The 1,032,081-nt window shown below is 44.2% G+C and overlaps 7 protein-coding genes, 2 long non-coding RNA genes and 4 pseudogenes across 20 annotated transcripts; 1 reads left to right on the top strand and 12 right to left on the bottom strand.

Moving 5' to 3' along the window:
- Positions 1-221,260: 221,260 nt before the first annotated feature.
- ALX4 (ALX homeobox 4) lies at positions 221,261-270,867 on the top strand. The gene is made up of 4 exons (XM_032166197.2): positions 221,261-221,797; positions 255,661-255,971; positions 263,677-263,805; positions 266,131-270,867. Exons 1-4 carry the CDS (start codon positions 221,338-221,340, stop codon positions 266,458-266,460), a joined length of 1,230 nt encoding a protein of 409 aa, XP_032022088.1. The 5' UTR covers positions 221,261-221,337; the 3' UTR covers positions 266,461-270,867.
- A 15,731-nt stretch (positions 270,868-286,598) lies between these two features.
- On the bottom strand, positions 286,599-452,998 carry EXT2 (exostosin glycosyltransferase 2). 5 transcript variants are annotated; one of them, XM_032166217.2, is made up of 15 exons: positions 440,893-441,072; positions 433,069-433,107; positions 428,568-429,133; positions 427,541-427,630; positions 422,547-422,663; positions 412,085-412,280; positions 410,110-410,249; positions 406,950-407,043; positions 362,771-362,902; positions 333,089-333,278; positions 324,205-324,371; positions 299,321-299,464; positions 297,559-297,687; positions 295,401-295,483; positions 286,599-287,381 (listed from the first exon to the last, which is right to left on the bottom strand). In XM_032166217.2, exons 2-15 carry the CDS (start codon positions 433,075-433,077, stop codon positions 287,243-287,245), a joined length of 2,196 nt encoding a protein of 731 aa, XP_032022108.1. In that variant the 5' UTR covers positions 433,078-433,107; positions 440,893-441,072; the 3' UTR covers positions 286,599-287,242. The 5 variants fall into 5 exon arrangements, with proteins under 5 accessions (XP_032022108.1, XP_032022107.1, XP_032022110.1 ...); XM_032166216.2 differs by lacking the exons at positions 433,069-433,107; positions 440,893-441,072 and adding an exon at positions 452,912-452,998; XM_032166219.2 differs by lacking the exons at positions 433,069-433,107; positions 440,893-441,072 and adding an exon at positions 452,457-452,543.
- A 15-nt stretch (positions 452,999-453,013) lies between these two features.
- On the bottom strand, positions 453,014-471,128 carry ACCS (1-aminocyclopropane-1-carboxylate synthase homolog (inactive)). 3 transcript variants are annotated; one of them, XM_058446860.1, is made up of 15 exons: positions 471,052-471,128; positions 469,213-469,500; positions 465,819-465,878; positions 463,631-463,701; positions 462,401-462,470; positions 461,350-461,416; positions 459,592-459,689; positions 459,047-459,124; positions 458,186-458,286; positions 457,453-457,542; positions 455,749-455,794; positions 455,494-455,635; positions 453,495-453,637; positions 453,229-453,382; positions 453,014-453,111 (listed from the first exon to the last, which is right to left on the bottom strand). In XM_058446860.1, the coding sequence occupies exons 2-15, from the start codon at positions 469,498-469,500 to the stop codon at positions 453,014-453,016; spliced, it is 1,506 nt and encodes a 501-aa protein (XP_058302843.1). In that variant the 5' UTR covers positions 471,052-471,128. The 3 variants fall into 3 exon arrangements, with proteins under 3 accessions (XP_058302843.1, XP_058302845.1, XP_058302844.1); XM_058446862.1 differs by lacking the exon at positions 471,052-471,128 and adding an exon at positions 470,418-470,789; XM_058446861.1 differs by lacking the exon at positions 471,052-471,128 and adding an exon at positions 469,827-469,901.
- Positions 471,129-477,068: 5,940 nt separating this feature from the next.
- On the bottom strand, positions 477,069-620,998 carry ACCSL (1-aminocyclopropane-1-carboxylate synthase homolog (inactive) like). Of its 4 annotated transcripts, XM_032167992.2 has the most exons (16): positions 510,821-510,922; positions 509,957-510,106; positions 488,825-489,369; positions 487,240-487,299; positions 486,739-486,809; positions 485,955-486,024; positions 485,640-485,706; positions 484,608-484,705; positions 484,299-484,376; positions 483,861-483,961; positions 482,083-482,172; positions 481,289-481,334; positions 481,048-481,189; positions 478,568-478,710; positions 478,328-478,481; positions 477,069-477,203 (listed from the first exon to the last, which is right to left on the bottom strand). In XM_032167992.2, exons 3-16 carry the CDS (start codon positions 489,326-489,328, stop codon positions 477,121-477,123), a joined length of 1,707 nt encoding a protein of 568 aa, XP_032023883.1. In that variant the 5' UTR covers positions 489,329-489,369; positions 509,957-510,106; positions 510,821-510,922; the 3' UTR covers positions 477,069-477,120. The 4 variants fall into 4 exon arrangements, with proteins under 4 accessions (XP_032023883.1, XP_058302840.1, XP_058302842.1 ...); XM_058446857.1 differs by lacking the exons at positions 509,957-510,106; positions 510,821-510,922 and adding an exon at positions 620,918-620,998; XM_058446859.1 differs by lacking the exons at positions 509,957-510,106; positions 510,821-510,922 and adding an exon at positions 567,281-567,306.
- CUNH11orf96 (chromosome unknown C11orf96 homolog) lies at positions 596,324-598,011 on the bottom strand (the record flags this gene model as incomplete). The annotated part of the gene is made up of 1 exon (XM_032167957.2): positions 596,324-598,011. A coding segment is annotated over one exon (1,080 nt), but the record flags the coding sequence as incomplete, so codon positions are not given.
- On the bottom strand, positions 619,795-658,907 carry ALKBH3 (alkB homolog 3, alpha-ketoglutarate dependent dioxygenase). Of its 2 annotated transcripts, XM_032166220.2 has the most exons (10): positions 658,559-658,907; positions 657,005-657,153; positions 656,548-656,651; positions 655,714-655,748; positions 654,116-654,163; positions 650,939-651,042; positions 648,624-648,712; positions 638,318-638,527; positions 620,918-621,016; positions 619,795-620,143 (listed from the first exon to the last, which is right to left on the bottom strand). In XM_032166220.2, exons 2-10 carry the CDS (start codon positions 657,129-657,131, stop codon positions 620,051-620,053), a joined length of 909 nt encoding a protein of 302 aa, XP_032022111.1. In that variant the 5' UTR covers positions 657,132-657,153; positions 658,559-658,907; the 3' UTR covers positions 619,795-620,050. The 2 variants fall into 2 exon arrangements, with proteins under 2 accessions (XP_032022111.1, XP_058302846.1); XM_058446863.1 differs by lacking the exon at positions 619,795-620,143 and having other exon boundaries at positions 621,009-621,076; positions 658,559-658,884.
- Positions 640,313-642,614, bottom strand: LOC116476329 (SEC14-like protein 1; annotated as a pseudogene).
- Positions 658,908-682,816: 23,909 nt separating the features above from the next.
- On the bottom strand, positions 682,817-851,639 carry HSD17B12 (hydroxysteroid 17-beta dehydrogenase 12). 2 transcript variants are annotated; one of them, XM_032166223.2, is made up of 11 exons: positions 851,358-851,639; positions 784,652-784,698; positions 781,491-781,566; positions 740,847-740,954; positions 723,864-723,928; positions 722,974-723,018; positions 708,703-708,737; positions 701,343-701,424; positions 699,676-699,741; positions 684,573-684,722; positions 682,817-684,293 (listed from the first exon to the last, which is right to left on the bottom strand). In XM_032166223.2, the coding sequence occupies exons 1-11, from the start codon at positions 851,515-851,517 to the stop codon at positions 684,189-684,191; spliced, it is 939 nt and encodes a 312-aa protein (XP_032022114.1). In that variant the 5' UTR covers positions 851,518-851,639; the 3' UTR covers positions 682,817-684,188. The 2 variants fall into 2 exon arrangements, with proteins under 2 accessions (XP_032022114.1, XP_058302249.1); XM_058446266.1 differs by lacking the exon at positions 851,358-851,639 and adding an exon at positions 850,987-851,305.
- Positions 801,704-802,821, bottom strand: LOC116476333 (prohibitin 1-like; annotated as a pseudogene).
- LOC116476334 (large ribosomal subunit protein uL23-like) lies at positions 817,327-817,962 on the bottom strand (annotated as a pseudogene).
- Positions 851,640-962,275: 110,636 nt separating the features above from the next.
- LOC116476336 (uncharacterized) lies at positions 962,276-963,365 on the bottom strand. Its single transcript, XR_004250193.1, has 2 exons — positions 963,098-963,365; positions 962,276-962,904 (listed from the first exon to the last, which is right to left on the bottom strand). It is a non-coding gene; the product is annotated as an uncharacterized LOC116476336 (long non-coding RNA).
- Positions 963,366-979,101: 15,736 nt separating this feature from the next.
- LOC131384596 (uncharacterized) lies at positions 979,102-984,470 on the bottom strand. The gene is made up of 4 exons (XR_009215601.1): positions 984,234-984,470; positions 980,354-980,524; positions 979,846-979,949; positions 979,102-979,715 (listed from the first exon to the last, which is right to left on the bottom strand). It is a non-coding gene; the product is annotated as an uncharacterized LOC131384596 (long non-coding RNA).
- A 24,331-nt stretch (positions 984,471-1,008,801) lies between these two features.
- Positions 1,008,802-1,010,037, bottom strand: LOC116477223 (C-terminal-binding protein 2-like; annotated as a pseudogene).
- Positions 1,010,038-1,032,081: the final 22,044 nt, after the last annotated feature.

Below are 1,032,081 nucleotides of genomic sequence, written 5' to 3' on the forward strand. Positions count from 1 at the left end.
ATTTTGAGATGAAGTCTCACTCTGTCGCCCAGGCTGGAGTGCAGTGGCATGATCTTGGTCTCCCGGGTTCAAGCAATTCTCCTGCCTTAGCCTCCCAAGCAGCTGGGACTACAGGCCTGTGCCACCACATCTGGCTAATTGTTGTATTTTTAGTAGAGATGGGGTTTCATTATGTTGGTCAGGCTGGTCCCCAACGCCTGACCTCAAGTGATCCACCCGCCTCAGCCTCCTGAAGTGCTGGGATTACAGGCATGAGCCACCGCTCATGAGCCAGTCTTAGTCAGATTTTTGAAAGTCATTGCTTCCTTGTCTTCAAACTTCCAGTGTCGCTGTTGAGCAGCTTGACGCCATCACTCCAGAGGCTTCCTGTGAAGGGCTGGGACTAGGACGAAGTGAGTGAAGCACCCATCTGAGATGCAAACATGCAAGGGAGTGCCAAAAAATTCACCCATTGAAATGCCAGTTTCAAATAAAGATGAGATCCAAACCTACGCTTATTCAGCTTGACCTCACTCACCTCGCCCGCCCAAATCCCAGTCCTGTCAGACCATGTCTTTACTTAAAATTTTGCTGTTTGTTTATCGTGGGTTGCTTTCTTTTTCTTTTCTTTTCATTTTTTTTTTTTTTTTTTGAGATAGAGTCTTGCTCTGTCACCCAGGCTGGAATGCAGTGGTGCGATCTTGGCTCACTGCAACCTCCAACTCCCAGGTTCAAGCGATTCTCCTGCCTCAGCTTCCTAAGTAGCTGGGATTACAGGTGTGCACCACCATGCCCAGCTAATTTTTTGTATTTTTAGTAGAGATGGGGTTTCTCCATGTTGGCTGGGTTGGTCTTGAACTCCTGACCTCAAGTGATCTGCCTGTCTCAGCCTCCCAAAGTGCTGGGATTACAGGCATGAGCCACTGCGCCCGGCCTCTTTTTTAAATAGTGCATTAATTTTTTTATCTTGATCACTGAGTTTTTTGGTGCCCCCTTAAATTCCACCCACAAGGCAAGTGCCTCACTTGTCTCATCAAAGTCCCAGCCAGCTGTCTCCAGAAACCTCACAGAGCTACCTTGATCTCTGCCTCTGAAAGGTTGTAATGATGAGCCTGGATGTGGATATTTTTTTCACTGACTGAGTTGGATACTCAGTGGATCTTACCATCTGGGACACATGTCCTTTAATTCTGGGAAATTTTCTTGTATTATTTCCTTGACAATTTCATTCCTTCCTCTCTCCATTTCTGGGACCCCTATTAGCTGAATGTTGGAGCTCCTAGATTGATTCATTAATTATATATAAATTTTTTCAGAGACAGGTCTTGCTCTGTCGCCCAGACCGGAGTACAGTGGTATGATCAGGGCTCAACAGCAGTCTCAAACTCCTGGGCTCGGCCGGGCATGGTGGCTCACACCTGTAATCCCAGCACTTTGGGAGGCCGAGGCATGCGGTTCATGAGTTCAGGAGTTTGAGACCAGCCTGACCAACATGGTGAAACCCCATTTCTATTAAAAGTACAAAAATCAAAAATTAGCCGGGCATGGTGACGTGCACCTGTAGTCCCAAGTATTAACTTATATGATCACAAGGTCTCACAATAGGCTGTCTGCAGCTAAGGAGTAAGGAGAGGCAGTCCAAGTCCCAAAACTGAAGAACCATCAAGCACGGGAGAAAGACATAAGCTGGGAGGCTAGGCCTGTATCATCGCTTCACATTTTTCTGCCTGCTTTATATTTACTGGCGGCTGATTAGATGGTGCCCACCTGATCACCATAGCAACCACCACCTCCATCGTCATCAACCATCTCCGTCATCACCACCATAGCAACCACCATTACCATCCTCATCACCATAGCAACCACATAATTCTCATCAGATACCATCATCAGCATTGTTATCATTGCCATCAATGTTATCACCACCTCTCCCACCATGAGGGTCACTAGTAACACCACCATTTTCATTCTCATAACAACTCTAACAACCATCTATCACCATTTCCTCCATCACCAACTCCATCACCATCGGAAACAGCACATCTCTATCTCCATTACAGCTACCATTGCATTACCATTTCTATTACCATCCTCCTCCTCATTCATTATCTGTTATTAAATGTTATTATTCTTGTAAAGCTGAAAGCTCTTGACCTGTGAACACTCATCTGCACTTTTCTTCACTGTTGCTATCAATGTCATGTATGCACTGATTTCCACACTGGGGTCAGCAGCTTTTGATGGTTCCTTAGGAATCCAGAGGAAGTGGGGGATGGGCAGAGCGAGTGTGGTTCCTAACTTCACATCCCCCCAACCCCTACTGCCAGAGAAGCCTCACTTGTACCAGGTGTACAGAGAGGCAGTATAACCTTGAGATGAAGGTCAAGGCTTCAAAGCCAGGTGGCCTGCATTCAAAACCTGACTCTGCATCTTTCAAGCTGCATGACTCTGGCCAGGTTACTCTCATTCTCTGATCATTACTCTCCTTATCTGTAAAGTGAAGCTAATGTTGTACCTGCCTCCTAAGGGTTGTTGGGAGGAATAAATGAGTTCATTCGGATAAGGCACTCAGGACCACGCCTAGCACATGGTAAGTGCTCACAAAGTATTGGCTATTATTGTCAATTACCTTTTTTGATTTTGATTTTGGTTTTCTTGGTGACAGGGTCTCACTCTGTCACCCAGGCTGGAGTGCAGTGGCGCAATCTCAGCTCACTGCAGCTTTGACTTCCAAGGCTCAAGCAATCCTCCCACCTCAGCCTCTGGAGTAGCTGGGACTATAAGCGCATGCCACCACGCCCTGCTAATTTTTGTATTTTTGGTTGAGACGCAGTTTCGCTATGTTGCCCGGGCTGGTCTTGAACTCCTGAGCTCCGGCAATCCTTCTGCCTCGGCCTCCCAAAGTGTTGGGATTACAGGTGTGAGTCACTGCACCTGGACTGTTAACTACATTTTCACGCAGGAATTTATTTCCACTGATTAAAAGGGGGAAAAAAGTGAAAACCATTGGTTTTCATACTTTACATAGCAATTATTGCTATGCACCTTATTTATTTGGCTGGAAATCTCTTGTGGGGTAAAGACCAGGTTTCATTCAGTGTCTCTGACACCTCGGAGACGCTGCATCTAGCAGGCCTTCAATAAACACGCATCAAGGGAGGAAGGAAGCCAGGCAGTGAAAGTGCCCCTGGCCTTAGCATGTCGTGCCCATGTATCTCCAGCAGGTGTCGCTCTTGTCTCTGAAACAGCTGTCTGGGCCCTGCTCACTGCTGTCCAGGCCCACTGAGGGTCCGATGAGACCTGTGGATGCCCTGGGCCCAGCAGATCCGAGTTGTTCTGCGTCGGGGAGGGAGGCCCTGGGAGAGGTGGAGAATCCTCACCAGAGCAGGCCACAGGCTGCTTGGAGCCTCCAGGCTTGAGTTCTACTCCCAGCGGGGGACACCAGGAGCGCCCATTTCCTCTCTGAGCCTTGGTTTCCTCCCCTCCACAGCGGGGGCAATCCTGCTACGACGGGACATCGGGATGTTGTCAGGCCACACCGGACAGTGGATAGGCGTTGGATTTGCGGTTTTGCTTCTTTGTTTTTAAGTTGCACCTCCCAGGGAAGTCAGGGGCATCTCCGGACTTCCCCAGCACACGGACTCTGCCTCTCTGAGGGACGGCGAAATGAAAAACTCAGCAGCCTGGAATTCTGAGGAGGGAGAAACCAGGAGTGAAGAACACACGGAGCTGCGTAGGTTCTTACGGAAGATGCCAGGGGAGCCCGTGGTCCAGGTGGACCACGCCTTGGACACGCTCTCCTGCGCTGGCGTGAGCACATCAGGATAGGCCGCGGGTCTCTTCTCCTCAGAGGCAGGCGCTGGAGTTACATGGAGAGGCAGGTGGAGGTGGCGCTCCTCTGTGACCGCGGTCCCCTCAGCCTCCTTGGCTGTGGCTCAAGCAAGTCCCTCCCCCTCTCTGGGCCTTTCTCTCTGTGAAATGGGGCTGGCCTGAGTCGGGCATTTTCAGGCTTAGCAGTAGAGGGCTGACTCTGCCACACCCAGTGTGGAAGACAGACACGGAGGCAGACAAAGAAAGCTGTTGGAGCCTAGGATGACGGGACAAGGACCCCTCTCCCCTGGCCACCCCTCCACTGCCGTGATCCTAAGTGGCTCACACCGTGGGCTAGCTCTCCAAGGCTCTTTCTTTTTTTTCTTTTTTTTTTTTTTGAGAGGGAGTCTCACTCGGTCGCCCGGGCTGGAGTGCAGTAGCGCGATCTCGGCTTACTGCAACCTCCGCCTCCTGGGTTCAAGCGATTCTCCTGCCTCAGCCTCCTGGGTAGCTGGGACGACAGGGATGCGCCACCACACCCGGCTAATTTTTGTGTTTTTAGTAGAGATGGGGGTTTCTCCATGTTGGTCAGGCTGGTCTCGAACTCCTGACCTGGTGATCCACCCACCTTGGCCTCCCAAAGTGCTGGGATTATAGGCGTGAGCCACTGCACCCAGACCTACAAGGCTCTTTCGAAGCACAAGTCTTCATGACACTGCAGTCTTCTTCCCGGCTCACCTCAGCTGTCCTCCCACAGGCCTCCCCCCACATCCCCAGGCCTCCAGGGATGTCCTATCTCCCTGACCTCTCCCCACACTCGCAGGCCCAGGGAATGTGAGGTTTGGAAGGGGGCCCATAGAGGGGGCTGCCAGCTTCATCTATCACCGGGATGGATGGGGAAACTGGTCCAAGGTCCCATAACTCCCAGGGCAGAGCTAGGTCCTCCCTGACAATCTGCACCCCACCTCTGACCCTCAGACAGAGCCTCTCTCCAGGCCTGCATGAGAGCGGGCCAGATGTTCGTGGGTGCTGGGCCTGGTGTCAGGGTGCTGGCCCGCCCCCACAAGGTCGCCGCCCTTGCACTTCCCCTCCCAGCAGCTAATTAGCTCCAGGCCAGGTCCCCCAGAGCTCCCAGGATGCTCCTGAGCTGGGACCTCACCCAGCCTGCTGAGGTCACGGCCCCTCCTGCCCACACTTGCTTCTCCTCCAGACTCATCTCTCGCCCCTCAGACACCCTCCTCCTTAGCTCCCCTTTCATTCCACAGAAGAGGGGCAAGAAGCTCCGAGTCGAGATCACACAGCAACACAGAGGCAGAGCCGGGAGGAGATCTGCCCCAGTTCTCAGCCCAGCGCCCACCCTTCCCACCCGCGGAGGGCAACCCGGAGGGTGGGTGATTGTTCTACTCCTGTCCCCACCACCTCCCAGCTGCGTGACCTTGAGAAAATTACTTCCCCTTTGTGACCCTCAGTCTCTTCATCCCTAACAGGGATAATAACAGTTGTTGATGATAGGAATATAATCATCAACAATATTAAATGTCCTCAACATGTGAATGTTAAATGAGATAAAATGCATAAGCACCCAGCACCTTATGTATTGCTAGATCCTTTCTTTTCTCTCTCTCTCTCTCTTTTTTTTTTTTTTTGAGATGGAGTCTTGCTCTTGTTGCCCAGGCTGGAGTGCAGTGGCATGACCTTGGCTCACTGCAACTTCTGCCTCCCAGGCTCAAGCAATTCTCCTGCCTCAGCCTCCCAAGTAGCTGGGACTACAGGCATGCACCACCGTGCCTGGCTAATTTTGTGCATTTTTAGGAGACGGGGTTTCACCATGTTGGCCAGGCTGGTTTTGAACTCCTGACCTCAAGTGATCTACCCACTTTAGTCTCCCAAAGTGCTGGGATTACAGGTCATCCCGGAGCCTTCCTGAATCCCCGTGGGCTGCCCCTCTTCCCTCTGCTGTGTCATAACATTCTCTGGCTGAGCTTTTCCTGAAGGCCTCATCGCTTGCTGCCTGTGTCCAGCTCACAGCCAGGCACAGGTGGTATCCATCTCCCACTCCCATCTCTGCCTGTCCTCACTACGTCATCCTTCCTGAACCAAACTCCTTCTCCAACTCACTGGCCAAGGAAAATAATAATAATGACCACAACGGCATTTATTATGAAAGCTAACATGTATTGAGGACTGACAATCCAGGCCCTATTCTAAACACTTTTTTGTATTAGCTCATTTAATCTGTCCCCATTTTACAGATGGGGAAACCAAGGCACAGAGAGATTTAAGCACTTGGCCCAAGGTCATACAGCCAGCCTTCAGCCCCAGCCCACGCCAGTTCCAGCGCCTGGCCTTTTAGGAAGCCCTTTTTGCTATGTCCATGTTAGACATAGCTTAGCTCCCCCTTCCTGGCCAGCACCACAAGGCAACCCAAAACTCAGGACCCCAGGCAAGGCTGAGCATTGCACAACCCCAGCAGGTACCATTTCATAGAAGGCAACACAAGAAGCGCCCCCAGGAGTTGTACCACCCATTGGCCTAGCCCGGGGTGAGCGCTGAGGGTCCTCCTGCCCTGCCCAGACTTCTGCCGGCTTCTCCTGTCCTCACTGGAATTCTGCCATCTCGCAGCCGCCTTGGGAATTAGCTGTGCCCAATCAGCTTGCAGGCTATTTAGTTACCTTCTTACGTACCCACCAGGCCTGGCCTCTGAACGGGACAACAAGGTTTCAGTGTGACTAAAACCCAGCCCCGCCCTTGAGGCGCCCAGACTCTACAGTCATCCATCCACAGGAGCAGAGGCAGGTCCATTCCAAACGTCTATCAACCCTCCCTCCAACTGGATGCCTGATCAGACCCTTCCTCTGTCCCATCTGCACTGCCTCCAGCCCCAGGGACCATCTCACCTGGCTGGGGCAGGAAGCAAGGCAAGACAAAGTGCAGATGTATGCAATGAAGAGGAGGAGGTAAGGGAAAGGGATCCCTCTGGGGTACTTACAGACCACTTAGATCACGTCTTGAGCTGCTTTAGATGCCTCTGTGTTCAGCTTGGAAACAGAGCAGGAAAGAAACCTAGAGAGCCCCAAAGCATGCTCCAGGGAAGGTCAATATTCACATCCCAGAGTTCGGCAGGCTGACTTCAGAGAGCTATAAAGACCCGGCACTACTTAGCATAGAGTCACCAAACCAGAGAGTTGTTGATAGTTGTCGCTTTATTCTTTTCCTTTCTTCTGATTAAACCAATGAGGAAGTTTCTATTTGCTGCGCCTCTGACCTGAACCTTTCTCAAGGCTCTAAAGCTTCCCTGCTAACAGCAGACTCCCTGGCAATGGGTGGCACCAGACAGCTAAAGTTTTCTTTCAAATAGAAACAAAGCAGAGGGGTGGTCATTTTAATGAACAGCTACTATGCATCAGGCACACAGCAACCTTATTCTACAGGCTCAGAGAGGTTAAGTTACTTGCCCAAGGTCACATGGCTAACGAAAGAGGTCCAGGTTCCTACCCGGGCTTATCAGACTCCCAGTTCATCTTTATCTTGTTTCTCTTCCTCCCTCACCTCAGCTCCTGTTAGCTCTTTGATCTCAGCTCCTGTTCATTCCTCAGATCTGCTGGCAGTCCTGCCTCAGGGCCTTTGCACTTGCTGTTTTTTCCACCTGGGATGCTGTTTTCAAGTGCCCACACATCTCACTCCCTTGCATCCTTCCTTGATTTACTCAAACTCACATCCAGACCATCCCTGACCACCCTGGGCAAGGTAGTGACCCCTCCCCTGCTCGCTTTTCTTGGTCAGTGCCTCTACTACGTGTTATTTTACTTATTTTCTCTCTGCCTCCACTAGTGTGTGAGCTCCACAAAAGCAGTGACTTTGTCTGTTTCTTGTTAACTGCTTTATCTCCGGCACCAGCACAGCACCTGGCTCATGGGAGGAGCTCAGTGAAGGTTTGTTAGATGAATGAACTGAACTGGAAGAGAGAGCAGGGCATGGGATCCTGGGCTCTGGCACAATGCAGTTTCCAGTAAAGCCAATAACACTGTTTTGTTTTCATCATACTTCTTTTCTGGTTACCTTTTATTTCTTTTTTATTTTTATTTTTGAGATGGAGTCTCATTCTGTTGCCCAGGCTGGAGTGCAGTGGCGCGATCTCGGCTCACTGCAAGCTCCGCCTCCCGAGTTCACGCCATTCTCCTGCCTCAGCCTCCCGCGTAGCTGGGACTACAGGCGCCCGCCACCACGCCCGGCTAATTTTTTTGTATTTTTAGTAGAGACGGGGTTTCACTGTGTTAGCCAGGATGGTCTTGATCTCCTGACCTCGTGATCCACCCACCTCGGCCTCCCAAAGTGCTGGGATTACAGGCGTGAGCCACCATGCCTGGCCCCTTTTATTTCTTATGGCAAATGATACTGATTATTTTTTTCGTTCGTGGGAGTGATATAATTTTTTTTTTGAAATAGGGTCTCACTTTGTCCCCCAGGCTGGAGTGCAGGGGTGCGATCACTACTCACTACAGCCTCAATCTTCCTGGGATCAGGTAATCCTCCCAGCTCAGCCTCCAAAGTAGCTGGGACTACAGGTGAGCACCACCATGCCCAGCTAATTTTTTTTTTTTTTTTTTTTTTTAGAGGCAGGATCTCACCATGTTGCCCAGGCTGGTCTTGAACTCCTGGGCTCAAGCAATCTGCCCACCTCAGCCTCTCAAGGTGCTGGGATTACAGGCATCGGCCACAGTGCTCAGCAATATAAATTTACCTTTTAAAATAAATGTATTTAATTGGAAAAGGTACATTTATTTAAAGAATAAGATTTAATAAAGAGAGTTACAGGTGGGCATGGCAACAATCGGGAAGGTGGGACAGGAATAACCATGGCTGCATGATTGCTGGAGCCAAGGCCTTCTGTTTGTTAGATGGGGAAGCTGAGGCCAGAGGGCACATGATTTGTTCAAGGTCACACAGCACACTAATGACAAGTGAGCATTTGCATGCTGGTCTTGTGGTTCGAGATGTAGCTTTTCTATTTTCCTTCTCAATTCTCTGTTCCATCCATCCGTGGACACTTAGGGGAGGAGACTGCCTAGGGGCCAGCCTGTGCTGAAGACAGTAGGACTGAGGATATAGTCTTTTTTCTTTTGAATGGCTTTGTCTCCATCACCAGAGCAATGCCTGGCACGAGATAGGAGATCCACAAACCCTCATTAGGTGCAGGAATAGAAGAGAGAATAGAAGACTTGGAACCCCAAATCCCACCCTGAGGAACCCCCAGTGAGCTGAGGAGTCAAGACCAGGCCTGTGGCAACAAAGTCAGGCTATGGAGGTCACATCTTCAATCTCCCTCTCACATCCAATCCAGGGAGTGGGTGCCCCTGTGCAGAGGAGCAGGGGGTGTGGTGCGTGCTGGAAATGGGGAGGTGCCCATGCCTTTTAGGACCTGGGGAGAGGCATGGGCCTCATGGGGCTGACTGGGTTACAGAAAACAGCCAAGATGGTGGAGGGTTCCTTCTTCCTGGGGACTCCCATGCTTTGGGTGGCACAGAGCAGTAGTGAAGGCTCAGGCCTCCGAATCTGACAGCTCTGACTTTGAGCCCAGCCTCTGCCACTCACCAACATCATCTTCTTTATCTTCCTCATCATCTTCCTCTGTCTCCGAAGGGCTGATGTCAGGACTAAATACTTACTGCACCATCTGGTTGGAAGACAGAGCTAGGAAAATGCTAATGGCTGGTATTTTAAGGTAGGGGTCAGGTTCAAGGATGGGTTAAGGGCACCGGGATGTCTGCTCTGCACATTTCTTGACAACAGCTCTCTAAGGGTGTCCATTTCCATTTTCAAGAAGAGTCAGTGACATTCAAAAGCCCTATATACGCCTTTGGAGTTGGGGCTGGGGAGGTGGGAGGCTGGGAGGCTGAATTGGGGTCTGGAGAGAGCCCAGGAGTAAAGGGGTGATGGAAACAGAGGCTCCAAGGGGTCAACCCTGTAGCCATGACTACACAACTGATTGGGGGCAGAGCTGGGACTGGAGGCCAAGCATGTGGGTCCCCTGCCCCACGCTCTGTCCATAGCTCCTAGATGCTTCTAGACTCGAGAATTAGAAATTCACTTGAATTGGTCGGGCCTTTGAGACATGACAGCTCTTCCTGGCATTGTGGCTGAGTCGGCCCTGAATGACTCTGAACTTGAACCTGAGCCTGGTATGCCCTTCTGCAGAATGGGGAGAATGGTACTGCGCAGCTCGTCTCACTCAGTGTCCTGAAAGTCAAATAATGAAATCATTCTTATTTCCTTTTTCTTCTTCTTCGAATTATCCTGACTATTCTGATTGTTTAGCTGCCTGGTTCAGCCTCTGAAGGTCCAGGGGACACCTGAAGACACAGCTGACGTCCTGCCCACCTGGAGACTTGGAAAATGGGGTCTTAGACACCAGGCCTTGGGGCTCTGCAGAAGCATGAGTAGCGCTTTCCCAGGGCCCCCGCCTGAGAAGGATTTATGGTTTGGCTTGCAATGTGGTGAACTGCTAAATATGCAGATTATGGGTACAAATCCGAGGGTGGCAGGAAAGGCAGCCAGGCAGGGTGGGGGGCGTGCTGGAGGTCTGGCTGCTCGACCATGTGTGTGGGTGGGGCCCGCTGTTCCAGATAGAGTTGCAGATGTGCCTGCTGCGAGGTTCGGGTGGGGCTGTAGCATGTGGCCTTTCCTCCACCTCCTCAGCCTCCTCCAGGCCTCCAGGCCAGGCTGGCTCTCCTCATCAGGGGGCAGCCACTGAAACCCACAATTCTGGTTCCTTTCAGTGTCTGTAGAGGCGGGTGGTGGAGATGAGGGACACCATCATTGTTCAGATGGGGAAATTGAGACACAAAGACACGGAGTTATGTATCCCTGGCCAATGGCAACTTAGAGGGCAGGCTTGAAACCAAAGGCTGATCTCTTGACCCTCTGCACTGGGCATGGCTGGGCAGGAGGTGGCTCAGGTTCTATTCCAAACAGCCCAGGGAACAAGGAGCGGCCATTGTCCTCAGAGACGCTAAGACGCCCCTGCCCCAGGTTGCTGGCTCCAATGTGGTGGGGTTGTCAGAGACGTTTGAACCAGAGCTACTCCATCTTGAATAGGGGCTGGGTGAAATGAGGCCAAGACCTGCTGGGCTGCATTCCTAGGAGGCTGGGCATTCTAAGTCACAGGATGAGACAGGAGGTCAGCACAAGATACAGGTCACAAAGACCCTGCTATTACAACAGGATGCAGTAAAGAAGCCGGCCAAAATCCACCAAAACCAAGATGGTAATGAAAGTGACCTCTGGGCATCCTCACTGCTCATTATACGCTCATTATAATACATTAGCATGCTAAAAGTCACTCCCCCAGCACCATGACAGTTTACAGACGCCACGGCAATGTCAGGAAGTTACCCTATATAGTCTAAAAAGGGCAAGAGTCCTCAGTTCCTGGAAATCTCTGCCCTTTTCCTAGAAAACTCGTGAGTAATCCACCCCTTGTTTGGCATATAGTCAAGAACTATAAGTATACTCATTCGAGTAGCCCACACTGCTGCTCTGCCTTTGGAGGAGCCATTCTTTCATTCCTCTACTTTATTAATAAACTGGCTTTCACTTTACCCTATGGACTCACCCCAAATTTTTCTTGTGAGAGATCCAAGAACCCTCTCTTGGGGTCTGGATTGAGACCCCTTTCTGGTAACAGACTTGTGACTTGACTTCACTTCTGAGCTTCACCACGCGAACCCTGTTACCTTTCAACAGCCCTGGGAAGGGACACCTCAGGGAGGACGAGACCTCCGCAGTGAACACACGAACACGTGGGTGGGGGGCATTTCTTAGATCAGCTGGAAGTTTTATAGAAAACAAAGCCCGATTGCCTGAGAGGAGAGGAATCAGGATGTTGGCATATTTTAGAGGAAGGATGAGGATGACGGAGCAAGAGGGGAGGCTGAGCTTCCAAAGGGGCCTAAAGAGACTGAGCCTTCCTCTTTTTCAGGTAGGAGAAACAGGGCACAGAGAGGGGTAGCAATTCATAGAGGGAGCACAGCAGTCGAGAGCAAACAAACTCAGTATCTCGGGTTCCTTCCTAGACTGCCTGGGGTGAAGGAAGGGGTGCTGAGCACTGAGACCTGAAGCCATCTTATTCTTTTGTTTTGTTTTGTTTTTGAGATGGAGTCTCACTCTGTCACCCAGGCTGGAGTGCAGTGGTGCGATCTCGCCTCACTGCGACCTCCACCTCCCAGGTTCAGTTATTCTCTTGCCTCAGCCTCCCGAGTAGCTGGCCACCATGCTCAGCTAATTTTTTTGTATTTTTAATAGAGATGGTGTTTCACCATGTTGGCCAGCCTGGTCTCAAACTCCTGACCTCAAGTGATCCGCCCACCTTGGCCTCCCAAAGTGCTGGGATTACAGGCATGAGCCCCCGCGCCTGGCCTGAAGTCATCTTATCCTTAGCTAAAGTGCAGCTTTGGGTACGGCGTCTCCTTCCTGCCCCAGCCCAGGGCTTCTTCACCTAACCCCTCAACTGGTCCTGAGAATTAAGCAAATCGACAGTCACCCGGGCTCTTAGAGGGCCCACCCTTTCTCCCGATCCTGCCAGTTCTCATGCCCCCACCTACAATACAGAGAAAAATCCACCAGTGAACGCAGCTCTCCCCAGCTTCCTGTTTCTGGGTCCTGGACCCCCCATGCTGTTGGCCTAAAGGGGACCAAGATGGCCTCTGAGAAGCGGGACTATTGAGGCTCAAAGTGGCACACGGTCAAGGTGTAAGGACAAATCCACCAAAAGAAACTAAAAAATAGAACCAGAAACACTGGGCCCTGGGAAAAGAATCCCACTCAGGCATCTGTGTGTGAAAAAAATGTTTTCTTCTTAGAGGAAACTGGCCCTTCCCAGAGCATGACTGCTCCAGGTGAAGGCAGAGTCCCCCACTGCATTCAGCCAAGGTCACCAGAAGGAGGGCAAGAGTGGTGGGGCCTCAGCCCTGACCCTTCCCTCCTTCACAGCAGGGCCGGCTTATGGATTTCAGTAGCAGGGGCTTCCCGTGCCCACCCACCCATGGGGACCCACATTCCACCCTTTGAGATTCATTCCTTTGCCAAGGGTGAAGAAAACTAAGCATGAACTGGGAGTCTGATAAGCCCAGATAGGAACCTGGACCTCTTTCATTAGCTGTGTGACCTTGGGCAAGTAACTTAACCTCTCTGAGTCTGTAGAATAGGGTTGCTGTGTGTCTGATGCATAGTAGGTGTTCATTAAAATGACCATCCCTGTCCTTTGTTTCTACTTGAAAAGAAGTTTTTGCTGCCTGGTGCCATCCATTGCCAAAATCCATGGGCTCCTTCTTTCCCCAGCAATAACAGACTTTAGGAAAGTGAACAAGTATCATCAGTAGCCACCAGGCACCGTGCTGGGTGTTTCCATCACTGCAGAGGAAGCCTGAGGCACAGAGAGAGATGAAGTCACTTGCTCAACATCACACAGCAACTAAGAGACCAAGGAGACTCAAGTCTAGATCTGTGCAATTCCAAGACCTTGGTCTCTGCAGTCCACCGTGCCATCTGCCTCTTCTTATGATTCACAGACTTCAGACTCAAAAGATCAGAGGCATTTTGACAGGACAGTAAGAAAGTGGCAGTGGCGGGGAAGGGGCTTTGGGGCCTCAGGAATGAGGGCTCAGGCTGGTGAGGCTTGGTGGAGCCGAGGAGGGGAGCTCACGGTGGAGGGAGCACCAAGGTCAAAGTATGTCTCCTCATAGCTTTGCAGAGGGAGGTCCCGCACCGTGCTCCCGGGTGACTCACACGAAGGGGGTTATCGGCGGAGGATCAGGCTGGGGCTGGTAGGGAGCTGAGCTATCCAGGAGGAGCCAGGAATGGACCCACAGCTCAGACATTCACCTGCCAGGCCCTTTGCTCCCTGGAGGGCAAGGATTTCTCCTTTGCCTTCGGGGGAAAATGGGCACCAACTGTCAAGCTCCAGAGTTAGAGGAGTCTTCTCTGAGCCTCAGAAATCTTGGTCCCCCACCGCCTCCAGGCTGGCCACAGGAGGAGGGCTTCCAGCCTGGGAAAGGACCCCTTCCCCCATGCCACTTGATTGAATTCAGCAGAGCCTTTTATTTCTAATCCAGGAAGTGTCCTGACAATAAAGACATCATCGATATATTAACTCACCTCTTCAAAATTTCAAGAACATTCTGGGGAGAGATTTTCCAAATGGAAAACAAAACTGCAATAAAGTGAACAATGTGGTCCCAGCTGTCATTGCTTTTATGGCCGGGCTTTGAGCGGAGGGCACCAGGGGAGATGAGAAAAAAACTCGGAAAACAACCCGGAAGGGTGAACTCCCACTGTCAAGACATTCATTCCAAAATCGGCCTCCACGCCTGGGCATTGCTTCATTTCCATCTGCCTTTGCAAAGAAATTGCCAAGAAGCAATGGCTATTTGCTATTTGTTCACAGTGGCCATGCTTTTAACCCTATTGGCAACCTCGTGGAAAGGCATTCCAGTGCATTCTGGTATCTGTGAGGTTGCTGGTAACTGTGAGGCCTTTTTTGTTGCACGCAGGGGCTGTACTAGGATTTATTTGTGGGACCTGGTTCAATTCAGGGCTCACGGTACACTGTGGAGGAGACAGGTCTCTCCCCATGACAGAGGTGAGGAAAGCTAAGGTTTGAAGAGGGACTGGCTTGTCCAATGTCACACAGCTAGAAGGCAGCAGAGTCAGGACGGGGTCCCAAGGGCTCTGACCCGAACGCCCTTGCTGAGAGGAAGCCAGAGGGAGGCGATGACAGAGGAGTGAGGGCCCTGGGGCTCTGGTTTTGGTGGAACTATCAGGGCCCCTCCAGCCCCACACCTTCTTTCACCTTCTGAGTCAAAGTGGAACCAATTTATCCTTAGTGGGAATTCACGAATTCACACATTCACTCAACAGAGATTTACAGAGAATCTTCTAGAAGCCAAGGCTTGTGCTAGTGCAGGGATGGCATCATAAATAAAACAGCAAGTGTGGAAAGGTAGCAGGCAGGCCCCCTGCCTCACTGAATTTCAGGGGTCAGGCCCCTCCCACCTGTCGCCCCCAGGGCCCTTCTTGAGGATCTGCCTCAGGTTCTTCTCCACGCAGGAGGAGCAGCCCCCAGACAGGGGTGAGCCGAGGCTGCTGGGGGAGCCTTTGCTGGCTCCCCTTATTGCTCCCCACACCCCACCCGACCTCTGCCCCAGATCCTTATGGTTTCAGCTCTGTCTGGGATAGGCCTGGGGCAAGGGAGCCCCCAGAGAGCCTGGGTCAGCTCGGATGAGGGGGCGGGGAGGAAAGCGGGGCGAGCAGAGGTGTGTTTTGAAATCTGCTTCCTTTTGGCCACGCTTGAACTTCCAAGCGGCAGGGTTTGACTGACAGGCCGGGAGAGGGAGAGCCTGCTCCCCACGGAGCCGGGGGCAGAGATGGAGGGGGCTCTGCAGGGGCTCAGGCCCCGGGGGCTGCATCCTCTGCCCTTCCTCCCCCGACTCTCAGCAGGGCCTGGAGAAGGGGGTGGGTCTGGGCTCCCTGAGCCCAAAAAGGCCAGGGTTGGGGTGAGGATCTTGGGGTCAGAGACAGAAAAATCTCAGAATCACAGCAGGTCTGAGCCTCTTGGAACGCGTCTGACCACAAAAACAAAAGCACCATCAACAAGGATGGGTATCATTTACTGAACTCCCGCTGCTCATTCGTCAAAAGCTCAGAACATTGCCCTGTGTGCCTCGTAAATGCTGTACGCGTTTGTGAACCAGTAAATAGGGGAGCCCTGGGGCTGCCATTTGTCCTTCCCTCTCAGACAGCGAACGGATGGATTTCCCTGGCCCTCCCCTGTGTCTCGGGGCTGACTCCTGCCAACTATTGATGTATCTCCCAGGCTCCTTTGCCCGCCGGCTTCCTGTTAGTTTTGGCCAATGGGACGAACTGGATGGAGATCAGTGGGCGGGGTGGAAGGGAGGAGCCAGGGTCTTCCTCCTCATCTGCTTTAGTGGCAACTTGGGAAGTGGTGGGTCACCGCCAGGGTTCCAGCTCCCATGGGCAACCCCCTGCCAGACTGTGGTTCCGGCGTCCCACACCTAGTCCAGTTCCCAGGCTTTGGGTATCGACACTTCCTCCCCCATCTCTGGAGTCCCAGGTTGTCACAGCTGCCTGCTGCTGCTTGTCTGTGGGTGGCTCACCATCCCGTTCAGGCCTTTCAGCTCCTCCAACACCTTCCGAACTAGCTCCCTATATCACATGCCCTCTGTTGAAATACCTGACTTGAGTTCTGGTTTCCTGGCTGGCTCTTGACTAAGAGAACTCCTACTATGTGCCAGGCTGGGATCCCTGCCTTCAAGGAGCTTACAATCTAGTGGGGACAGGGACATTTGTCAAATCATCCCATGAATACGCATAAAAGTTCAGACAGCACTCAGTGCCACTGTTGGTGAGGGAAGACCCTAGAGAGGAGGCTTGATCTCACTTGGGGCCTGGCAGGTGCCTCGAGGAAGGGATGTATCTAAGAGGTAGTGTGTATGATGCTCTGTGTACACCATTTCTAAACCTTGGGGCAATCCTGCAAGGTCAGGGGCACTGTCCCCGTTTTGTAGATGAGGACATGGAGGCCTAGCGTGGAGCACCCTCTGTTGCAGCCTCATGACCCCGGGGAGACTGGCTGTGACTGGGACCTGGGTCTACCCACTCTTTGCTGCCTACTGTCTGGAACTGACATTTTGCAGAAGAGGGAATCAGCCTAGAGAAGCACAGTGACTCCTCCAGGGCCACCAAACCAGGGGAAACCAGGTCACCTTGTCCTGGTGTAGATCCTGAAGGCTGCCTCTGCGCTGTGAAATTTCCCATGTCACTGCTCATTTGCACACTCAGCGCTTCCTCCTCCTCCTCCTCCCAAGCTTCCCTCCAGTTGGCAGCTGAGGCAGCATCAGAAACCACAGTGCTGGGCCCACTGCCAGAGCCTCCCCCTCAGTGACCCCCTTCCCACGTCCTGAGTTTCTGACACTAGCTCTGTCCAGGGGGAAGCTTTTCCAGCCCTCCCGAGCCCACGTGCACTCGAGAGTATGTGTGAAAACGTGCACTTACCTGGAGCATGTCTTCCCTGTGGTGTGCAGCGAGGGGCAAATAGGGCCCTCTCTAAGATTAGCCCCCAACCCGCCCCCGCCCCCCACACACTAATTTCCACAAGTATGGGCAGGACTTTCTGCTGAAGTCATCACAGATGGGTGGAGTTCGGGGGTGCTTGGTATCCTGGGGGTTTTCAGGGCAGCATAGCCCCTGCACCAGGTGCTGTGTGCCTGGGGAGAGGCCAACAGCTTGCTGGCTAGGTGGTGGCCAGGCAGGGACAGAGAGCAGGCCCAGAGGGAGCCAGGGAGGCAAGACTCCAGGACATCTGGGCTGGGGGAAGGTGGAAAGTGCAAAATATCTGTGCAGGAGGTGAAGGCCTGGATGTGCAAGGTCCTGAGGTCTCTGACAGGAAGTGAAAGCCTCAGGGAACAGGAAGCTTGGCTGGGAACAGGCTGTGAGAGGGAACCTCAGCCACATGGAGAAGCCAGCTGAGGCCTCCTTGAGCAGACGGGGACACTGAGGCTGAGAGGCAACTGCTTTGCTCAAGGGACTGGGAGTCTTTTTTATTTTCCACCCCACCATTCCTAGATTGAAGCCAGCTGAGAATATTGCTTCTGTGACAGCCTGATTACCTTGGCCTAAATTTTTCAGCGGTTGAGGGGAGACAGCACTATGCTAACATAGCCAGCTTTTTAATTTTTTTTTAACTTTTTAAGTGACAGGGTCTTACTCTATCGCCCAGGCTGGAGTGCAGTGGCACAATCAATGACTCACTGCAGCCTTGAACTCCTGGTTTCAAGCAAATCTCCTATTTCGGCCTCCCGAGTAGGTGGGACCACAGACATATGCCACCACACGTGGCTACTTTTCAAATTTTTTGTTCAGAGAGGATCTCATGTTATTTAGGCTTGTCTGGGACTCCTGGCCTCAAGCAATCCTCCCGCCTCGGCCTTCCAAAGTGCTGGGATTACAGGCATGAGCCACTGCACCCAGCCACCAGCATTTGTTAAAGTCTCACCACAGATCAGGCTCTCATCTAAAAAACTTGTAGCTGTCATTCTCTGCATCCTTACAGTCACCCCTCAAGGTAGGTGTCACTCTCATCTCCATTTTACAAATGAGAAAAGAGGCTGAGGGAAGTTAAAGAGCTTGCCCAAGATCACATAGCCAGCATTTTAATCCAAGGATCTGGAGCCTCTTTTGCAGTGCCATCAAAGGCTTGCTGGCTCCCCGTGGTGTGCCCTCGAGGCAGCTGCCTGTGACTGTCCTGGAGGAGAAGCTTTGCAGATAGGGGACCTTTGCAGATCGTGGATATCCTGGGCTCTGCCGGTACTGTGGTTCCTCTGCCTTTTTTTTTTTTTTTTTTTTTTTTTTTCCTTTTCTTTTTCCTTTTCTTTTTTCCTTCTTTTTTTTTTTCTTTTCTTTCTCTTCTCCTTTCTTCTTCTTCTTCTTTTTTTTTTTTTTTGATACGGAGTCTTCCTCTATTGCCCCGGCTGGAGTGCAGTGGCTCAATCTCGGCTCACTGCAACCTCTGCCTCCTGGGTTCAAGCAATTCTCCTGCCTCAGCCTCCCGAGTAGCTAGTACTACAGGCGTGCCACCACATCCGGCTAGTTTTTTTGCATTTTTAGTAGAGACGGGGTTTCACCATATTGGCCAGGCTGGTCTCGAACTCCTGACCTCGTGATCCGCCTACCTTGGACTCCCAAAGTGCTGGGATTACTGACGTCAGCCACCGCGCCCAGACTTCCTGCCTCTTTTCTAGTGTCCTGGCCTGCTTTGGAGCTCAGTATGAAGTTAGCTCCTGCTTTGGGGGTTACCTCCCCTGAACTCCAGGCTAGGCTGGGTTTCCCCGTTTTTCCTCCTAGAGTATCTGTATATCTTCTTTGCGGCATTCATTCATTCATTCATGTTTCATTCAATAAGTATCTACTCAGAGCACATGGTAGGTCAGGTGCTGGAGACAGAGCACAAAGGGGTCACAACTCCCACCCTCGTGGTGTGCACTGTCTAGTGGGGAAGACAGGAAAACAAAGAAATGCACAACCTTGTACCAAATACTCATACTCCTACTTTTTGAAAAATCAGGAAAGGGGATGGAGATTGACAGGTGGTATTTTAGACATGGGGGTCCAGAAAGGTCACTCAGAAGAGGTGACATTTGAGCAGAGATGTGAGCAAAGTGATTTGTCACAGCATGCCTTAATTATTCTCTGAACTTCTGTCTCATGCCTGTCTTTTCTACTGGGCTATAGCTGAAGACAAAATATTTGCCAGTCTTGTTCATGAAGGTATTCCAATGCCTAGAACATTGCTTTTGCACATAGTAGGTGCTCAACAAACAGGGCCTTGCACACAGTAGGTGAGTGAGTAAATGAGTGAGTGAATGAATGAATGATGGAGGCAGAAAAATCTTTGCAGGCTCAAGTGCTAACTCTAGTCCTGTGCCCCACGACAATTGCAGACACGTCAATCTCCTCCTCAAAGCCTCCCTTTCCTCCTAAATAGGGAATTAATGGGGAGCTTGACTGATCCTTTGGGACAGGTGTTAAGAATCTCAACTGGTTAAAACACCTGGACCCAAAATAGATGATTAAGAGACCCAGAAGGCAGTGGGGCTGTGAGGACGTGGAAGGCAAAAAGGCACCCAGTTTGCATTGCTCCAATTCCTCCCCAGAAAGCCTCCATGGACTGTCTGTAGTCCACACTTTTTTTTTTTTTGAGACTGAGTCTCGCTCTGTCACCCAGGCTGGAGTGCAGTGGTGCAATCTCGGCTCGCTGCAACCTCCGCCTCCCGGGTTCAAGTGATTCTTCTGCCTCAGCCTCCCGAGTAGCTGGGACTATAGGTGCACGCCACCACATCCGGCTAATTTTTGTATTTTTAATAGAGGCGGGGTTTCACCATATTGGCCAGGCTGGTCTCAAACTCCTGACCTCATGATCCACCCACCTCGGCCTCCCAAAGTGCTGGAATTACAGGCGTGAGCCACCATGCCCATCTGTTGTCCACACTCTTATTTGAGGCAGAGTGCCTGTCAGGGAGGCTGAGGTGGTGGGAGAAGGCTGCTTCCTGACTAACAGCTGTGCCAACTCCAGAGCTGCAGGTCCAGGCAGGCAGACACCTCAACCCCAGCACAGAAGGATGTAGAGGGGTAGGAGGCCAGGGTGACCTGGCAGCCAGGGGCTTTATCCTACCAAAGGGAAGGATCTCTCCTGGAGCGAGGTCAGAGGAGTGGGTGTTAGCGAGGGCCTGGGCTTTAGGGAGGCTCATGGATGACCCAAGAGTTTCATGCCTGAAGGCCCCTGTGCTCCCCGAGTGAGAAGGATCAAAAGTCCACCTGCAGGGTCTCAGCATTCCCCAGGTCCACCCTCCAGAGCTGAGACCTAGCTGAGAGAGAGGAGGTGTGAGAAGAGCAGAGGGGCCTTGGAAAGAGCGTGGGACATCCTGGAACCCTGGCTCAGCCACCTGCTGGCTGTGACCCTGGCGGGGCATGTCCCTTCTTTGGATCTCAGTTTTTCCACTCTGTAAAATGGGTTGATCATCACAAGGCTGACCTCGCCAAATTGCTATAAGGATCAAATCGGAGGACATATGTGAAGTCCCATTACTGTGCATATGTGAAGTCATATCACTGAATCTATTGGGTGCCAGACTCAGAAAAACAGTAGCAAGGGAAAAAGAGAAAACTGGTTCCATGTTTGCTGATTTTCCCCAAGGCTGGTGCTTCATGGACTTGTCAAGCACTTTTGTGTTTTGGAATCAGACAGACCTTGGTTTGAATCCTACCAAGTGATTCTCCAAGTCTCAGTTTTCCTGTCTATGAAATAAATGGATGAACACAGTCAGTAATAAAATACTGAAATGCTGAGCACAGCCCCTGGCTCATAGTAAGAGCTCAATAAATGGTTTAGTTAATATCACAGGTTAAAGACAAAGAATAAGGGGATCCCTGCCTTGATGGACAAGGAGAAAAGCAGGGCCCTGATGCGGGAGCCCCGCACTGCCAGGATGGAGCAGGAGTGTCAAATGAAGCCTTCCAACAGCGGTGGCACAGGCGCCAAGGCAAGAAAGGGTGGGAGCCCTGCAAGGCACCGGGCACTCCAGGCAGAAGGACCTGTGTGGGCAAAAGCAAGGCAGCTGGAAAAAGCAAGCGGAGCTGCGAAGGCGCCAAGGTATAAACACAGACCAAGAGCCAAGGGTGGGGCCGGTACAGGGGGTCACTGGGAGATGCCAGCACCCTCCACCCAGACGTCCTCCGGGGCCAGCTGACCTAAGGAAGGAGGCCAGGCCTCACGCCCCTCTGTGCCTGACCCCTAGCCACACTGCCCCCTGGGGCCCGGCCTGGTTTCCCCTCCACTGCTCAGGGCGGAAATCCAGCAGGGGCAGCCAGGCCGACATCCAACCCTCCCACTGCAGGCCTGGCCTCAGCCCCTCTCCGGGCCTTTAACGAAGCCATAAATCCCCCTCGGGGCCGTGGGAGGGGCGGCGGCCCTGCACATGTCCCGGCGGCCGGACAGAGGCCGGCATCTCTGGCTGGCGGTGACGGAGCGCCCCGACACCCCATCACTCATCCCCCGCGCCCAGCTGCCCCCGCCTCGGCAGCAGCCCATCCATCTCTGCCGGCAGCTTTCAAGTCCGGCCCCAGGCCCCTCTGCTTAGTGTTAAGATGAGCCCGGCTCACGCGGACTGTTCTTATTTATCTGGAAGTTCGTCCCACTGCGGCCATCACTCTGCGGGGCGGCCCCAGTTCCCGGGACAGGCCCGCAGAATGCGATCCTCCTCCGTTTCCTTTCCCGCCCCCGCCTGGCAACGCACAGAGAAGGTCTGCAGCCCGAGGGCGGATTTGTTTCAGCCGCAGGTCGCTGGGCGTTTTGACCTCTGCTGTTTCTTGAAAGGCTTTCAGCAGCCCTTCGAGGCATCAGCGTCTGTGCCCTGTAGCGGTGGAAACCGAGGCACAGAGAGGGAAGCTCAGAGTTCTCCCGGCTGTCTGGCTCTGATGCAGGACCAGTGGCCAATCTTTGGCCAAATCCTGCGAGGCCTCCTGGGGCCTTTGCATGGCTGCCTTGCGAGTTCGGTCGCATCGATCTTCGTCCAGCATTCTCTGCTACACTGCAAAGTCCTCCAGGGCAAGGATCCACTCAGGGAGGCCTTGCTGGACTCAGTCATGGGAAGGGGGAGATCAGTGTTGGGATTTGGGGTATGTTATGCACTGAATGTTTGTGTTCACAGATTTACATGTTGAAGCCCTAACCTCCAATGTGAAGGTTTTAGAGGTGGGGCGTTTGAGAGGTAATTAGGTTGAGATATGGTCGTGAGGGTGGAACCCCCATGTTGGGATTCACATCCTTATAATGAAAGGAAGAAACACCAGAGCTACACCTCTCTGTCTCTCTCCCTGCCACTTGAGAACACAGGGAGAAGGTAGCCGTAGCCGTCTGCAAGCCAGGAAGAGAGCCCTCACCAGGAACAGAATCTGCCGGCACCTTGATCTTGGACTTCTAGCTTCCAGAACTAGGAGCAATAAATGTCTGTTGTTTAAGCCACCCACCCTGTGGTGTCTTGTTAAGACAGGCCAAGCTGACTACAACAGAAGGGTCGTTCTGGAATCAGATAGAACTCAAGCCCTGACTCTGCCACCTCCCAGCTTGGGGGGAATCGTTGACGTCTTAGTCTCAGTTCCTCTTCTGCAAAATGAGCACAAGCGCCAGAGCCCTCCAGGTCACACATGCAAACTTCTGGGAGCCATGTGGGTCTGTCAGGGAGCTCCATGAAGGCCCACAGCTTCATTTAGGATCACCATCACCCTCTCAGGGGTGCTTGGCCTGGGGTCCTCAGAGGGCAGATGGCCTTCTGGGTTTAATCCTTTCATCTCAACAGTTCAGGGGCCCTCACAGATCAGACATATTTTGCCTGTGGTCAAGGAATCCAGGCTGGGCAGAGTCTTCCATCTTGGAGGCAACTGGAATTCTGACAGCCAAGCATGGAAGCCACAGTCATCTCTCAGAGGATGACCACCTGCGTCTTTGAGGAATGAGAAGGGGGAAATAAATTAATTGTTACTTTAAAACAAAATTTGTTCAAGAGATAGAAATCTTTCAAAACACAGGATAATAAAAGCCACCTCCCTTGGGGTAAAAGTATGGGAAGCTATACCTTGGTCCCGCCCCAAGCCCCACACCCCCACCGAGAGCCCTCTGAGGGGTGGTCTCCATTCTACAGGGGAAGATATTGAGTGTCAGAGTGCTGACCTGACTTGCCCCAGGTCACAGCTTTAGAGGCCAGGCCAGGCCTCCGCTCTGCAGAGGCAGGGCCCTTGGGCAGGAAGAACTGGCCTGGCACAGGCTTCAGGTAGACCTGCATCCCAGCCTGGCTTTGCCACCTGCTGCTGAGAGATTTTGAGCAAATCACATCTCCTTATCAACCAAGATGGTATGAAACCACTTGAGTGAGTTAAAGCACTCTTCTCTAGGTGACAAGGCTCTAGTGCACATTTTCAGAGATGGGGTCTTGTTCCTCCTGACCCGCCAGGTTCTGGTGTCCATGGTCCCCAGTTCCCACAGCCTCCTTCTGCAGCCCCTGATGCCTGTTCTAGGGGCCGAGGGCTAGAGGTCTGGCTGCCAGGGTGAGGTGGTGCGTCCCAGAATAGGGTCCCTTGTCTTCTGCTGCTTTCCAGACATGGAGATCTCTTCGATCATGGAAGATGGGCTAAAGATGCTTGTGTCTTTGAATTTTTGGTTATAGTCCTTTTGGACCTTGGGTCATGGAAGACAGAAGAAGAACTGGCTTATTCATGGGGAGGCAGCACAGACATCCAGGCTGCTATTTTTACACTTGGAAAATGGATGAGAGGGAGGTTGGTTAAATGATCTGTTAGGAACCTCCTGGCTGAGGGTTGGCTGCAGACCTCCCTGGTGCATCTTCTGCAGGAGGCAGGCTTCTCTGGGTCCCTCTCCACCCAGAGGATTGCAGACCCCACAAAGCCCAAGCCCAGAAAGATTCGAGTGACCAGCCCCTTAGAAAAATCAGAATCAGAGAAGGAAAGTGGTTTACCCAAGACCACACAGGGTATGAATGGAGAAGCCCAGGGAACAACTCAGGTGTCCCGACCCCAGCCCAGGGCTCATCCGCTGCACCATGCCATGTGCGTTAAACAACCTGATTGTTGAATGAATGAACAAATGAAAGTTCATTTAGAAGCTCTAATCACCTCCCTCTCTCCTTTCCCTTAGTCCTTCCCTTCTTTTTTCTTTATTCTTTCTTTTCTCCTTCCTCCTCTCCCTCCTCCATTCTCTTTACACATACACACACACACACACACACACACACACACACACACCCCGAATGTCTGCTCTGGGCCAGGTCTTGTCCTGGCTGCTGGAACACTAACTAGCTGACCACATGCCTGTCCTCTGGTGACTCTCAGAGAAGTGGGCAAGATCCTCTTGGAAGCCCCCAGACCTCGCCGGGTTCCTGGGAGTCCCTGATCTCCCTGGAGCCCAGCCTTGGCTGCCTTCTCTCTCTTCTGCAGATCACGCCCAGGATGTGAAGGGGTTAAAAAGCACAGGGCAGGGCAGGCCCACACTCACTCGTTTGGCCCAGCCAGCTATCCAGGCCACTTCTGGGGGCTTGCAGTGTTTCTTTTTCTCTTCCTCCTCTCCTTTTTTTTCTAAAGAAACATATGTCACTCGCCATAACTCATGTGCTTATTATAATTATGACCATATGCTTAATGGGATGTAATAAAACCACTGCTAACCTGGCCCCTGCTCACAAATCTCCTCCCATCACTCCCACTCCGCTGGCCGATCTGCCGGCCCCTGGGCTACTTCAAAATGTTTTCATGGCAAGACTGACCTGAGGAAAGGGGAGAAAAAAGGGGAAGTGAGCTCAGTCATTCATTCTTTTGTTCATGTGTTCATTCATTCATCCATTTGCTATTTATTGAATACCTACTATGTGCCAAGTTCTGAGAGGGCACCAGTGAATGGTACAGACAAAGCTGAGGGGAAGGGTAGATGCCTTATAAACAGGTAATTGAACACTTATTTAATTACAGCTAGCCACAGAGGAGACTGCATTACAGGAAGGCCCACCAAGACTGAATTGTTGCCTTCCAGAGCAGAACCACATCTGATGCATTAATATACACAGTCCCTAGTAGGGCTTTTATAAATATTTGTTCAATGAATAAATGAATGACTGAATGAGTGAGTTGTAGGTCAGAAAATGCTTTGCTGAAGAACAGAGATTGAGTTTTAAAATAATGCCTCCTAAGAGGAGTGCATAAGAGAATCCATGGGGTACATGAAGAAAATAATAAAACTTTCATTTATTATTATTTGTCAATCTTAAAAACAAGATACCAAAATTTTCTCTGATGCTTTATGTACAGATTGATGGCAAAGTATGTGGTATATGTACGTAAAATTTATAAATAGTTATGCATACAGTTGGCAGAGGGTGTGCTCAATGTTTTTTGTTTTGTTTTGAGACGGAGTCTCATCCTGTTGCCCAGGCTGGAGTGCAGTGGTGCAATCATAGCTCACTGCAGACTAGGCCTCCTAGGTTTAAGTGATCCTCCTACCTGAGCTTCTGAAGTAGCTGGGACCACAGGCACACACTATCACACCTGGCTAATTTTCTATTTTTTTTTAGATAAAGGTTCTCCCTATGTTGCCCAGGTTGGTCTCAAACTCCTAGGCTCAAGCAATCCTCATGCCTTGGTCTCCCAAAATGTTGGGATTACAGGTATGAACTACCATGCCCATCAATGTTTTTACTGTTGGAGAGGGATACATGATCAAAAGAGTTGGGAAACCTTTTGTTTTTGCCTGCGTGGGCTGTCATACAAAGTATCTTAAGCAATACCTTAAACAACAGACATTTATTTCTCATGTCTGGAGTTCTGGAGGCTGGGAAGTTCAAGATCAAAGTGGTGGCTGATTTGGTTCCTGGTGAGGGCTCTCTTCCTGGCTTGCAGGCAGCCACCTTCTCACTCTGTCCTCACATGACCTTTCCAGAGAGAAAGAGAGAGAGCTCTTCCTCTTCTTATACCATCACCCATCCCATTGGATTAGGAATTCACCCTTATGACCTCATTTAACCTTAATTCCTTCCTAAAAGCCCTGTCTCCAGTGCATTCCCACTGGGGGTTAGGGCTTCAACATGCAAAGTTTGGGGCAACACATCTCTAAAGGATGGAATAGTGAGGCTCTGGGTGAAGGTGGTGGGGGAAAGGAGATTCCACATTCTCGAAGCAGTAGCTGCATCAGAGGCCCGATATGGGAATAAGTTTGGGGTTAGAAAGAACGAAATTCTTTCATTTGCATTCTCTATTCTTGGAAAAGTATTACATCAAGTCGGACTTCATGCTGGTGTGAACCTAATACCCTTTCAGATGTCCAAAACAGTGTAGGAAGTAGAGACAGAGTAGGATATGTGCTTCCTGGACAGAGGGACAGCTGGAGGGAGGTAATGATAATATAAGAATGTAGCATAGATGGAATGTTACTGTGTGTGCCTCAGGCAAGCACCCAAGGCATAAAGCTCAGTTCTCCATTCTCCAGATGCCAAGAATCCCCACGCACTCCTCCCTCTCCAGTCTCTCCTTGCCCCAGCTGGGGACATTTCCTGAATTGTTCCCAGCAGCCACTCAGGCTCTCCCATGGTCTAAACCCTCAGAGCTTCCTGCCACACTCAGAATACATGCAGAGCCCTTCCCGTGGCCCACAGGCCTAGCGTGAGTCGGCTTCTGGCCTCCTCTTCCATCTTCATTCCTACTCCACCCTTGGCTTACCACATGGGTCTCCTTGCACGTGCTTGAACACATCCTGCTCACTCCCACTCCAGGGCCTCCGCACTCACTGTTATCTCTCCCTGGAGCATTCATGCCCCTCCACCTTTTATCCTCACAGCTCATTCCCTCACTTCACTCTGGTCTCTGGCTAAATGATACCTTCTAAGAGAGGCCTCCTTCATCTACCCCATCTGAATTTTTTTTTTTTTTTTTTTTTTTAGAGAAAGGTTCTCACTCTGTTGCCCAGGCTAAAATGCAGTGCCATGATCTCTGCTCACTGCAGCCTCCACCTCCCCAGCTCAAGCGATCTTCCCATCTCAGCCTCCTGAGTAGCTGGGACTACAGGTGTGTGCTACCACACCCCGCTAATTTTTGTATTTTTTTGTAGAGATGGGGTTTCTCCATGTTGCCCAGGCTGGTCTTGAACTCCTAGGCTCAAGTTCTCTGCCTACCTCGGTCTCCCAAAGTGCTGGGATTACAGATGTGAGACACTGTGCCTGGCCTGTAAAATTTTTTTCAGAGACGGGGGCTCACCATGTCATCCAGGCTGGCCTCAAACTCCTGGGCTCCAGCAATCCTCCTGCCTCAGCCTCCTGGGTACCTGGTATTACAGGTATGCCACACTGGGCCTGGCCTCTGGTTTCTTCTTTAATAGCACTTGTCACATGTGACATATTATACGTGTGTTTGTTCATTTAGGATATTGTCTCACTTTCACCAAAATGTAAGCTTCATAAGGCAGGAATGTACGTCTGTTTGTTCCCTACTAACTTTATATATACTGTCCCTAGGAGGCCTCTTGTGAATATTTGCTCAGTGAATAAATGAATGAATGAATGAGTGAGTTGTAGATCAGAAAAGGCTTTCCTGAAGAACAGAGATGTGCTTCTGCTCTGGAAGGCAACGATTCAGTCTTGGTGGGCTTTCCTATAATGCAGTCTCCTCTGTGGCTAGCTGTAATTAATGAAGTGTTCAATTACCTGTTTATAAGACATCTACCTTTCCCACCAGCTCTGTCTGTACCATTCACTGGTGTCCCCTCGGAGCTTTTATAGACCCTACCTGAGGGCCTATAAAAGTACCTGGCACCTAGTAGGTGCTCATTAAACTTGCATTGAATGAATGAAAAACGTTTTTGCGACTTATTGAGCAAAGGGAGAGAGTTGTGCAAGATGAAATGAGAGAGGAAGGCACGGGCCAGGCCCCCGGTAGGGAGTTTGGATTTTGTTCCCATTGTGATGGAGAGCTATTGAAGAGTTTAACATGATTGGGTTTATTTTTTTATTTTATTTTACTATTACTATCTTTTGAGATGGAGTCTTGCTCTGTCACCCAGGCTGGAGTGCAGTGGCGTGATCTCGGCTCACTGCAAACTCTGCCTCCTGGGTTCACGCCATTCTCCTGCCTCAGCCTCCCAAGTAGCTGGGACTACAGGCACCCGCCACAACACCTGGCTAATTTTTTTTATTTTTAGTAGAGATGGGGTTTCACCATGTTGGCCAGGATGGTCTCTTTATCTCCTGACCTCGTGATCTGCCCACCTCGGCCTCCCAAAGTGCTGGGATTACAGGTGTGAGCCACCATGCCTGGTTGATTGGGTTTATTTTTTTAAAAATAACTACCCCTTAGGTGTGCCAGGGAAGAATAATAGGATTTTAAAAACTATGGAATTGAGGAAAATTAGAGACAATCTCATAGGATTATGGGAAAACCAATAACTTCAACTTCAGTTTCCCCATCCATCCTCCCTCCTCACTCTCCCCCAATGCCTGGGATCTCTCTCAGATCACTTTTTGGTTAAAAAAATAATGAATAAATATGGGATGGGGGGGTGGTGATAAAACATGGTCTTCTGTGTTTAGCCCTCTGTGAATTTTAGATCTGTTCCCTGCGTGTCTTTTCTGTTCCCGAGTGTGCAAGAAGAAAGTCCGGTCCTGATTTATGCTGCTGACAGAACATCTAATGAATTGAAGACATAAAAGCATAACAAGGTTCCCCCCGGGATAAATCCATTCTGGATTCGGGCTTTTGTGAGGGGCACATGGCGGTGCTGACGGCCCAGTGTCCGTGATGGATGTGGCCCTGGACGCTGAGCTAGGGGGCATCGGAGGAGCTCGTTGGGGGTGGTAACGGGAGGAGTTTATGTAGACTTAGGAGGCTCTAAATATCCCCAACCTTGTAGCAAAAGGAGCTTAAGGCAAATCCAAAATGGAGATTCCAGCACGTGTGGGGCCTGCAGGGCTGCTTCCATCGCATGGAGAGCGATGCATGGGGATGGCGTGACAGTTGGTGGACCAGAGTGAGGACTTGGGGACCTCAGTCCCAGCCCCAGCTTTCCCCCAAATGCAAACTTGGACAAGCACCTAGCGGGCATCTATGTCCACTTGCAAAATAAGGTTTCAAACAGTTCAGAGACTGAAAATTTTAGTGCTTATAAGAGCCCAAGACAGATTTTGCCAAAAAGAGAAAGGTGAGCTGGGTAGGAGCTGCAGAAAAATGGAGAATCCTTCTCCTATTTATAAGAAACATCCACCACTCTGCTCCCACCAATGCGATTATTGTCAGAGCAGAATGTGGGCTGGGAAGGAAAGCAGGAGCAGCTCTTCTGCTTACAGAAGAGAAGTCAGAAAGTTGAATCCATTCCTATGTGGAATCTTTCCTTTAGAAAAAGCTGACTGCTAGTTAAAATAAAATCTTTAAATGATGCTGGCTGAATTCAGCCTTTGGGAAACCCATTTGAGACCTCTGAATTAGGTGACCACTCAGAGTCCCATTTCATTTTAATTCAGTTAATTCAACAACTTAACTGAACTTAATTCAGTTAAGTTCTTCTTATTGAGAACTCAATATGTGCCGGGTACTGGGGATGAAGATGGGACAAGCACAGGGCTCAACATTCAACAACTATTTGCTGGATAGAACCATGTGAATCAAGGCTCAGAGGACTTAGTGTCAATGGCACATTTAGAGAACCGTCCAGAGGCAGCCAGTAGAGGACGTGATTGGAGGTAGGTAGACAGTGGCAGATCTGAAGGGCCAGAAAGGCATAGTGAAGGATGGAGCCCTTGACCTCCTGGTCACTGGGACCTTGCAGACACTTAGAAGCTGGGGGTGACAGGCCAGATTTCTGTTAGAGACGGTCCCCTCACAGCTGTGTGAACAATGGTTAAAGGAGCAACGGTGGACATAGGGAGGGCCATGTAGTGGCCATTTTAATAATCCAGGGAGAGTTGGTGTGCCCTTGAACTCAGGCAGAGACAGAGGGGGAAGGAAAAGATGGCATCTTTGAGGCACTGGTGGATTCCCTTCACCTTTTGCTGGGATATTTTCCTGCTGGTTAACATCAACTACACAGAGCTCCTTGTAGCGGGCGACAGAAACCACTGTGGCTAATTTAAGGAGACAGGGGCTGGAGAAGCAGGCTTGGAGGCTATGCAGTGAGGAAGGATGCCTTTAATCCCTGGACAGAATGGATCCACTGGAGACGCTACCACCATTGCTGAACAAACCTCGAAGGTGCACAGCCAGCTGTGCTGTACCTGGACACGTAGGCTGGCTTTGGATGTCGAATTATCAAGAAAACGGGGAAAATGGGGATAATAACTCTGACTTCACTGGGCTTGTTTTGAAGATCAATGGCAATCATATTTGTAAGACATTAAACACAGTACCCAGTGCCTGGCACATAATAACCACTCAGGAAACAGCAGCTATCACCATTGTCTTCGGCATCTTCATTATCATTACGATTACCTGCTTATTTTTAGTTTTAGCAAAAGCCAGTTAGACTTGCCCTAAGGGCCATACCCTTATACCATTCTCCTTGTGCACCCAACAAAACTTTGTACATTCTAGGGCTCTACACCCCAAAGTCTCATCCAATGTCTGTCATAAAATGCCTGTTGAATAACAGAATGGGTGGGTGGAGGGCAGTGTGGTACGAGAATGACAGACTTAGCAAGTCCAAGGTTTCAATGTTTTCTCTTTGGTTGAAAGGCCAATCCCCTTTTCCATTTGCCATGACCATATTCAAGACAAAGGGGGAACATATGTCTCCTTAGTTGTACCAAGGATGCCCCACAGTTGACGAGACAACTTCTGTGGCTAGTTCCATGTCTCCCACTAGGAAGGAGGGATTCCAGATGTCTTTGAAGTGCTGGATGTTCCGCTGAGGAGTGGTGGGTGTGCAGGAGAGATTGGGGTCTCTGCATGTCAGCTGGAATGTGAGTGTGAGCAAAGGAGAGTGTCCAGGGTGTGGCCCTATTTTGGGGTACACACATAGAAGGTGCTCGATGCTGGTGAGTTACACCCATGAGTGTAGAGGTTTTTCCAACCCAACATCATATCACGGAGGGTGAAAGAGACAGTCGGAACTCACCACATATCCCAAGGGCTTCTTCCACCTCCCAGACTCCCTTGCAGCTGGGTGGAGCCACGTGACTCTTTGACAAGCAGAACGTGAATGGAAACTGTGCTTCCAGGCAGAGGCGGTCAGAGCCAAAGTGCCTTCTTCGTCGTTCTCTCTCCTGCCTCAGGACCTGGAGGACGCATGTTCCAGATGATGCAGCTGATTTTATGTGAGGGAGAAATATGTCATTATTGTGCTAAGCCACCGAGATGTCAGGGTTCGTCAGTTATACACTGCACAGCCTAGCCCAGACTGACTAATAGTAACATTCACATCTAAATAGGTCTCCTACATTTTCCAGAGAGCATTTCATCAGTGTGAGAGCTAATTGCAAGGACTCTCAAGATCTGCTAGTTCAACCACCCCTTTTTTACAGAGAGGGAAACTGAGGCAGGCCAAGATAGTGGAAGCAACATGTTCAGTGTCACTCAGTGCAATAAGGACCCGGGTGAGCCCACAGCTATGGTCCCCTGATCATGCCCACACTGATCAAATATAAGTTCCAATGAAAAATATCCTAGGCCAGGCATGGTGGCTCACACTTATAATCCCAGCACTTTGGGAGGCCAAGGCAGGTGGATCATTTGAGGTCAGGAGTTCGAGACCAGCCTGATCACCATGTTGAAACCCCATCTCTGCTAAAAACACACAAAAAATTAGCCGGGCTTGGTGGTGCATGCCTGTAATCTCAGCTACTCGGGAGGCTGAGGCAGGAGAATTGCTCGAACCTGGGAGGTGGAGGTTGCAGTGAGCCGAGATCGTGCCACTGCACTCCAGCCTGGATGACACAGCTGTCTCAAAAAAAAAAAGAGTGTGTGTGTGTGTATATATATATATATATAAAATATATATAACATAATATGTATATTATGTATATGTATATTATATATGTAACAGATATATAATATGTATATTATATATATATAATGTAACATATATATATATATATAGTAAAAGTTTGAGATTTCCTCCACAAAATAGGCCTAAAAAGACATTTTGTTTGTGGGTTGGGCTCCTGGGCTCCTGATACCGCCTGCCTCTGTGCAGCTCTCTGTAACCACCCTGGCTTCCTTTAAATCCTGCTGAAAGCTTTCCTTCCTCCCCTCCCCACCAGCCCCTGATCACCCCTCTCTCTCTTGCCTTCTGGAATTCCGCCTGCTGGAGGTCTCAAGTGAGATTTAATCCTGTTACTAAAACCCAGAGATGCACTCTGCCACATGTAGCTGAGAACCCAGCACTTCATGAAACTATAAGTCCTCTTTCAGAAGCATAAGGCTTATCTTGCCATAAGTAGCCCACATAGATGCAGCCCCACCATTCACATTAAGTTTCTCACCTCCCAGATGTTCAAAAGTCTCATTCTTCAGGATCAAGAGGCATCGGCTGGTGTAGGGCTGGGTGTGCAGCAATGCACAGAGAAGTGAAATGTATTCATTGAACCAACAAAGATTGGACACCACCTTGTGCAAGGGACCAGGACCCATTCCTGAACACAATACATTCCCTACCCCAGGGAGTTATGTTCTGACAGGAGAAGCCATTAAACAATTAGTTAATTGCAGTAGTGACAAATGCTGTATGTGAGATGTACAGGGTGGCGTGGGAGCAAATGGCTGAGTCTAGGGTGGACGTGGTAGGTCAGGGGAGGCTCTCTGAAATAGGACTTACTGCGGAGAAAGGAGGCAGGCAGAGCATTCCTGGCAGAGAGAAGTGCATGTGCAAAGGCCCTGTGATAGGAGGGACCATGGAGTGTTTGATGACTTGAAAGAAGGCTAGCATGGCCGGGCGCGGTGGCTCACGCTTGTAAACCCAGCACTTTGGGAGGCTGAGGCGGGTGGATCACTTGAGGTCAGGAGTTCAAGACCAGCCTGGCCAACATGGCAAAACTGTCTCTATTAAAAATACAAAAATTAGCCAGGCCTGGTGGCGCATATCTGTAATCCCAGCTACTTGGGAGGCTGAGGCACAAGAATCGCTTGAACCCAGGAGGCGGAGTTTGCAGTGAGCCAAGATCGTGCCATTGCACTTCAGCCTGGGCGACAGAGGGAGACTCTGTCTCAAAAAAAAAAAAAAAAAAAAAAAGAAAGAAAGAAAGAGAGGAAGAGGGCCAATGTGGCAGAAGGGAGAGGAGAGACAAAAAGCAGGGGATGGAGAACTGGAGACAGTGCACCAGAGACAAAGCAGGGCCTGGTCATTGCAGGACCACATCATGGATTTAGGACTTTATTATTGTTATTCTGGAAGGCACTGAACAACTTCTGATGGAGCCAGTGGCCTTCAGACTGGTGGCTGTTCTGTGCAGAGTTGATGTGAGGAAGCAGGAAGACCAATTTGTAGGCTATGGCAGAGGACCGGGGAACAGATGGGCTTTCCATGAGGGTGGTGGCAGGAGAGACAAAGAGAATAGACTCGGGATATATTTGGGGGGTTGAATGGGCAGGCCTTGGTAATATATTGGATGTGGTTCTTGTGGGGAATGTAGGGAGTCATCAAAATCCTCTCTTGGGCAACTGACCAGACAGTGTCACCAATTCCTGAGATAGGGAAGATTTGGTGTTGGGGGGTAAATGATGAGTCTATTGTTGGATGTGGGTGTGAGTGGTGGATGAGGCAGGGGAGGCTCTGCATGAGAACTCTCTGCCTTGTAGGGAGCTGACAGACTTGCCAGTTGTCTACCCCATACCTATTCTCCTTTTCCTCCTGAGTAATATAACCCTTGATTCTTTGCTGGGCATGTAACCAACTGGAATAAAGAATATGCTTTCCAGCATTCCTGGTAACATGATGTAAGCAGAAATGGTGTGTTCAAATACTGGGCAGTGCCCTTAAAGGGAGAAAATCTGGCTTCCTTTTCTCCTTCCTCCTTCTGGATAATTGGAAAGTGGACTTGATGTCTGGAACTCAAGCAGCCATTTTGGGCCATGAGGAATGAACCTCATGCTGTGGCTGTGGAATAGCAACATGGAAGGAGCTGGGGATGTGATGGTCAGGAATGTCATACCAGCCCCAAACTACATACCTCTGTACTTTTTGGACATGCACCTGACCTGGTCCTAATTAATTCAAAGAAATCTGACCCCACCTATCAGACAGCCCTCCCCTCCCGCTCCTCTCTCTCTCTCTCTCACTCACTCCGTGCAGGCTACAGGGGCTTTTCTTTCTCCAAATCTCCAAACTTATTCCCACTGGGGATTTTGCACTCACTGTTCCTTCTGCCAGGAATGCTCTTCCTCTACATCAAACCATTTGTTTCAGCTCCAAGATTCCCTTCAGAGAAGGTGCCCCGACCACCTTCCTAAGAGGAGGAAGGTTCCTCCTCTAAGGGTCCCTCCATCATGTCATCCTCTTTCCTTTGTTGCACAGCATTGCTCACAGTCTGTAGTTATTTTGCCATTTTCTGTGTTTCACTGGGATTTGTCTGCCTCTCCCTGCTGGAATAAATGCTTTACAAGAGCCTGCTCTTCACCCCCCCTACTTCTCCCAGGACCACAGCAGAAACCAGCATGTACTACTGGTTTTCTAGATAATCATTGACTAATGAACAAAAGAACGTAGAGAAAGTTACTTGTTTTGCCAAGACTATTGAGGCTAGAAAAACAAACTGACTTTTCCAGGATTATTATTTGAGTTAAGAACAGTGCTGGGGTGAAGCTCCAGGTGTCCCAGCATTAGCCCAGGGTGTGGCCCCCTCCCTGTCTTTCAGCCAGACCTTTGGCAGAGCCACCAGCAGCTCCTCCTCTCTCTCTGCCTCATAGGGCAGAAATCTCTGCATCCATGACCTTCCTCTAAACTGGCTGGGCTTGCCTGGCTCCTGTCATCCAGGACCCAGCCCTGAAAGGCTGATTTAGGCTACTCGGATGTCCCACTCCTTCAGCTGGCCCAGCATTGCCTTGAGTGGCCCATATAGAAAGAAGGCAGGGAGAAAGGAGGCCCTGCTGGGGACTGGCTGGGGCCACATCTGGAATTAAGAGCCGAAACTGCAGCTTGGTGCTGATAAGGCTTTATTGAAAGGACACGAAAGTCCCGATGGCAGTAACTCTCCACGCTCCAGTTCACGCTGCTTTACGAGGTGTGACTCACTCTGGTACCTTCGAGACGACCTCTCCTCCATTCCATCCACCCCTCCTCTTCCTCGCTTTCCTGCTCCCAGCCCACCTTGGGCCTGAACACCCACCCTTGGCTTGGTGGGGTGGGGTGGAAGCAACTGCCCCCGCCCCAGAAAAGATGAAGGAGGCCTGGGGGTCCAGGACCCTGTCCCAGGCTGCTTGCTCCCACTTTGCCCCATGGAAATTGAAACTTGGGAGCTGCCTGGCCCAAAACTGGTAAAAAAAAAAAAAAAAGATTCAGAGTGTCCCCTGCTCTGGGCTAGAGTTAGAAGTCCAAGGAAGAGAAAATGATTGGGGAGTGTATTAGTCAATCATCACACTGCTTTAAAAAAATAACTGAAACTGGGTCATTTATAAAGAAAAGAGGTTTAGTTGGCTCATGGTTCAGCAGGCTATACAGAAAGCATGATGGTGGTATCTGCTCGGCTTCTGAGGAGGTCTTAGGACACTTACAATTATGGCTGAAGGCAAAGGGAGGGCGAGCACTTCACAAGGCTGAAGCAGGAGGAAGTGTGAGAGGAGGTGCTACACACTTTCAAACAACCACATCTCACTATCTCAACGACAGCAGCAAGGAAGGGTGGTGTTAAACCATGAGAAACCACTCTTGTGATCCAATCACCTCCCACCACGCCACACCTTCAGCATTGGGGATTACATTTCAACATGAGATTTGGGTGGGGACACAGATCCAAACCACAGTAGGGGACCAGGAGAGCAAGCGCAATGCGATGAAATGGGTGGGGTGGGAGACAGCAGGAGAGAGGCCAGGAGGCAAAGGGAAAGTGCTGTGCTGAGGAAACAGACAGCATTAGACTCGTTGCTGCTGTAACAGACTTAGTCACCAAAAACAATACAAATGTATCATCTTATGGTTTTGGAGGGCAGAGGTCCAAAATGGGTCTGGCTGGGCTAAAATCAAAGTGTCTGCAGGGCTACATTCCTCCTGAAGGCTCCGGGGGAGAACCTGCTCCTTTGTCTTTTGCAGCTTCTAGAAGACACCCACGTTCTGTGGCTCCTGGTTCCTTCCTCCATCTCCAAATGTGGCGTGGCATCTTCAAGTCTCTCTCCAGCTCTGACACTGACTCTGCTGCCTTCTTTCACTTATAAGGACCACCCAGATAATCCAGGATAATCTCCCCAACTCAAGGTCAGCTGATTAACAACCCCAGTTCCTTCTATAATCTCACTATGGATTGAATGTTTGTGTCCCTCCAAATTCATGGGTTGGAGCCCAAAGCGCCAATGCAATGGTATTAGGAACTGGGGCCTTCGGTCATGAGGGTGGGGCCCCCATGATGGGATTAGTGTCATTATAAGAGGAAAAGGGCTAAGTAAGCCCTCTCTCTGGCCTCAGCCATGTGAGGACTTGGTGAAGACGCCTGTCTACAAGCCAGGAAGCAAGCCCTAACCAGACCCCTACCCTCCTGGCCCCTTGACCGTGGACTTCCCAGCCTCCAGAACCTTGAGAAATAAATGCTTGTTGTTTAAGCCACCCAGTCTAGGGCATTTTGTTACAGAAGCTGAAGCGGACCAGGACAAACCTTAATTCCCCCTTGTCATGGAACACAGCATATCACAGATTCTGGGGACTAGGGCTTGGGGATATATGGAGGGGGTGTTATTCTGCCTTTCACACAGGGTCACAGAGAGATCCTCTTGGGCCTCAGAGTCTCCATGTGGAGGGTGTGTGTGCTGTATGTGAAGGGTGTGTGTATGGGGGGTGTGTGTGTTTGTGTGTAGAATGTGCGTGTGAAGAGTGTATGGAGGGTGTGTGTGTGTGTAGTGTATGGTGTGTGTAGGGGAGTGTGTACGGAGGGTTTGTGTGTGTAGAATGTGTGTGTGAAGAGTGTATAGAGGGTGTGTGTGGTGTATGTGTAGCGTGTGTGTACAGAGGGTGTGTGTGTGTATGTGTGTGGAGGGTGTGGAGTGTGTGTGTATGTAGAATGTGTGTGTGCATGGAAAGTGTGTGTGGTGTGTCTGTGGAGAATGTGTGTGTGTGAAGAGTGTATGGAGGGTGTGTGTGTGTATAGTGTATGGAGGGTGTGTGGTGTGTCTGTGGAGACAGTATGTGTGTGTGGAGAGTGTATGGAGAGTGTGTAGTGTGTGTGTGTAGAGTGTATGGAGAGTTTGGTTTGGCGTGTGTGTGGTGTGTGTGTAGTGTATGCAGGGTGTGTGTATGAAGGGTGTGTGTTTGTGTGTGTGTAGAATTTATGGAGGGTGTGTGGTGTGCATGGAGGTTGTGTGTCTGTGTGTGAAAGGGGTGTGTGTGTGGAAAGTGTATGGAGGGTGTGCGGTGAGCATGTGGAGACAGGGTGTGTGTATGGAGAGCATATGAAGAGTGTGGGGTGGTGTGTGTGTCGGGGGTGGAGAGTGTATGGAGGGTATGTGTGTGTGTGTGTGGTGTGTGTGTAGGGAAGAAAGGTAGGGGTGCACAGAACTGCACATCCTAGCAGGAAGCACTAGTGTGAGGCAGAATCCTAAGGCGGGCAACCCTTTGCAGGTGATAAACTCAGATGTGTAAATCAATGTGACCTCTTTCCTTTCTCGGGATGAGCTGATTTCTCCCTGGACCCTCCCTGTGCTGATGCTGTATTGCGCGGCCACACCCACTGCCATGAGTTTCTCAGGATTTTACTGGGCCCGAGTGGGAGGCAGGGCTTCCTCGGATCTGGGCAGCTGCCATCCTTTCATCCTCCAATGATGGTGATGATGGTGATGGCTGTTCTCAGCCGCCAGACCCTCAGGTTGGGACCGTGGGAGCAGCTAGGCCTCCTCTGGGCTCCTCACAGCTTGGGATTCTCCTCACCTCCTGGCCAGGTCCTGCTTTGGGCCACCATCTTCCTGTCCTTAGCGGTGGTGTGGTTTCCGTGAGCTGCAGGGGTTCTCCCGCCACACCCTGGGGAGACTGTGGGGACCCCACCCTCTACACCTTTGCTCCAGGCTCTGTGAGTTTGAGGATGTGAGCACAGCCCAATCCCACCCGCCACTCCGCCACCCCCCCATGCAGCCAGTGTGCACAAACACACGCAGGCTTGCTGGGCTTTCCCTGGGAAGGCACAGAAAGGTCCCTCTGCTCACCCACCTCCTAGTGTAAAGGGCTATGATTCCCATCTTCTGCCTCCAGATTCGGCCCGGGTGCCAGGCAGAGTCCCTATTCTGAGGCAGTCTCCTGCTACGCCTTCCAGCTTTGCCTTTCCAAGCTCATTGAAGAAATCCTCTTCCCAAATCGTTCAGCTTTTCCCCTAAGTGGAAGAGAATTAGAGTTGGATTGTGGACTCTGTTCTTTCTCAGTTGCTTGTGATATACATTGACCCTGGGAACAATGGTGAAAGGCTCCTTGAAGTTAAAGACGCATTATTTGCAGGTGAGAGGTGGGGAGTGCCAAAGGCTTAAGAAGTTGTAGAAAAACATGTTAATAAAGAGGTCACATTTTGGCCTGTCACGCTCCCAGTGTGGCTGATGGCATGGGCTGTGCGATCCATAGATCTGGCTGAAATCTCCAGCTCGGTCACTGATTGGCCAAGGACTCCCTATCACCAAAGCTCAGTTTCTCTTCCTGAAAAATGGGTAAGGGAACCCCTCCCCATATGAACCCTCAGAGGGTTGTTTCAGCATTAAATGAGAGTAGATGGATAAAAATCTTAGCCCTGAGCCTGGCCCCCTAAAGAGGCTGGACATTGGTCAGCAGTTGTTGTTTGGAGGTGACTGTATTTGGGGACTTCCCATTAATAATATGCAACCTACACTAGGACTGTTTCAAAGCAATTTTTTGCTCCAATCATATTGATCTTATGATTTTGTTTATTAACCTCCTTTTTTTTTTTTTAAACCTCAGAGCCGGTATAAAGTTGAAAAAACTTTGGAATGTATGCTCCATAGGATCATTATCATGCTGGCAAGATTCCAGAGGCTACCCCAGCTGTTTCTCCCTCTCCCCAAGAGGAGCGGCCACTGCCTTTGGGGAAAGCCTGGAGAGTTCTCTTGAGTGGCTTTGGAATTTCTGTCCTGTTGAAACCAAAGAACAGAGGACACATAGTGTGTTCAATGTACACGTTATCTACATGCGTGTGCGGGTGGGGTGCTTTCCACCTCAGTGTATGTAGATGCACTTTGTCTTTTGGATCATCTCCGTGGAATTACATTGTACAGATGCACCCAAAGTCTCATAATCTGCCCATTTTACAGTTGTGGACAGTCAGCGCCCCAGCTTCTCAGAACCATCGTAGTAGCACAGTGACCACAGGTGTGAATTCTGGAGTCACAGAGATTCAGTTTCAAATCCCAGTTCTGCCATTTCTCATACTGGATAATCTTGGGCAAGTTGCTTCATCTACCCCAGCCTCAGTTTTCCCTCTAACAAATGAAAACACTAACAGCATCTATTGAGACATCACCTACCTCACACTGATGTTGAGAGAATTAAATGAGGTCATATGTTGATCCATTTTACAGATGGGCAAGCCAAGGCCTACATTACCATACCAGAGACTTATCTGAGGTTACACAAGTCCCTAGAGAAGAACTGGGGTGCCAGTCTGGTTCTGCACTTTAAAACTTCAAATCTCTGGTGAGCAGCAATCTCCCCTCAGAGGCTGTGAGCTGGGCACAGGCTGGACAGCCTCCATCAGGGTCCTTTCCTGCCCTCCCTTCTCTATCCTCTTCCTCCTCATCAGTGTTTCCCTGGCTTTTTTTTTTTTTTTTTTTTTTACGGAGTGTCTCACTCTGTTGCTCAGGCTGGAGTGCAGTGGCACCGTATTGGCTCATTGCAACCTTCATCTCCTGGGTTCAAGCAATTCTCCTGCCTCAGCCTCCCAAGTAGTCGGGATTACAGGTGGCCACCACCACGCCCAGCTAATTTTTAAAATATTTTTAGTAGAAACAGGGTTTCACCATGTTGACCAAGCTAGTCTTGAACTCCCGACCTCAGGTGATCCACCCTTCTCGGCCTCCCAAAGTGCTGGGATTACAGGCGTGAGTCACAGCGCCCGGCCCCTTCCTTGGCTCTTTAGACAAGGTGATTGTGCAAAGACTTGGAAGAGAGTGAGGACACAGTATTTGCAAAGTCCCTTAGAAGGGTGGGGCATGCTCAAGATGGACATGAAGCCTGGGGTAGGCAGAGGGCAGAGGGCTAGGGGGAAAGAGGAAGAAAGGAAGGAGTGAGATCTCCCAGGGCCTGGCTTACCTCCCAAGGCCATGGTAAGCTTGCACACAATTCCAGGCAGGGGAATGACATGGTCCAAGTTGGAATTGTTAAAGTATCGGTCTTCTGTGGAGTGCCATGTGAGTGGGGGTGAATGGGGAGGGAGGCAAGAGGAGGTGGAGAATCCAGTTCGGTGGTGCTGCACCTGCCTAGGGTTCCTGTGACAAAGCATCTCCAACTGGGAGGCTTAAACAATAGAAATTTATCATCCCACAGTTAAAAAATCTGACATCAAGGTGTCAGCAGGGGTGGTTCCTTCTGAGAGCTGGGGGAGGGGGGGGAAGTTCATTTCCTATCTCTTACCTAGCTTCTGGTATTTTGTTGACAATCTTTGGCATCACCATAATCTCCACCTTCATCTTTACAAGGCATTCGCCCATGTCCATGTCTGTGTCTAAATTTCCCCTTTAAATAGGAACATTAGGGGCCCATACTACTCCAATATGACCTCACGTTAAGTAATCACACCAGCAGTGACCCTATTTCCAAATAAGATCACATTCTGAGGTGCTGGGGGGGTGCCTGGATTTGAACATATACATTTAATTGGTGGGCACAATTTGACCCATAGCCTGAGGCTTCTGCCCTTAACCAGGCCAGACTGAATGTGCCTTAGGTGCTATCAATGGAGTTGAGAAGGCTGGTTAGACTGAAGATTATTTTGAAAACAGAGCCGATAGGATTTGCTGATGGATTGAATGTGGGGAAGTAGTGATGATGGGGAGGGAAGACCTGTTCAGACTTCAGATTCTGGCCTGAAGAACCAGGGAGATGTTGGGTGGGGGGCTCGGAAGAGGATTTGGGGGCAAGAAGTCAAGAGCAGGGTTTTGCAGCCAGATGGGGTGACACATATGGTGTTTGCCCCCGCTTACCTCGTGGGCCCACCTTGTCCTGGGCTGGAGGAAGCAGACCCTAATGAGAGGCAGCTGTGGCCAGGCGGCCGACTCACATTTGCTCTGCTTTGAGCATCAAAGGCCCGCGAAGTGGTTGTCCAGCCCTGAAGGCCATGGCCATCCATCTTGGAGGCTGCACTGCCAAGAAACCAGGTTCCAGTGGCCAGTGCCTGTTCACTCCGTGAGGAGCAACCCCCGCCACCCCGCCTACTTCCCAGCACAATTTCCCCCCTGCAGCGTTGGAAGCTGCCCCTCCACCCAAAGCCCTCCCCCCACCCCATGCCTGGTTTAATCTCCCCCGAGGAGATCAGACACCTGAGAGAAGCAGATGAAAGCAGAAAGGGAGAGGTTCGTGGGGGCATGGCTGATCACCCCCAAAGTGACCCCAAACATGTCAAATTCTATTTCGTAACACAAACGGGGAGCCATTTAGTAAGACAGTTCGAAGCCTAAGCTTGGTCATTATCCTACCTGGGTTAGAACTCATACCTGCCTCTTACAAACTCATCTGTAAAATAGAGGGGAAAATGATACCTGGCTTATAAGGTGATTGAGAGACCTAAATAAGATGGGACATGTGTAAAAATTTTAGCACAGTACTTGTCATATGGTAAGTTCTTGATAAGTTATTATTATTACTGTTGTTATTTTGGAGTAATCATCTTATATTAAAATTGTATATTTAAAATGTTTACACTAACAAACCCACAAAGGCCCAAAGCTTCTATATAGATCTTCTGCCTAATTTAGAAATGTAAGTAGTTGGCCGGGCGCGGTGGCTCACGCCTGTAATCCCAGCACTTTGGGAGGCCGAGGCGGGGGGATCACGAGATCAGGAGATCAAGACCATCCTGGCTAACACAGTGAAACCCCGTCTCTACTAAAAAAATACAAAAAAAATTAGCTGGGCGTGATGGTGGGCGCCCGTAGTCCCAGCTACTCCAGAGGCTGAGGCGGGAGAATGGCGTGAACTCGGGAGGCGGAGCTTGCAGTGAGCCGAGATTATGCCTCTGGACGACAGAGCGAGACTCTGTCTCAAAAAAAAAAAAAAAAAAAAAAAATGTAAGCAGTTATGGTATGGATGCAGCCTCAAAATTAGTCATAAAAATATTAATAACCAAGCCACATGCTAGTATAGAAAAATCACCTACGGGATCAACAAGCATGTAATTCTAATCTCAGCTCTGCTGTTTACTAGCTGTGTGACCTTTGTAAAGTTACTTTACCTCTTTGAGGCTCTGAATCTGGCTCTGAAGGGCCAGATCCTTTACATACATCATCTTCAATACTCATGGGTATCACCCTGTCTCTGGCTCTCAGTAAATACACAGCAAATGGTAGGTATTGTGGCAGATCAACGGTGTCAATGTCCCCCTCCTTGTTCACTACTCCTCTTTGTATTCTTGCCATCTGTTATGTAACTTTTTAGTGTCTTTCCTCTGCAACTCAGACATGTGGCCTGCTTTGACCAGTGGGATGTTAGCAGATGTGATACAAGCACGTGCTTTAAAAAGCTTCTGTACGTTTCCCGCTTCTCTCTGGAGCCTTTGTACCTGCCATGGGAATATGCCCGGGCTATCCTGTTGGAGGATGAGACTTGTGCAGCAAAGTTGAGTCAGCCAGTCATCTCAGACGAGGGCATCCTAGATCAGCCAAGAGCTGGCCAACTCCAGACATGGGCATAAGCCCAGCCAAGATCAGCAGAACTTCCCAGACCACCCACAGCTGACAGCAGATGCATGAGCCAGTCCAGCCAAGGTCAGTTGAGCCCAGCCCACACCAATGAAACTCCACAGACTCTTGAGCCAAATCTACTTTTATTGTTGTGTGCCTCTGAGTCTTTGTGGTTGTTACTCAGCATTATTGTGGCAAGACATAATGGAGGCAGATTCATATGCAACCTTCTGGGTGCTTGCTTAAGAAACACAGACTCTTCCAGATGGGTCCTAGGGGATCTGGGACCCAAAGACATTGACAGTTATAGTGAGGGTTCACCCTTGTCTTAATAGCTATAAGATTATTAAACTGTGAACCCATAAATGTCAAAATCTAGAATGTAATAACTAAACTTTGTTGTTTTGTTTCATTGGAGGTAAACAGCCAAGAATAAAAATGCCAGAAACATTAGTGATGTTGGCCAGATGAAGGAATTGGTAAGGGAAAGGCAGGCAGATCACGTCTCTTTATATGTCTTCAAACTCAAAGCTTGCAGACTTCTTGGCCCCAGAATTATAAATTAGGCCCTTCTCCTGAGGACTTCCTCTGCTTATTACGCAAATCTGATTCTAGAGCCTCTGAATATGATGGTTTTGGCCAAATCCTGGGTAATTTGTCATTGCTGAAAATTAAATTTGCCTATGAGCCTGCAATCCTCGTAGCTCCCAGCAGCCTACAATGGAGGGAATCTGTGCAAAGATTGAGAGCGCAGCTTGGCATCAGGCACCCTGGACTTGAATCTCAGCTCCCTTGCTCTGCAGCTGTGCAACCTTAACCAAACTTGGAATCTCTCTGGGAGGTTTTTACAGTAGCTCCTCCTTGGTAAATAGAATAAACTTGGTACCTGTTTCTTAAGGTTCAGTGAGGTAAAGCAAAGAAGGCATCAGCACACAGGAAGTGCTTAATGATTTGTAGGTGTTATTAATGGTCCTTTGATCCCAGTTGCAACATTTAGCCTGTATACCTCACACTGTCCCAACAAGGGTCAGCCTTGAGACCTCAGGGTTATAATCGATGCAATGCCCCATTCTTCCATTTTCATATTTCCCAACCCTCTTCTCTGAGACTCAAGCCAATTTTATTTCTTGGGCCGGACTCTCAAATTATCAGATAGCTAAGAATTATTGACAATCCTATCAGTTAAGGTAAAGTTAGTTGATGTTATGGATAGAGGAAATCCCAAGATCTTAGTGGCTGAACACAATAGAAATTTATTTCTCATTCACATGAAGTCTGAACGGCAGTGGAATACCAGGGAGATGTACTCAGGTCCTAGGCTGACAGAGGCTCTGCCGTCTTTACCCTCTAGCTTCAACAGTCCCCCTGGCCATCAGCATTCAGCTGGCAGCTAGGAGAAGAGAGAGGATGTGGAGGACCACAGCAGGTATTGAACGGGCCCAGCCTGTAAGTGGCTTATTACTCTGCTCACATTCTACTGGACGCAGAACAAGTCACATGACCACACACAGAGGCAAGGGGGCCAGGAAATATAGTCCCTGGCTGGGCTGCTGTTTTCCAGCAATGACTCGGCTGGGGAACATACACCTTTGGTGCACAGATGGCCACCTCTGCCTCAATGGCCAGCGCTCCCTGAGCACCTACCATATGCCTGGCACCATGTGATGCCCTTTTCACCCATCATTCATGGATGCTCACTGTAACTCTATGAGGGAGACATCCTTCTTATCACCTGCATTTTCCAGCTGAGGAGTGAGGCCCTGAGAGATGACCTCTAGCTGCAGGGCTGGCTCTCAGAAGCAGTGGTTTCCTCTGTGCTCTGCTAAGTGTTCTGGCAAGGTGGGTGGGGTCCATTTCTGAACTTGTCCTGGAAGGCTACCTGTTGGTGCTGTCTGACCAACACCACCACTGTCTGGCCAGCCTCTGTATTGACCATTCTCCATCACCCCCTGTGCAGAGACCCTGGGCTGGTCTCCCTGCCCAGCATCACGATCGTCACCACCCCTCAGCTCTTGCCAAGCCATTAGCCCTTCTACAGCTCTATATCAGGCATGCCTTTGCTCCGCCTTCTGTCATAGCCAAGATCAGGCTGACCAGCTCACTAGATTTCCAATGTTAATGTGTGAAAGAGCCACAGGGAGGGCTTTGTGCTCAGCTGCCATGATGGCTGTGGCTGTGGGGGATTACCACCTGTGGCAGACAGAAAAGTGCCCCCTCCCCCAGAGATGGTCACATCTTAATCCCCTGGAACCTGGGAATATGTTGCCTTACATGGCAAAAGGAAATGTGAAGATGTGATTAAGTTAAGGATTTTGAGATAGGAGATTATCTGGGATTATCTGGATAGGCCCAGTGTAATCACAAGGATCCTTATAAGAGAAGCCAGGAAGGTCCAACTCAGAGAGGAAACGTGACAATGGAAGAAATGGTTGGAGTGATGCACTTTGTGGTTTTGTTTTTTATTTTTGTCAACAAATATTTATTGTGTGTCTGAGCAGAGTGCTGAATTCAGTACCGTTGATGGCAGGGAATGAATACAAAGTTAAGAAAAGCAATAATAAAAATTATAAAATTAATGATACAATTTAGGTTTTCTTTTTTTTTTTTTTTTTTTTTTTTCCGAGACGGAGTCTCACTCTGTCACCCAGGCTGGAGTGCAGTGGCACGATCTCGGCCCACTGCAACCTCCGCCTCCGGGGTTCAAGTGATTCTCCTGCCTCAGCTTCCCCAGTAGCTGGGACTACAGGTGAACACCACCACACCTGGCTAATTTTTATACTTTTAGTAGAGACAGAGTTTCGCCATGTTGGCCACACTGGTCTCAAACTCCTGACCTCAAGTGATCTGCCCGCCTCAGCCTCCCAAAGTGCTGGTATTAGAGGCATGAGCCACCACGCCCAGCCCAATTTAATTTTTCTAACAAGCCTTTCCTCTGGGCATTATAATCCCCATTTTATAAATGTGCAGAATGAGACAAAGAAAAGTTAAATTACCTGCTTAACATCATATAACTACATGAGTGTTCATGATTTGAACTCAGGTTTATTTGCAAGAAAACTATTCTGCATTTATGTCAAATTTGAGAATAACTGGCCCTGCTGTCAAAAGACTCATTATCTAGTGATAGATACCAAAAAGTACATGATTAGCAAGAGGACTAGGCAGATTTTGGTGAATACATATGGGTTTAAACAAAATGGTAGCCAAAACACAAAATACATAGAGAATAACAGAAGAGGAGAGGACAGTAGCTGGAGATGAGATTTTATGAAGTTATATGAAGAAATCTTATGAAGTTCCTGACTTGCCATGCCAAGGTATTTTATTTTGTGTGTTTTCTTCAAAATGTTTTATGTGTGATTATTTTCTTTTTGAGTTGGAGTGATCCGCTTTGAAGATGAAGGAAGGGAGTTGCACCTCCTTTCTCTAAAGTGAGTCCCTTGGTCCTATGCAATATTATGCAGGCTCCTATGTGGATGGATGAACACACTGTAGACCTTGGGTGATGGTATTGGCTGAAGCCCTGGGGGCAGAAAGGGTAAACTCATACCTCGAATATGTGTCAATTCCAGTGGAGATAAAAGTCTGCTCATTCCGGGGTGGAAGGAAGCCAATGTCATCACTTGCCACTGAGTGGCTATTTGGTCTCCTTGAGGGAAGAGGCCGTATCAAGGGCTTAGCATGGGTCACACTGCTGGCAAGTTGGATATTTAGCAATAGCTAGATCAGTCTTGATGATGGGATCGCTCCTGTGTAAGGCCTCCATCTCTAGCCACTTCATTCAGATGCTAATTATTCAGGCCCTCGGGTGACTGATAATGGGTTGGCTGACATCATCTGCCCGAGTTATTCTCTCTGCATCGTTGTTTAGTGCCTCTTCTGAGGGAGATGCTCTCTGATGGTCACTGGGTCAACAGGAAGATTTTCAGGCTTTATGCCCATTCTTTTAAATCCACCCACCTGTTTCCTCCACAAGAACTTCTTGCTCCTAATCTTCCAAATGTTCTCCTTCCAGGCTCCTAGACAACCAGTCAAGCCACTTGCCACTGCCCATGAGTCCATATACATTCTAACTTTGGGCCACTTCTCTTTCTGCACTAGATGGATGACCAAGTCAGTGCTCACAGCTCTGCCCCTGGGAGAATCTCCCTCACCACTGTTTTTTCAGTACTAGCCCTGAGTGGGGTCATATTCAGTAATGGGCCATTTGTAGCTTGCACTCACAAGTCAAGCTAACCCACAGGCGAATTTTTTTGCTCCTCTGCCAGTTGGGCACAATGGACCCTCCATATAGACATAGATGAGAGCCAAGGGAAGATGCCAGTGAAACAGTGGCCAATGATGTAGGGAGCTGTGTGATTTGCTTATGCAGTTTATTTGTGCTTTCTGGCCATACTGGGCCCACCCAATCTGAAGGCTCTGCAATAGTGACTGATCTCAGTTAATACTGAGCAGTTCTGGCTGCATGATGTCCCATAGTCAAGTACCCCATCTCTATCAGGGCACAGTACCATTCCAGGAATTATTTTTGAAATATGTATAATTTTCCACTGCAGATGGTATGAGCTTGCTCCAGAACTTCAGAGGTCTACATTGAGATTCTCCTTTTGAAGTTTACCATAACATCTACACAGCATTTTTTCCCACCATGGAGAGCTCCAATACCATAAGGTCTATTGGGTTGTATGGCCCAAGCAGCAGGGCTTCTTGCATTATGGCCTGGATCTGCTGTACCCTGCTTTCCTGCTGGTTCCCACTCAAAGCTGGCAGCTTTTCATTTCACCTGACATATAAATTGGAATGTACATGAAATAGTCTGCCTCTAGCACCTGAAGAGGCCTACTAGTCATCGTACTTCAGTCTTAGTGGTGAGAAGTTGAGAGGCAATAATCTGTCTTTTACATTAGAAGAAATATCCTGGAATGCCCTAAACCAGGACCAGACTAGACCCTAAAACATCACGAATGTGGCACCTGAATTTCCTAGGATTACCTTCCACCCTCTGGAGCATACATTGATCCTAGGCTTCTGATGTATTTGCTACTTCTTGCTCCTCTGGCCTGATTAACATGATGTCACCAACACAGTAGATGGATCCAGTGTTCTACAGGATGTCCAGATGGCCCACTGTCTTCAGACTATATTATGACAGAAGGTGGAAGAATTAACATAGATATGGAGGCAAGACAGTAAAGGTATACTGTTGCTCCTTCCAAGTAAATGTAAACTGTTCCTGACAGTTACACATTCACCAGGGCTAGGGAAATTCTTATCATGTACACCTGCCATAGTGTTGCAGGTGCCTTGCTCATGGAGTCCCAGCCTCTTCTTTAGCCAGTAGGTTATAGGCCTGAAAAACTGGCTCAGGGTCAGAAATTGGTCAAGAAAACATGACTTTTTATTGGGATGGCTGCTCTCAGACTCCTAATCATACATTCTTAATTTCCGTTAATTTTACTCTAATAAATACTTTGTTGGTTGCTCATCTGTCTGGCTTCTAGGGCCACCATTTCCTCTTAACCAATTCTGGTTGGCTATATACTCTTTCAGAGTGTAGTCTCTTTCCTCCCTTAGCAAGCCCATCATATCCTTGCCTGAGTTATGCTGTGAATTCACCGCAGACATTAGCCTGATGGCCAGGAGGAGAAATAGGGGCTCATCCTAAGGAAGGCATATATTGCCTTGTACAGCAGAAGTCTGTGCACTGCCTCCAAGCAATGGCTACTTCTTCAGGCCAGAAACATCAAGGTAATCTGGGAACTGAAGATTTTCAAATGTATCAATCCAGAGATCCCCATCTCATATCTCAGGGTCCTACCACTATGTAATCAAAGGTCTGACCTTTCACAGAAAACTCCTTTTCTGGAACTCTCTACTCTTAAGAGCTCTTCAACTTTTCTACTCTGTAAACATCATGGAGTTGAGCCTCAGCTTTTTATGTCTCCTGACCTCAGGAGATTAGAGTCTCTTTATGAGCTGCGAGAACAGGCCCTCTGGCTTTTACAATTAGTCTTTCCTTGTCTGTGTCCAAAGCATCTATTACCCCTAGCAACAGTCATTCAATTCCATTGCCATTAGAATGACTACTGCCCCATACTGCTAAAGCCCCGATACATTGTCCTAGCCATCCTTTTCCTTCTACTCAAAAGCCATTTTAGTTTACCACTAACCAAAGATTAATAACATTATTGCTATAGTACCCAGCACTGACCAGTGTTCCACATACCAACAATAATGGGACCTTTGTTGCCAGTCAAGTAGAGGCTAATCCAGCTCCAAAGCCCCACTATAAAGTCTTCTTCTTGGGTCACTTGTGGCACTAAGTGTCATCTATCAGGTTTTCTGGGAATCAGACTCTGAGATAGAGATTGGCTTGCAGGAGGTTTATTGGAGGGGGCTGTCAACATCAGCATGAGCGTCTTTGATGGGGTGGAGGAAGCATGCTGGGAGAAGCTGGGCTGCAATGCAGACTTGACAAAAGCCTCAGCCCAGCCCACAGGGAGCCCTGGAGTTGGAATAGCCCTACAGCATTACCCCAGATTGGGGCAAGGCAGTTGGGTCTTTATACCCCTGCATCAACCAGTCATTGGATGGGGCCTATCCTAGGAAGTAGGCATGACCTTGGGCAACATGTTTTTTTCAGCCAAGGGCAATTTCTGGGGTGGTTGAGGCGGGGGTGGTACCAGCTGTGAGCTCTCAGCTATCAACTCTCTTCTCAGCTGAAGGAGATCTGGGTGACACACCACAGCATCCACTACATCACACTTATGTAAGAGTCCAAAGAGAACAGAAATGTATTCTACACATCTTGCACCTTTAAAATGTTGATTGATATTGCCAAACTCTATCCAAAAAGCTTGAACCAATTTATACCTCTGCCAGAAATGTTCGAAAATGCCTACTTCCCATCCTCTTAGCCAACTTCAAGTATTCAATCTTTCAAAACTGTCAATGAGATCAGGGAGAAATACATTTTATTGTTCTAATTCTCATTTCCTTTATTATTAGAGAGGTTGATAATCTTTTCAAACATTATTCAGTTTCTTTGGTCTTTTTTTTCTCATTGATGTATAAGAACTCTTTCTATCTTATGGATAGTAAACTTATCCCTGTTATTTTATTTATTTATTTATTTTTACAATTGAAGCATGTCTTTCAACCTTATTTGCAATGTATTTTGCCATAAAATCCATAAAACCTCAAACTGCCTATCATTTCCATTATGGTTTCTGGGTTTCATTTGCCACTTTTAAAGGCTTTATCCTTATAAATTATTCTTTCATAGTTTTTTCTAATATTTTTATGGTCTAGTTTTTACATTTACATTTTATTCCATCTGAAATTTCTTTTGGCGGGAGAAGTATGAATCCATCTTTTTTTTTTTCCAAATGGCCAGCCAGTTGCCCCACACCATTTATTAAACAATATATTTCTCCTCTCTGATGAGAAGTTTCTCTTCTAGTGTACTAACTAAATTCTTGTATTAATGTGGACTTTCTACTGTATTCTATTGACCTATCTATTTTTGATCCCATATTAAGTGATCTATATTATTCTATCTTTAAAATATGTTTCAATATCTGCTAGTACAACTTCTTCTTTTGTTATTTTTCCCAGATATTATTCTCTCCTATTTATTATTCCAGATAAAATTTACAACTGCACTGTCAAGTTCCAAAAATAACTACATTGGAATTTTGATTGGAATTGGGTTAAATTTTTCAATACATTTTAGAAAAATTGACATTTGTATAATTTTGAGTCATCAAGATATATCTCTATCTGCTCAAGTTCTCCTCTCTGTACTTCCTGGGAATAATATAATTTTTTAGCTTTTTGAGACAGGGTCTTGCTCTGTTGCCCAGGCTGGAGTTCAGTGGCTTGGTCTCAGCTCACTGCAACCTCCACCTCCCGGGCTCAAGGAATCCTTCCATCTCAGCTGCCCAAATAGCTGGGACTACAAGCATGCACCACCACGCCCAGGGAATTTTTTTGTATTTTTTTGTGGACATGGATTTCACCATGTTGCCCAAGCTGACCTTCAACTCCTGAGCTCAAGCATTCTTCCCGCTTCAGCCTCCCAAAGTGCTGGGATTACAGGTGTAAACCACCGTGCTCAGCCTAATGTTTTATATGATCCTGCACATTTCTTATCAAACTTATTCCAAGATATTTTATTTTGCTGTTGTTTTTGCTGCCTTTGTGAACAGACTCTTTATTTTCATCATAGTACTTCTTGTTGCACCTTAAGAATGCTACCAATTTTCGTATATTTATTTTGTAACTAGAACTATACCAAACAGTCCTATTGTTTACAATAGTTTTTAATTATCTTAGTGTTTCTAGCCTTCAAGATCCATGTTTCAGAAAGATCATTCTCCAGGAAAGACTGGAATGGGAGAGGTTGAAGGCCCAGAGCGAGGCCTGAGCTCTGGCTGGCCTGTCCTGCCAAATATGTTTTCTTTCTTGTAATCTATGTTAGAACTCAAAACTTTCAGCTTAATCCGCAAGAATCTAGGAGCATTGCCTTTTCAATTGGCAATGGGGTAAAATAAATCTTCAGTTCCTCGAGATGTAATATTATCATGATTTACTCTCTGATGCAGTATTACGGGAAATCAATCAGTGTGGATGAAGGATAGTAATAAAGGCAAACACTGAATCAGCACTAGCTGTGTGCTGGGCACTGTCCTAACTACTTCACAGACATTGTCTCGCTCAGTACTCAAGACAGTTTTCAAGGTAGGTACCACTATTATCCCCATTTTACAGGTATAGAAACTAAGGCACAGAACAGTAGAGCGGCTTGCCCAAAGTCACGTTGCTTTTAGTTGGTAGAAACAAGATTTGAACCCAATGGCTTCAGAGTCCATTGCTCAGAACCACTATAATAAAATGGGCTAACTCAGTAGAAACCTGCTCTTTATTCAAAGCTCCAGAATAGCTTCCGAATCCCAAGCCCAGATTAAATGCAGGATTTCTCTCCTCTTTCTTCATCTCCTTTGATTCGGCCACCCCTGGAGGCCAGGGACTCCCAGCTTTCCACGCAGCCGAAGAATATTGAACCCACAGGGCACAGCTCCAAGTACAGAGTGAGGAGATGAGTTACAGGGCAGTGAGCACATGCTGGATTGGTATGCTCAGGCCTTGGAGGACCTCTGGTTTTAAAATGCAACTTTTTACTGGGTGGCTCTCTCATTTTATTGCATTGTGGTCAATGGTTGAATTTTCTCCCTCTTTTGAAAATGGTTTTTAGTTTTTGGCCCTGACCTCTTGCTCCCTGGCCTGTCAGCCACATGGTAGGGGGTAGAGGCTCCTCTCCTGTGCCAGACTGTTCCTGAGCAGGGTTTCCAGGCCACTAAGGCAACAGGGCCCAACCATTCTCTCAGAAAAACCCTATAGCTCCCCTCAGAGGCCCTGGACACACTGGCCGGAAATCCGTTTAACTGGCCAGTAGACCTAGGCATGAAATGCTCTGGGAAATCAAACATGGCTGCACAGGTAACATTTGGGGCATTTCCAAATAAATTTTGTATTAACAGTAATCATATTCATTCATTCATGTAACAAAACTTTATCTGGTCCTTATTATATGCTGGAAATACAATGATAAATAAGACAGGTTCTTGCCTTCCTGGAATTTACATGCTAGGCAACTAACAAACAAACAGATAAATAGATAAGAATTTCAAATTGTTAGAAATGTTATCAATAAAGATAAAATAAAATAAAGGGATAGAAAGTAGGGGATAAAGAGTTGTGACTTAAGACAAGCGGTCAGGGGAATCTTCCCTAATGAGTGGAAATTAGAGTTATACCCAGATGTTAGGAAGGAGTCATGCTGGGAAGAGCTGAGGGCTGGGTGTTCTGGACAAAGGGTGTTCACTTTTGCTCACCACGGTACCCCAGGTCTTAGCTCAGAGCTGGCACTGAGTAGGAACTTAGTAATTGACAAGTGAATGAATCATGGCTCCTGGCAACTTTGAGTGGCTTTGCCTCTTGTCTGTGAGCTCTCAGGGGGCGATGCCTGGCTGAGAGCCCCTCTGCCTAGTTCCACCTGGCCCTCCTCTCTGGGAGAGCTCTGCTGGCCTCATCCTCCCAGATCCTTCCTCCCAGGTCCTCTGCTTTCCAGGCCCAAGGGCTGCAACCAGGGCCAAGATGGCTGCCAGAGCCAGGAGGGAGGGAGGACCTGGGTCGGCAGAAGGGAGTCGGAGGCCCTCCTGTGTGGTGCCACTGGGGCTGGTGCTAGGTCGCAGTGTGGCTGGCAGTCAGTGGGCCGCAGCCAGCTTAGCCCTCCCATCCAGAAACACCACCCACCTCCAGGATCCAGACCCCTCTCCACCCTGCTGGGCTGGGGGTGCAGACTCCATCAGGGAAAACGCTGAATTAGACAGAGGCTTCCCCTTTGCCCGGCCTCCAGCCTTGTCTCTGGGTCCCTTGCAGAAACACTTCATTTTCAGGCACAAGCTGAGGCCGAGTGGGGGAAAGAAGCTCCACAGGCCAACTATTTGTAAGCAGAGCTGTTTTCCCAAGCAAAGCAGAACCAGATGCCACTGCCCTCCAGTGGAGGCCGGGACCTGGCACTGGGAGGCCAGTCTGGGGGTGGTCAGGGGGAGGCTGGCCAGGGATTGCCATGTGGGGTCCCGCAGAGCCAGCTGCTTCTTAAGATGTTCTTGCGCAGTGGTGATCGGAATGTCACAGCATCCAGTGGGCCGCTTTTCCAGGCAGTTAGCACCTGCCAAAACCCTGAGGCTCAAGGTTTTACCTGGTAGGAAAAACCGACCTAAGGCCTAGGCCCCAAAGGATTCTATATTTATTGATAATGGAAAGTGTGCCCAGCACCAACCACTTCATCAAGGATGAAAAATGGAGAAGCAGGAGTCCTCAGGAGGGTATGTTTTTGAGCTTGAACTAGAAGTCTATCCTCAGGAAGCAGATCTTTAGGGCCCTAGACCCTGGGGAAGCCCCGAGTGTGGATGGAGATGGGGACTGGCCTCAGATCTGAATCTGCTTACTCTGTGAAACCACAGTAGATCCAGCAGAAGGCAGGAAGTTTCCTTTATTTATTTATTTATTTATTTATTTATTTATGAGACAGCGTCTTGCTTTGTCACCCAGTGATACAATCACAGTTCACTGCAGCCTCAATCTCCTGGGTTCAAACGATCTTCCCACCTCAGCCTCCTGAGCAGCTGGGGCTACAGGCATGAGCCACCACACCTGGCTAACTTTAAAAAATTTTTTATTGTAGAGACGGGGGTCTCCCTATGTTGCCCAGACTGGTCTCGAACCCCTGAGCTCAAGGGATCCTCTTGTCTCGGCCTCTCAAAGTGCTGGGATTATAGGCGAGAGCGTCCGCACCTGGCCCAAAAACTCCTTAGTGAAGATTTGGAGGGATGGGATCTCTCTCCAGGAAATCTCCAGAGGAATATTCTTCTATGTTACATACATATTGTGTAATAAAGGATCTGCCTGCCCTTTGCCTCCAGCTCCTTGGAGGTGACTTCTAAACCCTTGGAATTTCCCAAGTGATAGGAGGGTCTTTGTTATTCATGGTGGGCCCCTCAGACCACATCTGATAGTTTATGCTAACAAGTGACTCACGGGGGTCCCCTGCAGGGTTTATGGTAAAAGGATAGTTCAGGACAGGGGCTGGCCATGCTGGAAAGACCAACCACGTAACGAGAGGGTTGGGGGGCTTTGACCCACGTGATATCAGCCCCAGCCTCTGGGGCGTAAGGTTCTTGTACCAGTTCGAGCCCCGAGAGCGCGCCAACAGACAACACGAGGTAGCGTGGAGCAACATGCTGTTTTAATGAGCGCCTAAAATGGCGTCAGCCCCAAGTGAGGCCGGGGCAAAGGTTTTATAGTTCTTGTAACAGGAAGTGTCCTAGTCTGACGTAACTGCTACGTAGTACCCGGATGGCCTCTTTCTAGATCTTCAGGGGTACGTGTCTTCTGGCCAGGGTAGGTGTCTTCCCGCAGGCTCTCTTCCTGCTTCTGCTGTTTTGCTGGTGCACGCTGCTGGGGCAAGAAGCCTTGCGCCTTGGGAGTGGGCCTGAGAAGGGAGGAGTTATTCATCTCCTTAAGCTTTCAGGCCCCCCATGGGGAAGGGAGAGGGACTGGGGATTGAGTTCAAGTGCACCTCCAGTGATTCAACCCAGCATGTCTCTGGGATGAAGCTTCAATAAAAACTCTGGACACTGAACTCTGCTGAGGTCCCCTGGTTGGCAATACTCTTTGAATATTGCCATGCATGTGTGCCAGGAAGGCGACGTGTCCCTGAGAACAATGGAAGCTTCTACTTGAAATCTTCCCAGACTTCATCATCAGTATCTCTTCCCATCTGTATCCTTTTGCTATAATAAAACTATCATTGTAATGATAGCACTTTACTGAGTTCTGTGAGTCTTTCTAGTAAATTGTCAAACCTGGGGAGCCCATGGAAATCTCTTGAGGGTGTAGCTAATTGGTCTGAGCAAAGGCAGCCCTAGGGAACCCCAAACTTGTCTGACGTGAGGACAGTTTTGTGGCAGACTGTGCCCTTAACTTGCAGTGTTTAGCCCAACTGGGTCCATATAGATATAGATGTAGATCCACACACACATACTCGTTGACATACACACATTTGCAAAGATTGGATTTCACTATAAATCCTGCTTTCTAAGATGCTCTTTTCACTTGACTCTTGTTGCTGGTGTCTTGCCAAGGATCTGGCCTATTTCCAGGTGACTCAAGTAACCTAGCCAGTGTTCTAGGATTTGGCTTGCTTTCCCATATTTGGGACAGGTGGGCAAGCCCACCCTTAGCTTCTCACCATTACCTGGTTCCCAGTCCCATAGCTGGCCCTTGTCTCTGCTGGTCACTTTGAAGCGCCTCTGAAGAAAGACCTGGTTGGTTTAGGAAGGCCAGGGATAGGAGGGAGACTTGGGCCTATGGCAAGCCCTTTGGAGTCCAAAGTGTGGCCCAGGGCAGGGATCTGGTAACAGACCAGGACACCAATATGAACCAAACCATTGGCCCTACCCAGGCTCCAGCCTACATGGATTACTGGATTTGGGACCAGGCCCAACCAGCCCTAGAACCAAAGATCCAGCCTGAGGTCTCAATGGAGTTCAGCCGGCTGAGGCCCCAGCCCTTCACTAGCTGATGGTCTACTGCAGCTGCTGGGGCAGCCCTAGCTTCCTGTATACCAGGCCCTCCTTCATGGCTTCTCTTTGGCCTTGGGAGCTTGAGTGGAGGGACGGGAAGAGAGACAGGCAATGCCCACCAACCTTACTATCATATGCAAAGCCTGAAACTGACCTCAGACATCTCTACGCCAGTGATTCCCCAACTCTAGTGCCTGTCAGAATCACCTGGGGAATCTATTCATAAAGCAGATTTCCAGGCACCAACCTCCAGAAAGTTTCAGCCGTTAGGGCTGGAGTGGGGCCCAGGAACCTGCAATGATGACATGCACTTGCAGGTGTATCTGATACAGTTGGGCCCAAGTCACTTTCTAGTCTACCTCCTTTGATTCTTGAGGCTCAGAGTGGGTAGGTGACTTTCCAATGTCACAGAGCTAATGGACATCAGAATTCAAGTGAAAACCTAACCCAAGGTAGGCTGGCGATGTTAGGGCTGGCAAGATGCAGGGCAGAGGACAATTTGAAGAGCCCCAAGAAGAACCTCACAGAGAAAGATGCCACCATGTTTGAAATTCCATTAGATGCACACTCCTCTGGGCTTTGAAGACTTTTGATTTCCCAGAGTCCCCTCTTAATATGTTAATTTTCCCGGGGTGGAAGCTTCCTATGTTATTACAATGGGCGCATGACAACAAATGGCTTCATGTGCCTTCCTGCAGGGATGGGGCTCGGTTCACATGCCAGGCATTAGGGACTCTGGATGGGGCCAGACTCTCTGGAAAGGGCTGCAGGTGCACCCTCGAAGCAGTCCTTACCTGCTTAACCATCTTAGAAGAAAACGTCTTGGCAGAGAGAGTGTGGTGTTTTAGAGTCAGCCTAGCCCGGGTTTGAGTCCAGGATCTGCCACTCCCAGTCCTGTGGCCTTCAGCGATCTAGTCACTCCATTGCTCTGTGTCCTCACTTATATCCTGGCAAAATAGATATAACACTAACACCTGTCTCATTGGGCTGGTTCAAAACTCTAGAACAAGATAAATCCTCAGATCTGGGCCTTGACCGCCATGATCTGCCTGAACTTGGGGAGGCAATGAAGAGACCCACAGTTAAATAAAGTCACCCTGCCCTCCCTCTTGGGGCTGTAATGAGTGGCGGCTCTGAGCAGCCAGCTTTGTCTGCCAAGGTCCCCTGGCCCCCACGCGTCTGTCAGGCTTGGGTACCAGAAGACACCGAGACCTTGTCATCCAGCAGGGGGTGCACATTCTTCCCCATGGTTGGCATCTGGAAACTCATCCCTGCTCTTTCTTCTCCTCAGGAAACAACGACAAAGCCAGACTCCCCTCCTGGGGGACAGTGCTGCCTCCTCCCCACAGAAATGGCAGTGGGGAGAATTTTTCCCTCCCCTCCCCACATACTAACCACAACTGGGCTGCTCCTCCATTCCCTCCCTCTTCCTCAGGCTGGCGGAGCCTGGCAGGGTGGAGGTCCCTGGGAAAACTCCCCAGACTGAGCTGAAAAGCCGGCAGACATTGCCCTGGGGCCTTGGCAGGGGGCTGGGCTCAGGACACCTCCTCCTGGGCTCAGACTCTGGTTAGGATGTGCTGACGTGATGTCTGGTGGTTTGACGCTGGCTTGGTGGGGGTGCACTTTGCAGGTGACATACCACTTTGTGGCCCTGGGTTTCCAGAGGCGAGGCCTGCTCCACCAAGGGAAGGATGGCCAGAGAGTTCAGCACCCAAGGATGAGGATGAAGTGGTGGGGATGGCAGGGATGGGGCTGAGGGATGGTGCTCCAGACGTCGAGGAGCACCAAAGCCTCTAGGCCTGCCTCTGCCTGCAGAAAGCCACTGATGGATGTCTAGTCCTACAAGGGTCTCATCTGGGAATTGGAAGGCACCTTGGCCACCGGCTTCTGGCTTTTCACCCTCAACAGAACATCCCGTAGAACCTCAAATAAATGCTCATCAACCGCACCTCGGACATCTGCAGCTCTCTTTTACCCAAGGGAGGGTACTCTTACTCACATTTCTTACTTTAAAAAAACGTGTCTCCAAATGGTTACTAGGGGCTGGGAAGGGTAGTGAGGTCGTAGCAGGAGGTGGGGGTGGTTAATAGGTTAAAAAATAGTTAGAAAGAATGAATAAGACCTAGTATTTGATAGCACAACAGGGTAACTATAGATAATAATAATTTAATTGTACATCTAAAGTAACTAAAAATGCCGGACACAGTGGCTCATGCCTGTAATCCCAGCACTTTGGGAGGCCAAGGCAGGCGGATCACTTGAGGTCAGTTCAAGACCAGCTTAGCCAACATGGTGAAACCCTGTCTTTACTAAAAATACAGAAAAAAAATAAATTGGCCATGCATGGTGGTGTGTGTCTGTAATCCCAGCTACTCGGGAGGCTGAGGCAGGAGAATGGCTTGAACCTGGGAGGTGGAGGTTGCAGTGAGCCGAGATCATGCCACTGCACTCCAACCTGGGTGACAGAGCAGGACTCCATCTCAAAAAAAAAAAAAAAAAGGAAGAAAAAAGAAAAAGTAACTCTTATGAAAGAGTATAAATGGATTGTTTGTAACACAAAGGATAAGTGCTTGAGGGGATGGATACCCCATTCTCCATGATGTACTTATTTCACATTGCATCCCTGTATCAAAACATTTCATGTATCCCATAAATATATACACCTACTATGTACCCACAAAAATAATTAAAAATTAAAAAGATATGTGTCTTCACTGTACAAAAGTTGAAATACAGATAAGAAAAAATAAAAAGAATTATCCCTAACTTATCATTTAGAGAAAATCACTCTTGACATTGTATTGCATCTTCTCTCAAACTTTTATATGACATAAAACAGGGCAATTCAAACTGTGGTCTGCAAACTGTACCAAACTATCAACTTGCAATAGATTGAAGGTTATAAAGTCATCCCTCAGCCTCACTAGTTTGGGAAGCACTAATATAGATATTATTTTAATAAAAATAGAATAGTACTCCACTCACAAAACCCTATGTCCTGTTTCGGGACTGCTTCCCGCTCCATCTGCGTGGTGGACCTCTCTTGCTATGACACGTTGTGTTTATTTTATTATTTTATTTTATTTTATTTTATTTATTTTATTTTATTTTTAAGACAGAGTCCTGCTCTGTCATCCCGGCAGGAATGCAGTGGCACAATCTCGGCTCACTGCAACCTCTGCCTCCTGGGTTTAAGGGATTCTCCTGCCTGAGCCTCCTGAGTAGCTGGGACTACAGGCATGTGACACCACATCCTGGAATTGACAGAACTTCACCTGGCTAATTTTTGTATGTTTAGTAGAGATGGGGTTTCACTGTGTTGGCCAGGCTGGTCTCAAACTCCTGACCTCAAGTGATCTGCCCGCCTCAGCCTCCTAAAGTGGTCGGATTACAGGCGTGAGCCACTGTAGCCAGGCTGACACATTGTGTTTAATGGCCACTCACTTCCATGGCATGGATGTTCCACAGTTTTGGTTTCCAGTCCTTAAGGTTGGAATGAACATGGTTTTCAACTTGCAGGATAATATACCTGATGAACATCCTTGTTCATTCTTTCTGTGCACTGGTGTCATTAATTCCTTCAGATAAAGTTTTAGAAATGGAATTGCTGGGGCAAAGGATGCATACCATTTTATTTTACTTTATTATTATTTTAAATAGTGACAGGGCCTCATAGTGTTTCCCAGGGTGATCTTGAACTCTTGGCCTCAAGTGAGGCTCCTGTCTTGACCTCCCAAACTGCTGGGATTACAGGTGTGAGCCTGTAATCATGCCTGGCCACACATCTTAAGATTTTAGACACCTGCTGTCAAAATGGTGTAAAGAAAAGTGGACTCAGTTCATACCTTCACCAGTAAGTTATGAGAGCTCAGGTGTTTGAGGCGGGCTTCATTTAAAGGTCCATTGTATAAAACAGCCACCTCTTCCAATGAGAGACTTTCAGAGATTTGGAGACCATGATCATGGGTACCCTTTACCAAGATCCTCACTCCCAGGTTCTTCAGCCACCCCTCAACAACAGCAGGTCCAGAAGGGGCTTAGAGGTTCCCTTATCCAAGAGTTCCAATGTGGGCTCCATAAAATGCTGTTCTGCAGGACGTTAATTGGTACTTACTAGACAAAAGAATTTATGATGAAATAATCTTGGGGATCAGTGACTTAAACAAATCCAAGATGTTCTCGGCTACAGGGCTTCTCAGAGCATTTATATGCTAAGGATCCTTACTTATTTCCAAGAAGTGGCTGGAGTGAGCAAAGTTTCCCAAACACATCCGAGCATGGAATCTTTCACTGAAGTGCAGCTCAAAGAACCAACGGTCTGTGAAACGCCCTTCCCTAGCAGAGTGGTTTTTAAACTTTTAAAAAGCCATAGAACTCGTTCTTCAGATTATTTTCCTCAAGAAATCTCAATTTCTGTGAAGCGGACACAAAACAGGGATGAAACAGACCAAAGCACGGATGGGACCACATAGATAATGACAGTGATAATTTGCTGTCCTTCCCAGTGTGCCCCTAAGATGGTATCTCGGAACTCCTAGGGGCCTCTGTGGCACCATTGGAAGAACACAGTTTCCTCTGCTCTCTCTTTTTCCCCCCTGCAAGAACAGGATGCAGATGAGTCCCAGGCACTCCCAGGATTTCCTGGAGCCTCACAGCTGGAAGGGGCCTCTCTCCTGTTGCAAAGTTTGCTGTTGTACAATAAACAAGGGGTGAGGAAGTCTTTCCCAGAGTTCTATGGGTAAAAAGTCTTAACTTGGGCAGCCACCTATAGCCCATGATCACCAACAAAAAGGGCGTGGTCATCATCGTGAGCATGTGGGGTTTGAAATGGAGTGAAGTCCAAGCTCTACCACCAACACACTGAGCAAATCTGGGAAAGTGCTTAGGCAGACCGAGCCTCAGTTTCCCTATTGTAAAGTGGGTGTGGAGCAGAGAATGTGGCCCACTTAGGAGTACATGCATATTATGGAGTCAGTCACCATAGATTTGTGTCCCAGCTCGGACACTTACTAGCTGGGTACTCTCAGCCAAGTCACTTAGCCTCTCTGAATCTCACTTTCTCTTTCTATCAATGAGAGGATGGGCTCTTTAGGATATTTCTCAGACTGGATTCTACCACTTCAGAGCACTAGCTTATAGTTGGAGTCAGAAGGCACAAAGTTTCTAACAGCAGACAATCTTGAAAAACATGAGGCAATTACAGAACCTTGGGAGGCACCCCCCAGAGTTAGAGGATGGGAGAAGAAGAGTGATGGAGACAAAAGAATGGTCATGGAAGTAGGAAGCAGACCTAGCTGTAGCTTACAGTCATGTTCCAGAAGTGCATGGGTAGCAGGTTTAGTCTAACATGTGGGCTGCCATCTTTGTTCTGTGAAGAGAAGACTGACTGGACATGAGCTTCCTTAGAAAAGGGACTTTGTCTATTTTGTTTACTGCTGTGTCCCCCCATTCCTCAAGCAATGCCTTGCAGTAACTTTATGAAGTCCCCACTTGCTGCTTTTTCATAGAAGGGACTCAGGATCAGCCAACACTTCTTGTGCTGACACCTGTAACCTGGAACTTGAAGCCCATTATTCCAGGAAGCAATGTTATCAATGATTGTTAATGGCCCAGGTTACTCCACACACTTTACCCATCCCATAAATGAACTCTGGCATTATTGGTACAGTTCTTAAGTCCAAGGAACTTGTAAGGCTGGAAAAAAGAAGAAAAAGAGGTAAGAGAATGCCTCGAGGATTAGGGTTTCAGGACCATCTCAAGATCAATAGTGAGGGACTACAGTATCTGACTTGGCCCGGAGGCTCATGTCTTCTTTTCCCTTGTTTCCATGTATACAGCTGGGCTTCAAGTGGTTTGTAACTTGTTCCCCTAGGAGCACTCTGAGACCCGAATTCTTCTCCTGGAAGCCAGTCCCTATGACAGGTCCCCACTACATGCTGCCAGGCTCCTTGGCATCATAGCCACAGTTCTTTATCCTGCTTTCAGATCCCTTCCTGATCTGGTCTATCTTATAATTGTCCCAGCTCAGGTGATGAGCCCATTACCACGAACTCCTAATCCTCAATACCCTGAACTCTAATGCTATCTTTGGGTTTTCTTCCTTGTGGCACTCCACAGAGGACTGCCAGCTTGCCAAAGGCCCTCCCTCCATATGAACTGATTTCAGTTAGGTAGCTAGGAAGACAGGGAGAGCATGTGACTAATTCACACTAAAGTGTGAATGGCTGCTAGCATAATAACATCCCAAGAAGTATTTGCTTTTTGTAAAAGGGGACTTATTCACCCAAATGGGTGTCTGGCAGAATATCTGGGAATATAACAATGAAGTAATAAATTCCAGATTCCTCTTCCCTAAATGAGGCTGGTTTTCTTCTTCTCTTACTCCATTTCTTTGCTTTAAAAAGTCTAACATGATGTGACAAAATAGGAAGTTCTCAGCACCATCAATATGCTTTTCTTGCAAATGATGTTGACTCTGAATCTAATCAAGTATTTAGAGTTAGCTTCTATTAACAGTTCACAGGAAATACAGGGATAGAGGAAAAATTTAAAGGACACCATGAGAAAGCAAATAGGCAACTACGTAATGTAGGCCCTTCTATAGGGTAATTGCCATGGTTTCATCCACAAGTCAATTTGATTAGTTCACTCAGGCTGCTATAACAAGAAGGCCATAAATTGGGTGGCTTAGAAACAACTGAAATTTATTTCTCACCGTTCTGGAGGCTGGGAAGTCCAAGATCAAGGCCCTCACAGATTTGGTGTCTGGTGAGGGCCTGCTTCCTGGTTTGTAAACAGCGGTCTTTTTACTATGTCCTCGCATGGTGGAAGAGGCAAGGGAGTTCTTTCAGGCCTTTTTTAGGAGGGCACTGATTTTATAAGGGCACTAATCTCATTCACGTGGGCTCTGCCCTCGTGGCACAATCACCTCCTAAAAGGCCCCACCTCCTAATACCATCACATTGAAGGCTGGGATTTCAACACATGAATTTGGAGGAGGACCACAAACATTTAGAGAAAAAATGGATAGAGGACAGTTTAAGATGAAAAGATTTAAATAGACACAACAACCAACTGTAGTATGTTGACCTTGTTAGACTCAACAAACCAACTGTAAAAGGACATTTTTGAGGCAACTAGGAAAATTTTACTATGAACTGAGTTTTTAATAATACTAAAAAGTTATTGCTAATTTTGTAAGATGCAATAATAGTATTATGTTTATTTTAAACTATATATTTTAGAGATATATAGGAAAGTGTGTAGAAGTGAAATGACATAGAAATGCCCAGAATTTATTTTAGAATGGTTGGCAGTAGGAGGGAGAGAAGGAAAAAGAAAAAGAAAAAGGACAGATGAGGCCAGAGTAGCAAAAGGTTGACGAATGTTGAATCTGAGTGATGGGTCCATGGGGTTCCATGATATTATTCATTCTACTTTGGTGTCTGTATTAGTCCGTTTTCACACTGCTGATAAAGACATACCCGAGACTGGTAAGAAAAAGAGGTTTAATTGGATTTATAGTCCCACATAGCTGGGGAGGCCTCAGAATAATGGTGGGAGGTGAAAGGCACTTCTTACATGGTGGTGGCAAGAGAAAAATGAGGAAGATGTAAAAGTGGAAACCCCTGATAAAACCATCAGGTCTCATAAGACTTATTCACTACCATGAGAACAGTATGGAAGAAACTGCCCCCATGATTCAAATTATCTCTTACTGGGTCCCTCCCACAACACTTGGGAATTCTGGGAGTACAATTCAAGATGAGATTTGGGTGGGGATGCAGAGTCAAACCCTATCATTCTACCTCAGCCCCTCCAAATCTCATGTCCTCACATTTCAAAACTAATCACACCTTCCCAACAGTCCCCCAAAGTCTTAACTCATTTCAGCATTAACCCAAAAGTCCACAGTCCAAAGTCTTATCTAAGACAAGGCAAGTCCCTTCCACCTATGAGCCTGTAAAATCAAAAGCAAGCTAGTCACTTCCTAGATACAGTGGGGGTACAGGCATTGGGTAAATATAGTCATTCCAAATGGGAGGAATTGGCCAAAACCAAGGGGTTACACGCCCCATGCAAGTCCGAAATCCAGTGGGGCAGTCAAATCTGAAAGCTCTAAAATGATCTCCTTTGAATCCATGTCTCACATCCAGGTCACGCTGAAGCAAGAGGTGGGTTCTCATGGTCTTGGACAGCTCCACCCCTGTGGCTTTGCAGGGTACAGCCTCCCTCCCAGCTGCTTTCACGGGCTGGCATTGAGTGTCTGTGGTTTTTCCAGGTACACGGTGCAAGCTGTCGGTGGATATACCATTCTGGGGTCTGGAAGATGGTGGCCCTCTTCTCACAGCTCCACTAGATGGTGCCCCAGCAAGGACTCTGTGTGGGGGCTCCGACTCCACATTTCCCTTCCACATTGCTCTAGCAGAGGTTCTGCACTAGAGCCCTGCCCTTGCAGCAAACTTCTGCCTGGACATCCAGGTATTTCCATACATCCTCTGAAATCTACGTGGAGGTTCCCAAACCTCAATTCTTGACTTCTGTGTACTTGCAGGCTCAACACCACGTGGAAGCTGCCAAGGCTTGGGGCTTACACCCTCTGGATTGGATTATTTGGGGGCCTTTGAATTCCTCATATATTCTGGATATTAGTCCCTGGTCTGATGAGTTTGCAAATACTTTCTCCCATTCTACAGGTTGTCTCTGCACAAGTTGAATTTGGTACAACACCTTGTTGCTCAGCTTCCCAATGAATGTGGTGCTAGCTTGATCCCCACCTCCACCCCACAAATCTGCTCTTCCCCACAGCAGCAAATGCACATCATCGCCCATCCAGTTGCTCAAACCCCAATTCTGAATCCCTCTCTTCCATTGGTGCCATCAGCAGCTCCCATCAGCATACCTCCTAGAGTACACCCTGACTGTCCTGCTCTCCCTCCCTAGCCAGAGTCATCATCCTCCCTGGCTGGAACTGAGTAGACTTACGGGGTCTCCCTGCTTCCTCCCACTGTCTCCTGCACCCCACTGTCCTCCCACTGCCAACAGGCTTTTGAAAACAAGAGCAGATCATGCCATGTCTCTGTTTACAACTCTTTAGTGGCTTCTGACATCACTTAGAATCAAGTCCAGAATTCCCCTCTGGCTTCCAAGGCTCCATGTCTACAGAACCCAGCCACTGGATCCACCCTACCTTCATCTGGTGCTGCCCTCCCTGCCCACACTCCACTCTGGCCACTCTGCCCTTCCTCACTTGCTCCTCCCTTGGGGCCTTTGCCATTGGATGTTTTCTGGGCTCCCAATACCCTTTGTCCAGGTCTTCGCATGGCTGGCTGCTCCTCAGCTCCAGGGAATTCATTCAGATGCCACCTCCTCCCAGAGGACTCCCTGACACCTGATGGAAGCAGCTACCATCCCATAACCCTGCTCATTTCCCTTGTGTTACTGATTGCCATCTGAAAGTATCTGCCGTCTTTCTTAGTTTCCTTGTTCCTTGTCTCTTTTCTCCCTTCTAGATGTAAACTAGGACAACTGAATAACATGCAAGAGTCAGGGCCTCATTCTGTTTGCCATCCCAGCCCTATTCCTAGAATGAGACCTTACACAAAGACACTCAATTGATGTCTGATAAGCAATCAACTGAATGCATGAAGTTGTGTGACCAGGGGTGAGTCTGAGGTCTCCATGTGTTTTCTGTGACTCACAGTGGGATCTGGGTTCTGTCAACACTTTCTTGTGGCCTAGGGTCTCACACAAACAATAAAAGCATGGACCATCTTCTGACAGGTGAGTCACACGAACGGCACTTCCTTGCCACCACCCACAGGTGGGAGAGTGTCTTTAACATAAAATGAACAAGCACAGCGTGTCACCCCCTTCGTGAGGGTGCCCACTCTGGGTACAGGGCTTTGAGACTCCACAGGGGAAATCAGTCTACCTGGAAAAGTGCCTCCGTTCCCAGCAGTTCCAGGAAACCCCAGGGCCTCCCAACATGTGGTCTTTTCTGCTCCAGGGAGAGCAATGTTTCAGAGACCGCCTTCCTGTCTTGTGGTCGGGTTATTCTTGTGCCTTGGAATGCCTTTCTGCTCAGTGCTGACAGCCGCCACTTCTCTCAGTGGTGCCAGGCCTCCAGAGCCCCACTTGGTGGGTGGTGAGGGCTCCTGCAGCCTCCACGCCCACCTGGGCTCTGGTAGGCGTGCTGGGGAATGCGGAGCATGTGGTGCTGGGGGGCTCCTCTCTGGCATTGCCCAGCTCCTCTTTCTCCTGCCAAACAAAAGCGTTCTGCTTGGGCGGGGACAAGAGCCTACTTCTAACTGTGGAACAAACAACAGACCAAGCCCTTTCTATCCTGGGAGAAGCAGGGCTGCCCAGGACCTTGCCTCATTTGCTGATTTTTCCAAAGTTTGGAGCAGTACAGGAGGTGGTGGAAACTTGTGCTTTCTCTGAGTCCGAAGAGTCTGCCTCGGACCTGGGGGCAGGGCCGTTTTCTCATCACCACTTTCCACTGGCCATGTTGGCATGCCGGTGGGCTCCTCCCTCTCTTCTCTCTGGCCTCCTCCAGACATGGTCTTCTACCTGCTGCTGCCCTCTGCCCAGTTTATCATGCCCGGACTTCTCCAGAAACTGCTAACAGCTCCTTTTTCTCCTGCACTGCTCACTCACTCAGCAAGCATTACATCATCATCATCACCATCATCGTCATCATCATCATACTTGCATGTCATCTTCATGGCCACCGTTGACCATCTTCTCATGGTTAGGACGTGTCACACTCTGTGTTAAGCAGGTTACATGTTGCATCTCATCCACTCCATGTGCAGTAGTTACTGTTCTCTCCATTTCACAGATGAAGGAACTGAGCTCACAGCGGCTGAGGCTGGTGAGGGGCAGAGCTTGGATGCTAACCCCATGCCAAGTCTGCTCAGCCCCCAGCTGTATGGCTTGCCCTGGCGGAGGGTTTAGGACATGCAGCCAGACTGCTGAGCCCGTCCTCCTGGTCCTAATCCTGTCACTTGCCCGCTTTGTGACCTCTCTTAGCCTCGGTTTGCTCTTCGGTGACATGGACACAGCAACAGCAACTTCTTCCCAGGGGTGCTGTGAGGATGAAAGGAGTGTTAAGTGTTTAGAAGGGTGACTGGTAAATGCTGTGTAACACTTGCAGCGAATATGACCAGACACAGCCCCTGCCCTCAGGAACTTCTGGTCTAGTGGGAAAGATCATCACAGCTTGGGATGGTCTAAAACACAGCAAGGAAAAGAACAGGTGCCACCAGTGTGAGTGGCAGGGACAGCTACCCCAGCCTGCTGTGGTGGCTTCCACTTGAGTGATGCCTAAGCTAGGGTAGTTCTTATTTTTTTCTTTAAATTAGCTTTTTATTTGGAATAAATTTAGATTTATAGAAAAGTTGCAAAGATAATACAGAGTTCGCACATACTGCACCCAGCCTTCCTAAAGAACACACCACTTCCCCAGAAATAAGACAAAGGCAATGGGATGGGGGGAGATGTATATCATATTAGCTGTTCTCAGGCAACCTCCCTCTAGGCACGTCCCACAGAAAGGCAAACATTGTAAAATCTGGGCCGAACACAATGGCTCAAGCCTGTAATCCCAGCACTTTGGGAGGCCAAGGCGGGTGGATCACCTGAGGTCAAGAGTTTGAGACCAGCCTGGCCAACATGGTGAAACCCAGTCTCTACTAAAAATACAAAAATTACCTGGGCATGGTGGTGGGTGCCTGTAATCCCAGCCACTCGGGAGGCTGAGGCAGGAGAATCACTTGAACCCAGGAGGTGGAGGTTGCAGTGAGCAAAGATTGTGCCATTGCACTCCAGCCTGGGCGACAAGAGCGAAACTCTGTCTCAAAAAAAACAAAAAAAATCATCGTGAAATCAAGGCCACCTCCGGAGGGCCTAGCCTCCTACCTGGGGGGCTTGAGTGAGGGATTAGTCCGCAAGCAAACTCAAGCAGGAAACACAACACGTCCATCTAGGCTGGGGCTGAGCCCTGGCCCTCCAACCTCTGTGCCGTTGGAATGAGGAGAACTGGGCCTGACCACTCAATGGAAGCTCCGGGGGTCGATGTCTTGGTCTTGGGAGGTGTTTGCCACATTCAGGAGGTGGCTGGCCACTGGGTTGGCAGTGGCAGGATCTGCAGAGGGTCAGCAGCCAAGCAGAGCTCCCAGCTCAAAGGAGCCCTCTGGTCAGGAACAAACTCCAGCTCTGGATCTCTCTCTTTGGCTCACTGATTCTGTCTTGGGCTTTCCTCACCATGGCAGTTGTAAGCGACAGAGGCCATGGGTCTGGAGGGGAAGGGTAATGGGGGTGACAAGGTCAGCTTTGGGCTTAGGTCTGCCCAAACCTCTATGTGGATGACTCACTTGGGATTCCTGGATCTTCTCTTGGGCTTGGGGCCAAAGCCATGGGTATGACTGCATTGCTGGCCTCATCTTCCCTGGCTGGCTAACCAGGGCAGGGGATCAGGGATCCTGTGCTCATTCATCCTTTCATTCAATACAGATACAGAGAACAGCAGCCCTGAGGCCGGCACTGTGTCAGGCCCTAGGGGTACTGCACTGGGCTCCTCCCAAGGTTCCCTTCTCTAGATAGCCTACCTTCAACAAGATTGCAAAAGGTGGGAAGTTTTTTCTGGCCCTGTATAGTTTCCTATTACTGATGTAGTGGCTTAAAACAACAAAAATGTCTTCTCTGGCAGTTCTAGAGGTCAGTTGTCCAAAATCAGTCTCATGGACTGAAGTCAAGGTGTTAGTGGGGCTGGTTCCTTCTGGATGCTCATTTCCTTGCTTCTGCCAGCTTCTGAGGCCACCTGCATTCCTTAGCTGGGGGTCTCCTTCTTTTACCCTCGAAACAGCAGTGTAGCATCTCCTCTCCTCTCTGACTTCTGCTTCTGTCCTTACATCTTCCTTCTCTTTTATAAGGACCCTTGTGATTACAATGGATCCACCCAGATAATCCAGGATAATCCCCCTATCATAACATTCTTAACTTAATCACATCTGCAAATTCCCCTTTGCCATACAAGGTAACATATTCACAGGTTCTGGGAATTAGAACATAAGCATCTTTGGAGGGCCATTATCCAGTCTACTGTAAGCTTTTTTTTTTTTTTTTTGAGACAGGGTCTTGCTCTTTCCCTCAGGCTGGAGTGCAGTGGCTACATCACGGCTCACTGCAGCCTGGAACTTCTGGGCTCAAGCGATCCTCCCGCCCCAAACTTCTGAGTAGCTGGGATTATAGGCATGAGCCACCACATCCGGCCAGAGCTCTTTCTTGAAGTGGTTAAGAGCCCAGGCTCTGAGGTCCACAGACTTGGGTTTGAATCCATGTCCCTGCCATTTTTTACTGTGTGACCTCCTAATACTTAATCCCTCTATGCTTCAGTTTGCTCGTCTGTAAGACGAGGCTAATAGCTACCTGAAGGATTGATATGAGGTAATAAAACAAGTGATCACAGGGGTTCTAGCCAGAGTTCCTAGTTATTAACAACAAAAGGGGCCTTTGGCTGCTTTAAGCAGAAAGGTAACAGCTCACTGTCTCCAGGAAGGCTGGAAATCTAGGGTCAGACAAAGCCAGAACAAGTGAGAAGCTGGTGTCCAGAACCACAATCCAAGCCATGCTATGGAACCCACGGCTGAGGCTTCCTGTTTACCACCTGCAGCCCAAGGCACCCCATCCTGTTGCTACCATTTGTGGCCCGGCCACTCTGGGACACTTGGAGCTGTGGAGCGAAACTCTCCACAGCTCCTGGCCTGATGCCAGTTCTGGACAGGAGCATCAGATTGGCTGGCTCTGGTCACGTGTCCACTTCCTGGTTGCAAGGACCCCAGGAGAGCAAGGATCTGGCTTTCTCCGCTTCTTGGTGGAAAGCTGGCTCTTCTCTCCCTACTCTCATCATGGGATGGAGAATCCCCCAAACATAAAAAGGGGTTCAGCCCTCAAATCAAGCATTCACTCTATGCCAGCAGTGATTATTATTAATCCAGGCTCTCCGTTGAGAGTTGTGGTAAAATTGAAGTCACTCCCTGGAATTGGAGAGGGAGGCAGAGTACGAGTTCTTGTCCAACCTTGCTAGGATGTGGCCCTGTGCCACAGGAGCGGTCACCCAGATGCCAGCCAAATGTAGAGAAGGTCAGTAGTTCCTGGATACCTGTCCGGTTGGTGAGACCCTGCTTGGACCAGAGAGCCTACAGAGCTGACTACTTCATCAGCTTTTGTTGGATGAAGGACAAAAATCAAAACAAAACAGAGAGTGAGAATAAGCGCGCAACAAGAAAAGGCATCTGAAAGATGTTTTTAATGTGCATCAGATTATGCAGCCAAGCCAGGGGCCTCTGCCCAGCTTCCCAGCACGTTCCTGCCTGAAGACAACTTGATGATTTGAAGGGAGCCGCGGTCAGATTGTATACCTGTCAACTGCCTCTCCACGCTCACTGGGGCACGGGGCTGTAATGAGGCCTGACACCTCAGGAATCTGGCAGGATGCAAAACAGCCACAGAGGGCAGTGGGGAGGCAGGTGGGGCTTGCTCCAGCCACTTGGGCCTGCCTGGAATGTTCCAGAAGAGTACCGGAGGGAACCCAGGGGGCCCAGCTCCAGGTTCTGCCTTGGCCACTTGCTGGTAGGACAATGAGAAAAATCACATCAGCTCTCTGAACCTCAGTTTCCTCATCTATAAAATGGGTTTTACTCTCCCCTTCAAGGTTTGTTGGGAGGATCCAAGACAGTGGTGGCAACACAATAAATGATCATGATAAATATTATCATCATTGTCAACCTCCTCATCAACCTGAATGTGACTAGGATGAGCTGTGAAAGTGTCAGTTTTTTCTACCAGGGCACCAGGACTCAGGGCGCCTTGACTTTGCCTAATCAGTGACCTCCTGGGACTGAGATGACACTCAACCTGTGTTTTCCAGAATGATGGTTGACGCTTTGACTGTGTCTCTTCTCTGAATTTATCTAACATGCCTGGGATTAGAGTCATGGAAGTAGTTCCAGGAATACAATCAAGCCCAGGGCTCCTTGTACCCCTCTGCCACAGGTACCAGGGACTTCCATGTCCTCTCCAGCACCGTTGCTGTTAAACTCCTCTGCCACCAAGCAGTTCGACCTTGGGTAAATAACCTCTCCTGTCTGAGCCTTAATTTCCTCCATAATAAGATGGATAAGTTGGCCAAAATCATCTCTAAAATCTCTCTTAGCCTAAAAATCCTCCCAGCAGGTTCTCACAAAAGCAAACCAATGAATAATGGTGAACAAATTCTCGAATAGTGGAAGCCAAAGCACCAAAACCGGCAATTAACGCAGAAAGGTTTGCAACTTTGCCTGACATATTCTAGGTACTTTGCAAATACTCTTCTTTCCCCTCTTCATTGGCTGTGTCTGAAACAAAGTCGTTGAGTGACAAGAATGACTTCAGGTGTGGCTAAGGCAAGACACCAAACTAGACAAAACCACCAACATTTACATCACTTCTAGGCACCCAGCTCGAGCTGGCTGTGCAAGGGCTTCCCTGCCCTTTCCCAGCCAGTATTGCAGGCAGAAAACATCTCGGAAAGCCAGGTGTATCAAAAGGACACGAGATTTGGACCTGGAATAAAATAAAATAGGCCACTGAGTTTTGGGCTACTAAATATCAATTACTAGTGGCATCACCAGGCTGTTCACTGACACTTCCCCTCCAGTGGCTCTTGGTGACAGTGGAGCCCACCCTCCAGGCCCATTTTGCCCTGCTTCTCCTGCTCCAGTTCCTCTCCTGTGCCTCATCCCCAAGTGTGTCCTCTAGATTGAGTATTGCCTGGAACCCCGCCTTCCCTCAGATGGCCTTTCCCCCTGCATGTGCGTCTCTCCCCTGGACAAGCATTCCTTCAATGGCTGCAGCTGGAACTAAATGCTGTCCATTTGCTTCTGTCTTGGGGTTTTACTGTTTAATTCTTTTGTGCGTATTTATTCCTTGGCAAATTTCTACCATGCCAGACTGCCACTTGCCAAGCCCCACCCAGCCAGGAGAGGATCATGATCTTCTCTGGCACTGGTCCTACCTCAGTCCTGCCAACTTACCCATCAACACGTCCCAGGACACCCAAGCTCCAGCTCTGTGACAGCTGCATTCATTAGGTCTCTTGATTGCAAGTGATGGAAACCCAGCTGAATGCATTGAGAATAGAATAGAACAGAACAGAATAGAATGGAATGGAATGGAATGGAATGGAATGGAATGGAATGGAATAGAATAGAATAGAATAGAATAGAATAGAATAGAATAGAATAGAAAATAGAATAGAATAGAATAGAATAGAATAGAATAGAATAGAATAGAAGATAATGGAATAAAATAGAAATTAGCTAATACAACTGGGAGGTATGGGGATGAAGACAGGACTAAATCCAGAGTTCAAAAATGCTAACAATCAATCATTTCTTCATGCCCCGCTCCCACTTCTAACTCTCTGTGTGCCTCACTCTTACCTCCTGCAGGTAGGCTACTTTACAGGATAAAGAAAAGCCTGGATTTCCAAACCTCCAGCTTCCCAGTCTATCAGCTGCAGAGGGACTGAAGCCAGCTTCCTGCTCCCAGTGTCCTTCTCAGGGAAGAATTCTGATTGGCCCTGTGGAGTCACACATCCTTCCCTGACTCAATTTCTGGGGCCAGGAGGACGTTGGGATAATTATCCAGCCTGGGCCTGCCTGTACCTCCTCTGAGGCTTGGGGGCAGGGCAGCTTGTTACCAGAAGCATGGAGGTGGGGAGCAAACTTAGTGCCCAATGGGAAGAATTGTTTCCATAGACCAGGAGAGGGCCAAGGAGTAGGAGGGAAGGAGTGCCCATCCTGCGGGGAGCAGAGGGCATCAGGGTGCCCTTGAGTTGGCCCAGGAGGGTTTAAACAAGAGGGGCAGCTCCAGGCTCTGGGCTATCCCAGGAGCTGAAAGCAGAGGCGAGGGAAGGGGCCCAGTGGGAAAAAAACAGAGCAAAGGAGGAGCTGCAGGTTCCTCTGCTGAGAGGAGTCCCAGTTGCCCCAGCAGAGAGGGGCCATGGGGCAGGAGCCCTGGTGGGAGGATGAAAGCCAGGAATTTAAGGAATGCCAAGGCGACCAGTGGGCAGAGCTACCCCAAAGGCTGGTACCAGATGCTGGCTGGGAGGCAGGGGCATCCTGCTGCTCACCAGGTCTGCCCCTTATTTGCCCCTCCCACCCTGCCCCTCGGGGGTTCTGGCAAGAGCCCCTGCTGGTCAGAAGGTGGAGGATCTTATCCTGCCTGCACTGTTAACTCACTGTGTGCCCCTTGGCCATCTGCAGCCTCAGTTTCCCCACCAGTAAAGTGAAGAGAATAGAATAGAAGTGGCCTCAGCTCTGCTTGTCTTCCCCAGCTCCTCCTCCTCATCACCCCCAGGAATGAGGGCGCCCCAGAAGGCCCTCGGAACCCAGGAATGTGCCCCAGGCCTCAGCCTTCCCTCAGCTCCTCCCCAAGGAAGTTGGGGAGCCGTTGGCAGGGGTGGTTCCAGGTCCCCTCCTTATCCCTCCCCTCCCCGCCCCATTCCTGCTTCCCCTCTCTTTCCTCTTCTGGCTGCAAAGCACATACAGATGTGGGGCTGTCGGCCACAATCAGGACGTTCAGGTGAGGAATGGGGCCTGGCAGCCCTTGGCTTGTACTCGTTTGCCTGAGCGCAATTTCCCCATAATTACACTTCCTAACTTTTCAGCATCTGTGAAAGATCATCTTCTGACACAGCAGAGTCAGGCTCGCGCCGGCCAGGAAGCACGGCCCTTCGCTCGGAATCATTTTCAACAGGCAGAGAAAACACATTTGTTCTTTCTTTCTGGTATGAAGGACGTCCCCAGGAGGCAAGCCCAGAGGTGTTTTGGCGCCTGCCACAGGCATCCTCTCGCGCACTCTGCCCCCTCCGCCCCGCCCCATCGCAGTGTCGCTGAGATAGTCACCTAGTGGAATTACCAGCCACCTACTCAGTCAGTCACTCATGGTGACATTTATGAGGACACCCACACAATTGCTCCCGCCATACACACACAACTGCTCCAGTCCCACCTCCTCACACCTTCACCAGCCACATTTCCTGTAGTCACCTGTCTATAGCCCACACCCACACCATCACCCTCGGGGGCATGCACTGCTTTCTTCCTGTCACCCTGAGTGGTGCTGATGTCATCCTCCCACACTTGCCCCATGCCACACCCAACCCCACTGCCCTGCAGCCAGCAAACCCATCTCCCCTGTCCACTCCAATGACCTGGGGTCAGCAGAAGTTTTGTTCAGGGCAAGAGCAAGCAGAGCGCCCATGCCACCTCTCCCAGGATCTTGCATAAAGACCTGCTTTAACAAGATGTGGGGGGGCCAGGAGGAAAAGCCAGGGAAACTACAGGCCTCAGAAACCCTGTGGAAGCAGGAGCCAGTAGGCACCTTGTAAATACATTCCAAATGTGGCCAGGGCCAGGCTCATGCCTGTAATCCTAGCATTTTGGGAGGCCGAGGCGGGCAGATTGCTTGAGGCCAGGAGTTCAGGACCAGTATGGGCAACACAGCAAAATCCCATCTCTACAAAAAAATACAAAAAATTAGCCAGGCATGGTGACACACACCTGCGTTCCCAGCTACTTGGGAGGCTGAGGCAGGAGGATCAACTAAGCCTGAGAAGTCAAGGGTGCAGTGAACCGTGATCGTGCCATGGCACCCCAGCTTGGACAGCAGAGTGAGACTCTTGTAAGAAAGAGAGAGAGAGAAAGAAAGAAGAAAAAAAAGGAAGGAAGGAAGAAAGAAAAGAGAGAGAAAGAAAGAAAGAAAAAGAAAGAAAGAAAGAAAAGAAAGAGAAAGAAAAAAAGAAAATGTGGCCAGGTTCTGGACAATAAACAACAGCTCAAGGGACAGGAAGACACAGGGTGTGGGAGAACAGTGGGGGAAAGAGGCCTCATATACTCTAATCTCCACCTGGGGCCTGACGGCCAACAGGGCAGGGGACCCAAACCTACTGCCTCCTGGAAAACAGACTATGAGCCAGGGAAGGCTCTTCCACTCTTATGAAAACCAAATCCCCCCAGGGCAAGTCATGCCACAAACCCAATCTTCAGACGTGGCCTCTCTGCTCTTGCAGTTCTGTAGGAAACATTGCTACTTCCAAGACCAAGAATCTGGAAGGAGCCTGAGTGTGGGGCAGGGTTTCAAGTGAGCTTTGCATTTTGTCCAGAGAGGCAGACAGGAGGCATATGTACCCTAGCCTGAGCCCATAGCAGACATGACTAATTCATCATGGCAAATGTCACACAGCTGATAAACTCAAGGAGCCAACTTTGAACCTGGGCAGTCTGGATTCAGAGTCTTTGATCCTTAGCCACTATGCTGTATGATCCTATGCAAGTTCTGGTTCCTAGCCTCCGAAGGGGCACATGTACCCGGTACAGCTCCCAGCAGAATAAGAGATAAAAACAAACACCCTCAGGGAAGGAGGAAGTAGAAAGCAGGGGCTAAATGTGGAGTTTGGTGCAGATATAAATTCAAAGCCAGGCCCTGACACCTTACTGGCTGTGGGATCTGGGGCAGGGACACAAACTTTTGGAGCCCTCTCTCTTCCATTGTACAATGGAGACCATAATGCTCTTAGAAAAGTATGTAGATCACCTGGTTCTAAATGAATAGCAGTCTTGATACTCTAAGAAGCCAAATTCTAACAGCATTATTCACAATAGCCAGCAGGTGGAAGCAACCCAAGTGTCCATTGACAGGTGAGTGGATAAGCAAAATGTGGTCTATCCGTACAATAGAATATTATTCAGCCTTGAAAAGAAAAGAAATTCTGATACATGTTGTGATATGGATGAATGAACCTTAAGGACATTATGCTAAATGAAATAAGCCAGTCACCAAAAAAGACAATCACTATATGATTCCACTTAAAGCGAGGCACCTAGAGCAGTAAATTCCTGGAGATGGAAAGTAGAACGGGGGTTGCCAGGGGCTGGGGGGAGAGGGAAATTAGTTGTTTAGTGGGCACAGAGTTTCAGATTTGCAAGATGAAAAAATTCTGGAGATGTGATTCACAACAATGTGAGTATACTTAACCTACTGAACAGTACAATTAAAATGGTATAAAATGGTAAATGTTATGTATATTTTACCACAATTAAAAAACAAAACTAACTAGCAAAAAACAATGGCTCAATAGAATGAGTTAGGTGATGTGGGTGTGGAAGAGAGGAGGGACCTGCAGCTCCTCCTTTGCTCTGTTTTTTTCCCACCAAGCCCCTTCCCTCACCTCTCCTTCCAGCTCCTGGATGACCAGGGTAGGGCTGGAGAAGCCATCCGAAAGCTGGCACCTGAGATGAGGTTTTGAAGAGGACACATGAGACAAGAAAGGCTCAGAGGCAGGAATGTGCCCATTACCGAGAAATCCAGCCAATTATCTCAGGTGGATTCTCAGTCCCACCTCACATGCCCCCACCCCGACTTGGCCTGGAAGAGAGAATGCATTGTTGGGACATCTTGGTGGAGGAATGGAGGGTCCAGGCTGGAAGGGGCAGTGGGTGGCAAGCAGGGGTCCTGTCAGTCTGATTAAATGTCACGTTTCCCTCAAGGGCAGGGACGAAGCTCATTTCTTCCATTCACTTAGCAAAATTCCCCCAGGGCCTCTCTGTACCCCACCACAGGGAGGGGTGCCCTGGCCTTGCCTCTCCTGCTTCTCTTGAGCGCAAATCCTGGCTCTGCCACCTACTAGCTCCATGGCCCCCTTGTGCCTCAGCTTCCTTATCTGTAAAATGGGAATATTAATATTACCTGATTCATGGGATTGAAAAGCAACTACAACCTTTGTACATAGCATTCCATAAATATGAGCTGATTTCATTTTTCTCACCGTTTCATCCTCTTCTGCACCATTTCCCTCTTCTTGTCCATTCTGTTCATCTGACTTTGAGTATAAATATGTTATGTACTTTTTTAACGCATAAATAATGGCCATTCAGTGCAGAGGGCTAACTTGAATGCTGTCTCTTCACATGCAAGTTAGGGGTCATTGCTGGAGGAGTGGTCTTGGTGGAGGAATGGAAAGTCCAGGCTGGAAGGGGCAGTGGGTGGCAAGCAGGCCAGCAGGGGGCCAAGGCACAGGGCAGGGAGGACAGTCTTCCTTGTTCTTTAACACACTCCCTTCTGCCACCTTGTGATGAAGGTGCCTGCTTCCCCTTCACCTTCCGCCATGACTGTAAGTTTCCTGAGGCCTCCTAGCCATGCTTCCTATTAAGCCTGTGGAACTGAGTCAATTGAACCTTTTTCCTTTATAGTTACCCAGTCTCAGGTTGTATTCTTTATAGCAGTGTGAGAACAGACTAACAGACATTCTCATGGACTACTACCCATCCCTTGCCAAGGAGACAGAGGGACCCTAATTCAGAAACAGGTGTGCAACCCAAGGCCTCCGCTCCTGCTGAGGGTGTATTTCTACTGGGGGAAGGAAGGGCAGGAAAAAAGAAAAGGAGTAACACTTTTCAGAGTGAAAATCACTAGGAAGAAATAAAACAGGGTGATGTGATAGAAAGCCAGGAACCCTCCTGGTGTATGTGGGGCCCATCAAAGGCCCATGAAAGTCTCTGGCCATTCTTTTTTCTCTCCACCCCGTGGCTCCATCCCACATTCTAAGGGGCTGCCCATGAACATGCACAGCCACATAAAAGCTCAGTCTATCTCCCCGACCTCACCATATGCCAAACAGCACCCTTGGAGCACCCTTGGGCCTAGGGGTGCTCACACAAGCAGCATGGCTGGTCCTTAGAGAACAGGCCAAGGGAAGAGGTCCCCAGTCCTAGAAGTAGGCTCAGAATGTTTGGACAGGGAATTCCAGAGTCCTCAGGACCCCGAGTGTGGTCTAGAAGAAGGGTGTGTTCTTCAGGTGGGCACAGCACCTAAGCCCATGGGCTTCTCATTACATGAGTTGGGTGCAGCCGGAGGTGGGGCAGAGCAGGGCCCTCTGAGTCAGGTTCTAGAAGTGTCCCATTCTAAGGGTGGTCCTAGAGGAAGCTACAGCAGCAGTGGTGCTGACTCTGTACAGATAATGAGCGAAGGCCCCCAAGGGGAGGGACCTGTGTGCAGAGATCTGGTCCGAAAGCAGGCAGCCTCAGAAGCTCTGGGGAAAGGCTTTCGGGGCCAGGAGAGTAGCTGCCCCAGCTTTCCAGGCCCACTGACCAATCACCAGTCCCATGCGCTGCCCAGCCAAGCTGGGAGGGGCCCCAGGAGAGGCCACCTGGAAGCAATCTTTCCCAGCGAGCTCCCTGAAAGTGAAAGCCATTCTCTTTGATAGTCTCCAAATTGCTTTTCTTTCTCCCTTCCTTCCAAGGAGGGAGTGTGCAGGAGTCTGGAAGGCAAATGTGAAAGAAAATTAGCTGAATGTTCTCAGTTCTCCAGCATTGGGTGAGCAGCTCTGGAGGCTTATTTGTCAGGACTGTCCCCTCATTCCCCTCCTTATTGACTGCCAAGCACAGAATCTCTCAAGACAGCGTTCTGCTCTTCTAGGCTAAGATATAGCTGTGTGACCCTAGAACCATTACTTTCTCTCTCCAATCCTCTGTCCTTCAGCTCCTGAAAAGGAGACGTGCAAAAGATCCAACTTCCTACAATGTTGGAAACTTCCATTCTGTCCCTGTGTCCTCCCAAGCACCATTTTGGACTTCTTTGGCTGACACCCAAATAATGTTCAGTTATAGTTCATCCTGCAGGCTTTTAAAAACGTGTCTTCAAATTCTTTGGCATTCCTTTCATCAAGAGGTGGGATCCCCCACCTCTTGAGTCTGGGCCAGCCTTAGTGACTGGTTAACCACTAGACTATGGCAGAATGACATACCTGACTTCTAAGGGTAGATCAGAAAAGGTGAGGCTGCTGCTTCTGGGTTCACTGAATATCCATGCTAGAGCCCTGAGCCTCCTGTAAGATGTTCTACTACAATGAGGCCACCATGCAGTAAGGAAATACAATGTGGCTCACATGGAGAGACCATGTAGGATGCCTAGCAGTTTCTAGAAGACATAGAGAAACTTAACTAGCTCTCAGCCAGCCCTTCAGCCCCTCACCACTCCAGCTTCAGCCTCCATCTGTCTGGAACAGCATGAGAGGCCACAAGCCAGAACCACCCTGCAGAGCCCTTCCTGGGTTCCTGACTCACAGAAACTGTAAATGATGCTAAAATGACTACAGTTATTTTTAGCCCACAGTTTTGTGTTTGTAATGAGAAACTATGGGAGCACAGAATGGCGCCCTCCTTTGCCTATGCTGGACTTTTTCTGTTTGCTCTTCTGGGTCCCCCTCCACCCTTCTCCACATCGCTCTGCAGCCCCCAAGACTGACTCCCCCAGCCACCCATCTCCCGTGTAGACTCCATCATCAGTCTTCCCTGCCCTCTGGCTTCTGGCTGGGTTCTGCCATTGGGGGCACTGTGAAGAGAGTGGGAGGGAAAAGGAGAAGAAGGTCAGGGCATTTATTCCAGCACCCTCCCTGCCAGATCACCGTGGCCCAGCCATGCCCCTCTACCAAAGGCCTCAGCTCCTACCAGGCTACCTTTGCCATGTAGCTTGCTTTCAGGGTTCCAGTAACTGCCTCCTCCCTGCCCCTTCAGGCCTAGGTGGTCATCATCCTCTTCCTCCCCAGCCTCTGTGCTTCTTTGTCCCTTTTCCATTTCCCTGGAAACCAACTATGCCTTTTCAAACAGCCCAGGACCAAGCTTTTATGTAGCTACGCATGTGCATGGACAGCCCCTCATGATGTAGGATGGAGCCATGGGGTGGAGAGAAGAGGGCATGGGCCAGAGACTTTCATTTGACTTTATTTAACTCTCTTCAATTCACCTGCCTGAATATGTCCTCTGTTTCCTTCAGGGCCCTGACTGAGGGCTGATGCCAGCCCAAATCACCTGATTGCATTCTACACCCCACTGTTCAACATTGTCCCATTCCCAAGCAGCACATCCATATCTGCATATTTGACACACATTTACTCACCACCTGTTGAGTGTCTGGCCTTATTCTAGGGTCATGGATAGAGCAGTAACCAGTAGAGACACAGTCCCTGCTCCTCGTGGAGCTACATGCTAGCATTTATGTGAGGGGTGGGGGCATAGGGTAAACAAGTACAGCATAGGAAATCATTTCGGATAGTGATGAGCCAATGAAGAAGATAAAGCAGGGTGATGGGATAGAGGAAGACACACTGCCCCAGACATTTCTCTGAAGGCTGCCTGAGATAAAGTCCATATGGAATATTTTCCAGTGTTGGAAAAGCTGCCCTCGCACACCATATGCACATTTTTAGCACACAACAGCACAACAGCCTTCCACAGCCACTTCCTAATTGTTCAGTTGGAAGAGCAAAGCAAGAAATGAAGCTCACAGTTGTTTCTGTTGGTGAACCTCCTGAAAGGTTCTCAGGTTGATCCAAGCTGGGGTAACAAGGGCTGTAGCTGGACTGAGCTCCAATACGGATGAAACCAAAGTGGCATAACTCGTCTTTAGCACTTCTCTAGAATCCACAGCTCATTCCTCCCCCATATTCACTGCACAGTCAGCTCTGACCTGAGGTTCTGCTTGTCTTGGGAAGATGATAGATAAGGCCAGAGAGGGCTCTGGGGAAATGGTCCAAAGTCTGTTAGCAAAGAACACCGGCACCAGGCAAGGCCTCTGAGGTCAGATCTCCCTTCTCTCCTCAAAAGCAGAGAGCCAGTCCCCATGACACCCGCCCTGGCCTGCGCCTCAGCTGTGTGCATACAACACAGCCACTTGTTTGAGACCCCAGTGAGGCCATGGGCCTTTTTTGCCCTGGGATGGACTGCAACGAGCAAAAGAGCTAGGTCACTTTCTCTGCCTTTGGGGAGCCATTCCCAACAAGTTTGGCTATGAGTCCCTCACTTTCCAGGAGCTTTCTCAGTTTTATCAGCTCTCCAACACTTCTACCACCGGGATTCCCATCTGCTCCTCTTTGATGCTTCAAAGTCTAGAACATTATGGTCAGTAAAAATGTCAACCCAGTCACCACCCTCATTTTACAGATGAGGAAGATGAGGCCCAAGGATGGGGTTGAGTTGCCCAAGCTCACATAGTGGATGCAAGAACTCCGAGTAGAATCCAGGCCTGGCTTCCTACCCATTGTAAGCCTATTCCCATTAGCCTTGCTCTCATTTCATGAGGCTAGCTCAAGCACACCCTCTCCAAAATGTCTGCCCTGACACCCGAAGCTCATGTGCTCTTCCCCATTCTCATCTCTGAGAGCGCTGGCTGTGCCCTGCTCAGTTGGCAATTGAGTATGTCCACCCTATTCTCTGGTTGTTCTTGTGCACAAATTGGGCTTCTCCAAAGAGAGTATGACCTCCTGGAGGGCAGGGCCCCTTTTTTCTTCTCTTGTCTCCATCAAAATTCCTAGCAGAGGGCCAGTTTTACACCAACTCTTTGGTAAATGCTTCTGGCCTAATAACTAATTAACTGGCAGCATCTTCCCCACTGGACTACCTCCCTCCACCTGAGAGGAAGCAGAGAATTTTAAACTAAGGAGCTGAAGCAAACAGAAAAACTTGAACATTCCAGCTCATCAAGATTATCTCTGAATTCCCAGCACTTTGGATGAGTGAGTTGGTAGGTGGGTGTCACAGTGTCCTCTGTGATCAAAGGGGCTGCTTCAGGAGTTCTACCTCTTGAAGAGTGTATTTCTGGGGAGGCTTTGGAATTTGGCTCCAGGGATGAATTTGGGTAGATTCCAAGGCCCTGGAAAAACTCAGTGTCCATGGTTACAGGATAACGGTCTACCATATTGAGTCCTCCTCTGTTTCTCTGGAGAAGCGGCTGTAACCCTGGCCTCTCTCTCCAGATGATGCCACTGGCATGAAGAGAAAGGAGAAGGGACAGCAGACCAGGATTCTAGCCTGTAATTAGCCCTCTGAGCCACTCAGTTTTTCACAGGGTGTTTCTCTTGTGATTTTCAGTGTATTTTCTTCTTTTTAGTCTCTTCCCTCGGCTTCTTTGCGGCGGTGTTTGCAAATGGTCAGCGCATTGATATAAGCCCAGCTTGTCCAAGAAAAGCCCTTCCTTGGTCTTGGCTCCTCTGCCCACTCCCCTGGGTGACCCGTTGCCCAGCTGGCCCCTGCCTGGGGCTGGGGAGACAAAGACCCCCTCTTCGGATCAGGACATGACCTGTGCTCACTGGAGCTTTTACGCATCTCTGCAATTCCTGCCTTTATCAGATTAGCTTTAATTAGACAAATGAAAATCACATGCAGCATAGAGGGGAGGAAACCCTGGGCTTTCAGGGGTGCCTTTCCACAGAAGGATGGGGGCAGGGTGGCCATTAGGAAAGGAGAGGGACAGTGGGTGGAGATCCCCATGCACAGACGTGGGTGCATGCAAGTGCCTTCAATGAAGAAATGTCTGGGCATCTACCCAGAAAGGCAAAGGTGCCATCATCAACTTGGAAGGGACCTTGGGACCACCTATCAAGAAGGGCCTTTTGAGGGTCACAGACCAGACCCCTTTGGGACTCTGCTGAATACAGTAAGCCATAGATGTAATTTTTTAATTTTTTATGTAGTCACATTAACAATTTTTAAAGAAACTAATTTATTTTAATAATAATAAATTCTAATAATAAACTTTAACATATTTTATTTAACCTAATATATCCAAAATATTATCATTGCAACATATAACCAATATGAAAATAATTCATGAGATAGCTTACATTCTTTTTTCCACACTAAGTTTTCAACATCTGCTATGTATTTTACTTCTACAGCCCATCTCAATTTGGACTAGCCACATTTCAAGTGCTCTATAGCCTCCGGCTGCCACACTTTGGGTAAATAGCTGTTCTGGTTTGTCCAGGACTGTCTTGGTTTTAGCACGGACAGTCCCATGTCCCAGGAAACCCCTCAGTCCCAGGTAAACTGAGATGGTTGGCTGCTCTGAATTGGATAGCACAGCCATAGACCTTCTCCCCAGAAAAATGCACAGACATTTGACCTACAATTTCCGGTGGTTTAGTGCTCTTTCTTGATTCTTCTTTGGGGAATGTGAGATCCAATGTTACAGGCTCCCATTCTACAGATAGAGAAGGCATAACCCACAATGGGCTTGCATAGGGCCACATGGTGACTTTGCAATTAGAACTGTGACCAGACCTGGGCATCCTGATTTCACGATGTTCAGTGCCAGCCACCAGGGGTCAACCACAATGGCTGTCCATGGCTCCAGAGTGTGAGCAGTGTTGAATAGAGTGGGGCTGATGCCCTGCGGCTCTGTGGTTCCTAGGATAAGTAGGTGCCCTCTCTGCCACACAACAGGGCTGTAAGCTGTCTGTCCCAGACAGGCAGCAGAGGCGACACCAGGGACAGTGTTAGCCAAAGTGGGCACACACCACTCCTGGCATGTGAGATGGTTTCGTGTTTCACGACTTTGACTCCCAGAGTGACAAAGCTGCATTCTTTTCAGAATTCTCTTTCTATCCTTCTGATTTGTCAAAGAGAAAGTCTTGGTGTGGGGTTAGGATGTCTGACATCAATACTTGCCAGTCCCTCTTTTTAACAGACAGAGACCCAGCCTTAGGCTAGGAGAAGGCATCCATGTGTTCTTAGGATTTTCTCTTTTACTTTTTATTTTGAAATAATTATAGATTCACAAGAAGTTGCCTTGTGTATATATTCTTCACCCAATTTCCCCCAGTTTTGAAAGAACTATAGTGTAACATTAAAACCACAAAACTGACATTAGTACAATGTGTGTGTATAGTTTTATGCCTATTTATTTATTTATTGAGACAGGGTCTTGCTCTGTTGCTTGGGCTGGAGTGCAATGGCATGATCCTAGCTCACTACAGCCTCGACCTTCTAGGCTCAGGTGATCCTCCTGCCTCAGCCTCTTGAGTAGCTGAGACTACAGGCATGAGCTACCACACTCAGCCACTTTATGCCATTTTATTAGGTGTAGATTCTTGGACCACCACCACCATCTGCCTGCCTTTGAATAACATTATTTTGTTTCCCTTCTGTTAATTTTTTCTTCTTTATTCTCTTCATGCAATTGAAACTGTTTTTTCATTTATAGTAATGATATAACATTTCCCTTTAAATAAATTTCCTGAAGTAGAAAGAAACAACATAAGCAGAGTTGAGGAGCTTTATTAAATATTAGTGATATAGGGATATAGATAGAGCAACTTTATTAAATATTAGTGATACAGATGATATAGATTAGTGATATAGATGGTATAGATGATACCCAGGTATGACAAAGTTTGTGAAAATGTCATGTAAGGGCCGGGCGTGGTGGTTCACGCCTGTAATCCCAGCACTTTGGGAGGCTGAGGCAGGAGGATCGCCTGAGGTCAGGAGTTCGAGACCAGCCTGGCCAACATGGAGAAACCCTGTCTCTAGTGGCAATACAAAATTTGCCAGGTGTGGTGGTGCATGCCTGTAATCCCAGCTACTAGAGAGGCTGAGGCAGGAGAATCGCTTGAACCTGGGAGGCGGAGGTTGCAGTGAGCCAAGATCACACCATTGCACTCCAGCCTGGGCAACAAGAGCAAAACTCCATCAAAAAAAGAAAGAAAAGAAAGAAAGGAAAGAAAGAAAATGTCATGTAAATAACAACTATATGGAATAATTAGGATGTTCCAGGCACTGTTTAAGTGCTTTGTGCTTCATATATACTATTTCAGTTAATCCTCTCAACAACCTTTGGGTTAAGTCTTATTACATTACCTCCACTTTACAATGAGGAAAGCCAGACTTTTTTTTTGAGACAGAGTCTTGCTCTGTTGCCCAGGTTGGAGTACAGTGGCACAATCTTGGCTTACTACAATCTCTGCCTCCTGGACTCAAGAAATTCTTGTGCCTCAGCCTCCTGAGTAGCTGGAGCTACAGGTGTGGGCCACCACGCTTAGCTACTTTTTTTCTGTATTTTTAGTAGAGATGGGTTTTTGCCATGTTGGCCAGGCTGGTCTTGAACTCCTGACCTCAGGTGATCTGCCCACCTCAACCTTCCAAAGTGTTGGGATTACAGGCGTCAGCCACTGTGCCCAGCCAAGTAAGACATTTTTAAAGTCTAGAAGCATCAACCTAGATTTTTTTTTCTACACACACCACACATACACACACACACACACACACACACACAGAGAATCCTCTGTAGTTCACAAACATGTGGGCATATCGTACATATCATTTAGCAACCTCTTACCCAGATCTGACTGAAAATCCTAAACCAGGATTCCACGGTCTGTGTTGTCATTTAGGGGGCCACAAGATTATGGTAAAGCAAGGGTGTCCAGACCCCCAAGGCTTGTCCTCTCAAACTCTGCTCAGACAGGGAGGTGCTGCTGAGCTCCGTCCATCCTGGCGTGGAGCCACAGCAGGCGCCCTCAGTGAGGGTGGGCAGGCAGAAATGCCTGGCAAAGGCCCTTGGTCTGGAGCCCAGGGCCCAGCGTCTCCCCAGGATCTACTCTCTGTCTTTTGATAGTCTGGATGCTAATGGATAACAAGGTCATCCTGCATCATTCTCGAAACCCCGATAGCATCAAAAAGTGCTAGAGCTGGAAAGGACCACAGACACTCTGCATTTGACAGAGGAGGACACCATGGCAGAGAGGGGAGGGGCAGGGTCCAAGGCCACCCCACAGGTGAGGGCGGGGGCAGACCCCACCCACCCGTGGCAAAGGGCAGCCCGGCCTAACATCCAGGCCTGATTTCTGCAAATGTTTGTTGAGAGGGTAAATGCATAATCTACCATCCTGACTGTCCTGTCACTTCCCTGCCATTATTCTCTGCTTCTCCCTGGAGTGGATGTAAAATATTGGCCTCAAAGGCTCTGAATCAACGCACATCCCTCAAGACACCTTCAGAGATTCTGAATCAGGAAGTTTTTGGAGAGGAGTCAGGAGTTTGAATTGTAAACAATGCTTCCCCTCTTCCCCACCCTACTGGAGCTCCTGGGTGCAAAGTGATGCCAGTATAGATGCCCAGGGTGGGTGATTTGACCACTGTTTCCCTCTGTAGCTTCCTCCTCTACCAGGCTGCAGAATGCTCCCAGCTGACAGTCCTGGCATTGTTCAGAAAACTGTGGGCCCTGCCCCTCCCTTTGGACCATTTACCCAGAGCAGAGAGCGGTGGGGTGGGCTAACAGGAGGCCTGGCTCCCCTCCGACACTCACCTTCAACACCCACCAGGCTTAGCCTGGGAGAGCCGATGAGTGTCCATTACCATAGCAGGCCCCATAAAAAGGATTATAGGCTGTTGCTGAGTTTACAAGCCTGTTCTCGTAAAGCTGCCAGACTTGGGGTGGCCACAGCCCCTCTGGAGGAGGATGAAAAGGAATGTTCCCTCTGCCGGATGCACACACCCATTGCTTTCATGGGAACCATAGTGGCCTGGTTGAAAGAGCACTGGACCGTGAATCAGAAGACCTGGATCAAATGGAGAGACAGCAGCTCACAGCTGAGCTGCCATCAGCTGGACCCTAGCCCTCTCCAAACCACTACTTTCCCATCTGTGAAGTGGGTGCTGCCCTCACCTCTCAAAAGTGGTCATACACAGGACTCCAGCTAAACCTTCGATGTTGTGAAACTGCCACAGGGCCCGCATCAGAGAATATGACTTTGAGTAGTGAGGGAGTCTCTCTGCTCATGGGGAAATAGGACTCTCTTCAGCAAAGTTGGAAAAGAGACGTAAGCTCATGGTCCCTTTTTCCATCACCAGTCCGGAGCCTGGGGCTAAAGATGTGGCCTCACAGACAGAGGGCAGCAGGGGAGGACAGATACCTGGGCCAGCCCCAAGAGACCCCCAGGCCTCTCTGGCATCTGGCCAGGCTGGCTTCCTAGCAGCCCTCACCATGTTCAGGCCTGGTTTCTGTCTGGCAAGAAGCCCCAGGCTAAGCCAGTCTGTGCCCGCTTGACACTTGATCTCAGGGGTCTTTCCCCTGTCAGCCTCCAAACCTGGATTGTCTGTGTCAGGCCCTTCTGAATTGATCAAACCCAGAGCCCCGGAGCCTGTGGACCGTCTGTCAAATGTGAGGCGCGACTCAGTGTTTCTCAAGAGCACTTCCTCCATCAGTAGACCAGGCAGCCCCAGAGGCGGGGAAGGGACAGCCGCTGCTCCCCATAGAGTTTCAGCAACATTTCCAGTGAATGTGTCTGGACGGGGGTTTTGAATCTTGTTGGCAAAAGACCAGAGAAGCAGTCTGCTGGGTGTGCCCACAAGTGAGTGGCCATAGGGACCAGGGTGTAGGTAGGGCCATGGTTCTGTGGCCCAGGTCATGCTGTTGTCATTTAAAGCTAATGATAATGATAAATAGCAACAAACAGGCGCAGGGCTCACACTGTGCTGAGCACTCTGCTCTCATTCTCGTCCCCACCCATTATGGCTATTATTGCTCTGCCCTCTTTACAGAGGAGGAAACTGAAGCTCAGACAGGCCCGCTGACCTGCCCAAGGGTATACTGTTGGGAAGTGGGAGAGCCAGAACTCAAACCTAGCACCGGGACTCTTAAGAAAATGCTCCCTCTTCCCCAGTGGGGAAGCATGTCCCCAGTGGGAGGCAGGGGAGGGAGAAAGATTGAAATCCCTTTCTTGTTTTTTCACTCACATGGCAACTTCTGTTTCTAGCATGTGTGCCGCCCATCTGCCTTCCCCCGAAGCTTCTCCCTACCCTTTGACCCCCACTCAGGACTTCTATGGGCACAACCTGGGCAAAATCAATTATTTGCAAACTTAAAAAAGTCATAGGGACTACCTAACTGTTTTTAGGAAACATAAATGAAAATAATCGCTTTCACGAACATGTTGCTTTGCGTGCTCTTGGGCAAATGACTTCACCGCTGAGACTGTCAGGTTGTCTCTCTGCAAAATGAGGATAATAATGTCTCCTATCTCACAGGGTCACACTGTGGCAGCCCAGTGGCTGACACTTAGTAAATGCTCAATAATAGTGAGTTCTTGCTGTTTGTAGTAAAAGTGTAGAGAAGGTGAGTAGATGGAGGTACCAGAAGCACCTAGGGGAAACACAGGGCATTTCCATGGTGATAACGTTATGGAATCTTGCTTCTGTGAGAACTACCCAAAGTCTGGTGACGCAGGTAGTGGGGGCTGGGGTTCAGTACCCCTCTATGGGAGGCGGGCTTGCAGGAGGAGCCAGGCCCCATAAAGGAGGCTGGGGTCAGGCAGGGCCCCATATCAGAGGGAACCAAGGGGAGGAGCAGGTGTGCAGGCAGAGGGGGTATCACAACCAGAGCCCAAGTTGTAACAACTGGGGCGTCTTCCGTCTTTCTCCACCCCATACCGATGTCCAGACCCTACTCAGAGGCAGCTCAGGGACAGTCCTGCTTGTCTTCAGGGGCCACAGGCTGATGGGGCTGAAGCTCCCAGAAGGCCATGTAGCTATCCAGGGTTAGCCAGAAGCTGCAGAGGCTGCAAGATGAAGGGAAGCTGGGATGGGGACTCAGGGAGGCCAGAGCCTGCTCCTGGTGGAGGGGTTCAAGGTTGTGCTTTCCCATACTTCAAACTTCCACTACTATTGCCTTCTTCCAGGGTTGGTCAGAGGCTGTGCCTGGGATGGGCCTAGCCCAGGTGCCCCGTACTTCATGTTGTGCTGAAGTGACTCATGAAACCTGATTGTTATATTTTCAGGAATTTCATGAGCCAGTTGTTAAATGCAGCCATTATTAAAAATCAAATTATATAAACTTGCAAGTAAATAAATCGTATTAAAAAGCAAAGGTAACCATCAAAACTTATCATTTCCTAAATATTGTAGTCCATTTTTACTGTTCTCTCTGCTCATGAAGCTATTTCCATCTATGGTATCTGTACAGAAGCACTGTACAATCGTGTACCCTGCACACCTCTTCTCAACTCTGAAGTCAGTCACATCTTTTTTTTTTTTTTTTTTTTTTGAGACAGAGTCTTGCTCTGTCACCCAGGCTGGAGTGCAATGGCGTGATCTCGGCTCACTGCATCCTCCACCTCCTGGGTTCAAGTGATTCTCCTGCCTCAGCCTCCCAAGTAGCTGGGATTACAGGCACCTGCCACCATGCTCAGCTAATTTTTGTATTTTTAGTAGAGACAGGGTTTCACTATGTTGGCCAGGCTGCATCATCTTTTAAAGAAATTTTTTTGTTGGTGATATCATCTTGGTAGCTTGAAATTTGGTCAGAGGGCAGTATTTACACCACGGAAATCAGCAAACGCTGCAAATCAGGCCCACCCCCTTTCTGGAGCTGATCGTTAAACACTTAGGAGCACACCACTGCCACACAGAAGCCAGGATGCAGGAGCCAGAATGAAGGGGAGCTGGGATGGGGACTTACGGAGGCCAGAGTCCACCCCCAATGGAAGGGTTCAAGGCCATGCTTCCCTGGTAGGATTTACTTCGACCCCAGGACGCTAGGGTTTATTTTAGAACATTAGAAGAGTCTCCTAAATTGATCACGACCCATTGTTTCCCCAGCAGCCGGAAGGCTCCACCCCCCATTGTCCACTACCCATCCCAGCTCCTCAGAGGCTCCTGCAAGACGGGAGTGGGAGGAACCTTGAGGTCAGAGCCTTGGACGGCTGCCTTGTGTGCTGGTGGCTTCTATTGTGAGCACCCGAGGATCTTGGGGCTTCCACATGCCTGGGCCTCAGAACCCACTGGGGACCAGCCTGTTTATGGTAAATGATGCCTGTTCACTTTGATTCCTGTTTCAGACCTCGGGGCCACAACTGTGTCTCCACAAATTAAAGGCTGCTTGTGTTTGGGGGATTAAGCAATCCTGTGGAGCCCTGGGAACATCTTAGCCTTCCATGAGGGTAATCAACTGGGCCTCCCAGATGCAGCCGTGGGGCACGCCCATGTCCACACCAAGGCCAAACCCCTGGCTGGTGTCACAGGACTCCGGGGACCAGATGACACCACGTCTGCTCTACAAGCACACATGTTTTAGAAAGAAAAAAAAAAAAAACCACAAACTTCCAACACTGTTGCCTTTTTTTTTTTTTTTTGAGACGGAGTCTCACTCTGTCGCCCAGGCTAGAGTGGTGGCACCATCTCGGCTCACTGCAACCTCCGCTCCCGGGTTCACGCGATTCTCCTGCCTCAGCCTCCCAAGTAGCTGGGACTACAGGCGCCTGCCACCACGCCCGGCGAATTTTTTGTATTTTTAGTAGAGATGGGATTTCACCGTGTTAGCCAGGATAGTCTCCATCTCCTGATCTCGTGATCTGCCCGCCTCAGCCTCCCACAGTGCTGGGATTACAGGCGTGAGCCACCGTGCCTGGCCCTGCCTTTTTCCTTCTCCACTTCTGGGTCTTTGAGATGCTATTCCTCCTGCCTGGGAGGTGCCCCGCACCCCCACACCACCAATTACATACATCCCATACTGAGATGCGTATAATCTTCAGTTTTAAAGGCCCAACTCAAATTCCATGAGCCCGGGAGTAAGAATAATGACATTCAATATGTGCCTTATCTCAGGTTTACAAAGTGCTTTCTTCCCCTGCTTTATTTTCTTGCACGTGTCCATTCAACACATCCACAGTGGCTGGGTGCAGTGGTTCATGCCTGTAATCCCAGCACTTTGGAAGGCCAAGGTGGGCGGATCACCTGAGGTCAAGAGTTTGAGACCAGCCTGGCCAATGTGGCAAAACTCCATCTCTACTAAAAATACAAAAATTAGCCAGGCATGGTGGTGCACGCCTGTAATCCCAGCTACTTGGGAGACTGAGGCAGAAGAACTGCTTGAACCTGGGAGGTGGAGGTTGCAGTGAGCCAAGATTGCACCATTGCACTCCACCCTGGGTGATAAGAGCAAAACTCCATCTCAAAAAACAAACAAACAAAAAAACGAAATCTATAGCAAGTCCCCAGTCTTCACTGTGTTCTAGGCCCTGGTGTGGTGGAACTCATCCCCTGGGGAGATGTTCAAGACCCACAGGGCCCAAAGCAGCAGCATTTCCATTTCACAAATCAACAAACGGAGGCTCAGAGAAGTAAAATAACTTGCTGCCAAGTGGCTCAGCTGGAGTAGGGGGAGTCAGAAAAATTTCTGTCTTCCTGACTCCGTCCCTGATCCCAGCTAATTTATCTAGTCCTTTATCCTGTGACAATAAGAAAGATTGAACTGGGAAGAAAAAGAGAACTGGTGCAGAGGTGCCAAGCTCTATGGGACTTTGAGGGTGCCAGATGAGTGTCTAGAAAGGGTCTTTGGGTAGCTTGTTGTGGAAGTGTGATCAAAGTCTCTCCACTAGCTCAAGAGCTCTTCAGCAGAGACCAACATCACTGCTTAAGATTTGGTGGCATCAGCTCAGAGTTTCTTTGCCAGTTTCATTCTGGATACATCCCAGCCCTCCCTCCTAGCCTCTGTCACTCTCTTGTGTTACAGAGATTCATGGGAAGGACTTGACATCCTGGTTGCTCCGTGGAGACGGCAGCCCTGACCTATCATTGCAGCCTGTGGAAGCCCAGCCTGAGCTCAGCACATTTAGGAACTCTAAAACATGAATGTAAAAAATAAGTGAGAAGGGAGGCAGCATCAAGGAGTCCTCCTTAGTTTCAAATCAATGTCCAGATCCTTATGACCACTGAGTGCTTTGCTTTTCCAAAGTTTGAGTGAGATGTAACATACACAAAGTCTACAAGTCTTAAGTATGCAGTGCAATGAATTTTCATGTATGAATACCTTGCTATATGTACTCTTTAGATTAAGAAATAGAACATTTTCTGTACCCCAGAAGGTTCTCTTCTGCTTCTTCCAATCAATCCTCTCCCAAAAGTAACCGAGAAACTTTTGAAATATATATAATTATATATATTCATTCCCATTTTTCAGCTTAAAAACCTGAGGTTCTCTGGAACTGAGGACTATGAAGGTACCAGTTGCTGCTGTAACAGGAGGTCCCTGGGACTTGTTGCTAGTAGGTGGGGGTTGCACAGCGAGCCACCCAGACTCTTCTGCCTGGGTGAACATGCTCCAGACACCTCCTTTGGGTCAGGGCAGTGACCAGTGTGGACGGAACCCAACCCTTGGCCCACAGAGGGTATCCTCTGAGCTCCCTCCTGAGGCCACAGTCCCCGGCAGTGGTTTGAGGCAGGGCTACTCTGCCCAGACAACCTTAGCCACATGCAGGTCCCCACTCCCTGGCTCTGAAGGGTCTCACCTTCTCTGTTTCCCATCAGCCCTTCAGCATCCATGAAATATAGGGAAAATGGGCTGAGTATTAGGTAATGACTGTCCAATTTATTCTGACAGCAAGAACCAGAGGGAGGAAATTGACATTGGTGATTTTACTTAGGACCTGACAACTTTAATTAATCTTTACTCCTTTTCCAGGGAGCAGGAGGCTTCTGACAGCTGTGCAGAGCTCAGACGGAGGCCTCGTGTGTGCTGACCGCTCCTCAGCTGTGTGGACGAGGCAGGCAATGTGGGGAGCCCTGCAGAGCCCAGCATGGAGCCCATTCAAGCTGCAAGCTCGTCCGAGTTTCTCTAGCCATCCAGCTAAGGCCAGCTCGCACGTCCTCCTTTGCTTCCCCAAGAGGGAAATGCTGAGGCTTAAAGAGGCGCCTCCTTTCCACACAGGCCCACTGTGAATCAGTCCCACGGTCATCTAGCAACCCAGGGGGCACCACAGCTCAGCAGCAAAGATGGCCACAACCTCTGAGCAGCCCTTGAAACCCAACCCGAAACCCCACCCCAGGGCTGCTGCTGAGAGGGCACCAGGTGTTCCAGAATCTGCCAGGCTGACAGAAAAAAGAGGCCCAGACCCAGAAAGCAAGGGGGTCTCGCTGGCCTGCACTGCCACCCCAGCTGCACCCAGTGGAAGTCCTCACCCCATCAATCAGCCCCTCTTCGCAGGCACAGACATCTCCAGCGGGGGACTCTCCGAATGCCAAAAATCCTTCAAGGCTCCAGATAAGGACTGGTGCTGGTGAAAATAGACCATCAGGGATCCCCCCATGTGCAGTCACATGCCTCAATGACTTAGCAAACCAGCTCTGGCACTACCTCTAGTGTGTGGCTTTGAGCTGGTAGAAGGTTCTGGTAATGGGCCAGGGATGACAACAATAACATCCACATTACCATAACAACCAACACTGAGTGTTCGCAACGTGTTGAGCCCATTACCTAGCATACAAGCGTGATCACATTCGGGGTCCTCTGGCACCTCTCTGGAGGGGGCACCATCATTTCCCCTGTTCTCGGGAGAAGCAGTCGAGGTTCCGTGAAGGTAAGTGAGTTTGCCAAGGTCACTGCTAAATGGCAGAACTGGAATTCAAGGCCAGTTCTATCTGTGTCCTCAGCTGACCATTCCACCACGTGGCCCCAGGGAAGTGCCCTGGCGTGCTCCGACAGTCTCACTAGATACAATCTAGTGTCACGCCTTGGTTCGTTCATCCCTGCTCTGACAAATAGAATCCTGGGGATCCCAGGGCAGGTGACACAAAGTCAGCCACACTCTCAAGCACCCTGCTGCCTGGACAAGCAGGTAGCCCCTTCTCTAACTCCAGGAGGCTGGCCAGAAGCCGCTGCATACCTGTATAATTAGGAAAGTCTTCCAGGGTGTGTGCCTCATCCTCCAGCTATGTGGGGTGCACACGGGGAGGTTGAGGGGCAGAACCCTCCTGCCAGGTCCACGCTAATTTCAGGTGCTCTCCAAAGCCTCTTACGGTTCCCAGGCTTGGGACAGGTCCAAGGGAAGACAAACTAATTGGATGCATGCTGCACATATCCACTCCCTGTTGGGCCCCTTCACTGGTCTTATGAGCCTCAGTGTTCCCCGAGTGAAATGTGGACATTTGCATCCACCACATAAGGATGTCTTATGGTTCTAATGACAAGGAGGATGCTTCGTCCTGTGCACTCCATATATGCATGATCAGCTCTACTAACAAAACGCAAACTTCCTTCCTTCTTTCCTCCCTCCCTCCCTCTCCTGCCTGCCTGCCTTCCTCCCTCCCTCCCTCCCTTTCTCTCTCTTTCTCCCTTTCTTTCCTTCCTTCTTCTTTCTTTCTTTCTTCTTTCTTTCTTTCTTTTTCTTTCTTTCTTTCTCTCTCTCTCTCTTTCTCTCTCTCTCTTTTTCTCTTTCTTTCTTTCTGTCCTTTCTTTCTTGAGACAGGCTATTACTGTGTCACCCAGGCTGCAGTGCAGTGGTGCAATCACAGCTCACTGAAGCCTTGACCTCCTGGCCTCAAGCGATCCTCCCACGTCAGCGTCTTGAGTAGCTGGGACTACAGGTGCACTCCACCATGCCCGGCTAATTTTTTTTTTTGCTTTTTGTAGAGACGGGGTCCCACTATGTTGCCCAGGCTGGTCTCAAACTCTTGGGCTCAGGTGATCCTGCCGCCTCAGCCTCTCAAGCACTGGGATTACAGGCATGAGCCACCATGCCTGTAATAAACAATATTTCTATTAATAACATTAAATGGAGAGGTTTCTCCATGGAAGGAAAATAACACAGGCTTTGGAGGCCGGCAACACTGTTTTGCATTCGAACCATGCCCCTCACTGTCTGGGAGTTTCTCAGGCTCTAGCCTCAGTTTCCTCATCTGTAAAATGGGCTTAATAATCTCCCCTTTGCAGGCTTGTTCTGATTCAATGAATTAATAAAATATATGTAACATATATGTAAAAATACATATAAAATATGTGTATAAAAACACATAAAATATATGTAATATTTTTCAACAGAATAATATATTCTAATGCAATAGCATCTGTAAGGTGCCTCGGAATATTGCCTTGGTTAGTAACTAACACTACCTTTTCTCACCTAGTGCTTTATCTTTGACCATTTGTTTCAAAGATGAAGAGATGGAAGTTCAGAAGGTTCAATGGTTTGTCACAGGTCACACAGCTGGTGAATGGCAGAGCCAGGATTGGAACCCAGGGCTCGGGCTTCCCTGCCTCAGGTGAGGAAGATGCTAGAGGACTAGAGGCACCTAGCTGGAGTCCTTCCTCCATGGAAGTAGAAAGAAGCTGAGGCCGTCACTTTTTCCTTAGGGCTTGGGCCTGCAGCCTCCTGGCTGCAACCCCGGGGCCTCTTCCCATTCCACCTCCGCCTCTCCACCTAGGCAGGGCCCCAGCATCCTGTGAAGGGGTCCAGCGTCAGCCCAGGTGCCGCATGAAAGGTCCCACACTACTCTGGGAAACGGCTTCACACTCAGAGACACCCTTCCCACAGAAATGTGTCAGAAAGTCAGTTTAATCCTGTCTGCTCTGCATTTCCACAACTGGTGCCTACCTGCCACCTCGTGGGCTGCAGTCTGCGGCCTCCCAGTGGCTCGGGAGGCAGAGTGCCATTCCAGGATTTTCCATGGGTTCATTTCTGGCAAACAGAGGCCTCACCTCCCCACCTCCCCGCCTCCCATGGCTGCCTCTGAGGCACCCGTGGCACAGGGGAAGTGACAGGGAGCCTCCACTGTCCTCACCTTTCACATGGGCCTACGGGGAGCAGCCAGTCAGAATCCAGGATTGGGAACAGTGACCGTGCCTCGTTCCTGAGTCCCATGCCATCCACACCATCGTCTCCTTCAACTGCAGCTGCTCCCTAATGGAATCCTGCTGCTTAAGACGCCCTCTACAGCTAACATCGCCAGGTGTTAAGGACTACCAGCACACAACAGAGACTTTCTTCCCAATACAATCGGAAGAATTGACAGAGCAAAGCTGCAGAGAGAGTCAGCCACCACCCTAGGTATGCTGTACCGGGAAGATACACGGGAAGTTTTTTCATTCATGAAGACCTCAAGAGCAATGCTCCAAAGTTAAATTGTACTGGACAGACACAAGTGAGATCTCAGGGCTTTTACACAAGGTAAGTGTCCCAGGGATACCCAGAGAGGGAAAGAAGCAGAAATAACAGCAACAGTTGCCATTTATTGGGCACTTACTCTGCTCAGCTCTTGATAATTCATCACCTTGTTTAATTAGCTCCACAACAATTTGACAGATGAGGAAACTCAAGTTTGGCTCCTTAAGCCCAGGGGTTATTACTCCCATAACACACCCTACTTCTGGGGTTCCTTTTACAAGGAATTCAATATGGCTGGAGACCCCTGCAGTTGTATAATTGAATGGTAGTGTTAGGATTTATTTATTTATTATTTATGTATTTATTTTTTTATATATTTTTAAATTATACTTTAAATTCTGGGATACATGTGCAGAACGTGCAGATTCGTTACATAAGTATACATGTGCCATGGTGGCTTGCTGCGCCCATCAATCTGTAATCTACATTAGGTATTTCTCCTTATGCTATCCCTCCCCCAGCCCTCCACTCACCAACAGGCCCTGGTGTGTGATGTTCCCCTCCCTGTGTCCATGTGTTCTCATTGCTCAACTGCCACTTATGAGTGAGAATATGCTGTGTTTGGTTTTCTGTTCTTGTGTTAGTTTGCTGAGAATGATGGTTTCCAGCTTCATCCATGTCCCTGCAAAGGGCATGAACTCATCCTTTTTTATGGCTGCATAGTATTCCATAGTGCATATGTGCCACATTTTCTTTATCCAGCCTATTATTGATGGGCATTTGTGTTGGTTCCAAGTCTTTGCTATTGTGAACAGTGCTGCAATAAACATACGTGTGCATGTGTCTTTATAGTAGAATGATTTATAATCCTTTGGGTATATACCCATTAATGGGATTGCTGGGTCAAATAGTATTTCTGGTTCTAGATCCTTGAGGAATTGCCACACTCTCTTCCACAATGGTTGAACTAATTTACACTCCCACCAACGATGTAAAAGCATTCCTATTTCTCCACATCCTCTCCAGCATCTGCTGTTTCTTGACTTTTTAATGATTACTATTCTGATTGGCATGAGGTGGTATCTCATTGTGGTTTTGATCTGCATTTCTCTAATGACCAGTGATGATGAGCTTTTCTTCCTATGTTTCTTAGCTGCATAAATGTCATCTTTTAAGAAGTGTCTGTTCATATCCTTTGCCCACTTTTCGATGGGGTTGTTTGCTTTTTTCTTGTAAATTTGTTTAAGTTCTTTGTAGATTCTGGATATTAGCCCTTTGTCAGATGGATAGATTGCAAAAATTTTCTCCCATTCTGTAGGTTGCCTGTTCACCCTGATGATAGTTTCTTTTGCTGTGCAGAAACGCTTTAGTTTAATTAGATCCCATTTATCAATTTTGGCTTTTGTTGCCATTGCTTTCAGTGTTTTATCATGAAGTCTTTGCCCATGCCTGTGTTCTGAAGGATATTGCCTCGGTTTTCTTCTAGGGTTTTTATGGTTTTAGGTCTTCCATTTAAGTCTTTAATGCATTTCAAGTTAATTTTTGTATAGAGTGTAAGGAAGGGGCCCAGTTTCAGTTTTCTGCATGTGGCTACCCAGTTTTCCCAACACCATTTATTAAATAGGGAACAATTTCCCCATTGCTTGTTTTTGTCAGGTTTGTCAAAGATCAGTTGGTTGTAGATATGTGGTATTATTTCTGAGGCCTCTATTCTGTCCCATTGGTCTATGTATCTGTTTTGGTACCAGTACTATGCTGGTTTGGTTACTATAGCTTTGTAGCATAGTTTGAAGTCAGGTAGCATGATGCCTCCAGCTTTGTTCTTTTTCTTTAGGAATGACTTGGCTATACGAGCTCTTTTTTGGTTCCACATGAAATTTAAAGTAGTTTTTTCTAATTCTGTGAAGAAAGTCAGTGGTAGCTTGATGGGGATAGCATTGAATCTATAAATTACTTTAGGCAGTATGGCCATTTTCACAATATTGATTCTTCCTATCCATGAGCATGGAATGTTTTTCCATTTGTTTGTGTCCTCTCTTATTTTGTTGAGCAGTGGTTTGTAGTTCTCCTTGAAGAGGTCCTTCACATCCCTTGTAAGTTATATTCCTAGGTATTTTATTCTCTTTGTAGCAATTGTGAATGGGAGTTGACTCATGATTTGGCTCTCTCTTTGTCTATTATTGGTGGATAGGAATGATTGTGATTTTTGCACACTGATTTTGTATCCTGACACTTTGCTGAAGCTGCTTATCAGCTTAAGGGGATTTTGGGCTGAGACAATGGGGTTTTCTAAATATACAGTCATGTCATCTGCAAACACAGACAATTTGACTTCCTCTCTTCCTATTTGAATACCCTTTATTTCTTTCTCTTGCCTGATTGCCAGAACTTCCAATACTATGTTGAATAGGAGTGGTGAGAAAGGGCATCCTTGTCTTGTGCTGGTCTTCAGAGGGAATGCTTCCAGCTTTTGCCCATTCAGTATGATATTGGCTGTGGGTTTGTCATAAATAGCTCTTATTATTTTGAGATATGTTCCACCAATACCTAGTTTATTGAGAGTTTTTAGCATGAAGTGGTGTTGAATTTTATTGAAGGCCTTTTCTGCATCTATTGAGATAATCATGTGGTTTTTGTCATTGGTTCTGTTTGGATTATGTTTATTGATTTGCATATGTTGAACCAGCCTTGCATCTGAGGGATGAAGCTGACTTGATCGTGGTGGATAAGCTTTTTGATGTGCTGCTGGATTCAGTTTACCAGTATTTTAGTGAGGATTTTTGCACTGATGTTCATCAGGGATATTGGCTGAAATATTCTTTTTTTGTTATGCCTCTGCCAGGTTTTGATATCAGGATGATGCTGGCCTCATAAAATGAGTTAGGGAGGAGTCCCTCATTTTCTATTGTTTGGAATAATTTCAGAAGGAATGGTACCAGCTCCTCTTTGTACCTCTGGTAGAATTCGGCTGTGAATCCGTCTGGTTATGGGCTTTTTTTAGTTGCTAGGCTATTAATCACTGCCTCCATTTCAGTACTTGTTATTGGTCTATTCAAGGATTCTACTTCTTTATGGTTTAGTCTTGGGAGGGTGTATGTGTTCGGGAATTTATCCATTCTTCTAAATTTTCTAGTTTATTTGCATAGAGGTGTTTATAGTATTCTCTGATGGTAGATTGTATTTCTGTGGGATCAGTGGTGATATTCCCTTTATAATTTTTTATTGTATCTATTTGATTCTTCTCTCTTTTCTTCTTTATTAGTCTGGCTAGTGGTCTATCTATTTTGTTGATCTTTTCCAAAAAACAGCTCCTGGATTCGTTGAATTTTGAAGGGTTTTTTGTGTCTCTATCTCCCTCTGTTCTGCTCTGATCTGAGTTATTTCTAGTCTTCTGCTAGATTTTGAATTTGTTTGCTCTTGCTTCTGTATTTCTTTTAATTGTGATGTTAGGGTATCAATTTTAGATCTTTCCTGCTTTCTTCTGTGGTCATTTAGTGCTATAAATTTCCCTCTAAACACTGCTTTAGCTGTGTCCCAGGGATTCTGGTATGTAGTGCCTTTGTTCTCACTGGATTCAAAGAACATCTTTATTTCTGCCTTAATTTCATTATGTACCCAGTAGTCATTCAGAAGCAGGTTGTTCAGTTTCCATGTAGTTGTGTGGTTTTGAGTGAGTTTCTTAATCCTGAGTTCTAATTTGATTGCACTGGGTCTGATAGACTATTATTTCCATTCTTTTGCATTTGCTGAGGAGTGTTTTGCTTCCAATTATGTGGTCAATTTTGGAATAAGTGTGGTGTGATGCTGAGAAGAACGTATATTCTGTTGATTTGGGGTGGAGAGTTCTGTAGATGTCCAATAGGTCCACTTGATCCAGAGCTGAGTTCACATCCTGAATATCCTTGTTAATTTTCTGTCTCATTGATCTGTCTAATATTGACAGTGGGGTGTTAAAGTCTCTCACTGTTATTGTGTGGGGGTTTAATTCTCTTTGTAGGTCTCTAAGAACTTGCTTTATGAATCTGGATGCTCCTGTATTGGGTGCATATATATTTAGGATAGTTAGCTCTTCTTGTTGCATTGATCCCTTTACCATTATGTAATGCCCATTTTTGTCTTTTTTGATCTTTGTTGGTTTAAAGTCTGTTTTATGAGAGACTAGGATTGCACCCCCTGCTTTTTTTCTTTCCATTTGCTTGGTAAATATTCCTCCATCCTTTTATTTTGAGCCTATGTGTGTCTTTGCACATAAGATGGGTCTCCTGAATACAGCACATTGATGGGTCTTGTCTCTTTATCCAATTTGCCAGTCTGTCTTTTAATTGGGGGCATTTAGCCTCTTTACATTTAAGGTTAATATTGTTATGTGTGAATTTGATCCTGTCATTATGGTTATTTTGCTAGTTAGTTGATGCAGTTTCTTCATAGTGTGAACGGTCTTTACAATTTGGTATGTTTTTGCAGTGGCTGGTACCAGTTGTTCCTTTCCATGTATAGTGCTTCCTTCAGGAGCTGTAGTAAGGCAGGCCTGGTGGTGACAAAATTTCTCAGTGTTTGCTTGTCTGTAAACGATTTTATTTCTTCTTCACTTATGAAGCTTAGTTTGGCTGGATATGAAATTCTGGGTTGAAAATTCTTTAAGAATATTGAATATTGACCCCCACTCTCCTCTGGCTTGTAGGGTTTCTGCAGAGAGATCCACTGTTAGTCTGATGGGCTTCCCTTTGTGGGTAACCCGACCTTTCTCTCTGGCTGCCCTTAACATTTTTTCCTTCATTTCAACCTTGGTGAATCTGACTATTATGTGTCTTGGGGTTGCTCTTCTCAAAGAGTATCTTTGTGGCATCCTCTGTATTTCCTGAATTTGAATATTGACCTATCTTGCTAGGAGAGGAAGTTCTCCTGGATAATATCCTGAAGAGTGTTTTCCAACTTGGTTCCATTCTCCTCGTCACTTTCAGGTACACCAGTCGAACATAGGTTTGGTCTTTTCACATAGTCCCATATTTCTTGGAGGCTTTGCTTATTCCTTTTCATTCTTTTTTCTCTAATCTTGTCTGCATGCTTATTTCATTAAGTTGATCTTCAATCTTTGATATCCTTTCTTCCACTTGATCGAATTCAGCTATTGATACTTGTGTATGCTTCACGCAGTTCTTGTGCTGTGTTTTTCAGCTCCATCGCATCATTTATGTTATTCTCTAAACTGGTTATTCTAGTTAGCAATTCCTCTAACCTTTTTTCAAGGTTCTTAGCTTCCTTGCTTTGGGTTAGAACATGCTCCTTTAGCTCCGATTAGTTTGTTATTACCATCTTCTGTCAATTTGTCAAACTCATTCTCTGTCCAGTTTTGTTCCCTTGCTGGCGAGGAGTTGTGATCCTTTGGAGAAGAGGCATTCCGGTTTTTGGAGTTTTCAGCCATTTTGTGCTGTTTTTTCCTCATCTTCATGGATTTATCTACCTTTGGTCTTTGATGCTGGTGACCTTTGGATGGGGTTTCTGAGTGGATGTCCTTTTTGTTAATATTGATGCTATTCCTTTCTGTTTGTTAGTTTTCCTTCTAACGGTCAGGCCCCTCTGCTGCAGGTCTGCTGGAGTTTGCTGGAGGTCCACTCCAGACCCTGTTTGCCTGGTTATCACCAGCGGAGGCTGCAGAACAGCAAAGATTGCTGCCTGTTCCTTCCTCTGGGAGCTTCATCCCAGAGGGGCATCCACCAGATGCCAGCTGGAGCTGTCCTGTATGAGGTGCCTGTTGACTTCTGCTGGGAGGTGTCTCCCAGTCAGGAGGCATGGGGGTCAGGGACCCACTTGGGAGGCAGTCTGTCCCTTAGCAGAGCTTGAGCACTGTGCTAGGAGATCTGCTGCTCTCTTCAGAGCCAGCAGGCAGGAACGTTTAAGTCTGCTGAATCTCTAGTTTATTTTATTTTATTTTATTTTTGAGACAGAGTCTCACTCTGTCACCCAGGCTGGAGTGCAGTGTTGCAATCTCAGCTTACTGCAGCCTCTGCTGCCCAGATTCAAGTGATTCTCATGCCTCAGCCTCCCAAGTAGCTGGGATTACAGGTGCACACCACCATGCCCAGCCAATTTTTGTATTTTTAGTAGAGATGGGGTTTCACCACATTCGTCAGGCTAGTCTTGAACTCCTGGCCTCAAGTGATCCGCCTGCCTTGGCCTCCCAAAGTGTTGGGATTACAGGCGTGAGCCACTGCACCAGGCCATAGTGTTAGGATTTCAACCCAGATGCCCAGCTCAGACTCAGAAGCTACCAACTACCCTTCCCTGCTATCAGGCAATTGGTCCACTGTGAAGTGGAAACCACTTCTTGCTGCGGGCTAGTAGATATTTTCAAGTCCTTATTATGTGGTTCCCACTTCTCCTACCCACACCCAGAGCAGGGAACATTAGCAGTGGCAGGAAGGAAACCATCTCCATTCAGGAGGTGGGGGGACCCTGCCAGATTCTGATGGCTGCTGGACATCAGCAACCTGGCCACAGTCACTTTTCCTGAAATGTTCGATTGTTTTCAGAAATGGCAAAGTCTTGGCAGCTGAGCACACAGAGGAGGTGGGGCCAGGTGTCTTGCAATTCCAGGGCCAGAATCCCCTCCCAGACTCCTTCTCCAGTAGGGGCAGAGGTGGACTGTCTGGGGATAAGCCCTTAGCTAAGGAGCTGCAGTGCGTCATGAAACCTTCTAGCAATGAGGAGTGATTAGCATCTTCCTTTTGAAGGGACCAGTGCTCAGAGAGGTCTTATTTGTTGCTTACAAATCACAGTAATTAAATGGGAGAGTTGGGACTTGTACTGGACTACATTTGACTAAATCTGATGGTCTTTCCAAGTATGCACAGGACCTTCCAAGGGGCAGGGGATGAAACTGGGGCCTCCTGCTACCATGGCAGTTCTGAAGGTCATCCCTTGTACAGGAAAACACCCCTGGATAATGCAGCACCCCATGAGATGGGAAATCTTCCGAGAGAGAGTTAGTACATCTATAACACTATTTGTAATAATATTAAAATAACAGTATTTGTACCCATCATTTATTGAGTGCTTACCATGTACTAGACACTATTCTAAGCACTTTACACTTATGAACTAACGTACTCCTCAAACAGCCTTATGAGCAAGGTGCTATTATTATCCCCATGTTAGAGATGAAGCAATGGAGGTTTGGAGAGTTTAAGCAACTTGCCCAAGGTCACACAAGTGGAATTTAAGGAAGAATTAGGCGATTTGTGTATTTATTTTCTCAATCACTTTGATGAGGGCTTTCTCTGGACTCTATTCCCTCAGCCATTTATTCACTCATGCATTCATTTCCCCAACATTCATAGGAGGCTACTATATGCCATGCCCTGTATGTAACACCAGGATTCAACAGGGGACCAAGAGGTAACCCAGCCCTTGAGGGCAGTTCTGGTGCTGGTGGCAGACCGTGAGTTGTCCTCTCTTCTCCAGTCCTCCCTTTTCCTGTAAAGATATAGTTGTAACCAGACACATGACTACATTGTTCCCAGCCTCCTTCCAACTAAACCTGATCACATGACAAAGTTCTGGCCAACAGGACACAAGCAAAGGTGAAAAGTTCCCTTCTGAGTCTCCCCTTTCAAAGGGCTAGGCCTGTGTGTCCCCACTCTCTGCCCTCCTTCCACCACTGTGTCTGGGAGGTGGCTAGAATCAGAACAGCCACCATGGGGCCACTACTGGGAGTCACGTGTTGAGGATGGCAAAGCTGTCTCACCAGCCCTGGACTGTTAACATGAGAGAGTAATGAAGTTCCAGGTTGTTTAAGCCACTGTATCTAGGGTTCTCTTTGTTAAAGCAACTAGACTGTACTCTCAGTATGCCACCACTGAGAGGGGCCAACAAGAACCCTGGCTCACAAAATATGTAAGAAAGAAGAGGCCATGTGCAGTGGTTCACACCTGTAATCCCAGCACTTTCAGAGGCTGAGGCAGGTGGATCGCTTGAGGTCAGGAGTTTGAGACCAGCCTGGCCAATGTGGTAAAACCCCATCTCTACCAAAAAAATACAAAAATTAGCCAGGCATGGTGGTGCACACTTGTAGTCCCAGCTACTGGAGAGGCTGAAGCTGGAGAATTGGTTAAACCCGGGAGGAGGAGGTTGCAGTGAGCCGAGATCATGCCACTGCACTCCAGCCTGGGTAACAGAGTGAGACCATCTCAAAATAAAAAAGAAGACAGGTGTATACAAATTCAGGTTTACAGTCTTGACCTCCAGATTTCCCCAGCAGAAGTGGGAAGGGGAGTACACTGGCAGTCAACACAAAGAAGAAGATACTGGCTGGGTGCGGTGGCTCACACCTGTAATCCCAGCACTTTGGGAGGCTGAGGCGGGTGGATCACGAGGTCAGGAGATCAAGGGCATCCTGGCCAACATGGTGACACCCTGTCTCTACTAAAAATACAAAAAATTAGCCGGGCATGGTGGTGCACGCCTGTAGTTCCAGCTACTCGGGAGGCTGAGGCAGGGGAATCACTTGAACCCAGGAGGTGGAGATTGCAGTGAGCTGAGATCGCGCCACTGCACTCCAGCCTGGAGACAGAGCAAGACTCCGTCTCAAAAAAATAAAAATAAAAAAAAGAAGGCCCTGAAAGAACAGATATACATACACATTGAGCACTTGTTCTGTGCTGGGCACTGCACAAAACATCGTATGCATCGCTTCCCATTTAATCTCAGCAGCCCCATGAATGGGCACCATGATTATCCCACCTGACAGATGACCTCAACTTGGCTTCACCCCTTATCCCCAGGAGATGTCGTGGATCTGGCTGCTGGCCAGCAGTACAAATAGCCACCTGCCTTTGGAACACCTGGTTACTCAGGCAGGATCCATCTGCTCTTTCCTAAAGAACTCTGTAGGGTCATTCACAACCAATGACTTGAACAAGAGAAACCAACCTCCGTGCTTATTGACTCATTCATTCATTCACCAATTATTCCTAAGTGCATACTCTATTTCCGCTACTGTATTAGGCATTGAGAATTTAACGGTGACAGCAAACAGATGTGGTCCTTGCCTTCTGAAACTCACAGTCTAATGGAAGAGACAGAAGTTAATGAAGTAATCACACATGCAAATGTAGAATGACTCTTGTGATAACTGCTTCAAAAAAACAGAAATTTAATGTCAGGGGAGAATAAAGAAAACATTTGGCTTAGTCCCAGAAGTCTTTCCTGGGGAAGCAAAGACGTAGCTGAGAACTGAAGAAAGGATGGGTGTCAATTAGTCTCTAAAAAGAAGGAGTGATGGAGCGCAACAGCTTAGCATATGCACAAGCAGTGAGACTGGGTTGGGGAATAGTGGAAGGTATGCCAGAATGGAGAGACCTGGATGGGTAGAGGGAGGTGAGTTTGTTCAGGAAGCAGCTGGAGAGCTGGGAGAGGCCAGGCCACGCAGGGATTCCCAAGCCATACAATGATTGCAGGTCTTATCATTAGGGCAACAAGGAGTCTCTGAGGGGTTTAAACACAGTGGGTGGTATGATCCAATTTGTGTTTCCAGAATAACCTTCTGGCATCCAGGCAGTGAATGAATCTAGGATACAAGACTACATAAAGGGAGGCCCTTGGAGAAAGGGAATTGTCAGTAGTGCTGCCTTCCTGAGCAAACCCATCCATAGGGCTTCAGACATTATTTGGAACTCAAGAACATCTGAGAAGTCAGAGAAAGTAGACAGTGGGGAGCAAGATTAGAACCTAGGTCTCCTGTATCCAGTCCAGGGCTTTCTCCACTCTTCTGGGTGAATAAAGATCCATACAAAATGACCCTCGCAACAGAAAAGAATTTTGTCACCATCCCCACTTTACCTGTGGCTAATCCCCACACTCTGTGGCCAAGGAGGTACTCAAGTAGGAGATGGAGAAAATGCAAAGAGGTGACAGGATTTGGTAGAATGCTATGATCCCTTTGCTGGGTTGAAACCAAGTTGAATTTTTCCCCTTGTTTTCCAAATTAATTCAACATTCCAAATAAATCCGGGGAGATTTAATTGAGGGCCCTTTCGTGTGGATTAAAACTCATAAACTGCAATTTGCTGAGTTGCAGGAAGGCAGAGAATTGCATCCCATCTCCTCCCACTTGGCACCACCCTGAAGGGTCTGGAAGGAGAGAAAACTCTTGGGACTGCCCCCAAGTGAGTTTTGGGCTTCATGTATCAACTCAGTAAAGACTAGAGGGAGGATCAACAGAATTTGAAAGTGGGGAAAATGGCCAGAGGTAGCCACGGCTGATGTCATGGGGGAGAAAGCAAAACCCCAAGATGACAGAATTGAGGTGCAAAGGAGTCTTCAGGCTCAAGGAGCTAAGAATAGAGGGAGGACCACCCCCAATATGCTTCATTGATGAGCTCTCTGAGAATGGAGCTTGGAAAAGAGGAATATTCTTGGAAAACATAGAAAAAAAGACTTCGTATATGGATCTGAGGAGTTTTTCTCTGTGGAGGTGGACCCATTGTTGCCAAGAAGGTGTGAACAGAGTGTTCAAATAACCATTTGAAGATATTGATCCCTATAGCTTCAGTACTGCTATAGTTATAAGTTGCCTTTACTAGACACATCTGTGCAAGTTGGCTTGGGGGTGATATATGGCATAGATCCCACATTAATGCATCACTTCTTCAGGAGACACTTCGGGAATAACCGAGAGTTTCATTGTTCTATTTCTGAATCTAGAATAATATGGAAGAATCTTCATTAGGAGACAGGAAGTGTTTGTACAACTTTGGGGTTGCTAGTGGGCTGAACACACCATTTGGAGAATGGATGAGAAAGTTCTCCCTGGTGTGATGGGTATAAACATTCCCACTGAGTGCATGGGGCAGAAGGATGCTAGACAAGAACTTACACACCTCTAAGTCACTCCTTAGTTCTCCTGATTTCTTCCCATACCCAGGTGTTGTGGACTGAATTATGTTCTCCCAAAATTCTTATGTTGAAACCTTCATCTCCAATGTGACTGCATTTGGAAATAGGGTCTTTAGAGAGGTCATTAGGATTAAATGAGGCCATAAGGGTGAATTTCTACTACAATAGAACGAGTGGCTTTACAAGAGAAGGATGGGTGCATACGTGCAGAGAAAAAGCCATGTGAGGACACAGAGAGAACGTAGCCATCTGCAAGCTTGGGAGAAAGGTCTCCAAGGAAACCAGCCCTGCTGATACCTTGATCTTGGACTGCCAGCCTCCAGAAGTGTGGGAAAATAAATGCCTTGTAGTTTAAGCCACCCAGTCTACAGTGTTTTGTTATGACAGCTCAAACAGACTAATATACAGAAGGTGGCTCTTCAAGTATGAACCTCTCTGTCCTATTCCTAAAGAGAGTAACAGCCTTTGCTCATCCTCAAATACTTAGAATGACTTCAGGCTTTCCACAGTATTTCTCTCTCCACTCTTGGGTCAAGCAACTGTCAAGGAAGATCAAAATCCCTAAGTCAGTCCAGTGAATTGAAAATGGTGTTTCCAAACAGAGGTAATATCCCAGATGTTCATAATGAGTCTGTATGAGAAATTGTCTTGGGGAGATTTTTTTTGTGGCTTTAAACAAATCATTGTTTAAAATTTTGCAGTAAGTATCGATAGATGTTTAAACTATTAAATGAAAGTTTGAGGATTAATAGGATATTTCCATAGTCTCAAAGTATCTCCCCATAATTACTCACCAATTACAAAAGGAATAACAGTAACTTTACATTGGAGAAACCTGGCAGACATCCCCCTACTCAAGAGAATAAAATTAACATCCTCAATGATGGGATACACAAGCATTGGGTGCCTCCTGATATGGTGTATTGAGAATACCACAGCAGTTTGCTGATACTACTGTCAAATATAAATAACCCAAAACAGTGCAAGAAGAAACATCAGGCAAACCTAAATTGAGGGACATTCTACAAATAAGTGGTCAACTCCAGAAAAAAAGCAAAGGCTAAGAAACTGTTCCAGATTAGAAGAAGCCAAAGAGATGTTACAACTAAATGTAATGAGTGAGTCTTGACAGGGAATGATGTCTGCAACTTACTCTTGAACGGTTTGGAAAAGTAATAACCATACATGTATAGAGAGACCGAGAGAGCGAATCAGCAAATGTCAACAAGGCATGAATCTGTGTGGAGGGCTGATGGGAGTTCTTTGCTCTATTCTTACAACTATTCTATAACTTTGAAATTGTTTCAAAATGAAAAGTTTTAGAAAAGCCCTGCCCTCCACAGTATTCCTTACACAATGTTCCATGAACAACTTGAATTTTCTTGAGAAGTACTCAATGTCAACATGCTTCCTTTCAACAGATAATGACAAATGTGTAGCTCTTTGCTTTCCAATTTTGCTTTGACTTTTAGGAAGCCATTCTATGATACAAAGATGTATCCTCAACCTGGACAAGTCACTTCACCACTCTAAATATTAGTTTTCATCATTTGGTAGGGGGGTAAAATAAAGGTCCCTCCTGCTGAAAGTGGTTATAAAATATAAAGTGCTCAGCACAGTAGATGATGTATAGTAAGAGCCCCATTTTATTTTTTATTTTTCTTTCTTTCTGGGACAGGGTCTCACTCTCATTGCCCAGGCTGGAGTTCAGTGGCATGATCTTGCCTCACTGCAACCTCGGCCTCCTGGGCTCAAGTGATCCTCCCACCTTAGCCTTCCTAGTAGCTGGGACTACAGGCACGTGCCACTGTGCCCCACTAATTTTTTTGTATTTTTAGTAGAGATGAGGTTCTGCCATGTTGCCCAGCTGGCCTCCAACTCTTGAGCTCAAGCAATCCATCTGCCTCAGCCTCCCAAAGTGCTGGGATTACAGGTGTGAGCCACCGTGCCTGCCAGCACCCTGTTTTAGTTGTCTTCTTTTCTTCTTGTTGTTATTATTGCTGTTGTTATTCTATTATCTATTACTCATTCAACCCTCTTCACTAAAATGACCTTGGGAAGACTCACCTGAAATCAGGAAAACTTAGAAACGTGCAGGGGAGGAGCTTTTTTTCATATGTAAATTATCAACACATCAAACATTCTGAATTTTCCCCATAGCACATTCCAAGTGCCTTCAAAACACAGTCCTAGGTACTATGCGAATAGTAGGAACGGTAAAGTCTTTAGAGCCAGAAAGAGGTTCAAATCCCAGCCCTGCCAACTCACTCACTTTGTAGCCATTTAATTCAGGAAGGTCTGGGTTATGTCACAATAACAAACCTCCCCAAGACTCAGGGGCTGAAAAAGCGTCCAACTCCTGCTTACGCTACATGTTCATTGCAAGCTGGTTGGGAAGGCTCTGCTCCAGGATGCCCTCCTTCCAGAATCAAGGCTGATGGAGTCTCCACCATCAGAAATGCCTGGGCAGTAGAAGGGAATGAGGTGTTCACATGTTACTGACCAAAGCAGTACCTGGTCATAGTGCATCCCGGAGGAAGTACAATCACACCCTGTGCTACGAAGTTAAAACAAAAATATTTGGTGAACTGCACTAATGACTAACACAATCCCCTTGCACAAGTCTTTATCCCCTCTGAGAATCAGTTTCCTCTCTGTAGAAGGAGGAAGAATAATACTTTATATTTCAACACAGCTGTAAGGATTTAATGAGATAAACTGGAAGAAGCACCAAGTAATCTGGCTCAGAAACGTAATAACTACTCACTATAGTAAATTACACTCTTTGTCCTCAACCTTTGAGTATCTCAAAGAAGCAACACCGGCCTCCTAGTGGAAATAGACAGATAGACAGTTACGTAGAAGACTTATCCATCACAGATAGCCAGTAATTACTTTTTAGGAGAAGTCAAAAAGACTATGAAAAGAAACAGAGATAATTTGTCTGACGGATAGGGAGTAAAGACTCTTCAAGTTTTTGGGGGTTTTTTTGTTTGTTTGTTTTTGTTTTTCTCTAGGTCCCATTGGGTTTCTGGACATATCTGGTATATCATGGTCTTCAGACAGGGTTGCAGTGCTGCAAAATGTTCACTTATTCAGTACCTAATGTGTGCCAAGCTCTATGCAAAGCACTGCATGGATCAGACCCCCTGAGAGATATGGGGTTTTGGGAAAGGAAGTTAGACATTTACATAAACTCCAGCAAAACAGCTGACCAAGCAATGGCGGCTGCTGCACTAAGTGGGAGCTGAAGTAGGAAGCTTGCACTAGTCTCTGGGGTAGGCCTTGAACACCTGGTTGGGAGGTGGGGATAACAGGATTATGAACCCATTGCCTGCAGTGCCGCATCTGGCATCCCCTCGCCACTGGCCAGGTATCATAGAGCCAAAGGTCTCAGCGTCAGCTGCAATGGCTTTGATCTTCAGCTGAAGCCAGCCCGAGGCCAGGTTCTAGGTGTGCCTGCAAGGACACCGGGGAAGTGCCATCTTGGGGTCCACACCCCGCCAAGCTAACATCGCCAGCTGTACACAGCACATCCCTGTAGGGTGGAGGACGACTTTAATTTTTCTCAGTTTTCTCAATTGTCCAATTTTACTCCAGTTAATATGGCATGACTATTAATAACGTTTCGAAATTTTTTTAAAACACCTCTGTTATGTCATGGATTCTTTTATATCAGTGTTTCACAAACTTCCAGCATCTGTATACCACATTTGGAACTTCTATTGAGAATTATTATTTAATTAGTATTTGCTTTAAGATTTCATTCCCTGCGAACTCTCTGATTTTTTAAAAACTCAAATACCTCTTTAGTTTCATGTTATGCAGTAAGATCTATAAAAGACAGGTTCACTGTGCTCATTACATTTTTTATACTACACATTAAAGCAAGTATATAACGATTAAAATTTTAAAAATCAAGCCCCCCAACGATATGAATACCAAGCCACTGTTGTGGCCATGTATGAGAAACAGGCTGCTCTGGGAGAAACGAGCAGCTAGAGCTCTATAAAAATCAGTTTTGCGGGCCGGGCGCGGTGGCTCACGCCTGTAATCCCAGCACTTTGGGAGGTCTAGGCGGGCGGATCACCTGAGGTCAGGAGTTCGAGAACAGTCTGACCAACATGGAGAAACCCCATCTCTACTAAAAATACAAAATTAGCTGGGCGTGGTGGCACATGCCTGTAATCCCAGTACTTGGGAGGCTGAGGCAGGAGAATTGCTTGAACTTGGGAGGCAGAGGTTGCGGTGAGCTGAGATCATGCCATCGCACTCCAGCCTGGGCAACAAGAGCAAAATTCCGTCTCAAAAAAAAAAAAAAAAAAAAGATCTAAAAAAAAAAAAAAAAAAAAAGACATCAGTTTGCAACCTTGGGAAGATTGTAAGATTGTAGAATCTCTCTGGGATTTGGCGTCCTCATCCACAAAGTGGTTAAACAGAGTCCACACGTTTTAAGGTTGTGTGACAATACACACAAAGTATCTGTCACACAGCCTGGTTCTCGTTGTATGTCTCTCGCTTATTCATTCCATAAACAGCAGTTGAGCCACGTGCTCATTGCTATGGAGGATTTACAAATGAATAAGACATAATCAACACCATCCCAGTAGTTTGCAACCCAGTGTTTCTGTACAAACCTACTGAAACACAGGGCAGTAAGGTTTTACATGTCTCATGAGCAGTCCAGGCAAAATGCAATGAGAGTTTGAAGGAGGGAAAAGCAACTCCCAGCTGGGAGATCAGGGGAGGCTTCCTGGAGGAGGCACCATTTCAGCTGAACAGTGAAAGACAGGCAGGGTCTGAATATGCAGAGCTGCGGCGAGGCAGGGCATTCCAGGAAGAAAAAAAAAGCTTGAGCCAACGCACAGAGGTAGGGAAAGGCAGAGCACCCTCGTCCTCTGGACCTCCCTCCCAACTGGAAACAGAAGTCTTTCTTCTCTGCCATCGCCATACTGAGGAAGGGCTTCCACTAGGTTTCCCAGTCTGTGCCATCGACATTCTTGTTGATCTGTAAACTACCAGTGGGTCCATTCCTGCTTCCCATCGTCACTCTATGCCCATTGACCTGTCATTTTTCTATCCAGGGGGTAGACCTCCTGGGGATCTTGAGTGCTGCAATCAGACTTGGGAGGTGACAGGGAAATTTAGGCTGGAAAAAAGGAGGGTTGAAGGAAACGTGGTTCCCGTATTTCCAAACCTGTCTCGGGGAGCAGAGATTAGACTCTTGTGTGAGGCCGTTGGAGGGCAGAAGGAGGAAGAGTGAGGTGGGATTAGGGAGAGGCAGAGCTGCCTCACGGTGCTCTATGCTGCCCCCTAGGGAAGGGTCCTCTCCAGGGCAAGGTGAGGAGAGCATTTGGGCTCCACGTTTTTGAAGAACTTCGCGCACTGGAAAGGCACTGGAACAGCTGAATACTGGGAGTCTTTTTACCTCAAAGATTCTATTTGGTATGAAGAAAAAAAAAGTCACTAAAAAAGCAACAGAAAATCTACCGCTGCTACCTGGTTTCCCATTAGTCCTTGGCTAAATTAGCTCGGATGTCTTTTCTTGAAACTTCCTTGGCTGCTTTTAGCAAATCAAGGCCAGAAAGCCCTCCAAGACCGCTTTCTCCAAGCTCCTGAAGGTCCAGGGCACAGTTTTGTTATTTCTGTCCACAGGCCCCAGCGTGGAGTCAGACACCTGGTGGACACTAAATCCACATCCAAAAGCCAAACCGTAGTCTACGGGCAAGCAGGACCCAGCCAGAGGCAGTGACCTGCCACCCTCAAACAGACAGAGGGCTCAGCCCGAGGACGGAGCCCAGGCTCCAGCCCCCGACCACTGCCCTGTCCCCAGCCTTGTGTTCTGCTGTCTTCCAGGCAACAACCCATCCGCAGATTTCACATGTGTGAAACCTGCAAAGAATAAATGTGAAGCTCAGAAAGGGAACAAGGCCTTATTGGAGACAGACTCTCTTTCTAGGTTCAAGCGAAAGCTGCCCAAAGCCAGGCTGGACAGACAGAGGGGGCAGTCATCGTGTCTCCAGTAGGAAACTTATACGGGTCCCGAGCATCAGATGGGAGGCAGAAGAAAGAAGCCTCAAACAAAGAACACATATCCGATGCCACACACACGTGTTCTGAGGAGACGAAATTCTTGGTATTTCATTAGACAGGCTGGGAGCCGAGAAGGGAACATTCAGTCACTGCATCTTCTGGGGGTCACAATGTCTTTCTTTTCTTTTTTGATCTGAAAAAGAAAAAAAAAGTAAGCAAGGAAAAAAGGAGGGGAGAGGAGAAGGGGAGGAAAAGAAGAGTAAGCCCCCTCACCATAATTGAATTACTGAGCTGCCCTCTGGGGCTGAGTCTGGAATCCAAGAGGCCTTTGTGTAATAGTGAGAGAAACTGGGACAGAGGCAGGGATTTCAAAAGGGAAGAGGAAGAGCCAGGGCAGTCAGGAAGTGAATAGGGATGGAATGGGATGAGGAAGGGAAGGGGGAGCTGCAGAGATTGAAAGCTGGAGACCCGTCTTGCTCCAGGCCCTGCCCTGACCGAGGGTGGCTGCCCTCTCCCTAGAGCCCCAGGTGGACAGGGGTGCGAGGCAGGCTGCACAAACAGAAAGGTCTCAGCAGGGGCGAAGCGGGCAAGGATGGAAGAAATTCACATGGCTCCCCAGCACCTACCGTGTTCCAGGCTCCGAGCTGGGATCTAGGATCATAACGGAGGGATCATTTACCCATGGGGTGTTGGTGGTGACAAACAGCATCTGCTGAGTGCTCGCTGGCACTGGCTGGGCTCTTTCAGATGCATCGTCTCAGTGGATCCTCAAAACAACACACTGAGACAGGTACCACGATATCACCCACTTTACAAATGAGGACATCCAGGATGTTAGGTGATTTGTCTAAAGTCACAGTGAGTGGCAAAGCCGGGACTCACATGCAGATCATACCATCATGGCCAGGATCTTCACCACCATTTTCACTCTCTGCCTTTTTTAAAGACAGTATTCCTGTGTTGCCCAGGCTGGAGTGCAGTGGAGCGATCATAGCTCACTGCGCCTCAAACTCCTGGGCTGTAGGCATCCTCCTGCCCCAACCTCCTAAAGTGCTGGGATTACAGGCGTGAGCCACCATCCCAGGCCTTAACCACCACTCTCTTCGTCAACTTATTTCACTTTTATAACAGTCTTGCCAAGTAGGGATGATTCCCAGGTGGGGAAATTGAGGCAAAGACAGATTCAATAATTTGCCAATGTTCTTACAGAGTGTAACGAGCTGAGCTGGGATTTGAACCTGTGTGTCTGGCTCTAGAGCCCAAGAACCCTCCATCTCATCTGCTGGGGTAGGGTAGAGTATATGCCCCACAGCCCATGTCCTGACCACATGAGTGTCCCCATCTAGCTCCTGCTCAGCCAGACAGCAAGCAGTTCAAAGAAAGTGGGCCAAAGCCACCTGTTGGCAGGAGAAGAAGGGGTTAAATGGGGCCCTGGGGTGCACCCTAGGGTGTCATTGCTGACTTGAATGCCCTTAAATTCTCACTCACCCACCAAGCCCCACCCACCAAGCCAGCACCTTGGTGCCCAGGTGGGGTTGAGGTCTGTATTTTTCTTTAACTTTTTAATATAATTTACCATTTTTATCATGTTTAGTGTATGGTTCAATGGTAATAAATACATTTTTATATTTTTCCCTTCATGTCCTCTACCCCCAAGGCCTGTATTGTTGGAACAAAAAGGTAGAAATGTATCTTATAAAGAAGAACTCTTGTCACTATTATGTTGAAAATAACAACTTTTAAGCTTTCTTATATCACGTTAACAGAACTGGATGGCCTGGGGCAGGGTTTCTCAACCTCCACTCTACTGACATTTTGGGCTGGATGTTGCTTTGTTGTGTGCGCCTTCTTGTGCATTCCAGGATGTTTAGTTGCCTCTCTTGCCCTCTACCTACTAGATGCCAGTAGTACCATTCTCTTCTCTTCCATACCAGGTATGAAAATCAAAAATGTCTCCAGCCATGGCCAAGTGTGCCCAGGACAGGTAAGGAAAGGGCAGATTGTCCTGGCTTGAGAATCACTGGCCTGGAGGATGAAACCCAAATTCTGGCTACTGCTCACTCTCCTGCCTCCTCTCCTGGCAACCCACTCGACATGCCCTAAGTACCGACCAAACCAAATGCTTTCTATGCCCAAACACACCTTGCTCCGGGGTGCCTTGGGGCCTTTGCCCATGCTGTACACATGTCGGGAATGCCCTTTCCACTCCTATGCATCTGTAAAGACCCAACTCTGATTTGTCTGCCCCTGTGAAGCCCTCCCAGCCTTCGCTTTATCCGCACTCCAAACCCCATACTGGGTTGTGATCCCTTCCATTATCATCCTATAACGCCTAGAACATTCCCCCAGTGCAGCACTTTTCCAACTTTTCTCTCCGTGTCAGTCTTGATCCCTGGGCTCCAGCCACCCGAGGGCAGGGAGCAAGAATTCCACATACCTGATATGTAGTAGGTGCCCAACAAATGTTTGTTGAATGAATACATGTATTATGCTCCTTTCAAACAACCTTACCTAGTAACAAAAGCAGACACCTACCTGGCGAACAAGACAGACTCTACCCTTAACATTATAGAGTTCAGAGTCTAGTGCAGGCAGACATTATACAATTGATGAACTGACTGATTAACTCACAACACAGTCGATGAACTGACTGATTGCAGGTATTTCTGATGAAGGCTATGACAATATCTTAGAAGACATGGTGGCTGTGTCTAACAGAGAGGCCCTAAAGTACTTGAGGGTGGTTAGAGATACCCTCCCCAAGAAAGTTACATTTAAGAAGAAGACTAAAAGGTGAGTAGATATTGACCAGATGGAGAGAAGGAAGAGTGTCCCAGACAGATGGAACTGAACACGCAAAGGCCATGAGGTAAGACTTAGCAAGACCAAGTGATGAACCGGAAGTCTGGTGTGGCAGAAGCATGGTGAGTGGGGTGGGGGGAGGGGGTGAGCTTGCTAGTAAGGCATTTGGACATGATTCTAGTGCAGACGGCAGAGCCACGAAGGGTTGCTGCACATTCTGTTTCTGTTTCCCCTGCTGATGGATGTGCTGCTGTTGGGTTCTCCCAGCAGCCCTATCCCCATTTCCCCAGGCAGCGACTCCCCTGAACCTTCCCCACTCCACTCCCACACACAGAGCTGATCCTCTAAGATTTGGCCTGCTTTGGGAAAAGGGAGGATTTGTAAAGGCACGAGGACACTGAGCAGGTGAGAAAGCAGGGATGGGTGTTCAGTCGGTACAGGGCTTGCTTCTTGCTTAAACTTTGCCTGAAGTGACCATGATGGCGCTCGTCACTCAGGGTCTAGAAGGTGAACAGAGGATGCCATGCCTGTGGGGAGCAGGGGGATTGAGAGCCCAGTGGCCCAAGCAGATAGGAGCGGAAGGACGGGCCTGAGAGACAGGTCGGGCTACCGCCTTCACTCAGAGACAGGGAAACAATCGATACGACCAGCATGGACCTGACATCCACGTCAGGTGCTGAGACCTTCCCTGTGTTGCGTCATGAATGACAAGATTTATAGTCCCCATTGTGTGGATGAGGAAACAGAGATCGGAGAAGGTCAGTGTTTTGCCCAAGGTCACACAGTTGAAAGTGACAGGCATGGGAAATGAACTCGGGCTAGTGAGAGTTCACAGCCTGCCTGTGCCTCCTGGGGTGAAACTGAGGCTCAGAGAAGGAGAGGGACACACCCAAGGTTCCAAGGACATGCCCAGCCAAAAATTGCAGTGGTTGACGTCTACTGAGTATCCACTACGTATTCACAACACCTCAGTGAAATACACATCCTACCGACGTGCCCCTTTTTCAGATGAGAAAACTGAGATTAGAAAGCTAGGAAGCAGAGCCTAGCACAATGGTTCACACCCGTAATCCCAACACTTTAGGAAGCTAAGGCAGGAAGATCACTTGAGCCCAGGAATTCAAGACCAGCCTGGGCAACATAGCAAGACCCAGTCTCTACAAACAAAAAACTAAAAATTAGCCAGGTGTGGTGGTGTGTGCCTATAGCCCCAGCTACTTAGGAGACTGAGGCGGGGGGATCCCTTGAGTCCAGGACGTCAAGGCTACAGTGAGCCTCAATCACACTACCGCACTCCAGCCTGGGCAACAGAGCAACACCTTGTCTCACAAAAGAAACAAAAAGAAAAAAGAAAGAGAAAGCTAGGGACCAGGCACGGTGGCTCACACATGTAATCCTAGCACTTTGGGAGGCCAAGGTGGGTGAATCGCTTGAGCCCAGGAGTTTGAGACCAGCCTGGGCAACATGGTGAAACCCTGTCTCTACAAAAAGGACAAAAAAATTAGCTGGGTGTGGTGACACACACCTGTGGTCCCGTATACTCAGGAGGCTGAGGCAGGAGGATCACCTGACTCCGAAGAGGCCAAGGCTGCAATAAGCCAAGATCGTGCTACCACACTCCAGCATGGGCAGGTGTCTCAAGAAAGAAAAGAAGGAGGGGAGAGAGAAAGCTAGGAAACAGCAGAGCCAGGATTTGAAACCGGACTGCCTGACTCCAAACCTGTGATCTTCACCAGTACATACTAAACCTGCCTCAAGGAGAGCTGGGACTAAACCCTCATCCTCCCTTTTTGACATCTAAGATCAATTCACAAAGACAGCAAAGCCTGTCCTCCCATGATGAGAGTGGAGACTTAGAGACAACCTAGAGAGGCAAGACACTTCCTGAAATTCATACTACAGCGTCAGTGACTGCTCTGGGATCCTTTTCTCAGAGGATGTTTCTCAGGGTGTTATGGGCAGGGGGAGGAGGGAAGCATGGCTGTGCCTGCAGAGGAATTTGTGGAACAAACAAAACTAAGTTGGTTGGAAGCACGTCTCGGCCATCTTGGAAGGAAGGTCCACGGCGTGGCAGCAATACAGGTGCCCTCCTGAGAATCCCAGTGGCACTTTTGCGAGATGGTGTCCCATCTCATCCATCCTTCCATTCAGCTCCTACTGCATCTGGGCACTGGGAATACAGCAGTGAGCAGAACACTAATATTCTAGTGGGAAAAACAGATTAAAAGTAAACACTTGGGGAAGAAGTTCTACAGAACGCAATAAACCAGGGACTGGGTAGGAGCTGACAGGTCCCCTCAGCCAGTGAGTGGCAGTCCATTTAGGCTTGTGGTGCCTCTCTGATGTCTCAGGCTCTCTGTCAATCATGAGGACACACAGACAAGCTCTACTTGTCCCTGCCTTCACGGAGCTCCCAGTTGCTCATGGTCCAGCGAGGGACAAATGTGTGTCTATTACAAGCCCAGCTCAGCTCCCTGTAGAAACAAACAAAATGGCCTCAGATGTGTCATTAAAGCTCCCTGCCGGTGGCTATTTTAAGTCCCCGTAATCACTCGAAGTGACTAACACTAATTAAAGTTTTATGAGAAATGAGAAAATTCCTCTGCAGCCCCTCCACAGTGACTCCAAACCACCTCAGAGTCACTTTATTAGCTCCCCCAGTCTGGAAGCAAGCATGTCTGGCATGATGGGGATTTATTTTTCCATTGGGTTGCAGCCCCATGCTGGCCGCTCTCTAACAGCCAGGCTGCTGGCTTTGCTGTCACAGATGAGCCCCTCCCTGGGAGCCAGCTGCTGAGGCCATTCCCCAAGCTGGAAGGGCTGTGGCCTTCTCAGCTCTGAGGGATGAGGGCCACCTGGCTCTCTAGGTAGGCGCACCTCGCCAGATGTGCCTTGTCATGTACACACACTGGATCATCCAAGTGATGCCACTAGCTCCCCTCTGCACACCCATCCATATCTCTGCCTCCTTTCCTTCCCCAGTCCCACACACATTGTGTCTCACGCACAAGCTCACTGAGCTCCCCTAAAGATGGCTTTGAGCACCCACTGTGTTCTTTACAAAACGCTGTGGATACAGCAGAATCAGGCCCAGGCAAGCCTTGGGTCTTTAGACCCAATCATCATGTTACAAGGTAAAACAACTTCAGTGGTAAAAAATGCATGAGCAATGCATGCATTTAGTTGACACCCGGCGTGGGTAGTTTGTAAAGTACTTTCACTTCTCATCTCCTACTTCATCACCAGAAAAGCTCTCTAAGAGAGAGGAGGGAGTAATTTAGTTCAATGAAGAAATCACGGAAGGCTCTGGGGAGGAGGTGATTTGAGCTGAGGATACAAGACGTGGAAGTGTTTCACTGGCAGATGGTGATGGTTGACATTTATTAAGCACTTATCGTGAGCCAGGCATAGTGCTAAGCACTGTAATGCATCCTCTCATTTCCTTCTTATAATGATCCTAGGAAAAACATGAGATCGCTTTCCCCGTTTTAGAGAAGGGAAAACTGAGGCAGGGAGAGTTTAAGTAGCTTGCCTGAAGTCACATCGCTGAAAGCAGGGAACGGGGAGTGCAGCACTCTTAACTTAGACACGGTACTGCCTCCGCTGGAGTAAGGGGAAGGGCTCACAAGGACAAATCCTTTGAGTTTCTTCCCACCCAGCTTTGTGTTCAATGATGTCATGTCAGTAGATTGAAATTGGCCCACACCACAGAAATTGACGTATGCTACAACTCAGGGATTCTTTCGTCTTTATTTTTTCTGGATTGCCAGTTTACCAGCACACAACTTAGAGAGGAAACAGAGTTGAGAGAAGGCCTGGGGGCCTGAGAACCCATGGTTATAAACTGGAACCCTGAGTTCTGGGAAGAATGCAGTTGAAGACGAAACTGAAAAGACACCATGGGACAAGGCAAAGAAGCTTGGGCTTTTTCCCAAAGGCACTGGAGGGCCATAGACAGTTTTTGAGCAGGGGAGGGATATGATCAGATTTGTGCTTCACAAGGGCCACTCTGAGGATGGATAGAGGTGGAGAGCTGTTGAGAGAAAAGTCTGGATAGAAGGCATATCTAAAGATCAGCTTCTACCTTTGGTAAGGCATTGGGGCTTCTATAAGCAGTCCAACTCCTCTCCCTGAGAGAAAAGGTTGTCAACTCATGAGAAAAGCCCATGGCATCACATCAAATCCAGAAGGTTTTTAGGCATCTATCTCCCCATGGCCATTGGAAGCAGGTTCCTGCCTTTCCAATTCTAGTTGTTCCTGGAAAGACTGAGTCTCAGGTGGAGCATCCCAAGCCCCTCCTCACAGCATCACCATCACAATGGCTGCCAGCCCTTTCTTCATGCTTTCCCCTCTATCCATGCAGCCTGAGAGATCACAGAAACCAGGGTCTGGCAGGGTAGAGCCCACCCCTCATCCATCCTCATAACCCCTAGCACATAGTAATAACTGTTAAGGATGGACGGATGGATGGATGGATGGATGGATGGATGGATGGATGGACAGACAAATGGATGGATGGATGCAAGAAGGAAGAAAGAAATGAGCAAGAGGATTGGCTTCCTGTCCCTGTGAAGCCCCTAGGAAGGGCAGGAGAGAGGATAAGGAAGGGCAAGTGGTCATGCAGGAGGCTGAGACGCTTGGCAGAGCCAAGATGATTGATGTCCAGGGGACTAGTGGAGAAAAACATTAGAGAAGAGAGACTCTGATGAATGCAGCCTTCCAGGGGACCACAAGGAGCAGGTTTATAAGCCTGTGTCTCATTGTGTCAGCTCATAATCCCACTTGGTTTCTTCTCTGTCTTGAGGTTGGCATAACCCGTGGAGAGGAATGTCATTGTAATACTGTGGGGACATGTGGCCTCCTTTTCTGGCAGGCAAGTGGGTTGGCCCCAGGATGTGCTTGGCATGGCCTGGTTAACCACTGGGTTGACCTTTCCGGTGTCCCCCTGTCAGAGCCGTCTACCCTCACTCGTGCGCTCCTCCCTCAATGCACACAGAGCAAAAAGATTAGGTCTTCCTGGGATCTTCAACTAGGACAGTAAACCCTCCTGACATCCCAGAACTTCGTAAATTCCTTAACAACTTCTCTGGGACTCAGCTTCTCAGCTGTGAAATTGACAGGATGATAGATTCCCCCTCCTCTCCCTTAGAGAGCTGTTCTGATGATGAAGTAGATGAAACGTGAAAGCACTCTACAAACTACCCACGGCTGGTGTCAATATAATCGCTGTGAGTTCATCTCCTCCTGGCCTCTGAGGTCTTTTGCTGGGTGAAGAAAAGGACTGAGAGGGAAGGAGGGAGACATAAAGGCGATCGGGGAACATCCAACCACCAGCCACAGAAATCACCACCCTCTTCCCCCGCGGAGCCCAGCGTATAAACATTCTAGCCCTCTCCACATAGCAACAAGGGCAATGAGTCAATAACAGAAATTAACACAAGCTTGCCCTGCTCTCAGGCTCAGGCAGTTTCCCTAAACCACTTGGTAACAGCTGTGGTGATCAGCAGCCTTTGACCTTGATGCTTCCTTGTTCGCCACCTCCCGGATCGGGAATCCAATAGAAGTCACAGTCCCCACTGATGGAGCACTTTCTATGTGCCAGGCACCATGCTTTACAAATCTATCTCATATAAACGCTCCTTCTTTCCTTGACTTTGAAGACTTGACTTTTTTTCTTGCTGAGTCTTGGCTTAAATGGCTACTTCTCAGAGATGCCCTGGCTACTCTCTTTCCAGCCACAGTGTCTCTTGCTTTTCTTCAAATGCACCAAGCACACTTCTGCCTTGGGGTTTCTCACCCCGGAATGCTTGCCTGCCCCAGAGACCCATAGGGCTGTAATCAGCTGCTGTTTTACCAAAGGCCTCCCCAAGCCACCTGTATAATGCAGCAGCCTTGTTCTTGAAACCCTTATCTTGTGTTATTTTCTTCACTGCACTTCTCACTACCTGACATTTTTTATAGATTTATTTGTTCATATTAGTTTATATGTCTCTTGCTCCAAGTTCCAAGGATGCATGGACTTTGTCCCCTTTTTCATTTTGTTCACAGTATTTGTATGCCTGTACTTAGCCTGTGCCTGGCTCATCCCAAGCTTAGTAAATATGCACTGAACAAATCAATGAATGAATGAGCACACTCAGGAACAAGCAACCAGACAAGACCAGGCTGGTGGATGATGCGGGAAAATACTAAGAGTAGGGGCTGTGCCACTCTGCAGAGCCAGAGGGCAGGGCTACTCTGGGACCCAGAGAAAGAGCATGCTGCAGAATTGCAGCCTGTAAGTCAGAATCTGCCTGATCCTTCTAGGCCTTCCTCCTCCCGTGCTTGGCAGTTGCCTGATGATATGGTTTGGATCTGTGTCCCCGCCCAAATCTCATGTCAAATTGTTATCCCCAGTGTTGGAGATGGGGCCTGGTGGGAGCTGACTGGATCAGGGGTGGTGTCTCATGAATAGTTTTGCACCATCCTCTCTTGGTACTGTCCTTGTGATAGTGAGTTTTCATGAGATCTCGTTGTTTAAAAGATCTCTGTCAGTACTGGTCCTACCATGTAAGACACCTGCTTCCACTTGGCCTCCCGCTATGAGTAAAAGCTCCTTGAGTCCTCTCCAGAAGCAAATGCTGCCATGCTTCCTGCACAGCCTGCAGAACGATGAGCCAATGAAACCTCTTTCCTTATAAATTACCCAGTCTCAGGTATTTCTTATATATTTCTATATATATATACGCAAGAAGAGACTAATACACCTGATGAGCAGCTCCTTGTTGAGGAAGTTTAGGGGGAACTTAAAAAGCCAGAGATGCAGGAAAACGACTGGGACATGCAGTTATGAGGAATGTCCAGGATTCAGGGCTCTCCACCCAGGCCTAGACATTTGTCATCATTCTCTTAGACCCAGTCAATCTCTAGAACTACAAGAGAAAGTCTCCCAGCAGGAGAAGGAAATGCCAGCCAGTCAGGGGTTTGCAAACCAGGCTCAGTATCAAGCAACTCAACCAGAGAGCTGTAGTTCCTTATTCACATGGTTATGATCAAACCAGAGCACCAAAATGCTGAATGGCATGCCAGCTGGACTATTGACATGCATGAGTGCTGTCTTAGTCAGCACTCTTCAGCTCTTCAAAGATGCAGGTGCTGCCCTCACAAATCTGTTTCGCAAGGCATTGGTCAAGACTATATCTTCTGGACCTTCCTAGCTGGGATGAGTAGGTCTAAAGTGACTAATCCACTCCACCATCCCCATCTCCCCAAGCCTTTGGATCCCCTCCTCTATATTAAGCCAAGGGAGATCAGGCATTTCCAGCTCACTCACAGTGGCCATCTTTTAATGCATAGTTCAGCTAATCAAGCAAATAGACAATTAGAACCTTTTTGAGCTTCCCAAGCTGCAACATTAAATGCAGAGTCCCTACCTAGTGGGCCCGAATCAATAAGTTCAGCCTGATCCAACTCTATGTTCCTTCCACCATTATCCTATACCCTTAATATCCACTCCCATACCTGTTCTCCAGATTGCTGTTTATATAAATTAGAGAACTCAGACAGTTCTTTTTGAGTGTAGTGCACCTCCTCATGGGTCACATTCTCAACCTCAACTCTAGGGGCCCACCAGGACTTTAGTCTAGTTACAGGTCTAGAAGCAAACAGGTGTTGGGGGTGGCTTCTGAGGGGAATCAACATTATCTTGCCTGGCAACTGCCTCAGGGGAGGCCATCACTGTTGCCTCAGGCAGTGCAGGGTTTATCTCCTCAGACAAAAGTAAAAAGGCTGATGGCAGCATGGGTCGGGCAGGGGATGTTGCCACTACTGGGGATGGGGAAGCTGTTCCTTCTGGCGAAAAATATTCATCAGCGTTTACAAACTCAGTGTCCCCAGCTTCATCAGGTTCCTCCCACATGTCCCCATTCCAAGTTGCAGGGCCCCATTCTTTTCCAATCAATGCCCTCACTTTAACGGTAGACACCTGGTGAGGCTGTGCATGCATCTTCCCTTGCAGCTCAGCCACTTGCATGATAAGAGCTTGTGTCTGTTTTTCTTTTCTTTTCTTTTTTTTTTTTTACAATTTCAGCTCTTTCTCTACAGGAGAAAAGAGTCTCACTCAGAGCAGTCTTAGCAGATTTGAGGCTCAGTGTCTGCTTCTGAAGCCGGGAGACAGAATCCCTGGGCTCATCATTTTCTTTCATCCCTTTGTCCACTGCACCTAGGAGCAACCAACCAGCTTCATTATGTTCCTTGGTTCTCCACATATGGTCAAAGGTATTATGTATAGAGTCACTAAACTCCTTGCCTCTCATGAGCGGTGAATCAGGAGTGTCAAATGCATTTATTTTGCATAACTCTCTAAACAGTTCACTCCAAGGACAAGCAGTGTTCTCCATAGTGTTAGAGTCCTTAGCATTTTTGGGTCTGGTCATATTAAGCAGCTAATTCCAGAAACCCCAAAACCAATGAAAGAACTCCATCCTTAATATTCTGTTCCTCTAGAACCACTCCTGGTACCAAAATATGTATTTGTCAGGGTTCTCTTAGAGGGACAGAACTAACAGGACATACACACACACACACACACACACACACACACATATATATACTTAATAAACTCCCATAGGTATATACACATAAAATGCTTAATATTAACTTACATTATAGGGAGTTTATTAAGTATTTACTTAGACTATACGTATATATGTGTGTGTGTGTGTGTATATATACGTATATACATATAAAGGAGAGTTTATTAAGTATTATTAAGTATTAACTTACATGATCTTAAGGTCCCACAATAGGCTGTCTGCAAGCTGAGGAGCAAGGAGAGCAAATTTGAGTCCCCAAACTGAAGAACTTGGAGTCTGATGTTCAAGGACAGGAAGCATCCAGCATGGCAGAAAGATGTAGGCTGGGATGCTAGGCCATCTCTCCTTTTCATGTTTTTCTGCCTGCTTTATATTTGCTGGAAACTGATTAGATTGTGCCCATCAGATTAAGGGTGAGTCTGCCTTCCCCAGCCCACTGACTCAAATGTTAATCTCTTTTGACAACACCCACACAGACACACCCAGGATTAATACTATGTATCCTTCAATCCAATCAAATTGACCCTCAGTATTAAGCATCACAAATGCCTTGAGGTTCGTCAAAGCCACCCTTTTACCCTTAGCCAAAACTCCACCAAGAAGCATCTGAGGAATGATCCTGTAGCACACATACCCAAGGTGACCCCTGCCCACCACCCATGAGCCATGCCCTTTTAGAATTCCTTCCCCTCGAGTGAGGGACACACCTGTGACGTGACTTTCTTCCAACCAATAGGATGTTGCAAAGGAAAGGCAATGTCACATCGATGATTATGTTTCATTATAAAAGACTCCGTCATAGCAGATTAGAGAAGGAGACTCCCTTGCAGGCTTTGAAGAAATAAAGTGCCATGTTGTTGTGGTGGGGATGCCTATGGCAAAGAACTGGGGTGGCCTCTAGAAGCTGACAGCAGCTAACTGCTGACAGCCAGCAAGAAAATGGAGACATCAGTCCTACAGCCACAGAAGATAAATTCTGCTGATTACCTCAGTGACTTTGGAATGGGCCTTTCCTCAACCAAGCTTCTGATGAGACTACAGCTCCAGCAAATTCTGGATTGAAGCCCAAGCAGAGGATTTAGCTAGACTGTGCCCAGACTACTGAGCCACAGAAACTGGGAGATAGTTGTGTGTGTGTGTGTGTGTTGGTTTGAGCCGCTACGTTTGTGGTAACTTGTTCTGCAGCAATAGAAACCCAATGCCATCCTACTTTAAAAGATCTCTAAGAAAGGTAACCCCACCCAATATCTTTTCATCCCCATACCTTCATAATATTCCACTCTGTACACAATTCTGCCAGTATTCATTTCTACCATGAAGCAAGATACCACTGGATTTTTACCTATAACTATCTGTGAAAATAAAAAATGCAGGTTTTACATTGAAGCAACTTTAAGAAAATAGGTATTGATTGAGGTTACCCAAGTACAAAGCCTAAAAAGTATACATATGCAGTCATTCTGGATCTGTAGGGGATTGGTTCTAGATCCCTGCAGATACCAAAATCCAGAGATGTTCATGCCGTTTATATAAAGTGGCATAGTATTTGTATCTACCTTAGGCACATCCTCCTGTATATTTTAAATCAACTCTAGATTACTTTTAATACCTAATACAATGTAAATGATATGTTAATAGTTGTGACACTGTATTTTTTTATTGGTATTATTTTTATTGTATTTTTCTTGCCTTTTTTCCCAAATATTTTCCATCCACTGTTAGTTGAATCTGCAGATGCAGAACCTGTGGATACAGAGGGCCAACCGTATGCATGTACCCCTATGTATAACTTATATGTACACACACAATTCACATAAGCATTTTAAGTGTTGGGGAAAAAAAGACAGTTCTTGAAATAATGAAGACTTGAAAAAAGGTTTCTACATGACTGTTGCATATACATTTCTCTTAAACCTCTCTGCGCCTTACTTTATTCATTGCTAAAATGGCATCTTTCATTGCTAAAGTGGTCTGGGAGGGCTATTGTAAGAATTAAATAAGACAATAAATGTAAACTGGCCCTTAGTGACATTCTTTAAGTGTTGGCTTTATTATAATCTTTTGTAACATGGACTGGGTTGGACTCTGAAACTGTCCCGGTCACCGAGATTGAGGTAACTGATATCCCGTTCTGTCCTAAGAAGACAGACACTGGGGCCTTCATCTAGCCTATGGCAATCAGTCTGTGGTTCCTAGGCTTGGATTTGGTTGACTGTAGATTCAAGCCTCAGGCCAAGTCCCTTTTCGAGGCATCAGAAGTGCTGGGAAGTGTTGAAGATGCCCATTTCTGTCCCATGACCCACAGGGAGCAAGAAGACACCTGTCCTTAGAATGCCGAAAGCTATCAATGAGCCCGGAAACAATCAGAAAACTTTGATTGTAAATAATTAAAATCCAGTTTGAATTCATTTAAACGAAATTCAGGAAGTCCAAAGCAGTTCTTGGTAATGAGGAATCAGGAATTCAAATATGTTCATTCTCCCTCTGCCCCGCCTCACTCTCTTCATCCTTTGGTCTGCTCTACTTTGCATTGGCCTCCTTTTCTCCTGCTGAAGACCAGCTCCCTCCACTCAGCAGGAGAAAGGAAAGGGCCACAGCCACAGAGAATCCCAAGCTTATACTAGCTCAGCCCTTTGACTTGAGAAGACCTAGAGCATCTCTTTTGAGCATCCCCGTGTAAAATCCCAGCGAGAACTCTGATAGGTCCTACTTCCACCATATGATTACTCTTTGGACCAACACTTGTAGACATGATTGGCTGTGTCTTTATGAGGCAAACACCCTTTGTTATCTACCAAGTATCCATTTCTGCTCTTCTTTACCCATCTCCTATTTTGAAGGCTGAAAAAGTCAGAAACTCAACTTTCCCAGCTTTGCTTATAGTTGAGGGTAGCCAGATGGCTCCATTCTGGCCAGTGAGTTGTAAGGGGAAGCATTCTGGTACACTCTGGGAAAGTCTCTCTCTGGTAAGAGCCAGGTTAGCAAGAAAAAAAGATGCTTCCATCCCTGCTTTTGAACATATTCATGATGCAAAAGCCACTGCAGCCCTCTTGCCACCATAAGCCAACAAACCTAAAGACGAAAATCCAACACAGTAATACCAGTAGAATAATAAAAATCTGAGTCTTTGATGATATTATTCAGCTGTTTCACCAAATTTCAGAGATTGCTGCTTCCAGATTTTGTTCTTATGGGAGACAATTACATGTCTTTATTGTTTAAGTTAGCTGTGCCTTCCGTTACTTGGAAGTGAAAGCATTCTAACAGAGACACAACATCATATGTGAGCCATGGTACAAGGACAGGGGAAGGCTCTGGTATGGATATCTCTGCCAGAATCACATGGAATAAAGAGGGTGATGTCCTTCAGGGGAAAAGGAAAGCATGTCACCAGTGAAAGGGAAAATAAAGAGATTATAGGCCAACAAATCAATAGTTGTCCTACTCCTGAAACCAGTTCTCAACCTCCAAGGCAACACCTGCCTATTTCACCTTCCCTTTCCCAAAGAAGCTTCTTGGAGTACAGGTGACCTACAGTAGAAGAAAGTACCTGGAAAGAAGGGCACAGCTGCATTCTCAGAATACAGTATAGAAAGAAGACAGCGTCCCTCCAGAAGACCCCTTGTCCCTTACCTCCAACACATAGGGACCACTGTGACCACAGCTGGGGCCTTCCCTGTTGGAAGCACCTGCAGTATCCACCATGATCATCTGAACAACAATGACTGGAAAAGTGGGTGGCCTGGGATTCAAGTCTTTGCTGTTTCCTACCTGTGATCCTGGGCAAGTCAGGAGGGCTCAATTTTTCCATCTACAAAATGGGGCTACCCCCATTAAGTGACAGGTTAAGTAGTAGTAAATAAATAGGTTAAATAATAGGACCTACCTCATAGGGTCATTTTGAGGACTAAATCAAATATTTATAAAGCACTAGATAGGGCTGGCCACTAATCAATGCTCCATAAAGGACAGCTGCTGTTATTACTCATTTCCAAAAGTTTGTCTGGTTCTGACCATCAATGATCTTGAGATTTTAAGTGGAGACCTGAGTGAGCTCCATGGCCATCTTGGGGCTCCCCTTTATAAAGGAGCAGAAGGGCTCTCTCTACCATCTTGAACTGGGGGCCCAACTTATGCGGTTGGGTGATGCTTTGGTCCATGGTGTATTTTTCCAGCTGTGAGAGCCACTCTGTTTAATAGCTCCCATCCAGCCATCCAGCCTTCCTCTATGATTGAACTTGAAAGAGTGTCTGTTTGCTTAACACCCACAATGTTCCAGCTCCCATAAAACACAGAAAGAGCATGATGACTTCCCTGGGAGATCTTGCTCATTCCTGAAACTGAGCTGGACAATCATAATTTTGGTTTTACCAAAAGAACTACAGGTTTCTCTCTCTCTATCCAACCAACACCATCGGAGGCCTCACATTTATGGATGGACTTCCAGGCCCCGCTCCAGGGCAGCTGGGCTTAGCTTCTCGGCTACTCTCTTTGGGCAGTCAGAGCTGCAGTTACAGAAGAACACAGCCCAATCCCAGAGAGAGGCTCCCTGGGCAGCCTCCACTCCCTTCCTCTTTGTTTCCATCCCACTGGCTCTTCCTCTCCTTTCCTCTCTTATTCTGCCTCTGCCTGTCCCTCATCTCTCTCTCTCCTTTTCTCTAAGTTGATTGATCACTGTCTCTCAGTGTCTCAGTGTCTCTTTGCTTGCCTTTCTCTGGCTACTTTTGTCTCTTGGCCTGATTTTCTGTTGTTTCATTTCTCTTTCTCTCTCTTTCTGGCTCTGTTTACCTTTCTCCCTCCTTGCCTACCTCACTACCTCTCTGTATGGCTACCTATATCCATCCTTCTCTTTCTGTCTCTCCAGTGCTCTCTCATTTGTCTCTGTCTCCCTCCTTTGCTCTCTCGCAAGCCTGGGTCCACAGCATCTGGCTTGCACATGAGCTCCGTCTTCCTTTGGGAGGCTGCACTCCACTGCCTTTGCAGGCACACTCTTCCCCAATAGCCACATTCAACTGATGATGAGTAAGGACTATAACTCACCCTCAAGCCACTGCGCTATCATCCTCTGTTCTCACCTGCAGTGGAGAGGCACCTCCTGAAGAACTCCCTTCCATGTATTTTCCTTGAAGCCCAAGGGCTGTGCTGCCAGACAATGATGCTGAATCCATCTACCAGGTCCTCCCTGTCATAATCAGAGAACACCTACATCAAGGCTCATGTGCCTCGCACCAAAAACTAGATGCAGTGAGTTCAACCTTTCCATTTGACAGATGAGGAAACAGAATTCAGGGAGGTGGCCCATCATGACCCAGGTCACACAGCGGAGTGGTGTCAGCCGTGTGACTTGGAGAAGTGACGGTGTAGTAGAATCTCTATTTCCTCATCTGTAAAAAGGGAATCGCTATTGGGCGGATGAAGTGAAACATGCCCTTGCCCAGCACAGACCGTGGTGCAGAGAAAGCACTTGGTAAGTATGAGCTATCATTATCATTGTGATTATGATTTTACATATGTTAGGGACAGTGGAGCAAAAAAGATTCTGGTCCTTTCCAAGGCAGGCTTTTTGCAGACCAGAGCCCCCTTCTTCACCTGACCTAGCAGAAAACTTTCCAGTGAGTCATCACCACCCTCTGCCTTCAACTCACACCCCCAGACACCTCAGATCTCCCCCACCCTGCCCTCCTGTGTCTGTCGCCTCTCACGGACCAAAGGCCAGTTCAAAGGGTTTCCCCATCCTTCCCACCGTGGACACAATAGTCCATTCCCCCTGGACCCTGAGCCAACAGAAGGAAGCACAGGCAGGAGATCAAACATGGGTTGAATGGAAGACAGAGGAGACAGAGAATGGGGGGCGAGATGGGGCAGCAAAAATAATGACTTCCATCCAAGGCTCTTCCCAAAAACCCACAGCTCTTTGAAGCCGGCTTTCCTTTTATACAATGCACTGTTATTAATGACCCAAGTGGAAGCTTTCTGGGCAGGACAATACCCAACTCCCTGGTGGCCTCTGTGGGACCTTGTACATGGGAAAGCATCCAGTGGCCAGCGGATGTCTCCAACACGCCAAGTGCCTATGGGTGCCATAAAGGGCTTTGGGAGTGGGGTCATGTCCACATGAAGACCCATGGGTACCCCGAGTATTTGGGGCTGCTACTGTCCTCTCAGGCCAAAGCTGGGGCCAGTAAGGTCTGTGCTGCTGCAGTCCAGCCAATTCATTTATTCAACAAATATTTCTTGAGCACCTACTATGTGCTGGGCCGTGCATGGGTCTAAGGGGCAAATCAGGCACAATTTCTGCCCTTGTGAAGCTTGCAGTCAGAACAGAAAAGATCCTTTATCAGAGGGCAAGAGTGAAGGCTTTGAGAGGTATGGAGTCCCAAGTTCTAGACATTTATCTTACACTTAGCAGTCCCCCAGGAAGCTCCACAACTTTTCCCGGCCACCTCACTGTGACTGCACTCTTCTTCACTTACTTCCTTTGAGCTGCAGTTCAAAATCAAGGTCACCAGGTTACTTGTGACTAAGACAGACCTTTGACCACATTCCCTCTGCCCACTCCTTCCCACCCCCAACTAAAGAAGTGTTCAGATCACTGCCTCTCTGCCATCTCTTCAGCCAGCTGATCTGGAGAAATGACTCCTCCACATGGTCACAGAATGTCATTTTGGAAAAGAAATAACTTCATGAGTGCTAAACCCAGAAGGGAGTTTTGAACTAGCACTCATTCAACGTAACAAATCAGAAGATAGAAGTCCAAAATTACACTGAGCCCAACTGGGGAAACTTTTCTGGTGTCATGGAGGTGCTCAGCACCAAGGGCACAGATACAGTGTCATGTGGAATGCATGCCTCCCTCCAGCGTCCACCTATGCTGTGGGGAAGGGATAGGTGTGCGGAAGTGGCAGGTGCCATCAGGTGGGGGACTCGACAGTCACACTTGCTCAGTACGAAAGAAGACCCAGGGCATGAGGATTGTTTATGCTCATTTATAGATGAGAATATGGGAGTTCAGACAGCTCAGATATCTTGACAAGATCTCACAGCTGGTGAATGGCAGACCTGGGATACAGCTGTGCAGGGCCCGGAGCTCTGGAGGGAGGAGGATGAGAAGGGCCTGGATACATCTTCCTGGAATGTGGGCAGGTCCCTGGACCTCTCTCGGTGTCCATTTCTTCATCTATAAAATAAGAGCATTAAACAATCAGGGGTCTGTGGAAAGACTCTACAGGTTTGAGATCGCTCCAAATCACAGCAAAAGCTTTGAGTGTGTGTTGGTAAGAGTGAGTTTCTGGAGAAAATGACAAACCCTTTATCAGATTCTCCTAAAAGTGCCTGCCCAAGAGAGGTTAAGAACATCGAACTGATCGTCTCCACATGCCCCTCCCACTCTGCTGTTCCGTGATCCTGAGCCCAGGGGTCTTTTCATTCATTCATTCATTCACTCAAACATTTATCAACCCGCTACTTTGTATCAGGCCCATAGGGGCCCTTCTAGTTCCCAAATTCCCAGGATGGACCTAGGAATAGAAAGAGAACGGGAAGGTGAGGCCCTGTAGGCTTCTTCTGGTGAGGAACTTCCCCATCATGAGGCCCACACCAAGTCCCATGTCAATCACTTCTTCCAGGGCCTTCCCCTAAAGGTCTGTATCTGTAGGGAAACCCTCTCATCAGCCCCCTGCTCTGCTCCCTCATTCCTACTTCTGCAATGTGCTTTCTGCAGGAGAGCCACAGGGCAGAGAGAAAGGAGCTGGTGTCTCTCCCTGACCTGCCTGGTCACAAGCTGTCTTTGGAAATAATTAGTAACAGGCCAGAGACCCCTGTTCCCATGAGGAACCCATCCCGGGGGGGCTAGGACTGGGAGATGGGGGAAGTGCACTGTGGAGACGAAACAAAGAGATGAAATAAGAAGGCAGAGGATGGAGCAATGAGGCCCCAGAAGGCCCTGACCAAGCCCTTGATGTCCTAGAGGAGGGTTGAGGCTACAAGCTGTGGTTAAGGGACAGATGCCAGCCTGGTTCCGCCAGCTTCGGTGAGAGCCAGCAGCAGCCAGCTAACTTTCCATGACATCAGAGCTCAGCCTGGGCCAAGTCTGCAGGACAGGGAGATAGCTTGGCACCCCCACCTTCCCCAGTAGAGTGGGGACCCCTGTGCTATGGTGGGATGGTCCAGGGATCCTGTCCTCATGAAAAGCTGTCAGGAGCAAAAAGAGCAGCCACTGGCTGCCCCCTAAATGGGGCAAACAAGCCAAACCTCCAGCAAAGGAGGGAGGGCGGGGTAAAGGATGCTACATTCATCCATCCAATGGAGCACTGTGAGGTGAGGCCATTTACAGTGATGTCTACAAGGCTTTTTCAGAGAAGCTATGTTCCAATGCTAAGTGAAAGAAGAGCAGAGCCCAGGGGATGGACATGTGTGATCGCATCTGAGACACATTTGCCCATAATAAATATTCAGTTTGCGTGTGAATTGTATTTTTAAAAATCCTCAAGGAAACTGACAATGCCCTGCATTCGCTGCTGGATCAGCCCTCCAGCCCCAACTCGCACTGCTGCTCTCCTTACTCAGCTCCATCCAGCCCTGAAAGCCAGCTGTCAGCACCTTGCACATACCCAAACCTCATCCTCGCCCAGCCGTCCATCTTCTGTGCTGAACTGAAGCTTTCTCAGAGTGCCCTGTTCTTTTTGTTCATAACAAAACACAGCTCATGATTATAAATTCATTAGCATAGTATTTGTATAGTGTTTGTCTCACCCCTACCCTCACCCCAAAAGGCTGTAAGCTCCCCAGGGGAGGTAACATGCTTGTTTTGTTCACCTTTACATACCCAGCTCCATAAGTGTTTGTTGAGTGATTTAATGAATTGGCCATTGCAGTAGCTGACATTTATTCAGTGCTGAATGCTTTAGGTGCATAAATTCATGACATTCTCAAGACCATTCTAAGAGGCGGGCACTACTTATGGGCTAATGCCCCATTTTGCAGATTGGAAAACAGAGGACTTAAACTCACATTAGGTCAGGCAGCCAGCAAGAGGCAGACTCAGGATTTGAACTCACAGTTGTCAGGCTATAAAGCCCATATTCTTAACTTCTGTATTCTCCAGCCTCTCCCAAATGAACAATCGAGGAGGAAAAATCAGAAGGAAATACTGTGGCATGGAAGCAGAAGAATCTGGGTGACGGGAGGAGGCTTACTGATTTTGTCGCTTTCTTTAGCTTTTCCAGTTTTTCTACATTGCACGTATAGAAAATTAACAATCAGAGAAAACAGTACAATAGTAAGTATTTTTTTTTTTTGTAAAAGGTCAGCAAACAGCCCTGATGGAGCCCCGCAAATTCTCCCAGAAACCCCTCCAGTCCCCCAGTCATGAGAAGCCAGTGGCCAAACTCACCCCATCATCACGGCTGCCCAAGAGACAACCCATCATCAGCAACATTCTCACTGGAAAGGAGGGATCCCTGGACCACCTGCAGGGCATACATGCTACACCCTGATTATCCTACTCCCCATGTTTCTCAAATGGAGAGACAGGAGGCAGGCAAGGAGATAACTGCTCTTCCTGCTCACCTCCTGTCTCTCACCAGCTCCTCCTCCAGCCTTGTCTCATGCCTTTGTGGCCTCCCAGACTTGGGACAAACAGCGCAGCCCACCCCCAAAGATCTTGCACATGATTCCATTTTGCTTTATGCATCCCAAATGGTGTGCATTTCGCTGCCTGGGTTTGCAGCGAATTATTGCTGGTGAAAACAGGAGGCTGGGGTTTTGGAAACCAGATGAAGCTTTTACTTTTACTGGCTGTAGGGCCAGGGTGATTCCCAATAAGAAGCATCCTGTACGGACAAGCCCTAACAACTCATTCATTCATTTAACACACATGTGTTGAACATCTAATGGGTCCCAAGAATCGTGCCCAGCTTGGGAATGGGGATGGGCAAGAGTGACATGGTCACAGCCCTCACGGAGCTGACAATGTGGCCAGAGAGAAAAGACAAAGCACTAGGCAGAACATGGGGAGAGGGTGGTGGAGGAAGGCTTCCCTGGGATCCGAGAGCAGAAGGAGATGGCCGAGTGGGGAGCCGCAGGAGAGCAGCATCCCCTCTGGGAGACAGCTTTGCCCAAGGTCCTGAGGGAGAAAAGACACCGGTGTACTCAAAGAACTGGGAGAAACGAAGCCCACTTAGACCTTTCCATTGGCAAGCATCCAGAAGTCTAACCATACCAAATAGGGGAGAGGACATAGACTCTCTCATACTGCCAGTAGACTTGTAAATTGGTAGAACTGCTCTAAAAGAGGTTGGCATTATCTCCTAAAGTTGAATATTTAAACCTATGACCTAGAATATTCGAATACTGGATATATCCCTAAGATAAGCTCTTGAAACTGTAGGACAGGGCCCATGGATGAGCGGTTTTATAGCAGCACTGGCCATGAGAGTAGAAACCCACAAACAACTGAAATACTCATCAATGGATGAATCAACGTGGTAAATTAAGAGTGGGATATTACACAGTGGTCAAACTAAGCGAACCACGGCAACACGCAGCAATGTGGATGATCTTAACAACAGTGGATCTTAACAAGAGTAAGTGGAAAACAAGTCCCCAAAGATTGCACTGGAGTATTCTAATCATGTTTTATAAAGATTAAAACTATATAGGGCTAATTCTGTGATCACCAAACTGTGTGAACAGGGGCATGGCCCTCAGTTTCTCAGCTGGGAAATGGAGATAATTGTTCCAGCACTGCCTTGCTACGAAGTAACCAACACATTAGATTCTCCTTAAAAGAGCTCCATTCACCCAGTCCATGGGAAGAGCCAGGGTTCTCTCTGCTCCTGCAAAACATCAAGTGACATAGGTGGCATGCTGGAGGTGAACAGCTGTGACTAACTCGCCTGTGAACTTCTGCCCCATCGTTGAGTTACAGCCTTACCAGGAGGCACTGGGGTGGTTACCACACCTGTTTATATCCATTATACTTGGTAATTGTGAACTTGAACTCGGTATTAAGAAAATCGGAAATGCAAGGATGAAATGAAAGAAAGTTAATGTTTCCATAAATGCTCAATTGAATATTTTGGAAAGACTTTAAAAAAAGGATGGGGGTAGGGTTGGTAAAAACCCAGAATTCTGCCCTCAGATTCCTTTTAAGTGTCTGTAAATTCTCCTTGCACTTTAAAGAAATGGAAACACTGCACCATGGGAATGCTTTATGCAAGAAAGATGAAGAGGACGCCAATAAACAAGCCTAAATGCCAAGAAAAGCTCTTGCCCCACATCCACGTGGGCACCCCTTTATGTTTTTAGTTAAGATAAAATGTGTATGCTTTTAGGATTCCCCCCTTTGACCAGCTGCTTCGGTTTCCTAAGAGATTCTAGACAGATGGTATTGGGTGAGGCTTCTTTCTAGAAAGACTCCTAAATACTAAGCCCCTTCTGTGTGTCAGACAATAGCTCTTTTATATGCGGTGTTTACAATTCTTCCACTTAGTTACTATTCATCCCATTTTATAGATGAAGGAATAGAGGCTTAGCATTTATGGTGAAAGTCCTGATGTGGATGACTGTGGTGGTGACGTGTTGCCTCTATATCCCCAAGTGTAATGGACAGAGCTCAGCACTAGGGAACAAGACACCTGTATTATAGTTCCTGCTGTGCTCCTCAATTGCTGTGTGACCTTAGGCAGCTTACTTACCCTCTCTGGCCTTGGTTGTTCTCTGTGAAAATGGAGGATTTGTACTTGTATCTATCTACTGCTCTGTAACAAGTTACCCCAGAACATAGCGGCTTGAGACAGCCACACTTATCTCACATATTCTGTGAATCAGGAATCTGGTCATGGCTTAGATGGGTTTTCACAGGCTGTAGTCAAGGTGCCATCTAAGGCTGCAGCCATCTCAGGGCTTGACTGGGGAGAGCACTACGTCCCAGGTGGCTATACACAGGATTCGGTTTCCTCCCTGGCTGGTCTGTTGGGAATACCACACCCTTGGTCTGGCTGGTCTATTGGCCAGAGACCACACTATAGACATGGACTTCTCCACTGGGCAGTTTCCAATATGACAGCTGGCTTCCTTGCCGTGAGCAGAGGAGAGAGAGCAAGAGAGTGCCTGAAAGACAGAAGTCCCGGTCTTTGGTAACCTCATCTTGGAAGTGACATCCCATCACTTGTGTGTATTCTATTCATTAGAAGTTAAGTCACTAGGCCAAATTCATACTCAAGGAGAGAGATTTACACGCGGGTGTGAATATCAGGAGTGGGGATGGCTGGGAGCCATTGTAGGCGCTGCCGACCACAGTACTAGATCTCTAAGGTGCCTCCCAAAATCTTGGATTCTTTGAAAGTCCCCAAAAGATCTGGGTAGACTGACTTAGGGTCCATGGAGAGATCTGGAAGGAAATGAGGGGAGATGTGCATCCCAGGAATGCCTCTTCCCTGACTCTGTCATCTTCTGGGAGCGCCTTGCCTCACCCCAGCCCCCACCATCGTTCCTGTCTCTCTGCGCTGGAGGAGACCATAGTAGATGGGGTTGGGGAGGCGGCTGCTGCTGTCCTGTAAGTGTCAGAAAATAGAAAGTCTCTTTAGGGAATTATTTTGCAGGAGGAAAGAAAAAAAACACAAGACAGTTCATTCAAAGGTCAAAAACGAGAAAGCGAAAAAAGAAGAAAGAAGCCACCTAAAAACTTGGCGGCAAAGATGGCTCAGTCAAGACACTGCAGGGGGCCGGGCACCGTGGCTCACATCTGTAATCACAGCATTTTGGGAGGCTGAGGCAGGCAGATCACCTGAAGTCAGTCAGGAGTTGCAGACCAGCCTGGCCAACATGGCGAAACCCTGTCTCTACTAAAAATACAGAATTTAGCCGGGCATGGTGGCACGTGCCTGTAATCCCAGCTACTCAGGAGGCTGAGGCAGGAGAATCGCTTGAACCCGGGAGGCAGAGGTTGCAGTGAGCCAAGATCGCGCCATTACACTCCAGCCTGGGCAACACAGTAAGACTCTGCCAAAAAAAAAAAAAAAAAAAAGGACACTGCAGAGAAAGGCAGGCCCCCAAAAGCCAATCCCTTAGTGGCTCAGTCACCCATCACCTGTGGCCCCTTCCTTCTAGCCCCGTGCAGTGCACACCCACTACAACCTGCGAAGAGATGGCTAATGTATGGGGGACAGATGGGGCCTCAGGGACTGGCTGGCTGCTATTTTCTCTGAGTGACTCTCAGCTCTTCCAGGAGCCATGTCGATATGCCCATTTAAAGGAAAGAGCAAGTTGAGGTCTGACACTTTTAAGGTAAACTTGCAGATAGTCACTGGCCTGGACCAGTGAAAATGTTCTGCAGCGACCAAGGATGCATATGTGTTTCAATGTCTTCTTGTATGGGAGAAAATGAGTCAAAGTCCATTGACAGTTAATATTTCTATTAATTTATATGCCCTGCAATTCACCAAAAGTTTTAAGGTGACTGTTTTCTGGGAAGTCCTTGGTTCAGGTAAGGCTGAGTAGTGAGGACTAGAACTTGAATCTTGTAAGCACTAAGCGACACCCACCCAATCCTACCTACACCCCCCATCCCACCACTACTTCTGGTGCTACTGTGTCACTAGCACATTTCAGAGCTACTCAGCTGGCCTGGGCCAATCACAGCACTCCCGGCACAAGTCCAGACTGGCAGAAGTAACCCGTGCAGGGCAGTTCTGGGCCCTTTTTGGCTTTATGGCTTGCTCAAGTGGGATAAGCAATGTTCCTGGGAAATCCCACACTGCACCAAGAAGGCACACGCAACATAATGAAGGCGTGAAGAAGGCTTGGCTATGTGCATCCTTAGGGGCCAGGTTCAGGTTCAGCCCTTTAAACTTGGCCTAAAACAGTTTCCCCATCTATCCACTAATGTAAGGGTGTTCATAAGAGTGACGGGAGCATGTCAGCTCCTGAGGGCCAGAACTTTGCCTATCTTCTTCACCTTTGTATCCTGGCACATAGTAGGCTCTAATAAATATTTGTTGAATGACTGAAATACGGGTTTCATTGTCCAAAAAGTTTAGGAAATGTGATAAAGCAAGATGAACAGGTTTCTTGGCCAGGCACAGTGGCTCACGCCTGTAATCCCAGCACTTTGGGAGGCCGAGGCAGGCGGATCACTTGAGGTCAGGAGTTTGAGACTAGCCCGACCAACATGGAGAAACCTAGTCTCTACTAAAAATAAAAAATAAAAAAATTAGCCGGGTGTGGTGGCACATGCCTGTAATCCCAGCTACTCGGGAGGCTGAGGCAGGAGAATCGCTTGAATCCGGGAGGCAGAGGTTGCGGTGAGCCGAGATCACACCATTGCACTCCAGCCTGAGCAACAAGAGCGAAACTCCGTCTCAAAAAAAAAAAAAAAATACACATTTCAGGCCTTCCGAGAACCTTCAATGTGCCAATGTGTACTCTGACACTCCAAGAGGAGAGTAGGGCATTCGGGGTTTTCAGGATTCATTGGGCTATGGACTCCTTTCTATAGAGAATCTTGTAGAATGTGGGTCTAGAGTCATGATTGTCAAACCTATCCATGTTTCCCTTTTTATCTTCATCTGAGTCCCTCTTGAGAGAAAGAAGCAAGCCACATGGGTCGGTTGCTTCAGTTTCTCCCCAAGTGATCCCCACGATTTTGGCCTTTCTCTTCGGGCTTACATTCTACCAAGTCGGCAATCTCAGAGGAAAGAAGACTGGATCAATCCTGCAGAAGTCCCAGCCAAGGCTCTCATTGGCCCAGCCTGAATCACATGACCATTCCTGAGCCAGTCACCTGACTACAGACTGTCATGTTCTGATTGGGCAAGCCTGATCACATGCCCTGTCTTGAAACCGAGACAAAGCCTGGTCCATCTGAACTTCAAGGGCCAATGGTGCCCTAAAGAAAAATCTCAATTCTGTTACCGGAAGGAAAGCAGAGCACAGAAATCATGCAGGGGACAGAAGTCATGCATGACAGTGAACAAGGAAGATATCTAAACTTCTATATGGGGTGCTGGCTATACAACATATGGTTCAGTTGGCCTGGGTTAAAGTTCTGGGGTGACAGCTAAAGTCTCCCAGCCCTGATCCTCCCTCCTCCCCGAAAGGAGGACTATGTATAGAGAATGAGGATGACAGTTAGGCTTGATCTGGAGCAAAGATGAAGGAAGAATGAAAGTGACACATCATCTCATTTAACCCTCATGTCAGCCCTGAGAATTGAGTACTGCTATTCCCATTTTACAGATGAGGAAGCTGAGGTTAAGAAAGATGAAGTCACTTGCTCAAGATGACAGAACTAGCAAGGAGCATAAAAGGATGGGCAGGGCGTGTGTTTTGCAGCAAAGAAAAACTTTTCTTTTAGAGGCTGTACCTTGGGATCTGCAGCTTCTGAAACCCAAAGCCCTTACTGAACTGTCCCAAGAGCTACGCCAGGCAGAAGAGAGGCAGGTTTAAGAGAGGCGGGACCCGAGCCAAAGGACTGCCCTGGATTTCGAGAGACCCCAATTTACTCCACAGTGTTACTGCAATGATTTGTAACTCAATCAGCCACCAACAGAACAAGGAAGTGGGACTTCTGCCTCTTTCCCACCAAGAAATCCTTCCTCTACACTGCATGGGGTGAAGTGCAACAGAGACAAGAAGGACCTGGGACTCTTCAGGGCACATGACCAAGGATAAGCAGGACAGGGGAGATGAGTGCTGACCATGCAGACGGCCGTGGGTTCGAGTCCCAACTCTGCACTTACAATGTGGCCTTGAGAATCTTCCTCAGCATCTCCATGCCTCAGTTTCCTCATTTCTAAAATGAAAAGAATAATAGCACGTATTTCATAGAGTCCTTGAAGGATTAAATATAATGCTGAAAGTAATGTGCTTCATACATTAAAAAAAAACTTTTTTTCTTTGGAGAGATGGTGTCTCATTCTGTCGCCCAGGCTGGAGTACAGTGGCACAATCCTAGCTCACAAGTGCCTCAAATTCCTGGGCCCAAAAGATCCAACTACAGACACGTGCCACCACACCCGGCTAATTTTTAATTTAATTTAACTTAATTTTTTTTAAAGAGAGAGACAGAGTCTCGCTCTGTTGCCCAGACTGGTCTCGAAGTCCTGGGCTCAAGCCACCCTCCTGCCTCAGCCTCTCAAAGCTCTGGGATTACAGGCATGACCCAGCACACCTGGTTCATATTTTCATTTTCCCCCGAAACACCTGAAAATAAATGGAGACTCTTTCAGAAAATCTATAACCTTCCATGGTCCTCTGCCAGGAAAACTACTTTGGGACAGCTTCCTTAGTGGGTCTCATGACCCAAAAGCCTCCTGCCCTATGGGCCAGGTGGGCAGAAAGGATGGACCCCCCCCCCCCCTTCTGTGGCTTCACATATGAGTTCCCAGAGGTTTGCAATCAGGCCCTCGTCATGGGCCATGCCTCAGTGTCCTGCTAGTCAATACTGGCCAAGAAGGTAAGGAGGGAAGGAGTCAGCAGGGATGCCGAGCCCCACAAGGGCTCTCCCCACACTGTTTGCTTTCTGCCCCGTCCTGCTCCAGTTCCCACAGGCAGTGAGAGGGCAGCTAGCCTGGAAAGCTGAGTCAGGGCACGCCCTGTTTCAGTGGCTGGCTCTGCAGAGATGCTCTGGGGAGACACCCTCTGTTACTCTTTAGCAGCTCAGAGCACAGCCTTCCTGCAGGGCTCTGCTTTCCTGCCACTCAACCTAACACCCAGGAAGCTTCCGGCAAGGCTGGGTGGGTGGATGCAGGAAAGGGTCCCTGAGGTATCACCTCGGCCCCCCACCAGGGCCGGGCACCACAGAAAGACAGCAGCTCCTCCTTCTGCTCCTTCTGCAGAGAAGGGAGCCCAGTTCCCCTCTGCTGCTCCCGGCCAGCTTGCCTGCGTGTGGTAAACGCTTGAGCAACTTGGCAAGGCGGCCCCAGCCAGTGAGGTTCCCATGGTGGGACAGATGAACCCCCGCCAAGAAGTGAGTTTCGCAGCAACAAGCCCAAGAGCAGGAGATCAGTTGGGGAGGGGCCGGTCCAATCCAGGGAGCGCTTCCACTCTGGGTTGTGAGCCCCCTGCACAGAGGGGAGAGGGCTTCCAGCCAGTCAAGGCCCAGTGGTCCTGCTGCTGGATGGGATTTCAAAGCAGAGACGCAGGAGGGGCATGTGAGGGTAGGGACCATGCCTTCCACCAGGATTGCCTCATTAGTGGTTTTGCATTGTTGGAAGTCTCTTCATTGGAGGCCAGGATTGCAGCAAAATGGGGCTTTAATCCAGGGCGGGTACGGGGACTTGCTGCCAGGAGCCCCAGAAGGAGAACAATCAATATCGCCAGAGGTCACTGTCCTTTCAGGCTTTGGTTTCCCCTCGCACACCCCGAAGAATGTCTCCTGTGTCCCTGTCATGTTCTGAGAGGCTCGCTGCCTGTCTCTCTCTGCTATCTAAGCCCTCCAGTCTGTGGCATTTTGTTATGGCAGCCTGTGCAAACTCAGATATCTGCCAAAAGAGGTTCAGTGGCACTGGCTAATTCACCCCCAACTCTCTGCCTCACATTCTTGGTCCCAGCTTTGCTAGATGTTAATATATATACTTTAGTCAAACACAGCAGTGCCACAGCCCAGGTGTGGTGGATGCTTCTAAAATGGCTCTCTGCCAGGGGCTGTGGCTCACACCTGTAATCCCAGCACTTTGGGAGACCTAGGCCAGCAGATTGCCTGAGCTCAGGAGTTCAAGACTAGCCTGGGCAACATGACAAAACCCCATCTCTACCAAAAACAACAAAATTAGCCAGGCATGATGGTGTGTGCCTGTAGTCCCAGCTACTAGGGAGCCTGAGATACGAGAATCCCTTGAATTCAGGAGGCGGAGGCTGCAGTGAGCTGAGATCACACCACTGCACTCCAACTTGGGTGACAGAGCAAGACCCTGTCTCCACAAAATAATAGAATAGAAAAATAATAAAATAAATAAAATGAAAGAGGTCTCTGCCAGAGCCATGGCTCACAACTGTAATCCCAACACTTTGGGAGGTCAAGGTGGGAGGATCGCTTGAGGCCAGGAGTTGGAGACAAGCCCGAGCAACATAGCAAGACCTCCATCTCTACAAAAAAAATTTGAAAATTTGTGTCCAAGATGGCCGAATAGGAACAGCTCCAGTCTATAGCTCCCAGTGTGAGTGATGCAGAAGATGGGTGATTTCTGCATTTCCAACTAAGGTACGGGGTTCATCTCAATGGGGTTTGTCGGACAGTGGGTGCAGCCCATGGAGTGTGAGCTGAAGCAGGGTGGGGCACCACCTCACCCCAGAGGCACAAGGGGTCAGGGAATTCCCTTTCCTAGCCAAGGGAAGCTGTGACAGACGGTACCTGGAAAATCGGGACACTCCTACCCTAATACTGCCTTTAGGTCCCATGCCCACGGAGCCTCACTCACTGCTAGCACAGCAGTCTGAGATCGAACTGCAAGGTGGCAGCGAGGCTGGGCGGGGGTGGCGTCCACCATTGCTGAGGCTTGAATAGGTAAACAAAGCAGCCAGGAAGCTCGAACTGGGTGTAGCCTGCCACAGCTCAAGGAGGCCTGCCTGCCTCTGTAGACTCCATATCTGGGGGCAGGGCATAGCTGAACAAAAGGCAGCAGAAACTTCTGCAGGCTTAAAAGTCCCTGTCTGACAGCTTTGAAGAGAGTAGTGGTTCTCCCAGCACGGAGTTTGAGATCTGAGAACGGACAGACTGCCTCCTCAAGTGGGTACCTGACCCCCAAGTAGCCTAACTGGGAGACACCTCCCAGTAGGGGCTGACTGACACCTCATACAGCTGGGTGCCCCTCTGAGATGAAGCTTCCAGAGGAACGATCAAGCAGCAACATTTGCCATTCTGCAATATTTGCTGTTCTGAAGCCTCTGCTGGTGATACCCAGGCAAACAGGGTCTGGAGTGGACCTCCAGCAAACTCCAACAGACCTGCAGCTGAGGGTCCTGTTAGAAGGAAAACTAACAAACAGAAAGGAGGACATCCACACCAAAACCCCATCTGTACGTCACCATCATCAAAGACCAAATGTAGATAAAACCACGAAGATGGGGAGAAACCAGAGCAGAAAGCTGAAAATTCTAAAAATCAGAGTGCCTCTTCTCCTCCAAAGGAATGCAGCTCCTCGCCAGCAACGGAACAAAGCTGGATGGAGAATGACTTTGACGAGTTGAGAGAAGAAGGCTTCAGATGATCGGTGATAACAAACTTCTCCAAGCTAAAGGAGGATGTTCGAAACCATCGCAAAGAAGCTAAAAACCTTGAGAAAAGATTAGACAAATGGCTAACTAGAATAAACAGCACAGAGAAGACCTTAAATGACCTGATGGAGCTGAAAACCACAGCACGAGAACTACACAACACGCACAAGCTTCAGTAGCTGATTCGATCAAGTGGAAGAAAGAGTATCAGTGACTGAAGATCAAATGAATGAAATGAAGTGACAAGAGAAGTTTAGAGAAAAAAGAGTAAAAAGAAATGAATAAAGCCTCCAAGAAATATGGGACTATGTGAAAAAAACAAGTCTATGTCTGATTGGTGTACCTGAAAGTGACAGGGAGAATGGAACCAAGTTGGAAAACACTCTTCAGGATATTATCCGGGAGAATTTCCCCAACCTAGCAAGGCAGGCCAACATTCAAATTCAGGAAATACAGAGAACGCCACAAAGATACTCCTCGAGAACAGCAACTCCAAGACACATAATTGTCAGATTGACCAAAGTCGAAATGAAGGAAAAAATGTTAAGGGCAGCCAGAGAGAAAGGTCGGGTTACCCACAAAGGGAAGCCCATCAGACTAACAGTGGATCTCTCAGCAGAAACTCTACACAATATTCAACATTCTTAAAGAAAAGAATTTTCTTTTTCTTTGTTGACGGAGTCTTGCTCTGTCGCCCAGGCTGGAGTGCAGTGGTGCAATCTCGGTGCACTGCAAGCTCCACCTCCTGGGTTCACGCCACTGTCCTGCCTCAGCCTCCTGAGTAGCTGGAACTACATGTGCCCACCGCCACGCCCGGCTAATTTTTTGTATTTTTAGTAGAGATGGGGTTTCACTGTGTTAGCCAGGATGGTCTCCATCTCCTGACCTCGTGATCCACCCACCTCGGCCTCCCAAAGTGCTGGGATTACAGGCATGAGCCACCGCACCCAGCAGAATTTTCTTTTTTTTTTTCAGCAATATAATTTTATTTGCATTCACTCTATCCTTTTTGATATTATGGTCACATATTTATATTTTATTAACTTCATACCAAATATCATAGTTTTCTTAAAATTTTATTATTATTATACTTTAAGTTTTAGGGTACATGGGCACAATGTGCAGGTTTGTTACATATGCATACATGTGCCACGCTTGTGTGCTGCACCCATCAACTCGTTATTTAGCATTAGGTATATCTCCCAATGCTGTCTCTCCCCCGACCCCCTTACCCCACAACAGGCCCCGGTGTGTGATATTCCCCTTCCTGTGTCCATGTGTTCTCATTGTTCAGTTCCCACCTATGAGTGAGAACATGCGATGTTTGGTTTTTTGTCCTTGCAATAGTTTGCTGAGAATGATGGTTTCCAGTTTCACCCATGTCCCTACAAAGGACATGAACTCATCATTTTTTATGGCTCCATAGTATTCCATGGTGTATATGTGCCACATTTTCTTAATCCAGTCTATCATTGCTGGACATTTGGGTTGGTTCCAAGTCCTTGCTATTGTGAATAGTGCCACAATAAACATACGTGTGCATGTGTCTTTATAGCAGCATGATTTATAATCCTTTGGGTATACGCCCAATGATGGGATGGCTGGGTCAAATGGTATTTCTAGTTCTAGATCCCTGAGGAATCACCACACTGACTTCCACAATGGTTGAACTAGTTTACAGTCCCACCAACAGTGTAAAAGTGTTCCTATTTCTCCACATCCTCTCCAGCACCGGTTGTTTCCTGACTTTTTAATGATCACCATTCTAACTGGTGTGAGATGGTATCTCATTGTGGTTTTGATTTGCATTTCTCTGATGGCCAGTGATGATGAGCATTTTTTCATGTGTTTGTTGGCTGCATAAATGTCTTCTTTTGAGAAGTGTCTGTTCATATCCTTTGCCCACTTTTTGATGGGGTTGTTTTTTTTCTTGTAAATTTGTTTGAGTTCATTGTAGATTCTGGATATTAGCCCTTTGTCAGATGAGTAGGTTGCAAAAATTTTCTCCCATTCTGTAGGTTGCCTGTTTACTCTGATGGTAGTTTCTTTTGCTGTGCAGAAGCTCTTTAGTTTAATTAGATCCCATTTGTCAATTTTGGCTTTTGTTGCCATTGCTTTTGGTGTTTTAGACATGAAGTCCTTGCCCATGCCTATGTCCTGAATGGTATTGCCTAGGCTTTCTTCTAGAGTTTTTATGGTTTTAGGCCTAACATGTAAGTCTTTAATCCATCTTGAATTAATTTTTGTATAAGGTGTAAGGAATAGATCCAGTTTCAGCTTTCTACATATGGCTAGCCAGTTTTCCCAGCACCATTTATTAAATAGGGAATCCATTCCCCATTGCTTGTTTTTGTCAGGTTTGTCAAAGATCAGATGGCTGTAGATATGCAGCATTATTTCTGAGGGCTCTGTTCTGTTCCATTGATCTATATCTCTGTTTTGGTACCAGTACCATGCTGTTTTGGTACCAGTACCATGCTGTTTTGGTTACTGTAGCCTTGTAGTATAGTTTGAAGTCAGGTAGCATGATGCCTCCGGCTTTGTTCTTTTGGCTTAGGATTGTCTTGGCAATGTGGGCTCTTTTTTGGTTCCATATGAACTTTAAGGTAGTTTTTTTCCAATTCTGTGAAGAAAGTCATTGGTAGCTTGATGGGGATGGCATTGGATCTATAAATTACCTTGGGCACTATGGCCATTTTCATGATATTGATTCTTCCTACCCATGAGCATGGAATGTTCTTCCATTTGTTTGTATCCTCTTTTATTTCACTGAGCAGTGGTTTGTAGTTCTCCTTGAAGAGGTCCTTCACATCCTTTGTAAGTTGGATTCCTAGGTATTTTATTCTCTTCGAAGTGATTGTGAATAGGAGTTCACTCATGATTTGGCTCTCTGTTTGTCTGTCATTGGTGTATAAGAATGCTTGTGATTTTTGTACATTGATTTTGTATCCTGAGACTTTGCTGAAGTTGCTTATCAGCTTAAGGAGATTTTGGGCTGAGACAATGGGGTTTTCTAGATATACAATCACGTCATCTGCAAACAGGGACAACTTGACTTCCTCTTTTCCATTGCTTTGAATTTCCTCCTGTAGCTCAGAGTAGTTTGATCATCTGAAGCCTTCTTCTCTCAACTCATCAAAGTCATTCTCCATCCAGCTTTGTTCCGTTGCTGGTGAGGAGCTGCATTCCTTTGGAGGAGGAGAAGAGGCGCTCTGCTTTTTAGAGTTTCCAGTTTTTCTGCTCTGTTTTTTCCCCATCTTTGTGGTTTTATCTACTTTTGGTCTTTGATGATGGTGACGTACAGAAGGGTTTTTTGTGTGGATGTCCTTTCTGTTAGTTTTCCTTCTAACAGACAGGACCCTCAGCTGCAGGTCTGTTGGAGTTTGCTAGAGGTCCACTCCAGACCCTGTTTGCCTGGGTGTCAGCAGCGGTGGCTGCAGAACAGCAGTGGCTGTAGAACAGCGGAACTTGGTGAACCACAAATGCTGCTGCCTGATCGTTCCTCTGTAAGTTTTGTCTCAGAGGAGTACCCGGTCGTGTGAGGTGTCAGTCTGCCCCTACTGGGGGGTGCCTCCCAGTTAGGCTGCTTGGGGGTTAGGGACCCACTTGAGGAGGCAGTCTGCCTGTTCTCAGATCTCCAGCTGCGTGCTGGGAGAACCACTACTCTCTTCAAAGCTGTCAGACAGGGACATTTAAGTCTGCAGAGGTTACTGCTGTCTTTTTGTTTGTCTGTGCCCTGCCCCCAGAGGTGGAGCCTACAGAGGCAGGCAGGCCTCCTTGAGCTGTGGTGGGCTCCACCCAATTCGAGCTTCCTGGCTGCTTTGTTTACTTAAGCAAGCCCAGGCAATGGCAGGCGCCCCTCCCCCAGCCTCGCTGCCTCCTTGCAGTTTGATCTCAGACTGCTGTGCTAGCAATCAGCAAGACTCCGCGGGCATAGGACCCTCTGAGCCAGGCGCAGGATATAATCTCCTGGTGTGCCGTTTTTTAAGCCCATTGGAAAAGCACAGTATTAGTGTGGGAGTGACCCGATTTTCCAGGTGCCTTCTGTCACCCCTTTCTTTTACTAGGAAAGGGAACTCCCTGACCCCTTGCGCTTCCTGAGTGAGGCAATGCCTCTCCCTGCTTCGGCTTGCACACAGTGCCCTGCACCCACTGTCCTGCACCTACTGTTTGGCACTCCCTAGTGAGATGAACCCGGTACCTCAGATGGAAATGCAGAAATCACCCGTCTTCTGCATCACTCATGCTGGGAGCTGTAGACCGGAGCTGTTCCTATTCGGCCATCTTGGCTCCAGAATTTTCAACCCAGAATTTCATATCCAGCCAAACTAAAGTTCACAAGTGGAGGAGAAATAAAATCCTTTACAGACAAGCAAATGCTGAGATATTTGTCACCACCAGGCCTGCCTTACAAGAGTTCCTGAAGGAAGCCCTAAACGTGGAAAGGAACAACAAGTACCAGCCACTGCAAAAACATGCGAAATTGTAAAGACCATCAATACTAGGAAGAAACGGCATCAACTAATGAGCCAACGGGTAGAAGGAACAAAGGAAGGAAAGGAAGAAGGGAGAGAGAAAGAGAAGCTGAGGTTTCTTCAGTCTGGTTCAAAACTCATTCCAATCCAGTCTTTGGAACACTTGGCATTAACTCCTTCACTTCATTTGCCCTTCCGTTCCCCAGCATTCCCTACTCCTCTTAAGGAGGAGAGGCTTATGCAACCTCATAGCACAAAGGGTGTAGGCAGTGGCCTAGAGCCAGGCCCTTTGCAGGTGGGCTTCCTGGCACCCACTGAGTTCCTGGAGTCCTCCTGATGGCCATTGTTGACCTTTACAGCCAATGACCTTGTGGTCAGGGCATCATTTAACATTCTCCTTAAATCAACCCACAGTTTATTACCATATTTATGTTTCTTTATCTCTTTGGACTTTGCCCTAAGCAATAATATCTACAAAATTGCAGGTTTGGTGAATGAGTTATTTTCTCCCAAGACCCATTTAAATAGAGGCATCACAATTTTCCTACGTTCACCTGTGTGCCCCCCAAAATCACCTACCAAATCGCTGGTGATTCATCCCTAACACCCCCATCAGCACTGGTCTGGACCAGTCCCAGCATTCTGGAGACACCAGTCAAATCGAAGTGGACCTTCCAGTTCTTTCCACCAGGCCTGCTTCTACATGGGCGCTCACACCAAATAACTATTCATCTGACTCCAGAACTCTGGGGTGGCCAGTCAACCTTAACTGAAGCTTCCTCCAGGGGACTTGGTGGAGGGGGATAACACTGCACAACACACAGCCAAGAGTATTTAAAATCCTTCTCCACCTCTCTCTCCCCCTAGTCCGACATCCTAGCAGGTGTCAAATCTCTTCCCCAAGTTCGCTCCCACGCCACCCTCAAATAGGCCTTAGCTTTTAAAATTAGAGTTTCTGAAATCTCAACCACACAGCTGCCCCAGAAAGCTCCACAGCTTCCCTGGGCAGCACATTTCTACCCGGTTATCCATTCGCGCACCTCTGTCAGCCCCTCACATGCCGGGAGCCCACAGAGAGGGTGCCCTGCTTGGAGGGTAAGAGAGGAAGGAAAGACATCAAAACTCTTCTTTTTAATTTTCAAATCCTTGTCATGCAGGAGACGGAGGCCCAGAGGCGGTCCAGGGGCGGCCCCCAGGTCACCTGCGAATTGATGGTACAACTGGGACTGGAGCTCTGGTGGCCAGACTCCAAGTCCAGGGCCCTTTCCTGCCCCCTCCGTTTTCCCCGGTGGGGACAGTGAGCCCCGTCCCAGGCGTCACAGTGGAGGAGAGCCTGGCTTTCCTCTCCAGGAAATGAAATGACCTCCTTTCTTTCCCCCACCCTAGTCTCTTCCTGAGCCCTGCTCTAAGCCCCGCACCGTAAGAAACAGGATTTACAAGCCAGCTGCTGTAATCCCTTTAAAATGAGGTTTGGGAACTATAGGGACTCGCTGGGCGTTTCATTTTTTCAAAACAATATTCTTGGCTCAAAAGCTAAGATTTCACCATTCTCAGGGGAAGTCAAGACAAAGGCTGGTCAAGGCGGCCCAGGGGCCCAGGGTCTCCCTTGGGGGTAGAAGACATCCCTGAGTGTCCCGCAGAGCTCCCGGGTCCGTCTTTGCAGGAATAGGTGTTACTGCTCAGCATCGCTCCAGACATCTCTTTCCTGAGCCTGCGACCTCATTGCATAAATATCACCCCCACTAAAATAAGTTATTTCTTCCACTCTCAAGGAGGAAGTTTCAAATACAAAGACCCCCAGGAAAAGCAACACACTTGCTGAAATTAATTCTAAGGTGTTAATAACTGGTAAGTCATCCTTTCCTGCGAGCCAGGCTTGATGGGGGCGAGGGAAGCATGAGACCCAAAAAAGATGGAAGTCTGCATAACTGAGATGGGGAGACCTGCTGGGGTGGGAGTACATCGGAGGAGAGAGGGTCAGGACCTCCCAGGCAAATACTGTGTAGTGCTCCCTCTCCAGAGTAGGGAGGGCCTGGAGCGATGCTTCAACTGAGCAGAGCTCTGGCCAAGCCATCCCACTGGACAGTTATCTGAAGGAACTACATCAGGGTGACCAACTCATCCCAGTTTGACCAGGACTTTTCCCTTAGTCCCAAGCAAACAGGAATGGGTGTTCACCCTGAGCCACATCCATCTCCACGCTGGCCTTACCCTCCTGTCCCCGATGGCCTGATGAGGTCTCCTGGCTCACCCACATGCACTGCAAAGCTGATTCAGCAGGTTTGGGGTGAGCCTCAGGGGTCTGTGTTTCTATCAAACACTCCCTCCCTCCACGCCCCTTCCATCACAAATGGACACGTAGGGATTCTTATAACCAGGCACCTGCAGAATCACTGATCTAGGCTGGGCGCAGTGGCTCATGCATGTAATCCCAGCACTTTGGGAGGCTGAGGCAGGAGGATCACCTGAGCCCAGGAGTTTGAGACTAGCCTGGGCAATATGGCAAGACCCTGTCTCAAAAAAAAAAAAAAATCAATTTAAGGGATCCTCAAGGAAAATATTGAATAAACCCTGCCGTTTACTGATCACATGCTGGGCGCTGGGCTGGGTTTTATAAGTCTCTGTGCAACCCTGTGAGGCAGGTGCAGTTATCTCTATTTTATAGATGGGAAAACCGAGGCTCAAAGAGGTTAAGTGACCTGCCCAAGGTCACACAGCTAGGAAGCAGTGTTCGATCCCAGGTCTTTCTCATTCTGGAGCCCATGTTCTCAACTTTCAGAATATAAAGGAAAGCAGGAATCAGCAAACATTTTCTGTAAAAGGCCAGAGCGTAAAGAGATTCAGCTTTGCGATTCCTCGGGTCTCTGTGGCAATTACTCCACTCTGCAGCAGGAAAGCAGCCATAGGCAATATATAATCGAGTGGGCCTGGATGTGTTCCAATAAAGCTTTATTTACAGGAATGGGCAGTGGGTGGGAGCTGCTGGTCCCTGGAGTAAAGCACACTCACTTGCTTGTTCACACGCTATCATCTCCGCCTATACCACCACCAAGACCAAGATCAAGGACACAGATAACGCTAGGTTTTCTGGCAGACCTGCCCAATGTGCCCACAGCTGCTGGCTCCCACCCCTCACCCTCTCTAGCCCCTGTCCCATGGCAGAAGATTCCCCTCTCCCTTTACCTTGCATAGGTATGTGGGTATGTGGGTCTCTAAAGTGCTCAGACCCAGCCCCTGGGGCAGACCACAGATCTGCCTGTCTTTCTGCTGGGGCCCCTTCACCAGAAAAGCCAGGCTGTCCTCAGGCCACAGATAGGTCTCTCAGCCTCCTGGGAGTACCCCACGCTCTGTCCCTAGCACATGCCAAACCCAGAGGGCCCAAATTCTGGGACAAGTCAACCCAAGGAGGCAGAAACCCAAGAAAACAGTAAACCCCTCCAAAGCCACAGTCACTGCCTGCAGGAGAGTCTGTGGCAGCTCACTGGGCCATCACCATCTCAGAGGTAGAAGGCTGAGCTGCAGAACCTGGCTGCCTCCCTGATCTGTGCCCTGGATGGCACCTGCTGGGGGCTGATGGCCAAGAAGCTGCAGCATAGCCCGTGTGCTTTGGGAAGCCTGGGGCTTTTCATCATCACGGTCACTTGAAACCAAGCGCCAAGTAGGGGATGGCTGGGTCTGGGAAGCACCAATGAGCCTGCTTTGTTTAGGGCTTGGGCCTCCTTCCCAGAAGGCAGAGCAGGCATGGGAGCTGGCAGCTGGGGCATTCGGCCTTCAGGTGCTGAACCTCAAGCTGGGGAGGACCACAGCTCCTCCTATTTTGCATCAACAGAGCATCCCGTGACCTGCCCATTGGCACTAATGCCACCCCAGTTCTGCTGTTTCCCAGACCCCGTCAGCACAGGTGCCAGACAGAAACACCTGTCCTACCTGCCAGCCTCCCTCCCCCACTCCTCTCCTCACCCCTTTGAAGAGCCCTTGCCAAAAGGGCACAGAGCAGACACGGTGTGGGTAGAGGTTGGGAGTTGAAGTGGCCAGGACTGCTAGGCCCCAGCCGGCGGACTCCAACCTAAGTCTGTGTGGGAGTGAAGAGTGTGTTTCCTGCCCATCTGTGTATACAGGTATGTGTGAGCACGTGTGCCTGTGCGTGGGGTGTATACATTGTGTGTGGACATCAGCTGGGCGTGTCAACTGCCCTATGTCTGTGTGAGGACATACGTCACATATAAGGTAGATGGAGGGTGATGCCCGGGATCTGTGTGTTGTGGCCTGCATATGAGGAAAGGTGCCCAGCATCTGTGTGTTGTGAGGTACACATGGGAGGGGCGCATGGCGCAGTGTGCACATGTCTTTATGTGTGTCTGGATACACAGGGACACCTGGCTGTGCTTGTGTGTGTCTGAGTATGCAGGGACACCTCACTGCCTGTGTGTGTCTGGGTATTCAGGGACACCTCTCTGTGCCTGTGTGTGTCTGGGTACACAGGGACATCTCACCGCCTGTGTGTGTCTGGGTATGAGGAATACCCACCTGTGCCTGTGTGTGTCTGTGTGATGTGCACCCCTGTGTTCGCCCTGTCAAGGGAAACTTTGAGCAAGCACAAGCTATGGCTTTAAAATGATTGGATTCTGACTCATGATCCATGAGTCCATCATAGCCTGAGGACTCCCTGACTCATTTGTAAAGGCCACAGGGGATACCCTTTCAACCACTGGGAGAAGAGGGACAGCAGGATCCCACCAGCCTGCTGGGAGGAAAAGGAGCCCACCTTAGCGAGTATTCACTCCATGTCAGGCACAGTGACGAATAAGCAGCACACAAATTCACAGGTTGTCCCAGCACTTGAGGACCTCATTTCATCCACCAAATGCCCTGTGAGGAGAGTGATGGCATCAGGGCCTCAATCCATGGCCTCTCTGAAGCTACTTCCTTTGCAATATGACTTTGCAGCAACTCCCACGCAGAGGTGGCATCTCTTTCACCTCCCCTTGAATCTGGGCTGGGCTGTGACCCTAGATTTGGCCAACAGAATGTAGCAGAAGTGATGTAGTGTCCATTTGAAGCCTAGATCTCCAGTGGCCTTGTAGCTCCCACTTGCTGCCTTGAGCCTCAGCTGCCCATGAAGGAGCCCAGACCAGCCTGCTGGAGAAAGAGTGCCCTTACTCTGCATGTATCGTGTGCCTGGGGGAATGAACAGCACCTCGTATGTCTGTGCCTGCAGCCCCAGCTGAGGCCCAGCAGACCAGCTCATTGTCAGCTGACCACCAAATTTGTGAGAGATCCCCACCCAGATCAGCTGAGCTCCTCCCCAGCCCACAGCTGACTACAGATACACACAGCTGGGACAGAACCACAGGCTGAAGTGCTTATCTTTCTCAGCCGCTGAGTTGTTACATCAGCGATAGCTTACTGTTAAGAGGCCAGTGTCATTATTCTCCCCATTTTACAGATGAGGAAATAGAGAATAAGTAAAAACTTCTCAAAGATCCATGGCTTATGTACAAACAGAAGTAGGATTCAAATTCACAATAGTCTGGTTCCAGGGTTCAGGAGTATCTTCGTCAGTTTGTGCTGCCAGAATAAAATACCATAGACTTGGTGACTTAAAGAACAGGCATTTATTCTCACAGTTCTGGAGGCCAGAAGTCCAAGATTGTGGTCCCATCAGGGTTGATTCCCATTGAGGCCTCTCTTCCTGGCTTGTGGACAGTTGCCTTCTTGCTGTGCCCTCATATGACCTTTCCTTGGTGCATGCAAGAAGAGGGAAGTGAGAGCTCACTGGTGTCTCTTCTTCTTATAAGGACACCAATCTTGTTGGATTAGGGCCCCATCCACAAAACTTTATTTAACCTGAAGGCCTCATCTCCAAATATTGGAGGCTAAGACTTCAATATATGAATTGGGGAGATAGAGCAAAATTTAGTCTGTAAAAATGAGTTAACCTCTATGGCAAGCCACCTTTATAGCCACAGCAGGGGTTTCAAGTAGCAATGACTGTCTCCATTTGAGTCTCGGGCTTGGAAAATTGATCTCTGGGCCCATGTGGCTACAAGGAAGGAGCACAGCGAGGTTGGCCCCCCTGCCCTGTGCACTCCCAGTGGCCATGCCGGCCTCCTGTGCAGAACTTCCCTTCCCCTTTCTTATCAGCTCTCTCTCAGCTTCTATTTCTCCATGTGCAGGAAAGTTCTTGAGGACTAGGACTGCAACCTCTCCATCTTTGTAGTCTCTGTGCTTGACAGGCCTGGCCCAGAGTAGAGGAGGGGGGATGGAGGGAGGGTAAGCTTTGACCCCAGAGCCTCGGCTCTTCCCTAGGGTTTGTTCTACACTGTCTCCCAGAGTTTCCCAGAAGAGTTAGGCCCCAGTTGCCCATGACGGTAACCTACTCAATAATTTACCCATCCCTGTCTCATTTCCCCTACTCCCATGCTACGTTTCCCGAGATCAACTCCCAGATAAACGACTGGCACTAGACTCCTCCTCTCTGGATCTGATCCTGGGGAAACCTACACTGCAATGGAACCCCTCCAACCTCTCTGGAAATAACACCTTTTCTCTCCTGATGGCCTGGCAGGAGCTGGTCCAGAGCCTGATCTCCAGGCTGATTCAGCAGAACCCCAGGGAAGGGGGCCACAGGCACAGCATCTGGAAGGCTCCAGAGAAATTTACTTCTGCTCATCCACTTGGCCAAGGCTGTAGACCTACAGGCTGAGGACGGCTTCATCTTGAGCCTGGGTTGTTCCTGAGGTTGGGCCATCCCCCGAGTGGTCACGCTGGTGGTCAGAACATGGCCAGGAACAAGCAGGACCCAGCTGATGGGGCCAGAGGTCTCGCTTCCTAAGATTTTGCTTTGCATGTCGAGCCACGCCTTCAGAGGATCATAAACAAGACCACATCCGGGGGAGCACCTCTCTTGACTCGCTGGGTTCCGCTAGACTACAGAGCTCACAGTTTCTCTCCCTTGAGGGCGAAAGGAGAGTCCCGAGGCTCACTTGCTCTTCTCTCCCCTTGGGCTCCCCCAGGGCCTCTCCGACCATCACCCAACAAACAAGGACCTTCTTACCCCCAGGAAAACCCTCCAGGTCAGCAAACTGCTCAAATGTGCTGACCCCAGGCCCACCAAGTCTGCGGCTGGGGACATCTCCTCCTTAAGGTGGCTGATTTCCCAGCCCTGCTAGGGACAACTCTTCGGTTTCTCGTAACTCAATTTCTCAACCCATGTCCCTTTTTAACATCATAAATTTTAAAATGTTCTTTTATTACAAAGAGTGGGGGAGGAGAGGAATAAGAGGAGGAAATAAAACGAGTAACTATAAACAAAACATAAAAGATGTTTAATGGACAGCATAATGAGGCTGCGAGGAAACAGCCTGGCATTGATTTTCCCTGACATTTCACCTATTAAATTATGAGCTTCGTAAGGAAGAGTTGGATTTTTTTCTTCTTCTTCTTCAGTCAATTAAGATCCTTTAATAAAGAACAAAGCAGCTATTGTCTGGGCACCACATGGGCCCAAGTTCTTTGACAGCCAAATAGTGGTGCTTGATCCTGGAGGTACAAGATACCTGACGGTGAGATCCAGGCCAAGACCTAACCCCATAAGTCCCTCCTTAGGGGTCTGATGGGCTGCCTGGCTCTGTCTCTAAAGTCAGGGCTGTGGCCCAGGAATGATGGGGGAATCCCTGGGATGGGGCTGCCATGAAAACAGAAAGATCTAGAGCAACTTAACTGTTTTGGGGGAAATTTCGGCTGGTCAGCCAAACTGTGGGGTCTTAAAATATAATCCATAAGTTCTGGTACTGACCCCATCAGGTAGGCAGGAAGATCTCCATTTAACAGATGAGGGCATTGAGTTGCTGAGAGGTGAAGTCACATGCTTGGAGCCACTCACTGTGTTTAAGTAGCAAAGTCAAGATTCTCGCCAGGTTCTGGTTTCCAAATGCTGACTTCTTCCATCACACTCGCTGCCTCTATCGTCAGGGTCCCAGGCAACAGGGAGCCTGGCAGTGTGAGTGGCTCTCTGGGGGCAGAGCTAGGATGGAGGAGGCAGCCACGTCCTCCCTGTCCCAACAACTGTCCCTACTGGTAGGGCCTGAACCCACCCCTTTCCATACCCAAGGCCCCCTTCTCTCCCTCTCTCATTTCCCTTATAAATCTTGTTTTAGCTCCTTCACTCCCAGAGAGGTGTTAACAGTTATTAACCACTTAAAGTCGAACCCATTCTAGAGGTATTTATATCTTGAAAAGGATGAAACCCTAAAACTGAGAGCATAGAGCCATCATAAGGCATTTCCAGTATATTGGTAAAGTTGAAAAAAGAAAACCACCACCACAGATCTCCTACATAGGTCAGCCCAGGAGCCGTGAGCCAAGGAGGGTTGAAGATCCCAAAGAGAGCAGCCTAAATTACATCTCCTGAACCGTTCTGGTCCATGAACCTCTTGGCATGATTTAGACACATGACTGAGCGTCGGGACAGGGCAGTGCCACCCGGGCTCAAGACCTCTGAGAGATCTGCTTACCCTGTCCCTAATAAATCACCTCAATGGCGGGTATCTTGTACCTCCAGGCTCCCCCACCCTTCAAGCACCACTATTTGCCTGTCAAGGAACTTGGGCCTATACAGAGCCCAGACAATAGCAGTTTTGTTCTTCATTAAAGAATCTTAATTGTCTAAAGAATTGTCCGGTGGGCCAGGACTGTTCAAAAGTTTTACCCACCCAAAGATGGTGCCCTCCTACATATAATCCAAGAACCAAAGTTTTGCCACTTCTCCATTACAAGGACCTCACTTGGAATAACGGCATCCGAAAAGATAAGAGCTGCTAGGCATTTGGTGCCTGCCACATGTCAGCCTCAGAGCCAGGCATTCCACTATGCTGTTGCTGTTTATTCTCAACGTACACATGAAGAAACTGAGTCACGAAGAGGTAGAAGAACTGGCCCAAAGTCACAGGGGCAGAGCTAGGATTCATTCTAGTCCTGTATGGTTCCAGAGCCCACACTGTTACCCCCAGAACATATGACCTCATCTCCCCAAGGGCAGTGAGAGCTCAGATGTTCACTTCTTCGGATGCCATGGGGGCTTAATAGACTCTGCCCCTTTCCACAAGGGACCGGCTGGGACGATGTGAATCCCCATTGTGGGCACCTGCTATTTCAACAGCCCCCTTTCTTTTCCCCTTGTGGTGACAGCACTCCAATTTTCCTTTGGGAAGCTCCCCAGCTTTCAGTCCAGGTGAAGTAAGCAGAACAGATATCACTCTTCAGCACCGGTGGTGTGGGCACGTGACCCAGGCCTGGCCAATCAGGAGACTTCACCTTCTGGGACACAATGATTGGTTCAGGAAAGGGCACATGACCCAATTTGGGCCAGTGAAAGTCTGGCCTGAAACTTTGGCGGGACTGCCTGAGAAAAACGCCCGCTCTTCCCGCTGGATTTGCTAATCTGATAGGAAGGAGACCCTTGTGCTGCTGGTGGCCACTGTTGTACTATTTGGGAAGGAAGCAGAGCAGAAAAATGCAGAACCAAGAGACAGAGAGAGAAATTCCTTGTGGTATAATTAGAGCCTCTGGATCCAACATGCCTGAAGTGAGTTTACTGCCTTTTGCTACATAAACTCCTAAACTATAAATTCCTTTACTTTCTTCCTTTATTTTGTCCTTCTCTGATTTTGGTGAAGTTTATGTCACTTGCAGCTGAAGAGTCCTGAGTAATACACGCATTCAGTGGGTCACTCAGGTTGCCCATCTTGTCTGTGGTGGGTCAGGCTATGAAGCGCTCCGGGGTTATCTCCCTCCCCACGACCCTTTTACTCCCTTCCAAACAAGCTCGCCGGACATGGCCCAGCCCGCAGCTTCCCATCCAGGAAGCAGTGATTTAGGACACAGGCAGCTACTCAGAGACCACAGAACAAGGTACTAAGTATTTCCGGATCTCAGCCCTCAAGAGACTGACTGCCAGCTCTCAGCTCCCAATCTACCCTTTCCATTACACCAGGTTGGATGAAGGACTGTTTTCTCTTTGCCTCCCTCCGCAGATTCCTGCAAAAGGTTTGGCATTTAATCCATGCTCAGTAAACATCAATTCAGCAAACCAAAGTGCCGAGTGAGAAAACTGCTGACATCTGTGGCAGGGACTGCCAGAGTCTCTTAAAATCCGTTCTCTCTTTCTTCTATAATATTAGAACTCCTGATTTTTAGCTAAGTAGCCACCCAAAAAGAAAGACTACATTTCCCAGCCTCCTTTGCAGCTGGCTTTGGCTATGTGACTATCACGTGGCCAATAGAAGGCAAGTAGAGGTGATTTAGGTACATCACTCAGGCCACCCCCTCCACTTCCCTCTAGCTGGAATGTGGACATGGTGGTGAGCCCCTCTAAACCCCGTGAGTGAGGCCAGTTCCCAAGCAGATGGAGCAACAAGATGGAAGGGGACTGGTGCCCCACAGATCTCCCATTGCAGTCCTGGTTTCTTACATCATAACTCTTCTGCTGGAGTTACTAGTGACAAAATCTACACCATCACTAATATATCCCACAAGTGTGTATTCCTGGGGGAAAAAAGGGAGAGGGTGTTCTGGGAGGGAACAGGGTGCACTCCTCCAAGGAGCATCTTAACTCCTCTCATTGTTTGGTTCTTATCATGGGTAAGGCAATTTCATCTACCATGTCTCCCTATGAGGTGGGAAGGTCAAGTTGGATTAGCCCCATTTTTCCAGATGGGAAACTGAGGCTCAGAGAGGTGGAGCTGCGGCTAGGAAGGGGCAGAGCTGGGGCTCTCATTTCAGGCCTGTGTTCTCACCACAACCTAAGCTGAGCTGGGCTGGAAGGAAGCACTGATCTGAGCTGAGGGAGTCTACTGGCCTGCCTTCTGCACATCCGTCAAAGCTTCAGGTCTACAGAGAGAAGAGCTTTGGGCTAGCCAGGGCCCATCCCAGGAGGCAGGGCCTGTGGTTCAGACAGCTAGATCATCTTTCTTCTAAGCACCAAAGCCCCGTAACTCTGGGGACCCTCTTCCTGTTCATCTCTGCAGGAATGAAAGAGATGAGTGCATCCCAGAGGTGAGGGAGGCTGAGGCCTGGGCACAGGACCGGAGTTGATTTTAGGAGTCAGGGGCTCAGTAAAGATGGAGATTAATCTTTGAGCTATCATCTCATCTTCCCCAAGACCTTTCCTCTCCAACACAACTATAATTCCTGTTCTGGTCACCTGGCCTATCCCAAGCCTACTAGGTCCAGGAAGTGCAGGGACACCAAACCCTATGGTCTACAGGGCCCTAGGGTGCTGAGGCCATGGCTCTTCTCCCCTTTGGTGCCCACTCACCTTTCTTCTCGAGGTCTCCTGCTGTTGCACATCCACAAAGAAACCTCTGACCAAAGAAACAAGTTTCCAGTATGTCCTTTGGCCTGTAACAGCCCTGAAAAACTCTCCTGGAACACCAGGGTGGGGCTAGTCCCAAAAATATTTCTAGAAGAGCAAGCTAACCTCTGAGGAGCTGGGGAGGCGTGGAGGGGGCCAGGAGACTGGTAGCACCTTTGGGATCAGGGTCATCAGCCTGAATCAGTTGGACCCCCACATGCTCCTTCCCCTTACCTGGTGTTGCCAGATAAAGTGCAAGAAGTTTGAATTACAGCTGAATAACAAGTAAGTTTTTACTGTAAGCGTGTCCCACATATTGTGTGAGACATAGTTATCCAGTACCGAAAAATTATTGATTATCTGAAATTCAAATTTAATTGGGCATCCTGTATTTTCATTTGCTAAATCTCACAACTTTACCCTGACCCCCATAGGTAACAGTGAAGTCTGAGAGGCCCCACACAGACCACCTCCTGCCAGGGAACATCTCTGCCCTCCGTCCCTGGGGCAACCCACCATGAGCAAAGCTCCTGGAGCTCATCTCCCTTCCCCCTTTGTCTCTCCATGCAAGGATTATCAATAATTCACTCAGTCCCAGGACGTGGGCATTTATCATCCCCCTTGTATTTGTCTGTTTTCATGCTGCTATTAGAAATACCCAAGACTGGGTAATTTATAAAGTAAAGAGGTTTAATTGACTCACATTTCCACATGGCTGGGGAGGCCTCAGGAAACTTACAGCCATGGCAGAAGGCACCTCTTCACAGGGAAGCAGGAGAAAGAATGAGTGCTGAGCGAAGGGGGAAGTCCCTTACAAAACCATCAGATCTTGGAAGAACTCACTCAGTATTATGAGAACAGCCTGGGGAGACCGCCCCTATGATGTAATCACCTCCCACCAGGTCCCTCCCCCAACATGTGGGAATTACAATTCAGATTACAATTCAAGATGAGATTTGAGTGGGGACACAGAGCCGGGCCATGTCACCCCTTTTACAGATGAGAAAACTGAGGGTCTACAAAGTTAACTAAGTTGCCCCAATTACAAAGTAAAAGGCAGAGTCAGAATCCTCTCAGGGACGCTGAGCCCAGACCTGCCCATTCCATCAGGGATGCCTGAGATCATGGCTAAGACCTTGGCCACACCCACCCTAACCCCATCATAATCATCAGAGACACTTCAGCCCCAACAAGAGGCTCCCAGTGTCCTCTGCAGGCCTGTGGCATGATGGGAAGCACATTGGACCATGGGTAAGGACACTGGGCTGAATCAGACTTTGCCTCTTAGCACTAGGTTGATACTGAACCAGTCACTTCCTCAGGTGGCCAGCAGTGGTTCATTCTGCAGGATCCATGTCTATTAGGGCATCCACCACTCCATCCCACAACTCCTAGGGAACAATCTCAGTGCCCTGCTTGTCCCCTGATGACAGAGGTAGGCACACAATCCATGTCTACAAATTGTGGAACCCCACCCCACCCCACCCCCATCCATAGTAAACGGACTACGAATTGGAGATGCAGCCAGGCAGGGAAAGTCAGTGTGCTTTCACGCCTTTGCTACACGGATGCTGGAAGAGATAGAGTGTCTCCTCCTTAGGATCCCAAGATGGCAGCACCACGTATGTCTTAGGCTTCCAGTGGGTGTCTTTCCCACTGTGGAGAAAGAAAGACTGCCTGAAAGAAAGCCACAGAGAAAAGCAGAGTCAGAGGTGGAGAGAGAAAAAGACACAGAAGCCCTGGATCTAACCATGCCTGAAGCCATTGACCCTTGGAATTCTCAATTACAGGAGCCAATATATTTTCGTTTTTGCTTAAGCCAGTTTTCATTAGGTTTCTGCCACTTGCAACCAAGAGGGAATACCTCCCCGCTCTTAGCCAAACAAGGGGTCTGGACTCCGGTATGGCCCAAGTTCTCTCCTTCCTAGCAGCTGCCACCTCCCCATCCCCTGCAGAAGAATCTCCAACGATTGACAGTCTACTGCCTCCAGTCCTTCAGGCTCCCTTCCAGCTCAGCCCTCAGACCGCAGAGCTCTTGTACAGAGTCCCAGCCTCCCAGGTTTCTAGACTCCTTCCCACGCAGCTCCTGGCCATGGCAATGATGGGGCAAGGTAAGCAGGGCAGTGGCTGTGTGGGTTTCTATCAAGCCCAGGCCTTAGAAAATCTAAACCAGGGGCAAGATGTTCCTCCAACTGCTTTAAGGGACATTTTCTTTTAAATAGACTTGTGAAACCTTCGTTTTCAAAATACCAGCATGTCATTTAATTTTTTACTTCTCCAAATGTGAATGTTGTCAAAAGATGGGCTTTTTAGTTATTGTTTTAGTTCAGCTGCTTCTTTTCCCCAGCACGGAGTTATTCTGAAAGCCAAGTATTGAGGTAGATTGGGGGATGAAGGCAAAGAAGAGAGGTGCTCCAGGAAGAAAAGGGGAGCAGGCCCACAGGCCCACTTGATACAGTAATCAGGGGCCTAGCCACATGGAAACGCTTTCATCAGCCAGAACTCAGCTCCTGCCATGGCAGACACAGTGGTTGCCTGCCTGGCAGCCTTTTCCCCTCCTCCTTCCTGGCAGAGCCCCATTTTTTTTGCGGGGAATATTTACCTCCTCTCCCCTACCAGTCAAAGGATGGTCCCATTGCCAGCTCCAAGGGTGTCTCCCTTACTAAGCCAACCACTGTAGGTCCCATTCCCGTCTGGGACTGGTTTAAACATGGGTCTGTGATATAATTCTGTCCAAGGAGATTAAGGAGAAACCTGCTGGGGCTCTCAGGAAGAGTTTCTTCATTGATTTACAAAAGGCATGATATACAGGGAAGAGACCCCCCTCTTATTCACTGGCCAGGGTCATGTCTGCCTATGGTGCCTGGAACTGCTATGGTCACTTGGCCACCATGAGGGGGACTCAACTGCAGGAGAACCTGACCCTCAGAGCATGCACAACTCACACATTGCTTTGCAAGCACCACCCTACCCCAGGGCCTTTGCACCTGCAATTCCCTCTGCCAAGAACACTTTCCCTCAGCTCTCACCTGGCTCGCCCCTTCACTTCATTAAGGTCTCTGCTCAAATATCAGCTCCTCAGATAGACTTCTCTGACTTCTCTCCCCTCTGCCATTCTATTCTCTTGCTTTGTTATTCATAGCTTTTAATTGACATTATGTTATATATTTAAATTATATACACATGCATTGTGTATAATATACAGATACACTGTGCCTATATAATATATAATAAGCACTTATATATGAGTACATATTAAACAGGCTGAGTATCCCCTATCTGAAATAGTTGAGACCAGAGGTGTTTCAGATTTCAGGGGTTTTTTTCAGATTTTGGAATATTCACATTACATAATGAGATATCTGAAGGATGGAACCCAAGTCTAAAGACAAAATTTATGTATGATTTATGTGTGCCTCATGTACACAGCCTGAATGTAATTTCATTTTTGCTTTGAGGACCCAGAATAAACTGTGTTCTGCACCTGCGTTTTCACTGCGATCCATCAGGTGAGACTGTGTGTAAAATTTACCATTTGTGGCATCATGTTGGTGCTCAAAAAGTTTCAGAATTTGAAGCATTTTGGATTTTCATATTAGGCATTCTTACCCTATATATCATGTATATATGCCATACATATAATATACATGATATATATACAGTGTATGTGTATGCGTCTGTTTAATCATCTTTCACACAATAACGTAAGGGCCACCAGGGCAAGGACTTGTTTTTTTTCCCCACTGTAACCCCAGGGCCTAAGAGCATGCTTGGTACAGAGAAAGGTGCCCGGCAATATCTGATGTAAAGGAGGCAGAAAGGCAGGAGGCCTGCGTACTTGAGGACACCATGGAACCTCTAAATCAGGCAGTCCTCAGGACTTCTTGTTTCTGGCAATAATACATATTCCTTATTAAATAAGTTTAAGCAGGTCAGTGTGGGGTTTTGGTCTCTGGCCACTGAAAGCTCCCTATTTTGTATATCTGTGCCATTCCCTGTACCTTGGATGCCCTTCCCTGACAAGTCTCCCTGCTGTTCCCCTCCCCATCCAAGCTTGGCTGCAATTCCGCTCCCTCTCCAGGGTGCTTGAGAACCAAGGTTTTGCATCAGCAAAATCAGAGTCAAATCCCAGTTCTGCCACTCGCCAGGTGACAGGGACCTTTGGCAAGTTCCTTAGTTCCTCTGAGCTTTAGTCCCCTAGACTGTAAGATGGGAATTGCAGTGAAAGTGCCCACCTTGTGATATGCATTCAGCAAGATAATAGAAGCATTTCACAGTCAGGAGGATTTGGGTAACAGGCCTGGCTTTGTCACTTTCAGACAATCTGTCTGCATCCAAGCTCCTCTGTCATATGGAGACAACAATTGGTGCTGACTTAAATGGATTAATGAGATGACAGGTATGAATTGCTTAGTACAGTGCTGAGTAAGATATTAGGCGTGTGGGCCTGATGCAGTGGCTCATGCCTGTAATCCCAACACTCTGGGAGGCTGAAGCAGGCAGATCATTTGAGCCCAGGAGTTTGGGACCAGCCTGGGCAACATAGGATAACCCCCATCTCTACAAAAAAAATTTTAAAAATTAGCCAGGCATGGTGGCATGTGCCTCTCGTCCCAGCTACCAGAGAGCTGAGGTGGGAGGATTACCTGAGCCTGGGAATTTGAGGCTACAGTGACCGTGATCACGCCACTGCACTCCAGCCTAGGCAACAGAGAAACTCTGTCTCAAAAAAAAAAAAAAAAAAGATATTAGGTGTGTGTAGGTATACCCATAAACATTCCCGTTCAAGGATGCAGGGGCCTCAGGACCCAGCCTCTGTACTCAAGAGGCCACAGGGGATGGGGCTAAAGAGACAGGAAGGACCCAGTTTCTGTGGGGCAGGCAAAGGTGTTTGGGTGTGCTTGAACAGGTTGACTTCTGACTCTCCCCAGGCAGGGCCAGCCTCTTCCATCCCTGGAAGCAGTTTGCACTGGGCCAGCATCTTACCTAGGTGGGAGGCCCACAAGCCCCCGTGGCACTGACCTTGTGAATTTCAGTCCCACGTTAGTCCCCTCCACAGCTCACCAAAAGCAGCAGAGGCCACTCGCTCATCTCTCCGCTAGGCTGGTTTTAAACTGAAGCCATTAGGCTCGCTAATCGCCTGTAATCACCTTGTTTGAATTAGCATGGCAAGTGCTTCCGACTAAACGGTCTGTTATTCCAAATAACCCTCATTGGTTTTAATTATGTGCCCTGGAATGCGTGGCCTCCCAGCCCTCTGCTTTATTAGGGAGGGGTCCTGTAAACCACAGGATGGGGCGTGATTCCTGACCTCCTCTCTATAGACCCCATAATAAGGAGAAGCAGGAGAAGGTCTTTTGCCCGTCCAGACCCTCCCTTAGGTCTATTTTTAAACCCAACACAGGATGGAAGAGATGACCCCAGTGCCCCTCCGCTGCCCCCATTCTTGGGTTCCATCTGCTTCCAGCAACCAACAGAGCTGCGGCCCAGGGAACGGCAGAAAGCCCCAAGTCCCTTTCTGTTTGGCTTTGGAATATGCCATCCCATTCTTTTGATCCAGACTGGATTTCCTCATTCTGTTTGGCTTATCTGGTTATTATTTTTAACATCACCCCAATTTACAGTTGAAGAAACAGACGTAGAGAAGTGGTGGCTAGCTCCAGGGCATGTCAGAGAATAGAGCTTCTCGAACTCAATGTGCACACCAAGCCTGGGGATCTTGGCAAAATGCAGATTTAGATTCGCTGGGGCTGGGGTGGAGCCTGGGAGTCCTCGTTTCTAACCAGCTCCTAGGTCTGAGGACTGACCACGCTTTGAGTAACAGGTTGCTATGGCACTGGCTGCAGGGAAGGAGGCTGATGTGATCACCTCCTCCTCTGGCCAGGCGCCATGCTAGGCTCTTTACAATTCTTATTCCCGTTTCATACCTGGCTAACACCACACACCATCCCGGAAGGAGGAATATTTATCCTCACTCCCTTACCTGAGAGGTGCACGGGGAGGTTTTCAGACTCAGCCAGTGACAGGGGAAGTTCGGGAGCTCATGGCTCACCCAGCAGCCCCTGAGGTTGGGAGTGTGGGCATGGATGGGGTAGGGGACAAGGAAGAAAGAACTAATCCCCATTTCCTAAGAGACGCAGGCTGCTGAGGACCGACCTGAACCCAGAATCCAGAGCTTTCCTGGCCTTCTGACCCTATGTCCTGTGCCCCATCCACACTGTCTGAATTCTTGGCCGAGGTCCCTGTTTTACCCAGGGCTCAGCCCTGAAGAAGTAGGTACGGGAAGAAGAAAGCATTTAGTTATTTAGTTATTTCTTAAACAGATATGTCTTGAGCCCAGGACCTGGCACATAGGAGGCCTTCAGCAAATGCTTGTTGATGAAAGAAAGGAGTAGGGAAGCTCCTCCTATGTCCAGGATCCATGGAAGATGCTGGAAATGCAATGGTGAGCGGAGCAGACGTTGTGCCTACCCCCGTGGAGTCTGTAGTCTGGGGAGAGTTGAGCAGAGTACAGGGCCTTGAACTGAGGACAGACTCTGCCCAGGCTCTGGGCCCTGCCTTACAGGCCTTATGCCATTAAATCCTCACAACCACCAAGTGCAGTGCATGTTGGTCCTTATCATGAAAAATACTGAGAGTCAGAGACGGTGAGTCACTTGTCAAGATCACACAGGTGCTGGTTAAATGACAGAGCCAGAGTTTGCAGCTGGGCTCTGAATCCACAGCCTACCCCTCAATGCAGCCATCAGAACCAGGCTGGGGATGGGGGAAAGGATTCCAAAGCCTTCCAGGTGGAGCCGCCACAAAGGAATGGTTTTATTTAATGGCATGGGAGTGGGAAGGAGGGGGCGTTTTCCCTGTCCCCACCCTGACACCGTGGTGAACCTTGAACTGTTAAATTGAATGAGATGGAGCAGGGCAAAAGGTGAAGGGAGCCTGCTTGCAGCCCACGGGGCTGGGGAAATGAGCTAATTAGGACCTTTCAGCGGTGCCGGCCCACAGCTGGGCAGTCCAGCTGGTTCTGGGTGGACAGAGTCCTCCCTGGCCCTGAGTTCAGAGGGTCAGCCCTGCCTTAGAAGCAGGATGGAATGCTTATCTGCTCCCGTGAGCCCTCAGGTGCCACAGCCAGGAAAAGGAGCCAGACCCATACACCCCTGTGGAGAGACACCTCATTGTTACCCCTTTCTTAACAGATGAGTGGTTACCTTGGGGATGGTGGCTTCCAGGCAGTATCTGGCAGGGAGGCTTATGCCTTCCAACTTCCTGGTTTTATTTTGGCCTTGGCCTTGTGGTGTCCATGAATTCACTGGCCTGGACTGTGAGTGCCAGGACTCAGGAATGAGTCTGCCCAATTCACCACTGACTCCCCAGTACTCAGCACCCAGCACCCAGCATGGGGCCTGGTACCACACTGGTGCTCCATAAATATTTTTGAATGAATTAAGAAAGATCAGCTGTATAAATTACAAAGGTGCATACTGGCCTTTTCTGGCCAGTGTGGGAGTGATTTGGGCTTGATTTTATTTTGCTTTGACAGGATTCATTCAAGTCACACTTGCTGATCACCAACTCTGTACTGGGCACTGGGAATTCGGAGCGTCAGTGAGCTGCCAGGGAGCTGAGTCCTATGACCAAGATTCATAATTATTTCTAGATATCTAAGTCTATGATACAGCCTGTGCTCACAATTATTTTTAGATATCTAAGCCTGTAATAGTAAAAAAAAAATGTTTCTCAGAGGAGGTGGCATTGGAGTACATCCTGAAAGGAGGAGTGAGGGTAATTGGGTGGGGAAGAGGGGTTGGCCACCAAATGTCAAGTCATCTGCAGGAGTGGGAACACAGGATTCTGTACATTGCAGTCATGAGAAGCCATCCCTGCATGGCTCAAACATTCATAAGTTGAGCATAAAATCCCTGCCCCATGGCCTCTGTTGCTAGTCCTAGATACAGGGCTCTCAGGGAGGCAAGGAGAGCTCTAATTTAATTCAGAAGAGGGACCCAGGGGAAATGGAAGCTAAAGTTTATTGAGTACCTAGGTAGGCCCTGGATAAGTAGTGGGAGTGAAAACAGACAATGCCTTGGCCCTCTGGGAGTTTCTAATGGGGAAGAGTGATGTCAACCACTCACACAAGACACAATAGACACAAACAGGGTGGGAGCTGTGAGGACAAGACACAAACTCTGTCACAGTGGAGCTCACTCAATCGGCAAAGTGGGTGTAAAGAGCAGGAAAGATTTGTAGAATAGCTGATGTCTGAGCTTTTCACATTTCCTTCCTTGCCAAGCACTCAGCATAGTGCCTAGCCTAATAAAGCTCAACGAATGGTAGCAAATACAATGTTACTATGAATTCACTTCATCTAAACCATCAATCTGCAAGGAAGGTACCGGGATGATCCCCATTTTACAGATGAGGAAACTAAAGACCAGAGGTGCGAAGTCACTTGCCCCGGGTTCCGTTGTGGCTGTGGGAAGAAGCTGGGATTTGAACCCAGGCAGGTCTGGCCAGCTCTTCACGACCCACACTGCCTCCTGTTTCCCCAAACCTGATTTGGGAAGATGGGGGTGGGAGTCTTCAGTCTCCCTTATGGAAAACTGAATCAATTTATCAACAAATCCCTCAATTCTTTAAACAAAGTAATGCATGAGAAAACATCCGGCACAGGCCAAGCTCATGGTGCCCAACAAATTCCACTGTCAAAACTCTCAGGACCAGAGCAGCCTTAAAGAGAAAGTGACTCAATAAAGATTAATCTGGTCATCTCTTGAAACACTTTTTATTTTTCTAAGGGAGTTTCTACTAAAGAGACGGATAGGAACACAGGTTAAAGTCAAAAAATGTGTTCATATTTGTTTTAATCATTACTGATATTGTTTGCAAACTCATGTAAGTCTCTGTGTGATAAAGACCTGGGGACACAGACATGGAGAAGAGTCAGGTTCTCAAGGAAGTCACACCCTCAGCTAAGGAGACAAAACAGACACGTCTGGATGGCTGGAAAGTTAAGTAATAATATCAAGCAAGAAGGGACAATTTGATCAAAAGACATCACTCCCTTAATTGTAAAGGGACTGGTTCAGGCTGCTGAATTTAAGGCTGTAGCCATCATGGCGGGGCAGAGGGTACAGAAAGGTTTCCCATGGAAGGAGGGACATTGCTAGTGTTGAAACGTGGGGAAAATCTGATTAGACAGGGATGGGGGCTGGGTTGGAGCAACCATCCTGTTGGTTTCTGTCGTTCTTGAAATAAATATCTTTGGCATGTAGGGCAGCCAGCATCGGCTCTCTGAAGAAAAGACAGTGTTTTATTAAGGAAAAAAAATCCAATTTGGGGTCAGTGGACAGAAGAGAAGAGAAGGGCAGGAAGAGAACACACTCTGCCATCCCTAGTGAAGGCTGAAACTGCTTGCCCACGCAGAAAATGGCATGTCTGGACACTGGAGAAAGTGGCCCAACAGCAGGAAGCATGAGTGGCCCCTTGCCTGGCCATGGGAAGATTTTTCAGTTTTCCTAATGTTCTCCAGGAGGCCTGGTCTTACAGGAGAAGAAATACCAAAACCGGCCAAGAAAATAGAAAGTAGGAGTTTTCTGCTTAGAACAGCTCGAAAAACCTAGAAGTGGAGGAGTGCTGCGGCTCCTCGTGGGTAGTGTTGATCACGCTCTGTCTTGTAGGAACGGCTCAGAGTGTGGCTGTGATCATGGCTGGAGCCCCTGCCCTCTGTGGCCCACCCCATCCCCCAACCCCCAGGTCCAGGTCGCCAAGTCCCCCACTTCAAGGTCATTAGCTCAAGCTCTTGTTTCAACCTCCCCCATCAGGTGAGAAGCTAGCCAGGTTGAAAGAGCCCTGCCTGGCAGGCTCCCCTGCCACTCCGAGACCCACCGCGGACGTGGGACAGGGAGCTGAGAGCTGGCCGTGTGCCCTGCCTGTCCCATCTCTGTAGCAATCAGCCCCAACAAGGCAGCGAGCCGGCCGACAGGGCGGCATTTAAGTCAAACTCTCGCATATCAGTTTTGATTTCAACTGGAATCGCCTCCCTCGGCTGGATTTCAAAAGACAGCGTTACTAATGAGAAACACACAAGTTCTTGAAATGAAGTTAACGTCTTTTAAAAAAGAAGGGGGGGGGTTGCTTTTCTTTGCTTTGGCTCTGTTGATATATATTAGAACCACATTGTCCAAGGGCAAAAAAAAAAAAAAAAAAAACAGACGTTCTGCTTCTGAACAGAAGTACTATGGGGAATCCTTGTACTCTGGAAGATGCAGAGAGGCTGGTGTCCTGGCCTGTCATATCTCTCGACTTGGAGAGACTTTTTGTTTGTGTTTTTGTTTTTTTAGGGTGCTGGGAATTTGCAACTTCAATTTAAAACAGGAAAAAGGAGAGGAGGATATAGAGTATCTAAAGTGGGCAAAAATGAATGCCAATGAAAGGTTAGGATTTTTTTTTAAGAGCTTGTTTGTTTTGGAGAGAAGTGGGACATAGAGACTCAAGGACAGGCTTAGGTTTATAGTCTGCTCCATCCCCTTCCACTTCCCAGCTCTGTGTGCCTGAGCAAGTGGCTTCACCCTACGTGACTCTGTCGCCTGTTTTTCTGTGGAGAAAACAATGAAACACCTCCCCACTACGGGGCCGCTGGGAGGACTGGAGGTTCCCATGAAGATGTGCCCGGTGTGCGTGACACTCAGTCCCTGCTCAGAAAATGGCACTTGGATTGGGGCATCCTTGCCATATGGGAGCCGTTAGATCCAGAGAGCTCTGCAGGGCCTGGTTCTTTCAGGACACTTCTGTCTGGTGTTCCCTGAAGCCCGCTAGAGGTGTTCACTCCTATGAGAATGTTCTCATTTCAGAGCTGACAGGAGGAAGGAAGAGGGGCGCTTCATGCTCTGCTCCATCATAACCAGAGCTGGACAAGATTTGAGAGGGAGAGGGAGCTCTTGCCTCTTGAGAAGCCTGAAGCAGGGAGGCTATCCCTGAATATTCCAGAGGTGGTTCCTCCCAGGGCCTCTGTGTGTGGCCCCCCCACCCCATCCATCCACTAACTGCCTTATCCTCAGGTTTCCTCCAGAAAGGACCATGGACCACCGGAACGCTCTCCAGGTCTTGCTTGGGCAGTGCCTTTCCTCTCCAGGCTTTGGTTTACCCATCTGTGCCAAAAGGCGGTTGGATAAGGTCACTCTGGAAGCTCCCTTTCAGAGCTGACGGTTCACCAGTCTGTGAAGGGCTGAGACTCCCTCTGGCCCAGGAAAGACTTTCAAATGCCCAAGATGGGGATTTTCCGAGGCTGGGCATCCCCATTCAAGGCCCTGCAGCCTTTAGCATCTTCAACAACTTTCCAAACCCCTAGAAGCACTGATGTAGGCAGGAGATGGGTGACTTGGCCCCCATCCTGGTGGGGATGAAAGATGCATTTGCCTGCATAGCCAACCATCGCTTCACTCCTGAGGAAAACTAAGCTTCCTGAGGGATGATGTATGTTCCATGTATCCCAAAACACACGGCAGGGGCCCCGTTCACCTTTGGAGGGATGAAAGTCAATCATGATGGAATCCGGCTTGGAAGAGGAAACAGGGGTCCCAGCATGATCAGGGCCTGTTCTTGGATCCACATGGCTTTGATCTATTCCCTTAGCTTCCCTGCAGCCTTCGTTCTAAGAAATAAGACCTTTGCCTTTTGCAAAAGCATCCTGAGGACAAATCACCATTGTGCTTCATCCCTGTCCTCTGCCTCTCCATGCTCCAGGCTAGGGCTCTCTCCAGAGGTATCTGGGCCTTTTGGGGTTTCCTGGCATCTAGAAGGAAGTACTGAAGGACATCAAAAATTACATAGGATGTCTTCCCCTAGGAGCAAAAATCTGGTTTTAACCCTGATTCTTTCTCAGCCAAGTAGCTTCAGGCCTTAACCTTTCTGAGCCTCAGTTTCCCCAGCTGTGATGTGGGGTTGCCTACCAGACAGGGCTGTGGTGGGGACAGGCTCTGTGCTTGGCTTTCTCTGATTGGAAGGGGCCCTTATTCCGACGCCTGTCAGATATTGTGCACTCTTTGCAAGTCTAGAAATTGTCTAGTGGCAAAGTCAGGAGGGGAGTGAGGAGTTGCCCCAGAAACCCATCCGAGCCTTCTCACCTCGGCAGTTCCTCCATTTCAGAGGCTGGGTGCATCATGTGCCATCTCTGAGTCAAGCTGGAATCCTGTGCCCAAATGCAGCCTGGAGGAAGCGGGAGGGAGGGGGCGAGATCTCTGCAAAGCACGGACAGGGCAGCCCAGCCCGTCAGGAATTTCTGGCGCCAGGACCTCACAGTTGCCCCATCCCAGGTGTCTCTTCAGAGTTGGGGGGTTTCTGGGGTTCAGCAGCCCCAAAGAGAGTGAAGTCAGCTGGGGCCGCACAAAGTGCCTTCTCAGCAGGCCTGGCCCCTCTGCATCTGGGGGACTTGTTTTCAGCCAAAGCCAGACCCTGACCCAACAAGCCCCAAACCCTTTCAGTCACCTTGAACGAGGAATGTTTTTTTCATTAACATCCTACCCCTCTGCTCCCCTTCTCCGCCCCCCAAAGAGGCCCCCAAGCTTGAGCTTCCTCTCCCTGTCTCTGCAACCTCGTAATATCCCCAGGCAGCTGGAAGGCGAAGGCAGTGATCTCAGCCGACAGCCATGTGCGCAGCCCCCACCGCCCACCCCGACCCCTCAGCTAGCTGTTTCCCTTCCCTTTGCTCACGGTGGAGAGAGCTCCGCGCCCGGGACTTCTCCCTTGTGAGGTCTCCGGGAGCTTCCACCCCAGAGACAAGCCCCGACCCAAATAAGGTAACCACTCTTTTATTCACCGGATGTGCTCCAGGACACTCTCCTTTAATCATCCTTGTCCCTATTTGACAGATGAGAAAACTGAGGCGTCTTGTTCGGACTCTTCTCCCTGAATGCAGCCCTTTCCCAGTGGAGGCGGGGCCGGCAGTGGGCTCTCTGAGCATGCCCTTGGCTACTCCTCCGGGGTCCAGGTGCCTTCGCTGCACTACACGCAGGCCCCCGTCCGCAGCTCTTCCGAGGCTGTGCTGATCCAGCACTTCACCCGCCTCCGCTCACCACCTCTGCCTTCCCCATTCTTTCCTTTAAAAACGCTGACTGTAGTTGACAAGAGAAACTTTACTCTGGAGGAAACTGACAGGCCTGTGGCCTAAGGAGTCATAAGAGGAGCACATTTTACATTAAAAAGTAAAAAGAAAGCTGGAGATACTTTGGCTTTAGAGTCATTTACACCTTGGTTCAAATTCCAGCTCTACCACTCACCGGCTGTGCAACCTTCAATGTCACTCCTCTGAATGCTGATTTCCTCTCCTGTGAAGCAGGAATATTAGAAACAGTATCTACATACTGTTTCTAACAGTATCTACATACTGTTTCTAACAGTATCTACATACTGTTACTCTATCTACATAGAGTTTGGGGGAGAGTTAATGGAGAATCGTTAAGTGCTCAGGAATTGTCAGCTATGATGATGAAGGAGAAGGAAAAGGATGGAGATGAAGAGGAGGAAGTTTTTAAGGCTCTTGATACTTGTTGCAATGTGCAATCAACTACACTAAGTTGCTCCAAATTGCCTTCCCACCAATAGGAATGAGAGAAGTAGCAAGGCATGGTGGCTACAGTAGCCCCTAGACACACAGCTATTTACATTACAATTAAATAAAACTGTAAATTCAGTTTCTCAGTTGCACTAGCCACATCTCAAGTGCTCACCAGCCACGTGCAGCTGGTGGCTTCACTATTGGACAGCACAGCTAAGTCCTAAAGCTCCGGACGAGAGCCTGGGCTCCGGAGACAGGCTGCCTACATTCAGATCTTGCTTTGCCACTTTCTAGCTGTGTGACTCTGGGCAAGTTAGTTTCCATCTGCCCCAGTTTCTCCATCTGCAAAATGGGGATAATAGTATTAATACATACCTCCTAAAGTCGTTATAAAGATTAAATGAACTAATATTTGTAAAGCACTCAGACAGCACTTGGCATATCATAAGAACTATTAAATAAATGAAAACAGCTCATAAATTATGGAAGTTGGCATTCCGTGTCCCTGTGTATAAATGTCAGGAAAGGTCACCCCTCCCCACCACACACACCTCAGTACCTATCATATTCCAGATTCCATACCAAGTGAGTCACCGTGTGCAATAGCTTCTTTAATTTTAATGCTTGTACATCATTTAAATGAAAAATTGACTCAAGGAAAAGAACAGAGAAATGTATCAGAAGCCAGAGACCTGAAAAATACAGCAACTGAACATTAGATCTTACCCAGAGCTTCCTAGTGGCTAAGGTAAAAAAAGGAAAACATGGCAGATGGTTTTATTCTTGTCTGATGATCAAATGAGCTCTTGTGCTTTCTGTTACCCACAATCTGATCAAAAAAGGAAATCTTGAGATATAGGTACATTGATGTAGATTTTTTTAGTCTATGATTAGCCCTCTATTCAGGCAAATTCCTAAGTTTCTAAACTCCTAAACACTTGTTGCAAATTGCAATCAACTACACGAAGTTGCCCCAAATGGCCTTCCCGCTATTAGGAATGGAGAGAAAAGTAACAGAACATGGTGATTAGAGCTACACCACCCAGGACAGTAGCTAGACCTGGGCCCAGCCACTCCCTGCAGGTCTCTTTAACTGAAAGATGCAAATCTAACTGGCATGAGGTTCTGTGTCCCCATATCCTCTACCCTAAAGAGTATTGGTCTGTTCTAATGCCTCAAAGTGTCCCAGTAACTTCTGAAGTATTTCCACCTGACCCTGACCCTAATCTCCCAAGCAACTCCCCACCCTTTATTTTTTTTAAGACAGAGTCTTGCTCTGTCGCTCAGGCTGGAGTGCATTGGTGTGATCTCCACTCACTGCAACCTCTGCCTCCCAAGTTCTAGCAATTCTTTTGCCTCAGCCTCCTGAGTAGCTGGGACTACAGGCACATGCCAGCATGCCTGGCTAATTTTTTTTTTTTTTTTTAAGTAGAGACAGGAGTTTCACCACATTGGCCAGCCTAGTTTTGAACTCCTGACCTCAGGTGATCCGCCCAACTTGCCCTCCCAAAGTGCTAGGATTACAAGAATGAGCCACCACACCCGGCCCCAACCAAGCCTCTCTTTGATGAAGTAAGTGCTGTGTACCTCAGCCGTATCATAACCAGGCACACATCTGTTCCTAGCACAAAAATCACCATAGAGGCTCATAGAATTTCTTTGTCATAGGATCCCGCAGTATGGCCCACTTTGTAGCCAGAAAAAAAAGGGTGGCCAATGCTCAAGTGTCTTACCTCAGCACAGAGCAAGTCAGTTGCTGGGCCAGTGGGAGAAGGCAGGGATGCCCAGGGCAGCGTCTCTGAGGTCCAGACATAGGAGCCAACCCTGGGCCTTGCTCGTGCTTAATCTGCCTTCTGCCTGGGAATGGGCATCAGGCTGAGGACAAGGCGGGGGAACAGAGCCTTGGTAGACACAGGATGTGGCTGCTAATGAGATTAGCCTCCAGCTAATGCCATCCCACCCGGCTCCACGGGGACGTCTGCCAGTCTGCCCGTCTCACCAAAACAGCGTCTTCTCCCCGATGGTCCACACTCCCCAGGCTGGCAGCCTTAATGTGCTGGGAACAGGAATGGCATCTGGGTGCATGTGACATGGCAAAGTCAGGGTTGAAGAGACCCTGAGGGAGGGGTTGGGCACAGGAGCAGCCAAGGTGCCATGATAACACAGGAGGTGTGCAGAGCACTCTGCCCTGGCCGGACATCCACGCTGGTCAGTGAGCTTCCCTCCTGGCCCCAGCTTTCCTCCCTGGGGCCCATCCCAATCGCTACAGCTGATCTCTGCTGTTACTTAAAGCCAGCAGGAGGAGGCACTATTCTAGAGACAGGCCCATTTGAAAAGAGAACTCTCCCTTCAAGGTCCAAAGCAAGGAAATAATAATGATGGCCAAGGGAGTTGATTTGGCTCAATGCCCCTATTATAGGCTGAATCATATCTCCCCTAGTCCCACTCCCACAGCTCACATGTTGAAGTCCTGATATCCAGTTCACAGAATGTGACTGTATTTGGCGATAGGTCTTTAAAGAGGTAGTTAAGGGAACATGAGGTTATATAGGTGGGACCTAAACCAATGCGACCGGTGTCCTTCCAAGTACAGATTGGGAGCCAGACGCACACAGAGAAGGCCACACGAGGACACAGTGAGAAGGTGGCATCTACAAGGGGAGAGGTCTCAGAGAAAACCAACCCTGCTGACACCCTGATCTCAGATGTCCAGGCTCCAGAAATGTGAGAAGATAAATCTGTGTTGTTTCAGCCCTTAGTCTGTGGGACTTTGCTATGGTAGCCCAATTAGTAATCTAGGCCCTGATTAGTCTCCCAAGAAATTGAACAACACACCCCAAACAAGGCTACCAAGTAAATCTCACCACTCAAGTAGACGAGAAAGAGAATGAGTGAGTGCCGAAGGCCTACTATGTGCCAGGCACATACACGTTACTTTGCTGGCCGGGCGCGGTGGTTCATGCCTGTAATCCAAGCACTTTGGGAGGCCGAGGCAGGCGGATGGCTTGAGCCCAGGAGTTTGAGACCAGCCTAGACAATGTAGGGAGACCTCATCTCTACAAAAAAAAAAAAAAAAATTAGTTGGGAATGGTGGTACATGCCTGTAGTCCCAGCTGCCCAGGAAGCTGAGGTGGGAGGATCACCTGAACCCAAGGAGGCTGAAGCTGCAGTGAGCCAAGATCATGCCACCGCACTCCAGCCTGAGTGACAGAGTGAGACCCTGTCTTTAAAATAAATAAATAAATAACCTCACTGAATCCTCCCAGCCCCGCCAGGAACAGCATGGGTCACACTGTGCAACTGAGCTAGCCGAGAACCTCTCAGGAGACGAGCTCCTCCAAGCTGTGTTTGAACTCAGGTGTCAGATTTTAAAGCCTGGGCCCATTTCACCAGTTACACAGGTTCAAGGCTTGCTTAGCCAGAAGATCACAAATAGAAACTGGGTGGCCATCAAGCCACAGGGTGGCAGAGGGGATTCCTGGGCATCTATCCACAGGCATCCGTGAGCTCTAAGCACCATGCCTGGGGCAGCCACCTGCAGTCTCCCAGAAAACAGCCCAGAGTGTCCCATTTCTTGCAAAGGAGAGAAAGAAAAAAAGGAGAGGATGTCATACAAAAGGGATTAAAGATGAGGATACGGGGGTGGCTCCAAGAACTAGAAGAATGCTCTGTCCACAGTGGAGAATGTTCCCTAAAACCTCCTGCACTCCCAAAGCCTGACAGTCCCCCCGCCCTGCAGTGCAGACCCACACAAAGTTCTTACTGCATGGCAGGCGCCCTGCTCAATGCCTAGCAGGCCCTGGCTCATTGAACTCTCTCTTCTCCCGAACATAGAGGAGAAAGTGAGGCACTGAGAGGTAAAAATGTGCCCAGGGACTCACGGTTGGTCAACAGAGAGGCAGGACTTCAGTCTGAGGTCTGAAGCTGGAGCCCCACTCTCAACCATTCCCCTGCACTTAGAGAGAGACCATTTTAGAAGTTTCCTTGTTTTTGCTATCAAGAAAACATAAATGTGTGTCCCACCGCAGGAGAAGAAATACTGCAGGCTCCTAGTCATTAACGACCTAGCATGAATAAGAATATATTTTGTTCTGTAGGGCGTATTTTGACAGGGGCAGAGTAGGAGAGAGCTGAAAGCCTAATTGAGGAGGTGAGGGTTCCCAGAGAAGAGAAACGGGCCCAGAGCTCCGAGACTGAGCCAGTTTGCACAACAAGGTCTGAGGTCCTCAGCCACACAAACGTCAATCGTCTGCAGGCAACTGGTCACTCAAGGGAGCTGGGCCCCAGCATGCTTCTGGAGTGCCCCTTCCTGCAGGGAGCACTGAGGAGACACAGTTCGTTTGCCTGATTAAAGCATGCTTCCAAAATTAATCTATGCCATAAAGCCATGGATATCATGAACAAATGCCCAGGATTTATGAAGCAAAACAGTATTACATAAGAGGGTGCATTGTAATGCCCACAACATGTTAAAACTGTATCTGTATGATACATGTATGCATATATGGCTATACTATAATGAACATTCATTTACCCTTTTCTTAGTCACAGTATCTTAATTTTTCTCTGGAAATACTTCTTCCCCACTGTGGCCGGGTGATTTTATTATTTATTATTACTGTTGTTTTGAGTCAGAATCTTACTCTATGGCCTAGGCTGGAGTGCAGTGATGGGATCATTGCTCACAGCAACCTTGAACTCCTGGGCTCAAGCAATCCTCCCAGCTTAGCCTCCCAAGTAGCTGGGACTACAAGAACAGGCTGCCATACCCAGCTAAGCTTTTCTGTTTGGTTTTTGTGTAGGGACAGGGTCTCACTATGTTGCCCAGGTTGGTCTCCAAGTTCTGGGCTCAAGCAATCCTCCTGCCTCAGCCTCCCAAAGTGCTGGGATTACAGGTGTTAGTCACGGCTCCTGGCCTAAATCGTGGTTTCTATTGCACACAGCAAAGTCGCTACATTGGTACATACACATCTGCCTGCATAGCCAGCCCCAGATCACAATATGAAATGTTTCCAATCCTCCCAAACCCCCAGGTTCCCTCCTAGTTAATTCTGCCCCCACTCTCATAACAGAGTTGACCACTATTCTGACTTTTACCAGTTAGATTTACTTTTTATCAGGCCACGTGCTTCCAGTCCACTGGAGTTAACTTCATGCCTCATTCCCGAGCATGTGACTTGCTCCTGGCCAATCAGAGCACCACATCCCCCTAACCTCAGTGCTGGGTTCAAGGGGTGACATGTGGCTGAATTGGGCTGAAATTGGCCTGCCGGCAGTGACAGGCACTCTTCTCCACTGCGATGGGGGTAGAAAGATGAGGTGGTGTCTTTACCCCTGGAGCTGTAGGAGGCTCCACGTGGAGCCAGGAAATAGAGTCAGCAGACCCGATGCCCAGGCTGAGAGATGGAGAGAAACCGAGTCCTGGGGACAGAGTTGGAGCCCTTTGATCAAGCTGCAGCCACATGAGCCAATAAAAATCTCTTTTGCTTAGGCCATTCTGCTAAAGAATGAATTTATATATATATATATGCAGCAAAAAAAAAAAACAAAACAGAAAGAATAGATATCAAGTAAACATTTTAATCATAATCCACCCCCTTATTTACAACAACTTATGGTTTCCTTAGATTTTTAACCTCAATCTTGCCGTGGTCTTCGCAGCCCTACCCCAGCTGCCTCCTGCAGCCTCACTGGGAACCAGCTCCTCCTGTCACACCCGTCTGCTCCCTTCTGCCACAGGACCATTACATATGCTGTCTCGTCTTTCCTGAACACTCTTCCCTCCATTTTCACATACTTAACAGATCCCAACTCCAGCTTCACTCCCTCCACTAAGCTCTCCCAGCCCTCCCTGTCAAGGCCTTTTTCTCTAGTTTTATGTCTTTCTATCTCTCCTTTTTCGCGATTTTATATCTCTTCCCTTTTCAACTATGCACTCCGTGAAGGCACACACAACATCTGTGTTTGCTCACTATTGCCTCCGAGTGTCTAGAACAGGACCTGGCACTCACTCGGTAGGTTTGGAAAAAAAAAAGGACTATTAACCGTGGTTGTGGGGTGTGGGGGAACAATATGGAAACACTTTCACTTTCTAAGTCATGGATATTTCTGTAATGTTCTACTTTTTTTGGAAGTACCTGTTTCTTTTGTAATCAGAAAACAAATTAAAGATTTATTTTTAAAACAATGAAAAACAATGTTTTTTCTTCCCCCATGGAGATCCCTTTGGCCAGAGGTATTTGTTCCGCCATCAAAATATAAGAGAAATGGTCTCATTTAAGTTTTGCTCCCACAGATTTTCCTAAAACCTTTGGTGCTTTTTACCGTGTCTCTTCTAAGGAGCACCTCCAGACAATTGTATAAATGAACAAGTAGCCAAAGAATACGAACAGAAAGACTCAGAAGAGAGCTAGTCTTCCGTATTGGGATTCCCCCCCTTCAGTGCAATACTCAGCGTTGTGCTTTTTACTGTATGCATCCAGGAAGTCATGTCTTCTGCTAGGAAAATGATTCCTGATTCACATGATGGGATTAAAGTGCCAGTGATCCCTGGAGCTTCTCCGTAAGCTCCAGGACATCCAGGTGCTCAGCCACCTGGTCACAGCTGAGAATAATGGTGCTCTGCCAAAGCCAGGCAGAGGGGGCTGGAAGTCCCCTGTGTCCCAGTGTGCACGTCCCAGCCCTGTGGCTCACTCCTTCTGCGATCTTAGGCAGGTACCTCTGCTCTCCTGGCCTCAGTTTCCCCATCCATAAAACAGGGAGGAGGGATTTGGTCAGTTTCCAAGTTTCATTTAGGCTGGAAATCGTATATCTCTTCAAACAAAATCGGAAGCAGACGTTCGACATAGAAACAGATAAAGCAGAACTGCTTTGTGTTTGAAGGGGAAATGGGGAACTGAGATGTTTTCATTTGCCACCTCTTCTGCCTGCCTGACGGCCCCACCCCCCGAAACACTTGTATGCGTGTGCACACATGTATACACACACACGTGCACACGCACATACACATATGCACACGTGCAGCAGCAGATTTGGGGACACTTCTACAGAGGCACGAGGGAGCAGAGCGCATTCTGCAAGTTGCAGACTAGACCATCTCTAGACCTTCTCCCAACTCTGACATGCCATGGATTCTGTGATTTTGTTTATTTGGATAATATTTGTGCCTGATTCCCATCTTGCTTCGAGTGTGTTTTATTTCACTCATTTCCTCAGCGGATATTTACTGGTCAATGAAAAGGCCTAAGTGCCGGGGATTATGCTGGGGTTACCACAGCACCCCAGCTGAGCACAGCCTACCCTCACGGAGCTTTTACGGTCCTTAGGAGGAAACGAATTACCAAACCACCAATGGCAGAGACTGTGCATGACTGTGAGAGCAAGCACTGTAAAGAGAGAGAGACTCCAAGGTCCTGGACAGCACATAACCCCAGGACTGGACGGAGCCTGCCAGGCAAGCAGGTGACATTCCAGTAGAGATCTAAGGAATGAGGAGGGGAAGGGGAAAGGAAGAACATCCAGAGAAAAGAAACAGCACGTTCCAAGGGCCTGAGTCCGCAGCTTAGCACATCTGGGAGCAGAAAGAGGGCAGGGTGGCTGCATCCCAGTGTACGAGACAACAGGGAAGCTGAAGGATGGGGGCGTTGAGGAGGCTGAAAAGGAAACCCTTGAAAGAAGTGTGAGCCTGGGAATGACATACGTTCAGCAGCATTTATTGAGCTCCTACCGTGTACAGTCACTGTTCTGGACCCTGGGGATAAAACAGTTAAAAAAAAAAAAAAAAGGCTGGGTATGGTGGCTCATACCTATAATCCCAGCACTTTGGGAGGCCAAGGTGGATGCATCACCTGTGGTCAGGAGTTCGAGACCAGCCTGGCCAACATGGTGAAACCCCGTCTCTACTAAAAATACAAAAATTAGCCTGGTGTGGTGGCACGCTTCTGTAGTTCCAGCTACTTGGGAGGCTGAGGCAGGAGGATCTTGAACCTGGAAGGTGGAGGCTGCGGTGAGCCAAGATTGTGCCACTGCACTCCAGCCTGGGCGACAGAGCGAGACTCCATCTCAAAAAAAAAAGACAAAAACTTCTGCCCTCGTGGAGTTTACATTTTAATGGTAGAGGGAAAGACACAATAAACAAAATAAAAACAGATGAGTTGTCAGAGGCAGAGGCAGGCAAATCCAGGCTTTCCCAGAGCCTGAAGCGATCTCATATAATGGCAGGGTAACAAACTCTCTAAGATTAAAAAAGAATAAAAAATTGTAAATATCAGTTTAGGTACAAAGCCTTGGAAGCTACCAGTGAGGGGTCCTGAAACTTAGAAATTATTAGCTTGCTGGAGACTCCACCTCTGGTCAGAAGGTGATCAATGAGATGAAGAAAAATCAAGCACTGGGGGCAGCCGGGCTTGGGAGAATTGGGGGAGGGGCAGCACTTGAAATGGGGTAGACAGACAAGGCTTCTTCATTGAGAAGGTGACCTCGGGGAAACCTAGAGGAGGTAAGGGAGCCACATGGATATTTGAGAGAAAAGCATTCCAGGCAGAGGTGTTGAGCTGGAAGCCTGCCTGGAGGAGGCCAGAATGGTGAGGGAGAGAGGGGAGGAGACAGTCCAAGACATGGCCTGGGCCCGTGGGATCAGACTAGCATGCTTGCTTGCAAGGTCGTCCTGACCACTGTAAGGATCCCAGGGCAGCAGAAGTAGAGACCAGGTACCAGCCAGGCTCATTTCAGGGAGGGATGCTGAGCCTGAAACCCTGCACAGGCCACAGAAACGGAGCGATAAGGCAGCTTTCCAGAGCTACTAGAGGGTGCATTCAGGGGGACTTCTCAGCACAGCTAAGGGGTGGCTGGCAGAAAATAGGAAAGAGGGAAATGGGAGAAAAAAATCTCAGTGCATGCAAATCTCCTGCATCATTTTATTCTCACCCAAAGGAAAACAAATTGCCAAAGGAAATAAAAATGCTTTTGGACAAGTTAAGTGGTGGTCTTCTGTGTGCAAACGTGACTCTCTCCTCAAAGGCTGTTTGTCATCCTCAAAGATGGCAGGGCCTTGGGGGAACAGCCACAAAGAGGCCATCTGTGCTCCCAGCCCAGTGAACCCGCAAGCCTGTAAAGCCTCCATGGGGATGGCAGAGGGGAGGGAAGGCAGATCCTTTTTGAAGACAGCAAAGTAACCCCGAGGCTGGTGATGCCAGGAACACTGGGGCATTGACCGACTCGGGGCCTGGATTTCTCCCTTGCCGGAGAAGGAGGAAAGCGAGGGATGGATGGGAGAGGGCCTGTGGCTGTCATCCCGAGGCTTGTGGTTTGGGTGGCAGAACAGACCTAGGGATTGAGCGGGGCCATGGCAAGTGAAGCAGCAGAGTTTTAGGCAGGCGCCTCTGACACAGCCCCAGGCAGTTCTGCTCCCAACAGTTCACCTTTCATGGCCAGTTGCACCTTCTGAACAGTTCGTGACAGCCAGCCTGGTGAAGCAGCCAGCCATTGGTGTCTTCCAAGGCTGGGACGGGTTTCTGGCTGGGAAGTTCTTCACCCTCCCCATTGCAGATGCGGAACAGCTTCCAAGAGATTCAGTGTCACTGAGCACGTTAGAGGCTGAGGGGTCTTGGGGACACCAGTTGCCCTTATTTTCAATCAGTGCACCATATTTGGAAGCAGAACAAATGGTGTACCATGGGCCAGAGACCTGGCTTTGTGTTTCAGCTCTGCCACTCCATGCTCTGTGAACATGGGCACGTTACTTAACCTTCTGAGCCTCAGCTTCCTCATCTGTAAAGTGGACAGCTCCCAGGGCAGCTGTGAGGATTAAGGAAGTGCCTAGAAAAGACAAGTCCTCAGTTTATGGTCAAACAAAATAACAGTATTATTTGCAGACTAAAATTCAAGAATCCTAGGCTGACACTCAACAGGGACAATGGCACTGAGGATTTGAAACCATAGCTGGAAATCCGAGACATATGGGCAGTCCAAAGGGCCTCGAGCTCCAACACACTGATCCAAAAATTGAAAACCCAAAGATTGTGGGAATTCTCTGTGGCTAGAGAAGTCAGGCTCCTCCAGTCCTGGGAAGATGGAAATGAATCCAGTCAGTTCAGAGGCAGAAGGCAACCAGCCTTGGCAGGCCCAGGAACAACCCTGGGAGGTGACCAAAGGCTGGTGATCATTGCAGGAAAACTGCTGTGTCCAGAGAAAAGAGCTTCTTCCAGAGCAAGGTACGGCAGTTCAGGAGTCCGACTTAGACCTCCCATGGGGCAAAAGAGACTGGACACTGAAACCGACATGAATAACCAGGGGGCCAATCCCACGTGGCATTCGAGAAGATTTCCTTGAATGGGAACTGGGGCCAAGCATTGTGCGAACTTGGGAAGAATAGGATTAATGAGGCATAGACCTGTCTTTGTAGAGCTCAGGAAAACGAATATGTTCTGACCTCCTCTGTGAGTTTCCACAAATGCTCTCCCCTCTAATCCTCAGAACTGCCTTAGGAAGAGGCAAGAGGAAGCCGGAGCTCAGAGAAGTTAAGGGGCTGCTCAAATCACCCAGCAGGTGCGAGGTTGGTGCAGGTCCCCAAGCAGAGACCTGGCTGCTCACTCCACCCAGTGTCTGGAGCCATCGATCTTCCAGCCCTGGCTCTCTCACCCTGCTCTCCCCACCATTGCCTCCCTGGCTGTCCATGAAAACTTCATCCAGGCATGCTCTGCGATAAGCAGTTTGAGAGCAGAGCAAATTCCTCATCTTTACATCCCCAAACCAGCCTCGTGCCCCTGCCTTGGACGTTTGCCCAAGGGCTTGGCCCAGGACCAGCCCCACCCAGAGGTGCACACCCGGGTACCTCTCACTCAGACCCCCCAGGGCTGAGCAGAGGCCTAGCTCAGAGCCACCCTGCCGCCACTGCCATCAAGCACACAAATCAAACCCAGCCATGACCCCAAACCACAATGATTTTCTGAACCTTGAAATGAACACAAACCTTCCCGATTTACAGAACCTCAAACCCAGTCAGAGGCTCACACCTCCCGAAGGCAAAGCCAGCCAACAAACAAAAACAGCCAGATGGATCCAAGCATTGCTCCCAGAACAGCGTCAGGCCAAACCCAACACCCCCAAACTTCTGGTCATGGTTTCGAGCCTTTGAATATGAAAAGGAGAGCAAGCCCTGAGGAGTCTGACCGAATGGGGACAGGGGACAAGGGCAGAGGGAGGGAGGCACTGATATGTAAGAGTACCAGGTACTTGCAGCTACGAGGACAGCTCCAGGAATCCTGTGACAAAAATCCCCCAGATGGAAACAGGTAAGGTTGGTTTCTCCCCCAAGGAGGCTGCCAGTTACCACTGGATCCCCTGGGAGGGGAGAGAGACAGCAGATGAGGGGGCTGTGACTGAGGATCTTCCTGGCCAGGCATGGAGTCACCTTCCCCAGAAGCTCAGTGTGCAGGGCAGGGTGGGGCAGCAAGGGACGGGGTCTGGGCCACCATCTGGCAACCCCTGTTGTGCTGTCCCCTGGGAGTGGAGGTAGAGGTGCAGGGGCTGGGAGCTTGATCCCAGGTAGCATGGAGGCCCCCGCCTCAAGGACTCCTGACATGTTTGGTCTAACTTTGACAACAGGTGAAATAGACATCTGAGAACCAGAAGAAATTATGGACTCAGGAAATGGGGAGGATGGCCAGTTGGTACTACCAGCGCCCCCACCGTCTTGTGATGGTGAATTTAAAGCAAGACCACTCAGCTTGGGGTGGTGTGTGTTTTCCAGCCATGTTCAGCCATGCAGAGGCAGGTGCAGAGAATGGACAAGAGACCAGAGCAGGGAGACCAGCAATTGAAGTCAAGTGGAGATTGGCCCTTGCATCTCAAAGGCCAGGAGGTGGGGAGATGAGGCCTGGGGCACACATAAGTTGCCAGGTGCATTAGACACCAAGCCTTTCCCAAAAAGGAGGTGCCTGCCTGATTCAGCCAGCACTCTGGGTTCATAGCTAAAAGCTGTGTGCACCTCCGCCCTGGGCAGAGTGCCTTCCCAGGGCTGGCCTCTCCTACAGGGGACCAGGCAGCTTCCCTGCTGGGACCTGGTGGGAGGCTGGAGCTGGGTGAGAGGAACAGACACTGAGGCTCATTGGGCCATGGAGTGGGAGTAGGGGGCAAAACCCACTTTACAGGCTCCCTTGGTGGCAAGAGGGTAAAGTGTGGGAGGTGGAGAGGTGATTAAATCCACAAGGTTTCCAGAAATGGATAGAGCTGGCAGTCTCTGCAACCAAGTACTATGCCAACGACGGTTACTTCAGTCCAGGATCAGCCCTCTCTCTGGAACAATGAGACATTCTCTTGCTGAGAAAACCTTCCAGAAAGTTCCTGACATGAAGTAGGTGGTGTGCGGCAAGCCATGGAGCTCCAGAAAGGGCTAAGTTTAAGTCCTTGCTTTTCTCCTGGGTGGCTTTGGCATGTCATTGAAACCCTCAGTTCCTCAGTGTCCCAGTCTGTGAAGTGGGAATAGTCACACGATACTCTCTAGCTCTGGTGCAAGGACTACGTGAGATAGTGCGGATAAGGTGCCAGGCATGTAGCAGGCACTCTAAGTAGTTCAGGTCATGCTGGACACTTGGTTGCCCCCACATTGCCCAGAGGGGCTCGCCATCCTGAAATGCTCAACCCCTCCCCCCACCACCAAAGAGCACAGTCGGCCTCCGCTGGTGCGGTCTCCAAGCCCTGAAGCCCTCAGCCTTTTCCAGTGCCCACGTTGGCAGTAAGAGGACATTCACCCAGTCACCAGCTTATGCCTGCTGAGCTCCTCCATGGAAAAACTTGGATGGGCTGGAAAATCCCAACTACAGTTACATTTTCAAACCTTCTCGCAATCCAAATGTCAACACCAATCGAAACAATATGTTTATTTTCAGACCTCCTGCCAGACTGGGTTAATTTCTACAGGCTCAAAGCCCATTTTGGAACTGTAATGTCTCAATTTTTTTTTTTTTTTTTTTTTGAGACGGAGTCTCGCTCTTTCCCCCAGGCTGGAGTGCAGTGGCGCGATCTCGGCTCACTGCAAGCTCTGCCTCCCAGGTTCACGCCATTCTCCTGCCTCAGCCTCCCGAGTAGCTGGGACTGCAGGCGCCTGCCGCCGCGCCCGGCTAATTTTTTTTGTATTTTTAGTAGAGACGGGGTTTCACCGTGTTAGCCAGGATGGTCTCGATCTCCTGACCTCGTGATCCGCCCGTCTCGGCCTCCCAAAGTGCTGGGATTACAGGCGTGAGCCACAGCGCCCGGCCTATGTCTCAATTTTACAGATGAGAGGAGGGAGAGGGAAATAAAAATGCCACACTCTTCTTTGCCTTCTTGATTTGGGAAGTTGAAGGAGAAGGATAGCACCAGAGCAGGTTTTGTGGCTGGCCTTGTTACCCAGGAGGCCCCATCACCCAGAAATAGCATCTGGGGTCCCCATCTCTCCTGCAACCCTCCTCTGCAAACATAGCTCTTCTCCTCCCTTCACCTCACAGCCTCCTTCTCCTTAGCTCTTACAGGTCACCAATTTCTCTGCCTGATGGGGGTCTGCAGGGGCAGCAGGTGGGGAGGTAGGCATTCAGCCAGGGTTGGGAAGATGAAAGCCAAGTAAAGGGATGAAATTCCTCTGCAGCCCCAGGGTTCACGTGGGACCCAGATGGGCTAGGACCTAGCTGTGTGGCTTATAATAAGGAGTACGATGTCTTGAGTCCAGACACTGGGCCCTGCTGGCAGAGGACCCAGCTCTGCCTCAGACATCCTGGCATATGCTAGGCATTAAGTGGGTGCTTTGCACCATCTGCAATCCTCACAGCAGCTTGGCAAGGTGGGCATTGCCACAATACCCCTTTTCCTGATGAGGAAACTGAGGCTTGCCCAAGATCACCAGCATGCGTGCGGCAGAGTCCAAGTTGGAAGCTGGTTCGCCCAAAGATCTTGTCCTTTCCAGCCCTGGGCACCCCAGCAGTAGAAAAGTGGAAAGGGAGGTATCTCTAGGGAAACTTTCCTTGAGTTGAACTTCAAGACCTACCTACTCAAAGCTGAAGGGACAGCTACTTACCCCTAGATGAGAGCAGAAGGAGCAGGTCAGGCAGGGCTCTGAGGATTGTCGAGGACTGCCTGGCATATTTTCCTCTACTTACAATCCAACCCAATCTGGCTAAAAAACAAACTCAACCTAACCTCCCCTCAGCAAAAATCAAATTACACAACTATTGTGAGAAACATGTGAAGTTATATATGTGGAAGGGCTGTGAAAACTCCTAAGCTCCTTCCCAATTGCAAGCCCCAAGGTACCAGAGCTCCTATCCGTACTTCAAGGTGCAACTATAATGCCACCTCCTCTGAGAAGCCTTCCCTGCTTTCCATGTGTTTTCACCACTGGAGAACACTTCCTTTTCTCTACCTGGTGTCCTACAAGAGGTTTATATGTCAGGAGGTCCAGTAAAGAGCTTCGCACATAGGAGATGCCCAGATAAATCCGTATCGAAGGAATGAGATGAGAATGAAGATAACATTAGCACCTCCTGGTTGCCCCATTTTAGAAATGAAAAAACTGAAGCTTAGAAAGATGAATTGGCCTGCCCCAGTCCCATAGTAGAACCTGCTTCACAGCCCAGGTCTATTTGACTTCAGATCATCATTAGGAATCAGAAGCAGTCAGCTGTGCCCACTCGGGACCCTCACCCAGGACCCCTGCTGCCCTGGCTGCTGCAGGAATCAGACAGAGCTTCAAGAAAAGCAGGCCAGGAAGCTGGAGAGCCAGGGCTGGCCTGCCACCTCTCATCTCTAAGCACACCCAGAGGGGACTGCCTGATACCTCCAAAGGACCCAGGCCATGGAACGTGGGGGTCTCAGGACAGACACATAAGTGGATTTATTCAAACAGGTCTCACTCTTATCCCCTGATGGGGAGATCAGGCCCAGCCAGGCAGGCCCTCCAGGTCTGGGCAGGTAGAGGAAGTGGGGGTCTCCTTCCCACTACAGCCTCAATAAACAACAGCAAAAGTCATGTCCTGGCTGGATGTGGTGGCTCATGCCTGTAACCCCAGCACTTTGGGAGGCTGAGGCAGGTGAATCACTTGAGGTCAGGAGTTCAAAACCAGCCTGGCCAGCAGGGTGAAACCCCGTCTCTACTAAAAATACAAAAATTAGCCTGGCGTGGTGGCACACACCTGTAGTCCCAGGTACTCAGGAGGTTGAGGCACAAGAACTGCTTGAACCTAGGAGGCGGAGGTTGCAGTGAGCCAAGATCGTGCCACTGCACTCCAGCCTGGGTGACAGAGTGAGACTCTATTACACACACACACACACACACACACACACACACACACACCCCCAAAAAAAAAAGCTTAAAAAAACTTGTGTCCTGAGCAAAGCGTGTAAGACAGTCCTGGGGAATGTATCCTAGTGTTGGTCATCAGTCCTTGGGCCCAAGGGGAGTCCTGGAGCCACTGGGGAAAGTCCGATTCAGACCAGCATTTGGTGCCACAGCAGAGTGGCAGGTCCCAGGGAGCTCACAGGAGGTGGTCCAGGCACACCCCACAAGGCGAGCCCTGGGCCTCCAGCTGGGATGTCAGCCCTCTTAGAACATATTCATCTGAGAAGACCTGGGTCCATGTATTCCCCCATTCATTCATTTGTGTATACTCACTTCTCCTTCATTAGCTTTAGAATTACAAAAAGAATGAGCAAAAGGAGACAAGAAGAAAAAAAAAATCCACCCCAGATCCCACTTTTTAGAGATAATCCCTGTTACTACTTAGATACACATGATTCTGGATTATCTTCTATGAGTGTTTTTTGTTTGTTTTAAAAGTGGAATCAAGACCAGGCATGATGGCTCATGCCTATAATCCCAGCACTTTGGGAGGCCAAGGCAGGTGGATCACTTGAGCCCAGGAGTTCGAGACCAGCATGGGCAACATAAGGAGATCCCATCTCTGAAAAAGTTAACAGAGTTAGCCAGGCATGATGACATGCACCTTTGGTCCCAGCTACTTAGGAGGCTGAGGTGGGAGGATCACTTGAGCCCAGGAGATCAAAGCTGCAGTGAGCCATGATCACGCCACTACACTCCAGCCTGGGCAACAGGGCAAGACGCAGACTCAAAATAAATAAACAAATAAGCAAACAAACAGAAATGGGATCATACTCTTTGAAACTGTCTTGTAACCTACTCTTTTCACTTTACAATGTGAAATGATTGCGTGCGCACACACACTTATATAAGCTCACAAAATTGCTGGAAGAATTTGCAAGAAATTATTCATGCGGTTGCTCTTGAAAGGAAGACTGCAAGTCTCATGTGGAAGAAAAATGTACTTCTAATTTCATATATTTTTATTTAAAAAACACTTCTAGAGAGCCAGGCCCTATTCTTCTAAGCATTGTACAAATGTTAACTCATTTCATTTACTTTAAAAGTACTTCTGTAGAGTTTTACTTTCTTACCAGGTGTATGTATTGCTTTTATAATTAAAAATGAGTTTAAATTCACACATGGAGGAGCCAGGCGCGGTGGCTCATGCCTGTAATCCCAGCACTTTGGCAGGTTGAGGCGGGCGGACCACTTAAGGTCAGGAGCTCGAGACCAGCCTGGCTGACATGGCAAAACCCCTTCTGTACTAAAAACACAAAAATTAGCCAAACGTGGTGGCGCATGTTTGTAATCTCAGCTACTCGGGAGGCTAAGGCAGGAGCATTGCTTGAACCCGGGAGGTGGAGGTTGCAGTGAGCCGAGATTGCACCACTGCACTCCAGCCTAGGTGACAGAGTGAGACTCCAGCTCAAATAAATAAATAAATAAATTCACACACGGAGGGAAAGTCTCTCCATGTCAAATAACATCCACTTACATGTCGCTGTTACTAGCCGCCTGGAGTTTTCCATGGCTCAGCATCCCGACCTAGGCCTATTTAAAGGACTGGTCCAGGGTGTATAAGGGCAGACTCTTCTGCTCCCTTGAAAAGGGGCAGAAGCAGAGAGAGATGACACCTCCGCATGCCGGCAGCCATGTCTGTGCCTGTTTTACAGGCGGAAACTCTTCTCTGTCCTTGAACCAAACCAGGTCACAGACAAAAAGCCAGACAAGCCACGTCAACTTGTTAAACCTCATACCAAAATGACCCAAATCCTAATTTAAAAAACCGAAAATGTCAGTGGAACCAGAGCTATTTCCCTAAAACCCCTAGTGAGCCTGCTCAAAGCAGGACTGCTCCTCTGTATTTTTGTAAGCAGTTCAATTAGACCACCCCTCAAATTTTTGTCTGAGACAACCTATTCCAGTATCTCGAGGCCCTGCATTTTATTCAGTGCAAGGGCTTTCTGGGGCATCATTCACAGAGGTGGGGTTCAAGTTCCAGAATCCAAAAAGCTTGGGTTCTTAGTGACCTTGAACAGAGTATAAACTGTTCTGAGTCCCAGAGTCCCACTTCCCAGGGCTACTGCGGGATTAAACAGCCCTAAGAAGCAGGTTCAGAAAGCTGTGGCCACGGAGTGGACTCCAATGCTTTGGTGAAGTCCCAGGTCGTTTGGAGGGTAAGCCACAGACCCTCTAAAGTAGCTGAAGGCCTCAGACAAGAGCATTCCCAGAGCCTTGTCTCCCAGGCCTCTTCCAAGCCATTGAGAAGCCTGGGCTCAGAGCCTGGATGTTACTGCCTTGTTCCGGGCCCTGAAGGTCATGGGGGTGGTGGGGGGGGGGACAGTAGCGATACCCCAGCTGCTCACCCCTCTGAGGCCACACCTGCCTCAAGATGCCCATTCCAGATTCCAGGCTCAGCCTAGCTGGCAGCAGTACCAGGGTCACTGCCCCACTGGGAAAGAGGACCCAAGGGAACAAAAACAGAGCCTGAACCTTGGCCTAGGGAGTATTGACGACAGCCCCCCACTCCCATCGCACACCCGCACACTCCCCCATCAACGTGCAGAGGGCCGCCTCTTGCCACTGAATTTAACTGCTGGCTGCTGCCTCCAGACTCAGCGCTTTGGCCACCTGCAGATAGCTGCTTCCGAGCCAATGGTGGCACCATCACTCTTCTCCAACCAGGAGAAGGTCAGGAAGAGGTTCTGAGGCCGGGTGCGGTGGCTCATGCCTGTAATCCCAGCACTTTGAGAGGCCAAGGCAGAAGAATTACTTGAGCTCAGGAGTTTGAGACCAGCCTGGGCAACATGGCAAAACCTCGTCTCTACAAAAAAAAAAAAAAAAAAAAAAATACAAAAACTAGCCTGGCATGGTGGTGTGCGCCTATGATTGCAGCTACTCCGGAGGCTGAGACGGGAGGATCACTTGAGCCCAGGAGGTCAAGTCTGCAGTGAGCTGTGATTGTGCCACTGCACTCCAGCCTGGGCAACAGAACGAGACCCTGTCTCAAAAAAAGGGGGGATGAGGGCTGAAAATCTGTGCTCTTGTGCCCCCAAACCCCTCCAAGGGAAAGCAGCCCAGAACTTCCAAGAAGGAACAGAGGCTCCAAGGGAGAAGAGTTCCCAAAATGTGCCCAGGAGCTCACACAGGTGGCCCCAGCACCCCAGCACCAAGCTCACAGAGCAGCCCAGGACTCTCAATCTCTCCTGGAGCCTCCCAAACCACAGGCTAAGGCAGGCTGTGAGTAGCATCTTCTAAAAAGGTGTTTATTTTTAGCAGGCTTCAGCCACATCATAATCCAGGCCCAGCTATCTGCTTGCTGGGAACAAAATAGTGCCACGAAATAAACCAGCACCAAAGCCTCTCCTCACTCCTCGGGACCAACCTCTTCTGGCGTTGCTGACAATTAGACATCAAAATATGAGCTGACCCCGAGTCACATCTGTCTCTCCAGCCTAACTGTGAGAGAGGAGTCCGGCCCAGGGCCCTCCTGTCTCAGGCACCAGGCCCCGTCTCCTGGAACTGTTGTGATAGCTCAGCAAAGGGTTTTTACCTGAAACACGGTCCCATCCTCAGGAAAGACTTTGATCACTGGCAACGCCCAATGAAAACCCTCTTTATACACCCAGGAGACCTCATGTCCCCATCAGCTGATGGAGACAGGCCCTCCAAGGAAGGTTCCGGAACTCAGATGCTCCCACAGAGCACCAATTGGCAAATGAGCTCACAGTTCCAAAGCAAAGCGTCCTGCAGTAACACCGTCACGGCCCCCACCCCCTCCCATCCGAGCTCAGCCTGCAAATACTTCACATTCTTCCAAATTAGAACGGCCAGTCCCTATTTCACCCAAAATGCAACTTAAGACTAAAATCCCCCCAGTCAAAAGAAGGCACCCACCCCCACCCCGGCCTCTGGGAAGCCGGGGCCGAGCTCTCCACTAGCTTTGTTTGGCCTCTCTCGCACCAGCTTCAGTTAGCTGGGGGTGCTTGTGTTGGCACGTAAGTGCTCATGATAATTATCCGGAAAAACGAACGCTACCTGAACATTGCTTACCAACCTGTCATTTAGAGCTGTTGATTTCTGGGCTAGGCAAACACAGGGAATGCCACTTTGGCCTTGCCATTCATCTTCACAGCAGACGTGAATTTTGTTGCTGAACATGAACGCAAAAAAGTACTTTTCCCTTGAGCCGGGGCTCAGGTCTACTCTAAACTGCATACACAATTCCTAATGATGCATTTGATTAATGGTGAGTGAGCATGGAATTCTTAGAGCCAACCCATGTGACGGCCACATTAGCACCAGATGAAACTGTCATGTGGGGTGATACGACAAAAAAACCAAGAGCAAGTGACTGTATTTGTGGAACCCTGGCCACATGCGAGACGAAAACCAACTTTTCTGTAATTTCTTTTTTTTTTCCTTGTAAGGGAGGAAGGCAGAAGAATAATCCACAAATGAAGATAAAGGGGGAAAAATGAGTCCAATTTTGCCTTTCAAAACAGAAATATGAGATTCCACTGTAAAAGATCGATTTCTTTTTCTCTCCTATTCACGGCTCAACTTGCATATCCAAAGCCATCGTACTGGGAAAATGGTCCCTTGTGGCTCTCTGATAAGCTCAGCTGTTACTGATGGTCAGGAAAATCATTTGAAAAAGGACAGAGTTCTTCAAACCAGTTGGGCAATTCAAATAGTGCTGGAAGTGGAGGCACGGTGGCCACGGAGCGACGGGCAGCTGCCTGGCCTGTGGCTGTCAGGCCCAGCGCTGGCAGCACCACAGCCGGAGAGTTGGTGTCTGTTTTAAACGCCTGCACTTTGCTGGGTGTGGAATGTCTCGAACCTCAGCCCCTGCAAGTCTTATTGAAAACATTATCTTTTCCATCAATAATACCTCAAAGTTCTTTATTAGCAAACTCCCTGGCAAAAGCTGACATATTTACAGCACGCAGTAAACTTTACGTATCTGCAACAATATTAAAGGAGAGCAGCAGAAAGCCCTCACTCAGTGACCACAACAAATCATTCCATCTTAAAATGATCAAGTAGGGGGCTAATTGTCCTGAAGAGAGGGGCTCCTGACAACTCCCATCCCATCCACCAGCCAGAAGGAGCATTAACAAAGATGAGAAAAGTATGTTTCAGGATTGGAAACATAAGAAAACATATTTAAAAAAAAAAAAAGAAAAAGAAAAGAAAATCCAACTGATATCACCGTAGGCCGAAGGAGAAACCTGATCTTGAGAGGGAATGGTTAACATTTGGGGTTGTTTGGAGAGAATTGCTCCAAGCTGTTTTTGTTCAAAACGTATAGATTTAAGGTAAGAAGCACTGTGTAGACTGTACAGGTCACAACCACTTTGGAAGCAAGTTCCCCATTACTTTTCAACCGACTAAGGTAGGGATGAATTTTGTTTTCTCTTTCTCTAACTGGGTAGTAGTTTCGTGGATTTTCACTTGGAAGCGCACTACAAAAATGTTTACTTGTCTTGTTCTTTTTATCACTCTGCCAGCGTTTTCTCCTTTCAGATTATATCTTTCTGGAAGCTCTTTTCCCCCACTTCCCTCTTGCCTTCAGGCCAATAAAGTGTTGACCCAAAGCCCCAAGTCTCTCCTAGCCCACTGCTCTCCTAAAGAAAGAACTCGGGGTTTGTGGGAATTCCCCTGTTTTCCTCTTCATGGAAAGGACAATTTTATACACATATATTATATACCTATTGAAATCTGAAGGTTCCCCATGGCGAGCACTTAGGATGTGAGGGACCTCAGTCTCCAAAACTTCTAGCCACAGACAAAATTGTTTGTTTGGATAAAAGTGGAAATAGATGCCTATTTATCTGGGAGGAATTGCATCCATCGTCTTATGGGAAGTATTTGATTTTTAGTAAGTATTTGGCAAATCCGAAGAGGGAATTGGGTATCCATTTGAAACTTCTGTTTTCTATCCATTTTGTTGAGTGAGTTTCTCTTCCCCTTAAACTCCACATTAAACTGTTTCCCTCAAGGGAAAAAAAAAAAAGAAGAAAAAAACCAGTATTTTCAACTCTAAAAAGCATAAATACTTCTTTAGAAGAAAATATCAAAGGTATCTTAGGGAGGAAATGAAAATAAATGTGTTATAGGAGGACAGTTTTAAAAAGGTTTTGGGGCTCTGCATTTGAACCGAAAGACTTGGGAAACTCGTACTAATAACCAGCTTCCCTGGGGCTGTTCATCTGCAGGGATTGGCTCCTCCAGTCAGCATTTTTAAACCCTTCTTCAAAATATCTGTATTTGTTTCCAACTTCACAAATGGATTGTCACGTGCCTTCACCATTTACCAAAAATAAAAAAGGAAGAAAAATTAAAAAGGAGAATGGGGTGTATTTAAACCAGAAAATTTATCTTCAGGTGAAAACTTTGAGGAAAGGAATCTATCTTAGGAGTTCTGTTTTTAAAGGCAGTGGTCCGGGCAAATTAAAACAGGAATTGGTGACAATAAAATGTCATCAGATTCTTATACTTTTGCTGTACAGAACATCATCAAAGTCGCCCCATATGTTAACATGCTTTTATATATCTTTTGTATGCGGCATCAATTTAATTTTTATCAACAATGACAGTCCCAATCTCCAAATATTTGTGTCAGGGGCAGGAAAGGGATACACACCCCAAAAATACCCTCATGATTATATACTGATGTCAACACCACTCTTTAGAGCTGTTATGTTTTTGTGGTTTTTCTTTTGTAAAAACATCTTTTCCACAGGCTTTTTGTCCATACCGTATCTGTGTGATTTTTTTTTCTCGCAGTAATGGGGACCACAGCTTTTGGCTACGCCATCAGCAATATCGTTTAATTTATTCTTTCAACCTCAGTGAAGCCATGCTCTTTCTTTTTTGGTTGATCTGTGCTGGAAATGAATTCCACAATTCGCAGTCCCAGGCATCCCTTACCCCATAACAATACAAGATGTGGAAAATGTGCTTAAGATTGAAAATCACATTTTGGAAATCCAAGTGTTTCTCTTTCCAGACTTTTGCTAAGCCGCTTATTGTACAAATCCAGGTATTACTTAACTATCTCTGGGGGTAAAAAATAATAATAATAATAATGATGATGATGATAAAATAAAATAAAGCACGATGTACTATTTATTGTATTTCATTACATAAACCTCAAAAAAGTGAACGTTTTCTCCCCGCGATTCACCCACTGCCTGTTTCGGATTTTAATGCAATGGTATGTTTTTTCAGGATCTTGAATATTTATATTTCAAAACTTAAATATCTTTATTTAAACCATACAGCCTCAATCTCCAAAACCCCGGATTTTTAATATTTTGGCAATTGAAATCTGGCATGTTTGAAGGTTTGTCTCTCTGCAGAAGTCTCTTGTTATCCAAAGCAGAAAAAACAAACTAGGGACGGATTACGAACTGCCCAACGCTGGCTGCCAGCACAGCGAAAACACTGCCTCCGACTCCCTCAACGCCCTGCCCTGGGGATAACTACTTTCTTAATAATAAATAGGGAAAATGTAAAATGTTTTCTTTAAATTAAAAATCGAAACGAATTGTTTTAATGAATATCTCTGGTTATGAGGGGAAAGCCTGCCTTCGTGTGTACACTTTCTGAAGAAAAATTTCCTGTGTGGTTTTTCCTGTGAGATCAAAAGGAACTAATTAACTTTTCTATAAGGTAAACAAAACTTTAACTTGAAATATCCCCATGAAGTATGTGGGAAGTGAGCTTTTGTGTGAGTGAAAGCAGGAGGGAGAGAGAGAGAGGGAGGAAGGCAGAAAAGGGAGGAGAGAGTTGGGTTTAATTTTATATTCAAAATCGTCTCATGCTCAGAAGGTATTGGAAATTCCTTACCAAGAGTCAGCCTTCTTTATCCTTCCCCATTACCAAAATGATATTTAAATTAAAGGCTGAAATGTGGCCAAGTTCAAATCCCTCGTAAGATTAATAGGGCATTGTTCTGTTCATAGAAAATGCGTTCTTCTTAGAGCCCCTTTAAGAAGAACGGGGTGTGTGAAGGACCACTCGGGAAAGAGTGTGGGAAAGGGAAAGGGAAAAGTCTGGAAAAGCGGCCCTGGATGGGGGGTGGAAGGAAGAGAGAATCTTCAAGAGGACGGACAACCACTGCCCCACCCCCAGCCAGAAGTAATTGGGGTCAGGGGACCAGGCCTCCAGCTGGAGCCCCATTTCCCCAGGACCTGGCTCATTTACAGAGGAATGAGGAACAGGAGGAGCAGCTCTGAGGGGTCCCTGAAGGTCTTTGGGGTCATGCCCCTCTGGGTGCTGACCCCAAGCTGTGTTGAGAGACTGTGGGGAACTCCTGCCTGCCCCTCCCAGGAGGAGCAGCTGCAGCAGAGGGCTGGTCCCTCTCCCAGGACAGCGAGTCCTTGGCCTGTTTTGGGTGAGCTGCGTGGGACCAGGGGGCCCCTGGCTGGGCCTCTTTGCCCTTGCCAGGGTACAGACAGGCAGTCAGCCCAAAGGACAGAGACTGGAGGAAGCAGAGTGTGTGTGCGTGAGAAGAAGTCTCCGCTGCAGGGCCCAACAAGGCAGACACTGGGCCGATACCTCCCCTGGGCCGGGTATTTCCAGAGCAGAGGCATAGGTGGCACACACCACTCAGACACACTGCTCCCCGCACCTCCGTCACCCCGGAAAGGCTGCCCTGTTAAAGATGGCAATTGTTGCTGTACCAGCTGACATTTATTTCATGCTTTCCAAGCCGGGCTCTGCACACAGTGCTTCACAGGCTTTGTCTAGAGCGTTACAGCAACTATATTAGGGACTGCTACTACCAGCAGAAGAGGAAACTGAGGCAAGATGGCCAACGTACCTTGCCCAAGGATACCCAGCTATTTACAAGGTCGCTAAGCTACTAAGAAGCAGGCTAGCTGCATAGAGCCCCAGTCACTAAGCTAGGATGGGGGGACTGGGGAGACACATCATTGGGAACTCCCTTGGGGGAGCCCTGCCCCGCCCCAGGGGCACAGGCTCAGTCCATTTATATGTCCTGTCTGGGTCTGTTCTGAGTTGTGTGTCAATTATGTTAGTAGTGATGAGGGACCCACCTTAAGCTTGTTAATTCATGTATCTGGCACCTAAGTTTGCAAATAATTTGCTTTCATGCCAACTGAAGTCACCCCTACAAACCATTCCTCTCACTCACAACAGCATCCAGGGAGCTCTCTTTGAGAGGACAAGGAATAGTGGGTCAGGGGGCGCACATCGCCTGAAGCCCATGTTGTCTCTGATGTGGCCCTTAGAAGCATCCAGAACACATGTCATCCTTCCTAGATGGTGTGCCCACAGTAGGGGGACAGGGGATACATTTTTGAATGCCCCCAACTTATCCTTTTTGCTTGAAGAAGAACTAAATTCTTAGAGGAAAAAAAAAAAGGAGCAGGGAGACAATAACTATTACACCAGTTTCAGTAGCAAGACCAGCAGCAATTTTCCCGAAGGTCACCAATAAGAGCTGAGTCACACCAGCGTTGCCTCATCCTGGCTGTGTAACCTTGAGCAGATTGCTTTACCACCGTGAACTTCGGTTTCCTCATCTGTTAAGTAGAGATAATTCTAGCTGTCTAAAATGGGATCAAGTGTGTCCAGGACCTAGTGATCAGTCTTCACAGAGGCTTAAAGAAAAATTGTTCCAGTGAGAGCTCATGGACACAGGGAGGGGAACAACACATACTGGGGCCTGTTGGGGGAGAGTTGGAGTGAAGAGCATTAGGAAAAACAGCTAGTGCATGCAGGGCTTAATACCTAGGTGATGGGTTGATAGGTGCAGCAAACCACCATGGCACATGTTTACCTGTGTAACAAACCTGCATATCCTACACAAGGACCCTGAAACTTAAAAAATAAGATAAAATAAAAAAAGAAAAATTGTTCCCTTTCCTTTTCATCCCCAACTCTTAGCAGCCCTTCCATATGTAAAATCAATTGCTGTGTTTAGGCTTTCATCCTTTTTAAAATGTGTGGTTATTATCAGGGGTGTCTTTCTTTGTCATAGCCAAATCCCATTCATTTTTAGTTTACCAACCACAGCTGACTCTTGCTGATTTCAGACCTTCCTTCTCCCTGGAGACCCCTCTTTTGTTCCGGTGCCTTAGTGTGAGGATTCTCCATTTCCCAGGGCAAAAATCCTGTTGCTCTGAGCCCCTGCAGTCCCAACGCCCAGAGCTCTGTACTCAGGCCCCTAAGTCGTTAGCATCAAACACTGGCTGACTTAGCAACAACTTAGCAGCAAACGCTGGCTGAGTGCCTACTGTGTGCGGTTACTGCACTGATTGTTGGGAATCCAGGTGTGGAACTGGAGAGACAGGGGCGGGCTCTGGAGCCCATGTTCTGGTGGGCACATGGGATGTAAGGCGACAGGAGCTGCTTTATTTCTTCAATAGCGAGTCTGCTCTGAATAGGGGGTGTGTGCACACAAACCCCACTCCACCGCCTGGCTAACCTTGACAAGTCCTTTCACCTGTCTAAGCCTCTGTATTCCAATAGTCTATTAAGAGCATCCTATGGGGCAGGCTCTGTGCTGGGTTCCGGGGTTAGAATGGCCAACAAGACCCATCAGCTCCCCTTTGGAGTCTAGTGTTAAAGTCAGGGGATGTATACATTACTTTAGTTGTGAGGGAAAGAATGAAGTCCAGCCCCTCCCACCCTCCAGGGTGCCCTGACTGCCTTAGCTAGCCCGGTCTGGCCCCATCCTGAACAGAAGAGCCATGAAGGAGGAGGTGGGAGCAGAAGGAATAGTGGGAAGCCTCAAGGCATTCGGTCTACCTGTCCAGGAGGTGCTTCTGAGTGTGGGAGGCAGAGACAGGTGGCAGAGGAGCCCAGATGCTACTCTTCCTGAAAGCCATTTCATTTGATATCCCCATAAAGACGGAGACAGTGACAGTCTGGGTACAACTGACCTGAAGAGATGGTAGTCCCAAGCCTGACCCCATTCCCATGGTACAGGCCCAAGGCCAGCCAGGCATGGTGGCTCATGCCTGTAATCCCAGCACTTTGGGAGGGCGAGGCAGGTGGATCGATTGAGCTCATGAGTTCAAGACCAGCCTGGACAACATAACAAAACCTCAAATCTACAAAACATACAAAAATAGTAGCCGAGTGTGTTGGTGCGTGCCTGGAGTCCCAGCTGCTCGGGAGGCTGAGGTGAGAGGATGGCTTGAACCTGGGAGGCCGAGGTTGCAGTGAGCACTCTAGCCTGGGTGACAGAGCAAGAGCTTGTCTCAAAAAAGAAAAAAGAAAAGAAAGTCCCAAGGCCTTCCTGCTGTGCCCCCAAATCTGTCCCATGCTGCCTCATCTCTCATTTGGGAGCTGTGTTAACTTCCAGGCCTTGGCCGATTTCCCAACCAGGTCATGTGGAGTATACTGTTTTCCAACAGCAATGCTCACATCCCTGCCTCTAGACTTTGGTTGGCTTCTGGTGTAATCAGCTATGTGCATATATTATTTATGGACAAACTCATAATCCTCTGTATCTGTACACACACGTGTACACACACATGCCCCAGACAGGGTGAACGCTGAATAAATATTTTCTGTATGGAACTGCTGAAGAGATATATATGTATGCATCTGCTGTGAATATATCAGGATCCAATGTGCACAGAGAGACACATATGGTTTTATATACAAGGTTAGAGATCAGTTTATATGAGTGTATACACATATATAACTTTATTTCCAGTTGGCATCAGGCAGTCAGCTGGCATCTGGTATAAACTAACTGTTCATTCAGTTGGTACAAGCATGTAATCTCTGTGTGCACAGAGTGAAATATATGACTGGTATTTTTTTCCTTTTCATGAAAGTGCTGAATACAAAACTGGTGATACTTTTAATAAAGTATCACATAGATTACATAATTGTGATCAACTTTTAACCAAACCACAAACTTAGAATTTCCAAAATCAACCATAAAAAAATAGTAGGGGAGCTGTCAGTCTCTCCATAAGCAACGGCGAGCCCATCTCTGAAGAATGACTACAGTTAAACAGTGGAGTCAAATTCCACTTCTATTTACTGAACCGCTTCATGTTTGTATACATTGATCGTTTCATTTAATCTTCACAATACCCTGTGAACCAGGTTTTATCATCCTCACTGTAAGACAGCAAACTGAGGCTTGGAGAAGCTAGCGACCTACCCAAGGTAAACCAGCACGTAGGGAAGGGAGCCTGTTTACTCATTGCCCAGGTCTGCCATAACAACGCACTCAACTGGGTGGCTTGAAACAACAGAACTTGTTCTCCCACAGTTCTGGAGGCCGGGAGTCCAGATCAAGGGGTCGATGTTCTCTCCCCAAAGACTCGAAGGGAAGAATCCTTTTCTGCTCCTTCTAGCTCCTGCCTTTGCCAGCAGTCCTTAATGTGCCTCGGCTTGTTGATCTACCACCCCAGGCTCTCATCTCCCCCGCACGTCTGTGTCCACGTTCTCCCCTTCTTATAAGGAGGCCAGTCACTGGATTACAGCCCACTCTAATCCAGCAGGACCTCGTCTTAATGAGTTACATCTGCAGCAAAGACTGTATTTCCAAATAAGGCCACCTTTGAAAGTTCCAGGTAGACATGAGTTTGGGGGAACACTATTCAACCCCGTACAGCTGGGAGCTGAACTCACACAATAATATAATGTAATCCCACACTCCTGTGCTTCCCAGTGGGTCCTGGGCGCAAGTCCTCCGTTTCAAGGTCAGGGGCAGCCGCGGTGCCCTCTACCTGTCCCTCCCTCTAGGTCAGGGTTATGCACAGTCAAGAGGAGCACAAGCCACAGGCTACCCTTCCTTGGAGCTGTGTCCCCGCTGCACAGGGGGATACTTACACACACCAAAGCTCTGGCAGCGGGGCAGAGAGGAGGCATAGGACCCTTGGTGGTAGCTGACCTGGAGGCATCCTCTGAGACTTCTGCCCCTGCACCAGCCTCAGCCTGTGATCCCTGTAGGTCCCCTGAAGCCAGCTCCCTCTACACACACACCTGCTCCCCTCTCCCTAGGGCCACACCCAGGAAGGTGCCGGGAAGACCTCACAGATCTAGGAGGTGGAGTCACAGCTGGGGCTTGGCCTGACGCCCCAAGAGGGCTTGGGCTCACCTAGGGAAAGCTTACAGCTCTGGCCACTGCCGCTCCCTAGGAAAAGTCGAGGAGGGAAAGCCAGGCGGGCTTCATCCCCTGGGCAGCCCGCAAAGGACTTTCCTGGGGGTCCCCCACAGGTGCCACACAGCTCTTGGCCCCTGGAGGTGACTGTTCCACTCCTGTTGCTCTAATTACCCATGGTCTGGTCGAATTTGTTATCAGTGTCACTACCCCAGCAATGAAGGGTGGGCGTCCGGAGCTGACTGCTAGCGCCTGCTTCCTGAGCCTGGCACTTACTAGCTTGCGTGACTTTGACTTCTCTTAGCCTCAGTTGCCTCTTTTGTTAAATGGGCACAGCAACAGCACCGGCCTCACACGGTGGTAAGAATTTGGCAAGTTTCTGCACGTATAATGCCTGGCACCTAACGGGTACGTGGTAACATCCCTCATGTGTGAGCCTTCATCATCATCACCATCACTATCTTACAACAGTTATTACGGTGAACTGACTTGCAACCTGCCTGGGGAATGAGACACATGTTCTGGTTCACAGAGTTACCGTGGTTGCCGTATGTGGAATTGTTTTTGCAGAATTCGATTTTTTAAGTTAGGATACAATTAAGCCACTAACTCTCCACACCAGAGGTTCCCAGCTCTGGCCCTTAGGAGCTGTGTGACTTGGGCTTCCGTTTTCTCATCTATGTAGTGGTCCCTCCCTTTCTTCCCACATTGTGGCCAGGAAGAAAGGAGAAGGTAGTTATTATCATCATCTGCCCAGGAGCCTTAGCCATGTCTGATCACTCACCTGGGCCTCCATTTCCGCGTCTGTGAGATGGATGATGACTCCTATCCAGAGCTTTTGGAATAATTCGAGGCAGTGAACATCTGTGTGCCTGGCACAATAAATGGTGTCGGATATTACTGGGTTTTTAAATGATTTATTTAACTTTTATTTTCAGTTCAGGGGTACATGTGCAGGTTTGTTATACAGGTAAACTTGTGTCATGGGGGTTTGTTGTACAGATTATGTGGCCACCCAGGTATTAAGCCTAGTGCCCATTAGTTATTTTGAAATTACTTTTCAGGATCAGTTTACCTGTGGAGGTAAATGCACAGAAGCTCCAGGTAATGGCCTCTGGAGAGGGGAATATTGGCTAGCTGAGTTAAGAGGTGACTTAACTCTGACCCTGCCCCTCCCCTAAAGCCCCTCTGCCTTCTAGTTAGTGTCTATAACAGGGGGTCCCACACAGAGTGCCAAATGGGGAGTCTCTGGCTGGAACCAGGCACTGCCAAGAGCACAGGCTTGATCTGTGCAAGCCCAGAAGGAGAGTGAGAGGAGGATGCAAAAGCACGCCCCTGAGGAGTAAGTGCTCATAAATTCATTGGCGAGTAATTTATGGCAGCCAAGTATAACACCTAATGCCTGCCAGTGTGAGAGGTTAATAGGGAAGGTTAAGGAGCACCGGCCGGCTGATTTATGGGCCTGTCCAGCGGCTTTCATCCTGGCCGAGGCTCTGGCTCTGGGCCTGGGGGAGAGGAGGGGAAGGGGCCAGGCCAGGGTGAAGGGGCAGGGAGGGAAAGTGGGGGAGAGGGAGGGTCCAGAGCAGAAGTGCAGTAAGAGAGCGGGGAGGGAACGGTGTAGGAAAAAAGACAGGAGGGAGCAAGGCAGGCAATAGCAGTAACATCCTCCACACCGCTGCAAGGAGGCGGTGATGGGAATCATCCACTCGGAGGCCCAGGGGCTTGTCTTGTCTGTGACCCTCATAGGGTCAAAAGGGTTTGCATCCATCAGCGTCACCAGAAAAACAAAACGGAACAAGTACATTCAGTGATGTGAACTGGGGCACGACTTATGCTTGCAAAGAATGAGACAAGTGACCAATAATTTCCTCATCAACATAGAATTATTATCTGGGGCCGGGACCGTATGGGAGACAGAAGGCATTGAGTCCAGCCTCCTGGCGGCACCATTACTGCTCAGTGCCCTCATCTGTAGGTGGCGATGGATGCCTGCCTTCAGGAGTGGTTTTGTGCATTCAGTGAGATTCCACGGGTGAGGACACTGGCCATGGTGTCTGGCCTGAAGAGGACGAGATGCAAGAGAGCTGGGTCTGACGTTACTGCTACTGCCTTCCTTGCTCCTTCCTATCTCTTTTTTTCTATGCCGTTCTCTCCCGACTCTGTTATCGCACTTCCCTGGACACCAAGGCCAGGCTTTTAAAGTTGACATCAAAAAGAGCAACTAGAAGCCGGCATAGCCTTCAGTCACTCCGGGGCTCTGGAGGAGCCGTCACAGTGTGTCTGGACACACATCCAGGCTGGACGTTTGGGCTGGCACCCAGACTGGCCTCCTAAAAGAGTTAAGCTGACTTTGTCAAAATCAGAAAGCTTAAATACAAGGAATGTCGCGAGGAGTTTTTAGATGATCTTACAGGTATGTATTCACACATATATTCACACATAACCGGCCACCCCATTGTCCTGAATGCCAGACCCAGAATTCCCTGAGACCCCAGGGCAGCATCATAGGGATGATGGTTACAGCAAGAAACCCAGGCCCCCACACACTCAGCACTTTCCCACCCACCAGCCCTCCCTGTCCTCCTGGCTTCCCGAAGGGCAGTGTCACCATGAGGAACCTAGGCTCAGAGGGGCCGAGCAACTTGCCCAAGGTTGCACAGCCAGTGAGTGTGTGCAGAGCCAGGAGGCGGCGCCCGTTTCTCAGCCCCAGGCTCAGGGCCTTCCCCATGTGCATTGCTGTATTTTCCCAGAGGTCCTCCAGGGAGTTGGGGAGGGGCAGGGACAGCCCCACTGGGCACACTTCCAGGGTGCTCCCGCCCTCACCCCAAGAACTAGCCAAGAACTAGCACCCCCTGGCCTGGCTCCTTCCTGCTCTGTTCTCTGTGTCTCTCCCTCACCCCTTTGCGTTTTCTGCCCCTGGGAGTGTCGCCCCACATCCTGTTTTGCCCATACAAACACCCATTCCCCAAAAGTGGAGGCTGGGGAAGCTTTTCCTGATTCACAGCTTCTGGTGCCCCTGAGACCATCCCCCTCACCTCCTGAGGGAGGAGCCATGCTCACAGTCTTGGGCTGGGCTGTGAGTATTCACACACACACACACACACACACACACACACGCCTTCATGAACACAACCTCCCAGGTGCACATGAACACACACATGCAGACATGTGCACACAGGTAGAGAACACACATGCACACAAGTTAATCCTTGAAAGTCAAGCCAGTGCATAGCCCCTCCAGACATGAGCCACAAACCAAAAAACAACATCCAGAAGTCTCTTGAAATTTCATTCAAATGTTCACTGCAGATTCACAAGAAAAGGACTATTATATTCATCTATTCGTTATATATTATAGTTTATATATTCACAAATAACATGGAGAAACACCTTAGAGACTCTCCTCCCTCCCCCCAGGCACCGAGGATGGCAGGTGCCCTCCCAAGTCTCCTCTTCACTCCCCCAACCCCAGCCTGCACCTTCCCCTTGCTGTACTTTTTCCTGCTTCCCATGAGCTCTGCAGCCTTTCCCATGTTAAATGAGGCAGTTTTTCCAGCTTCTCTGCCCCTCGCCCTCCCTTCGCAATTACTCTGATCCACAGCAGGGTGGGGTGGAGGTGGAGAGAGAGGACATCAATGCTCAGGCCTTAGTATTTTACACACACACACACACACACACACACACACACACACACACACACAGTCTTAGAGGATCCCTCCCAGCTTGCCAATCCCTGGCTCTCAAGGCAATCACACCCTGTGTTCAGTCCGAGCCCTCATCCCTTCCTTCTGCCCACCAGGCTTCCAGGCTGCCATGCTGCATTGCAGGGAGGAAAATGGGATGTGGCATCCTAAGTCCTGGCCCAGTTTCTGCTTTACCACTTCCTAGCCATGTGAGTCCAGAGCGGTCCCACAGACACCCTGGAAAGCCACGTGTCTGCAAGGCCAGATCCAGGACTGAATGCCAGCTCTGCTGTGTTTTTGCTGTGTGTCTTTAGGCAAGTGCTCAACCTCTCTGAACTTTCATTTCTTCATTATAAAATGGTACATAATGACAATGACCTGACTGGTTGCTGTAAAAAGTACAGAAAATAAGATATTGTAGGATCATGAATACAAATATTCGGGAGACGTTTCTTCAAACACAAGAATGGCAGCAAGTTTTCACTGTTGAAGAGGCCTCTGTTTCCAACAGGATATTCAGCACAAGGGAAGTCAGATGAGTGAGACGAGGTGGTTGTGGAGCAGAAGAACATCACAGATTTCACTCAAACGTTCAGGGTTAGAGTCCCAGCTCTGCTCTTCCTGTGTGCCTTTCGTCAAGGCTCCTGGCCTCTTCTCAGCCTTAGCTGCCTTTTCTGCAAGACGGCGATGATCGTAGTACCCTCCTATAAGACAGCTCTGAAGATTTCCATTCATTCAGGCAAAAAAGTTCATATTCACTGAACACTTGTTCTGTGCTAAGCTCTTCTTCAGGCCCTGGAGACAGAGCAGAGCAAACACATGATTCCTCACATTACAAGAACAGATGAGTAAACAAATATATAAACCAGGTAACTGCAGCTGGTGCCTAGTGCGCTGAAGAATTAAAGCAGGTGGGGAGGCAGCTAACTTGGATTGGGTGGCCCAGAAGAGGGAATCTACGGAACAAGCCCAGAATTGGGTCTGGCTCCTAATGGGTATTAAGTAAATACTACTGACTGTTGATTATGACTAATGGTCAGATATGCAGCTTGATCTGCAAGGGCTGCCTTCTGGGAGTAAGCAGGAGTTTGCCCGACGGCCACAGGTCTTGCTGCCCTCAGTTTGAGAAGGGAGAGGTGTCTGAGGGATGGCGCCGCCAGGGTAAAGGCCTGGCTTGCTTCAGCTGCCATGCTGTTTCTGGACGTTCCCGCGCCTCCTCCTCCTCCAGCCTCCATCGGGCTTTCACTTCCTCAGGCGGAGGCTGAGCGCCAGCCCCTGCTGCCAGCCTGGACTGAACATCAGAGACCAGAACCCTTTGCCGCGGGTTTCACGGGGTGTAAAGTGCTCAGCACCCATTAAAGCTAGAGGGGCAGCAGGGTGGGGGCTGAAATCCTGCCTAAAAGGCTCAGAAACGCTTCTTTAGAAAGAGCCAAGATCGGCCCTGATCCCTGGCTTTGCCCTGGAACTGTTTATCTCAGCTTTAAAATGCCATGGGCCAGGCTGAGAGCTTGTAAAAAGGGAAAATGCAGATCGTCCTCACGGAGGAGGAGTGAGGTGGTCTCCCTGAGAGCTCCCCAGTACAGGCAATGCAGCTTTCTGCCAGTCCATCCATCTAGAGCAGCTATCAGGCACCATCTGTGTGTAGACCCTAAGAGGCACTGCAGCATCGGATACAGTATCTGCTTGTTGGATACCCGGGGAAAGAAGGATAAGGAAAAACATTTAGACGTGCCTACTGTGTGCCAGGCTTTCTCATCATCTCCTTCCGTCGTCACAATAATGCGTCAAGACAGCCATTATCATCCTCATTTATCAAATAAAACAGAAGCCCACAGAGTTTAAGTAACTCACCTGAGGTTGCACAGCTAATAAGTGGCAGAAGTGGCAGAGGGAGAATTCAAACCCTTGATGGAGGAACACTTTTCCTCCACAGAGAAAGTGAAGGAAGGGCAAGGGGTGGAGGTAAGTGGAGGAAGGACACCCCTGCCCAGCCAGCTGACTATGTCCAGGGATCAAAGAGTGGCAGGTGTACAGCCAGGTACCCTCCTATCCTGGAATATGACAGTGGAGCGCTAACCTGAGCCAAGCATTTCCCATGACCTTTCTCAAATAACCCCACCCCCGACCCAATTACTAAAGTCCCCAGAGTACCGATGAGAACACTGAGGCCCTGTGCCAATAAGCGGCAGAGCCCAAATCATTCTGATTCCAGTGTCTGACCCGCTCACTACCCATGTGACTCACAACCATTGTGTTAAATATCACCCTCCACGTCTGAGGCACTTTGCGGTTTACAAGCTAATAATGTTTTTTCCATTCATTATCTCCACTTATGATTTGAGCAAGCCTTGGGCAAAGAAGAGGGCATCACCCAGAGCTCAGGCTGTCATCAGTGGCCACATAGAAAGGCAAGCAGGAAGGGCTGGGAGTTGGTAAGAAGGAAGGGTTGATGGCGGGAGGACACTGGGGAGGCTCCACAGCCAAGGGACAGGAAGCTTGGCCGTAAGCAGCCATGAGGCTTTGAGACCCTTAGTCTCAACCTTCCAGGAAGCAGCCCTTACACCTTTGGCAGCCCTCACCTTTCCTTTTGACCTGGTGCCAAAGGAACGGACTACATGACCTAAACAACCTCTCCTCTGGCCTGTGTCCTTGGTATAGGAAATCTGGAATATGGAACCTGTGAACGAGATGGGGCTTGTGAACTGATTTCCATCTGATTTTAAACCATTCAGATCCTGTTTTAAAGGGGAAAATAATGAACCATTCCCATAATAGCTGCCTTCATGGCAGTAACTCAGATATAACAAAAGGGAATTCTCCTACCAGTTCTACTTAATTCATTTGTTCCTTCCTTCCTTCCATCATTCATTCAACATTCCTTGCTCTGAGTCTGTTCTAGCCAACATCTACGTTACAGGTGATGGGTGGAAAGAATGAACACTGTTCAGGGGAGGGGTACATCACTCCAGTAGAGAAGATTAAGAGGAAACTTCCAGAAGATGATGCTTGAGCTATGCCTCCAAAGCTGCTGGGGAGAAGGGAGAAGGGCATTTTAGGCAGAACATTCCAGAAACCCTCTGGGGATCCATCTTGGCAGGACCCAGCTGGGGCCTAACCCCAGCTACTTCCTAGAGCTGAGGCCACTAGCCCTTCCTGATAAGGTGTCATGATTTCCTTCCTTCCTTTCCAAGTGTTGGCTCCCCAGTTTGTAGGGACTTTATTAAAAACACACAGTTAATGGTTAGGAAAGAGGAGGCATTTTTGCTTCTCTCTCCCCACCCCTCCCCATCCTGAGCCCCCACTCTGGCTGGAATGTAGCCATCAAAATAAACATTAAATGCAAAATGCCAGAGCTGAGTTATTACTTGTGAGGGTGCTGGGAGAAAAATTTATAGCAACATTACAGTGTTTTGTTAAAAATCTCTTAATGCACCAAAATGGGAAGGTGTGTGTGTTTTTTATTAAAATGTTACACTCTATAAATCCGATCTGCAGGAAGGACACAGGTGGCGACCCAGGGACTCAGCTGAGGAAGCTGTCACTTCTATCTTTGGAGCCGTCCTCATCCTTGGCTCTGGAAGTAGCCTCTCCGCAGCCTCTCCTCCTCCATACCATCTCCCCTTCTTTGAGAAAAAGCTTACTCCTCCCTTACCACCAAGAGAGGAGAAGCCACGAAAGGGTGTGACGATCTTTGTGCAACTTCCCAATACCCTCGGGGTCTGGCGAAAAGTTGCAATTTTCTTAAAAAGCCTCTCTGAGCAACGGAGTCCCCCACAGCGCCCTTATGAAGTTTGTCTGACGTGGGGTGAAATTTCCTGTTGGTCCATTTTCACAAATTTAGATTCTGGCTGATGCTGCATTTTCCAAGGGCTTCTTTATAAAAAGGCAACCACTGTCTGTCCCTAGCCTTCTGCTCTGGAATGTCCTTCCTCAAAATGGTAGATGATACCACTGGGGCCGAATGGCGGTTTTCTTTTCTCCTTTTAACCGTATGTAGGTGTGCCCTCCCTTAAAAGAAGAGAACTATAGGAATTTGGATTTACAGAACAAGTTTGGTTGTTTTTCTCGCCATCTTTCAAATAGTGATATCAAAGGATTCCTTAGTGGCATTAAAACAGTGACTCCTAGATTGGACAGGGGCTTGAAGACCCCCTAAATTGTATGTGAAATTGGGAGTATGCAACTGTAATGGGTTGAATGGTAACCCCCAAAAGATATGTCCAAGTCCTAACCCCCACTACTTTAGAATGTGATGTGACCTTATTTGGAAAAAGGGTATTTGCATCTTAATTAAATTAAGGCTGTCAAAATCAGATCATTCCAGATTATCCGGGTGGGCCCTACATCCAATGACAGGTATCCTTATCAGAGACTGAAGAGAAGGAGACCCAGAGAAGAAGGCCTTGGGAAGACAGAGGCAAGGATTGGAGTAATGAAGGCACAAGGAAAGCCTGGGGACCCAGAAGCCGGGAAAAGGAAAGGAAGATTCTTTCTTACAGCCTTTGAAGGAACACGACCCTGCGGGAACTTTGATCTTCCACTTCCCACTTCCAGACCTGGGAGGGAAGAAATTTTGGTCCACCACGTTTGCCTCAATTTGTTAAGGAAGCTCTCAGAAACTAATACAGCATCTATCTGCATCTTTCCAGAAAGAGGGTCCTCAACTTTCATCAGATCATCAAAGAAACGTCTCCCCTAGAAAGCTGAAGAGGCACGGATGTAAAATATTTGCGTGAATTGCATGTATTTCTAGAGTCACTGCTCCTGCAAGATGGAAACTGTACCTATAATTTGGAAGGCGAGATCAGCAAACACCCTCAACCTGGGCCTGGAGATGGAGGTCTCTGTCCCATAGTCCTTCTCACTCCCTTCCCTACTCTCTCCCACACTGATTCTGTAGGTTCTGGGTAAGCACCCGACTCCACTTCCTCAGCTCCCAAGTCTTTTGAGATCAACTTTGCAATCATCTGGGAAGCAGCTCTTTCTAAAAGCATTGAAAAGTCCTGGTGTCTACCTTGTCTACCTGCATAGCATCTCAGCTCCAAGGGCAAGCCATCCTTAAAAAAGGAAAATAGGCCCTTTGGTGATGATGCAAATGTTTTGGAACCTCTCTAGACCGATGGTTGTTGCACCACACTAAGAATATGCTAAACGCCACAGAATTGTTCACTTTAAAAGGTTAATTTTATGTTATGTGAATTTCACCTTTAAAAAATGAGGAGTGGAGGGGGAGGGAAATCAGCCTCAATTGCTTCCCTAGGTGCAATAATTAGCAAAGCTCATTTTGCACCCCGCTCCTCGTCTCTAAGAAATTGAAACAGTGCTAGTTAACTCGGCAAGAGAAAGGGCAAGACCAGTGATTTATTTTAGAGGCAAATCCTGAAAGGACTGGATTGGCCACACTTGGGAGCTGAGGGACCATCAAAGGGCAGGTCATGTGGCCCCAGGCCCCCATTGGAAGAGGATCTGGGGAAATCTAGCCGCTACTTAATTTGAATTCGACTGAACAGCAGGTCAGGGTGGCTTCTAGAATTGCATCTTCCTCCAAGCTCTGCAAAACCTGCAACCATCCCAAGTGGGAATAAGAACTGAAGTTAAGGGAGCACCTACCCACGCGATCTCTGATCCTCACAACTTTCCTAGGAGATAGAAATAATCACGTCCATTTCACAGGTGAAGAAACGGAGGCACAGAGAGAAGTGACTTGCCCAAGATGGCACAACCACAGACGACGGATCAGCAACCAGCTCTGCCTGGCTTTACTAGAGCTCGCGCGCGCGTTCTCCACCACCCTTTGAAAAACTCGACCGGGAATTGTAAACGAATTCGAGGAGTTTCCGCGCTCCTCAGCATGGCAGAGCACCTGAGGGAAACAGTTTGAGAGAGAGGAAGCTTGGTGTCCAGGCCCTGAAGCACGTCACTGCGCAGACACAGCCAGGACACGGGACCAGGCTCTCCAGCCAAAGCTCTTTCCACAGCCAACCCCTGAGGACGAGTGTTTTCCTGGGTGTTTCTGGCGGGCGGCTCCTCCTCGGGGCGCGGCCCAGCCTCCTTCAGGCCCCAAGACCTTGAGTGAGGACCGAGAGAGAGCGCATTGCGCGGATCGGCTGAGATGCGCGGGGCTGGGGGCGGTTGGGGGGGAGCAGTGGCGCTCGAGAAGTTCAACGAAGAAGCCACCTCCCAGCGACCTCCGGAGCCTGCTTCCTCCGGGCCTCGCCTCTTTGCCCCGGGAGTGGCCCGAGCGGCACACGAGGCTATGGCTTTGGGTGTTTCTTTTTATCGCATCAGTTGCCCTTGTGGTTTTGCAAGTCGGTTCGCTCCGGTCTTAGTCGACCTGGGAGCGCGCGCCGCCCTAAGTTTCCCCAAGGACCGGGGATGGAGAAACAAAGCCGCTGAGCTGCGCTTCCGCCCATAGGTCGGCAATCAAGGCCCTTGGACTCAGCTCTGGACCGAGGGGTCGACGCCAGGAGAGGTGTCAGTTCGCCCGCAGTTGCGCGCTCTGGGCCTGCTCTGGGCGTGTGGGGAGAGTATGGAGAGGCCAGCTGTGCGCCCACAGGTCCTGGGGAAGGAAGGACCTCAGGCGGGGTGGGAGAGAGGGTCGAGGTCTGGCCACTGGAGTCCTCAGATACTACCGGCCGGATCGGGGGAGTTGCACAGGCTGGACCGCAGCTAATAAGTAGCAGGAGGCAATCGAAATATAATCACCACCACCACTTACTAAGCACCTACTGTGTGCCGCGCACTGTGCCAAGCAGCCCCATGTTTGTCCCCCTCCTTCTGTCTCTTTTTGTGGCCAAGGTTACCCTAGTGCTTCCCCTGTGCATTCCCCTCGGCTCTGCCCTCCCCGATGTCCGCCTCGCTCCTCTCAGCCCCCCTCCCTGCCAGTCACAAGCCTCGGGATTATGCGATCAGAATGTGCGCTCCGGCTGTCTCCTAGGACAGGTGCTAGGGCAGGGACCCCTCCCTCTGGAGGCAGGCCGCAGGAGGGCAGGGTGGGGGAGGTTGCAGACAGAGGGTGCTAAGGCCACATGCCCGCCCCCATCTGTGAGGCCCCGGCGCGCTGTGGCTGCCGGGATAAAGACAGCAGGCCTGGGAGCCAGGAGCCCTGGGCTGGAGGGTCAACCTGACCTCTTACTGGCCCGGTGACTTCGGGAAAAGGGCAATGACTGTCTGGGCTCCCCTTTCCCTAACAGTAAAACAGGGACATAGACCCTACTCCACAAGGCAGTAGTAAGCTCACGAAGCGAATCAAGGAAGGTGAAGAAGGTGCTGCTTAAAGTGCCAGGTGGGTCAGAGCCGGGAGATGGAGAGCAGCAGAGACCCTACCCCTAAGACCTTCTCCCACTCAACACGCGCCCTCCACCTCCCTGCGGGGCCCTCCACAGGAAGGGCCAGACCGTGAGAGTTATTAATTCCTTTGGCTTTTTCACTCCTGGTGCTTTGAAAGGCCCCTGACCCAGGGCGAGCTGTGGGTAGAAGAGGTGGGTAAATATAACCCATTTTCCCAGCTGTTGAAGGTCAGGAACCCCAAATGATCACTTCAGGGGCTTTTCAGCCTGGGCTAGGGTGTCTAAAACAGCAGTGTCCAATATGGAAAGGGTGGGAAAATCTGAAGTCAGCATGATCTCATTTAATCCAAGCAGCCATCCTATGAAGTAGGTACTGTGCTATTATTATCCCCATTTCACAGAAGAAGAAACTGAGTTCCGTGAAGGCAGTCACTTACAGGCATTACACAGCCAGTAAGCAGCACAGCTGGGATTCAAAGCCAGGCTCCTCACCACTAATGCAGCCGCTGTCCTAGCATTTTGCTGCCTCTTTCCTTCCCACTTTTACCACCCCACAGGCCTCCCCACTGTCACAGAGGCCTCACTCCAGCTCTGTCCTGGAGAGAATCCAGAAGCCCCTTCCCAATCCAGAGACCATACTGACGGCGGAGGGAGGGTTGGAATTGGAGTCAACACAGCTGCCACTGACTGCCCACCAACTCTTGGGGTTGGGGGATGGGGCAGGTGGACAGACAAATGCAACCTTAGAGAAGAAGGACGCTTGGAGGCCCAGGGCCATAGTTGTGGGGAGGAGACAAGGGAATTGTCTCCCCATTGGCCATGCTCCCTCCTGTGAGTGAAGCCATGGCACAAGGTTGAACAATGGGCTCTGGGGAATGGAGGAGAGTAGGAGTGGGGAAAGGAGGGAAGGAGGTGTGGACGCAGAGCCAAGCTCTGCTGGCACTCTGGCTGGCAGAGTGTCAGCCAGAGAGAATCAGGAAGCCAGCCCTCTCCCGTCCCCATGGAAGCCTGCCCCTTTGACTCTCTCCAGCTTCAGCTCGGTTTTCTGAATGGTGGGATGGAAGGACCATCCCTTCCTTACCAGACAGAGGTGCTGCCCACCCCAGAAGAGCCCTCTTCCCCAAACCCACAGGCTGTCAGTTGGGCAGTGGCAGGCTGGGCATGTAGACCTTTGCATTGCAGAATGAAAGGCGGGAGGGGGAAGGGAGTGAGGTCCAGGTCTCAGGGAACAGAGAGAACTCTGGGGAGAGGGATGCTTTGTCCCAAGGGCCAGCTCTGCCCAGGACAGTGGAGCTTAACCTTCTGGGGGCCAGGAACTCCTTGGAGATTCCACTGAAAGCATTGAGCCCTCCCCCACTCTCCACAGCCAGGCACAAGCAGACACAGTTTGAAGGGTCTTCAGATCCCCCTGGCCATCACACTCCTTTGCCGCCACCTCCCCAGCTGAGAAATGGGTAGAACATTCCTACTGGCTTCCCTGGAACTAGGGCTGAATAAAGGCAGATCCACTCCTCCTGCCAAGCACCTCAAGAAACAGGCCTCGCGTCTGCCCAGGAGGTGGCTGAGGACCCTGGATAGGACGCTGGATGTGCGCTGCGTTTGGCCTACCTCTTCCACCACCAATCTTTTGCAGCCACATTTTGAAACCTTAAAGGACCAGCTTCCAGGAGAGAAGGGACGGGGAGAAGACAAGTAGGCACACGGAGCTTCTCTCCAAACACCTGGACTGGGGTTTGGCTAATGACGTGGGAATTATGTGTGGACTTAAAATATCTGTGCTTTCCTCGGCTGTAACCGATCTGCAAAGGGTGGACGGGCTCAGATCCCAGAGGCCGACTTCCGGTTCCAACAACTTCCTCTCGGTTCAAGGAGAATTAAGGTGGCCACCGAGTAGGGAGGAGAGCTCGCCTCCAGGGCTTTCGAGCCAGGTTTCCCGCGGGTCCCCGGAGCTCCTCTCCCCGCCCTGCGCTCTTGGCCTTGCCCTATGCCAGAGAGGGCGGGGCACCAGGCTCCATCGCGCACCTGGACTTCGCCTTCAGGCGGGAACCCCAGCCCCCGCGCGGAAAAGCGGGTGGCCGGCTCCGCCAGAGCAGGGATGCAGAGCCTGGAAGCGAATATGGAGGGCAAAGGTGTGGGTCTCCCTCCAGCGGGCCCCGGCGGCGGGGTTGGTCAGTTTGTAAAAACTCCAATCCGCTCCTGCTTTGCGCTTCGTAGGCGCGGGGTACCAAACAGCGTGCGAGCGGCTGGAACGCCTCGTTTATCCCGCACCTCTGGGATCCGCGCTGTTCCCAGGTAAATGAAGGTGCGCCCCTGAATGCGGGCTTCCTTTACGACCCCCTCACTCCCCTGCCTCATTCAACACAATATGCTGGGCAGGAGAGACGCGGCTGCGAAGGCCTCTCCCAGCGTCTGATTCCCCAGCGTCCGCTAGCCCGAGTTCCGGAAATGGCTAAGCCCCTAAACTCGGGGTGCAAGTCCCAGCGTGAGGTGGGCGAGGAGGAAGGGCGGGGGACGCTGGGGCGCTGCTGGGGCCCTGCTGAGCCGGCACACATCGGGTCCCACGCCTGCTCCCCCGAGGTCCGCCCGCGGTCTCAAAGCCCCTAAGCGACCCCTGCTCTTTGGAGCGCCTGGAGAGCACTCGTCGTGGGTAGTGCCTCCCTCCCTGCCTCTGTCCGACTGGAGGCTCGGGTTGGCGCGGCGGCGTCCGCATTCCGGGGAGTTTGGGGCAGGGGCTGCGGCGGCTGGGGGCCGGTGCCCAGGGCCGATGCTGACCTCCTCCCGGCGGAGGACGTGGAGAGCGCGCCGAGGACCCGCGAGGACTCGCTGCTGTCGCGCCCGCCCCGGCGGCTCTGGAGAAGTAGCAGCTTTTCTGCGAGCCCTGGAGGTCCAAAGGGGTTAGGAACCTTTCGGTCCGCCGGTCCCCGTGGTGTTTGGCTCCAAGGATTTCTGATAACGCGCGCAGTGGTTAAGACCGTAGGTTCTGACGTTGGATCGCCTGAGTTCGAATCCCAAGTCCTCTGCTTTGCTGTGTGGCCCCGAGCTATTACTTCACTTGTCTATGTTTCGATTTCGTAACCATTATAGAGTGAGAATAATAGTTCCACCATAAGGCTATTGTTGGGATTGCAAAGATCTCAGTGTGCAAGGGCTGACTTGTAATGTAACAGTTGCCGATAGGCTGTGGCTATTACGTTGTTATTTCTAGAGTGTGAGGTGTGTGCGCAGGGTTCCCTAGGACAGGAGGGTTCCCATGCGAGACTTAGAAGCTTCTGGGCTTCATATCTTGACTCTTCCCCTCTTTTCTGCCAGTGTCCAAAACGTCCTTTCAGCCACCACACGCTTCAGAGCAGTTATTGTAGCCTTCTGCCACTTGCAGAGCTGGCAACCTCCAGCCAAGTGCTGCACAGGACTCGCTGATGTGGGCGTAGTCCCCATTTGACTCACATGGAAGTCAAGGCTTGGGTCAGTCAGGCAAGGTTACATAGAAGGTAGGTGCCAGGCTATGGAGCGGGGGTGCCCCTCCTCACAGGTCCACGGTGCTCAGCCAGGGGAGTAGAGGGCAGCTCAGACTGAAGGTGGTGGCTCTGCCGGGTGCAGTGACTCACACCTGTAATCCCAGCACTTTGAGAGGCCAAGGTGGGCAGATCACGAGGTCAGGAGATTGAGACCATCCTGGCTAACATGGTGAAACCCCATCTCTAGAAAAATACAAAAAAATTAGCCGGGCGTGGTGGCACACACCTGTAGTTCTAGCTACTCGAGAGTCTGAGGCAGGAGAATCACTTGAACCTGGGAGGCGGAGGTGGCAGTGAGCCCAGATAGTGCCACTGCACTCCAACCTGGGCGACAGAGTGAGACTCCGTCTCAAGAGAAAGAAGGAAAGAAAGAAAAGAAAGGAAGAAAGAAAGAGAGAGAGGAAGGAAGGAAGGAAGGAAGGCAGGCAGAGAAAGAAAGAAAGAAAGAAAGAAAGAAAGAAAGAAAGAAAGAAAGAAGAAAGAAAGAAAGAAAGAAAGAAAGAAAGAAAGAAAGAAAGAAAGAAAGAGAGGAAGGAAGGAAGGGAAAAAAGGAGGGAGGGAAGGAAGGAAGGAAAGGAAGGAAGGAAGAGAGAGAAGGAAGGAAAAAAAGGAGGGAGGGAGGGAAGGAAGGAAAGAAGGAAGGAAGGAAAGGAAGGAAGGAAGAGAGAGAGAAGGAAGGAAGGAAGGGAAAAAAAGGATGGAGGGAGGGAAGGAAAGAAGGAAGGAAGGAAGGAAAAGAGAGAGAGAAGGAAGGAAGGAAAAGAGAGAGAGAAGGACGGAAGGAAGGTGAGAGAGAAGGAAGGAAGGTGGGAGAGGGAAGGAAGGAAGGAAAAAGGAAGAAAGAAAGAAAGAAGAAAGAAAGAAAGAAAGAAAGAAAGAAAGAAAGAAAGAAAGAAAGAAAGAAAGAAAGAAAGAAAGAAAGAAAGAAAGAAAGAAAGAAAAAGAAATTCTGCTGTGTTCTCTCCCCACTGGGCACCCTCTAACCAACTCAATCCCCCAACCTTGGGCTCTACCGGAGCCACCAGGACTGGGCAGCTACCCCCCCACAGCCAGGGGCAGTCCTCTGGGCTATTAATTCAATCATTCATTCAACATATTTTCTGAGCAGCACTATGTGCCAAGTACTGCACTCAGCACTAGGGAGACAGTGGCCAGGGACTTACATTCTAGGAAGAACACAGACAATAAACTAAGTACATTAACAAATGTAGGAGATAATGTCAGATCGCGGTAGATGCTGTGGAGGAAAAGGAAGATGTGACGGGGTAGCTAGGGTGGTGAAGGAAGGCCTCAGTGAGGAGGTGGTACCCAGCACTAGGGTCCAGGAAGAAAGGCTTTTCTTCACCATGTCCCCACACCCTTCCCAAGTGCGGAGCCTGGAGCCTGAGGCCACAGAATGTGGAAGCTGCTTCCTGGAGGGATGACTGGGAGAAGCCAAAGGGAGGGAGAAAGGGGCAGCCAGCGGTGCATTTGCCAGGGGTGGGAGTGCAGGACTTGAAGCAGTTATCGTAGCCTTCCACCATTTGCAGAGCTGGCAACTTCCAGCGAGTTGTGCACATGACTCACTGAGGTGGGTGTAGTCCCCTGGGTCTCCCAGTACACAGTGAGGTAACCGGGCATGCAGAAACTGCCTGGCGTGTGAAGGAACCTGACGGGAATCAGGCAGCAAGCCAGGGAGAGCCTCAGCTGCGGGAGAAAGAACGCACCTGGAGAGCAGCATTCAGGCCCAGACTCAGGCTCCAGCACTCTCCCTGTGGCCAGAAAGCTGGAAGGATGCCCTACATCCTTGCCCAAGAACCAGAGCAGAGTGGTTCCACTTTCAACTACGGAAGGACCAATAGAGGAACAAACGATTGAACACAAACAGAAATAACCAGCTCCTCTTATTAGCACGGTCCCTGGAACGTTTTGGAAGGGACCTAGGAGAGGGAGTCGGTGGAGGTTTGCATGAGGGCTTCAGGTCACACACTCAAACGACTTGCCCAGAACGTTGTCCCCAAGGTACTTTCTCACTCGTTGGCACGCTCTCATTCTTCCTGGATCCATCTATACGATAAAATGCAGAGGACTAAAGGCGCTCGTTCCAAGGACACGGGGTCTCAGGCGAGACAGGAAAGATTCTGGCTTAGGGCATGAAATCCTTGGGTTTGAATATCCAGGTGGTCAGGGAAAGGTTGAATAGCGAGGCAGTAATTAAACAGGTAATACAAGCTCAGAGTGTTTAGGTGGTAAGAGGCGAGGTGATGCTCAAAAAATGCTGCATGAAACACAGCAATTTTTTGCATTGGGTGCGCCTGGTTCAGAGGTTCTAGGAAGAGTGTACAATTGCAATTGTTCCTGTCTTGGGGTTGTCATCCCCACCCCAACCTTCTCCACCACAATTTGCCTCTCATAGTCCTTCCCTCATTTTTTAGGCAGGAATGGGGGTGGAGAAAGAAGTGGGGGTATTGCCACCACCTTCTGGGTGCCCGCAGGCAGCTGCTGGGCACAGGAGACTGGAGTAGCCTGCTGGCTTGGAACTCCTAGATAAAAAAAAAAATGCATCTCTAAGCCCCTGGGAACCACAGGACACTTTCATTCATTCACTCAACAAGCATTTTATGAGTGCCAAGCCCTACGGTGAACAAGACAGACCTGGCCTCTGCTGTGAGAAAACTCATCGCTCTCAAGGCACAGGCGCAGGAAGGGCCAGCACGCTGTTAATTCTGCTACTTGATTCTTGAAGAGGGGGTGGGTGGGTGACCAGCTCTCCTTCACTAAGGGAAACCAAAGAAAGAGTCTCAGAACTCTCTGCACTGAGCAGTTGGAATAAACTGAGGTGATAGAGTCCTACAGCCCCAGGTTTAATCTTTATTTTATTTTATTTTTATTTATTTTTATTTTTTTTTTGAGACGGAGTCTTGCCCTGTCACCCTGTCGCCCATGCTGGAGTGCAGTGGCACAAACTCGGCTCACTGCAAGCTCCACCTCCCTGGTTCACACCATTCTCCTGCCTCAGCCTCCCGAGTAGCTGGGACTACATGAGCCTGCCACCACGTCTGGCTAATTTTTGTATTTTTAGTAGATACGGGGTTTCACCGTGTTAGCCAGGATGGTCTCTATCTCCTGACCTCGTGATCCATCCTCCTTGGCCTCCCAAAGTGCTGGGATTACAGGTGTGAGCCACCGCTGTAATCTGGTCCAGGTTTAATCTTTTATTCCACAAATATTTGTGGGGTGCCAGGCACGTAGGAGGCTGCCCTGGGGCAACTAGTGGGGTTGAGATACACACATAGCCAGGCAGCCAGACAACCATGAGATCTGGGACGGAGATGAGGCAAACGGAAGCGTCAACTTAAACTAGGAGAGATGGGAAGTCTTCCTAGAGGAAGATGCTCTAGGCTGAACTCTGAATCATTAGCCAGACAAAAGTGCAGGAATGAGGTTAGGGAATTCCAGGTAGGGGAAACCATCTATGCTACAGTGCACAGGCTAGAGACTTTGGCAGGTTCTAGGAACTTGAAGAAACTGCTGGACAGGATCATTTAGGATGATGGCAGGAGCACTCCGCTTTTTGCTATCTAACTTTGGAAAATTACTTTGGTTGAGTCTCAGTCTACCCATATGCAAAATGGGTGTGATAAGCCTTGTATTGCCAGATTGTTGGCACAACAGGAGCTCAATAAATAAAGGACTTTCAAGTGGCTTAGGTCTGCCGGCCAGTGAGGCGCGGTTCCCATTGGGCACGGAGTGGGGGGCGGCTGGAGCCTGCGCGCTCCTGGCTTGGTTTGCGGAATGTCTTTATTAACGAGCACTTCAAGGTAAGCTGGCGATGGAAACCAGATGTGGGATCGCGCGGTCGGCGGCGGAGCAAGGACCAGAGATACTAAAGTGGTAGGGTGGGGGTAAGAATTAGCCCAGATGAGGTTGGGAGCAGAAGCGCGACCCCCCAGATATTTTTTTTTTCTTTGGGAGACCTTAGATGCAGAAAGTTGACATCTGACCCACAGTCCTGGGTTCACGGTGCTCAGGCCCTCTTTAATTTTACCTTGCACTTTTACCTCTCACCCTACTCCCAGACTCCCTCGAGGTACGTTCTCGCTTAATGATTTGCTCAGCGGTTTAAGGAGGGCTGCTCTCGCTGGTCTCCTTCAACTTGAACCATTCCACGGCCGGGGGCCAGTTTCCCCTCTGCGCCCTCGCTGTCCGCACGGCCTTCCAGGTCTGTGGAGGGACTAGCCTGAGCAGAGGGCTATTTCCCAGCTGTGTGACCTGGACCAGGTGGCCGCCCCTCTCTGAGCCTCCGTTAGCTCATCAGAAAATTGGGGGCCCCAATCTCTAGCACGGTTGTCATGAAGCGAAATCGAGGGGCTGCACGCGCAAAGTTTTTTTCCCTTGCTGTGGCGGTGCCAGGGGCCTTGAGGCTTGCATTGGTGGTGAAACCACAACCTATCAAAACCAAGCAGTTCCTTTTACAGGTGGGGGCAGTGAAGCCAGAAAGAGAAGAGACGGTCTCACCCCTTTCCCCAACCCCTGACCCCAAGGAGTGAACAGGTGACAGCGCGACTATCGGGCAAGGTCAGGGGGTCTCCAGACTCCGCTTCTGTACTTCGCCTGGCAGGAAATCCCCTCGCCTGGGCGCAGACGTGGGGCGTGCGCGGTGCGGCCTCTGGAAGAGAGCACAGAGGGCAGCGCTCTAAAGCTTCTGAAGCCGGGCCCAGCCCAGGGCTTCCCCAGGACTTGAGGGGAGCACAGATTCCGCTACATCCCAGCCAGCGCCCTTACAGCAGAGGGAAATAGTTAACAAGACGTGCAAGCGGACCATGCACTGGACGACGAAGGCTTGTGTGTGTGTTAATCTCCCGTAGGAATGGGAATGGGGAGGAAGGTTGGAAACCTAGGAAAAGGTGCCAGCGGGAAGGCCCGCAACGGCGCCCGCGAGCTCGCGCGCAGGAGGCCGAAGGACTCGCTTGCAACCGCAGGCCCGTGGTCTCCCTGGCTTCGAATGTCAAAACCTGTTAGGTTTATTTTGGGGGGCTTTTTTTTAACCTGTCATTAAAATTTGCATTTCCCTTTGCCCTAGGCCAAAGCTCCGACACCCCGCCAATTCGCAGCCTAGCCTCGGGAGCCCTGGGGATCCTGGCACCTCCCCAGCCCCGCCTAGAATCGGAAAAGCCCTCGGGCGCCTCCGGGTTGAATCCCCGCTAGCGAGTTAGTAGCATCTCCTTAAGAGTGGAGAGGAGGGGAAAGGGGCCAGTGGAAGGAGAGAGGAGGAGGGGACAAGACAGGGGGAAAGGAAGAAGCAAGGCGGGGGAAAAATTTACTTATTTTTTTTTTTCCGCTGCAAAACCTTAAGAGGGTTTGGGAGATCTGGTCAACTTTCCGAAACATCTGAATCTTTTTACTGCCCTCCGTTCTTTCCCTCGGCTAGCTGTGGGGAGGGAGGAAAGAGAGAGAGGGAGAGAGAGAGAGGAAGGGGGGAGGGAGGGGAAGAGAGAGAGAGGAGGGAGAGAGGAGAGAGAGAGAGAAAGAAGAGGGGGAGAGAGAGAGGCAGGCGTGGAGGGGAGGAGGGAGAGCGAGCAGGCCGGGCACTGAGTGCACAGCCACAGCCTCCTCGCCTACCCAAACTCCCAGCCAAGGCGCGCGGTGGCGTCCTCGCGCCCTCGCTCGCGCCCCCGCCCGCCGCCCGCGCAAGCCAGGCATGAATGCTGAGACTTGCGTCTCTTACTGCGAGTCGCCGGCCGCTGCCATGGACGCCTACTACAGCCCAGTGTCGCAGAGTCGGGAGGGCTCGTCGCCTTTTAGGGCATTTCCCGGAGGCGACAAGTTCGGCACAACTTTCCTGTCGGCCACCGCCAAAGCACAGGGATTCGGGGACGCCAAGAGCCGGGCCCGTTACGGCTCTGGGCAGCAGGACCTGGCGACACCCCTGGAGAGTGGAGCCGGGGCGCGGGGCTCCTTTAACAAGTTCCAGCCCCAGCCGTCGACCCCGCAGCCCCAGCCGCCGCCGCAGCCCCAGCAGCAGCAGCCGCAGCCCCAGCCGCCCGCGCAACCGCATCTTTACTTGCAGCGAGGCGCCTGCAAGACGCCCCCGGACGGCAGCCTCAAACTCCAGGAAGGCAGCAGCGGCCACAACGCGGCCTTGCAGGTTCCCTGCTACGGTGAGTGCACGTGCGGGTCACCTGGGGCTGGGGACCACGGGGTGTTTGGCTTCCGCATCCCTTGAAACTAGTGGCTTGCGGGAGGTATGAGTTGGCGGGCTGGGGGCGGGGTGGGGGCAGTGGTTGGTGAGTCTGGTTGGTAAACGGGATCGATCGCTGCGAGGGAGCCAAGGGATCTGTTTTGTCTCCTTCATGTCCGCCGGCGTAGGCACGGAGCGTTTCGGCTGTTAAACTCGACTTGGAGTTTGTTTTTCCCGGTCCCTTCGGCATTTCCCCAAACCGCTCGCTTTGCGCTGCCCGCTGGGCGGGATTTGAAGCGGATGCTTCTTACCGGCCCTGTGCGTGCGGCCGCAAGGAGTCTCCGGGCAGCGCTCTGGCGCTGGGCTGCGGGGCTGCGGCACTGCGGGACTGCGGGGCTGCGGGGCTGAGGGACTGCAGAGGCCTCGCTCCTCGCCGGCTGGGAGGCTCCTGGGGAGGCACCGCCGCAGGTGAGAGAGCCGCAGGTGCGGGGCCAGGCTGGAAGCCCGGAGCGTGGTTGGCCAAAAGCTCACGGGAAATCCAGGCGCACTGGCGCGACACAGTGCGGAGCCACAGACCCTGGGGTCTGGCAAGACCCGAGTCCTGGGACCCTGAGCGCTACTGGCAGTGGGGATGCGGGCAGGCCAGTTCCCCGGGAGCTTCTCCCTCGGCGATTCTTGGAGGCGGCAGGCCTCTGTACAATGGTTTAGGACGGAGTAGGAGGGGAGACAGGAAGTCCCGAGTCCCAGGTGGCCCAGGGCTGTGGCAAGAGAGAAGAGTCTGGGTCCTGATTTGAGCCCACGGGGAACCCGAGGGAGCTGGCCTAAATGACCTCCAAGCCGCCTTGAACGCAGCCACAGGAGGCAGGCCTGGGCCCCCCAGAGCAGAGCCACCATTGCCTGGGAGAGAGAGACACTCAAGGACGTCTCTAGCCAGAGCAGCTCGGTAGCCTAGGCCTTCTCTTCTTCCAGAGAATCGGGGTTCCTGAACCCCAAAGCGGAAGGGGGAGCAGAGACGCAGAAAGGGAAAAACCTTCTCTGGGCCAGGAGCCCTGAGCACATACTCTCCCGGAGGGCTTGGCCTTCAGGCTCGGCCGTAGTGAGAAGAGTTGGGGGCAGGGGATTTGCCCTGATCCAGGCTGATGGAGCGGCACTAGGCCTGGGGACAGAGGCTGGGACACGGCGGAGGCCTTGGTGGCTAGAATAACCCTGGGAAAACAGCCGATGGCAGATGTTTTCTCGTATTCAGGTTCCTTCTTTCACAGACGCAGAACTAGTTCATAGATGGCTGCTGACAAACATTCACAGTCATAGGCTTGTCTACAATTGCACTCTACACACACACGCAGAGAGCATCTTCTTTAGGAGCCGATGTGGTCCTACCCCAAGAACACATGCCCATGTGGCCTTGAATGAGCCACATACTCCCAAACCCATAGGACAGAACTGAGAGAAGATTTAGAAAGATTCAGTGGCCCTTCCCCACTTCCTCCACCTTCCTCTTCACCTCCAGTTGGAATGAGATCAGGCATTCAGATCACAGACCCCCATAGCTCCACACACAGACACCCACAGCTCCACACGCAGACACACACAGTTCCACACGCAGACACACACAGTTCCATACACAGACACCCACAGCTACACACAGAGACACCCACAGCTCCACACACGGACACCCACACATGGACACACACAGCTCCACACACGGACACACACAGCTCCACACGTGGACACACACAGCTCCACACACGGACACACACAGCTCCACACACGGACACCCACACATGGACACACACAGCTCCACACACGGACACGCACAGCTCCACACGTGGACACACACAGCTCCACACACGGACACACACAACTCCAAACACAGACACACACAGCTCCACACACGGACACACACAGCTCCAAACACAGACACACACAGCTCCACACACGGACACACACGGCTCTCATACAGGCGCTCCTTCCGTGCTAGGCCAGCAGAGACTCTCAGCCCTGTCCATACCGGCTGTCCTTCCCAGCCCAGGGACGCAGGCCGCAGCTCGTCCCTGTCATTCAGGACTATTAGGTGAGGGCAGGTCGCAGACTAGGGGACCCATGGAGGTTCATGCTGCATAGCCAGCAGGCTCGTGCTCTCTCTCCACTGCATTGGATTTTCATATTTTAACGAAAATTACCAGTGAGACCTCTGAAGAGGCTGATACATTAGGCAAGAAGAGAGCCTAAGGAACTCCCCACTTCTTGGTTAAATGCTTTCAGGTCTGGAGGGAAGGCGGAGAGGGCCGGCCTCCCCTGAGCCCTCTCTCTGTGCCCTGCTGGGCCCCCACAGCCAGCCTGGCCCTTCCTCTACTTGCAGTAGCCTTTGGAGCCGAGGGAAAGGGCCAACCACTTGACCCGCTACTGCCCCTAACCCGTGGCAGTGTGACCTGACAGCAAACACCTTCCCAAACCCCGGTCTCCTCATCTGCATCCTGGGGTGATAACAGAAAGGCCTTACTGGGTCATAAATGTGCCTCTGCAGAGACAGCAAGAGGCAAGAGCAGGAGGCCCCGCTACCCCTGCCCCTCCCAACCCCCGCCCACATTTCCATCCCTGTCTGTCTCCGTGCCGCCGGGAACTCAAGAGCACCCAATTCTGAGGACAGGGCAAGCCCCTGCCACTGCTGTGGGCCATAAACTGCAGGCTGGGACCAAAGGCAGCCTGTAACTACCGGCAGGCCCCCACTCCATGCTACCTAAGATGGAGGCACTGCTCGGGGCAAAGCTACAAACAATAAACAGCGAGTCACTGTTTGTTCTTTCCCTCTCTCAGCAGCTGAGTCTCCCCAGCCAGGAGATGTCTGGTCCTTCTAGGAAAGGGATTAGGCGCTTTAGGTCTAAGATGGAGAAACTGAGGATACAAAAGTTGAGGCTCTGCCCTTTACAGAGGTAGCCAGTAGGAGTGCGATCCCTCCTCTGCCAGCAAGCGGGAAAACTGAGGCATGCATTGACAACAATTCCTTCCCAAAGTTGTGAGAGTGTATACACTCAAAAGGGGAGAAATGGAGTTCAAGGAAAAATCCTTAGACGCTCCCAGGAGCATGGGGAAAGTCGGAGGCAGGGGCAGCCTTGGTGCCAGTACTGGCGCTGGCTGATCTCCCTCTTCAGGCGGGCAGCTGAGACCCGGCAACCATTCCCAGCCCTGGAGGTCGGGGCGAAAGCTGTTCTTTCACGTGTGTAACTCCACCTAACAAAAGGGGGAAGCTCGGAGGCCTCTTCCTGGGCCTCAACTTCTGGGCCCATTCCCGGCAGAGTCCAATCGCCTCTCGGCAAGGAAGGTGCCCCGGGCAGCTGCGCCAGGGCCAAGCCGAGGGAGTGCGGGGCGGGGAAGCCGCCTCCAGTCTCTGCTGGCCGGGTCTGGACTGGGTTGCAGAAAGAGTTGGTGAGAGAAACCCTCCCGGGCTGCAAGCGTCCCTACCCCAACTTGGGCCTTCCTTTCCCCAAATGTGCTAAAAGAACGATGATTAAGGCGGCTCCGCAGTGTCCTTTGGGTGCGGAGACCGCGTTTTTACGAAAGAGCCCCCACCGAGCCCTCTTCTGTTGCAACCCAAGACTTCACCATTCTCCCCTCCAGACTCTGGGTCCGCTCTTTGGCCGCCTGAATTCCTTGCCTGAGCCCTGAGCCTGGGCCCCAGGAGACAAGTCAGGTTGGAGACCCGACGTTTCTCAGCGACGCAAAGAGCCTCCCTGTACTCGGGGCAGGGACTCCGGCGCCTCGCCCCCAAACTCCGGATCCGACCCCGGGAGTCGCAGCCGCCGCTTGCTGGTCCTAGTCTACCAGTCCCGAGACGCGGGGCCGCTGCGGGAAGCTGCCCCTCTTCCCCCTTCCCTTTCTCTTTCGATTCAGTGGCGACAGGTTTTTGTTGAAAGCAGATTGCTACCTCTCCATCCACCCACCCCCAAAAGCAGCGCTCTCAGCGCCAAGGTCTGGGGAGGCACGGGCCAGGCTGGAGCCCCTGGGGTGCCGCCTAGGGGTCCGGTCCCGATTTTTCGAATTAGACGCAGTGGTTAAATACCAGAGGGTATTTATTTCCCCTGCACCGACACAATCCATGCACCACGAAATGTGTAAATTCTGCCGGGGTCGTATTTGAATTTAGTTAGAGAACTGGGGTGTGTTTTGTATACAAGAGACGACCCAAAGAAGGCAGAAACGAAAACCCGACAGAAGCAGCAACAGCCAGTGGGTGACTGTGGGGTGATCGCAGGAAAACTCGAGCCTGGGACTGAAGCCTACTCGGGAAGGGGCGACTGTTTAATTTTGGAGGGAGGGATGGCGAAGGAAGATGCTTTTAATTTTCTACTTTGTTAATTTCTATAGCCTGCTTCACCAGTCTGGTCCAAACACATACGTTGTTAAATAGAAAAACAGAGGGCCTGGATTAAAACTCAATATTTTAAGTCAATCGACTTGCACGATCTTGCACAATCTTTTCTTTATTATAATTTACACATAGTGAAGTGCATAGCTCTGAGGAGGAAAGTTGGAAGAATTGTTATGTTTGTGTACACTGTTAGTTAGGACGACCATCTGGATAAAGAAACAGGCCATTTACATGTTTCCTTAAACGTTGTAAAACGTTAAAGCAAAAACATTTTTTGTAAGTTGTTTTAAGAAAATTTCAGAAGATACTTCGGAGCACCGGGGACCCCATTTTGTTCCTGACAGCAGTGTTTCTTGAGTAGGGTGACACTTTAGCCAGGGCATTTGCGCGGTCCCGATTCTAATGCAAAGTTCCAAGCGGCTGTGCCAGGAACCTCGCCGCGACTGCCCGGCTAAGCCGGAGTCACCAAGCCCCGAGCCGCACGCGCTGCGATGCCGGCCCGCAGTAGGAAAACAGATTAAAACGCCCTACAGAAAATCTCGGCGAAGTCCCGGAGGACTCTGGTTTCTAAGATCAGCTGGGCGCACTTTCTCCGGGACGTCCCTTCTTCTCGGTCTCAGCGCCTTCCTGCCCGCAGCCGCGCGCAGCTCTGTTCTGGTGGCAAACTGAAATAAGAAATGGAAATATATTGGCCTTTGCTGCTGCCAGGGATGAGAGGTGGTTGACGTCCGGCGTGTTTGTCCGGGCTTCGGGCTTCTCTGCAGACCCCTGGAATGGGTGCCTGAGGCCAGGAGAGGAGGGGGATAGTTGCCCGGAGCCCCCGCGGCTCCCAGGCCTTGGGATGACTCATGGGGGGTGCGCTGCCTTGGTGAGCCTCTCTCCCCGAGGGTAGGCGAGGTGGGTGGGTAGGGGAGTGTATGCCGGAGAGAAGAGAGAACGCTTGACCAGAGAGAACTTCCTGCCCCCGGAGCCTCAGCGTCCTTAGCCCCCCAAACCCCTGTTCAGGAAGCCGAAGGACCTAGGCCCAGGCAACGGTTTGGGGTGGGGTGGGGTGGTAAGAGCGCCGTCCTGCACCCGGACGTCGCCTGCCGGGCACCACCTGGCCATGTGCGCCCGCAGCGCAGGGTTCTCCAGCCATCCGCACAGGTCCTCACCGAGGTGACAGTCATCGGATTGGGAAACCAACACTGCGAGTACCCGGCTATGTGATGATACCGTCCGGGGGAATTCGAGTGGAAGCCGACCGTCCTGCGTGCCTCTAGACAAGTGAGAGGCAGCCCTTCCAAACGGGGCCCTTTGCTGGAAGGAGGAGGCACCTCTTTCCAGCCAGTGAGCCCTCCCAACTGCAACCGGGGTCTTCTCTAATATCAGTTACCCGCGGCCTCCAGGGACCCTGCCTCCAGAGGTGCAGCCTGGCACACCTCTCCCCTGCAGATGTATAAACCGGCGACACCCCCATCTCTATTCAAGATGCTCCTTCCTCACCCAGTAGAAGGGTGCGGAGTAAACCCGGGACAACAACTTGCGTGCTGCCTGGAAGCAGGTCCCTCAGAAAGGATGACAAAAATTTGGTGATGCGGCAGAAGCTTCCACTGTGTCCAGGAAAGGGCAGCGGCCCCCTAGTTGCACAGGCCCCGGCCCCGGCCCCCACCCCCAGCACATTCCGTCACTTTAACAAAGACCGGCTTCTCCACCTGACCCCAACCCGCACCAGCCAGCGCCGAGGAAAGGGAGGAATGGAAGGGAGTTGTGGCTCAGGGGCGAGGAAGAGCCGCGCAGAGGCAAGGTTCTGAGGAGCCAAGGCTGGGTGTGTAGGGTGGTGCGCAGGGCTGCGGGCCGGTTCGGATTTGGACTCCAGAGGCAGCTGGAAGGGTCACCGTGGGGCTCCGCGGCTCCCAGGTGCCCTTTTGGTGAGGAGGGGGTCACTGGGAGATACGGGCGGGGTAAGAGGCGCCACTAGCTGCCAAGTACCTGACTTTCCCTGTGGAGGCGCCGCTTGTACTCGGGACCGCTTGGTCAAGGCTGCTGGGCACTGGCGCCGCTGCACTTGGGGGCAGAGAGGGAGCCAGTGCTTGCTTCATCGGATTCTTAAAGCAGATTCTTTAAGAGTGGATTTTCATTCTGAACTGGAGGCCCAGCATGGATGTTGGCCCCACGCACCTCGTAGAGGGACAGGACCTGGTGACCCAGGTCAGGGCAGAACAACTGGCTCTCCAGGGCTCTGAAGGCCACAACCAAGAAGGCAGGGAAGCTGTGGGAGGTTTGGACCACGACACTGATGTCCAGCGTGTCACACGTGGGCACTGGGGCCCACAGTCGGGGTGTAGATCACCCCAGCCTCCACCTTTGCATTCTCTACTCCTGCATGGCCTTGGAGAAGTCCGTTCTGCTCCGGGGTCTGAATTTTAGCTGTATGAAATGCAGGAGTGTTGGAAATTTCCAAAGACCCTTTTGGAGTTTCTGTGCTGGTAGCAGTCTGGGCCCACCTTCACCCCCTTTGTCTTCCTTCCTCACCCCCACACGCATTTTTGTCCAGGAGAAATTGGGGTAAGGTGAGTGGAAGAGGCTTCCCTGGAGGCTAACACAGGTCCTGAGTGGGGAGCCATCCCAGGACACAAAGCCGGCTGGAGCTCCTGCAGGGCCGTGGTGGAACGCAGGTTCTGGGCTCAGGACTGGAATGCAAATAGGGAGGGGGTAAGCGAGTGTCTCTGTGACCAGGCTCAAGCTGAGGCCCCGGGCTCATGGCCCCTGTGTCCATTCATCTTCCCTATCCCAGTACTTATGGAGCATCTTCCCTGAGCGGACCTTCTCCTAGGAGATAGAACATGCCAAGACCCTGCCTCCTGTGTTACAGCTTATGTCCTTCCAAGTGTTTTGTACAGTTGGGCTTAACAAATGTTGGCTGGCTGGAAGAATGAATGAAGAACTGGTGTCTCCTGCAGTGTTGCCCCCGCATGGTTAAGTGCCCCCAGGAGCTGGCTTAGGTGTTTGTGTGAACAGGTGCACAGCATGAATGTGAGCAGTGTGTGCCTTGCCCATTCTCTCTGGGTCCGCATCCTGCTGTCTGAGTGTTTCAGGGTGAGGCTGAAGATTTGCGTGTAGTCTGGTGAAAGGCATGTCTGTCCTCTGGCACTTGTGTCTGTGTCCCCCAGTGTGCAAGCCTCAGGTGTGCAAGGGTGACTACCCATGTGCACGGCTCTGGAGCTTCTCTGCGTCTGTGGGTGGCAAAGCCTCTGCCTCCAGAGGTGCCCCCAGGGAGAGTGACTAAGCGCCCTTGCATCGTAGCCTGTGGCCTTCCTGCCCCTGGTCGTGGCTCCCAGGAGCAGCTGACTCACCAAGTGGCAGGCAGAATCTCCCTGTGACAAGTCTCCGGTGGGGCCCAACCACCCCCAGCGTCATGCTGGGGCCCTCGAACATGGCCCATCCAGCCCACCCACACTGCGGCGAGGCCTTCCGACAAGCCACCAGCTCTGGAATGTACCCTCTGTCCCTGTTCCATGTGGCTCACTGCGAAAGAGACGTGTCCTTGGCACTGTCTATGCCCACTGCTGACCCCATTTAGCACATGAGCAAACTGAGGCCCAAGGGGAAATGGACCCCCACAGCCAGGTTAGTGGGAGGGCAGGAACCCACCGAGTTCTCCTCCTTCCGCTACGATGGGTGGAAAGGCAGAAAGTGTTGGGGAATCCAATTCACTCACCTGCTCTCCTGTTGGATGCGACTCCTGCAGTAAGTCCAGTAAGTTGCGCTCTCTCTGTGCATCAAATAGGGCAGATGCTCACAGTTCTGCCTCAGTCTCCTTAGAAGTAAAGCAGACCCCGCCATGAGCCCTGGGCATTAGAGGACAGCAGGACAGCACCCGTGGAATCCCTGGTGGGACTGCAGGGACCTGAGTCTAATGCAGCCCCACCAGGCTGGGACTCCTGCTCTCTGCCCAGCTCCCCAAGCTGGGTTTTCTTTTCCTAAATTCTTGAAAACCACAAGCCAGGGTCAGCTGAGGCCAGATGACCAACTCCTCCCACTGTGTAGGACCATCCACCAGGCCCTGAGAGCCTTCCGTTACATCAAGGAACCTGGTAGCTCCCCTGACCCTGCAGCACACACACAACGGGTCATGGTGACATGGTGGGGGTCTCACTCAAGGTTGAAAGAGATGGCAGTCATCTCCTGGCCCACATGTCTTATTTCACAGACAAGGGGACTGAGAGGCTTGATTCCATTTACGCAAGGCTCACCAAACTTTGCCTGTCACTATGCCAAGCCTTGTGGGGGATTCTGGGAAGCTCTGGATGCAGCCCCTGCCTTCAGGTTCAGAGGCAGAGACAGATGAGTGACCTTGAAATTCCAGTTCAGTGGGATGGGCCCTGAGATGGGGAAAGCCCTGACTCAGGCTCTGAGGAGAAGGTCAGGCTGGCTTGCCCTGGAGTGTGCAGGCGCCACCAGGGTTTGGTAGCTTACAGGAAGCCACTTAAGGGGAGGGTTCAGGAAAGTTGGGGGAAGTTGGGATTTGTCCAGGCCAATGAGTTTTCTCTAGTGGCTGGAAATCCTGAGGCTTCTTCTCTCTTGACTTTCTCCTTTTCTCCCTCCATGCTTTCTCTGTAAATCAATAGGTCTTGGTTTTTCTATGGAAATAGTCATGTATAACAGCCCCCTTACTTCTCTAGTGCCACTCCATTTCTCCCTGTGTTGAATGGCACTTTGTCCCTGTCCTACCTGGGAAGGGAGTGTGAGGAGGATGTGATCATGGAGAGAGGTAGTGTGTCTGCCCCGTACATCCTGCACCACCAGGTTCTCTGCTCCACCCCTCACACTATACCCTTTGAGGGTGCTAGGATATTGCAAATGATAATGGTGGGGTTCTGATCAGGTTTCAGAGTAGGTATGTAGAGTTTGGGGTCCTCCTGGATATATGAGCCTCCCCGATGTCTCTACATGGCTACAAGGATTCATTCACACCTGGTTCACATCCCAGTATGGAGCCGGGACAACTCCAGCTCCATGGCCTCTGACTTCAAGGAGGGAGCTCACTTTCAAATGGGGGAGTCTATCCAGAAAAAAGCTAAACTTCTAGCCTCCCCATCTCTGAACCTTCTTCATGGGACTCAGTGGTTTCAGAGGCCTTCGGATTCTGTGATATTCACCAAGAGAGGTAGATGGGCCCTCCAGAATCCTCGAGATGCCTGGGGACCCCACACTCTTCCCCATTCATTGTACCAGGAAAGGGGGAAGGCTGGTCCAGTCTGCCAAAGGTTAAGAGTCTGGGATGCCAGGCCTGGCTCCTGGCCTGAGTTTTCCCATCTGCAGGACAGAGACAATAATGGGTTTTGAGGCAAAGAAGGCTTAGAGTTGGCTGCTGCTGCAGAACCATGTGACAGCCCAGAACGACTGAGCGTCCCTGCCTGTGTGCCAGGCAGTACACCAGAGCTGCTTATGCATTATTTCACTTAATCACCGTCACAATCCTATGAGATAGGTACTATTATCATCCCCATTTCATGGATGAAAACTGAGGTTCATGGAAGATAAGTAACTCCTCCACAGTGAGACAGCCAGGAAGGAAGAGTCGAGCCTTGCTGGCCGAGGGCTCCAAGAAACCTAAAAGGCATTCTGTTCTAGAATGATCCTGATTAGACTCGAGATAACCCTAATTCCGTCCCAGATGATGTGGAGATGAAAGACAGGGTCTCACAAACATGGCCCCCAGGGCAGGGCGCGGTGGCTCACGCCTGTAATCCCAGTACTTTGGGAGGCCTAGGCGGGCGGATCACGAGGTCAGGAGATCGAGACCATCCTGGCTAACACGGTGAAACCCCGTCTCTACTAAAAATACAGAAAATTAGCTGGGCGTGGTGGGGGGCGCCTGTAGTCCCAGCTACTTGGGAGACTGAGGCAGGAGAATGGTGTGAACCCCGGAGGCAGAGCTTGCAGTGAGCCGAGATTGCGCCACTGCACTCCAGCCTGGGCAGCAGAGCAAGACTCCGTCTCAAAAAAAAAAAAAAAAAAAAAACCACGGCCCCCAAAGCTTTCTTCTCAGCTTCACATCCGGGGCTGCAGAAGACAAGTAGTGTCAAGAGTAAGTTTCGGCACCTGCCAGGTTGAAGTTGTATACCTGACTCTGTGACCTTGGGCACAGCTTCCTCACCTGTGCCAGGTGAAAACAGGGTCCAGGCATGGCGTAGGGCCTCATAGCTGGTATGAGGAATGACTGCATGAGTTTCCAGAGGTTTCAGGAACATGAGAGAACCTCTGATCAAGGTAGGGTGGAGCTGAGGACCATCTGTGGGAACAGTGGGGAAATAACACCTGCCCTCTAGGAAACATGAGAGACCGCAGGAGGCTTTGTCTGTTTTGTTTCAAACTTTCCCCAGAGCCTGGAGCTAGTCTATATAGTAGATGCTCAATAAATGTCTGTTGCTGAGTGAATGAATGAAAGGATCTTATGGGAGGGGAACATGCTAGGAACTCTGTATGTCTTTCCACTCTCTCTTCGTTCATCCTTCCTTTGAATTGAGGCCTGGGGTGAGAGCCTGCTTTGTCGTTCTCTTGCATTCTGGTAGAAAATGATTGATTTTTTTTTTTTTTTTTTGCAGGGTTTCCTGTGGGGTGTAGGAGCAGGGAGGCTCTGGGTAGCTCTATTTAGCACAAGCCTTGGTCTTCTCTGACTCCAGCAGTCGGAGGAGTACCCCTTTTCCTCATTGCTCCTCTTTCGGGTCTCACCCCACAGGCCACAGGCCTGCCATCTGACTGCCACACCCCCCGGGGTCAGCTCTAGTCAAATGGTTTTCTCCCTTCGTCCCCAACTCTCCTCCTCAGGTCTCCCCCATTCCCTACAGTGAGTTCCATGTCCTTCCCGCTGGCACCCCCATTCCTGCCATCAGCCCAGGGGGCTGCCTGAGAGCTGCTGAGGTTCCTCCCTTAGTCCCCATTCACTCATCCTCCACCCTGGGATTCTGAGACTCACCTGCAAGGGATGCAGCCCTCTGTTCTGGCCAGGATGCCATCTGACCTCACCCGGGTTCCCAGCGGGGCATCCGGCTCCAAGGCCTGGGCTGTTCCCAGCACACCCATGATTCCTTCCACCCGCCCCACCCCGGCATATGCAATCTGAGGGCACTTGAACATCCACGATCCCCTGAGTCTCACCAGAGGCCTAGGTGGAGGAATTGAATCTCATTTTACAGACGGAAGCCAAAGCTCAAAGAGGGGGAACAGCTCAGAAGGAACGCACGGAGGAGTGTGCGCCTGGCAAAATCTCCTCCTCACATCCAACAGATCCTTCAGCCTGGCACTTCTGTGTCAGGCAGGGACCAGAGTGTTTGGCAGTGAACGAACTGGCTCCTGCCCTCAGAGAACCCATAGCCTGGTTAGAATGTGCTACATGCCATGGGAATCCCCGGGGAAGGTGAATGGCCTGGGGCTTCCTGAGCATGGACATTTGAAGTGGACCTTGAAAGTTGGACAGGAGCTCACCAGCTGAAGGAGCTGAAAGAGGCCCTCTAGACTCAGGAAACAGCATGAACTAAGTCTTTGGGTAAGGGAAGAACATGAAGCAAGTGTGTGGAGTGCAGGGGCATGATGGATGCCGGTGAGGTGGGCTGAGGAATGGCAGGGGCACAGCCAAAGAGAGCTTTTTATTTTATTTTATTTTATCTTATTTTATTTTATTTTATTTTTTTTTTTTGAGACAGGGTCTCACTCAGTCACCCAGGCTGGAGTGCAGTGGCGCAATCTCGGCTCACTGCAACCTCTGCCTCCCAGGCTTAAGTGATCCTCCCACCTCAGCCTCCCAAGTAGCTGGGACTACAGGCTCATCACCACGCCCAGTTAACTTTTGTATTTTTAGTAGGGACAGGGTTTCTCCATGTTGCCCAGGCTGGTCTTGAACTCCTAGACTCAAGTGATCCTCCCGCCTCAGCCTCCCAAATTGCTGGGATTACAAGCATGAGCCACCATGCCTGGCCCCTGGGCCATTTATTTTCTACCAAGGGGTTCAGACTTTGGGAAAGCCACTGGAGGACTCTGAGCAAAGCAGTGAGACGCCAGGCTGAGTGTTCTTTGCGTGGTTCAGTATGGCCTTTGCTTTTTGCATTAAAATCTTAAGCATGAACTTTTTATTTTGGTAAAATATACATAGCATAAAATGTTACCATTTTAACATCTGTAAGTGAACCTTTCAGTGGCATTAAGTACACTTGCAATATTGTGTAACCATCACCACTGTTTCTAGAACTTTTTCATCATCCCAAACAGAAACTCCATACCCATTAAACGGGAACCGCCATCACACCCCTGACCCCCCACCCAAGTGACCTCTATTCTACTCTCTCTTTATGGATTTTCCTACTGTAGGTACGTTTTTTTTTTTTTTTTTTGAGACAGAATTTCACTCTTGTTGTCCAGGCTGGAATGTAATGGCACAATGTCAGCTCACTGCAATCTCCACCTCCCAGGTTCAAGCCATTCTCCTGCCTCAGCCTCCCGAGTAGCTGAGATTACAGGCACCCACCACCACACCTGGCTAATTTTTGTGTGTTTAGTAGAGACGGGGTTTCGCCATGTTGGCCAGACTGGTCTTGAACTCCTGACCTCAGGTGATCCACCTGCCTCAGCCTCTCAAAGTGCTGGGATTACAGGCGTGAGCCACCGCGCCTGGCCCTAGGTACTTCTTATAGGTGGAATCATACAGTATTTCTCCTTTGGCGTCTGGCCATTTGTGTATCTTCTTTGGAGAAGTGTATTCGAGTACTTCACCCATTTTTGAATGGGGTTGTTTCCTTGTTCTTGAGTCATAGGAATTGTGGATATTAATTCCTTTTCAGATACATGACTTGTGAATATTTCTTCCCATTCTATGGGTTGTCCTTTCACTCCCTGGAGTGATGCACAAAAGTTTTACATTTTGATGAGGAAGTACAATTTTTCAATTTCTTCTTTTGTTCTCTGTGCTTTTGGTGTCATATTCAAGAAATCATCAATAACTCCAGGGTCAGGAGGATTTTCCCCTATGTCTTTTAAGAGCTTTATAGTTTAGCTCTTAGGTTTAGGTCTTTGATGCACTTTAATTTTGAATATGACATAACATAAGGCTCCAACTTCATTCTTCCTCATGGGGAGATCCACTTTTCCCAGCACCATTTGTAGAAAAGATGGCCCTTTTCTCATTGACTGGTCTTGGGACCTTTGCTGAAAATCAATTGTGCATGTATTTGAGAGTTTACATCTGGTCTCTATTCTGTTACATTTGTCTATCTGGCCCCTGAATGATCTTCTGATGTGAAGTCCAGGATCACAGAATGTACAAGGACCCTTGTAGGCCATCCATTCATCTCCTTGCCTGCAGGCCAGTGACCAACAGGTCACAGAACTTCAGCTCAAGGACACATTTGTTTTCCAGGACCTGGAGCTGGTGAGAAGGAGTGGAGGGCAGAGCCAAAGGCGAGGACTCTAGAGCCACAGTCTTGGCCCTGGCTGGGCCCCTGGCTATTTTGGGGCCCCTCTGCCCCTTCAGTTGACCATCCCATGAGGACGTGGCCTTTGGGGAAATTCTCATGTGCTCTGAGGGTCTATACACCTATCTCCTGAGATGCTCAAATCTGGGACCACTTCCTTTATTAAGATGATTCCAGAATCCTTCCAGTGGAGCTCGGAGGAGCTCCAAGAGGGAAGCATCCAGTGACGCCATGCTGTTGGCCCCATGCATATTTTGAAGATTTTCTGTTGGATTCCCAAAAGAGGCACTTGCAACTCCCTGTCCCCTACCCTGGGCCATCCAGTGAGCAGCACAACCAGGGTCTGGGGCTCCAGGGACTAGACAGCAGGGTCAAAGGGAGCACAGCTGCAGAGAAGCAGCTGTCCCCGGCTCCCCCTCCTAGGAACTTCCCCAGCCTAGGTGACTAAACAGAGGCCTGCTTGAGCCTGGTCTTCCAGCCATGTGCCCTAAGGCATAATTTCTAGAGTTCTTGGAAAATCATAGAAACTATGTTCATTCCACAATTGGGCTACACAGGCTGCCTGATGCTTCAGATGCCTTTGGTTTGGAGAAGCCCGTGGATCTCAGGACCTGGAAACAGATTTCGGCCCACATAGCTGAGTGACCTTGGGCAAATTAGTTGACCTCTTTGCCTTAGTTTCTTTACCTGTAAAGTGGGGATAAGAATCATGTCTACCCGCTAGTGATAGGGTGAGGCTTAAATAAGGTAAAATAAGTAAGGATCGAGCCGGGTGTGGTTGCTCACGTCTGTAATCCCAGCACTTTGGCAGGCTGAGGCAGGTGGATTGCCTGAAGTCAGGAGTTTGAGACCAGCCTAGCCAACATAGTGAAACCCTGTCTCTACTAAAAATACAAAAAATTAACTGGGTGTAGTGGTGGGCGCCTGTAACCCCAGCTACTAGGGAGGCTAAGGCAGGAGAATTACTTGAACCTAGGAGGCGGAAGTTGCAGTGAGCCGAGATCATGCCATTGCACTCCAGCCTGGGCAAGAAGAGCGAAACTCTGTATCTAAATACATACATACATACATACATACATACATACATACATACATACATAGGTAAGGATCTTAGAACAGTTCCTGGAGCATAGTAAGCGCTCAATCAATGTTAGCTGTTACGACTGATAAGATTTTGCTGGAACCTTGACTCTATCAGACTGGCCAGAAACCTTGACAGGCAGTTAAAGTTGACCGGGATGCATAGAGTTGGAAAATGAACAAATTATTACTGAATCTACGATTACTCTGTGGTTGACATTGTATTTTAAAATGTGGATGAGTGATGGGAAGGGTGGGGGCTGCCATCTCTACCTAACACAGTGGGGGCAGGCTTCAAGGAGGGATGAAGGCCACCCAGGCCCCTCAGGCCCCTGCTCCCCATAGGCTGCTGCACCTCGTACCCATGTGTCCTGAGCTGGGGAATAACTCTCTCCCTGCTGAATGTGTTTTCTGTGTTTATTTGACCCAGAACCTTAGCCTGTCCCCAGGGCAGGGGTTCTGTTGTGTTCCTCTCTGATCGGCACAGGGCTGAGCACAGAGAATCGGGAATGTCAGGCAGTCTCTGCACCCTCCCTGGGCCCCAGCTTGCCCATCTGCAATTAAGAAAGCACCCGATGGCCGTTGCCCTGGGCCACACCTGGACTGAGACTTTTCATGGAAACCCATTGGGAGATATTAGTATCCTCAATTTGAAGACGAGGAAGGTGAGGCTGTCCCGCTGTGAATTGAACCCAGATCTCCTGGAGCCAAAGAACCTTTTTCCTCTTCGCTCCCCTGCCCAGGGGGCTCATGCCCACTGCCTGGACGCCCTCAGGCCTATGTGCCCATCAGACTCAACAGCATGTGAGAGCTCTGTAGATGGTGGAGGGGGCGCACTGGGAGGGGTTTTCAGCACACCGCATGCTGTACGTGGGCTACACCGTCTTCGCTCATCTACTGAAATGATGACCACGTCCCCTGACCGCCCAGACCCCACTCCCTCCTCCCTCCAGAGCCATCCTGAGAACCAGGCCAGCCCAGCCCAGGACCCCTATGTGATGTGTGGCAGCAGCTCCTGTGGGTGAAGAAGAAGGATACAAACCCTTCTAAACCGAATGAGTAATAGCCTCCTCGCTTGCCCAGTATTGGCGAAGCCAGGGACAAGAGGCCAGTTTGGAAACATTACTTGTACCATGTGGCTGGTGAACAGTGAAGGCCAGACGTCCTCAGGGAATGTGTGTGCCCAACCCCTGCTGTATTAACGCATCCCCCAGGATTTAGCCCCATGAGAGAAGATTCCACAGAGCCCAGTTTTGTGCTACACAAAGTATCTTCTCAGGAGATCCATCCTGTTGCAGGGGATCCACCCTCCCAAGAAGTAGTAACAGGTGGAAAAGAGATGTATTTGTCTCGCCTTCGCTGTGGATTAAGGTTTTCTTGGTGAAAGGGACACACCATGCATTATATATATATTTTTTTCTTTTTTTAAGATGGGGTTTTGCCATTTTGGCCAGGCTGGTCTCGAACTCCTGACCTCAGGTGATCTGCCTACCTCAGCCTCCCAAAGTGCTGGGATTACAAGTGTGAGCCACTGTGCCCGGCCACACCATGCATTTTAAAGAAGGGCCTTATTTGAATTTTTTATTTTGTTCAGATGAGCAGAAGTCAATGAAAAAACCATTTTCTTCCTTCCTTCTTTCCCTCCCTCCCTCCTTCCTTCCTTCCTTCCTTCCTTCCCTCCCTCAGACAGGGTCTCGCTATCACCCAGGCTGGAATGCAATGGCTAAATCATGGCCCACTGCAGCCACAACCTCCTGGGCTCAAGCAATTCTCCTGCCTCAGCCTCCTGAGTAGCTGGGACTACAGGCTTGTGTCACCACGCCCAGCTAATTAAAAAAAAATTTTTATAGAGATGGGGGTCTTACTGTGTTGCCCAGGCTGGTCTCAAACTCCTGAGCTCAAGCAGTCTGCCCACCTTGGCTTCCCAAAGTGCTGGGATTACAGGCATGAGCTACCACGCAGGGCCAAAAGAACCATTTTTAACTAACATGTTAATTGTGAATGCTGAAACATTGATTATTTATATTTTATCCTTACTATATGTGATAGGCAAAATCCTTGGAACCCAACTACTCCAAATCCCAGCCATGTATACAAAAACACCAACCAAAACTTAGAAATAATTATCCTTTAGATATTTTGAATTGTTAACTATTTTATAGTTGTAAATGTGGATTTTTAAAAAAGCAAATGTTGAAAAATCTTTTCCATTCTTATCAACTTTAAGGAAGTTGATGACTTTCTTCAAATACAAACTAGGACTGGGCATGGTGGCTCATGCCTGTATTCCAGCACTTTGGGAGGCTGAGGTGGGAGAATTGCTTGAATCCAGGAGTCTGAGACCAGCCTGGGCAACATAGTGACACCTCGTCCCTACAAAAAAAAAAAAAATTTTAATTAGCCAGGTGTGATGTTGTGTGCCCATAGTGCCAGCTACTCAGGAGGCTGAGGAGGGAGGATTGCTTGAGGCCAGGAGGTTGAGGCTGCAGTAAGCTGGGATTGTACCACTGTGCTCCAGCCTAGACAAGAGAAAAAAAAAAAGCAATCTTATAATTAATTGAGCCATTACTTTCCCTTTCTCATCCAAGGGGAGAAAAGCCTTGTTGCTTTTTCAGTTTGTAAGTGATTCTCTAGATTAGAATGAGTCCATTTGGGCAGGGTGAGGTGGCTCACACCTGTAATCCCAGCACTTTGGGAGGCCGAGGAGGGTGGATCTCGAGGTCAGGAGTTCAAGACCAGCCTGGCCAAGATGGTGAAACCCTGTCTCTACTAAAAGTACAAAAATTAGCCAGGTGCAGTGACCGGTGCCAGTAATCCCAGCTACTCGGGAGGCTGAGGCAGAAGAATGGCTTGAGCCCGGGGGACAGAGGTTGCAGTTAGCTGAGATGGCATCAATGCACTCCAGCCTGGGTGACAGAGCGAGACTCCGTCTCTGTAAATAAATACATAAATAAAAATAAAAGAAGGAGCACTTTTGAGAAAGAAAAGATTTGATGCTGGTGAAAGCAGCACATTCTTTCTGGGATCACGTGCTGCTTCTTCAGGCTAAGAAATTCAATTGTTTGGCCGGGCGCAATGGCTCATGCCTGTAATCCTAGCACTTTGGGAGGCCGAGGCGGGTGGATTGCTTGAGCTCAGGAGTTCGAGACCAGCCTGGACAAAAACAGAGAAATCCTGTCTCTACTAAAATACAAAAAATTAGCCGGGCATGGCGGCAGGTGCCTGTAGCCTCAGCTACTCGGGAGGCTGAGGCAGAAGAATCGCTTGAACCCAGAAGGCGGAGGTTGCAGTGAGCCGAGATCGCACCACTGCACTTCAGCCTGGGCAGCAGACCAAGACCCCGTCTCCAAAAAACAAAAAAAAGAAAGAAAGAAAGAAAGAAATTGAATTGTTTAAGATTAGTTCGATTCAGTACGTGCGTGTTGGGTGCCAGACACTGACAACAGGCAGGGCGAGGGATAACGCGGCCTCGTCACACCCCTCCCCTGCCCTTGGCGAGGGCACAGTCTAAAGGCAGAGGCTGCCACGAATCCACTCTTTAAAAGTTTTTTAAGTCTGTATAACCAAATAAATTTAACATTTGATTTTTACAGCAGTTGCCAATGTTTCACCCCGTTTATAGTCTTTGTTATATGTATGTGAAACGGGCCCTTCATTGAAAGGGACCCTGGGAGCTACTTTTGACAGAGGTTTATGGTTCATAAATGTCATTCTGGGAGCTGCCGCTTGGGAAACCTGAACTGGAGGGGATGCACCTGGGGAAGGAAGCGGGTGGGGATGACACAGTTGCAGGCTGAGTGACGTTGCCCTGGCTGTCAGCTGCCACGGCCAAATTCATCCCCAGATCATAACTCTACTAATATATCATGGCGACGTCCCATTGATAGAGTGGGTGCCGTGTGTGGGTCAGGGGGTGTGCCGTCTTGCACTCTACTTCAGTCAGACCTCACAGCCATTCTGGGATGTCGATGTTCTCAGCCTCATCTTACAGATGAGGAAACTGAGGCACACAAAGGTCAAGTCACTTTTCCAAGGATACCCTTCTGTGGCAGAACCACGGAGTGGCTTGGGAGCCTCCTTAATAATCTCCTTTAGTCAGCTCCCGTTTCTTTCATGGGGAAAACTGGCATTCCCTAGTCTTATGTGAAGCGTTAGCTAAACACAGCTTCAGCAGACCTCTCCAACCACAACGCTGCCTCAAAACACCTCCTCTACAGAGATCTGGAGTCGCCCCAAGGCTGGGCTAGGTGCCCCTGCCCTGGTCACCATCCTGCACTGTAACCACGGCCCCTGTCACTGAGGTGAGCCATTTCAAGGGAGGGACTGTGTTTTACTGGGCTTTATGTTTTCACCACCTGGAACTTTGCCCAGCGCATAGCTGGTGCTCCAGGAATGCTGTTGAATAAATCAATGTAGCAAATAAGTGGCAGAACCAGGGGCCAAGCCCAGGCCTGTCCTACCCCAAAGACTTCTCATTCATTTCATTTCGCCTCGTGCAGGATCTAAGCCTCTCCGTCTCGCCTGCCTCCAGATGAAAGTGATATTACAGTGTCTTGGTGAAGGTGGTGGAGCTGCAGGGTTCTTTCTGCTGCAGAAGGGAAACAGAGGCTCGGGGGAATTAAGTGAGAGATGCCTCGGGACACGCCCAGGGCCACATGGTTTAGGGGAGTTGAGAGGGACAATGGGCAGACAGACCACAGGGCTGGATGCAGGAGGTGCAGGGTTCGAGTCCTGGCCTTTCCATTATCAGGCAGTATGACCTCGCTCTGGGCCTCTGCATCTTGGCTGTGAAGGGAGGGTCTGGTCCAATGGGGTCTCTGAACCCTGGGGATGTATTGCTGGGATAGGGGAGAGCATGGGGGACTCTGCTTCTCTGGCAGTGGGTCCTGCTGGGGACAGGGTCTCATCCAACCACCCAGGCCATGAGATGGAGCTTGGGGATGAGATGAGGAGCTGGGAAACTTCTAGCCTCCTTGAGGAGAGAAGCTGACAGGGGCACTTAGAGCCCAGACTGAAGCCAGAACACCCGTCCCACCCCAGGAGGCATCAGGAAGTGATCTCCAAGTGTTAGATCATATGTGGGCTTCTCATGGAGACCCTGAAGCTTGGTTTACCCCAGTCCTTTGAGATAGAAATGACCCCAGTGGCTCAGCAATGCCCCCTTACGACAAGATGAAGCCTGCCTGACCCCTCCAGGAGTCCTCCACGTTAGAAAGATGACTCATCACCACCTTGAGAGGCAGTGGACTTGGCATGGGACCATCCAGTCTGCCCCTCCTAGCTATGTGATCTTGAGCAAGTTATTCATCTTCACTGGACCTCAGTTTCCTCATCTGTGAAACAGAGATACCAACACTGACCTCATGGGATCTGGGGAGGGTCAGAGGAAATAGTGGGTGGGTCAGGGCAACACGAATACGAGGCATTACATTATTGCTGTCATGGTTGTAATCAGCCCCGGTTGGAGGGCTCCTGTCTAAGGGTTCCCTCTTGGTAATTTGGGATTTGCCCTATTTGGGGTGGGGGGATGGTATCTTGGTATCTTGTTTTACCATAAAATGCAACATGCCTTGCCGAGCCCTCTTTGGCTGGCAATACCCAATTCAAGAGCCACTCCAATGCGGAAGCCTTCCCCGACCTCAACGGAAACTGACCGCTCCTTTCTGTGGGCCCTGCCGTGTCTGGGAAACAAGACTCTTGCCCTAGGGACCCTGGAACACTTGACCGTGCTTGTCCCTCATCCATCTCTTCCATTAGGCCATGATTCCTAAGGGAAGCTCTGATGAGGCGCCCAGTGAATGAATCAGTGAGGCAAGACACGGGGTGGGGGAGAGAACGGGAAAGACAAATTCCAGACACAAGCTGGGGGGTGGAGGGGACCCTGGCCTTGGCAGAGGAGCCATGGGGGCTGAGGGCTGGACAAAGGCCCTAAGGATGGTTCTTTCTTTCCACCATTTTTTTTTATACAAGGAAACTTTACTCATTTGGACTACCTGTAGGACAGTTGAAATTACAGCAGACTCAAAAATTAAAGTATTTTTTAAACTTCTAAGTTTCAACAGTAGCTTGACCTTGGCCTCCTACAGCTCTCAGAAGAGCTGCTTAAAGGAGCCTCACGTTCTAATTGGGTCACAATGGCTTCCATGGGAATGAGGGCTTCCCGAGGGCTGGGGAGCAAGGTGTGCTCCCAGAGTTGGCATTTGTCTTGTGAGTTTTATTGCAACATACAAGGCCCCTTGTAGAATTATGAATGGTGGTGGTGATGAGGGGAAGGTGGGGAGGTTGCCAGGTAAACTCGTCCAGGTCCTGTTCAAATGATTACATATGCCAGCTTCACAAGAGGGGTTCCTAAGGAAGGTGCCTTCTTGCCATTAGTCCACATACCTTTTCTTTTAAAAAACTTCTTATTTTGATATAATATTACATTTAAAGTTACAAGTGGACTACAAAGAATTCCCAGATGCCTTTTATGCTGACTCCCCAAATGGTGATGTTTTGCCATATTTGCATTATTTTCAATCTCTCTGGGTCTCTCTCTGTGTCTCTCTCTGTGTATATGCTCTGTTTATGTATGTATTGATATATATGCATACTATATACAGCTGTATCATTTAACAGTAAGTTGCAGGCTGGGTGCAGTGGCTTATGCCTATAATCCCAGCACTTTGGGAGGCCGAGGCAGGTGGATCACCTGAGGTCAGGAGTTCGAGACCAGCCTGGCCAACATAGTGAATCACTTGAACCCGGGAGGTGGAGGCTGCAGTTAGCCAAGATTGTGCCAGTGCACTCCAGCCTGGGCAACAGAGCAAGACTTTGTCTAAAAAAATAAAAAAATTTTAAAAAAGAGTAAGTTGCAGACATATCTCATATGCCTCTTTGCCTCTAAGTACTTCAGTGTGTGTAGGCCCTGAAGCAAGGCACTGGTCCACATCTGAGGTCCCAGATGGTCAATGAAGTCGATCTTCACCCGAGCAGTTTGATCAGGGGCAGCCTTGAAGGCGGTTGCAAGGGGCCAATCTCAAGAGGCAGCTGAAAGCAGCCATTCTCCTGTGACTTCCTCCCTTCCTCCTTGACCCTGTCTCCTGTCTGCCTGTCCCAGTCCCACCCACAGCATCCACCCCAGGAGGGCCCAGCGGGCATGCTCCATGCCTGGGGTTCAAATCTCAGCTCTGCATCTTACCAATTTTTTGTTTTCTTTTCTTTTTTGAGACAGGTCTCCCCCTCTGTCACCCAGGATAGATGGAACTCTGGGGTCAAGTGACCCTCCCACCTTGGCCTCCCAAAATGTTGGGATTACAGGCATGAACCACCACCCCTGGACCTTCTTAACAGTTATTGATTCTTAGCAAGGCATTTACCCCTCTGGCCTCAGTTTCTGGGGCTATAAAATGGAAACCTGGCGGTTGTAAAGAGGCTAGAACTCTCCTGGTGGCATAATAGATGCCCTAGTACTTTGTAAAGTAGAAAGCCCAGTTCCTGGTTTGGTTTTTTGTTTGTTTGTTTGGTTTGGTTTGGTTTGGTTTTTTGTTTTTTCGAGAGCCCAGCATTTATCCCTTTTCCATCCTGGACTCCGGGAAGCCCACTCCATCTCTAGACTAAGAGAAAGGCAGTCCTCCCCACCCACCCCTGCCATCGCGGGAAGAACTGAGAGAGCTTCTGTGTGAGGGCGGAGCGGTGGAGGAGGGGGTGGCAGACCCTGCCTCGGCAGATGCTCGCCTCGGGAAGAACCCACAGGGAAGCTGGTAACAAATCTGCCAGCCACATGGAAAGCCACTGGGCCAAACGACAGGGGTGTCCTGGGGAGCTTTTGCAAGGCAAAGGCTTCTGCAAGTTAGTCAGTTTCCTGAGCACCCACTGTGCGCCATCCTCTCTGGAGGGCCAAGGAATCCCCATGGGTCTCCAAAGGGAGGCCACTTAAAGAATGAAAAAGAGCCCAGGTCTCAGCCTGTCACTCAGTCGCTAGTGACACTGGTGGGTCCCTTCTCTCGGCGCTTCACTTTGCCCATCTGTCCAATGAGGATGCTGGGGCCACCGTGTGGGAATTCTGAGGGAACTGGAATGAGGCAGGAATGTGAAAATACTCAGTAGGGGAGGAAAGACCCCTGCAAGGAAGGCCAGCCACCTACCCCATCCATCTCTTTGTCCCTTGTAGTGCTGGAATGGTGGCAGACGCATGGTAGGGCTGAATTACTGCTTGAGTGGCAAATCCTCCCAGCTAGGACCTGGGTCTTCAAACACACGTCTAGAAACCTCGTTAGGCACTGGGGCCCCAGGATCATCACCTTCCATCCAGTGACTATTGGAACTGCAGTGCCTCCTGGTGGCCAGCTTGCGCAACTGCAGACTTGATCTTGGCCTGCTGGGAGTTAGGCCCTGGAACCTGAATGCTTAGCCTTCTGGGTAAGCAGCCAGGGCCGGGGACTCCTCTTCAGTCTTGGCTTCCCACAGGGCTGTGCCCCTCCATCTCCTCATACCCCTCCCTGGCAGGAATTCATGCAATGTTGTTGAGCTGAGCAAACAGAAGGCAAGAGGTTTGTCCAGGGCCAGGGAGCTGCCAGGGTCACCTTTGGTCCTTCCTGCCCTGCGTTGTGGCTGGTTTCCTCAACCCCCCCTCGTCCTGCAAGGTCCCTTCTTCCAACTCCATGCAGCAGCCTCCCGACACAAGCAGTGTGTGCAGGGGACCAAGGACCTCCTGCGTCTGGAGCCCAGCTCCAGGGCCTGGGGCCCTTTACTGCAGACACACTGGCCACCCTCAGCTGTGCCTGCAGAGCTGCCCCAGCCATACTAGAGGCAGAAGGAGCCCAGAGGAGTCTCCCCCAACCCAGGCACCCACAGGCATTTGCATTAATTCCAGGGCTATGTCCTGGGCCCTTACACAGGGCCCAGGCCCCTGCAGTACATCTGGGAGGCCCACTCTGACCAGCTCGCAGTCTAGGGAGGGAGCAGGCCCATGAGCCGGGGCTGTAAAGCAGGGGATTCGGTGTTTAAGAGGCAAGGGAGGTCAGGGAGGAAGAAGGGTGACCCTTGGCTGAGCGTCGAAAGCCCAGGAGAGGGAATTCACAGCAGAAGAAATAAAAAAAAAAAAAAGTTCCATAGTTAAAAAAAAAAAAAAAAAGGAAAGATAAGATCTCACTTTCATCCATCATGCTGGCAAAGATTTTAAAAACACTATAATGACCATTATTGGCTCTGAAGTGGGAGGGGACCCCGTGGTAGCTGAGGACATTACATGTTTCTGGAAGACAGCTTGGCCGTGTTTCTCAGATATGTGGATAATTGAACTTCGTATTTCTAGTTCTTGGAGCTTCTCCTAAGGGGCTCGCCATGCATGTATTGAGAGATTTAAATCACAGACCTGCTATGGTTTCAAACAAGTAGAAACCTGTGAGCCCAACAGAAAAGGATGGATTAAATAAGATAGCGATTGTTCTCGCTACGTAGCCATTAAGAATGGTGTGGTAGAAGAATATAGAACAGCATGGAAAGAGGTATGGAATATGGTTAGATTTTACTAAAACGTTTACAGGCTGGGCACGGTGGCTCACACTTGTAATCCCAGCATTTAGGAGGCCCAGGAAGGCAGATCACCTGAGGTCAGGAGTTCGAGACCAGCCTGGCCAACATGGCAAAACCCCATCTCTACTAAGAGTACAAAAATTAGCCGGGCATGGTGGCGGGTGCCTGTAATCCCAGCTACTCAGGAGGCTGAGGCAGGAGAATAGCTTGAACCGGGGAGGCGGAGGTTGCACTGAGCCGAGGTTGCACCACTGCACTCCAGCCTGGGCGACAAGAGCGAGACTCCATCTCAAAAAAAAAACACAGGCCAGGCGTGGTGGCTTACGCTTGTAATCCCAGCACTTTGGGAGGCCGAGGCAGGCGGATCACAAGGTCAGGAGATCGAGACCACGGTGAAACCCTGTCTCTACTAAAAACACAAAAAATTAGCCGGGCGTGGTGGCAGGCGCCTGTAGTCCCAGCTACTCGGAGAGGCTGAGGCAGGAGAATGGCGTGAACCCGGGAGGCAGAGCTTGCAGTGAGCCGAGATCGTGCCACTGCACTCCAGCCTGGGTGACAGAGTGAAACTCTGTCTCAAAAACAAACAAAAAAAAACCACAAAAGTTTACAAAGTAATGTCTTCTCTCTGTCTCTGTATGTGTGTGTGTGTGTGTGTGTGTGTGTGTGTGTGTGTGTGTGTGTGTTGTGTGTGTGTGTGTGTGTGTGTGTGTGTGTGTGTGTGTGTGTGTGTATGTGTGTGTGTGAGTGATTTTCTTTTGGTCTGTCTTGATTTTTTTTTAATCTTCCATATAGAACATAGGTTACTATTTGTAATGGGAAAGAAAAGTCACAAAAGTTAGAGAGAAAGCTATCCGGGTGAAAGTAGTAGTTAGCCACAGACAGGAGAGGCAGAGAGACGTGCTAGGTCGAAGGAAGGGTGCCCGCAGGAGTGCAGAAGCCTGAAGTTACTCGTGCAGTGCGCTGCGGAGCGGAAGCAGGTCTATGAACCTCAAGCTAGATGGAAGGCTGGGGTATAAGTCCGTGAGTCTGGTGGGGACCAGTCCTGCCTTCGGGACCCTGAATGCCACATAAGCCTGATGTACAGGGTTGGCAGATTTAGCAAGAAGCAAGCAAGCAAACAACAAAACCAGGTTACTCAGTCAAATCTGCATTTGAAATAATGAATAATTGGTAGGATAAGTATTTCTTGTGCCATATTTGGGATATACTTATGTTGTTTAAAGTATTAACTGTTTATCTAAAATTCCAGTTTAACTGAGTCCCCTGTATTTTTTCTGGCCATTCTAAGGAGGGATCTGGGAGCCAGTGAAAGGCTACAGAGAGAGCCCTGACGTGACCAGCTGTGTATGTTTTAGACACTCCCTCTGGTTGTATTTGAGGGTCATGAGCCTGAAGGTGGAGAAACCCCTCAGGAGGTCGGGACTGAGCGTCACCTTGAGAGATCCTAGAGGTCTGAGTTGCGGGGGCCCAGTTTGTGAGGACAGTGGCCAATCCCCACGGCATGAAACGGGCCTTTCTCGGAAGCTTCCCTAACCTTCCTCCAGCCCATTCCAAGTGGTGCTTTTCTCTTGCTTCCCACAATCCCACAGCACAGAGCCCAGCCTGCTCTCAGAGCATGCGCCATCCAGGATTCTCATCACTGTTTTCAGATAATGTTTCAACCTGTTCCTGGGAGAACAAATAGAAAATTAATTCAGACCAGCCCCCACCCCCCCAACAAAAACAGAAAAGAAACAAAATTAACCCATAGACCCATATTGCCACTTCTGGAAACTTGTAGTGATTTCTGAGGACAAATGCTCCACTCCCTTCCTCTTTTTGGTCAAAATGAGATTTATCTGATAGAAATTGAACATCTTTGCATGTGTTAAAACCCTATCCTTTCTCAGCATCATTTCATTCATTTGTTCATCAAATGTTTACTGAGCATCTACTGCATGCCAGCTATGATATTAGGTGTTACACAGCGGGGTAAACAAAGCACACATGTTCAGATATATTCCCTGCTCCATGGGAGGGAGAAAGAGAGACAATAAACAAAGGGAAAACAGAAGAACAAATAAATACCTAATATTGGTGCGGTGGTCCATGCCTGTAATCCCAGCACTTTGGGAGGCCTAGATGGGTGGATCATTTGAGGCCAGGAGTTCAAGACCAGCCTGGGCAACATGAGGAAATCACGTCTCTACTAAAAATACAAAAATTAGCGGGGTGTGGTGGCCCATGCCTGTAGTCCCGGCTACTCAGGAGGCTGAGGCCCGAGAATCGTTTGAATCTAGGAGGTGAGGTTGCAGTGAGCCGAGATCGAACCACTGCACTCCAGCCTGGGTGGCAAAGCAAGACTCTGTCTCAAAAAAAGAAACAGTGTGCAGAAAAAAGACTATCAGGAAGGATGTTCCATTTATGGAAATATCATCCTTTATTTAACCAGTCCCCATTGTTGAATATTTTGATTACTGTCGGTTTTCCTACATATTAAACTATGACATGATGAACTTTCTCTCTAGTGAATTCTTACCGTTATTTATTTAGAGTAAATTCCTAGAAGTGAGATTTCTGGGTGAAGGCATATAAACTTTTAATTTAGTTTTTGTTTTATATATTTGAACACAATTTTGTATTTTCTTTTTAGTCACATTTTTTAAAATTTGAAAACAACATGCTGTAAATTTTTTTTTTTTTTTTTTTTTTGAGATGGAGTTTCGCTCTTGTTGCCCAGGCTAAAGTGCAATGGCATGATCCCAGTTCAGTGCAATCTGCACCTCCCGTTTTCAAGCGATTCTCCTGCCTCACCCTCCCAAGTAGCTGGGATTATAGGTGGCCGCCACCAAGCCCGACGAATTTTTGTATTTTTAGTAGAGACGGGGTTTCACCGTGTTGGCCAGGCTGGTCTCAAACTCCCGACCTCGGGTGATCCACCACCTGCCTCTGCCTCTCAAAGTGCTAGGATTATAGGCGCAAACCACCGCGCCCAGCTGTAAAAAGCTTTTTGGTATATACTTTTACGAGTTTTAACACACTCATGTATAGATTCATGTATTCACTGCCACAGTCAGGATACAGAATAGTTCCATCACACCAGTGCAAGCCCTTTGTAGACAAACCTTCCCCCTCCTGCTACACCTGGCAACCAGTGATCTGTTGCCTAGAGTCCCCGTAGTTTTGCCTTTCCCAGAATTCATGTGCTAGCTGAGTGAAGTTGCACTTCATGTAAATTTGAGACTGGCTTCGTTCACAGACCCTAAGGCCACCTTTGAGATTCATCCATGTCATTGTTCGTCAACAGTTCTTTCTTTTCATTGAGGAGTTGATCCGTGGCCTGGATGGACCACAGCTTGCGTCTCCATTCCTCTGTCAAAGGACACTTGGGGGTGTTTCCGTTTCGGGGTTATTCTGAATAGAGCTGCTGCAGACATTTGCCTATGGGTTTGGGTTCCTCTCCTCTTAAAATAAGTCATTATTTCTGTAGGGTAAATACCTAGGAGTGGGATTGCTGGGTCATGAGGTCAGTGTTAGTTTAACTAGATAAGACACCGCCCAAGTGTTTGCACCGTGATGGATGGGAGTTCCGGGTGCTCCATACATCGCCGTAACTTGGCATCATCAGGTCTTCTTATTCCCACTGTGATAGGCACATAGTGGTATCTCATTGTGCTTTTAATTTGCATTTCCATAGTGGGTAATGAGGTTGAGTATCTTTCATGCTTACTTGCTCCCTGTATATCTTCTTGGGTGAAGTGTCTGCTAGAATATTTTGGCCACTTTTTGTTAAATATTACTATTAACTACACTCCACACTTTATTCAAATTTCACTGGCTTCCCTCAATGTCCTTTTACTGTTCCAGCATGCCCCTCAGAACACATTGATTACACTTAGTCCTCATGCCTCCTTGGCCTCCTCCAGTCTGGGGCAGTTTCTCAGACTTTCCTTATTTTGAGAGCATTTCAGGGCTTGGGTTGGTGGCTGTGGGCGAGCAGGATGGCCTGTGCCACTGGCTAGCCTGAGGACTGCCATTTCCACCCCACCGTCTGCTGAAGATTGGCAGCCCCTTGAGGGCTGGGACACTGTTTGTCTCTGCAAACAGCTGTGCCCCGTGCATGTGTGCTGAAGTCTAAGCCCAGTCACTACTACCCCTTTGGCATTATTTATTGGGACTGGAGCTAAATTAGGGACATTCAAGTTGAGCTCTGGACAGACCCCAGTGGCAGATGAGGTGGGGTGGGGACGTGATCAATGGCTACCTTTAACCTCCGCCCTCACCCCCAAGGACTGTTTGGACAGCAGTGGGTTTAGTCAGTGCCCTTTCAATAGCATGAAAGGGCCTCACGCTGGCCTGTTTTTTTTTTTTAAAGAGATTACATTGGTGTGTGCACTCCGCCACAGGGTGTGTGGGGCCAGCTCACCCGAGAACAGAGTGAGCGGCATGTCCCCCACAAAGCAGATGTTTGGAGGACAAATAGATGTAATCAAAACCATGGAGGATAAAATGACTGAGACCCCTAGCGCCATATGCATGGACCGGTGCACAGCTCCACGACAGGCCCACACCACCCATGTCCCCACACCCACCCACGCGGATCTGCACCCACACACAACCGCCCACATGCCCACGGGCACACACATCCCACTTGTGTGCCTGCACTTGACCACACAAGCAAGCACACTCCACAAACCTATCCACAAGCAACTACACATATGTTCCCCACACCCACTCACAACGGCAGACTTGTGCCACATGCCCTTGGGTGTACATCTGTGCACACAGATGCTGCCAGCACCCTCTCCCTAAAATGCCTCTAGAAGGTCATTCTTTAAGTCTCGGCCAAAAAAAGAAAGAAAGAAAGAAAAAAGAAAAATCAGTCACCTTTGGAAATCTGTCAAGGGTTTTCCTGTTTTAAAAAGGTGAAACTAGATTAGAGTGATGCCATTGGGTTGAACCGAGACAGATGGGTAGAGGTTAAGGGAATGAAGCAAGGCTTTCCACTCCATGCATTTCTCCAGCTGAAATCCAACAGCCAGGGGTTCCCAGCACTAGAATAGGCAGCTCCCAGTGGTACGGGGGTCCTCCCAGGGGGAGTTCCAGCAGAGGTTGAAGGGCTCAGTGGCTTCCCATTGAGAATCTAACCTTGAGCTGCATGCTTCCCACTTCATCAAAAGCAGTCTATGCCAATAATGCTGACCTACGATTGTTTGAAGAACACCTGATCTATCCTGTGCTGAGCCTCAGGCTGAGAAGGGACAAATGGCATGAGGTCCCAGCCCTTGGGGAACTGACATTCTATAGGAGGAGCTGGACATTCAGGGCTTGAGGAGATATGAGATATGAGTCAGTAAACATAGGCAGTCAGTGGAGAGGGTGAGCAGAGGACAGAAAACAGTCACAATCTGGGAGGGCTTCCTGGAGGAGCACTGGATCTTGGAGGTCAGCTGGAAGGAGGCAGGGGCCCGAGATGGGGACTTGGGGGACCAAGGTGAGTGGTTTCCTTTGGTCAGGAGCAATCAGCCTGAGCCGTGGGACTTCTGTTTTCAGCGGCCGTCTTGTTGAGGAGGGCACCTCGCGGGGAGCCAGATCTGACCAGCACCCAGGCCTTCAGCCACCACGCTGACTCTCCAGCCAGCCCGGGGTCATCTCCCTGGAGAGCAATCTGGGGGCTTTGCCCAGGGCCCAGCCCCACTCCTCATCTCATCCCTGCCACCCTCTGTCTCACACAGGCCAGAGAAACTCAGGGCCACCGAGGAACAGCAGTGGGAACTGCAGAAGTAAGGGAGACTCAGAGGGGTGGCAGTAGCCTCTCAATGCCCGCAGGGACAGGGCTGTCATGGGGAAGGGTGCTGGGGGTTTAGAACTGGAACCAGTGAACCAGACCTACAGGAGACAGACATGGGCTGGGTCTAAGGACAAATAGTCCCGCTGTCCTGGGGGCAGTGAGCTCCCTGCTACCCTAGACTGGAACCAGCGCCAGGTGATGCTGCAGGGTGGGGGGAGGTGGACAAAGACAGCCTGAGCTTGGGGTCTTAGGGCTCAGACTCTGAGAGGGCCATGCTTGTCATTCTGACCGGTTGAGTGGAGCTGCAGAACTTCGGGAATTTTTCTTTGTTGTCTAAATGAGGAACCCAGCCTCAGAATTTACAGCAAGCTGACTCAAGACAGGTTAGAAGGCTTGCTTCCTTCTTCCTTGAGGAGTCAGGAGCAGCGCTCTCCTGAATTCCTTCCATCTCTGACACAGGCACGCCCTCCCCCTCTCCTCCCCTCCCCAGGTCCTCAGGGACAGTCCCGGCTGCTGGTGAGCAAGGGAGGAGGGACCCTCAACTACCCCGCTGTCCCTATTTGTAGGTGAGACTCCAGAGATGAAATGGGTCATCTGAAGTCCTGGGCAAAGCGGGGGCCTCGGCCAGGGCTCCCAACTCTTGGGCTGGTGGTCCTTGCACACCCTGTGCCACCTCTATCTCTGCCTGCTCACTTGGTCTCAGTGGGCAGCTGGAGGTGGACAAAACTCTACCCTTACTTGTCACCATGAAGACAGGACCTTCTGCCACTTCCGCTGAGAGGCCAAGAGCTGGCTCAGTGCTGAGAGGCTGCCCCCAGGCCGCGTCCTCAATCCCTCATCTTCAGGGGCTGGTCCTGCTCCCCACAAGATGGACAGAGCAGGACGCCTTGATCATGTGAGGCCCCTGGGTTTCTTCTGCCCCTACCTCTCTCCCTGGGAATAAGGCCTAAGACCCCAGGGGAGGGAGTAGAGGGCAGGCCAGGAGCTGAGAGGCTGTGCTCTGTCCGGAATTGGGGCATGTTCCCTTCTCTCTCTCTGGCCTCAGTTTCCCCCCAGTTAAAACTACGAGTTCAGGCTGGTCCATACCAACTCTCAGTTCCTGTAACATGGAGCTCCCATCGCTGTGCAGGGTGGTCCCGATCCCCAGCAAGGGTCTATGGGGCTGTGAGATGGGGCCTGGGGACCAGGGCTCAGGGCTCAGGGCTCACCTCCCTCAGCCCCTCATCTGGCTTCCAGGAAGTTGCAAAACAGGGATGGTTATTTTTGGTGAGGCTGGGTGGGGTTTCTAAAAAAAAAAAAAAAAAAAAAACCTAAAACATAAAATAGTATTTTTCTGCCAGGAAGATAAATATCTTTGCTGAAAGCTCTTGGCCCAGCTGCCAGCTGCAGTTTGCAGAATGCTGTCACTGAAGCTGTGGCTGTCTGCATGTGCCTGGGCTCACACAGGTGTCATGCGTGATGCCGCTGGGCTGGTCGTGCACCCCCATGGCGTCTGCACTGCCAGCGGCCCTCAGGAGCAGCCTCCTGAAGCTGCTTCCAGGTCTACTCTGGGCACTCACCTCTATGCTCTTTTCTTGATGTGTTGGAGAGGGAGGTGAGAATGCCACAGGCCAAATGTCCCTCTCAGCTTCCCCAGTGTGCACAGAAAGCCAGGGATGAGGCGAGTCTGAAGCTTCAACCCTCAGGATCTGGAGGGAGTCAGAAGACCTGGACTAGAGGCATCATTCTGACACTTAATGCCCATTGCTTGGACCTATTTCCAGAAGAAGAAACCAGGGGTCAGAGTGGTTGATGCTCACACTTACTACACATGCTTGTTGTGATGATCAAAGCTCCCGCACGTGATAGGTCGTGTCAAATGCTCCCCACACGTCTTATTTATTGTGTTTGTTCTTCCACTCGACAAGTTCCTTTTCCCCAAGTTACAGACAAGGAATGTGGTTCTCGAGGAGCTCACAGCCACATCTGCAGACACCCAGTTGGCTGCCCTTCCCTAGGCATCTGTGCACGCCCTGCACACGCTCCCGTGCCCAAGGGCCTGCATGCTTGGAGGACTTCTCCAGGGTCGGAGTCCTCTAATGGTCACAGGGTCTGTGGCTTTGCAAGTCCGGACTAGAAATGTGAATATCAATAATGGCAAAACTACATAGCCAGCACACTAGCCTCTTTATTTCCCACAGCTACCCTATGAGGAAGATCCTTTAAGTACCTTCATCCCCATTTTATAGAGGGGGAAACTGAGGCACATAGAGGGTAGGTAAGCTCTCCTGAGCACGCAGCTGGGGAGTCACGGCCATAGGATTCATAGCGGGGCTAAAGAGTCCATGACCTAAACCAGGGGTCCTTAGCCCCCAGGCTGTGGACCAGTACCGGTCCATAGCCTGTTAGTAACTGGGCCGCACACAGGAGGTGAGTGGCAGGTGAGCGAGCGTTACCACAAGTTCTGGCTCCTGTCAGATCAGCGGTGCCGTTAGATTCTCACAGGAGTGTGAATCCTACTGTGAACCATGCATGTGAGGGATCTAGGTTGCGTGCTCCTTACGAGGATCTGATGTCTGATGATTTGTGGTGAAACAGTTTCATCCCCAAACCATTCCCCACCACCACCTGCTCCACCCATGGAAAAAATTATCTTCCACAAAACCAGTCCCTGGTGCCAAAAAGGTAGGGACTGCTGTCCCAAACCCTCTGCCAGGAGGTGAGTGTGTCTGCCTAGGAAGCTCACCAGGCTGTGTGGTGGTAAAGTGGCTTCTCGCCACACTCTCCCACCCCAGCCTCCACCTCTTCTTCCTTGACCTGTATGAGTTGACTTGTCCTTGCAGTCCTGAGCTCCTAGGAATGTGCCAGGCAGGTTCCATCTGTCAGACGTAGTGGCTGGGAGCTGTGCTCCCGTACACCCACCCAGGCCCGGGGTCAGTGTGCTGGGGATGAAGGTGCCTGGGCAGCCTCAGTAAACAGTCAGCAGGAGCTGCTTGTAACAGGAAATGTGGCCCATGCCTCAATCCCATGCACCCCCAAGGAAGAAAGACCCTTCTCTTGAACAATAGGTGAGACCAGTGTGCAGGGTTGGGGGGCAGGGAAGGAGGTGTTGACTCCTCAGCACTGGACTCTTGGGGCAGAGTCTCCACAGCTCCTGCTGAACTCCTGGTGGGACTAGGCCAGGAAAGGAGGGGCACTCCTGTCTGCCTCAATGCTGGGTCCTCCTCACCCCAAGCCCCACTGGGCCAGACATGGCTGCTGAATGAGTTTCCCTTCCACCCAGGGAGGCCATGGCACTGGGGTCAGAATTCTCAGGGCCCAGAAAAGTCCTGATGAAGGGAATCCTTCTAGAGAGAGGAGCTCAGGATCAGTGAGGTGGGGATTAAAGGTCACAGAGGTCAGATTGGCTGACTTAGGTTCACAGAGCATTGTTGCTGGAAGGGACCTAGTCTAAGATGATGGCAAAGAGGCTCAGAGAGGGGAAGAGATTTGCCCAAGGTCACACAGCATGTTAATGGCAAGCCAGAATTAGAAGCCAAGTCTCCTGACCTTGCATCCAATGAGCTCTAAGAGGAAAAAGGCAGGGGGTGGCTACCCGAGTGCCCCACTGTCCCCCTGACATCCCCCTTCTCTTGCTTGGTTCAACTATTGGTTTCTGACTTTGTTTCCTCCTCCCTCAGCTAAAGAGAGCTCACTGGGTGAGCCAGAGTTACCCCCTGACTCTGACACTGTGGGGATGGACAGCAGCTACCTGAGTGTCAAGGAGGCTGGGGTGAAGGGGCCCCAGGACCGGGCGAGCTCAGACCTCCCCAGCCCGTTGGAGAAGGCCGACTCGGAGAGCAACAAGGGCAAGAAGCGGCGGAACCGGACCACCTTCACCAGCTACCAGCTGGAGGAGCTGGAGAAGGTCTTCCAGAAGACCCACTACCCAGACGTGTATGCACGGGAACAGCTGGCCATGAGGACAGACCTCACCGAGGCCCGCGTGCAGGTCAGTGAGGGCCACCTGGGAGTGAGGCTGGGAAAGCAGAGCCTGTCCCTGGGCTCTTGGCTGCAGCTGGGGTCTCCTGACTGCCCGCCAACCACACCATGGCTTTTCTTTCCTCAGTTCATTGAGAACCTGAAAGTGGGGGCTCCTAGCCTGCCCCTCATGCCCCTGTCCCAACTAGAGCAACTCTGCTTTTATCCTCTTTAATATTGGGCTTCTGCGCTGTGGCAGGGGGGTGCAAAGGAAGGAGGGCCCCCAGCAGAGGGGCAGGAAGGCTGCTGCTGGCTGTTTCTGGGCTTTACATAGTGTGAGAGTCCTGGCTGTTTCACACACAGAAGGGTTACTGGTCCCTGCTCTAGAAGGCCTATCTCTTAGACAGGAAACAGGACAAACATGAAAACAACGTCTACAGCATCCCAATGGGCAGAAACAGAGAACAGTTTAGCTCTTCCTTCTGCCTAGATGGCTGCATCCCACTCCATTTTTCAAGTCCCAACTCATACCTCCTCTGAGAAGTCTTCCTGACCACTGTGGCCAAAGCAGTAGCCCCCCTATTATCAGCCAACAACCAAAACACCCAACCCAGTACAATACAGTGGAACCCAACTCATTGCAACCCAATAGAACTCAACTCAACACAACACAACACAATAGAACTCAACACACTCAACCCAACTCAGTGCAACCCAACACAACACAACCTGATAGAACTCAACTCAACCCAGCACAACAGAATGGAACTCAACACACTCAACCCAACTCAACCCATTCCAACACAACACAACCCAATATAACACATTCCAATGGAACTCAACCTAACACAGCACAACACAGTGGAACCTGACACACTCAATTCAACTCAGTGCAACCGAATAGAACTCAACCCAACCCAACGCAACACAACCCAATAGAACTCAACTCAACCCAACACAACACAATGGAACTCAATGTACTAAGCCTAACACAACCCCTTCCAACACAACACAACCCAATATAACACATTCCAACAGAACTCAACCTAACACAACACAACACAATGGAACCTGACACACTCAACCCACTCAACACAACCCAATAGAACTCAACCCAACCCAATACAACAGAACCAAACCAGCTCACCTTTTGCTACACTGTCCTATTTTATCTTCTTAACAATTTTTTAAATTTTTTTTTGTTTTCTCTTTAGAGACAGGGTCTCATTCTGTCACCCAAGCTGGAGTGCAATAAGACGATTACAGCTCACTGCAGCCTCAAACTCCTAGGCTAAAGTAATCCTCCCACCTCGACCTCCCAAAGTGCTAGAATTATAGGCATGAGCCACCATGCCTGGGCCCATTTTATCTTTTGGGTATTTTTGTTTATTTTTTTAAAGAGACTGGGTCTCTCTCTGTCACCCAGCGTGGAGTACAGTGGTGTGATCATGGCTCACTGTAGCCTTAACTTCGTGGGCTCAATGGATCCTCCCGCCTCAGTTTCCTGAGTAGCTGGGACCACAGGCATACACCACCATGCCTGGGATAAGTTTTTTCATTTTTTGTAGAGATGGGGTCTTGCTTTGTTGCCCATGTGTCTCAAACTCCTGGCCTCAAGCAATCTCTCACCTCAGCCTCCCATAGTGCTGGGATTGTAGGCATGAGACACTGTGCCCAACTCCTATTTTTTCTTCTTTACAGGATTGTTGACTGGCTTATTTTACTTGTTTGTCCCCTCCCACTAAACTGTGATTTCCTTGAGATCAAGCACTGATTGTTCATCACTGTATTCCCACCACTTAGAGAAAGCCAAACGCAGAGCATCAAGGCTAAAAAATAAGTATCCATGGATCAATCAGCCCTTGTCCAGAGAGCTGTGTCTGCCCCGAACAGCATGAATTCACAGCAAAGAAAGGATCAGAAAGAAAGAAAAGACCCATGAGTAGCCAAAACACAGGTGACAAAATTCACACACTCAAGTTTAAGTTTCAATTTAACACAAAATAAATGTCATAATCAGTCTGCTTTTCCAAACCAAAGCATGTTGGAAATAGCAAATAAAGTGTTGCCATATAGCAGTTTTTCCCTCTCCAGTGGGCCAGAAAAATCAATAGCTTTAGAACAAAGAGAAATCTTCTTCTTCTTTTTTTTTTAATCAGCAAAGTGCCATGCAGCTCAGTGGACTGGGCCCTTCAGTGTTAGGACAGAGATGCCCCAACCCTGCAATCCTCAGCAGGCCCCAGGGACTCTTGCATTAATTCACGAAAGCATCTTCAGCAGCACTGTTCTAAGGCATCAGTAAAAGGTTCATCAGTTACAACCATGTTCTGTTTAAGAAGGCAGAGGCATCTCTAATAGAGTCTACAAACTTTTTTTCCAAAATGGCTAATGTGGAAAAGGACTAGTGGTTATCAGTAACTATGTAGCTGTTCAGAAACTGCAGCTACCAGAAGTGATGCTGAAGAGCTGCATGGCTGAGTTGCTGTAAGTTCCCTGAGGGCAGCCTGCCATTTATTTTTTAGTTTTTATTTTTTGAGACAGGATATCACTGTGTCACCCAAGTTGGAGTGCGGTGGTGTGATCTTGGCTCACTGCGGCCTCCACCTCCTGGGTTCAACTGATTCTCATGCCTCAGCCTCCCAAGTAGCTGTGACTACAGGCATGCATCACTACACGCAGCTAATTTTTTGTATTTTTTGGTAGAGATGGAGGTTTCACCATGTTGGCCAGGCTGGTCTTGAACTCATGACCTCAAGTGATGCACCTGCTTTGGTCTCCCAAAGTGCTGGGATTACAGGCGTGAGCCACCATGCCCAGCCCAGGCTGCCTTTTTTTTTTTTTTTCAGACAGAGTCTTGTTCTGTCGCCCAGGCTGGAGTGCAGTGGTGCAATCTTGGCTCACTGCAACCTCTGCCTCCCGGGTTCAAGCGATTCTCCTGCCTCAGCTTCCCAAGTAGCTGGGATTACAGGTGTGCACCACCACAGCTGGCTAATTTTTGTATATTTAGTAGAGATGGGGTTTCACCATGTTGGTTGGCTGGTCTTGAACTCCTGACCTCAGGTGATCCACCCACCTCAGCCTCCCAAAGTGCTGGGATTACAGGCATGAGCCAATGCACCTGGCAAGACTGCCATTTTATTCCCCTCCAGTGCCTAATGAATGTTTGAGGAAGGACGACAGGGCAGCTGGGTCTTCCCTGTGAATCCAGAAGCCCTCACACACCCAGATCTCATTTGAATTTGGACAACCAGCCACTCACATGACCTTACATGCCTGAGTTTGGACAGGAATCCTAGCATCTACCCTGATCTCCAGCAAATGGATTGGGGAGGACCCACAGGCGCAGGTAGAGAAAGGGGCATGGCTGGTTATGGGACAGCCCTGTAGGTGCTGTGTTGGTGTGGGATAAACCTGTTCATTTTCTGTGCAGTATGTGTGTACATTTGTGTTTGCATATGTGGATTGCATGCACGCTTCCTAACAAACATATGGCAGTGCCCGGGAGTAGAATTCACTAAGTACTGAAAGAAGAATGACGCTTTGAGTACAAAACATGAAAACAAAGGCACACAGAGCATTTTTCAGTCACCAGCATACAACTAAAACAGAGTGTCCTCTGCACACACACATGCGTGCACACACACACACACACACACACTCTTATACCTACTTCCAGAATGGAGTTGAGGTAGCTTACAATTAAAGATTTATTTGTCCAATCTAAAAACAAGAACAATGGCATGAAATGCAGAGGTAATGTGGTAAAAAAAATTTAGGCTAAGGTTCATGGTTGCCACTGAGCACAAACTTCAACTTGGAGCTTCCTGGCAGCCAAGGCAGAAAGGGAAACTCTGACGTGCTGCATATCTTATCACCTAGTGGGAGGACCACAGAATTATAGAACGGTAGTGCTGGAAATGATCACCCCATCTTCCCATTTGATAGACGAGGAAGAAGAGGCCCATAGGTGGGAAGTCATAACCTGAAGTTAACAGCAGCCACTCAGTAGCGGCACTGCGACTGGAATCCGGGACTCCTGAGTTGCAGCCTAGTGCTTCTTTGACTTTAGTTTGCTGTACAAGGACACACGCCAGATTGTTCAGAGGCTTTTCTTTGTATAAAGGCAGCAGAGTGGGTGGGATCTTCATGTGCGTCAGACCTCTGGGTTGAGCCCTAAGCCTGGCAGTGCCCTGGGGGGGTGAGGGGGTGGCGATGGAACCCCCTGCTTGCCTCTGCTGTGTTTGTTCAGGGCCCATACTCAGCTGGTGGCAAGCCAGGTGCCCGGCGTAGAGTGGTGGTGGGGACAGGGACGGGGCAATGGGGGCCCCAAGATGGACTTTTCCTGGGAAGAAGCCTGGGGTTTGGCCCTGCTCCAGGGTGCTGCAGGGGCCTCTCTCTGCTGTCTGGGATTCCAATCTCCGCAGCTGGTGTCTGAAGACAATAAGACAGAGGCCTCCCCGCCCTGGGCCACCCCACCCTGGCCCCAGATGGGCTGCGGTTAGCGAGGCCTCCGCCAAGACAGTTGGTTCCTTGCACAGCCCGGTCCTCGGGAGAGGCCTGTGCTGAGTGGGCCCAGGCTGGGGTGGTCCTGAGGTGTGACATTCAGCCTGGGAGGACAGTGGGGACCTTGTGGTTGGCTGTCCTCCTAGGGCTGCACAGTGGAGACAGGCCTGCGGTGCAGAGCTTGGAGGCACAGGAGCGGGCCTGGGGGTTGGTGTGGCATCTGGAAGGGAGTCTCGGAGTCCCTGGGGCGCCAGGGGTCAGAAATAGAAGGACACTCCAAGCCTCAGGACCTGCAGATGTGAGCATAGAAGGGGTCCTGGGGATACCCTTGCTGCCTCCAATTTACTGGGGAGGATATTGAGGACCAGCCAGGCTCACCTAGCTCATGTCTGGATCTGGGCAGAAAAGCCAGAACTGGGTGCACAGGGTAAGGCCCCAGGACAAAGGAACAGGAGAAGAAGGAGGGAGGAGGTGGGCTGCCCTGCTCCTGCCGGCCGCTCACTCGCCTCTCACCATTTCCATCTTCAGCTCTCAAATAAATCCCTCAGCCTGACCTTCTTCCACTCCTGTTCCAAAGACGGTGCTAGCTCTGCTGGCCTCTCCCCCGCCTGGTCATCTGTCTTCCCCAGATAACCCACATCTCCTCCCTCACACTCAGCTCCAGCGAGCCCGCGCCCCACATTCCACTCCCCTACACGGCTCCTCCCTCCACTCTAGACCCCTTTGCCAGGCGCTGGCCACCTCCTTCCCTCTTCGGGGTCCCTCCCTGCCCATCCCTGGATCCTCTGTTCCAGAGCCTGCAGGCACATCCTCCACTTCCACCGTCCCACCAGGGGGACCTGGAACCCACAGAGACACAAGGGGAACCCCAACAGTCACAGTGACAAAAAGAAAAAGAGAAGCCATCTCTCTCCATGCCCCCAGTGGCTTCTCCCCTCCCCCCAGCTTCCCCCACAGAAAACCCTGGGAGGCTGAGGAAGGAGCGGAAAGACGGAGCTAAGCCTGCAGGAAATTAAACATGAAATGAAAACAAGCTCCTCTGATTCATTCTCTCATCCTGGCCCCAGTCTCCCATCCCAGGCCACTGATAAAGAGGGATCCCATTTCAGCAGCACAGGGAGGAGACCCCATCTGTCCTTGGCTCCAGGGCCTGGACCCTAGGAATCCCTGGAGGAAAAGGGGCCCTGGGAGGCCAGGGCAGGGGCTGAGACCCCAAACTGGGGAGAGGGTCCGTTTTTAGGGAAGAGGCTTCTCCTCCCCCAGTCAATGTGTGTGCACACATGCACGTGCATGCAGCCACACTAGTGGGTACACTCGTGCACACACACACATGCTTAGGATTAGGAAGGGGAAAGCGAGTTGGTACAGGAGTGGAGAAACATACTAATGTGCACCCCTGCACCCCTGCTCACCCCCACCCTCCTCACAGTAACATGAGATACAGCCCCATCTTCCTTGACCTCTTTCCTCTAGCAAAAGACAGTGAGAAAGGTCAAGAACTGTAAAGAAACAAATGGGAAGTACTCTAAACGTTCTTGGACTGCATTTCTCGTCTAGCTCCCCTGCTGCAACTATGAGGCACCGTTCGCCATGCAGAAACTGAGGCCCTTGGCAATGCCAGTGCTTCTGTGAGCCTGTCCGTTGGCCGCTGCACTGGATGCCCAAAGAGGCCAGGCAGCGTCTGTGAGGAAGCACGTCCACACCTCCTTCTCCCCTCCTCACAGTGGTTCCTAGGAAGCTCAAAGGCTCTGAGGCAGAGGAATTTTGAGAGCTGACTCCTGTATTTAGCTCAGCAGCCACCTTGGCCGTGATGGATGGAGAAATGTTTCCACCTGGAGGGCAGGGACTGGACCTCAGGAAAGCTGACTTTCTCGATGCCCGGGCCTGGGAGGGCCTGGCACGGCTCCTTATGGCTCTGCAGCTGAGGCTGTTGTCACGGCTCTGTTCTGCCGGTCTGCAGCGTGCTGTCTGAGATGTGCCCACTGGCATCTGAGTCTGCAAAGCCAGCAGACAGGTGCACATCAAGCTGGCAGAGGCCTCCCTCTGAAGAGCACCACGGTCCATCTCTGAATCAGCCTAAGGCCATTCCTGGCCTGGAAGCTGATCCCTCCTCACTCTCCCTCTCTCACCCACCCCGTCCCCATCACCCCTTCTCCAGATCCTAAGTCATGGGCCAGGGGTAGGGCAGCTCTTGCTCTTGAACCTTGGGAAAGTTCCCCGCCTTCCAGAAATGCTCGTGCAAAGGAAAATGACCCAACACTCCCCATCACCAAAAACCCCAGTGCCCACAGCTGACTCAGAGACCTCCCCTCCCCCGTTGGGCTCCCAATCAGGCCAACATCCCATCCACTTGTGTTCAGTGACAGGTGGGCCTCCACTTCCTCTCACCATCAGGCCCCTCTTCTACACGAGATTTTGTAGTGACTGCCTCTACGGACAGCACCAAGGGAAAAACCCTTCACTTGGCATTCAAGGCCCCCTGCGATCTGACTCTGTTTCTTTCTCTCCCACCACTTCCTTCAAATTGACCTCTTTAGGTTTTTGGAGCATGCCTTGCTGTTTCTAAACCCAGGCATTGGCTTTCCTCCTTTCAGCCAACCATTCAAGGCCCAGCTCCTGTCCCTCCTCCAGGAAGTCTTCCCTGACTGCCTCTGTTGCCCAGCAGAGCCCCTGCTCTCCCACAGGGTCTCATTCCCTTTAACACAGGGGAGTTCTGAGCTGGGAGACTGTCTCCAACAAGAAGGCTGCAGACAGGATGCAGGGAGGAAGGCATTCTGAATCTGGACCAATAAGCCTTAGAGAGCCATGAACCTTTGAGAAAACTGGCAAAACTGTGTGTGATTGTCTAGGAGAACACATCTGGAGGAGCATTTGTAGCTTTTATCAGCTTCTCCACAGGAGTCTGGTTAGATGACTGCTAAGATGACCAGTGACTTGTTTCATAGGTGGTGACACTTGGCTGCTCTAGATTCTGAAGCTTAGAAAAATAAAGTTCTGGCTCAGGATCACGCCCATGGCTAGTGGGGGTAAGATACCTTCCCAGCTCAGAGTGGATGATTCTAGATTGTCAGCTCTTGAGGACAAAGACCAAGGTTGATATTTATGTGTGGCCGCACCGCTTCCCAAACGCACTGCAACTGATGGGGGGCTCAAGGGAACAGTTTGCACTGCCTGAAAGTGAGGCCTCCAGGCGGGCGTCTCACACTGGTGACAATGGCTTTCTTGTCTTGTAGGTCTGGTTCCAGAACCGAAGGGCCAAGTGGAGGAAGCGGGAACGTTTTGGGCAGATGCAGCAGGTTCGAACCCACTTCTCCACTGCGTATGAGCTGCCCCTCCTCACCCGAGCTGAGAACTACGCCCAGGTAAGTCCCGCCCTGAGCTGCCGCCACCGATCCCCAGCCCCTGGTGCTCTGAGAAAGAGCCCCTTGGAGGAGGGCCCAGGTACCCCGAGATAACTTATGGCTCCAGGCTGCCCTTCCGTCTCATTCCAGGGGTGTGCCTGTTTATACCAGAATGTGGGAGGTCCAGGGTTATTCTATCCAGCTAATCATTGAACCAGGCTTGGCTGAACTTTAGGGAAGGGAAGGTTGGGGCAGTGAGAACGGCTCTTTCCTCCACTAGCCTTGGCCACTTTTGCTGTGGGCATCGGAACCAAGGCAGGCAGAAGGCCACCAGGCCCTCAGATGCCGCTCGGAGGGTCTCTTCAGAAAGCGAGCTCTGAAATCTCCAGGACTCGTGGCCAAGTTGGAATGAGCTTGGGATTCCGAGTCCGGGGACTTAGGTTATCTTTCCAGCTCCACGTCTTTCTCACTTCAGGCAAGTCTCAAGTCTCTGAGCCTCAGTTTCTTCACCTGTACCCTGGACGTGGTAAAAGCATCTGCTCAGCTCTGTTGTCAGGCAGTTGTAAGGTCTAAATTCAATCGTGCAAAAGTATTTGGTGAATTGTACAGTTTCAAAAAGCTTGTGTGCCTGCGCTCAGCCTCTGGGGCCGTGTCCTCCCCTCCCCCCAGAGCATTTTCCCTGAGTGTCTGTCAGCCAGTCCCCTGTTCTAGTGTGAGATGCAAGGGACGAGAAGTACTGAGTCACATCAGGCACCCGGGATGCTTGCAGAGATGTGTTTTTGGCCAAGTCCAAGTCCACTCCTGACCCCCCTCAGCCTGCCCAGCAGAAGTGGCTGCTCCCTCCCTGCTCAGGCCTCATTCTGGCATGGCCTCTGCCTCCGCTCCCAGCCCGGCCCTGCCCAGCAGCCAGCCAGTAGCACGGGCACCCCCGTCTCCTTTCCTTCTCCCTGTCCTGGTTCTGTGCGAGCAAATGGTCTCTGGGCTCTCCACCCAGACCAGCCCTCCGTTCCCTCTCCCCCAGCCCGGGATTCATGGGGCAGGAGGGCAGGAGGGCAGGGCACAGGCCTGGAGGTGAGGCTGAAGAATATGGGATGTCTCACACAGGCACCATCGGCATCAGCTGGCACTATGTTCTTCCATTCTCTTTCTCCCCTCTCCCTCCCTAAACTCAGCCTCCCTCTGTCCTCCCAGGATGGAACTCTAGCTCCCTCCTTGGCTTTGAGCGCTGCTGCCTGAGCGCACAGCTGGAGGGAGAAACCAACACAGGGCCCTGTTCACCCCTCCTACCCCCACCTCACCTACAGCACCACATAGTGTGCGCTCAGACCTCTTCTGAGAGGGGGTGATGGAGGCCAACCCGTCCCCCTTCCCCTGCACTGCGGAGAGAAATGCGGTTCCCTCCGGGATTGGGACTGAGCTCCTTCTCCCTGCTTTAAAATGCCTCCCTTGAGTGTGCTCCAGACACATGCAGGAGGGGCAGGCCAGCAGAAGCCTACATGAGGTTACCAGGAATCCCGTGTGCATAAGCTGAGAGTTTCCCGGGTCTCCCCACACCCTAATTCTACCTGCTTATACGTGCCTCGAGGGCAGAGGAAGATGGGAGCCCCAGGTGAATGTTGGGGAGGGAAGGGAAACCCAGTGGCACCGATGGAAGACAAGATGGCCAGCTGATGCCTGTGCATGCCCTCGCCCCCTTGGCATGAGGAGGTCCGGTCTCGGCTCTGGCTGTCCACCCTTGAGGCAGCTCCTTCCATCCTGAGTTAGTTCTGAAGCCTCCTAGTTCAGGCCCTGGAACCTCAGCCACTGACCTTTGGTTTCTGAGAGGTTTAGGCCCCTGCTGCCCACCTCACCCAACCCCTCCATCTTCCCGGCTACTGGTGGGGGCCCAAGGGAACCTGCAGGGCCAAAGCTGTCCGAGTTGGGGTCCGCTCACCCTGCTCAGGTGCCTATGGATGTGAGGGGCCTGGGGAGGAGCTGGAGGTGAATGAGACACAGCTGCCATCCGCAGATGGAAGCCAAGTCTACAGTTGAGTCTAAAAATAGGAAGCCAGCTGGGGGGTGCTGGGGTGTCACCCTTCCACTGGCCACTGGGCCCTTAATGAAGCCTGAGGTCACTCCTTAGAACTGAATTTCCCTCTGCTGCTAGCCTGGCCCTGGGAACAGAGATGCCAAGGTGTAAAAGCCACCCCCACAGGGGGATCTGGACGTCCATCAAGGCTAAACACTCAAGAGGGGCTTCATGGGAAGGATGGACAGTGACGGGACAGGTGCTCTGGGGGAAGGGGTGAGCCCCTGCCACACCGTGCCTGCCCGCCAGCCCGTGACATCTCTCCCTTCCTCTCCCAGATTCAGAACCCGTCCTGGCTCGGCAACAACGGGGCTGCCTCACCAGTGCCGGCCTGCGTGGTCCCCTGCGACCCGGTGCCTGCCTGCATGTCCCCTCATGCCCACCCCCCTGGCTCTGGGGCCAGCAGCGTCACCGACTTCCTGAGTGTGTCTGGGGCTGGCAGTCACGTGGGCCAGACGCACATGGGCAGCCTGTTTGGAGCAGCCAGCCTCAGCCCAGGCCTCAACGGCTACGAGCTCAACGGCGAGCCGGACCGCAAGACCTCGAGCATCGCGGCCCTCCGCATGAAGGCCAAAGAGCACAGTGCGGCCATCTCCTGGGCCACATGACAGGGCACCCCCGCCCCGTCCCCACCTCGGGACACCGTGGGCCATGCCCATGTTTTCCAGGCCCCCAGCCTCCCACTCGACTTTCCTCTTAGGAACCTGGCCTGGGCCAGGGGCCTGACCCTCAGCACTTTCAGCCACCCCAAGTCTGAGGCCCCGTGGACTGCTGGGAGGGAGGGGGCAGCAGGCCCCTGGCCCCTCCCTGGCACTGAGGCCCTGACCCCTGCTCCCGGCCACAGGCAGTGGAGAAAGCCAGGTGGCCACGTTTTTCAGCTTTGCATCCATGATAAGCTGAAAGCGCTTTCTCTCTCCCGCCGGCTCCTCTGGCCTGCCTAGTTGACCATGAGTCAAAGCTAGATTTCCATGCAGACCCAGCAGCCTCACCAGCCCAGCCTTGTCCATCCTTCCCGCTCCTAGTGGGGTCCCCTGGTCACCAGGCCGGTGGCTGTGTGTCTGAAGCACAGGCTGCCCTGCAGAGCCAGCCTCCTGCCCTCCCATCTTTCTCTCCCTGAAAGCACATGGAATCCGACCTGCTGGGGCCGAGGCACCGGCCTCCACCTCCCTCCAAACAGCGACGAGTCTGACAGAGCCTGGCTGACTGCATCCTGGCTGTCCCCTGGGCTGGATACACCTGGAGAGAGTGGGCAGAGGATGACAGGAGCTGGAGCCAAGGACCCCTGCTGCCATCTAGCAATGCCAGTCCCCAGGGGAGACATGGGCCAGCCCCTCACTGGACAGTATACGGCAGGAGCCAGACCTGAGGGAGGCTGAGAACACGGATGCCGCAAGGGCTCCCACGGTGCTAGAAGAAGGAAAGGTCCTGGGAGAGGGGGAGGCTCCGGGTGCGGCAGGGGCCCCCGCAGTCCTCCTGCTCTCCCGCCTGCCTGGCATCCGGTACAGTGGGGAGGTCTGGGCAGCTTTGTTCTCCATCCAGAGCCCAGGAGGGTCCCTCCAGGAGGATTCGGAGGGGCTTGTCCCTTCCCTGCCCTACCCTGGCCCCCCCGGGGCTGCTCAGCAGTGTCCCAGCATGGAAGGACTCACAACTCGGAACACATAAGCTAGGGCTTGGGGGCCGGGCGGCAGAGGGTCAAGAGCTGTGCGCAGGCTTTGCTAGAGGACGTGTGGCCATGCTCGGCCTCCAGGCCCTGCCATGGCCTCAAACTGACTGTCCTCCCTGCCGTATCTGTCACAGTGTCATCGCTGCCCAGAGCCTTCCACGGCAGATGGGGGCTCTGTGTCCCTCCAGGCACTAGGAGGGTGTTGCTCTTCTCCACACAGCTTTCCACACTCCGTCCTTACACTTCTTCCATGGGGACCAGGACTCTCTGCCCTTTCTCCAGCCTGCGGAAGGGCTCCTGGCCTGGGCTCCTCGGCGTGGCTTTGCTATTGCAAAGGGGGTGTCAGGATGCCCTCCTGAAACCAGGCTTCCTGCCTCCAGGAAGTGGGGCTCCGTGCCTGCCTGCCTGACCCCTGCAGCTTGGGTCTGGCCCTGAGCCCCAGCCCTCACCTCAGCTGGGAGTACACAGTAACCGTCCAGAGGCAGGCCTGTCAGACCCCGGGGGGGTCCCTCCGGCAGGCAGCGCTCCGCATTGAGGGGCTCGCCTTTTCTACCTTCTCCCTTGATGCCTGTCATGGAGTAGGGCCAGGCCCACTAGGCTCAGGGTAGCGGACACAGAAAGGCCTCCTGGGTTGGGCTGAGGGTAAACTTGGTGTTGTTGAATGAGGGTCTCTGGGGTCGGGGTTGACAGTCTCCCGTCTGCCTGGTGCTCTCATCCACTCTAGAAACCAGGCTGGGGAAGGGTCTGGCTGTGGCCTGCCTTAATAAGAGTCAGACCTCTTTGTGAACCGTAGCTCTAAAATTGATCTTGCAGAGGTGAAAGGGTCTTGGACATTGAATTAAATGTTCTTGGAGGCTTGGCTTTAAGTGTTTCAAATATTTGAGGATTTGGAGTGACTTTGGGGAAGTTTTTTCTAGTTCTAAGGTTCGCTGAAATGACCTAGACTCCCCCAAAATTTAGCCAGGGAAAGGAAGAACTTAAGGCTGGGAACAGTTTCCCCATTTCTCCCCCATTTCCTTCTGAAATGCTCATGGTTGAGGAAGGATGGGGGAGGAAGGAACTTGCACCTTGGGTCTTTCTCACCCATGAGAGAATCAGGACAAAGAGGAGGAGAGCCAGGTAGCTCCAGAGTGGGCCAGGAGGGAGGGCGAGGGAATCAGGACAAAGAGGAGGACAGACAGGTAGCTCCAGAGCAGGCAGGGAGGGAGAGTGAGAGCTTTAAGGGGGCTCTTCCGCAGGGGCCCCCGGCACTCAGTTCCTCCATGCGTCTGCTCTCTGGCTGGGCTAGACCCAAGTTAGGCAAATTTCAACCCAAAAGCTTGAGAAGAAAAGGCGTCTATTAGAAGGCTCTGTGGCTATGGCTGCCTGTCCCAACACACCCAGAAAGTGTCTAGGATTCAACATGCCAAATGTGAAACATTCCTGTTCATCTCGTCAAAGGCAGCCACGTGCCCCAGGCCTGTCCTCCGTGGCTTGGCCCAGCCCTTGGGGGCCACCTAACCACATTAAGTATGATAGGACCACCGAGTTGGGAGGAGGCTTAGAAACCCTCTAGTTAGTCCAGTCACTTTACAACAGAGAAGACCCTGGCCCAGAGTGGAGACGTGACTGCCCTGACTTGTATTTGCCCTGAGACTAAGCTGAGAGAGGAGCCTGGGACGTGCCACCCAGGGTGTGAGGGCCCGGGCCTCGGTGGCACCAGGGGTGGCCGGTGCTGCATGCAGCTCCCCTCTCCAATGCCTCATGGGCATTCACTCAGCAGCTCAGTTCTCCAGAAGAGAACCTTGGCGCCCAGTCCCTTCCCAGACAGGTGGCTAGGACCAGCCTTCTGCACTGCAGAGCAGGGGCCCACTGCCCTGTCAGCTCCTAGGATGACTGGGCAAGTCAGGGCAGCTGCCCAAGGCCATCCGGAGCTAAAGCTCATGAAGGCAGGTGGAGAGAAGCATCTACCTGCCACGTGGTTCATTGCTATGCAAATAAGCTGAGAGGTGGATTTCCTTTGGATATCTGCCTAAGATCTCAACAGAGATGGCAACTTAAAAATGAAGTCATGGGTAGCCGGCAGATGGACGGGCAGCCTCCCCACACTGACAGCCTCCAGTCCCTGCTGGGCACAGGTCTCAGCATGGCAAGGCTTGACACTAAGGTGCTGCTACTGCCCTCCAGATGCCAGCACTACTCCTGGGGCATGGGAGCGAGGGCTCTGGGGGGCACACAGAGAGGCTTGTCTCCAAGGCTGAAATAGCACTTGGAGGACATGGGCTTTTAGAACTTTCCTTGAATTCTTTTAACTATACTTGATTCTCAGCGCTCACTACCGTGCCTCCAGCTTCGGGAAGCACGGTGGCCAGGTTAGCTCAAAGACACCGCGATGGGGTGGGTGCAGCAAGTGTGGGGTGGGTCCCCAGCACACACAGCTGAGATCACACTGGACCCAGCTCCGTGCCCCATCTGTCATTTCGGCTGGGCAGACAAGAGGGACGCTTCCATGAAAACTATGTACCCTGCTTATGTAGTCATTCCCTCCCTGGGCTAGACAGTGGGGGGGCCATCTTCGAGAACCTGAAAGACACGCGGGGGTTCCTGGTCTGTTTCATGGTCCTGACTGTCCGGTGCAAAGGCAAATAGGCCTAGATGGGGGAGGACGGTTGGTAAACTGGCCCCCAGGATAATACCCTGTGACTATCCAGTTAAAAAATAAGAAGGTGACAAAGACCCATCAACCCCACTTCACTTCTTTCAGGATGCTGTAGGGAGGAAAGGTGCTTCCATGACCTAACCTCGGCCTCTCCTTTCTTCCCTCTTCACTCACACACATAGAGCTAGGCCTTTATACTACTGATTTTGAAGGACAGTTTTCAATGTCTAATCATCTGTTTGGGTGTGCAGTGGTTGAAAAAAGAGAGCTGAGTGCTAGAAGGAACATGAACCTCAACCGATACTTATTGTTCTCATTGTAAGATATTTTAACCCTGTATAAATGCAACTGTTCCTTTAGCTTAATGGCCTGGGGTGGAATATTAAAAATATATATTAAAAATACAGTAAAAATCCAGAAAAATGTAAAAAAAAAAATGAGGTCGGTTCCATAAAGTTTTACTGCCTATACCACCATGTAACTACATTATAGCAAAATATTAAAAGAAACGTTCTTGCCTTTTAAAGTAAGTTATTGCACTTACATCTTTTTTGGGAGAGGAGGAACACGGATGGGAAGGAGACGTAGGGGCCCAGGCATGGGGCAAAATGGAGTGCAGAGGCAGCCGGGCACTCCCAGAACACCCTTTGCTGGCCCAGCCCAAACTGTTTGGTTGTTGTTATTTGCAATAAACTCCTTCTCCTTCCTCCTCTCAACTGGAATCTGTCTGTTTTGTTCCTGACTTGTGACAGATGAAATGTGATCAGAGGGGCCTCTGAAATCTCACGTTAATTGAAGTCGGCAAAAAATACTAACAGTGCCCTTTTGAACTGCTGACACAGTACAGAAGGGATTACCAGGGCTAGATGAACAACAGGTGGCCGGCTGATGCTCCTGCACAAAGAAGGGGTGCGTGGCCTGCGAAGGGTCTGGGACATACCCAGCCCCCTTGTCCCAGAGGACCTGTCTGCACTGCAGGGAAGCTAGAAGGGGGCAGGGGATACCAGAGCCCACTTCTCAGGCAGCCCAAAGGGTCGCAGCAGCAACTCTTTGCCTCCCCGGCATCTGGGGTGTGCTTGGCACAGACTGTGCCGTGAGGTCTTCACAACCAGCACTGCCAGCCCCTCGGTGCCACTGAGTACCGTTCTGTTCCCAGGGGCTGTTCTGAAAGCAGGAGAGCCAGAGCGCCGAGGTCCAGGCTGCTTGGCGCCAGGAGCACGGGGCGGACCTCCAGGAGAGGCGGGTCCCAGTTCTGGCTCTGCTACTGAGTGGCCAGGGGAACTGTCCTTCCGGGACGTATGGCCAGACAACTTTTAAAGCAAACCTCTGAAGACAAATCACGAAGCAGAAGGAACCCAGGTTCTACTGTGGTATAGGTGTTTCCTTGCTTTCCAGCATGAAGGTGACTCAGGAAGAGGCAGTCAGCCTCCAAGGGACCACTGTGTGGACAGGGAGTCATTTTTGTTGACCAAACCAGCTGACTCTAAGTTCTCACATCTGAAGGATAGAAATAAGCCCTGTCCCTGCTTAGCTTACCGATGGAGGATGAAATGGACAATGTCCACGCATGGGCTTTGTAAGCCAATGTGGCATAGTGACATAAGGGACAATGATTACTCCCAGAGAATGACATCTCCCTCCAGCTCCCAGCTGTGAGTCTGATAAAACAACAACAACAACAACAAGCTCCTTTTCATCCTGTCTTTCCAACTATTTGAACATTGTTCTCTTGGAAGCACATCTCAGATTTGATACCTGTGCCAGTGCATTCACATTCAGTATAGACTCAACTGGGTTTTAGGTTGACCTGGGCTGGGAACTTGTTTTTTTTTTAAAAATGACACCTGTCCTATATTAGGGCTCAGGGTCATGGTAGCACTTGGACGCTCCACACCAAATCACTGCCAAGTCACAGGGCAGGAATTGAAGCAGAGAGGGAGAAAAGCCATGTGCAAACCACATGCGAAACCACGGGGTGTTGTCTCTACCTCACGCCCCTGCTTCTTCCTGTGGGAGCTGAGCACCCCCCAAATCCCTCAGAGTCCAGATGAGCGCCACTGCTGAAGAGGAAGACGGGCCTGATGGGCGACTCGGGCATCACGGGGGATGCAGGTAGCCCACCCCTGGGACCTGTGCCTCTGAGTGGTCTCTGGGGAGAACGACAAGGCCAGGGCCAGCAGGGCCTCCTCTGACTGTGGACTATGGCTCAGCCCATCACTGTCTGACCACCCAGCACCGCTCATTGTTCCCCAAAGCCATCTAGGCCTTTTCACCTGGCCACACCACTGGACTTGTTATCTCTTCTTAGAATGCCTCTATCTCCTCCCTAGATCCCCTCCAATGCACCCAGCCACTCTGCAGTGTATCCTCCAAATGATAGCACCCTCTGTGAAGCTCTTTCTTAAGCCCATGCCCTCACCTCAACTTCCACCCCTAGGTCAAAGGCTGCCCCTCTGTGCCTCCACAAAACTGTTTGTGTCATCATACTATGATGGCACATAATACCGTATAAGTTATCTATTTATCCGTCTGACTTCCTCACATCCCTAAAAGGCTCTTCAAAGAGGAGACAGGCTGTGTTCACATCCGAATGCCTGAGAGAATAAGAATGTCAGGTAATGTGTGAATGAGTGAATGAAGGGGAAGGTGAGAATAATGAGATGCTCTGTTTTGGTTAAGGGTGGGAGGAGGGAGGTCAGAGGACACTCAGGGATTCATTTTACAGACAGCTGGAAGCTGACCCAGCCCACTAGAGATCTTCCTGGAGTGTCAGAGCCTCTGCTTGACAATGAACCTCATCCACCCCATTCCTCCAGGGTTCACATGCATTCATGATGAGCTGTGGCCACGGCAGTAAACCTGACCTCTTTATTTAGTGTTGCCGGGGTTGGGCCAGCACCAGTCAGCACCAGGCCAGCTCCCCAAGATGGCGCAAGAGGTCCTGTGTCCAAGAGTGTGCATCTGGAAGCTTCTACACTTGTCCTTGGGCTCAAAGCCCGCTTTCTCCAGCATCCCTGGATAATCCTCATGCCCTTAAGCCCTCCACTCTCAACTCCAGCTTCAGCGACCGGCTGAAGACAGCTCCTTTCCTGCCTTGGTGCCAACCCCAGAAGAAACCACTCTTGCCTTCAGCTCATCACCAATCCCATTGTCCCAGGTCTTGCTACAGGCAACACAGCCAACCCCAGGGCTCCACAAGCTGGCTGGACCATGTGACAGCAGAATCTTCAATCTGGCGAGCAGGGCGTGGAATGGTGGTGGTACCTCTCCTTCCATAGGTCTAGACTTGCATGCTCAGCAGCTAAGGAATAATAGGCTCTCCACAAATAGCCAGTTCCCCAAAATAGGGCTGATGGCAAACTGTGTATGTGCACAAGTGAGAAGATGGAAGTTAGCACCAGAAGACAATAGGGTGTGAGAGTTGAAATTTTCCCAGGAATTCTGTGTGATTCCAAACAGATTTTTTTTTTAAGCTCAACACAGACCAACAGGCTTGAGGAAGGGCAAACCTCCACAGGGAGCTTCAATTTATGAGCATGTGTACACCATGTGTTAAGGTGTTGCCTTAACTAGTTGGGAGAAAACCCACTGCAGTGCCTGCATGAGATCTGCCTGGAACCCCAGTCAGGATGTGGTTCTTAGATGTGCAGAGGACACAGTGTTCTTGCCCTGCCTCCTGGGATTTCTCCTTTGCTTGCATCACAAGCCCCCTCTCCATCCCTTCTCTGTCCTCTACCCACAGTGTACCTCTGTAATTTCCAGGCTCTTCTGGAAAGGAAGGGGCTCCCTGTAGCTATGATAGTAGGGCCAAGCTACACCATGGGAAAGAATGAAAATAAATGAGAGTCTGTGTGTGTGTGTGTGTGTGTGTGTGTGTGTGTGTGTGTGTGTGTGTTGAGAGGACAGGGGAAGGGGATAAAAGCCTAAGGAAGGATGAAACACAAGGCCAACCATAGCGCTACTCCAAGATAGGTATGGACAGAAAGCACTGTCCAGATGAAAGCATGGGAGAGCACTGGCCAGGAACCTATGTTCCTGGAGACATGAGTTTAAGAACTGACTTTGAAACTTACCTCTGTTACCTTCGGCAAGCCACAAAAATGCTTTCATTTTCAATTTTTTCTTCTGTAAAATGGGGATAACCAACTGTTTCCTGCTTATCTCATCAGGTGGTTACAAAGTCCAAAAGTTAAAATATTTGAAAATAGTGAAGAGTTGTACAGTGGGGGAATCGTGCACACTGGAGGCTGGGAAGGCCAAAGGGTTGACTTCCATCCAAGTGGCTAAGGGCAGGGTGCCAAACATTGGATAACTGCTTCACAAGAGTGACACCATACTATGGAGCACTGGGAACGTCCGATATTATGTTTATCAGATTGGCGGGGGTGGGGAGGCAGTGAGGGACCTGGGGGAGAGTAGTGTATTAATCTGCTTGGGCTGCCATAACAAAATACCACACAGTGGGTGACTAACAGACATTTATTTTCTCCTAGTTCTGGAGGCCAGAAGTCCATGATCAAGGTGCTGGCAAATGTGGTTTCTGGCCTCTTTCTGGCTTATGTTCATAGAAGACTGCCTTCTCTCTGTGTCCTCACATAGCCCTTCCTCTGTGCACACATGTAGACAGGTCTGGTGCCCCTTCCTCTTTGAAGGACACCAGTCTTATTGGAGTAGGGTTCCACACATGTGACCTCACTTAACCTTTATTACCTCTTTAAAGGCGCTATCTGCAAATGCAGTTACATTGGGGGTTAGGGCTTCAGTATACGAAGGGAGGGCACACAACAAGCAGTGTGGCTGGTATGTGTTATAGGGGTGAGAGGAAGGCACAGAAATGGACAGGGGGCTGCTTTTCCCATCCCCATGTCCAAAAGGGTCTCAGCATTCCCAGCAGCCATTCTGGTTCAGTGCCCTTTCACTTTCTACCCAGTCTACTGCTAAGTGGTTACATCTAATTCCTAGTCTCTCCCTGGTCCACTCCATCAACAATAGGGATGCCAAAACCCGCCAAAACCCAGCTCTGATCCATCCTTTACCAGCGCATTAACCTGCACACCTTCACACAGCCTACAGACTGGAGTTCCGGCTCTTTCATATAGCCCCCAACTCCTGTTCAGCCTTGTTGTTTCTAATTCCCCAGTCTGGGCTCTGTGCTCCTGAAAATCTAGGACATCCTTTATATTTTCCCATCTTCTTGTTTCCTTTCACTCCCCTCAGGTCGAATGCCTGCCCCAACGTGCATCTCTATTTGTTAAGGATTTTGCAATTATGTTCAGGAGGGTTATTGGTCAACACACCGCTGTCCACCTAATGCCCATCTTCATGCATTAACTCTTCACAGCCCCTTCAAATGCTACCTCTTTGACCAAGTCAGAAATAATCCTACTCTCCTTCTACAGTGGGGAATGTGTGCAATTTGCCCTTTGTCATGCACTGTCTTATACAGCAGATAGGACTATAATTGATTAATCTCCTGTGTTTATCAATTCAACGATGAGTTCCTCGAAGGCGGAAAAGATGTCTCCTTTGCCTGTTTATCTGAAGCATCTGGCACGGCATCCCTCACATGGCCAGCATTTAATAAATATCAGCCGCCTAGCTGGCAAGTCTGCATTCCATACCAAGAACGCACCAGACTGAGGCAATGGGACTGAAGGCATCCTAGATCTTGAGGCCCTAAGCAAATACCCAGGTTAAGGAAGGAAAGATATACCAGTCCAGGATGAAACCAAAGAACTGAGAAAGATGCTTTTTAACCATCGGCTTTTTTTTTTTTTTTTAAATCAATACTTCATATATATAGTATGTAGTCTTTTGTGTCTGGCATTTTTTTTTGCTCACTTGTTTTGGAAACTCATCCATGTTGTTACTCAGTAGTTCAGTAATTGTATTGCTGAGTTGTATTTCATTGTATGGATATACCAGAATTTGTCTCTCCATTCATCTGCTCTTGAACATTTGACTTATTTCCAGCTTTTGGCTATTCTGAATAAAGCTGGCTATGAACATTTGTGTGCAAGTTTTTGTGTGGATATGTTTTCTATGTTTTTTTTTTTTTAAAATCCCGGTATGGAATTTTGTCAAATGCTTTTTCTATATCTAGTGAGACAATCACACAAATATTCTCTTTTACTCTATTGTGAATTACATTGATTTTCCAACATTCAGCCAACTTTGTATTCTTTAGTCTTGCTGTATCAATCTGCCAATATTTTGTTTAAGGATTTTGCATTTATGTTCAGGAAGGCTACTGGTCTGCAGTTTTCTTCTTGTAAGGTTTTTATCTGGCTTTGGTATCAGGGTAATAATGGCCACTTAAAATTAATTGAAACATACTTCCTCCCTTTCTATTTTCTGAAAAGGGTTTGAATAAGATTGGTATTATTTCTTCCTTGTTTGATAGAATTAGCCAGTAAAACTATATGGACATAGGTATCTCTTTGCAAAACATTTTAAATTACAGGTTTCTTTAACAGATACAAGGGTATTCAGATTTTCCATTTCTTCTTTGGGTAGTTTTGCCAATTTGTGTCTTTCATGGATTGTGCTCATTTCATGTAAGTTACAGAAATTATTGTTATAAAGTTCATATTTCTTCGTCTGTTTGGGCTGCTATAGCAAAATATCTTAGACTGGTAATTTATAAACATCAGAAATTTATTGCTCACAGTTCTGGAGGCTGGAAAATCCAAGATCTAGGTTTTGGCAGATTTAGTGTCTGGGTAGGGCCCATTCCTTATAGATGGCACCTTCCAAGTGTCCTCACATGGTAGAAGGCACAAACGAGCTCTCTCTCAGGTCTCTTTTATAATGACACTAATCACATTCATGAGAGCTCTGCTCATGAGCTAATTACCTGCCAGATGCCCCACCTGCCAACACCAGTGCACTGGGGATTAAGTTTCAACACATAAACTTGGAGTGGAGAGGGGTTGTGTGTGGGGAGGCTCACAAAAATTCAGATCATAGCAATGTATTATCCTTTCAATATGTTTAGAATCTGTTCCAATGTTCCCCTCTGATTCTTGATACTAGTAATTTGTATCTTAGTTCTTTTTTTTTTCCTTTAGTGGTCTTGAGCAGTTATTAATCTTTTACAAAGAACCAGTTCTTGATTTTTTCCATTGTTTTCCATTTTCTACTCCATTGATTTCTGTTCTTATCTTTATTCTTTCTACTTATTTTGGGTTTATTTTGCTCCTTTTCCTAGTTTCTTAATGTAGACTTCTTTTTCTAATTTAAACTCTTCAAGCTATAAATCTCTAAGTACCCTACAAATTTAATACACTGTTTTCATTTTTGCTCAAAATATTTTCTAATTTCCTTTGTGTCTTTATTAATCATGCATTATTTAGAAATGTTATTTAATTCCTATTTGGGATATTCTCAGATAGCTGTTATTGATTTCTAATTTAACTTCACTGTGGTCAGATAACTTTTTAATGTTTTCAATTCCTCTAAAATTACTGAGACTTATTTTTGTGTAACACATTTGAGATAAATGCTGCATGTGCACTTAAGAAGAATGTGTATTCAGCTACAGCAGATGAAGCGTTCTATAACTGTCAATTAAGCCAAGGTTGTTGACAGTGTTATTCAGGTCATCTACATTTTTCTATCAACTTATTATATCAGTTAGTGAGAGAGGAGCATTGAAACATCTATATATAATTGTGGGTTTTCTATTTCTCTTTCAGTGTTAATTTTTGATTTATATATTTTGAGGCATTGTTATTTAATGCACACACATTTTAGGATTATCTTGTTCTGTCTTCTTGATGAATGGGCCTCTTTATCATTATGAAATGTTCCTCTTGCTCCCTGATGATATAATCACTCTCACTTTCTCATGACTAATATTTGTATAGTACATCTTTTCTACCCTTTTACTTTTTAAACTTAACTTTTATAGGGGTTTTCCTTGTAGACAGCATGTAATTGCTCTTGCTGCTTAATTCAGCCTGATAATCTCTGCCCTTTAATTACAGTGTTTAGATCATTTACATTTAATGTAATTGGTGACATGTTTGGGTTTAACCCTATCTTGCTCTTTGTTTCCATTTGTTCCTTTTGTCCTTTGTTTGCTCTTCTTTTCCTGCTTTTGATTGGGTGTATTTTTGATATTCCATCTCCAGTGTTGCCTTATTAGCCTTGCCTCTTTTAAAAGTGATTTTTAGTGGTTGCTCTAGAGTTTACAGCATGCACTTTTAATTTATCACAGGTATCCTATAGACACCTTCCTGGTTTTCTTCCTAATTCTTTGGCAACTACTTCGTCTCCTTTGCTGGTTCTTCTTTTTATTCTCTACCTGTAAATGTTAGAGTGGGCCTAGTACTTGGGCCCCTATCCTTGTCGCCTTTCTAACTACACTAATTCTCTGGGTAATCTTATTGAGTCCTAGGGTTTTAAATCCTATCTTTATTTTCAGTCATAACTTTTCCTCTGAGCTCTAGATAACCAACCGTTTAAATGACACTATACCTTAGATGTCCAATAGACATCTTAAACTTAACATGTTCAAAGTAGAGCTCTTGATTATTCTCTCTCAACATTTCCTTGCCCTCACCCTGTTCAGTCTGACATATTTCAGCTCATGGTATCATGCAGTTACTAAGGACAAAAACCTTGGAGTTACCTGTGAATCCTCTTTTGTTTTCATCTCTTACATTTAATTCATCAGTACATCCAATAAACTCTACTTCCAATATAACTTCTCACCACCTCTGCTGCTACCATCCTAGTTTAGGTCACCATTTCTTATTTGGGGTCCCTAAAATAGTGTCCTAGCTGAATTCCTTTCTTCTACTCTTGCTCCTTACAGCCTATTGTCCACTCAGTAGCAGGGATAACCTTTTGAAAAATGCCATTCAGATATGTCACTCTCTTGCTTAAAACTATCCAGTGTCTTCCCATCACACTCATAGTAAGACTCTAGAATCCTTTTGGCCCGTAAGATCCTAACACAATTTGGCACCAGCCTACCTTTCTGGCATCATCATCTACCATGCTCTCCATACTCAATATGCTTCAGACATTATTCTTACAGTTCTTAAAATAAGCTGAGCTTGTTCCTGCCTGAGGGTCTTTATACCAGCTCTTCCCTCTGCCTGGTGTGCTCATGGTTCACTTCTCAACATTTACATTTGTGCTTAAATAACACCTCTGATCAACCTACCTAAAATATCTCCAAGTCATTATCCACATGTAATACTCTGCTTTATTTTCTTCACAGCATTTATTGACATTTGAAATTATATTCAGTTACTTGTTTTGGTTATCTTCCTCATTAGAATGTAAGCTTGACGAAAGTAGGTACATTGTTTTGTTCAGTGCCACATCCTCACACCAAGAACAGTATCTGGCACACAATAACTGCTCAATAAGTATTTGTTGACTGAAGGAACCCATCACATCAGGTTTTTTATTTTTTAAGGGAAAAGAATCTTTTTAAGACAATAGACTTAAAAACATAAATGAAAATTTACTTTCTCCTGGTCCTTTCTCTGGAAGTAAATTAAATTTTGTTGTCAGATGCAATTCTCTTCAGTAATAGCCTTCAGGTTCAGATTGTGAGCATGAAAAGATTTCTTTACTGAGTGATTTAACCAGAGTAATCTGTACCGAGAAGTAAATAGTCACAGCCCAAGGTGAGAAACAATGTTGTGTCCTGCTCATAATGGTCTCATGGGATACTTCTGGTGTGCTGTTAAGGCCTAAAAGAACCAAAAATCATTCCTTGGGAAGTTCTCCCTCCAAGTAACCCCCAGACTTCCACACAGCATATAATACACTGCAGTGGACTTCCAAATGTTTCCTTTCTATTCCAACCTCATCCAAAGTCATCCTCTCCATTGAGATGGTATAGATGACATGAGAGTTCAAAGAGCATCAATCTCTTTTTAATGGATATTCATCATTATGACTTCCAAAGAAGGGCCAGGGTACAACTGGCAACTGGAAGGTGCTATGAGAAGGGGAAAAAAAAATCTTTGAATTCTCCATGCACTAGACAAGATGGAGTTATTGGGACCCTCATTTGGCCAAGTTGTAAGATATCAAACCAACTGGTGACAAAAAAGCTGTTAGGAAAAAAACTATTGGAACTATATCCAGAAAACAGGACAAGGTATCTTGGTGCAGGGTAGACAGAAGAGAGGAGATCAAGGTGAGCCCCCAAGGATCTACTAGAGAAAGACTATTGGAAATCCTATAGAAGCTGCTGCCACCAATGTACAATTTTCGTTAATTACCTCAATCGTGGCTGTTATCCCCTTAATGAGAAACATAGCTTTACTTCTAAGCAGGCAGTGGTGCTGGGAGAAAGTTGAAACCTGAAAATCAGCAGATACAGGGTTGCATACAGCCGTTTCTATTGAAATTAAGCCACATAGAAAACACAGGGAGAGGACTCCAAATAGCTTCAGACAGCAGCCAGCCATGCAGGGCCCTCACCAGGCACCGGATGGACGCTCTCTGGACTCCTCAAAAGAGGCCCAAATCACAAGTGCTCATTTCAATAACGTAAGAAAATAAACATGGGGCTTATTTATAGCACAGGAAAGGGACTGGGGCAAGAGAACTGCTCATTTGGTAATCCACCCTGACGGGGCCAGATAGGATCCAGACCCCCAGGCTCTCTGGTAACAGGGTAAGCAGAAATAGGGGCCGGAAGAGGGCTGGCTGCCAGCATCACCAGGTACAATCTGGTAAACGATCTGGTTAATAAAAGGGGAAGAGATCTGATACATCATTCCATCTCACCAACCCAGGCATAAGTGCTCTTGCTGTCTCCAATTTCTGGCTGAGGAAACTAAGGCATGGTCAAGGGAAGACACTGTGAGAAAAGGACATTTTAAAGCTTCTTACATCCTCCGTACATTGGAGAAGATGGGGTTAATGGAATCCTCATTTACAGCTGGGACTAAAACACACAGGCTCAGAGTCCTGGGCCACTGATGGACTCACATCATCTTACCAAGCTCAAGAACTCCCACTAGAACTGTAGCTCAAGAACAGGATAGGGACACTGTCTCAGTCAACTCTAATTGCTATATCTCCTGGGCCTACCATACTGCCTGGCAAAGACAACATTTTTTTTTTTTTTTTTTGAGGCAGAGTCTTGCTCTGTCGCCCAGGCTGGAGTGCAGTGGCACATCTCAGTTCACTGCAAGCTCCGCCTCTCAGGTTCACGCCATTCTCCTGCCTCAGCCTCCCGAGTAGCTGGGACTACAGGCACCCGCCACTATGCCCGGCTAATTCTTTGTATTTTTAGTAGAGATGGGGTTTCACCATGTTAGCCAGGAGGGTCTCGATCTCCTGACCTCATGATCTGCCCGCTTCGGCCTCCCAAAGTGCTGGGATAATAGGCGTGAGCCACCATGCCCAGCCAAAGACTACATTTTCATGAGAAAATGAATAGTTAGCGTAACAGAATGACTGAATAAATGTTCTCTTCCCTCATCTGGATCAGTAACTAGTTGGTTGTTCTTAAGCTGTGCTGAGTTGATGCTTGGGTACAGTAGCCAATGATATGTTTGCAGCTATAAGTAAAAGTCCAAATGAATATATTCTAAAGGGAAGGTTCTACATGGTGGCAAGGCCTGACTGGTGGCTTTGGTCTAAGACATATGGATCCCTGCTCTGTCAGCCACTCCCACCCCACCTGCAATTCCTGAGAGGCTGTCAACAAGATGGGGCTTTGCTGAGGAAGCCTCTAGCAGACACAGCTGCCTGGTACTTCTTGAGAACTACCTTGTCTTCTGTCTGATAGTTCTGTGCCTTTCAGGGAGAGTGGGAAGAGATGCAACCAGGGGTCCAACCAATTGAGAGCAGAAGAAAGGAAAAAGCGCTATCCTGGGCCAGTCATGGTGGTTCACACCTGTAATCCCAACACTTTGGGATGCTGAGGCAGGAGGATCACTTGAGCCCAGGAGTTAGAGACCAGCCTAGGCAACATAGTGAGGCCTCGTCTTTCCAAAAAAATAAAAAAATTAGCCAGGTGTGGTGGTGCACGCTTTCAATCTCAGATACTTGGAAGGCTGAGATGGGAAGACTGCTTGAGCCCAGGAGTTTGAGGCTGCAGTGAGCCATGATCACAGCACTGCACTCCAGCCTATGGGACAGAGTGAGACTCTGTTTCCAAAAAAAAACCTCTACCCTGAAGTGGTTGCAAATGTGAAGAAACAAAATGCCAGATACAGATGCTGGTGACTCAACTATTTCTTGAAAAGGAAAGAGGCCTGGAAGCTTGGGAGAGGGGGCCAAACTTTCTCTGGTCATCGTCCCACTGTTGCCAGCAATGGTGAGCCAGAAATTGAAAGAATGACACAAGGTTGCCTGTACAGACCCACACACCCTCCCAGGAAACTGGGGAAGCTGGGGATCCCTAACAGTCCATTTAATGGAGGTGGAAAAGAGGCTGTGGCTTGAGCTTCCAATGCCCTCACCCAGTCTTCAGATGAATTCACAGCTCCCACTCTAAAATGAGGGGGAAACATTAAAATTTAGAGGGGGTCTTGCCTGCCTGACTTTCCTCTGCCAAGCTAAGCTCAATAAGGCCTGTTCACAGATGATGCATGGCTGGTATAATGGGACCAAATGCTGCCCTTGATTCTACTCAGAAGTAGAAAGTGGGTGAGTACCAAACACAGGCCGAGGACAGGAGCTCCAGGGCTTGGACAGAGCTCAGGGGTGAGGTGAGTAGGGGCAGGGCCCCACAGGTTTCACATGCCTCCAGGCCCTGCAGTGGAAAGCTCAAGTTGCTTTCAAAGTCTCTCTGGATGGAAGCTGCTGCCAATATGGTTAACACTCCTGTCAGGACTGCTCCTCAGGAAGTGGCTGGAGGAGACATGGGGCCAGTTTAGCATTCTCTACTCTGCCTCTCTGTGCCAGGGCTGCTTGAGGAACAGCCCATTGTGGCTTCTCTTGCTGCAATGGAAGAGTACCTGAGCCAAGAGAAATGGGAAAAGCAGCATACTCCCAAAGGAGCTACAAAGCAAAGGAAACACACCAGGCTCAGGATGGGTGGCTGATGGGAAGTCTCCAACACCCAAAGCCTTTACCCTATCAGCTGGGCCCTCACAGGATCTAACTGCAGAGCTAGGCAGAGCCTTCCCAGAACTCAACCACTTCCCAAACCCAGTCTCTGCTTCACCTACTTTCTGATTACTATCTTGGCTGAAAACTACCAAAGCTTCTTGGATTTTAACCTCAAATCAACTTCAGAACCTGTGGCTAGAAACGTGCTATCTTTCAGTGATAAAGATGCTCTAGTTTCCTCCTGGCGTGGTGCCTGTCAGAGGCTATCATCCTAGAAGGAAGCTAGGATCACAGGGTTATTAGCAACACCTTCGGCCAATGAGAGCAAAGAGGGAGTCTGTCTCTTCCAGCTCCCAGTCTGCATCAGCACAGACCAGCATGATGGTCACTATTTTCCAAAGGCAGCAGAGAAATCAGCACTTAAAAATCACTAGTTCAAAGCCCAGCTGGAAGTAGATGAGGCTTTGGCAGAGAAACCAGGGTGGTCAGAGCTTTGAACTTGACGACACTGAGTAAAGGATATAGTGGCTGAGCATGGGGGCTCACGCCTGTAATCCCAGCACTTTGGGAGGCCAAGGCATGTGGATCACTGAAGTCAGGAGTTCAAGACCAGCCTGGCCAGCATGGTGAAACCCTGCCTCTACTAAAAATACAAACAAATTAGCCGGGCGTGGTGGCAAGCGCCTGTAATCCCAGCTACTCAGGAGGCTGAGGCAGGAGACTCGCTTGAACCTGGGAGGCGGAGGATGTAGTGAGCCGAGACCATGCTATTGCACTCCAGCCTGGGCGACAAGAGCAAGACTCTGTCTAAAAAAAAAAAAAAAAAAAAAAATTATACAGCAGAGCATCACCGGCAGGAAAGAACACAAGATTCTGACAACTAAAGTTGCTGTTTTCCTCTTTAATTCTCCCAGAAAAGGAGGTTTATACCTAAATGTGTGAGGGTTGGTAAAATACATGAGATAAACATTTTAACAACTATGTAATGTTAATCAGCAAAATAAAAAAGTATTTCCAGCCCCGGCATTCCAAGCAGGCCCATCCCAGTTAGGTCCCTGCGGGCAAAGCCAGTGGCTCAGTGTGCAGTTGGCCCAGGGCCAGTTCAAGTTCGTCTTCTCTATAAGCCAGTAAGATGTGTTTCTTTAAAAAGATTCCTTAATCTAAAACCAGCTGTTGTCTGCTGTAGGCCAGAACACGACATTTTAATTAGCATGATTGTTCCGCTTCTGAAACCAGGCTCTATGGCATCCCAAGGACAGATGATCCTGACCTAAGCTTATGGGTGAGGTTTGCTGGTCAGCAGCTCAGAAATACACTAACAATGAAGTGGAGTCCCTAGCCCACTCTGAATCCATGAATCGCCGTCACCTGCTATATCCCTGTCCTGAATTTCTACGGTGACTGTAACCATCTATCTGTTCATAGGGTAACATCACCTTTGAGGTTGTTTCAAGTGCCTAGGATATAATGCTCCTTCTTTAACATAAACTGTTTTATGCTATGTTGCAAGATCTAACACCCAATATTCCTGGGAGTAATGAGGTACTTTAAATGGAGTTGTAATGCCTTTAAAGTCCAATGACCCCTATGATGATGATAAAGTCACACAGCTCTCTAGGGCTCACAATGAACTCAGATGAAAGAGTTCCTCTTCCCAATCAAAGGACTATCAAGATTAAAAAAAAAGGCCGGGCGCAGTGGCTCACGCTTGTAATCCCAGCACTTTGGGAGGCCGAGGCGGGCGGATCACGAGGTCAGGAGATCGAGACCACGGTGAAACCCTGTCTCTACTAAAAATACAAAAAATTAGCCGGGCGTGGTGGCGGGCGCCTGTAGCCCCAGCTACTTGGAGAGGCTGAGGCAGGAGAATGGCGTGAACCCGGGAGGTGGAGCTTGCAGTGAGCCGAGATCGCGCCACTGCACTCCAGCCTGGGCGACAGAGCGAGACTCCGTCTCAAAAAAAAAAAAAAAAAAAAAAAGATTAAAAAAAAATAAAAATTTAAAAATGTACCCTTTGGGAGAGAAGCTGCATTAGAAACCAGCCACTAAGGTAGTGCATTCAATGATGAGCAAAAGGGCAGAAATATCTGAAGAAGCCAGGGCAATACGACACATACACGATGCCAGCACAGTCCATAGCTTTCAGCAGCGATTTCAATGTAAGACCCTCCCCTATACCTGCCCCACATCTTGGAAAACAAACTAGAAAACCCCTAGAAAGGTTAGAGGTCCTCACTGTGCTTGTCAGCCTCTGGTACCTGGGTGACAACAGAAATCTTTTCCCTTGCTTTCTATCATATTGTCCCCAACATTATGAATATATGAGACCAAAATGCTTTCCCATGTCTCCTACTGACCAGTACACATTACCCAAATCAAAAGTATTTGGTAAGCACCTGTGTTTGCTGCTGTCAGAAACTGAAAAAAATCACTTCAGTTTCTGCATGTGCAAAATGAACAAACTGGATGAGATGATCACTTGCCCCCTTTGGCAATAATAGTCCATGATTCGATCACTCATTCAAATGAAAGAAGACAAAATTCTTATGATTTCCACTTCCAACTTTGCTACTTCTGAAATTTTCTTTGACCTCTCGAAGTCTGGGGAACACATCTGAAGTGACTCTTGATGAAACTACAACATAATAACTGCCCACCTTCATGTCACTCAACAGAACAATGGATGATGTATGAGTGACGCTGACTCGCAAAACAACTAGGTTTCTGGAATTATATCCATATTCTAAGCAAATTGTTATGTATTTTGTGTTTTGGGGACATATGTTATGGCTAAAGCCCAAACTGTGGCTAATCTTAATATTAGAGCCAGATAAATCTGTTTCGAATCCATAACATTTAACATTTGCCAGGGTAGATTTGTTCATCAACTGGGCTTAAAGAGGTATAATTCACACATGTGCAGTATTAGTAAATGCTGAAATTTAATGATTTAAATATACCAGCAACTGTTGCAAAGCAGTTGTATAGCAGCATTTACCGTTAGCCAGAACCTCCCTGGCTAATGTTAAGTTTATACCAAAAGAATGAGAGAAATTTTGGCATCCCCTTGGGATGGGGGTCACAATTCCCACAACTTTTACGGGTACCAGCTACAGCGACTCCTTGTATGGCTAGTACAGACCCTCTGTTTTTCTCTGACAATACCTTTAAAACATTGACTGGATCTAAGCAGGAAGCAAACAGATTCCTCTGGAGGTTTCTGAGTCATCTGCTCTTAAAACGGTTACGATTTGGGACCTTCTTACGCTTGATGCAGACATTCCTCCTGGCGTGTGTTCCCAGACATGGGCAGAAGACTGTTGTCAGGCCAAAGACAGAATTAAATGTATCAAGGGAGAAAGGTGGTTCCTTGGACTCTCAGGAATTGGTGTTTAAGACACAGTAGAAAAAGGAATAAAAAATAATTTTAATCACATCAAAAAGCCAAACCAAAGAGGAATAGTTCATGGAACTGACAGGATCCTGACTCAGCGGCTGGTGCTCTTCCTGTGCACAAGCCCAGCACTCCAGGTCCCAAGGCATTTATCAAATCCCACCAAGATGTTTGGCTTTTGCACCAAATTCTGGGTTTGGTTCCCCGAAAGAACTCACTGATGTAAATGACTAAAAGTGAGGTCTGGGTACCCTTTACATGATTCCCCAGACCTCAAATAGGCTGACAGGCTTCTCTTCTCCAGCAGTCTTCCTGTCCGTGAAGTTTCCTTCCAGATTGTTACCCGGAACTGAAAACAAAGGGAGCCGCAGCTGGATTTAAATCTGGAGCATGCCACAAAGGCTTCCACTTGGCATTTTCGAGAAGAACCCATCAGAGATCATAAGAAATACAAGAACAGAGGTTGCACAGCTCGAGGTGCTTGGATATTCATTCTAGGTTCTTGTTCTTGAGAAAGTGGGTTAGGTGGGTACATGCCAAGATCCAAGTAGGTCAACCTTCCACCCTTAACCTACTACTCTGACATCAGAGTGCTGGGAGGCCTTGTTCTCTCCCTCTGTCCCAGCCTCACACTCAGACCTCCACCAATGGCACGTTTCATAAGCTGCCAATGTTGGGGAAGCTCTTCAGTTTCTCAGGAAAGTCATCTTTGTACAGGACAGGGTCAGCTCGGTGTTCCACCACCTTGAGAGGCATGGTCCCGAAGACTGAAGCAAACTTGTTGATGCACTCTGACCTGTGGGGTTTGGGGAGGAGGTGGGGAGGAGGGGTTTGAGCAGAATGAGAGGGATGGGGGCAGGGAGAAAAGGTAATATGTTCAACAGGCTGAGAGATAACAACGAAATACATAATGTTCAACATCAAAAAAAGCTCAAGTAGCCACAGTCTGCTCCCAGGTTCTTAAAAAGGTTGACAGGTGTGGAAAAAAGGTGAACTGGGGGTATTTGGACTATTAGTTCAGTAAGAGAACGTGAACAGGAGATGCTGCTTGGAGGCCACGGGCCTGCAAAGGTCAGAGTATCTTTTCCCCTCCCCCTCAAATTCCAGTCATTCCTCCAGCTCAGTGTGAGAGGGCCTCAAACCAAGGTGGATTAGCTGCCAACAATTCTTAACCCCATCTCTGCCAGCTAAGAGAAGGCAAAGGATGGAAAGAAACAAAACTACTTGGATCTGAGCTTCAGTTTACTGAAGTTTAAAAGGCAGAGGAGAGATCTTGCTCACAAAGTGATGAAAGGCAAAAAAAAAAAAAAAAAAAAAAGTGACAGGGCCAAATTTCAAACAACAGACCATTCACTCAACCAACACTGACGGAGGGCCTGTAAGTGGCAATTTCTGGGAATTATGTCAATCTGCACAATCTTCTGTGAAAGCTGAAGTTCACACAGGACAGTCTTCATAATTTTCATCATTTTTGTCACTCCCATGTCAGAACTTTTAGCAACAACTACTTCAGTGCCAGTGCAGCGCAGCACCGCCGGAGGAGGGGAGAGGCTGTCTCCCCATCTCCACCTCACCCCCAAAGCCAGCCTTCTCAGAGGTAAGCAGGTCAGGCATGTGTTTGGGAATGGCTCTGGTCAATCAGGCCAACTGAGTGTGACAGCTGGGTAATGAGGACGCTTCAGCATTAGGCCAGTGGGAAAACAAGCCTGGAAAAGCTGCTTTTGAAGTCAAGGGGACCTCAAGGATGGATTTCAGAAAGGTCAACACTCTTGCCTCAGTCGGGCCCAGGACATCTGAGAGCACTACAAAAAGAACAAACTTCTCTCTTGGTCATTATGTTTCTAAAAAAGAATTGTGATTATTTCATTTTGAGCTTTTAACTCATAACATCATCATGTCCACCAAAACCACAAAGCAACAATTACTATTTACTGTATGTTCCAAGCTGTGTTAAAATTGCTTTCTATGCATTAATAATGCACTTAATCCTCACAACAACCCTATGGGGTAGGACTATCATTCCCATTTTATAATGGGAAGACTGAGATACAGAGAGGATAAATAACATGTTCAAAGGTCAAATAACTAGAAAAAGCTAGAGCCAAAGCAGGCATTCTGGCTTCTGAGGCTTAAGTCTTAATTAGATGATACAAATGTACTTACTAACACAATTCGAGGGTCCAATGAAGGGGACTGGAAATTAACAACTGCTGAGCACCTATTATGTAACAGATAATTTACATACATATCTCATGGATTGCTTAAAGTAATCCTCCCCCATACTCATCACCCCCCTTGCCCAACTATTGGGTTTATAGTAGCCTCATGTTATGGGTTAAGAAATTAAGGTTCAGAGAGGTTAAGTAACTTGCCCAAGGACCCAGGGGTAGAACGTGGTGGAACTGGGCTTTAAACTCAGGTTTGAGTTGGCAATAGAGCCTGCTCTTTGGATCACACTCTATCATTACATGCCAGTGACTGAGTTTCCCTCCTGCTGGAAGTCTTTTGAGACTCAGGAGGTGGTGTTCCTAGTTCCAGATTGAAGGGAGACTGGGAAAAGATGGATGAACTTTAACAAAGTGAGGTGGACCAAGCATGGGACAACAGCTTCCCTCTCTTCAAATTATGGGGTCAAAGCACGGCAGGTAAAATCAAATCTCTCCAAGGTTTTACTTTTGACTGTTGTTCCACCTGTAAATATGTCCAGATTCTTCTCATTTCTAGTTATGCATACAGACTCTAGCCGGCAAAGCCCAGATGTTCCCAGCATAGGTACCAGCAAGTATGTATTAAAGAAGAATCCTGGTTCTTGGCAAAGGACAGTGGTTCCATGGCCCTGTAGAGAGTATTGAGGACAATGTCTCCTCTGTAACTAGATCTGCCAACAGGAATGGGTCACAGGCAAGAAGCCACTGGGGCTCAGGCCAGCTTGATTTGTTGACAGCTGCCCCTGGCTAACCCAGGTCTAGTGAGTACTTCTTTCTCCTTCACACAGGCCCACACTGGAGAAGCGGCAGGCCTCCGCTGAATGGTCAAGGTCCTTAACTCTCCTGCCAGGTAATAGCAGTGCTTCCTACTTTCTTTTCACACAGGGGGTCTGGGTTGGAGAGCAGGTTAGGGGAGACAGGACTTTGGCTGGTTGCCGGTGGCCCACATGAGCTGTTGTCATGGGTCCAGCTACCATGTCAGTAACCATTCTCCTTTGTTGGTTTTCCAATCAAGTATAAACACACCAAGAACTGCCAGTGACTCTCTCTGAAGTGATGAAGGTGTCTGGGGAAGAAAGAACTAATGGTTTTCTATTTTCCTTTCAAACACATACCATTACTTAAAGTAACCAGGAGTCTTTAGGACTAACACTGGGGAAACTGGGAAGGAAACTAACATTCCCAGGCCCTGTGCTACAGGCTTTCATGTATCACTACTTCATTTATCCCCACACATAACAGCTTGGGTATAAAGATGCTCAATAAATATTTGTTGAACCTATGAATGGACATTGTAATCTAACAGACATTAATATCCCTATGTTAGGAGATGAATAGATTGAAGTTCAGATAAGGTAAAGTCAATTTCCTTAGGTCAGACAGCTAATAAGTGTGGCAAACTCATCATATGAATAAAGATTAGCCTAATTCAAAATACTATGTTCTTTTTCTTAAGTCAATACTGTCTGCCTGTCATATCGCCCTAACCTTGGTGAAGACACTTGTCAAAATGAACAGCGACACATGCTTCTGACTCTTAAAGAACTAACAGCGGGGCCGGGCGCGGTGGCTCACGCTTGTAATCCCAGCACTTTGGGAGGCCGAGGCGGGCGGATCACGAGGTCAGGAGATCGAGACCACGGTGAAACCCTGTCTCTACTAAAAAAAAAATACAAAAAATTAGCCGGGTGTGGTGGTGGCGCCTGTAGTCCCAGCTACTCGGAGAGGCTGAGGCAGGAGAATGGCGTGAACCCGGGAGGCGGAGCTTGCAGTGAGCCGAGATTGCGCCACTGCACTCCAGCCTGGGCGACAGAGCGAGACTCCGTCTCAAAAAAAAAAAAAAAAAAAAAAAAAGAACTAACAGCGGATCCTGGAAACGGAAGCTCGGTAGTAATGGAAGCTACTCTCCTACACAACTGAGATTTCTGATCCCAGACCCCCAAATATAGGAATAAATGAGCTACTGAACCACAAAACACAACACAAGGTCACACACAGTTGTAAAGAGGCTAACTGCTTTGTTTTGCGTAAAATGTGTATTCTGAAAAGATTATTATTAAAAATAAAACAGCTGGGAATGGTGGCTCATATTTATAATCCCAGCTACTCAGGTGGCCGAGGCAGGAGGCCTGTTTGAGGCCAGGAGACCGGCCAAAGACAGGGGGAGGAAAGAGGAAGGAAGGATGGATTCTACAGTTGTAACACCATCTCTTTATCTACCCAAGATGGCTTAACTCATGTCTTCTTCCCTCCCTATCTAAATGCCTTATTTAACAATTCAGTGACTCAATTTTTAATATAAATAGTTTTGTTCCCAGTTGCTAATTTATTTCCAGATTTGTTTCCTTCCATTCTCTGTTACATTTCTCAAAAGGGTAGTTTACATTCACTAACTCTACTTCCTCACCATCGACTCATACTCTATAACCCTTTGGCTTCATACTCTCTGACATTATTTTTAGTTTTTTACAGATGGGGATCTTGCTATGTTGCCCAGGCAGGAGTGCAGTGGCTATTCACACAGGTGCAATTCTAGAGTGATACTGCCTTGAACTCCTAAGCTCAAGTGATCCCCTTTCCTCAGCTTCCCGAGTAGCTTAGACTACAGGTGCCCACCACCACACCTGGCTATTATTTTTGTAAGGTACCAACAACCATTGAATTCAAAGACCTTCTCCAGCCTGCCTATTCCTTGTTCCTTCCGTGCTTCTGAGCACTGTATATCCTGGTTCTCTCCTGGCCTTTCCAGTGGTTGCCTCTCTGTTTTCAGTTACTCTTTGTGTCTCCCAAATGTCAGAATTTCCCAAGAGTCTGCCTTTGCTTTTCTTTAGTCAACTGCTGTCTCTGGACAGATGACTGCCAAATACAGTTAGCCATCCATATCCAAGGGTTCCACGTTTGTAGATTCAACCAACCTTGGATCAAAGATATCTGGAAAAAAACTGCATCTATACTAAACATGTACAGAGTTTTTTCATGTCCTTTTTTCCTAAACAATGCCATGTAACAACTATTTACATAGCATTTATGTTGTATTAGGGATTGTAAGTAATCTAGAGACGATTTAAACTATAAAGAAGGATATGTGAAGGTTAGATGCAAATCCTAGGCCATTTTATATAAGGGACTTGCGCATGCGTGAAGTTTGGTATCCTCCAGAGGTCCTGGGACAAATCTCCTGTCGATACTGAGGGATGACTGGGCTCAACTTTTTTTTTTTAAAGCTCTTTCTGAAATTCTAGTTCCACATATCTATATCTTGATATACATATATAAAAGTACATACAGAGACTGATTTGAGTAATAATAAAACTCCGGTCTTCCAAAAAAAAAAAGCCAGGCAGGGTGGTTCATGCCTGTAATCCCAGCACCTTGGGAGGCCAAGGTGGGCGAATCATGAGGTCAGGAGATCAAGACCATCCTGGCCAACATGGTGAAACCCCGTCTCTACTAAAATACAAAAATTAGCCGGGCGCGGTGGCACGTGCCTGTATTCCCAGCTACTCGGGAGGCGGAGGCTGGAGAATCGCTTGAACCTGGGAGGCAGAGGTTGCAGTGAGCTGAGATTGCACCACTGAACTCCAGCCTGGCAACAGAGTGAGACCGTGTCTCAAAAAAAAAAAAAAAAAAAGTATATACAGAGGGCAAGACCCCCAAATCACATATCTTATTATTCTCCAACTTCACCCCTGATTAACATCACCTCCTGTCCCCATTAATGACACTGCTGAGGTCCAACAGTTCACTCTAATCTCTCCCCTAATCAGCATCTCCTCCTAAACCTATTACACTGCTGAAGGTACTACTACCACTCAAAATCTTAAAGGGACGTTTTTCAACTCCTTCTTCATAGCCTCCCCACATCTCTTCAGTTGGAAACCATGTTCAGGTACATCTTCCTTTGGGAAAAAAAATCTGTTGTAATTTAATTTGTTCCTTCCTTTCCACATGCAGTTTAGTTAAAGGCTCTAACTAGTCTTTTCTCCAATCTCTTCACTCTTCATTCCACCCTGTGCATTACTTCCAAATTAATCTCAAAGCAATACTTTGATCCAGCTAGTCTCGTGTTCGAAAATTCTATAGCTTACCAGAGCCTGAAGGAAAAAATTCTAGCTCCTTATTTGGGGATTCAAAGCCCTTTGGAGTCCAGCACTAATAGGGCAGCATTCTAAGCTCTCCAAATTGGGCTTCTTCTTGTTTGCCAAATAAACCTTGAACTTGCTGATCAGGCACCCTTGACAAACCATCCAGTTTCCACTGCTGAGAGTCTCTGCTTCTGGCCCAGGGTTTTACTGGTTGGGATTCTAGTGATTTTTGAAGGATCACTTCAAGTGTCACCTCTTTTAGAAAGTTATTCTTAATAATGAACCTAGCAAAAAGTTACTTGTCTTTCACCTGATCAGTTATAGCCCTTTGAGCCTCTCTCAGGGCACTCATCACAAATAGCATTGTTACGTATACATGTAACACTGTTAAGGTCCTTGACACTGTTAAAGTCCAACAGTTCGCTCCAATCCCTCCATCCGCATCTCCTCCTAACTATATATCCTACATATCATAACATATCCTATCATGCCTATAATCCCAGCACTTTGGGAGCCCCAGGCGAGAGGATACCTTGAGGCCAGGTGTTCAAGACCAGGCTGAGTAACATGGTGAGACCCTGTCTCTACAAAAAATTTAAGAACTAGTTAGCGTGGTGGCATGCACCTGTAGTTCCAGCTACTCAAGTGGCTGAGATGAGAAGATCACTTGAGCCTAGGAGTTCAAGGTTGCAGTGAGCCATGATTGTATCACCGCACAACAGAGCAAGATCCTTTCTCTTAATAATAATAAAAAAAAGATCTTCCAAAGAGGAAGCCTCCATATCTCCCTTAGTTACTCACTCCAATGTTTAATAATAATTATATCTAAATTAAATCTCCCCACTGCATTTTTTTCTTTTGAGATGGAGTTTCACTCTTGTTGCCCAGGCTGGAGTGCAATGGCACGATCTCAGCTCACTGCAAACTCCACCTCCCAGATTCAAATGATTCTCCTGCCTCAGCCTCCCAAGTAGCTGGGATTACAGGCACGTGCCACCACGCCCAGCTAACTTTGTTTTTTTTTTTTTAAGTAGAGACGGGGATTCACCATGTTGGTCAGGCTGGTCTTGAACTCCTGACCTCAGGTGATCCACCAGCCTTGGCAACCCAAAGTGCTGGGATTACAGGAGTGAGCCACCACACCTGGCTCTTACTGCATTTTAAACCTCTTTACATTTGTTAAGATCTCAGTAGTGCTAGAGGAGTTGTTTAGCCTCAGCATGAACTTCAAGGCCATCATCAGGTCAACTTTTCTTCCTATACTTCCTTTCCTGGACCATATATCCGATACACCATTTTAACTCAGCCCTATTAATGACCACTTAGCTTACTGTTATGAATTTTCCCTAAACACAGACAATGGGGTAGGTTTAAATAACAATTTCTTGTACTCCAATAGAAGTCCAATTGGGGTCTCTTCCAAAGGAGCTATGACAGTGTATGTCACTACCGTTAACTGTGAAATACTTATGACACCAGTGATAGTATATTATTTCACATCAACAGCTGGTAAAGGTCATGTCATCTGGGTAATGTTTATACATGAAAAAGATAAAGAGATTATTTAGAGAGTAAAACATTATAGAAGCCAGGCCAACTGAAACAACTTTCTGCACACACACACACAAATTCTCTAGGCTTGAAGAATTTTAATATAGCTGATAGATTTCAGAAATGAATTCTGCAAGCACAGGCATATGAGATCTGTGAAATCTGAACTAGATATTTCATTATAAAAGGCTACTATATCCTTATCTGAGTGCAGTTTGGTCCCCTGACAGCACTACTGGGATGTCAGAGTTTGCTGTCTTGTATAAAGAATTGTCTTCTGAAAGTACTAGGCTTGATTCAGGCACTTCAAAGCTTGGGGACTTTTGGGGCACAAGTGAAAACTCTTAGGTCTAGTATAGTCTTAATGGAAGACATACATCTCCCACTCCTTTAATTCTTACCTACAAGGCCTAGGATTACATTCCACACAAAGGTGTGCTTGTTGAGTAACTGACTTGAATAGAAATAGAGTATTCCAGAGCTGTCTCGCCCCTCTGTCTGTACTATGAGGGCTTTGCTTTCGATCCTGTTCTTGGCAGGCATTTCCACAGTGTCAGCAAAGGTAATTTGTCTCTGGTGGGTTTGGTTTAATTCTTTCTAATCAAGCTTTTACTATAACGTAGAGCTATTACCCCGAAAAATAATCCAGTATTTCCTTGGAATTAACTAGCTTCCACTCAAATGACTGTAGATGGTTAACTGCTTAGTCCACATAGAGAATTTGGCTTCTGGAGCTTAAGGCCCACTATATTTTTAAGACCCTTCCAGCCATTACAAATTGAGTGAGTAGCATTCCAAATTAATTCTCTGGGTGACCTGGGCTTGAACTAACCCAATTCCCACAGTGCACATGGAGGTGACTATGGCTACCAGCTGCTGTCCTTATATCTCCAACAAAGCCCCATAAACAGGCCTAAGGCAGGAAATGGAGATCAGAGGCTAAGGCGCAGTTGTGGTTGGAGGCTCACTTACCTCTCCACCATGTGTGTTTGGTCTAGCGAAAGCCCATCTATGGCTGTGCACTCAGGACACTTGAATTTCTTTCGTGGGGTTACCTGCCAGAGGAGGACAAAAGCATACCTGGCTGTCAGTGTCAAGGACAATAAAATCATGCTTGTGACACCACACTGCACTCTTTTGTGTTGGAAGCTGAGATGTTGCATGCACGTGCACACACACACACACACACACACACACACACACACCTTGCCATTCCTCCATTCAACTCTGTCTGGCTCGGCCAACGGCAGAACTCACAAGGGCCCAATAAAAAAGGCTTGGAGGGCTTTTGCCTTCTGTAACTGGAAAGAAGTGGTGATGACAAGCTCCTTAATTCCTGTTTAATGACTGTTTTCTCACTGCCAAGGTCCTTGTATAAACACCATTTGTTCTTGTAGCCATAAGGGCGATGAAATACAGCTTCCCATAACTTTCACCGTAACCTTAGTTCCAACAGGCGCTCTTTCTCCTCTTTCCAGCTAATGGCAAATGCTATGAGCAGCACCATGCTCTTGAAGATGCCAAGCTATTTTGCAATTCCCTTCAGTCAAGAAAAAAATTGAATGGTCCCTCATACTCTGAATCTTTTTCCCTGACTCCCCACTACATTCTCAAACCTTAACTAGCAATCTTCCTAGCAAACTCAGGGGAAGCTGCTATCCCAACCTAGTAAAGATAAATAAACAGTGAAGAGATGGAAGGGAAAGAAAGCTAGATAACTAAGTCTAGGCTAAGAAGCATAGAGACACTGGGCATTACTGTCCAGAGTAAGCAGCCGCAGCTAAAAACATGTTGAAGCGTGTTAAAAAGCAAATTTGGGGCCAGGCACAGTGGCTCACATCTGTAATCTTAGCACTTTGGGAGGCCGAGGCGGGTGGACTGCCTGAGCTCAGGAGTTCGAGATCAGCCTAGGCAACATGGTGAAACGCTGTCTCTACTAAAATACAAAAAAAAAATTAGCCAGACGTGGCAGCATCCACCTGTAGTCCCAGCTACTTGGGAGGCTGAGGCAGGAGAATTGCTTGAACCCAGGAGGCGGAGGCTGCAGTGAGCCAAGACTGTGCCACTGCACTCCAGCATGGGTGACAGAGCAAGACTCAGTCTCATCAAAAAAAAAAGAAAAAAAAAAAAAAAAAAAAAGCAAATTTGGGGATGGGAGGGGGTCCCTTTAAAGCAACTCTAACAATTTACATTATTTAATTTTTTTGTGGTCAGCTGTTCACTGAGTTATTTAGAGAGCTGGGGGACAGGGTGTGAACTGGGGCAAGTTTGGTGAGCACAGATAGTGATTTTTCCTCCTTCCCTATTCACTTTGGTTTAATCTGGCTTCTCTTATCAATTAATAGCAGAGGAATCAATGGATAATGCTGTACCATGCTTCCAGCATAAGCTCACCCAGGAATTTGGCTTTCTAGGCAGATTGCTAGGGAACCTGGCATTGCCCATTTTAACACACAAAATTCTAATCTAGAAGCAAAAAAGAACAAGATGATTCTACTCATATAAAGCAGTGTACCTTCTCTACATATCTAGGGATCTTATTTGAGCAATGTCTAAATTTCAGGAATAAACAGGCATCTTTTACACATACAAAGACCTCCCATAGATCTTTGTGTATTCTCAGCTTTTAATACGTTATGGGAAAGGTACTTTTAAAAACTGGTAATTGATATTTAAAAACAATTAAATTAGTTGTGTTTAGGACAGCTACAGTTACATAACTGTATGAGGTGTACTATTTTCTCAACATATTTTAAAAAAAAAAAAAAAAAAACCAGCTACCTTAAGAAAAATTTAAACTACATCCTTTAACTAAAAGAACTAGAACCCATATCAGCTTTGAGAATATAATTTTTTGATTTATAGATTGATCATCATAGCCTTTATCTCTGATACTGAAGGTTAAAAACTGCAACTAAAGAAACTGTATAAAAAAAGAAAACATGTTTAAATTGTCAAAGCTTAGCTTCAATTTCCCAATGTGACCGCATCAATCATAGAACCTTAAGCTAAAATGGAGCTTAAAGTTTATCTAGTCCTATATTTAATTTATAGTTACAAGAACTTCTTAGGCTCAGATAATAGATATTTGCCCAAGATCACAAAGCAAGTGAGTGGCAGAGCCTCCTACCTTGATAACTGCTTTTCCTGTGACGTTGGCCACCAGGAAGTTCATGGCAATATCTTCACAGTTCATATGAGCATCTACCCAGTTCTTGATATCCCCAGGCATTTTGTAGGTATACAGGTAATTAAAATACTGTCAAGTGAGACAGAAAGAAGAAATATTCAAAAATAGCAGTTCCCTTTGGCTGATAAATAAGGGGCAGCATAGCCAAGGCATGGGGACAAGCTTTCTCTCATAAGATTAATCACAAGGCTGTATTAATAGGAAGGGTAAAAGAAGGCATTAGAATGCTTTTGGTCAAGTGACCAAGCACGTTCAATATGGTCATTCTTCTACCAAAGTGTGTGCTTTTTAAAGTAGAAGAAAAATGAGGCAATTCTACCATACATATGAAATAGTGTAGAAATTATTGGGTCAAAAATATAAAGCACACATAGTCTACTACTATAAATCCCATGAATTGTAAACCTTAGTTTTTGTTTTTTTGTTTGATTGTTATAAAATAAAAAAACCCATTCCTGGATCTAGAGACCTGAAAAATATGAGGGCAGTAGTGCTGAGCTAACAACAAACAATCGATATGAATACAGCTAAATTAAATTAACTGTGTTGAGCTGAACAGACCTTTCTCCTGACATCGGTTCTTTATGCTACTGCTGACAACAGACAAGTTATGATTGTTTAATTAAACCATACACTCCCACGGAGCATACTACCATTGAACTGAATATTCTAAAATCAAATGCATATTCCCCAATCTCTCCCGAATAAAAAAAGAGTCAAAAACACGAAGTGATGATTCCCAGAAGAGAGGAAGTACAAAAGGCTAATAAATACACAAAAGGAATTTCAGTCTTACTAGTAATCAAATAAAAGTTAAAACAATAAAATTAACTTTTACTTATCAAAATTGCTCATTTCTTTTCTACTAATCATATTTCATGCAAGAAAAGGCATGGTAAAACAGTTTTATATTTTGCTGGTGGGAGTATAAATTCGCACAAACAATACTGAAACCAACAGACACACACACGCATATATACATACAAAACATATATATGCTTAGAATATTCACAACATATATATGTATATGTTGTATATGTGTATATATACATGTACGTACATACATCTTAAAAAAACCAAAATATTCATGTCCTTTGATATAATAATTCTATTTCTAGGAATCTATCACAATGGTCATGAGTACAAACAGTTATGAAAATGGACATCTATCACTAACATTAGATATTAAGCGTTATTTAAAATAGCAAAAATTTAGAAAGTAATATCCAAGGTAGCAAAATAGTTACATACGACTTCTAAAACATTAAGATAATGGTATCGTAATTATGCTAACAAGTAACTGTTCATGAAGAAATGTGAGTGACATGAGAAAAGGCTCACAATACAATCCATGAAAAAAGCAGGCTAATGAGAATATTTACAACCGTCTGTATATACATACAAGTAAGTAAATAAATAAACGGCAAGCTGGAAATAGCACCTGATCGATAAAATGGTTATCTCTAAGGGACAGGATTACAGGTAACTTTTCTTCGTTCTATTTTATGTATTTTCATACTTTCTACTATGAGCGTGCATTACTTTTATAATTAGAAAAAGGATAGCTTTATTTGTAAGATATTGTTACACAATATGGCTTTTCTAAGCCCTCTCGGCAGGTATGAAAAATTAAATTGGGTCAAATAAAATGTGTATCATTCTCTTAGTTTTGTCAACTTGCCCCAGGACTGCGCCCCCTTACCTTGTGATAAAAAGCTGCCCCGGTGAGCACCATGGACACTTCATTCGTCCACTCAGACTCGTACTTCCACTTATTCATCTCATGGTCCCAGAGATGCAGACGACCTGGGTAACCCACCAACCGGTCAGGAAATTCCCGCCAGACCTAAGGACAGACACATAATAACAATCAAGTCCCAATTCAGACAGCAACCATTCAGTGCTGAGTTATCCAAGCAGGTATCAACAGACTTCCTAGGTTCAAACCGTCATAACCTAAGAAGGTCAGAATGGGATTCTGGATATGTTCCATCAAACAGGTGTTAGTTATTCTGCCAATACTCAAAGACAGATGCTGATTCTGACTTCCTCCCAATCTTCTTGTATATGCTTGGGAATTTCAATTAATGTGGGGGTAATAGCTTACTGAGTTGGGCCAAGGTAGGCAATCTCTTAACATATGATTAATGAAATAGATTCCATTCTTAATGAATTCACAAAATGAAGGATAAATGGAACCCTGCAACTCAACTGCCCTGATTTGTATTAAATTGGTGATTATGAAAACTTATGATAAAGTCCCCATTTCTTCTTTTAAAAAAAAGCATCTATTTCTCTTGAGCATACACCATTCTCATGACCTATTGGAAGCCTAAAGGATAGAAGGGCTGTCTGATTCTGTAATCTGTAACACAATGAAAACAAATACTTGATTTCCAAATCTGGAAAGGTCCTTACATAAGAGTTTTGTTGGATTAAGCAGAATTGGGTATACTGGGGATGAGGAACTTCCAATACCTTCTCCCATGTATTTCTGTATAATTTAGTCTAACCTTGAAAAGATCCATACCACGAACGAGTATAACAATTTGCTGGCTGGTCTTGGTGCCTCTTCTCAGTCTCTGTTGCTAGCTCCTCAACCATCACCAGACTTCTGAGAATTCCGTCCCAGGCTCTATTCTCTTCTTCAAACTCTTTCTTTAAGTAGTCTCATCTAGTTTCAATCACTTTAAATACCATCAATAATCTGGTGACCTCTAAATTTATGTTTAGCCCTGAATGTTCCTAAGATAGCCAACCACTTAGTTAATATCTCCACCTGGATAAACAAACCTAACACATCCAAAACATAACTCTTGATTCCTTATCCCTAGACAAGTCATTCTCTCAATCTTCTCCATCTCAATAAATCATCTGGCCAGTTGCTCAAACCCAAAAGCTAAGACTCAGTCTTTATTCCTTCCTTTCCTCATGTTCAACCATTAGCGAGTCCTGCTGGCTCTTCTTCTATCTCTTACCACCTCTAGTGCCATTCCCTCTAGCCCAAACCACCACAATCTATCACCAAGATTACTGTGCTAGCCTTCTAACTTGTCTCCTTCCTGCCATTCTTGCCCTTCCAAAGCATCATTTGCACAGCATCCCTAAAAGGACCATTCCTAAAAGAATATTAGGGTATTCTGCACAGGGTAATTCAACTAGTGCATTCTATCCTATTTTATATCTATTTTAATAATTTTCATCATCAATTTCCCTAAATATATATAAAAGTCATATGATCATATGCCAGAGCAACTAGAGGCTTCCCCAACACACACAAGTGTTGCTGAGTCCAGAAAGGATACTTCATGCCATTCCCTACGGCTGAGCCAGTGTGTTTGGACCCTATGCCCTTTTAAGTTTCCTAGGGTTGCCGTTAACAAAGAACCACAAACTGGGGGGCTTAGATCAGAAACTAGTCTCAAGTTCTAGAGGTTAGAAATCTGAAAGCAAGGTGTTATTAAGGCCATGCTCCCACTGAAACATATCGGGAAATGTTTCCTTGCCTCTTCCTAGCTTCTGGTGGCTGGCTGTCAATCTCTGGCATTGCCTGGCTTGTAGATGCCTCACTCCAACCCTCCATCTTCACAAGGCCATCTTCCCTGTGTGCAAGTCTATCTCTGTGTCTAAATTTCCCCTTTCAATAAGGACATCAGTCTGTGAATTAGGGGTCACCCTGACAACATTTTAACTTGATTAACCTCTGAAAAAACCCCATTTCCAAATAAAGTCACATTTTGAGGTACTGAAGATCAGGACTTCAACAATTCAACCCATAATATCGCTCCCAAAATATTTAAAGAAAGGTCCCGCCCTCAAAACAAAACAAAATGGCTTCCTACTGCACTGAGAATAATATCCGAACTCCTTCACATGTCACAGAGGGTCCACCCACTCTTCACCTCTTCTCTCACCATGTCCCCTTACTCTCCAGTGGCCCTTCTGTTCTTTAGCCACCACTAGACCTCAAGCCCTCTGTACTTGCTGTTTCTTCTGGCTGGAGTGTTCTTCCAGCTCTTCCAAAGGCTTGGGTCCTTCTCATCTGTCAGGTCCCTGTTTAAATGTCAACTACTTTGAGAGGGCTTCTCAAACCTTCCTTGCTGAGGCAAACGGCACCCGCAACCAGCCACTCCTCGCTACACCCCACCAGCCTCATCCTTTTCTTTACCAAACTTTCACTTGCACCATTATCTTGGTTATTTATTGTTTATTATGTATTTTCCTCTTGCAGAATCTAAACTCAAAGAGGACAGAGACTGTTTTATACACTATGGTATCCCAAGCACAAAGGACAGTGCCTGGCACGCAACAACACTCCACACACAGTTGTCTAACACACGAATGGGCAGAATCTCAGCGAGTAAAAAGCCAAGAATGAAGGGGACCAAAAATCCTTCTCTTTTCTTCAGAGAAAATATATACCAGAGCCAGTATACTCCTTAATTCAGGAAGGAAGCCTGCAGCAGTACTGACCAGCAGTTACCCTGAATAATAACGTGATATCCATTGTGTGTGTGAAGACCACAGTCCTAATTCCCCACTAAAGCACATGTTCTGACTTGTTTTTCCAGAAGCAGGTAAAGGGGCATTTTTGGTGAGACACTGCACTGTCTTGCCCAGTCCTCACTGTGACCATCTCCGTGTTTTTATGGAATGTCTGACCTAGGTCTTGGGTGTGGTCTTGGATCATGAAAAGAGCTTTCATTTGTGTGAAACCAGCTCACATAACAGGGCTCTCAAACCCATAACCTTGGCTTCATTAACACCATGTTGTAACCAACAGAGCTAATCGACCACAGGCATCGTCGTAATAGCTGCAGACAAATGAATCCATGTCAAACATTTTCTCAGATGTGTAACGCTGCTGCTGTGTTCTCTCTACTCCGGGATTTGTATTTCAGCAGATTAAAATAATATGATACTATTACAGTTTTATAGAGCCCAGAGCAGCAACACAGTATGTGAGCCATAACTTCTGTTTGTTTTGTGGGCCTGGGCAGATGCCATGAAATGTGCTGCCAGCTTCCTTTTCTCAGCACCAAGCACCTGCCTGTTCAAGTCACACCAATGCCATGATCACTGATTCATGGGGTTAAAGAGATTTCCGAAGGGCCCCAAGCACACATAACTAAACACCAGGGATGCCAAAGTGAAAGAAAAGGAGTAGGGCATGGGGAGGGGGCATCCAATTCAGTTGGCACTTCTGCTGAAGATGGAAGTTGCTTTTCTCCCCCCGTTTACTTTGAGTCAACACAGCTCTCTACTCCATGCTAAGAAAAGCTCAAATCGCTTTCCCTAGGGATTCTTCTTTACAAGCCCCTCTTTTGCAGCCATAATAATTACATTATTATTATTATTGGCTCAGTTGTCGAGTCCAATGCTGTTAAGATTTCGGTCCTCTTACTGTTGGCTGAAATCACTTATCAGACTTCTCTCAGGGACTTAATTTGGTGACAATGGGTCAGATGCTAAACTATGCTGCTCTAAAAGGCATCAGAGGTGTCCTGAATTTCAGGTTGCTTTGGAGCCTTTATAGTGAGCGCTGTTCCTCATGCGGGGCCTCTCAGCCCTTGACTGATTCCAAGCAGCTGGATACAATCAAGATACCATCCTTGTCACTTCATCTATAACTCTGCAGCTGACTACAGGATCAAAACGGAGTGAAACAGAATGGGATGGGCCCTCTCTAATTGAGCCCCAGTGTAGTACGAAGTCGATTATACAGTAAAGCATTTTCCCAGCCAGACGAGCAAGAGCTCAAACTCTACCCTGTCTCTTCATGGCTACCCACCCCTACTCTAATTCAACTTTTTTCTTTTTACCTCAGGGAAATGCTCTGGGTCAGCCTTTTGTCATTACTACCAAATGCCTTTATATATTGTGGTGTGGGCATTTGAAACTTCATAGAACATCCCTGCAGTTCCAGTAACAGTGCTTCCACAGTTATATTCAAATCACAAAGTCAATATTAAATTGTCTATACTGTTGAAATCCTCCATGTATATAGTGCCCCCATCTATTTTAAATTGCACACATCTTTGGGGACAGAAGCCTATCTCTGTTATAATAAACTCTATGCCTAAGTTAGGGAGTTAGCAATAATTTGGATAGTCCTTCCATTTGTGGCTATCCCACACCACTAGTCAAATGGGGATTGTAACAATGTAAAAACATCCTCCAACTGTTTCTTTCCATTCTAATTTTTATAATCTTGGTCCTCAACACCTCTTACCTGATTATAGAAATGTTCTGCTCTCTAGATTCTCAGCTATGCTTACTTGGCCATTTTCCAAGTTCTTCTTTCTTGAGCCTCCTGAGGTCTTTTGTCGTGTCCCATTACTATAAATAGGATCAAACAAATATCTTCTACCTTTGTGTAAAAGCCCACAGGAGGCAGCCTAGACTGAGTCTCACACCCTACAGAGAGTGGACCAGAGGCACATGGTTAAAGTAGGTCCAGGAGGCTCTGCCACTGGTGCGTTGTGCAACTGACCTCTTTAAGGTGTCTTGCTTCCATTTTGCCCTCTATAAAATAAGGGGTTGGATTAAGTGAATTCTAATGTCCTTTAACAGCTAAGATCTTTTATCTCCTCCTCACTGACCTGTTCCCAGGGAACTAACCCACCAATTGTGATCTGTTTCAAGTTGTCAGTTTCTAAATAGCATGGGCTGCATTATCTAACTTTGTTTAAAATGCCATACACATATAAGTACCCAATAAATGGTCCTAAAAAGAGGATAATGCACTACCTTCTAAGCCAGCTTAGAGAGTGCATTTTAAACTCAGGGTGTGTGCTAACCACAGTCAGATTCAGGAAACAGACTGGGGGGAGAAGGGGGAAGGTGTAACAACAGGTGGTGCCCATCTGGGACGTTCAATTATGAAATCACGGGCCAGCATTAGGAGAAAAGCCACTCTCTGAAGTGGCTTCTATAGTCATCACACTGTCAAAGGCACAGTTCCACAGGGATATTGCTACTGGGTGAGCAATGTATCAGGACTCATGAACCAAGAGACAGACTAAGTAGTGAGAGAAATGGAATTGGGGGTGCAGTCTATGGATCCAAGGTGCGTAAAACTTGGCAATGGCTTCACTTCCTTCCTCGCACACACTGCCTGAGTTTGGTCAATCCTTAACCATCAAAGTGCAACACAGCTCTATGAACCAGCTCAAACCTTGCTGTCACATGGCTGGGTCAGCCAAGACAGAGCACAAGGAATCCAATATGCAAAAGCATCTTTGAATTAGTGGCCCTTCTTCCCTTCAGGCTTCGTCTTGCATGCTGCCCAGATGGGAAAGTGGCAGCTGGCTGGCTTCCAATTCCGAGCTGGTTTCCACAGAGGAGCCAGTTACAGGATTCACTCTCAGCCCTCTGGGAACAAAGCTCACCTTTTATTTTTGGAATTTCCTGAAATGGAGTGGAATGGAGGGACGGACTGCCTTCATTTTCAGCTTATGCTTTTAACTACATTGGCAGTTGGCAGTTTTTGTCAAGGAGGTGCTTTGAAAAAAGCCAAAGAACCTTCATTCACTCCTGGGACACAATTCAGTGCTGATACTAGCCATCTAGAGCCAAGGAGCCCAGAAGTTGCCATGTAGAGTTCCCTAATGCTGACTAGTTTTGACAAACACCTGGACAAACTGCATTATGGATTAAGATTTACCTGTGAGATCACTTTAGTCTGTCCGAGAGACCTTCCCAACCCCAGGCAGGAGTTTGCTTAAAATGAGCCAAGCAGGAAAACCAATCACATGGGCAGGCTTCTGGGGTTTGGGCAGCATTCCCATTTGCTCCAGTCTGGCTAGAGGTTGGTACCTTGGTACTGGGGCACCTGATCTCCATTCTTTGCAAGTTATTTTTTAAGGCCAGGGGCCATGAAGATGGCAAAGAGACAGACTGGGGTTGGCCATAGTTGATAGAAAAATCTGTGCCATTAAATTTTTCAATAATTACCACTACTAGGAAGATACTGCCAAAGAAAGTGTCTTTAAACATGTGCCTCATCCTTGTATCTGTACCAGCTTACTGGACAGCATAACCATGAGCCTTCTGTGGATAATAAGAAGACTCACACTTTGGCAGTTGGAGCTGATGACCACTGTCCAAGCTATCTCGGAGATCTGCAACCTCAGAGATCATGTAGAAGGCAGAGGTGACTTGGTCCAGTTCCCTCATTGCACAGATGAGAAAACTGAGACCTGGAGAGACGTGGTTCTCCCAAGGTTACAGTGCTGGGTCAAGTCTAAATTGGCCCTAACTCCCAGTCCAATCTTCTATTCATGAAGTCATCTGACTTCCCACCATGCTAATTCTAAAAAGCACCTTATTGTCCCCAAGCTCAGCCCCTCACCTAAAAACAAAGAAGTCAGATTATGGTGTCAAAAATGACATTCAGGGTCAATGTTCTTCAGCTCTGTGGTGCCAGTGGCAGATATGAAGAGGGTCACAGGTGCCTGCTGAATGACCAGGTTCAGAATAGAACCAGGTAGGGAGAGGAGGCAGGGAACATGACAAAACCCTTTGCTCCCACCAGTCTTCATTTCTAAAAGCTACAGGCTCTTTATGAATGTGGTTTCCATTTAGCAAAGAAAGCCATATGCTCACACCATTAAAAGAAAGAACTCCCATCAGCTGTGCAGCAAACTAGTGAGACTCCACATCTGACATCTGAGGGCCTACTGGAACCTCATAATCTGTGAGGCTCTGGGGCAGAGAAGGAAACACAAGCAAAAAGCAGCTAAATGAAAGATTAACCCCAACTACTATTTTTCATGAGGCAATGGATCTCTTGGGAGATAATAAGAAGGGAAGGAAAGATGAGAGTTTGAGGGGATAGGAGGAGGAGGAAGAGATGGGTCAGGATCAGGTCGTGGGTTTTCTAATTCTGTGCTCCCTAAGACCCAGTAAAGATGAAATCACTTTTATTTCCATAACCTCAGCTCCAGTGTGGGTCATACTATTTCTAAGTCTAATCTCAGGAGATTGCTTAATGAAGTTAAAAGGAGAATAGTCATCATAAACCAAATGATGATTCTCTTTAAATCCTGCACAACCAGTGGAAACAGAGACTTCAGTTTCTTATAAACAACTATTATTGAGCCTTCAAAATTTCAAATTGATTTTGGTGAGGCTCAATTTAAATGACCAGGGATCAAAGATATTAGCTCTGTCCACCAAGGAGAAAATAAACTCTCCTTACTTCAAGTAGCTGCCCTGCTGACTTCCATCACTTGCAGTCAGGGACACTACAGCATATCCCCTTTGTTTTCTTATTACTGTGCAAAGGTAGGAAATGACAGTGACCACAAACTCAGTAATTCTGGCTGGCTTCAAAGCATAAATCTGCTTCCCAAATCATTATTTAATGCGTTATTTCATCCTAGTGCCCTACATGTATGCTTAAATCCCATAATCTCTTGGTGGAGAATCAAGCAGCAGAGGGACTTTTTCAGATTACTTATTTATTTATATCTCATCTATTTCCAAAAAATGATTTGGGGTCACTTATAATAAAAGGCAAAACTAAAGTCCAAAGTATCATAACAGATGATGTCCTCAATATTATTCAATATAAATATAAACACATATATCTAATATATATACACATATATCTAATAAATATAGGTATAGATAGATAGATCTCCAGATATACTCCATCTAGCTTTAAAATCTTAATTCTGATATTAAGCTTCAGAAAAGGCAATCCAACATCAAACTAAAGTCATACAAGTTTAGCTATGGAGAGATTTGAGTGTTCTTATTTTATTAATTCATTATGCATCTGACTCACAGATACTAAGCTCCCAATATTTTTTAAATTAAACATTTTAGTTTGAGATAATCATAGATTCACATGTAGTTGTAGGAAAGAATGCAGAGAGCCTGTATACGCTTTACCCAGTTTCCCCCAACATCTTGCCAAACTATAGTATGACATCACAACATGATATTGACATTGATAGAATCAAGGAACAGAGCATTTCCACAGTCACAAGGGTCCCTCCTGTTGAACTTTTAAGACACAACTGTTGGGCCAGGTGCAGTGGCTCACGCCTGTAATCCTAGCACTTTGGGAGGCCAAGGCGGGTGGATCACGAGGTCAGGAGATCGAGACTATCCTGGGTAACACGGTGAAACCCCATCTCTACTGAAAATTCAAAAAAATTAGCCGGGCCTAGTGGCGGGCGCCTGTAGTCCCAGCTACTAGGGAGGCTGAGGCAGGGGAATGGCGTGAACCCAGGAGGCGGAGCTTGCAGTAAGCGGAGATCACGCCACTGCACTGTCGCCTGGGCGACAGAGCGAGACTCCATCACAAAAAAAAAAAAGACACACTGTCTCCCTCCCTATCCCTGACTCCTGGCAAGTACCCATCTGTCCTCCATTTCTATAATTTTGTCATTTCAAGGAGGTTATATAAATGGAATCACACAGTATGTAACCTTTTTGGACTGGCTTTTTTCACTCAGCATAATTCCCTGGAGAATCACCCGAGCTGTTGTGTGTATCAGTAGTTTGCTCCTTTTTAGGGATGAATCATATACCATGGTATGCATGTGCCACAGTCTGCTTAACCATTTATCCACTGAAGGATGCCTGGGCTGATTTCAGGTTTTGGCAATTACAAATAAAGCTGCTACAAACACTCACATATAGGTTTTCATGTGAGCATAAATTATCATTCCTCTGGGATAAATGCCCAAATGTGTAATTGCTGAGTCCTATGGTAGTTGCATGTTTAATTTTATAAGAAACTACCAAAACTGTTTTTCAGAGTGGCTGTACCATTTTACATTTCCAAAAACAATATATGAGTGGTCCAGTTTTTCTGTATTCTCACTGGCATTTGCTGTTTGTATTTTTTTGGTTAACTTTAGCCATTCTTATAGGTGTGTAATGATATCTCATTGCAGTTTTATTTTGCATTTCCATAATAGTTAATGATGCTGAACATCTTATTTGCCACCTGTATACCTTCTTCAGTGCAAGGTCTGTTCATGGCCTTTGCCCATTTTCTAACTGGATTATTTGTTTTTTCCTTGTTGAGTTTTGGGAGTTTTAAAAAATATATTCTAGATGTTTAGCCCTTTGTTGGATATGTGGTTTGCAAATATTATCTCCAAGTATATAGCTTGTCTTTTTGTCCTCTTCACAAGGTCTTTGACAGAGCAAAAGTTTTACATTTTGATGAGGTCTCATTGGTCATTTTTTTTTTTTTTTTTATGGATCATGCTTTTGGTGTCAGATCTAAGAACTCTTTGCCTAGCCCTAGAGTCTGAAGACTTTCTCCTTTTTTCCTAAAAGTTTTATGGTTTCATGTTTTACATTTAAATCTGATTCACTTTCAGTTAATTTTTGCATGAAGTGTGAGATCCAGGCCAAGGTTAAATTTTTGCCCATGGATGTCCAATCTTTCAGCACCATTTGTTGAAAAAGTCAGCAAGGAAAAGACCAGGACTTTTCCACTGAATGTGAAATATGGAATCATTATAGTTTGAACAACCCCTTACAATTCTACTGACAGGAAGTATATATAAATTCAATGTCCGAACACATTCAATTCAATAAATATTTATTGAGCATCTACTATGTGTCAAGCCTTTAGGCATACAGTGGTAAACAAGGCAGATACAATTCTTGCATGAATGGACCACACTGGAGAAAAGGCTTTCAATCAAGCCCAGATCTCTGCTGTGGATGTGTTTAGTGGCCGTGGTTGTGAGAAGTCAGTTTCTTCCTTCCCTCTCCAAGCACAGAGTGTCAGCATGTGGTCATGACCTCCACCCAACCCCTCAAATCTTCAGCCTAAAGGCTGGTTGGGAACCTAGAAATATTACTAGTAATGGTTGCCAACTCTTGATCTAAACCAGCCAACAGACAGTAGCAAATATATTTCATCATGATTAATGTGAACCCTAGGAACCAATTTTCATGCACCAAGAAATAAATATGATCTGAGAGATGAGCTGTAAATATCACACTGATTAGTTTATCTTGCTTTCTAGAGACTTGTTTCACAGTTGTGACATTTCTAAGGTCTGGGACTACTCTGATCCTTCAAGTTTTCTTTCTCTTTATTCTCCCCAAATGTGGAATCACTATGTCTAATGCAATAGCAATCATCAACCACTGCCTGAAACTCATGATTTTGCAGGCAGTTGTACAATTTTGCAATGAATGGGTGCAGCTTCATATTCAGGAGAAATGATAGAGCTTTCCTCCGAAAGCTACATACACTGCCGTCTTGAGTGAACTGGGGAGTTCAGGCCTGGGGCTGCTCTGATTTACCCTGGCCCTGGGCCCAGTCCTGCTCACACATCTCCTTGGAGCATCTCTATCACAATTAAGGCAGATAAACAGCCCATGAAGACAAATTCCTCACATCCCCAAACCATAAGCCAAATTCTGAAGCTCTGAATTCCTGAAGCAGCCAAAGCTCCCCTGTAATCAATCCCAATGAGACAGCAGGCAGCTTTTGGAACAATAACCCTCAAACATATGGATCCTTTCAGGGTTGGAATATCATTGCAGATATCTCCTTTTGAACAGGGGGAGGGAAAGTACATATTCTTTAAACTATCAAATGTACCAACACCTCTTTAAAATAACGATCTCATATTATGAGCACTAGTTTGGAAGCAGAGGTACGAAACCAGGTGGCCTCCATGGTGCTGCAGACAGGAAAGATCCTGGGGTGAGGTGAGGGTGCAGAACACACAGCGCTGGGCATGGAAAGGTCTGCAGGGCTCTTTCCTCACTAGGGCTGCTTGGCACATACTAAAACCAATGGAATGGGCTTATTTGGAATGGGGGTCTTCGAGGAGGAGAGACCCTCAGATGGGCAGATGTGCCAGCAAGCAGTATTTGCCCTCCTCTGTGCGGCAGGCTGCTAGTCCTACATTGGATGTTTCATTAATGGCTATATAAACAAATTCTGAACTTGCTGTTTTAATTTGCTCAGTGGGGAAGAAAAAAGTGCCACTCTCTTGTAATTCCCAACTAGGTGCTTTTTTTCAATGATCAGATGTTATTTCAATGTTCAGCAAACATATTTGATTTCCTTCCCTTAACATTTGTTTGACTTGTTCTCCAATGGGGACTGGGTGCTTAGAGAAGCTCTGAGAGGTCAGGCTTTACTGCGGCTTCCCTCAGCACCTCCCTGGGCTTCTGGCCCACTACTTGGGATCTTCTTTCAGCAGCACTTGCTGCAGCCATGGCACATATGAACTATTTTCTCTCCAGGTCCCTGTGAGTCTTGGAGGTGTAAATCAATGCAAGCTGGAGATAGGACAGACCTAACAGATTATTTAGTTCTCCTGCAGGCTGAAAAACAGGGAGCCTGAAGCAATGTGAAAAATACTCCAGGGAGATGATCCTCTAAGAAAGAATGACCCACCTCTGACCATAGTCTTCCATTTGTCTCTTTTGGGAAGCTCTAACTGTACCCGACAGGTGGGAACACTCACAGAAATGAGCTGTTTGTGGCCCATTCTCTTCGAAAGACAACAGTCTCAATAATGGCAACCCTTCAGGTACTTCCAAAAAGTGAAAAATGGAGGTAACAGACAGAGGATATGCTCTTTTCAATGCTGTACTGACATTATGGCCAGGCTAAGGAAAGGTACTCGGGGGAACAGTTGCTTACTCAGATATATACACAAGGCTCAAAGAGAGCTCACACCCACCAACTTAAAGAACAGGGTACACAACAGGCCTAAAAAAATTATAGTTTTCTAAAAGCTCAACTTTGGCAAACTGGCCCTAGTTACACTGTAAAGCTTTAGTGTCAGACCTAGCACAAAAGCTGATCCAGTGCAGCTCTGGCAAGGTTTGACCTTGTGCACACTAAAACCAGGCCTGGCTCACTGTGAATTCCGGCACCAGCAGCACACCAGCAGCCGTGCAAGCTGACTCCTAGGCTGGATCCACACTGCACTCTGGATACAGGCCACCATCCAGATAAGAGAAAGACTTTAATTCCTAATCTTCCCAGTCATCACTAGGTCAGACTTAGGCTCAACGATCTGAGTCACACAAGAGGTCAAGGAATGACCATCTAAGGTGCTGGTTCCCACTGAAAGCTGAAACACTTTCAATAAGTGTATTTATTGGAAGTGGATGCACTGTGGGTATGTACTTTGTTTTATGGTTCCTCTGTTAGGGATGCCCCCTTTTTTATCAGCCTCAGCTATGTAAGAACCAAGTTTCTCTCTGTCCAAGATGAACTCAAAGGGTGAGCCTTTCCTAGAGCCCATCCATGGCAAGATGAGATAGGAGGTTCCATGTGCCATAAAGAAAAACCCTTCTGCAGAGACCCTCCTGGATTCCCAACAGACTGAGGCACATTTTCACATTTAGGATTCTGGGGTGTAAATCTAGGGAGGTAAGCAGTTAATTTCTTATCAGAAGGATCATAAGCACAAGCCTGTGAGAAGCATGTCCAAGACTTGTTTTGCATTTTTATTTATTTTTTTGAGACAGGGTCTCACTTTGTTGCCCAGGCTGCAGTGCAGTGGCACGATCCTAGACTCAAGCGATTCTCCCACCTCACTCAGCCTTCTGAGTAGCTGGGACTACAGGTGAGTGCCACCACACTTGGTTAATTTTTTTTTCTTTTTAATTTTTAGTAGAGATGAGGTCTCACTATGTTGTTCAGGCTGGTCTTGAACTCCTGGTCTCAAGCCACTCTCTCACCTCAGGTTCCCAAAGTGTAGGAATTACAGGAATGTGTCACTGCGCCCAGTCATCTACTAGTTTTTAAAGGAAGTTATGAAGTCTAATTCTAGGATATGTCATTTCTATTTTTCAGTTGTTATAGTGAGAAGAGAAAAAGTGGGATCATTTACTTAGAACTGCAGATTCTAGGCCAGGTGCAGTGGCTCACACCTGTAGTCCCAGCACTTTGGGAGGCCAAGGCGGGCAGATCAACTGAGGTCAGGAGCTCGAGACCAGCCTGGCCAACACGGTGAAAACCCCATCTCTAGTAAAAATACAAAAAATCAGCTGGGCGTGGTGGCAGGTTCCTGTAATCCCAGCTACTCAGGAGGCTGGGGCAGGAGAATCACTTGAACCCAGGAGGCAGAGGTTGCAGTGAGCCAAGACTGTGCCACTGCATTCCAGCCTGGACAACAGAGTGAGATTCCATCTCAAAAAAAAAAAAAAAAGAATTGCAGATGCTATAATCTCTCTTACTATCCTTGAATACACATATAGATAGCCATAAGTTTTACTAATTCTGTTTAAAATATAAACGTTATACAGCATCTCGGCTCTGGAATTCTCCTATTAGCGAGGCCCCCTCATCACTAATTAAATCTGAGCTATGGAGTAAGCTGGTCTTTTCCTTCTCCTTGGTTCTTCAATCCATTCAAACACTAAGTCTATAGATTTTCCACTAACACAATCTCCAGTCTCTGCAACCTCTAAGTCATCCTGTGATCTGATGGCTTTTACCATATACTTCTCTAAAAACCTACAATACCTCTTTTCTGCCTGTCACTTTAAACTTTTCAGTTGACCTCTTAGCCTGCGCCTCCGCTGGCTCTCTATTAACCTAAGCTGCCTAGCTCCCACTGCTCACCAAAACAAAATTCCTACTCTGCCACATCAATATGCTGATGGTTCCCCTGTGCTACCACACACACCAAGCTCATTCTCCTTTGGTGTGTTTCTTCTTGGTGCTTCCTGCATCAGGAAACCCCACTCAAAGATGGTTTTATGTTCTCATGAAAAAACTGGGGCATTCCATGCTATTTTGCGGTCTTCCACGGTTCTTTGAGGGTATGCACTTGTTATTACCTTCGGAAGTTGTGAACAAAGTAATACAAATAAATTCTCACAATGTATTAGCACCCAGGAGGTTTTACCAGTGCTACCACCTACAAGATACCCAGGTTGTAAAAGGGAGAGCATCAATATTTTGTGTGTCTAACAACACACAGTTGCTCTGGTGAACTCCTATTCTCACATGAATAGGAATTCATTCACTGATTTTATAATGAATATTCTTAGCCAAGAGCATTTCACATCTCTCAGGTGAAAATGTTCAACACTTAAGTGCTACTAGTAATTTTTATGGTTGGAAATGAGGAACAAAGAATGAAAGAAAAAATAAATTCACAGATTCATACATTCAGCCAAGTCTCCATGGCTCATTTTCTGCCACATGTTTTAAACTGTCTGTCTCAAAGATGGAGGAGGGGAGGAGGAATAAGTTGCTTTTTATTTCCCAGCTCTCAGATCTGAAACAAAAGCAGACAGACTTGGAAAAAAAAAAATCAAACATTCAAGTAACACTATACACTGCTACTGTTCCCCTAGGAGTCCCTCGCAAATGAGTATCAAGAACTCAATAGATACTTTCCTAGTAAAATACATAAACAGATAAATAAATTATCCCAGGCTGAAAAGAATTTCCACATCTGGTAGCTCACTAGAGCTTGTCAAACAAGTCAGAAACACGCAGGGCCAGAGAAGATCATTCCTAGCTCCTGATTTCAGGGCTGGAGAGAGAATGGAACATTTCCCAAAGCCCTTTGCCTTCCAACAGGAAATACGACCCATATAAACACACAAATAAGCCCTCTGTTTTCTTCCAATTAAATAAATAATGATACCCAGTATTCGGTCCAAATGTCTGTGTGCTCAAGTCACAGACACTGGAAGAAAACAGGCTTTCCTACATAGCCTAGCCTTTCATTCCCAAGAACTTGCTATGGTGTGCCTTTAAGGGTTATATTCAATGTACATTTAACACCCCAGAGAAGTAACTTAACCTCTGTGCACTTCAGTTTTCTCAGCAATAAAGCCTGAAGTGACAGGATGATCCTAAGATCTTCACATTCTGACACTGCGTTTCTTTTAAACAGAGCTTTCTGACTGGGGTGCTATGAATGGGTAATGATCACGTAAAGAGCTAATCCTCACCCATCAGCAATGAGGCCTCGGGTGGGTCACATCTAGTGTGCCGCAGCCTTGTCTGTGTATCCCGTGTATTGGCATCATCTATTTGTGCAATGATTTGATAAACGATGGAGAAAGGACTGTTGTGGCTCTAATAACCTTCTCCTGGAGAGTGATTCTAGAGTTCACTACCAATTTTCAAGGTAATATCCAGGTAGATCTCCCTCATCATTTATCTTACATCTCTTCCCTCTTACACTAGGCCCAAGTTTCTCTCATAGCTCTCGGAAGTGTGCAATCTGTGAACTGGCCTTTAATCACTGCTTTGTGTTCCTTTAGCAAGACCTGGAGCCAATTGCTTTAAAATGGTCTCTGTAAATCAATTCTTCCAACCCTTTAACATAAGCACTGCCTTAGGATGCCTTTGCATTTGTGAAAAACATGCTGGAAGTCTAGGGCTTGAATCTGCATGTTATTCCTCAGTACAGGCATCATTAGAATCCTGAACGAAATAAGATCTGGTTCACCATATTCAGCTCTCTCTCCTCCATTAAAATAACTTCTTGTTTTCTTTCTTCAATTTCAACTTGCTGTTGGCTATCACCTGGAAATATACCCTTATCTTAACATATGCAGTCTCTCTGTGTTCCACAAGAAAGTGAAGGAATCTGACATTTTTTATGCATTGAAGTTTGGTACTTTTCCACACGGAATCACACCTTACAGATCTGCCTGTACTTCTGATGGCTTAGAATCATTACAACCAAAGGGATCTCAGGAAGTCACTTGGTCTATTCTTCTGCATCCAAGCAGACCTAGTAAAACCACTCTAAATGCTGGGGGATTGCTGGCTTCCTTTTCCTAAAAATTCCCAAATGGAAGACTCCTGTCTCTCCAGGCCTCTTAAAAATTCTTTGGGGCAACAGCTAAAAAGGTCTGCTGCATGATTTCTCTTTGATTCTCATATAGTAAATACTGTATTTAAACCATTTTTAATTTTAAGTAGGATAATGAATTTAACTATTACAGAAATGATAAAGGCTACAGAAAAAAGAAGAAATAGAGATGCTTATTTCAGAGAACAAGCAAGGGGATATTTCAATTATGCTAAAGGTGCTGAGGTAGCTAGACTTACCTAACTGGACTAGTAAGAACATTAAATCCACAGGTGCAGACGTGCCCTCTTTTTAATCACACATAGAACATTTACCAAAATAGACCTTTTATGGGGCCATATAGTTTCAATAAATTCTAAAATAATAAAATCGTAGATTTTAAAATAATATTTTCTGACCACAGTAGAATCAAACCAGAAACCTATAAAAAAACTATTAACTTAAAAATCTGACAAAAGTAAGCAATGTACTTTTATATAACTATGTGTCAAAGAAGATAATACAATGGAAATCAGAAAATATTTTGAGCTTAAAGACAATAGAAATATGACACATCAAAATTTGGAAATGCACCTAAGGCAGCAATTGAAGAGTAATTTATAGCTTTATATGCATATATTAGAAAAACAAATATTGAAATCAATGACCTGATCTATCAAGTCAAAAGGCTAGAAGACACAGCAACTTAAATTCATTAAGGGAGAGAAATAAATCAATCAAGAAAGGAGTAGTAATTTAATACAAAAAAAGCACAACAGAAAAATCAACAAAACTCAAAAGTTGAGGCCAGGTGCAGTGGCTCATGCCTGTAACCCCAGTGCTTTGGGAGGCTGAGGCAGGAGGATTGCTTGAAACCAGGAGTTCAAGATCAGCCCACAACAACATAGCAAGAGCTCATCTACGCCCCCGCAAAAAAAAATTAGCCATAGTGGGACAATTCTGTAGTCCTAGCAACTGGGGAGACTGAGGTGGGAGAATCACTTGAGCCCAGGAATTTGAAGTTACAGTTAGCTACAATTGCACCTCTGCACACCAGCCTGGGGGACGGAGTAAGAGCCTCTGTCTTTAAAAAAAAAAAAAAAAAAAAAAGTCAATTCTTTGAAAAGATTATGGATAAACCTCCAACAAGATTCATCATGAAAGAGATAAAACAAAAATTGCCAGTATCAGGAATGAAAAAGAGTACATCATTCCAAATCTTACAAGCTTTAAACAACAAGAGAATATTACGAATGACTTTATATGAATACATTTTGTAATTTAGATAAAATGAACAAATTCCTTGGGAAATACAATTTATCAAAACCAACACAAGAAGAAAATCTGAATAGTATTAGAGACATTAAAGAAATTGAGTCTGTAGTAAATACGCAAGGCTACTGGTTGGGAACGAAGAGAACATGGAATGGATAGAAGAAGAAAGTTACGGCCGGGCACGGTGGCTGCTGAGGCGGGCGGATCACGAGGTTAGGAGATCGAGACCATCCTGGCTAACACGGTTAAACCCCGTCTCTATGAAAAATACAAAAAATTAGCTGGGCGTGGTGTTGGGCGCCTGTAGTCCCAGCTACTCGTAGAGGCTGAGGCAGGAGAATGGCGTGAACCCCGGAGGTGGAGCTTGCAGTGAGCCGAGATTGCGCCACTGCACTACAGCCTGGGCGACAGAGCGAGACTCCGTCTCAAAAAAAAACAAAAAAAAAGAAGAAGAAAGTTACAAATATCAACTATGGTCTGGAGATCAAGCAACAGAAGCAAAGAATGTGGCACCTATGCATATTTTCTCCTTTCCTTATGTATATATATATTTGGATATATAAACCAGTTTATTTTTCCTCTTTTCAATTACTATTTGAAATAAGAAGTATTGCTACAATTTATTCAGGTTACACAATTTATGTAAATTTATACTATTTATTCTTTGGGTGTTTGTGGTTGGTTCAGCTTCTTGAGTCTGTACGTTTATGTCTCTTGCTAATTTGGGACGTTTTTAGCCATTATTTCTTCAAATATTTCTTCAGTCCCACATTCTTTCTCTTCTTCTAAAATTCTGACGCAAATATTATCTCTTTTGTGATTGTCCCACAAGTCTCTGAAGCTCTGTTCATTTTTCGCCAATCTATTTCTTCTCTGTTGTTCACAGTGGAGAATTCCTATTGACTTATCTTCAAGTTCTCCAGTTTTTTCTTGTTATCTCCATTATCCTATTGAGCCCATCCAGTGAGTTTTCAATTTTAGGTATTGTAATCAGTTTTGAAATTTCCATTTAGTTCTTCTTTATATCTTCTGTCTTTTTACCGAAACTTTCTGTTTTCCACTTGTTTTAACAGTACTCATAATTGCTTATTAGAGCCTTTTTTTGTGATAACCTTTTAAAAATCTTTATCAGATAATTCCAACATCTGTGTCATCTTGTTGGCATCTGTTAATTATCTTTTCTCATTGAAGTTGCAATTTTCCTGGTTTCTGGTATGATGAGTAATTTTGGAACATTCTGAGTATTGCCATGAGACACTAGATCTGTACATTTTCTCTGTTGGTCTGTTTTCTACTTCACTAATTTAGCATTTAACTTGCTTCCTTCCTTCTACTTGCTTTGAGTTTAATTTACTCTTCTTTTTCTAGGTTCTTAAGATGGAATGAACTTTTGTTCACTGTCTTTAGACTTTTCTTCTTTTTACAATATAAGCATTTAATGTTATAATTTTCCCATAAGCACTGCTTTAGCTGCATCCCACAATTTTTTTTCAAGTTTTGAAATAGAGTTTACTTACAACAAAAACTATCAATTTTAAAGGTATAATTCATTGAGTGTTGACAAGTATATATAATGATATAACCACCACCATATCATAATGTAAAACATTTCCATCACCTGAAAAGCTCCTTCTTGCTTTTTTGTGGTCAATCCCATCTCCCAGGCCTGGCAATGTAGTTTTTTCTACTCTAGAATTTCATATACATGGAGTCATACAGTCAGTAGCCTCCTACATCTGACTTTGTTCACTTAGTATAACACTTCTGAGATTTATCCTTGTTGCTGCATGTATCCATCTCTTTCTTTCTATTGCTGTGTAGTACTCCCCTGTATAGATATTCCATATTCTGTTTATCCATTACCAGCAGATGTTTCTAGTTTAGGGATCTTATAAGTCTTTATGCAGACATATGTCTGCACATACTTATTTCTTTTGGAAGCTAGGTCATATAAAAAAATGTTTTATATGCCAAACTGTTTTCTAAATTGGTCGTACTAGTTCACATTTTCACCAGTAATGTATGAGTTCAAGTTGCTCCACAGCCTCACCAATACTCAGTATTGTCATTCTTTTTATTTATAGTCATTCCAGTGGAGATACAGTGGTAACTCACTGTGCTTTTATTTTAAAACTGTTGTAATGACTATGATGTTGAGGACTTTTTTTGTGTGTTATCTTGTACCTCTATATCATCCTTTATTTATTTATTTATTTATTTATTTATTTATTTTTTGTTTGAGACGGAGTCTCGCACTGTCATCCAGGCTGTAGTGCAATGGTGCGATCTCGGCTCATGGGAACCTCTGCCTCCCAGATTCATGTGATTCTCCTGCCTCAGCCTCCTGAGTATCTGGGATTACAGGCTCACACCACCACACCCGGCTAATTTTTTGTATTTTTAGTGGAGATGGGGTTTCATCATGTTGGCTAGACTGGTCTCAAACTCCTGACCTCGTGATCTGCCTGTCTCAGCCTCCCAAAGTGCTGGGATTACAGGTGTGAGCCACCGCGCCCAGCCTATATCATCTTTTAAAAAATGTTTCAAGCAGTATTTTTTGCTCAATCCACGTTTCCCCCTCTGTTTAATCCTATTCTCTTTCAGCTTTTAGAAAATGTTATTCTTATCGACAAGTAATAATTGTATATATTTGTGGGGTGCAATGTGATAGCTCCATACACATTTACATTGTAGAAGAGCAAATCAGACTAATCCATCACCTTGCATACTTATTTCTTTGTGGTGGAAATATTTAAAATCCACTTTTTTAGCAATATTGAAATATAATATATGTTATTATTAACATAGTCACCTTACTGTGAATAGATCACCAGAACTATTCCTCCTGTCTAACTGAAACTTTATACCTTTTGACCAATATTTCCCCTTTACCTGCCTTTCTCTCCAACCTCTGGTAACCACCATTCTACTCTCTACTTCTATGAGGTCAGACTTTTAGATTCTACATTTAGTGAGATAATACAATGTTTGTCTTTTTGTGCCTGCCCTCTAGATAGCATAACGTCCTCTAGATTCATCCATGTTGTCACAAATGACAAAATTTCATTCTTTTTTCAAGCTGAATAGTATTCCATTGTGCATATCCATCACATTTTCTTTATTCACTCATCTGTTTATGGATACTTAGGTTGATTCCATATCTTGGCTATTATGAACAATGCTGCAATGAATATGAGAGTGCAGCTATCTCTTCAATATACTGATTTCAATTCCTTTGGATATATACCCAGAAGTGGGGTTGCTGGATCATATGGCAGTTCTATTTTTAGTTTTTTGAGGAACCTCCATACTCTTTTCCAAAATGGCTGTATCAATTTACATTCCCACCAACAGTGTACAAGGCCATACATGTGTGGTCCATTTGTAAACTCTTTATTCTGTTTCATTGTCCTATATATCTAAATTTATACCAATACCACCATGTCTTGATTACTGTAGCTTTATAGCAAGTTTGAAAATAAGGAGTGTAAGTCCCGCAACTTTGTTCTTCTTTTAAAAAATCGCTTTGGCTTTTTCAGGTCTGATGTGTTTCCATTTCAATTTTAGCTCATCAATTTCAATAACAAAAAGCCTTCTGGGATTTTGATTGGATTGCTTTGAATCTATACAATTTGGGGAGAATTTACATGGTAACAATACTGAGTCTTTGGATCCACAAGCATGGTATATCTTTCCAATTATGAAGTTGTTCTTCAATTTCTCTCGGCAACATTTTTTAGGTTTCACTAAACATATCTGGCACACATTTTGTTGTATTTTTCAAGTATTTCAGTTTTTATGCTACTGCTAGAGTATAAGTAACTTTTCTTGTAGCTTTTTGGAAATACAGTTGATATACAATAAATAATTTATTTAAAATGTAAAATTTGACATGTTTTGGCATCTGTATACACCAGTAAAACCATTACCCCAATTAAAATAATGAACATATCCATTTCCCCTAAAAGTTTTTTGTACCCCTCTGTTATTCGTCCCTCCTGCCCTTTATAGCCTGACCCTCCCCACTTACCTTCCAGGCAACCACTGATCTTTCTATCTCTAGGGTTAGTTTGCACTTTCCAGAATTTTATATATATGGAATCATAAAGTATGTTCTCTTTTTCATCCTGCTTCATTAACTTAGCATAATTACTTTGAAAACTGTCCATGTTGTTGCATGTATCAATAGTTACTTCTTACTTATTACTGAGCCATATTCTATTCTATGGATGTATCACAATGTTTATCCAGTCAAGTATTGATAGACATTGTTTTATTTTCTCCAATTTTTGCCTATCACAAATAAAAGCTGCTTTGAATGTTAGCGTACAAATATTTGTGCAGACAAATGTTGTCATTTCTCTAGGGTAAATCCCCATGGGAAGAATGGCTGGTCATATGGTAGATGTATGTTTAACATTTTAAACTCCAAACTGCTTTCCAAAATGGATGTAACTAGATTATGGATCGCAGTAAAGTGGAAGGGCATACAGGCCAGAATAATCTTTTCTATGTCTTTCATATGTGTGTTGGTAAGGGAGATTTATTCATTCATCAAATGTTACTGAATTAACTACTGAATGCAATGAACTGGGTTAGGCACAGAAGGCATAGCAATGAATAAGACAGCCGTGGTTCCTGCCCTTTGGTGCTTACATTCTAGAAGGAAAAAAAGACACTATAACCACATAGTTCACAATTATTTGCCCACAAAGAGGTACAGAGTGCTCTGAACCCAACCTGACTGAAGACTCTCTGAAAGCTTCTTTGAGATAGCAACAGCCGAGCTGAGTGTTGAAGGATGAGTAGAGATTAACAAGACAGATATAATCCCAAGGGACTGTGATAACACCACAAAATAGTAGTTCTGGGATCCAATATAACTCCCCTAGGATGCAAATATTTACTTATTTATTCCCTTAATCAATCTAGCCTGCTCCCAATTCCTGCATGAAAATCCTAGGCTTCGGCATAAAAAGCAGGATTTAGGAGCAGCATGATCTTTTGTCTCTTGATTCAGCACTAAACTGAGTCCCTTCTTCAAGATAGAAATGTCCCTTCTGAATAATGAAAACAACAATCTCGTTCATGAATCATAGTAGAATCATGAATGGAATAATGAAAATAGCAGTAGTCATAGTGATAACAGCAGCAGCAGCTAACATGGCATCTGTAAAGTGTACAGTCTACTGTCCATCACACAGGAAGTGTACTTACTGCCTTTCGGTGCTTACATTCTAAAAGGAAAAAAAAGACAATAAACAACACAGTTCACCATTCTTTGCTCACAAAGAGGTACAGAGTGCTCTGAACCCAACCTAGACTGGGGAATCCCACTTTCTATGTGGGAGGCACTATGTAATTTCATCCAATGCAAATAATAACCTCATGAAGTAGATATTGTCATTACCATTTTATATAAGAATGAACTATAATCCAGAGAGATTAAATAACCTGTCAATCATCATAAATTGGTCAGTGATAGAGCAGGAATTTGGGCACAGAGGCCCTGAAGCACCAATGGTAGGGGTACCTAAAAAATGTATTTGTTTGCCTTAGAGTCAAAATAATTTTGTGACAGGCAAATGATATGCTGATGGCTCTAAGTACTACTTCTGAGGACCACTGATCTCTGGCAAATGTCACTCACAGTAAAATCCTCAGGGAAGGCAGCACAGTGTCAGAAAAATTTGGATTTAAATCCCAATTCTTCCACTTATTAACTATGCGACTATAGGCAAGTTATCTAACCTTACTTAGTCTCAGTACAGAATGAGAAAAACATACCTGCTTTGCAGGCCTGGGCCAAGATCATAAGGGGGACGTTGACGGGAACATAGTAAGTTGTATATACAAGGTTGTTATCAAAGTTGTTCCTTCCATAGCATCTGGATATTCTGACTAACGGAGATAAGAAAGCTTCCTGATTTCACTCTTCTAATAATTACTTCTTTAGAGGTAATGTGGAATCAAACACAAGTAATCAGAGGAAAGAGGTAAAGATTCGAGCTCAGTCCCTTTAAGCGCTGCAAAACTTCCTGACGTTAACATATTCTTAGTTGCTTAAAACAAACTCAGGGTTGAAAGAAATCATAGGAATACATTTAGCCCACCCTTCTTTTAGTAGTCTTCCTTCAGACCAACTGAAAATACTTAAGAGACAGCCCTCTGTCCATCTTGGTCACGTCGTTTTGAACATTCCTTTTTTCCACCTCTCTTTTGCCACAAAAATAAACACATGGGTAGCATTTGAAGCCATTATATGCAATGAAGAGAGAAATCACTCGCAAAAAAAAAAAAAAAAAAAAATTAGTCTTTTTGCCATTACTTGGCTAGAAAAACAAGTAGGCAATTTGTTTTAAAAATGGGAATAATAGTATACTAAATATCATCCAACACCCTAGACACTATGCTGTAAAAGTCATCTCCTATGAATAAAAATAAATCCAAAAAGATGAATGTATGTTTTATTAGCTACTCTCATGCCTTTCATTGACTAATAACTACATCATCCAGGGCATCGCACATCAATCTATTTCATAACAATTTCTTTTACACTCAAATGAAGCTACATTTTTTTAAAAACCTGGGAAAACTTGAGCTTTTAATTTTTGGTGGTGGTGATAGTGTCAGGGGGAGTGGATTCCTTTTCCTTTCCCTTAAAATACACCTTCAATTTAAGTGTTTAAAAATGTATTTCTATAATAAATACATGTAAATATAGCTTCATTTAAAAAAATTTATGATTTAAGAACCCGAAATTGAACAAATCCTAAGTTAGCTAAAGAAAATGGTTACCTTGCTCCCCTTTCCCCTGAGCCAGCTATAGCTAAATGACTTGAACACTCTGCATGCTTAAGTCTGATACCACCTTTACCCGCAGCCACAGGCCTCCGCCTGTTGTCATCATGCATCTCACGTACACCCTGACAGGGCCCATCAATTCCTATTGCTTTTCACCAGGCCTGGACTCTGGCACTTTCCCCTGGGGAGACCTTTACTGGTCTCCATACTTAACCCTTGAACCCATCCTAATCCATCAGCCTCATTGAATAAACGGTGATACGGAATGTTTCTCCCTAAAGACAGGCAGCCAGCCTCTCCACTTAAAACTCAGAAAGAAAGCCATCAACAGGGTCTGCTTTGTTTGTCAGTGTCGCCAGCTTCTTCACTTATTGATGTTTTTATTGTTGCAGCGCCCAGCTGCTTGAGTCAAGGGAAGTGGTATTCAAGGAGACATCAATTAAGTGCTTGTTAAATGCTATAGATGCTCTTTTGAAATCGTCCCCTGGGACTCTCCTCGGGAGTTCCAAAACCAATGGAGGGCACAGTTGCCATTTTGGAATAGGGTTTCTCCAGTGCTTCAAAGAACAGTTTCATAACCCACACTCTTACACACACCTTTTGTACTCTAGTGGAAGATTTTAGAAATTCTGACTTTCAAGAAGGAAATATAATACTCTTTTTTAGGAAAGACAATCAGTCATAGAAAGTAATATTAAACATATAAACATACTGTGTAAAACCTCCTTACCTCATAACCAAATTGCAGCTCGTCAGAGGTCAGCATAATGATATCATCATCAATGGCCAGAACAGCTTCTGTCTCGATTTCATCATAAGGGAAGAAACGGTTACTTAACTTGTTTTCAGCAGTCCTCACAACTTTTAATGGAACCCGGATTTTGGGCCAGAGAGAATCTGGAAAAAGAGAAAAGGTATGTACTATTCTTCTAACTTTTGTGAGGAGATAAAGTAGTAAAAGCATGACACCACAAACGAGATGGAAGAATCAGCTTGTATCCACGGCTCTCATCAAATCCAAAGGTAGAACTGTGCTAGGGGAGATTCTCACAGATGCATCTTTATTATAATAAAAAATATATGTACTGAACATATATATACACACATACAATATACATACATATTTTCCTCTCTAAATCCTTGTAACACTACTAATTCTCAATACTGCCCTAACTAGAATGAACAAATTGGCTTCAACTCACAATTGAGAGGCAGAGAAGCAAAACAACTCGACCAAGGTCACAATGACAGAAGAGAAATAAAGTCTGCATAAGCTCATTCTCAGGATCAAGACTTTAATATCAGAACTCTACCCACCTCTGGTAAATACTCTGCAAAATACTTTCAGGTAAGTATATCCTAGCTGAAAACTTGCCTGCAGCTGTGCTAGGAAATACAGTGCATGTTCCGAAGGTCCCCGACGTGCCCACCTCCATCACGCAATCAAACAGCTTTCGGTGCTGCTAAAATCCACCCCTCATCAAAGTATGTTTCATTGAATGAGTGTAGCTTCCTTAACTCAGCACTTTATCCCCTCCCCCCGACTCACTAGGTTTGGTTTCTCATCATGACCAATTTACAAAGTAAATATCAAATTTCTAGGTCCAATTATGTGGGATTTTCTAGTATACTGAAGAAACACCAACCCATGACTTGCCTTACATTTTTTCCCCATTCTACTTTACGAAATTACTGGAGTAATTTACCCACAGTTTCTTTGTTTTAAAATGTTGCCCATTTAGCATAGCATGAAATTCCTACTTCTTTGGTACAGTACCCATGTCCATAGATATCAGAGGGCAGTTTGTTCTTTACACATCTGTCAAATGAGAATAGGAAAGCTAGGTATCATACTGCTTTCAAAAAGTCCATCATGTAATTGTAGAAAAATCTCATTTCTATGGGTCTTGAAGTCCCAAAGCGCTTCTGGCCACTCCAAAGTCACCATATTGAAGAAGAAGTACGATAGAGGGAAAGTCAGTAGGAGAAAAGCTGTCTTAACTGACTGCAGATAAAATGTTTTACTTCTGCATAGTTGTAATATAACTGGTTGTAGAACACATTGTTGGGGGCACTCCCAGGGTCTTGGAAGGGGCCTGTGCAAGTGAGAGGCCCTGTAGTCAAGGAAGATATTCACGGTCTTACAATAAACCTGTGGCATAGAGCCTAAAAGAGAGTGGTCAGCTCCAAAAAGTGTGTTTGGGGAAGGGCTGAATCCGTGACCAAAGAAATAACCCTATGGGCCACTGCCTTTTCATCAATATCAACAGTTACAGTTTCATTCTTGGCACATAATCGAAAAATATCTTTGGAATAATGCATGAACACATGGCTGAAAGACTGGAGGCCTGGGTTCTGCATTATCTATGGGATCTTAAGCAAGTCCATTCTTCTCAGGATAAGAATGAGTAGAGGGAAAGGGAGAAAGGGAACTTTGTTAAGCAACTAATATATGCCAGGTGCTTTACAGATGCACTGTCATTCAATCCTCCTGACAACCTTATGAGGCAGGAATTATTTACAAAGTAGTATTTTCATGGCTCAGAGAGGTTAATTAACTTGCCCAGTGATACACAGAAAATAAATGATAAGGCTAGTATTTGAACCTAAGTCTGTTTAGCATTAAAAGACCAAAAAGGACCTGCAGCTTCAGAATCCCATGTTTCTCTGGATCTGTAACAAAACTAGTAAGGTTCGATCACTTTCTCCAGCAATCATCCTTATTCTTGCTTGATCCCCACTCCCTATTTCAGATAGATAAAATCCCTGTCATACATCTACCATTCCCAAATCCTTATAAAATATGAATACATTATAACAGTCGTCCTCAAACTTTTTGGCACCAGGCACCAGTTCTGTGGAAGAAAAATTTTCCATGAATGTAGGGGAAGGTGGGGCAGGAATGGTTTTAGGATGAAACTACTCCACCTCAGATCATCCGGCATTAGATTCTCGTAAGGGGCGTGCAACCTAGATGCCTTGCATGAGTCGTTCACAATAGGGTTCTTGCTCAAGTGAGAATCTAATGCTGCCACTGATCTGACAGGAGGCAGAACTCAGGTGGTACCCACCACTCACCTCCTGCTGTGCAGCTTGGTTCCTAACAGGCCACAGATGGCTACAGGTTCATGGCCTGGGGTTGGGGACCCCTGCACTGTAACATCTAAAATGAAGGAGGTTATAGCCCTACGTACCAGACCAGTGGTTTTCAAAACTTTTGGTCTCAGAATCCCTTCATGCGCTTAAAAATTACTGAAAATCCCAAAGAGATTTTCTTTATACAGGATACACACACACAAAAACACACTGTCTATTTACTATATTAAAAATTAAAACTGAGGAAATTTTAAAACATGAAAATATATGAGCACACATTCCATTTGCTGTGGGAAATGATGTCACTCATGACCTGTAGATTCCGGAGAACTCTAGTGTACATTTGTGAGAGAATAAAAGAAGTGGGAAACAGAAGTAATGAATCAGAATGATTATGAAAATAATTTCCACGTCCTGGATCTCCTGAAAGGATCTCAGGGATGCTCAGGGTACCCAGGTTAGACTCTGTTCAGATTTGGGTACCACAACATTAAGAGAAGTACCAACAAGCCCAGAAAATAGTTGAGAAGAAATAACAAGGACAGTGCAGGCATCTGTATCCAGGCTTTCTACAGAATGCTTAAAGAAACTAAGTGTGCCACTTATCACTTATTGCCTCTCAGTTTCAACTGTAGTCATCCTTGCCCTGTTAGTGATAGCTGAACTGGACCCTGTAAACATCTCTTCTTTGCCAGCTGGCATGGCGTCACACTGTGTCAGTACAGGGCACTGAAGGGCCAGCGCATGGGGGTGGCTTTCTTCCTGGTTCTGGTATGCCTTTTTTACTTCTTGCTCCAGTAGTGCCTGGCCTGCAGGCAGGCAGGCAGGGGCACTTGTCTCTAGCAAGTGTAAGTAGCACCTCTTCCCTGGGGCAGCTTCCCAGGAGGTTCTAGCACACCCCAACCGGCTTCCCAGTGAATTTAACAGCACCCCTGAAGGCAGCTTCCCAGCAAGTTATGTGGATGCCCCACCAGCAACTCAGCCAGAATTCTCCCTGTGGGTAGTTCCAGGTGAGCTCCACTAAAGCCCTAGCCAGTTTCCCAGCAAGTTCAATAACACTCCTGGGGCAGATTCCTTTTGAATTCTGTGTGTATACGAGGGCACGACTGGGTTTCCTGCTTGTCAAGTTTGGCCTGTGGCACCTCAGTATACTTTACTACTCCAGTGGATGTGATTAGTAAGGTGTGAATCTCAGATCTAGCTGGGGAAGGGGCTCTCCCAAGTTTATTTTCTGTAACCTTTAGAGTTCTCTTTACCCTTTAGTAGGCAAATCCTGTTACTAGTTAGTGATTCTTTAGATTAAATTTTTCCTGTTCAAATTATCATTGGTTTCTGTCTCCTAAATGAATCTTGACTAATATTCTTGGGATATCAGAAAGATTATCGAATGAAAAGGGAATTGTTCTCTATGGCCTCTAGAGTTAGAAGCATGACAAATGGAAGGGTAGAAGTTACAGGGAAACCGATTTAGACTTAAAATAGGTAAGAACTTCCTGATGGTCTAAACTGTTCTAAGATGTGTTGCCTTCAGCAGCACAATGTGCCCTTTTACTTCAAATGCATTAACTTAGGTCAGATTTCTACTTGACATCAGGTGGAAAACTAAACAAGATGCCTCTACGGCCTTAGGATTCCATGAGGCAGCAAAACATCACAGAAAGAACAGAGTCTTTGGAAACAGCTTCAGATCCCAGGTCTACCACTTGCTTGTCATGTGACCTTGAACAAGTTAAACACTCTGAGCCTGCTTCTTCAACTATGAAGAAGGAATAACAATGACAGCATCTTGACATGATTGACTGTGAGGATGAATGGGGAATGCATTTAGCAACACAGTGCCCAGCACACCAGAGGTAGTCACTAAAATGTTGGCCATGCTTTCCCTGGAAAGTCTCTGTCTACCTACAGAACCAGAGCATTTTTTTGAACCCTAGGTAGCAGTGTCAAAGTGGTACAGTTGAGATCTAGCACATCACCCTGACAACCCAGTGGTATACCCCTGGCTCTGGCCTTCCATATCCACTTTGAGAGAAGCAAGATCCCTGCCATGAATCCTCTAAACTCTCACACACTAATAAAACAAAAGAACATGGAACTTAGGTCATGTTAATTCCACAAGGCAACAAACAGCTCCTCTTTCCATTATGTAGAGAAACTAGGCTAGCTACTTTGATTAAGTATGAACATACCTCTACGCTGGATGGAATCTGGACTTACAATTGGGGAATGTGTATAGCATATTCAACCCATAGACAGCTTTCCACACTGTTCATCTATATATGTCCAAAGAATTACTTGAGACCGTGTCCACAAAGAACTAACTTGCCTCTGTAAAGTCTTTGAAGGGGAAGTTTTAGAGAGCAATGAAGACCCAGGAGAATGATAAGGGGTGCAGGTAGAAACATAGAATGAATCATGGCTTTTTAAGATATATGGTTCCTTTTCCCTGTTGCAAGTTAGGTCTGAGTAGCCAAAAGTCAGCTTTGGCAAAAGGCATTTCCATTTCAGTGATCAGCTACCACCAGACAGAACTCTAAACAGAATTCTCAGTTTCATGTTTTCCGTTTGTCAAATTAAATGGCCCCCATGAAAGAGAAGTACCATTCTCTCAGGCTTCTGACAGTATCCCTTTCATGGAGGCGAGAAATGAGAGGGCAGCAATCAAAGAATAAGCATTAAAATTATATCCTGCCTTTAGATAATCCCGATATGCAATTTTGATTCTGGAAAGGTAACCTTTAAAAAAATTAGGACTGGAGCAGTAGAAGGAGAAGGGAGAATGTGGTAGGAAAGAAAAACAGATGTGAAAAAGAAAAGAGGTTTTTTCCTTCCCATTAGTTTTTTCAAAAAAATAGACTTACTTTTCTGTCTCTCTGAGTCCCTGACAAGGATCTAGTTCTTCTATATGATCCCAAATCAAAGAACTGACAACATGTCATGCTTTTCCTACAACTAAACGGTAATCTAAATAGACACAGGGGGGCTTAGTGCAAAGGGCATGAGCTTTGGATCTAGAAAGATCTGTGTTGATTTCTGACAAATTACTAATCTGAGTTCCATTTTTCTTATTTTTTAAAAATAGGAATAATAACCGTTTCCTTGCAGGCTTGTCCTAAGGTCTAGAGATAATAAGCATGTAGCACAGTTCCTATTCCTAGGATTAAAAAAGTACACAATATGGTTATATCATCTTCACAAATGGATTCTTGTGAAGTCCTATGAACTTCACTTCTCTACTGATAACATGAAGAGGTCTAGACAGAAGAATATGGGGGTGACCCCTAGAATGCAGACAGAAACTGTGTCATAGCTAGAAATCTTCAGGCCCAACTTCCACGGCTTAGCCTAAATGGGGTCTTTTTTCCTTACTCCTTTAAATTCTAAATGAAACAGCATGTTCTTGTATCTTATGTCTCATCCTGTGAACCTATAACAGACAAAATAGAAATGTCACCTTCCATTCATACAAAGCAGCCTGAAAAATATGATTTTTCAAATGCATTGCAGAATTTATGAAAAACAAACAGCTGAGCCAGGTGACCTGATAACTTCACAGTATGAGCTTTAGTCCAGCTCAAAGGAGAAAAAGAACTCCTTGTGTTAAGGATTTCTTTTTTTAAGTATATTGATTAACGGTTTTCTCCATGTTGGATGCCAAGAGAAATGTGAGCAAAGACATTTTTCTCCAACTTGGCAAAGGTACTACAAAATGGTCAGGTTGACTGAAGATGACCCCAAGTCCATCCTGCCAATCACTATCATAAATACAACCACAGATTCACAAAATAAATTATCAGATTATCTCCATACAAACCTTAAGCCTACTTCAGAATTGCCTGAGTTGCTGGTGTACAGCTGGTCTCATGACCCAACTCCCCGCAGTCCTAGAACTCAGCTCAAAAAGACGGTGGCTGCTGCTTTTACTCCCCTGTTGACCATCCTGGGTTGCTGACATGCTCAGCCAACCCCAACCTGCCTGCTAAGGACTATGCAAATCACAATCTGAAGCTGGGGGCCTCCCGATGTTAATTCGAATTTAAAACTAAAGTCAGTTAAAGGAAGAAAGGCAGTAGCCTGCCTTTTCTTCTGACAAAGCTCAAAATCAATGTGATGAAAGCTCACTGGAAATTTCAATTGCCTAGTCTAAGTATTTACCTAAACTTAAAACCCAGAAATTTGGACTTAAGTGTAACCAGAAGAAAAAAGTATTTGGTTGGGTTGGAGAATGAAAAAAAAAAAAAAACTGGGAAGGGGGGTAGATTTCTGCCTACACAAATCCTCCCAGCAGCAGACATGGTAACCACAATATTTATTTTAGTAAATGTAGAGAAAGCGAAAAACATCACTTTTGCCTTTAATATTTCAAAGACTTGGACTTGCTTTTTTTTTTTTTTTTATAATATATATGTTACTAATGCTGTATGTGAAAAATCAGATGCATTTGCTGGCATGCAGACCAGAGCTGACAGCCTCATTTACCAACTGAACAAACACCCCAGAGAAGATTAAACATGGTTATGTTCTCCTCAAACAACCACGTCGCCAGAGCCAGAGCCCTGACCTAAAAACCACTGTTAGAAAACAGCCAGTCCAGTCACTACACGTGTCAAAATTAGGGCCTCATCAGTTAAGGGCTCTTTTTCCTCCCTAGAGTCAAAATCTTTTAAAAATAAACTAAAGTCTTGGTCATAAAATTAACCACTACATTTTAGCAGGGTCTTACCAAAAATTAAAACTGAACACCCAACTCCAAAATCTGGGCTCCTGCTACTGCCTTTAGTTGTGCCAGTGTAGAGGCTTAGATCAAGAAGGAAAAAAAAATTTATCCTTTCTCACAGTTTGCAATGATACCTTCCCAAAAGAAGTGACACTAATTCACAATAAATAACTCACCTTATGCCTAAAGTGGCTAACCAGGAGTTATAAGGAGAAGGCTCTTTTGCATTTAGCACTAGAATTTGGAACTCTGCCTTTCAGGCAGGACTGCAGGAGCAGACTGAGAGTCTCTCTGAAAGCTGGTGGCCTTTGCATGCAGGAGCAAATATAGGCCTGTGACTACTGCAAGACACAACAGGCCACTCCAGACCCAATGAGGGGCCCCAGCCTTCCTTCTACAAACATAGCCCATCCTTTATAAACGAAGGGACTAATTAGCAATGTAATACCATCCAATTCACTTCACTCTGGAGAATGGCAATTGGTATGAATAAATCCAAGTCAACAATTTCCTTCTTTACACAGTTCCTTATAATTGTCTCTCTTTTCCTTCCTTTCTGTATTCTCATCCTCCCTTCTTAAATGATGCCCACATCTTCCCTTTTCTTTTATCCCTTTCCTTCTCCCTTATTAAGTATCAACAAAACAAAAATCCAGAAAACTGACCATGTTATAGTGTTGAGAAAGAGAAAACAAATCTTGGCATAGAAAGTTAATTTTTAAAAATCAGGGAATAATATAGGACCTTCATTTAAAATACCTGTTTTATTTGCTCAAACTGTGGCTCCCTAAATCTAAAAAGAAAGCATATGATTCTCTCAGAGAACAAACATCCCATGAAGTAAAGGGGAAACTAAAGAAGTTTCTCAAGGCAAATTCTGATTTGCCTAACAGCCAGAAATATGGACTTCTTCCAGCCTAGACTATAGATCTACTACTGGCAATTTTCAGGGTTGACTCTCCCGACTTCAGTATATCCAATTAAAAGAGACTAGCCATAAAAAGTGCAGATACTACTGTCAGGCAATAAACTAGACCTTATCGGTGACAGTGGTGCACATTACTAACTTCAAACTCATTCATTCCTTGCTCTAATCCATCAGAAACTTCCTGGCTTTAATAGGCTATAAATGGCAGGAGCTTTGAAGTCCCTGGGATTAGGATCAGTAATACACAGACTGAATGAGAAACTAAATGCAGGTGGAACATACTCTGTGCGTCCCGAATTAAAAAAAAATCCAATGAATCAAATAGTCCTCAACCCTAGCTGCCAGCCAGCAGATTACAGGGGTGGCCAAGGCAAGGAACAAAGTGATTAAGGAAGAACCAATGGGAACGTCTAGTGATTGCTCTCTTTAAGGACCTGACTTGAAGTCTAGACAGGGTATGCTTTGCTGCTGACTTTTCCAATCAGAGGTGAGGCCATCCTTTTTTTTTGAGAAAGTACAGCATCAGAGCAGAGATAAGAAAGGAGAAAACTAATGCCTTTTAAACTGAGTTTTCATGTAAACAAATCAGCTGATATGGCTGAGGGAAGCTGAGATCTGTTTTCCTAAGGCTGATAGCCTTTGATCCTATTGATCCTTAAGCCCTCAAACACTTGTGGCTACAGAGTATGCCAGGGCTTGGAGTGAAATGGGCCACCCTAGAACAAGAATGAGACGACTGAGAAAAATGGAGGCATGCTGTCTCAGAAATGGTATTGCTATTGACAAAGCAGGAAAATTTATTTAAAACAAAGGATGTGAATAATTTGGCCATCCAAAATCGATCCAGCTGAGAGATGCACTAAGGCTTCTTACCTTCTGGAGGGTTTTTATTCTGATTATTCCAGACGACAAGTAGTTTGGATAGACTGGGCACCTTGGACACTTCAGTGATGACCCGGAAGAGGCTCTCTACTCGGTCGTAGGTGAGGACTATGGCGGTGAACCCTTGAGACTGTGGTGGGATCAGCGGGAGGAAGAGTGGATTGCTCACGCTGCCCCACTTCTACAAGAGGACAGATTAACACGGGTCAGAAAAACAGCTGTAACAATATGGCTGACCCAATATCGTCAGCAAACCCAAACACGGCAGGCTTGGTGGCTTTCACCAGGACCGATCCCAGAGCTAAGCAACTGCTCAAAGTCTTCCCCTCCTCAAAATTTGCATGGACTAATTAAGTTTGGCTCTGATATCACTGGAAAAGGAGCTGAGAACTTTTGCAGCTGAGAAAAGAATTCTAGTTAAACATGACAGATTAAAGCATGCATTTATCTCCATTCTCTCCCCAAACCCAATAAAAAGGAAGTTGATGAATATAAAAGAACATAAATCTACAAGGACAAAGAGATGGGAGAAGAGACAACAGCTGATGGGCCTATTACGATATTTTTGAAAGCTGGAAAGGGCTAGAGAAAGGGTAGCAGAGGAGGAGTAAGTGGAGACCTGGGTGCCTACCAGGAGGGGAGGCAACAATGGCAAGCAAGCCAACCTGGGAATTCACAGGGTTCAGGAATGACACTCACCAGATACCTTGTGAGGTAAGAGAAGCGGTAAGGTTGAAAACAGGAAGACTGTTAAAAATCTGTGTAAGGAGCAGTTAGAGGCCCAGATTCACAAACCCTCCCTTGATCCTACTCAGCCAGAAAAACGACTCTTCCCTCACCCCAGCTAGAGAAGGGAGGTTTCCTCTCCAAGGAAACTGAAGCTCTAGACAGGGAAATACAGGCACAGAGGAGAGGAAAACACAGGGTAAAAATCTACATTCTGAATGATGGGCCCTACAGCCTTCTTTCCCCTTCAGTTCCCAAAGCGTTGGCAGCCATGTGGCTAGCTCGGCACCCCAACATCTTACAGTGAAGTCCTCCAGGCAACAAGCTGGCCTTCACACAAAGAACTTCCGATCAGCTTTTCAGCACTTCCCTCTCAATCATGAGCAGATTCTAGAATCACAGACATTTCAAGAGCATCTTCAGCATGAATGACAGAAACCAAACGAATAAAGAAAAAAAGGAACTTAGAAGTAACAGAAACAATAGAAGAAGCAGAAGGAAATTCAAACAGCATCAACAACAAATTGTATCCACCGGGAGATAAGATTCTTCATCCATGAAACAAGAATAAATTGCTATTTTTATTTTAAAAGCTCTATCAAAGAACAGAAACAACTCTTCGACATTAAAAATATAATAGTTTACATTATTTTTTGAGGGCAGGATTGCTACCTGGTTGGTCCTGTCAGTCAGGGGAAAAAAGGTCAGGATTGCAAGATAAAGATAACAAAATATTCCAGACTGGTGAACAAAAAGGCAGAGATGAAAAATAAGGACAGAGAAAATGAGAAAATCTAGAAGGTCCAATATCTATTTAATAGGAGATTCCAGAAAAGAAAACATAGACTATGGGAGAAGTAAATCTACCAAAGAAATTAAAGAAGTTCTCAGTACATAAGATATAAGAGGCATGAATTTTCAGATTGCAAAGGATTAACAGAAGTAGCACGGTGAATTTTTTAAAAAGACAAAAATAAAAAAAAAAACACTGCCATATCAAAGTGCATATTTCTGAACACAGAGAATAAAGAGAAAATGTTCACAATGTGTGAAAATAGGTGAGGAACATGTGAGTTCAAAATACAATTCTCAAAACTTCTCTGTTAAACGTGAAATGTTTTTAAAATAAAGTTTAAAAAGTAATAAAAGAAAGTCAATCTCTTTGCTACCATTAAAATATTAAGTACTTTTAATACAGCAATGCAAGCAAAAAATATTTTTGCACTGATAATAATTAAGATTATTTAAACGTTCTTATATATTTTACCAGCTTTATTAGGATATGATTCATATACCATACAATCTACCCACTTAAAGCATATAATGGTTTTGGTATATTACATTGTTCACTTTTTAAAATTGTGGTAAAATATATATAATATTAAATTTGCCATTTTAACCATTGTTAAATGTGTAATTCAGTGGCATTAATTACATTCATATTCATATGTTATCATGCAAAAAGCCCAGGACTGAATTCCATCTTTGCCAGAAGGTGGCTGAGTATGAAATGTCCTATCTGCTATTACGGCTGCTGCATACTTCCCTAGTATTTTATACTCTGGGATTGCCAAGGTTCCCTATCAATTTCATCCATATCACTGATGGACACCCATCACCAACTTTGTGACAACAGCTGTCTGCCAGATGTAACAGTGTGGGATGAGAAATGTACACAAACCCATGGAATACACATGGGATGGAAACTCAAAGAAGCTGAATGGGATTCCTGGGGTCCTAATGTAATCAGGATATTAAAGCCAAAATGTCCACAACATGCTATAATTAGATTTCACAACCAAGAGACAGAGTAGGAAAGGCCATCTTTCCTTTTTCTTTTTTTTTTGAGACAGAGTTTCACTTGTTGCCCAGGCTGGAGTGCAATGGTGCAATCTCAGCTCACCTCAACCTCCGTCTCCCGGGTTCAAGAGATTCTCCTGTTCCCAAGTAGCTGGGATTACAGGCATGCACCACCACACCAGGCTAATTTTGTATTTTTAGTAGAGACGGGGTTTCTCCATGTTGGTAAGATTGGTCTCAAACTCACGACCTCAGGTGATCCACCAGCCTCAACCTCCCAAAGTGCTGGGATTACAGGTGTGAGCCACCGTGCCCAGCCAGGAAAGGCCATCTTTTCAATGTTGATCTTCTGTTTCCATGACATCACACTTTGATATTAAGCTGTGGTCTTAGGAAGGTGCCTGGATTTTAGTATTTGTACCTTAGCAACTCATTGTACTTCTAGAAACCTTTTTGAGTTTTCTACCCCAAATTTTATTCTTCATCTCTTCCTGACCTTTATGGAAACTGAAGTCAGAAAGTAGCCCTATATTTAAGTCATAATTAATCCCCAGGGATGGTTCATGGTCTATGTGCCATCACTACCCCCAACCCACTCACCTAACCCTCTTGACACAATACTCACTAATGCCTGCTTGGCACGGTGAAACCCCGTCTCTACTAAAAATACAAAAAAATTAGCCGGGAGTGGTGGCGGGCGCCTGTAGTCCCAGCTACTCGGAGAGGCTGAGGCAGGAGAATGGCGTGAACCTGGGAGGCAGAGCTTGCAGTGAGCCAAGATTGCGCCACTGCACTCCAGCCTGGACGACAGAGCAAGACTCCGTCTCAAAAAAAAAAAAAGAAAAAGAAAAAGAAAAAGGAAAACACCATTTTAAGTGGAAAAGATTCTTTAAAAAAAGTGTATAAAATGATTTAATGTGTGATATTGAAACAGTCAAGATTTACTGAGTACTTACTAAGTGCAAAGTACTGTGCTTTACATGTATTACCTCATTAGATATTCACAATAACCCCCAAGATAGATATGGTTATTGTTCTCACTTTATAGATGAGGAAACTGTAGAACTAGAAATAGCAAATGATGTTCGAGGCTATATAACCTGTAAGTGATGGAACTGAGATACAACTCAAACAATCTGATTTCAGAACACCAGACGGTAATGGTTCACAGCCCTTCCCTACGCCCTCCTACATACATACCCAAACTGGGTATGCATCACCATTTTATAGACTTTGGAAAATGCAAGTGTGGGGAACTCCAGAGTTTGCTACTTCTAGCTCTTTTCTAAGACAAAAATCCTAAAAGTTCTTGATCCTTGTTAATAAAATCTGGGCCAATAAGCAAGAATCCACCCCAAACACTATGATTTCAGAGAGTCTACGGAATAAAAACACACCAAATATATAACACTGACACAAAGTGTGCACATAAATTTAAAAAGGTAAATACACCACTAAAACAGAAGGAAAAACTATTAAAACTCCAACAGAATGAGGTCTGTTCTTTGGGAGAAGAGGGGAGAATGCCAACGCACTTAAATGTCTTTATGACATTAGGAGGAGAGGAAAATTCCCTAAGAGATGCAAAGCTTAGACTCACAAAATGAATGCCTTGGCATTTAAACTGAGGCATCCCTGAAAGGCATCGCAGCTCTGATTTCAAGGAGCTGCCAGGGACATGGAGCCAGAGTCGCTGGCAAGACAACAGATCGGGTCTCATCCCATATGCCAGCTCCACTTGGGAAGTGAATCGGTAGGGGAGGAGGAAGGACAGGAAGGAATGGTTGGCTGGGAAGTGGGCAGTAACTTTTCTTGATGTTCAGTTTTTCCCCACTGCCCACTTGCATCCCAAACAGGGCTTGAGTACTGGAGAAGCAGGGAAGGCAGCATGCGGGGTATGGACAGCATGGAAAGGCGCATAAGGAGGGCTGGATCTTACCGATACCGTCCCTTAAAATCCAGAAGTGGAGATGAACACAGGAGGCAGTATGTAAGCTTCTAAGCATACATCTACTCAAACGCAGCCTCAATTATTTACTGTAGAACACACCACCAGGGTTAATGCAAATGGCTTCAAAATTGAGTTAGCATGTCTGAAGTCAGTTTTGGAATCACAAGTCCTTAATCGGAATCCAGGTTCTTTCGCTTGCCAGTGCATAGCCTGGGCAAAGTACTTAACCTCTCTTGTACCTCAGTTTCTCTGTCTATAAAAATCATCATACAACTATTACCATCTTTCTAGGTAGTATTACTTAGCATAAATGAGGTAATATATGTAAGGTACTGTCATGTAGAAGCATTCGATAAATGATAGCCAATGGTTGATCTTGTGTGAGTTATAATTTCTCCGGGCTTTACGTTCCATGTGTCTTCAAAAGAGGGTAGGAGGTAGCCTAAGCAGTCTTGAGATCTCTTGCAGCACAAGAATTCCAAATGAAATCCTTCTTTCTCCCTCTCTTTACCTTATCATGTTTCAAGGTCCTGGTTTACCTGGATTCTCTACCTCTACTTCTTCCTGTCCAAATATACTGTTTTTATTTCCATGATTTTCTCTTTTCCTTTCTATTCATTATGTTTTGGCTATCCTGAAAGCTCCACGAAGGCAGAAGACAGAACACCCACTATTTAGAACAATGCCTAGTTGTTCAATCAAAACTTGTTTTTTAAAGAAATGAGTAAGTTAAAGCCAAATGACTCAGGCCTGTTTTATCAGTCCCCCTTATGTATAGATATGAATAGCTGATGTACATTCAAATGACTAAAATTATGAGTTTTGAAATGACTCCGAACCTAGTTAACTCATTTTATACATACTTACCAAGAATCTTACTGTGCTGTGTTCTGAAGAAGTGTAGGATTTTATAGGGATATTTAACAGAGGGCTTTAATCTGGGCCTTGCCATGTACTAGTCTTGTGACATGTACAGTTCTTTGAGTATCAGTTTCCTCATCTGTAAAACAGGGATCATGATAGTACCTACCGCCTAGGGCAATGATGATTAAACGAGATTATGTACATAAACATTTAGCAGAGGGCTCAACACAGGACCCTATGAATTAGAGTTTAAAGCAAACAAAATACTTCCACTCTTCTCGATTTGTATTCTTCTTGCCTACTAAAACACTGGTATTGGTGATTCAGCAATCATTCCCACTAGCATTATTTCTGGTACTCATTCATTCAGCCAACATTTCCTGAACATACACTATAAGCCTGGTATAGTGTTAAAGTTGCAAAGATGAACACTTTCCTTCCTCTCAAAACACACGTAACCTAGTGGGGAAGACAGCACGGTAAAAACACAAATTACAATGTAAACTAACAAGTAGTAAACAAAGAATGAAAGGTACTCCACAGGTGGAAACATCGAGATCTACACAATCACCTCTCCCTACCTAGAGATGAGGAGGTCTGAGCAGTGCCTTTAAGAAGAAGCAGGAGAGGGCTGGCCAAAGAAGCCTAAGGGCAAGCTGAGCGGCAAGTGCAAAGATTTGCTGACAAGACAGTGAGCCATCCAACAAGGCACCTCACAGCTTGCTGGGAGGAGAAAGGTCAGACAGCAGAAATGAGAGGAACTCAGGTAACGGCAGGTTAGAGCTCTATTGTGAAAAGCCTTAAATAACCTTTTTTTTTTTTTAAGTTACACAGATAGCTTTTTCGTTTCTTTTGAAATTTTCTTTTCCTGGTCATTGTTTTAGTGACAAATTGACATGGCTACCGTTATGCTCTATTTCAAAGAGTCATGAATGGGAAATGCCGATCTACAACTAAGCTTCTGTGTCAATTGCTTCTCCCTTCCTCAAGCATAATCCTATTTGCCTTTGGAGCTCAGTGACCGCGTGGAGAAAGGCAGCTTTAATTGGGGTGTTACCTTCACACAGACACTCCACCCCACTAGGGTAAGGTCAGCAAACTAACCTCCAGAGAAAAAAAGCTTACTGGGGAGGAACATTTCAAAAACGGCATTTAGTCACCTCTGAAATACCTTTAAGAAGTGACCCCCTGCTGGCTGACCAAAGAGAGTGTCTACAGTCTGGGACCTCTTGACCCCACTTTCTGCAGGAAATCAAGCAAATTTAAACCTCCATAATTTACTCAAGACTGGCTTCTGCCAGGGAAAAGGCAAACAACGCTGGCAATTAACTCTGCTACCTGATTAAATCTCCATGATGGCAAGATAGGGCATAAAACCCGGCATCCAGCAACAGAGCTGGAGAAGAGGCAAAGCTCATCTATCGCAGCTATGCCTTCAAAACCTTGGCTATCAATGCAATTTTCAAATACACTGGATGAACCCGTTCACTCAAAGGTAGGCGGAGATACCAAAAGAATAAGTGTGTATTATTCTGACAATGTGCTGGCCTTTGGCCAAAATGCCTTGCTCAGCTCTTGCCCATTCTCCCACCATTTACTTCTCACTCCTCCAAATTCAGTACAGAAGCGCCAATAAGAAATCTCACACTGTTAAATTGCAATTGCATAAAAGTAATTCCTAACAGCCATGAGAACTGTCAGGTCACAATGCCAGCTGTAGAAAAGTTCTTTTACTCTGGAAAGCCTTGGTGTAAGAACTAGTAGTGTGCAGACACTAGTGAGAGGGATGTGTGGGCTCAGGTTTCAGGATGCCTTGAAGGAAAGGCCTTGGGAGACTAAGCTTAAAGTCAGCTACCAGTTCAAAGCGGTTTCCCCTTCAGGAAAGAGATCCAAACTCAAGCAACTAGTGGTGCCTTTGGCAATCCCAAACACAGGAAGTTGCCTGAGCCCTTCCTGCAATCCTGATTTGCTTTCTTGTAGTTGAAAGGTCATGGAAGCTGTGTGAGCCTAACCAAAACCATTCTAGGGTTACCATACAGAAAGCAGAGAAAGGTGGTAAACGGGTGGCCTTTGCTAGCCATTCTGAAACGTTCTTGCTGATGCTACTCGGATTCTGAAATCAAGAGCAAGGAAAACCATATTTCATTACCAACTAAAAGACTCTTTCAGCCTAAACCAAACCAAACTGTAGCACTGAAGAAATCAAGCTGCAATACAGGATGACCCAAATTTTAATTACTATTCCTCATCACATCAGAGATTTTTCTGTCACTATGTATAACTTCATGTGAAAATAAGAGAATTCAGCAGATCTTTGAGTCAACCTATATCTGATTTAAATGAATGTATTTTGCCTAAACAGAAAAATGAGAAGACAGAGAAGAAAGGAAGAGAAGAGGACAGGCCTGTTATACAGAAGCTTTTCAGCCCCTAGTAATGAGAAGCCTTACCTATTCCTACCTTGATAGAAAGGGCAGTTTTCTTGGTTGTTTTGAAGTTATCAACCCTTACCTCAATGTGGTTTCAATTATGAATTAGCAGACTAAAAGGGGAAAAAAAGCTTTGATTTATTCTTTTTTGCTCCAATTATGCATGATGTGTTTCCACTGAAGACTTTGAAAAGTATTTCATCATGCCTCTCATCCAGAAGTGGTCAAAGGGCAAAACAAAAAGGAGTTAACCCTTTCATTTCTCCTTTAGGTTCAAAGAGACTCCCTGTCAATGGATATAGGACAAGGCCTTTGAAGCAGGGTAATGAAAGAGTTAAGCATTAGCATCATATTACTAACGTGCATAAGGGTGGTGTCCCTTGTCCAAAATGGTGAGATGATATTTATGTTAATGGTTACTGGGAGATCTGAAAGGGGCAATCAGTAATGTGGTCCATGTTGCCTTCACCATTAAACCTCTATAGCCCCAAATACCCACAGCACAGCACTCTACCAGCCAGGCACATGCTGACTTGCAAAACTAGAGAATTACTGAGACCTAACAATGTCTTCAAGTAGCATCTCTTAGCTCAAGAGAGAAAAGTTTTGGGGACAAGACTGAAGTCTACCTGATGCACATGTCTATTTCATTTCACTCTCAAATAATAACTGATATGGTTTGGATTTGTGTTCCTGCTCAAATCTCACATTGAATTGTAATCCCCAATGTTGCAGGAGGGGCCTGGTGGGACGTAAATGAATCATGGGGGTGGGTTTCCCCCTTGCTGTTCTCATGACAGTGAGTGAGTTCTCCCAAGATCTGGTTGTTTAAAAGTGTGTAGTACCTCCCCCTTCTCTCTTCCTCCTGCTCCAGCTATGTAAGACATGCCAGCTTCCCTTTTGCCTTCCGCCATGATTGTAAGTTTCCTGTGGCTTCCCCAGAAGCAGAAGCATGTACAGCCTGCAGAACCAAGAGCCAATTAAACCTCTTTTCTTTTTAAATTATCCAGTCTCAGGTAATTCTCTATAGTGATGTGAGAACAGACTAATACAATAATTGACTGTTCTGAAAAACAAGAATAACACTGAAGGCCAAATCTCACTGACCAAACATTAAACAGACCTGTGAAAAATGGAGAAAATCAAAGGCTAGAAATCCTCTTAAGGCTTCAACTAAGTAAGATAGTTAATTATCAACTTAAAGCTCCTGAAACCTATTTACAGCAATTTGCTCATAAGTGAGTTTTCTAAATGGTGGCATCACATTTCGGGGTACTGAACTAACAAGTATGATGACTGATATCTGAAGAAACTGAGCCAGAGACTAACTTAGGGTCACAAGAGCAGGCCAAATATGTCTACTGCTATTCTCTTTTTCCTACAGCTGCTTTTAAGATCTTCACTTTTTCTTTGGTTTACTGCAGTCTCATTATGATTACCAGGCTGTAAATTTACTTTTACTTATCCTACTTGTGGTCTGTTAGTCTTCCTGGATCTGCGGCCTGTGTCATTCAACAATTGTGGAAAATTCTCAGTTCTGATCCTTTCAGTAGGGCTTCTTTCCATTCCCCACCTCTTCTTCTGGAACTCAGCTTAGACATATGTTGGACCTTCTCTCTCTGTTCTCCATATTACTTCACTTCTCCTTCATATTTTCCATCTCTTTGTCTCTTTGGGCTGCATTCTGAACAATTTCATTGACTCTAATAATCTAATCTAATAATTGCAAGCCCTTGCATGTCTGTTTCTGGTAGTTCTTGCTCACAATATTGCCTATAGCTTTATGGTTGTGAGCTGCTAATTGTCCTCAGACACTTAACTTATAAGAATTATTTGAGACCTGGACTGAAAATATGGTCCTTGTGACAGGGTTTGTGTCTGCTTCTGCTGGTTCCTATCAATACAAAGCCACTTTCAACTAAATTCCCTTCTTAAGGCTTATTTGGATGATAACTGTAGTATGAATCCATGTGGGGGGTGGCTTGTGATTGCAGTCCTCAACCACAACGGTCAATACAGACAGGTTTATTCCTTCTTTACTCTTTCACTCAAGACATAATCTTTTAGTTTCCTAGCTTCATCCAGGAAGTTCTTGTGAGAGTTGGATGGGCCACACGATTTAAATCCTAATCCTTGTCCCTTACTTCACAAAGTTACCAGGTCAAAGCTCCAGATCATCAAGGTCTACAAAAGTCTCCATGGCAAAAGCTGACTTTGGCTCCCACTCACCTCCCAGGATACTGAGTTTCACTTTGATTTGGGGATTAGCAAATAACCTTGCTTTCCTGCCAGCTCAGCAATAGGTTAAAACTGCTTTATAATACTTCATTCAATATTTTAGTTGTTCACTTAAGGAGGTCACTTAGCATATCTAACCTATCAGAAAGCCAGGGACAGAAGTCTTTTTTATATTTACACTGCCACTGTACTTATGTGTCATTGTGTTCCCTGTTTAACTTGGGGGCCAAATTTGGGTGCAAGATGAAAACAATTATATGAAAAGAAAGCAGTATAATAGATGGAATGATGGGCAGAGAATCTCTGCATTAGATGAATCAACATACTTTTCTGGACCTCCATTTCCTCATTTAAAAAAAGAGGTGATCAGTGGATGGGCCTTGAAATAAATATGTCTCACTTCCTTCATCTGTAAGAATAAAGCTAACAGAACGCTACTCTTGGTTGTAAGGAATAAACAAGAGAAAATACATAATAAGACCTATCTGGGCACAAAAAATACTCTCCTGTATTTTTAATTTTCCTCTCCAGAGTCCCACCCAATTCTAAAATTTATGTTTCCATGTGATACAGCATTATACTATCAACCTTCTAATTATCAACACTTCACTTCTCATAGCCCCACACCACTTACAAAATGCTTCCATGTATATCATTAATTTCTTAGAATAGTTCTCTGAAATAAGTATCCTCATTTTACAGATAAGAATAATGAAATTCAAAGAGATAAGGAACTTGCCAGGGTAGGAGGATTGCTCGAGGCCAGGAGTTCAAGATCAGCCTGGGCAACATAGTAAGACCCTGTCACTATAAAAAAAAAAATTAGCTGGGTATAATGGTGCAAGCCTATGGTCCTAGCTACTTAGGAGGCTGAAGCAGGAGGATTGGTGGAACCCAGGAGTTTGAGGCTGCAGTGAGCTGTGATCATGCCATTGCACTCTACAAAAATAAGATTTTTTTAAAGTAGCACGGCATGTGGTGCACACCTATAATCCCAGCTACTCAGGAGGCTGAGGTAGGAGGATCACTTGAGCCCAGGAGGTCAAGGCTGTAGGGAGCTATGATTGTGCCACTGCAGAAGGGAGGGAGGGAGGGACAGAGGAAGGGAGGAGGGAAGGAGGGGGGAAGGAGGGAGGGAGGAGGGAAAGAGGGAAGGAAGGAAGAAAGGAAGGAAATTTTGTACAAGGTCAAGCTAATAAATGGTTTTGAGCTCAGGTTTGATTCCAAATGTCCTTTGCAATGGCCTTAATTATAATCAGACATAATCAGATAATCATATAATCAGATAATAATCAGTTGCTAATTGTTACACTATTCTTCTGAAGCTATCATTATCCCTAATTTCAGTCCTACAGATGGGCAAATTGTTGCAAAGAGAGATTTGGTAAGTAACCTCAAGTCACTCAGATCATCCTCAAGAAAAAAGGGATTGAAACGTGCAGTTTAGGAATTTCTGGGCTACAGTTAGTTTACTGGAAGGCTCACAGGTTAAACCTATTTGAATGCCTCTTGAAAATTCCTGTTATTATCTGAGTTTTAGCTACTTCAATTTTTTTCTTTATATAGCACTGAAATTCACATTTGGCTAAATGCCCACCCTTCTTCCATAAAGCCAAACTACTGTCAAGGAGAGCAAGAAAGGTTGCCACTGATTGCTTTTCAGGTAGTAGAGGAAAAAGTTGACATTTCATCCTCCTCTTGCTTGGAAAGAAAGCCAATCATTTATAAGAACCCTCATCTGGCTACAGCTTCCATCAGTGGGATGGACAGAAACCATTTAAATGGTTCAACATAAGCCATATTAAAAGAATTTGGAATGAGGGAAAGACAAGGTTCCATATGCTGATACTTTTAATAATTCATGAGTTACAGCAGTCTGCAAGTAATAAATATATCTATAGTATGATTGCTTAAGATACTGGCAAAGATAACACACCATTGATTTTATTGGTTTATAATTTGATATGTTAAAAATAACAGTTCAGCTGTTTTACAGTACAAAAGATTTAGATTATTTAGAACAAGGTCTTCAACCATCATCGTTGGACCTGCTACTTCATAAGTACACTGAAAATACTTACATGCTTCCGTGAAAAAACTAGTGATTCAAACAAAGAAAGCCAGTCTATAAACCAAAGACAAAGTGTCCAACAATGTTCATGATGGCTTATATTACTACATCTTATGAGAGGTAAAACAAATTTACAGTTTCATCTGATTCTCCCATACTTGAAATGCTCTGACAGTTTGAAAGAGTAGCTCATTCTCTGATCTGGGCATAAAAATGCTTGTTGGTAGCCCATGACCATATTAGAGAGGTCATTTATGGTATAGGGGAAGACTTCATTGGCTTGGTAAATAAGAACTTTGGAGAGTGATTAAATTACAGCTTATGGCATCCAAGCTCAAAACACCAACACAGTTGTAACCAAGAAAACCAAAGTTTCTGTACAGTTTGAGCTGTTAGGAGCCTAACACTAAAATGAAAGTTGATACAGAGTGGAAAGAAGAGACTCCACAATAAAGTGATTTCTTAAATATTAATTTATCTGGAATTCCAATAAAGCATATGTTTTGTCTACTGTGCTCCATCTCTGCTTCTTCCTGAAAAAAAGGCATGAACCCACAAGGGCAAAAAAAAACCTTTTATTGGAAACAAGAATGGACCAGAGTTCAGCAAATTTTTGGAAGGTAAAACAGATGAAGCCTTCCTTTTTCAAAATCCTCTTGCTATAAAACATAGAAATGTAGTATAAAATAGAACAAAAATTATTTTAAATATACAGCTGAGGTCACTGGAAAACATAAGTCCCTAGGGACCAAAAATGAAGAAAAAACTGCAAATGAAAGCTGAACGCCCAGGAGCTAGTTGGCACTGTGGCACCGCAGAGGGCCAAGCTTGTTGCAGGGGTTGGCAATGTAGTTGGTTTTAACGCTCATGCTGGAACAGGAGACTTGGTTTTGGGCACAGGAAGTAAGGAAGTTAGAAGTGAGACTTGTACATTAAACCAGATCCCTTGAAGGCCTATACAATCAGTGAAAGAGTGGGCTAGAAAAAGTCTCTCATTAGCACACAGAAGGAACAAAAGTCACTTTTCTTTCTCAACCTGAGCTCGGTGATGTGGGTGAGGGGGAATCTTCCTGGGGAATTTTTTCTTTCAATTTATGTTTGCTTATTGTTTTGCAACATTTTGTTTTGAACATCAAGCACTGTACCAAAATATGAGCCATTCATCTTAAGACAACTGTATTTACCATAACGAAGAGTACTATACAAGTGTTTACAATTAATTGCTGACAACTTAAAAAACTTATTAGTGACATTGCTGTCTAATAATCAAATGCTTCATCACAGGCTGAATGTAATTATTAAAAGAGAAAAGTTCCTCCTCCCTTTCTTACCTTCAAACCAAACCAAAAAAAGTAGTTCTCACCTGGAAAGCGCACTTACTTTAAGAAAAAACGTAATTTTTAGCTAGTGTTATTAAACCTAGAATGCTCTAAAACATGGGAAAACAAGGCTTCCCAGAGTAAATATGATGATACATGAAAAAATAAAATTCCCTGGAACAGCATGTTTTCACCGACTTGCAAAAAGAGAAAGAGCTTACTGCTTCGTAACCAAGTCAGCTCTGTTTCCCTTGGGAGCTTTTAACAGAGGCTAGGGCTCATGCAGGTTTGGGGTTTCAATGAATTATCTGAGTGGTACAGAAACCTCCAGTGAGACATTAATGTTGAAGAAGCAAAATAAACAAAAACAAATAAATTCTCTGGAAAATACCTCCTTATCCCAGGACGGGAAAATTTCCACAGAAAACCTCACATGTGAGATGAACTCACATTCCAAAATTATAAAACATTTAAAGAAACAATGCAACAAGAGCAGTGGACAGTAGACAAATGACAAGATCAGACCTTACAGGAATTCAGAAAATTGGATGAAGAATATAAAGTAAGTGTCTCAAATGATTAAAGATATAAAAGAAGGAATTAAAAATGTGAGAAAAAAAGATGCTATGAAAAAGGCCAGACAGACAGATTTGAAAAATAATCAGATAGAACTTCTACAAATAACCACCGAAATTTAAATCACGATGGATGGGTAAAAAACACATTAGTCAAAGATGAAGAAAATAGGAAAATAGATGTGAAAAAGTTATCTAGCATGCAGCACAGAGAGAGAAAAATGTGGAAAACCTGATGAATGAAACAAAACAAAGCTGAGACACATAAGGTAAGGACAGAATAAAAGGTCTAACAAAGATTTAATAGGATTCTAGAAGGAAAGATTAGTGAGAATTGCAGATATGTAATACTCAGAGAGAGAATGAAAACTTTCCAAAAATGGATTAAAGAAGAACCTTCAAACTCAACAATCTTCAGGTTTAAAAAGAAAAATCACCCTCAAAAAAATTAGCAACTTATTTGAGAAGATAGAGAATAAGAACCGGAAAATCACCATTTGGCAACCACTATAGCAACTGATTCAGGCAAGAATCACCAATGGATGCTAAAACTCTAGTGAGTGAAAGTTTGAGGAGTAACAGGATATTCACATAGTCTCAGAGTAGTTCCCCACAAGACACATAATAAAAGGAAAAGTAGTAACTTGACATGACATTGGAGAAACTCCCAGAAACCTGTGATCCAAGTTATCATCACTAGTAATAGGACAAATTGACATCATGTGTTCTCAAATATGATACACTGAGAACACATTACTTTTATGATACTCCTGTCAAAATGCATAATTTGAATCTCATCATGCAAAAGCATCAGACAAACCCAAATCAAAGGATATCTTACAAAATAACTTACAAAATAATAAACCCAAATCAAAGGACGTCTTACAGAAAGACATGTGCTCTTCAAAAATGTCAGTTTCAGGTAAGAAAAAGAAACACTGAGAAATTGTTCGAGACTGAAAAAGGAGGCTAAAGAGACATGAATGCCATGCATGCTCTTGGATTTTCTTTTGTTCAAATGGACATTATTAGGATAACTGATGAAATCGAAATAAGGTATACAGATTAAATAATAATATTGCACCAATGTTTATGTCCTGACGATTTCAATCACTGTATTGTGATTCTGTATAAGAAGTATTTAGAGATAAAGGTGCATCATATCTGCAACTTCCAAAAAATTCAGGGGAAAAAATACACACACACGTACCCAGAGAAAAAGGAATAAAGCAACTGTGATAAAAGATAAACAGCTGAAGAATCTGGGTGAAGAGTACACAGAAACATTTGAGAAATCTGGGTAAAGAGTATACTATTTTTAGAAATTTAATTCTGAAATATGTCAAAGTAAAAAGTTAAAATTTAGAAAATATAGTTTTTAGATCAATTTAAATAAACAAAATATAGACAGGTGGACAATAACCTACACGGCAAAGCAAAAAAAAAGCTAAACCTTCCAAGGATAATGATAATAAAACTCAGAAATTGGAGATACTTGGTATCCTGGAAGAAGGGGCTCTGGAAACAGAAATAAGGAACAGTTGGTCTCAAGATCCCTTAAACTTAGCACTCACAGGCCAACCATCTCCCTGTTACCCCCACCCCTCAACCTTGGCAGGAGAAGGGAGGTTTATATTCTGGAAAAAATGATTGAGGGAGATTCCGGACTCAGAGACCCCAGGCACAGAAAGCAGGGTGAGGCACCATGCTAAATGTAACAGATTAAATAATAATCTGTAGGATGAAGGATGAGAACCCGACTCCTTCCTCTATTCAGTTCCCAAAATACCTGCAGCCCAGATTTATCATCCATCCTTTCCCCAACCCCCAAAACAGAAAGATTATTCTCTGATCAATGAGCCAGTCCAAGAGAAATAACCTATGGATGCCAACACTTAGGCAATCAGGTCCCCATCCTCTTAACCTAAATGGAGCCCATTGCTTGACAAGCCTTATCCATGTATACAGAGCTTCCAATCAGCTTTCAGTGCTTCACTCTCAAATAAGAGCAGACTGCCAATAATCATCAGGTATTTGAAGAAAGCTTCCAATATGAAAAATAGCAAATAAAAACTGAAAAAGGAATTCAAAGAAACCAAACAATAAAAGGAGCTGAAGAAAACTGAAAACTAAAAACCACAAATAATATCTTCAGAGAGAAAATACTCCAACTTTAAAACAAAATTAGGAAGCTATAAGATTAACTAGAAGTCCAGGAAAAAAACTCTCAGATTTTAAAAGTAAACAAAATATTAAAAATCAAAAGAAGGGTCAGAATACAAAACTGAGAAAATATCCAAAAAATTAGAAGACCAAAAGATGGTAAGATACGAGAAACAGGGATCAGTCTAGCACATTTGTCATCTATGTAACAGACATCCCATAAAGAAAAGAGAAAACAGAAAAATAAAATAATCAAAGAAATAAAATGCAAAAATTTCTCACAACTGAAGCACGTGGATTTCGAGTTTAAAGGGGTCCAAATCAGTATCCAGCTAGCAGAAAACACCCACAGTCAGGGTGTATCATCATAAAATTTTAGAACATAGAATTTGCCAGGAAGGAAAAAAAGGTTACAAAGGTCACACAAAAGGACCAAGAATAAGAATGACATCTCACTTTTTGAGATTAAAATGAAAAACTTAGAAGATAATGGAGCAATTCTTTCAAAATTCATAAGAAAACCCACCTCATGAAGGGTTGTTGAATTTTGTCAAAGGCCTTTTCTGCATCTATTGAGATAATCATGTGGTTTTTGTCTTTGGTTCTGTTTATATGCTGGATTACATTTATTGATTTGCGTATGTTGAACCAGCCTTGCATCCCAGGGATGAAGCCCACTTGATCATGGTGGATAAGCTTTTTGATGTGCTGCTGGATTCGGTTTGCCAGTATTTTATTGAGGATTTTTGCATCAATGTTCATCAAGGATATTGGTCTGAAATTCTCTTTTTTGGTTATGTCTCTGCCAGGTTTTGGTATCAGGACGATGCTGGCTTCATAAAATGTGTTAGGGAGGATTCCCTCTTTTTCTATCGATTGGAATAGTTTCAGAAGGAATGGTACCAGTTCCTCCTTGTACCTCTGGTAGAATTCAGCTGTGAATCCGTCAGGTCCTGGACTCTTTTTGGTTGGTAAGCTATTGATTATTGCCACAATTTCAGAACCTGTTATTGGTCTATTCAGAGATTCAACTTCTTCCTGGTTTAGTCTTGGGAGGGTGTATTTGTCAAGGAATTTATCCATTTCTTCTAGATTTTCTAGTTTATTTGCATAGAGGTGTTTGTAGTATTCTCTGATGGTAGATTGTATTTCTGTGGGATCGGTGGTGATATCCCCTTTTTCGTTTTTTATTGCATCTATTTGATTCTTCTCTCTTTTCTTCTTTATTAGTCTTGCTAGCGGTCCATCAATTTTGTTGATCTTTTCAAAAAACCAGCTCCTGGATTCATTAATTTTTTGAAGGGTTTTTTGTGTCTCTATTTCCTTCAGTTCTGCTCTGATTTTAGTTATTTCTAGCCTTCTGCTAGCTTTTGAATGTGTTTGCTCTTGCTTTTCTAGTTCTTTTAATTGTGATGTTAGGGTGTCAATTTTGGATCTTTCCTGCTTTCTCTTGTGGGCATTTAGTGCTATAAATTTCCCTCTACACACTGCTTTGAATGTGTCCCAGAGATTCTGGTATGTTGTATCTTTGTTCTCGTTGGTTTCAAAGAACATCTTTATTTCTGCCTTCATTTCATTATGTACCCAATAGTCATTCAGGAGCAGGTTGTTCAGTTTCCATGTAGTTGAGCGGTTTGGAGTGAATTTCTTAATCCTGAGTTCTAGTTTGATTGCACTGTGGTCTGAGAGACAGTTTGTTATAATTTCTGTTCTTTTACATTTGCTGAGGAGAGCTTTACTTCCAACTATGTGGTCAATTTTGGAATAGGTGTGGTGTGGTGCTGAAAAAAATGTATATTCTGTTGACTTGGGGTGGAGAGTTCTGTAGATGTCTATTAGGTCCACTTTATGTAGAGCTGAGTTCAATTCCTGGATATCCTTGTTAACTTTCTGTCTCGTTGGCAACCCTTCATGCTAAAAACTCTCAATAAGTTAGGTATTGATGGGACGTATCTCAAGATAATAAGAGCTATCTATGACAAACCCACAGCCAATATCATACTGAATGGGCAAAAACTGGAAGCATTCCCTCTGAAAACTGGCACAAGACAGGGATGCCCTCTCTCACCGCTCCTATTCAACATAGTGCTGGAAGTTCTGGCCAGAGCAATCAGGCAGGAGAAGGAAATAAAGGGTATTCAACTAGGAAAAGAGGAAGTCAAATTGTCCCTGTTTGCAGATGACATGATTGTATATCTAGAAAACCCCATTGTCTCAGCCCAAAATCTCCTTCAGCTGATTAGCAACTTCAGCAAAGTCTCAGGATACAAAATTAATGTACAAAAATCACAAGCATTCTTGTACACCAATAACAGACAAACAGAGAGCCAAATCATGAGTGAACTCCCATTCACAATTGCTTCAAAGAGAATAAAATACCTAGGAATCCAACTTACAAGGGATGTGAAGGACCTCTTCAAGGAGAACTACAAACCACTGCTCAATGAAATCAAAGAGGATACAAACAAATGGAAGAACATTCCATGCTCATGGGTTGGAAGAATCAATATCGTGAAAATGGCCATACTGCCCAAGGTCATTTATAGATTCAATGCCATCCCCATCAAGCTACCAATGACTTTCTTCACAGAATTGGAAAAAACTACTTTAAAGTTCATATGGAACCAAAAAAGAGCCTGCATCGCCAAGTCAATCCTAAGCCAAAAGAACAAAGCTGGAGGCATCATGCTACCTGACTTTAAACTATACTACAAGGCTACAGTAACCAAAACAGCATGGTACTGGTACCACAACAGAGACATAGATCAATGGAACAGAACAGAGCCCTCAGAAATGACACCGCATAGCTACAACTATCTGATCTTTGACAAACCTGACAAAAACAAGAAATGGGGAAAGGATTCCCTATTTAATAAATGGTGCTGGGAAAACTGGCTAGCCATATGTAGAAAGCTGAAACTGGATCCCTTCCTTACACCTTATACAAAAATTAATTCAAGATGGATTAAAGACTTATATGTTAGACCTAAAACCATTAAAATCCTACAAGAAAACCTAGGCAATACCATTCAGGACATAGGCGTGGGCAAGGACTTCATGTCTAAAACACCAAAAGCAATGGCAACAAAAGCCAAAATCGACAAATGGGATCTCATTAAACTAAAGAGCTTCTGCACAGCAAAAGAAACTATCATCAGAGTGAACAGGCAACCTACAGAATGGGAGAAAATTTTTGCAACCTACTCATCTGACAAAGGGCTAATATCCAGAATCTACAATGAACTCAAACAAATTTACAAGAAAAAAACAAACAACCCCATCAAAAAGTGGGCAGAGGACATGAACAGACACTTCTCAAAAGAAGACATTTATGCAGCCAAAAAACACATGAAGAAATGCTCATCATCACTGGCCATCAGAGAAATGCAAATCAAAACCACAGTGAGATACCATCTCACACCAGTTAGAATGGCCATCATTAAAAAATCAGGAAACAATAGGTGCTGGAGAGGATGTGGAGAAATAGGAACACTTTTACACTGTTGGTGGGACTGTAAACTAGTTCAACCATTGTGGAAGTCAGTGTGGCGATTCCTCAGGGATCTAGAACTAGAAATACCATTTGACCCAGCCATCCCATTACTGGGTATATACCCAAAGGACTATAAATCATGCTGCTATAAAGACACATGCACACATATGTTTATTGCAGCACTATTCACAATAGCAAAGAGTTGGAACCAACCCAAATGTCCAACAACGATAGACTGGATTAAGAAAATGTGGCCCATATACACCATGGAATACTATGCAGCCATAAAAAATGATGAGTTCGTGTCCTTTGTAGGGACATGGATGAAACTGGAAAACATCATTCTCAGTAAACTATCGCAAGGACAAAAAACCAAACACCGCATGTTCTCACTCATAGGTGGGAATTGAACAATGAGAACTCATGGACACAGGAAGGGGAACATCACACTCCGGGGACTGTTGTGGGGTGGGGGGAGGGGGGAGGGACAGCATTAGGAGATACACCTAATGCTAAATGACGAGTTAATGGGTGCAGGAAATCAACATGGCACATGGATACATATGTAACAAACCTGCACATTCTGCACATGTACCCTAAAACCCTAAAGTATAATAAAAAAAAAAAAAAAAAAAAAAAAGAAAACCCACCTCAACCAGAATTCTACACTAGCCCAATTATCAATCACATGTGTAACAGAATAAAAAACTTTTTTTTTTTTTTTGAGACGGAGTCTCCCTCTGTTGCCCAGGCTGGAGTGCAATGGCGCGATCTCGGCTCACTTGCAACCTCCGCCTCCTGGCTTCAAGCGATTCTCCCACCTCAGCCTCCCGAGTAACTAGGGTTACAGGCACACACCATCATGCCCAGCTAATTTTTGTATTTTTGTAGAGATTGGGTTTCGCCGTGTTGGCCAGGCTAGTCTTGAACTCCTCACCTCAGGTGATCCACCTGCCTCGGCCTCTCACAGTGCTGGGATTACAGGCGTGAGCCACCGTGCCCAGCCAGAATAAATAACTTTAGGACATGTAAGGTGACAGAAAATGTATCTCCCTTCATCCATTTCTTAAGAAGCTTTCGGAAAAAAACAAACCAAAACAGAGAAAGATGTTACAATATGGAAATAAAAAATCCAACGAGCAGATACACAAAGGGAATTCAGAGTGTCACAGTGAACTGAGAATCAGGATGACCACTGCACAGGAGACCTGGAGAGCAATCACTGCAGATGGAACCGAAGAGAGGGGCTACAGGAGAGATGACTCCAGAAAGAAACAAAAATCCTGAACTTCACTTGTGCTTGATCATTTCATTATTTTGTTTGGGAATCCAGGAAAATTAAATTAGTGATAGGAACATGGAAAACTGCGGGAAAAAACAGGCATTTATTAGCTCTCTGGAAAATAGAAAGCTTTACAAGAAAGAAAACAAAATCCTTGTTTACAACTTTGTTCAGTTGAAAACAACATTTATACAGCTCTAAGAATGCATATAATAAATACCACTTTAATGAAAAATGATGACACAGTGATAATGGTAAGATGGAACAGGAGGAGTGTATAGGGGAAGTAGAAACAACAGCAGAAAAAGTGCTAACTTGAAGTAAAAAGAGGTTTCTGAGTAAGAAATTTAACAGCATTAATGGGGAAATAGGAAGAAAGTATCAGAGAAAAGTTAGAGTTAAAAGCAATTACTCCTTGAAAACAGGCCCTAATTTTCATTCTGTGGTTTCTTTTACTTGAATTTTTAAGCCATACATATGTGTTAAGCTGCACTATTTTCTAAAACACAAAACCAAGAGATATAGCTGAGGAAAAAAAAAGAGAGAGCCAAAAGGCAAGAATCAACCTCTGGTTGAAGCAATGTGTAAAGTTTTCTAATCTGCAGCTGTAATGATCCATTTGTTAGAAATTTACACTCAAATATTAATCAGCTGGGAGACACATAAAAAAATAAATCAATTGGGAGACACAAAAGTCAAGAATCAAACTCTGGTTGAAGCCATGTGTAAAGCTTTCTAATCTGCAGCTGTAATGACCCATTTATTAGAAAATTATACTCAAATATTAATTGAGAGACACATAAAAAGGATAGAATATTATAAATGGAAACAAAATTCATTATCTTGAGGTTATAATACTTAACTACCACATTTCCCTGGTAACTTCTATTATTGAATCATTTAAGCAGACCTCAAGGGAGAATTACAATGGCCCCTGAAAAAAGGGGAAAGGGAATTTGATGTGCTAATATAAGTGATAGTTGGTACATGAAAGATTACTTTGCCAAAACATTCAGTATGTTCTTAATTAATCTGCTGCCAGATCAAGCTCCCACGGACTCTGAAAAACTATTCTACTCACTGCCCTCGCACAAGCTGTGTGATATAAGGAAACAGTCAGGTTTTGATTCATGAAAGCTAGAGCCATAAAAGTGAACTCTAAGTAAGCAATGAAGGCAGGACTGCATCCAAGGAAACAATGTGTGTAGATTCATTCATCCAGCACCACCACTGGGGCTGCCATGCAGATGTGTGTTACACAGGCACATTAGTTTCTCTCTGCTACAAAAGCTCTAGCGTGCTCTTCTGATTGACAAGATCATCTTAGCAATATCCTCGAGTCCGTCTTTTCATATTCTTTATCTATCCTCCCCATCTAGATCTGCCTTGTGATTTTCATTTTCTTTACCATTTTCTATCTGACCATCAGAATTGGCCAAGTTCTTTGCTTGGGGCCCCAGATCAAGCTCTCTGTATCTTTCTGCATCTCTCCATCTGCAGACCCAGTTCAGCTTTCCTTATTCCCTGGCTGCTGACATCCTGAGGCTTTCTAGCTCACTTCCAAAGAAGTAATAGGTACTACTCAAGGAAAGGTCTGCAATTTAGGGTAGCATACTGGATCACTTGTGCAAATGTGATCCTATAAATGTGATACCTATAAAAACAATAGACTTCAAAAAGCTTAAACTTACCTTAAATTCAAGCTAAAATTTCTAAATTCCATACTTTTTTTTTTTTTTTAATCATATCTAGGCAGTAGGAGGAAGACAGAGAGAATAAGCCAAGAAGGCCTCCTGGGGGGCAGGGTAGGCTTTCAAATTCCAGAGAAACATTCCACAACTTACAGGGTGCTGAGTTGAGTTACACAGACTGTTAACCTGGTATCTTTTCAACTTAGAGTTCTGCTTCATACATCCGAGCTAGTGCTTCTTCAGCTTGCAGAGTGATTTATTGCTTGTTAGTGTTTATAGCTGAGTGATATTTTCAGCTGCTTGTACAACCACAACCTTTGTGAGTGAGGGCCACCGTCTGGACATCTAAGTATAAGCAGCCCTGAGTTTTTCATGTAGCTGAGACAGATTTAGTCTGAACCCAGCTTCTGGATGCCTCTAATCCAAGCCCTGCAGGGTTAAGAGGAGGAAATGGATGAGGAGAAAGGAAGAGCCTTCTCCAGGGAGTGAGTTAGGACACACACAGTGAATGAAATCTCACATCAAAATATGATCCCTGGACCAGCAGCATCAACATCCAAGACTTGGGAACTTGCTAGAAATGCGAATTCTAGGTTCCTACCCCAGACCTACCCAATCTGAATCTCAGGGTGGAGTGGCAGCACTCTGTATTCTCATGCATACTAAAGATTGAGAACCACTGCCCCATGGCACACTCTACCACATTTTGCCCACAGCTGTGATTTCTGATCCCCCTGGGTGATTCTTGCCAATCAAGTGCTCTTATGCAATACTCTCATCTAGCTGATCTCTTCCCCTTTCTATCTTCAAAAACCAGAGTTAGACTGAGACTTAGAGGAAGTCCAGGGAAGTATCTAATCCTCATCTGAGGCTTTGATTGCAGTGAAGTTGCCACTCTGGCTAGATTTCATAGAAAAAGCTCTTGTTTTTCAACCTCATTCTTATTCTGGGTAAAATAATTCATTTTAAGATGCTTCCCCATTTTTCTCATCAATTTTTATCAATGGCTATAAGAACCCCTACTCTCTTCTCTTTCTGTTTTAAATCTGGTAAGGTAAATGCAGAAAGGAAAAAAATCTAGGGTATCTTTATTAGTGTTACCTATGATAGCAAACTTGGAAAAAAAAATTGTCTATCAAAAATATAAATAAAATTATAACATTGATAAGATGCAGTATAATCTTTTAAATCACATCATAGAAAATAACATGGGAAAACACTCTACATAATTTTCAGACTATATTATATTTAGTTTTTAAAAAGCTGTCACTGAGAAGATACAGCTTTGGTGACACATGAATTCACTGTTTAAAGCTCACTTGTCTCAGTCTCTGCCCTCCTACATATGTTCACACCTGGCAGAGAACCAGAAGCAAAATGAAGAGGGTGTCCAAGGAGAACCCTAGCTATAGAGACTAGACCCAGATGCAAGGATGAAAGTCTGCCAAGAGGCAAGACCAGAAATGACACCAAAGTTAGAAGTAATATAGGCTATTTAGGGAGATGATAAAGCTTTGCTGATATTTGCAAAAAGGAGAGAAAAATAAAAGCATGAAGAGACTGAAAAGGCATAAAAATATAGGCAGCCTTAACATGAACAGCTAAGAAAATTAATATAAAAACATGCACACTTCCCCTCATAAAGAACCTTAACTTGGTGATAAATTCCTTTCAAAAAGAACTCCTTTCAAAACAAAGGGTCAATCTCTCCAATTTAGACGGGTGTATTACTTTAACATTATGTCCAAGTTTTACTGTGTCAAACTTTTTCAGGTTCTGAGGGTATGGTGCAACGTGGATAACGTCATCACCCTAGTTTTACAGATAAGAGTGACAAAGCATCTAGTGACATGAATACTCTGCAAGGCCACCTCTCACTGTCATAATCATTGACACACGCAGGCTTTTTTTTTTTTTTTTTTTTTTACATTAAACTAAGGCAGCTGCATCTAGCCAAAATATGATTCTGAACTCTCACCTCTCCTTCTCCAGTCTGAGCAAGCTCTGTGCATGGCTGGAGACCCTAAGAGTCTATCTCTGAAAACCCCAGACCCCTTGATTTACTGACCAAGATCCACACCTACTCCCACCTCGGAGTGTCAGACATCATAAATTTGATGGAATCTAGAGAAGAGACTCCCCTGCAGGTTGGGCTCATAGTAATCTCATCTAGAGTAGGTTAAATATTTCTGAGGGAAGAGGAGAAGTTAACTATAAATAAACCATCGCTATTCAGGCCTCCCATCAGTTGCTTTCACTGAAGATGCAGAAATGTTTAACCCACTGCTTTAAATCAGGGCTCTCGTCACCTGAGCTAGAAATGTGATAAATACCAAAGTATCCTAAAAAGGATTATTTAAGAAAGAGTTAAAAATATATAGAGAATATGTTTTCCAGTTATATACCATGATTTATGCTTTTTATGCTTATGTTATTTCTCAAATTGTAAGAGTTTAGCACTTTGACCATTCTGTCCTGAATTAAAACATATCTATTTCAAAACTGCAAAATTTCATATTCTATTTTTCCTAGCCTACCTATATTCTTATAAAAAAGAACTAAATTCCAACGCTTTATTCTTACTAAACATCTCTTAGAGCTTTAGATAAAAGTATAGGATAAAGTCCCACTATTTCTGTACTTTCTGTCTGGGTCATGACCAGACAGAATTCTCTATGAATTCTCCCGTACCGGTATGAATTCTCCTGCAGAGGAACAGATGTAATATTTTTCGTCTCAAGCTTGTACCACTTGCTTGGAACAGTAGTAACATTTCAGCCCAGAGCAGGCTCAAGGGCTCCCCTATAATTCCATAGGCAATTCAAGATAATCTGCAGGGAGAAGACCTGAGTTCTCACTTGTTCACACAACTTGCCAATTACATGATCTTAGATAAGTCATTGGGTTAGTCTCATTACAACCACTTTACAGACGAGAAACAATCTACCACCTTCCCTACCTTTCCAGCAGGATGTGTCTTAGATGGCTGAACTCCTAGTCTGCCAATCTTCCTCCCTCCTTGCCTTTCTCCCTCTCTCCATCCCTCTTTCTTTCCTTTATATATCAAGATCTTCCTGTCTGAATTAAGTTGTCCTAGGTATTATGAGAAACACCAAGGTCAGAAATGACCTTAAGGTGCTTAAAACTTTACAGGAAATTCTACTTCTATACATATTAAGTGATGGAAAAGAAACACAGATAACATGCTCTAAGAGTTACTTCCTGCTGAAGGGGTTGAGAAAACCTCCCAGAGAAAGGAGTTTACAGCCAGCTGCTGAAGCCTGTATAAATCTGCAGATGATGGGGAAGAAAGGTGTGCCAAGGAAAAGGCTAGCAGCCACAAAGGCACAGAGGAGGAAAAGCAGGGACACACAGAGGAAGGATTGAGTTGTGCTGCCAGAAATCTAGAACTCTCTGAAAGAGAACAGGGAAAAAAAAAAAAAAAGAAAGAAAAGAAAAGAAAAAAAAAGAAAGGTATATTGTGGAGGGCCCTGCCGTTAGACTGAGTTTGGACGCCAATACCATCCTCACCCATGACTCCTCATGCAACCAAATTCCCTATCTGGATAAACTATACAGTATACCTCAGTCTTCTGAACTTCTCCCTCACTTACCAGTTAGAACAGTCCATTCTTCCAGATACCACTCAAATGTGTCCTCTATTAATTTTCATCTGCATTTCTCAAACAGTCTACTGCCTCCAGTCTGGTCCCACTACCGTGCATCATCCATTCTTCACACTAAGATGAGACTGACCTGAAATGCAATCTTATCACATTACTCCCTTATTTAAAAGGCTTCAGTAATTACTTGTTTCTCACAGATAACACTCCAATGCCTTATGTAAGATACACGGTGTTTTGTAATCTGGACCCCCTCCAGGCTTCATCCTCTGCCTCTCCCTCCCAAGCTTCCTTCACTGTTGCCACACTGAACTCTCTGAAGTTCCTTAAACTACCAAGCTCCCCTGTCCCTCTGTATCTTTGAATTTGTTGTTCCTTCTGGATGGAATCTAACTTTCTTCCTTTCTCTGACTAGATAATACCTACCCTTTTCTTTTAACATTCAAATCATGATTTAACATTGTTCTGGAAGTACTAGCCAATGCCATTAGATAAAAGGAAAAATAAAAGTTTCAAATACGGGAAAAAGGAAGCAAAATTAGCATTTGTAGATATAATTGTATATCTAAAAATACAAGAGAATCAACTAAAAAAAAGTAAAGAACTGTAGAGTTCAGTAACAGAATAGTTGCAAAATTAATATACAAAAGTCAAAATGTGTCTGTACACAAATGGTGACCAGTTAAGAACTATAAGGTCAGAAAGTATTCTTTTATTAGAGTATAAGAAAAAATTTTAAATCTAAGAAATATTTACCAAGACTTGTAAAGGAATATATACATACACGAATATATATATATAATGTGAATTCTACCAGAAAGACAAATCTTTCTTCTAGACAGAAAGATCCATTGCGATGTAAGTTTCCCAAAGGCACGGCTCCTTCTCTGCCTTGTTCATTCAAAGTACCAAGCACCCTGCCTGGAACAAGGCAGGCATTCAATAAATACCTACTGAACAAATAAATGTCTAAAACAATCTAAAAGTGCAATGTGATAACAATAAAAATACAAATAGAATTATCTGAGAAAACTCGACAAAGGTATCAGTCTTCCCCTTGAAAAATACACATGAAGATAATTTCTTACCTATGAGATGAGCAAAAGTTCAAGTACCCAGCATTACTGAAGACATGGAGAACTAGAACACCCAAATGTTATTTGTGAAACTATACATTAATATAGTCTTTTGAAAGGGCAATTTGTTAATATCTATCAACATTTAAAATGTGTATTTTCTTTAAGCAATTTCTTAGTTGGAATTAATTCTGTAGATATGTTCACATATTTACGTGTAAATATATGAAAGTATGCCCCTTGTCACTGTTAGAAAGAAGAAAAAAAGGCCGGTGCGGTGGCTCATACCTGTAATCCCAGCACTTTGGGAGGCTGAGGCGGGCGGATCACAAGATCAGGAGATCGAGATCATCCTGGCTAACACAGTGAAACCCCGTCTCCACTAAAAATACAAAAAATTAGCTGGGCGTGGTGGCAGGCACCTGTAGTCCCAGCTACTCGGGAGGCTGAGGCAGGAGAATGGTGTGAACCCGGGAGGCAGAACTTGCAGTGAGCCGACATCGCGCCACTGCACTCTAGCCTGGGTGACAGAGCGAGACTCCATCTCAAAAAAAAAAGAAAGAAGAAAAAAAAGGAAAGCAGTCTAAATACCTATCAATAATAGACCTATTACATACGATATGCCCAAACAACTGAATACTAATACAGCTATCCTAAAAAACTGAAGTAGACCTATATGGAATAAAACAAAAATAAGTCTATGATCTAGTGCTAAAATAAAAAAGGCAGAAAAATATGTTTCGTATAATCCCATATATGTTTTAAAACTACAAGATTATGCTTACATTCTGAGATGTTATCTTTGGTAATGGAGTCGGGGAGATAGAAGCAAACTTCACCTCAAGCAAAACAAAAAGATGTTTGCTGTTGTTTTTACCATAAGCACCTACTGACTTCCTCTCAGGCACTCCCTCTTCAGGAAGTGTCCCAGTGAGGAGAGATGCCTGTCCCCTTTGCATCCACAGCACTTAGTACACCACTCCACTCCACTACAGGACCTCTACGTTCACGGCATTACTTGCTAGCTTCCCAAATCAGCGGAAAGCTTCTTTGAGGGCAGGAACTGTCTTCTTTTTTCTGTATTCTCAACACCTCTCAGCGTGCCTAAAACCCAGTAACCATTTCAAAAAGGCTGGATGAAAGAAGGAAGAAGGCAGGCAGGAAAGGAAAAAGGATGGTCCTATATGAAGATTAACCAGGTAGCCATATACAGCACTATTTAGAAAAAGTAGAATTGGGGCCTGGCACAGTGGCTCATGCCTGTAATCCCAGCACTTTGGGAGGACAAGGCAGGTGGATCACCTGAGGTCAGGAGTTCGAGACCAGCCTGGCCAACCCTGTCTCTACTAAAAATAAAAAAATTAGCTGGGCGTGGTGGTGGACGCCTGTAATCCCAGCTACTGGGGAGGCTGAGGCAGGAGAATCACTTGAACCTGGGAGGTGGAGGTTGCAGTGAGCCAAGATCGTGCCACTGCACTCAAGCCTGGGCAACAAGAGTGGAACTACATCTAAAAAAAAAAAAAAAAAAAAAGAAAAGGTAGACTCGAGAGACAAGGAGGGCTGGTCAGAAAGAGAGAGACAATTAGAACGAAGAATGGAGAAGAATCTAGTTCTCTTACAGGAATGCCTTGACATCTGTGAGCTGGACAGCCAGGTTCACTTCAGAGCAGCTAGGAAGTAGTAATTTCCAGCTCCAAAACTTCAGGCATTTTTAGTGAGAAAGAAGGTGTGCCTAGAAGCCACTGCCACAGTCTCTGCAATGACACATGTGCCTTGTGATTCCTTCACACAAGGAGGAAGGCCCAAGAGCAGCTTCTGACCACTCCATCTCTTTGCTGGAAGTAGCTAGAGGCCTCTGCCACAATCTTGAGCAAATGACTATAGCAATCCGTAGTGCCTCTAGATCACTTCTGCTTATTATTTTCCTTACAGAGTGTTGGAAATATTAATTGAGGTAATACATGTAAAGCACTTAGCACAGTCCCTGGCAGAGAGTAAGCACTCAAAATACAAGCTATTATTATTAAGTTGCTTACAGAACTTTTTCAAAAGCTCTAAGCATTACAATTGCAAAAGTCACCAGGATGTCTTTGATTTCCAACAAGACCCATGCCTCCTTACTTACCTCTGCAATAAATAGACAGTCTTTCTAAGCACATTTAAAACACACTGGAAACTGCTGCTTCCGTATTTTTTACTTTTGTCAGTGTTTCAAAATTATACTGCCCTTATCAGGCCCCAAGTATAAAAAGCACACTCTTATCTTAGAAAGCTAGAATTTAAATAACCTTTACAATTGTAGTACATTTTTCCTTCCACCCACCCTGACAGCTGGACCATGACTCATGTGGCTAGCACTGGAATTCACTTACCACAGCAGGAGGGTCATTCCATTCTTCATAGGAGATGGCAGCATATGGATAGATCCGGTCATTGATAATCTGCAGGGTGGCCAGGGCAATGGCTTTAATTGACTGGAAGTACGCTTCCCAGAACCACCGGGCCTATAAAGAAAACAAAGCTGTTTTAAGTGAGCAAGCGAGACAGAGTGGGAAAACTGGGTGCTCTATCACAGTCAACTCTGGGTTTAGCTAATTCCTTTATTCCCAAAGTTGTGGGGATGGGGGTGCCTAGGGCATATGCTCCCTGCTGTTCAAGCCAGCTGCCATCAGAAGTTTGCATTTATCAAATGCAGTCAAAATAAAATGTTAGCAAGTGAAATGCACATTGGATTCAATTAAGATAGAAGATAAATTATGTGATGATGAGAATATCCATGTGTTATAGCAGAGTTTATAGTATTTTGTCTTATATAACATACAGTGAAGTGCACAAATCTTGTGTACAGCTCAATGAATTTATACATATGTACATAGTCTTACAATTAGTATCCAGATAAAGATATAGAACATTCCAGCATTCCAAAAGATTCCCTCATGCTATTTCTCAGTCAGTATCTCATCCTTCTAAGAATAACCATTATGCTGATTACAATTGTGGTATCTGCTCTTGAATTTCATATTAATGGAATCAAACAGTATTTACTCTTTTGTGTCTGGTTTGTTTTGCTCAACACTTACAATATCGAAGTCAGGTTATGGTATCAAGGTTATGTTGGCCTTATAAAATGAGGTGGAAACCATTCCCTCTTTTTCTGTTCTTCAATAACTTTTACGCAAGATCAGCATTACTTCTTCCCTGAAAGGTTTTAGAGGAATTCCTCAAAGAAGCCATCTGGGCAAGGGTGTGGGTGGGTGGATTGGGGTGTGTGTGTGTGTATGTGTGTGTGTGTGTGTGTGTGTGTGTGTGTGTGTGTGTGTATGAATGTGAACGTTTTAAATTATGGATTAATTTTCTTTCATAGCCATAGGATTATGCATGTTTTTCTGTGTGTATGTCAGTTTCATAAACAGTGTTTTTCAAGGGATATGTTCATTCCATCTAAATTGTTAAATTTATTGAAATAAAGCTGTGCATTCACATCCATTTAACGCCTGTAGAATCTATTGTAATACATCTCTTTTCATTCCTGATACTGTTGTGTTTTCTCTTTGTACTTGATCAGTCTTAGTAGAGCTTTATCAATTTTGTTAATCTTTTTTTAAAAATCAACTTTTGGTTTTGTTGATTTTCCACATCATACTTCTTTCTATTTTGCTAGTTTTTGTTCTGATTTTATTATTTCCTTCTATTTTGGAGGAGTTTAATTGATTTTGCTTATAACTTCCTAAAATTAAAGTTTAGATCATGATTTCAACCTTTCTTTATTTCTAATATAGGCATTTAAAGTTATAAATTTCCCGCTATGTGCTATTTAAGTGCTTCAGGCACATTTACATATCATTTTCATTATCATTTAGGCAAACAATGTCCTAATTTCCTTTGGATATTGTTTAATTTCCAAATATTTTTATTTTTTCTATTTATCTTTCTGTTACTGATTTCTACTTTGACTGCACTTTGACTGCGCTGTGGTCAGAGAACGCATGTGATTTCAACACTTTGCAATTTATTTAAACTTGATTTATGGCCTGGCACATTGTTTATTTTTATAAATAATCTATGTACACTTAAAAAATGTATATTCTGCAGTTGATGGGTATAATTTTGTTTAAATATTCTATATCCTTATTGATTTTTGTCTGCCTGCATGTGTGCCTATGGATTGTGTGGGATGTGTGTGTATATTTATATACATACATATGTAAGTATTTCAAGTTTATAAATATATATTTCAAATTTTTACCCTCAAAGCTTGTCTGTTGAGAAAAGCATATACAGGTTGAGCAATCTAAATCCAAAAAATTCAAATCTAAAATGCTCCAAAATCCAAAACTTTTTGAGTGCTGACATGATGCTCAAAGGAAATACTCATTGGAGCATTTCAGATTCCCTAAAAAAAAATCTGAAATCTGAAATACTTCTGCTCCCAAGCATTTTGGATAAGCGATAATCAATCTGTTACTGGGTTTTAATATATTATCTCATCCAAAAATATTTGGTTCCTAATTACAAATATAGTCGATTTATAGTGAATTTGCATTACTGATACGGCTGAGTAAATGTATGATCATTCTATTTGTTTCCTATTTATCTCTTCTTTGTTATTTTAGTTTTTTCTCACCTTTAGAATTGATCAAAAAAATTTTATTATTATTCCACATTTTTGTTCTTCATTAGGTTGCTAGTTATTTAGTCTTTTGTTATTGTTTGAGTAGCTTTCCTAGCAACTACAGTAAGCATCATTGCTTTATTATATTACATCTCAAACTAACAATTTTATAATTGATCAGCTCTCTCCTATCTGCTGTGCTATTATTGTCAAATATTTTTCTTCTACATATTTTAAATCCCACAAGACATGTTTTTTATTTATTTATTTTTATTAATTAATTAATTTATTTATTTATTTTTGAGACAGAGTCTCACTCTGTCACCCAGGCTGGAGTGCAGTGGCGCGATCTCGGCTCACTGCAACCTCCACCTCCCAGGTTCAAGCGATTCTCCTGCCTCAGCCTCCTGAGTAGCTGGGATTACAGGCACGCACCACCGCACCTGGCTAATTTTTGTATTTTTAGTAGAGACAGGGTTTCACCATGTTGTTCAGACTGTCTCAAACTCCTGATCTCATGATCCGCCCGCCTTGATCTCCCAAAGTGCTGGGATTACAAGCAAGAGCCACCGCATCTGGGACATCATTATTTTTTAAAGTAAATTTTCACCATATATTTACCCTTTCTTTTCTTGATGCATATCTGAACTTCCATCACATGTCATCTTCCTGCTAATTGAAGAATTTATTTTGTTATTTATTTCACTGTAGAATTAGTAGATGACTCTCTTTTATTTGTTTGAAAGCTTCTTTTTACCCAAATAATTTTTGAAGGATACTTTTGATAGGTAGAGAATTCTAGGTTAGCAATTTTCTTTCAGAACATTCAAGATATACTTCCATTGTATTCTGGCTTCATCCAATTTTTCATTAATAAATCAGCTGTCAATCTTACTGGTGCACCTTTGAAGACAATATGCTTTTTATTTCTGACTGCATTTAAGCTTTCTCTGTCTTTGGCTTACAGTAATTCAACTATGACATGCCTAGGTGTGGCCCTCTGTATTTATCCCACTGAGGATTGTAGCGCTTCTTCAATTTGTGGTTTGATGCTTTCCACTGATTTTAGAAAACTTTCAGCCAATATTTCTTAAATATTATTTCTGTTGCACTCTCCTCTTCTGAGACTCCAAATATACATATATGTGAAATATATTTCACAATGTTTTCAATATATCTCATGTATCTCTTATTCTCTTTGCAGTATCTTTTCTCTCTGTGCTTCAATCTGGGTGTTTTCTACTAACTTTTCTTCTGGTTCAATAATCTTCTAGCCCTTTTTCTTTGGTGTTTAAACTGCTATTAAACCCATGTATTAAATTCTTAATTTCATTCCTGTATTTTTCAGTTCCAGAATTTCCATTTGATCTTGTCAAAAGTAGATTTCATATCTTTGTTGAAAGTCTCCTTCTTTTCTTCTACTTTCTTGAACATAATCAGTTCTTGACTGATAAACTCCAGTATCTGAGTCACCTGTGGATATCTTTCTACTGTCGTTTTTCTCTTCATTTTGGTCATTTGGTCTCAATTTTAGCATGCTTCTTAATTTTTTATTGGATGGCAGTCTGTTTAAAACCTGTAGAGGTTCTGGATGATTCCGATTATCTTCCTCCTAAGAGTGTAACGTATTCTTTTGGCAGGTGTAAGAGTACAGTCAGGCCACTTTAATCCTGTCAGAGGTCGGTTTTAAGTTGTGTCAGGGCTAGCTTATTTCGGCTTTCCCTTATGCTTAAAGTGTGGTCCTTCTGAGGCCTCCAATTAAAGCCTGGGGTATTTGTATTTGCTAGGGCCCCTCTACCTTGGCAGGCCTTGAATACCAACCTCTCACCAGCACTGTATATGGCTGCTGAAATATCTGCATTGCTCACTACATTCCCAACTGCTGCTTTTTACAAGGATTCTTGGAGTCTTGCTCTGATCATGTGTACCTTAGGAGTTGGCAAACACTCCAAGGGAAGATTACAAGCACGTTTTTCACTTTCTTCCTTGTGGTTTTCTTTCTCCTGGGATTTTGTGTTTCAGATCCCGAATACTTTAATAGGCCCTAACTCCAACCTCTAAGCCCTGTAGGACTGCTGCTTTCTGCTAGGACCCCATACTCTTGGATACAGAATTGGCAAGTACCATCAGGGAAGATGCCAGAGTGACTATGTAGCTCAATTCCAAGTGCTTTCTTCCTCTCAGGAATGGTATTCCCTCAAATACTGTGTTAGTGGTTCTACAATGCCTGTAAACAGTTGTTTTAAATAAACTTTTATAACTTTTTCTTCTTTTGGCAGGAGGGTTGCTCCAGTATCAGCTATTCTTTCCTGGTCCAATATAGTCTTTTGAAAAAAGGCAGTTTCTTATCCGAGCAGAAGTTAAACTCAGTTCCTAATAAAACCAGGATGCTAGTCTATATGATCTCTCCAGCTGCATTCAGATCTATGATCCCACTCAAAACCAGAGGCTATTTGGATTTATGCAAGGGGGTGAACATGTGAAAATTTAACATGGGGAAATTGTAAGGATAACCCAAAAGGGTGAAGGAAAAAGATACTTTCTAGTCTAGATGTGCTTACTCTGCTTCTGTTTCCTGGGCAAGTGTTCTATCTATGAGTTAAAAGCCTAGGGTAACTTGAGTTATGTAACTATTATCATCTCCACTAACTAATAAGAAGAAGGCAAAGCATGCACAATGAGAATGTCTCCTACTCAAAGAAAAGCTGAAATACAGATTTAGCTTTCGAGAGTATCTGACTTTCTCAAGTTGTCCAGTAGTTGGTCATCTGGCTACACAGCTGGCTGCCTCCCTGCTACTGCTTCTTATGCCCTATTCACTACCATCTCAATCCTGCTTAAATTTATGTTACTGCTTTCTCTCCTATCATCCAGCCAAAATGTTTACATTTTATGAGACCTGAAAGAACCCATCTTTCCTATGAAATATTTACTGACCACTTTCTATTATCACCAATCTCCCCTTACTATGAAATCCCTTAGCCCTTACAGCCTTTGCCATACACGTTAGTTGTTATATACTGTTCTACAATTGTTTTTCTGTTGTTTCAGAGGATTACTTTTTTCTCTCCAGCTAGACCGTGAGTTCCTTGGAAATAGATATTGGCATTTTAAAAGTCAGCATCCTTGCAAATGTTAGTGTTCTACCTGCTGCAGAGCACTTTTATATTCATGATTTCATCTGCTCTTCACAACCAGCTTGTCACTTATTTGGGACAGTTTCATTTTATAAATGAGGAAACTAAGATACAAAGATATTAAGGAGAAGAATCACAATTCAAATCCATGATTCCTAACTAAATTCAGACCTTTTTTCTACCCCATTCCAGAGCATTAAGAGCACCAGCACATAGCAAGTTTTAGAAAATGGTCCTTTTTCAAGAAACTGAAAGGTGTAAAAATTTACAAAGCATCAGGCCAAACATAAACACATATATATCCTGAATATTTATCTCCTTTTCTACCCAACTGGGTCTATCATCATATATTCTTTTAAGTCATATTCAAATTAAACCACATTCCGACTTAAGCATTCCAAAGCTTTATGCTCACATATAATCACAGTGGAGACAGCAGCTTTTGGGATTTATAGAAAACAACGATTGGTAAGAAATCCACCCAGGACACCAGCCAAAGGCACAAACGCACAACTGAACTTCTAATTTAAGATGTCTCAAATCATCTCACCCTGTCCACCAAATTGCAATTCACTCAGAAAGGAAGCAAGTTTTGCCAATAATCATAGCTCAAGTGTCTCAGCCTGGGGATAAGTGAACTTCTCAGGCTTAATTGTTTCTGCAGGACTTCTGTAATACCTTGAAATGTTCAGAAGGTATTATAATTTATAGCCCCTCCAGGGCTTAGTATAGCCTGCTTGTCGACAGAGAGGAAGGAGTTTTCAGCTACGGTGGCAATGTACGAAAGCACCACTATTCTCATCCAGAGAGCAAATTCAAATAAGTGCTTATTATGGCTTTTTCTCCCCTAAAACGTGGTCCACATTTATATCTATCTTAAAAGTGTGAATGAGAGATTCTTCAGCAGCTATGCAAATTCCCCAGTCACTCTAAACTGTGGAAGGTACACAGTTGAAGAGTTAGGTTACAGGTGAATAGGTCATACCAATATAACCTCGAACAAAGTATTTAAACTTTCTTGGTTAATCAGATTCCACTGTGATTTTGTTTATAAAACACACAAATTTCACAGCATAAGAACTACATAATTCCTAGGATATTTTCAAACATGAGAATTATAAAGCTCCTCTAGGGCAGGGACTGGGCCAGCTTAAAACTATCATGGGCAAAATGGAACTCCAAATTGAAACTGCTATTTCAGTTTATACATCAATTAAATGTGATTAATTTCTTAATTTTCAGTAATGCAAAGGCAATAGGAATAGCAATAATAAGTATTTAAGAGAAGCCAGTGTGGCATAGTGGAAAGAACAACAGTTATAGAGCATCTTGAGCAATTTTAAGTTACTTAACCTCTCTGTTTTTTGAATCTGTAAGATGGAGATCACACCACCCATCCCATGAAGATTCAATGAGATGAGGTTTATGAAGTACCTCAGTGCTAGTGCAGAATAGGCAGTTGGGAAATGTTAGCTCTCTCTCCAGCACTTTCATCCATCCTGTCCTCTCAGGGTCTTTGTCGCTTACATTAGAATATATTCAACAGGGCTGGGCGCAGTGGCTCACGCCTGTAATCCCAACACTTTGTGAGGCCGAGGCGGGTGGACCGTGAGGTCAGGAGTTTGAGACCAGCCTGGCCAAGACAGTGAAACCCCATCTCTACTAAAAAATACAAAAATTAGCTGGGTGCGGTGGTGGGTGCCTATAATCCCAGCTACACGGGAGGCTGAGGTAGGGAATCGCTTGAACCCGGGAGGCGAAGTTTGCAGTGAGCCAAGATCGCGCCACTGCACTCTAGGCTGGGCAACAGAGCAAGACTCTGTCTCAAAAAAAAAAAAAAAAGAATATATTCAACAGTTGGCAGCACTGTTTTTGGGTTGAGAATGGGTGAAGGGGAAGAGGAAAGAGAATAAGATCTCAGTGTTACAACTCCATTCATCTCAGTTCCTGAAGACAGTGAAGAAATCCAACCCCCAGAGAACAGAGTTGGAAATAATAAAAATACATCAAGTGGGAGTATGATAGCACTTCATATCAAAAAGTACAAGCAATCAATAACATGTCCCTTCTAGATCAATCATGAGGTTTCTGAGAAAGAAGACAGTCCTTTTCCAGAAACTCCATGAGTGGGAATATGTCTGGTTTTGCTCACCACTGAACTCCTAGCACCTAGCACAGCACCTGTTAAAGGGCAGGCAGTTAAACATTGTTGAAAGAACAAATCCATCTGACAACAGTCCCTCACAGGCACAAGGTAGGACAGGCACCACTGGCATCCCACAAAACTGTTCCAAATCATCAAGGTGTCAATCCATGAGGCTTAAGGGGAAAACAATCATTTAATAATGGCATCACATCTTGTATACCAAATTTTAAAAAGTGAAAGATTAGGGGAATGGATCTGAGGGAGAAGGAGGAAAATCTGTTCCTGGTTGGAACAGCAAGGCAGAAATAGGATTAAGAATGTCCTTTGTGTTACGCTTATATAGACTACGAGAGAGACAAACAACTTTTAAAACTGTGCCATGTAAGTTTGCTGCCTCAAAGTGGTCAGGAGGTCTGTCCAACAGCAGAAAGATTATATAAAAACCCTACCTAGCCCAAGAGTATCTGCATCCAATGATGGTTGGCTCTAATGAACCAGTCAACTTTGGACTGCCCTTTTAATCAGAACTTCCTGAATGTGACATAGGTCAATAGGCTTAATTTTGGTATATTAAAGGATTTTTCTAATGGAACCCACAAAACAAAACCAGCCAGATATGCTTCTGTCCCAATTTCCAACTGCTAATGCCATCCAAACCTCTGGCAATGACATGTAACTGGATCGGTGCTTGCTTAAATACTGCTCCATTTCCCTTCTCCCCACCCACTGGTCAGTCGTAACATAAAGGATCCCCTTCTGCTTAGGATGGAGAAAGCCAAAAGAGAACATGGAATCTACCATAATAATGAGGAAAAGCCTACAAACATCATAACCTACAAGAATCATAACTTTCCTTAAGCCCATAAGAGAGCTGTGTTCGTAAGGTAGTCAAGGGAACTAAATTTCAAAAGATGGCAAGCCTCTCCAAGGAGAGGTGGGACACACAAATTATTTCAGCTTCGGAAGAGCACAGGAGGAGGAGGTGGACTTCATAAAAGCAGCCACAGAAAACAGCTACAATTTTAACAAATTCTCAAAACTGAGCAAGGGCCATCAGGACAGTTTAGAAGCTCTAGACACAAGGGGATCCACATTCACTCGCAAGTTCTCTTCTGGATGTTTCTGAGGAAGATTTGGATAAAACTCTGCCCACTTATTGTAGTTTTTGTCATCCAAAACAAAAGCCTCAAGGGTTAGGGGACAGAAGGAAACCTTACCATGCCCAGGTTCCACATTTCCAGAAGTAGGAATCCTTCCAGCCCCCAGTACACCACCACTGCCAGAAAGGGCGAAGCAAAAGCCCTCTGCTCCCAAAGGAGGGCAAAAAACTCCCCCAACTCCACCAGAAGCCATGCAAAAAGTCTACTGCTGTGGGAGGAACAGGATACCCTCCCACCACTAATCGCGGCAAAGGTATACTGCCTCAACCGGAGGTGTAGAAGCAAAAGCCATCTGCCCCAGAAAGACAAGCAGGAGCACTGGTTCAGGTCAGGATCCTGCACTGACACAAGGCAGAGGTCCACTACCACTCAGGGAAGGGCAAGAAACTCTCCAGTCCAAGATCCTCCAAGAGGAAGGGCAGGTTAAGCTGCCACCAGAGGAAACAACAGGAACGCTGAGAAAGGTTCACCCCCAAGGCCCCAGCAAAAGGGCCCAAGACTGAGGCTGGATTAGGGGAAGGGAAAATCCCACTGCCTCCACCATGAGCCTAGCACCAAGTACAAGCAACAGCAGTCTACACCAACGGAGGAACAGGAGTGAGAAGAAAGGTGGCAGGTTGGGTTTACTGAGGGCAGAGGGCCAGGCAGGAACTCTGAGAAGCACTCCAGGAGGCTGGGCCCCACACTAAGTGTAAGGTAGCAGCTGCCACGCCTTGGGAGCACTTGAAGTCTGTGGCACACTGATGGTCACTCCAGCCATGAATCAGCTCAAACCCATCCCCAATTACTGAGTAGATTAAGTCAGCCTCCCACACTAAGGGTCTGACAGAAGAAAAGGTGTGCTCATTTCTATGATATTTAAGTTGGTCTCTTCTGTTTTTCTATACAGAACACCCATCTTTCAATCAAAGTTTTCCAGAAACAAAAAATAAGAGAAAACAGCCCACTGACATAAAATAAAGCTGTCAACAGAACCTAACTCAAAGATGACCAAGATGATGGAACTATTAGACAAGGACTTTAACTATAATTAAGATATTAAAGGATCTAGTGAAAAAGGTGGACAACTCACAGGAACATATGGGAATTTTTGGTAGAAAGATAGATAATATAAAAAACAGTCAAATAAAAATGCTAGAAGTGAAAAAACAATATTATAGATGAAGAATTCCTTTGACAGGCTTAGCACACTAGACAGAGCCAAGAAAAGAAAGAGAGAGCTTGAAGACAGAACAGTAGAAATTATCCAAACTGAAACACAAAAAGAAAAAAGAGTGGGAGGGAAAAATCCAAAATAGAGTACTCTAGAACTGTAAGACGATATCAAACGCTCTAATATATGTGTAAGTATAGTATCAGAAGAGGAGAGAGGGGGAAGTGGAGAACAAGGCAGCAGATGTATTTAAAGGAAAAAGAGCTAAGAATTTTCCAAAATTAATGAGAAAACAGCAAAACACAGACCTCAAAACCTCAGAGAACCAAGACAGATTAAATAAAGCATTCACTTGCTCCCTCAAGAAGTTTAAGAAACAGCTGCACTGTTAAAAAGGCAAACCTTCTCCCTCTTAGCATTGAGGAGATTCAAGAGATCTGAGCTATAGGAAACTTTCTCTTAACACACTAACATTGACAGAACCATTTATTTCAGGTGAACAGCTGGAAAATATTTCCATGCATCACGGATTTATTTTTCAAAGCTGTGTCTGAAGACTGAAAACTTCCAAAGAGATTCTAAGCCTTTCCAAATACATGTGCCAAAGGCTAATTATTCCTTTTCATTTGTTTGCTTTAACAAAATAGTAGCAACGAGCATTCCCAACTTTCCAAAGCCCTGTGTCCAACAGGCTCTTTGGTGCTCACTGGTCCTTTTGACAGCACAAGAGCAGGGAGTCTGGTGTCCTTCCTGGACAACCTCATAACAGTCTGAAGGTCCCAGAGATAGGCTCTAATAATCTTCATCTGACAGCTCAAAAAGCTCAATAATAAGGCCAAATTATAACCCAAGCATCCTTATTTTTAGTTTAGAATTGCTGTAAGCAAGATTTTTTTGTTTATTCTTTTACATACTCCATTTTCACAAATATAAGAGTTACCTGACAACTAACTTAAAATTAGAGGGAAAAAAATATCAGCAAAACCCTTTAAAGGCACTTCTTGTGGACTGGAGGTTTTTGTAGACATTTACTATGCCCATGTTACCAGTTTCTCCAGAAGAGCAGAGGAAGTTCACAAATATCTGATATCCCTTTAACTTGGGGATCCAACAAACAGCAATTAATAGAACTTACTTTCTTTAACATAAAAAGGGATTTTGAAGCAAAAAGGTTAATATACCTGGGATTTATCTGCATACTAATCATTTTCTTTACTTAAAATATTTATTTTGTTAATTTAGTTGTATGTAAAACACCTTGCCGCATAAAATATGAGACTGCTTTTTTTCACTTCCTTATTCATGAAGCTGTTTTATTTGCCTTCTCCACATGCAACTCCTGCAAACATGTTTCTATTAATCCAGTACATTTTCCCAGCCCCACCATCTTCACCTATCAGTTACATAAAGACAGTAATTTAGGAACCCACCCATATGGCACTTGCTGAAAGTTCACAGAAAGCCACACACAATGGTTCACCCAACAGCAGCAGAATTCATTTTATAAGTTTTTGGTAGGTTTCAGTATTTTTCTGTTTCTTTGCCATGCAAAGTGGTAACTGCTTTTTTTTGTTTGTTTGTTTGTTTGTTTTAAGATGGAGTCTCACCCTGTCTCCCAGGCTGGAGGGCAGTGGTGCGATCTCGGCTCACCGCAACCTCAGCCTACTGGGTTCAAGCGATTCTCCTACCTCAGCCTCCCGAGTAGCTGGGAGTACAGATGTCTGCCCTCATGCCTGGCTAATTTTTGTATTTTTAGTAGAGATGGGGTTTTGCCATGTTGGTCAGGCTGGTCTCGAACACCTGACCTCAGGTGACCTGCCTGCCTCAGCCTCCCAAAGTGCTGGGATTACAGGCATGAGCCACTGAGCCCAGCTGGTAATTGCTTTTTTAACTTTTTATTTTGAAATACTTTTAGACTTAGTGAACAGTTGCAATAGTAGCCAGAGAGTTCTCAAATATCTAGAATGCCCCTCATCCAGCTTCTCCTAATGTTAACATCTTACACCACCATGGTACAATTATCAAAACCAAGAGGTTAATATTGGTACAATTCTATTAACCAAACAACATACTTTTTTCGTCTCCAGATTCCCAGTTTTCTCCTAAAGTCCTTTTTCTGTTCCAGGATCTAATCCAGGACACCACAGTGCACTTACTTGTCATGTCAGCTCAGTCTCCTCTAATCAGGGACAGTTTCTCAGTCTTCCTTGTCTTTTATGACATTGACATAGTTGACAGTATTGGTCAGGACTTTCATATAAAATGTCCCTCAATTTGGGTTTATCTGATGCTGTCTACTTATTAGATTGAATACTACAGAGATGATGTACCCTTCCCTTCACACTCCATCAGGGGACATATGCTACCAATATGGCTTATTAAAAGTAATGTTAACCTTGCTCACATAGTTAAGGTGAGGTCTGCCAGGTTTCCCCACTCCTAAGTTACTACTGTTCCCATCCCAAGTCTATGCTCCCTAGAAGCAAGACACTATGTTCAGTCCATACTGAAAGGGAGAGTAATGAAGCTTCACCTCCTGGAGGAAGAAATATCAAAGAATTTAACACACTATTTTTAATGTACTTTGAAAGGATTAAAAACTATAAAATTGTATTCACTGAATATTATATATATATATTTTTTAAGAGCCAGGGTCCTGCTCCATTGTCCAGACTGGAGTATAGTAGCTATTCACAGGCACGATCATTGCACACTACAGCTTCAAACTCCCAGGCTCAGGTGAACCTCCTGTCTTGGCCTCCTGAGCAGCTGTGGCTAGAGGTGCATGCCATCGATCCTGGCTTACAATTTTTTAACATACATAAAGTATGGCATTCTGTCAAAATCTTTAAACTTATGGGGATTTGTGGCTGGAGAAAAATATTTAAATGTTTTCTTTCCTCAGTAATAAGTTCACAGCAATAAAAAATCTGACATTTGCCTTAAATATTAAGTTGAAGCCTGATAACATATCTCACCTATTTAAGAGCAAAGTATATAGCCACATTTTATATTTAAAATCTTAGAGATGAAATCTACTGAGACTTCTGATGTTTCCAAAATTCCAACTGCTTCTAGTCCTACACTTTAATTTTATTCTGATGTATATGCCAAATTATCATACAAAAATAAAGTAAGCATCCAACTTAATGTGGAAAATGAAACAAATCCAAGAAAATCAGTAGAAGTAATTAATGAGTAAGAAAACAGAAAAAGGAAACAAATGTGAAAATAAATCCAAGAGCTTTCCATAGATTGGCTAAGAAGGAAACCCTAAAGAATCAGCTAAAAACCTATCAGAACTAATAAGCAAGTTCAGTAAATTAGCCAGCTACAAAATAATTTGTTAAGTAAATAACTAAAACAAATACCCAGACCCTTATATTCCAGCAATACCCCATGAGAGTTCACACACACACAATCAGTAGCAGAGCGCTTCCCATTACCCCAGCTTCTCACAGTCCAGATTATTCTTCGTCCAAAATCCATTACCTCCTTGATCTTTACTCCAAGACATTCAATATCCTTCAAAATCTGTTGCACTCAACATATCTAAACTTCTCGCCCACTGTTTTCACCATGCTTCTGCTAGTCTAAGCAAGTCACTTTCTCCACTGGCCCACAAACACATGATCATTACTCCGTTCATGGTATTCCCTTTTTCTGGAATGCCATCTTCATGCTCTTCTATCTACTAAAATCCTGTCTGGGGGTTTCTGGTTTCCAGTCGGGCACTTAATAAACTTAGAAGTCACCATTCTGTCCTAACACAAGTAAAAGGCTGAAATGAAAAAAGCAACGCCTTTTCTCCAATCTGTCAAGCAAACGAGGTCACGTCGCAAACAGCTGCCTTGGAATCTGAAGAGATGGGCAGGTGTATAGAGAGAATCACAACTTACTGGAGCACAAACCTCTCCAGGGACCAGTGCCAGGGTAGGAAAACCATAACTGTAATTGACAAATTGCTGGAGGCTCAGTGTGGACAAGTCTGAGAGTTTAAAAACTCCAGGGAAACCCAGTCAGGGAGGGAGATGGGGGCATCCCCACACTTCCAGAGTTTTACCTCCATAATTTGTTCAACCAGGTTCTCACAGAGAATACTAGAGAACAACCCCTTGATGCTTCTAGAAAGGGGAAGGGAAAGTAACCATTCTGAAATACACCAGAGCATTTTGTTCTTAACAAGATTTGCCCTCAGGAGAAACTATTTTACAAGAGCCTAACCTGTTAGGGTTTTATCAGAGCCTATCCTATCTGCGGGAAAGGAAATAACCAACTCCAGCTGGCTCGAACCTTCTACATAAAAGTGAGGAAATACCCAACTCTAGTCCCCTGTAGCCATCCTGTCCCACCTAAGCAAGGTTGGGGGAAAACTGAGAAGCATTTGTGAAGTTCACAGTCCAGTCCTTCCCCCACACAATACCACCATACCATTAAAGGCCTATTTCCCAGAGTTCCTTTCACCCAGTACTTCAACAAAAAATTACAAGGCATATTGAAAAGCACAAACACAGTTTGAAGAGACTGAGTAAGCATCAAAACCAGAATGAGACATGGCAGAGATGCTGAAATTACCAGACCGGAAATTTAAAACAATTATGATTAATATGCTAAAGGTTCTAATGGAAAAAGCAGACAACATGCAAGAACAGATGAATAATGTAAACAGAGAGATGAAAATTCTAAGGAAGAATAAAAAAGAAATGATAAAGATCAAACACGCTGTAATGAAAATGAAGATGGGCTCATTATTAAACTGGATACAACTGAGGAAATAATCTCTGAACTTGAGGATATTTTAACAGTAACTTCCAAACCTGAAAAGCACAGAAAAAAAAGACCGAAGAAAACAAAACAGGATCTCCAACTGTAGAACAACTACAAAAGGTATAAATGCATGTAATGAAAATACCAGAAGAGAAGAAACAGAGAAAGGAACAGAAGCAACATCTGAAGCAATAATGACTGAGGATTTTACCAAATTAATATCAAGATACCAAACTACAGATCCAGGAAGCTCAGAGAACAATAAACAGAATAAATGAAAAAAAAAAAAAAAAAGAGAGAGGAAAAAACCCTAAAAACGTTAAAAAAAGAAAACCCAAAAAACCCAAAAACCACACCTATCATATCATATTCAAACTTCAGAAAATCAAACATAAAGAAAAAAAATCTCTATAGATGCCAGGGGAAGGGGAAAACACCTTACCTACAGAGGAGCAAGGATAAGAATTTCATCTGACTTCTAAAAACCATGCAATAGAAGAAAGTGGAGTGAAATATTTAAAGTGTTGAAAGAAAAAACCACACACTTAAGAATTCTGTGCCCTGCAAAATTATCCCCCAAAGTGAAGGAGAAATAAAGATTTTCTCAGAAAAAAAATGAGGAAATTTGTCAGGAGCCTTGCCTTGCAAGAAATGTTAAATGTTCTTCAAAGAGAAGGAAAATGATATAGGTCAGGAATTCAGATCTACATAAGGAAAGAAAGCATTAGAGAAAAAGCAAAGGTCAAATAAAATTCTTTATTTTTATTAAAAATTAAATTATTAATTTAAATATTATCAAAAATTAATTTATTAAAATTAATTTAATTAAAAATTAAAGAATTTTAAATTCTTATTATTTTGGAAGGAATCTTTCTTTGAGCAGCAGGTCTCGATAGTGGGCTTAAAATATTCATAAACCGTGCTATAAACTGATATGCTGTCATCCAGGCTTTGCCATCCCATTTACAGAACAAATAACAGTTTGTTCCAGATGATCACAGCAACAATGTATCGGGTTAATGGCTAAAGTGCTCTGGGGTCCTAAATAAACTTGAAAGGTAGTCTAGGCCACAAGGATGGCAATTCCTGGGCAAGTCTGGGCTCAGAGCCAGCGGACTTAGGGTGCATGTGGCCTACATATATACACCAGCTGCTGGTACAGTAAAGTGGGTGCTTGTGTCACTGCTCCCCCAACCTCAGGTAGTGCAGCTCACAGCTCCAGGAAAGACTTTTTCCTTCCACTCAAGGAGAGGAGAGGGAACAATCAAGAGGACTTCATCTTGCAACTTGGATACTAGCTCAACCACAGCAGAACAGGGCGGCAGGCAGAGTCCTGAAACCCTCATTCCAGGCCCTAGTTCTAGACACACACTGGGCCAGAAGGAAACTTGCTTCCTTGAAAAGAAGGGCCCAGTGCTGGTAGGATTCAGTCTGTTGCCTTAAGAGCACTGGGCCCTGAATAAACATCAGTGGTACATAGGCAGTTCTCACTGTGGGCCCTGGGTGAGACTTACGGCTGTGCTGGCTTCAGGTATGACCCAGCACATTCACAGCTGTGGTGGCCACTGAGAGAGACTCCTCCTGCTCAGGGAAAGGAGAGAAAAAAGGGGGCTTTGTTTTGCAGTTTGGGGACCAGCTTGGCCATAGCAGGGTAGAGTACCAAGTGGACTTTGGGGTCCCTGATCCCAGGCCCTGGTTCCTGGATGGCATTTCTGGACTCACCCTGGGCCAGAGGGGAGACTGCTGCCCTGAAGGGAGAGACCCAGGCCTGACAGCATTCACCACAAGCCAACTGAAGAGCCCTTTGGGCCTTGACTGAACATCAGCCAGTGGCCAGGCTGTACTTGCCATGGGCCAGGGGCAGTGGTGGCCATGAAGAGAGACTTCTTCTACATGTGGAAAGGAGAGGGAAAAGTGGGAAGGACTTGCAGCTTGGATGCCGGCTTAGCCACAGTAGAATAGAGAACCAAGTAGATTCCCAAGGTTCCCAACTCCAAGCCCTGGCTCCCAGATGGCATTTCTGGTCGTGACTTGGGCCAGGGGTGAGGCCTGCTGTCCTGCAGAGGACATAAGCCAGAATAGATTTGCCACCTGCTGACTGAAGAGCCCTTGGAGCCTGAGTGAACATCAGAAGCAGCCAGGCAGTGGTCACTGGAGGCCCTGGGAAAGATCCAGTGCTGTGCTCACTTTGGATCTGATCCAGCACAGTCCAAGCAGCAGTGACCACAGGAGTGCCTGTGTCACCCCTCCCCCCAGCTCTAGGCAGCTCATCACAGAGACAGAGACTCCGTTTGTTAGGGAGAAAGTAAGAAAAGAGAACAAGAGACTTTGCCTAGTACCCAGAGAATTCTTCCGGATCTTATCTGTGACCACCAAGGCTGTACCTTCATAAGTCCATAAGACTCACAGTACTGGGCTTGGAGTGCTGCCCCCAATGCAGATACAGCTGCAGTGACCAAGATTTAGATCACAACACTCAATTTCCTTTGAATACTTAGAAAGCCTTCCTAAGAAGGATGGGTACAAAAAAGCCCAGACTGCAGAGACTACAATAAATACCTAACTCTTCAATGCCTAGACATTGACAAACATTCACAAGCATCAAGAACATTCAGGAAAACATGACCTAGCCAAATGAACGAAATAAGTCATCAGTGACCAATCCTGGAGTGACAGAGATATGTGACCTTTCAGACAGAGAATTCAAATTAGCTCTTTTGAGGAAGCTCGAGGAAATTCAAGACAACACAGAGAAGGAATTCAGAATTCCAACAGATAAGTTTAACAAAAGAGATTGAAATAATTTTTTAAAATCAAGCAGAAATTCTGGAGCTAAAAACTTCAGTTGACAAACTGAAGAATACATCAATCTCTCAACAGCAGAATTTATCAAGCAAAAGAAAGAATTAGTGAGCTTGAAAACATAGAGACAGAGGAGACAAAAGAAAACAGAATAAGAATGAAGCATGCCTACAAGATCTATAAAGTAGCTTCAAAAGGGCGAATCTAAGAGTTACTGGCCTTAAAGAAGAGGTGGAAAGAGAGATCGAGGTAGAAAGTTTATTCAAAGGGATAATAATAGAGAACTTCCCAAACCTACAGCAAGATATCAATATTCAAGTATTAGAAAGTTATAGAACACCAAGCAGATTGAACCCCAAAGAAGACTATCTCAAGTCATTTAATAATCATACTTCCAAAGGCCAAGAAAAAAGGAAGGATCCTAAAAGCAGCAAGAGAAAAGAAACAAATCACATATAAAGGAGCTCAACTTTTGGCAGCAGACTTTTCAGTGGAAACCTTACAGGCCAGAAGAAAGTGACATGACATATTTGAAGTGCTGAAGGAAAAAAGCTTTTAGAGTATATCTGGCAAAAATGTTCTTCAAACATAAAGGAGGAATACTTTCCCGGACAAACAAAGGCTGAGGGATTTCATCAACACTAGACCTGTCTTATAAGAAATACAAAAGAGTTATTCAATCCAAAAGAAAAGGATGTTAACAAGCAATAAGAAATCATCTTAAGGGACAAAACTCACCGGTAATAGCAAGTCCACAGACACACACAGAATATTATAACACTGTAATTATGGTGTGTAAACTATTCATATCTTGGGTAGAAAAATTAAAAGATGAACCTAACAAAAATAGCTACAACAACTTTTCAAGACATAGGCAGTATCACAAAATATAAATAAAAACAAAATGTTAAAAGGTGGGGAGGAGTGAAGTTAAAGTGTTAAGTTTTCCTTAGTTTTCTCTTTGCCTGTTAGCTTGTTTTTGCAATCAGTGTTGTCATCAGTTTAAAATAATGGATTATAAAATGTTATTTGTAAGCCTCGTGGTAACCTTAAATTAAAAAAAAAATCCTGCAACAGATACACAAAAAAAAATAGAAAGCAAGAAATTAAATCATACTACCAGAGAAAATCACCTTCACAAAAAGGAAGACAGGACAGAAGCAAGGAAAAATAAGATCACAAAACAACCAGGGAACAAATAACAAAATGGCAGGAATAAGTCCTTAACTTATCAATAATAACACGGAATGAAGAAGAAGGAAACTAGGTACCTATCTCTCACCGTGTACAAAAATCAAATCAAAATGGATTAAAGACTTAGACTAAGATCTCAAACCATGAAGCTATTCAAAGAAAACACTAGGGAAACTGTCCAAGACATTGGTCTAGGCAAAGATTTCTTGAGTAATACCCCCAAAGCACAGGCAATCAAATGGGCAAATGGGATCACAGAGTTAAAAAGCTTCTGCACAGCCAAGGAAACAATCAACAAAGTGAAGAGACAACCAAAAGAATGGGAGAAAATATCTGCAAACAATCCAACTGACAAGGGATTAATAACCGGAATATATAAGGAGCTCAAACAACTCAATAGCAAAAAAAAAAAATCTGATTTAAAAATGGGTAAAATTAAGTCCTGTTGTTACACGACCTGAAAAGGTGCTCAACATTATTGATCATTAGAGAAATGCAAATCAAAACTATAATAAGATATCATCTCCTCCTAGTTAAAATGGCTTTTAACCAAAAGACAGGCAATAATGAATGCTGGTGAGGATGCAGAGAAAATGGAACCCTCATACAGTGCTGGTGGGAATGTAAACAGGTACAGCATCTACGGAGAACAGTATGGAGGTTCCTCAAAAAACTAAAAATAGAACTAAACTATGATCCAGGAATCCCAATGCTAGGTATATATCAAAAGAAAAGAAATCAGTATATCAAAGAGGTATCTATACTCCTACGTTTATAACAGCACTATTCACAACAGCCAAGATTTGGAAGCAACCTAAGTGTCCATTAACAAATGAATGAATAAAGAAAATGTGGTACTTATACACAATGGAGAACTATTCAATCATTAAAAAGAATGAGATCCTGCCATTTGCAACATGGATGGAAATGCAGGTCATTCGTTAAGTGAAATAAGCCAGGTGCAGAAAGACAACCTTGGCATGTTCTCACTCATTTGTAGGAGCTAAAAATTAAAACAACTGAACTCAAAGAGATAGAGGGTAGAATGATGATCACCAGAGGCTGGGAAGGATGGGGAGTGGTAAGTAGGGACGGTTAATGGGCACAAAAATATAGTTAGATAGAATAAGTAAGATATAGTATTTGATAGTGCAACAGAGTGACTATAGTCAACAATAATTTATTGTACATCTCAAAATGACTAAAAGACTATAATTGGAATGTCTGTAACACAAAGAAATGATAAATGCTTGAGGGGATAGATACCCAGTTTTCCCTAATGTGATAATTACACATTGTATGCCTGTATCAAAATTATCTCAGGTACCCTATAAATATATATACCTACTATGTACCCATAAAATTTTTTAATTAAAAAAAACACAAAACTACAGACCAATATCTCTCATGAAAATAGAAGCAAAAAATTCTCAAAAAAAAAAAAAAAAAGCCCAGTACTCAAATCCAACATTGTGTAAAAAGAATTAAACACCATGATCAAGTGAGATTTATCCCAGGTATGCAAGGCTGGTTCAGCATTCACAGATCAATTAATGTAATCCACCACATCAACAAACTAAAGAGAAAAAAATCCAAGAGCACACCAATAGATGCAGAAAAAGCATTTGACAAAATCCAATACTTATTCATGATAAAAACTCTCAGCAAACTAGGAATAAAAGGAAATTTCCTCTACTTGATAAAGAATATCTACAAAAAAACCTACTGCTTATATCATAATGATGAAAAATTCAAAGCTTTTCCACTCAGACCAGCAACAAGGCAAAGATGTCCCCTCTCACACTCCTTTTCAACACCATACTGAAAGTCCTAGCTACTGCAGTAAGTCAAGAAAAAAAAAAAAAACAAGGGAAAAAAGAAATAAAACTGTCTTTGTTCACAGATAACATGATTGTCTATATAGAGAATCCAACAAAATCAACAACAACAAAAAAGATGAAACTAATAAGCAGTTACAGCAAGATGGCAGGATGTAAGTTTAATATACAAAAACCAATCCCTTTCATATACACTAGCAATGAATAAGTGGAATTTGAAATTTAAAACCCATCACCATTTACATTAGCACTGAAAACAATGAAATAAGTATAAATCTAACAAAATATGTATAAGATCTGTAAGAGTAAAAGTATAAAACTCTGATGAAAGATATCAAAGAACTAAATAAATGGAGAGATATTCTATATTCCTAGCTGGGAGGACTGAATATTGTCAAGATGTCAGTTCTTCCCAACTTGAATTATAGATCCAACAAAATTTCAGTAAAAATCCCAGCGAGTTATTTTGTGGCTATCAACAAACTGATTCTAAATTTGTATAGAGAGGTAAAGATCCAGAATAGGCAACTCAATACTGAAGAACAAAGTCAGAAGACTGAGACTACCAGACTCCAAAACTGAAAATAAAGCTACAGTCATCAAGACAATGTGATATTGGTGAAAGAATAGACAAATAGATCAACAGAACAGAATAGAGAGCCCAGACACAGACCTACATAAATATACCCGAATGATCTTTGACAAAGGAGCAAAAACAATACATATGAAGAAAAGATAGTCTTTCCACAAATGGTGCTGAAACAACTGGACATCTATATGCAAAAAAATCTAGACAGATTTTACATCCTTCAAAAAAAATTAACTCACAGTGGATCACTGACCTAAATATAAAACGTAAAATTATAAACTTCAGCAGGGTACAGTGGCTCACGCCTGTAATCTCAGCACTTTGGGAAGCCGAGGCTGGCAGATCACCTGAGGTCAGGAGTTCATGACCAGCCTGATCAACATGATGAAAACCCGTCTCTACTAAAAATACAAAGATTAGCCGGGTGTGGTGGTGTGCACCTGTAGTTCCAGCTACTTGGGAAGCTGAGGCATGAGAACTGCTTGAACCCGGGAGGGGGAGGCTGAAGTGAGCCGAGAACACACCACTGCACTCCAGCCTGGGTGACAGAACAAGACTGTCTCAAAAACAAAAACAACAACAATAAAAACCCTATAAAACTCCTAGATGATAACTTAGGAGAAAACCTAGATGGCTTTGGGTATAGCAATGACTTTTTAGGTATAATACCAAAGATATAACCCATGAAATAAATAATAGATAAGCTGGACTTCATTAATATTAAACACTCCTGATGTGCAACAAATAATGTCAAGAGAATGAGAAAATAAGCTGCAGGCAGGGAGAAAACATTTGCAAAGGACACATCTAATAAAGGACTGTTATCCAAAATAAACAAAATACTCATAAAACTCTACAATGAGAAAGTGAAGAACCAGATTAAAAAAATGGCAAAAGATGTGAATAGACACCTTACCAAAGAACATATATAGATGGCAAGTAAGCATATGAAAAGATGTTCAATATCACATATCATTAAGGAATTATAAACTAAAACCACAATAAGATACAAATATAGATCTATTAGAATGGCCAAAATCCAAAGCACTGAGAACACCAAATGTTGGTGAAGATGTAGGGCAACAGGAACTCTCATTCATTCTGGGTGGGAAAGCAAAGTGGTACAGCCACTTTGGAAGATAATTTGGCAGGTTCCTACAAAACTAAACGTATTCTTACCATGCAAGCCAGCAATTGTGCTCCCTGAAGATTACCCAAATGCACTAAAAACTTACATCTACTCGAAAACCTGCACACAGATGTTTACAGCAGCTTTATTCATATACAAAACGTAGAAGGAATCAAGATGCCCTTCAGGAGGTGAATAGATAAACCGTGGTACATCCAGACAATGGAATATTATTTAGCACTGAAAAGAAATGACCTACCAAGCCATGAAGACACATGGAGGAAACTTAAATGCATATTACTAAGTAAAAGAAGCCAAACTGAAAGGGCTACATACTATATAATTTCAACTATATGACTTCAAAAAAGGCAAAACCATAGAGACAGTAAAAAGATTAATGGTTTCCAAGAGTTGGGAGAAGGGAGCAATTAATAGGCAGAGCACAGAGGATTTTTAGGGCAATGAAACTATTCAGTATATTACAATGGTAGATACATGTTTGTCCAAACCCATACAATGTAAAATGTCAAGAGTGAACCCTAATGTAAATTATGGACTTCATGTGATAATGATGTGCCAATGTAGCTTCATGAACTGTAAGAAATGTACCCCTATGGTGTTCAGTAAACAGTGGGGTATCTTGGACAACTATGAGGATGGGGGATATATGGGAACTCTTTGTAGTTTCTGCTCAATTTTGCTGTGAACCTAAAACTCTCTTAAAAATCTAAAGTTCATTAATTTAAAAAATCCTATCTGTACTTTAGTGTGCATCTCTTCCTTGAAACTAGCCTTAATTATTTTCTAATTTATTTGACAATTTTTCACAACAATCAGCATCTATTCTCTGCCCCATTGTAATTCTATGGGACAAAAGCTTATCTTCCCAGACAGATCAAAAACTCTCTGATGGTTGGCACACAATGTTAGGCAAAATTTACTAGTCCTCAGCTATGGGCAAGGACTCAAGAAACCAGCCCATAAATACTACAGCTGTTGTATAATAGGTCTGTGGATTCTTACAGCTTCTTTATACTAGGATCCTGAATTTCCTCTAGAGTAAGGCCCATGTGTCCCCCAAAATTATAAATGGATTAAGAAGAGAGAACTCCACCCTTAACATCACAATTTTCTCAGCAACAGCAAGGCAAGATTACACTTGGCTTGACCAGTAGAGACTCTATTTTAAGCTGTGTTGCTCCAGAGGAACAGCTGAGAACCATTTTAAATGTAGCCACTGCCCAGTGCAAGATCTAGTGTATCACACCTTAGTGAACACATATTGCTTTCTTCCCAGGATCTCCTATACAGCCCAATAATTCTTGCTAGGAATTAACCTCTCCTAGGATTTAATCTGAATTTTCTTTTTACCTTATCTCACATTTCCAACCTTCTAAAAATATGTAAGAATGTGGAATCCACAGTGGGTTGTTTATTATTGTGGTTTTGTCTTTTTAAAAATAGTCTCCACTCAGTTGGCACATACGTAGTGAAAAGGAAAAAAAAGTTTTAATATTAACAAATACAATTACGAAACTCTGTGCCATACTAAATGGACCTTATTTCTCTCTCTCTCACCCTTCTCAGGATTTTGACAACTTGCTCATGACCTTACCCCTTGGTTAGCTGCAAAGATCTTGCTTGTTTAAATCTAACTTTCTCCACTCCTAGCATTTTTGTTAACCATCTCTTTTTTTTTTTTTTTTTGAGACGGAGTCTCGCTCTGTCGCCCAGGCTGGAGTGCAGTGGCGCAATCTCGGCTCACTGCAAGCTCACGCCATTCTCCTGTCTCAGCCGCTCCGAGTAGCTGGGACTACAGGGGCCCGCCACCACGCCCAGCTAATTTTTTGTATTTTTAGTAGAGACGGAGTTTCATCGTGGTCTCAATCTCCTGACCTCGTGATCCGCCCGCCTCGGCCTCCCAAAGTGCTGGGATTACAAGCATGAGCCACCGCGCCCGGCCTGTTAACCATCTCTTAACCTCCTCCAGTTTAATCCCATTTCCCTGGTGCTGAGAAAAAAAAAAAAGGCTCTACACAATCTTCCAGGCCATGTTTCCCTAGCATGTTCCAAAGAATTCCTGAAGAACTCTCAACATCAGCAGCAGCCCCATCCACATATAAAAAGTTGAATATACAACAATTTCCTCTTTGTGTAGTTTAATTTTGGGGAGTTCTAGATCTATTATTACATCCAAAACTATGAGTCACTCAAAAGTTAGGAAAACAAGAAAATACATGGACCAGCACTCAAATCCTATTCTCAAACAGAGCGGCCTGGAAAATTCCCAAAGGCCCATATATAAGCACATGTCATCCATTTCGAAGCATATTACTTCCTTTCATCTCCAGTCTCAGTATTTATATTTATGGGGGGTAATTAAAGAATTAACATGCAGTTAGTTCCACCAGAGAAAATGGCTAAAGCATATATTCGTTAATGACAAAAATGTAGGGAAGAGGTCTAAATGATGAAGTCCAGGACAATACTTTCTGATATCAAAATAGTGTACTCATGTAAGTTCACAAGAGTTTTTAGACAAGGTTTTATTTTCAAAGTCCAATACATATTTACAAGCTCTTTACAAGCTTATATGGCATTGGATTACATGGTTGAATCCTATAAAGAGTTTAAAAACCTAATTATCATCAGAGAAAGGATACAGAAAAAAGAACTAGAACATGCGACAAAGAGAGGCAAATGAAAAATGGGGATTCCAAACTCCAACTGTTTTTAAGACAGAGTCTTGCTCTGTCACCCAGGCTGAAGTGCAGTGGCGTGATCACAGATCACTACAGCCTCCATCTCCCAGGTTCAAGCAATCTTCCCACCTCAGCCTCTTGAGTAGCTGAGACTACAGGCATGCACGACCACACCCAGCTAAGTTTTTTATTTTCTGTAGAGATGGGGCCTTGCTGTGTTGCCCAGGCTGGTCTTGAGCTCCTGGGCCCAAGTGATCCTGTTGCCTCCGCCTCCCAAAGTGCTGGGATTACAGGCCTGAGCTACTGCACCCAACCACAAACTCTTTTCTTTCTCTAAGTCATGCCATGGAGTTTGGAATAAGACAAGTAAACTTGCAATTAGAAGGAACACATTACAAAAAGGCAGGACAAGCAACCTAGAAACCATCTTCAACACAGGAATTTTCCAAAAAAACGTATTTACCTCAGTGTAAAAGACAAATACCCCTGGAGAAAGGGTGAAAAGTGAACTTAATGCCCACAGTTCATTCTGCTTCCAAAATCTGTGACCTCAGATAATGACGATCTCACCATCATCACCATCAGCATCATCTAACACCTGTTCCCGCCAGAGGAATGTAGGTTCCAAGCAAGCAGAGATTTGTGTCTGTTTTGTTGACTGTGGCATTTATAGCACTCAGAACTGTACCTGAACAAAGCAGGTGCTCAATAAATATTTGTTGATTAAATTAGGCACTTACTATGTATTGGGCACTATTTTAAGTATTTTACCTGTATTAATTTATTTAATCCTCACAACCCAATTATCCCTATTTTATGATGAGAAAATTGAGCCACTGACAGGTTCATGGGGGTTTACTGGTCCTGCTTTTCTCTAGACTTCCTGATTTACCTTGGGTAACACTGGAGCATGTGCTGGCCTATGGTCCTGCACAGATTCCTAAAGGAATAAATCAGTGACTTCAAGACTCCTAATGCTCCATGAAGTTCAACTTTTCCAGGAGCCTCCCTTTCTCAGCCACAGTCCTATGTGCTCTTGGCTAATTTAAGAGAGAAATTTAACCTCTGACCCAACGCAGTGGCAAGGGCTGTTATATGTCCATCTTGAGTGATGTTGGAAGACCCTTCTGAGAATAACAATAACCAAGAAGTGTCCTCAACAACATTTAGGGAGTAGTTGTCTAGGTAACATAATACCCACATTCACCCCGATCTCTTTCTACCTTGATTTCTTTTATTGTAACACAGTTGGGAGTTAGTCCTTACTAGAGAATATAAAAACAAACAGATGATGAAATGGAGACATTTAAAGCTAAGTAACCTTGTCCAAAGTCATGCACTAAGAATCTTGAAAAGGACAGGAGGGAAACAGATGCACACGACTGCCGGCCGTCCCACTACCTCTCATGCCACTATTAGTACTCCAACATGCCTTGCCCCAAGCGTGATGCTCAGCTCACAATTCCCTTGAGAGTTACTTCCTTGAGGATAGGGAGGATCCCACAGCACCTAAAAATAGTAGCTTGCTGCTGGATAAAAGAAACTAACACTTCATTAAAGATAAACCTCCTCTCTCAGGTCCAAAAATATAAAATGTTAAATGTCCCAATTATGTCAACAAATTTGCTACCAAAAAAAAAAAAAAAAAAAACAATGCGGAGTACAAAGGGGAAAATGCTCAATTAAAAAAAAAAAAAAAATTAGCCGGGCGTGGTGGCAGGCGCCTGTAGTCCCAGCTACTCGGGAGGCTGAGGCCGGAGAATGGCATGGACCCAGGAGGCGGAGCTTGCAGTGAGCGGAGATAGCGCCACTGCACTCCAACCTGCGTGACAGAGCAGGACTCCATCTCAAAAAAAAAAAAAAAAAAAACCAGATATCTTCCTGCCCAGGCCTAGCCCATTAATAATTAATGCATTTAATATGGCTTGCTATTAAAGAAGTGTGGTATTAGTAAACTCTGCTTTACTAGTGGATCAATAGATCACTAGGGAAAACATCAGAAGAAATTTATTTACTCAGGCTTCTGAGTTTATCTTCTGTAAGATAGTGTCTCCTTAATCTTCTAAACACTTTGCACCCTGCCTACTAGTCAAGGAGAATCCAACGCTCTGAAAAACACAAATGAAGTAGGGAAGGCCATGACTTTATCTGGGCCAAGGAGACTACGATTCTATAATTTTAAAAAAGGTTTTTAAAAAATTGCTGAAAAGATTTCTTCTGTATTACAATTTACTACTACATTAACACTCCATCAACCTGGCTGATTCAGAGAGCTAGGGTGTACAAGTATGTGCTGGGGTGGGCTGATCTAGCTGATGCATCTAGGTGAGGCAACAAAAGGCAGGCATGCAATGTTACAAGGATAAATTAACAATTTCTCTTTAGGGATAGAGGTATGTTACTTTCATAAATCTGTTTCCTCTGCCACCTTCTGTCCTCTCCATCCCCCAAATCAACCATCTTGAGTGACGTAAGCATAAGAATGAAGAATTGCTTTTATTATAAGAGGTTTTCTGTATTATTAAATCTTTTTAAAATTCTCAAGCATTTGTTAAAGGACCGAAGCTCTCAATCTAGTGTAGAATCCTGAACCTTCAGCCTTCCCTTTCTGGAATTAAAACATAAACTGCGATATGCAAAATTTCACTGAAGAAAAAAGTCTTCTCCAAGAATCTTTCCATTGATACCACAAAACAAAACAAAACTGAGCATTTATTAGGCTTAATAAACTATTTTAAGAATCTGACTTACCCTGTGGTGATTAGGGAACCATGAGTATAAGTCCCACCTTCTGGATGAGGTATCCAGGGCAGAGTCACCACACAAATTCTGAGCTGAGCCCAACAGGCCGGTTCTCAGTGTTTCAACTTGCAATGGAATGAGGTGGTAGTGAAAGCGCTCCTCTTCACTGGCTCCTACCCCCTGTCTGGCCTTACACCATGACTACCACTTATACTTGATAAGGTGTTGAGAATGGAGTTAGGAAAAAACACCTCAGAGGTGCACTCCAGTCAGAAGCAAAACCCTTTTTCAACTGAGCCACTAAATGACAACTACTGACTTTGGCTCTTATACTTTATACAGACCTGGGGCTGAGCTGAATTGTCTACCCCAAATTCACATGTTGACACCCTCACCCCTAGCACCTCAAAATGTAACTGAATTTAGAGAAAGGGCCTTTTCAAAGAGGTGATTAAGTGAAAATGAGACTGTTAGGGTGGGCCCTGACCCAATCTGGTATCCTTAAAGAAGAGGAATTTGGACACAGAGCAACACCAGAGGTGCGTGAATACAGAGGGATGACACGTGAAGGGGCAGCAAGAAGGCAGCCATCCGCAAGCCAAGCAGAGAAGCCTCAGAGGAAATCCTCCCTGCCAACTCCTTGATCTTGGGCTTCCAGCCTCCAGAACTGTGAGAAATAGATTTCTGTTGTTTAAGCCACCCCATCTGTGGTATTTTGTTACGGCAGCTCTAGTAAACTAATATAGACACTAATGGACATCACATACTTCTTCCTTCAAAAATGTTGGCTGCTTGAGAACAAGAACCATAGCTCGTACAGCTCTGAATTGTGTACAGTACACTACCCAAAGTAGGCATTTCACAAATATTTTACATGATTATAATAGTTCAAGAGTACTCTAAACAAGGACAAAAAAGAGAGTTTTATAAATAAAGTTCATACTTTTTAGTCATATGCCAAAATTCTTCCCAATCTCAAATCTGTCACTTAAGTTTTGTAACCTCAGGCCATCTACTCAGCCTCTAAAGTTCACGTTCCTCCTTTATAAAGGAGGAGAGTAATAGCTACCTTATCAAGTTTTCATGAGGAAGCTCCCAGTACAGTACCAGACACAGTAGTTAACATAAATGTTAATTTGGCCCTTCCCTTTGCAAACTGCGAAACGTGAGCTCATGACCCTACTCATGAAAATACCCATGACTGTAGAACAAGACAATAGTAGAAACAGGCCTAACTCTTCTGATAACTCTTCTAAAAACTTAAACTTTGCTCTAAGGCAGAAAGAGACCTTTGTCCTTTCTGCTAAAAGTAGTATTATAATATCATCAATAATATCCTATTTGAATTGTAGAAAAGCAAAGACTTCAATGGATATTATCTGCTCCCTTTCTATGCTAAAGGCATCATGAGTAGAAGAGGCATTTTCTACTCAATGTTTTTAGAATGAGATGTCTGATTTCTTGCCAAAGAAGCTATACTGAAGTCCTCTAATATCGACAGCTCCCTGGATTTGCCTCTAAATACCAAAAGTTTTCACTTCTGATCCTCAGGCAAGAACCCAAGCAGATGTGGGAGGACAATCCATGCTATTTCTATGTCTTCTTGCAAGATCTAGTTTTTTCTGAAGATGGAATGGAATCAAGAAGGCAAAGAAAACTACAGCCAGGCTCTGTCACAACTAGGACTTCTGTGATCTGAATGCTTTAGGACTGAACACACAGCCTCATGACACTTCCACTACACCATCTTCACCACCATGTTCCCAGACACCAAAGATGCTTGTGATCTGCATGCTTTTGCCCTATTAAAAAAACAAACTTTCAAAATAAATGCTACTTGGGGAACGTTAGAAGAATAGGGGGTGAAAGAGCTTGACAGTAAGAGAGGACTTCATGAATACTCTGAGGGAATGCTCCCATGATATGACCTCCTGTCCTCCGGGAAACAAGAAGGGGTCAAGAAGGGAAAAGGGGAAGCCTGAGTCATGTTTCTTGGTGTGTGACAGACAGCTCCTGAAATAGAAAGCCCTAGGTTTCAAGTCTCAGGGGTATCACCTTCAAATATGTCAATGTTTTAAGGGTGGATCGGTTTTCCCAACTGCTGAAACCCTGCTGTGAGGTGAGGTCCCTAGCAAAACATAAGCCTCTGACTGGGAGCCTTTGAGGTGGCAGGAGCCATGAGGAGTTCAAAGGCAAGGCCGGCCAGTGGCTTGCACCTCCAAGAGCCATTGGGGTGAAAGGTTACTAAAGCAGGAGCCACTGACCAATAAAACTGTGTTTGGTCAAGCCTTCTCAGCAAAGAGACTAGAGATTCATTTCTGCGGGGCCGGGTTTTCTAAGTCACCCACACCTGTGAATCCCACCGTTCCCTAGGCCAGATCAGGGAGTTAATTTGGTGATTAGCAGCTGACCAGTTCTCTCTCCTGGCTGGTTCCATGAAGAGCTGAAAGGTGGATTGGAAACCTTTAATCAAGATGTGTAATCAAAAATAAATAAATCAGAGCACAACTTGAGTCAACTAGCTATAAAGGAATCTGCCTGGGCGAGATTTCCCATGTTTGCTATGCTAAAACCAGGAGAAAGAAAGCATAAGTTTGTCTGATTAGAGAAAGCAAATCTAAAACAAGCCTCGCTCCAACCAGGCACTCTTGAAAGACCTGCTCCTTTTAATTAAAACACACACACAAACACAACACATGAAGGGAGTAAGAGGGGAGAAATCGAAAGCTCACTTTATCCCCAGTGCTGCTGTCATGACAGCCATGTCAGCGTGACGTTCTCTACTCTATTTTCTTTCCCACATAGCAACGATTCCAGAGAACACCAAGGAGACGCTCTCTGGCAGGTTTTCCTTTTGGCCATGAATACTAACTCAGCAGTCAGGTAGCACAGCAGCCCTTTCCACTATTATTACCACACATTCCTAGAAAAATGACATTGAGCATCGTGTAGGTCCAATACCATGTATCACTGCTGCACCTGACCGGAGGCACACGAGTCCTCTATAAACTGCTTGCTGGTAGAAAGCCCCATCTTCTCATTAAGGGTTATAGAGACAAGCTCTGCTGGTGATTCTGAAGGAAGACCCCTGTGTCTGTTCCCCAAATTGAGACTCTTGAAAAGAGGGAGCTACACTTGCTATGCCAGTGGCTCTCACTTTTTCTCCTTGCCCCTTCTCACCTGAAGGATGACAAACACCTATGAGTAGGAGTAACTGTGGTTTGTTATGGCAGGGACTCTCAAGATAGATTCATGTCCCAAGCCCCCAGCCCAGAAAGCCTACAAGAGTGGGAGCAGGAGTGATATGTAAAGTTTGAAAATTCCCCCAGGGAATCATATCCCTCTCTCATCTCACAGTTAAAAGTTACTACAATAGGACATTAGACAGTTGAACTCCTTCTCTTCTACAGTTTCTAATCTAAAAGTATGTCCAAGGCCAGGTGTGATGGCTCATGCCTGTAATCCCAGCACTCTGGGAGTCCAAGGCAGGTGGATCACCCGAAGTCAGGAGTTCAAGACCAGCCTGGTCAACATAGTGAAACCCTGTGTCTACTAAAAATACAAAAATTAGCCAGCTGTGGTGGTGCACACCTGTAATCCCAGCGACTCAGGAGGCTGAGGCAGGAGAATCGCTTGAACCTGGGAGGCAAAGGTTGCAGTGAACCAAGATCGCACCACTGCACTCCAGCCTAGGCAACACAGTAAGGCTCTATTTCAAAAAATTAAAGTAAATAAATAACTGAAAGTATTTCCAAAGATTATACATCTGATATATCATATGTGAAGTCATTTACAGCTTGCTAGGCAAAGAGATTCAGGGAGAATCATGACTTGGAGTTATTCTAAGCTGAAGGGCGCAAGATCGGCTCTAATATTCCCTATGCACTGCTTCACAGTCATGAGCATGTTACTCAGACCCTTCAGTGTATCACTGGCCTCTAGGTCTCCTCATTCCCATCAAATGCCAAAATACCACACTGCTGCCCTCAACCATAGTCTGCAGCTTAAAACCAAAGGAAAAACTCAAAGGTCTTTCTAAAATATAAATAATACATATATAAGATCATTAAATCCTGATCAAATTAACCTGAAACTTAAAAAAACTTCAGTATAGATAGACTTCAAACATTTGGAAAGAAACCACTTGTTCCTCTTCATAAGAAAGTATTGGAATCTGAAAGAACAAGCAAACGGTTTTCCTGCTATTAAAGTCCTTATCAAAATGGGCAGTAAGTACCCACTGAAGTATAACAAATTAGCCTTTAAGTTACCAGTAGAAAAATAACTATATTGCCAGAAATGGCTTACATGGAGTTACTTTTGTACTCTGAGTGAAGATAATGAAATAAATATATGTGACTGTTGTCTAAACATTCCCAAGAACAGTAGCACAGAATTATAAGATGAATTGTGCTATTATAAGACTATAAATTATGCCATGCCAAAAATAATTAGGCAACTCCAAATTCTCTCTGCCTCTGCAATGCTTAAGGAGGCAGAATACACATAAGTATATAAGTTATTTTAATATTTATAAATAGAGACAGAAATCCTATGTTTCTGTTGTTGCCAATATTTGTAGCATGTTAGCCATCAACATACTAAATTCGGGCAAATAAATAAAATGACTTATTTTATTAATCATTAACCCCTTATTTGAAGGTTTGAAAACACTTGAGTTCTCTACGAAACATATTGACACTTGATACTTTACAAGTTATTGTATTGTAAACCTAGATATTTCTCTAAGTAAGTACAGCATGAATTCACAAACCTGCACTGCACTGACTGTAATGATCATTATTTCTCAGAAATATTTGTCAAATAGTCCCATCCTGTGGGAAACCAGCCCCAAAGAATCAGAGAATTCTTATATAGACTGCAAATTAATATTTAACACTTTTATTACAGAGGCTATTTCCTAAAGCAATATCCCATATTGGGGATTCATGACAAGGGATTAAACCGATGGTTAACTTTAGAGACAATTCTCCAACAAACACCCAAGGAGGAAAGTGTGACCGTTTCACCCACTTTCGAAAGGCTATGTAATGAAGATTGCTCATGATCATAAATTTACTGACAACTTCCAACATACTTAAAAATTATTTATTTTGTTAAAAGTATACTATAAGCAATAACACCCACTTTACTGTCCTAAATTAAACTTAACTAATTAGATGATATCAACTTAGTCATCAGAAAAGTATGTTAAAGTGATTCTACCACTTTGGAGTTTGGGGCATTTTGTTTTCTTTTGCTGCTCATTTGGTTTTTGTACAATTACAGTTGGTCCTTTGTATTTGTGGTTCTGTATCCGTGGTTCCACATCCATGGATTCAACCAATCACGGATCAAAAATATTCAGAAAAAAAACTGTGCCTGTACTGAACATATATAAATTTTTCTCCCTTTCACTTATTCCCTAAACAATACAGTATAATAACTATCTGCACAGCATTTACATTGTATTAGGAAGTATAATTAATCTAGGGTAACTTAAAGTATAAGGAAGGATGTACACAGGTCATATGCAAATACTACGCCATTTTGTAGCAGAGACTTGAGCATCCTTGAATTCTGGTATCTGCAGGAGGTCCTGGAACCAATCCCCCCACAGAAACTGAGGGATGACTGTGCTCTTCCCCACAAGAGCTGCACGAGTAATAAAATGAATCAGTATATTTCATTATTCGGTCAATGACAATCCAAGATAACAGCTATATATGTTTGACTAACTTACATAACAATTCTTGCTTTTGCCTCAACCTCAAGTTAGATGACTATTTTAAATGGAACACACTTGCAAAACTGCTCATGTCCACTTGAAAAGGGAAAAATAACATGTTTGTGCCAAAAAGCTGTACAGAGTAGTTAGAAATATATATGCCCATTGGATTTTGCTTATCACTACTAACCTCTTCCTAAAAGCTTTAGTTAGAGGAAGAGCAGGAAGATATAAAGTACATTCTAAGGGTTTATTCTACCCATCCATCCCCCTTTGGAAGTCAAAGTTGGAAGGTTTAAAGGAGAAGGAGAGTAAGGATGCTCTTTTTAAAATGCCTGGAAAAACATTCTGGGCAGGAGATGCCAAAGATTTTGAAGCTCCCATCAAACCACTGGCCTTGATCCAGGTAATGGTTTTTCCTTCCCCTCAGCTGTCTGCTGCAGTTTTCCAGCAAAGAAAGAAAGAAAAGTGGTAGGATAGAGGGAGGAGCAGCCTCTAGTCCACTTCTCTATAACGGAGAGGGTAAAAAGGGCCAAGCATCGCAGGCTGACATTTATGGAGGGCCTGGTGTTTCCATGAAACTCTCTGGGAGGATTATCGAGGGTTAACAGTCTGGTCTAAAAGGGTCAGCAAAGCAGACTGATAAAAGTCCCTTTAAATTCAATAACAGTGATGCTGTGGAGGCAGAGACAGCAGGCTGGAGCTGGCAAAGACATGCAAGCAGAGGTCCCGCCAGTCAGACTGCCTTTAGGAAAAAAATTCACTGCAAACCTGGCCACCCTAACCCTTCAAGTTGCCCAACTCACTTGCTGAAGCATGAAAGCACAAACTGCCAGTGGAATGGCATTTCTAATCTTGGGATAAAAATAAAAGCCCTTGGAAAACCCTCTTTTGCCTAACCCTTCCTGCCCTGCCCCTACCAGTGGCCAAGGGTGAGGTTCCAGACCTGCAAAGGTTAATTATCTTGCTAGTCTTTCACCTCTGCCATCACTGCCCCACCACCCAATCCCTTCTGCCTGGCATTTTTCTTCAATTTTAATATCAGAAGTTTCACACGCCTGCCTGAGCTCCTGGACTCGGCAGAAAGGCCCATATAGCTGTCAGCAAACTGATAAGGACTTTAAAATGACTCCACAGGGCCTCTTTATAAAGAAGAGCCAAAGAAGCCCATAAAGAAAAGGGCAGGGGCCACGGAAACCAGCCGCTCACACTGTTTTAACGTGGCATTAAAATGAGCTGCAGATTTATGGGAGTGCTTTAGCCCCTGGCCCAAATCATGTGGGGGATGAAGCTCGTCTCCCCTCTCCAGCGGGATTTCCAATATGGGATGGAGCTGGCTAGAAAGAAATGGGGGAAGGGAGGCAGAGGTACCAAAATGGGGAGAAGAGGAAAAGCGAAGAGGCAGAGGGCACCATGAAAATCAGATATCAGAACTCATTCTCCTTTCTGCAGGATGTGAACAGTTATTTCTAAAAGGTATGTGACCAGTCCTCCTAAATTCACATAAAAATGTCCTTTATTTTTAGCTTATACTTAGTAGACTGTAGCTCCTCAGCTGTTTACCACTCAAACATCTATTCTGATTCTAACTTTCCTGTATAAGTTTTTTTAATTAAAAAATGCATAAAATTATGATTAGGCAAAGAAAAGATTAGAAGGGGGAAAAGGCTCAGTACCATTTTTTTTTCCATTGGAAAGGGGAAAGAAAGCAATAATACTTTATCCAAATGTGCCAGTGAATTTAAAAAAAAAAAAGGTCAGCTAGAGAGTCACTGATTTTTATCTCCCTACAAGTCATTCTGATCCTCACACACACACACACACACAAAAAAAAAAGAGAGAGAAAGAAGTGAGCCTCTTCCATGCCAAGATGTAAAATGTACACCAGAACCCACAGGAATAAATTCTCTCTCGAGTTTCCAAGCCCAGAAGCAAATGCATAATACATCCGTAGTTGTAACTTACTGTGGTTCTTTAAGACCACTCTGCATTCCTTGGAAGCTCCTTCTAATACTCAAATGCTGACCTAGGAGGAGCTCTCCCAAATGACTGCCAGCATAGAGCGGGGGGCCAGAATCTACATGCTTTGAGTCAATGATCTCATTTAATCAACACAACTACTCCATACTATTATTAGCTCCAGGTTATAGACAAGGAAACAGAAGCTACAAAACTGGTACACACCCGGCAGAGCAGGATTCAAATTCAAGTCTCTCCAACTCACAGGCCCACGGGGCTTTCCAGTACCAACTTTCTTCAAACTTTCTGGACTGGGACCCACAGTAAGAAACACACAAATACATTTTATGCAACAACTCACTACTGGAACAAAAGCTACAGGAAATATTTACCCTTACTATGTATAAAGCTCTCTAATAGTTTCCTATTATATTTCATTAACAAAAAATGCCAGTCGTGACCCACTGAATTGACTTCATGATCTACTAATGAATCATTACCTTCAGTTTGGAAAATACTGCGGTACACCATGAAAAAAAAAAAAAACAAATCACCAGACTAGGAGTCAGGAGACCTAGGTTCCAGCTGCAGACTAGGCCTAACAATTCATTCTCAAGATCACTGCAACTCCAGGGCTTACTTGTCACTTGTAAAATACAAGGAATGGGTTGAATAATTTCTAAGGTCCCTTCCAGCTCTTTGATTTCTTTCCTAAATCTCTTCAATTATATTCACTGCTTTCTCCTTGCCTCACAAATCTTTTCATTACCTTCCGCTTGTTAGTTACCCTCCTTCCCTTCAGTTCTCAACCAAGTTCTTTGTTGCTGGTATTCAAAGCTCTCCCCTGCCTCCCGCGCCTGTGCCACCAGATGCTCCTCTTACCTACTAGTCTCTCCACAGAACCTCCTGGTACCTACTAGTCTCTCCACAGAACCTCCTGGTGGAAGTCAGTGCCCTGATGTTCACCCTCCCTATCTGAGGCTACCCAGTTGTGAAGATTCCTTTCACCTTCTGATCCACTCTGATCTTGAGGTCATTCCTGGCTCTCCTTAGCATAACTGAGTACACAGCACTCCTGGCCTTATAATTTATGTATTACTGAAATTTCTCTTTCCAGCAATCTGAGAGCCTTTCTTAAAGACAGGATCTGTGTCCACCCTTTTAAAAATCTCCCTCAATATGCCAATACAATACTAGGAACAAAGCAAGTCCTTAATCCATATTTATTTAACTGATTCGCATTATGAAATTAAGGACCCTAATTCTCCTAAATTTAAAGAATGCTTAGGTGAGCTATTCTTAGAAAAGTCACCAAACCAATCAAAACTTGTATCACAATAAGATGAGTGACTATACTATACAGTCTAAGTTCCACATACTACTCAACTGTATTTGCCTACAGTCAAGACAGACCAAGGCTACCAGGGAAAGCAGCTTTATGGTCTCTCCATCTAGACTGTGAGAATTTAGATTTGCATTATGAAATTAGGTACCCTAATTCTCCTAAATTTAAAGAATGCTTTGGTGAGCTGCTCTTGGAAAAGTCACCACACCAATTAAAACTGGCATCACAGTAAGACGAGTGACCTATACAGACTAAGATCCACATACTACTCAATTGTATTTGCCCACAGACAAGACAGACCAAGGCTGCCAGGGAAAGTAACTTTATGGTCTCTCCATCTGGACTGTGAGGATTTAGATCTCAGAAGCTATACAAAACAACTGCAAATCAGTCCAAACCTTAAAGACAGGAAAATTTATTTACAGGCCCTAGTGCATTGTAAATCTGAGACAGTTCTATTAAAATGCTTTTCTTGGCTTCCCATCAGATACTTGGTAAAAGTCTTTTTCCAACAAGGTTCTTAATAACAAAGTTGAAAAAAATAGTTAAACACATAAAAATGGTCTTCCTTAAGAATTCCAATTAAATGAGGCCTTATTTTATACTGCTTTAAACAACACACGTTTACCGCTTTCCTTCACAATAGGGATACACATACATAGGAAAATTCAAACAGAATATAGAGTGCTACTGAAAAAAAAAACTGTGAAATTTAAAATATCCCACAAAATGATTACACCCGTTACCAAGGCTCTCCCATTGGCCAAAGAGTCTCCCTTTGTATCAGAACCATGGTTGTCTATTTCATAGGAAGAACTCCAGGGATCACATCAATGTGCACTGTTTAAGGGAAGCAGCCAGTAACTGTTTAAGGGCAAGTACAAAAGCAGAGACCGTGAAACACAGCTTGGAGTGGCATGTCAGGACTGGAGAGGGGAGGAGGAGGGGCAGGGAATATTTGGCATTTTTTAAAAAGCCCCAAGAGTCCAGTTTATGTATATTTTTTAAAATCCTCAATTTCACAGTGGCGGTGCAGGGTGGATAAGAATGGTAGACATTATAATACTGATACTGGAAATTAGAGTGAAACCTTTTCCACATTCCTCATAACATATTTCCAGGGATGTGTCCAGTCCTAAATGTCTCAAGCAACCACTTTTTCAAGGAAGTCTGTTCAATAAGCACTTAGCTTGAATTGTTGGGAAGCTCATCCTGATTTTTACCCTCAATCCAGGCCACACAGCTCAGTGGTTTGAATGAAGTTGTAGGCAGCAGAACAGAGTGTGCTGCTTGTCTGTCCCTCACATGCTGTGTGGTCTTGGGAGGATTACTTTACGTCTCTTTATCCTCAGTTTCTTCACATAAAAAAATTCAGATTACTCTTCTAATGGCCTAGCTTACCACTCTGTTGAGTCTGCTTTATAAACTAGTGTACACTGGGGGTGGGAAATGAGGGAGAAATTGACACAGACAGCTATATAACTGTCATGGGCATAACAGACCGGCCAGCAGCACAGGGAACCCTCAGATAATACATCAGTCTGGGTTGCTAAGGTTTCTAGACATCTGAGGGTTTACACTTTTAAGCAAATAGACACTTTTTAAAAACAAAAACAAACATTTTAAACAGAAAACTTTATAAAACATATTACACAAGATCCAATATCTTAAAAACATATATGCTAAACAAAATTAAACTTAGCTGAAAGATTCAGGGCCATCACCATGAATAGTAATTTCTGTATTTCCTCAAATTTAAGATTAATAACAGTTTTGTGGGAAGAAACAGAAACTACATTTGATGTTCAAATTGATGATAAGACTTATTTGGATGTCAGAAATTCAAAATGTGAAAAATAAAGATGTATTTCTCTGAATTGAGGAATTCTGCCATCTTATAATGATATATCCAGGATATAGTGAAACCTGAAAAGCTGGCTGTCCTTACATTCAATATGCTGAGCATTCTTTTTTATTAAAAATAGCTTTTCCACCCAGTGCAGTGGCTCATGCCTATAATCCCAGCACTTTGGGAGGTTAAGGAGGGCTGACTGCTTGAGGCCAGGAGTTTGAGATCGGCCTGGCCAACATGGCAAAACCCCATCTCTACTAAAAATACAAAAATTAGCCGGGTGTGGTGGCGTATGCCTATAATCCCAGCTTCTTGGGAGGCTGAGGCACGAGAATCACTTGAACCCAGGAGGCAGAGGTTGCAGTGAGCTGAGATCGCACCACTGCACTCCAGCCTGGGTGACACAACGAGCCTCTGTCTCAAAAAAAAAAAAGTGTTTCCATCCTCTTTATTCATACCCGATTAGCAGATAACCCATCTCAGATACCTTCACTGTTAGTAGTCTTTCTTCACTTTAAATGTGTCTCTTCCAAGCTACTACAGCTATGGAAACCAAATAATTCAAATGCGTTGAAACTGTATGCAAGTAGGATGAAATAAGAGGCCCCTCATAGGGGCTCTCCTATAAAGTACAGGAACTTCGGTGTATGCACACATTTACTGTTCTGTGGCCTCTTCTACTCTCTTCTTGATCACTACTAGGCCCAACTATAGTCTAGAGGTTTTATTTTCTTAAATAAAATTGTTTTGTCTTTTTCCTAATAAGCCCACTACAGCTTCAAGTACTTCTCTGCAGCACCAATATTTGGTATGCTTAATAGAAAAATATGAAGGCACATTGAGATGGATCAGTATAATAGACTGAAAAGAAACTGGTATTTTAATGTACCCCAAGTGTTAAAGCCTAGAGAGAAAAGAAGATGCTGAATGTTTCTGCCACCTCAAAGGCTTCTAGTCAATTGAGTACAAAGAAGAGTTCAAAGGCAAGGCAGGCTCCTGACTTCCACCTCCTAGTGTGGCTGAGGTCAGAGGTCACTGCTGGTGGAGCCACTGACCAATAAAAGAATGTTTGGAAATTCTACTCAACAGATAAACTGGGGATCCATTTACACCTTCCTCCCTATCCATACAAACATTTCTAACGATACAGTCTAGTGTCTATCCAGCCTTCTGAGACCCCAGATTGTGTACTTTTTCTTTGTGATTCAGGGGAGACTAGGAATATGAATGTTCCATTTGACTACAGAAAAATATTTAGCTGAATACTTCTGCCTGCCTTCCAACATAAGAAAGATGGCTGATGGAACTCCCATCTCAAGGCCTACCTCAGATTCCACATCTCCAATAAATTCATCCTGACAGCTTTAGCCCCAACTTTCTCTCTTCCATTTCAGACCCTTAATGACCCATAATGTACCAAGAAAAATCGGCATCATCTTCTCAACTTTCTTTTTGCTTATACCCATATATCCCCAACACAAGCCCTTTGTGAATGGAGATCACAGATTTTTTTATTATCTCCTATAATCTCTCCCCCCACCAAAAAAAAAAAAATTAGGGACTCTATAAATTAACTAGTTAATCATTAGCTCATAGGACAATAAAAGACCAACTGAGAAGTCAGCTTTATACTGTTATAACTACTGTCTTCTACTGACTTAAGGAACTGTTTTTTAACTTCCCCAGAAAAAGCCCTATAAGCCCCCAGTAGTCTGCCCAACGCCACGTGCGGCAGCGCTGCTCACTGGTGACCTTCAGGAATAGATACCAGAGACACAGGTTGTACTTTTTTTCAAAAGTCTTAGTCTAACTATAGCTGTTACTTACATTAGGCTCTAGCCTTGTAGTTAACTTTTTGGCTGCTACTATCACATCTAAGGGAATTTAATTTCCTTTCTTTGTCAGGCAGTATGACTTTCTCCCTTGGTACACACAAATTCCCGTCACAACAAGGACTTCCACCACTTTAGACATCTGTCAGATTGTAGCCTTTCTAATCCTAAACTCTAAGCTGCAAAATGTTGCTCCAATACCTTCCTCACCAAGACCCTACCCCACACTTCTGGGGCCAAATCAGAAACTTTAGCTCTACTGCATCTAGGGAGAGTAAAATCCTGTGCTAAGCACTATTTTTTCTTCATCTGAAAGAAACGGTCTCTAGAGAGCGGCTATCAGGAACATGTCAGTGTGAAGCACCAGAGTGGCTCATGGCATTTAGGATTTCTTGGAAAGATTTAAATACTCAGAGGGAAAATGAGTTAATTAAAAGTGAATGGAGACCTCTGCTGGCTACGACTGTCCAATGCAGCTCCATTAAGCTAGTTCGGAGTTTCTCGGCAAGCAAATCAGACTCTGTTCCTCACCCTCAGTTCATTCTGCAATATCATCTAGGGGCTCCAAGCCATCAGCTACTGATACAATAGGCTTTCCCCTAAAAGTGGATGCCTGTCTTGCCAAAAGACCCACCTCTGACCTCCCTAAAGAGAATTCACTAAGGTATAAGAACTTTTCAGAATCAAGTGTTTTACCATTTTTTTAATTACTCCTGCCAAGGTCAGGTTAAATCAATAGAAGGTAAACAGAAAGCAAAATGACAAGAATGTTTTGGAAACAGTATATTTTGTTATAGAACCAAAGAACTCTAATTTTAGAGAGATGAGACATTAACTATTTATAGAGAACAGTGGTTCTCAATCAAAGCAATTTTGCTTGCCCTCCACCCCCAATCCCAAAGGGGACAATTGGCAAGCAATGTTCTAGAGACATTTTTGCTGATCACAACTGAGGGGAGGGGTGCTATTGGAATCTAGTAGTAGTCGAAGAAACCTAGTCATCCTTTATACCTAACTGGAAATTACTTTAACCAGATAACCTCATATCTAATTGAGATCAGCCCACTCTAGAAATGTGGGGTTGGGAGAAGAAAAGAGGTCATTTTGGGAACATGGGTTACTCAGAGAAAGGGGAGTGGGACTAGTGAGTCACCGCAGTGGAGAGTTTTAGATGGTCCGAAAGCAGCACAGGGAAAGAGGCTGTCAGAAAGCGGAAAAGAGAGTTAGAAAGGGGGCCGGGAAAGTGCCAAGACCACCTTTCTTTTTAAGCTGGCATAGTGGACTGTTCACCACTAGAGGAGGCAAGTGGCCCTTGTGACTACAGCTGTTCAAGGGGAGAAGAGATGACTACTAAATTATTAATGTTGTCAAGGAGAGTAATGTTCTTGGTAGGGACAAGTATTTCATAGAGTTTTTTAACAGCCGCATGGAATATGAGAGATTATTTAGCCAACCCTTTCATTTCATAAATGAGGAAATGGAAGCCTAGGGAGCTTGGGGACTTACCATGGTCATGCAATCAAAGGGACAGAGCCAGGAATCAAACCCAAGTCTTTTGACTCTGAGTGTGTCTCTTCGAACCCAAATAACCCAAAAGTACACTGTTTTAAATGACCAGCATTCATTCCTTCTCAACTGTTCTATGATTCTGAGCCAACACTGAAAATGACCAAGCTCATCTCAGACCTGCGGTTCCCACACCACCCTCCTATAGGCAACAGTACTCTGTGAGCTGGCAGTAGACGCCACTCCAAAAACCAAATGATTCTCTTTCACAGCTTCAGGGTGGAGGGGTGGAGAAGAAACTGGATAGAATTTGTGCATTTTAACCTCCCCAGTTTTTTCTTAACCTTTCTAGACTAGATTCTAGTATAAAATAGTCTCTGCTTTAGCATATAATTCTATATTTAGTTTTATTAATAAATCAAGATTCCATAAAAAGTAACACAAAGTGGGCCAGGTGTGGTGGCTCACGCCTATAATCCCAGCACTTTGGGAAGCCAAGGCGGGTGGATCACTTGGGGTCAGGAGTTCGACCAGCCTGGCCAACATGGTGAAATCCTGTCTCCACTGAAAGTACCAAAATTAGCCGGGCATGGTGGTGCGTGCCTGTAGTCCCAGCTACTCGGGAGGCTGAGGCAGGAGAATCACTAGAACCCTGGTGGCAGAGGTTGCAGTGAGCCAAGATCATGCCACTGCACTCCAGCCTGGACTACAGAGTGAGACCTCTCGGCGGGGAAAGAAAAGGTTAACACAAAGTGCACAAACATTATGACTCCTCAAGGAGCATTTTCTTCCACACAAGTTTTAGGAACCACAGGTTTAGATAAAAAATCTAGAGATCTCTGGACTGATTTTGATTCACTAAAACTTAGATGAAATCAGCAGTTAAATAACAACTGGGCAACCCAGAAACTTAAAACGAACATGAGGATGCTATAAATAAACTGCAGGGAAGCTAAAACTAACCTGTGATTTGCGTTCAAACCAGAATGCCAAAATATTGCACAGATAAGGTCACTGAGGCCCAGAGAAGGCAGATCCTTACCTAAGGCTACAGAGTTTGTAACCCACAGAGCTGACACCCAAGCCAGGCAACCTGAGGTAAGAACCTACAGACTTAATCTGTGTCTGATAAGAAGTTCACTATCATAATAAAGAGGGTGGACTGAACACATCCACTAACCTCACTCTCCTAAAACTCTAAAATGACAATTAAGGGGAATTTTCTAAATTAAGGTATGTATACCCTAAGATAAAGAGAATGAAAGACAAGATAACAGCATCAGAATGTGGAAGCTGAAAAGTAGAGGAAGAAGTGGTAACTGATGCTATAGACTCAAGAGAGCTGCCTCCTAAATCAGCTGAGAAAAACTTGAGTCACACTGCAGAGCCCCAAGTCAGGGGAAGAGTGGGGTTCAAGCAGGAGGACAGAGTGAAAATTTAAGTAACAGTCAGAACCTCAGATCCCCTCCCTACACAGCCAGGCAGATGCGCTGCCCCCATCCAGACAGAAGCCTGTGGCCCGTTCTTGGGGCAAGGCCAAATGCAGGCTCTCTGCCTGAGGGTGGGGGTGCTGAACTAACAGGAGGGGGTTGCATGGCACAGTTACGCACTTACTGCGGAGAATCTGCCAAGCCTCTTTTCCTGCTCTTCTCCCACATCGGTGATTTTGACAAAGATTAAACCTTTTTAAAAGTCCATTAAAAATTTTTGAGATAGTCTTCTTAACTTTTTCACCTTGCTTGATATTTAAACCCAATTAAATGTCCTTCAGGAGAAAGAAAGGGAAGCAGGACTCAGCGGGACACCAAGTGGAGTATGAGACAGTCAGAGAGCAGCCTAGGGAATGGGGCGTCGGAAGGTAGAAGAGAAATTTGGAAAGAGAGGCAGGAAAATGGCAAATGTTCCAAAAGAGAGGGGAGGATTCCCTAATTACAAAGGTTGACTGAACTGGGAACCTGGGCTAGTTTGTGCAGCCATAGTATCATGGTCAATGGCTACACAGAAGTATTGCCCTGAAATGGTCCAGCTTCCATGGCTGTCTTAGTCACTACGACTATCACCTGCTGTGACTACAAACCCTCCAAAGAGCTTCAGTTTTGCATCTGCTATGGTTAAGACCCTAAAATTGCAGTAGGCTTACCTCTGCAGAGTTCTCTGAGAGTTATTATTTCAAATCTTATTTGACGCAACTCACCTAACACTAATTTCCTGTCGTTTAAGTTTGGCTAGTTGATCTAGTGGAAGAAGTAAACCCCACTCAGGCATTCAGCTCCTGTCCCTCTGTTTCCAGTCAAGGCTACCATTTCAGTACCACCCATGTCCCCTCCCCAAGAGGGCTGCTTGGACTTGGCCTCTTACCTGTCTCTGCATTTCTTCAATCTGTCTTTGGGGGATGCTTTGCAAAATACTGTACACATCTGACATCTTTTCTTCTGGTACAACCACAGATGCTCTGGAGACAACAGCAAAACAGTTTACATATACACAGCCCTTCACAGAAAGCATTTCTACACACAGTCTTGTTTCATTCTCACAAGCAGAAACAACACCTCAAACCTCCTTCAGCCCCACATCCCTTCCGGTAAGTATTGTCTCTTTCCCCTCCCTTCCTCACTGGCTGAACTTCTCAAAGGAGTTCTCTTACAGCTCCATTTTTTTACCTCCCACTCCCTACTCCATTAATCTTTCATCCTGCCTCCACTCCACTGGTGTGCTCTAGCCACACTGGTATTATTTTAGTCACTTGAACACACCATGCTCTGCCCTACCACAGGGCCTTTGCGTGTGAAATCCCACCCACCTAGTACACTCTTCTTTATTCCCTTTCTAAATTAACAGATACTTTTCTCCTTTAGCTATCTATGAAAATCTATTCATTTATCTGGCATATATTTATGGAAGCCCTATTATGTGCTAACCCAACAGTGAATTAATCAGACAAGGAAGTCAAGAGAGTAAGCAGGCCAGAAGAATGCCTGGGGAACAGCATTCCAGGCAAAAAGTCTAACAAGCAAACAGCCCTGAAGAAGCAGTGTGGTGGGCAAGTTCCAGGAACAGCAAGGAGGCTATTGTGGCTGCAGCAGAGCAAAGAAGGCAGAGAATAACACCAGGAAAGAAGAAATGGGACAGACAGAGTCACAGCAAAGAGTATAGGACCTTGTAGGCCACTGAAAGACTTGTGCTTTTTTTCTGAGATGGGAAGCCATGAGAGGGTTCTGGGCAAAAGCATGATATAACCTAATCACGTTCCAACAGGATCATTCTATCTAAAGTGTTAGAATAAACTACAGGAAAGCAAGGACAGGAGCAGAGAGAACAACTGGAGAATACTGCAAAAGCCAGGCAAGAGATGCAGATGAGGGAAGACTTGATGATAGGGATGAGAGGGTAGAGCCCACAGGGTTTGCTAACAGATTAGACATGGTGGGTAAGAGAGAGGACTCGACAATCACTTTTCCTTCACGACATTTAGCAGAGTTTGTAATTACATTTGTATAAATTAATGATTAAACTCTAAACCTCACTTCTGCCAACTAGGCTAGTCCATCAGGACGGAAAGTGTGCCTGGCTCCACTCACCAGCGTATCCTCAGCATCTAGTATATTACTGCCTTGCACACAGCACTTGATAAACATTTGTTAAGTAAGTAAATGATTTCCACTATACAGATGGGAGAACTGAGACTCAAAAAAGATTAAGTCATTTGCCAAGATCAAAAAGCCAGCCAGTAAGAGAGCTGGTTATCTCAACCTAGGCCTTCTGACTTTAAATTCATAATTAGCACTACCCAAGCAGATCTAGATTCTCATAGAAATACCCTTTTGGACTCAGCTTAGAGTTACTGCCTCTGTGAAGCCCTCACCAATCCCACTGCCAATGATGGTGTGTGTCTCCCCCTCTTCCTGGCATCCCATCCAGTCACAGCTGTCTCATCACAGAATTTGGCAACTGCAGATTTACTCCTCTGTCTTCCACCACTACACCATGAGTGTCCCTGAGAAAAGGTTTGGCCTTGACTGTATTTGTCTCCCTATACTTAAGACAGTACCTGGTAAATAAAAGGTACTTAATGGACGCTTTCATTGGGAGATAAATGCTGGAAATGGCTCATCGCTTCTCTAAGACATGAAGAATAACTACATGTTCTCCTCTTTCAAGCTGAGTTAGGCTCCCTCCTCTCTTCTGGGTTTCCATGGTCCCCTGTGCATACAGCTGCTATGACATTTACCATAAAACATTATCATCGGTTTGTCTTCTCTCACTAGATTCTAGCCTTCTTGGAAACAGAGACTCTATGTTACTCACAAGAGGGTTTCCAATCAATGTGAGATGAATGAATAAATGAATGAATGAATGAACTACAGCTATTCAAGTTGTTCAAATACCTGTGGTGATCAGATTTGGACAGAAATACCAAAAAAGTTGGGACAGGAAAAAACTAGTAAGCATTTGAGGCAAGGAAAAGACTGAGAGATAGATATGAATGGAATTAATTTTCAACAACCTTCACCCTGCAAAATCTTGGGAAAGTGAAGCATGAGAATAGAGGGCTATTCTGTTTATTGCAATATAAATGGTGAACACCCAGTAGAATGGAACTGGGTCCAAATGTACACTGGGAATGTCTCTAAGCTTTCATCTACATGAGGCTCTCCACCACCAGCTACAACATTATGCAAATTCGATAGAGACTCTAGACCAGTGGTTCTCAACTCTGACTACAAATCAGAATTACCCGGGAGCTTTAACATTCAGAATCCCCAAGAATTAGGCAAGGCATTTTTTTTTTTAAGCTCTCCAGGTGAGTCTACTCTGCAGTCAGAGTTGAACACTGGTCTAGGCTAGAGGTTGGTAACTATTTTCTGAAAAGCAACAGTTCCCAACCTTTTCAGCACCAAGGACTGGTTTTGTGGAAGACAATTTTTCCACAGACTGGGTTTGGCAGGGAATCGTTTGGGGATGAAACTGTTCCACCTCAGATCATCAGGCATTAGTTAAATTCTCATAAGGAGAGCGCAACCTAGATTCCTTGTATGCACAGTTCACAGTAGGGTCCACACTCCTATGATAATTTAATGCCACCACTGATCTGACAGGATGCAAGGCTCAGATGGTAATGTTCACTGGCCCGCTGGTCACCTCCTGCTGTGCAGCCCAGGAGGTGGGGACCCCTGTGATGAAAGGCCAGATAGTGGTATTTTAAGCCCTGTATGTCATCCAATTTCTGTTGCAATTACTTAATTCCACCAATGTGACACAATAACAGCCAGACTATATGTAAAGGAAGGGACATGGCTGTGTTTCAATAAAACTTGACTTACAAAAACAGCCAGCCTGCAAACTGGCCTCAGTCTGTGAACTGCTCTAGGCCAATGTACTAACTCTCCTAATGGAAGATAGAGAAAAACTATCTGTAGTAGTTCTTGAACCAGGGTATACATTACAACGACCTGAGGAGATTTTATTTGTAATACACGCAGAACCACTAGTGTAGAGTTTACTAGAAGGTACTACCCACCTCTTCCAGTCAAGAACTTCAGAGAAAGGCAAAATATAGGAGTCTGCAATGACAACCGGGACACAGCCAGCTTGTAACACATCGCTCAATACTGCCTGGCCCAGCCGAGCTCCACGAAGGACCACACAGAAAGTAGCCTCCTGCAGGAACACAAGGAGGCAGGAGATTACAAACTAGTTTTGCTGATCCACTAACTTTGATCCCTATAGACCACAAAGTTTCTACAAGGGTTGACGCCAAGCAATACTGAGGCATCTTGACACAAAATGGCAAAAGACAACAGCTCACACCTGTAAAACTTGAAAAGTTTAAATGGCTACAATGTTTTGTATTAATATTTCTACTCTTCAGTATTGCTTCAATGCCACCACTGTTGGCCTTCTGAAAATGTTCAAAGTCAATGTCAAAGTCTTCCCCTAGACAGCTAACAACGTGACTTCCTGCAAATGGGTTTCTTTAGGCCCTAGTGTACTATGTAAACACACCACGGCACACTGTCTGACATCTCTTACAGTACTTACCTCAGCCTACCTTGTAATGGAACTATTTTGTCTGGGAATTTCAGGCTTTCTAGAAGACCCCCTAAAGGGAAGGTATCAAATCTCTTTTCATCTTTCTACCCCCCGTAGCATCTAACAGTGTGCTTTTTATATAGAAGATATTCATTTCATGAATTCAATGCCTTTGAAAAGATATTAAGACTAATATGTTCTATAAAAAAAATCTAATGAAAAATTTCTTCCTCATTCACTCCCTCAAACCCCCTCAATGTGGGGAATACTTGGGAAAAGGAGAGATGTACCACAGAAAAAACAGCTGCAATAGGTAAACCAAAATGCAGAGACCCTAACTACCTAACATTGTTTCTCCCAGTTTTTGCCTCTTAAGAAGGAGGGGAAAAGATTAAAAAAAAAAACAACAAAATAAAAACTAATCTTTAAAGCTAGAGAAAAGGAAAGTTCAGAAAAAGAAATAAAGGAATTCGATATTCCAAACACCTCTGGGGATAAATGAGAAAAGCAGCAAGAGGAGAGGAAGAGAAGTCATCATGGTGCCCGGGGGTGCAGGTGGAAAGCTCCCCTGACCTCAAGAGTCGGCATCCAGATGTGGACACACGTGCTGATAACCATTTTTCCTGTCTAGACAAAGGTTACTATAAATACTCCTGCCCTCATCACCACTGTTACCAGCCAGACATTCCAGGGGAAGTGCAGCACTTTTTGAATGTATTTTTACAATCCCAGTATGGGCAAGCTCTCTGGAGATTAAAAAAAAAAAAATCACACCAGCTCCTTTGTGTTTCTCCTTGAGCTAACCTGTGTCCATTTTAAATATTTAAGTGAACAAAGCTCAATTTCTCATTTCCTAGCCCCTATACCCTTGGAATGTCAAATATCCTACATATAAAACATCCCCAAAGGGACTGCTTTCCCTATGGTTATGGAAGTACAGCCATTCCCACTATGTAAATAAAGGACATGCTACTGACAGGAGATGCTAAAGGTGGCAAGAACTCCAAATAGCAAAACAAACAAAACAACCCCCAAACCCCTCCACTCCCAGAGAAAGTTCACTGTGGCTCTGTAGGCCAGTATGGTCAAGGGATGCAAGTTGCCACCTCGAAGAAGAAAATTTCTCTGGACTGCCTTATGAATACAGGGGTAAAAGCAAGACACATTTGCCTGCTTGGTCCATGTGGCTTGTCTGCGAATCTATGAGACTTGTGTTTTTGAAGTATAATGAATATCTGAAAGGAGTATGGATTCTCATAGGCCAAGCAGCTTTGCACGAACATAAGACATTAGACATCCAAGTACCTGAAGGTCTACATGTCCAGTAAAGAGCAATGCTATGTTTTCTTCCCCTTGGGTAATTCTAGTTGCATGTTGAAAACAACTCAGGTTTGCTGGGCTCAATTTTAACCCATGTAAGCAAACTCTACTGAGCCTTACGAGAGGTAATGAATGACACTCACCTGTAGCACCTGTGGGTAATCGAAGACCTGGTGCTTGTGGCAGCGCTTACGGACAGAAAGGACACCCTCTGAGAGGTTGGTGCATTTATCGAGTACTAACACTGACTCTCCGTGTTTGACCTGGAGGGCTTCTAGGTCCTCTCTGTACTCGGGATGGAGACCCACCTGAGATGACAGGAGGAAGTATTGCCGTGGACTACAAGGGAAAAAACAGGTGACTGGAAAATTGCAGCTGGTATGTTAGTCAAGGTAAGACAAACTTTGATATTAAACTTACGACAGTGTTTCCTTACCAGTCTTCACCTCCACTGATTTTTTAAATTATCTTCTGTAGTATTAGTAAATATTTAAAATATTATATATTGTGAGAAAGTAAGATATGATTCATTCACACACTGAAATATCATGCAATCATAACAAATCTTATTTGGGAACAGTTCTTGATATTGTGAGGAAATGCTTATAATATGCTAAGCTGAGAGCGCATGCTATAAATGTGTGTGTGTGTGTGTGTGTGTGTGTGTGTGTGTGTAGAAGAGAAACTGATAATTTGGAAGGAATATCAAAGTGTTGTCTTAGTTACATGTGAGTCCCTGATCTGAAAGGGACTGGAAGCTGGCTGCATTCTTCAAATGGGGAAAGAGGGAAGCTTGATGGGAAGCACTGGCATGCAACCAAAGGGCTCTGGAAAGGGCTGCTCCTGGCTGTCGAACAGCATCCCTGTGCAATGCAGAGGCTGCAGGGAAAGTCCCCATCGTCGAGGCCACATAAATGGAAGGGAGACCGAATTGGTAGTTGAAAACAAGAAGTAGAAAAAACGATCTTCATCAAAGCATGGAATCTCCAGTCTTAACATCTTGATGGCAAGGATGTATAAAAGAAAACAGAGGGAAGAAAGATCTCCAAGGGTCTAGTGCCATGCAGATCTCCACAAGAGACAGAAATGAAAACACAAAGTTAGTAAGTCTGAAATCAAGGGGAAGATTTTGGAGAGACCAGATGGGAAGTAATTCCCTCCTGGAAGACAAGACTCAAACAAGACAGAGAGCGTACAGAACATAAAAGCTATACAGGCTGAGCATATCAAATCTGAAAATCTGAAATCCAAAATGCTCCAAAATCCAAAGCTTTCTGGATGCCAACATGATGCTCAAAAGAAATGCTCATTGAAACATTTTAAATTTCTGGATGTGGAATGCTCAACCAAGAGTATAACGCAAATACTCCAAAATCTGAAAAAATCAGGAGTCCAGAACACTTCTGGTCCTGAGCATTTTGGATAAGGGATACTCAACCTGTTTAGACTGAGGGACCACAAGGAATCAGTGTCAAAGAGAAGAATCACAGAAAGTATGTTCCAGGAAGAAATGAAACACTCATTAGGCCTAGAAGCAGCACACACTGAAATTCAGCTCAAACTGGTACAGCCCAGGGAAAATACTAAGGCTACGTATCTCTCACAGGTAACGCCACCACACAACCTAGAGTTTGTGAATCCATCCATTTTTTGTTTGTTTGTTTGTTTTTGGCTTTGAAGAGAGAATGGTAATTGTTACTTTTCCTTAGTTACTCAGAGTTGTTTGGAAGTTCTAGCTGAGGAGCATCTCACTCAATAATTATACTCTAACTGAGAAGGTCATCTTCTTTTACAGAGGATTAAGCTTCAGGTCCAAATCACATAAGGCAATGAGTGAAGGTGAACACCTGCCTAGCCAGCTAGACTAGTCATATAAACCAGAGAAAAGAGCAACCTATACCACAACCAGACTGCTTTTACATCCTCAGGATCAATTCTGGTTTTGGCCTAACAGCAAAAGGCACTTAACACATCACAATTAAGAAAAAAAGGAACCAGCAGACTCCCTAGAACTTCACTAATAGCAACTAGCCACCTGAGGCCATTTAAATTAAACTAATTTAAAGTAAATAAAATTAAAAGTTCAGTTTGTCAGTCACACTAGGCCCATTTCCAGTGCTCAATAGTCATATGTGGCTGGGGGCTGCCTGACAGCACAAATGTTGACCATGTCCTTACTGCAGAAAGTTCCACTTAATGGAGCTGCTCCACAAGGTAGGTGAGAGCCAGAGGCCAGGGTGACAGTAAGTGGAGATAAGAAAGATATACAACAGCAACCCAGTGGGGAGATGGTTTGGATCGGCTGTACAGACTGGTTCCTTTTTCCTGGCCCATTTCCTCCTAAATTACAATTTATTGAGCAATATGTTCAATATTTATAGCCAAAAGTATTCTTTCTAGACACTGAAACAGGCTTTTGAGTTCTACTCCAAGCCCTGAGCCTCAATAATTTTTCTTTTGTAAAAGTATTAATTTTCAGAAGATGCCTTAGTGATGGCGAGATCGCATATAGGGAGCACCCGCAGCTCATCTCAAAGTAAACACCATCTTTGCTCAAATTACTTCCATAATCAAACTTACCTGTTTAAACAAGAGGAGAATTTATAGTCAAACCCACAAGACAAGCAGGGAAACTTCCTTAATAATTAAAGCTATTCAAAAATGAAACAGACTGTGTTGTAAGTTGCTGATTTTTCAATATAAATCAGAAACTTTTTCAGTAAAAAGTTACTGAAAAGTCATGCATCAAGTTAAGAGCTAAATGGTCTTTAAAGGTCTTTCCAAACCATAAGACCCTGGTTCTCTGAAGGATCTCATGGATGTTTCTGGAGTCTTTCTCTTTAAGTAGAGCTGATAGCACAAAACTAGTGTTCTACCCTCTCCAGAAAAAGAATAAACAGGTGGGCATCCAAGAGGAGTGAAGAGGATGTCCAGGCAGAAGGGCATAGCGTGTTGGAGTCCCAGAGGGCATTTCTGCATGGTCGGGTGGGGAAGAAGGTGCATGTGGAATGTTCAAGCCCTAGTGGGGTGGGAGCTTCTGCTTAAGAGAAGAGTAGTAAGGTAGCCTGGCGCAGGGTATCAGAGCCCCAGAAGGGAAAGGAAGGCTTCTGTGCTGTGGGAAGGGTTATGGGGATGCTGGAGACCAAGTGAGGTTAGGAGGGCATCTGGGCAGCTCAGAAGAGAGTGTTAGAGCCTGGGCAGGCTGAGAAGGATGCCCAAGTTGTGGGGAGAATGATGGTAATGATAGCATCACCCCAGCGCTAGAATCCAAGAAGTGTAAGGAAGGCATCTGTGCTGGGAGGGTGCAGGGCAGCACAATGTGGGGGGTCAGAGTCTGAGCAGGGATGAGGAGGGGTGGGGAAGGCCTCTGTGCAGTGTGGGGGCAAGGGGGCAACAGAAGTTTGATGAATATAAGAGGGTTGATCAAATAAGTAAAGATGTTGAGGATAATGAGAGCCAGATTTCTAGGAGTCAGAGAAGGGAGTTACAAACATGGAAAGAGAGAAAACCAGAATGCCCCTGCAGTGTTGGATGGAACTGGAGATACTGAGATGAATGCATGGTTTTCAATATGCATAAATAGATAGACATCTATCTGTACAGATATAGAAATAAATACAGATGATGTGTGGTGCCCAAAGAAACTCTTAAGAAAGACTCTGGGTTAGATTTCACTGATGAGAAATAAAGTTCTATTTTAGACATTCAGTTACCAGGATCACTGGATCCCCGCTCTACTGCTACTCCATTTTCAACATAAATGTATAGATGTGAACAAGTCTAAAAATGTGTCCCCTGCTTGCATGCTGGCTGTCCTTGACCTGACAGATAGTTGAAGGAGTATGCCCATTTTAGTTTTAAACCAACTAAATTTTAAGGTGGATTTGTTTTTCTTTTAAAGACTGAAATGACTAGCTATGGCTTTCATGTCTCCTCCCAGCAGCGCTGATATCTAAGTTTAAGCAAAACCATGCTGAGAACTTGAAGTCTCCCTCAATAGTAACCGTTGTAAACTCCCAATTTAGTTCATTTTAGAAGGAAAATGACAAGAATTCCAGCTGAGGCCAAAACAGCTGTGAGAAGCAGCTATCAATAGCAACAATCATCCACTTCCCATTGAACAAATACTGACAGAGATTTAAAACAAAAATAAAAGCAAAGCTCTCACTATTCTGTATAGCCCGCAATAGATGTGGGAATTCCCTTAAACAGCAACTCTCACAAGGATCAACAAACCCAAAACACTGCCATGAAGTGGCCCACCCCGCCTTCTCCCACATCCCTGGCAGGATGATGAGTCTGAACCTGTCTTTACTTTTTAATTTTTTTTTGTCTTGGTTTTCGGGGGCAGGGAGGGGTGGTTGTAGGAGATGTTCTTATATAAAAGTTAACATCACAAGTGCATGACCAGACTGCAAGCTGGCACCGAAATGGACAGCATGGGCCCAAGCCAAGTTGCAGAAATCCATCTACTGGCCAGCAGAGGCAGGTTCATGCTCAGCGCAACCTTACCTTTCGGTGCTACCCTGAAGATAAACTGGGCACTCCTGTCGGGTTATTGAACCACAGAACTTTAGAAACTGACACCTTTTCAAAGGATCTAGTTAAAGATATTAATTCCAGCTGAGTTATACATAAAAATTAGAGACACTAAATTACTAGGAAAATACCACCAATATAAAATCTCTGAAACTAATTATTTGAAAATGAGTTTTACTGTTTGGAGTGGTTTTTCTCCTTTGTTTTATTTTCACTTAAAGCTTTTATTTTCAGTTTTCTTCCCTGGATTAAACCTGAAGGGGATTAAGAGTCCTAAACCAATATAAGAGAGGTAGATCATATGAGAGGGATTAAACAATAAAGAGAGTTTGGTTCAAGTGGTCTCAAGAAAAGTGCACTGAAGACAGAGGCCCACAGCAGCTGAGCAGTCCTAGCAGACCAGTCCTCACATGTCACTCTCTGCCTCACCCAGGGTTTCTCAACCCCAGCGCTGCTGACATTTGCACCCAGTAATTCTTGATGATGGGGGCTGCCCTGCCCTATGCAGGGAAGAATTAACATGGCAGGCCTGAGTGTTCTCCTTAGAAAGGCTTGCTTATAAGTTTGGTCTTTGGCTGTCAGCTGGAAACTTGGATTTGGAGGGGGTTCCCATCATCCCTGGAACTGATAAGAGTGGCTCACTGTGTCCAAACTGCACAAACAAGTGTGGTTTATGCTGAACACATGCTTTCCTTCTGGGAGTCTGGAAGTTTGGCACGTGCCAGGCAGAGACAGCCTATGCAATCAGCTCCTAAGAAAGGCCCTGGGTGCTAAGTCTCTGACGAGCTCCCTTGGTTGACAGCATTTCACAAGTGTTGTCACAGCTTCCTGCTGAGGGAACTGAGCACATCCTGTGCACTCCACTGGAAGAAGGCACTTGAAGGCTTGTGCCTGGTTTCTCCAGATTCACCCCATGCGCCTTCTACCTCTCTGAGTGTGCTGTGCATCCTTTTGCCACAGACATTAGTACAATTATATGCTGAGTCATGGAGCCCTCCTGGCAAACCATAGTAACTGGAAGTGGTCTTCAGGACCCTGTGACACACATCCCCACAGTCATGACAGTCAAAAATGCATATCTATACATATGTATATGTGTGTATATATATATATACACACACACATATATATATACATATATACACACATATATACACATATATATACACATATATACACACATATATACATATATACACACATATATACACACATATATACATATATATACACATATATATACACACATATATACATATACATATATATATGGCCAAATGTCCCCTGGGGGACAAAATCATTCCCTTATCTCCTGATGAGAGACAGCAGTATAGCCCAATACTTGGTCCAAACAGACTTTCAATAAAGGTTTGACTTGAAGTGAACTGAACTAAACTGAATTAAATTAAATAATTTCCAGAACAACTTTAGGAGGAAAAAAAGAGAAAAAGAAATGAATAAAAACTTTTTAAATCACACAACAGATTTAAGTAAATGCTCACAGAAGCAGCAGAGAAGTAACTCTTTTCTCTACTTATAGTTATTTCTATCTCATGCTACATAAATATGCCAAATTAAGACCATAGGCACATAACAGAAACTTGTACCACCCCAAAGGGTACCAGCGGGGCTTATGTAGATCATCCTTTCTGAATTTATGAAAATCTAACCTCAAAATAGGGCACTGAATTATACCAGTTTCTTCTGTCCATGAATTCACTATAAGAATTATTTGTGTATTTCCATTGTGATGATAATCCAAAAAATTAGTATGGGGATAGTTTTGCTCATATTTAATGATGAATACTGCTAAAAAATATTCAACTTCCAAGTTTCTATTTAATGGGCTAATGAGATGAGAGAAACACTAAAAATGTAAATCATATAAAGCAGTAGAGTAAAATGCAGATAGAATCTAAGCTGTGGGTATACATTATGTTCAGTGTAAAATTTTTTAAACTTTGCTGTTTGGAAATTTTCATAATAAAATATTGGGAAAAAGTATGAATCATGTATCTGTACCATATGAAGATAAATGATGTCACAATATGCTATCTAAAGGGAAACTTCTAATGTTTCATATAGAAAACATGGTTAAAAAAAAAAAGTACATTTTCACCCAACATACAACAGTATAGGCACATCAAACCCAGCAAATCCATAATTAACTCCATATTCACCTTAAAGATGCAATCCCATTTCAAAGAAACAGCATCAGCTATCATATTCAATTGTTAATCTAAATGTTATTAGTTTTGTAGATGTGCTTATATTTAATTTGTAAATTTGTTTCAGTTTTGTAGTTATATAAGCACAAAGAGTTTAGACTGTTTTTTATTTATATTTACTTATAACAAAAATAGTTAATTAAAATGCAAAGGACCTTGAATAGTCAGAAAAACTCTGAAAAAGAAGAACACAGCCTGGGCAGTATCACAAGAACCCATCTCTATAAAAAATTAGCCAGGCGTGGTGGCATATACCTATAGTCCTAGCTACTTGGGAGGCTGAGGCAGGAGGATCGCCTGAGCCCAGGGGTTCAAGGCTGCAGTGAGTTATGATCCCACCAATTCGATCCAGCACTCCAGGGTGACAGAGCGAGACCTTGTCTCTTAAAACAAGAAAAAGGAAGAACAAAGTTGGTGAACTTACATTTATTTCAAAACTTAATACAAAGCTAAGGTAACCAAGACAATGTAGTACTGGCATAATAGACATATAGACCAACAGATTCGAATTGACAATCCAAAAATAAACCCATACATCTATGGCCAGTTGATTTTTAACAAGGGTACCAAGACCATTCAATAGAAGAAGACTTGTTTTTTCAACAAGTGGTGTTCAGACAACTAGACATACACAAGCAAAAGAATGAAGCTGGACCCCCACCTTATACCACATACAAAAATTAACCAAAATGAACCACAAATCTAAATTTAAGAGCCAAAACTGTAAAACTCTTAGAAGAAAACGTAAGGGCAAATCTTCATGGCCTTGGATTAGGCAATGGTTTCTTAAAAATGACACCAAACTGCAAGTAACCAAAGGAAAAACAGATAAATTGACTTCATCAAAATGAGGAACTTTTGTGCATCAAAGGACACTATCAAGAACGTGAGGCCAGGTGCGGTGGCTCACACCTATAATCCCAGCACTTTGGGAGGACAAGGTGGGTGGATCACCTGAGGTCAGGAGTTTGAAACCAGCCTGACAAACATGGAGAAACCCCGTCTCTACTAAAAATACAAAATTAGCTGGGCGTGGTGGCGCACGCCTGTAATCCCAGCTACTTGGGAGGTTGAGGCAGGAGAATCACTTGAATCCGGGAGACGGAGGTTTTGGTGAGCCGAGATCACGCCATTGCACTCCAGCTTGGGCAACAAGAGCAAAACTCCGTCTCAAAAAAAAAAAAAAAAAAAAGAAAGTGAAAAGCAATCTATAGAATGGGAGAAAGGATTTGCAAATCATGGATCTGATGAGGTTCTAACATCTGTTATAGATAAAGAATTCTTATAGCTCTACGATAAAGAGACAATTCAATTTTAAAATCGGCAAATGATCTGAATAGACATTTCTCCAAAGAAGTTATATAAATGGCCAATAAGCACATGAAAAGATACTCAAAATTATCAGTCAGTAGGGAAATGCAAACCAAAACCACAATGAAGATACGACTTCACATACACTAGGATGGCTAGAATAAAAAACACAGGCAACAACAAGGGTTAGTGAGGATCTGGGGAAATCGAAACCCTCATATGTGGCTGGTGGGAATGTGAAATGGTGCAGCCGCTTTGGAAAAGAGTTTGGCAGCTCCTCAAAAAGTTAAACACAGAGCTACCATATGACCCAGCGGTTCTGCTCCTAGGTCAAGAGAACTGAAACCAGCTTTACACAAAAACTTGTATACAAATGTTCCTAGCAGCATTATTCATAAGAGCTAACAGGTGGAAATAATCCAAATTTCCATCAACTGATGAAGAGATGAACAAAATGTGGTATATTCATATGATGAAATATTCAGCCAAAAAACAAAGGAAGTACTGATTCCATCTCTGACATGAATAAGCCTTGGAAACATTATGCTGAGTGAAAGAAGACAGGTACAAAAGACCATTTATTGTATAATTATGTTGATAGGAAATGTCCAGAATAGGCAAACCCATAGAGAGAAAAAGCAGATTAAGGATTCTTGCTGGGGACAGAGGTAAGGACTGACTGCTATTGGATATTAGGTTTATTTGTGGAGTGATGAAAATGTTCTAGAATTAGGTAGTAGGCGTGATGATAGTTGCACAATTTTGTGAATATACTAAAAACCATTAAATTGTACACATTAAAAGAGTAAATTTTATGGTATATAAATTAATCTCAATTCTTAAAATAAAGTAAGTCAACTCTGGAAGTCCACAAAGTGAGAAAAATCCAGGAAGACGTCCTAAGCAACAACTTCATGAACCACTCAGTCTTGCTCCGCATTTGCCTAAGGGTAGGAACAAAAATGTCTCGAGCTCACCTGGGCTTTACACATCGTCTACATAACAAAATATGCTAAGTGGATGGCTAATGTAAGTTTCAGAATTTGGTCCCGGGCCACATGGTAGAACACGAACAGGAGAGAGATGTCTTCTCCTGAGAAAAGTTCTCTTACTTCTCAGAGTCCACAAAGGTTTCTAAGGGGAGGTTTGAGATAGTTAAAGAATGGTTCTAATGTTCTCCAAGCAAACTATTTCCATGAGACCCATTTCTCAAACGAAATACGACATTTTTAGTGTCAAAATGTATATATTGGTCACCTCTGCTTCTGAGCACTTCCACACAAGTAAAGGATGCTTTTATTATCATGTTTGTTTAAAGCTCATTGAGATTCTCACCAGGAAATAGCACAATTTTTACACAGACTACAGAAAAAAAAAAGGTTACATCCATGTTGTCAGCCCTTTTCATTTACTCCCTCACAGACTAAAATATGAGCCAAGAAATGCCAGACACTGAAGATACGGTAGTTTAAAAAAACAGCTGGATGCAGTGGCATGGGCCTACAGTTCCTGCTACTTGGGAGGCTGAGGCAGGAGAGTCACTTGAGCCCAACAGTTTGAATCTAGCCTGGGCAAGATAGCAAGACTCTGTCACTTAAAAAAGCAAAACAAAGCAGAAACAAAAGCCTAACCTCAGCTTCACTGCACGTACAAAATCCAAAATCCAAACAGGACAGGCTTTGAGCAAGTCATCACAATGGGCATCATGTGTGCAGCGATGGGCAGCATCACTCTAGGAGATGTGCAGGCTGCTATGGGAGCATAAAGCAGAGGAGCCAGGGCAGGGGCCAAGAAGGTACCCCCTGCACCCCATCCCAGAAGGTGGTTCCAAGCTGAAACCTAAGGCACAAGCAGGATGTTAGACTGATGAAGATGAGGAAGAAGGTCTGCAGACAGTGGAGAATGTGTCTGCTGCCCAGAAAAACTGAGAGAGCACAGCTTGTTCTAGGAACTGAAAGAAGTAAAAAGTTCTCAGACACAAAGCTAAAGATGGAGATAGTGGTCAGAAGAAAGAGAGCCTTGAAAGATGTTTTAGGGACTGTGGGCTAAGGACCAACGTGAATCTTATCCTAAGGGCAATGTGAAGCCAAGGATCAGACTCGAGGGGAACAAGACCAGAGGCAGCGAAACCACATAGGAAGCTGTTTCAGCAATCCAATGGAGAGATGACAGTAACCTGGTCTAGGGTAGAAGAGGAGGATTCGGGGAGCAGACAGACCTAGGAAGTATTTAGGATGTAGAATCAACAGGACTTCCTACTTTGATATAAGAAACAAAGGAGGGAACGGAGTTAAGGATACCACATGGATTCCTGGTTTAGAAAACTTGGTAGACCGCACTGTGAATTTACGGAGATAGAGAAAACTGCAAGATGAATAAGACTGGCACGGAGGTGGGAAAGATGGGTGCCTCAAGGACCCTACCCTGTAACTGATGTATTGGTTGCTTTGATGCCCACCACACTAAACCTCATCAACATCTCACAGATTCAGTAAAGGCACACCTGGCTGGGATGAATGTACCTTACCCTGGTCCTTTCTCTGGAAGATCCACCTCAGCTGACAGTGGACTATAGACAGGAATGCTGACATCGTAGCCTTGCCGGTAAGTCCACGTAGAAAAGCCGCCACCAGCCAACAGGGCCCTGAAAGCAAAGTATTTTGTTAAACGATGAGAAAGAAAGGACTTTATTCTGATACACACTGTGGAGAGGAACAGGAATTACTGAGTCTTTATTATCGAAATCAGCTAATGTTTACGGAGTCAGTTTTCTACAAAGACAATGCCTTATACACGCATCTCGGGGCCATCAGCTGCATTCTATCCTTGAATCACCAGCCTTCCCCCAGGGTCCTAAATACCCTTTCCTTACTTCCTAGTTTTTGAAACACATCATAGCCCAGAGGACACCTTATGGACAGCCTCTCTGCTACCTCCCTCAGATCCCATTCACCTCTCCTTAGCCATACTTTATAAATAAACACAATTACAATAATAGGAATAACAGTTCTGCATGGGAAGACTGGTTGGGGCAGTCATTTACCAACCACTGGCTAGAATCTCAGAAGACAATGGGCCTGGAAAGCACTGGTGGCCAGAAAGTGTCACATCTCACATCGCTTACACCCCAGCCTCTCTCCAATCTCTGCCTCAAGCAGTTCTTTCCACCATCATCCCAGAGTTACGTGTCAATCATGTAGCCTCCACCAGCTCTCACTGTCCATTCCAGCTACTTAGTCTTATTAACCCAATTCCCTATACAGGAAGCAGAACCTAGAATTAAACCCTCAGTGCTTCTCTTGCAGTTTGCTTGTACTAGCCTTTACTCTCCTTAATTAGAAAACAGTGACCACATTGTTTAAACTGGATCCAGCAAGTAGTACAATGACACTTCATCAGAGAAAGGAAGCAGGTGTATATCACACCAGCTTTTACTGTTATTCTCTCCCAGGACCCCAAACCCATCAAAATCACTTTCTAGGGCAGAATTTTGCCAGTTGCACACACTGCAAAGTCTGAGCCAAGATGTCTCAACTGAGAAACCACATTTTTTGCAATATTGATTGCTACCAATCCCCTCCCTGCCCTGATGACAACCTACATTCCCTTCTAACATGACCAGTTTAGGTTCAAAGATTTTCAAATCACCCCTGGAAATCCCACTCTGTTTGTTTAAGCTTTATGAAACCAAGAACTGGTGAGTGAGGTAACTTGCAGGCTAAAAACTTCTCCAGCTGCCGGTCTACTCTGTAAAACATAATGACTATCCTTAGTACCAACATACGGTCTTATTTTTCCTGATTAGCATGCAGCACTGAATCCATCCAACATGAATTTGGGCAGGTTCCATGACCATGATGGCAAGCAGACTCTATGGGCCCCATGGCCTATGTGCAGAGAAGCAGACATGGATGCAATATTCAGGCACCAAGCAGTCCAGGTAAGCCAGGGTCGTCTCACAGCCCCAGAGGAGAAGTGGGTGTGTATGTGGAGAGAAAGGAAGCAGGTGTATATCACATCAACCTTTACTGTTATTCTGTCCCTGGGGTCCCAAACTTGTTATTCTGTTCCAGAGGGGTTAAGGTGAGTGTTCAGCACTGGCAGTAGGAAAGCAGCAATCAGAAGCATGCCTTACACTGAAGATCATCCACATGCAATCTGTTTGTCATCTCAAAAAGAGCCACGACTGCAGTTAGTCAAACTGGCCTCATGCCAGCCCTGCTACTGACAAGACTTTAACTCTAAGTCACTGTATCTTCTTCTGCCAAGGTCTCCATTACATTATAATGGGGAAAATACTGTAAGCATCCCTTGCTTTACAGAACACATGGTTTACATTGACTGAAAAGTGAATTTCTGAACAGCACATTCTGTTTTCCCATTATGTATCCCCAAACCAGAGATCAGTTCCAAAGCCGCAGGAGACTGAAAAGAAAACCCGCAGCTAAAGAAGTATTAATATGATGATCTGACTCAGGTCAGGCCAAGTATTCTATCACTGGAGGTGCTATCCAGCATTTTTAGCACTTTGCAGGGCTGCCTGATTCTGGGACGTCTCCTCTGACACTGAGCCTTCCTCTCCACGGCCCCGTATTCTCCACCCTCCCTAACCCAGTGTTTGGCATGTTTTCTCACAGCTCTCCTCCTGCTATCTAAGTATTCACAGTGTCTAAACACAGTGAGGCTGCAAGTTTATCCTTTGCTTTCCTTTAAACCATGCATGGAATCAGGCCTGCAAATTCCTCAAATATAAAGCTTCAGGTTTTGCACAAAACAAAACCCAAAAAAGCAGACCGATTCTATCGGTCATCCTTATTTGTTCACTGAGTCAAACAAAAGGTAAAACAATATTTGTGAGACAGGTAAACATGAGCAAAGGCTAGATATTTAGTGACTATTTGGTGATATGGAAAAATTACTGTTAATTTTCTTAGGTATGATAATAGTATTATGGTTAGTTACATTTTTTGAAAAGGCTGTATCATGCAGAGATTCACACAATATTTACAGATGCAATGATCTAATGTCTGGCATTTGTTTCTAGATAATCTAGCGGAGGTGGAGGTGGATGAGAGTAAGGATGAAACAAGACGGGCCTCAAGCTAATGATCGAAGCTGGACACTGTACTAGTCTCGCTTCTTTATATAGGTGTGAAATTTTCCATAACAAGTTTAAGTAAATAAATAAACACCCACATAAAAGTGGAAATGTGTGAGAGATATTTGCAAAGAAAGGATAAGAAATCCAAGGTAGTAACAGTATTACAGAACACATCTGAGAAAACTAACATCAGTTAAGTCGTTAAAAGATGTGTAAGTCATGAAATATGCTCCTACTCAAGTTAAAATGAGTTTTTATGTGTGCTTGTGTCTAAATCCATAGAAAAAAGACTAGAAAAACACATCATATTTTAATAATAAGTATCTTTCAGGAAGGGAGTGACAACAGAGGAGGGAATCAAAGCGATTTTTATGTTTTACTCTTTACACAGTTGCATGCTATTCAACCCTTGTACAAAGTATATATGTATCATGTGTATGGATTTTTTTAATTGAAAGAGAAATAAAAACATTTAAGCAGCATTTAAAAAAAAATTCACTGAGCAGATATTTCCCTTCAGTCCAGGTCCTTGTACTGTATTTCCTTAAGTAAAATAATTTTTAAGTAATCACACCTATGCTTTTGAACTTTAGGAGATCTTAAAGCAGTCTAATCTAGCCCATCTGTTTTCTAATTTCCAAACAATCTGACATGCAGCTCCTGTAAAACCATTCTGCATTCACGGTTCTTGCCTCCTTTGAATCCAGGAGCAAGGATGAAGGATAAGAAAAATTAACAAACAAATCTACTATTCCTTACCCCAACAAGAAGGCCACCTAAGTTTCAAAATGAAATTTCCCACATGCAAAGATAAAGGACTAGATGGTGATTCATCAGCTGCTATAGGATTGGCTATAATCACTTACAAAAACACATGCATAGGAAAAACTATTTAACCTTTCTGATCCTAACACCTAAACACTGGCATGTACTCACACTTTCTCCTGTATACTTGACACCTTCCTGCAGACAAATGAAATCGCATTTAACATGTGCACTTGATAAAAATAAAATCCAACTCCCATGCAGATGCATATACCAAAATGTCAGCAAAAAGTGAAATGACCCAAACAGAAAGTAGCCCTTCTGAAAAGAAATCCAGAACTGGAGATGGAGACTCTGCATTCATAACAGCTCTTTTCCTTCCCTTCTCTGTTCTCCAAAGTTATTTCACTTCCCCAGAACAACCAAATCCATAAAACAGTAGCCCACTCAGGAACAGGCACACCTTCTCTGGGGCTGAGAGCCAAATCCGGAATTGCTGTGTGTTCAGCCACTTCCTACAGCATTTGTGCACCCGGACTGCCCTCTATCGTCCAAAACGGTCTCTACACCAAAGCTGAGGGGCGGTCCTGGAGTGTTTGTCTCGTCTAGCTATAATTATATTTCCAGACAGAAACTCAAAACTGACTTTAGATAATCACTTAATGCAAATAAGGTTTAGATTTAATCTTCTGGGGAAAAGGAATACTACGTGTCGATTTTCATAAATGATAATGTTAGCCTCTAACAAGTTGAGAACTAGCCTCAGGCTGTTCTCAGGCTAATACCTCAGGCTGTTACCTTTTCAGTTAACAATGAGTTTAAGAATTAAACACCAACTGTAATAAGACTGGTGATAAACAAGTTTAGGTGAACTCTTAACAATCCTATACCTTGAGCATTGCCCGGGACCCTTATATATTGCGCCCCAACTTTCTACTTTCCTCAAAGCCTTGAACCCAGCACTAAGAGAGATCCCTTAAGTAGCACCTCATACCAGAGCTTTCCAAGAAAGCTCACACCAAAATGTTTCAGTCAGTGATGAAAGGGCAGATAAATACAGCGAGTGAACTCAAAGTCACTCTCAGGCAATCATGGCCACCCCATACCACATCTGCCTATTTGAAAGCTTTTTCTAGAAGGAAGGAAAGGCAAGAGGGGCGAGTAATGAAGGCAGGCAGGCAGGGAGCGGGGGAGGGACAGACAGAAGGAACCCTACTGACTGAAACCACAAAAAGTAAATGAGAATCAGCGTGCCCCCAATACCCTCCACATTACAGGCTTTGGGTATCACTTTTACATATCCAAGCTACCTTCTCTCAGTAAGCTGTGCATCTACTTGTGGCAAATGCTCCCGAATTCAGAGAGAGCTAGCACAAGCCTGTCACACTTTTGGGGGCTGGATGTGTTACACTCAGAAGTGCACAATCCAGAGTGGGAAAACAGTTTTAGAGGCTATGCCAGGACATAAGCCCTAACTGGTTTTCCATAAAAGATTTAAGCACTTCTAAATCTTCAGGAGGAAAATACTTATGACAATTTTCTAGTTTAATAAACAATTCTGTTTACAAAGTATGCAGTAGATTTAGGAATATAATTTCACATGAACAAAAGGATCTTGAACACATCATAAGGACAGCCCCAAATATGCCTCCTACCTGTCTCTGGGGACATCCAGGGCTGTGTTATAATCTGGAGGACCTCCAGGCAACATGTTGAACAACAGGTGATTCGTACCTCGATCCCACCTGTCAAGAAATTTAAAATGTAGGAGAATTCATGTGTCAACTATGAAGAGACAAGAGTCAGTTACTAGATAACAAGTACCAAGGATCCCCAAGCCCAAATAGGGCCGGTATGCAAAGCAAACTCCTGGAAATCCCAACAGCACATCAGACACAAGTCTGGCTCCGTGACAGAGAAAAATGAAAGGATGTGTACTTCAAGCTTGTCCCATACAGACCTGCTTCTAATAATGAAAAGTTGAAAACTACCCAAATGTTCACCATTTGGTTAAAGAAATACAAAATACATTAGAGAAGCCTGGTTAAATATATGGTAGAACATCTACAAAATGGAATACTATGCAACCCTTAAAGTTATATAGTAAAAGAACATAAAATTATGTCATAATTTGGAAATATATTCGTGATATATTAAGGGAAAAAGCAAAAGAGTATGTACTGTGTGATCCCATTTGGAACAAAACATTTATATACACATGTGTATGTATATTTTTAGTAACATCAAAATATTAATAATATTTATCTCTTAGAGGAAGGATTTCAGAATGAATCTTAGATTCTTCTTTTTGCTTACCTGTATTTTCAGATTTCTTACAGTGAATGTGTATTATGTAAGTGCTAAGAGGAGGTGGGAGCATATTTAGATTTAAAAGGAAGAATATACAAAGAAGAGCCACCCTTAGTTTGGGAACTCTAAGAGGCTGGGAACCCACAGCAGTAGTGCCGGAGATGGCAAACTACTCTTCACGGGCACACAGGCGGATGCTGCCACACAGGCCTCATGCTGCAAGTCAGTCCCTCCAACACACCCCGTCCTGCAAGAAGACAGCATCAGGAAACCGACTCAAGAGCAGAAGCATTCCCATCCTTCCCTTCCCTTTAGTTCCCTGCGGGCCACTCAAGTATCTCTTGGGCGCTGGGCTGTATGAGTGTGAGATACCTAGAGAGCTGGGCCAACGCTTGCGCTGTCTCCTTGATGCGGAGTGTGTTCTGGTTAAGCACATCGATGGAGGGAACAAACAGGCAGGCCCGGTTGATGTCATCAGTGTAGTAGTCACTGTCTGAGATGGCCATGAGCAGTTCATTATACTCCCGGGAGATGGTGTTGCTGACAGAGACGCCAAAGTCATCCACGTACTTTTTCAGAGCATAGATATACACCTTGATTTTGTTCTTTGGGTTGAAGCCACAGCGGTAGACATCAAAACACGTGTGCATTCTGCAACTGAGATCCCCCCGCTCTGGGATGGGACTGTCGGCTGGCAGCCTGACAACCGGCACATCACGGACGCTGCGCTTCTCTACGTTCCAGTCATTTGAGGACTCGATAGAATGGGGCCAAAACTGAAACATGCCAGTGGCAATGAGGCCCAGGAGGACAATGGAGAAGAGGGTGATATAGTAGATTCGGTGCTTGGTCTTCATTCTTGGGATGAGGGCAGGACCCCGGATATTATACTTGACCGACGCACACATAATGACACAGACAGCCTCTTTTTCACACTCCTGGTCACCACGGAGAGAAATAAGAAAAAACAAGTATTTAGGATGGCAAATGACACTTGCAAAGACTATTCAACTTTTTTTTTTTTTTTTTTTTTTTTTTTTTTTGAGACAGGGTTTCACTCTGTCACTCAGGCTGGAGTGCATTGGTACAATCTCAGCTCACTGCAACCTCCACCTCCCCAGGCTCAAGCAATCTTCCCACTTTGGCCTCCCAAGTAACTGTGACCACCACACCCAGCTAATTTTTTGCATTTTTAGTAGAGGAGTCTTGCCATGTTGCCCACGCTGGTCTTGAACTCCTGAGCTCAAGCTATCAGCCTGCCTCGGCCTCCCAAAATGCTAGGATTATAGGCATAAGCCACTGCGCCCAGCCTCTACTTTTAATGTACCTATTTCTTTCCCTTAAGGGTGTGGTAGAATAACAAAAAGGGACTTTGGACACTTCTTGTAAACATTTAGAAATATATATCTAGATACATGAATAAATAGTATATAATGTATTTAATATTTAGTACTGCATAGATTTAACATAAATATTAATTCACAATATAAAATATCACTATACCCTATCAATATACATTTACTTAAAGCAGAAGCTGGCAAATGTGGGACTCTGGGAAGGAGGGCTCTGACCAAGGCAGAAAAATCAAAAGTGGAACAGCAAAAGACAGTTATTTTATTTCAAAACACTTGCTTAACATAAAATAATGATTTAACTGGACAAACTGATACTTCATCATTCCAAAATCTGTTTTCAGCCAGGTGCGGTGGCTCACATCTATAATCCCAGCACCTTGAGAGGCCAAGGTAGGTGGATCACTTGAGGTCAGGAGTTCAAGACCAGCCTGGCCAACATGACAAAACCCGTCTCTACTAAAAATACAAAAATTAGCCAGGTGTGGTGGCATGCAGCTGTAATCTCAGCTACTTGGGAGGCTGAGGCAGGAGAATTGCTTGAATCCAGGAGGTAGAGGTTGCGGTGAGCTGAGATTGTGCCACTGCACTCCAGCCCAAGTGACAGAGCAAGACCCTGTGTCAAAAGAAAAATAATCTGTTTTCGTTCACTTATTCATTCAAACCATTATTGAGCACCCATCACGTACTGTGAAGAAAACAAAGATGAAAACAAAGACCCTACTCTAATGAGGGCGAGAAAACAAAGCTATAACAAAAGGCAGAATGTAAAAACACCACTAGGAAAGTATCGACTACGTACAAAAGGATATCAATAAGAAAAAAATTAATCTTTCATCTTTAAATAAAACATATAGTGATGATTTATAATGAAGGTGATAGTTGCATTTAGATAAATGGAAGAAATGAAGAAAGGAATGGGGTAGGAGAGACAAAGGGAGGGAGGAAGAGGAAGAGAAAGAGATACAAGGGAGAAAGGGAGGAAAAGGGCCAATGTGGTAGATTCATTTACAAAGATGAACACCAACAGTTCTTTCCATCCCTGAATTCGGATGGTACTTCTCCAAACAAAATGTAGAATCCATGTCCCTCCCCCATGAATCTAGGCTAGCTTTATGATTTGCTTTGACCAAGAAAATGTGGCTGAAGTGATGTTTTGGGACTTTTGAGCGCAGGACTTGAGAGGCCCTATAGAGTCTGCCTTTGCACTCTTAGAATCCAGCTGCCATGCTCTAAGGAAGCTGAGCTCCCAGTGGAAGGCAAGCTGCCCCAGTGGACACAGAGATCTCAGTCAAAACCATTAGGGAAGAGATGAGCCATCCCCACCAAGCTCTGCACAGATTCCACAATCATCAGCAAATAAATGACTGTTGTTGTTTTAAGCTTCTAAGTTTTGGGGTGGTTTGTTATACAGCCGTAGAGAAATAAAACAGCCAATGCGCATTATTGACTGAGATGTAAAGACATTTGTAGTCCTCAGCTAACAATGCAGAGTTCCCATGCAGACCACAATTTAAGATCCTTACCAAACAAGCTTCTCCTATGTGATTCCCAGATACTGTTTCAGGGGAGGGCAGAGCCTTGAGTGTGGCTGCATCATCTGCCACATACTTACCATGTTACTGCAACAAGCTATTTTGGCATCCTGCATGTCAAAATCCCAATCCACAAAAAGAGAGCTGGGCACAGTGGCTCATGCCTATAATCCCAGCACTTTGGGAGGCCAAGGCAGACACATCACCTGAGATCAGGAGTTGAAGACCAGCCTAGCCAACATGGTGAAACTCCATCTCTACTAAAAATACAAAAATTAGCCAGGCGTGATGGCGGACACCTGTAATCCCAGCTACTCAGGAGGCTGAGGCAAGACAGTCACTTAAACCTGGGAGGTGGAGGTGCAGTGAACCAAGATTGTGCCACTGCACTCCAGCCTGGGCAACAGAGCAAGACTCTTCCTCAAAAAAATAAAATAAAATAAAAGTAAATAAACAAAATGGTATCATTCTACTCACGGATCTTCCAGGAAAGCTATTAATATAATGGGAAGTAACTGAAAAGCTCATAGACCATCTTAGAGTTTATCAACCATTTTTACTTCGGATAAATGGAGCTCTCCCCATCAGTGCCCACATGGTAAACTGCTTCCTGCCTAGCGAGCTGAGTATTGCCAAGCTTGAATGTTGCAATCACTTTCAGTTTGGGGGTAAGATATGCTAAACAGTCATGAATCATTTCAAGTCATATCTCTCTAAGACCAGAAACTGGAACATAACAAGGAATTTGCCTATCATTGGCTAATACATGAAAATTCATACATTTTGAGCTTAAAAGATTATCATCTTTGGAGTATATACATCAGTCACTCAATATATTCTAGTTGTTCTATGACAGAAATGTGGCATGACAGCGATTTCACTTTTTCTATCATTCTAATAGTCAGCAGAATATTCCTGCCTGCTCCCATCCCCTACCAGCTCCAGGCCCACCCTATGGTATGGCTTCCTTGCCATTCTGCATATCCCTCCTGGAGTTTGAAGACAGGAAGTTTTGGGACAAATGCAGGCAAGGAGCTGCCCTCCGCTGGCCCATGTTAGAACTTCCCAAGAAGCTCTCAAGGTCTATGTGTATACTTGAATCAGTGGTTCCCCAACACCTGAAGGGTAAGAAGCACAAGAGTTTGTTAAAACAGATTCCTTGGCCCCACCACTGGAGGCTGTTATCAGTAAGTTTAAAATAGGGCCACAGAATATGTCATTTAAAAACAAGCTCCTCACGTATTTTGTGCCATCTGGTTTGAAACCTTTATTAATATTAGACAAACTACCCTTTAATAGTGTTTTTCAAAACTTTTTTTTAAACTAAAATTGACAGTAAGAAATATATGTTATATTGTGACCCAATATAGACAGATATATATATGTGTGTATATGGATATTTTAAATAAAGTTTCAAAAAACAACTTTTAAGCTATGTACTGTGAGTACACAGTGTTAGCCACAGAACATACAATGAACCCTCCATTTTTCTACTGTTATTCTATTGCTTTTAAAAAATTCTGGCCATAACCTACTAGATCAATTATACCACCCAATAATGGGTCCTCCATAGTTTGAAAAATAGTTTCTATATATGACAAAATTGAGGTTAAGGGAACAAAAACTGTATTCACACATGAGCTTTACAAATCTTTATGAGTTGCAGATTAACTATAAAAAAGACATATCACAACAAAGTAAAACCAAAGATAACAGAAGAAAATAATAAATAAAAGCACAGAAATTAATTAAAAAACAAAATAGAAATGGTCAACAAGGTTAAAGTTGTTTTTTTAAAAACAGACTAATAAAATTCTGGTAAGATTAATCAAGAATTCAAGGAAAAAGGTGCAAATAAATACCTGAAAAGGGGAACATAACTCTAAATGCTGCATATATTTAAAAGATAAGATGGTATCAATGAATTTATGCCAGTACATTTGAAAACTCAGATAACATGGAAAAATTATTTTAAAATATACTTACCAAAAGCATCTCAAGGAGAAACAGCAACTCTGAGTAGCTCTATAACATTAAAGACACTGAATCAAAAGTTTAAAAATCTCCCTATAAAGAAAATTCCAGGCCCAGAAAAATTTCCAAGTTCTACCAAATATTCAAGAAATAATAATTCCAATTTTCCACAAATTATTCCAGAGCTCAGAAAAAAAAGAGGAAACACTCCAAAGCTCATTTGAGGAGGCTAGCACATGTTTCACACCAAAACCTTAGAACAGTGGCTCTTGAAGTATGCTTCAGGCACCCCAGGCCCTTTCAAAGGGCTTATACTAGTTTAATACTGACATTTGCTTTATTCACTTCCATTTTCCAGAGGCTACATGACATATGACACCGCAACAGACTGAATGTAGAAGCAGATGGGATAATCCAACTGTGTTTTGTTAAGTTTTTCCAAAAATGATAAAATACATCAATTCACAGACTCAAGATGCTCAACTCAGAGCAGAACATATATAGATAGATAGATAGATAGATAGAAAATGCTACCTAGATATATCAAAGCCAAACTGCTAAAAAGAAAGTTAAAGAAGAATATTAAAAGCAGCCAAAGGGGAGAAAAATCTATTTAAAACTAAATGTAAAAGGAAAAACTATAAAATATTTAGAACACAATAGAGAATATCAATGACATCTGGCAGAGAATGATTTCCAAAACACAAAAACCACAAACCATTAAGAATTTTCCATCAAAAACACAATAAGGAAGTAAAAAGACAAGCTGCAAGCCTGAAGAATATATTTCCAGCACATATAAGCAATAGAGACTTGCAACCAGAATAAACTGTACGAAGCAATAAGAAAAAAACAAACAAAAAGCAAACAAAACAAACAAAAAACAGAAAACACACTTAAACAGGAATTTCACAGAAAAGGCAAAAAGGGCACATAAACATATAAAAAGATGTTTATTCTCCTTAATGGTCATGGAAAGTAAAACCACAGTGAGACCTATACCCAACAGCATAGGTAAATTAAGAGTCAAACACCACCAAGTACTGTTGGAGAAGATACGGAGCCACAGGAGCTGACTCCAGAGTCCCAAGGGGCCTCAGCAGAAGGAAGAGGGAACTGATACCCACTATGTTAGTCTTAAGTATCACATTTTGCTTGCTACCTGTCATAGTTTGACTCCCCTCATACCCCCGACCCCATGCAAAAAAAAAAAAAAAAGAGACAGACAAAGACAAGAGTGCAAGTAGTCTACTTACTTGGGAGGTGATCTCAGAAAGCCACAGTGAGGGAGCAAGGAGACAGGCAACAGGGCAAAGCCAATAAAAAGTGTGTTCTTAGGCTGGTTACTGCAGTGGGCAACAGGGGCTCCTAAGGCTACCAGGATCCCTCTGAAGACTTATTTAGAATACAGCTGGTCCCTAAGCAGGATGGGAGGCTACAGCATCTGTCTGCACACCTATCCACTATTGGTTGAGGGTTGCCTGGTACTGTTATCAGCCCAGACCCTATATTCAACAGCCCTATAAAGGTCTAAATATTATACTTTCTTTGCTGTGCAGCTATTCTGATAAAGAACTGCAGTTCCCTTGAGGAAGGATGGGAGAATGTCTGCCTATACATGCAGGAATGTTGCAAGATCTTTCCCAAAACAGATCTAGCCTCCCCTTCAATTCATGGGATATGGGTCTAAGAAATGGCTCATGTTTGAACACAAGGTGAGAGATAGTGATTTTTCCATTGTAGCAGCTGACATCAATCTTCTACATGCCAGCTCTTAATTTTTTTTTTTTTTTTTTTTTTTTTTTTACTGATTATACAAGTCAAGCAGCATCATGGTTAGCTGCCCATCTTAGAAACACCATGCTCTATTCGCATCAGAGTGGGTCAAGATTCCCCAGTTGTGAGTCCAGCCTTGCTGCCCTTGCTGGGCACTATGTCTACCTTGTCTCTGATGATTAACTGCCACCATCTGGCCTCCACTATCTCAGAATCCTATCATCCTCATTGATACTTGGAACCTAGTTTCATATTAACATCTCCTAAGGTCAATCTTGTCCTACAGAAGACAGCCAACACTGGGCTTCTCAAAGATGCAGGTCCCCTCACTGGGCATTCCACATTAGCAGAGTGAAAGGAATAGGCCCTCCCAAGAAAACAGGCAGGAAGTGCAGGTGATTCCTTCCTCAATACTCTGCCAAGATAGCTCTGATGCCTCCACCTCATTTATTGCAGTCCAAAGTGACTTAACCTTAGCACTATGACATTTTAGGCCAGATAACTCTTTTTTGTGGGGAGCTATTCTGTACATTGGAGGTGGATGAATAGCACCCCTACTCAGTAGAAGCCAGAAGCAACCTCCAGCTGTAACAACTAAAAATATATCCAGACATTGCCAAATATCCCTTGGGGAGGCAAAATCAGCCCTGGTTGCAAACCACTGGTATGGGTCGTTGTGTCCAAGCTTCAAGGAGCCTGCCCAGCTGCATACCAAGACTGGCTGCAGCTGTCCTTGCTAGGTCACCAAATCCTGAATCATGAAAGAATGCTCACCGGTCAACAAGTTCTCTCCTCTCCAGCTTTATAGTCCACCAATACCCCCACCTTTGGTCCAACACCCTTAGGATTCTCCCACCCCACCCTCAACCCACTGTGTTTCCTCAGTTTCTGCTGGTCCATATTAGCCAGGTCCTGCAACTCCTTAAGAAACTGCTTTCCTGCTCAGGCAATGCTGAGATCTGAGGGGAGGGGAAGGGAGATCTTGAGGAGCACAAGAATCATATGGGAGGCATCTGCCTCAAGTGAGAACTCTGCACAGTGTCCAGGCAAGGAGAAACTGCTGTCCTCTGCATCAGAGAGGTGCATACCTCTACTGGCCCAAGGGATCTAAGGAAATGTGGGAATTCAAAGTTCTCAGTGCCTCCACCCAAATATCTCCATCCAGGTCTCAGGGTCTCACATCTTGCTACCATTGCCCTGACTTTAGCAGAGGCAACCTGTCAAGGCTGTGCATTCAGCTTGCTTTGCAATTCTGCCACAAGTATAATTAAATTCTGGGCCTGATCTTCAACAGAGCCCGCCCTCCAGCTGCAGGAGATGCGGCCATAGAGCCTTCTGTCTTTCACAGTGAACCCTGAGTTCATGTCTGGCTGATCTGGGCATGGCATTCTCTTACCCCAAGGCTTCTAAGGAAAATAACAAGAGCCAGTCAACTCCACTATCCTTATCATTACCATTGTCCATACACTGCTTGAGTGCTAGAGCTACCATACTAGCCAATGCTTTTCCTTCCACCTGAGTCTCATCCTAAACCACTGGTAGTGACAGTCTTACCACATCTGTGATGTTAGAGAGTACCAGGGGTTACCAACACCTCAATTAATACTAGCAAAGAGGTCCTTGTTGCCAACTGAGGGTGAGTGATTCCATTTTCACAATACTATCTCACAGCCTGCTTTCTAGAGCCACTTCTAGTACCAAGGGTCTTGGTTTGTGCTCTGCCAAACTAAGAGAAAACAACTTGGGTGCAAGTAGCTTGCAAAAGGTGAATCCAGAAAGCCAGAGCGAGGAAGTAAGGAGAGGAGTCAGAAGGGTGCACACTTGAGCTGCTCACCAGACTGAGCTAGGCCACAATACCCAGTCCTTCTAGGAGCCCTCTGGAGAAGCATGGAGAACACACTTCAGAGCTGTCCCTTTGGAGGGAAGCCACATCATTCAACAACCAAAGCCCACCTCGCACTGGCTGAGGGATGCCCCCAGACATGTGAACTCCTCCATGCTTGTGAAGTGTGTCGACACAAGCTAAGTGAACTCCCACACATCTGTATCAAACTCTGAGGAATAAAAGCAAGCACTTGAGGTGGAATAAACAATAGCAGAAATGAGAGAGAAAGGATGAGAAAAGAAAGGGGAAAAGCCCCTTACTAAGCAGTGCTTTAAGAGAGAGGATCTTCCCTGTGAGCACCCACATCACCTTCCATACACTTCATTCTAGCACTTGCCACATTTTATGAATTGGTTAAGTATTTGCAAGTCTGTCTCCTCTACTGGTTGTGATTTTTTCCTGTAATCAGTTTGTTCATCTCTGCTCAGTATTCCTAGCATCTAATACCAAATCTAGAACATATATTTAAGCCAGACACAGTGGCTCACACCTGTAATCCCAGCACTTTGGGAGGCTGAGGCGGAAGGATCACTTGAGTTCAGCAGTTTGAGACCAGCCTGGGCAACATAGCGAGACCCTGTCTCTACTAAAAAATACAAAAATTAGGCCAGGCGCAGTGGCTCACACCTGTAATCCCAGCACTTTGGGAGGCTGAGGTGGGCGAATCACAAGGTCAGGAAATCGAGACCATCCTGGCTAACATGGTGAAACCCTGTCTCTACTAAAAATACAAAAAATCAGCCAGGCGTGGTGGCGGGTGCCTGTAGTCCCAGCTACTCAGGAGGCTGAGGCAGGAGAATGGCATGAACCCGGGAGGCGGAGCTTGCAGTGAGCCGAGATGGCACCACTGCAGTGCAGCCTGGGTGAAAGTACGAGACTGCGTCTCAAAATCAACCAAACAAACAAACAAAAAAAACAAAAATTAGCCAGGTGTGGTGGTGCACGACTACACTCCCAGCTACTTGGGAGGCTGAGGTGGGAGGGTTTCTTGAACCCCGGAGGTGGAGGCTGCAGTGAGCCGTGACTGCATCACTGTACTCCAGTCTGGGCAACAATGGAGACCCTGTCTCCAAGGAGAAAAAAGAAAATAGAACATACTTAATATAAACATAAATATCTGTTGAACGAACAAATGTCTCTATCCTTCCCAGTTCCATAGGTGCACATGGTTTAGCATCCAAGTTTTGAGTTATTATATGTGACAGCCTCTTACTATTATCTTTCCTAAATAGGAAGGAATTTCCAAAGGAGGAGGGGGAATGACTAGATATTTCCATAGACTCTGAATCTTCTGTACCCACCCCTGAACACCCTCCTCTCCCACCACCCATCATATGCAAACACATCCAAAGAGCACCATTACTTTCCCCATCCCTGCTTTTTTTTTTTTTTGAGACAGAATCTCTCTCTGTTGCCCAGGCTGGAGTGCAGTGGTGTCATCACAGCTCACTGCAACCTCTGCCTCCTGGGTTCAAGTGGTTCTCGTGCCTCAGCCTCCCAAGTCACTGGGATTACAGACGCCCACCACCACGCCTGGCTAATTTTTTGTATTTTTTAGTAGAGACGGAGTTTTGCCATGTTGGCCAGGCTGGTCTTGAACTCCTGACCTCAGGTAACCCACCTACCTCAGCCTCCCAAAGTGCTGGGATTACAGGATTGAGCCACCGTGCCCAGCCTGCACCCCTGCCTTTATAAACCTGTGCTACACTGGACCCCTTTTGTAAAACTGCCAGCCTAGACTGAAGTGACAGTGCTGACTCAGGACACTCCAACCTCACCCCTGTAACACACAGAACCAATCCTCCCCAAACGGTTTTCACACGCCAAAGCACAGAAAGACGGGGTATCTCCAAACCATCATCCAAGGAAACAAGTCATAATCTTTCTGTCCAATGAGACTGCTCCCTACCACCAAGAAGTTAAAATCCCCGGAAGATGACAGACTGAAAGGAATCTTCTACTAATGAAGGTTTATTCCATACAATACCATAACCTGGATCAAAACAAGAATTTCAGCCCTACAAACTTTATCACCTTGAAACACATCAAACCTGCCCCTGCAAAATACTGGAATCATCTGGCTAGCTGTCAGGCAATGAGTCACTGGAAAAGTCTTTTAACCCCAATCTATTGTGAGGATGAGATGCATTTTCTGTTCCTGGAATTATTTATTCCTAAAATTTGCCTGAATAACCTTTCCTTGGTGCTTCAGGTTATATCCAATCCACTTAGTCCAATGTTTTCAGTCACAGTCTCTTGTCGTCTTAAACTTTTTATTTTTATTTATTTATTTATTTATTTTTTTGAGATGGAGTCTCGCTCTGTCACTCAGGCTGGAGTGTAGTGGCACAATCTCAACTCACTACAACCTCAGCCTCCCAAGTAGCTGGGATTACAATCGTGTGCTACCACATCCGGCTAATTTTTTTGTATTTTTAGTAGAGACAAGGTTTCATCATGTTGGCCAGGCTGGTCTTGAACCCCTGACCTCAAGTGATCCACTCACCTCGGCCTCCCAAAGTGTTGGGATTACAGGCGTGAGCCACCACGCCTGGCCTCTTCTTAACCTTTTTAGAAAGGCCCTTACAGCTGAACTCCCGGGGCCACTGCTACACTGGATCTTAACCCAACCGTTCCGAAAAACAGAGGAACCAAATATAAGCAAAAGCAAAAAAAGCCACAATTCATTCCTTACTTGATAGGATTCTTTATAATTAAAGTTGTTACGGCTAAATGCCCCTAAAAATTATTTTCAATTAAAAACAATACCCTTTTAATCATGGGAATTATGCCATAAGACAATGTGTGTCATTACATAATTAATATATTTACTAAGCACTTACTACATGCCAGGGTCTGTTTTAAGCACTTTATAGTGTTAACTTATTTAATCTTCATAATAGCACTATAAGCCAAGCTATTATTACCCTCATTTTACAGAGGGGGATAGTACAACAGAAAGTTTAAGTACCTGGCCCAATATTACACAACTGGAAATGCCAAAGCTAGGATTCACAGCATGGCAGTCTGGCCCCAAAACTGATTATCCATTCATACCCTCACATGCAACCAGGAAGTCGGGGAAAGTGAATGATGGAAACTGAATCATCTATTTTATTATAGTGAATAGCCTTTGAGTTCTGAAAGTTACAAACTAAGTCCAGTTAAAATACATAGAGCACTTACCTGACTTACAAGAAGTTAAGACTTACAAGAAGAATTTAAACGGACATATTTCAAGACCATATCTTCACACAAATAAGTCAAGAACCTTTCTAGATTAGCACTGCCCAATCGGTAATACCAAGCAATTCTTTGATTCTCAAAATTGTGTGTTTAGATCTGGTTCCCACCGAACGTAACAAAGCCCCAAACACCCCTGGGCTTCAAGTTGAAGCCCAGAGCCAGTGTGCTTCTGGCCACCTAGTCCCCAGACTAACATGCCCCTGGCCCCAGCCCGACACACCCCCGGGCCACCTAGTCCCTGGCCTAACATGCCACCAGCAATCTAGTCCGCAGCCTAACATACTCCTGCCCCGTCCTGACAGGCCCCCGGCCACCCAGTCCCCTGCCTAACACGCCCCGAGCCACCTAGTGCCTGGCCCAGGATGACCCCGGCCACCCAGTCCCCGGCCTAACACGCCCCCGGCCACCCAGTCCCCGGCCTAACATGCCCCTGGCCCCTTCCCCACCTCGTCCCACGGCTTCCGGCACCGCAGGGGATGCCGCAGGCCACCACCGGACCCTGAGGCGCAGGACATCCCCCTGGGAGGAATCAGATCCCTGTGGCTGGCGAGAAGGTGGCAGCAGGAAGGGAGGGGTCACGGCGGAGGGCGGAGGGCGGAGGGCGGAGGGCGGGTCGCAGGAGGAAAGGAAGGAGCGGACTGGGGGCGAAGGTTGGCTAGGAGGACAGGTGGGTACCAAGATGCTGAAAGCGCGGCCGCCGCCGGGGGAGAAGGAGAAGCAGGAGTGGAAATCGGAGCGCTCCAAAAGCGGGCAGTCATTGTCACAGCCCCGGCGGGGCTGGGGGTGGCCTCTCGCAGCCCACGGGCCTCCACGGAGCCTCCGCGCGGCCGCGCTCCCTCGGCCCTTGTCCCGACCCAGCCGCGGCCCCCGGAGGCCCGAGCCCTCGCCTCAGCACCCGCCCGGCCGCCGCCCTGGAGCGCCGCGCTTACCTCGGCCACGGCTGCCTCCCGCTCGGCCCCGCGCTTGGTCACCGGCTCATGCCGCGGGGCGCGGGCCACCTCCGCCCAGGTCGGATCGCGACGAGTCGCCAGCCGCCACCGCCAGGGCCGAGTCTGGGATAGCGAGCAACGAGCGACGGGCCGGTGACCGGGATCCGGGCCGTCTGACACCGAGCGCACTGCGCATGCGGGAGCGGCCAGGCCGCGCCTCCTGCTGGACAGGAGGAGTCAGAGCACCGCTGCAGTGTTCTCCCAGGCAGGCGCGCTCAGGCTCCGCAGTGAAATGCTCAGATAGTCTCATTCATAATTAAAGAATCCTTAAACCCAAACGAGACACCATGCGTCGCTTATAAAACTAACAAATATGTAGACGTTTTATTATAATCAGTTCTGGTGAGCGTACAACATTCCTGGAGGGCAATTTGGTACTATCCATCAAACGTAAAATGCTGGTACCCTTCGTTCCAACAAGCTCTCTGTATGGAGTTTGCCCTGTGGATATTCTCAACAATGTTTGTCAAAAATTTCCATGACAGCATTCTTTCTAATCATAGCGAAATGCTAGACACAATCGAAATAAATTATGGAATTTGATTGATTTGAATAATGTGAGATAGTGCAATATATTTGGGTAAGGAAATATCTGCAAGATATTAGTCAAGATCAAAGCGTAGTCCAAAACAGCGGGCAAGTACCGTCACTTTTAGGTAAACTATGCATATGCAAAAACAAGAGGGAGAAATATATAAAGTAGGTGCTTATATTCAGGCATGTGTATAACTTTTTTCTGGAAGGAATGCAAGAAGAAACGAACAGCTTCAGCTGGAGTAGTTGTCGAGGCGGAAATGGAAGCATTTACGGCCAGGCAAGGTGGCTCACGCCTGTAATTCCAGCATTTTGGGAGGCCTAAGCGAGAGGATCGCTTGAGCCCAAGAGTTTGAGACCAGCCTGGGCAGCAGAGCAAGACCCCATCTCTACAAAAAATAAAAAGTTAACTAGGCATCGTAGCACCCGCTTGTAGTCCCAACTACTCAGGAGGTAGAGGTAGGAAGATTGCTTGAACCCAGGAGGTCAAGGCTGCAGTGGGCCGTGGTCGTGCCACTGCACTCCAGCCTGGGTGATAGAGCAAGACCCTGTCTCCAAAAAAAAAACCGCATTTTTGTTTTGTATCTTTCTCTATTATTTACGTGTTTACATGATTTAGCCCTACACATGCACAGTAAAACCGCTGTCATAAAGCAGTAAGTGGAGACTAAAAAATTAAATTAAAATTCAGTGATGTTATTGAGAGGTTAATGAAATGACCCCTGCCTGGGCCTGCGATGCTGGTTTGGTAGAGCTGTGGGTCTGGCTACGGGATCCAAATGCCTTCTGGTCCCAGATGTACTTTGGCGCCATCTGGTGGAAGTTGTCACTGATAGCTTAAATATTCAAAGTGATGATTCTGAGACTAGATACCTATAGAGAGGCTTCTGGCAGCAACCTCAATTCCAGGGATATTTTTGTGAGTTAATGCCTGCTTGTCACAGATCTAGGGAGATTGGGATGAGGACATTCTGGGGATGGAACATTCATGTTCTGCTTCCCCACATCCAAGGGGGCATTGCTCTGCTTTCCAAATCAAATCCCCCCTGCAAATGATACAAAATGGAGCACACATCCACCCCATTTGAGAACTGGATGGGTGGAGAGCAGTGACAATCACCAGTGGAACTGTATCCAAATTTCTCTTATCCCAGGGAATATTGTTTTCACTTTTTGAAATAAGTCAACAATAGCTATCTGGTCTGGAAGATTGTGGCCTCTTTTATTCTTCTCCATATTTATCTGTATTTTAAACATGTATGTTTTTAATCCTTTCTTTTATAAAACGAGAATTTGCCGTGTTAAAGAACTGTGTGAGGCACAGCTTCACACAACGCTGCCTATCTTCTTCATTTTTTATAACCTTAAACTTGCCTAATGCCTGGCATATAGTTAATTGCTCAATAAATATTTGTTGAATGGAGAAAGGATGCCTAGACACTGGGAGGAGCTAACTAGAAATAAGACAATAAGATTACTCAAAGGAGAAGGTAAAAAGTGGCATAGAAGAATATAAACAAAATGCTACAGAATTCAAAAAAAAAAAAAAAAAGAGGTGACATCCAGTTGGAAAGATCTAGGAAGAGTTCAATCAACAGTTGATATCTTTGTTTATCATGGAGGATACTTAGTATTTTTGACAAGCAGAGAGGTGAAAAGGGCATTCCAGGCAGAGAAAGAAAGTCATGGGCATGTGTTAAAGAAGGAAAAGCAGCTGGGCAGAATGGCTCACATCTGTAACCCCAGCACTTTGGGAGGCCGAGGCAGGAGGATCACTTGAGACCACAAGTTCAATACCAGCCTAGGCAAAAAAGTGAGACCCCCCCATCTCTGCAAAAAAAAAAAAAGTAATAAATAAATAAAAATAAAGAAGGAAAAGCAATCAGAAAGAGCATGTGTTTTTCAATCCAGTGTGGCTACATTTCTAGGCACAGAAACCATGCAAGTGAGGGAGGTGGGAAAATATAGAAGCTGTGAAATTATAAGCTACATGATGCGAAAGTATCCAAGGATGACTTCAGGGAGGAGTGGGAAATAAATTATAAGCCAGGACCTGAAGTTTCTGAGAAGGCAGAAAAGCATCTTAGTAGCTGGTGGTTGAAGGAGAAGAAGTTGTATTAAAGATACTGCTTTACTGAATTTGAAGGTACAGGGCAAAGCAAAGATTACACAGATACCCCCTTACCCAGTGAGTCAGGAAATACGAAAGTCAGGGTTAGAAAGGGAATGGCTTTCGTGGAAAAGTGTCATCAGGGGAAACTGAGTTTCCAATTAGGAGAAATAGCTGGTGTAGGGTTGAATCCCATATTTAGCACTTCCTCTAAATACAGTTGATTCTTGAACAACACAGGTTTAAACTTTGCAGATCCACTGCTGTGCAGATTTTTTTTCAATAAAAGTTACACCAAGTGTGCCTGCCTCTCCAGCTTCTCTTTCCACCTCTGCTACCTATTCTGCCTCTGCCACTCCTGAGACAGTGGGACCAACCCCCCTTCCTTCTCCTCCTTGGCCTACTCAACATGAAGCTGAGGAGGATGAAGATCGTTATGACTTCCACTTAATGAATAGTAAATATATTTTTCTTCCTCTTGACTTTCTTAATAACATTTTCTTTTCTCTTGCTTACTTTATTGTAAGAATACAGTATTTTATATAACATATAAAATATGTTTAATAGACTATTTACATTATTAGTAAGGCTTCCAGTCAACAGAAGGCTATTAGTAGTTAAGGTTTGGGGGAGTCAAAAGTTATATATCATTTTTCAACTGCTTAGGGGATTGGGACCTCAACCCCCACATTATTCAAGGGTCTACTGTAACAGAGATATCCAAGAATGGAAAAAGGCATATTCTCTAAAGAAAAGGGCTCCATAATATAATTGATCTGTGGGACCTTAGGTTGGCTCAGCTTAAAACAGCACTGGCAGGCAGCATGGTAGGCTAAAAAACACCTAACCAGGTGAAATATAAGGAATACCTTCTCAAGTGAATAGCTGGGCTCACGCACAAAAAAAAGTAAGGAAAACATCCAAAGTCAAAAATGAAGCTGAAATAATAGAAATGACATTGAAGCTACAACTATCTTGGGCATACAAGGCAGGAAGCTGATACAAAGAAACCCATAAAGCTAGGATCTTCAAGAATTACACCCAACAGGGAATACTGGAAAAAATTTGCTCAATATCCACCAAAGAAACTTACCTGTCTTGTCCAGGGAGTGGAAAAAGAGAGTCTCACTGATGATCTTTAACATACATGTCTCAGTCAGTTCGGGCTGCTATAACAAAAATACCACAGATTGGATGGCTTAAACAACAGGAATTTATCTCTCCCAGCTCTAGAGCCTAGGAAGTCCAAGATCAAGGTGCTGGCCAATTTGGTTCCTGATGAGGGCTCTTTTCCTGGTTTGCAGAGGGTTACCTTCTTGCTATATTCTCACATGGTGGAGAAAAAGACCTTTCTGTGTCTCTTCTTGTCAGGGCACTAATGCTACTCGAGGATTCCACCCTCAAGACCTAATTACATCCCAAAGGCCCCACCTCCAATAATCATCACACTGGGGATTAGGACTTCAACATATGAATGAGGTGTGGGAGGGGATGAACATTCAGTTCATAGCAATCAAGCTTTACGACCATCTGGGGTTTGAATTTATACTACCAGCATGGTCTAGGAAGCTCCAAGCCAAGATATTAACGTACAGTATTCCCAGGTTGGTAGCACCCAAAGACACCCAACAGAAGGAAACAAATCCCCTCTGGAGACCCACATCCTCAATACAAGCTACCTACGACTCTGACAAATAAAACCCAGACAAACGTAAACTCACAATTCAGAATTATACAGCATATGAGAAAACAAACCACCAGAAATTACAAACAGCAGAAATCACAAACAGCAGAAATTTAATCCCCGAGAACTACATATAATTGAATTATGATATATAAATACAAAACAAGTACGTTTATAGCACTCAAAGACTTAAAATGACATGTAAAACATTACAAAGAAATCAGATGTTATGTTTTTAAAAGACCAAGGAGACTGAAAATGTACTAAATATAAACATCGAAATTGAAAAGTCAATGCATAAGTTAAATAGTAGGTTAGAAACAACAACGATCGATCTGAAAGACAGGAAACAAAGGAATTCAATATAGGAAAGAGAAGTTAAGAGAGGGAGAGGAGAGATGAAGAAAATAGCACATATCTAAAAGGAGGGAATAGAGAAAATGAGGTGAAGGTAATATCCAAGGAGATGATAGCTAAGAATTTTCCAAAATTGAGCAGAGATGATCACCTGCAATGAACTAACAATGAGACTAATAGCAGACTTCTCAACAACAAAAACCTAAAGCCAAAAAATCATGGTAAAAAGGCTGAGAGGGCAATAGTTAATGATGTATAATTTTATACCCAATAAAACCATCTTTGAAGAATAACAGGGAAGTAAAGATATCTTAGACAAATACAAATAGAAAGAGATTACCATCAATAGATCCTAAAGGAACTTCTTAAGAATGTTAGGAAGGAAAAAATTAAAACCAAAAGGAAGTACTGCAATAAAGTAGGGCTGGGAAACAATGAAACTGATAAACCTGTGGGTAAATCAAAACAAATACTGACTGTATAAAACTAGAAAAATAATTTAGAAATTTAAAAACTAGGGCCGGGCGTGGTGGCTCATGCCTATGTAATCCCAGCACTTTGGGCAGCCAAGGCAGGTGGATCACTTGAGCTCAGGAGTTCGAGTCTAGCCTGGCCAACATGGTGAAACCCTGTCTCTACTAAAAATACAAAAATTAGCCAGGCATGGTGGCACACACCTGTAATCCCAGCACTCAGGAGGCTGAGGCAGGAAAATAGCTTGAACCCTGGAGGTGGAAGTTTCAGTGAGCCAAGATCGCACCATTACACTCCAGCCTGGGCAACAGGGCAAGACTCCGTTTCAAAAAAACTAGGTGTAGCTAATACACCAGTCAACAATATCAAATGAGATGAAAGTAAAGGAGTAAGAGCTCAACGTCCTGAGGTCATTTCATGCTCAGGTAGAGGATAAAGAAGGTAAAATTTAGACTTTGTTAACTATGAATGTTGATAATTTAAAAGTATCTGACAAAGGACTCATTTCCAGGCTATATAAAGAACTCCTACACTTCAATTAGAAAAAGACAATTTTTTAAATCAGCAAAATTCTTAAACAAACACCACACAAAAGAATACACATAAAAGGGCAATACACACATGAAAACCTGTTCAATATCATTAGCAGCAGGAAATGCAAACCACGTGGAACAGAGATATCTCCAATGAGGATATGCAATTGGCCAACAAGTATGAAAAGATGCTAAACATCACTGTCAGAGAAATGCAAATCAAAACCACTACTGTTTCATATCTATAAGGATAGCTATCAAAAAAAACATAAGGCCAGTGAGGTGGCTCATGCCTGTAATCTCAGCACTTTCGGAGGCTGAGGTGGGCAAATCACCTGAGGTCAACAGTTCAAGACTAGCCTAGCCAACATGGTGAAACCTCATCTCTACTAAAATACAAAAATTAGCCAGGTATGGTGGTGCGTGCCTGTAATCCCAGCTACTTGGGAGGCTGAGGCAGGAGAATATCTTGAGCCTGGCAGCAGAGGTTGCAGTGAGCCGAGATCATGCCACTGCACTCCAGCCTGGGCAACAGAGCAAGACCCCGTCTTAAAAACAACAACAACAAAAACATAAACAAGTGCTAGTGAGAACATGGAGAAATTGGAACCCTGTGCACTGTTGGTAGGACTGTAAAATAGTGCAACTGCTATGGAAAACAGTATGATGGCTCCTCAAAAAGTTAAGAATAGAATGACCATTATGACCCAACAATTCCAGTTCTGGGTATATATCCAAAAGCATTGAAAGCAGGGTCTTCAAGAGATAGCTGCACACCCATGTTCACAGCAGTATATGAGTTAAAGAAAGAGGAAAGAAACATGAAAAGTGGCTCAATAGTCAATGACAGGCTTATTTTGGAGAATAAAACTGAGAGGGGCTTCTGGCTGATTTCGGTCAGGAGAGTGTTCTCTCACAGACTAAGATTATTTAAGGGTTCAGGGAGAGACAGCTTATCACAGGCTTGGAATGTTTGTGTGTAAGGGAGAAGTTTATGGCGGGGTTGGAATGTCTCTGGTCAGAGGGGAGGTGATCTTGGGGCTGACATCTCTCCTGCTGGAGACGAGGTTATCTCAGGGCTGGCATGTCTCTAGTCAGGGAAGGGTTTGGAATGTTTCTGGTCAGAAATGTAATTTGTGGTTTATGGTCATGCTGACCTTAGCCATGACAGTGATGCCCTTTGGATCTGGGCAGTTTCTGATCAATGTGAACTTTAAAATGACAGTGCTTGTCCAAGATGGTGATGCTCCTGCTCTGTCAGCAGCACTATTCACAAGAGCCAACAGGAGATGGCAACGTAATGACCATGGATAGGTGAATGATATGGTACATATCATAGGTGAACAAAATATGGTACAGACACATAATGGAATATTATTCAGCCTTAACAAGGAAAGATAGCCTATCAGATGCTATGACATGAATGAGCCATAAGGACATTATGTGAAGTGAAATAAGCCATTCACAAAAGGACCAATACTGTGTGACTCCACTTATAGGAGGTTTAGTCATATTCATAGAAACAAAAGGTAGAATAGTGGTTACCAACAGCTGAGAGGAAGTGTGCAGGAAGAGTGGTTTAACTGGTGTAGAGATGCAGTTTTGCAGGACGAAAAACTCCTGGAGATCTGTTTAACCACAATGGGAACGTACTTAACTTACTGAAGTGTACACTTAAAAATGGTTAAATGGTAAATGTTACATGGTTTTTGTACCAGAACAGAAGAAAATGTAGACTACAATGAGATGCTTCCTTTTTTTTTTTTTTTTTAGACAGAGACTTGCTCTGTCACCCAGGCTGGAGTAAAGTGGCGCAATCCTGGTTCACTGCAACCTCTGCCTCCTGGGTTCAAGTGATTCTCCTGCCTCAGCCTCCTGAGTAGCTGGGATTACAGGCGCCTGCCACCACACCCAGCTCATTTTTGTATTTTTAATAGAGACAGGGTTTCACCATGTTCGCCAGGCTGGTCTCGAGCTCCTGACCTCAGGTGATCCACCCACCTCAGCCTCCCAAAGTGCTGGGATTACAGGCATGAGCCACCATGCCCAGCCTACAATGAGATACTTCTACATACCTTTTTTACCTGATTAATACCTAAACGTTGGCAAGGATGAGGAGCTAATAGAATTTTTATACACTTCTATACATCGGTAGAATCATATTAGGAAACTGGTAGTATTTACTAAAGCTGAGCTTACCCCATTATCTAGCAGGTACATATCAAAAGGAAATGTGTATATATGTGTCCCAAAAAGTCATATTCAAGAATGTTCACAGCAGCATTATTCATAATAGTGAAAAGCTATACACCATGGAAATTCTACTTAAAAACATAACCAGGACAGCAATATCTGCCTTGTGATGAAGTCAGGATTAAATGAGAGTGCAAATGGAAAGCCCACGTAGTCATTTACAATAAGAAAGACCCCCTCTCCCTACCACATACACTGAAAACAAGTAACAATGCTTAGTTAAAAACATAATGTTCAGGCCAGGCGCGGTGGCTCACGCCTGTACTCCCAGTACTTTGGTGAGCCGAGGCAAGAAGATCATCTGAGGTCAGCAGTTCGTGACCAGCCTGGCCAACATGGTGAAACCCTGTCTCTACTAAAAATACAAAAAAAAAAAATGGTGGCTCGTGAGGTCAGGAGATCGAGACCATCATGGCTAACATGGTGAAACCCCATCTCTACTAAAAAAGTACAAAAAATTAGCCAGGTGTGGTGGCAGGAGCCTGTAGTCCCAGCTACTCGGGGGGGCTGAGGCAGGAGAATGGGGTGAACCTGGGAGGCGGAGCTTGCAGTGAGCCAAGATTCCCGCCACAGCACTCCAGCCTGGGCGACAGGGCGAGACTCTATCTAAAAAATAAAAATAAAAAAATTAGCCGGATGTGGTGGCGGGCGCCTGTGGTCCCAGTTACTCGGGAGGTTGAGGCTGGAGACTCACTTGAACTCAAGAGACAGAGGTTGCAGTAAGCCAGGATTACACCACTGCACTCCAGCCTGAACAGCAACAGCAAAACTCCATCTCAAAAAAAAAAAACAAACAACAAAAAAAAAACAAACAACAACAAAAAAACAATTTTCATGAGCACATGCATTAGCTGGAACAAAACAAAGGAATGATCAGGCATGGGACTGAGTGACAACTATGATGCTGGCTTTCATCTTGAGGCATTTGCCAGAACAATGATCTTGAGCTTCTATTTTCCCAATCTCCTGGAGGCTGACCAAAGATGAGAAATCGAATAGGAAACTCTTCTCCAATAAAGCCAGGACTCCAGAAAGCTAACTCCACAGAATAAGGCTAAACCAGAATCGCATCCTTTCCTCCCTCTTCAAAAGACTGCAAGGAAAGCTGTCTCAAACCTTGGTGTTGAAGGAGGGAAGTTAACCTGAGAAGTTGTAACCAAAAGCTGGCTCTTGCCAGACTAGATTTCCAGGCCAAATCCACAGCAGCTGATGGCCAAAAAAAAAAAAAAAAAAAAGCTAAATATTTAGTTTGAAGACTGGCATTGCCTCTAGTTGCCTGGAAGAAATAAACACACAAAAACTCTCTTGAGGAATCTGTCTTCATCTAAGACTTCAAAGAATTCCAACAAATAAATTTCCCCAAAAAATGTACAGCTCACCATAAAAAATCACTAAACTCACAAAGAATCAAGGCATGAGACAGAATAGCAGAAACAAACCAGCAAAGATTTCAGACACTGGAATACTGGAAATAGATACATACAATAATACACACATAGAAAGATGCATAGAGGTATATAAAAATAATTGGCCAGGTACAGTGATTCCCGCCTGTAATCCCAGCACTTTGGGAGTCTGAGGCAGGTGGACCACTTAAGGCCAGGAGTTTGAGACCAGCCTGGCCAACATGGCAAAACCTCATCTCTACTAAAAATGCCAAAAATTAGCCAGGCGTCTTGGTGCACACCTGTAATCCTACCTACTTTAGAGGCTGTGGCAGGAGAATCGCTCAAACCTGGGAGACAGAGGTTGCACTGAGCTGAGATCATGCCACTGCACTCCAGCACTCTAGCATTCCAGCCTGGGCAACAGAGTGAGACTCTGTCTCAAAAAATAAACTTATTATTATTATTATGCTTATTACATCTTAAAAATGAAAAACAAGCTTGAGGTATAGAGAATAACTTTTAGAACTTCTACTAACAAAAATATATTTGCTTAAATTTAAAACTCAAATAGATTAGATTAAAGCAGATTAGACTCAGCTAAAGAAAGAATTATTAAACTGAAAAATAGACCAAAACAAATTACCCCGAATGTAGCACAGAAAGATGAGAAAGAAAATATGAAAAAGAGATTAGGAGACATGAAGACAGAGCAAGTTGACCTATATCATACATTTAATAGGAATTCCAGAGGGAGAGAAGAGGGAGAATGAGGCAGAAGAAATATTTGATGAGAACTCTCCAGAGCTGCTAAAAGAATCCACAGATGCAAGAATCCCAATACCCACAATAAGATCAGTAAAAAGAAACCATCGAGATATGTAATAGTAACACTGTATAACATCAATGATCAGAGTATGTTTTAAAGGCATTGAGACAAAGGAAACAGATCACCTTTGAAGAAGCCACAGACTGACAGCTGACTACTTGACAGGGACAATGGAAGTCAGAAAATAACTATTAACCTGGAATCCTATACCCAGTGAAATTCTTTCAAAAATAGAGCAGGCCAGGTGAGGTAGCTCATGCCTGTAATCCCAGCACTTTGGGAGGCCAAGGCAGGTGGATCACCTGAGGTCGGGAGTTCGAGACCAGCCTGGCCAACATGGTGAAACCCTGTCTCTACTAAAAATGCAAATTAGCTAGGTGTGGTGGTGCATGCCTGTAATTCCAGCTACTTAGGAGGCTGAGGCATGAGAATCACTTGAACATGCGAGGCAGAGGTTGCAGTGAACAAAGATCACACCATTGCACTCCAGCCTGGGCAACAGAGTGAGACTCTGTCTCAAATAAAATACAATAAAATAAATAAAATAAAATAAATAGAGCAAAATACAGACAAGCAGAAACTGAGGGTTTATCATCAGCAGACCCTCACCAAAGGACACTGAAGTGCTATACTCCAGGCAAAAGAAAAGTGATCTCAAAAAGAAGTCTTGGGCCAGGCGTGGTGGCTCACGCCTGTAATTCCAACACTTCAGGAGGCCAAGGCAGGCAGATCACCTGAGGTCAGGAGTTCGAGACCAGCCTGGCCAACATGGCAAAATCCCATCTCTACTAAAAATACAAAAATCAGCTGGGCATGGTGGCAGGCACCTGCAATCCCAGCTACTCGGGAGGCAGAGGCAGGAGAATCACTTGAACCCGGGAGGTGGAGGTTGCAGTGAGCCGAGATTGCACCACTGCTCCAGCCTGGGTGACAAAGTGAGACTCCATTTCAAAAACAAAAACCAGAGAAAGAAGGAAAGCATCGGCTTCCAAGCAGGAGTGTCAGCACCTGGGAAGCCTCCTCAGCACACAGCTTTATGGTCAGATCTAGAAGCTCATTTAGCCTCTGAATTAAGGCATCCCTGAAAATGGGGTAGGCGGCCCTCATCTGCATCCTTACAGTAGAAAAGCCAGCCTTGGTTAGCTTGGCCTCATAGCAGCCTCAGTTCAGGGTTCCAGCCCCAAATCTTCCCCCAACGACCATCACTAGGTCACTCTGCTTTGGGGACATCAGTGAAGGCAGCTCTTTCAAAGGGAGAGGGAGAAGGAGCTTCCTGGAGATTGAGGGACCACTTCAGCTCCCATAAAGATGCCTCTCCTGACTTCCACCATAGAGTCCTGTTCACCTCGTCCCAATCAGAAGATGGTCCCACGATCCCCGTGTGCTGTTGAGCCCAACTGTCTTAAGTGTGGGGAGAACAATCTGAACAAACAATATTCATTCCATTCTCCTCGGAGTTTGGAAGTTATCACTTTTTTTTATTTTTCTGCAAACTCTCCTGTATGTGGTGTTCCTTTGACTCGTTTCCTTGGTGACAAAGAAAGAGGAATGACGGTGGTATCAGAAAGAAGGTACAAGTTGTTTGTTTTCTTTTCACATCCTCAGGGGGGCTGAGGCTCTGATTAGAAGCAGTCACGACTCCTCCATTGTAAATAACTCACAATGGAGACATACGGACTCTCCCAGTTTTGTTTAATAGGAGAGAGGGAGGGCCCAGGCTGAACCACAGCTTAAGGAGTTTCCCATTGCTACAGCGAAAGACAAGAAACAGTTCTTCAGGCACAAAGCCAAGCTAGATACCTTCCTGGTAAATGGCACATCCACAGTCAGTCTTCTGCAGCCCCGGAACGCCCCAGGTCCACAGTGGCTGCTGGGCCCTCTGGCCATGAGACAATGACCAGCTCATCTGCGTCGGTCACTTGGCTCCTGGCTCTGAGAGGGAGGGGGGTCTTCTGCCACTTGGGATTTGCCTGCAAGCACCTGCCGGACCCTCTGCATCCCTGGGAAGGGGAAGTGAGGGGCCAGTTGGCACTGATGGCCAGGTGGGTGGGGACAAACAAGCGGAGGCCAGAGTGAAGGCTGCAGTTAGGACTGGGCTGGAAAGGCAGGCTGCTCACCCAGGCAAAGCCGGTGGGCCTGGTCTGAGAAGATGACGCGAAACCAACCAGGCTCTTTACACTCGAAGGCCTTGCCAAAAGACAGCAGCACCTTGTTGTCCAAAAAGCGGCGCCAGAGCAGCATTTCCTCCTCAAAGGTGCCCTTGGGCAGGTACTGAGAGGGGGCAAGGGGCTCAGGCCATAGCTGAGACCCCTCACCAACTGCCTCTCATCTGCTGGAGGGAGACCTGAAACTCCCTCCCAGCCCACCCCTCCACCAGCATTACCTTTCTCAAGTCAGCCCAGATGAAGAATCCGGCCCCCCGACTCAAGAAGGGGATCCCCAGTGCCCTGAGCTCCTCCGAGACATAGGTGTGGGCAGCCTTGAGCCGGGCATGGTTTTCCGGCAGGTACACCTGGTTGATCCAGTCTGTTTGGGTGAAAGAGAGGCCAGAAGATCAATCTCCCATCAACCCTCTACTTGGTCCCACTAGTCTAAATGCTGTAAAGAAAAAGGCCACAAGCTGCCAGGATGCTGTTGAGTCCCTCCTCTAGCTGGCTGCTGTGGTGGGGAGGATTATGAAGGGGAGGTCAAGAAGGGATGCAAATTAAGTGTTCAATGTAAAGCACCTTAAACCCAAGATACTCAGCCCTGACAGCTCCGGGTCCCACATCCCCTCAGGAGTCCAGAGTGCAAAGTCCCCCAGGATAAAGAATCAAACCTAAGGTTTATCTAGTTCTAAAGTTCCAGAGTGATGCTTTGTAGTCCCACAGACCAAAGTTCAGACCCCAGTGTGGCCAATGACAAGGGGTGGGTCCTTGGGCAACTTCACCTCTCTGATCCTCATTGTTTGTACTGACTTTTTACTGTTGCCATACAGTTCTATGAATTCTAATACATGTGTACATTTATGTAACCACCACCACAATCAGGATTCTGAACAGTTCCACCACCCTAAAGAACACCCTGATACTGTTTATAGTCACATTGGCCCCTTCCCTGCAAGCAGAGATCTGTTCTTCATCACTACAGTTTTGCCTTTTCCAGAATGTCATCGAATTGGAATTATACAGTGTGTACTCTTTTGAGGCTAGCTGCTTTCACTCAGCAGGATTTCTTTGAAATTATCCCATGCTGCCATGGATTTTATTGAAGAGTAGTGCTCCACTGAGTGGATGGGCCACAGTTTGTGCATCCACACATCTGTGGAAGGATATTTGGGTTGTTTCCAGTTGCGGGTGATTATGAATAAAGCAGCAGTTATGGGTGATGATGAATAAAACAGAGGTTTTTGTGTGACCATCAAGGTCAGTATCTAGGGATAGGATTGTTGAATCACTTAGCAAGTGTATGTTTAACTTTTTAAGAAACTGCTGAATTGTTTTCCAAAGTGGCTGAACTACGTACACTCCTACCAGCAATGTATGAGACTTCCAGCTGCTCCTTATCTTTGTCAACACTTGATGTTGTCACTATTTTTAAAATTTTTAGCTACTATAGTGAGTGGGGTAATATCTGGTCCTCATTTTCCTCATCTGTAAAATAATAAGGAAAATACAGGAATTCTTGCTTCCTAGGATTCTGGAGAGAATGCGATGATACAGCAGGTGCATTTGCTAGGCTCAGTAAATGGTGGCATTTACAGGTAACCTTTGCTATTTAAACTCACTATTTGAATTTAGGAACAGAATAGATTCACAGCAAGAGAGATACTTCCATTAAAACAATTTTTCCTTAGAAGCTTCTGCTCTGTTTTTGTTGTTGTTGTTGTCATTGTTGAAGTCTTACTCTGTCGCCCAAGCTGGAGTGCAGTGGCATGACAAAGGCTCACTGTAGCCTCCACCTCACAGGCTCAAGTGATCCTCCCACCTCAACCTCCCAAAGTGCTGAAATTATAGGCATGAGCCACCATGCTTGACCCTGCTCTGTTTTTGAAGTGCTCACAGCTAATCATAATGAGTTCACATTAATCAAGTGCCTATTATATGCCAGGCACTATTCTAATTGAATTACAAATCACACTAACCTGTTACAGGACAGGTACCATTATGATCCCTGTTTTACAGATGAGGAAACTGAGGCTCATACAGATAAAGAGGTGAAGCAAAGTGCCGCATGGCCAGGAAGTGACCAAATAGGGTATGGACCCAGTCTGGGCCCAGAGCTGGCACTCTCAAACCCTACCCTGAAGTCTTCTCATAGGAGAAGCATCTATGATTCCTGGCTGTTCCCAGGCTGCCTCCAATCCTCCTCCCATTTTCAGGTCACCAGGCCCAGGCAGTCACCATGGTCCCGGAGCAGCTGTGCCATCTGGTACTGGACCAAGCCACTGAGGCTGTGGTAGCGGCAGAGGGAAGCCACGGCAGTAGCCACGTCCTGGTTTTCTGTGTACAGCGTGCCAAAGCGGAGCCCAGACATCCCGAAGTCCTGCAGGAAGAAGCACCCTAGGTGGTGGCCAGCCCTCCATGGAGGAAGCTGGTTCCACCCACCTCTCTGCCCTCCCACCCACCTGACACCCCCAAGGCCATCCAGGAACTTGCCTTGCTGGTTGCCCACATCACGTGGGTCCTCTGGGGGTCAGGCAGCCTGCAGAGAGCACAGTGTGGGAACAGAGGCAACACAGAACTATGGGAACTCACACGTGTTTGGTTGAACAAATGAAGAGATGGGTGGTTGAATCTAGTTTTGGTTCCAGGACAAGCCCTGGTTTCATCTCTTTGAGCCACCCATTCCCATGCATCCTTTAGAGCAGGGGTCAGCAAATGACAGCCCGTGGGCCAAACCTAGCCTGCTGCCTGTTTTTTGTAAATAAAGTTTTATCAGAACACAGCCATGCTCATTCATTTACACAGTGTCTATGGCAAAGTTGAGTGAGAGACCATATGGCCCAGAAAGCCTAAAATATTTACCATCTGGCCTTTTGCAGGGAAAGTTTGCTGGCCCCTGATCTAGAGCCTCGCTCAAATGTCACTCATCAAACAGAGTTTCCCTAACCACTCCCCCTGGGACCAGGCCAATCAGGTACCCTAAACAGCTCCTCTCACAGCTCCCTGGACTCTCCATTTTAGCATTCATGATGGCCATAATCCAATGGCTGGATGTGCATTTAGCTGCTAAAATGGTTTTTCTGGCTAGAAATTAAAGTTCCACACAGGAAGGGTCTATGTCTTTCTTGTTCACTGTTGTATCTCCAGCACTTAGCACAGTGCCTGCCATGAAATCGATGCTCAATAATTTTTTTTTTTAATGACTAACCAAGGATCATGGACAATCACTTTTTTCACATTTTGACCCTGCTCTGTTTTTTAAGTGCTCACAGCTAATCCTTATGAATTAGGAAAGTGCCTCACTTTCCTAATCCAAAAAATAGATTAGAGTCACTGTCCATGCTCCATCAACTCCTCAAGGCTTTGTGAGCATGAGAAGAGAAGGCTAATGGAAAGGACGTGGCAGGGCTGAAGGTTCTGAACAAACAGCAGGAACCGTTAGAACCCCTGAAGGTCAGACTCACAGACTGCACACATGATCTGGTCCCCACTTTCTTTTTTTTCCCATAGAAACAGAGTCTCACTATGTTGCCCAGGATGGGCTCATGCAATCCTCCCACCTTGGCCTCCCAAAGTGCTGGGATTACAGGCATGGGCCAGTGTGCCTTGAGGATGATCTGCTCCAAGTGTTCCCAAAGGTATTTTGGCCATAAATGCTTTGCTTATAGTAAACCTAATGAAAAAGCCCAACATTTAAATATCCAGAGGTGTTTGGCACACGTAAGGGGCTCCAGAGGTGCTGAGTGAATGAGAGAATGAATGAGAGAATGAATGAGTGAATGAATGAGTGAATGAATGAGAGAGTGAATGAGAGAATGAATGAGAGAATGAATGAGTGAATGAATGAGTGAATGAATGAGAGAATGAATGAGAGAATGAATGAATACATAAAACTGGAGTGACTCTGGAGGTAAAGGAAACAGCAAAGAGGCCAATTTCCCATCCACTCAGCCCTAACTTAAGGGATCCTGAGACGACTTCTTGGAGTTCTCAGAAATTCCACAGAATAACTTGAAAATCACTAATCTAGCCCAACCCTCCCTGCTTCTCATTAAGAGATCTGAGGACCAGTGGGATCAGCTGGGTGGAAATGGAATTGCTCTGGGCAGGCCATGCCCTGTGGGCTGAGCCAGAAAGTGGCCAGGGCTCCATGGGATAATAGGAGCTGGGGGAGTTAGCTGTGTCGGGGAGCCTCACCTTTCCAGGCTTAGGACACTGCGGTACCCAACCGACTCCTCAAACACGGACAGCATGTAGACCTCATCCACAATCACATGCAGCCTGTGCCTGGAGTGAGGCAGGGGTGGGGAGGAGAGACTTAGTGTGTAGGGCAAATGCATCCCGCAGGGTGGGGAGACAATACATCAGAAATCCAGAGGGGCCGGGGTCTAGCCCAGGGTTACCAAACTTGTTTTTTCAAGAATACCATTCTTTCGTCTGTTTTTTCAAACAGAAAGCCACACATACAGAGCAGGTGACAGACGAGCTTTTGAAGCACTAGAGGGGAGAAAAGGAGCTCTCGGGCACCTCCACGGAGGGGCAGGGTCATGCACAAGGGCTCGAGTCAGAGAGACCCAGGTTCAAGTCTGGCTCCATGCCTCACTTGACCACTCTAAGGCTCAGTGAGCTGGATGTGATAACAGCACAAGTACCTGATAGGGTTGCGAGGATTGTATGAGGCACATAAAGTGCTTAGCATGGTGCCTGGCCCCTAGAGTGTGCGATAATTGATGGCTATTGTTATAAAGAGGGAAAGAGAAAGAGGAATGGCATCCCACAAATCCCTGCTTCCCCGCTCCACTGCCAAGGAAGGGCCCAAGCAAGTAGCAGCCCACAGTGGGGTGAAGAGAGTAGAAAAACCTGCACCAAACCCGCATTGGAACCCCAGGCTGCCCAGACGTTCTGTCGGGGCCAGTGTGGGGTACCTCACCTCTTGGCAAATGCCAGGTACTCCTGCAGCTCTTCAGGGGAGTACACGTCACCCAGAGGGTTCTGGGGGCTGATAAGGATGAGGCCTTTGACCTTCACACCCTGAAACCATCCGTTAGGGCAGGTGATCCTCAGCTCTTCCCCAAGGCCAGAGCCACACAGTCAAAGGGGGCTGATCGCTAGAAGGCTCCCAGGGAGATTTGAGGGGGACATGTTCATAACACAACATGAAGCAAACAAGCGGAACACAGGATTACATCTGCAGCATCAGATCAAGGCAGAGGACAAGGCCCAGAGAGAAATATGCCCAAATGCCAGTAGGTTACCTTTGTTGGTAGAATTTTGGGTTGGCCTTTTGCACTTTCAAAATTCCTACAGTGAGTACGTATAGCTTTCATGACAGAAGTAAAAAAAATTAGGTAGATTTTTGAAAAGTAGGCTGGAAAGGAACCACTGGAATACTGGTCTCTGTTCTTCTTTCGGAGTCCTCAGGTCCCCCCACAGTGAGCAAGATTACCCCCTCCAACTACCAGGGAGACTTGTTAAACCACAGACTCCTACACTCCATACTTGACCCACTGAATCATAATCAGATGGATCAGGGATGGGGGTATCTTTAGTGATGCTCCCTGGTTGATTCTCTGTGAACTGAGGTCTGAGAGTCTGTTTTGAAAGGGAAGACCCTTCCTGGGCAGGGTTCTGCCTGACTCCCAGAATAATTCTGTGCTACCACCCCTACCTGTCTGTCCCCATCACCGGGTACCAACCCAACTCCCGGGAGGAGATCAGCCACAAGAAGAGGGGTCCAGGCCCCGCTCAAACCCACCCACACCCAGCCTTGGGTTTGATTTGATCCCCAGACCTCAGAGTGAGCTTCTCTCAGGGCCATCTCCAGCTTCTCCACTGTGAGCTGGAAGGGGCGTGTGTCTAGCTCAGTGACCTGGAAAAAGACCCATCAGAGCCACCAGCCACATTCAGTGACCACTGCCCCCCAAAACACATGTGAACTCTCAGGCCTCTCCTCCCCTGTAATCCCCAGCCTCCTCAGAAGAGTCTCTGGAAAAGCAGGTGGGGTCCCTCCCTCTTACTGCCATCCACCCCCACCCCATCACATCAGGGACCGCTCATCACTCCCGGGTGCCATGCTTAGGTCTGGCCTGCTCTGTTCCTACCTTGCTGTTTCTGGATCTGGCTCTTGGCTTCTACATCAACCCCAGGGATCTCAGAGACTAGAACTTTGGAGCCACTGGGGAACCCAGGCACAGGCAGCCATATGGAAACAGAAGGCTCCATTCCCTACTCATCACAACCCCAGAGCCCTCAGCATGGACCACCCTCAAATTCAGACTCAGGAAACTCCTGACCACAGGCAGGCCCGGGTTCCACCTAGGAAGCCAAGACTCTTACCTTACTGTCCAGGTGGACATAGGCCAGTCGGACGTTGCCATAGAGACACACGTGCTGTGTGATGGCGCCATAGTAGGGGGTGGGGATCAGGAAAGCCTCTGGGGGCAGGAGTGGGCGAGGGCCTGTCACTTTCTGGCCAGAACACCCCAGACCCTCTGTCCACTGTCCCCAGTCCCTCTCCAAGCCTTGAACTTCCTTGGGGACCGTTTGGGGCATGCTTGCACTCTCAACTCCCAAAACACTTTGGAAAGCTTGGATCCACTGAGATCAGTCCCTGATATGGTTTGGCTGTGTCCCCACCCAAATCTCATCTTGAATTGTAGCTCCCACAATTCCCATGTGTCATAGGAGGGATCTGGAGGGAAGCAATTGAATAACGGGGGCAGATCTTTCCTGTGCTGTTCTGGTGATAGGGAATTAAGTCTCACGAGATCTGATGGTTTTATAGAGGGGACTTCCCCTACACGACCTCTCTGGCCTGCTGCCATGGAAGATGTGACTTTGCTCCTCATTCGCCTTCCACCATGATTGTGAGGCCTCCCCAGCCATGTGGAACTGTGAATCCACTAAACCTCTTTCCTTTATAAATTATCCAGTCTCAGGTATGTCTTTATTAGCAGCATGAGAACAGACTAATACAGCCCCCTTTCTAATTATTAACAGCTAACATTTGCTAAGCATTTATGATGTGATGGGAAATGCACTGAACATTTGTTTCTATTTATCTCATTTGCTCCTGACGATTAGTCTCCGAAGTAGGTACTATTTATTATATCCTAACTTTATAGATGGGGACACTGAAGCTTAGAGGGTTCCTGTTCTTGATTGTTCTGGAATGGGCAGGAAATTCCCTACTATATCCTTACAATGAATCTCTCTTTCATGGTTCAAATACTGGTTACTACCTCTCTTTGTGTGACTTTGACAAGTTAACCTCCTGTGTCTTAGTCTCCTCATATGTAAAATGGAGATAACCATAGAACCGACCTCATTGAAGTATTATGAGGATTAAATGAAATACTCTGCATAAAGCCTTAGCCTAATCCCTGGAACACAGTACGTGGTCAATAAATGTTACTAATATTCTCATTATTAATTAAGTTACTATGAATGGGTCTCTTTTCCTTGCAACCAATAACCCCTGACCATAACTGATTCTTAAAACAACAGGCTCTTGCAGCAGGCAATGCTGGCTGGCTGCCCACTCAACAGCCATTCCAGTTTTTTCAAGTATGACCAGCAACATGTCTAAGGAAGGTGGGCCTTCCCCTGTCCCTGGGGGACAAACCACATCTGGTTTAAGGCAACCTTGGTTTTCTTAGTCCCCTTTGCCAGGGACCATTTGGGAAACAGGTTTATGAGTCAATTCTGGTCAGGAAGATAGAAGGGGGCCTCTTCTGGGAAACAGCATCCCCATCCCCATCTCCTGATAAAAAAAAAGACAGGCACGGCATGACCACATCCCTTTCTTCCTGCTCTAAGACACACTGTCACGTGAGGACGCGACGGCCACTTCAGAAGCACGAAGCAGCCGAGGTCATGGCAGAGAGAAAGCCCAGGACCCTGACATCACACTAACCTCCCCTGGAACTGCTGACCCCCGGGGGCTTTGTCAAGCCACTTATTCAAGTCCCCTGCAGTCTAGTATATTCTATTGTGCCCGAAAGCACACTACTGCAGCCCTTAAGGCCAGGCAACTGGGAACCCTGCAAGCACAATGAGGCTCACAGTGCGGGGCAGGCCACAGAGCTCACTTACCCCCGGCTTCACACAGCACCGTGGCCAGAGCAGAGAAGAGCGAGGCACCACCATTCAGGACAACCACCTAAGGGCGACATATCTGAGGGATGAAGATGAACCAGTTCCAGGAATGTGCACGGACCCGCAGCCTCCCAGGACAGCACAGAGTGAGCGCCAGGCCCTGCCTTGGTGCCACCTGGGGCTCTGTCACAACAAAGCCACTAGACTGACAGCCAAGTTCATCCGTGTGGACCCTGCTCCAGATCATCTGAGCCAGGAAGAGGGGGCTGGTCACTTAGAGGGTCTTGCCTGAAGGTGTGGAGGCAGAAGGACCACAGATTCAAGTCTCCTGCAGTCTAGTATATTCTATTGTGCCCGAAAGCATACTATTGCAGCCCTTGAGGCCAGGCAACTGGGAACCCTGCAAGCACAATGAGGCTCACAGTGCGGGGCAGGCCACAGAGCTCACTTACCCCCGGCTTCACACAGCACCGTGGCTGTGTGCTTCCAACATGGGGTGGAAATTATACCCAAACTCTAAACATCGAGGAGGGAGAAGTTATTCCTAATTCTACTTTGAAACAAATCAAAACTATGTGAAGGGCAGATCTTAACCCCAGCTTACCCTCAGGCCAGCCAAAAGATGGGGAATGGAAGTCAGGCTCAGTGGCTCAGGCCCGTAATCCCAGCACTTTGGGAGGTCAAGGCAGGCAGATCACCTGAGGTCAGTAGTTCGAGACCAGCCTGACCAACATAGTAAAACCCCATCTCTACTAAAAATACAAAAATTAGCCGGGCATAGTGGTGCATGCCTGTAATCCCACCTACTTGGGAGGCTGAGGCAGGAAAATCACTTAAACACAAGAGGCAGAGGTTGCAGTGAGCCCAGATCGCAGCACTACATTCCAGTCTGGGCGACAGAGCAAGAGTCTGTCTGAAAAAAAAAAAAGGAAGGAAGGAGAGAAAGAGAAAGAGAGAGAGAGAGAGAGTGAGAGAAAGAGAGAAAGAAAGAGAGAGATGGAGAGGGGAGGCAGGAGAACAGGAAGGAGCAGTGGAGGGGGCTACTCACATTCTCTGGTCTGAGGGGTACTGGGCTCTTGCAGTAGAAAGACAGGAACCTGGCCACTTCCTCCCGGAGGCTGAAGATAAGACAAACAGGCAGTGCTTGCCAGATGGTCCATAACCCACGGTGCATCCCGAAGCTCCTCTGGTGAATCCTCAGGCAGCTGCCATCACTCTTCCCTAATTTCCCACGATGGGGTGTGGGTGTATCTGTCTCCACTCCTTAGCACCCACCTTCCCCTCCCCACTACCCACATGCATTGCAGAGGACACCCCACCCCACCTAATCAGGAGACTTCAGGGATTATCAAAAGTAACACTCTCCATGGAGATCTAGCTAATTATACTAATAAACATTATTGCTACAACAATAACTATTAGCACCATTATTGTCGCTCATTTTTTTGAGCATTTACCTTATACAAATGTTATTTAGAAAATTTTTACTTACTCTTCGTAATAATCCTACGATGTGGCTACTACTATCATTATTATTATTATTCCCATTATACCGGCAAAGAAACAAAAACTAAGATTTAAAGGAATTAAGTCACTTGCTGGTAAGAGGCAAAGTCCACACTCAAGCACAGTGGTCTGACTCCAGGGCCCACCACCCTGATTACTACACTAGAAGAACACGTGCTTTACAATCAGTCTCGGGATCAAGTCCTGCTCAGCCGCTGAGCCCTTAGAACAGTGTCCACAATCAAGTGTTCAATAAGCACGAGCTATCAGTGTTATTCACCACCTCCCCTCTTAGCATTAGGAAAAGGCCCCAGCCAGCTCCCAGCACGAGCTATCAGTGTTATTTACCACCTCCCCTCTTAGCATTAGGAAAAGGCCCCAGCCAGCTCCCCGAACAGCAATTCTGGCTTCTCTAAAGCTACCATCAAAGCAAGGCCAAAGGCTCCTCACCTGAAGGCCCTCCCCATGCTTTAAACCCAGGTTCCCAGAAACCAGACTAGAGAGCTCCTGTGCTGAGGTGGGACTGGCAGGAGACCCCACAGTCGCCAGGTCTCCAGGACTAGGCCCTCAGCCTGCCACTACTGACGTTCGGGGCCAGGTCATTCTTCGTTGTGGGGGCTGTCCTGTGCATTGTAGAACTTTAGCAGCATCCCTGACCTCTACACACTAAATGCCAGGAGCACCTGACTTCCCAGTTATAACAACCAAAAATGTCTCCCAACATTGCCACACATCCCCAGGGGGACAAACTCACCCTACGGCAACTACTTACAACAGATGTCCCCTCCAGTCAGCGTACTGCAGCAGGGATGGCTCCACCCTCTGCATGTCGCTCTGACTCAGCTGGGGACAGAGAGGGAAGAGCACGGCTGAGGGCCAGCACTGCTACCCGCATCCACAGCACAGGGCAGGTAAAGCTGAACACTTGTTCTGCTCATCAGAGAAACCGTGAGAGGGGCAGACAGTGACAGCTTTCTCATGCCCGTGTTGCAGGTGAGGAAACTGAGGTCCAAAAAAGTGAGGTCACTCAGCCAAGGTCACAGAGCTAGCAAGTGGCAGAGCTGAGACAACAACCCAAAATTTTTGACTCCTGGTCTGGCATTCTTTATACAACACTGCCACCTAAAAAAATTGGAGGGGTGGGTTTGCAAAAGTAGTAACGGAAGACCACACTGGTCAGCATCTCCATGGGGTGATGGAAGACACTGAGAGCTAGAACCTCAGTCTTGGCTCCAACTTCGAGAGAGACTTAGGCCACTGTCTTCCTGTAAGCTCGGCTCGACCTCACACTTTAAAAAACGTAGCAGTTTCTAGACCACCCACTCCACGACCAGTGCTAGGTTAGAAACCCCTAGTATTGTAGGTCCTTTGTCAAAGAAGGGCCAATGCAGGGGCCTTGCACACTGGGGCCAAAAGGAAGAAAGGGAATCAGCCACTTCTCCATAACCGGGTCCAGTCTTTGCCCTCTCTCCCTTCCTCCCTTAGAGCCACACTGTCCAACATGGTAGCCACTGCCACATGTGGCTAATGAGCATTTGAAATGTGGTTCATCTGAATTAAGACACACTGGATTTTGAAAACTTGGTAGGAAAAAAGTATGCAAAATATATCATTAATAATTTTTATACTGATGACATGCTAAAATGGTCATATTTTGAATATATTGGGCTAAATAAAATATATTATTAAAATTAATTTTTACCTGGCATCTTTTTTAATAGAAAATTTAAATTGATATATGTGGCTCACCTTTTATTTCAGTGCTTAGCTGCCTTAGAAGGAGGAGCTGGCTTTAGGTAAAACAGGCCTTTAAAATCTATTCCCTGGCTGGGCGCAGTGGCTCACGCCTGTAATCCCAGCACTTTGGGAGGCCAAGGAGGGCGAATCACGAGGTCAGGAGTTTGAGACCAGCCTGGCAAAAATGGTGAAACCCTGTCTGTACTAAAAATACAAAAATTAGCCAGGCATGTTGGTGTGTGCCTGTAATCCCAGCTACTCAGGAGGCTGTGGCAGGAGAATTGCTTGAACCTGGGAGAAGGGGATTGTAGTGAGCTGAGATCACGCCACTACACTCCAGCCTGGGCAACAGAGCGAGACTCCGTCTCAAATAAATAAATAAACAAAATCTATTCCCTATAACCCCTTCCCCTTGGGGCTGAGATTTCTCACCTTTGGAAATACGTTCCTTTGGGTTAAGGATTGCTGTCTCTACAAACCCAAACTCTGCCACTGCCGCCTTGGGAGACACATTTATTAGACATTGTCAGTGGTTTGCTAAGATGGCTCACCCCAGCTCAAGAAAACAGATTACAAAATTTTCAGGAAATGTTGCGAGCTGTGTTAAAAACAGCCACTTTTAAAAAGAAATTAATATAAACTGACAATGAAATAAATTTTCTTACAAACAAAGGTGATAAGCACTCAAACATCACTCCTTCCTGATTTGCTAGGACCTTTTACTATCTATGCTTCTGAGGTCAGTTCTGTCTACACGTCTGTATGGTGAAAATATTACATAAGTGTGCCCGTGCAGCTCTCTTCCAACTCTGCCTGCGGTGATATCACATGAGGAGCTTGAAATCAGCCATGGCGGGAGCATTTACACTACGGAAATTGGCAAAGCTACACATCAGGGATTTATTTGTCCCCTTGAAGAGCTAATTGCTAAATACCTACACCACAAAGCACTGAGTGTTTCCCTCTGAGATCAGGGGACCCAACACAGCAGGAGGGACTGACTGAAATAAGAGTCTACAGAGATGAAGAAATAGGACTAGAATGGGGAAGTAACTCACCTAAGATCACACAGAAAACTGTCCCAAGGTAGGCCTGGAACCCAGGTCTCCTGATTCCCAGGCCAGGGCCACTGAGCCAAGCAGCAGGCTCCTGTTGGGAGAGGGTTCCAGGGAAGACAGCTCCTCAGAGCTGGTGATGCCCCGCAGAGGGGCCCTAGGACTTACCCGCCTGGACAGCAGGTCACAGCAGAGTTTGTTCTCACTGGTGCCCAAGTTAATGATGCCCTGGAGATGAGAGGTACAGAGGCAGAGTTAGCATGGCAGGGGGGTGCCAGTGAAAGGCCCCAGGAGCCCATGGAGGCAGCAAAGCAAAGTGGGAGCTCTCTACAACCCCACCCTTTCAACCACGCCTCCTTGCCTTGCTCAAGGTGTGCCTTCTGCTCAGCTGCCTGATCCCATCTTCCCATTTCTAACGCTCTGTCCAAATGCCATGTCCTCCAGGAAGTCCCCCCTACGACCCCACCTGGAAGGGAAATATTCTTCTGGATCCCATAGCTCTTGATCTGTCCCCTTTAGAGAACTGGTCAGTTTCCACCCCAGGTCACAGGGACTGAGGTACACACTGTATCTCCCCTACTGAGGGTAGGCTCCCTGAAGGACAGATGTGTGCTGAAGACACCACTGCTTCTCTCGAGGGGTCTAGTGGGACTCAATACACATTTACAGAATGAAAGAATAGAGATGGCATATTAGCAGTCTGGCAGGAACAGAAGCAAAGGTGGATGTAGATCAAGAAGACGTTCCTTTGCCAGTGCAAATACTCCCCCAGGAGACCCTGCAACGTCACGCAATACCTTGATCCCCACCCCACAGGCATTTATTGTCGTAGGATAAGCAGGCAGGCATAACCCAAGCTCTCCCTTACAGAGTCCCCAGGGAGACTCGGTGCAGGCCTCACGCACAGCTAACTGCTGACCCCTGAGTTACTGCAGGGGGAGTGAAGGAAGGAAGATGAAAAAGTAAAACCTGATGAGCTCAGGCTATGACAAAATAAAAGGCAGTGCTCCTTCATGCCCTGGGAAGCAAGCTGGGAAGCTCCTCCAAACAGAGCCAATCTGTCCACACATCCTGGCAGCTCTACCTTCAAAACACATGCACAGTCCAACCATGTCTCACCCTCCACTGCTGGGACCCTGGTATGAGCCACCACCATTTCTTGTCTATATTATTACAACAGCTTCCCTCCCCTCTCCCTGTGCACTCTCTTATGTGCCAAGTCAAATCTCCATACAGCAGTCCAAGTCATCTTTCGAAACCCAAAATCAGACCACACTGCTCCTCCTTTGAATACCTCCTATTCCACTTTGTCCAAAATCAAAAGGCTCACCAGGTCCTGTGGGGCCCTACAGGATCTATCACCTCCACCACCCCATCACCTTTCTGACCCCATCGCCTGCCCGTCTTGTTTTTGGCTTTACTCCAGCTCCAGCAGCCCCTCTGCTGTCCCTTGAACTCGTCAAGCACAATCCAACCCTGCAGCCTTTGCACTGGCTGTTTGCTCTGCTGGGAATGCTCTTCCCCTAGATAACTGCATGGCTTACTCCCTGTGATGGGCAGCCTCTAAGGTCCCTGCCTACTGGTATTCACACCCCTTGAGTATGGGCTGGGCCTAGCAACGTGCTTCTAATTAACAGAATAGGCAGATGTGATGGGATGTCACTTCCAAAGTTAGGTTATAAAGAGTCTGTGGCTTCCATCTTGGGTACCCATGACCTCTCATTCTCTCTTGAATCACTTGCCCTGAGAAAAGCCAGCTACCATGCCATGAGGCAATTCTGTGAAGAAGCCCACATGGAGAAGGACTGAAGCCTGCCAATAAGCATAAGAGGGTCATTGGAAGTAGAGCCTCCCACCCAATCCCTTGGCCCCAAGTCAACCTTTCAGATGAGACCACAGCCCCAGCTTCATGGCACCTTCACAAAAGATCTTGAGGCTGGGCATGGTGGCTTGGCCGGGCACAGTGGCTTGGCCGGGCGCGGTGGCTCATGCCTGTAATCCCAGCACTTTGGGAGGCCGAGGTAGGCGGATCACCTGAGGTCAGGAGTTCGAGACCAGCCTGCCAACATGGCAAAAAACCCTGTCTCTACTAAAAATACAAAAATTAGCTGGGCATGGTGGCAGGCGCCTGTAATCCCAGCTACTCAGGAAGCTGAGGCTGAATCGCTTGAACCCGGGAGGCAGAGGTTGCAGTGATCCGAGATCGTGCCACTGCACTCCATGGGTGTCACAGCAAGACTCCATCACAAAAAAAAAGAAAAAGAAGAAGAAAAAAAAAAGATCTTCAGCCTGAGGCATCCACCAGGATTCCTGAACTCCAAAAATTGTGAACTGTTGTTTTAACTTGCTAGATTTGAGGTCATTTGTTATGCAACAATAGATAACAATCCCTCACTTTTTCCAGGTTTCTGCTCAAATGTTCATCTTATTAAAATAGCCTTCTGTGACCTCCTTCTACTAAATAGCAACATCCCCAGCCCACCCATCACTCTCTGTCTTCTTTAACCTGGTTTATTTTTCTCATTAGAACTCACCACCACATAGTATATGTATATATTTTCTCTGTTCATTCACTGTTTGTCTCCCTAACTAGCATATGAGCTCTATGAGGATAAGAACTTTGTTTCTGTTCACATCTACACGGTAGATGCTCAACAAATAAAGATTATTAAAGGGTTATTTGTAACAGCTTTCTGACTTCTGAAGGCATTATGAGAACAGCTTATATTTGGGACAGAAAATAATAATAGCAGCTATCATTTATTGAGTAGCACTGTGCTAAATACTTCATATACTTGCTCTCATTTAATCTTGACTCTTCTACACAACAGGTATTATTATCCCATTTTATTTTACTTTTGTTCGTTTGTTGTTATTTTGAGATAGGGTCTCATGCCATTGCCCAGGCTAGAATGCAGTGGTATGATCTTGGCTCACTGTAGTCTCAACCTCCCAGGTTCAAGCAATCCTTCCACCTCCCCAGTAGCTGGGACCACAGGTGCACGCCACCACACCCTGCTAATTTTTTTATTTTTACTTTTTTGTAGTGATAGGGTCTTGCTATGTTGCCCAGGCTGGTCTCAAACTCCTGGTCTCAAGTGTTCCCTCTGCCTCAGCCTCCCCAAGTGCTGGGATTACAGGCATGAACCACCATGCTTGGCCTTATTATCTCATTTTAGGGATAACTTAAGATTCAAGGAAGTTAAGTAACTAGCTCAGCAACATACAACCTATAAGTAAAATAGTTGTGACCTGAACCTTGGTTCTGCCCTAGCTCTAAAGTTGGATAGTCGACAGGTCATGGGTCAGAATCCATAGAACATCGTATGGTTCTTGAATTCCTCCCTCAGAAATCAAGGTCCCCTATATTCTAAATGGACCATTTCCTGATCCAGGCAGTACACTGGGGCCTCTCTAAGCTACATCAGAAGCCCTCTTGGAGGTCAGAGGACCATAACTCCAACCTCATAAGAGCAGGCTGGATGCTGCCTTATTGGTCAGGGTAGGGTACCCCACCCTGCAGTTCCCTCTTGGGTCCCAGTGGGAGGTGAGCTTCACTCACACTGGGGTTCTTGTCCTCATCATACTCATCCATGTGGTAGGTCCTGTAGCCCTCCTCAGCTGAATCCCAGAACCATTTAATCATTCTTCCTCTAGAGGACAGGTAGGAGGTATCAGAGGAGATCATGGCAGGATCACCCACTCCACAGAGCTCTGGCAGCTTCTGGTCCAGTTTTCTGGAGCATTCTCCTTCCAGATCATCCCCATGGCCACTGCCCAGGTCCTGAGTGCAGGTGGGGCCCAGACAGGTGGTGGGAGCCCTGAAGTCCTTTTGAGGAAGGGTGAACATCTGCAAAAAGACAATACACAGGCCTGCTCAAGGGATTTCCATAGCACCAAGCATCAGAAAGGAGTTGGAGTCATGGGAGTCCCCTTTCTCTTATCTGCCCCTTCCTTTAGGTTTATGCACTCATCACTTCCTGTGTCCCTTAGCTGTAACCATATGTGCAATGACTTCATGAAAAATCTGTTAAGAACCTAGTATGTGCCAGGGACTGCACTTGCCACATTGATGTGACTTTAATGTATTGCTGCTTTAGCGTGTTCTACTTCTGCGAAAGTTTTTCACTATCCAGCCTAACGGGTCATCGACATTCTTTTTCCATCCTTGCTCACCTCAATTACCAAATGCCAGGTTAAAATTTCCTGAGTTAAAGCAGAGCATTGCCTGGGAGTCCTGGGGGTCTTGTGGTGTAATGGGTAGGATGAGATTATGTGGTGTTCTGAGGCAGATGGCGGGTGGGAACTGAGGGAAGGGAGGAACGGGAGTCTCCACAAGTGCAGGCACCCCAGGCAGAGCTCCAGGGCTGCCTCTTCAGTCCTGAAGAAACGAGGTGTGGACACCAAAGAGAGGGTGGTCTACTCCTGCCCGCGGGTGTTAACTCCTTCACTTCTCTAAACCAGTTTAGTTTCCTCATCTGCACAGTGGATATAACAGTAACCACCTCGGGGTGGCTGTGAAGACATAAATATATGTTAGTGACAATAAAGTACTTAGAACAAATCCTGGCTGATGACCAAAGTTCAATAAAATATGAGTCATTATAGCGTAACTCCTTGCCAATTTTCCCAGTCCTGATGCACAACACAAGCTCTGATACACTGGGCGCACCAGAAACTCAGCGGGTACCCGCAGTTAAATTTTCCTCCACAAAGTCTTCTCAGGGGTACTCTTTACATTGGCTGGGCTCTCCCAAGAGCGCTCACCTCCAGCTCTCCCGACAGCCCAGGTCCGAGGAAGGGCAGCACAGTGGGTGGAAGCCGGGGTGGGAGCAAAGCCTGGGGTCGGGGGGCCGCGGGGTTCGAGCCTCCAGGCGTCCAGCGGGACGGCGGCGAATCCACAGCCAGATACCCGCACCCGATGAGGCCTTGGAATCCCCCAAGTGGGGCGGCTACCGCGCACGGAGAACCGAAGCGGCCTTCCACAGGGCGGAGGACGTCTCGCGAGAGACGGCTCCAGGTTTCCAGGCGGAGGAAGTGTGATCGGCGCCAAGGAACAGAGGGACGCCTGAACGGCTTCCTCCTCTGCAAAGTAGTGGATCCCACCTACTTGGCGGAACTGGAGGAGGCGGTGCTGGCACTCGGCGGACGCGCATCACGTGTAGGTTTCCTCCTCCCGGAAACGCCCTCTGGCGGTGAAGACAGCGCCGCCCTGCGCTCAGCGCGCCCGGACTAGGAGACTGAGGGCCGTCCGCCCCGGGCCCGGCCTGTTCAGGGCGCAGTTCGTCCCCTCGCCACTCAGGCCGGGGGCCGTCTCGGCGGGGACTATGCTTTAAGGGTCGCACACGAGGTAGCACCGCGGGACCAGGAAAAGGGAAAGGGGCGTAACGCCGGTCCCCACCTCCACTCTGGGTGGCCTGCGCGTGCTGGGCCACCGCCGGGCCGGGTCAGCCACCTCCTTCTGCCTCCTGGCCTTGGTTCTCCGGTTTTCAAAGGAGGTTAGAGCCACAGAAATTTCTTGCCGAAGTATGCTTGGCTGCGGCCCACACAAAGGGCTTTTTAGATTCGGGTGTGAGCATCCTTATGGCCTTTCATCGCAGTTTGTCATTTCTGCCCTTTTCATTTGTAGGCGATTTTCTTTAGCCCTAATAGGTTCTTAATTGGGGGAGACTCCTGTTACAAAAGACAAATTAACAAGAGAAAAACAAACAGAAATTTACTGACATGTATATTTCAATTATACATGAGAAATCCGGAGGGAATGAGTCGTTCTGGAAGAGGTGACTTTGAATTCTAGTTTTTATAGCATCTTCAACAAAGAACAGTAATTTTTTTAAGTTACAAAACAAAGAAATAGGACTTTGAGTCTCTCCAGGAGGCAACTTGTGAGACGGCAAAAAAAAAAAAAAAAAAAGACAAAGGCCAGTTAGTCAAGCTTATTAATGTAAATTCCTCTGGTACCATTTCCAGGCCATAGGAGTCTAAAGTTGCCTTTGTTCTCCCAGGTAGACAGAGGGACAGAATACCTTTTGTCATTGTAAACCTATGTCCTACTTTTAGGCAGATAGGGCCAGGGTAGAGAGCTTTCCTGAATGTGCTGCTGCTTGTCTTTAGCACAATCCTTCATGTTTTCGGGAGGCATGTCCTGGTCTCCCACATGTGCCTGCAATATTTGTTGAACTCTGAATAGGCGTGGTGGCCCACGCCTGTAATGCCAACACTTTGAGAGGACAAGGTGGGAGCATCCCTTGAACCCAGGAGTTTGAAACCAGCCTGGGCAACATAGAGAGACTGTGTCTCTACCAAAAAAAAGGTTTTTATGTTTTTGTTTTTGTTTTTTTGAGATGGAGTCTTGCTCTGTCATCCAGGCTGGAGTGCAGTGGCACAATCTCTGCTCACTGCAACCTCTGCCTCCCGGGTTCAAGCAATTCTTTGGTCTCAGTCTCCCGAGTAGCTGGGACTACCGGTGCACACCACCACACCTGGCTAATTTTTGTATTTTTAGTAGAGACGGAGTTTCACCATATTGGCCAGGCTGGTCTTGAACTCCTGACCTCGTGATCCACCCGCCTCGGCCTCCCAAAGTGCTGGGATGGCAGGCGTGAGCCACCGCACTCAGCCAAAACGTTTTTGTAAATTAGCCAGACATGATGACATGTGCCTGTGGTTTCAGCTATTTGGGAGGCTGAGGTGGGAGGATCACTTGAGCCCAGAAGGTAGAGGCTGCAGTGAATATGATCGTGCTACTGCACTCCCACCAGGGTGTTTGCAAGACTCTGTCTAAAAAAAAAAAAAAAAAAAAAATTACATACATATATATACACACACACACACATACACATATAATTTCAAAAGTATTTTTCAAACTCTGTCCTAAGCTCTACATATTCTGGCAACAGGTACAGTGGGCACCCAGGTCCCAGGTAGAGCTGCAATCTCTGAGGTGCCTTGAATGGGAAAGTCGTCTTTCCCCACGAAAGGAAATAAGCAGAATCTCTCAATACAGGTATGGCTGGGAAGACATGGCTGTCTTCTGGCCATTCCACTTCTTGTCTTCACTTTTACCTTGCCACTAGCTAACACTGTGACCTTGAGCAACTCTCTTGACTTTTTTGGCCCTTACTGTTTTCTTCTGTAAGATAAGGAAGCCATTATTTTCCTCTATTTAAATCTTAATTCTATGTAATTCACATCTCAGTGAATGCCTGTTATGTGCCAGGTCTCTGTAACATGCGAGGATACGGTGATGAGCAAGACAAACCAAAGCCTGCATCATTGATTGGGAAGGCCGACTTACAATGTGGGGACTATTTTAAAAAGACTATTTACTGGGTACCATGGAAGCATACAGCAGGGGGATTTAACGCCACGAAACAACAAACACAGGCATTTGTCCTACATGGAAGACATACACACACATCACATTAAATGTAAATTGACTAAAGATCAATTAAAATATCATCAGACTGGATAAAACAGCAAGAATCAAGCATACGGTGTGTGCAGGAGACACACTTTAAATACAAAAACAAATGGTCAAAGGTAAAAATGTGAAAAAAAACCAAGCAAATAATAATCTTAAAAAAAGCTGATGTGTTTATATTGGTATCTGATAGTAGGCTTCAAGACAAAAATAATTAACAAAAATAAAATGGGGCATTTTAGAATAAAATGATTAATTTATCAAGATGACAATCTTAAAAGTTTATGCTCATAATAACAAAGCTTCAAAGTACATGAAGCAGAAACTGACAACGAAAAAGAGAAAAGACAAGTTCATAATAATTGGAAAATTTTATACCACTCTCGGTGATAGAATAAATGGATCAAAAGACTCTAAGGATCAGAACTTTTGGACATTATACAAAAATTTAATCTAATTGACATTTATAGAACACCATCCCCAATACCACAGATATACTTCTTTTCAAGTGCAAAGGAAACATTAAGATAGACCACATGCTGTAAACAAATCTGGCCATAAACTGTCTTAATAAGTTTCAAAGGATTGAAACCATAGAGTATATTCTCTAGTCACAATGAAATTAAAGGAGAAATCATTAACAAAGAAAGCTGAACAGTCCCCAAATATTTGGAAACTAAGTTACATATCCTAAGCAAACCGTTGATTTAAAAAAAGAAATCACAAGGGAAATTAGAAAATATTTTGAATGATTAAAAACCAGCAGATCAAAGTTTATGGAATGTAGCTAAAATAATGCCAAGTGAGAAATGAATAGCTTGTAATGCATATATTTGAAACCGACTGAAAACAAATGATCTAAGCTTCCACATTCAGAAGCTACAAAATAAAAGCAATTTAAACCCAAAGTAAATAGAAAGAAATAAAGATAAGAGCAGAAATGAAGGCAAAACAAGAAAAATCAATGAAACCGAAAGTTGGTTCTTTGAAAAGTTCAATACAGTTGATAAACAGATTGACTGATCAAAAAAACTCATTTTGTTGCAGAATTTTGCTCCTTAGTTCAGCTAAAACCGGGTTCTTGTCACACCACCAGGAAGGATTAGGAACATGGACACATTGAAGGGTGAGGGGAACGGAATTTACTGGGTGAAATGGAAAAGAGAAAAATACTGTCAGCAGAGCTACAGGGGGTCCTGCTAACAGGCCCCCAACTCACACATTGAATCCCAGGCCCACACAGGAATCGAAGAGGCCAGGCTCCTTCCCGCTGAGCATGGCCACAGCTTCCCTTGGCTCCATCTTGTTCTCCCAGTGCACAGATGGGTTGGAGATTCTCTGGAGACACTCCCTGTAATCTCCCTCCTGCATGTATCAATTTCAGTATCAGGAAAGGAAAAGGAGATACAACTAAAGATCCTAAATATATTAAAAGGATAACAGAATATTTATAACCAATTTTAAGTCAATAATTAAACTTAGATGAAATAGATAAGCTTTATTGAAAGGCACAAATAACCAAATCTGATACAAGAAATAGAAAACTTGAACTGTCACAGAAATTGAATTTATAAGTAAAAGCCATCCCACAAAAAAAAAAACAAAACAAAAAAACCTCCAGGCCCTTACGGTTTTACAGCTGAATTCAACCAATATTTAAAGGTTGTAGAAATTTTTGGACACAAACTTCTAGAAAATTCAGGAAGGAACAGTTTCCCAGACACCTATGAAACCAGTATTAATCATGATACTGAAACTAACAATGCCTTATAAAAAAAAATTATAGAATGATGTCCCTCTTGAATGTAAAATTCTTAAAATAGCAAACCAAAGCCAATGGTATATGAAAGGACAATGCATCATGACCAAATGGGATTTATTGCAGCAATGTGAAGTTGCTTTAACATTAAGAAATCAATGTAACTTACCACATTGATAATCGAGAGAAAAATCATCTCTCTATAGATGCAGATGAAAAACATCTAACAACATTGAACCCTCATACCTGGTAAAACTCCCAGTAAACTAGTAATAGAAGGAAACTTTATTAGATAAGGGGCAGAATGAAAAATACAGTAACATTATACTCAAGAGCAGAAGATTGCACTCAATGCTGCTAAGACTGAGAACAAGGCAAGCTGTCCTCTCAACCACTTTTATTCAATATTATACTAGAGGGTTTTTTTAAAAAGAGCTACATCGGTCAGGAACAGTGGCTCAGCTTGTCATCCCATCACTTTGGGAGGCCGAGACAGGTGGATCACTTGAGGCCAGCAGTTTGAGACAAGCCGGGCCAACATGGTAAAACCCTGTCTCTGCTAAAGACATAAAAATTAGCTGGGCAAGGTGGCGCGTGCCTGTAGTCCCAACTGCTCGGGAGGCAGAGGCAGGAGAATCGCTGAACCAGTGGCAGAGGTTGCAGTGAGCCGAGATTGTGCCACTGCACTCCAACCTGGGCGACAGAGTGAGACTCTGTCTCAACAACCACACACACACACACACACACACACACACACACAAAAGAAAACTGACAAGAATAAACAAATTTGGATTTGGAGCAAGTACAGCCACAAACCCAAGTGACTAAAGCCACCAGTTGGTACTGTGAGCTCTTTCTTCATCCATAAAATGGTAGTAGTCCCTTCTCTGCCCACTTCACAGTATCGGTGCTCTGACATGCAAGGGCTTTGCAGAGAAACTGATGGGTGGTTTGATTTGAACAGCTGAAAACATTAGAAATGGAAATGGACAACCCCAGATGCTAGGAACTGAATGTGTACCCCCAACATTCATATTTGAAATCCTAACCCCCAAGGTGATAGTATTAGAAGGTGAGCCCTTTGAAAGGTGATTGGGTCACGAAGGCAGAGGGAGACCTCTCACCCCTTCTGCCACATGAGATGACACTGGGAAGATGGGACCCTCACCAGATGCCAAATCTCCCAGGGCCTTGAACTTGGCCTTTCCAGCCTCCAGAACTGTGAGAAAGATTTGTTTCTAAGCCATCCGCTTTGTGATATTTTCATATTATAAAGGGACTAAGACACCAAGCTTGTCAGATTTTTTTTTTTCTTTTTTGTAGAGACAGGGTCTTACTCTATTACCAGGCTGGAATGCAGTGGCACGATATGGTTCACTGCAGGCTTGGCCTCCTGGACTTAAGCGAGCCTCCCACCTCAGCCTCCTGAATAGCTGGGACTAGAGGCACACATCATCACACCCAGCTAGAGACAGGGTCTCAGTTGTAGAGACAGGGTCTCGGTTGTCCAGGCTGGTCTTGAACACCTGGCCTCAAGCCATTCTCTGGCCTCAGCCTCCCAAAGTGCTGGGATTACAGGCATGAGCCACCGTACCCAGCAAGAGACTTTAAAAGCCTTTTGGGAAGGTAAAAGTGGAACAAACTCTAGTATTTGGAAGCAGGAATACCTGCAATTATACTCCCACCTGCCTCTTAACAGGTCATGTGGAAGTGGATGTGATTTCATAAGAATCTTATAGAACATTGCATCCAACACCTGGAAAATGGCCCATCAGTTAAGGATGACTTCTTTCTTTTTCTGGCCTGCTCTAGACAGTATTCTTTACATAGAATCTGCCTTAGAATTTAAAAATTAAGGAGGACAGAAAATCATCTGGCTTCCAAAGATGATTATGAAGAATATAAGCAAGAAAATAAGATGGGCCTAGAATTTAAAAGTATAGAATTTATTAGGTACTGAATATAAAAATAAACCATCTAAATAGGGGCCCAGATAGCTTCCTTTATTTCTCTAGGTGTCTCTAGGCCTTTCCAACCCAACCCCAGTAAAAACATTTTGCAAATATAATGGCTAGCAAAGATTAAAAAGATGGAAAGCTTCCAAAGACAGCAGGCACTCAGCTTAAGGAGGGTGACGACTGGGTCAAATGAGATCTTCCTGGAGGAGCCACCATTTTCTCCGTCACAACACTGACAAAAAGACACCCCGGGCTTCTGGGCCAGAGGCTGACATTAGGGGGTCCCCGAGCAAGTAACGGGCTGGAACTGCTGGTTGGGAGGCAGACAGCCTACTCCCTCATTGCATCCTCCAATTGCTTCACTATCAAAGCCTCCTTCTGCTCCTGCAGCACGTCACAGAACCGACGCATGGCTAGAGGGTCCAAATAGAGAAATAGTGATTTAGTGGGTTTGCAGGTGGGTCCCAGACATACCCAGGTCATGGTCAATCATAAGAGCCTCTCATTCAGGGATCCTGAACTTCAGCCCTCCCATCTTTGGGATGGATTTCCAAGTCTACATGTTGCATCCCTGATTTCTTTTTGAATATCATTGTTATGTCAGCCTGTGAGACAGCTCAGTGTCTCGTATCAAAGCCTGTACTCTTGGGCTTATGGCCTTGGCCTAATCAGGATTTCTATTTGCCTCTGGTGTCTCTTCACTCAGCCTATCTTCTATGCTAGCTCAAAAGAATACTGCAACAAAAACCTTCATGAGAATGAACAATTCACTGCTATATTCCCAGCAGGTAGAACAGCATCTGGCATGTAGTGGAATGCAATAAATAAATGTTCACATGAATGTCCTATTCTCTATAACCTCAGAGGAGAATCTAAACTCTCTAGTATGGCATACAGGGACTTCCATGGTCATCTGCCTATCCATCTCACTTAGTAGGCTGCCAGCCTCACAAGGGCAGAGTACTACTTTTTTTGGGTTTTTTTGTTTGTTTTCTTGAAACAGAGTCTCACTCTGTCGCCCAGGCTGGAGTGCAGTGGCGCAATCTCAGCTCATTGCAACCTCCACCTCCCAGGTTCAAGCAATTCTCCTGCCTCAGCCCCCCGAGTAGCTGGGACCACAGGCGTGCGCCACCATGCATGGCTAATTTTTTGTATTTTTAGTAGAGACAGAGTTTCACCATGCTGGCCAGGCTGGTCTCGAACTCCTGACCTCATGATCCACCCACCTCGGCCTCCCAAAGTGCTGGGATTACAGGCATAAGACACTGCGCCCGGCCTCATAGTACTACTTTTTAGCTCGTGGTCCCAATGCCTCACTCAATGGCAAGTCACAGAACAGATACCCCAAATGGGTAATGAATGGATAGGTGCTTGAGGTACATATCAGTTCTTGTTTGCAAGAGCACCTAACTAAAGATAGACATGGAAATGGAATAAAGGGCTAGATCTATAGGATGCTTAAGGGGGGTGGGGGAGAAGATTGAGATATTAAGTTGATGGGGCATCTTTAAAGGATTGGGAGGTCAGCTCCACTCACCCAATTTTAGCCGGGGGAGCTCATCTGCAAAGATGAGGCGGAACCAGCCTGGCTCCTTACACATGTAGGTTTTGCCACGGGATAACAATAGCTTGTTGTCCAGGAAGCGGCAATAGAGGAGCCGTTCTTCTTCAAATGTACAGGGATCCAGGTACTAGGGAGGGCAGAGGAACAGAACTGAGCCCAAGACCCAGCTGGCAGATCTGCCCAAGAACACCTGTCCTCATTCCCAGAACACACCTTTTTCAAGTTGATCCAGACATAGAGGCCAGAGCTGCAGTTGTGAAAAGGGATCTCCAATGCCTTCAGCTCAGCCGTGATGTACTCGTGAGCTTCCCGGAGCCGGTAGCAATTGGTGGGTAGGTATACTTTGTCAATCCATTCTGGATGGGTAGAGGAAAAACACTGTCACAGATATTACTACAGAAATCTACCGAAATTTCCTTCCCAAATGCTCCCTTCCTGGGCTTCATGCAAGTTTGTTTGTTTGTTTTTGTTTTGTTTGTTTAAAAAAAAACAAAAACCAACCCAAATGTCCAACAACGATAGACTGGATTAAGAAAATGTGGCACATATACACCATGGAATACTATGCAGCCATAAAAAATGATGAGTTCATGTCCTTTGTAGGGACATGGATGAATTTGGAAAGCATCATTCTCAGTAAACTATCACAAGGACAAAAAACCAAACACCGCATGTTCTCACTCATAGGTGGGAATTGAACAATGAGAACTCATGGACACAGGAAGGGGAACATCGGGTTGGGGATCAGGATGGACATGGATGAATTACCTAACCTAAAGTTGATTGATGTGTCCTGAAACCAAATGGCACATTAATAAAATTAAAATTTCATTAAAAAAAAAAAAAAAAAAACAGAGTTTCTCTCTGTCACCCAGGCTGGAGTGCAGTGGCACAATCTCAGCACACTGCAATCTCCACCTCCTTGGTTCAAGTGATTCTCATGTCTCAGCCTTCCAAGTAACTGGGACTACAGGCGTATGCCACCACACCCAGCTAATTTTTGTATTTTTAGTAGAGATGGGGTTTCACCATGTTGGCCAGGCTGGTCTGAAACTCCTGGCCTCAAGTGATCCGCCTGTCTCCACCTCCCAAAGTGCTGGGATTTTAGGCGTGAGCCACTGCACCCTGCAAGCTCTTTCTAAGACTAACTCTAGTATGTTTGAGCTGATGGTGTCCACACCTAATACACCCACCTCTTATCTAAGGCTCTGGTAGAGACACGAGGCTTCTCAAAGGTCTAGTAGGAAAGTACTCTGAGTTCACAGCCCTGAGGCAAGGAGTCCATCCCCTAATAGGGGTTGATGCTGCTGTTGTTAACTGGGCAAGCGGCAGGGACTCGCAGCTCCTACCACCCGAATTTGAGCCTCATACAATGGAGTCGGAGGAATATATATGTGCTTGGGGATGCTCTTGGCCAGTTGCCCTCAGCATTCATAGAACAGAACCACTTGCGGAGCTGTTAGAAGCCCTGATGCTCAGGCTATATCAGGATCTTTGAAGATGGAACACATGTCGGTATTTAAGCTCCCTGGGAAACTCCCATGTCCATCCAAGATTGAGGACTAGCATTCAAGGGGCTGGGGTCTGGTTTCTGCCAAGTATCAAAGGTCTTGATATCTAGGGAAGCATTCAGTTGGATTTCTCCTATCTACCTCTCTCCCCTCCCAGAGCTGAAAGCAAATTGTTTCCTAAACCAGCAAATATAATGACATCAGTTTATTTCATTATATCCCAGCTATTAATTAAAACTTCCAGCTTGGTATCTGTTCTATTACAGGGAACTAAAGAAAGTAAGTCTCTAAGCTTGGGCCATGGCTTTAAAGGGGAAAGTCTTTTCTGAGGCCAGCATTCACTTGAGATCCAAGCGAGGGGACGATGAATCTAGGTGCCACAGGCCTAGCCACACCAACTTGCCCAAATGGCAGCTCTCCTTTGGCCACCTTGGCAGATGAGATTATGTTGCATTAGAAGAGTCAGAGTGTTTGTTTTGTTTTTGGTTTTATAATCTTTGTCTAAAGCAAACAGGGTTTTGGGGAGAGAAAATCTATATTCACATAAAGACTAATTTCTGAAGTTCCTACCTTCACAACTTAGAGTAGGATTAGCCATCCCACCTCTAGGCAGAACACAAGCTACCAGACATCCAGAAATTTAAGCTCATCCTGTGGTTTTTTGTTTTTGTTTTCTGAGACAGAGTTTCACTTTTTCTACCCAGACTCAAGTGCAATGGTGCTATCTCGGCTCACTGCAACCTCTGCCTCCTGGGTTCAAGAGATTCTCCTGCCTCAGCCCCTGAAGTAGCTGGGATTACAGGCTTTTGCCACCACGCCTGGCTAATTTTGCATTTTTAGTAGAGACCGGGTTTCACCTTGTTGGCCAGGCTGGTCTCAAACTCCTGGCCTCAAGTGATCTGCCCACCTCGGCCTCCCAACGTGCTGGGATTACAGGCGTAAGCCACCACACCCGGCCTCATCCTGTGTTTTAAAACAGCACCTCCATCTTCTGTCTACACCCTGCTGTGTCATCTGCCCTATCTTGCCCTCCTTCAAACTTCACATCTTACCACAGTTAAATCTGAGACAGCAAACAGGGTCTCAGTATATTAAGGGCACATCAGGGGCCCAAGCAAATCCAAGAATTCCCCATGGCCATGAGGTCCAGCAAACATGCTGGCCTGTGCTAGAGCTCAGTACCTGTGTTCTGGAGCAGTTGACACAGCTTGTGCTGGGCGATGCCAGAAATACTGTGGAGGTAGCCAAAGGCACTCACAGCAGAGGCCACCTCCTTGTTGTGGGTGTACAGAGCACCAAAGCGGAAGCCAGAGATGCCAAAATCCTAGAGGAAGAAAAGCAGGAACAGGAACAAGTGTTTTGTCTGCCTTTTATTCCTGGCTCCTCCTCCTTCCCTAGCCAAGGAGAGAAAGCAATGGCTCACCTTACTGGTACCCCAGATCACATGGGTCCTGTTGCGATCAGGCAAACTGAAGAAGAAATGGAAAAAATAACTCAGGTTATAGAGAAATAGTTGATGAAGATTTGGAGTATAAGAGGGGAAAGTAGACTTGAGGTTGTTCCTAGACAGAAGGGCCTATATGGCCCAAAGTTCAAGAAACAGTTGTCTCAGTTAAGCCAGGAAGTCAACACAAGGTATCCCTGAAGACCTAGAGGGCACAAGACCCAAGTGCCCACTGAATGAAGTCTAGGGCCTGCAGCCTGACATGTGGCTCTCCTACAGTTTGGCCAAAGCCACCTTCCTGGCAGTTGGCTCTTCAGATGTGGGTCGCCATTATTTCTAGAACGTGCCTGAGTATTTCCTACTGCTCCACCTTTGGTGAAGCTGTTCCTTCTGCCAGGCATTTCCTTCCCTTGCTTCGAATGCTGGAATCCCATCTCTATGGCCAGATACTACCCTTCAGAAGGTTCTGCCTCCTTTTTCTTTCCCTGTGCTCTACTTATCAAGAAGCTCCTGCCCTGGCTTTTTATGAGGCTTTATTTTGACCTTTGACAGTAGACTTTCTACCTTGATCTCAAATTATCTTGTATACAAAATGGCATATAGACTAGAAGATATTTAGAGGGAAAGATGATGCTTTGTTTGTATTCACAGCCCCTGTGGGCAATTAACTGGCTATGTGCTAGGAACTGAGTTAAGATCATGTCACATAAACTCACCCTGCAAAACAAGAACCTTGTGGTTCTCGTTCCCAACTCCAGCTGAGACCAACTCACCTTTTCATGCTCAGAACACTGTGGAATGTGATGGATTCATCAAACACAGACAGCATGTAAATCTCATCTATGATCACATGTAGGTTATACCTGTAGATTAGATTAAAGAAGGAGAACAAGATCTAGCTTCTCTCTAATCTTTTTTCTTTGCATGCTTTTTACAAGCATCTTTGTAATCTTAAGTCATGTCTTTTATGGTGTTCTCTGGACACAGATCATGCACTCCTACTGCCCCAGCAGCCCATCTGACCCTCCAAGGGGCATAGTAAGGTAGATGGGGTGGTACACCAGAAGAGACCCTTAGACCTAGCTTGGGGGTAATGGGAAGGAATAGGACCCAAAAGACACATACGAGAACATCTTGTCAAACCTTAGCTAACCATTCAACCATCAAGTAGAGACTATGGGAAGAGGTTGGGTAGCCCAGAGAATTTTTAACTGATAGAATCAGGAGCTCCTAACTGCTTATGTGCCTCGTTCATTCTCCTAACAACCCTCAATACTGTCATCTCCATTTTAGATGAAGAAACTAAGGCGGGCCGGGCATGGTGGTTCACGCCTGTAATCCCAGCACTTTGGGAGGCCAAGGTGGGTGGATCATGAGGTCAGGAGTTCAAGACCAGCCTGGCCAACATCGTGAAACCCTGTCTCTACTAAAAATACAAAAATTAGCTGGGTGTGTTGGCGCATGCCTGCAATTGTAGCTACTCAGGAGGCTGAGGCAGGAGAATTGCTTGAACCCAGGAGACAGAGGTTACAGTGAGCTGAGATCCCACCACTGCACTCCAGCCTGTGTGACAGAGCGAAACTCTGTCCCAAAAAAACAAAAAACAAAAAAAAAGAAAGAAAGAAAGAAACTAAGGCTCTGAGCTGTAAAGTCAGTTCCCTCAGTTAGCAGGTGCTGTAGCTGGGAGGTGAACCCATTCTATCCAATTCTTGCCTACCCCCTCTAGCATTTTTCCTCCTGACCCCACGCTGCACCATTCATTGGTCTTCATTAGTCATGAAGTTTGACTAAGTCTGTTTCTTATGGAAAATGGAAGGTTATAATTTCTAGAACATGCTCTTAGAAAGGAATGTGAAGTTCTGTAGGAACACGTCTTCATTCCACGAGGTCTGAGAGTGTCTTCCTCGGCACTCCAGCCCAAGTGGCTTCGGAAATGGATGCTGGGAGAAAGTACTTAAGCTGAAGTAGAAAAGTAACAAATTATATCTTTTTAAGTGACATATTTCTCAGAAAATAAAACTGTATTCTGACTATTATATAAATGTCAATACATAGGCTGAGGCTAGAAAGGAAATGGCAAAAAATTTGAAGTGGTAAGCATGTGATTGCGTTTTCCTTCATTTTAATTTCAGTTAGTTTTATATAACTCTGCAAAGTATGGTGTATAGTGAGACCATTTAGGGTAAATTACTTTTTGAGACAAAGTCTCACTCTATTGCCTAGGCTGGAGTACAGTGGCACGATCTTGGCTCACTGCAACCTCCTCCTCCCCGGCTCAAGCAATTCTCATGTCTCAGCCTCCCACGTAGCTGGGATAGTAGGTGCCCGCCACGATGCCTGCTTAATTTTTGTATTTTTAGTAGAGACAAGGTTTCACCCTGTTGGCCAGGCTGGTCTCGAACTCCTGACCTCAAGTGATCCACTGCCTCGGCCTCCCAAAGTGCTGGGATTACAGGCATGTGCCACCAGATCTGGCTCTAGACTATCTGACTATAAGTGATGGGAATCCTTTCAAGAAACATTACCTAGTCTCAAGGGGTGGAACTCATACCTCTTGGCAAATTCCAGGTATTTCATCAGTGAGTCTGGGGAGTAGATGTCACCCAAAGGATTCTGAGGGTTGATTAGCACAAGGCCTCGGACCTTTTTCCTCTAAGAAAAACCCAAATATAACTGAGTGAATACAAGTCCTTTGCATCTACCCTAAATTCAGCCAAGGATCTTTTACAGGTCAGGCACCCAAAAAGGCCTAGGTAGGGTCTTGAAGCAGCAACTACTATACTGCCCAAAGAGAGGGAACAGGAAGGAAGTCTGGGGCTGCCATAACATCCCCATAGGACTAGAGGGACACACCCCTGGATCATTCACTGTCTCTTCCAACTAAGGACAGCCCACCAGGTCTTGGTGAACAAGCAGTACCAGAATTTCAATACTCAAACTCCTTTTAGGACCAGCAGTGGCCATCCTAAAAACATGGTTCCCTCCTTACCTCAAGCCTAGCTTCAAGCAGGGTTTCCTCTAACTGGTCCACAGTCAGCTGGAAAGGATGGGTGTTTGTAACAGTGACCTGGAAGAGAAACACTATATGAGAAGTGTCTCTTAAAATCTAAGTCTTGATTCCTCATTCCCATAAGCCCCGCAATCCTCTGCCTTCATACCAGAGTGCCAGTCCACATGCCTTCTCCACCCCTACCCAACCACTTAGATGGGTAGAAAGCAAGCCCCTCTATCCCTTTAAGTGTCCCCAGAACAGTCCATTGTCTAGGCATACTAAGGAGGGAAGGGGCCCCATTCAGACCTCACTCTCCAGGTGGACAGGAATCAACTCAACCTTTGCATACAGGCGGGAGCTAAAGGCAAAGCCACCATAGAAGGGAGCAGGGACCAGGAAGGCCTCTGGAAACACAGAGAGACAGAGCTATCAGTCCAAAGTCTCCCAATCAGAGCCTGTTGCCAGGCTCCCCAAACTAGCAAAGCTCTCGACAGAAAAAAAGTTTCACGATCGTTTCTACCTGGGGATTAATGTTCTTAGGTTCAGGTGCTATGAAAGTTATCCATTATTATAGACATCACTGGGGGAAACAAAACTCTAGTTTCTTTTTTGCTGGTACACTAGAGAAGAAGAGGGAAGCATATCACTGAATAACCCAGAATCCAGGGCACAAGTCAAGCGAGGCTCACTAGTGGATGGAGCAATGGTTATTAGGAAAGTCTCCACTGATTCGGGCCGAATATCAGAGGTCAAGGTCCATGCACAAGGAAGCCTCCAGTTATTTGGACCTGGTGATCTCACGTTCTTTTCTTCCCATCCATTTGGTCTTACTGATGAGCTAAGAGAAGCTCCTTTGCATGAAAGGGACTATCTTAGCCACTTCTTTTGATGCATCCAGAGCTCTTTAACATTGGAGCCTCTTGCTTAAGCATTGTTACGGGGGAGGTTCAGAACAGTCCACTCAACCTTGTTGGGTCCAGGACTAATTAGCCTTTTTCTGAAGAGATAAGAAATCCATAATGTCTGAGCCCATTGGCTCTCTGTATTGCAGCTGAGCCCAAAAGCCCAGCCATGAACATAGTAGGTAGGCTCCCATCATCTTTCCTGGGGCATACCTCCTTGAGGTCCATTATATCTCTCTTCCATTAAATGGAGAATCCAAACCCCTTGTTCTCACAGAAATAAGAAGATAACCTAGTCAGTGTGGGAGAAGGCCCACCACTTTGGGGAAAAGGCCGTGAGTCAGGATGCTCTTCTTCCTCAAAGTCCAGTGCCTGTGTGTTCCTACCCATGTTGCTAGTATTTCACTGAGAGTGAAAGCAGAGCCCACTGACTTACCACCTGGGTCACACAGAACCATGGCCAGGGCAGAGAAGACAGAGCAGCAGCCATTTAGAACCACCACCTGAAGACAACACATGAGAGGCAGAAGTCAAAACCAATACCTATGTGAGAAGGAGTAGCCATGCTTTCTCCATCCCCCTGGGCAGAACAGGCACAGGGAGCCTCCTCAGTTGGGACACATTGGCCTTCATGCTGCCGTGGCCCTGAGAGTCTTCACTGGTTCTCCTTGTACCCCCTAGAAAGGGCAGAGCATCCTCCAGGAATATAGCCCTCCACCAGGGTGGCAGCAAGGCTGGGAAACTGACTCACGTTTTCTGGATCAAGTCGGGTAGGTGCCCTGCAGTAGTAGGTCAGGAACCGGGCCACTTCTTCCCGCAGGCTGTAAACAGGCCCAGAGAGACCTTGTGGCTTCCGGGCCCCTTTCCTCACTCATGGTCTAGATGGTCATTGTCCAGCCTAACAGGGACCTTTTCTACTCAGTCCAACCTCATATTACAGGGCTACTGACTAAGACCATCAACTCCCCAAGTCACACAGACAATAAATGAGAGTTGGGACAAGAACTCAGGCCTTGGCCAGGCGCAGTGGCTCACGCCTGTAATCCCAGCACTTTGGGAGGCCAAGGCAGGCAGATCACAAGGTCAGGAGATCAAGACAAAGCTGGCTAACATGGTGAAACCCCATCTCTACTAAAAATACAAAAAATTAGCCGGGTGTGGTGGCGGGCACCTGTAGTCCCAGCTACTCGGGAGGCTGAGGCAGGAGAATGGCGTGAACCCAGGGGGCAGAGCCTGCAGTGAGCCGAGATAACACCACTGCACTCCAGTCTGGGTGACAGAGCGAGACTCCATTTCAAAAAAAAAAAAAAAAAAAAAGAACTCAGGCCTTTTGAATTATTCCTACTATACCAGAATAACTATTCCTACTATACCAGGCTGCCTCCTGATGAAGTTTTGCTCTAGGCATTTTCTAGAAGTTATTACCCAAAGAGATAGGGAGGTAACCAACCAGGACTTTCGTGCCTTGAATCCTCCTTCTGGATAAGGACAGCTGCCTGTGGGACCAAGAGACTCTAAATCTGAAGGTCACTTACAATGGCTGCCCTCTCCAATCAGGGTACTGAAGCAAGGTGTCCTCAATGCAGTTCATGTCACTTTCTTGCAACTGTTGACAAATAGAACATGAAGACAGGTAGGCCAGGGAAGTCCAAGATGCCTCATCCTACTCCTAGTTTGTACATGAGTGTTTGTCCTCCACATACATGACTTCCTAGAAAGGGAATGGGTATATACACTGCGTGCTCCTTAATGAATGGAGGCTACCATCTTGTCATAAATTACACAAGTAGATACCTCACTGGGAAGTATTTGACCCAGAGGTTCCCATAGCAACTTTCCCATCATATACCTAATCAGAGAATACCCCTGGACAGTCAGCAAGGCCAGGAGGTTAAATGTGCCATTCTAGAAGCTATTTCTTCACCCTTCTTCCCAAGCTCCTATGTCTCACCCCTGTATCTACCACAGCCGAGGAGCACACTAGGGGGACTAAGCCTTGAAGGGGTGGCTCCCAACACAGCCCAGAACATCCTTACTCTTTCAGTCATCAGATCCATGCAGAGCTTGTTCTCACTGGTGCCAAGGTTAATGAAGCCCTGGAGATGGAAAGAATCCAAGATCAGGCCAGTCCTCTTGCTCCACCCTATATAGATCCCTTGAAATATTAGTTCAAATGGAGATCTCACTGCCCATGAAGCAATTCAATCCAAATTTGACAACTTTACGTGCTAGGAAAGCTTTCCATGAACCCAAAATAGTACAGCTTGCAAATTTCCCCATTAGAGCCACATAAATAAGTTATATCCTATCAACCAGTCATTGAGTTCTTATTATGTGCCAGACACTAGACCAAGTGCTTCACGTGAGTTGTCTTAATTCCTGAGAAGAAGGTTCTATATAATCCAATTTAAAGAGTGAAGTTTAGAAAAGTTGAATAACCTACTAGCCATGTGACCTTGAGTGATAGGTAGAACTCTACCTACCTGATGCCTGAGCCTGAAGCCTTAATCCCCAAGGCCCCACCTGGTACCTACCTCTGCTACTCCTCCTTATACATTAGGACCTTCTAAGTTATTAGAAGAGAACAGAGATGGGAACAGAAGGGAAAGGTGTAGCTAATGTTACCCTCTACCCTCTGGCTGGAGAGCTGCTAAGGATCCCCTTTCCTGGAAGCCTTTCATCAGTTCCCCATCGCCCTTAGGGTAACATCCCTTTTTTTTTTTTTTTTTTTTTTTTTTTGAGATAGAGTCCCACTCTGTCACCCAGGCTGGAGTGCAGTGGTGCGATCTCAGCTCACTGCAACCTCCACCTGCCAGAGTCAAGTGATCCTCCCACCTTAGCTTCCCAGATAGTTGGGACTATAGGTGTGTGCCACCACACCTGGCTAGTTTTTGTATTTTTTGTACAGATGAGGTTTCACACAATGTTGCCCCAGCTGGTCTCAAATTCCTGGACTTGAGCAATCCACCAACCTTGGCCTCCCAAAGTGCTGGGATTACAGGCATGAGCCACCATGCCCGGCCCCTTAAGGTAACATCTTACCACCTCCCATCCACCTCTGTTCACACCTCCTGCCACAGCACCAGTGGTCCCTACTCTGGCCATTGGACCTCCTTTCCCAATCACTCCTAGCCCTTCGCATCTTGAAGGTTTCACGTGTGCTGTTCCTCCTGCCTGGAGGGTCATGGCCATGGCCATCACCACATGGCTGGCTGATTCAGCCTTTAAGACGTCTTCCCAGACCACCTGAAGTGGGCATCCCTTTCATGTTTTTGGGAAGATTATTAATGTCTGTGCCCCAGTGGCTGACTCCATTCATCACTACGCTAAGTTCTATAATGGCAGGCTCATTTGTCCCTGTGACCACAGGGGCCAACTCCTGATAATTAAGAACTGGGATTTAGGGAGAGGGAGGGATTTTGGGGTGGAGGGAGTTCTCCAACTTTCTAGGGCATGTGACTTTATTTCTATAATTACTCCCTTATCTGCAAGATGACAAGAGTGCCCGTTTCATAAGGCTATAAAGAATGAGAGCACATACAGCACTTGGCCCAGGACTCAGTAAATCCAAGTGACTGGAGCCCACGAGGATGCTGCCCACCCCCCACCCCGAATTCTCACCAAGGTGTTCTTGTCCTTACGATATTTATCTTTTTGGTAGGCATTGTAGTCCTGGAAGCTCGACTGATAGAAGACAGAGATGTCAATCCCACTGTGGGAGAGGTCACGGCTGACAAAGGCAGCTTCACAATCACTCAGTTGGGGAACTGGATCAGGCTGCCCAGACAGCTGGGCCCTCCGCCCATATCTGACATTACCCCTAGAGTCCTCAGAAGGAAGAGGCACTTGGAGCTCCAGGCCACTCGCGGCCCCAGACTGTAGGAGGTTGATCATCCGGCATATTAAGCGACTCAGAAGGGCTTCATGCGCACAGATGGCCTCAGTGTGCCTCCTTTCCTCCAGCGACAGGCCCTGTCTGCTCGTCAGCTGCACGAAGTGCTCTGTCATGGCCTGCTGCAAGTGCAGCGTTATCTCCAGCAGCTGGGTACAGATGCTGTGGTCTCTGGGGATCTGGCCTCTCCTCTGACCAGAGGGCACAGGAAGGGTGTCTGACCGATGACTCATACTCTGGGTATCTTTACTGGCCTCTGCAGGCTGCCTGGCACCTACCGAGAAAGAGACCATTGACAATGGAGCAAAGGAGGATCTCCTGGACCCTCAGGTCCAGGAATGGATGGAGACAGAACAGATCTGAGATCTGTTCTTCTCACTTCCATGCCTTGGTTATATGACCAGATTGGTTCATGAAGAGTTACCTATCCATTAGAGCAATGAGTACTTGGCCTCAAGCCTAGACACTAAGTGCTCTACTTAAATGGCATTAGAATGTGTTCTGAGGAAGAGCAGGGGGATATGAACAAGGAGGCTCTGGATTTTCCACCCCGTTCTTCAACCTGAGCAGTTCCTCCTTTGTTTGGTTAAATGGGAAAAAAGGGTTTCTACTGCTCAACAACAATCACCATCACTACCCACTGAGTAAAACATTCTGCTAGAATAAACTAATGCCTGAGGGCCAAATCTGGCCTGCCACTTATTTTTGTAGATAGTTGTATTGGAACACAGCCCCATTCATTTATTTATGTCTTGATTATGGCTGCTTTTGTGTTACAATGGCAGAGTTTAATAGTCATGACAGAGACCACGTGGCAGAGACCATATGGTCCAAGAAGCCTAAAATATTAACTGGCCCTTTACAGAAAAGGTTTGCCAAGCCCTGTTGAAGAACATCAGCCCTTCTTTTTGCCTGTTCTTCTCCAGGTTGGCCATACCAGATACTCAAAGCCTTTAGATTCCTCAGTTCCTCTGTCCTCACTTGGCTTCCTGCAAATGCCTTCCACCTACTCACTGTGACAGCTGCCTTAGGCTTCCATCACTTGTAACTATGGGCTAGGTACATGGCTCTCAAACTTTGAAGTCTACCAGAATCACCTGGAGGGCGTGGTAGGCAACAGATGGTGAGACTTCACCCCTGAATTTTGAGTCAGTATGTCTGGGGTGAGACCTGAGAATCCTCATTTCTAGCAAGTTCCTGGGACTATACTTAGCAACTTTTCTTTTTTTTGGAGGGACTGGGTCTTGCTCTATCACTCAGACTGAAGTGCAGTGGCACGATTATGGCTTACTGCAACAAACTTCCAATGATTAGGATTAACCTTCCTTCTGAAAACAAGTTAAATACTGAACAAGACCAAAAAATACCTTTTAAAGCCTCAAAGAATCAATAAATCAGATAGCAAGATCCCAGAAGGTAGGAAAGCTTGAGGCCAACAGCGCCACTACTTCTTTAAGACAATCCTTGTATCCCAAGACATCAAGACCCTTTTTCCTAAAAATCTAGACCTATGCCCATTCCACCAAATGCTACAATTCCAAGTTTTTCCCCCTAAGTAACATCCCCTTACACACACACAAAGAAAAGCTCGTTGCTTCTTTTATAAATTTACGGCACCAGTACTTCAGAGTACCAAATACTCTGTCCAACTTCTTCAAACCATGTTCAGTTTGCCTGTGATGTTCCCATTGCAACCTATACCTCCCCTTAGTGACATTTAATATTGTTACTTGTTCAGTGTCTGCCCAGGTCAGCCTTCAGTATTACATTCTTAGCACAGTACCTTGGCACATGGGCAACTAACATAGTTAATGAGTAGGAGAGGCATAACCACAAGGATGTTGCCAAGTCAGGGAAGAGATGAGCCATAAATGAAGACTTTGGCCATGGAAGATGGAGCAATAGACAGAGAAAGCCACAGAACAAAGCTGTATCAAGTCTTGACTTAGGATCCCAACCTTTCATCGTGATGCAAAAACTTTATTCAGTGTTAGGAACATACTGATGAGAAAGAAATTGAACAAATATAAGTGTTTATGCCTAGACAAACCCTCTCTTCCACCAGCAAGAACTTTGCTCTGGCCCAAATTCCCTGTCCTAGAAGAGATTCATTTTAATGGGGCTCTCAACTCTGTAGGTAAGTCACACTATCTTTCCAAATACTTGATTATCATAGAGTATTTCAAGGGCCAGGTGAGATTCTTTTGGTTTTGCCTTCCAAAAGGTGGTGCCTATCATCCCTGTTGGTCCTGCAGAGTGCTAGTGGAAAGAGCCAAGATCGGGGTGGTAACCTCCCTCCAATGAACAAGAAGCTATTGTCACCAGGCATCTTCTTCCTTCTCCCAGGACTGGAATTACATATTGAGTATCTTTGTCCTGTGTTACCTTAACAACAAAGTCAAAGATGGGACAGCTCTTTGGACAGCTCTGTAACATCAGCCAGCTCAGCCCATGGTCCCAGAATTTTAGTTATTCCAGTTTAGTTAAATTAGGGCCTCTTAGACTTCTTGCCATGGAAGTCCTTGCTGTTACCAAAGTCCCATTAGTCTACCCCATATACCAAGCACTCAGCCGGGGACTCCAGGCACATAGGAAATAGGGACCAAGATGGGGCAGGGAAGCTGGAGGCCAGTGTGGCCTAGTAGGCAAATGGAGGAGGAAACTTGTTTAAAGTAGTTAGAATGAGAACCTCCCAGGGCAGATTTACATAGCAGAACATGGGGGCCAAGGCAGGTAACTGAAAGTAATGCGTTTTCCTGGTAAAAATGTTTTGTTTTTTTGGGGGGGGTTGTTTGTTTTTGAGACAGAATCTCACTCTCTTGCCCAGGCTGGAGTGCATTGGTGCAATCATGGCTCACTGCAACCTCTGCCTCCTGGGCTCCAGCGTTCCTTCCACCTCAGCCTCTTGAGTAGCTGGGACTACAGACGCATTCCGCCACACCCAGCCAATTTTTGTGTATCTTTTGTAGAGATGGGGTTTTATCATGTTGCCCAGGTTGGTCTCAAATTCCTGGGCTCAAGTGATCCTCTCACCTCAGCCTCCCTAAGTGCTAGGATTGTAGGCAGGAGCCACCATGCATGGTCCCAAAATGTGTTCTCTGATAACAAAGTGAGTATGCAGCAAGGCCAGGAGTAAACCTAGAAGCTGGACTTCTGCCAAGACTCATCTTTCTATGGGAAAAGTCATTGTAAATGACACCATTTCACAAAGGCAACAATGACCCTATACCTCAGCCCTAAGTTGTCTGGTACCGCGGGTATGCCAATCCTCTCCTCAAGTCTTCTTGGCTATACCACTGGTTTCAGTATTCGTCAGCCTCCCACCATCTACCTTTCAATTCACCAGGGGGCCTTCTGTAGCAGCTAGAACCAGTATCCCAGGATCAGCCCAGTGGATGCTAGCAGCCTTTTGACAAGAGGTGAAAGACAGATCTTGAACAGAAGTTGGGAAGGAGAAATGAATGTGGGAACTGAAGTGGGAACAGGCTGGCAGTTCACTTTTGATGCCAGCACATGGCTATACTGTTTACACAAGGATACTTCTAATATCACTTTTTCTAGTGCCCTACAAGCCCTTATAACTCTGCCTTGGCCTTCCAGCCTTCCTTCTTCTTGCCATACACCAGCCTCCTTTGGTGTCTCAGTACTCTCACCTAATTCAGATTCTTCCTTCTGGGTATGGCAAGTATGACAGGGATTGCAGAATCGTCTCATGTGCATGTAGGGGGAAGCAAGGTATTTGGGGATATAGATCCCTAAACACAAGGTGCAAAATTGAAAGCTCAGGTAGAAGTACCCTTGACAGGCCTAGGCTCTATTCTATAATTGCTGCTCACTAACTGTAGGATGTTGGAAGAATTACTTCCCCTGTCTGGGCATCAGTTTCTCTGTATGTAAGATGAGAAGAACGTGATGAAACTGAAGCCCAGTGAAGATAAGTACCTTCTAGGGTCTCACATTAGAGCCAGGATTTAAACCCCAAGCCTCCCATTTTAGCCCTAGGAAGCAGAGTGAACTAGTAGAAAACCAGTCCTTGCATGAACTCCAGCCTGGCTTCATGTCATATAATACCCAGAAAGTCTCAAGTTCTGAGATTGGGTTAAATCATACTGTATTTTGGTGACTCAAAATTCCAGGTAGAAGCGAGCAAACACTCTGGAAGCTGCTACCATAGAGTACATTTCTCAAAGCATTTTTAAAATATTGTGTCCAGCATATAGAAAATCAGGTACATGAATAAACAGCATGACCTAAAACCACCAGCACAGACAAGAGAAAGACCAACTGGTCTCCAGCTATTGGGAGTAATTATAAAATAATTGCTTTTCTGTTGAAGGAGATAAAATCCAAGTTTAAAAATGGAAAGAAAATTAAAATTTATTAAAATAACAGATTTGAAGGAAAACAGGAGATCCCCAGAGTTACAATATAAGGACCAAAAATTTAAAACCTCTAAAGATAAAATTACTAACGTGGAAGAAGAGGCTGAAGAAGCTTTCTGGAATAAGGCATGAAGACAAGAGAAAGTAAGAGAATATGAAAAAATCTAATACATACACATATGTATTTTTTTGGAGTCCCAAAAGAAGAGAAAATGGGACAAAAATCATTTGAATAAGCTGTATCTTCAGTGCTAGATAGTTAGACATCAAAGCATGGATTCAAGAAGCCCAAATGCTAACTAGGATAAGGAAATCTACACTATATAGTGAAACTACAAAAAACAAGACAAAGATAACATCTCAAAAGGAATCCAGGAAAAAAAATGTACCTTTCAAGGAATAACAGATCAAAAGCTAACTTCATCAACAGTGGAAACCTGAAGACAGTGGGATGTCATTTTCAACGTACTGAAAGAAAATAACTCCACTTAGAATCTTGCGACATCACAGGATCAATATTTCCACAGGCAGTACCAATTCCTCAGACTAGTGGCTGCCAGGGGAGGGGTGTAGGAAACTGACTGCACTGGGGCCCAACGAACTTTTCTAGGGAAATGGAGGTGATCTCTATTTGATGGAGTGGTAGGTAGATGGTGATAGCCATTTGTCCAAGCTCAACCGGTATACTTATGAATCTTATTAGACTTAAATAGATTTAAAACGTAGCTATAGCGAACTAAGTCTCTGCTGGAATATAAATAGCTAAATACGTTTATTTTTGAGACAGGGTGTCACTCTGTCACCGAGACTGGAGTGCAATGGTGCAATCACATCTCACTGCAGCTTCAACTTCCCAGGCTCAAGCAATCCTCCCACCTCAGCCTCCCGAGTAGCTGGTATCACAGGCACACACCACCATGCCCAACTAATTTTGTTGTATTTTTTTGTAGAGACCAGGTCTCACCTTGTTGCCCAGGCCAGTTTCAATCTCCTGGGCTCAAGTGATTTGCCCACCTCAGCCTCCCAAAGTGCTGGGATTACAGGTGTGAGCCACTGTACCCAGTCAACAACTTTATTTTAAATGCTAGCCTTTCCAGTGGAAAGACCAGGATGGGGTTGGGCCCCAGATTTACACAGGATATTTGCATAATTCTTTTATAGTAGAAAAAAGTGAACTAGTTCCAAAAAAGACAAGCTAATTAAAAAAAAAAAGAAAAAAAAAGAAAACAACAACAACAAAAAACAACCAGGAAGGCTAGGCATGGCAGCTCACACTTGTAATCCAAACATTTGGGAGGCTGAGGCAAGAGAATGGCTTGAGGCCAGGAGTTGGAGACCAGCCTTATCAACATAGTGAGATCTCATCTCTACCAAAAAAAATAAAAATAAAAATAACAGGAGAAAGCATGTACAGAGAAATAAGGACGAAAGACTATTTTGAATAGTTCTATGGCTACACTTCAATCTGGATGAAGTGGACAATTTAGTATAAAAACTGAATTTATTAGTCCTAATCCCAGAAGAGAAATAAAATCTAAACAAATCAGTTCCCATAGAAGTTAGAAAAGAGCTAACTCCCTAAGCAAGTATCTGGCCCAGACTGTCTCACAGGTGAATTCTATCATATATTTAAAGGAGTATATTACTCCAATGCTACTTAAATTGTTTTAGAGAAGAAAAACCCTATATTTTATAGTTAAATAAATAGTGATAAAGATTTGATGAAGTTTAATGAACTATGGATGAATTTCACCTATGAGTAGATTATCAATATCTTAAAAGCTGAATAGCATTCAGCAAATGGAATCCAATGGCACCATAAAATAGCCTTATGACCAAGTGGGGTTATATGAGAATGTAAGACTAGTTTAATACTATTATTTATATCAACTTTTCATTAATAGATCCTCGGGAGTTTCCAAAAATCAATTATATCTATAGATGCTAAAAAGATACCTGACGAAATTCAGCACCCATTCTTTATTTAGACAACTTATTTAAATGAATGGTACCTATTTAACATGAAACATCTCTCAGCTAAAAAGCCAGCCTCTGACACAATTGGGAAACAATGGAGGGATTCTCATAAACAAGATAAGGCCTACCTATTGTCTCTGCTAAATATCTAACATTGTACCAGCAGTCTCAGCCAAGAATATTAGCCAAGGTAAGAAATTTGAGTCAGAAAAGGGAATCTGAACTATCACTATCTGCAGACTACTACTATACATCTGGAAAACACAAGAGAATTAAAGGAAGATCTACAAGAGTTTAACATAGCTGTAGAATGGGGCCTATCTCATGTTTTTGTAAAGTTTTATTGGAACACAGCTATGTCTATGTTGCATATACACATAGGTCAGACTTTGGTAAACACTAGACTAGCACTTTCAACCTATCCTAGAGGTTCAAATATAAAGACCAAAAATGGAAAACCTCAACAAAAGGGTTTAGCAGGCAATTAGATATAGCTAAAAAGAAAATTAGTAACCTGGAAGAAAAGGCTGGTCACTTAGCTAACAAGCGAGCCTAATGGCTACCTAGCTGACCCATTCAAGTAGTTTCATTTTCACTTAACCCTAACAACTGCTGTGAGGTAAGAATTATCCCCAACTTTCAGATGACACAGTTAAGGACATAATTCATTACAGTCCATTGAATTTAGCAAGGTCCCCAGATATGACCTGAATGATTATGAATGATGTAAACTATTCATGGGGGACATAGAATTCTCTGAACCACAATATTACCAAAGACAGCTAAAACATTACATGAGCACTGCCTCAAGTCAGGCCCTGGTCTAGGTTCCTTATGTATGTTATTTAATTCTCAAAACCGTTCTATTAGGAGGGTACCATCATTAGACTCACTTTACAGGTGAGAAAACAGAGGCTCAATGAATCACACAAGATGGCACAAGTAGGACGTGGAAAGGGGAGCTTCAAACCCAAGTTGGTGAACCTCAGGCCCCATTGCCCTTATAAACATCCCTCCTTAAGACTTCTCCCCGGAAGGGTGCACATACTCTCAAAGCTTGGCATTCACTTTTGGGTATCCATGAGACACCTAAGTCCATGAGGGACCCTACCTCCCTGGAGGCCCAGGAGCCCTAGGCATCACCGGGTGCAAAGCACCTCTCTCACTCTACATCCCACAGCTCACACTACCCTGCCACCAGCACTTACCTCTGTATCTGTTTTCATTCTTCTTTTCTCCGGCCTAGAACCTGACTGAGCAAACCATCCTTGACTGTCAGTTCTCAGGGACCTGCTCTGCTGCCCTCCTCACTGAATGTGTTTACCACCGTGGCCTGCACGTTCTGCTTGTAGGCACAAAGTAACTTTAGAGGTAATAATAAGATCCACCTTTTCCCATCCAGGGTGATCTTCCCCAGGAATTCCCAATTACCTAAAGTGGGCTTTCTTTGGCCCATTACAGAGAAGAGGCTTTGCAACGCCCACCCAGGGAGAACCACTCATTGAAGCCATGGTTCTCAAACTTTGGAGGGTATTGGCATCACCTGGAGAACTAATGCAGTGCTACAGGACCAGGCTCTTTGAAGTAGGCTAGGCCTGGGCCTGCGTGCTCATCAAGATCACCAGGTGATTCTAATACTTACTAACTACTGAGAACTACTAGAGCAAGGGATTCCCAATTAAAACACAAATGAGCTACTGACTTTTCCCCGTATCTGAGGAGGTCATGATTTGAGAACAAGCTGAAATGGGTTAACCCAGGGCAGAAAAGACAACTTGGCAAGAAAGATCAGGAAGGAGACCCAGGAGGGCTGGATCCCAATCTGCCCAGGCCCCCCTGCCTGTGTGGCCTTGGCAAACCCACCTAGCCTTTCTGGTTTTCAGTTTCTCCTTGTTAAAGATGGGGGTAATGAAACCTATCCCCCCGAGGGTGGTGTGAGGACTAGATGGGAGCAGATATGCTAAAGTGATAGGGCAGGTGGAACCGCCCATGACTATGTGCTGTGGGCTTGCCAGGCTTGCCAGGCTTGCCCTGGGCAGCTAGCTGCTGTGCTGCTTTCTCTAGGGGTCTACACAGAAGCAAGGCCCAAAGCAGCCTGTAGCCCCGGAATACTCTGCCTTGTGCCTCTTTGCAAACTTTGATTAGTGCTTGTTTAACATACAGATGCCTGGGCTCCACATCAGTAGGATTCCAATTCAGTAGGTGTATAACTGAACCCAGGAATCTGCATTTTATTTATTTTTGTTTTTTATTTCCATAGGTTTTTGGGAAACAGGCTGTGTTTGGTTACATGAGTAAGTTCTTTAATGATGATTTGTGAGACTTTGGTGCACCCATCACCCAAGCAGTATACACTGAACCCAATTTATAGTCTTTTATCTCTCACCCCCTTCCCATCCTTTCCCCCTGAGTCCCCAAAATCAATTGTGTCATTTTTATGCTTTTGCATCCTCATAGCTTACCTCCCACTTATGAGTGAGAACATACAATGCTTGGTTTTCCATTCCTGAGTTACTTCACTTAGAATAACAGTCTCCAATCTCATTCAGGTTGCTGTGATTGCCATTAATTGATTCCTTTTTTATGGCTGAGTAGAAGGAATCTGCTTTTTAAAACAAGCATGACAGATGATTCTGGAAGACTCTTGGAAAGACAGTGCCATAGTAGATTCCACACCTAAAGGAAGCATTAGCTATGGGCAGGCACCTTACCCCAGAGGGCAAGACTTCACATATCCCCCATCCTGGCCTGCACTGGGAGCCCATCTCCTCTGTCATTTGTTTATTCATTCCCCATTCATTAAAAACAAAACTAAAAACAATCCACTGGGCACCTATTAGATACCAAGTATCGTCTTAGACCCTGGGAACATCAAAATGAAGAAAACAATCCCCTGACTTGAAGGAGCCCCAGAATAAACATTCCAGTGGAAAAGTCTGGTCACCTATTTCCTTTGCTCAAGATCCTCCGACAGTTCCCTTTCACCTTACAGAGACTGCAAATTCAAATACCTTCAGGGACACAGTGGCGACACATGTACAATGCTGACTTGAGGAAAAGGGAGAGGTTGGGGAGGACACAGCCTAATGGCAGCCTGCCTATTCCTCCAATAGACATTCAAAATTTTTTAAAAAGTAAGGCCAGCCAAGCAAAGTCATTTTGCCCGTTGATTTCAGCCCCGTAGCCATCGTTTGCAAGCTCTTCAGTGTCGCAAATAGAGCTTCGGAATAATCAGTCACATCTAGCTCCCTACTCCCATCCTTTGCATTCCTCTCCCCCTCACTCTACCCTCTAACTCTAGCCTCTAACAACCCAAATCGTTGAGCCTCCTTAACTCTCCCAGCACACCAGGATTTCTTGTTCCCCTGGGCCTTTGCACATGCTGCCTCTCCACTGGAAAGCCCTGTCAGAGCCTTGCCCACTCTGTGGATTCCTGCTTATACTTCAAGTCTAAGCTCTCTTATCACCTCCTCCAAGGAGCCTTCCTCCCTAACTCCTCAGGCAGATAAAGGGACCCATGCCTATGTTCCCACATACTTTGTTCATGCCCTCGGTATAAAACACAACAGGTAGGCAGTACTTTAGAGTCTTGGCTCTAGTGTGAATCCAGTGTCTGGGCTACTCTGTCCTCAGATACCTGCTTGGCTCACTCCCTCATCTCCTTCAAGGCTTTGGTCAAAGCTCACCTTCTCCCAGAGTCCTGCTATGACCACCTATTTAATTGTACAACCCGCTCCTCACGCTCACCACATGGCAGTTCCCTCACCTCCATTGCACCTTTCATTTTTATAGCACTTTTCCCCTTCAAGCATACTATATTTATTACATGCATCGTTTATTTTCAGTCCCCTTCTCTAGAAGGTAAACTCCATGAGGGCAGAGGTCTTCAATTGTTTTGTTTACTGATATTTCTTAAGCACAAAGAAGGGTGCTTGGCCCATGGAAGAGCTCAATAATGTCTGTGAATGAATGAATGAATGACCAAGTGGATGGATGGATGGATGGATACCATAATGCAATTTTCTAAGGTCTGGGCCCCCTTCTGGTCTGTACGCTATTCACGTTCTACCATAGTTCCAAGGCACACAGGGAGTTTTTAGTTAATGTTTGTTGAATATTCATTTCTAACTAATCTTTCAATGACTGAAGACCAGAATGAAGAAATCAATCAGTTGCAGGCACCTGGTGAATGTTGACAGTAGAGTGAAGATTTACCCAGTGGAAAAACTTCACTTTACACAACCTCCTGGCTTTTCCACAACTTGACATGCCTGGGAGCCTCTCTGCTCTGGGCACCCTGACTACAGCAGCTGTAACATGGATTTGCCAAGAGGGGTCGCTAAACCCTTATTTTCTTGCCTAGTGCAGAAAACTCAGGCCAGCCAGCACTGCAGACTCGGAGAAGCGGCGGGTGAGAGGAGAATAGCAGAGGCCAGGCAAGGAGCAGCCAGCGCCCCATCCGCGCGTGCGTGACCTCAGGAAGGCTGGGAGTCAACAGAGACAGCCGACTGCCGGGCTCCAGCCTGCAGTTGCCGCTAGCAGCAGGCAGTTGCATCTCTTTTCTGACTCACTACAACCGCTGGTGGCTCTTGGGATCTCTTAGTATTTCTGTTTTACAGACAGGACTCAGGGCTCAGAGAGGTTGGGTACCTTAGTCACTGTCACAACCAGAATCTAGTGATAGGATTAGAATCCAGAATTGGCAAATACGGCTGTTCCTGCTACCACCCCTTTGGCATCTCTGCTCCCAAAGCAAACAAATTCCAAGTGCAGCATCTGGCATGGCCTAATTTAGAAGGCCTGTAGGTTCCAAGGTTGGGGAAATGTGGAGGTAGGCAGTGGGAGATGGGGAAAGGAGGAGACTTCCTCTTCCAGAGACACTGACCCAGCTGCCCTCAGCTCTCCCCTTCCCTCCAGATTGTATAACCTTTGCTCCCTTGACTTCAGTTCCCTGGGCTTCTAAGTGGTCACTGGCCACATACAAACTCACTTTGGAGACAGCAGCCTGGAGGGCACAGAGGTGCGGGCCAGTGGGAAGAGACTGCAAAAGTCCCCAACCCATCAATGAAACTGTGGTCCAGAGAGAGGTAGAGGAACCTACCTGGTAAGACCCTGAAGACCCTGCCCCGTCCATGCCAGAACCTGGGAATCTTTTTTTTTTTTTTTGAGATGGTGTCTTGCTCTGTCACCCAGGCTGGAGTGCAGTGGTGCGATCCTGACTCACTGCCCCTGGAGTTCAAGTGATTCTCCTGCCTCAGCCTCCCAAGTAGCTGGGATGACATGTGTGCACCACCACACAAGGGTAATTTTTGTATTTTTTGCAGAGACAGGGTTTTGCCATGTGGGCCAGGCTGGTCTCAAACTCCTGGCCTCAAGTGATCCACCTACCTTGGCCTCCTAAAATGCTGGGATTGTAGATGTGTGCCACAGCATCTGGCATAGAACCTGGGAATCTGTAATACTGGGCCCTGGGTTCCAAATAATGGGCCTCCCAACAATTCAATGAGGCAAGTGTCCTTGGCCCCATTTCATAGGTAACAAAACTGAGGCCCAGCGAGGTTCCTCAATCTTGTCCAAGTTCATGCTACTTGCTTGGGCCTGACTGCAGGCCTGTCTGAATCCAGGCCCAGGGTGTTCTCTTCACAGATTCCTGGGCCACAGTGACAGGACCCTAACAATTCCATTAGGTCTGGCCTGGTCTCTAGGTTGCATGAGGTGACCTGGAGTGGGGATCCTGGGGAAAAGGAAGGTCACCATGTCGGGGTCCTAATGGCTCTTGCCCACTTTCCTCCAGCGGGGGCCAAAGACCAGTTACCCAGTTGGTTGCTACCTGGTTGCCCTCTGGGGAACAGTCTGGCTCAAACCACTTACACTGCAGGGCCTGTTCTTCAAAGGGCACTGACTGTCTCCCCTTCTCCAAAAAAGTTCCCTGACTGCTCCAGCCCCCTCGGAACTTCAACTATTCTTTTTTTGTCTTCTTTCTTTCTTTCTTCCTTCCTTCTTTTCTTTTTCTATTTTGAGATGGTGTCTCGCTTTGTCGCCCAGGCTGGACTGCAGTGGCTCGATCTCTGCTGACTGCAAGCTCCGCCTCCTGGGTTCACGCCATTCTCCTGCCTCAGCCTCCTGAGTAGCTGGGACTACAGGCACCCGCCACCACGCCTGGCTATTTTTTTGTATTTTTAGTAGAGACGGGGTTTCACTGTGTTAGCCAGGATAGTCTCGATCTCCTGACCTCACGATCCACCCATCTGCGCCTCCCAAAGTGCTGGTATTACAGGCGTGAGCCACCACACCCAGCCCTTTTTTTTTTTTTTTCTTTTTGACACAGAGTCTCACTCTATGGCCCAGGCTGGAGTGCAATGGTGTGATCTCAGCTCACTGCAACCTCCAACTTCCAGGTTCAAGCAATTCTCCTGCCTCAGCCACTTGAGTAACTGGGGCTACAGGCATGCACCACCATGCCTGGCTAATTTTTGTATTTTTAGTAGAGACAGGGTTTCACCATGTTGGCCAGGCTGGTCTTGAACTCCTGGCCTCAAGTGATCTGCCTGCCTCGCCCTCCCAAAGTGCTGAGATTACAGGCCTGAGCCACCATGCCCTGTCCCTTCAGCTATTCTTTATGGTTCTAATGTCTCCCAGGTATTCTCTGGCCTTAGCACTCAGACCCAAACAGACTGTGAAGATCTTGAAGACAGGGACTAATGCTTTACTCGGCTTCTTTCTCCCTTAAGCCCATGGTGGCTGAGCATACAGTAGATGCCAAGTAGCTGCTTTTTGTTTGCTTGTTTACTGTTTACATGGGAAAACAGATCCAAAAACCAGCTCTCTGCTTTCCAGGGAATTTTTAACCACAGTTGAAAATGACATCTGTGTCCTGTTGGACAACAGAGAGGAGGGAATTAGCATTATTCATTCACTCAGCAAGTATTTATTGAGCAACTGCCACATGCTAGACACTGCTCTAGGTGCTGGCAAGAGAGACGGCAACAAGACAGACACAATCCTCTTGCAATTTACCTAAAGCAGGTGACAGAAAATGAGCAACATATATAAATAAGTATAATATAATCGGGTAAGTGCTGTGAAGAAAACTCAAGTTGGGTAGGGGATTGAGAGCAAGAGGAGGGGCTACTTAGGTAGGGTAGTTGGGCAAAGACCCACAGAAAGCAAAGCAGCAACCCACATGGATCTCTGGGGGAAGGAAGAATGTTCCAGGCAGAGGGAGCGCCAAGTGCAAAGGCCCTGGGGTGAGAGAGTGTATTTGCTGTAGTTGAGAAATGGATCTGCAAGGTTTCGTAAACCTGGATAGCCACTTCGGCTTTCATACGAGCATGATGGGAAGACAATACAGATGCTCTAAAGCCACTGTGTGAGTTACTCACTGCCTTGTGGAGCTGGCTGGAGGCCCCCAAACCACTCAGGATGCCTGGGACTCTGTGAGGTTCATTCCCTGACTTAAAATTCACTTGTTCTCATTGCTAGAATGAAGCATCTGATATGGTTCAGGTATGTCCCCACCCAAATCTCATCTTGAGTTGCAGCTCCCACAATTTCCATATGTCCTAGGAGACACCCGGTGGGAGGTAATTGAATCATGGGGATGAGTCTTTCCCATGCTGTTCTCGTGATAGTGAATAAGTCTCATGAGATCTGATGGTTTTATGAAGGGGAATTTCCCTGCACAAGCTCTCTCTCTTGCTTGCCGCCATGTAAGACATACTTTTTGCCTCCCACCATGATTGTGAGGCCTCCTTAGCCATGTGGAACTGTGAGTCCATTAAAACTCTTTTTCTTTATAAATTACTCAGTTTCAGGTATGTCTTTATCAGCAGCATGAGAACAGACTAGTAGAGCATCCTTGCTCCTCAAAAGCTAAGGTCTTCATCTGGGTTTCCTGGAGCCCCAGAGCAATATGCTCAACCAGGGGCCATGTCAAAATCACTGGGAAGCTTTTTTCCAAAAACAAATGCCAAGTCCCACCTGTACCTCGCTGACCCAGTCTCTGGGGTGAGCTATGGGATACACACTGCTCATGAAGACCCACAGTCCCAGAGGGGGTGTGGGTGGGCCCCCACCCTAAATTGTATCTGCATGTACATGTGGTGTTAGGGGGATGATAATGACCATAGCTTTCATCAGACGCCCCCAAAGAGGGAGAATCATATTCCAGGCAAACCAAATGGGCTGCCACTGAAATGGCTGCACAATGACAGCCCAAGCCCAGCTGGGCTTGACCCCTCTCCCTCCAGTTCCTTTCCTTCCCACCCACTGCCCCCACCCCCATCCCTTCTGCCAATGTCTTCTTTCTTGGGCTCCTGCATCTCATTACTTTGCTCAGATGTATTTTGATGGTAGTGTCTCCCTTCCTTCCAGCACTTAGGATGCCACCAGCATCCAATACCTCTTCAAATATGAATAAGCTGTTTTCCTTGCCAGAGCTGCGGCTCAGTGAAGTCAGTCTTTTCTGGGCCCTTTCTGTTTACTCTCCCCCCAAACAAGGTCTTCCTGCTTCAGCTGTCAAAGAGGAGTTTGTTCCAGCGACCCATTTCTCCCCCTGCCCAGGACTTGGTATCCTGCTTGGGACACAAAGAAAAGGGTTTTGTTTCATTTTCCATTGACACTATCTACCACTGTCACCCACATTTCAAATCCGAGGGGCCCCCTTCAAGAACTCTGGTGCTGTGGGGGAGACCAAATGACCTCAGCCCTGGGCATGCTGGGGGTGAGGAGGCTGGAGACAGCAGTGGTGGCCGTGTCAATGGCCTGGTTCCCTGGCTGGGAAGGGGTTGCTATCTGGCTTTGGCAGGCACTAAATTCATCCGCTCATTTCCTGGGCCTGTTTGCCAGGATTCCCTAAGAAGTTCCTTTCTCTTCAGGAGGTATGGTATGGTGTGTTGTGGTCTGATATGGAGTTTTTGTCAAGAGCCCAGGGTTCAAGCCACAAGTTCAAGTCCCAGCTCAGCCACTTACAGACCACGTGGCCAGGCAAACCACGTGGCCACGGGTGAGTTACTAAGCATCCCAGGGCTTCAGTTTCTCCTCTGTGAAGGAAGGTCAGGGAGGAGGGCTCAAGAGGTTATGTGAAATAACAAATATAAATTTGAGCCTCTCCCTTCCAAATTCCATCCTGCCATCCACCAAACCCGACTGTTCCTCCACCTGACCATTTAAACTTTCATTCTTTCATTACTAACTTTTGTTGAGCCTTACTCCACCGTGCACTCACCAGTCTTCTGAGACTGAGGCTGATACAAGAAACATTTTGGAGGGAGCTGCTGCCGACTCCTCCCACTGTCGCCAGGAAGGCTTGAGCTCTGGAGAGAAGTCTCCACCCGCGTCTCCCTCGGGGGAGCCTCTCAGAGATGATGAGCTGAGAGTTTCTATGGGACTTTCCCTCCCAGTCATACCACATTTGTGAGTTCCTTCCCACTGGGAAAATTCTTGGCAGGAGGGCTTTTCCTTGATTCTGAAAGGCCCATTTTGACCTACTGGGCTTCTGTTGACCTAGGTCTCCCTCAAACCTGGACCTGCAGAGCTGGTCTCCACCACTTCCCTTCTTCATAGGAATTCTTGAGTGGGGACAATGCCCACGTATCCCCCCGCTCCCCACTCCAGTCCACTCTGCTATGTTTTCCCAGAACTAGGAGTGCTTATTTAATGCCTCGAGCCTTCCAGAGAGCAATTTCATCATGCCCCAGCCCCAGGTTATTGGGTGCATTGAGGCACCCCAGACATTGTGCTGAGCACTTGGCAATGTTATTTCATCCCCCTCCCTGCACCCTGCAGCTGCCTGGACCATTGCTGACCCACGGTGAATAATACCTTCTGGTATTCGTGCCCTTGCACATGGGCTCTGGATTTGGCCATGTGACTTGCTTCAGTCAGCAGGACACGAACAAGAGCCATGCAAGCAGAGCTTGACAAGTGCAGTGGGTGGTCCAGAAGCCAGCACCATGCTGCAGAGAAGCTCAGACTGCAGAGTGATGAGAGGCCATGTGGAGAGAGACCCTGGAGGGTGAGGCATCTTGCACATCCCAGCCCCAGCAAAGCACCCATTAGATTGCAGCCACATAAGCAACCTTGGCAATGCCATGTGAAGCGGAAGTACCCCTAACTGAGTCACATTCACCAACAGAATTGTGAGAAATAATACATTATTGTAGTCTTAAGCCACTAAGTATGAGGACAGTTTGTCACACAGCAATAGAAATTTGAAATAAAACCCTCAGACCCAGATACTATGATAATCAGCCCCATTTCACCGATGCTGACTCTGAGGTTCAGAGAGCTTGAGGGAATTTCCCAAGGTTGCCCCTGAGTAAGTGAATGTGGTGGCCGTGAAACACGCACCTCGGATCTCCTGCTGAGGGGAGCTTAATTGACTGACAGCCCCCGCCACTGTCCACCTGCATCCACCACAACCACACTGAGGCCGTGTCTCCTCCAGGGCTGCCCCCAACCAATAAACGGGCACAGCCAAGGCACTAGCACAAGCCTCTTCCTAGGAGACGTGAATTCTTCCATCAGTCTACTGTGGCTCAAGGACTCCCCATCAGCCTGACTGAACCTTTCTTGGAAGTGTGTGGCAGTGCAAGACTCTTCCTACCTCAATCCCCATCCTTCTCTCTTCCCTCCCTGGGTCACACAGTCTGAAGGCCCTCCCATCTCCTCCTGCTCCCTCTCTTTCATCCATCGCAGGTGTTTCCTCCAATAAATATATTGCATTTCCATTCCCACCCAGTGGGAAAGCTAAGATTCCAGCCCATGGAGTCTCTGTCTTGATGCTTTCTTTTGTTTTCCTTCAGACACTTTTCCTCCTAGGAAAAATGAGCATCTTCAAAAATCAATACCATCCAGATCTCAGAAGTTCTAAGGCCACAGGAAAGGAAAACTTCAAAGACAAGAAAAACAAGGGGCAGGAACCTCAGCAGACGCCCTGGGGGAGCCGGACCGACACCTGGGTCTTCAGGAACTGATGCGATCCAGGAGCCTCCCCTGGAAGGGACGGCAGGGGCAGGATGACGTGTGAACGTTTATTCTCTGTCCTGAGCTCTTTATACACATTATCTTATGGAATCCTCCCAAACATTCACAAGCCAAGTAGTACCATTCCCATTTTACAGAGGACATGAGTCTCAAAGAGGTGAAGCAGGCTGCCTTGGGTCACACAACTAATACATGGCAGGGCTGAGACTTAAACCCCAATGGAGGGAAACAACAGCCAGGTGCCTTCCAAATCCGGGGTGTGAATCCCTGCCTTGTGTGTGTTCCTGGGAGGCCTTGGGCATGTTGCTTAACCTCTCTGAGTTTCAGTTTCCCCATGTATAAAACTAGGACCCTCCTTGTCTCTTCCTCCTCAGAGCATTGTAAGCATAGAGAATGAGTCTTGTGTGATCATGTGTTAGATGTGTTAGTCATATTAATTTTGACCCTGACTCCCACCCCAGCCTCCAGACCAGCCAGTTTTCCATTACACTGAGTTGTTTCCATCCTATTGACACAAACAAGATAAGAATTTTTTTTAAACCCAAACTCCAGGCTGATCACAAATTACACAAGAGGTGATGTCCATGACTGATTCATAATCTGGTGTTGCCTTCGTTTCTATATAAAAAAATACATCAACAACGAAAAACCAGATAAATTAGCAAGGGACACACAAAAATTGAAGGCTCCAAGCCAGGATCCAAAAAAAATCCCCCGGATTCTTTCCCCATGAGGGGAGGTTTTCCACAGGGACGCAGTCCTGTGCCTTGGCTCAGGGACTCGTGCTGCTTTCTCCTTGAAAAAGCTCCTGGGCTAAAAATAGCCAAGCAGCAGGCGGCCCCTTCTGGGGCTTGGAGAATAGGCGGGGAGGGATGGAGGGGAGGGGGCCTAGGCTTCTGGACGCCTGTGTCCATGAGAAACAGGAGGGAGAGTGGGGGCTCTACAATCTGGGGTTTTAGGGAAAGGTGGGGAGAAGGGGCTTTGTAGTGAAGGGGAGAAAGAAATGGGTCAAGACTCCTCAAAATTGTTGAGCCGGAGAATCCTGAGGAATCACTACTAGTGTTCTCAGATTTACTGGGGAGAGAGAAAAGGGCCCAGGGAGAGAGGGGTAGACATTGATAGGCCAGGAAGAGAGAGGCAGGTCACCACTGTCACCAAGCAAGGAAAACCAGGGGGAGCCCCTTTATACTAAAAAAAAAAAAAAAAAAAAAAAAAAAAAAAATCAACCAAAGAAACAAGAAAAAAAAAAAAAATAAAATAAAATAAAATAAAATAAAATAAAATAAAATAAAATAAAATAAAAACAAGGCCCAGGGGACTCTGGTTTGACCGTTTGACATGAACCCAAGTCAATGGAGTCACTTCCAAGAACCTCATGTTATACAAAAGTTATCCCTTTGCCCTTTCGTTCTGTCCCAGGGACCCCAGCTTAGATTCCATTCTTCTTTATCATCAGTGATCCCTTAGCCAATCCAAGATCAAACTGCTCCTCTGGAGGGCCACCTCGCCAAGCCATCAGGCAAGGATGTAAGCAGAATTGGGGGCTCTATGGAACTTGGGGTTATGGACCCTTTGAAATGAGAAGGTATCTTCCAGATTATTCATACTCCCTTGTTTAGGCCTCAACATGCAGATGGGGCAGCTGAAGTCCAGAAAGGGTGAATAGCTTGTCCAAGTCACCCAGCAAGTGTGCCAACTCCCAATCCAGCACCACCTCACTGCATGAGCTGCCAGTGATTCATTCTGACCAGGACTTCATTCATTCAGCAATAATGACTGAGCACCTACTCTGCACCAGGCACTGTTGCAGGTGCATAAGTATCCAACGGTATACAGAGAAACCTCTCTGATAAGGTAGCATTTGAGCAAAGGTTACCTGAAGGCAGCAAAGGGTGAACCATGAGAAAATCCAGCAGAACAGTCTAGTCAGGGGCAACAGCAAGTGCAAAGGCCCCGAGGCTTCTCATGTTTAAGGAACAGCAAGAAGCTGGATGGCTTGAGGGGAGTACTTGGAGATGAGGTCAGAGACAGAACAGGAGGGACCTGCAGGCCTCTGGAAGGATCTTGGCTTTCTCCTAGACAGGCCAGAAGCCTTTGCAGGGTTTTGAAGAAGACTAGACCTGATTTAGCACATAAAAGAATCCCTCTGATTACAGTGTGGAAAAGATGCTGTTGCAGAGGGACAATGGCAGGGCCAGATAGGAGGACATCATAACAGCCCCAGGGCGAGGTGGTGACAGTGTGCTCGGCATGATCACTTCCCGGGAGTGAGAAGTGGTTGGATTCTGGGTGGAGGTCAAGCCTACAGGATCTCCACACCCCAGCCCAGCCTGAACACACCTGTTCTAAAGGACTCATCCATTCCAAACTTATTGTTGAAGCTAACTCATTTTCCTAGTACTTTATGGCTTACAAAACATTCCTCCTGTATTATTCCACATGACCCTCATCACAAGCCTATGACATATGTGGAGAACTCATTATTACTCTCATTACTCTTATTTTACAGACAAGGACTGAAGGCACAGACAAGACTGAAGAAACAAGGCTAAGTCCCTTGGGCAAGGCTGCTGTGTCACACAATCCAGGATTTGGTTGCAGAAGCTTTGTCTACTGACCCCTGGGTAAGGGCTCCCTGTGCCACACACTCTGCTTAATGAAGGTGACTCAGGGATGACTAGAGGATGCTGGCAGACCCATGGAGCAGCTATAATAAATTTGGTTTATAGCTGAGCTGTCCCAACACAGCAGCTACTAGTCACATGTAGCTGTTTAAATTCAAAATGTAAAAATTAATTCTTTAATCATATTGGCCACATTTCAAGTGCTAAATGTGGCTGGTGGCCACCATACGGCACAGCACAGATAGTAAAACATTTCCATTATCAGAGAAAATTCTACTGGACAGTGTTGGTACAAATAACCTTTCCTGCCCACTCCAACTCTAACTCCCCATGTCAGAATTGAGGGCTTGTGGGTAGAATGTGGTGCCATGCCAACTTCCACTACTCTCAGCTTTTGCCCTGACAATATACCACCTGTGCCATATCTTACTTATCTTAATAACTGATTTTAGATTGACTCAATTTTTTTTAAGAGACAGGGTCTTGCTCTGTCACCCAAGCAGGAGTACAGTGGCATGATCATAGCTTACTGCAGCCTCAAAATCCTAGGCTCAAGCAATCTTCCCTTTAGCCTCCTAAGTAGCTAAGACTATAGGTGCATGCTACCATGCCCAGACAATTTTTTTGAAAAGACCTGTGGAGATAGTTTCATTCTGTTGCTCAGACTGGTCTCACACTCCTGGCCTCAAGTAATCCTCCTGCTTTGGCCTCCCAAAGTACTGGGATTACAGGCATGAGCCGCCACACCCAGCCTAGATTGACTCACTTTTTAAGCTTAAATATCTATTATATATAGGCCTTGTCCTAAGCAAAAAGTCATGGGTTTGGTGTACAAATTATGCATACACACAAACATGCAGGCAAAGTTGTTGAATGATGATCTATATATTACCTTAAATTATCTCACTATTGGGAAACACTGGTATGGTGGAGAGGCATGGGCTTTGAAATCAGAAAAGCACTTCACTTAACCAGTTGTGTGCCCTTGGGAACATTTCTTCACCTCTCTTTAACCTTCACCAATCTTTAACCCTGAGTGGGGCTGAAAAAGGGGAAAGAAGGAGGAGGGGAAAGGAATTAACATTTGATGAGCACTTACTCTGTGCCAGGCAAAATGCTAGGTTTCACTATAAAGCTCTCTACCTGATTTTCACAGGAACTCAGTTGGTCCTTTACCGGAACATTTACTTTACAGATAAGAAAGCTGAGGCTCCAAGATTTAAAAAGCAAAAACAGAACTGGAAGATTCTATAGGGGGCTATGAAAAGCTCCAATTTATTTCTGGGAATCTAGAAGTCCACATGCATTTCAGAGGCATGCACATACCCATGAAAGATCTAAGAAAGCCCACATCTCTCTCCTCTGGCTGACCATGAGCCTCTGCCCAAGGAAGTAAGGGCTAAGGCAGAGTTGTAGACTGTGTGCCAGAGCATTAAAGACGTGGCCCAATGAACACAAAATACCTCTTGGCAAAGGCTGAGAAACTTATTGTATCTAGGCGTTTAAGGAAATCGCTGTCCAATCATTAGAAGACCAGTAAGCTAACAAGCAGACTTCAGGAGTCACACATGATAAAAAATATAGACTTTAAAGAATTAGTTGGCTGGGTGTGGTGGCTCACACCTGTAATCCCAGCACTTTGGGAGGCCAAGGCGGGTGGATCACCTGAGGTTGGGAATTCGAGACCAGCCTGACCAACATGGAGAAACCCGTCTCTACTAAAAATACAAAATTAGCCAGGTGTGGTAGCACATACCTGTAATTCCAACTACTCGGGAGGCTGAGGCAGGAGAATGGCTTGAACCCAGGAGGCGGAGGTTGCAGTGAGTTGAAATCACACCATTGCACTCTAGCTTGGGCAACAAGAGCGAAACTCCATCTCAAAAAAAAAAAAATTAGTCTACGTAAGTCACTAAATAAACAAACAGCGACAATAACAAACCCTAGTGAAGGGACAGAATCTGATTTTCAGAGTTGCCACATTATGTTATTTTAGATGTCCATATTTCAATTTAAAAATTACAGGACTCACTAAGAAACAGGAAAGTATGGCCTATACATAAGAACAAAAAGCATTCAATTAAAACTATCCCTCAGAATGCCCAGATGTTGGATTTACTAAAGACTTTAAATTAGCTATGATAAATATGGTCAAATAACTAAAAGAAGTCAAGCATAAATAATTAAAAGAAAGTAATGAGAATAATGTCTCACCAAATAGAGAATATCAATAAAGAGGTAGACCTTTTTTTAAGGAACCAAATAGGAATTCTAAGTTAAAAGTACAATAGCTGAACTGAACAGTGTATTAGAGGGGCTCGACCGTAGAATTGAACAGATAAAATAAAGAATCAGAAAACTTGAAGATAGATCAATTGAGATTGTCCAGTCTTATTTAGCAGAAAGAAAAAAGAATAAAGAAAACCAAACAGAGGCCTGTGACAAACCATTAAGTATACCAGGATATGCATAATGGGTGTCCAAGAGGACAGACAAGGAGGTAAAAAGAATATTTGAAGAGATAATGGCTGAAAACTGCACAAATTTGACGCAAATATTAATCTGCACACCGAAGAAGCTCAACAAGCTCCACTTAGGATAAATTCAAAGGGTTGCACACCTTGACACACCCTAGTCAAATGGTTAAAAGACAAAAAGTCTTGAACACAACAAGAGCAAAGTTACTCATGTACAAGAGCCTCTTAATAAGATCAGCAGTTGACTTTTCATCAGAAACTATGGAAAGCAGAAGGCATGGGGATGACATATTCAAAGTGCTGAAAGAAAAAGACTTCGAACATGAATTCTATATCCAGCAAACCTATCTTTCAGAAATGAAGAAGAAATTAAGGCATTCCTAGTTTTTTTTGTAACTGAGAGAATTTATCACTAGCAGACCAATCCTATAAGAAATACTAAAGGAGTCATTTAGGCTGTATGAACTAGCCAGGAACTCAAATCTACATGAATAAATATAGAGTATAAGTAAAAACAGTTCAAAGATATGTTTTTGTTTATAACTCTTTATTTTACTACCTGATTTAAAGATAATGGCATAATTCAGTAATTACAAAACTGTTATGGTCTTATCATGCATAAGGACGTAAGTTGTATGCCAATAATAGTAGAAAGGAGAGGGACAGCAATGAACAAAGTTATATTAAAATAAAGTTTTTGTATAGTATAGTATTGAAATTAAGTTGATACTAGTACAAACTAGATTGTTTTAAGTTAAGGTATTAATTGTAATTCCCAGGGCAACCACTAAGAAAGTAATTTTTTTAAAAAAGTGAAAGAAACAAGAAGCAAGTTAAAATTATATATTTAAAAATATCTATTTAATACAAATAGGGCAGCAATGATAGAATACATAGAGAAAAAGACATAGGACATTTAGAAAACAAATAACAAAATGGCAAGTGTAAACCCTACCTAAACGGTAATTATAATAATGTAAATGGATTAAATACTCCAAGCAAAAGGATAAGACATATCATCCAATTATATGATGTTTACAAGGAATACACTTTAGAATCAAACACATAAATAGATTGAAAGTAAAAGAATAGAATATTTACTATGTAAATGTGCCTAAAAGAGAGCTGGAATTGCTATATGCAAATGTAAGACAAAATAGACTTTAAGACAAAATCATCATTGGAGACAAAGAAGGGCATTTTTAAATAATAAAAGGATAAATATATCATAAAAACATAACAATTCTATGCATCTATGCACCCAACAAACAGCCCCAAAATACGTGAAGCAAAAAATAACAGAAATGAAGGGAGAAATAGACAATTCAATAGTAACAGAAACTTTAATACCTCACTTTCAATAATGAATATAACAACCAGGCAGATCATCAGCAATGGAATAGAACATTTGGACAACATATAAACCAACTAGATCTAATGAACATCTATAGAACTCTCTATCCAACAACAGCAGAATACACATTCTTCTCAAGTGCACATGGAACATTGTCCACGATAGACCATATGTCAGCCCATAAAACAAGTCTCAATAAATTTAAACGTATTTTTTTCTAACCACAATTGAATGAAATTGGAAATCAATGTATTAGTTAGGGTGGTCCAGAGAAACAGAAGCAATAGGATGTATACACACACACACACACACACACACACACACACACACACACACACAGAGAGAGAGAGAGAAAGAGGAGAGGAGAGAGAGAGAAAGAGAGAGAGGAGAGAGAGAGAGAAAGAGAGAGAGAGACATATATATAGGAAAAGATTTATTATGAGGAGCTGGCTTATGCAATTATGGAGGCTGAGAAGTCCCATGATCTGCCATCTGCCAGCTGGAGACCCAGGAAAGCTGGGGGTATAGTTCCAGATTGAGTCCAAAGGCCTGGAAACCAAGGGAGCCAGTGATGTATATCCCAGTCCAAGAGCAGGAGAAACTGATCTGCCAGCTCAAGAAGACATGCAGGAAGCAAAAAAGTGAATCCCTCCTTCCTCTGCTTTTTGTTCTATTCAGATCATCAATAGACTGATGATGCCCACCTACACTAGGGAGCACAATCTACTTTACAGAGTCCACTGATTCAAATGCTAATCTCATCCAGAGACACCCTCACAGACACACTCAGAAATAATGTATAATCTGTACACCCACTGCCCCAGTGAAATTGACACAGAGTTAACCATAACAGTAACAACAGAAAATTCAGGAAATCCACACATATGTGGAAATTAAACAACACACTCTTCAATAACCACTGGATTAAATAATAAATTACAGGGAAAAGTAGAAATGATCTGAGATTAATAAAAGTGAAAACACAACATACCAAACTTATGAGAGACCACTAAATTAGTACTTAGAGGAAAATTTATAGCTGTAAACATTTATATTTTTAAAAAAGAAATATCTCAAATAAATAACCTAATTTTCCACCTTTGGAAATTAGAAAATTAAAACCAAACTTCATCCAAAGCAAGCCAGAGGAAGGCAATAATAAAAACTGGAGCAGAAATAGAGAATAGAGAAAAAAAAAACAGAGAAAATCAACAAAACTAAAAGTTGGTTCTTTGAAAAGATAATGAATTGACAAACCTTTAGCTAGACTGACCAAGAAAAAAGAAAGAAAAAATTCGAATTACAAAAATCAGAAATGAAAGAGGAGGACATGAGTACCAATCATACAGAAATAAAAAGGATCATAAGGGAATACCAATACCAGAAACCACATATGCCAAAAAATTAGATAACTTAAATGGAAAAAGTTCTAGAAAGACACAAACTACTCAAATTAAATCAAGAAGAAATAGAAGATCTAGGTCGGGTGTGGTGGCTCATGCCTATAATTGCAACACTTTGGGAGGCTGAGGCAGGTGGATTGCTTGAGCCCAGGAGTTCAAGACAAGTCTAGGCAACATGGCGAAACCCTGCCTCTACTAAAAGTATAAAAAAGTAGCTGAGCATGGTGGTGTGCACCTGTAGTCCCAGCTACTTGGGAGGCTGAGGTGGGAGGATCACCTGAGCCCGGAAAGTCTGCAGTGAGCTGCAGTGAGCCATGATGGTGCCACTGCACTCCAGCCCGGGCAACAAGAGTGAGACTCTTTCTCAAAAAAAAAAAAAAAAAAAAAAAAAAAAAAAAAAAAAAAAAAAAAAAAGAAGAAGAAATAGAAAATCTGAATGGACCTATAATAAATAAAGAGATTGAATTAGTAACCAAAAAACTTCCCACAAAGAAAAGCCTAGGCCCAAAAGTCTTCACTGGTGAATTCCACTAAGCATTTAAAGAAGAATCAACACAAACTCTTCCAAAAACAGAAAAGGAGGGAACACTTTTCAACTCATTTCATAAGGCCTGAATTACCCTGATATCAAAGCCAGACAAAGAGATCACAAGAAAACTACAGACCAATACCTTGTATGAATATAGACACAAAAATCCTCAATAAAATACTTGCAAACTTAATGAAGCAACAAATAAAAATAGGATAAAACACCACAACCAAGTGGGATTTATTCTAGGAGTGCAAGATTGTGTTAACATCCAAAAATCAATCAATGTAAGCCAGAGCAATCAGAAAAGAAAAGGAAATAAAGTGCACTCAGATGAGTAAAGAGGAAATCAAACTACCTCTATTCACCAATGATATGATCATATGCCTAGAAAACCCTAAGACTCATCCAAAAAGATCGTAGATCTGATAAATGAATTCTGTAAAGTTTCAAGATACAAAATCAATGTACACAAATCAGTAGCACTGCTATATACCAACAGCAACCAAGCAGAGAATCAAATCAAGAACTCAACCCGTTTTACATAGCTGCAAAAAAATAAAATACGTATGAATATATGTAACCAAGGAGGTGAAAGACCACTACAAGGAAAACTACAAAACACTGCTGAAAGAAATCATAGATGACACAAACAAATGGAAACACATTCCATGATCACGGATGGGTAGAATCAATATTGTGAAAATGACCATACTGCCCAAAGCAATCCACAAATTCAATGCAATTCCCATCAAAATACCACCATCATTCTTCACAGAACTAGAAAAAACAATCCTAAACTTCATATGAAACCAAAAAAGAGCCCTCATAGCTACAGCAAAACTAAGCAAAAAGAACAAATCTGAAGGCATCACATTACCTGACTTCAAACTATACTATAAGGCTATAGTCACCAACACAGCATGTTACTGGTATAAAAATAGGCACATAAAACAGTGCAACAGAAGAGAGAACCCAGAAATAAAGCCAAATACTTACAGCCAATTATCCTCAACAAAGCAAACAAAAACATAAGGTGAGGAAAGGACACCCTATTCAACAAATGGTCCTGGGATCATTGGCAAGCCACATGTAGACAAATGAAACTGGATCCTCATCTGTCACCTTATAAAAAAATCAACTCAAGGTGGATCAAAGACTTAAATCTAAGACCTGAAACCATAAAAATTCTAGAAGGTAACATTGGAAAAACTCTTCTAGACATTGGCTTAGGCAAAGAGTTCATGACCAAGAACGCAAAAGTAAATGCAACAAAAATAAAGATAAATAGATGAGACTTAATTAAACTAAAAAGCTTCTGCACAGCAAAATAAATAATCAGTAGAGTAAATAGAAATCCACAGAGGGGGAGAAAATTTTTGCAACTATACATCCAACAAAGAACTAATATCCAGAAGCTACAAGGAACTCAAACAAATCAGCAAGAAAAAGAACAAATAATCCCATCAAAAAGTGGACAAAGGACATGAATAGACAATTCTCAAAAGAAGATATACAAATGGCCAACAAACATGAAAAATGCTCAACACACTAATTATCATGGAAATACAAATCAAAACCACAATGCAATACCACCTAACTCCTGCAAGAATGGCCATAAATAAAAAATCAAAACATAATAGATGTTGGCATGGATGTGGTGTAAAGGGAACACTATTACACTGCTGGTGGGAACGTAAGCTAGTACAACCACTATGGAAAACAGTATGGAGATTCCTTAAAGAACTAAAACTAGAGCTACCATTTGATCCATCAATCCCACTACTGGAGGAAAAGAAGTCATTATATGAAAAAGACACTTGTACACACATGTTTATAGCAGCACAATTCATAATTGTAAAATACCGAACCAGCCTAAATGCCCATTAACCAACAACTAGATAAAGAAAATGTGATATATATACACACACCATGGAATACTACTCAGCCATAAAAAGGAATGAAATAATGGCATTTGCAGCAACCCAGATGTAGTTGGAAACCATTATTCTAAGTGAAGTAACTTAGGAATGAGAACCCAAACATTATATGTTCTCATTTGTAAGTGGGAGCTAAGCTATGAGGACATGAAGGCATAAGAATGATACAATGGACTTTGGGGACTCGGGGGAAAGGGTGGGAGGGGGGTGAGGAATAAAAGACTATGCATGGGTACGGTGTACACTGCTCAGGTGATGGGTGCACCAAAATCTCAGAAATAACCACTAAAGAAATTATCCGTGTAACCAGATACCACCTGTTCCCCCAAAAACTATTGAAATTAAAAAAGAAAAAATCAATCAATGTAATATACCATATTAATAGGATAAAGGACAAAAACCATATGATCATCTTAATAGGCATGGGGAAAACATTTGACAGAAGCCAACACTCTTTCATGATAAAAACACACAAAGAAACTAGGAATAAATTTCCTCAATCTAATAAAGGACATCTATGAAAAATCCACATTTTTCATGTCCACATTATCATTCTTAATGGTGAAAGACTTAAAATTCTCCTTGTAATATCAAGAAAAATAGAAGGATGTCTGCTCTCACCATTTCTATTCAACACTGTACTGGATAGTCTAGTCAAGACAAGTAAGAAAAAGAAATAAAAGGCATCCAGGCTGTGGGAAAAAAAGTAAAACTATCTCTATTTGTAGATGATATGATCTTATATATACAGAAAAGCCTAAGGAAGCTACAAATACACAAACTATACGAGCTAATAAACATGCAACAATTTGCAGGATACAAGACCAAAATTTACTACAAAGCAACAGTAATCAAGACCATATGGTACTAGAATAAGGGTAGAAATATAGATTAATGGAATAAAATTGAAAGTCCAGCTATAAACCTTTACATTTATGGTCAACTGATTTTCAACAAGGGTGCCAAGATAATTCAGTGGGGGCAAAAATCGTTTTTTCCAACAAATAATGCTGAGACAAGTGGATATCCACATGCAAAAGGATGGAATTAGACCCCTACTTTATACTATGTGGAAAAATTAACTCCAGATGGATCAGAAGTCTAAATGTAAGAGTTAAACCAATAAAGCTCTTAGAGAAAAACACAGAAGTAGATTTTCGTGAGCTTGGATTAGGTAATGGTTTCTTAGATATGGCACTGAAAATACAACTTACAAAAGAAAAAAATATTTAAATTGAACTTCATCAACACTAGAAACATCTGTGCTTCAAGGGACACTATCAAGAAAGTAAAAAGACAACTTTCAAAAGGGAGAAAAGATTTGCGAATCATATATCTGATAAAGGTCTAGTATCTAGAACATATAAAGAAATCTTACAGTTCAGTAATAACAAGACAAATAACCTAATTTTTAAATGGGCAAGTGATTTGAATAGAGATTTTTTCCAAATAATATATACAAATGTGCCAACAAGCCCATGAAAAATGTTCTCAAAAACCACAATTAGATACTACTTTATACTCACTAGGATGGCTAGAATAAAAATGACAGACAGTAACAAGTGTTGGCAAGGATGTGGAAAAATCGGAACCTTCATACACTGCTGGTTGGATTGTAAAATGATGCAGCCACTTTGGAAAACAGGCAGTTCTTCTAAAAAGTTAAACACAGAGTTACTATATGACCCAACAATTCCACTGCTAGGTATATACCCAAGAGAATTTGAAACATATGTGCAGGCAAAAACTTATACACATATGTTCATAACAGTATTATTCATAATAGCCCCAACGTGGAAACAACTTAGTCCATCAACTGACGGATGATTAAACAAAGTGTGATATATCCATACAGTGGAAAATGAGTACTGATTCATGCACCAACATGGATGAACCTTGAAAACATACATTAAGTGAGAAAAACCAGCCACAAAAGACCACACATTGTATTACTTCATTCATATGATATGCCTAGAAGAGTCAAATTCATACAGACGGAAAATGAATTAGTGGTTGCCAAGGGCTGGAAACAGAGAGGGGAATGGAGAATTAATGGGTATCAAATTTCTTTTTGGAGTGATGAGAATGTTTTGGAATTAGATAATTGCACAATTTTGTGAATATACCTTAAAATGCTGAATTGTATATTTTAAGGGGTGAATTTTTAATTTTTGTTTTATTTCCTTTTATTTTTTAAGAAATAGGGTCTCACTATGTTGTCCAGGCTGGTCTCAAACTCCTGGCCTCAAGTGATTCTCCTGCCTTGGCCTCCCCATGTGCTGGGATTACAGGTATGAAAAGGGTGAATTTTATATGTGAATTATATCTCAGTAAAGCTACTTTATTTTAAAAATGAGTAATTATTATTATTATCATCCTGGCCCCAAGTCTAGAAACCCATCTAGAATGGACCCTGAAAGGTCAAGGGTGCTGTTGCCCTCCACCAGGCACAAAGCGAAGGTCCCTCAATCTCTGGCTGCCCAGGTGAAGGGAAGAGGAAGTTGAGCCTGGGCTGCGTCCAAGTCTGCAGGAGAAACGTCTGCCCTGACTGAGCACCAACTATATCACCTGTAGACTCATGGGTCAGGAGGGTAAGCCTGAGTGGGGCTGGGGCGAGTTGGGGCTCCTGCTATCAGTTCTGTGTCTGCACAGCTGGTGAGAGCAAGCAGAGGTCGAGACCAGCTGGCACAGACCTTCCTGCTGTGAGTTCACATCTCAGTCTGGCTGAGTCATCTGCCTGGAGTCGTGATGCTCCCTGGGAAGCTCAACCTCTCTCAGATATCTGCATCTTTGGTCTCCTTAAGTAGTGACCAGGTGGCCAAGGGGTCTATCCACTGTGAAGTTCCTTCCCCCACTGGGGCTGGGGGACAGACAGACGCCCAGATGCAGGGAGTGGCCCAAGGTCCCTGATGGGTGAGGAAAAGAACTCCAGTCCCCTGGGTCCCTGGCTCCAGTGTACTTCACAAAGCATTTTTCCTAAAACAGTTCTCCCAGGAGACGCTGCTGGTGTCCTGGGAGCCATCCAAATTTATGATTTATGGAAAAATCATTACTGCTTGGCGATGGCTCATCTCCAGCCCAATGACAAGCTGCTTACTTCCACCCCTCTCTTCCCAGTGCCCAGTAGCTTCCAGGAACCACTCCACCCAGCCTTTCTCTCTCTCTCTCTCTCTCTTCCAGGGTCAGTCCTCATAACATGGATCAATGATCAAGCCCAGGGTTACACAGTTACTTTACAGATATGATCCACCTGCATCTCCTCCAAAACCCTGTACGGCAGGAGCTCTTATGATGCCCACTTTCAAGGAGTAAACCGAGGCATAGAGAGGTTATGTCAGTTGCCCAGGATCCCAGAAAGCACCGGAAGAAACATCTGAACCTGATGTCTTTGGCTGCACTCTTCTCATGAACACTTGAGCCGTTCAGGAAATGCACAGAGCTAATTGCCCCCAAGCCTGGGAGAAGACTAAGCCCCACGGGCCAGGCGGGCAAATGTGCCACCCAGGGGCTACTCTTGCCTGTTCCTGCAGCCCTGGCAGACATCATTCATCTATGCCAGCACTTTTTTCAGGGCTTTTGCATAAGGCCATGCAGGTTGTATACAGGGAGTATAGTCACACAGATCACAATGTGAATGCCCTGGTGCCCCTGGAGTTGTGCAGTGCACAATCTACACAGCTGTATGTGTGAGCCCTGACTTTTCACCAGGCCTTGCATGGGACACCCTGCTCCCTTCTTCTAACCTAGTGAACTCTGCTCATCTTGCAAGGCCTGGCTCAAATTCTACCTCCTCCTGGAAGCCCAGGCCACCTTGCTGTCCCTTCCTCTGGACCCCCATAGACAAGTCCTTTCCATTGGGTATTGGGTGGCTGCTTCCATATGTGTGCCTGTGTGTATCTGAATGTCCTTGATGAGCTCCAGGAGGGCAGAGGCTGGTTTCAAAGTGACTTGTTTCTCCCACCTCACCTGACAGGGCTCTATAAATACTTGCTCATTGGCAGATCTTCAGATTATGAAACACGAGGCAAAAACTCCAGAAATGAATCAGAGATTTTCAGGGCTGGAGGGGTCTCTATAAGAGATCTATTTTATAAGTAGAGAAACTGAGGCTCTGAAAGGGAAGTGGTTTACTCAAAATCCCAAGGTCAGTGGGACCTCTGACACCATGTCCAGTGCTCTTTCTGTTAACTACCGCAGGCCTGGGTACTCGGCTGCTTCTCCCAAAGAAATGCCATAGCAGCTTTGCCTACGGAGTCCACGTACTTGGCTGCTTGATTTGTTGGCAAGTGCCCTATCATGAAGTCCTGTATTTGGGGTACTGGAAAGGGCTTTCAAGGCTTGGTCCAACCACCCTTCAATTCCTGAGGACCACCCACCCTTTGCCCAGAGCTGGCCCCCTGACCTGAACAGATACTATCTTTTTCTGGTCCTACTAAACCACCTATTTTTGAGTGATCAAGCTACAGTGGTCTTGTTTCCCCAAAAAAAACCTCAGGTCAGAGCAGCTCAGGGAGGATTTAGGACCGTTTCCAATCCTGTTGTAGTCTAGCTGAGCATCTCCGGAATATCTGCTCGCCCATTCCCCTTCCCCCAGCTCAGCTAGGACAGAAGCAGATGCTTCCCAAGGGACCTCCGTTTCTGGAATCCAACCACCTCCCAGGCCTGCCCACTGTGACTAAGCCGGCCAGCAATACTGCAGCAGCCACCACCCGGCAACCTGGGGTTTTTCCACTCCAGAAATGCTGCAGGATCTGTGTCCCTGACTGGCCCACCAGAGTAGCAGTTGTCTAAAATTAAGCCACCTGTACCAAAGTCTCATTTTCCTGGGGGCTTCAGGTCTGGCTTTATCAAGGCACAAAAAAGAAAGCCCCTATCAATGCTTGGAGGTCTTCATTGGTTGGAAGAAGTGTTTAGGGATGCTAGGGCCACATAGGAGAAAAAGATAGCAGGCTAGAGTAAGGGTCCCTTTGTCAACCCAAAGAAGAATATTTTTATGGAGGAAGAATTGGAGCTTCTGCAATATGATCATAAATGACTAAAGGAAACAAAGAAATTAATATAATTTGTTACTACATGCCAGGCATTTTCATTTCTTATGTTTTGCTTACTCCTCACAACTAAATTAGAAATTAGTGTGATTGCCCCATTTTACAGATATGAAAACTGAGGCTCAGAAAGCTTAAATACTTGTCCAAGGTCAGAGGACTAGGATTTGAACGCAGATCTATCTGATGACGCAGCCCAGGCTCTTTCTAGTGCACCATCCTGCTGGGAATTAGCTCCAATGTTTAAGACACACCTAGCCGCATTCTTGTTGCAGAAGTATTTTTGCATGAGCTGGGATGAGGACGGGCTTTAGGGTAGAAGCGAAAGACCACTAGTCTGGCTCTTAGGAGGCTTTGGGTATGGGTTCTGCTCACCACTCAAGGAGTAAAGTTGCTCCTTGTCTTGAGCCTGCATCTTGTCTGCCTCTTTAGTGAAGCAGGAAGGACTCAGAGGTCTATAAGATGCCTACACAATGCTAGGCTCCTATTTCTTCTCCCTGGTAGACGGCCCTGTCTCCCACTGGAGGAGAATGGGTGGGAGCCAATGCAATGTCAGAGGCAAAAGCAGAGGCTTTGAAGCCAGGCCGATCTGAGTGTAAGTCTTGTAAGGATTTGAGCAATAGGCTTAACCCTCCCAGCCTCAGTTTCCCCATCCTTAAAATGGGGCTAAGCTTATTAGTAGATTTAGTGTCTGGTATATTGCAACCTTATAGTGTATTTGGGTGGAAAGCAGTCATATAATGCATGAATCATGCCTGCCAAAGGACTTGGTATGTAGTCAGCATTCAACACGTGTGCTCAGAAAAAAAGCCATTAGCTGGCCACTGAGTGTTTATGGAGCACCTACTCCATGACCAGCTTGGTGAGATTATTTGCCCAGAGCAGTTCGCGCATGCCTGTGATTATGGCAGCTGATTGACAGCGCCATTGGCTCCTGGGTGCCCCTGCATGTGTATCATCACATCCCCGGGAGGAAGGGAGGGGGAAGGCAGTCAGGCCGCCACTGGCCCTGGGTCGAGGATGCTGAGGCCCACAAGATGTCTGTGATTCTTGGGATTGGAGCAGGAGACTAAGCTGGGGGAGTGCTTTAGAGGCCCAGGCCCGTACCTTTTTCTCTCACCAGGTGTCTCTCCATGGTGCCTCTGCTGTACTGCAGGACTCAATCCAGTGGGTCCTTCTCCCCTCCCACTCCTAGGGCCACTCAAATGTAGAGTCCAGACTTTCAGAGTAAGGCCCTGCCAGGGGCTGCCCTAGGGTCACCATCCTCCAAGATGGCCCCCACTATCCCCTCTCCTGGTAGTGACACCCTTGTGCAGGCCCCTCCCACACTGTGCCAGGTTGGTCAGTGTGACCAATAGAATATGGTGGAAGTGGTGGTATGTCCCTTCTGAGATGAGGTGATAAAAGATAGTGGCATCTCTCTCCCTCTCTCTGGCTATCTCCCTCTGCCAGCTCATTGCTCTGGGGGAAGCCAGCTGCGATGTCATGATGACCCTCAGGCAGCCTATGGCCCACATGGCAGGGACTGAGGTCTCTGGCTGACAGCTGATGAGGCATCGCCGCCTGCCAAAGGCCACAGAGTGAGCCTGGAAGCCCAGTCCAGTTTTCAGATGACAGCAGCCCCTGCCCGCAGCTGGACCTCAAGGGGCCTCCTGTGAAGCCCTGAGCCAGGATCAGCAGCTCAGCCACTCTTGAAACCCTGGCCTTCAGAAACTGTGAGACAGTAAGTGAAGTAAGCATTTGTGGTCTTAAGATGTAAGATGCGGTGTGGGGATATATGTTTCACAGCGGTAGATAACTGGCACCTGCCCCCAACCCCGCTGCTGTCAGCACTCCTGGGGGCCAAACAAAAAGAGCACTTATCTGCTGTTTCCCCTTCAGGAAGGCACTGTGCTGGTTTGGGCCTCAGTTGCCTCAGCATCACGACTGGGGACAATGAGGCCTTCTTCTCAAGTTTGAGATGAAGACCAACAGAAATGAGTTCAGAGCCCAGGTGGTTTCTGGGGCAGGAGGGTGCCTCTGCAGGCTGTGAAAACCCATCTGTCTGTTACCAACCTCGAAGCCTCTGTCCGCACAGCCCCAAATGCTACTTTTTACTTTTTACATTTCCCTTTTACATTCAAGTCTTGCTGCAATCAAGGGGGACCAAGCAGTCCTGTTTTTTTGTTTTTGTTTTTGTTTTTGTTTTTGAATTAAACTAGGTTTGCAGGGTGGTGGTGGGTTGTAGAATCACTATATGCTCACAAAATAAAACTAAACAACTCAAAAACCTATGAAATATGCAATAAATATATTTTCATACCCTTCACTCCAAATTCTGCCTTACTCACAGAGAAAACCATTATTAAGATTTGCTTGGCCAGGCGTGGTGGCTCGCGCCTGTAATCCCAGCACTTTGGGAGGCCAAGGCGGGTGGATCACCTGAGGTCAGGGGTTCGAGGACCAGCCAGGCCAACACAACACAGCCAGGCCACACACAACACAACCAGCCGCCCACCGCCCATCTCTACTAAAAGGACAAAAATTAGCCAGGCGTGGTGGTGGGCACCTGTAATCCAAGCTACTTGGGAGTCTGAGGCAGGAGAATCGCTTGAACCCAGGAGGCGGAGGTTGCGGCGAGCCAAGATCGCGCCACTGCACTCCAGCTCCAGCCTGGCGACAGGGCAAGACCCTGTCTCCAAAAGAAAAGAAAAAGAATTGCTAATGTTCTTTTACATACATAAGTTTCCTATGCATAGATAAGCAGATCCATTTATGCCTATTTTTAGCCCAAAAGTATGATAATATACACGCTGTTTTGCACGTTGCTTTTTCAGTGTATCTTGGACTTCTTTCCTTATATGCATATATAGACCTACCTCATTCTCTTTCCTTCCTCCAATCATGTAACAATTATTTCTTGAGCACCTGCCATGCGCTAGACCCTGTTCATATATCACAGATTTAATGAGTATTTACCATGCTCCTGGCACTGGGCTAGCCCAGGGTTTCTTACCCTTGGCACTATTGATATTTAGGACCAGATTATTCTTTGTTGTTGAGAGGAGGTTAACCCAGTAAAGGACACCAAGAAAGAACGTTGTTGAGTTAGGAAGAAAATCGAGGAACTGTAATATGGAAAGAGCCACCTTAAAGCTTTCATAACATTTCACCATACGGAGGGAACACAATGTATTAGGCCGTTTCCTTATTGTTAGACTTTAATTGTTCTGACTTTTTTGCTAGCATAAAAAACACTGCAATGAACATCTTTATATGTCCATCTCTGCACACAACTTCAAGTATATCCATGAGATAGATTCCTGGAAGATAATTTGGCACTGTCAAGGGTATATGACTTTAAACATTTGACAGATATTGCTAAATTGCCCTGAAAAAAGTTAATCAAGGCTGGGTAAAGTGGCTCACACCTGTAATCCCAGCACTTTGGAAGCAGAGGCAGGTGGATCACCTGAGGTCAGGAGTTCAAGACCAGCCTGGCCAACATGGTGAAACATCGTTTCTACTAAAAATACAAAAATTTGCTGGGCATGGTGGCGGGCACCTGTAATCCCAGCTACTCAGGAGGTTGAGGCAGGAGAATTGCTTGAACACGGGAGGCAGAGGTTGCAGTGAGCCGAGATCGTGCCATTGCACTCTAGCCTGGGCAACAAGAGCGAAACTCTATCTCAAAAAAAAAAAAAAAAAAAAGGTTAATCTAATTTATATTCCCAAGAAGAGTATATAAGACAGCCTGTTTCTCCACACCTAGCCAGCATCAGGTCTTTTTGGAAGACTGAGCACAAAGTGGGCATAAATGGGAACCTGTGTTGAGAGCCAAACACTAGCCCCACTGGCCACAGCAGACCACTTCCCAGGCCATCACCTCCTTGAAGGAGTCCAGAGGATCATCCAGGAGAAGACGTTGGCAAGACGGACAGAAAAAAGGCTAGAAGGGAGGCTCTTCTCTTTCCTCCCGCATCCCTCCTAGCATCAGCACATGAGTAATGATTCCTTCACATATGCACTCAGTACACAAATACTTAGCAGTATTGGAGCAAGTATTCATTGCACAAATACTTCAAATAACGCTCTAGGTTGGATGTATTTGTATTTTGATAGGTAATTGAACAGAATCCTCTCTTCCTCTTTTTCCTCTCACCAGGGAATGTTCTTTTAACTTCTCAACCATACCCACACACACACGCCCCCACACATACTCACACACACACCCAGGGTTTATCAGGGTCTCCACTACCCATATGTGAGCTCTGAACAGACCAATATGTTCTTTCAAATGGACAGTCTTGAAACACTTCAGCATTTGTTTGGTTGGGGAGGAGAAAAACTGACTGCATATGTGCAAAAATTACTGATCTCTTTTTGAGGTTTATAACACCTTTATTCATTTATTCATTCACTGAACAAATATTTATTGAGCACCTCTCATAGATCAGGATAGGGAGACAGAGTAAGTGTCAGAATAGATCTAACTTATGTGGACATGTTTACAAAGCATTGGCCAAAATATGTTTCAGACTCCTTCTTCCATGCTTTGTGCTAAGTGCAGGGGACAGAATGATGAGCAAAAACAGACGCAGTCCCTCCACTCAAGGACGTTATAATGAAATGGGGAAGGCAACCATTACTTAAACAAGCTCGCTAATAAATCCATAGCTAGGACCACGACGAGTGCTGGGGAGAAGTGCTGGAGCCAGCCATGGGGGATTCTGGCCTCACTGGCTGGGGGTTGGGAGGTGGAGGTCAGGGAGGGTGTACTGGTTGAGCAGATGTCCAGGTGGGAAGTGAAGGTAGCATGGACTGAACAGGTAGCAGGGGAGATGGGAGACATACACAGATCTGAGACACACTTAGGAACTAAACTCCCAGTGGGGTGAGGAGAGACAGATGTACGCTGTTGGGTTTCTGGCTCATGGTGAAATCCTTTCCAAAGGCTGGAAATATTGGAAGCACCCCAGGTTACAGGCTCTAAATGCAACGCAATATTTTAACTTATTTGGACTTTTATGTCCCAGCTTTTCCATCATGCAATTTGCCTAACTTGAGTCACCCTCACTGACTAAGGATAGGGGTAACTTACAAGGAGATGTTTACAAATTCTTGCTAAAATAGAGTGCAAATTCCTCAATCCTACCTCTCACATCAGCGAGACCTGACTCAGTTATCCACACTTGTTGCTCCTGCTTCCATTTCTCAATTTTCTTTGCCATTTTCCAGACCAGACAACTTCCCAGGAGGCCCAGGAAAGGGTTTTGAGTTTGGAGAAGAAAGTAAATCAGTTGCTCCTGGCTACCAGCACCAGACCATGTACAATTCCATTTCAGAGTTTTGACTACCTGGGATTGGAGACTTCAGGGCACTGCCAGTGGGAAAATATGAACACAGCAAAACCACTCAGCAGAAAGAGCTCAAGAGAGAGGGGAGATTTTTTTCTTCCATGTTATCCACTTGGGCATGAGAGGGGTCAATTCAAGTTTTGCCAGTCATATAAGTCCCCTCTGAAAAACCTGCGTTAACTTGGACCATACGCCCACTTTATTTCAGGGATATTAGTCCCTGTATCTCCAGCACCCAGAGTACTATGTACTGTGCCTGTACATAGTAAGTGTTCAGTAAATATCTGTTGCCTAAATGAATGAGATGATTTTTTTTCTTTGAGACGGAGTTTCGCTCTTGTCGCCCAGGCTGGAGTGCGATGGTGCGATCTCAGCTCACTGCAACCTCCACCTCCCAGATTCAAGTGATTCTCTTGCCTCAGCCTCCTGAGTAGCTGGGATTACAGGCATGTGCCACCATGCCTGGCTAATTTTGTATTTTTAGTAGAGACAGGGTTTCTCCATGTTGGTCAGGCTGGTCTCAAACTCCTGACCTCAGATGATCCCCCCACCTCGGCCTCCCAAAATGCTGGGATTACAGGCGTGAGCCACTGCACCCGGCTGAGAGATGACGTTTTTATCTCTCATTTAGATGTCAGTCCTCTTAGTCTAGTTCTTCCATCACCAAGCAGTTGTTTTGAGCAGGCATCTCTGGTCTCACATTTAGCATCATTAATAAGAGAGAAGACTTTATCCCCAGGAGAAGCAGAGTGAGGAGAGGGCAGGGGCTTGGGATGACAACTTGTCCATTCAGAGCAACAGCGAAGCCTTTTCTATGGGCAGCCAGAGTCCTTTGATTCCAAGATGCACAATTGGTTCTCATTTTATTTGATTTACTTAGTTGAGACAGGGTCTTGCTCTGTCACCCAGGCTAGAGTGCAGTGGTGCAATCACGGCTCACTGCAACTTCAACCTTCTGGGTTCAAGTGATCCTCCTGACTCAGCCTCCCAAGTAGCTGGGACCACAGGTGCACACCACCATGCCCAGCAAATTTTTTATTTTTAGTAGAGACGGGGTCTCACTATATTGCCGAGGCTGGTCTCAAACTCCTGGGTTCAAGCCATCCTCCTACCTTGGCCTCTCAAAGTGTTGGGATTATGGGCGTGAGCCACGCGCCCGGCCCTGAGCATGTTTTATATGCAGCTTTTTCTTCTCCCCAGTTTTGTTTCAGACTCTGTGCTCTCTGGCATTTCCCTTCCAACTCTGCTAATCCTTCTACAAATCCTAGGCTAGGCCCAAGGAACTGACCTGGCAACAGTAGAACCCTCCTGTGTGGGTAGAGAAGGGGAGAAACTGAGCCACAACAAATCCTTTTTAGCAGCTGGGAGAAGCAAAGGCCTGGGAACCCTGATACCGCAATCGCTCCTATCCTATTCAATAATGGTAGCTTGCATTTATGGAGCACTAGGCATTGTATTAAATTTTGTTTGTTTGTTTTGAGACAGGGTCTCCCGCTGTCACCCAGGCTGGAATGCAGTGCCATGATCACAGCCCACTGCACACTCGACCTCCCAGACTCAAGTGATTCTCCCACCTCAGCGTCCTGGGTAGCTGGGACCACGGATACATGCCACCATGCCTGGCTAATTTTTTGTATTTTCAGTAGAGACAGGGTCTCGCCATGTTGCCCAGGCTGGTCTCAAACTTCTGGCCTCAGATGATCTGCACACCTTGGCCTCCCAAAGTGCTGGGATTACAGGCTCTGACATTTACGAATGATATGACCTTGGACCTCAGTTTTCTTATCTGTAAACAGGGTTTAATATGAACATCTACTTCTGAGGGTTGTCAGGAAGATGACATTAGCTGATGCAGGTGATGTGCTCAGGCAGTGCCTGGCCCTTGGTAGGTGTTCAGCACATGTCGCCAGGTGCCTCAGATTGTTTAAAGTGGCAAATCTATGAGACAGTGTTATCATCGCTGCGGTGAAGAGGAAACTGAGGCCCAAAGAGGCAAAATAACTTGCCCAGGTTGACACAGTTCATACAAAGAAAGACTATGCTTCGCGGTCATACAGCCAGTCCCAAGCCATCTTCTTAACCACTATGCTCACTGTCTCTATCAATTCGCTTTTACAGATTAGGAAAATGAGATTTGGATGAGTCCTGTTCATAACAACAGAAGGACGGCCCCTGTGGGGCAGACTGGGTCTCCTGACATTGCTGTTTTCCCTGAGAGCCCTGGGAGGTCCCAGAGAGATAAACTACCCAGTGAGCAGAGTCCCCTGCAGTCCAGGCACCAGCCCCAGGCCACGCTGCCCACAGCTGGTATGTCACCTCTCTTAGCTTTCTGCAATTTGGTCGCATCCCAGGGAAAAACTGTCACATTTTCACAGTGGTCAGGGCCTCCCCCAGCCCCTGCATCACCACCACCACCAAAAGCCATCTCTGAGCATCTGCTTGTGGCCTGGGGCAAGAGGCAGCCTCAGAGGGTGAATCATCGTGGGGAATGAAAATTACTTCTGAGATGCCCTTTGGGCACTAAAGTATTGGCATGTCCAGGTTGATGGGGACAATGACACAGAAGCCTGAAAATTGAACTGGAGAATCAGCTGCCACATGCCCACACCAGGCTAGACCAGTGTGCACACTAGAAGAGATGGACCCTGTCTAATGCAAGAACCCTCTTCCTGCACTCAAGTGCCTGAGCCACCTTGAGGGAGAGCTGCACCCTGTGCGCTGTTTTAGGAGTCGAGACGGGTCTTGCTGCACCATCCAAACCACCCCCAACACTGTCTTATAACCAAAGGGATATAAGTGAGCATGTACAGAGCGCCTACTGCATGCTTCCCTGAGCTTGGTCATTTCATCCTTCTGTTGTCTCATGTAATCTACACCGCAAACCAGCAAGGGCATACATAATCATCCTTATTTTCCAGGGGAGGAGCCTCCCTGAGGCTCTCTGGGGCTCAGAGGAGTTGAGTGCCCAGCCCAAGGTCACACATGTAGAGCCTGAGAGGCAGAGGAAAGGTTCAGGTGCTGCCTTTCCTGCTATACTTAGGTGCCTTTGCTTGGACTGACCCAAGGTCTTGTCTCTATGAGCCAACAGGGACGTGGTTTGAGGAGTGAGCATCATCCTGGGACAGAGAAGAGGACTCAGGTGGTTCATCACTGCACAGTGGCCTAGAGGTCTGTTTCTATGGGGGCTCTTGGAGTCCCCCAGCTTTTGCACAAATGCTCCCCAGAAGCAATGGCTTCGGATTCCACATCCAAGTGGGGCCTCTGAACAATCTTGGGCCTTGGGGCCTCTTTCTTGCCCAGGCTCTGGAATGTCTGGCTGAGAAGGGGGCCCGAAGCCAGGGGGCACTTCTGTCTCAAGCTGATTTCAAATAAAATTCAGTCCCCAGAGAGTCATCCATCTGGGAGAGAAGGAGCCTGTGACATTCCCGGGGCCTCCCTGGGCAGATCTGGCAAAAACCAGAGCAGGCCTGAGGCAGTCTGCCCTGCAGCTCCCCAGCCCTAGGGCCTGCCAGGTGGCACAGACTCCGGCCTTGTATGGGCAAAATTGTCCCACCAAGCCTGACTTTGGAGTCAGCTTTATCTCTATTTTTGGCCCCCGGGGGTAGTGTTGGTCTCTCCTCTGAGCTGTCATTGGCTCAAACATCAGCTAGGCCTACCAGGATTCCTGAAGCTCCTCTAGGGGCAAGGGCCAACGGGGAGAGGTTAGCTTGAATGTCCAACCTCGGGGAGGAGAACATCGCTAAAAATAATAACAACAATATCAACAACTAGCTATTACTTCCTGCCAGGCATCATGCTGAGAGCTTTCCACAGATTGTCCCTTTAAGATCTTAAAGAGGGCTGGGTGTGGTAGCTTACGCCTGTATTCCCAGCAATTTGAGAGGCCAAGGCAGGCAGATCACTTGAGGTCAGGAGTTTGAGACCAGCCAGGCCAACATGATGAAACCCCGTCTCTACAAAAATACAAAAATTAGCCAGGTGTGATGGTGCGTGCCTGTAATCCCAGCTACTCGGGAGGCTGAGGCAGGAGAATCATTTGAACCCAGGAGATGGAGACTGCAGTAAGCCGAGATTGCACCACTGCACTTCAACCTGGGTAACAGAGCGAGACTCTGCCTCAAAAAAAAAAAAAAAAAAATCTCAAAGAGGTGAGTAGCATCATTATTCCCCCTTAAGCAACATCTAGAAGTTGGGTACCTTACCCAAAGTCACGCAGTCCGCAAGGAGCTGCAAAGCCATGCACACTGGCTCTCAGCCACTCAAATGAGCTGCATTCAGCTAGCACCCAGAGCTGGAAGGGGCCTCAGTCTACATCCAAGCCAGCTCCTCCATCCCACAAGGAAGCCTGAACCACCTGGGTCCCACTTTGGTGGCAGGTCCAGGCCCAGATCACCCAGACTCCAAGGCCAGAGCTTTACCCTCCCACCTAGCACCCTGCCCCTAAGGGTCTAGCCAGGCCCTGGCTGCCAGAGGAGGGGTCCACACAGTCACCCTTCCTGGGACCGGCCCAGTTCTGGGATCCAGGAGAAGTAGTCTGTACAGAGAAAGGCTGGAACCCTGGAGGTCACTGGGGTGGCATGGTGGTGGGAGCCTTGAGCCTAGGCCATAGAAAAGATGGGGTGGGGAATACACCCTGCAAACTTGGGCCCTCCCCTGCACTTTGGCCTTTGGGCAGATTCCTTGCATTGCTGATCTTTGGAGTTTAGACCTGGGTCCAAATCCAGCTCTGCCACTTAGCAGCTATTTGACCCAGGAGACAAAATCCTAAACGCCTGTAAGCCTTGGTTTCTTCATCTGCAAAGTGGAGATAACAGGTCCGCCATCTCCTCTAGTTGTTGAGAGAGTTGGATGTAGTATGATAGTGTAATTACCTGTACAGCTTTACCTGGGGGTGGAGGGCGGGGGAGGAGGTTCTGGGGACGTGAAACTTTCAGTAGTAAAATCTGGGAATGTCCAGGTAAGCCAGAATGAGTTGGTGTTCCTGTGAGACCTAATATGCAAAGCACGGAGCACAGTGCCTGGCAGAAAACACACCCAAGGCCCCAAACCCGCTGTGCATTCAAAATTCACAGCCCACTCCTCAGCTGCACTCCCTCTTCCCTCAGCCCTGCCTCGCTGTGAGAGATTTGCCACCCAGAGCCCCTGAGTCCAGGAGCAGAACAAAGCTAGTGCTGCCCTCAGTGCTCCCCTCCCCATAGTGGAACCCCTTTGTCCTCAGAACCCTCCCCTCCCCCGCCCCAGGCAGGCTGTGTGCCAGCAGCAATTACAGAATCACATATTCACAGAAGCCTGCACGTGCAGCCCACGATCAGCAGTAATTAGGCAGCTAAAGGGGTTTGAAAGCCCATCAGCCAATCTGGGGAGGGGGTGCTGAATGCGACAATCAGCCTCAGCAGGCAGGGGGCTGGGGGCAGGGAAAGAGTGGGACTCTTGTCGGGGCGGCGGGGGCGGGGGGGTGGAGGAATAGCCATTGAAACAGTTCCCCTCACCCCACTACAGCTGTCGTGTACAATGGCAGGGTGGGGGTGAACTTGCCAGGACTCGAAAAGCACAGGGCAGACTGGCACGGGGAAGGAGTGGGTGGGCCAGGCTGGGTGTTTTGAAGACATGGCCAACCTCACCACCAGTGGGCCTCCGAAAAACGTATCTCCTACAAGGGTCCCAATGGCCTTGGTTAGGGGTGTATCCAGGCAGGTATCCTCTCCCTGCTAGGAAGTTGCATCCCCTCGATGGGAAAGAACTCCTAAAGCAGTGCTTCTCCAACTGTAAAGTGCTAGCAAATCACCAGGTTCTTGCTGAAATGTACATTCTGGTTCCACGGGACCAGGAAGGGGCCTAGAACTCTGCATTTCCAACCAGCTCCCAGATGCTGTCAATTCTGCTGGTCTTGGACTGCATTTTGAGGAGCAACATTCAGTGCCTCTCTGAGGATAGGGCGGGCAGATGGAAAGGAAAGACCCTGGGGTCATTTACCCGCTACTTGACCTTGGGCAAGCCCCCTCGATTCCTAGGGTCTCGTTTTCTCCATAGCCATCCTGCCTGCTGCTGGGGCTGGGCTGAGAATGAAAGGAGAAAACAGCTAGGGACATGCCCTTGAGAGTCACAGACAGGCTTTTATGGGGAGGGGACCAGACCTCAGCTCAGCTTAGCTTGGCCTTGGAAGCCCTGGGTGCGGGTAGGGAGCAACTGGAGCTCAAATTTTGGAACAGGCTGGTGAGACTCCTCTTCTCACCTCTTGCTCTTGGGGGTCCCTGGGTAGTTTCTTGGTCCCCCAGGGCAGTATGCCGGGGTGAGCAAACACCAAGAACTTGGCCCAGAAAACCTGCTCTGTGTCCCTCCCCAGACTCACGCTCGGGACTGCCCTTCTGATCTGGGCTTTCTCTACTCCAAGCCTCTGTGCACGTGGTTCTAGACGCCCTGGACACATCCCCCCCTTCACCTCACTCACTCCTGGGAGCCCCCTGGCCTCAGTTTCCCCTTCCCACCTGCAGACTCAGCCCCTCCCCTGCCTTCAGGACCAACGGAACTAGAGGCTGCAGGTTGCTAGGCAGTCAGGGTCCCAGATACCTCATTCTGGGTATCTGGGTACCCCTTACCCCAGGATAGGGGTCTGGCTCTTCTCTGCCTGCTCTAGCCACTACCCCAGGAATGCTCACCTCCAAGGCCTGGGGGAACAGCTCCCTGCTACTGGCTGCTGCCAGAGGGTGAGGGCCTGGTGAGGTTCTTCCAAGTGAGGTACCCCCTTATCCCTGGGTAACATGGGTCCCTGGCAGAGCCCAGACCCACAGCCCCTGGGCAGCGGTCAGGTCAGGCTCCTGCACTGCCTCTCCAGGCTGGAAAGCTGCAGTGTGTGAAAAGTCAGAGGGGAATGGGCAGTTACTGTCCAGTGGGGATAGAATTTCGGTTGTATAGGATGAAAAGAGTTTTGGAGATGAATAATGACAACGGCTGCCCAATGTAATTAATGCATTTTTTTTTTTGAGACAGAGTCTCACTCTGTTGCCCAGACTGGAGTGTAGTGGCGCGATCTCAGCTCACTGCAACCTCCACCTCCTGGGTTCAAGCGATTCACCTGCCTCAGCCTCCTGATTACAGGCATGCACCACCACACCCAGCTAATTTTTGTATGTTTTGTAGAGATGGAGCTTCACCATGTTGGCCAGGCTGGTCTTGAACTCCTGGCCTCAAGCGACCCACCCATCTCAGCCTCCCAAAGTGCTGGGATTACAGGTGTGAGCCACCACACCAGGTCTATGAATGCATTTAATGCCACTAAACTGTACACTTAAAAATAGTTAAGATAGTAAACTTTATGTTATGTGTATTTGGCCACAATAAAAAACAATTCAGAGAGAAGAATCTGGCAGTGGCTGAAAACACCATGTCCTCTCTCTGAGGTGACTTCCGTGACCTGCTCTGGCTTATACTTGGAACATTGTGTTATCATTTGTAATCATAATTTTTCTCCTCATTCTTTTTAAAAACCAGCTTCTCCTAATGCAATTACTTTTCTGCAAAATATAATAACATTTTACATTTGTAAATGTTCATTATGAAATATTTCAGATGAACCAAATGGTCTTTACTCATGTCTCCTCACCACGCTTAGGCAATAAGACATCACAAATGCAGCTGCAGCCTCCTTGTGACCCTGCGTGATGGCGTCTTCTCCCTCCCTACTCCCAGAAAGTCACCCTCATCATGCCCCATCCAGACCCCTCTAGCCCTGGACAAGGCCATGCAGCCATTCCCGTCAACAGAGCAGCTCCCCTACCCGGTGCCTTGCCAGGGGCTTTCGCTTATTGTCTCATTTAACCTCCACAACAAAAATCACTTCTAGCTAGGGGAACTATCCGCATTTTACTGATAAGGATTCTGAGGCTCAGAGAGGTTAAATAGCTCCCCTTAGATCACACAGCATTCAGACCCACAGAAGGCAGATTCACAAACTGCTCTTTTCCAGATGCCAACTAGGGCCTCAGAGTGCCCCTCCCACCCTAGTAAGCGGGTGTCCCCCTGACTACAGCCTCCAGGGTCACTGGAGGTTCCCAAAGCCAAGTCTCTTGGGGAAGTGAGTGGTGAAACCCTGAGTTGGTCACCAGGGATGACTTTGGCCCTCCTGTGTCAGGACGACTTAAAAACACAAGCCAGAGGAAAGCGGTGTGCTCGACCGTCAGAGAGAATTTCCCAGTGTAGCCTTTCCCGAGAAACCACGCGGGGGGCTTCTTCCAGAAACGTCTTCCAAAGAGTGGGTCATTCCTGGGGGTCCAGATTCACTCTACCTGGGTGCAGGTAGACCAGCTCGGAGTGGGGCAAGGTGGCGTCTGAAGGGGAGAATCCTTCGAGGCCAGGCCCGCAGCTCAGGGCAGCGTGGGGCGGCACGTTCTCAAACCCACCCCTTCTCCTGTCCCCACGAGAATGGCCCTTCCCGGTGGTCTGGGGCCACGAAACACAGGAGGAGGGAGGACCTGTGTCACCTTGGCTCAGGAGCAGGGACAAAGGAGCAAGGGCAAACACTTCCCCGCTCCTTGTCCACAGATGAAAAAAAGCCCGACAAAACCAGGGCTGTAATTCCAAACCTATTTTCCTCTCCCCGGTGGGCTGACACCAGGGCCCCCTCCCTGAGCCATTAATACTAGGAATGAGCCGTGCTGGCTCTGAGAGCACCTGTCACCAGGGTGCAGCGGGGTGAGGACAGTGAGGATGTGCAGAGGGAAGAAGCCCTCAGACCTTCCAGCCCCTTCAACCACTTTGGGGAGGAAGAAGGAGTCTGTCGGGGAGCCCCACCCTCTACACACACACACACACACACACACACACACACACACACACACACACACACACACACACACACACACACACACACACACACACACACACTCCCCTTTACCTCCACTTCCCCCCTGCTCCCACCCCATCCATGAACCCCAGGCAAAGGCTGGCCTCCTTGTCTGTAATTCCTCCTGTCCACCCACATTTAGATTTATAACAGCTCAGAAGGCGAGTGGGCAGGATCTCGTATTTTGCTTGCACAAGGCAGGAATGCATGAATGAATCTCCCTTTAACAGATGGACACGCCGAGGCCAGACTCTGCCCCCGACAAGCCAGCTGCAGAGGAGGCACCTGACTCCTGATCTTCTCTATACACAGTCTCACCCCGGAATCTTAGAACGTTCCCCAATTTCAATAATTGTAATACTTCTGCCCTCATTTTTTTTTTCAAAGTTTGGATGCCTGTTGCTGTTGTCTGCTAACAAAAGACTGAACAGAAATGGCTAGAAAAGAATGATGGAAAAACCTGGAAACAAGCCACCCCCCAGAGCTGGGCAGCTTGCTTTGCTCCTGAATGCAAGCAGGACCCTTGGTTGCAATTTCATTTTGCGTACAAGTAATGAATCTCGTTCACCACATTTTCCGCTGGTCAAAATTGCTCGCGGTTTCCACCTTGCTCGGTAGTATGTCTGTTTATGTTTCTGTCCTCCCCACAAGACTGCAGGCTTCTGGAGACGAGGGAATTTATTTTATGCATCTCTGTGACCCCCAGAGTTAGAACAGGGGCTGGCACAAAACAGGGGCATAGCAAATGCATGAATAATAATAATGATGGCTATCATCTATCGAGGAGGCAGCTTAATGTAAAAGTTATGAGGATGAGCTCCAGAATCACCTTGCCTAGGTTTGAATCCCAGCTCAATTTTCTTAACTTACCGGTGCCTCAGCCTCCCCAACTGTGAAATGGGCTTACAGCATAGTTGTCTCTCAGTACCTGGGGGATTGGCTCCAGAATCCCCTGTGGATACCAAAGTCCACTGATGCTCACATCCCTGATATAAAACGGCATAGTATTTGTATATACACTATGCAATCTTCCCATATACTTTATTTATTTATTTTACAATTTTTTTTCTTTCTTTTTTTTTTGAGGCAGAGTCTCACTCGGTCACCCAGGCTGGAGTGCAGTGGCATGATCTCAGCATACTGCCACACTGCAACAGGCTTTTTTTTTTTTTTTAAATAGAGACGGGGGCCAGGTGCGGTGGCTCATGCCTATAATCCCAGCATTTTGGGAGGCAGAGGCGGGGGATCACCTGAGGTCAGGAGTTCGAAACCAGCCTGGCCAACATGGCGAAACCTTGTCTCTACTAAAAATACAAAAATTAGCTGAGCACGGTGGTGCATGCCTGTAATCCCAGCTATTTGAGAGGCTGAGGCAGGAGAATCGCTTGCACCCAGGAGGTGGAGGTTGCAGTGAGCTGAGATCGCGCCACTGCACTCCAGCCTGGGCAACAGAGCAAGACTCCATCGCAAAATAAAAAAAGAAAGAAAAGAAAAATAGAGGCAGGGTTTCACCATTTTGCTCAGGCTGGTCTCGAACTCTTGGGCTCAAGTGATCCGCCCCCCCGTGGCCTCCCAAAGTGAGGGGATTACAGCCATGACCCACCATGCCTGGCCCCTTCCATATACTTTAAATCATCTCTAGATTACTTATAACACCTAATACAATATAAATGCTATGTAAATGATTATTATACTGTATTGGTTTTTTATTTGTATTTTTCATTGTTGTGTTGTTATTCTTTATTATTTATTTTTTCTGAATATTTTTGATCTGTGGATGTGGAACCCACAGATACTGAGAGCCGATTATACCCACTTCACGGGGGTCAGGAAGGGGATTGAAAGACTGTGGCTGCCAACCCTACCTTGGTCTCTGATTATCCCACCCCCTGGTATTCATTCTCTTGTATAATCCTCTCCCCTTGAGTGTGGGCTGGACATAGTAGCTGGCTTCTAACCAAGAGAATACAGCAAAGAAGGCATATCACTTGTGCAGTTAGGTTACTCAGTAGCAGACTCACCCTTGCTAACTTTGCGGGAGTGTCATGGTGGAGAAACTCATGTGACAAGGAGCTGAGGGCCACCTGCAGCCAACAGCCTGCAAGAAACTGAGACCCCAGTCCAAAAACCTTCAGGAACTAAATTCTGCCAACACTAGAGTGAGCAGATCCTGCCCTAGTCCAGCCTTCAGATGAAATCCCAGCCCCAGCTGACACTGGCTGCAGCTTTTTGAGAGATCCTGAAGTAGAGGACCCAGCTAAGCTGTGCCCTTATTCCTGACCCAGAGGTTGAGAGGTGTGTCGTTTTAAGCCTGGAAGTTTATGGTAATTTGTTACACAGTAATAAACAACTAATATAAGGCCTTATACATGTGATATACCTAGAGCAGGGCTTGGCACACTGTAAGGGTTTGGTAAATGTTGGCTTTCGTTATTGAGCATGTACTATTGGCCAGGATTGTGTCTTAAGCACTTAACATTCAATATCTCATTTCATGCTCGCAACTGTTAGCCTCATTGGAAAGATGAGGAAACTGAGGCACAGAGAGAGCCTCTTAGCATATATACAGAGGTTTCACAGCTAATAGTAAAGCCAGGATTTAAATTCAGGTCCGTATGACTCAAAAGCCATGGGTAACCTGAGCAACATAGTGAGACCTCATCTCTGTAAAAATGTAAAAATTTAGCCTGGTGTGATGGTGCATGCCTGTAGTCTCAGCTACTGGGGAGGCTGAGGTGGGAGGATCACCTGAGCCTGGCGGTTTGAGGCTGCAGTGAGCCGTGATCAAATCACCACACTCTAGGCTGGGCAACAGAGAGAGACGCTGTCTCAAAAAAAAAAAAAAAAAATGCCATGTGACAATGAATGAATAAATTATGAATGAATCTATGAAGAAGGTGACAATGAATGAATAATTAATGAATGAATCTATGAAGAAGTGAATGAATGAATAAGTGAGAGGGCAAACTGGGTCAATAAACATTCATTTAGTAAAGAAAATTTTTAACTCTCACTTTGCCAGACCACTGAACCCAGAGATGCCAGGGATCTGGTTGGTGCCTGGCCCTGGAGCCTGCTGAGCCAGTGGCCACCAGAACCCAAGGGACCAGGGCCCCTCAAGGATAAGACCTCAGTGCTGTGCCCACTGTGGAGAATGCCTAATCCAGGGCTTTCCTTATGGAACCAGCCAGAAAGGCTCTGGTTTTTTTCATGAAATGGGGACATGGGAGGAGAGACAAAAAAATCAACCAACACACACTGAAAAGAAAGGGGATGAAGAAAGATCTGGGGATCAGGAAAGAATCTAAGCCCCATCGGCTGAATTTTACCCACACACTCGCCCTCCAGGAGTTCAGGAAGCATTTCCACGTAACACTGCTGCACCGAAGGGCACCAGCATTCATGTCATCCTTAGTATGTGACTGTCCTGGCTGAACGCTTTACACACCTTGTCTCATTCAACCATCTCCACAACAATAGTGAAGTCTATTGTCACCCCTTTTTCACCAATGGGAATTTGAGATCAAAATCATTAAGAAACTGGCCCAAAGATACCCAGAAAGTGGCAGAGCTGGGATCTGAACCAAGGTTGCCTAACTCCAAAATACCATGCTTTTAAACCACCATGCTACACTGATGGTGATTTGATGTTTGAGACCGACACCGCTGGGTGGCTAGGCCAGCACCTGTTTCCTACCTCTTCTCCCTTGTCTCTTTCCCCCCTAGAAGCTGGAGAAGGGAGACATTCTCTTCCCATAGGAGAAGGCCAGGAGGACTGCAGAGCTGCTGCTGCTAGCACTGCCAAGTCCCCAAACCTAGATCTTTGGCTGCTTAATTCTAGCCTCTAATGTGGGGTAAACAAAGCCACACTTGTTTTTGTCACTGTTGGTTGGGGTTTCCATTACATGCAGCCAAAAACCTTCCTGACGATGCATTGGCAAAAGGAAACGGGTATTTCAAGGTGTTTCACCCACGTTCCTTGGCTGGTGAAGCTGGAACGTAGACATCTACGTTTGATCCCTCCTCAAGCCTCACTGAAACAATAGTTAAGGGATGTTCTTTGAGGCATAAAACTACAAGAATGGGGAGACTAGGAGAGGAGAGAACAGCACGGAAAATCTCGCAACTGGAAAGCTGCCAAACAGGTTGCAGCTGATTTAGCAGACCCCGGAAAGCTGAATCCTCAGCCAGCACATGGGAAAAACTAAGAATTAACCTGATATATGCGCAGAAGCCCCAGAGGATTGGGAGGCAGGAGGAAGCCGGAAGAATCCTCTCTGGAACTGACAGCCCAAAAGAAACTGACACTGGGGGTTTTCAAGAAATAGTCCAGCCAGAGCATCTCACAGTGAAGCAGCAAGACGGGGCCCTCTGTTTAGCATAAAATACCTGCTGCATGTTGGTCCACGCCCGCGAGATTCCAATTTAATTGGTCTGGGGAACCACCTGGACACTGGGATTTTTTTTTAACTCTCCACATGAGTATAATGTGAAATCAAGGTAAAGAACCTGGCCAGGAGTGGCTCATGCCTGTCATCCCAATACTTTGGGAGACTGAGGCGGGCGGATCGCCTGAGGTCAAGAGTTTGAGACCAGCCTGGCCAACATGGCGAAACCCGTCTCTACTAAAAATAAAAAAATTAGCTGGGTGTGGTGGTGGGTGCCTGTAATCCCAGCCACTCGGGAGGTTGAGGCACAATAATCGTTTGAACCCAGGAGTGGAGGTTGCAGTGACCCGAGTGTACACCATTGCTCTTTAGCCTGGGTGACAGAGCGAGACTTTGTCTCAAAAAAAAAAAAAAAAAAAAAGAGAATCTTGAGGAACATGAGTCTCCCCACCAAGGCCCATCAAAGCTGCCCCAGCTGAGTCTCCAAAGAAGAGACTTCTGGAAACATCTAGAATGAGGCTCCAAGCTTTGTCTCCAGTCCAAACTTTCCTCTAGGAGACAGAACCTGCAGCCCCACTGGGGGCCTTAAAAGCACCTCAGATTCAGATGTACACTTGTGTCTTTACCTTAAAACCTGGTCCTGTCACCTCAGGCATGTGCACCTGTCATCTCAGGCATGGGCACTGTCACCTACTCAGCAGAAGCCATTGTCCTAGGGTTCATCCTTGACATGATCTATAAACTCCATCTTCTAAGTATCTCCCATGTCTGTCCACTTTCCTCCGTCTCCATCCGCCCCATCCTCACCAAGCCGCCATCAGCTGTTAACAGAGCGTGGCGATCTCCCCGTGACAGGTCTCCCCACAGCCACTGACATCCCTCTGATCCACTTTCCACACCCCATCAGCAAGGCCGTCTCAAGACATCAATCGAACCATATTATTCTCCAGTTTAGAGCCATCTATGGTGTTTTCATTTCCTGGGATTGCTAAAACAAAGTACTACCAACAGGGGGGGCTTAAACAACAGAAATTTATCCTCTCGCAGTTCTAGCGGCTGGAAATCTGAGATCAAAGTGTCAGCAGAGTTGGTCCCTTCTGAGGGCTGTGAGGGGGGACTATCCCAGGCCTTTCCCCTGGCTTCTGGGAGCCTCAGACCTTGCTGGGCTTGTAAACAGTGTTCTTCCTGTGCCACTACACAGGGTCTTCCCTCTGTGTCTGCCTCTGTGCCAAATTACCCCCTTTGTATAAGGACAGAGGTCATATTGGATTAAGGCCCACCCTAATGACTTTATCTTAAGTTGGTCATCTGCAAAAATCTTTTTCAAATCAAGGTGGCATTCACAGATTCTGGGGTTAGGGGAGGACTTCAATATCTTTCAGAGGGATCTGGATCAACTCATAATACATGGCTTCCCATTCTCTTCAGGGGAAAGGCCAAGTCTTTTCACAGCCATTTGGCCCTGTGTGGTCTGCCCAGGCCACTTCTTCTTATTCTCCCTCTTGCTCTCTGGGCTCTGCACTCGCTGGCCTCCTTCCTCTGAAATGCACTGGGGTCCTTCCAGCTCACCTACCACTCTCCGCTTGGGTACAGAACTCTCTCCTTCCTACTTCCTCATGTACCAACTCCTATTTGCCCTCCCTGTCTGTGCCCTAGCCTTTCTGCCCTCAAGCCCAGCTCAGGCCAGGTTCCCTAGGACATACTCTCTCTGTCCTCCACCCCTTGGTAGAATATCTACATTGCAATGAACTATTTGCACTCACTTTGCCTTCTCCACTAGAAAGTCAATTCCATGAGGACAGACACTAAGTCAGTTCTATTGACGGCTGCCTTCCTAGGCCTTATGTGTGTCCTCCATGTGCATCGACTGCCAACTGCTCAGTGAAAACATCAGTCACTGAAGATGTCCTCCTTCGACATGCAGGCAGAGCAGCCTCCTTAATGGCTGTGGAGTCAGAGTCTTGGGCTGGGATCTGAACATCACAACTTAGCATTTGTGTGTCTACTGAGCGGGTCACCTAACGTTCCTGTGCACAGAGTCCTCATAAGGCCTCAAAACAGCCCTAGTGACACCTTCCCCCTCCGCTGAAACACCCAGCACCATGCCCAGCATGCAGTAGGCTCTTAGAAGTTAGTTCTCCCCAGCCTAGGAAGAGTGTTACATCAGGAGTCAGAACCCTGGCCAAGACATGCCACTCACCTTGCATAAGTCTCTCTCCCCACCTGGGAAAATATTCCACCCTATAGAGTGTAAAGGTTGGCCTAAATCAGTGGTCTCAAGCCTGATGAATGCAAAGTCCCCTTCTTATAATAAATATTTAGGCCAGGTATGGTGACTCACGCCTGTAATCCCAGCACTTTGCGAGGCCGAGGCAGGTGATCCCTTGAGCTCAGGAGTTTAAGAGCAGCCTGGGCAACATGGTGAAACTTCATCTCTACGAATACAAAAAAGATTAGCCAGGCATGGTGGCACACGCATTGTAGTCCCAGCTACTCGGAAAGTAGAGGTGGGAGGATTGCTTGAGCCTGGAAGGTTGAGGCTGCAGTTAGCTGTGATCATGCCCCTGCACTTCAGCCTGAACAACAGAGTGAGACCTTGTCTCAAAATAATAATAATAATAATAATAATAATAATAATAATAATAGTACATATTTAGTAACACCCATTTAACCTCCCAAAATGAAATTCTTAGAAACAAGAAACTACTCACCCACTAAATCAAAATGCACACAGACACACACACACACACACACACACATACACACAATGCTCTAACTAAAATATAAAGAACAAATAAAGGAAAAATAATTTATACTAAAGTCATGGACATTCCAACCCTATTGAATAATGGTATGGCCACACTGACCCCCGATGAAGCAGTCAGAAGCTGGCTTGCATTTGCAGAATCTCCATGAACATAACAGTTGCACATGCAGACTGCACACACTGTTAGACTGGCAACTTGGATATTCCAGTGGCACTATCAGTGAGGACTATATTTCCTGAGATGGTGAACAACTCCTGGTAAAGTTCCAGACGAAACCAAAGAGACTAATCTATACAGTAGTTGTAATCCAAGAAAGTTAAGTGAATAAAAGAAATGCAAAAAATACTGTCTTTAAATGTAAAACAGAATTATACTCTAGGCTTGGATGTTTAAAAACAAACCTTCTCCATACAGCAGTGGTTTTCAAAGTGTGTTTCCCACAGTATCAGAATCACCTGGGAGCTGTCAGAAATGCACATTTATCTGCTCGCTGCAAACCTGATGCATCAGGAACTCTGGGATGGAGCCCAGTTGAGAAGCACCGCTCTGCAGGAATATGCATCTGGGCACAGGTTTTGCAAGATACAGGATACTTTTTCTTGCATGTCCCAGAATGTGTAGCATCCTTGGCCTCTGCCCACTAAATGCCCGTTCACTGCCCAATCGCTGCAGCCATCCAAAATGCCCCCACTGAGTTCCAAACATCCCCACTGAGGACCACTGGACCAGATGGTCAGTATAGGGATCCTTCCTGCTCAGGTTTCCTGAGATTCTCAGCCTGGGTGTAGGGTGTGCACAGAAGGGGGCAGGCAGCTGAGGATCCATCCAGGATGCTCGTTGTTCTGGCTGAGTGATGCTGCCCATCCCCGCAAGGGGCGGCCAGGGGGCTGGTTTCAGCTTCCAATGGCTGGAAGCGTTGGGGAAAAGGCTTTCAAAGAGCCCTTTCAAACTGCAGCTCAGAGCACTTGGCCATGGAAGTAGGCGTACTCACTGCTCCCTAGATGGTGCTGGGGCCTTGGATATTTCTTCCCTAACCAGCTGTGACCATCTGAGAGGCCAGGATGTTACTCAGGACACAGCTCAGCCCACTTCTGGAGAAGGAAGAGGAGCCACAGCCTGCCAGAGTCTGAATCCTGTGCCTACAAAACCCTGTCCCAGAACCCTGAGAGAGCTCTCAGGCCCCTGAGAAGAGTGCTTGACCTAGTGCCCCGACCCCGTGGGATGCACGGAGCTACCTCTGCCCCTGCCCTGACCAATGGCCAGCCCTTCTATCTGTCTACCTAACAGACCAGGAGGGGCCATACCCCATGAATTGCTCAGGTTGTTTCAGCCCAGCATGGGCTGGGGAGTGGGGACAGCCAGACCAGCAGCCCGACACCCTGTACTGAGGTCTGAGGGTCTGCCCTGCAGTCTCCAAACACATAGCTGGAAAACTCTGTGATTCCGCTCTAGCCAATAGCACATGAACAGAAGCAACATGTGCCATTTCAGAGCCAAGGCTTTTAAGAGCAGCTGTGCCTCCTCCACGTTCTCACTTTCGCTTTCTGCCAGCTGGATGTGGATGACAACAGGACGTGAATAAGGGGGCAGCCACACGATGGAGAGAGCTAGGCTCCCCAAATTACTATGAGGAGGAAAGCCACATGCAGACCAGGAGGCTTCATCGCAGACTCACATGAGGGAGAAATCAACTTCCACTGTGTTTGAACCATTATACATTTTGTGGTCTATTTGTTACCGCCCCTATGCTAATGAATACATTCCAGGACACTAGAATGTAGTGACACTCAGGTCATAGCTGCTGCAGCTGGTAGTGGGGATGGCACTTGCCACTGCCTTTCCCTCCCAGTGGTGCATGAATCTCTAACATTGATCATACCTTTCACTTGGGTAAACTAAGTGGGTCATTAGAGGTATCTCTAATCAAATGCCAATGAGTGTCCACAATATGCCAAGCCAGTCCTAGGCTCTGGGACACAAAGATAAATGCAACCCGTTCCTGCCCAGCAGCTGAGGGGACAGATCTATGGCCACACAGTAATGATATACCATGGGAAGGTATGTACTGGAAGCGTGGACACCTGGCAGGAAGAGCCCAGATCTAAGAGGGATTTGTCCTGTCTGAGAGGCTGGAAAGACTATCCTGCAAGGCATGTAGATGCAGCTGCCTTGAAAAGATGGGGAGGGCCAGGCGCGGTGGCTCACGCCTGTAATCCCAGCACTTCGGGAGAGGCGGGGATCGCCTGAGCTCAGGAGTTTGAGACCAGCCTGGGCAACATGCGAAACCCGGTCTCAACAAAAAAATACAAAAATTAGCCAGGCATGGTGGCGTGAACCTGTAGTTCCAACTACTCAGGAGGCTGAGGTGGGAGGATCCCTTAGGCCCAGGAGGTCAAGGCTGCAGTGAGCCATGATTGTGCCTCTGCACTCCAGCCTGGGCAACAGAGTGAGACCCTGTCTCAAAAAAAAAAAACAGAAAAAAGAAAAGAAAACGGAAAGAAAGAAAGAAAAGAAAAGATGGGAGGGAGGGGATTGTTAAGAAAAGAAAGTGAGGGGGCTTGAGTTCCCAGATAGGAGAACTGTGTGTGCAAAGTTAAGAGATATGAAGGGACCAAATTGTCTGAGGAGCAATGAGACACTTGGGGTGGCCTGATTATCAGGGAGTCATTAGATCCTGGGCTGGTAGGCTTTGGGGGAGGTGTATATTTTTTTTTGTTTTTGTTTTTGTTTTTTTGAGACAGAGTCTTGTCTTTTACCCAGGCCAAAGTGCAGTGGTGCAGTCTCGGCTTACTGCAGCCTTTGCCTCCTGGGTTCAAGAAATTCTCCTGCCTCAGCCTCCCGAGTAGCTGGGACTACAGGTACCAACCACCAGGCTCGGCTAATTTTTGTATTTTTAGCAGAGACGGGGTTTCGCCATGTTGGCCAGGCTGGTCTTGAACTCCTGACCTCAGGTGATCCGCCCACCTCGGCCTCCCAAAGTGCTGGGATTACAGGTGTGAGCCACCATGCCCTGCCAGGGGGGTGTATATTGGATCCAGATCTTGGACAGCTTGAATGCCATGCCTGAGCCCAGCACGAACCATGGAAACTTACGAGGAATTGAATGACACCATCCTCACTGTCCTCATTCTAGAGCTACCACCTGGGAAATATTTCACACACTTTGTGTGTGCAGCTGTGTGCCCATGAGGCAGGTTTCTGTGATCTCATTTTGCAGATGACAAAATGGAGGCCACAAGAGATTAGGAAGTTGCCCAAGGCCACCCAGTAGCAGGAATGGCATTTAAATCCACTGGAATAAAAGCTTCAGACTTTGTACAGGGCACTGCCATATCCCGGTGCTCAGAACAGGGCCTGGCATGTAGTCAGCCCTCAATAAATATTTGCTGAGTGAATGAATGAATCTCTCTGATTCCAAAACCCTGTGACACTAATCAGCCTTTTTTTTCCTTTTTTGAGACAGAGTCTCACTCTGTTGCCCAGGCTAGAGTGCAGTGGCATGATCTGGGCTCACTGCAGCCTCTGCCACCCAGGTTCAAGTGATTCTCCTGCCTCAGCCTCCCAAGTAGCTGGGATTACAGGCACCTGTCACCATACCTGGATAATTTTTGCATTTTTAGTAGAGGCGGGATTTTACCCTGCTGGCCAGGCTGGTCTTGAACTCTTGACCTCAAGTGATCCACCCACCTCGGCCTCCCAAAGTGCTGTGATTACAGGTGTGAGCCACGGCATACCCCTGGCTTTAGTGGGGTGGAAGAAAGAGATGACGAGACCAGTGAGAAGGGTTCCGCAGTGCACCAGAAGTGGCTAAAGGAGGACAGAAATCTAGGAGGCAGAAGCAATGCCAAAGAATTGCAGTGGGTGGAATGTGCTGACCAATTTGATAACAAGACCTAGCATTAATTGAGCAGTTGCTATGTGCCAGAGCTATGGTCTAAATGCATCTCCCCAAATTCATATGTTGAAACTTAATCACCAATGTGATAGTATTAAGAGGAGGGGCTTTTAAGCAGTATTAAGGCATGAGGGCTCCACTTCCTGAATGGGATTAGAGCCCTCAGAAGGGGCTGAAGAGATGAGAATTCTTCCCTTCTACCTTGCAAGGAAACGGTAAGAAGGCACCATCCATGACCCACAGAAAACAGGCCCTTACCAGACACTAAATCTGTTTGTATCTTGATGTTGGACTTCCCAGCCTCCAGAACAATGAGACATAAATTACTATGATTTATAAATTACCCAGTCTAAGGTATTTTGTTGCAGCAGCAGAACGGACTAAGCCAGGCACCATCTTAAGCACTCTGTCAATGTTAACTATTATCTCTTCCCCACAAACCAATGAAGTAGGTAGGTGCTCTCCTGATCTCCACTTCACAGGCAAGTAAATTAAGGCACAGAGAGGTGAGAGGTTACAGATCTGGTAAGTGATAGAGGTGGGACTCAAAGCCAGGCATGCTGGGGTCAGGGCTCTGGGCAGGGAGGAGTAAGGGAGAGGGAGGAATCATGGGTGGCTGCTAAGTTTCTGGCATGGCGACTGACAGCATGTGGGGCCGCCACTTCCTCTGCTGACCTGGAACTCAGACAAGGCAGGCCACAAGCCAGGGGCTGCCTGACCTCTTGGCGGGGCCGCCAGCGTTCTGGGTGGCCCTTTCTCTCTGCAGGACCCTGAGGAGGCTCTGGAGGAAGCTGTGTGGGGAGTGTGGAAAACTCCACCCCCAACCCCTGCAGTAAGCTGTAGATGCTGGCAGCCACCAACAGCAAGGCTCTGTAGCAAAGGGACCTGGATGTGGTGGGACAGCTCACTGGCTCCTCCATAGTGCAGAGAAGTGGAAAGTCCCCTGCCCCAAATCCCCTGTGAAAGCCTGATCTCCACACCTCTTGGGTGGGGGCCATGGTGCCTGGGCTGGGAACCAGGATATGGGGATTTACGGGGTCCAGACCACGAGGAAGGGAAGGGCTGGGAGTGAGGGGCAGAGGAAGGCCAAGGTCAGACCCTCCGAGCCTGTCCTGTAAGCAGAGACCTGCAGTAACCACATGGCCCCAGGCAGGAAAGGAAACAGGAGGTTTCTCAAAATAGACCAGGAGCGTGCAGCTCTGCTGCATTTCCCAGCTCCCACCATCTGGCCAAGCCTAGGCAGGAAGGCAGGCGGGGGAGGGGAGAGCCGTGGAGGGCTCCGACTGTCTGCAGCCCACCTCTCACCCAGACCTTCCCCTGTTCCTCTTCTGTTGACTCTATGGTATCATTGCCAGGCCAGATCATCGTCATCTCACAGGTGAGAAAACTGAGGCTCAGAGAGGTAAAGTGACTGGTCCAAGGCCACACAGCTGGTGAGCGGCAGAGCTGAACCCAGCGCTGAACCTCCCCACACAGCAGCTTGAGGCCTGGCCACGAAGTCTGCAGCATGCACATGCCCTAAACGCCACTGTTAGTCCCCTGCCTTTTGGCTGAATCTGACCTTAGACCAGCTCCCCGTGAAGAAAACTGAGTTTGTGATTCACCAGTTAGAACCCTGGGAGGACCAATCTTTCGCACTGTCACATCTGCCTTTTGGATGCTGGTGAGGACCACAGCAGTAAGAAGTTTGGGGAGAAGGGTGTGGTGGCGTGTACCTATAGTCCTAGCTACTCTAGAGGCTGAGGAGAGAGGATTGCTTGAGCCCTGGACTTCAAGTCCAGCCTGGGCAACATAGTGAGACCCTTTCTCAAAAAAAAAAAAAAAAAAGAAGAGAGACTCAGCAGACAGAAATGGTCTCCTAGGATTAGAGGAATTTAAGAGCAATCAGCCTGTTTTACAGCCTCTTGTCCTGCAGCCTGTTTCTTCCTAAACCCTGAGTGGAACCAAGTCGCCTGCTTGCTTAAGTAGGTGACAGACCCTGACAGACCCCAGCAACTTAGTGATAAGCCTGAGTGAACTTTCCTTATTACCACGCTAAAGTCTCTGCCCTGGGAGAAGCTGTAGCTTTATTATTCTAACATTTGGCCTATGGGCTGGCAAAATGACTCACCGCGTCTACGCCACCAGGACCCCCTTCTACATGCGATGATGCAACCTCTCCCCTCTCCATCGCTCCATAACATCCTCCTGTCACCTTCCCTCTAGAAGACACTGTTTTGGAGAATATTCCCAGGGTGCTCCTTACTTGCGCCAAGTAATAAAATGACTATTGATCAAAACCTGAGTTCTGACGAAGAGTTATTTGTTACTCACCAGGCAAACGAACCCCCGTGTTTTGGAGGTAACACGAGGGGTAAGGGAGAGTGTTGTGGGCACTCCAGGCAGGCCCTGCCAGGGTTCCCCCTAGCAGGGAACAGAGATCCCTAACAGCTAACAGGGAGTGAGTTGTTCACACCTTAGTATGAATTAGTTTTATAAACTACTGTCCCTAAAAGCAGAGAGGAGACTTTCCAGTGAGAGGATCAAGTTCACAGGAGAAAGGGTCCACCTCATGGTGGGCCTGAGGCTAGGGCATCAGGGACATTCATCCTTCTTGTGGGGGTGAGAAAAAGCAGCTCTAACCCCTGGGACTGAAACCATTTTCCATGCAGATTCTTTCAGGATCTGTCCGTTCTTGGCCTAGGAAAATTCCCTGCAGGGGGCGGGGGAAGAAGCATCGTCTGAAATGCCTGAAAGGAAAAATCTTCTCTGCCTGCCAAACGCACATCATTGTTCCCACCATATCCCAGCCTCAGACTAACTTCTGTCGGGATTCCACCCTGCCTTGGCCTTGACCCCCCCGAGTGCTGGATTATACTGGGAAGAGATTCGGCCTGTGTTGGGAAGTCAGCCAGGTCTCCGGCTCTGCGATGCCTCCTCCTCCTTTCACCGGGTAGAAACAGTCACTGGACCTGGCCTGGATGACCACTGGGGCTCAGAGGGAGGCAGAGCCAGCCAGGGAGTGGGGGAGGTGCTGAGGGGGAGGCTTGGGGGCTGGTGACCCAGATTCCACTTCCTGTCCCGCTTCCCTCCATTCCCAGACAGCAGCTGCAGCTGGACCCTGACCATAGGCCAGAGGGAAACCTAGCGCCAACTTCTTGCTAGAAGCAGCGACTGGGGCTTCCCTAGGCTCTGAGTTAGCCACCCTGCAGCCCCTTTCCCCGCCACACCTTCCCGCCTGGGCCACAGAAGCAGCCCTTTCTGAAAGGAGGAGTCTGGAAATTCATCCATCTGGTCCAGCCCACTCTTACTTTCCAAAGGAACAAACGGAGGCCCAGAAGGAGGCAGAGACCTGCCCAAAGCTACCAGAGTGGGTTGGTGTCAGGGGCCACCACCTGGACCCAGGTCTTCTGACTTCAGGCTCTCAGAAGTTTCTGTAGGTATCTGTTGAATAAATGGATGGATGGAAGGATGGACAAAGGGATGGAAATCCTGATGGGTGTGTCCCTACAACAGTGACAGGGGAGTCAAGAATCCATTGCACTTGCTCTTCTTGAAGAAGACTTGGGGGTGGGGGGGCAGGTCACTGGGGAGAGCAGCCAGGGTCCCAGGCCCCGCTGTGCCACACCATGCCAGTACTTGGAGTGAGGGCGTTGCTAGAACTTACTTCCAGAGTCCTGGAATCACAGTGTCTCTGGCTCTTTCTAAGGAGCTCTTGCTTTCACCTCTTCTGGGATGGAGGTGGTGAGGGAGCAGTCGCCATCATCTCATTAACAAAAGTTTATTGGGGTGTCTCATATACTGAATCTAGAATTTGCATTGCAAACCCTGCAGACAAGCTCCCCGCACTTATGGGGGAGACAAACAGCCAATGAGCAAATAAAGGATTATCCCAGTTGACAAACTCATGTGATGGAGGCAAACGTTGAGATGCCTTTGGTGGAGAGAAGGGCTGGGTCTTCATTGCCTCTCTGAGAAAGTGACATTTAGGCTGATCCCAGAAAATAAGAAGGAAATCAGCCCAGTAAAGCTCCAGGGAAACAGTTTTTCCAGGCAGAGGAGACAGCAGGTGCAAGGGCCCTGGGGTGAGCAAGAGCTCAGCATTGTCATCAAAGAAGGGCCACAGTGGGTGGCTGGAGCACCCTGAGGGGGCAGAGGGAGGCCCTGGGAGAGGTCTGTGAGGCTGGCCAGGGCCAGGTAACCCAGGGCTTCATGACCAGGGTGTAAAGCCTGGGTCTTACTCTGAGATCTGTGCCAAGCCAGAGAAGGGTTGTAAGCGAGAGGGTTGCTGGAATCCAGTTTTATGTTTGAAGATCATATTTTGCTTTAAAAAGAGTGGGTCGGGGTTGGGGGTGGGGTGGGAGAAAAAGGCAGCAGGGAGACCGGTTAGGAGGTGCTGGCAATGGTCATGATGAGAGATGATGTCACCTGAAGGGTGGCTGTGTTGGTGAAAGAAGCGTACCCTTTACAGAGAGCTTTAGGTGGTGGAAATGATGGGGCTTGCTGAAGGAATTGATGGCTGTGAGAGAAGGGGAAGAGGAATGGCTCCCACGTCTCTGGCTCTCCAATACCCATAAATGCCATTTAATAAGACTGGGAAGGGTGACACGGAATGCTCGGCTTTGGATGAGTTCAGTTTGAGATGCCTTTTTATTTATTTATTTATTTAATTATATTTTTTGAGACGGAGTCTCACTCTGTCGCCCAGGCTGGAGTTCAGTGGGATTACAGGCATACTCCCCACCATGCCCGGCTAATTTTTGTATTTTTAGTAGAGATGAGGTTTCGTCATGTTGGCCAGGCTGGCCTCGAACTCTTGACCTCAGGTGATCCGCCCGCCCAAAGTACAGGCATGAGACACCGCGCCCAGCCTGAGATGCCTTTAGATATCCAAGGGGAAATGTTAAGAAGGCGGTTGGATATTAATAATGGTGACAATGATCATGATAATCATCTACTATTTGTATTTCTCTTTTCCTGTTTGCCATGTGCCTTGTCACCAGACCGTGCCCCTCAAGGGCAGAGACTGAGCCGGATTTTGCTCATAATCCCATTCTCAGCATTTAGCCCAGTGCTGTGCTGGGGTCTGGTGGGCAGGGCAGAGGGGAGAAGACATGATAATTATTTGTCAGATAAACAATTAAGTGGGCAGAAGCCACTCTGCAGACCGAGAAGGAAGAACAGCTCCTCCTGCGACAGCAACAGATTCTGCCGAAGAAAATGGTCCAGGCTGGGTTTCTGGGAACATCAGCCCATGGCCTCTGCTCTCCCGTCTCTGTCTTTGGTCTCCTCTCCCTGTCTGCCTGCCAGCTTCCTGCCAGGAAACACAGCCCCCAGGTATCAATCATTAACTAACAATCACCTCTCACACTGGAAGTACACTTCCCTTCTCAAAACACTCTGCCTTCCATTATCTTGAATGGTCCTTGAAACCACACCGGGATGGGGGTGGAGGCAGCATCCAATGCTCGGGACAGGAAAAGAGGCTCTGAGAAAGGGAGAAAGCATTCCAGGTACTGGTGTAGCCAGGAGGGAACCCGGGTCTCCTGCCACCCTGCCTCTCGTGGATTTGCTAAGTGCCCCTTTTAGTCCTGCAGTTCTCCGAGTCTCCCTCCAACTCCAAGGTCCCTGGGATCCAGCTCTGAACTCTACCCGGGAGGATCTAAAGGCTGTGATATGAAGGTCCCCTTCCCCAGCCCTCCCTGGCATACTGCCCCTGCCCAGGGCCACTCCTCTGGTGGCCTCAAAGAGCCCCTGGCCATTTCCCAGCAGCCTCTGCTCCGTCCAGCAGACACACGCCACCTGCTCTCCACATCTAGACCCTTAGAACAATTTCCCCTCTGCTGGGCAAGGCTGTGACAGGAAAGGGACAGGACCTGACCCCTGTTTGGGAAACTAATTGTGCAACATTGTCCTATGAGGGGAAGCATGTGGCCGACGGGAAAGGCAGCCTGAAGAAGCCAGGGCTTTCTTTGAAATGAACATCTTGGCAAGATCCACAGAGAAATGTCCTTTTGGACGTCACGAACTCTGGGTCACTGCTAATTTATTCTGAGCCTGGTTGCAGTGTCTGGTCCCAGCATTCCTGGATTCAGAGCCTGGCTAGGTCATTGTCAAGCATATGTGGAGTTGCAGGGCAGAGGACAACCTGCACTCCCATCTTCTGTTTGTAACCAGAGGAGGTCTGAGCCTGTAGTCCATTCATCTGGGTCTCCTCTCCCTAGGCCAGCAAATAACACATTCTCAGCAGCAGGTAAAAGTTATTTTGAAACAAGTCTAAGTAAAGCAGATAATGGGACAGAAAGGTGAGGGAGAGATTTTAATGGTATAGCTACACAAAGCATTTTTTTTTTCTTATAACCTAAGGTGATTCTGAAGATAATGAAATCATTGCATCATTATTTGGAATGAGTGCACAATAATGGCCACGTGTAGTGGACGCCTACCACATGCCAGAGACAAGGCTGGGAATTTTATATACATTATGTCTCATCTCACAGCGTCTTTGCAAGGCAGTTTTTTTTTTTCTTCTTTTATACGGAGTCTCGCTCTGTCGCCCAGGTTGGAATGAAGTGGCACGATCCTGCTTCACTGCAACCTCTACCTCCCAGGTTCAAGTGATTCTCCTGCCTCAGCTGCCCAAGTAGCTGGGACTTACAGGTGTGCACCACCATGCCTGGCTAATTTTTGTATTTTCAGTAGAGAAGGGGTTTCACCATGTTGGCCAGGCTAGTCTCGAACTCCTGACCTCAAGTGATCTGCCTGCCTCAGCCTCCCAAAGTTCTGAGATTACAGGCGTGAGCCACAGCGCCCGGCCTGGCAGATTTCTTATCAGTTTCACAGATGAGAGAATTGGGGCTCCAAGAAGGTCACATAACCCCCACCACCACGTCTCCACCCCCCCACCCCACCCCCACCCAAGCCTCAGATAGTGGTTTGAGGAGCTGGAATCCAAACCAGGTCTGTTAGATTCTCCCCTGCCCTCCACCAGGTCCCTCACGATTCTGTTGATGGGAGACAATCTTTAACAAGTGACTCACAAAGTGACTCGGGTGTAATACCCCGATCTGTTCAGTGCGTTCCTTAGAAAGCTCCTCATGATCTCAATGCAGTCATTCTCTGGTTCCCGTCTCCTCTTACAGCACTGAGCACCCATTTCATTCCTACCCTTGCCCTTCAGGTATAACCCGTGGCTGGTTCCCTTCCTTAGAAAGTGCATTCATGGAGGCCAGGACCACATCCCCTGCACCAGGCACATAGTAGGTGCTCAGTAAATATTTCCAGATGAATACATAAATGAATGCAGAATAATTCTTTTTCCTTAAGAATATTCTCTAATTCAAACTTGGTCTCCTGTTTTTCTCTAATTAATTCTGAGTAATCAGGTGTTTCCTGGAGCACCTTTACTCTAAAACCCTTTTACCTATGCTCTTATCCTATTTGCTCTCTCAAGTTCCTTGAGAGCTTGCTGGAGAGACACAATCACCTCCAATGGGGGATGGGCCAAAATAGGGCACGCAAGGCTGTGAGTGGGCTCTGCGATGCTCACTTAGATCCCCTCAAGGCTGTATTTTTAGTAGAGATGAGGTTTCGTCATGTTGGCCAGGCTGGTCTCGAACTCTTGACCTCAGGTGATCCGCCCGCCCAAAGTACAGGCATGAGCCACTGCACCCAGCCTGAGATGCCTTTAGACATCCAAAGGGAAAGGTTAAGAAGGCGGATGGATATTAATAATGGTGACAATGATCATGATAATCATCTACTATTTGTATTTCTCTTTTCCTGTTTGCCATGTGCCTTGTCACTTCTTCTCCAACCCTTAGGGGTGCCCCACACAGAGAGAGCTGCTCCTCCTCTGTCTTGCGCCCCTTCCTAGGCACCTGCACCCAAGGCTGACTGACTAGGGGCTGGAGGCCTGCCCTTGCGACAGCGATTCGAGGCCACCCCAGCCTCAGAGTGACCTGGGCAGAGGCCGGCTGTACCGCAGCCCACCGCTCCTCTGACCACTCCTGCCTCCTCTCTTCTCCCACCGTGTGAATCCCAAGAGCACTCCCGAATTCTGGCTCTGCACACAATTCTCCTCCTCAGATTCGCTTCTGGGGACCTGAACCTCCACAGGAGGAATGACTTCCAGATACTTCAGCAATTCCATGGCTGAGTCGGGACCAGAGCCCTGGACCCCTGACTCCCAGGCTCCTGTTAGAGGGTCCAGCTCCTGTGAGCCAGGTCCAGGTCAGAGTGCCAGGGACTCGGCCGTGTGCTCAGCAGACACATCCGCACCTGCCTCCCCATGTGGGCGGTTCACACGCATCAATAAAGCAAGCAGGTAAAGTGGGGACGTGTTATGTGAGAAAAGGTTAGAAACAGGGAGTGGTCAAGAGGGCCTTGCCACTTTGGGAGGCTGAGGCGGGCTGATCATTTGAGGTCTGGAGTTCAAGACCAGCCTGGCCAACATGGTGAAACCCTGTCTCTACTAAAAATACAAAAATTAGCCGGGCGTGGTGGCGTGTGCCTGTAATCCCAGGTACTCAAGAGGCTGAGGCACGAGAATCGTTTGAACCAGGGAGGTGGAGGTTGCAGTGAGCTGAGATGGCGCCACGGCACTCCAGCCTGGGCAACAGAGTGAGACTCTATCTCAAAAAAAAAGAGGGCCTTGGGGTGGGAAAGGTAGGACAGAGAGGTGGTTCTGGGACCGCCTCTGAGGGAGATGAAGGGCAGGATGAGCCGGCTGAGCCAGGGCCACCTTCCACAGCTCCCAGGCTGCAGTTAGCCTGGGTGAGGATTGGGCTCTGTCACCCGAGAACCCACCAACAGCTCCCCCTCTGCTCCAGGGAGTTTTGTTGCCAAAGTTTACCAAACTTTCTCAGCAAACAGACTCGAGCTACTCAACTCCTTCAAAGTCACAAACAGACCAGGACTCAAGGTGATACCCTCTGAGCTTTCAGCTCCTTTGTGGGGAGAATGTTTTGAAGTGAGGTGGAAAGAGAAAAGGAGTCTGTGAAGTTGCCCTGGGTAGGGAGAGAGGAGCAGAGCACAGGAACACCAGTTCATCTCCCTGGAAACCTTGACCGAAGCTGGCTTGAGGCACCGGCCCCACGGCCACACCCTTCCCGGCTGGGTATTCCGCCAAGACAGCCCAGAGGAGGCTTCTGAGCAAAGGGTCCCTAGAGCTTCACTTCCCAGGTGGCCTCCTGGGCCTCCCAAGGCAAACTTCCCAGAGGAAGAGCAAAGGAAGACAAATTCCTTCCCATCCAACACCCATGGACTGCCAGCTGGGAGGAAGGAGGAGTGGCCATAATTAGAATGGACATATGTAGTGCTGCATTAGGAGAAAAGTGTTTTTCTTTAACATATTGACATTGATCAAAAATATCCCCCACCCTTTTTTTAAAAGATAAACTTGGCTGTGGGAGTAAATCCTGTCTGTGTCCCTCCCATATCCATATACCCCGAATTGTGCCTCTTGCTGTAAGCATCACGTCTCTCTGCCTGGGGCCTTCTCTGCCTGGGGCCTTCTCTGACTGCTAGGAAAGCCCCAGTGTCCAGGGAAGTCAGAAGTGCCAGGGAGTTGTGCCCTCTAAGAGCTGATCTCAACCATGTTACCAGGACTTGCTAGAAGAATGCCCCTGTGGGCTGCCCCTCATGTAGGCTACATGGAGGCATGAGCTACTGAAGCTCCCAGAGGTCCCCAGGCGCATAGAGTCCACCTGCCCACATCAGTGGCGCACTCGTTAATGCAATCTGTACTGGTTTTTGTTTGTTTGTTTGTTTGTTTTCCTGCCCCATCTTGTTTCCGCATCCCCTTACAGCTCCCTGAGATCACATCCCAAATAAACTGCATTTAAATCCTTCTTTCGGGTTTACTTCTGGGGCTACTTAAAACAATCATCTATGATGTTCTTTGAGGGACCATGCAGTGATGCCTGTGCTCAAATCCTGGCTTCCCCCTCTACTATCCAGGTGACTTAGGCTTCTGAGCCTCACTTTCTTTGCCTGTTAAATGATGATGATGATAATAGTGCTTACCCCATAGTTGGAGGTAAGGATTGAATGAGATTGTTAGGTAACATGGGGTACCTTAAAATGGCGCCGTACCTTAAGATGGGGCCGGTTCCGGGTTCTTCTCCCCTCCTTGACTGGGCACTGGCTGAACCCGCCAAAGGAGGGCCAATCAGAAAGAAGCATCTCCCGCCTTCCCTTGGGCCCGCCCCTAGCCCAATCCACGTAGGCCCAAGGGATATAAAACCCAGCACAGCAGCCCTCTCTCTCTTCTCTGCTTTCTCCGCTCGATACCTCCAATAAAGATCTCTTGACCGCAACCGGTGTAGTTTGGTCTCCACCCGGCCCCTTTCATTGGTGCCGTGACTCGGATCAGGACTCCCCACCCCCCTCGGTGGGACCCCGATCCCTTTCGGGCTCAGTCCAGACCCCGGCTGCTCTTCACTCATTTTCCTGTTCGCCGACCTCTACGCCCAACACCGGCCTCATCTCGGTAAGTCTCCCGTTCCGGTGTCCGACACCAGTCAACCGGCTCCCGCCTCAGCCGCCCACACGGCTGCCGTAAATCCTATTTCGGACTCGGCCTGCAGGGAGCAGGGTTCCCTCCTTTTCCTCCTCACTCGCCAGGCCTGGGCCCCTTCCCCTTTCTCGCTCCGAGAATCCTGGTACCTGGTGGCCCACGGCCCTCGGCCTCCTAGAGGCCCTCAGTCCTTTCGTTTCGGTGACGACCGACTCGAAGGGTCTGACTCACAGCATGGTCATCGGCTGGTAGGGGACGCCCTGCCCAGCCCTTTGCCATATACTTCCGTAAACCCCCTCTTCTCATAACGGGAGCCTCTGCGTCCCTGCCGGCCGACTCTCCCTTACAATGCCTTTTAAATAACTTATCAGCCCTTGGTTTGGCTGCTGATCTCAAACCTACACACCTCATTAAATTGTGCACTCAAAACTGGCCCACCTACCCCCTAGACAACCAAAACAGATGGCCCACCTATGGGTCCTTTGATCCCAACCTTCTCCGGGATCTCTACAACTATTGTCAGCGAACAGGAAAATGGGCAGAGATCCCCTACGTTCATGGCTTCTTTCTTCTACGGGACAAACCCAACCTCTGCCTCCCTTGCAAGCCGCAACACCTTATCGCTGCTCTCAAGCTACCAACCTCTCCTTCCGCTCCCGACTTTGATCCGGCCGACGAACCCCCCCATACCACTACCCTCCACCTCATCTTCCGGTCGCCGCTCAACCGGTTGAAACCGGCTACCAACCCGGACCACACGAAGAACCAAACTGCTTACGCCCCGCTCTCATGCATCTCCTAAGTCCTCTTCTCTGGCTTTCCGTCTCTCACATCTTTACACTTTCCTCCGCCGGCGGGCCCTCTTCCCAGCCCTATTCTCACTATGATAGAAACGGCTGGGACCCTCTCTTCCACATGTTCCACTTCGCCGTCTGGCTCCCACATCAACAAACACACACCCCCTTCCTATACTATACCACTAAAAACAACGCCTCCTCCCGAGCCATACATATCGACAACCCCGCCGACCCGGTCTGGGGCCAGTGAGTTACAGGAGGCATATATCCCAGCAATGCCTGGGCATATCCAACTCAAACCATAACTATTTCCCATTCCCTCAAAACTGAGTCCATCTCTAACCAAACCTTTAACCAGCGTCTCCTCAGCAACTACCAGCTCCTAGCGACTTGTGAAGACACGGCAGACTCCAGAGACAGTCTCACACCCTGCTGACCTCTTAAACGGCCAATGACCGGCAACAGATACCCAGGATTGGGGCGGGGGAGGGGGTAGGCCTGCCCTCGCACCCTAAATTAACTACCATCTTCTTTTCTCTTCGGGCAGACCAAACTCTACCCCTAGTACCCCAGATGGCTACAGCAAGCCGATTCTACCAATTCTTAAACACCCTTCGCTCAGACAGCTGGCTCATTGCCAACCCATCCCTGCCCTTCAACTGGCTCATGGCACTGGAGGACAAGGAACATTCATGGACTTCACGTCTAATGAAGTCTTCATGTATAGCGCCCTATTGCTTGGCCTCATACTCATACTGTACTCCATGCACAACCCTGACAGTTCTCCCTGTGCCCCCTCCCCACAGCGCCCCCACTCAGCAGGAAGCAGCCAGATGAACCACGAAGCCTATTTTCCCCCATTTAAGAAAACAAAAAGGGAGGAATATTAGGTAACATGGGGTACCTTTAATGGCGCCGTACCTTAAGATGGGGCCGGTTCCGGGTTCTTCTCCCCTCCTTGACCTGGCACTGTCTGAACTCGCCAAAGGAGGGCCAATCAGAGAGAAGCGTCTCCCGCCTTCCCTTGGGCCCGCCCCTAGCGCAATCCACGTAGGCCCAAGGGATATAAAACCCAGCACACCAGCAGCCCTCTCTCTCTTCTCTTCCTTCTCCTTGCGTAGTGCCGCTCGATACCTCCAATAAAGATCTCTTGACCGCGACCGGCGTAGTCTGGTCTCCGCCCGGCCCCTTTCAGAGATAATTCACGTAAAGCAATTTTCACGGTACCTGGTACTTGGTACACACTGAAAAGCTACTAGCTTTTCGGTAGATAGATGGCCGTAAAACAGAGCCAAATGACAAACCACAAATTGGAGGGACAATATTTAGAGCAAATGACAAGCAAAGCATTATCATTACTAAATACGAAGAACTCTTGGAAATTATTAAGAAAAACACAAAACTACCTTGTAGTATAGCAGCAAAGAATATGAATAGGTAATTCACAGAATAGTGAAAGCACCCAATAAACATATTAAAGGATGTTTAAGCCAACTCCACTAATAAAGAAATGCTAAGAAAACCACAATAATTCGATTATGTAAACATTGTTCAACTGGCAATGATTTTTAAAGATTGAAAAGATCCTGTGATAATAAGAGTGCAGCAAAAATAGGCAGCTGATGATGAAAACGTAAATTGCTCCAGTGTTTCTACAGAACAATGTGGTAGTGCTCATTCAAATTCAGAGATCACTCACAAGAACATCTACAGAAATCCCACATTTTTGGGGTTTAGGTGCAAAAATATTCATCACGATATTGTGCTGAGAAAATTTACAACAACACAAATGATGGTCAATAGGGGATTAAATAAACTATGGCATATTCAAACAACAGAATTCTAGGCAGCTATCAGAAAGAATGAGAGATTTACATGTATGCCAAGAAAGGAAGACTGAGATTTATTATAAAGAAGAAAAAGTAGTTGCACAATTCTATAAACAGCAAGATTCTATTCCTGATTAAGTGATACTTTTTATATATCCTTGTAAATTTTTGGAATTGCATAGACAAATCTGGAAATAACATATATCAGGGAGTGGTGGTGATTTCTGAGGCTTAGAATTACAGAAAATTTTTACATCTAAGTTACACATTTCTGTAATGTTTGAAATGTTGCCACTTTTTTTTCCTTTTTTTTTTTTTTTTGAGACAGAGTCTTGCTTTGTCACCCAGGCTGGAGCGCAGTCACACAATCTCAGCCCACTGCAACCCCCGCCTCCTGGGTTCAAGCTATTCTCCTGCCTCAGCCTCTCAAGTAGCTGGGACTATAGGCAGGCACCACCACACCCAGCTAATTTTTGTATTTTTAGTAGAGACAAACAAATATCTCTTTTATAATTAGAAACGAAGCATGTGAATTTTAAGGAGGTGAATCAAGTTGTGGTGGTCTCAGCTTGCCACGACAGACTTACTATTCAGGATATAAAATGAGAATGTTCTGAAAAATGCCCACTTTACCTCGATATGTAGATCAAACAAAGGACACCTTAGGTGGTCTAAAGTCTCTACGAGTGGCTTCTTTTTCATGTAGTAAAAGGCCAGGACTGCCACAAACAACTGGGGCCTCATCTCCCAGGCTCCATGCAAATGCCACTATGGCTCATCAAGCTTTGATCTGAATTCGTTTTTTGTTTTTTGTTTTTGTTTTTTTCTTTTTTGAGACAGGGTCTCGCTGCATTGCCCAGGCTGGAATGCAGTGGTGCGATCACAGCTCACTGTAGCCTTGACCTCCTGGGCTCGAGCAGTCCTTCTGTCTCAGCCTCCCAAATAGCTGGGACCATGGGCATGTGCCACCACCACTGGCTAATTTTTAAAATTATTTGTCTTGCTATGTTACCCAGGCTGTGGATTAGGATTTGATGAAGTAGAAACCAGAAGCAGCTTGACTTTGGCCAGGCATAAAAATCCTCCCAGAACCTGTTTATGAAGGGACCTCCCTGGCCCCTTACCCAGATATAAGGGAAAACAATTGGAAACATTCCTTATCCAGGAACAATAACAACAATAATTAGTGCCACAAGGCTTTCCCAACAAAACCCCAATCACAGCCTCTCCCCATGAGTGCTGAGGTTGAGCCAAGTAATTAAAAAATGAAAACCCCTTACCCAACCAGTTGACGCTGGAGAATGTGAAGAACACAGAAGTGGGAGAGGAATAGCTCTCCCTTTTATTGGTAAAAAACCCACCTTCTCAGGTGAATCAGTAAATTCTATTTCACTGGGGTTTTGAAGCATTAAGCAGATGAGATGGTCCATCAATCCCAGTGAGCCTTGTCTCAAGCAGGGAGAGAAAAACAAGTTTTCCCACCTCAAAGGGATGGGAAGATGGGAGAAATACTTCCTCCCTGCCCAAGAGGGAACAAAGCCTACCTGTAGGTGTGTGCAGATGGGACATTGACAGTGGGTAAGCCAGGGAGGGAGCCTTCTGGGCCCTTTGATGCCTGCACCTTGCCAGGATCACAGAAGAATCTCTGAATTCTATTCCTGATTACGTGATACTTTTTATATATCCTTGTAAACTTACATGTAGCAATCTCTACGAAATTGCAGTATGTTAGGGTTTTTGCCTTTTAATTACTTTTCAGGAGTGCCTTCAAAAACATTATACAAAATGGCAGCCCAAAGCCTTGATCAGCTTGAGCAAGAGCTTCCTAGAGGCCAGGCACAGTGGCTCATGCCTGTAATCCCAGCACTTTGGGAGGCCAAGGCTGACGGATCACTTGAGGTCAGGAGTTTGAGACCAGCCTGGCCAACATGACGAAATCCCTGTCTCTACTAAAAATACAAAATTAGTTGGGCGTGGTGGCGGATGACTATAATCCCAGTTACTCAGGAGGCTGAGGCAGGAGAATCACTTGAACCTGGGAGGTGGAGGTTGCAGTGAGCCAAGATCGTACCACTGCACACCAGCCTGGGCAACAGGGCAAGACTCCATCTCAAAAAAAAAAAAGAGCTTCCTAGAGAGAAGAGGAGGAAGGACTCTTCCCATCTGGTAACACTTGTGCCACTTGTTGGTTGTCCATTAAGTAGGAAGCATAACTTATATGATGTACAAGCATGATGTCCCATCTTACAGATGAGGAAACTGAGGCTCAGAGAGATGATTAACTTGCTCAACGTCACACAGCTGGTAGGTGGTGAGGTCAGGATTCAAACCCAGGTCAGTGTGACTCCACCACCAGAGGCTACTATTAGATTCAGAGGGAGAGATGTCTTCAGGCAACCCAGGTGGGATCTTCAGGCAGGATGCCTGGTACATTAGTTTCCTATTGCTGTTAGAACAAATTACCACAAATTTAATGGCTCAAAATGACACAAATTTATTATTTTAGAGTTCAGAAGGAGGTCAGAAGTCTGAAACGGGTCTTACTGGGCTGAAAACAAGGTGTCAGCTGAGTTGCATTTCCTTCTGGAGGCTCTAGGAAGAAAATCTGTTTCCTTGTCCTTTCCAGCTTCTAAAGCTCCCTGCATTCCTTGGCTTGTGGCCCCTCTCAACATCTTTAAAGCCAGCAATGGGTGGTTAAGTCTTTCTCACCATGCCATCTCTTTGGTTCTCACTCTTCAACCCTCTCATCCCCATTTAAAGACCCTTGTGACTACATTGGACACTCAGATAATCCCAGATAATCTCCTTAATTTAAGGTCACTGGATTAGCAAACTTAATTCCATCTGCAGCCTAATCCCCCTTGCTAAGTATCGTAACATATTATTCACAGGTTCCAGGGATTAGGACGTAGTGGGGAGCCATTATTCTACCTACCACACTCAGAGAGGCAGCAAGTTCATGGGGCCACCAAAGCCCAGGGTCTGGTTTCCACCTTTGCATGAGGATGGAGAAACTGACTCACTCTGGCTAAAATGTCCAATAGCCTGAGTAACAGGCTAGGAATGCCTGAACACAGTGGGAGGACTGGCCTTTCAAGAGGCCACTTCCATTCAAGGCACCTCTGTCCTGGTCCTGATGGGATCAGAAGGATCTGGCCCACGGATTATTTACCCAGTCTTATTTATGTTTACTTTTATAAAAGTAATACCTGCTCACTCATGCAAGATATTCAAACATTACAGAAGTGCATGCCTATGAGACACTATAATGTGTCCATGAGGGCCGGGCGCAGTGGCTCACGCTTGTAATCCCAGCACTTTGGGAGGCCGAGGCAGGCGGATCACAAGGTCAGGAGATCGAGACCAAGGTGAAACCCCGTCTCTACTGAAAATACAAAAAAATTAGCCGGGCGTGGTGGCGGGCGCCTGTAGTCCCAGCTACTCGGAGAGGCTGGGCAGGAGAATGGCGTGAACCTGGGAGACGGAGATTGCAGTGAGCCGAGATTGCGCCACTGCACTCCAGCCTGGGCGACAGAGCGAGACTCCGTATCAAAAAAAAAAAAAAAAAAAAAAAAAAAAAAGGAGGGGGGGAGAGTGGGGGAAACCGGGGGAGGGGGAGTTGAGGGTGGCCGGATTGGGCCCCACGCCCCCCCCCCGGGGGCGAAAGGGAAACACCCAAAAAAAAAAAAAAAAAAAAAAAAAAAAAAAAGGATTTGGGGGCTGCTCTTTTGGGAGATTCTGGCTCAGAGTCTCAGATGAGATTGCAATCAAGATGTTGGCCACGGCTGTAGTCAACTAAAGGCTTGTCTGGGGTGGGAGGATTTGCTTCCAAGGTTACTCATGTGGCTGTTGGCCATAGGTTTTCATTTCTACCACGTGGACCTCTCCATAGAGCTGCTCACTACATAGTAGCTGGCTGTATTCTACTGGTCACACAGATCAACCCTTGCCCACTGTGAGAACAGACTATATAAAGGTTTGAATTTCAGCATGCAGGGATCCTTAAGGCCATCTCGGAGGCTGGTGTTGGGGATTGAATGGTGCCACTGCTCCTCTGTCTCCCTGCAAAATGTGTGTCCACCTGCAACCTGTGACTGTGAACTTACTTAGAAAAGAGGTCTTTGAAAATATAATTAAGTTAAAGGTCTCAAGATTAGATCATCCTGGATTATCCAGGTGGGCCCTAAATCCAATGACAAATGTCTTAAGAGAAGACACAGACAAAGAAGACCAGTGGAGATAAAGGTAGAGATAAAGAGTGATATGTGTACAGGCCAAAGAATGCCAAGGATTTCTAGCAGCCCCCAGAAATTAGGAAAGAGGTGTGGAGTGAATTTTCCCTCAAAGCCTCCAGAAGGAACCAATCCTGCCAACACTGTGAATTACAGCAGTCATAGTCCATGAATATAGCTGGTTACCACAAGAAATCAGCCCGTCAGTGTGATTCTCACTCTAAAGTCAAAGGTATATATCTTGAGGTCTCCTCCTAACTGCCTGTGGAATCTTATGACAGCCATTCATAAATATTTATTAAACACTTACCATTTGCCAAGCATTGTTCTCAGTGCTGGGAGCACCATGGTGAAGAAAAGAGACAAGGATCTCTGCCTTCACTCTCTGTCTATCACAGGCTACTGACATTCACCAGAAAGGAGCTTTCATCCTGGTAAGGATCAGTTCAATACCTTAGTACATTGACTCTTCCAAATTCCTCATGTTATAATGATCTTATATATCTACTGGAGGAAGATTAAGATGAAAAGTCCTAGAGTTGGGGGTTGCATTTAATAAATGAAAAATACAGAATTCTGTAACATTGCCTATTGCAGGATAAACATGAGGAGTGAATTATCCTTAAGCCGCTCTACCCCCAAATCATCATTCTTTAAGTGGAGATTGAAGAATGGTTCGCCCAATACCCACGGAAACCATCTTATGCTCTTCCACCTTTTCCATTTCATTCGATGGTTCTCTTTCTTTCCTGGTCTGGAAGGTCCCTTGTATATCAATGCAATCAAATTACCCTACCCTAGCCCACCACAAGGGTCGAGAGCAGACCAAAGTAACTGGTTAGACCAGTAAGAAGATGAGGATGGTATTTGATTAAGCAGTATGACCTTGCAAACTATTATTACATACACTAAGGTTTCTTTTCCAGGAGATAGATAGATGATAGATAGATAGATAGATAGATAGATAGATAGATAGATAGATAGATAGATAGATGATAGATAGATAGATAGACAATCTCAAAACCAAAGAACAGAGCATCTGCATTTTAAAAATACATGATGTATTTGCATATGGAATCCATAAATGGAACACCCACACTAAAACTACCACTCAAAATCATTTTGTGCACAGAACATATTACACAACAATTACTTATTTGCCTAAAATAGTGTTGGATTATTTCACAAAACCTGTATCCACACCTGTTTATTTGGCATTAGATGTGTTTCATTCCGAGTCATGTTATGTAGTCTTTCCTCTAAACCATTGTTTCTCAAACTCCAGTGCACATCAGCATCACTTTGGATGGATAAATGCTCACCAAAAATAAAAATTCATCATAGAAGTTGTGTTTTTGCATTATTGAGGCAGGGTCCAAGAATCTGCATTTAACTAGCTCTCTCAGTGATTCTTTCTTTTTAAATTTTTTTTTATAAAAAAAAGAGAGAGATGCAGTCTCACTATCTTGCCCAAGCTGGTCTCAAACTCCTGAACTCAAGTGATCCTCCTGCCTCAGCCTCCCAAAGTGCTAGGATTACAGGTGTGAGGCCTCAAACCCAGCCTCTCTCAGTGACTCTGATACACAGAAACTTGCTCCTGGTGCCCCATTCCTGACCCTGGGTCATTGCTTGGGTTATAAGTGATCTTCTGTTTTAATTGACATTCACCCTGTTCTTGGCCTTATTGGTAAACGTAATACAGAAACTCCTTTCCTGACAGCTGTAAATCACCTGTCCCTTAAAGCACACCCCCTAATCTGCTGGGTTTAGCCCTGACACCATACTATTACAGGCAGGTCCAGCCTTCCATGGGAGGTATGAGTGTCTTCACAGAAAGGTCTCCTCTGGTCACCCGCAGGACTGGGCAGCCAAGCATAGCTGTCATTTTTAGATGAGTTCTGAGGCCACTCCTGGTATCAGCATGAATCACCAACAACACCTCAATCACATAAATTTTAAGACAGGTATTAGGAATCCAAATACCTCAATTTTCTGAGAACTATTTACGCTTTTAGTCCCCTTTCATGGGTTTCCAGAAGCCCAGAGCTATTTCTATAAGGCTGGGAATAAAAACTGAGTGAGGGGCAGTGGGGGACATGAGTACACCAAGGTGGTGTGAACACTGGTCTAGGTTCTAGCTCTGCCACTTGCCTGGTGTGGGATTTTGGAAATAGACCCTTTCCTTCTCTGAACCATCAATGGCACCTTCATTCTTTATAGCTGGGGACACTGTCTTACAGGACTCTTGGGAAAAGTCAATGTAGGAATGGAGGAGAACGTGAAGGTCTGTAGTCACTTATGCAGTCGACAAGTATTTATTGAGTGCCCACTGCATGTCAGGTAGACCCAGGAGATGTAAGGATGACAAAAGTAGACATGCTGTTTTCTCAGAGCTCAGAGTCTATCAGGGTAGACAGACATAAAATGACTAATAAAATAAATAACTATAAAATTGTACCAGTTGTAAGTGCTAAGAGAAGGTCAATGGTGAAAGTCAAGGACCTGTGGTCAGGAGCTAACTGTCAGGGAGCACTGGTGAGGTCTGTGACCCTGAGCTATTGGCAGAGTGAGGGACAGTAGAGGCAGCAGGATTGGTGGAAGGCAGCACAGGAGTTGGAAGGGCCTCACTAGCAGAGGACAGCTTGGGTCAATGAGATGATGCCCAGGGAGCTGAGTGGGGAGGACAATTCGGGGGACAGGACCTTCACAAGTAGTACTCCATCATCTGTGTGACATCCTCAGCGTGGCTCCTCCTATGTCTTTCCAGCCTTGATCTATCAAAATCCTTCCTATTTTATACTCAGTAGTTTATCTGTCCCACTCACATGACATCGTCAGAAGCAATACGGCACAGTGGTTAGAACGCAGGCTCTGGAGCAGACAGACCTGGTTTCAAATCCTGGTTCCATTGCTTGTTGCCTGGGGGACCTTGGGCAAGATAATTCCTCCCTCTCAGCCTCAGTTTCCTCTTCTGTGAAATAAGGAAATAATATTACTTACCTCATAGTGAGAGGTGACAGCGTGCTGGCAGTCCTCAGCCCTCGCTCGCTCTCTGCGCCTCCTCTGCCTGGGCTCCCACTTTGGTGGCACTTGAGGAACCCTTCAGCCCACCGCTGCACTGTGGGAGCCGCTTTATGGGCTGGCCAAGGCCAGAGCCGGCGCCCTCAGCTTGCAGGGAGGTGTGGAGGGAGAGGCGCCAGCGGGAACCGGGGCTGCGCGCGTCGCTTGCGGGCCGGCTGGAGTTCCGGGTGGGCGTGGGCTTGGCGGGCCCCCCCACTCGGAGCAGCCGGCCAGCCCTGCTGGCCCCGGGCAATGAGGGACTTAGCATCCGGGCCAGCGGCTGCGGAGGGTGTACTGGGTCCCCCAGTAGTGCCAGCCCACCCGCGCTGCGCTCGATTTCTCACCGGACCTTAGGGGCCTTCCCGCGGGGCAGGGCTCGGGACCTGCAGCCCGCCATGCCTGAGCCTCCCACCCCCTCCATGGGCTCCTGTGCGGCCCGAGCCTCCCAGACGAGTGCCACCCCCTGCTCCACAGCGCCCAGTCCCATCGACCACCCAAGGGCTGGGGACTGCGAGCGCGCCGCACGGGACTGGCAGGCAGCTCCACCTGCAGCCCCGGTGCAGGATCCACTGGGTGAAGCCATCTGGGCCCCTGAGTCTGGTGGAGATGTGGAGAACCTTTCTGTCTAGCTCAGGGATTGTAAACACACCGATCAGCACCCTGTGTCTAGCTCGAGGTTTGTGGATGCACCAATTGACACTCTGTGTCTGGCTGCTCTGGTGAGGCCTTGGAGAACCTTTGTGTGGATACTCTGTATCTAACTGATCTGATGGGGACGTGGAGAACCTTCAGATCCCTGCTCAGGGATGGTAAACGCACCAATCAGCGCCCTGTCAAAACAGACCCCTCGGCTGTACCAATCAGCAGGACGTGGGTGGGGTCAGATAAGAGAATAAAAGCAGGCTGCCCGAGCCAGCAGTGGCAACCCGCTCGGGTCCCCTTCCACACTGTGGAAGCTTTGTTCTTTCGCTCTTTGCAATAAATCTTGCTACTGCTCACTCTTTGGGTCCATACTGCTTTTATGAGCTATAACACTCACCCCGAAGGTCTGCAGCTTCACTCCTGAAGCCAGCGAGACCACGAGCCCACCGGAAGGAACGAACAACTCCAGATGCGCCACCTTAAGAGCTGTAACACTCGCGGCGAAGGTCTGCAGCTTCACTCCTGAGCCAGCGAGACCATGAACCCACCAGAAGGAAGAAACTCCGAACACATCTGAACATCAGAAGGAACGAACAAGTCCAGACGGGCCACCTTAAGAGATGTAACTCACCGTGAGGGTCCGCGGCTTCATTCTTGAAGTCAGTGAGACCAAGAACCCACCAATTCCGGACACAATAGGATCAGTGTGATAAATTAATACATGTGAAAGTTTTAGAACAGCACCTGGCACATAGTAACTGGTGAACAAATATTAGCTACTAATGTTACTGGTTTTCTTTTCTTTTTTTTTTTTCTTTTTTGAGACAGAGTCTTGCTCTGTCACCCAGGCTGGAATGCAGTTCTGCAGTTCTCCTGCCTCAGCCTCCTGAGTAGCTGGGACTATAGGCATGCGCCACCATGCCCAGCTAATTTTTGTATTTTTAGTAGAGGTGGGGTTTCACCATGTTGGCCAGGCTAGTCTCGAACTCCTGACCTCAAGTGATCTGCCCACCTCGGCCTCCCAAAGTGCTGAAAGTACAGACGTGAGCCACTGCGCCTGGCCATATTACTGGTTTTCTAAGAACTTAATATGTAATAGCTCATCTACTTCCTACAGAAAATCTATGGAAGTTACCATTATCATTGCAGCTTTCTATGGAAGGATTCATTCATTCTTTAAGAATATGTTAGGTATTGTGCTAGCAACTAGGATTGGCAGTGAGCAAAACAAACATAGGCCCTACTCTTAGATGCAGGAAAGGTGCTTAAAATGCTACTGGACTCCCACTGACTGAGTCCAGGACAACTTAAGCCTTAATATAAATCATGATAGTAACAATTATAAGGTGTTACATAAAACAGGAACCCACGAGTCCATACCAACATAAATACATGAATGCACAAATAAATAAATGGGGAGGATGAAAATTCTTCAGTATGTTGGAATGCCAACTAAAACATGCAGAGAAATGGTTGGGTTTTTAAAAAAATTCACAGATTGGCAAATATCATAGTAATAACTGATTCAGGAAGAATTGTTGTTGGTTGCTAAAACTATAAGGTAGAAGTTTGATGAGGAATGAGACGTATGTTCTCAGAATATTTATTACAGGCCAGGCATGGTGGCCCACGTCTGTAATCCCAGCACTTTGGGAGGCCAAGGTGGGCAGATCACTTGAGTTCGGGAGTTTGAGACCGACCTGAGCACCATGGCGAAATCTTGTCTCTACAAAAATAAAAACTTAGCTAGGCATGGTGGCATACACCTGTAGTGCCAGCTACTTGGTTGGCTGAGGTGGGAGGATCACGTGAGCCCAGGAGGTCGAGGCTGCGGAGAGCTATGATTACAGTACTGCACTCCAGCCTGAGAGACAGAGCAAAACCCTGTTTCCAAAAATAAAAAATACTTATTACAATGAGGATCACTCGAGCATTCCTCCCACCTCATTTTTTAATTTTTTGGTAGAGATGAGATCTCACTGTGTTGCCCAGGATGGTCCTGAACTTCTGAGCTCAAGCAATTCTCCTGCATCAGTCTCTCAAGTGCTGGGATTACAAGCTTGAGCTACCAAGCCTGGCCCTAAATCTGAAATCATTTAAAAATTAAAAGCTACCAAAAAAAAAAAAAAATCAGAACAACTCCAACCCTCCCCCTATACGTGTTTGAGAGGAGCAGGGACAAGGTGTGTGTAGGGGAGAGAGATCTGATGGGGAATTGGAAACCCACTCGGGGGCTGTGCCTCTCTGCAGACAGTTGCTTCTGGCTGGCTGAGGACGGGTGCTGACAGTGAGAAACATTATTTATGGCCCGTTTCCAGTGCGGGAGGAAATAACATGAGGAGACAGAGAAAGCTCTGTCAGGCTGAGTGGCAGGGCCCTGGGGACCAGCACCAGGGAAGTGGGAAGCTGGGGAGTGGGCAGGAGGTGGGGTCCTGGCAGGCTCTTCGAAGTCAGCAGGGCTTGATGGGCTGAGCCCTGGGAACCTGGGAGTCACTGACCCAGGATTCTCTCCCACCACAGGGAAAAAGGAAGGAGGGGAGAAGAGACTGGGAAGAAGAGAAGGGGAGAAGCTAGCAATGTAGTTAGTTTCTACTAACTTACTCTCTGCCAAGCACTGTTCTGGGTGATTCGCATATACTACCTCACTAATCTTCGTAAAAAATTTTTGAGATAACCTCTGTTATTATTCCCATCTTAAAAAGCTATTTAAAATAAGAAAATTGTTTAAAAATTTTTTTTATTATTATTTGAGACAGGGCAGGGTCTCACTCTGCCACCCAGGCTGGAGTGCAGTGGCGTAATCATGGCTCACTGCAGCCTTGACCTCCTGGGTTCAAGTGATCCTCTTGCCTCAGCTTCCCGAGTAGCTGAGACTACAGGCGCCTGCCACCATGCCAGGCTAATTTTTGTTTTTGTTTTTGTTTTTTTGGTAGAGATGGGGTTTTGCCATGTTTCCCAGGCTGGTCTCGAACTCCTGACCTCAAGGGATCTGCCCGCCTCAGCATCTCAAAGTGCTGAGATTACCGGCGTGAGCCACTCTGCCAAGCCTCAAATAAGAAATTTTTAAAAATTACTTAATAATCTGGCAAGAAGTATGGAACACCCAGAAGCCAAAAAGTAAGTGAAAGTAGGAATCTAAGGGAAGTAGGCAGGGCAGGAAGGGGCCTTTGACCTGGAGGGCATTTGCTGAATCATGTGAGCCCAAGCTCTGTTTCTCATGGGCTGATAGAGATGTGAGACACAGGAGTCATTTCCCAGAACCCACCCCAGAAAGGTGACCCCATCCTACTGCCTGCACAAAGCTGAAGCTCCAGCAGTCTCCATTGTCAGGTTAGGGGAAAACTGGGAGTGAATCTCACCACTCGCCATCCCCACAAAAATCTACGAAGAAATCTCAGCTCTAAGTTGAGGGTAAAAGCATTTTCCCAGAGAATTCATAATCCCAGATGGGCTGTCAGTGGTTTCAAAGCCTGAATTCACAAACCCTGATTAAATTAAAACATCTCAAGCTGAAGTTTTAGATGATAGTATCCCTCCAGAGATTTTGGCATGAAAGTAAAAGCAAGTGGCAGCAAATTCCTTCTTTTCCTGGATGTTCAAAAAGCAAAAAGGTAAGCAGAAAAATAATGCAAACTCCATTATATAAACCACAAACTCAACAACACATAAAGACAGGCGAAAGCAAAGGCTTCACACAAAAGCCATGAAGGTGAAGTGCACAGAGATTGCTTGCGGGGGGCGGGGGGCGGGGGGCGCAGGGCTGTGTGGGTGTGGGGTCGTGGGTAGGGGACTGGGGCTCAGGGGGATGCCGAATAGTGAGCCAGCTTGGGAGTGGCTGATTTCAAAAAACCTCTATCAAAACTACTTTCACCCTAAAGGGTCTCACCCTAAAGCAGACTTCCTTAACCTTGGCACTATTGACATTTGGGGCTGGATAATTCTTTGTTGTGGGGGCTGTCCTATGCATTGTAGGGTGTCTGGCAGCACCCCCGGGTTCTACTTACTAGATGCCAATAGCATCAACCCCCACCCCAAAGTATGACAGCCAAAAATGTCTCCAGACATTGCCAAATATCCTCAGAAGGGCAAAATTGCCCCTGGTTGAGAACCACTGCTCTAAAATAATAATAAACCGAGATCCCTGGTATATAACACAAGTTATAGATTTGAGGAGCATGGAGTAGAGATGGAGAAGCCTCTTTGTGATTGGCTGGAGAGGGTGAGGCAACATATGTGTAGAGAAAATAGCATGATACCCAGTGGCAGCAGATCTCAGAAAGTGCTGGCAAAATTCCATTCCCTGAAAGAAACTTCTACCAATAGCTGGGCATGAAAATCCAACTCATTCAATGGCATATAATTTTAAAACTTAAGTCAGCACAGAATCAATACAAAGATACTAAAGGCAAAGTGTGGTAAAGGTCAGTAAAACCTGGTAGACAGAGAACACTGGTGAGAAAAAAAAAAAATGTTATCATGGAATAGATAAAAAACCTCACCAAACAGTGTTCTGTGGATTAACAAATCTTCATAAAACAATTACCTCTGTGAAGGAAGGCCACAAAGTGGATATAAAACAAATCAGCAAAGAAATGGGAGAGAAAGACTATGGGGGGAGATGAAGTGAGAACTGGAAGAACTGAGGCCGGGCGTGGTGGTTCACGCCTGTAATCCCAGCACTTTGGGAGGCTGAGGCAGGTGGATCACCTGAGATCGGGAGTTTGAGACCAGCCCTGCCAACATGGTGAAACCCCGTCTCTACTAAAAATACAAAAAATTAGCCGGGCATGGTGACAGGTGCCTGTAATCCCGGCTACTCAGGAGGTTGAGGCAGGAGAATCACTTGAACCTGGGAGGCAGGGGTTAAAGTTAGCCAAGATCGCGCCATTGCACTCCAGCCTGGACGACAAGAGCGAAACTCTATCTCAAAAAAAAAAAAAAAGAAGAAGAAGAAGAAGAAGAACTGGAAGAACTGAGGAAATAAGTACAAGAGCAAACAAAACAATTTCAGAAATGAAGATGCATTTGGAAGGAGAACTTAGCACTGTAATGGAAATTGAGGATAGGAATAGAAAAGTGAATATAATGAGATAGAATAAAGAAAGTGGATTTATTAACTAGAGAGAAAAAGATAAATATGGAAGAAAAGGGAAAAGAGAGACAACATATACATAACTGGAATCGCTAAAGAAAAAAACAAAACAATAAAATTCGATAAATTTTTAGAAATAGAAGGTAACTTTCTTGAAACCAAAGATGTGAATCTAACTAAAAGGTAATAGACGTGCCAGGGAAAGTTGTCCTAGAACAGTCAAATCCAAGATTCCTAATAAAATTATCAGATGAGTAGCCAGGCCAAAAAAGAAAAAAATAATCCAGTCACTCATAAAAGGACTAGTCCCAGCAATATTCAATACCAAAGAGTGGCACAAAACTCACAGGATATTTAAGCCATTTACATATCTTCTTTGGATAAATGTCAGTCAAGTCCTTTGCACATTTTTTAATTGGGTTGTTTGTCTTTTTGTTGTTGAGTTGTAAGAGTTCTTTATATATTCTAAATACTAGACTCTTACCAGATATATGATTTGCAAATATTTTCTCCCATTTTGTGGGTTGTTTTTTTTTTCACTATTTTTATAATGCTCTTCTATACATGAAAGCTTTTAATTTTTTTTTTTTTTTTTTTTGAGACAGAGTCTTACTCTGTTGCCCAGGCTAGAGTGCAGTGGCATGAGCTCGGCTGACTGCAACTTCTGCTTCCCAGATTTAAGTGATTCTCCCATTTCAGCCTTCCAAGTAGCTGGGATTACAGGCCTGCACCACTATGCCCAGCTAATTTTTGTATTTTTAGTAGAAACAGGGTTTTACCATGTTGGCCATGCTGGTCTCGAACTCCTGACCTCAGGTGATCTGCCCGCCTTGGCCTCCCAAAGTGCTGGGATTACAGGCATCAGCCACTGTGCCAAATAAAAAGCTTTTAATTTTGAAGTGCAATTTATCTGTTTATCTGTTTTTTCTTTAGTTGCTTGAGCATTTGTTGTTATATCTAAGAAACCATTGACAAATCCAAGGTCATGAAGACTTACCCTTATGTCTTCTTGCAGGAGTTTTATGGCTTTAGCTCTTATATTTAGATTTTTGAACCATTTTGAATTAATTTTTGTTTATGGTGTGAGGCAAGGCCCACACCATACACATATACAAAAATGCATGTGGATATACAGCTGTCACAGCATCATTTGTTGAAGAAACCATTTTTTACCCATTAAATGGTCTTGATACCCTCATCAGAAAAACAATTGACTATAGATCTATGGGTTTATTTATGAACTCACAATTCTGTTCATGATCTACATGTTTATCCTAGTACCACATTGTTTTGATTACTGTAGCTTTGTAGTAGATTCTGAAATTGGGAAGTGTGTCTTCTAATTTTATTATTTTTCAAGATTGTTTTATCTATTCAGAGTGCCTTGCAATTCTACATGAATTATAGGATCAGTTTTTCCACTTATGCAAAAAAAGTTTTAAAAAGGCCATTGGTATTTTTATAGGGATTACGTTGAATCTATAGATCAATCTGAGGAGTATTGTATCTTAACAATAGTAAATCTCCCAATCCATGAATATGGGATACAGTTTCATTTACTCAGGTGTTCTTTATTTCCTTTCAGCAATGTTTTGTAGTTTTCGGTGTACAAGTCTTACACCACCTTGGTTAAATTTATTCCAAAGTATTTTATTCTTTTTGATGCTATTATAAATGGAATTGTTTGCTTAATTTCCCTTTCAGATTGTTCATTGTTATTATATAGAAATTCAACTGCTTTTTGTATGTTGATATTATACCTTGCAAAATTTCTGAATTTGTTTATTATTAATAGCTCTAAGAGTTTTTGTTGTTGTTTCTTTAGGATTTTCTACATATAGGATCATGTCCTCTGTGAACACAGATAGTTTTACTTCTTCTTTCCCAATTTGGATGCTTTTTATTTCTTTTTCTTGCCTAATTGCTCTGGCTAGAACTTCCAGTACAATGTTAAACAGCAATGGCAAAAGCAGGCATCCTTGTCTTGTTCCTGATCTTAGAGGGAAAGTTTCAGCCATTCATTGAGTTTGTTGTTAGCTATGGGTATTTCATAAATGTCCTTTACCTGGTTGAGGAAGTTTCCTTTTATTCCTAGTTTCCTGAGTGTTTTTCTGATGAAAATATGTTAGGTTTTGTCAAATGCTTTTTCTGCATCAATTGAGAAGCTCCTGTGTTTTTTTTCCCTCTGTTGTCTTAATGTGGTGTATTACCTTGGTTGATTTTCTTACACTGAATCACCCTTGCATCCTGGAATAAATCCCATCAGTCAGGGTGTGTAATCCTTTTAATATGCTTTTGGACTTGTTTGCTAGTATTTTGTTGAGGCTTTTTGTATCTAGATCTATAGGAATATTGTTCTGTAGTCTTTTGGTGTCTTTGGCTTTGGTATCAGGTTAATGCTGGCCTCATAGAATGAGTCAGAAAGTGTTCCCTCCTTTTCTATTTTTTGAATGATTTTGAGGTGTACTGATGTTAATTCTTCTTAAAATGTTTGGTAGAAATCATCAGTGATTTCAGAAATCTATCGGTGAAGCCACCTGGCCCTAGACATTTCTTTTTTTTTTTTTTTTTTTTTTGAGACAGTGTCTCACTCTGTCACCCAGGCTGGAGCACAGTGGCGTGATCTGGGCTCACTGCCACCTCTGCCTCCCGGGTTCAAGCGATTCTTCTGCCTCACCCTCCTGAGTAGCTGGGACTACAGGCGCCCACCACTGGCTAATTTTTCGTATTTTTAGTAGAGACGGGGTTTCACCGTGTTAGCCAGGATGGTCTCGATCTCCTGGCCTCATGATCCGCCCACCTCAGCTCCCAAAGTGCTGGGATTACAGGCATGAGCCACCGTGCCTGGCCACAGCCCTAGACTTTTCTTTCATGGGAAATTTTCTATTACTGATTCAGCCTCTTTACTTGTTATAGATCTATAATTAACTGGGTTTTGAAAAATATTTTCAGATTAAATCTCGAAATAAAATCCAACTCTACACTGTGTGCAGGAGACATACCTAATACAAACTCAAGAGGTTGAAAAGTAAAGGATGAGCAATGACATGCCAGGCAAATAAAAAAATAAATGTCATGATTTGATTATCCAACAAGATACAATTCTGGCCAAAAAGCATTAAGCACATTGGCAAGGAGTTATGTAATATATCATAGTGTCACTCAAATTAAATGCAGGTATAGCTATTATAAATATCTATGCAACAGATAACCTAGTTGTCACATTCACCAGGCATTCATTATAGCAATGCAGCGAGAACAAAAGCATACATATGGTAAGACATTTGAATTCACCTCGCACGGGGGAATCGCAGGAACAGTAAAGCAAGAATAACATGTAGTTAGGGTGAGGCGGTTCTGCTGTAGCACAAGAGACATACACCACGATGCCTGAGAGAAAACACAACTTTATCTTTCTCTCTTGTAACAATTCAGAACAGCAGATAGCTTTGCTTCATTCAGTAGTTCAGAGACCCAAGTTTTAACATCCCCTGGGGCCATGTTATCATCTGCTCTGTAGAAGCCAAGTTACCACCATATCCAAGTTGCTCCTGAGAGAAGGGAGAAGAGATCGTGACCTGGCATGCCCATGATCTTGGGCCTGGATCCAGAGTGACAAATATTACTTGCACTCACATATAACTGGAGAAAGCTTGTCACTGGGTAAACCCAAGGCATGGAGTTGGGTGGGCTGTCAATAGTCTAGCTTCATGCCTTGAAAAAGGGAGAGAACAGATTTTAGGGGATCACTATTAATCTCTGCCATAGCCCATCCCTCCAGCCACTACACAGCTAGGCGTGCTTATTTCACTATGAATAGAACACACTCAACCCTTCTCCATGGGGCACAAACCAACGTCCATCCAGTTACTGTGCCCTGTGTATCTGATGCATAGACCTCTCCACAGGCTCAGATGTGCTCAAGCTAAAAGACAATTCATCTGTCCCACTCATCTGCCAAATAGACAATGGAGGGACATGGAAAGGAAAGCCACGATACATAGCCCTGATCAGAAGAGAGAACACAGGCAATACAGAGTGGTCCCTGGGCAAAACCGCAGCAGCCAGAACATCTTCCCCTGCCAGGATAATTCTCCCTTGTCTATTATCCTCATCTGAAGTGGGTGTCAGAAAATGCATCTTCCTTGAGGGCTATCTGGGGAGGCTAAACAGTTACAGGCTTTTATGGTTTTTCTGGAAAAAACAATTCCCAGAAAGATTTATTAGCTTTCAAGTCTATTTGCTTCCAGTCATTTCATGAGCCAGGATGCTATTTTCTTACATATTTCTCAAGCCTGCTTCATTTCTTTGCTTCCTGGTTTAGCCACGCCTTTTTTCCTTGCATTAACGACAGCTATTTTGAGAAACGTTGAATAATAGGCATAAGAGAGAAGCATTGCCCTTAGTCTAATCTTTGCCTTGGAGCTGGATCCTTTGGACAGATGTTTTGCTTAATTGGATAGTGTTTGAGAAAGACTCGGAGCCACAGCTGTCTGTCCTGCTGTTTGGGTTACAGAAGCCCCCACTGTTCTAGACACTTGCCTTTTCCTTTGATCTGTGTTTGAAATCTGGCCAGTCCTTGCGAACGTCATCTCTTTTCTTTGCATACCTTCCTAAAAGGAACAAGGAACAGCCGATACTCACTAACCTTTTAGCTCTTCCCAACTTCTCTTCTACTTACAGCCTTGGAAGGTACAAGATCTCTCTTTCTGGCTATTGCAGGACAGAATTTCACCTATTATTTGGCCAAGAGCCTGTAGATTTCCAGCCTATAATATCTGTCCTCCTGCTGCCTGCTGCCTGACAACTAGGTTTCCATTATGGCAGCACCTCACTCTTAGTACAGATTTTTATATTTGTTAGGGCAAAGATTGTTGACTCTGAGAGAAAGAGAGGGAGGGAGAGAGGGAGGGGGAGAGATGTTACAGGTAGAAGGTGTTCATGTTCTTGGCATCTCGAACAAAGAATTGGACAAAATGCACAAAGTAAGAAGGGATGAAAGGATTTATTGAAAAAGAATGTACACTCCATAGTGTGGGGGCAACCCCGAGCACAGGGGCTCAAAGCCCTGTTACAGAGTTCTAGTGAGTTTAAATACCCTCCACTTGGGGTATGCCCTATGTAAATAAAGAGGATGAAGTAAAGTTACAAAGTCATTTACGCAGTGTATGCCCTATGGAGAGGATATTTCCTGTTATAGCTGAAGTGTGAATCGGCCTTATGTTCCCGACCTCCAGAGCCTATTTTCCTGCATCAGAAAGAGGAGAGAGGAGAGAGAGAGAGAGAACAAAACAATATGACCAAAGGAAGAAGTTTCCTTCTTTCTCATGTGGTAGAAAGAGGTAAGCATTCCAGGCAGGTGGGTCCCATCTAAATGTTCAGTCCACCTCTGTGGGCTGTGTCCCCATTAGCATGGTAGCAGCTGAACCACCACCCTATCTGGGTTGCTGCTGGTAGGAAGAAGGTAGGAAATGCAGAAGAGGCATCTTTACATCATAGACCTAGGTCTAGAAATAGCACACATATTTTTACTCATATTCCATTGGAGAGAACTGAGTCTCATGGGCCCATCAATCGATAAGGGTTGGTAAATATAATCTAATCTTGTCCCCAGGAAAAATAGGAGAAGAGATTGCAGTGACTATTAGTCTGTATCACAGATACAGAGGCTATTAACATTTAATAATATAATTTATTGGGCAGACTTGACACAGGAAAAGAGTAAGCACACCATACCTTCATGTGGCCATGAAATTTTCAGAGTCACAAAGAATAATCTCAACGATGTCCCAAAAAAGATAAAAGGTACTATAGAAAACATCTGGCCACAATGAAATTAAAGAAAAATAAATTAAAAACTAGGTCAGAGGCCAGGCGCAGTGGCTCACGCCTCTAATCCCAGCACTTTGGAAGGCCGAGGCGGGAGGATCACCTGAAGTCAGGAGTTTGAGACAGGCCTGCCCAGCATGGCGAAACTCCATCTCTACTAAAAAATACAAAAAAAATCGCCAGGTGTGGTGGCAGGCGCCTGTAATCCCAGCTACTCAGGAGGCTGAGGCAGGAGAATTGCTTGAACTCAGGAAGCGGAGGTTGCAGTGAGCCAAGATCGTGCCTCTGCACTCCAGCCTGGGTGACAAGAGCGAAACTCCATCTCAAGGAAAAAAACAAAAAACAAATAAAAAAACTAGATCAGAATAGAAATATATTTCTCCACTTGGAAAAATTACAACTAGCATTTAAACAACTTTTGGGTCAAAGAGGAAAGACAAACTGCAGTATTGCTTTAAAGCAGTAAAAAACAGGCCGGGCATGATAGCTCACGCCTGTAAGCCCAGCACTTTGGGAGGCCGAGGTGGGCAGATCACTTGAGGTCAGGAGTTCGAGACCAGCCTGGTCAACATGGTGAAACCTCATCTCTGCTAAAAATACAAAAATTAGCCAGGCATGGTAGTGCACGCCTGTAATTCCAGCTACTCGGGAGGCTGAGGCAGGAGAATCAGTTGAAACTGGGAGGCAGAGGTTGCAGTGAGCTGAGATAATGCCACTGCACTCCAGCCTGGGTGACAGAGTGAGACTCTGTCTCCAAACAAACAAACAAACAAAAAAAGGCAGTAAAAATCAAATATAGTGAAAGAAGTACTTGGAGGAAAAGCCATGGCCTTAAATATCTATATAAATAAATTCAAGAAAAACGGAATGGCTCAAAACAAGTTCAGTGGGCTCAGCCACTTTCTATGGGGCTGGCATTCCATGGCAGACTAAAGACAGCTAATTGATAAACCTCAGAACACATGCAATAGACAATAAGATGGGTGTTATGGGACATGGGGCTAGGGATAGCAGTCTCCTGGGTGCCAGCCTCTCCTAGAATGTCTCACACATCCTGGGCAATGGTGGAAGTGGGTAGCACTGTGCGAATGCCCCCTAGAAGACCAGAAGGGAGGTCAGAGGTTACCTAAAAACCAGCCAGCTGGTCCCAAAATGCTCCTGGTGGGGGCCGGAGCAGGGCTGTGGGGCAGTGGCACATTGAAGGGGGTCCCAAGCCTCCTGTGGGATGGGGCTCAGGCTGTTATGTTGAGTCTGGCATGAATTATTCAGCACACCACAGTCCAGCCCAGAGTTTCTGGGACTCTCCCCAAGTCTGGGAAGAGGAATGGGGTGGGGGTGCTGTGGTTTCAGAGAAGGTTCTGCCTCTGTTTCCCCATTCATGCATGAAGGAGGCTGAATGCCTGGTCTCTATAAACCCTGCCTGCCTGAATCTCCCTGAGGGCCAGGATTCTAGGATAGGTTTACCAGAACTTAAAGCTGGGAGGGCCCTCAGGGAAGGAGAGGGGAAATTGTTTGTTGAAAGCAAAACAGCAAGGGCAGAGTAGAGCCAGGGCTAGGGTCTGGCACGGCCCAGTCCTAGCCCAGGACTCTTCCTGTGTCTCTTGTATCACTCCCCATCCCCCACTGCTGACAGAGAACATCCTCCTGGTTGGACATAGACTGAGGGAAATGGCCTTGCATCAGTTAGGCTAATTCCAACTGCTATAATCAAGAGACCCAGCAGGAATGCATTGGTTTGGAAGGAAGGCAGAAGTTAATTTCTCTCGCAGCTAGCAGTCCATCTTGAGGCCACATTCCACATCCACAGGCAGCTCAATGTCATGAGGATCTCTAGGCATTTCCTCCTGCTTGGTCAGCGTCAGGCCATGGATGTGCCCCTGTTCTGTCTTTCGGCAAGAACAAGCACATAGGAGCAACATGCTCACAGTCTGCAGGCCTAGGCCAGTGTGCTGTGCATCGCCGGCTCGGCCATTCCACCGGGGAGAATCCAGGCCCATGCTGTGGTTTGATTGTGTCTTCTCCAAAATTCACATTGAAATGTAACGCCCACTGTGGTTGTATGAAGAGGGGAGGCCTTTGGGAATTGATTAAGTCATGCAGGCTCCACCTTCATGGATGGATTAGTGCCTTATAAAAGGGCTGGAGGGAACTAGCTTGGGCCCTTTTCTGCCCTTCTACCTTCTGCCATGTGTGCACACAGTGTTCATCCCCTCCAAAGGATGGAGCAACAAGGCGCCATCTTGGAAGCAGAAAACAGACCTCATCAGATACTTGAGAAACCAAAATAAAATTCTAAGCCCCCAACTGACCCCCTGTTGGCCAAGGGCACCTCAGAGAAAGCCTGGAAGCTGAGTTCATGGCCATGACAGGATGGGAGGTTGAAAACTGCCTTAGACTTTCTTCCCTAAGGGCTAAACAGAAACCTGCTTTTTCAAAAGACTCCACACTGATGATGTCAATCACCAGCTTATCCTCCCAGGTGCAGAACAAAGACAAGATGAGACTGTAAACCAAAAATAAAATTGTAAGCCCTCCAATAGACTGAACGTGTAACTGCCCAAGGGGTTCACATTGCCCGCTGCCTGGACAGAGTCAATTTATCAAGACAGGGGAATTGCAATAGGGAAAGAGTAATTCATGCAGAGCCAGCTGTGCAGGAGACCGGAGTTTTATCATTACTCAAATCGGTCTCCCTGAAAACTTGGGGATCACAGTCTTTAAAGATAATTTGGTGGGTAGGGCGCCAGTGAATCAGGAGTGCTGATTGGTTGGCTCGGGGATGAACTCACAGGGAGTCAAAGCTGTTCTTTTCTCCTGAGTCGGTTCCTGGGTGGGGGCCATAGAACTGGTTGGCAGGTCCAGGTGGGGCCATCTGGTTGTGAGAAATGAAAAACCTGAAAAGACATCTCAAAAGGCCCTTCTTAGGTTCACAATAGTGATGTTACCTTCAAGAATAATTGGGGAAGTTGCAAATCTTATGACCTCCTGAATAATCGCTGGTAAAATTCAGAATTCCAGCCCCTCTCATTTTGACTTGGTGGCTGGTGGCCTTTCATTTGTTTTACAAGAACAATTTGGCCTTTTGGGAAGGGCTATTATATAAACTATGCAATAAATTCCTTTCCAACGCTAGTTCGGCCTATGCCCAGGAATGAACGAGGACAGTTCGGAGGTTAGAAGCAAGATGGGTCAGTTAGGTCTGATATCTTTTACTGCCATAATTTTCTCAGTTACGATTTTTGCAAAGGCAGTTTCAATTGGACCCCCCTCTTGACCAAGGGGATTCCAAAGAAACCTGAAAAACTAGTTCCGGCCATGACAGGAAGTTGTTGTGGGGGCGGTCAGACATGCCTTGTTACACCCCCTCCCTTTGGAGCTTAGGCACAACTGACCAGCATTAACATGAAAACAAGAGATCATAACACTGACAACACACTCTTTGTAGCAATAAGATACCAAATTCCAACCTGACTCTGGTATAGAATCACATGACAGAGAGCAGGGCCTGAAGGAAATCAAAGTATTTTATTCCAAAATATAGTTCTTTGTCATATTTTGAAATGGCCCTGCAAAGCTGTCTGATGTTGCAGAAATTTGCATCTATAGAGAATCTCCTTCCCTTCCTAGGTCTTTTCCAGAGAGTCTGACACCTTTTAAGGTCTGATAAGAGGCATTTACCATCTATTCCCTCTGAAGCCTGCTACCTGGAGGATTCATCTACATCATAAGCACCTTGGCTTCCGCAACCCCTGCTATCTTAAGCATTTCTTTGTGTTGACTTCAGACTCTTCAGGCAAAGCTTAACTCTTTTAACTAATTACCAATCAGGAAATCTTTGAATCCACCTGTGACTTGGAACCCCCCTCCTCCCACCCCACCCCACTCCACCCCACTTTGAGATATCCTAACTTTCTGGACTGAACTAATGGATACTTTCCATGCATTGATTTATGTTTCTGCTTGTAACTTCTGTCCCCCTAAAATGTATAAAGCCAAGCTGTAACCCAACCACCTTGGAGACACGTTCTCAGGCCCTCCTGAGGTTGTATCAATGGCCATGCTCTTTAACCTTGGCAAAAGTAAACCTCTGAATTCATCAAGACCTATCTCAGATACTTTTTGGTTTACCAGATGGATTGTTCCTTCGCCCTCCCTGAGATGTTCTGCTGCCTCTGTCCCATTTTTCTTCAAACCTTCACCTTATCTTATGTAAAATATAGATTCACTGGGCACTAAGTCATGTCTCACATGTAGGAAACCACTCACCTCACTGCTGCGCCCCACCGCTCTTTTAAGAAAAATGTATAAATACTAAACCTCCTGGGAACCTCTTTGGGAAAAAAAAACAGCCACAGATGCATCTGTGAGTCGCATTTTTCCCGGCCGTGCCCTCAAGCTGGCTCAATAAACCTCAATTGATTGAAACACCTGTCTCAGTCACTCATTTTGGTTGTGAAACCACCTTTACAAAAATTGTAGGCCGGGTGAGGTGGCTCACGCCTGTAATCCCAACACTTTGGGAGGCTGAGGTGGGCAGGTCATGAGGTCAGGAGATTGAGACCAGCCTGGCTAACACGGTGAAGCCGTCTCCACTGAAAATACAAAAAATTAGCCGGGCGCGGTGGCACACGCCTGTAGTCCCAGCTACTCAGGAGGCTGAGGCAGGAAAATCGCTTGAACCGGGGAGGCAGAGGTTGCAGTGAGCTGAGATCATGCCATTGCACTCCAGCCTGGGCAACAGAGCGAGACTCCATCTCAAAAAAAAAAAAAAAAAAAAAATTGGAGCAGTGAGAAAATTATGACAGAAAGAGATCTGATCTAATCAACCCCCTCTTGCTTTCATTAATCAAGTTTAGCCTAAAGCTGCCTCCTTACATATTTAAGTTCAGCCTAAAGGGTTTTCTGTACATTGTGAACTATAACAAGTGAAGGTGTAGCCCACACCTGTGCAAATCACTGAGTTTTGGCCAAATGTAGCCAACTGTTCATAGCCAACTGTTCAAACTGTGTTCAAATGAGGCAAACGCTGAGATGCAACCAGTCCAGTTGTTTCTGTACCTCACTTCTGATTTCTGTACCTCATTTCCTTTTTTTTGTCTATATATCTTCTTTCACCACGTGGCTGCACAGGAGTCTCTCTGAATCTTCTGTGATTCTGGAGGCTGCCCAATGAATTCACGAATCATTCATTGCTCAATTAAACTCCTTTAAATTTAATTCAGCTGAAGTTTTTCTGTTAACACCTTTAACCTCCAGACTGCCCTCAGTCATTCCTGAGCTGAGGCCAAGCTAACTTTGGGAGACACTTATTTTATAGTTTAAATGATAATAGGCCTTTCCCCAAACTAAACTGCCTTTCTAAAGCTAATGAAAGCCCACCAGGGTAGGAGGAAGAGGAGCTTGAATTGTGCTAAGGTGTAGACATAAAAAATTGTCAGCCATTATTCCAGAGGTAACAAGATTTGCAACTCCCCCAATTACTCCTGCAGATAACGTCACTATTGTAAAACCTAAGACTGGCCTTTTGAGATGTCTTTTCAAGTGTTTGCATTTCTGATGACCAATAGCTCCACCTGACTCACCTTCACCCAGACCCACTGAACCCCACCCACCAGTCCTGTGGCCCCAACCAGAAGTAGACTCCGTGGCCCACCCAACTATCCTTAGAAAACCCTAGCTTCCAGATTTTCAGGGAGATTGGTTTGAGTAATAACTCCATCTTCCATGTGGTGTGGCCAGCCTCATATCAATTAAACTCTTTATCATGCTGTGATCTCTGAATTGGTTTCGTCTGTGCAGTGGGCAGGAAGACCCCACTGAGTGGTAACAGTTGTCACACCAATCCCGCAGCCACCTTGACTTTAGACTTCCCAGACTCCAGAATGGTAAGAAATAAATTTCTGCTCTTTATAAATTACCAGTCTAGGGTATTTAGTTACAGCAGCACAAATGGACTAAGACAGTCCATGACCATGCTCGTTGCAAAGGAAGGAGGCTGAGAGGTTTAGTCTAGCCTTGTGCCAAGGGAGGTACAGAAAATTGACTTTTGTGGACCATTAGCAGTCTTCACTGCAGTGATGTGACTCGCTACAAGCTATTTATGTTGATACAGGAGATAGAAAGAAATTATTTAGGGAGATAGTAATAGCAACAGAGTCCTCAGCAGAATTTCCATTTTAACAAAAGCAGCCCCCAAAATCATTTCTTTCCTAACAAAGAGCAGTCTGAAAAATCAAGCTGCAGATAAGCAATCTGGAAGCTTGCACAGGTGAATGATGGCAGCTGAAGGCTCCATCTTTCCTTTTCTTTGTCACCACATGTACAGTAAAGATAAATGGCCGGGCACGGTGGCTCACACCTGTAATTCCAGCACTTTGGGAGGCTGAGGCAGGCAGATCACCTGAGATGGAGAGTTCGAGACCAGCCTGACCAACATGGAGAAACCCCATCTCTACTAAAAAATACAAAATTAGCTGGGTGTGGTGGTGCATGCCTGTGATCCTAGCTACTCGGGAGGCTGAGACAGGAGAATCACTTGAACCTGAAACGCAGAGGTTGCAGTGAGCCAAGATAGTGCCATTGCACTCCAGCCCAGGCAACAAGAGCAAAACTCCATCTCAAAAAAAAAAAAAAAAAAAAAGAAAGAAAGAAAGAAAAGAAACAGGCAACATGGCACCAGCCAGGTAGAGAACCCATCTGCATAATAAAATATTAGGGTAAGGAAGGCCAGATTTTCTCGCTCTATGCAAATGGCACACCTGGTCCGACCAATCTTTTGTGCCTTATGTAAATCAGACACCACCTCCTCAAGCTCATCTATAACCACTCCCCCCATTTTGCTGCAGACCAGAAAACCCGCTTGGGACCCCTCTCTCTGCAGGAGAAAGCTCTTCTCTTTCTTTCACCTTTTAAACCTCCACTCTTAACCTCACTCCTTGTGTGTCTGCGTCCTTGATTTCCTCGGCATGAGACAACAAACCTCAGGTATCACTCCAAACAATGAGGCCACTTCGGTGTGACACTTCATCCCATAACAAAACACATTTGCTCATCTCCAAGGAAGTCAACCCCCAATCCCATCTAGTTACAATTCCAGGTCAAAGCACAGGGTATCAGAGAATGAAGGTCCTCTCCAGAGCCACATGTGGCTCCTCATGGTCCCGTGACATAGAAACTGCAAGACAAGTCACCTGTTCCCACCACCCCTTCCCCAGTCACCTTGCACACCCCAATACAGCCGTGTACATGTTACCGGAAAGGAGTCCCAATCCTGACTCCAAGAGAGGGTGCTTGGATCTCCCACAAGAAAGAATTCGGGGCGAGTCCATAGTGTAAAGTGAAAGCAAGTTTATTAAGAAAGTAAAGGAATAAGGAATGGCTACACCATAGGCAGAGCAACCTATGGTTTGTATGGTTATTTTTCGATTATATGCTAAACAAGGGGTGAATTAGTCATCAATTTTCCGGGAAAGGAGTGGGCAATTCTCAGAGTTCAGGGCTCCTCCCCTTTTACACCATATAGGTGAACTTCCTGACATGGCCGTGGCATTTGTAAACTGTCATGGCGCTGAGGGGAGTGACTTTTAGCATGCTAATGCATTATAATTAGCATATAATGGACAGTGAGGACACCCAGAGGTCACTTTCATCACCATCTTGGTTTTGGTGGGTTTTGGCCGGCTTCTTTACCTCATCCTTTTTTTTTTTGAGTCAGAATCTCACTCTGTCGCTCAGGCCGGAGTGCAACGGTGTGATCTTGGCTCACTGCAACCTCCACCTCCTGGGTTCAAGCAATCCTCCTGCCTCAGCCTCCCAAGTAGCTGGGATTACAGGCACCCACCACCGCGCCTGGCCAATTTTTGTTTTTTTTAGTAGAGATGGGGTTTCACCATGCTGGTGTCTTTGGCCAGGCTGGTCTCGAACTCCTGACCTCGTGATCCATTCACCTCGGCATCCCAAAGTGCTGGGATTACAGGCGTGAGCCACCACACCCGGCATACCTCATCCTTTTATCAGCAAGGTCTATGTGATCTGCACTTGCGCCAGCCTCCTGTCTCATCCTATAACAAAGAATGCCTGATCTCCTGGGATTGCAGCCCAGCAGGTCTCAGCCTTATTTTACCCAGCCCCTGTTCAAGATGGAGTTGCTCTGGTTCAAATGCCTCTGACAGACAGAGACGGGAAAACCACAGTAAAAATGTCCATCTGGAAAAGTAAACAATGGAAACACTCAGCAGTCACTGTGCATAGCAACAGGCAGACCCTCCTGGCAGCAACGATGAGGACCTCGCTCTGGCAGAGGAGGTTCCTCAGTTGGCAAATATGGCCAACCCGGTTCTGGGAGATCCTCCTTTTCCCATCATCCTGTGTGGCCACGTCTGCAGCAAAGTGAGTATTAAAAGCTCTGGCCTCTTATCCTACGTGAGCTTGTAGCAGGACAGGCCGCAGATAAAACCCCTCAGACACCGAGTTAAAGAAGGAAGGGCTTTATTTGGCCGGGAATTTCGGCAAGACTCACGTCTCCAAAAACCGAGCTCTCCAAGTGAACAATTCCTGTCCCTTTTAAGGGCCTACAACTCTAAGGGGGTCGGCGTGAGAGGGTCATGATCGATTGAGCAAGCAGAGGGTACATGACTGGGGGCTGTATGCACCGGTAATCAGAACGGAACAGAACAGGACAGGGAGTTTCACCGTGCTTTTCCATACAATGTCTGGAATCTATAGATAACATAACTGGTTAGGTCAGGGGACGATATTTAGCCAGACCCAGGGCGCGGCACTGGGCTGCCGGCCTGTGGATTTCATTCCTGCCTTTTAGTTTTTACTTCTTCTTTCTTTGGAGGCAGAAATTGGGAATAAGACAATATGAGGGGTGGTCTCCTCCATTAAGTTGACACAGAACAGAAAACCAAATACTGCACGTTCTCACTTATAAGCGCGAACTAAACATTGAGTACACATGAACACAAAGAAAGGAACAACAGACACAGGAACCTCCTTGAGGATGGAGGGTGGGAGGAGAGTAAGAACGAAAAAACTATCCGTCGGTACTATGCTGATTATCTGAGTGACTAAATAATCTGTACACCCAACCCCGAGACATGCAATTTACCCATGGAAGAAACCTGCACATATATTCCCAACCTAAAATAAAAGTTGGAAAGAAAAAAAAAAGATACCTATATAAGATAAATAAGATAAATATGTACAATCTACAATGTACTTTTTTTTTTTTTGAAGCAGACTCTTACTCTGTTGCCCAGGCTGGAGTGCAGTGGCATGATCTCAGCTCACTATAACCTCCACCTCCAGGATTCAAGTGATTCTCCTGCCTCAGTCTCAGTCTACCGAGTAGCTGGGATTACAGGCATGCGCCAACATGCCTGGCTAATTTTTGTATTTTTAGTAGAGACAGGGCTTCACCATGTTGGCCAGGCTGGTCTCAAACTCTTGACCTCAAGTGATCCACCTGCCTCGGCCTCCCAGGGTGGGATTACAGGCGGAAGCCACGGCATCCAGCCCTACAATGTAATTTAATAGCAACCCCTGTTACAGCTTCTGCATTACATACTACATATTACACATTTTTAAAAAAAGATCTGGCCTCTTTGGAGGGTTGCTTTGGGGGGTCAAACAATCATAATCATTCACTGCTATTCCTGGTTTTCTTGGCAATAAAATTCCCTCAAATACTTAAAAGGCTTCTGGTCTTTGTGCTTCCAGACAGTTCCAGGTGCCAATAACCACATCCAAAGATGTCTCTCCCCAGAGGTCTGGAGCCTGCTTTATTACTTTGTTTCCTGCTCTGGCCCAGCCGGCCCATTTTAATTCTCAGCTACCTTGGGACTATTCTAAAACAATAGATTGGAGTGGGAAGATAACACCCTTCATCTAGCCTGGCTCCAGGGCTGGAGCTTTCACTAGGCTCCTTGGGTGGCCTTGGAGAAAGGCTAAGCAACAACAGAACTCCCACTCTGTGGATTATAAAGGCAGGTGGCTTTTGCTTCTGTAAGGCCCCAGGTTTCTAGGTTCTGTCTATGACTTTCTATCTCTCCTGACTTTCTTGGAATAATTTGCTAAAAGCCACAAAGAGCAGCCAATGCATATTAATATTCTAGCTCTTTCCAACCACTTCTCTTATTGCTATAGGCTTGGTTGACTCAGGATTGCTTTTCCACAATGTCATAAAAATGGTTTTTGCCGGACGCTTTTCCCAGGGATAACAAGGGTCTTCAACTTTCCAGCCTACAATATGTGTACCCTTCCTGCATGCAGGAAAATCACTAAGTCAATGCCTTATGTTTCAGAGTTTTTGTCAAGACAGCACCACACTACCAGGATTGTACTAATTTCTGCTTATTTGTGGTAGGGAAAGGCTGCTAAAGACATCCAACAAGGATTCGGTGGCTCAAAGGATAAAGAAGTGTGCACCCTCAGCTGTGATAGTCCAAGGTGATCACTCCCGACTCACAGGCTGTTCGGCTCCACAAGGTCATTCAGGGACCTGGGGTCCTTCCATCTTGCTTCTCTGGCATCCCCTAGGCCCTTGGGCTTGTGGGCTTGATCACCCCGCTGGGTTGTAGGCACATCCCTGTGCCCCCTTGTGGGAAGGAGAAAGAGAATACTGGTGGGGAGGGACTGGTACACCCACTATCTTAAGACCACACAAGAGAATCTGGGATGTATACACTGGCTGCGTGCCCTGGAGGAAGGGAAAAATCAATGTTGGTGAAAAACGAGCACTCTACCACGGGGCTGGGAGGTGAATGGCCAGATGGCCTTTATGAGTCAATATGGCCTTTGGCATAGACAGACTGAAAGGAGGAGAGTCTATGTGGGAGTCCCTCACCCACTTGCCCTTGTGAACCCAAAATATCTCTGAGACAAGTCTCAATCAATTTAGAAAGTTTCCTTTGCCAAGGTTAAGGACATGCCCGTGACACAGCCTCAGGAGGTTCTGACAACATGTGGCCAAGGTGGTCAGGGCACAGGTTGGTTTTACACATTTTAGGGAGATATGAGACATCAATCAATATGTGTAAGATGTACATTGGTTCCATCCAGAAAGGCAGAACAACTCGAAGGTGGGGGCTTCCGGGTCATAGGTAGATAAGAGACAAATGTTGCATTCTTTTGAGTCCTTGATCAGCCTTTCACTGAATACACAATGTAGTCTGGCTCAGTGAATCTGCATTTTTACATAAACAATAAGGCAGAGGAAACAATCAGATATGCATTTGTCTCAGGTGAGCAGAGGAATGATTTTCAATGTAAACTATCAGCTCACTTTGCCAGGGTGAAATTCAACAGAATTGTTTTAGGGTACAGATCTTGAGGCCCTTCCTTGAGGGCAAATTGTGAGGGAGGTAAGGATGTTTGTTGTTGTTGTTTGTTTGTTTTTTTTTAGATGGAGTCTTGCTTTGTCACCCAGGCTGGAGTGCAGTGGCGCGATCTTGGCTCACTGCAACCTCCACCTTCGGGGTTCAAGCGACTCTCCTGCCTCAGCCTCCCGAGTAGCTGGGATTACAGGCGCCCGCCACCACGCCCAGCTAATTTTTGTATTTTTAATAGAGATGGGGTTTCACCATGTTGGCCAGACTGGTCTCAAACTCCTGACCTCAAGTGATCCACCCGCCTCAGCCTCCCAAAGTGCTGGGATTACAGGCGTGAGCCACCATGCCCGGCCAGTAAGTAACTTTTTAATCTTTGTAGCTATCTGATTTAGAAATAAAATAGGAGGCAGGTTTGCCTGACACAGTTCCCAGCTTGGCTTTCCCTTTGGCTTAGTGACTTTGGGGTTCCACGATTTCTTTTCCTTTCACATCCTATAGGTACACAGAGGCCATGCTGTGCTTATTCCCTATGCAGAGACACAGGCCCAGCAGACCGTTATAACACAGATCTGTTTGGTAAAATTTGCTATCTCCCTGCAGTTCTTCCCAAAATGGTGCCCACCACCCTCCCCTGTGCCAAGGAGGCATGGAAGCACCAGGAAGCTGCTGGGAGTTGGAGGGGGGTGCCAGCTCAGGTTCTCCAGGAAGCAGACACCATGATGGGACGAAATGTACGAGGATCTGTAAAGGAGTCATGCCTGTGTGCAGTCAAACAGAAGGAGCTGGGAAGACTGGGAGGGCCTGCAGGCCACTATGCAAGTCTGGCCCTGAGAGTGGTTGTCCATCAACCATGCTGCAGGCTCAAACGGCTTCAGCAGAGCCATTAGGGAATCTCTGAACCAAAGACCACAATAAAGAAATCTCATATCTCCCAAGCACAGTTCTGCCTCTGTGTCCCAGCTATGCATATGTTGGTAGGGAGCAGCCCCTAGGGGGGTTCAGCCTCAGTCAAAGAAGGCAATAGCTTCAAATCCAGAGCACCTGCTGGTCAGTTACACTCCCTGTAGCAGGAGAGCTGCCAAGCCCAGTCTCATGGCTGTCCCACAGGGGGTTACAGTGAGAAGTAACTCACACCTGTAATCTCATCACATTGGGAGGCTGAGGTGGGAGGGTTGCTTGAGCCTAGGAGTTCAAGACCAGCCTGTGCCATATAGGGAGGCCCCGTCTCAACAAAAAATTTAAAAAATAGTCAAGTGTGGTGGTGCATGCCTCTAGTGCTGGCTACTTAGGAGGCTGAGGTGGGAGGATCACTTGAGCCTGGGAAGCAGAGGTTGCAGTGAGCCAAGATTGCTCCACTGCGCTCCAGCCTGGGTGACAGAGGGAGATTCTGTCTCAAATAAATAAATAAATAAAGTGTTGCAACCCAGCTCACCCCCGACTATCTGTGTCGCATTGGTTAAGAAAATTAACCCCTCCGAGCCTCAGTTTTCTCACCTGTAAAATGCCTGAGAAACTTTATCAGGATGAAAGTAGAGTGTCGATCGGAGGTGCGCACTGAATGGTGGCCTTTATCCCCTCTGCTATTTTCCCAGAGGCCAAAGGGCCTAAGGCCTACCCCAAATGTGCTTCAGGAGGGAGAGCTGAAGTCCATAGCTGACCTCAATTCCCTGGGATCATGGGCAGCCCTTCCCTCTCGAACCCTGACACACAGTGGGCTGCAAAAGCCAAGCTGGCTTTTAAATCAGCAAAAGGAGCTCTCTGCTAAACATCTCCCCCAGGGCCAGAGAGAAATGTTTAGCTGGCTGTCAGCCAGAGCTGGGATGGCCACTTATTAACCTCTGCCTGGTCTGGGCTCCAGCCTGTTTGAAAACTCATCACCCAGGCTAGGACTGCAGGCTGAAGCCCAGGCAGGGAGGGGAAGGACGCAGGCGACTCCTTGGACAGGCCTATAAATCCAGCCAGCTGGGCAATCATCCACCCACCCAGCTCATGCCTGCTCCACAGCTCCTTCAGACACCCGCGCTCCTGTCTTCTCTCTCCTCTGAGCCCCATTATCCAGGAACACCTCTTCCTATTCCCCTTCCCTCCTTCCTACCCCTATGGGTCTCTCTCTCTCTCTCCCTGTCTTAGTGTCTCTCCATCTCCCAGGGGGGCCTTTATCCTTCTGTCTCTCAACATCCAACATCCTCTGGCTCCTGGTCCTATTCCCCTGCATCTCTTTCTCTTTCCATTGCCTTCTCTCTGTCACTGAGTGTTCCTGTCTCCCTGAGGGACCTCCTTCCTCTCCACCTCTCTGACTCTTGCTCTCTCTTTCTCCTTCATTGTATGTCTTGCCCACTCTTCCCTCCTCTTCTAATATCTGGCCCAGCCCAGCCAGCCCCAGCTCGCCTCTCCTTGGAGCTGGGTGCCACCTTGGAATGCCTGTGAGCACAGGGAGGAGCTGAGCCCCCGCGGTTCCAGAGGGGCCTGGTAGGAGCCCTGATATGATTTGGGTGTTTGTCCCCTCCAAATCTCATGTTGAAATGTGACCCCCAGTGTTGGAGGCGGGGCCTGGTCAGAAGCGTTTGGGTCGTAAGGGTGGATCCCTCATGAATGGCTAGTGCCCTCCCCACGGCGATGTGTGAGCTCTCACTCTGTTGGTTCATGGGAGAGCTGCTTGCTTAAAAGACTCTGGCCTCCCTCTTGCTCCCTCTCTGGCCATGTGACATGCCTGCTCCCCCTCCACCTTCCACCGTGAGTGGAAGCTTCTCAAGCCCTCATCAGAAGAACATGCTGGTGCCATGCTTGTACAGCCTGCAGAACTGTGAGCCAAATAATTCTCTTTCCTTTACAAATTACCTAGTCTCAGATATTCCCTTATAGCAACACAGAACGGACTAACACAAGCTCCCTACCCTCCAGTCTGCCCTCCTTCCTCTGTGCAGGGCAGAGATGTTCAGAACCAGAGAGCAACCCCCATGTAGCCCAGGGACCATGGCTTTCCAGGACCAGCCTGATCCCTCTAATACTGCAGCATCCCAAACTCCCTCCCTCTGCCTGTCTGGGACACGGCTTCTATCAGACTTCTCTCCACATCAACCCTTAGAACTACCCGTTTCTGGGAAAACTAAGAAACTGGGACAAATAAGACATCACTTTTATACTAAATAGTGGAGCATTCACTTAATTAAATATGGAGTATCTATTCAATAGAATTTATGAAAAGCTATGATGTGGATCGATGCATACTGATATGAAATGCAAATCCAATTAATTTAAAAAGCAGGTTGAAAAATAGCATGTGGAATATAAACTCATTTGGTAAAAGAAAATAAACATGCATATATAGGCATCACCTCCAAAATGTTAACTTGTTTATCTCTGGGTGATGGGAGTATGACTGACTTGTTTTGTATTATAATAAACAAGTATTTCCAGGGCAATAAAAAATTACAAGAATAACTTAAAAAACAAACCAGGGCCAGGCATGGTGGCTCACGCCTGTAATCCCAGCACTTTGGGAAGCCGTGGAGGGCAGGTCACTTGAGGTCAGGAGTTCGAGACCAGCCTGGCCAACATGGTGAAACCTGTCTCTACTAAAAATACAAAAGTTAGCCGGGCATGGTGGCTACTCACAGGCATGCCTGTGATCTCAGCTACTCAGGAGGCTGAGGCAGGACAATCGCTTGAACCTGGGAGGCAGAGGTTGCAGTGAGCTGAGATCATGTTTCTGCACTCCAGCCTGGGTGACAGAGTGAGACTCCACCTCAAAACAAACAAACAAACAAACCACAACAACAAAACAGAAGTAGGCAAGATAGGAACGGATTTTCCTCAGCACCTCTTTATTCATTTCAGCTCAAACATTTCAGAAGCACCTACTCAGTGCTGGGCCTGCCCACAGCTGAGCAGGGAATATAGTCCCCGCAATAACCTCTGTTGTTGGCTGGGGTAACCCAAGGAGACCCTTCGGGTAGGGGCTGAAGGCAGCAGGAGGTTCTTTTTGTTTGTTCGTTGTTTCTGTTTTTTGAGACAGGGTCTCACTCTGTCGCCCACACTGGAGTGCAGTGCCGCAATTACTGCTCACTGCAGCCTCCACGTCCCTGGGCTCAGGTGATCCTCTCCCCTCAGCCTCCTGAATAAGCTGGGAACACGGGTGTGCACCACCACGTCTGGCTAATTTTTTTTTTTTTTTGTAGAGATAGGATTTCACCATGTTGCCCACGCTGGTCTCGAACTCCTGGGCTCAAGCGATCTGCCCACCTAGGCCTCCCAAAGCACTGGGATTACAGGCATGAATCACTGCCCGGCTGAGAAGGAGGTTCTTCCACGACAGAAGGCTATGCAGAGGGGAGGATCTCAGGCCTGAAGGGTCTAGAAGCCCACTGGAAGGTCTTCCAGACACTTGGGACATCTAGCTCCTGAAGAGTAGAAAGAGGAGCTGCTGCCGAAGAGGTAAGACAGAGAGAGGGGCACAGGATGTGGGGTCCACCCCTCTGCCTCAGGTAGTTTCTTTGGAGAGAGAAGAGAATGAGGCTGGGCTCAGAGGAAGTTCCTCCCACTCCGTGGAGCTCAAACTAGTCCAGTGGTGGCAGCTGCCCTGGCTGGAATAAAGCATCGACCCACAGTGGCCTCACATCTCTGAGGCCTTTGCAGGTAAGAGTCTCCTGCCATGACACCCCACCGCAATGGAACCCGTCGTTGGGCCAGTGTGTTCTCAGGGGCTGGGACACGGGCCAAATACCACAGCCACCAAGGCCATGGCCTGTGCTCTCTCTGAGCCGAGGGAAGAACACCCTCTCGGGCCCTGTGGTTCCACTTTTGTTTCTTTGTTTCATTTCCTCTGCTGTCTTCTCCAGAGCCCAGCGCTGCAGCTGAGAGAATGGGTTATCTCCTAGAGATTCCTGACCCCCACGCACCAGCCCCACCACCAGAGGGCGCCCGATCACAGAGACGCCGCAACCGGAGCGGGAGCCCTAAACCTGTCGGGGTGGGTCAGCCCTGGAGTAATCCTGGAGGGAGGGTCTGTGAGGAGGCCCAAGTGTGGGGACCTGCCCGGCTCAACCAAATGTAGTTTGTTACCTTGGTGGCCATCTGCAGCCAGGTGGCCCTGCCACACTGCTAAACCAGAGGATTTAGGAGGAAGACAGGGATTCGGGAAGTGGCTGAAGAGCACTGGAAAGACCAACTTCTGCGGTGCAAGGAGTCCTGGACCGGGAGTCCGGAGAACTGGGGGCGCTCCTCTCCCTGTGACCCTAGGCTTGTTTTCTCATCCGTAAACAAAGGCAGGGGCGGGGAGAAGGGAAGGACTCGATGGTACCCAGGTGCCCTTCAGGCTCTAACCAAAGACATGCCCCACCCTCCTGGAGGAACCCTGCGGAACGCAGAGAAGGGCTGGAGACAGAGCGGCCGCGGTTTCCCCCGCAGCGCAGGAGCGCCGGGCACTGCGCTGAGTCAACTGCGGTCAGGGAGTCACCTGCCCGCGACAGCGAGCGCGCACCCACACTCTCGACCAACCCAGGCTGGCCCCCAGCCCACTCTCGGGTCCCAACGCCCAAACATCTCGCATTGCTGGCTCCGGCATCTCCCTACCCGCCGCCAGGAATCAGCGCAGAGGGAGATGCGTCTTCTGTGGCGGGTGCGGGGCGAGGACGCTGACCCCAGCTCGGGGAAGTCAACTGCACGGAGGAGACAGCTCTCCATCCTCAGCTCCGCCTCCGCCCCGCCTGCGGCTTCACTTCCGCCCGGATGCCGGCGATGGGGAATAGACCAGGGACGCAGGAGCACTCTGGACCGGGGGCGGATCCACTTGGGGAGGCAGGCAACCGACCCGCGCACGGGTGGCGCAACCTTGTTCCAATGACCGAAGCTTGTGGAAGTAGCCCCACTCCCGGCTCCCTGGTCCGGCATCCCCCTGCCACCTCCTCCCCCACCTCCCCGAGTCTTGGGAGCCTGGACCACGAAGGCGCAAAAAGTCAAGAGCCTGGAAAAATGCACTGTGCAAATATATTGACTTTATTTGTCTCCTTTCAGGAGCCTCACAGACATATCCAGGTAAAAAGATCGTTAAATAAACGCCTTCAGCCATCGCAATGCAAAAATAAATATCAATCCTCCAGACGCAGCAGCAGCTGCGCTGCGCCCCAAGTCCCAACGGCCACGCCTAACAATTATAAAAGTGTTCAGCGAGCGTGTTGGCGTGAGTGTGAACGGGTGTGCGCTGGGGGGCACGGTGGAGCGGTGTGCAAAATCGGAGTTGCAAACCATCGGACAAGCGCATGGAGTGGCGACCCGCCGCCGACTCAGCGCGGGCGCGCCTCCCCGCACACACTCACAGCAGAGTTCGCACTGGGAAGAGTTAAAAAATAAACATTTACAAGGACAAGGAAAGCGGCCCCGCTCCCGGCGCCCCCGGGCCAGGGCGAGCGCGGCGAGGGGCGCACCAACCGGTTCGCAGCGGGGCGGGAGTCCGAGCGCGCGAGAAGCGGCGGTCCCGGGTCCTTGCAGGTCCCCCGGGAGCACCGCGCGGGCACTCTCGGGGTTCACACGCTGGTCCCCGCGCGGACCGCGGACGCGCGCGTCCCCCCCGCGGGCGGCGCCCCTTACAGGGCCGAGTCGGAGTCGCTGGAGTCCAGGCTGTTCCTCAGTTTGCAGCTGCTGAGCTGCTCCCGCTGCAGCGACAGGCTCTGCGTGCTGCGGCGCAGGCACTCCAGGCTCTGCAGGAACGACTTCTTGGCCTTCTCCTCCTCCATGGGGGACACCCCTTCCTCCTCCACCTCCTGGATCTCGTCGAAGGTCACTGGCTGCGTCTTGAAGCGAGACTGGCGCGGCCGCCGCAGCCGGCCCCGGCCCTTGGACAGCTTGGCGGGCCGCACCGGCTGCGGGAACTCGTCGGCCAGGCACACGAAGTGCGGCATCACCGCCTGGTAACTGGAGCAGATGCCCATCAGCTCGCCGGGCTTGGCGGCCATGGCGCCTTCGGCGTCTGCGGGGCCGGGCGGCGGGGCGCCGGGGCTCTCTGGGGGCGGCCGCTGCGCCGGGGACCCCCGGGAGGCAGCAGCCGGGGGCTCGCCGGGCGGGGGATCCAAATCTGCTGCGGGGTGGCGGCGGCCCTCGCGGGCCCGGGCCGGCGCTCCTCGGGAGGGCGGGCGGGCGGGAGGACCCGTCGGGGGGCGCGGGGCTCGGGGGGCGCTGTTCCGCCGCGCTCCGAGGCGCTCGCCGCCGCTGCTGTAGCCGTCTGCCCCGCGGCGGCCCGGCTCGCGGCTTATATAGCCCGCGGCTGCCCACACGGCTCTGAGCTCGGATGACAGCGAATGCCATTTAAAGCGTGCGCGCCCCGCGCCCTTCCGCCTGACGTCGCCCCGCCACTCTGGGAAAGTAACGGCCCCTTCCCCGGCGCCGCCTGTCCCCCGCCAACCGGCTCCGGAAGGCAGGCCCCGCCCGCGGGGGTTCCGGGAGAAGCCGCGGCCCCAGAACACGCGGCTGGCCCGAGCTGCGCCCGGGCAGGGACCCTCAATCGCCGGGACTGGGCGGGCACTGTCCCTTCTGGGATCCCCAAGTCTGCACCAACCGGGTTGGCCGCGGGGGCGCGGGTCCCCCTCCCCCGCCCTCTGGTCCCAGATGTACACACTCGAGGCGCTGGTTATTACACCGCCGGTTCTGCGCGGGGCGCGAGGCAGCTCTCAGCTCTCTTTGCAGCCTGGCGAGCCTGAGCGCCCGACTCCCCAGAGCTGAGCTCGGAGGAAGGGGCGGGTTCCCCCTCTGGATCCTTGCCACCCCACTCCGCAGGCGCGCGCGCGCGCGCACACACACACACACACACACACACACACGCGCACACGAAAGCAAACACATCTCGATTATTCCATTCCGGTTCTTCCCTTCCCTAGATGTCTTCTTTATGTTTGTCTCCTCTCTCCGCCACCCAAGTCCCTCGGGCACCCCCATTCGTGCTCTGAAGAGTGACACTGGATATGGCACTAACAACAACAACAACAACAATAATAATAGCTACCATCTGGAGAGCTGTACTCCAAGCCAACCACGAGCTCTGTTTTACATATATTATCCTGTTTAATCTTCACAGCAGCAGCCCTATGAGGTAATTGGTATTCTCTCATTTTTACATATGGGAAAACCAGGCACAGAGGGGATAAGTAACTGGTCCACTAGTATCTGATGGAAACAGATGGGCTGGACTCCAGAGTCCATGCTCTGACAGCCCCCTGCTGAGGGCGAGTACCCTGAGCTAAATCTCACCAGTGTTCCCAGGGTCTCTAAGAGCAGGTCCACAGGGCAGTCCCTGCCCTATGTCCTGGGACTCCCAAGAGGAAACTGTGAGCCCGACCATGGCCAAGTGGGCTTGAGATGTGGGGCACGGACAGGCACCCAGCAGGGCTCACAGGGCCACCCAAAAAGGAGGGAGTCAGTGGGATTTGGCCTCCGTCCTTTCCGTATCCACTCAACACAGATTTACTGAGAAGTTACTTTCCTGCTCATGAAAGGCATGAAAGCCAACAAGAAAGGTACAGTCCCGGCCCTCATGAAAGTTACATTCTAATGGGAGTGGGGTGTTGTGGGGAGACAGATGATACACAAACGAACAAGAACATGTTTTGTCGTGAAATAAAGTGGCGCGATGAGCTAGGGATGCAGGTGGTGAGATGCTTAGAGCACGGGACCAGGAAAGGCTGCTCAGAGCCTGGATATTTAAGCTGCCACCAGAAGGGCGATAATAACATGCTAAGTTCTTAGTACGACCATGCTCTGCGCACTTTTTATGCATAAACTCAATGTGTTCACTATTTTATTTAATCCTCCCAACCACCCTGGGTAACAAATACCATACATTTCTTATCGCCATTTACAGGTAGAAAAATCAAGGCAGAGAGAAGCTAAGAAAACTTGCCCCAAGGTCCCACAGCAGGAAGTAGCAAGAGCTGAGATTCAAACTCCAGCAGAATGGCTCCTGAGCCCTCACTCTTACTCACTACACTGCAGCGGTTTGCCCTGAGATGGACAAAGATGGAACCAGCCATGTGACAAGGTGGGAAGAGTGTCTGGGCAGAGGGAGTCTTAGTGCAAAGATGCTAAGGCAAGAATACACTTGGTGTGTTCGAGGAACAAACAGCAAGGAGGCTTGTTGGCTAAAGCAGTGAGAGGGGGATGGGAAGGGGGGATAGTCACTTGAAGCCTTAGTGGCAGGTTACAAAGATAGAATTTCGGCGGGGTGCGGTGGCTCACGCCTGTAATCCCAGCACTTTGGGAGGTTTAGGCGGACGGATCACGAGGTCAGGAGATCGAGACTATCCTGGCTAACACGGTGAAACCCCGTCTCTACTAAAAATTAAAAAAAATTAGCTAGGCGTGGTGGCGGGTGCCTGTAGTCCCAGCTACTCGGGAGGCTGAGGCAGGAGAATGGTGTGAACCCGGGAGGCGGAGCTTGCAGTGAGCTGAGATTGCGCCACTGCACTCCAGCCTGGGTGACGGAGCAAGACTCCGTCTCAAAAAAAAAGAATTTCATTCTAAGGGCAACAGTAAGGCATCTGAATGCATGCTCCAATTTATGTTTTTCAAAACTCATTCTGGAGGCCAGGCACAGTGGCTCACACCCATAATCCCAACACTTTGGGAAGCCAAGGTGAGAGGATCACTTAAGCTCAGGAGTTGGAGACCAGCCTGGGTAACATAGTGAGACCCAGTCTCTATACAATAATAATAATAGTAATAACAATAATAATAATACTCACTCTGGCTGCTGTGTGGAGACGAGCTGGGAAAGAAGCAGGAAGCTCGCTTGGAAAAATATTATGTGACCCCACAACACTGAAGGCTTGGATTAAGGTAGAGGCAATGGAGATGTAGGCAATGGTCACATCTGGGATTTCCCTGAAGACAGAATTGAGAGAACTTGCTGATAGATTAGATGGGAGCTGCAGGTCAAGGAGGGATCAAGGTTGACCTCTGTCCGGGCACGGTGGCTCATGCCTGTAATCCCAGCACTTTGGGAGGCCAAGGCGGATGGATCACTTGAGGTCAGGAGTTCAAGACTAGCCTGGGCAACATGGTGAAACCCAGTCTCTGCTAAAAATACAAAAATTAGCCAGGTGTGGTGGCAGGTGCCTGTAATCCCCGCTACCCAGGCTGAAGCATGAGAATAGCTTGAACCTGGGAGGCAGAGGTTGCAGTGAACCAAGATTTCGACACTGCCTTCCAGCCTGGGTGACAGAGTGAAACCCTGTCTCAAAAAATAAAAAAATAAAAAATAAGTTGACTTCTATGTATTTGCTTGAGCAAGTGTGTGATGGTGGTGCCATTGATACACAGGCAAATGTATTGGAGAAGAGAAGGGTGGGGAGAGGGGGCCATTGTGGAGTCTGCTGGCTGCTTATTAAAACCCACCATTCAACTGAATGAGGCCTGAAATGCTCACATCAGAACTGTATTAGGTGAGAGAAAAAGCAATTTCTATAACCTTAAAACCACTGAACTTTGTAGCTCCTTATAGAAATTCATACCAGGAGTGGAAACTGCCATGTATAAAACCCCTCAAATATGTGGCATTGGCTTATTGGTGGTGAGCAAGATGGAAACAGATATTAGAGGATGAGAAGCTGGTGAACCTTGTTATGCTGGGACAAAACATTTATTGCAAATGTCACCTGTGGTCATTTGGAAGACAGCCCACATGCCTATTGAGCCCATAATTCTAGAAAAATGGTTGGAAAGAGCCAAAGCCATTTGCATGTGTTGGCTGCTTGATGCTGCTTTTAGCAAAATATTACAAGAAAGAGATTGGCCAGTTTGCAAGACGAGATAGACAGAAATACAGAGAATTCAGAAAACTGGTGTCCTCAGGGTTGAAAAAGCCAACTGGTTTTGTCCAAAGAGCAGGAAGTCAGACTATCGTGGCTCAGAGTCTCTCTCAAAGCCTGTCTCTTAGACCAAACTTTAAACCAAACAAAGAGCTCACCCCTGTGGCAAAGTATTATATTAAAGGTATTACATCTAAGTCTGTTATTTAGGGTGTCCTTAGGATAACCTTCATTTTATTTATTTATTATTTATTTATTTAGAGAGGCAGTCTTGCTCTGTTTTCCAGGCTGGAGTGCAGGGGTGCAATCTCGGTTCACTGCAACCTCTGCCTCCTGGATTTAAGCAATTCTTCCACCTCATCCTCCTGAGTAGCTGGGATTACAGGCGTGCACCACCATGCCCCACTAATTTTTGTATTTTTGTAGAGACAGGGTTTCACTCTGTTGGCCAGGCTGGTCTCAAACTCCTGGCCTCAGGTGATCCACCTGCCTCAGCCTCCCAAAGTACTGGGATTACAGGCATGAGACACTGCACCCAGCCACTTTCATTTTAAATGAATGGGAAACAGAAGGGTATGGAAGATAGACTTCATAACTCTGTCAAGAAAGGAACGCTGGATGTGGTCACAGCTCAAGGAACTGACTAAAGATGAAGCCTACTAAGCTTTTGAAGGAATTGTTATCACCAACAAAATTGCAAGGCTGGACTGCAAAAGCCCATGATTGCTCAAGCCGGAGTCAGCATCCAAGGAGGGTGGACTCTCAACACCCTGTCGGTGGTTGTGGAGAATGACAGGCAAGCAATGTTGAGGGGCAAAGCCAAGGTCAGGGAGACACAGAATAAGGGGTCACCCCGGAGAACCTCCTCTGCTGCCAGGGCAGGCAAGTCCTCGCTGTTCTCGAGGACAGACTGTGACAGAGATGGCTAGCTATCCACCCAGCTGGGGCACGACCCAACTCTCCTTGCAGCTAGGAGGCCATGTGTCTAAACTCTCGTCTGTGGAATGTGAGAAGTATGCCCAACTTCTGCCTCACTCGATTAAGAAGAAATTCCTGCCCTAGACTTCTGTGTTTTTCCCCTCACACTGGCTGGAAGAGCAATAACCAGAGAGATTCTGGAACTGTCACGTTAAAGATAGCAGCACCGTCATTAGTCCGAGTCCCTAAATGACCACGTGGAGCTGAGCTATCCGCCAACCTGAAGCACTTCCCCTGTAATGATTACAGGAGTGAACAATCAACTGAATCTTTTTAAACTACTCTAGCTTGGGGTCTCTATTATATGGACTTAGCATTGTTCTAAGAGACCCTTCGACGTCCAGGTGGAGATGTCAAGCAGGCCACTGAAGCTAGGGGAGAGGTGAGGGGTGGAGGTGGCAGTTTTGGAGGGGGCTGGGTGGAGGCCCACATTCCAGAGGAGGGCTGGAACAGTCCAGCACTGGAAAGAGGATGAGTCAGCCAAGGACTCAGCGAAGCAGTGTTCAACAGGGTAGGAGGAAAACAGGAAGACACGTCAGAATCCAAGAGAAGGATGTTTCTAGGAGCAGGGAGACCACTCGAAGGGAGTCCAGAGACATGTGCTAGTCTGGCTTCCCCAGAACTTACTGTGTGAGCTTGGACAAGCCACTCGACTATCTGCCCTGCAGAGTTCTCAGCTCAGATGTTACCTCCTTGAAGAAGCCTTGCCTAGCCACCCTACTGACGGCTTCCCCTCAGTCTCTCTGTCCCCATTTCCTTCATGGCATGTTTGTCATTATCTAAAGGGTCTTCTTACTTGTCTGTTGACACTGTACTGTCTGTCTTCCCCACTAGGTGGTCAGTGTTGGCCACTGCCTTTCCAGCACCCAGCACAGAGCTGGCACGCAGAGGTCCCTGTGGCATGGACTGCTACCACATGTGCCCTGCTCCTACGGCTCCTGACAGGCCAGCCAAGGTGCTACACTGTCTCCAACACACACAGCTCCTCTGGATCCCAAATTCTGAGGCCGGGGACTAGGGTACCCTAAGTCAACTCCCTCCACTCCCCTGGATGGGAGGTTCCCCATCCTGGCCCAGGGCAGTGAAAATAAGAAAAGGGGTGCATGCTTCATAGCAGAGGTCCCTATTAGCAATAAGATCATCCCCTCCTGGGTCTTGGGCCCTGCTCACTGGGGGCCTCTTAGAAGAGGGCAGGAGGGGAGGGTGGGGAAATTGAACCTCCCATGGAGGACTGAACTCCCATACGGCCTAGATCGCCGGGGCCTACCACCCACCCTCCCCAGCCATGACTCCTCCCACCTCAGGATGTCCCTAGGCCCAGGACCACCCCTCCCCACCATTGCCTTTTTATGCTTTCTCTGCCCTTCCCTGCTCAAGGAGCCAGCCAAAGGCCACCGTCAGGTAAGAACACAGACCTAGATTCTAACGTAAGCGCCGCCATGGACTCATTCTGTGACCTTGGTGGGTCTTCCGCACCTGGAAAGCAGAAGCAATGCCCCTGGGTGCCAGTGTGTAGGAAAGCGCCTAGCACAGTACCCAGCATGTTGTAAGCATAAAATAAAAGTTCCTTTTGCTTTTATGATCTCATCCTCAAACCTACCCAGCCCCCAACTTGGTTGAGAAGATAGCAGGGAAAGGTTCCAAGAAATTCCTGCTTCAGAGGGCATCTGGGGGTTTTGGTGGCTTATACCTTCCTGCCTGACTCACAATTTAAAAGAAGAAGCCAGCCCGAGCAACACTGCGCTCTAATCATATCTCCAAGGGTGGAGTTCCACACAGCAGAAGTGAACCAGGTTGGGGTGTTGTTACTGCTGATGCCCAAAGGTGGCCCTCGGGGGCCTTGGCGGATATCAACACCTCTTTCAACATTTTTCTTTCCTCCAAAGGCCTGACAGCCAAGATGCAAAGGGTGGGCAGGCCTGGGGGGATTAGGTACTGGGGAGCCGCCCAGCACCAGGGGTCCTGCTTCCTCTTGCCCTCTGGGCCTTCCTGGGACTTGCTGGGTTTGCAAGGGCTCAGAGCTGTGCGAGGGGTCAGTGTGGGCTTTTCCAGGACAGGCTACATGGCCTCACCCAGCCACCCCGGGACAAGGGTCGGCCCTTAAAAGGGATGTAGGACAGTCCCTCTTCTCAGCAGGTCTGTAGCTCTGGGGCTACAGAGGAAGGACACAGAAATGTCATTTGTTACTGAGCATGGTGGTGCAGGTCTGTAAGCTACTCAGGAGTCTGAAGCTAGAGGATCACTTGAGCCCGGGAGTTTCCGGCCAGCCTGAGCAACATAGTAACACAGTGAGACCACATCTCTAAAAAAAATAAAAAATAAAAATAAAAGTCATCTGTTGAACACTCACTCTGTGTCTGACCTTGTGCCAACTGTGCTTTGCACGTGCACATACCACCTCATTGAAGTCATCCTCACTGTGTCCTTCCAGAGGGACCCTAGCATCACCCCATTTTACAGCTGAGGACTCAGGGGGCTGATCAGGGATACACTAAGTGCTGAGCACTGAAGCCAGCATTCAAGGCCAGGCCTGTCTGGACTCTGAAATTGGTGCTCACTGCTTGCACCACCCCATCTTGTGGTCTCTCTGGTGCAATGAGAACAGCACTGGCCTAGAATCCAGAAGCCTGGTTGCAGGTTGGTTGTTTGGGTCGATCTACACTTTGGGTGTGTTTGGCCCAGCCACTGCTTGTATGTGTGTGTGTGCGTGTGTGTGCGTGTACACACTCTGTGGCCTTGAACCATTGATTCCGATCTCTGAGGCACAGTTCCCCCATCTGGGAAGCAAGGAGGCCAGACTCTGATTCGCTGGGGGTCCCTCTTGCTCTAACATCCTAGAATCCTCTGGAGGATGAGGGGACCCATTCACAGGAGTAGATGCCTCCCCTTCAGCCAGAGCAGCCTGTGCTAAGGCTGCAGGGGAAGGCTGGCTTCCATGGAGGGGTGTCCTAGGGAAGCAGATGGGGTGGGGAGATGGAAGCAGAGAGGGGAGGGGCTTGTGCACCACCTCCCCCATCGTCCCTACCCACTTTGGCTTTTGGGCAGAGCTGGGATTTTAAAAAAGCAACCACCAGTTCTTCAGCCATTAGCAGGGCTCTGTTTCCAAGGGAGCCTATGGTAACCTGGGCCTGAGTCACAGGGGAGCAGGGATGCAGTGTGTCCTGGGGTGCACATCAAGGTGGGAAGAACCAGGCCGGGGGCAGTTCTGTTCACAGGTCCTCCTCTGTTTTTCCCTGGGGGGTAGGCAAGAAGGTCAGGTCCCTTCCCACGGCTGCTCTGTTGCCCTGGCTCAGATCTAGTGCCAGCCAGATGCACTGGGCAACTGGCCATCCCCCGCCTCACCCAGAACTCTCCCTAGAGTGGGTCTCAGAGTTCCAAGCACTGAATGAGGTGATGATTATTCCAGATGGTACTGTTTGGGTCCATCTACACTTTGGGTGTGTTTGGCCCAGCCACCGCTTGTACATGTATGTGTGTGCATGTGTGTGTGTGGAATGCAAATGTGAATGTGGCATAAGGGGTGGGGACAGGAAAGCAACACACACAACGTCTCTAGTAGGCAAGAGACTGAGTCTTTTTCGGGTGGTCCTGTCCCCTGTCCCGGCCCTCACCTCCCATTGGTGCCCACTCCACCCCCAGGGGGGCCTCCATACAAAGCCTGTGACTTCAGCATTTAACCAACTGCTTCAGCCTTACTCAGAATTAGCACTTCGTCTGGTACGATTGGGAGCATAAAAGTGTTTTGATAATTTTGCTGGAGGGTTGCCATGACAATCCCAGGCAAGCTCCAAGAAGGGGTGTCAGTGTGCACGAGAGGGAGAAGAGAGGGGGAGAGAGAGACAGGGAAGAAGACAGTCCAAGACACACAGAGAGGGAGAGAGGGAGGGAGGGAGAGGGTCCAGGGAGACCCCCAGTGACAGCCCCCACATCGGTCCATTAGTTTCCAGTGCCCCGCCCCGGTGGCCCCATTCATGCTGGGATGAGCTCACTGTGTAATCTGAGCCTCACTGTAACACTGCAATGGGATACCAGCTGCAGCGGCTGCCATGGCAGGGCTGGTCCCACGGGAGGAGGCACCCTGTCACCCCTGACTCCCAGGATGAGTCACAGGGAACACCAGGCTGGAGTCAGAGGCAGGGAGATTCTTGGGGACTCCGAGGGAGCCAGAGCCCAGGAAGACCTCCCAAGAATCAAGCCCAGCCCGTGGACCTGGGGTGCCGATGTGAGCAACGAGAGCTCATTTCCCTGCCGAGGTTCTGCTTTCCGGCACAGTTTCACCCACCCAGGTTCTGTGGCTCGGCCCCTCCCACAGGCTTTCTTGCAGGCCTGAGTGTTCCTCTTCTGGGACCACCGGTCTGAGAATCTTTACACAGCTGAGAATAAAATCCCTCACAATCTTTGGCCCTCAAGCTTTGCAAAGTAGTTTCACCCCTGTGACTTCAGCAAAACAGGAATATCTTTGCTGTCTTTTGAGATGAAGATAGAGAAGACCAGAGAGGGGAGGGAACAAGACCAAGGTCACACAGCCAGCGGCAAGGCAGGGCGGAGTCAGGATGGGACCCCGTCCTGGACTTTACCTTGAGCCTGGCTGCCTCCTGGGAGGGCAGTTTCTCTGGACTAGGTCCATCTGACATTACTCCCTCATATGTAGACAGGGGCACTGAGGTCCAGGGACACCCGCCAGCTAGTAAGCGTAGAGACTGGGCTTGTAGCCTCGCATTCTGAGAAGTTTCGCTGCTCCTACTGAACCATGAGCCAGTACCACGATTCCATAAAGCAAGCCTGAGGGACTTACCTTATGCTCCAAGGTTAAAGTATAAGTCTCTCCCTTGGAAGCAGAGTCTTCTGGCTACTGGAAAAACAAAGAGGGCAGCTGGAGCCAGAAACGCAGAGGCAAGAGGGTCAGAGGTTTTCCCAGGTGGTACCAAGTCCCAGCTACACAGCGCAGCCCTCCAAAGCGCCTCCAGCCTCTGCTATTAGAGCTATGTGGCCCAGGGCAAGTCACTTTGGCTCTCAGAGCCCCAGGCTCTGCAGCTATCAGGAGCTGAGGTGACAAAGGGGGTGGCTATTGAGTCAGGAGCCCTGGAAGGAACCGCTTCCAAGTTCTGGGAAGCAGCTTCCCCGGCATGGCCTGGTGATGGAGGTGCCGCTTACATCCCTTGTCTGTCTCCAGCTTGGTTCGAATCCACCTTTCAACAATTTACCACTGTGGGTGCGCACCAAAGAAACAGTGCTGTGGGCGCTGAGGACACCTACAAAGATGACTTTCACGAAGGCTTGGTAAGGGGTAACAGCATGAGGGCACGCAAACAGCATCTCAGGACTGCCTGCTCCAATACTTTGGTTCTGGTGTTTGCTAGAAAGTTCTTCTCAGCTGGGCGCCGTGACTCACACCTGTAATCCCAGCACTTTGAAAGGCCAAGGCAGGCAGATCGCTTGAGATCGGGAGTTCAAGACCTGCCTGGGCAACATGGTAAAACCCTGTCTCTACTAAAAATACAAAAAATTAGCCCGGCGTGTTGGTGCGCATCTGTGGTCCCAGCTGCTCGGGGGGCTAGGGTAGGAGGATCGCTTGAACCCGGGAGGCGGAGGTTGCAGTGAGCTGAGACTGTGCCACTGCACTCCAGCCTGGGTGACAGAATGAGACCCTGTCTCAAAAAAAAAAAAAAAAAAAAAAAAAAAAAAGGTCTTCTCATGACCCTGGGATTGTGGAAGTCTCATTTGTGCCCCATCCTTCTCCCTGGGTGGCAGTCATGAGGATCTCACCAGACATTTTCGAAAACATACTGAGATAAAACGAGGCCACACAGGAGGGTGAATTTTTTAATGGATTCCAAGAATTAGGGTTGCAATGATGCCCTGTCATTTAAGGTTCTAAGCCTGGCCCCAGGATAGGACACACCATCATCCTTATGGGCCCCATTTTTGGGGTCCCAGAGCCCGTTCTCCCTAAGCCCTGCCTGTGCTCCTCCTCAGACACAGCCTCAGGCTGCCCTGTGAACACCAGAGTGCTGCTGCACCCGGCTCTGCACTTTTAGGACAGGTTTGGGGCTAGGTGGGATTACTCCCGGTGTACCCCATTTAAGACAGCCTCTTCCTGATGTTGCCCCCCTGTGGAAGGCATCTTCCCCTTCTTTATTCAAGATGGCAACAGCTGCCATTTCTCCAGCCATTCCCTTAAAGGGACGCGCAGGGGACGAGATTTAAAGGCATGAATTTTTCCTGAGCACCTAACTCTTGCCAGGCACCAACAAAAAGCACTTTGTGCCTATCATCTCACCCTTAAATGCATCTTCCCAGAGCAGTATGACTATCTCCAAGCTTTTTTCAAGGAAAGAGGCTCAGAGATGTCAGGGAACTTTCCCAAGGCTACACAGCCAGGCAGAAGTGGAGCTGGGATGCAAACCCAGGTCAATCTGCTGCCAAAGCTCTTTTCACCCATCAGCACCTCCCACAGTGGTGACTCCTGGACCTGCCCAGGGAGGGGTTCAGTGGGCAGAGGGAGAGGGCGAAGAGGGAGCAAGCTGGGCCTGGGAAGGGTCTAGCATTCTAACTGGCAGCCAGACTCTAAATCCCAACCGCTTTTCCAGGGAATAGATCGATGCAGTAGATAGAGTCTTGCGGTGGGGCATGGAGGGGAGTGTGGATGACACCCAAACCTACTCCGTGATGATGGCAGAAGGCATGAAGGCCCCTCCCCACTCATGACGCCCCAGTAGGCGGCTTCGAAGGCCTCACGCTGCTCAGACAGGGGTGTGGGGGGTGCACTTCCAGCAGCTGGGCTCGTGACTGTGCCTTCAGTGCAGAGTCTGAGATTGGAAACCACTGTTAGAAGAGTACAAAGAAGAAAACCACAAAGACTTGGCTGATGGGGTGGTGAGGCCACAGGAAATGGAACAGAACTACAGCCTGCCAGAGCAGGAAGGAACCTTCTAGATGAGCTGGGTCAGTGTTTTCAGATCACGGAGTGTGGCTCATCAATGGGCTGTACAATCAGTTTGGGGGCCACGGTCAGCATTTTTAAATGATATACAATGGAACACAAAACATCAGAGTAAACATATGCCATACAGTGTTGTTTCATGAAGCTTTAGTTTTAGTGTGTGTGCGTGTGTGTGTGTAAAAACTTTTTTCCTTTTTACCATGGGTTGTGGTCAAAGGAACTAAAAACAATTTTTAAGTTCGTTTGTATTGTCCATTTTGCATTGCTATAAAGGACTACCTGAGACAGTAATGTATACAGAAAAGAGGTTCTGTACACAATTCCGCAGGCTGCACAAGCACAGCACTAGCATCTGCTTGGCTCTGGTGAAGCCTCAGGAAGCTTTTATTCATGGTAGAAAGTGAAGCAGGATCAGGCATGTATCACAGAGAGAGAGGGAGCAAGAGCGATACCTGGCTGTTTTAATTAACCAGTTCTAGCTTGAAACAACAGCAAGAACTCACTCATTACCCTGGGGAGGGCACCAAGCCATTCATGAGGGATCCACCCCCATGATCCAAACAGCTCCCACAAGGCCCAGTCCAACACTGGGAGTCACATTTCAACATGAGATCTGGAGGGGACAAATATTCAAACCATATCATGGCTCAACCCCTACATTTTACAGATGGGAAAACTGAGGCCAAGGGCAAGAAGAGGCTTTTCCCAGGAGCCAGAGGCAGGACAAAGATCCAGAGTGTTCTATGCCAGGACACAGGCCTGGTTTCTTACTGTCTTTCTGGACGCTGACCACCTTGCCAGGCCTTACCCCAGGCTAGAGGGGAAGAATCCAGGGCTTCACAGGGGCTGGGGGCTAGGTGGGAATCCGGCCCTGCCTCTGGCTGCTGGGATAGACACTCTCGGTAATGCCTTCCTCGCAGGGCTGCTCCTTCTCTGTTGCCTTCTCTGTGTTTCCTCTTCCCACCAACAGTCAGAATGGCTCAGAGTGAGGTCCCTCTCTGCCCTCCCTTCCACCCTCCTCCTCAGTCTCTCTTGGTCAGGCTGGGTCCTCTCTTCCCCCAAGTCCTTGCTCTCAACACGTCTACACAGACGTTGCTCCATGGCTGTAAGGCCTGCCCAAAGCCCACACAAGAGGCCAGGTACGGTGGTTCACGCCTGTAATCCCGGCACTCTGGGAGGCCCGAGGCGGGAGGATCACTTGAAGCCAGGAGTTCGAAACCAGCCTGAGCCAAGTAGCAAGACCTCATCTCTACAAAAAATTTAAAAATTAGCGGTCAAGCATGGTGGCTCATCCCTGTAATCCTAGCACTTTGGGAGGCCAAGGTGGGTGGATCACCTGAGGTCAGGAGTTCCAGACCAGCCTGGCCAACATGGCGAAACCCCATCTCTACTAAAAATATAAAAATTAGCCGGGCGTGGTGGCAGGTGCCTGTAATCCCAGCTACTCGGGAAGCTAAGGCAGGAGAATTGCTTGAACCCAGGGGCAGAGGTTACAGTGAGCCAAGATCATGCCACTTTACTCCAGTCTGGGCGAAAGAGTGAAACTCCATCTCAAAACAAAGTAAAATAAATAAATAAATTAATTAATTAATTTTAAAAATTAGCTGAGCATGATGGCATGTGCCTATAGTCCCAGCTACTTAGGAGGCTGAGGTAGGAGGATCATTTGAGCTTAGGAGGTTAAGGCTGCAGTGAGCCACGATTGTGCCAACTCCAGCCTGGGTAACAAAGGAAGAGCCTGTCTCAAAACAAAAGCAAAAAACAACAACAAACATCAAGGCCACACAAGCTCTTTCCTTTGCATCCACACACTATTTCATAAGAATAGCTGCCGGTACTGAGACGGATACATTTTGTCTCTCTCAATTTAACAGCTCGGTTTTACAGAAGATGGGGAAACTCAGGCTAAGAATTTGCCAAAGGCCATGGAGCAGTCAGTGGAGGAGCTGGAACTAGAACCAGGTCAACTGGACCAAAATTGCCACCACAGCACCACCCTGCCTGGCTGGTTGCTGGCAGTCTCTCCTCTGAAGCGCCTTGGATTGGGCTGGGAAGAGCCATAGCCAGCATGGGGGCAGGGGCTGCCTCTCCTACCTTGTGTTGCAATGAGGAGAGGAATGCTCCACTCCCAAGAGGGATGAGTATCGGACAGGCAGCTTCCACCCTTTTCCCAGCCTCCCTAACTCTCTTTCCTGAGAGTGGAGGAATGACTTATAAGCAGCTTGGGAGAAGGAGCTGACCTGGGGCCATAGCGAATCTGGCCCTTTCCTGCCCACTCGGAGCTGCTTGCCTACAGAGAGTGCCTGCTGCCCAGCTCCTGCGTCCTCCATGGGGAAGGGATGCCTGGGAAGAGCCAGCATCCACCTTTGAAAGGCACACCTGGGGGCCCACCTCCTCCGCTCCCCACTCACAGGCTCACCAAGGGAGGCAGCGATCCTCCTGGCGGCTGGCAGAGACCAGGTCTGCAACAGAGACCGGGTCTGCAGCACAGACTGTTTCCTTGGACAGGGTGCCCCGAGGCCTTGATAGGGTGAGGGCATATCAAGAAGTCTGACTGCAGTCATGGAGGTAAGCCAAGGTCTCCCGGCCTTATCAGTAATAACCTTGATATGCTGACCTCGTAGCTGAGTCCTGTGTCTGTTTTTCTGTTGTTTTGGTACTCATGGGAAGAAGGGGTGTTACTGGCACTAGAAAATCCGACATCTTTTCTTTTCACCGTTCCTAGAGGTGCCCCCCAGGCCACATGTGCAGCCTCGAATTTGGACTCCTGCAGTCTCTCTCCCAGGTCTTCTCGCCTCTGTCCAAGCCAGCTCCTACACCTGATGTGGGCCCATCTTCCTCCCTACCGTCTCCCCTCCAGCTCGACACAAGCTACCAAGGGGTCCCTCCCTGCTCATCAGCCTTTCAGCTGTCACTTAACAGGGTGCTCCTGCCCACTCTCCAAGTGCCTCCTCCAACAGGCAGACTTCCCTGGCCACCACCTCATATTCTGCCAGCTCTAACACTCATCATCAGGACCCCTCGTTCCACTTTCACCTTATTATTGATGCTTTTAAAGTGTGTGTCTTGGTTTCTCAACAAATTACACACAGTATAACACCACCACCCATACTGGCTGAGATGTCCTGAGTTCTTGCTTACTCGTGCCAGGCACAGGACAGCTTCTTCTCTGAGGAGGGAAATGGTATAAAAGACTAAGCGTAGGGCCCAGCACACAGTCGGCGCTCAAGCAGGGCAGGGGTTTCTCAGATCTGCTCAAACACCACTGGCAGGTGGATAAATGGGTGTACTCTTTCTGGAAAGCCATTTCCATTATGTATTCAAAGCCTTAAAATATGCATAGCCTTCCGGATCTGGGCCAGCGACCCCACTTTTAGGAATTTATTCTAAGAAACAATCAGAGATGTACTCAAAGGTTTAGCTACAGGACTGCACCCAGCCACACCAGTGCAAGAGCTGTGCCTCCGTTTAACTGTAAAATGGAGATAAAAATAGTGCCTGGTCTATGGGCTGCTGTGAGGATTCATAAATCAGGCACCGATATATGTAGAGCACTGAATGCAGTGCCTAGTACATATTGCAGCTCTTCAAAAGTGTTACCTGCTCTTTTTATTATTTGAATTGAAGTCTGAATGAGGTCAAAGCCTGAATGGGCTCCCTACCTCCCTCCCTCCACTGTCATGATTTCCAAAACCAACAAAAGGGTTACTAATATCAAAAACAACATCAACACCAACCACCGTCTAAATCCAACACAAAGGAACTGGTTAAATAACAATACAACTGTATATAACACTATGCAGCCACTCAAGATGATGTCATAGAACAAGAATTAATGGCAGGCACCAATGTACCTAAGTAGACAAGGGCCCCAAAACTATTAGTTCAGTAGGATGGCACTTTTTTCTTTTAAAAAGCACATAAATGTGTAGAAAAAAAATATATATACTGCAAATTGTGAAAAGTTGGCTGGGCTCAGTGGCTCACGCCTGCAATCCCAGCACTTTGGGAGGCTGATAGGGGGCAGATCGCTTGAGCCCAGGAGTTCCAGACCAGCCTGGGCTACATGGCAAGACCGTCTACAACAAATTCTGAAATTAGCCAGGTGTGGTGGGGTGCACCTGTAGTCCCAGCTACTCAGGAGGCTGAGGTTGGAGGATCACCTGAGCCCGGGGAGGTCAAGGCTGCAGTGAACCATGATTGCACCACTGCCCTCCAACCTGGGCAAAAGAGTGAGACCCTGTCTTATACAAACACACACACACACACACACCAATGTAAAGAGTTGCTATGTCTAGCTTGTGAAGTTACAAACGCTTTCTCTTTTTATCTTTTTAATTTCTTGTAAAGAACACAAACCTCTTTTGTAGTAAGGAGAAAAAACTAATTTTGCCAAGGAAAATAGAAGCCACGTGGGTTTACTTCTATCTGTAATGGAAGGCACTGTGTCTTCCTTACATGTACCCCTCACTGCATCTGACTCACAGTCTCTGGATATAAAAGCCCTGGTCTTGAACAGAATTCCTGCCTGGTAATCTTGTTTACTCTTGCAGGCCAAGGCGTTCTGTACAGAGTTTGGAAGTGGCCTGCAAGAACGAGAAACAATACAGTCCTGTGGGGGTGCGTCTGAGCCTGGTTGGTGACCCTTGCCAGGCGAGGAAACGTCAAGAACTGACCCCAAGGGGACAAGGCGCTGGAATCCTGGAATCTGTCCAGGGATAGTGCATTAGGAAACCAATTACCTGGGGAGCATGTGGTGGGGCAGCCGAGAGTGAGCAGAGCATCAACGCGAGGCCACTTTGGCATCTGGGAGCTCTCTTCAGTTTGGCCTAAAGAACTTCCATGGGGGGCTTAAGTGCAGCTGGATCTTAATATGATCAGCTCCACTCGCACACAGTTTTCATTTTGGCCATTCTCTAGAAAGCCTCTGCCCAACCCCACCCCCCAACCTTGCTGACTGCAACAGACGCGAGGGCACCAGGGGAGCCTGCCAAGGGGAAAGGCAGGGTCACAGGGCCATCCGTCAGCCACAGAAGGACCGCCCACCCAGCATAAGGGTTAGGGTTGGGGTTAGCAGGGCATGTGAAATGGTGCACTTAAAAAATCGTATTACTAAGTGGGTTACCGTCAGGCAGTATATGCACGGTCTCAAGCCTCACAGGACCCCCAAGAGGGGGCTGCTTCTGAGTCCATTTCACGGTGGAGGAAACAGGCTTGGAGGCTGACTGGTCTGAGGTGACTCAGCTAGAAAGGGCAGAGCTGGGATTCAACTCTGGGTCCACCTGACTGAAGCCTAGGCTCCTTCCACCTCTCCCCACAGGGCTCGGACAGTCATTCCGGCAGATGTGGAGCTAGGGCAGGGGTGGGGTGTCAGAGCTGCTCCCCAGTTCTACTCTTGCAGGTAGTACTGTGACCGTAAGAGGGAGCATGTACCCCCTTGCAAAAGTGAACGGGGCCAGTCTTGTCTGAAACTGTCCAGCTAATTCCCCTCATCGGTTGGTGCAGAGCTCAGCTGGCACTAGATTCAGGAGGATGCTACCTCAAGCTGCAGCAGGGATCCTTGCCACATATCCAGCCACCTGGCTGGTGCAGCGCAGAGACGATCAATACCACTCCTTGGAGGGCTGTCCCAATAGGCACCGTGACCTTCTGGGGCTGCTTGTTCCCCGTGTTCCCTCTTGTCACCAGGCCTCTCAGAGTGGCAGAAAGAACACTGACCTAAGCATTTGATAGGGGCCTACCGACACCCCACAGGGCTTTGGGGAGTCAAAGGGCAGTATGTGCATGGGAGTTCACCAGCTCTCCTCTCTGCACCCCTCCTCCCAGTAGAGAGCCTGGAGGAGGTTGGGCAGGCTAGGGGAGTGAGAAGCCACACATTCACACCTCCCCTCTTGATTTTTACCTCCAGGCCAGCTGTCCTCCTTTCCCTCTCACTTCAGGTGAATGGAGGCTGAAAGTCTGAGAGAAAGAGAGAGAAAGCTGGGAAGAAACTGGTGGCTAGTCCCTTGACATGTTTTCAGAGGAAACATTCCAGGAAACAACCCGAAGGAGACACTTTTGTGGGGCTCCCCTCCTCTCTCTGACTTTCCTAAGTTCTGCCCATTTGAACGGCCCCATGGCATCCTTCCTCCAGCCATCCCACATTCTCCAGGCCTGCGGGAGCCCTCATTGTAGAATCCGCCTTTGGTGGTTTCACCCCAGGGGGCCCCGTGGCCATCCTCCAAGTGCGGACTGGTGGCGAGGCTGGTGTCCTGACCGAGCCCCCAGGCAGGCGGCTCAGACTCAAGCAGTGATGACCCAGCTGACCTCCCAGGGTGCGAGGGACCTGGGCGCCTTCCTGCGAGGTGGCCCTTCCGGCTCTGCCACTCGTGCTGTGGGAACCGGTTTGGCCACACATAGCCTGGAGGCTGCGGGGCTAGCGCTGGGTTCCTGGCCTCCGGCCTCCAGGTCCTTGTCCCAGCTCACCTGCCCCCGTCCTTCCTGCAGGGAGCAGCCCCTCACAACACGGTTGCAAGGCCCTCAGGTGCCCGCGCGGCTCACCGCCTCCTCCCACTATCCGGCCAGTGGCGAGCTCCCACCGGGGCTCCCAGAAAAAGACGCAGGAGGCTCTGGCTGCAGCGCTCCTACCACCCAGGCTGCCGGCCCCAGGGCCAGGGCTTGGGGGACGGGAGGTCCCACAGGCCACAGCAGCGGGCATGGCTGGGCTAGCCCCCCAGGGCTGTCTCTCCCAGACCACCGGGGACACCGGATCCCAGATCTGATAAATCCTCTGGGTACTTCAGTTTCCTCAGGTGTTTAGGAAAAACAAAAACAGCCATAGGATTTCTTTTAGGAATAAATCAGATTATGGATGTTGTGGTCCCAAGGGAGTAGTTACTCTGTAAGCTCCCTCCCCACTTTCCCCTTTCCTTCCCTTTCAGACACCAGAATTTGCATCCAGAGCTAAAAGTCAGTGGGCTCAGCCAGAGCAGTGAGAGCAGTGAAGGCGTGTCCACATTCCTGGAGGCCACATGAGAATAGGGACTGTCCCTGTGCTGAGAGAGCGTGACATCACTGCTCCTATGAGGGGGAGTGATGGCACAGAAATCATCCTAACAGTGTCGTACACACAGGCCTCTGCCAGCTCCAAGCAGGCTCATTTGAGAAAACAGCCTTCTTGGTAGTGCTGGCTACGAAGCTACAGCTTAATTTATCCTGTTTTCCTCCACTGTGCTCTGACACTGCCTCCTCTTCCCCATCCAGCTTAAACACTAACAGACAGCTCAGCCCAACATGGGGCTCTATTCACAGGCTGGGGAAGGCTTATTATAAATGGAGGCACATCAGCTTTAGACCAGCTGGAAAGGGCACCATTAGTCACTCTAGTAAATAAACACTGAAGTCATTTCCCTATTGACACCAAGACACAGGAATCACATCTAAGAATGGATTGCAGCAGCACCAATCTGACAAGGGTCTCACATGCGTGTTCCTTCCAAACACAAAATGGGGTTGGGAAAGAGGGCAGTTGTAGACCAGGTCCCTCTGAGGAAAGCGTGTGGGTGGAATCATGTATAAGTAAAGTTTTAAATAAACAGAATGCATCACTATGGAGACATTCGGCTTTATCAAAGCCACCATTAAAAAAAATAATCAAGACTTAAGATTCAACACTACAAGTGTTTATGACCAGAAAAGGCAAAGTGGGTCTTAGATATTCCGCAGCCAAGTAATAGCTGCCAGAACTCAAAGAAGAAATATTCCCAGCAGGGCAGGAACCCGTTGTTTGTCAGGACTTTCTCTGAAACCCTCCAACTGGAGCATTCAGTGCACTGCAGGGCCTACTTAACTCTTTCAGCAATGCAATGATGCAATTCAGGAGACGGCTCTATGGTTACTGTGTCCAGACAGACCTGCCATGCACTAGGGGAGGATCACATCAGCCACAGAGGCAGAGAGTGGGTGCCACAAGGAAAGGGCAGGTTTATTAGCTGTGACTCAAACTTATCAGGAATTGTCAATGCCACCCGAGCTAGTGGGTTAATGATGGATCAATGTGGATCCTGATTTCAACAATGGGGACGCAATCTGGTGCTAAGTATGAGTGTTCCAACCCATATTTGGAGCAAGTTGCCTGTTGTAAAGAAGACACTTTTAGTGTGGAGCCTGATGTTTCTTTGGGCTGCTGACTGGAGTAATGGTGTTGGTAAGTATTGTGAAAAAGCCTGATATGAGTTTGGGTGTCATTCAGGGTCCCCAAGTATATTCACAGATAAGAATGAGGTAAGAAAGGACCACAGGGGAAAACTTATCTGTCTCTAAATGTTTCATATCTCTGAAGGTGGATATGGTCAGGAAACACTTGCCAGAAAATCAAGGAAAGTTGGCTGAGAATTTGTCTAATTCACCAGAAGCTGGATTCTGTCCCCTCAAAAGGAGCTTCCCCAATGAAATGGGCAACTGCTAGTCCAGTCACCAGCAGTTTCTGGCTAGAAGATGCTGATGCTGATTCAGGGAAGATGAGATGCAGATGCCTGCCCTGATGAACAGGAAAGCCAGGGAACAAACAGGTGGCCTGTGGTCAGCTGTGACCAGCTCGGCAGGAGCCAGCCCTGAGGCTCAGGCTCCCAGGAGTGCTCAGCAGACCATTCCGCCTACATTCAGCATGGCAAAGGGAAACCAAACAGGCTGAGAAACTAGCCTGCAGTCTGAAATCTGGTTCTGCCACTACAAGCCCTGTTAACTTACCTAACGTCTTGGAGACTCAGTTTCCTAGCCTCTACAATGGGAATAGGACCTCTCTCTTGCAGCGCTGTGGGAAGGATTAGGGATTATGTATAAAAGCTCCTAGGACAGTGCCTGCTGAAGCTCAGAAAAAGGGCAGCAAAAACAAAACCGAAACCTGTTTTTCTTCATGCTACTGCTGTTACATTTGCTTCCTCAGCTTTATATGCAATGTAAGCAAAAACAGCTTCACCTCTAATTCCTAGTTCAGATCTAGCACCAGCAAAACAAAGCAACAGGCTGCTGCAGCCACTGAGCACACTGCCCTTTGCCATGGTCTGGAATTCCTGTCTATGCCTACACCCTGTAGTTTTACTCTATGGCAAGTACCTACTTGACATTTCAGAAGGGACATTATCTTAATGGTAAAGAAAAGGGCAGTTCTGGCATGTGATATCTGGAGTGACAGCAAGAAAAACAAAACTGAAGATTTGCTGCTCTCAGACCAAGAAACCCAGGTGGTGGCCCACTCCATCTGCTGTACAGTAGAAATGTTTCCCTGAAAGACATGGGTGTGACAAGCGAAGAGATCAAATGCACAGCTGCCGCAAGGGGAGATCATGACCCTCCATTAAGAAAGAAGGACGCTGGAAGACTTGGAACCATCTGCCAGTTCTTTCATTAGTAAGGAATGGAAGATAAATTTCCTAGTGTCATGCATCAAACTTATCACCAAAGCTGGCTGTATCACCTGGCCAGGTATTATTTGCATTAATATGAGAACAGCTAAGAATTAAAAAGAGGCTTTATTTTATTCTTATGGTGATTTGAACCTCCCTCACAGGAAAGTTTGGTGTGGTGCTCAAATTTTAGAAAGCATTTCATATTTCTTAGAGAAACAAGCTATGCTCATTTTTTTTTTTTTTTTTTTTTTGTTTTTTAAAAGGGCAGGGGGACTACAATGCCAGGAGCCAGAGAGCTTGTCAGAGAACAGCCTGGCCAGGCATGGTGCCCCATGTGAGGCCGAGTCAGAGCGTGCCCAGCCTTTTCCTACGACCATGGAGAGCATCAACCTTACAGCCTGGAATGGAAACACGATGAAAAGCAAGAAGGCACTGTACCTTTCCCCCACTGGCAGACAGAGAAGCTCTAACTCTCCCGCCCTATTTTCATCCATTTAAATTCATTTCCTTTCTCTCAGGTTTTCTGTGTCTTGGTTTGGAATGAATCTGGTACACGGCTCCTGAGTCAAGAGGTCAAGAAGACACGTGGTTTTATGATGCAATAATGGGCAGCCACTCTGTTTTGTTTTGGGAACCTCAGTGACATCACAGACTAACCCTTGTACCTTGGGACCCTGTATGTAAGAAAACATTGAGTCAGAAGAGAGCGTTAGTCATAGGGCTGCTGAAACACAAGGTGAAGAGAACTATTAGGCAATTGAGTGCATTCCCTGCAGGGCTGCTCCCACTTCTATCTGACTTGGGTCTAGATGACTCAAGTGATTCCCGAGGGGAAAATAATCTATGTGGAACAGCTGTCATGAGCAAGCCTTCTGCTGCTCTTCAGCCTCAATTTCAGCCTGCTACTTCCTGTGACATCATTCAGTGATTCCTCCCTTTAAGGGGACAGTCTTCTCTTGTATTACAGGTGACTGCTTGAAGGTGGCTAGACGAGAGTATACTGCCACCACTCTTTATTTGGAGGCCTGTAACCTGTCTTCAGTGTGTCGCAGGAAGACTCAGTTACAGTGTTCCCTGAATATGTAGCCTTCCATTACGATAGTATGCAAGCCAAGATGAAACCACCTCTGTTTGGGTTTCAGCAGCTGTCTGCCTACGGAAGGCTCCAGAATCCCTGACGCATATTTATATCTCCACTTCACTGTAGTCACAAGGAACAAACACGTGAGATTTTCTTCTCCCCAGAGGCACAAGTCCATTCATATTTCTTCAAATGAAGGCGGGGCGTGTGGGGGGTGGGGGAGGGCAGGAGGAAAACTGCTTATGAACAAAATCATCCGTAAGCACTGCCACATAGATTTTAATTTGCCCAAAGATGACAGCAATTTTGAGCTGTGGTTAGGGATAACTGTTCCCACAGTAGACCTATTACCAACATGAGTTGCTGGCTCTCATTTAATAGGACTCCAAGCTGGGAAACAAACCCCACCATCTTCCCAACAGCCACATCACGAGATCTAGCAGCACCAGCCTCTTGAAGTGGCTTCTCAGTGGAAGGTTTGCTCCATTTCAGTGAAGCTTCTCTCTCAAAGCTCTGACGTCACCAGGGCGCCCCTTGAGGGTCTGGATAGACTGTCCGAAAGGTCAGGTTCACTCTCAGTTCTCTAGAGTGGTATTCTTTGGGCACTCGATGCTAAATGGAAATACACATAACTCTGACATAAATACACACATTCACGCTTTTAGTTCAAAGCGACTTAAAACTTAGTCATGAGAATACAGAAATATTTCCATCTTATCCGCCTTAAATGAGTAGTAAGCTCTTTGAAGTCTTGTGGAGAAAGGTTCCTTCTTTGAAACAAATTTCCATCCCCAGCCCCACTGTGCTATGCCAGCACCTCTGAAGTGAGATATTTTCATCTTTTCTAATTGTTGCTGTTCCTCTCAGACACCTGCCATTTCCCAAATCTCATAAAACATATAAATGGATGAGACCAAAGAAAGGCATGAGATCCCATTCTCATGGTAAGTGTTTTGACATTAACATGGCACCTTAGAAATGATCTGGCCTAAAAATGGCATGGCCTAGCTGCGGAGCTGTGTATTCCAATAAGATAGTCACTAGCTATCCTGAAGCTATTTAAATTTAAATTAATTAAATTAAAAACTCAGTTCTTTATAGCATGCAAGCCACATTTTAAGAAGTCAGTCATATGTGGATAGTGACTACTACATTAGGCAGCGCAGATACTGAACACTTTCATCATCACAGAAAGTTCTACTGGCCACACTAGTGTCCACCTGGATTGTCAGTAGTAGCAAAACTCCTTGGAAAGAATGTCAGCTGATTCCCTCTTGCTCATTATAAAAGCAGCTTGCTTTTCACCATGTCTACTTAGAAATAGTCCTCAGAGTCAGGAAACTGCCTCCACATGAGAGCAGATTCATATGACTTGCAGATCCTCACCTGCCAATCAGCTTGTGTCGCTCCTTCCATGATTAACAAGGTCCCATGATCCAACGGTATCTTCACTCTTTCCACATATGTGTAGTCTCCATTCTCTTCCTAGAAAACAGCATTCGTTGCGATAAATTTTTTGCCTGTGTGATCAAGATGCAACAGAACCTGACAGAGGTAAAAAAAAATGGAAACCTCTGCTCAGCCAGACTGTGGGAATCCATATATAGCTCTGTAATTTGGCAGCTGCTTGACTGTGGGCAAGTTACCTCACCTCTCTGTACCCTGACTTACTCATTTGTAAAATGGGGAGGATGACAGTGACTGCCACCTAGGGCTATGGTGAGCCTCCACTGATAGAATATGTGTAAATCCCTTGAAGATTGGCATGCAGTAAGTGCTAGCTATTAGTGTCATCATCATCACAATCCAAAATGCAGAAAAGCCCATTCCGGCCTAAGAAGGAAATAAAAGTCACTTGTACAAGAATTCTTTACATCTGACTGATGTTGTGCTCTACATTTTGACATACTCAGTGTGGGGAAAATGTCCTTTTAACCAAGACTTGATGCGATGACTTCCTTCACCTTTTCACAATGTATGCTAATTTACTGATTGGCACCTATAGTCTCAATTCTTCTCATGGCTACTACGGAGTCTTGGAGATATACTCCTGCCTCTTTCCAGAACAGACAACAGCAAGATTTTCTCAAAGGGAGCTCTGGCTTGACCAAAACAGTGCTGTCAAACTGAGATTGGCTGTTTACATCTTTGAGGATGGATCACGACTCCTGTACACTTAGGATGCAAATGCCTTGTATTTACACAGAGAGCTCAAAAGCAATTTATGTCCAATATTCTCAGGAGTCTTCACAGCATAAGCTGCAAAGCAATCAACTGGTAGTGTGGCTCCTCCACAGCTGAAAACCAGGAGCATTAAACAACTGTGCTCACGGCAACAAAGAGCACGTCAAGTGCTTCGAGACTGGGACAGATCTGAGCTTCCTGATTTCTTCACCTCCATTCTGGGCAGAGCTGATGGGTCTATTCATTCATCTGCTTCACTTCCGATAGAAAGGGTTACATTTGGGTTACTGCAGGATTGATTTCAGTGCAAACTGTGTTTATTACTGTATGGGTGCTTCTGAGAACTTAACTGTTTACAAAGATTTTCCCTAGGAAAATCAAAATCAAAACAATCATGAACTTGCATAAACAGTCTAAGTTCCAGGCCCCAACTTTTGGCAGTAACTTTGTCAAGCATAGTCATAATTTTTATAGACAGAAGATAGAAGCAATGTTTAAAATAACTTTGGTTTCAGTGATTGATTTTAACTGTGTCTGCCACCTTTTCTCTTCCAGTAATAAGTGGGCACCAAAACACTTACCTTTGACCCCTCAGACAACCAGAGGGCAGTGGGAAGGTGACCCTGCCCTCACTGCAGCCCAGCTCCATCTCAGAAAAGCAAAAGGCTGCTCTGATTAAAAAAAAAAAAAAAAAAAAGCCAGACAGAGGAGACACATGTCCTACTGGGGAAAAGATATCCGGAGGGAGTGCACTGACCATGAGATTAGAGAGTCCAAGGCTCCTTAATTTAGGCTGCATAGTCAGCTATCAGATCAAGGTTCAACACAGCTAGAAGCAGAAGAATTTCTGCTACCCTCTACATAACCAGGGAGTGCAACATGGGCTTAATCTACAAATCAAGTACAGACACTAAGGAGAATAAAATAAAGTAGAAAGGAAAGACACTTAAGCACAACATGAAGGCAATTCTGAGATGAAGATCTCTTAGAACATTAAAAACACTGTTGGGGAGAAGGGGGTGCTAGATCAGTGGAAGAGAATAGGTAAACACTATAGTTCCACCTGGAAACATGAAGCAGGAATGCACCTCACATGTGAAAGAGAATTCCGAAATGCAATCAGCACTGATGGAAAGTGATGTTCAACGATCACATTTCACATACTGTTCCTAAGATCTGAACTTTTCAAATGAGAGAAAGCCTCAGGTTGGTTTTGAACACATTACGTTCAGCATAACCATTAACCATACCAAAAAGCAGACAAGGGTGAGCCTTCATTTGGGAGGGAGCCACTCGAATCAGTCCACAAAGGAGACACCGATCCACAGTGTACCCTCTGTGACAAGTGATCTCATTCTTTGCTGCTTGTTATTTATTCCTTCTAAGATCTTTGACTTAGAAGATGCATTCCTAATTTGCAGAAGGAGACAGACAGGAAAGAGGGCAAGGGATCCTACTAATGCAACACAGAGCTCACAAATGCATCCTTCTCTTGAGGCCAGAGTGGCAACAGACCACAGAGCCACCCTTCAAGATGGCTGGAAGGGTGATGCACGGAGACTTTTTCCACTTAGGAGTCAGATAAAAGGCCAGAGGAGCCCACATGGCTGTGCATAAAGGCTCCAGTTGATAAATGGATAAGCAACAGTGGAAACACAGGTCAGACTGTTTAGAAGAGTGCCTTCCTAGTCATTAAGCGTGGTTAAGTTACCCAAACACATCTCTGTAGCCCTTTTGATTTACTCAGGGTTTTCTTCAAAACAAAACAAAACACACCCCCCAAAACCAGGGCTAAGGATAAAATTTTCCATCCCTCATCCTGGTTAAAAGAAGCTTTTAGGGTCACACTCAAGCTACAGGGTGGGTTTTGTTATTGATGTTCTTGGTTTTCCAAATACTGGAAACCCTACGAGTACATGGAAAAAGCGAAAAACATGTATTTTTATATTAATGCTGATCGACATTCTCATTCCTCCAACTGCAGCCAGTTCATTTGAAGGCTTAATTATGCTTTTCTAAAGCTTCTCACAACTCTTACCTCCACCTCACCAAGATATTATCCTATTGAGTTTCCTTTAAGAAAATGTTATTTGGGGTGAAAAAATCTGAATATATTTACTGTTATGTCATAATTAACCATCCAACAGATGAGAAACCTAAACATTTTTCTTTCCATTGGAAAGGTAATTCATACTATATGAGATTTGGAGTTTTCTTATAATCATCCCTTTCTTGTCCTAAAAGAATGCCTTAGAAATTACAAACAATCATCAATGCTTTAAAATCATACAGGTTTTCTAGAATATAAAAAGTCACATAAGTTTACTAAAGTAAATGATGCACTTGTAATTACTTATTCAATCTCTGCTCTTATAAACTCCATGAGGGAAAGTTTATGTGGTCTTCCTGTTAAGAAACATTTCTCAGTGCCTATCACACATATGAATAAATATGTACTGAATGACTGAGGAAGAATACACAGAAAATGTAGAAAATCGCCTGTAATCCTATCATCCAGAGTTTATACAGCATACACACAGAGTATTCCAGATATACAATCGTGCATACTCCATTTTTAATATTTTATTGAGCATTTTTCTATATCTTTAAATATACATTTCAAAAATATGGTTATAGAATATTCGTTTGTATGAACACATCCTTCCTTTAAACTCACAAATACCTTCTGACCACCTGTATATATCAGGCATTATGCTAGTACTAAGGATGGAGCAGTAAGGAGCACATGGTTGGAGACTGATTTTCATACACCAGTATTTTTTTTTTAAAAGGAGGGAAAATAAATAAAAAGCTGCTGCAAGTAGATTTTTGGGCAAAACATTTCTGCATATATTTCTAGGATATATTCTTAAAAATGGAATTACTGGAGCCAAGTATATGAACTTTAAGGCACTTGATTTATATTACCAAACTGCTTTCTTGAGAAGGCTGCAGCAATCTATAATTTCACCAGGAAAACTTGACAGTACCTATCTTCTGGCTGAACATTATCAATTGACAATAACGAAAAACAATTAGGGGAGAAATGACAACTCATTCAAATTTAGAGATCTTGGATTACAAGCCAAGTTCTTTTTTTTCTTTTTGAGACAGAGTCTCACTCTGTCACCCAGGCTGGAGTGCAGTGGTGTGATCTCGGCTCACTGCAACCTCCACCTCCTGGGTTCAAGCGATTCTTGTGCCTCAGCCTCCCGAGTAGCTGGGATTACAGGTGCCTGCCACCATGCCTGGCTAATTTTTTTGTATTTTTAGTAGAGATAGGGTTTCACCATGTTGGCCAGGCTGGTCTTGAACTCCTGGGCTCAAGTGATCCACCTGCCTCGGCCTCCCAAAGTGCTGGGATTACAGGCGTGAGCCACCGCGCCCAGCCCAAGTTCAACTTACTTTTTTAAATTCTGTTTGCTGTTTGTGATTCTTCTGCTGTGAACACTCTCTGTTCATGCCCTTTGTCCATTGTTCTATGGGGGTGTTAACACTGTTTTCTTACTGATCTACAACCACAGATATTAAGACATTTGTTTGTCATACTTTTTGCAAATGCTTTTCTCATTTGCTATTTGCGTTTTAACTGTACTTATGGTATTTAACACGGAATAGCTCAAAAATTTTAGAGTCAACTCTACTGACCTTTCTTTGGCTCGTCTTCATGATTTTTATGCTTAGAAAGTCTTTTCCCATCCTGAGGAAAGTTAAATATACAACTGCATTTCCTTTTAGTTTTTTTTTAAGAGTTTACATTTTTTAGATTTAACTCTTTAATATACATGGAGTTTGTTTTTTGGTGGTGGTTGGGTTATTCTTTTTTTTCCATGCTTCTTTTTATAACAGTTTCCAGGTACTTAAACCAAAGTATCCTGCTAGACTTCTTCCACAAGATCCACCATGGCGTGTGCTCAGGTACCAGGCACATCAGGCACTCTATATCCGTTATTGCTAATCCTCAGTACAACCTCGTAAGGGAGGCAAGGAAGGTGATATTATCCATTTTATCACAAGCAAGGGGAGCTGGAGGGAAAATACTTCTCTAAGGCAAAAGCTAGCAGGAGGGCAGGCTAGCATTTGAATGTAGATCGGCCCGGCTCTAAAGCCCTACTCTTTCCACTATACCCTGCTCTCCAAAGTAAGCTCTATTCCTTCTGAAATCCTAGTATTTCCTGTCCTGATTATATGGCATCCTGACTATACTGTAGGGGTCAGAAACACCAGCAAGTAGCATAAGTGAGAGGTGTGGGCTGAGTGCAGCACAGGGAGGAGTGGGAGCCATGCAGAACCAGGGGCCTGCAGAAAGGTGGTGGCTGCTCTGCCAATGAGCCGTTTCAGATCGCTGTTCCCCCAGTGCTGCCCCCTCTTCTGGGTTTTCCAGGGAAGCTGACAAGTGGGATTTTTATGTGAAATTTCCTGAGTTATAAACTTTAGTAATTAATTCAGTGTCTTTAAAAACATTGGCAATTTAAACAAGTCTGAGGGCCAGATTCGGCTCCAGGGTTGACCAGCTATGCTGCTGATGGGTCCATGACATGACTGCCTTCTTTGATTCCCTTGTCAGTCACCTTAGCTGACTTGTAAGCGTCTAAGACCATTGTCTTCTGATGTGCTTCTTGCCTCCCCTTTGCCATTCCATGCAGTAGTGCCTGAGAGACGCTCAGGACACAGGTGCTACTTCATCTTCAAATATCATCTTCCTTTACTGAATTAAATCTAGAGGCAGAAACTGTGGGGAAATATCAAATACATGTACCATTGCTTTTAGTTAGCAACTGATTGTAGCATAGGCTCCTCCAAGGTTTCAAGCAATGGGCAGAGTTTTAAATTAAAGCAGATTTGTTTATTATTTTATAGTAATCCGAATAAATCTTAGAGGCCATTATCACTTAAATAATAGTATATCTAGGTCTAGGTCTTTCAAATTAAAATCATACCTGAATAATTGAGGGTGGAGGATGGGAGGGGGGTGAGGACAGAAAAACTACCTATCAGGTACTATGCTTATTATCTGGGTGATGAAATAATCTGTATACCAAACCCTCGTGACAGACAAGTTACCTATATAACAAACCTGCACATATACCCTAACCTAAAACAAAAATTAAAAAAAAATTAGACCTGAATGAAGCTGTCTGTACACATGAAGTATATTTGTGTACAATGACCAAGTTTGTCTCCTGTACTTGTTTTTTTTTTTTTAACAACTGGAAATTATTTACTGTATCTCATTTATGTCTGTCTATCATAAAGAATTGACCAATATGTAAATATGTGATTTGAACCATGGTTGACTTATGAGTGTTGCCACAACATTTTAGAAAACACAGCCTGTTCCATGTGTTAACCAAGGCCCAGGAGAGCCAGTGGGCTTGTGCTTTGTGTAGAGCTGGGAGAGGCCATCCATCCTGTCTCTCAGTGGACAATGTACTTTCCCGATAAGGAAGGGAAGCACAATGGAAATACACCTCAACTGTTTTATTGCAGTAATTTTTTTTTGTATCTGAAACTGTATTGTTTAATATATTGAGTAAGATTTTAAAAAATAAATGCCATGATTTAAAAAAATTATCACATTCTTCATCTCACCCCCAACTCAATCAGAAAAAGTCATTCAAAGCAAAATATGCTTCCAAATTACGGATCTCAGATAACAGTGAGGCAGTTGGTTTTCACATCATCTCTGATTCCTTAGAAGAGCAAAATAGAAAAACCTCCATCTTTATACTAAGAAGATATTTATAAAAACAAAACACAAATGAGCAGAAAGGACAAGGTAGAAGCCTGCTACCTGTTTCTCGTTTTCCAGGTTCACAGGAAGCACCTGGCACACAGTAACTATTATTAATTTCTGCACTGGAGGCATCAGGAAAGCCTTCATGCTACAGGGGGCCCTTTTAAGTTAAGAAGTTGGAGAGCAAGCCCCGGGGAGAGCAAAGAGATAACTTAGTAGAATGGAGCAACCATACAGGAACAGTGAGAGTCCATGGATCTCTCTGGGCTAAGATCATGTATGGATTTGACAATCTGGCTAAGGAGTTTCTATTTTATCCTTTGTTCCAACAGAGGCAAATTAAGATTTTTCAGGTGGAAAACAAAGTGACGAAAGCAGTGAGCTCAACCTTTGAGGCTCTGTGCTCCCTTCTTGTTTTTTGTTTGTTTGTTTTGAGAAGGAGTCTCTCTCTGTTGTCCAGGCTGGAGTGCAGTGGTGCCATCTCGGCTTGCTGCAACCTCCACCTCCCAGTTTCAAGCGATTCTCCTGCCTCAGCCTCCTGAGTAGCTGGGATTACAGGCACGTACCACCACACCTGGCTAATTTTTTGTATTTTTAGTAGAGACGGGGTTTCACCATGTTGGTCAGGCTGGTCTTGAACTCCCGACCTTGTGATCTGCCCACTTCGGCCTCCCAAAGTGCTGGGATTATAGGCATGAGCCACGGCACCTGGCCGCTCCCTTTTTTATTCTCTTTCTCTGAATGATAATGTACAATTCCACAGTTTTACATATGGTCTATATTATTAGTTTTAATTCGATTCCACATTCAACAAACAGTTGTCTAAGCCATCTTGGGCAAGTGATTTAACACTGAGTCTCAGCCACCTCATTTGTACAATGGAAATAATAATGGCATCAACTATATAAAATTATCGGAGAATTCAATATAAAGAAGTTAGAACACAGCCAGACACAGTCAACACTATACACTTGTTATTTATTATTAGCATTTTACTATTGTGGTTATTCCAAAATTCCCAAATGACATCTCCAGCCAGGCCTGTTGTCTGAACTCCAGACTTATACAGTCGATTGCCTACTTAACATTTGGAAGCCTCAGGCATCTCAGATTTTGCACGTAGAAGAAGGAACTCCTCCAGCAAGGACAAAATCAAATGCAGAAATCCCGGCTTCTCTTCTACCTGAGTAAACAGCAACTCCACTCACCACTGCTCAAGTCAGACACCTGGGAGTCTGGATCCTTGACCCCACATCTAACATATTACTGGCAAGTTCTGTTGATTCATCCTCAGAAATATACCTCAAACCCATTAACTTCTCTTCATCCCCAATGCCACCTTGGTCCAAGCTAGCAGTCTCCCTCCCACTGCGATGACTACAACCACCTACTCTTTTACTCTCCTACTCTTGCCTCTTCCCAAATTATTCTTCGCACGGCAGCCAGAGTGATCTTCTAAAATAAAAATTCAGAGCTCTAACGATGAGTTGTAACTATTTCTCTCTGTTCATTGGATTATAGTCTAGCACCTGTAACCCCCTAGGGGCAGGGACTATGTTTGTCATGTTCACTGCTATATCCCCAGAGCTGAGCATAGTATAATACCTGACACACAGTAGGGGTTTAATTAATATTTGGAGAGGGGAGAATGAGAGAAGACAGTGAGAGAGAGGCAGGAAAGAACTGTTCCTGGAAATAATACCTGACATCTGGGTAATGGACAGAAGAGAGGGAGCAAAGATTGGAATTAAGGACATCAGGGTGAAAAAAAAAAAGTCATTTTGGTACGTAGGCATGGGTTAAAAAGTGCCTGGGATAAAGACGGTTGCTGTAAGAGAGATGCGTTCTTTAGGTAGTTCAAGAAAGAATTCAGATGACTTGGGACTTGATAATATATGAGAAACAAGGGAACAAGGAAGAGCTGAAAATAACTTACGGTGTTAACCTGACCAAGAGAATGGTTAGGTTAACATGAACATAAATGAACTTACCAGCAAGTGTGGAGTTTTTCTGAAAGAACAATACGAATCTGATTTTATCATTACAGGGTGGAAGTCACATGTGCTGTTAAGTGGAAATGTCTCGTGAACATGTGGAAAGTGATGACTGGAACTTCAGATGAAAGTCAAAGCTGGAGATAGGAGATTCAGAAGTCATCCCACCAAAGAAGGAATGGTTAAAGCTGTAACAACTAATGAGATCCTATTTATTTGCTTATTCAATCAACATATGTAGAACTAAATGCTAGGAATGTAATGATAAATAAGACAGAAAGGGACCTTGCCCCTATGGTATTTACAATCTACTGCCAGTTCATAATCTCCTAAAAAATAATGTAGAGAACGATAACAGAATCAAAGATAATCTTGAACCTCTATATTTAAGGGGTTGAATGTAAAAGAAAAGGCCTTAAAGGAGGCAGAAAATAGCAATGAGAAAAGTTTGGGAATTCTAAAACAAGACAGTATTTCAGAGGAAGAAAACACAGGTAATAGATGGGCATGTTTCACACACAGAGGTGATGCATCCTGGTGACCAATATTACGAGGAAGAGAGATGATGACTGAGGACAGGCTGGTGGACTTGATTTGAGGTCAATGGTATGAGGATAATTTCAGCAGAGTGGTGGGATGGAGCTAAAGAGCAGGTGTGTCAAGAATGAGTTAAGCTTTGTGAAAGGGGAGACTTCAGATGCAGACAACTCATTCCTGAATCTGTGCTTCAAAAACAAGAAAAAGCCCAAGATGTCAGGATACCTGCAGGGTCAAGCAGAGCGTTTTTTCATGATGGTAATAGATAAAAGAGATTTCTCTAGCCCGCTGGTCAAAGGATCAGACAGAGGGTGGAGGTGCTTGATAAGGATAGTCATGGCATTTTTTGCAGACTGAAACGATATTTGAAAACTAAATGCTAGGCTGTGTTACAGCTACTTACCTGCTGAGGATCAAATGTACATTTATTTGCCCTATTGCCCAACTTATGGCTATGCCAGTAATGTCCTCTTTTTTTCCTTATCATTTCTTTTCAGCTTGTTTTCCCAAACTGTGGTATTGCCTTGCCCTTGAGAACCCAGCTGAGGTCTAGACTGTTTCATGGATCATCTAAGCTTGCAGCTATAGTTGGGCTGCAAAGTTGCTCCTCTAGTGCTGATACAAGAACATAGCTGGTCCTTTTGCTCATAGTGGTAAAATATTTTTAAAATCTGACATAAAAACAACATATTAATTACAGAAATGATGGAGAGAGAATAAAGCTGGGACCCCACAAAGTCATCTTTGCAGAGTTATTCTGCTGACTCAAACCACACTTTAACTGATGACATCCTAGCATCGATCTGAAATACATTACTTTAAAAACAGAAGCTGTTTCTGAAATAAGATCTGCTAAAGTAAGAAGCCAGCTAGAAAAACACAGATTTTAAGTCACTGAGGTTATTGGTTCAAAACAGTTTACCTGGCACATACAGATTTTTTTTGTTTTTCTGAAACTCTTTCCTGATTTTTGGCATTTATTTGGCTTGGAAGGTTCTGGCGAGGTAAATGAGAAAGGTGAGCAGAAAGGACTGGTGCAATCAATCATCCTATACCAGGCACACTCGCTGATATTAAAAGCTCAATGACATGGGACCTCACCAATGTCTCACTAACTTAAGAGCGTTTGGGAGGCCTGGGCAATTGTTGGCTGTGGCACAGGCTCTCTCAGCAGGCATCGACAGCACAAACTACCAGGCAGACTACTACCTTTCCTTCTGGACTGCACACATTGAAATGTCAATGAAATTGAATGAAATCCCTGCTGACAGGGTTTACTGTTCAGAGTTATTGCTGCAATAATACTAGGGATAGGGTGGGGGTAAGAAGTTAGCGAATTTGAGCAAAAACAAACCTGGTTTTACACTCACAGTTGTAGCTGTTCCAGCTACACTGAATGTGCATGTGAAATCAGAAGAGATCATGTGATGAAGATTCCATTCTTGGCAATATAATATTTCCAAAAAATGCAACTTAAAAGAACTGCTATCTTGAAAGAGCTTCTATCTCAGGTGCTAGCACCAGAAACAAACGCCCTTCATCCTCTGAAAGCACATGAGAACACATTCCGCCATACCTCACCTCCAGCTGAGCCCAGTCACTAGCAGAAGTGCAAGCCTCTCCAGCCATCTGTTAATACCAGAACACTCATTCCCAAACTGTTCCTGGACATAATCTGATCAGACACAATCCCCCGGAACTCTTTCCCTCTTGCACCTTCCACTGTGTCCTCTGGAATTCCCATTCAAAGATGAGCAAACTCACCTATATCTTCAATCTCAATGAGCTCTGAAGGTTCTCTCTGCTTCCTCATCCTAATTGAAATCTGGCTATGTCTGGAAGACTGCAAATTCCCTGAAACCCTCTCACATGGAAGGTGATCATGGCTCTCCATCCAGTGGCTCACAGAGCCAGGTGACAGAGCATTCTCCTTACTCCTCAATAATACTTTCAAATCATTATTCTGCAGCAGAGAATAAAAATCCCTGTTCCTCTGAGCTCATGCCATTGAATAATCCCTTTTTCTCCTTCTCTACCTTGGTCCCAAGGTATATACAAAATCTAACAATGTCCTAATTGGCCTCCTTGTTTCTTTCTAGTCCAGGCTCCATGCAGTAGCAATAGTGACCTTTTAAAATTGCCAATCAGACCGTGTCACTCTTCTGCTTAATACACCTCACTGGCTCCCTGATGGACATAAAACAAAATCTGCTCCTTCCTGAGACTCATGAGTCTCCGCGTGCCCTGGTGCCTGCCCACTCTCCCAGTCTCACCACCTGTCTGAGACTCATGAGTCTCCGCACGCCCTGGTGCTTGCCCACTCTCCCAGTCTCACCACCTGCGACACTCCTCAAGCTGGCTCGCTCTGCTCCAGGGCAGGGCCTCCTTTCCCTCCCTGAAACACACTTTGCTCTTCTCTGCCTCTGAGGCAGCCATCCTCCATGAAAATGTGACTCGTGAAAGATGAAAAAAATCACCAGATGGCTTAGGAATAGTCCTTAAGAGTATGGCAAGGGGAGAAAAGCCTCTACCACTGGGGCAAGGTTTAAAAAAGTCAGGTTTGCGAGCCAAATCATGGTACACACAGAAACAATGAATCACTTAGTTTCACAAGGAAACACAAGTTTGTCCTACTAAAACTAAAAGTGCTGTCACTAGTAATAGAAAACTGGGAGGCTTGTTGCAAAAATCAATTATTCCCAGTGGGAGTCAGGGCATGGATTCTAGCTGAGACAAGGCCCCAAGGACACATATGAGGACTTCAACTCCTAAGGGATCTCAAGCCTGAAGATAATTCAAGTCTTATCAGGACTACCAATCTTTACCTGCTTAAGCACACACACACACGCACACACACACACACGCAGTCTCTATCTACTCACCCTCACACTCTCCAAACCATTAAATGGTCCTAGAGATGGGAACTCAAAAACCCAATCACCATTTATGATCCACAGGCTGCCTTACCCTCCCTGAGGCTTCCCTATGCTCTTTCAATGAATGCCATTTCACGGACCAAGGGTACCTTGGAGTTTAGTTTCACTGCTATTTCCTTTTTCAGTTTCCACATCTGAAAAGTCACCATAGCATCTACCATTTACAAAGGCTTAAAAATTCACTGATTACTACAGCAACTTTCATGGGAAAACTTGTTGATTACTTCCATGAAGTAGCTACCAATTATCATTCCCATTTACAAAAAAGGAATAAGTACAAATGAGACAGTTGAGTGCTTTTTGCCAACATCAGGGATAGAAACAGGAAATACAACCCAATTTTTAAAATTTCATTAGAAAGTGTTTTTAAATGATCATGGCTATCAACAATTTATTTCAAGTATTTCTTTTTATTACTTATTATTTACTTGTGTTTATTTACTTTAAAAAAAATAGAGATGGGGTCTCACTATGTTACCCAGGCTGGTCTCAAACTCCTGAGCTCAAGGGATCCTCCCATCTCGGCCTCCCAAAGTGCTGGGATTGCAGGTGAAAGCCACCATGCCCAGCCTCAAATATTTTTTGTAATCTCTTAGAGTAGGTGCTATAATCACCAGATGGATTAATAGGAAGGATAGATGACTGGAATAGCACCAGCGGGGCTGCTGGCTAAGGTGTGGGTTGTTTCCACTCTATGAAATCCTGCATAATACTAGCTTATCTAACTTCTAAATTTACACTATTTAGTATCATATTATTTTGGATTCCAATATCTTCTTTTCTAAAGTCTTATAAAAAATATCAGTATTTATGACTTGACTGACCTTTTTATACTCCACTCTTCCCAGCAGTGTACAAAAAACCCACAACCAATTAGCAAAGGAAGCACTAGGACCTCCAATTCATTGGGTGCTCTCATAGTCTCTACCGCTAGACTTGGTTTTACAATCATCTCTCCTGGCAATACAAACAAGATTCACATTCTTCACAAGGGCTAAAGACAGGAGTGGTTAGAGGGCTCAACTTGCCGCAGCTCAATCACCCTGAGGTGAATAGGAGCCCCTACCATTTGCAGAATTCAGCTGATGAAGGATACAGTTTATCCAGAGGTAATTTGCTAGAAAAACAAGGCTTTTGGCATCTAAACCTCCAGTGCATCACAAACTTCCTGCTATTATCTAATAACACCCCCCAGCCATCACTGTTTCCATGGTAACCGACAGAGAAATAGCAGCCTGCCAAATGGCTTTTGTAGTTCCTTTTCCAGCTTGTTTTTTTTTTCAGTATAGAATTAAAACTAGCTGGGAAAAGAACCAGACTAATCTTTGCAAACAGGAACACAATGTAGTTTGAAAAGTACAACTGGGTTTGGGACAAGAAGTATAGAAAACCTTTAATAAAGCCAGCCTGATAGAATAAAAAAGGTCTACTGAAGTATATTTGATAAGCTTTATGACAGTCTTCAGACAATATAGCCTGACACCAGCCAGAATACAGATAAGGTGCCTTTCACTTAGTCTTTGATTTGAACTAAACAAAAAAAGGAATCGGAATGAATGTAAAAGCGAGCTTAAACAAGTCTACTATGCCCCTGAGGAATGACAGTAATATTAAAGGAAAGGGTAATTTACTCTAAAATCAAAATGAATGAGCAGCAGTTGGCAGACTTGGACTACAGGACAGTGAAAAAAAACAAAAAACAAAAAACCGGCACCTTGGAGGAGTGAAATGTTTAATCCAAGGGATGATGTCTACATGAAGCTGACTGAGCTGATGCATGAATCAGAGGGCACTGGTGCTTACGAAACAAAGATCTCCTTACCGTCTCAGCACAGGGAGAAACTGTTAGGAATACAGTGTGTGGAACTGGGGCAGCTTTCAGTAGATCAGCAGTTAACGGAGATCTGCTCAAGGTGCCAGACTACAAAATAAACAGCTGCTGCAAGGGTGGAGGAATTTGAATTTTTAAAAAATCAAGACTATTTCCCTTTGAAAGTGGCCCAAAACAAATGATTTTCTGTCTCAAAACTGCACATTTGAACAAAGTGCAGGAAATCTCATGACTCTTCCATGTCCGCCTGAGATGCGAAACTGTGACTCAAGTCAAATAGCCATTAACTTCTCCTCCGATGGGTCAAAGCTAATAGGAGTTTGAAAGATTCCCTCCCACAACCTCTAATAAACCCTGAACATCTCGGTGACAGACACGAAAATTACAATCTGTAGTAGTACAACGAGATAGGTCTCTAAGAGTCACAGGAAGTCAGACTCCTACAAATCCCACACAGAAGACTAACCTAATTTGTACTTTTTAAAGTATGCTTTACCTGGGGCTGTATGAATCATGAGTCATGTTCTCATCACCTGAGTTTATAAAGAAAAGTAGACAAAAATTTGCAATAATCACTTCCTTTCAATCCTTTGGAAAAAAGGATTATTTATTAGATAAAGATGATGCACTCTAAGGTATATTTCCAAGGCCATCAACTCAAAGAAAGGGTTCTGCACTTCGAGCTTAGCTACATTTGTAGAGCCCCAGGTTTTGGAAATCTGTTAGTGAGATCTGAAGGAATCTTCAAAAGTTTAAACTTGTATCCTGTTTACACAAAAATGGACCTTACAGGTTCTGGGGAAAAAAGGTCACTTTTTACTCATGTGTGATTATAATTTCAAGTATATTAATATTCAATTTCCCAATCTTAAACAGAAGCCAGAATTGAGATGATATACAAAAATTGCATGAAATTCAATCATAGTTAAGACTAGGCCAGAAGCCAAAACTTACTACAGTCAACAACCTGAAGTACCAACATGTTTGTATTTCTTCCCAAATCCCTTTCCTCAGCCAACTTTGTTAAAATCTCAGGCAAATTTTCTTACTTATTGGATCAGTATTTTAATCAAATCAGCTACCATAGTCGTAGTGCAGATTCCCTTGCCACTGGCAGACAATTATGTGGACTTTACCACTTCTGAGTATTTCTTGGCCTGTATTATCATTCATGTTCATCAAAACAGGCTCCAAGAAGGCTGAGGAGAAGAGAAAGCTACAGCATGGGGCACGGCAGGATAAGGTGCTGTTCCAAATGGTTGCCCACAGAAACAACGTATGTAGTAGTTATGCTCTCCATCTACATGTTACCCTATAACTGATGTGCGCTACCAAGAAATAGCTCTTGATCACCATATGTCATATCTTTATATGAGAAAATGAAGAAATTCAGCTCTCTGGAGGGGAGAAGAAATGGGGTATTTCTGGGCACCAGAATATTGTGAATGCATAATATTTGGAAATTTGCTTGTACAGTAAAATGATTTATCCAAAAAGCATACTTAGGGAATTCTTAAGCTTCAAATCTATAAACAGGCCCAAATTTTTAAAAAGGGGCGTGGTGGTGGTGAATATATGTGTGTAAAGAAACAGTAACTGAACACTTAAATACTGAGCAACAAAGAAAGTAAGTGTGAAGAACTAAAAACCATTATTATACCAAAGGCTATATATACTATAGCTTATTTGCCAATCAGGAGGCCAGAAGGATAACTCTAGGAGGAAGGCGCAGCGCTAGCATATGCTAGATGAGCTCCAGGAGGAGAAAGACGATTTCATCTTACTCATTCACTGCTACAGCCCCTGGTCCCAGGACCACTCCTGGCAACAAGCTGAGGTTCCATACATCTGGCTTGAGAAGAGGGTCTGAACTTAAATAATGAGACTGATACAGTGTTTCTATAGTATTTATGTAACAGGAGTCTTACTAAGGGCAGGATGAATTTTTCACACGTGAACTTGGTATTTAACTGAGTGGAAGCTGTGTACAGAAGTATAATCATATCTAAAACGAATATAGCAAAAGTTGGTTTGTCTGATTCTCAAGTTGTATTCCTTGGTATATGAGAAGGCTGCCTGCCAATGTAACTGAAGGCTTAAGGAGCAAGTTCACTCAAAAAAACACTGGCAACTACCAATCCCCTAACAATGATCAAACGTTTTATGTAAACACAACCAAAGAAAACCTAATCAATGGAAATTATACCAACAAAAGGTGCTTAATGGCATGTATGCAAAATTATACAATATGCTTTAAAAATACCATGCATGGAAACCCAATACACACCAGGAAAACACTCAGTCTGTTAACTGTATTCTCATGGAAGTATATCTGACGAAGAACTGACATGAGAACGAATAATGATGTGGTCTGGCTTAGGTCTATTTAAAAATCAGCCTGGGCCAGGTGCAGTGGCTCATGCCTGTAATCCCAGCACTTTGGGAGGCCGAGGTGGGTGAATCACCTGAGGTCAGGAGTTTGAGAACAGCCTGGCCAACATGGCAAAACCCCATCTCTACTAAAAATACAAAAATTAGCCGGGAGTCCTGGCATGCACCTGTAATCCCAGCTACTCGGGAGGCTAACGCAAGAGAATCGCTTGAACTGGGGAGGCAGAGGTTGCAGTGAGCCGAGATCGTGCCACTTGCACTCCAGCCTGGGCGACAGGGTTGAGACTCCGTCTCTAAAAAGCAAGCAAACAGAAAAACAGCCTGTTGGCTGGCCTTCCACACTGACTGGGTCTGGTTTAATGTTATCAGCTGAATGATCAGGAATGCTGGTAGAGGCACAAACACTGAAAATAAAATAATTTGCTCTTTTCTTGGCGTTACTATCTTAGTCGTAAGGGGCTACACTTTTGATTTTTTAAAAAATTAATAACCCTAGTATTCCTCAAATGTCACATAATCGAGGTAAGCGCTGGGGTGGAAACTGAAGTTATTATATCGTTATTAATTTTTTGGTCACTGTTTTTCTACCTGAATGTGGACAGATCACCATCTCTGATAATCTGGCTTGAGTTTCCTCTCTCTGAAAGAGTTATAGATTCACCTGTATTTCAGGAGAAGGCTAAGAAGAAACAAAGATATGTGTAATGCTCCCTTACAGAAAAGTGGCCATATTACCATGAAGAACACTTAAAATAAAGGCTTCTTCAGGGACGTCTTCCTTAGCCTCCTTCCTCTTCCTTAGCCTCCCACTAGCTTGAGTCATCCTTCTAAGGCTTTCCTTCACAGCATTGATCACAATTGCAATTATTTGAGTAATTGGCAATATTTATCTACCCCAACTAGACTGTACCTCCAGGAGGACAGGGAGTTTATCATAAATGAAATGAGCCCCCAACACCTAGCATAAGGCAGCCAATTCTTGTTGGACATGTAAATGAATGAAGGAGCACTTTGGAAGTCAAAAGTTAACCATGGGGAAGTAGTCACTTGAAAATGTTTCATCAACAAAATGTGTATTCCCATGCTCAAAATCTGAAAGTAGAAGCTTTTAGGAGTTCTACTTTTTTCACAGACTAATAAGAGGCAGGAAGAGCATAAGAAAAAGAGAATACTCACTGGTGGTGGCTTCTTTCTCATCTCAAATGTGCGTGTGGCACCAAAACTGAGTGAAGCAATAATGGGGCACTTCCCTAGTGAGGGCTCATCATCACTGTGCCAGTCCACGCTGTCCTTCTCATTGCGGTAAAGATTGCAGAGTAAGGAGTTGAAGGTGTGGCCAGTGTTCTCTTCAATGCGGTTCTTTAGTGTGCGCAGCACGGGATGCCACTGCGATCCACAGACCAAGAAAAGGGCAGAGATGGTCGCATAACACACAAAATGACAGCCGCATGGAAAAACAGAAAGAAAGGGCAAAATCAGCCAGGTTACAACCAGGGCATGAAATAAGCAAACCACTTGGAATGCAATAAACAGAAGGCAAGAAAAGTAGTTTAATTCCCTCCCATCATTTCTATTTTGAAGCAAGTTGACCTCTGCAATTTTATAAAAGTACTAAATTTAGTACAGCAATATGAGGACCAGAATCTATCTAACCATCTCATCTTTTCCATGTTAAATACATGGCATTTGCAAAGAAGCAAACATCAGTGTCCTCAGGGCAGTGACCTTGGTAAGTCATTAAGGTGGTAAGTGGAGCAGCAAAGCCAATATGTCACTAGGTAGTCAGCAGACCCAGACTGAAGCCTGAAGAGTGAAACAACTTTCCTGCTGGGTGGCCCTCTGTTCGTTCTATTCCTATTTTATCCTGGTTGGGAGAGTTGCTTTTTAAAAATGATCTTTAACATTTCCAGAGTGGCTAACTTCCAAAAAACATAACCTGAAGAGTAAAAACATTTTTTTCTAAAGAATGAGAATCATGATATGCTCTTGACAGGTGTATGAGCCATCAACTACAGAAGACTTAAACAGGTTCCATGGCCCTGCCTCCTGGGCACTGGGTTCACTGATGTAATTCATATTTGGAACTGTCTTGCCATGTATATTACAGGAAGCTGTGACCCCTGACCTTAGATTGTACTTGGGAGCTACAAACAACATAGCTTATATTGGTTCTTGCTAGAATTCTTTTCTCCCAGAAATCTCGAGTACTTTACAAAGCTTCCTTTAGAACAGTGGTTCTCAAACTTTACATGAGAAATTATTGAGGAGCCCAAAGAACTTTTGTTTATATGGGTTACAGCCATCAGTTTTTATCATATTTAAAATTAAAACTGAAAAAATTTTCAACTACTGGTTAATTCATTTAAAATGCAATGACAGGCCGGGCAACATGGCTCACACCTGTAATCCCAGTACTTTGGGAAGCTGAGACGGGTAGATCACGAGGTCAGGAGTTCAAGACCAGCCTGGCCAATATGGTGAAACCCTGTCTCTACTAAAAATACAAAAATCAGCTGGGCGTGGTGGCATGCGCCTGTAGTCCCAGCTACTTGGGAGGCTGAGGCAGAAGCATCACTTGAACCCGGGAGGCGGAGGCTGCAGTGAGCTGAGATTGTGCCACTGCACTCCAGCCTGGGTAACAGAGTGAGACTCCGTCTCAAAAAAAAAAAAAAAATTAAAATAAAAAAATGCAATGACAAATCCATTACATGCTAACATCAACATTTTAATGAAAAATAACTATAATTTCCAACACAAATAATTGAATAATTGATGAGAAGGGTGACACTGTTTTGCAAATCTTTTTAATATCTAACTTAATAGAAGAGAGCTGATTCTCATATTTGTTTCTGCATTCAATCTGTTAAAATAGGTTGTTTTTATTGAAGTATATGAAGGAAATTGGCTTCATATAGGTATGTAGTTTACAGCCTTTTCAAATAACTGTAGGTATTCTTCTTTGATATTATACCAAAACTCAACAAGTACTGGTTTCCTTTTTTTTTTTTTCTGAGACCACGTCGATCTTTAAATTGGTATAGAAACTACTTTTATTTCAAGAGAGCCCTTGTGCTCTGGTTTGATTTTGTGCACAACATATACAAAATCTATGGCTACTGAGTTAAGGTAGGATCAGAGTTAAAACTACCTGCCAAGATGGTTTTGGGATGAAATGACTACGTTTACCATCGGGAGAGCTATTTGCTATCTAGAGGTGAGAGGAGTCTGTACAATGTCGCTGCTCGGCGGGAGGGTGGATGGAGCTGGCTATCCAAGGAGAGGTGGCCATCCCCTCTGCACACTAGGTGCAGGCGGTGTGGCACTAGCTGGAAATCATGGAGCTGGAGTGGGACTGGCTGGAGAAGGTGGTGGCAGGCTCAACTGGGAGAAGCCACTGTGGCTGGACTCCAGGCTTGTCACGGAACCTCTGAAATCCTCGGAGCCTATCACCTTGGCATAGTACATCACTTTACAGTTGTGTGAGAGATCTGCAGGGACACGAGCACATCATCCACCTGGGGCAGGCTACTGACGGCGCACGCAGGCATGCCGTGGAATTTCCACTGCAGGATGGAGAGGCCCGGCCACGTGGTCACATGGGAGCCCTGCACGCCTTCTCCTTCTTTGCAGATCAGAGGCGATTCCACCATGCTGTAGTCACGGCCCCACTTCCAGACTTTGTCTACGAGCTGCACATTGTTCCTACCTGGAGAGGTGGGGCCCCCAGGGAGTCCTTTTTGGGTGGCTGTGGCGACCTCTTGGAGTGATAGATGTTAAAGACAATGTCCCCTTTGTACACGTCGAAATTCCAAGTGATGACTGAAGAGGCATCCACAATCTGAATGAGAATCTTGTGTGGGGCTCCTTTGAAGATGCTTGCAGAGTGGTAGATGGTCTCAGTCCAGAGCTTGAGGTCTTCGTTCTCCAGCTCCTCCACGGTCCAGTACAGAGATCTGGGGACCAGTCCACCCTCTGGCACTTTGCACATGCACTCTCCACTCAGGAAATCTGAAATAATCTGTCAATGTAATCCAGCAGGCCTCCAGGACCCTGGTAGTCATTTCCTGCATAAATGAGGAATTTCCTTCTGGTGTTGTCATCAATAAATGGACTAACCAGCGTCCAGAGCACAGGAAATACCCTGGGTGCCCGCAGGATGAGAAGTCGGCCCAGTCTCTTAGGGTAATTGGCCTTCACCACCTCGATGATCCGCTGCAGGGCTTTGACATCAAGTCTCCACAAGTGACGCATGTTCACCCCTTCCAAGTCCACCAGGCAGGTCCATGAGCTGATAGGCCGAACAAAGACTTTTGTATTCTCTTCACATTGCCTTAGCTCTTCTTCATTTATGGAGAGAACGTATCTCGGCAGGGCTTCCTCCCCGAGAGCTCTCACCAAGCCGTTGGTGTCCATCTGCCCCAGCCTGAGCACACAGAGGGCCACCCATCTTTGTCGTGATGATGCCAGCCTCCCGTGTAGTAATCCTGAAGGACCTGTGGAGCAGTCCAGGTAACAAGAACGTAGTCTACCTGGTGCTGCTTCCTCCACGTCAAAGATTGACAAATGATCTCTCTGGTTTTGTCAATTTTAAAATCCCGTGCACGTAGGAACTGAAGAATATGTTCATCTTTTGGAATTTCGCCCTTGTGGGTCTCCTGGAGCCACCAGTGAAGTCTAATGAGACAGCTCTCCTGCAGTGGAGTCAAATCGCCCAGGTATCTCTTGATGTAGTCAGCATCTAGTTTGTTATCAGGGGTGCCCACCACGGGCTCAGGTGTGTTGAGGCTGCTGAGGGCATCGCCACTCAGCCCCTCCTTGAGGACAGCACCTGGGATGACAACGGCCATGGACGCTGCTTGTTTCTTGCAGGATGTTGAAGATGTCTCTGAAGAGGGAGTGATGGAAGGCGGAGTCCAACGGGGCACAAAGGTTACGCCTTCTTCTAAATGGCGAAGGTAGTATTCAATGATTTCCTTTCCTTTTTTTAATGTTGCTGGTATATTGTTTCATTGCAATTTTTTCCACGGTACTTTCAAAACCAAAGAAAGATTTAATATCTAAACTTGCAGACTGTTCAAAACAGGTCCAATCTTCATTTTCAGGGTGAACAGTATAGCAACTGGAAAATGTTTCATTATGAGCCTCAATGTGCAAAGTATGTTCCCGACAATTCGGTGAGTTCTTCTGGACAAAATAAACATAATCAACTCCTGCAATCTTCTTCAGCAGTCTTGGTGCATCTACATCCAGCTTGCAGCGCCTTTCAATGACATGAACAGCCCCATCTTCACTCTCGAATTCATGCACAGTGTCACTTCCCACGAATGTCGGAATCAAAGGACACGTAGGGAACCTCCTTTCATAGGCAGCCATAATTAATTTGAAGGGGTATTTGTACACCCTCACTGTTGACTGGTATTTTTGCACCATGATTGTAATACAACAGCAATCCTTTCACACCTGTCTTGCCAAGTATAATCATTAAGAATGGGGGGCCGGGCGCGGTGGCTCACGCTTGTAATCCCAGCACTTTGGGAGGCCGAGGCGGGCGGATCACGATCAAACCTCTCTACTAAACGGCAGGTAAATGGCCGTGGGCCAGCCTGGATACAGAGATCGTCAAAGAAGAAGAATGGTTTTTACGCCTGTAATCCCAGCACTTTGGGAGGCCGAGGCGGGCAGAAGGTCAGGAGATCGAGACCATCCTGGCTAACACGGTGAAACCCCGTCTCTACTAAAAGTAGAAAAAATTAGCCGGGCGTGGTGGCGGGCGCCTGTAGTCCCAGCTACTCCAGAAGCTGAGGCAGGAGAATGGCGTGAACTCGGGAGGCGGAGCTTGTAGTAAGCGGAGATCACGCCACTGCAGTCCAGCCTGGGTGACAGAGCGAGACTCCGTCTCAAAAAAAAAAAAAGAATGGTATTTTATGCTGAATATGGTGAGAGGACATTCAAACATACAAAACTGAATATTCTCAAGGAGCCCAAAGTCTAGCTCTTGTCAGAAAGGCTAGGCCTGGGATGCGGGGTGGCAAGGGACGCTCATACCATCAGCTCCGCAGAGCAGTTGCGGTTCCACTAACAAGTGCTGACTTCTTAAAGGTTAGTTGCAATATGGAATCTGAAACCATGTCAAACTTTTCATATTCTTTTATATATAAAGCCACTGTCAGCCAGGGCAATAAACTGAGACCCCTCTCTACAAAAAATAAGCCAGGCATAGTGGCACATGTCTGTGGTCCCAGCTACTTGGGAGGCTGAGGCAGGAGGATCACTTGAGCCCAGGAGTTCAAGGCTGCAGTGATCTAGGATTGAGCCACTGTGCTCGCTCCAGCCTGGGCAAGAGCAAGACCCTGTGTCTCTAAAAAAAATAATAATAAGAAAGCCATTGGTCCAGCCTGCACTTTGAATGAATCTTTGTATGGTTTTGTAACATCAACCACTGGTCATCTGGAAAATATTAGTTCACTAAGTTATACAGATCTTCTAAATACTGACACATTTCATTATACAATAACAAAAAAAATTCTCATCCAACAATATTACTACTGATCTCAGCAGAAAAGCCTAAATAATGGGAAGAATTCAGGCTCAAAGTGGCTGTGATGGTTAATATTGAGTATCAACTTGATTGGATTGAAGGAAACAAAGTATTGATCCTGGGTGTGTCTGTGAGGGTGTTGCAAAAAGAGATTAACATTTGAGTCAGTGGGCTGGGGAAGGCAGACCCACCCTTAATCTGGTGGGCACAATCTAATCAGCTGCCAGTGAATATAAAGCAGGAAGAAAAATGTGGAAAGGAGAGACTGGTCTAGCCTCCCAGCCTACGTCGTTCTCCCGTGCTGAGTGCTTCCTGCCCTCAAACGTCGGACTCCAAGTTCTTCAGTTTTGGGACTTGGACTGGCTCTCCTTGTGGGACCTTGTGATTGTGTAAGTTAATACTTAATAAACTCCCCTTTATATATATATATATGTGTGTGTGTGTGTGTGTGTGTGTGTGTGTGTATCCTATTAGTTCTGTCCCTCTAGAGAACTCTAATAGTGGCAGATACCAGTTTTCTAAAATTCTAATTTTTGCTTGAAAACTCAACTTTTATCATTAGTAAAAAATCTTGTCCATTGTTTTCCTTAAAGTGACATTCACGTCACTCGTTTATGAGGAAATGTCTGCCAAATACTCAAGTTTGAATAACCACAGTCGGTCTGCCAGTTGTATTTTAAGCAAAAAACAATCCACAACAAAAGTAGCTAGTTCAGCTTACAGCTCAAACAATCACTCTTCAGTTTGTAGCTGGAGTACTTTAGGTATACTTCTAATTTCATTAAGAAGACTATTCAGAAGACACATACTCAAAGACCAAGATTTAATAAAACGAATGTTTACTACTTCATCAATAGACATTCTTAAATGAAACTGGCATTTTTTAAAGTTTACACTGGAAGGGCATGATGATGATGAACACAATGACTACTAGCACAGTTTGGTGACAACGGCTTGATTCATACTAAGGTGCTGGCAGCTTTATCCACCATTACCATCAGTGCAAACCCAATACAGTGAAAATACCATATGGACTTAGTATTATTATGAAAATAATTTTACTTGTAGATTCCCAAAAAAGGTTTCATGAACCCTCTCCAGGGATCTACAGATTATACTCTAAGAACTGATACTTTAGGGAACTCCTTGAATGTCTATTGCATTAGTCTGTTCTCATGCTGTTAATAAAGACATACGCAAGACTGGGTAATTTACCAACAAAAAGAGGTTCAATGGACTGACAGGTCCACATAGCTGGGGAGGCCTCACAATCAAGGCAGAAGACAAAGGAGAAGCAAAGTCACATCTTACATGGCAGCAGGCAAGAGCGCATGTGCAGGGAACTCCCATTTATAAAACCATCAGATCTCCTGAGACTTATTCACTACCATGAGAGCATTAAGGGGGAAAATGCCCCCATGACTCAATTATCTCCACCTGGCCCCGCCCTTGATATACAGGGATTATTACAATTCAAGGTGAGATTTGCGTGGGGACACAGCCAAACCATATCATGTTATATGTTTCGCAGTGAAGAAACAGACGTTCAGCAAAGGAAAGAATATTATTGTTACTATTATTAAGTATATCCCATGGTTGTCAGGTAAAACTGCCAGGAAAGCTTACATAATCACTCAGCTTTACTCTGATGTGAAAACCATGGTTAAAGATGGAATTCCTTCTTGTGGATATTACATTATAATATTACATTCTAAGCAGAGGATTTTAAAAAATAAACAGCAAAAACAACAACTAGTTGGCTAATAGGACACCTGGGGAGGCTCAGGAAGCCTCCGGAAGTTGGAAGTTTCTGTATCTTTTGTTCTCCTTTTTTATTGTGGTAGAAAAACACTTAACATAAGATCCACACTCATAAAACAAAAATATTAAATTAACCTTTGTTCAAGAGAATAAATTCCAAAGTGAAATTCCAATAATAATGTCAGCAGGCTGTATTTCCTATTTACTTTACAGCTTCAAATTTATCTTCATAGCGATAAAGATCAGATGCTAGAATTACACACTTAACAAGAAAAACAAAATGTAAAGGAGGAAGACAGGCTTTTTTCTCCAATGTCACTGAGAATCTAATTAGCACTTCCCTGACTTGCTTAGGGACTGAATACTGAGATAACATAAAGTTTGTGTTATGTTTCTAAGTAGGTATTTTTTTTCTGGGTTATTTTTGATACTGAAACAGAGAGAAAAGGAAGAAAAAGGGGGATAATGAACCAGAAGATTAATTTAGACTCTCCAACCAATACTCTATATTCAGATGCCTCAGAACTGAATGTCTAAATTAAAATTCAGCATTATCTCACTGTTCAGTGAAGACGTTTTATCCTTAAAAGACATTTCAGGAAAAGAATACAAAAAATATGAATCACAGAAGTGAAAGGACCTATTCAGTGGATTTCAAACAGTGTTGTATAGAGTTCTAGGTACCTCAGAGGTACCTCTGGGTCTAAAGGAGAGGTCAAGTCGGTGGGACTCCCAGCCAGTTAAGACTCTGATCTGTTTTATACACTGGGCTCATATGAGATTTAGTTTGAACAAAAACTAAAACAAGTTTAAAAACCCATGACTGAAATTGCTCCTTTTCTATGGGATATTAAGCTTCAGGTAATGACGTTTTTAAACTAAACAAGTACTCCCAACATATATATATATATATATATACATACATTAGTGAATCCACCTTTAAAAAATTCTGAGAGGTCGGGGTGTGGTCGATAATCACAACTATTAAAGGAAGCTGAGGCAGGAGGATGACTTGAGCCTGGGTGTTCAACACCAGCCTGGGCAACATAACAAGACCCTATATCTAAATTTAAAATGAACATAAATAAAAATCTGAGAAAGGGCAGCTCTTTTTTCTTCAAGATAGTATATAAATGAACTAAATATATCACCAATAAAGACAAAGTTATGAGCCAGCCAAATCCAAATGAAAGAATTCTAATTTGACCACATTATTATCCAACAAAAGAGGGTTGTTTGAATAAGCTATGGCACACATAGATTACAGAATACTATACAGTGATTAAATATGATGTTGTAGAAGAGTATTTAGTGATAACATGTTAATGATACATAGTTAAATGAAACGGTAAAAAAAAAAAAAAAAAATATATATATATATATATATTTGAATGACAGGGTCTTGCTCTCTCTCCCAGGCTGGAGCACAATGGTGTGATCATAACTCACTGTAACCTCAAACTCCTGGGCTCAAGCGATCTTCCTGCCTCCACCCAGCTAATTTTTAAATTTTTGTAGAGAAGGCATCTCACGATGTTGTCCAGGCTGGTTATGAACTCCTGGCCTCAAGCGATCCTTCCACCTCGACCTCCCAAAGTGCTGGGATTATAGACATGAGCCACCACATCTGGACTATTTTATTATTACAGAAAAAAAGATTCTCTAGGTATATTTGTCTAAAATAACAAGATTGGAACCAAAACATCGGGTAGAATTATCAAGAATTTTAATATTCTTCCTGTTTATGTGCAGTTTCTAAATTTTCAATAAGCACATCCTACCAACATTTAAAAAAAAGGATTATCATAAATTATTTTGAAGAGTTGTCAAAATGTTCCCAAAGTGTCAGACAATAAGAGGCTACCTTACTCAGCAGATGCTGTGCTTTGTGTTTATTCCCACCGGTTCTTAACCAGGGGCAATTTTGCCCCCCAGCAGATGCTTAACAATGTCTTGAGTTGACTTTGGTTGTCACAACTGGGTGAGGGGTGCCCCTGACATCTAACAGGTGGAGGTCATGGATACTGGTAAACATCCTACAACGCAAGGGATAGACCCACAAGAAAGAATTATCCAGCCCAAAATGGCAATACTACTGAGGTTGAGAAATCTTGTTCTAAAAGATTAACTAGAATGAATGAGAAAGAACTTCCCCACAGCCCATTTAATCCTCAAATTCTCTGCTGTGACTACTGACAAGAAGATAAATTAATTCTGACAGAAACAAGGAAAGCAGGCTATGTTGGACTGGCCTAATTCTATTACCTCCATGTTTCAAAATCAAGCTCAGATATAAAGGGTCTCGGCACTTCCCTGGCTCACATTCTAAATGCAGCCCTCGAAACCAAAGCGTGCAGCTATCTCCTTACGTGAAAAGGCCATGTTCCCTCAGTCAATGTTTTCTCCCTGAACATTTTAGTAAAGTGGTGGCTTGCAATTACAAATTTCTAGAAGCTCTGAAATGTGTCACATTTCTGTGTATCCCAATGCCATAAGCAAAACTCCATTTTCTTCAAAGTCTCTTTCAATAAAACGTAACATTATTTGCCAAAGGCAAGATTCCAGGAACTAAACAGGGAGCTATTTCTTGGACCTTAACTCTATCCCCTGGATGAGCTTAATTTATATACTAGAATATCTTCGTCTACTTTCATGGAAATTTTTTAAAAGCAAAAGCAGCAGCAGAAATAAGCCAAAGCAAAATTAGATGGAAGTCTGAGAACTGCAGCCATAGAATAAATACAAAGTTAACAAGAAAAACATTAGATTTTTTTTTTTCACAAATAGCAAAAGAGCCTGAGAAACAGAAAAAGACATGTTGACCTCACTCGTCAGTCATAAGGACTCAGCCCCACAGCAAATGCATACCAGGGTGTACACAGAAGGATTACAGCCAGAAAAGCTTGGGAAAGAGGGATATTAGGAGAAGAAATAGTTCATTTTCCTGAAATCCTAGACTCTGGTTCAGTTTACTCTAGTTCTAGTTTTTTCTCATCCTCTAGCTCATCTATGGATCAAAAGCACATGAAGGATGACAAGCACAAAGACTCAATATTTCAACTCAGAGAGGTTTTTTGGACTAGGAACCAGCATGCATCTCTGCAAGGTAATTTGTTATTTTATAGCACTCAACACATAGTATATAGTCTATAAAACCATACCAATGACAGTATGTTGACATACGTGAGGATTTGCTTCCATAGTGATTCTTGAATAAGTATAAGGAAGTTCTCCATACCATGCTGTAAGTCTTGGTTGCTGATAAGTTATATCTAAGAAAGAAAATACAGGCCTTTGAAATGGTTTAATGCTATTTAAGGCGTTACTACTGACTGCCAACTTTGTGCCTTGCAATGTGCTATGAGAAATACAAAGGAAAAGTAAGAATGGGCTGTGACCCAAAGTTCCACCTTCACAGAAGATATGGGACTTGGCAAGTAGAATGGACAAGAGAAACCACTGCGTTGGCAGACACCGCATGGGCAAAGGCTCTGAGATGAGAATGTGGGTGACTTGCTTGTATTAGTGATGACATAAACAAGAGAGGGCAAAGAGTCACACTGGGGAACAGTGGGGCTCAGACTAGGGACGGTCTCAAAAAGCAGAATATGGAGCCTGAACCCCTGTCTGCAGAAATTTGTGGCACCAACATCCATATGAGAAACAAGACAAACTGCTCATTCATGTGTCCAGTGTTGTATAAACCTTTCTGATTCAATGGAGGAAAAAGTGCCCTGACCAACTGTAGCATGCAGCTGATTTTCGCCAGAAGGCTTTGATGTTCCAATTTAGAGAAGCAGTTATCCATAGATCTACTCTTTTTCCCACAACTGGTATCAGCCACAACAATAAGAACAATAATAATAATAACAGCAGCTAATACTCACTGAAGGCTTATTATGTACCAGGCGATCTCATGCGCTATCTCATTTTATTAACACAACAACCTTACAAGGAAGACATTATTATTAATTTAATTTTACTGATAAGAAAACCAGGGATCAGAGAGTTACGGGATCAGAGAGTTACTTAACTGTAATTTGCTTAAAATTAACAACTACTTTGAATGAAAGAGCCAACAATCAAAGCCATGTCTGTCACCAAAAGCCCTGCTGCAGAAACTGTGGGAATTGAGAGAAGGCTGTCCTGAAGGCCGAGAGAAAACTGACTCCTATTCTGATGCATGAGTAACAAAAACGAAGCCAGTACAGTTGGCCTTTCATATCTCTGCGTTCCATATCCACCATGGATTAAAAATACTCAAACCATGGATCAAAAATACTCAAAAAATATACAAAAATTAAAAATAACAATACCACAATAAAAAAGTGTAACAACTATTTACATAGCACTTACATTGTATTAGGTATTATAAGTGATCTAGAGATGATTTAAAGGATACTAGAGGATGTGCATAGGTTATATGCACATACTATGATAGTTATTTTATTTTATTTTTTTGAGACGGAGTCTCGTTCTATTGCCAGGCTGGAGTGCAGTGGTGCAACCTCGGCTCACTGCAACCTCCGCCTCCCAGATTCAAGCAATTCTCCTGCCTCAGCCTCCTGAGTAGCTGGGACAACAGGTGTGCACCACCATGCCTGGCTAATTTTTGTATTTTTAGTAGAGATGGGGTTTCACCATGTTGGCCAGGATGGTCTTGATCTCCTGACCTCATGATCCACCTGCCTCGGCCTCCCAAAGTGCTGGGATTACAGGCGTGAGCCACCATGCCCGGCCACTATGATAGTTTTCATAAAAGGATTTGAGCATACATGAATTTCAGTATCCACAGGGAAGAATCCCCTGTGGATACTGAGAGACAACTATATATAGTTTGCCTCTTTACAGAAAATTTAAATTCACTCAATATGCCAGAAAGAAAATTCTACGCTAGAGCACAGACGCCCCCAAGTGACCGCTTGTGGTATAACAGGCACTGTTAGCTTGTGGATGCCCGCAGAGATTCAAGTTCCAACTCAGGTAACAAACTGCCGTTGTCACTTTCACAAGCTCAGGAGAGTACAGATGCTGAAGCTAGAGGAGACTGGACTCTTCTGGCGAAAGTTAAAGAAGAATACAAAGTCAGCAAGGACTGTGAAAGGATGTATGCAAAATAGGATCGAAAAAAAGAAAGCTCTGTAAGTTTCTATGAAGAAAGGAAAAAGTTGGCACCATTTGAAGCAATAGTCAGTGAACAAACACAAAAGGAGATAAGTATGTCAGCCATAGTTCAGCCAACCAAACTGCCTTTGGTTCCTTGAACTCTCGCCTCTATCCTCCTGCGATGTTCTCTCTGATCTCTGGGCCTTCCACCTGCTGTTTCTCCTGCCTGGAATACTCTTCTCTGTCCTTTTTGGCTAATTCTACCTTCTTAGGATCTCAGGTTTTGAATTTCTGTTTAAGACTAGCTGTAGTGAGCAGGGGTGATCGTGCTAGGGAACATTCCAGAGAGGGAGAACACGCAGCAACAACTGTGACCTCTCGGATCTACTTACCCTCTCTGATGCCAGTCCTCTGTTTCCAGGGAACATCTTGACAAAGCTGTTCCAATATCCAGTCAGCTTCTTTTACGTCAACAAAGCCAGGATACAAACAGACCCTGGGTGCAGAATGAACCATTGTTAACCAAAGAACATGGAAAAGATAAGTTAGACTCTAAATGTTAGTGGAAACAGTTAATCTGGATGCAGCCTCTAACGGGTACATGAAATCATCTTACCACAGCTCCCGTGGCAAGCAGAGCCTAACATCACCCAGGTCATGAGACTCCAGATGTAAAATAAACTCCTTTCATGTTGGGACAAATAAAAGAGGCAATGAAGGATAAAGGGATGATAGGTGAGGGCTTTTATAGATCATAATTCAAACAGTACTTCAGTACTGCTTAGCTGTGAAACCCTGGGCAAGTTATTGAACCTCTCTGAACTTTGGTTTTCTCATCTGTAAACTGAGATGACGTCAACCTCATAGGTTCACTGTGAAGAGTAAACAGAATAATAAGGCCGGGCACAGTGGCTCACGCCTGTAATCCCAGCACTTTGGGAGGCTCAAGCGGGTGGATCACCTGAGGTCAGGAGTTCGAGACCAGCCTGACCAACATGGTGAAACCCCCGTCTACCAAAAATACAAAATTAGCTGGGCGTGGTGGCACATGCCTATAGTTCCAACTACTTGGGAGGCTTAGGCAGGAGAATCGCTTGAACCCAGGGGCGGAGGTTGCAGTGAGCTGAGATCACACCATTGCACTCTAGCCTGGGCTACAACAGCAAAACTCTGTCTCAAAAAAAAAAAAAAAAGAATAACTAATAAAATGCCTGGCCCTGTTTTATTTAAACAATTGGTAGTCTGAGACTATGCTAATTCTAGGGAAAGCTAGAGCTCATTATGACTGTATCAAAATAAACACAGCTAATGAGGGTTCTTTCTCCCACTGAATATGTGTTTATTTCAACAATGCCAACTCAGCTCAAAATAATTTTGAATATCTTTCTTAAGACATTTTCTGAAAGCCCACAGAAGATTCTCTTAAACTGCCTTGGTAGCAAATCTTCACTCTTTGAAGGTGCATCTGATTTTGTGAAAGAGCCAAAGCTTACCTGAAGCCATATCTAGTTAACAATAAGATATGACCAAAACAATAAAACTGGTTTTCTTGGGTGACTTGCTTTAAAATAAAAGTTCCAAAAAGGGTTATAACCATGGCAGAGCCATTGTTCCAGCAGAAGCTCCTCTTAAGAAATTCATTTAGATGTGTAAGTTCTATTTGTTTTAAATGTCTCATTATTCTGTAGTGACAGTATACTCATGCATTAAGGCGATGTTAATGTTTCAATGTTTTCAAATGTTTTTAAAACAATGACTAATGCCTAATATACCCTAAATAGTATATGCTTTAACTACTGAAATCTATCCTAGGCCAGGTATGGTGGCTTACGCCTGTAATCCCAGCACTTTGGGAGGCCAAGGCGGGCAGATCACTTGAGCCCAGGAGTTCAAGGCCAGCCTGGGCAACATGGTGAAACCCCATCACTAACCAAAAAAAAAAAAAAAATACAAAATTAGCCAGGTGTGGTGGTGCACACCTGTAATCCCAGCTACTCGGAGGCTGAAGTGGGAGGGTGGCTTGAGCCCAGGAGGCAGAAGTTGCAATGAGCCGAGATCGTGCCACTGCACCCCAGCCTAGGTGACAGAGCCAGACCCTGTCTCTAAAACAAAAAGACGGCTGGGCGCGGTGGCTCATGCCTGTAATCCCAGCACTTTGGGAGGCCAAGGCAGGCGGATCACAAGGTCAGGAGATCGAGACCATGGTGAATAACATGGTGAAACCCCGTCTCTACTAAAAATACAAAAAAAAAAAAAAAAGAAAAGAAATTAGCTGGGCGTAGTGGTACATGCCTGTAGTCCCAGCTACTCGGGAGGCTGAGGCAGGAGAATGGCGTGAACCCTGGAGGCGGAGCTTGCAGTGAGTGGAGATCATGCCACTGCACTCCAGCCTGGGTGACAGAGTGAGACCCCGTCTCAAAACACAAAACAAAAAAAAAAAAAAAAAATTTACCCTAGTGTAGCAATATGTAACATTATATACAATAATATATAATATGTAATATACATGAAATATAATAATATAATGTAGCACTCACAGCACAGAAGTCCAGGCTAGACCCAATTCTAATGTCAAGTTATTATGTGGCACTAAGAAAAAATATTCAGGCCAGACGTGGCGGCTCACACCTGTAATCCCAGCACTTTGAGAGGCTAAGCCAGGGCAGGTGGATCACCTGAGGTCAGGAGTTCGAGACCAGCCTGACCAACATGGTGAAACCCCATCTCTACTAAAAATACAAAAAAATTAGCCAGGCTTGGTGGCACATGCCTGTAATCTCAGCTACTTGGGAGGCTGAGGCAGGAGAATCTCTTGAACCCAGGAGGTAGAGGTCACAGTGAGCCAAGATAGCACCATTGCACTCCAGGCTGGGCAACGAAAGCAAAACTCTGTCTCAAAAAGAAAAAAATATTCAATCTTCCTAGGTCTCATTTCCTCATCTAAAAAACTGGGGACATAGTAGCTATTGTATCTGACAGAAAGGTTAGGAACTATACCTGAAAACATTTTGATGCTAGAAATACTAATAAAAAGGAGATATTACCAAATTTTTGCTCCCCAAGAATTTAAGGGGCAGAAGAAGTTACCTATTTGAAATAAGGGAGTAGACTTTTTTAAACTTTAAGTTTGGGGTACATGTGCAGGTTCGTTATATAGGTACGCTTTTGTCATAGGGGTTTGTTATACAGATTATTTCATCACCCAGGTGTTAAGCCTAGTGCCCACTAGTTATTTTTCCTGTTCCTCTCCCTCCTCCCACCCTCCACCCACCGACAAGCCCCAGTGTCTATTGTTCCCTTCTGTGTGTCCCTGTGTTCCCATCATTCGGCTCCCACTTACAAGTGAGAACATGAAGTATTTAGTTTTCTGCTCCCACGTTAGTTTGCTGATGATAAATGGCTCTAGCTCCATCCATGTTCCCACAAAGGACATGCTTTCATTCCTTTTAATGGCTGCATAGTATTCCATAATGTACATGTACCACATTTTCTTTATCTAGGAGAGTAGACTATTTTAAAGACTATAACTCAGTGATAATTACAGTCACTTCCTGTGAGGATTCGCTTACCTAGATACACCTGTGGGCAACAGGCTGATTTCATACACACCCTCTCTGCTAAAGAAACAAAGGAAACAGACTTGTTAGTTTGAGGCAAAACAATATGCTCTACCCAGTGGAAGAGTTATCCTTCTGAACTGCCAAAGTCCTGGCTCACCAAAGTCATTTAATTATGAGAGAGCCATAATCCCCACCTTCTTCTACCACTGAGAAGATCATGGTATATCATTAATGGCACTGGGAATGGAACTGTGACAGGATCAGGCCATGGAGACAAAAACTGGGATAAAATCAATTCTGATTCTACTCCTTTATATTTTACCCATAATTGAGGCAGATACGGTCCAGGAATCTATTGCACAAACAGGTTTCAAATAGAACACTCCTCTGGAGAATATGGAATAGGGGATACATTTAACAGGTAGCAAGCACATCTCAGGGCTTTGGGCTTCTGTTGCTTTCAGAGATATACATCTGATGAGGTTCCTCTTCTGATTAAAATCCTTCAATGGCACCCCAAAACTGCACTCAAGGTCCTCATAATGTAGCTCTATCTTCTGACAGCTCCCATAAACTCATCACCCTCCAGCAGCAATCAACTGCTTGGAATCTCCTGAATATACCACTACGTTTCTAACTCCATGCTTTTCAACATGCTGGAATGCCACCCCATCACCCGGCATCCCCAATCCAATCCACCTCCAACTTTGGTCCAGTAGAAAACTCTCATTCACCTTTCAAAAATCCTAGCTTCAGCATCACCTCCTTTAAACTTTTCCTGACCTTCAATCCAGGCAAATTATATTAACCTCTCATCCTCTGTGTTACCACTAGACCTTAGATACAGTCTATTTTTTCATGATGTACAAGATTACAATTTATCTGATTTGTAGCCTGAGACTTTTTCTAAGATATACAAGCCAACCTGCAAGCAGTCAAACAGCATAACAAACAGATTGATCATGAGCAAGAACATATATCTGATGCTAATTTGCTAAGATAAAAGAATAGTTTCTACTGATAATTTATCTACATCAGATGAAAATTGACAAGCATAAAAAGAGGAGTCAAAGCATCTCTCACCAACTTTGCACAAGAACATTTTAGACAAAGATCAATGTAAGAAGAATGTTTACTATCATTTAAATTGTTCTGGAATAATTACATGGTTTTAATAAATGGACTGTAAGCTCATCTATAGCACCAGCAGCTTTCATAGCATTGCTAGTTAAAAAAAAAAAAAAAAAAAGAGGCAATTAATGGCTTCTCAAAGAACCATGCTTCAATGACTCAGGAAAAATCCCTCTCTGTCTTTGCCTGAGAGGTTTAGCTTACTGTCTACAGATATCGGTGAAATAGGGCCAGGAAATCTACATGAGTCAAAGTTTAACATATGGATGCCTTGTTGCATTTTCCATACTATCAGCAAATTCAGAAAGTCTTCTCAAAAGATCAAGTTTAAAGACATTTGAGATGGGAATATTCCAGACTACAATTAAGACACTTATTGGGCCATTCTCTTCCAGATAGAAAAAACGGTGAGGAAAGATTCCAGGCTCTTCATTTCACTGTGGGCAACAATTACAGGAAGACAGCAAATTACTTACTCAATCACTCGTGGTTCAGGAGCTCTACGTACTACCTGCAAGGAAATAGGCGGATCTTACTTCTGGAATGTTCTTAATCCTCATGGATACTGACTTACCATATCTTCCCATTTCTGGTCAAAATAAAGTTAAAAACTATCTCTTTTCTACTCCAACTTCTCACTAACCCACCAGAGACCCTTGTCTCTGCTCTTATTAAAACTACTTCACATTTGCTAGTAGACAGTAAAAGAAGATACAATTATTAATAGAATTAATAAATTTTCCTAGCAGCCAGCAGCTCTGGAAAAACCTTGACAAGATTTTTTTAAAATAGAAAATACGCTATAAAATAAGGAGTTTTAATAATTATTTATAGGGTTGTTACTACGGCAAGATACCCAACTTTTTCAGTTTTCCACATTATTAAAAAGTAAATCTTCACTGTTTCCTACATTTTTCCTCATGGGAAAAAAGGGCTAAGTATCAGGCATTTTGCTGTAATAACTGAAATTTTAATCTAATTCCAAAGACATTGAAGTGCAATAGCACTGAAGACAGCACAGTTTTAGGACTGCTGGAGCTCAAATAACCAATGCAAGCAAGTTCTCATTATGGTGTAACCTCCTTGCCAAAAATACAGGAATAACATGTGACCATAAACTGGGAGCAGACTACAAAGAATCCCCAGACATAGAAAGGAACTGAAATACTTCGCACTTCATTATTATTGTAGTTCTTCTGCTCTGCTATGAGTGAATTTATTCGGTCATTATTTATTTGAGTGTCTACTGTGTGAAAATCACTTTTCTAAGCAAATTTTTGTCACTATTGAAGAAAAAACCAAGAATTTACCTGCTGAGGTTCTTTGAACACAAACTTCCTGTCAGAGAGATGATGCTCTTTGTTCTTCCAGGTCTGGCCAGGCTTCTGGTGGAGATAGCTCTTAGCAGTGGTAGCTGAAACAAGAGAGGGGACAGCCTCAAACCAGGGGAAAGTCTGTTCTCAGCACCTTCTACTGAGCAAGGGCCAATAAAGTCCACTTGGAGATGATCTCTATGACATGTAGAAACTAACTGGTAAAGTCAACAGAAGATACTGAACGGTTTGAGGGTGTGGACTAAATATGAGGAACACTAAAGACCCACCCTTAGCTCACCATCAACAAAATCGGACAAAATATCAGCCACATTTTAAACAATTCCTTGACATCAATTGAAATGGAAGTCCATTATAAACCGAAACGATATAAATAAAAGAGAATGAGAGTTGTCCATATCCACACACACACAAAATCCCTACAGATTCTTGCCTGGCTGAGCAATGGCCTGGCTCTTGACAGGGGCAGCCCAGGCTCCCTGAACTCGGGCTCGCCGTCTTTTTTCATCCATGTTGACCAAAAAGGCTTCTGCTCTGAGCTTTTGGAAGATTTTGTTCATGCTTCAAACTACTCCATGGTATCTGTTTATTAAAACAAAAGAAAACAGTGTTTTTAGTTAAGATTGTCAACAATTACTCCTAAGGCATAATTAATTTCAGGCAGAAGACTCTCAATGGCAATAGAGCTTCCATGTAAAATCAGTTTCTGTCATCACAACATTTCAATCAAGAAGCCTAGTCATTTGGGGCTGCTGGCTTTAGCATTCACCTTTTGTAATCTTATCATAATACTTTTGTTTCTTTCACAAGAAAGCGCATTTTAAGAAATTCTAAAATTAGGACCTATTATAAACCACATTCCTCTTAATAGTCCCCAAGAGTAGAATATAAGGAAACTGTACTATTCCCATTTTCACCTACATGGACATTGAGAAATAGGCTAAGACTGTTTCCAAGCATATATTCCATTATCACTGGCTGCATCAAACTTCCCTGGAAGTTTGTTCAAAACACCTATGGCCCACCTCCAGAAAATCTGATTTAGGATGGATACAGGTATTTGTCTTTATAACAAGCAGTGTTAAGATTTGACACTATGCAGATATGTATGTGGACGGTAAAGTTTAACGATGCACCCAAAGCCACTCACGAAATCAACAACAGGTAGATTAACATTCAACTTTTATTAAATTCCTGCCTCCAGCTAACTGATACATCCACCTCATAATGGCTAGTAATACTAATTTGACAGTTGTACCAGTAAAAGTTTAGCCTACAGCAAATGAAAAAGCACTTACAGCTACCAAAACAACAAGGAAATTCAAGCCACATGTTCCAAATCTGTAATCTATTTCTTTATGCTTCTACCTAAGAAAGCTTCACACCTCAAGTTCTCAAAGGTAAAAGCTCATTTTATATTAATAGCTTGCTTAGCCTATAGATTCCCAGGTCCCATCTCCCACCTCTTCTGATTCAGTAGAGCTGAGCCAGGCCCAGGAATCTGTGTGTTTAACAAGTTCCCCCAGATGATAAGCATGTAATTCATTTCATTTAATAGGTGGACAGACGACAGAGGCTGCCACCTGCCCAGAAGAGTTAATGACAATCAAATACCAATTCTCCAATCCCAGGAGCTCCCGTTTGACATGTTCTCTCAATTGAGGCCCTAAAAGCGTAACACAATTACCTACAGTCCCCGCAGAGGATACGACTTGCTCACCTTCTTGCTCCATTTACTGGGGAGCCGTATGTTATTTGTCAGGGAACAATTGTTGAAAATAGATTCCAGAGCCCCATCCTAGATCTACTCAATTTGTAGAGTCCCAGAATTTGTTAACTAACGCCACCCTCAACCCAGGAATTCTTAATGCACATAAAGCTTGAGAACCAGTGCTGTAAAATACAAGGACTCTGGCGCCAGCCAGAACTCGCTTTGAATCCAGATCTGTCACTTCCCAGCTGCATGGCCCAAGGCAAATGACTTCACCTTTCTGAGCCCCTGCTTTTCCTCAGTAAACAGGGCAGTCACTTTCCGCAAGGTTGAGGTGCAGACTAAGAGAGCTCCGCAGGTAGAAGAGCTTGGTCGTGGATAAGGGTACTTCCTTTTCCTAATTTAGATCCTTCTCTTCCAGGAGGCCTAGAATGAGGCCCCGGAGGTCGCCCAGGAAGAGACTTCAGGGGTGGTCCTCACACCCCCAGCCCCGCGCACCCAGCAGTAAGTCGGGAAGGCGCACTTGCGGGCGGAGCCGGGCGCGCCCGTGCAAACCCGCTAGGACTTGAGGCAGCCCTCCCAGCCCCGGACCCACTCCGCAGTCTGTGGTCGGAACCTTAAGAGTGAAGCACCGACTCCAGCAACTCCCAATCACAGGCCGCGGCATCAGGCACTTCCTCTCGACGTTACGCAGCGCCGCCACTACTTCCGGTGAACTTCCGGTGCACCGTCCTCAGTCCGGGTAGTCCCACAACCCCCGCTCCTGGAGGGCCTAATCACCGAAGGTGCTGATGAGGCGATATGTGTTGCAGCGGACAGGGATTGAGAGTGCAGGGGAGCGGTGTGAAGGGGTCGGGGTTTGGCAAAGGTGGAAGTGAAGGCATGTCTCCTACGTGAGTTCCTCGAAACTGGAGCTGTCCAAGCATCGGCATCTTTGTGGCAGAAAGAGCAACCTGGTCCCTGCGGGACTAGATAAAGGGAGAGGAGTTTGGGGGACCTGGTTATAATGTGTTAGGCAAAAGGATTTGCATTTTATCCTAAAAACCACGGAGAGCCTGAAATGAGCCTCCTTTGTGTTCCTGTTGCAGCCTGTGCACGCCTCCGAACACAGCATTTACAGCAGGGCGTAGGACCACGCCTTAATTCGCCTTGGCTCTCTCCAGTGCTGAGCAAATTTTGCTTGAGTAAACAGACCTACATTTTCGCCCACACACCACCATTTACTAGATGTGTAATCTAGGACAAGTACGCTGCCTCTTTTTAAAATGGGTATCGCTCTTGTTGGGAGGATTAAGTGAGATAATGCATTTAAAGAATATAGCACAATGCCTGGAACACAACAAAACTCAAAAAATGAAAAAGAGCTTACCCCATTTGAGCTCATGAGAAACATCTTTAAAGTGGTCGTGTTAAACCATGTACTTTACAGTATGAAAATAGCAAAAGTAGCACTGAATTGACTGTTTTATGCCAGTCATTCTCTAAGATCTGCCAAAGTATAGTCACTGTGGAAATCTGTAAAATAAGCCTGGTATGAGTGTTTACCTGCAGGAAGCTCATTATAGGTACACCTCATCAATGCACCTATATTGTTGCTACTATCAAATCCATTTTCACAGCACTCATTATCATTTGTTATACTTTGTGATACTGAAGGAAAAAATGATTTATCCTAGACCTGAAAGGAGAGAAAATGCTAAGGCCACACTACAGTTTTTTTCCCCCATCAACTAATTTGTCAATGTCTGGCTTCTGGCTCAGGAACTTTGGCTGTATCTTCTAAAAGATGTCATTTCTTTCTTTTCAATGATTATAGTTTTGGAACAGGAACAAAGAAGTCTGGATTGAGGAGTTCCTAAAAGTAGTGATTAACACCTCTTCAGCCTCTAAGTAGTGTATTTCTCAAAAGTCAATCCATGATTTACTTGCATCTGAAATCATTGTTTTTTTTTGTTTGTTTGTTTTGTTTTTTTTTAACAGAATCACCTGTGTTTTTAACAAGTAGCCAAGTGATTCTGGTGCACAAAATTTTGAAAACCTCTAGGACACATGTAGGATGACAAATTGTTCTAGTTTGTATGGGCCTGAGGAGTTTCCCAAGACACAGGACTTTAAGTGCCAAATCCAGGACAGTCCTGGGCAAACTGAGATGGTTGGTTACCCTAGACGATGCGAGTATATAGTATTAGATGTTCTTAATGGTCTTGGCATCCTCATTAGGGTCTTGATTTTCTTATTTCTATTTGAAGTATTTGAGTTTTTATCAGGAGGTGGTGGTAGAGACCATGGGAGAAGGAATGAAGGCGAAGTGTGTTGCCAATTATCAACCTATTGAGTCTCCATTCCAAACCCACCCTTCACTACCCTGCTTGCAATATTGGAAGGTTTCTCCCTTGCCTTTTGGTTCAATGGGCAGTGAGCTTCATCAATGGAGGCTGCTGGAGGAACTTTAGAGGAGGAAGGGGCTTTTTTTTTCTGGTTCCAGTGTGCTCCTCTCAGCTGGCTCTTTAGTGCACGGTGGCCCACAGTGTTTGACTACTTCCTGTGGGCTGAATTACCAGGTTAGTTTCTCTTCCGAAAGTTAAGGCATCAATTGGGAAGGAATGGAATCCCCAAATTTGAAATAAACACTCTGCTTAGACCCAGATAACTGACAGTCTTGAACACCCACGTCACCCTGAGCCTTCCTTGGCAGTGGAAGTAGCTTGTCCTCCTAAGTCTGAGGAGACTAGTCATTCTTTGCTTGAAGACACTGCTAAGCCCTCAGCTGGGGCAGATGACTTCAAAAGGGAAGCTCATTCTCTATAAGACCCACCAGAATTTACTTCCCCTTCTTCTGCCTCATTGCCACTAGACCCTAACTAGGTTCAAACCTCATTAATGCTTCAGGTAAGCTGGTACACACTATGATCTAGGATAAAACAGCTTGCATGCTGAAAGAACTATAGTAATTACACATACTTTGCTAATGTGTGGAATGTATGGAAGTGGATTCTAAGTGTTTTAAACTAAGGAGGGAAGTATATAGTACTATATCAGGCCAATTATATGGAGGCACTTACTAGAGTGCATTTACAGACATTGTGTTGACTCATGCAACTGGAAATGACTCTAACAGCTTATTTGGTGGATTAATTGAAGATTTAACTCAACAGTAGTCTATAGTTAATACTACTGAGATGTCAAGGCACGATGTAGAGGCGGGAACCCAAAGACTGAGAGGAGTAGAAATGTTGGACTGAATTTATCAAATGTGATCTTGACCCACGTGCAGTAGACACAAACACAAAAACTATATCCTACAACAAGATCCAGAAGATGCTCCTTTTTCTAAAGCATTGAGAAATACTTTAGACAAGGGAGCACTTGCATCCTTGGAAAGCTCTGTGGTTGCTCTCCTTTGCAGGCCAGGTGTGATCATGGAAGATGCCACCATTGAGTTGGGTTCCCTGGTTTTAGTGGAGATGATGAGGCCAAGTGGCAGCACTTAATTGTTAAAGGTAGGGACATTGATCCTATACAGAAGCCAGGACATACCAGTAATCAGAATATGTTAGTCTATAAGGATCTTTGGTAGTGGCCATGGTGTCCCTAGGAATGAAACAGATGGGCAGCCTACTAGATGCCCATTGTTTGATCTATCTAACAGAAAAAAAGTCTATGTCTAGTAGCCAAAAACCTTACCTGAGTGCCACACTGGATAGACATAGTCTCTCACCTAGTTTCCAGACAAGTCATATCACAACCCCAAACCTCTTGATTGACAGGGAAGCCACATCTCTTGGAGGAAGGACCCTGCACCATTGTCACAAGTATATACTGTAAATTTTCCTCCAAGTCTTTTTTTTTTTTGAGACGGAGTCTCGCTCTATCACCCAAGCTGAGAGCAGTGGCGTGGTCTCGGCTCACTACCAGCTCCTCCTCCTGGGTTCATGCCATTCTCCTGCCTCAGCCTCCCGAGTAGCTGCCTGCCACCACGCTCAGCTAATTTTTTGTATTTTTAGTAGAGATGGGGTTTCACCGTGTTAGCCAGGATGGTCTCGATCTCCTGACCTTGTGATCTGCCCACCTCGGCCTCCCAAAGTGCTGGGATTACAGGCATGAGCCACGGCGCCTGGCCCAAGTCTTCATCCAAGTGAATGCAGCCAGTTACTCAAATGGTTACACATTGGGGAAAAGTAAGTAACCAGGTATTTTAGGGTTTACTGGGCAATGGCTCTTAACTAATTCCTGAGAATCTAGAACACCTCTATAGCCCACGAATGAAAGTGAGGGCTTATGATGTTCAGGTGATAGATGGAATCTTAGTTCAAGTTTGACTCACAATGGACCCAGTTGTCCACAGATCCATCCAGTGGCTACTTCCCCAGTTCCTGAATGTATACAGATGCTCCCTTGACTTATGATGGTGTTATATCCTGATAAACCCATTGTAAGTTGAAAATATCATAGGTCAAAATGCATTTGCTACACCCAACCTATGAACATCACAGCTTAGCTTAGCCTGCCCTAAACATACTCAGAACACTCACATTAGCCTAAGCTGGGCAAAATAATCTAACACGAAGCCTGTTTTATAATAAAATGTTGATATATCATGTAATTTATTGAATACTCTACTGAAGTACAGTTTCTACTAAATGTGTATCACTCTTCCACTATCGTCAAGTCAAAAAATCAGTGGAACCATCATAAGTCAGGGACCATCTATAGTTGGATTAGTTATATTTGGCAACGAGCAGAATCCCCATATTGACTCTCTGACCCACAAAGTGCGCCAGTTGGTAGAAAAGGCTATGTGGAAACTCCTGGAACTTCCCCTCCATACTAAGATAGTAAATACTAGCAATACCACATTCCTGGAGGAAGTGTAAAGATTAATGCCACAATCAAAGACTTGAAAGAATCAGATGATAATTCTATCACATTCTCATTCTCATTTAATTTACTGTTGGCCTGTGCAGACGTCAAATGGATCTTGAAGAATGATTGTCGGCTGTTGTAAATTTAATCAGGTAGTTACTCCATGACTCCAGTGCAGCTGCTGTCCCACATGTGCTATCTTTACTGCAGCAATTAACATAACCTTTTGCCTTTGGTATGCAGCTCTTGACCTGGCTAATGCCTTTTTCTCCATATTAATTTACAAGAAACATTCTGCCTTGGCTGGGCGCGGTGGCTCAGGCCTGTAATCCCAGCACTTTGGGAGGCCGAGGCAGGCACATCGCCTGAGGTCAGGAGTTCAAGACCAGCCTGGCTAACATAGTGAAACCCCATCTCTGCTAAAAATACAAAAAATTAGACAGGCATGGTGGTGGACACCTGTAGTCCCAGCTACTTGGGAGGCTGAGGCAGGAGAATGGCGTGAACCCAGGAGGCAGAGCTTGCAAGTGAGCCAAAATTGTGCCACTGCACTCCAGCTTGGGTGACAGAGCGAGACTCTGTCTCAAAAAAAAAAAAAAAATTAGCCAGGTGTGGTGGCGCACACCTGTAGTCCCAGCTACTCGGGAGGCTGAGGCAGGAGAATTGCTTGAACCAGGGAGGCGGAGGTTGCAGTGAGCCGAGATCGTGCCACTGCATTCCAGCCTGGGTGACAGAGTGACACCCTGTCTCAAAAAAAAAAAAAAAAAAAGGAACATTCTGCCTTTACTTGGCATGGCCAGCAGTATACTCTCATAGTCTTGCCTCAGAGATACTTCAGTTCTTCTGCTATCATACTATAGGTCCACCTCTCATCCTGACATCCTACAAAACATCACTCTAGACAACAATGATGACATTGTGCTGATTGGATATGGTGAACAGAAGGTAGAAAGTGTTTTAGATGCTTTAGTAAGACATGTGTGAGCTAGGTGTGGTGGCTTATACCTGTAATGTCATGCATGGGCCAATAGGCCCATGAACAGAGTAGTCATGGTGGCAGGGATGGAGGATATGCATGGGCTCAACGATTTGGACTTCCTTTTCTCAAAGCTGACCTGGCTAACGCTACTGCTGCATACCTAACCTACAAATAGCCAAGACCAATACTGAGCCCTCCATCTGTCACCATTTGTCAGGCGACCGTCCAGCCACTTGTAACAGTTTGATTACATTGGACCTTTTCCATCATAGAGAGGGTGGAGATTCATCTTCACTGGAATATACTCATATTCTGGATATGGGTCTGTTTATCTTCCTTGTATATACTGCTTTGGCCAGCGCCACCACCTGTGAACCCACCAAATGTCTTATTCTCCTTCATGGTATTCCCTGATCAAGGAACTCATTTCACAGTAAAGGAAGTACATCAATGGGCTTACTTTCTCACCCATTGGAAACAGTTTGGCTAATTGAAAGATGGAATGGCTTACTGAAGACTTAGTTATGGCCCCAATCAGGAGACAACCCCTGAAAGGGTAGAGTTCTGTATTATTGGATGCAGTTTATACTTTGAATCAGAGATCAGAATATGGTACTCTTTCTCCCTTAACCAGAATACATGACGCTGGGAATGAGGGTGAAAATGAGAGTGACCCCCTTCAGTAATATAATTATTAACCCACTTGCTTCCTGTCCCAGCAACACTGAGCAGTGCTGGTTTGAAGGTCTGCTTCCTCCAGGTGGGAATGCTCACACAAGGACTATGTCTGGAACCAAAAGGATTTTCTCAGGTGCCTCTTGGTACTTTGTGTCCAGTAAAAAAAAAATAAAGAAAACTATAAAAGCAGCAACAACAAAACAACAGAATGATGAAAAACTTGGATTAAGAATGAAGATTTGTGTTGTACCATCAGTTAAAGAAATCAGTGAACTGAGGTTCTGGCTAAGGGCAAGGGAAATATGGAAGAAGCCACCTGTGATGTTATAACCAATAACAGAAACAAAGACTGTATGAGCTTTGTATGTTTTCTCTTTGCTAGTTACATGTATGTGCTTTGCACATGAAAATCATGTTCTTCTCTCTCCATTATTTTATACGCATGTAGTTGGAGTTTACATTTACAATTTAGTTTCTATGTAGCAGAACATTCAGTAGGATTATGATTGAATTTGAAGACTATTTAATACGGCCAGTAGTAGATATGGTGACTGTTGGAAGTTCATTTGGGGGGAAACAATGAGAACGCCTTCACTTCTGTGAAGGATAGCTGTATCTTGTTAGGTGGAAACAGATGTTGTGTTGATCCTACAGAAGTTGAAATGTGTGTAGAAGGGTGGTGCATATGGAATGTGTAGAAGGGTGGTGCATATGGAAACTGAGTAGCTGAAGGAGTGGACTCTGTGAATCATAAATCCTTACTAACTCTCAGCTCCAAATTCATCCTTTATAGCCTGCTTGTTATACTGGAACATTTCTGGCTTGCTAGCTGATTCAATAGTAAGCCTCATTAGTCGATAGTCCTGAAGAGACCCTGAAGGAGGAAGGGGCTCTTTAAAATAAATTTTTTTTTAATTAGCCGTTATAAAAGAGGAAGAGGCTCTTTTTCTTCTGATCTCTCTCTCTCTCTCTCTGTCTCTCTTTCTTTCTGACAGAGTCTTGGGCTGCAGTGCAGTGATGCAATTTCTGCTCACTGCAACCTCCGCCTCTCAGGTTCAAGTGATTCTTCTGCCTCAGCCTCCCGAGTAGCTGGGACTACAGGCGTGCACTACCACACCCGGCTAATTTTTGTATTTTTAGTAGAGATGGGGTTTCACCATATTGGCCAGGCTGGTCTCAAACTCCTGACCAGAAGAGGCTCTTTTCCATGGTTCCTGTGTGTTCCTCTGTACTAGGTTGAATAATATCCACCCTCAAATTTATATCCGCTCAAAACCTGTGAACATGACCTTATTTGGAAGTAGGGTCTTTCCAGATGCAATCAAGTTAAGGTGAGGGCAGAGTGGATTAGGGTAGGTCTGAATCCAGTGACTGCTGTCCTTATAAGGAGAGGGAGATTTGGAGACAGAGGGACAGAGAAAGACAGGCGAGGACGCCATGTGAAGGTGGAAGCAGAGCTTGGAGGGATGTTGCCACAAGCCAAGGAATGTCTGGAGCCACCAGAAGCTGGAAAAGGTGAGGAAGGATCCTCCGCCAGAGCCTGCAGAGTGCACATTCCTGCCAATACCTTGATTTGGGACTTCTGGTCTCCAGAACTGTGAGAGGATGAATTTTTGTTGTTTTAAGCCACCCCACTTGTGGTGATTTGTTATGGCAGGCCTGAGACATGAACACATCTTTTCAGCCAGCTCTGCCATGCACCATGGCCAGCAGAGCTTGGTGCCTTCCCTTGGCAACTTCCCAGCACCACAGTGAGTTCTCTTGGCGCAGCACGCCAGCAAACTTCGCCATCCAGTAAAACACCACCATGTCTCCCCCAGTGAGGTTTGGATCCTTAACCCTGGCAGATGGGAGCTGTTTCAGAGTTGTTTCTTCCTCGCTGTTCTGCCTCAAACTAGAGGGAGAGGCTGCTCCCTGCATCTGTTACACCCGTGTGAAAGGAAAATAAAATCTCGGGACCCTAATTCACTCTGCCAAAAGGAAAAATTAAGCTCAAAGCTGAGTCATGCAAGAAGCTGCCTGTCCTTTTGTTCCCCAACAGAGAGCTACCGATCAACGTTAAATAGCTCCACGGGTAGCTCCTCTATGTTCACCCTATCTAATGTAAAATGCCAATTTACTGGGTGTGAGATGAATACATAATTGACTATTCCCCTACCTGCCCCTTTTCTCTAGTATCGTGGATCACCAGACCCTCTCTCTTTCCCCTCCAGCCCACTTTTCCCCTTTAACTATTAAAGCCCTCAAAATCATCTTTGAAGAAAGGCACAGACCACAGACTCTCTGTTATTCCATGTTCTTTTCTTCTGGATGTGTTTTTAACCTTGGCAAAAATAAACCTCTAAATTGATGGAGACCTGTTTCGGATACTTTTCAGTTTGCACTTGTGTTCTTAGAGTTCTCTTTTTCCCTTTGTCAGTAACCCGCCATTATGGTTAATAATTCTTTCTTTCTTTTCTTCTTTTCTCTTCTGTTTTTCTTTTCTTTTCAACCAAGTCTTGCTCTTTTACCCAGGCTGGCAGGCTGGAGTGCGGTGGTGCAATCTCAGCTCACTGCAACCTCTACCACTTGGGTTCAAGTGATTCTCCTCCCTCAGCCTCCCAAGTTGCTGGGATTACAGATGTGCACCACCACGCCCAGCTAATTTTTTTTATTTTTAGTACAGACAGGATTTTGCTATGTTGGCCAGGCTGGTCTTGAATTCCTGACCTCAAGTGATCCACCTGCGTTGGCCCCTCACGGTGCTAGGATTATAGGCGTGACCACCGCGCCTGACCTATTTCTTTCCTGTCCAAATGATTATGTAGCTTCTGTCTCCTGATTGAGTCCTGATGGTTACAGTGGGAATGCGGCATCAGGAGTTGAAAGCAAAGGCTAACTGCCTGGGCCCCGGGTTGGCCTCTGTACATCACTGATTTGCCTCTGAGTTGGGTCCTTGCTCTCCTAGCCCGTCGCTCATGTATTGCTTGCTCCTTCTAGTTTGTCCTCATCCAAGACTGCCTTCCTAAAGTAGATGTTGCTGGTTGCTTTGCTACTTTGAAGCCAGCATTTCTCAGCATGTGGTTGGAAGGGTAACTGCATGAGAATCACTAGGGGATGCTGTAAAAATGCACATTCTGGGAGCCCATCAGGATTCTCAGTTAGTAGGTCTGGGGCAGGGCCCAGAATGTGCATTTTTTTTTTTTTTTGGTTTTGAAACGGAGTCTCGCTTTGTTGCCCAGGCTGGAGTGCAGTGGCACGATCTTGGCTCACTGCCATCTCCGCCTCCTGGGTTCAAGCAATTCTCCTGCCTCAGCCTCCTGGCCGCCACACGTGGCTAATTTTTTGTATTTTAGTAGAGACGGGGTTTCACTGTGTCTCGAACTCCTGACCTCAGGTGATCTGCCCGCCTCAGCCTCCCAAAATGTTAGGATTACAGGTGTGAGCCACCCACGCCTGACAGTAATGTGCATTTTTAACAATGCTTTGTTCCATTTTGCAGGTACCTGCACCATTCTCTGTATCCTTTCCCTATGTCTGTTTTCCAGAGGTGATCACTTCCCACTCAACAGTTATCTCATACCCTGGATGGCAAAGCTGATAGATGCTTTAAGTGCTGGTAGCTCTTAACAGTGATTCTGAGTGAGCTACACCCTGTAGCCTATTTTCAGTTGCCGATTTTCACACCAGGCTCTTGCCAAGCGTTCCCTGTTTCAATCATGTGCAGCTTGTGGAGCACCTGCTGCTGTATTCCTGAGACAATCCAACCCAAGGAAAATAATGGCACATCACGCTAATAGCTCTCAGTGAAGGTGTTGCATAGAGAGATTCCCAGCCCATGTCTCACTGCCAAAGGTTTAGCAGCTCCCAGCTTGAGCGAGGAGGGTGGGAAGGGAACCTGCCAACCCTGCAGCATGTTTGCTGTGAGGCTTTCAGCTCTCTGCCAACTTTCAACAACATTGAAGGGTAGAGGACACTTCCCCAGACTCCAGACAGGAACACCTTCTGTTCAATGCCCAGCACGATCGTAGATGCTGCAGGAGGTAAAATCTCCATCCAGTGAACCACAGGGTAAACTGTGTGAGATACAATTAAAAAACAGTGTAATTGGATGTGAAATTATGGAGGGCAGACAAAAATCTGGGGAACAAGAGATCACTAGAGGTTATAGTCATTAGTAAAGTCATTATGGAGTATAGGGAATTATGTCAAGGTTTTAAATTATGTAGCATTCAGACAGCTTGAAGATATTCTGATAGTTACATTATCCCTAAAAAGAGTAGGCAACATTTACACATTCTTATTTCTAAATAATAGCAAATAATAACATTAGTTAACATTTCATGAGCACTTCTTACATGCCAAGTGCCGTTCCAATCACTTACATGCCTACACTGATCTAATTTTAAGAACCCAGTTACACAGGCATTATTATTATTAGACCCATTTTACAAAGAAGACTGAATCACAATGCCACATGATGCCACCGTGCCACATCTCTGCAAATACATGCCAGAATGAAAGCCAAATTAGGAAAGATAGGACTATTCCTAAAATGACATGAACCATTGCTTGGGACCTCATTGCTAGTGTCTTTCAGTGACTTCAAAAAAGAAGAGTTGGTAGCAGTGTAATCCAGCAGCCCCTGAGTTATTAAGCATTCTTGATGGCTTTATCTAGATGGCTTAGCAGATTCCTCTGTAGAGCTGCTGAGACCTCAGAACCATGGGAATGGCATCATTTTGAGTCTATGAACTATGATGTCAAACAAGAGTTGGTTTGGATCTCAGCTTCACTACTCCATTGGTGGGTAACTTCAAACAAGTTACTTAGTTTTCCCCATCTGTTGGACTCTATGAAGATTCACCCATGCATTCATTCATTCATTTAATCTGCAAATACTGAGTACTGACTACAGCTAGCAGCGTGCCGGATACTAGGGACAAAGCAGTGTTCAAGACAGACTTGGTTCCTGCCTTCATGGAGGTTATAGTCTAGCAGAGGAGATAGACATTTTAAAAATAAGCAAATATTACAGTTGCCATATTTGCTATGAGGCTGTATATCATGGGGGACCTAACCTAGTGGAGTAATATCCCCAGTGTGTGCTGAGTCCTAGGCTGGCTGGGAGTTTTACTGATCTGGGTCAGGTTCAGCTGAGAGGTCAGCAGCTAAGGGCTGGCTGGTCTAGACTGGCCTTGACTCCATGTGGTCCCTCAGCTTTGAACAAGCTCACCAGACATGTTCTAATAGTGGTGGCAGAGAGAGAGAAGGGGGTAGAGGAGGGGGTCATGAATGCAAGCACACAAGAACTTTTGAAGCCCAGGTGTGGAAGTTGTATGAAATCACTTCTACTTCATTTATTGGCCAAAGCAAGCCAACTCAGGTTCAAGGAGTGGGGAAATTGACTTTATCTCTTGATTGCAGTTGTTGCAACGTCACATCACAGAGGGCACAAATACTGGGAAGAACAGAGTAGAGTAGAGAGAGCCATTTTTGCAATCAATCTGCCAGTCAGTGAGAAACTGAAAGTGGGTTCTGTGGGAGTAGAGGGTGAGGAAATGAGTCATGAGATGGGGTAAAAAGCCACATCATGCAGGCGTTAAGAGGCACTAAACAGTAAAAGTTAATTTAATTGCTTCTTGGCCTTTTGACTGAGACCAAGTGTAGTAAATGTTAATTTACATAGGGCTGGAAGCATATGGTAAACATTAAACACTCACTGTCCCTGCTCCCCCTTATTTTCCATCTCATAGAATAATGTCACTTGGACATCATTGTCAAGTTTATTTGTTTTAGGTGTGTACCTTAGGCAGGGATTGTTCTTTCCAGTGCTCAGGATGCTTGTCAGCAAATATTCAATAAAAGCTTCTTACTGAATAAATAACAAAGCACCTGAAATTATTAAGTTAATGACTAGTAGACCATTGCCTCGTGTGTCTTAGGAGTAAATTATCCGTTTTCTTGAAGCAAATTCATTATGTTGAGAAGCATGAAAACTAAATTGATGTGCCTAGGTTGTCTTTTGCACTGAGAGAACCAAAGACAGCATGGCTGTGAAATACAACATTCATCTGAGTTTCCATTTACAGCTTTTCCATAGGCTGTGTGGTGCTTGGCAGTAATGACCATTGGTTTGTCCAATTGTTTTTTGTTTTTTTTTTCCTTTGAGACGGAGTTTTGCTCTTGTTGCCCAGGCTGGAGTGCAATGGTGCGATCTCGGCTCGCCACACCCTCCATCTCCTGGGTTCAAGCAATTCTCCTGCCTCAGCCTCCTGAGTAGCTGGAATTACAGGCATGTGCCACCACGCCTGGCTAATTTTTTTGTATTTTTAGTAGAGATGGGGTTTCACCATGTTGGCCAGGATGGTCTCGAACTCCTGACTTCATGATCTGCCTGCCTTGGCCTCCCAAAATGCTGGGATTACAAGCATGAGCCACCATGCCCAGCCTGGTTTGTCCAATTGTTAAATGCAGCCAACATCTGCACTAAGCAGGGGTGCATGAATAAGAAACACAGTAAGCCCAAATTATTCCCATACACTCTGGATAAATTAAGCATTTTAAAAAGTGGCCTTGTAGCTTTCAGAAGATTTCTAGTACCATTAGCTGGGCAGAAACCACATTTATAAGATGTGAGTCTGAAAAAATTCTTCCAGATCTGTACCATTGTCTTCCCAGGGACAGAGCTATGTCTTTGCAATGATGGAACTAGTCGGTAATACATTAGATTAAAAGGTAGGAGAATCTGAGCTGATGTATTGAAGTACACAGAGCTTCTACTTCTAGAAATGAGATAAGTTGGAGATCTTGAAGGTTGTCTTCTACAAAACACCTCCAGATGTAAGATAGAATACCCTTTAAACGAATTAGCCTGTGCAAAAGATATTTCTTCTGATATCAGGACAATGTAGGAACATGAGTCCAGAGAGATGAATAAGCTGGGACATGTACTGCTCCTCGGTGGCCTAATTGCTTGGATATTCTTGGGTATAGATGGAATTAAATGGATTGGGACAGAACAGGAGACAAAGCCCATGAAGGGGAATCATAGCAGAGACCTTCTACATAAAGCTGGGACCCAGGAAGGGCTACACGTGCAAAGGATGAACCAAGGCAAAATTAAACAAACAGAAAACAAAACAAAGGAAAAGAAAAAGAAAGAAAAAACCCAGAGGCAAACAGAAAAAAACAAAACAAAACAAAAAACCCTTTTCTCTCTTGAGCTTAACTCACAGTGAGGGGAAAAAGTCTCCCCCAGGAGTTCATGGTGACCCACATATTTACGTAGGTGTAGGGACTGAACTAACTCCATTTGCCCAGTGCTCTTCCCCATCCACCAAAATATAAATAAATAAATAAACAAATATCCAACACATAACAAAAACCCAACAACTGTATAAGCTGAGAATTTTAGTTTAAAGAAGATCAAAATTGGTAGTGTCCCCCTGTCTGATGCAAACAAACACAAATTCTCCCATGAAGAATTTACATTTAAGGCCTTGAATAATTTGCATATAGTTGTAATGAGCATAAAGTCACACACATACATACACATCATGAAAAATATAGGAGAATAAAGCACCATTAGCAAGAGTCAGCAGAAACAATAGAAATATTTGTAAAGATTATTAGATTACTGGAACTATCAGATACAGAATATAAAGCTGTTTGATATGTTTACATAAATAAATGAAAAAAATTTTAAACATAATTATAATTCATAACCACCAAATGACAATGCATTTTTGAAAAACAACAAAATATAATAATTAAAATTGAAAACTTAATGGAGCTTTTGTTTTTTGGACATAGCAATAGCAAGCCATTACTCCACCATAACTTAGGAAGTAAGGACATTATATATATTTTTTTCTTTGAAGACACTGGAGACTGATGTAAGCAATGACTTAGCTTAACTAAAATTCTTAAGAAGGAAAAACATTTCCTGAGTGACCTGGCCTTATTCTCTGAGGACATTTTTCAAACATGAGAGCTGAGGACTGGGCCTGCTAAAGGTACTGGCATCTCTACTAGAGGAAAGAGAATCCAACAGACATTTTGACAGCCATTGGGATGGCATAACAGATTGGAATCTAGAAAAACCCCCAAATGCATGGCCAGTTTGCCCTATGGAGCATTTGCTGAGTACTGGGGCAGCATGGAAGGGTGGAGGGTGGGGCTAGGAAGACAAGAAAGACAAGGTAAAACCTTTCATAGTCTTTTTTTTGAGACAGGGTCTCACTCTGTCACCCAGGCTGGAGTGCTGTGGTGCAATCACAACTCACTGCAGTCTCCACAGGATTAAGTGATCCTCCAGGCTCAGCCTCCTGAGTAGCTGGGATCACAGGCATGCACCACTACACCTGGTTAATTTTTGTATTTTTACAAGAGACAGGGTTTCACCATATTGCCCAGGCTGGCCTCGAACTTCTGGGCTCAAGCGGTTGGCCCACCTCAGCCTTCCAAAGTGCTGGGGTTACAGGTGTGAGCCACAGAGTCTGTCTGGCCCCTTTCATAGTCTTTATATGCTTGGAAACAAGATTCTGAGAAAGACAAGTCCACAATAAACATATGGCAGGCCTCATTCTGTAGACATTTGAAACTACAGGGCACTGAATGTAATCAAGGTGGCTTCCTAGCCCTCGCCCAGTTCAATTCCTAATAAAGTGATGAGTTCTCATCCTACTCAGCAGGGAAAGGGCAAACTCTCTATGGAGGAAAATACAATCAACTTCAGTCTTTATGGTTCTTTAAAAATAGAATGTCTGCCGTACACTTAAAAAAATTATGGAACATGCAAGGAAGCAGAAAAATGTAACTGATCAAGAGAAAAAAAAACACAGAAGCAGACCCACAGATTATTCAAATGTAAAAGTAATCAGACACGGACTTTAAAACAACTATCATGAAAATTTATGAAAATAGAGGAAAAGAACAAAATGTGTGAAAAGGGAGAATTTTAATAGAGAATTGGAATTTACTCATCTATTTTTGAGATGGAGTCTTGCTCTGTCACCCAGGCTGTAGTGCAGTGGTGCCATCTCAGCTCACTGCGACTTCTGCCTCCTGGGTTCAAGTGAACCTCCTGCCTTAGCCCCGCGAGTAGCTGGGACTACAGATGTGTACCACCACACCCAGATAATTTTTGTATTTTTAGTAGAGATCGTGTTTTGCCATGCTGGCCAGGCTGGTCTCGAACTCCTGACCTCAGATGATGTGCCTGCCTCGGCCTCCAAGAATTGGAAATTACATAAAAGAATCAAATGAACATTCCAGACATGAAAAGTACAATATCTGAAATTAAGAGCTCATTTGATGGATTTAACAGCAGACTATACCCTAAATATGGTAGGATTTGTGAATTTGAAAGATACATAGTAGAAAATAAGGTAAACTAAGCTAAGCTAAACCGTTCTTACCATGTGATCCAGTAATCATACTCCTTAGTCTTTACGCGAATGAGTTAAAAAAAACTTTTGTCCACAAAAATACGCACAAATGTTTATAGCACAAATGTTTATTGCCAAAACTGGAAGCAACTAAGATGTCCTTCCAAAACTGGAAGCAACCAAGATATGAATGAACAAAGTGTGACACATCTGTGTAATGGAGTATTATTCAGCAATAAAAGGAAATGAGCTATCAAACCTTAGAAAGACATGAATCTTAAATGCATACTGCTGAGTGAAAGAAGCTTGTCTGAAAAGGCTACATACTGTGGATTCCAAGTATCTAAGATTCTGGAAAAACCAAAGCAGTAGAGACAGTTAAAAGATCAGTGGCTGCCAGAGGATTGGGGATGGAGGAAAAGAGAGGGATGAATGGGTGGAGCACGGGGGAGTAAAACTATTCTGACATTAAAATGGCAGATATATAAATGCATTTGCTAAAACCAATAGAAAAGCATGGCACCTAATGTAAACTGTGTAGTTAGTTGTTAACAATGTGACATATGAGTTACAATGTAACATATGAGTTCATCAGTGGTAACAAATGTACCACACTAATACAAGATAATTAATAGTGAAAACTCTACAGGTAGGGAATTCTGTACTTGCTGCTCAATTTTTTCTGTAAACCTAAAACTGCTCTAAAATACAGTACAATTTATTAATTTGTTTTTTAAAAAAACGGTTAATAGAAACTATCTAAACCAAAGCACAGAGAGGAAAAAAGAAAACCATGGAGGTTTCTGGCAGCATAGCTAAAAAATCCTAGATTCCAGCTAAATTAGAATAAACATGAAGAGTGGCCACAAATACTTAGGTATGCTAGTGAGAAATTATCTGTATTTCTCCTCTGTTCTCTGTAGAAATTTAAATTTTCCCCATGCTGTTTTATCATCTACCTGATATCATACTGAACCCCTACCTAGAAAAACGTAAAACAAATAATTAGCTCAGGAGCCAAACTCCTGCATAATTAACCTGTTACCACCCTATACATTTTAATGCAAGGCTGAATTCACAAGATATAAATGAAATTCTCCAAGGACAAGAAAACAAAACAAAAGGGAAAAAACACTGAAGTCAGAACTAAAGGCAGTGAGCAGTAGAAGAATAGGAAATCAGGGGTTGCCCCTTGGGGATAATGGCAAAACCCACTGAAATCACTAGAAGGTAAGAGAACCAAAGCCTGAGATTCCTGCACTGGGGTTAGAGCAGTGCCAGCCTGGTAGCGGCTCCAGGCTGGTGAAAGCAACAAAAGAAAGTCAATATCTGAAGAAGAGCATCCCAGTTTAGCCCTCAGAATTAGATTCCCCAGATTAAAATTAAACAAACAGGACTTCAAAATAAAAACACCAGCCCAGTGCAGTGGCTCACACCTATAATCCCAGCACTTTGGGAGGCCAAGGCAGGCGGATTGCTTGAGCCCAGAAGCTCGAAACCAGCCATGGGCAACATAACAAGACCCCATCTCAAAGGAAATACAAAAATTAGTCAGGCATGGTGGCACCCACCTGTAGTCCTAGCTACATGGGAGGCTGAGAGGTGGAAGGACTGCTTGAGCCCAAAAGGTCAAGGCTGCAGTGAGCCATGATTGTGCCACTGCACTCAGGCCTGGGCAACATAGCATGACCCTGTCTCATAAAATAAAAATACCAAACAAAGAAGAAAAGTAAAGCACTTTGAGTGAGAGCCACCAGAAATACAATGGGTTTAGACTCCTAAGAATTTAAGATATTGGTATCATCAGATATGGACCATAAAATACCAATGTATTACATAGTTATGTAAACTTTTAGCACTGAATTTTAAAAATGAGCAGGTAATAAAAAACTATTAGGACGGACCAGGCAGGTTTAAATGAGAACCAAACAGATTCTTTCCCCCCTGCTCCCAAAAGACAGGGTCTCGCTCTGTTGCCCAGGCTGGAGTGCAGTGGTGCGATCATAGCTCACTGCAGCCTCAACCTCCTGGGCTGAAGTGATCCTCCTGCCTTAGCCTCCCAAGTAGCTACGACTATAGGCGAGCACCACCACGTCTGGTCAATCTTTAAATTTTTTGAAGAGATGGGGGGTCTTACTTTGTTGCTCAGGCTGGTCTCGAACACCTAGCCTCAAGGAATCTTCCCACCTTGGCCTCTCAAAGAGCTGAGATTATAGGCATGAGCCATTGTGCCTGGCCCCAAATAGAACTTTTTAAAATGAAAAACATTTTAAATTAAAATTATAGTGAATGATTTTAACAGCAGAAAAGACGTGAAAAATTAGAGAAATGGAATATAGATGTGAAGAAATGATGCAGCATGCAGCTCAGGGAGACAAGGATGGAAAGTATAAATGTGAGATTAAAAGGGAATGGGCCAGGCGCGGTGGCTCACGCCTGTAATCCCAGTATGATTTTGGAGGCCGAGGTGGGTGGATCATTTGACGTCAGGAGTTTGAGACCAGCCTGGCCAACATGGTGAAACCCCACTTCTACTAAAAAAAATACAAAAATTAGCCAGGCATGGTGGCGGACACCTGTTGTCCCAGCACTCGGGAGGCTGAGGCAGGAGACTCGCTTGAACCCAGGAGGCGGAGGTTGCAGTGAGCCAAGATTGCGCCACTGCACTCCAGCCTGGGTGACAGAGTAAGACACTGTCTCAAAACAAACAAACAAACAAACAAACAGAACGAAGACTTGGCAATTGTAACTTGAGTCTCAGATAGAGACAATGAGATAATGCCTGATAAATTTTCAGAAATGACAAAAGGCATGAATTCATAGATACAGGAAGCATACTGTAAACCAGGTAGAATAAATAAAGAGTTCCACACTTAGACACCTTGGCATGAAACTGAGGAACACCAAGTCAAAAGGTATTGCAAAAGAGGCCAGAGATAGATCACCTACAAAAAAAGGTGCCATACTCATTTCTGAAAACCAACAATGGAAGCCAGAAGTCAGTAATATGATCCAGTATTTCATTAACTTTAAGATGCCATCAATGCTAAATCACACCACTATTTTATTCAGCATCAGTAAAGAAAAAAAGTAATGTCAAATTCTGATATGCACCAGAATATCTCAAATGTAGGAAGTAAAGGTGTACAAGGAACTTGATAAACAGGTGGTAATTTATTTTATACAAAAATGTGTGTATAATAAAAATGTCTAACTTATGGGGTTCTAAAAATCAGAGGTTAGGCCGGGCACGGTGCCTCACGCCTGTAATCCCAGCACTTGGGAGGCAGGATTACAGGCTGGTGAGGTGGGTGGATCACCTGAGGTCAGGAGTTTGAGACCAGCCTGGCCAACATGGCGAAACCCTGTCTCTACTAAAAGTACAACAAAGCCCGGCATGGTGGCACACACCTGTAATCCCAGCTACTCGGGAGGCTGAGGCAGGAGAATTGCTTGAACCCGGGAGGTGGAGGTTGCAGTGAGCCGAGATTGCGCCACTGCACTCCAGCCTCAGTGACAGAGCGAGACTCCATCTCAAAATAATAATAATAATAATAATAATAATAATAATAATAATAATAAAAATCAGAGGTTAGAATATTGGCCCACAATAGCATGTAAGTAGGGAAAGGGTTGATCAGACTTATGATGTTCCAAAGTCCATTATTATTAAAGAACGGGTTATGATACCAGATAACTTTAGATTGTATTGAGTATGCATTGAAAAAGTTCAGGAGTAAACACAAGAAAAATATAAATAGAATGTAAAACTTTAAACCTAGTACAGAGGGAGAAATGGAATAATAACAATAATAAAACCAAAGAGCCAATCAATAAGTAATGGAAAAAACGCATAAAAGAGAAACAAATAGTACAAAATAACATGATAGAAGTCTTCATGTTTTAAGAATTATAATAAATGTAAATGGAATAAACTTGTCTACTAAAGTGTAGAGATGGCCAAATGAAAAGCCAAAATCCAGGTTTATTTGACTTACAAGAGACAAAACGAAACCATCAACACGTAGGAGGTAAAAGGATTTAAAGATATACACTAAATACCAACCAAAGCTATATTGAGATCACAGAAAACAGATTTTTATTTGCTAAGGCAAAAAGCATTAGCAATAAGGAAGTCACTACATAACAAGAAGAGTTCAACTCACCAGAACGACACAAGAATTCTAAACTTTATTCACTCAATAGAATGTATAAAGTTAAAACTGAAAAAAGAGGGGAAATTGTCAAATCTACCATTACAGTAAGAGAATTCAAAATACTTTTATCAATTATTAATAGGTCAGACAAAAGTTAGTAAAGATATGAAAGATTTGAACAACAAAATTAACAAGCAGTGCCACATATGTAGAAAACGATTAGAGGCCAGGTGCCTTGGCTTACGCCTGTAATTCCAACACTTCGGGAGGCCAATGCCAGAAGATCATTTAGGCCCAGGAGTTCCAGACCAGCTTGGGCAACATACCCAGCTACTCAGGAGGCTGAGGTGGGAGGACTGCTTGAGCCCAGGAGGTTGAGGCTGCAGTGAGCCAAGTTCATGCCATCGTACATGCCTAGGGGACACAGTGAGACCAGTCTCAAAAAAAAAAAAAAAAGGGGAAAAATAATTAGGAAGCACATGTGAAACACTTAAAAAAACTGGCCATACCATGCCAGGTGCGGTGGTTCACACCTGTACTCCCAGCACTTTGGGAGGCCAAGGAGGGCGAATCGAGGTCAGGAGTTCGAGAACAGCCTGGCCAACATGGTGAAACTCCGTCTCTACTAAAAATACAAGATTAGCCGGGCGTGGTGGCAGACGCCTGTAATCCCAGCTACTCAGGAGGCTGAGGCAGGAGAATCGCTTGAACCCAGGAGGCGGGGGTTGCAGTGAGCTGAGATGGTGCTACTGCACTCCAGCCTGGTGACAGAGCAAGACTCTTAAAAAAAAAAGGAAAAAAAAATTGGCCACACCTGGACATAAAACAAGTCTCAAAAAATTTCTAGCTAGGTGTGGTGACTCATGCCTAGAATCCTAGATACTTGGGAGGCTGAGGCAGGATTGCAGGAGGCCACGTGTTCAAGACCAGCCTGGGCAACATACTGAGACCCCCATCTTTAAAAATAAAAATTATAAAGCCAGTGCCTATAGTCCTAGCTACTCAGGAGGCTGAAGAGGGAGGATCACTTGCAAGAGCCCAGGAGTTTGAGGCTGCAGTGAGCCATGGTCACACCACTCCACTCCAGTCTGGGCAACAGAGGGAGACCCTAACACTAAACAAACAAAACCTCTAATAGGTAATACAATTTACATTTGTGTTTCCTACGGCTGCTGGAACAAATTTATCCCAAACTCAGTGGTTTAAAACAACAGAAATTTATTCTCACAGTTCCCTGGAGACCAGAAGTCCAAAATGAGTATAACTACACCAAAATCAAATTGTTGGTGGGATGCTTCATCCTCCAGAATTTCTAGGAGAGAATCTGTTCCTTGATCCTTCCTTTTTTTTTTTTTGTGGCTACTGATATTCCTTGGTTTGTGGGTGCATCATTCCAGTCTCTGCCTTCATGATCACACTGCCTTCTCCTCTTCTGTCTGCAATCTCCCTGCCTCTGATTAAAGACACTTGTGATTGCATTTAGGACCTATCTAGATAATCCAAGAAAATCTCCCCATCTCAAGATCTCCAATTTAATCACATCTGCAAAGACCTCATTTCCATGTAAGGTAACATAGGGTTCATGGATTAGGACCTGATGTCTTGGGGGCCATTATTCAGCCTACTACAACATATATTTATATACTTGTGCCTGGATGAGTTGTCAGTACTTTAAATGTCTTAACTTCCTCTCAAACAATATATGACATAGTTGCTATTATTTCCATTTTTCAGATGGCAAAGCTGAGGCAGAGAAAGGCTGTAACAATTTGCCCAAGCTTTATCACACTCGCATGTTCTTTGACCACATGCAATTAGTTAGAACCAACAACAAAAGCTATTTTTAAACTTTCTATTCTGAAATGATTCCAGATTTACAGTAAATCTGCAGAACAGTACAAAGTATTCATATACCTCCACATAGATTTTCCAAAGGTTAACATCTTACCCCATTTACTGTACCATTTTCTATAATTTTTCCTAAGCCTATTGTGATTCAGTTGCATATCAATATTCCATTAACCCTAAACGCTCCAGTGTCTATTTCCTAAAAAACAAGGACTTTTTCAAGTAACCATGACGTTCTTATCAAAATCAGGAAGTCACACTGATATAATGCTATTAATAATTTACAGACCTTACTCAAATTTTACCGAATGTCTCAAAAATGTCTGAAAGAACAAAAGTTTAAAAAATGCTTTCTTGACCAAGATCCAATTCAGAAACACGTGCTGCAGGTACTTGTCACGTCCCTTTAGCCTCCTTTAACTTGAAATTTTTGACAAGTATAGGGTGGTAACTTTGTAGGCTATTCCTCATTTTGTCTTTTTCTGATATTTCTCTCTACTATGTTCATGTTATACATTTTTGGCAGGAATATCACATAATTATTGTTGTGTCTTCAGCACATTTTATCAGGATTCACAAAATATAAAATTGTCTTATTAACAGTGATATTAACATTACAACATTTTTTTGAAAAGGAAATACATCTATAAAACTCTTAAGTCTGTGCATTTAAAAATACTTTAAAATAATTAACAGGTCAAATAAATCATAATGTAAAGATATAAATGGAAAAGCAATAAAAATGTGTATATATACATGTTTGTATACACGCATACACTCAATCATGGGGTGAAGCAAAGGAGGTAATTCAAATAAACTCAGATACTTACTAAAAACAGAAAAAACCTTGAACATGAATGAGTTAAATGTCCAATTTATGAAATGAGAAAAACAACAGAACAAACCATCCGAAAGCAGAACATAAAAGAGAAGGGCAAGAGAATGAACAAAGCTAAGGTTGGTTCTTTAAAAAAATAAAATAGACAAACTTCTGGGAAAATGGCCAAGGAAAAGAAAGTGAGAAGATACAAACAGTATCAGAAAAGGAAGTATGCGTATCCAGGAGAGGTTTAGAAATAAGAAAATTCCTTAAGCTACTTTATGCTAATAAATTGTAAAATGGGTAAATGCTTAGATTTTTTTTTCAAAATTGACTCAAGAAAAAAATAGAATTCCTGAACAGCCTAATTATAGTAGTTAAAGTCTTCCCACCGATAAATACTACGGCCAGACAGCTTTATAAACTTTTAACAAACAGATCATTCCAATCTTTTGCAAATTCTTATGGAGAACAGGAAAATAGGCAACACTTTCCAATTCATTTAATGGAGTTATAATCTTGACACCATCAACTGACCAAAAAAGTGCAAGAAAGGCAGACTGCAGGCCAATTTCATGTAGGTGCAAGAATCCCAGGTAAAATACTTGAAACAAACTGATTTCAATAGTGTATAAAGATAAGGAAACATAACCAAGAATGGAGAAGTGATTCTTGTCTACTCTAGTCTTTGTGTGTTCAAACCTTTTTTTTTTTTTTTTTTTTTTTTGAGATGGTGTCTCACTCTGCCGCCTAGGTTGAAGTGCAGTGGTGCAATCTCGGCTCACTGCAACCTCTGTTTCCCAGGTTCAAGGGATTCTCCTGCCTCAGCCTCCTGAGTAGCTGGGACTACAGGCGTGCACCACTGCGCCCAGCTAATTTTTGTACTTTTTTTAGAGGCAGGGTTTCACCATGTTGGCCAGGCTGGTCTCGAACTCCTGACCTCATGATTGGCTGGCCTCAGCCTACCCAAAGTGCTGGGATTACAGGCATGAGCCGCTGTGCCTGGCCCGTCTGTGTTCAAAGCTTATCTAGTATGCATTAGAACATAAAATCAAGTCAACATAAAGTTAAGTCTGAAATTTTTACTTTACTATTTTGAAGGTTTGGAGTATACTGTTTGCTCTTTTTGCATAATTTTTCTTTTCATGTGCCTAGAAAAATACATTTTTACGTCATCATCTTCACCCTGGAGTGTCAAATACAAGTGGGTGCTTGCCAAGTTGAAGCAATCAAAGCCACAGCTCAGAAGTTTTGAAATTGTTAAGGGATTTTCTAGCCAGAATTACAACTGCTTTCTTTTTTGGAGACAGGGTCTTACTATGTCACTCAGACTGGAGTGCAGTAGTTCAATCATAGCTCACTGTAGCTTCTAATCCCTGGGCTCAGGCAATCCTTCTGCCTCAGCCTTCCAAGTAGCTGAGACTACAGGTGCGTGCCACCACACCTGGCTAATTTTTTATTTTTTAATTTTTTTGTAGATACAAGAGCTTGCTATGTTGCCCAGGCTGGGCTTGAACTCCCGGGCTCAAGCAATCCTCCTGTCTCTGCCTCCCAAAGCATTGAGTTTTCAGGTGTAAGCCACTGTACTTAGCCTACAACTATTTTCTAACTGGGATAAAAGGAAAAGTATTTTGTATACTTGCAAATGAATCCCTCCTCTCTCTACCACCACTACACCAAAACCAACTCACCAACCAACCAACCAACCAACCAACCGACCAACCAACCAATGTGTGAAAGCAGATAAAATATTGCCCAGGTCACTGTGGTGTCACCATTTCTACAATGAAATGAGAGGAAAAAAGGGCAAACAATGTGTTTTTCATAAAGCTATATTTATTCAACTTAAATGACAGCCTTTATTCTGAGATTACATTCTTCCTAATTTTAGGGGCTAAAATACATTTTCTTTTACATAATGATGCTGATAGCAGATAGTTATTTGTTTTTGTTTTTGTTTGTTTGTTTTTGTTTTATGTCCTTAGCTGGCAAAATTAAAAGCCAGAAGCTAAGGCCCCATTTTTTTTTTTTTTAATACCAATCTACTGGTGCTTAAAACTCAGAGCTTAGGAACCACAGCCTAGGTAAAGACCAATCTTCTTGTTGCATATTTCACAGTATTAAATTCTTTCTTGGTGAGTTCCCCATACAAGTTATGAAGCAGGATAAAAGTCAGTCTTATATTAAGTCATTGTAAATATGGCCTTAATTTCAGTCACCAAAGAAATGTATTTTTGTTGTATACCATGGTTGCAGCATGTTTTATTAAAACTAATTATATCAGTAGCTACCTGTAGAGTATCAATTTAAAAATTATAATGCCATTTCTGTGAAGTCATTACTTCTATAGGACTAGCCTGTGTCACATGTGTGATCAATATTGGTTCAATGCAGAAACAAAGGCAGCTGGGTGTCCAAGCAAGCCACTTTTCTGGGTCAGGGTTTCAGTGGTACCATAGATGGCTGCCAGTCTCAATGTACACTTTGGCCCATTTATCTTTATAAATCATACCATATACCTTCGATATTTACATACATTTAAACTGAGAAGAAATATGCACTATAAGAAAGCATAGTTTAGTGGGCTTCATGTGTCAGAAATAATTCCATATTTCACAATTATTTTCATGTCATTAGCTACCCTTGATAAAGAACAATTCCATATAAATGTACAAACTGGAAGATAATTTTATAAAACCTTAAAGAGATCTTTGTAAATTGCAGTGTGTCTGCTTATAAACAAATCAAATCAATCTCCATTTCTTCAAAGTGTCAAAAACAAAAGAGTAGCTGGACATTGGTTTTTATAATCAGTTTCAGAGAAAATACAGGAATAATGATCAACGGCATTTTGAAGCAGATAAAACTGCCGAGTTTTATGCTTGAGTCTATCATTCTGTGATTTGCTATAATAGCATTCCTTTCTATTAGCTGTTCTTGACAATATTAGTTCTATATTCATTTGATATGAGCATTTATATTAAACTTCAAAATTACCTCTGATAGTATCCAGAATATATGTCAGAAACCCCTAAAAGCAACTTCTATTTTCCTCTTAATTAAGATAATATTTAGTCATGTTAATAACTATTGAAATGACAACTTCAGATTTTCAAAACCAGTAGAGTGCCTTGCAGTGAACGTGCATACGCTGGAGCATCTGGCCAGGTTACAATGCAGTTATCAATGTTTAGTTCTTCTTGGTTTTCTTCAGATAGTGAGCCCGTGTAGACTTGTTCATATACATGGCTATTTTCAAATAAATCCAAGAAGGCACGTTTGAGAATATCGAGCCCTAGGGAAACCGAATGCGAGAGATATGTAATTATAGCCTACAATTCGGGCTAAATTGAAGCATATGATTTAACGTTTTATTATAGTGTTGATTTTATTTATAGGTAGATTTTAAAGTTCTTGGGTATACAACCATTATAATTATAACAAGACATAGATGTCTTGTTACTATGGCTGGACAATGTATATATGCTAATCTATTACATACTATCCTGTAACTCAATGGGAAAGAAACCCCAAGCCAGAAAGTATTGATTTGCGACTCAAAAAATCTACTTACCATAAGAGCATGGATCAGGTATCCGTTGGTTCGGGATTGCAGGCCGACTGTTCTAATTGCAGACTTCACAAACGTCTCCGGAGAGGGCTTATCCAAAGTTGGCTTCCGGATTTTAGCCAGTTTTGTAGCTACGAAGTATGGCAGGACACTCTAGAAAGGTAACACCCACCCCAGAAAACATGCCATTCATTAGCAAGGCCACAAACTCAGACTGTACAGTGGTGCTTGACTGCTCTTAGTGGTAGAAACATCAGTATCTTTACAGAGAGAGAAGAAAAGAGAAGTGGCTATCTAAAGCCAATTTGATAGAACACATGATACCATAAAACAAATTGTAACAAATCAGTCTCTCAATAAAACAGAGTTTGAGACCAGAGAAAGTATTAAAAATAAGCAGAAATCTACCTTTTTGAACCTTTAAAAAGGAAAGCATTAAATAATCTAGAGAGCACAGATTCAGGATAGGATATTTTTGACACTTAGTAAACTGAACATTGAGACAGAACCACCAAGTAGGAGATTTTTGATACTTTATTCTTCTAACAGGATAACGCCAACTTTCTCCATAATTTATGGCTAATTAAGCTTGTTCTATCAGCTTTGATCCTTCTGAAATAGACATCTTATTTCTCAGCCTTGCATTACTACTTTTCTTCCCTAGTTTCTCACCATTCTACTTCTGAGTTTTATAAACAATTTTATTGATAAGATAGAACCACTTCCCTTTTTTTCTTTTTTAGAGGGAACACAGTCTAACAATACGGAAACTGTTTGGGTGACTAAAAGACACCTGACTGGATGGGTGTAGGGTGACAAATCTGGACATGACCTTTAGAGGAACTTCAATAATGTTAGGTTCTTTATTGCTTATGCTTGCTGCATTTTGGATGTGATTCAACACAGAGTATAAGGAAACCCTATTATAACAAGTCCTGAGTCATGATACAAGAGGTCCTTCTGTAGTTTGAAATAACCTGGGCATGATAGTTCAACAAAGAGTGAATGTATTGTTTATCTCACATGTGTGAAGTATCACTACAATGACACTTCTTTTTTTCTTTTTCTTCTTCTTCTTTTTTTTTTTTTCTTTTTTTGAGGCAGGGTTTTGCTTGTTGCTTAGGCTGGAGTGCGGTGGCATGATCATAGCTCACTGCAGCCTTGACCTCTTGGGCTCAAGTAATCCTCCTGTCTCAACCTTCTGAGTAGTTGGGACCACGGGCATGCACCACCACGTCCAGCTAATTGTAAAATTTTTTGTAGAGACAAGGTTTCAACATGTTGCCCAGGCTGGTCTCAAACTTCTGGGCTCAGGTGATCCTCCCACCTCAGCCTCCCCAAGTGTCGGGATGACAGGTGTGAGCTACCACGCTTGGCCCAATGACACTTCCACTAAAGAAAAGGAATGGTTCTAACACATGGTGGTCAAAATCTTAAAATTTCAATCAAATTGAGATCTGTTCCATTCTATGGATTTCCTTCCTGCTGAGACCTAGAAGGAGTGGTCCCATGTCTCTGGGCTTTTTTTTTTTTTTTGAGACAGAGTCTTGCTCTGTCGCCCAGGCTGGAGTGCAGTGGCGCGATCTCTGCTCACCGCAAGCTCCGCCTACTGCATTCACGCCATTCTCCTGCCTCAGCCTCCCCAGTAGCTGGGACTACAGGCACCCGCCACCACGCCAGGCTAATTTTTTGTATTTTTAGTAGAGACGCGGTTTCACCGTGTTAGCCAGGATGGTCTCCATCTCCTGACCTCGTGATCCACCCACCTCGGCCTCCCAAAGTGCTGGGATTATAGGCGTGAGCCACCGCGCCCGGCCGTCTCTGGGTTTTTATGTACGTGTGTGCTTTGCATTTTTCCCACTCCGAAGTGTAAGTCAAGGAATGCAACCCACTCTCCTTGACAGGTTAGATGAAACCTCAGCCTCTCCATTAGAACCAAGAACCCCAGATGGAGTGCTGTCACTCTCTATCTTCCTCTTTCCTTGTCCCTGCAGCCACGAACTCATACTAAGTATGAAGTACTTCAATATTTGAGCCAACTTTGATTAGGTAACTTTTGATTTCTGAGAATTTGTTTATTGGGATTATCACTATACATTTATCCCTCACTTAGAAAAAAAATTTTTTTGTCACATCTTTTAAGAACCACTTTGCCACAAGGATATAGTCTACGAGAGCACACACTAGGGTGAGATCTCAGACTCAGACTGAGTAGGAAATGCAGAGTTCAGTGAGGCTCTCGCAATGGGTCAGTAAAGAAAAGGTTATTTCCCAGAGCAAAGTTGAGCAGTAAGGAAAGAAAGAGTATATGTATATACTCTGATCTCACATAACGAAGGAACATAAGCAAACCATTTCTCATTTCTATGCGTTAGGTTTAAAGGTCACAAAATAGTGAAGATTAAAAAAAAAATCCCAAATATAGATCACAAGCCTGGTAAAGGTATTGTAAGATTTTGAGCTTCTAGAGGTAGAGGTGGTCTAATCATTATACCTCTCAACTGCATTATAATTTTTTGTTCCTTTCTTCCATCCTTTCTGCCATCTTCTTCCCTCCCTTCATATGTAACACGATATAAATTGGACTACTTTGATCTTGTAGGAGAATTACGTTGCACTGCCTGACTGAACCACTTGGTGGTGCCACAAGTTAACTCTTCATGCAGCTAAACCCTAGAGCTAGTCTAGAGAACCCCCAGATCAAGGGGTGGGGACAAGAGATGCATACTCAGGAATTCCAAGTTGGGTTATGTTTTTCCAGCTAAGAAATGTAAATTCTTTTCTAGAAAGTATATTTATTTCCACGATGGTTTAAAATCAAGGCAGTTAACATGGCCTAGTGGAGGGTTCAAAGACGAAACAGCGTTTGAGCTAAGTCTTAAATGAAGTGCAAGAATTTCCCTGATTGTAAACAAATAAGGGAACAGCAGGAGCCAAGAAAAGGAGCCACAGAAGAGCATGATGTTTTTCAGGGAACTGCATAGCCCAGGATGGTTCAAATGTTGGAAATGTGTGAAGAGTGGCAGGAGGGAGGCAAAGCGGTACAGAAAACTGAATCCAATCACTGGGTGGTATCCATTTCTAGAACACAAGCTCCATGAAGACTTGGTCATATTCATATATTTTAATGCTTTAGAACAGTACTTGGTACATAGCAGAGGTACAATTAATATCTATTGAATGAATTGGTAAAAGACACTTCATTATGGACAGCACTGAAGAGGAGTACTGGGGTCTCTTTCCACTGCTATGATCCAGAAAATTAACTACACCAAGAAGTTGATAATATGAACGTTTAAGCCAAAATTTTAGAAATTCTGAAGCATATATAAGACCACCTAACTAAATAGGCATACTTATAGCTACTTGCCAATGATTTAAAAATAAATATTCCAGGTTATGTGAAAGTAAAGAAATATCTTAGATATCAAAAAGCCATCTAGGTACATCCTTCAACTGTTAAATAAAAACCCAACAAGTGATAATTAGTTGATTTCTCCTGCTTACTCAGGAAAACATTATGGGAAACAGGTCAAGAAGATACTCATACTTTTATAGGAAATTGTGGGCAGAACAGATTTTTCAAGTTGCTCAAGCTCAACAAGTTCCCATTACAAATATTGCCAGCTCAGAAACAACCTGACCTTGAGAGCTGCAGATGTGGGCAAGTATCCTGGTCTTCAAATTTAGAATTCCCAAATGGCAAATAATTAATTAGGCCATAAAGCAAAGCTGTTGGTGCTTCCTTGCTCAGCCTATTTTAAAACAATTAAAAAAAAAAAAAAAAAGAAAATCACTGGAGACAACTTGGTATCTTGAGATGGAGCCTCGCTCTGTCACCCAGGCTGGAGTGCAGTGGCGCCATCTCGGCTCACTGCAACCTCCACCTCCCTGGTTCAAGCAATTCCCCTGCCTCAGCCTCCTGAGTAGCTGCGATAACAGGCGCCTGCCACCACGCCCGGCTAATCTTGTATTTTTAGTAGAGACGGAGTTTCTCCATGTTGGTCAGGCTGGTCTCGAACTCCCAACCTCAGGTGATCCGCCCGCCTCACCCTCCCAAGTGCTGGGATTACAGGCATGAGCCACCGTGCCAGGCCCGACAACTTGGTATCTTTTTTCTCACCCGCTGGAGCAGCTTGCTTAGATAACTGGACTTCACAGTACAATTCAGGGGGCTTGATTCAGAAGAGGAAGGCTTATGGCCATGGAGTAGTGGAAAGAAAGATGCCTGAAACTGCATGGCAGATATTCAAGAATCAGGGATTGAACCTTGGAACTTAACATGGTAGGGCATCTTTCAGGTGTCATCATCTGTGTACTAAACATGCTTTTCAATTGAAAAATGACCAGAACATCAGATGACAATGACCTGGGAAAATGAAGACCCAGAAGACACTAGGGTCTAGCGTATGTGCACAGTATGAGATTTCAGACATGGTGTCATGTCTGCCTTTACTGAGCATTAAATTCAACCGTGTAGACAGTACACACTCTTAAGGCAGAAGCTGGGGCTCCTATGAAGAATACTAGGAAAACTCCATTTCCTGAAATCTGTGTATTCATCTACGATTTCAGGATCTGGTATACAAAAACCGAAATAATTATACACCTATATTATAGTTTTGGAGTGTGTATTTACTTGCAGGCCACGAAATTAGCTTTACCATATAAAGGCCCTTGATTATCTACTTGGCAGAAACCCTTAGACTTTCTAGAAATTTTAGGAAAAAGGAGTTGTTCTGATGGTGCAGAGATCCCTGGTTATATAGCAATGAAAAAAGGCCCTGTAATAACAATACATATAAATCTTAGCATCTAAATCCAAAATGAAGGAGTTCAAAATATTGTGCTCTACACAAAGATCCTTGATAAATGTTGGCTGATAATCTTGTAAATAACCCACCTCCAAAGATGTGGAATTTGTATGTTAACATTCAAGGAACAAAAAGAAAAACAGTGTAATCTCACAGAAGGCATTCACTTAACACTAAACTATTTCCTGAGCACCTACTAGAACAATGTTTTAGGCAATGGGAACTTAATGAATAAAATTCATTGTGAATAAAAACAGAGTCCCTAATCTTACAGAGCTTACACTTCAGTAGTGGGATATAGACCACAAACAAATAATAATTAAAGGTGTACAGTATTGGCAGGCGATGATAAAAAAGGAAGATGAAAAAAATACCTGGGTAAAAGAGCTGATAGAGGCTGAGCCTGCAGGTGGGTTCTCAAGCAAGGCCCCTTTGATGTGGTGACTTATAACCAAAGATCTGAACAAAGAGACGGAGTTGGCCAAAAGAATATCTGGGTGAAGAGCCTTTGAGACTGAAGGAACAAGTGCAAAGGCCCTGAGATGAAGGCATCCTCAAGGTGTTTCCAGAATTGGAAGGAGGCCACAGAAGTAGGAAGATGGGGAGGGGACATAACATGGAAGTTTAAAATCAGAACATTGAGGGTCATAAAAACTCATGGTTTCATTGTGAAAGAGACGAGAAGCCAAGGAAGAATTTTTAGCGTAGCAGTGAAGTAACTGGATTTTTTTGTTTTGTTTGAGATAGCCTCGCTCTGTCACCCAGGCTGGAGTGCAGTGGTGCGATCTCAGCTCATTGCAACCTCCACCTCCTGGGCTCAAGCCATCCTCCCACCTCAGCCTCCCAAGTATCAAGGACCACAGGCACACACCACCATGCCTGGCTAATTTTTAAATTTTTTTTTGTAGAGACAGGGTTTCACCATGTTGCCCAGACTGGTCTTGAACTCAATGAGCCCAAGCAATCCATACATCTCAGCCTCCCAAAGTGTGGGGATTACATGTGTGAGCCACTGTGCCCAGCTGGATTTTATTTTAAAGAGATCATTCTGGCTGCTATGAGTAGGCTATAGGGGCTGTTAAACCACGATGGGTGTAGGAAGGCCAGATAGTAAGATACTGCAAAATGTCCAGGACAAGCTATGATGGTGGCTCAGCTAGAGTGGTAGCAGTGGAGGTCATGAGAAGTAGTCAAATAGTGGGTATGCTGCAAGGATTTCCTAAAGGATTAAGTTTGGGGTGTGAAAATAGAGGCGGCAGGGTAACAGGAAAAAAAAAATCAGCATTGGTTATAATCAGACCAACTTGGATTCAAATTCCAGCTTGACCACTTACTAGCTGTGTGATCTTGAGCAAAACACTCGGTGACTGAGCCTTAGTTTCTTCCTCTGTAATTAGAGGCTATACAATCTTCCTTATTATACCATCATGAGAATTAAATAAAATATTATCAGTTAAAGAGTGTGGGATTTGAACTTTAGTATGTATTAGCAATTATTTTGTAAGTTTTCCAAAATCTATATTTTTAGAATGAATTTGGAAAGAAGAACTTGGCTGACTTTTTATATCCAATAAGACATATAAGAATGCCATTTTCCACGGAGAATATCTGACTGTTGAGGTAACCAACTGAATATCTTAGTTCTCCTGGACACACATGTAATGGTTTGGAAGGACCTCTTAAGCTTGTAGGTCTTGTGGTACAACACTGTTGTAAATGGCCAAGAAAAAAGGACATCACTGAAAAAATCGAGATTCAGCTGGTTGGAAGGGATCTGAGTCCAGTGAGCCCAACAGGACTAATTTTACTATTCTTAAGTCATTTCTCAAAATTGGTAGAGTTGGCCATACCTGAACATTTCCAGTGAGAATCTTGATATTGCTTTATAACTCTATTTAGACTCCATATGCACAAAAGACACACTCTATTAACTCCTTTCATAGTCATTGGCAATTAACAGGAAGAAAGGATGGAGACTTATATTTGTAATCCCCGTAGCCGTTTCTCAATATTTAGCTTTCTAGTTCTTTGAAGCCCAATAGAACTATATGAATACTCTAAGCAATAAAATACTGTAACAAAAATACAAAGAAGGAATATCTTCTTTCATTAAAAAATTCTTAAATTTTGTTTTCTCTCATCTCAATTTGTCCTATTTGTTTTCTAAATTTTATGGATTAACCCAAATCAAGTCTATTCTGATTAAAAACTACACTTTTACCTGAATTAACAAAACCACCAACTCTCATTACCAAGACAAAGGCACTGGAAAGTAGTAACAAGGGAATGGAGCCCACAGGATTTCTGTCTGTCTTTTTTTTTTTTTTCTTGTGAGACTGAGTCTTGCTCTGCCACCCATCACCCAGGCTGGAGTGCAGTGACACCATCACAGCTCACTGCACCTTCAACCTCCTGGGCTCAAGTGATTCTCCTGTCTCAGCTTCCTGAGTGGCTGGGACCACAGGCATGCACCATCATGCCCAGCTTTTTTTTTTCTATTTTTTGTAGAGACGGTGTCTCACTATGTTACCCAGGCTGGTGTTAAACTCTTGGGCTCAAGCGACCCTCCTGCCTTGGCCTCCCAAAATGCTGGGATTACAGGCGTGAGCCACCGTGCATGGCCCCCAGAGGATTTCTTCAGGACAATAAGTTCAAATGTAAATGGAGTGTTCTTTTGTAATCTCCTGCTAAGAATGAAAAAGTCCACTTCATTTTCAGGGCAGCTGAAAGTTCTCTGGGCTTAGATGGTCTCTATCTGCATCCCCACCTTTCTTCTGGTAAAGAAAACCTCAGGGGATGGTGTCCCTTCGCGGATGATGTCCTTGTTAAGAGCATTTCCAGAGACCCGGCCTCCCAGGTCAAAGGAAGGAAACTGCGTGACGCAGAGCAACACCTCTTTGAGAAAGAGGACGGCCCTGCAGACGGAGTTACTCACACCAAGCTCGGTACATTCTCTACACCTCCCCATGTTCTTGAACATATCACTCTTTTTTAGTTTCTTCTCGAGAACGTGTCACTCTATACAATTGTCTTATTCGTGGATTTAATGTCTGTCTCCCTCCCAATAAATGTAAATTCAACCACAGCAGAGGCTCTGTCTGCCTTTTGCCAGATTATTAGGTGCTTTCTAAATATTTCTTGACTGAAGACACGTGGAACAGGATATATACGTCCAGTTTTGGACTTAGTGTGGGTGTCATGTGTTTAAATATTTGTCTTTTCTGTGTGTGTGCCTTCAGGACAGGGACTGGGTCTTATTTACCTGTGTTTCCTAGATGCCTAGCCAAGGGTCTGGTAAATAGCAGGCAGGAGCTGTTTGATAAACTAAATTGACTTTAAGCAAGTTTCAGGACTCCTCTTTATTTTTATTTTTATTTTTTTTGAGACAAAGTCTTGTTCTGTTGCCCAGGCTAGCATGCAGGGGTGTGATCTCGGCTCACAGCAACCTCTGCCTCCCAGGTTAAAAACATTTTCATGCCTCAGCCCCCCACAGTAGCTGGGTTTATAGGCACGCACCACCACGCCTGGCTAATTTTTGTATTTTTAGGAGAGAATGGGGCTTCGCCATGTTGGCCAGGCTGGCCTTGAACTTCTGACCTCAAGTGATCTGCCTGCCTCAGCCTCCCAGAGTGCTGGGATTACAGGTGTGAGCCACCGTGCCCAGCACAGGGCTCCTGTTGATCCGTTTCCTATTTGTAAAATGGGACTAGGTTAACATCTATGTAAAATGAGTTGACAAAGGAGGTGAAAACATGGGCATATTGTAGATATCCAATAAATATAAGTCTCTCCTCTCTTCTTCACCCTTATATATCATTTCCCAGCTTGGAGTGTTTTTATCTCACATCACTTATCCCACTTGCCAGAAGGGGAGATTAAGGCGTAAAGTAATGAAGCGACTTTCTGTAGGTCAGATGGTCACCGGATGTTGAAGGCAGAACTCAAACCTTTGTCTGCTGACTCCAAGCTCAGCGTCCTTTCCTCTCGGCCTCAAGGCACACCGATGACCAGTGCAGTTTTCATAAAACCACAGCCTGCACTGAGGACACTGTGAGCATGCTTTAGCTGTGACTTTTCATTTTGAAATGATGAAATATCCAGGCAGGGCTTCAGGAATTCTTTAGCATCAAAAATCTCTTTATGAGGCAGGTTTGTGAAGAAACATGACTGATGCTACATCTAGGGGAAATTTTGATAGGGGCCAAAATGTTTGCACAGTTTTAGGGTCTCCCCACAGATTGCTTGTTAGTGCAAGGGAAATAATAGTAATTATATGGCAGACAAGTTGGGTAACACCTAGAGTCGGGGGTCAGAAACGTCGCTACCAATGAAGAGCGGATGGATCTCGTGTGTCTCCCCACGTGAGGCCCTGACGACACAACATCACATACATATGTGATATTTTGACCCAGAAAGCATAATCCGAATCTAGCTTTTGGGTTTCTCTAAGGAAGCATCAAAGAAACCCCAAATGAGGAATGTATAATTAAAAAGAGGAACACTGTACTCTTAAAAAATGTCACTGTTATGAAACACAAAGGTTTTAGATATATCCCAGGTTAAAGGAAACAAAAGAGACAGGACAACTAAATATAACACCTGATCCTAGACTGCATTCTTTAGTGGAGGAACAGGAGAGGATAAAGAACAGTGTAAGATCAAAAATTGGGCACAAATAATACATTAGATAAAATTATTGTATCACTGTTAAATCTGAGTTGATATGGGCATTGTGGTTATATAAAAGAATATCCTTATTCTGGTTGGGTGTGGTGGCTCACAACTGTAATCTCAGCACTTTGGGAAGCCAAGGTGGGAGAATCATTTGAGCTCAGGAGTTTGAGACCAGCCTAGGTGACAAAGTGAGACCCTGTCTCAACAAAAAATGCTAGGCTTGGTGGCATGTGCCTGAGGTCCTAGCCACACGGGAGGCTGAGGTGGGAGGGTCACTTGAGCCTGGGAGGTGAAGGCTACACTGAGCCATGATAGCTCCACTACCCTCTAGCCTGGGTGACAGAGTGAGAACCTGTCTTCAAACAACGAACCAACAAACAAACAGCCCCTTATTTTTCAGAAGTACACACTCAGGAATTTAGAATCGAAGGACCATAATGTTTGCACTTACTCTCCAATGATAAGACAAATGTGGTAAAATGTTAACAGTAAGAAATCTAAGCAAAGGGTATCAGAGTATTGTATGCACTATTTTTATTCTTGTAACTTTTCTGTAGACTTTAAATTATTTCCAAATAATTTTTTTAGAAACCAGAAGGCTTATGAAAAGTTTGCAGAATAAGAGTTCAAGAGGTATAGTTTTAGGATTTAGTCTTAGTCTTAGCTACTTCCTGCTTGCTCAGTATTAACTGCTAGTCAGTACAGGGTAGACAGAAAGAGCCCAGGGCTAGGGCCCACTACCTAGCCAGTCAGATTACCTATAATAATTTTGCCTTTTGAAAGACACAAGTGTCTTTTTTTTTTTTTGACTGGACTTTAATTATAAGGTAATGAGAACAAACAGTCCTCATCAACAGACTACACTTATGATAAGGTTTCCTTGAGAATGTGCTTCTCATCCTCTGTTCAAAATCAAAGAGTCTCTCAGGCCCGTCATTCACCTCCAGGGCATTTACATCACTTGTTGTTGTTACTGTGTTTTTGCATTTCCAGGAAATGATTATATAATGGCAGATCTGAATTCTTGAAGGCGATTTTAAATGATCTTATAAAATTATAGGAAAGAAGTTAAGAAGTCGAGGGAAAGATGGGGAGAGAAATGCAAAAGAAAAATATTAAGAAGTAATATGAAACAATCTAGAATTTGAACAATATACCCTCTTCCTTCCCCAAAAGAGCAATCTGATGTACATTCACATGGAGGTAGACCTAAAAAGATAGCATTCTTTGCAAGGCTTAGAAAAAAATGGAAACATGGCCACATAGCATTAGTCTAGAAGCCATTCAGATAAAGAGGCTGAAAATTCAAGGCCAGGAGCATATGGGAGCAATAGAAGAAGCTCAAAAAGCCATCAAAACAGATGCCTGTGTACCACAAAGCTTGACCATGCACAACCAGAGTTTTCTGTGATGCCATGGAAAAGGTGGGTCTCCCGTTTACCACAAACAGCAAGTGCCACCAGCAACGCAGAGACAAATAAGATAAAAAGCCCTGTTCTCAAGAATACATGGAAGTGGGGAGACAGGGAAGGGCCAGACAGTAGCAGGCAGAGGTATACAAGGAGCTCTAACGAGAGCCCAGAGAAAGGCCTAACCAAATGTGCCACGGGGCTGAGAGAAGGCTTTCCAGGGCACGCGAACTGTGGCCCAGGCATTGAGAGAGGGACAGCGGCCATAAGGTTCAGGTGCAAATAGGGCTGGGAGGAGATATGGTGAGTAGAACTGGAGAGGAGTTGGGGAAAGGATGCCAACAGAGGAGCCGGTCATGGGCACTTCAGAGGGCAGAGCATGGACTAGACACTGGGATGCCCACTCTGGCCTGAACGTCGGGGAGGACAATGGGGTGGCAAGAAAGGAGATGGCCTTGTGGAGTTCGAATTTAATCCTCAACCTCACGGGCAGCCACTGGAGGACTAGGAAGGAAAGCAACAGGATCTGATTTGTATTTTAATAAGATCACCCAGGGAACATGTGTGGGCTGGAGTACAAGGCGGAATCAGCTGATAAATACTCCTAGTCCAAAAAATTTGTGGGCATTAACACCGCCAAAGAAAAACCAATCATTTTTAACTCTGAGCTTCATTTAGACTACATTTTTTTGCCCCTTTGATCAGAATTAATAAGAGGTTCTCTTTCTATTCTACTTCAACATTCTGATGTATTCACACAGAATGACGACTGTGCTTTCCCTCACAAACATTTGAGTCTTTATTTTTTCATTGAATTCATTCAAAGCTTAAACCTTGAATGAATTCATATGACAAAACACAATGACGGATGAAATGACAGTTTATAATTCATTATTAGGGAAAAACAAAAGTTTATTGAAATAAAATATTTCAGAAGACAAATGCTAATGTGTTTTTACAGTAGCTTCTAGTCACATCAGATTACTAGGTGGAAAATCTGGAGAAAAGATCTTTGAGGGAAACAAGTTGTGAGAATGAGAGAGGAGACAGTCTTGCTTATTAACGGAATTTGAGAAGTTGCTTGTCTGTGCTCACAAAGCCTAATGCTACCTTCTGTTACTGAGACACTTACAACTTCTGGTCACTCTGCTTATAGTCAATCACCAATGGATCTTTTTAGGATTCCTGCCTAGTTGCAATAGGTGTTTACAAACTATTCAGTTAATAGTGTGATTACAATTAGATTCATCAGAAAGAAAATGGTATACCATTGCATGGCATTTGATACCTTCCCATGAATACCTTCTCATGGAATGTAACAGCTTCTCACGAACATTTTACTGGTTTCCTTGTTACTCAAATACAATGTATTCAACATAGAACATTCACATTACTAACATTAAAATGGCTTGTGTCAAGGAAAGGGGAAAAAGAGAGTACAGTAATTTAGTATAAAATCCAGGATTCTAGAAAACATGTCCTTCTGAATGAAACCTATACATATGGGAAGCTGCGAGTCAGAAATAACACCACGTGGCTATGACATCTAAGCTTCCCTTGGATGAAAGCTCAGGTCAGGGTTTGGAGGAAGCAGGCTCTTAGTTGATCCTGGAAGATGAGGAAACAGTCATTCCCCCTTCCTTTCATTACCATTCTATCTATCTCACAGTAGGTGACTTAGCTTCCACCAGTATCTACTCAATAAAAAGGTTTAGCAGCTACATCTACATGACATTTAGGCCCATCTTGATGGTCTACAGGCATAAAGGAGGAAATGGAACTAACCAACCAACCACCTTCTGGTTCCATCACTCCCTGAGCACAGATGGATCCAGTAAGTGTTCAATGTTGGCTTACAGGCCTGGAGCAAGTGGCCTAGTGGTTAAGAACAAAGGCTTTAGTGCCAAACAGACCCAGATTTGAGTCCCAGTTCAACATGGGCAAGTGGCTTACCCTCTCTAAGCCCCAACTTCTGCAATTAAAAATAATAATAATCACACCGTTGTATGAGATTGCTATGAGATGCAGTGAAATGATACATATTAAAGTGTTTAGCACTGTACCTGAAAAGTATCCACTCAAATATTCACTATTATTATTTTGATCGATCATTCGGGGTTCAGGATACAAAAAGTGAAATACTCGCCTCACAGGAACAAAAGTCACAGTGAACACCAGACGTGCACAGAGGTGGGGTAGCTGATAGGCAGGCGCAGGAAAGAGGTACAAATTGCAACTTCTCCCAAGACATTTTTTAAAAGTGCCTGAGCGTGGAAATACTATTTCTTTCAATTGAAGAATGGCTAATTTGAAATTGCCACCCATCAAAACTCCTATATTTGCTTTCTCTCATATTTTGTGTTTTCACAGCATTGTATCTGCTAGCTACATAATAAACTCAAAGGTATATAAAAGTTAACTCAAAATGGATCAAAGAACTAGAACTAGAAAACTCTTACAGGAAAACAGGGGAAAAGCTTCATGACACTGGACTTGGCAAGCATTTCTTGGATTTGACACCAAAAGTACCAGCAACAAAATAAAAAATAGATAAACTGGACTACATCAAAATTAAAAACTTTTGTGAATAAAAAGATATTATGCAGACTAAAGACAGAATAAAATGGCAACTCATGAAGTGGGAGAAAATCTTTGCAAATCATGTATCTAAAATGGGACAACATCCAGAATATATAGATCATTCCTACAACCCAATGACAAGAAACCAAACAACATGATTTTATTAAACATACGCAAAGGACTGGAATAGACATTTCTTCAAAAGTGATATGCAAATGACCAAATAAACTCATGAAAAAATGCTCAATATCACTAATCATCAGGGAAAAGCAAATCAAAACCACAATAAGATACCACTTCATACCCGTTATGATGGCTATTATAAAAAACAAAGAAAATAGAAAATAACAAGTGTTGGTGAAGATGTGGAGAAACTGGCACTCTGCACACTGCCAGTGGAAGTGTAAATTGGTGTAGCTGACATGGAAAATTGCTAAGTTCTTCAAAAAATTTAAAACAGAATTACCATATGATGCAGCAATTCCACTTCTGTGTATATATATACAAAAGAATCGAAAACAGAGTTTGCAAAGATATTTGTACACTCATGCTCATATTAGCATTATTTACAATACCCAACAGGTGGAAACAACCCGGATGCCCATTGACATGTAAATGGATAAGCAAAATGTGGTCTATATACAATGGCATTTTATTCAGCCTTGAAAAGGACGAAAATTCTGACACATACTTCAACATGGATGAACCTTGAAGACATGCTAAGTGAAATAATCCAGTCACAAAAGATCAAATACTGTATGATTCCACCCATATGAGGTACTAAGAGTAGTCAAATTCACAGAGAGAGAAAATCAACTAGTAGTTGCCAGGGGCTGGAGGGAAGGGGAAATGGGGAGTTCATGTTTGATGGGTACAGAGTTTCAGTTTTGGAAGATGAAAAAAGCTCTGGAGATGGATGGTGACAATGGTTGCACGATATGTGAATGTACTTAATGCCATTGAACTGCATATTAAAAATGATGAAAATGGTAAATTTTATGTCTATTTTACCACAATTAAAAAAGAGAGAGATGCCGATAGTCTCAGTCTCTCAAAATAAAACCCTAAGAACTTAAAAAATATGCTTCAGCCGGGCGCAGTGGCTCACGCTTGTAATCCCAGCACTTTGGGAGGCTGAGGCGGGCGGATCACGAGGTCAGGAGATCGAGACCACGGTGAAACCCCGTCTCTACTAAAAATACAAAAAATTAGCCGGGCGTGGTGGCGGGCGCCTGTAGTCCCAGCTACTCGGAGAGGCTGAGGCAGGAGAATGGCGTGAACCCGGGAGGCGGAGCTTGCAGTGAGCCGAGATCGCGCCACTACACTCCGGCCTGGGCGACAGAGCGAGACTCCGTCTCAAAAAAAAAAAAAAAAAAAAAAAAGTATGCTTCAGCTATTTATATTGCATTTAGTTCCACTTTAGGTATCCCTACCTGGAAATTCTAGGGGATGACTTTTTAAAAATCTAGACAAGTGCATTAAGGAAAAAGAAACCGTGTTTTTAATGGCATGCTAATGTCACGTTCACTTACTTAGGAATATGATTTTTTTGTTGTTGCCAAGACAGCAACAGTTGCTCTGGAAACCACAGAAAAACAGGGATACTTAAGTGAAACAAACTCCACTCACCTGCACAAAGACGCCCTTGCTCCTATACTCCTCATGGAGGCACTGAGAGAAGAAATCTACAAAAGTCTGGGAGGGGAGTGGGAGTGAGAAGAAAACACACACATTACATCAATCTGCCTGATTTGTAGCCATGGAAACAAAAATAATAAACTAATCATTTAATGCTATAATTTATCATCATTTTTTTCATTTCAAATGCAGAAGAAAACTTAGAAAAACACCTCAAAACCTCAAGCTGTTTTTATCTGCCACTAAATGAAGTATTATATTACCAAATATAAAATCCAGATCAAATTTTGATTTAACTGGAAAAGGCTTTTCTTATCTTTCTCTCCCCCCAGAAAATTACTTTCCAAGAAAAAATATTTTTCTCTTATATAACAAAGGACTCATTTCATCTCTCCACTTGCCACTCAAACAGAAACACAACATGACGTCCATTCAACTCTGTTCTATGGGGATTTTGTTGTTGCTAAAAAGAACAGAACAAGCATCGTCTTGGTGCTTTGGGATGACAAGATCCAAGAAGTATAGAGATGAATGTGACAGCCCATCTTCTTCTGATAATACAACCTTAAATCTATTTGTAAAATACAATGTGCCATTTTTCAAATGTGGACTCAACCTCAGACTAGAAATGCAAAGAATCAAGTGACTTTTCAAGGGTCCTAATTAGTCATAGTTTTGTAGCCATGGAGTAGAACAGGTAAGTTGAAGTTCACGAATCCCTTCAAGAAACATGGCATTCATTTTAAATTTGCCTACAGTATGTTCCCAGATACAGAAAGTCGATTGTAGGGGTTGGGAGGTGGTACCAAGCTTTTCAAAAGACAGTAGTGACTGTTTTTTCACATGAAAAAGAAGTCAGAGTTTTGCTCTTTTCCTTCCCTGAAATGTTTCAAGTTCTTACTGTACATATTTTTGTTTATTTTTCCCCAAAAGCCTGCTTAATTTCAACATCTAAGTGATCATTTTCCCTTCAGAGATGTATTCGATGCCTCAACAATGTATCTGAAGATGATGCCATTGACCTGCAGGCAGTAGGAGACACATTCTAAATTACTTTCCTAGCAGTAATGTGAAGAGGTTAATGGTGATATTGTATGAAATTATGACATTGTCCAGAGAGTTCTGGAAAATTCTTGTCTCACCCCAAAAGTGACAAAGAATATCTATGAATCCTGGACAACACGGCAAAATACACTCTCGCCCAGTCTATCTTGTGCCTACTATGTACATTTACACGTTGACCAGATACATTTCTTCTATGCTGTGTGAAGTGGACTCATTCATGTATCAAATCTCTAATCTTAGACTCATTAACATCATGTTCTAATTAACTAAGCTATCTGCCTAGGTCACCTGTCTATGGAAGGCACAAGTATCACTTTCAAAATCAGTAAAGTGCTGGGGGGAGAAAAACAGCATCTGTGAATCTGATATCCTGGTGTCCCATTTGTAAGTTTACAGTAAGTTTATTGTAAGTATATAGTATGTCTCCAACTCTGGTTCTTTTGAAACTCAAGTAGGGTATTTTCCTTTTCTTCTCAGTCTATTGGAAAACTGCCAAGAACAGAACTTCAGGAAAGTTAAATCTACATTAATTTCTTAGACTAAAAATTACCCCTTATTACTATATTGACATGATTTAAGAAAATATTGTTTACCTTGGTTGCAGAATAGATGGTCAACAGTGGGACAGGGAGCATGCCACTGCCAGATGAAATGTTCAGAATAGCCCCTTTGGATCTAAAAAGGAAAATGTACCATGTAAAAGGAGTGAAGCCACAGTATGCAGTTGTTTGTGAATTACAGATTGAGATATATAATTATTTGAAACAGAATAATGTAGCTGTTTTTCTAACACACATCTCTCCCTGCCTTTCATCAGCATGTGCTATGCTTGGTCAGTAAATGAGACATAATTCAATCAACTAAAAATAGCTCTTCTTCACAATTAGCTCATTTCCCAGTCTTAGTAACCCAGGGCATGACCAGATCAGATCTCCAGTCTCCTCGAGTTGATCTCTACCCTCTGAGGTCTTCTCTAGCCACGGTGCCAAGAATTTTTACTTACAGATCTTTTATATTCCCTGCATACACCTTTATTTTAGCATATCGTCACATACTACTTTACTGCAGGATTTAAGCATTCTATGCATATAAACATTCTCTCCTCCCCCCAACAAAACCATAAGCTGCTGGATATAATAGCCCACTTTCCCTCAAAATATTCCACACGGTACTGAGCACATAATAAAACTTTCTGGCAATGAGTGAATGGCTATGTCCTTTCCTTGGGTTGTAGATTCTACTTCTACTTTCTACTTCTACTTTCCATGGGTTGTAGATACTTGGGCACCAACAAAGAGTTGACTCTAAAATTATGTGACTCTCTAGTTCATCAAACTGTGTCTTTTGCCAAAAGGCAAAGCTCAATTGTTACTGTAACTTTTAGAGACTACTGAAAGTTAAAAATCAAAGTTACCAGGAATTTCTAATTCTACAAAAAAGTGAAAATTAGCTTAGAAAAGCAATGCTATAAAGATACCAGTTGTTAAAAAGTACGTATAGGTTAGGTAAAGTGTAGAATTATGGTTTAGGAATGTCACAACTACCAACTCTTCCCCTCAAATCCATTCTCCTCAGAGGATTCCCCTTTTTCAGCCGCTGCAACCTGATCCCACCCACCTCCTGTCTCCCATATTAGGTTCCTTTCATTAACCCACTTTCTCATTGTTCTTTGTCTGAATTTACTTCCCAACACCTATTTTTTTTAGCTTAAAAAAGGGACTATAAAGACCCCCTTTATGCAAAATAATGAAGGATACATGATTAAATGGCATCTAAGTTATTTTAGACATAAATCTGAAGTGAAATAATCCCCAAAAGTCACCCGCTCCATCTGCCAGCCTCTAGGCGAGATGCCACTTCAACCATCAAAGGGAAATGGGAGTCCTCAGCTTAGTGTGTGTCACTGGAAAGAAGTTGTTGTTGTTGTTTAACAGAAGTCCTTATTAGTATTATGTGCCTTCCTAAACTGTGAAATCCATTAAGATTTTGATGATAAAAATTACATTTCAAATTTAAAAATATTAGGAGTCAATGGGTTAATTATATCATTCTGGTATTTTTTGTTTGTGTCTTCCTCAGAAGCAGAAAAGTCTTTTCTTTTTAAACTTTAAGGTAAGAGTTTGTATCAGGAGTTAGAACCCAACAATTGGAACATCAAAACTGGTAAATTAGCAATGAATATCTAGTCCTTTAATTTTATCTATATTTCTGAGAAATTCCTTTGATGAAAATAGAAAAACCACTTTTGTTACAGGAGATTTTTAATTTAGTATTAATTTGTAATATTTAAAATATCTTTTTTTGGGGAATTGATAATGTTCAAAAATTAGACTGTGGTGATGGTTGCACAGCTCTGTGAATACTCTAAAAACCATTAAAGTGTATACTTTAATGGGTAGATTGTTCAGTATGTGAAATTTATCTCAACAAATCTGTGAAAAGAGAGAGGAAAATATTTATGACATATTGGAATGTCTCACCTTTAAACTGGGAGCAGATCCCAATCAAGTGAAAACTAAGAGAGCTACTGTATCGTATGCAACACAATATGCTTTCTAAGAAGTAACCCTCAATCTTGACAAGTCAACCCCTCTCCTGCATCCTAAGCATCCTTGTAGGTATGGGTAGTGTTTTATTTTAACCTTTTCTCATATAACTGGGAACAGCTATGTCCAAACTCATTCACAGCAAGTGAAGACACAACCAGTTTGAAGTAGATGCAGAAAAATGAGGCTTTCCACTGAAGCTGCAGCCTATCACTGCTTGGCCCAACAGCTGGATTAAATGCTCCATTATACTCAAGTTAGCTGGGGTTGTTATATGTGCCCTTGAATAGAAACCTTACATTTTAAATTTCATTTCTTGCTAACAAAATGCAATTTAAAAATCTGTAAAAGGTAAAATTTAACATTATCAAGTGCACTTTAAAAATTAAATCTTGACCTGATCAAAACAGACCCTTAAAACTTCACTCACCAAAGCAATGATCTAAATGCAGGAAAAGTCATTTAAAGATAATAAAAGTTTCTTTCCCATAGTAAAATACAATACAGATCAATTATCCAATGTCACATTCATGCAGTCATGCTCCCTTACTTGTTTGCTCCTTAAGGCAACTAAGATTTTGTTTCTCAAGTATTCTAATCCTATTGAAAACTTCCAGGAGGTGGAGCTGCTTTGAATTAGTGAAAAGTCAGAGTTTGAGGGTACTTCATACAAAATACAGTATTTGCATGCTAAAACACATGAAAACAAATCTAAGACTAACAAAGGATAAAGCAAGAATGCACTGACCTAAGTAAATAAAAGAGTAGCATTTAAAATTGTACCAAAGTGACAGTAGAGAAAATAGCCCTTCTAGAAATCTCTGTCCTGCCATTAAGCTCACATATTTGTCTAGCAAAAACCTTCCTCCCATACCCACACACACAACAGTGTAAAATTCTCTCGCTCTTTCTTTCCAAAGGCAATAATATTCAACTTAGTTCTGTCTGAATCACAGCCAATATACTGGTATAGCCTGCCTTAATCTTTGTACTGTATACAGTATCTGTTCTCTGTGTAGAAACGGGGCTGAGCATTTGGGACTGCAAGGCACAAAAGACTCGCCCTTAAAATCAACCGTGTTGTCTAGCTCTAATCCTCCATCTAAGCAGAATTAGTGACGTCAAACCAGTTTCCATGGCACAGCCAGACTCATGACAACTCTGTTATATCAAGCAGAAGGACAAAATGGGCTGCGCTTAATTGCACACAGAAACAAACATGAAACTAAACCCTGGTTAATCTCTCATTTTCTGGGGACTCGGGAACAATTCTAAGACTGGAAGGTACATTAAGAATTTTTGCTGAAGTTTATAATGAAGACTCATGTTGCTCATACTTCAGCGCATTTTCTAGTTTGTTATGACAAATATCCAAATAAACAAGTCAAGCAATGTTTTCTGTAATGCAACATTCTTAATTCATTATACTGCTTACTTGCTAACAGCCACACAATGCTGTCTCAGTGGTACAAATTACTGAGGATCTACTAGAACTAAAATGTTGCGAAAAAACCCAAAGCAGAAAACACCAATTGCTGACAGGAAAGTACCTTTTAATATAAACATATTCTCTTTAATTACTAGTCCTCCCACAAGCCAGACATTAAATTCGCCCAACTCTATAAAACTCAGTCCCTTGCACTTATAGCTTCCTATACATATGCTCTCTCATGGAATTCCCTCAGACCTGTGAAATTCCCAATAAGACTCCCTTAATTGTCACCTGGATTAAAAAAAAAAATTGCCAAGCCTTTATTTTATAAGTGCTTTAATATTCTATCAGACTGTTGTGGTATCCTTGTCCACATCTCTATAAAAATACTACTGTCATAGAGGACATAACAGTTCTCCTCTGAAGTAAGTCACTGTTTTCTACCTTCCTTAGAAACCTCATCACTGTCCCACAGTGCAGGTGGGAAGAGAGACCTGCTGCTATGAGGAACCGGAACTGCAGGGTTAATCCTAGTGGGGACTGCTAACTGCATACAGAAATTGATGGTAGCCAAGGAAGAATGTACAAAAAAAAAAAAAAAAATCCATCCTAATTCTTCACATTTCCACTTCATATCAAGGAGGACAAAAGCAGGCTCTTGAGGGGGAGGGTTGTCATTATATATATATATTTTAAAGCTTAAAGATAATACTGAAACTGGCACAGACAGTTCTGTAATGGACGCTCACGAAGACTGAGAAACCTATAAAAATAGAGATCTATGTCAAAAAGAATCTTGGAACACAGGGGTCAGGTGTATAATTAGAACCAGCAATCCAAATACTTACATTGTACAAATATTGCTTTGTGGAAGAAAGTTTGCAAACATTGAGCACATGAAAGAGAATTACCTGCCCTAAAACACCATAACATGTCATAATTCCACCTTAAGCAATACAGATATGAAAGGGGCTATTTTTAGCTTTCCCATGGTTGTTATGGCAACCACCTCCTGGCTCCAGCTGTACACAATGTTTATAATTCCAGGGAAGTGAAAAGAGCAACTTTCCTCTATCATGTAATTATGTACTTTCTACATCTATGGTAACAATACCTTAGTTTGATTACAGGTACTTGTTCAGCGATAGTCAGTTGGCCCAAGGCTATAGTTCCAGAGGGTTTGGAAAATCTCATACATCAGAGGTGGAACCAGTGGAAGGAAAACAACAACAAAGGATCATGATAAAGGACTCTGCTGTTACTCAATGGAGATACTAATGCTATGGAAACCAGCCATAGGAAATAAGCCATTTGGGGATGGTGTAAAGTGCAGGCTATAATGAAACCACTTATAATGTGTAAGGTAAGAATGCTTTCAATATGATCTGCTAACTTGGAATTTTTCTCTCCTCTTTGGGCATACAGCTAACATTTCTGGCCTTCTGTGCAGTAGTTGTAGCCTGTGACTGAGTTCTGCACAATAAAATGTGGGCAGAAGTGAAACTTCCCTTAAAACCATCTTTACTCTCTCGTCTTTCATCTGTCAGCTGGATGCAGAGAACTCCAAGACCCTAGAAAATGATGATGCCCCTAGATGGAAGGAGCCTCAGATCCCCGAATGACGGGTAGAGAGGGGAGGGAAAAGTAAACCTTTATGTGTTAAGCCACTGAGATTTGGGAGTGGCGTGTTTCAGCAGGTAGCTTACCTTGACTGACACATCTAGTAACTAGGTTCTTTAATTCAAGTAGACATAGACGTTCCTTTTCCTAACCAAAAGTATTGATTCATAAAATCCACATATATTTCTCACTAGTTCTTAAGAAGTATCAAAATGGTAATGTGGTGTCAGGTTCAGTCATAGTTTCTGATAACTTTCCACCATTTCTCAACCTCAGTTTAAAATCAACTTGATCTTTCCTTTTTTTTTTTTTTTTTTTTTTTTTTTTTTTTTTTTGAGACAGTCTCACTCTGTTGCCCAGGCTGGAGTGCAGTGGCACTGTCTTGGCTCACTGCAACCAGTGCCTCCCAGGGTTCAAGTGATTCTTGTGCCTGAGCCACCTGAGTAGCTGGGATTATAGCTGTGTGCCACCACGCCCAGCTAATGTTTTTGTACTTTTAGTAGAGATGGGGTCTTGCCATGTTGGCCAGGCTGGTCTTGAATTCCTGGCCTCAAGTGATTCACCCGCCTCAGCCTCCCAAAGTGCTGGGATTATAGGCGTGAACCACTGCGCCCAGCTTCAACTTGATTTCTTAAAAGGCAAGGATCCCACTCATCCATGATACGCTTGAGTCAATGAATGCCTATTGAATGGATGGACTCTCCTTTTTTGCATTGCCTTTGTGTAATGCTCCAGCTGTGATCATGGCTGTCAGGTCTACAGAGATAGCAGTGAAGTTCCCAGCTTCTCGGTTTTGTATTATTTACTAACTGTATAGCTTCATAGCACTCCATCTCTTTGGGCCTCTATTTTTTCATCTGTCAAAGGAGGGAGGTTACTGTCAATTAATTTAATGCACTGGATTTCTATGACTCTTTGACTCTAAGACTTTATGCTGTAAAATGATTTTGCAACCATTATCTCTTTTGATAAGGTTTTCATCAACACAATTAAAAATTCCTTTTACAATACCTCTGTGGTTTATAAGTGTTTCTTTTTTAATGGATAGATTTACTATTCTGAATTAATACCATGTTACCTGCAGATGTCAAAACTAGGATTAAGGTGATGTCCCAAATTTAATCCCTCCTGGGTTCTACTTTGCCCCAACTCTACCATCTTCTAGCGTTCTGGTGCAGTCTAACCACTGCCATTTATATATCTGACCATCAGGGGTCCACTCCCACTGGCACCTAACAATAGGCAGTCTGAAGATTTTAAAGGGAAGTGTTACTAAAATAAAACAATTAAAATATACAAAACAGTGTATATAAAACAGGATTACAAGGAGCTTTGCTGAGAAACTGTTTCTTAACTAGTCCCTGTAGATGCTCAACAAATAGATTCCTAACCTCAGTTTCCTCATCTGTACAATGGTGGGAGGCTATCAAAGTTAAATGAGTTAACACTTACTAAGTTCCTGGCACTTACTATATACTCAATAAACGTAAGCTGTAATCCCTGCCTGGAGTAGGTCATAGAGGTTTCCTAACAGAAGTAGTGTCCTTGGGTCTTCCCTTTTCAAAGCTGTGATTCCTCTGGGTCTCTTCCAAACTCATAGTTATTTTGCAGAAAAAAAGATGACTACGATGCCCTAAATTCAGCAAATGATCGAGCTAGCTCAGGATGCGAGCCCAAATCTTTTTAGCAGCTTTTCTTTGAAGGCCTAGACATCATTCAGATTTTTCCAAGGAAGAAACAGCTTAATTACAATTTTACACTTCATGCTATTTCAAATAACAGAAATCTACAACATATTTCTCAATCAAAATGAAGACATTCAGCACGTACTAGCAGAACCAATTCAAACTGGAACAAAGATGGGGCGAGTGGACATTGCCTTTTCCTCCAAGGGTTGGTTTGACATCTTATAATCACTTTATATAACAGCCATTCTCCCAGTAAAAAGTGAAAAACCAGAGGAAGAGGTCTTGCTTCATCCAACTCCACTGATTTTGGCTTTGAGAGAATACAGCTTTAAGAAGGTATTCCCGGGAATATCCCAGGAACTCTATCCGCCCCCTCAGAATAGTAGGCAATTGAGTTAGTGATGGTGACTCAGGCAGGCTTTTTCATCCTGATCTAAAGGAACCACTACAACCCTAGAGAGAGAAATAAAAAGGGAATCGAGTGGAAAAGGCCTCCACCACCAATGACTCATGCTGTACTGTGACTCGCCTGGCACATCACTCTGTGGCTAAGACATGGAGGCTTGGTTCATTAGTCACTTCAGTGATTTTTTCAAAGCAAGGATTCTCCCTCTAAATAATCATGAGCTCTGCTTCCACAGTGTTTGTATGTGAGCTTGTGACTCACCTTTCCACCATGCCAGGCAGTACCAATTGTGTCATCTGCAAGAGAGAAAGCAAAACATTCATGATGGCCGAGGACGCAGGCAACAGAAAAAGAGTGAAGAAAACTCACCCACACTAAAAAGAAGGGAATCATGACACCATTCACCACTTCTACAGACAGCAGGTTATTTTCTGTACTCTGTAGAATGTGACTGTGTCAAGAGGGCATAAAAAGGAACCAGCTGAAATTACTGGAGAGAACACAGGGAATACTTTCAATGAACTTGGCTAAAATTAGTATTGCCTGAAATGTAATACTGGCACAGAGTTCTTCAAACAATGAAGGATTTACAGCGAAAATCTACATTTCCCAAAATGCATTCTCAGAAGAGAATATATGTTATCAGAAGAAATATCCTGCCTACCAAGATGACTTAAGCTTTCTAACCTCAAGAGCTCACATAAACTTTTCCAGCCAAAAAGTCTTTAAAAGAATACCATAAAGTGATAGGTTGGCAAAGAGTAAGTGTATCTTCACATTCATTTCTCTTGTTGGTCTAGTTAGCTGTAAGTAAAACTCATCCTTAAAGAGAGTTAAGATGTGATCTCTAGTAACCAACAATGAAAAGGTGACATTTGCATTTTTTAAGGACTCCATAATTGTTCACTAAATACATATAATGAGGGGGGCTATTTTTAAACTCTGTTTTGATATATTATTAACCAAGAAAAATTCAGAAGTCCAATGGTTTAGTCAAAATCACCTCATAGTTAAATACTGAGGCGGGAACGTGAATTTCCAACTCCTGGATATCATCAATTCTCTAAGAAACAGATGCTGTTTTGTAATAATAAGGTTTCAATGCATGCTAAGCATAGAAATTTTGTTGTTTCTATCTTGAATAATACTTCATATTAATTAAAGTAGACAGCATTCTGATGAGAAGGGAATTTTGTTTTCCTAGAAATATTCTGAAGAAAGAAAATGCCATCCAGATTTAACAAGGTAAATTCTGCTATGTGGACATCCAATCCAGATGTACTATGAACAGCTTAGTATGACAGTACAGATGTACATCAGGCATATTAACAGCGGTGGGTATTTTATTGTAAAGGATAGATTATACAAAACCCTAACAGTATTTGAAAACTTTTTTTTTTATTTAGCACATTTCATCAGGGACCATAATGCTTAGCTAAAGTATTATAAAGAGTTCCCCCAGCATTTTGTGAAGGGAAACTATAATTCAGCTCTCCAAAGTCCTGAGATCACCAGAAACAGAATAAGGGAGGAGACTGGTAATAAAAATGTCTTTACCCAGGTGTGTGTGTGTCTGTGTGTGTGCACGCGCATTTGTATTAAGGAAATGAGATCTGTTAACTATAAAGCAGCTAAGTGGAGTCCAGAAGGGGTAGCCACTGCCTGTTTGGCTCTCTTAAACAGTCTCTCTTCTATTTCTCATTGGAATATTGGGGGCAGGGAGATGAGGGAATATCAGGAGCTATTTTTTCGCTTATACCATATGCATGTCATGTATATATTAAATGTCCGCTTTCTGAATGGCAAAAATTATCTAGAAAATCATGAGACAAAACAAAACCCCATAACATAAAACCATACTTACAAAATTGTATCAGTGGCATGCTAAACATTAAATGTTTCCTTCATCAAGAGGCCTTTTATGTAGGGACATGTTCAAAATATATTCTTTATATATATGAATTAAAACTCAAGAAGTTTTAATAACTTGACATAAACACTGATTTCAGTGCCTGGCTATTAAAGGCCGGAAATATTTGCTGAATGCTCAATGACTAGAGGATTCATTAGCAAAGAAACAAGTTCTCCCCTGCAAAAGTTAATTTCTTTCTCATAGCTCATGAGCCCCTCCTTTTACATTCTGACTCTAAATTCTCTGTCCTTGTCATAAAATGTAACATCCTTTTTTAATCTGTCAAATAATAACAATGAAAAGCCTGAGAAAAGTTAACCTGAAATCTGCATGCTTTCATCAAATTGATTAATGCCTTCATCTATATTGAAATTATCTTTCCTTCTAATCAGATTATAAGTCACAATAAATTCAATTTCAAGCCTTCTTTATTTGAGTATGGGTATACAAATCGTTAATGTTCTACGCATTAAGAGGCTTCATTATATTCAGATCAAATTAAATTTTCTTTAACACCAAATTTTTATAGGATTTTTAGCTAAGTTATTAGTAGAGTTATCTGTAAGCATCAGTTGGTATCTTGATATTTGGTTATTTATACCAATATACCAGGCATTTCTGTGAAATCTCACTATCTACCTGAACTCCATTTCACAGCTCACAAGCTGTTTCTAGAGTTAACTCAATGTTAATTTTAGGCCATCTGCAGGTGATAATTGCTGTACCAGAAAAATTTTTGTTCCTCTTAACACACTTCTAAAAAAAGGTTACCATAACTTGCAAGTTCAGTGGTTAAGAATATTAGACAAGTAGTAGTAAACATGATTTCCAGACCCATTTTCTTCCCCGTTGGGACTGTTTCCAAAAGTGTATAGCAAACAATTTTAATTCTTTCCTAAGAAGCAGACAAAAGTTTCTACAATTGTGCTTCTACAAAAGTGAGAGTGTGAAATCCTCGTCCTTGCAGGAAAAGCGTTTCCTCTTTATATACATATATATTTTCAGTGACAGTATCATTAATCCTCACCACAAGAAAATCCTAGACGCCTGGAATCTAAAGGAGATAGTTTAATATATATATTATATCACACTGAAGGTATTGTCATCACTTTATATGCAAGCTAGCCAAAAAGTATACAAATATATGAGGAAAAATGAATGTCTTAATGACAGCTAAATTTAGAATTTGATTCAATGTCAAGAGTAAAATATTTACTAGTATTTACTGGTATAGCAATGTATATTCTGGCTGGAAAACAAATAAGAGGCTTATTTAGCTCATACAAAATCAAAATCAATACTATTAGATTAAGATTATTTAGATGATTAGATTATTCAGCGAAAATGCATTGGCTGGCCTAGAAAATCCTTGAAAATGTTATATTAAAATGTAACCATCTGTGGTTACGACTAAAAGTGACTTATTTTCTTCTTAGTGTTTGTATATATTTCTCATACTTTTGGCAACAATCTTGTATTGTTTTTACAATTAGAAAAGCCCCCACAATCTTATTTCTAAAAAAACCCTAATATGAATAAAACTTTTTCTCTTTTACTCCTATAGCGTCAGTGATCAACAGTTTGTAGAAGGAACTTTATTTTATACCCAGGAGCCAATGTAGATTTTCCCACTCATTAATTTAGCATGAAAAATGATCCAATATAAGCAGATTATTCTCGTATCATGTAATCTTTGGCATTTGGTCTTTTTTTTAGAGAGAACAGTACAAAGAAAATATGACTGCATAATGTTCAAAAAGACAATCAAAAGCTCAAATTAAAAGATTACATTAAAATTCAAGATGCTTTAATCACCTGTATTATCATAATACATATGTAGAGAATAAAGTATAACAACTCACCCTAGAATCCAGGCAAAGCCCCAGGAATCCAGGCTATTCATACCCAGAATTAGGATACCACAAATAGCCACTTTGTCCACATCTGCCCTCCCTCTACCCCAAAGAAACCTGCTTACCGTAAATAGCATCTGAATCCAAGTAACTAAAAACGTGCCCACACAATTTGGAAGTAAACAATTTCTTAGATGCAGATACCTTAACCAAGTTTCTAGCTGTAATCATTAACAATAATTTTTCAAAATCACAGTATAACAGTGAAAATAATTACAGAAAGTGACAACAATGTTACACAATGCCTGGTTTGGAGAAATTAGATGGTAACTCCATTGAAAATCGTGCTACAATGACACAGCACACATTTCCTTTGGCAAACTGTGTAATTTGAGCACTGCGGTAAAAAAGAACACAACTTAATTAGAAATTCTTAGAATCTCACCTGTATAGGTAACAGAATATTTACTGCACAGAGGGTGGAAAGCTTAATTAGACAAAGTTTCTAAGAGTGCTTTGAGATCTCCAAGTATTATTTGATTTCCCTTTTTATTAATGTTAAGTTTTTGTGAAAGTTAAGAGCCCCGCCTTGCCATTTTCCCACCTCCATATTACTTAACCTTAAATTCAACCCTATATCATTCAAAACAAAATTTTTCCTTTTGTAATAAATATGGTTTGATCTACATTAATTTATCAAAAGTAAAAGAACTTTTCAGAACAAAGAGCCCCATGCCAATTAATAATGATTCCAAAGCCATAATTTATAAACTCTAAACAAAATTTAAAAAAAAAATGCATATACCAGCTGGGGACAGTGGCTCATGCCTGTAATCTCAGCTCTTTGGGAGGTCGAGGCGGGGGGATCACGAGGTCAGGACATCGAGACAATCCTGGCTAACACGGTGAAACCCCGTCTCTACTAAAAATACAAAAAAATTAGCCGGGCGTGGTGGCGGGCGCCTGTAGTCCCAGCTACTCAGGAGGCTGAGGCAGGAGAATGGCGTGAACTCGGGAGGCGGAGCTTGCAGTGAGCGGAGATCAGGCCACTGCACTCCAGCCTGGGCGACAGAGCGAGACTCCGTCTCAAAAAAAAAAAAAAAAAGGAAAAAAAAGAGTGCATATACCATCATACACAGTTTTTGTAAGTTTCACATACTATAGTATGCTAAGAGTTTCCAATACCCAATTTTTTCCAAAATAAGCTAACTTCTCAAAAGCGACAGGTTTGGGGAGGAGAAAATAATTTCTAAAGTTCTCAGAGATTTTTCATTTTCACTTGTATATAAGGCATTTATCCTATAACCTAGCTTCATCCGGAGCTGAAAAGAACATCAGTACCAATCTATAACTACTCCCTCATTTTTGGAAGAAAACAATGCAGAGTGGTTATCATGACGTTTGGCAAAACCATCATTTTGTAGTTATGCCTGAAGCAGGCCATTACTATGACACTCTAAGGACCAAATGTATCCAATAATTTGGAATTTTTTAGGAGCATAATGATAACTAATTTCAAAATGAATTAAAAGACTAGCTATTAACTTGGAATGCCTTCATCTAGAAAAGCCATGGATGGGGATCAGTGGTGAGGGTTTTACTCTCCTTCCCATAATTTATCATATTCCTAACGCTGTTAAATTATTGAGGCAGGGTGCCGGGATGCATTCTTAACATAATTCCTAAATTAAATGCAATTAGACTGCTGAACGGAGACTGTTCTTATGGATTTTCAAATTAATAGAGGGCTCCCCCTACTGGCATTGTGTCACATGCTAGAGGCAAATCCAGGTGAGAAAAATGTTTCTGTGCTTTTCACCCATCTGTCCATTCATCTAAACTTTTTTTTTTTTTTTTTTTTTTTTTGAGACGGAGTCTCGCTCTGTCCCCTAAACTTTTATCATCTACTCCATGGGCAGGGCATCACATAAGGCACTTCTGGCTAAGTGACATACAATTAATACACTGTGGTATAAAAAGGAAAAAATAGATTTTCAAAAAGCATGCAAAGGGCCTCATACTCTGATTTCAGAGAATCATGGAGTGGAAGATGCCATAGTCTAAATGTTTGTGTCCTCCCACTCCAATTTTTTTTTTTTTTGAGACAGGGTCTCGCTCTGCCAGCCAGGCTGGAGTCCAGTGGCACGATCTTGGCTCACTGCAACCTCTGCCTCCTGGGTTCAAGCAATCCTCCTGCCTCAGCCTCCTGAGTAGCTGGGACCACAGGTGTGAACCACCATGCCTGGCTAATTTTTTTATTTTTGGTAGAGACAGGGTCTCGCCACGTTGGCCAGGCTGGTCTCAAACTCCTGGGCTCAAGTGATCCTCCTGCCTCAGCCTCCTGAGTAGCTGGGATTACAGGCACGTGCCACCATGCCCAGCTAATTTTTGTATTTTTGGTAGAGATGGGGTTTCACTATGTTGGCCAGGCTGGTCTCGAACTCCTGGGCTCAAGTGATCCACCCGCCTCAGCCTCCCAAAGTGCTGGGATTACAGGCATGAGCCGCCGCGCCCAACCTCTGCCCCTCCAAAACTTGTATGTTCAAACCTAATCCCCAATATGGTGACATTAAGAGGAGGGTGAGGCCTTTGAGAAATGATTACATCATGAGGGTTCCACCCTCACACATGGTATTGGTGCCCTTATAAAAGAGGCCTAAGGGAGCTTGTTTGCCTCTTCTGCCACAAGAGGACATGGCAAGAAGGCTCCATCTATGAAGAATGGGGTCCTCACTTGACACCAAATCTGGTGGGGCACTGATCTTAGACTTCCCAGCCTCCAGAACTCTGAGAAATAAGTTTATGCTCTTTAGAAATTACCCAGTCTAAGGTATTTTGTTAGAGCAGCCCAGAGGGACTAAGACAGAAGAGATTAATTTAGTCGATGTCATTCTAGTCCTTCAATTTCTCCAAGCAGTTATTCCGTTTGAGTAGATTGAACACTTGGAGTCACCTGGAACAGAAGAACCCAAACTCCAGTGCCTGAAAGGTCAGAGAGGTAACGTAAATGAGTGAGAGAAGTCAAACAATAGGGACTGGTGGGGGCTGTGGCAATCTAGAGAGCTGCAGGCCTAACTAACTGCATATATCCAGAAGCTACTCAGCTCTAGTCACTTGCTGCCATGTAGTAATTCAGGTCTGTGTTACCCAATTTTCAGATTTTTCCCAAGAGAAGTTAGAAATCTCGGTGTAAAATTTCCTAATTTTGAAACCTGAGCCAATCAAAATGTGTTCGTCAGCCACCTCTGGCCCACGGACCAACAGTTTACAACCTCTGACCCAGCATACTCACCTTCCGCCTCTTCCACTTCTGGCAGATTCAAACATTAGGAAATTCTCACAATTTACTTCAGTATAAATATCGATTGATTCAAGTTCAACCTTCTAGGGCCACATACAATTAGTGTGACCCTTATTCCCAAAGAACTTGAACTAAAATTTCAGTTCAGTTTTCTCAGTTCAGAATTTTCTGTTTTAAAAAAATCATTAATTTATTATTATTTCTTAGAATAAAAAAAATGTGTTGTGCACCTGACGTATGTGAGGCCCAGGTAGGATTCAGCAGGAAAGGAAAAGGACATGATACCAACCCTCATGGTGCTTACAATCTGTAGAGAGGCTCTAAACTGAAAAGAGAGACTCAATCTAAGAAATACTCTAGTCCAGGCATGGTGACTCACACCGGTAATCCCAGCACTTTGGGAAGCTGAGGCAGGAGGATCGCTTGAGGCCAACATAGCAACACTCCATCTCTATAAAAAATTTAAAAATTAGCTAGGCATGGTGGTGCATGCCTGTAGTCCTAGCTACTCAGGAGGCTAAGGCAGGAGGATCGCTTGAGCCCAGTAGTTCGACGTTACAGTGAGCTATGATAGTGTCACTGCACTCCACCCTGGGTGACAGAGTGACACCTTGTCTCAAAAAAAGAAAAACACACACGAAAGAAAGACAGACTCTAAAAATGAAATGCTCAGTGAAGGGAAGACATGCAGTGGGCACATGACACTCTGGAGGGTTCAGAAAGGTGCTCTACCCACACCCACCCCTAATAAGAAATGGTTTCAAGCCCCCATCTTGATTGAATGTCTGATGAAGGAAGAACTAAATTATAAGCCCCTGCTTTAAGTCTTATACTGACCCCCCGAAAAAAAGTAAAAAATTAAATTAATAAAAAAATATTAAATTTCAAATTGACTTAAGAAAAGTAAAAAGAAATTAATATATAACCCCCTGCTTGAGATGCTCTTCCACACTGTTGCTGGGACTGTAAACTAGTTCAACCATTGTGGAAGTCAGTGTGGCGATTTCTCAGAGATCTAGAACTAGAAATACCATTTGACCCAGCAATCCCATTACTGGGTATATACCCAAAGGACTATAAATCATGCTGCTATAAAGACACATGCACACGTATGTTTATTGCAGCACTATTCACAATAGCAAAGACTTGGAACCAACCCAAATGTTCAACAATGATAGACTGGATTAAGAAAATGTGGCACATATATGCCATGGAATACTATGCAGCCAGAAAAAGGATGAGTTCATGTCCTTTGTAGGGACATGGGTGAAGCTGGAAACCATCATTCTCAGCAAACTATCACAAGGACAAAAAACCAAACACCGCATGTTCTCACTAACAGGTGGGAACTGAACAATGAGAACACTTGGACACAGGAAGGGGAACATCACACCCCGGGGCCTGTTGTGGGGTGGGGAAAGGGGGGAGGGATAGCATTGGGAGATATACCTAATGTAAATGATGAGTTAATGGGTGCAGCACACTAACATGGCACATGTATACATATGTAACAAACATGCACGTTGTGCACATGTATCCTAAAACTTAAAGTATAATAAAAAAAATTAAATCTCAAATTGACTTAAAAAAAGTAAAAAGAAATTAATATATAACCCCTTGCTTGAGATGCTCTTCCCCATTCCCAAATAAAGCAAACAACAAAACACAACAGTATTTCACAATATGTGGAGGCTGTTAATATATTTCACTTTGGGCCACACCCCCATCCATTTCCTTCTCTGCTCTAAGAAAAAGGTAATAAAGAAGGTCAGAACATCCTGTCTACTTGTCAGAATGGTGTCCTGGACGTTTCCTAAGAGATTCAGCTGTAGGCAGGGCCATTCTCTAGCTTCCACTTCATTCACTAAGTGCAGCAGCAGTTTTAGGGTCCAGTATCACCTGAAGGAATGGTTTTCCCACATTTCCACAGGCACCACAGGCAGTTCAGGTAATACTGTTTGGGCAGTGCTTATCTGGAAAGGAGTGAAGAGTCTAGGGTCCCTTGAGGTCTGAAAATTGCGAATAAAAGAATCAAAGAATAATCTGGCCCAGAAAAGCAAGGCAACGCCAAATTTGGTAGCTGTTAAAACAAGTGATCTCAAATCAGGAACAAACGGCACAACAATATTTGTCTCAGAACGTGTCTTTGGACTGATGTGAACCTCAGCGTGCACCCTGTTTGCAGTGAAACCTACATTTGTCTGTCTCTGGAGACGCGGCCCTTCTCCCATTCTCCATGATTTCTCTAATAGCAATCAACAGCAGTTCAATAATTTCATTTGCAAACTCTCTCAGTATTCTGGGATGGAAATCCCTCCAGGTATAAAACTAGAACTATTTTTAGAAAATTGTGGTTCAATGTCTTGAGGTTCAATTGTCTCTAAACTCCACCGTTTCTGGGATAAAGGTCATAGTTCTTGATGAGAAATAAGATGTATCTTAGATTTTAGTCACAGAGCATCTGCAATCGGAAGAAAGCTCTTCTAGTAGGACTTCTCTTACAGTTTGAGACTGGTCTACCTGCCATATTGGTTACCTACATATAGAGTTTCTACATCACTTAACTGTATGCAGGCAGGGAACAGGAGCAAGACTAAATTTATTCCTGAAGGATTTAAGAGTAAAACTGGAAAAGCAGGCAACAAGGCTTCGAAACATCCCTTGTGAAGGGTAAGCCCATTGAAGTGAGCCACTGAGAGAGAAGAAAGGAATAAACTCAAAATGCTGGATAAGATTACAAAGTAAAACCATCGGATGAAACTGGAGAACTAAGTGGCCTGGAAGAACTGCTTATGATTAAACATCATGGGTCTATAGTCAAAACTTTCTGATTAATGTTTCTTCCCCAATATTTGCCTAGCCACATCACTACCATTTTATCTGGTGGTGACCTGCAATTTCGCTGGTCTCAGGATATTTCACTTCTGTCATTCCTCTATTAAAACACGGAACTGATGTGATTTTTACAATCATCTGACCTACTGATCCAGAACATAAACAGGTGGATCTGAAGGAATGTAAAGCCAGGTCATTCGATGTTCATGGCACAGTACAGGCCTTACAGTAAGATGCTGGGGCCCTTCTCAGCAAACATCTCCAAAGTAAGGGCACAAGCCCAAAGTCACAAGGCCAAGCTGCTTTCACCAATCATCTCTCCTGGAACACTTCTCAGCCAGTTATTCCCTATCATGTAGTTCAGTGAGGAGATAAAACTTGGCCCAACACTGATGGTAAGAAGAGGTTGTTCTCTTCCTTATACAGGCCTTTTCTGAGAAATTCATTGTGGCATTAGGCTACAGACATCCAGGCCCCAGTTCCCCTGATGTCCAGCCACAATAAAACCTTTAGAGATTCTGTAGCTGCACCAATTTTCATCTTCTTTTAAGTTACCCCAGGGCTCCAAACAGCCATTGCTACTGAAAATGTGGCCCTGGCCCTGGCAACGTAACACAGTCAACTAAAGAACAATAGGTGCAATTCATCCAAATATATTATAGGGCAAATCACAGCAGCACCAAAGAGCCCTAAACCTGGGAGCGTCACACAAATTTCGTCAAGGTGAATGCCTTTCTCTCAGTATAAGTAAGAAAAACACATGCATCATAAAATACCTATTACCATGTCACTCTGCCATTAGAACTGCCTTTCTAAAACATGGGTCAGATCACACCTTACATCTACTTGAAGGCTTTCTGTAGCTCTCTAGCCTGTTGAGCACAGCACTCAAGGTCTTGCCCAATCATGCCCTAACTTCCTCTTCTTACCTGCTGGTTAGCCACTGCACATCACTCACCTCCCACTGCTCCAGTCAAGCCATTTTCTGTCTGAATGGTCACTAGTCATCTGTGATCAGAGATGTTAACTACATTGATTCTGCATGTAGTACAACAAAAACTAATTGGCTAAGCCTCCAGACGGTATTAATTCCATGATCCATTGATTCCATATGTTGAGAGTTTTGATTTGTTTTTCTATTAGAAGTACACATCACAAAGGTACAGGAAAATTCAGATTCATATTAAAGATAAATGAAGGGATGCTTATTTGGCTCCACGAAGAAGTGCTTTAAACAGCAAACTCCCTTAGTGCTTTTTAAATGGGATTAGGTTTGCAAAAGAAAGCTTATGTATAAAAATTGTAAGTAGATATCCAGTTCTGCCAATGATACTTACCATCAATATGGCATGCAAGTGTTTAATAAATTAGCATTTGCCTCTACTAACTCATTTCATGGGAACAAGTATATACGCCAATGTCAATGAAGAATGAAGAAGAGGAAGGATGAAGAGGTGGGAGAAGCATTTTATAATTTGTCAAGATATTAAAAACGATATCTCATTTTTATTTCATCATTATATTTAAAACACTGAAAGTTACTCCATGGTGCTCTTCGATTTGTGCTGTTTTATCCATACTTTCCCCATTTGGTCTTTAAGCAGAGACTCACCACGATGACCACTGAACATGCTGATCTGTGCTCAGATCCTGCATGAAGGACAGAGTCTGTGACCATGAAGCACAGCAGGATGACTGCCTCTCACAGATTAAGGCCAGGACCTTGGCTTTCTATCATTAGTTTTCTGCAGACTGCGAGCCAAGGGATGGCATGTTCATGGAGACAGAAGAGGCCAGGGTTTTACACCGTAAGAGTATACAAACATGTAAGTGTAGACAAGCAGGAGGTTATAAGAGAAAATACTAATGGATCTAAAGTAAATGGCTTACACGGTTTATCTGACAGAGGAGTTAAAATTATCAGATGACTAATCTGAAATTAGTATTAACAATTCTAGAAAATAAAATTAAAACAAACATATTTTATCATTAACTCAGCACAAGATATTATGAAACACATGTACATTGTTTTTAACACTTACTATTTTCAAGCACTTGGCCAAATGTACCAGAAAAGGTATATCAAAATAATAGTACACATTGGTCATTTCGAAAGGCAAAAATTATAAAATATATACATTGTAGACCAGAAGGGATATTAATTTTGATCAAAAACCTTTTTGCTTGCTAAACAATAGTCATAGTTCCACATATTATTAAAATCTGTATCAGCTCTGAGTTTAAGAACAACGATAACATTTTGAGAGCCCTTATAATGATCTTGGGACTATTAGATATATTCCTATTAGCCATGTGTTAAAAGCATCAATTTTGTGCATGAGAGTCTTGCTCCGGACCCACTCACAGGTCCACTTATAATTAGTTTACCTCACTTAAACTGAATCTTATATGAGAAAAAAACTTGGCTAATAACAACAAAGTTAAACGTTGAGTTAAACATGTTCTGAATTTCCTTAAACTAGTATATATGAGTTATTGAAAATGGATTTGGCTTTCTATGAGTATGTTCAAATTTCAAGTATCTGACACTGCCCATGAGAATTCTGCCTCAGGCAATTATTTTTCACTGCTCTGGTATGTATAATCAAAGTACAGTACATTTTTGTAGTTACTAATACAATATAAGAAAAAATGGTGTTGAGATGCTCATACTTGCTAAGTATTCCTTCTTTTGGCAGATATTGGCTTGTTGTCTTTTGTTGGCACATACATGTGACATGACTATAACACATGCTTAGCAACTAGCAACCAGACTAGTTATTATGAGTGACTATTAAATATCACACCCATTGCTTTATGCTTCCATATTCCCCATATAATGCTTTATCACAACATTTAAGTTTCTCAACTGAAAAGAATCATGAGGAAGACAAAATGGAAACAATTTATCAGTGACAAATAGCGTGTGGGTGAAATCTTTGTAAAAATAAGTCTCCAGCCTAAGTTTTTGTAGTCCCAGTACCCACCACAGTGTTTGCATATAGAAGGCATTTAATAAAAAGCATTTCAAAAACTACAAAACACTGCTGAAAGAAATCATAGATGACACAAACAAATGGAAATACATCCCATGATCATGGATGGGTAGAATCAATATTGTGAAAATGACCATACTGCCAAAAGCAATCTATAAATTCAATGCAATTCCCATTAAAATACCACCGCCATTTATCACAGAACTAGAAAAAACAATCCTAAAATTCATATGGAACCAAAAGAAAGTCCACGTAGCCAAAGAAAAAGACTAAGCAAAAAGAACAAATCTGGAGGCATCGCATTACCTGATTTCAAACTACACTATAACGCCATAGTCACCAAACAGCATGGGACTGGTATAAAAATAGGCACGTAGACTAACTGAACAGAATAGAGAACCCAGAAATAAAGCCAAACTCAGCCCACTGATCTTCAATAAAGCAAACAAAAACGTAAAGTGGAGAAAGGACACCCTATTCAACAAATGGTGCTGGGATAATTGGCAAGCCACATGTAGGAGAATGAAACTGGATCCCCATCTATCACCTTATACAAAAATCAACTCAAGATGGATCAAGGACTTAAATTTAGGACCTGAAACTATAAAAATTCTAGAAGATATCACTGGAAAAACCCTTCTAGACATTGGCTTAGGCAAGGATTTCATGACCAAGAACTCAAAAGCGAATGCAATAAAAACAAAGATAAATACCTAGGACTCATTCATTAAACTAAAGAGCTTCTGCACGGCTAAAGGAACATCAGCAGAGTAAACAGACAACCCAGAGAGTAGGAGAAAATCTTCACAATCTATGCATCTGACAAAGGACTAATATCCAGAATCTATAATGAACTCAAACAAATTAGCAAGAAAAAAACAAATAATCCCATGAAAAAGTGGGCTAAGGACATGAATAGACAATTCTCAAAAGACAATATGCAAATGGCCAACAAACATATGAAAAAATGCTCAGCATCACTAATGATCAGGGAAATGCAAACCAAAACCATGATATATATATATATATATATATGTATGTGATGGAATCCTACTCAGTCATAAAAAGGAATGAATTAATGGCATTTGTAGCAACCTGGATGAGACTGGAGACTATTATTCTAAGTGATGTAACTCAGGAATGGAAAACCAACATCCTGTGTTCTCACTCATAAGTGAGAGCTAAGCTACGAGGATGCAAAGGCATAAGAATGATACAATGGACTTCGGGGACTCAGGGGAAAAGGGTGGAAGGGGGTAAGGGATAAAAGACTACAAATTGTGTGCAGAGTATACTGCTTGAGTGATGGGTGCACCAAAATCTCACAAATCACCACTAAAGAACTTACTCATGTAACCAAACACCACCTCCACCTGTTCCCCAATAACCTATGGAAATAAAAAATTAAATAATTAAATAAAATAAAAATAAATGAAAAGTCAAATAATACAGGCACCTGCTTGGTCTTCAGTTCTTTATATTTTCTGAAGAAATAAGTTAATAGACCACTTTTATCTGGAATACATGTATCTGCATCTAAACAAGAGTAGACTCAGGTGAACAAGCTGATTATGTCAGTGTTTTTAAATAGAAAGAACCAAAAAAGGATGACATCTTTATAACAAGGCTGCTTACCTTACAAACAGAAAGAATATTAATATTTATCATTTTCTTGATCACCTGCAAAAAAATATTGAGAATTTTATATATACTTGATCATGAAAGTGACCCTATTAGATATCTACTTAGGTAATCTAGAGAAGCACTGAACATTTCCCCAGATATTGCAGAGATTTTGGAAAAATGACAAGAGTTGGGGTAGAGAGGCAGATTTCATTTTACTCTCAGCATTATATTTTCCTAACTAAGGTGATAATTGATGCTAACATGCAGAATCCAAAGTGTATGTGCAAGTAAAATCTGGAAGTAAAAAGACACATTAAATCTAAAATAAATAGAATACTTTGCAATTTCCTTTCTGCTAGTATGGAGCGTAGAAATTACTGAACCTAGGATTTTCAATAATTTTTAAAATTTTACATAGTCCTTCAATGATATGCTTTTCTCATTTTCAGTAAAGGATTATGCATGCATCAAGGATGTCACTTTCATTTTGGTAGAGCTGGTTTACCTGAATCAACCATGTTGCTGTATATTAACATACTTACAATTTTTAAGTTGATGTTTAGAATCCTAAAACTTACAACAGAGCTATTTTGATATAACACAAACAAAAATAAGAGTAATAACAAAACTAGAGCGATTACTGAATCTGGCACTGTATAAGTGAGGTTATAAATATTTTCTCATTCCATCTTTCTAATACCCCTATGAAGCTGCCCATTTTATGAGCAAGGAAACTGAGACTAAGTATGGCTAGGCCCACACCCAGGGAACTCAGGTAGTAAGCAGAAGAGCCAGGGTGTGAACCACAGGCAGCTGGACTCCAGTGTCATAGTGTGAATCGTTATACCAATACCTGCATGCATTCTTTTTGTTACCATAATACACAAAGAAAGACTTACATTGTCCAAGTCAGGAACATCCAAAAAGTATTCAGGATACTCGTACGACATTCCCACGTTGTTCACTGAAATAGAACAAGATCACTAGCTGAGTAACATATGCATATTTTAAAGATTTATTAAAATAATGACATTAAAGACATCAAGACTAATATATATAATTATATAAAATACTGTTTATGGCTAGAGTAACCTTTTCCATATCTTTCTGCCCAAAATTTATCCTTAAAAGTCCAACTTAAATGTCTCTTCCTTCATTAAACCTTCCTGTACCTACCATCCAGCAACTGACAGAACTTATACTTGCCTCTCACTTTCCATAGCCCTTTGGGATATGTGTATTCTGCCTCTATCATACTGTTATTTGGAGATATTACTTAACTCTTCTCTAGACCTTAAATTTTCATAGTGTAATAGAAAGAGTGGAGAGTACCATGGTCCAGGATACTGGAAACTTGAGTTCTAGTTACAACAGTTTTCAGAAAACATGTGATTTGGGATAAGTCATGTACGATATGCATTGCATTTTGTTCCGCTCCAGAATGAGAGCTCATTTAATAATTCAAAAAATATGTGCCATACACTTTTGAGTAAGACATGTGCTAGGAACTTTAAAAAGTGGGGGAAAAGTGTTGGTATCACTGAGCATACAATCTAGTAGGAAAAGAAAGAAAGAAACAATTATTTCATGACAGAACAGAGTGCCATGGGAGCCTTTCCTGCAGAGCCTGACTTCAACTGGAAAGTGAGGGAAGGCTTCTTTCTGGTGGCCAAGGGAGTAGGTCAGACTAAATGTCTCCAATAAACCATCTATCAAAAGTTGAGGTCATGTCTTAATTTTCCTTATACCACACTCCCTTACCTTCCCAATCACCTAACTTAAAGTTGGGGCTACAAGACAATTGATAAGATATGAATAAACCTATATATATTTAGATACAAGATTTTAATACTCAAATATCCTATGGTTTTCCCCAGCCCTGGAAAGACAAAGACAATCCCAGAATAAAGAACATTTGCAGGAATCAATCAATCAATAAAATATCTTAGAATTTATTTTAACTAAATAAATAACTCATGAGATAGACGATCTATCTATCTGCCTATCTACACTTAATCATCACAACAACCCTATTAGGTAGTTCCTATTATTATTTTCCTCTTACATATTAGGAAACTGAAGTTCACAGCAGTTAAATAAATTGCCCAAGGTGATAGAGCAAAGTAGGCCAGGACTCAAACTCAGGAAATTTGACTTCAGAGACTAGGCTTTTAACCACTATGTTAAAACCTTCATACACCTTTATCCAATATTCAACTCAGAAAAAAAGAAAATCATAATAACTGAATAATAAACAAACATCTCATAACAATGTTTAATAAAATTATGAAGTATTTAAAAAAGAAGTTTCAGTTGCAAGAAGATGATGACATTATGATCAGTCTGCTACAGCTTATAAGGAATTATGCCAGATAAACCTGATATTAGTAATAATAACTTTTCAATAGTCTAACAAAATTAATAATAGTTCAAAGGAACTCAGTAAGGGTTTTATATTTAATTATAAGCCAATCACTTGAGGCTGTAAGTCGCAAGATTTTACAACAATACCACTGAAACCTGTCAGAATAAATGTAAGCAAAAGACAATGACAAACAAACTTTATTTAATTAGGATTCATACTCATCTGAATAGGGATAGTATCTAAACATAATTAATAACAGCAGGTCCAAATCCATTGTTACTTTATTCAATAGGTTCTCCACCCACCAAGCATCCCAAGAGTCAATTCTATAAAAGATCTGTTAACAATTAGGCCAAAACTAGTTGAAGGTAAGGCTTTATGTTCACTTGACTTTGCTTTAACCACTTAAAGAATTACAAAGGATGAATAATTCAGAATATGACTAAAAGAAACAGCAAGACCCAAAATATCTGTTAAAATATTGCACATAAACAAAATATTCTTTATATCAGTTTAAGATAACAGAATCTTCCAGGAAAGGCTTTGCCAAGTTGTAATATTCATCAGAATTGAAAAAAATTTCATGAAGTACAGTGAACTATCCCCCTTCACTCTTCATATCAAGAAAACTTTCTTCTGATTTCCCACTAGCCTATGGGAATATTAATGCTATATTTCAAAATGCAAAGGAAAATTGAACAGTGTAATTATAAATCTTCTAAAATCCAGATTTCAGGTTTTTAAAAAAAATCTGGGAACTTTGCAAGCAGCACAGTTGACTTTGTAATCTTAACATGTACTATAAGTACAAAGTTAAGAAAAGGAAGTCCCTGAATAAGCAAGCAGAGAAGTGTTATTCTGGTTATGGCTGTATTAACAATAGAGAGTTGCTGGGCGTGGTGGCTCACTCCTGTAATCCCAGCACTTTAGGAGACTGAGGCGGGTGGATCACAGGTCAGGAGATCTAGACCATCCTGGCTAACATGGTGAAACCCGATCTCTACTAAAAATACAAAAAATTAGCCAGGCATGATGGCACGTGCCTGTAGTCCCAGCTACTCGGGAGGCTGAGGCAGGAGAATTGCTTGAACCCAGGAGGCGAAGGTTGCAGTGAGCCGAGATCACGCCACTGCACTCCAGCCTGGGTGACAGAGGGAGACTCTGTCTCAAACAAAAACAAAAACAAAAACAAATAATAGAGAGTCTTCAGCTGTGTCTCTGATAATTGAGCAAAGGAAAGCTATCAAAGCTATTTATTCACACAACGAAAATGTGAACATCTATTTAACATAGCTCTATAAGAAAACATATTCAACCGAAAAGCGTCTGCACAGCAAAGGAAATAATCAACAGAGTGAAGAGACAACCTGTTGAATGGAAGAATATATTTGCAAACTATCCATCTGACAAGGGACAAATATCTAGAATATACAAAGAACTCAAACAACTGAATAGTTTAAAAAACAAGTAAACTTATTAAAAAGTGGGCTGAGGATATGGATAGCTATTTCTCAAAAGAAGACACACAAATGGCCAGCAGATAAATGAAAAAATGCCCATCACCAATCATCACAGAAATCTGAATCAAAATGACAATGGGATATCATCTTACCCCAGTTAGAGTAGCTGTTATTAAAAAGCCAGAAAATAACAGATGCTGGCAAGGATGCAGAGAAAGCAGAATTCTTATCCACTGTTGGTGGGAATGTAAATTAGTATAGCCACCATGGAAAACAGTATGGAGGTTTCTCAAAATATTAAAAATTAAACTATCACATGATCCAACAATCCCACTACTAGTATTTATCCAAAGGAAAATAGTGTATCAAATAGATACCTGCACCCCCATGTTTATTGCAGCACCATTCACAATAGCAAAGATAAGGAATTGACTTAAGTGTCCATCAACAAATAAATGGATAAAGAAAAATGTAGTATATATACACAATAAAGTACTATTTGGCCATGAAAAGAATAAAATCCTGTAATTTATAGCAACATAGATGGAACTGGAGGTCACTGTGTTAAGTGAGATAAGCCAGGCACAGAAAGACAAATATTGCATGTTCTCATTCATATGTGGGAGCTAAAAAAAGTTGGTTTCATGGAGGTAGAGAGTAGAATAATAGATACCAGAAGGTGGGGCAGGTGTGTGTGGGTGGGTGATGGATGAAGAGAGGATGGTTAGTGGGTACATATAGTTAGACAGAAGGAATAAGTTCTAATGTTCAATAGCAGAGTAGGGTGACTATAGTCAACAACAATGTATTGTATATTTCAAAATGGCTAGAAGAGAGGTCTTTTAATGTTCCCAACACATAGAAATGATACTCAAAGTGACAGATACTTCAGCCACCCTGAGATGATCATTACACATCTTATGCATGTAATAAAATATCACATGTACCCTATAAATATGTAGAAATATTATGTGTCAGTTAAAAAAAAGAGAAAATCTGTTCAACACTGAGAACTTTAGTCCAAAAAAACAAATAGTATCATGGAGAAGGGCTATGTTTTCATAAATAAAAGTACACACAATTAAACAATGTTAAAGCTGGAATAAGGCTGTTAAGAGCACTGAGTCCAATTTTATGAGGTGAAGTATACACCAAGGTCACAATGGCAATTTGTCCTATTCTCGGGATTAGGACTTCCACATTCCCTCCTGCACTATTAGTTCCACCTTTTGCTTGTGGAATGAATGATACCCATAATCTCCCCACCATAAGTAATCACTTCAGAATGCTCTTATTTAGGAGTATACAGAAAAAACTCTTGCTCTCAAATAGTTATTTCCACAAAATGCAGAATAGTGCCAATCTTTTGGAAAAGCAAACCCACAGCAATTTTATTTTGAGACGTCAGGTGGCAGCAATAACCTAACAGCAGGCAGAAAGCTTTCAGGGAATTGCAGAAGGACGAGAAAGAACAGGCTTTGAGTAGGAGTGAAGGATGGAAATACTCTCATTATAATTTAATCTCATTAAGAATGGGTGCACGCAATGCCATCTTTACATATTACAGGATTCATTATAGGATTCACCAAACCAAACAATGGCACATGTTGCTCCAACATTATTCAGATAGTCGAAGATCCCTTCTAAATGGTCGCACCTTAAATTCGCATTAAACATGTTTATTGGTGAGTTTTCTTGAATTCTTGAAGTGAGGCACCAGAGACAGATTTAAACATTTTTTTCAGTGACCTGAAAAACCTTTTTATTGTGTAACAACACATGATGTCTCTCAGGAAACAACAGATATCTATATCATCACGGAATTCCCACCACCATCCCAGTCACTGTAGGGCGCTGGACAGTAACAAAATCTTTCCCATTGGTTTCTGACTAGAGGTCTAAGACTGGGAAGAGCTCAATAGAAGAGATGAGGCAGGCAGAGAACAGAGGTGAAAATAGACCAAGAATAATGCCAAAGGAAGTGGAAAGAAAAGGTGGTGGAGGGCAGAGGAGCCATCCTCTTAAGAGTTGATCCTTGCGGAGAAGAACTGACAGAGGCCATGCTTAGCTATGCTCTCCACAGCCCCCATCCAGAACCTCAGAAAACACTAATATCATTATGTGTAGCACTTTAAAGACACAGAAAATCCACGGAGTAATTCTGAATTTTATATATATATAAAATTTCTAAATTATACTGCTTTAAAAATCATTTCCAAATTTTATATTCTTTAAAAAAAAATATTTACAAGATTTCTGTTTCTTCTAAGTTCATTTGCTGCTGATCTCACTGAACTTAGAATCCTCTCTCAAAGCCAGCTGCTATAGAGATATAATGATGTCATCAGAAAATTAGATTTTTGGTATCTGGGTTAGGCGTGAGAGAGGAGCAAACAACAATAAATTACTAGAAATTAAAAATCCATTTGAACAAACAATTCTAACAGATACGGGTAACCCCCTACAGATCACCTTCAACCTGCTTCTTTTTCCAGATTAATCAGAGATATAGGAAATTAAGGTGGTTTAAAAATATGTTGCCTAATGGCTGGGCTTCCCAACATACATCAAATAATGCAAAGTATCCCCTCTTGTTTCCTTCTCATTGTATCAAAGGAGAAAAAGTTTATATTTCACTAACATTTGTGGTTATAAATGCTAATCCAGTTCCAGGACTTAGAGTTAATAAAAAGAGATTTTATTTATTTATTTACTTATTTTGAGACGGAGTTTCACTCTTGTTGCCCAGGCTGGAGTGCAATGGCCCGATCTCAGCTCACTGCAATCCACCTCCTGGGTTCAAGCGATTCTCCTGCCTCAGCCTCCTGAGTAGCTCGGATTACAGGCATGCGCCACCACGACCGGCTAATTTTTTGTGTTTTTAGTAAAGATGGGGTTTCTCCATGTTAGTCAGGCTGGTCTTGAACACCCGACCTTAGGTGATCCGCCTGCCTTGGCCTCCCAAAGTGCTGGGATTACAGGCTTGAGCCACCATGCCTGGCCAATAAAAAGAGATTTTAAAAAATGCTGCTACCTCACTATATTTCAAAATAAACTGAATTTTTTAAATGTACACTTTAGTAACAGTGTGTATACCAAAAGCGGGGGAAACTTCCTGTCTTAAATTTTTGAGCTAAAAGAGTACAGACCCCAGAGTCCTAACAGAACCAGGTTTCAGTCCCAGCTCCACTACTACCAGCTCCTAACAAGAGACTAGTGATTGCCTCATTGTCCTTAGACATAAAATGGGGATAGTAATTTAAGAATTAAATGAGCTCATACACATAAAGTCTTTAACCCGATGCCTGGGACGTAGTAATATGTTAATAAATGGAAGAGGAAGAGTTGTTATTGTTGTATGGTCATTTATTCAACAAAAATTTATCAAACTCCTGTTTTGTGCCCAAGCCCAAAGTACCCTGCTTTTATTATGTATGACCAGCATCAAAGTGGAGAGATCCTTCTGAGAGAGTGGACTCTGGGCATCCATTAACCAGAGCTGCTGCTATTTATACTGATTAAAGTTCTCCTAATTGCTCCTCTACCCTCTTTATTTCATTCAATTAGATCCACTCTTACAGCCTATGGAGTTTGGAAAGTGATGCAAAGTCAATTCCATCTTTGCCTTATTTAACATATTGCTTTAGCTAGCACATGTTCATACTCTGACAGATGATATTTGGAACACCATGTAAAACATTTTGCAAACTTTACAGTTTTCATACATTTGTGAGTAGCAATTTCCAAATAAAAGAGAGTTTACAAGACTTTAAATTTGCAGTGCTTTAATCAGAAATTGAAAAATTAAGACTGAATCGGAAGCAACACAACAGAACATTTCACTTCCACTGTTTAATTATAAATTGCTATGTGATCTTCATTACAAAACTAGGTAAGATTTGCTATACATAAAATTGGAAGAGGGAATGAAGAAAGATGACATGAGGTTGGTAGTTAAATGTTAGCTGGTGGGAAGAAAATTCATCAATTTCATGACTTACAGTTCTATTTACATTTCGAAATAACAGAGCTAATTACCCAGTTTCAAGTAAAAGGTTCTGCTTTAATTAATAACATTAGTGAGTGGTTTTCAAGTAAATGGAAATAAACATGAATTCTAAAAGTCCTATGCTCACTTTACAAATCCAATCTCAGCCAGCATATCTAATGGAACTACAAGGCACTATACTTAGTCTGATAATGTTCCTGATGAGTCTCCTAGTACATTAAAAAAAAAAAAAAAATCCATGCACCTATTCTGTTTGCCATGATTGTCTACACCAGCCTTCTTCAACATTTAACACAAAGAAGGTTCCCTTCTAGCAAGGAAGGGCATGTGTGCCCAGTGACCCAACTACTTGAATCCCTAAGTGGCTTTCTCACCACCCTCTTAAGCTTAACATATCCCAAAGTGAAATCATCATTTTTCTCAACAGACTTTGCTCCTGATCCAGGGTTTCTTGTCTTGGGGAAATGGTACCCTGTTGCTCAAGTCAGAACCTGGAAGTTGCTAACTGCTAGTCGTCTAATTCTGGATGATGTCTAACTCTGTAACTGTTTCTTGTCTGTAAAATGGGCATAGAAATATCAATATCTACCTTATGGGTTGTTGAGGATTAAATGAAATTCATTAGCATGGTGGCTGGCATAAAGAGTGCTCAATGCATGTTGGCAATAATGATTTAAAAAACACAAAACCATTCTTGTTCTTCTTTACTCAAGACCTCCGATGAGGACCCTCATCAGAAATTGGTCCTATTTCTATTTCCTAAACACACCTCTTTGTCAGTTCACTTCTGCTATCCTCCTAATGTAAACATTTATCATCTTATGTCTCACTGCTGAAATAGTCTTACTGGCCTCCTCCTATCAATTCTTGTCTTCTTCCATGTGCGAGTCAGAAAGATCTCTCTAAAATTCTAATATGTTGTCAAGTCATGCTTACAATTCTAAAATGGTTTCCCATTGTACTTCCAATGAAGTCTAAACTTATTGTCTTGGTTTTCTCAGACTTTCATCATCTGGGTCTGCTTAATCTCCAGAATCATCTTTCGCTACTGTCCCCTTTGAAACCCTTGCTCCAGATTCACAGGGCTTTTGTCAGTTCTACCGACACACTAAGAACATTCACTTCAGGCCTTTTGTACATGCCGTTTCCTCCACCTGGAAACCCTTCCCATGTCTATTCTCCCAGTATTATTCAGCCTTCAGGTTTCCACTTAAATGACTTTCTCAGGGATACTATCTCTGACACCCTTAGCTTTCTCAGTAACATACTCCTTCATTACATGCAACACGTTCCCACTACTTGTTCGACGGCTATCTTCCAGAAAAGCAGAAACAGTGTCTGTTTTGTCTACTGTTATAGCTCTGGAATTTTACTTGTTTAATGAATTAGTATACGGTTGATTGAATGAATCAATCAACAAAAAGGAAAGAAAAGATACTGTACAGTTAACATTTTGTCTGATCTTTGTTAATAGGATGGAGGTTCTAAACCACTGGAATTTCCTGATAAGAGTGATAAGAGTGTCTTTCTTATTCATGGCAGGCCCTTGGATCACATCTGTGTTTTTATTTTTAAAACTGATACATATTAAATGTACAAGTTTTCAGGGTACATGTGATAATTTGGTACATTCATATAATCAAATCAGGGTAACTGGGATATTTATAACCTTAAATCTTTATCTTTTCTTTCGCTAGGAACATTTGAATTATTCTCTTCTAGCTATTTTGAAATATACAATTGATTATAGTCATCCAAATGATCTAACCCAGATCTTATTTCTTCCATCTAATTATATATTTGTACCCATTAATCAACCTCTCTTTATTCCCATCCCACCATTCCTAGCCTTTGGTAACCACCAATCTACTCTCTATCTTCATGAGATCTACTTTTTAAGCTCACACATATGAGTGAGAACATGTGATATTTGCTTTTCTGGGCTTGGTTCATTTCAGTTAACATAATAACCTCCAGTTCCATCCATGTTGCTGCAAATGACAGGATTTCCACGTTTTTTTTTTTTAATGGCTGAATAATATTCTATTGTGTACATATACTATATTTTCTTTATCCATTCATCTGCTGAGAGACTCTTAGGTTGATTCCATATTTTGGCTATTGTGAATAGTGCTGCAATAAACCTAGAGTGCAAATACCTCTTCAATATATTGATTTTCTTCGTTTTTGATATATACTCAGTAGTGGAATCAAGATGACCCAGGATGGGGGTTGGACACCAGAAAGACCAACTCTGTGACTAGAGGGCTGGGGCTTTAAGCCAGCCCAACCTAAAGAAAAGAGAGGAGGACTGGAGATCAAGTTAAACCACATGGCCAGTGATTCAATCAATCATGCCTACTTGGGTAATGAAACCCCCAATAAAAACTCTGGAAACTGAAGCCTGGTAGAGCTTCCTGGTGGGTGAACACAAGGATGTGCCTGGAAGGTAAGGTGTCCTGACTCCACCAGGACAGGGCTTAGAACCTCTGTGTTGGGGACCCCCCGTAGATCTTGCCCTATGGTGTCTCTTCATTTGACTAATCCTGACTTTTATCCATCATGATAAAGCTACAAGATCATGAGTATAGTGCTTTTCTGAGTTCCATGAATCGCTCTAGCTAATTATTGAACCCGAGGGTGTCATAGGAACCCATGAATTTGTAGCCAGTTGGTCAAAAGTGTAGATGGTCTGAAGATCTCCAAACTTGCAGCTAGCATGTGAACTGAGGGCAGTTTTGTTGGGGGCTGTGTTCCTGAACCTGTGGAGTCTGCAGTAACTCTGGGTGGTTAGCAATAAAATGTGATTGCAGTATTACAAAAGGGAAGTTTTGGAAGTGTTTTATACCCTTAGAAAGCACAAAAGTTATATCCTGCCCTTTCCCCAAACTATCATCCCATGATCCTCCTATAACCCTTTCCTATATACCTAGAATAATAGCCTCTGAGCTTTCTTAAGCCCGATCCTCATATACTGGGCTACAGACAAAAAGCGGGGGTAGGGGATAATAATTCTAACTACATTAAGTTTACCTTTGGTGCTCTCTCAACATAATTTCATTTTGTCCTTCTGTGTGTCTCCATCTCTGCACCCCACTGATTATCAACCTACCACAGTTTCCTTTTTTAAGACTATTGTTCTCCATTTTAAAATGACTTTTCCATGTCTTTCACTAACTAAAATAGCCAACTGACCCAGCAAGAAGTAGACAAGGAATAAACTGAATATACTAGTTCCAGTAAGAATTAAATGACAGGTGCCATTAGCCCTTTAGAGGTATTTACACTTCAAATGAGAGCAATTCAAAACGATTTGTAACACTGAGAACAGCAAGAAGAGAATCTGTAGCATTATGTATTTCTAAAGCCTCTGAAGAAATAAGACTCTTATTTGTGACTTCCTTAATCAACAGGGACCGGGAAGCTGCATAAACTCCTAGTATGCTCCATTTCCCTTCCTTCCAAGCAATCCTAGAAAAGTTTTCCTCAGCACTATTCCTGTAGTGCCTTGGTTCTCTCTCCTAGGCCTACATCTATTCCTCTTCCTTTGCTTCTCTGGGGACTGAATTATAAGGAAGCCATCTATGGATCCCAAACCAATTAATTAGGAGTTTGCCATTTGGAAGCTAACTAGTCCTTTCCCCAAGTAGCTAATAATACTCTTGGGTCTTTTGTTCAGAAACTTTGAAAATGTAAGTATACACAGAGACAGAGTTACTCTGATCTTAACTCTGATGGGTATCTTTGCTCAAACTATCTTTCAGTTTAGTAAATAAAATATTTATATTCAACTATTCTCTATCCTAGAACCTTCTGGGAAACACTAGGTTTTCGGGAGAAAAATGCAACACAGTTGCTTCCCCAAATCCATAAGGTTTAATGAGGAAAGTGGTTGCACAGGCAAGGATAACAAAGAGTTTGCATTCAGTTGAAAAAGGAAGGACACCAATTAAAAAATAATTCACCAAGAACATTGGTGGAGCAAGTGTTCACTTATAAAGGGCACAGGAAGAAAAGAGAATAATAAGTTCTATTCCAGCTTTGGCAATCAGCGATTCTTTGCAATCAACTGACCTTTATTATCTACACATGTTGTTGTTGTTAAAATGAGGCTTCTTAAAATTATTAGCAATGCGTATGGAAAGAATCAAAAAAGTCGATGGATGACAAAAGTCCTGAATGCACTAAGCCAGTAGAGCAATACAGGTCACCTTGTACCAGCTGAGGATGCTACAACTTGTATATGCCATCAACACTATGGGCAGAGATGGCCTTGAGAGCATCTGGCATGGGGAAATTCTTGTCTAGATTGCATTAAAAGCTTGAATAAAGCTATGGTTGATTTTTTAAAGGAATCACAAACTAAGTATATTTTTCCAAGAGGACCTTTCTTTCTCCTTCTATAATACAGAATCTCACAAAGTTAAAAAAGTCATAGTAGTAGAATTTGAAAAAAGTATTGTCTGTGGCATACTTCAAATCCAAGCCTACTCTTTTGGCCTTGGTAAATTATGCCTCCCTGAGATGTATTGTGCAAAGTCCTCCAAACCAATCTGGAGCACACATGAGAGTCTCTCCTAAGGAATCAAGAAAGCATTACAGTAATCACACTTTGTTAACCAATTGTTTGCTTATTCAAAGCAGTAAGGATGTCATTTTCTCTAAATAGCCAAAGTTTTATAAGCTTTCTGAAATCTGTATTTCTTGGCATTTGCCTGAAAGAAGACAGTAGATGCTTAGTTTTTTTACGTAACGGAGTTAAGAATCCAACTTCTCAACCTTAAGCATTTATAGTCTCATCAAGTTACGGTGACCTTTCAGGATAAATTCTCACAATTCATGGCTGTTTCCTTTCCACTTATCTTACTGAAAACTTAATGTTTCTTTCATGACTAAGGGCTTTAGCATTTTCCTTTGTAATTCTGAAAATATTAATTTTCTTTATTAAGCACTGACTGTTTGGTGCTTAACACTTCAAACAAATGCGGTGTACCCTGGTGATTTATTTTTCTTATTATCCTTACTAGTTTCATTAAAACTTGGTAGAAAAAAATTCCTTCCTATGACTTAATATGGATTCCTAGGTCTTACTAGAAATCAATCTATACATAGAATATTTTAGAGAATGTTATAAAACTGAGAATTGCATAAGCAGAGGAAGGAAACTAAATTATTTTGCCCTTACTAGACAGAGGTGAGAGTATGTGGGATACGGATGGGGATGAGGGAGAGAAGAAAGTTGATGGAGCTATAAATTCAGGTAATCATAAGAGAAAGAAAACATATATACATCAGACCTCCCCACAACAAGTTCTAGAGGGTTCTACCCATACTAGTGAAGGAACCATAAGAATGGAGTTGAAATATGACCTAGTAATAAAATTTAACTCACAGAAGTATTTTAATAGTTCCATCAAAAATCTTGAGAAATTAAAATTACAATCCAAGTATAAAATATGTGCTAATAAATGTCAATAATAATTACATAAATCTTATGATTAAGGAGACATTTGTGGTAGAGTAGGAAGAAAACTAAACTTACAGCCCAGCTAATGAGATAATATATGCAAAAGTTCAGCTATACACTTTAAAGGATTATGTAAACATTAGCTATAATGATTTTTATTATTGATTTGCAACCAACTAGAAATCAAAATCAAAGTTGTGTATCTTTCAGTAAGTATCCAATCTGAACTGTTTAAGGACAGTATAATTTTAAAGCAGGGTTTATCAACCTCAGCACTACTGACATGTTGGACAGATCATTCTTTGCTGTGGAAGGCTGTCCTATACACATTATAGGATGTTTAGTAGCATCCTTGACCTTTACCCACTAGGGGACAGTAGAACTACCCTCCCCTAGCCAAGAAGGACAATCAGAAATATTTCAGCACATTGCCATACACTGCAAAATTGTCCTTGGTTGAAAACCACTGCTTAAAAGCTAAGAAAAATCAATAAATTATACTCATAATTCCCTCATACAAACTGAGGTTGAGAGATGGCCAAGGTGAACTAGAGTTGAGATGTCAAATACAGTAACCACTGGCCACATGTAGCTACTGAGCACTGAAACTGTGGCTAGTCTGAATTGAGATATGCTATTAAGTGGAAAATATATACTAGATTTCAAAGACTTAGTATTAAAAAAGAATGCAAAATATCTTAAAAATTTTTGTATGGATGATATATTGAAATATTAATAATATTTTAGATATAGTAGGCTAAAATAAAATACATTAAAATTAACTTCATCTGGGCCAGGCGTGGTGGCTCACTCCTGTAATCCCAGCACTTTGGGAGGCCGAGGCGGGCAGATCACGAGGTCAGGAGATCAAGACCATCCTGGCTAACACAGTGAAACCCCATCTCTACTAAAAAATACAAAAAATTAGCCGGGCGTGGTGGCGGGCGCCTGTAGTCCCAGCTACTCGGGAGGCTGAGGCAGGAGAATGGTGTGAACCTGGGAGACAAAGCTTGCAGTGACGCAGAGATCGTGCCACTGCACTCCAGCCTGGGCAACAGAGTGAGACTCCATCTCAAGAAAAAAAAAAAAATTAACTTCATCTGTTTCTTTTTACTTTAAAAAAAATGTGACTTGTGTTACATTTCTATTGAACAGTGCTGAGTTCATGCAGAAAACTATCTCCCACTTCATGCTATCTATTCCGGGCAGCCTTTGACAAGAAGGAAGGGAAGTCAAAAGAGCTCTGTCTTCAGTTTTCTCTTTACATTCTCTCCATTCTCCTTGGATGATCTCCAGGCCCACTGCTTCAATGCAATTACTACTCATAGATGACTAATCTCCAAACTATATCTGTAGAACAGAGCTCTACTGAAATCTAGATATATATACATATACATACATACATATACATATATATATATCTCCAACTATCAACTAAACAAGTCAACTTAGACATCTTAGAGGAGCCCCAGATTTCCAGTTTTAAATGATCTTCACTCCCCAAAAGGCTCCTCCTCAAGGATTCTCCATTGTAGTAAATGCAGTGTTAATGCAGATGCTCAAGCCAGAACCTGAAAGTCATCCATAAATTCTCTCTTCTCTGTCTTCCCACTTGGAATCTCTTACAAAGTCTTGCTTCTTCTACTTCCTTTATAAATGTTTCTGGAATCCTCCTGTTTCCTACCCCACTGGCTAGGCCAAGTTACCATTATTTCTCCCTGTATCAACTCCCCTGTCCCCCACATACTCTTATTATACCCTGTCCTTCCCTACTCAAAACACTTATCCCATAGATAATTATTTTGTTCTGTGTTATATTTCTTATTAGAACATTATACTTCATAAATAATGCAGTATAGCTTTTTTTTTTTTTTAGACACAGTCTCACTCTATCACCCAGGCTGGAGTGCAATGGTGCAATCTCGGCTCACTGCAACCTCTGTCTCCCAGGTTCAAGCGATTCTTCTGTCTCAGCCTCCTGAGTAGCGGGGACTACAGGTGTGTGCCACCCTGCCCAGCTAATTTTTGTATTTTCAGTAGAGATGGGGTTTCGTCATGTTAGCCAGGCTGGTCTCAAACTCCTGACCTCAGGTGATTCTCTCTCCTTGGCCCCCTAAAGTGCTGGGATTACAGGTGTGAGCCACCACGCCCGGCCCAGTATAGCTTTCTTGTTCATTGTTGTATCTCTAGTTCACTGATTGATGAATGAATGAATGAATGAGGAGGGGCACAAATTGTTAACTGACAGCAACTTACTAAGGAACTAGGCTATCAAAACAGTGGTTCATTAGTGTATGGGGCCTGGGAAAATATCAGTCCTTATGTCTAAATATCAGTACTTATGTATTGATATAAGTGCTAGGATTCTAGAAATGGGGAAAAAGTATTTAGAGACCATGCATCCTGTATGCTCATCCTTAACAGATCTATCACGCCTAAACTCATACTGAAGCCTTTCCATATAGGGGGCAGGAAAGAACAGCTAAAGAGTGACTTGTACAATCCTCCAGCCCTGCAGCAATGCAATGCCCAATATTTTCCAATGCCAATGCCATAGTCCCAGAGCATCTATAGTTTCCGTGAAAAGCAGCTAAAATTTATGCAAAACTAAACACAACTGTGATGAATTTAACTATTTCTGAAAGTAAGCCATTCTCTAAGAGCACAAGCTCAAGACAAGCAGTAAGATTTTCTCTCTCAGTCTTTTTTCATTAGGGATTCTCAATCTCCCTTCAGCCTAAGCTAGACTTTATCCCCTAGTGCATCTCTAGTTTGAAAGGAGGTTAAGATGAACCATGACAGCTTCCATACTAACTGTAAGTTATGATTGCTGATTTGGATTTTTACAGATGTCAGTGGTGACTTACGTATTCCAGATCTAGGTGAAGGAAGTCAAGATTTTTTTTATAGATGTCAGTGGTGCTTTATGTATTTCAGATCTAGGCTAAGGAAGAGGAAACTGTGAAGGACTCCCGGCAATACATATATTTAAGAACATGCAAACACAAAGGCAAAAACCAGACCTGTGTTTTCATTCATTTTTGCCTACTGGTCTTCCTATAAGTGAGGGAGTAGTGGTGTCGGTATATGGGACATGGTGATGTATGATATGGACCAGGCAGGAGCTGGGAAAGGATAGCATGTGAAAGCCAGGTGCAACTGGCTAGCGGGGCTATACTTGTTTAATTGATTTTTAACAACTGTCTTATCTATTATGGAAATTACGTAAAAGACCATTCTTTTATACGATGAGGAAGGGAGGTGGGGTCTTTACGACTAAAGAAATGTTAGAAAATGTTTTTAAAAATTATCTTAATTTATCCAACTTTTATAGCCCAACTAAACAAACAATGGCAATTAGTTGGTTCCCACCAATTTTGGCAGTGGGATAAACAGATTTAATGAGGAAGTCTAGTTTTTTTCGGAACTAGATGCCCTGTTTCTTTCTAGAAATGACTCTCAAAGATGGTGGGAAAGTTAATGAAGCCCATTTTTTTTTTCCTATACAATTTTCTGAATTTTTTCCATAACAAAGTTCAATATTCTGATTATCCAAATAAAAGCATCTGTTTCTGGTAATAAGAGCAAGGTAGCTGAGATGTAACAAAAGGGGAATAAGACTTAGAAAAAAAAAATACAAGACTGAACCCCAGCTGAACCACTCAATCTTTATGTGCCCTGCTAAACAATCCATTTTCAACTGGGGAAGAGCTCCACAGAGTAGATGAAATTTGGTCAGGGTTGGGTAGGAATCTTATTTGCATTTTTTTTATAAAGCAGAGATATACATATAGTACATAATCAGATCTATACAGTGTATTTGTGGTACTAAAATTTCATGAGAGTTAGATTAGGAGAAATCTCTAAAGTCTTCTCAGGGGGGTGATAGTGAACAAAAGGCTGAATAAATTATTCTAGCCTTCATTTCCTCAACTGTATGTAAATGAGTCAGCACCATCCACCTTAAAGGATTATTACAATATAACTACCATCAGTCTTATTATCTGTGAGCTCCACATTTATGGATTCAACCAACGGCGGGCCAAAAATACTGGGGAGAAAAGAGACGAATCAAAAATATTGGGGGGATAAATTCCACAAAGTTCCAAAAACCAAAACTTGAGTTTACCAGCGTGTCTACACATTAAATCTGCACAAATGAAGTGATGTGTAGGCATTGTTTTAGGTATTATAAGTAATCTACAGATGATTTAAAGTATACAGAAGGATGTGCATAAGCTATATGCAAATACTAAGGCATTTTATATAAGGAACTTGAGCATCTGCAGAGGTCCTGGAACCTATATCCATAGATACCCAGGGACAACTGCATATCTAAATATACACAGAGAATAAGAGAAATAACAAGGAAAGTAACCAAAATTGTATGTTGTTAATATAGAACTAAAAACACAGATTCAAACGTATATATTAATGTCATCTAGTGATATTATTCACTGATAATGTCTTATGTAATCGTAAGACAATTTTCTCATTACTCATTTTACCACTTAACATCCAAAGTCATAAAGTCAAATAATAAATACAAGAAGAATCTATAAATGTGGCAAAAATACAAACCTAAGATGCCGATTTCAAGACCAGCCAAGCCTGTTTTAATTTTATCATAAATATCTTCTGATGCAAAGTCAACAGCAATGGTTCTTGTCTCCACTTTGAATTTTTCTTCTAGGGAAAAAGAAAACACAAATGGGGAGAGATAGGGAAAATTAGTACATAGCAGTGAAGATTAAGGCATTTGATAGCATTATCCTTTCAGACGTTTCCCCCCACCCAATTTGATACAAAATTTAGACCAGGATAATTTTAAGCAATCATGAGACCATCTAAGAGATGATATAGAGTCAACACATTAGTTCTGCAATAAAAATTCCAATGTCGTCACAGAGAGCTGGCTGAATGTTCCTTAATCAGTTCTTCTTTTGTAAATCAATAATGAGAACTACTTTTAGACCCTTAGGTACAAATAATAAAACATGATTCATATCATAAAGTTATATACTCTTTAAGTATCACTGGCTTTGTGATTTTAATTGTAAATTGGTGCTTTGTAACTTCAGGAAGAAGTCTTCATGTTGTAAAATATTTTAAAGTGTGATACATTAAAACAAAAAGTCTATCTTATCACAATGGAAATAAAATGAACGGGATCTTATTATAATTTGGGAGCTTGGTTAATAGTTAATAATCACTACATTTTAAAATCCACACGAAATGCACAGTAATAAAGGAATAAAGTAACACAAGAAACAACTCAGTATTCTACTTTACACAAGTCTATTAAGGTCCAAACAGTGCTAAAGAAAATAATAGCTTCAGAAATGAGACCATGGAGGAACAAAACTCATCTGAGTTAATGTACAGTATTTACTTTTGTCTTCAACAGTCAGCCCCTGTGAAGAGATAGCAGAGGCTCTGAGGTCACGCAGACATGAGCACCAATTTCATTTCCACATATATTTGCAAAATGACTTTAAGCAAGTCACACATCCTCTTTGAGCCTCAGCATCCTTTTGTGAAAATGAAGATAATTCTACCCAAACGATGATGTGAGGCTCACATTGATACCTATGGTACGCAGAAGGCAGTCCATAAAGGCTGGACTCTCTTTCTCTCCTCAACCATCTCCACTCAGTTTACTTAGTCAAGTCCAGTGAGCTAGGAATGCTTATTCTTTAGAACTTGCTGAGAATTCAAAAGAATTAATTTTAAAATCCTGCTTCCAAAAATAAATCTTTCTTCAGTCAAAGTCAATGTCAGCTCATCACAGAGCATGCAAGATTAATCCTCGTAGGAGGTATGTATTCTTGACCTAAAAGGATTTCTGTCTAAAACTAAAGAGTTGGTTCATGAGAGATCTGATTCTTAGTTAGACTTAATGAAAAGTACTGACCCTAGGTAGAAATCCATGAATAAACTGAAAAGAAGAATTGACCTAGAAAGTACCTTATTTGGTGTTAAAGGTATACTTACTGTGCTAATATAAATGAGTTATAGGTGTGCTCATGTAATGGGAAGTTAGAGACAGAGCTGTAATTTCACAATAGCTGGTCCAACATGTCTACTTTAACATTTCACAGAATTTATCACCAGTAAATAAAGAATGCTGACTTTATTATAGCCACAGATTCACCAGGGGAAAAAAAAAAGCCCCAAAACAAAAGGTTAAAAATACCTTTGATTAAATGAAAAACTGCATTCAAGAATAACATAAGGTAAATTTATCTATTTATTTTGAAAAGCAAATTATTTTTCCATACTAGTATTAGGTATTGACATTCAGGAAATTTTCTATCAATAAAAGCCAGCTCACAACTCCTGAACCAAATTCACTCTTCTGCATCTTACAAGATTTGCTGAATGTACATACTTACATTGTAGAGTTTTGTATAGATATGTTGCTAAAAAGATTCAATGACACTTTCACAAAGAATGTTATTTAGTAATGAACCAAAGCAAGCTCTTCATATTCATATTAGGATAAGCAAATGGCTTCTGGTACAAGTTTTTCAGGTTAATTAAAATTTCTGAACTCATACCTAGATTTCCCAGAATCATGTTCTAATACAGTGAACACTGTCTTTTTTAAAAAACAACTTTTCTTCACTGCCTCTACTGTGAGCCTTTCCATTTTTTTTTCTTTTAAGAGATGGGGTCTCAAGCCTGGGCTCAAGCCTCCTTAGTAGCCGGGACTATAGGCACACACCATCGTTCCCGGCTTTTCCTATTTAACATAGGTCAGACCATGATACCCACCTCTTCACAAACCTCCAGAGATTTCATCTCACTCAGAGTAAGAGCCAAAAGGCTTTGGCAACAGCCTAATAAATGGCGTGAGTTTATTGGCTGAACTCACTTCCAACTACTCTCCCCATTGCTCCTCAGTTCTAGCCATAGGGGATCCTAGCAGTTGTTTAGATACAGAATGTTGTCCGCGTACACTCGGGAATTAAACTTACCATTCCCTATGTTTGGAATGCTCTTCCACATCCCTTGTCTCTGTTGGGTCCCTGAGCAAATGTTACCTTCTCAGAGAAGCCTGCCTTGCCCACCCTTTAATAAATGCAACCATCCCCCCCAGCACCCCTCATGCCCTTCCCTGCTTTATTTTATCCCATTGTACTTACCACCTTCTAATATACTAGGTAGTGTATCTGAATAATGTACATGCTTGTCTATATGTCTTGACTCAAATTAAGCTTCAAGAAGATAAGGACTTGGTTCTGTTTTGTTCAGTTGCTCAACAATGGCACAAATGCTCTGGGATCTTCCCACCCTCCTCTCTTTTCCCTTAGGCTGGCTCCTTTCCTGGAGGGCCAGTGCCATTCCATGCATCGCATGCAGACAACAGCGTTCAGAGGCAGAGATCGTATGTCTCTGTGATATGGCCCTTTTATAGAAAGAAAATTTCCCCAGAAGAATCCAGCAGACTCCTACCACGTTTCCTTTCCAAGGATTATGGTACATGCGTGCTATTGACCAGGGGCATGGGTGGGTGGGCTTTCAGAATTCCATGAACTGCCTCCACCTCCACCATCGAGTTCTGTGAATCAAAAATAGATGTGCATATATAAGAATAGGACAGGAACTGTCTCTTTCTGGGCCAAAGAAATTGAATAAGAATTATAATGGGGGTGGGTTCTAGAAGGCTAAGGTGGGAGCTAGCTGGCCTATGTTAGAAAAGAAAAGCCGAGAACGATGGTGTGTGCCTGTAGTCTCAGCTACTCGGGAGGCTTGAACTTGGGGCTTGGAGACTAGCCTAGAAGTAAATCTAGGCATCTTCCCCCTTCCCATAGCCTATTACCCTGCATGTGACCCTGCCAACAGAAGGCAAGACAAATGGACAAGAATCCTCTAACTTTAAACATCAGTATAAGGGTGAATTAAGCACCTGGAACAGAAGTAGATACCAGATACTCATAACACAGCTCTCATTTCCACCTTCACACCTCCCCAACCTGTTTTTTTCATAAAACCACCAGTCTACAACTCAGCAACAGCCCACTGCTAGGGAAGAATGAGCACTTTACTAAAGTTTTTGGAGTAGTACTTCTTCTGGGACTCTGATCCTTCCCTCGTTACAAAAGTCTAAGAAATGACACAGCCTCTCTCTTTTTTCCAGAGTAGGAGTTGAAATAAGTTAAAATCAATATCCTACAAGTGTGTAGGATAAAGATGCACAAACAATTGGATTTGGAGGTTACAATGAATAAGAGATGAGCTACACAATTGCCCCTTCAATGAAACTCATGTTGCCCTAATTGTGGGAGTATCACCAGCAGACAGCTTTTGGGTGTCAGCCTCAGCTGGAGAGTTGCCTTGTCCAAGATCATGCTCTTTCCATAGCATCCTCATCCAATGGCTGATCCAGGTCAATGTTTAAAGTGATTGAACAGCTTGTACCTACAAGATTCTGATTCTAGTCTGTTTATTATCTTATTTTTCTGTTCTTTCACAATGCCCTAGTTTTAGTTATGCTAGATCTAAAATGGGTTTTAATGTTTCTAGTAGTGCAAGTCTACTTTGTTGTTCTCCTTTTTTGAAAATGTATTGCTTATCCTCACCTGTTTAGTCTCAGTTTTGACTGGGATTGTATTAAACATTTCAATTAAAGAATGACAATGTGGCATTCCCTCAGGGCTCTCCATTTATTCAAATGTTTTGTTTAAATATCTCACAGTAAAATCTTGTGGTCGTAAATTCTTAAAGACTTAAAGAATTCCATGATATATACAGATACTCAATACTATTGATGCCTATTGACAAATCAGTCGGTATTTGAAATTGTATGAGCTAGCATCCCACTACTTACAGTTGTGGTTACATATAGTCATGACCCATCCCAACTTTATTTTCAGATGAAAATAATTCTCAGATGGTCTTGGCCAACTGCCTCTCAGCCTAGTGGCTAAGACCAAACACCAAGAAGAAAAAAACTGGTATGAACTGCTCAAGGCAGTCAACTAACTAGAAATGGAGGCAGAAATGCAACTTTGGCATAAAAAGTGGGGAATGAAGCTAAGCTACACTGATACTATTCACTCTTTTCTATCTACTGCTCCACTGAAAACCAGATAACTACAATTGTGGAAAAGCAGAAAGCAAATATTATTTATAACTATAGTGCTATAGAATAATGAATATCCTCATTGGCCTCAAGCCATTCCATCACCTGCAAGAGCACATGCCCCACTCCTACAGTCACACTGCTGTTTACAACACAAGAGTATTCAGAATTCATTCAAGGTCAAGTCTGGAATCGACAGAAAAGGAACTGAACCCTCAAATAGTCTCAAGATGCTGCTGAAACACCTCTCCATATTAAAACTCACACATTTTCAGGTGCAAGCCAAGAAAGGTGATAAATATATTCAGAATGGCTTTATGTTTACCATACTTCCAGCTCTGGCCATCATCATTTTCATTTTGCTCAACAAATTGGCATTTTCTTTTAAATTTCTCTTTCTATAAGAATAATTTTAAAGATTTTAGAAGGACTTTCCTCAAGTTTTTCCCCTAGGTGGCTGGGGATATTAAGTCTGAGAACGTTACAAAAGAAGTCTAATCTACATAAACTTGTGTGTTATTTGTGTTTTTTCTATTAATAAAACCAAAATATATATGTTGACTCTCCTTTGTCCCTACATCTGCTCCAAATAAACAGCCTGCCTTCCCCGGTAAGTTTTAGGTACTATCCATTATGAAATTTCTGTCATATCACCCTTCCTCACTTTTTCCATATTATAACATTATTATAACATTCTTTAAGATTCAAGTCATGTTACTGCATCCCTGGACATATTTTTCACTATTCCCATTTCCTCCAAGGTAAAGCTACTTCCACTCTCTGCTGTGCTCCTAGAGACCTTCTATACAACCCTACGAGGCACTTAATATATTAAGCAAAGAGTCTGTTTCTTAAACAGGGAGGATTATTTGTCATATTTATATTCCCTGCAGCTAGCACCATGTCTGGCATAAAGCAGAGGTCATTCTGTTCAATGTTTGTTAAATGAGTAAATAAAGCTAGGCCAACACAGCTGATTTATTAAAATCATTTTCTCAATACTTCTTGAATTCCTCCCTATAGAAATTACATTTCTTACATGCTGGTAAGAAATGTATGTATAAGACAGAACATTAGGCATATTATAATACAAGCTAGAGTGGGGTGTGGTGGTGCACACCTGTAGTACCACCTACTCTGGAGGCTGAAGCAAGAGGATCACTTGAGCCCTGCAGTTTGAGACCAGCCAGGAGAACATAGCAAGACTCCAGCTCTCAAAAAAAAAAAAAAAAAAAAAAAAAAAAAGGTTAAATTGAGAGACAATTCAGTTCCTCCATCTGTCATACACGGGTCTGGACTATCGTTCTCATATAAATTCAAACATTTTAGAGTTATAAGAAACCTTAGAAACCATCCCATCTCATGAATAAAGTACTCCAAGCTTGGCTCAGAGGCACATACATGAAGATTGAGGATATTTTAGTCATGGACCAATCTCCCTTATTCCAGTCTTGGAAAAGATAATAAGTTGGGGAGAGGAGACTCTTAGAGAAACAGCACTATATTCAATTGCGTACCAATTTTAGCATCTTAAATATAAATTCATAAAATTCAGTTTGTAACCATAAAAATGTCTCGCACGTTTTTTAAAAAACCTCTCCATTTTCACTAAAATTATGTTTTACAGTATTTAGAGATTTAAAAGATGCAAGACAAGTCTTTTGTACTTTCTCTAATTTTAAGAGGAAAAGAAAAAAAAACAAAGTCCCCTAACGAATTTCTCTCCACTTCCCTTCTTTTCCGGTCTTCTTTCCCCGCCAACTCCCAGGCCTTACGGTAACCTTACATCCCTACTATCCCTTGGGGTGAGACATCCCCCAACAAAGAAAGCCTGCCTTATATGGCTTTGGAAAAGGTGATTGTGTACTAGAAGGGAATAATTGATCTGACTCCATTTTTAAAGGCCCATTTAATTACAATGAGCAGAGATGCTACACAAATAATGGTCTATTTCCCTTTTTATGTTGCCCTTAGAAAAATATTCATGACAATTTTAATCTCACATGAAGAGATCCACTTTCAGTCAAGCCAAAAAATTAATCATAGCTCATCAGGATTCTATCTCAAACCAAGCATTTCTTTATTTTAAGCCAAGGTTATTATATTTTTTTCATTATAGCCTCTTTAACTAGAACAACCACCTGCAATAAATAAAAACCTTATGCTGCATGAATCTGTTCTATTGATAGGACGTGAATAGGCTCCATCCTTTTGAAAGTTCTGGTTCTACAGTTGGTCCAGGCATTGTAGACTCTTGAACAAACCACTCTTGAAGAAATTTTCATATGACGATGTTGATTTTTCTGCACTTGGTAAACAAAAGGTCAACAGAAGTACCTGAATTTTATTTTTTGAGGGGAGAAAAAGGCAAAATATTCTTCTTCTTCTTCATTTTTTTTTTTTTTTTTTTGAGACAGAGTCTCACTCTGTCACCCAGACTGGAGTGCAGTAGCGTGATCTCGGCTCACTGCAACCTCCGCCTGCCAGGTTCAAGCGATTCTCTTGCCTCAACCTCCCAAATAGCTGAGATTACAGGCACCCACCACCATGCCCAGGTAAGTTTTGTATTTTTAGTAGAGCCAGGGTTTTGCCATGTTGGCCAGGCTGGTCTCGAACTCCCGACCTCAGGTGATCCGCCTGCCTTGACCTCCCAAAGTGCTAGGATTACAGGCATGAGCCACTGCTCCCGGCCCAAAACATCATTCTTAAGATTACTACACTTAAGATTCCAAGATGCTACTGCTAGCAGTATGAAAGCAGGGTTCACTGAAGAGCCTGGGATGCAGTTAGAAGCCCTGCACTTGAGTGCCAACTCAACCGGTTGTTGGCCTAAGGCCCTTCACTCAAGCCTTTGAACTTTCAAGAATACCATTTCTTAGCCTATAAAACCACAAAAAATAATACCCACCCTACACAGTTTTTTGTTTGTTTGTTTGGTTGGTTGGTTTTTTTGTTTTTTTGAGATGGAGTTCCGCTTTTGTTGCCCAGGCTGGAATGCAATGGTGCGATCTTGGCTCACTGCAACCTCTACCTCCTGGGTTCAAGCGATTCTCCTGCCTCAGCCTTCCAAGTAGCTGGGACTACAGGCGCCCGCTACCACGCCCTGTTAATTTTTGTATTTTTTTTATTAGAGATCGGGTTTCACCATGTTGGCCAGGCTGGTCTCAAACTCCTGACCTCAGGTGATCCGCCTGCCTCAGCCTCCCAAAGTGCTGAGATTACAGGCATAAGCCACTGTGCCTGGCCCATAATAATTCATAAGTTTTAAATTGCACGCCATTCTAATTAGCATGATGAAATCTTGCACTGTCCTGCTCTTAGTGTGAATCATACCTTTGTCCAGCATATCCATGCTGTACACACCACCCACGCTTTAGTCACTTAGTAGCTCTCTTGGTTATCACATCAGAAAAAGAGCATATATAGGTATATAGGGTTCAGCACTATCCACAGTTTCAAGTATTCACTGGGGATCTTGTGGCATATCCCCTGCAGACACAGGGGGACTCCTCTATCTGCCAGTATCTACAAAGATGGCTGCTTGACAAATAGTTGTTTTTTCCTTGATAGCACAGGCTGCTGTAGGTATAATCTGTATTGTTAACTCTTACCTCCTTGCATCAGCTGCGTATTTTTTCACGCTGACATGAACATCTGACTCTGCTTTAAAAAGTGATTCATTACCATATCATCCGTGGAATCAATGGTCATGATGTACTATTTTTAGCCTTGCCTTTAGCATCCAAGTATTTCCTTGACTCAATTTGCTTGCAATTAACCTTTAAATTATTGTATGTTATCTATTCCAAGGTGTACATTTTAATTCACTTTTCATCTCTGAAATCAAGGTGTTTTATAATTGATGGCAAGTCAGTTTAATTGGTGAATTTTCTTTCTTAGTGGTTATAAGCTGCATTGTTGCTTCATGATCAGTGGTATCTCAGATTTGATGAAAGAAGCCTGGGAACCCTGCTGACAGTCACGCTTCTCTCTCTTTTTTTGGGGGGGAGGCAGTGGGCAGTGGGACAGGGTCTCACTCTGTCACCCAGGCTAGAGTGCAGTGGCGCGGTCATCGCTCATTGCAGCTTGGACCTTCTGGGTTCAAGAGATCCTCCCATCTCAGCCTCCCAAGCAGCTGGGACCACAGGTGCATGCCACCACGCCCATCTAATTTTGGGGGTTTTGCCATACTGCCCAGGCTGGTCTCAAACTCCTGGGCTCAAGTGATCTATCTGCTATGAGCTCCCAAAGTGCTAGGGTTACAGGCATGAAACCACTATGCCTGGCCCACCCTTCTCTTTAATGTCACCAAATGACCTGGGTCAGCTTCCAAACACAAAATTCCCAGTACTCTAGGGATCATAATATTCCACCACCACTGCTAGTCAAAGAGACAAAAAGATTTCCCATTCTAAACCAAGGCCCATGTGCTCATTCATTTATTCAGGAGCACAGCCAGTTGCAATCTGGCAAAGCATCTCACTCCCTAAACTGTAAGCTCTATGAGGGCAGGATCTGTGTCTGTTTTTTGCTCTTTACCACTGTTTACTCAAAGCCCAACAGTACTTGGTACTTTATAGGAGCTCAATAAATGTTTTGATTGAATAAATTCAAGAAATACATACTAAATAGTGCCCATGTGTCAGGCTTCACCCTGAGGACAATAACAAATACCCCAAATAGGTTATATTTTGATGAAGGAGATATGTGTAAACCCAATTGCTGCTCTGATAAATATAAACAAAGCATCAAAGAGAAAGCAACTCATTCTTGCAGAGTGCTATTTTACATAGTAGGTAACATTTGTGTGGAGTTTTTGGTGAAGAATAGGAATTGACCCTACCAAGAAAGGGCAGATGTTGGCAAAACCAGAAAGTGCAGAAAACGAACAGCATGTTTTAAGAATCTCTGTGGACGGCACAGAGAAGCGGAAAGAAAATTTGTAGAAGAGAGCTGGTGGAGATTGTATGGTCCAAGATAACAAATAGGACTAGCTGCTTAATTGGTGGGACCCAGTGTAAAATAAAAATGTGGGGCCCCCTTGTTCAAAGTTATTAAGAATTTCAATATGGCAATAGCAGAGCATTAAACCAAGTATGGACCCTTCTAAGTGTGGGGCTCCATGCAAATGCTCAGGTCACAGGCCTATGGAATCGGCCCTATAACAAGTTTATAGTTCCTCCTGTGTGTTATAATTACTTAGGAGAGGTTATTAAACTGGGAAGTTACAAGATCACACTTCTTTTTTTTTTTTTTTTTTTGAGGAAGGAAATGACAGTGGCAGAGTAGAAGATACACAGCTTGTTATAAAAAGCGACAGGTGGCAAGCAGAGAACAAAGCAGCTGCTTCATTAGTCCCGTGAGAGAGGAGGGTCCCATGGAGAGAGAGACAGCAGTGGGAAGAGGAAGGCAGGCTGGGCTGGGAGGGACTTTTGAGTGAGAGCCCGCAGGACTGTACAACTGAGCAGACAAACAGCTCTATGAAGAGAGAGAACACAAGGGTTTTATACATTTGCTTTAGAAATCTGGTTAATGAAACATCACATTTTATAGCTAAAACAGTCTTTCTAGTTCTGCATATGAGGCAATGTTCCTGTGATTATGTCTCAGCATTTTTTTTAATCATATGAAATGTGTCTCTCTGTTATTCTTTAGTAAAACGAATCTTTTCTTGAGGTAAGTTACTTCTCTCTCTTTGTTAGCTTGAAAAATGAAATGACTACCAAGAAGATTTGGGCCAGAGCTGACCAATTTTCCATGCAGGATAACCATGACCTACAAATCAAGTTAGAAAGCAAAAAGAGATATGCTTGTAGCCCACCGTACTATTTCTCCCTTCTTCTTTCACACATAAAGGTAGCTAAAATTAATTAGAAGTCAAATATCACACAGTACCTTTATTTTTAAAATGCTGATTGAGCTAATTTTTTTTTTAAAGTAACCTCTTTTTATTTTAACCTGTCACTTTGTTCTTACGAGATTCCACGCTGGTTTTGTAAAATCCTGCCACAGGAAAAAAGTATTCTTTTCAAGGTCTGGATCTCCCACTTTGGTAGTTAGAAAAAAGAAGCTTAACAGTTGATTTTATTTCTTTTCTTTAAAAAGAGAACTTTGGGGGCAGAAAACTCACCATAAAATTTAAAATAGCTATTGAAATGAGTATTTACTTTACTATTATTTTTTTTTTTTCCAAGACGGAGTCTTGCTCTGTCACCCAGGCTGGAGTGCAGTGGTGCAATCTCGGCTCACTGCAACCTCCACCTCCCAGGTTCAAGCAATTCTCCTGCCTCAGCCTCCCGAGAAGCTGGGATTGCAGGCGCCTGCCACAATGCCTGTCTAATTTTTGTATTTTTAGTAGAGACGGAGTTTCACAATGCTGGCCAGGCTGGTCTTGAACTCCTGACCTCAGGTGATCTACCTGCTTCGGCCTCCCACAGTGTTGGGATTATAGGTGTCAGCCACCGCGCCCGGCCAAGTATTTACTTCATTGCCATTTATGCTTAGATCAAGATAGTTCAACAATATTTCGTCAAGAGTAGAATAATCTTTCTGTTCAACACAGAAAACACCCTCTCTTCATTTACCAAAAGAGCATAGTTTTTACATATTAATACAAAATAAAAGCAAAGGCAGTTAATACACAATCTGTTCTCCAATACTTTCAGAACAAAGAATAAGAATTTAAAGGCCAGGCGAGGTGGCTCACACCTGTTATCCCAGCACTTTGGGAGGCGGAGGCGGGTGGATCACCTGAAGTCAGTAGCTTGCGACCAGCCTGGCCAACATGCTGAAACCCAGTGTCTACTAAAAATACAAAAATTAGCCTGGCATGGTGGCACGTGCCTGTAATCCCAGCTGTTCTGGAGGTTGAGGCATGAGAATCACTTGAACCCAGGAGGTGGAGGTTGAAGTGAGCCAAGATCACCACTGCCCTCCAGCCTGGGCGACAGAGCAAGACTCTGTCTCAAAAAGCAAACAAACAAAGTCATTTTGACCCTAGGGTTCACTAAAAGGTACCATATAAAATATATAGAGATATAGTTAATATTCTACCAACAAGACAGGAGTAATAATACAGTTATCAATTTCTGTGCATTGACTATACTCCAAGAATGCTACTAAATAACATTAAGTTATCCAATCTGTACAAGAACTTACTGGTATATTGCTGAAGTTTAAAATAATTATTCTCACAAATATCACTTTTCAACATTTGAAAAGTCATGTTGTTTTTTAAATTTTGAAATAATCTCAAACCAGGAAAGCTGTATATATTCTATAAGTAACTTTTTTCCCCTGAATCATTTTAGATTAAATTGCTGACATGATGCCCAGCACCCAAAAATACTTTGATGTAGTGGTTCTCAAAATGTGGTCCATGATCCCTGAGAGTCAAAAACACTGACATTCTCTGCCCTCTTCACTATATTGAAAAAAGCAACGGTGGGTAAAACTGCTAGAACCTAAACAAGAATCAAAGCAGTGGCACCTGGCTGTATTGGAAGTCATTGTATTCTTCACATACTTGGAGTAAAAAAGAAAAAAGTCAGTTTCATTTAAAAATATCCCTTGATGAAGCAGTGAAAATCATTAATTTTATTAAATCTCTATTTGAGTACAAATCTTTTTAATGTTGTGTGACAAAATGGAAAGTATGCATGAAGCACTTTTTCTGTGTTCCTAATACAATGGCTGTCTTGAGGAAAAGCATTTGTGCAATTGAGTCGTGAGCTGAATTAGCCCCTTTTTTCACGCAACACCACTTTATATGAAAGAACAACTGACAGAAAAACGACGCTTATTTGAATTTGGCAGGCATATTCTCAAAAATGAATGAGGTTAGTTTGTCACTTCAAGAAAAACAAGCAACAGTATTTGTTGTCCATGATAACATTTGAGTTTTTAAATGAAAATAAGAGTTTTGGAAAACTTGTATCCACCCCCATCAGCTTAAGAGAAAAAACTTTTCTGATAAGATTGGGGGTAATATTAACAATTGTGATTATCTTTGATACTGTGTCAACATTTGGAAGATCTGCAAAATTCAGGAACCAATATTTTCCAAGTGATCAATGCATAAAGTTACAAAGTCATGGTGGATAAAAGACCTATTCAGACTATGAGGTAGAACAATGAATTTTAGTATTTTAATGTCACTCAGTATAAAAAATTGATATAATTTCAGATTCCATATTGCAACTAACTTTTAAGAAGCTTTCACTTAGAATGTTTTGATGGACCAAAAGAATATCCACAATCATCCAAAGAAGCTATTAAAATAGCTTTCTCTTCTCCAACTACGCATCCATGTAAAGCCAGATTTCCTTCTACTTCAACCAAAATAACAAATTGCAGCAGACTGAAGGCAGAAGTAGATATGCAAATCTAACTATGTTTTAGACTAAACTATGTTTGGACTAGAGCAAGCTCTGCTCTAGTCACATCCTGGAAGCTGACTAGTCTATGCACAGCCAAAGCTTGAGGACTCGTCAAGCAAGTAAATGTAGTTAAAAATCTTAAGACTAACAGTTTTCGTGTAATATTAACTGTTTTCCTATTGTGCTGTCTCTGTATTCAACCTTTATCCCAGGTAAGGACCTCTTTTGTCCTTGCTAGATATGAATATGCTGTATGTTGTTTTGTTGTTGTTACCCCCTTTAACCATGCTAGAAGAAATGCCTATAGAAAGGTGTCCCCACTCTACACACACTACTTGGTCAAGGAACCCGAACCTGTCTGGCCCAGCAACAATTTTGAGTCTTTAAGTCATTCTTTAAGCATATAAACCAGAAGTTACCAGAGCCTCCTCATTTAGCAAAAAAAACCCTCTTTACTCAGCTGGCTGAAAACACTGTCAGCAGCCTAAGCATTTCCTCATGTTATGTTTACAGAAAAGCTAACATGAGAGAGCAATAGCCTTAAGAAGCAAAAAAGTTAATGCCTCAAGATAACTTTAACTGACTCTTTCCCCAAATAGATGCTCACAAGCTCAAGTGTCTGGCTCTTAAAAACTTCTGTTATTAAGAAATACTATGTTGCTTCTAAAAAAAGGCTTTTAAGACCCAGTAAAAGAATGAACCTGCTTAGGACATGATAAAGTTGGCACATGTGCCTGTACACGTTTAGCACAGGTTTAATCCTGTCTTTATTTAGAAAAATAGTTTCCAGCTATAAGAAGATTTAAAACCCTCATCGTCAGTATATTGCTAGTAATAAGAACTTGCTTGCTGCTCCCCTGTGTATTACCATTGCTCCTTCAAATGATAAAAGGTTTTGTTGCTACCTTCGTTCATCAGAAAACTTCAGCACAAGTGTATTACAAGAATCACTATCACTGTGTCTCACAAAGAGACTCAGAAAGTAAAAATAAAAGTGAGAACTTCCACTAATAAGTGAAATTCTCAAAGGCGGGAATAAGGAAGGAGACCACCACTTCTCCTGCTGCCCCCCACCCCCACCTGCCCTTGCCTAGTTTATAAGACAGGAGGAAAAGAAAAAAGCAAAAAGTTAAAAAGAAACAGAAGATAAATATCCAGATGGCCTGGCATCACCACCTGGCCCTGGTAGTTAAAATAATAATAATAATAATAATAATAATAATAATAATAATAATATCAATCCCTGACCTAAACTACTTGTGTTGTCTGTAAATTCCAGATATTGTATGAAAAAGCATTGCAAAACTTTCTGTTCTGTTAGCTTATGCATGTAGCCCCCAGTCACGTTCCCCACGCTTGCTCGATCTATCACGACTCTTTCACGTGGACCCCTTAAGAGTTGTAAGCCCTTAAAAGAGTCAAGAATTTCTTTTTGAGGGAGCTCGGCTCTTAAGACACAAGTATGCTGATGCTCGTGGCTGAATAAATCTTCTTCCTTCTTGAATCCGGTGTCTGAGGAGTTTTGTCTGCGGCTCGCCCTGCTACAATGCCAGATATTAGATTTTGTAAATGTAAAACAATGTGGTTGTTCTCACTACATTTTGTTTTGTTTCAGAATATATAGTTATTTTCCCTCAAAATGTGTAGTGTTAACATGTAAAGCATTCATTGTTGTTATTTTTAAGTGAGTTAAATAATTATTTTTTAAGTTTCTCAGTTTCAATTTATAATGTGATAAACATTGATAGTGGTATCCTATGTAAACAAATGCTCTTTGGGGATGTGTTCATGTACTTTGCAGGGACATGGATGAGGCTGGAAACCATCATTCTCAGCAAACTAACACAAGAACAGAAAACCAAACACCACATGCTCTCACTCATAAGTGGGAGCTGAACAATGAGAATGAGAACACATGGACACAGGGAAGGGCGCATCACATACCAGGGCCTGTTCAGGGTATGGGTGGCAAGCGGAAGGATAGCATTAGGAGAAATACCTAATGTAGATTAAGAGTTGATGGGTGGAACAAACCACCATGGCACGTGTATACCTATGTAACAAACTTGCACGTTCTGCACGTGTATCCCAGAACTTAAAGTATAATTTTTAAAAAAATTAAAAAAAAAAAAAAGAAAAAAAAAAAGCTCTTTGGAGTCCTCGATAATATTTAAGAGTAAAAAGGGCTCTGAGACTAAAAAGTTTGAGAATGCTGCCTTGGTATGTACTTACTACAGTCTCCTAAATGATGTAACCATCGAAATCAAGAAATTAACATTAAGGAATAATTACTATTGATGAATAATTACTATCTTCTAATCCGCAGAGCCTGTCAATTTTTACTAGTTGTCCCAACAATATCCTTTACTGCAAAAGGATCCAAATCAGAATCACCTGATGCATTTAGCTACCATTCTGGTTAGCCTCCTTCAATCTGGAATAGTCTTTTGGTCTGTCCTTGACCTTCATATCCTTGATACATTGAAGATTACAGGCCAATTACTTTGTAGAATGCCCCTCCACTTAGGTTTGTATGCTTCCTCATGATTAGATTCAGGATATGCACTTTTGGACAGAATATCACAGAAGTGATGCTGTGTTTCTCACTGCATCCCATCAGGTGGCACATCGTTTTGATTTGTCCTAGTACTGATGATGATAACTTTCGTCTCTTATTAAGGTAGTGTCTGCCAGTTTCCTCCACTATAAAGTTACTATTTTTTCCTTTTTAATTTGCAAGTTTTTGTATTCTGTAGGAAGATACTTTAAGACTACATTAAATCCCACTCCTCGTAAAAATTTCATTTCATTCATTTACTTATCATTATTACACTGGGCTCATGCTTTCCTTTTTTTTTTTTTTTTTTTTTTTGAGATGGAGTCTCTCTCTGCCACCCAGGTTGGAGTACAATGGCGCAATCTCGGCTCACTGCCAACCTTTGTCTCCCGGTTCAAGCAATCCTCCTGCCTCAGCCTCACAAGTAGCTGGGACTTCAGGCTCATGCCACCACACCCAGCTAACTTTTGTATTTTTAGTAAACAGGGTTTCACTATGTTGACCAGGCTGGTCTTGAACTCCTGACCTCAGGTAATCCTCCCACCTGGGGCTCTCAAAGGGTTGGGATTACAGGAGTGAGCCACCACACCCGGCCATGGTTTTCTATTTTAATTAACAGATTATAATTTGTTTCCATCCTTTTAATTTTAATGCTCAATTTATCCAGGTTTGGTTAGATAGCATCCCTTCAAGCTGGTTAGTGGGAATCCCTTCAAGTATCTTTGACATATATGCTGCATAATACAGGCTGATTAAATGCTGTAATTTAAGCCTTGATTTGAGAAGAGATAGCTTTATTTGTGACCTTCACTTGGTGGATAAAGGGTCTAAATAAATATGTGAGCGTTGTAGGGGCGAAACGAGTTCTCAGTTATTAATACTTACTAAGTTTCATGCTAATGATATATAAGCAACCCCATGCTTTGCCTAAAGCATTCCCAGAAAGTGTATCAAACACATATTGAAAAGTAGATCGTATGTGCCCATAGAAACAATTTTATAATTGGAATTTGTTATTAAATCAATCAGTTAAACCTAATAACCATAACATACGCACATATAATACCATTAGTCTCTGGAATAATTTAAAATAGTAAAATTATGTTTCCAAATGCTGATTGTCTGAAGGATCCAATAACTATAAAGTACATATACAGCTTATAAGTATGTGACTATCAGATCACAAATTTGGCCTTAAAACGCATTAGTTAATTACACTTAATATACAATAAAATTTAATTTTTAAAATTCAGGAGAATGATTTGGACAGTAAGGAAAGTTCTTAAATTCCCTAAAATTGTTGGCAAAATATTCTGTGTATATATATATATATATATATTTTTTTTGTAGGAATAAACGTTTTACCATTTGAATTCACAAGAAGGTCCATGACACTCAAATAATAAGTATTTTTGGTTTTCTTACTGCCCAGAGATAGCCACAGTGAAAGGTCTGGGCTGTTATCTTGCAGATCTTTTTTGATGTGTATCTACATGTTATCTACAAACAGAATTGGTTCATGAGTTTTGGCGTTTGTCTGAATGTGGAGTATTCTTTTTTTTTTAAACAAAAGACAGACGAGACTTTCTCTAAAAATGCTATTCTGCAACTTGCTTTTTTTTTTTCACTAAAGATGACCTTCCATGTCAGCATATACAGAAAAACATTTTTAATGATTGCATAGCATCCCTGCATAATATTACATAGAATAGCTATGCCATAATTTCTTTAATCAGGCATCAAAAACATAGCATTAAGGGCACAGATCAAAGGAAGAATTCATTGTATTGGAGAAGGAGATTGTATCATGGAAAGTTAAGAGCAACAGAATAGGTGAAGCTGGTGAATTCAGAGGAACTTTTATAGGTCACCAAGACCTTATGAGGAGGCGTTGCGGGGAAGACAAGAACAGGGAAACTGCAGAATGCTTATATTTGTTACCACCAAAGCCAAAAACACAGTTTGAGAAGGAGTTATAGGTGCGACTAGTCTGCATGCACATATGCCCCAGATTCTGGGATTCCTTCTCATGCCAAAGATATGACATTTTTATTATAAAATATACATATCTTTTATAATATATATAAAAAATAAAGTATGTAAAACAAATCATAATCCAAGGCAGGGCCACATATAGTCTAGTTCAGGTCACCTTGGGGAAAGGTGCAGGAAGAATTTGAGAAAAGATGTACCACAGGCAACAGCCAAAGGCACGAAGTCATAAAGAAAAGAATGTGAGTAATGCATTAAAGAGCCATGCTGAGCCAGAGCATTCTGGAGTATTTGTGAACCCTGGTCACCTATTTTATCCCAGTGGCAATGGTAAAGACAGGTGATAACTCATGTTCTAATAATCTTTATCTAGCTTCTAAACATTTTCCTCAGAAAGACTGAAAGAATACCTATGAGATGATATCCTGAGCAGCCTAATTGATGTATGCTTATGTAACATATGTATGGTATGCACATATATTACATATGTAACATATGTATGATAAGAATATGATACACATAAGCCAGGGGCAGTGGCTCACACCTGTAATCCCAGCACTTTGGGAGGCTGAGGTGGGCGGATCACCTGAGGTCAGGAGTTTGAGATCAGCCTGGCCAACATGGTAAAACCTCGTCTGTACTAAAAATACAAAAAACTTAGCCTGGCATGGTGGTGGGTGCCTGTAATCCCAGCTACTTGGGAGGCTGAGGCAGGAGAATCGCTTGAACTCGAGAGGCGGAGGTTGCAGTAAGCTGAGAACACACCATTGCACTCTAGCCTGGGTGACAAGAGTGAAATTGTGTCTCAAAAAATAAAAGAATACCATACACATGAGATGATACCCTGAGCAGCAGGGAGTGTATAAGGCAGTATGATATGCAGCAACCGGGAATGGAGAGGGCACTGGGGGATGAGAGAGAGCAGATCGCCTGCATCCTGCTACCAATACTTCCCATGAAATCTCAGAGACTGTCTCAAATATCCAGGTCAGCAAAATTATTTTGCAAATGTCAATGGATTACCAATAATTCTGCAGCCAATTAGGATAAAAAATGAAAAAAGAAACCAAGTTTTCTTTATCAGTAGGTACTAGATACCAGGATGATAAACAGCAGTAAGATGAACGAAATTCAGTAACTCTTCTTGAACATCCCACCCAATGTGAAAGCAGTAATGCATCATGTGGAAGATATTTTGCACACTGTTCAGGGCAGGTGGCAGTTTTATTTCTCATTTTGGCCCATTAAAGCAATGAACATATTATACCAGCAAAGGCAAAGACTGAAAGTTAAACTCGCCTTACATTCAAAATGTTCTCCAATACATTCTCATTTGATCCTTAAAACAATCTTCTCACTTATGTGGAACACAGAGTCTTCAATCACAGATGTGAATTCAGTCACATCTGTTTTACACAAAGTACAATAGACAGCCAGGTATCTCGGGCCACAAAGATTCACAGAGGAAGACTCAGATGAATCTGGGTCTCCTAATGACTAATCCATGGTCATAGCATCATGCTCCAGTAACAGCTCTTGGTATTTTAAAGAGCATGCCGCATAAAACCAACGCTGTAAGTTTATTTCCCATTCCAAAATAAAACACTGTTTTTAAGCCTGGGTTTCAAGCAATTTCAGAATCTTAGTAATCCTTAATAATTAGTAACTAAGATCAGTCAAATTAATGCCTATAAGAAGAATTGATAAATGCCTATTATGTTTTCCTTAGAATTTGTATTGCCCACTTGGTAGATTATACTCCACACCATGTCCTCTCCACTAATTTAAGCAGGTCTCATTTCACATCCACATATTTGAAACTAGATGAAGATAAAGTGAAAAAAGATAAATTCTATCTCATGATTTTGAAATGTAAGGCAAGCCATAAATTTTGAAGGTCAAAATATTTGAGACGAACCTAATTAATTAAACTGCCAAATTCTAAAATATTACATCATCTTTAAAAAATTTGAATCAAAGAAAATAAAGTTTCTACAATACCACAAAAAGCTTTCAGTAAATACATATTCTAAAATGCTCAGTGTTTAACATTTTATTCCTAAGAGATTATAAATATTAAAATTAGTTCACAATACAGAAGATATATTACTTTTTAATAAACTAATTTCTACATGGTATGTATACTTGTAAACAGAAAAACTTGAAGAAATAAATTTGAGTTGCAAATAAAAGTGGATTTAGAAAGCAGAACTTCATAGAATGGTATGTGTTCACAAAAGAGTTGAAACTTAAAAAAAAATTCTTAAAATTATTTATTCAAAGAGTTCTCTGGATCAGGAGCCACCAAATGATCCCCAACAGCACGCTCTGTAGTTGGGCACCTGGATCCAAAACCTGCATCTGTCGCTCATCAGCAATGTGATCCTAGGACTATGTATTACTTTTCCACTGCTGCATCACAATTACCACAGAACTTGGCTGTTTAGAACAACGTATATGTATGATCTCTCTGTTTCTGTAGTGTAATTGACTCCTCTGTTCATGGTCTCATCAGGCTAGGACTTCATCTAAGGCTCAGGTGCCACTTTCAAGCTCACTGGTTGTTGACAACTCAGTTTCTTGCGGTTGTAAGACTGGGGCCCTCTGCTCCTAGAGGCCACCTGCCATTCCCCGTCACATAACCCTCCCCACAAGATGGCAGTTTACTTCCTCAAGGTCAAAAGATGAGGATTTCTCCTGTTTCAAGTCTCCACTTGGGCCCTCTTTTAGAGTGCTCATCTGATTGGGTGAGGCCCACCAAAGATAATCTCCTTCTTGACTAACTCAAAGTCAACTGATTAGGGACCTTCATAATATCTATAAACTCCCATTGCCTTTGCCATATAATGTAACTAATCACAAGAATGGCATCCATGATGCTCACAGGTCCCATCTAAACTTAAGGGAAGGGAATCATATGGGGTGTATATACCTGAAGGTAAGAATCTTGGGGAACATCTTAGAATTCCACCTACCTTAGAATTCTTACCTCTCTGTATCTTACTTGGATCATATCTCAAATGAGAATAATATAAGTACCAATCTCAAAGGGGTTTTCAAGGATTCAATGAGTTGATTTCTATAAAGCTCTTAGAAGAGTCTCTAGCACATTTGTTATAGAAATAATGACTTGATAAAGATAAATAAATGAAAATAGTGGTCCATGGGTTGTTGGACCCTCAGTTTTCTTTCATTCCAATTAGGGCTGATGTAAAATTACAAAGTCTTGGCCAGGCGTGGTGACTCATGCCTGTAATCCCAGCTCTTTGTGAGGCCGAGGTGGGCAGATCATGAGGTCAAGAGATCGAGACCATCCTGGCCAACATGGTAAAACCCTGCCTCTACTAAAAACACAAGTAGCTGGGCGTGATGGCATGTGCCTGTAACCCCAGCTACTTGGGAGGCTGAGGCAGGAGTATCGCTTGAACCCGGGAGGCAGAGGTTGCAGTGAACCGAGATTGCACCACTGCACTCCAGCCGGGTGACAGAGCGAGCCTCCATTTCAAAAAAAAAAAAAAAAAATTACAAAGTCTTACATAAAACATCTTGGTTTTCTTTAAAAATTCTTTAAAAATAATTGGAAAATGTGGCACCCCCGAGCTTGCCCTACAGCGTAGTAACAGTCAGCTAGAGCTGATACCTTTACATGGGGCATGTGTTCAGTCTTGCCTCACCCCAGCCCACTTGGATCATTCCTATCACCTGCCTGGTTTCTAGAAGCATACACATATGTGACCTAGGATCTACCTGGATCCCTTTCAGGCTATGCCCCATGTACAACAGAAACAGAAAAGAGAGGCATAGAGTAAAATATATTTTCCAAAGACACTTAATGTTAAACTTAAAAACATAAAAGGGCAAAAAGCAAAAAATATACTTTCTATTCCATTTTCAAAAAGTCAAAACAGAAATAAGCTAAGGAATCAAAATGCAGACATCTAGGAAAAACATTTTGTAGGTGGTATATATAACAAAAACTTGAGATTTAAGTGTATTCCTTCCAAGGCCATGAAAAATTTACACTGCACTATGAACTTTAGGTGATAACGATGTGTCAGTATAGGTTCTAATCTAACACTCTGATGTGGGAATTTTATAGTAGGGGAGGCTGCATACATATGGGGACACGGAGTATTTGGGAAGTCTCTTTACCTTCTGTTCAATTTGCTGTGAACTCAAACTACTCTAAGAAACAAAGTCGATTTTAGGCCAGGTACAGTGGCTCACTCCTGTAATTCCAGCATATTGCAAGGCCAAGGTGGGAGGATCACTGAGGTCAGGAGTTTGAGAGCAATCTGGGCAACAGAGCAAGATTCCATCTCTATGAAAAATTTAAAGATTAGCTAGCATAGTGGTGTGCACCTGTAGTGCTAACTACTTGGGAGGCTGAGGCAGACCTGCTTGAGCCCAGGAGTTTAAAGTTACAGTGAGCTATGATCACACCACTACACTCCAGCCTGGGTGACAAAGCAAGATCTTATCTCTGAAAAAAATTTATTAGATTCTATTTTAAAAATGAATAAATAAACCACAAAATATTTTTCAAATCTAGTAAGATAAAATGTTCTTAATAAAATATTCTTCAAGAAATTTCTGAACATTTTCAAAATGGCTTGAAAGTTTGTGGAGTTTTTTGTTTTGAGACAGGGTCTCACTGTCACCCAGGATGGAGTGCAGTAGTGCGATCTCTGCTCACTGTAATCTCCGCCTCTCAGGTTCAAGCGATCCTCCTGCCTCAGCCTCTCAAGTAGCTGAAACTATAAGCACGTGCCACCACACCCAGCTATTTTTTTGTATTTTTGTAGAGATGGGGTCTCACTATATTGCCCAGACTGGTCTCAAACTCCTGGGCTCAATCGATCCACCTACCTCGGCCTCCCAAGGTGCTGAGACTACAGGCGTGAGCCACCATGCCTGGCCGAAATCAGGTGAAAATCTGTTAATCTAAAGAAAACTCATTCACAAAAAAAAATTAGAAATAGCTCACATTCCCATGATACTCTGCTCTATTCAAGAAAAAGTAACCATTCCCATGGACTTATTTTCCATTCGTACTGGATCACAAGCTAGTACATCGGCATTTTACTTGCTTTTTAAATATATTAATACTCCTAAAAGTCTGTGCAGCAGTACTTGATTTCTTTCATCTACCAAAGCAATTGCATTGTATAAAAGTCCCAGAGGCAATGTTGCTACGTAAAATGATGATTTAAATAACATTAAGCCCTCCTTGCAGAAGTCATCTTGTAATTGTGCGAAGAGAAAATTCAATTAATAATGCTTTAGCACTGTGCGTGAAGGGGTGATGGAAAGAAGGCAATGCCAAAAAAAAAAAAAAAACAAAAATTTTTAACTCATCATTTGCTGAGATAGTACACGCCAACTTAAATGAGCACAGCTATTTGTTCTATGACATTTTCAAGAATGGACTTTTAAGAGAAAACAAGAGTAGGGGGATTTTATGATGGCTTATTTTCCAATTAACATAGTAAGCTGCAGCATATTTACTGTCCATCAACAGGATCTTTAAAATGTACTCTATGTCTCCTCACTATTAACGACTCAACACTTGGAACCATGCTAAATGAAGGCAAACTTCCACATGAACCAACAGATAAAATTGTGTACGTTGAAAACTATAAAAAGCAGTTAAATAAAAAGGTTAGATGTTCAGCTTTCAAGATACATATATATATATATATATATATATATATGCAATTACTTTCAAAACTTACAAAAACTACCAAAATAAATGAAAATAGTTAGATTTGCAGGTCTCATTAAATGTTTTTGGTTTTGTCTTGTTTTGTTTTTAAGGTGACAGTTTATAGAACAAAGGTGCAAATTCTGAGTCTGCTACCGTATTTGTAATATGATCTTGAGAAATGTACTAGGTATCTCAGTACCAAAGATCCTGAAAGAAACAGCAATGCCTTACGCATGAGAAAGAGACTATCAAGAATGTGAGGCCAGGCGCAGTGGCTCAAACCTGTAATCCTAGCACTTTGGGAGGCTGAGGTGGGTCGATCACTTGAGGTCAGGAGTCCAAGGCCAGTGTGGCCAACATGGTGAAGCCCCATCTCTACTAAAAATACAAAAATTATCTGGGCATAGTAGTGTGTGTCTTTAATCCCAGTTACTGGGGAGGTTGAGGCAGGAGAATCACTTGAGCCCGGGAGGTGGAGGTTGCAGTGAGCTGAAATTGCCCCCTGCACTCCAGCCTGGGTGACAGAGCGATACTCTGTCTCAAAAAAAAAAAAAAAAAAAAGTATATGAGTCCACTTCTACATATATATCCAACAGAAATGAATGTATATAATGTATATATGTGTTCCAAAAGACATGTACAGTATTGTTCATAGTCACATTATTGATAATAGCCAGAAACTGGAAGCAACCCAAAAGTCCATCAACAACTGGAAATACAACTAATTTGTAATACATTCATAAAGCGATTAAAAGGAGTGAATTATAGCTACATGTAAAAATATGGATGAATGTCACAAACATTAATGCTGAGCTGAAGAAGCCAAAACTCAAAAGAAAATACACTGTATCATACAATTTCTATAAAGTCCAAGAAGTCAAAATTAAATGATAATGTTAGAAATTAAGATAGTGGTTCCCTCTGGGGAGAAAAAAAAAGTAGTAGGGAGCATGTGATTCTCTCCCTCTCTAATCACTCACTAACCTGTACATGCGTATTTTTGTGATTTCCCTATGTCCTAAGTTTACATTGTTTTAGTATTCATATTTATAGATATTTCTGTTACGTGACAAAAGCAAAATTAGAGAAGAATATTTATAAATATACCATAATAGAAGAAATAAATTCCACTGAAAATAAGGCAAATCCTATTACTAAAATGTTCTACGTGTCTTACAAATATTCTGAAATGGCTTGCAAACAAAATAGAATTTCTCTTTAGATGTCCTGCAAGGCTAAGAGGCCTTAAAGGATAATAAAGACTGCAAATTTGTTTTTCTTTTTCTTTTGAGACAGGGTCTCACTCTGTTACCCAGGCTGGAGCGCAGTGACGAGACAGTGGCTCATTGCAGCCTCAACCTCCCAGGCTTAAGCAATCCTCCACCTCAGCCTCCCCAGTGGCTGGGACCATAGGTGCACACCACCAAGCCTGGCTGGTTTTCGTATTTTTTATATTTGTAGAGACAGGGTCTCCCTGTGTTGCCCAGGTTGGTCTCTTGAACTTCTGGGCTCAAGCCATCCTCCCACTTTGGCCTTCTCAAGTGCTGGAATTACAAGTGTGAACCACTGTGCCCGGCAGAGATTGCAAGTTAAATGTCGTCAGTGCCAAGTCCATTACTTAAGCAAGTGAAGAGATCCTAATAAAAGCGGGTAGGTGCTGCACTGTATGAGTGGGCTGTGCTAACTTGACAGGAGCAATCCCATCTAAAGGACAACTGGTTCACAGCTCCAGTGGATTGCTGCCCTGCAAGAATGCTGGGCCCAGGGTTAACAGATCCTTTAAGTTTTCAGAAGAAAATATAAATTCAGATTTGTGTAAGTGAAATGTACCGATTTTTAAAACAAACAATCGGCTCAACAAAATTTGTCTATAGTGTAACTGTTTGAGACATATTAGATGGAGAAGAATGCTATGGGAACAAGTCCTAAGGAACCAAGAAGACACTGGAGATCAAGATACCAGGGAAAAGTTAGCTGTTAGAGAAGATGGCATTTCTTTCTCTGAGGATAGAAGGCGAGGCACGTAAAGACACATTTTGAGTAATATAAGTCGTTTGTTGGGAGGAAGCAATAAGGATCGGTAGAGAAAATGTGGAGAGTTTTCTGAGCAATGATTTTCAAACTTTATTGCAATAGGCCCTTCTATCGAAAGAAAACAAAACTGAATTTACAAAACTGATCAAAGCAAAATAGCCAAACTGAAGCAGGAGGAAAGCTAGAGACTCACACACGAGGGTGGCCCCTACATTGCTGGTCTAATATCCAGGCACATAAACCACTAGTAAAAGGCACACAAAGACTGAATAAAGGCTTTCTAGAAATGGGTAGTGACAGCAGCAGCCTCCATTCTATTTCTTCACTTCAGAAATAGAAGTCAAAAACACGATTTTAAGTGATTCATAATTGAAAAACAATGTCATACATTCAAGAGGCCTTGAGATTCTAGATTAATACCACAAAGGAAAACTGGAAGGGGGTGAACAGTTAGAAATACCAACATCACAATCTAGGAGTGGAATGAGAACTAGACCTGCAATTAGATGATGGGCAATTGAAGCTCAGCTTTATTGTGCACTGGGTGACCTTGCCAGGTCTCAGTGTCCTCATAATTGTTCTAAGAATCAACTATGGATGCTTATTTCATTATATTTTCAGGAAACATTTAAAATATTACTGTAAGACTATTTGTTTTTAATCAAAGCTTGTTTTTGAATATAAAAACAGTTTAGCTTTCTTTAGTTATTAATTGTACTGATTCAAAGCCAAGCTTAAATACACAGTAGGGGCCAGCATATTTAAGGCAGTGAGGCAGTGGCTCACGCCTGTAATCCCAGCACTTTGGGAGGCTGAGGTAGGCGGATCACTTGAAGTCAGGAGTTCAAGGCCAGACTGGCCAATATGGTGAAACCCTGTCTCTCTTAAAAATACAAAAATCAGCCAGGAGTGGTGGCAGGCCCCTGTAATCCCAGCTTCTTGGGGAGGCTGAGGCACCAGAATCGCTTGAACCTGGTGAGAGGTGAAGCCAGCTGAGCTTCTGAGTCTGGTGGGGACTTGCAGAACTTTTCTGTCTAGCTAGAGGATTGTAAATGTATCAGTCAGCAGTCTGTGTCTAGCTAGAAGATTGTAAATGCACCAATCAGCATTCTGTAAAAATGGACCAATCAGCACTCTGTAAAATGGACCAATCAGCACTCTGTAAAATGGACCAATCAGCAGGACATGGGCGGGGCCAAATAAGGGAATAAAAGCTGGCCACCAGAGCTAGCAGTGGCAACCCCCTCGGGTTTCCTTGTGTGGTGTGGAATGTTTGTTCTTTCACTCTTCACAGTAAATCTTGCTGCTGCTCACTGTTTGGGTCCACACCACCTTTGAGAGCTGTAACACTCCCCAGGAGGTCCCTGGCTTCAATCTTGAAGTCAGCAAGACCATGAACCCACCAGAAGGAAGAAACTCTGGACACATCTGAAGGAAGAAACTCTGGACACACCATCTTTAAGAGCTATATAACACTCATGAAGAACGTCTGTGGCTTCATTCTTGAAGTCAGTGAGACCAAGAACCCACCAGAAGGAACCAACTCTGGACACACCAGGAGGCAGAGGCTGCAGTGAGCCAAGACGGCGCTACTGCGCTCTAGCCTGGGGTACAGGGTGAGACTCTGTCTTTAAATAAATAAATACACCGTAGGGCACTGGTATGTCTTAAAAAGGAATAATTATTGTACATATCAATTAAATGATACAATAATAATAACTCCAACAGGCAATTGCATTCAAACATAGTCATGCTGCAAATTTAATTTAGTTTGTGTTTTATCTGTTGATGTGATGTAATTCTGACATTACGTTTTCGGGATGCACCTTCCAAAAGTTATTCAGTTACCCACCTACAATACTTAAAGTACATTTAAGAGCATGGAGTCATGGAGAACACAGCACAAGAAGGCAAAGATTAGAACTCAGTCAGTCGTGCCGTTCACTGGATGTGAGTTGGTCTCTCCCCAGATTTCGTTTTCATATTTATAAAATGGGAGTATTGATTCATCAGCAGTTCCTAAACAGAGATGCCTTTTAAATCATGTGAGTATGTTTTCCAAACATGCCTGAATATGATTAAGTGTTCCACAAAAGGTAAATATATTTACATCTGTGACTTAATACTTTCATCAGGTATTGCAGAATGATTGTGTCTTAGATTTTGTACATCTCTACAGCATTAAACAGAATGAAAGCACATTAAAAGTCGATTCCATATCTTTTTTTCTATTATTAGTGGCCTGGTGTCATTAAATATTAATTTTATTGGCTTTTAATAGCAAAGAAATGAAATAATTCAAATATGTGAAAATTCCTATTGGTGTTAATGAATTCCTCTTCTCTTTGATTAGTATTAGACATAACACTAGGTCATTTAAATTACCTAATTGGTTTGTAGTTATTTTAAAGATTAGCATGTAACAAAAAAATATGCATTTAATAAATAATGGCAAAATAAGATGATCAAAACAACTCATAATTGACAAGAAAATATTTAACTTCACTTGATGGAAAAATCAAGTTAAAGTGAACCTTTTCAATAAAAGTTTCAAAGTACTTTCTTTTCATGATAAGAAAGGAAGCAATCCCCACATAAAACTACTAAATTTTATAAATATTTCCAAGAATATGCCTTTCTACAAATTCTTTTATACCTGAAGGTTGTACCTCAAATTCCAATTATCCACTTAGAACAACAACCACATTTTAAAAGTGGGAGGAGAAACATTCTTTACTTAAATGGTACTCATTTAATAACACCTTGGTCCCACATTTCCCAACCAAAAAAAGTGTTTTTTCTTACACAAAAGTCACTGAACCATCAATAATCCAATTGGAAAGACCTTTTACTGTTGTAAAGAAACCATACAAACATAGGCAAATATGTTAATTGAGAGGTACAGCTAGTGTCCGGCCACGGTGGAGTACACGCCCACATCCCTAATGCCGGCTGTAGAACAGCAACATTCAAGCAGCTGCCTTAATTGGAGATGCAGACCAACACATGCTAATTTAGCTGGGCCAACTAATTGGTGGGTATGCTACATTTTTAACAAAATATCCACCCGTATTACAGATGTTTTTCTCTATCAGAGTAAACGACTGGAAACAAACAGTAATGAAGTTGAAATAAGCTACACTTGGAGAAAATGTTTAGTTAGACAGTTTTACAACATGGTCTCATATTGGCTTAAAAAACCATGTATGCCAAATTGGACCATAAGCTAAGTTTCAAAATATCTTTCTGTGCAAGAGTAAGAATATGAGGAAGTTTCACAGTAGTTCTTCAGTCACCAAAACAATACTAAGTGCCCACACCCATTAAACCATGCTAGGCCTGGTACAACCAAATACAAAAGAATTGTGTCCTTGTCTCTCTTTAACAGTGTGATGTAGACCAAACATTTATGGACACATGCAATGATGGTAATATTTACCAGGAAATCTATGATGGTTAACAAAGGAGGGGAGAGGGACTTCTGCTTCTGGCCATGACGGTGTAACCGAGACTAGATTTATTCCTTGGCCTTAAACTAAAAAACTGGACATGACTTGACCAGCCTGAACAAAAATGGACAAAATATATGGAGCAATGGTTTCTAGACATAGGACAATAGAGAATGCATGACAGCAGTCCCTAAGAGAGAGAAAACAAATGAGGTGAGCCCTATGACCCTAGCTTATAGTCTGGAGAGATTTTCTAGGCCATTATGAGGAGAAGAGGAATTCAGATAGAGCCCAGCAGTCAAGTCTGTCTACTAATTAGCAGTCTACTATTTGAGGAATTCGTAGACAAAACACTAAACACATTAAAATAATTATGATAGATATATTCTATATGTTCAAGAAACTAGAGAGTGAGCATGTTAAGAAAAGGTGAGGCCGGGCATGGTGGCTCATGCCTGTAATCCCAGCACTTTGGAAGGCTGAGGCGGGCGGATCACAAGGTCAGGAGACTGAGACCATCTTGGCTAACATGGTGAAACCCTGTCTCTACTGAAAATACAAAAAATTAGCCGGGCGCCGTGGCAGGTGCCTGTAGTTCCAGCTACTCGGGAGGCTGAGGCAGGAGAATGGCATGAACCCGGGAGGCAGAGCTTGCAGTGAGCCAAGATAGCACCACTGCAGTCCGGCCTGGGCAAAAGAGTGAGACTCCGTCTCAAAAAAAAAAAAAAAAAAAGAAAAGAAAAGGTGAAAAAGATATAAAATTGGCAGAAATTTTTATAGAGAGAAAAAGGACAATGTCTGGATTAAAAATACACTAACAGAATTAACAGCAGATTAGACACTGCAGAAAAAAACGTTGGTGAATGTGAAGGCATATAAATAAACACTGTCCAAAAATCAACAGAGCGAAAAGAAACTCAAATAAAAACTAAAGACAGCATCAGTGGGTTAAGACAACTTAATACATACGTAACTAAAGTCCCAGAAAAAGAGTGTGAGATGAAGAAACTATCCAAAAACTATGAACACTTAAATTTAAGCTTAACAAACTCCAAGTAGGGAAACTACAAGAGGCAAAATAATAATTAAAAAAAAAAAAAAAAAACTTAAGTGATAAACAGAAAAATCTTAGAAGTAACCAGAAAAGAGAAAAACCTCACATTATGCATGGTGATAAAAAGGTAAGAATGACAGCTGATTTCTTATCAGAAACAATGCAAGCCAGAAGACAGTGAGGCAAAGTAGTTTAAGCACCGGAAAACAAAAAGAAACCATCTATCTGTAATTTTATACCCAGAGAAAATACCTTTCAAATGTAAAGCATTTTTTTTTTCAGATATACAAAAAGAATTAATCATCAGCAGATCAGACTACAAGAAATGTTAAAGGAAGTCCTTCAGACAGGGGAAAAGGGAAATAAAAGATTCCTGATTGAAATCATTTACATAAAAGAATGAAGAGCATCAGAAATGTTAATATGTATGTAAATATAAGACTTTTAAAAGAAAGAAAAAAAAGATAAACAGTCAGCAAACCAAGGATAGAAATAAAATTAGAATTATAAAAAACATGCAATTAATCCAAAAGCAGGCAGAAAAAATGAAAAAGGGAACAAAGAACAGACAGAATAAGTAGAAAACAAAAAGCAATTGGTAGGTTTTCGCTCAATCAATAATGACACTGAATGTAGATGGTCTGGGCACCCCAACTAAAAGGCAGAAACCATCAATTTAGATAAAAAAGCATGATCAACTCTATGCTGTCTATAAGAAACCCATTTAAAATATAAAGCACTTATAGATTAAAGGAAAAAGAAATACCACGCTAACACTAATCAAAACAAAGCTAGACAAAGTAAATTTCAGTCAAAGTAGATTTCAGAGCAAAGATTATTACCAAGAATAAAGAGGGTCATTCCATAATGATAAAGAGTAAATTCATCAAGAGGACGTACAACTCTAAATCTTAATACACCTAATATCATAAATAGAAAAATTGTAAAGGACAAATCCATAATTATAGTTGGTGATTTCATTTCCTCTCTCAAAATAACTGGTGGAGAAAGTGGAAAGGAAACCTAAATAAGGATACAGAAGACATGAACAATACTGCCCATCAATTCTCTCTTTTAAATTTGGAAAAGCCCCTGTTCTGGATAGCTTATAGAGATTGGTAAGTTCTTATTTAAATCTAAGAAGAAAAAAGCTCAAAAATTATTAGACAAGGACAAAACTTCTGAGGCTTTAAATGTGCTGGCAATCTCAGAAAAATCATTCCCCACAGAAATGGTCAGCTCAAACAGTGATAGTTTTTAAAATTCAGATCTTTGGCTAACAACTAGTCATTATTTTAAAATGTACTAACATAAACTTTTGAAACATTTCTAATATTGGTAAATAAATGCAGAGTTATATAAGAATCCAAGTTTCACATTACACTCCTAATTAATGTAAATCCCTAACCAAATTAAAACTGGTTTAATAACTTTAATTTTAAAAATAGCTATATATCTTCTGATATTATCACAGTATGAAATATAATGCCAAGGCTTGACACTTGTGAACTTCAGACGTTCCCCAAATCATTTAAACTAAGTAACTCTTCACACCGTCTGTGGAAAACTTTCAAATGTCACCTCTTGGACAAACGTGGTATCAAAAATGATCATGTTGCTCTGCAATGTCAACTTAAATATAATATCTATAATTCTTAACTGACCTTGAAATACTATACAGATATCACAGCGAGTGAAATAAAGAGAATCTTTGGTTACCCTGGACAATTTCTAAAGATTAAAATTCATATAGAAAACTCCAGTTAGGATGGAGAACTCAGTGTGGTATGTACAACAACTTGAAGAATAATCACAGAATGTAAAGTTAACATATTTTAAGCTAGTTGAAAGTATTAACTTGTCATGTAAATATATATATATGTATATATAAGGGTATAAAATATATTGAAATCAACAAAGAAAGCTTATGAATTAAACTGTGTGGAACCAGTTGTTGAGAAGAAAATTGATCTTTGAGAATATAGTCTTCTCTTAATGATAAAGCTATCAAAATTACTGTGTGTCCAGCCTGGCTAGCAAAGGTTCCTTATCTCCTTAGAATACTCTCACTTCCTAAGAGCCTGTTAACTTTTTGAGCTTTTGTGTTGACTTCTGTCATGTTGTTGAATGATTTTCAGACAAAAGTTTCTTGTTTCTATATATGCTAGATTTGCTAATAACTATTATTTCTTGTAGCTATGCTTTAATTGCTGTCATGCCAAATTAAAACTATAATCATTTCTTGTCCTGGGTACCTAAGACTTATGCTTATATTTCAGTATAACGATTAGTCTCTTCACAAATTTGGGCCTCAGATGAAGAAAAGTTAAATTGTTAAGATATACTTTACACCCAAACTATCTTCAGTGCTTCTTGATTAACCACTATGAAGCACTATTGAGCAAGGAGGACATTAGGTGTAACTAGATACATAGCATATTCTCCACATTTTTAATTAGTTCAGCTCTCTTATAAGACCTGCTTTACTTATCAAGCCCATGATATGGGAAGAACTATTAAATCAATAAGAGAAGCTCAACACCCTGATCAATTATGTGTAGGCAAGGTGTAACTAATAATAAATACGGCTCAACATGTACTACTTTTCAGGATGAATAGAAATATATTCATGATTCTATGCAAAGACTTGCACAACTATGAACAAATTGATTGCTAAGATTGTTATCAACAAGTATAAAATACTCTTAATAGTTGGCAATTTAAAAACACACATTATCAAAGTCTCTGGAGGTATCAATTCCTTTAATGTCCATGATAAGGCTCATACCCTCAGGATAATCACTGACTAAATCATATTAATTAGTTCCATATTATATCCCACTAGGGGATTCCATTCTGACACTGGTAATTATTATAAGAAATTAACCGTCAGTCTTATTAACAGGTGGTTGCTACATTTCCTTCAAGCTTGTCTAAGGGCCCCGGCCATAAACTGAATGTCAGAAAATAGAGTCTTTAGGAAGATCATCAAAGGACTAATTAGCCTCAGTAAGGGCTGTATCTGGACTCTTGGCTATTACTGATGCTGCAGAGAATCAACTCATGGGTCAGGCTTCCTGCTCAGTGTAACCCAACATTGCCACAAAAGCAGACAATCTGACAAATTGTACCAGGAAATTGAGTTAGTATTTATAGGACTCTATATTCCAAAATTAAACATTTTGTAAAAGCATGCTGCTGACCACTGGAACAAAAATTAATTTTGCAAGACTAAACAGAACCAGAAAAAACTTAATATTTTGAGAAAACGTCTTTTTTTCTTCTTAATTTTTCACTAACCCTCATGGTAGTTAGCCATACTTGGGCAAATTGCAATGAACGCTCTTGGAATTCTGTTTTTCCTACTGATCCCACAGAATTCAGGAAAAATATTCCCTGGGAAACTTTAATATAGCTTATAAACTGGCAGATTGTATTTTCCAAATCCAGATCGTATTTTCCAACAATATCTTCTATCCCATATGTACTTTGCCAAAGTTACCATGCCACTCCCTTATCAAATGGTAGAGTCTATTCCTCTCCCCATAAATCTGGGCAGATTCATGACTGTTTTGACCAACAGAGTATGGCAGTAATAATGCTACATGAATTCTGAGACCAGGCAACAAAGACATAAGCCTCTGCTTGGTTCTCTTGGAATGTTCACTCTGGGGGAATATCGTTACCATGTGAGAAGTCCAGTTACCCTGAGATGGCTATGCTAGAGAGGCTACATGTAGGTGTTCTAGTCAACAGTCCCAGCTAAGTCCAGCCTCTGGCCGTTGCCTGCCAAGTCACTAGACCTACCTGTAAGAGAAGCCATCTTAGATCTTCCAGACCAGACCATCCATCAGCAAAATATCACTGAGTGACCTCAATAATGCCATGAGGAGCAAAAGGATTGTCTGAGTCCTGACAAAATTCCTGACCAGAAAAACTTGTGAGCATCTAAAATGGTTGTTCCTTTACCACAATAAGTTTGGGGTGGTTTGTTACGCTGCAACAGTAGCTGGAATATAAACTGGTAAATCATTAGATAAATTCAAAGATGTTAATTATATAGAAAATACAACACATATTGATTGGCCTTGTCTGTAAAACTAATCAAAGCAATGGCCAAATATTCTACAACATGCCTTTATTGAGTTCTTTTATTTTACATGACAATGTAATTATTTGCATTGTCTCAGTAAGAATCTATCCTTCTCCCTATCAGGATATAATTAGATAAAACAATTTTGTAACCATGACCATGCCAGAAATGTTTCATTTAATGGTAAATTTCATTTAATTAAGCATGACAAGCCCACTAGTAAGGAACAAGGATTCTCATATGTGGAAACAATGCTTCAAAGACCTTTCAGGAAACTATCCTGGGACTAGCTCACTGCCTTGTGGAGTCTGTCTTACAGGCAGTACAGAACGTCACTTTCTGGAAGGCCAGGAACATTGACAAAATTGTAGAATATCTCTACAGTTACAGGTACTATGGGCAAAACCAGTAGAGGCAAAATGGATGGGTTTTATTCCTGGCCCTGTAACATATAAATTCTATGAGCAACAAATATATCTCTAGCATTAAAGAAGCAGTTTTAAAAATATGACTCATGGGGCTATATGAGATTAACTCTCTAATCCTAACATCATGTGGTTTTAGTTTTATTAGACATAAAACAAAGAGGTCTATAGGTGTTTACTAATGCCTCCTGTTGTACTTATGAAAATGAAACAAGCTAAATATAACAAGGCATCGTATTAATGATACTATTACTGCATCAGAAAATTGTGGAACAAACTTATTTGGTCAAATTCATATCTTAACTATACAAATGTGATTCCAAGTAAGTCCTGAAAAAGTGAAATGGACATTTCTTACCTTATCCTACTCTTCTATTCACTATAGACCAGTAAGATTTACATTTCTAAAAAAGCATTGCATTTCAAGAGATAAAGCCATGGAGTTACAGGACCATCCAAAAGCTTTACACCCTGAGATAAGTTACAAAAAAGAGAAATCTCATGGTTTGATTTTTTTAAACCCAAGAAAGAAATATGCAGTTTTAAAAATCAAAGTTTATTAAACTGCATCCAATCAGAAATACTGACTGTGGGCCGAGCGCAGTGGCTTACATGTATAAGCCCAGCACTTTGGGGGGCCAAGGTGGGAGGATCGCTTGAGCTCAGGAGCTGGAGACCAGCCTGGGTAACATGGCGAAACCCTGTTTCTGCGAAAAATACAAGAAAAAACAAACAAAAAAATTAGGCTGGGAGCAGTGACTCAGGCCTGTAATCCCAACACTTTGGCAGGCCGAGGTGGGTGGATCACATGAAGCCAGGAGTTCAAGACCAGCCTAGCCAATATGGTGAAACCCCCATCTCTACTAAAAATAGAAAAATTAGCCAGGCATGGTGGCACATGCCTCTTATTCCCAGTTACTCAGGAGGCTGAGGCACGAGAATTGCTTGAACCCGGGAGGTGGAGGTTGCAGTGAGCCGAGATCGCGCCATTGAACTCCAGGCTGAATGACAGAGTGAGACCTTGTCTCAATTAAAAAAAAAAAAAAAAAATCAGCCAAGTGTGGTGGTACAAGCCTGTAGTCCCAGCTACGTGGGAGGATTGCTCGAGCCTGGGAGGTTGAGGCCACAGTGAGCCGTATTTGGGCCACTGTACTCCAGCCTGCGTGACAAGTAAGACTCTGTCTCAAAAAAGAAAAAAAGAAAACGAAAAGAGAAGGAAGAAAGGACTGTAAAATAATAATATGAATTATAAATATCACCATCTCTACAATCTGTGAACCAACAGGTTGTTCTGAAAGCTAGTCTCCTTTTTATTATGCTTTATTGCAAATAAAAACTCAGCTCAGTGTTAAAAAATTTCTAGTTTTTTCTTTGATGAATCAAAATTGGCAAAAATATTTAATATATGAATAATCCTGGCTAAGAATGATAATAAAATAAGCTTATTACATGTGTGATGGCTTTCAGCTTGTCTTAATTAAAAGGGTGACAGGTATCCTTACAAAGAACTATAATTTCATCAAAGCAGTCAATAATGACAAAGCACTTATCCATTGTTGGTGAAACATTTAGTGTCCTACTAACTACATATAATCCATTCAAAATTTTTCTTAAAAACATTGACACTGATGAGTAGGCTACCCTCCACATTCATAAGGAATTACTTCTTGATATAAAGTGCCCAAGTTTATATGATGACAGATTTCGAAGGTGAGAGCAGCCAAAAAAAAGTCCTTGATTTTTTTCACTTGTCAAGTAATTTCCTCATCAATCCCCCGTTTCCTGTTTTTGTCTTTCAGTCACACAGGGAAGTAAGAACGATGAGTTTAACCCATTGGATTGAGTTTAAATGTTGGACTAGAAGAGACAAGTTATCCTAGTTAAACTAAATTGTGTGACTTCTGTTTCCTGACTGGGCTCTGCCTGACACAGGAATTAGTTTCAGGAGTAGGATCACAAGACAAACCTCAAAGGACTTTTGCACTGGTTTGATTGTGTCCTTGGGCTTAGACATAGTGTTAAGCCCCTTCCCAATGGGAAATGGGACACTAGCAATCCATTATGCAATAAGTGGTATGACAGTCCATCAAATTAACCCTGGCTGTTAATTGTAATGAAGTACCCATTGGAGAAGTGCCTTGAGGGACCAAATGGTGGCTACATTTGAGTTTGGCAGAAATGATGAGTATAAAGATGTGCTAAGATGTGGCTTCTTCTGAATATACTGGAGCACTTATAGAATAAAAACAGCAAGTTCAGGTCACTAAACTGTCAGCTCACATTTACCATGAGAGAACCAGAGAACTTCCATGGTAGCCCCAGTAAAAAGTTTTATGTTTTATAGCCGTGGAGTTCACCTTGCTAACATCAGATTTAAATGTGCCAGTTGCAGAATTACAACTTAAGTTGAATTCCACAGACACCTAGTCTCATTTGAAAGCACTGAATGAGAAAAAGTGTGACCCTGAGATTTGGGATGGGGATATTTGGTCAGACTCAACTGAAACTGAGAATCTTGGACTCCCAAGCTACTCTGAACCTCCCTTTCCAATGGAAATAGTACTAGTCTGTTCTGCCTGTGTCTACCAAGATTGGTGTTCTCTGGCTTGAAGATCCTCTAATAACCCCACCATAACAGTAAGGGCAATTTCCTAGCAAAAAAATTCCTCTTCTCCTCAAGACCTAACTCAAATATCCCTCACTGACACTCACAACAGAAAACAATATAATACCAGATTGGGCCAAATATTTTTATGATTCACTTACCAGAGATTTAGGATTTAATGTTTAGCTCATATAGTTGGTTGACTTGGTTGGCTGACTGAAACTTGGAACTTGCACTCCATAATAGGCTACAGTTTAATGAGACTGGGAGGCCATAAATTCCCTTGCATAACAAGGCTTAAGAAAATAGAAACATTAGTGCATGTATCCTATGCAACTTGCACGTACACAATCCCATTATGCCCCCAAATGGGCCCAGAGGATAGGTCTTTCAGTGAGGCTCCAGTTTCATTACTGGAGTGCTGTTATATGGGCAAGAGGCCATTATTCTGGCCCTTTTATCACCTTGCCAATCACAAAACTCACCATGTTGCAACAAAGTAAGAACTTCTCTGTTGTTATCTCTCTAGCCCTTTGTTTCCTTTGTGGCATTCAATATAGGCTGCAATTATTTATTTGTCTGTTTTTTGTGTGTGATTTTTTGGTTTGGTTTGTTTGTTTTTTACCTATTTGTTTTTACTGTCTCCTGCACTTAAGTTCTTTGAGAACAGGGACTGCATGCCACCTTGTTCACCATGGTATCTTCACTGCCTAGCACAGTACCTGGTACACAGGCATTCAATAAAGATGTGTTAAAGGTATAACCAAAGAAATGCAGAGTTAGTCTGTCTTTGACAATATTAAATACTGGTCCTTCTTTCTCCTAGAATAAATATGTTCATGCAAACATTATCCTCCCAAAGAGGTGATTTACATCTCAGTTAAAAATCTGTCTTAACTTATAAATCTCCTCTGTGTATTTTTTCAGCTTAGAACAGAAGACATAGTCTGCTGATATCACCTCTCCTATTAAATTCATATTATGCCCAGAAAAACATTTTTCAAAAATTTTAACAAGGATAAAAACCCATGCCTTTTAATAAAGGTCAATTCAGTGTCTTTACCATCTGTTCCTTCGTGAAAATGTTTGAGCAGAATCCTGTCTTTCTCCAGAATCACATTTCTGCCAACAGTCACGTGCCACCTCATATCATGAGTTAAGCAAATTCTCAAATATCATTAAAGCATATCTTCTGAGTCACTGAGCAATTTTTGTACAGGCTGCAGTACTTGCTGAAAGTGTTGAGGTAACTTTTCTTGTTTCTGTATCGAGTAGATGGTAGATTCATTCATATCATAGCATTTCAAAATGCAACATTCCATTTAGTCAAAAGCATCTACTTTCTGCCTATGAACCTTTATTTCTAGCAACTAGGAGATGCATTCATTGAGAGGCAATTTCTGGACACACTCACAAACACAACATTTTTTAAATCACTTTAAGAGTTATTATGTACAAGACTACAAGAAGCCAAGAATGAAACAGTGCTAAGATCCAGGCAGTATGTTAAATTCACCTACTATCTCAGTAACTACCTCAGGCTCATGAGTGTCATGGCTTAATTCAGATTCAGACCTCAGCAAAACTGTAAAATACTGTATATCTTGGCCCTCTGGCATTGCATTTACATAGCTGAAATCTTGAATGTTAAAAGCTTCAAATGCCAAAGATATATTGTATATCTATATACCACATGCTCAGCTTTGTAAAGATCTGTACTCTCAGCAAGGTTAAAATAATTAAAAAAAAAAAATGTTAACATATTTAATACTGGGAATCTCCAATAAGGCGCTGTGAATGGTTTGGTGTGTCCCCATCCAAACCTCATCTTTAATTGTGTCTCCCATAATTCCCACATGTTATGGGAGGGATCTGTTAAGAGATAATTGAACCATGGGGGCGGTTCCCCCCATATTGTTCTCATGGTGGTGAATAAGTCTCATGAGATCCGATGATTTTGTAGGGGAAACCCCTTTTGCTTGGTTCTCATTCTCTCTCTTGCCTGCCACCACGTAAGACGTGCCTTTCACCTTCCGCCATGATTGTGAGGCCTCCTCAGTCATGTGTATCTATTAAACCTGTTTTTCTTTACAAATTACCCAGTCTCAGGTATGTCTTTATCAGCAGCATGAAAAACAGACTAATACACTCTGTTTTTTATCTAAAGATGAAGTGAAGCTATCTGTCCAATAGGGCCAGCTATGGTCTGGAAAGAAATAGTAACAAAATATACCTCATAAGTATGTTAGAGAATCAAAGGAGACAATACATGTGAGAGAATGAATAAATAATAAAGCACCATATAAATGTTAGCAGTAGGTGGTAATGTTAGTAACAAAATGTAGAAGAAATCCTCTGTCATCAATTCTCATTGAAAGAATTTGGACAATCTGTTAGCTGAGAAGTTAGTTAAAACAAGGGCTCATGGAGATAAATACACATGGTAATCATTTTATTTTCACTTAAACCATGTATAAATGTAATTCATTCACCAATCCTCTGTGTAGGGCCAAGACCTTGTCTTTGAGATTGGATCTGCGGACTTGAATTCTAGTCTTTCTTGCATGCATCACACCCATATTCTATCATTTATGATTACAATTTCAGTTCTAGTAAAGTACAGCACAAACTTCAATACATAAGAAACAATCAGGAGAGCAGATTTCTTTTTTATAAGTTCTTCCAGTATTTTACATTTGTCTTTGTTCAACACTAATTTGACGGCCAATTTTTCAAAGAAGTAATTTTACTCATTTTTTTTAGAGCATTCAACTTAGTTTTTATAGAACTAACTCTAGCTTTTACACTAAAGTTCATCATTTTACAGAATATTTAATAAAAAATATACCCAACATAAGTTTGGAAACAAACACAATTGACTCTTAATAAGTAAACAATTTGATCTGTGAGGATAAAAGTATATAAGCATTACACAAAGAAGCTTCCTGGCCACAAATGGTCAGCAAACTGGGGACATCAGTTAGTATGTTTTACCAAACAAATAAACAGCATTGGTTTATCCATCTGGTTGATTAAGTAGAAGTTAGTTAAGAGTCTTTGCCATATTGTAATTCAGGTCTTAAGCATAATTGCCTAAGAAGAAAGTTCAAAAGATTTTCCCTGTCACATGGGTATTGCTATCTTTTCTATTTTTCCTAAAACATATGTGTTATACATTTAGGAACACTGAGATAAAAAGAGTAAAAAGCATTCAGGAATACTGAAATGAAGTCACAGCAAACAAATTTAGATGTTTCAGCAGAATACGATAAAATAATCAGATAATTTGACTACTGACAAGACCAAAATAAATTAGTAAAAGGCATTTTAAGCAAATTACAATCACCCTAAAACAATTTTTAAAAAACTTTTTTTGTTTGTTTGTTTTCTGAGATGGAGTCTTGCTCTGTCACCCAGGCTGGAGTGCAGTGGCACTATCTTGGCTCACTGCAACTTCCACCACCCAGGTTCAAGAGATTCTCCTGCCTCAGCCTCCCGAGTAGCTGGGATTACAGGTGCCCGCCACCACACCCAGCTAATTTTTTTAAAATTTTTAGTAGAGATGGGGTTTCACCATGTTGGTCAGGCCAGTTCAAACTCCTGACCTCAGGTAATCCACCCGCCCCAGCCTCCCAAAGTGCTGGGATTACAGGCATGAGCCCCTGCGCCCAGCCTAAAATTGATGATCCATTTTTAAAGCATCCTTTGCTTTTTCATGCTCTTTCATGATATCTCTCCTTGAAAAAGAAGTTTCCTGAACTAGAAATAACTATGTCAGTACCGGATAACTGCTTGAAAACATTAATTAGCTATGTATTCCTTTTGTTTGATGTGAGAACTTACTTATTTCACTGGAAAGCTGGTCAAGTTTATCCTGTGATCTGCTGATAAGGACAACCTTCATTCCACGCTTTGCTAACTGAAACAGTAAAGGAGATTTGAATCACACCTGTGCATGTCACTGAAAAACATTAATGAGCTATAACCCCCATTTTAAGAAAATCTGTCCAGATGATAGTTCAAAATATAAACCCAAGGGTAATGAAGACACAATCCAAAATAGAGATTTTACCAAAAAAAATCTCCAAAAAATTATCTTTCTAAGTCAAGCTAGTACTTAAATGTGAAAGCGTTTTAGAAGGAGGGAGACTTTTACTTTTTCATTTTATATCATCTATACTATTTGGGTTTTTTAAACCGTTAAGTGTCTACTACTTCTATAATTTAAAAATTAGCTTTAAAAAAGTTTTTGTGCCAAGCACAGTGGTTCATGCCTGTAATCCTAGCATTTCAGGAGGCTGAAGCGGGAGAATTGCTTAAGCCCAGGAGTCCAAAACCATCCTGGGCAACATAGTAAAATCCCATCTCTATAAAAAATTAAAAAAAAAAAAATTTTTTTTTTAAATTATCTGGGTGTGGTGGCACATGCCTGTAGTTCCAGCTACTCAGGAGGCTGAGGTGGGAGGATCACCTGAGCCCTGGAAGTCTAGACTGCAGTGAGCTGTGATTGCACCCACCACTACACTCCAGCCTGGGCAACAGAGCGAGACTCCATCTCAAAAAAAAAAAAAAAAAAAGTTTTTGCTGCAGAATGGATATATAAAACAAACATCAGAGGACTGGCAAAGGAAACTACTATTAAAATGTTAAAAATTCCTAAAAACATAATGATTTTTTAAATTTTAAGTTGAGCATTATACTTTATGGACCATGGCAAACTAAAGAAGTTAATTGAATAAATTAATAAAGAATTTCCTGAGGAACACCTTCTATGTACATACCCAGCATGTGTAAGTGTTGTATATAATGAAAAAGATTTACACAAATGTGCTTACTATCCCAGGACACATAAATATAGTAGTAGAGGAAAAAAAGCACTAATCTGCACAAAACTATTTAGTGAAATATTCTAGACAGACTATAAATGAGCAATAAATTAGGTGCTATGAACTAAAAGTGATTTAGCAAACTAATACTCCAGTCTTAAATCCTAAAGTCAGGTTCATTAAGTAGTGAGTGATATTGCAAATGAAGCTATGGAAGAACATTTTTTATAAAAATAAAAAGGTTGGTGATGATTTGCAAAATTAATCTGCTATAATACCACTAAAAAAACCATTAGCCCATACTGATACTTTCTTTTAAAAAATTAATAGGGCAAGAGGGATAAGGAAAAGCTTTTATAGAAAAACACCATCTTAATAAATGTAGGAGATATAGCATTAGAAACAAATCACTTTTTTTTTTTTGAGACGGGGTCTCGCTTTGTCACCCAGGCTGGAGTGCTACGGTGTGATCTCGGCTCACTGCAACCTCCACCTCCTGGGTTCAAGCGATTCTCCTGCCTCAGCCTCCTGAGTAGCTGGGATTACAAGCACCCACCACCACATCCAGCTAATTTTTGTATTTTTAGTAGAGATAGGGTTTCACCATGTTGGCCAGGCTGGTCTGGAACTCCTGACCTCAGGTGATCCACCCACCTCGGCCTCCCAAAGTGCTGGGATTAAAGGTGTGAGCCACTGCACCTGGCCAAAAATCACCATTTTTTAACCACCATGGTAATAACCAATCTAGGCAAAAACTATCAATGAATCCTAACACCACTGGATAAAAGATTCTTGGGAAATAATATATTTATACAGCCTCAAAATGTCATTCCACATATTCCTTATTAATTACATTTATAATCAATAATGGGACAAATGAGACTTCTTGTGCCTCCTAATAAGTGAACTCAGAAGGATAAACCTGTGTAGCTTTCCCTATGAAAAAATGATTTTCCTGAATCTAATGAGAAAACAATGAGACAAATCCAAGTTTGTCTGCAAAACAACTAAACTGGATTTTTCAAACATGGCATTCTTACGAAAGAAAAATAAGGCTAACTTACACTTTTAGATTAATGGAGACTAAGAGACATGACACCAAATGCAATGCGTAATCCTTACCTGGATCTTGGAACAACAACAATAAAAAAAAGAGCTTAAAAGGATGTGTTGGGGCAACCGGAAACCTGCATAAGGGCTGTGTGTTATGCAACAGTATTGTGTCACGTTAAATTTCCTATTGTGACCAATGTATTGGGGTCGTAAGGGTGAATGTTTTAGTTCTTAGACGATTCATCCTAAAATATTTAGGGGTGAACTGTTATGTCTCTAACTAACTTACAAATGGTCCAGCGAAATAATTAATAATAATAATAAAGTAAATTAAATGTGCCAAATATTAACAATTAGTGAATCCAGGTGAAGAGTATACAGGTGTTTGTTATATTCTTGCAACTTTTCTGTAGTTTTGATATTCTTCCAAATAAAAAGCTGGAAAAATTAAAATTAACAAAAAGACCTTTTGAGAATGATAAATGGAAGATCCAGTGAATCTGCTGGGATCTTTATCAGAATCACCCCACTGTTCCAGATCACTTCATCATAGGCTGTAGGTGCCTTCTCAGGGACCAGAAGGCAGGGAAACTTGCCTAAAGAATACTGCCCCGGCTCCTGCTTTGTCCGGCGGTCTTCCAACTATGATGCTCTCCTGTTCTTTAATTTCATTGCAGAGAATCTGAACCCTTTGCCTGTGTCTATCAATACCTTTCTGTTAATCACAGTCCTTCTTGTGAAAATGATGTCATGGACTAGCCTAGAAATGTAACCACCTATTATATTTTCATTTTTGGAAACTAGTTCAAAATAATTGACTTTCAAATCTGAAGACTGTACACACTTACATGATATAAAATAAAATTACACTAAATTGGTCCCAGTTCCAACTACCCAGTATAACCAGAAAGTTTTATACTTATTTTACATGAAATTTGTTTCAAAAAATTGTGTCTGTTTAAGCAAATATGGTATTTCCAACAAGGTAGAAACAAAAAGCATCTATTGTACCACGCAACATTATATTTGTGTTTTTTACTTCAAAAATCAAAACTACTATAAGAAATTATCCCATATTTATTCTTATTTTTTATATTAAAAGGAAAGATCTTGAAAATCACCTACCTCTTCTGCATATGATTTTCCAATTCCATCAGTACTACCTGTGACAACTGGGAAAGGGAAAAAAGCAATAGTTTAGTCTAAGAATTACAATGAGGAATTGGTCATAGTTAGGACCCACCAATTACATACAAGAGGACCAGTGTGATACTTTGATGTAAAAGACAGAACAATACCAGTGGTTCAAATCTAAGGCTGAATACACACCGCAATAGCTAAAATTTTAAAAAGACTTCAAAACCAAGTGTTAAAAAGAATGTGGAGCAACTAGACTCTCTCACATTGCTGGCGGCACTGTAAATTGGTACAATTATTTTGGAAAATACTACTTGCCAATATGTTCAGAACTAAAAATATGCCTACCTTAACCCACCAATTCTCAAGAGACAGAAATGCATTAATGTCTACCCCAAAGAATGTTCACGGTAGCTTAGTTGATGCATAGTAGGTAAATACAACTAAATATTAATCAACAGAAGAATAAGTAAATTGAGATATAGACAAACAATGGAATACTAAACAGCAATAAAAAAGAAAACAAAAGAAGCAATACTAAACAGCAATAAAAAAAGAAAATAAAAAAAGAACTACTGATATATGCAAAACATGAATGAATCTCTAAGACATTACAAAAGCCTGACATAAAAATGTTAAGTTTAAGAAAAGGTAAAACTAATCTATGGTGACAGAAGTCAGAATACTGGTTATCTCTGGAGAGTGGAGTAGATAACGGGGAAGGGCGATACAGGAATCTTCCAGGATACAGGAAATATTCTGTATCTTTTCAGGGTGGCAGTTACTACTGTGTGTGTGTAGATTCACTGAGCTGTACAATTAAGTACATACTTACTGTATATATCTTCATAAGCTACTTTTTAAAACAAAGGGTAGTAAAAGTAAATAGAAAATGATTTAATTATTCTGTGAGAAGCCATATTTACCTTACAACCTCAAAAACTTTATGTAGCAGAAACATTGAAAATTATATAGGGCAGGCTATACCATGGTATCTTATCTCTGGAATACTAGAATCATGTTACAAGTTCAAAGCACAGATGTCTGCTTCAAAAAGGGATGCCTCCCCAAATTCTATAAATACGAGTTTTTCCAAAACATTTACAGACTTTAAAAAACAAGTTATGGTGTAAAGTAGGATTTTCTTGTATTTGTCCACTTCTTTCAAATTATACAAGATGGTCCCTAATTTTACTGTTCAGAAATATGGTAAACACATTCATAGTCTCCCTAACTGTATCTCTCATAATCTTACAGACTTTCATCATGTTCTTGCTTAGCTGATACCTTTCCAGAATTTTAAAAAAAAAAAGAAAAAAAAAGTTGAAATATCCAGAGAACAGTATAACAAACCCCTAGGTACCCATAGCCCAGCTTCACCAATCAACAACTTGAGCTTAACCTTGCTTCATCTAATATCCCCTCCTGCTTCCTCTCACCCTGGATTATTTTGAAGTAAAAACATTATGTCACTTCATTCATAACTATTACAGTATGTTTCTGCTATTAAAAATAGCCACAGTACCATTATCTCATTCCTAAAATTATAAATAACAATTCCTTGACATCCAATATGTAATCACTATAAATTCTGCCAAATGTTTCAAAAAACTTTTAACAATTGTTCCAATCAGGATTCAAAAAGTTCCACAATAAAATTTGTTAATATGTCAATGAACCATGTCTATAACCCCTCTCTCCTTTCTTCCCTTCACCCTCTCAATTTATTGGTTTAAGATATTAGGTCATAGGTTTGTGCTTTCTCAGCCTGTCCTTGATATCATTTAACATGTTCCTCTGTCCCATGGTGGTTAGATATAGATATTGATCAAATTCAGGTTTGATTTTTTTAGTAGGAGTACTTCATAAGGGATAATGCATTTTTACATCAGGAAGCATATGTCTGGTTATCTTTTGTTTTGTTATATTAGCAGTCACTGGCTGGTCACCACCGAGATCCATTATTTCATTAGGGGTTGCAAAATGGTGGTATTAGAGTTCAATCATTCATCTTCATCTATTAGCTGGAATATTTCCAGAGACAAATTATTCCTCATTAGTTAGTTACCATGATATATAGATTGCATAAGAACATAAGATAAGCGTTTGAATTTTTTTGGCCTTTATTGATCAGTTTTCAAAATAAATTGGTACTCTGGCTCTTCCAAAGGTAACCCATGTGTTTTTGTCATTATTGTCCTGTTTATAGGAAACATTAGTAACTAACAGATTTAAATGTTTGTGGGAGAACCTAACTACAGAAAACTGAGCATCTTAGGAAATCTCCTCCAACCTCATGATCAATTCGTAACTTTCGTTTTTCTTTTTTTTTTTTTAATTTCAACTTTTATTTTAGATATAGAGGGTACATGTGCAGGTTTGTTACATGGGAATATTGCTTGATGCTGAGGTTTTGGGTATATATCCTACCACACAGGTAGTGAGGATAGTACCCAATAGGTAGTTTTTCAACTCACCCCCTTTCCCTCCACCCTCTAGTAGACCACAGTGTCTACTGTTCCCATATTTATTTCCACATGTGCTCAATGTTTAGTTCCCACTTAGAAGTAAGAACATGCAGTATTTGGTCTTCTGTTCCTGTGTTAACTTGCTTAAGATTATGGCCTCTAGTTTCATCTATGTTGTTGCAAAGGACATGATTTTATTCTTTTTTATGGCTGTTTAGTATTCCATGGTGTATATGTACCACATTTTCTTTATCCAATCTACCATTGATGGGCACCTGGACTGATTCCATGATTGCGAATAGTGTAGCAATGAACATAATTTTCTGTAACTTTTCATCTCCCGACTGTTTTTAGAGGCACAGGAATCCAAATTTTATATTGTATTCTTGTTATTGATTCACTAATGTTTCATAAGTGATGGATAAACGTATTCTAATTGTTTCCAATTTTCTCCTCTTCCTTTTCTCTGTGATAAACTTTTCTCCCTCTCCAAGATCCCAGAACTGTTGGGGACCAGCCTCAACACCACCCATAGAGTACCCAAAGTCTGGTGGTGACGAAGGAATGAGAAGAGACAGGTTAAGAGCGCATAAAGAGTGGAGGCCAGAGGGCCAGTTGCAAAATGGAGGCTGCAAAAGGCTCAGAGCTCTGGTCTCCACACTTTTTATTGAGTACAATCACTTAGCTCTAAGAAGCAGACGTTCAGGGCGAAACGGTGAAAGGGAGGCAGTGCGTCATACACATAATCTATAGCAGTGGCGGTTTAAGTGAATCTCCTTTGTGCTCAAACAGCATATCTTTAACTTATCAGAGAGTAGCTGGCGGGAGCGGGCTTAACTAGGAGCCTGCATATCTGTCCACATTCCAGTGCTTCAAAGGAGTGTCTTTCTCCTTGAACACAGTGTTTACAGATAAGAGAGCAGGTCTTGCTCTGAGTATGGGAACATGATGGCGATTAGGAGGCTTTCCTCCTCAGAGGCCTCTTGTGGCTTTCCACAACTTATTGTCCCATATTTTTATGGCCAGTTTATGCAGGTGTCCCACAAGCCCTTTTCCCAACACAGAACCTCACCTCCTACCCTCTTTCATCAAAGCCTGATTGAAGATCCACCAACTTCACTGTTCCAGATCACTTTACGCGGAAGAAAACTTCCTCTTTCTAAACTCCCACAACACTTGATACATCTTTATGTTGATGGCACTTTACCACTCTATTTTGAATTGTATTTCCTTACATCTACATGTCTCTGTAAGATTCTAGGCTTCTTGCTAGGCAACGTGCACAAGGTAGGTGTTCAGTAGACATTTGCTGAGCGTTTGAATGATGATCGGCACTTACTTGGTCTAAAAAATTGCAAAACACGCAAGACTTGGACTGTTTTCCTGACAACCTGGTTTCTCAAAAGTCTTTATTTACAAGTACAGTATCTTACACTTTCCTACGCTAACACCCATTAGCCACTGACCTATTTACAAATCTTGTTGGTAACTAGATTATTCTGCATTAAGCCTACAACTGTGGAGCAAGCAAACCACATACAGTCAGCACCTCCATAACAATGTTTCGGTCAGCAAAGGACCACATATACAGCTCTGGCCCCCTAAGATTACAATGCAGCTGAAAAATTCCTATCACCTAGTGATACTGGAGCTGTCATAACGTCATAACGTAATGCATTAATCATGTGTTTGTGGTCATGCTGGTGTAACAAACCTGCAACTATGCCAATAATAGAAAAGTAGAACACATACAATTATATATAATATATAACGCTTGATAATGATAATAAACAACTATGCTACTGGGTTATGTATTTACTATAATACTATACTTTTTCACATTAGAGTATACTCCTTCTGCTTTATAGAAAAAAAGTTAACTGTAAAACACCCTCAGGCAGGTCCTTCAGGAGACACTCCAGAAGAAGGCACTGTTATCATAGGAGATGGCAGCTCTAGGTGTGTGATTGTGTCTGAAGACCTTCCAATGGGACAAGATGTGGAGGTAAAAGACACTGATATTGAGGATCCTGACCTGATGTAGGCCCAGGCCAGTGTGTATGTTTTATATCTTTGTTTTTAACAAAAAAAGCTTAAAAAGTAAAAAATAAAATTTCAAAAATTAAAAATGGAATAAGGATATAAAGAAGATATTTTTGTACAGTATACAATGTTTCTTTTTTTAAGCCAAGTGTTATTACAAAAGTCCAAAAGATAAGCAAGGGGTTACAGTAAGCTAATTATTAAAGAAAAAATTTTAAAATAAATTCAGTATAGCCCAAGCATTCGGTGTTTATAAAGTCTACAGTAATATCCTAGGCCTTCACATTCACTCACCACTCACTCACTCACTTACCCAGAGAAACTCCAGTCCTGCAAGTTCCATTCACAGTAAGCATCCTAGACAGATGTGCCATTTTTAATCTTTTGTTTAAGAGTCAGGGCCTTGCTCTGCCACCCAGGCTGGAGTGCAATGGTGTGATCATAGCTCACTACAGCCTCTCACTCTTGGGCTCAAGTGATCCTCTTGCCTTAGCCCTCCGTGTAGCTACAGGCACATGCTACCATACCTGACCAACTTTTTTTTTTTTTTTTTCCTGTAGAGACCAGGTCTTGCTTTGTTAAACTCATGGCCTCAAGCAATGCTCCCACCTCGGCCTTCCAAAGGCTGGGATTATAGGCATGAGACACCATCCTTGGCCCTTTTTAATCTTTGTACCATATTTTTACTGTACTTTTTCTACGTTTGGATATATTTAGATACACAAATACCACCGTGTTACAACTGCCTATAGTATTTACTATAGTAACATGCTGTTATATATAGGTTTGTAGCCTAGGAGCTTTAGGCCATACCATATAACCTAGGTAAGAACAGTAGGCTAAACCATCCAGATTTGTAGAAGTACACTCTGTTGATGTTTGCACAACAACAAAATTGTCTAGCAACACATTTCTCAGAATGTATCCCCACCATTAAGTGACATATGACTATATATATGATTACAGCAATGAATTGATGGCAGTATCATCAGATTTCTCCGATTAAGGGCTCAGAAATCTCTTAACGAGAATATGCTGAAGAATGAAACTACGTAAAAGTCACTCAGTACTGTGCATCTAAATATTTGACTGGAATCTCTTTCAAAAGAATACAGATAACTGTTGCATGTGTGTATCCGTGTTTAAAATTGCCAACTCTGGGCTGACCTAAAAACCAGCATACCATAAAACTAAAAACAGTCTTAGAAGGGCCAGAATATGCCAGGTCTAGAGATTCTGAAATCTACCTCATGTATATTGTCTTCCTTTTCCCGATTCTCCAGTTGTTGGAGTTTGTAATGGATACTGTTAGTGCACCAGCCAGATCCTCCCTTCCAGCAGAGAGGTACTCAATCAATCCCTTCTTGCCAGGAGTGTTACCTGCTGCCAGTTCAGGACTGAGTCTCTCCCAGTAACTGCTCTCAGCCAAAGTGGGGCTGCTTTGCTCCCCTGGGCAGTACATGTCTAATGGCGAGGCCACACTCAGGGACAAAGGCTGGGCTCCCTTACCTCACTTAGGCATCTCTCTAGAGCCATCCTACGTTCAGGGCCAGTGGTATCAGCTACAACCTTTGCTACACCTGCATCACAGTTTGACTTCCTCTGCTCCATTCTGCTTCTTTTGCTTCCTCACAGGTGTTATTCCTGAGAACATTCCTGAATACACCTCACATACACGTGAACCAATATTGATACAATTAATGAAAATCCGTATCTTATTCAGATTTCCTTACTTGTTACTGAATGTCCTTTTTCTGATCTAGGATCCCATCCAGGATATCATACCACATTTAGTCATCATGTCTCCTTACGTAACAGTTTAAAAGACAACATTTTTAAATTGTGCTTATCTTTTTGTAAAAAGCCTATTTTCTAACCACACATATAATAGCTTAACTGGATATAGAATTCTAAGCAGGAAATCATTTTTAACAAAAATATTTTAGACAACTCCCCGTTGTCTTCTAACACAAGTATCATTTTAAAATGTTTCACCATTCTTACTTCCCACCATTTCTATGTAACCTGCTTTTTTTTGTCACTGGGGCTTTTAGAATTATTACTTAGTCTGTAGGATTCCATCATGAAAATGTACCCAAATGAGTGGGTGTTTTTCCACTCACTGGTGCTAGGCATTGGTGGGTCTTAAAATTCATGATCTTCAGTTCTGAAAAGTTTCTTATGTTAATTGTTTGATAATATCTGCCTCACATTTTTCTCTTCCTAGAATCCCTATAAATCAGAATTTGGACTTAATAGTTTCTCTATTAATCTTACTTTTCTTTTTGCTCTACTTTCCTGTAAATTTCTTCAACTTTATCTTCCAAACCATCTATGTACTTTTTAAATGTAGGTTGTCAATTTTTCTACTTTGAAGAATCTTCCATATTCCAACTGCCCTTTTGCACACTCTCACTCTCTTCCTTGCTTTTAACAGCATCTTGTTCTTATTATAGATCCATTATCTAATCTCTGAGGATATTAATTATAGTTTGTTTACACATTTACATTTTCTTCTACTCTTTATATTTTGTTCCTCTAAGTTCCTTCTTGATTGTTTTGGTCACTCTCATCTTGGCTGCATTAAAATATCGATTAGAGTTCATAGGTGAGGTGATTACACCGTGGGCCTCAATACAACGCAATCAATGGGCCAATCAGCTTTTTCGTTGGAGAATCCACAAAAGTCAGTATCTGTCTCTTCTCTGGGGCCTTTCAGTGTCTCTTAAAAAGCATTCCCTAATTTCCAGTCTTCTGGCTGCTGGGCAGTTATTAGTTTGCAGGTGTTTTACTCATCCTCTGTTCTCAGTCAGGGCTTCTGCTGCTTAATTTCCCTGAGTCTCAAGCACATCTGCCCCACCCCTGTCTTTTGAGGTACCTGATACTTTCAATTCCTGTGCTGTTCTGGGATCCAAGGGACAAAACTTGCTCGTTTCCCAATGGTGGCCCCACTATGAGGACTCAGGTGTCTGCTCTGGAAGTCAGTTACCACTCCACCGCCTTCAATAGCTGTGACTGGGGATGAGGGATGAAAGAAGTTCCCTAGTTGCATCAGAATGGAGCTTTCCATTTCTTATTCTTCTAACCTTTAGAGAACATTTCCAAGAGATGAAAAGCCAAAATGCTACTTCGTCATTTTAAAACTAGAAGCACCCAAGGTTCCTCTTAAGCATATTATACCAAAGTACACTAACTTTAGTTGAGAATGATACTAAACACACTTAGAAAGATGTATGCCCAGCAAGAACATTTTTTCCTATCTCCTAGCAACTGTCAAATTTAAGTGAAACTAACAGTCTTCAGAAACTATTATGTGTATGACTATTGAGAATACAATGGTCCACATTCGATATTAGATATTCTATAAATTACCCATTTCATGGTTAGGACTTTAAATATAAGCAGAAACAATATGACTTCACATTGTACAAATATTAAAAATTTAACCTCTGATATTTCTGGTAAAAATATCATTTTTCCAATTTCTCATACTTCTCAAAACCAAATCCAACACTGCCCAGTCACATGTAAGTCAAATATTACCTCACAAGTAAATATTTTTTCTGAGAAAACAGAGAAGTGCAAAAATTATTTATGGGCACAAAACAACAACAACAACAACAAAAGACTGGAAATCCAGGGCCTCTCTTAGCCATCTCTATAGCACCACTGTAGTTCTACAATAATTAGTGTTATATACAGTGGTCAGGCAATGGGAGACCAAGTATCATTTCCCCAGCAAAGGAAATGACAAAGCCTTTAGATCTACAAGTTACATGATGGGTAATGTATTATATTTGCAATAACATACAAACATACCCAAGTTTAAGTCAACTATGAAAGAAAAAGTCTCACTCAACAAACATGGAAAAAATTCAAATTTGTTTATTTAAGACAGTGGGAATAAGGGTTGTCCTGCTTTTGGTTTTAAAGGTATTTTCATGGGGCACAGTGGCTCATCCCAATAGTTTGGGAGGCTGAGGTGGGAAGAATGCTTGAGCCCAGGAGTTCAAGACCAGCCTGGGCAACATAGCGAGACTCCATTCCTACAAAAAAAAAAACTCAAGAAAATTAGCCAATGTGGTAGCACACACCTATACTCCCAGCTACTCGGGAAGCTGAGGCAGGAGGATCCTCTGAGCCCAGGAAGTTGAGGATGAAGTGAGTTATGATTGCAGCACTGTACTCCAACCTGGGTGACAGAATGAGATCCTGTCTCAATTAAAAAAAAAAAAAAAAGATATTTCCTTTGCCTTAAAGCTATATGTCTTCCAACAGTAGTAGCAGAGATAGCAGTTGTAGTTGGATAGAAAATCCCTCAGTTGCCGGGTGCGGTGGCTCACGCCTGTAATCTCAGCACTTTGGGAGGCCAAGGCAGGCGGATCACGAGGTCAGGAGATCAAGACCATCCTGGCTAACATGGTGAAACCCTGTCTCTACTAAAAATACAAAAAATTAGCCAGGCGTGGTGGCAGGCGCCTGTAGTCCCAGCTGCTTGGGAGGCTGAGGCAGGAGGATGGCGTGAACCCAGGAGGCGGAGGTTGCAGTGAGCCGAGGTCACACCACTGCACTCCGGCCTGGGCGACAGAGCGAGACTCCGTCTCAAAAAAAAAAAAAAAAAAAAAAAAAAAAGAAAAGAAAAAGAAAATCCCTCAGTTAAGTTCAATAATTTTTTATTTTTATAAAATAATAGTGTGATTTTCACTATTTTAAAATTAAACTATATTGTCTGGGGAGTCAATTCTTCATCATAAATTTTAGAAAGGTAAACCAAAGTATAACATCTCAAATCAAGTCTATTGATAGTTGCTTCTGGGGGATTAGGGAAAGATGAGAAAGAGGTTACTTTTTATCATTATTTTAACTCTTTGCACTTTTTAACCATGTGCATGTACTGCATTTCTTTTTAAAGTCCTTTGCTGCTATGAATAGAAAAATGGTGTAAACTGAGCCAGAAAACTCATCTACTCCAATTTCCCAAAATTAGGGTAGTATTGCTTAAATCAGTGTTTCTCAAGGTCACTTAAGTTTTCTTAAAACTGAAATTTTTTCTTAAATAAAATTTAATAGAAAACTTGATTACTTAATTAGTTTAATTACTTCTTATAAAGGACCATCAGTTTCAGTTAACATAGACTATTAGTATAAAAAACATATGAATGTCAAAATCTAAAAATATTAATCAATGTGGTACCTAAGATCATCTCTTGGTTGATCTTTGGGAAACACTGATCTAAACACTCCCACCCTTATAATACCAATTTTCAATGAAAACCAAATAAAACAAAGACCAGCTTCCAAGTCATCCAAATCAGAAATACTGCTTGTTTTTTGTGTTTTCTTAAAATGAAAAAACTAAGCATTCACAGCAACACTGAAATGATAAGATACAATGTGCAAAAACTACCCTGGGGATGCCATCCTTTGTGTGTTAAATGTACATCTGGGCCAGAGCCTGCTGGTTGCCTTCCTTAATACCCATTCTTCCCTTCTTCCTTTGTAGGAGAATACTGATTTTTAACCCAGCATATTGTGGCCTGGAATAAAGACTTATATTCCAACCTCCCTACCAGCTAGCAGTGGCTATATGATTAATTTCAGGGAACAACATGAAGCAAGGTTATGAAGGACTTTGAAAAAGGCTGCTTAATGGAAGCTGACTTGGCAGGGACAGGCCCCTTTTGCCCTTCATCTAGCCAATTCTAAAGTGATGGCTGTAGCTGCAGTAGTCTCTTGAACCATGAAGTCATCTTAGGGTTGAAGCCATGGTCTAAGATAATGGAACAGTATCATAGGAATCAAGGTCCCTGATAACACCACTGAATTACCACGCCATTTTAAAATCCCAATCATTTCTTCTTTTACTGTTTATCATAAGGAATCAAACATATACAAAAGCTCTAGTCTTTAAAGTGGGTGAAAAATAAACGTCTGTCTTATTAAAGTAACTATGATAGGCCCAGAAAAGTAAGCATAAACGGTCAATAAAATAAATTATGAAAACAAAATAATATTCACATCATTATAAGAATATTTGCTCAAGGTATGTCACTGATATCATCCAGGTAATTCTCACAACTACTACCCCAATCTATGCTATCATCCCAAACACAAGGACTTGTACGAGGAATCTTTCATCCCTCCTCACTCAATTCATGCTATACACAATTAAAAATTATCTTTCTCAAACACCATTTTTTCTCTGCCAAGAAGTTACATTTCCCTTTTGCCAACTATATAAAAACTGAAACACAAATTCATTCACTTCTTCCCATTGCTACCACCTAGAGCTACCATCATTCATCTCCCACAAGAACTACTGTTAACAGCCTTCTAACGCATTCGCCTGGTCCCGTTCTTACTCCTCTCCAATTCATTCTCTGCATTGTAGCCAAAACAATCACTCCAAAGTGCAAATCTGAACTTCACTTCCCTGCCTAAAACCTGTTACTGGCTTCTCACTCCCCTCATTCTTTACAAGGTCTTCCATGAGCTGACCTTACTCCTACCACTTTCCTCCTTCTACTCAAGCATGCCCCAGTTGTGCTGAAATTTTTACAGTTCCTCCAGGGTAACATGCTTTCTCTTTGCAAATGTTCCCTACACCTCCAACGTACACTCTGCTATGGTTTTAATGTGTCCCTTCCAAGAGTCAGGTGTTGAAACTTAATGGCCAATGTGACAGTAGTAAGAAGTGGAGACACTAAGAGGTGATTAGGCCATGAGGTCTCCTCCCTCATGAGTGGAATTAAGGCCCTTATAAAAGAATCTTCATGAAGTGTTCCTTCAGCCAACTTGCCTTTCTGCCTTCTGCTCTGTGAAGACACAGCATTCAAAGGATGCAGCAACAGGGTGCCATCCTGGAAGCACACAGTATCCCTTTCCAGACAACTGAACCTACCAGAACCTTGATCTTGGACTTCCTGGCACACAAAACTGTGAGAAAATACATTTCTGCTCTTTATGTATTTTATTATAGCAGCACAAATGAAGTAAGACACACTTCTAGCTATGTTTCCCTCCCATCCCTGAGGTTTTTCAGTTAAACCGTCTCTTCTCCCATTAAGCCTTCCTTGACCTGTAGACTAACTTAGAACCTCATACAGAATTCTCTGCCCCATAGTACTCCTACTCCCGCTTTGTGAAAGCTGATCATGCCAGTTGGGTCATTCTTGTCACACCCTACTGAAACAGAGACAAGAAGCCAGGGGGAAAAGCCCTTAGGGTACAACACATTGCTCCAAGAATGTAATTCTCTGCAAGCCCGACTGCTGAACCTGCTCATTGTAACCTGACACCAGTTTTATCTATGCTTGCTGCAACTCTGGAACTAATTTTGTCCACAGCAGTTGCTCACCAATCAGGACTTGCCAGCTCCCCAAACCCTTACCCAAAGCCAGTGAACTTTCTCAAAGAGCAATAGGTAACATTTCTTCTTTTTATAAAACCTCTAGTTTTTTTCTTTTTGCTTTGGAGAGAGTGCTTTCGGTTCATGCTGGAGACTCTCTGTTTTGCAAACTGATATTGCCCATAAAACTCTCTTTCCTACTATCTAGCCATCCTGGCTGTCCTTTGGACAATATCGTCATGACATTCATCACACAGGATTCTGTAAGAGCAGGGTCTGTCTGGGTCATCACAGTCTAACTGCTAGCACAGAGCCTGGCAAAAAGCAGGTGATTAATGAGGTTTTACTATATGAATGGATGAGTGAATGAATGAAGAGAGATTATAAAAGGAAAACTAACCTTTTATGACCCTACCCACTGCTTTTTCCACACCTTATTTAGAAATAATTACACAACCCCTACACTCTTCAGCCTCCTCTCCACGTCAACAATCATCTAAAAGTGAGATTTTCAAGAAATTTAACAGAGAGAAGTTTAACTTTATGATAAACCTGTAAATTTGCACTTTCAAAGAATTCTGAGGCTGTCCTTGAAAAGTGATGATTTTCGGGGAACAACACACGCTGGGGCCTGTTGGAGGGGGTGGGGGTTGGGGGAGGGAGAGTATCAGGAAGAACAGCTAACGGACTCTGGGCGTAATACCCAGGTAATGAGATGACCTGTGCAGCAAACCACCATGGCCCACGTTTACCTATGTAACAAACCTGCACATCCTGCACATGGACCCCTGAACTTAAAAGTCGAAGAAAAAAAAAAGAGAAGTGGTGATTTTCAGTGCTAGAGAGAACTACTTCACTCATAATGTGCCAGTGAAACATGCTAAAACATGTTTTACTAAAACATGGTAAATTACCAAAGTAGTGACAGCTCACTATTCTTTTTTTTTTTTTTTTTGAGACAGAGTCTCACTCTGTCGCCCAGACAATCTCCACTCACTGCAAGCTCTGCCTCCTGGGTTCACGCCATCCTCCTGCCTCAGCCTCCCCAGTAGCTAGGACTACAGGCGCCTGCCACCACACCTGGCTAATTTTTTGTATTTTTAGTAGAGATGGGGTTTCACCGTGTTAGCCAGGATGGTCTCGATCTCCTGACCTCGTGATCCGCCCACCCTTGGCCTCCCAAAGTGCTGGGATTGCAGGTGTGAGCCACCACGCCTGGCCTGACAGTTCACTATTCTTGTCTCTAAGATTTACTTCTTCATTTAACACTGGTGTCCTCTGATTCCACTTTGCTATGAAATACGTGGTAAGTTAGGGTAGCTTTTAATGATACACAGAAAAAAGCTATATGGTATCACCCAGAACCCTGTGGGTTGGGACAGTACAGATGGTGGTCATGGGTAGCACTATGAGGTAGAGGAAGAAAAGAAGGAAAGGGGAAAAAGGAAGATCTTCTAAAAAGGCTTATGTCTTCATATACAAATATAACACCAGAATCCAAATTTACAAGCCTTTGAGAAGATGGAAACTGACAACTATAAAGAATAGCCCAACTTGGCATCCAGAAGTATCTAGCTTGCTACAGATTATATAAAATACTGGCAACTGACCAGGGCTCCACTTCCAGATTTTATACAGTCAACAAAAATACTTTCGTTTGTGTAGGTTAAAAATATTCTACTCTTTTTGTCCTCAACTTGCTAGGAACAGATATTTTTAGTAAGAACCCAATCAACCTTATCAAAATCAAACATCAAAAATAGACTAGAGCAACACTGGAAGCAAACTCACTATTTTTAGCTCTTCTGTCTATTCCCTGCCACTACCCACAAAATTCTGACTGTAAAGTCCATGCCTAAGAGCTTAGTTATTCCAAACAGGTTCCTTCTTGTGACCCTTTTTTCCCCCCGAACACCTGAATGCAGAAAACACTCGATTGATTAAAGATTAATACTGCCGCAAACCATGACAGCTGCCTTTCCTCTGAGGGCTTTGGGAGGAGGGTGGTAGGAATAGAAAATGATAGAGAGCTTGCATCAGTATTCCTCTTGGGAATCTATTACATGGAAAGAAAATTGCTATTTCAATTCCCTTTTGTTGCTAAAAATAGCAGTCTCAATTGATTCAGGCAAACAGTGTAGGGGCTTAGCAGTGCTGAATTTAGAAACCACAGAAGTCCCTGAGAGCAAATGCTAACGTAGTCTTAACACACGCCAGCTCATATTTAACAAAGAACAAAGAAGAGAAGCATGCAGGGTGCAAGTTAATAAAACAGCAGCAACTTCCTCCATTTTTATTAAAGGCAAACAGTGAAAGTGATGCAATATAAGACCACTCTAACTTGTTCTCCTAATCATATTATAAAATAATTTTACAGAAAAATATTAGTTCATGCATACACCCAGATGTTGTGGGCATTTTCCACAACCCCATGGTATGAGGAAGCACACATCTTTCTTCAAGAACAGATTACTATAGAAAGAAAATGCCCAGTTTACAAATGTCCTGTCCCAATAGAGTCCCCTTTTTCCCACTCCGTCCTTTGAGGTTCCCCACTGAGCAGCCCCCTCTTCGACTCTTTACTCCCCTTCTTTTAACCCACCTGGACACTGGAGACCATCCTACTTGCCACTTAAAAAACTGGCAAACCCAAACAACAACAACAACAAAAATTCAAAGCATCTATAGGTCCAGAACAGAAAAACAAAAAACAAAAAAACTGTGAAAAGCACGATTTGCTTAAGGCAGTTACTCCCCTGGGCCAACTTCCAGGCAAGGCCCTGTGATTCCTTCCGGTGGCACCATAACCCAAAAATGCCTTCTGCCTGATTTTTTCACTTTATTTGGTTAACTAAAAACCCTTCCAAATAATGATTCATTTTGGTTAATGCCACATCCTCTTTAAAAAGGCAAACCCATGTATAAGAATTAAAAGGCTATCAATCTTTATGCCTCAGTGTGATCTGATTCACGCTACTTTGTGGCTTCCTTTGGGAATACCCAAAATGTGGGAGTAACATGGAAGGAGCCTCATGAGAATAGGAATTCTGACTGGGAACAAAGCAGTTACTACTTTTGAATCACAGGGCCTGGTAAGACACCACAATGGAAAGGCTTTTGCTATTTTAGTGCAAAAACAATATGAGAAGTGGTGAAGAACATGGACACTAAAATCAAACCAGAAAGGTTCAAGCCTAGATTCAAATCCCAACTCTGCCACCTCTGTTTAAACTCTGGCTAGTCAACTTCTAGCAATAGTTAACCACTATTGTCTTGGTTTCTTTATTTGTAAAGTGAATACAATATTATCTGTCTGATAGAGTCATTGTAAAGATTCAATTAGGCCGGGAGCGGTGGCTCACGCCTGTAATCCCAGCACTTTGGGAGGCCGAGGCGGGCGGATCACTAGGTCAGGAGATCGAGACCATCCTGGCTAACACCGTGAAACCCCACCTCTACTAAAAATACAAAAAAATTAGCCGGGCATGGTGGTGGGCACCTGTAGTCCCAGCTACTCGGGAGGCTGAGGCAGGAGAATGGCGTGAACCTGAGAGGTGGAGCTTGCAGTGAGCCGAGATCACACCACTGCACTCTAGGCTGGGCAACAGAGTGAGACTCAGTCTTAAAAAAAAAAAAAAAAGATTCAATTAACTGTTAATAATAGCACCTACCATACTGGACTCCTTGCAAATTAAATGGAACAATGTATGTAGTGTATTTAGCATGAGACCTGGCACATAAGAAATTCTCAATAAATGTTAGCAATTAGCCAAGGAGTTAGAAAGTAGAGGGGACACAGAAGGCAGAGAAAAAGCTAACTAAGGTTGGCTATGAAACTACAGCAACAAAAGAAAAAGTAAGTAAAACAGACTTCGTCAAAACTAAAATTTTTTTGTACATCAAAAGATATTATCAAGAAAATGAAGAGACAACTGATATGGTTTGGCTCTGTGTCCCCACTCAAGCTCATCTCCAGTTGTAATCCCCATATGTCAGGGGAGGGTCCTGGTAGGAGGTGACTGGATCGTGGGGGCAGTTCCCTCATGATGTTCTCATGACAGTGAGTGAGTTATCAGGAGGTCTGATGGTTTAAAAGCATGTGGCAGTTCCCCCCTCAATCTCTCTCTCCTGCTGCCATGTAAGACATGCCTTGCTTCCCCTTTGCCTTCCACCATGATTATAAGTTTCCCAAGGCCTCCCCAGCCATGCAGAACTGTGAGTCAATTAAACCTCTTTTCTTCATAAATGACCCAGTCTCAGGTAGTTCTTTACAGCAGTGTGAAAACAGACTAATACAACAACCCACACATAGAATGAGAGAAAACATTTGCAAATCATCTATACAATAAAGGTTTAGTACCTAGAATATATAAAGAATTTGTACAACTCAGCAACAAAATCATGATCCAATTTTAAAGTTGGGCAAAGGACTTGAATAGACATTTATCCAAAGAGGATATATAAATGGCCAACAGGCATAAGAAAAAAGCTCAACATTATTAGGGAAATGAAAATCAAAACTACAGTGACACACTAGGTTGACTGTAATTTTTAAAATGTAAATTAAGTGTTGGTGAGGATGTGGGGAAATTAAAGCTCTTGTACATTGCTAGTAGAAATGTAAAATGGTGCAGCCACTGAGGGAAACAGGTTGGGAGTTCCTCAAAAAGATCAACAGAATTACCATAAGACGTGGCAATTCCACTCCTAGGTATATAGCCCCCAAAACTGAAAACCTGTATTCAAAGAGAAACTTGTATATGAATGTTCCTAACAGCACCACTGCCAATAGCCAAAAGGTAGAAACAACTCAAATGTCCAACAAATGATGGCTGAATAAACAAAACGTAGTATATCCATATAATGGAATATTATTCAGCCACAGAAAGGGATTAAGTACTGATACATGCTACAAGGTGGATGAACCTTATATGTGAATATCATGCTAAATGAAAGAAGCCAGACACAAAAGGTCATCACTGTATTCTATTTACATGAAATGTCCAGAATAAATAGGTAAGTCCATAGAGAAAGAAAGCAGATTAGTGGTTGCCAGGGACTGTGGAAGGGAGGATAGAGAGAAAGTGCTTAGTGAATATGGTGTTTTCTTTTGGGGTGATAGAAATGCCTTGAAACTAGATAGAGGTGAAAGTTGCACAACAGTGTGAATGTACTAAAGCCCCCTGAATCGTACACTGTGAAGTGGTTAATGGTTAATTTTATGTAATGAGAATTTTACTTGAATTTCTTTTAACCTCCCACCTCCACCATTTTTGGGGGGGATGGGGTTTCTGAAGTGATTTCACCTTTATTTCCTTCACTTTTTAAGCCAATCATAAAGTTTCACAGTGATTTCTGGGGTGGGGGCAGAAGGAAGGTGGTGTTAAGAATCATCGGGGCTGTGGCCCAGTTGGCCCGTGGAGATGCAGGCAGGGTGGGCCCTCACTGGGGCAGCTGTAGGGGCACGGACTGCCCTGCCGGCAGGTAGGTGATGTTCCAAGAGCGAGAGCTGGTATGCAACGTCCTCCATGGCTTCCAGCTTACACAGCTCGATCAGGCTGTCCCCTGCGGTGGCCAGTGAGTTGGTCATCAGCTCTGCTGCCTTAGAGTCACCCTCAGCAGAGATGATGGTCGCCTTTTTCTGCTGCTCAGCCTTTTCCACCACAAATCTGGCCCTCTCTGCTTCATGCTGAGCCACCCTTTTGGTTTCCACGGCTTCTGTGAACTCCTTCCTGAAAGTCGGATGTGTCAAGGACACGTAGTCCAGGATGAACCCAAAGGTGGCTGCTCACTCTGTAAGGTCGTCGCTCACCTGCCTGGAGACCAGCTCCCTCTGGGTGATTAGTTCTCCAGCATCAAAGCGTGCCACCACTGACTTGAGGATTTGGTAGCGATGGGCGGCAGCACAAGCTCATCACAGTCCTCTCCGATGCTGGTGAAGATGTGAGGAAGCTGGCTAGCAATAGGCCGGAAAAGGATGTGCCGTGTGATGTTGACAATCTATAAATCTTTGCTACCAGTGATGACTGGCGCATTACGTGGTCGAGAACGGCAAAGATAATTGGTTTCTGTACCCATGGGATGAGAAAGTGAGTCCCTTCCCCTACCACAATGTCCTGTACTCCATGGAATTGGTCAAAGATGACAGCTCTGTGCCCAGCATCCACATTATATAAGGCAGAGTTTACCACTCCTCCTGCATCGGCTAAGGCCAGGCCAAACTTGCCAATGGACTCAAACACTTTGGCAGCCATGTTTTCTTCTGCTGGGCCCTCTCACACCTTCTTCCACTCTGATCTCCACATGAATTCCCCCAACCCCCTTTTTAAAAAGTTACTAAAGATTAGCTTTTTATCAAGGGCTAGATCAGGAAAGGGACAGAAATTGCTATTTTTCTTGGTGTATCATTCTTTGAATTTGGGAAGTAAAATTAATCAATGTATCACTCAATTTACATTACAGAATACAGAGAATCCTAAGTTCAGACTGCTCCTATGGGTAGAACAGCCTTTTAAAATTTAAATCTAAATGTGTCAAGTGCCTAACATGTGCCAAACACAGTAGCAGATACTTTACAGACAATGTCTGTTTTAATGGATCCCAACACTCTATAAGGTACAATCAGTAGTTCCCCAAACAACCGTAGGAGGGTGGTAGATAATAAGACCTGATTAAAGCATCTAATTTAACAGATGAAGTGACAATGTCAGAGAGGTTAAATGACTTGTCACTCATCACATCATCATCTGATCACCACAACATAAACCCAACTATACACAATACAATATTGCTCTATAAACTAGGAACTACCTATAACAGACATATTTAGCAATAATGCACTGTGCATACACAAATACTCTAAAGAGTGGATTCCTCATTAATCTGATAATGCTGAATCCAACTTTATTTTTCATTATCTTTAACCGACGTTTTAATTTCAAACAGTCCACCTGGTATTTCCCAAATACAACATGCCAGGGAATCAGTTTCATAATGTGCCCAAGTCACTCTTCACCACTGAGAATGGCATTTTTCTTTATTTTGCATTCCCATCAGCCACTTTTTAAATAACCTGAGGCTAGGCATTGTGACTCACATCTGTAATCCCAGCACTTTGAGAGGCCAAGGCAAGAGGAATGCCTGAGCCAGGAGGTTGAGGTTGCAGTGAACCATGATCATGTCATTGCACTCCAGCCTGGGCAACAGAGACTGTCAATTAATTAATTAGTTAATTAATAACGTGAACTTCAACTGGGCACAGTGGCTTACATCTATAATCCCAAGCACTTTGAGAGGCCAACGCAGAAGGATCACTTGAGACCAGGAGTTCGAGACCAGCCTGGGCAACAGCAAGACCCTGTCTCTACAAAAAATAAAAAAGGTTAGCCAACCATGCTGGCACATGCCTGTAGTCCCAGCTACTCGAGAGGCTGAGGAAGGAGGATTCCTTGGGCCTAAGAGTTAAGAGGCAGCAGTGAGTTATGATTGGGCCACAGCATTTCATCCTGGATGACAGAGGCCCTGTCTCTAAAAAAAAAAAAAAAAAAAGATCCACCACTGACTGCAACCAATAGCCTGACTGCTGCCCCTTCCTTTTGCAGTTTCAACAAAACAACTAACCAGCAGCATTTCTTCCTGATAAGAGACCACCAACCATGGAGTATGTATAGTCTGTTCTCACACTGCTGATAAAGACATACTCAAGACTGGGTAATTTATAAAGGAAAGAGATTTCATTGACTCACAGTTCAGCATGGCTGGGGAGGCCTCAGGAAACTTACAATCATGGCAGAAGGGGAAGCAAACACATCCTTCTTCACATGGTGGCAGCAAGGAGAAGTACAGAGTGAGGGCAGAGGAGAGCCCCTTATAAAACCATCAGATCTCATGAGAACTCACTATCAGGAGAACAGCATGGAGGTAACCACCTCCAAGATTCAATTACCTCCCACCAGGTCCCTCCTACCACATTAAGGAGATTATGGGAACTACAATTCAAGATGAGACGTAGGTCGGGGGGGGGCACAGCCAAACCATATAGAGTGGTTCTGGCCAGTCTACAGAGGAAGCACAGTAAAGGTTTTTGTGTGCTCTGCTTCATCTTTTGATGTCAGAGGATCAAAAACTCTACCCTGAGATCATGCTAATGCCGCCATTTTTTGGACACGGGTTCCATGCGATGGAAAGGTCTGAAGCTCAATTGCACATGTGCACATTTTCTCCTTCCATGAATATTCATGATGCCTCCTAGAGCTTACTGGACATATATATTTGGCCACCCTGCCCAGCATAAATTCCTGTTCCCTTTGCCCCTCCCTGGAAGTGTGTTTCCGACTTCTGGTGGGAGGCTTTGCTTCCCAGCTTGTCAGGATGACCACCCTGCAGGCTGCAACCCTTTATGAGAAATAAAGCTCTCGTTTCCAAATTTATGACCCTTTTCATTCTTCAGTCGACATGATTACATTAAACATCTCCTTAGCTTATAAACAGTACACAAACACACCAGTAGGACAATCGTGTCTACTACACAAGTGCCCTTGAAATACTGTATATAACTCAGGTCTAATAAAAGTGAAAGAGGTGTAATGAGATCTACCTGGTAATTCCACTAGTTAACTTATCTTCGTGGTCCACATTTATATCCACCAAGATAGATAAACATAAGGGAAGGTCTAGTATAGATTATTTGACTTATTTCAACCTAATTCATCCAGTTTAAGATTTTAGGCTGGGCACGGTGGCTCACGCCTGTAATCCCAGCACTTTGGGAGGCCAAGGCGGGCAGATCACCTGAGGTCAGGAGTTCAAGACCAGCCTGGTTAACATGGCAAAACCCCGTCTCAACTAAAAATACAAAAATCAGCTGGGCGGAGTGGTGCGCACCTGTAATCTCAGCTACTTAGGAGGCTGAGGCAGGACAATCGCCTGAACCCGGGAGGCGGAGGTTGCAGTGAGCCAAGATCGTGCCACTGTACTCCAGCCTGGGTGACAGAGTGAAACTCTGACTCAAAAAAATAAAATAAACTAAAATAATATTCTTCATATAAGAAGTGGGTAAATTCTCCAAAAACAGAGACCCTGGATTTTATTCACTGTGCCTTACCTCACTAAGAGATTTAGAAATGAGATTTAGAAAGCTATTCTCCTTTTAAGCCACCATGCTTATCACACTAACACTACAATGAAGTCCTATGTTTGGGCCAGAGTCTCCTGGTGAATAATTACCTTTTCTTTAAGGATTAAATAAATCTTAAAGGCACGTGTTTAAACATACTGATGCTGAGGCCCAGCACACCCGTAGGTAGTTTACACCTAGGAGAATTCAAGTAAATCTACTTGTCATGCCTGACTCAGGCCTGGTCAAGAACTTCAAAACAGCCTCACCAAAAGATAGTTTAATAAACAATTTATACATCTTGAAGACTGAAATAAATAATGGTAGTATCAACAACAAATGTGAGAAAAGAAAGGAAGAATGCTCATCTATTCTCAACTAATTTTTTTTTCTCATCCCTGAAAAGTCAAAACCATGGAAGCTCAACACAATTCCTTCTTGTTATACAACATTTGGCTGGATCCTCTTTCTACTTTTTGGTAAACTCCCAGACTGCCAATAAAATTATGTTAAACAACTTAACGACTAACAGACTTTTCAAAATGAACACTCAGTGAAATTCACTTCCAACTAAATCTTTTTAAAGGGGCTTCATATAATCCAACACAATTTTTCTCAGTTACAGGGATTATTATACTCCACATACAATAGTGGTGGATTGACCAATAGTCAGAAAACCTATTTTCTGGTCCTGGTTCTGCTAGCTAAATCAACCTGAACCAGTGGTTAGTATTTCTGAGCTTTAGTTTCAGCATCTTTACAATGTAGTTGCAAACTAAATGAACACCCAAGACCCTATGAGTCCATGACTATGATGAATATAAAATCACAGTAATGAATTCTCTCATCTTTAATTTCTTTAAAAAAAAAACCACACATCCACAAGTTTTAGAAACAGTATGTCAAGTCAGAGCTGTGATTTAAAATAATAAACCTACAGCTAGCTCATCTTCAAAAATTTAAAATAGAAAGAACATGAATAACTGAATTAAAAGAAAAATGTTTTGATTATTTTTACCTTCTCTCCCACACACCTTTAACAAGAAAAGAAGAAAACTTGAGGCTAGTTTCTATGACTTTTATTTCTTCTGTGAACCCTTAGGTGGAAATGTTAAAGACTGGTGAAATAACTTTCTGTTTATCATTCGAAGTTTGTTTTATTCAACTTCTTAGATAAGCTACCCTTTCAGATGCAGCAGATGGGCAGCAGGTACAGCTGACTGTGAGCTTCATGGAATCAAAGAAAGCATACTTTCCTCCCTTCAAGAAGCTACCTCTCACAAGTAGAACTTTTAATACAAGTCTGATTTAAACATCCTCTTATGTACTTTTCAGCGATTTCATTTATTTACTTACATGACTTTTTATTCTACAAACGCACCATAGAAATTTCCTGGTCTCCAGCAAAAGTTTCAAATATCAATTATTTAACAAAGCTTACTGTCTGGACTAGAGCTCAAAGAGACAGAAAACAACTTCTCTGATGCCTGAAGTTACAGTTGTGCTGTTATGGACCTATTCACCTACTTTGCAATTAATTAATTAAAAAATTAATACTATCTGCTATTTAACATTTTGAAAACCCCTTCAATCCTTCACAAGATTAGGACACTACTAAACATATAAACTTGGTATTTTATTAAATTCTATTAGATGTACAATAGCCCTCGTTTTACTTAAATTGTCATTGATCCTTAAGATGCAAGGACATCTGAAACAATTCTTTAAATGTTATAACTTTCTATGCCATTTGCTGGCCCTTACTAACTTACTACTCTATTGCCTTTCCCTTTTAGTTTGTCAGAATGAACAAGACCTTTAAGATGCTGGTATGTGGCAGCGCTGTTTACAATACCAACATTGAAACCATAAGGGGCCACTAAATACATTATAATATGTAATTATAGAACATGTATAGCACACATAATAGCATATATAGTATATAATTATGGTGCATACTAATCTCTTATACCATATTTATATCTATATTATATGGAGCATAACTATATTACACATTATAGCGTATCAGTACAACAGAACACAATACAGTTATCAAAAATTATGGCACCAAAGAATGGTGACTGGCAGTGAAAACTTGTCTATGATACACAGCCAAGTGAAGAAAAAATGGATTATTTTTTAATTAATTAACAAAAATTAACTATTTTGTTTTAACAATGTTTATTTCTCCAGAAGATCTTTAATTGAAATTTCTAAGGATCATCACCTAATGATGAGTCAAAAGAAGTTTACCAATAATCTAGCTCATAAATAATCTAATTCCCAGATACAGTGGCAGGAGTAACAAGTACAGTAGCCATTTTTTGTTTTGGGAAAAAAATCTAAAGAATCTAAAAGAGCCACAGACCAAAAAGTTGATGGTAGTTACCTCTAGGTAGAGGAATATAAATAATTTTTCTTTTCTTTTTTTTTACTTAGCTGGATTTTCTAATTTTTCTATAAGTAAATATATTTGTGTAATGTTTTCATAGTTTAAAATTAAAATAAAATTATATTCTGTATATTAGTTAAACAGAATTGGGCCAGGTGCAATGGCTCATACCTATAATCCCAGCACTTTGGGAGGCCAAGGCGGGCAGATCACCTGAGGTCAGGAGTTCAAGACCAGCCCGGCCAACATGGTGAAACCCCATCTCTACTAAAAATACAAAAATTAGCTGGGCGTGGTTGCAGGCACCTGTAATCCCAGCTACTTGGGAGGCTGAGGCAGGAGAATCGCTTGAACCCAGGAGGCAGAGGTTCAGTGAGTGGAGATTGTGCCACTGCACTCCAGCCTGAGCGACAGAGCAAGATTCGGTCTCAAAAAACAAGAAACAAAAACAAAAAAAACCCCCAAAAAAACCAGAATTACACTATGCAAGCCCCCATGTGGTTACTGCCACAATTGAGATGTCTGCTTAATTCAGTTTGTATTTAAAGCCTCGGACAGAAAAACACATAAACTCAAGTTTTCCAGAAATGAAACAAACAAAAAAGCACCAAACCTACTCAACCACCTCTGGAGAAAGGGGAGTCCACTGCCCACTATACGTTACTGCCATAGTTCATCTCTCCCAACCTGAGATCAAGAAGTACACTGGCAAAGTGGAGGAAAAAAGGTGTGATTAAAAACCAAAATGGATTAAAGGGTAGAAAGAGGGTGAATTGTTGTGTTTTTTTCCTACTGCTTTACCATAACACCAAATACTTGGAGAAGGAGTTGTAAAACTCAGCATTAAGAGATGGTGGTTTGTCCTATGACGGGAATTTATATCAACAAAATGCCTTACAAGCCAGGTAGGGTGGTGTGTGCCTGTAATCCCAGCTACTCAGGAGGCTGAGGCAGGAAAATCAGTTGAGACCAAGAATTCAAGACCAGCCTGGGCAATATAGCAAGACTCCATATAAAAAAAAAAAGCCTTATATTCATGAGTTATTTCTCTAGCATGCTCAAGATTCAAACAGAATCAAAGTTCACACAAAGTTCCCTCTAAACTAGGACTCCCCTGAAACCTTCTAAACTCAAGATTTCATTTAAATGTAACACAGCCACCTTCAGTTAGTTAGCTGATCCCAATAACGTAAGAGTAGCTTGGGAAACACCTACTGAACATCACAAGGACTGCTGTAATATTTTACATTGAATATTTTCTGATGGAATCTACCATTCCTTCTGACAAGGGCTACTCAGTCTAACAGCACCAGCAAGGCCACATTCATCTTCAGGGGGCCTCCTGGCCTGTGATGCCTCCAGTCCTTTCTATCATATGCTATCTGAGTATACAATTGTCTCCTTCACTGAAAATGAGCATGGCATTGTACCATGACTGAATCCTTAATATAAAGTATATTTAGGTAAGTTCACCCTTTATGTAATAACTGTGGTCTCACATTTATACTACATAAATAAAATCTATTCTTTGAATTATTACGTAAAGCAAACTTTCCCAATTAATGGAAGCCTTAAACATTTTTTTAGAATGCAGGTACTCTCCATGTCCCCCCACCCCCCACTTTAGCTACTTTTATACATTTATATTTTCTTACATCAGGTTTTAAGAGTGGACCATACTTGTATTTTGACAAGGCTGGCAGCTTCTGATTAGAGATAGAATGTGTACATGAATACAGACAGAAATTTTAACAGGCAGCACATAATATTTGTTCTATAAGAGCTATTTAGACACAACCTAAATATGCTTGAGAAATTGGTCCACTTGAAAGCTCATGTTGAAATTGGAAAATTCTTCTTTCATTTAAGAGATAACCAAGTGAAGAAACAAACAACAAAAGACACTCTCCTTATGAGAAAAGGATTCTAATGGTCCCTGCTGGGTAAGGTATATGCGTGATGCTTAGCATTGGAAAGCCTGTCTCTGAAATATGATAAAGCTCTGGACCTAATCTCATCTAATGGTAAATTTCTGCCAGAGTTGTGGAAATTGTGGGTAACTGTTTAGATGAGCCATCTCAAGCCCTACTAATGCCCTCAATTTCTCCTTTCTTCCTTTGCTCGGGCTTTAGGGGTTCAATCTACTTATATTCCCTGAACATTTCCTCACCCACTCTATCCCCTGGACTATGGAATGAGAGGCTATCTCTCCAGCGACCTCTTTTCTTATTGCCCTTAGAGACAAATAAACCTGGGCCAAGTTACCAAACTACCTAACTTTACTTCTCTGTAAAATGGGAATAGTATTAGTACTTAACTCAGAGATTAGGATATGAATACCAAATCCTTAGACTAGTATGATACATACTTAGCATTATGTGTCAGCCATATGCTTGTATTATCATTAGTATTAAGTAGAACGTTTGATTTACAAGCACTACGTATTACTATCACTATTATTATTTGATTGTTAACTGTTATATAAAGTGAAAATAACAACATGAAATCTTCTACTTTAGAAATCTCACAAAAATCTTGCATTCATGGCTCCTCATTACTTGATGATCAACAAAGCACCATCGCCAAAACTTCCATTTTGAGTTGGCTCAAAATGGCTCCTCCATTTTTCTCATATCTGTTCCTCTCTTGTGTCTTTCTCTCACCTAGCCTCATTTATTCAAACTCTGTTGTTCCCTTATGGCCTAACTTAAATGGGCCCTCCTTCACAAAGCTTTCTATGAAGCCCACCTTCTAACATAGTAATAACTTACCATTTTTATATTACATTGTTCTGTGTTTGTGTCTCTCCCCAATTAGAATGTAAGCTTCATGAGGATAGGAATAACTGCATTTTGTTAGTGGATGAATCCTTGTGCCTAGAATAGTACCTGGCATATAGATTACCAATAAAAATTGTTGAATAATTAATATTCAATCTGGCCTACGTCAGACTTGTTAGATTAATAAATCCTTATCTGTTTAAGCCACCATAGTTGTGTATTCTGTTACTTAAAGCTGAAGACATTCCTGATGTTAAAGCATTATAGAATATGCATAGAATATTTGTTATTATCCCCATCATTGTTACTACTGTTATGAATTAACCAGCATTTATTATGTGCTTACTATGTGCTAGGCATGATGTTCAGTATTTTTAGCACATTGCTAAATAAGCATCATCTTTTTTAACCTTTACAGTAATTTCTGAAGCACATACCAATTTTAGAGATGAAGAAACTGAGGCTCAGAAAAGCTGAATAGTTTGCTCAAGGTAACAAAACTAGGAAATGACTGGCACAAACTATAAATGCAAATTTCTGGCTCCAGTGCCTATACTCTTACCTAGTATGCTGTACTGCCATGTCTGTGAAATATACATAGAAGCATTTTCCTCTTGAAATAACTATAAGCTCTACAAGCCAGAAATCCTGTTCTCCAAGCCATGGTATCCACTAAGCAATTAATATATTGGGCCCTCAAGTAGCTGCTCAGTAAATATTTGTTACAGAGATAGACAAGTGAATACCAATCCTGCTCTGGGAATCTGAGTTTTTATAAAAATGAGACATGAATATACACTGTTAAAAAATTAATTTACTATATTCTCAAGTATGTGCCCCTAGTTTCTCTTGATTGCAGGAATTTTTCATTCTGTTTTGGTTATATTTGTCACTCAGGCATCTGGAATCAAAATATCATCTCTGCTATGGTCTGAATGTTTGTGTTCCTCCAAAATTCATAGTTGAAACCCTAATCCGCAAAGTGATGGTACTAGGAGGGGGCATTTGTGGATGGTTGGATCACGAGGACAGAGCCCTCATGAATGGGATCAGTCCTCTTTTGGAGGTCTGAGAGAGCTCATTTGCCCCCTCTGCCATGAGAGGACACAGTGCGAAAGTACCATCTGTGAACCAGGAAACAGTCCCTCGCCATATACCAAATCTTCCAGGAACTTGATCTTGGACTTCACAGTCTTCAGAACTGTGAGAAATAAATTTCTGTTGTTCATAAGCCACCTGGTTTATGGTATTTTGTTTTAGCAGCCCAAACAGGTTAAAACAGTCTCCTAACAAATTAAATAACTGGTGCTCTATGTATTTAAAGATAATGATGGATTTATTTTCAATACATGGCTTTCTGCCACATATGGTAACCCCTAGGCCCTTAGGCAGCTATTTTTTTATGCAAAATATTTTATGCCAGTCCCTTGTTGGGTAAGACAAGTAAATAAATGAAAACACACAAACACACACACATACACACACACACACACACACACACACACACACACACACACACACAACACACACACACACACACACACACACACACACACACACACACACACACAGCATACACATAAATACATAAAAACATATATGGAGAAGGCAGTCAAAAACTGACTGGACCCATGAAGAGAATCCCCAATGCATGCAATTCTCTAATTCTCTTTTCCTTGCCTTCAGCTTAGTGATCTATAATAGCTTCCCATATTAGACAATAAGTAGAGATGTGTAAGCAGATGCAGATAGATGAATGAACTGGGTGATCTGAAAATCTGTGAATTGAAGCATCTAATACATGAATTGAAATTAAAAAAAAAAAATTCTCCTCCTCCAAACAGTTGTATGAACAAATCAAAAGGAAAAGAAGAGTTGGAGGGAAAATGAGACAAAGAACAAATCTGGTCTATGTGACACATTTATAAAACTGATGGCCTGTCAGCAAGACACCAATGAATATTTTTGCAGGATAAAAATGGCAACGCAGGTCTAAAAATAAACCACTGCGCTGCAGACCTGTCTGGTTCAGCTACACCACTGGAATATAAACATCCTCACTAGTACATTTTGACACAAGGTTTCACAAAGAAGGAAAAACTGAACGTTTTGTTAGTAAGACAAGATATTTCACATGGTTATAAATCAATTATGTTCTCTATATAATATACATTGAATTTAAGTGTAATGATTTTCATTTTCTAAAAAAGGTAAAATAAATGGTAATGGCAATATGCCACTAACTAACCTTTTATAAAAGGCTATTTCCTCCCAACCCAATTATAATAAAATAAGAGTGGTATTATCATCATCTCATGATAATATGATAATATCCTAAAATAGGAATTTAAAAATAAAATTATAAATTATTTCTAAGCTGACTTGAATGGCAGATCTAGTCAAAATGCTATCTCCAAATGGCTCTTGAAAAGGGGTGAAAACGTTATTATCTCATTTTGCATCCAAATTTACAATAAAAGCTACTGTCTAAAATGCAAAAGTGAATTTACTATCCTTTACAAGTAGCACTTTAATTCATCAAATCCATTCACCTTATTCAATCTTGCCTTATGTTACAATTCTGGTCTTAGCTAAATAGTGATTTCAATTCTAAGAGTTACAAACCTCTGGAAGGTTCTCCTAGAACATTCTGATTACTATCATGCCACCTTTTTTTAATAGTAAAAATGAATTAATTCTCCATAACAATAAAATGTGAATAATAAATTACACTTGATCCTTTATGACCACACTGAATTGGAATAAATAGAAAATTTAAAATGACCGTTCTGCTTCCACCCGTGGCCACTAGTCTATTCACAGCACAGCAGCCAGGGGCATCTCTGCAAAAAGTAAATGACATCACATCACTTCCCCTGTTCAATTCCTTCAGTGACTTCCTATTACTCAAAATAGCACACCACCACGGCAGGTGAATTCTTAATTTTTTTTTTCTTGTTGCCCAGGCTGGAGTGCAATGGCGCAGTCTCGGCTCACTGCAACCTCTGCCTCCCGGGTTCAAGCAATTCTCCTGCCTCAGCCTCCCAAGTAGCTGGGATTACAGGCACCTGCCACCACTCCCAGCTAGTACTTTTGTATTTTTAGTAGAGATGGGGTTTCACCATGTTGGCCAGGCTGGTCTCTAACTCCTGGCCTCTAGTGATCTGCCCATCTCGGCCTCCCAAAGTGCTGGGATTACAGGTGTGAGCCACCACACCTGGCCAATTCTTAAGTTTTTGGAAGAGACAAGAGCTCACTATGTTAGCCAGGCTGGTCTTGAACCCCTGTCCTAAAGCAATCCTTCTGCTTCAGCCTCCCGATGTGCTGGGATTATAGGTGTGAGCCACAGTGACTAGTCTCCTTGCCTAATTCTTGACGGCAGATAGCTACACGTTAAAATATAAATACATCCTCCAATATACATCTGTATACTTCCTCCACTGCAGTTGGTATGCCATCCAAGTAATGGCAAAGTCTTCTAATGAAGAGGAAAAAAAAAACACATATAAAGAGCTGTAAGAGAAAAACAATTTCACTTTAGGAGTTTTCATTTTCAACTATATTTTTGCAGTAGGGTCACAAAGTTAATAATGGTCAAGAGAAAATCTCAATTCCCACTTCGAGCTTGCTCCTCTGTCAGAACTCCCCATGGGACCACCCATTTATCCAGTTGCTCAAGCCAAAAGCCTCAAAGTTGGCTTTGATTCCTCCCATTCCCATATCCCATACTCAATCATCCATAAGACCTGTCTAATACATACCACGTATGACCACTTCTCACTCCTAAAAGTACCATGCCCTTGTTCAAGACCCCATCATTTATACCTCCCCTAGATGACTGCAAGCCTCCTTAACAACATCCTCTTCCACGCTTTGCCACTAGTCTATTTACCACACAGCAGCTACAGACATCTTTGCAAAAAGTAAATGACATCACAGCCTTAGCCTTGTTCAATTCCTTCAATGACTTCCCATTACTCAGAATAAGTAGAGATGACTTCTCATTACTCAGAATAAGTTTTTTTATGTCCTACAGGATATTTCATGACCTCGTTCATGCCCCTCTTCTACTACCATTTTCTCCTCTTATACTCTCAGCTTTGCCTTTCCTCAAACGCCCCAAGCCCAGGCCCACCCATGGGTCATTTCACTTGCTTTTTCCTCTGCCTGGAACATTCTTTTTCTTTTTTGAGACGGAGTCTCACTCTGTCACCCAGGCTGGAGTGCAGTGGTGCGATCTTGGCTCACTGCAACCTCTGCCTCCCAGGTTCAAGCGATTCTCCTGGCTTAGCCTCCCAAGTAGCTGGGACTACAAGCACCTGCCACCACACCCAGCTAATGTTTTTGTGTTTTTAGTAGAGATGGGGTTTCACCATGTTAGCCAGGATGGTCTCGATCTCCTGACCTCGTGATCCGCCCACCTCGGCCTCCAAACGTGCTGAGATTACAGGCATCAGCCACCACGCTCAGCCTGCCTGGAACACTCTTACCCCATGTTTGGCTCCTTCTCACACTAAGGCCACTCAATGTCATGTCTTCAGAGAGGGCTTCCTAACCACCATATCTAAAACATCCCCATCCCAACTACCTATTTACTAGTTACTTTCTATCCCAGATTCTTGCTTTATTCCACTTCCATGTGCAATTACATTATTTATCTAGTGTTATTGTCCATCTTCCCACACTTGAATGTAAGCTCTATGACTGTCTTGCTCATCACCGTATTCCCTTTAAAAAACTAACATATAAATTAATAATCTACAGCAGCAAAAACTGCAAACTCAAATACCTAAAGGAGCCAAGAGGTCATGAAAGTGAGTAAATCAGGCAATTTCCAGCTAATATGGAAACGAAGGCCCAACACAAAAACAGTTCACTATTTTTCAAGAGAGACCTGATATACAACCTTCTAGATAAAATCTTCCAATTGTTTGATGATAAACTTTGTTGTTTTTTTTTTCATTAAGACTCTATCCAAGCCAAATATACCATATCTGTGAGCCAGATACATACACAGGCTACCACTTGTTAACTTCTCACCTATAGTAAATCTTCCAAGTTTAAACTTACTAGGTGCAATATTATTCTATAGATGACTATAAGTCATCCCATTCCACATGTTCTTTTGCAACATGAATTTGCATTCCTTCCATCAAGAGATGGAATCTATTTTCCCTTCCTTGGATATGTGACTTGTTTGATCGACTTGCTTAAGGGAAGTGTCAAACAGCCTAAAATATGCAGCATTGGTTTTGGGACCTGATGGCAGGCAGAGGCTGAAAAAGTGGAAAGTCAGTTGTTAGCAAAGGCCAGAAGAGCCATGAGAAAATTGCTATTAGATGCAGGAGAGAGAGTGACTCATGTTACACAGTGGTGGAATGTTTGGCAAGACTGTTGTCTGCAATAATATTTACCTAATTTAACAATTACATAAGATAGAATATTTACCTAATTAACTTATCTACTGGCTAAACATATTTCCAGGTAGAACACTGAAAGTAGTACCAATTGGCTTCTTTCAGCTGCATATGATAAAGTATGGGGAAGAGAGAAATAAACTAAAGAAGGACCTGTTTAATTTTTAAGCAGAATTTAGAGGAAGTAAAGAGGGCCCAAAACAGTCTCTACAACTGGTGAAAGATCTGAAATTTAAAAATGGTCTCTGGGGAGATATCAAATCAGAGGTTTGTCCATAAGATCTTTTGTTGAGACCTTGAAAATACAGACCCTTCTCATCTATACAAACGGACTTCTAAGAATCTTAATGACCTTTTTCTTCAATAGACAGATCCAAAGTAAAGACAGTTCTGTCCTGGAAAGGGATTATAAATGTGGCTTTTGGGACATAGAATCAATCCTTAATAACATTCATAGAAAACTCTCAAGGTTTTAAAGAAAACTACAGTACTAAAAGTACCACCAGTTTGGACTAAAAGAGAAACAGTTCAAAATGGGAGAAATAAAATATCTATGGGTTCCCAACTTCACATAGGTAAGAAGCAGGTTGAAAAGCTACTCAGCTACAAATATGACCTATTTCTTATGAAAAAGAAAAAAGGAAGAGAAAGCCAAGAGCCCAAAGGGTTGAGCTAATAGTCTTACAAAACGATGTACTAGGGAACAACTCTCAAGGAGCAAAACTGGGCACTATTCAAGGTGTGTGTATATATATATATATATATATATATATATTTTTTTTTTTTTCTGAAGTCCTTGTCCTTTATTGTGCAAGGAGTGAAGGAAGCAGACAGACCAGTTGGACCATAGTAGATGGGTGCATGAGGACAAACTGCTACCTGAAAGCCAGCCAACTCACACTTGCCTGAAATGGATGCTAATACCCTTCAAACTCTGGGCATTGGTTTCACACACAGCCTCTTCCAGGGATAAAAGGGGTTCTTCTAAAGCTTCTTGTTGCCCTCAACCATGGAGGCAAGTTCTGAGTTCTGGTTTTCCTAGGATGCTAACTCTAGTCACATAGATCTCTGGAGTGATCAAACATGGTGGAGTGGCAGGGTGAGTATTCCAAAAGCATAAGTAAAACAGGAGTCTTGACCAAGCCCTGTTACAATGTCAATGCCTGTGTATGGCCTCCCAGCCTAACCAGAAATTGACAGAGGCATGTATATGGTGAAAAGATATATATATATATATATATATATATTTAGAATTAGCCATGTGGACTCAGTTTAGATGATCCCAATTTTGTTGGCAACATCCAAAGCATTGTAATCAGGAGCCAGTCGAACACATGCTTTCTTCTCTCCATCAGGCTGAATCAGGGTGTTGCCTTGGCCACATCAATATCATAGAGCTTCTTCACAGCCTTTTTGATCTGGTGCTTGTTGGCTTTAACATCCACAATGAACACAAGTGTGTTGTTGTCTTCTATCTTCTTCACGGCAGACTCAGTGGTCAGTGGAAACTTGATGACAGACGAGTCAAGCTTGTTTCTCCTGGGGGTGCTTTTCCAAGGATATTTGGGCTGCCTCCAGAGTTGCGGTGTCTTGCACAAGAAGGCGGGTGACATGCGGGTCTTCTTTTTTTTGTGGCTGTGAACACCTTTCAACACTGCCTTCTTGGCCTTTAAAGCCTTTGCTCTGGCTTCAGCTTTAGGAGGGGCAGGAGCTTCCTTCTTTGCTTTCGGCGCCATCTTGTGAAAAGGCTATTCAAGGTATATTTTTGATACATGGGGTAAGAGACATGTGCCCAGATGAATTTCAAAATTGCTATGGAACAGTGCTTCCAATTCTTCCTCTTTTTAAATGAGAGCATCTACTACAGTTTTCTTGCCCCTGTCTCACCACTGTATGTTGGATGGGGGATGGGAGACAGAGGCAGGTAACTTATATTTTCATTCACAGATTTCTAGATCTAAAGAAGCTGTACTGGAGCAGCTGTGCCTAAGAAATCTCATATGCATCTGGACTTTAGCTAGATGAAAAGATACTGGACTCCAGGTCGATGCCATAATGGGATAAGACTTCCAAGAGAGGAGTAGGTATATTCTGCACGTGGAAGAAATGTGAATTGTTATGTTCAGAAGGCAGACTGTAGCAGACTATTTCCAAAGATAGCTGCAACAATACCTTCCATCTCATGCCACTTTGCTGTAGGAACTTGACATTCTCCAATCAAAAAGTAGAATCTTTTCCCTTCCACTTAAATCTGAGCTGGTCCTGTGACTTGCTTTGACCAACATAATTCGGTAGAACTGGCCAGGCGCAGTGGCTCATGCCCGTAATCCCAACACTTGAGGAGGCCAAGGTGGGTGGATTGCTTGAGGCCAGGAGTTTGAGACCAGCCTGAGCAACATGGCAAAATTCCGTCTCTACTAAAAATACAAAAATAAGCTGAGTATGGTGGCACATGCCTGTAATCCCAGCTTGTTGGGAGGCTGAGGTATGAGAATTGCTTAAACCCAGGAGGTGGAGGTTGCAATGAGCCACGCTGCACTCCAGCCTGGGCGACAGAGCAAGACTCTGTCTCAAAAAAAAAAAAAAAAAAAAAGAACGTGTCATAACTGACAGTGTATAACTTTCAGATCAAGGCCTTAAGATACCTTACAACTTCTGTTTTCACCTTAGAACAATCTCAGTACCATGTAAGGAAGCTCAACCTAGTCTAGTAAATAATGAGAGACCACATGGAAGAAAACTGAGGCTTCCTTGGTAACAACTAGTATCAAGGCCCCAGACATGGAGGTGAGGCCATCATGAACCCTCTACCCCCAGCCACTACCATGTGGAATAGAAAAAACTTGTCTCCAATAAGCCCTGCCCAAACTCCAGATCCACAAAATCATAAGCAATAACTTTTTTTAATCACTAAGTTTTAGGATAGTTTGTTATATAGCAATATGTATCTGAGACACTGGAGAAAAGCCTAATCTGAATAATGGAAATGAGTGAATTCTTGAGTTTTTAAAAAACACATTTCTAATATGGTTTAAGCATCCACAGTGACTTTTAGGATAATAGCCTAGGATTCATTCCTTCACATACCAAATATTTACTGAGCTTCTAACATATGTCAGGTACTGTTCTAGGCCCTGAGAAAACAGTGAATTAAAGTCCTTATGGAATTGATATTCCAGTAAGAGGAACAAAAACAGGCCTCTAAGGATCTGCTTTAATAAGTAAGATGATTTCTTATTAGCACATCAATATTGTAAGTTAGTGTTTGCCAAATAACTAAATCTAGTCTTAACTTTCTCCTTGAAATCGTTACTTGGATGCTTTATCACTGTACCAGGAGCTATTTTTAGCCCAGCTTTTCTTCAGACTGAGCTAGAAAAAAAGCAAGGTCAAAATGATATAAGACCGCTAGTAAATTTTGTGCACGTGAATATTCAGGTACCTTCTATTTACTAAATTTATTCTGATTTAGAACACTAGCACCTTCACACTTTTACTCCTGACATATCCCCTTCTGGGGCACCTTTCCCTGCCTCCTTCACCTGGGAAACTCCTGACTCCCTCAGGTCTCACCACCATGCCAGATGTTTCTCTTCCTTCTTCCACTGCATCCTATGCATATATATATATATATCTCATCCTACTGAGTACAGTATAATTTATTGTTTCTTTGTTTAATTGTCCAACTAGATTGTTAATTCCTCCAGGAGAGGAACTATTCTTTCATTCCTAACATAGAAATCTACATGAATAGTAAGGTAATCAATAGTAAGTGATCAATAAGTGTTTGCAAAATGAATGAGCCTTAAAACCTTGATTAAATCATGGTGCTCTTGTCTGTAGAATGGGGCTAATATTCCAAGGAGAAGATGAAATTGCAACTGCCTGGCAAATTATAAAGCATTATTCAAGTGTTTCATCATTATTTACCAGATGTAAGCACAAATTGCCTCTTTATAATACCCAAGTTTACCCTCAAAGTAGGAAGACTTGTTATACTTAAGGACATTCAGAAAAGCATACCAATTTTCAAATAAAATTCCTACGCAGTAGATGTAAGTTCTGGTTTGTGGTTGCTTTTGTTTTGTTTTCATCAGTCCCTCCATTTTGCAGTCACCTGTTATATGCTATCTGCATTTTAACTCAAAAGCACAAAAGAAAACCTTCAGGGTTTGAGACATATCCAAAGGGCAAATGCAATTTAATCTATGGGTTTGTTAAAAAGTCAGAGGATTTTTAAAATTAAGTTAAGTTTCAGGTTTAACCTAAACTTAACTTAGTTTTCAGAACACAATTCCTCTTCTTTTCACATAAATGTGGCTATTTGAAAATAAGGTGCTTGCATGTTATAGTACCTCAGGCAGGATTATAAAAGTTCAAAGGACTAAACAAATACACATATGCACCATCAGAGTCATAATTCAGTCCCAGATACATCTATCACCTAGCAGGAGGACTTAAAATCAATGCAGTCCAACATGGTAGCCACTAGATACATGTTGCTATTAATTTCATTTTTAATTAAAATGAAACAAAATTAAAAATTCAGTTCATCAGTCACACTGGCCACATTTCAAGCTCTCAATAGCTGGTGACTAGATGGGATTTACAGCCGAATTCTACCAGATGTACAAGGAGAAGCTGGTACCATTCCTTCTGAAACTATTCCAATCAATAGAAAAAGAGGGAATCCTCCCTAACTCATTTTATGAGGCCAGCATCATCCTGATACCAAAGCCTGCCAGAGACACAACAAAAAAAGAGAATTTTAGGCCAATATCCCTGATGAACATCGATGCAAAAATCCTCAATAAAATACTGCAAACCGAATCCAGCAGCACATCAAAAAGCTTATCCACCATGATCAAGTGGGCTTCATCCCTGGGATGCAAGGCTGGTTCAACATACCCAAATCAATAAACATAATCCAGCATATAAACAGAACCAAAGACAAAAGCCACATGATTATCTCAATAGATACAGAAAAGGCCTTTGACAAAATTCAACAACCCTTCATGCTAAAAACTCTCAATAAATTAGGTATTGATGGGACGTATCTCAAAATAATAACAGCTATTTATGACAAACCCACAGCCAATATCATACTGAATGGGCAAAAACAGGAAGCACTCCCTTTGAAAACCGGCACAAGACGGGGATGCCCTCTCTCACCACTCCTATTCAACATAGTGTTGGAAGTTCTGGCCAGGGCAATCAGACAGCAGAAAGAAATAAAGGATATTCAATTAGGAAAAGAGGAAGTCAAATTGTCTCTGCAGATGACATGATTGTGCATCTAGAATACCCCATTGTCTCAGCCCACAATCTCCTTAAGCTGATAAGCAACTTCAGCAAAGTCTCAGGATACAAAATCAATGTGCAAAAATCACAAGCATTCTTATACACCAATAACAGAAAAACAGAGAGCCAAATCATGAGTGAACTCCCATTCACAATTGCTTCAAAGAGAATAAAATACCTAGGAATCCAACTTACAAGGGATGTGAAGGACCTCTTCAAGGAGAACTATAAACCACTGCTCAACAAAATAAAAGAGGACACAAACAAATGGAAGAACATTCCATGTTCATGGATAGGAAGAATCAATATCGTGAAAATGGCCATACTGCCCAAGGTAATGTATAGATTCAATGCCATCCCCATCAAGCTACCAATGACTTTCTTCACAGAATTGGAAAAAACTACTTTAAAGTTCATATGGAACCAAAAAAGAGCCCACATTGCCAAGTCAACCTAAGCCAGAAGAACAAAGCTGGAGGCATCACACTACCTGATTTCAAACTATACTACAAGCTACAGTAACCAAAACAGCATGATACTGGTACCAAAACAGAGACATAGACCAATGGAACAGAACAGAGCCCTCAGAAATAATACCACACATCTACAACTATCTAATCTTTGACAAAACTGGCAAAACCAAGAAATGGGGTAGCTAGCCATATGTAGAAAGCTGAAACTGGATCCCTTCCTTACACCTCATACAAAAATTAATTCAAGATAGATTAAAGACTTAAATGTTAGACCTAAAACCATAAAAACTCTAGAAGAAAACCTAGGCAATACCATTCAGGACATAGGCATGGGCAAGAACTTCATGTCTAAAACACCAAAAGCAATAGCAACAAAAGCCAAAATTGACAAATGGGATCTAACTAAACTAAAGAGCTTCTGCACAGCAAAAGAAACTACCATCAGAGTGAACAGGCAACCTACAGAATGAGAGAAAATTTTTGCAACCTACACATCTGACAAAGGGCTAATATCCAGAATCTACAGTGAACTCAAACAAATTTACAAGAAAAAAACAAACAACCCATCAACAAGTGGGCGAAGGATATGAACAGACACTTCTCAAAAGAAGACATTTATGCAGCCAACAGGCACATGAAAAAATGCTCATCATCACAAGCCATCAGGGAAATGCAAATCAAAACCACAATGAGATACCATCTCACACCAGTTAGAATGGCAATCATTAAAAAGTCAGGAAACAACAGGTGCTGGAGAGGATGTGGAGAAATAGGAACACTTTTACACTGTTGGTAGGACTGTAAACTAGTTCAACCATTGTGGAAGACAGTGTGGCGATTCCTCAGGGATCTAGAACTAGAAATACCATTTGACCCAGCCATCCCATAACTGGGTATATACCCAAAGGATTACAAATCATGCTGCTATAAAGACATGTGCAAACGTATGTTTATTGCAGCACTATTCACAATAGCAAAGACTTGGAACCAACCCAAATGTCCAACAATGATAGACTGGATTAAGAAAATGTGGCACATATATGCCATGGAATACTATGCAGCCATAAAAAGGATGAGTTCATGCCCTTTGTGGGGACATGGATGAAGCTGGAAACCATCATTCTCAGCAAACTATCGCAAGGACAGAAAACCAAACACCGCATGTTCTCACTCATAGGTGGGAATTGAACAATGAGAACACTTGGACACAGGAAGGGGAACATCACACACCAGGGCCTGTTGTGGGGTGGGGGGAGGGGGGAGGGATAGCATTAGGACATATACCTAATGTAAATGACGAGTTAATGGGTGCAGCACACCAACATGGCACATGTATACATATGCAACAAACCTGCACATTGTGCACGTGTACCCTAGAACTTAAAGTATAATAAAAAAATAAAAAAATAAAAAAATAGCTGGTGACTACCAAATTGTACAGTGTAGATACAGAATATTTCCATCATCATAAAAAGTTCTGTTGGATAACAGTGCCTTCAATGAGTAAAACATAGGTTTTACATCACAAATTACTGAATTTTTCCAATATGATTCTCGGCCTGCAGTAATGAAAACAGTGTGATATTTCTGAAGAAATGTTAAACAAAGGGGTAGTCTGGAAAGACATCACTTTTTCATAGGCTGACATCATGTAAAAGTTTACATTAACATTCATTCTTTGAAGTGACTAATACTCCAATTAAGGATAATTCATTTTGTTTAGCAAAGTTTTCTCACTGTAACACAGACCTTTTGTTAATGCTGTGAACTCAAAATCTGAGAAAGGTCTCAGTCAGTTTAGAAAGTTAATTTTGCCAACATTAAGGACGCACCCGTGACACAGCCTCAGAAGCTGTACCCCAAGATAGTTGGGGTACAGCTTGCTTTTATACATCTTAGGGAAGATATATACACCAATCAATACATGTAAGATTTACATTGGTTAGACCTGGAAGGGAAGGAAAACTCAGTGCAGGGGAGGGGCTTCTAGGTCATAGGTAGATTTAAACATATTCTGATTGGCAATTGGTTGAAAGAGTTATTATCAGTAGAAAAAAAAATGTCTGGGTTAAGATAAGGGGTTGTGGAGACCAAGGTTTTTTGTTTTTTTTATTTTTATTTTTTGAGACAGAGTCTCACTCTGTCGCCAGGCTGGAGTGCAGTGGGAACATCTCAGCTCACTACAATCTCCGCCTCCTGGGTTCAAGCAATTCTCCTGCCTCAGCCTCCTGAGTAGCTGGGACTACAGGTACACACCACCAAGCCCAGCTAATTTTTGTATTTTTAGTAGAGACGAGGTTTCACCATGTTGGCCAGGATGGTCTTGATCTCCTGACCTCGTGATCCGCCCACCTCGGCCTCCCAAAGTGCTGGGATTAGAGGCATGAGCCACTGCGCCAGGCTGAGACCAAGGTTTTATCATACAGACAAAGCCTCCAAGTAGCAGGCTTCAGAGAAAATAGATTGTAAATGTTTCTTACCAGACTTAAGGTCTATGTTGATGTTAATGCTGGCGGGGTATAATGAGGCATGTCCAACCCCTAATTCATGGCCTGAGTCAGTCTTTCAGGTTAAATTTTAGAGTGCCCTTGCTGATGAGGGAGTCTATTCAGATGGCTGTGGGGGGCTGGGGGACCCTTCAAATTTTATTTTTGCTTTACAATGTATATTTGTATCATCACCATCTTTGAAGTTTGGGTTAAGACAGCAATTTTCTAAAAGCTTTCCCATCTGAAAAGTCTGAAAATTTTCTTCAAATTAATACATCACACTGTAGGCCGGGCGTGGTGGCTCATGCCTGTAATCCTAGCACTTTGGGAGGCCAAGGTGTACAAATCACTTGGGCCCAGGAGTTTGAGACCAGCCTGGGCAACAAGGCAAAAACCTATCTCTACTCAAAATACAAAAATTAGTCAGGTGTGGTAGTACACATGTGTAGCCGCAGCTACTTGGGAGGCTGAGGTGGGAGGATCACTTAAGCCCGGGAGGTTGATGCTACAGTAAGCCGTGATTGTACCACTGCACTCTAGCCTGGGCAACAGAGCAAGACCCTGTCTCAAAAAAAAAAAAAAACACCAACCAAACAAACAAACAAAAAAACACACTATAGTTTTAAAAGTACTCTACCTGCTAAAAATAAGAAGCATACATTACTCTAAAACCTAAATGTCAGTTCGGTAAAATCTAACTTTAGAATGTGCTTTTTGAATAGATTCTTTCTAAAGATAAAATAAATATCTGTGCAAACAACTAAATTTATAAAATGATACACTAATCCAGTAGTAAGATTTATATTTTATATGCATGAAGTAGGTTATTTTCTTTTGAATTATTAAACAAGCTTTCAAAAGCATGATTCAAAGGTAGTTTATAGAAATCCCACAAATTCAATGGAATTTTCAGAGTTTCTAAGAACAATGGTAAATTATTTACCTACTTTAAAAAGAATGACAACTAGGCCAGGTACAGTGGCTCATGCCTGTAATCCCAGCACTTTGGGAGGCTAAGGTGGGTGGATCACTTGAGGTCAGGAGTTCGAGACCAGCCTGGCCAACATAGTGAAACCCTATCTCTACTAAAAATACAAAAATTAGCCAGGCGTGGTGGCGCATGCACCTGTAGTCCCACCTATTCGGGAGGCGGAGGCAGAAGAATCACTTGAACCCAGGAGGTGGAGGTTGCAGTGAGCTGAGATTGCGCCACTGTACTCCAGTCTGGGCAACAGAGCAAGACTCCATCTTAAAAAAAAAAAAACCCTGACAACTAAATGTTTTTGCTCTAGGCTCTCTTGGGAGGGCAAAATATGGTTTATTTTCAAATACTGGATTAAAACCCCAAATAAACTTCATTTAATAAAAATCATCTTCAGTATAAATCTTTAGGAAGTCTTCAGTGCTCATTAAGCACCCTCTAGTCAGTTATAGTTCAGAATGAATCAGATCTTAAAACATAATTCGTTATTTAAAATAAAATAAAATAGATAAATTATTTTTAAGGAACTTAAATCACATATCATTTCTCCTCAAGAATTTCAAAATTTATCGTGAAAAGTTCACATATCCTGCTGTTTCTAAAAGTGAGTTCACTCTGGCAGTGTCTCTGAGATATTTATGTTATTTTGCAAAAGATGGTTCAAGTAAAAGATACTATCATTTTGAAAGTCTACCATGCAAGTAGATTTACTGCTTTAAAATCTGTAAGTCAAGTCTTTTTATGTCTAATTGTCCTGTATGTGCCTAAATTTTAAGAATCACTCTAACTGTAAAAAGGTTTGCAGAAGATATCCTCCATTAAAATAAGATAAAGAAGGAAACATATTTCTTGAGTATGTAGAAAACTTCAAATGACAACTCGCAAGGATAGTTGGCTCAGGGTTTTGTAAGAGTTAAGAAAAAGAAAGCCTCTGTTTACTGTTTCTCAACTATCCCCCACTATATTCTTTTAGGGAAAGTTATCTCCCAATTTCCGCCAACAGAAAACCATCAAGCCTCCTTTAACATTTTAGCTTCAACTGAGTGACCTAGTTCTCCCTCCCTAGAAGGGCAGAAACACAGGCAGTCTAGCATCCCCTAAACCTGGCTCCATTCCCCAGCCCAGAGTTGCACACGTACCAGCCCATGTTCTGAACACGTGCCTCTGTAACCCTCTCAGGTGCTCAGTCACACATAGTCACCATTCACACTGATGAAGCCCAGTGTTCACCAAGAGATCAAGTTCAGGCCAAGCCACAGAGATCAGGTCAACTCTCTCCCTTTTCTATTCAAAAAAGGATGAGTCGTAGCCAATTCACAGTTTTCTGAATGCTTTGAATATACAAGTAGCAGCAAAATGTTTCTTGTTTATATCCACTTAATTTAAGGTTTTCTTTCGTCTGTTCAAAAAATTTAAAAAATTAAAAGTTATTATTTGAGTTCATTCTAGGGGAGAAAAAAATCCAATTACTCACCTCCTGTTAGACTTGCCTAATGTTTCAAAAACTGAATACATCCTACCAGAGGGGAGAAAAGGCTGAAAAGCATTGCATCAAAGACATTAAGTCAGAGAACTGATAATATATCTTTCTTTGATTCATCAACAAATTCATAAAGAGGAGAACTTATGCATAATAGTCTTGCTTATGGGCCAGGTGCAGTGGTTCATGCCTGTAATCCCGGCACTTTGGGAGGCCCAGGCAGGTGGATCACCTGAGGTCAGGAGTTTGCAACCAGCCTGGCCAACATGGCAAAACCCTGTCTCTACTAAAATTACAAAACTTAGCCGGGTGTGGTGGTGCACGCCTGTAATCCCCACTACTCGGGAGGCTGAGGCAGGAGAATCACTTGAACCTGGGAGGCAGAGGTTGCAGTGAGCCAAGATCATGCCACTGCACTCCATCCAGCCTGGGCGACAGAGCGAGGCTCTGTCTCAAAAAAAAAAAAAAAAAAAAAAAAGTCTTGCTTATGAGGGGTTTCAAACAACTTCTTTCTTTTATGTAGAAAGCAGCTACGCAGCTTGAACTTTACCTGGCTGTGTTACATCCTCTCCTCTCTGCTGCTTCTTACCTGAGCTATTTCACTGCCCTGTGTTTTCTCCACTGGAGGGCACAGTTAGCTTAAAAAAAAAAAAAAAAAAAAAAGGTGAAATCTCATTTGGTCTGTTCTATAGTTCCAGAAAAAGCATGGGCGAGAAAGAAGGTTATAGTTGCTATTGGGAATGATGTTTCAGTAATATTTTGGAATTTAATTTATCTCTGTTATCCTTGAAAACCATTATAAAAGATAATCACTAATTGGCTAATAGCCAAATATGCTCCAAATATCATGATCTATGAAGTATAAATAAAAGATGAGGTAGAAAACAAGGAAGATAAAATACAATGGTAGAAATGATCCATTTTAGGCACAGAGTAACCTACATACAAATAGAAATTATCTTTTTCAACAATAGTACACCCAGCTACTGCGGTCCCCATAAGACATCTCCATGAGAATGTGGTGTTGAACTATTCAGTTCTTTTGCAATGATAAAATTCATATATTCAGCAAAAATGGGGTTATTTTTATTTTTTGCATAATTATTTTAGAGTTGATCCAATGGGGGATGCAATTCAGCATTTCATTCACAGCTGCCTTTTCTTTATAAACCTAATCAGTCCTAAGGGTGTACTGCAAAATATTTTCAGTATGGTTAGGAGAAAGATTAATAAAGAGATACATAGTTACTGCCCTTCTAGATAAAGTCAATAAATGTATAGTTTTCAGAGAGATGCGTAAAACAATAGCCTATTGTTGTTTTAAAAATTACTTTAGGATAAAACTGTTATTCATCTTCAGCTTACCAAAAGGCTTTCCAAGCTTTTATTTGTGTTAAAAGTAATGTGATTACCTCTACGCTGTTACCCAGGATAGCATGCTTTATTAGGTCAACTGACAAAATGTTATAACTTATGCTCTGGGACTGAATGTTTGCATCCCCCCAAATTCATATGTTGAAGCTTAAATCCCCAATGTGATGGTATCTGTGGGTGGGGCCTTTGGGAGGTAATTATTAATGGGATTAATGCCCTTACAAAAAAAGACACAAGCATAAGAAGATACAGTGAAAGACAGCCATCTGCAAACCAGGAAAAATCCCTCACCAGACATCGGAAGCCTTGATCTTGGACTTCCCAGCCTCCAGAATTTTTAGAAATAAATTTGTTTTGTCTCAGCCATCTAGTCTATAGTATTCTGTCACAGCAGCCCAAACTGACAAAGACAACTTAGTTTTTTGTTAGACAGTCCACTTTAATTTTTGTAAAGTAACAAGTGAGGGAAAAATAACAGGTGAGATTAAGTCTTCAAAAAAATTATTCTAAACATCATGTATATGTAAACAAATTATGCATGTTATTTTAGAAGTGATTCACTAAATAAACCATAATTCTACACAGTTCAGTGGCTGCCAGACCCATCCTCTGCACTTGTAAGAGAAGAGGGAATTGCATTTGCCTGGTAACACAACTGATAACTCCCAATCCTTTTCCCTACTTATTTAAATTGTGACTATCTCTCAGAAGAGTATTCTAGGCAAAGGGATAAATTAGTACAAAGTTTGTGCTGTAAATACACAAGGAATGGCAAGGAGGCCAGTATGGTTGGAGTGGAGTAAAGAAATTCCACTCAGGTCTCAGTCTAAATGTCAACATAATGAGAAAATCTTCCCTAACCACCATCCTATGCAAAGAAGCAGGGATACAAACTTCCTCTCCATCCTCCTCTATTATTCTATCATCTACTTTATTTTTCTTCTTAGTACATTTCGCCACCAAACTTACAAATGTCTGCTTATTGTCCATCTTTCCTCATTAAAATGCAGGCTCCATGAGAGCAAAGACTTTGCCCATTTTGTTCACTGCTATGCCCCTAGGCATTGCAAAGTGCCGGACATACCAGTGGTGATCAATTAATTTATTGAATCAGTTAAATAAAAGAATAACTATGGGGTATGGAGAGAACCTAAGAATAGATGATATAACTTCCCTGATGTTATATATATCTGTGGTATATGTCATATCCCTGATATGAGGCATCAGTACCAAATAAGGTGCAGAAATGACAGTAATATAAAAATATAACAAAAAATAGAAAAAGAGGCATAAAATTTTCAAAATTAAAACCTGTAAATTAGCTGGGTGTGTTGGCGGGCACCTGTAATCCCAGCTACTCGGGAGGCTGAGGCAGGAGAATGGCGTGAACCCAGGAGGCAGAGGCTGCAGTTAGCCGAGATCGTGCCACTGCACTCCAGCCTGGGCGACAGAGCAAGACTCTGTCTCAAAAAAAAAAAAAAAAAAAAAACCCTGTAATAATAGCTTTCCTATTCTTCTTACACTTGCCTTTGGCCCAATATCAAAGAATTAAGATTATTTTACGAGTCAGCATAATACTGTACCTTAAATACAGGAAGAGTCATCTTTCTAAGACCCAATGAGTATTTCTCCTATAAAACTAGAAGGCAGGAAAAGAATGCACACCCACCCCCCACAACGCGTGCACACACACACACACACACACACACATACATACACACACTCCTTCATTCACAGAGCAAAGCTTGACTAAGTTACTGAATCTCTTTTATCAGAAAGCTTACCCCCAACCAAAAAGGCAGCTTCCCTTGAACCCCAAGCAATAGTGTATGACCAAAGTCTTCACAGACTGAGGTCTTTTTTTCTGTTTTGATACAGAGTCTCACTCTGTTCCCCAGGCTGGAGTGCAGTGATGTGATCTTGGCTCACTGCAGCCTCCACCTCCCAGGTTCAAGCAATGCTTCTACCTCAGCCTCCCGAGTAGCTGGGATTAAAAGCGTGCGTCCTCACGACGGCTAATTTTTGTATTTTTAATAGAGACGGGGTTTCACCATCTTGGCCAGGCTGGTCTCGAACTCCTGACCTCAAGTGATCTGCCCACCTTGGCCTCCCAAAGTGCTAAGATTAGAGGTGTGAGCCACCGTGCCAGCCTGAGGATTCATTTCTTATTATCCTAGAGTCCTTTTAGACTTCGGGCTTATATTACTGCTACTAAAGATAAACAATCTCTATCTTCTTTTTTAAAGCCATATTTATACACACACATCAGGCTCTCCTGGTTCTTAAAGTCTGCATCAATAAGGACATACCCCCACCCCACCGATGCAAAGTAGAGTCCATGTCCCTGAGTTCCATACATCTTTGTTCCAGCTTTTCAGTGACCCAGATGGTATATTTCCCCACCATTTCTATTTTAAAAATAAAGAAATCTACCAGCCTGGGCAATACAGCAAAACCCTGTCTCTATAAAAAAATACAAAAATTAACCGGGAGGGATGGCATACACCTGCAGTTCCAGCTACTAGAGAGGCTGAGGTGGGAAGGATTGTTTGAGCTGGGAAGGTCAAGACTGCAGTGAGCATGCCACTGCATTCCAGCCTGGGTGACAGAGCAAGACCCTAACTCAAAAAAAAAAAAAAAAAAAAAAAAAGAGAGAGAGAGAAAGAGGAAAAAAAAAAAATTTAAATGCCACTGAATCTGTAACCTTATACTTCCCAAACCAGGAGCATCTGAAATGGATTTCACAACCTTTATACTTAATACATTAATATGGAAAAATGGCAGAGTTAAGATGATACCCCCAGGATAATGAACACAATTGACTTCTTATTGGATTTGGAACGTAATTAGAGAGAAATATGCACAAAGGACAGTAACGTATCCACATATAGATGTACCCACTCAGCCTCACTTCATAGCCAGTCCTGATCCTTTTCAAATTCAGTTGAACTACTTTGGACCACAGTCCCCCAGATTACCAGGTACTTGCTAAAAATATTTAGAGTAACTAAAAGCAGATCATCCTAAGAAACTTAATTCAAGTTAACTGAAAAGCCAATATTCCTGAATCATTTGTTAATAGTTCTCAAAGAATTACGGCAATAAGATAATTCCCACATACCTCTACTCTTTGGTTTTATAAACTATACACCTGGGCACTAAAATAATTTAACTACCTGATATGGACAAGAACTCACTAACCAGCATAATCAGGAATGAGACTTTATTTATTCAGTAAGATTTGCAACCATATCCCATACAAAAGTCTTGTCCTTTCATCCATGTCTGTATTCAAATGAATAACAATAAATTAGGTTCACCCAAAACCCATTGGACTTTAAATCAATTACAAAATTTTATTTGAAACAAGAAAATTTCCCTCCTTTTCTACTGAATCTGTAGCTTAGGATGCTTTCAGCTGAAACTAACAGAAATAGCCTTTAAAAATGGAATTTTTTTTATCTCAAAATAACAGGAAACATTCAGGCACTTCCAGAGTGGGCAAACTGAGTGGTTCAGGGATAGCATCAAGGTCTCAGAAGCTTTCCATCTTTCTTCTCTGTGATCCTCAGTGTGTTGGTTCTTTCCCCAGTTTGTTCTGTCTGGTCTTCAAGGTGGCCGCAGGTATCCCATCCTCACATAATAACACCCTTTCTTCTACCTCTTCTTAAGGCTCGGAAAGTCTTCTCAGAATCTCTCCCTCCAGCAAATCTCCTCTCACATCTCATTGTCCAGAACTGCGCTATGTATACTCCTAAATCAACCACTAGCAAGAGGAAAGAAATCACCAAAATAAACTTAAGCTAATCAAGATTTGTCAACTTTTCCTGAAGTATATGATTATACAGTACCTATACAAATGTGGGATTCTGTCAACAAGCAACCAACTGTATCTGCCACATCTTCCCCAAGTGTTGCAGTCACTCTGTACTGAGGAGACCATGTGGAAATCATCTCCCATTCAGTAGACCAGAATTAAACTATAAACAAGAAGAGATTAATTCATACTTTAACACAAACACAAACCTACAAGGTTCATTCAGTATTTAGTCAGCAGTCACTTTTATTTACTGAAAATACCTAAAACGGCTAATCCATCAACTACCCTGAGAGGTTGTAGAAACTTTACTCACAAAGAAAGTATACATCAACTACATCAACTTATGCCTCTAATCTACTATATTTTTAAAATTATCTCCTGGAATTAAGTCCTTTTCTACCTTTTCATAAGGCTTACTTTGTTGCTTTGCTTAAAGAAAATGAAATCTAATGCAAATATTGTGATGGGAATTACAGCTAAGCTAGCAGTGCCTTGCCCATATCTCCTCTGACCATATCACTGGGGAGCACATTCCAAATGCATCTCTTTGCCCAAGGACTTTGTGCCTACATCAAAAATGAGGAAAAACTTCAAATTAACTATCTAACAATGCATCTTAAAGAACTAGAAAAGCAAGAGCAAACCAAACCCAAAATTAGTAGAAGAAAATAAATAATAAGGATCAGAACAGAAATAAATGAAATGGAAATGGAAAAAAAATTAAAAAAGATCAATGAAACAAAAAGTTGTTCTTTTTTTAAAGTTAAAACTGATAAACCTTTAGCCAGACTAAGAAAAAAAGAGAAAGATACAAATAAATAAAAAATGACAGGCCGGGCGCAGTGGCTCACGCTTGTAATCCCAGCACTTTGGGAGGCCGAGGCGGGCGGATCACGAGGTCAGGAGATCGAGACCACGGTGAAACCCCGTCTCTACTAAAAATACAAAAAATTAGCCGGGCGTGGTGGCGGGCACCTGTAGTCCCAGCTACTCAGGAGGCTGAGGCAGGAGAATGGCGTGAACCCGGGAGGCGGAGCTTGCAGTGAGCCGAGATTGCGCCACTGCACTCCAGCCTGGGTGACAGAGCGAGACTCCGTCTCAAAAAAAAAAAAAAAAAAAAGATAAAGGAAACATTACAAATGATACTGCAGAAATTCTAAGAATCATAAGTGGCTACTATGAGTAACTATATGCCAATAAATTGGAAGATACAGAAGAAATGGACAAATTCCTAGACACATACAACCTACCAAGATAGAACCAGAAAGAAATCCAAAACCTAAACAGACCAATAACAAGAAATGACACAGAAGCTGTAATAAAAAGTCTCCCACTAAAGAAAAGCCCAGGATTGGATGAGTTCACTACTGAATTCTACTATTAGAATATTTAAAGAAGTTAAATTCTAATTCTACTATTAGAAATATTTAAAAATGACCTAGTACCAATCCTTCTCAAACTATTCTGAAAAATAGAAGAGAAGTGAATACTTCCAAACTCTATGAGGCCAGTATTATTCCAATACCAAAACCAGACAGAGGCATATCAAACAAAAAAAAAAAGAAAACTACAGGCCAATATCTCTGATGAATACTGATGCAAAAATTCTCTACAAAATACTAGCAGACAGAATTCAATGATACATTAAAACAGGGATGTCCGATCTTTTGGCTTCCCTGGGCCAAACTAGAAAGAGAAGAATTATCTTGGGCCACACACAAAATACGCTAACATTAACAATAGCTGATGAGCTAAAAAAAAAAAAAAAATTGCAAAAAATATCTCATGTTTTAGAAAGTTTACAAATTTGTGTTGGGCCACAGTTCAAAGCCATCCTGGACCACATGTGGCCCACTGGCCGCAGAATGGACAAGCTTGCATTAGAAAGATCATCCACCATGACCATGTGGGATTTATCCCGAGGACGCAAGGATGGTTCAACATACACAAATCAATGAATGCAATACATCGTATCAACAGAGTAAAGGATAAAAACCACATATTCCTTTCAATTAATGCTGAAAAAGCATTTGATAAAATTAAATATCCCTTCATGATAAAAACATTCAAAAAACTGGGTATAGCAGGAACATACTTCAACAGCCCCTCAGCAGCATCATACAGAATGGGGAAAAACTGAAAACCTTTCCTCTAAGATCTGGAACATGACAAAGATGCTGACTTTCACCACTGTTATTCAACATAGTACTAGAAGTCCTAGCTAGAGCAGTTGGATTACAGAAAGATATAAAGGGCATCCAAATTGGAAAGGAAGAAGTCAAATTATCCTTGTTTGGAGATGATGTAATCTTATATTTGGAAAAAACCAAAGGACTCCACGAGAAAACTATTAATATTAGAACTGATAGACAAATCCAGTAAAGTTGCAGATACAAAATCAACATACGAAAATAAGTAGCAGCCGGGCGCGGTGGCTCACGCTTGTAATCCCAGCACTTTGGGAGGCCGAGGCGGGCGGATCACGAGGTCAGGAGATCGAGACCACGGTGAAACCCCGTCTCTACCAAAAATACAAAAAATTAGCCGGGCGTGGTGGCGGGCGCCTGTAGTCCCAGCTACTCGGAGAGGCTGAGGCAGGAGAATGGCGTGAACCCGGGAGGCGGAGGTTGCAGTGAGCCGAGATCGCGCCACTGCACTCCAGCCTGGGCGACAGAGCAAGACTCCGTCTCAAAAAAAAAAAAAAAAAAAGAAAAAAGAAAATAAGTAGCATTTCTATATGCCAACAGTGAACAACGTGAAAAAGAAATTAAAAAGTAATCCCCTTTATAATAGCCACCCATGAAATTAAATGCCTAGGAATTAACCAAAGATGTAAAAGATCTCTATAATAAAAACTATAAAACACTGATGAAAGAAATTAAAGAGGACACCAAAACATTGGAATATATTCCATGTTCATGGACTGGAAGAATCTACATTGTTAAAATGTCCATACTACCCAAAGCAATCTACAAATTCAATGTAATCCCTATCAAAATACCAATAATGTTCTACACAGAAATAGAAAAAACAATCCTAAAATTTATACAGAACCACAAAAGACACAGAAAAGCCAAAGCTATCCTAAGCAAAAAGGACAAAACTGGAAGAATCACATTACCTGACATCAAATTATACTACAGAGGTATAATAACTAAAACAGCATGGTATGGGCATAAAAGCAGACACACTGACCAATGCAACACAATAGAGAACCCAGAAACAAATCTGCACACCTACATTGAATTCATTTTCAACAAAGGTACCAAGAACATATACTGAAGACAGTCTCTTGAATAAATGGTGCTAGGAAAACTGGATATCTATATGTAGAAAAATGAAATTAGACCTCCTATCTCTCGCCATATACAAAAATCAAATCAAAATGGATTAAATACTTAAATCTAAGACCTCTAACTATGAAACTACCACAAGAAAACATTACAGAAAATCTCAAGGACATAAGTCTGGGCAAAAAGTTCTTGAGCAATACCCTACAAGCACAGGCAACTAAAGCAAAAATGGACAAATGGGATCACATCAACTTAAAAAGCTTCTGCACAGCAAAGGATACAATCAAAGTGAAGAGACAACCCACAGAATGGGAGAGAAAATATTTGCAAACTACCCATCTGATAAGGTATTAATAACTAGAATATATAAGGAGCCTAAACAACTCTACAGGAAAAAAATCTAATAATCCGATCAAAAAATGGGCAGAATATGTGTGTATAGACATTTCTCAAAAGAAGACATACAAATGTCAAACAGGCATATGAAAAGGTGCAAATCAAAACTACAATGAGAAATGCAAATCAAAACTACAATGAGATATTATCTCATCCCAGTTAAAATGGCATATATCCAAAAGACAGGCAATAACAAATGCTGGCAAAGATGTGGAGAAAAGGGAACCCTTGTACACTGTTGGTGGGAATGTAAATTAGTACAACCACTATGGAGAACAGTTTGAAGCTTTCTCAGAAAACTAAAAATTGAGTTACCATTTGATCCAGCAATCCCACTGCTGGGTATATACTCAAAATAAAGGAAATCAATATATCTAAGAGATATCTGCACTCTTACACGTTTGCTGCAGCACTGTTTACAATAGCTAAGATTTGGAAGCAACCTAAGTGTCCATCAACAGATGAATGGATAAAGAAAATGTGGTACATACACACAATGGAGTTCTATTCAGCCATAAAAAAGAATGAGATCCAGTCATTTACAGCAACATGGATGGAACTGGAGATCATATATTAAGTGAAATAAGTCAGGCACAGAAGACAAACATTGTGTGTTCTCTTACTTGTGGGCTCTAAAACTCAAAACAATTGAACTCATGGACAGACAGTAGAAGGATGGTTACTAGAAGCTAGGAAGGGTAGTGGGGGGCTGGGAGGGAGGTGGGGATGGTTAAGGGGTTAAAAAAAAAAAAAACAGAAACAATGATTAAGACCTACCATTTGATAGCAGCACAACATGGTGACTGTAGTCAATAATAACTTAATTGTACATTTGTGTTTGTAATTCAAAAGATAAAAGGTTGAGGGGATGAATACCCCATTCTTCACAATGTGATTATTTCGCATTGCATGCCTGTATCAAAATATCTCATGTATCCCAAAAATATATATACCTAATACGTACCCACAAAAATTACAAATTAAAAAAAATATATAAATAAATAAATAAGGACTTTCTCTGGTGGCTGAAGCCAGCAATGCCAAGTACATGGTAGACTAGAAGTCCTAGGGAATTCGTGCACCTCCCCATCAACAGCCCTCATCCAGTGACTAAGGCCACTGGTGTATAAATACCCAAACTTCCCAGCCCCTCAGATAAGATAGCCCTGAAACTTGAGCTCTGCTCTAGCTCCAGACTTATTGTATGGGCTAAAGCTCCAGTGGGCCACAGTGCTTGATAATGCCCTGTGGATATAAGCCATAACTGGGTAAGCTGATATCTCACTGTGGTTTTGACCTGCCTTTCTCTGATGATCAGTGATGTTGAGCACCTTTTTCATATGCCTGTTTGCCATTCGTATGTCTTGAGAAATGTCTATTCAAATCTGCCCATTTTTTGATCGGATTATTAGATTTTTGGCCAAATGAGCTGAATTCCCTTCTCTATCTCCTCCCTACTGGTGTTTCTTGGGATCACCTTTCAAATAAACTGAACTTGAATGTGTGTCTCAACATCTGCTTCTAGGAGAACCCAAACTAAAACAGGAACACAAGAGAAGAGAAAAATAAATGTCTCCATTTGCAGTAACATTAACAAACAATTTGAAAATAAATTAATTCACAATTTTCAAATATACATATTTTGGAGCTAAAATTATTAGAAGATTTGGATATATACTCCTTAGTGTTTTAAAAAAATTGATTCAAAGTACATTCTGGAAAATATTTCCTCATTTCAAAGATGATACTTTTGCTACAGATACCTAAAAGGTACTATTATCTCATTAACATCATAATTCATCAGAATCTAGCTTAAATAAAAATGAGAACATTCCTTTCTCACTTCCCTAGAGGAAAAAATGAAAAAAGAGAATAATAAAAAGCCTTAAGCTAAAGAAAAAGAATTCTAAATATGTTTTAGCATGAGATGGGAACACTGGGGTATTAAGTGAGAAATGACAGGAACTTATAATCATCTCTTATAATAATGCTTATAATAAAATAATGGGACTTTAAACAGTTATGTCAAGCTATGAAAGTCTTCCAATTATACCATAGTTGAAGTGATACTTCACTAGCAATAATTTAACTATATCTTTAATCCACTGTAGTAACTAACCATACATACCTTTTGTATATGTTAAAAATAAAGTTGAGGCCGGGCGCGGTGGCTCACGCTTGTAATCCCAGCACTTTGGGAGGCTGAGGCGGGCGGATCACGAGGTCAGGAGATCAAGACCACGGTGAAACCCCGTCTCTACTAAAAATACAAAAAATTAGCCGGGCATGGTGGCAGGCACCTGTAGTCCCAGCTACTTGGAGAGGCTGAGGCAGGAGAATGGCGTGAACCCGGGAGGCGGAGCTTGCAGTGAGCCGAGATTGCGCCACTGCACTCCAGCCTGGGCGACAGAGCAAGACTCCGTCTCAAAAAAATAAATAAATAAATAAATAATAAAAAAAAATAAAGTTGAAGCTTAAGGCATCTCTTTAAAATACAATTAGTGGTTAAATTAGTTTAACTTTTAATTTAGAAACAAGCTTACATTAACAAAAATTGCTTTAAAAAACCTGTTTTAGGTATGTTCTAAAATTGATATATATTAGATAATCACACCAAGAGACTCAGGTGTTGATCACAACAAAGTTGCAACAGATCCCAAAATAAATCTTGAAGCAATGTGAACCTCACACAAGCTGATCAACTCATAGGGCAATTCTATTTCTAGGTTTCTAATTGAAAGGGGAAGAGGAGAAAAGGCCCAGTGCCTTGTAGGTGCGTAATGCTTTGTACTTTCTACCACGCTTCCAAAGACTCTTAATATCTTAGACGAAGTGGGGATTTTTGAACACGTTTGATAGATGGAAAAAAACAGAATAGCTGATCGAAGATTCCACACTAATAAGTGCCAAAGATATGGTGAGATATGAACTCAGGTCCTGTGATAATCCTGTACCCGTTCTTTCCACTATACTTCCTGCCCAAAGAGAAAATAGCAAACTGATTGACCCAACTATAGCACAATGTGCTACATGGAATACACTCAACTTATTAAAAAATAACGTTTTCCTTTTCCTAAACTATTACATGCTGAGGCACCACACTTTTCTATAGACTATAAAATATAGCATATAATTTAGAACAACTTAAATGATGGCTAGACCAAAGGACTTAGGCTCAGCTTGGTGCAAATCTACAGTAAGACTGCCTGATATCCACATAGAACCTGTCAGAATCAACCTCATTATTTTCTTCCCAAAGCCTGCTCTCTCTCGGTGTTTATGTCAGTACCCAGAGCTCAGACACCTCACAGTCGTTTTGAACTCTGCTGTCTCCCTCAGCCCCACAACCATAAGTTTATGACAAGGGCCCATGACTTTACCTACTATCTCTTTCTTGTCTGACTCCCTCTCCCAGTCCCTGTCTAAGTTTCCTTAATCCAAGCCACCACCACCCAATGCCTGGTTTACCATCACCAGTCTCCTGCTGGTCTCCCAACCTCCTGAGTTGCTGCCTCCACATCCATTCTCCAAAATGCCAGAGTAAACTGTCCTAAGTACAAACTTGATCATGACACTCTACCGCTTAAAATCTTTCAACGACTTACCACTGTCGTTAGGATAAACAAACTCTTACTGTAGACTCAACGGCCTGTAGGATCTGGCCCCCTGCCTACATTTCTCTAGTTTTATCTCTTGCCTCTCTCCTCTCAGGATTCTCAGCCCCAGCCTCCCAACATTCTTTTAGAAAAACTTCCTGAAATGTTCTCAGTTTCCTCAAGGTCTTCATCCAAGGTGTTCTTACTGCTTGAAATATTCTCCTGTCCTCCAACACCCCTCACCTGCCCATCTCTAATTTATCAATGCCGTTTAGCATAGTGGCTAAGAGAGGAAATTGAGGAGACAGACTTTAGTTCAAAGCCCAGGTGCTCCTCCACTTACTATGTGACTTTGGGAAAACTGTTTGACCTCTCTATATTTTAGCTCTCTTTTACTAAAACAGGGATATTAATAGGATCTACCTTATTAGATTATGTGCAGATTAATGAGTTAATTAAGATATTTAGAAAAGTACCTGGTACATGGTAAGCTCTTTAATAAATTATGTCTTATTACCATTATGAACATCATCATCTACTTTTCTTCCACATCTTAGATTAAATGTTGCTTCTTCCAGAAAACCTTCCTTAAGCCCCTGAACCAGGTTAGTGCCCCCATAGCCGGCTCCTATAACACTTTTTGGAGCTGCTTACACAATGTCTGTGTCTTCTGCCAGACCAGCAGAGATAGAGAGACCATGGCTTTCTTTTTGTTTGTTTGACTTCAAGTTCTGGGATATGTGTGCAGAATGTGAAAGTTTGTTACATAAGTATACATGTGCCATGGTAGTTTGCTGTACCTATCAACCCATCCTAGGTTTTAAGCCCCACATGCATTAGCTATTTGTCCTAATGCTTCCCCTCCCCCTTGCCTCCCACCCTGCAACAAGTCCTGGTGTGTGTTGTTCCCCTCTCTGTGTCCTTGTGTTCTCGTTGTTCAACTCTCACTTATGGGTGAGAACATGTGGTGTTTGGTCCTCTGTTCTGTGTTAGTTTGCTGAGGATGATGACTTCCAGTTTCATCCATGTCCCTGCAAAGGACATGATCTCACTCCTTTTTTGGTTGCATAGTATTCCATGGTGTATATGTACCGCATTTTCTTTATCCAGTCTGTCATTGATGGGCATTTGATTTGGTTCCATGTCTTTGCTATTGTAAATAGTGCTGCAATCAACATATGTGTCCATGTGTCTTTACAGTAGAATGATTTATATTCCTTTGGGTATATACCTGGTAATGGGATTGCTCACATGGTATTTCTGGTTCTAGATCCTTGAGGAATTGCCACACTGTCTTCCACAATGGTTGAACTAATTTAGAGTCCCACTAACAGTGTAAAAGTGTTTCTATTTCTCCACAGCCTCGCCAGCATCTATTGTTTCTTGACTTTTTAATAATCACAATTCTGGCTGGCATGAGATGATATTCCATTATGGTTTTGATTTGCATTTCTCTAAAGATCAGTGATGTTGAGCTTTTTTCATATGTTTCTTGGCCTCATAAATGTCTTTTGAGAAGTGTCTATTCATATCCTTTGCCCACTTTTTAACGGGTTTTTTTTTCTTATAAATTTGTTTAACTTGCTTGTACATTCTGGATATCAGACCTTTGAGACCATGGCTTTCTTGCTCACCACTATATTCTCATACCCAGCATGAGACCCTGGGTCTAGCATATAATTACCACACAATGAATATTTATCTGCTCCATAAAAAAGAACAAGATCATGTCCTTTTCAGGAACATGGATGGAACTAGAGGCCATTATCTTTAACCAACTAATACAGGAACAGAAAACCAAATACCACATGTTCTCACTTATAAGTGGGAACTATAATAGATGATGAGAACATGGACACATAGAGGGAAACAACATACACGTGGGCCTTTCGGAGGGTGGAAGGTGGGAGGAGGGAGAGGATCAGGAAAAATAATGGGTACTAGGTTTAATGCCTCGGTGATGAAATAATATGTAAAACAAAATTCCATGACACAAATTTACCTATGTAACAAACGTTCACTTGCACCCCTGAACTTAAAAGTTAGAAATATATGTATTTATTTATTTATCTGCTGAAGGAATGACCCAATCTGACTGTTTAATTACTACAAAGGTCATCCAGATGGTCAACTAAAATCTTAATTTCTTCTGGTAGAACCTAAACCCATTTTCCTCCTTCCTCATCATTTAAAGGGCTTAAAAAAAAAAAAAAGAAGACTAATTAGAACATCCTCTTCAGTCTATTGCCTCTTTAAGAATCATCATTAAAAGATATCATTTATATTAACTTCATAACAAAGATTTTTTTTTTTTTTTGAGACAAAGTTTTGCTCTTGCTGCCCAGGCGGGGGTGCAATGGTGCAATCTCAGCCCATTGCAACCTCTGCCTCCCAGGTTCAAGTGATTCTCCTGCCTCAGCCTCCCAAGTAGCTGGGATTACAGGCGTGCACCACCACGCCCAGCTAATTTTGTTATTTTTAGTAGAGACCGGTCTTCACCGTGTTGGTCAGGCTGGTCTCGAACTCCCGACCTCAAGTGATCCACCTGCCTTGGCCTCTGAAAATGCTGGGATTACAGGTATGAGCCACCACACCCGGCCAATAAAGATAATTTTTAAAAACCCATCTGGGCCGGACACAGTGGCTTACTATTATAAACCAAGCCCTGGTATTGAGAAGACATTTGGTTAAAAAGCCTGCATGGATAATCCACTATTTTTTCTAGGGCTAGTCCAGTGTTTCCCAAAATGCATGATCTTTTGAGATAGAGTCTCACTCTGTCTCCCAGGCTCAAGCGATTCTCCTGCCTCGGCCTCCCAGATGGCTGGGATTACAGACATATGCCAACACTCGGGGCTAATTTTTGTATTTTCAGTAGAGATGGGGTTTCAGCATCTCTACTAGACCAGGCCAGGCTGGTCTAGAACTTCTTGACCTCAAATGATCTGCCCACCTCGGCCACCCAAAATGCTAAGCTTACAGGTGTCAGCCAGTGCGCCTGGTCCCCAAAATGCATGACCTTAAGAATCATCTTATTTGTTAAAAATACATGGTCCCATGCTCTTTTCTTACAGATTTTTTTTCTGTAGGTCTGTAGTAAAGCCCTAGAATGTAATGTTAACAAGTACACTGGACGGATTCATATGATCCAGATGAGTTTGAATACTGCCATGATATAAACGGACTTTTAACTTTTATGTTTCTTTTTTGAGACAGGGTCATGCTCTGTTACCCAGGCTGGAGTGCAGTGGTGCAATCATGGCCCACTGCACCCTCAACCCCCTGGGCTCAAACAATCCTCCCACCTCAGCCATCTGAGTAACTGGGACTACAGACATGTACCACCATGCCTGGCTAATTTTTTTTTCTTTTTTTCTTTTTTTTTTGCCCTGGCTGATCTGGAACTCCTGGGCTCAAGCAATCCTCCCACCTCAGCTTCCCAAAGTACTGGGATTACAGGCATGAGGCACCACACCTGGCCAACCTTTCACTTTCAAGCAACATTTGCGAAATTCTCCAACTTATAAGCTCATGTGCAAGTATTCCAAATGGCCTTAAAATCACCCTTGTTCAGCAGCTTTGGCAGTAAATTAGAAAGAACATGGAGCCGAGAGTCAGAAAACCTAGATTCAATTTCTTCTGCTACTTACTATCTGTGTAACCCTTATACCAGTCACTGCATCTCCATCTGGTCTTGGTATATTACATGGAAATAACAAAGCCAACCTAACCTGCCTCATAGAGTTGCTATGGAAATAATTAAAGAATACTTGAAAAGGGCTTTGTAAATTAAAATATCACCATTACAGTAACATTTTATTAAATCAGCCTGCTCTAATTCAGAATGTGTGAATGTTGTTGTCTAGCCCAATGTAGCTTTTGTTTTCACATTATCTATAAGGAGATCATCGCCTCCTTACACATGACAGGCAGTGATAGGCATTGGAACACACAGATAAGCAGTAGCTTCCTGTTCCACAGCAAAATTATAAGATTGGATGTGCAAAATCAGGGGAGCCTGTCTACTGTATGAGTACTGCTTCTACAGGACTAGAGTCTCAGCTATCAGTAAAGCAAAGCTGGCAATATTCCTACTGGAAGTTAGCTTGGTTATGAGCAGTTAATGCCAGTCATTACAGTAAAATCAATCTGAAGAAGTTTTCTCCAGACTAGGAATATTAAAGGATTTTTTTACACTGGTATTTAAATTTCTAAAAAATACTATATTCTTTTTTGGCCACCTTGAGGAACATATACTAAATGCAGTATTTCCTTGGCAATTAAGTGTCATCCACATAATCAGTAGTTTGGGATATAAGCACAGCTGAGACTCTGGGTAGGAGATATTGGATCAACTAACTTAGCTTGCACCACTATATACAATGAACAAGTGCCTCCCCGTCTTAATATCTATGTAGGGTGTACCAAGAGCATGGCATAATGGTGTCCTCAAGGGCCGAAAAGGCACATGTCATTTCTTTAAGAGTTAGGCTCTCGTATAGAGAGGACTGTTTCTTGCCTCATACCAGTTTCAGGAATGTGTGATGAGGTCCAGTTCTGCCAGCATCCTCATCACTACCACTAATCACCTCTGCTTTTCCTCCTCGCCACTTTCCTCTAATTCAACCCAGACAAATCTCTTCCACTTTGCTGTCAGAGCCTGCTGCTTATCGCTCCTATCATTGCTTTTAATCAATCTACCACAGATGCATCCACCACTTCTGCCCTTTGCCACTGAACTGTCTGGCCTGGCCATTCTCTAACTGGATGCATAATCTTGGGCAAGTCATTACCTTTTCCAGCATGTATTTCCCTAATAATTGAAGAGGTTGCTAACATCCCTTCCAGTTCTGCTATTCTATCATGATTCTCTTCTGCCTCCTGGTTTTTTTCATTTTCTCAAGTTTTTTCACAAAATGGCTTACTAAATTTGTGTAAAAATTGTCAACCAACTGTAGTATTCATTTCTTTCCATGAAGCAAATAAACTATATACTCAATGCTCTATGGTTAACTTTATAGCAGTTTCTGGTTCTATATGCTTACTATTCAATGTATTTACTATCAAAGAGATTTTCCAAGGAATTTGGTTCAGAGTCTTCAACAATTCAAAAAGAATGGTAGTTCCAGAAGGTATGGACTTATTTTATCACACTTTCAAAATTAAAAACTACATTTTGGTCAACATACCCTAGAATTTAATTTTTCACGAATTAGTCTTACCAATTAGCAAGGTGTTACTAAAACTTTAATTGGAGAAATCTTTCTTACTAAAGGAAAATCTGCTCACAACAATTTTGTAAAGATTTGAGAATGAATAATAAATAACTACCAAATTTATATTTAATGTTTGTTAAATATGGCAGAGTGTTCAGTTCCCTGTAACTCCCTGTAATTTCCTGATACCATAGATGAAGAAAGGTTAGCTTGTTACCCAATACTATTCAAGGACATCTTTTTGATCTCAGTGCATTATACACTTTCAAAACTAGTATGACAGCCCTGCTATCATGACTCTGTAACCAGCTGTGTCTAACCAGCCTTGGTTTATTTTCAATCTAGCATTTTTAGATGTATAGCACTTGAGGTTTCAGAAGAAAGAGAAAAATTTACAAATTGTTTTGCAAAGTAGAACAAAAAATAGAAAACTAAAGCAAAACATCTGATCCCCAATTGAAATACACCAGAATCTCAAGGAAAAAAGTATTCACTCACGAAATATTATAGTGCGAATACACTTTTGAGCAAACGAAGTGATACATGCACACATATACATACACACGACTAATAAGGTAAACTGTGAAAAAGCCCACCAGAATGAATACAAGAAATACTATTAGAGTTCCAAAAGTGCACAATCACTGACAAATTTTTTTGAAACTGAAATAAATAAATTATCCTCAATTCAACCAACCAAAACCAACAACAACAACAAAATATTAGTTTTAAAGCTCAACACTCTCAGTTGCAAGTAGCAATGGTAATCTCAGTTATTTGACAATGTAGTCACCCAGATATCAACTCTTTCTTACTAAACCTTATCCTGGCAATTAGCTCAGGTAATCAGAGCACAATGCTACTAAAGCTAATAATACTACTAATAATGACAAGTTATCAAGCACTTATGTACTGTCTGTTTTATAGAGAATAAGTATTCTCATTTACTCTTCACAATAAGCCTATGAAATCTGTAGAGAAGCTAGAATTCAAGTCTAGGTTTGGGTCTCCAAGTTCAGGTTTCACCTCTAAATAGGAAAGTTAGTGTTGCACAGAAAGAAAGAACAGGAAAAAACAAACAAAAAACAAACAAACAAACAAAAAACAAGGTGGGAGCAATGGGGGCTAGTGGGGAGGGGAGTGAGGGAAGAAGATATTCAGGGAGTGCAGACTCAGATCTGTAATCCCAGGAAACCTCCCTCTTTGGTTTTTCCTCCAAATCAGATAAAGGTATGCTTTTAGGTCCAATCCTTCAGTTGCATCTGTTTCCTCTTATGTAGACTCCAGCACTAGTACTTGAAAGTTGCCCTGCCAACTTTAATCTGCAGAACTTGTTCCATTCAGGCACATGTACTCCCTTTTGGGAGCCAAAGGGCAGAATGAATAAATATTCAAAAACATTTATGACTAAGTTTGTTTCTCTGCCTTCCCTCACCTTCCCTGCCTCTGCGAAAAATATAACCCATGTAATGACTACTGCGATCAACACTGGCTCACCAGTAAGAACAGGTATCTATACCCTAATACTAGAATGTCAACAGCAAGCATACGACATTTACCAAGCTGGACCTCCAGGGAGTCACTAAATCCGTTCAAGAATGCCAGAGCGATAAACAGAAAATAGCATTCGAAGTCAAATCCCGCCATTCTGATGACTGTCAAACCCTTTGCTTTGTTAAGCACCTTAGTAACTTTCCAGTGTTTTCTCATACGACAACAAGATTCATGGTTGCAAATCTGAAGAAAATTCCAAGCTACTTGATCCTAAAATGTGCCAACTATTTTGCAACCCTTCCAGAAAAATCAAGAATGTGCAAATTTGAAATTGTGCCTTCTTTTTGTCTGAGATTGTTCTTAAAACAAAAATTTAAATTTTAAAAAGTGAAAGTGTGTCTTCAATCAAAAAGCTTTTAATAAAGTTTGTAGGTATAAAGAAGTCTACTCCTGAGTACTCATCCAGTCTATAGGCCCATCACCAATGTACAGTGTATGAATGTTGCAGAACGGATGACTTGGTTTCAAATCTTGACTCTGCAATTTAATAGCTATGAAACCATAGATAATGAAAGCAATTTACTAAACCCTCTGATTCTTCCTCTGTCCACTGGGGACAATGGAGCATAGCTCAAAGAGGTTAAAAATAATCTCAAGTTCCTGGCACATTTCAAGCACCCATTCAATAAATGATAGTTATTAATATTTCTTCTGGGTTGTCAATTTAAATAACTAACATTTCATATATAATTCTTCAAATCATGTGATATCACAAACTCTTGTTAAAGAAAGACACCTACTATTAATAAGCTCTAGTTACAGAAGTATTCTTCAGTCATTTGAGGTTAACCCTATGCAGTTAACCAATGTGAAAACAGAAATTGTGATTACACCTGTGATTTTGAGAATCCTTTGATTCTTGAGCATGTCTAAGCAAAGCATGTTTTCGTGAATGGTTTTTCCAGAGGAGAACCACACCATTCCATGCTGTTTTTAAGTCCTCACTATCTATTGAATTAGGAGAACCTTGGAATACTACAAAGCCAAATGAGTTCCATCAGCAACCAGAAGCTACAACATCTTAGGGATTTGCTAATGTAAACATCCAGAGGGCAAAACAAAGGGTTGAAGACTTTTTCTGAAATCTAACCTCACTCCACAAAACAGAATATTATTCAGCAATACAAACAAAATGAAGTACAGATTTCATAGATAAAACTTGAAAACATTATGCAAAAATCAAAGAGACACTCACCAAAGAAATACCTATTATATGATTCCATTTATATGAAATATCCAGAACAGGCAAACCTACATAGACAGAAAGTAGATTGGTGGTTGACTAGGGCTGGAGTGGGTGGGGGTCAGGGAGTGAGGGGCCTAATGGGTACAGCATTTCTTTTAAGGAAGATGAAAATGTTCTGAAATTAGATTTGATGATGGTTGCACAACCCTGTGAACATAAGTAAAAACCTTGAATTGCACACTTTAAATGGGTAAATTGTATGGTATAATAATTATATCCCACCAAAGTTGTTTTAAAAAATCTAACTCACTAACTGATTAGTGGATCATTTATTCTTCACTGTGTGTAACAATATCCTCTTCATTAAAAACTAAAAGTAAGTGCTCAGAGTGCTGTCTTATGTTTAAAGTTATAAAATATCTTGACATTGGAAGTCTACTTACTGTGCCTTTGCATCTATCGTCTCCACTTTATTTCAATAGCAATCATTTTAGATGAACTCCAGTAATGAAAACTACTCAAATACATGCAAAATGTATTTATGCTCAAACCACATTCTACAGATTACATTTTTTATTGCTCCATAGCAGTGACTGTTCTTTCCTTTATTTAATACAAACTGACCACCTTTGTTATCAATCTTTTTTTGATTACTTGCTACACTGACCTTCAAACAACTGAAACTCCACATTCACAGGATCTCCTTTTGTTCTCCTAAGAAATACAGGAAGTATTCGGGTAACAATGACAGACAAAGAAGTCTTACCTACTAAATTGGCTAAACCCACCTTCTAGGGGTATAGGGAACACAGGGGATTCACCTGAGTGGGAATGTTACTGGTGAGAACTAGGAAAAAGAGATGGCCCAGCTCTTGACCAGGAGATGGAGATAAATTAGAGTGTGGGCCAAGTAATGGACAGTCTTGAAAGCCTAACAACACTGAGGAACCTGTTATCTAGAATATTTTTACTGATTGTGAAGCATACCTGTATTTCAAGTTTTTTCAAAGTTTTTGTTCATAAGTTTAGAAGAGCCAATTTGTGAGAAAAGACAAAATGTGAGAATCCACGCTTTCTGCCCCTCAGATCCTAAAATCTGAGGCAGACAGATTAAACATACTCACATGAAGATACTCACATGAAGAGACTAAGAATAACAAGTATAAAAATATACTATCAATTCAACATATACTAATATAAAATACTTAAAATATATAATTGGTTATAAAGAGGAAAATATTAAATATTAGTACTAGAAAGTAGATTCAAAGGCTGCATAAGAACTCTTGAGATTAAGATAGTAATTTTGTAGGGAAAAAACTTACTAGTACTATTTATATACAACAATTCTAAAATCATAACTTTGGTGGAACAATATTTTTAATCACAACTCTAATTATTCAAGTGTCAGCTCTGCTAGTTTGTTTTTCAAATTATTTCAGTTCACCCCTCCAACCCATGTGAAGAATCTGTTTAAGATGAGCTGCTCTTAATTTTGTTTTTGAAGAGTCCCAGAATTTGAAGATAAAGGAAGTATTTTCTTTTAAGATCACTTCTTCTGCTTAAGCACTTAAAAAAAAATTCCAACAACCCAGGGTAAATTGAACCTGTCAGCATTTCACTTCAATTATGATACTATGATCCTCTGCTGTTCCAGTGTTCCAGTTCAAATTTTGTATCTAAATCTTACACAAATACTTCCCTTAATTTATCAATTATCCTTCCTCTGGGGCCAAATCTTTTCAACACAAATGTTACTTATGGTGTTACATCACTTGCCTTTTACTATACGCTCATATGTAGATGACTTGGACTTATCATTTGAATAATCAACCAATATGGTCAATTTTAAACAGAAAAAAAAAACCAAAAAAACAAAAAAACACATTCAGGCATGGTGGCTCACACATGTAATCCCAGCACTTTCGGAGGCTGAAGCAGGAGGATCGCTTGATCTCAGGTGTTCCAGACCAGCCTCTGAAACATAGTGAGGCCTTGTCTCTACTAAAAACCAAAAAAATTAGCTGGTGTGGTGACGCACACCTGTAGTCCCAGCTACTCAGGAGGCTGACATGGGAGGATCACTTGAACCCAAGAGTTTGAGGCTGCAGTTGGCTATGATCACACCACCATACCCACTGCCTTCCAGCCTGGGTGACAAAGTGAGACCCTGTCTCAAAAAAGAAAAGAAAACAACAAGTTATTAACATTAGTCTTTGCTTACCAATTACAAATTTTATCTTGATAAAATTCCCTAAGGCATAACTGTCTTGTATAACTACAGCAAAAGTCTTCAAACAGGTTTTCCAAAACTAACAATGAAGAATGTGGGCAAGTCAATTGGGAAATCATAATCTTAATTATAACCAAGTTGAATACTTCACTTACTTTTTTTTTTTTTTTTGAGATGAGTCTCGCTCCGTCACACAGGCTGGAGTGCAGTGGTGCGATCTCGGCTCACTGCAAACTCCGCCTCCTGGGTTCAAGCGATTCTCCTGCCTCAGCCTCCTGAGTAGCTGGGACTACAGGTGCGCGCCACCACACCCAGCTAATTTTTGTATTTTTAGTACAGACGGGGTTTCACCATGTTGGTCAGGCTGGTCTCAAACTCCTGACCTCGTGATCCACTCGCCTTGGCCTCCCAAAATGCTGGGATTACAGGCGTGAGCCATCGCACTCAGCTGAACATTTCACTTTCTTTTTCAGAGAAACAGGTGATTGTGAAACAGTATTATAATGTTGCTCCACATCATGCAAAGATTTCACATACATATCCACTGCTAAGATGTTTTCTCTTACTGTTAACATAAACCCAAAAGGTTAACATATGCCTTTCCTACTAGGTTGTTTAAATGTTTCTAAATAAACAAAGAACATGGAGTAACATTATTAGTGTATCTTACCTGAGCCCAGTCTGCAGGCAATGCCTAACCACCCCAAAATTCAATAAAATGCTTAGGAAGTGCACATTTGATTATAAAACATCAAAATAAATAATCATCTCAGGGTAGGACCACAAGCATATCATACGTAATCACTTGGTTTAAAGGGAAAAAAGGCCAAGAGACGAAAAATAAAGCAAAGAAGGAAACAAAATAGGTTGAAAAAGAAAAAAAAGGGGGGGGGCAAAACTTCCCTGCAGATAATTTTCCCTATTTCCTCAATCTGACCTTCGTCCTCCATTTTAAAAATCCTCTGACTACAAGTTCCATGTGTTCAGTTCACTTTTTACGGGTATACTTTTTCCTACAAACGTCCTTGTGCAAAAAAAAAAAAAAAAAAAAATCTGATTTTAACATGATGAGTTATCATTTTACAGAAGCAATAGTTCTTCCTGCTCGTGAGGACTCCAGAACAGTTTAGCGAGTATTCCTTTTAAAGGGGCTTTGTAATTGTATGAAATAGGCCAAATCCAGATACGATTACTATCTTAATCGTAACTGGGGAGGTACGATTCCGCAGTGCAAAAAGCCTTCTGAAATTCTGTGTCCCTACACCCCCTTCCATCCTCAGCCCAAACATGTTAACAGAATGCTCTGCATCCTTAGCACAGGGCCAATATTCAAACCAAGCGAAAAACTTTATTTTAAAAACACTTACAAGGGGCGAACCAGGCAGGACAGCGTGTGACTGAGGAGGCAGCAGGGAGACTGACTGGCTCCATGAACCCGGAATGGCTTAAAGGGCACAAGCCCCAGAGACTTAAGGCAGTTTTCTCCTACACTCTAAGCTGCGCTTTAGATTCCCAGGATTGAGCGAGCAGTGTATTTCGTACTTTAAAACTCTGCAAGTAGTCTAAGCATGCAGAAGACAGCCAAGGGAGCCAGGAGGGGCCCGCGGGGCGCAGGAGCCTGAGAAAGAGGAGAGCTGGGGAGGGGAAGGCCAGGAGCAGAGCCCGGAACTGGTCATCACGGGCCAGGCCTGGTCCGGGCCGCCGCGGGAGCGAGGACGCGGCGCTGCATCCGACTCACCTGCCCATTCTCCGAGCCCCGGGCCGACCCCCGCCTCATTCCCCACTCCCCAGACCCGGAGGGCCGTGAAGAGCGAGTAGGAAATACGCAGGGCTAGGTAGGCCACGGTGCCCGCGCCGACCCAGTACAGGAAACCGGCGGCAGGAAGAGCGCTCTCCATAGCTTTCCACTAGGCCTCACTACCTTCGTGAATGAAAAGAGCGAATGAATGAATCCAGGAGGAGGCGCCGGCCGTGACGGTGAGGATGACACTAATAGGCGCGGCTCCGACACCACTTTGGGCCTAAACCCCGCCCGCGGGGCCATATCCGTGTCGCTATTGGTGATCTGTCTTTCCCTCTGCGCGTAGTGCGTCAGCCATTGGCTGACTCCAGTTCCACTGCCCCTCCCACACTCCTCCCGTCACCACGTCCCCCGGGGTTCCGCCAGTGAGCGCCCTGTCTCACCCCACCGAGGCGCCCCGGCCTCTCATTGGCTGCAGCCGTACTCGCGACTGCGGAAGACTGCGCGCGGATTGGCCGGTCAGATCCAGGCTGGTTTGAGCTCAGGTTCGAAGAGGAAATGGGATCAGAGAAGCCGCTAGTGAATGGAAAGATTGTAGTAAGAAGTGGGCGTAGCCAGGGCGCGGTGGCTAACACTCGTAATCCCAGCACTTTGGGAGGCCGAGGCGGGCGAATCGCTTGAGCTTAGGAGTCCGAGAGCAGCCTGGCCAACATCCGAACCCCGTCTCTACTAAAAATACAAAAATTAGCCAGGCGTGGTGGCGTGCGCCTGTAATCCCAGCTACTCGGGAGGCTGAGGCAGGAGAATCACTTGAACCCGGGAGACGCAGGTTGCAGTGAGCCGAGATCGCGCCACTGCACTCCAGCCTGAGCGACAGAGTGAGACTCCATCTCAAAACAAACAAACAAAAGAAACAGGTGTGGAGCCACAGTTTTATTTTCAACTCTTTATTAAATAAATATATATTTTACATATATGATATAATTATATAATAAATATATCATTGTTAAGCGTGCTGTCATTGTTGCCATAAACTTTTCCAGATAAAGGCTTGCAGTCTTCTGTGTCTGTGCCTTCCTCACTGCAGGCATTCGCCCGGGTTACACTCACTCATAGAGAGCCCTTAAATGCCAGACCTCCCTCTCAGCCGAGCACTAAACATCACTTAGTTCCCAACGATTTGGAGTTCAAGGCAAATAACGTGATGGAGTCTAATAACTGTTAGACGATGGCATCAGAGCTGTACGGTGAATGAAAAATATAGGAACACAGCTTGCTGAACAATTAATTTTGGAAGGAGACTATATCTTTTAATTTGTCTTCAAAGGAGGATACAAATTTTACTTTCTTTTTTAAATTTCCCTTTTTGGTTGGGGGGCGGGGGAGTAGTATTTCCAGGGGGCACAGAAGTGTGAATTCCAGATAGAGGCATGGGAACTACGTTAGCAAAGTTCCAGAGGAGAAAGACCACAAGGTAAGTTTAAAAAATTGTGTAAAACTTAAGGAGATTTTGGGCTGAGATGATGGGGTTTTCTAAATATACAATCATGTCATCTGCAAACAGGGACAATTTGACTTCCTCTTTTCCTAACTGAATACCCTTTATTTCTTTCTCCTGCCTGATTGCCCCGCCCAGAACTTCCAATACTATGTTGAATAGGAGTGGTGAGAGAGGGCATCCCTGTCTTGTAAATCAATGCGCAAAAATCACAAGCATTCTTATACACCAATAACAGACAAACAGAGAGCCAAATCATGACTGAACTCCCATTCACAATTGCTTCAAAGAAAATCAGATACCTAGGAAGCCAACTTACAAGGGATGTGAAGGACCTCTTCAAGGAGAACTACAAACCACTGCTCAACGAAATAAAAGAGGACACAAACAAATGGAAGAACATTCCATGCTCATGGATAGGAAGAATCAATATCGTGAAAATGGTCATACTGCCCAAGGTAATGTATAGATTCAATGCCATCCCCATCAAGCTACCAATGACTTTCTTCACAGAATTGGAAAAAACTACTTTAAAGTTCATATGGAACCAAAAAAGAGCCCGCATTGCCAAGTCAATCCTAAGCCAAAAGAACAAAGCTGTAGGCATCACGCTACCTGACTTCAAACTATACTACAAGGCTACAGTAACCAAAACAGCATGGTACTGGCACCAAAACAGAGATATAGACCAATGGAACAGAACAGAGCCCTCAGAAATAACACCACACATCTACAACCATCTGATCTTTGACAAACCTGACAAAACCAAGAAATGGGGAAATGATTCCCTATTTAATAAACGGTGCTGGGAAAACTGGCTAGCCATATGTAGAAAGCTGAAACTGGATCCCTTCCTTACACCTTATACAAAATTAATTCAAGATAGATTAAAGACTTAAATGTTAGACCTAAAACTTTAAAAACCCTAGAAGAAAACCTAGGCAATACCATTCAGGACATAGGCATGGGCAAGGACTTCATGTCTAAAACACCAAAAGCAATAGCAATAAAAGCCAAAATTGACAAATGGGATCTAATTAAACTAAAGAGCTTCTGCACAGCAAAAGAAACTACCAGCAGAGTGAACAGACAACCTACAGAATGGGAGAAAATTTTTGCAATCTACTCATCTGACAAAGGGCTAATATCTAGAATCTACAAAGAACTCAAACAAATTTACAAGAAAAAAACAAACAACCCCATCAAAAAGTGGGCAAAAATATAAACATACACTTCTCAAAAGAAGACATTTACGCAGCCAAAAGACACATGAAAAAATGCTCATCATCACTGGCCATCAGAGAAATGCAAATCAAAACTACAATGAGATACCATCTCACACCAGTTAGAATGGTGATCATTAAAAAGTCAGGAAACAACAGGTGCTGGAGAGGATGTGGAGAAATAGGAACACTTTTACACTGTTGGTGGGACTGTAAACTAGTTCAACCATTGTGGAAGTCAGTGTGGCAATTCCTCAGGGATCTAGAACTAGAAATACCATTTGACCCAGCCATCCCATTACCGGGTATATACCCAAAGGATTATAAATCATGCTGCTATAAAGACACATGCACACGTATGTTTATTGCAGCACTATTCACAATAGTGGAACCAACCCAAATGTCCATCAATGATAGACTGGATTAAGAAAATGTGGCACATATATACCATGGAATACTATACAGCCATAAAAAACGATGAGTTCATGTCCTTTGTAGGGACATGGATGAAGCTGGAAACCATCATTCTCAGCAAACTATCGCAAGGACAAAAAACCAAACACCGCATGTTCTCACTCATAGGTGGGAATTGAACAATGAGAACACTTGGACACAGGAAGGGGAACATCACACACTGGGGCCTGTCATGGGGTGGGGGGAGGGGGGAGGAATAGCATTAGGAGATAAACCTAATGTAAATGATGAGTTAATGGGTGCAGCACACCAACATGGCACATGTATACATATGTAACAAACCTGCACATTGTGGACATGTACCCTAGAACTTAAAGTATAATAAAAAAAATTGTGTAAAACAATGAAGTGCTTCACAGTTACTCTCTACCTTCCTTTAAGAGTTTTTGTTTCTTTCTCTGGCATGGATTTGGGCTCAGAAAGGTACCTAAAATTTGTTCTTAGCCAGTAGGGGCTGCTGATTCAAGACTGGAGTGTTTTTTGTAAAGCAGGAACTTAAGGATAATAATTCTAAGGGTAACAGTTCAACGTATCTTGCAGCTAACTTTATAGTTTGATAAGATTCAATTTGAGCCTTATTTCTTGCTGCCCAAACCCCCCCTTCTCCATTCTCTTATCAGATTAATTAGGTCTAATCCTAAGGCTGTAAATGTAAACCATCTATTACCATGCAGAATTCAGCCATGTGAATTGAGCTGACATCATATTTTAATTGAATTTGGTACCTTTGGCTGGAGCTGCCTCTTCAGTTCAACTAAAGGCCCACCACTCTTCTCCCTCGACTTCTCCCTCTTCCCCAACTCTTTGCCTACAGTATAGCTATATCCCCAAATTTATATATCCCAGCTCATCATTGCTCACCAACAAGGCACGCTCTAGATATTCAGTTCCATTCTTTTTAGAATAGGGTGGAATGGGGAGAAGACAGTTATTATAAACTAACAATACATATTTTTTGTTGCATATGTCTGTCTGTCTGTGGCCCCTACTAGAATCTGTGATTATAGGGGACACTATGCTGTGAATCCATAGGACCTAAAACTGTGCCTGGTACCTAGGGGACCCCAAAAATTCTAAGAAATAAACAGAAGTGAAGATTCATTCATTCAAAAAATATTATTGTGTTCTAATTATGTGCCAGTCCACTGAGCTAGGTACTAGGTATAAAATAGTGAGCAAATGGGCAATTCTCAGTCCTAACCCTACTCTACCATTCAACAGGGAGTGGCCACTGTGTCACTGTGTCAGTGTCCTTTGCTGGCCCCTTCTCTTACTGGCCTCTAAATTACACAATGCCCTCAGGCTCAGACCCCAGCTCTCTTTACTTCTCTAATATATGATTTTATCCAGTCCCTTGGTTTTAAATATCAACTGTAAGCTGATTATTTCCAAATGTCTCTGTCCAGGCTCAACTTCTGCTTAGAGGTCCAGACTTCTATACGGTATATATATCCACCTGCCTATTCACATCTCTACTCAGATATAAAATAAACATTTCAAACTTAACATGTTTAGAATAGAACTCTATGCTCAACACATGCACACACACACACACAGACACACACACACACACACACACACCCTCTTCCTCTTTTCATTCCTATTTCTGCTAATGATACCATCATTTACCCCCTTTGTAAGGCCCAAGACTTAGGGATGAATGTTGACTCTTTCTTTTCTTTTTTTTCCCGCTCTTACCGCCCAGGCCAGAGTGCAATGGCACAATCTCAGTTGACTACAACCTCCGCCTCCCAGGTTCAAGTGATTCTCCTTCCTCAGCCTCCCAATTGGCTGGGATTACAGGTGCCCGCCGTTACACCCAGCTAATTTTTGTATTTTTAGTAGAGACAGGGTTTCACCATGTTGGCCAGGCTGGTCTCAAACTCCTTACCTCAAATTATCTGCGCACCTGGGCCTCCGAAAGTGCTAGGATTACAGGCATGAGCCAACGTGCCAGGCCTGAACCTTGATTCTTTTCTTTCCATTACATTCCATATCCAATTCTTTAGCAGATCTTATTCACTGTACTTCCAAAATATATCTTGACTGGCCACTACTAACCTAATTCAAATCACAAGCATTTTTAGCTTGGAATATGGCAATAGCCTCCTAACTGGTCTCCCTAAAGCCTGTCTTGGAGTTTGTTGTCCATGTAGCAACTAGAGGGTTTATTTTTTTTTAAGTAAATTAGATATCATTTCTTCTACTCAAATCCCTTCAAGGACTTTATATCACATTAAGAACAAAATCTTCCGAGTTGAGTTTGTCTGTCCTGACCTCTCCTCTGCTCACTTGATTCCGGCCACACTAACTCCTTGCAGTTCCTCAAATAAGTCAATTTCATTCTGGTCTCAGAGTCGTTCTATTACACTTCCACTTGCCTCTGCCTGGAACCTCTTACTATCTTCCCAAGGCTCACTCCTTTGTATTATTTAGGCTTTTGTTCACATGTCATCCCTCATCCCCTTTAGAATGGTATTCCCTGACCTCCCTTCATAACTGTCCCAAATAGCTTTTTCCTCTGCTCTAGCAATCCTTATCTTTTTATCTTACTTTGTTTTCCTTACAGAATGTAATGCTTTCAAATTGTTTGATTACTAGGTCTTTGTCCATCTACCTAATAGAATGAATATAAGTTCATTAGTACAGCGAACTTTTCTTGTTCACCACTGTATCTTCAGCTAAGATGTGCACGCAAGAGTACCTGACACTTGGTATACAATAAATATCTGTTGAATGGGTGATGAATGAATAAATGAAAATAGATTGTCTAGTGGGAGAGACAGACATTCAGCAAACTTCCAACTAATTATATGATAAAAATTGTAATATGTACAAAGAAGAAAATAATAGGACATAAGGAAAGAGGTTAACAAGAGGACCTAATTTAGGTGGGGGAGAAGAAACAGCCTTGAAACGCCTTTCTAAGGAACCCATGTTTGAACTGGGATCTGAGAAAATGCAGAAATTGAGTGAGGGTGGGGTAGGGGAGAAAGCAACCAACACCGGAATGAAGGTTTTGACGTGGTTTTGAAGAATACACATCTGTGCCTCTTGCAACTATCACAGCATATGGCATAAAATTAAATAGGCAATAATTGTTGGCGTAGGGCTATTTAAAATAAACACATGTACCTTGGAAATGGAATTTCCATTGCTGTTGGAATTTAGTTATTTTAACGAAAAGGAACGTTAAAGACTGAAACCATCTCATTTTGGTATCCATTCCTCTTCTAGAACGCCTAGGCATTACCCATGCAATTAATAGGAATAATCGTTATTTAAAATGTACACATTTATTCTGATCACCTCAGCCTCTTTTTAGGAATTAGGAATACTAATTGTTTTATCTACTAAGAGAAAAAATGGCGACTTCCACAAAGTGAGGCAGTACATGCCAGATAGCCCTTTGGAGTTCAGGTGGTCACACACTTTTGGAATTCAACAATCCTTTGTCGCTGAATAAATTTTACGAACCACAGTAAACTCTACTGCATACAGGACCCTATAATGATGACCCACTCCTATTCAGCAGTATTCTGTGCTGAAATTTAACATCTAATGAAGGGTTAGTAGAGGCATACTAACCAAACATGTGACTTAACAGCTCTCCAAAGAAGAGGCAATATGATAAAACTCTGGCCTTTAGTGTCAGGTAAATCTGGAACGAGATCCTGATTCTGCCTCTTATTAGCTGTATGATCTTGTATAGATTTAATTACTATGCATTCAAATTCCACATCTGTAAAATGAGAACAATACTACTTAAGCATTTAGCAGTGACTGGCAGATAGATATTAAGGGTTCAATGAGGTAGGTACTACTCTTATTCCCATTTTACAAATGAGGAAACAGAGGCTTAAAGCTAATAAGTGGAAGAATTGGAATTTGAACCAAAAAGGCATGACTATGAAATCATATCTCTAGAACTAGCTCAGAGAAAGCAGCATCTAAAAAATGGCCAAAGGCTGGGTGCCGTGGCTCATGCCTATAATCCCAGCACTTTGGGTGGATCCCTTGAGCTCAGGAGTTCCAAATCAGCCTGGGCAATATAGCGAAACCCCTTCTCTACAAGAAGTACAAACAAACAAACAAAACTAGCTGGGCTTGGTGGTGCATGCCTGTAGTCCTAGCTATTTGGGAGGCTAGGCAGGATAATTGCTTGAGCCTGGGAGGCGGAAGATGCAGTGAGCTGAGATTGCGCCATTGAACTCCAGCCTGGGTAACAAAGTGAGACCCTGTCTCAAAAAAAAAAAAAGAAAAAAAAGAAAAGAATAGAAAAGAAAAGAAAAAGACTAAAGGAGAGTAGAAGAGTCTCTAGAAATATTTTGTTGTTACACAAATAAAATACTCAGACGCAATCACATTAGATTTCTGCTTCATTTATTAACAAATTTAGAGTTTAGAATGGTATTTAATATGAAAAAAATGAAGCAACAATATTGTATCATATTAGTACACAAATATTCCCATTTAGTTGAAAATTCATTTTTAATATTTCTGTAAATTGAGTTTCAGATCCGAGATTCCTGATGAAATCAGGAGTAGTTCTATAAAATGAAAGTACACTTCATAATCAGGGAATTTCACAGAAGCAAGGAATTATTAAGCATACCATCTTGTTTAATCCTTTGGGACACAGCTGAATCCTTCACTTGGCTGTAAAATAAAACCTTTTAACAGTTCTGTCTTCTCGCTCATCTTCATTTAAACATAGTTCAAAATATTGAACTTTAACTTGCCTTTAAATTCAGTTGTCCAATCCTGGGTTAAAAAGAAAAAGTGCTGTGATGAACAAACCAATTCAAAAGAAACTGAGTCTTTAGCATTAGAAATTGGGAGGTTTCCCAAAAGTTAATATTTAATTTATTTAACAAGCAATATTACCGTAAGAAAAGAAGATGAACATTTATTGGCCAGCGTGCGGTGACTCACGCCTGTAATCCCAGCACTTTAGGAGGCCGAGGCAGGCGGATCACCAGAGATCAGGAGTTTGTGACCAGTCTGGCCAACATGGTGAAACCCCATCTCTACTAAAAACACAAAAATGAGCCGGATGTGGTGGCGGGCGCCTGTAATCCCAGCTACTCAGGAGACTGAGGCTCGCTTGAACCCAGGAGGTGGAGGTTGCAGTGAGCCGAGATGGCACCACTGCACTCTAACCTGGGCAACAGAGTGAGACTCTGTCTTAAAAACAAACAAACAAACAAACAAACAAAAACACCTATTATGCTTTAATATTGCAATATCAACCAAAGTCACTTCACATACATTACGCCATTCAAACATCACAATAACACCCCCATTTTTCCAACAGGGAAATTAACTCTTTAAGTTAACCTTCTTGCATACGGACTACTTTAGTGCAGCAGGCCTGTTTCTAGAACCAAGATGTCTTCACTAAAAACGAAGGGCTAGGCCGGGCGCGGTGGCTCACGCCTGTAATCCCAGCACTTTGGGAGGCTGAGGCGGGCAGATCACGAGGTCAGGAGATCGAGACCATCCTGGCTAACACAGTGAAACCCTGCCTCTACTAAAAATACAAAAAATTAGCCAGGCGTGGTGGCGGGCGCCTGTAGTCCCAGCTACTTGGGAGGCTGAGGCAGGAGAATGACGTGAACCCGGGAGGCAGAGCTTTCAGCGAGCCAAGATCATGCCACTGCACTCCAACCTGGGTGACAGACCAGCCTAGGCAACAGAGCGAGACTCCATCTCTAAAAAAAAAAAAAAAAAAAAAAAAAAAGAAGGGCTCTTTCTACCCTGCCACCTGTTTTATAACAGAACATAGACTCATATTCATAGTCTTCTGTAAACATATTTCCCAAATAAAGCTGAAATCAGTCATTTTGAAACAAGTGATTAGAAAATATAGTTTTAACATTTTACTTATTTTTTAGTTTCAAAAGCACACAGAATTATATGAAATGAAAAAGCATCCCACCCCATTTTCTATTCCCTCTAACAGTTGGCGATTTGTACTGTATTCTTCCATTTCTTTTTCTTTTCACTTCCATTTCTAAGTATGAAGCTATATAATATACACAACATATACATATATACTTTTTTAGAAAGAAAAGCTATGATTATGCAAAAATAATTCAACAACTTTCTTTCTCCACTCAATAATATATGATTAAAAATATCATAGTGAAATCTTGACATATCAATATTGCACATTAACTGGTTTTCTTTATTGCATCAGCAGATCTAATAATCATTCCATCAATCTTACTCAGAATACTTTCACTTAAAGAAAGGAATTAGTGCCATGGTAAACAAACCAGTTTAAAACCATGTGAAAGGGGCCAGGGGCGATGGCTCATGTCTGTAATCCCAGCACTCTGGGAGGCCAAAATTGGCGGATTACCTGAGGTCAGGTGTTCGAGACCAGTCTGGCTAACATGGCAAAACCCTGTCTCTACTAAAAAATACAAAAATTAGCTGGGCTTGGTGGCACACACCTGTAATCCCAGCTACTTGGGAGGCTGAGGCTGGAGAATCACTTGAACCTGGGAGGCGGAGGCTGGAGAATCACTTGAACCCAGGAGCGAAGATGGCGCCACTGCACTCCAGCCTGGGCAACAGAGCGAGACTCCATCTCAAAAAAATAAAAATAAATAAAATAAAACCATGTGAAAGGGAAAGTAAACCATCATATCTTACCTACATCATATTTCCAGCATAACTGTAGGACAGTTATGCAAGCAAACTTAAGGCAAATAATATAGTGGAATTTCAGGAGGTTTTCTTTACCTGAATCCTTACTTTAGCAATAGGTCCAAGGATTTGTTATCTTTATCCACACTTTTTTTTCTAAAAATTCTAGCTACTTTAGTTTATATTACTTTTGCCTAGTTCTTTCCTTTATTCCCCTTATTATCTTTTTAAAAAATCTGTATAAAGACAGAGTCTTGCTCTGTCACCCAGGCTGGAGTGCAGTGGTATGATCATAGCTCACTGCAGCCTTGAACTCCTGGACTCAAGCAATCCTCCTGCCTCAGCCTCCCAAGTAGCTAGGACTACAGGCACACAGCACCACACCCAGCTAATATTTTTTGTAGAGACAAGGCCTTGCTATGTTGCCTAGGCTGGTTTCCAACTCCTGGGCTCAAGCAATCCTCCTGTCTTGGCCTCCCAAAGTGCCAGGATTACAGGCATGAGCTACTGTGCCAGACTCCCTTGCTATCTTTTAAAATATATTTGATGTATACAAAAGATTAGATGAAATATATAAGTTAGTTATATAAAGCATAATATAATGAAAAACTGTAAACTCACCACCTAACTCAAGAACCAAAAAACCAAAAACCTACCCTAGTCCATTCTCCAAAGAGAAACACAGCCCTAAATGTTGTATATCGTTCTATTGCTTTTAAATATATATGCTTATATCACAAATATATATGAAATAATAACATGCTGTTTCATTTTGCTTATTTTTGAGCTCTATTTAAAAAGCATGATATGCTGGGTGCTGGGGAAGTCATCCCAGATCTTCCCTCCAGGACCAAGACCTTAATTCCCACATTTGCTGACAGTCCTGGTCTATGTCCCTCTATGGGACTTGTCCTAGGCTAAAGGGAGCTGCTTTGCCCCTCCCCAATGGCAGCCTACATTCAGTGACTGGATGATGCAGGAGTACAAAAGCCTGGACCACCTACCTCAATTATGAACATCTCTGAAAAGCCTTCCCAGCTTCAGAGCTCCCAGTGGAATTTCCTGAAGCTTCCATTATACTGCAGTGCAGTTCAACTTCTCTTTCAGCTTAATCCAGCTTCCTTCCCTCCCTTAAGGCTGTTGTTCCCCAGTGTATTCCATTACAAATCCCCTGCAAGCAAATCTCAATCTCAGAGTCTGTTTCCTGGGAAACATCACCGTTGCAGGCTGCAATGTATCTCCCTAAAAGATACGTTAAAGTCCTAACTCCACAACCTGTGACCTTGGCCTTATTTGGAAATAAGGTCTTTGCAGATGTAATCAGGTTAAGAGGAGGTCATAAAGGATTAGGGTGGGCCCTAAACCCAATGTCTGTTTCCTTATAAAAAGAGAGAGATTTAGAGAAACATAAAGAGACAGAGGGAGAGACAATGGGAGCAGAGATTTTAGTAATATAGTTTCTAGCCAAGGAACGTTCAAAATGGCCAACAACCACCAGAAGTTAGGAAGGGGCAACGAAGGATGCTTCCGGAGAGCCTGCAGAGAGGGCACGGCCCTTCCCAACACCTTGATTTTGGACTTCTAGCCTCCAGAACTGTGAGAGAATAAATTGCTATTCTTTTTTTTTTTGAAACAGAGTCTAACTTTGTTGCCCAGGCTGGAATGCGGTGGCACCATCTTGGCTCACTGCAACCTCCGCCTCCCAGGTTCAAGTGATTCTCCTGCCTCAACCTCCCAAGTAGCTGGGATTACAGGTGCCTGCCACCACGCCCAGCTAATTTTTGTATTTTTAGTAGAGATGGGGTTTCAGCATGTTGGTCAGGCTGGTCTCGAACTCCTGACCTCAAGTGATTCACCCACCTCCTCCCAAAGTTCTGGGATTACAGACGTGAGCCACCATGCCTGGCCAATAAATTGCTATTCTTTAAAGCCACCTAGTTTGCAGGTGCACCTTGTTGCAGCAGCCCTAAGGAAAGTCAGGTAAACCTAAGACACACATTTGGGTAGTCTTCTGGAACTTGCTTTTTTTTTTTTTTAACTCAGCATCATGTTTCTGAGAATTATTCCTGTCATTGACTCTGATTGTGATTCTCTATTTATTTTCTTCAATATCAGTGGCAATATCTCATCAGAGATATATTAGCAATATACACAGCCAGGTGCAGTGGCTCATGGCTGTAATTCTAACACTTTGGGAGGCCAAGGCATAGAGGATTGCTTGAGCCCAGGAGTTTGTGTTCAGCCTGGGCAACATAGCTAGACTCCATCTCTAAAAGAAAATTTTTTTTTAATTAGCTGGACATGGTGGCACACACTGGTCGTCCCAGTGTGGGAGGATCATCAGCCAGGAGTTTGACGCTGCAGTGAGCTATAATCATGTCAGTGCCTTTCAGCCTGGGTGACAGAGCAAGACCTCATCTCAAAAATATATATAATAATAACATATTATTGAAAAACCTTTAATTCTATTCATCCTAAAATGATTATGCCTCTGTTTTGGGATACACTTTCTTATAGTATTTATGTTAATTTTATTCCAAATGTTTGAGAAAAGTTTCTATATAAATTTTAAAATTAATTACATATTTATCTTTACACATATGTGTTTGGCAGAATAATGACCTTCTAAAGATATTCATGTCTACATATCTGTGAATGTTACCTTGTGTGGGAACATATTATAAGGATGTGATTAAATTAAGGACCTTTGAGGTGGGTGGTTACCCAGGTGAGCCTAATCTAATCAATCACAGGGGAGGTCCTTAAAATTGGAGAATCTTTCCCAGCTTTGGTCAAAGAGAGAGATGTGACTGTGGGAGAATGATTAGAGATGCAACATTGCTGGTCTGAAAATGGAGGATGGGTCCAGGAGACCAGGAATGTGCACAGCCTCTAGAAGCTGGAAAAGGCAAGGAAATGAACTGCCTCCTAGTATCTCCAGAAAATAATGCAGTGACTTTAGCCCAGTGAGATCCATGTTGGCATTCTAACCTATAGAATTGTAAGATAATTGTTTTAAGCCACTAATCTGCAGTAATTTGTAACAGCAACAATTGAAAACTAATTGCGTGTGTGTGTGTGTGTGTGTGTGTGTGTGTGTGTGTGTGTGTTCCTTAAGGAAGTGTATCATGCTCTAGTCCCTAGCCTCCTACCTTGCTCACCACACTTAAGCATTAAGGGCCTTCTCTACAGCCCTCAAAAGCACCAAGGTCCATCCTACATGGGTTTTTTTACACATACTGGTCCCAATCATACTTTAAGTTTCATAAAGACCTGTTTGTCTTATTCACCATTTTGCCCTCATATACATTTAATAAATACAGGTTGAGCATCCCTAATCCAAAAATCCAAAATCTGAAATACTCCAAAATCCAAAACTTTAGAGCACCAACATGATGCCTCAAGTGGAAAATTCCACATATTAGTACTTAACACAAACTTTGTTTTATGCAGAAAATTATTTAAAATAATATATGAAATTAACCTCAGGCTATGGTATAAGGTGTATATGAAACATGAATGAATTTCGTGTTTAGATTTGGGTCACATCCCCAATATATCTCATTACGTATATGCAAATATTCCAAAATCTGAAACACTTCTGGTCCCAAGCATTTTGGATACAGGATACCCAATCCGTATTCATTAGATGAATGAATGGATTATTATGGCAGAAGGAAAAGGGTAAAGTTAGTTGCAAGGAGCAATAACTTAATCCGTATTCATTAGATGAATGAATGGATTATTATGGCAGAAGGAAAAGGGTAAAGTTAGTTGCAAGGAGCAATAACTTCTAGTTAAAAAATAAATTCAGGCTAGGTGTGGTGTGGTTCATCTCAGCATTTTGGGAAGCTGAGGCGGGCAGATCACTTGAGGTCAAGAGTTCAAGGCCAGCCTGGTCAACATGGCAAAACCCTGTCTCTACTAAAAATACAAAAATTAGCCGGCCGTGGTGGCACGCGCCTGTAATCCCAGTTACTTAGGAGGCTGAGGCAGGAGAATTGCTTGAACCTGGGAGGCGGAGGTTGCCATGAGCCAAGATTGCACTACTGCACTCCAGCCTGGGCAACAGAGTGATACCCTGTCTCAAAAAAATAAAAAATAAATAAACTGAGTCAGAATTTTAAAACTATATAGTGTATCAGTTATCTCTACTTTTCTCTTAATTTATTATTTATGAATTGTTCATTTGTAGAAACAAGAATTGAAATAGTGTGACTATGGAAAGAAGCCGTGGTTTTGTTGCCTCACCTATCCCAAATCAGTTGGTTTGCTATCTGCAGGGAATAAAAAGCAAGTTATTAAAAGCAGTAAAAGTAAACACGCAATTATTGAATAGTTGGTTATTTGTCCTCATTTCATTTGGGCTGTCTGGCAGATGTACTGACTTCATTGTCAAACTCTTAAGAGTGATCTTAGGAAAATTGCCTCATGTTGCCGTGTTTACATGGAACATTTTAATAATCAGAATACCAGAAAGTGTCGTGTGAAGTATAGTGAACAACGTTCACATTATCTATACAGGGTATCTAAACATATTTTCCTGTCTCTAGCCTCCTTCTATTAATTTTCCTTATTTTGTATTATGAGAATGTTAATGAGCCCCCTCAAAATCTTCTTTCAAACTAGGCAAAGAATGAAAAATAGGCCAGGCGCGATGGCTCATGCCTGTAATCCCAGCACTTTGGGAGGCCCAGGCAAGTGGCTCACTTGAGTTCAGTAGTTTGAGACCAGCCTAGGCAACATGGTGAGATGCTGTCTCTACAAAACAAACAAACAAAAAATGGCCAGGTGTGGTGGTGTGCGCCTGTAGTCCCAGCACTTTGGGAAGCTGAAGCAGGAGGATTGCTTGAGTCCAGGAGTTCAAGACCAGCCTGGGCAGTATGGCAAAACTCTGTCTTTGCCAAAAAAATAAAAGTTACCTGAGCGGGGTGGTGTGTGCCTAAGTTCCCAGCTGCTAGGGGAGCTGAGATGGGAGGATCGATTGAGCCCTGGAGGTTGAGGCTGCAGTGAGCCATGACTGCACCACTGCACTCCAGCCTGGGTGATAGAGTAAGACCCTGCCTCAAAATATTTGCCCTTTCCTAGCACCCAGGTATTGAGGAAATGGAGGGACTAGCATGCCTAAGGGCTCTAAAGTGGAAAAAGTGCAGGAAGGAAGAAAGAGTAGCATGACTGGGGTGGAAAGGAAGGGAAGGTGGTAACGGGAATGATGGAAAGCTAATTTAAAAGTGAGCCAGGTGTGGTAAGATGCACCTGAGTCTGTGGTTAACCACATACAACCATAAAATATCCTTGGCATACAATAAACTCCATCTACTTCTCATTCCCAACTTGTCTACTCTGTGGGTTGACAAGAATTTGGCCAATATAGGCTGACATCAGCAGTTTTTGCTCCAGGCCAAGGGTTGGATTTATCTTTGCTCAGTTTCTCTCAATTAGCTGGGATCACCCAGATCAGAAGATAATTTTAGACAAGGCATGATTGTGTGTGTGTGTGCACGCACGTGTGTGCGTGTGTAGAGCAAAGCATATCAGGAAAAGAATCTTCTTTTTCTTTTTCAGAATGAGCCCTCAGTTGTGTGACCTTGGCCATTCTCGTATTTAGTTAGCTTACCTGTAAAATGAGGATGCAAATAATGTCTACCTTTCAGGGGATGACACCAAGAAACCTGAAGGACCTATTAGATTTACACTGCCACAGGTGGTCAATGGATTATTTGCTTCATCTCATTCTCATCAATAGTAGTTATCACCAGTCATGGTGGCTCACTCCTGTAACCCCATCACTTTAGGAGGCTGAGACGGGAAGATCACTTGAGGTCAGGAGTTCGAGATCAGTCTGGGCAACATAGTGGGATCCTGTCTCCACAAAAAATTTAAAAATTAGCTGGGCGTGGTGGCTCATGCCTGCAGTCCCAGCCACTCAGGAGGCTGAGGCACAAGAATCGCTTCAACCCGGGAGATGGAGGTTGCAGTGAGCCCAGATGGCACCACTGCACTCCAGCCTAGGTGACTAAATAAATAAATAAATAAATAAATAAATAAAACTTTAAAACCAGAGTTTTAGTTAGGGAAAAACAACCTCTGTCAAGACATGAGTAATTCTAGGGCTTTGTTTTCTGCTTCCAATCTATACACTGTGTCAGACATTTCTCCTTCAGAATTGCCTTATTTACAACTATTAATATATTCTGTATTACATGGTCATGTATATTATGTGTTTAAGAAGGATATGAATGAACACTTTTTCTATAAAGACTTTAACATGGGTCTCTTTCTGATCTGGATTTGCAGGAAGACCAAAAGGCTTCACAGGATCCTCATAAATAAGCTCTTCATTCATCGTTTCATGAACAAGACATTTTAATCTTTTAAATGCAAATGTTAAAATGACTTGCTTTCCAAAAACCAAGAATATTCCTTATTCATGCAAGATGTTTAGTAAACTGGGCTCAACATTAAAAACTCCGTGAATAGAAATCCAATTAATTGTAAATTTATGGAGAAACAACAAGAAACAATCTGTGTATGAGACAGAGCAGGGACCCCTCTTAGGGACTTGTGGGCCCCCCCAAGCATGAAAATAAAGGAACATCTTAAATTCCTTCAAGGGAAGTTCCAGGCTTCTAGCTAGTCTTGAGAAGTAAAGGAGCAACTTAATAAGCAAGAAGGTAAGAGTAGCCTAGAACAATAGCCATGGAAGTTAGAGTGATGTTTGGTTCCCTATGTAAAAAAACTAAAGATGACATCTTAACACATGTCCCTGTGTTATTTTTCAGAAACATAGACCCCCACCAAATGGATCAGCTGGCACATAGGCCTCAGATAAGAGGGAACTGAGGAATGAACTCTGAGGCCTGCTGTTTTTTGTTCTAAATTTCTTCCTGAGGGGCCTGGAGGAAGTCATGCCCATGAGCCAGTACAAATATTCTTTTCTGCTGACCCCAAATTTTTAAATAGAGCTTCTCTCCCTTACTCAAACTGCAAATCAGAACATCTTTGAATCTACACATGATCTGTAAGCCTCTGCTTCAAGGTATCCCACCCTTTTAGGCCAAACCAATGTATAACCTCCATATACTGATTTATGACTTAGCCCGTAACCTCTGCCTCCCTGCCTTGGAAACCCTTACCTGGGCCGGGCATAGTGGCTCAAGCCTGTAATCCCAGCACTTTGGGAGGCTGAGGCAGGCAGATCACAACATCAGGAGTACGAGACCAGCCTGATCAATATGATGAAACCCTGTCTCTACTAAAAATACAGAAACTAGCCAGGCATGGTGGCACATGCCTGTCATCCCAGCTACTCAGGAGAATCGCTTGAACACAGGAGGCAGAGGTTGCAGTGAGCTGAGATCACGCCACTGCACTCCAGCCTGGGCAACAGGGCGAGACTCCATCTCAAAAAAAAATAATAAAAATAAAAAATAAAAACCCTTACCTGTAAGCCACTGGAGGGGTTGACTCTTAAGCATGCACTGGCTGATACTCCTTGCTTGGCACCCTGTACGTAAACATGCTTCTCTCTCCCACTGCAAACCTTGGTGTAGGTGTTGGCCTTACTATGCCAGGCTAAGGAACTCCAGTTCAGTTAGTAACATGGACAAGATTATAATTTTTGACTACAAGTTTCCAAGTATATAGAAAACATGGTTTAAAATGTTTGAAGGCTACCACTAACAAAATTTGTCTACCTTACTTTCAAAAAATTTACTGATATTCAAAAATATATCCAATTGGCTGGGCATGATAGCTCATGTCTGTAATTCTGGCACTTTGGGAGGCTAATGCAAGAGCACTGCTTGAGGCTAGGAGTTTGAGACCTACCTGGGCAACGTGGTGAGACTAACTCTATAAAAAATAAAAAATGGGCCAGGCATGGTGGCTCACGCCAGTAATCTCAATACTTCGGGAGACTGAGGCAGGCAGTTCACTTGAGGTCAGGAGTTTGAGACCAGCCTGGCCAATATGGTGAGACCCTGTCTCTACTAAAAATACAAAAATTAGCTGGGCGTGGTGGCACATGCCTGTAATCCCAGCTACTCGCGAGTTCTGAGGCAGGAGAATCACTTAAATCCGGAAACGGGAGGTTGCAGGGAGGTGGAGGTTGCAGTGAGCCGAGATCATGCCACTGCACTCTAACCAGGCAGGCAGATCGAGACTCTGTCTCAAAAAAATAAAAATAAAACAACAAGGCAAGACCCTGTCTCTTAAAAAAAAATTTTTTTTAATCTAATTACTTTAATAGTCGTTTTTCCTGTTTAGATACTTCCTTGCTGTTCTAGTATCTGTTAAAGTTAAGATGAATCCTATCTCTGAATTAACCTATTCTTTCTGTTTAATCATGAGATGAAAATTTCAGGACACTCTGGTAAAGACTAGTCAAATAATTTCACAGGCCCTTTACTACATATTGAATGCATGTTCAAACCCTATTTAGATAACCTTCTTTGCTTTCCCTACCCCAAGGTAGGAATAGTCAACAGTCTAAGTGGTCCTGAATTCCTGCTCTGAAGCTGTTCAACCAGTAGATTGGAAATTCTACCTGCAGGCTATAGACGGAATGACATATTCTGACCCTTTCCATGGCATTCCTCAGGGAATGTATTGTGAATCCATGCTTAAATTTAAATCCATGTTAGAATTACAACTTTGCCCTTGTTTTAAGTCTCATTTCAGCTTTACTCTGATTTGAGACATAACAGGTGTCCTCAATCTAACTAGGAAGATTTTTCTTTTTCTTTTTTTTTTTTTTTTTTTGAGATGTGGCCAACTTTGGGTCGCTGAGGTGGGTGGATCATTTGAGGTCAGGAGTTCGAGACCAGCCTGGCCAACATGGTGAAACCCTGCCTCTACTAAAAATACACACACACACAAGTAAAATAAAATTAGCAGGGCATTGTGGTAGATGCCTGTAGTCCCAGCTACTGGGGAGGCTAAGACAGGAGAACTGTCTGAACCCGGGAAGCGGAGGTTGCAGTAAGCCAAGATTGCACCACTGCACTCCAGCCTAGGTGACAGATTGAAACTCCGTCTCAAAAAAAAAAAAAAAAAAAAGAGAGACGTGGTCTCACTCTGTCACTCAGGCTAGGGTGCAGTGGTGTGAGCACAGCACACTGCAGTCTGGAACTCCTGGTCTCAGGCGATCCTTCCACCTTGGCCTCCCAAACTGCTAGGATTACAGGCGTGCACCACCATGCCCAGCCTAAAATTTTAATTTCATCCATTTCCCACAAGAAGGAAAGTATAAATGGAGGTACCGGATATTCAGATCTTATTTATATGTCACAAAAATCCCACTTAACCCTCATTTATCAATAAGATAGTGAATTATTTTTGTTCTTTCAACTGCCGGTTTAAAAATAAAAACAAAAGCTAGAGTGTATACTACATTATATTCTACCCTTCTATTTAAAGTAGTAAACATTTTTCCAAATCATAATTTCAATATAACTTTTAATGGCTTGATATACTTTGTGCATGAATATATCATAGATTTAAATAATGTCCTTTTTCTGGGCATTTGGGTTAAGTATTTAGCTATTACAAATAATGCTGAAATGAACATCCTTGTATGTAAGTTTTGTACACATCTCTGATTCCTTTTTCCCCCTTTTTTGTGGAAAATGGGGTCGCACTATGTTGTCTAGGCAGATCTTGAACTCCTGGCCTCAAGCTATCCTCCCACCTCTGCCTCCCTAAGTGTTGGGATTACAGGAGTGAACCACTATGCCAAGCTCACATCTCTAATTCTTTTTAAGTTATTAGATGTGCACTTACTGGGTTAAACTGCACGAACCCTTTTTTCTTAGTTCACTTATCAAGGACTTTCTTAGTCCACCTTATTGTATTTACATACAATCTACAAATTTTATGTGTAGTCACCACAATCAAGGTATACAACATTTCCATAATCTCCAAGAGTTTCTTCATGCCTCCTTATGGCCAATGCCCTTTTTCACCCCCAACCCATCATAACCACTGATTCTGCTGTCATTCTAGTTTTGCCTTTCTAGAAATGCATATAAGTGGAATCATGCAGCATGTGGTCCTTTGTGTCTGGCTTCTCTCACTTAGTATACTACCATTGAGATTAAGCTGTGGTGTGTATTGGCAGTCTGTTCCTTTTTATTATTTATTATTATTTTTTTGAGATGGAGTTTTGCTCTGTTGCCCAGGCTGGAGTGCAGTGGCAAGATCTTAGCTCACTGCAACCTCTGCCTCCCAGGTTCAAGCAATTCTCCTGCGTCAGCCTCCGGGGTAGCCAGGATTACAGGAATGCACCACCACACCCAGCTAATTTTTGTATTTTCAGTAGAGACGGGGTTTCGCCATGTTGGTCAGGCTGGTCTTGAACTCCTGACCTCAGGTAATCCACCTGCCTCAGCCTCCCAAAGTATTGGGATCACAGGCATAAGACAGAGAACCCGGCCAGTCTGTTCCTTTTTATTGCTGAGTAGTATTTCATTTTGTTAGCCACTCTTCAGCTGATGAATGTTTAAGTTGTTCCCAATTTTTGCCTGTTATAGCTAAAGCAGCTATGAACATTCATATACAAGTCTGTGTAGAATATGAGCTTTAATTTCCTTTGGGTAAACAATAGTGATGAGAAAACTAACAGGTTATATGGTAAATATTTAATTCTATTAGAAACTGCCAAATTGTTTTCCAAACTGGCTGTACCAGGTTGCTCTAGTTGCTGTGCATCTTCAACACCACTTAGTATCGTCTTTTTAATCTCATTGATACGTAGTGGTGTCTCAATGTGACTTTAATTAGTGTTAATTCATTCATATTAATCTTCAATTAATAACTTACAGCATAATCTTTGCTGTAAAGATAATGAGCATCTTTTCATGTTTAAACGTTTCAATGCCTTATTGGACATTTATTTATCTTAGTTTGTGAAGTATCTGTTCAAATCAAGTGGAGGGTTTGAGGGACTTGGGGGCTGATCAAAGAAAAAGATATGAAGCAGTAATAACACACAGCAAGCTTTATTGAATGGTTCTTGGACAACCATGCATGAGAGAGGAAGTCCTTCACAGCATGAGACTTTCTGGATGCTAACAATGAGGGCCCTACCCTCCAGCAGGAGAGGGAGGGTATGGGAACTCCTTGGGAGAAGAGGAAAATCAGAGAGGGAATTTACATGCCCAGGTAATAACACTCCAGTAGCATGGCAGGGGAGTCTCTGGATCAGAGAACACTGAAGGACAGAAGCAGCAGTGATTTGGGTCCTGGAGCTTATCCTATATATGGCTAGCAGTCGTGGAGTGATTTCATGGGTTATACCAAGCAGGCAGGTTCTAAAGTGCTGAAAATCTAGTTTGGGCTTAAAAAAATTAGATGTGTAAAAAAATTGACTTTGGCACTGGCAGACTTTTGAATTAAGTCTCAGCCTGCAGTGATGAAATAAACAACCTAGAAGCCAAAACATCCAGGCCATCTTTGGCTCACTTATATAAGAAAGGTTTTGCTCATATTTTTAATTAGGTTGTCTGTTTTATTACTGAGTTGTAAGAGTTCTTTATATATCCTGGAGATGAATCCTTCATCAGATGTCTTGCAAATATTTTCTTCCTTTTGTGTAGCTTGCTTTTCATTTTCTTAACTCTATTTTGATAAGGAAAAGTTTTAATTTTGATGAAGTCTAATTTATCAATTTTTTTCTTTTATGCTTCCTACTTTTTATGTCTTATCCAAGAAATTTTTGCATCAACTGGGGGGGTGGAGCCAAGATGGCCGAATAGGAACAGCTTCAGTCAGCTCCCAGCGTGAGCGACGCGGAAGACGGGTGACTTCTGCATTTCCAACTGAGGTACCAGGTTCATCTCACTGGGGAGTGCCAGACGGTGGGTGCAGGGCAGTAGGTGCAACGCACCGTGCGTGAGCTGAAGCAGGGCAAGTTATCGCCTCACCCGGGAAGCACAAGGGGTCAGGGAATTCCCTTTCCTAGTCAAAGCAAGGGGTGACAGATGGCACCTGGAAAATCGGGCCACTCCCACCCTAATACTGCGCTCTTCCAATGGGCTTAACAAATGGCACACCAGGAGATTATATCCCACACCTGGCTCGGAGGGTCCTATGCCCAGGGAGCCTCACTCATTGCTAGCACAGCAGTCTGAGATCAAACTGCAAGGTGGCAGCGAGGCTGGGGGAGGGTCACCCGCCATTGCCCAGGCTTGAGCAGGTAAACAAAGTGACTGGGAAGCTCGAACTGGGTGGAGCCCACCACAGCTCAAGGAGGGCTGCCTGCCTCTTTAGGCTCCACCTCTAGGGGCAGGGCATAGACAAACAAAAGACAGCAATGACCTCTGCAGACTTAAATGTCCCTGTCTGACAGCTTTGAAGAGAGTAGTGGTTCTCCCACCACGCAGCTTGAGATCTGAGAACGGGCAGACTGCCTCCTCAAATGGGTCCTTAACCCCCGAGTAGCCTAACTGGGAGGCACCTCCCAGTAGGGGCGGACTGACACCTCACACGGCCGGGTACTCCTCTGAGACAAAACTTCCAGAGGAACGATCAGGCAGCAGCATTTGCGGTTCACCAATATCTGCTGTTCTGCAGCCACCACTGCTGATACCCAGGCAAACAGGGTCTGGAGTGGACCTCCAGTAAACTCCAACAGACCTGCAGCTGAGGGTCCTGACTGTTAGAAGGAAAACTAACAAACAGAAAGGACATCCACACCAAAAACCCATCTGTACGTCACCATCATCAAAGACCAAAGGTAGATAAAACCACAAAGATGGGGAAAAAACAGAGCAGAAAAACCGGAAACTCTAAAAATCAGAGTGCCTCTCCTTCTCCAAAGGAACGCAGCTCCTCACCAGCAACAGAACGCAGCTCCTCACCAGCAATGGAACGCAGCTCCTCACCAGCAACAGAACAAAGCTGGATGGAGAATGACTTTGACGAGTTGAGAGAAGAAGGCTTCAGAAGATCAAACTACTCCGAGCTAAAGGAGGAAGTTCGAACCAATGGCAAAGAAGTTAAAAACTTTGAAAAAAAATTAGATGAATGGATAACTAGAATAACCAATGCAGAGAAGTCCTTAAAGGACCTGATGGAGCTGAAAACCACAGCATGCAAACTACGTGACGAATGCACAAGCCTCAGTAACCAATGCGATCAACTGGAAGAAAGGGTATCAGCGATGGAAGACGAAATGAATGAAATGAAGTGTGAAGAGAAGTTTAGAGAAAAAAGAATAAAAAGAAACAAACAAAGCCTTCAAGAAACATGGGACTATGTGAAAAGACCAAATCTACGTCTGATTGGTGTACCTGAAAGTGACAGGGAGAATGGAACCAAGTTGGAAAACACTCTGCAGGATATAATCCAGGAGAACTTCCCCAATCTAGCAAGGCAGGCCAACATTCAAATTCAGGAAATACAGAAAATGCCACAAAGATACTCCTCAAGAAGAGCAACTCCAAGACACATAATTGTCAGATTCACCGAAGTTGAAATGAAGGAAAAAATGTTAAGGGCAGCCAGAGAGAAAGTTCGGGCTACCCACAAAGGGAAGCCCATCAGACTAACAGCTGATCTCTTGGCAGAAACTCTACAAGCCAGAAGAGAGTGGGAGCCAATATTCAACATTCTTAAAGAAAAGAATTTTCAACCCAGAATTTCATATCCAGCCAAACTAAGTTTCATAAGTGAAGGAGAAATAAAATCCTTTAGAGACAAGCAAATGCTGAGAGATTTTGTCACCACCAGGCCTGCTCTAAAAGAGCTCCAGAAGGAAGCACTAAACATGGAAAGGAACAACCAGTACCAGCCACTGCAAAAACATGCCAAATTGTAAAGACCATCAAGGCTAGGAAGAAACTGCATCAACTAACGAGCAAAATAACCAGCTAACATCATAATGACAGGATCAAATTCACACATAACAATACTAACCTTAAATGTAAATGGGCTAAATGCTCCAATTAAAAGGCAGACTGGCAAACTGGATAAAGAGTCAAGACCCATCAGTGTGCTGTATTCAGGAAACCCATCTCACATGCAGAGACACACATAGGCTCAAAATAAAGGGATGGAGGAAGATCTACCAAGAAAATGGTAAACAAAAAAAAGGCAGGGGTTGCAATCCTAGTCTTGGATAAAACAGACTTTAAACCAACAAAGATCAAAAGAGACAAAGAAGGCCATTACATAATGGTAAAGGGATCAATTCAACAAGAAGAGCTAACTATCCTAAATATATATGCACCCAATACAGGAGCATCCAGATTCATAAAGCAAGTCCTTAGTGACCTACAAAGAGAGTTAGACTCCCACACAATAATAATGGGAGACTTTAACACCCCACTGTCAACATTAGACAGATCAATGAGACAGAAAGTTAACAAGGATATCCAGGAATTGAACTCAGCTCTGCACCAAGCAGACCTAATAGACATCTACAGAACTCTCCAACCCAAATCAACAGAATATACATTCTTTTCAGCACTACACCACAGCTATTCCAAAATTGACCACATAGTTGGAGGTAAAGCACTCCCCAGCAAATGTAAAAGAACAGAAATTATAACAAACTGTCTCTCAGACCACAGTGCAATCAAACTAGAACTCAGGGTTAAGAAACTCACTCAAAATCGCTCAACTACATGGAAACTGAACAACCTGCTCCTGAATGACTACAGGGTACATAACGAAATGAAGGCAGAAATAAAGATGTTCTTTGAAACCAATGAGAATAAAGACACAACATACCAGAATCTCTGGGGCACATTCAAAGCAGTATGTAGAGGGAAATTTATAGCACTAAATGCCCACAAGAGAAAGCAGGAAAGATCTAAAATTGACATCCTAACATCACAATTAAAAGAACTAGAGAAGCAGGAACAAACACATTCAAAAGCTAGCAGAAGGCAAGAAATAACTAAGATCAGAGCAGAACTGAAGGAAATAGAGACACAAAAAACCCTTCAAAAAAATCAATGAATCCAGGAGCTGGTTTTTTGAAAAGATCAACAAAATTGATAGACTGCTAGCTAGACTAATAAAGAAGAAAGGAGAGAAGAATCAAATAGATGCAATAAAAAATGATAAAGGGGATATCACCACCGATCCTACAGAAATACAAACTACCATCAGAGAATACTACAAACACCTCTACACAAATAAACTAGAAAATTTAGAAGAAATGGATAAATTCCTCGACACATACACTCTCCCAAGACTAAACCAGGAAGAAGTTGAATCTCTGAATAGACCAATAACAGGCTCTGAAATTGAGGCAATAATTAATAGCTTACCAACCAAAAAAAGTCCAGGACCAGATGGATTCACAGCCGAATTCTACCAGAGGTACAAGGAGAAGCTGGTACCATTCCTTCTGAAACTATTCCCATCAATAGAAAAAGAGGAAATCCTCCCTAACTCATTTTATGAGGCCAGCAACATCCTGATACCGAAGGCTGGCAGAGACACAACGAAAAAAGAGAATTTTAGACCAATATCCTTGATGAACATAGATGCAAAAATCCTCAATAAAATTCTGGCAAACCGAATCCAGCAGCACATCAAAAAGCTTATACACCATGATCAAGTGGACTTCATCCCTGGGATACAAGGCTGGTTCAACATAGGAAAATCAATAAATGTAATCCAGCATATAAACAGAACCAAAGACAAAAACTACATGATTATCTCAATAGATGCAGAAAAGGCCTTTGACAAAATTCAACAGCCCTTCATGCTAAAAACTCTCAATAAATTAGGTATTGATGGGACGTATCTCAAAATAATAAGAGCTATCTATGACAAACCCACAGCCAATATCATACTGAATGGACAAAAATTGGAAGCATTCCCTTTGAAAACTGGCACAAGACAGGGATGCTCTCTCTCACCACTCCTATTCAACATAGTGTTGGAAGTTCTGGCCAGGGCAATCAGGCAGGAGAAGGAAATAAAGGGCATTCAATTAGGAAAAGAGGAAGTCAAATTGTCCCTGTTTGCAGATGACATGATTGTATATCTAGAAAACCCCATTGTCTCAGCCCAAAATCTCCTTAAGCTGATAAGCAACTTCAGCAAAGTCTCAGGATACAAAATCAATGTGCAAAAATCACAAGCATTCTTATACACCAATAACAGACAAACAGAAAGCCAAATCATAACTGAACTCCCATTCACAATTGCTTCAAAGAGAACAAAATACCTAGGAATCAACTTACAAGGGATGTGAAGGACATCTTCAAGGGGAACTACAAACCACTGCTCAACGAAATAAAAGAGGACACAAACAAATGGAAGAACATTCCATGCTCATGGGTAGGAAGAATCAATATCATGAAAATGGCCATACTGCCCAAGGTAATGTATAGATTCAATGCCATCCCCATCAAGCTACCAATGACTTTCTTCACAGAATAGGAAAAAACTACTTCAAAGTTCATATGGAACCAAAAAAGAGCCCGCATCACCAAATCAATCCTAAGCCAAAAGAATAAAGCTGGAGGCATCACGCTACCTGACTTCAAACTATACCACAAGGCTACAGTAACCAAAACAGCGTGGTACTGGTACCAAAACAGAGATATAGACCAATGGAACAGAACAGAGCCCTCAGAAATAATGCCGCATATCTACAACTATCTGATCTTTGACAAACCTGACAAAAACAAGCAATGGGGAAAGGATTCCCTATTTAATAAATGGTGCTGGGCAAACTGGCTAGCCATATGTAGAAAGCTGAAACTGGATCCCTTCCTTACACCTTACACAAAAATTAATTCAAGATGGATTAAAGACTTAAATGTTAGACCTAAAACCATAAAAACCCTAGAAGAAAACCTAGGCAATACCATTCAGGACATAGGCATGGGCAAGGACTTTATGTCTAAAACACCAAAAGCAATAGCAATAAAAGCCAAAATTGACAAATGGGATCTAATTAAACTAAAGAGCTTCTGCACAGCCAAAGAAACCACCATCAGAGTGAACAGGCAACCTACAGAATGGGAGAAAATTTTTGCAACCTACTCATCTGACAAAGGGCTAATATCCAGAATCTACAATGAACTCAAACAAATTTACAAGAAAAAAACAAACAACCCCATCAAAAAGTGGGCAAAGGATATGAACAGACACTTCTCAAAAGAAGACATTTATGCAGCCAAAAAACACATGAAAAAAATGCTCATCATCACTGGCCATCAGAGAAATGCAAATCAAAACCACAATGAGATACCATCTCACACCAGTTAGAATGGCCATCATTAAAAAGTCAGGAAACAACACGTGCTGGAGAGGATGTGGAGAAATAGGAACACTTTTACACTGTTGGTGGGACTGTAAACTAGTTCAACCATTGTGGAAGTCAGTGTGGCAATTCCTCAGGGATCTAGAACTAGAAATACCATTTTACCCAACCATCCCATTACTGGGTATATATCCAAAGGATTATGAATCATGCTGCTATAAAGACACATGCACACGTATGTTTATTGCGGCACTATTCACAATAGCAAAGACTTGGAACTAACCCAAATGTCCAACAATGATAGACTGGATTAAGAAAATGTGGCACATATACACCATGGAATACTATGCAGCCATAAAAAGTGATGAGTTCATGTCCTTTGTAGGGACATGGATGAAGCTGGAAACCATCATTCTCAGCAAACTATCGCAAGGACAAAAAACCAAACACTGCATGTTCTCACTCGTAGGTGGGAATTGAACAGTGAGAACACATGGAAACAGGAAGAGGAACATCACACACCGGGGACTGTTGTGGGGTCGGGGGAGGGGGGAAGGATAGCATTAGGAGATATACCTAATGCTAAATGACGAGTTAATGGGTACAGCACACCAAGATGGCACATGTATACATATGTAACAAACCTGCATGTTGTGCACATGTACCCTAAAACTTAAAGTATAATAATAATAAAAAAAGAAAAGAAGTTTTTGCATCAACTAAGACCTCAAAGATTTTTCTCTTATTTTCTTCTAAAGTTTTATGGTTTCAGTTCTTATGTTTAGGTTTATAAGTAATTTCAACTCCATCTTTGAATACAGTATGAGGCACGGAACAAGACTCATCTTTTTGCATATGGATATCCAACTGTTCCAGCACCATTCCTGGCTCTTAACTCCCATATTCCTTGTTATAGTCTTTTGTTATAATGTTGGGATGCTTTAGACCTCAGAAGAAAACAGATTCTTCAGAAAACAGAATCTCTCTCTGACCTTCCTTCCCCTGCCCTCCTTCCACCAGCCCAAGGCAGGACTTTAATCTCCCCCTACTTGTCTGATTGCAGGTCATAAGACCCTCATTTCAGAAGGGTGCTGCCCTATACCCTGGAAGAAAAAAACAATGCTGCCAGAGAGGCCAAGAATCTGAACTGACCAGCCTTACTGGGTTTCCTCATTCAGTAATAGTAATGAATAGTATGTTCTTATTAATATTAGATCATACTCTTTTTATCCATTCATATTTTCACACAGTCCTCATCATGCCTATCCAATGAAGTCTCCATAGAAAACCCAAGAGGACAGAGTGTGGGGAGCTTCCAGATATCTGAACATGTGAAGGTTCCTGGAGGGTGTGTGCCTGGGGAGGGCATGGAAGCTCTTCACCCCTTCCTCCATACCTCGCCCCATGTATCTCTTCATGTGTATTTTTTTTGTAATATCCTTTAAACCAGCATACGTGTTCCGTGAGCCATGCTAGCAAATTAATTGAACCCAAACAGGGGGTCGTGGGAACCCTATCTTGAACATGGTTGGTCAGATGTTCTGGAGGCCCAGACTTGCAACTGGCATCTGAAGGGTGGTGGCAGTCTTGTGGGACTGAGCCCTCAATCTGAGGCTATCTCCAGGTAGATAGTGTCGGAATTGAATTGGAAGACACCCAGCTGGTGCCTGCTGCAGAACTGCTTGCTTGTTTGGTGTGTAGGGGAAAAATCTCCACACATTTGGTAATAGACATCTTCTCTGTGTTGACGATTGGGTGGTGTGAGACCAGAGGAAAAAGTTCGTTTTTCCACACCTATTGTTTTACATAGCATAAATTTATAAATTTGATTATTTATTTAATCAAAATCACACTGTCTTGATTACGCTGGCTTTAAAGTCTGAAAACCAGGAAATGTAAGTCCTCCAACTTTCTTGTCTTGACTACGCTAGAGCCCTTGCATTTCCATACACATTTTAGGATCAGCCACTTTGGGTTTTTCATTTTTTTAAAAAGCTACCTGGCATTTTGATTGGGATTGCTTTGAGTCTATAGATCAATTTGAAGAGTTGAAATTTTGACAACATTGAGTCTTCCCATCCACGAACATGGTATCTTTCTCACAACTTATGTATTCTTTAATTTCTCAGCAATGTTTTGTAGTTTCAGTGTACAAGTCTTACCCATAATTTGTTATATGTATCCCTAGGTATTTCATGTTTTCTGGTGCTATTTAAATGGTTTTGTGGCTGAGCACAGTAGCTCATGCCTGTAATCCCAGCACTTGGGGAAGCTAACCAGGCAGGTCACTTGAGGTCAGGAGTTCAAGACCAGCCTGGCCAACGTGGCGAAACCCTGTCTCTACTAAAAGTAAAAAATAACTGGGTGTGGTGGTGTGCACCTGTAATCCCAGCTACTGGGGAGGCCGAGGCACAAGAATCACTTGAACCTAGGAGGCAGAGGTTGCAGGGTGCCGAGACTGCGCCACTGCACTCCAGCCTGGGGCAACAGAGCAAGACTCTGTCTCAATCAATCAATGGATTTTTTTAACTTCAATTTACAAATGTTTATTGCTAGGATATGAGCATTTTTAAGGATCTTGATGAATAACTGTGCTTTATAATGGTCATACCAATTTACATATGCAACAAAATATGAGATTGCCTGTTTGACCATACTTCTGTAACTGATCTCATTTAAAAATTTGTTCCAAGTGAGGCAGAATGAAAAAATGGTTCTTTCAGTTTACTTTGAGAATTATAATCTTCTCTTTTTGGAGTGAGGGATTATTGTCTGACCTCCAGCACAGAAAGTATGATTAATATGTCTTGGTTCACAGCACATTATCATCATTGGCTTCTCATTTTATTTATTTTAACTCATTCTCCATTATCCTCTCCCTTTCTTCTTTCATGGGCAACATTTACCTTGCCCTTTAGGTATTCATTCCAATTTGTTTTACATACCTTTTTGAACATTTCTAGATTCCACTTTTTATTTTCATGAAACACTGTACTTCTCAAACATTATGTGTGGTAGATATATGTAATCTTTTGCTTCTATCTGATGCATAGTACCTTACTCTCCCCTTATGGGATACATTCCAAGACCCTCAGTGCATGTCTGAAACAAGGATAGTACTGAACCCTATAGCTCCTGTTTTTTCAATCCAACTGAGAAAGCTACTAAGTAACTAATGGACAAGTGTACCATTTCATCACACAACTCAGAATGCTGCAAAATATAAAGCTTATGAAATGTTTATTTCCAGAATTTTCCATTTAATATTTTCAAACTGTGGTTGGCCACAGGTAACTGAAACAGCAAAAATCGAGACTGTGAATAAGTGGGGACTACTGTACTACATGTGTGCATCCACCATATTTTACCTATGTATTCCTCCAGTGATGAAGAACCTCAGCTTGGATCTGAGGCTCTGCCATGAAAAACAATGTGACGAACATCCTCACATTTCCTCCTTTAGAGACCTATGTAAGACTTGAGGCCATATACCCAGAAACAATTTAAGATCTATATTTATTTAACTAAATTCTGCCAGGCTGCTCTCCAGAACGGCTCCACCACTCTATAGTCTCACCAGCAGTGTATGAGGGTTCCTAACCCCCATCCCCACCAATACTTGGCATCATCCATCTTTCTCATTTTTCTTAGTCTACTGGGGATAAAAAGATACTTTATTGTTGCTCTAATCTTAATTCCTCTAATTACTGAGTTTGAGCGTACCTTTTCATGTTGTTACCCTATTGTATTTCCTCTTTGAAATAACGCCTGTTCATAATCTTGGCATTTTTCTATTAGGGCTCTTGTGTTTGTTTTGTTTTGTTTTCATTTGAAAAGCAAACAAAACTCCTTATTTATTGTAGATACTAGTTCCTTATCAGATTCAGACAAGCAAATTGTATCCATTATCAAACAAAAATTTTCCCCCGGTATTTGTTCCTGTTATCTGTCATGGCAAAACAAACCACCCACAACCTTAGAAGCTTAAAACAAACCATTTTATTTGGCTCATGATTTTATGGGGCAGAAATTGGGAAGGGTACCACTGGGCAATTTATCTGATTTACATAACAACTAGGGCAGCTGGGGCTGGAGGATCCATTTTCAAAATGGCTTCTTCACTTAATGTTCTTTGGCCTCTTCCTTGGTGCTCTTTTGCCTCTACACTTGATGTCGCATCCTCCAGGGCTTCTTCACTTGCCTTTGGTTTTCTCACAACATAGTGATTTCAGGGTAATTACATTTCTAACATAGTGGTCGGCTTCCAAGAGGCAGGAAACCAAACTTGTCAGGTGAAATAAGAGCAATACCAGGAAGTGGAACTTCACTTCTACCACATAGTCTTGGTCAACACAGTGGAAGGATCCAGATTCAAGGAAGCGAAAAGACTCCACCCTCTGATGACAGAGTGACATTGTCACAATAGAGAAGAATATGTAGAACTGGGAGGCACAGTTGTGGCCACCTTTGGTAAACACAATCTGCCACATTATTTATTGCCATTTTTATTTTTTCTTTTGTGAATTGCCCAGCCATGGCTGTGTCGTCCCATTTTTTTCTATTGATTTATAAAACTATAGTACATACCTCAAATCTTTCACACTGATAAAAATTCTTTTTTCCAAGTTTTAATTTAGAATTCTTCTACCTCAAGGAGAAGAATATAATAAGAGTGTGTTTCATTTACTTTATATGCTTCCTTTTAAAAATCTGTTAGGATGAAACAATTACAGAATCCCATGTGTCTAAAAAATTAATATGATATATATATATATATAAAGCCATCTCACAAATATTTTAAAATTAAGTCCATTACATTACAAATTCAAATTCTATCAGAAAGTAATCATAGCAAATGGTACAGAAAAGCTAAAAATCACTGTCTTCCTTTTAACCCTCTACTACAATGGGCCCTTTTCTCTCCTTATAAACTACATATAATCAATACCTTTGGTTAATAATTTAAAAAAAAAAAAGACATAAGTTGGCTACTCTTTTACTACAACTTTACTGAAAACATATGGCTCTCCCTACCAAAAATGAATTCTCCTTAAAAACAATTTCAGGTCGGGTGTGGTGGCTCACACCTGTGATCCCAGCACATTGGCAGGCTGAGGCAGGCGGAACGCCTGAGGTCTGAAGTTCGAGACCAGCCTGGCCAACATAGCAAAACCCCGTATCTACTAAAAATACAAAAATTAGCTAGGCATGGTGGTGGGCGCCTGTAATCCCAGCTACTTGGGAGGCTGAGGCAGGAGAATCACTTGAACCCAGGAGGTGGAGGTTGCAGTGAGCCAAGATCAATCACACCACCGCACTCCGGCCTGGGCAACAGAGTGAGACTCTGTCTCAAAACAAAAAACCAAAAAAAAATTTCAAATCCAGACACATAAATTTATTTCTGAGTTAAGAAAACAAGAAAGTGGTTTACTAAAAAAAAAAAAAAAATTTTTTTTAGATTGGTAAACACACATAGAACTGCTTTATTCGATTCTTTTATGTGAATTCAAGGATTTCTCCTTATACTGTCCTAATAAAATTTTCACATTATATTTAGAGTGTTGGGCAAGAAGTGCTTTTCAGATTCCTTCTGAAACGGCCAAATCATGCATCTCTCTTCATTGTCTAAAGACTGTTCATAACAGAAAAAGAAGCTACAGCTATACATCCCTGGATTTTTTTGCAGGCCAAATTCTGAACTTCGTGAATTTGGTTTAAGCAACTAGCTCATTTTTTCCCAAAAAAGAAATTCAATATTTTAATTATAAAAATGAAATATGACAAGAATGACTTATTAAAATCATGTTATTATGAATAATTTAGGTGAAAATGGTTTTAAGTTGAAGCAAATAATTTGAAAAATAACCCAAAATAAACAAAAATGTCATTTAAATTCTGGAACCCCACAAACGCACACTGAGAGAGAAAACTGAATAAAAAGAAAAATAAAGAAGGCAAAGGACAAAGCAAAATGATCATTTGTGATTTTTTTTGAGGCTTTAAGATACAGAATCCTTTAACTGGTAGGACATATGCATATAATCTTGCTTTATTTTTAATGGAAATGAGTATCTTTTAATCTACATTCAGCATTTTGAAGTAAGTGTGGGTTTGCTCTGTAAAAATCATCCAATACTCTTGACTTCAAAAACACAGAGCCCAGCAAGGCAGAGATAATATATTCTGTCCTGGAAATACATGTAGGAAGAATCAAAAAATAAAATTCATCATTAATAAGCATAGAAGTTTTAAAAATACCATTCCTCTTTCTCTCAGAAACCTTACTATCCTGTCAGGGTGAGGGGTGAAAATACATTCCATGTTTAAGAGTACGGGAATCTAAAACCAAACGTACCAAACTTAAGTGTACAAACTACAATCAACAATTCTTCTTTTTCAAATAATATTAATGAAAAATAAAGATCAAATTCGGAATGAGTGATTTTGTTGTTTTATATGCAGTTTTACCCTTACAAATATTCACAAATGCAGAAATGCATTAATAAGAACTGCTTAGGGTCATGTGTGGTGGCTCATGCCTGTAATCTCAGCCCTTCGGGAGGCAGGAGGATCACCTGGAGCAAGAAGTTTGAGACCAGCCTGGACAACATAGTGAAAAACTATCTCCAAAAAAAAAAAAAAAAAAAATTAGCAAGGTGTGGTGGAGCATGCCTGTAGTTCTAGCAACTCAGGAGGCTGAGGCAGGAGGACAGCTTGAGCCTGGGAGTTTGAGGTTATAGTAAGCTATGATCACACCACTGCACTCCAGCCTGGGTGACAGAGTGAGACCCTGTCTCCGAAAAAATAGAGAACTGCTTACTTTCAGCAATGTGAATAGTTATATGCGGGAAAACAAGAGACTAGAAAGAACCCGAGTAAAGGCCCCAAACAGATATACTCTGTTTCCTTCTTGGAGTCTCCAAATTTTGGCTACAGTCTAAAGTGAAAATTTTTTTTGGTCATGTTCCAAATTCTATTATTTGGAAATAAGTTTCCATTTCTTTTTTGAATGAACACAAGAATTAAAGACTTTCATTTATAACATCTTAGTCAAGTTACCCTTTGGTGTTATGCCTCACTGAAAACAGTTTCGTTGAAAGTGTGCAAAGCCTGGGTTTCAAAAAGACACCTTTTGACGTATCTATCAAATATGTAAACACAACCTTATGAATCATGTTCCAGAAAACATAAGTAGATTTTATCACATTTTTTTTTCTGAAACATCTACTGTTGCCTTTGTATATTACACAAAACATTTCACACCAGCAACAGAATTGGAGTGATAAGGATGGGAAACAGAGTACCAAATAAATGATTAAATACCAAAATTCTTGGACACAAAAACCTCACCACTTTGTAGAGAGATGTGACTACTTGCAAATGTCTGGAAGGGCTCTATGCAAATGCAGAGATGAGTTTACCTCTAAACTTAACAAAGTATGTACCTTTCCACTCTCAAAGTCCATTCAAAGCACCTTCTAATGAACTGTTTCTTCTGTTTAACTCAAGCCAGAGGTAACTTGGCAATTAAAAATTCATGTATCTTCTTTCAAGGCAAATGGGCACGGTGGTTGTGGTTCATTCTAAATGATTCTACACATCTACAAAGCCTAGCCATCCGGTCTTCCTAAGATACAAAACCAATTCACCAGAACAATAGTATTTGACCACATCACCACAACAGTAACAAATATGGACAATACGGATCATTTAAAAATAAATTTCTCAATCTTTTTTCTTCAATTGTCAAGTTAGTTAATATTCTAAGACACACTTAGGTCAGGTTAGAGGGAAGGAAATACTTTCCTGAGATCTGACTAGCAAACCAACAATATTAGCCTATCAATCCATACCTGAAATCAGTTTCAACAGAATCACATGTACAAACCCAGCCAGCTTTGCTGCTTTCTCTACCATTAATATACATATATTTTTTGAGATGCAGTCTCACTCTGTTGCCCAGGTTGGAGGGGTGGAGTACAGTGAAGTGATCTTGGCTCACTGCCGCCTCCACCTCCCAGGTTCAAGCGATTCTCCTGCCTCAGCCTCCAGAGTAGCTGGACTACAGGCACCTGCCACAACACCCAGCTAATATTTTTTGAGACAGGGTCTCACTCTGTTGCCCAGGCTGGAGTGCAGTGGCACAATCTCGGTTCACTGCAATCTCCACCTCCTGAGTTCAAGCGATTCTCCCACCTCAGCCTCCTGAGTAGCTGAGATTATAGGCGTACGCCAACACACCCAGCTAAATTCTTTGTATTTTTGGTAGAGACGGGGTTTCACCATGTTGGCCAGGCTGGTCTCAAACTCCTGACCTCAAGTGATCCCCTGGCCTTGGCCTCCCAAAGTGTTGGGATTACAGGCGTAAGCCACCATGCCCGGCACCATTACTATATTCTAAGCAAACCCAGACAATAGGGGAGTTATAAAAACCTCATTCATCACAAGACATCAAAGGGCTTTTTAATGATATATGAAAGTGGTTTATTTAGTTTTTATATGTACTAAAATACCAAGAAAAATGGAACACAATTTTTACTCTCTCTATAAATCATTTCTGTCACGTAGTAGCCCCTAAAACTAAAACTTGGTAGCTGATTTCCAAAACCACTGTTGTACCTTATTTCAAATCTCCCACCTTACCAAACTTGAATGAAAAACATGTTTTAGATACCACTTCTACTTGTGGGAAAAAGCTTTTAAATACTGACTGAAAAATGGCTTTTCATGACCAGTTAGGTTTCAAAACTTACAGACAACAACCAGACTACGGAAATAAGGCGGAATTTATGGAGCAGTACATGGTGGCAGAAACAATGAGGTCCAATTCATGTAGACAGACAAAACAGGTACTGCCATGCTTGGCTATCTAGTGTTATCCTGAGATTGTGATATACGAAATTACACATCAGTACACAGTGCTTCATTTAGCCTCAAGTGTTGAAACAGTACCCAATATCAAAGATCAGGGTCCCAACATGCAGAGAAACTCTGAGCCAAGAGTAAGGTAACACAGCTCAAAGCAAACCTAATTTCCATAAACTCAAACAACTTCACAGCACCAGGGAAGCCTGGGGGAGCTGGCTCCTTACAACTAAAGGTACCTGCAACCCTGGTGTTCATTTTAAATCCAGTTTTGTACACATATCTTTCTACAAGCAACTGCAAAGCTCCCAAGATTTAGGAACACATCCAAGTTAATAAGAAGGCATTTCACAAGTAGGAACTGCCTGACACTGCCTTTCAGCATTAGCAAACGAGGGGAAAGTTCACCACATACGAGGGGAAAGTTCACCACATGCAAGGGAAAGCCAACCACATGATCGTGGGCACATTCATAACTCCTGCAACTGCTCACACCCCACACCAGACAGACAACACCCAGGACACTGCTGTACATCTTACGAAATTCCAGTTCTTGCTTAAATCCCACCAGACCCAAGAAAAAGAGCCCAGTCCAACCCCAAATACGGCCATGAGTACCAACAGCCATATGGACAGAGCCAAAGGCTCTAAGAACAGTGGAGGGTGCAAGCTACAAACCACAACACAGAAAGCACAACCCCATATGCCTAGGCGCCGGCCACCCAGATATTTCAAAGGCAGAATGCAAGACGACCAAGGTCCGGCCAGCTGGGACCCCTCACCGACCCTGTAGCCGCTACAGGCCCCTTGACCGCTATAACGACGGCAAATCCCAATGTTAACCCGTCAGGCTGCTTGCCCACCTTCCAGGAACACAACTAACAGGCCCTTGGCAACCTGGGGGGCTGCTGGTGGCCTTCTAACGGGACCGACAGCCCCCCAAACCCTCCGAAAGGCAGAAACCCTCAACTCCCTGCCTCGGCGGCGGCCATCACGGCAAGAAAGCAGGCTTTTACGACAACTCCCACAATGCCCGCGGCCTACAACTCCCAGTGTGCACCGGGCGGCGCCGCGGTTAACCCTGTAGTGGCGCCGGGCTGGCGAGCCCTGCACCCTTTCCACTCCCGAGAGCCAATTGTTGCACCTACTTTCACACTTTCAATCTGAAAGTTAACTTCGGAAATTTTCTCAAACACCTACAGTTACGCTATCTAGCCGCCTTCCCTTATCACACAAACAACCTCAACTGCTCAGAAAATTATCCCTGACAGAGAAACATTTGTTAATCTCCAGAGCACTCCTCATAGTGTCAAATGCTTCCCATTTGAAAAAGGGACACTTAACTTCAATTAATCTTCCCCTTCGCCTTTATCATTTTCCAACATTTTTCTAAATTATTATACTCCAGAGATTCGTGTACTCAACACTATTAATTTAAAATCTGTTTTCTAACTTCTGGGAAGCTACAAGAGAGAAAGACTATCCTATAACTGTCCACAATGTTCTACATCTCTCCATTTTATAAGACAAATTTCCTCCAATATATTGTCTCAAAAAAATTATGCGACTCCAAGTAAGTCCTAATAAGAAATATTAAATATGGGCAATATATTTTTTCAATTTGAAGTTAGTTTTTTTTAGGGGAAAACCTGGGTTGTGTCAATATACTTTGGTTTCCCTTTCACTCTCTTGATATATAATCAGAAATATAATAATGCTGCTTTATTACTTTTTAATTTTAAAATGCCAACAAGCAACAAGTAAAGAAACATTTTAATAAAATTTGAAAAATAAACTAAGAGTTCATTCTTTCAGGAGACTGCACAATCACATATTTTATTCATAAATGAACTCCTTCAATGTTTTTCTCATTTTAATTAAAAATGAGTTTAAAAACGCATTTCTTTGAAATAATTTGCCCATAATTTCAGTAAAGATTAACAATCACGTTTAAAGAACACTGTATCATCAATATAAGTTCAATATCCTGTTTGTACATACAGTACAAACTAACATGCCCAGACGTATAACTGAGAGATAAAATAATTGTTTAGTATCTGATGCATGCACTAAGGCAACAACTAGAATTCTCCCAAATTATCTGCTATTTTTCTCACACCCAAATATAAAATGAAATGTACATAATTCTGATTTTTCCACAGAAAAAATTTGCCATTTGAAAGGGCACTCAAAATGTATCATGAGTTTCAAATCACAAAACTCAGAAATCCTAATACACATGTAAAAACCTAAAGCCTTGTTGGAAAGATACGTATTTAGTAAGACTCTACAAAATTATATTTTAAATGTGCCCCTTAACTATTACATTTAGCTTATTAGTAAATTTTTTATCTAGTAAACTATGATGAGAAAATACTTCATCATTTACTTCTTCACTCCTGTACAATATGCAGTTTCCTAAACAATTAAGACAAATGCTATATACCAAGATATAAAAAATTATATATTCATATATATTTGGAATTTTAGTTTATTATACTACTTCAGCATCTGAACATTTCTAATTCTCACCTAACTCTTTAGTTAGTATTTTGCTAGGCAAAGCTCTATTTTCTTCCTCTCTTTTTAAATAGCTACCAGGTTATAACATTTTAAAGCGTATTTTGTATATTATTCTCCTGATGTTAAAATATATGATGATTCATAAGAAAGGCTCGAAAACAAGTCAGAAATGAAACTGATCTCATATGTTTATTACATGCTTACAACTCTCTTCTCAGTACTACAAGATTATATTTTCCATTAGGAGATTAGTCATTTTTTTCTTTTAACGGTTCAAAATATAAGAGGTAAACACTGATATATTAAAGAGATTTACGTAAATATTACATTAGAAATAATTTTATAATCTCTTCAGTTTACCCACATCATTCTTTTAAAAATAACTTAGAAGTTTAGTATATTTTAATTAAGTAATTTAAGTAGGTCTTAATCTATATACTTAATATTGATGTAAATGTCTTTATAAGAAGAAAATAAATTTATTCTAGAAATGAACTCTTCAAATTTATACCAAAAAATTTAGTATTTTCCCTCAAGTATTTAGATTCTTTTTTACCCATGAATTTTTAAAGTATATTTTTTAAAACCCTAAACTTTATACTAAGATTTAAAACATATTTATATGTAACAGTATTAATATGTTTAAAATTAGGAAAAATTTCGTATAATTTTAAGAATATATATATGTTAATAGAAGACAAACATTGCAATCTATATCTTTTCCCAAATGTGGCATTGGTGACAAAGCTAGAATGTGCAAATTTGCATATTTACAACAGATTCTATAATTTCTGAAACTACTTGTTTTATTCTTTTAATTTCATAAAATACTTCAAAGCATTTAAAATGTTTGTTTAGACAATTTAATTGCACTTGTAATCTGCTTTTAAAAATCTGATTTTCACATATGTATTTTATACTGTTCATGGAAGTAAACTGCACTAATAGAATTATTGCCAAAAATAGAATGAGTTGCAAATATTCTAACATGCTTAAAAAGTTAGTCTAACATGCTTAAAAAGTTAGTCTGTCTCCTTTTCTTATGTTACCAACGTAACACAATTACCAAACACTGAAAAGAGTTCACACACAAAGTACAGGTTCTTGCCTGATTAAACAAATTATTTATATTTACATTCTGACCCTACAAAACAGTATTTTCCCAGCATGTGAGTATATATCAAAGTTTAAGTTTCCCTGTTACTGCACAAATCTTAATTAACTTTAATTCACGGGCCTGCTTTTAAAACAATGATCAGTCTTTCAAATTTATCAAAATAGTTTATCACATTAGTTTACATCTGTGTTTAGGAATATTTTAGATGTCTGAAAATTCTCTTGTTTTTGATTTTGCTAAATTTTTTTTAAACTCTGTGCCAGAATCATAACTTTTATTTTAATTTGGTTATGTCTTAAATATTTTTAAAAGATAGATCATGGGAATCCTCTTATTCAGTCTATGAGAAAGTGCAAAAAAAAGGGGGTCTATCTCATTTTTTCCCCAACAAATTAATCTTTTTTAAATGAAAAATTTCTAACTACTTCTGTTTTATTTAAATTAAAAATCCTGCTTTCTATCATCTTCATGATTTTTTACATCAGTTAAGATGAGCAAAGTTTCAGTACGTGATATTTCTTTCGTCTAATTGAAATGCTCTTTTCAATCCATGAATAAACAATAGAAAACGCTTCCTTACCTAAAGAAGAAGTTTCACCTTTAAAAGAATATCCCAAAAAATCTTCAAATTTCTTCAGGAGATGAAATTTTTGCTATTTTCCTATAGAAATAAAAAAAACAAGTAAATGATTATAATTACTTTTATTCTGTAAAAAATCATGATGGGCATATAGATATTTATATTTTTGAGTCCTAATTTTATGTAGCAAGTCTGAAATATAATTAAATTAATGCTGCAATTAAAAATCCCATTTTGAATTTTATCACAGATAGTAGTTTCTGATATACTTAGTTTTTCTGCATTTTACCCTGCCACTGACATATTTTGGGGGTCTTATTTATGACTCAATAGTTTTAATACTTTCAATATATTTAAGTAATTAACTAGTCTTATCTATTTTAAAATATTTCCTAATACATAACAATTCTTATTTTATATATAGTTTCTATAGTCTAAGCTTCAAATAAACATATGAAAGAAAAAAACCTAAACCCTAGAATTTCTAAGTTTCGAAAGGCCTTTCTATCTTCAAATCAATTTCCTCGAACAGAGATATTTAAAACCCTACATACTCTAAGATGGAAATGCTAAATACTCAATTTAGGCTGAATTTTTAAAAACAATTATACTGCTTCTCCTTCTCCCTCTTTCTGCCCACAATCTTCTCTCCTTTCTAATGCAGGTTTACATTAATGAACTCACATGCCTCCTCTCCAAAGAAAAATTATTTTCTGCTTAGAAAATTTTATGATTTCTTACATATTCCCTTCATTCCCCATAAGGATCTACTACTTCAAACTCTAGAGGTGGGAAATGAGAATTAATTGTGCTGCTTTCCCCCCTCCCCACAGTGTTTTTCCTACACCAGTTTTCTAATTATTTCTTCTATGAATCCACCATTCCCCATTTTTTTTAACAGGCCAATAAAATTTGCCTAACATTCTTCTCCCCAGCATTTGAGGGCATATTCTGATTTTATTTTTGTTTTCATGTTTACTCACAGTTTAGTTAAGCTTATCTCTCCATACTCCAAACATAACCAATTTTCACTTCCTACTAGGTGCTTGTGGACTTGCAATTTGCCAGACCCTGGCAATTTCTTGTTCTTCACCAGGGCATCCCGCTTAGGGTTCTCATACAGGTGAATAAAGTTGGAGAGCACAGCTGAGTGAGAACCACAAGAAAGAATGCCAACCGCACACACCACCCCTCATTTCACAAAAAGTATCTTGCTCAGAACTGACCCTGGTGCTTCACAGCAACGTAGAACGTATAAAATCCCTATGCACAGGCACTAAAAAGTTGCTTTCCCTTATGCCATTCTTGGCAACCTTTGGTTTCCTAAGCTAATTTTTTTTCTTTCCCTCCCCCCTCCCCGAAGGATGTGACCTTTGTGGTACAAGTTTGCAAGTACTAAGCAGAGGTTCCTTCTATGGATAGAAGAGATGTCAACTCACAAACCCAAGCAATTTCTAGGGCAGAAGCAACAGGACCTACTGTCTCCACCCAGACTAAAGGCTTGAGTGCTCCCTCTCATTCTGCCTTGTCAAAATGAGGGATTATAACTAGGCTGTGCCTCAGTTTCTTCATCTCTAACTTGATTCCGTTATCCAGCACCACAAGCAGATGCTGAAGTGAGAGCAGCCAAGGGAAGCAGAATCAAAAGGCAAAAAGAAGAAAGACCTAAACTAAGATGGTATTCAGCCCTCAGCTCCACTCATTTTCCTGAAGCCTTTCTCCCAGCAAGGCGGGCGGGCTGTGCTCTTAGGCAAGGTTGAAGCGTCCAGTATGGAGAGCCTCTAATATCTCCACACCTTACAAAAGTGCAGATGAGAAATAAGTGCAATGTTTTCCTTTTTAAATTAAAAACAATGACAAACTCAAAGCCTCTTTCTGAAGTACTTAAAGATGTGGTAGGTAAATAATGCTTTTTATGAAAAATAAAACACAAGTGGGTACAGAGCCATAAAAATCTCATCTTTGATTCACCCTCAGGGCTGTTGGCTTATTTTTCTCCATGTAAACAGACACACTAGAGATGTGGACTTTCACAAGTGTCCTCATTCAGACCTGACACTATTGGAACTGGGGAGCTAGCACAGTGGGGAGCCCTTAAATCTTCAGGAAGACTCCCTCCAACCCAACCCTGTCTCGGGAAACTGTCAAGGAATGTAGCAAAGCATTTTTAGTGTTCGGAAAGAGGACTTCAGTCCCCTTCCCTGCTCAGAACTCCATGCCAAATTAATCTGACTCATTAGTTCCTACTGAGACACACTGTTATTTAAAAGAAAGCATTAAGGCATAAACTTAGTTAAAAGTAATTATTTAAAACACCAAGATATATTATTAATCTTAAAGAGTAAGGGATTAATATAAACTGCTTGCTAGGTTCAACACTAGATGCAAATAGATCCTTCCTTTGCTGGAACCATCAATGCTGCCAAGCTCTCCCCCAAACTTCCCTTTCCATTTAAGAAAACCAAGTTCCTAGAAATAATAAAATAAGAGTTTTCTTTTTCATCAACTTTTTTAAACATTAGCTACAAATCCAATCAAAAACTTTAGCATAAAATTAGATTCTCTCTTTCTCCCTCTTTCTTTCCCTTCCTGTTTCAATTAATTTGGGAAAATTCACTGCCTTACCCACTCTACTTTCCTACCTGGACATCACTCTAAAACTGAAGGAACGTCCACTTTCCCTTCATCCTAACATGAAATCTCTCTTTAAACACACCACAAACTTCCCTGATTTCACTGTACTGAAATCCTGGCCAGATTTCACCAAACGCTATTCTCATAGAAAAGTAAAATGTAAAATGAGGGGGTTGTACCAGACAATCTCCAAGGTCCCATTTAGCACAAACATTCTATATGTGTCTATGATGATCCAGAGAAACTGGAATATCGCCATATAAGCACCCGAATTTGGACTTCATTTCTATATGTGTTACTGCTGCCTCTCTCAGTCTGCTTTCCCTCCCCCTCCCAGACACTGATGGTTTATTTAACAAAGCCCTCACTGAAAATCTGCATTCTGACAAATGCCACAGAGGCAGATCTACTCTTGACTCCACCAGAGAGCCTTCAAGTGCACAGAGGGCCGTGGTAATAATTTGCTAATTATTACTCATTGGCTTGCCTAATGTTAACCACCTAAATATAACCCCTCCCCATCCACGATGGTATTTACATATCACTTTTTCTCTTACACATTATTGAAATTTCACAGCTTTAAGACAGCCTGAAAAATACATGCACCTACCTAGCTCATGGACACTGTGTTTCTATGAACTTGTTGCTGAATTACAAATTAACACACATTTTTCTGAACGAAGTCTCCTATTAACGCTTCTTCAACATAATTTATTCCTTTCTCTAAAAAACCATCACTGATGATAACAACCCCATTCTTTCCATTATGACCATGACAATCACTAGCACCCGTTTCTGACCCAATAGAGGATCTGTTAATACTACTGTAGCACATTCTTCTAAGAAAAACAATAGTGTCGACCAGGCACGGTGGCTCACGCCTGTAATCCCAGCACTTTGGGAGGCCAGGGCCTGCGGATCACCTGAGGTCAGGAGTTCGAGACCAGCCTGACCAACATGGTGAAATACCATCTCTACCAAAAATACAAAAATTAGCTGGGCATGGCAGTGCATGCCTATAATCCCAGCTACTTGGGAGGCTGAGGCAGGAGAATCACTGGAACCTGGGAGGCAGAGGTTGCAGTGAGCCAAGATTGTGCCACTGCGCTCCAGCCTGGGTGACAGAGGAAGAGTCAAAAAAAAAAAAAAAAAAAAAGGAAAAACAACAATGTCTACTTATCCAGTCACTACCATCATCAGTCTCATCCTCATTAGCTTTCACATTTACTGAGAGCTTTCTAGGTGATAGGCACTGTTCCAAGCACTATATATTTAATACTACAACTTTATAATGCAGATCCTATTATCATCCTCATTTTATAGACAAGAAAATTGAGGTAAACAAAGGTTAAGCCATTTGCTCAAGCTATATACTTAATGAGATCCAAGTTTGAATGGCATACATTTTGGGTACAGAGCTTACCCGCTTAATCGCAATGGTACACACTGCCTCCCAGATGAGGTGATTCCCATGTGCCCTTCCATCTCTAAAATTCTCTGATTATCGAGCACTTGATTACCTCAGAATGTCTTATCTCCTAATTGATGAATTAGGCATATTAAGAATATCTTCAAAGCATGATGTAGGTTGAAAAAATTAAACAAACAAAAAATATTTGTAGAGTTGTGAAGATTAAAAAAATTTAATGTGAAGCACTCAAAACAGTTCCTGACACAGTAAAAATCTGAAGAAATGTCAGCAATTATTATTTAATCGGAGTCTCTTAATTTGCAGATGCAGACACTGAGGTCAGTAGTCAGCTAGCGAAAAAAAATAGATCTGGACCCAGATGTAATATATCCTATTTCTGTTTTTTGGTTTTTTTAAAGAAGACCATTTATTCATGTAATGGTAACTCCAGAGACATGCCTAAATTTTAAGAATTTAATATATCTTCTATCTCATGTTTCTTAGTCCAGGACCTTAACTGTTGAACTACGCTCCTTCTCTTGCTAAAAGGCAAACTCCAAGGAATCAAGAACTCTGGATTCGCTTGTCCTTTCCTCCTGGGACACAGGCCAGCTTTGCTACCAGTAAATCAACAGCAGCAGCAGTTTTGGAAGAGCAAGCCTACTAAAGGCTTCCGATTTACTAAAACCATCTCCATGTTGAGTACAGGGTCAAATGGTAAGTTTGATACGGTACGACGTAGTTCTCACCAGAGGAGAGAACTCATTTGCTACTTTAAAATGAGCCCATTTTAAATTTATTATTTGAAAAATAAATAGGCGTTCAGAGGGAAAGGTGTCCTTTCCTGTTTAAACAAAAGTGGGACTTTCAAGGGTTATATGGGTAATACTTATATTTTTAATATTTGGGCATGTACTTGTGTACAGCAAATAATCAAAAGACCTAAAGTCAACACCACTGAAGCTTGGCTGCGTACCCCCAGAATATTACATAGAAACAAGCCCTTCCCTATTTGAGGTATATTTCCTTTCTGTATCCTCATGGCAAGACATAAACACACACACTTTGTGATAAACAAATGCTATCCCAACATATCCAAAAAGCATTGCATTACCTGGGTAGAACATAGCTACTATAGTCATAATTATTCAGAAGACAAAAGAAGCATTTTTAAGAAGCACATTAATCTGGTAATTCCAAAGATCATTAAAATCAAATCATCTTGGTATAGTTTATGTTATCAAAACTTGTCTCATCCTTTTCAGACTTTCAGTTAGTTTATACCACGATACTGGTTACTCTAACTTCTCTTTCAAGTTCCCATGCACGAGTCCAAGGTCCTCAAACCCTTTTGTGTTTGTGACCATCTTCAAGGTGCTCTGCTCGAACCCCTGGGTTCAGAACCCCAAACATTTCAGCACTTAGCTGAACAAGTGATAATAAGATGTAATATGTAAATAAAAATGATTTTGTTTTCATTTTTTATGTCTTCTGTGCTTTTCTACAAACTCAATTCTATAATTTAAAATGCATTTTAAAAAATAAAATGAGTGGTATATTATTGCACGGGATTTTCATTCTCTATTAGTTTACGTGTTACCATACACTAAGAACGTTGAGTTTGCCTGTCAGTCTGGACAAACTGTAAATCCAGGCTCCCCTCTTGTGCATGCACAAAAAATATTATCTCAATAAGATTTTACCTTATTATTTATGTGTGGTATTTTTTTAACATTACAATATTGGATCTAAAAGTTTTTTTCACTATTACTATGGAAATTCTCAAACAAACAAAAGTAGGAAGAATATAACAAGTATCAATGTATCTACATCATCTCTATTTCATAGTTACTAACATTTTGTCATCTTTTCTTCATCTTTTTTTTTATATTTGCTGAGATACTTTAAAGGAAATTGCACACACCATGGCACTTTACTCCCAAGTATTTCATCTTGCACAAGGACATTTGTGCAAGATGAAATAACCACAAAGGCATTATCACACCAACAAAATTAACAGTTATTCTCTGATACCCAGGCCATATTCTAATTTTTCCACTTGGAATCTAATTTTCTTATCAATATCCTGAAGTCTTTATTCTGTCATCAGTGACAGTACACACGCATTCTTAAATAGAAGCCCTCTCTAAAGTGGCTAATTTCAACCAATTCTGTTATGGAATTAATGCCCTCGCTGAACTGCTCCAAGCTCGTCTTCTGTGGGACCACCTCATATAATTCAATCCCACCCTTCTGGATGTTACTTTAAATCAAACACTGGAGAGAACTGGATACAAGATCCTGTGGAATTTCGAATAGATATTTTCTCTCAATAATCAGTGTGCATGGGGAGCAAAGAGAGTGGGAAAAGGAGACCACAATACTTAAACGTAGTCACACAGTTTAAAATGGGGTTGTTTTGCCTAAGAGTTCAGTACTGGTCTATGTAAACCAATCTATGCTATACATAAAGTGTTAATTTTCTATAGAGTCAAATTCACTGAGGCTCAGAAGAAAAAAAAATGCATTCTTCCTTTAATCATTTAGTTAATTCAGTAAACGTGAAATTATAGCAGTTTGTGGGGGTGGAAGAGCTGGATTATTTGGACTTTTCTTGCGGTGAGAGGTAGAGGCATTGGTGGGAGGACTAGAGTTTTACCTGACTTAAATTTTAAGTCATGCTCAGCCATAGAGACCAGGGTAAAAGGTCCCTCATCCTTTGGTAGGAAAGAAGCAGAAGAAAAGAGAAAACAGGTGACCTGTCTGAGGTTATTTTTTCTCTTTAATTTCATCTGCAAATTACTTGTTTTTAAAGAAGTGCTAAAGTATCTTAAGGTATCTTATACATGTGTCTTTCTTTTTTTTTTTTTTTGAGATGGAGTTTTTGCTCTTGCTGCCCAGGCTGGAGTGCAATGGCATGATCTCAGCTCACAGCAACCTCTGCCTCCTGGGTTCAAGCGATTCTCCTGCCTCAGCCTCCCAAGTAGCTGGGATTACAGGCATGCACCACCATGCCTGGCTAATTTTGCATTTTTAGTAGAGATGGGGTTTCTCCATGTTGGCCAGGCTGGTCTTGAACTCCTGATCTCAGGTGACCCACCCACTTCGGCCTCACAAAGTGCTGGGATTACAAGCCTGAGCCACCGTGCCCAGCCACATTTGTCTTTCAAAAACTGATGCAGACAAGGGAAGATGGCCAGAGTTGTATAATCTCTGAAACTTGAAGCTGTCTTGATAGCTACTATTCCATACCATTTAGGGTGGGAACATTACTTGGAACAGCTAAAAACATTCTTTCTCAACCTCTCCCTTCAGTCATTCTCCTTCTCTCACAATCCACAAGGCCATCTTTAAAATGTGTGCTATGTTGTTGTTTTTATTTTATTTTTACTTATTTATTTTATTTTACTTTTTGAGACAAGGTCTCACTCTATCTCCCAGGCTGGAGTGCAGTGGCACTATCTCAGCTCACTGCAATCTCTGCCTCCTGGGTTCAAATGATTCTCCTGCCTCAGCCTCCCAAGTAGCTGAGACTACAGGTGCCTGCCACCGCGCCCTGCTAATTTTTGTATTTTTAGTAGAGACGAGGTTTCAGCATGTTGGCCAGGCTGGTCTCAAACTCCTGACCTCAGGTGATCCTCCCGCCTTGGCCTCCCAAAGTGCTGGGATTATAGGCGGGAGCTAGCGTGCCTGGCCTGTTGTCTTTAAATTGTGATTTTATTGATTTACATATGACTGAGCTAGTTAAGGAAACACACATTTTTTCACTGAACTGAAACTGTATGGGAAAAGATAAAGATACCTCCTTTTAGATGAGAAATTACTTAATGGGTACAACATACATTACTTGGGTGATGGTTACACTAAAAGCCCAGACTTCACCACTACACGATATATCCATGCAACAAAACTGCACTTGTACCCCTTAAGTTTATATTTAAAAACCCCTCCTCTTTACATTATAACCAAAACATACCATATTATGCTTTTCTCTATTTTTTTCTTTTTAAATAAGGGAACTATAATAAAAAAGGTATGAAGTAGAAAATATTTACTGATAGTATCAGAATTGAATGAAGCATGCCCATCGACTCTCAGCTATATGCCACTTCCTTACAAATCTCGTCTAAAAGACGTGCCAACATGCCCAAATGTCCATTTACAAAAATATATGTGTAGGAATGTCTACATTGTACCTATGATAACTTATCTACATGAATAGTTTATAGAGTCAACACGAATGGCTTCCAAAAATGGGGCTAAAAAGCAGCATGGGCCACTGGAATCCAAAGACAGTTCTCAATATTTCCCTTTAGTCACCAAGAACTTTCCAGAAAAATCAATAAATAAGTTAGTTTGTTGGCCACCTTCCCTTACCACTCTTCTAAATAAATCCTTTAAAGGAAGAAAAATGGCAAATACATAAGTAGGAAAGAAGAGCCATAAAGGATCCATGGTGATCTAAAAACTAGGAAATCCACCCCCTTCCAATGACATCAGCTTTCTTTTAAAACGAAGTTCACAGGATAAGCAGTTCCATGCTGTGCCATCCTGTGCAGACTCTCCACTGTCCAGGAAACAGGATGTCAGGAGCTTCCCTTACTCATTTAAAAAATATCTCCCGATTAGCTTTACATGCCTAGTACTGGAAGCATTGGCCTTCAAGTTGGAAGAGTCCTCAGAGATCATCTAATTCAATTCATTTACTCTATAGATGAAGACAAGAGAAGTAAAATGACTTACCAAGGCCACACGAAGTGTTGAATTGTTTATCTCCTTAAATAGATGACAAAGACCTCAAAAGAGGAAACTCCTAAATCGTAAACCAGGGTCGTGATAGAGAATAACGACCCAAACGAAGAGATTAGGATCTGTGCTTTCTGACAACTTTTTAGAAGAAAAATGATTCGGACCATTTGCCCCTCCTCCTCCTCCTCCCCCTCCCTCCCTCCCTCACACAGTCTGCTCAGTAGCAGCCGACCAGCTGCCCCCAGAGCCCTTTCCAACCCAGGTGTGGGCCTGTGAGGAGGGATGAGAGGCCAAAGAGGAAGCAGTGCGATAGGGGCAAAACGGAGGGTACCTGGTCCGTAGCCGAAGCCGCGATTCAGAACAAATGACCAACTCCCTGGAGAGTCAGCTCTCTATCAAATACCAATAGGGTGGTTACTTTCTATCAGAATCCATAGCCCATTGCAATGTGTAGCTGCAAGATACGTTTAGACCACAGCAGCTAAGAGTTTAATGGAGTACAATTCTTACAATGAAAGAAATGAAGGAGGGAGGAATGGAGGGATGGAGAGAGAGACAGAGGGAGAGAGAGAGAGACAGAGAGAGAGAGACACAGAGAGAGAGAGAGACACAGAGAGAGAGAGAGACAGAGAGAGAGAGAGAACACCTTTTATTTGTTCACGCAGCTGCCTCATATAGGAATCTACTGTCTCTTAGCATTCCTGTTAAGTGTCTCCTTTTATAGGATTGGTCAGAAGGAGCTCAGCTGGTGCCTGTTAGGATGGGACGTGTTCTGGACAAATTGGAAGATGCCTTTAGGAATTTTGAAGGGAAATGTTTGGAAGATCCTTTACTGTCTCAGAGCTCTCTTATTAAATACTTATAAAGAGATGCCTGGGATCCCTTACTTTCTGCCCAACCTATATTTCTTCAAAAAATCTTAGTTTTCTTTTTAGGGCCAAAATGTCCACTATCTGTTTTCTGAATGCACCAACCTTCAGTCTCCTTTGTAGTCCAAGCCATGTGTCCAAGAAACGAACAGCCCTTTTGAAAGACAAAATTACGTTTTTCAAAAAAAGAAATTATTGGTTGGGCGCTATGGCTCATGCCTGTAATCCCAACACTTTGGGAAGCCAAGTCAGGCAGTTCACCTGAGGTCAGGAGTTCGAGACCAGCCTGGCCAACATGGCGAAAACCCATCTCTACTAAAAATACCAAAATGGGCCAGGCATGGTGGCGGGCACCTGTAATCCCAGCTACTCCAGAGGCTGAGGCAGGAGAATTGCTTGAACCTGGGAGGTGGAGGCTGGAGTGAGCCGAGATCGTGCCATTGCACTCCAGCTTGGGCAACAAGAGCAAAACTCCATTTCAAAAAAAAAAAAAGAAAGAAAGAAAAAAGAAATTATTAAGCTATTAAGACCTTGTTTTATGATCAATGTTTCAATAGAAGCAACATATTAATTAAGGCAGTAAATATCCAACCACTTGAACCTTCATCCTTCATTACCAAGCCATCCAGCTAGGTTCTTAAAAGGAGATGAACTTCGTAGAAACAGCCAAGTCGAGGTGGCTGAATATCCAACCTTCCTCCACAGTATAATCTGTGGCAAGATACCTCACTGCTGGACATTATGACAAAAGTGGCCACCAGAGATACCTAGATACGCTTGTCATGTTTTGGAGTACCCTCCAAGGTAGTATCCCCTACAAAGTCAGAGGCATGAGTAGCAAACAGAATGTAGGGCATTAATCTGAGTAAACAGAAAACAAAAGGGCACCCTACAAATCCCTGCTTTGAGTATAGCTGGGCCCCTTAGAATCTTGTCAACGATCATCCTGAAACACAGGTTGTCAAAGCTACAAGAAGAATTAGAGATCATCTAGTCCAGCTTTCACTTTTTTTAATTGACAGGGATCCAGAGAAAGGAGATTTGCCCAGAGTCATACAACGAAAAGGCTGAAATTGGCCTCCCCATTCAATTCTTTTTTTCCATGGACTGGAATTTCACTTTTCCAAAATGCTTACCCATATGTTTACCTTATTTAATAGTATAAGGAACCCTGTAGGCTAGATAGAGTATTAGCCCAATTTTCCAGACAAAGAAATTACTATTCAAGTTTACACCAAGAGTCACTGCCTGATCCAGAATCAAAGTCAGATCTCCTGATGCAAAATCAGATATTCTACATATTGGTGTCTGGAAACAGTAATGTTTCTACTGATTCAGTATCAACATTTGCACTTTGTATAGTATGATTTTTCTTTAGTATCTCAACAAATGAAACAAACACATGTTGTTTGGAGATCAAACTCAACACAAATAGTTACACTGAAAAAATAATTTCAACACTGCATCCTCCCTACTTAACAGTTAAGGGGAATGTGTTGATTTATAAATTCGCTTCTGGACCTAACATCAGGTTTTGCTGTGGCTGGAAGTCCAACCCTGTGGGCTTTTTATTTCGTAGTGACAATTTGATACAAAAAAGAAGCTGCAATCACCAGGAATTCACCAAACAAAATGAATGTTAAACACTATTGAGCCTGTTGTCCAAGTGCTGTGTCCTTTAGGATACCTGAGAAGAACTTCACCAGACAAGCTCAATAAACTCCTCGAATGGGACCATCGTGGGATTTTTAACCATCTGCCATTGGACAATTCCAGACTACGACCACAATCATCTATGTTGGTTAGAGTCACACAATATGTTTAAAGCTTAGAAGCAGGGAAAAATCAACAAATACAAAGGACAAACAAAAATGTAATAGTAGCTTTCTGAAGCTAAATGTAGAGATAATGAGCCAGACTTACTCCTGTTATGAATAAAAATATCACAGGTGGCTACAATTTGAATAGCAGGTCCTTACAGGACCCATTAGAGTCATTATAATTTATCAAGAAGTCTGTCTAAGTTATTCATTGCAAAGAAATCTAGCTGTTGCAAATAAGTTTGTCAGAATCAGCCGTTAACTAGACCTGTTTATATTCCACTCTGTTTGTGGACAGAGAGGAATAAAGATGTTTCTTCAGATATAATCACCCTGTTTCCTAGAAAATGCACCTGGGGAAATCAACGTCCACATCCACCAAAATGGAAAAACATTGGTAGGGATGGGATCATGTTTGGCCAAGTAACTGCTTTACATCAATTACAAACATAGATCCAGACATTGGTTGAAATATGGTAATGAGATGAATGGTATGGATTATCAGTTAGGATGAGTGACATTCTTAAATGCTCATATCATATAGCCTATAACACTTTTGATTAAGCAATCAAATGCTGTTGCAAAAATCAACAATGCTTGTTTAAAAATTACTTAGATAAACCTCTAAACCTCTAAGCTTTTTGAAAAATTATTTTTTACAAAAATAATTTAATTTTATTAAATTGTTGCTTTAATAAAAATTGTATAGTTGACAAATAATAATTGTGAATATCTATGGCATATACAATGTAATGTTTTGATATCTCAGAAGTTTTAAAGGGAGGTTTTGGATAGCTCTATAATTGGCATAATATCACAGTTTAGATAGAGCCACAAACACAATAACATATAAAACCAGAAGTATATGAATGTATGCTTCCATACATTTCTTCATTTCTCATTTCTTTAGCCACGGCTGTAATGCAGGTTAAAACAGAAAACAAGATTAGAAAGCTAACACAGCTCTGCAGACAAAATCCAGCCAAATCTGTATTAGTACACAATGTTTTTAAGTCAAAGTAACCTGAAAAATTGGGGGGTGAGGGTGTGTGTGAAGTGGTCTTCTTGTCCATTTTTATTAACATTTATATTTGTTCAACATCTTTGTGGGTAGCTGGCTTATTTTCTGCCTGTACATTGCTCGTGTGAATGCTTGACAAATCTGGAGAATTAAAAATGCTTTAAAAGATTCTAGTCAATAGTGACAGTGGAAAGTGATCAAGACCAGAGGGTTTTTTTGGTTTTCGTTTTTGTTTGTAACATTTGGATAGCAAAAGTGACACAGTTGATAGTTGCCAGGTAAGAACTAATAATGGCATCATTGAGAATGCTTAAATGAAATCATTTTTATTGGGGGTAAGTTACAAATAGAAATTTCTTCAGCAAAATGGAGTATCACTATTAAAAACAAGACATAGGAAACTGACCAAAAAAAGAAAAAAGAAAAGAACCATTTTTGTTTATAAGAGGAAAGAAAGTTTCACTGAGATGGGGTCCAGCTTCCCTAGCAATTAAAAAAAAGTCATTACTTTGTAATATTTATTTTAAGTGGCATACTACAAAATATTTTAAGCCATAATTTTATATTCCTTATTGTATGGCATTTTGCAGAAATAATAATAATGCCATGAAGACAGAAACTTCTGGACCAATATTGAGAGTTTTCAAACATTATTATTATTTACAGTAAAAGTAGCAAAAAGGAAATTTTGCCAGTGCATTTGAATTCTCTTTGATAATACTATTTTAACACAGATTAAATTTTTTTATAACAGGCAAAATGAAAGCTTTTTAAAGATTTATCTAGATCTTAAGCGTTGGCATTATTTCAGAATTCTTCAATCAAAATCTAAAGAAAGGAATACCATTTAAAAGATCTGAAAATATATTTTAGAAATAAAAACAATTTAATTTTTAAGCTTTCATTGATATTGGCAACTACTTTAAGAGACTAGAATACAGATTTTTTAATATTATGAAGTTTTTAAAAGTTAATTTAAAATTACATGCTAATAGATCTAACATCACCATTTAAAAAGTTTTTAAATATCTAGTGAATGAATAATAGTAAGCAGTAATAAAACAGTAAAATGCCATTTTAGTTTTTATCTGTAGCTCCTATTCAATAAGGTATCACTAGAAATTTTTTACCTAATCATCCTACTTTTATTTTAAATCAGAAACATAAGTATTTTTTTCTTAAATGCAGTTCATTATTATCAAGTTACTTTTTTTAAAAAAAATCAAGGACTTATACTTGAACATTTAAATAGTAAATTCAGGAACCAATAGGGCTTATTCTTAACATTTCTCTTAATGTCGTCATACTTCTATATTATTACTATAAAACCAATTACTGTGCCTTCATAATGTCAATATGTCTAGATGAAAATTTTAAAAAATGAAAAGGGCTGTGTTATCCGGGTGATGTCTAGCAACTGGATGTTTGCAAACGTCAGGTAGATAGAGCTGAGTCATGTAACCTTTCAGCACCTCAAAACTAAGCTGCCCCTCCTTAACTTTTAAAACTGCGAGATTAATTAAGTAAATGTAACTATTTAGCTATGAGTTTGAAGGTTCTAAAACTGTATTAAAATGTCTTTTGCATTGATTCTTTTTGTGGGAGTTCCTATTTTCTGTGTAATATCTTTTTTAACCCCATAAAATGCATAACATTTATTTCCATATTAATGTAAATATTTAGTAAGATATGATTATGAACTATATTTTGAGTTACAATTTGCATCAAAGTTGTAATCAGCTGCAGCTGTTTCATTTGTGTAAGGGTTGAAATGGAAAGTTTGTAAAAAGTATTATTATTTTCCTTCAAAAACATTACTTAAGGTACTGTAAGTCTCAGATAAAACAAAAATACTCCTTTTCCTGAAACCATTGTTTTAGCATCTATTAAAAAAAAATGCAAAAAAATTTAATGTGCCATGTAGTTTCTGTTTCTTGCTACTAAAACATTTATTTGTATGTAAAACCAAAAATGCATTATTTTTATTGGTATTTTCAAGACCTACAAGTGAATATGTAACATGTTCTAGAATCTATACTCTACATTTAGAATTATATACAAATGGAAATAAATAGAAGGTTTATATTCCAGCTAAAGATACAAAAATCTGAACAACAGAATACCAAATTACTGAAATGATTGGCATTCAGAGTAAATTTGTTATTCTGCTTTACAAATCTAAAAATAGCTTAACTAAAATAATTTTTAAAATTTTATATTTAGTTAAGATTGCTTTTCATTTTTAGCAAATGTTTTAAAATAGAATTTCTATCAGAATGTATAATTTCCAATTGTCTTACAAGCAGATATAATACCGGGTTTTAAAAATTCAATTAAAAAAAATTAAAAATAAAAAAAGTCTTAAGCAATTAATACCATCTTAGTAACTCATTGCTTTTTGTGAAAATAAAACTTTAATACAATTATTTCATCTTCCTTTTAATAATTCAAATACTAGTATTTCAAATATCAAGAATGTAAGCTGTTTAAAAAATATAAGAAGAGTTTTAAATGTTTACAGTAGTTTTATTATTAACTAGAAATATTTATGAATTAAAAATACTTCATAATAAAATTTAGAAATTGCCAAGAATTCCTTGTGAGAGAAAATAAAGAATCATGTGGGGTTTTAACAGTATCATATGCTAACTATTAGACCAAAGTTGTTTGTTTTGGTCTTTTTAACATTTTTATGAATTATTATAGACCCAGATATCAAGAGTAAGCTGACAATGAACTTCTATAGTTATTATTTTGCTTTCATCAAAATATTCCTACTTGGCAAAAATCTAAACAACGTAATTTACAGGGATAGCATACTTTTTATATAATTTGGTTGTTTCTTTTAAAATAAGGTTCAAATAAACATGTGATAACATGTCTTATATGCTTAAAATATATTATATATGATTCTTTAAAAATGTTTTAGTCATATCTGCCTTTTAAAATAAATCAATTGCCAAATTATATTTGTTAATAATCAAAGTTTAATTTTTCAGATTATGTCAGAATTGTCTATTTTTACTTTAATTCTGAAAATACATAAAAATATAATTGTTTTTAGTAATTGCTAAATAATGTTTTTACAATATTATCAGTTTAGCACTTAGTGATTATGACCAGTATGTTACCACAGGCTTTATAAAAGCCTTATGTTAAGAGTTTAAAATATTTAAATATGCCATCTTGAAAAGGTTCTCAAGTATTACAAAATTGTAATAAATGCTCATAAAAGTTAAATTTGGAGAAAATTTAATTTTTGGTTTTGTTTTCTTATATTTTGATTTTGTTTTCTTATATTTTCACAAGGTTTAGGCTTTTTTAAAACATAAAACAGCCATTTCATGTCTGATATTTGGAAACATTGTTTTAATAATATTTTTGTTTGTAAAACTGCCCTTTAAATTTTGTCTGTACTTGAACATTTATGTAGAACAGTATTAAAATTAATGTGATTTCGGTGAATGTATACCACAGATCCATATTTGAAGAACAAATGAGATAAATTCTAAGCTCTCTTTTTACAATCATTTAACCATTCCTGGTTTAAATATTATGCTTCTAATTTTCTAATAGGACATATGACAGGCCTTGGCAGTAGTAATTTCTGGCATGAATGAATTTCAAATTTTATTTTAATTTCAATATCTGATATGTTTCATGGACTATTAACCTACTTGATTTTTACCTTGAAATTTGCTGCCCAGTTTAGTTTTATGTGAATAATTACTTTTTAAAGTTTTAAAAATATATTCATAATGGGTTTTCAAAATGTTTTCAAAAGATCATCTATTTTAAGTTGATCAGATCAGTATAATTGCTTTTGAATTTCTGAACCTTTATATTTTCATAGCTTGATTGTTATTTTAATGTCTATCAATGTCTACCCTAGTTTGTACTAGCTACATAGGTAACAATTTCTTTATTTAAATTATATAATTCATAAGAATATATAAATGCCACGTGAACTGAACTGCAAGGAATAACATCCAGTTTACAGATAGCTTAGTGACTCCCTTTTCTCTTCTGTTAAATCTTGCCATCTCATCTGAAAAAGAAAGGTACTTAGAAGGTTAGTCTTCAGAATTTATTTATTTTTATTTATTTATTTATTTTGTGGACATAGGAGAGTCATTACTAATGTAATGTTTGCATATCTTATAAGAATAACTTTATATTTTCTTAAGAGGATTCTCCAAGAGACTTTCTTTTCCTTCAAATTATACACATTTCATTGAAGGTGAATGCACAGAAAAACAAAAGTTCATGAAATTTCTCCCTGACTCAAATCCTATGGCCCTCTTCAAACTCGCAGAGTGAAGTGCAATTATCTGGCGAATTGATCAGTGAGGACAAACAAGTCAGGTAGTTCAGGCTGCTCAAATCTTCTTTTTTAGGGAGAAGATTTTTTTTTCATTTGAATTATCTGAATAATTGCTTCGACTCTTCAGTTCAATTTGCATGTCTAGACAGGAACCTAGGCTGAACAAGGCTTGGAAGGACTATCGTTTTTGAAATTGCATTTTGTTTTTGTTTTTGTTTTTTTAAAAACTGCATTTTGAATTGGAATTCTTACTATTTTCCACATGTAATCTCACTGATGGCTTGTATCTGAGAGCTTCCAGAAATCTTGTGACATTTTATGCAGTGGTGATCCAGAACTATGCATACATATTTTCAAACTTACCAGGGCTTTACTTTTCTTTTTTAAAAAGCTCACCACCGATCTTCTTAATTTAGCACTTATAGGCAGGAAAACGTGAGTTTCTGCCTCTTTTTTTCCCTCGGGTTTTTATGAACAAATAAAAGAGTTTTACCCCCTTTATACAAAAATTTAAAGTCAGAAATAAAAATATTTTGGAGCTTTTAAAAATACATTGCTGAATTACTATTTAAATGTAATTCTTTTTAGACAAGAAAGCTGAATGCAGAAATGGTTTAATCTGTTAAACATAACATTTGTTCAATTATATTTTGCCGAAGGCTTTTTAAAAATTGCTGATCATTTCACAAGACAAAAAATCCCAGATTATCTTTTTAAAAATCATGTTGTTTGAGGAATATGAAAAAAAAAAACCTTTAATGCTTCGCTTATTCTTTCAAATGGCTAATGGCTAACTAGAAAGAGTTAAAAATATGATTGAATCAGAAGCTCTAATAAATGTGAGCTGATTCCTCCAACAGTTACTAAAGCTATACTGATAAAGGAAGACTTTCATGGAATCCTGCATTTTAAGTCATTTTAAATAAATTATTTTCTCTTTCTCCAGATTAAAACCTAGAAAACAAAGCTTCAGTCACAAGATCTAAAAACCATACACCATTTGAATTTTGTTAATCAATTGGGCTTAAAACATTACTTGAGCAACATTATTTTTCCCTTTTGTTGGTATTGTTATTGGTATTATTGAGGCCCACAAAATGGCTGCTGAAAAACTTCTTTTTGGCCTCATAAATGGGACCTGTTAATCATTAATCAAGTTGAGATTAAAAAAAAACAAAAAAGTTTTTATCATAAACCTTGTAGAACTGTAGTCACCATTGCTATGTTAAAATTCATGTGGTTGCCTTTTGAAAATGTTTTTCTTAATAAGCCCTTTTAGGTTTGGGCTTACCTCGATTATGTATTCTTATAATCTCCCACACAAAAAATTCCTAAGGGGATTGATTTCTTCATTTCTCACGTGTTGATTCCTTATTTGTGCACTCTTTTCTCTTCAAAGTGCATAAACCAGTAAAATCAAGGGGACAGGAGGCTGGGCCAATAAGTCTACAATATCATCTTTCCAAAAAATTGCAAATTCTTAAAGAGCAGAAATAAACTAAAAAGAAATGCAGATTCTATCAATTAGTTGTAGTTCTTTTCTTTATAAAAGCTGGTTACCTTCCTTATCACTTTATCTATTTATACCTCTTCTATTTATTCTAAAAGTAATTCTCAATATCTGACTGATAAAATGAAAGTGAGACTCCAAAGTCCAACTGTTTTTTTAAGTAAAAAATTTATTTTATTTTATTTTATTTTTTGTAGAAATAGAGGTCTTGCTTTAATTGCCCACACTGGTTTTGAACTCCTGGCTTCAAGCAATCCTCCCACTTTAGCCTCCCAAAGTGAGACTTCAACTCTAAATAATAAAACCTATTATTGAGTAGTGGGCCACAGAGTGTCTAGGAAGTCAACAGGGATCAGTAGGGATCTAAAAGATATAACTCCTTATTCCGTACATGTGATGCAATTCCTTCAGCTCTGTCATCCCGTCTCTCTCCCCAGGGTAATCCATCTCTATATTACCCTCTTGAATGACAGAGCCCTTGCAGCTTTAAGAAACCACTTCAAATCGTTTAGGGTGCAAACCCTTTCCTATTTTTGGACAAAAGGGGAAAAGGCTGGTGCAGCAGCTACATAGCCGCCGATTCTGTGACTCAACCAAACCTGTGACAGGAGGCAGTTTAGTAACAACTCAGCAGATGGAGATCAGTTAAGATAAGCTACAAGGATTGAGACCATTCAGTGTGGATTTTTTAGTGCAGCCTCAATTTCAGAAAATGCCATCCTTTTGCTGTAAAAGTAAATGATTAAACATGCACTAAGTGTGATGCATGTTTTTAACTCTGAAAGACTTTTTCTGTCAACAGACTTGTAATTCGGGAAAAAAGATATCCTTCAGGCCAAACATCTCCATTTCTAGTTGCAGAATTATTGTCACCAATAAGTTTACGAATTTGGAAAATATTTGTGTTTGTTTTTGTTTTGAGACAGGGTCTCACTCTGTCATCTGGGCTGGAGTGCAGTGGCACGATCATGGCTCACTGCAGCCTCAGTCTTCTGGGCTCAAGTGATCCACTTCAGCCTCCGGAGTAGCTGGGACCACAGGCACTTGCCAATTTGCCCAGCAAGCTTTTTTATTTTTTGTAGAGAGGGAGTTTCGCCATGTTGCCCAGGCTGGTCTTGAACTCCTGGGCTCAAGTGATCATCCCACCTCGGCCTCCCACAGTGCTGAGATTACAGGTGTGAGCCACTGTGCCCAGCTGAAAATATTTCTTTATAAGGGATATAAGCATGAAGTCCAAGTTTTCAGTCCCCAGCCTCCCAAAGGGGTTCAATGTCTGGTAACCACAGCATGGGTTTACATTTCATGTTGAGACATACTGAGTGACCACAGTCCCTTTGCTCTTGATCTACCTCTTATTTATATTCATTTCTGTCTACACAACCCTAAAATAATCAGTCAATTCAATCAATTCCATTAGTACTATGGGAACTAGGAAAAAGCATGTCAGTTGCTTGACTCTGTCCAGAGGCATATTTGCACAAGAGACTCCATCTGGTTGGCCCGTGCAGCCATAGCCTTCCTGCTGATGACTAAGGGGTACTTGTTGACTCCCTGATGCAGTCAACCTTCATCCTTCTCTTCTACTTCGTGCACTACCTGCTAACAGTAAAAGTAAAATTAACTTGATATTGTGCATGCTTTATTGTGGTGGTGATTTAAGGAACAATGTGTCTCCTTTTCATAGCCTCTGATCCTCTTATACCCTACAAGTTAACAATACTTTCTACACTATTGGTAACCTACATTATTGTTCCTGCGAGTTAAGGCTGAACTTCTGTGCAGATGTCTTTATAACTTAAGCAAATTAGCAAACCAGTGCAGCTCAGCTCAGAGGTAACAAATGGACCAGAGTTCTCGTCTTTTAGGCTGCTCAGCCTTCTAAAGATGGAATCAATGTAAAATAAAGTGGTCATCCATCCTGCCTGATTTATGTAACATATCATATTTAGTATTTCAATGGGGTGCTGTCAAGAAAAATAAGGTGTTCAGGAAATCCTATGTTGGTTTACACAGAACTAGTAAGCTCCGGTTTATAGGCATTCAAACGTACTTTTCCACGACCATGACATGTAACTGTTTCTTAGTTTTCTCTTTCCTCAAGTGATTTCATTATAACACCTTATATGTGTGTATGACTTTGGAGCTTTTGCAAACATTACTCTTTTGATCCTCAGTGTCAATAAATTATGTTATTATTAGCCCCCTTCAGAGTAGCTAAGAGATCGGACTCTGAAGTGAGACTGATGAGAACTCGGATCTTGTTTCTCTAATTTTCTTACTGTGTAACTTTGAGCATGCTTTATAGTCTTTCTGAGCCTCAGTTTCCTCATCTATAAAATGGGGATGATAATAATGTTTACTCCATAGGGTTATTGTGAGGTTTAAGTGAATAAAAGGCTGAACATAGTGGTTGGTACGTAGTAAATGCTTAATAAATAGTGGTGTTTAAAGAAAAGGTAAATGAAACTTACAGACATTGAGAGGCCTGCTCTTGATGCAGCAAAGGCCAGGATCCGGATTTGCTGACTACAAAGCCAATGATAAAGTCCTTTCACTTGGTTTGCAATGCAGCTGCTTTAAAGTGACTCAGCATTGCTTCTAACTACCTTTATACTGATCAAACACAAAGGCAGTTTTCCCTTTTAACCAGTGGACTTCAAAACCTCCCACGGATGCCTTCACGAAGTCAGTGGACAACTGGGCCTTGTCCTGGCACAGGAAAAATGCAGCAAGGTTTGAAAAGCAAATAAAGGCTGGGAAAAAATATTCTACAAAGATGAGCTTCGGTAGTAACTCATTGCCCTCACAGGAAGATGTTCCAAGAAGCAAGTTGTTAAACGAGATGCAGGAAGGTCTCAAAGTCTCATTTACGTATTTTAATCTGGACATTCTTAGCATACATGATCCAGCTATTCTGTTGGTTTGAAAGGAAAAGTGTGGCTGGGCGCAGTGGCTCACACCTATAATCCCAACACTCTGGGAGGCCGAGGTGGGCAGATCACCCGAAATCAGGAGTTTGAGACCAGCCTGGCCAACATGGTGAAACCCCATCTCTACTAAAAATACAAAAAAAATTAGCCAGCCTTGGTGTCAGGCGCCTGTAATCCCCGCTACTCGGGAGGCTGAGGCAGGAGAATTGCTTAAACCTGGGAGGTGGATGTTTCAGTGAGCCAAGATCACGCCACTGCACTCCAGCCTGGGCGACAAGAAGGAGACTCCATCTCAAAAAAAAAAAAGAAAAAAGAAAATGAAAAAGTGCATTGGCTTGAATGCGTAAGTGCTCAGGAACTTCCAAAACATAGATACTAATCCATATATATATATATACTTTTTCCTGGTTGTTGAGAAAGCTTTTAAGTTAAATTCATTTTGAAACTATGGTTCTTTGAGTTTTCCAGTTAGGTTCTCTCCCTTGAGTTCTAAATAGGGTTGTTCTTAAAAAAGAAGTCTCTGGTTACTTCTGCACATCTTTGCTCCTTATGTGCCTTCTGAGTCACTTCAGTTTAATTTATTTACCCTTTGTCTGCCTTCAGTGCATGTCTGAGCCCTATTGACGTTCATGTGGAATATGTTACATTCAAAGACAATAAAACTGTGGTCCTTTATTTTTAACCTTGGAACCAATACCAATCCAGCTTAGAAGTTGTATTTCAGGCCCTTGGTCCCTAAACTATGAAGTTTCTGTTTGACTTCTAGTTCCGAAGTCCTCAGAAACTGATAATGATGTTTCATAATTTCAAGCTCAGCATCTTATGATATGGAATTTTGCAAGTAGTTTCTTAGTGGGAGGCATACCCTGACTTGTTTTGGGAAGAACTAAAAGGAGGGAAGACATAGGCTACAAATGTGGAAACCGAGCCAATATTTAACCAACCCTTCAGTAGGACATTTTTTGAGTTGGCCATTATTACCATGGATGACTCTCAAAACAACAGCGCCCAAATATTTAAACCAAAATGTAGAGTGCAAGGTGGCTCAATTTCTTTGTTTGGTGAAATGTCAGTTGGACAATATCTTTAATATACAGAGTGTAAAAGAATATTTCTTGTTTTTATAGAAGGCATAAGTTGTCAAGCACCATCCAAAATTCTTCTTGAAATACATAAAAAAAAAAAAAAAAAACAGCATCAGGGTTTGAGATTCTTCTTCAACTAGGACAAGGAAAACAAAAAATTCTAACCCAGGATCTCTGAAGAAGACACGTATCTTTCATGTGTAAAAAATAATGAATATAAATAAATAAAGGCAAAGCTATCTTGTTGTTATTAGTCTTAGAGGAAAATTCCCTGGAACTTATGCATTTCTTTAGATTCTTTCTTCAACAGGAGACTCCTTCCAAAAAGAAAAGAAAACAACAATTATATAGAATAATTGCAGAACTGTGGTGACCAGAGAAAAAAGACACCAAGTTTTTTGTTCTATAATAGGCCCAGGTAGATCTGTTCAAATCCAGGTCTTCCCAGTAAGTAAGATGTTACATTTCCAAATACAAACACCACCTATTTTGTTCATAAACTATAATGTCTAATACAGTTTCCTTAGATATTACAAATAAAATAGGATCTTCATAATACATGGCTCAGTCCACGTAAAAAGATACTTAGGGAGATGATTCACTAATCACGAACCTTGCAGACAGTAGAGGGAGCAGACAATGGTACCTCCTGTCTGCGAGGACATGAGATTTTATGACCTGGGATGATTCCTGTAGAACGGGCACTCGAAGGTCCACACTCACTGCAAGGGGTGGATTCTGGCACCACTTCTGACCCTGTTCACTGCTGTATTCCTGCTGTGTGCTGGGTGACTCAGGGGCTTGGTTTTAGCATACACAGACTCTCCTCTGAATTTCAAAGGCAGTTTAGTTCGACAGCTACTGAATTGAGTAGTTTGTGACTCAGGGAACAACTGTGTGGTGGCCAAAGAGAGATGATCTTGCCATAATAATAGCTTACAATCTGCTATCTCTTCTTTCCTGAAATCTCAAAGATCACAGGAAGAGCTCATCCTAAGGATATCGACTCTCAGCTAGAGATGTGGAAACAAACATCCTAGAGACATTCCGTGCCTCTAGTGTGGATCCGTATCCACCCTCCCAATCTTACCTTCCCAAAGTCAGAAGCAGAACAAGGCTGAAAGTCTCCTGGTGTGAATTACTAATATTTCAGGGAGACAATGTTTTCCAACTCCAAAAGATGGGTCATCACAATCGTGGTCATCTGGTTCCTCAAGCAGTTCAGACTAAGAAGCGAGGCACTGAAAAATCTCCCTGAGTCACTCATCAACTTTTGTCCATATTTGAAAGTCACTTGACCATCAAAAGACAGTACTGGTGACTGAAGCTGATGAATGGAAGATGCCAAAAGAGCTCAGTATGAAAAATCGGTGGACCAATAGAGTGTCCATCTCTTTAATTGCCAAGTATCTCTCACCAGCACCAAATCCCAGTGATATCTAGTTTAACAGAACTTACCCCTGATTTCTTTTTCTTTTTCTTTTTCTTTTTTTTTTTATTTGAGATAGAGTCTTGTTCCACCACCCAGGCTGGAGTGCGATGACGCAAACTTGGCTCACTGCAACCTCCACCTCCCGGGTTCAAGTAATTCTCCTGCCTCAGCCTCCTGAGTAGCTGGGATTACTGGCGCCCACCACCATACCCGGGTAATTTTTTTTTTTTTTTTTTTTTTAGTTTGGGCACAGAGGAGTGGTGTGGGAGACAATAAGAAGATGGTTCTCTAATATGAAGGCAGCATAGAGGTTAAAAATGGGGATTTTTTGATGCAGATCACCTGGGATCAAATGCCAACTTCTGCCTATTAACCATGGACCTTGGGCAAGTTATGCCATCTCATTTTTATAATCTGTAAAATGGAGATAAAGCAGGCACCTGCCATAAAGTGTTGTTATAAAGATTTAATAAATGAAAATACGTGAAGCACTTAGAACAATGCCTGGCATATGATGAGCATTCAGCACTTTAGCTAATATTGTAAGAGTTTAAAATTTTTTTTAAGTTTTAAATGACTTTTATGCTGAATATAGTTTTTTTTTTTTAGATGGAGTCTCACTCTGTAGCCTCAGGCTGGAGTGCAGTGGCACTATCTTGGCCCACTGCAACCTCCGCCTCCCAGGTTCAAGTGATTCTCCTGCCTCAGCCTCCAGAGTAGCTGGGATTACAGCAGGCTGCCACGCCCAGCCAATTTTGTTTTGCATTTTAGTAGAGACGGGGTTTCACTGTGTTGCCCAGGCTGGTCTTGAACTCCTGAGTTCAGGCAATCCACTTGCCTTGGCCTCCCAAAGTGCTGGTATTACAGGTGTGAGCCACCACGCCCAGCCTGCTGAGTATAATTTTAAAAAGTAAAGGTTCAGATCTTTCCAGTGTGCCTTCTCTTCTTTTATATTTGCTTGATCTCTCTTTTCCCCCTTCTCCTCATTTTCTCTCACTCTTATTCTCACTCACACAAAGATACAAAAACAAATAACCACACTTAAAGGAAAAGCATTAAACTAGAGTTTGTGAGCAACACTTTGAATTACAAACATTGCCTTGGCCATGCTCTTTGTCTATAAAATATATGTAACTCCACGCCCCTTTTCAGAAATTTCTCATTTCTCAAAGGTGAATCTATAGCCATCTAAGAGAGAAGTATGAACTATTGGAAATAATTATTCAGTTATACTAGAGACTTCCACTTTCAGCTATGATGGGGTAATTAGTACCAGACTAGTCCTCCTTCTATAAACACATATAAAACTGAGGTAAAAGGTTTCACACTTTAGACAATGGTCAGGGGGAAAAAATGTGACCCCTGAGAAAAGGAAAACACATTATGTCAGCCTCATAATCACCTTGACGTTTCTGCCTGGAAGCACCTTCTGTGGTGTAGAAATGGGTAGCTTAAGCAGAGGACAATGATCTCTCAGAGCTGAGGAGGTAGAGGTTGGAGTTTAAGGTTGCTGAGGTGGCTGGAATTTGTGTATTGGGCACCAGAGATAAAGATCTGTACAGAGAGAGAGTTCCAGAAATATGCATAGAAGTCTTCTTGAATCTTTAGCTGAACACTAAATTGTGCATGCACAGGACGAGAATCTGTGAGCCCTAGCAGAGAATACATACTAAGAAACTGTGAGGTTCCAGAAATTACACAAGGTAGGAAGACATTGGAGTTCTGACCAGCCAGAAAAGAGAGAGCTCACTGAACATACTGGGCATTTAACTGAGATCCCCAAAAGGCACATCTTATGAATAGGTTATTCTAGTTCCAGAATAAAAGTTACTCTATACCCCACCTAAAAACTTTAAAAACAAACTTCAAAGGATCAAGGTAATTGTAAGTAAGTTAATCACCTGACAGAATAAAACTCAACACTCTTCAAAGGAAGACAAATAAATCCAGTCTTGCAAATTGTAGAATCTACAATGTCTAGTGCACAATGAAAAAAATCACTGGCTATGCAAAGAAACAGAAAAAAATGTGACCCATAACCAAGGGGAGAAAAAACAATAAAAAGAAACAGACCCAGAGATAACACAGTTGTTGGAATTAGTATTTAAGGACTTTAAAAGATGTCAAGAACTAAAGAAAAAACTAGACATAATAGGTGAAGAAATGAGAAATATGAGCACAGAAGTAGAAATTATAAACAGGATGAAATGAAAATTTTAAAAGTAAAAATTATTATATCTAAAATAAAAAAAATCTATTGAATGGGTTTAACAGCAGCTTGGACACTGCAGGAAAGACCAAAGAAAATAAAGCACAGAAAGTTAAAAGTCCTAGGGAACTGTGGGATAATAAAAAATGGTCTCAGGAGAGAAAGAGAAATTGTGTCAGAAAAGTATATGAAGACCAAATGACCATTTCCTCCTACATTTTATGAAAAAGATCAACCCACAGATCTAAGAAACTTACAAACCTTAAGAAGCAAAACCACAAACATGACACCAAGGCACGTTGTAGTCACATTGCTGAAATCCAAATATACATAGAAAAATCTGAGAAAGGGACAGTAGAAGTGCTATGGGGGGAAAAAAAAGAAAAATCTTGAAAATAACCAGGCACACACATACAGAGGAACAAAAATATAATTATTGATGACTTTTTATTTGAAACAATGAAAGTCAGAAGACAATGGAATGACATTTTTAAAGTGCTGAAACAAAAAGAGAAAAACTTGTCACTGAAAATTCTATATCCAATGAAAATCTACTTCAAAAAATGAAGGCAAAATAAAGACTTTTAGAAGATAGCCACAAGCTGAGATAATTCATCACCAGCAGACCTCTATTATAAGAAATGTTCAAGGAAGCCCTTTGAAGCTGAATGAAAACTGCATAAACAAAGGAGTGAAGAGCATCACAGAAATATGTGGATCTCCTTAAAAGTAATTGTGTAAAAGTGTGGCTCATAATATATTGCAGAAGTAAAATATATAAAAAAATCACATTGTCAAATTCTTACAATTAAGGTAAATGGCATCATATAAATTCATTGAAGGCAGCTGGACATGGTGGCGCATGCCTGTAATCCCAGAACTTTGGGAGGCCAAAGCGGGCAGATCACCTGAGGTTAGGAATTTGGGGCCAGCCTGACCAACATGGTGAAACTCTGGCTCTACTAAAAATACAAAAATTAGCTGGGCGTAGTGGTGGGCACCTGTAATCCCAGCTACTTGGGAGGCTGAGGCAGGAGAATCGCTTGAACCCAGGAGGCGGAGTTTGCAGTGAGCTAAGATCCTAAGATCACACCATTGCACTCCAGCCTGGGCAACAGAGTGAGACTCCATCTCAAAAAAAAAAAAATTCATGGAAGGCTATGATGAGTAAGACTGCAAATAATAATTCATAGGCCAACTGGAAAAAATAAGAATAAAAATTAAAATAAGAATAAAAATAAGAATAAAATAAGAAAGTTATCACCTTTCAATTGGTCTCCCTGTTTACACTTTTTACCTTTCTTCAATCCATCTTCCACTAGCAGCCAGAGATGTTTTTAAGCATAAGTCAGAGATATAACTTGTGGTTTTGTTTTTTTGTTTGTTTGTTTTTTGTATTTTGTTTTTTGGGTTTTTTTTGAGACAGAGTTCCCCTCTGTCAGCCAGGCTGGAGTGCAATGATATGATCTTAACTCACTGCAACCTCTGCCTTTTAGGCTCAAGCAGTTTCCATACCTCAGCCTCCCGAGTAGCTGAGATTACAGGCATGTGCCACCATGTCTGGCTAATTTTTCTATTTTTAGTAGATCTAGGGTTTCACCATGGTCTTGAACTCCTGGCTTCAAGCGATTTGCCCGCCTTGGCCTCCCAAAGTGTTGGTATTACAGGTGTGAGCCACTGTGCCCAGCCAAGAATATCGTTCTTTTACTTGAAAACCTCCAATGGCTTTCTCATTGATCTGGAATTAAAACCAAATTCTTGACTGGGGCTAATAGGGGCCTAACAAATGTGGTTCCTGGCTACTTTTCTGAGCTCACTATACTTAGGCTACACTGGCCTACTGTCCCTCAAATATGCCAATTCTAGCTCTGATGCATGGTCTTGATGATTACTGGACACTCTTCTTTCAGATCTAGACATGGCCAACTCCGTTTCTCACCCAGTCCCACAGCAAATGCCACCCTTTCTAAGAGGCCTCTCTTGACCACCCTATCTAAAGTAGCCACATACTCTGCCCTTCTTCTTAACACTCTTTCACTTTAGCCATTTTCATTTTCTTCATTCCCTAATGCAGTCTGTCATTTTCTTATGCATCATCTTCCTCCTTCATCCTTTACAGGCTCACGCCTGTAATCTCAGCACTTTGGGAGGCCGAGGTGGGTGAATTGCCTGAGCTCAGGAGTTAGAGACCAGCCTGGGCAACATGGTGAAACCCCATCTCTACTTTACCTCTCTTGTTCATGGCTGTCTCCTCTTTGTCTGGAGCAGTTCCTGGCATATATTAGATGCTCATTATACCATTTTTGAATGAACAAATGAGCCCCACTCTGACAGACTATATATATCTTGCTTGAGTTGCTATTGAACCAGGCTGTTCCTGGGTTGGCCCAGACCAAACCCAGACTTTCCCACAGATCCCAATATACCTTTTAAAGCAAGAAAATGCAATTGTATTAAATATTATTTGCAATATATTTATTAAACATCACCTAAGTACCCGCTCTGTGGATGCAAAGAATAAGATAAGATTACTATCCAGAAGGGCTCATAATTATAAAAACAGAGGAATAATAACTATTATTGTTATAAAATACCCCAAATTACAAAATACCTAAATTTCATAAATACAGCTTTCAAAGTACTTTCCTATGAATTACATCATTTGATACCAAAGGAGTGACAATCTTTTTCTATCATCATTTTCAGCCAGAAAGGAGGCAAAGGAAAGAAGATAGGAGTACCCTGATATAGTAGAAAGAATGTTTGGAATTTCTTAAAAGACCTATACTCATCCCTTTCAAAAATAATGATACTGAGAATAATAGTAACCACTACTTGCTGGGAACCTACTATGAGTCCAAGCAAGAGTAGATTATGCCACATAGTTCACTCAGAGTCAGTATACAATGATGTACCAGCTCAGTGACCTTGGGGAAGTAAACTAATCTCTTTAAATCTCAGTTTCTCATCTCTGAAATGGTGAAAATGTGCATGGTTGTTGTCAGAATCTGAGATAATGTATGATGGGTAGTTGGTATGTGACAGGAACAAAAAAATTCACTATTGTTTTTAATAATCACCCCACATCAGATCCTTTAGAGGCATCTTGACAACAAAGGCAACTGGTGGCTCCAGCCCCAGCTGTCACCTGCGCCTGACCAGAGCTATTTTGGTTGCTGGGGAGATCTATATACTTGCTAAGCTAGAATCAGTGAGGCTCCAACCCAGTCTGGAAGTCTGCAGTTATGAAGGATTAAGATAAAAATCCAGCAGCTCTGCTAAACATAAATTTTACACAGTAAATTCTTAATTGTGTATTTTACTCACTTACAAATTAATGTGTGCTGCTACAGAACTGGCCCTGTGCAAGTGCTCATCAACCAATCTGGAATTGGGGAAAAGGAGGGCTTTGTAAAAGAAATGTCATTTGCACCGGACCTAGAAGGATGGGTAAAATTTACCTATGAGGTAATGAGATCACCTCTATGGGATGAGTAATTCAAAAGCACAGGATAACACAAAATACCTGGGATCGTACCTACATATTTTTAAAGTAGATTTACTTTTCTGGCACTTCATTCTGTTGTTGTTATACCTTTTTAAAAATGATATTAAGATAATTTACGTTCCCCGATCATCCACCAATAAAATACATCAACGATTTTTGGGAATTACTTGAGGTGTCAGGAAGAAAACAGGCTGGATTCAGGGTTTGACATACTATATACCAAATAGATAGTCTGCATGCAAATAATAGAAAATTAAATGCACCGGATTTTAGAAAAGTCTGAATTTCAAACTCTTAGAACATTGGACTTCCCTAATGAACTTCCAAGAAAATGTGCTCACGGTCTGCCAGGTGGCAGTCTCTGGAGTGCCAAAAGGATGCCTGCAGAAGGAAAAACACCGTGTTCGTCTTGAAGATCTGATGTATTCCCTGGGTATTATCTATAGATGAGAGATTGAGGAGTGGATGCCTACTCAGTGTGTTCCTGCAGGTCCACACACACAGTCCACTGATGGATACAGCAATGATTTTTTTAAAAATACCATTTTTGGGGGGCATTAATTTAAATATGCCCAAGAACAAAAGACTTCCCCTGCTGCTCATGGTTCCCTGCAAAGTATCTTGTACGTCTTCTTTCATGAAGTGGAACCCATCTTTACTGAGTCCCTACCATCTACTAGTATTATATATATCCATGACAACGAGATAGGCATTATTATCTCCATTTTGCATATGGGGAAACTGAAATTCAGGCCATTCAAATGGTGTCAGAGCCAGAGTTTGAATCCATATTTTTCTGGCTCCCCTAAGCTTCCTTCTAAGTACCTTGACTCCTATTGAGCTAGTGGTCTTAAACCAAGACTCCTACTAAGCTAGTTGTCTAAAACCACAAATTGAGTAGCAGTCAGATCCAGTACCTGGCATTCTGTCTGGACCGCTATCTGCTTACCACCCTGCCTTATTAAACAGTGATCATTAATCACCAATTATATGCCTAACATTGTATCAGACTCCAGGACTATGTAGATGCATAAGATATAACTGGTTTAAAAAATCCTGCGACGCAGTAAGAAACTCATAGTTTTATGCTGGGCCTCTGTGGTACCATTTTTTAAACTATATTTATATTTGAATCTACATAAGTAAGCAATAATGGAATAATTCAAGTGACTGAAAGGGAAAAATACATTCAGAAAGAAATCCTTTAGCGAAAAGGGGTGGGAAAACCATATTCCAAATTTTTCTTCCCAGTAACTATTAGAAAACGTGACGCCCCTCATTTTATCCCGCCCTAACAGCCTTGCAGAAAAGAGCAGATGAAAACGTGAATTAGGTGATCATTGGTATAGATTTAACCTTTCTGGATCTTGTTTTCCTTATGGGACTAATAATTTATGCTCTAAGTCTATCTCAAAGTTGCTAATGAGGATCACATCAAACTCTCGATGATAGAAGCCATGTAGTACAAGCCTCTCATCTTACAAATGGGGAAACCAGTTTCAGAGAGGGAAAATGACTTGCTTCACCTGGCAGAGATAGTTAATGCCAGATCTGGGATTAGAATCTATGGCTCTTTGCCAAGTTGGGGGTCCTTTTTCTTTATCAGACAGGGTGTAGGATCTGCCGGAGATTAAATATATGCACAGTGGCTCATGCCTCTAATCCCAGCACTTTGGGAAGCTGAGGCAGGAGGATCACTTGAGCTCAGGAGTTGTAGACCAGCCTGGGCAACACAACAAGACCCCCCACCCCGTCTCTACAAATAATTAAAAAATTAGCCTGGCATAGTGGCGCACACCTATAATCCTAGTTACTTGGGAGGCTGAGATGGGAGGATTGCTTGAGCCTGGGAAGTTGAGGCTGCAGTGAGCCATGACTGCACCACTGCACTCCAGCCTGGACAACAGAATTAGACCCTATCTTTAAAAAATTATATATAATTGTTTATATATTATATATATTTTATATTTTTATAAAATTATCTCATATATAGTATATGTACTAGATTATATTCATCATAGCTTACCTGTATAAAGATTTTTCACTGTTCTAAAAAAGGAGATGTGCGTGTTGGGTGTGGTGGCTCATGCCTGTAATTCTAGCACTTTTAGAGGCCGAGGTGGGCAGATCACTTGAGCCAAGGAGTTCGAGACCAGTCTGGACAACATGATGAAAACTGGTCCTAACAAAAAATACAAAAAAAAAAAAAAAATCAACTAGGCATGGTGGTGTGCACCTATTGTAGTCCCAGCTACCAGGGAGGCTGAGGTGGGAGGATCATCTGAGCCCAAGGAGGTCGAGGCTGCAGTGAACTGTGACCACACCAGTACACTACAGCCTGGGTGACAGAGTGAGGCCCTATCTCAAAAAAAGAGGTTGGGGGGTTGTGCATATGTTATCTCAATTTTGAGATGCTAAACCTCAGAGGGCCCCTATGAGGCAGCAAGGGGAAATACTATTATTCCCATTTGGAGGCCTTTGAAGAGCTTCACTACTTGGAACAAGTTTTCTGAAAAGCAATTTAGCAATAATTTAGTCTAAGAAATAATTAGGGATGCTCACAAAGATTTAGCTACAAATATTTTCATTGCCGCATTACTTACAATAGCCAAAAGATTTTAATTTGAAAATTTTCCAACAAGAAGGGATTGGTTAAATACATCATGGTATATGCATATATTGGAGTTCTACTCTAAAATTACATTGTAGTGAATAAATATTACATGGAAGACTACTCTCAATTTAGTGAAAAATGCATACATGAGCCTGTGTTTGTAAAACAAACAAACAAAATGCACAGATGCACACAATAAGATGTTAGCTCTGGGTGGTAGGGTTATAGGTATTTTCCCTCTCTTTGATTAAGTGTACTTTCTAGTTTTTCTCCAAAGAAAGGGCATTGATTTTTAAATTAAGGAAAGGTTATTACTTTCCTTTTTTTTTTGAGACAGTCTCTCTCTGGTCACCCAGGCTAGAGTGCAGTGGCATGATCACAGCTCACTGCAGCCTCGACCTCCTAAGCTCAAGTGATCCACCTCAGCCTCCCAGGTAGCTGGGACTACAGGTGCATGCCAGCACACCTGACCAATTTTTTTGTCTTTTTAGTAGAGTTGGGGTTTCGCCCTGTTGCCCAGGCTGGTCTTGAACTCTTGGGCTCAAGCAATCTGCCTGCCTCAGCCTCCCAAAGCGTTGGGATTGCAGACGTGAGCCACCGCACCTGGCCTTATTTTTACTTTTAAAAAATGTATATGTTCCTCTTGAAGGAACCATCACTTCATCTTCCTGATGGTCCATCTGTCAGCATGAACTTCAGTTAAAGTCCAGACAGGAGCTATGCACTCAGGATGTACTGAAATGTGTAGGGTTTGTTTCCACTACATAGAACAGTCTCAGATCATGGTGTTGTCTGAGTTCTCACAACTGCATCTTATAGCCTTTCTATTTACTATCTCAAAATCAGTTCTTCCATCACCATCAACGTCACTCCTAACTTCTAACCCACAGCTTCTCATCTGCAGTGAGCCAAGAAATTTGATAATTAAAACTTAGAATAATTTATGAAAGAAAGGCATGTGAAAGTCATTGAGAAAGTATGTAGTACTACACAAATATATGATACAATGACCATTATATGCCTTTTATATTTTTAATATGTGAATTTCTATTTATATTATTATGCTTCAGTTTCCTCATCTGTGAAGTGGGTATATTATTAGTTCCTACCTCACATGGTTGTTGTGAAGATCAAGTAAGTTATTATTTGCAAGGGCGTTTGGACCAGTATTTGGCACATATAAAATAGTGAGTGTTTGCTAAAGAACACACATTTAAAATATTAGGATAAAATAAAAGCACATGGGTTCTGAATCAGTGCTTGAGCGGCTTTTGTATGAGTAAAGTGAGTGCTTGAGCTTAACTGAATGGTCTATTTTCTTTTCTTGGAGACTTTGGTTTACTTTGTGGTTCTCGGGCGTTTATACTAGGAGGTGCTACACGGTACACACACACACACACACTCACTCAGGAGCACACATGCCAGCACATCCATCATCTTCCCTCCTTTCTCTTTTCTCTCTTCCATGATCCTTGTCATAGGCAAAAATTCACAAAAGGAAGCAAGACAATTTAGGATACAATATCCTACTTAGAACATTTCTATAATGAAGCAAAAGGTCTCAACACAATAACAATTAAGATAATAATATATACTATATGGAATATACTCTTATCTGAGCTAAGCACTTTACATATATTAATTCATTTAACTTCCACAACCATCATCTGAAGTAGGGACTATTGGGATTCCCATCTTGCAGATACAAAATGCAAGGCCTGGAGAAGCTAAATATCTTGCCCCAGATCACACAGACTGCTCACATTGACTCCCAATGCCATGCTGAAAAGGTATGTGTTTTCAAGTTATCCGACTTTTATGTGGGTTCCTGTAATTCTCTAGAAGGGGCACAAACAAGAATGAATATTAATCGCTTGGCCTCACATTGGAAGCCTCTATTGATCCCAGTTTGACTTCCTCTCCCTTTCACATAGAGCACTGCCTATCCTAATTTGCTTAAAGAATCAATGGAGATATGGGAAACTTCTCCAGGGACTCCTGCTTAGAGCTCTACACTAGAAGGGAAAAGTCCTGTGTTTGAGTCCTGTCTCCTGATTCTTCATTGCTGGGTGAATGTAGTCATCAGATTTGAAGTCCTCAAGTGTCAAGCTCTTTATATTCAAAGTAAAGACAATGACAGTTGAGCTTGTTTTGAGGGCCAAATGCACTAATGTTTGAGAAAGCATCTTATAAATCCTAATGAACATAGACAGTTAGGATGATTGTTTATTGATAAAAAAAGTTCCCCTGAGATCCTCAGCTATAATCACATAGTAATCACCGACTCCACTTCCACAAAATGGCAGCCTTAGCTATGGCCCTGCCTGCAACTCAGGGAACCCCGAAGTAGGGCCACTTTAGGAGTGATGTGCCCAGGGTAAGATTCCACTAGGGTGCAGGTGAATTGTCCCCCGTATCTCAAAACACCTGGTCTGCAGAAATGTGCTTGAATTGTAACGATATGAGTACAGTCGGACATCAGGAGGAACTTCACTAAGTAGATTAAATTGATTAAATACTACCACACTACTCCTTTCATGAGAAGCCCCTTCATGGAGATAGTTACAAATAGACCAGGCCCTTCCACCTTGAATATTTTAGGAATTGACCAGAGGCAGATGTTAATGACCTTGAAGAGTCTTTCCTACTTGTGTCCTGCTAGGATGTTGCAGCATTAGAGTTCTTTGTTCTGTGTTGCCAATAATCCTCATTTAGATACTCTGGGCTCCTCAGCCATCAGATCAGCTGTATTTACAATATGAAAGGCAACTCCTTAAGACTGTCTAATTTCTTTGCTGTATTTTCAAACACACATACTCCCAAAAGAACACATGCCCGCTTTTATCTCAGAATGCAAGGAACTGTGGCACACAATTTCTCAGAAAAAGTCTGAAATTTTTACTTATAATGATAATAAATTATTTATGTTTATGTAGCACTTTATATTCTCTGGTATACTCTGTTTTGTTAAATCTCAGAGTAGCTGTTGATACAGATAGGCAATTATTATGGTTGAAGGCAATTATTATGGTTGATATTTTACAGAAGACAAAACAGAGACAAAGAAGTTGAGCAAGTTGCCTGAGACAACGCTGCCTGTTTAGTAGCTGAGCTGATTCTTGATCCAGAACTTTTTTTTTTTTTTTGAGACAGAGTTTTGCTCTTGTTGCCCAGGCTGGAGTGCAATGGCGTGATCTTGGCTCACCGCAACCTCCGCCTCCTGGGTTAAAGTGATTCTCCTGCCTCAGCCTCCCAAGTAGCTGGGGTTACAGGCATCTGCCACCACGCACGGCTAATTTTGTATTTTTAGTAGAGACGGGGTTTCTCCATGTTGGTCAGGTTGATCTCAAACTCCTGACCTCAGACGATCCACCCGCCTCGGCCTCCCAAAGTGCTGGGATTACAGGCATGAGCCACTGCGCCCGGCCGAATCCAGAACTTTTTTCCGCCACTCACAGAAAAAAAAGCATCTGTCATTCCATGGACCACCTAAGACAGAAATGGGAAGGGAAGGGACAAAGAATTCCAGTCCAGTGCCCACATGGCTCTTTATCCTTCCAGTCCCCAGAAATCCCGGGGAATTATCTCTAGTTATACCTAGACCTGCTTTTGCTGTAGCAAGACATTCTGCCCACTCTGACCACAGAAAGCCTGGCCAAGTATTACTCTTGCTACCTGGGAGTCTTCCATACATAGCAGCTCCCAACAACAAATCCTCATATCTTCTTGCAAAAAGGACGCTCTAACTCTAGGAAGCCCGTTACCACTCTGCCTTAAAACTCACAGAGTTAGCAACCTGCTAAGGTTACAGAAGGGCAGTTGTAACTTGACTTGTAATAGATAGAAAATATAAAATTGTATCATTGTAGAGTATATAGTAACTACTAAGACATGATTGAAAGATTTCTCAATTTTAGGCAATTTTTAAATCACATTTAAGAGGTAGAAGGAAGATCACATAACTATATTCAAAAACAGAAAGTTCAAGTTCTTATTGTGGTGTGAGCTGGTATGCATCCCAGATCCACGGGACTTGTGTGGAATCGCAGCATTAGACTAACTCATTAGAAGAATCCTGTATTTGATGCCAGTAATGGATTATGATGGAAACCTTCGCTTTAACTATTTTTCCCATTTTGTGTTTCAGTTTTTGACATCATTATTTTATTAACAACAGTAGCTGCCTTCAAATCACTTTTGTGGCCCTTAAAAAATAAAAGTACATTAAAAATCACAAAAACAAGCTAAAGCACACAATTTTCAGATAGGTCTACATTGACAAAATAAGAAAATTCCAACAATTAAATAAAATGAACCTTTCATCATATAAACCCACTAATGCTAGTGCAACATTGTCCTCCTTTATAAAATAAAGAATATCTAGCTTAACTGAAGATTATTTGCCCAGAAAACTTTGAGCATCACAAATTAAACAACTCTCAGCCAAAATAAATATCTAGTTATATATGATAAATTCTCAATCATTTGAAAGAAGAGAAATAAGAAATTATTGAATATTCATAATTATGTTTTATTTTTAAAGAATACATTTTGTTCAGGTACAGTGCATATTATAAAGTAAATATATCTGGGAATTAATAAGAAGAGTGAACCATGTAGTTGAAATATTACAATCCAAAATAAGCCTATGTTACATAATGATGAATTTTAAACACAAAAGCTCCATTTCATTTATTTCAAATATTTCTCAAACAGCATCACAATTTTTAAATATTGGCCACAAAATTGTCAGGTTAGTACATCAGTAATATGTATTGTTCTGTATTAACAGATTATATCTACATTTTAAGCGGCAAATTTGGATTAAATTCTGATATAACTCTACCACTGAGCTAAGAATAAATATGGAAAAATACTGGTCTGATCCTTCAAAGAAATTTTTTATTAGAAACAAGATATTAAAATAAAGGTTTTTTTTTTTTTTTTTTTTTTCTTGAGACGGAGTCTCGCTCTGTCGCCCAGGCTGGAGTGCAGTGGCGCAATCTCGGCTCACTGCAAGCTCCGCCTCCCGGGTTCACGCCACTCTCCTGCCTCAGCCTCTCCGAGTAGCTGGGACTACAGGCGCCCGCCACCACGCCCGGCTAATTTTTTGTATTTTTAGTAGAGACGGGGTTTCACCGTGGTCTCGATCTCCTGACCTCGTGATCCGCCCGCCTCGGCCTCCCAAAGTGCTGGGATTACAAGCGTGAGCCACCGCGCCCGGCCTAAAATAAAGTTTTATGTAAACTTAATATAGCATAATTGGGGCACAGATTGTACATGACCAAGAACCAAAACCTCAATCAGCAAAAACCAAAAACAAAATAGAAACAAAGGAAGGTTTTATTTTTTAAGAGTGGCAACGGAATTTCAAAATATAAATTAACAATTATTCCAAATTCATTTCTATAACCCATCACTTACAACATTTTTCTTCAAGTTAGCCAACAAATATGTGTGCTTTAGGAACCCCAGCACATACATGTCTCCTTCTGCATCAGTTCTTCTACTTAGAATGATTTTTTTCCAAATTAATGTAATTCCTTTATATTTTTGAGAAGAGAATAAAAATTGCAGAACCTCAACCAGGCAAAGTGCTTGGAAACCATACACAAAAAACAAATTACAACCTAAAGTTTTTTTTTAATAATGTGGTTAATAAAAATAAAATCACATTTATAGAGCACTTTTCATTCAAAAAGATTTCAAATTCACCAAACTAAGATTTGCTTCACTCATTACTGATGTATGTTCATGCCTGCAGAGAAAACATGGAATCTGATTAACAGCAAAAGTGCACTTCAGATATGACTGTCCTCTGAACCAAGAAATAAAAAATAAAGTCTCAGGAGAAAATATTAAGTGGAGTCAATTTGCAGTGGTATCTCCTTAAATTCACTCAACTAGTATTCTGCCAGTCTTGCTGTGTGCAACTTTTCTGCATCATTTTTCCAGTGTTGGAGCTGGGTGGGCACAAAGCACAATCTCACATCCAGCCTCCCTGTGCCTGGAAAATAGCTTCCTGGAGGCTTTGATGATGAGAATCTTGTCTTTGAAATGAAACAAGCTATCCAGGATTGCATCGTAACCCTGACCCTTCCCACTAGTATTGAGCCTAAAGCCTAGGCCAGAGAGGAAATGATCATTTCTGCTTGACAGGGGGACACTCAGGCCCAGATTCAAACTTCTACCTCAATCCATGTTCCTGTGCTCTTTCCCATCCACCTCTTGGTGCATAAATCCACAATTACAACAACTAAGATGATACAGCTGGATTACATACATTAACTCAAATGGCCTAGAGCTATTCGTCTTTTCCAGGCCTTGCCTATTGCTCTTAAATAGCATAAATCCTTTTCAAAATAAAAATATCTGAGGCCTGTTATTTATTTACCTGCTTATTTATTCAACAAAAATGAACTGAGTGCTGTTATGTGGCACGAGCTGCTACAGGCAGTGAGGATATAGCAGTGAGGGGTAAAAAGGACCCCAAATTCCTGCTCTCATAGAGTTTACATTCTTACTCAAATTATTGTCTCCCAAGACTACACTGAGAACACTCCACAAATTAATGAGTTGTACAAAAGGACCAAATTTGTGTGCATACATTATTGGTACAATAGATTCACACTGTACCTCGATTCTAAAAGGTTCTTGTGTTTTTAAAGACATTACCTCCCACTCCCAAGCTGTTATTTCACAGAAGTGAAAATGGGAGACTTGGGGTGGGGTACAAACTTTGTATTTATACATATTTGCATTATTTAACTGGTTACAATGAACATGTATTGATTTTATAACTAAATATAATTCCATAAAAATTTTTAAACTGTATATCAGCTCCTCAATATTCCTGAGAGACTGAAGCAAGACAGATGGAAGTGAATGAACCCAGAGAAAGACCCAGAGTCAAGAGGGAAGAATAGCATTGCCTCACGGAAACTCCTTCCCCAAAACCTAGTGAAATAACAGCAAAGTTCACCAGCAGCCACTGACAAGGACAGGGGCATGGCCAAAACTGTAAGCTCAAAAAGGGGCAGCTGAGAAGAGAAATCCACTCTGGGGTGGGGCTGGGCAGCAGAATGGCAAGGTTCCCATCTGCTCCCTGACTCTTCAAAAGCTCTGGCGATAAGTCAAGCCAATCCTGAGAATTCTCACTGTACATTCTAAACCTGGTGAGAAGCAAACTGAGAGGATCTCCTAGTGTTTTTCTTCTTCACTGGGAAGCAGTGGAAATAACTGAACAGCTGCTTGAAAGAAACAGAGGAAGTAGTCAAAGAGGCTGACTCTGGCAGAAGTGGAGACGCCAGCATCATGTCCTGAATGGGACATGAATCTGAAGCCAGAGGGTGTCTGTCCATCAAAAGGAGATTACCCCATCCAAACCAGACAGTGTGAACTCTGCTACAAACGGAGAACTGAGCCTAAGCTGTCGAACGGACTGCCCTTGCTCTCAGGTGAGTCCTTCTTTTCCCTTTGCCCTCAGGCTACTTAAAAAAAAAAAAAAAAAAAAAAAGCTCTTTAACCGTAGACCCCAAGGAAAAAACCAAATGATACTGTGAAATGGGAGTCAAGACATCACTAACACCGTAAAAGTAAATAGAAAACATACTATGGATAGGACTACTAAAGCGTGATCAAGAAAAAAGAAACGGAATGATACCAATGCAAGTATATACAAGACACGCACACACACACAAACACAGCATGCAAAAGACACAGAAACAACCACCCTATAAAATATTCAAGAAACCGAAGAAAAAATTTTCACATGTGCCTTTAGCAAGAAAATAGCCTAATAAGAACATGAGTTCATAAGATGATATAACAACAGAATGAGAGGAAAAAATAAATAGCAGCTTGCAGCTCTAAGGAAACAAATGGATGCCACAATATCATTAAAAATAAATAAATAAAAATAAATAAAAAATAAAAATAAAAGGACAGAATAGATGCAGTAAAATAAATTACAGTTATAGAATAAAGGATTGAAAAAATATATGTATATAGAAAAGACTTAAATCAGGGAGAAGCCAATAGACCTGAGGGATAAAGGTGATCAATAATAATAATAACCAGTATCTTTAAAGCAGAAAACTCAACACATAAAGTGAAAAAATATTAAAAGAACTAACACAAGAAAATTTTCCTAAAACAACAGGAACCTCTTAAATAGTCCTTATTACGTGCCATACACTGTTCTATGCAATTTACATATATTATATTAACTCAAATCATGCCAACAACTCTACGAGGTACATATTATAATTATTTATATTTTACATATAAATAAATTGATGCATAAAGAGGTTAAGTAACTTGCTAAGATCTTACAGTTAATACTATTAAGCCAGGTAGAACTGAATCTGCCTATTGAAAAGTGCACCTTGGATTCTAGAAATACTGAACGTAAAGCTCATACGCCAAAATATAATGTCAGAGATAAAGAAAAAAACTTTTCAGACTTAGTCAGAAAATGTAAATTATCTACAAAGGGAAATAATTATGCTGACAGCCTTTTCCACATGCTGGCAGCCTTCACCGCAACATTCAACGCCACGAATGCAATGGATAAATAACTACAGAAATGAAGAGTGAAACAAGAATAAGATCCCTATTTTTAAAAAAGGCAGCATATATAAAAGAACTCAATGAAACAATACCAATGGGCTGTTTCAGAAAAAAAAAAGTGTTTACAATGAAATCCAGTCAATGAAACAATAATCTAAATAAAGAACTCAAGAATGAAGAAGGTGTGGTAAAAGAATACAAGTAAAAGGAATGAATGCTAGACAATAGCTATAAAATATGGCCATATAAAAATAGAAATAATACAAAATTTGACAATGTACAAATAAAAATAATACAACTAAATATCAATAACAAAATAATGTGATGTAACAGTAAAAAGTCAAAATGAGGGAAATGGAGGTGGGAAGAGAAAAAAGAGTATTAAGTTCTCAACTTGCATAGCTGGAAATAAATCAATACTGCCAAACACTGAATAACCTAGGGTAAAGGATAATGACTACAACCTGTTTAGGTATTTCATAATCCCTTCTTAACATTAGAAGGGATATTTTAAGAAATTATGTCTTCAGTAAAAAAGAAATGTTTATTTGAGGTTTAATAATTCCTCCAATCCCTTTTCTTCTTTCAATTTAAGTGAAATTAAATGTAATAATTTTGTTTAAAAATAGCAGGTAGAGCATGATCCATTTTGAATAAAAGTAATAATATCTGAGTGTCTATATCCATCTATCCATTGTTCCGTCTGTGCCTAGGAAATCATTAAAATCGTAAACTATTTTTAAAAGCATAAACTATTTTTAAAAGTGAAAACAAGGAAGTGATTTTTATATAAATAAAGAAATAACCTTTTGACACATAGAGGGGAAAAGCAGACACTGGAGACTACCAGAGGCAGGAGGGTGGAAGGAGGGAGAGGATCAGGAAAAATAACTGATGGGTACTAGGCTTATTTCCTGTGTGACAAAATAGTTTGTACAACAAGCCCCCATGACACAAGTTTACCTATGTAACAAACCTACACATGTTCCCCTGAATTTAAAATAAAAACTAAAAAAGAAGAAATAAAGAATCATGGATTTGGGGAGAAGGATGTGACCTTCAAAATCTCCTTATAGATGGTAATGAGAGAGAAAGAGAGAGATTAAGTCCTAAGGGTCACATAGGCTGTGGTGATCTGAGCTAATGTTCACTCTAGGCATTCTGATTTCCTATTAGGAATTCAAGCAGTGCAGAAGAGCATAAAAGAACGTTAGAAAAAAAATCACACCAAGTCCTGCCATGTAGAAATAACCATTATTACCATTAGGTGAACATCATTCCAGAAACTTTTTATCCAGGTATAAGAATTAGTGGATAGATGGATAGATCGTTGAGCAGATAGCAATAATATTATAAAACGGAAGGAGAGTATACGTGTTATTTACTAACAGACAGATTCTATTTAATTCCTCAACTACGATATTGTCCAAAGTGATGTAAGAAATCGGTGGCAGAGTTGGCAACAAAACTCAGATTTTTAAACGTCTGGTTTAGGGTCCATATCCTAAAGGATACTTGCTTCTCTAACATACACACACCATTGGGCAGATGTGATGTGCAGATGTTATATGACAGTGCCACCCCCACACAGGTACATATATGGCTGGCTTGCCTGGTGATCCTATCTCATCCTGAGGTCTGACTGAGTCTTGTCTGCACCCGCATACCCCACTCTGACATGGAAGGCACTGCACAGGCACATCAGAGCAGAGACCTGAGATGGATGAATGAGAAAAGTTTCGGAAGGCAGGGCAGTTGGAGCCAAGAGGATTAAGAGAGGAAGAGGGCTTAGGGACAATGATGGGAATCCCAGGGGGCGGAAGGGGAAAAGTGACAGGCACAGAGCACAAGAAAACAAAGCAGGAAGAGAAGAGAGCTGCAGGATGTACAGAGTAAAAGAAGGGTCTGGTTCCCACTCTGAGGCCCACAAAAAGATACTTTCCTATGGGCATATACTCGCGTGGACAGAAATGGGGATGCAAGAAGAGCGAATCAGCTTCACCGAGATCGAGTTTGGCAGGAAAAAAAAAAATACCCCAGCTCAAGAAACGGATTCACTAATAAAAGTGGGTCAAAAACAAGATTAAAAATCAGCACTTTTCAGAGAGACCCGCATCTAACACACCTGGGGCAATATGATACATAAACAGACACTTAACGGGTTCAGGATTCACTTGGGAGGAAGCGGGTAGTATCTTCTCTGGGGAAGCAGTTGCAAAGAATCACAAGTGACCCAGGAAACCAGACACATAAAACACATACCTCTGGGTGTCTGGAGGCCATTCTTTCACCCAAGCCACGAGCCTTTTCCACCCCAGGATGCGCAATAACTTGGCTGCATTTTGGAGGGCACTGACCAGTACTTGGTACCCAGAGTTCTAGAGGGAACTGAGTAGATCACTCCTGGTCATATGAATGGTGTCATCATACTTGAATTTCTATCAAGCACTGTCACGACTCTCTTGACTCCCCTTGAAGTGATAGAAAAAAAAGCAGGAGGGGGCTGGGCTCAGTGGCTCATGCCTGTAATCCCAGCACTTTGGGAGGCCGAGGTGGGCAGATCACTTGAAGTCAGGAGTTCAAGACCAGCCTGGCCAACATAGTGAAACCCCGTCTCTACTAAAAATACAAAAATTAGCTGGTTGTGGTGGCACGTGCCTGTAGTTCCAGCTACTTGGGAGGCTGAGGCAGGAACCTGGGAGGTGGAGGTTGCAGTGAGCCGAGATCGCACCACTGCACTACAGCCTGGGTGACAGAGCGAGACTTCATTCAAAACAAAAAACAACAAAACAAAACAAAACAAAACAAACGAAAAAGCAGGAGGTCTTTCTTACTGACCATGACTAGTCAGAACCACTTGCCAGCCCCATTTCCATTTTTCTTGCTCTTCCAAACCACTCTAATATCATCACCAGAGAGCAACTCCTTCAGTCTAAAACCTTCGGTGGCTCTCCTGTGCCTTCAAAAATTAGTCCAAAGTCCTTCGCTCAGCATTCAACTTCCTCTACAATCTGGCACCTAACTACCTTTGTGGCTTCCTTTTCCTCCTTATCCTTCCCATTTACCCAATGTTCCAATCACAATATATTCACCAACATTTCCAGAATATACCATGCACCCACCACTCTAGACCTTTACTGTGGAGTTCTCATAGCCAGACATACCCTTAATTTATGATCTTTCTATCAAAATCCTACTCATCTTACAAGGCACGGTTCACGTGCTCCTGACCCCCTGACCGCCCATGGGAATGAAGCATTCCTTCCTTTCAGTGCCACAGCACTCTGTTTTGACCTCTAGTTAGCACTTAATTCATTTTGCCTGGAATTCAGTACTGTTTAAATCTGTCTCGACTTAAATCTGTCCTAATAGGTGGTAAGTGAATGAATGTTTATTGAACATCTACTGTACGTGCCAGGCACTTCCACAGATATCATCTAATTTATCTTGTGTTGCTAATATGCGGCAAAGTGTTCACAAATTTCAGGTGTTCATAAATGTTTGTTGTGTTATTCCACGAAGAGGAGGGAGACTGTTTGATGTCTGAACTTCTTCAGACGAGCAGTCACTAAACTATATCTCCTTTGGGGGACTTGATGAAAGAAATGAGAAAATGAGTCAGACTAATCAGCCCAGTTGGACAGCATGAGAAAAGGGTGACAGATATTTCATCTTTCATAAGTCTGTCTCAGAAAAACCCTAAGTGGGGTATGGTGGCTCAGGCCTGTAATCCCAGCACTTTGAGAAGTCAAGGCAAGAGGATTGCTTCAGCTCAGGAGTTCGAGACCAGCCTGGGCAACAGTGATACCTTCTTTCTACAAATAACTGAAGAAAAAAAATTATCCAGGTATCATGGTGCATGGCTGTAGTCCCAGACATTCAGGAGGTTGTGGTGGGAGGATCACTTGAGCCCAGGACATAGAGGTTGCAGTAAACTGTGATCACACCACTGCACTCCAGCCTGGGCAACAGAGCGAGACCCTGTCTCAAAACCGAAAGCGAAAAACAAAAAAGAAGAAAAAAGAAAAAGAAAAATGCCCTAGCCAGAAAAGCACACCATCTTTTTTTTTCTGTTTGTTTTTCTTTACCCTACCCAGGAACTCAATACCCATCTCTAGAGTGAGGTCTCATCAGGGTGAACAGTTCTAACCCCAGACCAGCCACTAAATCACAATTCTCTCCAAATTTTAGGCAAGATGGTGCCTCTCATGCTGCCTCAGTTTTCCTTGTGTAAAACGGGGGGTCTGAGGCTGGTTGCAGTGGTTCACTCCTGTAATGCTGGGACATCGGGAAGCTAAGGTGAGAGGATTGCTTGAGGGCAGGAGTTTCAGACCAGCCTGGCCAGCACAGTGAGACCTTTCCCCTATAAAAAACAAATCAAAACAACACAAAACAAAGAATGGGGAGTTTGGGCTGGATGGTCTTGAGGGTCCCTATCAGTGCTATCAAAATCCTAAGATTCTGTGTTGAATGAGTGTAATCAAAATGACTTGAGAATGGACTCATTCTTCAGGCCAACTTGCAAACACCAAAACATGGAAGATAATGTAAACATGGCAATAGGACAGTTAATCTCTCTCTCTCTTTCTCTGTCTCTCTTGCTCTGTGTGTGTATGTGTGTTCTGTGAATGTTTTCATGTAAAATGGGGAGAGAGGTGGAAAGCTGTCAATCCATGAGCGTATACGTTCAAGAATTATTTTTCATTTATTCAGATAAATATATAAATAGTAAAACCATTGCTTGGTTACTCCCCACCGGGGATTACCATTTTTTTTTGTTGTTGGTGTTAATAAGAAATTAACAAAGGTTAATTTTAAATACATTAATCTTACAGCTGAAGATCACTTGAAAAATCCACAGACCTATAGAATCTAATGAGTAACATTAACAAGTACACTCTCTTCATTTACATCTAACACTGACTAATCGTCCAGAGGATATTCTGTTGGATAAATAAATGAATAAATCAACAGCGTTGCATCCACTTCTGCAGGGGAGAGGGTGTGCATGTAACAGTTGATTTTAGTCAGATAATCAATGAAAGTATATCACTTACCAACTGATCTGAATTCAACTATTGTTTTCAAAACTATCTATCAGACTGGGCCAAACCCTTTCCCAGACAGATTTAGGTAAAAAGATGCAACATATATACAAGACACATGCATATACACATTGCAACATAAACTCCACTTTAGACAGCTCCATGAAAACCCAAGAACCTTCAGCTTGAGGTCGGCGGAGCCTACCTCAGATCTGCAGGATACATGGAGCCCTTTGACTCTTCTGCTGTTATAGAAAACCAAGAATAAACAGGGGCTTCGGTGCTGCTAGTGTCAGGGTCAGTCTCACACCTTTATTTGTAGTTAATATTTGTGCAGTTCAGATATTTGAAAATTTGTACAGCTCTGGTATTTCACCAAGACCGTTTTACCCAAGGCCACATAATAATGGGCCTCAAATGTAGAAATACCACAGTTGTCCCAATAAAAAGGCTCTGACTACATAGGGATTATAAGTTTGCTACAAGTAAAAGGTGTTTGCTCTGCAGGAAAAAGAAATGTTTAAATAAGAAAAAGGAAAAAGAAAGAAGACAAAAAAAAATCTCTTTTTGGTTGGGTACATTTTGGCAGGGTGGGGGCAAGGGAATGTGACATTCTGAAGAGAAAGAAAACATTCAGAAAGAAAAAGAAAATGAAAAACAAATGACTAATGCACTCCACAGGGTAAAACGCATTTTTAATGCAAACATATGAGGAGCATGAGAGCTCTTTGGAAGTAAGAGACCAGCCAGGTAGTCAGATCATTAGCTCTTAGAAAGCCAAACTTAGCAGCCAGTCTACAAGGAGCAGCACAGCTTTGAGATCAATGTTGTTATAGCAATACAATTTTTAAAAGGAAAGAAAAAAAAAAAGAGAAAAGAAAACCAAATCAGTTTATAAAATTTTGAGCAAAAAATTTAATAGAATATTTTAAAATTTTAATTTCCTCATAAAATACATAGTATTCTTTTAGGGTACTTTTTTTTTTCCATATTGAATGCTTTTCCTAAAATCAAATATGTATTTTCTATTTGCTGAGAATTTTCCCTAAAAGAATCTTTCCCTCCAAATCTGTATATTTTCAAATAGATTCAACCTTCTTATTTGTTTTTGCAGAAATTGCTATAATATTTTTCCTGAAAGAAGATCCTTCCCCAAAGTTGTATACTTTAATCAGGACATTTTTAAATTATTAGTACTTTTTCCAGGATTTTGTAGTTATGGAATAATTAAGATTTTAAAAAGTTAACCATCGTTGTGACTCAGAAAATCCTTAATCCAATTATTAGGGTGAAGGATGCATTGACCTTTTCCCCTTTCAATCTTGTTCCTAGTCTGGAAAAAAATAAATATTTTTCAGAGAGTATTAATTTCTATATTTATCCAAATATGGTGGCAAATTTAACAGCAGTGAATTTTTAAATAAGCTTGATATTGATTAGAAATATTTCCTATGTATAAATTTTGGGTTTATGCGTGTGTTTTTCTGCAAGAAGAGAGTGGCACAGAAATCCATGTGATATTTATACTATATGTTTTAAACTTAGGTCAAACAGTCCTCTAAATTTAATTTCCCATAGTCAGATTTTTTTCTTTCCCTTTTCTTTTTATATTTTAATTATTTTTCCTTTAATTGTGCTGGATTTTTTTTCTTTGTTGCTCACTAGCAATACCTTTTAATCACAAAATCATCAGTAAATAATGATGGTTACAGTAACATTAAAGGTTATAATTATATTTCTTACTACTTTTCTTCTAAAGCTCTCAAGGAAGTTTACGAAGATAAAATCAGTTCTTTCTCTTTTCACAGGATTTAGAAGCTTGAGAATTGCATTGTTTTTATGTGATACTGATGCTAAACCATTCTAGTTGGGATTTCCCTATACTTAAGGCTGGAGATGAAAATTTTATTTAAAGGTATTTTGATTTAGCATTGTCAGACACAGATAATTGCACAGTTCCATAATCAATCTTTTTAAGGAGGGAAAAAAAGGTTCTGAGATTTGGTTCAGATTTGATGGTAACCTATTTTTGATTAAAAGACTATTCCATGTCAAAAAATATTGTCAATATTTCGTCTATTTATGTGGCAGATAGACTCCACTTTGATTTGAAATGAAACTTGGAGGAAATCATATCTTCTAATGCCCTGGTCAGGCTGAGCCACATGAGACTGTTCTAACATTAGGGTAGCTTCAGATACAAATGGCTTTACCTTCCAGGTGAGAAAGATGGCCTGGGGTCTTTGTTGTGAGTATATGTGCATGCACATGCATGTGCACATGTGTGTGCAAATATGTAAACAAAAGAAAGACCATGAAATTAACAGCATGTAGACAAATGTTGAGCATACAATTTCAGCATTTTCATGACATCACTAAGCTAAGATGTTGGAATAAGCTCCCTATGTCTCTGTGTACCCTGTCCTCTCCAAGTTACTTCCTAGCTGGTAACATACTTCTCCCTCAACCAGTGAGGATCTTTTGAGAACACAGCCTCCCTCCTCTCTTCTCAGTAAATGTATCTTAGCCTCTAAGAGTGTGTGACATCAAAAAATGATCCTGACCCCCTTTAAGAGAAAGAAAAATTAGCAAGCATCAACTTCCCTTCCAGACTACCAGAAAACCTCCATTTAAAAAAAAAAAAGGCTCTATAAGCCATATTTTACCCATAAGTTTGCATATTAACAGTCAACAGGAAGGATGGAAAAAGACCCGTGTATTCAAAAAGATTATACCCCAGGTTGTGCCTGTCTGCTCAGAAAAATGGCAGGGAAAAGGAAGTATGCAATAGTACAGTGAATCTCATTCTTGTAATCACTTCATGTCTCAGCTTCTTTTCCATGCCCACATAATATATTTAAACACAACAGGTGGGTGGTCACAATGCAAGGTACGAGAAACAATGAAGTATTTGAAAAAATATTCAGTGAAATTTTTGGAAAAAGTTAATTTGGAGTAATTCTGGGACTCAGGTTTTCATACTGTCTTTTTTTAATATTTGATGGTGTGAATTTGAATTACTTCTGAAAATTTCCATAAACTTTATTAATTCTCAAGTAAATGTCAGAATCTACTACTTTAATTTATTATAGGCCTTCCTGCATTAAAAACACACACACAAAAAATTTTGCCAAAAAGCAAAGCAGTAAATAAATAACAGTCACTATTTAATGTCATGTATAATCCCTTCATAAGTATAAATACTATAAATAAAACAACCTGTTTTGATGTGTTATATTAAGATCTATAAATTTTATAACCTATGAGCACATCAGAAAAAAATTGAGATGAAATCAACCTAGTGTTAAAACATAAACTATTAAAAATAAAATTAGTTAAAAAATGCTCTCAGTTTAAAATTGTATCTGGAGAAATATTTTAACTGAAAACTATATTTCTAACAAAAAATATTAACTCAAAAATATTCTTATTTTCAAATTAAGGAATGAATTTATGAATAGCAGAAGAAAGTGGTGCACCTCCCCCAAATAAACATATTAATGAATTATCATAAAACTCCCTGTGGAAAGTTGTATTTTCTTTGTGTCATATGAAAAGTTAATGTTTTATAGTCATAAATAAAATACCTTCTTAGATATTTGAGCTCTAATTATATGATGATCTTTACGGGGGTAAATTATCTTTAGTGTTTACAAGTTAACTATACAGAAAACAAATACATTGTGCACATGTACCCTAAAACCTAAAGTATAATAATAAAAAAAAAAGAAAACAAATACAAAAAAAAAGAAACACAGAATTTCATTTTAAATCTCTGATTAGCTGAGAGGTAGTTCACAAAGAAACAAGATTTTAAATTATAAAATGAAAATAAAACTATATAGTTTATTTTAACAGGTTTTCCTTCTTTTAAAAAGATTTTCCTTTCAGAATTCTAAAGCATCACTAAAAAATAAACTCAAAAGCTAATAGCTAAGCCTCAAAAAAGCAATAAGCTTGCATTTGTATTTTTAAAATCTCATTTGTTTGTTATTTAAAGTGATAGCCACTGTTTTCATGATTGCTTCATATTTAAATGCAGAGATTTCTTGTGTAAAACTATGTAAGACAGGTTTTTTTCAAGAGAAACTTCCTAAAGGATAACTTTGAAAGGAAAATATCTATGATTTAGAGTTTTACAAGCCTGCAAATATATGAAAACACTAGATTAGACATCTATTTATATTATGGCCTAAAATGTTTGCTTAAATGTTTGTTTTATAAACAACACTGAGCAAATTTTAATTCAGTATGCTATCAATAAAAATGTATTTCTTTAATATTTGTATTATAAATGACAGTTTCTGTGCTTCATTACCTATTTATTAAAAAAATTTTTTAATTAGGCATAAGAGAATTCACTGGGGGGAAACTGTTTTCCTCTTTTATTTAAATATTATTTCATTTAAATGTGGTTTTGAGGTTCAGAGCTGGTAGAAATCTGAAAGATAAAATTTGGAGGGCTATATCTAATTCACTCTTGGTTTTAAATTAATTGATAAGCTACTGACCCTTAATTAGCTGAGACGTACAGAATTTTCCTGATAATTTCATTTAGGTTCATAGAACACCCAACTGTAGCAAGCATGTTTTCTGTCCTCTTTTTCTTATGCTTTGCCCAGTGCTCTTGGCCACAAATTAAAAAAAAAAAAAAAAAAATCGAGCTGGGTGTGGTGGCCTGTAATCCCAGCACTTTGGGAGGCCAAGGTGGGCAGATCACAAGGTCAGGAGACTGAGACCATCCTGGCTAACATGGTGAAACCTCGTCTCTACTAACAATACAAAAAATTAGCCGGGCGTGGTGGCATGTGCCTGTAGCCCCAGCTACTCAGGAGGCTAAGTCAGGAGAATCGCTTGAACCTGGGAGGCAGAGGTTGCAGTGAGCCGAGATCGCAGCTCTCTGGCTTGGGTGACAGAGTGAGACTCCGTCTCAAAAAAAAAACAAAAACAAAAAACACTCACTCCACCACAAAATAAATGGTAAAATTATTTCTTGTCTTGATTTTTTTTTTTTTTTTTTTACTAAACTCAAAATCTCGGCCTTAAAGATGAGTTGACCCTGGGGATCATGGTTCCCCTACTGGGTTAATGTTAATGATTTGCCAGTTGAGGTATTAAAATTTTAAGATGCAATGTCATTGCAATTTAACTGACCAGAGTCTACTACTTAGAAGCCAGGAACCCCTGAGCGAGCTCCCCTTATGCTGTCATTATTGGTTCAGCTCCAGACTCAGCCCCAGCCCAATTCACAACATCTGGAAAATCTTGGTAAGATTGGGGCACTTGTGAAATTCCAAGAGTTTATTTAGACTCTTATCTCATGACTCCTAGTCATTTTACATTCACTTTTCTGCTTCCTTATTCAAGGTTCAACTCCTCCAGCAACTCCTAGACTATATTTAGACCTGGATCTGCAGGAACTTGTCTTAACAATAATAACAGTTCATCTCACTTGAGTACATACTACACGCCTGATGCACTGGAACACGTATTTACTGACAGCTCATTTCATCTTCCCAACGATCTTATGAAACAGATACTTTTCCTATCCCCATTTTACAGATGAGGAAACTGGCTCAGAGTTGCTCAAGGGCATGCAGCTGATAACTTGCTCAAGGGAATGCAGCTGATAAGGGTAGAACTAGGCAAAAAACCTAAATCTCACTGGTCTTCAAAACCCATTGTTCTTGACCAACAGGTTTCACTGCTTCCTTCCAATGCTGCCTTCATCATCCTCGCCTTAAACAGCTAAAAGGAGAGATAGCAAGACCACTATCTAGCCCACGTTTGACACATCCCTGAACCTTTTATTATAATTTTTTTTAAAAAGACAGAAAAAAGGAAAAGTCACCAAGTGGAAGCAATGCATAGGCTGTGGGTTTAAATGTGGGAAAGTGGAAATGTAGAAAGGTACATGGGGAAGGCTCCAATTTCTATGAAAACTAAATAAAATAAATAAATAATAAACAAAAACAAATGTATTTTTTCCTTCTCTTTGGAATGGCCTCAGATGTGTTCAACAGGTTCAGGGGACAATTAGTGGCCCTAGTGTTTTCTCCTAGCATTACCCAGAAAATGTAGGGACCATATCACATTCTTCCTATAATCAGCCCTGCAGTTTGCAGCCAAGACTTAAAAAGAAACGCCTGATAGGACAAGTTCAGTGGATCAAAAGGAGGAGAACAAAGATTTTGAGGCAGGGGTGTTTTCGGAGGAGACAAAAAGATTTATGAGATGTTAAAAGTAAAGTCAGAAGAAGGAAAGAATGAAGATTAAATATGCAGGAAAAGGAAAAAGAAAACATTATTTATGATAGCAAATAGTGTTACATATTCTTGCCCTTCTATTTTTCTTTATTTCTTTCCTTGGTGGAAATTGCCTAAACATTGAAAATTTAGGACTGGATATATGCTGAAAATAAAAGTATCCTAGGTGAATTGCTTTTTCTCCCCAATCAAAATAATAATAATAATAATAAGGCAAAAAAGAGTGATTTGCAAAAACAATTGTAATTAAATTCAATTGATTTTAAAAGGAACGTGAAAGCAAGGAATTAAAAGGAGAATGAAACAAGAAAGAGATAATCTTCATGTAGGGACACATAAAGTAGAGAAAAAGATTTTTCTATCCACCCTTCTGATTTGCTCCCAGCGGGTAATCCTGGGCACTGGCAGGCTATGGAGCAAATGGACAGATGCTTCCAGAAAAGATTATCTTTTATCTGTCACTCTAGGAATAGCTCTGGTCCTATAGCTGCTGATGCTATGGTTTAAGCCTTGTATGACATTGCTATATGTGTCAGACAGGAAAGAGAACACCATAATAATAATAATAATAATAATAGCTAACATTTTTTGAACACTGACTAGGCTCTTTACACATGCATAATCTCATTTAATCCTCACCAAAGCCTTATGGTGAAGGGTGTTATCATTATCCCCATTTTACAGATGAGGAAATCGAGAAGATGAAAAGTTTATATTTAGATGGATTTTCCTATACTTTAGCCTCAGCAGCAGCAACTTGCTACTTTCTTGCTTAAGCAGAAATTCACACACTTTATCCTGTCCTCCCACAATCTAACACAAAGACTTTACAAGCTCAGATTCCTACCTGGCTCTTTCAAAGATGGATCACTTCCAGGGTCCTCCCCTAGCAGTGACTTCCACTGGCTGTTCACCTGGGAGTGCTAAATAAGAGCATCTAACTTCCCACCTAAAGTCCAGTTTTTTTAGTAGCTGATCAGTTCTAAAATCAGTAAATGCCCCTTTGCCCTAAATGAAAAAGTTCTGGCCTTCCTCATTGCAAGTAAGAATTCTAAGGATGCTGAAAGCAGGGAAGAAAAATGCTCAGAAAGACTCAGAACTAGGGTGAAACCTTTGCACACAGACCTATCCATGTCTGTTTTGAGCCTTTCAGCCTCCCAATTTCTCCTTCACTAAAGATCTCAACAGAACTGCCTGCTATAAAGCCCCTTGCTGTGCTACATGGAAGCAGCCAGTCTACCAACCCAACAGGGCCAGAAGTGGACGGGTCTTTCCTTCTCAATGAATCCCTGACCTGTCAGCTATGATTGTGCCTGGTAGTCAAAAGCACCAGAGGAAATCCGTCTTTGCTATGAGCCCTGGCATTGTGATCTTACACTGTCCAGCTCCAACACAAACCTCCCTTCCCTCCACGGAACCAACGACTTTACCAAGAATACTTAGCCTAAAAGATAGATTGACTCTTTGAAATTCTGCAGGACCACGCTGAGATTAGTCATCAAAACTTCTCATCTGTTTCTGTCCTCAGCTCCACGTCTGCCTTGCCTCTCAGTTACGAGCTGCTGTTCAGCATTTATTCTAGTCACTTGCAGTATTAACTAAGTTCCAAATACTTATTCTCCAAAAACGGAGGCCCAAAATCACAATAAAAATGCAACAAAGTGCTACTGGGGGAAAAAAAACAACAACTAAAAACCAAGATTTGACCGTGCAACCTAAGCTCAAACCTTCATATTGTAAAATGTAGGCCTTAGAGACTCAATGAAAAAAATTTTAACCTGGGGTCCATGGAAACTAGGGATGTCCTGAGCTCCCTGAAATTGCATATAAAACGCCTGGGTTTTTTTTTCCTTTTTGCTGGGGACAAGGTCCATAGCTTTCAACAGATTATCAAAGGGAGAATAATTTATTTATATCTCCAATGTCTAGAATAAGGCCTGATACACAGTGCAGAAACTCAATAAACATTTGTTGAATGAATGCATGAATGGAAGGGGTCTGACCTCCAAAGCACTTAATTTTATAGATGGAGATATTGAGGCCTAGAGAGGATACTATTGCTTCTTTAAGTTCATAAACATGAGTAGTTGGGACTAGATAGAATTTGCTCTTTTAATTCTTTCTTCTGCTTGTCAGCTTTGTTTTGCTGTTTGACCTATTTGTATTTTTCACCCCATCTCATTTTTCTTTCTCCCAATCTGTTGCTTTTTAAGCAGAGAAATGAATCTTATTTCCTAGTTAGAAGTTGTCAGAAAGTGTATCTCCGAAAGGGGAGGTGGGGGGAGCAAACAGCAGGGAGAGACTGTAAAAAGGCCACCAGAATAATTTATTTGTGTTAGCACACACAGCGTGACTGCTATTCCCATGTTCTGAAGACATGATTAATATGGCCTCGAAGTGGCTGATATTGGTAGAAATACGTAAAGCTGAAGTAGTGGAGTTCAATCCAGGGTTTGGCAGTAAATCATGAGCTTAAAACTGACCAGGCCAAGCAGCTGTCCTACAAGCAGGTGATCTGCAGCATTCTAAAAAAATATCTTGGGGACAAGGATCAAACAGATTTTCACTTGGTTTGAAACCTCCTTATGGGGGCCTTCTTGCTTATAAAGGAGATCCTGGGTCTAACTACCCTCTTAACAGCTCTCAGTCAAGCCCCACAGGACAAGAAGGATGAGAATCAACTGCCACCCAGAGGAGAGAAATAAAAGACAGGGACCCATGCCTTACGGAACTGCTTCATGCTAGCAAATGTTTTGAAAGAGACCAATACTAGGATTCTATGACACAGCAACTTTCTTGTGCTGATGCTTTCCTCAGCAGACCAAGGCAACATGGAGGCTCTGAGGTCTAGGCCATGTCAGAGACAAGAGATGAGAGCCATACCTAACCTTCTAATGATGCCCCCAGAATGCTAATTGCAAGCAGAAGAAACTTTCTGTAAACTCTTCTTTGAACCCTGGCATTCTAAATGCCAGTCTTTTCAAAGGGAATCTGTTCTGTTGTCCTGGATTATCTGTATTATGTGGTAGTGATAGCAAATGCTTAGTGGAAAAAAAAATATCCAGAGAACACAATAAACAACTTGGGGTTGAGCCCCAGCTGTGTGACCTTGGTAAAATCACTTAACCTCTCTGAACCTGTTTAATTTATAAAATGAAGAGATTAGTCTCTCTGAATATACTCTATAGTTCTTTCCGGTTTTGGCATGCTACATATTCTATCTAAATTTGAGGCTTAGTCTATCCATGGATTTTTTCAAACATAATTAGAACAGATTAGCTTTCAGGCAAGAAAATCACCACCCGACCCCCACCCCCCACTCCATGTTATTTTCTTAGATTTTCTCACAGTGCAACTGAACTGTCGGTTAAGGAGGAAGAAGGAAGATGTGAACCTCTTGGCATTAACAACAACCCTACTGCCCAAAGATAGACGTTGCAATCTTCAGGTCCTGATATTCAAAAGGGGAACTTAAAAGAAGTTAGGCTCATTTAACAATTTGATGGCCTCATCCATACTTTACATGGTGGAAATTACAGACGATTCCAGTCAATTTACCTATTATTTAAGTTCTACTCTTAAAATGTAAAAATTTCCAAAAATCCATGTAGCGCTCATTTAATTAATATAGCAAATAGATCTGTTGTATAATGATCTGAAGATCTTCCATGTAATGTGCTTCTATTCTGCCATAAGCCTCGAGTTTCCCTCTAAAAATTTCTGGCAGCTTCCCACATTTGGCTCACATGACCTCCAAGGATTAGGCAGGTAGCTTGGTTTCTCCTTTCCTTGCAAATCTGACAGCCCTGGGGTTTCAAAATTCTCTGCCAAGCTCTGAACCGAAATCCCCAATAAGAATCACAGTATGACTTTGAAGCTCATAAAGGCAGCTAAACAAAAGCTCTATAGCAAGAGATTTTGCTGGTTAATAGGAAAAGTAAATGCATTTAGAGTTTAATGCCTTACCCTTCAAAAAAATATCCAGAGCCTAAAATTTCTCCCATGCATCCTAGGCCAAAATCCAGTTAAGGAGACATAACAATGTTTGGTGTCCTCAGAGAAACTTCGCATGGCAAATGACCCTTCAACTCTGCACATCCCTTGGGCCCCTGAGAGGCCTCAGATGGTCCAGGAAGTGGAGGTGGAGAAGGAACAGTGGGCCTCATTGAATAGGGCCTACACCCCTCAGTACTGAGGGTTTGGAGGCTTCTGAACACACTGGCCCAAGTCCTGCCTAGGGGATAGGACAGGAAGTCCTATGCAGTCCTATGAAGTCCTATGCCTCATGCGGTAGGTACTCTGTCCTTCCTTGTAACCTCTGTGATGGCTGCCTTCCTTTGCCAAGGACTAAGCCTTTGAGGACCGTCTCCAACCACTGGATCTGTGGCTTCCCTGTATCTCGTCATCAAGTGGGAAGTATGTGTGGAGGCCCCTTGGGTCTGCTCAGGCAAAGAAACCATGGGCTGACATCTTGGTACTCACCTGGGACTTCTAAGTTCATTCATCCAAGCTCTTCATCACCTGTGGCCTTTGAGAACTCCTCCTTCAGTGGCCACCCCTCATGCAGACCTCTGGGTGTCAGGACAGGTTTGACCACCTGAAAAGGCCAAAAGATAGGCAGGGTTACTCTGCTGGCTCAGAAGGAGAATGGGAGTGATTGGCAGCTGGGTCATTTCACAGGAAATCAAGCAGTGGGAAGGCTGAAGGAAAGGAAAAGGGTAGGGGGCACATCTGGGCCAAGAGCTACCAAGGCATGGATGCTGATTCAAGAGCAGAGCTTTCCAGAGATGCGCACAAAGCCTTCTAGTTTGAGAGGTCCGCAGGACAGACAAGATGGCCCTGGTCTGAGATCATAGCAAGCCTTCCAAGCACATCTGAATCAACCCATGCTTCTGCCTTTGCCTCCAACCTGAGACAGGCAAGGCAGAGGGACTGAAAGCAACCACAGGTCCGGGAAAGAGGACAGAAGAGACAAGAGGGCCGGCAAAGGGAGGAAATCTGGCTCCAGACTCCAGGAGTGGGGAAGAGGCAGGAGAGCAGATCACCCAGGGTGTGGTCAGAGTGAGCCGGAGAAAGACGGCATGCAAAACTGCTTTGCCTGGCCCAGCCACCTGCCTCTCCCCACTGGGGGCAGGTGACTTTGAGGGGACTCTGTGGCCCCTGAAACCCTTCCCTAGCTCCACAGATAACCCCTGGTCTTGATTTTTAACATAGGCAAAGTTAAGCTAGTTGTCCGGGCCCAGGGGACAAAGTTTCCCTAGCTGCCTCCCGAACACTTCTCACACCCCCGGATGGAGTAGCCTGGGGTGACGAGGGTTCCCGAGGTGCTGCTCCCTCTCCTATAGGGCCTCCAGAGGTTGGCATCACATGCAAGTGCCTGGAAGTTTCCATCAGGCCCCTGGCTCAAAAGGCGAGGTAGCTTTATTAAGTGGGATGTGCACCGGCAGTTTGAGGGTACATAGAGGCAACCCCCCCCCCGACTTTGCCCTCCTTCCTTAGCAAAGGCAAAATGAGTAGAGAGGGAGAGATCAGCTCCCACTGGGCTCAGACTGACCTAACCGCCCTAAGGAGGGAAGGAAAGACACCAAAAGCCACAAAAAGCCACCTATTTTCACTTATTGTGAAGGGAAGGGGGAAGGGGTCCCTTCCTTTGATCCCACCCGGAATGAGAGACCCCTTTCCGCAAGCTCCCAGCCCCGATCAAAAGTGAGCAGCCTCAGCCCCAGGCGTGCAGCCGCCCCAAGCAGCAGCTGCAGCTGCAGGAGCTTCTCCAAGGCAGCAACAGTTGTCTGGCTGAGGCGAGGCGAGGCGAGGCGAGGCGAGGCGAGGCGAGGACTCGCTCCCCTGCCGCACGACGCCGGGTTCGGCCGTTGCTCCTTGGGCCCTGGAGCCCTAGCCCCACACTTAGCCTCGGAGGGAGAAGTGAGGGGGCTAGGGTCGCAATAACCCTGAGCCGCCTGCGCTGCGGTGGCTCAACCTCTTCTGTGCAAGTTCACTTCTCTTGGGCCACCTCTCTCCCAAATCTGGTGAAGGTTCAGGCTTTGGGAGAGAGGAGGGCTTCCTGGCTGGGAAGAGGAGGGGTATGTAAGAAGCAAAAGACAAAAGAGGAGCTGAAGGGACACAGGGTGAAGCTATTTTTAATCTAACGTGGTTCTTATGCCTCTCCCTCCGCAAAGCTATCGCTCCACAGACGGCCCCAGGTGAGAGGCAGGGAGGAAAATCCCTGGAGCTTTTGCTTTTTGCTCCATCTCCTTTGCAGATGTTAGGAACCTTTTTACTCTCTTAGAAAACGCATTCAGGGAGGGAAAATTTCCTTTATCTGGGGAGGAAAGCTCTGATTTAGCCTTAGAGCTTGGAGTGCTCGCCTTCCGTGCCTTCTCACAGTCTTAGCCACAAAAGATTGACTCTGTCCAGCACTCTCGGACTCTACAGCCCTTTCCTAATTCTGGAGAGGGTAGAGTCCGGGTGTTCAACCAGCGGACAGGGTAATGACGGTGGGCGTTTAGTTTGTTGGAAGAACGGTGGTTGTGATACGGGGGAAATTCAGGCCCTCCCTGAAAACGTGAAGGTTCGCAGCCCTCGGGTCTTGAACTCCGGTGTCTCTAGACCCATCTTCTACCCATTTCCGTCCCTGTGGGCATTCATGTGTGTATGTGTGTCCTTCTGGCCCAGTCCCTAAGGGCGTCTAGCAGTGTTCCTAGCAGGCGAAGGGCGCGGGGAGCGTAGTGAAGGCCTGATTTGTGCCACTTGTGACCGAAGTGGTCAGGACTGCAATGAGTGGAGGGGGAGGAGGGGGACTCACAGACTCTCCCCTCTCCTGCAGCTTTGCCCCCCTCCCCAGGACCGGCGCCTGGAGAGGCCGGGATGGGGCTGCTGCTGCTGCTGCTTCTGCTCTTGCTAAGCGTCTGAGTCGGGCACAACCGCATCTCTCCAAAGCTCCTTCTCTGCGGGGGCTTCCCCAGTTCTCGCCTGTTTTGCCCCCTTCCATGCTACTTAGTTTTGAAAAAGAGGAGTTGGGGGAGACCCGAGGCTGCAAAACGCCCCAAATTAGGTTGGAAGCAGGCGCGGGAGGAAGAGACTCCGGGGATCGGGCGGTGCCTGGGTGTTTTCCCTCTTTTTCGGAGCTACCCAATTCACCACGGCTCGCCTCACCTCCGGGTCCCCCGCACCAGGACAGAAGATACTAAGGGCCTCCAGCCCCTCCCTCAAGGGCTTCCCCACCCCCATATTGCAGAATCGGATCATTAGGGTCAAAAATGACCACAAAATGTCCTAAACTGATTCATATTCCAGGTTCTGAATTGGCCCTAAGCTCAGATCCTTTTTTTGCATTGAGTGAATGGGGTTATTCGTGGTGTGGGCGGGGGTTGGGGGGAAGACACAACTTCTGTAAACTTTTATTGCATTTTAGCTTTTTCTCACTTCTCCGAAAACACACACATCCCACCTGCTCCAGTTCCCCCTGTGATACAAAGTCTGTTAAAAAGTTGGGGGCGGGGGACTCGCTCGGAGGGAAGACAGGTGACCAAAGCCTCGGGGAGCGCGGAAAGGACAGGGGGGAAAGGGCCGAATCTTCCGTGGAAAACAGGGAAAGGGCCGGGTAAGGCTCGGATGGAGCAGCTTCGGGAAGGTGCGGGCTTCGGCGATCGCTGGATGGCTGCCGTCTTCTCGACGAGTGCGCCCTCCGCAAATGCTTTTTGGGGTAAGGGCTTCCGGCTATTGAGTTATGTACAGCAAGCCCAGACCGCAAAAAGATTCGCGAAGGGCAGAATATGCCGGCTTCTTCGGTTCGCCGCCGCCGCCGCCGCCGCCTTCAGCCCAGGATGTCTCCGAACCCCGGAGCCGAACAGGCTGGGTCTCCCCAGCGCGTTCCATCGCGGCTCAGCCTCACCACTCCGCGCGCTGCCCGCCCCTCCGCGCCCCTGGACTCGTGTCTCCATTTCTCCAGACCGTCCGCGATCCCCCAACTCAGCCCCGAGAGAAGTGTGTGGAGGGCGAGAAGGGGACCGCGAAGGGGCACCCGGATCCCGGAGCCCAGCCTCCACCCCTTTCCTGTAGCCCCAGCACCCGGAGCCTCCCCGCCTGCCTGTCCTATCCCTCTATCCCCCTATCAGAGTTCCGCCAGCCCTGGCTGCAAGGTCGCGGATCTCTGAACAGGTACAGTTCGGATTCCCCCCGAATCCCCTCTTATCCCTCAGAGTCCCCCAGCCAAGGTTCCAGCCGTGACTACAGGCGCTGCGTAAAGAGAAAAACTCCCCCAGAGCACTAAATAAATACAGACGAGGCCGCCAGCTCATTGGTGCGGACTAAAATCGTCACCCACCAATCAGAAGAGAGCTCACATTTCCCCCTTTTTTTTCAGAAGGGGGAGGGAGAAAAAAATATTTCCATTTCTAATTATTCAACAAAACCTAGACTGGAACATGTTAAAATACTGTTGTTGCCAAAAAAAAAAAAAAAGCGGTTCAGGACCCCCTCCTCATTCCAGCCCAAGTGAGGGGGTAGCGCGATGCATTGGGAAAGAGAGGTTTAAGAGAGTGACCTCTCCCAACGGGACCCAAGCCAGAAGATCCAGACGAAAAATGACAAAGATGAACATAAAATAAACCCAAACTCCACACTAGTCATCCTATTTCTAGAAAAAATGAGAATGTCTCAACACCCCCTTCCCCACTCAAAGTTCTGAATGCTCAACTAGAAAGGTGAAGCTCCTCCCTCTGCATCCTCCCCGAAACCGTCTCAATATTGGGTGTCTTACGGCCCATTCGCCCCAGGTGCCCTTTCAACGTTGCAGCCCCCCCCCCGCCCCCAACTCTCTACCCATTCTGCAGAATGCTAGGGGGAACAACAAGGGGCGAACCCGTCATTGACTGCCGGACCCCACAACGACGGGAGATTCCACCTTCTGCGGGAGGAAGAAACGAGGGGAGGGAAGACTAGAGATGGGGAGAAAGGAGATCTCCTTCCCTCACTCTCCCTCCCTCCCGCTCGGCCCCCTCCCCCCATCCCATCCATGCAAACTTTGAGGGGTTGCCCTTCTTCGCAATGCAGCGCCACCCTTCCCACGTCCTCTCCTGCCCCTCCCCCCCATTAGTACCTAAGCCGGGTGTGGGCTAAGGGACATCCTGACTATCTCCCTCCCTAGCAGTATAGTCCCCCAGTGGGGGAAACCTCACCCAGGATGGGTTACTGCAAACATTGCAAGAACTTGGGGGGAAAGTTGCCATATTTGTTCTTGGGCACCCTGGAATCGACGTGCGGTCGGGCGCGCGCGCGCACACACACACTCCCACCCTCGCCCAGCACGCCCGGAGAAAACGTCTCTCGACGGTGGAGGCACTGTCTTCAAGTCCCTGTCGACCCACCCCCTTCGCCCATCCATCACCCTCCTGCAGCTCCGCGACCCACTCACCCTCCCACCGCATCCCCTCAGCTCCGCGACGGACAGACGCAAGCACACACCCTCCGAGCGTCTGCGCGCCCGCCGCGCCAGAGGGGGCTCCGCGGTCTGCGCCCGCCGCCGCCGCGGCGCGGGGCAACTGGGAAAAAAAAGTTCTGCTCAGACTACCAGCGAGCCGACCGACTACCAGTGAGCCGACCGACCACCAGCCGACCCGGACGCCGACTCCCTGCTCCTTACCTCGGTCTGGGGGCCACGGGAGCGCGCCGGTCCCGTCCGCACTGCAGCCAGCTGGAAGGAGCCCCTCTCCTGCGGGCCGGCTCCCTCCGGCCCCTCCCCGCCCCCCACGGGTGTTTGCCCGGCGGCAAAGCGGGCTCTTCCAGGTAAGTATATAAGTTACTGTACTGTGTGGGAGGGTCACGATCTTGGTAATTGCGGCTTTCCGAGCTTAACCCCTGCGTGCCTGCCTTCCTCCAACTTGTTGAGGACTCGTCGGGTAGCGGGAGAGGGAGCAGGCGCGCCACTGCGAGCGCCGGCCGGGAGGGGGGAGCGAGGTGCGCGGGGCAGAGAGGGACAGCGAGACAGCAAGCGGCGGAGTTCAAATGCCCCCCTGGCAGCGGTTTTCATTGGATAGGTCTTCCCCCCCACCGCCGTCCCCACTGATGTGGTGTCCCCCCACCCCCCATCTCCCATGTAGGGGACGTCTCCAGGCGAAGTCACGATTCCTTCTCAGTTCGGAATGAACTGTGACTAGAGCCATGACGCAGCCAGCGCGCATTACTCACTTTTTGCAGTCACGACTTGGGAATCCGTGCTGGTTCCAACCAAAATTACACCGCTACCATTGAATTATTTAATAGGATCCAGTTCGGGGGGTAAACTTGTGCATTGTGCCAAGCAATGGGAAGGGGTGGGGAAGAACGGGGGGGGAAATGAGGACATGGGGTGTCCCTCCGCCCCCTTCTTGACTCTTGGACACCTCCCCCCAACCACCGCTCCACGTGTTGCAAGTGCTTTATTGCGCTACCACCACTCCCGCCCCAACCGCTCCCCCCACCCATATTTCCTTTGCAATTGTGGCAGAATTTGTAAACACAACCACGCAACTTGCAGGGCTGAGAGGGGCGAGGCTTGGGAAAGGGAACGAGTAGGTCCCAGTGAATGACGAGGAGGCCGAGGGGTGGGCCGAGAGGCTGTGAGCAGCTTTGGTTTGAACTGAATTGTCAAGACAAAGTGTGGGTTGCAGCGTTATTTGTGTTATTCTGCACATCGGTAACAGCCCTTGTTACTATTATGAGTTGAATACTCAGTCTCAGCCAGGGAATCTTCCGAGAGAGGGACGGCTTCTAAGCTAAACATAACTCACCCACCGTCTTATCCCCCGGCCGGGGCTGCACCCCGGTTACCCTGCATCGGGGTCAGGTCACTAAAGCCCGAAGCTGTTGACAGAAGGCAAGGGGTGAATGAAGCAGAGAGACCTGGTCTCTTCTCTGTCCTGAAGGCTAGCCCCCACAAATACCTCACCGTCCCGAGTTTATATTTTTTAATAAACATATAAAATATTCCTGCACGCACACAAAGCTTACTGCAGACCTGCAAGAGTGCTTCATTTCTCCCACAGTCTACAGCCCATCCTCACAGGCCAGCTTGAGGATGTACTTTTATTCTCCCACTCCTGGAGTTAATCAGCATGAATGTCTTTGTGTGCGCGTGATATTCATTCCCCCTCTGCCTCTGATAACCTTCCTCCCTCCTCACCTCTCTGGCCACAGATTCGGCCAAAGTGTCTGGAGCTGATTGCAGTGAATCTCAGTCTGGGTCCAGCCCACAACCCCAGAGAGTTGATGGTATTCCCATAACATTTGGCAACTTAGAGAACACCTCCTCCCCAATTTCCCTTCAGGCTGATTTAGACTCCTTTAGCTTTTGGCTTTAAGGCGCCCCGCGATGTTCCCTAGCTTGGATTCTCTGCGCATCGCACCAGCAACTCCTGTGCTTTGGCTTCTAATTCACTCATTCCACCAACTCACTTGGGGCTTCTATGACTAGCATGCGAAAAGGGGGAATAATAAGAAAAATGCCACACCACACTACTTTACACACCTCCTGGGAATTACAGAATACGGGGATATGGGGGGCATGAAGTGGGAGGGGACGAGGGTCCGAATAAAGCAACCTATAGCCTCTTAATTTTGAGTCACCATCACCGAGGAGAAATCTTTCAAACCCACTGGCGGGAAGGTGCGGGATCCTGGGAATGGAGACCCGGATAGTGCCTGGCCTCTGCAGGGAAAGCCGGTGAGCCACTGGCCTTCCATTCCTGAAACGCCGGGCCTTGGCTCATCCTCGAATCTAACGCTTCGCTCCCCCTCCTTTAAATTTTTTTTCCTTTCCTTCCCACTCACCCCTCCTTTCCCCCAAAGCTCTCACCGAAGTCACGACTATCCCCTTTGAACATCCTTAACCCTCTTGTCCCCGTATCCCTCTCCTGCATCCAGGGCGGGGCTAACCGCGGCTGGCGCCAACCCCGCCCCCTGGCGCTCGGAACTGAACTCGCTGAGGACCAAGGCATTTTCAGCACCTATCTTCCGTGGACAGCAACCGAGTCCTGGGCCAGCCCGAACCAGGGTCGCGGTCCTCAGTTCCCGGACCGGAGCCAAAGGGGAGGTTTGTCAAAGGAGTAGAGATTTTTCCCTCTCTTTACCCAACCCCATCCATGCAATTTTGATCTATATTGCACAGTCTCCATTAATCTCTCACAGATATGGCCCATTAAGTCGTGTCTGGCCATCCTTTAAGACAGAGAAAATGGGGAGGGGAGGGGGCCATCGAGAAAACCGAGCTCAACAGCGCCGACCCATAACGCGAGAGAGAGTTGCAGCAGCTATTGATTCAGAGATTCGTTAGGGTGATTCCCGGCTCTGCAAGAATTCCCTCTCTCGGTTTCTTTGCATGCAGCCCCAAATTCATTATACACATACACACGCACACAGCTACACCCCTTACCCTCTACTCAGTCCCACTGTCCTCTTTAGAAGGGGCAAAAAAGGCAGCCAAAAAAGAACCCCGGAGCATGCACAAAGTAAGCGTCAGCTCATACTCACAGTCTGCGGCATGCACATGACATAATATTACTTACCCAAACGGGAACTCCTTAAGAGAGAGAAAGAGAAACATAGGGGGAGGAAAGAGAAAGTGGATGGAAAGAGGAGAGAGGAGAGGAAAAATCCAACAATTAATTTCCAGACATAGTTGTGGGGGGAGGAATGCGGTGATGTCCAGGTTTTCTTCCACCCGCGCTGGCTTTTTATCCCAGTACAGCCCTCGGTTTATTTCTGGAACACAATCAAACCCTGATGCTATTTTTAGCAAGTACTGAAAAAACCTCCACACACAAAGGCATTTCGCTGGAACCTTACTTCCAAAACATTAAATGTGCATTAAACGCCCCCTCCTCACTTTTTTTTTCTTGCACCACCAGACTCACTTGCATAACTGCAGAAAATGTTTTTCAAATCAGAAAAATACCCAAATATTTCTTATATTCTCCCTCCCTCCCGTTAACTCCCATCTGTCTCTGCCTGTTGCAAGCTCCTCGCAGTCTCCCCGAGCAGAAGGCGTTGGAGCGGTTGTATTCTTAGAGCTGAATGTCTCCATTGATCAGATTCCCTACATGCTGTGGAAAGTAGGGGGTGGAGGGGCATAGCCCCTTCCCCAGAGGAGCTTCCCAGGAGAGCTCTAGAAGCGATTGCTATCCACGATGGAGATTCCCAGATGAGGAAAAAAAAAAATCATCCATACCCTTCCCACGTTTCCCACCCACGCTCTGCAAAATCGCGTTGTGTTTGCAACACACCGCCTTTGGAAATGTATATTTTGAAAGCTGCATATGTGTGTCTCTGTGTGTGTTTTGCGTTCTAGTAATTCACTACGAGGGGGCTGGAGAAAATAGACTCATGAAGGCAGCGCGGAGCAGCCGCCTTGAGTCTCCTTTGCCAGCCTGCGTCAGTCATCAGCTACTGACGTCACGTGCAGATTCTCCTCTTTGGTGGGTCTGGTTCAGCTGCGAAGACGCTTCTGCTCGGAGACAGCGCTTTGTGTTCGGCGCAGCCACTGAGCAGGCGAGGCGGCCGAGGCGGGCGCCACCCCAGGCTTGGGCTGGGCAGCTGCAGAGCAGGCTGCAGCCTAGTCTGCACCGGGCGAGCGGGGCCCCGAGGGGCGTGCCCAGCAGGACAGCCCCCTCCCCAAACTCTCCCTCGACGCCCAATGCAAACTCGGCCGTGCACAGGCTCCGGCGCGCGTCCTTTCCCCGCCCTTTCTCATCTGGTCACTGTAGCATAGACAGCTATGGCTATAACTCGGATTAATTCTGTGTGTTTGTCGGGCAGATAGCCCCGGCTCCTCGAGTGACGCAAGTAACAGATTCTAAGGCTCTCGCTCTCTCTCTCCTGCTCTCTTTTTCTCCCTCCTTTTCCCTCTTCTGTTTCCTGCGCCCACGCATCCTGCCTGTCTTCCCACGGAATCAGCCAGCTATACAGCTTCCCAGAGAGCAATGATCCGAGTTACAGAGAGACGGACAGACTCCCAGAGCAGAAATAAATAAGCCTGCAATTAAATACACACATGCACACAACCCTTTGCAAATGGCCAGCAGCCATTTAGGGGCTCCCCTGTGTGGGGGAAGGGGGAGCTGATTCACAAATCCACCGCCCTCGAAGGCGTCAGTTCTGGCGGTGGGGAGCGCCCAGAGAGGAGTGTCCGGCTTGCTACTGCGGCTTTCCCCTCTGCTCTCCACCCGAAGAGGAAACTCACCTCTATAAATACCCAGATGGCAGGGTATTCTGGAATAAACAACTTTTGTTGAATGGTAGGAGGAGGAGAAAATTCAACAAAGACTGCAAATGCTTAGTCTCCAGCGACATTATCAGGACTTTTTAAGGCGAGGTGACGTTTACCCTTTCTCCCTCTCAAAGACCAGGATATCTTTTTTCTACTTAAAATAATGTCCCTGAAAAATGAGCTCAATGGATTAGTGCTATTTTTAAACCAATCTGAATGGAGCTTGCTTCGTAAGGGTGAGGAAGGGTGTGCATGTGTGTGTGGATGTGTGTGTCTCAGGGTGTGTGGGGTGTGTCTGCATCTGAGGTTTTCAGCAGAAGAAATGCCACACCTCAGCATGACAAAGGGTTTCTTGATTGATGAGTGATGGAGGTGGGGAGAATTCTTGCAGACTGGAAGATCTGAACAAAACCACATGCACACAAATCACCCTCCTTAAATGCACACATATCCTAGATCCATCTGGATAACTTCTGCCCTGAGAGGGGGAAAACCAAAAAGCAGAGAGCTATTTACAATCATGGCTGGAGGAATGGCTGATCTTCTTTCTTAACCCTAATTATCAACCTTCCCTGCAATGGTTTCCTTTGATGCCAGTAAACACTTTGCCAGAGGTTATCACTTGGATTTGGGGCACAAGGCCTGGGAGAGAATGATCACGGGCCTCAGCTGTGTCATCTCCCTTTTCAGGCTCTCCTACTGTTTGTAACTTGCCTGAGAGATTTGGGGTTAAGCTTAGCCCATCCAGTACCCTCAATTCCTGTCTGTGGCTTTAGCTGTGCCTACTAAAGGGAGACAGAGGACGTCTGCTGTGTACGGAGGACACCCTCTGGCAGCCCATCAGCAGCTGTTTATTTTTAGCTCACGATTGCATGCATGTATGCATGTGAGAATGTTGCTGCAGTGGGGAGGTGTGCAGTCAGGAGAAATATCAATGAGAGGGAGGCGGCCCTGGTTCTTGCACTGAAGATGACTTATCACATGGGGTCATCAAATGTGGCCAGACGGACAGGAGACGCCGGCAGTGTTTCAATAAAGTCTCCTTGGATTAATGAAAGTATCAGGCTAAACATGTTTTTAAAAGCACAGAGTAGGTATGTTTTTAGATATGAGATTAGGTATGTGTAAGCATAAATTCATGTGTGTGGGCACATTCACAGAAGCCACATGGTTTCTGTTTGGACTATTGAAACTATACAGAGCAGGGCACTTTAGAATTTAACTGCTTTCTATGCTGTATATAGTGGCTGAGTGTTATTGTGTCTGATGTTGAGATCAAGACAGATTCATTTAAAATCACTAACAACTTTTAAGCAAACCCAGAATCTAGTCCTAACAAGTAAGGTAGCGTTGGAAATGGAAGAAATGCACATCAGAACTTTAAGGGCGGCAGCCAAAATTATGCTGGTGTAACGCCGGCTTCCTGGTGGATTCAGTGTCTTTGCTCCTCCCTCCCAGAAGAGGGCGCCTCTCTGCCTTGTTTCTGTCTTGCTCCAGTAAACAAGACAGAGTGAGAGGGGCTTGGAAGCTCCGCAGAAACATCTGCAGAAAGTTAGACCTCCATAGCTAGCATCTCCATTTCCCCTACTCCTCAGTCAGGTCCTTTGGAGGACGTCTGGGCTGGAGCTGGTGACCTTGGCTTCCCGAGCTGTCTCATCATCCTATACTAAGGGCTGTGGTGCCCAATTCCTGTCTGAGCAGTCAAGCTAAAGACCCTGCGAATGAATAGACTGATGTGGAACCTGTCCAAAGTGAAAACCGCCTTCTGCATTGCCAACTCATTCCAGGGCATCCCAAGCGTGAAGAGGTCTCGTTCCCCCTAATGCTCCCCCAGAGGGCTTGTGGGAGTAGGCTGCTTATCACGAAGCCCTTGAAAAGAACTGAGTCTCCTCTCTTTCAGGGTGAGCGAAGCCCAGAAACGACCTGCCTGCGTCGACTGTCTCCTCCCCAAGCACCACGAAAAATGCCAGTAGGTAAAGTACTGGATTTGGAGAAGGAGAAACAGTCCAGTTCCCATGATATCAACCAAGGGAAGTCCCTCAGGGAGGAAGTCTAGGAAAAGGATTCCTCTTTTCCTAAAGGTGTCTTCATCAGGGAGCAGAACTATTTTGGCCTAAGGAAAAGAGGGAGAGAGAAGAAACCAATAGTTTTTCAGCTTCAACTATATGCCAGACACTGTGCTGGACACTTTTACATAAGAAACTTTATTTAATCCTTAAGGCAATTTTCTAGGTGTCATTAACAAGCCCCTTAGGCTTGTTGAGCATAGAAATCACTCCCAAAACAGTTATTATTTTTCCTACTTGAAAGCTAAGGAAATGGAGACTATAACGTTTAAGCAGCTTGTCTAAAAGTCTTAGAGCTTGAAGTTACAAAACTAAGGATCAGATCAAATTCATATCTGTATGGCTCCAACACTCATGCCACACCACTCCATCGTGTTGCCTCGATTCCAACCTCTGGTCTTTAATATTCCAGGTCTATCCCCCATCATGTGGAGTTGGAAGTGTCTGGGGCTTTCTCAGACATTTTCTGAATAACGAGACTGATCTATTCCTCCTAAGATGCCTGTTAGCCAATAGATGCCCCCTGAACAAGGCTATCTGCCTGTGAGAGGAGACCCCTCCATCCTATTTCAAGGAAAGCCCTAGCTGGTTCAGCCTCATCCAAATCTCAAGGGATTTGCCTGAAACCAACCAGTTTGTGGTGGAGATGCAGTGAACTTGACATTCAATCAGGCTGCTGCATCCAAGCATGTTTCCACTCGCACCGAGGATGCCCCTGAGATGGTGCTAGGGAAGAATTAGGAACTCCCTGGTCCAGTCTTCCAAGAAAGCTGTCCTAAAGTAAGAACAGCAGAAAGTCTACATGCACCTTGAGTTAGCTAGTCATCCTAGTCCTCTGTCGCTCCTTTAGAAACTAGCATCTCTGATTATTTTTCTGATTCTGAAAACTTTATAGGCTGAGCCATTAGCACGGTGGGGGTAGATAGGCCACAGCATGCATAATTCTGACTATTTCAAGATCCCCTCCCCTAGCTAAATACACATTTTCATCACTTACCCTGATCAAGAGGTATATTCGGTCTTGGGAAGCACTTCTTAGAAGCCAGCATATTTGGAGATTTGAGGGTGAAAGTTTTAAGGACCACTGGATGCTGGAGGAAAGTGACTGTAATTCCACCCCTTCAGCCCCTTTTTTTGGTTGCCATCGACAACTCAAAATAGTCTCAAGTCTATTCACCTGAAAGTAGTTACATTGTTCAACTTCAGAACAGTTGAGACAATATCTGCTTTTCGCACAACCTGATTATCGATGGGCAAACTCAAATGCCCTCCTCTCAGCCATTCTAACTGCTGGACACCTTGGAGAACCAGATGATAGGTTTTCCCATGCCTTGCTGATAAAAGGCACATTTGGGAGAATGAAAACCTAGAGAGTCACTCAGGAATATCTAGAGTTGGTTTCATGGTGAGGATCTCAGCAAAGACAGGGGAGCCGAAGCAAGCACATGATAGGGGGCTGAGGCTGAGGCAGGGATCAGGATTCCAGCACACCTGAGCTTAGCAGAGGCTAAATAGAAAGGTGTCAGGGATTGGAAAGCATGGCCACAGAGAGAAAAGAACAATCTGCAGCATGCTTAGAGATACCTGCATAAGTTTAGCCTTAACTTTGTGGTTGAAGGACAGTTGTTTATCTACCTGAATTCAGCAGGCAGAGAGCTCAATCACAAATTCGTGGGTGTTGGGTAGGTCTGAATTAGCAGAACTTTTTATTCATTCACTATTAAAGCAGCCTTGCAATTAGCTGCTGATCTACTAAGCTTGGATCACTATATCTGGTAGGCCAAGAGTAAAGAATGGGGATTGTATTTCTTTAATTCCTAGTCCAATAAGTATACGCTGGGGGACACAGAGGAATAATGGACTAACATGTCTGCTAGATAGGCAAGATTTTTTGTACTTATTGGAAAGCTATTAGTTAAATAGTGAATTGGATCTGACTCTTGTCATGAGAAGAGAAACCTTCAGCTCACATTTGAAAACCTGGTATCTTCCATCAGTGCTAGCTTACCTATAAAAGTAGAAAGAAAAAGGGAGGGGAGAAAATACACTTTCTAGGTCTGGTGGGTTTTCAGAGAGCTGCACTTTTTGTAGTAGTGATTGTCTTTGAGAAAGAGACAACAAATTCTGGTTTGGTCAATCCTCAGGATCTGTTTTGGTTTTATAGAGGTCTAAATTAACATTGTGAGGCTGGACTAACATCTATGTCTGGGCTAGGATCCCTGAAGAGCATTTGGGTAAAGAGGGACCAATAGAGGACAAATTTTAGGGCCTAACAGGGTGGGTCTGACTCATCAGCACAGGGTTTATCAAAGCACTACAAACCACCCTAGACAGTGCGGGCAAATGCCACTTACCTCACCATCCAGGAACCTGTGGCTCAGGACCCATGAAGAAAAGCCTTGGGTCTCAAATGAAAATGCCCAGTATGAAGCCATTGCAATGTGGTTGAATGAAATGCAAATTTAATTGGAGAAAAAAATCTAGATGATTTCATCCTGTATTCGGGGACAATCCACTTCTGAGGATCTTTCTCTTTCTCCTCCCTAACCCCCCTATATTCTAAATCTTAGTCCAGTCTTGAGTAAGCTGTTTCACTATATCTGACTGGGAGCAAGGTATTTCTAGTCTTTCCATGTGGTTTCAATTACATCACACTCCGATACTCCCTGGGTCCCTTCATTGAGTGTGACTACTCTGGAAAAGTGTCTTGTAACTTCATTTTAGCAGAAAGTAGGATTTGCTATGGCTTTCCTGACAGGGGGCTGAGTGTTGGACTGAGTCTAGCATGAGGGAGGAATAGGAGAAAGAGAAATTAATGTTAACCCTCTGGACATAATTTGCCAAACAGAGACCAAAGCCACTGCCCATTAGAGGGCACTTTAGAGAAGGAGCTGAGTGGGTGGTGGATGGAGGAATGATGGTGGTCAATGAGGGGTTATTATGGCAAATGTTAATAGGAAGATGAACATGAACAGCAACATTGCAGAAAGCATGAGGCAAAGGATGAGGTGTGTCCTGGGTGTTTGAGGACTGCTTTGAAAACTCATCTGGTCTCCTCTTGGTCGTTGACGCTCCTACAACAAGCAAGAGGAAAGGGACATGGTGTCAGCAATCCACATTCCATCACTCGCAATTCCCTGTGAGTGTTCATTTCCAGGCTCTCCCCTCCCCTCCTTCGGTGGGACCATTTTGGCTTTCCTGGGGATGGGGGCAACATGGGGGCAGATGCTCAAAGCTACAGCTGGGCAAGGGGATGATCAGTCTTACCGGCAGGTGGCCAAATGTGAATATACTCCAAATTGGCCTATCTGAACAGACTATTCATCAAGAAGTCACTTTTCTGGCAAAGTGGAGTCTGTGGTATTAGGAAGTCAAACCAGAAAGTGCTGCTTCCACCCATAGCTGAGGGCCAGGAGGTTACATTATGGATAAATCTTTTTAACCTAGCTGCTCTGTTTAGGACAATGACAACCAATTGCTCAGGAGGCACTGCAGAAAGTCTGCTCTTGTTATCTCTGTGTTGTTGTCAGCAGGTGCCATTCTGATACCATTATGACATCACTCTGTTTTTAGGGGAAGGAGCAGCTAGTGGAAGGTCTCAAGTCAGGGGTGGGGAGCTGAGTAATGTCTGGTGTAGCCACTGTCCCACTGTGTAGATTTAGAGACACACTGGCAGTGAAATTGGAGACCCGAACCCCAGCCAAAGCAGGAAAGGGACTCCTATTACTTACCCATATCTCAACTCCCCAGTAAGAACCAATGTGAAAATGCTTTGATTCTCCTGGGTGAGGTGAAATATTTACGGCTTCATGAGCTACAGGAGAACTGAAATAATATTTGGGATTCTCTCAAGGACCTAGATATCTCTAAAATGTGGACTGGTGAGAGACCAACAGTAATAAGATGAGTGGCTTATGTCATTCCCAATTCCCAAATGACTCAATATCAAGGAAGCTCAATTATGAACCAGCCGAAAGCAGAGAGACTCAGGAAAGGATCTGGATGTAAAACAAAAAGGTAGCTTCACAGTCTTTATTTTATGTGATTAAAAAACCCACGCTAGACTCTCAGTTCCAACCAACACCAACCAAAAAGTCAGAACTTAAGCTGAGAGTGACAGTTCTGGTCTTGATTCTGCCATTTGCCCCTAAACAAAATCTGGAACCAGGCACTCAGTATCTTAAGTTCCCAGCCTATAAAATGTGTGGGCTACTATCTGCCCTACTTATCTCATGGAATTTTATTTTAAAAGTAGGCGCGAACATGTTCCACAAATTTTAAAAGGCCTCACTTCTGTCATGGAAACTCTTCTTAGTCACTATGGTAGTTCTCTGCTTTCCTCAACCTGGGCATCACAGTGAGAGTGCAGATTGGACAAAGCCTTGCCATGTAATTAATTGCCTCGAAGGCTGAATTAAAAAAAACAAACAAACAAACAGGAGGCTGGGTGCAGTAGCTCATGCCTGTAATCCTAGCACTTTGGGAGGCTGAGGCAGGTGGATCACTTGAGGTCAGGAGATCAAGACCAGCCTGGCCAACATGGTGAAACCCGTTCTCTACTAAAAATACAGAAAAAATTAACCAGGTGTGATGGTGCACGCCTGTAATTCTAGCTACTCGGGAGGATGAGGTGGGAAGATTGCTTGAAACCAGGAGGTGGAGGTTGCAGTGAGCCAAGATCGCACCACTGCACACTCCATCCCGGGCAACAGAGTGAGACTTCGTCTTAAATAAATAAATAAATAAAATTAAAAGAATAAAAAACAAACAGGGCTGAAATTCTCTAGGACCTAGGAAGTTTATGGTGCAATCTCAGAGCCTCTTTATATTAGGTGATGAGAACAAGTGCCACTTCCAACCTCACATTGTCCGTTGACTCTTGCTTCTCTTGAGTTCTCACTCAGGAGAATCATAAGAATAATGAGGGTCACTAAGGGGGTCTATTAGTCTACGGTGATGCCAGGAACTTATTTAATCCCTTCAGGTCTCAGCTGCCTCATTTGTAAAATGCTGGTTTATGGTGAGTATTAAATGAAATAATGCACACAAAATGCTTAGCACTATCTTGGCACCCCTAAAACATTAGATTAAATTGTAAAGGAGGCAGAAGAAACCAGTATCTGCAGTTTCATCTTCCTTGGCACCTCAGGACACCTTTTCTCCTTGCTTCAAGGTGCCAGGATGCTCGGATGCTTTAAATTGATACCCACAAGGCAGGGCGGAATAACTACGATGGATTTCTATCAAAGAGCCAGTAGAGGGAGCTCCAGAGTAAAACTGTTCTCTGTTGCACGTTTCCTTCATTTCTCTATAGAACAAATCTCTGCCCAGAGGCCACAGGCTTTTTCTCCACTAGAAACCTTTTACTTAGAGAAAACTGGAGACCTCAGCACAGGACCTGGACCCGGTTCTGCTTTCAGATAATCCAGGTGTTTTTGAACTTTAGAGACATCTTGAGTCCCATGACGAGGTTCAACTCTTGGGCTCCCTTTGCAAGTTGGACTAGAATGGATGGTTCTTATGGGGCTGGTCCCAGGAGACCTGAGGCTGAGGCTGGAGCTTAAAATTTTTCTGGCCCTTGGATTTTGAATGTGTTCTAGCTTTCCAGTCATTCTCTGCCCACAAATATCTAGAGTGACAGCCATTAAAGGACCTTATTATAAACTTTTTATAGAAGAGTCATGGAGCCCGGATAACCTTCCTCTCCCAAAAAAGATTTGCACCAGGATGGTTGTATATCCCACTTAACAGCAACAGGATGAGGGAAATCGTTCTTGCCTGCTCTCAGGAGCCTTTAAGAATACATTCTCTGATAAACTAAGTGATGGACACGGAATCCTCTTAACACAAAAGACCTAATATGACTGTCAAAAAGGGAGCAAGACAGATTCTACTGAAGCTCTGAACCAAGTTTTTCTGCAGCCTTTTCCCTGCTGAAATTCCTCAGGTTAACTAGTTGGCTAACCTATCGGGGCACAGATCTTATTATTATTATTTTAAATGTTCTGGGGGCTGGGTGTGGTGGCTCACGCCTGTAATCCCAGCACTTTGGGAGGCCAAGGCAGGTGGATCATGAGGTCAGGAGTTTGAGACCAGCCTGGCCAATATGGTGAAACCCCGTCTCTAATAAAAATACAAAAATTAGCCGGGCGTGGCGGCGTGTACCTGTAGTCACAGCTACTCGGGAGGCTGAGGCAGGAGAATTGCTTGAACCTGGGAGGAGGAGGTTGCAGTGAGCCGAGATTGCGCCACTGCACTCCAGCCTGGGCGACAGAGCAAGAATCCGTCTAAAAAAAAAAAAAAGTTCTGGCTCACAGTTAATCAGTGCAATAGTAGGAGCCCCAAGAGATGACGGGAGATCTTCCTGGTCTTTCTTACAATTAACATTTGCTCACTGCCTGATTTTGATTAGCAGTGGCCTGGCTTCTTGTTAGGTATCCAAGAGGCTCTGTGTTCACCTACTTACAGGATGATACACAGTTCAGAAGGAACCCAGAATAAGACAAAGACTTGCCATTCAGGAAGGTTAAAAATATTTGATGAGACCTCCTCACCCCTTTTCTGCTGGCAAGATATCAAGAGTAACAATAGCTAATATTTAATGAGCCCCATATTTATTAACCTCAGGTACTGTGCAAAGAGGTATGTATACATCATCCCACTCAATCCTAATGACAACTCAGTGAAACAGTCCCTATTACAATTTCCACATTCGAGTTGAAAAACTGAGGCTTAGAGAGGTTAAATAACTTGTCCAAAGTCAAACATAGCTGTTAAGTGTAGAAGCTGGTATTCGGAAATACAGAGCATCCCCTCTTTGGGCCCTGGCTGGGTTCTCCAGAACAGACAGAAGTGGAGTTCCATTCAACATTGAGAGAAGTTTCAAAGGGTCAGGGGAAACTGAGCAATGGGGCACACCTTATTAAGTCCCAATCAGGACCGATAGAAGAAGCATCTGGTGTTCCTTCTCATTCATTGTCTCATTTCCACAGGGCAAGTGCAACCTGTCTGAGGAGGAAAAAAATTACCTCTAGGATGAAGCATTTTACCTCTTTTTCATTTTCTAAGATGATCTCTCAGATACCTTGCGAAGCCATGCAGAACAAAAGGGAGTCATTACATATTTGGAAAATGCATTGGACTCTCATAATTTGGGAATGAGCTACAAGACTGACAGCTGGGACAGCTAATTTAAGAGTAGAATTCTTTAGGTCCTATACCTTAAAGGAAAAGACAGTTTTCAGGAGCTGCCATTAAGAATAATCTAAGGGTAAGTAATGGATTTTTCTCAGTAGCTATAAGCCATCACTCCATCTACCCTTATTGTAACTGTGCTAGGCTGTGTTCACCCACCTCTGGTTAAGGGTCAGTGTTGACTCACTGGGGTTTGGAGCAGCTAGGGGAGGCAAAGTCTGTATAGCTCACATCACAGGATGCACCTCTGCTTAATTATAGATGACAAAGACCCTGCCTTCAATCCTCTAATTAGCTTGGCTGCTCCTATTCATCCTCCACTTCCTGAGGTCAGTGGAGGGAAGGTGTCCAGTGAGAAGGTGGACTTCTGATTACATGGAGGAGAAAACATGAAGGTGCCACTTCCTCGAAGGGCCTGAGGACCACTGACTATAAGAAGAAAGACTCGCTGGGCATGGTGGCTCATGCCTGTAATCCCAGCAGTTTGGGAGGCCAACACGGGTGGATCACTTGAGGTCAGGAGTTCAAGACCAACCTGGCCAACATGGTGAAACCCCATCTCTACTAAAAATATAAAAACTAGCCAGGTGTGATGTTGGGCACCAGCTACTCGGGAGGCTGAGGCAGGAGAATTGCTTGAACCCAGGAGACGGAGGTTGCAGTCAGCCGACGCAGTGCCACTGTACTCCAGCCTTGGCGACAGAGTGAGAATCTGTCTCAAAAAAAAAAAAAAAAAAAAGAAGAAGAAAGACTCAACCCATTCTGCCTGTCCTCTAATCCTCATCCCTCATCTCTAGAGCTATTACCAAATGTTTTCATTCATGGAATAACTTGCTGCTCTGGGCCACCAGTATTAGCAAATATATGGATTCCAGTTGGTTTAAAATAGTATATTAAATTACAAGTCAAATACAACTTTGATCTGGATTGTAACTCAAGAGAACTGTTAATGTTTTGATAAGATCTGGGGCCCATGCATATGAAAGGTTCATTCTGGTTAGGGATTTGTGGTCCAATTTGCTTCCAAGCCCTGGTAGGAACGCATCAACCCCTCAGCAGTGACCACCTTCATCATGCTGCAACTTACATGATATAGGTGATTAAGCTTTAAAAAAATCTGAGAGCTTATAAACTAGCAAGTTAATGCAGAGTAGGAAAAACTCTCTAGCTTTGGGGAAGTGGCTAAACTAGGAGTTTTCAGGGAATGAAGTGGCTATTTTGATCTTCCCTTGTCCCTTATATAATTTCCCAAAACCACTGTTATTTTCCAAATCTATGCAAATATAGAGAAATATGTAGAAGCAAATAACCTTTGCAGTGAATTGGGATCCTCACTCCTGCCCCAGGCCTGAGGCTAGGATGAGCCTATTCCCTGCAGAGCAGGTCTTCTCTGGCTCTCTGGTTCTTAATACTCAAGATGTGGTGGTCAGGGTAAGTCCTATAGTTCTAGGACCCATACACTCTAACATAATCAGCCCATGGGCTCCTAATGGAATGAATTGGGCCAGGCACGGTGGTGCACACTTGTAATCCCAGCACTTTGGGAGGCCAAGGCAGGAGGATCACTTCAGTCTAGGAGCTTGAGAATAGCCTGGACAACATAGCAAAAAATAAAAATAGCAAGGCATGGTGGCACACACCTGTCTTTCGAGGTTGTAGTGAGCGATGATTGTGCCATTGCATGCCAGCCTGGGTGACAGAGCAAGACCCCATCTCAAAAAAAAAAAGGAAAAAAAAGAATGAATTGCAGTAAAACATAAAAGAAGGCTGTTCTTCTCACTAAGTATTACTAATGACCACTGGGACTAAAACTCTCTGGATCTTATTTTTTAAAGACAGGGTCTTGCTCCATCACCCATGTTGGAGTGCAGTGACATGATCATAGCTCACTGCAAGCTCGAATTCCCAGGCTCAAGCCATCCTCCTGCCTCAGCCTCTGGAGCAGCGGGGTCTACAGGCATGCACCACCATGCCTGGCTAATTAGAAAAAAAAAAAAAATTAGTAGAGATGAGTTCTTGCCTTGTTGCCCAGGCTGGTCTCAAACTCCTGGGCTCAAGCGATCCTCCCACCTTGGCCTCCCAAGGTGCTAGGATTACAGTGGTGAGCCACTGCATCTGGCCAAAATCTGGATCTTAATAGATGTAACTTGTTCTTTCACAACTGGTACTTCCACACCAATTAACACACTCACATCAACTCATGGGTGAAAGGATTCTTAACAGAATGGGACATTGGGCAGATAAATTTGGAATAGGAAACAGAAGCCTATGGTGGCTTACTGTTTAGGTGAGGGCTTTATCATTGCATAACAACCTAGGATTGGTAAGGGTCCTACCAAAAGGAGAATGTGGACTTTTAAAAGCCTCTCTCATCTCTGGACTACGAGTGCTACAATGACAAGCAGCATCCATGTTTTACTTATCGCTGGATCCTGAGAAACTAGTGTATGGCCTCCCATAATGGGTCATACAGAAGTTTGTGTTGAGTTCCCAATTTTAATAAGTCCGTAGGGGCTAGGTAAGGGATTACTTTCTTCTGTCCTCCACTAGGAGATGAGGTCTTTGCAACACAAGACCTGGGTGAGGAGTAGATAGTGATACCTGCCTCCAGAGGATCACTGAGGGGCTCTCACAGCATTCAAGGAGGACTTGGAACATCTACTTCAGCTGAGGGAAGACTCAGGTCTTGCCTCTAGGCTTCTGTGAGTCAAATGCAGATGATCTTCTCCCACCCACACTTGAGGTCTAGACCTATGCTAAGCATTGACTGAGTCCCTTTCTCCTTACCTGAATGCCCTCTTTCAGGGTTGGGAACTTCTGGGACAAAAGAGTTGAGTTCCTAGTTGAAGTGAAAGCTCCAGGGAAGTTGCCTAGGCCTGTCCTTTGCTTGGTAGGGCCAATGGCTTTCAGTAAAGTATAGGGAAGATAGACTTTACCTTGTGTATGTGGAAGAGTCTAAGAGGTCTCTGCTAATTTCAGAAAAGGAAGAATCTACCCAAGCAAGAAAAAGCATATGGTAGAAAAGCCATCCCACACCATGCCTCATAAGATGTTCCCAAGTCATTTTTCTGATGCTTCCCTGGTCCAGAGGTATAATAGCTAAAATAATAATAAAAAACAAAAGTGATAGACATTTGGTATGTGCCAGGCACTGAGCCAAGCCTTGCAAATATCAACTCAATGAATCACCACAATAACTTTTTGAGGTAGGTCCCCATTTTAAGTGTCAAGAAACTGAGGCTTAGAGAGTTTAAATAACATATCAAAAGTCACATAACCAACCAAATATAGGAGCCAAGATTTGAATGCAGGCCTTCTTGGCTGCAAAGCCTAAACTATCCACAGTTACACTGTACTCAGGATGCCATCCAGCCTATCAGAGACCTATGCTTACTTCTATTGCTGAGTGAGATGGGAAAGAGAAGAAGGCAGGATTTTAAAAAATTTTTAATATCTGCCTTTGTGCACACACATACACACAAACACACGTATCACTTACATATCTAGAGTGCTTTAAAATGAGCCAACTCACTTCTGATTTCATTCTCAAAATAACTGTGTGAGGTAGCTATTATAATGTGAATACTCCCATTGTTTAGGTATGATAAGCAGTTTACAAAGAAGCTAAATAATTTGCCCAAGAGCATACATCCACATGGTTGCTTGAACCTGTGTGGTTTGATGCCAAATTCATAGCTCTTTCACTATAACATAGTGCCACAATAATGAGACATACTCTGAGTCAGCTAACATTTATTAAACACCCACCATGGGTCAAGCACCGTGCTAGGCTCATTTGTAAACAGTCAATAATTATTCATTGATTGGTCTTCCAGTCCACTAACTGGACTGTCGCTGCGGCAGTCTCCAAGTCTAGTAAAGGTTTTATAAAATAATAAACAAGAATAATTCTTTTTCTTTTTCTTTCTAGGTACTCTCAGTAGCCTAGACCAAGCTAAATATTTCTCAAAAGGGTGTTGTTGTCACCTGAAGGAACAGGCTAGAAAGGAAAGCTATATCAAGCTTGAAAAACACAACTCTCAAAAACTCTCAAAGTCCCTCAACCAACGATGGAGGGTCAATAGTCTTCATTCTCTAGGTTGGATGTGTTTTTAATGCTATTTTATTTACAAACTAGTCCACCTCGCATCTCTAAGATGCCCTCTAGCTTTGCTCCCTAGTAGGTGAGGAGCAAAAGGCAGTTGATGAAGGCAGGAAAAATACTCTTTTTATTGGGTCCATCAGGAATGTAGGCCCGTCTTCCTCTTGACCCTTTAAGCATCAAGCCCTGCTTCTTCCACAACAACATCAATTGAATTTACTGCCAAAGCAATTTTCTGAGAACTTGTCATCCTGGGCCAGGAGACCCCTGGGCAGACCTCAGAGCAGTTGTGAGATAAACAAGAAGCAGCACTAAATAATTAGCACAATTATTCATGAATCAAACCAAATATATTTTATTACTTTTAGGTGGTGAAACCTAAGTACAGATTAGTCAGGGTATCTCCTGGATGGAACCAAGCTTGATAGTGGTGGGTGGGGATTGGAACCAATGCTTCATCTGCAAGGCTTGGGCTCTAAGCCACGGCCTCCGTGAAGAGATCAGCAGATGAATTCTCCCCTCAAAGCTGTGATAGCATCACCAGGAAGTGGTGGATTTTCACAGAATGGGACTTGGTTAGAGGAGAAGAAAGTCCCAATGGGTCAAAAATGGAGGCCGTTGAAGTTTTTTTTTGCTGCAGATGCAATTATTCGCTTGATAAAGGAAGATGAGTAATAGGGTTCTCAGCCTGAAGTCTAGGTTACTTCTTACGTCCTCCCACCTGGATTGACTTCAGGAGCGTGCAACTGGTGTAGTTGCAGGGCCCTTGGCTCAGAAGGGCTCCATGCTTGGTTTAAGATTCTACTGTTATTGTCTTGAAATTCTTAAAAATTTTGTCTTTGAACCTGTGTTTTGTAAGTGAAGTCTATGGGATAATAGAGAATGTGTGTGCCCATCCATCGTTCCTGCCCCACAATGTTGGCAGTAGCCCATGAGTACAGAATTCCAGTGGGAGCTCAGTGAGACTCAGGGCAAGTAGAATGGAAAGTAAGCCTATGACTACGCAGATGGGGACACAGACAATGCCCAGAGGTCATGCTTTCTGTTTGAACCAGATGCTTCAGATGCAGAGGGAAGGCAATGGAGTTCTAAGAAACACTAATGACTAAGAGACCCTAGAGTAGCATTTCTTACTTATGTTCCTTCCCTGTATTTGCCAAACACCTATGCTGAAAATGATGACACAGAAGGAAAGATGGAGACAGAGCAATCTAGCTATTTCTCCTCAACAGCAAGCTGAAGGTGGAGAGTGCTGGTACAAAGCACTTGTATCCAGAAGTGGAATAAAAACACTGGAGTTCATTTTGTCCGCATCTCCATTGTTCTGGTAAGAATGAAATACCTATGCATATGCGACGTATGAAATGTGAATTGTGTAATTTCAGTGATTCTACAAACGAGTTAAATGCTCTTGTGTTTACATTTACAACCGGCATCACACAATATAAAGATGAACAGTAAAATTCATGCTAAAAATTTAAAATTTTTATTTTTATTTAGCACCACATGAAAAACAGCAAATAAAAAACCACCATGACGACTCTAGAGAGAGATTGTGGAAGAAAGACAAAGGCATTATATTTAGGCACTTTCTTCCTGCTTTTTGAAAAAGGGGCCCTACGCGTTCATTTTGTGCCAGGTTCCATGAATTCTATAACTGGCTCTGCCCCTGCCCTTAGGTTTCTTTTGAGAAACAGGGCAAGCACCAGGGCTCATCCAAAGTGATGAAGATAAAAGTCGGACTTCATTCTTGCCATAAATGAGTAGACACCTGCTTGCTGTAATGCTCTCCAACGTCGCAGGAAGGGGCAACTGACACTCCTGAATGAATATGAGGAAACCCAAGGCAAATTCAGGTTCACCACATACACTCAGGGACATCAGGTCCACCCCTAAGCTGGATGAGGCATGTCTCAACTGGCATCTTCGGACTTGACAGAGAGGAAGAAGGTCTGTTTCCTTGTGTGTGTGGCTCATGAGCTGACGTGGGCTCTCATGGGTTCTCATGTGGAGAGAACCCTGGGTACCCACATGCATATTGTTGTGGTTTTTGCACATATATGTGCATGTACACTGCACATACATGTCCGCATGTGACAAGTGCTTAGGCACCTGGTAGAACCTGAGAGAGGTGGTCTTTCCATGGATCTCCGGGGAAGGCTGATGGACATGAAATACTTTTTAGGTGCTATTCTTCTGGAACTCGGTCCCCAGAAAACCACAGCTCAGAGTAAAGAGAGATACTGACAGTCTTGGAGGACTGTGGAGAGCAGATGGCTATAATTCCAGGACCAGATTTTTTTTTTCTTGTAACCACTTCCCCCACAGCATTTACATCAAAGGGAGACAAATACTTGTTGACTTAAGCAATAAACAGAAACAATTTCCTTCTGAGAAGTGCAACACAAAGAAACCTGATGCCTTCTGGGCTGTGGAAGACTCTCCATCCCCCTTCTTGGAGCAGGACTTTCAGTGATATGGACAGTGGGTGTCAGGCCAGCTGACCTGGTTTTACTTCACACCGGCAGATCCAGGGATGGAGCCACCATCCACTCTGCTTTATTTAGTGAGACAGCACTTCATACCAACAACAGGCTTAATCACAGTCTGTACCCACATTTCACTTCCCATTTCTATGTCTGTACTCCTTGCCTTTTGGTTATTTGGGGTGGGGGGTGGCAATAGCATGCCGATTCTATCTTCCAAGCACCCTCCCCAAATCTCCTACTTCCCTGCTGAAAACGATTCCCTTCTCATGTTAATTTGATGACCCAGCCAGCTGCACCCCTCCACCCCCGCACCCCCAGCGCAAAAGAAAAAGCCACTACCTTACTCCTTCAGAATTACATCCCCGCTCAGATGGTCTTCTCAACTACCAGCCCAGTCCAAAGAACCCTCGTCATATTTCCAGGTTCATCTGAACCAGACATTCAAGTAGTGCCCCCACACGGATATTTAAGGACCATGGAGGAGGGGGTATCCCCTCCTCCCCCTGTGTTCCACCTCCCAGAAGTGGCTGCTCTTCAGAGTGGAGGTGATTCAGCTTTCCTAGAAGATCATTTGCAGGGGAAAAAAAATGTACAGTACTACAGCTGAGAGTGCTGCCTGCTTCCCTTGATGAAAAAAAAATCCTGCTCTCAGACACATGGAATTCCCATTGATGAGGTTTGGCCAACACCAGGCGCTGGATTTTCCCCATGAAACATAAAGCTCAGGGTGAAAGATGCGGGGGCGGGAGAAGGGATAACGATACCTTTTCAACCTTTTCAGTCCTCTGGGGGATTTGAACTCTGGCCCCCAAGGTCAAATGGCTGATGTTCAAAAGCCCCCTCTCTCCACCCCTCCACCTCTCTTCCCCAAGCTCCTTCCTAACAAAGAATGACTCTCTTTGCTACACACAATAAAGCCCTGGTGGATTTACCCAGATTAAAAAACCCCTTGAAGTCCCTGTCAAAACTAATCTTCTCAGGAGAAACACTTGTTGATAACCACCTCGCTTTGTGCAGCAGCAGGGAGGAGCTGGGAGGACCAGAACCCAACGGAAAAACTGGCCTGTGACCTCCCTATCGTCACATGGCCCCAAGCACCATACAATCCCTGACCTCATAGAACGCCCCTCCTTCCACGACACACAAATATTCTGCAAGCCCCTGCCCCATTTAGCTTCTCCACCTCAAGCTCCCCGTGACAGCACCAGCCCCTCAAAGCAGGAAGGCCAACCCTGTAGGTCCCCAGGCTGACAGACCCTGGCTGAGCTCCAGCGGTTCCCTCCTTCTCTGCCGCCCCCGAGTTTTAACCCTTCACCCTGCAGGGCCCAGCCCCTCTTGTCTTTCCTGCTGCAAACTTTGTCAGGAACCTTTTCAGGTGGTTTTCCTCTACACAACCAGCCCTTAAGATATCATGCATAAAGATTTCCCTCTACAGGTGGTTGTGAGCTGTAGCAGTTTCTGCTCTTGCAACGGAAACATTTATTTTAAATTTCATTTTACCCACAAATAAGGTTTTAAACAAAAATTATTTTGCTTACACCCACTAAAGACTTAGCATTTTCTCCAAATAGTGGGGAGAACATTAAGTTATCTATGCAAGACATGTTACCACTCCCATCACCACCACCATACCCTGATTCTTTATCTCCCCGACTCTCCCCACTTTGCTCTGACTTCATGAAGCCTTTTTGGAACTAAATTTTCATGTGCAAAATAATTACAAGAATTAAGACATTCAGTGAATGAGAATCAATCCAAGATACAGCCAAGTGGCAGAAGCACATGCCCACTACAGAATGCTTCTCCACCCTCCACCCCCAGACCACAGAACACTAGGGTGGGGGAAGCCAAGACGGCGTCCCCTCCCCAGCTTAACAACAGAGGACTGTCTTCCAGCTGGCATGACTCTTGCAAAAACCACACACGCAAGACCCCACGAAAGCCTGCCCAAGAAGTCTAGGCAATTTGTACAAAGATAATTGTTCAATGAAAAAGACAGTAATCATGGTCAGTCATACAAATCTACTCCTCCAAACATTCACCAACTGACATTATAAACTTTGCAAAAGCCAAACACAAGACAGTGCATGGTATAACCTACCTTGGCGAGCTCCTTCACTTTTTGTGCAAATGTTTTCCCCTCCGCATGCTTTACATAGATTTCTAGGGAAATTTGGAAGGACTGGTGAGGGGGTGGGGGAGGTGAGGGAATGAGGGTAATATAAATAAGGAAGCATTTTAAATGCACCACGCAAAAAGCTCGGGATTTCACGTTATGTGTCTGCACTCTTCCCGGAGCAAAGCAAAACAGTTCGCGTTCAGTGCCAGACTTGGAGGGAGAGGGAGAAGAGAGAGGGTGGGGGAGAGAGGGAGGGGGTGAGAGGGAGGAAAGAGAGGGAGGGGGAGAGAGAAAAAGAGGGTGGGGGGATGCTGAAGGAGAGAGGAGAAGAAGAGAAAGAAAGAGGAAATGAGAGAGGGATAGAGGGAGAGGAGAGGGGAGGTGAGGGGAGAGGGAGGGAGGGAGGGAGAAGAAAGGAGGGGGAGAGCCAAAGGGAAGGAGGAGAAAGAGGAGGCAGCCCCCTCCCACGCTCCCACCCCCACACATTCAGGCACCTTCTGAGTAACTGATCAGAGCAAAGAACTCATCACCCACGTTTGAAAACCCCGTTTGGGACTAAGTCCCGATGCACACACGCTCGAATCTATTTATAGATAGACCCTAATGATACGTATTGCATTCTGAACGTAAATGTGAAATGTGTGTGTGTGCGTGGATTACATATGGTTCCTTTGACAGGTATGTTTTTTTTTTTTTTTTTTTTTTTTGCACTGCAGTGCGTCTGATTATATCTGTTTGGATTTTCTTCTTTCTTTTTTTTTGCATCTAGAAAGCATGCATCAATTTTGAAGGTGTTCAGGAAAAATGGTGGGGGTCTCAATGCTTACAAAACCCTGGCTTTTTTCCCCCTGCGAAGCTGGGATATTTGCAGAGTTGGGGCTGTTTGAAAAGGCTCCAGCCCTGGCTCGGTGTAGCACGCCCAGTTCCAGCAGTGTGTGCTATTGACCTGCATTGACGTCAGTGCGTCATTAGGTCTCCCTTAGAAACACTGACTTTCAAAAATAGTATCAAATTAATTCAGTTGGAGCCTGGTGAAGAAAGGATACTAGCTGGAATCAGCCATAAAACTCCAGAATTTTCAGCCCTAGATCTCTTCTTCTTTTTCTAGGAGCCAAATGGAAATCAGATTGTATGGAAAATGCCATTGATGGGATTTTTTTTTTCCTTAAGAAAAGGGACCAAATTAGACTGCAAAACCCAGAACTGCCTCTGTTTTTTGTTTCTTTCCCTTCTTTTTTCTGATCTAAAAATAACCCCCTGCTTGAGCTGACTGCGGTATCTTTTGTGTTGCAGCTCTCTGTTTTTAGCAGTCTGGTCCCAGTGAAGGGTGGAATACAAGTACAGGTATTGATCTATTGATATTTGCAAAGCCAGGAATTAATTTTAATGAAACAGGTGGGCCCTATTGTGGTGGTGGGTAATAAAAAAGAGAAGGTGCCATGGGCTCCATTTATGCCATTCACACATTCCGTTTCATTTTTTCCAATTCATTTTTTAAAGACATAATCCCCCCCCGCCACCACCATGTGTCTCACGTGGCTTCTGACCAGCACATGCAACCCTCATTCATACAAACATGAAGCACTGGTACATTCAAGCTCAGCAAAGACAGTGCATTCATAAGCAAGGGTTCTGGGATGTTCCTTCCTTCTCATAGAGCTGCTTGGCAGGAAAGGCACAGCAGCCCACCAAAACAGGCTTAGGTTTCATCTGGGGGACCTAAGTATGCAATCTGATAATGATATTGTATTATTAAAAACTGCATTTATTTAAACATCTGCCTTTTATGGGAGGGGGAGACAACTGCCCTCTTCACTTAGCTAACAATACAGTTTTCATTGGTCCATTTCACAATTATACATTTTTATAAATACCTATGGATTATATATGTGAATACAGAGTGCCTCCCCATGGCAGCAAAGTGGGTGAGATTTGCCACTTTCAAAGTATTTGTTGGAGAGGGGGTGGCTGGGGAATGTTGGATTTTTCTATTTTCAGAGGAGGCAGTTTACAATAGTTTTGCAAAGTCTTCATTTCCCACATTTCTTGCTTCTCAGCCCTCCCTCCCTCACTTGCCCTCCACAGATAGGTTCACTTGGGCCTCCGGATGATACAAGAATTTGGTTTCTCTGAACTATTCAGTCTTTGGCCTCTGCTGAGACTGTTAATGAGGGGACTATTTGGGGCCATCATGTGCAGGGGCCCTCACAGAGGCCACTTGGATGACAAAAACTATGGGGGACCTCGAGTGGAGGAGAAGAGGAACCCAAAATGGATTTAAATCATATGATTTAAAATTAAGTGGCCCTTAACTTTTTTTTTTATATATGCTTATGAAGTCAGGTTTTTAATTGGTAACTACCCAATCATTTTTGCTTATCACTACTTCCTAAGTGAATGCGGCCCCTCCTTTCATTCCCCCAAATCTGGCTGGGAGACAGAAGGGAAGACGGTCTTATTAATCTCAACATTTCAGATAAGGGCAGAATATGAATAATTCTGCCTGACCAGGCTAGTAGGTCAGGGGAGTAGAGGTCAGAGAAAATCTAACCTGAGCTACCACTCATCTGCCCCTTGTTCAGCCTCACGGGCTAGTCAGGAGGCTCTGTGACTAGAGTTTATCTAAGGACAATTCTTGGTGCCTGGAGGAGCCGTCAACTGATGACAGACTGACCACATGTTTTTGCTTGTCTTTCCCCTGACTTTCTTCTCTGGGGCTTCAGGGAGGACAAGGCAATTGCCAATGGTTCATGCTGCTACGCAGCAGTGGCAGCAGCAAAAGGGAGGTGCTATGAGAAAACAGAGTATTCCCCTCCTCCCTCCTCAACCCAACACTCATAGACTTTGGTAAAGATGCTGATCGGTGGATGCTTCCAGCCAGCCAGCCAGGCACCTGCAAACCACTACCCCGGCTTGCAAGGGCTCCCATGCACTCTTCATCACAAACACATTCATTCACAGAAACTTACAGTCATTCATGCACCTGCACACCACCACATTCATTCATATTTTAGCCACAACTGCAGCCACACATTCGCCTATAAAGCCTGGGTAAGTATGAAGAGCGGGAACATGCCTTTAGAACACGCCTTCATTCTGCCCCTCTCCCCTGACACACACACACACACACACACACACACACACACACACACACACTCTGCCCTGCTTCCTTGCTCCAGGAGGTTTCAGCTCGGAAGCATGCAAAATCCTGGTAGGAAGAAATTTCTGCCATTCACAGTCAAATCCCTAGACTGCATAAAAACCCCCTGACCTCGTGCATGATTAGATCACGGACAAGATGCCCAAGTGCTGGCAGAGCTGCAAATGCCTAGGTGGAGGAGGGGGGCTGGTTCTTTTTCTGGCCTGGTTTTCCTCACTTGGCAGCCCAGTAAATAAAGACAGGGCCAAAGGAGGGGCTTGCAGTGTGGCCCAAGCCTGCACAATGCCCCACCTGGCCCGTTCAGATGTTGTCCTGAAGGGGAGAGGTGAGAGTTGTGGTGAGCTGTGAGGTACTGCGGCAGCCAAGGCTTGGCATTCGGAGGCCTTGGGAATTCGTGTTAATCTGCACTGGTGCTGAGGATGGTAAGCGGGGAGGCTGGGCATTTGCCCTCCAGATCCACTCTGCACTCACTCCACTCTGTTCTGAGAGGTTTGACCTCTAGGGACTGCATTAACAGGCTCTCCTGATCCCTGGTTCAGCCAATGGGGGCCCTGAGAGGGAAGTCCAAAGATGGGAGGAAGGCATGGTGGGGTATTTATTCCCCACCTTCCTCCCTGCCAAGCTATGGGCTGTCTGTGGCTGTGTCCTTCTGTGAAAACCTCAGCTCCTGTCAGGTGGCCCCCGAGCAGCTGCAGTTCCAGGTCTCTCCACGTTCTGGACTAGTGTGAATACATCGAGACCCGTGATTCCCAGACTCTCTAGGTCTGTGGAACTGTTAACAGGACAACAGTCCATTTGCCTCAGTGGTGCCTACCGGCAACCTAAAAAAAAAAAAAACTCCCATCAGAATGCTGGGTAAGTAGTGTTTATTGACATAAAACAAGGCTGTGGGGGCTTTTTCAGTTCAGACCATGAAATTAAAGAATAGATGCTGCTGGAGAGATTACTTACTAGCAGGTAAGGAAAGCTCTGGAAGTGGGCCTTCCACTTAGCTGTTTACCAGCTTTGTGATCATGGGCAAATTACTTAATTTATCTAAGCCTCAGTTTTCTCCTCTGTAAAATGAAAATAATAAGAATTATAATAAGACTCTCCTCTCAGAACTGTAATGAGGACTATATAAGATAATGTATGTGAAACAGTGTAACAGTGTAGCACAAAAATAACCTGCAATAAATGCTAGCTATTTGAATATTGATATTAAGAGTATAAGCATGTATTCTATAAAATAACTATTTATGGGACATCTAAAACTTTCAAAGTTTTTAGACAATGGCCAACAATAAGATGTTCATTTTATTTTTTATTTTTATTATTATGTTTTTTGAGACGGAGTCTCACTCTTATCACCCACGCTGAGTGCAGTGCTGCGATCTTGGCTCACTGCAACCTCTGCCTCCTGGGTTCAAGTGATTCTCCTGCCTCAGCCTCCCAAGTAGCTGGGATTACAGGTACTCACCATGATGCCTGGCTAATTTTGTATTTTTAGTAGAGATGGAGTTTCGCCATGCTGGCCAGGCTGGTCTTGAACTCCTGACCTCAGGTGATCCACCGTCCTCGGCCTTGCAAAATGCTGGGATTACAGGCGTGAGCCACCGCACCTGGCCAGATGTTCATTTTATATCATGACCTGACGATACACACAACGGAAAAAAGTAATAGTTATCTTTAAAACCTGCAATGCACTCTGCTATTTTCTCATTTGTTCTATGTCATCAAAAAATGTAGGTCACAACCCCTTAATGGCCTGAGATCCACAACTGGAGAAGCTGTGATCTGGTACACTTGCCAGGGATCAATGTGATGAAGACTGAGTCATCTCTGGAGGTGACAGGATAGGTAAAGACCATTTCCTGGTGTCTTTTAAACAGGTATAGTTACATTAAGGGGAGAAAAGCAACTGGGGGTGTTCTCTGCAGAATCTGAAATTCAGACAAGCATTTGAGTGGACTTAGGTACAAGAAACTAGGACTTGGAGAAGGGGACTCAAATGTATAAAACATGGTGCTTGCCTTCAATGAACTTATAGTTGAGTAGCAGAGCTTAGATTGATTCACTCCTTTATAAAACTGAGTACTAGTATGTGTGAGGACCGTTCTCCATCAGTGAACAAGACAGGAGTTCCTGACATCACAAAGCTTAACTTCTTATGGTAGCGACAGGCAATAAACAAATAAATAACCAAATAAGCATAATATGGTTCAGACAGTGGTAATGGCTCTATAGAAAAGGGGAGTGGAGAGTGTCTGGTAGAAGACATATTCTAGGTAAGGTAGTCAGGGAATGCTTCTCTGAGAAAATATTTGACCCCAGACAGGAATGAAGCGAGGGAGTGAGCCGTGTAAATTCTAAAAGAAATGCACTCCATTTATAGGGACCAGCAAGTGCATAGACTCTGAGGAAGAAATAGTGTGGAAACAGGAAGAAGGACAGAGTGACCAGAGCTTAGTGGGCAAAGCAGAGGGTGGTAGGTGTCTGAGAGGTAGACAGGGCCAGATAACATAGATCTTGACCTTCATACTAAGTCTTGAATAACATCTGAATGTGATGAGAAACCATGGTAGGGTTTTGAGCAGGAGAGTGACATGATCCATGTTTTAAAAGGATCACTCTGCTGCTCTGGAGAGAAGTGACTAAAGACGGTGAGAAGGAAGCAATGGGGCTGATCAGGAGGCCATCCCAGCAGTCCAGACAAGAGATGATGGTGGCTTGGAATAGGCTGACAGTGATGGAGGTGGTGAGAAGTGGTCCAATTAGCAGTATCTACTTTGAAGGGTGATGTCTCTGCATATCTATAATACAACGTGGAACGTGAGGTGCCAAGATAGAGTACACGATGTTGTGGAAACTCAGATGAAAATTACATCTGGCTGGGGGATGAGCTGGCACTTGAGCTGTGTTTTCAAGGATGAGTGGGCAGAAATGGTGAGGGAGGAGAGAACTTTCCAATAAAAGGGAAAAGCATGCAATTGAAGGCAAAAAAAGAGGGAAAGTAGAGGGCACATTCAGGGCCCAGAGGTAATTCGGTGGATATGGTGGGCCTGAAAGTGTAGAACAGGAATAAAGCTGACCAGGTAGGTTTAGGGTAAGTCATTATGGGCCTCTTGTGCCATGATAGCATTTGGGCAACAGAGAGCCACTGCATGTTTCTGAGGATGGTTTTATGTGATCAGTGCTGAGCTTTACAAAGTTCTGTGTAACTGGGGCTGAAGGGGAACCTGGAAGCCTCTGCTTTGGGCCTCAGTAGACTCATTCGTCAAGCAGACCTTTGGCCTTCTCCGATCCTGCACCCTTTGTTCCAGCCAAACCAGCTTTCTTCCTGACCAGTGGGCTGGCCAGAAACACTCCTTCCTCTCTGCCTTTGCTCATGCAGTTCTCAGCACCCAAAGCTCCTCTCCATTTATCCAGATCTTCCCCCTTCTTTGGCTCCTTGGCCTCTACTGCTCTCTCCTATCAAAGCACGTCTACACTTCTCATGTTGGCTCTTAACCTCACAGGCCCACTGACATTTTGTTAAGTATTTCCAGAACATAGGCCTTCTCCCATGAGACAGAAATTCCTGTCGGTCAGGGACATCACCTGGCACTCCCTTTGTTCTCTCCAGTGTCAGGCACTCAATAGCCATTAAACTGACCATTCCCATTCCTCATAAGTGAGTTTGGAAAGCCAAGGGTAGAAAGGCACTTGTCCAGATACACTGAAATCCAGACACAAAGCCAAAAAGGACCCACTTCCTGCCTCCAGCTCTCTTCCTATTACTCCACTTCCCGGCCATCCCAGCAATGAACACACGTAGGTTTTGCCTTCCTTAGAACTATCCTAAGGGGAATAACCCTTGCCTTGGGAATAGGATCCCTGTAAAAGTAAAAGCACCAAGCCTCTGATTTCCCTCAGGGAGACAGGGAATGGCCTGGGTCAGATTCCATCGGATTCCACGTCCTCCCCAGTCTGCCTCGCACCTTGCCCCTCCCCCAGTGCTCCGTATTTGGTTGGCGGGTGGCTTCCCCAGCTCCCTAATCCAGGCTGTCTGCCACATCATATATGGCTTTTCATGGAGAGGGTTTACTTTAGGGGCTTCTACTCTGGAGTGCTTGTCCCAGGCAGCCCTCCACCCCCATTTTGTAACTGCCCAATAGTTTCATTTTACCCACTTCCCAGATAGAACAGATTTATCAACGGGGGAATTGCAATAGAGAAAGTTTAATTCACGCAGAGCTGGCTGATCGGGAGAAGAGAGTTTTATTATTACTCAACTCAATCTCCCTGAAAATTCCAGACTAGGGTTTTTAAAGGACAATTTGATGGGTAGAAGGCCAGGGAGTGAAGAGTGCTGATAGGTTTGGTCAGAGACAAAATCACAGGGCCTCCAAGTTGTCCTCTTGCGCTAAGCAGGTTCCTGGGTAAGGGCCATAGGACCAGACAGCCAGTTTCTCAATCTGGGTCATGCCAGCTGATCCATCAACTTCAGGGTCTGAAAAATATCTTCAGCACCAATCTCAGGTTTTCCAATAGTGATGTTATCCCTAGGAGCAACTGGGGAGGCTTAGAATCTTGTGGCTTCCAGCTACATGACTCCTAAACCATAATTTCTAATCCTATGGCTAATTTGTTAATACTACAAAGGCAGTCTGGTCCCCAGGCAAGACGGGGGCTTGTATTGCGAAAGGGCTGTTACCATCTTTGTTTCAAAGTGAAACTGTAAGTTCCTCCCAAAGTTAGTTCAGCCTACGCCCAAGAATGAACAAGGGACAGCTTGGAGGTTACAAGCAAGATGGAGTCAGTTAGGTCAGATGCCCTTCACTGTAATAATTTTGTTATAATTTTTGGCAAAGGCGGTTTCGATCTCGCCAGCTATTGGAAATAACAACTAGCAGAGACACAAGTTTGCAGACAGCAACAGGCTTTGTGGACTACCTCAGCACCTGACACCTTGCAGGCAAATGGGTCACTTAAGGACACATTGCAAAGGCACAGATAATGGGGGTCACATTCTGTTGCTGGGGACACCCAATTTGGTGCTTGTCCTGTCCCGTGGTCTCCATCCCTCACTGCTTCTTTCCAAATGCTCTGCCTGCCATTTCTAGAAGGGGAAATGGCTGAGGGAATCAGTAAGGCACCCACCAAGGAACCGTAAAGGACGCTGGATTCATGCTCATGCCCTCAGCTGGGTGCTGAGCTGGGCCCAGGTTGCCGTAAAACAGGGCTCCTGACCCAAAGGTCACAGGCACAGTAATGGAGGCTGAACGGACCGGACCGCTGTGGGGACTCCACCCTCCAATTTCAAAAGCTCTTCCGCACCTCCCTCCCGAGCTTAGGTTTCAATTTGAACCGCCTCATACCTTGGGGAAGAGCCCCCTTACGCTGCCTCCTCCTCCCATGCGTGGAATGCAGGGGCAGAGGGGGTAGGGAAAGGAGACCTCCTTTTCTCAAATCCAGGCGGACACAGAGCTCTGCACACCCGCATCCCCGCTCAGCACCCCCAAGTCCCGGGCGGAGAACGGCCAGGGTACCAAGGCCTGAGACAGGGACGCGGCCGCCGAGGAAGACTTTACCGCAGCCTCCACAAGCCAGCCGCCCTCGGCGCCACGGCCTCCCTCCCACGCGTGGAAGCCGAGCAGAGGCGGAGGCGGTGGCAGCGCCGGGCCTGAAGGTCACGCGGGCGGCACGAGGCCCTGCGCCCAGGGCACGTGAGGGGGCGGGGCCTGCACCCAGGATCCCCTCTCGCGGCTGCTTACGTAGCAGCGCGGCCCCGCCCCACCCGCTCCCTCCGCGTGCGGCCCCGCGCCGCGCCGCCCCGCCCCGCCCAGCTCCGCAGCTGCACCCGCGCCGCTGCGCGCCGCCCTCGCCCCGAGAGCTCCCGCGCGGGGGCGGAGCCTCGGAGCCCTTGGAGCCCGAGCTGGGGGAAGAGAAGGGCCCGGGAAGGGGGGCGGCAAGGAGAAGGAAGGTGGGGAGGAAGCCGCCTTAGGCCGGAGGAGCGGGCGCCCGGGGCTGCGCGATGCCCCCCCGCCCGGGGAAGCCGCCTCCCCAGTCTCTCTAGAGGCTGTCCCAGACACCCCGGGTTTTTGTTCCCCTGGATTTAAAGCGAGAAGAAGCCAGGTTGCGGGATGGGGGGGTGTGGTGCGGCTGGCTGTGAGGACCCTCCCGCCATCCACCCACGCGCGCGTGTTCTCCCGGCTCTGACAGTGTCCTGCCCGCTCGACTGCTCCGGCTGCGCTCGTGACTCTGCTTCGTGCCATCAGAATTCCGCAGCGTGTGCCCGGGGGTGGGGCGGGTGGCACCTGGCTGCCCCTTGAGCTTGTCCACCCGCGGGTCTGCCGGGTTGCCAGGCAACCCACTTACCTGCCCCCTCCCCCACCCTGCCCGGCTTCTGAGAGCCAGGTCGCTCCCGGCCCAGTCGCTGTGCCCTGCGATGCCGCTCTCCGCTCCGCGATTCAGTCCTGTGTCTCCATCCTGCACCTGGTTGTTCTCGAGGCATGGAAAGCGCCCATCTTCCCCTGGGCCTTGGCACCCACGCCTCCGGAGTCCACCTGGGTGCTGACATGGAGGGCCGTAGTGGAGCTGCAGACAGACTGTCCACACGGCCCCATCCTGTACCCCTTCTTGGAACAGGGCAGTGGAAAAACAAACAGGAACTGTGCAGGAGGAGATGGAGCCCAAACACCAGCTCATTTCCACCCTTCCCGTGTAGATCACCCAGCACGTGTCCGTCCCCCGGGTAAATATTGTGGTTTGCTTCCACTTAGCACCCAGAAGACGCACTCGCTGTCCCTAGTAACTGGGCAGCAAGGCTTGGCCCTGGGGCTCCCTCCCCTGGGATGCAGTGCTCCTGACGCATGGTCCGAGATAAGGCAGTGTGTGTTGAACACACATGGAGAGAGAGGTAGGGTGAGAAAACAAACATTATGAAAAGCAAGACTACTCAGCCACGGAGTGCCCTCGTGGTGATTCCACACTGCCCTAGAGGGTATCTTCTCACTCCTCTGATGGAAGGACTGGGTGAGAGGCACTTCGTCCCTCCTCCAGCCTGGGGTTGGGAGACAGACCTGTGGCCCTCTTCCAGGCGGCAGTCGCCTGGGCTGAGGTCTCACCAGGAGAGAGGCTGCAGGGCTGGACTTCTGAGCTCTGTGCTGAGAACGCTAGGCTCCAGCAGTAGAGGCTATGTAGGAGCATGACCTGGGGAAGCTTCAAAACTGCCTTGCAGACAAGATCCATCAGCCCCTAAGGAGAAGTCTGGGTAGATAGCTGCGTTCCTCAGGTCCCTCCTAATGGGTATGTTGAATTCTGGTTGCCTGCAACATTAGAAATTTCAGGACGTCCTTCAGAAAGCCCTGTAGTACCCTCCACGCCACACTGTCATCTCAGAATTCTTGTTAGGACAGCTGTTTCATACAGGTTAGCAACTTGTTTTTTGACTTGAGTTGATTTTGTCACCTAATGCCACCTTGAAGACGGGGATTTATGTGCAAAGAGCCTCAGGAGAGGGCTACACTCCTTGGGGAAGAAAGGACAGGGCAGAGCTTTAGGATTCTCTGGCCATTTATTCATTCCCGTTTTTGAGGGCCTCCTGTGTTCCATGCCTTGTGCAAAGCACTGGGGGAACATAGCAGAGATGACCTGGACTCTGATGTGGGGGAGAAGACAGTAAATGATTACATCACAGTGAGGTAATTGGTATAACTGGATTGCACGTGAGGTGCAATGAGAACATAAGGGAAGAAGCTGCTGAAATCCACCCAGGTTAGTCTATCAGTCAGTATGGGCTACAGGATGCTGCAGTAACAAATGACTCTAACATCTCAGTGGCTAAAAACCAATAAAGCTTTTATCTTTCTGACATTCATGTCCCCCAGATGTCTCCTGAGGTTCTGCCTTAAACTCTCTTCATTCTGGAACCAAGGGTAAAGATGTAGTTCCTCCATGGTCTCTTGGCAGAGGGAAAATGAAAATGGTAGAGCCAAGCAATGGCTTCTGCTGTAAAGTGGCATGTGTCACTCCTCTCAGGTTTCATTGGCTAAGCAAGTCATGTGATTAGGTCTGCCGTAAATGGAGCAAGAAGTATAATCCTTCCACAGGGTCAGGCCAGTGGGAAGGGGTGGCGAATATCTTGGCCCATAATACAGCATGCCCCAGAGTCCCAGAGGAAGTGATGCTTGGGCTGATTGCAAAAGCGGGTTTAGAACTGGAGCAGAAAAGCAGATGAGGCAGGGAGGATATTCCTGCAGAGGGAACCTTATGGGCCACATCATGGAGGCATAAAACTGCCTGGTACATTCAAGACAAGCCAGTCATTTCCCTAAGTCCATATAGTGTAGGGAAACGTTCTTTATCCACCCTCCCTTGCCATGTTTGAATCCCTTTTTAAGAGCTTGCCTTTGGCCCTGTTTCAAGAGTTGTCACAGGGAGAGGATGCTGGTTGTTGTACTTCTTCCCAGAGAAAATGGACCTAAGTTGCCCCAAAAGGCTTGTCCTCCATGAATACTGGAATATCTGTGGTGGAGATAATTTTTTAAAGGACAAAATAACAGATTCCCATGATATTCTAATCCTTGAGGCCTTAGAGACTTGCCTCTAAGGTTTGGATGGCTACGTGTAGAGACTGGGGAATATGTGAGTGACTGCAGCAGGTGTCAGATATTCTAAGATGTCAACCCATCTTCATGGGGAACTTTGAGGGGATGTCTCCGGAAGGTTCTGATGGCTGCTTGGGTCTCAGCAATCCAACCTGTCTCTCCTGGTGAGCCTTGTCAAGAAAGACCTCATTCCTACCCTCTTCACTTTGTCCTGCCTTAGGTATCAAAAGAGGGGCACCGCATGGCCAAGGTGTTGTATTAGTCCATTCTCACACTGATATGAAGAACTATCCAAGACTGGGTAATTTATAAAGAAAAGAGGTTAAATTGACTGACAGTTCTGCAGGCCCAGGGAGGATTCAAGAAATTTACAACCATGGCCGAAGGGGAAGTAAGCATGTCCTTCTTCACATGGCAGCAACAAGAAGCTCAGAGCAAAGGTGGTGAAAACCCCTTATAAAGCCACCAGATCTTGTGAGAACTCACTCACTATCATGAGAACAGTGTGGAGGTAATCACCCCCATGATTCAATTACCTCTCAGTGAGTCCCTCCCACGACCATGGGGGTTATGGGAACTACAATTCAAGATGAGATTTGGATGGGGACACAGCCAAACCATATCAGAAACCTTGGTGGCAGACCATCCCCTCAAGTGCTGCTAAGTGAGAACAAATACATGTTATTGATTCCTGGACTATTAAGCCTTTTTATAGTTGTTAGGCTTTTCCTCTATTATATTTTAAGGGCCAGGTGTGTACTTTTGCCCATTTTGTATACCCTGGTTCTCTGGGTACCAGAGTTGCCCCAGAAATATTTCTTAATGGGTTGGTTAGTTGAAAGGCAAGCATTTTCAGAGAGTCGTGGATCTTTCAGCCTTAAGTGACTAAAAGTCCAGTCTAACTGGCTTAAGTTAAGGTAAATTTTTTTTTCTTCAGGTCACACAACTGTGAAATTCATGGGGCAGAGTTAGCTTCAGGCATGGCTTCATATAGGGGCTTAAAATAGACACCTGGTTTTTCTCTTTCTCTCTATATCTAGGCTCTGCTTTCTTCTTGGCAGGCTCCGTTCCCAGGTAGACTCCTTCTGTCTGGTTGTAAGATAGTTGCAGAACTTCCAATCTTACACCCTCCTGGATTCAAGTCCACTAGGAGAGTCTTTGCCTCTTCCAGCATCCCTGGCAACAATTTCTTTGGACATGGGTGTCTCCTGAACCAGTTATGTTGGTCAGGGAACTGTGGTGCATTAACTTAGTTCTAAGGCCCTGAGCCTGGGGTGGAGCTCTACCCAAAGTAAGGGACCAAGAGATTGACAGGAGGTGGTTTCCAGAGGGTATCCAGTGGTGGCGAACAGAGGAAAGGTGCATGGAAGATAAGAGACAAAAACAGCAGATGTCCAATTCATGGACAAGTCTGCGCTAGTCAGCTGTTGCTACAGTAACGCTACATAACAAATTGCCCCAAGGCTCAGTGGCTTACAATAATAAGCATCAATTATTTTCTCACTTCTGTGTTTGTGGGGATGGTTTGGGCATCTCTGCTTCAGGAGGCATGTTAGGTAAACTTGGTCCCAGGATGTGGGCCGGGTTCAGGTCTAGTTCATTTTCTCTCATCCTCCTTAAAAATGGGGCCACCTGGGGATGGCATGAGTGGCATGAGCACACAGGAGGGAGCAGAAACACACCAGATGTCTGAGAGCCTAGACTCAGAACTGTTACACAGTTAGCTCTGGCCACGTTCCTTTGGCCCGAACAAGTCTCATGGGCAAACCCAACACCCGTGGAGCTGAGAAATATACTGAAAAATAATCCAGCTTATCACGGTGTCACTAAAAGTGAGACCAGCAAATGATTGGAATGGGCTGATACAAATTTCTCAAACTCTGCCTGCCTCTGGCTTTATTCACAATTGTCCATGTAGACATGCATAAAAAGGCTCTGCTGAGTAAATCGCATATCAAGTTCTTTTGTCTGCCCTAATTTCCCCCTACACTGACCCCAGCCTTCAGGCTTCCTCTGTGCACCAGCTATCTGTGATTCACTTCTCTTTGAAGCTGTGCAGGCTGGTTCAAGAGCTATGGTTGGTGAGTGTTGATAAGAAGTGAAAGTCTACCTGTCTAGAATGTATTGGAAGGCATTCTTCCTGTATATGGGAGATTGGATAACATGAGATTACCTCTTGAGCTCCTTCCCACTCTAAGATGTTCTGAGTCTGGATATCCTATGTCAAATTCTGACCATATGTAGTGTTTTTGTTTTGTTTTGTTTTGTTTTTTGATACGGAGTCTTTCTTTGTCGCTCAGGCTGAAGTGCAGTGCCATGATCACAGCTCACTGCAGCCTTGAACCCCTGGCCTCAAGCAATCCTCCCGCCTTGGTCTCCCAAAGTGCTGGGATTGCAGACATGAGCCAGCATGCCCAGCCCATATGTAGTTATATTTTAGAATACAGGGTTTTACCTGTGAATCTGGTCTCTTTGCCCCCAATTACCTTGATCTGTGATACAACACAGCATGAGACCAGTAAGTGCATATGCTCAGAAGACCACTTACTTTCTAGGCTCCGTGGGGGAACCACGGAACTAGAAGGCCAGCTTCTCAGGAGTCACATTGCTTTATTTTTCTTTTTCTTCTTTTTCTTTCTTTTTTTTCTTAGAGACAGGGTCTTGCTCTCTCACCCAGGCTGGAATGCAGTGATGTGATCATAGCTCACTGTGGCCTTGAACTCCTGGGCTGAAGCCATCCTCCTACCTCAGCCTTCTGAGTAGCTAGGCCCGCAGGCATGTGTCACCACAGCTGGCTAATTTTTAATTTTTTTTTGTAGAGACAGGGGTCTTGTTATGTTGCCCAGGCTGTTTTTGAACTTCTGGCCTCAAGTGATCTTCCTGCCTCTGCCATCCAAAGCTCTGGGATTACAAGTGGGAGCCACCATGCCCAGCCCCACATTTCTTTGTAATGCGTGCCTCTGGACAGCTTCAGGTAAATGGATCTCCAAAGTAAGAAAGAACAACTTTATATTCTCTATTCCAGTGGCTCAAAGCCGTCAACATCAGGACACTCTGCTTAGTGTCTAACTTGATGCTTCATGACTACTGTTAAAGGCCATCCTTTCTCCTTTCTCATTTTTATATCTTTTCGTGTGGTGGAATCCATCTCTAATGTTGGTGGTGTGAAAACCTGTTCATTTTGTGGTTCCAGCAGAAAGAACTGGTATTGTTTCCTCAATTTCACATCAACAGACAATTACTGAATGAGTGTGACAGTCGCCATAAGTACTGCAGTGTTATGAGCATCACCATTGAGCCAGGCTGTCTATGTTCCAGTTCTGGCTCTGCTGCTTACTAGGTGTGTGACCTTGAACAACCTATTTAGCATCTCTTGTCCATCATCCTCTTGTCTATGAATATGTTATAATAGGACCTCTCTCATAGGGCTCTCATAAGGGGTAAATGAGTTAATGCTTATAAAGTGCTTAGAATAGTGTCTGGCACATAGGTGCTCAATAAATGTTGGCTATTATTATCCTTACTTTGAGATGAAAGACTAACCACTTTCCTCAAATAACTCAGACTCCAGGGAGGAAAATGGCACTTACCACACAGGGATGTAACTGCTGTCTTGTTTAGGATGACAAGTGGATGTTGGGGGGTAAAGGAACACAGTGAGAGGAAGTTGCAAGAAGGTAGATTTTTTATTTACGACAAGATCTTCCTAAGAATTAGCGTTTATTGGCCAGGTGTGGTGGCTAATGCCTGTAATCTCAGCCCTTTGGGAGGCCAAAGCTGGCAGATCATTTGAGCTCAGGAGTTTGAGACCAGCGTGGGCAACATGGTGAAACCTTGTCTCTACAAAAAACTCAAAAATTAGCTGGGTGTGGTGGCATCTGCCTGTGGTCCCAGCTGTTTGGGAGGCTGAGGTGAGAGGATCGCTTGAGCCCAGCAGGAGGTCAAGGCTGTAGTGAGCTGTGATCATACCACTGCACTCCAGCCTGGGCGACAGAGTAAGACTCTACGAGACCCTGTCTCAAAAAGAAAAAAAAAAGAAGTAGCATTTATCAAAATATTAGTAAGTAATGAGTTCCTCTGTCATCAGAAGCATTCAGGCAAACCCTGAACACTCACATATCTAGAAGAACAGAGTTTATAAAGAGGTGGTCTATGGATTGGTTGTTTTGTCACCTGCAAAGGTGTTTGGTTTGGACTGCAATATATATATATATATTTTAATTTGTTTTGAGGCAGAGTCTCGCTGTGTTGCCTGGGCTGGAGTGCAGTGGCCCAATCTTGACTCACTGCAACCTCCACCTCCCGGGTTCAAACGATTTTCCTGCTTCAGCCTCCCGAGTAGCTGGGACTACAGGCGCGTGCCACCACACCCAGCTATTTTTTTTTTTTTTTGTATTTTTAGTAGAGATGGAGTTTCACCATGTTAGCCAGGCTGGTCTCGATCTCCTGACCTGGTGATCCGCCCGCCTAGGCCTCCCAAAGTGCTGGGATTACAGGTGTGAGCCACTGCGCCCGGCCGGTTGGACTGAAATGTATTTTTTAAAGTCACCAACAGATTAGATGTTTTGCTTTAAAATTCTAGATTTTGGGTTTGTTTGTTTTTGCAGAATTTGAAGATCTGGCCACACTGAACCTACATTATATCAATAATGGAGCTCAGCTGTGGCCACTCTTTGAAGATAGAACTCATTTTACATGGAGCTATGTCTTATGCCCTCTTCTAGGGTCTCTTCTCTCTCTTATAGGACTCAAGTGGCGCCTCTGTGGTTTTAAATTTGTAGCACTGCCTAAGATTTGAACAGTGGCTGGGAGGCTTGATCAGATGACATTATTTCTAGGATAATCTGATCCAATCTGGTCCTTCCTTATTCTGAGAGCCTGGACTTGTGTTCTGGGATAGAGATCTGACTCCTGGCACAGAGCCATTCACTAAACAGTCCCTGCACACCTACTCCTTGCTAAGCCTTGTTATTCATACTAGAAACTCTAGAATACTAAGCTGGGCTTTAAGTGGTTATATATATGTATATATGTATGTACATAAATACAATGTGTGTGTAAAATATACATAACAATATCTATCATTTTAAAATGTACAATCCAGTGGTATTAAGCACATTCACAATATTGTACAGCCATCACCACTATCATTTCCAGAACTCTTCATCCCAAACAAACTCTACCCATTAAACAATAACTCTCTGTTTCCCCTTCCCCTCTACTCCTGGTAACCCCCATTCTATTTTTTGTTTCTATGAATTTGCCTATTCTAGGAACCTCATCTAAGAAGAATCATACAATATTTGTCCTTTCGTGTCTGACTTATTTTGTTTAGCATGATTTCTTCAAGACTCATCCATGTCCTAGTATATGTCAGAATTTCCTTCCTGTTTAAGGCTGACTAATGTTTCACTGAATGGATATACCATGTTTTAGCTTATCCATCCATTTTTCCATGAACACTTAAGTTGTTTCCACTGTTTAGCTATTGTGAAAAATACTGCTATGAACATGTGTACCAGTATTTATTTGAGTCCTGCCTTCAATTCTTTGGGGGTATATATCTCCTGTTATATTTGAATTCAAATTAACCAATAAATTTCCATCTTTTTTTCTTCTCAAAGCTCTATAAGGCAATAAAGAGGACCTGGCACTTCCATTTTATAGATGCAGAAACTAAGTTAGCAGCTCTGCGAAGGAAACGAGCTGGAAGCTAGGTCCTTGGTGCATGGTCTTTCAGACCAGGCTGTAACATCCCTACGGACAAGGGTTGTGTCTGTTGCTGTCACTGATGCATCTCCAAGGACAAGTGACTAGAATGCAGTTGATATGTTTTAAAAGCATAAATGAATGTTTTTTTGTGCTTTACGTTCTAACAGAGGCTTTTGAAGAAACTACTGGTGTCTGTATTCCTCTCCTTTTCCACATCCCCTTTCTCTATTTATGAGACACCCCCACCCATGGGACTTGGGCAGACAAGCTGATCCTGAACCATATCTTCAGTGATAACCACTTGAGGCCTGAGAAAAGTCTCTTTTCAAAGTGCTTCTGTTCACAGTCCCAGGAGTGACGTCTTATTCTCCATCTAGTGTATGGTTTCATTCAGGCTTCATCCCGGAACTCACAGAAATTCAGGGATCACCTGGCTTCTGGCTGGTGTAACAAATCTACTGGGGGTGCCTCTGGCATGGAGGGGATTTAAGTGTCTTTATCCAGATTTTGTCCAGAAATGTCTAGTGTGCTGCTTGATTGCTGCCCCCCTTATCCCACAGTGCTGTGGTGTGGGGGATTGGGAGCCTCAACCCAAATTCCCTTTTGTTTCAAAATGGAGACAAATGAAATTTTAATGGAGTGGTGAAAATACTGCCTTTGGTAAGCTGCACTCCTGCCTTAGCATCTGGTTTAGAAAATGGGGGCTCTAAAAGGAGTCCCTGCCCTCTTTTCCTTGGAGGAGCCTTGCTTCGGCTCTCAGAGGAGGTAAGGAGGTGTGGCTTACATCATCTGGGGTCCTTTGTCCACTGCTTCGTGTCTACATAACAACAAAAGCTGTCAATAATGGCACAAAGATGGAACGCAGAAGACATTGTGACTGTCTCATGGGGAGGGTCTGTGTAACAAAGAAGGCAGGTGGTGGTGAGAAACACACCCAGGGCGTCCATCTCATTCTGCCCCCAGAGCAGTCTGGCTTGTGGTTCAGCTTCACCAGGGAAATGTCTTTGACTCTGGTTTAGGAAGGAAGCGCTGAGACAAAAGGTTTGAGGGTGGTGAGGTGGGGTGGAGGTGAGCGTATGCAGGTCTGGCAAAAATAGAGAACTAAATCCATCTATCTATAGCCCGACTGAAGGCAAACAACCATCCCTCTCTCCTCTGAAAGTGAGCAGGGGAAGAGGACGAGGAGAGAGGCAGAGCGCAGGAGGTGGCTTCCTGCGGGCAGCAGAGGGTTAACCCCTCGGGCACCCAAGGACGTCAGAGCTGGTTCTTGTCTGTGGCTTGGATTGAGAGCTTTTATCCCTTGTTATTTTTCCTGATGTCTTTGCTTTTTATTGTGTTTGGATTTCAGGATTTGGCTTGTTCTTTTTAATGTTTAATATATTTAGAGGGGAGAAAAAAATCCATCCTAGTGAAAGCACAGGAAACCAAGCAGGCCTGAAGGAGGGGTGCTGGGAAGGGGCCCTGAGCGTCCCTTGTTCAGCTGAAGAGCAGGGCAACCACCCTTACCTGGCCGCCTCCCATCCTACATTCTCCTGAGCCCTGAACACTGCAGCCTGGGCAATGGGGCTTCCTGCTTTGGAGACCTTTTCTCACCCACTAGTCTGTGATGGGGACCATCACCCATGGGTGCTCCTCTAAGATGCACCATTCTCCTGTACAACAGTCTGAGCATCTGCTGGGCTGGGAGGCAAGGAGATCCCAGTCCCTGCATCCCTCCCTCCCCTGCTGACCCACTGGGGAAGGGCACGAAGGAGGAGGACACAGTCTCTCTGAAAGTGAGAAAAAGGACGTGGAGCTGCCGCTGAGGAAGGCAGAGGAGATCGGGTTTGAGAAATGAGGGAAGAAGTAGTATGGGGTATTCAGCAACAATTTAGAACTTCTTAGACAGCTGTTTATAAGATATTTATAACAAGAAATTATATATATTAGAACTTGGAGAGAGCGGGCACATTCAGCCTATGGCCATATGGGTCAGAATGTTCCATAGCCAGTAGGCTCCACATCAAAGTGGTTGGTCTGAAGCAAAAAGCACTGAGCACTAAGGTCATGTGAGAGAAAGGTGAGGTGGTGCCTGAGTATGGTATCAGGGAGCCAGGTAAACGAGATGGAGATAAGGAGGCAGAGCTAATTGAACCCCAGAATCCCAGAGATGGAGAAATGCATGAGGGTATCCTTTCCTGCATGAGGGGGCCTGCTCCTCAAAGCAAGAGCAAGAATTGTGTGGGCCTACTTCCCTGAGAGGCAGGATCCCGTGGGATTGCGTAGTTTGGGCCCTAGGGAGATGCCTGGGGAATGGAGAGCATTTACCTCCCAGTGGAACCTTGTAACTAGGAAGCCCCGGGAAGCCGCAGGAATTGCAGGGGGTGAGTTGGGGGCTCGAAGGCAAGACCAAATAGCATTCGCATCTTACTCTTGTATGGAGCAACTCTGACAGAGAAAGCAAACCACTGGGAGTGGTCAGCTAGTGTTAAAGGTCAGAGCCAGTACATTTAGAAAAACCTGAAGACTCCACCAAAAAATTGTTACAACAGATAAATTCAGTAAAGTTACAAGATACAAAATCAACCTACAAACATCAGTGGCATTTCTATATGCCCACAGTGAACAACCTGAAAAAGAAATAAAATAATTCCATTTACAACAGCTACAAATAAAATAAAATAACTAGGAGTAAACTTAACCAGAGAAGTGAAAGATCTCTACAATGAAAACTGTAAAACATTGATGAAAGAAATTGAATAGGACACACAAAAAAACGAAAGATATTCCATATTCATGGACTGGAAGAATCAATATTGTTAAAATATCTATATTACCCAAAGCAACCTAAAAATTCATTGCAATCCTATCAAAATATCAATGACATTCTTCAAATAAATAGAAAAAATAATCCTAAAATGTATATGGAACAACAAAAGACCTGGAATAGCCGAAGCCATCTTGAGCAAAAAGAACAAAACTATAGGAATCATATTACCTGACTTCAAATTATACTACAAAATGAAAGTAATCAAAACAGCATGGTACTGGCATAAAAACAGGCATATAGGGCTGGTATAGTAGCTCACACCTGTAATCCCAGCACTTTGGGAGGCTGAGGCAGGCAGATCACTGGAGGCCAGAATTTCAAGACCAGCCTGGCCAACATGGTGAAACTCCATCTCTACTAAAAATCCAAAAAAAAATTAGCCAAATGTGGTGGTGCATGCCTGTAGTCCCAGCTACTTGGGAGGCTGAGGAAGGAGAATGGCTTGAATCTGGGAGGTGGAGGCTGCAGTGAGCTGAGATTGTGCCACTGCACTCCAGCCTGAGCAACAGAGCAAGATTCTGTCTCAAAAAAAACAAAACAAAAACAACCAAACACATAGAACAACGAAACAGAATAGATAACCCCAAAATACTTCTACACATTTACTATCAACTCATTTTTGACAAAGGTGCCAAGAACATACATTGAGGGAAAGACAGTCTGTTTAATAAATAGTGCTGGGAAAACTGGAGAACCACATTCAGAAGAAAGAAACTAGACCCCTATCTCCCACTATAACAATCACATCAAAATGGATTAAAGACTTGAATATAAGACCTGAAACTGTGAAACTACTAGAAGAAAACATTGGGGGAACACTCCAGGACATCAGTCTTGGCAAAGATTTCTTGAGTAAGACCTCAAAAGCACAGGTAAGTGAAGCAAAGATGGACAAATGGGATCACATCAAGCTAAAAAGCTTCTGCACAGCAATGGAAACAATGAACAACAACAAACAACAATCAGCAAAGGAGACAAACCACAGAATGGGAGAAAATATTGGCAAAATACCTATCTGACAAGGGATTAAAAACCAGAATATATAAGGAGCTCAAACAACTCAGTAAGAAAAAAACAAATAATCCGATTTTAAAAACGGACAAAAGTTTTGAATAGACATTTCTCAAAAAAAGACATACAGATGGCCGATAGATACACGAAAAAAATGCTCAAAATCACTAATTATCAGGGAATTACAAACCAAAACTACGATGAGATATATATCATTTCACCCCAGTTAAAATGGCTTTTATCCACAAGACAGGCAATAATGAATGTTGGTGAGGATGTAGAGGAAGGGAAACCCTTGTCCTGTTGGCTGGAATGTAAATTAGTACAGCCACTATGGAGAACTGTACGGTGTTTCCTCAAAAAGCTAAAAATAGAGCTACCATATGAACCAGCAATTCAATTGCTGGGCACATATCCAAAAGATAGGAAATCAGCATATGGAAGAGATATCTGCACTTCTGTGTTTATTGCAGGCACTATTCACAATAGCTAAGACGGGGAAGCAACCTGAGTGTCCATCAACCGATGAATGGATAAAGAAAATGTGGAACATATAAACATTGAAATAGTACTCAGCCATAAAAAGAATGAAATGCTGTCATTTGCAACAACAGGGATGGAACTGGAACATGTTAAGTGAGAAGCCAGGCACAGAAAAACAAATATCACATGTTCTCACTCATATGTGGGAGATTAAAAAAAAAAAAATTGAACTCATGGAGATAGAGAGTGGAATGATGGTTGCCCAGAGGCTGGGAAGAGTAGCAGGGAATAGATGATAAAGTGGAGATGGCTCATGGATACAAAAATGCAGTTAGATAGAATGAATACGATCTAGTATTTGGAAGCACCATAGGGTAATTAAAGTCAACAATAATTTGTTACATTTTAAAAATTACCTAACAGAGTGGAGGTGGAATATTCCTAACACAAATAAGTAATAAGGGCTCGGGGTGATGAATACCCCATTTACCCTAATTTCATCATTAAATGTTGTATGCCTGTATCACATGTACCCCATAAATATATACAACTATTATGTACTCGTAATAATTTTAAAAAATCAGAGCTGGGTCTTCCGAACAAAGACTTTCGTGATAACAAATGAACTTTCTACTAGGAAAAGGGTACATCCTGAGGGGGAGGTGGGGATAGTTTATGGCTACCAAAAAACTAGAAAGAATGAATAAGACCTACTATTTGATAGCACAATAGGGTGACTGTAGTCAATAATAACTTAATTGTATATTTTTAAATAACTCAAAGAATGTAATTGGATTGTTTGTAACTCAAAGGATAAATGTTTGAGGGGATGAGTACCCCATTCTTCATGATGTGCTTATTTCACATTGCATGCCTGTATCAAAACATCCATCTCATGAAGCCCATTAATAAATATACCTATTATGTACCCACAAAATAAAAATAATAATAATAAATCTTTTTAAAAAGAGTACATCTGAAGGGGAACATGATGATGATGCTTGACAGTAAAATCTTTCACCTGATCAACATAACTAAAAACTGAAATTGAGACAAAGCAGAAAGGATGAATACCTACCTTCCATGATAACTGGATATTGTTGAAAACAAGCCTGACATTCCTGAAAAATAGAAGCAGCAAACTTCCCAATTAATAACGATATTTCTGTGGTCTTAGTATGGGGCTGGACACCTTTACTTTCTCCTCTGGATCTTCGGGCCATCTACTGACTGGTCTGCCCCAGGCCCTGGAGGCTGATCTTTACGGATCCATCAAAGGGCTCTCAGGCCTTCTGGCTTTGATGGGGTTCAACCAATCAGAGTCAACCAGCAGGAGACTGGAAAGTGGGAGGAGAGTGAAGTCAGGATATTTATTTTCTGGCTCCCTCCCAGCTGGGTCTCTTTATGCTGGCTGCATCTCTCTTCTGAGACCACAGCTCCCATCATGTTGGGCTCTGCTGTGGCAACTCTTCTCAGTCTGGTATCTACCCCTCTTCTTCCATCTTCGGGAAGATGTTCGCATAGTAACAGATCCCACTGTTGCTAGCTCCATCCCTTGCTGGTTTCCCTTAGCCCTGAACACACAACTTAACCAGTTCCTTTATTAAACTCTCTGCAATTACCCATCTGAGAGTGCCGTCTGCTTCCCCCTGCACCCTGACCAATACAATAATCTAATAAATGATATAAAGTTGAAATTGTAACATGAGGCTGGTAGGAATGCAACGTCTTCACCAAGACTTGGTTGGATGAGACTTTTGACAAGAATTCTATGGTAGTAAGAATTCCCTTCATGCAAATAAATTGGTGTCATTGCAGTAGGTCAAAGAGTAAAACTAAGTTCATTCATTTATTTAAAGAAATATTTATTGAGTCTCCTTTGTATGCCATGCACACAACAGTATGGACTGGGGAGTCACTGGGGGGCAAAATGGAAAAGGGTCCAACCCTTATGGTATTTTCAGTCTGGTGAGAGAGAAAAGCATTAATCACATGATCACGAATATAAACATATAGGTAGAAACTATGACAAATCCTTGGTGAGATAACAAGTTTCCCTGAGAGCATCTAATAAGAGGCTAATAAAGGGTCACAGAAAGCTGCTTTGAGAAACTGACAGTTGAGCTTAGCCCGGCAGAGGGCAAGGGGAGCAGAGCAAAGGTCTTGTAAGCAGAGGCTGAACACATCCAAATTCTGAGGCTGGGAGGGTCTTACACGCATCTAGTGAATGTAAGAGAGGCTTCTACAAGTTGAAATTTGGTTTTAAGTGCAATAGGGAGCCATTGCTGAGTTTTGAGCAGGAGAGTAGCATGATTTAATGTAATGAAAGCTGGTGGAGGCACCATGGCGCATACTGGTGGGGAAGAAAAGAGAAACAAGGGATGTTGCTCTGGGAGGTCCCAACTCCTGGCCTGGCTTCCAGTGTTGTGCTACTGTCCTTTCCAGGAAACCCTGAATCTAGCTGAGGGGCAAGAGGCCAGCTGGGCTGGTTGGCACAGCCATCGGGTGCCCTGTTCTGTCATAAACATTGTAGTGGATTTAATTCTTGGCCCGACAGGCTTTTTCAGAAAGGTGAGAAAGCAGGAGGGGACCTGTTACTTGGGACCCAACTCTGATGAACAAGGAAGAAACTGGTGAAGTGGAAGTACCTGGAGGAAAAGGGGAAGTTCTAGGGAGAAAGGGACTTGTGATCTTGTGCGTGTGCACATGCGTGTTTGTGCGTGTGTGCATGTGGTGTGTGTGTGTGTGAGAAAGAGACAGAGAGAGAGAGACAGAGAGGGAAGTAGAGAGAGACAGAAACAGAGCGAGAAACAGAGAGAGATGCTAGAAAAGCAAAGCTTACAGACTTCAGAAAGAAAATAGGAGTTACTAGCTTCTGACTAGTGATTCAAAGAAAGAAAGTCACTTCCAGGCACAGGAATCATTACTGTATGAGTTTGCTAGGGCTGCCATAACAAGGTGCCATAAACTGGGTGGTTTAAACAATATACAGTTATTGACTCACAGTTCTGGAACCTACAAGTCTGAAATCAAGCTGTAGGCAGGGTTGGCTCTTTCTGAGGGCTAGCAGGGCAGGGTCTGCTGAATGCGTCTGTCCTTGGTTTATAGGGGGCTGCCTTCTCACCTTCTGGCTGCCTTCTCACTGTGTCTCCCTGTTGTCTTGCCTCTGCATGGGCTCGTGGGTACACACATGTCTGTCTCTGTGTCCACATTTTCCTTTTTTAAAAACTAAGAACATTAATCATATTGGATTAGGGCCCATCCTAATGGCTTCACTTTAACTTGATTACCTCCGTAAAAATCCTATTTCCAAATAAGGTCACATTCTGAGTGAGGTCCTGGGGCTAGGACTTGAACTTATCTGTTTTTAGGAGGCAGAATTCAACCCATAACAGCTAGCAAATGAAATCCAAGCAGAACTTAACCTATTCCTCCGTCAAACGTGCACCAGGTGCCTATTCTGTACCAGGCACACTGTAAGTGTGGTTTTGGCCCTGAAGGAACACTGGACTTGTGGTAGAATACTGATATGCAAAAGCATGTAATGCAGGTTAACAAGTGCTATGATAAGTCTTTCTACCTCTATGACACAGTAATAAATGAAAGCTTAATGTAAAATTAGAGCTAAGTTCAAGTATACAAAACAGTGGTGGCATAAAGAAAGGGTGGTCAGCTCTACTCAAGGGAGTCATGTGCTGAGTCTCTAAGATGACAAAGGAGCGGCCCAGTCAAAGAAGAGGAAGAGAGTTCCATTCAGAGGAAAATCCATGGAGTGGGTGAATGCGTCATGTTCTTGTGGGTAAAGGTAGAGCTTCAGGGTCATTGCAGAGAGATGAGGTTAGAGAAGCCAGATCATGAAGCACCTTGTGTTTGGACTAGGAATGTGAACTTTATTTTGGAAGCCTTGCCAGATGTGTGTGGGGTAGGGTGTGTGTGTGTTCAGGGGGTGGGTAGTGGAGATCATCTAGGTAGCAGGATTTAAGGAAGGGAATGACGTTATCAGATTTGACTTACGTGTGGAGAATGGATTGAGGGGGTTGTGAAGGGACTCAGAGAAGCAAGTGAATGGGCAGAAGCAGAGTACAGAGAGAGAACAGAGAGCTGGACCAGGACAGTAGGGATAGAGAGTAGAGAAACTGTTGCAGAGTATTAGTGATAGAACTGAAATCTGTTAGTGACAATGTAGTTATGAAGGACAAGGAAACGGGAAACTCAGGATGACTCCTGGCTATCTGGTTTTAGGGTCTGTGTGGACAGTGGTGCCATTCACAAGAAAAGAACTTAAGGAAGAAGAGTAGATATTGGGGGAAGAGGAATTCTGATGTGGACATATTGAGATTGAGATGTCTGTGGGAGATCGAGGTAGAAACACATGTCAAAAGTTATTGGGCTTAAAGTAGAGAGTTGTTAGATATACAGTCTGGAAGTCAGGGCAGACATCCAGGTTAGAGATGTATACCTGGGAGTTGTCAGTAGTTGAAGTCATGGACTTGGATGAGGTTGGCTAGGGTGAACCATTAGAGTGGAAAAACCATGTAGGGCTCAGGAACAAAGCCTTGAGGAAAAGTGCCTTCCTTGAGAAAAAGTTCAAGTGGGATAAGGAGTCTCCAGAGGACATAGAGCTGGGGTGTCCTATCTTTTGGCTTCGTGGGCCATATTGGAAGAAGAATAATTGTCTCAGCTCACACATAAAATACACTAACACTAATGATAGCTGATGACCTAAAAAAAAAAAAAAACCAAAATCTCATAATGTTTTAAGAAATGTGTTGGGACGCATTCAAAGCCGTCCTGGACTGCATGCAGCCCATAGGCTATGGGTTGGGCAGAGACCAACCAGATGATTCTGGAGAACGTCCTGGGGAATGTGTTGTCATGATGGTTATGGAGGAGAGAGGCAATGCTGTCCAGTGCCCCAGAGAGATCAGGTAAGGAAAGAGATGAAAAGAATCTTCGGATTTGGCCATAAGGTGGTCATTGGTTGCTTCACTGAAGTCAATTTCAGTGGAAGGAGGGCAACAAAGGTTAAATTGCATGGACAGAGGAGTGAATGGAAGGGGACGAAGTGGAGATTAATACTATAGATGATTCTCAGAAAGCTTGGCAGACCCTGGCTAGAGAGAAACAAAAGATTTAGAGTTTTTTTGCTTTCGTATTTGTTTTTCATGAGAAAAGCTTGGTGGTGTTCTATAATGAATGAACAGAATAACAAGAGTGAGAAGTTCAAGAAACAGGGGAAAAAGGGAAGATTTGTGGAGATGGAAAAAGATGGAATCCACAGCAGAGATGGATGGATTACTCTTGTAAGAAAGAGATGGATGGGTTACTCTTGTAGGAAAGATACAGAAGAGAAGGTGGGGGTGAGTCCAGAGACCTTACATGGATAGGCAGAAAGTTGAGAAGTTTCTAAATAATCTTGTCTATGTTTTTCCCCCTAAAATGTAAGTAGTGAGTTCATCTCTGGGAAGTAAGATGAGAAATGGTTGGATAGTAGAGAAGAAAATCGATGGGGAGGAAAAACACTTGGGAGTATATTAGAGTTCAGTTGCAAATAAGAGTCCATTCTGGCTATTATAAGCAGAAGAGGACTTAATACAGTGAATTGGGTGCTTACAGAATCACTGGAAGGGCTAGAGGGCCAAACTCTAAACTGAGACTCTAGGAATGAATCCAGGACACCTCATCCCTGACCTCCCAGAGGAGTTGCTGCCAATACCACAGTCAAGACACTGAAGAGTCTGGAAGCCAGTACTGCAACTGTTGAACCTGGGAACATTCTCATTAGCTGTGATATGGGAATCAGGAAGTCGTGACTGCAAATTTTGGATATAGAGGGAGGGTTTCAAATTCAAGTCCCTCCAGGTGTTTCTCATAGGCAGACCTAAGTAACAATTTAAACTCTGTCTGCAAAGGACTCTGGGAAATTTTTAGATTTTTTAAATCTCTGCAGTATAGGAATGCACAGTTTTATTTCCATACTTAAATTCTAATAAAGCAACAACACCAGTAGCAACATGCTCCTACCTAATATAACTATCCTTTGTTACAAACACCCTCCCTTCCATGCAAGCATGTGTTCATCCATTCATTCATAGTAGGTGCCAGAATTGGTGTTGATATGGATAGTAAATAGACAAGATCTGGAATACCAGCTACAACTGAAATTACAATCGAATTGTTCTTACATAATCTTCCATCATTCTCCAAGTTCAAGATACATCTGCACAAGCCAAAGAGGTAAGTTAAATGAGCATACGATAGGTATCATAAGGGATTTTCTGGTAAACTGGCTCTTAGACAAGGAAAAAAATACACCCTGGTGTGTACTGTTTGCCAGTTGCCATGGTGTAAATACTCCCACCATGGCTGATGTCAAACTACCAACATGACATCACTGAAAATGAAGTTGTGAGGCAGTGTTAAAAATCTCATGGTAACTATTCTCATAAATAAGTGATAACAATGATAAAAATTCTCATGAGCCTGTACTAGCTGATTCCGGCCCACTGGTGGGTCATCAACCTCGCATTTTTCAAGTCTTCTGTGGTGGCACTAATCTCTGTTATTCTCCTAGAAATGTGACATTGGTTTTGATTTACTGCTTTGTTGGGAAGAAGATTCATTAGGAGTTTTCACTTGGTCCTTCCTATCTTGACAGTCTTTAATCAATAGGTCAGGAAGTCAGTGTGGAGAAGCTGCCTATTGCTGAATATATATATTCCAACTATACATTCAGGACCTGGAGAGATAACCACAGATGGGTATGCATCTATTTGGCCCACTATGAAATGGTTCGGGCCCAAAAGCCGTTTGTTTCCTGACTCCCATTAATTCCCACTCAACCCATGACCAGGGACAAGCATCAGCTCAAAGCCAGTAATAAGCACTGAAAAGTGTGGTATTTCTCTTTTCTCAGTGCAAAGTCACTCTACTAAATGACCACAATTCCCTTGGGGGAAAATTGGGAGGAAGATTTACAATATAAACTTGCACTGTCATATGCTACAGAGTACGCAGTATTTCTAGTCACCTGATTTTAGTGTGCAAATTTAGTGAAAAGTTATGACCCCCTGATTCTACAATCAAATAGGACCTTAATGCAATACCCTGTATATTTTAGTCCTTGGTATCCACGGTCAATTAGCCCCCAGCACAGGTCTCTGTGTGTCAGTCTATTCCGACTACTACTCTGGTCCTGCTGCCTTGAATGTCCACTTCACTTGTGGTCTGTGTGTTACTACATAGTCAATGCTGGGATCTCATTATCCCCATTAAACTTCAGGAACACATGCAATGGCAGTATCTCCATCATCATCCCCAGTATAGATGCCATTTTGCAACTTAGCACCTTTGAAGGAGGCTGGTACTCTCCTCATCAAAGTATTTGTCTCTGTCTAGATAAAGGGAGAGTCCTGTGGTCCCTCCCAGGAAATATAAACATGTAACTTGTTTTATTGTGCTTTGCTTTATTTCACTTTGCAGACATTGTGCTTTTACAAATGGAATGTTTGTGTCAACCCTGTGGTGAGCAATCTATCAGCAACATTTTTCCAACAGCATGTCCTCACTTCATGTCTCTGTGTCACATTTTGCTAATCCTCCCAATATTTCAAACTTCTCATTGTTATTATGTATCTGTTATGGTGATCTGTGATCAGTGAGCTTTCATATTACTGTTGTAATTGTTTTGGGGCACCACGAACTGTGCCCATATAAGATGACAAACTTATTTGATAAGTGTTGTGTGTGTTCTGATTGCTTCATCAATTGGCCATCTCTCTCCCTCTCCTCCGGCCTCCCTATTCCCTGAGACACAACACAATTGAAATTTGGCCAGTTAATAAACCTGCAATGGCCTCTAGAACACTTGCATATCTCTCCCTGTAAATCAAAAGCTAGAAATGATTAAGCTTAGTGAGGAAGGCATGTTGAAGTCAAGATAGGCCAAAAACTAGGCTTCTTGTGCCAGTTAGCTAAGTTGTGAATGTAAAGGAAAAGCTTTTGAAGGAAATTTAAAGTTCTACTCCAGTTAACACACAAAAAATGGGAAAGTGAAACAGCCTTATTGCTGACATGGAGAAAGTTCTAGTGGCGTGCATAGAAGATCAAACCAGCCACACAATTCCCTTAAGGCAAAACCTAATCCAGAGCAAGGCTCTAACTCTCTTCAGTTGTCTGAAGGCAGAGAGGTGAGGAAGTTGCAGAAGACACGTTGGAAGTTAGCAGTGATTGGTTCATGAGATTTAAGGAAAAAAGCTGTATTCATAACATAAAAGTGAAGGGTTCGACAGCGAGTGATGATGCCGAACTGCAGAAGCTCTGAAGCTCTGAAGCCAGGCATTGACTCCTTCTCTCTAGCTGTGAAACCCTGATATGGTTTGGATTTGTGTCCCTGCCCAAATCTGAGGTCAAATTATAATCCCCAGTGTTGGAGGAGGGGCCTGGTGGAAGGTGATGGGATCATGGGGATGGTTTAGAAGCTGCAGCAAGTTATCTAGCTAAGATCATGCATGAAAGTGGCTACACTAAACAACAGATTTTCAGTGGAGATGAAGCAGCCTTCTACTGGAAGAAGATGCCATCTAGGGGCTTGTATTAGTCCATTCTTGCACTGCTACAAAGACATACTTAAAACTGGATAATTTGTGAAGAAAAGAAATTTGACTCACCGTTCCACAGGCTGTACAGGAAGAACAACTGGGGAAGCCTCAGGAAACTTACAATCATGGCGGAAGGCAAAGAGGAAGCAGGCACAACTTAAATGGGGGGAGCAGGAGGAAGAGAGCAAAGGGGGAGGTGCTACACACTTCTAAACAAGCAGATGTCTGGAGAACTCTGTCATGAGACAGCACTAGGAGGATGGTGCTAAACCATCAGAAACCATCCCCACGATCAAATCACCTTCCACCAGGCCCCTCGTCCAACACTGGGGATTACAATTCGATATGAGATTTGGGCAGGGACACAAATCCAAACCATATCACGGTTTCATAGCTAGAGAGAAGGAATCAATGCCTGGCTTCAGAGCTTCAAAGAACAAGCTGACTCTCTTGTTAGGGGATAATGCAGCTGGTGACTTTAAGTTGAAGCCAATGCTCATTTACTGTTCCAAAAATCCTAGGGTCCCTAAGAATTAGGCTAGCTCCATCGCCGTAAGCAAATCAACACAGGAACAGAAAACCAAATACCACATATTCTTATTTATAAGTAGGAGCCAAACATGGAGTACACATGGGCACAAAGAAGGGAACAATAGACCCTGGGACTGGCTTGAAGGTGGAGGGTGGGAGGGGGGTGAGGATTGTATGCTAGTAGTTAAAGCAAGGATAAGCCAGTCACATGTGATAGATTCAATGTATCTAGCTCCCTAAATCTTTGGATGTCTTCTACATTATACCTAGGAATATTTTGGAATCTCAGTTGCATTTGACTATTACGGCGTCCAGGTTTCAGTTTTATGCTCTTCTCTCCTACCCAAGCATGGTTAGGACATATTCCTATGCCTATTCTCCAGGTTTTTAATTGGGATATAAATTTGCATGTTTTGGCATGTAAGCATTGTCTGGGTACAACTCTACAATTGGCTCCCTGTGCACAGAGATGTTTCTAGTCATGGGTCTGGAGGATGTGTGAAGCAGTGGGGGTGGAGAATAGTCATAAAGTCTTCTACCAGGAAGCAGGACCATCCTCATCAGGTAGGATAAGAGGACTTGTTTCCATGGTGAGAGAGCTTGGTAGAGTTAAGGATTAAGGGTCTTCAAAATTAACTGAGTTCCCCTAAATGTCACCATTCTAATCTTTGGGAATGGTCTTTCCTAATCATTGCTATAATTTTCACATATGAAATCTGGTGAGGCTGTGAATTCAATCTATGTTGTAAATCAGCAACCTATAAGATAAGAATCTGTGTCTAATTTTCAGCTACATCAGCTCACTAGCTCTAAGAGATAAGATATTATTTTAGGACAATCATAAGATGTTCTTTTAGGACAATTATAGGAAACCCCTGGTTCCTGGCTGTATTTTGAGCCATGAATTTAGAACCCTCAGCTTTTTATTATGTTACTTTAAACTCTCCTGGATGGCTAGAAGTAGCCAGCCTACCTCATAGACTTCATATTCTTCATGACTATTGAACTCTGCTATGGCTTTCACCATTTGATCTGCCAAAGCCATTTCTCTTTTTTAATTTTAATTACTTTTTATTGAAAACCGCACTGAACACTAAAAGTCCACCTTTACAATAAACAAATACAGTAATCGTAACTCACACTAAAACAAAACATACTTCTGTTAGCCATTATTTTTCTGTTTGGGACAATTTTAAAGTTTTTCTTTTATCACAAAAACAGAATTGTACCTGCACAAAGGCTCAAAATAGGCCATCTTTTTAAACAGAAAGGCAATGATTCACAAAAGATTATGAATAGAACATGTAACTAGTTGATACAAATCTAATAGGATTTGTTAAAATAAGTCACATCTAATACATCTGAAGTGTTCTTGTATAAAATATCACATGAAGGAAAGAAGACTTTATCAAAGTCTAAAAAAGTGGGTTTGTTCATTATTCTTCTTGAACTCTTTTAGTTCAAGACTTTCCACTCAATAAAATAGCAGAGGATCTGAAACTGAGAAAACATATTTGAGTACAAATAGCTTGTGAAACTTAATATATTTTTTTCATCATCAGAGGGTGTTACTGAACTTACAACCAACTTGCCTGCTCAGTATGCAGTTCAGATGTGAGAGATGCTTCTCTGTACAGGAGCCTGTACTGTCTTCAATCCTATGCGTGCAGGTGTGAACCACAGGGAAAGAGTTTTCTCCCCATTTTGTAGTAATGTGATCTTCCTATTAGCTAGGTAACCAGCCCCTGTAGAATGAAGGGACTAGAGTCACAGCATGGGGGTTTCCTCTTAATAGTTTTTATTTTGATGTTTGAACTCTTGATGCAGCATTCTAGAGCAGGGTGTTCAGGACCTGCTGTGCCCAAGGGACTGATAAAGGAGAAGGCTCTACTTATTCTTTGTGATTTGATACACAGATGAAAAACTTAAAACACAATAACAGAAGTTGCTCGTTAATAAATCACATCCTCATCTTTCAGCGCTTCTGTAAGCAGAGGACATCTTCAGCTTTCTAGCTCTTGCAGTTTTAACACTGCAACATCAATGATGCATATGTCCAGAATCAGTTAAAAAGACCATCAGATTCTTTTTCTCTTAGTTCATCTATGTTTCACTGTCTGCCCTCCCAAATGCATCTGAATGGTTACTTTTCGGCATTCTCTGCTATTCGTCCTGGAGGCATCCCAGTGACTCACAACCTGAGGGGCAGGTCTGCAGGTGATGAGGAGACAGGAAGGAGCAGCACCAGAAGCAGCACTGGGATGCCTCCAGGGATGATCCCTTCCATGGCTGCAGGAAGTCCGCCTGGAGCCACACCCACGATGCCTGGCGGATATCTGTATGTGGCACCATTGAGCTCAGGATGAATTGTTTGCTGGTCTACTGACCAAGGCGCTGATGTGACAAAGAATTCCTTGTTCACACAGTTTCTTAAGCTTTCTGGGATGCGACCTTTGATGGCTCGGCGGATCTCGGTGGCAGCTGCCTCCCTCATCTCCAGCGACACCTGCTCGCTATACCAGGCAGTGTGAGGAATGCAGATGAGATTTGGGGCATCTTTCAATGGACCCTGAGCAAAGCTGTCCCTCGTATCCTGTCCTCCTTGAGGGCCTGTGCTAGGGCTTTCTCGCCCACCAGGCCACCAGAGGCTGCGTTCACAAGGAATGCTCCCTGCCTCATCTGCTTTAAAGTCATTGATGAGGTGGTGGTTATATTCATTGAGATTGCAGTGCGAGGAGACGCAGTAACTCTGATACAGCAAATCCTGCAGGGTGTAGACGCTTTGAATGCCCAGGGACCGTTCTATCCCATCCTGCAAGTAGGGGTCATAAAATATGACGCTGAATCCAAAGGCCTTGGCTTGAAATGCAACCGCCTGCCTCGTGCGACCAAAGCTCATGAGACCCACAGCGTCTACCCACGGATGCGGACCGCTCCCGAGGCCACCTCGAGGATTTGCTCCATGCTCTGAACCCACGTGCCTTCCCGCAGTGCCTGGCACACCCACGTGTTCCTCCGGTACAGATTGAGGATGTGGCAGACAGAGGAATCGGCTGTCTCTTCCAGGGCTCCAGACGGGATGTTGCACACAGCAATTCCGAGCTCGGGGCAGCCTTGATGTCCACGTTGTCGTTGCCACTGCCAGTCCACACGATCACTCTTGGGGCCTTGAACTTTTCCAGGTCCTCCCTGGTGAGGGTGATGGTGTACATCGTGGCGCCCACGGCTTCATTTAAAACCGTCTCGTGGATCTCCTGCGTCACAGAAGGCCATGGTGGCCGGGTTCTTCAGGATGGGCATCTCCGCGGTGCAATCTCGGCAGTCCAGCAGCACCATGGGGTTGGGAGTGCAGGGGTCCATTCATGATACCTTCACAAATTCTGTCCAATCGCTGTCTCTTAATTTTGTGCTTATCCACAAGGGCCATTCTGTATGGAATTTTGCAATTATCACATCAAAAGGCAAAGCAGTCCTCTGAGAACTTATGGGAACTCTCAGGAGTCTGAGTGCATGACGCCACTATGAACCCATTCGCTTGCAATGCGGTCACCATCGCACAGTCAATCAACGAACCTCACCACGACCCCAGGTCGGGAGTGCCTGTAGTCCACAACGCCAGGGGGTAAAGGCAGCTCCGGCCCTGGGGAGCCAGGTCCCTGACCCTGCTCTGAGCCTCCGAAGCGAGCTGGGGGCCCACCTGGGGGGTCTGCGTCGTCTTGAGGCTCCTCCCCTGCTGGGGGCCTGAGGGACCAGAGGGGTGCTGGGCACCCGCTGGAGTGAAGCAGCATCCGACTGGACCCCCACCACCCCAGTCCCAGCTGGCCTGCCCAGCCCATTCCTTTAAAAAAACTACTCTATTCCATGTGACCACAGATGATACATTAGGACAAAAACTGCTCTATGAAGAGAGAATAACAGAACTCTAACATGAAGTATAGTGGCAAAGGAATCCAGAGAGCTAGATGTCATAATTCACAAAGGACTTTGATATGGTTTGGCTGTGTCCCCACCCAAATCTCAACTTGAATTGTAGTTCCCGTAGTCCCCACGTGTGGTGGGAGGGAATTTAATCATGGGGGTGGTTACCCTCCGTGCTGTTCCCCCTGATAGTGAGTTCTCATGAGACCAGAGGGTTTTATTAAGGGGCTTTTCCGCATTTTGCTCAGCACTTCTTCTTCCTGCTGCCATGTGAAGAAGAACATGTTTGCTTCCCCTTCCACCATGATTGTAAGTTTCCTGAGGCCTCTCCAGCCATGCTGAACTGTGAGTCAATTAAATCTCTTTTCTTTATAAGTTACCTAGTCTTGGATATTTTTTCATAGCAGCATGAGAATGGACTAATACAGACTTTTAGAATAGAGATCTTTGTAGGCTAAGAAGGCAGCCTAGTGGAATGGAAGAGCTAGGAGTTGCAAAGATGACTAATAGTGAGACAGGAGGAGCAAGTTCTTAGAGGGGGCCTAACTTCAAATGGGAAGAAGAGTTCAAATGCAGTAGTGATGCTGGGGAATGATCTGGGGACTGGATGGAAAAAATCATGAAATCAGAGAATGAGCTCCAATGAGTGGATGGATGGGGAAAATGAAAGCTGGGTCATTGTATAGGATATTGGAATATCAGGAGCCTGAGATCTCAGATGATGAGATGTCAGAGCAGCCCTGAAGGATGACAAGGTCCAGGTGTGGCCTCACCTCTGGCTGGCTGAAGTGCTGAGGTGATCTGAGAACTTTATGTAGAATGTGGAAAGGTGAGAGCAGGGCAAAGTGTGGGGATGGACCTCATGAGTGATCTGGTGTGCACAGTCTGGAGGAAGGTTGGGGTTGGAAGGAATCCTGTGGGCTGGTAGACAACACAGAGGAATGAGGGTGGGCAGGTTGGACGTCAGAGGATGAGCTGGTTTTATGAGGAGGACATGCTGGTACAGGGGCCTGGAAGTAGCTATAAGAAGCCAAGAAGTACCCCAATCTTTCTAACCTTCTGCAATGGGGCAAAGGGTGACCTTTGTTAGTGAGCTGATGAACTCAATGAGGAACTAAACGAAAAACACTTACTGCAGTGCCAGCCACACAGTCGGCACCCAGTGAATGTCAGCTCGGATGGTTGTTAAAGAAAGGGATCAGTGGAAGGACTAAAAGATGGACTGATAGGGGTGACAGAGAGAGGGGCTGAGGGGCAGGTCTGCAGGTGATGAGGGGACAGGAAGGAGCAGCACCAGAAGCAGTGTCTTCCATCACAGGACTGATGAAGGCCTCTCTCCTCCCTTTCCTCCCCTCCCCTTCCTTCCCCTTCCCTGCCTAACAGCTTTATCAAGACATAATGCACATAGCATACAATTCACCCATTGAAACTGTACAACTCAATGATTTTTAGTGTATTAACACAATTGTGCAACCATCACTACAATTGATTATAAAACATCATCACTTCAAAAAAACCCCATCCTGACAATCTTCCTGTATCCTTCAGCCATCCCCCCTAATCCTAGGAAACCACAAACCTACTTTCTGTCTCTCTATTTTGGACATTTCACATCAATGGAATCCAAATGCACAATAAGCAATTTTTTTTCTTTTTTCTTTCTTTCTTTTCTTTTCTTTTTTTTTTTTTTTGAGATGGTGTCTCACTCTGTCACCCAGGCTGGAGTGCAGTGGCATGATCTCAGCTCACTACAAGCTCCACCTCCCGGGTTCACGCTGTTCTCCTGCCTCAACCTCCCAAGTAGCTGGAACTACAGGTGCCTGCCACCATGCCTGGTTAATTTTTTGTATTTTTATCAGAGACGGGGTTTCACCTTGTTAGCCAGGATAGTCTGGATCTCCTGATCTCGTGATCCTCCCACCTCGGCCTCCCAAAGTGCTGGGATTACAGGTGTGAGCCACGGTGCCTGGCCTCTTTTTTTTTTTTTTTTTTTTTTAGACAGAGTTCACTCTTGTTGCCCAGGCTGGAGTGCAATGGCGCAATCTCGGCTCACTGCAACGTCCACCTCCCGGATTCAAGTGATTCTCCTGCCTCAGCCTCCCGAGAAGCTGGGATTACAGGCATGCACCACCATGCCTGGCTAATTTTCTATTTTTAGCAGAGACAGGGTTTCTCCATGTTGGTCAGGCTGGTCTTGAACTCCCGACCTCAGGTGATCCACCTGCCTCAGCCTCCCAAAGTGCTGGGATTACAGGCGTGAGCAACCACGTCCGGTGCAAATTTTCTCTTAAATCACTTTTTAACTGGAATAATACTTCAATGCAAGGGAATGAAGCACTAATGGTGCACTCTCAGGCACTAGCAACAGGGATGTGCATTGGGAGTGGCAAGAAGGGGACAAGATTTGGAGACTCAAATGTTGTTTCCTCTATGCATAAGCTATCCTGCTTGTTTTTCCTCTTGAAATGTGCTTAGAAGGGAAAATGTCAAAAGCCAACCAGCCACAGAATCCAGGAGAAGACCAGTGAGTCACTGCAGTGGCTGAGGCCTTGCTGAGCATTGCACAAAGGCAAGGCTGGGGAATCTCTGCCCTTGGGGCTTCCCTCTCGAGGGGGAGAGCACTACGTGACGGCATGTGGGTGGGGGAAGAGACTCAACAGTGCTGATGGGAAGCTGGCAGCTGGGGTGGAGAGATCGTGATGGTGGAGCCCACAGCACTTATTATTATTAAGGGAAAGGATCACAGGGACGGACAGAAAACTATGCAAGGTACTGCACAGAGGTCATCCGGAGGCCCTGACTCGTGCTTTAGTCTCCCCAGCCCCTCCATGGAACACAGTAACCCGCCCAGGGAGGGGTCAGGGCTCACCCATGTTTCTCAAAGAGTGGGCGTAGACCGAGCAGCTCCTGAGATGACGTTGTATGACTCACCCCATGACAGCCCCTAAATAACATTAAATCACCCACTAAAAATAGTTCCTTCTTTTCAAATTCTCTTTCAGACCTTTCAAATAAAAGAGAAAGGATCAACTCGGTGCCTGCATGTTTCTAATATCTCACTAACATTTGCTCATTTATTTTTTATTTTCATTTTTGGGACAGGGTCTCACTTGTCATCCAGGCTGGAGTGCAGTGACGTAGTCTTGGCTCACTGCAGCCACAACCTCCTGGGTTCAAGCCATCCTCTCACCTCAGCCTCCCAAGTAGCCGGGACCACAAACATGCACCACCATGCCCAGCTAATTTTTTGTGGAGATGGGGTTTCACCATCTTGCCCTGGTTGATCTCGAACTTATGGGCTCAAGCAACTGGCCTGCCTTTGTCTCCCAAAGTGCTAGGATTACAGGTGTGAGCTACCATGCCTGGATCATTTCTTTTTTAAATGAAGAGAGTGGGTCTTGGAATCAGGGTCGGCCGCAGCAATGCTATCGCCCTAGAATTTAATAACACTGTTTTGTGAGTGTATTTTATGTGTGAAGTGAGTGTATTTTATGCATAAATTGGTCTTCCATTACTGGTAGTGATATAAAGTTTCCATCTTACATACACTTTTTTTACACCTGATTCAGTGAGTCAGCGTAAAGGAAAATATGAGTTACATAACAGTGGGTGGGATATATATATGGCAAAAATGGGGATGGTGGTCCATGAAATGACCAAGGCAGGTGAAAACTGAACTAGAAGAATGGTCTGGTCTATATCAGCTCAGCTGGTCTGTGACTCGGTGCTTCAGAATAAGAGAAACGCCATTGAGATCAGCCTGAGAGTCTTCTGATTTTGAGTCAGCCATGGACCCCAGGTTGAGGGATGGCTTCCCCAACGCCTGGACTTCTCTCCTTGTTGCTGTCACCTCACTGCACTGTAATGGGCAATTTACTTGCCTGTCTCTCTCACCAGACATGGAACCAGATAGCTGTTTTGTTTTCTTATGTCCCCAGCACCCAGTATAGTGCCTGGCACAGAGAATCCTCGGTAATTATTTACCAAGTGTAACAAATGAATGAACGGGTGTCTTCCAGGTTATTGCCCCTAATACACTGCATAGTTACCCTGAATATGCTTATTCATTCACTGTAATGCTTACTAAGCAGCTACTTTGTGCAAGATGCACTGCCATTAATGGCTTTATTTTCAGTCAACAATCCAATTATTTTGCACAGCAATAGTCAAGATAATGTCAGTGGTGGGGAAACCTGAGGTTGGATCCTGCCTCTGACACTCAATAGCTGGGGTGCCTTGGACCATTTACCTTCTTGAGTAAGAGTGTCCTTGTGTGTAAAGTGATTTTATAATATTAACTTGTAGGATGGTCCTGCATCACTTCAGTGAATGCTGTTGCATGAATGAGAGTGTCAGAGTGAGTGAATGCGCGAAGGAATGAATGACAGACAATGGCCCAGATCAGGTAGGACACAGCCTGGCTCCTCTCCCATGGCCAGGAAATCCCGGACAGGTACAAGAAATCCTAAGCCTTGAGCTCTGCTTAACAAGGCAAAAATGGAGCAAACTGGTAAAAAAGGAGAAAGCTAGGATCATTCTCTCCTACAGCGGACTCTGAGGCTGTGGCTGCACCTGAGCAGGGGCTCTTCAGCAGGTGAGCCACGAAACAGACTGGCTGCTCCCTGGACTGCTGAACGTCCCACTGCTGTGGGTACCCCTCCTTTTCAAGGATGTGGACTATGTGATGTTGGCATGGTGACCAGTTAGCCAGTCCCCCCACCCCCGTCCTCTGCATCCTGAGGTGACAAAGAGGCCCTGAGGAGTAGAATGAGCCCCTGACGGCTCCCCAGGCTCACGAATGGTAGGGAGAGCCGGGTCCAAGAATGGAGGAGCCTGGCACTAAACTCTCATCATGTGAACAATGGAGCCGTTGCCCTGGCAACCAAGCAGGCCTCTCCCTGGGCCTCAAAGCTGAGTCTGGGAAGAGGTGTCCTAAGAAAGGGAGGTGGGAACGGAGTGGGGCGTGCCTGTTCTCAGAACTGTCTGCCCAGCATGCAAGGGCAGCAGGAGGCCCCTTTCCGGGAAAGACGATCAGAGTCTCTGTTGGCCCATTCTCCAGAGCCACTGGGGGAGACCAAGGTGTGGACACCTCACTGCAGCATCTGATGAGGACTTCCCCTCATGCCTACCCCCCCTCCCTGGCCTCCTGAGGGCTAGTTCAGGGGCAGCGGCTGTGAGATGAGGACATGGGGACCGACGGCAGGCACGACAGGTCTAACCTTGGGGTTGTCCCGGAAACTCTGCGATGTGTGTGGATCCTGCAGGTGCAGGTGGGGCGTGTAGAGCTGGGGGTGGCCAGAGTAGGGCTGCATTCTCCGAGGCTGAGAGCAGACCCTTGCTCTGAGAGGCCCCAGGGGTTCTGTTAAAGTGCCAGCTTCTGGAGCAAGACAGTCCCGGCTTCAGCTCTTGACTCCATCACTCTGGCTGCACGACCTGGGGAAGTCATTTCATTCCTTGGGGTCTCAGTTTCCTTGGCTGTAAAGCAGGAATAATACCAGTCATAGTATAGTGGCGTTGAATGAAGAGGACGGCCCCTGTCAACACAGTGTTGGGTAGGGTAGCTCAGTGCACATTCACTTCCTCTCCTCACCCTCCCCAGATCTCTCATTTCTCCCTCTAGGCACCTGTGACTCGTAACCCTGGAGAGATTGTCCTGGCCCCAGTTTGCATACAAACTGCCCAGCTACCCCATCAACACAAACTCCCTCCATTCTCCCTGACAGTCTCCCCAGTTTCTTGTTAACCTCCTGAGGAAGAGGGCCTGTGAGGGCACTGGGCAGGACGTGAAGGCACCGGGTGGGACATACCCAGATCGCGGTGCTGGAGTTTGTCTTTGAGAAGTGGTGGTTACAGGTGTCCTTTGCCTGTCAGAATTTTCTCATTTTCCTCTTTGAACCTGGGTTGCTTTTGCCATAAACAAAAAAAAAAAAGAAGAAAAGAAAAGAAACAGTTAAGAGGGGTTGCAGTACACCTTGAAAAAGGCCTGGGTGCTCAGAGGCATTGGGGCTGACCGTTCAGGGCCCCAAGGGTGTCCTGGTCTTATGCCTGGATAGAAGCAGGTGGCTGGGGTAGAATCTGACTCAGCTGGTGGCCACCTGAGCCCTGCAACCCCATGCCTTGCCCCCTCCACAGTCAGCGCTCAACACTCTGGTCAGGGAGCCTGCGTGGGTGTTAGGGGGATGAAGGCAGGGGACCCACAGCCAGACTCCTCGTCCTTTAGAACAAATGGGTCCCTCTTGTGGCTGCTCTCAGAGCAGACAGGCTGGCGGGGAGGGGCACATGGTGCCTGAACGAAGAGGCACCAAAGACTCTGAAGCTGCTCTGGCCTGGCCCTTGTGTGCCAAAAGGAAAGATCATTCCTGGCCTGACCCCGTGAGTTGAAGTGGAACTGCAAGGCTCTTTCCTGCTTCTTCCCAAGCAAGAACCTTGTTGAGGTTGAAATGCAGCCATTCTGAGAAGCCACGCTACTTGCAGGCTGCACTGCCAAGCTGAGAGGGGGCCCTGGGGAGGAGCTGGCTGCAGGGATCTCGCCCACAAACTAATAATCTCAGAGAGAAGAAGATCATACAAGTAGTTCACATACTGTTTCTGGAGAATCTGTGAGGTCATAGCCCTGGGCTGGGATCATTGTGGGGGGGTGTGGGCAGAAACTAAGAAAACCATACTTGTTGTTCTCGAGTGCCTTAAATCTAGTTTGTGTGCTCATTCCAAACAGAGATTCTCACCTTGGATCCTTGGATTGGCTTCACGGGGTCCATGGGCTCCCTCAAATTATATGCAAAATATGAGCTCATAAGCATTTTTCTGGAAAGAGGCTCAGTGCTTTCATCAGATTATTAAAGGATTCAAAAGAATAAGAACCACAGCTAAAGTAAATGAGATCAGAATGTTCTCATCCAATGGCGCACGGGCCCTTTCAAAACAGTCACCTTGGGAGGGGGTAGACGTGCTCACAAAACATCGTCTTTCCTTCCGTCAGGGGCTCCTGTAGGCTGTCCTTGGGAACAGCTTTAAAACTATGAAAGAATTTCAGGCTTATTTCTTCCTGACCACATTTCATTTTGTCCCCAGAATGACCGAGCTTGATCACCCACCTTAGTTACCAGCTTTAGATCCAAATGACTGTTAGCTGTTTCCAAAAATTCCATCTACCTTAACAAGGCAAAGATTTGTCACCCTCAAGAGTATTCATATGAACATGATGGCATAACTGCAGGATTTCCCGAAACTGCCTTCAGAACACAGAGTGGGAAAAGAGTATATCCCAGCATGTGTACTCCATGTAGTCTTCTGAGAATGACTAGAGTCTGATAGGTCAGTAAAAAGATGGCCGGGTGCAGTGGCTCACGCCTGTAATCCCAGCACTTTGGGAGACTGAGGTGGGCGGATCACGAGGTCAGGAGTTCGAGACCAGCCTGACCAACATGGTGAAACCCCGTCTCTACTAAAAATACAAAAAATTAGCCAGGCATGATGGCAGGTGCCTGTAATCTTGGCTACTCAGGAGGCTGAGGCAGGAGAATCACTTGAACCCTGGAGTCGGAGGTTACAGTGAGCTGAGACTGCACCACAGCACTCAAGCCTGGCCAACAGAGTGAGACTATGCCTCAAAAAAAAAAAAAAAGTCAACCAGGTAACTTTATAAACGATGAATTGTAAACATAACAGATTAACTAGCAATACCCAGAAAATGAGATGAAGGGTCAAAAAATGTGTAGAGGAAGTCAGAGAACAGAGAGGTCATGGAGGCCAGGAATGTGCCATCATTTATACAGCAATCAAGAGATGTTTATTGATATAAACTTAGGACCGAAACAGGAGCTCCCCGTAGAATAGAGGAGACAGACACACAAATAACCAGCTATAGAGCCATGCAGAATATAACAGAGGGAGGTGCAAGGCGCTAAGTTCACTGAGGGAGTGACACCCCAAAAGTTCACTCAATGTGGCATGAAATTCACCCCAAAGTGACAAATCCTTGAAGAGTTGTAGAGCGAATGGAGAGCACAAAGCAAATGTTCTCTTTATCTGGCCCACTGAAGGCAAAACTTGGAAGAAGGCTGTGGTAGATCGTGTGAATGGTCCCAGTTCTTTTCTCCTCTCTGTAGCCTTGTCCGCTGCCAGGTAACTTTGCAGTGCTCTCCCACGCTGGGCAGGTTGGAATTCCCTGCTCGAGAAGTGGGATATTAGCAGACATGTGAGAGAAGCAGGATCTTTAAAAGGAGCTGACGTGATTCGGCCTCTTCTCTAGCACCTCTGCCATTGCCGTAAGAAGAATATTCTGGTGACTCATGAGCCCAAGGCAAGAGAATCACTTGAGTCAGGAGTTTGAGAATGGTCTGGGCAACACAGCAATACCTTTTTCTAAAAAAAAAGAAAATTAACTAAAAAAGAATATTGAGGGCTACTTCACTGATCACAGGAAGAGAATGAGAGATATGCAGAGTAGAGTTGTCCCAGCCAAGGTGTCCTAGCCAAGCCCGGCCTAGAGAGGAACCTCAAGAAGCAAGAGTGATCCCAGTAAAATCAGCAGAACCCCGACCCTCATTAAAGCCCAGACTTGATCGGCATATTCCTTGTCAACCCAAATAAAGGCAAGACATAGTAATAAAAAACTGTTGTTGTAAGTCACTGAGTTTTGGGGTGGTTTGTTACACAGTGAAAGCTAACTGATACAAAGATCCCTTTAACAGAGTTTTCAGTAAAGTTCCCACTGTCAAGTTATCTAAAAGACGAGGCACTTTGTGAATTTCATAAAATAGATTCTTTCATCATTCAGTGACTATTCCTGAGAACCTGCATCTACTTAGCATGCTCAAGGTGCTATGGCAATTAAAATGGCCATAGAAGCTTGAAGTCCAGTTGAGGAGATGATATAGGATATAAATACGGAGAAGGTAGAATGTGATTAAGGTGTCACAAGAGAGATCGGAGGAGGAACTAAGAGAGTTGGAGCGATTTCTTTCAAGAGAGAGGTGGTCAGGAAAGCTAGGAGTTTAATAGGCAGTGGAGAAAAGAATGGCTGTTTCCCACAGGGGACTTTGAAAGCCAGGACATGGGGATTGGGTCTTATTTCTTAGGCAGGTCACTCTCACTTGGCTGGCTAGACAGCTTCTTCCAGAAGCAGTATACTCCCAGGCAGGAGAGTCTCCTTCCAAAGGGACGTGAAATATAGATTACATCACAAGCCTCAGAGAAAATGCTCCATCAGTTATTCACTCACCCCACAAACCTTTACTGAACACAGTGCCGGGGAACCATGGACTCAATGACGTCTAGAAGCCAGCCCTGGCCTTGGAGGTACTGGGAGCTGAGGGAGAGGGGTAGAAACACACAAGCACATTGTTACAGCCACGTGACAGGTGCTACAGCCTAAGTGAAAGCAAGGCATTGTGGGAACCCAGAGGAGAGAGTGCTCCATCCTGCTTGATGAGGGCAAAAAGGGCTTCCTAGAGAAGGTGACACAAAAGCTGAGGCTGTGAGTCTTGGTGAATGGGGAAACATTTCCCAGGCAGACACAGGGAGAGGGATCGGGGAGAAGATACTGGTATTTTCTAGGGTTCCATCCTTGGCCTTGTTTCTTTTCACCCTATTCGCTCTTGTTCCACTATCTTCTTAATCTCATGGCTTCAAATGTCTTCTAGATGTGGATGACTCCTCAAGCTCAGTGAAGTCTCCTGAGAGGTTCAGAGCTACATCAGCTGCCTCCCAGACTTCACTGCATGGGGGTTCCACAGCACTTCAAACTCAGCCGTCCAGAACGGAGGTCTTCGTAGTTCACCCCCAAACCTGAATCTTTCTTTGAAATTATTCTCTCGGTGAATGACTCCATCTCCTGCCCAGTCAGTCAAGCCAGTGGGTCAAAAGTTCTCTCAGTTCCTTCTGTCTTTCCCTCTCTCTCTCTTTCTTTCTTTGATAGCAGTAAAATATAGATAACATAAAATGTACTATCTTGACCATTTATCAGTGTACCAATCGGTGGTATTAAGTGCGTTTACGCTGTTGAGCAACCAACCCCACCATCCGTCTTCAGAACTTTTTCATCATCCCATACTGAAGCTAAGCACCAATTAAACAATAACTCCCCATCTCCCTCTTCCCCCAGCCCCTTGTCATCTCTATTCTGCCTTCTGTCTCTGTGATTTAGAATATTCTAGGTACCTCGTATAAGAGGAATCATACAATATCTGTTCTTTTGTGTCTGGCTTATTTTACTCAGCATAATATCTTCAACACTCATCCATGTTGTAGCACGTCTCAGAATGCCGTTCCTTTTCAGGGTTAAATAATATTTGATTGTATGAATATACTGCATCTGTTCAACCATTTATCTGTCAGTGGACACTTAGCTTGTTTCTACTTTTTGGCTATGGTGAATAATGGTGCCATGTACATGATGTACCAATAGCTATTCAAGCCCCTGCTTTTAATTCTTTCGGAAACATAATTCTAGAAGTGGAATTGCTGTATCGGATGGTAATTTTATGTTTAATTTTTTGAGGACTTGCTAAATCGTTTTCCATAATGGCTCCGCCATTTTTGATTCCACCAGCCATGTACAGGGGTTCCAATTTCTCCATGTCCTTGCCCAACACTTATTGTTTTCTGCTGGGATTCTGTTGTTGTTGTTTTTATTTTATTTATTTATTTTTTTGAGATGGAGTCTTACTCTGTCGCCCAGGCTGGAGTACAGTGGTGCAATCTTGGCTCACTGCAACCTCTGCCTCCTGGGTTCAAGCAATTCTCCTGCCTCAGCCTCCCAAGTAGCTGGGATTACAATAGACAGCCACCACGCCTGGCTAATTTTTGTATTTTTAGTAGAGGTGGGGTTTCATCATGTTGGCCAGGCTGGTCTCAAACTCCTGATGTCAGGTGATCCGCCAGCCTGGGTCTCCCAAAGCACTGGGATTACAGGCATGAGCCCCCTTGCCTGGCCTGTTGTTTTTATAATAGCCATCCTAATGGGTGTGATGTGGTATCTCGTTGTGGTTTTGATGAGCATTCTTCTGGTAGTTAGTTGATATGCAGCAATATTTTCATGTGCTTATGGGCCATTTGTATGTTTTCTTGGAGAAATATCTATTCATGTTCTTTGACAATTTATTAATTGGTCTGGTTTTTTCTTGTTGTTGAGTTTCAGGAGTTCGTTATATATTCTGGGTATAAATCTCTTATCAGATATGTGATTTGCAAATATTTTCTCCCATTTTGTGTATTGTCTTTTTACTCTCCTGGCAGTGTTCTTTGATGCATGAAAGTTTTACATTTTGATGAAGTCTGATTGTGTCTATTTTTTTTGCTGTCTATACCTCAGTTCTTCTTAATAAACCTCCATCCCATTGTCATTACCACCTTAGTTTACAACCTTAGTCCAGGCTCTTGTCTCCACATTTCCAAGCTCAACCTTTTTTAAAAAAAACATCAATTAGCCACTCTCAAAGACAAACGTAATCATTTCACATCTTCATTTATTTATTTAGCTACAGTTACGGAGCACCAGGCACTCTACTAGGTGAGGAAGATGGGATTGTAAGTAAGACAGGCCCCAGCCCTCTGGAAGTTTCTGTTCTAGTGATGCAGACAGCCAATTAGCAGATAAATGCAGCCAAGAAAATGGTTTTGAAGTATTTCTGATGGGCCAGACACAGTGGCTCACACCTGTAATCCCAGCACTTTGGGAGGCCGAGGTGGGCAGATCACCTGAGGTCAGGAGTTCAAGACCAGCCTGGCCAAAATGGTGAAACTCCATCTCTACTAAAAATACAAAAATTTTCCAGGCACAGTGGCATGTGCCTGTAATCTCAGCTACTCGGGAAACTGAGGCCGGAGAATCACTTGAACCGGGGAGGTGGAGGTTGCAGTGAGTCGAGATCTCGCCACTGCACTCCAGCCTGGGCGACAGAGTGAGATTTCATCTCAAAAAAAAAAAAAAAAAAAAATTCTGATGTGTCTTCCTTCTCAATAATTTGCCTCTCCCCACCCTCTTTCCTTCTGCAGTATTCCACCATTAAGGCTGAACCACGAAGCCAACATCGCGGGGAAGGAGAGAGAGACACTGCCCAGACCAAGAAGTTCATTGTGAAAGGAAGATGTGCTATTTGGGGGATCCTTCCAGACAGGAGGAGGAAATAGAAAGCACTTCAGGAAGAAGGAACAGGCCAGGAGTCTGGACAAAGACCTCTTTGCCAAAGGCGGTGGCAAAGCGCACCGTTGGCAGCAGCAGCAGCAGCGGCAGCAGCAGTGATCTTCCTCGGGCAGCCAGACCCACCTTGCTGCAGATGAGGCTGGCGAAGACTGAAGGGTGGCGTTGAGAAACTCCCCTCCGGCCCCTTCTCCCTCTCCAGTCCTGCTCCTGATCACTCAAATGTGCGCGCTTTACCCGTGGGTCCAGATGCCAGTTGAAAAGGAAGACAGGAACAGGAGAATGGGGAAGAAAATCCTGAAGAACTGACTATTTTTCTTAAAGCAACCACCGTCTGAACTGAACAGTGAATGAGATAATATTTAACTTGAGCTGAAAAGACCCCTATTAAATTGAACCCAGTATCCTGGCCTGGGAAAGACCCCTATTAAATTGAACCTCAGAAGAGGGCCTGGAGAACAAAGTTGAATTCAGTTACAGTTCAGTTATGGGGACTGAAACATAACGACTTTTTACCTTTGCCAACAGAAACAATTAAGATCATTATCGCTGGGGGCTAGTGCTATCTATAGCAAGGAGATGGACGGGCTGCTGTGACAGGCAGGACTGAGGAAGCCTATTTCAAGTCACGTCATGGCCAAGTAGGGCGCCTTGGAGGAGGTGACCCTTGGCTGAGCCTCAGAGGATAAGAAGTAACCCAGAGGAGAGCCAAGGTGAGAGGGTTCCAGGAAGGGGAATTGTGGACCTAACAGCAGGGGTTGGGAGATTGCACCACACGTGTGAGAAACAGGAAATGACAGTGCCAATAAGACGCAATGATTCGGGGGAGGGCAATAGAACCTTTAGAATCTTCCAACATGATTATAACCCTCCACTGCTCCACATTTTGAAATGATTCCTCATATGTTCTAAAATAAAGTTCAGATGCATCAGCTCCGAGCCCAGGGCCCTTCTCTCCTGGCTTCTTGGGCCTCACTTGCACCATTGGGCCTCGTTCCCCATCCGTCAGTTCTCCCCAACAGGCCTCTGCAGACACCTTGTTCTTCCCACCACTCTGCCTTTCCTTCATCTGGGACGCTGAGCTCCCACTTCCCCACCTGCCTAATCCCCTCCCCTTCCTGTGTTTAAAGACCCAGCTCCTGCCATTTCCTCCAAGAAGTTTCTCTGACCTTCCCAGGTTGAGGGGACCACCCCCTCCTTTGTGCCCCCACTGTTCTTCCTGGGTACAGCTGCCATTCCCTCTGCTGTGACAGTTTTCCTGTCTTTCTCCCCATGTGACTGCATGCTCCCTGGGGGCAGGGACTGAGTCTTACTCATTTTGGCACACTCTGTTTTTCTGGTAGGTGGTTGTATATACACTGACATCTCCAAAACCTTTTCTGCCTCCCAGTTCTCTCTCTTGAGCTTTAGACCCATACGTCTTCCTGCCTCCCAGATACATTCGTGCAACTGGCCTACAGCAGTGGTTCTGAGGCACAGGTGTGCATCGCGATCACCTGGAGGCCGTTCACCCTGCTGCTGCAAGAGATAGTTGTGCGCACCTCTTCCTAACTCCCCATGTGGTGATGCTCCTATTCCTCCCTCAATCATCAACACTGGCTTAACTGTCCCCCTCCTAGAAACTGTTCTTTTTTTTTTTTTGTGATGGAGTCTTGCTCTGTGGCCCAGGCTGGAGTGCAGTGGCATGATCTTGGCTCACTGCAATGTCTACCTCCTGGGTTCAAGTGATTCTCCTGCCTCAGCCACCTGAGTAGCTGGGACTACAGGCTCACATCACCACACCTGGCTATTTTTTGTATTTTTTTTTTTAGTGGAGACAGGGTTTCACCATGTTGGCCAGGCTGGTCTTGAACTCCTGACCTCAAGTGACCCACCCACCTTGGGTTCCCAAAGTGCTGGGATTACAGGTGGGAACCACTGCACCCAGCCCTAGAAACTGTTCTTAACCCTTTCCCCTTCCTAGGCTGTGCTGGGGTCTTTCCTGGGGCAGAGCCGCTTACCCCACAGCCTCCAGATTGCGTCTTTTCCTGCCTGCCTTGTGCATTTCACTGCAAACTCATGAGGCACGAGGGAGGAACTGAGTTCATTAGTTCATTTTTTTTTTTTTTTTTTTTTTACAGAGTCTTGCTTTGCCGCCCAGGCTGGAGTACATTGGTGCTATCTCAGCTCACTGCAACTTCCGCCTCCTGGGTTCAGGCAATTCTCCTGCCTCAGCCTCCCAAGTAGCTGGGATTACAGGCGCGTGCCACCAAGCCCAGCTAATTTTTGTATTTTTAGTAGAGACAGGGTTTCACCATATTGGCCAGGCTGGTCTTAAACTCCCGACCTTGTGATCTGCCCACCTCGGCCTCCCGAAGTGCTGGGATTACAGGGGTGAGCCACCGCGCCTGGCCCATTAGTTCTTTTTAAACCTTTTTTTTTTCTTCAATGCTTACCACTGTGTCTGGCACACAGCAGACCCTTGTCTTAGCTCGAGTTACCCCAGAAGACTAAGAATTCAAGCGCAGGTCATTTATCTGGGAGGTGACCTGAAGAGACACCAGTGGAGGAAGTGGAGAAAGCCGGTGAAAGATGTCCTATCAGGCCAGCTACCTCTGGGGACCAACAGAAGCTCAATCTCAGGTTGGCGGGGTCGGGGGAGCTCTGAGAGAAGATACAGGACACACCTCAGAGTGATCTTCCTCAAAGGGGTACCTATCCACTGTTAAAGCAAACTAACTATGGCCTGAGAAGGACTCCTTACTTCTATTTCCAAGTCCTTGTGGATGAACTGTAACATAGCTTAATAGGCAGACAAGACTGAAACCCTAACTTAGGAGTATGTATCTGTAACAATAGCTGAGTCTCGGCCAATCCCAGCAGCCATACTTCAACCACTCATGGACTGCCAAGTATTCAAACCGTGTTCAGATAAGGCCAACGCCATAACTGATCCACCTGTTTCTGTACCTCACTTCTGATTTGTGTACATCACTTCCCTTTTTTGTCTATAAATTTCTTCTGACTGTGAGGCACCCCTGGAGTCTCTCTGAATCTGCTGTGATTCTGGGGCCCGCCTGATTCACGTATCGTTCATTGCTCCATTAAACTCCTTTAAATGTAACTTGGCCAAAGTTTTTGCTTTAACACCACCAACACCCATCTGTTAGTGACTAAGGGGTGCTTCTGGGGGCACCAACTCTCCAGTACTGCCCACCCATGCAAACGCCATTCCCACAACCAGAACTAAGCCCTCAGTCCCTGTCTCCATGGCCTGCAGTCTTGGGCTTGTAGAAGTGGATGACGAGGGATGTGGGCAGGCACCACTGGCTCTGGCATGGCTCTCCCTGTTTGATAAGTCGATCTGAAGGAAAGGGTGTCTTAGGCTGAGCTGATAGCACATTCCAAAGCCCTGAGGCTGGAAGGAGAAGCCTCAGGGAGCAGTAATTAGTTCTCAAAATGGCAGTGAGGAGAGGTCTGCTTTGGGGCCTCCTGGATGGGCAAGCTCCAGGGATGAGTCTGGGTGGTGGAGCTCATGGTTCAGGGTTTCGCTATCCCACAGGACTTTCGGATGATGGAAATGTTTCATATCTGCACTGACCAATACAGGAGCCACTGTGGCTGCCGAATGCTTGAAATGTGGCGAGTGCAAGTGAGGAACTGAATTTTACATTTTATTCAATGTTAATGAATTTTAGTGTAAATGTCCATAGGCACACATGGTTAGTGGCAGATATGGTTACTGTACTGGACAGGGCAGGGCTAGAGGCTCTGTCCACCTCTCCTTTCACTTCTCTGTCCTCTGCAACTACAGCAACTGTGAGCTCCCCTGACAGTGGGCATCACTGTGCCCAAAAACACATCACCTGGCATGCTACGGGGTCCTCCCCTTAGTGGCTGAGTTTGGTCCTCAGAGCCTCAGCGTTGTGTCCAGCTGCCACCTGCAGGATTTGGAGAGCAATGTGCAGGAGGTGTATTGATCCCTTGTCCCCGGCTAGTGCCTGGCAGCAGCCGAGCCCCTCATCCTCACTGCCCTTGCTGCATGGAAATCCCTCTCTACAGCATCCGGCTTTATAGAGAATGAGTGGGGAGCACAACTCAGGACACATTCTCAAAACTTTTGGAGAGGGCTTAGTGGGGAACCCCCGGGCTCCCGGTAGCCATTTGTATGAAGTTAGCTTGTGGTAAAGGCCTTCATTTCAACAGGGGTTTGTGTCTCTGATGGTTAATTTGATGTGTCAACTTGACTGGGACATGAGGTGCCCAGATATCTGGTTTGACATTATTTCTGGGTGTGCCTATGAGTGTGTTTCTGGGGGATATTAGCTTTGAGTCAGTGCACTGTGTAAAGCAAGTGGCCCTCCTCATGAGAGTGGACATCATCTAATCCACTGAGGGCCTGCAGAGAACAGAAAGGAGGAGGAAGGTTCTCTTTAACCGATGGCTTGAGCTGGAACACTGATCTTCCTCTGCCCTCTGCATTCCTGATTCTCAGGCTTTCAGACTTGGACTTTTATTTTTATTTTATTTATTCTATTTTTTAGATGGAGTCTCGCTCTGTCGTCCAGGCTGGAGTGCAATGGCGCAATCTCGGCTCACTGCAACCTCCGACTCCTGGGTTCAAGCGATTCTCCTGCCTCAGCCTCCTGAGTAGCTGGGATTACAGGTGCCCACCACCATGCCGGGCTAATTTTTGTATTTTTAGTAGAGACAGAGTTTCACCATGTTGGTCAGGCTGATCTCAAACTCCTGACCACGTGATCCGCCCTGCCTCGGCCTCCCGAAGTGCTGGGATTACAGGTGTGAGCCGCCACACCCAGCCCAGACTTGGAGTTTAATCTCTACTATCAGCTCCCTGGCTCTCAGGCCTTCGAAAGACACCGCCATTTTTCCCAGGTCTCCAGCTTGCAGACAGCAGATCATGGGACTTCTAAACCTTCATAATTGTATGAGCCAATTCCTTACAATAAATCATGTATGTTTATATAGACATATATGTATTATAATGACACACACACACACACACACACACACACACACCCTATTGGTTCTGCTTCTCTGGAGAACTCTCACTAATATAGGCCCCATTTTAAAATAATAAATGGCACTTCCCCAAAGGAGCTAGACATTTTCAGAGATGCTAAGCTTTCTGCAATAGGCATCTACAGAAATTTTGGGGTTGGAGGGCATGGCCTAACTCTAGAGAAGGTGAACTTCAGACAGAACACAGGTCTGCTCTTAAGCCAGTGTGTCTGAACACCTTTTTCTATTTTAGCCCTCCTGATGGATATAATTCATGTCTCTCAGTAGCAATGCTTCTCACACAGGGGAAAAGGTTATGGCCCCTCCAGACTTCCAGTCACCACTGCACGTGGAGCACACTTTGGAGTTCCCTACCTCCAAGTCCGAAACACACAAGGGCAGGACACACTATTCAAGAGATCTAGAACTAACTCAAAATCAAGCAAGAGACATTACCAGGTCCCAGCAATGGGATAGGAACTGATGGTGCACAGCCCACAGGGCCTGGGAGTAACTGTGGGACTGAGGAGTTGTAGTCTTAGGCCCCATGGAGGGACAGGAATTCAGCCTCATGGACAACTGAGAGATGGAACTAGGCTTTAGGTGTGGCCAGGCCTCAAAGGCAAGTCACAGACCAGAAAGCCCCTTTCCACCCAGGGCTTTATTAGGACCCTGAGCCTCCCACCTGCGGGAAAATTGAGTCCTAATTCTTGCCATGTAGAAACCCCAAGCTGAGAAACTAACACAAAAACATGTTTGGCCGGGTGCGGTGTCTCACATCTGTAATCCCAGCACTTTGGGAGGCTGAGGCAGGTGGATCACCTGAGGTCAGGAGTTCGAGACCAGCCTGGGCAACATGGTAAAACCCTGTCACTACAAAACAAAACAAAACAAAACAAAAATATTAGCTGGGCGTGGTGGCGTGTGCCTGTAGCCCCAGTTACTCTACTTGGGAGGCTGAGGCAGGAGAGTCGCTTGTACCCGGGAGGCGGAGGTTGCAGTGAGCTGAGATTGCACCACTGCACTCTAGCCTGGATGACAAAGTGAGACTCTGTCTCAAAAAAAAAAAAAAAAAAAAAGTTCGACTTTGTAGGGGATGCAGCAAAGACAACCTCAGAAACTTCTCTGTAGGGAAATGTCCTTGACCCCACATAATGTGTGAAAATACTTCAAGCATTAACTGCTGCTGAATAAGGACAAAAAATATAAAATATATGGGGAAGTTCAGCACTACTTATGTATGGATTCAGTCATTCATTCATTCAGCAGTTTTTTCTGGACACCTACTATGTACCTGGGGCTAGAGATGTATCAGGGTACAAAATAGGTCCAAATCTTGCATTCTTAAAGCTTATGTTCAAGTTGGGGGTGCAGACAATATGTAAGTAACATACACAGCAGACTTGATCATGATAAGAGCTACAAACAGAAGTAAAGCACAAAAGGGGATTAGGAAATTGTGGACGAGGATGTCACAATTTAAAATATCATGATTAGGGAAACCTCACAGAGAAGGTGAGCAAAGTGGGTGTCTGGGGAAAGAGTATTTCAAGCTAAGGGAATGGCAAATGAAGATGACCTGAGGCATAAGCATGACTGGAAGTTTCAAAACACAGCCAGGAGGTCAGTGCGGCTGGAGGAGTGAGCGAGAGGGACATTAAAAGAGATGAAGCTAGAGAGGTGAGCCACATTGTGGAATAGGGTTTTATGTGTTATTGCAAGCCAATAGTTTTAAGCAGAGGAATGACATGATCTGACTTAACAGGAGTCAATTAATAGTTACTCTGGGATTTTTTTTTTTTTTTTTTTTTTTGAGACAGTCTCACTCTGTCGCCCAGGCTGGAGTGCAGTGGCGTGATCTCAGCTCACTGCAACCTCTATCTCCCAGGTTCAAAAGATTCTCCTGCCTTAGCCTCCTGAGTAGCTGGGACTACAGGCATGTGCCACCATGCCTGGCTAATTTTCGTACTTTCTTTTTAGTAGAGACAGGGTTTTACTATGTTGGCCAGGCTGTTCTTGAGCTCCTGACCTCAAGTGATCCGCCTGCCTCAGTTTCCCAAAGTGCTGGGATTACAGGAATGACCCATAGCGCCTGGCCTAGGATTTTTTTTTTTTTGATCTGAATAACTAGATGGAGGGAGTTGCTATTAACTCATATGGGAAGACCAAAGTTAGACAATAATTTTGTGAGAAGATATGGAATTCTGTTTTGTACAGTCCATGTGAAGATACTGAGTAGAAAGTTGGATAAATGAATTTAGAGCTAATAGGGGACATCTATGCTGGACATATAAATTGGAAGGTCATAAGCATGGAGATAGTATTTGAAACCATGTGACCAGATGATATCACTAAGAACATGAGAGAATATATTAGGCTGGTGCAAAAGTAATTGCAGTTTTTAGAGTAGTGATCCAAACACTGAGAACTCAGAGGGTTACAAAGCTATAGGGTCAGACAGTTCAAATCCAACAAACAGGATAATTTATTCATAATGAACGAGAAATAATAGATCAAACTGAAAAGTAAGTATGCTGAAAGTGTTCAAGTAGTTAAAAGAGTAGCATCCATAACACAAAAAAAGATTGTGAAACATAAGCAGATAGAAATGATGAAAAAGAACCAGGTAGAAATCATGCAAGTGAAAGATGTCATTACCGAAGTAAAAATCTCAATGGATGAGTTGAACAGCAGGCTAGACACAGCTGAAGAGAAAGTCAATGAATCAGAAGACAGAATGGAAGAAATCCATCAAACTGAAAAACAGAAAGATAAAGAAAAATTTCCTCTATTTTTAGGAAATAGGTGTTTGTATTAAGTGCTATCTTTGGGGGGAGACAAGATGGCCGAATAGGAACAGCTCCGGTCTCCAGCTCCCAGCCCGAGCGACACAGAAGACTGGTGATTTCTGCATTTCTGCTTGAGGTACCGGTTTCATCTCACTAGGGAGTGCCAAACAGTGGGTGCAGGACAGTCGGTGAAGCGCACTGTGCACGAGCCGAAGCAGGGCGAGGCACTGCCTCACTCGGGAAGCGCAAGGGGTCAGGGAGTTCCCTTTCCTAGTCAAAGAAAGGGGTAACAGACGGCACCTGGAAAATCGGGTCAGTCCCACCCTCATACTGCGCTTTCCCAACGGGCCTGGAAAATGGCACACTAGGAGATTGTATCCTGCACCTGGCTCGGAGGGTCCTATGCCCACGGAGTCTCGCTGATTGCTAGCACAGCAGTCTGAGATCAAGCTGCAAGGCGGCAGCGAGGCTGGGGGAGACGCGCCCGCCATTACCCAGGCTTGCTTAGGTAAACAAAGCAGCCAGGAAGCTCGAACTGGGTGGAGCCCACCACAGCTCAAGGAGGCCTGTCTGCCTCTGTAGGCTCCACCTCTGGGGGCAGGGCAAAGACAAACAAAAAGTCAGCAGGAATCTCCAGAGACTTAAACGTCCCTGTCTGACTGACAGCTTTGAAGAGAGTAGTGGTTCTCCCAGCACATGGCTGGAGATCTGAGAACGGACAGACTGCCTCCTAAAGTGGGTCCCTCACCCCTGAGCAGCCTAACTGGGAGGCACCCCCCCAGAAGGGAAAGACTGACACCTCACTGGGCCAGGTACTCCTCTGAGACAAAACTTCCAGAGGAACTATCAGACAGCTGAATTGGTGGTCTCACGAAAATCCGCTGTTCTGCAGCCACCGCTGCTGACACCCAGCCAAACAGGGTCTGGAGTGGACCTTTAGTAAACTCCAACAGACCTGCAGCTGAGGGTCCTGTCTGGTAGAAGGAAAACTAACAAACAGAAAGGACATACACACCAAAAACCCATCTGTACATCACCATCATCAAAGCCCAAAAGTAGATAAAACCACAAAGATGGGGAAAAAACAGAGCAGAAAAACTGGAAACTCTAAAAAGCAGAGCACCTCTCCTCCTCCAAAGGAACGCAGTTCCTCACCAGCAATGGAACAAAGCTGGATGGAGGATGACTTTGACGAGTTGAGAGAAGAAGGCTTCAGACGATCAAACTACTCTGAGCTACGGGAGGAAATTCAAAACAATAGCAAAGAAGTTAAAAACTTTGAAAAAAAATTAGAAGAATGGATAACTAGAATAACCAATGGAGAGAAGGGCTTAAAGGAGATGGAGGAGCTGAAAGCCAAGTTTCGAGAACTACGTGAAGATTGCAGAAGCCTCAGTAGCAGATGCGATCAACTGGAAGAAAGGGTATCGCAGATGGAAGATGAAATGAATGAAATGAAGCGAGAAGGGAAGTCTAGAGAAAAAAGAATAAAAAGAAATGAACAAAGCCTCCAAGAAATTTGGGACTATGTGAAACAACCAAACCTAGGTCTGATTGGTGTACCTGAAAATGACGGGGAGAATGGAACCAAGTTGGAAAACACTCTGCAAGATATTATCCA

The sequence above is a fragment of the Hylobates moloch genome, unplaced genomic scaffold, assembly GCF_009828535.3.
Source record: "Hylobates moloch isolate HMO894 unplaced genomic scaffold, HMol_V3 SCAFFOLD_11, whole genome shotgun sequence".
In the NCBI taxonomy this organism is placed as follows: Eukaryota; Metazoa; Chordata; class Mammalia; order Primates; family Hylobatidae; genus Hylobates; species Hylobates moloch.

What these genes read in the sequence shown, in the direction of transcription:
- ALX4 (XM_032166197.2), top strand. Translation starts at nt 221,338, where the DNA reads ATGAATGCTGAGACTTGCGTCTCTTACTGCGAGTCGCCGGCCGCTGCC. An exon ending in TCACCGAGGCCCGCGTGCAG is followed by an intron (nt 255,972 to 263,676) that starts GTCAGTGAGGGC and finishes CTTGTCTTGTAG; the next exon opens with GTCTGGTTCCAGAACCGAAG. An exon ending in GAGCTGAGAACTACGCCCAG is followed by an intron (nt 263,806 to 266,130) that starts GTAAGTCCCGCC and finishes TTCCTCTCCCAG; the next exon opens with ATTCAGAACCCGTCCTGGCT.
- EXT2 (XM_032166216.2), bottom strand. Translation starts at nt 452,998, where the DNA reads ATGGCCAGAGGGCCCAGCAGCCACTGTGGACCTGGGGCGTTCCGGGGC. An exon ending in ATTACCCACAGGTGCTACAG is followed by an intron (nt 410,250 to 412,084) that starts GTGAGTGTCATT and finishes GTGTTCCTGCAG; the next exon opens with GAGGCTACTTTCTGTGTGGT. An exon ending in CAAACACACATGGTGGAGAG is followed by an intron (nt 287,382 to 295,400) that starts GTAAGTGAGCCT and finishes CAAACCCCACAG; the next exon opens with GTCAGAGTGCATCAACAAGT.
- ACCS (XM_058446860.1), bottom strand. Translation starts at nt 469,500, where the DNA reads ATGTTCACCCTTCCTCAAAAGGACTTCAGGGCTCCCACCACCTGTCTG. An exon ending in TACCCCTCAGACCAGAGAAT is followed by an intron (nt 461,417 to 462,400) that starts GTGAGTAGCCCC and finishes TGTCGCCCTTAG; the next exon opens with GTGGTTGTCCTGAATGGTGG. An exon ending in TGATGTGGGCAACCAGCAAG is followed by an intron (nt 455,636 to 455,748) that starts GCAAGTTCCTGG and finishes TTCTTCCTGCAG; the next exon opens with GACTTCGGGATGTCTGGGCT.
- ACCSL (XM_058446857.1), bottom strand. Translation starts at nt 489,328, where the DNA reads ATGAGTCATCGGTCAGACACCCTTCCTGTGCCCTCTGGTCAGAGGAGA. An exon ending in CTGTCCACCTGGAGAGTGAG is followed by an intron (nt 484,377 to 484,607) that starts GTCTGAATGGGG and finishes TTTCTCTTCCAG; the next exon opens with GTCACTGTTACAAACACCCA. An exon ending in TCAACTGCTCCAGAACACAG is followed by an intron (nt 478,711 to 481,047) that starts GTACTGAGCTCT and finishes CTACCCATCCAG; the next exon opens with AATGGATTGACAAAGTATAC.
- ALKBH3 (XM_032166220.2), bottom strand. Translation starts at nt 657,131, where the DNA reads ATGAACAAAATCTTCCAAAAGCTCAGAGCAGAAGCCTTTTTGGTCAAC. An exon ending in CCAGGCCATTGCTCAGCCAG is followed by an intron (nt 656,652 to 657,004) that starts GCAAGAATCTGT and finishes CTCTTGTTTCAG; the next exon opens with CTACCACTGCTAAGAGCTAT. An exon ending in TTGCCCACAGGTGTATCTAG is followed by an intron (nt 651,043 to 654,115) that starts GTAAGCGAATCC and finishes TTCTGCACCCAG; the next exon opens with GGTCTGTTTGTATCCTGGCT.
- HSD17B12 (XM_032166223.2), bottom strand. Translation starts at nt 851,517, where the DNA reads ATGGAGAGCGCTCTTCCTGCCGCCGGTTTCCTGTACTGGGTCGGCGCG. An exon ending in GGGGCTCGGAGAATGGGCAG is followed by an intron (nt 784,699 to 851,357) that starts GTGAGTCGGATG and finishes TCCCTTTCCCAG; the next exon opens with TTGTCACAGGTAGTACTGAT. An exon ending in GCAAGGGCGTCTTTGTGCAG is followed by an intron (nt 684,723 to 699,675) that starts GTGAGTGGAGTT and finishes TTACCTTTCTAG; the next exon opens with AGTGTCCTGCCATACTTCGT.